The following is a 1,153,433-nucleotide window of genomic DNA, read 5'->3' on the forward strand; positions in this document are numbered from 1 at the left end:
TTGCCATATCTCCCCATATTTGGAGAGATAAGGGGCGGGGCTAGAGGGGTTTTTATAGCAAGCTCTAGCCAATTGAGGGGGCGGGGCTATCTCTACCTGCACAAATGTACAGTGAAATAGAGCATGCTGGGTTTTTTTGCATGACCGAAATATGAACACACAATATGCGCTTCTGAATGAACCCATAGAAATCAATGGGTTCTATTTTTGCATATTGCAGTGGCAAAAATATACCTTATGGAGAAACTGATGCTAAAAGTACAGTAATATGTGTTCCTGGCCTAACTGATCAAACTAGGACATCAGTCACAATCAGAATTGTTATGCAGCAGTTCAAATCAGACATGGGATGATCGTGTGATTGAGGCGCTTCTGTCCTGGATACATTACCATGCAGTGGATAAACACCACTTAGGATTAAAATCCTTTGCTGTCTGTTCTAACACTGCATCACATGGTCACTAAGAGGTTAATTTGCACATCATTCCTGGTGGCAGAGATTCAAACTTATCTTAGGAGGTTCTGCAGCAGCTGCGGTTATCACTACCAAAGAATGACCCCTAAAAAACTGCTTTTAGCCCCCCCCCATTCACATGTGCATGTTATTTATACCCATCACTGTGTTAGATTTCAGGTGTAACATAGAAGTGGCAGCGATATCCAGTAGTAAGCCGGTCACCGGAGCTGGAAGGACGGCCAGAACACAGGCGAGTAGAGGCAGTTCTGCTGACACAGGGACTGGCGCTCACCCAGCCGGCCTGCAGTGCAGTAAAGCATGAAGATTGTCATTCCCACACCTGTCCTCAGCTTTACCAATTAATCCTCATTTTGTGTCATGGCGACACCTGCTCCCCAGTCAGGAGATGTGAGCGACATCACGTTGCTGGAAAAGAAGTGTATAAAGTGAAGGAATTCAGGCTGAGGCCCAATTAGTGTAATATTGTCACTTGTCTACATGAGAACAACTCTAATGGGCTTCTGAACACGGGCGATGGCGATATCGCTGCGGTTTTTCTTTACGCAAATGTCAATTGGACTTTCTAATGTTAGAAACGCATTGCACAAAAATCGCAAGTTTGTGCTTCGCAATTTTTGTGCAATGCATGAGAATGTCCCATTGACATTCGTTATAAAAAAGCAGCGTTAAAAAAAAACACAAGAGTGTGAGTGAGTGAGTGAGTGTGAGCGCCCTAAGGCCTCATGTCCACTTGCACGCACGGATTCCCCCCCCCCAAAAAAAATCACATCTGCATGCTTTTTACTGTGGGTACCGCAAATCAAATCCGCCGTGGACATTGGGCCTAAGGGCTTATTCCAACGAGCGTATATCGGCCGGCGTTTTCACGGCCAGCCGATATACGCTTCCATTTAAACAGTTCCCCCTTCCCTCCCACTCATTGTCTCTCTGCCTCTCTCCTCCACTCCTGCATTTGCAATGGAAGGGGGAGGTGCTAAGCTCTGCTTTGTCCTGCCCACCGCCATTGCTGGCTATGGACAAGGGGCAAGGAAGGAGCGGGAGCTTAGCTCCGCCCCATCCCACCCACTCCCATTGCAAATCGCTTGGAGGGGAGGAGAGAAGCAGAGAGCCGGTAAGTGGGAGAGACAGAGTATATTGACTTGGCGTGAAAACCTGGCCGATATATGCACGTCTGAATAAGCCCTTAGAGCAGTGATTCCCAACCAGGGTGCCGTGCCTCTCTGGCTGGGTACTGGTGTATCTTGACGCCACTGGAAGTGTGGGTGGCGACAAGATACAGGCAGCTTGACCGGCCGTTCACGTCCCCAGCATCGTATAGGCTGGTTTTGCAGCCCCTGTCAGACCCCCAGGAACTCATTGCCTGCAAACCCAGTGGACCAGGCACAGCGCAGTGAGGAGCACTGAAGCTGCGGAGTACAGATTCAACAGCAGAGGGCGGAGCAGTAATGGGCGACAGCAGTGTGGTCGGCAGACAGGGGATGATGATGAAGTCATTTCTGGTAATTGTGCGTGCAGCGTGGTCGGGAGCAGGGTAACGGCGCTGGACAGCAGCCTCCGAAAAATGGTCCGCGTGGGAGCCGGGAGGTGAGGGGCCAGGACTGCGCAGGGTCGGGAGTTGCACAGCAGCCTCCGGGGAACAGTCAGTGCGGGACCCGGGGGGTGAGGGCCCAGGACAGCTTTCAGTGATATGTGGCAGCAGCAGAGTCAAGAGTTGCACAGCAGCCTCCGGAGCACAGTGAGCGCGGGATGCAGCTGTCAGCGGCGGGGACAGAGCTGGCAGCTGGGACACAGTGAGCGCTAAACTACAAGGAGGAGGTAAGTACATGGGTTGGGGGGGGGGATAATGTTATTACTGGGGGGAAGTTAATGTTGCTGCTGGGGCCGCAATAGGGGTCGCTATTACTACTGGGGTCGCTGTTGTTGCTGGGGCCGCAATAGGGGTCACTATTACTACTGGGGCTGTAATAGGGGTCGCTATTACTACCGGGCCAGCAATAGGGGTCGGTTTCCACTACCGGGGCAGCAATAGGGGGCCGCTATTACTACTGGGGCCTCAATAGGGTTCGCTATAACTACTGGGGTCGCTGTTACTACTGGGGCAGCAATAGGGGGTCGCTTTCTACTGCTAGGGCCCCTATTACTACTGGGGCCTTAATAGGGTTCACTATAACTACTGGGGTTGCTTTTACTACGGGGGCCGTAATAGGGGTCTCTATAACTGCCGGGGCCGCTTTCTAATGCCGGGGCCGCTTTCTAATGCCGGGGCCGCAATGGGGGGGCCGCTATTACTGGGGGTAGGGGGGGGGGATACACTATTACTACACACGGCGGATTAGTTCTGCAATTTATAGTAACTGTAGCAACAAAGTGGATGAGATTTTGAAAATCATGCACACGGCCTGGAAACAATCTGTACAAAACCCGTGTGGACGCTGACATGAGGTGCGGATTAATTCCGCAGCATGTTAATTTTAAATAGAATGTATATCAATATCCACTCAGCGCTCCAGCGTTCTTCCCTGTCTTTTTTTTTATAACAATGGAGGTAAAAGTCATATGTCGTAATAAGCCACACCCTAGCCACGCCCTGACCATACCATGGCCACACCCACAACCACACTCCTTTTTGGAAGGGATGCAGTGCTGTAAAAAGTTTTTCCCAGGGGGTGCCCCAAGGCTGAAAAGGTTGGAAAACGCTGCATTAGAGTGTATTCAGATGAGCCGCTTCAGGCGCAGTGAAAACTGCATGCATTTTTGTGACAGGTCCCAATGGGGTTGCAGTATTTCCCACAACCACATTGAAAATTTTTGGCAAATCACAATAAAAATTTAAATTAAAGGCCTCACTCACATCTGTGTCACAGATTCCAAAACACTTACCCGAAAAAAATAAATAGTGCAGCATCCAGTGCTAGTTCTTCTGGTAAAATACTGAACACCAGAATGGGAAGCTGGCAGGTGCTGCTGGCATCTGAGGCATCCGGCAGTGCCATCACTATCATTGTTCTACTATAAGGCTACCTGTGCACGGGCGTTGCGATATCCTGCGGCGGATTTCCACCGATGGAACCACTGCCCGGGAGCAGGAGCCAGCTGACTGATCTCCGCAGTGAGGCTATCTGACAGATAGGCTCACCAGGGAGAATTTGCAGCATGCTGTGATTTGCCAGCCGCGAGCAGAGAATCGCTATGATTCTATTTTGTGCATTGCAAAACACACAAATCTCACACAAGTCTGAAACCCATACACATGAGCGATGTTTTCCTGCATTGCACCACAATGCGATACGGGAAGCAAATCGCGGCATGTTCAACCTTTCTGCGTGCTCTGGCATCGCAGCACACAATGTTTTCAATGGGGCTGGCAGCAGCATCGCACCATGTGCTAGGTGCACGCGATGTGATGCGAGGTCTCCCATTGAAAACAATGGGAGAAACTCTGCAATCCTCCGCTACAGCTGATTCACAGCCCAGTACTGCGCTGGCCCGTGTGAAGCTAACCTAAGGGTGGCTTCACACGGGCGAGAAAATAGCGTGATTTTCTCGTGATGCGATATTCTTCTGTTTTTTTTTTTTTCAATGGCAGCAACACTGGCCCCATTTAAAGCAATGGGAGAACTCTGCGATCCTCTACCACGGCTGTGACAGACGCTGCAGGGATTCCATTCATCCCCGTAATGTTGTGAGGTTGTTTTATTGTGGAAACGCTTCGCATCTACAGGTTTAACCCTTTGCAATCCAATTTTGGATTCAGGGTTTCCTAGGGGGCTTACTCTTTCTGCCATTTCACAATGATGCCATCTGCTGGCTAGAGCCAGTACTGCAGTATGGAACATGCTGGAGAGACTCCTGACAAAAGAGCGGCCAGTATTATACAGTAACAATACCCTGCCGGACATCTTCTGACATCGGAGCTGTATAGCCTTCAATCAGAATGTCTTCAGACATCAGACAGTGGATTGGAAAGGGTTAACATGGATGTTGAGGGCGATATCGGGCCGTGATTCACTGCGCCATACCGCCCTCGTCAGTGTAAAGGAGCCCTAACAGAGAGGAATGGAAGTTAAAACAGTGAACGAGACCTAAGGGCTTAAATAGATGGGCATGTTATAATAATGGGACAAACCATTGATTGCAGTGGTTTAGTTTCCTCTATCTGGATTCTCATGGGTTAATACTACGCGCGAGAAAAGATAAGACTTGCAGATACTACAAGCTGCCCATTCTCAGGACATAAGAAGTCGCAGTACTAAATCTTGGAATTATCAGCAATATCCTAATAACTTTTACCAGGCAATTGTTAGTTGAGCAATTTCCTTATACATTTTTCAAAATTGCTTCAAATTCTAGGTACCTATATCTCTTCTTCAGCAGGAGTTTGGGCTTTACTAGATGAGGAAACGTCACAAGCTGCAGATAGTGCCCATCAGCTCTCCTTATGGTAGAAGAACCGTGCAGTATCCGGGAAGATGGCCTCACTACAGCTCCTTGAGCCAATGTCCATCAGCTGCCCTCGTGGGTTTGGGATTTGGTCTCAGCTTCATATTTTGGCACCTTTCATTCACTTCAACTACCGCCCCCAGAGACGAGTGCTTCATCTTTTCACAATCCTCTCCCTGCTGAACAACAAAGTGGTGCATAGTAAACAGTGAAGACCGGTCCATGAAGTCAGTGCCATCCCCATGCACTGTAACTGGTACTGTCTCATCAGTCTGCCACAACTATTCATTTAGTAATACTACAACCCCTCCCTACTTCACCATGTACCCTGTATTCTGTGAGTGAACGTTTTAGCGGGTGCTTCATTTCCCTACAACATCTCCACAGGGAAAATTAAGCATTGGACAATGCCTATTGAAATTAACGGACTGTCCATATAAAGAATATAGAACCAATACCTCTGCAGCACCACCTATTGCAGCTGATTTCATACTATGTGGTGCTCACCTCCTCCAAATGCTTCCCACTATCAAAGCACCCTGGCTTCCAGTTCCCAGGGGCCACACGTGACCAGCAGCACCACACCTTACCAGGCCGCTGTGAAGCCAGGGAGCACTGATATCGGCCCCAGTAGTAATAGTGACCCCCACAGTGGCACCAGTAGTAATAGTGTCCCCTACATCGGCCCCAGTAGTAAGAGTAACCCCCATAGTAGCCACAGTAGTAAGAGCCCCCTTGAAACCTATATACTTACCTCCTCCTTGTCTTTAAAGCGCCACTGAGGAACCAAGGAGAAGAGGTCAGGAATCCAACCAGGAATCGGTCAGGAATCAGTGTGTGCATCCCGCAGCAGTGCTGCTGAGTGATTACCAGTCGGTGAGCCGGGGCACCACAGCTGGTAATTACCTTCATTCTTACAAAAGGCTGTCCTGCTTAGGGACTTGGGGGAAAAGTGGGACACGGTCCTAAATTGGGAATCTAGTCACCTTACTTATAACAATGACTGGGAATTGAAAACCAAGCCAGAATACCATACACAGACAGCTGTTTCTGGGTTTTTGCACCTTATCAATGTGCAGTAGATTTCTGACTTCGCTAATGAGAGGTCTGTGACTCGGGTCAGGAGGGGTATCCTTTCTCCTTAAGGAGAGCACTTAGGGCTAATGCGCAGGGCCGGATTTCCGCCACGTAATGCCACAGTTATTAGATTCTATTGAACCTAATAGCTCAATGTTCATGCTGCGGAATTCCACAGCGTGAAATAAACCGCGTCATGTTTTAATTCACGCAAAAAAACGTGCGGCCGGCTTAGTCAATGGAAGCCGGCCGCCACGCAATACTTCCGCTGTGAGCACAGTGGAAGTATCACGTGATTACACGTCACTGCCCATCGCCGGCCGCAACATTCCCCATTGCCGATGTGTCATGTGCTGTACTGTGCATGCGCGCTGGCTCACCGGACAGGATTCAAGCTGCGGATTCGGAGAGGTGAGTATGGGGTCTTTGGGGGGGGGGGGCACCGTGACAGACTCCGCTGCAATATTCCACTGGCGGAGTCCGTCACGGCCGTGGACATGAGGCCTCAGAAGGTGAGTGAGGAGACTTATAAGGCCATCCATCTCTTAACCTATAAGGCCACTCCTCTGGGAAATATGCAAATAGGAAAGAGGGAACCAATATCTAGTCATTGTTATAAGGCTTGTATAAAGAGTCTAACATTGACTTGCTGCCTTCTAATAGGTGGCGCTACAGAGGTATTGGTTCCATCTTCCTTATTTGCATATTTCCCAAAGAAGCATGGATGGCCTTATAAGTCTCCTCACTCACTTTCTAGGGCAGTGGTTCCCAAACTGTGCTCTGCAGAGCCCTTGGGGCTCCGTGAGTGACAGTCAGGGGCTCCAACCGAGGTAGTGATTACCGGCGGGATGCCGCAGCTCCCTGCCAGTAATCATGCTGCGACGTCAGTGTGTGCATCTGGGATCCCCTTACCCTGAGTCCTCTTCTCCTCAGTCCCATAGGAGAGGACAAGGGAGGAAATGCTCCGGGCTCACACACTGACGTCAGTATGCACCCGAGATCAGTGCCAAGCAGAGGAGGAGTAGCGCTGACTAAATGGAAAAGGTAAGTATATCAGTTGGGCTATTATTACTGAGGCTACTGTGGGGTTAATATTACTGAGGGGTTAATATTATTACTGTGACTACTGTAGGGTCACTGTGACTACTGTAGGGTCACTGTGACTACTGTAGGGTCACTGTGACTACTGTAGGGTCACTATTACTACTGGGGTCACTGTGGAGGGGTCACTGTTACCACTGGGGTCACTGTGGAGGGGTCACTTTGGAGGGGTCACTGTTACCACTGGGGTCACTGTTACCACTGGGGTCACTGTGGAGGGGTCACTGTTACCACTGGGGTCACTGTTACCGCTGGGGCCACTGTGGAGGGGTCACTATAGGGGATGATATTACTACCGGGGCCAATATAGGGGACGCTAATACTACTAGGGCAGCAAGGAGGGACCCTATTACTACTAGGGGTGCAATAGGGGACACTATTACTACTGAGGCTGCAATAGGGATTACTATTACTACTGAGGTCACCAATATAGGCGGTCACTATTACTACACTGTGTGGATTGCTAAGATATTTACAGTAGTTGTAGCAACAAAGTGGATAAGATTTTATAGATTTCATCCACACGCTGTGAAAAAAAATCTGCACAAAACCCGTGCGGATACTGACATGTGGTGCAGGATTTACTTCCGCAGCATGTTAATTTTAAATAAAATGTATGTCAATAGCCCATCCAGTGCTCCAGCGTTCTTCCCCGTTTTTTGTTTAACATCTCTGACCTTTTTATAACCACGGCGGTAAAAATTATATGTTGTGATAAGCCACGCCCCTAACCCCTTCCCTGACCACACCCTCCGTGGGGCTCCACGAGAAACCTTTGCTTCAAAAAGGGCTCCATCGCTGAAACACTTTGGAAACCACTGTTTGAGGGACTCTCCTTTAGGAGAAACAATACTCTTCCAAACCCTGGGCTGTCCATGTAACGCACATATGTACTGGTCCCTTCCAGTGACCCTTCTTCGGCCTCATGCCCACGGCCGGGTTGGATTCCGACTGCGAAATATAGGCCCGGCGCCCCCCCCAGAGACCCTTTACTCACCTGTCTGTATCCACCATGAGTGTCTCGCCCGGTGAGCATGTGGAAGTATCGTGGGACGGCCGGGTTGCATAGACTGCATGGAAGCTGTCTGTGTGATTTCCCGCACAAAATAGAATATGCTGCGATTCTCCTCTGCGAGCAGAAAATCGCAGTTGATTTCCGCTCTTGGGCGGGGAGAATCGTTTAACACAGCCTGTCTATGGACGGACATAGCTGCAGAATTCGCGGCGGGTGTCTGTGAATTCCGCAGCTGGACAAACTGAATGGCGTGTCCGCAGTTATTACAAGAATGTAACGCACGCCCGGACAACGCATATGTCAACAATGCATTTCAGTTTATTAGAGTGGTATGATATTTGTTGGGGGGTGCCAGTTAGCTGAAACCTTAATTTCTCACGTGTCCTTTATAGGAGGCTTGTTGGGTAGTGCTCGTGCATGAATACTAAAGGCTGCATAGACTTTGAATGGAGTAGCGGAGCACTTGCTCTAATGAAGCTTAATTTGAACTATTCCTGACTGCAGTTGTGCACTGAGGAGGGCCAGGTATCTTGTTGGTGCCCCCCACCTATCCTATGGCTGTCATTTGTAGGAAAACCCCTTTAGGCTGGGTTCACACGGGGCAGATTTGCTGCGGAATTAGCCAGCCATGTGGACGAGATTTCTCAGAAATCTCGTCCACACGGGACGGCAAATCCGCCGGCGCGGATTCGCAGGCCGCCGCATGTTCATTTTTGTTTCTTTCACTGCAGCCGCGCTCTCCTCTATGAGAGCGCCGGCCGCGGCGGAAGAGCGAGTAGCCGGGCCGCTTCAAAACCCGCAGCTAAGTGCCGCGGGTTTTGAAGCAGCGCTTCTCCCGGCGGAAACCTTGCATTTTTTCACTGCGGCCAAACCGTGAGATTTCCGCTGGGAATCCGCCTCGTGTGGACCCAGCCTTAAGCTTGCGGTTATTTTCTGCACCATTCACACGCTGTTTGGGGTATGTTCATTCGTACATGGACGGTAAAATTCACTCTCACCTTGTGTTGGCAGTTGCATGTTTTGCAGCACGCAGATTGCATGCAGTGGATAGAAACTAAAATCATTACCGCACCAGATTTTCCAATTACTGAAATAAATTAGGGTTGTGCAAATCTTTTTATAATCCATACAACATGTTCGGCATGGCATGGGTTTTGGATCCCAATACCCTGGCATATTTACACTTCATTATCCTGCTATTTGATCAGCTGCTGCCCTCTAGTGTTCAAAGTGGTCATAAGCAGTAACATTTAGCAGCTTCCTTTTTTGTGCTTCTTGGTTCAGCAGTTAAATTGGAACTTTTTGTATTAGGCCTCAAGCAATTTGCATGGTTTTGTATTATGGAGCTGTGTGTATTACATGTGCAGTATAGCGCTCCCTCGAGAAGCAGCGTCTCTTGCGGTCAATAATACAGCATACAGTAGACTATTGCACAATTTAGTTCCCATATTATTGATTGCCATAGGCCTGTAATGCTTTGATTGCCTGCGGGAATATTGTGCAGTTGCTCATTGCCCCCCTGATGATGATCTGCAGATTTCACTTCTTCAAATGAGGGGGTACAATCTGCAGTGAATCCGCATCAAATCTGCACCATTTTGTGAGGATTTACTGCCTGAAGATTCGTAGCATATCTGCGCTGTGTAAACATACCCTTAGAAATCCCCGGCTCTAAAATCTGCAAATGAGGGTTGATTTACATTGAGACTTTCTTTGTAGCCTGTCGGGGTTTTTTTTGCAGCCAATTACGTTGCAGGAAATACATAGCAATTCCAACCTGTGTGAATATACCCTAAGGCCGCCTGCAGATGGGTGGGTCAGACCCCGGGATTGCCGCAGCAGAGTTCAACCCGGTGCCCGACCCGTGACTTCAGCTTACCTCTCCGCCAGACTTCTCCTCTGCTGCGATTGTGCTGGCTGGAGCGCCGGCATTCTCATAGCATGCTATGGCCTGGGTTGGCTGCAGAATCCGGAGGTGGAATCCCGCTCTGGGATTTCGCAATGCAAATTTGCCCGTGTGCAGGAGGCCTGAATCTGTGTTCCAACATGGCATTTATAGGATGCTCGTAAGGAGCACAGCAAAGCTGCATTTGGATTTCCACAGTTTTGCAACAAGTACAGATGAAGCAGGATTCATGTGTATTTGGCATGAAATTGCAGAGATTCATGGCAAGACGGGTGCAGTTTTACTGCACAGTTCAGTCTCATAGCACGCTAACACCCAACAAATGCCGTATCGAAACTCAACCTTAGGGTGGATTCAGACGACCGTATATCGGCTCGGTTTTCATGCCGAGCCGATGTACGGTGTCCTTGTGTGCAGGTGGGGGGTGGAAGGCTCCCGCTCCTTCCCTGCCCCTTGCCACTATTTGCAATAGGAGGGGGCGAGATGGGGCGGAGCTAGGTTTCAGCGCTTAGCTCCACCCCCGGCCCAGCCCTCCCATTGCAAATAGTGGCAAGGGGCAGGAAAGGGGGCGGGAGCTCAGTTCCTGCTGCTGGCTCTTTTATTCTCCACCCCCCCCTTCCCCCTGCCGATATACGGTCGTCTGATTCCACCCTTAGGTTGCATGCACATGGGCGATTAAAAAGTTGTGCCAGAGTTACTTGGCCTAAAAAATAAAGCCTGTGTGCATCCATTCAAATAAATTGTGCCATTTCTCTCTGATTTGTGGTCCTAAGATCAGACAGAAATATTGTACCGGTGTTGTGGATTTATTTGGGTCCACGGCGTAATCAATAGGATTGTTTGCACCCTTCCTGATTCACGTTCAGTGATTGCCCGCACAATGGAAGAGATCACACAGAGACAGACGGTCAGTGTAGAAAGTCTTCCTGGACTCTGTTTATTAGTAGGCGTAGAGCATCTTATATAGCATTATGAGTTACTTGCCCTTTATGGGCAGCAGGAAGCAATACGTGATTGGGAATCAAAGCATGGGATTGAGTGGTCCAATTAAGGTCTTCTTACATCCGGTCCTGTCTGAGCTTCTGTCGTTATGGACGTCCGACATCATGTGGTTTCAGGTGGAATGCGGCGACATCTTGGGTTTTCGAGGAGGGGGCAGGGGCTGGGTGAGCAGCGTGTCGTCAAATGATGCCTAAGGGGTTATGTGGGGGTAAAAAATGTGCCCTGAGGTTATGAGCGTGTATTTCTATCAAGCTGCATATTCTGATAACTGTTAGCAGACAGACTGTGGCTGGCACATTCCGTTCACCATTTCACTATATGTGGAGGAGATTTTATATATATATATATATATATATATATATATATAATTACACACACTTATAACATACATACTTATGACAAGGCACAGATTTGTTTGCTGTTGCAGAATTCCTTTTAAGTGCAAACCAATCGCATCCATATCTGTGCCTTGTTATAAGTATGTATAAATATTCATGCCTCTTCAGATTTATTCCATTTTTAGCCTGACGAAGAGCCCGAGAGGTTCGCAAGCTCGCTATAACATCATGTATTTTTGTTAGCCATTAAAAGGTATCCTATCTACAAGATTACATGGTTCCCCTTGCTGGGAACAATCACATATTCCCCAAGGTAATATGAGGCTGTGCTATAAAGACATTATACTGTAGAGGGCGCTGTGTTACCAGTATTACTACTAATGCTAGCGATATTCTCATGCAGCTGAGCTATGACTTGAGTTATTGGGCCTTCCACCTCCAATACACAAGCGTGCACATTTAGATCCATAACCCTATACAGTTCTGTAGCAACCCTTAGGGTGCCCAATATACCTGAAATAATTAAGGTCTCATTCAGCCGGGGTATTTTAGACATATGGTTACACCCATATTCACAATGTGAGGGTGCGGGCAGACGAGCGTAGGCGTATTTACGTTCGCACGAGCGCAACGTATAATCGCCCGAGCGATCGTTTTTCACCGATCACGACCAGAGCTAGAAAGCGTATTTTCGTTTGTTCCTACTTTGCAAACGGTCTTTTCGGCGATCGAATATGCGTTGGCGCGTATTTCGGTCGCATATGTTCCGTTGTTTTTCGAATTGCCGTTTTTACGCGCCGTAAAATCGCCCATGTGAACGAATACATTCGAAACCATTGCCTCAGATGGTCACGTATATACGTTTGGTCGCAAAAACGCGCCGTTTATGCGCTCGTCTGCCCGCACCCTAACAACCAGACCCCTCGCAACTGTGCTAAATGGAACATATAACCCCATAGATACTTAATACAAGGAGTATAGGGTCATAGCAGGAAACATTACTTCTCAGGGCCCCACAATGGCCCCAGCCGGCCACACAGTTACATTTAGGGAGCAACATCACAGACCCAGAAGCTCTGAGAACATTGTGATACCGATTGTAAAGCTAGTTTGTTGAAGACCTCATGTACATGACTATTGCTACTGATCCCCACAACCCGGTAGGTGATCTCTGAAAATTAGATTCTGGGCATTTTCTAAATATCTGACTATAATAGACAATGGTGATGGGATTTTTTTTCAGGATGATCTGACATACGGACGGGCCTTCGGATGCCATCCATCTTTTATTTAACCCCTTAAAGGGATTTTCCAAGACTCCGATATTAATGACCTATCCTCAGGATAGGTTATAAATATCAAATCATCAGGGTACCCCCACCAATCAGCTGTTTGAAGACATGGCGCTGACATGAGCACCACGGCCTCTTCACAAGCCTGTGATGTCACGTTCATTGGTCACATGACCTAAGAGCAGCTCAGTCCCATTCAAATGAATAGGCTTGAGACGCTATACCTGGCACAGCTGCTACAACATACGGCATGGTGTCCAATATGCAGTGAAGAGGTCGTCGGGATCACTTAAATGCTGCAGCTTCTTCACACCGCTGATCGCCAGGGATCTAAAGCAGCAGACCCCCAGCAATCTGATATCAACCTATCCTGAGAATAGTTCATCCATATCTGAGTCTTTGTAAACCCCTTTAACAACTGCCAATATGCCTTTTTAAGGCCCATTTAGACACTACGTTTATCGCTCAAAATTCGCTCAAAAGCCGTCTTTTTAGCGATAATCGTTGTGTGTAGCTGCACTGACATCATGCAGTTTTCGTTAAACCATCGCACATCGTTGTCTTTCGCCGTGCTGAAAGACAACGATGAGCCTTTTCAGGGATTCAGGGCCGGATACAGCTGAAGCTATTGTTTTAGCTGTATCCCGTCCCTGATGACAGGCTGAGTATGAAGAACAGAGCGGCCCAGCTGTGTTCTCCATACCTGGCACGGAGCGCTCGGCTGTATAACAGCCTGGCGCTCCATGCAGAAAACATCTGGATGCAGAAGATAAGTGGGGACACCCTGCTTGTCTTCTGTATCCTCCGCTCCGAGCGCTCGGCTGTATAACAGCCGGGCACTTGGAGCGGGGAACAGCTGTATGCAGAAGACAAGCGGGGACACCCCGCTGGTCTTCTGTATCCTCCGCTCCGAGCGCTCGGCTGTATAACAGCCGGGCACTTGGAGCGGGGAACAGCTGTATGCAGAAGACAAGCGGGGACACCCTGCTTGTCTTCTGCATCCTCCGCTGGCAGCACAAGATGATCACTCACTGTAAATGACACAACAATAATCGCTCAAAAGTCGCTTGAGTGACATCTTTTGAGCGATTATCGTTGTCTAAATGGGCCTTTACAGCAATCCTAAAGATGCTAGATTATAGAATAAGCACTGCATCCGTATCTACTGCCAGCCCAGCTTCTGTTCTAAGGCCGGGACCTTAAAAACATCTGCTCCCGACCGCTTAAAGGGGTTGTACCAAAATCTACATTTATCACCTATACACAGGATAGGGGATTAAAGTCGGTTTACTGGGGGTATCACCACTAAGACCCCCATGATGGGGGTCCCGTGTCCTTGTCTCCTCACTGTGGAATCATTGCATCCCTCATGGGTCAAACATGTGCGGTGCTGCTCAATTTTAATTGGACTGCTGGAGATAGCAGAGCACTTGACCACCACATCGTTCAATCACCATATCAGTGGCGGGGTGTGCAGTGAGCCCACAATGGTAAGAAGAGGACATGGTGTTAAGTTGATTTTTGGATATCCCCTTTAACTTTATGATCTCCATAGTAAAGTGATCATAATGACACAAAGCCTAATGTGTTAGCTGATACAACTATACTAAAACATATGCTTAAAATAAACACAGAAAATAGTAATCCCTTAAATGGGATTTTTAAAAGTGTGCCAAAACGGTGTGCAGCTTTAAAGGGGTTGTCCCGCGAAAGCAAGTGGGGTTATACACTTCTGTATGGCCATATTAATGCACTTTGTAATGTACATTGTGCATTAATTATGAGCCATACAGAAGTTATTCACTTACCTGTTCCGTTGCTAGCGTCCCCGTCTCCATGGTGCTGTCTAATTTTCAGCGTCTAATCGCCCGATTAGACGCGCTTGCGCAGTCCGGTCTTCTCCCTGGTGAATGGGGCCGCTCGTGCCGGAGAGCTGGTCCTCGTAGCTCCGCCCCGTCACGTGTGCCGATTCCAGCCAATCAGGAGGCTGGAATTTGCAATGGACCGCACAGAGCCCACAGTGCACCATGGGAGAAGACCCGCGGTGCATCGTGGGTGAAGATCCCGGCGGCCATCTTACTAAGGTAAGGAAGAAGTCGCCGCAGCGCGGGGATTCGGGTAAGTACTAAACGTTTTTTTTTTTGTCTTGCGCCGAACGGGGGGCCTATTGAAAAAAAAAAAAAAACCCGTTTCGGCGCGGGACAACCCCTTTAAGGCTGGGTTCACACAGGACGGATTTGTTGCTTTTTTGCTGCGTTTTTTCCGTTGCGGTTTTGCCGCAGAAGACTGCTTCTGCGGCAAAACCACTTCAAAGGTTATTTTTGTCTTGCAGATTTTCTTGCGGAAAAATCTGAAAGCGTTTTTTCCCGCAGCGCTTTTTTACTTGTGCAGCGTATTTTGGTACGGATTTTGCTGCGTCCATCGAGGTCTATGGACAAAAAAGCGCTGCGGAAAAGTCAAAAGAACTGACATGCTGCGTCTTGAAAAACCGTGCCGCTGCTGCATTTTTGCACTGTGGCAGTGCAGAAAAAATCCGTCCTGTGAGAACAGCTTTTTGCCCAAACACATTTGCACTGCAAACGCAGTGGTTTTGCCGCAGTGCAGATATGCAACAGCAAACCGCAGCAAATCCGCCCCATGTGAACCGAGGCTTAGGCTGCCTGCACACGGATTTGAATTACGGAATCTGCGCTGCGGTTTACCGCTCATAGCATGTTATGGAAAATCATTTCTTCCTGTATACTTGTGGAAATGAATTGCAATTTCCATGAGTGGTGGAAAAATCGATGCACGCTCTATTTTTGTGCGTTGTCCACATGGACAGCTTCCATTGAAGTCAATGGAAGCCATCCAACCTATGGCCTGTACGCAATTGACATTGCGGACAGGTCGCGGATTCTGCGTTATCGCCTAGTGACGGCGCTGTGAAAGAAAAAAAATCTGTACTGCGCATATGCAATGGCGAACCACTGGGTCCATCCGCAGCACAGATAAAGTTTCGTTAAAAAGCGCTGTCAAACCCTGCGATGTGTTCAAAAACACCGGTCAATATCGCGGTAAAGACAACACGGTTTTGAGCTGCGTTTGCTGAAGGCACGTGTGTGAGTGGCCTTCGCTGCAGATATGGCCGCTTTGCTGCATATCTGTAGAGTTTCTCTTTGCGAAAACCTCATAGTAAACTCATTGTGTGTGAAGGCACCATTAGAATAGATTAACGGGTGGCATTATTCTATGCCCCACCTCACACAAGGGCTATGAGCGGCTGCAAATGACAATTTACTGTCTAGCTTCACCCGTAGGGCTCATTCACACGAGCGTAGGCGTATTTACGTTCGCACGTCCGCGGCGTATAATCGATCACGGCCAGAGCTAGTCAGCGTATTCTCACCTGTTCATACTTTTAGAACTATCTTTTTGGCCACCGTATATGCATCTGCGCGTATTTCGGTCACGTATGTTCTATTTTCAGCGAGTCGCCGTATCATCGCCCGTGTGAACAAAATACATTGACGACCAATGCCTCAGATAGCCACATATAAAAATGCGCCGTATATGTGCTTGTGTGAATAAGTTTTATTCTAGTTATTTCCTCTCAGCTCAGGGCTGCCCAGCAATAATATGACGCTCCCGCAATCGAATAATAATAGCGCTGTTAATCGGTCCATCACTGGCACAGAGTGGTAACGGGCACAGATCGCCATGCCGGCCTCATCAGCTTGCTTGGGCTCGTATTATAATAGACTCCGCATGATCATTTTGGTGTGAGCCCTGTCGGATGGTTCAGGCTTTGCTGGAATGTGTCACACGAGATACTCAATGCATAACGTTATTTTCCTTGGTTGGGGGCCGCGGTGCTGCGGGGAGGTTTTACTCTCTGCGGTTGTTTATTGTGCGCATTATACTCACAAAGGATCCTACAATTATGGCCGTCTTCAGTTCCTGGCAGCTCCGTGTTTGCATGATACACAATCGGCTCTGGAATAATATTTGTGCTCGGCTTCTGTTGACTGAGGAGCATGGTCATGGGCAAGAATGGGAATCTGTTAAATAAGCGGCATCGTGCTTTTTTTTAACCAAACCTCTGATGGGTTTATACATAGTCCTACAGCAGGCAGGCTTAATAGGGTTTTTTTTTTTAATTATGTATGGGCTGCGGGTCGGACTCCTCCATTGACTTCAACGGAGACAGTCCGTGCAGAGTCCATGGCAAAACGGAGCACGCCGCCATTTTTCTTCTGCTCGCTGAATATGCAATTCACATCCGTGAGTGTGATGGAAAAGTTGAAACTACATTCCTTTCAATGCCTGCGCTCGGCAGTAGATCCGCTGCACAGACGCCGATCGCGGAATCTACAATTAAAATCAGTTTGTGTAAGACCGCCCTTATATAGATCAAGTTTGTAGACTCACTAAACACTTCCTTTAAAGGGGTATTGTGGGCATTTACTATGGATGACTTGTCCTCAAGATACGTCATCAACAGTTGATTGGCAGGGGTCCGACACTCAGGATTCCCATTGATAAGCTGATCCTCTGACTTGCCGACGGTGCAGTGAGGCCGTATGTCTGCATCGCTGGTCAAAGCCAGAAGTGTAATAGACTTCTTCCCTCTCATTGTAATCAATGGGCACAGTGCCTTCTATTACACTTCCAGCTCTCACCACGGATGCAAACATTTGGCCCCTCTGCACATACAGCGGGCTGGAGGATCAAACTGATAGTCTGGATCCTGAGTGGCGGACTCCTTATGATCAATTATTGCTGACCTATTCTGGTGGTAAGTCAGCAATAATAAATGCCCAGAATGCCCCTTTTAAGCTTAAGTAAAACTGGCGCATTATCTGCGCAATGAGCCAGTCATGGCCGCTGAACGTGATTTGTCCCTACCCTTCTACCTCCCTAAGGGCTTATTTAGACGACTGTATATCAGCTGGGTTTTCACGCCGAGCCAATATACGGGGGGGGGGGGGGGGGGGGGTGGAGACAGGAGCAGGAACTGAGCTCCCGCCCCTTCCTCGCCACTATTTGCAATTGGAGGGGCGGGATGGGGGTGGAGCTAAGCGCCGGGACTTAGCTCTGCCCCCGTCTCGCCCCCTCCTATTGCAAATAGTGGCAAGGGGCGGAGAGGGGGCGGGAGCTCAGTTCCTGCTCCTGGCTCTTCCCCCGCCCCTGCAGACAAGGACACCGTATATTGGCTTGGCGTGAAAACCGAGCCAATATAGGGTCGTCTAAATAAGCCCTAAGGGTGACTACTACCCACTAGCGTTTGCAAATTTGCTGTGTTTTTTTTTCCCAGGTGTCTGTGGGGCTTTCTAATGTTAAAAATGCATCGCGGCAAAAATCGCAATATTTTTTTTTATTTTGCGCGATCGCGACTTTTAACATTAACGAATCCCATAGACCTCTGGAGAAAATAAAAGCTGCGAATTTCGCAGTGAAAAAGAACTGTAGTGGGCAGTCACCTTAAGGATGTTCACATATTGCAGCAATGCTGCAGACCTTAAAACAGAGGAATCGACTGTAGAAAATCTGCTGCATTTTACAATACAAGGAATGTGGACCGAATTACAGGAGATCTCATCCATACATTGTGGAAACGGTCCGCTGTGTAAATTGACCTGGGCTGTGGATTTACATCTTTTTAGTCCATGTGCCGGCTGTGTGTAATTGACAGCATACGGACCCAATAAAATCAATGATGCTACTCACATGTGCAATATTTTATATGAACCCATGTTTCATGTGCTTTCATGAACGAGAATCGCCCAGTGAGGTCAATGAGCGCACGCAAGAAAAAAACACGGTTGGCATCAGAGTGTGCTCCCTTTTTTATTGATCATTGCTAGGTAATGGAAAAAAGGGTAAAACAAAAACAAAAAAATAAATAAATAAAAAAAAAAAAAATATATATATATATATATATATATATATATATATATATATATATATATAGAAGAAAGAATAGAAAATGCAATAAAACAGGAATAATTTTTTTTCTGTGTTAGGGAAGAAGAAAATAAAAAACCATCGCACACGCAACACATACAGATGTCACGTGCATTTGCTCGCATTGAAATCACTTTTCACCGACCGAAGTTACACGTGCCTATTGAGGGGGGTGGGGGGTGGGAGGGAGGGATCCTCTGTCGTTTTGGTATCCCAGTCTGACCGTAGGTCTCTCTCACTCTCTCCCCCGCCAGCACCCGAATCGTTAGAGACGAACGGGCAGGTACTTGCATAAGGCACTACTCGCTCAAGTAGTTTGCCTTAGCGAGTACGCTCGCTCATCTCTACATGTGAACATACCCCGATGAGTCTCCTAATGCTTTCCTGGGGCCTCTACCATTTCAATCCAGTGGTTAGGAGGTGTCAATCTTTGCAGTACTACGACTCCCAGCATGACATGATGGCCGCTGTAGTCTTGCAACAGCTGAAAAGCAGCGGGTTGGAGACTATTGTTTTAGGCAATACTTCAGTAAGTACTCTCATAGGAAGTATAACTTAAGAGAGCAGGAATGCTCCGGAAGGGTCCGGCTTATCCTTACAAATATTTTTGTTCCCTTTTGTATTTCTTTAAAATCCCTCGATAAGGTCTCAACAGAGCAGGCCACCTGCCGCAGCAAGAGGGCTAGGAAAAAATCCAAGTTCAATATTGGTCCACGCAGCATCTGGGTAAAACAAAATTCCTCCTGATCTATTTTGTCAGTTCTCCATCTGAACTTCGAAGCAGCGACCTATTAATATTTAACAACTGTTGTTGAGGTTTATGGCTATTTTCTCAGAAAAGTCAGCTCAGTCCACAGATCTAAAGAGAGCCTCATGGCAATACATACAGCCTTCATTATAGACCTTATGTGCCTTCCATCATCAGGTCTGTGCCTTCTGTATTCCAAATCTAGAGAATTACATCACTTTGTGGGGCAAATTTGCAAAAAATACAAATTTGATATTGCCCTTTACTACTTAAATCTTGGTATTTGTATAGCGCCAACGTATTCCGCAGCACTTTCAGGTAATTATTACCCCCCACCAAGCTGGGTTCTCATTTTACGGACCTCGGAAGGATGAGTCAACCTTGAGCCGGCTACCTGAATCACGCGGGGATCGAACTTGCAACCTTCAGGTCGTAGGCGAGAGCTTATACCCAAAAGGATGGCAAAAATTGGTGGCATAAGACAAAATATCATGGCTACCTACCATGCACTGAGGTCACGGTGGTTTGTAACCATACAGTCCTATGGTAAAAAAAAAGGTTCAGTTACAGAGGTTATCTGAGCACAAAGTGTCCTCCAAACAGTTGTAACAGTTGGTTGGAGCTGTTCACATGATCAGTGCATGATGTAGCTAGGAAATTGCAGCTACCATCTTGGACAGCTGAAAAAAGGATCCTGAACTAGCGTATCAGAGATACAGAAAACAGCAGCAGGTAACCTACCTAACCCGAGGGTCACTTTGAAGGGGTGTTTCGGTAATATCAAGCTATTCCCTTTGCATAAAATAGGATTACAGGATAATACATAGTATAGGGGATAACTACCTCAATGATGGGGAACTGACTGCTATAGTGGAATTACCAGGTCCACCCGTGAGACTGGCAACAAATGGAGCCGCACCGCGCCCGATCTGTCACCACTCCATTCATTTAAATGGACCTGCCAGAAATAGCGAAACAGTATACAATGCTAAAATGTAGCCACATTGTGGCCATCTGAATAATAATAATCTTTATTTGTATAGCGCCAACTTATTCCGCAGCGCTAAGCATCTGAACTATTGGTAAGTCACTCATTGGCGGATCCCAGGGGCGCTTTTGCCAATGTATCACTTGGAGAAATCATCTGGAATCTCTGGAGGAAACCTATCAGGTGTTTAGTTCTCCAACAGAACCACCACAGATGAAGAAAAGCATCACAGGCCGACCATTAAAGGGAACCTATCAAGTCGTCCAAGATGCAGTCCGCAGAGTATAGTGACATGCATGCTGATTTCAGTGGTCTTTCACTTGTACCAATTGGTTTAGTAGTTTAACAAATCTTGCCTTTGAAATTGTTCAGAATTGGCCTGGAGACTAGCCGCGTAGCATCTAGAAGGGGGTATGTGCATATATGAATATGCATGAACTTCATCGAACTCCTCTCCAGGCCAACCCTGCAAAGTTTCAAAAGTAACAGTTGCAAAACCGATCAGTATAAGTGACAGACTGCTGAAATAGCCACGTCTGCTACCTACCCTATTGCCTGCAGACACGGCAGCGTAGGGGACCTGACAGGTTTACTTTAACCGCATGGGTATGATGGAAGCCACTTTTTACAGCTTTTCTACACCATGAGGGTCCTGATCAGTAGAACACCCTTCCCGCTATTAACTCATAACTCCCTAGAAGTGCCAGTACATGCTGTGCTTCTCTGCTGACTGTTGGCTGGCGCATGGACTTGTATTATTTGAATTGAGGAGTCCAGGTACCATCAGGCCATCAGCAAAGCTCCACCTACATCTGACAGCAAAGGCTGTGTGTAATTGCACCCTAACAGGATGTCTAAAAATGGATTTTCCTAAACAGATTATCCGTTTTCCAAAAATATAGGGGGCAACACACATTGTGTTAACCCTTTCCAATCCAATTTGTATCCTGGTTTTCCTAGGGGGCTTACTGTTTTTCTGCCGTTATACAACAACGCTATCTGCTGGCTAAAGCCAGTACTGCATGAGGTGACACGTTGGTTAGGCTCCGACAGCAGAGAGGCTGGCAATATACAGTAAGAGAACCCCGACGGACATCTTCCAACATCGGAGCTATACAACTTAAATCATAATGTCTTAAGATGTCAGACAGTGGATTGGAAAGGGTTAAAGGGAATCTCTCACCTACATTTAGACCTATAAACAAAGCTTATGGGCTGAGTCCAGGGATGTAAGCATTATACTTCTCTCCTCCGTCATTCACCTGGTGTGAGCACTAAAAATCCCGCTCAATGCAGCGAGCAGCGCTGCTAAATGGTCCTCCCATTCTAATTTTATAATGGGCGGAGTGCTTAGCAGCGCCTCTCAATGCATCGAGCTGTTGCTTTAAGCGCTCACACGGGGAAGAAATGTATGGTACTTCTATCCCAGGACTCAGCAGGTCACCTTTCAGTCCATAAACTTAGCTTATAGGGCTAAAAGTAGGTGACAGTCTCCTTAATCTGAGGTTATAGAAGTACAGTGCGGAAAATGTATTCGGATGGTTGAGCAATTGTGATTTGTATTGCACACATGAACTCTGCTATCTAATCTTGCACCAGGTCCCACTATCTATTCTCATGCGGTAATTATTGGTTTACTGTGGCTTTGTAAGGCATTACCTTTGGCCCCTGTAATGAAGGTTGTTACACTGTACTTCTTAAAGGCCCTTTTACACGGACGACTATCATTCAGAGTTGTTCAAATACCCATGTTCCCGTGAATATTTGAACGATAGTCGTCCAATGTAAATGTATGCAGAAAACTGAATGACTAGCTTTTAGTTTACATGGGGCAAACTGTCAGTAAACAATGCCCGGCAGCGCGTCAGTGAAGCTCGCTCCTGTGCTGTTACACAGGAGCGAGTATCGCTGGCATCACTCACAGAACGTTCTTTCCCCGCCGCCTCCATTCACTGCAAGCAGGCAGTCATTCAGAGCTGAATGGCTGCGGTTTACACTGAACGGTTTGTTCAGGTTTCTGCATGCATTTACACGGCTAGCGGGAGTGCGGGAATTTGAACTCCGAAAGATAATCATTTCGTGTAAAAGGGCCTTTACAGTGAATGGAGGCGAGGGGGAGGGAAGAGAAGAGCGCTCCACAGTCGCCCTGCCTCCATGCTGGCCATGCTCTGAGTGATGCCAGCAATACTCGCTCTTGTGTAACAGTACAGGAGCTAGCATCACTGGGAAGCCTGACAGTTCGTCCCCTGCAAATGAGGCAGCGAGGATCCAGGCAATAGAGCAAAGTGTGGGCATCAGAGACTGTCCACCCCATCCCCCACCCACCCACTATGATTTGATGCATTGGATTCCAGTGCATCAGATCACATGGCTGTATTCCTGCAGTGTAAAAGCGCCCGACCGGCTAATATAGCGCCGGGCGTTTTTATGTTGAGCTCAGAAGATAGTCCTGGAACTATCTTTTGGGCTGGAATATGTTGGCCACTGCATGGGCTCCTATGGGAGCCAATGACAGCGGCCAGAGAAGGGAGATGGGAGGGAGTTTAGCAGCGTGACTACTAAACTCCCTCTATCTTCTCTCCTCCCCTCTGGCTGATTGCAATGGAAGGGGCTTTACAGGGGCAGAGCTAAGCGCTGCCCCGTCCCGCCTTCTCATTGTTGTCTGCCGACTAGGAGTGGGGCAGGATCTTAGCTCCACCCCTTCCCATTGCAAACAGTCAGAGAGGAGAAGAGGGGAGGTGAGCCTGGGGGGGGGGGGCGGAGCATCGGCAATGGCATGGTGGCCTCGGCGTCTATGCGTCGGGCCCATGCCGTCTGAACGGGCGCACAAATGTCAGATTTGTGCACCTGTTTACAAGCTTTTACACCTCAGATGATTGCATATATCGGTCGGCCATGAAACCGGCGGCCGATATATGCTCGTGTGAAAGAGCCCTGACACAGAGCTCTACTCAAACCAAGGTTTCCCAAGTATTGTCAATAAAAGTTGGATTTTACACCGTGACTCATTTCCATATACAACAGTTTCCTCACATACACTATTAATTGGTTCCAGGATGACCACTGTATACTGAAAACCTTACATACTGAGAAAGTAATGCAAAATGCAGATTAAAGAGAACAAAGCAGATAGACGGTCCTTACATCTGACAGCCAGAAAGAGCTGCTGGAAGATGTAAATCACTTTCTATATAGAGGAAAACGGGAATTTTTTCTTACCGATAATTCCCTTTCTGGAAGACATCATGACAGCATACGCTGGAGGTTGCTCACCTGCTGACCTGAAGGGACAGGAAGAGGCAGAATATAAAAAGCACCTCCCCTCCACCAACACCAGTGCGTTCCAAATGACCACAGTGACCAGTTACTTAACCAGAAGGTGTGTTTTTATTGACATCACACACCTCAGAAAACAAAGTTAAAGCATACACATTACCTCATGTGTTGGACAAACTAGGGTAACCATGTTGGTAAGGGGGGGAAAAAAGCCCGTATGCTGTCATGATGTCTTCCAGAAAGGGAATTATCGGTAAGAAAAAATTCCCGTTTTCCCCATGACATCATGACAGCATACGCTGGAGGAATACCAAATAAGTGGCATGGGCTTTTTAGGGAGGGATTACGGCTTGGAGCACCTTCCTACCGAAGGATGCGTCCTGACTATATTTAAAGTCCAGCCTATAATGTTTGATGAAAGTATGGCCTGAAGTCCATGTGGCTGCGTTACAGATTTGCTCAATTGATGCGTGCGCTCTCTCCGCCCAAGAGGATGCCACCGCTCTCGTTGAGTGGGCCTTCAATCCTTCTGGAGGGGGGATGCCCTTGGCCTTGTAAGCCTCCTGGATGGCTCTCCTGAGCCACCTGGCGATCGCATCTTTAGAAGCGGCCTTTCCTTTGGCCTGCCCCTGAAATTGAACGAAAAGTTTGTCAGACTTCCTGAAACTTTCTGTTGCCTCGAGGTACGCTAGTACCGCTCTTTTGACGTCTATATTATGGAGCTTTTGTTCTTTTGCATTTTTGAAATTTTGGCAAAAGGCTGGAATAACTATTGGTTGGCCCCTGTGGAAATCTGACAATACTTTAGGCTGGAAGGATGGGTCTAAAGAAAAAACTATTTTGTCCGGGTGGATAGTCATATATGGGGCCCTTCGTGAGAGGGCCTGGATTTCCCCCACGCGTCTGGCTGACGTAACTGCCACAAGCAGGGCTACCTTGTATGTCAGCCAGGCGATGGATAGATCCGTAATCGGTTCAAATGGGGGGTCGCATAAGGCCCGAAGGACTATGGTTAGATCCCAGGGTGGTGCCGTGGCCCGTGTGGATGGATGTAATCTGCTCGCCCCTCTAAGAAATCTCCTAATCCACCTGTGCTCCGCTAGCGCGAGATCGAAGAATGCCCCCAAGGCCGCAATTTGGACTTTGAGCGTATTCGGACTCAAACCTTTATCCAGGCCCGCCTGGAGAAAATCTAAGATTTTCCGGACGTCTGGCTGATCCAGCTGCTGGATGTCCTGGCCTAACCACTCCGAAAATTTTTTCCAGACTTTGGAGTAGATTTTGTGTGTCGAGGGTTTAAGGCTCTCGCTAATGGTGGAAATAACCTTAGGGGAAAGACCCTTTCCTAGGAACTTTACCCGCTCAAGCTCCAGGCCGTAAGCCTGAACTTGTGAACTTCCGGGTAAAGAAGAGGGCCCTGCGACAGTAGGTCCGGTCTTGTTGGAAGGTGGAAGGGCTCTCCCACTGACAGGGATCTCAGGAGGGGGAACCACGGTCTTTTTAGCCAATATGGTGCTACAAAAATTACTGTTAGGGTTGACTGCAGTAATTTCCTTAGCAGAAGCGGGATTAGTGGTAGAGGGGGAAAGGCATACGCTAGGTCCCAATCCCAGGGGTGAGAGAGAGCGTCCGTGCCCAGGGCCTGTTTCTCTGCGCCTCTGGAAAAGAAAAGCCGGCATTTGGTGTTTGCGCTTGACGCAAAGAGGTCTACTTCTGGTACCCCCCACTTCTCCACAAGAAGGCTGAACACCTCTGGATGGAGTTCCCACTCTCCTGGGTCCACTTTCCTTCTGCTTAAAAAGTCCGCGGCTGAGTTCTCGGCTCCTCTTATATGAAAGGCCGATAGGGACTTTGTTGTGCCTTCCGCCCATTGAAGGATCCGCCCCGCCAGTCGTTGTAGTGGAGGATTCCTGGTGGTACCCTGGTGGCGAATGAGTGATACTGTTGTCATATTGTCTGAGAAGATCCTCACATGTTTCGCCACTAATCGTGTTTGCAGGCTACGCAGGGATTTCCATACAGCTTTAAGCTCCCTAAAGTTCGATGAGCTAGCTTTCTCGTGAACGTCCCAGGCCCCCTGTACATAACCGCCTTCAAAGTGGGCCCCCCACCCTTTGGCGCTGGCATCGGTCGTGATTATTACGGCCGGGTCCAAGTTCCAATCGGATGCCTGAGACAGGTTGTCCGACGACACCCACCAACGGAGTGAAGCTCTGGCTTCCGCAGAAATAGGGATTGTCTGATCAAGCGAAGCCTGCAACTTGTCCCAATTCTGGAGAATTAGTGACTGGAGTCCGCGACTGTGGAATTGGGCCCAGGGGACCACGCCGATGCACGAAGTCATTAGTCCCAGGATCCGCATTGCGTCTCTTATCGTTACCCTATGTTTTTTATATAGGTTGGAACATTCCTCTATGATAAGATGTTTTCTTAGGGGAGGAAGGGACGAATTTTGTAGACTGGAATCCAGGATGACACCCAGGAATTTCTTCCTGGTTTCTGGCTCCATGTTGGATTTTGACTATCCAACAATCCATCCAAGCTCCTTAAATAATTGCAATGTGGACTCTAAGTGTGATCTCAGAGCAGACGGGGAATCTGCCACCAACAGGAAGTCGTCTAAGTAGGGGATGATCATGACACCCTGATTTCGTAAGAAGGCCACCATTTCCATCACGACCTTGGAAAAAATTCGCGGAGCCGAGGAGATTCCAAATGGTAGGCAGACGAACTGGAAGTGGCGGATTTCCCCCTCTACCCTCAGCGCAAACCTCAGAAATTTTTGTGAGTTGGCGTAAATAGGGATATGAAAATAGGCATCCTTAAGGTCTATTGTAGCCATTACGTTATCCCTGGCAATTAAAGGAGTTGCAGTTCTAATGGTTTCCATTTTGAATCTCCTATATTCAATGAATTTATTCAGTTGTTTTAAATTGATAATGGTGCGGTGGGAGCCGTCTGGTTTGGGAACCAGAAAGAGGGGGGAATAGAAACCTTTTCCCTGTTCCTTCTTAGGGACTGGGATAATTGCGCCGAGACCCTGCAGGTTCCGTACGCCCTCCAACAGAGCCTGTTCTAGGCCTGGAGACTGGGTTGGGGTTATCATAAACCTGTCCGGGGGGCGGGATAGTAGCTCGATCCTGTACCCCTCTGCCACTAGGTGCAGTACCCACTCATTAGTTGTAATACTACGCCAGCTATTGGCACAGCGAGTCAGTCTACCCCCTACCGGGCCTGAAAGTATGGGCTGAGGGACAAAAGTTAAAGTCTTACCCCTTTCGCCCTTTGGATAAGACCATCTTCCGGTCTTTCCCTTCCCGGCGTACGTAGACGAGGGATGAGGGGTGAAGGGTCTCTTGGGTGGTCTGGTGGCAGGCAGTCTGTGACTCTTGTCAGCTGCTTTCTCCAGCAGACGATCCAGGTCTGGTCCGAATATACGCCCGCCCCGGAACGGTAGGGTACATAGCCTATTTTTGGACGCTGTGTCCCCTGACCACTCTTTCACCCACACTGCCCTTCTGGCGGTGTTCGATAGGGCTGCCATGCGGGCTCCGAGGCGGACTGTTTCCATCGAAGCATCTGCCAGGAACCCTGTTGCCATTCGCAGCAGAGGGATGCCGCTTGCGAACTCCTCCCTAGGGGCTTTTTGGTCCACTAGGGCTGCGAATTGGTCCAACCAGATTGCCATGGAACGAGCCACGGAAGTGGCCGCGATGTTAGCTTTCATGATGAGACTGGAAGTAGACCAGGCTTTACGCATGGATGTGTCCACCTTATGGTCCAACGGGTCCTTTAAGTGGGACGTATCCTCAAAGGGCAACCCGGACTTTCTGGATACCATGGCAATTGCAGCATCGACTTTAGGTATCTCGTCCAAAAAGGACACTTCATCTCCCGGAAATAACAGGCGTTCTTTAAATTCCCTGGGGATTAGCGGAGCCTGATCCACGCTCTCCCACTCATTTAGAATCAGCTGCTTGAGCGTGGCGTTTACGGGGAATGAAGATTTTTGTTGCGGGAGTAACCCCGCGAACATATCCTCCTGGACTGTGCGGGGTTGCTGCACATCTTCCTCCACCTGCATGGTCCTGCGTACTGCTTTTAGCAGCTGATCCATGTCCGTGGTAGAGAAAAGATATTTCTTGTCCTCCTGCGTCACTTCCCCGTCAAAATCCACATTTTCCGCTATGTCGGAGTCAGACTCAGACACCGCCGGAACCGACCTGCGTGTAACCCCGGAAGGCCCAGGTTGGAGGTCTGAGAGGGAGGACTGCACTTCTTCTCGGACAACTGACCGAATTTCGGCCATAAGGGAAGTTTTTTCCCTCCTGCATAATTTTCGCGGAGCAGGTAGCGCATAACGTTTTGGTGCAGGAGTCGTCAAGTTTGGTTAGACATACTGGACATTTTTTACTCCTGCGTCTAGCCTCCCTCGGTTTTTGAGTATCCCTGTCCTGTAAGACAAGGGAAACTCTGTTAGTCGGGAAGTGTATGTAGTGCAGGTGCAGGTTGGTCCACTGGACCACTTACAGTTAGGAGGGTCTCTGGGTCCTCTCTGGTCGACATCTTGCGCCTTGCAGGAACGCTTCCTGTGCTTAGGATCGTTCCTTAGCGTGGAGAAACACCACCAGCTGATGCAGGGGCAGCAGATTTTTGAATTTGGCGCCGGCCGCGCCAGGCCACGCCCCCTTTGCGGAGCGCCTGACGTCACCGCGCTGTATCCGAAGCCACGCCCCCTGGAGCGCTCCTGTCGGCCCTGGACCCGGAGATGGCGGCCGCCGCCGTAATGACGGCCGCAGTGGTGCCGGCAGCCCGTACTTGGACCCCGGCCCACCGGAGATGGCGGCCGCCGCCCGAAATGACGGCCGCAGTGGTGCCGGCAACCCGTACTTGGGCCCCGGCCCACGCAGTCCCCGGAAAGCTCCCAGATGGGGTCTTTCCCACTGGGTTTGCCGGGGCTGCCCGAAAGATCCACGCCGCCGCTTCGCCGGTAAGTCCTCCTCCGGCATGGGACAGCGTTGCTGGGGTTCTGCCGCTGCTGTCCTGAAGGGACAGGAAAAACACTGGTGTTGGTGGAGGGGAGGTGCTTTTTATATTCTGCCTCTTCCTGTCCCTTCAGGTCAGCAGGTGAGCAACCTCCAGCGTATGCTGTCATGATGTCATGGGGAAAGGAGAGTTTTCAGGAGTACAGAATTCAGCCGACTAGGAAAATAAAAATGGTGCCACCCCAACTTTGTGAAGCCCCAGTGCCTCCTGGTGCAGATAAAGAGCAGAACATGTAGTACTACACTTTCTTTTGAGCGATCATCTGTGTGTCTAAATGGGCCTCTAAACGTTCTTTAAGTGACTAAATTACTATATCCCAGCCCTTAGCTATACCTGTACCACTACTTGAGGTAAAGGTGAAGCACACAAAATGAAAAAATCTAATATATTCAAGGGTAGTTTCACATTTGCGCTGGAACCTCCGTTCAAAGGTTCTGTCACCAAAATCCTGAAGAAATAGTATTACATGCAGCGCCTTTTCTTCCGCTAAGATGCCAGGTAGCGGGACAGAAACCGAATGGACCCAATTTTAGTCAAGGTGCTCCCTTTGGTCCTGTTATAAGCCAGGGTATTCCCCTTCCCTGCTGCAGAAGCTGTACAGGAAAACGGAACCCTGGGCGCAGATGTGGAAGCCCCCCAGCCAATCCACAACTGACTGTATATGTGTGCATGTAGCAAGCACTCATCCGTCATCATGTCTGACAAATATTTGTTACCATTGCCGGTACCATCACTCCTACGCCTTAGGTGCTTCAGGTCATGGCCACAGTCCCAGGATATTCTTTCCGTTTTTAATAGGTTACACCTCTTCCAAGAACCATTTAGGTAAACTTCCTGTACACAAACACGAGTAATTACTGCAATGCCAGGTAGTAAAATCAGTGCAAACATATGGTCCCCCCCCTGCTGCTCATTCTCTTCTTGTATTCCTTCTGATAATTTGGGGGCTACAGTTATTTCTATAGGGCGGTGGTCCCAAGTCTATGCTTCTGTACAGACGAAAGGAGAATTAAAGATAGGAAAATGGAGTGACAGCTTTCACATTAGCATTGGCAAAGACTTGTCATGTGACAGGCATAGAGACATTCAAACAAGGGTTTTTGAGTACGATACTGGGCGATCCAAAAAGAAGGGTGCAAGAATAAGGCTAGTTCCACTGGGCCATCGCACTAAATTGTTTCTTTTCCCCCATGTTTTTATCGCGATTTTAGTGAAAGTCAATAGGACTTTTTAATGTTAAAATTGCAACGCAAAGGAGGCTCCATAAGGAAACATGGGATATAAAATACTAAACAGCTGCTGTTTACACTCAGCGATCAGCTCATCATCCATCGTTTCTGCTGCATAAATGATGGACGGTGAGCTGATAGTTGATCGCTCAGTGTAAATAGCAGCCGTTCAGTACTGAGCAGCCGCTATGTTATGTCAATGGAGAGGGGCGGTAGAGCGAGAGGAGAGAAATCGCCACCAGCCTCCCCGCTGTGAGCCAGCAATACTAGCACTAGAGTATGCGCGGGGACGCGTTTCGGGCATCGTTTGTCCAACACTCGTCCCGTCTAAATGGGCTCTTAGGCCGCTTTCACACAGCTGAGAAAGTCGTGCAAAGTTTGTGCATCGCGAGACGCACAAATCTTCCACGAATATAATCACTATTCCGGGGATTATCTGCCTGACAGCGAGGATGAAGAACCGTATTAGACTCTTCTTTATACTAGCCATGGAACCCAGAACATGGACAGCATTGCCATCTCGAAGGTGAGAACAACCGGAACGCCACCCATAGCGTTATATAGGGCCAAAACATCTAACCACAAAGCTGCTATAGGAGGGCAATCCCATCAAATATGTGTCATACTGCCCCTGTCTTCCAGACACCTCCAGGCACAAGCGGGAGGACTGAGCAAACATTTTATGTAAACGCTCTGGCGTTCTGTACCAACGAGATAAGATCTTAAAATTGAGTTCCTGGAATATACAGTACCCTTATGTGTTAGCATGAAAGCTTTCCGCCATAGCACCCCCTGGAAGGTGACGACCCAACTCTTCCTCCCAAGCCACTACAAATTCTGAAGGCTTGTCCCTCCCCCTCCCCCTCCCCCTCCTCTGCAAGCAGCATCTTGCATAAGCACAAAATTGGATGTTTGGGAGAATCTGTGGACAGGCAAACTACTTTGAAAGGAGTTAGTGGCTTAATTATGACTGATCAAGGAGTCAAGAGACTTGAAGGCTCCCAGTAGCTGAAACTAACGAAGCCAGGCTTCAGGAGAAACCGCGTCTCTCTGTAGAACTCCACCAAGGGCCTCAGGCCCCCTGCGCCAAGAACGTGTCTCAAGCGTGTAATGGGTTCTGAGGTAAGAGACATGAGAGATGTACTATGTTCAAAGGCCTTAAATTGAGGGTTCGCTAGGAAGGGGGTGAGTGGTCCAGGGATAGACATCAACAAACTCTTTGCAATAAAACTACCCCATGAACACATCGAATTCCAAGGTAAGTAATGCAAGAATTTTGCCGCTGAAATGGGAACTGTTGAGGAAGGAGCGATGCCTCGGTCTGCAGCAAGGTGATATTTAGGATTTCTGTTTTTTGTAGATTAATCTTAAAATGACTTACTGCACTAAATGTATTAAACTCATGAAGCAGAACCGGAATGCCTACACTTGGGCATGATTGGAAGGTCATCAGTGAACAGGGACAACTTATGGTCAGTTTGACCCACAACCACTCCCCGAATTGATTTGTTTTGCCTGATAGTGTTAGCTAGGTATTCCATTGTCAATACATAGAAGAGAGGAGACAGCAGGCAACCCACGTCTTGTTCCATTTCGGATACAAAGAGAATTCAACAGAGGCCCATTAACTCTCACCCTGGTGGATGGATTGGCATGCGGGATCCAAGCACCACCCTCAACAGAGTAGCCTCCAGAAACTGCCACCTCACTCCGTCAAAAGGATTTCTCTGCATCAACCGCCATGCGACATAGCAGGGACCCTACACGATGGGCCCTGGCTACTGGGGGAATTGATTTAATTATGTTGTCTCTGCCCTCTATCCCTGGGTTAAAACCTACTCTATGTACTAACCCCTGTACATAGGGTAGGAAACGGGTCGCTAACAGTTTGGTAAAAAGTTTCATATTTAAATTTATGAGCGAGATGGGCTGATAGTTGCCGCAGACCGCGGTGTCCTTTCCTGGTTTAGGTGGAACCACCAGGTGAGCCCGAGTAGAAAAGGCACATCCCCCCCCAATAATGCGTTAAAGGATCTGAGGAGGGGCAAAGCTGTTTCTTTTTTGAAGAGTTTATAACATTTAGAGGTGAAGCCATCTAGGACTGGGCTTTTACCTCATTTTTAATTGTTGAATATATTGCTGTCAAAGCATTGCCTGGCGTGCAATTTGCACACCAGTGCGATGTTTCCAGTTAAAAACAATGGGAAACAAGCCATGGCTAAAAGCCGCAGAGGAGGATCGCTGCTTCCCTGAACTGATGTGTTAACAGAAAAACCGCCTCACCTCTGCGGAGACATTGCACGTTGGTGAGCGCAACATCAGGACAAGTTTTACAGCCCAATATCACACTCACCCATGTGAAATTAGCCTTATAGATTTTAATTCACCTTAGAGATGTTCCATATGGTGACAGACAACCTAAACCATCTAGACTGCAGTGGAATCGTTAAGGATAGGCCAGGACACATCTGGGCACAACTGCACTGACTGGATATCTGCTGTGTCAGCAATTTCGATTGTTACTCATAGCAACCAAAAAACAGCACATTAATTTTACTAGAGTGGCTTAAGTAATGATTGGCTGCTGCGTGCAACCGGTTATTTCAAACACTTTCAATAAATAAGAACTATTGTATAATTTATGGTAAGATAAAAAGCTTTGTGATTCAGTGTAATAAGTTTAGACATTTGGTGGATCCCGATTGCCTCTGGAAAAAAAAAAGGAAACCCATCGGACAAGTCTATCCAAAAGCAAAGACCGTGAAATTACCGCAAGTGAGACAAGCAAACAATGTGACCAACAACTTATTAGCAGAAAAGAGCCAGGACATCAAGGGCTGCAGAGATCTCAGAACAACACATTCACAAGGAGTGGGAAAAGCCAATGCATCAAAAGGCGTCAGAAACCACAGCGCAGCATGAGGCCCGACTTCCAAGTATTATGGGAAAGAGAGTGCATCAAAGTCTGCAGAGACCCTGGATTAGCATGGGGCCAGAATTCAAAGGGAGAGGAGGAGCCAGGACATCGAGGGATAATTCGGCAATCTAGGTATATAAAAGCTCTTATGTTAATAAATCAGCTTTACTTTTGCACCATTCTTTACAGATCACCCTGTATATGCAATACCAACTTGCATTAATGGATACAGGTTTATTTCAAGTGGTAAAAAATGAGGTCTTATGTGAACCAGGAAGGGTAATTCTTTTCCTGGTGGAGACCTTCACGTTAGCATAGACAGCCATGGACCATGCAATGCTGGCCTGGGAAACATATGCTAAAATGAAATGTTAAGTCCTCCTGTATCCGGTCTTCAGATGGGCGGTTTCTTGGACAAGAGTCTGGTTTGGCTTATGTCCTTTGTCACATTGTTAGGTCTGTTACTAAATTATATGGAAGATACCTTCAAATATGTTGCACCAGAGGTATTATATTATCAGCAAACCTTATTTCCTAAGGGTGCATAAGATGGCCTCTAAGTCTCCTTGAACTAGCCTGGCAGTCTCTACAAGGAAAACCAGTAGCCCTCTAGATCCACATTAAAGGCTACTAACCTAGCCAACCAAAAACTGCCTCGGCCCTGATGAGGAGCAAGAATCCAAAACCAGTGACTGCAAATGAGTCTTGTTTGGTGTACATCCTAGTCATGTTGCAAGGCCTGTTATGAAAATAAAAGTCAGACATTGGCTTATAGTGAAGCTACCTTCCCTATAAAGGAATTATACCATAGAAACAGACGTGAGTCGCGGTGAAATCCAGCATCCCAAATACTTTCCTACATCATGTTAAAAGTCAGGAGGTGCCCATATGCATAAGATTAATGCCAACTCCCACTGAAATTGGTAAGTTTGGTCTACTTCTCTACTGTGCATGGTCACGTTTTAATGCCTACCTATCGTGGTACCAGTGTTAAAAATAAATTATATATATATATATATATATAGCATTAGTGAAATGAATATGACTTAGTGTTCTATCCCATGCGTAGCCATTTTGTCAGGTAGCCATCTTGTATGTCTCTTTTCATTATATTAATTTGTCTTTTTTCTTTAGAATTTTATAGATCTTAAATAGTTACTTAAAAAGCCTTGAGTGAAGAACCGAGGCCAGAGCTCCAGGAGATAGCTATGTAGCATTTAGACTGGCTTGGGGTCAAAATGAAATCTCTCGGTGTTCACATATGTTGCAAAATATTCTGTCTAAACCACTTCTTGTTTAGAATTACTGTACTTGTGTTCTGAGAAGTTAATAATGTATGATTCTTCTGCGTTTGCCTTTAATTTTAGATGTTAAATTCCTTATCTTGCATATTCATATTGTGTTTGTTTAATTGACCAATGGTAATAAATGAATAAATTTGAATTATTGTAATCGAAGCATGTGCCTCTCTAAAAGCTGCTGCCTGTCAATCAACAAACAGATAACTTTGATCCCACCAAGGTGTGGTGTGGTGTGACAAGTTCTTTCCCGAGCTCAGCTATTCTCTAACTAAATTTGGACCTCAGAAGCATATATCATATAGCGAATAGTTTAATTTGCACAAATAGTGACTCCACCACAAACAAACAAGTCAAATTTTTTTTTGCTTTAGCAGCATTTTTATTTACAAACAAACAGCAATCCCCATTGACTTTATTTATACCATTAAAAAAAAAAAGCAGTTTTACAAGCCATAACTCATCTGACCAAAATTAAGCAGCACTGAAAGTCATATCACAAAATCTAAAAAAAAAAAAAAAATTAAACAAAATACAAGAGTAAAATATCATTTGAATAAATATTTTCTTAAAATTCATGCTATAAAATAATCCTTAATGGCAAGTTATTAGTTGTTACAGCATATTTTTATCGATAGCTAGCTTGAGATACTTCATATAGAAGTGTGGAGTTGTGAGGTTACTGGTTTATATTGCAAGGTAAACGCCAACTGTGACCAGCACAATGACTGGAGAGGTGACGCTAAAACGGAAGTCATTCAGAATATTTATGCATTTACTGACCTTGTTGGGTGGAGCATTACATACTAAGATTAGGGGGGTGGGGGTGGGGGGGGGTTGTTCTTGTACATCCTGCTTACACCATATGTCTGAGTAATGTTTTAGTCAAAGCTGGCTAAACAAAAAAACCTTCATGCAGCTTCCTTCATAGCAATGGTAATAAAACATGCAGCTAGGGAACATAACCATCTGTAGATTTCTAGCAGAAATGCTGCGGATTTTCCGCAGTGCTTCCTTTACCTGGCTTTGTAATAAGTTCAGCGCCGCTGGTCAGGTGATGCCACTTCCACATCACCTGACAAGGGGTGCTGCGTTCACTACAGGACACCAGGTACCGAGTGAAAGGCTGTGCCGATGGCATGAAGAATTGTGAAGTGAGGGGCGCGCTGTGCCGACATCAGCAGCGGATTTTGACAGTTTTGGAAGTGGAAAAGCTGCAGAATTCTCTGTTGCGTAAATTCCGCAGCATTTCTGCTTTATGGAAAGATACCTCAAGAGTCAAAATCAGTGACAGACCCACTTATGTACCCGTTTACTTATCCAATGAAATGCCTTTCAAAAAAAGGTTACAAATCAATCATTTTCCAAAAATACTCAAACATTGACAACTCAAAATTGGAAGCTTGGTAAAATACACAACTTTGTTACCCCTTCTCACAATACAAAAACCATGTACAAAAAGGTCTGCAAACATCTGTTCAGTAGCGATGGCTCCTCATTTCATGGTTTATAAAGAAAACAAGAACAACCTGTCCCATAGAGGCTCATTTTACCACCACACTCAAGTTGGCAAAAAATTCATATCTACTACAGAGTAGGTATTTGGTTGGGGCTGTAAGCACTCAGCCCACTGAAACACCCCACAACTATAAAGTGTGGCAAACCTAGAAGCTCAAAAACAAAATAAAATGTGTTCACATCTGCATGGAAGCTTCATTCAGAGCCTCCTGCACAGATCCATCCTACAATCCCAGGTGAAATATTGCAGCAAGCTGCACCATTTCATATGGGAAAATGCCAAAGGACATGAGGGAGGATGGACGACCCACTATAGTCAATGGGATCTGTCTGACATTTGTTGACATCATGGGCTGGAATCCGCTTTCTGTTTTTCTGTTCCTATGACAAAAAAGAACAAAGAGCAAATACTTTGCCATGATCCTTGCCTAAATTGCAAACATAGGGCCACTCACGTAACCTTTAATTTAAAGGGATTGCCCCACTTCTAACTTTGATGATGTATAGGTCATCAATTGCAAACTGGTGTGGGTCTACTGCCCTGAGCCACGTGGCAATCAACTGTTTCCTTAAGTCAGTGTACTGAACTGTTCTGTTGCAGGAAGCAGACAGCACTGTACAATGCACAGTGGCCTGCTTTGTTAATGCAGGCCGAATTCCACTCACTTCCAATAGGTCTTAGCCTGCAATTTCAACCTGGGCCACTGCAAAATGTATGGAGCCTTCTGCTTCCTATAGCAAGAGACAGATCAATACACAAAGCTACCAGCTCCGAAAAACAGCCGATCCCTGGGAGGAGAAGTTCCACCATTCTGTAATTGAAGACCTATCCTGAAGATACATCATTGAAAGCTACAACTGGGACAACTCCTTTAAAATGTTTTATATCTAGGTTTAACAGAAAAAAAAATTAATTTTTTTTTTAAATTAGGGTGTAGCAGCCCTAAAACGCTACGCAGATACAATGCAATAATTTAGACAGCACTACTATCCATATTCTACAAGAATATTTGATCATGGTTTGCTTATGGACGAGGTACGGAATTAAAGGGCAGTCCTATTAAAGGCACGCCCTGCCTTCCAAGAAGAAAGGAACCTTCAGACCATCTCTACATCCCAGAAGCTTCTAGAAGATCAGAAATATCCTTAAATATTCTGAATGACTTGATACTGAAAAATCTGCTCAGTCACTGAGTAATATGAAATATATGGTTTTTTTATCAACTGACATTATATAAAGAATTTACAACAAGTAAAATCTCCAAATACTTTTTTTATTCTTATATATAAAATTTAATAAATAATCCTGACCAGTCAAAAGAGCACCATAAAAGGGTGAAGATTCCCTTAGAAAATAGATTAGGGGTTGCATATTTGAGTCCCTTTCTGTTTTTTTGTTTTTTTTTGAGAAATTAAAAAACCCTTCAAAATAATGACACTACCTATATCACAGTCAATATATATATTTATAAAAATTAAAGAAAAAATTAAATATGTTTTTAAGTAAAGCTTGTGTGATATAGCTCTATCCCCCAGCCCTTGGATTATAGATTTATATATATATTTTATTTTTTTTACCTTTCTTGCCTGCATTTAAAAGAAAAGAAACAAAAATTTCCAAAAATTAGCCACACCATTAAATTCATTAAATCAGACAAATTCTGAGGTTTGGCTTACATGAAACAGCAGGCTCAAGTTAAAGTCACACCCAGAGGCGACGTTGCTGTGGCTGCTGCACAGGAACAGGTAGAGTTCAATGGAGGTCTTAAACAGCCCTGGAGAGCGTTGAGACCAGAGGTTCGAAACTGGATAGTGTATTTACAAAAAAAAAAAAAAAATTTCTTCAAAGTATAACTATATACATAGATGTAGTAAGATGTAGAATATTGAATTGCTTAAGAAAACTAGAAACCATTTTAAAATCACAAACTATATATAGTAAAAGAGTATAAAATGTCTGATTTCACAGTCTGTCATTACAGGTTAAATATTTCCAAGGGAGCAGAAAACAAAAATAAAAAAAATCACCATTTTCACATTTCTCTCAATGGACACAATAATATAAAGTAGTAGATAAGCGGTTTACAACATTAACTGTTCCGCTGACAATTGCTAAAATTATAAAATTCACCTAGGCCTGTGGTTATTGTAAAGTAGTTGTGTAACAGTACTGTACCAAAACGTAATACTGTACAGAAATGACTCGTGTACCAAGAGTTTTATCTGTTAAAACACTGTAAAAATGTAGAATTTACATCGAGAAAAACCAAAAACAAGAAAGAAAAAAAAAAGAAAGTGTGCCCGTTACTTAGAGGCAGCCATATTTTAAAGTTGGTGGATTCAATGTTCATCAAAATACATTCTACCGGCTTACTAGAAACTATGATGAAAAATAAAAAACACCAAAGAAATTAAAAAATGCCTTCACTAAATTTCACCAGCAGAATTTAGAACAAATTCCACCATGTCTTTTATGTAGCAAGGCACAATATTGTAAATTATAAGCGTGCTAATATAGATATTCACTAGGTGATGCGGTAAAAAGTCTATTCCGGCTGTGCTAAAAAATAAGCAAAAGTAAGCCTGAAAGAGATTCAAAAAGTTCCATGACTGCGTTGGCATAACGAATGGCTATTGAAAGAATCCTCACAGCCCGAGAAAAAAAAAAAAATCAGTTACAAATACGGCAGATATACAATAGCAAAGCAATAGGAGGAGGGGGCTGGGTGTCAAAAAAACAAACAAAATCTAAATATTCCTTTTCACTGAAGACATGCGAAGGTAAATGTATCTTTAAGAAAAACTAGTACAGTACTGAATTATGGCTTGAACATTGTGATAATACTGAAGCCAACTGCACAAAAAGGCCCAGCAAAGAGTTATTCCTGAAAAGTCAGTCTTCAGCTGTAAAGGCTTTACATAAAAAAGCTGTTTGGCAATGCCAACCGGTCTGATGGCATCCGCTTACTGCTGTTCTGCTCTAATCCAGTTTAAACCACCCCGTGCCATTTAAAGAAAAAACAGAGGGTGTGGATTAAAGAGAAAGGTATACATTTTATGGCATCGTGTAATGCATCCAAACACTATTGTAATAGGTGGGGGGAAAATAAATTTTTTTTTAAAAAGTCTGCGTTCATACAGTAAAATGTTATTGGCTACATGAGGTTTATCCGGAATTAAAGGAAATTCTGATATCAGCAGTTGTCACATATAAAAATAGACATCTCTAACAGCACCAGCAAGACGTATTCATGAGGAGTACCTACAGGTTCGTGGAAAGTGTTGGACCATCGATGGGAAGGAGTCACTAGTGTCTTAGGTTTTGCACAGTTCTGATCTCGCTCCTTCTAACGACTACGAAAGCAACAGATTTTCAGTTTTTTTTGCACAGTAGTGAAGAAGGCCATATCGTAATGTTAAACAATACATTTAGGATCGCAGCCTTCCGGTTCACTCGAAGCTGTTCAACAAAGTACTAGAATCTGCGAAGACATTCATGTATCTAGCTTTAGAATCCGTAAGGACTTTTGTCTCACAATTAGTGGTTCAATCCATAAGAATTGATTTGCAAGTGACAAATTCTAGTGTTACAATGTATACCATGTGATGGACACTCATCCAGTATATTGGGGGGGGGGGGGGGCGGCAGTTTTTTTTGTATTCACCATTATAGTAAATACACCAGTGAGCATAAAAAGGACAGACGAACCAACTTGGAGAATGCTACCGTAGGCAAGGCATAATTGGAATATCCGTGTTCATCTAAAAACTGTAATAGTTGTCTATTAAAACGGGTAGAAAAATGGAAGAGGTATTGTTCATACAAACACAATGTTCTTTACAGTTTCTAATGCTGATTCTAGGGGTTTTTTATGGTATGTTGGCAAGAAGTAGATCACTGTACAGTACAACGTAGTTTGAAACTAGGGAAAAAAAAGGCTTAAACTGTAAATTAAATAAAAAAATATTTTTAAAAAAGCACCAAAAAAAATCCAGCTATGACTGATGTGATTGAACAAGACAATAAGCAATTTTAATTTAGACATTTGGCATCGTGATTTGAAGTGGGTGAGAAGAGGCAAAACATGCTACATAAGAGGAAAAATACTTAAAAGAGGTAATCTGGGGACCAAAAAGGTTTTCAAAGCTGCTTGGGGTTCATTCACATCAGCGTTACGGGGTTCAGTTTTCCTGTTTCATTCCAGGGAGCAGGAAAACACTCCCCCCCCCCATTGACTATAACGGGGTCTGATTGATTTCTGGCCAGCAGTCCTGCAATTTGCAGGACAAAATGGTGCGGTTTACAGCGCTATTTTGTCGTGTTTTCTAGTGGAAATCAGCTGCCGAAGTTCCAAATGGAACCGCTGATGTGAACCCTTAGAAATGGTGTAAAAAAAATAAGTATGTAGCCATGTGTCCCTCCCATTGATCCGCCTGTGACCACAACTCTGCTGGTTTCCACTACCGGCATCAATGAGCCAGCGATGACGTCACCAACACCACAGACGACATCACTGCTGCAGCTGGGGGTGGAGAGCAGCGGGTGACCAGCTACCAATCGAACGTATTTCTTTTTTACGGCATTGAGCAACTTTAAAAAAAGTTTTTGGTCTCAGGATAACCCTTTTAAATAGGAGTCAGTCACTGCAAAATGACTTAAGTATGGGCTTCAAGGGGTTTTACTTTTGCAAGGTACATTCTAGGATTATAAACAGATGCCATGAAAGTGTAGAGGTACCCCAAAATAGCATCCATAGGGGCTTTCACATATTCAGTGGCCCCAAGAAGTGATTTGGGTGTGAGAAGGGGATAAAACGTTAACCTTCAGCTCTACTGAATGGGATTGACAAATTACTGCAGACTTTGAGTCTGTAAAAAAATTTTTCTCCCAGTAGCCACACCATAGAAATAAATCAAAAACAGCACATTTCTAGGCATGTTGGCTACCATGCTCCTTTACAACTCTGGGAAATGGTTTTTCCTAAGGCAAAAAGACTGCCATAAAATATGGAGAATCTTGGAAAACAAGCCTAAAAAAAAAAAAAATAAAGCCCCCAAAGTAGTAGTAAAAACTTTTGAGAATTTAAGGCCGGGCTCACACGAACAGGTCGGATTCCGCTTCACTAGCGGAAGATCGGCAAGTGATCGAGGAAACAAATTGTGAATGGTCACGTATGCAAGCGGTATTCCGTGCGGATCTACGCGTATGGACAGCGAATAGACCACACGGAAGATAGATAACAAGCAGGGAATAACATTAGAAAGTAGCTCAAACCCCTGGAAACACCCCACTATCACTCAAGCGATATTCTTTTGCACCATCGTGGTGAGAGCTGTTCTGAGAGCCTTCAGAATGAGATACTGCTCTCTGGGCTGGTTCTATACTACTCATTTTGGAAGTAGTAATAACCATATAAGGAAAAAAAAACAAAAAAACAACCCTTATTCTTGTGGGGGCAGAGCCCAGAGGTTGCAGACAGCAGTCTGGATGGGTGTGTTGCTCTCCAAACTCTGTCCTGCATTGTCTGCCCACAACTTCCTGTTTTCTTTATCCCATTTGTATCTGGTCTCCTAGCAACTTGTGGGCGAATCCACACTCATACGCAAAGTTAATTGCGTATGCACTGCGGATCGAACGCAACCACAGAGATCATACGTGCAAAATCCACGGTAAAGCGAACCGGCGAAAGTCCATGCCTTTCGATGCCAGTATACTGCCACGCATCGTCCACGCGAACGGCGATCACGGAATCCGCAATTCAAATACTTTCGTGTGAGCCCGGCCTAAGGTTGATGTATTGTAGCATCACGATTAGCTGCAAACCCACTTTCAACACGCGTGCCTTTCCATCACGTCTCGAGTAAAGCAGTTCATGGCCAAGGTGAACTTGCATGCAAAATAAACTGTATATTGGGAGGTGTACAAATTTACTGAAATTAAAAAAACATTACAGTAGATTTCAGTAAATTGCATTGTTCCGATGGGGCGAGGCCCCAATTCTCAACACAACCTTGTAATGCAGCTATTTGAAGAAAAAAAAAAAAACCCTTACAGATATAGAATTTCATAACAAACACTTTCATTACGATAAAATATAATTCACAAAAGGAGGGGAAAAGGGAAAAAAAAAATTCTCACTTTTTTTGCCTCTAACTATATGCTTCTTTAGGAGTGCAAATGTACCCTGTCTCCTTAAAAAAGCAAATAAAAAAAAATCCCAATATAAAACACGAACATTTAGTGTATCACCCAAGTATCTTATAAAGTCTCGTATTATCAAGAAGCATTCCAAAAGGACAAATGGGTTAAGAGTAGCGTTTGCTGTAGTAAAGAGAGATTACCAAATAAGCAGTAAAGTAGTAAAAATAGGCATTAGTTAACGTTGTGTGCTTTGTACAGTGTGCGGTGGCATGTAGTTATTCGGGTGTGGTAGTAACTGCGTGAATCTCAAGATTTGAGTCCATGTTCACATCCGATACTGAAACATCACTTTGGTCTACGAAAGCCTCTGTTCTCTCTGGTGATTCCATCCGGTTCCTCACCTCTGCCACCCCAGGGTGGTTTTTGCGTAAATGCTGATTGAGCGTGCCTTGGAAGGGGAAGCACTTGCCACAAACTTCACATCGGAAGGGCTTGTCATCTGTATGCCCCCGTATGTGGTATTCCAGTTGGTCTTTTCGTGTGTATTTCTTGCCGCAATACTTGCATACAAAAGGTGTGATGCCCATGTGAAGACGCATGTGACGGTCAAGACTCCCCTTCTGGTTGAAAGTCTTGCCGCAGTAGATGCAGATAAGCCTCTCATTGTATGGATGCCAGTAGCCTCGAGTTGACCTCTCGCGCGGGCTGCTCTCATAAGCTTGGGCGCTTACAACCGCTTCATTTTCGGGACTTTGGATGACATTCTGCACCTCACTGCCTAGATTCGCCGGTCGCTTTGGGCGTACCCGGCCACCTCGATAGCAGCTCAGTATGGATCTGGAAGGACTAGAGTTGCTTAGGTTTCCATAGGGCTCGGATATGTTGCTATTTTGGGAAGCAGCTTGTGAATAGGAATATGCATGTTGCAAAACAGACCCATAGGAACCTACATTCAATGTCACCACTTGCTCTCCATCGACCATTTCAGTGTGGTAGCCGTCATCACCGAGTGAGGAGCTATCGGAGCAGCTTGGCCGATCCGACTTTTCGGCTTTGACTTTAACTTCCGTTATTTGATTCTCTCGCACCACATCGCCATGCTCAGGTTCTCCTTCTATCTGAATTTCATGTTCTGAAATGCTGCCGCTGCTGCCCCTGTCGGACTGCCCCTCTTCTTGAGGACGGTTCCTTAGACTTTTGTTGGCCATGCTTTCCATCTTTAAGTCATTACTTACAATCGACTGTCGCATATGCCCACTGTATTGAGGAGATATATCCACTGGGTTTGCGAAGTAGCTATCATCTTTTACACCATTATGGTTACTTTGACCATCTTCTCCACCTACTCCCACGACGCTAATTTTTGAGTGTATGCTCTCTAGAATCTGGGTGCACTTGTCGATGACACATTGCATTTGGAGAAAGCTGGCTGCGGTTAGGAAGCTCACGACATCCTTTAGCTGTACGGACATTCTTCCAGTGTAGCAAAATGACAGTAACTGTTCGAAAACGTTAGGGTTTTTGATAACCGATATCGTTAAGCCACTCATGGTACTTAGCGCTGAATGGTCACGGAAATAAGGAGAACTGGCAGCAAGGACTGCTTTGTGTGCACGGAAAGGCTGACCTTGAATGTGGACTATTATGTCGCACAACTTTCCCTGCATCCGAAGCTCATTGAGCTGGCTTAGGACTGTACTACTGTACTCCGGCACATCAAACTGGATGAAGCTGTTGCTGTCCATCTTGCCTGCTGCACAAGTTTCTAAAAAACAAAAAGAAACACAAAATGTCACCCTGTGAGTTTCAGTGTATTTATTAAAGTACAGAATGGGACTGGCATCTTGTTTGGCATTATATGCATTACTACCACTGAACAGATGTAAACCAGTTTCAACACACCCCGCAAAACTGGCCCCATCTACCCGTCACCACTTTTAAACACGGGTGTTAAAGGGTTTTTAGCTTGACTTAAACCGGTTTCACAACCACTCTGTGCTTCCTGGTGGCTACTCACCAGGACATGTGACTGCTGCAGCCAATCACTGGCTACATAGGTCACCGCTGTGACCAGCAATTGGCCGTATAAGTCACAAGCCCAGTCAACAGCAACCAAGTAGAACAAAATAGTTTTGAAGCAGTTTTAAGCCATGGGAAAACTCCTTTAATAAAAAGCCATTGGGGGAGGGGGGGGGGGGGTCCCTAATATAAATGAGCTGAGCAATTCCCTTGTATATCCCATGAAGTATCACCAAAAGTGTGGGTACCGCTCTATGTTTCACTCCTTTGGCCTACAGTTTGGGCAAAATGAGTCAATATGAGCTCAGATATTAGTTACACCAGTGATATCGTTAACAATCCAACAAGGCCTCATATACACAACCCCCAATGTACCCCCACATGGCGTCACGCATGGCACAACACATCCACATGATAGCATCTGGTGGAGCATGCCCTGCCTGTATGAAACTGGAGGTACAATACGATCCTGTAAACTCTGTACAACTCCTCCGCACAACCTAGAGCTTGAAGGCATAAGACCGAGTGCAAGAGCCATAACACATGCCCTAAAAAAATAGTTTTGAAAGTCCAAGGAAAAACTCTTAAAAAAAAAAAACATCTTAAAACAGACATTTCAATGACAATTGTGACCAATCACACAGCAGAAGCAAGTTGAGGGAGCAGTTTTATATTTTGTGCATGTATATGATATAGATTGCCGCCATTGTTGCTAGCCAGGATACAAATTGACAAAGTTATGCATCTCTGATTAAAAGAAGAAAACAAAAAAAAGGGAAAATTGGCTCAGAGCGCTGCACCAACATAAAGGAAACAGTACTCACCTCACCCAATTCTCTGCCCCTCTCGTTATGCTGACGTCATCACTGACACCGGGGACTTGTGACCACTGTAGCCAAGCACCAGCTTACCTTGGCCAATGATCAGCTGCGTTGGTCACGCATGTCCCCATGTTGGGTTGTCCTCGATGCTATTCCAGGAGAGTGTGGCTTCTTGTATGTTTGCGCAGCACTCCGAGCGGTCTTCAAGAAGCTTTTTCTGCCCAGATAACCCCTTTAAGAGATGACCGCTTCTTGGAGACCACAGTGATCACAAGCCAAGAGCTTGCGAGGCCCCTAGCCATCAATGATCACCTGTCCTGTGGAGAGGTGATAAATGCAGATTATGGGAAAACACCTTTAAGACTCGAGGCCAGCGATATTCGATTTTGCCGCCTTCCATCCAATCTGACCTCCTAATAACATCCTTGTCTTTGGTTGCAAACAACGACATATACTAAAAGCCATTACACGACTATTGACCTACGGACTCTTCTTGCAGTGCAGATACGGCAATATTCAGCAGCTGCAGCAACCAGACGGAATTCAAGCCACTTATCATCCAGGAAATCATCAGGCAGATTAGTGGTGGCACAAGTACCCGATGCCGAGGAGAACGCCACATCACGCCATTATTAATCAGCAGCAGAAGAATCTTATTTATGTCGTTCGGTAGTGAAGGAAGAAAAAATGTTATTGTATCGAGACGATGACGGATATTCTTCCGTGTGGAGGAAACAATGACAATCAGCAGCAGCACAGCACAACGATGGTTAAATAAGCGCACAATGGCTTTTCTTCCACATTTCTTTATTCCCCCCTAAACAATAAAAACTAATTGCCCCTGGGATTTTCTAACTAAGACGTTCGCTTGCAAATCCACTGACGTGTGCAAGAATATTCGGGTTTCTGCAGTAAAGTAGGTTAACTGGGTGGGAGACAGACGGCGGAGCTTATATTTTTCTTTCTCCGCGCTTCTCTAAACAGATATTGATATTCACAGAGAATACATTTAAATTCAGACGTTCTCGCTGCATTAATGTATTTGCATAGATCTCAGAAGTCATTTTCATCTGCTGCGTATTATGTTCAAAGCCTGGAAGGAGAGCAGATTTCTGCAAATGGAAAAGCAGCACCACAATGCCTTCGTAGCAGAATGAAGATCGCCATATTAAACCCATCCGTAGGACGCGCTGCCGCTCTATTCAGCTCACATATTACATATATTTTAACTTAAACCTTCTAATTGCATCGTATCGGTCACAGCGGGAGGCTTCATGTAATAATTACAAGACTGCCGTGATCTGCCGCGGACCTTCACGCCTTGGCCATAACCTGCGGTGGAAATGTGAATTTCTGAGCCGATCTTGGGCACATTTTTGTATAAGGTTTCATTCACATTTCGCCTTTGGCTCCATCCGGGGTTCGGGTCAAGGTGCCAGTTTAAAACCTCGAAAACTGAACCCCTGGACAGAGATTAGATGAAACCTGTATTGGCCATTATAGAAAACTGTTCAACAAAGACCAATACTTTCCCATTTCGGCAGGTTTTCGTATATATTTGCAGCAGTCTATGCTGGAAAGAAAATTGTGGTGGACCTAAGCTTTTCTTTCCGGTACAGTACAACATGGTATATAATAAGGTCAAAAATAAAACATAGCCATTCTGTTCAGCCTATTAACCCCCAATGTTGATCCAGAGAAAGGAAAAAAAATCCCAAATGATGTAGAAGCCAATTTTCCCCATTTAAGGGAAAAAACTTCCATCCTGACTCTAATCTGGCAATCGGAATAATCCCCATATCACCAACCCTTTTGAAGTTATTAATGATAACAAAATATTGTATAGCTCAAAAAAAGGACACCCAGGCCCCTCTTGAATCAACGAATTCGCCATCACCACATCCTCAGGGCAGTGAGACTATGGAACGCTCTGCCTAACAGTGAAGAACCCCCTTCTATGTTGTGTAGCAACCTTTTCTCTAGACGTAGAGGGCGCCCCCTTGTTACATCACATTCCGGGGTATACATACATCATTGGAGACATCCCCGTATCGTCCCCATATATTCATACATAGAATGCCAGAAATGAAAGGAAAAATGCCAAAACAGAAAACCATTTGTCTCAGTTTCAGCAATTTTTTGCATTTGCCAATACAGGTTCCACCCGGTCTCCATCCAGGGGTTCCGTTTTCGGCATTTTAAATTGGCACCCTGACGGTACTCTTAAAATGAAGCGTCCAGCAGGGATAGCTTTCCTTATGAAGGTTATAGAGACAAGGTCCCCGTTTAGGACCATCCTATCAGTCCGAGCAGAGAACCGCTCTGAGAACCAGATTGAGCACAGCCATGTATTACACGGTCGCTCATTCATTTCCGCTGTTAGCAGCTTCTTCCAGCGATAAGTGATCGGGATCAATCAAGTAGCCGTTTCCCAAAGGGGATCATCCTTAAAAGAATTGTCAAGGTACTTTGCAAAATGCCCCCTGTGCTAAAAACAAGAAGAGGAGCAGCATTTACTTGATCCCTGCTGCCGTGATCCAGCGCTGTAGTCCCGGCAATTGTTGTGACAGATGTCAGCGGCAGTCAGGTGACCACTGCGACCGATTAGAGGCTGCCACGTCACCGCTCATTACCCTGGCATCAGCGCTCACATTCTGGGCACCATCATGCCAGGAGTTTGAGAATGTGACGCCACAGTCACCCGATATACGGTGACACCTGTCAAAACAAACGCCAGAACCACAGCGGCGCTGTAGTGCTGGAGCGCAGCGGCAGGGAACAAATAAGTACAGCTCCTCTTATTTTAGCACCGTTGGCATGTTGTCTGGTAACCGGACAACCCCTTTCTGTATGCCCCATTATGGCACATGGACTTCACAGGCGGGCCCAAACTTGGGGCTCCCTTGTATGAACCACTTGCAGACTAAGGCCTTGTTCACACGAACGTCATTTTAGCGCTCAGTTAGCTGCGCTAAAACATTGTGGCTGTGGGAGCGTTAAATCGTGTGAACGAATAGCAACTGCGAGCATGTCACGGCTAGTATTCGCGAGTATGCCGCTCCCCTCCCTTTACCGCCCGACTTCCATCCCATAGGAGTCCATGGCAGCCGCCGGTGTTTTGCCTTCAAAAAGATAGAACTTGTCCTATCTTTTGATGGAGAGAAATCGCGGCGGCAAAAAAAAAAAAAATTGTTAGCCTGAAAGAAACTATAGGTTCTTTTAGATGCAATTTATATTGACACAACACGAGGCCCAAGACTGTTAAAGAATAACGTATTATACTGAACTTGACGTGAAAATTTAGTAAGTCGCCAAATGCAATTTCCTGCAGCAAAACCAGCAGTTTACCAAGACCTCACAGCAGTTCTCACATTACAAGGGCTTGTCTGTGTCGCGACAACCTTTTAAGTAACACCAGTCATCTAGACAATTAAGCCACCCATTTTATTACTGTGTTTCACCAAAAATAAGACCTTGTCTTATATTAATTTTTGCCCTAAAAGAGGCACAGGGTCTTATCTTCAGGGGGTGTCTTATACTTACCTAGCAGGTGCCCTCCGGGTCCCTCCCACTGGACTCCGATGCTCCGGTAGGCTTGAGTGTACTCCTCGACGCTGACAGAGCATCTCTTGTTGGTAACGGAGCTTAAATACCCCACCTCCGGCAAGAGATTGCTCTAATTTGTTTGAGTGCCAGCTCTGGTTGGCTGAGGCGCCACTCGCGAACCAATCATAGCCATTCAATGAATGAAATTGAACGGCTGTAATTGGTTCAACGAGCGCTTGCTCTGATTGGTTTGCGAGCAGCACCTCAGCCAATCAGAGCAAGCGCTCGTTGAACCAATTACAGCCAATTTCATTCATTGAATGGCTATGACTGGTTCATCGAGCGCCGGCTCTGATTGGTTCGCGAGCGGAGCCTCGGCCAATCAGAGCAATCTCTTGCCGGAGGTGGGGTATTTAAGCCCCATTACCAACCAGAGATGCTCTGACAGTGCTGAGGACTAAACCGAAGCCTGTCGGAGCACCAGTGACCAGTGGGAGGGGCCCGGATTGCACCTGTTGGGTGAGTATTGCTTTTTCCCCCTCCATATAGCATAGCTAGGGCTTATTTTCAGGGTAGGGCTTGTATTTCAAGTCTCCCACCCCGCTCACCTGAAAAACAGGGTAGGTCTTGTTTTCGGGGGAAATACGGAAGTATATAAATGAAAATATTGATTGTGTATTTTTAAGGCCGCCTGCATATGAACGGGTCGGATTCCGCATCCGGGAGCCCGCAGCGGAATCAGACCCTGTGCCCAGCTGGCATCCGCGCGTACCTGTCTTTCTCTGTACTGTGGATATTTGCGGTGAGCCACTGTCGGACATGCACAGCACACTTTTTTTTTTTAATGTTTATTTTCCGGTGCTGTTACTAGGCAATGACATGGAATCCGCGACCGGGCCGATTGCTTCCACTGACATAATATGCCGCTGCCAGATGCCTCTGGAAGTGGATTATGTCCTGTGAGAGACCCCCACCAATTCGGAGAACAGGGGTTCCCATGTTCTGCTTATCCTCACTGCCTGCAGTGAGACGACGGCACAGGAGAGCTGGTCGTACAAGTGCGCTGCCGCTCCATTTACTTTCAATGGCCGAGCGGCTAGCACTCTGGTATTTGTCCACTCAATTGAAATGAATGGAGTGACGGCTGCTAATGCTCGGCCAACACTCCATTCATTTTGGAGTCACTGCGAGGTGGTGGGGTATGAAGCGACAGGAAGAGAGGGACAATGGGACCCCTGCTCTTGAGCTCAGTAAGGGGTCTCAGTGAGGAGAACCCCACTGATCAGCGTGTTATCCACCATCCTGCGGATAGGGAATCATTTGTGATCCTGGTACGACCCCTTTAAAGAGGATCTGTTATGAGTCTACGTCAGTGGGACCGGCTGCATAGCTCTACAGCCCTGCTGACTGTCACCGATTGTATTTTCTTGATACTCACTTCTGTTTGCCCATATGGCCTTACTTGGATCCAGCTGCCAAGGGGTTGAGTTGGCAATCATCTCTGCTCATGGTCAATAGTCAATGTCAGTGGGTGGAGGAAACGTGACACGATCCACAGACTGAGCGGAGGAGGCCTCCTATTAAAAACACTGACAGCGCTGGATCAAAGAAGGGCCGGTACAGGTGACCAAAGTGGAGCATCAAGAAAACAGTCAGTGGGGCACAGGGGTGAAGCTTTGTAAGCCAGCGCTGGGACAAACACCATAACTACTATGGCAAATGAAAAACATAAGAAACGGAGATCCACCTCAAGGAGTCAGGGGTGCAGAGAAGACGTCTTCCACAATAGGCAACACGGCCACAGAGCACATTCAAGGTTTTCCTTTTTGGGGGGGGGGGGGGGGGGGGGAATGATGACCCTCAATCGGACATCAGTCTACAATGCAATTTCCAGAGGAAAACAAAAATAACAGGACAGAAGAAATCCCAAAAATGAACACGTTAACTGAATATTGATCTCTGGGCGGAGGGGGATTACCTTCACGATGTATGGTTTTAGCATTAGGCACTCCGCAGGACTGCCAAGTTAAAACTCTGCTAGTTATGACCTGCTAAGAGTCTGGAAGCCCGTCAGTCTTAGCTTGCCAATAAAAGTGACATCAGGTCTTCCAAACAGACGAAGAAAAGAAAAAAACTACTTGCCTATACCTTGTACACAAAACTAGACAAAATCCAACACCTTGAGTCAATTCTTGACCACAGATGATCTACATCTTACTCCGGGAGCTTCAATCATTTCCAGCACTAACAGTACTGACAGCTCATAAATTAACATTAGTAATTCGGCCGAGGACGGGCTTGCATTGGGTTCTTGAGGTCTTGGAGGTTTTAGTTCACTGCTAGCTTAACTGGAGCAACTGGTGTCTGGCAGCTGCTGCCAAGGCCGATAGGTTCATGGGGTGCTTCAGAAGAGGTCTAGGGGCGCATGATGAGAACATTGTTCTTCCTCTTTACAAGTCATTGGTCAGACCGCACATGGAATATTGTGGACAGCTTTGGGGCACCGGTACTCAAGAAGGACATAGAGCTTGAGCGGGTACAAAGGCGGCAACTAATGTAATAAATGGAACGGGCGGACTACAATACCCAGAGAGGTCATCAAAATTGTGATTATGTTTACAAGATGTCCATTTTTTTATAGAACGCTGTTACTTTACACTGTTACTTTCTTGTAACTTTAAAATTAAAAGACAATAAAAAGGAAAAAAAATTGGGATTATTTTGTTTAGAAAAAAGACATCTGAGGGGCGACCCAATAACCATGTATAACTATATCGGGGGGCAATAGAGATCTCTCCCATCATCTATGTATACACGGGACTGTGACTGTAGCAAGGGGGCGCCCTCTGCGTCTAGAGGTAAGGAGGTTTCAACAAAGAGGGTTCTTTACTGTAAGAGCAGTGAGACTGTGGAACTCTCTGCCTGAGGACGTGGTGATGACGAATTCAATAAGAGTACAAGACGGGCTGGACATCTTTCTTGAGCGATACAACCTTATTAAAAGTTATAATCACTAATAACTTCAGGAGGGTTCTTGATCCGGGGATTATTCCGATTGCCAGATTGGAATCAGGAAGGATTTTTTTCCCCCTTAAAATGGGGAAAATTGGCTTCTATTGAGTTTTTTTTTTGCCTTTCTCTGGATCAACACCAGGGGTTAATAGGCTGAACTGGATGGATGTGTGTCTTTTTTGGGCTTACATACTAGGATACTAGTATAAGCCTATAATACATATGGACTTTCTACGGGAGTCTACAGACATGATCCTGAGATTGTGGATTTGTGACTGAAGTGAACGAGGCCAAGAGGCCGTTACCACAAACAGCCCAAGGACCTGAATGGACCATTTCCAAAGGAGGGAAGCAGACTCTTTAATCTTATAGAAACCTTTAAAAACCGCTATATTAGCAAAGCATCATGGAGTTGCCCATTTGTAAACTAATCGATGGCCTATCTTCAGAGCAGGTCAGTAGTAAATTGGTGGGGTCTGTTTCTTAAGACCCCCACAGATACTCTGTGTGCCAGGCCAGTGCACTAAGTGTGCAATGAGCTGATGTGTGCAGAAAGCAAACAGCTTTGTTTTTACTCCAGTGGCCAGGTTTGTATTGCAGGCCAAGCTCCCGTTGACATAAATGGGAATTTGGCCTGCAATTCCAAGTCTGACCAATGCAGCAGGAACGGAGCTGTCTACTTCCTGCAGAACTCTGCTCAGTGCAAGAGCTTACTGGCTTTGGCAAACAGCTGATCAGCAAGGGTCCTAAGCAACTAAACCCACCATGCACTATTTATTACCTATCTGGAGAATGGGCCATCAAGAGTTTAATAACTGGATAACCCTTTAAGCAGTATGGAAGGGAGATTTTTTGCATAACCATATAAAACTAGAGTGATTCTTGGCATGTTTACCTATTGCAGGATGGTGACATTCCCGAGACGTGTAGTGAAGAACGCACGGCGAGATGCAGATGTCTTGCTGTGCCACTTTAAAGGCACTAGGACAAAGGTAACAAATTCCTTGCGAAGAAAAGTTTTGTCTAAGGTGCAGAAGCCAAACTCCGGATCCTTTTAAAGAACGGGCTTATGAATTCTGGAACCTGTTGCCATTAAGAGTGATAAGCGTTGCGAAGACGCTGCTCATCTCCATGGATGCTGATTGAACTCCACCAGACACAAGCGTGATCGGCAGATGAAGATCTAAAGCATGCTGCAGATCTGAAGAGATCTACTTGGACATGAGCACCATCAGTGGACATCTAGGCAAGAGCCGAGAGTCGAGGAAACTCTCAAACATTAGCAGCATGTGTGGAGGCAACTGGCGTCACTAAGTGTAGGAAGATCCTGGTGTAAAAGGTGTTATATTCACTGCAGGAGGACGTCCTCGCTGCCTCATACCAGGGAGCCGAAATTCCAAGTGTGGGGGAAGGGCTGGAGGTACTAAGTACATTTCTTGTGCAACCACATGTGCCTGTAGCAAGTCAACTCTAGGAGGAAGACTACAGAACATGTTATCAATTCCCAGCGTGTTCCGTACGACCGTCATCCCGCACCTTCCAGAACAAACACGCAACACATGTGGCCGAAACAACACGGCTGGTAAACACTTATTGCAAAAAGCCGAAAAACAACTTTGAAGTTCATCTTCTTACTTCAAAGAGCACATGGATCGAATGATGGTGGAGGACGTTCACCCGGGATGAAAGAGCGATGGCTGCCCCGTATAATGCAGCACGACGTCTCATCTGCGATACAACAAGGGGCTTCGGCCCCGATACGGGATCACTGGGAAGTCTCCAGAATATAGAAGGCACCGAGATACGGAATTTGGGGGAAGGGCCGGCTTTCACACAACTATTTGGCAATTCCTAGTTTGCCGGACGGGCTAACATGTAGCCTTGCACAAAGCAGCTCCAGGGGGTGGAGGTGGTGAAACCTGAGAAGACCAGGATCAAAGGAATGCATGATAGCTCAAGGGGGGTAAAGTCTGCAGCCGAATCAGGGACCCTCAGGGACCCGGAGCTTCTTTTAGATTTAGGCAATATTACAGATTCTGGGGGGATTTGCAGATGTAACTTCAGGGAAGGCCCCGGACCGCAGACAGTGATGTGCAGCGGGATCTCAAGTTTTTCGATCATCAGAACCTTTCCCGGCCCAATACAAAATATCAACAGCAACTGGTGAGCGGCCCGTTACGTAGACGGGCAGGGGTTGTGTTGCTAGCAGGGCGGCATTACCTGCACGTTCGTGTATTAATGGGGGGATTTAGCTGCTGCCAGGTGCCTCTGGCGACTGCTTATCTCTGACGGGATTGAATTGCACTGAAACCCAATCTATCCAATTCTTCTTTCCCCGGACATCGGGAGAGAGTTGGGAAGCCGTCATACGTATTAGGCCATCGGCCAATCCCGTGAAATGTGTATTGTGCCTTTACCACCTTAAGGGGGTATTCCCAAAATTGACTTTTATCACCTATTAAAGAATTCTGATCGCTGGGGGTCTCGCCAAAGATCTCCACCAACCCCGAGAACAGGGGTCTTGTGTTCGCCTCTCCTCACTGCACCCCTGAAGCTTGAATAGAGGAGCGCTCAAGCATATGCGATGGCGCTATAGTCGTTTCAATGAGGCCGACTGAGAATAGAAGCTCTTCGTTACCTCCGGAAGTCTGATTGAAGATGAATGCAGAGTATATGCTCTACTGTCACTTCACTCATTTCCCTCCTCACCACAGGGGGCTCCTGTAAATTCCTTTGGGAATTTACAGGTAACCCTGAGGCTAACTTCACACTGGAGAGCAGGATATGTGACTGTGAATCCCGCCACCCATATCACGCTCCCGACCATGTGAATTCCCTGAGGATACAAGGCGCTTTTATTTCAAAACCGCCTGGCATCAGGATGTAGGGATCCTCCTGTCCGGGCCGTCAGCCGCGGATCGCAGAGTTTCTCCCATTGTTTTCAATGGGTAGACCTTGCATCACATGGCGGGCTCCTAGTACATGGTGCCATGCGGACGTCGGCCCCATTGAAGACAATGCAAGGAGATAGAACAAGCTACAATTTGTATACAGTATCGTGGGGCCCTGCAGGAAAATATCGCTCATGTGTGACCCCATTCAAAAGAATGGGGCTCATATTTGTGCGTCGCACGATTTTGAAGCCGCGTGAAAACGGCCTTACCAGAAAAAAAAAAAAATCTTTCCGTAGCGGACTTTATGGCCATTGGGGGTGGAGGAGATATAAAAATATACTATATAGAGGCAAATCTGTGACCAAACCTCACACGTAGCCTTAGTCTGAGGGCTTCTTCAACCAAGCGGTTTTCTCGCGCGAATCTTGACCGTTGCGAGACGCATGGAAAAGAAACCCATTGATTTAAGTAGGTCCATTTACTCGCGAGATTTTGCTGATGCAGAAATGCTGCTGGATGGAAAGTCTGCGGCGCGTCCTAATTTTCTGTGGTTCTGCAGAAAACGCGCTCATTATTTCCTATCTGCGAGTTTAAAAACAAGTAAATAAAAAATTTGCATCTTTCGCACGCATAAAAAAAAAAAGTTTAGTTTGCGTGCAAAACACGTGTGAAAAATCTCATTTAATGCTTTTTTTTAATGCAAAACCGCAAGTTTAAGACTTTCGCGGACAGACAGCGCACTCGCCCGTGTAAATACAGTCTAAGGTTACAGTCACACGGGTGGTTTTTGATGCGTCGGCTCATGGCGTGGATCTCATGCTTCGCCCAAGTCCGCAGCGATGTCCGATCTCATCCATGCGGCTTGTACTGTAAATGCTGCGGATATTTGTGCAAAAAAATACTCTGAGGCCGCTCTCACGTAGGCGTTCGCAAAACGCGGCGTTTTACCACGATTTCGAGCTGCGTTGTAATGGCTGCTCAGGTACGTTAAAAAGCGCTTCAACGCATGAAAATAAAGCAGACATCATTCAAAAAGCGTGACGATAGAAGCGCCACTTTCAATGGAGGCGTTGAACAGCGCGGCGTTATTAAATGCTGCACCGTGCGAAAGCGACTTCTTACAGACGTCTACGTGAGATCTGTGTTGTCTATTTTGTAACCCAAAAATACCCATCGCCAAACCGGGAGAGAAAAGTTTTACTTCTTCCCTCTGATGGCGTCTGTTCCTGCCCGAAGCAAAAATATCAACACAAAAAGATTCAAAGCCACGAACCTTGGCTTAGGAGCCCGGCTACAGAGCGATGGCGGAGGGTATGCCAAATGCCGGGGGGTCTATAAGTAAGAGGTGGAATCGGATTGACGGTTATGAAACCCCATGAGTCGCACCGGCTTCAGGCACACGGCTCTCAAAGAATAAAAGACGTTTTTGTGGAAGGTAATCGGGTCGTGTGTTAACAGATCATCATATGTGTATCTGGGGGTCAAGTGCCAAGCATCCCATGTGGGCAGACGGGGCAGGCTGCATGTTAAGCCCTATGCAGAAGATAAGCGGCATAAACTTTCAGCCAGCTGTTGATGGTGCACATTTAGGAGGACGACCCCTCTGTATATCAGGCTGACATCACATAGATCATCATTAGCCGTGGAGGACAGTTAGAGACCAACGCGCTGCCAGTATGGGTGCCGTCCGTAGGTTCCCCTCATCAGAACTATATGTATCCACCAGATGCCCCTCCACGGTGATGTGATAAGTACGACGGGCACATATGCTATGGGGATGAAATTGCAAGACGGAGCGTCAACACTTTACCTGCGGACGGCGAGCTGGACGGAATAGAACCGTGTCGGGATAGTGCTGGATCAGCTCCGGCAACTTGCAAGACCACCAATCCCCAAGGTCTGGTTCTTCAGCAGCTGTGAAACTACAACTCCCAGCAGACCCGGCTACCAGCAATTGAAGATCCACACTGAGCACAGCTTGGGGTTCGCTGCTCTAGACAACCCCTAAAATGCAGCAAAGGGCTGTAAACGCGCCGAGACACGACCTGCTCAGACTCCTCCGGCTGCGGACAGAAGATCTGACTAATCATCCTCAGGTGCCTCACGTGCCAATCTGCAGCACTCAACTATGCGAGAACGCACCAAGAGGCTTTGTCCACACGGGGCGCATTTGTTGCAACCACAGCCTTTACAGCAATGGGAATGGAGTTTTCAAGATCTCTTTCAAATGCTGCAATGTTCACATGAGGGGGGTGAAGGCGTTACCAAATAATGCATTTTGGCAATGAGGATCTGCTGTGGGCAGTCCGGCGGACGTACCTTTAAAAGGGCTTTTTCCACTACCTAAAATTGCTTCACAGCCCCTCTGTCCTTCCCGGTTGCTGCTGACTGGGTCATGTGACTGCTGCAGCCAATCACTGCCTATAGATGGACACTGCTGTGGCCAGTGATTGGCTGCAGCAGTCACATGACCTGGTCAGCAGCAACCAAGAAGGGCAGAGGGGCTGTGAAGCAATTTTAGGTGGTGGGAAAACCCCCTTCAGTTTAGTGACCTGTGATCGCCAAGGATGCGATCACACGTAGCGGAAAAATGGAGGAATTTCCGCAGGCGAACGTTTCGTGGCACATTTCATAGCATTTCCACCCGGTGTGAACGTCCCTAGGGCGCACAAGTGCATTGTGGCTGCATATTACACATTACGCGGACACCACGTGTAGCGTGTGCCCACCGCGTGTTTTATGCGCCCAGAGACTAATGGCGTAATATGTTTTTCACGCACGCAATATGTGTGTGCGAAAAGGCAAGTCCGAGTGCCCCAATATAAGTCAATGGGGTTTTAGAAGCGCGTAACACAGCCAAAATACGCTTGTGTGCGCGAGCCCCTAAAACCGCGGGGTCGGGGGGGGGGGGGGGCAACATGGCGGTCATCTGCACAAAAAGATATAACAAAAAGTCCAACTGTTTTGTTGTGGCGGACGTTTCTCTCCCATCGACGACCAGGAGGAGGACAGCACGATGCGAGACCCCCGATCGGTGGGTCGGCAACAAGAACCACGCAATAGTCGAACCTGACAGCGAGATATCAGTAGGGGCAGCCCACACAGCCGGCGCCCCATAGGCGGCGGGGCAGCCCACACAGCCGGCGCCCCATAGGCGGCGGGGCAGCCCACACAGCCGGCGCCCCATAGGCGGCGGGGCAGCCCACACAGCCGGCGCCCCATAGGCGGCGGGGCGGCGGGGCAGCCCACACAGCCGGCGCCCCATAGGCGGCGGGGCAGCCCACACAGCCGGCGCCCCATAGGCGGCGGGGCAGCCCACACAGCCGGCGCCCCATAGGCGGCGGGGCAGCCCACACAGCCGGCGCCCCATAGGCGGCGGGGCAGCCCACACAGCCGGCGCCCCATAGGCGGCGGGGCAGCCCACACAGCCGGCGTCCCATAGGCGGCGGGGCAGCCCACATATACTGGGTGTGTCACATGGGGGGGCTTATAGGGGAAGGGTCTCTAGGCGGGGTGGGAGCAGAGGGCACTGAGCTGGAGGCAGGCTGGCTCTATCACCTGGAATCCTACATTTTCGATCAGCAGCCTGTAATGACTGAGGGTGTCCATCGGAGGGCGCACATCTGTAGAATCGCAATAGGCGACGCCGGCAGCTCCAAACATAACAAGGGGGAGGTGAGAGCCCGCGGAGGAGATGTGGCCGGGACCCCTCTACCCTCCCGTGACGGTCGGTCACCGACTCACCTGCCGGGAATCAGCCGCTTCTCTCCTCTTCACATCGCTCCGGAGGGCTCGGCCAGTGCCGGGGCCTAACGCGCCGCTCCTCTCTCCTCAGCTGCCGGAAACGCTCTCAGGCCTCGCCCAGCGGCCACTTCCGGGTCGGCGGCTCTCTCGCAGGCCACGCCCATTGCCTCGCGTCATCGCAACCCAGGGAGTGAGCGCAGTACTACTTTTTTTTTCCAAAAAACTTTATAGACACTTCTATAGGGCGGACAGTCATGGGACTTCAGCTTTCAATGAGCAGCAGATATGGGATCTTCTTCTACGTGACATCAGAGCCGAAAATAAGACGCTATTTCATATTTATTGCCCCCACACAGGCGTATATCTGTACTTACTATTGACTGAATACAAACCGCATCCATTATAGTAAATCCGTGTATTCAGACCTGCACATTTTATGCGGATTGATTTTGCGCATTAAAAAAAAAAATCGCAGTCTTCTGTTTTTATTTTAAGTCTATAGGTTGGGGGAAAAATGTAGCAAAGACGCGTCAGCATCCGTGTTCGCTGCTTTTTCTTGTGTACCGGCTTCTGGAAGTTGTGACAAAACTGACATCATTTGGATTTTTTTTCCTTTTTTTTTTGGTACAGCAAAAAACGGATAATCGAGATGCAATAATGGCGTAAAAAAACAAGTAAAATTGCACGTAACAAGCACACGCGATGAAAAGGGTACGTTTTTTACGGGCTGAAATTGCATACGCCTGTGCGAATGAGCGCTACATTGATATATTCAGCTGCGTGTGTTTTATGAGGACCGATGTGCGCAAAGAAAAACAAAAAACGTGACATGTTCTATTTTGGTCCGTATTCATGGACCAGAAACGCCCATGGGAGTGTAAAGAATGCAGTTGAGGGCTCTTTCCCATGAGCGTATATCGGCCGCCGTTTTCACGGCCGGCCAATATACGCTACAATCTGATACATTGGATTCCAATGCAGCAGATCACATGATGTAAAAGCACCTGGCCAGGCCAATATAGCGCCGGGGGGGGGGAGTTACGTTGGGCCCAAAAGATAGTCCTGCAACTATCTTTCGGGCCGGAATACGTCGGCTGCTGCATGGGCTCCTATGGGAGCCAATGACAGCGGCCGGAGAAGGGATGTGGGAGGGAGTTTAGCAGCGTGACTGCTAAACTCCCTCCCCCTTATCCCCTCCCACTGATTACAATGGATTGAGGCGGAGCTAAGCTCCCGCGCCTTGTCCACAGCCTGCAATGGGAGGGGATGGGGCAGCACTTAGTTCCGCCCCCTCCCATTGCAATCAGCGGGAGAGAGGAGGTGAGCCGGCAAGGGAAGAGGCAACGGCATGGCGGCCTCGGCGTATATGTGCCGAGTCCCATGTCTTCTGAACGGGCGCACAAACGTTAGATTTATGCGCCTGTTCACAAGGTTTTACACCTCACATCGTAGCTTATGTGAAAGAGCCATAACATGGGTGATACATATATGTGCGCTGCGTGTTTTTAATGTATGCTGTCAGGAGATAGAAAAAAATTATACGTGCTTGAGAAACGGCCGAGAAAATGTTGCGAGACTTGTGCGTTGCGAGATGCACAAATCTCACACCAATATGAACCCCATTCGTTTGAATGAGATCACATACATGAGCGATTTTTTTTTTTCCCGTACCGCGGTACAATGTGGGAAACAAATCGCGTCCCATCCTATCTTTGAGCGTGCCATCGCATCACCCATTGTCTTCAATAGGGCCGGCGGCAGCACCGTACCACGTGCGAGGTGCATAGGAGTGTGATGTGAGGTTTACTCATTGAAGACAATGGGGGGCTCTCCACGATCCGCTGCTGTGGCTGTCAGCTGCCCCGGAGGATCGCTTCCTCCCCAAAGTGATCCAAGGCAGTTTTGATATAAAAACCCCTCACATCCGTGGGGTAAATCGCATGTTGGCGAGCGCGTTATCAGGCCGTGATTCACGTCCCGACATCGCACCCACCCGTGTGAAGCTAGCCTTGGGGTACGTTCACACGTAGCACATTTTCCGCAGCCACTAAAATCCGCTATCTGGGACGTACCATAAAGCGGTTTTCCAAGAATTGGATATTAATGACCTGTCAGATGACCTACACAGAGGGACTATATGCCTGCAGCCACATACCTGGACCACTGCATGAGGTGGAGCCTGTAGACTTGGAGCCCTCCATTATGGAGTCAGAAGTGGTTCTGGCAATGAAACAACTAGCCAAAAATAAAGCACCAGGCGTAGATAACATACGGGCAGAGCTATTGCTGCCAGTACCAGGGAAAACCATCACAGCGCTGTGCCAGGCAGTATGGGCATTCACACAATGGCCACAGGACTGGAATAGATCTGTCTTCATCCCACTACCGAAGAAAGGTGACTCCCAGAATTGCTCCAACTACCGAACAATAACCCTCATTCCGCATGCAAGGTCCTTCTCAAAATTATACAGGAAAGACTGAGATCTGTAGTTGAAGCGGCGCTCCCAGATGCGCAGGCAGGATTCTGCCAAGGACGCGGCACCCGCCACCATACTGCAAACCTGCGATGGACCATGAAAAAAGCTTGAGAATACCAAAAGAATATCTACATGTGCCTTATTGACCACATCAAGGCCTTTGGGTCGACCATGACAAGCTATGGTGCCCCCTACAAGAGCTGGGCGTATCGGCACATCTAGTCAAGCTAACAAAAACACTTTATACCAATCAAGAAGCCACTGTGAGAACACAGTATGGGCACACAGATTGGTTTGGGATCGGCAAAGGTGTCCGACACAGCCGCATCCTGTCACCCTTCTTGTTTAACCTTTATGCGGAACTGATCCTGCAGAAAATGGACCTAGACGAATTGGAAACCAGGGTGAAAATAGGTGGAAGAAACATCAACAATCTCTGTTACACTGATGACACAACTCTGCTTACATGATGGCTGATATTGTCAAAGCTGATACAAGCATGGATATCGAACACCTGAAAGAAGCAGTGCAAAACTGAAAAACATAGAGGAAGCTCGCTTTTAGGTTTGCTGAGGGTCATGAACGACTAAATGGCTAACAACAACAACATCAGGATTGCTCATTAATATCAGATTGTTGGGGCTTGCCGTACAGGCCCCCCTCTGTTCAGTTGGTTGAAGAGGCCATGATGCTCACCCAAGCACTGCGGCCTCTTCACTGCATACCAGGTACAGCGCTGTACCTGGTATAGCGGTCGTACCTGGTATTGCAGCTCAAATTTATTCACTTGAATGAGACAGAGCTGTGAAGCGTCCATGTGATGGATGAATGTGACAACGCTGCCTGGAGAAAGGCCTCTTCAAATAGCTGATTGGTGGAGGTCTCAGATGGCAGACCCCCCACCAATTGGATGTTGATTACTGATCCTGAGGATAGGTCATCAACCTTTTAGTTCCAGAAAACCCCTTTAAGCTGAGTGTAAAATACCTCTTATTTTACTACTGTAGGCTGAACACGTTTTTGAACAGAACTATGTCCCCAGAAAGCCCCTTTAATAGCGCTTTTATACTAGCACCCTTACTGTAGCATGTTGATGTTCCGTTTGTTCATATGACCTCGCTTTGGCTGGTCATTGTCTTATGTGTATGGAAAGCTTTAAAAAGTGACCCTCCGATCCTGGACAAACAAAGATGGCTGTGCACTAGTATGGATCGGTAGTCTAAGACAATACATGCTGCTCTGATTGGCAAGTGCTGCTCGAATGGACAATACTGGCCAATCAAGCAGCATGTAGTGTCTTAGACTAATGATGCACACTAATACACAGTGTGCATCAGGTAGTCATAGAAGTGGTGCAGCCATCTTTGTTCGTCCAGGACCAGTGGGTCACTTTAAAGGTATTTTCCGCCAGTAACATTGATGGCAGATTGATTAGATAAATCAATGTCTGATTTATGGACCCCACTTGCCCATGCCTAAGGGCTTTTTCACACAGGCGCTGAGATGTTCGGCTGCTGAATCACGGCCGAACATCACATGAACGAGAGGCAGCCGTGATCAAGTCGCGACTGCATCTCCCGTTTTCTTGCCCAATCAGACGTCTGGGGGAGAGAGTTCAGCTCTGCTAAACTCTCTCCCCCTTCCCTCACCCTCTCTGCCCCTTGCTAGCTGCGGACAAGGGGAGGAGGTGGGAACTTAGCAGAGCTAGTCGTGCTGAACTCCCTCCCCAGCCTATGGGAGCTGCCGTCAAGGGGAGAAGAAGAGACTTTAGCAACGCGAGCCGCTGCTAAGCTCCCTCCCCCTTCCCTTTTCTAATGGTTCTCATAGGTTCCCATAGAAGTCTATGGGAACAGCCAGTGTAATCCATGCATCTTTTATGCATATGGAGAGCTTTCACTGCATTGCCCGTGGCCAGATTATCGCCGCGGGGAACGCAATTCAAGCCTGCCCATGGACAGGCCCCTTAGTGATGGGAATGCTTCTTTACGCCATACATTCAGTCTGGGTGAACATGCAGGAGTACTTCTGGTCAGTAGACAACTTTGGTGCCGCTTATCTCTGGTTAAAACCCCACATTGTTTCTTCTGACAGCAGTCATTGGGAGACGGTTTGGCACCTTCATAATCATTAATCTGCGGTTACATCCCGATTATAGCGTTTATGCTACTCAGGCTTTAGGTTAAGGTGATTTGGCATTAAGTTTTTGGACAGTCGGTGAGGGGTTCGTAATACTTCGGGAACATCCTGGAATATTGCACAACGCATGTAATGTTTGTGGATGTAGTAAAACGCATACAGTTCAACAGTCATTAACAGTTTGCCAAGTTAAGATCACTGGGAAGTAGTTGGCAGACGAAGTATATACTTTGGCTTTGGCATATAATTAAACATTGTTTAATTAGTAAAGATTTCTCTGTTTGCAGCAACACACGCAAGCATGCTAATGAGATTCAGTTTATACTGTAGGTGAAGTGAGGACACCTCAGGTGTGAGAAGCCATTACAGATAAATGGCACAACCAACTTATCAGAATCAAAATCAAGTCTCAGCTAGCAGAGATCCCGACACGCGACCCACTGTACAAACCCAACATGATAAAGCTGTTGTATACGTAGAACATTACAACACGCAACGTGACCCAATCACTGGATAGGACCAGAATATAATCCTATTATTCTCTATAGATACATTGAATGGCCACTTTTTTAAAGACATCGGCCCTTTCACGATTGGCGCTTCCCTATATGGAAATTAGACATGTGACCTCGGAGTGCAGCATAAAATCACGTGACAAGTTTTTCGTAGATCAGTTTCAGTGTCCACATTAGATGGGAAAATCCAGTGATCAGGGTGACTTCCAACGAGGCCGGGTCATCGATGCTAGCCTAACCGGGGGCAGGATTCCACTGTCAACTTTGGGGGAGGGTTTGTGCAGAAGTGTAGAGAGTATACCGAGAACGGTGAAATTGAGGAGAAACATCCAGCGGAAGGGGATCCTGAAGACATATACATGGGGTCAACGAAAGAGGTCAGAGGAGGATGTCAAGAAATTGCAGCAAAATACAGCGCTGGTGCTCCAACTAATATGTCAACTCACCATTTCTTAGCATGGATGGGCCGTAACAGCAGACGACCAGTTCCAGTGCCATTGTGTCTAAGAGACAGAAAGGTGAGATCCTAGTGGGCAAAAGACCCCCAAAAAATGTAACTGCAAGAACCTCCACAGGGGCTAATATTCCTGCAGAACAATGTCAATATCTAGTAGAATCTACACTACAACAAATTGCTGCAGTTCTGAAGATCAAAGGAGGTTCAACATGCTAGTAGTTGGGTGTTTCTAATAACTTGGCCAATTAGTGTCAAATATGACAACCTTTAACATGACCCAACCAGTATCATCGTAACACAATCCTATGACACCCAAAGCTTTACTTGACATATTCTCATACTTAGCATCAGTGTATTTCTCTGTGCCCCCTATACTGTAGTTTTTGCAGACCCTAATTCAACTATTGCACAAGTTGTTCATTATAGTTTGATCAATGCAGGGCTGGTTGCATTAAAGTTTTGATCTGAGATCAACAAGAGTTCCTCTTGGGGCAGAGAAAAGCTGCACCAACACCATTTAGCCAGTGATAGAGATGAGCGGGCACCCAAATGCTCGGGTCCGCGTTATTCATGTCGAGCTTTTCATAAAATTCGAGAGCTCTACTCGAGTAACGAACCCAATTGACTACAATGGGAGACTCGAGCATTTTTGTATGTGGGACGCCCGGTCCCGAGCTTTTTTTGGGGGTGGGGGTTCTTTCTCTCTCGCTCTCCTGCCAGACAAAAAATTTGCCATTGACGCGCGGTGCGTCACGGCGGGGAGGGGCCAAAAGAGGCACATCACAGTGGGGAGGAGCCAAAAACTGGGGCGGGGTCGAACTCGGCTTGATGCGCGTTCGAGTAACGAGCACCATTGAGTATGCTAATACTCGCATCAAGCTTGGCAGAGTATGTTCGCTCAACTCTAGCCCGTGATCTAAGTTCATATCTAGGTTCAATTTGTTTCCCCGATTTTGGTGGATCAAGCTGGCTGAACTTAATTTAGCCACAATCCAAGATGGCGGACTTGGCTGATAGCCTAATACGTTTTTCCTGGCTGGTGAAATCACACCCATGTTTGCTGCTGGTAATGGCCCTGTTTTTGCTATTACTACGAATGCTGGTTAGATCACATGAGCACAGTCACAAATCGCCATACGTGATGCATTTCTTCTAGGTTTAACCTTTGATCGCAGACCAAGGGAACTTGATTTTGCAAATCATAGATCGAAAAGTATCGGCGCAACACGTATTCCTTAAGCCAAGTTGAACAGCTGATTGCAGTTTAACTAAACGTGGATCAATGGCACGGACAAGGAATGGCATGGAAAATCGGACAAGAACAGTGTTACATTCACACTGAGCGTAATGCGCATCACGCCCAGGACGAACACCAATAAGAAGGCTGGAAATTATGTTACGCCTGTGCAGGCCGTGGAAACAATGACCTACACGGACATAACCCAAACGAGGGCTTGAGGAAAAGGATTGGGATATGGGAACGTGTGTACGCTCTAAACGCCATAACAGTACGTACGAGGTATTGCTTCACATTTTGGCCAAGGTTGTTTTGTAACTTAAGGACCAGACACTTTTTAGGGATTTTACCCATGTGGTGGTTTTATTGCCCGATTTTTTTTCCTACAGCTACCAAAATAATTTTTGCTACATTTTTATTCAGTGACATATAGGGCGATTTTTTAAAAAATATCTTTTTCACTGCTTTTTAAAAAAATTTTTAGTTTTATTAGGGGTATAAGACTAAAAAATATTTTTTTAATATTTATGGTTTTGTTGTTTTTTTTAATAAGTATATTTACGCTAAAAAAAAGCATGGGAACGGGTTCCTCATTTTGTTTCAGACGTTTTGATATATATAATATATATGGTTTGGGATTACAGGGTGCATGCAGCAACAGTTTTGCTTGGCGACAGCTTTGGGTCATTTTCTTTTTTAGATGTATTTTTTTATTTTATTCTGTAATTTTTTTTTTACTTATTTATGTAACTATCTTTTTTACCATCTATATCCCCCATGACATCATATAAGACCTCTGGGGGTCAGTCCTATGATCTTTTTTTTTATTACACACTTTTCCACTGTAGCTGGGGCTTAATAAAACCTGAAAGCGCTGCGGAATAAGTTGGCGCTATACAAATAACAAGATTTATTTTTAATTTATCCATAGGAGCCCCAGTTACAGGGGAAAACATTCCCCTGTAGGGACAATAGTCACTGGTAGAGATGATTAGGGTCTGCTAGGACTGCTGTAACAGGGGGCTCTCAGCGGGCACGTGATCGCCAGGTCACGTAGTGGAAGAAACACTTCCACTTTCACTGCTCATTGAGCGCTATGTACCCGGGAAAGGAGATGGCAAAAACAGTTAAAAAACATGTCTCCCTTCTCCTCCGGGTTCTCTGCTGTGATTAACAGCTGAGACCTCTACCTGCTCCTGCTTGATTGCAGGAGCAGAGGATTAAATTCCGCGCCATATTTTTGCTATCGGACGGGATTAAAGCCCAGAACCAAGCGCCGTATATTTACAGCGCGTAGTCCTTAAGGGGTTAAGGGGAATCTGCCACCTACTTTTAGGTGACCAGCTAAATCCAGGATGTGTTATATTTACCCCACCCCCGTTGTTCCTGCACTGTCAGTGCTGAAAGCACAGCTCTCAATGCATTTAGCGGAGTGCTAAATAGTCCGCCTGTTTTAATTTTATAATGGGCAGACTACTTAGCAGCGCCACTCAATGCACTGCAGCAGCAGCTTTCAACATTCACATAGGGGGAACAATGGGGGAGGTTAGTACTTACATCCGCAGACTCAGTGGGTCACCTTCTTTCAGCCCATAAGCTTAGTTTCTAGGGCTAAAAGTAGGTGACAGAGTCTCTCTAAATTTATATTGCACCTGCCGATAGTCCTGTGCAGAAGTGGAAACCATGTGAGACAGTGCCTCGTACTTCCTTTTTTTAATCTCAATGCAATCTGCCTGTGCATTAGCCAGTGTTAATTTGTGGAAATCCAGGTCCCTCTGCAATCCATCACACAGAAGCCACACACTGGGATGACTGCAGATGAATAGGAGATTGTTTGCAGACCGCTCACAATCCTGGTAGCTCTTCTTTGAACTTGCTCCTGTTCATCGATGATAATGATAGACTGGTACAAGCATATGTTTGCAAAGCACGGATCCTCATAATTTTTGAGCTGCGTCAACCCAAAATCACAATCAGATAGCATATCATGTGAACATCCTCACCTTGCACCTCAAATATAGTAGATCCTTAATTTCATGGTGCCGCAATAATGCCAAAACATGTGTGGCTAATTTTTCATATAACCCCATTTTACAAGGGTTCTGGTATTTATAGGGGTTAAAGTGGTGTCCATTTCACCCTCCCCTTCTGTGTTATAGGCAACGCCCAACTTTATAATCGGGAGTGCATTGCCCTCTGACACACAAAAAGGGCAATGCACTCTCTCACTCTGCCCCCCGCACCCCCCCGTCGCCCCCCCCCCCCCCCCCGAGCCTGCTCGGACGAGAATGCAGTTACTTGAGAGGACGATGCTTGCTTGAGTAACTGCCTTATCCGAGCGTGCCAAAGAATGCTTCCTTTCCATTCGAGGGTTCAGTCATAATGCTGTTCCTTAACAGAACCCCAGACTGAATCAAAACACTGGGGGAAAGCTCTCTGATTTCGCCATTGAGATTTTCTTTTCCATTATCGTTAGAGTGAATAACACATCAAGATTTTTATATATGTTTAAAGTATACATTAAATGTACATGAAAAAACGTCTATAAATGTTTGCCCTTTTCAGCATATCTGTATAAAATATAATGTATGATATAACCCCTTCGCGACGGGCATGTTTTGCGCTTTAATGGCCAAGCTGTTTATCTAATTTTTTAATTGTATTGAAAGAGTCATAATTTTTTTTAATTTTTTCGTCGACATCGCCATACAAGGGCTTCTTTTTTGCAAGACTAGTTGTATTTTTCAATTGCACCACTTTGGGGTACATATAAGGTATTGTATAACTTTATTAACTTTTTGGTGGGTGATGTAAAAAAACACCCTGAAATTACACAATTGACTTTTTGGTTTAGTTTTGTCGGCATTCACCATGTGGTAAAAACAGAACGTTACAAACGTATTCTCTGGATCCGCACGATAACGACAATACCAACTTTATACAGTTTTTTTTGTGTTACTAGTTACTACTTTTTCACACTAAAATAAAATTGTTTATCTGTCGCCGCATTACAAGACCCATAACATTTTTATTTTTTATTAACTTGGCTTTATAAGGACTTATTTTCTGTGGGACAACATGTAGTTTTTATTGGTACCACTTTGGGCTATGGATGACTTTTTGATCGCTTTTCATTCCACTTTTTAGGAGGTAGGATTGGCAAAATACAGCAATTCTGGATTTGTTGTTTTACCGTGTTTCCCCGAAAATAAGACAGTGTCTTATATTAATTTTTGTTTAAAAAGGTTTAACTTTTTTTACATGTATAGCTGCCTGGACACTATTTAAATTGCCTTTTTAAGTTAACTGTTAGCAGGGCTTAATTTTGGAGTAGGGCTTATATTTCAAGCATCCTCAAAAAGCCTGAAAAATCATTTTGCATCCTCAAAAATTCTGGAAAATCATGCTATGTCTTATTTTCAGGGTATGTCTTATTTTCAGGGAAACAGGGTAGTGTTGTTTTTTCCCCCAATGATTAGCATTAATGACTATTTACCTTCATTGTGCAGGTTAATACAATTACAGTAATACCAAATTTATGTAGTTTTTTAAAAATGTATTACTACTTTCACACAATAAAAAAATCTGTATCAAAGGTAAAAAATTGAACTTGCATCGCCGCATTCCAAGACCCGTACCTTTTTTATTTTTCCTCTGACAGATCTATGTCAGGTCTTAGATTTGGCAGGGAGATTTGTAGATTTCACTGATACCATAATTGGTACATGCAATTTTTGTTCACTTTTTATTGCATTTTTTGTGAGGTGAATGAATGAAAAATAGCAATTATGACATTTTCTTTAATTTCCTTTTTATATCGTTCATCATAAAGGATAACTCAATCTTCTTATGATTCGAGTCGTGAGCGCAGAGATATCATTATGTGTATGTTTTGTTTTGTACATTTTTTTGTTTGGCTCTATTTATAAAGTGTTTACTTGGGGGAAAATGTTTTGTTTCTTTTTTAAATTTTAAACTGGAGTTATATTTTTTACTAAACTTTATTGAACTTTAAAAAAAACAACTATTTGTTAGTTCCTCAAAGGGGCTTTGATGAATAGGATGGTACACTGCAATACTTATGTAATGCACTGAACTATGCCTACAATTGCAGGTCGTAATGCCAGCATTAATCGCGATGCAAGTTACATGCAACTGTGACTTTCAATCTGTTAAGAATTTGCTGGGTTCTTTTTTTTATAGCCGCACGGCAAATCTGAAATAGTTGTGCAACAGCAAGTCAAAAATATTATTGGTTGCGCAACTCGTCTTAAACTTGCTGTTACGGTTTTATCTTAGCCTTAAGAGGACTCATGCGCCACAGCAGGAATACATAAATGGGTGAACTAGATTTGAGGACTTAAATTAGCCTCCTGGTAAATGTGGGGTGTGGTATTTGATTTGTGGGTTTACATGGAAATTAGGTGTGCAGCTTTTAATACAGACAGTACAAGGAAGTCATTGTAAATATTCTAGGAAAGTGTAGCTGGGGCTGTAATCTTCTCAAAGAGGTTTTACAGCATTTGCATTTCAGCGGCCTCACAATACACCCTCTACCTGCTGCAGAACTTGTTTGAGAAGAGAAGCTTCAGGCAATCAATTAGGTTCTGTAGAAGTTTCTTAGGAAAAAGGTGGGTCACCCAATTAAATCTTTCTTTGGGGAATAGAATCCTCCACCCTTGACAGACCAATGCATGGTGTCTCATATGCCATTAATATGTATATCTGCAATGTGACTGCGAGTGTAATCTTGTTTATATGTAATTATGTGGTATTTTCTCTGTGTTGGAAGCCAAAACATGCCTGATGGTGTGGTGTCTCTTGAGGACCCTAAATAGCCCGGGTGTTACTTAGAACAGATCTTGTAAAACTAATTGCATTGATTTGTTTGACTACAGTGGATGTAAAAAGTCTACACAGAAATATTAAAATGCCATGTTTTTAGCACGAGTATCTGTACAATTCCATAGAAAAACAAAACTGAACTTTTTTAGGGTGGAAAAATTAAAAAAAAAATTACAAAAATTAAAATAATGTAGTTGCGTAAATGTACACACCCTAAAACTAATACTTTGTTGATGTACCCTTTGACTTTTTGACAGCATTCAGTCTTTTTGAGTAGATGTCTATCAGCGGGGCACATCTTGACTTGGCGCTCCAAATCTGGCAGGTTGCGAGGGCACCTCGTGTGTAGCACCCTCTTCTGGTCAACCCACAAGTCTTCAATGGGATTCAGGTCGGCTCTGGCTGGGCCATTCCAAAACTTTGGTTAACAAGATGTTTATTTAATTTTAGAATGGTCAAAACTAGAGATGAGCGAGCGTACTCGCTAAGGCAAACTACTCGAGCGAGTAGTGCCTTATGCGAGTACCTGTCTTGGCTTGTCTCTAAAGATTCAGGTGCCGGCGGGGGAGAGCGGAGAGTTGCGGGAGTGAGCAGGGAGGAGCGGGGGGAGAGAGTGAGAGAGATCTTCCCTCCCCCTGTTCCTCCCCGTCGCTCCCCGCCGGCACCCGAATCTTTAGAGACGAGCGGGCAGGTACTCGCATAAGGCACTACTCGCTCGAGTAGTTTGCCTTAGCGAGTACGCTCGCTCATCTCTAGTCAAAACATATCACTTGTGACTTTTAACTTTACATTTGTGGATAAAGTCAAAGGGTTACAAAATTAAGCAAATTGACCAAAGTAACATTACCAAATATTATTTCTTTTAAAAACATAAAATAAGATATCCGTTTCCGTTTCTTCATTAACTTTACCCCTAATATAATAAAATAAAATAGCGTTAAACTGAGTAAACCAAAGGCAGAAATCATGGTTGACGAAAGACATAAAAAGTGGGGGAAAACACACAAAGAGAAAATTGGGAGGGGTAGGGGTAATTAGGCTGTGCTTAATTATTTATCATATTGGTGCACCTATGTCGGGAAAGTTAAGCTAGACTCTTCTATTGACCAGTTCAGGGGTCATGTTTCTCCATATGTTTATTGGAGGGGTGAAGGATATGCTGGATTCTCCTGGAGAAGTCAAAGAGCTAGCAGTTGGATTCCATAGACACATAATAAGAGAATATTGGTGCCAGGATGACCAGGTTTTTTCATATAGAGTTTCTTGATCCATCAGGATTAGGGATGAGCGAACGTGTCCGTTACGGACACATCCGCACCCGGACACCGGCTTTGCCGAACACTGCAGTGTTCGCGCGTAAGTGTCCGGGTGCCGCCGGGGGGCGGGGAGATGCGCGGCGGCGCGGGCGGCAGTAGCGGGGAACAGGGGGGAGCCCTCTCTCTCTCCCTCTCCCCCCCACTCCCCGCCGCACCCCCCCGCGCTGCCACGGCGGCCCCCGAACTTTTTCGCCCGAACACTGAAGTGTTCGCAAAGTTCGGTGTTCGGGCGAAAAAGGGGCGGAGCCGAACGTGTTCGCTCATCTCTAATCAGGATAGATGCCAGCTTCTCATTAACCATAATCCACGATAATTTTGTTTTCACAAAGACGATACTAACTGAAGTTTTCCTCCAGGAGCGAGCAATAGCTATCCACGCGGCAAGAGAACAGTAAGATATCCATTTATGTATGTGTCTAGGGTAGAGATGAGCGAGCACCCAAATGCTCGGTCCGTGTTATTCGAGTCAAGCTTTTCGTAAAATTTGAGAGCTCTACTCGAGTAATGAACCCCATTGGGAGACTCGAGCATTTTTGTATGTGGCACGCCGGGTCCCGAGCTTTTTTTCTCTCTAGGTTCGTCTCTCTCGGCGGGGAGGGGCCCAAACAGGCATGTCACAGCGGGGAGGAGTCAAAAACTGGGGCGGTGTCAAACACGGCCTGATGCTCGTTTGAGTAACGAGCACCATCGAGTACGCTAATACTCGAACGAGCATCAAGCTAGGCAGAGTATGTTCACTCAACTCTAGTCTAGGGATGTCAGGGATTTGTTTGCCCAATAGAGCTTCCCATGGCGATTTTCGTAGCGATAGGTTTGTAATGAAGAATATATGGGTGTATACCTGAACCCAGAACCTATGTAACCTAGGACAGTTCCACCAAATATGTAGAAAGGTACCCTTACCTCCTGTGAAACATAAGCCTATCGTCCCTAGGAACATGCTGGAGATTCTTCTGGGAACCAGATACCATCGCATTAAAAGTTTATAACCCGCCTCCGCAATTGATGTGTTAATGGAACGTTTTGCAGTTGATATGGCGATTTTATGCCAAACCTAAATTGGCAATTCCTCACCTAGCTCCCTTTCCCATCTCCACATGTAGAGAAGTTTGTCCTTGGATGTTGTGAAGTTGGAATATAATTTGTCAATTATTCGTGGACTCCTGGCATTTGTATTACAAAGGCTTTCGAAGATAGTTAACCCCTTAACGACCGGGCCATAGTGTTTTTACGTCCTGCAGCTGCAGGACGTGTATGGAGGGAGGTAGCGTCGCTATCTCCCTCCATACAGCGCGGGTGTCAGCTGTTTATTACAGCTGACACCCTCGGGCAATAGCCGCGCTCGGCCGTTCGTCCGATCGTGGCTATTAACCCTTTAAATGCCGCTGTCAATTCTGACAGCGGCATTTAAATCCCCCGAACAGCGTTCGGGGGTCCCGCACGGCCCCCCCGCGGTGAGATCGGGGGATCCGTGCAGGTGTCATGGCAGCCGGGGGCCTAATGAATGGCCCCAGGGCTGCCTTAGCAGACTGCCTATCAAGCCATCCACACAGGGTGGCTTCATAGACTGCTTGTAAAAAAGCGGTATGACGTAATGCTATAGCATTACGTCATACTGCAGGAGTGATCAAAGCATCGCATGTTAAAGTCCCCCAGGGGGACTTCAAAGTAAAGTAAAAAAAAAGATCAATAAAGTTTTTTAAATTGTAAAAAAAAAAAAAAGTTATAAAAGTTTAAATCACCCCCCTTTTGCCATATCTATTATTAAAAAATCTAAATCATAAAATAAAAATATGTATTTGATATCGCCGCGTCCGTAAAAGTCCAATCTATCAAAGTAGTGCATTATTTTTTCTGCACGGTGAACGTCGTCCGAAAAAAAAATATAGAACGCCAGAAATGCATTTTTTAGTTACCCTGACTCCCAGAAAAAATGCAATAAAAAGCGATCAAAAAGTCGTATGTATTCCGAATTAGTACTAACGGAAACTACAGGACATACCGCAAAAAATGAGCCCTTGCTCAACTACGTCGACGGAAAAATAAAAAAGTTATCGCGCGCACAAAATGACCGCAGAAAATAATTGAAAAAAATGTAATATCTTAAAAAAAAAATATATAAGTACTACAGCAAAAACAATACTATATAAGTTTGGTATCGTAGTAATCGTACTGACCCATAGAATAAAAATATCAGGTCGTTTTTGTTGCAGTTTGTGCGTCGTAGAAACAGGACGCACCGAAAGATGGTGAAATGTCGGTTTTTTTTCCATTTCTCTCCGCTAAGAATTTTTAAAAAGTTTTTCAGTACATTATATGGTACAATAAATAGTGCCATTGAAAAATACAACGCGTCCCGCAAAAAACAAGCCCTCCTACAGCGACGTCGATGGATAAATAAAGGAGCTACGATTTTTTAAAAGGGAGTAGGAAAAAACAAAAATGGAAAAAAGCAAAAAAGCCTGGTCACTAAGGGGTTAACCCCGCCAGATTTCGTCTGTCTTTTTTTTTCCAAACTTCTTTTTATTTGTTGATTTTGCATATTTTTCAATAAAAATAAGTACAAAGACATTTAGATCACACTTGTTGCTTTACATAGCCTAAACCATGTGTATGAACCTATGAATTCTAAATCAGCTGTTTGTATTAAAGGGGTTGTCCCGCGCCGAAACGGGTTTTCTTTTTTTTTCAACAGCTTTTTTGTTCAGCGCGAGACAACCCCGATGCAGGGGTTAAACAAGAACACCGGACAGCGCTTACCTGAATCCCCGCGCTCCGGTGACTTCTTACTTACCTGCTGAAGATGGCCGCCGGGATCTTCTCCCTCGGTGGACCGCAGGGCTTCTGTGCGGTCCATTGCCGATTCCAGCCTCCTGATTGGCTGGAATCAGCACGTGACGGGGCGGAGCTACACGGAGCTACACGGAGCCCCATTGAGAAAAGAAGAAGACCCGGACTGCGCAAGCGCGTCTAATTTGGCGATTAGACGCTGAAAATTAGACGGCTCCATGGAAACGAGGACGCCAGCAACGGAGCAGGTAAGTGAAAAACTTCTGATAACTTCTGTATGGCTCATAATTAATGCACAATGTACATTACAAAGTGCATTAATATGGCCATACAGAAGTGTATAGACCCACTTTGTTTCGCGGGACAACCCCTTTAAACAACAACAAATAGATACATATTGGGAGCATACATATTCATATAACTAATAATATATTTTTTTAAGTCTTTTTTTCTTCCTGAAACTGTTTAATCCCTGCTATCCAAACAATTGTGCTCCTAACGTTTTCCCTAAGTAAAGGTTACCGTATATACCGGCGTATAAGGCGACGGGGCGTATAACACGACCCCCCAAATGTCACCTTATACGCCGGTATTCAGTGGAGAAAAAAAAAAAAATTTATTACTCACCTCCCACGGCGTTCTGTCGCGCTCCGGCAGGATGTCGCTCGCTCCGGCAGGCTGTCGCTCGCTCCTTGTCCCCGCCGCAGCATAGCTTTCTGAATGTGGGGCTTGAAATCCCCGCTTCCAGAAAGCTAATACACACGCCGGCAGCCATGACATCATTGAATGGCTGTGATTGGCTAAAGCACACGTGGCTTCAGCCAATCACACTATTCAATGACATCATTGAATGGGTGTGATTGCTAACATGTGCGCCTTCAGCCAATCACAGCCATTCAATGATGTCATTGAATAGTGTGATTGGCTGAAGCCACGTGTGCTTTAGCCAATCACAGCCATTCAATGCTGTCATGGCTGCCGGCGTGTGTATTAGCTTTCTGGAAGCGGGGATTTCAAGCCCCGCATTCAGAAAGCTATGCTGCGGCGGGGACGAGGAGCGAGCGACAGCCTGCCGGAGCGAGCGACATCCTGCCGGAGCGCGACAGAACGCCGTGGGAGGTGAGTAATAAATTTTTTTTTTTTTACACTTTTTTTTTTTTTGTATTACCGGCGCATAAGACGACCCCCGACTGCAGAGCAGATTTTTCGGGGTTCAAAAGTCGTCTTATACGCCGGTATATACGGTAGATTAGATACCTGTGGTCAATATTTAGATAACCCTTTCCTCCATTATTGGGGTGGAGCATAGTTGATTAGGGAAAATATGGGTTGGGGGGATATAATAATGCTGATGATCTATCATATCAATTTGCCTCCGTCGTGTCGTGGTTTGTCAGATCCTTGCGATTTTCTTGCAAAGATTAGTTTCTCTCTCTCCCTGCTAGCCTTCCTAATGTTCCTTTCAATTCCTCTATTAGGTACCATTTCATGTATTTGAAGGGAGCAACTATAGCCGAAATCTCAGAATCTGAGAAAAGTGATACCAGAAAATGTTTCAATTTTTAAAAATAGTGTTTTGCCCCTTTTTCCTTGTTGCGCTCCACTTCTATTCTTTCTAGTGTCATTACATGTATGAGTTGTGCTTCGACCTCCATTACATCTGGCATTGTTTGTTCTAACCAGTGTTTAGGTAATGCCCGTTTGGCTGCCAAGAGAAAAATATGTAGGAAAGGTGGTAATAAGAGATGAGCGAGCGTACTCGGAAAAGCATTACTCGCTCGAGTAATTTGCTTTATCCGAGTATCGCTGTGCTCGTCCCTGAAGATTCGGGTGCCGGCACGGAGCGGGGAGCTGCAGGGGAGAGCGGGGAGGAACGGAGGGGAGATCTTTCTCTCCTTCTCTCCCGCCCGCTCTCCCCTGCTCCTCGCTGCGACTCACCTGTCAGCCGCAGCAGCACCCGAATCTTCAGGGACGAGCACAGCGATACTCGGATAAAGCAAATTACTCGAGCGAGTAGTGCTTTTCCGAGTACGCTCGCTCATCTCCAGTGGTAATGTCTGTTGGTCTGGTGTATCCATTGTCTGTTGTGGTTCAGCATGAAGTAGCATGGATTGTATATCTACCGATATTTTTATCTTCCATTTATTCAAGATATGTTGTGCGGTAGTGGGTGTGCCATACTTTGGGCATTCAACCAATTGATTAGGTCTGTGTGGTGCGGCAGGTGTGTTGAAGCCATATATGGAGTAGTTTCCCTCCATACCTCACTTTGAGCATAGATGCTTACAGATCCCATTCCAGCCCTTTAGTATTTTGCTTTCTAGATTCGTGTCATTGGTAATTTCTTTTCATTGTGAAAAAAAAGCTTTTTTTTACCTTTTTTATTGAATTTGTGTCTAATTGCTTTTTGTATGTCGGACAATGAAGGAGTTTGCTGTATCTGCACAATCAACGCGTCAAAATCATTGGCCGGGGCTTCTCTGGTTAAATTCATTAGTTTGTCTCTACAGTGATTGTTTGATTTGTAGGAATTGTGCGCTGGGCATCTTATATTTGTCATGGATTTCCTTCTGCGTATGCCATCTCCGGTCTTCCTCATGCATGAACTGCTCTGCTGTTGTCAGGCCGCTTGAACTCCAATCTCTGCAGATCTTATTATCTAGCCTCCTATGAAATTCAGGGTGTCCTATCAGTGGCATGTGCTTGGATATTAGACAAGGTAGGTTTAACGCCTTCCTTAACTCTTTCTAGGTTACTATTGTGTCTCTTAGCAGCTGCGATCTTTTAATGTCTCCCGGTAATTTGGATATTGGCGTATGTAGGCACGCAACTAAACTCCAAGGAGCTGCTAGGTTTGATTCTAGTTTCCTACAGGAATATGCGTCTGTTTGTTTCATCCAATCCACTATATGTCTTGTGAGACGCGCTATGTTATAGCTACGTATGTTTGGGAAACTCATTCCATCTTCCTCTTTATCTAGCATCACTTTTTGTAATGATATCCGTGCTTTCTTGCCCACCCATAAGAAGCGGTGGATGCTGAGGTTACAAGTTTCTCATCTTTATGTTTTAGCAGTAAGGGGATCGTCTGCATTGGGTACAGAAGTTTTGCAAAGCTCATCATTTTGATAAGATGGCATCGCCCCAGCAGGGACAATGGGAGGTGCATCCAACGCTCCAGTTCTCTCTGTATTCAATCAAATAATGGGATATAGTTTAATGTGTTTAAAGAGCTTGGGGCTTTTCCTATTTTAAAACTCTATATGTGATACAACATCGATTATTCTGGTGAGATCTCTGGCTATCCACCATCCAAAGTCAGTTTTGTTCATACCAGAAGGGAAGGCCGGATTACCAAATACTGGATATAGTGAGGTGTTTAGATATGAGGTTATATCTTTTGTAGAGTCTATCCCAGAGTGTCAGGGTGGAGGACAGGGCAGGGTTCATGATTGCAGTTTTGTATTCTGTTCTGTGCCCATTCCAAAACTTTGATCTTCTTCTGGCAAATCCATTCTTTTGGTGATTTGGAGGTATGCTTTGGGTTGTTGGGTTGAAAGGTGAAATTCCTCTTGATCTTCAGCTTGTTAGCAGAAGCCTGAAGGTCTTGTCAAAATGGTCTGGTATTTGGAAATGTTTATAATTCTCCTCCACCTTGACTAAAGCCCCAATTCTAGCAGCAAAACAACAGCCCCACACATAATGCCGCCTCCACCATCTTCACTGCGGGTCTGGTGTTCTTCTGGTGAAGCGCAGTGTTGGCTTTGTGCCAAACATACCTTTTGGAATTATGACCAAAAAGTCCAACGTTGCTCTCTTTAGACCATAATGCGTTCTCCCGGATACTTCTGGCAGACATGTTGAAGGGTTTGGCAAAACATAGCCAGGCTTGAATGTTTTTCTTTGTTAGAAAAAACTTCATCTTGCCCCCCAACCCCACAGCCTGGACATAAGAAGAATATGGGAGATAGTTGTCACATGCACTACACAGCTAGTACTTGACAGAAATTCGGACATTTCCTTTAATGTTGCTGTAGGCCTCTTGGCATTCTGAACACAACCACGTCCCCGAATATAAGAGGGTGTTCACGCTTATGCAAGCACATTATTTTATTTTATTTTTTTCACTCTAATGGCCCATTTACACGTAACGAGTATCACTCAAAATTCGTCTAAATGACCAAAAATAAGCCATAATCGTTACATGTAAACGCAGGCATTGCACACTTTTCATCTAAACAGTGGAAAGAAGGAGATTGTGATGCCATTTTATAGAGCTATAATATAAAACAGCATATAGGTCATACCCACCCTGCTGAGTGATCGAGGGTAACATTTTAGTTTAAAATGTAGAGCTAAAATGCCAGTCTGTTGATGAAACGCCTAGTGACTGGAAGAGTTTTGCCTAATTATTTTTAATTGCCAAGGCTTTGGTAAATACATAAGTCTAAAAAACAATAGATTACTGATTTAATAGGGAAAGGCCAAAAGGGTTGTTATTAGAGATGAGCGAACGTACTCGTCCGAGCTTGATACTCGTTCGAGTATTAGCGTGTTCGAGATGCTCGTTACTAGAGGCGAGCACCACGCGATGTTCGAGTTACTTTCACTTTCATCTCTGAGACGTTAGCGCGCTTTTCTGGCCAATAGAAAGACAGGGAAGGCATTACAACTTCCCCCTGCGACGTTCAAGCCCTATACCACCCCCCTGCAGTGAGTGGCTGGCGAGATCAGGTGTCACCCGAGTATATAAATCGGCCCCTCCCGCGGCTCGCCTCAGATGCATTCTGACATAGATCAGGGACAGTGCTGCTGATGCTGCTGCTGCTATAGGGAGAGCGTTAGGAGTTATTTTAGGCTTCAAGAACCCCAACGGTCCTTCTTAGGGCCACATCTAACCGTGTGCAGTAGTGTGTAGGCTGCTTTTTGCAGTGTTGCACTTTTTTTTTTTTTTGTATATCGGCCATGTAGAGCATTGCGTCCTGCAGTAATTTTACATTGTCCAGGGCCAGTAGTGGTGAGGCAGGGACAGAAGACATATTTAGTGTATATAGGCAGTGGGCCTTACCAAAAACATTTGGGAAAAAAAATCTATTTGGGCTCCTGTGACCGTCCTCAGTGTACTGGGTCTCTGCTGGGGGTAGTTGTCCTAATTCATACGCAGCCAGCTAAGTGTTACAGCAGGCTTGCGCAAAATTCTTTCCTGCCTCTGTGTTGCCTCTTACATCACCGCTGTATTCCTGTCCACAAGTGTACTGGGTCTCTGCTGGGGGTAGTTGTCCTAATTCATACGCAGCCAGCTAAGTGTTACAGCAGGCTTGCGCAAAATTCTTTCCTGCCTCTGCTGTGCGTTCCGTAAGCGAAGTCAGCCTCCAACCACAGGCCAATAAGCGGCACATTTAATTACAGCGTTCTGTTTCTGCACTACTGGTAATACAGCATGCTGAGGGGTAGGGGTAGGCCTAGAGGACGTGGACGCGGGTGAGGACGCGGAGGCCCAAGTCAGGGTGTGGGCACAGGCCGAGCCAGTGCGGTGGCCAGGGGTAGAGGCAGGGCCAGACCGAATAATCCAACAACTGTTTCCCAAAGCGCCCCCTCGCGCCATGCCACCCTGCAGAGGCCAAGGTGCTCTAAGGTGTGGCAGTTTTTCACAGAGACGGCTGACGACCGACGAACAGTGGTGTGCAACCTTTGTCGCGCCAAGATCAGCTGGGGAGCCACCACCACCAGCATGCGCAGGCATATGATGGCCAAGCACCCCACAAGGTGGGACGAAGGCCGTTCACCGCCTTCGATTTGCACCACTGCCTCTCCCCTTGTGCCCCAACCTGCCACTGAGATCCAACCCCCCTCTGAGGACACAGGCACGAGTGCCTACCGGCCTGCACCCACACCCTCACCTCCGCTGTCCTCGGCCCCATCCAGCAATGTCTCTCAGCGCAGCGTCCAGACGTCGCTAGCGCAACTGTTTGAGCGCAAGCGCAAGTACGCCGCCACACACCCGCACGCTCAAGCGTTAAACGTGCACATAGCCAAATTGATCAGCCTGGAGATGCTGCCGTATAGGCTTGTGGAAACGGAGGCTTTCAAAAGCATGATGGCGGCGGCAACGGACACGTGGACAAGCACAGGCGGGCAGGGCCACTATATCTCCCTGACGGCACATTGGGTGAATTTAGTGGAGGCTGGGACAGAGTCAGAGCCTGGGACCGCTCACGTCCTACCCACCCCCAGAATTGCGGACCCCAGCTCGGTGCTAGTATCTGCGGCGGTGTATGCTTCCTCCACTAAACCACCCTCCTCCTCCTCTTCCTCCTCCAATGCAACCTCTGTCTCGCAATCAAGATGTGTCAGCAGCAGCACGTCGCCAGCAGTCGGTGTCGCGCGGCGTGGCAGCATAGCGGTGGGCAAGCGTCAGCAGGCCGTGCTGAAACTACTCAGCTTAGGAGAGAAGAGGCACACGGCCCACGAACTGCTGCAGGGTCTGACAGAGCAGACCGACCGCTGGCTTTCGCCGCTGAGCCTCCAACCGGGCATGGTCGTGTGTGACAACGGCCGTAACCTGGTGGCGGCTCTGCAGCTCGGCAGCCTCACGCACGTGCCATGCCTGGCCCATGTCTTTAATTTGGTGGTTCAGCGCTTTCTGAAAAGCTACCCAGACTTGTCATACCTGCTCGGAAAGGTGCGCCGGGTCAGCGCACATTTCCGCAAGTCCAAGACGGACGCTGCCACCCTGCGGACCCTGCAACATCGATTTAATCTGCCAGTGCACCGACTGCTGTGCGACGTGCCCACACGGTGGAACTCTATGCTCCACATGTTGGCCAGACTCTATGAGCAGCGTAGAGCTATAGTGGAATACCAACTCCAACATGGGCGGCGTAGTGGGAGTCAGCCTCCTCAATTCTTTACAGAAGAGTGGGCCTGGTTGGCAGCCATCTGCCAGGTCCTTGGAAACTTTGAGGAGTCTACCCAGATGGTGAGCGGGGATGCTGCAATCATTAGCGTCACCATTCCTCTGCTATGCCTCTTGAGAAGTTCCCTGCAAAGCATAAAGGCAGATGCTTTGCGCTTGGAAACGGAGGCGGGGGAAGACAGTATGTCGCTGGATAGTCAGAGCACCCTCATGTCTATATCTCAGCGCGTTGAGGAGGAGGGGGAGGAGCATGAGGAGGAGGGGGAAGAGACAGCTTGGCCCACTGCTGAGGGTACCCATGCTGCTTGCCTGTCATCCTTTCAGCGTGTATGACCTGAGGAGGAGGAGGATCCTGAAAGTGATCTTCCTAGTGAGGACAGCCATGTGTTGCGTACAGGTACCCTGGTACACATGGCTGACTTCATGTTAGGATGCCTTTCTCGAGACCCTCGCGTTACACGCATTCTGGCCACTACGGATTACTGGGTGTACACACTGCTCGACCCACGGTATAAGGAGAACCTTTCCACTCTCATACCCGAAGAGGAAAGGGGTTCGAGAGTGATGCTATACCACAGGACCCTGGCGGACAAACTGATGGTAACATTCCCATCCGACAGCGCTAGTGGCAGAAGGTGCAGTTCCGAGGGCCAGGTAGCAGGGGAGGCGCAGAGATCAGGCAGCATGTACAGCACAGGCAGGGGAACATTCTCCAAGGCCTTTGCCAGCTTTATGGCTCCCCAGCAAGACTGTCACCGCTCCCCAGTCAAGGCTGAGTTGGCGGGAGCACTGTAAAAGGATGGTGAGGGAGCCGATCGCACGACTGTCCTCGGTGACGCCTCTGCCCCCTACAACTACTGGGTGTTGAAGCTGGACACGTGGCCTGAACTCGCGCTGTATGCCCTGGAGGTGCTTGCTTGTCCTGCGGCTAGCGTCTTGTCAGAGAGGGTGTTTAGTGCGGCTGGGGGAATCATCACGGATAAGCGTACCCGGCTGTCAACCAACAGTGCCGACAGGCTTACACTCATCAAGATGAACAAAGCCTGGATTTCCCCAGACTTCTCTTCTCCACCAGCGGACAGCAGCGATACCTAAGCAATGCGTAGGCTGCACCCGCGGATTGAAGCATCGTTCTCTATCACCATCAAAAACGGGGACCTTTTTGCTTCATCTGTGTATTCTATTTATCCTCCTCCTCCTGCTCCTCCTCCTGAAATCTCACATAATCACGCCGAACGGGCAATTTTTCTTAGGCCCACATGGCTCAGTCATATAATTTTTGTAAACAATTTTTATACGTTTCAATGCTCATTAAAGCGTTGAAACTTTCACCTGAACCAATTTTTATTTTAACTGGGCTGCCTCCAGGCCTAGTTACCAATTAAGCCACATTAACCAAAGCGATTAATGGGTTCCACCTGCCCTCTTGGTTGGGCATGGGCAATTTTTCTGACGTACATTAGTACTGTTGGTACACCAATTTTTTTGGGCCCTCGCCTACAGTGTAATCCAATAAATTTTTTGCCCACCTGCGTTAAAGCTGACGTTACATCAGCTGTGATGGGCAATGCAATGGGATATATTTATGTACCGCCGGTGGGTTCCAGGGAGCCACCCATGCTGTCGGTTCACACGGAGTTGTAACTGCATGTGTCTACTTCTAAAGAACCCCAGTCTGACTGGGGCATGCAGTGTGGGCCGAAGCCCACCTGCATTTAATCGGACGTTACCTCAGCTGTGATGGGCACTGCAATGGGATACATTTATGTACAGCCGGTGGGTTCCAGGGAGCCACCCATGCTGTGGGTGCACACGGAATTCCCATTGCGGAGTTGTACCTGCCTGTGACTATTTATAAAAAACCACGGTCTGACTGGGGCATGCAGACACCTTGACAGAATGAATAGTGTGTGGCACATAGGTTCCCCATTGCTATGCCCACGTGTGCAGCTCCTGATGGCGGTGGCACAGGATTATATTTCTCATTGCTTCTGTACAGCATTGTGGGCTATCGCCCCGCCCCTTTTTAAATAGGGTCACTGCCTAGCCGTGCCAACCCTCTGCAGTGTGTGCCTGCGGTTCCTCCTCATGGCAGACGCACTTATAAATAGACATGAGGGTGGTGTGGCATGAGTGCAGCTGAAGGCTGCGCAGGGACACTTTGGTGTGCGCTGTGGACACTGGGTCGTGCGGGGGGGTTGGGCAGCATGTAACCCAGGAGAAGTGGCAGCGGAGTGTCATGCAGGCAGTGATTGTGCTTTGTTGGAGGTAGTGTGGTGCTTAGCTAAGGTATGCATTGCTAATGAGGGCTTTTCAGAAGTAAAAGTTGTTGGGAGGGGGGGGGGGCCACTCTTGCCGCTATTGTGGCTTAATAGTGGGACCTGGGAACTTGAGATGCAACCCAACATGTAGCCCCTCGCCTGCCCTATCCGTTGCTGTGTCGTTCCCATCACTTTCTTGAATTGCCCAGATTTTCACAAATGAAAACCTTAGCGAGCATCGGCGATATACAAAAATGCTCGGGACGCCCATTGATTTCAATGGGGTTCGTTACTCGAAACGAACCCTCGAGCATCGCGATAATTTCGTCCCGAGTAACGAGCACCCGAGCATTTTGGTGCTCGCTCATCTCTAGTTGTTGTTAGAGATGAGCGAACGTACTCGTCCGAGCTTGATACTCGTTCGAGTATTAGCGTGTACGAGATGCTCGTTACTAGAGGCGAGCACCACGCGATGTTCGAGTTACTTTCACTTTCATCTCTGAGACGTTAGCGCGCTTTTCTGGCCAATAGAAAGACAGGGAAGGCATTACAACTTCCCCCTGCGACGTTCAAGCCCTATACCACCCCCCTGCAGTGAGTGGCTGGCGAGATCAGGTGTCACCCGAGTATATAAATCGGCCCCTCCCGCAGCTCGCCACAGATGCATTCTGACAGAGATCAGGGAAAGTGCTGCTGATGCCGAAGCTGCTATAGGGAGAGCGTTAGGAGTGATTTTAGGCTTCAAGAACCCCAACGGTCCTCGTCCCGAGTAACGAGCACCCGAGCATTTTGGTGCTCGCTCATCTCTAGTTGTTATTAATGCAGGAAAAAAATTCCTTCACCAAATTTTTGTCACTTTTCAAAAGGAAGAACAGAAAGCCAATGTACCTACAGTAGTAACTGATGTTGTTCAGAAAGAAAGTTATTGCGATAAAGGAAGAATTTTTTTAAGTAACCCTTATAAGGGCCTACTTAGGATGGTGTAAATTTTGCGCCCATTTCACAACTCTTGACCTGCCGAATTTAAAGACATTAAACTGTAGTATCAAAGAAACGTCTTTTAATAAAAACTCTTTCTGAAGTTTAATGGCTGTGATTGGCTGAGCCAGCACTCAATAAACCAATCAGAGGCAGCTCTACCTGGAGGGGGGGTTTTCAAACTCCTGACCAGGAAGCAATGCTAGAGGACTGCAAACTAGTGCTTGAGATGCAGAGGAGCCAGACAGTGCCTCTTAGGTGATGTATTGTTTTTTTTTTCATGCAGCTAGGGCTTATTTTAGGGAAAACAGTAGTATTTCCTACTGTAAAAGTTGCATCACACCACACAAAAAATGCGTTTTCATGCGATATGATGCAACACAAAGGAGACTCCATAGGGAAACATGGGCTACAAAACAGCACAAATGAGGGCTGTATGGAGCGTGGCGCAATTTTGTATTCTCGCAATGTAGCAGGCTATAAAACATTGCACAATTTTGTTGCCTGTGTGAACGCGGCCTTAAGGTATGTTAATAAGGAGGTGACCCACTTTTGTAGAAGGACATCCACAAAATAGCTTAACTTACTCATGAGTGAATGAATACCAGAGATGATGGGATGACCAAGGTGTTTATAGGATGGTTCGTTAACACAAAAAAAATCTTCCTTTTTTTAATTGTTTTTTACCTCTTAACTACATACAAAAAAACAATAGTATGTAGGCAATAGGGGGAAAAAAAATAAAAAAATATATATATTGCAGATTGAAAAACGAAGATTTATCCGGTCAGCAGGGAGGATCATATTATCCTAAAATAGAACTGCGATATTATGCTATGGAGCACTTTTTCATTGTTTGCTTACCTATTGATCGGAACCAGTTACCTGTTTCCTGGCACCCGATATCCGAGGAGCAACCTGGTCTTGTTTATTCCTCTGTTGCTTCTGCTACACTAGTAAGGGTGACCCAATCAGACATTGTACGATTTATAACCACCCTCTGGGATGGACACAAAAATGGACTGACTGCCTGCCAGGCGCACCTTGAGGCCAATAGGTCGCCTCTGAATCTGTGTTACAACTCACAAGGTTCATCCTCACACACAATCATTTCTCCTTTGACAAAAAGAAATATTCCTTCAACTCACCGGAACCACCATGGGCAGTAAAATGGCACCACAATATGCCAACCTTTTCATGACAAAACTGGAGAGTGACTTTCTGGCCTCCTGCTCCAGCAAACCATTGGCCTACTTCCGCTACATTGATGACATAATCATTTGGACCAACACTGAACAAGAACTAATACAGTTCCATGAGAGATTCAATGCATTTCTCCCCACCATAAACCTGACATTAAGCTACTCGTATACTGAAATCAACTTTTTGAACACTACCATAAAAATTTCAAACAACTCAATACAGACATCCCTATACCGCAAACCAATTGATCGACCTACATACCACAGATGGGACAGTTACCATCCTAAGCACATCAAAAAGTCCATTGTCTACAGCCAGGCCAACAGATATAACCAGATCTGCTCCAACCCAACAGATAGAGGAACATTTACACAATCTCAAAAAGACATTTTTAAATCAGGGCTACCATCCCACCTCAATTGATGACCAAATCACCAGAGCCACCAGGATACCCAGAAATCATATACTCTAATACAAGGAGAAACAAAAAAAATGGACGTGTGCCTCTAGTAGTGACCTACAATTCACAGCTAGAGGTACTAAGGAAGACTGCAAAGAAACTTCATCAAACCCTACACAGATTGACTGTCTAAAAACTATATTCCCGGACCCTCCCTTCCTATTGTCTTGTTAGTTTAGGGACTCAGAAAACGAGGACCCTTGATCTAGGCTTGTGAGCTTATGTGTTTTAATCATAATACAAACCAATACTTCGCACTAACTTATTAGCAACTCCATCTGCCTATGTGTATTAGTTCATTGGTTAGTATTTGGCCTCTGGTGTTGGATCTGATGTCCCTGTTTTCGCTGTGGGTGCTTGCATTCACAACTGGTTTATGTTTGTTGTTGGTATCCGGTCATGTATGCATATCCCATCTCCCTTTTCTTCCAAGCCCTTATTTAGGTTGCGTTCCTGTAGGGTGTTGTTCACACAGCCTGCAAGAACGTAACAGAGTTTTGTTGCTTTCCTACTATTAATAACAAATCAAGTTTGACAAGAGATGAACAAGCAGACATTAAGTCTTTGACGTCTAACTTTAATATAGTTATCCGCCGGCTAATAAGGGAGGAGGTGTTGTAATTCAAGATCGAGATGTGTATCTCAAGGAAGCTTTTAATATTTTATCGAAACCATCTTATTATGAACAGTTATCATATAACCCTACTGTTAAAGGGGTTGTCTCGCGAAAGCAAGTGGGGTTAAGTACTTCTGTATGGCCATATTAATGCACTTTGTAATATACATCGTGCATTAAATATGAGCCATACAGAAGTTATTCACTTACCTTCCCTGCGCTGGCGTCCCCGTCTCCATGGCTCCGTCTAATTTCAGCGTCTAATCTCCCGAATAGACTGATTGGCTGGAATCCGCACACGTGACGGGGGCGGAGCTACACGATGATGCGTAGAAGGGGCGGGGCCAGAATGCCGCTCGTGCCAGGCCGAACAGATGGGAGAAGACCCTTCTGCGCAAGCGCGTCTAATCGGGAGATTAGACGCTGACATTAGACGGAGCCATGGAGACGGGGACGCCAGCGCAGGGAAGGTAAGTGAATAACTTCTGTATGGCTCATATTTAATGCACGATGTATATTACAAAGTGCATTAATATGGTCATACAGAAGTACTTAACCCCACTTGCTGCCGCGGGACAACCCCTTTAACTTTAAATCACATTATGCTTCTTTAATCTCTACCTCATTTCAGGACGGTATCTTGGATAAAAAGGAAAGAGATTTCCTTCGTGTTAACAAACATTACTTACTCTATTTTACCACCATCCAATAAAACATAAACATCTTATGGAACCCCCTGGTCGTCCCATCATCTCTGGTATTCATTCACTAGTGCTTAATTCTAGTCATTTAAGCTTATGGAGAAATTAATTAACATGAATCTTGATTCACAAGTCTATTTCGTCACGGCAGACGTTGCAGCGCTTTACTCAAACATTCCTCACTCAGGTGGCATAAAAGCTGTTGATCATTTTCTTTCTCAGGATCCAAAAATGCCTCAACTTCAGAGAGCCATTTATTGGATACTACAATCTAATGTGTTTAAGTTTCAGGGGCTTATTTTTAGGCAGGTCAAGAGTTGTACAATGGGCACAAAATGTTTAACACTAGAGTTTAGCAAACATACTCTGCCGAGCTTGATGCTCGTTCGAGTATTTGCATACTCGATGGTGCTCGTTACTCGAATGCGCATCAAGCCGTGTTCGACCCCGCCCCAGTTTTTGGCCCCTCCCCGCTGTGACGTGCCTGTTTTGGCCCCTCCCCGCCACGACGCAGCGCGTGTCATTGGCAATTTTTTGGGCAGGAGAGAGAGACCTAGGAAAAAAAAAAAAAAAGCTCGGCACCCGGCGTCCCACATACAAAAATGCTCGAGTCTCCCATTGTAGTCAATGGGGTTCGTTACTCGATTAGAGCTGTCGAATTTCACGAAAAGCTCGACTCGAATTATGCGGACCCAAGCATTTGGGTGCTCACTCATGTCTCTATATACCACCTTTGGAAAAGTGACGAAAATTTGGTGATGGAGGTTTTTTTTTTCCTGGATTAATAACAACCCTTTTGGCCTTTCCCTATCAAATCAGTAATCCTCTAATTACATTGTTTTTTAGACCTATGTGTTTACCACAACCCTGATAATTCCATTACAACAAAAACTCATTTTAAATCAGTCAACATCAACAGTTACCTTACATGTAACAGTGCCCACTATAAACCCTAGATTCTACATACCACTTTTGGCCAATTTAAAAGAACTAGGCAGATTTGTTCCAGTCACTAGCATCCAAGGCCAGGGTGTAACTGCAGGACACCAAAGACACCCCTAGGATAGGAAATGCCAATAAACAGGAAAGTGGGGCTAGTAGTTGTCACGGGTGACACCACCATTCCTACACACCAGTATAATCCTTGGCGGAGAATACTCACAGACACAGACTTTTAGTACCTCAGGTCCCAGGAACGGTTAGGGCCCGGTATAAACTTTACTTTTGTAAACTTGCAGAAAACAATTATCACAAGGCAATTTAGGTACAGTCTATACAGTGCAGGCAAGACAAGAGGCTTTAGGTCACAAGATGACATTGGTCCTGCAGTCCATGTTATTTGTTAGGAACTGCTCCTGAAAGGGAACACGCCGGAGAAGGAAAGGGGTAAGGGTCACTCCACAGACACTCTGACAGCAGTTATTGACTTTCACCCAGCCCTGGAGAAGCGTGGGTGTAACACTTAAGGGGTGTACTTCTACGTGGTGATCCTGACTCTGGATGGCCGTGTAGGAAAACTTGTAGAAACTTGTCGAAGTTTTTAGTACCTCTGCACCTCCCTGGCCTTGTCAGGGAAAGTGATTATTTACAATTGCTCTCTCTTATTTTGGGGGCTCACTGCATTCACATCCAGAATACAGTCACTACGGGATAGCTCTCCTCCTCTTCCATCTTCACCACAAGGAAGCTGAAGGTGCTTTCATGTGGCTCTGTGTTAGGTAGCACTCTCAGCAGACAAGATGGAAGACTGAACTGAAGATGGAACCCTTTCCCGCTCTCAGGCACACCTATTTATACCCTCACTCATACCACATGACATGACAGACTGATACATTTACATGCAGGCAATGATCTTATTAAAGTTAACCTCTCAAGCGCAGGAGCTGTGCAACACGCAGACTGAAAATGACAAGACCGCTTTGCACAGTGCATCTACATGAGACAAACATGTATGACATTTATGGAGGGGACCAGAATGATGTACTGAGTCACTACACCTGTACAAGGCAGGTCAAGAAATACACAGTGGAGTGAGAGAAAAATGGCTGAAGGCGCAACAACTCCAAAAAATGGTGATGATGAAATATAAACACTTTATTATATGAGGAGTAAAACCAACAGAACAAACACGTTTCAAGGAAAAACCTCTTCTTCAGAAATTGCTGGGGCTAGACATGCTGTAGCGCATGCGATGTTTCACTGTAAATAAGACAGGGTCTTATATTAATTTTTGCTTCAAAATATTTACGTTTCTTACATGTATAGCTACCTGGACACTATTTAAATTGACGTTTTCTATTAACTGTAACTAGGGCTTGTTTTTGGAGTAGAGTTTGTTTCAAGCATCCTTAAAAATCCTGTAGAATTAGGCTGCATCCTCAAAAATCCTAAAAAAAGAAGGTAAAGCTTATTTTTGGGGAAACAGGGTAGAAAACATATAAGTTTAAAAGTGCTGATAAACTAGAATGGAAGTAGAAATTAGAAGAAAAGTAGGGAGAAACATAGAATATAATCAGGAGTTAGTCATAAGGCTGGGTTCACACGGGGCAGATTTGCCGTGGGAATTCCGTGCGGAATTTCGCAGCAGCAAATCCACATGCGGCCGCTAATCCCGGAATTAGCCAGCCATGTGGACGGGAGTTCTCAGAAATCCTGTCCACACGGGACGGCAAATCTGCTGCAGAAGCCGCCACTGCAGCGCGAATTTGCTGACCGCAGCATGTCCATTTTTTTTCCCCGCTGCGGCCGCGCTCTCCTCTATGGGAGCGCCGGCCACAGCGGAAGAGCGAGCGGCCGGGCCGCTTCAAAGCCGCCGCGGGTTTTGCAGCAGCGGTTCTCCCAGCGGAAATCTCACGGTTTTTCGCTGCCACCAAACTGCGAGATTTCCGCCCTGTGAGAACCCAGCCTAATAGTAAAAGTAATCGTAATCATACAATCACAAATAATAATACCGTATATACCGGTGTACAAGATGACTTTTGAACCCCGAAAAATCTGCTCTGAAGTCGGGGGTTGTCTTATGCGCCGGTAATACAAAAAAAAAAAGTGTAAAAAAAAAAAATCATTACTCACCTCCCCCGGCGTTCTGTCGCGCTCCGGCAGGATGTCGCTCGCTCCTCGTTCCCGGCGCAGCATTGCTTTCTGAATGCGGGGCTTGAAATCCCCGCTTCCAGAAAGCTAATACACACGCCGTCAGCCAGTTACAGCCATTCAATGACATCATTGAATGGCTGTGATTGGCTAAAACACACGTGGCTTCAGCCAATCACACTATTCAATGACATCATTGAATGGCTGTGATTGGCTGAAGGCGCACGTGTGTTAGCAATCACACCCATTCAATGATGTCATTGAATAGTGTGATTGGCTGAAGCCACGTGTGTTTTAGCCAATCACAGCCATTCAATGATGTCATTGAATGGATGTAACTGGCTGACGGCGTGTGTATTAGCTTTCTGGAGGCGGGGATTTCAAGCCCCGCATTCAGAAAGCAATGCTGCGCCGGGGACGAGGAGCGAGCGACATCCTGCCGGAGCGAGACAGAACGCCGGGGGAGCTGAGTAATGATTTTTTTTTTCTCCACTGTAATACCGGCGTATAAGGTGAAAGTTGGGGGGTCGTCTTATACGCCCCGTCGCCTTATACGCCGGTATATACGGTAATAGTAATGTTAATAACAGTAAATACATTAAAATGGTACATAGTTACTCTATAAACATTTCCTCAATCTCCTTCTCAATGGATGACCTTTCAACGTGCGCTGGTGCCCGACCGGCAATTGAAATGTATCCTCCTGCAGCCGAGCTCCTGCGTCCAGGTAGTCGCCTGCTGCCTGCTGCAGCCCCGCACAGAATCCATCCTGTCTGCCTGGAAGCGCCCCGAGCCCGAGCTCTCCGCCCGACGCGTCTCTCATGGTCAGTAACACCCCCGGTACATAGTTACTCAACAATGTCTCCGTGTAGAAGAAAAGTAAAAAGTTTGTCACACAGTCAATTTGAAGTCAATAAAGAGTGGCTCATGGGGTAATGTCGACATGAAACGGAACAGTACAAAACGAAAAGGAAAAAAAAATCCAAAAAAAAATAATAAAATCATAACCCCGTGATATAAATACTTCCCAGTCCCAATTTTAGTATTCATTAGGTGTTTTGATATACATTCCTGAATTTTATATCCTGGGGTTATGCTTTACATGCCATATCGCCATTATTAAACTAGATAATATTCACATTTTATTACAGCGATTTTATTTATTATTGTTTTTTGAAATTTTTAGTTATTCTTTTTTTCATTTTGGCCTTTTTATTTATCAACATTACCCCATGAGTCACTCTCATACTTATTGACTTCGAATTGACTGTGACAAACTTTTTACTTTCCTTCTACATGGAGACATTGCTTGTTCCATCAGATGAGTAAGGCTGGGTTCACACAGGACGGATTTGCAGCGGAGATTCCGTGTGGAATTTCTGTGCAGCAAATCGGCCCGCGGCTCCTAGAAGAATCCCGGGATTAGCCAGCCAAGTGGACAAGATTTTGCAAGCCACGAGATTTCCGTCCCGTGGGAACCCAGCCTGACTATGTACCACTTTAACATATTTACGGCTATTAACATTACTATTATTTGTGATTGCATGGTTACGATTATTTTTACCATTAGGACTATCTCCTGATTATATTTTATGTTTCTCCCTACTTTTCTTCTGATTTCTACTTCCTTTTTATTTTATCAGTACTTTTAAACGTATATGTTTTTCTATGCACTGTAGCGTGTCTTGTCCCAGCAATTACTGAAGAAGAGGTTGTTCCTCGAAACGCATTTGTTCTGCTGGTTGTACTCCTCATATCATAAAGTGTTTATATTTCATCGTCACCATTTTTTGGAGTCGTTGCGCCTTGAGCCATTTTTTTCTCACTCGCACTGTGTATTTATTATTAGACGTACCTGTTACTTCATAGCATTGTACCTATACACCCTTTTTATTGCCTCTTGCATATACTTTACTATTCCATTTTTATTATCATTCAATGTTTATAATCTTTATGTTCTGGCAGTCGGCTTGTCTTCTCACACAACTGTTTTCCTCTTCTTCCATCTTTCTTTATATTTTAATATTACATTTTTGTATCACTAATAACTAAGGGCTTACTGTGTATTTGGTGAGAATATATTGCCCGCATGCTTTTCCTTGATCTCATTTTCAGGATATCTTACATCCATTTGTCTTGTTTTGCATATAATAGTACCTGACATTGCATGCCTTTAATCTCTTCACATTTGGTGCTATTTCAGTTTTATTTTTTACTAGCTTACCCGTCGCGCGTTGCTGCGAAGACAGACAGACATACATTCATTCGTTTTTATATATCTAGATAACAACCAATCACAGCGCAGCTTTCATGTTACCTTAGCAGTATAAAATATAACAACCAATCACAGCACAGCTTTCATGTTACCTCAGCAGTAAGAGAAATAACAACCAATCACAGCGCAACTTTTATTCTGCCTCAGCAATATAAAAAATAGCAACCAATCACAGCGCAGCTTTCATGTTACCTCTGCGGTATTATATATAGCAACCAATCACAGCGCTGCTTTCATGTTACCTCTGCGGTATTATATATAGCAACCAATCACAGCGCAGCTTTCATGTTACCTCAGTGGTATAATATATAACAACGAATCGCAGCACAGCTTTCATGCAACCTCAGCAGTATAAGAAATTGCAACCAATCACAGCACAGCTTTCATTTTACCTCAGCATTCTCAATATCCAGCAATTGTCTTGCGAAACGTTCGGCGGATGCATCATTTTCTGGTTGAACACTCATCCGTTGCTGGTAATGCCTTTTGCTTTTGTGCTTGAGATAGAAATCAAACGATCTTTGTCTGGGGAGCATAACTGTTGACGATGCTCGTACGTGCGGCACCTATCGTAGGATAGTTGTACTATGCCAGTAATCTCCCAGGAGTGTACTCAACAACTTCCCAAAGTCTCATGGCAATTGGATGAATGGTGTAGTAATGCATAAAGGACAGACAGACAGACATACATTTATATATCAGGAAGTGAGAGAATTAGATTCCGTACGTAAAATTTGGACGCTAATTGTTTTGCGCTTAGAATTGAATAATCGAGTTGGGAACCATTAGCGTTTCCTATTTATGACATATTCAATGCCCGTGCCAAATTTCAAGTTTCTATGACATTGGGAAGCGAGAAAATTACATTCCGTACGTAAAATTTGGATGCTAATTCTTTGGCGCTTACAATTGAATAATCGAGTTGGGACCCATTAACTTTTTCTATTTATGACATAATCAATGCTTGTGCCAAATTTCAAGTTTCCATGACATTGGGAAGCGAGAAAATTAGATTCCGTACGTAAAATTTGGACGCTAATTCTTTGGCGCTTAGAATTGAATAATCGAGTTGGGACCCATTACCTTTTCCTATTTTTGACATAATCAATGCTCGTGCCAAATTTCAAGTTTCCATGACATTGGGAAGCGAGAAAATTAGATTCCGTACGTAAAATTTGGACGCTAATTCTTTGGCGCTTAGACTTGAATAATCGAGTTGGGACCCATTACCTTTTCCTATTTATGACATAATCAATGCTCCTGCCAAATTTCATGTTTCTACAACATCGGGAAGTGAGAGAATTAGTGGCAATGATGGAAATCGAACGATCTACGTGGGGGGGTCGTAACTGTCGACGACGCTCGCACGCGCGCCATTTATCATAGGATAGTTTTGCTATGCCTATAATCTTCCCAGGAGTGTACTCAACAACTTCCCAGTTTCATGGCGATCGAATGAATGGTGTAGTAGCTCATAAAGGACAAACAGACAGACACACACACAGACACGCATACATTCAATTTTATATATATAGATAAGTGTAGTCCTTGCTCGTGGCCCCGTGGTGTCTTAGTTCCTTCTTGTTAGATGTATTTTTTATTGTATTCCTGTATGATCTGTCTTGATCATGTGATTTTTAAAAAAATGTCCATTTATCTTGTGACCATTTAAATGCGCAGACTGATCACATGACATTTACATGACCTCATGACATCACCTGCGCTCTTTTAAATGGGTTTGTGTTATGTATTATCCAATAAAGGCCAGGTGAAGGCGCTGGCACAGCTTTGATATGCGTTGCAGCTTCCTCCCCAGGTCTACTTCTTGTATGCAAGCGCAACATTCATCCACGGTCTTTCTTCTCCTATAAGGGAGGCATGATGGAAACTAGAGATGAGCGAACCTACTCGGCCACACCCCTTTTTCACCCGAGCACCGCGATTTTCGAGTACTTCCGTACTCGGGCGAAAGGATTCGGGGGGCGCCGTGGGTGAGTGGGGGGTTGCAGCGGGGAGTGGGGGGGGGGGGAGAGAGGGCTCCCCCCCTGTTCCCCGCTGCTACCCCCCGCTCCGCCACGCCTCCCCCCGCCGCCCCCCAAATGTCTTCACCCGAGTACGGAAGTACTCGAAAATCGCAGTGCTCGATCGAGTAATTACTCGAAACGAGTATATTCGCTCATCTCTAATGGAAACCTTTATATATGTTGCAGGAAGAGAGAAGAACATGATGGAAACCTTTATATATGTTGCAGGAGGGGAGAAGGAGAACATGATGAAAACCTTTATATGTTAAAGGTATTAATAAGGTTCAGGAGGGAATTGTTTTTCCTAGGAAAGTAAAACATTAGAACAAGGGTGCACAATCTGAGGTTAGCTGGGGGGGGGAGGGGGGGGGGGGTAATCAGAAGCAATGTTAGAAAATATTATTTTTAGAAAGTAGTGCAAAATTAACAATAAATGAATTCAAGCTGCCTGGGATAAACATAAATCTGTCCTAAAGGGGTTGTTCAGGATTAGAACAATATGGCCACTTTTTTGCAAACACAGCAGCACCCTTGTCCGTGGGTTGTGTCTGGTATTGCAGTTCAGCTCTCGTTCACTTCAATGGAGCTGAGCTGCACAATACCACACACAACCCTATGGACAAGAGTGGCGCTATGTTTGGAAGAAAGAAAGCAGCCATGGTTTTCTAATCCTGTGCAACCCCTTTAAGAAAGAAATAGGAAAAAATAAGAGCAGACTTGGTAGACCGGGTCATCTTTTCCTGCTGTGAACTTCCTTTGCTAATAGGATGTTACTGTAATGTTACTGTTTATAATTTTTGTATACAGTATGTGTATGTGACAGCTTCGGTGGTCCTCTCCCTTGTAATTGTATTGTCGTGCCCTTTCCAATATGGTGCTGGGGTGGTGCAGTCCTAGATGCCATGAATGCAGGAGCGAGCAACATGGCATCTTTACCATCTTAATGCCGGAACACATAGGTTCATAAGGATACCTCCTCCTTCATGCTGGGTGGAACTACTGAATATAAAGTTTTATCTGCAGTGGGAGAGGAGTAGGGGATTGTGCTGAGTTGAAAGGCATGAGTTGTATCAAGTGCCCGATGATCCTGCATCGGGAGATGTAATGGCTGAGGTGGTGCTTTGGCCATTTAGGTTAATTGTTAATCTGGGTACACAGGAGGTAGGAACTATTAGGGGTTGATCCAGGGATTAGTCTGATTGCCATTAGGGAGTCGTGAAGGAACTTTTCCCCAAAAGGGCTAATTGGCTTCTGCTCTTGGATTTTTTTTGCCTTCCTCTGGATCAACAACACCGGAGGATAAACAGGCTGGACTAGATGGACATTGTCTTCATTCAGCCTTACAAACTATGTTACTTCACCAGATATTGCTGGTGACCATGGAAAACGAGCTGTGAGATGGAACTCGGTTGTCCACTGCCCAATTTGCAGGAGATACTGTCTTGGAAATGTAATGGCACCATGGTTAGCGTGCGCTACAAAAGAAAAAAAAGTTTTGTCTTTGGTAGTCATGTCACACCTGTGTCTACAGAGCAGCCTCCCTTGCACTCGCGTCACTGAGGTTGTGCGTTCGCAGTGTCCTGTGTGTGTCACCTTGTTTGAACCTCATGTTATGCAAAACGTGTTTAGTGAGTTCCACACATCCTGTTGCTGCAGGCCAGGGCGCACAGGTAGTGTCCTCAGAAGACAGTCGTTTAGCTTACACTGGGGAGGTGCACACATTACAATTCCAGAATTGTACGCAACTAAACTCTTATTTAAGAGGATGAAAGCTGGCCCTCCAGATAGCCAGCTTTTTCCATCCTGGATGAGACGGTATTTGCATATCCTTTTTCCCAGGGAGCATTGTTTCGCCTATAAGACTCCCTAAGCCACCTTGGCGGTATCACCAAAGAGAAAAAATTAGCTTCATACTATACAGGGTGATTCAAAAAGAGTGGTGCTAAAGTAAAGCCGATTTCTTCATACATTAATTAACACATAAGCCAGAATGACATGAAGAAATAGAAATCCAAGTTTTTAATGCACCACATAGACGTTCGATGTGAGCACTGCTGGTAACAATGGACGACCTAAAATAGTGGAATCGATAACACGGGGTATGATGGGACGTGTCTGGTTAGAACTGGATTACCGATTTGGCATTTGCCGTGTGATTAATGGTGCCCACATTGATCAATGGAGATTGGGGTTGCCTGTGGTGAAGTATAGTTTCACCCAGATTGAAATGGAATCTGTGATGCTCAGTGATGCCCAACTGGTGGTTCTTATGTGCCCAATCTGCAGCTATCAGGGGGCAACTGGCTTCTCTATGGCAATGATTAGATATGGACTCTCTTGCATGCCAAGTGCTCGGCCAGAAGGAACAGAAGTGTTCCTGTGTTTCACAACAATTTTTGATTGCATGAATGTATTTAAAATAAAGCAGCAAGCTGGCTCAGTGGTTAGTAGAGATGAGTGAGCATTGTCCTTAGCGAGTACCTGCCCACTCGGAAGAAAAGGTTCGGGTGCCATCGCGGGTGAGTGGTGAGTTGCGGGAGTGAGCAGGGGGGAGAGAGAGAGATCTCCCCCCTGTTCCTCCCTGCTGGCAGCCGAACCTTTTCTTCTGAGCGGGCAGGTACTCACTAAGGACAATGCTCGATCGAGCAATTGTCCTTAGCGAGTATGCTCGCTCATCTCTAGTGGTTAGCATAGTTGTCACGCAGTTTTGGGGTCCGGACCTGCGTTCAAATTTAGCTGAGGGCAACATCTGCATAGAGTTTGTACGTTCTCCCTGAGCTCCTCTGGGTTTTCTCTCATACTTCAAAGACATACACATAGGGTGATTTAAGAGTGAGTGATGACAATCGCTGCAGAGCACTGCGAAATAAACAACTTTGTGAAGAGACTTCATTAAAAAAAATATTGTGCATACCGCTTCCTCTACCAGCAGAAACACGGTGTAGTTTGATCCTACAATGATGTGAAACCATCGGACCCCTCTCTTTGTTAACCTGTTGGTCTGTGAATTAGCAAGAGGGTTTTCATCTCCATCTTGCAAGAGCCATAATATTTTTTAATTTAATCTTTCCATCGCCGCAGCTGTCTGAGGGCTTGTTTTCTGTGGGAGAAGTTGTATTTTTCAATGGTACTACGTAATGTATAGAGATGAGCGAGCATACTCGCTAAGGGCAATTACTCGATCAAGCATTGCCCTTAGCAAGTACCTGCTTGCTCGGGAGCAAAGATTCGGCTGCCGGCGGGGGAGAGCGGGGCGGAACGGAGGGGAGATCTCTTTCTCCCTCTCTCTCCCCCGCTCCCCCCTGCTCATGGCCACAACTCACCTGTCACCTGCGCCGGCAGCCGAACTTTTTCTTCCGAGCAGGCAGGTACTCGCTAAGGACAATGCTCGATCGAGTAATTGTCCTTAGCGAGTATGCTCGCTCATCTCTAGTAATGTAGCATATAAATGAACTGAAAAACTTTCAAAAATGTTTAGGTAAGGTGAAATAGGAAAAAAAGAATGCAATCGTGCCATTTTTGAGGGGTTTAGTGTTCTCAATGCAGTAAAAATGCCATATGAAGTCAGTACCATTACAGCGATACCATATTTATAGAGATTTTTTTTTCTTTAGCCATTCAAAAAACTTAAGAAAAATTTAAAAACAAATGGCTTTCCGTTGCCATATTCTAAGACCTATTTTTATTTTTTCATCTCCTGTGGGAGGATTTGTTTTTTGGATGATGAAGCATACTTTTTATTAGTGCCATATTCAGGTCACTATTTTACGTGATTTTATTGGGTGTTAGGGTAACAAAAACCCTTCCGAATTTTGGCATTCTGTACCATTTTTTAAAGCGATGTTATGAAATAAATATTTTGATATTTTCATAGTTTGGATTTTTACGAACACGGTGATATTAAATATGTGGGAGTTTTTTTTTCATTGTTTAGATCTCTTATGGGAAAAGCAGGGGTTTTTGAACTTTTAATATTTTTTAAATTAAATACCATATATACTCGAGTATTAGCCGAGTCAATAAGTTTTACCACAAAAAACTGGGAAAACTTATTGACTTGAGTATAAGCCGAGCTATACTAGAGTATATACTGGGTAAAAAAAAGCAAACTCAATACTTACCTCCCAGTCAGCGTCTGTGTCTGTGCAGCAACCTGCGTGAATTCTTCCCGCTGTCATCCCCGCCGTCCTCTCTGCTCGGCTCTGTCATCTCTGTCAGTGCTGTGTAAGTAAGTACTGTGATTGGATCGAGCGCTAGCCAATCACAGCTGGCACTCTATGCAATCACAGCGCTTACTTATACACCGCTGATGGCAGGGGATTTGAAAGCCGAGCAGGGAGCTGATAGCGGGGAAAATTCTAAAGTAGCTTGCGATTGTCTGTGAATGATCGAGCGCTGGCTGTCATTGGCTGGTGCTTGATCCAATCACAGTGTTGACAGCGGGGGAAGACAGAGCAGAGCAGAGAGGACGGTGGGGGATGACAGTGGGGAGATTTCCAGCAGCTTGCCACATCACTGCTGGGAACACAGGAATTCAAGCAGCTTGCTGCACCATCGCCGGGGACACAGATGCCGGCTGGGAGGTGAGTATGGAGGGTTTTTTTTAACCCTTCCCTGACTCGAGTATAAGCCGATGGGGGCTTTTTCAGCACAAAAAAATGTGCTGAAAAACTAGGCTTATACTCGAGTATATATAGTAATTTTATTCAAGTGTTTTTATTTAGTTCTCGTAGGTGACTTGAACTTGTGATTATTTGATTGTGTTTACTGTATATTTCATTATATAGTGATTTTTGATGTTGCCTATTAAGTCCTGCCATAATCTGTAGACATCCATGCATGACAGCCATGGGAGCTTTGATTAGACTCTGGGCTACCGTGCTAGCCTATCTACATCCTGCAGTCGCTTTGTGAGGGGTGCTGATGGGTCCCTCCTCCGTCTGACCGTGTGCAATCATCTTTCAAAAACAGGTGATAGCCGCTGGAGATGGAACGGACTTGGCTCCCAAAACCATTCATGACCGCATGACGTATATATACATACTAGTAATTAATTAGGAAAGTATAGTACCAGTGTTTCTGGTGGCGCAATGTGCCACACAGCTGTGCTACATGATACATTCATTATGATCCCCACACATCACACACACAGCTCTACTACTTGCATCCTGATTCACACAGCTGTGGTACAACCATGCTGATTTCCAGACATCACCAGCTCAGCAGACTCCTTCATACAGTGATCAGCCCCTGGTAATGTGATCCCTGACTCCACCCACACAGGTGATCATATGACAGTGACATCATCACAGGTCCTGGTGGCTGCTGTCGGCTTATCCAGTATACAGTACCTTCTACCAAACTGCATAATGGCTCCTCCCATAGCAGTGACATCACCACAGGTGCTTCAGCCCACTGGATCTCTGTGGTGGCGATAGGTCAGTGTCTTCTCAGCATAATCCCCTACTCCTCTTCCACTGCAGATAAAACTTTATACATTCAGTAGTCCCACCCAGCATGAAGCAGGGATATTCCTTTTGCACCTTCTGTCAGGACCGCTGTTGCGTCTGAAATAATAACGGCTCAGTTGTATTCTCATTTTGTTATTTTTGTCCTCCCCTTCCAAAGAGCTCTAACTTTGTTGTTCTTCTGTCGGTCAGGCTCTGTGTTTTATATATGTTGTAGGACCTGCGATGACGTCATCGGGGCAGAGCAATGACGTTACCGGGGTGTTGCATGAGAAGCACCCACATACATACTAACGGACAAGTGGTCCTTTGTACTTTGATTGCAGTCGTCAACCTTTAATCTGTCCTTGGCTGGTTGAGGAAATCTTGATGAAACAGACATTACGTTACTGCACCCCTGAGAAGGCCTAGAGTAACGTATGTAGAAGACACCATGTGATCATTTTCCAGACCACTGAATGTTGGATTAATGGAATTTTACTATACATACACTCTGTATACATAGAGGATACTTAATCTACATTCCGCTTTGCTACGTGACCTGTTTGGATATGACACTGCTCATTTTCTTATTTTCTGAGCAAATATCCCCTCCAGATGTATGGTGGCAGAGCGCAGTTATGACAGCTGGCATAAAGGGCGCGGAGGTTGGGGAAGCGAAGTGGTATGTTTTCACTAGAAACAGATACAAACTTCCCACTGCTCAACTATAATCCTGCGTTGTTTATTAGACGGAGTCTTTCTATTTTCCCATGTTGCAACGCAGGCTGTGGGACACGTAGCAGTGTACGGTGATGGCTGTGTGTCACTAGAGGTGTATGTACCCTGTCCTTAATCCACCTCTATGTAGGAAAGAACGTGGGTGGAACATGCCCGGTACAACACAAGGCCTGTGAATCATCTCCAGTATTAAATGTTGCATCACACTGCACAACTACAAGATGGCAAATCACCAGGACATTAATCATATAGCAGCAGCAAATACTACCAATATTTGCATATGGATGGCAGTATTCTACAGCACTAGCTATATTCTTGTACATAGGGGGCAGTATTCTACAGCACTAGCTATATTCTTGTACATAGGGGGCAGTATTATACAGTACTAGCTATATTATTGTACATAGGGGGCAGTATTATACAGTACTAGCTATATTCTTGTACATAGGCGGACAGGGTATTAATGTAGTAGGTCTCGACCAGAGGTATGGGTTGGCTGGGCTCAGCTACAGGTATTGCCCAGGTCACGCCCAAAGCTGGCAAAAGCTCTCGATTGGCTACCGCACACACACCTTCATAGATTCCGGAGGTCTGAGCGGAGCGAGTGATCAGCCCCGAAGCTACAGCCACGCCAATCTTTGAGCTGAGCTGCCAAGCCAGCGATCAGCCCCAAGGCTACAGCCACACCAATCTCCAAGCCCTTGAACCGAGCGGGCACCACTGAGCTCCCACCCTGAGCGCTACCGGTTTCGGCTCAGCAGCTTTCATGCCTTATCAGAACAATTACATGCACAGGCCTAGTTTTGGCAGCAAAGAAATGTTAGTTTAAGGGTAAGAGCTCTGTGGGCATGGCTGTAGCCTGCTGGACGTGAAATAGACGTTATCTGTAGCTGAGGTCGGCCAACCCTTATTTTTACGATGGCGACATATTACACTAATACCAGCGGACAGTATTACAGTAGTTACATTCTTGTACATAGGGAGCAGTGTTATAGCAGCTATATTCTTGTACATAGGGGGCAGTGTTATAGCAGCTATATTCTTGTACATAGGGGGCAGTGTTATAGCAGTTATATTCTTGTACATAGGGGGCAGTGTTATAGCAGTTATATTCTTGTACATAGGGGGCAGTGTTATAGCAGTTATATTCTTGTACATAGGGGGCAGTGTTATAGCAGTTATATTCTTGTACATAGGGGGCAGTGTTATAGCAGTTATATTCTTGTACATAGGGGGCAGTGTTATAGCAGCTATATTCTTGTACATAGGGGGCAGTGTTATAGCAGTTATATTCTTGTACATAGGGGGCAGTGTTATAGCAGTTATATTCTTGTACATAGGGGGCAGTGTTATAGCAGTTATATTCTTGTACATAGGGAGCAGTATTCTAGTAGTTATATTCTTGTGCATAGAAGGCAGTATTATACTAGTTATATTCTTGTACATAGCAGTATTATAGTAGTTATATTCTAGTACATAGAGGGCAGTATTATAGTAGTTATATTTTTGTACACAGGGAGCAGTATTGCAGTAGTTATATTCTTGTACATAAGGAGCAGTATTATAGTAGTTGTATTCTTGTACATAGGGGGCAGTGTTATAGTAGTTATATTCTTTTTTTTAACTTCACTTTATTTATCACATAAATTGTACGATACAGGAAAAGAAAATGTAGAATGTTAAAGTTCAGTCTCATGTCATACATATACTTGTTTATGCATTTGTGGGCTTTGCTGAACTAGGAAAAAAAAAACAAAAACAGAACACAATGCATTTTAACACATCCCTTAGTATTTTCGGCTGGAATTTACTTTAGCTGTATCTTCATGTTTTATTCACATATTTCTTATTTTTTATTTAACAGTATCAATCTTGGTATTGTTCATATCTAGAGTTTGAAATAACTAAATAAACATTAACATATTAACCTTAAGCAATCCGTGCTGGTCGTGTTTTTATTTATTGATATGTTGTTAAGTCTGAGGATAGCGTGGAGTAGGACTCCAGCCATGGGCCCCAGATCTTATGGTATTTGTTTGGGCACCCTCTCTTTTGATATATAATTTTTTCGTATGGGATTATCGAGTTTACTAGTTGAATCCATTGTGTGGTTGAGGGTGGGTCTGTGGCCATCCAGTGCATGGCTATCTCTTTTCGTGCTAGGAAAAGTACTTCTTTAAGAAATATGGAGGTGTATTTTGGCCAGTGCTCCTACTCCAGTATTCCAAACAGAATTATCTTAGGGTCTGTGTTTATGGTATGGGAAGGTACTAGTAGTTGGTTTATTCGGACTATTACGTTGGACCAATAAGCCTTAATAGCTGGGCAGTTCCAAATTAGATGCCAAAAGTCCGCGTTCGGTTGGTTACACCTATGGCAGGAGTTTGACTGAGTGTTTCCCATTTTAAATAAACGGCTAGGGGTTATATATGATTGATGGATAATATATAGCTGAATCAATTTGTTGTTTATAGCAGGGGATACTGTTAGGTGGGATTCCTCTATTTCTGTCCATTCTTCCGGTGTCAGGGAAGGAATACAGATTTTCCATTTGTCGAAGGCGGGGGTTGGATTAGAATTTAGCTTTGCTGAGAGTAGGTGTGTGTATAGGGTTGAGATCAGACCCTTGGGGCCCTGTGATTTTAGTATGCCGATCGTATGGAATTTTGATATTTGGGTAGAGGTCGGAGGGAATTGAGTGTTCAGCGCATGTCTCATCTGAAAAAACCTGAATAATTGCAGTTGTGGGGTCTGGAGCTGCTCGCATAACTGGGTAAATGTAGGGAACACTCCTTCCTTATATATGTCGCCTATCGTGGTGATTCCCAGGTTGGTCCAATAGTGGGTGTCTGGGATGGATAGCAAGGCGGTCAAGCCAGGGGTTGTCCCAAAGAGGGAGATCTGACATCACGTCGTGGAACTTTTGTAGTTTTTTAACTTCTCTCCAAACACTGAGTGCCAGCTTGTGTAGAGGTAATACTTCAACTGAGTTTGAGCATTCTGGGAATTCTAAGTAGTTTAGTAGGTTATTGCCTTTTACTTGTTCCGCCAAGTAGCTGTCTGCCGTGGGCATCTTTTTGGAACAGAACCATGGTTGGATGTTCCTCAGCTGTCCTGCTAGATAATATAATTGGAGATCTGGGAGGGCCATCCCCGCTCGGTCTTTTGGCCTTTGTAGTGTCATGAGGCTTAGTTTAGAGCGGGTGGAGTTCCACACAAATGACGTGATGAGGGAGTTAAAGGATTGAAAGAGCCGTTTGGGGACCTGTAGTGGCATATGTTGAAATATATATATATATATATAAACATTTAGGTTGAATCGCCATTTTGATTAGGTTTATACGGCCTGCTACTGATAATGGTAATTTGGCCCATTTCTTAAATTTGTGTCTTAGAGTTTCTTGTAAGGGAATAATGTTATCGTCTATGGCACTATGGTATTCGCGCGACATGATTATCCCTAGGTATCTAAACTTAGAGACTGTTGCAAGGTTATATTTGATGACATGGGGATCAGTTTTTGGGTTAGGGTCAGTATACAGAATTGTGGACTTGGTCCAGTTCACAAATAGTCCGGAGAATTGGGAGAATTGGTCTATGTAGGTCATGGCTTGGGAGAAGGAGGCTTCCGGGTTTGATAGAAAAAGAATGGTATCGTCCGCGTATAAGCTCACCTTACTCTCCACTCCCCCCCATCTGATACCCGTCACGTTATCGGAAGATCTCAACCGGATTGCCAAGGCTTCTATGGCTATGGCGAACAGAGCTGGGGATAATGGGCATCCCTGACGGGTGCCTTTCGTGAGTGGGAATTCTGCCGAGGGGACCCCATTTACTATTACATTAGCCTTTGGGGATTTGTATATGATATTGATCCATTGTCTGAACTTGGGGCCAAACCCGAAGCGAGTTAGGCAGGCCTCCAGAAAATTCCACTCCAGGGAATCAAATGCTTTTTTCATGTCTAGTGAGACAAGGGCCCAAGGCATGTTGTATTTCCTGCCCAGCTGGATCACCGTTTGTACTTTTCGAATATTAATTGTGGTGGATTTACCTCGCATGAAACCCGTTTGATCAGGATGTATAATGGATAATATTACTTGGTTCAGCCTGGTAGCAAGGATTTTGGTGAGGATTTTATAGTCTACATTTACTAATGAGATGGGCCGGTATGAGTTGCAGTCCGTTGGGTCCTTGTCAGGTTTTAAAAGGACTATAATAGATGCTTCATATAGAGATGGGGGGAGAGACTTTCCCAGTTGGGCCTGATGAAGGGTTTCGTGTAGAAGTGGGATTATTTGGTCGCTGTATTTCCGATATATCTCTATTGGGAGGCCGTCGGGTCCGGGGGATTTATTGGGTGCCATATCTTTAATTGTTTGTTGAATTTCCTCTATTGTTATTTGGGCTTCCAGCTGTTCTATTTGTTCGGTTGAGAGTGTTGGAAATTTTAGATCTTGTAGATAATTAAGGGTGTCTGGGAGCGATTTGTCTGAGTATGACTTATAGAGGTCTGCGTAGTATTCTTGGAAACGAGCTGTTATGGATTGTGCATCTGTTAGTTCTGTGCCCTGCGTGTTTTGGATTTTTAGGATCGTATTTGCTTGGTTTTCTTGTTTGATGAGATTCGCCAGTAGATGGCTTGATTGGTTACCCAATTCAAAGTAGTGCTGTTTCGTAAAGAATAGTTTACGTTTGGTTTTTTCGTGTATTTGGATTTTGTATAGGCGGGCTAGGCCGAGCCAATTTGTTCTATTAAAATCTGTGGGGTTGGCGACATAGGTTTTTTCGGCTTCTGATGTTTGGGTCTCGAGTTCTTTGTCGGTTTGAGATGTTAGTTTTTTAATATAGGAAATGGCTGATTTGAGGCTTCCCCTAAGGTATGCCTTAAAGGTGTCCCACTTCAGGGCGTAATGGGTGTTACTCTCATGGGCCTCTAGAAACATTGAAATATGTATTGGGGTTTGGTGGTTAGTTTTTAGGAGTTTGAGCCAAAAAGGATGTATTTTCCAGGTGGGGGCGCGTCTGCAGCTGGGGAATTTAAGGGTTAATAGTATTGGGCTGTGGTCCGATGTGCCTCGTGGGCAGTGTGTTACATCGGTTGCATAGAGTGCCAGTGACGGGGAAGATAGTATGTAGTCTATTCTTGACAGTGTGTTTTGGCCTGTGGAATGGCATGTAAATTCAAGGGTGTCTGGGTGTTTTAAGCGCCAGAGGTCTATCCATCCTATACTTTCAACGAGTTGTTGCATTGGGGAGTTATTTGGGGTGTGTTGTCTAGGGGACAAGTGGAGTCTGTCTTTATTTGGGTTCATTACCCGGTTAAAATCCCCCATGCAGATAATATACGCCGAGGGGAACTGATGGGCGAACGTTATTGCCGCCTGTAAAAGGTGGAGGTTGTCGTGGGGTGGGTTGTAGATGCACATAATGACGTATGGTTTAGAGTCAATTTCGGCATATACAAACAAGAATCTGCCATCAGGGTCTCTTTTTATATTTATGGGGTTCCATCTTAGTGATTTATGTATAAGTATAGAGACCCCTCTGGAGAGAGAGGTGTAGAAGGAGTGGCTCGTCCACTGCACCCAGGGTTTTTTAAGGGAGTCTGCTTTATCTGCAGTGAGATGAGTTTCCTGCAGGCCCACGATGTGGGGATTAAATTGTTTGATGTGTGAAAAGACCGCCTTGCGTTTGTTAGCAGCGCCCAGACCTCTCACATTCCAGCTAAGACATATCAGTGACATTAGAAAATATTGTAATATATGGCTTAATCGGGTGTTTTGGGTAGTGGGGATCTATTTCTTTTTGCATTAAGGAAGGAATATTGTACAAGCAAGTCTGTGCTTGTACCTCAACTAGTACACATTTATAACATTTTAAACAATTAACAATTAACACTCCGCTTGACATGAATATGTCGTGGGTATTTAGATTTAGGAAAAGAAGTAAGCTACAATCTGGTTGAGAGTAGCTGTTGTTGTGAGTGGGGGATATTCTTCTGGCCTATAGGGGATTAATTCCGGACTACAGATCATAGGCTATTACCGCTATGGCGGTAGCTGGGCTGTCGGCCGGTACCTCAGAGCCCAACTGTAATTAAAGGAGGTCTGCAGCTCCTTAACATGTTCTTTTTCTTTATGTTATCACCTGTAAGCCAGTGAATCATAAATCTGGGTATACTTTAAAGAAAAGAAATTTACGTTATCTTTAAATTGCTGCACAGGTTATTCCGTCTCGGATGACACCGGATGCATGTGGAGCCACTCCGTGGCTTCAGCTGGGGATTGCAGAAAGATCACTTTGTCGTTCGCCACAATCCGTAGGCGGGCTGGGTATGCCATGGAGTACTGAATGCCTCTATCTCGGAGTTTCTTTTTAAATGTCCATGAAAGAGGCTCTTTGTTTCTGCAAGTCCGCTGAAAAGTCAGGGAAAATAGAGATTGCCGCGTTGTTATATTTAAGGGGGCCTTTCAGTCTGGCCTGACGCAGTATTGTGTCCCGGTCTCTACAGTTCAGGATTCTTGCCAAAAATGGCCGCGGTGGGGCGCCCGGTATTGGTGGTTTGGTCGGGACTCGGTGGGCTCTTTCTACCGTAAAGGAGGCTGAAAAGGTGTCCTCGCCCAGCATATTTTTGATCCCGTTTTCTGCAAAGGATTCTGGTTGGGAGCCTTCGGCTCTCTCTGGGAGGCCTATTATACGTACGTTATTACGACGAAGCTGGTTTTCAAGATCGTCTGTTTTGGATTGGCAGAATTCTGCTTGCCTCACGGCTTTTTGGACTGCTTTTGAAAGCGGATGTAGGGTATCTTCTACTTTCGAGATTCAGTCTTCCATTTCGTGCATCCTGCCCCGCATGTTTTGTAAATCTTGTTGTAATAAGGTGACGTCTGTTTTAACTTCATCTATTTTCCCAGTAAGGGAGGACTTGCAAGTATTTATGGCTTCTAGTAGTTGACGCAGTGTAGGTTCTGAATTTTGTCCCGAGTCGGCTTCATTATCTCTGGTTTGTACGGTCCGGGACGAGCGTGGTGTCTGTTCAGTTCCCTCAGTGCGGGAGAATTCTTTAAGTCGTTCTGCGGCGGTGCCGCCTTTGGCGCGGGTGCTCATGGTGGGTAGTTATGTAATCTATATAATCGGCGAGACACTTGTTAGCACCGTATCGTTGTCTTGTTTAATTTAATGGGGCCGTTCGCGTTTCTCCTTTATGGGTCTTAGGGGTTACTCTCCAGTTCGGAATAAAGTCCCAGGTGGTCGTTTAGTTTTAGTGACGTCGGGCTTGTCTAGCCGTTTAGTATCTGGTAAGTAAGGAGTATAACTATATTGTTTTGCTGGTACAGAACAAATTAATTTGGAGATATCGCTGACTGCGTTCTTTTTAATGAAAGGCCTATAATAGTCCTCCGTGTTTTCGGTTATAGTTACCGATTAACTGGCAGTGTCTACTAGGGGGGGGGGGGGGGTTCACTGAGACACTATGTGGTTGGCAAGATCTTCCAGGTTGTCCCCCCTTCCCCCGTCGTCTGCTTACTTTTTTTTGATGGCTCCTCCCGGAGCTGGGGTCCAGCCTCGGTCCTCCACGTCCCGTGGGTGCGGGGAGATTTCCCAGATGGTGCACCTGGTGGTTTCTGGGCCGTGGGTTTCTGCGCCCGAGAGCTCCACTCGGCCGAATATACGGTGCGGATGCTGCGGTCCCCCTCCGGTTTCTCTGGTCTGTCAGCTCAGGATTTGGGTGAGGGATAGGACTTTCCCTCCGTGCCGACAGGGGCGAGGTGCGACGCAGCGCGTATGATGCGCCCAGGGCCGGTACCAAAGGGGTGGTGGCGCGTGGTGCGATCTTCTTCCGCGATGCGGTTGTTATGGCGGGAAGCGGGAGATCCCCTGGTCAGCGTAAAGTATCGGGGAGGGGGGAGTAGGTGGTAGCCGTCCAGCGAGGTCTGATTAGCGCTGTTTGCACACTAGCTCTTGTAGGGGTTGGAGGCAGCCCGTTGTCTCCAACGTGCTCAGAGTTGGCAGTGAAGGGGTGCCGATATGCAGTTCTGCCTCCCCAGCTCCCCTCAAGCGCAGGTCGTCCAGCGGGGGCTCGGGCCGTCCTCCGCTCATCGGCGGAGGTGGAGGGAGGCGAGCTGTGGAGGTCCGGCGGGGCTCTCCGGCGCCGGCCGCGGGCAGCAGCGGCATTGCTGTGTTAGCGCAGGACCGCTCCGGCGCCGCTCTCGTCCGACGCAGGGCGCTCCAGGGGTTGGGTGGTGGATGGTGCACTCACCCGGTGGTGGCAGAGTCCCGCAATGGAGCGCCGCGTCAGGTATGTCCGGGTCCGGCGGTGAAGGGGTGTCGGCGCGCGGTCTCCCTCGGTGTCGCTCCAGCGCCCTTCCCCCGGTCGAGGAGCGAGGTTCGTGCCTGTCGTCAGCGGAGGTAGGGGGGGGGGGGGGGGTTGCAGGTACCTGTCGGGTGCCAAGTGCGGGTCTGAGGACAGTGGCGGCGGTAAAGGGTGTTGGCGCGCCGGCCGTTCCCGCCAGCGCCCGCCTCGCACAGGGGAGTTCAGGAGAGAGGTGGGCTCCTCAGCACGAGCCAGCAACCGCAGCTGGGTTAGGGCAGCGTTCGTGCCAGGTCCGGTGAATAAATTAAGGGAGAGCGGCCAGGATATTTGCAGGATTTTGGGATCCCCTGGGGAGCTTCACTCAGATGTGACCGTCCATCTTGGTCGCTGGCCACGCCCCCTAGTAGTTATATTCTTGTACATAGGCGGCAGTATTATAGTAGTTATATTCTTGTACATAGGAGGCAGTATTATAGTAGTTATATTCGTTCATAGGGGGCAGTATTATAGTGGTTATATTCTTGTACATATGTGGCAGTATTATAGTAGTTATATTCTTGTACATTGTGCAGTATTATAGTAGTTATATTCTTGTACATTGTGCAGTATTATAGTAGTTATATTCTTGTACATAGGAGACTGTATTATAGTAGTTATATTCTTGTAGATAGGGGGCAGTATTACAGTAGTTATATTCTTGTACATTGTGCAGTATTATAGTAGTTATATTCTTGTACATTGTGCAGTATTGTAGCTATACTCTTCAATAAAAAAGGGAATCCTGGCCAATTAGCATGTGAGAACTTAGCTTAACACCAAGCAATAACCTTGACTACTACCCAGAGTCTTAACTGGATAAAATATAATAACTTGTTAGTTTCTATGTACCTACGGTAATTTAGTCTTGTGACTGCCGGCAGATAGATTACAAGGAAGTACCTAGTTCTGCCTATTCTGACTTCAACTCTCCTAGCAGAATGTTTCTTCTCATAGTTTAGACCCTGGGGACAAAAACACATAACCATCAGTGTAAAGGAACTAGAATTCGTATTACTATTAGAAGACTTTGCAGATCCAGGTTCGCACAGAGCATTTGTGTGATTTAATAAACCTCAACTTCCAGTATATCCTGGGACTTGTGGTTTCACAAGGGTTAAATTACGGTTTTACATATTAAAAGGAACAATCCAGCTTGCGAAAGGAAACAAAAAATTGGCAGATGAGGTGGTTAGGCAGGGTGTTTCAGAACCTCAGTGAAGATCTGCCAATTTCTGATGTGTATGTCTGGCTTGTGAGGAGCAGCATTGTCTTTAACCCTTTAAGGACACGGCCATTTTTTTTGGTACTTTCATCTCCACTTTTCAAAAAGACATACTTTATTTTTCTGTCGACCTAGCCATAGAAGGACTTATTCGTTGTGGATCGAACTGCACTTTTATTGGTACAATTTTGGGGTACATGTAATGTATTTTATTGGCTTATCATTTTTTCTTGGGGGGGGGGGGGGCAGTATAAGAACACATCGATTATGCCTTTTTTATTGCATTTCCTTATGCTGTACTGCGGGGTTAGGACTCTAATTTCCATATCGGAAAGCTCCAATTCTAGAAGGGTCGGTATCTCTAACAAAGTGGCCAGTCTGTGTATGCAGGGGATTTAGTGATGATGTTTAAGTGAAAGTCCTCTAACTGTAGAAGTGAAAGAAAACAACCACCCCCCCCCCCCCTCCCGAGAAAACACAAGACTTCGGTTGACAGTGAACATTTATTAACACATCGTACAAAACAACTTGAGTCTCTTCTATAAGAAGAAAATAACGAGACAAATGAATTCCACACCGACCGGCTGTACGCTCATGACAGCAATACCATTGGACAACAGAAATATCCAGTCTCACGGATACAGCAGGTTACAGTGTCAGATAAAGAACACCGCCGCACCCGCGTGACCATTTAATACAAGAGTTGTGATGTCGCCGACTCGAAAATAGAAATTTTCTGTGAAGTGCAACAGGGCGAGCGAGGAAACTACTGTGGATCAATACCAGCTCGAGACGTCCTTTTTATCTGTTTCTGGGACCATTAATACAAATACTGCCACAGGGCTGAAAACTGAAGAAGGGGGGGGGGGGGGGGGTTAGACTCCTGAATGGTAAATCTGCCCAGTTCTGCATGAGCCGATGGATGTATTGCTACAGAACTGGGCAAGTTAACCCAACTCCCCCAGACTCCAGAAAGCCAAGATTTACCAAAGACAACTAAAAATTCAGGGAAGCAGTTGGCAGAGATCTATCACTAGTATGTGGAGGCTGCGGGCGTTGTTGCCCTCCTTCCCTCTCATCTGTGGATTTTCCACTAGTTTGATCCTCTAGTTTCATCTGGCATAAGGTCGTCAGAGGCATCTGGTCACCAATTATCCCCCACTGAAACAACAAGCATGTTAATAAGGAAGGGTATTAAAGGACTTTTAAGGGTTGTCCAGTTGTAAACTATTAACAACCTAATTAAAGGCTAGGCTACCGATAGTAGATAGGTTGGGGTCCCGGGTGGAGGATCTTTGACAATCTACTACGGATGGCTTGGGCCCCTCGCTGATCAGCTGTTTGTCGGGCCAGTGTGCTTGTACACTGTGCTGATTTCTGCAGGAAACAGACAGCTCCGTTCTCACTGCAGTGACCAAACTTGGTATTACAAGCAAAGTAATCATCAAACTGAATGTGAACTTTATCTGTAATAGCAAGTCTGACCACTGCAGTGGAAACAGCTCAGTGCATGAGCACATGGTTCGGCGAACAGCTCATCGGTGGAAGTCCAGGTGGCAGACCCCTCCTGATAGCCAGTGCTAAGGCTAGGTCATCAATAGTTTACAATTGGGCAACCCCCTTAAGAATCAGTTCACATATGAAATGCCTCCCTGACTAGAGTGACCCATGCTGGTGGTTGTTATAGCAAAATTACCATTACACCATTTACCGACAACACCATTAAAGGGAGACTCCAGGACCCCATGGAAAATATATTAGGGGTCAGAACCACAAGAATGAAGAATATAAAGTCATGACCGTCCACCTTTGAGCCTCACATATACCAATAATTGCAGCAGCATGTCAACGCTGCAATCTCAGGTCACATGAATAAGTCCATTTAAAGTTATGGAGAATGTGGTCAAGTTATAATAAAATTAGTGAAAGGGCAGTATATGGTTAAAACTAGTCATACTCACCACTGTGTTCCCCCACTAGTCCAGGGCTGTCGCTGGTCTTTGTGTACTTGACTGCAGTATACACACTAAGGTTATAACTTTTTTTTACAACCTCATCTTCCTGTATCCTCATTTGATGAAATTTTGCCTAAAAACAAAGAATTTAATTGTTTCAATATTTTTCCAGAAAAGGTCTCCCCGAAATCATATCATTAGATATATGGATGTAGAATCTATATACATCCAACGATATTATTTTGGGGTGACCTTTTCTGGAAAAATATTGAAACAACAGTTAAATTATTTGATTTTAGGCAAAATTTCATCAAATTAGGACACAGGAAGAGGAGGTTGTATAAAAGTTATAACCTTAATACCCACGTAATACGTCTCGATATCAATGTAGCTCGTCAACAAAGACCGTCCGTGAGAGAGAGAGCGATGGTGCTGGAAAGGCAGGGGAACGGAGCAGAGAGTAAGACCGTTTTTGATTTTTAATCCATATGCTGCCCTTTCCTCAATTTTATTGCAACTTGGTGAACCCCTTTAAGCCTGGGTGCTACATGGTTTACGGGATTCGTCAGTGCGGTTATTGGCAATGTAGTTACTATAGGGGAAACTTTTTGTCTTTGCGTTCCCAACATGTTTCACCTGTAAAATCCAATAACCTCAATGGAAAACAGCGCCCACTATTGGAAAACACGTGGCTTTGCGGTGCCGCATATTACCGCTATGTGTGGACCCAGCCTAGAGCGGTGCACATGCCCAGGCTGGCACTTGCACAATCTATACAGTCCTTGCTGTAGTTCTGATGAGCTCAGACCTGTCATGTGAAGAACATGAAGACAAGCGGTTCTTTGTCCAACTGCAGGGGTTTGCTTCTATTGGAGAACGGAAAATGTAAGAAATATGTAAACAATATGCTTATTAACAACACAGACAAAACAAACCCTCCCATAAGAGGAGAATAAAAAGAACTATGCAAGCAAAACCGACACCTAGAACCATAAATACAAAGTGCTTCACGAGATCCAGAGCTGTTTGAGCCTAGGCGGTTTATGGTTTTGTATATAACGCGAGACTTTGGGCTCATTCACACGACCGTGTCCGTAAAACGCTCCGGGAACCCGCCTCGTTTTACCGGTCTGAGAGAGCCGGCAGGGGGCCATGTATGGGCATAAAGTGTACTGCGCATGCCCGCGCACCTCACGCACATGCGCAGTGTGGCTGACTTTTTTTTTAAAATTCCCACTCTGTTTCATAGCGGGGTTGTGTATGAAAACGCCGCCCATAAGCACTGAATGGCGTATGGATAGCGTTTGTATACGCTCGACACAAAAGTATAGGGCTCACATTGCGCGATACGGTGAGGAATAAAGCATGCAGCGATCTATGTATCGTGCGTATCTACACGCAGTGTCTAAACACTCATGTGAACGGATCAATGGAAGTCACGCGGCCATAATACGTGCCAAAATCACGGTCATGTGAATGAGCCCTTACTCTTCACAGAAACACTCCAGACGCTCCCATCACCACATAACTTCTGCTACAGCTGCGTATATTCCCTGATAGGGGGCGTTATACTGCGATGTTACAATCTGCCACAGTAGTATTTGTCTTCTGCGTAGCGCGAGGCGTGGGGCTCAGTCCGTGCAATCTAGAATTGATCTATTCTTACTATAATGAACATCAGCTCCTCATTCACAAACCTCCTGGTGATCTGGTGCTTATACACAGCGGCTAATCTAAGGAAGTGGAGCTACAGTGTAAAGCATAGGGGAAAGACAGGACAGTAGCTTGAGCCTCTGCTAAAACAGGAGGTGGATTTCAGACTCACCAATGGACATTGCAACCAAGCTGTAACTGCTGATCACAGCTGTCTTTCTAGAGCGGTAAGTGAAAGCAGCCGATGTAAAAGGACGTAATGGCCCGAGACCGCTGCTACCCTATGCTTGAAGGAAATTACACCGCACAATGTCTGTGGAATTACAAACCCAGCAATCTCTCTTGAGCTGGGCTCACATGGGCGAATTTTAACCCTTTGCAATCCAATTTTAGATTCAGGGTTTCCTAGGGGGGGCTTTCTCTTTCTGCCATTAGACAATGGCGCCATCTGCTGGCTAGACCCAGTACTGCGGTATGTGACATGCTGGAGAGGCCCCCCGACAACAGAGCAGCCAGTAATATACAGTAAGAATACCCCGCCGGACGTCTTCCGACACCGGAGCTGTACAGGCTTCAATCAGAAAGTGGATTGGAAAGGGTTAATTACAGAATTCGTGATCACAAGATTCGCGGTAAAACGCGGGCCTTGAAAGGCATGCATTTTCGAATTTTCACTCACACTCGTGGATACGAATTGCGTATTCTACGAGTGGGAGAAAATTTGCAGCATGCTCCGTTTTAGCACGGACTCCGCACAGACGGCCCCCATTGAAGTCAATGGACACGATGCAATTAACATTACATATGTGCGGCGGAAACGCTCACGACTTCACGGGAACGTAGATAGAAAAGCGGGAATGCCAGCATGAGGGGAGAGATTTTTCTTGCATGCGAACGATACGCTATGCATATGCGTACATCCGTGCGGAAAAGCGCTTGCATCCACGATCGTTTGCAATTACTTTCCGTGAATGATCGCAGGATCGACCCGCTCATGTGGTCCCAGCCTTGTAGATTTTCTACATTTTGGTTTTGAATGTTTCCATAGAAAAATGTTGCATTTTTATTGTAACTTTGCAGTTTTTGGGCTGCTGTTTGTTTATTTCATGTTTTTCGCTTATATTTAGGGTGGTTTCACATCTGCACTTGGGGTTTCGCTCTCCTGCTCCAATCAGGGAGCAGGAAAGGGGAATCCCCTCGACCGAACAACTCTGTCTCAGGACGGAACCAAACAGCGCCGGACGGACAGCATTGACTACACTGAGGTCCGTCCGCTTTTGACCCTGCCGCCCGGCTCCTTTGCTTCTGGTATTTTGAGCTAAGATAAACCCTCCGTCCGGAGGTCCCGACGCAGATGTGAAACCGGCCTCAGACTGCTCTCACGGTGACATTAAGGGTGCATTTAGACGACCGTATATCGGCCGGGTATTCACGCCGGCCGATATACGGCGTCTCTCTCTGCAGGGGGAAAGGCTGGAAGAGCCGGGAGCAGTGCTCTGAGCTCCCGCCCCCTCTCTGCCTCCTCTCCACCCCCTCTGCACTATTTGCAATGAGAGGAGGCGGGACGGGGGCGGGGCTAAATTTCGGGAATTAGCACCCTAAGAATTACAACAGGGATGTTTTAGCGTGTAATGTATCTTTCATCCTTTGTGCACGATCCGCTCGGCTATGTGCACCGTTACAGCTTATGCTGTCTTTTGCAACTAACTTATTATTATTACTCCGATGCATCTAAAATAAAAGGAAAAGGCAACTATTAAAAGAAATTTCTTACAGTTTTGTGCATATAACCGCTATGCAAACGTGTATGTCCACATGGTTACAAACTACAAAACAAACCGCGTTGTATGATCTTGCAATTGCATTTCTTCCCTCTACATCCCCCTTCTTCAGATGGATGGAAGTCTGGTTTGTTTGTATTCCATAACGCTGAGGCACATACATCTACATAGGAGCTGTAGACACAAAAGCAAGAGGATATTCTGGAATTACGACCATTAGATTTGATACATTGGAGCAATAAAAAAAACTGTTTGCGGCAGAAGTGTTCATAGACTTTAAGTGTTATCACACAACACTAAAAACACTACACTAATTATTGACAGAGTATAGGAGATCGAAAATGTAAGTTGGCGTGGGAGGGGGAGACACACCCCTGGGGGGGGGGGGAGGGGGGTATTGGGAAAGTACAAAAGTTATGTACAATTATGATTCTACCCGGTGTGCCAAGGCTGCCAACCTTAAATACCTTTCAACTTTACTATATTTTTATTATTCGTACTATCAGTTTAGCCAAAAAGACTTTTTTTAATCATGTAAACAAGTTAGAGACGAGCCCAAAAAAGGTTGGATCTGCTGTGCAAATATCAATTCTAGTATTATATACGTGGCGAATCGTCTAGAAAGAGAAGAATACCACCGCAAATGAGGCTGCAGAATACTTAGCTTCCTGTAAACAACTCTGTCATCTATGGCGACTACGGGCAGGATAGAGCAGGGGACACTGCGCTCGGGGATATGTACCTTCTTATCATCCCATTCAGTATTTCCATTTAAAGGGGCTGGCCAATTGAATAAAAAAAAGGTCAGAATAGTGCAGAATAATAAAAAAAATCATCCTCACCTAACCGATCCCTTGCTGCAATGCTTCCTGGGTCTTCTTGACATGGACATGTGGCCAGCCTAGCCAATCAGTGGCCATACCACGCCATCAAGCGCAGGGATTTCAGGTGGATGTAGTAAACAAATAAAGGGGATCCAGGAAGCATCAGAAGAGGGGCGGCAGGGGAATCAGTAAGGGGATTATCACTAATTTACAGAATTGTGAGCAGTCTTTAATTTTTTAAAATTTTTTTTCAGTTGGAGAGTCAGTAGTTTAGGAAGTGAACGAAATGGTCACATCTACAGCCTTGAGAAACCTGCCCAAGAATGTAACTAATGGCCTTTTTACACTGGCCAACAGCCGGCTAAACGACTGCACGAGCGCTGCTGTAATAACAATACACTTATAATCTATGTATAGCGCCAACGTATTCTGCAGCGCTATCAAGCACAGAGGAACGCAGACGATACAACAAATTACATGTGTATACAATCAGTTTAAATCAAAGGGGTGGGGGGGGAAGAGGCATGGAAGAAAACAGGCAGTATGGGAATTACATGTGAAAATCCGTTATTAGGAAGTAAATGGGGTGGGGGCGGTCAGGAGGTGCAGGGGTAGAGGTCGTATGCCATAGGCAAGGTGGAAGGTGTGGGGAGCCATAGGGAGGGGCAGAGGGACCAGGTCAGGAGATTTGGTATGCCTCCCTGAAGAGGTCCATTTTTAGGGCGCGTCTGAAATTTCATGCATCGGGGATTGTCCAGATGCCTTGGGGTAGAGCGTTCCAGAGGATGGGTGCTGCTCTGGTGAAGTCCTGGAGGCTAGCATGTGGGGATCATATTAGAGGAGGGTTTAGTCTGAGTGTGTTAGCGGATCACAGTGAGCGGGCTGGGTGATGTATGGACAGGTGGGAGGCGATGTATGGTGGTGCAGCGCCATGGAGAGCTTTGTGGGTGAGAGTGAGGAGTTTAAATTTAGTTCTGCAGTGGATGGGCAGCCAATGCAGCGACTGGCATAGTGCAGAGGCATCTGAGAAACAGCTGGATAGAAAAATGAGTCTAGCTGCTGCATTTAGTATGGAACTGAGAGGGGAGAGTCTGGTGCGGGGAAGGCCGATGAACAGCGAGTTGCAGTAGTCATGTCCGGAGTGGATGAGGGGGACAACGAGTGTCTTTAGCGTGTCCGTGGTGAGCAATGGACGGATTTTAGCAATATTTCTGAGGTGTAGGTGACATGGTCCGGCCAGACATTGGATGTGGGGGGTAAAGGAGAGGTCAGAGTTCAGTGTGACCCCAAGGCAGCGGGTATGCTATCTGTGGGTTATGGTGGTGCCGGATATTGATATGGAGATGTTCAGGGAGGTCGGCTGGTTGAGGGCGGAAAGACAAGGAGGTCAGTTTTTGAGAGGTTAAGTTTGAAAAAGAGGGAAGACATGGCGTTAGAGACAGCGGACAGACAGTCGGTGAGATTTTGGAGGAAAGGTGCAGAGATGTCACGGGAAGAGGTGTATAGCTAAGGTCACCGCTAAGGTGTGTGGACAAACGGACTTCGCCGCTGGATCACTGAGTTCTCGCTCAGCGTTTCACCATCTATGAGAGCATTTACACGGAACCAGAAGCCAGCGATCCGGCAATAGATTTAATGCTGTCTGAAAGTCAGCGATAACTACTTGTGAACAAACAGCGAGCAATTTTGTTTTCACATTTACACTGCACGATTATCAGTCAAATATGTTTGTTTGAACGAATTTTGAGTGATTAATTGTTACATGTAAATGGGCTATAAGTCGGGGCGATGAGATCGGAGATGAGAGGGGAGCGCTGTGGCTGGAGCCCAACACCATATAGTTCATTCCTGTTAGCCTGACACAAATGATATAGTGTGGTGTTAGGCGGCACCCCCTCCTCGGGTCTCAAATTCCTCCTAGCTACACTCTGGGTTTCTCACAGGCTGCAGATGGTTGCCCATTTCTTAATTTCCTTAAACTTTCCTTTTAAGAAGTTTTCTAAATGCTATCAGGATCCATGGAAAAAGCCAGCAAGTCCTGCACCCCCGAAAACACATGAGGTTTGCTCCCTCTACTACTCATAGAGAAAACCTTTTGAGTCCTGCTTGTCACTCATACAAATAAATCTGTCACTCATCAATATGTGGGTGGAGGGAGCAGGACTCAGAGGCCGTCTGTAGGGGTGGGTGGAGGGAGCAGGACTCAGAGGCCGTCTGTAGGGGTGGGTGGAGGGAGCAGGACTCAGAGGCCGTCTGTAGGGGTGGGTGGAGGGAGCAGGACTCAGAGGCCGTCTGTAGGGGTGGGTGGAGGGAGCAGGACTCAGAGGCCGTCTGTAGGGGTGGGTGGGGGGAGCAGGACTCAGAGGCCGTCTGTAGGGGTGGGTGGGGGGAGCAGGACTCAGAGGCCGTCTGTAGGGGTGGGTGGGGGGAGCAGGACTCAGAGGCCGTCTGTAGGGGTGGGTGGGGGGAGCAGGACTCAGAGGCCGTCTGTAGGGGTGGGTGGGGGGAGCAGGACTCAGAGGCCGTCTGTAGGGGTGGGTGGGGGGAGCAGGACTCAGAGGCCGTCTGTAGGGGTGGGTGGGGGGAGCAGGACTCAGAGGCCGTCTGTAGGGGTGGGTGGGGGGAGCAGGACTCAGAGGCCGTCTGTAGGGGTGGGTGGGGGGAGCAGGACTCAGAGGTCGTCTGTAGGGGTGGGTGGGGGGAGCAGGACTCAGAGGTCGTCTGTAGGGGTGGGTGGGGGGAGCAGGACTCAGAGGCCGTCTGTAGGGGTGGGTGGGGGGAGCAGGACTCAGAGGCCGTCTGTAGGGGTTCGTGGAGGGAGCAGGACTCAGAGGCCGTCTGTAGGGGTTCGTGGAGGGAGCAGGACTCAGAGGCCGTCTGTAGGGGTTCGTGGAGGGAGCAGGACTCAGAGGCCGTCTGTAGGGGTTCGTGGAGGGAGCAGGACTCAGAGGCTGTCTGTAGGAATGGGTGGAGGGAGCAGGACCCAGAGGCTGTCTGTAGGAATGGGTGGAGGGAGCAACCAAGTCTATACTCCTTTATAATCTACATATTTAGTACTTTGCTTTACTTTTCTTGCATTATATTATGTCTTACCCTAAAGTTGCAACCAAAACTTCATTTTTAATTTCGCAGCCCCCTTCTTATCCCAGGGATGGCATAGAACTTACTCTTCTCATTTTTCTAGCGTTCAAACCAAGCACCATTCAGCAGTCCCAAGTAGACAAACTATACCTTCCTAAATGCAATACGACAGTTAAGACATTGGGGTTGTATCAGGCAGTACAACACTGGTGGCAACAACCAGGAGGATTCAGAGCGTACAGCAGCTTTAGATGTGTTGGACTATAGGACTTAAGGCTCATTCACATGGGCATATTCAGTTTTGGTCCACGAATACTCAGCGTTTTCACTTACTGAAATGGAATATTTAATGCGTATTTTGACCTTCTTGCATGTGTAATCGCTGAATATTTTTGAGTATAAAAAATTACGCATGGCGGCCCAATGGATTCCTCGTTCCTTCTTGCGTAAATACACATATATCCTGAGTATTCACTACGAATTTACACAATCCCATTGACTTCAATGGGCTATTTCGGTCTTTAATATGGACCAAAATAGAACTTGCTGCCTTTTTTTTTTTTTTTTACATGTGTGAAAAATGCAAGTCGAAGGCCTCATGTCCACGGCATAAATCGATTTTCAAAATCCGCACGGATCTCCCGCACCCATAGGGAATCATTGGGCACCCAAAGGTAATTAAATACCTGCGGATAACATTTTCCCCTGGCGAGTGGATTGCACGTGCGGGAAAACAACCGCAGCATGCTCCATTTTTGTGCGGTTGTCCCGCACGGACGGCTCCCACTGAAGCCAATGGAAGCTGTCGGGATCGCGGCACAGACGCAGCTGTCATTGCGTCCGTGCCGTGGACCGCGGGAAAGCAAGAGTTAAAAAAAAAAAAAAAGACGGCACGGTGTCCCAAGTGCATCCGCCGTGCAGAAGAAAGAAGATCCAGCCGCTATGGAGGAGAGCCCAGCAGCGTCTGGACAGGTGAGTATAATGTAATTTCTGGCCTCATGTCTGCGGGTCGGGTGGAATCCGTTGCAAGATTCTGCATGGGGAAACCATGCGGGCCCGTGGACACGAGGCCTTAAAGGGGTTGTCCCGCGAAAGCAAGTGGGGTTCAGCACTTCTGTATGGCCATATTAATGCACTTTGTAATATACATCGTGCATTAATTATGAGCCATACAGAAGTTATTCACTTACCTGCTCCGTTGCTGGCGTCCCCGTCGCCATGGTGCCGTCTAATCTTCAGCGTCTAATCGCCTGATTAGACGCGCTTGCGCAGTCCGGTCTTCTCCCTTCTGAATGGGGCCGCTCGTGCCGGAGAGCTGCTCCTCGTAGCTCCGCCCCGTCACGTGTGCCGATTCCAGCCAATCAGGAGGCTGGAATCGGCAATGGAACGCACAGAGCCCACGGTGCACCATGGGAGAAGACCTGCGGTCCACCGTGGGTGAAGATCCCGGCGGCCATCTTCGCAAGGTAAGTAAGAAGTCACCGGAGCGCGGGGATTCGGGTAAGTACTATCCGTTTTTTTTTTTTTTAAACCCCTGCATCGTGTTTGTCTCGCGCCGAACGGGGGGGGCTATTGAAAAAAAAAAAAAACCCCCGTTTCGGCGCGGGACAACCCCTTTAATACCTCAATGCAAATCAATGAGGTTTCAGCGCTGTGTAAATAGACCCGTGTGAATGAGCCCTTGGAAGTAAGGCAGTACATGATGTGCAGATTATATAGAGGTGAAACCTGTAAAGTCTACGTCACTGTTGCCTCGCTCTCTTTAAAACCTTTTCACGATGTGTTAACACCAGACATGCGACAACGGACGACGCCATCACAGCTCCACACGAGTTACTACAGAGGACACCTGCTGCAAGTGCAAGGATTCTGCAAACAACTATTCTTTACAATGTTTCAAACACCTTTAAACAACCATCATAACAAACATATATATGTAGAATATTCAAGTAAGTGCTATCTATTTTAGCTTATGTCCAGAAGGAAATAGGAGACGTATCGACTAATGTACAATTGTCAGATTGCAGATCACTCCTCAATAAGGACCACTAAAGAGACCACTGCACAATACCGAATCTGTGGACTACTGAACAGCAATAACCGGTGAGGGGGGTTACTTAGACCGGGACAGCACCAAACCTGTCTAGAACGATGTGGCCTGTAGGAACACAACACTCTTCATAAGAGTTATACACTGTGATGTAGGGACAAGCGAGGCGCTACTTGCCGACTTACCGGTATGACACTTGCGGTACGATTAGCAGATATCATATCTGGGATTTACAAACATGGCCAAAAAAAAGAGCCGTGACAGCCCAACACTTAAATCGCCTACCCTACCCCTAATTTCTGACCTTCGTGGCCACTGCTGATTAACCTGGTATCTTCTGGCAGCCCGTTCAGCAGTTGTCATGAGCTGCCATACTCATTGTTATACTCACAATGGATCTCTTGCCATGTAGGTTCCCAGGCAGGTCATGACAACCTGTGAATGAAATCAAGACGCTTATGTCATATCTTAAAAGTCAGAATGCCATAACTTCTCACACATTTTCAGGCAGAGCCAAACCCGGCTCAAAACGCGTCAAACGTTCTGTGCCATTCCAACTTTTACGATATCGGATACATTTCTTGAGTTTCGGTTCTGGAGTGCTGGTCCCCCCTTATATCCTATGTTGTCCAACAAGTGGCCCGTCTATCCAATATCACATTCTATGTGACTGACAACTGGATTTTAATCTCTGGCAGCGGGGGAAGTATTCCAATTTTTTTTGTCAAAGGGGTATTCCCAAAATTAACTTTAATCACCTACCCATAGGATAAGTGATAAAAGTCTGAAAAGTGTGGGTCTCACCACGGAGAGCTCACCAATCCCAAGAACAGGGATCCTGTAATCCCGTATCACTGCCTTCTAATCACTGCACCACTTGTGAGGAGGAGACTGTACTGAGTGGCGGCCGATCGCGCACAGTGCCACTCCATTCATCATCAACGGGAAGACCCAAGATGGCCGAGTGCTTGTACTCAGCTATTTCCGTCAGCCTCAGTGAAATAAATGGAGTGGCACCGAATACACTTGACCACCACTCTAGTCAATCTATTGCACACTGTAAGGGGGGGGGGGGGGGGTAGTGATCTCACAGTGAGGCGCAGAGGGGACATGGAATCCCCATTCTCAGGATCATGGGGGTCTCAGCAATATAAGCATCACCAACCTGCTTTTTATCACTATCCTATGGATAGGTGATAAAAGTAAATTTTGGGAATACCCTTTTAACCTCTGCTTGAGACCAGTAAGAGCAAGCGGACTGCAAGAGCTACCACAAGATACCAGTTGAACCCTTTGAATTGGTAGTAACTAGAAATGAGCGAGTATACTTGCTAAGGCACATTACTCGAGCGAGTAGTGCCTTAGCCGAGCATCTCCCTGCTCGTCTCTAAAGATTCGGGGGCTGGTGGGGAGCGGCGGGTGAGATAGGGAGGAACAGAGGGGAGATCTCTCTCTTACCTGCGCCGGCCCCGAAATCTTTAGAGACGAGCGGGGAGATACTCGGCTAAGGCACTACTCGCTCGAGTAACATGCCTTAGCGAGTATACTCGCTCATCTCTAGTAGGAACCACATAAATGAACATTTTTGGGATATGGTGAGCACCTCCACTCCAGGTAACAGCTGGATTTTAGCCTTTGTCCAGTGTCTCTTAAACATGATCGCTTAATATTGTAATACATTTGAAAAAGTGCCATAAGGTCTTTGCGCACGATACTGAAGATACAAGGATCCGACCCGGATCCCTCATACTTATTACAAACATGGCCTCTGAGTATTGCAATAAAAAGGTTTTCTACGGTGCATTGTATATTACAGTGCCATCTAAATAAAGGTGCAACTAGTTTTCTTTAAAATAAAAATGCAAAAAAAACAAAATATATATAAAACCATAAAATTCACATGTTCTGTGTTATAAACTAGAGCTTATTCCCGGTAGAGAAGCAAAATGATAGGTCAAGTACAGCTTCTGTTTCTCACCATCTAAAAGGTACTTTACAGGGGGCGATTATCGCCCAAATTCTCGTAGAAAACAGTGAATTCGGACAGTAAACGTCCCGTGTACACATGGCAGCCAATGGGGGAATGAGCGAGAAATCACTCACTTGTTGGGAGTTGTTTGGTTTTTAGCAAAACTAAAAACCAAGCGACTATCGGCCAGTGAAGACAGGAGCCGCTCAGTGTTTGAGTAACTCCCATTTACTGCGAATGGAGGCTGATGGTCCGCAACGACCCCCTCCCCTCCGTCTCCACTCACTTGAGCGATAGTCAAATGACAGTCCGTGGGATGGCTGTTGAGCGCTTATGCGCCTGACAGTCGTCCCATATACAGCGACCTTAAGCATGGATGAGATAAGACTACCAGACAGAATTCACGGAACAGGACCCAGTGGATGGAGAGGATGCCCTGGCTCAGAATTTGGTGCTTGCTATTGCGATTTAGAGAAAAATAATCCAAAGCCTTAGTAGTGCAGATGAAAAGGGGTCAGATCACAACTTTTAACAAGCAATAACAGGGAGTTTTCGATAAAACCATTAATGGAATCTTCACCCAAAAAAATATTTTTGGATCCATTTTTTGAGTTTTCTAAAATTCAACCAAAAAATAAATAACATTTTATGCCAATTCGTGACACAGAATACTAGAATAGCAGCTAGAAATACATAATGAGAAAGTAAAATTATTACAAGAACCCCTAACTCACTTAGACCACCCCTTTTCACATACCCCATTATGGCATAATGTTATAGAGGGGTTCTCCTGCTCCAGGGACTCATTTTATGAGCCAGAACAGCCAGCCATTAACAAGTAGCTTTTGCTCTGGCATCCCAGCATGTCCATATATTGCATGATCTGCCATTTATTCAGCTGGCATGTAATACTACTTTTCCACACTAGTGGCCACTGCAGAAAAACTGCATAGCTGGGTGCAACATTGGCGAGACAGACTGATCTCAGGGTCAGCTTAATTTCCAAAAGAGGTTGCCTTCATGAAATAGCCACATTCATGGGGATGCCTGCTGTATGGGAGGGCCCCTATTATTTTTTGTTATCTTGTCTTAAAATACGTCACATATTCCTGTAGCTTTGACCCTAGTAATACTCCATCACCTTTGCATGTGAAGTTGGTTATTTAGCTCTTACTACAAGAGCAGGCACCAAATTAAAATCAGTATTGCGGACTCTCTAATTTGCTTATTGCTTGCTCATATTTTTATAGTGTTTGCTGAGCCAAGTGGGATGGTCAGAGGCTTCTCGATATACACAAGTATACAAAGACAGAGGCAGATTTAGCTCTCGGCCTGGGCTGGCTCTCCTTTCGAAGCATGGTAGGACTTGGTACAAGACGTAACGTGCCGGTGAAAACTGTCCCGCCACATAAAGCGCTTGCCACATATATTACACTCGTAAGGCTTAATCCCAGTATGTATCTTCATGTGGCCTACCAAGTGATGCTTCATTTTGAACTTCTTACCGCAGACCCCACATCCATAAGGTCGCAGGCCAAGGTGCATGCTCATGTGTCTATCCCGCTGGCTTTTGTGTGTAAAGCTTTTCCCGCACTGGCAAGGATACAGTTTATAAACAACTGCAGTAAAGCCAGAGGATGAGTTTTCTTCTTTGATACCTGTAGAAACGTCTAGGCCTTCCCCAAAGCCTCCTGAGGTGTTTTCTGCGTCGTGTCCCTCAAGATTTTCTTCACGTTCTCCTGTAAACTCTCCCATAGAAGCCCCATAAAAATCAACATGGTCGTTATAACGGGTGGTGTTGTTGTTGCTGCTGCTGCTACTGTGTCCTTCCGTCTCTGCAACCTTCTTATTGCAGAAGTCAAAACTGTCTACGACACTTGAAGACTGGATTGGAGGATCAGTCTGTGTTAAGTTGACAGACTCAGAGACATGGTCCTCAAAGGCTGGATGCGTCTCCACACTTTCACATTCCTGGTCAAACCTTTCCGGCTTTACATGGACCCATCGTTTGTGAGACATGATGCTTGGCTTGATGTACAGAGGACGAGAGTAGTGATAATCAGCGCTGTCGCTGGCACCTTCTTCACCGTCTTGGCTGGTCATCTCTGTACTCAACTGGTCATGTTCGGTGGAAGAGTTGCTGGGCAGATACTCGTGTTCGGTGAGTTGTGAAGACAGTTCATCATCTTTTGGGCTTTCTTCTTCAGTCTCACCATCTCGTATCTCTTCGCCCTTCCTGAAGTCTGGTTGGACACACGTTCCAAGCTCGAAGCTTTCACAGAGACCATTGTAGTTGCTGCTGCTGGGAGACTGATGGTCATTGCTGAGATTGGATTTCTGACACAGAAGCGTTGGATTACCTTCCAGGAGCTCTGTACACTTGTCTACCACATGCCACATCTGAAGGAAACTTGCCGCAGTCAGATAACTCACAATCTCATGAGGAGGCAATGCCAGCCTTCCAGTGTATGAGGACAAAAGGATGTTCTCAAAGACCCTAGGATTCATGACATCAGGAAGTACCACTCTCCTACTATTTTTAAGCAAAACCTGGTCGCAAAAGTAGGGGGAGCTGGCTGCCAAAACAGCTTTGTGGGCTCGGAAGAGGTGGCCTTGTACCACAATGGAAATGTCACATAACTGTCCCAATTGGCGCTGCTGATTCAACTTCTGAAGGATGGTATTTGAGAAATCTGGAAATTCAACACGGAATAAGCTCATTCCAGGCTCCATGTCATTAGAAGTGCTCTGTGGTTCTACAAGGAAGAAAACACATAGCTGGTGAACACCCTCAATTGGTTCAATAGGTACAGAGATAAACGCACTTACCTTTGTCTATCCTGTTCATTGACCGATATAGAACCATGAAAGAACAATTGAACGATACAAGAAGATACTGCGAACAAGCCCCCGTATGGTCATTACTGCATTCCATTTGTACCAGTACTACAGAGTTTGTTTCCTAACTAGAGATGAGTGAGTATACTCGCTAAGGCACATTACTCGAGCTTAGTAGTGCCTTAGCCGAGTATCTCCCCGCTCGTCTCTAAAGATTCGGGGACCGGCGTGGGTGACAGGTGAGTTGCGGCGGGCAGAGAGGGAGAGAGAGATCTCCCCTCCGTTCCTCCCCGCTCTCCTCTGCCGCTCCCCGAATCTTTAGAGATGAGCGGGAGATACTTGGCTAAGGCACTACTCGCTCATCTCTATTCATAACCCTTATACAGAATGTTATAGCAAGCTTTCGGATCTTCTATGGACCCTTCGTCAGGCTTAGTGTTTCACTAAGCCTGACAAAGGGTCCATAGAAGATCTGAAAGCTTGCAATAACATCATGTATTTTTGTTAGCCATTAAAGGGTATCATATCAACAAGATTACTTGGTTTCTCTTACTGAGAAAAGTCACACTTTGCTCTACTGGCGAACACCGTGCCAACCCTTTTTTTTCATAACTCTTCACATAGCAAACTTGGCCAACTAATACTCAGATGATTAAAGGGTTATACTTCTAGCCCCCATAGACTGAAGCACTGCCTCTTAGGTGCGTGAGAGGAATAAAGAAGTTGTCCAGGGATACTCTCCCACCAGATTTAACATCAGGCATGGAGAGTTGCAACTGCAAGGTGGGCAGAACAGTTGTTGGTGCAATCGCCCAATGCCCAGCGAGTATTGGGCATGAGTTTAGTTAATCAAAACAGGGCTCACTGGGTGTTGAATTGTTGCCTTGAGAACTATCCTGCCAGTGCCAAGTTGTGTCTCTCCACGCCCGAAGTCAGATTGGGCAGGAGATTGCCCAGACAACCCCTTTTTATGTTCAACCTCAATTTCCTGGTTCAGAAAATGGGAGTCAAGAGCTGCAGAATTTGTCAATAACATAAGTGACATAATTTAGCAAAAACATAAAAAGGCAACTGCATGGCATTGTATGCATTAACTAAGATGAGAGACGTTCTAAAGAAGAAATTACACCCCTTGAGTCTTAACCCCTTGAGTGGCACGCCCGGAAATTTTCCGGGACGAGCTCCACTGCTCATAGCGATACAGCCCGGAAGATTTCCGGGCTATGTATCACTACGGGAGCTGCAGAGCACAATGCCACAAGCTGTGACAGTGTGCTCTGCCTGCACAGACCCACAGAGAACAAAGCAAGGGCTTTGAAAAACCAGCAGAAGATATTGCAGATATGTCGGCAATCTCCTGCACTGGTTTGTTTACAGGTTGCCATAGAGACCATCGGCTTGTCAGAAGCAAGCCGATGGTCTCTGTGGCAGGGAGAGCTTGGTGCTTGGCTGTCAGAGGACAGCTAGGTACTAGCTCTTACAGCAGAGATCAGAGAAAACCTCCGATCTCTGCTGTGTTAACCCTTTACATGCTGCAGTCTATGTGACTGCAGCATGTAAAGGGCTGTCACCATCGGACCCCCGGAATGTGATCAGGGGTCCTGATGGGTCCCTGTGGAAGTCCCCTAAAGGGACAAAAAAAAAAAAAAAAGTCAAAAAATTATTAAAAAAAAAATAAACACTTGTCTCCCTTTTCTTTGTAAAAAATCAAAAATACAATCACACATGTGGTATCCATGCGTCGTAATGACCCAGAGAAGGAAGTTAATGCATTATTTAACCCCTTAATGACATGGCCCCTTTTTTTCTTTTTTCCCCATTTCTTTTGTTCCTCTCCCCTGTTTAAAAAATCACAACTTGTTCCGCAAAAAACAAGCCCTCATATGGCCATGTCAATGGAAAAATGAAAAAGTTATGGCTCTTGAGACGCAACTGCAAAATTAGTTGAAATTCAATGATTAGACCATTTTAAAAAACCTGCCCTGGTGGGCACGACAGGGTGCTAGGAAACCCGCCACTCAAGGGGTTAAAGGGGGTTGACCCACTTCTAGCCGTCTTGCGGCAGGAAGCAGACAGCTCTGCACATCGAACAGTGGCCTGGGTTGATATTGAAGACTGAACTCTATTGAAGTGAGTGGGGCTCAGCCTGAAGTATCATCCCAGACCCCAGCGCAATGCACAGAGCTGTCTGCCTCCTGCAGCAAAACAGCTAACAGTGGAGCAACCCCTTTAAAGGGTCAAAGTCCACACTGTATGGCCCCCTGCACACGGGTGGAAGTTCTGCGGCGGGATTTCCCACAGAATTTCCGCCCCTGCCCGCCTGCATAGAATTGCACTGCAGAATGCAATCCTATGCAGACGGCCGTGATTTGTACACGGAGAAAACAAATCGCGGCATGCTCTATTTCTGTGCAGGTCTCGCAGAGGCCCACACAGAAATATCACTCCCGGCGCTCCGGCTCTGCTCTGCGCATGCGCTGGCATCTCAGAGCCGGAGCCACGGGAGGAGGTGAGACACGCACTGATCCCTGCAGGAGCACGGGTCGGGTCCCGCTGCGAGATTTCTCGCATGGGATCCGACCTGGCCTTGTGCAGGCCTATGTTTGATAATGGATCTGTTCATATATTCGCAAAACTAAAATTAAAAGGAGACAGCTCCTATCCATAAGGCCGAATGAGACAGATGTCTGTAATAAGGGGTGGGGTACCTGAGCAAGGCCCCCAGAATGGAAAGTCTTAGGCCGCCTGCACATGGGCGGAAATCCAGCGGGATTTCCGCCACTGAAAGTTTGCATAGGAGTGCATTACAATACGCACTCCTATGCAGACGGCCACGCGAAATGTCACGCGGCAAACCGCGACATGTCCTATTTTTGTGCGGGGCACGCTCTCACCCGGCCGCCGGCTCCGGTCTGCGCATGCGCCGGCTGCGCCGCAGCCGGCACATCAAAGAGCCGGGGCTGCCAGGCGCGGGTGAGTACGCGCTCGTCTCTGCAGGCGCTCGGGTCGGGTCCCGCGGCGAGAATTGTCGCTGCCGGATCCGACCCGCTTGTCAGCAGGCGGCCTTAGGAGGACTCTCCTTACCTCCAACATATTATAGAGACTCGCTGGAGGGTTCCTTGCTGGTGAGGACGACCCTCCAGTAAGAAGTAACTGGGTACCAAGCTAGCTGTACACTTCAGTCGCTCCTATTACAGAATTACCTATAGTTGATTAGTGAAAATTCCCATCATGCAGTTCAGGCAGACATCCCTCCATGTTTTGGAATTGGCAGAGCCGGTATGGTCACCTAGCACTGGACGGACATGACAATAATACTGACTGACCTACTGTGCAGACATGAATAAGCCGCGTACTTCCTGCGGGGCCAACGTGCAATCACATTTTCCAGCTAAATCCACCTCCACAAGTGCAATATCTGTGAAATCAGAAGTGGAAAATCATAAAACAGTTAATGAGCAAGAAGTAATGCTGTCACACACAGTATATAGTTCTATGGGTCTCTGGTCACAGCACAATTGGGTCAAACATTAAGGCCTCATGCCCACGGCGGACTCTGCCAGCAGAATATCACAGCAGAGTCTAACACGGCGCCCCCCCCCCAAAACACCATACTCACCTCTCCGGATCCACCGCGCGAGTCCCGTCCGGCGAGCATGTGCAGTGAAGTGCATGACGCGCTGGCGGTGGACGGTGACACGTAATCACGCGATACTTCCACTGTGCTCACAGTGGAAGTATTGCGTGACGAACGGCTTTCATCAACTACAATAGAAGCCGAAGGCGCGTTTTTTCACGGCAATTAGGCCTTATGCCCACAGCCGCGTCGGACTCCGCCAGCAGAATATTGAAGCGGAGTCCGACACGGCGCCCCCCAAAAACCCCATACTCACTGCTTCGGATCCACCGCGCGAATCCCATCTGGCGAGCTGGCGCGCCGGCGGTGGACGGTGACGCGTAATCACGCAATACTTCCGCGGTGCTCACGATTTTCTGCAGCAATTAGAACATGCCGCGATTTCTTTCACACTATGGAATTCCGCAGCGTGAACATTGAGCTATTAGGTTCGATAGGACCTAATAGCTGCGGGATAACGCCGCGGATTTCCGCCGTGTAGAACATGGCAGAAATCCGACCGTGGGCATTAGCCCTAAGTCATGTATAGTAGAAGCCTGAGGCATGCTTACATGTCAACATCATCCCCACACCGGGTATTTCATGAGTCTTCATAGTATTGCTTATATATACAGTCCTTCTGCAGACCTGTGTGTCTCCATGGTTACAGACTACAAATAAACCCTGAGTAGTCGGATCCTGCAGTAATGTTGTACCCCTTGCTGTCTATCCCCTACTTCATGCAAACATGCATTCAGTAAGATTGGTAGGGAACAGACGGAAGGGCATATACCATGACCACAGGATCTGACTATACAGGGACGGTTTGAAGTCTGCGACCACAGACACACGGAGGAGGTCCGCAATTAGTTGCTTCATGTGTAATTAGATGCATTGGAGCAATAGAATACCACAACAGTGGATATAGGCTTTAATGTATACTTTTATAGATAAGCATGTTGGAGAAGAAGAACTCCGCCTCTCAAAATCCTACACCCCAAAGGTTATACAAGACCCACCCGACCATTAAAACAAGGTCATGATAGGAGGTCCATGCATTGTTGGGCCTCGAGCGGAGTGAGTCAGACTGGGTGTGAACCGCTATTAATGTAAAGCCATTTAGACGGAACGATTACTGCGCAAAATTCATCCAAATTGACAAAAATGCACAATAATCGTTACGTCTGAATGCAGAACATTCTTTACTTTTCGTTTGTCGCTCCCTTTCAACCACATAAAAATCATCGCTGGATCGCCGAATTCTCGCTGCATGTAAACGCTCCACGTGGAAGCGAGAATCCAGCGATAGTCAGCGGTGACCGGCCGGTATAACCGCTCTGCACAGCCGCTAACTTAGCGGTGACATCAGCGCTTGTGCAGTCGTTCAGCCGGCAGTCGTCCCGTATAAATGAAGCGTTCGGGTCCTTTTACACGTAGCGATGAATCGCTGGAACGACTGCATGAGGACTTAGTGGTTCACTTGGGTTACATTTTTTAATCCTTTGGCTTGTTCAGTCCATTGTTGGTCTGCCAGGGGAGTCATATGGGCCATCTTGGATCTGCTAATGACTCAATCAGTGATGGGCAACCTCTGCTTCCTGCTTAAGGAGAGCGATGATCACCCGACACTCGGTCACGTGAGCACCGCAGCCATTCACAGGTCGGCCGGGTGGGTCACGTGAGCACCGCAGCCATTCACAGGTCGGCCGGGTGGGTCACGTGAGCACCGCAGCCATTCACAGGTCGGCCGAGTGGGTCACGTGAGCACCGCAGCCATTCCCCGGTCGGCCGGGTCGATCACGTGAGCACCGCAGCCATTCCCCGGTCGGCCGGGTCGATCACGTGAGCACCGCAGCCATTCACCGGTCGGCCGGGTCGGTCACGTGAGCACCGCAGCCATTCACCGATCGGCCGGGTCGGTCACGTGAGCACCGCAGCCATTCACCGATCGGCCGGGTCGGTCACGTGAGCACCGCAGCCATTCACCGATCGGCCGGGTCGGTCACGTGAGCACCGCAGCCATTCACCGATCGGCCGGGTCGGTCACGTGAGCACCGCAGCCATTCACCGATCGGCCGGGTCGGTCACGTGAGCACCGCAGCCATTCACCGATCGGCCGGGTCGGTCACGTGAGCACCGCAGCCATTCACCGATCGGCCGGGTCGGTCACGTGAGCACCGCAGCCATTCACCGATCGGCCGGGTCGGTCACGTGAGCACCGCAGCCATTCACCGATCGGCCGGGTCGGTCACGTGAGCACCGCAGCCATTCACAGGTCGGCCGGGTGGGTCACGTGAGCACCGCAGCCATTCACCGGTCGGCCGGGTGGGTCACGTGAGCACCGCAGCCATTCCCCGGTCGGCCGGGTGGGTCACGTGAGCACCGCAGCCATTCACCGGTCGGCCGGGTCGGTCACGTGAGCACCGCAGCCATTCACCGGTCGGCCGGGTCGGTCACGTGAGCACCGCAGCCATTCACCGATCGGCCGGGTCGGTCACGTGAGCACCGCAGCCATTCACCGGTCGGCCGGGTCGATCACGTGAGCGCCGCAGCCATTCACCGGTCGGCCGGGTCGGTCACGTGAGCGCCGCAGCCATTCACCGGTCGGCCGGGTCGGTCACGTGAGCGCCGCAGCCATTCACCGGTCGGCCGGGTCGGTCACGTGAGCGCCGCAGCCATTCACCGGTCGGCCGGGTCGGTCACGTGAGCGCCGCAGCCATTCACCGGTCGGCCGGGTCGGTCACGTGAGCGCCGCAGCCATTCACCGGTCGGCCGGGTCGGTCACGTGAGCGCCGCAGCCATTCACCGGTCGGCCGGGTCGGTCACGTGAGCGCCGCAGCCATTCACCGGTCGGCCGGGTCGGTCACGTGAGCGCCGCAGCCATTCACCGGTCGGCCGGGTCGGTCACGTGAGCGCCGCAGCCATTCACCGGTCGGCCGGGTCGGTCACGTGAGCGCCGCAGCCATTCACCGGTCGGCCGGGTCGGTCACGTGAGCGCCGCAGCCATTCACCGAAAACCGTAACAGTCGGCATGTGGATTTTGTCTGCAATGTGTAAACCCAGACAGATCTCGCATGGATGACGGCGCCGTAGGATAAGCCCTCACAAATGCTTCTGTCCGGCGAGTCCTGCAGTCATGGCTTCCATTAAACCAACGTTCCCCCCTGACTTATAAAGGGGTCCGCCCTGGTTCAATCATACCGTCTGCAAAAATAGTCATGCGCAATTCTGGTCATTGAGCGAAACCTTAAAACCCCTGAGGGAGCCACAAGCGCCGCCATCATTGTGCGAGTACATTTGGAGTATACATGCGGGAACGCTCTCAGATTGTGCGCTGGCTGTAGCCGTAAGCGTTCATTGCCCAGACGTACGTCATCGGGGGTCCTTCTGAGGCAACTTCAGGGGGCGCACTAATTTTTTCTACTTTACTGAAAAGCGTCGACCGCAAACGCATCCAGCTTACAGGCTTCTATATAGGTGCTACGGGGAACGGATGTGACTCTATAGTATACGGGGTCTAAGGCGAGCGCGCCGCGGTGTACGGGGAGAGCGCCGCGGTATAAAGGTAGGGCGCCGGGTATACCTGGTGGCCGCCATGCTATAAGGGGGCACACGTCGTAGTATACCGGGAGCGCGCCGGGGTATGGGGGGGTGCGCGCCGGGGTATAGGGGGGGGGGAGCGCGCCGGGGTATGGGGGGGGGGGAGCGCGCCGGGGTATGGGGGGGGGGGAGCGCGCCGGGGTATAGGGGGGGGGGAGCGCGCCGGGGTATAGGGGGGGGGGAGCGCGCCGGGGTATAGGGGGGGGGGAGCGCGCCGGGGTATAGGGGGGGGGGGGAGCGCGCCGGGGTATAGGGGGGGGGGGAGCGCGCCGGGGTATAGGGGGGGGGGAGCGCGCCGGGGTATAGGGGGGGGAGCGCGCCGGGGTATAGGGGGGGGAGCGCGCCGGGGTATAGGGGGGGGGAGCGCGCCGGGGTATAGGAGGGGAGCGCGCCGGGGTATAGGAGGGGAGCGCGCCGGGGTATAGGAGGGGAGCGCGCCGGGGTATAGGAGGGGAGCGCGCCGGGGTATAGGAGGGGAGCGCGCCGGGGTATAGGAGGGGAGCGCGCCGGGGTATAGGAGGGGAGCGCGCCGGGGTATAGAGGGGAGCGCGCCGGGGTATAAAGGGAGGGCGCTGGGGTATACAGTGTGCCCGCGCTGTGGCATAAGGGGAGCGCGCTGTGGCATACCGGGTGGTATAAGGGGTGCCCGTTGTGGCATAAGGGGAGCGTGCCGTGGCATACTGGGTGGTATAAGGGAGCGGGCGCCATGGTATAAGGGGTGCCCGTAGTGGCATAAGGGGAATGTGACGTGGCATACCGGGTGCCCACAATGGCATAAGGTGTGCGCGCCGTGGTATAAGGGGTGCCCGTAGTGGCATAAGGGGAACGTGACGTGGCATACCGGGTGCCCGCAATGGTATAAGGCGTGAGCGCCGTGGTATAAGGGGTGTATGCGTCGGGGGTTTTCATTCAGTACAAGCGTTGGGGAGTTTCCCTGATGTATATGCTGAGCGTACATTAATAGCGTGCTGTAACTATGGCGGTACATCCGCCCTGCAGCGCCCGTCTGCGGTTCATTCACTTGCAGCGCTATTCTTGGCAGCAATATATGTAAATAGCGCGCGGTCCGTAAACATCACAGAACGAGTCCTATACGTCTAACAACCACACAATGGCACATACTACGGGGAACCAAGCAGGTACATCACATGGATGAGGATACCAGCCAGCCAGCTGCACAGCCCGGTAGATAGAGCGCTACAGCGGGCACGGCGTCAGTTTAATGTCTCCATCTTCCACCAGTATCTACATTTATACACAGATCCGCCGCCCTCTCGGTACCTGTCCCGGCCGCGGCCCCTCCTCATAGCTCAGCCCGGGATACGGACCCCTCCAGCCGCCGGAAGTGCTCACATCGCTCTCAGGCCGCGACTGACAGCAGCACTTCCGCATCTGCCGCTCGGAGCCACGCCTCTTCCGGCCTGCGTGTAACGCTTTCACCGCTGGGAGGAGGGAGGGCTTGTGCCTGTAGCTCCGCCCCTCAGCAGTGGTTACCTGGAGACGGAGGGTGCTGGGGAAATACATGCTGGCAGTTGTAGTTACAGACAATGGCGGCCCAGGCCCCTTCACACACATCATATATATATATATATATACACAATGGCAGCCCAGGCCCCTTCACACACATCATATATATATATATATATACACAATGGCGGCCCAGGCCCCTTCACACACACATCATATATATATATGCACACAATGGCGGCCCAGGCCCGTTCACACACACATTATATATATATGGGCTTATATCTGTACATGATTTTACTTCGTCCTTATAGAAAGTAAAGGGCTGTTTCAAAAAAAGGCAGCAAACTCTGCAGCATCTCCGCATCCAAAAACAGTCAAAATCCGTATCACTCGGCGGAATATGACTGGATATCAGCAAATGTCATACCATGCGGCGCTCCCCTTCACCCCCTTTGAAGGCTTCCCACAGTCAGCGCTTCCTTGTTTCTTGACCAGCGGTGCTGCACCTGACCAGCGGTGCTGCACCTGACCAGCGGTGCTGCACCTGACCAGACCGCTGAGAACCAGAAGCAGGGAAGCGCTGACTGCGGGAAGCCTTGGAAAGGGGCTGAAGGGGAGCGCCGCATGGTATGAAGTCCGCCGCAGGTACGGGTAGTGACTGTTTGGATGCAGAATTTGTTGTGGAAATTTCTGCAGACATTCCGCAGCACTACCGTCACGTGCAAACATACCGTAAGTCAGCTTGAGGTATGCTGCTATGTGCAGAGCGGCTGCAGTAGCAATAGTGACCTCTATATTGGCTGCAGTAGCAATAGTGACCTCTATATTGGCCGCAGTAGCAATAGTGACCTCTATATTGGCCGCAGTAGTAATAGTGACCCCCACAGTGGCCCCAGTAGTAAGTGTCCCCTATTTTTACCCCAGTAGTAATAGTGATCCACACAGAGGCCCCAGTAGTAAGTGTCCTCTATATTGCCCCAGTAGTAATAGTGACCCCAACAGTGGCCCGAGTAGTAATGATCACCCCGATAGTGGTCTCAGTAGTAAGAGTGTCCTCTATATTGCCCCAGTAGTAATAGTGACCCCCACAGTGGCCTTAATAGTGTCTCCTTTATTAGCCTCAGTAGTAATAGTGACCCCTACAGTGGCCCGAGTAGTAATAATCACCCCCATAGTGGCCTCAGTAGTAAGAGTGTCCTCTATATTGACCTGAGTAATAATAGTGATCCCCACAGTGGCCTCAATAGTAAGTGTCCCCTATATTGGCCCCCAGTAGTAATAGTAACCCCTAGAGTGGTCTGAGTAATAGTGTCCTCTATATTGACCCTAGTAGTAATAGTGACTCCCCGAGTGGTCTTAATAGTAAGTGTCCCTTATACTGGCCCCAGTAGTTATAGTGACCCCTACAGTGGCCCGAGTAGTAATAGTGTCCTCTATATTGGCCCCAGTAGTAATAGTGACCGCTATAGTGGCCCAAGTAAGTAATAGTGTTCTCTATATTGACACTTGTAGTAATAGTGACTCCCAGAGTGGTCTTAATAGTTAATGTCCCCTATATTGGCCCCAGTAGTAATAGTGACCCCTACAGTGGCCCGAGTAGTAATAATGTCCTCTATATTGGCCCCAGTAGTAATAGTGACCCTCACAGTGGACTGAACAGTAAGTGGCCCCTATATTGGCCCTAGTAATGGTGTCCACTGTATTGGCCCCAGTAGTAATAGTGACCACCACAGTGACCTCAATAGTAAGTGTCCTCTATATTGGCCCCAGTAGTAATAGTGACCCCTAAAGTGGCCCAAGTAGTAATAGTGTCCTCTATATTGACCCGAGTAGTAATAGTGACCCCCACTGAATAGTAAGGGGCCAATATATTGGCCCCAGTAATGGTGTCCTCTATATTGCCCCCAGTAGTAAGACTGCCCTCTATGTTGACGTCAGTACTAATAGTGACCCCCATAGTGGCCCCAGTAGTAATAGTGACCCCCATAGTGGCTCCAGTAGTAATAGTGACCCTCACAGTGGCCCCAGTAGTAAGTGTCACCTATATTGGCCCCAGTAGTAATAGTGACCCCTAAAGTGGCCCAAGTAGTAATAGTGTCCTCTATATTGACCCGAGTAGTAATAGTGACCCCCACTGAATAGTAAGGGGCCAATATATTGGCCCCAGTAGTAGGACTGCCCTCTATGTTGACCTCAGTACGAATAGTGACCCCCATAGTGGCCTCAGTAGTAATAGTGTCCCCTGTATTGGCTCCAGTAGTAATAGTGACCCCCACAGTGGCCCCAGTAGTAATAGTGACCCCCACAGTGGCCCCAGTAGTAAGTGTCCCCTATATTGGCCCCAGTAGTAATAGTGATCCCCACAGTGGCTTTAGTAGTAATAGTGTCCCCTATACGAGCCCCAATAGTAATAGTGACACTCACTGTACCCCCAGTAGTAATAGCGCCTCCCTCAGACCGATATACTTACCTCTTCCTGGTGAGCCACGGCACAGTGGCTGGTAATCACCTTCCTGGTGATCGCTTGTCCCAAAAGCAGGACAGACGTTCCAAAAGGGACCCTGAGGATAGCAGGACACAGGATCTTAAACTGTGACTGTCCCGCCTAAATCGGGACATCTGGTCACTGTGTGTATATATTTATAAAGTGCCAACATACTCCGCAGAGCTTACAAGACAGGGAGAGCAGAAAACAAAAAAAAACACGGTTATACGTGGTAATCAATCAATGGAAACAGTAGGGGCGAGGGTCCTGCTCCAAAGAGCTTACATACTACAAATAATGGGGTGGTACAGAAGGTAAAGGGGCTGGAGATGTGCACGGTATGGCGAGGTGGAGATATATATATTTATTCTAAAAGACAACTTCTATAACATGGCAAGCTTAGTTACTGTGCAGTGGCTCAAATTTTCTAAATACAGCTACCACACAATGTACTCAAATAACAGCTCTATACAGCGATAGTGATTACAGTGCAGTTACCTCCAGTGATCACAGGTGATGTCATCTCTGTTTGGAGTCATCTGTATTTGTTTTTCTTCTTTCTAGACCAAAACCACCACCCAGAGGCGTAACCTGAAGCTTCTGGGCTCCAATGCAAAACCTGTAACAGGGCCCTCCAACTATAATGCTTTATTCATAGTACTGGGCTCCCTATATGGAGAAGAGAGGCCTTATGGGCCCCCTAAAGCTCATGGGCTCGGGTGCAACCACATCTCCTGCATCCCCTATAGGTACGCCCTTGCCGCCACCAAGACCATATGAGGTACTTGTCAGGCCTCATATGGAATACTGCGTACAGTTCTGGACACCGGTACTCAGGAAAGATGTTGCAGTGCTTGAGGGGGTTCAAAGAAGAGCAACTAAACTAATACATGGAATGGGAGGACTGGAATACCCAGAGAGACTATCAATATTGGGATTATTCACCCTAGAAAAAAGACAGCTAAGGGGCGACCAAATAACTATGTATAAATACATGAGGGGACAATACAAGGATCTCTCCCATGATCTGTTTATACCCAGGACTGCGACCGTAACAAGAGGGCATCCGCAACGTCTAGAAGAAAGCAGGTTTCATCACCAACACAGAAGGGGGTTCTTTACTGTAAGAGCAGTGAGACTGTGGAACTCTCTGCCTGAGGATGTGGTGATGGCAAAATTGATACAGGAGTTTAAAAGGGGACTAGACGTCTTTTTAGAGCACCACGACATTACAGGACATTAGATATTCACAATGGGTTGTTGATTCCAGCTGCAGTGAGCCAGTGCTGACTTCACCAATACCCTGGACCCTTGTGCCAATCACCGGCTTACTTTGATTAGTAATTAGCTGCAGAGATTGTATGCCAGGACATCTTCGCTGCTGCCGCTGGAGGTGGAGACCAATAGGGGAATCTGTTGAGGTGAATATGGCAATACCTTTCGGTTATCCATTCCTATAGTTTTTGGTAGCATGGTCTATGGTGCCCTGCTTTCATGGTGCCCCCAGTCCATGTTGCCAAGTATTGACAGTATTCGCACTCAATGGTCTTTGATAGCATTCCCGACCTGCAATACCTGATGGTATGTACTGTCTACTTTCAAAAACAAACAGCCACTTGGGCCTCATAGCAGTGGCAACACCCAATAATTTGCAACATGCGATCCTGAGAGCATATACCTCAGCTAACCCGTGTTACCTTAGGTAACCTGTGATAGTTATTACTTTTATGGTTCTGGCACAGATTATGGATTTTGCAACCTTTCTCCGGGCAAAAACTTATCTGTATTTGTTCCTTGTCTACAGGTGTGTCAGCTGCACTCTGCGCCTATGCTGTTTTGCCAGGTATACAGTCCAACAGGTTATTTGGCAAGTATTACTAGGCTTTAGGACTTTTCCATGTTTACTCAATTACAGATTGCTATGTTGTTGCCAAGGTTCCCTTTTCAGGTTTTCTTGGACGCTCGCCTCGCTCTCTGCCATTCTACAGTAACGCCTGTCCTCAACTCAAAGGTCTTGGAGAATGCAGGACTTTTTGATCTGATACTCGTTTTAGTATATTACTCTGGCACCAATGGATGTAACAAAAATGCCCGACCAAAAAGTGTTTAATGTCTATGGCCAACTTGACTCCACATAGATTTTGGCAGTAGGTGGACAAAATGTGGATGTAGTAACTCTGCTGAGTATTAAAACCGTTCTTCCATTTTGTGAAATATTGGAAAACAGCTACCAAAATTATTTTTGCTGCCTTTTTGTTGCCATCACATATATGGCTGTTTTTTAATACCCTTTTTCCTGTTTTTTTTTCTGTTTTTTAGTTTCATTGGAGGTAAAAAGCAAAAAAAAAAGATTTTCCAACATTTATAGTTGGCTTTTTTTAAACTAGGATATTTACGCTAAAATAAAGTTTGGGAATAAGACAATATGTGGATCCCTTTCCGGTTATCATAACAAGGACCACAGGCCTTAAGAGCGATATACGGAGAGGTGGCATGTCACCAACAAAATTACTCCCTCTAAATCTATATGAAAAGTTGATTAACCCTTTCCAATCCAATTTGTATCCTGGTTTTCCTAGGGGGCTTACTCTTTTTCTGCCATTATACAATGGCACTATCTGCTGGCTAAAGCCAGTAGTGCATGAAGTGACACGTTGGATAGGCTCCGACAGCAGAGAGGCTGGCAATATACAGTAAGAGAACCCTGACGGACGTCTTCCAACATCGGAGCTGTACAGCCTTAAATCATAATGTCTTCAGACGTCAGACAGTGGATTGGAAAGGGTTAAATTGTTATCATATTGTCTTTTGCTTTAAAGGTTACACAATTTTATTACAACTTATTTGTTATATTTTTGATGTTTTAATGCATTCATATTTCTTTTATTACCCTAAAAGTTTCAATAAAATCATTTTGAACATAAAATAAAGTATGGGAATGGGTCCCTGATTTTGTATCGGACGTTTTGATATATACCGTAATATGTATGGTTTCGGATTACAGGGCACATACGGCGACAGTTTTGGTTGGCGTTGGCTTTGGGTCATTTTCTTTTTTATGTATATATTTTTATTTTATTCTGTAACTTATCTGTAACAATTTTTTTTACCATCTACGACCCCCATTATGTTAGAGGACACCTCTGGGGGTCATTCACATGGTCTTTTTTTTAAATTACACACTTTTCCACTGTAACTGGGGCATCTAAAGGTGCCCAAGTTACAGAGGAAACATCCCCTTGTAGTGACAATAATCAACTGGCAGAGCTGATCAGGGTCTGTAAGGACACTGAAGCTCTGCTGTAACTGTAATACTTCCACTTTTACTTCTCAGTACATAGCGCTCATTGAGTGCTATGTACCCGGAAAGGAGAAGGGAGAAGCGGTTGAAAACCGCTTTTCCCTTCTCCTCCAGCTTCTTAGCTGTGACTAACATCCGAGAACCCGACCTGCTCCTGCTTAATTGCAGGAGCAGAGACTTTAATCCCATGTCGTATTTTTGCTATCAGCTGGCATTAAAGCCCAGCCGGCATTAAAGCCCCGTATATTTACCGCGCTTGGTCCTTAACCCTTTCCAATCCACTGTCTGACGTCTGAAGACATTCTGATTGAAGGCTGTACAGCTCTGATGTCGGAAGACGTCCGGCTGGGTATTCTTACTGTAGATTACTGGCCGCTCTGTTGTCGTGAGCCTCTCCGGCATGTCACATACTGCAGTACTGGCTCTAGCCAGCAGATGGCACCATTGTATAATAGCAGAAAGAGAAAGCCCCCTAGGAAAACCCTGAATCCAAAATTGGATTGCAAAGGGTTAAGGGGGTAAGAACCAGGGATATTTCAATGCTGTCACCTTGAAGCTGCCTGCTAACAAAATTTTCATGTTGCCCTTCTCCACTTGAGTGCAGATGGTAGCAGCATCTTACAGCAGTCTTTAGTCGGTTAGTGGGATCCTGACTACAGAGATTTCAGTTCCATCTCCTTTGGTATCTTTACAGTTTTTCTAACTGGGAACCTCTTATGATCCCGCAGATTTCTAGAGGTTTCCTGAAATACTGAACTGTCTCATAAAAAAATATGTCTATATATTCCTGGCAACCTGATGCTGCAAAACAAACATGGCGCACCCTTTTGGTTATACCGTAGACATAAAAACACGGGGAAAACACAGATTTTGTACAAATCTTCAATTAATTGTTTATATATCACAAAACATATTTGTTGTAGACACTGCACCTCCTTTAAACATACATTGCATTATCACAATAGACATGTATCATCAGATGTATATGGTCAGTGGTAGAAGGTGTGAATTGGATTCTGATAGACCTAACCTTCTGCCCATTAGCTATAATACAGCAATACATACCAATGAGTGCCACGCAGAACGCCAATGTTCCAATAAGTTATATATGTGAGTGAAAACTAACTGCACAAGTTGACTTTCTAATCCTTGACACAGTAAGATTGGCAATCTGTAAACTGTGGCCTTTGCCAGGAATGTCTAAAAGTACAAGTGCTCCAAAACTCTTCCACTAACTGCCTGATGATTCTGGTCTTAGTATGAAAAAGCATTTTTGGGGTATCTTTTGAAAACGCCTGAAATAATTCTTGAAAATCCTTTGGTCCACAGGTGGGGTCATGCATTGAAGCCAGCATTCCTGCAAGTTAATGTTAGACCTTGTAACAATGACTGGGAATTAGGAGCCAAATCAGAATCCTCTCCAGAAGGAAAAGACAGGTGTTTTGGAGTGATTGCCACTCATTGGTGTGCAGTAGGTTTCTGGCTTAGCTAGTGAGAAGCCTATAGCCGGGGGTCAAGAAGGGTATTGTTTTTCCTTAGGGAGATTACCCAGAATGTGTGAGAAGACTTTTAAGGCCATCCATGCTCCTCTGGGAAATATGCATAAAGGAAGATGGAACAATGCCACTACAGCACCACCTATTGGAAGGCAGCATTCCTGCAAGTCCATGTCAGATCTTTTAACAAGCCTTGAAATGTTGGGCTCACACTTGTTTGTACCTCTGAAGACCCCCTTCTTTGCTAACCATACAGTAGCAGTGGAGAAGGATCCTGTGCAGGTTCATAGAACCCATGGGAAGAGGAGGGATCGACCAGATCTGGGCTACGCTCTGTGTCCCATATCATTTGCAGGGTCTGCCCTTATGGAACATATTATCATTTCTGTAACATCTTGTGGAGACTCTTGCTTCTATATGTGATTGCAAATTCCTTTCTTTTTGGCTCAGTCGAGACAGGGTGTTTTTTTCATTAATCTCATTGGTTGAGATTCGGTTACATCATCCTATCCCAGATGATTTTCTGCTTCGTATCAGTATCTATAATGTGCATTGTAATCTGGAAGTATATGACCCCAAATTCTCCATCAGAGGAAGTTGCAACTCCTTCACTACAGAAATTACATAAAGTGACCATGGAAGATCATGAGTGGTTAAGACTAGTTTGTAAATGATAATTAATGAACCCGCACAATCCAATATAGTTCATATACATGTCCTACAAATAAGAGTTCTGTAATAAAAAAAACCCAAAAAAAACATATAAAGCACCGATTCTCCTTGTGGTGTTCCACAGGGTACCAAATAAAGCTGATAAATAAGTGCATTAAGAAGTTGGACTTCTCCCTTGAGAACATTAGTCTTGGCATGTTCAGTCAGGTGGAAGTCTTGAGGTGTGTGTGTGGTTCTCGCCAGGAGATTCGTGTGAAGTATTATACTTCTCAGCACCAAGAGTTCCCATTGTAAACAAATTTCAGTCTCCCTTCCTGAGAGAGGGGTGGGAGGCCCATCGAATATCTTCCTGTATAAATAATGTGGGGCTTCCACCCGCGACCTGGGGGGTGGGTTGTCGAAGTTCCAAAGGAAGAAAACTGATCCTCATCTGAAGCATACAGGGCCAACAAAGAAACCATAAAGGTGGTCTACATCTCCATCATGGAATAGGGCTAAGTCCCGAACAGGAAGTAAAGAGAGATCCATGGGTTCAAAATGGAGGAGGGTCTCTGTTCTATTGAATGAATCACCCTGTGAATAAACATGAAAAACGAAGACCTCAGTTATCTACTGTATCCAAAAAATTTTCAGCCTATGGATTGGGTTTTCATCTGTAGCCTTCAGCTGTTTTATCGTCACAAAGTTTTAGAATAAGATGCTGAATATTTGGGGAAAGAAGCAAGACTTGAACCTCCAATGTAAAATATGTAACAAGACCCCCCCCCCCCTACGGTTTGCCATTTATAACACTAATGTCTTTTTATGAGGCAGAGGAGTCTTTGAACCCCATCAGGGACCAAGGCCTGGGTGAGACTGCTACCTCTGCAATCCCCTAAAACAACAGTACTTCTTGGGGATCACTCACTGGATGCATAAATTTGCATTTATGAAGAATGAGCACTTACTATAGATATATCTACAAAGTATATTCTAGATGGTTACCACCATGGATCAAGTCAAGGGTCGCTATTTATATCTGATAGTTCTTACCTCACACCCCTGCAATGTCACCAAGAAGCTCTGGTCCCTTGTATCAGCCAGAAACTTGACATCTTTGTCTGCGGCAGGATGCTCCGGATGTGCTACACATATGTATTTCAACTGCTGACGTACGTGGACACTCTGCAGCCTGAGGAAGCGCAGCTGAACCACACTGAGGTCACTGTACATAAGCTAGGATTGAGAAGAAGGCAAAGACAGTCAGTCATGCATCACATGGATGGAACAGGAAGGAGTAAAGCTTCTCCTTGGGGAGAGCTCCTAGAGGATTTAGGGAGATTTATAAAGCCATGCATGCTTCTCTGGGAAAATTAGTATGCAAATGTGGGATGATATAATGCCTCTGCAGTGCCACCTATTGGAAGGCAGCTTCACTACAAGTCAATATCAGACCTTCTAACAGGCCTTGTAACATGACTGGGAATATAAGCCAAAGCCAGAGACTTTCTTCTGTACAAAAAGAGAACCATTTACAGTTTTGGGGGGTTTGCCCCTCATCAGTGTACAATACATTGGCTGGGATATATTTTCTCCTTGGCTTTATAAGTTTACTCATACTTTATAGATGCTCTTCACAAGGAGGAACTATACCTTTTCCGAAACTTGTCATAGGCTTTCACCCAGCCAGCCAGCAATCCTACTGCACACTGATGAGGGGCAAACCCCCTAAAACAGTATGTCTGTGCATGATTATCTGTTCTCTCTGCAGAAGACTCAGGCTTATATTCCCAATCATGTAACAAGGCCCATTAGAAGGTCTGACATTGACTTACAGGAATGCTATCTTCAAATAGGTGACACTGCAGAGGAATTAGGTACTCGTGCAATATGTCTCCACTGGATGTATAGGTGGAGATATGGGTTGGCCGGCCTGAGCTACAGGGTACGTCTAGGTGATGGGCACAGCTGTGGATTGGCTGCTGCACACACACTTCCCCAGAAACACATGTACAGCCCATCCTTCTGACAAGCTCCCACATCTCCCTGCTGGACTCCAATCTCTGTTCGTGTCCCCCTGCCGCCATACTCACACATCTCATTGCCAGACTACCATGCCAGCTCCCGTCCCCCCCACCGCCACAGCAGCCAGCCCTGCTGTCACTCTCCTCGCTGACCTCCGCTCCCGTCCACTGCTGGCACTGCCGCCACCGCCATTAACCCCACTCTCACCGTCCATGGTGCTGGTGGCAAACCCCGCTCTAGCGTCTATGTCTCCCCGCCGCCACAGCAGCAGCTGACCCTCTGTTATCAGCAAAAGACTAACTATTATACCCTTCAAAGTATATAAGCCACATTTCCTGTGCATTTGATAGAAACCTAAAATATGGTTCTAATACTGATGGATACATTAACATTGCCATCTATGCTAAAGAAAAGCCATGCACAATAAAACATTTGCACTTACAGAAAACCCCCCAGGAAGAGAGCTGAACCACTGGAATCCTTGCTGCGTCTGGTAGCTCTGCAGCCATGGCTTCACTGGGATCTGCGAACAGTAATTACAGCATCGCGGTGTAATGAATGAGACTGCTCACAAACCTTCTGAAGGCACAGCCTCTAAATTGACTCTAAAAATTGATAATACAACTTCTAACTGCGTATTAAAACAAAGGCCCAATGCACACGGCCGGATTTGCATTGCAGAATCTGGAGCGGGCATCCGCCTCTGGATTCCGCAGCAAATCCTGGCCATGGCATGCAATGTAAAAGCGGGTTGCCATGCCCACGAGCGGAAATCAATTGTAATTTTACACTTATGTGGGGCAATTCGCAGAATGCTCTATTTTGAGCCAGATTCCGTGCAGACGGCTTCCATTGAAGTCAATGGAAACCGTCCGTCCTGCAGCCCTTCTGTAATCATCTTTGCGGAAAGTCAATAGAATCCGCGTCATCGCCTAGTGACGGCACGGTCACATCTGTACTGCGCCGGCGGGCACATCCGCAGTACAGAAGATAAGGAACAATGACAGGTATGCAGGGGTTACAGGCCAAGTACCGGGTCGGATCCCCCATGCGGAATCCGACACGGTCAGTGCATGCGGCCTAAAAATGTCGCATCAGAAACATAATACAGATGTGTTTGTACAAGCAAAGTTTACATACATAATGGTTGTAGAAGCAACAATATAAATCTAAGGCCGGGCTAACACTACCGTGTTGGTATAGCGTATTCCGCGTGCGGGTTTTGCACATGAAATATGCTGTACGAATCTCCTATACGCGGTGATGTTGCTGTTCACACAAACTGAGCAAAAAACGTGCAGAAGAAAAATCGCAGCATGTTCGATTTTGGCGCGTACTGTGCACACATACACACCAAGATAATACATGGCGATGGGTGGCACGCAGCAAGTGCGCAATGTCATTACATACTTGCTACTTGCTCCTTGAATGGAGCAGGAAACAGAACTCCCAACGCAGATGTGAAAGCAGCCCTAGTCCTTATGGGCAGTTGCAGGAGGCTGTAATAAGTCCATTAAATACTTGAATGCATTCTGCGTATGGGCCTTGTTGGGGAGTGGCACCATATATCCCATAGTTTATGGAGTTTATCCCAACCCTTCCTATTCTTATATACAACGATTGCACATGGAAGTATCGTATTAACCATATTGCACCACTGGGAGTGTGTAGGAGGTCGCCTATCCATCTCATTGCAATAGCTTTACTAACCATAGATAGTACCTCATTAAGGAAAATGCGACTATGATGTTGCTACTGTTCTTCATCTAGCATAAACAACAAACAGACCTCTGTGGTCTATGGAAGTAGCATACCCGTTATAAGACTAAGGAGGTCAGTGACTTCTACCCAAATAGACTGAATCGTAGGGCGACTCCATAGTAGATGGATAAAATTTGTGTTAGGTGTAGGACATCGATGACCTTGTGGAGTGGGAACTCTTTGCCTTTTGAAAAGTCTACTTGGGGTAAGATAACACTGATTTAACATATATGGTTGAATAAGCTTATTATTTGCTGCTGGTGTATATGAGGATATAGTTGTGGTCCACTCGCCATCAGGGAGGGAAGGAATGGGCTCCCTCCATTTGTCCACAACACCCAGGTGTACATAAGCCAGTTTAGATTGAATAAGATGGGTATACAAAGTCGAACACAGACCCTTTGCCCCCTGTGTGCAGAATACCTCTCAGGGGATATGGAGAGGTAGACTGGTGTGGCTCCAGAAATTGAGCATGAAGCTCATGCCTAAGCTGCAAAAATCTATAAAAACTGGATCTGGGAATCTAATGCATTTGTTGTAATTGTTCATAAGAGACAAATACTCAATTTATGTATCAATGTTCTAGAGAGGTGACTCCACAACCAACCCAGAGACTTAACAGTTGTTCCCCAAAGAGAAATCTCAAGAGGGGTTCCACTATACACAATTATTCGTTTCCCCATTGCCAGGCCTGGGTGGCTAGTCTATGTATAGATATTAGTTGTCTAGCGTATGAATCCGGGTGTTCCAGCACAGACCAAAGGGATATTTCGGATAGGAAGTGCATCAGGTGGTTTTGGCATTTGGCAGGGGGTCTTCAGAAAACCACAATCATACCGTGTTTCCCCGAAAAGAAGATCCTGCTTTATATTAACTTTTGTCCCAAAAGAAGCACAGGGTCTTATTTTCGGGGGATGTCTTATAACAGCGGCAGAACACTGCAATTTTACTTCGCTTTACTTTCAAAGCGTTCCTGCCAGTGGCTTTAATACACCCCATCATTGATGAAGTGCGCTAAATGCAAAAAATAGAACAAACAGCGCTCGAAAATTGTGTTTGAGCGCTTGTCTGCAAGGCTCCCATTGAAATAAATGGGAGTGTTCTACCACAAAAAAGTCTGTGTGCTTTTTATCTAGCGTGGTCCGGGTCCCTCCTACTGGTCTGTGGAGTTCCAGCAGCTTGTTTGCAGTCGGCCAACAGAACAACGCCTCCTGGTAATGGAGTTTGTAAACCCCGCCTCCAGGAAGCGATAGCTCTGATTGGTTCATTGAGCTCTGCATTGATTGGCTGAGCCATGGTGCTCAAGAACCAATCACAGCCATCGCATTCCTGGAGGCGGGGTTTATGAACTCTGTTACCAGGAAGCGATTTTCTGTTGGCTGCTGAAGACTGCAAGCAAGCTGCCGGAGCTCCGCAGAGCGACGTGAGGGACTGGGAGGGCGCCTGCTAGGTAAGTATTGCCCCCCCCCTCATGTAGTGTAGGGCTTATTTTCAGCTTATATTTCAAGTCCCCGACCTCCCCCTGAAAATCAGGGTAGGGCTTATTTTTGGGGTAGGTCTCATTTTTGGAGAAACACGGTATGTATCATAGTTGACTTGCTAAATAAATCACAAAGAGCAGTATCCACCATATCCTTAGGACACCGCAGGGTTTCTAGATGCAATTTGGTGTAAGATTTCCCCACAGAAAGCAGGATAGTAAGGAGTTCACGGTGTTGAAGAATGTTTGTGGTACTACAGGGTCTATGTGTTCTAGACCTATAGGAAAGTGCTATCATTTTAAGGGCTCCTGCACACTGGTGATCGTGATATCGCCGTGTGAACATCGTGGCAAAATCGCAACTTTTTTCCCGTGATTTTTGAGCATCAGAGCTGCATTATCTCGCAAAAACATTTTTGCCACTTGCGATTTTCTTGCGCATTTTTTCCGCACGATTTTGCCGCAATTTTTTTAGTGCAAAAGTCAATAGGCCTTTCTAATATCAAAAACGCATTGCATCGCATGAATATTGCAAGTTCCTGCTTTGCGACGCAATAAAAAGGAGGCTCCATAGCGAAACCTGAAGATAAAAAAACGCAACACGCAGAAAGATAGGACATGCTGCAAATTTTTTTCTCGCAACATTGCATGATGGAAAACATCACAAATGTGAAGAAAATCATTGAAAATAATTGGTTTCATAATTCTGCATTTTTCCTCACTCTCACATCGCACGAAAACACGCCATTTTACCGCCAGTGTGAAGGCCCCCTAACTAAACTAATTCTCCTCCGCTACTAATAGAGGAAGGGCACCCCAGACTTAAAATTTAGTTTGTAAAGAAGGAAGTAATAGGGCAATATTCATGTAATAGCTGGAGACATTAACACCAAGGTATTTAAAACTAGACAGTATCTGCACTTGGCAGATCTCTTCACCCACAAACTATTCTTGTACCCGTAGCGGCATAAACATGGATTTCCGGCAGTTTATGCAAAGGTCAGAGAAATGACCAAAACTATCAAAATGGTTGAAATGGATGGACTTGGATGGACTTCCTGGGCTTAGATAAAAAAAAAAGTATCATATCATCCATATAAAGGCGAATGCGGTCCTGTCTAGATCTGATGCCAATACTTAAAGAAGAAGCATCCTGCCAAACAATTAAAGCAAGGAGCTCTATAGCAATCACAAACAAAAGGGGCAAAAGGAGGCAACCCTGTCGCCTTTACCCTCTGTTCAAGGGTAAAGGCGTAGAGAGCAATCAATTCACCGAGACTGTAGCAAATGGCGCGCTGTACATAATGGACACCTATCAAATAAAGGAATCACGAAACCTGAAACAGCGCAGAACCTCCAACAGGTAAGGCCATTCATCAAAGGCCTTAGCGGCGCCTAGGGAAGCCAAGGCTCAATCACTCTGCCACTTTCAACCAATTTGCGTAATTGCCTGAACTCTTCTAACATTATCAGAGATAGATCTCCCTGCCATAAAACCTTACTGATCAAGGTGTAGAATGTAATGAATGGCTGGGTTTAGTCGGGTTGCCAGGATTTTGGTTAGAATCTTCTAATCAGAGTTTAAGAGGGCGATGGGTCGATAAGAGGCATTTCCTGCCCACCATCAACCAGTGAGTTTTATTATCATCCGTTGAGTCAGAGACATAAGCTTATTACAGGTCAGCACATTATATGCCTAGCTTTTCCTCTAATCTGGCTGTGGCTTTCTTTACAACGAAGGATTTAAAGCAGCACCGTAAATAGGATTTGAGGGTGTCCTACAGCATGATGAGGTCTGAGTATGGGTCATAAGCTGCTAAAGATAATTGGAGCTGGTCTGGAATACGATGTCTGGCCCCAGTAGGGTCAGCCAAATGGGGGTACTTTTTATCTCTTCATAAGGGATGGGAATCTGAGGAGGATAGTTCCAACCAAACAGGGGAATGGTCAGATACACCTCTCGGTAAATACGCAATAGCCTTAACTGCAGACAACAAGGACGAGGAACCAAAGATATAGTCAATACGACTTAGAGTATGCGATGGGCAGTGTGACATGAGAATTCACACATGGTAGAATGGAAAACACATCACAAATCCAGCCAGCCCACCTCAGAAATGACAGACGAGCCGGATTCGCAGCACCAACAATACGCACCTTCCCTCCAAACTTATCCAGACTGGAAACTACAATCAAGTTCATATCTCCTATGCATAACACTGTCGCATCAGAAAACAGAAGTAAAGGAAATACTTTCTACAATAATGTATCACGTATGAAAGACTATTTCTTTTGGCCTTAAACAAAACAAATCTGGCTTCTGGGTTCAGCCGAGTCTGTCCTGGTTCTCATCTAAGAGACCCTCAAATCAATAGGGATACCCCCTGAGAGTATGATGTATGGCAAACATGACACGACCATTACACCCCTGGTTTTAACAAATACTTGGTGGTTTCAGAGGTAAGGCGAGTCACTTGTAGATATATGTGTGGATTTCGTAAACCTAATAGGGAAAAAATCATGAAATGTTTCCTAGCAGAACCCATAGCCCTGACGTTCCAAGACAGAAAGGTTATTATTAGAGATGAGCGAGTATACTCGCTAGGGCACATTACTCGAGTGAGTAGTGCCTTAGCCGAGTATCTCCCCGCTTGTCTCTAAAGATTCGGGGGCCGGCGCAGGTGACAGGTGAGTTGCGGCGGTTGAGAGGGGGGGAGAGAGAGATCTCCCCTCCGTTCCTCCCCGCTCTCCCCCGCCGCTCCCCGCCCGCCGCCGGCCCCCGAATCTTTACAGACGAGTGGGGAGATACTCGGCTAAGGCACTACTCGCTCGAGTAATGTGCCTTAGCGAGTATACTCGCTCATCTCTAGTTATTATATATTAAAGTATGTAAACCTGAAAAGGATTCAGGATGGCAGTGAGCTACCCAGATAAATGCCATTGCAAACTCCCAGTATCACAATGTAAAGTAGCAAGATGTAAAGTAATAGTTTAGCTGCAGAAAACAATTGGAACATTACACTTAAACTACATGGTCCAATCGAAGAAATCACAAGAGGATACATACCGTGTTTCTCAGAAAATAAGACCCTGTCCTATATCAATTTTTGCCCCAAAAGAAGCACTAGGTCTTATTTTTGGAGGTATAATAAAGATGCCAGTCAGCAGCACCAAATTTAAACCCTCATAAGGGTCGAGCGAATTCATGCAGCAGCTGAAGTACCCAGGAGACCAAATCTTACTCCTGAAGAAAGTATCCAATATAAAGAAAAGATTTCAGCAGCATCAGCGGTGCCAATTAACAATGAAGATTTTATTCCTCCATCACATATAGACAGGAGACGTTTCGGCCATCTTGGCCTTTCTCAAGCTCAATTACAATAGTTACATCCCACAAATAAATAGTGATACAGACAGGAGTGACAACCAATAAACAGGACAAACATCATAGGTACCCTCCCCTCTACAGGCGTTTATGCATCATTTTCCCAAGTATCAATGAGTAGTACCAGGTGTTCCTGCGCTAGTGTATTGTATAGATCTGGGCAAGTGGAGTACTTCAGCATATCTCTTAGGTTGTGATGCGTGCAGGCGCTTTAGAGGTTTGGGTATCTTAGTAACGCATCATGCCATTATGATAATGATACAGCCATTACCCATACGCGGTAATTCCAAGATGGCCACCACTGAAATCCCATGTTGATGATATACATACAATGATCACAAGATGGTTGCAGGTGATGACGCGACTGCTGACTCTCGCGAGATAGATTATTATCATCTCGTGCTTGCGCAGTGGGTATACGTCGGCGCATGCGCATTGGATTCGGTGGATGCTGCATTGGAATGACGGCCATGGAGAGGAGTGGGAGCCACTGGAACACGGTTGCCAAGTGCTTATACTCGGCTATTTCTGTTAGCCTCATTGAAATGAATGGAGCAGCAAAGCTATAGTAAGAGGCTATAGTAATTAATTTACTTACCTGGCTCTGCTGGGCAGGTACACAAGTTTCTCCCTCAGCTGTAAAGTTGCAGAATACCAGAAAAGAGTCCTCTGGGCTTCCTTGATTGGGGTCAATATAGTAATAACCTAATATAAACAAGAAACACAATCATTGCATTTTATTTTAGTTTTTCCCAACTAGCAACAAATGGAGTTTGATAGAAGGAATTCTAGGAATGTTGTATGCACCGTATTATGGGTCTCTCTGGGCAAAACTAGATTTTCATACTTACCGTATAATCTTTCTCATTTTGTTCTTTGGGGGACACATCTTAAAGATAATGGATATAGCTACTGCCACTAGGAGGCAGACACGAACCAAAGTGTTAGCTCCTCCTATTTTGCTATACCCACCCGCAGGGAATAAGCTAATCAGTTTGTATGCTGATCAGCCAAACTGGCATGCAAAAATAATGCAATTGACACAACACCTTGACGTGAAATATAATTCAGAATGGAGTCATGTACAACAACAAAGGGAATACTCCAACCAGGAGGGAAAAATCTAAAGAAAGTAACAACCCTGGGAGAGTGTAGGGGGGCTATGTCTCCCAATGAACGAGATAAGAAAAAGATTTTACGGCAAGTACAAAAACTAGTTTTCTTGTGTGTATCATTGGGGGACATAAAAAGACCGTCAGACATCCCAGAGCAGTCCCCCAGGGTTAGGAAAATATATTAGGATGCATGCAAACAGTTTACTGCTGCCTGTAAAACCCTACAACCGAGGGAGGAATCTGCAGATGCAAAAGTATGTACCTGGTAAAACTTTGATAAGGTGTGCAGAGAAGACTATGGAGCGGCTTTGCATACCTGTGTAACAAAGACCCCATTATGTACCGCCCACAAGTTTCCGACTACCCGAGTAGAATGTACTGTAACACAGAATGAAGATGCCCTGCCCGTGGCTTCTACCATCGCGGACCGAATCCAGAAATAAATTACAACTTTGGATGCTGGAAAGCTCAGTCTAGGGCCATTCGGAATTACAAAAAGGAAATCAGAGCGCATAAAAAGGGCCCTTTAAGTGAGACAGATCTGCAAGGCTTGGACAAGATCCAGTTTGGGAAGGGCACATTTTCTTGGATGAGCAGAAAAACGCTTGGATGAGATCCTTGTTAAGGTGGAAAGCTGACATCACCTTAGGTAGGAAAGATACGACCGGACGCACCACCACCTTTTCCTGATGAAAGACGGTGAACGAAAGTTTGGCTGACAAGGCTGCGAGCTCTGAAACCCGGAGTATGGAGGTGATCACTGCCAGAAGGGCCACCTAATAAGTCAGAAGGCGTGCTGGGGCTGCGCCCAGGGACTCGAATGGATTAGACTGCAGCATGTACAGCACTAGATTAGGGTTCCCAAGGAGGTACGGGAGAACAGAACGGGGGGGGGGGGGGGGGGTGAGCGACCTCTTGCTGAAAAGTACAGACGGGTGACTTTGAAGCCAGTGGGCGCTTGAACAAAATGGATAGTGTAGATACCTAACCCTTCAGGGAACTAAGGCTCAGGCCTATATCTAAACCCTCCTGTAAGAAAGATAGGAGGTGGGATAAGAAAAAAACACATTGGGTGGAAACCGCGAAATTCGCACAAGAGAAAGAAACTCTTCCAAACACAATGATAAACCCAAGAAGAAGAGGGTTTTGTAGCCTGCAACACAGTTTGAATGACTGGCTCTGCAAAACCACTGACTCTCAAGATTGCAACTTCAACCTCCTTGCCATTAAAAAAACATGGACAAATTTGGCTGGAAGAGGGGTCCCTGTAAGAGAAGATTCTCCCAAAGAGGAAGACACAATTGAGAGTTGTTGAGTAGATCTACAAGATCGGCAAATCCCACCCTACGGGTCCAATCTGGGACCACGAGAATCACTAGGAGACACTCTATCTTGATTTTTTTGAGAAGTCATGGGATTAGTGGAAATGTGAAAAAATGTATGGAAACCGAAATCCTGTCTATGGAATTAAACGTGCACCTACCATCCGAGCTTTGGGGTCCCAGGATCGGGCCACAAAGGCCTGCAGCTTGCGGTTGATTCTAGATGCTATTAGTTCAAAGTCTGGTTGGCCCCATCTCCAGCAAATTGTCCAAAAGACTTGAGAATGCAGACCCCATTCTCCCAAGTCGGCTGTCCGTTTGCTTAGAAAATCAGAAATAAAGTTGTCTACCCCCAGTATGTGAACTGCCGAGGGTACCGGAAGTTGATCTTCGGCCCAGGCCAGGACTTTCACGACTTCCTCCATGACCCTCGAGCTGCGGTTCCCGCCCTGGTGATTTATGTACGCAACTGCCATTGTGACAGGAGAGTGTCCGAAGTTCCAACACATTTATTGGTAGTGTGAATTCTTCCCTAGCTGTTACAATACGAGGCTCTAGAGAGTACCTGCCCCCCAGCCGGAGAAGTTGGCATGCATGGTGAGCACCTGCATTGGAGGGTCAGAAAAGAACATCCTAGCTAGATCCGTAAGGAATCCAACCACTAATGAAGAGAGTGCTGAATCCATAGAGGTACCCGGATCTTCCAATCCAAGGAGTCCGGAGACCTGTCCCACCTCGAGAGTATGGACCACTGAAGAAGCCGAGCATGAAATTGGCCGAATGGCATTGCCTTGAAGAAGGAGACCATCAGCCCTAATACCCTAATGTAGTAGTGAATAGACACGGGATTCTCAGTTTGCAGAGAGCGCATCTGCCTCTAGAGGGTAAGTGTCCTCACCGGTATCAACGATATATGCTCTGATTTAGGTTCTGTAGGTTCAGCATAGGTCTGACAGACCCATCCTTCTTGGGCACCACAATCAGGTTGCTATAGAACCTGGTAAACCTGGAAAGGCAGATTTTAATGGATTCAGAAAGAGGGTAAAAAGGACCCAATGGATGTTCTTAAAGACAGAAATGTCCAAGAAGGATGTGAAATATTTTGTGAAATGAGATTCTCAAAGCACAATCATTAACAATCCCTAAAAGAAGGAAGAATGGGAAGCATTTAAAGAGACCAGGATGGTTGAACACTGAACTTACACACGTTAAAAAGGAAGAAAAATATGTTTATCAAATGGAAAGAGGGGGGAATATCAAAAGAAGAATATAATGCTGTCTGCAGAAACTGTAGGGCAAGTGTCAGAAAAGCTAAAGCTAATAATGAACAGAGGCTAAAATCAATAGAAGAGAATTTTGGGGGTATGTCAAAAGAAATTCAAAGATGCTATAGGCTGTTTACAGGATGTAAATGGTGAATTGGTTAAAAATGATGCTGAAAAGGCTGACATTTTTAATTCCTATTTTGTATCTATTTTCTCTCAGAAAGTAAATGTAACATCAACTAATCTTCCATGTACTACTGGGGGAATAAAAGAATGCAGGCTATCTATAAGCAGAGAGATGGTGAGGGAATAGTTAACTAACATAAATGAATTCAAGTTTCCACATCCAATCTGGCACCAAAGAACCTCACGCCAACAAAAAGGAGGTTTGTCAGAGATCTTTTAGAAGAGACATCTGCCTCTCAAGACGTAAACTACAACATCCGGTGTTTAGAGCCTTTTTTGTGTTCGGGGAGGCATCACAGATAAACTTCCGTGCTTGGCCTATCTGATGCTCCATATCCAACTAACTCCCCAGGTGACGCACCAGAGATGATGCCTTGGCACAGTAGCTTGGCCCATTCAGCAGTGGCCTTACTGACCCTAGTAGAGGTAAAAACTGGCCTGAGAGCCAAACCCACAGCCTCAAAAGGGGTCTTGGCTGGGGACCTAATCTTCCTGTCACACACATCTTGAAAAGACAAAGCATCTGCCATATGAGGAGTGGTATGTTTTGTCAACCAAGACACTTGTGAATCCACTATTAGTGGAGTCGACTAGCTTTTTACTAGCAAGGCAATGAAACAAAGTGTCGGCTCTAACGTGTGAAAAATACTTTATTCTTTAAAAACAGCAGGCATCAGGCATACAGATGAGACATTTCCACCGACACAGAGGTCTTGATCATCTTTAGATGTGATCAAGACCGCTGTGTCGGTGGAAACGTGTCATCTGTAAGCCTGATGCCTGCTGTTTTTATAGAATAAAGTATTTTTCACATGTTAGAGCCGACACTTTGTTTCATTGCTTGCTCATAAATACCGGATGGACTGCCGGAGTGTCTAGAGCTCTGTGCGTTTCTATGCTGGCGAACCTGGTTTCTTCGTTGAAGAGAAGGTGAGCGTTTGTTTGTATAGCTTTTTACTAACTCCTCTGGAAAGGGATACATAAGTGCTTAGGCATAGTGAAGCGCTTGTCGGGAAAATTCCATTCCCTAGTCAGCACTTCCTCAAAGTCCTCATGAGGAGGAAAAAACTTCTGAGGATGCCTTGGACGTCTGAAGGAAAAAACTGCCACAGACATAGTCAATGTCTCATCCAATACTTCCGGGGTGACGATAACTACGACTATTAGACTATCCACCATCGAGGAGAATTTAGAATTTGCTTCTCATCCAGGTCGGAATCAGAGGGAGATTCAGACAGATCACCCTGTGAGCAACTATTGTGCCCAGGGTAAAACTCCGAGTGCACTTCAGGAGGTGCTGAATGAGAGTAGGATGCAGGAGACCTGGATGACTGCCTTGAGCGAGAAGGCCTAACCCTCTTTCGTGATCTACCACAGAAGAGGCCCTGTAAAATGGAGTCGTCTCCATCAGACATTCTGAAAGAATGCACTAGACATATGGTCTAACTTATCCAAACTCACTGTGGACGCCTGAGTAAGACTTGAAACCACCACCACTAGGGAGCGTACCCATTCCGGCTCGGTGATCTGAGAGGGCTGAACAGAATAGGAGCCGGTAATGGGATCTAGGTCTGCCTCCCGCAACAGGATACAGCTTGGACAAAACAGCTCCAGATGCCTGCATGCAAACCTTGCTCTTGTAGCAAAGCTTGGCTCTGGCTGACTCCTGTCTGGAATCTTCTGCTATGGTGTCAGACATGGCACTCAAATAGATGCCACAGACATTTAACAAACCACCATGGAGTACCACAACTCTAAGCCAAAACTGCAGGAGAGGATAAAAAAAGAAGAGGAGCTGGCCACCAGGCAGAGCTTACCTGAACTAGAGCTTGTCCAGTGGAGCGGAGAAAACTGCAGGTCCAAAGATTGGAGTAAGCAGACCCCTGTCTCCTCGTGGATACCCGGTAGTGGAACTACAAAGTCCAGCACACATTTCAATGCAGACAACAGATGGTGGAACAGGAGGTGTAGGGGGCAAGCCTGGGTGAAGGAAGAGGCCAGGACTGACAGAGGGCAATATTTTCAAACAGTGGTGTTGGACTGTGATAGCAGGAGAGGCTAGAGCCCTTCCCCCAAACTTCACTACAAGTGCCGCCCATATGGGCGCAGCCTAACAGGCCCAAAGCCGAGGCCTAAATCAGACAGCCTGCCAGCGTTCTGCTGGTACAAGACCCCTCTGTGCCCACTGCACGCAGCACAGGAGCACTTGTCCACACCAGAAGTGAATGCAGCTTGGGAAACAATAGCCAAAGGCCTACAGCACCAGACCCGACCACCCATGAATTTCCCCCAGCTGTCATGGCCTCGCCAGCCACGACCCGGGCCCAGAAGAACTGAGGAACAAAGGACAGAGGAAAGCCACTGTTGCGATGAACATGGGGCGACAAAGACGACAGAGGTTGAGTAGCCATACTTGCCTAGTGGTGTTGGGAATACCTACCCACTGGAAAGACAGGGTACTTAGCTGCTCGCCTGCCTTTAACAAGGAAGGGAGTGTTCAGGTCACAGGGGAGGGGTGGCACTATGGTTCATGGGCAACGATTAATTCCTTTTCTTTAGAGATTGGGGCCAACAATCGAACAGTTAACTGTTCTATTCACCCACCTTGGTGGGGTAACAGGGAGAGTCCTGCCTCCCTATTATTCTCCAAATCCAACAGTGTTTGAAGACTGGCGACAAAGAAGGGTCTCCCTCCTACATACACTAAGCTAAAAACTAATTCGCTTAGTCCCTGCAGGGAAGTATAGCGTAGTAGAAGGAGATAATACTTCTTTCTGCTTAGTGTCTGCCTCCTAGTGGCAGTAGCTATACCCATAGTCTTTAAGTTGTGTCCCCCAATGATACGAACAAGAGAGTGTTTTTTAGAGCACTAATCCTTTAACTATGTGAATAGGCTATTTTATGTTGTATAGGGTGTTTCAAAATTTTGGAAACGCACATATAGAATGAAAATGGTTTGGCATATGTTAATTGAATTTAGCATACAAGCTGTGTGGGAAGGGGAAAACCTGTTAGGCCATGTAACAAAATGCCGGCCATTTTGAATGCCAATATCTTGGATTTAATGTTAATTTTTCCAATGGAAAGATAGGTGTGTGATATATCAAACGGGCAGAGAATTTTACCAGTAAAACAGTGGTGCGTTTTATTTTAACATAGCTTTATTCGTTCCCACGTTAACACAGTGGTTTTTCTTAATTACAGACAGAACATGTTGAGACTGTAGTTATGTCAGGTGTTGCAACATATGCAATTTGTAAGGATGCCATTTATGCATAGACAAAATTTGCTGTGTGGAGATACAGGTAACCCCACATTCTTGAGATAGATGATTAGTACTATATTATGGGCTATTGCTAAATGAAGCTAGAACAGCAGTTGCTCATGCTTTATCAGTAACAGCTTTTGGTCTTCCAGATTTTAGTTTACCAGTGAAAGAACCTTTTTCTTGGAATGTGGAAGGAAGTTTGTCAACTGCACTGTGGGTAATGGGAGGTCTAGTTGGGTGGCGTTAATTGAAATCTTCTGTGATGACACGTGTGCTTCATTCACCTGACATAAGGATGATCTCAACTATTCTGCTTGAGATAACACCATCATTCACACAACCGGTAATGAAGAAAAATCACTATGTGAAAATGAGAATGAAAAAGTTATGTTAAAATGAAGCACATTATTATTTTTCTGGCGAAATTTTCTGCCCGTTTGATATATCACACACCTACCTTTCGATTGGAAAAATTAGAGTTGAATCCAAGATGGTGGCTTTCAGAAAAGCTATCATTTTGGCGGCATGTATGCCTCTTCCCTACAGCGTATGCTAAATTGGATCACCATCTGCCAAACCGTTTTCATTCGATATATGTATCTCCACACTTTTGAGACACCCTGTATATCAGTCAGTCTATAGTGGATACATTTACATCACCCACCGTCTGGCAGTTGAGGATGGACAAGCTGCAGCTCTTTACATGTGCTTGCAGGATATTCCTTTGTCCCATTTGGTGGAGCAGACAAGAGTTTCAAGTCTTCTTCCAGGCGATGAATTAGATCCCATGGCACTAGGTCATTCCAGACCCCACTTTGGGGTAACAGACGCTAGGAAAAACAAGAAACAAAGCATGGCTCTATCACGATTTAAGACAACCTGCACCTGACTACAGAAATGCAAAATAGAGATTTGGACATGCAAAATAGTCATTCACAACTGGGAAAATCTGCAAAGCTTTGATGCTTCTGCATACAAATGTGACGACTAGTCAAACAAGTACAGATCATAGTGAACACCTAGGTCACAAGGTTTGGAAACAAGTCACATGTTCAGTGAAGCATCTCAGTTCTTTAGAAACAGGGTTTTGACATAATGAAATATATGAGAGGGTTTCTGCTCAAAGCAACAATAAACCAGCCTGTACCAGTCATATTTTACTTACTCTTAGACTTTGAGCACTTAAATTGCGAGCAGGTCCGGGAGGTCCAGGAGCACCAGGAGGACCCTGTGAAATATTATCATAAGACATCCGTAAGTTTAATCAAAGAACACATATTCTGTTTTATGAAAGGTTCTGATGGTTGATTTAAAGGAGTTACCCAGTTGGAAACTATTTATGGCCTATCCTCAGGACAGGTCATCAATAGTATATGGTCGGGTATCCATTGCCCAGTATTCCCGCCAATCGGCTATCTGCCAAGGCCAGCATGCCAGTTAATTGTTGCAGGAAGTGGACATCTCTATTCTTACTGTAGTGACTAGGTTTGGTATTGCAGGACAAGTTTCCATTCATTTCAATAGAAACTTTGCCTGCAATACCAAGCCTGGCCACTAAAGTAAGATCGGAGCTGTCTGCTTCCAGCAGAAATCATCTAAGGCAGGAGTGCAGCGGCCAGACAAACAATTGAGTGGCAAGAGTCCTGGGCTACAGACATCTGTTGATCTACCATCAATGACCTGTCCCGAGAATAGGCCATAAGTAGTTTACAACTGGAAAACCCCTGTAATGTCTGAGTGGTTGATACTTACTGGTGGTCCTGGAGGGCCTGGTGGTCCCTCTGCTCCTTGGAACCCTTTTGGCCCCTGTAATTATATGTGTAAGTGAAATAATATTTGGAATGAAAAAAATAAATTGTATAACAGGGAATGTACTTTGTTTGCTTATCTTTTGCTTACCTGCACCCCTTCTGGTCCCTATATGTAAAACAAGAAAATAACATTAACATCAGCAATAGATTGTGCTCCATACACTGATGGTTCAGTTTCTCGCCACTTACCGGAGGACCTTGAGGCCCAGAAACACCTCGAGGACCAGGAGGCCCAATTACTCCCTAGTGGAAAACATAGATACAGACTTTAATCAGACAGGTTAGGTCAACGTTGATGGAGCCACCAATGACCTAATGTATATGAAGACCTCTCAACAGGCACGTGACAGGGAAAATGAGAATTTGGCATGTTGGATTTAAGCAGATCCAATGACCTTGAGATTATGTTATGGTAGGAGATGAGCCGCTAAAGAGATATAAGGGAAGGAGGTGAGGTAATACATACTTGTTTGGTCAATGGCTAATATCTCCCTTGAAAACAAAAGTATCAGTATGTTCATGTCTAAGATGACCAACCTTTCTTTTTCCTTGACATCTGTTGTTGGTGCCTGGCAACATGCTATTCATTGAGAACTGAGTGTCCATATGTCTTGGAGTCTGGAGAAATAAGGTCCATTTGCACGCAACGATTATCGCTCAAAATTCATTCAAACAATGGCATATGAGCAATAATCGTTGCGTGTACATGCTGCCATTGTTCACTCTTCGGCTGAACGATAATTTTAAGGTGAGCTTAAAATCCATTGTTCAGCCAGAGAGAGATAACAGGGACCGCATGCTGTGTTCTGCACGAGGTGTCAGAGATTACATTGTATTCAGCGGACAGCCCATGCGAGAACAATGCAGCTGTGTGCAGAGCTCAGACCACATGCTGTGCTCTGAAAACAGCTCACAGATGCCCCTTTACACACAAATGAAGCTGATTAAGTGTTAATGGACATTAGTGTCCATTGACACTTTATGCAAAATGATCGCTAAAAAACTGTCAATCTTTCACTCGTTTGAAAGATTGTCTTTGCGTGTAAATGGGCTTCTAGCTATCGACTGAACAGCTAAGGTGAACGGACACTTTAAACCTAAATGATTTTATTTATGTTTCATTTAAGCCTCAAGCAGAACCCTGCATTGGTTTGAAAGCTCGCATGAACATCATGTATTTTTGTTAGCCATTAAAAGGTATCATATCTACAAGATTACGTGGTTTCTCTTGCTGGAAACAATCACATATTGGCCCTTTTACACAGTCCAACAGTATTCCAAAAGACTGCACAAGTGATGACGTCACCGCTGAGATCATCAGCCCTCGTGCAGAGTGCTTACACAGAGGGACTTGCCGCCGCCTCGCAGGCTTCTTGTCTGCTTTGCGCTCAGTGCTTCCCCTCCTATGTGTAGAGCGGAGCAGGGAGCTTTTAGACAGGTAGAAAAACCAGCGACCCAACAATGTTTTTTAAGCTGACTGAATAGTCAGCTTAACAAACCACAAGCAACAAGTGAGCAATTTTTTTGCATTTACACTGACTGATTATCATTCAGATTCGTTTGAATGAATTTTGAGCGATAATCATTAGTGTAAATGGGCCTTAATGAACCGGTCTTCAGGTAATGACGGCTCTCTGCGAATCACATTTGAGCTTGCTGTTGGACGTACATGTCGGGAGCATTACCTAGTGTATACCTCTGAAAAAAGGCACTACCGTATTGGCATACATTGCCCATAGTCTGCCATGTTAGAAAAAAGTAGAGAGAACATATGTGAAAAATCCTTACATGGTGACAATTTATATCATCTGTGCAATACTAAGGTAATCCTGGAAATATGACCTGCTGGAGTTAAGAGCACTGATGGGGAACAGTCACAATGCAGCATACTGATAACAAACCAATGATTCTAAGGGTAAGTGATCAGTCTGTACCTCATCTCCTTTCTCCCCCAGAGCGCCGTCATTCCCAACAGAACCTTGTTTTCCCTGTAATACAACAGCTGATAATATGAGGTTTTGGTTGAGAAAACAAGACGTAGATTTCCAATCTGCTTAGATCAAGAATTTTCTAACCTTCTGTCCATCTTCTCCTTTTGGTCCAAACGGTCCATCCATGCCCATTTCACCCTGTAGAAGAGAGAATATAGCACCAGTACTTTTGGGTGATGCACTTATGACCATTGCAGCCTTAGGTTACGTGGTACCCTGTGCAGACTTTTTGGGGGTCCCTTCCGCCATTATAAGAAAAAATATATATATATAATACACTGATAGGCAGTCTGTCTGTATGATGCTTGTGCAGAAAGCAGCAAGATAGAAGTGTGCCCACAACAGAACAGTTAAGTGAATAAATACTGTACGAAAACCAAGCTCATAACATGAATACAGCACTAGAACCAAGCTCCAAACATAAATACAGCACTAGAACCAAGCTTCAAACATAAATACAGCACTAGAACCAAGCTCATAACATAAATACAGCACTAGAACCAAGCTCATAACATAAATACAGCACTAGAACCAAGCTCATAACATAAATACAGCACTAGAACCAAGCTCATAACATAAATACAGCACTAGAACCAAGCTCCAAACATAAATACAGCACTAGAACCCACTTCACTACATAAATACAGCCCCATAACTGTACTCATATCATAAAAACAACATGAACTAACCTCTATACATATTGTCAATACCAGAATCAAGCTCATAGCAAATACAGTAGCAGAACTAGGCAATTGTGTTGTGGGGTCACTGATGGGCTGACGGCAGTGCCTTTAAACATCAGAGGGGGGGAGACAAAGGTAGGAGGAGGATGATTCATGCAGCTCCGCAAGATGCTGCCGCAAGGAGGAAGATCATCTGGCCAGGCAGACCTAAGGGAGGCGATCACCCCAGCCTACATCCGTTTTGTGCCCCAACTACAAGCTGGTTGCCGGTTTCCTATGCGATGCCCGAGTCATACATAAGGTCGGCAAGGCTTAGGAAGACAGTTATTTCATTCATACAATAATTTTACAATCTTTCCTCATGTAATGTTTCTACACAGTCTGATACTTTGGACTAACATTAGAGTGGAGTGGTGAAAAGTGTGGGGCAAGCTGTTGAGCACTCTTGGCAACAGGTTAGAAGATTTCCTTATATTTATGCAATATTTTGCTATTACTGGCACACTGGTTGTCTGAGAATCGGGAGTTGCCTAATCGGCCAGTAGGATAAGGAATGATCTAGACCAGGATTTGCAATTAGATATCAGTACTTTATATAACACTTTACCAAATGGAGACATAAAGAAATCAAATAATCTAATATCTTGTAAGTATATATTTCAAGCATGCTACCCTGCTTCCCTGAAAATAAGACATACCCTGAAAATAAGACACAGCATGATTTTCCAGAATTTTTGAGGATGTAAAATGATTTTTCAGGCTTTTTGAGGATGCTTGAAATATAAGCCCTACTCCAAAATTAAGCCCTGCTAACAGTTAATTTAAAAAAAGTCAATTTAAATAGTGTCCAGGCAGCTATACATGTAAAAAAGTTAAACCTTTTTGAACAAAAATTTATATAAGACACTGTCTTATTTTCGGGGAAACACGGTAGAGGCCTACATATACTGTATTTTATATTAAATTTAATTTAAAAGACATTAGTGCTGAGTTCATTTCTGTACCTAAAGTTTACTTCTTACCTTTAGCCCTTTGGGACCTGGAACTCCTTTCTGCCCCCTGATTCCTGGAATACCCTGGGTGCAAACACAGATATAACTCAGGATTATGAATTTCCCACATTCAGATAGTTACTGTCAACTTTTAATTACTCACATAAGGTCCTCTTGGCCCTGGGGGGCCCCCTGGTCCTTCTTGTCCCTTTTCCCCCTGCAATATTTGTCCAAATATGTTACGATGGAACAAAAATAGTTAAATAATGGCAGAACACACCAAACAGAAAAAAAATCAACGCTATATCTGATCAATTTACATTAAGTAGTAGTATAGGAATTCATGGGTCACAAGGCCCGCAAGGCTGTGGTGATATAACTGGTTCTGAATTAATAAACTAATGACACAAATATAATGAATTGTCTGTCCTAGAACGGATCTCCTGGAATTTGGAAGAACCCTTTTATTTTTTCATTTTTGTCCTTCTGTCTCAACAACCTGCTCTGCATTGGGCCATATCAGTAACTATAACCCCTTCCATGTTAACAACCCCCGTACGCCAGCTCTCTGATGCAATGAAGTTGCAATTTTTTGGGCACAAATTTTCAACTTTTGGGACTTTTTGCACTCCACTCACCACTTTTCTAAAAGTAGGCTGGGCTTAGCAAAACAAAGGGGCGTGACCTCACGAGCCCACTGGATTTACTATCATTTATGCCAGATACTATCATAAATCATAGCTGGACTCTATGCTGGTCTGGCACACAGACTTACCTCTTAATAATCTAGGCGCACTTCATTCCAGGGCAGTCCGTAATTATAACACATCAGTTTAAGTAAATTTCCGACATTTGTCTAAATCTACATAGCTCCAAAATTCTATGACAATTAATTTCTCATTATACTTTGCCTGCGTAGTGGTCAGAGTTCTTATTTATCTGTTACAGAGCTCCCGATCCTATATATATATATATATATATATATATATATATATATATATACACACACATTCAGAGAGAGAAACTATAAGAAGACTAGATAATGCCAGTTTTCTGGCTTACCCATCTTTCAAAACTAGTCTATAACAATGTCAATTCACATTATCAATTTCTTAAAGGGGGTTGTCCAGTTGTGGAGTATTGATAGCCTATCCTCAGGCTAGGCCATTAGCAGTAGATCAGCGCAGGTTAGTTGCCCAGGACCTGCACCATTTAGCTGTTACCCAGGCTGGTGTGCTTTTGCACAGAGCTGATTTCTCCATGAAGCAGACAGCTCCATTCCAATTGAAGTGGCCAGGTGAAGTTCCTATTGAAGTGAATGGGTGTAAAACCAAGCAAAGCCACTGCAGTGGGAATGGAGCTGTCTGCTTCCTGCAGAAATCAGTTCAGTCCACAAGTTCACTGGCCCAGAGAACAGCTGATCGACTGAGGATAGGCTATCCATAGTTTGCAACTGGGCATCACCCTTAATTTAACCAAGTGGTTGCTACTGAATTGATGACTTACTGGGAATCACAAAGAGTCATGTCTTTGGGAACAAGTATGACTTTATGTTCCTTACCTTGAGTCCATGAGGCCCGCGTGGTGGTCTTGGACCTGCTTTCCCCCTTTTACCCTGCAAATATTAGAATAAAAGCAATATGCAATATTATCAGATACAAGTGTATTACTTGCTTCATCTTTAACCCCTTAAGGGTGCAGCTTTTTTTTGTGTTTTGTTTTGTTTCACCATGCCACTTTAAAAAAATCCTAACTCATTTCTTTTTCTGTTGACATACCCCCTTGGTTTTTGTTGGATGAGTTATATTTTTCTGTGGTATTAGTTAATGTACCATATAATGTACTAAGAAACATTTTAACATTTCTAAGTGGAGTTAGAAAAAAAAAAAAAAAATTCTGCCATTTTGGGGATCTTACTTTTATGGCATACATACTTTGGCAAAAAATGACATGATAGTTTTATTCTGTGGGTCGGTACGATTACAATGACACCAACCCTCTTTAGCGGTTTTCTTTGCTATACTACTTTTAAAAAGTAAAATATCTTTTAAAAAACATTTTATTCCACCACCATCTTCTGACTGCTATAACCTTTGAGTCTTTCTGTCAATGGGTTTTTTTATAGCTAGTTTTTTAGACATTCTGTAGTTTCTATTGGAACAATTTTGAAGTACCTGCAACTATTTGATCACAATTCTGCCATTGTGTATTTTTTTTCTGACCATGTTCACTGTGAGAGATAAATAGTGCCTAAGGGCTTAGTCACACGGGCGCATCGGCACATGTACACGGGCGCCGATGAGCCCGTGTGACTGTGCCCTTACTGCAGGAAGAAGACGGCCGTCTTTCAGGACGGACGACTCCCCACAGCACAGAAGAAAGAACACATGACCGGCAATGAAGCCGGTCACGTTCTTTCCTCCGGCGCTGCAAGAGAGACGTCCGTCCTGAATGCGCCCGTGTGACTAAGCCCTTATTTTGATAGACTGGACTTTTATGGACGCAGCAATACCATATATGTTTATTTTATCATAAAAACGAGGAAAGGTGTTTTTTTTTACCTTTTTATAGCTTTTATTACAATAATAATAAGTAAAGAAAAAAACTTTTCTTCACTTATTTTTGCTTTTTTTTAAAATCTCCACAGAGGACTTGAGCATGCGATCATTTGATCGCTTGTACCACATACTGCAATACTGAAGTATTGCAGTATATGGTATTTCTACAGGCATTCTTTTTTTTTAAACTCTTTTTAATACAATTTTTTCATAGTCAATAGTAAATACATTTTGCCAAATCACATTATGATGCAGGCGGTTTGCATAGTTAGCCTACATTTGCATCTTGAACACATTCACATAATCCCACTGGGAAACTATAATCCCCTCTATATATATAGAGCATGTAATTATTGGTTTTTATGCTTGAAAAAGGCGTTAGGATACGCCGAAACGCGTTGCAGCCTCTCGTTTATGTAGTAACATTATTGTTACTTTGCATTGTCATTTTGGACTTTTATTAATAAACACTTTGTGGGTACCATTGAAAATAAAGTTTTCTTGGAGGATATTCCATTTGAAGGAACCGATATAAGCGCGGAATACTCCATTTGCTTATCTTCTTTCCCCATTTGGATATATACCTTTTGGGGTATCATTTTTTTCTGCTGCTATAGGATCTACATAGGATTCCAGGCACCAGTTACAGGTGAACCAGAACCTCCGGTGCATGGGGGATACCCCGCTCCTATATGGGGTCCCCGCTGAGCACCAGGTGAGTTCAATTTACTTTATTGCCATATTGAATAACATCTTTTCATGTTTGGTGGTGCGGATTGTTTCTCCTTTACAGGCATTCCTAATAGGTAGAGACACATGGCAGCCCTGGAGCCTTCAGAAGGTCCTGGGTTGCTATAACAACCAAGTGACACCTTGCAATCTCCTCACAGGGTGACTATTAAATGCCCCAAACCCCAGTCAGGGCATTCAAAGAGTTAAAAGCTACGATCTACTAAAACGCAGATTGTAGCTGTTGTGGGTGGGTGTCAGCTGTCAGACACAGCCAGAACTCGCCGCCTATGAAGTGGGTTTGGCTCCCGGCCCCATTCAATACAAACCCTGCAGCCAAAGGGCGTATATGTCCACCGTTAAATGTTAAGGTGTTAAGAGGTAAATCTGAATCAATAAATTCCATATTGAGTGAAAAATGTCCTATTTTTTGTTTTTGTTTCAATCTGAGGGGACATCGTGTACTGAAGATGCTACTGAGCTGCATATTGTAGGACCCTTCTGGGCAAAAAAGAATATTATAAGAGAAATTACTGCACTAAAAGCAGGGCGAAGATGGCATCTCTGTAAAATTGTGCATTCTAGTCATTTTTTTGTAGATACCTTTCTGCCCGAACTTCCAGGAGCTCCGGGACGACCACTTTTCCCTCTGTCACCCTGAAAGAAACAATAACAGTCAGCCATCACTTCACAGTCCATAAACTATGGAAAATGGTAACAGTATTTCACTTTGTATTTGTCAAGGCAAAATAAGAATTGCACTAGAAAACGAGGGATGATACAGAAGAGAGAAATGGATGAATATGAATAAAAGAAATATGGTTACAGGAAATCACAAATCACTGAACATCGAAAAAGACACAGGCTGTCCATATGGCAATTCATAGCTCTAGTACATAAGAATAGGAGCAGGGGCGTAACTATAGGGGATGCCATTGCACTCAGGCCCAGGAGCCTTAGGGGGCCCATAGCGCCTATCTTTTCCATATAGGGAGCCTAGTAGTATGAATATAGCCCTATTACAGATTTTGCATTGGGGCCCCGAATCTTCAAGTTACATCTCTGGGTATGGATACAGATGGAGGGAAGGGGGACCCTAGCTGAACTTTTGCACCTGGGCTACTGAAGCCTTTAGTTACACCCCTGAATATAAGTATATGTGAGCCATCAAAACTAGTGTTTTTACATCAAGAATAGCTTTCTAAACTCCGATAGGTACCAGATAGCCTCCATTACATTTCAATAAAGCTTGCTGCTAATAGTTGAGATCACATCTACTAATGGCTCCATTATGAACAGAAGGCTTAATGGCAGTGTTAAGAAAGCCTAAAGGCCTCCCATACACATTAGACATAAATTGTTCAAACCTGCTGATTTCACCGGCACCAGATCCCTCTTGCATGTGTATGAGGGCTTCCCGACTTTTCCCAACAGATGATGTCGGGGGAAAAAAAAAGTACTATGCTTGTTGCATTTCAATACCCGATCCTATTAATTCCCTCTAGAAATAAGTTGCCACAAGAGCCGACTGGCTGCAGCTTCCTTCACCGTCTCCATGTAAAACATATAAAAGCTCCACCAAACACAGCATTCATGTGTATAGGGGAGCTGGGAGAAATAGCTGTTGGCCGAACAGGTTTGTCTGACAGCTATTGAAGGTGTATGGGCATCTTTAGATGGGAAGCAGTTTGACCATTAAGAATGTAAGGCTTCTGATCTGTATAAAGTGCATACAGCAGTATAAATCCACATAGTCAATACCTTCTGTCCCTTCTGTCCAGGTCTTCCCTCTTGTCCAGGATTCCCAGGGTGTCCCTAGAAGACAAATACAGAGCAATATATATATATATATACATACACACACCTCCTTAGTCGCTGTATGAGAAATCATTAAGCAAAAAGATCCTCCATTCTAGGTATCTGCACTGTTCACTCTCTATTGGGATTCCTGAATTTGTCACAGTTACGGTGGCTTTATACTGAACAATTATTGTCCAAACAGTCATTTGGAATAGTCATTAAAGTGAGTCGTTAGCGTTCTGACGACTGTTTGTGTGCTTTGTTCGCAAGGTGTTGAAATACGAACTGTAACTTTATGCCAGCCGATGTTGGCTCAACCAATGACTATTTTTTAGGTGATCTGAAAAAAACCAACTAGTGACTATTGAGTTATCGCCCGTCACCCTGCTGGTGGTCATGTTTACATGGAACTGTCATTTGCATTAGCTTTTTCAAATGATTATTTGAATGATATTTGTTCCATGTCAAACCCCTCCTAGTGATAACTGATTCCACAAAGACGTTTTCTGCCCTCTTTTCATCTGAGGACCTATCCTCTTCCACTTCCTGCTTCTCTTATGGTCGGGACATTGCCTGATGCAATGCGGTGCTCCTATTGATTTCAATGGGAATGAACTGCAGCTCCCACTTCCTGTACTTACTGCTGATGACAACGTCTGGCCCGCTGCACTGGAGAACAGACCAGATGATCAGCTGATGGACGGGGGTCCAGAGGATGGGTCATCAGTAAAAAAAAAATAGGGCAGAAAACCCCTTTAAATTTCTTGTCAGCTGCTTACAAACCATGCTCGGACACGGGTCAAATGCACAGACAGGGGCCAAATAATATGCACCTTCTAAGGCTTTATGCAAATGGCCATGTTACGGTTCCATATAACCTATGTGCTGTATGGAGCCATAATACAGCACCCTTTTACTGTAATCTATATGCCTCTGAGTTTCTAAAATTAAACTTGTGGCATACTCCATCTGTACCTAAGCTAAATCACTTAGACATATCAAATATAGAATTCAATTCAAATTCACTACCTTCATCCACAAATCTCTCCATAGCAACGCGCCACCCTACATTGCCTCCCTCATCTCAATCCACCACCCAGCCTGTGCCCCTTTAATTTGAACCTCTCATTCCAGTCTCCAAGACTTCTCCAGAGCAGCACCAGTCCTCTGGAATGCGCTACCCAAAACCATCCGGGCAATCCCCGGCATCACGAGTCTTACCGGCATGTGAACTGCCGAACTGCGAACTGGACTCAAAACTCGCAGACATGTCTGAGAAACGCTACGTCATTCACACTCACGAACTGGCAAAACCAGACTGAACAGCAGAAATGCGAAATGGACTTCATACTTGCGGACAGACAAAAAACAATGGCTGCTAAACGCTCAAAACATGCATCAAGAATGCATGTATAAACAGATGGAATAGATACAATACGAGGTATTGGCCAAGATATTAGTATTTTGGCCAGGATACTTAAGCCCACGAGCTCACTTCATGGGTCATCATTGTCTTGTGGGTCCCTACACTAACAAAACAACTAACCCCAGGACACCTGCCTGTAAAGCGGAGCGATCGTCCCAATAGGACGACCCCACGCTAGAACCCAGGGACCCACCTAGTTCCAGATGATTAAGGACCCACAGTAAGACACAGTTCACACTACAGTTACTGAGAGCTGCACAGACATGCAGGAGAATGACACTGTTCACACCAAACATCCTGAACGCTGCACAGACACCTCCTGTCCAGTCACATGCACAGACACTCAGGAGCATGATACTGAACACACTGAGCAAACATAGAAAAGGCCAGCAGCTTCTAGCAGAGAGCTGGTATATATAAGCAACAGACCTTGGGGATTGGCTGGCTGGAGCAATCCACACCCAGCCAGCTCAATCAACACCACCTGTGAAGCTATGCTGCTGAAAACCATGTAATACAATAGATCAGGGAACCCTAACACGTGCGCTAAAAATGCACTTCAGGGAGGCATATGATATCCCCTAAACCAAACCCCTCTGTATTCCACTTAATAACATGCCCCCAGTCCTACTGATTGCAATCCCTGCTAGCCATAATCAACCGCCTCCTGCAGTCATACTGATTCAGCCACCACATGGCTTAATGTCTGACCACTGTCTATGGGTATAGCATCCCTCACTCTCCACCTCACCATACCGAGCCCATCTCCAGCCCCTTTACCTTCTGTATCACCCCATTATCTGCAGTATGTAGGCTCGTTGGAGACCCTCATCCCTACTGTTTCCATCAATTGATTACTACATGTAACCGTGGATTTTGTATTTTTGTTTTTCCTATCTGTTCTTCCTTGTTTCGTAAGCGCTGCGGAATATGTTGGCGCTGTATAAATAAAGATTATTATTGATATTATGGGACATACAGACAGGTTTTATGCCTACCACTTGACCGGGTTCCCCTGGTACCCCAGGTTGCCCTCTTTCGCCAGGTGCACCCTGTAAAGTAAAGTAAAAAAAAAGGTGTCTATGAAGTATTTCTTATCGCAACCATCTATCTTACATGCTTTAACATTTGAATACCCATGTACTGTATATAGCTGACAGTATTCTTGTAATCTACGCATGCATACCTCTCTGCCAGGGATCCCTGCTGCTCCAGTTTCACCAGCAGCTCCTGGTGGACCCTTTAAGGCATATTATATTGTCAATGTCCACTTATAACATTAGTAGAACCATTTATAATAATCCTCACGTATGTTTTACCTGAACTCCAGGAATGCCCTCATCTCCTGTGTTCCCCTTTTGTCCTTCTTCTCCTGTGATCCCTGGAGGACCTAATGCACCCGTATTTCCCGGCGGACCTGATGGACCCTTAAGTAGTTCACAAAGAAATAGAAGAATGACCTACAAGCTCTTCTCAAATCACAGGTTTTACCCTCACACACTCACTCACCTGGTTTCCACTGTGGCCCTGGTCACCCTTTTCTCCTCTTGCTCCATTGGGCCCCTAAACACATAAAATATTATTAATGGGCAAGAATTGTGGTTTGATTGCATCTATAGGGAAATCCTAAACAGAGTATAGAATACTATCTGTAACACGTGTAGAGAAGAAAACACAGGAGGGCAAATAATCTATATACTCTACTTCAGCATGTCGTCACGTTCCTCCCACAAAGTCACTGGGAGCGGCTGCCAGACTGTGAAGATAAGGACTATGTAATAGCTGCAATTTCTACCATGCTACATGAAATTTACGTACCGGTCTTCCTTGTGGTCCGTGGTCACCAATCATACCCGGATAGCCTGTATCACCCTGGACGACAAAAGATTTCATAACTATATATAAAGTATTGAAAGATAGAGTCTCCAATACACAGAGTCTCCAATCTGTAGATCTCCAGCTGTATAGACACCACTGCTGGCTTTCCAGGTATGGTGGCAGTTGTATTTTCTCAGCCATTGAAGAACTATAGCTGGTAAACAACTAAACTACACAGTTAAAGAGGTTATCCAGACAAAAAAAGATTTTTCAGAAAGCTGCTCACTGTGGTGGAAAGCCATAAAATAAAGCTTGCTCAGATCACCAGATCCCTTGCTGCTCCTATCCTGATGGTACCCAGTCCCCTGCTGCTCTATATTTCTTGCTGTTGATGATGACATTCTGACAAGGAGATGTGACTACTGCAATTAAAAGGGTTTTCTGACCATTTACTATTGATGACCTGTCCTTAGAATAGGTAATCAACAGCTGATTGGTGGGGTCCGCTGCTCGGAACCCCGTTCGATCAGCTGATCGTCTTGCCTGCTGACAATGCAGACTTTGTCATCAGGGTCGGAGCCGGAAGTGTAGTAGGCAGCCTCGCTCCCACTGTAATCAATGGGAATAAAACTGCCTATTACACTTCTGGCTCTGACCCCCATGACAGCATCTGGCTCTGCTGCACTGACAGTTTAGCTGATTAGCGAGGAACCTAAGTGGTAGACCCCTGCCGATCAACTATGGATGACCTATTCTGAGGATAAGCAAATTAATCTCTGGCTGAAGTAAGCTGGTGATTGGCTGCAGTGGTCACATTTTTTCAGTGACATCATCTCTGCAGCAGGAAATAGAGAGAAGCAAGAGATTGGGATGGGAATGGGAGCGGTGTGGGATCGGGTGAGGTGAGCAAGCCTTCTTTTACATTATTCCACTATAGTGAACAGCTTTCCAAAACAAGTTTTTTTATTTTTTTTGCCTGAATAACTTCTTTAACAGTTGGCATTAGATGGTATATACTAGAGCAATACCTTTATTCCTCCCGGCCCATTCTGCCCCAGACTTCCCAGTTTTCCAGTGGGCCCCTGCAAGGTATAATTCCATGAAAATACATAAAGTGAAGATGACGTTTTAGATATTTTTTTAAGGTACTCCTTTAGGTATTAATAGGCACATACCATCTCTCCAATAGGCCCGTGGGGTCCAGGTGGTCCCATCAATCCAGGTTGGCCCTGAAGAACATCAATCACATTAAACCATATAGAAATGACTTTGTCCAGATGCCACTAGCCATTTGAGTGGAGTTCACACAAAATATTATTAAATTCATTGGTGGAGTCATACGTAAAATATGGGTTTCTATGCCCTCACTCTTTAAATTGTGACCAGCACAATATATTTTTCTTTTCACTGGGTCTGATGAATGATTAACTAAAGGTTGGGATTGTCAGAATTCTATGAAAAATATCTTGCATTCTCACCTGATGTCCAATCAGCCCCTTTTCTCCCTTCAGACCTCGTGCTCCTCTTTCCCCCATAATGCCACTCGGTCCAGGATTTCCAGTACTACCACATGGTCCTAATTCTCCCTAGCATGAGACATATAATGTTAAAGGTAGTAAACATGTGTATTGTGAAAAAAATTCCTAATAGAAAACATTAGTTTTGGTCAAACCTTTTCTCCGGACGGTCCAGGATCTCCAATATCTCCAATTTCCCCCACATCACCCTAAACAGAGAAAATAATTAAGTGTTCAGACCACTTGTATTCACAGCAGCTGTGTCTTTATTAATTTGTTAACTCTGTGAGCTATACCTCCTTTCCTGTCATTCCTGGAGGACCTGGCAGACCTGGTAGTCCTCTCTCTCCTGGCTCATCAATAGGTCCAACTGGTCCTATGCTTCCTGGAGGACCAGTGTCACCCTGTGAAACAGGAATAAATTCATGCATATCTATATGTAGCTAGGAATTAAGTTCTTAAAATCTCAGATCACCCAAATCTCCTTCCTTTTCTTAGGCAACAAGCCTCGTGAATAGAAAAACAAGAAGCAGCAAAGGTGAAAAAGATAAAGTGCACAACTGCTGCTAATGTCTTAGTTCATATATTCTGCAATTTGAGATTAGATGTATTCAAAATGGCCAGACTTGCTATCCAAATTATAATCATATTAAACTGCTATCCTAAAGCCCCATTTTGGCACAACGATTATCGCTCATAATTCGCTCAAAAGCCGTCTTTTGAGTGATAATCTTTGTGTCTAAATGTGCCCATCTTTCAGTTTTTCGCCGAATGATGGTTTTCAATTCTGCTTGAAAACCGTCTTTAAGCAGAATAGCTGATAAGCAGGACCGCATGCTGTGCTCTGCCAGTGGAGATCTGATAACTGCTGATAACATTGTTACAGCTGTTCTCAGTTCTCACCATAGCAGGCAGAACAGCTGATTAGTAGGACCACATGCTGTGTCTGCTGTCCATGGTGCTGAATTCTCCAAGGGGAGCCCACGGCTGAACAATACAGCTAATTACAAGACTCAGATCTCCTACTGAGTTCTATAACAGCTCCCAGAAACTAATTTGCATGCACATGAAGCTGATAAGTACTAATGGCAATTAGTGCCTATTAGTACTTTTATGCAAAACGATTGCTGATCTTTCAATCTTTTGAAAGATATCTGTGTGTGTAAATGGACCTTAACAGTGCTCCAAAGTGAGATTTGCCCAGAATGTCAGTAAATGACTGTAGAGTGCAGTCAAAGTCAAGGAAGTCCCAACACCACCGAATTTATGGCTCTGTATAGAACTCCAATTTGCAGATCCAGTGGAATTGTGACACACCTGACGATATCAGACAGGAGCTCCCCATCAACAGAAGTGACAGAAATGTGCTTCAAGGGTAGCATATTATATGTATGTAGTGTAATTGTACCTTACAAGCAGATTTTGCATACAGACCTGATCCCCTTTCTTTCCAACGGGACCTTCAGTTCCAGCAGAACCTGGAGCTCCCTGTGCAGATAGCAACAGACAAATGGACAGATATGATAATGAGATTAATTTAAATATTCAACGCTCTGCTGGTTGTTTCCAGCCTAAACGTTTAGGAGCCTAAAAGCTGAATGATGATGGAAAACTGATAAACAATCTTCTGTGAAATGTCCCTGTGAGGACAGATACAAGTGAACACACAGTGCTTTTCCCCCTGCAAATCCTCTGGTGGGTTTCAACGCAAATCTGCAGCAAAAGCATGTATAAGGGCTCAGTCACACGGGCGCATCTGCACCCGTACACAGGCGTCGATGCGCCCATGTGACTGAGCCCTAAGGGTGCATTCACACGTAGCTGATAATGTGGATGCGTTGTGCAAAGTGTCTTGTCTGCTGTTATGTGTATTGCACCGCTGCAGCATGTAAGAGGTTAATGTCTGAAAGTCGCTGGGATATGTCTGGAAAAGTATCAATATCTGTCTAGTCACGTGATGTCTGTACTCTATTAAATGTGAGTGATTGGGCTATGGTAGAAAGTTTCTGCATCTTTCATCATCTTCTACGGTTGGAGTGGAGTGCCGGCCACATGGGGGTACCTTCAACCCTCATATGGAGAAGTGATGGAAGATAAGAGGTATCCTGAGTCTTTCTATGTCAGGAACCGCCTCTGAAGAACGAGTGAAGTGAGGACTCTGCCGTGTGGAGCTGCCTTCAAATACTTAGTGAGTGTCTGTGGAGTGGTCCTACTCCCATCCTCCTCCAGAGTGTTCCCCTTGCAGGAGCGGTACCTTACAGATAACATGGACTGTGGGACCGTCACCATCCTGTGTCTCCTCCCTGAACTGACATTCTCTGTCTTGCCTGCACTGGTGTGAAAAACTGTACTCTGCTAAACTTCAAGTAAAGTTCACAGGTTATTGCCCGTTCCTAGTAACAGAGTTATCAAGTTTAAACTGTGTGTGGACTCTCTTCATTTAACCACCAGAGACAAGCTACGGTGAGAAGGAACGGTGGCGTCACGCGTGACAAATCTAAAGTCTACCACGCGTATACAGGTAATTGCTGTCCCAGCATTGCCTGGAAGAGGGCTAGTGGTTTTGTGTGTCCCTACAGGGAGGAGTCTGGTAGAGCCACCGTGACAAGTGACAGCTCTACCCTGCCAGCTCCTCAGTGTGGACCTCATGTCAAGGTGGCCGCTGGGACGTTGCACAGCAAGCATTTAAGGGAACCTGTCATGTTAACCACAGCATCATAAACTAAGTTATGGTGCTGTTAGGGGACGTCACAGGGAGTCGGGTAATGTACTTTTTATACCCACTTGCTCTCACGATCCACCACTGTCACCCGCTGCAGTTGGCAGTCAGCACAAAAGTCTGACTCTTTTCAGAGTTCCGTGCCTGCGCTCTACCATACAAATCTATGAGAAAACACGTCCACGGGACTCAGAAAAGGGACAGATTACAGCACTGCCAGCCTACTTCACTGGGTGAGAGCACTGGATTGTGGTGCTGCAGTGACAGAAGCTAAACCCATGACAAAATCTAACAGCAACTACCTGAAAATTAAAGAATTAAAAAGCTCACACACACACACACATATATGCAAACATATACACACACACACACACACATATATGCAAACATATACACACACACACATATATATGCATACACACACACACACATATATGCATACACACACACACACATATATGCATACATACACACACACATATATATATATATATATATACACATACATATATACACACACACATATATACGCATACACACACACACATATATATGCATACATATACACACACACACACATATATGCATACATATACACACACACACATATATATGCATACACACACACACACACACACACACATATATGCATACACACACACACACACACACATATATGCATACACACACACACACACACACATATATGCATACATACACACACACACACATATATATATATATATATATATATATATATATATACACATACATATATACACACACACATATATACGCATACACACACACACATATATATGCATACATATACACACACACACATATATATGCAAACATATACACACACACACACAAGCTTTTTAATTCTTTAATAGAGATGAGCGAGTACCTGCCCACTCGAGACAGAAGGTTCAGGTGCCGGCGGCGGGCAGGGAGCTGCGGGGGAGAGCGGGGCAGAACGGAGGGGAGATCTCTCTCTCCCCCCCCCCGCTCCCTCCTGCTGACTGCCGCTACTCACCGCTCCCCCGCACCGGAACCTTCTGTCTCAAGCGTGCAGGTACTCGCTAAGGGCAATGCTCGCTCGAGCAATTGCCTTTAGCAAGTATACTCGCTCATCTCTATTCTTTAACTTTGTGCTGCCTAGAAACTGTCAGGAAGTTTCTGACAGTTTCTAGGAAACGGTTCCCACGAAATAGAAACATATGATCTTTTATATAAAAAGGCTATTTTTATATATAAGGATATATAATCAAAACTGAAGCTTCAGTTTAACAATTTGTTAATTATCCTTTTTGATAATTATGTGCTATATAGTCATGTCACACATTAGAGGGTAACTACATAAATTTACCTTCGTGAAACTATACACACCTAGCAACCATACTGTACATGCAATGACACACACTAAAAGCTCTACAAACAATTATTAAGGGGAGTATATTTGGGTCAATGCCCTAACTCCATGCCAGATGTAGTCACCTCCCTTTGGAGGTTCTCTTATTTATTTGGATTCTCCCTGAATAGCATGCTAATTACATTATGCAATTAGCATGACAAGTCAGTGCTTGCTAAACTGTCTCCATGTATCTTCTCTTAGTTTGTATCAGAGACCCCATTTGAGGTTCACTTTGAGACTGCTGTCCATATACTGCCTATTGCTATTACACCATTGCCACCTTTATGGTGCCAAGTATCCTCTATATTCACACTAGTACTTAAACAGAGCTAGGAGGGATAGTTAACACTAGGGAAGAGAGGGAGAGTATTCAAAAAGATCTAGAAAAACGTGCACAGTGGGCAGCGACTAACAGAATGGTATTTAACAAGGAGAAATGCAAAGTCCTACATCTGGGCAAGAAAAATGAAGAAAGCACATACAGAATGGGAGGAAGTGAGCTAAGCAGCAGCACATGTGAAAAAGACCTGGGTATACTAATAGATCATAGACTGAACATGAGTCAACAATGTGATGCAGCAGCAAAAAGGCAAACACAATTCTGGGATGTATTAAGAGAAGCATAGAGTCTAGATCACGTGAGGTCATTATCCCCCTCTACTCTTACTTAGTCAGACCTCATCTAGAATACTGTGTCCAGTTTTGAGCACCCCACTTTTAAAAAGACATCGACAAACTGATGCAAGTTCAGAGAAGAGCTACCAGTATGGTGAGCGGTCTGCAAATCATGTCCTATGAGGAACGGTTAAAGGATCTGGGAATGTTTAGCTTGCAGAAGAGAAGGCTCAGAGGAGACGTAATAGCTGTCTACAAATATCTGAAGGGCTGTCACAGTGCAGAGGGATCAGCCCTATTCTCATCTGCACAAGGAAAGACTAGAAGCAATGGGATGAAACTGAAAGGAAGGAAACCCAGATTAGACATTAGAGAAAACTTTCTGATGGTGAGGGTGATCAATGAGTGGAACAGGTACCACGGGAGGTGGTGAGTTCTCCTTTAATGGAAGTGTTCAAACAAAGGCTGGACAAATATCTGTCTGGGATGATTTAGTGATCCTGCACTGAGCAGGGGGTTGGACCCGATGACCCCGGAGGTCCCTTCCAACTCTACCATTCTACGATTCTATGATATTTTAATAAAACGATAAACTCACCTGCTCCCCATCCAGCCCACTGACCCCTTGGTCTCCGATTGGTCCAGCCATGCCCTAAATTATAAGAAATTAATGAAAGTGAATACAATTATCTTCTAACACAGAATGTGTCTTCTTGTGTTGCCATTGATTTGCAGGCTTGTAAGCAAGGTACTGTATCATAGAAGCTACCTATGCAGCTGCAATGGAGATCGTGGAGGGAAAGTGCTGAGTTACAGTTGACACAACCCCTCTTTGCTGCGCTATTGAGTTACAACAGCTTATGAAGGACTTACTTCTCTTTAGGCCATGCAATGTTAGCAAACAAGGAAGGGCAGACTGTACAGAAGTCTATGTAAGTCTATTGCTTAGGGTTTGTTCATGTATGCATTATACATCTGGTTTAAGGCTGTAATCTATCCCACTAGATACAGTAGGATATGTTCCCTGTACAGCCCCAACCCCGTCTCACGCCCCATCTCACCCCTGAAATGCAGGTGCTGGGCACTATCAGTTATGTCTCTACCACTGCTGCCTCATTCAGCTAAGGGAGATTTTCTCTACCCACATCTCGTCCTTCCTCCCCAGACTCATATGAATTAAAGCCACCACTTACTCCCAGAAGCCTTGGAAAGCTCCGGCGATGCAACTGGTCATATATAGCTAGTTACTAGTTATTTACAGTACCAGTGCTTCTGGTGGCGCAATGTGCCACTTATAATGTAATATAGTGAATGACATCATCACATGTAACTCACTGAAGGACCTTTGATAACGGTTGGAGTTGGTTAAAATATTGAAAGACCTGTGATGACGTCATCGTTGTGTGATTAGGGTTGGAGCTCAGAGCTCCTGTGATTCAGCTGCTCGCTGAAGTGAAATTGTGGCTGGGATGAAGGACCTGTAATGACGTCACCGTCATATGATCAGGGGCGGAGCATGTAACTCACTCAGTCACTCACAGACAAGTGGTCATTAGTACTTTGACTAGTAATTATTAGGAAATTATAGTACTAGTGTTTCTGGTGGTGCAATGCGCCACACAGCTGTGCTACTTGCACAACACACACATAGCTCTGCTACATACATTGTTCATCCCATAAAGCAGGGATCAGAAGCAGAATACCACTGGAGATGAAGGACCTGTGATGACGTCACCGTCATACTCCGCCCCTGATCAGACTCATCCCAAGTTCACATGAAGGTGACATCATCAAAGGTCTGGCATCCTTATGTAGATTACGGGCGGACTACAAACTCCCTGTGGCCTCAGTTGCTATGGAATACTAATGAACACCTAGCCGGACAGCAGCCCTGTGCGTACAGAACCTGTGATGATGTCACCATTATGTGATCAGGGGTGGAGCATGTAACTCCCTCATTGGGGAGGAAGGACCTTTGATAACGTCACTGTCATGTGATAAGGGGCAGAGCAAGTAAGTCACTCACAAACGCAGTCACTCACTCACGCACGCACAGAAGGACAGGTTGTCGTTAGTAGTTTGATTTCACTGCAGTTTCTCCATTCTGAGATAAGCAGCCAGAGTAACTCTCTGAATCTCGATGCTCTGTCCGGGGACTGTCACTGCTTGAGTAGTACAGTGAGCAGGGAGGAACCGCCACCAGCATAAGGAAAGTGTGACCTTGTTTGCTTGAGGCCTCGACTATGTTCTCAGAGAAAGGGAACAAGTACATGCCCAACAGCAGCAACCCTCTTCCTTCTCTGCCTTTCCCTGTTGACAATAATGTGCCATGCTGTACTGATGAGGCAACCTAGGCAGCCACAACTGAGAGGTCAGTCCAATTCCATGTTCTTAACATCATTCTTCCTTGTTCTCTCCACAAGGAGGACCTATATGATTAACAGGAGTCAGTGATGTATGCCACACAGTGGCATCCATCACCCACAGAAAATTATGGTATCCATAATACATATAGGTCTCTTTACAGGATACTGTTGTAATGGAGAAAGGTATACCAATGCATAGAAGCCAGTCAGAGGCCAAAAGTACATTCTTTTGGCTTCCGTTTGGCAATGGAAGCCTATAGACAAGTTTAGCATGTATGTAACGAAATTTCCTGATATACACACTAAACATAGATGGAATAAAAAGATGTGACCAGGCCTCACCTTCTCTCCTTTCTCACCAGTAGGCCCTTCAACCCCAGCAGGTCCTTCCCGACCCTAAAACAGAAGCAAAAGACACCAGAATAATTATAGTTACAGTAAACCGTAAACGGCTATTGACAAAGCACACAAAACATGGCGATTCAATTTAGTTGTAATAGAAATGTACTCAAACATTCAGCAACTGAAAAAAACATGTGCACAAAACTGATTGTCCAGATAGTTGATGCAAGTTGAAGGTTGCACCATGCAAAGGAGACAGTCAACTTGCTAGGAACCAGTAAAATCAGTAAGACACAGTTGACACCACTTAATGGAGAGAATGGATGGCCTTCCTAAATTGCTTCTATCTTATGTAGAATGAATAGATTTATGGGAATTCTCGAGCTTAGGTTTAAAATATAGCGTGCGTCAGGGGTGTTACTAAAGGCTCAGGGGCACTGATGCAAAACGTGAGCTGGAGCCCCTCCTCTATCTCTATCTGTATCTGTACCCGTACCCATACCTAAACCATGCTGCACAGAGACATAACTTGAAGCTTCTGGGCACCAATGCAAATCCTGTAACTGGGCCCCCAACTATAATGCTTTATTCATAGTACTGGGCTCCCTATATGGAGAAGAGAGGCCTTATGGGCCCCCTAAGGCCTCATGTCCACGGGGAAAATCAGATCCGCTGCAGATTCTACATGTAGAATCTGCAGCGGGTCCCTCCTGCCCCGCGGACATGAGGGCTGAAAATAGGAATTTAAAAGCATTTACCTTTCCGTAGCGGACGGCGAAGATCAGCTGTTCCTCACGGCCGGATCTTCATTTTCGGCCGGCGGATGAATTCCTGACGCCGGCGGCACATCGCCGGCACGTCGTCGACGTGCCGCGCGCATGCGCCGGGCACATCCGCCGAGCCGAAGCAAGGGAGATGCAGCCGTGAGGAAGAGCAGAGCTTCGCGGCCCGCTGCGGGTGAGTAAATGCTTTAAATTCCTATTTTAGGTCTCCCGCGGATCCGGACGGCTTCCATAGGCTTCAATAGAAGCCCGCGGGAGCCGTCCCCGCGGGAGACCCGCACGAAAATGGAGCATGGTCCAGATTTTTTCATGCTCCATTTTTTTTTAAATCACTTTTATTGACGATCCACGGGTATTTATGTACCCGCGGGTGGTCAATGCATCCCTATGGGGTGCGGATCCGCGCGCGGGAGATCCGCTGCGGATTTTAAATGTCATTTTGCCCGTGGACATGAGCCCTTAGGCTCCTGGGCCTGGGTGCAACCGCATCCCCTGCACCCTCTATAGTTACGCCCCTGCCGTGCGTACAAAACCAGATGTCCATTTTCAAAGTATAACCTCCACTTGTGATAGAACTAGAATCATATTGGTGGCTTTGGGCAATATTTTTTAATTTTAACATTTATTATTGATTCCTAAATGTATTGTTCTGATTTTAGTTGAACCTCTAAAGAAATTCTACCATGAAATGTTCTAGTGGAAGAAATATAGACTCACTGTATATCCTATAGGCCCAACATCACCCTCAGTTCCAGGGGAGCCAGGATCTCCTGAAGGCCCGCTCTTCCCAGACTCCCCATCAGACCCAGGATTACCAGGTGGACCCTACAAAAGAAGGCAGTTTACTACTAATCAATACTTATTAAATAATACACATATTATCAAACAATATGACTTGATGCTTATGTTCATCCCATGATTGCAGTAGTTAATAGTGTATCACATTAGGATTAGAGATGAGCGAGTATACTCGCTAAAGGCAATTGCTCGAACGAGCACTGCCTTTAGCGAGTATCTCCCCGCTCGAGACGGAAGGTTCGGGTGCCGGCGCGGGGGAGCGGTGAGTAGTGGCAGTCAGCAGGAGGGAGCGGGGGGGAGAGAGGGAGAGAGAGATCTCCCCTCTGTTCCGCCTGCTCTTCCCCGCAGCTCCCTGCCCACCGCCGGCACCCGAACCTTTGGTCTCGAGCGGGCAGGTACTCGCTAAGGGCAATGCTCGCTCGAGTAATTGCCTTTAGCGAGTATACTCGCTCATCTCTAATTAGGATATATTATTTGTGTGAGTTTTTAATTAATTGGGAATAGAAAATCCATTTTCAAAGTCCTTATTGGGTGATGTTGTGCTAATGTGGGCACCGTGGCCTCTTTTCAGGCAAGTGGCGTCACGTTCATCGGTCACATGGCCGGAGAGCAGCACAGTCCTGAGCTACTACATAAGGCACATCCACTTTACAAAGTATTGCATTGTGCCTTGCAATTGCCGCAGCCACTTTAAACACCTGATCAGTGGGACTCCTGAGTTGCCGACCCCCACCAATTTGAGATTGATGACCTACCCTGAGGATAGGTTATTAATATCTGAGTCTTGGAAAACCCCTCTAATAAAGTTAGGGCAGTGGTTGAACGTTCCCTGTATTACCCCCTTTCCTCCCTTATTTTCTTTCCCTTCTTCCTTTTTTCTCTTTCCTCTGCTTTCTTTTTACCTTTATTTATCACAACTCTGTTTTTTGCTTTACATTCATTTTTTTGATCGTAGCTTCCCTTGTAGCTTCTTTGTTCAGGTTCTCTTTGGGGAATTCAACACATTCATGTATTCCACGGACAGACCAATTATCTCACATTCATGCAATGCTTTATTTTGCTTGTGGAGGCACTGAAGGAAATTTGAGCCATTGATGCCAGCGTGATACAACTGATTGATGAATATCTCAGCGGTGGGACAACCTTCTATCATCTTATAGTCAGGGAACAGTTGTGAAAAAAAAGGGATTGTCGAATGCAGCATATCCCTCTTAAGGCCTTAGTCAGACGGGCGGTTTTTCGCGCGATTTGTGCATGCGCATGCGATTCGCGCATATATAGAACCAATGGTTCGCTATGGTATTGGTCACATGTCCGCTTTTTATGCGGATATGCGATAAATTATAGGACACGAGTCACACGACGAATCACAGATCGCGCCTATCTGCGTTCGGCGTTTTATGTGCGCACCAAAATCATTTACTGCAGCTAGCTGCGTTTTTTCGCTGGCGAGCACACCGCACTGTACTACCGTCATCTGGCGAGTGCATAGTCTTGTAGGATGTGAGAACTTGAATGAAATGGCAAAGGCTGGCAAGGTGGTCGTAATATGGAGGCTAAGTTTCATGCGCATTTTGATGTGCACGGCGAAAAAGGTGCGACAAAGTCCCGCAAAACAAAGTTCCGGCCAGTCTAAGTTTCATGCGCATTTTGATGCGCACAGCGATTTTACTCCGGTCAGACGGGCGTTTTGCTGCGACCATAAACGCGGCTAGGTGCTGATTTTCCCGCGATTTTTCGCCCCCGGTCACGCGATTTGCGCATGCGCATCCGTCATGCGATCCGCAAATTGCGGGAAAAAACGCCCGTCTGACTAAGGCCTAAAGGAGTTGTCTCATCAGAAATAACCTGTGTCAGGACACAGCCTATAACCGCTTATAGCAGCCGGGCAAACAGCTGGTTTTTCCAGGGAAAACCATAACTAGGTAGGCCTGTCCACTGCATCAGATGCTGCAGGATAAATGTAGTTTGGTAGTAATTCAATAATTTGCTAATTTCATGGCAAAATGAAACTGGACCAGAGAAACAATTACAGATGTAATGGGAAACCAAAAACAGTACCATGACAAATAATTTGTTTATTATAGCTCTGTTATTGCTTTAGGTTAGATGGCATCCTGTGCAGAATTTTTTTTTAGCGCCCTCCATCATAAGAAAAAACTATATAAATTGCACTGAAAGGCAGTCTGCCTGTATTCTGCTTGTGCAGAAAGCAGCAAGATAACAGCATACCCACACAAGAGCTCAGTGACTAAATACTGTATCAGGACCAAGCTCATAACATGAATACAGCACCAGAACTAATCTCAGTACATAGATACAATACCAGAACCAAGCTCATTACATAGATACAGAAACAGAAATAAGTGATTGTGTTGCGGGGGTGTTAATAGGTTGACAGCAGTGCCTCGGAGCACTAGAGGGGTGGAGACATAGCCAGGAGGAGGATGACGATTCATGTAGCTCCAGAAGACACTGCTGCACAGAGGAAGATCGTCTGGCCAGGTGGACCTAAGGTAGATGATCGCCCCAGATTACATCTGCTTGGTGCTCCCCATACAGGTCGCACATAGCTAGGGCCAGCCATGTAAATAAATATAGCCAACAAGATGGAAGAAGAAAGAAAAAAAAAGGAAAAGGCAGAAATGGGGCAATAAAGAGAAAGTTCAGCCACTGCCCCACTCTGTCATCGTCAACAGCTTCTCCATCGTGGTATTTTCAATGCAGATTTCATCAACTTTTATTTGACTTATGTGTGTTTGTCCGTCCAAAGAGAACCACAGTACGAATTTAAAGCATATAATTAAAATAGACTTACTGGAGGTCCAGGCAGACCCTTGTTACCCGTCTCACCTATGCGACCCTGGAAATCCAAAAGAGAGTTGGTGAGGAAATGAATTACCACGACTATACCCACAAATACTCAAGGAATTGCACTGATATTAACTATATAACACTGGATACAATTAGCATTACTATGTTATTACCAGCGGTCCGGGGGGGCCTCTTTCTCCTTGAGGACCCGTTGGTCCCTAAATAATAAGATATAATATATAAGAAACCAGATTAGTGGAAGGAAAACACATTGTCTGAAAGTACAGAAGCTCTAAAAAGAAAAGATTGTGTAATGTATCTGTGTAATACTACAGGGAATGGATGCTCTCATTATAACTAAACTCTTCCTGATCATGTACCCCATTCTATCTCATACTCTGCACCCCTACCCTCACATGATGTAGATATGGTCTCTTATCTCAGCTGCAGTAGTATTTTATAAGTGATGGCTGGCGGATGACCCCCCCTGGTCATGACTTGTTATCGCCATACTACAGGATAAATATTTGTGCTGTCGTATTTCCTTTAGGCTGGGTTCCCACAGGGCGGATTTGCCGCGTTTTTTCCGTTGCGGTTTTCCTGCAGAAGAACTGCTTCTGCGGTAAAACCGCTTCAAAGGTTAATTTGGGCTTGCGGATTTTTCTGTGGATTTTCGTGCGGAAAAATCCGCAAGCGGTTTTTTACGCAACGCTTTTTACTTTTTGCCGCGGATTTGGCTGCATCCATAGAGGTCTATGGACAAGAAAGTGCTGCGGAAAAGACCGTAGAATGAATATGCTGCATCTTTTAAAACCGCGCCGCAGTTGCATTTCCGCGCTGCGGCTGTGCGGAAAAAATCCACAATGTGAGAACAGCTTTTTGGCAAATCTCATATGTGCTGCATTGCACTGCAAACGCAGCGGTTTTGCCGCAGTGCGGATATGCAACGGCAATCCGCGGCAAATCCGCCCTATGTGAACCCAGCCTCAGGGTGCGTTCACAAGAGCGTATATCGGCTTGGTTTTCACGCCGAGCCGATATACGTCGTCCTCATCTGCAGGGGGGGAGGGGAGGCTGAAAGAGCCAGGAGCAGGAACTGAGGCTCCCGCCCCCTCTCTGCCTCCTCTCCGCCCCTCTGCACTATTTTCAATACGAGGAGGCGGGACGGGGGAGGGGCTAAGGTCCGTTAATTAGCCCCGCCCCACCTTTCCCCATTGAAAATAGTGCAGAGAGGCGGAGAGGAGGCAGAGAGGGGTCGGGAGCTCAGTTCCTGCGCTTGGGCTCTTCCAGCCTCCCCCCCTGCACATGAGGACAACGTATATCGGCTCGGCGTGAAAACTGAGCCGATATACGTTCGTGTGAATGCACCCTTACTGTTATGTTTCTTTTACCTAATTGATGGGCCACTGCTAGCCGGTCTGTAGTTCATTTTATGGCTGTATTCAGGTCCAGGAATTTCAACTTGTGCTTCACATTACATAAGGATTTTGGTATGTGCCTTTTTGTAATACCCATTTACTTATGTCATATTTGCAACTTATATTTTCATTGTTCCTCGTTACTTCTTGTGCAATTGCTTTATTATTCTTCAATCACTTGAGGATCGTCAAAAGTATATAAACATCCTGCGGTCATGAAGTGCGTATGGAGCAAACTTGGGAGCCGAATCTGCTCCATACCCAGTAGCTATCAGCTCTTTCTTTACAGCCGCTGCTAACTGCAGTGATCAGAGTAGCTATGATCGCAGCAGTTAACTGTTTTGATGCTGTGGTCAAAACTGACTGCGCATCTAAAAAGTCAGTGCTGGTGGGCTAGAATGGCAGCCCAGAGCCTTCTGAAGGTTTTCAGGGTTGCCACGCATAGATGCCTTTCCCGCCCTGCCCATGGCTGGGCTTGAAAGGCAACATCAGAAATCGCTATAAACTGCAATACTGAAGTATTGCAGTATATAGTACTAGCGATCAAGTGATCGCAAGTTCAAGTTTCTTGTAGGGAAAAGTGTAAAAAAGGTTTAAGGAAGTTTTTTTAACAGTCAAAAAATATAACTAAAAAAAAGGTTTTTCCATTTTTCCTATAAAATTTTTTACAATTAATACCTCCCACATATTTGGTATCACAGTGTACATAAAAGTCCAAACTATTAAAATATCACAATATTTATCCCGCATGGTGAAGGACGTTAAAAAAAAAAAGAAAAATGGAATGCCAGGATTGGGTTGTTTTTTTCTTTTGTGCTGCCTCCGTTCCCAAAAAATGTTAATAAAAAGTGATCTAAAAGATGTATATTTCCCGAAATGGTAATGAAAACTACAGCTCACACCACAAAAGAAAGTCCTCCCATAGCCCAATTAACAAAAAAAATAAAGTATTAGAATATGGCGACGAAAAGCAATTTTTAAGAAAAAAAAAATGTTTTCTTTTTAAAAATAGAAAAACATTAAAAACCGATATATAGTTGGTATCACTGTAATCATACTGACTCGAAAAAAAAGTTCACGTCATTTTTACTGCACTGTGAACGCTGTAAAAACGAAACCAATCAAAAATGGCACAATCGCATTTTTTTCTCCATTTCTCCATTGCCGATAATGTATAAAAAATGCCCGTAATATATAATATGGACTGTAATAATAAGAATAATCTGCAGATACCTTTGGACCAACTTTTCCTGCAGGTCCAAGCATTCCTGGTGGTCCGATCTCCCCCTTAAAAAGTAAAAATAATAAGTGATATATTAACCTTATATATTAATCATGGATGCAGGATATTTCAGTGCTTCAGCCATTCTCTGTAATCTTATGAGTTTCGGGATTACATTGAGAGTTCTTGCAGATTTGGTTCCTCAGTATTTGATGTTGTGGCTGGCTGGAGCCAAGAGAGAATCAAGCCTGTCAAAAGGGTCCACTGAAATGAATGGTGATCCAGCGAAAATAATAGACCCCCACAGGTCCTCGGTGCCAAGAGGGTGCTTTTAATTAATGGAAGCTAATAAAGAGAGACTTCCTTATATGAGCCAGAATGTAGCCTAACAAGAATTGATAGTGGAATGGAAGGTATCTGAAGCAAACAGCCTCTTAGGCTGCCTGCAGACGAGCGGGTCGGATCCGGCAGCGAGAATTCTCGCCGCGGGACCCGACCCGAGAGCCTGCAGGGAAGAGCGCGTACTCACCCGCGCCTGGCGGCCCCGGCTCTTTCATGTGCCGGCTGCGGCGCAGCCGGCGTATGCGCAGACCGGAGCCGGTGGCCGGGTGAGTGCGTGCCCCGCACAAAAATAGGACATGCCGCGGTTTGTTTGCCGTGCGGGATTTCGCGCGGCCAAACCGCGGCCGTCTGCATAGGAGTGCGTATTGTAATGCACTCCCTATGCAAACTTTCAGTGGCGGAAATCCCGCGGGAAATCCCGCCGCGGGATTTCCGCCCGTGTGCAGGCGGCCTTATAGATAGTTGTCCATCTGATAAATTTACATATTCTTCAAGAAAACGTGACCATTGTCATGTCTATTGATGCACATTTAAGGGTACATTCACACAATAATGGACTGCAATGGCGTGGCAGATGCAGTCTTGCTACAGTTTTATAACAATTGGGATTTTCTCAAACCATGACTGCAATTATGGTAAAACTGTAGCAAAAACATACGAACTGACAGTCTTGCCGTCTCATGCAAAAGTGCCCTGAATTATATGAAATGTGCTCAACCTTGTATGTACATATCAGTAATGTGATTGGATCACTTAAACCATATGTGTCTCTGTGCATGATTCAGTGGATACCTTTTCGCCAGGGTATCCTGTCCGACCTCTTTGACCAGAAGGGCCTGGGAAGCCCTGCAAAATAAAAATACCATTTTCCATCTTTTCACAAGTTAAAGCGCCGTATATCATATAAACCTATTTATTATATATGCTGCTTTCCTTAGGTCTCTAGGAGCAATATTATTATACAGGGCGATTCAAAAAGAACATTGCAAAAGTAAAACAGCATAAACTGATATACCACAGCCAGACTGAGATAAAAGGATAGAACTGATTATGCACTTCACCGATGTTTGATGTGGGTGCCGTTGGGGATACGAGATGAGCTAAAACAATTCATCTCTGCTGCAGTAGAATCGATAACAGTGGATATCTGGCCAAAACTGGACTATGTCATCCATGGTGCCCACATCGAACATCAGTAAGGGACATTGAAGATGAAGAGTTCTTCGAACTTTTCTTGTCATTCTGGCAGATGAAATCAGCTTTGCACTATTTTGAATCACCGCCTATTTTATCTCTTTCAGCTGTAACTTTTGAGGTGTGGAATCAATAGGCAGCTATGAAATAAGGAACATCACTGCCCATAATACAGTCTTCTGTGAGCTAAAACAGCCTGGACTCCAAGATGATGTTTAATCTGCCCTGATACATTGTTGCAGACTCTATGTCAGAGGCAGTTCTGCTTCTGATGTGTTTAGCTAAAGGAGGATTGCTTAGACTGGATACACTGTAGCAAACCCTCAGGCATGAGAAGTATTGGGTCTGTGCGCTTTGCAACATTTTAGCCTGGGTTCACACGGGGCAGATTTGCTGCAGTTTTGCCGCGGTTTGCCGTTGCATATCCGCGCTGCGGCAAAACTGCTGTGTTTGCAGTGCAATGCAGTGCAAATGTGTTTGGGCAAAAAGCTGTTCTCACAGAACGGATTTTTTTCTACACTACCGCAGTGCGGAAATACAGCTGCGGTGCGGTTTTTCAAGACGCAGCGTGTCAATTCTTTTGACTTCTGCAGTGCTTTTCTGTCCATAGACCTCCAAAATCCACATCAAAATACGCTGCAAAAGTAAAAAAGCGCTGCGGAAAAAAATGCTTGAGCACCAAAAAAGCACAGAAAATACGTAGAACAAAAATTACCTTTGAAACAGTTTTGCCGCAGAAGCCGTTCCTCTACGGCTAAACCGCAAAAGAAAAACCGCAGCAAAACTGCAACAAATCCGCCCTGTGTGAACCCAGCCTAAGTGTACACAATAAATCTTTCTACTCACTAATACCGTATAAAGATCATGAAATTGGTGAGGAATTGAAACTCATAGTAGCGCTGCGATTTTCGAGTACTTCCGTACTCGGGTGAAAAGATTCGGGGGGCGCCGTGGGTGAGTGGGGGGTTGCAGCAGGGAGTGGGGGGGAGAGGGAGAGAGAGAGCGCTCCCCCCTGTTCACCGCTGCTACCCCCTGCTCCGCCACGCCTCCCCCCGCCCCCTGAATCTTTTCACCCGAGTACGGAAGTACTCGAAAATCGAGGTGCTCGATCGAGTAATTACTCAAAACGAGTATATTCGCTCATCTCTAGTAGTTAACAGTTCGAGAACTTCTCATTGTAGGACTCATTCACATCAGCTCTTGGAGGGAGATTTCCACTTTCTTGCTTCGTTTGAGGAGCAGGAGAACAGCATCCCCTAGCCAGATGGATCCATCTTATGACTAAACTGAACGGAACCCATTGAATATAAGGAGATCTGCTTGGTTTCCGACCAGGCTTCTGGCTTTTTACAGGATGAAATTGAGCAGCATGCTGTGCTATTTTGTGTAGGTTTTAATTGGAATTCAGCCGTGGAGATTCCGCATGGAATCTCTGATGTGAACCAGCCCTATGCTTTATTTCCATAGGACTGCATGACCATTTGAAGCTATACTCCTCTTAATAAAAACACATGCACTGAGAGATAACAGCGTATACACTTACATACATGCCCACAGGTCCTTGGGGTCCTTCTGGGCCTTGCTTCCCTGTAAAGCCCTGTGAGACATTGGGCAGCAAATCAATTTCGATGTGCAGACAAAAACATCTTAATAGTGATGCAACTTTCCAAAAGAGTATGAACAACACTGAAGTGTAGGGTTATCTGAGCTTGGGCACAATGTGCACAAATATCCTATATATGAGTTTGCTTACCCTCTCTCCCATAGGTCCTGGTTCCCCATCCGGCCCTGGCCTACCAGGAAGACCCTAGAATTACAAAAAGGAATAGGACTGTATTGACTGAGTGTATATGAAACCCAAGAGGTAAGTGGTTGATTGGCGTTCTTGTTCATGGGTTGTATGTGATATTGCAGGGCAGCTCTACAATATCAGACGCAGGTCACAGACTAAAAGGCCATTACACTGGGTAACAAAGCAAACCCCTTTTTTTAATCCCACAACTGTTTTAAGCTTTTACTCACTGGTGGGCCTGGAGGTCCATCTCTGCCTTTCTCCGCACGAGATCCTGCTATACCCTGCAGATGGTGATGAGACGTAACACCTTAGAAACATATCCCTTTCAAAAGCAATTCTGAAGAGCAATAACCTTATTAAAGGGGTTCTACCATAACTAACTTTTAAAAACTATCCATTGGATAGGTGACAGCAGTCTGATCGGTTCGGGTTCTGTGCCCCTCTTCCTTCTCACAGCGGGCTCACTGCACCTTTACAGCTCCCCTACAGTAAGGAGGAGATTGAATGCAGTGTCGGTTGTGCATGCGCTATCCATTCATTTTCAATGGGACTGCCAGAGATAGCTGAACGCTTGCACTTGGCTTTTTCCATCAACCCCATTTAATGAATGGAGCGGCAACACGCAGGTATGACTGCCACTCCATTCCATCTCTTCATCGCTGCAAGTGGGTGCAGCGAGCCCACAGTGACAAGAAGTGGGGGACAAGGCACCCCCATTATTAGGATTGATGAGTGTCTCAGCGCTGAGACCTCCACTGATCAATCTTTTATCACCTATCCTGTGATAAAAGTCAATTATAGTACAACCACTTTTATTATAAACATATGTTTTGCAGCTTTAGCAGAAATGAGTTATCAACCATGCTGTATACAAGTTATTAGGATAGAAGGAGTAGCAAAAAGAAACATTGACAACCCAATTATTAATACTTACTGGGGGTCCCCGGTCCCCGGGAGCCCCTACTGCACCTGTTGATCCCTGAAATATGAACATAAATAGTTAAATACACCCTGTCATATATACATGCCAGTCAAGTCGCTCTCTGATATGCAGCTATGGTATCATGCAGCTGGTGGCAATGGCCAAAGCAGGTGAATAGGCAACAAGCAACAATCATGAAAGTGAAGATCTTCTATAACTCCCATGTCTGCATTATGTATAATGTATGTGAACCTCCGTTGCTCTTAATTGAAAATATATGTAATTCTCTACTTGTGAAGGGTGAATGTAAACAGTTCAGCCAAGGATTGTATTGTAGAAGAGCTATATCAATAGGAGAAAATGATATAATATCAAGCATCACACCTAGAGACATTAGAAAGAACCAAGAGAGTAGAAAAGTGCCGGGATTTGTGAAGAGCCTGGTGCAGGGCGAAGCGCCATGCTATATAATGGGTATATATAGTGCATAGTGGGAACCTGTATACCAGGCAGTCCTTCTGCGCCCTCTGGACCTGGAACACCCCGATGACCCTGAATGGGGAATAAAAGATAAAAGCATTTATAGGAATTTTTTGGTATATACAAATACCACGGGCATTGAGATCACTTACCGGAGGTCCTGGTAATCCGACTAGACCTCTCTGTCCCATACGTCCCTGGAATAAAGAAGAAAGGTTATAATTACAGAAGCTAAGGCTGGCAGTTGTGCTTATTGCACTAGTGTAAGGCCCATGAAACACCAACTCTATGTGATTAGTGAATATGACTGCAGCAATAGATGGGATATAACACAAATCAATACTGAAGTTCTCAAGTTATCATTGTTCCATCTGCAAAGGCCCCAAAAAGATTTCAACAGTTTTGCTATCTCTAGCTATCTATTATATAGAGCACATGGGTTTAGTGCTTGGAGCTAGCACCTTCTAAAATTTGTGATCAGGATTTATCTATAGAGACCGCCCAACTGGAAAGTGCCATATAGATGGACGGGGCCTAATATGCCAAGCGCTCTGTGTATGACATATGCAATAAGTCCTTGAAAAGTTTTGTTACCCGATTTCCTCTTGGTCCTGTAATTCCCTTTGATCCCTCTGGCCCACGGTTTCCCTAAATTCCAAGGAGCAAAGAGGAAATACTTGTAATATGTGGCAGCAACAACCACTCACATATTTACCACATACTGAAGAGAGTAGTTGCTTAGAATTAAACTTGCACATAGATAACGCATACAAAAGGGTGCCAAAAACACTTATTAACATAACTCGTTCATTTGGTAAAACTTGAGATACCACGGGTACTTATATACAGGCTGACAGTTGCCCGAGTAATTGTGCAAAAGAGCCGATTTTGGGCATCTGTTGAGCTGTGTAAATATGGGACCCAACAGGGCGAGCGAACAAGAATCACTCACTTGTCGGAGTTGCTTGGTTTTCAGCTCACCTAAAAACCGAGCAACTGTTGTCCCGTGTAAACAGGCAGTCGTTCATCTATAAACGACTGCCTGTTTACCCTGAATGGAGGCGGGTTATCGGAAGAGATCCCGCCCATTTTAGCATCAATGCATTTGATCTCTCTTTGCCATTGGTAATGGATGACAATACAGGTGGCCATACACATTAGATGAACCGTCGGTGAATCTCATTTCGACAGGATCGGCTGACCATCTAATGTGCATAGAGGTGTCTCAATGGAGATTAGTTGTCACCAGAGGTATCTAGCAGCGGCTTATATCCCTCTCCCTATTATAAGTATATGCATTATCGTATAGGGGAGGGTTGGAAGGAATAGTGTTCAGCTGACAGCTACAGTATCTAAGGTGTATGGCCACCTTAGCGCTCTACCAGTGGTCATTACATTGAGCACTTACTACTGTGGTAGTCGCAAAAAAACTTTTGTTTTTCAGATCTAGGGTAACCACCCCAGGTGATAGATAACAAGCCCCTTTATACAACAAAATAATAACAGTGAACATAGAATTCAAGAGAATGCAAATCTCTGGCCTAAATAACACGGACTAACCTTTGGTCCATCACTACCATTTCCACCAGGAGGCCCTATTTGCCCGTCATCGCCCTAAAACAAACAGAAATAGAATGTTGAGCATACAATGTATATGTGACATTAGCTGACATTGATAAGAAACTGGTGATGCAGGGAAGCAACAGGTATGAACCTCAATTATTTGTTTCTACGGACATAATAGTCACAGCAGGTAATTAGCAGGTTAAGGAAAAAGTCCAGTGATTTTCCTCTTAGAAATATATGAATAAATGTGGTTGTTTTAGTAAATGCTTAGGTATTTCCCATGAGGTGTTCAAGAAGTGGAGCCGGGGTGACATCACAATGTCAGCCCGAGCCCACGTAACCGCACCTTCGGTGCATGTGTCCTGCAGTTCGGCGCTGGGCACTGATGAGTACCTGGTTCTTGCTGTCACCGTAGAAGGTCCCCAAGGTGTCATACGTCTGAAATCTCTTAATGGTCTCAGTGTATAATACGACCTTTTTTGACAACCCTGCTACAACATCTCTTGGGGTGTATGGACTGATTGACTGACAGGGAGGTGTTCTCCCTAGCCGACCAATCACTCCCGCTTCTCCTCCTCGGCGTCACCGCTTTGGGTCTCCCTGATTCGTTGTCACTAGGTGTGACAACGAATCAGGGAGGTGTTCTCCCTAGCTGACCAATCACTCCCGCTTCCCCCCGGGAATAACTGATGAAGTGGTTCACCATGATACACATATCTATTGCTGGTTTTAATCCACTAAAATAAAAGAGAGGTCTGATACTTTATCCCATTGCCGACTTTTCATTAGAGACTTGTGCCAATATACCAGTTCTCTATATCTGTGTAATCAGCCATAATGGAAGTGTGTTTATTCTGGGCCCTGCCTCAATATGGGCACCGGTTATTGTCCAGCCTGAGATATTTGGTGAGGTAGTGGACTCCTGTCAGCCTAGTACCTGTGGTTACTTGTTCACTTCTATCTTATACTGCGCTATATACATTGCTCTTTCCATCTGCATTAAATATCTTTCCTATCCTCCATCTACTGACAGACTAGGCCCCGTAGGTGCGGCCCCATGCCAGGAACCTGCCACACCAAAGTTGGTTAGGAATAGTGTTCCCATCCTTGTATTTCAGTTATTTGCTCTATTTCGTGTTCCCCATGTTTTGGTGATATTATATATATATATATATATATATATATATATTTGTCCATTGAGGACATTGATTATGTCTTGGTGTTGGTGATGACTGTGAAGGGCACCATACTTGCACCCTGCATGAAGGTAACATGAAATAGCACTTCTTGAGCAACACTGCGTTGTGCCATCCATCTGTTATTTCTCCTGGACATTATATCACAACCGGCTGTTACCATTCCTATTCTCAGCAGGGTGTATACCCAGCTGCCATGATTGTATGGTGTCAGACTGTGCACACCTCATTGACAAGGGGACTGATAACACCCGATTGTCAATTAATTCCTACATTTCCAAAAGGAGTAAAGGGCCATTTACACGGGACGATTATCGTTCAGAATTGTTCACATTCCCGCGCTCATGCAGGAATTTAATGATAATCGTCCTGCGTAAATGCATGCAGGGGCTGAATGACAATTGTTCAGTCATTCGGTTTCTACATGCAGAAAACTGGATGCCATTTAGTGTAAACAGCAGTTGTTCACTTTATTTTATATATAATTTCTATTTATTAAGAAATGCTTAATGAAACATAAGTCTGAGAAGCAGATCTATACAGGAAGAAACGTACATTTATGATTGAGTCTCGCAGATCTCGCAAGATATACAACCTGATACAGTTTAAAACGACCAGGAATGTCCTCATAAATATTTTAATTCCATAAGGATTATGTCTTTTAAGCACATTATAAGACAATGGTGTCAATAATCATAAAAACAGTAACCAATAAACCAATTTTTTGCTAATGATGAGGAGTATTAGGGAGATAGGTGTGTGCCCCCACACAGTTCACTTCTGAACAACTGTCTGTTGAGGGTCTTCTCACACATGAACGCGGCAAAACGCAGAGATTTTATTGTCGTTTTTGTCCGCAGCCCCCTGCTGCCGACAGCGTGTTTTAGTGCACCCCATCATTGATGGGTGATGAGGTGCGCTGCGCGGCCAAAGATAGAGCAGACAGCGCTCAAAAATTGTGGTGCTGGAAAACGCCATACATCGCCACAATGAAATGCAGGTCTGCAAGGCTCCATTGATTATAATGGGAGCGTTATACTGCGGCATCCAAAATGCCGTGTTAGTCGCGGTAAAAAATGCCTGTGTGAGGGAGGCCATACTGTGAATGAAGGCGGGTGGGGGAAAACGCTCACCAGCCCACTACACCTCCAGTCTAGCAGCTCTGTGAGCGATGCCAGCAATACTTGCTCCTGTGTAAAGCCTCATGTCCATGGCACGTGCGGATGACCTGCGATTCACTGCAGAATTGATTTTTAATTGTTTGTGTGAGATCGCGGATTCTTTGATTTTCACATGGAAAAAAATCTGCAACCCCACCTCCCAGCCTTTACCCCACCTCTGGCAGTCCCATAGGAGATGAATGGAGTGGCACTTTGAACATGCTCAAAAGCCACTCTACTCAATCTCCTCCTCATTATGGGGAGTACAGTGAGGAAGACCCTCATTCTTAGGATTATTGGGGGTCTCAGCAGTGATTGTGGTACAACCCCTGTAATCCATGGGCAAACAATAAAACTCACCAAGGCCCCAGATGTGCCCTTAAGTCCCTTCGATCCTGGGAACCCTATAAATCCAGATTGTCCTTGTTCCCCAGGAGGACCATGTGGGCCAGAGGGTCCAGGAAATCCCTAAATGAGACACAGAGTTATTAATGAAGCTGATTTTAGGAATGAATTACTGGGCATCAGACAATGTACAGTTATGGAGGCGCATCCACACGTGAGAAGGTAGAAAGTAGCGCCATAAATGTTGGACAGAGGTTATATCCTGTACCTTGTCTCCTTTGACCCCTGGATCTCCTTTCTCTCCTTCTGCAGAAGGCCGACCCTATGATAAGGAGCACAATGTCACCAAGTTATATTTCATTTGTACTACAATATCTTAACTCATTAACCAAAGCTAATGATTATTAATCCCGTTGCCCCATGTGCTTTCATTGCCCTGATGGAAACCCTACGGCTCCCATTATAGTCAATGGGACCCGTCAGGAGACATTCGTCCCCGTCATGTGCCAGATCCAGCTTGTCTTGTTGTTGCGCTCCTACGATGGAGCCGGACAACAGAAGACTCTCAGACAAGTGTGAATGATGCCTAATATGTGTATGAGTTGCTGCAAAGGTTTTAATACAATTCTCTCAGCCATTACTATTAGGTTCAGAAAGGTCAGCATCAGCAGTCATAATTTTAAATAAAGGGAATTGGACTTTTGGACATATTTTTATTGAACTTATTAAAACTCCTCCTTCAGTAAATTTCCATCATCATTCTCAATAACGATTTGCATATTTTCAATCCATAAACAGCAACAATAAGACAACATTACGGTACCTTGTCTCCCGGTAGCCCAGTCAGTCCAGGCCGTCCAATTAACCCCTGTATAACAAAAAATATACTGCAGCTTTATAAAAATGTGCAGTATAAAGCTTAATGAAAATCACACTGCTGCAAAGACTAAATACTCTAAATATTATATACATGGACGCCATCGCGCTCTTCACCTCGGGTGATGCTGAATACTTCCACCATCTAGTGGTCACAAATGACAATTACACTGCTCTACATGTACGGTAAAGAAGATTACCTAACAAGTCTGTTTCCATAAATACTTGTATTCCCTGTAAATAGTATATAGTTCCTCTGTTGTTCCTCCTGGAAATTTATGAATAAATTGACATTGAGATGTTAGCAGTTTGGGGAAGGTGTCGGAGGAAGGGGGGGAGGGGAGGGGAGGGGGTAAGGTGCTACATAGTCTAACACCGTCCAATCAAGGCTTTTAGAATCAGACTAAGCAGGGGCACACCTCTCTGATAAAAGGAATGGCAGCTCCTACTTGTGAATTTATTCAGAAATGTCTTGGAGGAATACCAGAGGTACAACACTATGCAGAGTAAGGAGAAAGAACCTCCAGAATTATTATTTATAAGCACTTCCAGAATGGCGATAGCTCTCCTTTAGGGCTAATGCCCACGGACGGATGATCGCTGCGGAATTCACAGTCAGACACTCGCCATGAATTCCGTAGCAATGTCCGTCCATAGACATGCTGTGGTAAACGATTCTCCCATGCCCACTAGTGGAAATTGACTGATTTTACGCTCGCGGGGGATTATCGCGGTATGGTCTATTCTTTGCGGGGGAAAAAAAAAATTGCACGGACCTCTTCCATTGCAGTCAATGGAGACCGTCCGTCACGCGATACTTCCGCTGTGAGCACTGCAGAAGTATGGCAGGAATCTGCATCACCGCCCAGTGCCGGCACGTCTGGCGCTGCACTGTGAATGCGCGTCGGCTCCCCAGGTGAGACACACACGGCGGATCTGGAGAGGTGAGTATAGGGTCTCTGGTAGCGCGGGGTCTGATACCGCTGCGATATTTCACGGGTGGAATCCGACCCGGCCGTGGGCATGAGGCCTTAATCTCTCAATGGTGCAGCTTTTTTTTCCTCTTTTTTTTTCCTCTCCACTTTCAAAAACCATGACTTCTATTTTTCCATCGCCGTCGCTGTCTGAGGGCTCGCTTTTCGCAGGACGAGTTGTATTTTTCGATGTCACTATTTAACCCTTTCCAATCCACTGTCTGACCTCTGAAGACATTATGATTTAAGGCTGTACAGGCCCGCTGTTGGAAGACGCCCGTCGGGGTTCTCTTACTGTATATTGCCAGCCTCTCTGCTGTCGGAGCCTATCCAACGTGTCACCTCATGCAGTACTGGCTTTAGCCAGCAGATAGCGCCATTGTATAATGGCAGAAAAAGAGTAAGCCTCCTAGGAAAACCAGGATACAAATTGGATTGGAAAGGGTTAATGTACCATAAAATGTGCTAAACAACTTTCAAAAATTTCGAAGTGTTAATTGAAAAGAACACAGTTCTCCCTTTTTTGGGAGGGGGGGGGGGGGAGTCTTGTTTTCACAGCGTATACTTTGCGGCAAAAGTGACGTTGATAACTTTGTTCTGTGAGTCAGTGCGATTACAACGTAACGCATTTATTTATATTTATTATATATTTGTATGCGTTTATTTTTACTGCACTTTCAAAAAATAAAATCTCTGTGGAAAAATTATTTTCTGACAGGCATTCATTTACGGCAGTCCGGGGGTCTGTCAGAAGACCCCAGGCTGCAGTGGCAACCGAACATCACCCAGTGATCTTATTGTTGGGGAGGTGTGTGCGTCATTCAGGATCCCCGAACACCGATCGCGGCTTTCAGCTGTCAAAGGCAGCTCCACTCCATACAAACCCTGCATGTCCAGGATGTAAATGTATGCCCTGGGGCATGAAGGGGTTAAAAAGGTTGTCAGACAATGGACATTTATCCCCTACAGTAGTCACAGGAGAGATAATAAATGTTTGATCCGTTGAGGCCCCACCAATTACTGGAATGGGAGTCCTGAGCCGCTTGTTCCTCCTCACTGCATGACTGCAGTGGAGCATCGTGCCACTCCATTGAAAGCCCATGGGACTGACTGAGACAGCCACATACAGAACTTAACTGTTTCCGTCAGTCCCATACATATTGAATGGAGTGGAAGGGTGCAGGCTCACATGCAGCTGGCATATCGCTAGGGGCTCCCTCAAAAAGAAAAAGCTTAAGTGCTGCTACTAATGAATAGAATATTAATATACAAAGAGGACTAGGCGTTTTAAGGCTCATTTACACGCAAAGACAATCTATCAAACGATTGAAAGACTGACAGTTTTAGCGATCCTTTTGCATAAAGTACTAATGGGCACTAATGCTTCATTTGCATGTTAATGAGCCTCCAGCAGCTGTTTGCAAATAACAGCATGTGGTCTGGACTTTGCACTCAGCTGCATTGTCTTCACAGGGGTAGCCATGGGCTGTCAGCTGAATACAATGTAATCAGCTGCTCCAATGGAGAACACAGCATGCAGTCCCTGCCATCTCTCCCCAGCTGAATGGTGGATTTTATGCTCACCTAAAAATCATTGTTCAGCCAAAGACTGAAAGATGGAAGCGTTTACATACAACGATTTTTGCTCAAAAGTCATTGTTTGAATGAACATTGAGCAAATCATTGAATATAAATGGGGCTATACTGTTCAGGGAATAAGTCAAACCTTAAATTCTTTATTGTGATCCCAGAAGTCAGACCCCCAATGATCATAATGTTATAGGATATCCTAATGATGTGCTATAACAACTAGTGACAGAAATACCTCTTAAAAGCAACACTCCAGTCCTAGTGCAGGGTTGGTGGGGGGATGCAAAGCATGACAAAGGAGACTACCTGTGTCATGCTCTGCCCCTCAGACCCTTACTAGTATAACAGTGTATCAGTTTAGCTTGAAGTGCTGCTTTAAATTTTATCACTGCTTTTGACCTTAGATGAGTTTGAAAACTTACCATCGGACCTTCTGGTCCTCGCTCCCCTCGCGCACCTGGAGGCCCAATTTCTCCCTGTAAAATGAAAATCTTTACTTCACTATTGAAGACTGCAAAAAACGGTTCTGCATCTCGAAAAGTATAGACGCAAAAATCCAAGAAACTTTCACGACAAGGGTAGAAGATCCATACCACGTCTCCTTTATCACCGGGGGGTCCTACAGTTCCTCTCATGCCCTAAAACAGACAATAAAACAATTAAATGTACATGGCCAGACAGTGGATCCTGGCATCTGTCCAGAACTCTTCTGGGGCCAAATCTGTCTATGGTAATTCATCTTTATCATGCATTTTGGGTCAAAAGGGTTGTCCAGGACTTTTGTGACTTTTACTACTCATGACAGGGGGTCTGCCACTCAGGATTCCTATCAATCAGCTGATTCCCAGCACTGCCGTCAGTATAGACAGCACTTGAAGCGTTATCCGCACTGCAGCGGAATAGTTTGGTACTGCAGGCACAGCTATCACTGAATTCAATGGGAGCTGCACCTGCAGTATGAATTCAGGCCACTGCAATATGGACAGCGCTATCTACTTCCAGTGCTGTCCAGCATTTACAGTGCTCAGTTGATCGATGGAGTGGTGGATGCTTGCCGATCATATATTGATGATCTATCCTGAGGATAGTTTATCAATAGACCAAGTCACAAAACTCCTGGGCAATCCCTTTAATGGTGTTTATTTGAGTTGAAATCACTACGATGGTATATTAGTACCTGTAGTCCTCTCCGTCCTGGGGGCCCACACAGTCCTTCTAACCCAGGGGGGCCCTTTTTTTTACAGATGTTAGGAAAAGAAATAGAGGACACTTAGTTAGATCACAGAGCACTCAGATCTATATACAAATCTGTCAAATATATTGCAAGTATCCCTGCCTGCATATGTTCACCAGTCATCTCCCGTTTAGTCGCCGATTTTATACGCTGCATGAAAAGATAGGGTCTTGCCCTATCCTTTCTTGAGATACGCAGGAAGTTCCTATAGACCTTAACCCTTTGCAATCCAATTTTGGATTCAGGGTTTCCTAGGGGGCTCTCTCTTTCTGCGATTATACAATGGCGCCATCTGCTGGCTAGAGCCAATACTGTGGTATGTGACATGCCGGAGAGGTCCCCCGACAACAGAGCGGCCAGTAATATACAGTAAGAATACCCTGCCGGGCATCTTCTGACATGGGAGCCGTACAGCCTTCAATCAGAATGTCTTCAGACGTCAGACAGTGGATTGGAAAGGGTTAATGGAAGCTGGAAAAAACGAAGGGGAGGGAGTTACCCAGCGCACAATGCTGGGAAAAGAACACAGCTGGCCCGATTTAACCATTATTGGTCCTTCCGAGCGTTTTACAGCGATCGATGGCTTTCATTGCTACCGCATATTTCTTTGCCGATTCGCAGCAACGGCCCGTGTGATTGGCTGAGAATACGCGGCTAAAGTTCGATACTCGATCGCGGCAATTCTTCATTCATTCGACTATACGGTGCGTACGGGCGAGTGTATAAATGCATACGGTCATGTGAAGAAGGCCTTAGGATGATGGTAATCAGCTGTCATCTGGCATTGTGCTGCAGCCTGGAAGGCACTCACTAAGATCAATGGACTCTCCTTCAGAGCTAAAAGGCTAGCTGAGCGCAGTTCTTGGGTTTTCTTATTGTAGTGATCATTTTAAAATGCTATTGTATGTTTACTGGATTTTTTTTCCCCAAAACAGCAATTGAAAAAATGTTAAATTTGGCTTATGTCAGAATCAGAGCTTCTGCTTCCTACCTGAGGTCCACGGTGGCCGCCAACGCCTGCAGGTCCTTCATCTCCCTAACAGTGAAAGACAAGAAGAAAACTGTAGAATCAGGTTAAAGTGTTTACAACATAACGTTATTACAAATACAGAATGTTCTGTGTTTTATGCAAGTCAATGACTTACTGTAATGGGATGATCTACTTACCTGGGACCCATTTACTCCCTGGGCACCTGGGCATCCTGGCTCCCCTTGCTCACCCTACAGAATGCAGAGATACGCAAGCGTTATCATTAGTTGCAGAGAAGCCATTTGTAGACTGAACCCGGTATGGCTTCACCTGACATATAGCAGCCGGCCTCAAACTGACAGAATTGGTAAAGTCTGCCGACAGACTCAGAAAACTTTTGAAGTATCATACAGATGTAGCATCGTTAACTGGAACATTCCTAACCACCAGGTCCTACAATGAATGTGGAGGACCAGGAACATGACTATAGTCAATCAACAATCAGGCTATAAAACTGCTCAGGGTGTACTTACCTCTGGGCCAGGGGGACCGCGGGGCCCAGGTGCACCAATTTCTCCCTACAAAAATAAAACACATAGGTTGAGAAAAAAAAAGTTAAAAAAAACACACAAACAATGGCCATCTATGAAGGGACAAACACTAAATATACTTTACAGAATTGGAGAACTTGTTAACTTGGTGCAGTTTCCCTAAACAGCTAGTGGGTGCTGTGGTACTATAAAAAATGCAGCTGCAGCTAAAGGCCAGGGGGAACAGAAGTAGAGCTTGGTTTTGTTTGATTACATTGACTTACATGTGTTAAAGGGCAGGGGCGTAACTAAAGGCTCAGGGGCCCTGATGCAAAACATGAGCTGGGGCCCCCCCTCTATCTGTATCTGTACCCGTACCCATACCTAAACCATGCTGCACAGAGACATAAATTGAAGCTTCTGGGCCCCAATGCAAAACCTGTAACAGGGCCCCCAACTATAATGCTTTATTCATAGTACTGGGTTCCCTATATGGAGAAGAGAGGCCTTATGGGCCCCCTAAGGCTCCTGGACCTGGGTGCAACCGCATCCCCTGCACCCTCTATAGTTACGCCCCTGTTAAAGGGGTTGTACTAAAATAGAGTTTTATCACCTATCCATAGACTGATTTGTGGGGGTCCCACTGTTGAGACCCCAACTGATCCTGTAAACAGGGGTCCCACGTCACCCTCATCTCCTCACTATGGGCTCATTGTGAGAAGGAGATCGAATAGTTGCATGTTGCCGATGCATTCATTTCATTGGGACTGTTGAAGCCATTTCTATGAGCCCCACTATAATGAATGGGATGGTACTGCACATGTGCAACCGCCGCTTCATTCAAGCTACACATGAGCGAGTGCAGTAAGCTCGCAGGGAGGAGAAGAGAGGGTCGATGGACCTCTGTTTTCAGGATTGGTGGGGGTCTCAGCGGTGATCCTATGACTAGGTGATATTTTGGTACAACCCATTTAATTTTTAATGAGTTTCAGCCTTCAGCCCGTGTCTCACCATCACTCCTGGAATTCCTTGAAAACCCGGTGGTCCTTTTTGTCCCATGGGCCCCTAAAAAATAAATAACCAATTAGACTTCACAATAAAGTAACTTCTTATGGTTTCCATTCTGCGTGGCAGCTCTTCTTTGGGCCTGTGCCCAGTATAGAACACAGCCATACTGGTATGTCTTGCTGTTTCCCCTTTGAGGAAACACTGGGAGACTCTGCTTCTAACCGTCACAGGTACGTGGCTATTTTCTGTTGTTTTTCATTTTTGATAACTTTTTTATTGTTTCAACAGCATAGCGGTCTGAGAGCTTGTTTCTTATTGAGATGAGAAAGTACTGAGAAACTTTAAGACATTTCTAATTTCAGGACGTATCTTTTGACGCAGCATGAAAAATTGGCGTGAAAATCGGTCGCCGATTTCATGTTCTGACGGTGCGATTTGATCACACGCCTGAAAATAGCTCATGTGAATGACTGCACTGGAATCCAATGCTTCACATGGGTGGGATTTTCGGCCAAGGTTTTATCGCGGCTAGATAGGCGCTCGTGTGAATGGGGCCTAAGGCAAATATTGCCAAGATTTCGGTAGTTCACAAATTTGAAAGGAAAAATGTAGATGCAACAGAACGATCTACCCTTAAATAATGCAAAGAATCTCGAGTACAGAAGGCCGGCGCTTACCTGCAAACCGATCAGCCCTGGCGGTCCGGGATCTCCCTTTGTGCCCTATAGAGAAAAAGAAATAGTACATTTGTATCCCTCAGAGTGCAGGTAACCCCTATCCCCATATTACAGCCTGTTTCTAACATGCTACTCCATAAACATGGCGGCACAGTTTATTCGTCTGACTGGCATGTCCAACAATATAACAGTTTTTAATGTAAACCCGCTGCTTTGGTCAGAATGCTAATCGTACTACATGCTATATAGGTGGTAGCAGGGGCGTAACTATAGAGGGTGCAGGGGATGCGGTTGCACCCAGGCCCAGGAGCCTTAGGGGGCCCATAAGGCCTCTCTTCTCCATATAGGGAGCCCAGTACTGTGAATAAAGCATTATAGTTGGGGGCCTGTTACAGGTTTTGCATTGGGGCCCAGAAGCTTCAAGTTATGCCTCTGTGCAGCATGGTTTAGGTATGGGTACGGGTACAGATACAGATAGAGGGGGGGCCCAGCTCACCTTTTGCATCCGGGCCCCTGAGCCTTTAGTTACGCCCCTGGGTGGTAAGGTTCTAATTTATTGATATGACTGAAATAAATCATTCTTGTTGTGGCAATAGTGGGTAATCTGTCTATGGCCGGCCTTATTTTTATTTCTATTATAGCCCATGTCTTATGCAGTGTGCAGAATAGTGTCCCCGGAGGCCTAACAGTGACACTGCACCGTGAGCGAATGACTGATAATGTCCCACGATATAGCTCCTTATTTAGTCCTTGTAATACAGAGCTTATGTAACTCTATGTATCTGTTCATATAGCTGTATTTTTCACGGCTGTTTTTTAAAAACACAGCCCGAACCTAGGTTTTTGCGCTTTTGCCTCCATATTGCTATTTTTCTTTATTGTGCAAACACAGAGTATTTGCTTAGTAGAAAATAACATACACAGAAGCAAATACTGATGAAATACGGTTGTAATGTTATCTGTAACATGTCAGGAATACGGATCCATATCACCTGAAACCGGCCTATGGCTGTGTTCACACAAGCGATTGTGATCAGTAAAAAAAAAGGTCTAATTTTTTTGTGCAATTTTCATGCATTTTTGCAATTTTTCACAAGCAATTTCCATCAGTTTTGCATGCGTTTTTTTTTATATGTGTTTAAAAAAAGCATAAATGTATAGGCTCTGCACTTCCTGGTTTTCTTATATTTTTTATGGTCCCCATGGTTACATGCATTAAGAACAGATCAGTGTTTTTTAACCTACCCATTGACTTGAATCAGCAATTTAAATCAGAAAATAGGACAAAAATAGGAAATGCTGCATTTTTTTTTTACTCTGGCTGTCAAATAGGGCTTATTCACAAGAGCATATATCGGCCGCCGTTTTCACGGCCGGCAAATATAGGCTACTATCTGAAGCATTGAATTCCAATGCATCAGATCACACAGGTGTATTCCTGTGCCGTAAAAGCGCCCGGCTGGCAAATATAGCACCGGGCAGCAAAGATAGTCTTGGAACTATCTTTGTGCCTGGAATATGTTGTCCGCTGCATGGGCTCCTATGGGAGCCAATGACAGCGACCGGAGAAGGGAGGTGGGAGAGAGTTTAGCAGCGTGACTGCTGAACTCCCTCCCCCTTCTCTCCTATCCCGTCCGCTGTTCGCAATGGGAGGGGGTGGGGCAGGGGCGGAGCTGAGCTCCACCCCTTCCATTGCTGGCTGCGGACAAGGGGCGGGTGCGTAGCTCCACCCCAACCGCTCCCACTTCCATTGCAAATAGTCAGAGGGAAGGAGAGAGGAGGTGAGGGGGAGGGAAGGGGAGGCAACGGCATTGCGGCCTCGGCATATATGATTTATGTGCCCGTTCACACGTTTTTACAGGGCCTGCGAGCGCACGTAAAAACACCTACACTCGTGGGAAAGAGCGCTTAAAATTAATTTCCACAAGCGCATATACGCCGCGTTTCCACGCCTGGGTGTATATACGCTTCCCATGTTAAGAATTTATTCGCAATGCATTTGTTCAAATGGGCGATTACATGGTGCGTAAATACATCAGCACTATGAAAGATGGAACATAAGCGTCCGAAATACGTCCAGCGTATATATGGTGGCCAAAAAGATAGTTCTGGAACTATCTTATGGCCAATATACGCCAGCGGGTCCCATAGACTCCTATAGGAGCAGTGAAAAAGGGAGGCATTTTTGCAGCGCTGTGAAAAGCTTACAGGTGCCTCTATATAGGCACTGGAAGGCATCCCGAGGATTTGGGCAGAGCGAGGGTTTTCCGGGTTGCAGCCTACTATTCGCTAAAAATGACGCTTGCGGTCGTGTGAGTGGTCGAGAAAACGCTGGCCGTGATCGCGGAAAAACGCCCATTTAGGCACTTATACGGAACAGTCGTGAAAACGTAAAAACGCCATTGCTGTATATCCGCTCCTGTGAAAGAGCCTATAGAGTAAAGAAACGCCCATGTAAGTTTCCCCATTCAAATCAATGTGTTCTGTATCTATGCAATGTGCTATCACATACGACGGATTTGTTGCTGAAGCTTCTGCGACGGTCCATTTCAACTGATTGGGGCTGCAAAAACCAATCTGCTTGGTGCAAAAAAAGCCGCATTCAGATGAATGGAACGGATTTTCTGTTGGAGAAACTTGTGCAACAAATTCTGCCACATGTGAATTCACCATCAGAGGGGCCAAGTAATAGTTTATAATTAGAGATGAACGAGTATCTCCCCGCTCAAGACAGAAGGTTCGGGTGCCGGCGCGGGGAAGCGGTGAGTAGCGGCAGTCAGCAGGAGGGAGCGGGGGGGAGAGAGGGAGAGAGAGATCTCCCCTCCGTTCCGCCCCACTCTCCCCCGCAGCTCTGTGCCTGCTGCCGGCACCCGAACCTTCCGTCTCGAGCGGGGGAGATACTCGCTAAGGGCAATGCTCGCTCATCAATATTTATAATGAATTTGGATTGTACTTGTGCAATCAATGGAAAGGACATGAGTATCTCAGGCATACACAGTGATAATGTGCAGATGAACTACATGATGCTACCTTTATTCCTTTGACACCTTCTTCCCCGCAGGGTCCAGGAGCTCCAACAAAGCCCTACATGCAGACAAGACCAGAGGTTGTTTTCAGCACAATACTATTAAGCCTTTATTCCCACCTGCATCATATATCTCCACTAGAGATGAGCGAGTATACTCGCTAAGGCACATTACTCGAGCGAGTAGTGCCTTAGCCGAGTATCTCCCCGCTCGCCTCTAAAGATTCGGGGGGCCGGCGTGGGTGACAGGTGAGTTACGGGGGGGAGAGAGTGAGAGAGAGATCTCCTCCTCGTTCCTCCCCGCTCTCCCCCGCCGCTCCCTGCTCCCCGCCGGCCCCTGAATCTTTAGAGACGAGCGGGTAGATACTCGGCTAAGGCACTATTCGCTCGAGTAATGTGCCTTAGCGAGTATACTCGCTCATTTCTAATCTCCACCCTTTTTTCGCTTTTCTATTCTGTTTTGTGAATCAAAAAATAAAGAAAAAAATGTTTCTGTGACAGATTCTATTGATTTCAATGGATTTTTTGGTTTTCTATTTGTCTCTGTTCCATTAGCTTTCTTTTTACCTAGCTAAACGCAGATTAAAGAAGTTTTCTTGGACTTAGAAACGGATGACCCCTCCTTAGGATACGTTATCAATATGAGATGAGGGGGGGGGGTCTGACTCTTGGCAACCCCGCTAATAAGCTGCAACAGCCGTTCCTGTGGGTGTCATAGCCTCTTCCTCAGCCTGTCATGTCACATTCATTGGTTGCATGGCCTTTGTGCAGCTTAATCCCATTATAGTGAATGGTAATGAGCTACAATACTATGTACCGCCGCTACAAACTGTATAACTCTATGCCTGGTATGCAATGAAGAAGCTGCAGGGCTCACTACAGTGCTGTTGTCTCTTCAAAAAGCTGATTAGCAGGGGTGCTGGGAGCCGGATCACCACCGAAGTTGGCCCATCAATGTCTCGGAAAACCCATTTAAAGTGAAATCTCCCTAAACTAAATGTATGCTTATGGGTGAAGTTCCCAATGAGACTGTATGTGGAAAGGGCCATTCCTTATATTCCTTGTCCATTCCTTATTGCTTTGTGTCTTCCCATAGGGCAACACTCTTATGGTCTTGCTACACAAAGGCATTGTGCGGCCAACAGTGGTCCATGTTATGGACGATTTCTTTCTCTCTATGGCTAGTGCAAGGAAAAAACTTGTATTTATCTAATATTATGTACGACTGACACAAATTATTGCACAAAAGTCGACAAAAACTTTTTCCGTCCCACGCCAACCGCTGTAGCATTTCCTTACGTCTAGCTCAACCTAAGATGTCCTTACCTCTTGGTACTATGGAAGCAGAATGACTGTAAAATGTGTAACTCTGTTAATTAACAATTACATATTATATGTCAATCTATAATACATATCGAATGAATTTAAGAACTTAGGACTTACTTCTTCTCCTCTCTCTCCAGGAAGGCCTTCATCTCCTTTAAAGCCTTGAACTCCCTTTGGAGGAATAATACACATTTCAGAGTTTAATCTCTTTCATATAGTTAGTACCTCAATGACCGAACGTTTAGGGTCTTCCACTCTCACACCACATCCTCGCCTCGCCCCCTCTCTGTTGGTGTCCCCCAATGCTCCGTACTAGGACCCCTACTCTTCTCCATCAACACCCATGGTCTGGGATAGCTCATACTATTCCATGGCTTCCAGCAGCACCTTTACACTGATGATACTGATCTTTGGCCCAGGTGTTGCCTCTCTTTTATCCAGAATCCCAGAATTTCTCTTCCCGCATCCTAAACATAAAAAAACTGAACTGATCATCTCCCCCTCCTGTACTCCTACCAGACCTATCAATCATGATCAATGGCTTTATACTCTCACTAGTTCCACAAGGCTGCTGTCTCGTGTGTACAAGCCCTCACTGCCTTTTGGCGGGCTCCAACTTAAAAACACCTCTCGAATACAATCTTTCCTAAACCCTGAGTCAACAAAATTGCCAGTGCATGCCATCATCTCTTCATTCTAGACTATTGCAACATTCTCCTCCGTGGCCTCCCTTCCAATGCACTTGCACCGTTCCAATCCATCCTCATCTTAGCTGCCCGGCTTAGGCACCTCTACTCATTACTACCCTGCCTCTCCCCTCTGCCAATCCGATCACTGGCTGCCTACTACCCAGAGAATCCAGTTCAAGTAATCAATGACATAGAAGGCCGTCCACAACACATCCGCTTCATACATCTCTAGTCTAATATCCCGATACCCCCACACAGACCTCCTCCTCTGCTGCTCCCTAGTGAGCTCCTCACATAATCGTCTCAAGGATTTCTCCTGTGTGCCACCTATACTTTGAAACTCACTACCTCAACCCATCAGAGTCTTCACCACCTGCAAAAGCTTGAAAAGAAACCCTTCTCTTCAAACAAGCCTACAACCTACAGTAACTCTGTGGCCACCACAAGAGGAGCATCTTCTACCCCCACCTACTTGTAGTATGTAAGCTCGTTGGAGCAGGACCCTCACCCCATTACTAGTAGTATGTAAGCTCGTTGGAGCAGGACCCTCACCCCTATTGTCTCCATCAGCTGATTACCATGTAACCGTGGTTCTGTAATGTTTGTACTTTTGTCTTTCTGTATTCCCCCCTGTCTATGTAAGCGCTGCGGAATATGTTGGCGCTATACAAATAAAGATTATTATTATTACTGTCTCCTTCCCCTGTACACGGTAGTCCTTGCTATATATGTAGCAGTGTTTCCTGTTATATGTAGTGCAAGCTAGTTTAACCCTATTCTTCATTTGTACAGCGCTTTGGAATTAATAGTGCTTTAAAAATGTATAATAATACATTTTAGCATTTTTTACACTATATTACTATGATACTACAATGGTGACGTATGCCATTGCCTCTCACAAGACCAGCACAGTAATCTCCCCATCTGTCATACTACTATGTGTCATTATTAGAAACGTCTCGGACCTGATGAAGATAGCAATTTATAACATCATTCAGCCAGTAGCTATTCCTTCTGACCCCCTATACATATGGCACTTTGCTCGGCTGAGCATCTGTGTCCTCAGTGGGAACAAGGAGTAAGTCGCTGCCAGGCACCTCTAGCGGCGGCTTGCTAGATCTCCTGTGAGAGTATGAATTGGATTTCAACTTGCCTGATCCTTATTTGCCCTGACAACATTGGGGAGAGACGAGACACCTCTATTCACATTAGATGGTTGGCTGGTTCTGCGAAAAATGGTAGCTTTGGCCAGGAAGCGCTGGCCGAAAACTACAAACAAGCGTGCCGGAGCTGCGGAGAAGAAATGCGCAGGGCGGACCGCACCTGTTAGGTGATGTATTGTTTTTTTGGTTCTTTTTTGAAGGCAAATAGAGCTTATTTTAGGGTTCAAACACTAGGACTTCCTACTGTAAAAGTTTTTTTTGCATGATGCAACACAAAGGAAGACTCCATAGGGAAACATGGGCTACAAAACATCACAAATCGCGTCTGTATAGAGCGTGCCGCGATTTTGTAAACTCGCAATGTAGCAGCCAACAAAACATTGCTCATGTGGATGAACCCATTGGAGGGAGCTTCACATACATGCGGTTTGTAGCGATGTCGCATCAGAAGAAAGTCTGAAGCAGATGATATGCAAGATTAAAACTGAAAGTAAAAAAATGGCCTCTACTTGAATTTCAAGAAGACCAAAATGATGACAACTGCAAAAAATGGCCAAATTCAAATCGAAATTGACAATGAGGTCATAGAATGCGTGCAAGACTTTACCTTCCTTGGCTTGAAAATTGATCAGGCTGGAAAATCTATGCCAGAGATGAAAAGTAGGATATCATTGGGGCGAAGTGCAACGCTGACCAGACTCAGGCTCACGTATTTTGGCCATGTAATGCAAGTAGAGTTGCTTGAAAAATCTATAATGCTTGGGATAGATCAGTGGGAAAAGAAGACCCGACCGCCAAAGGACACGATGGCTGATACTGTCAGAGCTAATACTGGCAGAGCCAGAGGAGTAACTTGAAGCTCCTGAGCCCGATGCCAAACCCATAACGATGTCCCCAACTATAATGCTTTATTCATAGTACTGGACTTCCTATATGGAGAGCTGAGGCCTTATGGGCCTCCTAAGGCTCCTGGGCCCGGGTGCAACCGCATCCCCTGCATCCTCTATAGTTACGCCCCTGGGCAGAGCTGATACTGGCAAGAATATCACACAACTGAAAGAAGTAGCGCAAAACCGAAAAACATGGAGGGAGCCTTCAGGATCAGCGAGGGTCGTGAACGACTAAACGGCTAACAACATTCACAGTACAGGAATCATCTACATAATAGGCCAGTGGTTAAATGGACATTTAGGGCGAGCACCCACTGGCGTTTTTTTACCTGCGTTTTGCCTGCACAGGCATAGAGATAACATGTGTTCCTGTCCACTGGCGTTTTTTTTTGCGTTGCGTTTGCGTTTTTAACATAGGAACATGTCAGTTGCATATGTGTCCTTATTTTTCTCCTAATGCACCCATGAAAGTCAATGGAAATTAATGGAAAAGCCGCGAAAACGCCGCGAAAAACGCCGCGAAAAACGCGCGGAAAAATCGCGGGAAACGCGGCGAAAACGCTGTGTTTTTTTCCCGCGGAAAACGCAAACGCCAGTGGGTGCTCGCCCAAAAGGTGAAAGATAATATTCTGAGACAGAAATACCTTTGCAAAAGACAATAATTAGAGGAAATCTTGTAAAAACGTATGTTGTGGAGCTCACCTTTGGTCCTGGTATTCCTGGAGATCCTGGTTTCCCATCTAGCCCAAACTCTCCATTCCTTCCAGGAGTCCCAGCTATACCTTGCATCCCTGGAGGGCCTGGCAACCCCTATCATATAAAGAAACAGAGTAAACCCCGAACCCTGTATGAGACATGATGGCGCTCGCACGTGTGAAACTAGCCTTAGGTTGCTATTACATGGCAGTGTTTTTGTCTGCATTTAAACACGCACCAAAAATGCATGTAAAAATGTATGTATTTTCCAAAAGCGCACATATGTTGTGTTTTATCTTACTGAGAATAATTAACATTGATTAACCCTTTCCAATCCTCTGTCTGACCTCTGAAGACATTATGTTTTAAGGCTGTACAGCTCTGATGTTGGAAGACGTCCGTCGGGGTTCTCTTACTGTATATTGCCAGCCTCTCTGCTGTCGGAGCCTATCCAATGTGTAACCTCATGCAGTACTGGCTTTAGCCAGCAGATAGCGCCATTGTATAACTGCAGAAAAAGAGTAAGCCCCCTAGGAAAAGCAGGATACAAATTGGATTGGAAAGGGTTAAAAAAGCAAAACGCATGTTCGTGTTTCTAAAAGTGAATTTTTGGTGCGTCTTTAAACGCAGGCGAGGCTGCTGCGTAATAGAAGCCTCAGAGACCTTTCACGCAGATCATATTACGCACCCAAATCCACACCTTAATCCGCTGCTGCAAGTTTCATGGCGGTCTTGCCAACAGCATTAAGCGATTTGGAATTCTGCATCAACATCCGCACTGAGTTGTGTGGATTTTGGAGCAGAATTAACAGCGGCTCGCGGTGCGTCCTGCGGGCTAATCTGACCAGTGTGAAAGGTTCTTAAGGATAGGGTCTCATGTTGCGGCTGCTGCACGTCTTAGAAACGCTGACTGCCGCCGGCCCATGGAATCGTCATGCTGTTTGCGGCTGGCACCTGGATTTGACAGCTCCATCAGTGTGGTTCTCCAACAGGACGGAAACGCTGTTGTGCAATAGCATCCTTACTGCTATATTATTCTCTGACTTCTATTGATGGATATCTGCTGTAAAGAGCATGTGACCGACTGATTACAGAAAACTCCATACCATGTGGCCAAGTTGCCCTTTGACTCCCGGCCGACCTGTGGATCCAGTCATACCCTGGACATAAAGCAAAAATTAAATTAGTCAAATTGCAACTCACTTTGCTCTCACATTCACAAGACGTATCTCTTCATTGTTCTTATTATTATTACATTTGTATCATATTTATAAAATAGCTTATTGCAAATAAAATCCATTTTCTCTCTCATTTATTATCATATGTATGATCTAAGTATACATATTGATTAATGAAGCATTCTGACTAGGAGTACAGTAATCACTTCACCATTCAATCATTTAGTTACTCATTGTGTAATTTAATAATTAGATTGTGAACTCCATTCAGCTCAGGTGCTAGGAATAAACAGCAACAGTGACACCTGCAGGACACAAGGCAGCACTGCGATCTATAGGAACAAGTTATACATGATATGATTTCATAATGGTCACGCACGGCTGTGTGCTTAATTTAGTTCTAAAAGAAAATATATTAATGAAAGAATAATGATAAGAAGAAAAGTGTATTGGATTTCTCACCGGAGTGCCTGGCCATCCATGTATACCAGGGAGACCTACTGGACCTCGATTTCTCTATAAGAATGGCAAAAAGGTCATTATCAGTACAGAGTAGTACAAATACAACAACTAGAAGCTGAAATATTATATATATATATTTATTAAAAAAAATTTAAAAAAAACAAAAAAATATATATATATATACATATACACACCCACAGACACACATACCTACCTACACTCATTGTCAAAAATATCAAGCACCTAGAAGAAGTTTTTGGAATTGAATTAAACTTTCTTGTGTGATTGTAAGATTGATATAAGTGATTACAATATCAGAGCAAAAAGACCATTTATTGTGGAAAACTGACCTCTTGCATGGAGGCTCTAGTACCCTGTTGTACCGCCTCTAGCTTGGATACACGATGGGATACGGACAGGCATGGAGGCTCTAGTACCCTGTTGTACCGCCTCTAGCTTGGATGCCAGATGTGATACGGACAGGCATGGAGGCTCTAGTACCCTGTTGCACCGCCTCTAGCTTGGATGCCAGATGTGATACGGACAGGCATGGAGGCTCTAGTACCCTGTTGTACCACCTCTAGATTGGATGCCAGATGTGATACGGACAGACATGGAGGCTCTAGTACCCTGTTGTACCACCTCTAGATTGGATGCCAGATGTGATACGGACAGACATGGAGGCTCTATTACACTGTTGTACCTCCTCTAGCTTGGATACAAGATGTGATACAGGCAGGCATGGTGGCTCTATTACCCTGTTGTACCGCCTCTAGCTTGGATACAAGATGTGATACAGGTGGGCATGGAGGCTCTAGTACCCTGTTGTACCTCCTCTAGCTTGGATACAAGATGTGATACGGACGGGCATGGAGGCTCTAGTACCCTGTTGTACCACCTCTAGCTTGGATACAAGATGTGATACGGGCGGGCACGGAGGCTCTAGTACCCTGTTGGGTAGTGTCTTGCATTCCATTAATGTACTCCCTCTTAAAATGTGTTAACTTGTCAAAATCTTTTCAACATAGAGGCATGTCAAGTGGTCAAGAAGCTCTACACAAGCGGAAAAAGAGGTCACTACAGACAAGTAGCCTCTAAGAGCCGTTTGATAGGCCAAGGGCACCTTTAGGGCCTCAGGTGACAAGACCGTTCATCTAATCGTGCCAGAACTCTAATCATTTGTATATCTGCTGAGATGGAACCGCATGCTGAGCTTTGCACAAAAACGACAACTTCTTCTTAGGGTGAGATTTTTCTTTACAAAGGGTGCCTCTATATAATATAGAGCTACTTTTAGTCTGGGAGTGGGGTGCAATACAGGCTGAGTGAATTTCCACCAATGATATGTCACCAACCTACAGATACGATATATACTGATGCATGATGGTGTGTCATGGTAGGGCTTCCAAAAAGTAACTGTGACCACAAGAATTTCCTCTTCTGTACGGGATCGGCAGAATCAGCTTGTTTGGACATGTGAGTCTTAGTTAATAACTATATACAAGTATATAGTGCTTATATGTGACTACTGATACTATATGTGACGACCAGAACTGTAGGTCTTACAGCAGTAAAATAGAACAGCTGGTGCTCGGGTGTCTTAAGAGCAATCGTCAGTTGATATACACACAGGCATGTGTCTGTGTGTGTATGTAGAATTAGATTATGTATATATATATACACATTATCTATACACACACATACATTGTATCATGTGTCGTATATTATCCCCTCACCATGTGCTATTTATAATAATAGACGGCCCCTGGGCCTCCTCAGGTGTCTCAGTGTTCTCAGCTGATACAGGTGATACACCCCCCCCCCCCCCCCCGCACCGAACTGTGTGGGATGCAATACAGTGTATAATACTTCCCTCAATGTTTTTTTTTGACAAATGTTGAGACTATTTGATGCAGAATTTCATCATCGACCTCAATGCTATATGAAATCACACATGGAGATCCACAACACAATTCTTGTATCTTTTGCATAAAACGTCATGTAAGCTGGTGTGGAAATATGAGGGTTATGAACGCCTCTTGTAGACAAATAACGGGGTGGGATGGGTGGGACTGAGTGGAAGTGAATATAGAAGTGGTGCCTGTAGTAACAGACTTTATTCTAAGACTAATGCTTGCAGCGCCAATTATATAAATAGTAGTTCGGAATCCCATTGGTTGCTATGGAGTCGGAGATCTCTTCCAGATTGAAAGCCTCTGCATTTTAATATATCACTCTAGAAAATGCATTATGTAAGCCATGCAAAATGAGATCTTTACATCTACAAGCGCTGATTACACACTAAGGGCCCTGAACGGCAAAGGGGCCGGTGCATATACGCTGAGGCCGCAATGCTGTGTGGCCTGGGGAGACATTCCCCCTTCCCTCCCCCTCGCTGGCTTACCTCCTCTCTCCTCCCCTCCGGCCGTTTGCAATGGGAGGAGGTGGGATGGGGTGGAGCTAAGCTCCAGTCCCTCCCCGCCCCTTGTCCGAAGCCAGCAATGGGAGGGTGTGGAGCTTAGCTCCACCCCATCCCATTGCAAACAGCGACAAGGGGTGAAGAGGAGAAGAGAAGGGGAGGGGGGGAGTTCATCTGCTAAACTCCCACCCACCTCCCTTCTCCGGCAGCTAGCATAGACTCGTATTGGAATCTATGCAGCTACCGCTTTAAGTGGCGGAAATACGCCCCTGTGCACTGATGCATTGTAAGCCAATGCATCAAAGGGGCAGCGTATATTGGCTGGGCGTGAAAACCCGGACGATATACACCCATGTGAATAAGCCTCAAGTACATTTTCGGGGCGTGATTAATATATATTAAATTAATAGTAATTATTTTCCATATGCTGCAACTGTATGGAATTCCCTCGCTACTACTAACCAGCCCTGCCCGGCATTTAAATGTTGTACGCTGTCCAGCACTCTATTAGAGCTTGTTCAGACGAGCGCTGTCCGCGCGCATTAGAGTCACACAGAACGCGCTTCTATAGGAACCAATGGGTAAATTCATGAACCTAACAAAAATAGGACATGCGATTACGGGTCGCATGTAAACTATGTCGTGCGCACAAAGATAGGACCTGACTTATCTTTGGTGCGTGCTTTCTATAGACTCCTATGGGAGCTGGAAAGCATAGACCATGCACCACGGAATGCGTGAACTGACTACTTCAAGTAGCTTGAATGAATGCGATCTTTACAGCAGTATATGCGCAATCTTTTGCACTTTGCGGCTATACTGCGCGCCCACAGCGCTCGTGTGAACGAGCCCTTACAAGGACTCATAGGAGTAATGTTAAGAAAATCTGCTCAGACTCAAATTACTATTCCTGTGTAAAACACTTTATACATACTACCCTGTTTCCCTGAAAATAAGACATACCCTGAAAATAAGACATAGCATGATTTTCCAGAATTTTTGAGGATGCAATATGATTTTTCAGGCTTTTTGAGGATGCTTGAAATATAAGCCCTACTCCAAAATTAAGCCCTACTAACAGTTAATTAAAATAGTCAATTTAAATAGTGTCCAGGCAGCTATATATGTAAAAAAGTTAAACCTTTTTGAACAAGACACTGTCTTATTTTTGGGGAAACACGGTAGTGCTTTTATCAAATCTCGCAGCGCAAAAAAACTTGCACCAGAATATTGGCTGTGCGAATAAGGACTTGAATTGTCCCTTGATAACAGCTCAGGGAGGATCTCCTATGGAGGTCGGAATATCACGCTCATTCCTATATTGGTTTTAACTACTTCTTGAAGCTCATTAACAACACTACAAAAGGAGTGCTCTGATATCATTCTCTGGAGAAACAGTTGTCAATGGGAGGAATGAAAGGGAAGCGTAGTGAACCTATTATACTATTGGTCAGGCCAGTTGTGATAATGAAGGGCACACTCACAGGCCAGCCGGCGTGCAGCAGCTGAAAATATGATGTTTGCTGGAAGAGAAGAAGAGAAATAATCATTGGTAAGGCAGTCAACCAAAAACGCTGCTGATGTTAAAAAGCGATAAAACAGCTTATATTTACCCATCCCGGATCCCTGCGGCTCCAGCGCCACATCTCTGTTCTTGCTGTCGGCACGCTGTTTACAGGCTGCAGTCATAAGCTGCTACAGCAATCACAGCCCTCAGCGGTTGACTGCTGACGTCTGTGATTGGCTGCAGCAGTCTGATGCTCCGTTCAAGTGACCCTCCAATCCTGGCCAAGCAAAGAATGCCGCACTGTGTGTGTCAGGTAGTCAGAAGAGCGGTTGGGTCATCTTTCCAGCGTCTAAACAGAGTGCTGAGGTGTATGGCACTGGAACTGCAGGGACCTGGCACTGGTTAGTATAGGTTCTGTTATTATTTTTTTCACATGGGCAGCTTAAAAAAAAATTCTCGGAAAACACCTTTAACCATTTCCAATCCACTGTCTGACGTCTGAAGACATTATGATTTAAGGCTGTACAGCTCCGTTGTTGGAAGACATCCGTCGGGGCTCTCTTACTGTATATTGCCAGCCTCTCTGCTGTTGGAGCCTATCCAGCGTGTCACCTCATGCAGTACTGGCTTTAGCCAGCAGATAGCGCCCTTGTATAATGGCAGAAAAAGAGTAAGCCCCCTAGGAAAACCAGGATATAAATTGGATTGGAAAGGGTTAAGGCTTGAATATTCATTTCTAGGTATCCTCTGAGATGTCAGACAATGGCATAGGTATTGATGAGTGGGTCTGCTCCCGTTTCCCCAAGACAAAACTTCCAGTGTTATTATAGGCACATTAGAAGAGATTCGCAAAGCAAAATCAGCCAAAATTTAGTATGTCTTTTAGGCTACTTTCACATGGGTGAGGGCGATATCAGGCTGAGAAGCTTTGCGCGATATTACGCTTGCCAATCTGCATTTTTCACTCCAACGTGAAATTGCGATCCTCATTGATTTCATTACATTGCATGCGAGTGCCGAAGGATATCATTTAAGGTCCCATTGAAAACAACAGGCGAGGCGTTCCGAGCGAACGCCAAAAGATAGAACATGCTGTGATTCTTATCCTCGCAGCATCGCTGCAAAAAAAAAAAAAATCGCTCATGTGAATAAGTCAATTCAAAAGAATGGAGTTCATGTTTGTGCGGGTTTTCTGTGTCTCGCAATGCACAAAACTCACCCGAGATTCTCGCCCATACGAATAAGCCCTTAGACTTTTTTTTAACCTCATTAGGCAGTTTTTCTATAAAAGGGAATATAACTAAGAGGAGCCATAAACCACCAGTTTAATGGTGTGTGCCCTGATTTCGGTGTAACATAGGGGTGTAAATTAGGCAGACCAAAGGGTGACGGCAGGAAGACAAGAGTGTATAACATGTCTAGCCAGAGGTGTGACATCTATCACATAGCATGCAGCACTGTGATACATTTCACACAGTTTCTGTCTGGTCTATTTTTATGTTGTCTAAACTTAAGACAGGGGATTAGAGACTAGCGATCGTACTCGTTTAGGGCGATTTCGCCATCGAGCACCACTTTTTTCAGGTAACTGACTACTCGGGCGAAAAGATTTGGGGGGCGCCGGGGGTGAGCGGGGGGTTGCAGAGGGGAGTGGGGGGGGGGGGAGAGCTCCCCCCCTGTTCCCCACTGCTACCCCCCGCTCCACCACGCCGCTCCCCGCCCCCCGAATCTTTTCGCCCAAGTAGTCAGTTACTCGAAAAAAGCGGTGCTCGATTGCGAAATCGCCCTAAACAAGTACGTTCGCTCATCTCTACAGGGGTTGTATCAAGGTTGACTTTGACATCACCAATCACCTCTTCTCCTCACTGTGGTCTCACTGCATCCCCTGCAGTGAGGAGAAGATAGAATGAAGCGATGGTCATGCATGCGCTATACCACTGCAGGAGTTGTCATAAAGGACATAAGAGTATAGATCAGACCTGTAACCTCAAGCACTGGTGACACTGATAGAAGCATGGATGCTGCACACTTAATACAAAAATGCATTGATGTACAGACATTGAGGGACAATGAGTTACTTCTCCATCGGAGATGTAGAGACTATATTCTGCTTGGTGTAAGGTATAGGCCATGTCTAAAATCGAATTGATTAATTGACTTACATAGAACGCTGCCCAGTCCTCAGGGGTGTTGCTCCATATCATAATAGTGGGTAATCCTGGTGGTCCACGCGGCCCGGGATTCCCTGTCACCCCTATACGTCCCATCACACCAGGATCCCCCTGTAATACATATTAACGGGTTTTGGTGATAATGAATCATTCCACCACAATTAGTAAAACTGTAACGCACACCTCATTCATTCATAGACTGGCTATTGGCCACACATCCTGGCATGTCTTCTCATGTCACATAAGGGGATGTAGATTTTCATTTACCTTATCTCCTTTAGGGCCACGAAATCCAGGTCGACCAGGGCAGCCCTAGAATATACAAATAGTTATTAGTGAAGGGCATATCAGTAGGGTAGTCTATCAATAGTAGATCAGTGGGGGTTCAATGCCTGTAATCCCTGCTGATCAGCTGTTTTCCGGACCAGTGTGCTCATGCATTGAGCTGATCTCTGTAACATAGTATGCTAGGCTGAATGAAGACAATGTCCATCTAGTTCAGCCTGTTTCAACCCCCTTGTTGATCCAGAGGAAGGCAAAAACCCCAAGAGGCAGAAGCCAATTAGCCCATTCAGGGGTAAAAATTCCTTCCATAATGGCAGTTAGAATAATCCCTGGATCAACCTCTTGTTCCTACCTGAATGTAAGACCCAGATCAATAACCCGCTGGTCACCTGATGTCCATATCCTGTAATATCATAGCGTTCTAGATAGACATCTCGTCCCCTCTTAAACTCCTCAATGGATTTTGCCATCACCACGTCCTTAGGCAGATAATTCTACAGTCTCACTGCTCTTACAGTAAAGAACCCCCTTCTGTGCTGGTGATGGAACCTGCTTTCTTCTAAACGTAGAGGATGCCCTCTTGTTACCGTCGTAGTCCTGGGTATAAACAGACCATGGGAGAGATCCTTGTATTGTCCCCTAATGTATTTATATATAGTTATTTGATCACCCCTTAACCGTCTTTTTTACAGGAAGCAAACAGCTCCATTCTCAGTGCAGTGGCCAGGTTTGGTATTGAAAGTAAGTTGCCTGCAGTACCAAACCTGGCCACTGCAGTGGGAACAGTGCTGTCTGCTTCCTGCAGAAATCAGCTCATGCACGAGCGTATTGATCAAGGAGACAGCTGTTTGGCAATGGTCCTGGGTGGTGGACTCTCACAGATCTACTATTAATGGCCTATCCTGCAGATAGGCTAATCAATAGTTTGCAAATGGACAACCCTTTAACCCCTTAAGGACATGGCCTATTTTGGGTTTAAGAATGCAACGATTTTTGGCGGATTTTAATCTCCATTTTTCAAAAGCCATAGCTTTTTTATTTTTCCGTCGACGCGGGCGTATAAGGGCTTGTTTTTTGCGTGGCGAACTGTAGTTTTTATCGGTGCCATTTTTGGGTACATAGACTATATTGTAAAACTTTTATTATTTTTTTTATGATCGCAGGGAGAGAAAATTCATAATTTCTGCCATAGATTTTTTTTAAAGCGTTAATTATGCAGCATAAGTGACACAATACGTGTCACGAGCGGTAGTTTTTATTGGTACCATTTTGGGGTGCATACGGCTTTTTTGATCACTTTTCTTGCTTTTTTTGTGAGGCAAAATGCTAAAACTTGGCATTTTGCCTCAGTTTTTTAGCGTTTTTTTTAACGCTTTTTGCCGTGCAGGATAAAAAGCATGTTCAACTTATTGTACACGTTGTTACGGACACGACAATACCAAATATGTGGGGGTTTAAAAAAAATTTTTTAATGCTAATATGAGAAAAAGCCCCAAAAAGGGTTTTTTTTACATTTTTATTTTTTGTACAATATTTTGATCTTTTTTTTTTACACTATTTGCGTCCCTCTGGGGGACTTACACCATACCAGCTCTGATCACTATGATAAGGCATTGCAGGACTTCTCTCTTGCAATGCCTAATCGCTTATTATAGCAATCATAGGCAATGGCAATACAGGATGCCGGTATCTGGCTTACTGTTCCAATGGCAACCAGCTGGGCTCTCTGCGATTATGTCGCGACAGCCCACAACATCACAGAGGGAGCGCGCTCCCTCTGTGAACCCTTCCCGTGCCGCGACTACATAGATCGCGGCAGGGCAGGGCTTAACAGCGGGGGGGGGCTTATGATCTTGCGCTATCCATATGACATAAGGGTACGTCCAGTTGCAGTAAGTACCCCGCAGCCTGGACGTACCCTTACGTCATATGGAGGGAAGGGGTTAAAATATCTTCATGTATCAGTAATATTTAGCATCACAACAACATAAAATAAACAAACCAAAGGTTATCTGTGCCTGTCACCTTCCTTGTTACACTTTTAGCAATATACGCACGTTTCATATTGAAATTACAAGTGAAGCCTGTAGGATCTGTTCTAATACTATTACTCGATGATAAGGAGACAGAAAGTACAGTCAACCGTTTTTTTTATTACATTTGCGGTATTATTCTCTGTTTTGTCCTCTAGGGGTCAGTGTTTACATTGACTCATCCCACTAGGGAAGTTTTGCATTATGAATTAGTAAACTTATTGGGTAGGGGATACTTTACAAGAGCAACACCCAGGGTACCCCATATTATACACCAGTACTTTAATGCTAGTGGAACCTGTGCTATATGTATCAGTTATCCTGCCTGTTCTTCAAACGACAATGCTAAAAATCATGGAATTGCCGGCTGTATATTTAATGTGCTACATTGTAATAGATGGAACCTCCCAACATGCTTTTTTGTTTTTGAAGAGTATCTGCAACCAGAATAGACCCCCTTTTAATTATGGCAACTATAAGAAGAGTGTAAGAAGTTTTTCAAGAGATTGTCTAGTTTAGTAAAGGGGAGTCCCTCATACAGGAAATCCATCAATTACACAAAGCGGACGTTGGCGGTAAAGGAGACTCTTTCTCTCTGTCTGGAGGATCCAACATGACCATGTATTACATGGACAACTGATATTAATCTACATCATGTAATACTTCATTTTTACTGAGGAGGTGCTGTAGGAAAATAAAACATTTGCTGGCAGGTTCCCTTGCATGGTGCAGGAGATTGTACTTGTGCATCAGTAAATATACAGAGAAGCCTTCAGTCATTGGTCTGCTTGATGCGTATAATTGCAGATTTCCTTTCCTCATTACCTGTTCAGCTCTACTAGATTCTATGCGTTACCACACCCGGGGTTTTAGATTAGTAGGGGTAAGATTAGTCTGCTCATTGCTCTCAGCTATGGCTCCCTGATCAGTTAGTTGCGTTATGTATGACTGATGAAACCTTCAATAATAATCAGCTGTTTTCACCAGGGGTAGCTGCACACAGCCGTTCATTTCCTCTGCTGTGGCCACTTTAATACCGTGTTTCCCCGAAAATAAGACAGTGTCTTATAATAATTTTTGTTCAAAAAGGTTTAACTTTTTTACATGTATAGCTGCCTGGACCTTATTTAAATTGACTTTTTTAAAATTAACTGTAAGCATGGCTTAATTTCGGAGTAGGGCTTATATTTCAAGCATCCTCAAAAAGCCTGAAAAATCATTTTGCATCCTCACAAATTCTGGAAAATCATGCTATGTCTTATTTTCAGGGAAACAAGGTAGGTCATATGTTGTCCAGCTGTGACAACCCCTTTAACTTAAAGTGTTCCACCTGAAAATGCAAAACACACTGCATTACTCACCACAGGACCACGTGGTCCTGGATAACCTCGGAGGAATGTCTTCTTTATCTTCCCACTCGAAGGATAAGTCACTGGTAGACCTCCCGAGTCTCCCGATCCCCCTGTGGGATAGTCATCTTTGGATAAGGTAGGTTGCATTGTTGTACTTGTCTTTACTTTGTGAACTACTGTTGCAGTAGTATGTGTCAGTAGGTCTATGGACACATTCATCATGGGTGTGGGCAATGGGCTTGGTTTGGTGAAGGTCAAGTTTTTGGTAAGGTCTACAATATCACCCGTGAATTTATCAACAGACTGCTGTCCTGTCACTACAGAGCTCTTCTCCTTTTTCTCTGTTGTGATGTTTTCTTCAGAAGGGTCCAGTTTCTTGTGTGTTTCTTCTTTTTTTATGACCTTCCCGACGGAACCCGGTGCAAGAAATGAACTTTTCTCAGAAGCAGGTATGAAGCCTTCTTCTTTCAGCCCCACCAAGTCCAGTTCATTCAGGTATTTGTGGGATGTGGTGTCCACGAACTGCTCAGCAATGACCCCATGCCCCCCTAACTCCTTTTGTGATGTGTTAGACTGAAGACTCTGTGGAAAATAGATCAAAGCTGGTTAAAAACATTGTAAGATTACACATCAATACAACGCACACACTGGCAGCAAATACATACTTTGATGATCATGTAGCCAAAATGTACCATATAGAATGTTTTTGTGTTTTTTTAGCATTTAGAAATTATACTGGTCATACACATTAGATGATAGTAGTCACCCAAAATGGCCAGCCTAGACCTTCTTGACCGATCATCATTTTAGAATTTTGTGCCAACCTCTGCTTGTGATGGCGGTCAGCCAACCGATGTCTCCTAAAAGCCAATCTGTCATATTAGATTATTTTGCTGTTTTTCCTCTATGTGTATGTAAGAAGGGAGAGTGCTACTCCGCTCTCCGCTTACTCATGACAGTGGCTGTTTCAGCCGTGCTAAACTCCACCCCCTTGTCAGGCAAGGTTGGAGAAGGCAGAGAAGGGAGAGAGCAGTGCTCCAAATTCAGGTGCACGGTAGAAGATTCAGGCCATGCGAGTGCCAGGCTGTTAGGACATGCTGAGGTTAAGCCCCTCACCCAGAGAACAAGCCCAAACTTTCTTGGCAACAAGAACAGGACAATTTCTTGCTGCGCCACAGGGAGAGCGCAGGGACTCTGTAGGTGAGCAGAAGTGTTACTGAGGAGCTGCTACGAGAGCTGCAACAATCTGCAGAGTAGCAGCTGAAAGAGCAGCTTCATTACTGTACAAATGAATGAGAGGTTGCGGGTGGTGATGGAAGGAACCCAGATGTCTGATGCCCCCAACCTGGAGGGCAGCTGGACTGCATAAAGGAACCGAGAGAAACAATATAGTGGAGCTGCACTCCTAACTTGAGTCAACCTGGGTTGGTAAAAGCGTCGATTCCCATACAACGCAGCTGTAAGTGAGGCTGGCCTCGAGTCTAATGGAGATGTACACACTGTTAAGAGACACAGTTAGTAGACAATAGGCCTGTTGCACAGGTAGATAGTAGACCAAAGGATTTGGATTGTTTACTGAAGTTTCATTTCTTGGTCTTTCAAATCAAAATAGGATACAGGAGGGCGAGTCCTCATAATAGAGACACTTTTGAAAGGAATTCGTATGCTGTGTGTCCAATTTATCATATTGCTATCAGCTGCACGTTCATCCTGTAAAGACTATGTGTCACGTTACTGGAGTAGCATTTCTGTTCAACAGGCCTGATCTTTGTACCATTCTTCTTCCTGTATTAATCCATATTGTGCACCAAGCAGTATTAATCTTAGCATTTAGTTAGCCTTTTGCTCCTTTTCACACTGGAAAACAGTCATCTAAACGACTGCATAAGTGCTGACGTCACAGCTAAGGTCGTTAGCACTCGTGCAGAGCTTTTAGACAGAAAGGCTTATCGCTGGATCGCGGGCTTCTCGCTCAGCACTTCACCTTCTCTGTGAAGCGCTGAGCGTTTACACGGAACGAGAAGCTAGCGACCCAACGGTAGATTTTATGCTGAATGTAAGTCAGCGATAACAAGTGAATGAATAGTGAGCGATTCATTTTCAATTACACTGCACGATTATATATTTATCACTCAAATTAGTTTGTTTGAATGAGTTTTGAGTGATAGTCGTTACGTGTAAATGGCCCATTAGTTAGTGCCATGTTATTTAAGGGAAAATTTCAATTGCTTAATCACCATAATTCCATTGTTCACTTTTAGCTCTTTGTTCTTTAGTATATTGTAGATTGTGGTTACTCCATCTGCTGCATTGTATCCTGAATCATGTGTCTCTATCCCACCACCAATAGCAGATACATGGTGTATTTGTCCTATTGTGGGTGATCGTTTGCCACTTTGTGAAAGCACTTTTAAAATCTGCTAGTTAAATCTGGAATGTTGATTGTCAGTGGCCGAAAATCGCATGAACAAAAGGGAAGCTGCAACTTAGTCGCGGCTACATCTCCCAATTTCTTGCCCTTTCAGACAGCCGTAGAATACTGTTAGTCGGGGAAAGAGAGTTCAGCACTGCTAAACTCCCTCCCCCTTTCCGCCCCTTGCCGGCTGCCAGCAAAGGGAAAGGGCAGAAGCTTAGCAGAGCTAGTGTGCTACACTCTCTCCCCCTCTCTGCCCCAGCCTATGGGAGCTGCCGGCAAGGGGAAGGACTTTAGCAATGCAAACCGCTGCTAAACTCCGGCTCTGACAGTAGCAGCAGCATCTGCGCGTACCTGTCATTCAGCCGTCTTTTCTGTACTGTGGATGGACCCGGCGGCTCGCCGTTGCGCATGCGCACTACAGATTTAAAAAAAATAATAATAATTTTTTACGCAGCAATTCTGCTGGTAAACTGTGGTGGCCAAATCCGCATCTAAATGGTGAGAATTTAGCCGTGTTTTAAATTGCGTACCAGCTGTAAGATTTAACCCTTGTGAAGAACCATGTGAAGAATATTTTTTAACTCCCCTCCACATGACTTGTACTGTAAATGCTGCGGAATCACTGTGGAAATTCTTCAGCATTTACTCTACAAGCCATGTGGAGGGGATTTAAAAAATCATCAGATGTTGCGGAGATTTTCCGCAATGTACCCGCTGTGGATTCTAAATCTGCAGCATGTCTCTTTATGCTGCTTATTTGATGGTCTATCCTTAGGATAGGCCATCAATATCAGATTGGTAGGGGTCTGCAGCTAGAGACCGCTACAGATACGCTGTTTGATGATGCCTCTTATCAGGCCAATGACGTCACATTCATTCCTCATGTGTCTTCAGATCAGTATGGTCCATTCAAGTGAATGGGATTGGGCTGCTATACCAGGCACCATCGCTACTAAATGTACAAAGCTGTGTCTCATATGCTGACCTGCAGGAGTCCCGAGAGTCACGGCTTCTTCACTGCTTACCAGGCCTGACCCCTACATTTCATCATGGCGGTGCCTGGTACTACAGCTCAATCCCATTCACTTGAATGGAACTGCGCTGCTCTCAGGCCATGTGACTGATAAACATATTATCATTGGGCTTTTAAAGAGGCTTTTCCAAATAGCTGATTGGTGTGGGTCCCATACGGTGGATCCCCACCAATCAGATATTGATGGCTTATGCTTAGGACAGGTCATCAATTTTGAAACTTCAGAAAACCCCTTTAAAAAGTGTTAAAAGGTTATCAGTATAGGAAGTCCCAACCTCTGCTATGCTCATGGCTATGTCACTAATGTCATCCCCATCTGATAAGCCAAGTGTTTTCGATAACCCACTCATCTTGTTTATATATCTGTATAGACAATCAGGTTGAGAATGTTAATAACATCCTACAATCGCCACAAACCCGCACATACATGCATGACCTGATGAACTTATTAAGTGTTTTCTACTTATTGGAACAAATGGAATTACACAATGGTACGACCAGCTTTACTTCTTATTATCAGTATTAAATTCCAATGGAAAAACATACTGATCACATGATCAACGACTATGAGAAACTTGCATTGTTCTGCTGAAAATCATTATCGAAAAATCTAGGGCTGTGGCTTGGGTAAGCCAAAATTCCTACTCCAATTCACTGAATGGCTGTGATTGGCTCATCAAGTGCTGGCTGGGATTGGCTGAGGCTGCACTCCTGAGCCAATCACAGCATTCTCTTGCTGGAGGTGGGGTATTCAACCCAAGTTACCAGGAAGAGAATGCTCTTTCAGCACTGAGGACTACACTTTTCACGGTTGGCCGATATTCGCTATGATCTGATGCATTGGATTCCAATGCATCAGATCACATGGCCGTATTCCTGCAGCGTAAAAACGCCCAGCCGGGCCAATAAAGCGTCAGGCGCTTTCACGCTGGAACTGGAACTATCTTTCCGGCCGGAATACGCCGACCACTGCATGGGCTCCTATGGGAGTTAATGACAGCATCCGGAGAAGGGAGGTGGGAGGGAGTTTAGCAGCGTGACTGCAAAACTCCCCCCCTCTTCTCTCCTTCTCTCTCCTCCCCTCTGGCTGTTTGCAATGGAAGGGGGCGGGCAGAGCTAAGCACCGTCCCTTCCCATTGCTGGCTGTGGACAAGGGGAGGAGTGGTTGCTTAGATCCGCCCAAATCCCGACCACTCCCATTGCAAACAGCTGGAGGGAAGGAGAGAGGTGGTGATCCGGGGAAGGGGAAGCAACGGCATTGTGGCTTTGGCGTACATGCACCGGGCCCGTGCCGTCAGAACAGGCGCACAAATATTAGACTTGTGTGCCCATTCATGCGTTTTTACGGCGCCGGCGGGCGCACGTAAAAACCCCTACAGCAGTGTGAGGAAGCCCTCAGTCCAAGAGAAAAATCAATCGTGTGAATGAACCCATTGAAATTAATAGGTGCTTTTCATGTGCGAGTTCTGTCCTTCTTGCAAATTAAATAGATGTTTGTGAAAATACAGGTGGATTCACACAGGCGATTTTTACTGGCGAGTTCAATCCAATAGCGATATAGACGAGAGGAAATAACCACTGATTTTAATGTGTTTATTCACATGAACGGTTCTTTTCTTGCAGTGGAAACAGGCTGAACTGGACGGACATTTGTCTTTTTTCAGCCTAGCACACTATGTTACTATTAGAAGTCATTCCGAAGATTTCTGCCGGCAAACGCATTGACATTGCGGATGGGTCGCGGGTACCCGCATCATCGCCTAGCAACTGTGTGGGAAAAAGAAACATTTAAAAAAAAGAATCTATACTGCGCATGTCTAACGGCGGCTCGTCACAGCCATCCACCGTACAGAAGAAGAAGAGATAAGACAGGTACGCCGATTGCGGTCAGGGACAGATTCCGCTGTGGGCTTCTGCATGCGGAATCCGTCCCGTCCCGGCCTTAAGTTTCCCTTAATTAGTTCCTGGCACCATAGACTGCTGAGGACTGTATTTCCCCAGCAGCTACCGTGTTTCCCCGAAAATAAGACAGTGTCTTATATTAATTTTTGCTCAAAAAGATTTAACTTGTTTACATGTATAGCTGCCTGGACACTATTTAAATTGACTTTTTTAATTAACTGTAAGCAGCACTTAATTTTGGAGTAGGGTGTTACGTGTGCTGCTGAGACATGTTGTACTATTGTGATTCCAGCAGCACAGCACTCTCAGGGTTAATGATTGAGCTGGCTGGGTGTGGTACTTTCTGCTAGCCAATCCCCTGGATCTGTGCTCACATATAAACCCAGCTCCTGGTCAGTCACTGCATGGCCCCCTCAGGTCAGCAGTCATGAATGCTTGTCTGGTGGAGTTTGCAGTGTGACTTGGTTCATGTCCATTTGTTCGTTTAAATTCTGTCAGTTTTGTGTTAGCTTGCTGTGTGTCCTGCAATCTGTGTTGTGTCCTGTTTCAGCGTGTGGTGAACTGTGTCTGGCTCTGCTGGACTCCTGGTTAGTGTAGGGACTAGCAGTATAACCAGGAGCCATGAAGTGGCCTGCTAGCTTTCAACATCTTGTACAAAATGTCAACCAATACCTGGTATTTATATTCAGCTTCCAATCTGTTACTAGTGGTTGCATGTTGTATGCAGTATATTCTGGGTCTGTTATGTGGCATGTGAATGCATCCTGTTCTGGTACGTGGCTCCTAGGATCAGCTAGGGCCCGGATCTGAACACCGCTGGGCTGCCCTTATTGGGGCAATGTCCCCGCTTAGGTAGGGCTACTGTCTACCTCCCGTTAGCACAGGGTCAGTTTGCGATATACCTGTGTGTACCTAGTCCCCTTTGGGTACGATCGTGTGGGTTCCGTGCTTTGCCTGCCCACACGATCGTAACATAAGGGGACTAGGTACACACACAGGTATTGGTTGACATTTTGTACAAGATGTTGAAAGCTAGCAGGCCACTTCACGGCTCCTGGTTATACTGCTAGTCCCTACACTAACCAGGAGTCCAGCAGAACCGGACACCGTTCACACCGCACGCTGCAACAGGACAGGACACACAGCAAGCTAACACAAAACTGACAGAATTTAAACGTACAAACGGACATGAACCAAGTCACACTGCAAACTCCACCAGACAAGCATTCATGACTACTCACCTGAGGGGCCATGCAGAGACTGACCAGGATCTGGGTTTATATGTGAGCACAGATCCAGGGGATTGGATAGCAGAAAGTACCACACCCAGCCAGCTCAATCATTAACCCTGAGAGTGCTGTGCTGCTGGAATCACAATAGTACAACATGTCTCAGCAGCACACGTAACATAGGGCTTATATTTCAAGCATCCTCAAAAATCCTTAAAAATCATTTTGCATCCGCAAAAATCCTGGAAAATTATGCTATGTCTTATTTTCAGGGAAACAGGGTAGTAACCCACTGTGGGTACAATAGTGACTATACACTACATAATATGCTCTTACCTATGTAAACGATAGAGCCCTGCTAGTAATGACTGGAATATTGATAAACCCTTGTACAGAAGCAATAAGCATTGCCCTATGCACACTGGACATTGGCAGTTCCAATACTTTACACCTTGCTGTTACCTTCGCCATTTGTTTTTTACGGTCCATAAAGCAGGTGTGGCCGGGCTCACTAAACAAACTGTTTATTGCCTCCCTACCCCTCACAGATGCCCTTTAGAAAGAAAAGAGCATTTGAAATTAATTACCCCCACCTCTGCTGGGAATCCGTAGGATTTGTTATATATTTCATTAGACCGCCTGCGGATTCTATCTGAATGGTGTTATACATGAAATGTTGCGGTTACATTTAGAAATGACACTGGGGTTCGATCCTGAGACCCCCGGCAGAATAGTCAGTTACACAGAACAGGCTTTCACAGCTTTGGGCTATTGTCATTTTTCCATTTTGACATTTTCTAATACTTCATCACAGCAGAACTTCAAAGAAGGTTGTCTACTGTAGTTCACTGCTGTCAGCAAATAAAATGAACCGGTCTGATCTGCTACATTGGGGAACATTATGCCGCGGGCTCCATAGCTAAAATATTTATACCAATCATCAGATTCTTAGAGGTGATGAGTTTAGAGTATCAGCTCTGCAGTTCATCATCCTTGTGCAGCCACCGAGAACCAGGCCGGGGGAGACAGCAGGGTTCAAGATGGCGGTTGTTCACGGTGGCTCTACCATCTCTTTTCCCAAAAGGCTGAAGTATAACCCAGCTCAGGCACTAGCAGGGGGAGATAAGATGCAGTGGGCTTGGTTAGCACAGATTAGTTCCAGATTGTCATCGTGACGCCAGTGTCCCTAGACAAGTGACAAGTCATGTGCGATGAATAAATAAAACCACAAACAAAATAGTTTTCGAAACCGGGGACACGCGGTTTCCTTTTACTCACGGTTCAACTTTGATTTTCCAATACAGGCAAAATTACTTGTACTTTTCAACACAGGAATAGATGCTTGTAAAAAGATTTGAGCTTTACATTTCCTGACATACTTGAAAAAAGCAAGTTCTTTTCCCCAAGGCACACATATCCTCAGTCGCTGTTATCTGATGGACACTCTCCAAACGCTCTTACAACTGATGCTAGCTGTGGCAGATTCTCGATGTTTTCCCTCATGGTGCGGTTAAGCGGGGGAGTGTGTGGCACACTCACACCATCGCCTAGAAAGGACCTTCTGCACTCCAGTCTCCGGAGAGGACAAACCTCCTAGCGGAAGAGACATGAGCGTGGCCAGTGGCGTAACTATAGAGGGTGCAGGGGATGCAGTTGCACCCGGGCCCAGGAGCCTTAGGGGGCCCATAAGGCCTCTCTTCTCCATATAGGGAGCCCAGTACTATGAATAAAGCATTATAGTTTGGGGGCCCTGTTACAGGTTTTGCAACGGGGCCCAGAAGCTTCAAGTTATGCCTCTGTGCAGCATGGTTTAGGTATGGGTACGGGTACAGATACAGATAGAGGGGGGGGGCCCAGGTCACCTTTTGCATCAGGGCCCCTGAGCTTTTAGTTACGCCCCTGAGCGTGGCTAAGCCCTGGCAGAAGCATCAGCCCGTCTCCCCCGTGCGCACCACCTTCACCGACCACCATCTAACTCTTCTCTCTAGAACCTCCTCCCCAATCCTCAAACTACCAATCACATCACACCATTCAGGATAGGGAGACAAATAGAATTAAACAAGATTGACATCACTCCCACAAAGACAAACAGGCTAAAAAAGACAAAAAGTAGTGGAGGGACCCTAACTCTGGGTCATTGCACTTGTATTATACCTGAGATCATTCTTATTTCAGATTTTTAACAGGCTTCTAAGCTTTTCTAGTAGAAACTGCAGGGTTACTTTTCAATACCAAGTTATATTTAGATCCCTCGGTCTATAGAGAGTACCCTCTTTACAGAAATGGAGGTCCGGTTTTTATGACATAAAGTACCAGGTTTACTGTCTAGCTATAGAGTTAAATGATAAAATTATGTATGCATGCAGCCACCACTAGGGGGAGCTTAGACGTTTATTGCATACTGTGTTACTATTAAGTTCAATATATAAAAATTATGCAGCAATCTTCTAAGCTCCCTCTAGTGGTGGCTAGAATTTATTATTTAACTGAAAGGGGTATTCAGATTCTTTTTATATTTTTTCTATTGATGACAGACAGGACATCAATAGATGTTCGGCAGTGGCCTGTTGATCAGATCCCCAATGATCAGCTGATTCCCAGGGCTGCTGTCATTGCAATCAGTGCAGAGAGCGAAAGCAGAAAGTGATGATCATAGCGCAGAAGCCTGGGTTGGTATTGCAGAGCAACTCTCATTAAATTCAACATCTGGGGAGCAGGAAAAGAGAATCTCCTGGCCAAACAGAACTGAACAGCGCCGAACAGACCTCTCTGACTAGAAAAAAAAACACTTTTTGACAGCGAGGGTGATTAATGAGTGGAACAGGTTGCCACGGGAGGTGGTGAGTTCTCCTTCAACGGAAGTCTTCAAACAGAGGCTGGACAGACATCTGTCTGGGAAGATTTAGTGATCCTGCATTGAGCAGGGGGTTGGATCGGATGATCCTGCAGGTCCCTTCCAACTCTATGATCCTATGACTATAATGGGGTCTGTTCGTTTTCCGCTCAGATGGCCGGCATTTTACCAGAAGAGGAAGCACTGCATGCATCACTATTTCTTCTGGTATTTTGTGACAGATGTGTAACGGGACCTGCGAACAGAGGTTCCAGCACAGATGTGAACCCCCGCCTAATATATCCAAACACAGTATCAGTTTTAACATTGGTCTAATGAAAACTGATAGCTGAGCTTCTTAAAGCAATTGTAGGATTTATCACTGTGCAGAAGATCTTTATCGAATTCCAAACAATGTCCAGTGACTTCACACGCTAATTAACATTTCCTTTCCCTCGGGCTACTTTCCATTATGTAATCTTCCAAAGCATTCCAAGTATGCAAAGTAAGGTGAAATCATAGAGAATAAACTCTGCCTGGACTTAAAGGGTTCTGCTGAGTTAAGACTGAACGAGTCTGTTCAGAAAATCATTCAAACAAGCGTAACTGAATGAATCGTTCAGTCTAAACGCAGCCAACGATTGAGAATAGCACTAGCATTCTACCCTGTTTTCCTGAAAATAAGACATGCCCTGAAAATAAGACATAGCAGGATTTTCCAGAATTTTTGAGGATGCAAAATGATCTTTCAGGCTTTTTGAGGATGCTTGAAATATAAGCCCTACTCCAAAATTAAGCCCTGCTAACAGTTAATTAAAAAAGTCAATTTAAATAGTGTCCAGGCAGCTATACATGTAAAAAAGTTCAACTTTTTTGAACAAAAATTAATATAAGACACTGTCTTATTTTGGGGGAAACACGGTAGGATTCTAGCGAGATTCTCTCATTGTTCAGTTTCAGCTGGCATAAAAATGAGTTTTTGCTCGTTCACTTGGGCAGCACAAGAGAGCAGGATTTTGAAAAACACAGCGGGAAGATAGATGCTGCCCGATCTTACCCGCGCGTAGTTCAGGATTAGAGATGAGCGAGTATACTCGCTAAGGCACATTACTCGAGCGAGTAGTGCCTTAGCCGAGTATCTCCCAGCTCGTCTCTAAAGATTCAGGGGCCGGCGAGGGGCGGGGGAGAGCGGGGAGAAACGGAGGGGAGATCTCTCTCTCCCTCTCTCCCCCCCGCTCCCCGCCGCAACTCACCTGTCACCCGCACCGGCCCCTGAATCTTTAGAGACGAGCGGGGAGATACTCGGCTAAGGCACTACTCGCTCGAGTAATGTGCCTTAGTGAGTATACTCGCTCATCTCTATTCAGGATCTATCTTTTCCCGGCTATACAATTAATGGGCAAGGAAAGGGCTGGTGAAGACGAAACCCCTGAAATCCTATTGGAATCAGTGATTTCGTTTTGCCCCGTTTTGTGGCCGTGATTATCATGGCCGCATAAGGGGAGAAATACACGTTCGTCTGAATCTGACGTCATTGCGAATAATATGCATGTAAAGAAGGACGCAGCATGTTCTATTTTACCGCAAATTATACGCGTTACAGCCCTATTGTTCTCTATGGGTGCATAACAAACGCTGCACATACGCAATCACATTTCATACTGCGTATTATGCGTGCGGTTTTTGCACACGTAATATGCGATACCAAACTTTACATTACTTTCAATTGCGGCTCTCACACACAGTGCGCGAAGAAGATTGCAGCATGCGCTATTTTGGCGCGTATTACACAAGCATATACGCCAAGATAGTGTATGGTGATTGCCGTCACGCAACAAGTATGCAATACAATACTGCTGCATGCTCCCGCGTGGGAGATTCGCCTGCAGCAAACAAAAAAAGTCACAAAAATTTTTTTAAGAAATGTGCGACGTAAAAACTAAGTAAATTAATTTATTTAAGTTATTTTTTTTTGACACATTCCCTTTATTTAAGCGGAGAACAGAAAGCAGCTGGAAAAAGTGACGCCTTCGAAGTCATGTATTAAACTATAAGGACAGCCTGCTGAGTTCAATAGCCACCATGCAATGCTTAATTTCCCTTATGGTGGCGCTGCAGTAAAATTGAACACTTTCATCTCCTCTGCAGCTTTTTGCCAATTGCTTGGGGAACAACCTGCGATGAGATTATTTTTAGGGGCCCTTTATAACAAAAATGAATTGTCCAAAGTGGGAAACTCCTTTAACCCTTTGCAATCCAATTTTGGATTCAAGGTTTCCTAGGGAGCTTTCTCTTTCTGCCATCATACAATGGTGCCATCTGCTGGCTAGAGCCAGTACTGCGGTATGTGACATACTGGAGAGGCCCCCGACAACAGAGCGGCCAGTAATCTACAGTAAGAATACCCTGCCGGACGTCTTCCGACATCGGAGCTGTACAGCCTTCAAATCAGAATGTCTTTAGACCTCAGACAGTGGATTGGAAGGGGTTAGGGAGCCATCATACCACTCTTATTGAGTTGGGGGTATTTTTCCATACAGATGAGGTTTGGTATTGATATCTTGAAGGAGATGGAATATCTATATGATGACCACAGTACATATTCTGCATTTTAATATAGTTTCCCTTAAACACTTGTGTTTGTCATGGAAAATGAATTGGTAGTTTTTGTATTACATGAAGTTACTTCCAGGCGAGAGATATCAGTTTGATAGAGGTTAAATAATTCCTCCTAGCTGAGTCATGTACTTCCTACAGGCTAATAGAGACTAATTAAATGTTTAGATTGCTTATCATGCGCCCTCTGGGGTTGTAGGCCGAGACCCGCACAGAGCCAACCCAATCTGCGGACGGCAAAATGAAAACTGTAATTGCATTCTAGTCTGTAGCTGTGCCAATACAGATGCCATAATCAGGAGACTAGACTGATATCACAGCATGCATGCCCCAAATATACCCGAAATGTGGTTTGATGATATATGTAGTCCACCATTAGCTGTGTTTGTTTTTCTAGTGATGAATTAAAGAGGTTATCTGAGATTAGAAAAAAGTATTTTCTTTATCCAGAAATAGCAGTCGTCTTGTGTATGGGCTATATGCAGTATAACCCAATGCAGATGAATGAGGCTTAGCTGCAAATATCATACACAGGCCATGGGATAGTTAGTCGTACTCTTGATCCATAAATAATATCTATATACACTGACATGCCAAAAGTCATGGGATAGGAACTAATATCTTGTAAGACCTCCTCTAGTCTGGCACATTACAGCAATTCAACAGGGCATCAATTCCACAAGTGGATGGAAGACATCTGGAAGGATGCTGAGCCATACGGTCCAGATAGCCGCCCACAGCTCTATGGTATTTGTAAGTGCAGGATCTCGAGTTCAAATGGACCTCTCCACCACATACCATAAATACTCAATTGGGCTCATATCAGCCAAACATGCTGGCCCCACCATTTATAGCAACTGGAAAGAAGTGCTCTTTTAACCAATTCGGGACAAGTTGGGCTCAATGGCACGGTGCATTATCTTGCAGGAATATCCCATCGTTGTGGCGGCTCATTAAGTCCAACAAAGGACTGCAAATGATCACCAAGCAGTGAAACGTAGCGGGCACTGGTCAATGAATGGTGTTGGCAGACCAAAGGACCCAGCCCATGCCAAGAGAACACACCTCACATCAGTATGGAACCATCCCCAGCATGCACAGTGCCTTGTTGACAACTGGAGTCTATGGCTTCATGGAATCATGCCACATATGAACCCTATCATCAGCCCAGAACAAATGCTACTGTGACTCATTGGACCACGCCGCATGTTGCCAGTCTTCTAGGGTCCAGTTAGTAACCTCACGAGCCCAGGTGAGGCACTGTGCCCGGTGTTGTGGTGATACCAGAGGCATCTGGTGGGTCTTCTGCTCCCATATCCCATGGAAGGTAAATAACGCTACACTGACCTGTGAGGTATACATGTGTGGGGCCTCCTGCACTGACCTGCAGGGATATATGTGTGTGGGGTCTCCTGCACTGACCTGCGGGATATACGTGTGTTGGGCATCCTGCACTGAATGTGGATGTGATTTCTACTAGAGCCACTTGTCTGTTTGTACACTTCTAGCCAGATGCCGCCAATTGTGATCATTAAACACCCAGTGAGCGCCCACTGCGCTGTCCTGTGCGGGTGGTAATGCCTTCTATGACGTATCCCCGGTAGACACGTGACTGTGGATCGAGGAATGTTAAATGCCCGCACAACTTCGGAAATGGAACGTCCCATCCGTCTGGCACCCACTATCATGTCTCATTCGAACTCCAAAATTGCGCGCAGCCTTACCATGAGCACGCTGGCCGCGGTTCAGCCTCACTCACAAGATAACACCCCACAACTTCTACAGGTCTGGGCATTCCTGGGCATCACCTGCGGTAAATATCCACAGAATTATCATAATTGTTATATTCTTGCCTAGGAGACTGCATGTTTCCATTACACGCTGTGGGTATCCTGTGCATCAGAGCTCCTTTATAATATATTTACAGTATATAATCCTCAGCTATGATTGTGATCTTCTGGTGTAATCACAAAACTCTTTGAAAAACTGGAATGACCTCCGTCCATCTGCCTATACCCACCTATTCCCATAAACATACAGGATGAGGAAATATGTGCAGAAAGATGGATGCCCGCAGGCTCCCAGGTTATGTGTTACAGACGGCCGGCGGTGGCATCTCACTGTGGCCACCATTTCTGTTGGATGCATATACGTCCTTCTTGTATTGACTGTATAAATAGTACAGCAGGGTCTCTGTGCTTTAGGTCAGCTGCGATAAATACAAATGTCCATAGACTGTTGTGGTGTAGAGAGCCAGAGAATGGCAAGTGAGCTGCACACAGAACCTTATCTGTAAGGCCACATGCACATGACAGAGCCGTATTCCACATTTGGAATCCGGCCCTGGCAGCAGTGTTGTCCGCACGAACCTGCTTTTCTTGATCTTTATCTGTACTACGGATGGTCCGCACAACTCGGATTGGACATGCGCAGTGCAGAATTTTTTTTAAACTCTTGCTTTTCCCGCGGAATTCGTGGCCTGTCTGCAATGTCAATTGCGGATGGGCCGTGGGTCGGTTGGCTTCCGTTGACTTTAATGGAACCCGTCCGTATGGACACTGCAGGGAAATTAAGCATGTCGCGATATTTCATCTGTGATCTGAATACAATGTAATCAGCAGCTGCTATGGAGAATACAGTACTATGAACAGCAAACACAGCATGCAGTCTGTGTTACCTTCTATTCAGCTGAACAATGGATTTATGCTCACCTAAAAATCATCGTTCAGCCGAAGAGTGAAAGATGGGAGCATTTACACACAACGATTATCGCTCAAACGATGGCTTTTGAGCCAAATTTGAGCGATAATCGTTGCATGTAAATGGGCCTTAAGTGTAGTGTATAGTGTTAATATTCTGCCTTATCTAGGGATCTCCTGTTGCAGAACAATAGAGCTGTCAAATGTTATTAAAGAGGTTGTGCAAAAAACACAACCCCTGTTCATATAGCATGGCCTTCTGCTAGGTACCCCTCTCTATGAGCCAGAACAGAAAGCCACACTGGCACATTTTGAGCTGTCCTTATATTATAAGGACTGCCATTATTTCTGAATGACTGTATTGTAATACTACCTTTCCTCCGCAGTAAAATGCTTCCTTGGCTGCAACTTTCCTCAGCAAAATTAGCTACCAGTAGGATCCCATGGCGATTAGCTGTTTGCCCCGGGGAAGATATTCTGAAAGGAGTTGTGTCTGATGGCTTAACCCTTTTAAATCCTATGTCCTCTAATCGTTGTAAGACAGGGGTCCCCAACTCCAGTCCTCAGGGACCACCAACTGGTCATGTTTTCAGGATATCCTATGGTAAGAACGCCTGTGGCAATGTCTGAGGCACCGACAATAATTACATCACCTGGGCAATACTGAGGAAATCCTCAAAACATGACCTGTTGGCGGTCCCTGAGGACTGGGGTTGGGGAACATTGTTGTAAGATACCTCAGCTGACTCTTTCCCAGTCTACACAGCAAAGATTGAAAGTAAATTGCAACGCACCACTCCTCCCTCCCTTTTTTTCTTTTCTCTTTTTTGTCCCCTCTCATTTTCTGCTCTCCTTCTTCAACCTCTTCTTTGTTCTGTTGCCAAGGTCAATTTTAGTTAACTATTAATATAAAGTTCTCAGCCATTATACATTTAGTGTTTTTATACTTACACAAAAATTCTCAAATTTGTACTCTGTATTTTATATAACAAAGCCGCAGAATAAGTCTTACTTTTATTTCATTTGATAAACTTAATAAAATTGTTTGAAAGTGAAAAGCGAACTGCTGGAAACAGGAAATAGCCTATTATGTGCGCCCTGGGGCCAGTGTGAAAACTGGCATGTTTCAGGATTTTTTTTATATGGATATTAAAACCTTAATAACTAAAAACAGCCCAAAATTAAAAGCAAAAAGTTTATAATAAAACTGACTACAAAAATATGTCATTTTCTGATGATACGTGTTTTCACGCTTGATATTTTCTTGACTTGTATGAAATTGTTAGTGACTTTCACACTACTTGATTTATCTGTCATGGCCACTGTTACCAAGTCCTTCCAAGTCTCAGGTTCCATTCTTGGGTGACATCACAACATCTGCCTCGGATCATGCTTCTTTTGGGCCTGGACTTCGAGGGTTAAATTTCTCCCTTCAGCTAATGAGCTGGCTGGGATAATGGACAACCCAGTTAGCAACCTAATTCAAGTTTGTTGACTGATCGGCTGGCTGGGATGATTGACAGCCCAGTCAGTCAGTAACTTGTATATGCTATATAAACCGATCCCTCCTTACAGAGAGCAATTCCTTGTATTTTGGCCCTGTCAGGACTTTCAACATGCATGTCTGATAGTCTGTCCTAAATTCACTGCATTCCTGACGGTTTTCTGTGTCTCAGTGTCCTGTACTCTACATCCAGTCCTTTTGGTTTCTGCTCCAGTTTCCCTGTTCCTCTCTAATGTTGGATCTTGCCACGTGTAAGCAGTAGGGTCACCCTTCTCGGGGCGAGTGCTCCACTTTGTCATGGTGGTTCAGGGTTTTTTCATTCTAGCCCATACTCTTTTCTCTCTTGTCACCTGTCTAACTCTGCATCTAGCAACCCTTATGAAATTGTTAGTGACTTTCACACTACTTGATTTATCTGTCATGGCCACTGTTACCAAGTCCTTCCAAGTCTCAGGTTCCATTCTTGGGTGACATCACAACATCTGCCTCGGATCATGCTTCTTTTGGGCCTGGACTTCGAGGGTTAAATTTCTCCCTTCAGCTAATGAGCTGGCTGGGATAATGGACAACCCAGTTAGCAACCTAATTCAAGTTTGTTGACTGATCGGCTGGCTGGGATGATTGACAGCCCAGTCAGTCAGTAACTTGTATATGCTATATAAACCGATCCCTCCTTACAGAGAGCACCAGTTATATTCCTTGTATTTTGGCCCTGTCAGGACTTTCAACATGCATGTCTGATAGTCTGTCCTAAATTCACTGCATTCCTGACGGTTTTCTGTGTCTCAGTGTCCTGTACTCTACATCCAGTCCTTTTGGTTTCTGCTCCAGTTTCCCTGTTCCTCTCTAATGTTGGATCTTGCCACGTGTAAGCAGTAGGGTCACCCTTCTCGGGGCGAGTGCTCCACTTTGTCATGGTGGTTCAGGGTTTTTTCATTCTAGCCCATACTCTTTTCTCTCTTGTCACCTGTCTAACTCTGCATCTAGCAACCCTTAGTCCTTCACATTCAAGTTGCCCTGACTGCCCGTGTTTGGTCCTCCATAGTTTTTGTCTGGACAAATGTGATAGTATCCTTATACCTTGCTACGTGCTCCAGTCATACTTTAAGGTTCACAAATACGGTTCACAAACATGGTGTTTTTTGGAAAAGCTCCACTGGAATTTTAAATGCAGTTTCGGTTCCTGGAGAACTAGGCTGACTTTGCTGTTGGCTACAGGTTCTACTGAACGGATGGGCAGCATTTCAATGTGGATGGTGCAAATGTGCTGGGAGAGAAGATGGCTAGAAAGCTGGAGAGGAAGATTGTGTGGACAGAGATCTGGGACTAAGTAATGAGAATGGAGGTGAAGCGGTGGGAGGGCTTAGTACAGTTAGAACTGGCAGAAGTTAATAGGGATATATTTAAAATAAAAAAATAACCCAAACCTTCTAAAAACTGTATGGTTACTAATGCTAGACGTCTGACCAATAAGGTTGACAAACTAAAAGTAATAGTGTCTGAGGAAAACTAGAACATAGTGGGAGTAACTGAGACCTGGTTGGATGAAAGCTGTGACTGGGCAGTGAACTTACACGGTTACAGTCTGTTCAGAAGGGATTGTAAAAACTGGAAAGAGGGAGGGGTTTGTCTTTATGTAAAATCTTGTTTAAAGTCAACATTACGTGAAGATATATGTGAGGGAGATTAACATATGGAGTCTCTATGGGAAGATATATATGGAGTGAAGAACAGTGATAAAATAAAGGGTTTTCTATAGACCACCAAATATAACAGAAGCCACTGAAAATCTATTACTGAGCTAAATAGATAAACTGGGAATCTGAAACATGCTGATGTCATAAAGGTAACAAGTTTTTGTCAATAACTAATTACCTTACCCAACTTGTATAGGACCCGACTAGAAAAACAGCCATTTTGTGCTTAATATTAACTAACAGACCTGACAGACTAAAAAGGCTGCAGGTCAGGGGCACCTGGGAAATAGTGACCATAATATAATAAATTTCGACTTGTCTTTCAGTAGGGAGCAACAAAAATACTAAAACTTTAGGAAGGCCAAGTTCGACCACCTCAGAGATGCCCTAAACCATATTGACTGGGACAATGTCCTCAAAAATAAGAATACAGACAATAAATAGTATGTTTTTGAAAAATACTTACTGAGAGCGGATCATACCTTACAGGAATAAAAGGGTTAGAAATAAGAGTAAAATAATGTGGCTCAATAAGGATGTAAAAGGGGCAATAAACAGTAAATTGAAAACATTTAAACTACTAAAACAAGAAAGCAGTGAAGAAGCTCGAAAAACTTATAATGAAAAAAATAAATGATGTAAAAGGAAGATAAAAGCGGCAAAAGTGGAAGCAGAGAGACTTATTGCCAAAGAGAGTAAAATGAACCCTAAACTGTTCTTCAATTATTTAAACAGCAAAAGGATTAATATGAAAAGTCTTGTCCCTTTAATAAATATTGTAAGAGAAATTATAGAGGATGATGAGGAGAAAGCAAATCTATTAAATAGTTTTTTTTTCCTCCAGGGTATTCACTCAAGGAAAATAGCTGTATAACTCACTATCAGTGTGGGCTTATGGATGGGTTGCTCCTGCCAAATCAACCTGATCAGCTTCTAAGAGGAGGTAATTTCTAGAATGGACCGGGGAAATCATTGGATTTTGTGTATCTGGACTTTTCCAAAGTATTTGATACTGTGCTGCATAAAAGGTTGGTATATAAAATGAGAATGCTTGGTCTGGGCGAGAATCTGTGCAAGTGGGTAAGTAACTGGTCAGTGATAGAAAGCAGAGGGTGGTTATTAATGGTTCATACTCTGATTGGGTCAATGTTACTAGTCCGGTACCACAGGGGTCAGTTTTGGGCCTATAACACATTTATTAATGACCTGGTAGAAAGGTGGCACAGTAAAATACCAATAACTGCAGAGGATACAAAAATATGTAAATAACACAAAAGAGGACAGAATGCAGTTGCAAATGAATAAGTTGTGCGCTTGAGCCTTCTTCTGGATCAACATTGGGAGGGTAATAGGTTGAACTAGATGAACATGTCTTTTTTCAGCCTAACATACTATGTTTTAACCCCTTGAGTGGCGGGTTTCCTACCACCCTGTCGTGCCCACCAGGGCAGGTTTTTTTAAATGGTCTAATCATTGAATTTCAACTAATTTTGCAGTTGCGTCTCAAGAGCCATAACTTTTTCATTTTTCCATTGACATGGCCATATAAGGGCTTGTTTTTTGCGGGACAAGTTGTGATTTTTTAAACAGGGGGGAGGAAAAAAAGAAATGGGGAAAAAAGAAAAAAGGGGCCATGTCATTAAGGGGTTAAATAATGTATTAACTTCCTTCTCTGGGTCAATACGATGCATGGATACCACATGTGTGATTGTATTTTTGATTTTTTACAAAGTAAAGGGAGACAAGTGTTTTAGTTATTTTTTTTATAATTTTTTTCCTTTTTTTTTTAAATTAAAAAAAAATTATTTTTTTTGTCCCTTTAGGGGACTTCCACAGGGACCCATCAGGACCCCTGATCACATTCCGGGGGTCCGATTGTGACAGCCCTTTACATGCTGCAGTGACAGCCCTTTACATGCTGCAGTCACATAGACTGCAGCATGTAAAGGGTTAACACAGCAGAGATCGGAGGTTTTCTCTGATCTCTGCTGTAAGAGCTGGTACCTAGCTGTCCTCTGACAGACAAGCACCAAGCTCTCCCTGCCACAGAGACCAAGCCGATGGTCTCTATGGCAACCTGTAAACAAAGCAGGAGATTGCCGGCATATCGGCAATATCTTCTGCTGGTTTTTCAAAGCCCTTGCTTTGTTCTCTGTGGGTCTGTGCAGGCAGAGCACACTGTCACAGCTTGTGGCACTGTGTTTTGCAGCTCCCATAGTGATACATAGCCCGGAAATCTTCCGGGCTATGTCGCTATGAGCAGTGGAGCTCGTCCCGGAAAATTTCCGGGCGTGCCACTCAAGGGGTTAATGAACCAAAGTCAGAAATGAATCCACATCTGGCTTTGGCTGAAAAAAAAGCAGGATGAAAAACGGTAGATTTATTTTTTAAACCGTCTATGTGAAAAGAACCTAGGGGCTTAGTGCCCGTGTGACTGAGCCCTTACTGCAGGAAGAAGACGGCCGTACTTCAGGAAGAAAGAACACATGACCAGCAATGAAGCCGGTCACATGTTCTTTCTTCCGGCGCTGCAGAGAGACGTCCGTACTGAAGTGCGGCCGTCTCCTTCCTGCAGTAACACGGCCCCCGATGCGCCCGTGTGACCAAGCCCTAAGCGTGTGTTCATGTATTGCTGGTTTTGGTGCAGATTTGCACTAAAATTTGTGTGAAAATCTGCAGCAGATTTCACCTTTTCAATCGATCATGACAGATTTTGGTGAGGATTTTCTATTGCGGAAATCCACAGCAAATTCACTATCTGAGAACGGCTGATGCCACAGAGAAAGAAAAAATGCCACATTTTGTATTTTTGATGCTAACTTTACCTGTCTTTTTTTCAGCATGAAAGTGCATCGTCCAGATGTCAGCTCTAGCTCAAAAGGGAATTATTAAAGGCACTACAATCAGTGCATTTTTTTGGATTGGCCTTTTTTTCTCACTTTTAGTTCATTTTTGTGTCCATGTAGTTCAAAAATCTAAGCGCACTCTAGGTATGCAGTTTTTTTCTTTGTTGTTTTCCCATAGGCATCCATGTAGGAAAGAAAATGCTAAACAAATTATATATGTGATCAAAATACTCCACCAAGTAAAAACACCTGTAAAGACGCCGGCATCGTCATAAAAGTTGCATGTAATTTTTCTAACTTTTTTTTTGCAAAAAGTTGAAAAAGAATAAAAAAAAAAAACTACATGTCTGAAGGACGGCTAAAGGAGTTTTTCTGACAACTTTTGTGTCTTGCTACATTCTACCTTACAAAGAACTCCTTGGCTCAGTAATTGGACGTTTGCTTTGGGTATCATAAAGCAGCCCTGTCACCACCACATCAATATTTTCTACCATTCCTACCTTTGGAAATAAACAATGATGACATAGCCGTGCAGACAGATACATAGCGGGAGAATTGTGTGTTTGCTGTCGAGGTTCTATTCCCAGCCAGGGAACAAGCTTTATTCTTTGGATCAAAGCCCGGCTGAAAGCCCCTTAATGAGGTATCATGCTGAAACTACATCACGAAACAGCAATTTAGAAGTACTTCATCTCCCGAATTATATCCTTACTCCCTCCTAATGTGTCTGTTTGTCTTCCGGTTTTATCATTCACAAAGTAACTTTCTTTGGGCAAAGAAAATACTTTTTAGTTATGTTGTTTTATATATTCCATTATCTGAAAATCCTTCTGTGCTGTTTATATAGCTCTATGTATAGTTGGAGCGGACCTAATGCATAGTCATTAAGATAATACCCCCTCAGGCCTATGTACTCTACAGCTCACTAGCAAAAGTGCTTCTCTCCCTTACTTTTATAAGGAAAAACATTTTCTCTGATGCAGTAGAACATATACTAAAAGGGGAGACGTTAATACAGTTAATAGGACAGTCCTTTAGGGAAATTCAATCTGTTATGAAATTCCTATCTTCTTGTCCACAGGGGGCAGTATTATAGTAGTTATATACTTGTAAATGCAGTTATGTTCTTGAACATAGGGGGCAGTATTATAGTAGTCATTCTTGTACATAGGGGGCAGTATTATAGTAGTCATTCTTGTACATAGGGGGCAGTATTATAGTAGTCATATTCTTGTACGTAGGGAGCAGTATTATAGTAGCGATATTCTTGTACATAGGGGGCAGTATTATAGTAGTCATTCTTGTACATAGGGGGCAGTATTATAGTAGTCATATTCTTGTACGTAGGGAGCAGTATTATAGTAGCGATATTCTTGTACATAGGGGCAGTATTATAGTAGTTATATATTGTACATAGGGGCAGTATTATAGTAGTTATATATTGTACATAGGGGCAGTATTATAGCAGTTATATCCTTGTACATAGGGGGCAGTATCATAGTAGTTATATTCTTGTACATAGGGGCAGTATTATAGTAGTTATATACTTGTACATAGGGGCAGTATTATAGCAGTTATATTCTTGTACATAGGGGGCAGTCTTATAGTAGTTATATTCTTGTACATAGGCGGCAGTATTATAGTAGTTATATTCTTGTACATGGAGAGCAGTATTATAGTAGTTATATTCTTGTACATAGGGGGCAGTATTATAGTAGTTATATTCTTGTACATAGGGGGGCAGTATTATAGTGGTTATATTTATTCTTGTACATGGGGAGCAGTATTATAGTAGTTCTATTCTTGTACATAGGGGGCAGTATTATAGTAATTCTATTCTTGTACATAGAGAGCAGTATTATAGTAGTTATATTCTTGTACATAGCGGGGCAGTATTATAGTAGTTATATTCTTGTACATAGGGGTTGAATTATAGTAGTCATATTCTTGTACATAGGGAGCAGTATTATAGTAGTTATATTCTTGTGCATAGGGAGCAGTATTATAGTAGTTATATTCTTGTACTTGGGGGGCAGTATTATAGTGTGTATATTTTTGTACATAGGAGGCAGTGTTATAGTAGTTATATTCTTGTACATAGGAGGCAGTATTATAGTAGTTATATTCTTGTACATGGGGGCAGTATTATAGTAGTTATATTCTTGTACATAGCGGGGCAGTATTATAGTAGTTATATTCTTGTACATAGGGGTTGAATTATAGTAGTCATATTCTTGTACATAGGGAGCAGTATTATAGTAGTTATATTCTTGTGCATAGGGAGCAGTATTATAGTAGTTATATTCTTGTACTTGGGGGGCAGTATTATAGTGTGTATATTTTTGTACATAGGAGGCAGTGTTATAGTAGTTATATTCTTGTACATAGGAGGCAGTATTATAGTAGTTATATTCTTGTACATAGGGGGCAGTATTATAGTAGTTATATTCTTGTACATAGGGGTTGAATTATAGTAGTCATATTCTTGTACATAGGGAGCAGTATTGTAGTAGTTATATTCTTGTAAATGCAGTTACGTTATTGAACATAAAGGGGCAGTATTATAGTAGTTATATTCTTGTACATAGGGGGCAGTATTATAGTAATTATATTCTTGTACATAGGGGGCAGTATTGTAGTAGCTATATTCTTGTACATAGGGGGCAGTATTATAGTAGTTATATTCTTGTACATAGGAGGCACTATTATAGTAATTATAGTCTTGTACATAGGGGACAGTATTATAGTAGTTATATTCTTGTACATAGGAGACAGTATTATAGTATTTATAGTCTTGTACATGGGGGAGGGAGTATTATAGTATTTATATTCTTGTACGTAGGTGACAGTATTATAGTAGTTATATTCTTGTACACAAGGGGCAGTATTAGAGTAGGTATATTCTTGTACATAGGAGCAGTATTATAGTAGTTATATTCTTGTACATAGGAGGCAGTATTATAGTAGTTATATTCTTGTACATAGAGGGCAGTATTATAGTAGTTATATTCTTGTAGATAGGAGGCAGTATTATAGTAGTTATATTCTTGTACATAGGGGGCAGTATTATAGTAGCTATATTCTTGTAGATAGGAGGCAGTATTGTAGTAGTTATATTCTTGTACATAGGAGGCAGTATTATAGTAGTTATATTCTTGTACATAGGAGCAGTATTATAGTAGTTCTATTCTTGTGCATAGTGTGAGACGGTGACCGGCAAGGTGCTGGAGGGCAGGTATATTTTGCCTAGGATGCTCTCCTATGCTGCTTTGGGGAGCGCTTGGGCAGATACGTGCCACCGAGCAGCCTGGGCTCGGTGGAGGAAGCCGGCAGTATGGTGTCAGTAACATTAAGTTACTGACACGTTGTAGTGAGTAGGTGGCTCCAAGCCACATAATCCGGGCCGTCTTTTCCTGGAGTGACCAAAGCGAAAGGTGGGATGGTCACTCCCACGTACCAGGTGGGGCTGGTACCAGGCCTTATAAAGCCTGGGCCTACAGGGCCAGGGGGAAAGCTAAGACCTTTGCAGGTCTGAGAGTCCTGGCTGGCTGTGTGCAGGAGCCATTTGTTTACCAGTACGTAGACAGGGACGCTACATGTATAGTAAGTGCTCAGACGAGCAGGATTTACTTTATGTTTGCCTGATGTAAAGGCCTGTATTTTGCTTTGTTTGCTTGGAAATAAACCCAGGCAAAGCCTGGACTAAAGACTTTATCCTATGTGTCACTGTCTCTGACTGCTTATGCCCAGGTTGCTACCGATCCTAAACGCTAGTCCCTCACAATAGGAACAGTATTATAGTAGTCTTATTCTTGTACATAGGAGGCAGTATTATAGTAGTTATATTCTTGTACATAGGAGCAGTATTATAGTAGTTATATTCTTATACATAGGAGTAATACAGGGTTATTACAAATGATCTTTCTGATTTGAATGACTCATAACTTATGTGACACTCACATATGTTTTGTTATCAATGGGAACCGAAAGTCAAAAAGTTTTTTTGCATATCATCAAAAAGGTTTTCCACATGAGAGTTGATCAATGCAAGCCCTCTTTGTCACATCAAGCCTGTAGTCCAGTTCCTGCCACACATGTTGTAGCATCTCACGATTGACTGAGGCAATGACTTCTGTGATGCATACTCACAGATCATGCAAGGTGGGAGGTAAGGGTGGCATGCAGACTTTATCTTTAACACTCCCCCTAGTGAGGACTACGACAGAATAAAACCTTTTGGCCCTCGTTTAGCAAAACTGTCTAACAGTAAGATCCTTGTTGCCCATAGGAACTAATCACAGCACAGTTTTCGTTTTATCTCAGCAGCTTGAGCAATGATTGGTTGCTATGGGCAACAAGGATTATCTTACTATTACACAATTTTGCTAAATAAAAATATTTGAGTTCCTTTGGGTGGCATTCAGAGTGGGAAGGGGTTGTTACCCAGGGAACCGGCAGACACTTCCATGCTGCAGACTTCCCCAGCACACGGTCCTCCTTTCTACTGAGAGACTGTGATTCGTCAGAACAGTCTTTCACTGCATTGCTAGCTGTATGATTGGTCGAGCTGGCGGTGACTGATAGTGTAGGAGGCAACCATGAGGAGTAACGAGGTATATACCACATATAATTATACAATTATAGCTGGAATACGTTATACCAGCTGTACATATATAATCATATTCAGGAGATACCCAGGTTATACCAGCATGCTCCATATCACTATATACAGGGGAATGTACATCACTCTGTACATAGTTGTTACAGAGAATGAGTGTGGACCCACTGTGCCAACCAACTGGTAGGCTTGGTAACTCACCCTCGGTGGTCAAAGGGAAAATCTCGCCCTTTGCTAGTCAGAAGGGTGGGGGTACCCCTGCCTAGAACTAGGTTGGCGCCCTAACAAAAACAGTTCCACAGTCTTCTTCTCAGGCCTAACTAACTCTGAAAACACACTGTACAGGGCGATACAAACCACAGACGGGAATGGTACAGGGACAGGAAGGCAATAAACAAGCGCACACAGACAAGGGCAAGAGACAGAAGGACAGACAACGAGGACAGAGACAGAATCTGAACATAGACAAGTTGGCAGTAAACATACAGGATAAAGCAGACAATAAATCAGAGACAGGATCTATCAGCAGACAAACGTGTACAGAGATATAAGTATGGGATCAGAGCAGACAATGAAGTCTGAGACAGGCGACCTATGTATGCTAGGTGTCTGAGACAAACACACAACACCACTTAGGCAAAGAGGGTGGGTCCCCAGCTCAGTTAAATAGGAAAGTAATTGCCTATTAAGCTGCAGCTGGGTTATGAGCACTGAGAAGGGTTAACTGCTGCAGTGCTGATAGAAAGTAAGAGCAAAGACTACATTCATAAAGAAGGAGCAGAGCGACGCCCGCGTCTGCGTGGAATAGCAAGAGGGTGGCAGACACGGGTAGACAATAGTGATATGAAGCATGCTGGTGTAATCTGGGCATCTACTTTATATAATTATACATGTACAGCTGGTATGTAATACATCTCCCTGTATATAGTGATATGGATCATGCCGGTACAACCTCGGCACCACCTGTATATAATTGCAAACAATTAAAAATTGCATCAAAAACCTGGATTCCGTTTAAAAAAAACCTGCATGTATTGTTGAAATCCACATGTGGTTTTTAATAGTGTATGCAGTTTCTTAAAAACACGCATAGTTTTTGAATACCGCATGCAATTTTTAAAATATGTTTTATTAATTGTGGTTCAAAAATGCAACAAAAGACATAAACACAGCCCAAGGGGCTACAAACAAATGTCCATGTAATGTATGAATTTAGTCATATTTGGAAAACTTCTGCTATGGGGCTAGATCATGTATGTAAATTCGTTTTGCAGCTGTATGCAGAAAGGTTTAGATATGGGTGCGGATATAGGTACAGGTGGTGGCGAGGGGCCCGAGCTGAACTTTTGTCCCCGGGCCACTGAGCCTTTAGCTACGCGCCTGCTGTCACGTATTGATTTTTTCGTTTATATAAGAAGCATTAGTCACCAGCAGGTGGTGAAAATATGCACAAACGGAAGCATCTCGCAGGCTTTAATTATTGAAATAAAGCGACTAGCAATTGACTTCTCGCTCGGTATAAACATGAATCATTCAATCTTTGAACGACTGCCTGTTCACTGTGAATGGAGGTGGGTGGCCGGAAGATCTCCGGCATCATCTTCCTCCATGCACTGAACGACTAGCGCTCTTGTGCGTCGTTCCATGTAAAGGTACCTTTACATACTGTTATTTGACCTTGAAGCTATGAATTGAAGGTCAAAGCCCTGTAAGAATGCATTCTGAGTATTCTTATCTGAATCATGTACCTCTTCCATAGTTGAGTGTGTACTTGAGTTGTCTCCCACTCCTGAGGTTGGAGTATCTCTCACATTGAACTGCTGAAGAAAAGGAAAAATAATACAATGTGAAGAAAGTATGTCATCTCCAGACAAGCAGTGAAAGACTTTGTAGGGGCACCAGTATGTGAAGACAACATGATGTTAGCAGGTATATGGTGGAATCAGGAAGGTGAGGAATTTAGAATGAGTGAAAGTTTAGGCCATGTTCACTCGGGGTCTCATAAACAAGACTCTCCTCTCATCACCCACACTGACCGTTCCGTTTTTGCCTATGATGTAATGTTTATAGGCTGCAGCAGCCCATGATGTCCCTTACTTAGGCCTTGTCCCAGACTTGATGTAATACCCATGTCAAATCTGCAGTAAAAACTGCTGCACAGACATACCCTTAGAATATCTCTGTTTGGAAGCACAAGAATACAATTACTTTGAGTCATTAGGTTACCTTAGAAACTGAAGTGTGGCGGGTACCATGTTCCCTTCGGAATGCATGTAAAATGTGTTCTGCTGGAAGACTGCTTAGACAAGTCTGGTTGTAGTTCCTGCAATAGTGCTGGGCAGCTCCGGGTTCCCCCATCACAAAGACCAGCTGCTCCAAGGATCCCTGCAGTTACAAGAAATTAAAAATTATATCACAATTCCATATCACAATGTTTTATTTCAAGAAGATAACAAACAGGCCGCAAGTTATTAGTGACAACAGAAGGTTAAAACTCATTGTACCCGTTTTAAAAATGAAAAACATTTTACATTGACATAAGCATTGAGACCCTTTGGTATGGCATGAAATTTTGAAAAGCGCTGCGGAATAAGTTGGCGCTATACAAATAAAGATTATTATTATTTAGCTCTGGGGGCCTCACGTTTCTCTTGATCATCTTTGAGATGTTTCTACAATTTGTCTATATAAGGTCTCCCAGCTCACAATGCATATCGGAGCCAAAAACAAGCCATAAGCAGGAAAGAACTGCCTGTAGAGAAGGGCATGGGAGAAGGGTCTTGGTAAGAGAGGTGACTAAGAATCTAATGGTCACTCTGGCCAAGCGCCAAAGATCCTGTGTGCAGATGGGAGAAACTTCTAGAAGGTCAACCATCACTGCAGCCTCCACCAGTATGGGCTTCATGGCAGAAAGAAGCCTCTTCTCAGTAAAAGACACATGAAAACCCATCTGGAGTTTGCCAAAAAATACCTAAGGGACTCCCAGACTGTGAGAAACCAGATTCTTTGGTCTGATGAAACCAAGATGGTACATTTGCCCTCAAACCAGGCACTGTTTATCACCTGCTCAATACCATTCCTACGGTGAAGTCTGGTGGTGGCAGCATTATGCTGGGGGACAGGAAGACTAGTAGTCAGGGTTAATGGAAGCTGAATGGAACAAAGTACAGAGATTTTCTTAATGAAAACCTGATCCAGAAGGACCTCAGACCTAGCAGAAGGTTCACCCTCTAACAAGACAATGGCCCTAAGCACACAGACAAGAAAACACAGAAGTGGCTCAGGAACAGCTCTGTGAATGTCCTTGAGTGGCCCAGACAGAGCCCTGACTTGAACCCAATTGAACTTCTCTGGAGGGACCTATAGATAGAGCTTGAGATAACTGATAGAGCTTGAGGGGATCTGCAAAGAAGGATTGCATAAAAACCCCCAGATCCAGGTGTGCAAACCTTGTGGCATCATACCCAAGAAGACTGGAGACTGAAATTGCTGCCAAAAGTGCTTCAACTAAGTATTGAGTACAGGGTGTGAATACTTATGCCAATGCAAAATGTTAGCTTTTCATCTTTTAAAAATTTACAGAGATTTCTAATATTTTGTTTTCACTTTGTCATTATGGGGTGCGGAATGCAGAATGATGGGGGGGGGGGGGGGGGGGGAATAGATTCTTTTTCGTAATTTGCACCAGGCCACAACATAATAAAATGTAAAAAAAAGGTGAAAATGTCTGAAGATCTTCCAAATATATGCGTTTTGGATAATGTGGCGGTCTGCAGCACTGCTTAGACATGCTTTAACTCTCCAGGATTCTGAGGAATGTAAATAAGACTATTTTAATAGGAAGTCGTAATGTGTAAGTATAGAGTCAGACGGTGTTGTTCCTAAGAATGTGTGTAACTTTTAGGATTGTCCCCACAAGACATGACAAGACAAACCCATGACTGGGCAATGAATAGGTATTTGTGCAATGTTCCTTCCTTGTATTGTCCCCCTGTGCACCACAACATGCCTTTCTTCCACGTCTGCTCTTGTATCAAGCGCCATTAAAATATAATAGACCTTTTTTTCTAACTTCATAGAGGATGTGGGGAGACACTAAATTGGATATTACTTTCCCAAGAAACTTGTGGTTTTCCTTGTGTTTGACCTTAGGGTTGTTATCAGGTTGCTGTGGTGTCATAGAGGCAGTAATTACAAGATTAAGTGTAAGTAGACAGATTCTTTTAATTAAGATTTTATATTTTTCCAGTGAGAAATGCAGGGTTGGGGGAAACTGTAGGAGTCCTGATCATGGGAGGTATCGGAGGGATATACTTACTTCTTCAGTTTTATTCAAAAGTGAAATGATGAACCATGAGCTGGACAATGACTCCATTACAGAGAGTCAGAAGATCACACTGCTGCAGCTCAGGCTCATTTGGAGTTCCCAATTGGTTAGCCTCTCTTTAAATATTCCTGGCTTCTGCAATGTATTACTGGTTATAGCATAAACAATGTGCATTTTAAACCAGTATTTCTTATATGCTCTTGTTCCTAGCCTAGCTTTGTTTCCCATTAGTGTATTTTTGTTTATGTGGCTATTTCTAGACCTTGTTTCTTAGCCTTAGAGTGTTTGTTGGTATTTGTCTTCTCTAACTTTTTAGTTCAGCATTGCTCAGTTTGGTTTTCTTATTTCTGTAAGTCCTGGGAGTATCTGAATACTGAGAGACACCGTTAGTACCCTGGAAAGGTAACTGCTACAGGTAAAGTCCAATTTTGTCATCCAGCAAGCATCATTATAGTGATAGGAATTCCACTGTTCATCTATTAGCCCAAGGCCTGGCACTGCATAGACAAAAAGGGAGCATTGTTGCTTTGTAGGTGGCAAAACAGTGGCCATTATTACTATGTGGGGGCATAAAAGATGCATTATTGCTGTGGGAGCACTATCTATCTACCACTATGGTTTTCAGGGGTGCTGTCTGTGTGGCACCATCTTTGGCAGAAATTATAATTACTTTATCTTTGGCAGAAATAACTTTATCTATTTTGGGGCACCATGGCACACAGCAGGCACAGTAATAGGGGCAAATGGGCAGCAACAGATATAGAATTCTGGGTACCAGCAGGCTGAGGAAAGGAAAGGGGTGCTGGAAAAGTGATGAACCAAAGATATCTCTGTTTTTTTTAGGCCAGAAGAAGAAGTAGAAGAAACAGCCGGGGAACCAAGCGCTGTAAAGAGGACCAGGAAGAGCGTGAAGGAGTCAGAGTTTATTGACAGGCAACACATTTCGGTACGGAATGGCACTTTCCTCAGACCAGTTCACTGAAACATGTTGGCTGTCATTAGTCTCTGAATCCTGGGTCCTGTTTACAGCACTTGGTTCCACGGTTGTTTCTTCTACTTCTTCATTATTGAATGGAGGCATCGCTGTCCTACTGGAGGGAAGGCTGCAGCTGCCTAACCGGCATTATTGGTGCGTGCCTTATCACAACCCATACAGGTACCATTATTCCTAAGTGTTTGACACATTTTTATCTCATTGTCTTGCCCTACTGCACTATGGAGTGCTGTCTTTTGTTTTATCTATATATTCCAGGCTAGATGGAAAAGTGAATGACTCCAGTCAGAATGGACATCAGCTGTGATTACTGGATCTAATCAGTTATACAGTCCCTGGGAAGAGATGGTAACTATCACTATATGCTCACTCTGTGGAGGAAATATTGGTCTTTGTATAGTGTTTTATATTCAGTAACATTCAGTCATTAGTGGTAATGGTGGTCAGCATGGTGTAGTGGTATACAGAATTTGGGTATAGTAGTACTCTTGGTTATATTGGTCTTCATACAGTGCTTTTATATTCAGTAACAGTATGGCAGTCTTATTCAGTCACTAAGAAGTAGTAGTAGTGATCATGGTGTGGCGGTAATACTTAGTCCTGGTATAGCAGCAACAATAGTCGTATGATAACTACCGTTTATAGTAATTAAAAAAAAAAAAAATATTCGGGGGGGGGATATACAATATGTTTTAAAGACCCCAGCAACACTCCTTTATAGTACCTAAAGTCCTAGCAAGTCTTTTATACTACCTAATTAATAATTATTCGGGTCTACTATTTGCTAAGCAGTGGCATAAATATGATCCGGTTATTGCACTGCATTGTGGGCATCCTCCTATACGGATTATGGAATTTTAATTCTTACCTTAAAGGGCACATCGTATGTCTCAATAAGTCCTCCAAGCATTAGTATTCCATCGGTTTTGACCCCCAGACCAAAAAAGTTGGACCATGGGAGCGTCTCCACAAGCTTGCAGTCCACATATAACATCACACCTTTGGAAGAGATAGCAAGCGCCACTCGGTGCCATTTTCCATCAGTTAGAGAAGAGACAGGAAATCTGTTGAGGTAGATAAGAATTAGTTTATTTGCCTGATACCTTTACAGACATTTCAGGTAAAGTTAAGAGGAAGATTTTCAGATATCCAAGAGACAATACCGAAAGTCACAGAAGCAGGAAATAATGCTCCAGTACAGCGATCCTCAAGCTGCAGCTCTCCTTGCTTGTCCAGTGCGACAAAGGGAGAGCCAAAGGTTGGAAATCACAGCTGCAGTATTATATTTGTGTTGACTAGAACCCTTCCTTTTCTCATTCAAGGATTCGTCCTCCATAAGAGTTCATTCACACGGGCGAGTTTCATGCGCAAGTTCCGTCCGATAGCGATATGGACGGACCCGCGCGCGTTCATAACACATTGATTTCAATGTATTCATTCACATGAGCGATTTTTCGCTTGCAGTGATGTGCGAAATTGAAAAATCACTACATGTCCTATTTCTGGGCGATTCCTTGTAAGGAATATCCCATTATCTCCTATGGGATCTTAAAAACAATTACACTCACATGCCACGTGATTTTGACCATTGACATCTATTAAAAGCCCATGTGATCTTTTCACGCACATGAGAATCCCAAGCACCTAGATGCAAGGCGCTTAGGCCAAACACATCATCCGTGCATCCAGGATCGCAAGCTAACAAGCACAAAGCTGATCCGAGTTTCTCGGACCGGTATCGCACACAACCTTAGCGTACGTTCACACGTTGCATATTTGCTGCAGAATTGTAGCTGCGGATTTCATGTGTGTGCCTTTAACATATGCAAAGACTTGGGGATGAGGTTACTCACTCGTAGTGTCCACGTCGGCTAGAGATAAATATTAGGGCATTGGGGTTAATCCGGATCTGAAACAACACCTGACCAACGAGGCTTAATATGGTGACGAGACCCGTGTTCTCCTGAAGAGTTGATCGGAACTTGATCAATACAGCCAGCTCGTCTGCAAAGCTGAAGAGATGGAGAGAATCATGTGACACAATATAGTCAAAGACAAGATATTGTTGGATAAAAGTGCAAACAGTTGTATATAATGAGAAAACAGGGTCACATAGCAACATTTAAGAAGGTACCCTTTCCATGTGTTTGCTCATACCATCACATGCCCAACGCTTGTTCACCCATCTGGCTACTCATCCTTTGTAGGACAAGGCTGGTAAAAGCATCGAATGGTCTGCTTTGCTGGTTTCTAATTGCAGGAAAATTTGATGAAGCGACAGCCCTGTTCAACTTATGTCTCTGAAAACCTGAGCTGGGCCCACAGCAGCAACATTGTGTGCTGATGTATAGGATAAGAGCAGACAAAGTCAGAGACAGGAGTCCTATGCTGGGTGACTGAGACAAACGCACACCAACACTCAGGCAAAGAAGGAGGGTCCCTAGCTCAGCTAAATAGGAGAGTAATAGCCATTTACCCTGCAGCTGTGCTGAGAGCACTGGGGAGGGTTACTCCTGCAGTAGTAATAGAAAGTAGAAGCTAAGAGTCCATTCATACAAGAGGAGCAAAGCAACACCCGGGTCTCAACAATGAAACTTTATGAAGAGCATACAATTATATACAGTCTAAGTCTGTGTGAAGGCCAGCTAAACAAGCAGCGATCTTGTTGACTGTTATTCATTAAACAGCTCATATCACACCATGTGAAAGGACACTAACTGACATAAATTTGCTGTTTAACAATTCCTGTACATCACCCTCTCAAAAAACAAAAAATAGACTTGACTCCTGGAAGGAGCTATTGTGGAGGCCAGAGAGGGCACTGAGCAAAGGGTTTAGAGACTGCTTGCTACAGAAGGAGACCAGTAGCAATGGGAACAATGCAATGGCGTGGTACTCTTGACCTGGGGCAGCCTGGGTCAATGGAAGTGGTGACTCCTGTGCAATGCAACCATAAGTGAGACTAGCCACCAACAAGGAGGTATGCAGACCGCCAGGGACAAAATAGTTAGCCAGCAGGCCTGCTGTGAACAGTAGCAGAGATCTATTGACTGGGGTTTGAATGCTGTGTCTCAGGTGGACTATGTTGCTAATGTTGTTGTTGTTAGTGATTGACGACCCTCGGCGACCCTAAAGGCGAGCTTCCTCCATGTTTTTTGGTTTTGCACTGCTTCTTTCAGTTGTGTGATATCCATGTCAGTATCAGCCACTGTATCCTTTGGCTGCCGGGTCTTCTTTTGCTACTGATCTGTCCAAGCATTATAGATTTTTCTAGAAACTCTGCTCTCATTACATGGCGACAATATGGGAGTTTGAGCTAGTCATCTTGCCCTCAAATGATATATCAGATCTTATACAACTCAGGACTTCTCTGTTTGTTACTCTCGCCGATCAGGGTATACGCAGCAGCTTTCGCCAGCACCACAGCTCAAACGCATCAATCCTCCCTCTATCAGCTTTTCTTGCAGTCCAGCCTTCACATCCATACATGACTATGGGAAAAACGATGGTTTGCACTACCTTGCATTTAGTTGCTATGCCGATATGCCAACTTTTCCAGATTTTGTCCATGTTTAGCATTGTGCTTCACCCCAATGCTATCCTACGTTTTATCGCTGGCATAGATTCTCCAGCCCAGCGTATCCAAAACTGTGGCGTTCATACTATTACTTAGGAGGTTAATATTACTACTGGGGCTACTGTAAAGTTAATATTACTGTGGCTACTGGGGGGTTAATACTGGGGCTACTGTGGGGTTAATATTACTACTAGGGCTACTGTTGGGTTATTATTATTACTGGAGCCACTATTACTGCTGGGGCCACTGTGGGGGTCACTATTACTACTGGGGCCAATATAGGGGACACTATTACTACTGGAGCTACTGCTGGGGTCACCATCACTACTGAGGCCACTGTGGGGGATACTATTACTGCTTGGGCTGCAATAGGGGTCACTATTACTGCTGAGGCTAATATAGGGGACGCTATTACTATTGGGGCCACAATAGGGGTCACTATTACTACTGGGGCCAATATAGGGGAGGCTATTATTACTGGGGGACAATATAGAGGATGCTATTACTACTGGGGGCCAATATAGAGGATGCTATTACTACTGCGGCCACCAGTATAGGGGTACACTATTACTACATGGAGTGGATTTGCTGTGGAACAGACATTAGCTGTATCAGCAAAGTGGATGGGATTTTGAAAATCTCATCCACATGCTGTGGAAAAAATCTGCACAAAACCCATGTGGATACTGACATGTGGTGCAGGAGCATGTTAATTTTAAATATAATGTATATCAATAGCCCATTCAGCGCTCCAGCATTCCTCCCGGTTTTTTATTCAAAACAGCCCTGTCCTTTTTATAATGATGGATGTAAAAATCATATGTTGTGATAAGCCACGCCCCTGACCACTCCCCTGACCACACCCTCTGTGGGGCTCCAGGAGAAACTTTTGCTTCAAAAAGGGCTTAATGACTGAAAAAGTTTGGGAAACACTGCTCCAGCCTGGTCAATTTTTGACCACAGGAAGATGAAGTCTTGCACGCATTCTATGACCTCATTGTTGATTTTGATTTGAATTTGGTCATTTTCTGCAGTTGTCATAATTTTAGTTTTCCTTAAATTCAGATAGAGACCCATTTTTTACTCTTATATATCAGCTGCTTCAGACCTGCTTCTGTTTCTGCAAGCAGAGTTGTGTCATCTGCATAACGGAGATTGTTGATGCTAATAGTAGAGCTTTAAAGGGGTTGTCCCGCGAAAGCAAGTGGGTCTTTACACTTCTGTATGGCCATATTAATGCACTTTGTAATGTACATTGTGCATTAATTATGAGCCATACAGAAGTTATAAGAAATTTTTCACTTACCTGCTCCGTTGCTGGCGTCCTCGTCTCCATGGAGCCGTCTAATTTTCAGCGTCTAAGCTCCAAATTAGACGCGCTTGCGCAGTCCGGGTCTTCTTTTATGAATGGGATCGCTCGTGCCGGAGAGCGGCTCCGTGTAGCTTCGCCCCGTCACGTGCCGATTCCAGCCAATCAGGAGGCTGGAATCGGCAATGGACCGCACAGAAGCCTTGCGGTCCACCGAGGGAGAAGATCCCGGTGGCCATCTTCAGCAGGTAAGTAAGAAGTCACCGGAGCGCGGGGATTCAGGTAAGCGCTGTGCGGTGTTCTTTTTTAACCCCTGCATCGGGGTTGTCTCGCGCCGAACGGGGGGGGGGGGGGGGGGGGTTGAAAAAAAAAACAAACCCGTTTCGGCGCGGGACAACCCCTTTAACCCTTAACCCTTTCCAATCCAATTTGTATCCTGGTTTTCCTAGGGGGCTTACTCTTTTTCTGCCATTATACAACGGCGCTGTATGCTGGCTAAAGCCAGTACTGCATGAGGTGACACGTTGGATAGGCTCCGACAGTAGAGAGGCTGGCAATATACAGTAAGAGAACCCCGACGGATGTCTTCCAACATTGGAGCTGTACAGCCTTAAATCATTATGTTTTCAGAGGTCAGACAGTGGATTGAAAAGGGTTAAGGCATGCCCAGTGTATTTATCTGTCTAACGCCGCCTGCAGACGGCCGGGTCGGATTCGGCTGCGAGAATTCTCACAGCGGGATGCGGACCCGTGCCCCTGCAGAGACCTGCGGCTCACCCGCTCCCAGCGTCTTCCGTCTCTGCTATGCGCTGGCTGTCGGTAGCCGATGCATGCGCAGAGCGGAGCCGGTCCGTCACTACTGACGTTTTTATGTGCGGGCCTCTGCGAGACCTGCACAGAAATAGCGGATGCCGCGATTTGTTTTCCGTGTGTGTTTTCATGTGGACAAATCGCGGCTTTGTGCATAGGATTGCATTTTCTAATGTAATCCTATGGCAGCGGGCATGGGCGGAAATTCAGCAGGAAATCCCGCACAGTACAGGAGCATACGCTTCTGGGCTTCCCCCCCCCCCACCTGATGTGGCTTTCCCGGCGGTGGAGCACAAGCGCTGAGGGTGTCAGCAGTCAGTGGGGGAACAGTGTCCACGGATCTCACAGTCCCGGTGGCGGAGCACAAGGGCGGCAGCTGTGAGCGGGGAGGGGGGCGGCCGACGGTCCCAGCAGCGGACCACAAGAGGTGAGGCAGCTGTGAGTGGGGAACGTTAGGGTCAGGGTAACATTTCTTCTTGAGCTTACATTATTACATGTTACTGCGGTAACATGGCAGCATTTACAGCTGATAATGTCAGGCTAAGAAGAAATGTTTCCCTGACTGTGAGTCTGCAGAGAAAACACAAATCAATGCACACGCTGCTACTAGGACCTTCCAGCCTTGACCCAATCGGGAACTAGGGGTGTGAGAGGGGCATTCCTCCTGTCAAACCACTAGCTTCTGGTGGCGTCAAGATACACTAATACCGATGGACCTTTACAGCACTGATCTCCTTACATCTTCATTGATATTGTTTTCTGCATTACGGTTATTTTCTATTGTGCCTAGAATAGGATTTATGTATCTGTAGTTATTGTCAAGTGAAAAGTTAAACTGCTTGCCTGTTATAACAAGACTCATTTTCATTTCTTTGTTCGTAAATAAATATTGTATCAGTTTGTAACTCCTTCTGCTGCATTGTGTCCTGAATCTGCGTCGTAATATCATCACTCACGACAGATACATACAAGCCTTCCATACTCGGCAGATATACCGTTCAGGACTTCCCCCTTTATTATCTTCTATGTATTTCAGTCTGACTTGTACAAATACAATTATTGAAGCTACGGCCTTCGTTGGTAAAACAATCTGTAGATGAAAACTATGACATTTACCTTTCTCCGAATGCTGCCCTGGTGGAGATACTGAGAGTGGAGTATTGTCCCATATCCAATGAGAGACAGGAATGTTCTGAACTGAGAGTGATATTCACGAGCTCCGCGGAGTGTAAAGTGAGGTATTCCAGGATGTTCACCTCTTCTGCAAACAAGAGGGAGAAAACATGAGGCATTGACAAGGAAAAGTAATAGAGATTGTGAAACAGAATCACCACAAACAGCAATAATAATCATAGTAATACAACTAAATCTAAATATTATAATAGGATTTCACGGTTTATTAGGATCATGCAGGTCATTTATTTTAACACTTTCTTATTTAAATAGCATAAATATATTCTTCTGATACCCAATTTCCCAGGACTGAATAAATAAAGGGGTTGTCCAGTTGTAAACTACTAATGGCCTATCCTCAGTTTAAGCTATCAATAGTAAACCGGTGGGGGCCTGCCGCCCAGGATCCACGCATATTAACTGTTCACAAGGCCAATATGCTTGTGCACTGTGACGATTTCTGCAGGAAGTAGACAGCTCTATTCCCACTGCAGTGGCCAAGCTTGGTATTGCAGGCAAAGTTCCCACTGAAGTGAATGGGAATTTTCCCTGCAATACCAATCCTGGCCACTGTAGTGTGAATGGAGCTATCTGCTTCCTGCATAAATCAGCTCAGTGCGCAAAGCACACAGCTCATCAGTGAAGGTCCCAGGTGGCAGACCGCCATTGATTTACTATTGATGTCCTAACCTGAGGATAGCTTATTGATTGTCTACAACTGGACAACCCCTTTAACCCGAATCAAATGTATCATTGGTACAGTAATTGGTAATGGGCCCATGACCTATAGTACTGCTGGTCTGGATCACTCTCAGTCTGCTCATGTCTGCACACATATGGCTTGTGTGCATGCATTAATGACATTCTAAAAGCCAAGACGCCATTATAAAGCGAGAATGCCAGTGAACCCCAATTCTGCTCCTGGGATTTGTATCTGTCAGCATGGAATAAGGATTACTATCTGTTATCCAGAGCTGTACATCCGATCAGCAGGGAATAATATATGTATGACCGCGATTCCCATACTGCGCCTCAGACGGTGATCTATTCCTATACAGTCACTTCATATCTTATATTAGTGCTGACAGTATGGAAGCCTGAGGCGTGATGTTCCTAGCAAGGCAAGGAATGCCTCAAGTAGCCGTCAATCACCGTGAAAGACGTTTAATCTCAGCCCAGCTGTGCAGTGCGGACACCTGTGAGCAGATAGCGCAGGAGGACATAAGGAGGTCAGCAGAGTATCGCCAGCGAGGAAAATCCACGGAAAGCAGTAAATCTAATGGTGGATGAGGGGGCTATGGAGAAAGTTACCACCAAATTCCAGAAATATGATATGATCTCTGTAAAAGACTTCAGGAAAGAACTTAAATAAGTGATTTCTGACCATCGATGGACATTCAATGAAATAATAATACGTGTCTTTATTTGTATAGCGCCAACTTATTCCTGAAATGAGGATGAGCTGTAATACCGGATGAGACCTATAGACAAGAGTGGCGCTGTTTCTAGGGACAAAGCAGATTCTTTTTTTGAAAGCCAAAATACTCCTTTGCGGCCCATTCGGATGGCCGTATATTCAGGCTGTCTGTGTATTCCATGGAGAGCGCACGGCCCTATAATAGCCTATTAAGTTATTTACACGAATGTTCTTTCACACAGACTGATGATCCATGGGAAAAAAATCGCTGCATATCCAATTCTTGAACGTGAAAATAGCAGGTCATGTGTAGCATCCATGAGGATCGGGCAGCTGACGGATGAGTGTCCATATGCTGCCCAATGCGGGCTGCATCGGAGTCTCTCAGACAGAACTCTCCTGCGACTAAGGTTGAATACGGCCTCGGGTAAAGTCAGCCTGTACTGGAAATTCTACCACAAATTCACTATGGATTTCACTCCTGCTACATAGTAATTGGTGAAAATCTGCAACAAATCTGCAACATTTAAGGCTAACTTCATGCAGGCAATCGCGATATGGGGCCGTGAATCCCACCCCCATATGTGAAATTCCCATGGATGCAAGGCAGAGGAGTAACTTGAAGCTTCTGGGCCCCAATGCAAAACCTGTAACAGGGCCCCCAACTATAATGCTTTATTCATAGTACTGAGGTCCCTATATGGAGAAGAGAGGCCTTATGGGCCCCCTAAGGCTCCTGGGCCCGGGTGCAACCGCATCCCCTGCACCCTCTATAGTTACGCCAGTGATGCAAGGCAAAACAGCCTTGCATTACTTTGGTGGTAAAGGGAACTTCCGCTGCAGCAGAGATTTGCAGCGTTTCTCCCATTGTTTTCAATGAGAGACCTCGAGTCGCATCACATTGCATGCACCTAGCACGTGGTGCGATGCTGCCACCGGTCCCAATGGCAAATGCGATGCAAGATCACACGGCAAGATAGAACATTCCGCGATTAGTTTCTCGCATGGCGATCTTATTCCTAATATGAAGCCGGCCTAAGGGCTCCCACACACTTGCGTTTTTTTAAAGCTGCGGTTTTTTTAAACGCGAATATCAGTGGGACTTTTTAATGTTAAAAACGCATCGCAGGTTTGTGCTTTGTGATTTTTGTGTGATGCGGTTTTAACATTAGAAAGTCCCATTGACAATCGCGTTAAAAAAAGCAGCGATAACTCGGCGTTAAAAAAACGCAAGTGTGTGGAGCCCTAATTGACTTACTGTGGATTGGAAATTCCACAGCATGCTTGACTTTCCACGTGGATGAGATATCCATAAAAACTCTTGATGTTCACGAGCGGAAACCAATTGCGGTTTCTGCTCACGGATGAAAAATCGCAGCATGCTCCATGTTCTTGCGATTCCTGCATTCACAGCTTCCATTGAAGTCCATTGGGATTGCGGACGGGCTGCGGATTTCGCTGGAAAAGCAAGAGTTAAAAAAGATAATAAAAATCTGAACCGCACATGTCCGACGGCGAGCCGTGCAGACTATCCGCAGTACAGAAAAAATAGACACTGACAGGTACGCGGGGTCGCCGGCCGCAGGCAGTTGTGAGACCCTCACCGATCAGACTTTTATTACCTCTCGTATGGGTAGGTGATAAGAGGGCTGCACCACAATTGACTTTAAACTCAGAATTCCAGAATACGGTTTATGAAAATCAGTTTTCTAAGCTGGACAACCCTTTGAAATCGAGCCTACACTATATCAGCATGACATACCAACATTAGACAGTCAACAGGGGCAGACTTGTATTCTCACTCGTGTCCACCAGATGGCGATGCATTATCCAGTCATTGTTAGCCCTATATAACCTCTATATTCTTCGTTTAGTACTTGTATATGGACGTCAGCAATGTCAGTTTTTGATTTACTGACTCATTATATTTGCTTAAGGGAATGAGAACAAAGACGTCAGATGAGGAGGGCGGCAAAAACCTTACAGGTGATTTACGCTAGAAGTTTGCATTGAAGTAATTGATGTCCCAAGAAGTGATCTCAGATGACCTAGTGATAGATCAATGTCTGACAGCAGGCACATATGAACAGCACTTACAAACACCTTCAACTTTTACCTGTTACACAATGTGTCGCCCATTGAGCTCAGCTGCTGTTTATTCATGGTACAGGTGCTGACCGCCAGCATTTTTGGTCTCATACTTGTAAAACTTTTTATATTTGCAAATCTGGTAAAAGGGGATCTACATGACTGTATAATTAAAGTTCATTTACCATTTTAGCACTGCATGTTCTATGTGAGCGCCGTTTACCCCTTCCCATTGCATCATATAAGTATATGTCATGCGGCCGTAAAGGGTTATGGAGTGGACTTGGGAGCCAAGTCCGCTCGAATACCTTGTGGCTATCAGCTGTTTAGGACAGTTGACAGGCGTTGGCAACTGCCGCGATTGGAGGTAGCTGACCTAACACCTAAAAAAATCAGCTGGCGTCCCATTGCCCCCTCATGAAGAGATGCTGATGGGCTAGCATAGCAGCCTGGAGCCTAGGGAAGTCTCCTATGGCTGCTATGCATGGATGCTTATCAAGTCTTGCCTGTGGCAAAATCATTATATACTGCATTACCCATGCAACAATTGTGCAATTAAATGTTTCCATTTCACCTCACTTCAATCTTTTGAGGCCTTAGTCAGACGGGCGTTTTTTCGCGCGATTTGCGGATCGCATGACGGATGCGCATCCGCAAATCGCGTGACCGATGCGCGCAAGTCGCCCGCAAATCGCCCGAAAATCTGCTCCTAGCCGCGTTTCATTAGAAACGGGCCGGAGCTGTCCAGCGCATTGCATTCAATGGAGACGGCAATAGAGCCGTCTCCATTTAAAGCAATGCGCTGCGGGCGAGCCCGGGATGAATTGTCGGTAAGGGCTTAAAGGGGTTGTCCCGCGCCGAAACGGGGTTTTTTTTTTTCAACCCCCCCCCCCCCCCCCGTTCGGCGCGAGACAACCCCGATGCAGGGGTTAAAAAAGAACACCGGAGAGTGCTTACCTGAATCCCCGCGCTCCGGTGACTTCTTACTTACCTGCTGAAGATGGCCGCCGGAATCTTCTCTCTCGGTGGACCGCAGGGCTTCTGTGCGGTCCATTGCCGATTCCAGCCTCCTGATTGGCTGGAATCGGCACGTGACGGGGCTGAGCTACACGGAGCCGGCATCCTGCACGAGCGGCTCCATTGAAGAAAGAAGAAGACCCGGACTGCGCAAGCGCGGCTAATTTGGCCATTAGACGGCGAAAATTAGTCGGCTCCATGGGAACGAGGACGCTAGCAACGGAGCAGGTAAGTGAAAAACTTCTTATAACTTCTGTATGGCTCATAATTAATGCACAATGTACATTACAAAGTGCATTAATATGGCCATACAGAAGTGTATAGACCCACTTGCTGCCGCGGGACAACCCCTTTAAATATATAAGCCCTTCCCTACAATGCATCCTAAAATGTGTTAAAATTAAAAAAAATTGTATACTCACCTTCTGCCGGGAGCCGGAGCTCCGAGCGGCCGTCCTGCAGTGGGTGTGAAGGGGGTGTGAGTCAGACCTGCCCCCTGATTGGCTCAGCGCTGAGCCAATCAGAGGCATGCCTCACTCACACCCATTCATGAATTCATGAATGGATGTGAGTCAGACCTGCCCCTGATTGGCTCAGCGCTGAGAGGCAGCAATCACTCACCCATTCATGAATTCATGAATGGGTGTGTGTGTGAAACCTGCCTCTGATTGGTCAGGGCTGTGACCAATCAGAGGCAGATCATTCAGCAGGCGGGGATTTTAAAGCCCCGCCGGCTGAATAGTGCCGAGAAGCAGTTCAGGAGAACTGACAGCGGCCGCGGCTGGACTCCGGCTGCAGCGGAAAGGTGAGTATACAAATTTTTTTTATTTTAACACATTTTAGGATCAATTGCAGGGAAGGGTTTATATATTTAACCCCTTCCCGACAATTCACCCCGCACACGCCGGCAGCCCATTGCTTTCAATGGAGCGGCTGTATTGCCGCTCCATTGAATTCAATGGGCAAACATCTTTCTTCTCTGCCACAGCTGTTACAGCTGTGGCAGAGAAGAATGATTTGTCTTCTATATGTTCTCAATGGGGTCGGCGCTGCTGCCGCCGGCCCCATTGAGCGCATATACAGAAGAGAACAGGAATCGCAGATCGCAGATAGGTGCGATCTGCGATTTTTTTGTTCTATAATTTATCGGACGAGCGCATAAAAAGCGCTCATGTGTCCGATACCATTGCAAAGCAATGGTTTTAAAAAATCGCCGGACGCATGCGCATGCGCAAATCGCGGCTAAAAACACCCATCTGACTAAGGCCTTAAAAGGTTTTTCAGTACCTCATATGGTACATAAAAGGTACCATTAAGAAAAACAAACTCGCTCTGCAAAAGACAAGCGTAACATAGTTATGTTGATGGGAAAAAGATATGGCGAGTACGAAAAAAGTAAAGATTAAAAAAGAATAATGTCTTGTCTTGAAGGGCTTACTTCTGGGGTCAGTCAGTTATGCTCCAGACCTCTAGTAGCTCATCCTAGAAAGTAGTTAAATGCAGCAACCATTGGTAAGAAACAACAATGGAGTTATCATGTAGTCACCAAATCTTCAAACAAATGCCCATCCCCTGTTTTATCTTAGCCTCTTCTCACTTTTTGACTTTTCTTGCCATGTATTAGGTTAGGGCTACATGGCAACTTTGGTTACACGACTAAAAAAATGCACAATTTCCATGTGACTCGCTATTGAAAAAAATAAGACACACTCGCCGATTCTCCAACGCGCCTGAAAGCCACTACTTCATAGAAGTTTTTTTTTGCCAGAAAAACACCTCACATCCACATAAAAACATGATATCGCGCTCGCCCGTGTGTAGGTAGCCTTAGGGAGAGGTTTCTTGAGTTCGATTTAGGATTTGCAGCACCCATTAGATACTAAAGGAAAAACGCTCATAGGTCGCAAGCGATTCACAGTCGGACGGGACTTACATGGCGGAAAAGTCAATTGCGATTAAAGTGCAGCAGGTTTGGATTTTCACAACTGTCATGGTCACATCACAAGAAGTAACACAACTACATTCATAATCATTACTTGTAATATCGCAATGCGTCCTTGGTGTGCGCGTCCAAAGTTTCAGTGTGGCCCTAGTCGAATTTGGACAATTTCATAGGAAGTCAATTATGGGTAACTTATCAGTATAGTTTTGAAGTGTAACAGAGAATCCACACAAGGGCAGGGAGAACATGTAGATTTTGCCCCCAGTCCAGAAAGGCAACAATGCTGCACTGCCTGATCTATGTCGCTCCAGGCGTAAAAAAAAATTAAAATCAGGTGGCGATTCAGTTTTCTCTTGCTTTTACAGCAAAACCACACTATGTCATCTATGTACCTGCCATAAAAAGCAAAGAAAACTGGTCTTTGCGTGTTCACTGTGGTTAATAGTGCCATAAGCTAGGTTTTCCCCAATATTTTATTATGGTTGGGTGTAACCTTTTCTTCCCCTTGTGTCTTGGCCTATATTGATATCTTTGCTTTGTCTTGCAATTGTGCTGATATTTTTAGGAGAAGGAACGTCAGAAAGATCTGGGGACGGGATTCCACAAATACCAGGCCAGAACATGCAAATATGTCAAGGAAAGCAAAGTCAAATAAATATAACTTTGGCTGGGAATCGATGTGAGAGCAGAATAAATTGCACTCCCACGTTTATGTAGTTACATGGTGCAGTAACTGAATAATGCTCTAGTGGGATCTTAACGAAAGAAGGTCTGGGTCTTAAAGACGTGCCCAATGGTGCCAAAATGAAAAGGTTAATTGTGACCCTCATGAAGATCAATATGTGGCGTTCTCTCAGTGATCACATTGGTCAAGTGGAAGTGACAAGGATTGGGGCTGCTCCATTGTTTGAATGATGTTGCTTGCACCAGGGGCACCGGGGGCACATGCAGTGCCGGTCTAAAGTTAGATGGCACTCTGTGTGGAATTTTTTTTGGCACTCCCCTCTTGCACCCTATCATAAGGAGAAACTATATATATTGAACTAATATATCTGCCGCTATCCTGCTTGTGCAGAAAGAAAGCAGCATACCCAGACTAAAAACAGCTCAGTGAATAAATCCTGTACAAGAACCAAGCTCATTACAAAAATACAGCAACAGAACAGAAAACTCATAACACAAATACAGCACTAGAAACAAGCACAAAATATAAATACAGCACCAGAACCAAGCTCATAACATATATACAGCACTAGAAACAAGGTCATAATATAAATACAACATGAACCAACCTCAGTACATAAATACAACACCAGAACCAAGCTCATAACATAAATACAGCCACGGAACCAAGTTCATAATATAAATACAGCACCAAAACCAAGCTTATAAGATAAATATAATACCAGCACCAAGCTCATAACACAAATACAGCAGCAGAACCAAGCTCGGTACATTAATATAACACCAGAATCAACCTCATAACAAATACAGCACCAGGACAAAGTTCAAAACCTAAATACAGTAACAGAACTAAGAAATTGTATTGTGGGGCGATAAACTGACATGGGTGCCTCAGAACATCAGAGGGGAGAAGACAGAGCCAGGAGGAGGATGATTTATGTAACTCCACAAGATGGTGCTGCACAGAGGAAGATCATCTGCCAAGGTGAACTTAAGAGAGTCAATCGTCCCCAGACTACATCTGCCTAGTACCCGCTGTACAAAGATGGTGGCTGGCACACTGTGCGACTACATGGGTCACATGTAGCTAAGGCTGGTCATGGACACATGAAGAAGGCTTTTTGCTTGGTGAGCTTTTTCTCTTGATGCCACCAATCACCACATTCAATTGCATCTGCATCCTCCGCCCTGCAACAGGGCCACATGGTGCCCCAGGTATCTTCAGAGTCTATCAACACCCGATAGATATTATGGAGTCTGCAAAGACAGGAGAAGGAGCTAAATCAAGATGACCCCATCTCCCTTTTCATGGTGGGTACCAAACTAGAACAGTTTCCATCCCTTCAAAATCAAATCTCTTCCCTCTTTGGAGAACTGGGAGTGTGTGTGAATTAAGGTTTCACCATGTGCTAAGCCTTCCAATAGTGAGCCTTGTCAGTTCATTCGACTGAAATGGAAGGGGTACCCATCCCATCACTACTGGCAATATAGCTACCAAAGAGAACTGATAGAGAGAAAGTTTTCTGAGCAAGGACTTATGTTGGGGGTATAAACATCAAATTGGCGTTTTGCACTTTCTTTTGTCAATTACATAACACTTATGGGCTCCATATGGTAACAAGAAAGGCTTAACCGGAGGAACGCCAAAAACATCCCAGAAAAGCTTCTAATATAGGAAAGTCTCCGTAGAGCAGTTGATCAATGCAAAATGCTTCTTCTCTCAAACTAGCACACATGGAAAATTACATATTCAGCTCCACAATTCATCTCCTCCACTTTTCTCAGTGACAGTTCATTGTGACTCCTGTGGTCTGAGCAGCCTCGACCAAGAAATTCCAAGAGTCGGGACTAAAGAACAGATGGGGGGAACAGACATGACCTGGGGGCTATAGCTATCTGCTAAGTAGTTGCAGCTAGGAAAAATGGTTTTAGACCCACAGATCTATATTCTGGCCAAATATTATTTCACACAAGCAATTCCATTGTCTGGCCTGAATCCTTTCTCCCACGCACGTAGGACTGAAGTCCATCCTTTGTTACAAACCACCGTAAATTGACTTTTACCATATACTGCCACTCACTATGGTGCCTATGCTGAAATAGCATGGCTGGCGGTTGCTCTCCAGGTGATGGACATCTCTAGCTTTAGCACTGGCAAAAAAGGCCTATCATTGGAAACCACCCAACGTCTGGCTTGGTAATGTGTCAATGTTCTTCTTACTTATAAACTCTTTTACCTAATGCTACCAGAGTAGCAGTATCTCTACTACCCCCTAGGGTCAGGTAGCGATGGTGCTGGGCATAGCTTCACTAATCGGACACTTGAAGTTGAAAGTTTCCAACATAACAAAAGGGAAGTAGTGTATGGAGACCATAATTGACTTATGCAACAAAGACCAAAAGAAAGAAGCAGGATCGGGTACAACATTGATGGAATAAACTTGACTTCTCTTTATTAGATCCAGTAAATAGCAAGTTTTTAGGTAAACAATCACTTTTCAGAAAGCCGGGGGTGTACACTATTAACATAAAATTATTAACCCTTTCCAATCTAATTTGTATCCTGGTTTTTCTAGGGCGCTTACGTTTTTTCTGCCGTTATACAATAGCGCTATCTGCTGGCTAAAGCCAGTACTGCATGAGATGGCACGTTGGATAGGCTCCGACAGCAGATAGGCTGGCAATATACAGTAAGAGAACCCCGATGGACGTCTTCCAATATTGGAGCTGTACAGTCTTAAATCATAATGTCTTCAGACGTCAGACAGTGAATTGGAAAGGGTTAAATCCAAGGGTGGTAGATAGTGCCGGCCTTAAGATAGATGGCACCCTGTGATTAATTTTTTTGGCAATCCCTTATACGAAGAAAAAAATGTTATACCATATATTGCACTGATAGGCAGTTTGCCTGTATTCTGCTTCTCCAGGAAACAGCAAGATAGCAGCATACCTACAGCAGTACAGCACAGTGAATAAATACTGTACCAAAACCAAGCTCATGACAAAAGTACAGTCCCAGAACCTAGCTCATAGCAGATACAGTAGCAGAACTAAGCAATTGTATTGAGGAGGGCGCTGATGGGCTGACAATAGCATTTTAGAACATCAGAGGGGAGGAGACAGAGCCAGAAGATGGACGATTCATGTAGCTTCACAAGCCGCCGCTGCACGGAGGAAGAAGATTATCTGGCTGGGCGGATCCAAAGGGCGCGATTGCCTACCGTCTACATGTGCATGGTGCCTCCCTACAAATTAGTGGCCGGTGTTATGTGCGACCACACAGGTTGCACGTAGCTAAGGACAACTATACTGGTCGAATACTCTTGTTCTTCAATTTAGTACTAGACATAATTCACTTATGGATGGTGATGAGACCCCCTTCTGTCCATATGACATATTCTGACTACCGATGGTTTCAAACATACAGTAAGCAGTTGGCAAATGGCCAAAAGTGTCAAGTCTAGCCCAAAAATCAAAAGACCCCTTGGAGTACTTTGCCATAGCTCTTGGACACTCAGGAACGTCATGCATCGTGATAATCCCGTGCACCACTATGACCACTGAACTTGGTGCCAACATGTTTTTACAGTTCAAACAAAAGATGGTATCAGAAAATAAGAAAGAAAATCTAGAATTCTTGATTTTCCACCATTTGGTGCTGACCCGTAGAGGTGAGTTGACGTTGGGCTCAATGACCCCCATCCCTGGAAGATGTTCAGAGCAGCTTGTTCACGTCATGTTCCATTTCAAACACCTCCACATGAGTTCTTCACTCTAATTTATGCTGTGCAGAAGCCAAAATGTTCCTTTAACCAAAACACAAGTACAGACATATGGAGCAGTTTTACACATGAGAAGGATGCAGGGTTGGGCGAGAGCCGAGCGTTGGTCAACTGTTCTGTGAGACAATTACCAGATATCTCAGATCTGTTGTGTTTGTAATCTGCATCCACCAACACTCCTCACGCTGAATGGGGGTGATGTAAAGCACATGGAGTATTGCTAAACCGCAGCACACATGGACTGAAGCCTTACTATGCAAAAAATTAACTTTCTCAAATGATGTTTGGGTGACGGCTGACTCTTTGACACAAAGTTAGAATTTCTGTATCACAGCTTCTCTATAGTGGGTGTAAAAACTTTACAGCAGTATAATTTGTGCACTGTATGGTGGTATTAATATGACTCTGGTATTTGTGCACTGCATGGAGCTAATATTAATGTGATTGTCTATATAGTTATAAAGGTGTTATGTTATGTACTAAATTATGCACTGTATGGCGGTATTAATGTATTATATAGTTTTCTTATTTGCACACTGTATGGTGGTAATATTTATGTACTATCTGTCTATTGTATTGATGCAGTGTATAGTATGGTGGTATAATGTATTATATAGCTCTGTTATTTGCAAACTATATGGTGGTAATATAGTAACATTATACACTATATGGTGGTAATATAGTAATATTGCACACTATATGGTGGTAATATATCTATGCACTGTCTTATATAGTTATAGTATTGCTTATGTACCATATAACACTATTATTTGTGCACTGTACTGCGGTATTAATGAATCATATAGCTCTATTGTTTGCACACAATATGGTGGCAAAATCTATATATTGTTCATGCACTATGTAGCACTATTATTTGTACTCTATATGATGGTATTTATGTACTATAATACACTTTGGACAATTTATGATGGTATCCTTGTGCTGTGTAAGGCTCGGTTCCCATCCACCGTATTGAATTCCAATTACTTGTATCTAGAGATGAGCGAGCATACTCGATAAGGCAAACTACTCGAGCGAGTAGTGCCTTATTCGAGTACCTGCCCGCTCGTCTCTAAAGATTCGGGGGCCCGCAGGGGGCGGGGAGCGGCGGGGGAGAGCGGGGAGGAACGGAGGGGAGATCTCTCTCTCCCTCTCTCCCCCCCCCCGCTCCCTCCTGCTCACCGCCGCAACTCACCTGTCACCCGCGCCGGCAGCCGGATCTTTAGAGACGAGTGGGCAGGTACTCGAATAAGGCACTACTCACATGAGTATGCTCGCTCATCTCTACTTGTATCTGTTAAGAGAAGCGGACTGATGAAAATCATGGAAGTGCCCAATCAGACAAATCATGGACACAAATAATGACTGACAGACCCATTGACTATACCGGGTTTTCTATCGGGTCTCAGTCACGCCACTTAGCATTTTACCAGAAAAATAGTGCCGCAAGCTGTGTAATTTTGACCAGCATTTTGCACTGCAGGTTCTGTAACCAAGCCTTATTTGGACACTTTATGATCGTATTATAAATGTACTTTAAAAGCACTATAAGTTACATATTAGTATCACTTGGGCTCTATATAGCAGTATTAGTCTCTTCATATCTGCGTTGTGGTTTTAGTTATGTGCAGAAACCACAATGCAGCGCTGGATATGTCCCACAATGGACACCTGCAGTGATTGACACCCCAAAGACTTATAATAGGGCTTGTTCGGTTCCATCAAGTAGTTTGCTGTTTTGAAGGGAACATTCTGTGACATGCAGCACTGATTTTCCATCAACTGAATGTGGCCATAACCTCCCTTGGGCAATCCATGGCCTAGTTATTTGTGCAATATGTGGTAGTTTTACAAACACCATTATAGTAATAGCACCCACTTTGTAATCTGTTACCACATTGACCTTGTACAATTCTCATCTCCTTGCAGGCAGCATAATGCTTAATGCAGCTGCCAGGGACTGGAGGGCTAGGGAATAGTAAGGGTAAGTGTAGAGCGAGCTTGGGGAGGAAAGGGTGGAGCAAGAATAGGAAGTGGAAGGATAGCTGAGGTCAAAAGATGAGAGAAGAAAGAAGAGGACAGCAGAAGTATCGGATCGTTGGAAGATACCTGCTCACCCGCCCTAAGGGGTTACTGTCAGGGGGTGTTTTCACGGATATATGGATGGAATAGTTGTTGGAAGTCATCACAGCTGTGGAAGAGGCAGAAATTTTCCATGCTAGCTGCCTTATAGAAGAAGGATGGTTAGCAAGCCCGATGAGATCGGGGCCGATGAACGCCAGTTGTTTTTTACTGAATTCAAGAACTTGGGATTTATTAGCATGGGAAGGGTTAATAGTTTTTAAAAGTTTACAAAGTAATAAAAGTTGTTATTAAAGCTGTGACGTATCCCACATTTTAAAAGCCAGAAGTGGTTCGAGTTTGAGTTGGGTAGAAAAGCGAGCGGGAAGGTTTAGGTGAAGTACCTCCAGTCTTTACTTCTAGCCAGTTTTTTTCCCCCATTTTTTATAGAACTATTTTCATTTTCCTTCTATAAACTGTTTTGCTCAGACTATGACGACAACGTAATTACCTGTCGCTCGATCTACGCAACCTGGCAAGCAGAAGGTAAATGTCCAAGCTGCGTTATGTCGGGTTTCAGGTTACACATTTCTTTCTGCTACAATAACTTCCCGTTCAGAAGTGAGGGATTGTTTGTGTGCCTTTATATTACTGTTCTCTCAAGGTCTGGTCTGCTGCAGAAGGATCACATGGAGATCGAGATGGCGGCCAGGAGCGAAGGGCTGTCCCCAAATGTTGGAATATGCTTTCTGCAGTGTGTTTGGACTCGGGTACTATGGATCCCAAACACAGCCGTATTGCAGGAGTTGTATTCTGGAGAACCTCAGGAATACTGAAAGGCAAAACGTATGTCAAAGACGCTTAAAAGGGGTTATCCAAATTGATTTTTAACATTTCCCTCCGCCATACTTGCCCAAGTTTGTAAACTATTTACTTCTATGCTAATAGCCCCTTTCTTCTAAACAGGGGTGTATCACATGACCTGTGACGTCACTACGGCATGCCGGCTAGGCGCTGTCTGGTGTACATGTCACAGAGCCTAGGACATGATAGGCTTAGCTCCGCATACAGGACATCACCGTGACTTTCTGTTTCAGGGTGGGCACATGGAAAGAGATTGGCTGCTATGTAGCAAAGACAGTAGGACAGTGTAGCGGCGCTGGAGCAGTGGGCCATCAAGGGGTTGTACTACAATCGACTTATCAGCTATCCTTAGGTTAGGTGATAAAAGTCTGATCAGTGGGGGTCCCAATGCTGGCTCCTCTTCTCCTCACTGCAGGCTCACTGCACCCACATGCAGTGACGTGGAGATTGAATGCAGCCAAGGGCACGTGCAGCGCCACCCCATTCGTTTCAATGGAGCTGACAGAGTACAATCGCCTTTTTCCTAGCTGGAGTACCATTGGTGTGGATTATGACTGGATACTTCATACTGTGTGGTGCTCCCCCTTACCTCCTCCAAAGGTTCTCGCTGTCAGCGCTCCCCGACTTCTGTAGTCACCTAACCTAACCAGCGGCACCATCTGACCAGGCCACTGGGAACCAGAATCTGGGGAGTGCTGACAGCGGGAAGCCTTCGGTGGAGGTGAGGGGTAGTGCCATATAGTATGCAATCAGCTGCAGGTACGTTGATACTGATTTTGACTGGTTTTTGGATGCGGAAATGCTGTGGAATTTGCTGCATTTCCGCCATGTGTAAACATATCCTAAGTCAGCTTGAGGTACGCTGCCACTTGCACAGTGGCCTCAGTAGTAATAGTGTCTCATATATCGTCCCCAGTAGTAATAGGGACCCCCACAGTGGCCTCAATAGTAATAGTATTCCCTATATCAGCCTTAGTGACCTCCACAGTAGCCCCAGTATTAATAGTGCCCCCTCTGAAACCAATACACTTACCTCCTCCTTGTCTTCAAAGTGCTGCTGCTGCTTCTCTGCTCGGCGCTGCTGTGAATGTGAGAGTGTGTGTGCCCGACCTCCTACTCCCTTGTCCTCTCCCCATTCGGAACCAAGGAGAAGAGGTATGGGGAAGAGGAACCCGGGTGCACACACTGCCATCAGTTTGTGCACCTGTAACAGTGCTACTGAGTGATTACCAGCCAGAAAACTGCGGCACCCCGGCTAGTAATGACTTTCATGGTGCCCACATAGAGGGCTCTGAGTGCCCCCTCTGGCATGTGTGGATGGATACATTTTTTACCCTATTGCTTTCAATGGGGTTTAAAAATGGAAAGGCTTCTATTCCGTTAGTTTGCAATGGTTTGGGGTGGAAAAATAGCGCAACCAGGTTGCATGTTTTTATTTTAAGCCAATTGGATGACGAGACGACTTCCTCCTCTTATAATGAATTTGCTCTGATTTCTCCCTCATCTGATTTTTATTCGTCTGCTAGAACCAGCAGCAGATTAGAGGATGGTGTGGCATATCCCATATCTGCAGAGTGTTGTATTCTGGGACAGCCAGGCGTTCTGGTCTACTGACTGCAGTAGATTAGAACCGTGTCTCTGTGTCCTCATGAATGGAGTCTCTTTGGAGGAATTAGCTTAGCCGAATTACATTTCCACCATAATACGGCCCGCATGGAAGCAATAGACCCCCACATACAGGGGCTACTCCTAAATGAATCACTGCGGCCGCTTAGTTAGATGAACGGATCTCATCTAATATAGCTACATATACACTAGTCAATAGTTTTTACTTGGCCTTTCCAGACTCCTGAAAAGCAAGATTTGTATAGCCATGCTTGGGATCATCAAATCTATGGGTCAATTTTAAGATTAGGTATGATATATTACGGAATTTAGGGCAGCAGAGTGCTTAATGAAGCTGCCGGGGACTGGGGGGCGGTGTTTTAGGAGTGAGGTCAGCGACCAGAAGAGGAAGGCTTAGGAGCAGGAAAAGGAAGGAACAAGAAGAAAGAAGAGGAGAAGAAGACATCATGGTGATCGTAAACGGTTGGAGAAGACGCCCACCCACCCAAAGGATGAGGCATGGGAGGTGGAGCGATTGTTTTTGTGCTTGACAGGAGTCTGGAAAGATTGCAAGGATTCCAAAAGTCATCATAGCTGAGTTGATAGGCGGATATGTCGCTTTCCATGCAGGGTTGGGATTGGAAAGGTGGTTTATAAGCCCGAGTTTAGCGTCTTTAGGAATCAAGAAATCGGAAGTGTTTTTGGTCAAGCATGGAAAGCTTTTAGATTTAGAATTTTTGATAAATCTAGTTAAGTGAATGTAACCAAAGCTTTAGTTCCTTTACCACAACCGCACTCATTACCACGTATTTTGATATGGATACTCTCAGTCCAAGTTGAACTAGTGCTGTCTAGTAACTGACAGATAGGAGTTTGGAACCGTCCGCCACAAGTTGATATGAGTGTAAGTAATCAAAGAGAAAATGCAGTTCGGGCTCCGCCCCGTCTATGCCTGTAGGGCGCTTTGGTGCTGGTCACCTATTGGGTCCAAACCGCGTACTTCAGCGGGACAGCTGCATCTGCTTCCTTCTCTCCCTGAAGCCCGATCTGACCGCTCTCTGCCCAGAAACCAACCAGAGATGATAGGAGATCAGAGGAAGAGTGGGCACCCTCAGAGACCCCTGCTATATGCTTTAGTCCTCCAAGCTGTATGATCTATACTAAAGGCACAGTGTAGTGACCCAGAGCAGTCATTACACAGTGTTCATCTTGTTCTGAGAAATTTTGGGATAGGATTAATGTGTGTTTTTACTTGTTATGATGGTTTCATATCCTATTGTGTGGGCCGAGGTGTATGTTGGGTCAGGGGCGTAAATAAAGGATCAGGGGCCCTGATGCAAAACGTGAGCTGGGGCCTCTTCTCTATCTCTATCTGTATCTGTACCCGTACCCATACCTAAACCATGCTGCACAGAGACATAACTTGAAGCTCCTGGGCCCCAATGCAAAACCTGTAACAGGGCCCCCAACTATAATGCTTTATTCATAGTACTGGGCTCCCTATATGGAGAAGAGAGGCCTTATGGGCCCCCTAAGGCTCCTGGGCCCGGATGCAACCGCATCCCCTGCACCCTCTATAGTTACGCCCCTGTGTTGGGTGGCTGGAGTATCAAAGAGCTCAGGTTAAAGGAGTAGAGTAGCCCCTGTGATTCAGCATAAGGCCGGATTCACACAAGCGTAAGGGTATTTGCACGCATTTTTACGGAATGGGCGTTGTGTATTTGCATGCACATCTACATATTTTACTGCACTTTTTCCGCGCAAGTTGTGCGTACAAAAAAAACCACACATCGGTGCTCTCAGCCATTGACATGGTCAATGAGTTCAGGATGTGTTCATTCCCTGTGCAAATGCGCAAGAAAATAGAGCATGCTGCGTATTGTTTTGCGCGATTGAATTGCACATGGCAAATACGCATGGGATCTATTTTCTTTGTATAGCGTGGCCATATTTTTTGTGCTAAGATTTTTCATGTGCAAATACATTGACATGAATCCGGCTTTACTCGGTATCTGTCTGGTGCCGGCCTGCACAACTTGACAGGAGCTAGGTGCCAAAATTAAAATTGGCAAACCTCTTGGGCCGCAGGTAGGTTCTTAGCGGCTCACTTTGTAACTACTACTGCTACAAACCTATACGTTCTACAGTTTAATGATTAAATTAACCATTAAGGCTGGATTCAGACGACCGTATATCGGCTCGGTTTTCACGCCGAGCCGATATACGGTGTCCTCATCTGCGGGGGGGGGGGGGAGGATGGAAGAGCTAGGAGCAGGAACTGAGCTCCCGCCCCCTCTCTGCCTCCTCTTCACCCCCTCTCTGCCCCTCTTCACTATTTGCAATGAAAGGAGGCAGGACGGGGGCGGGGCTAAGTGAGGAAAATTAGCCCCGCCGCATCCCACCTCTCCCCATTGCAAATAGTGCAGAGGGGCGGAGAGGAGGCAGAGAGGGGGCAGGAGCTCAGAGCACTGCTCCCGGCTCTTCCATTCTCCCCCCCTGCAGGGAGAGACGACGTATATCGGCTGGGCGTGAAAACCCGCCGATATACGGTCGTCTGAATCCAGCCTAAAGATAACAATTTTTATCTACAGTATACTTAGGAGCCGCAGAAAAATCCCAATCAGAATCACATATAACTTTTTACCCTGCAATGCACTTAAGGTGGTCCGCACTTAAGGCGAGAAAATGGCGCGATTTTTTCCTGATGCGATAGTCCATAAAAAGCCAGATTAGGAAACCAATGATTTTCAACGGTTTCCTTCCCATTAGTGATGTTTTCACTGAGGCAATGTTGAGAGAATAAAAAGAAAATTGCAGCATGCTCTCTTTCTGCGATGTGCGATTTTTTTATCCCCCATATTTCCCTATGGAGGCTTCTTTTTATTGCATGGCAACAAACGTGATTAGAACATTAGAAAGGCCTGTTGACTTTTGCGATTTAAAAAAAAAAAAAAAAAAAAAAAAATCGCCCAATTTTATCGCGGGTGGCATTCATGCGATGCAAGATTATTCTCCAAAAAAAAGTATTGCGCTCGCCCGTGTGAAATCAGCCATACTTTTTACATGATTTGAACCAGTTTTTTATGACCATGGGATATTGCTGGCTGACTTAGGTTGCATTTTAAGCTCACGCTATAATCCCGCTCTGATTGCAGTACATTCCTGCTTTTCAACTGCTCACCAATGACATTTTCCCTAATGGCCAATACCCCATAAATGTCATTTGGCTTCTCAAATCTTTTCCCATTTCTGTGGAATTTGATCTACATCTTGTTCTGTGTTTTTCCTGGGAAAATGTAGAAAGATGGGGCGGTCCGTCAGGGGAACGAAGAATCTGGCGGAGTGCAAAGCAGATGATGACAATGCTGCGGTGTTATGATTTATAATACAAAAATGATTGATAAAAGCAAAAAATTACACTATAGTAATAGTAAATGTGAGCGACGAAAACAATGCTGACAATCCCAGGACAGCAGGACGGCCCCGGTAACACATCGGATTGTTGTCAGTCCGGCAGACATTAGTGGAATCTGCTGCCACTCCTGCCCGGGGCTTCACCAACTCTGATCCGACCCTGCCCACCAGTTGCAGTTAAATCATGAGATTACTCTGATCATTCTATTACTTCCGTCTTCCTATAGACTTTGCAAGTAACCATTGCAAATCTGACCACAGCATAAGCTGTACAGGTACAACTGTAACCTTGCTGCACGCGGTTTCTCGGACTTTGTCACTTGTGCAGCAGCTATGTCAGAGGATTCCTTCTTCCCCACGGGGACCAGCAGAAGTGGCAGAAATCCGTGGTGCTATCCCATTACTTTCAATAGGCCGGCACTGCTGCAGCCCCATTGAAAGCAGTGGGTTGCAGGCAACCTCCGAAGCGATTATTTGCAGGAAAGGGCTTGAAATAAGCCCTTCCCTGAAAATCATCCCTAGCTGTAAAAAAAAGTAAAAAAAAAAATTACACTCACCTTGAAGAGCCATTCGTCTCTTCTCTCTAGCCATGGCAGTCGTCTTCTAGAGGCCGGGGATTGAAAAATGCCCGCCCCCAGAAGGCACTGGTCTCATTGGCTGAGCGCTCAGCCAATCACAGGCAGCGCTCAGCCATTCAATGTTTTCCATGGGGCTGGTGCTGCTGTCCCCGGCCCCATTGAAAACACTGAGCAATATCTCAGAGTTAGTCCTGTAAAATACCTGTAATTCCATAAGCTCTCATCTTCCCACTTCCCTACTTATTAGATAGCTTGGAAGCTTAAGGCTAGTCCTCCCCACTACTTCACACTCAGCCAGGCTGCGGTCCCTTTGGCGCCAAAGTCTGGCAGGGGCATGGGTGAGACGAGAGCGATAGCCAATGGGCGCCATTTTTAGCAGTTTTGGCAAGAACATGAAGTGCAAACACTTCTAATCTGTTGGAACACCGGACAACTTCGCACTTTTTCTTTTTTGGTAGTACTTCTGCGGTATTGCAGGCACAGAGAATTCCATCCTGCTCCTGAGGCCAATTAGAAGTAGGCTGCTGCAGCATCCCGTAGGGTGACCCCGGACACAGGGCATATGTTAAGGAGCTGGGAGAGCAAAATGTTGGCTTGTCACAGCGGCATTTACCACGCTCTCTCACGGTGGGACGCACGTAGCCTCGGCCAGGGCAATGCTGGTCCTCTTCCAGACACCTCTAGGATAGGGATGCCCAATAAACTGGAGAACAGGGATAGCAGATGTCATGGGTGACGCCACCGTCGTGCTACCCACCGGTATGACCCTCGGTGGTAAATAAATGGAGCTGCAGACATAAGTAACGTACCTCAGGTCCCTGGAAATGGTCAGGGCCCAGCAAAAACTTTACTAAGGCAAAAGTTCTGGATAGAGGCACAATTTACATAACATTGGCAATGCAGAAAAAAGAAACAAACTTGATAGTACCTTCACCCGGTGATCCCAGACTTCAGGACGGCCACATAGGAAAGACAATCACAGCGTACCTCTACACTAGGCCCAGTCACATGCACCCTCTCCCTTGCTCATGCTCTCCCTCTCTGTTGAGAACTCACTCAGCCACGGTTGCTGTCACACAGGAAGTCAGGAACCGCTCCTTTTCCTCTATTTTTCACTACATGAGGGTTGAAGGTACCCTCATGCAGCCAGCACCTTGTCTCAGGCACCCAGAAGAATCTCATCACCTGGCCGCTCTCAGTCATTGCTATTTATAGCCTCACTCATACTACGTGACAATACAAATTGATACATTGCAAGGATCTCCAAGGCTCATGCAAACACTTAAAGGGGTGGTCTCGCGAAACAAAGTGGGGTTATACACTTCCGTATGGCCATATTAATGCACTTTGTAATATACATCGTGCATTAAATATGAGCCATACAGAAGTTATTCCACTTACCTGCTCCGTTGCTAGCGTCCTCGTCTCCATGGTTCCGTCTAAATTCGCCGGCAGCTTGCTTTTTTAGACGCGCTTGCGCAGTCCGGTCTTTTCCATTCAGCACGAGCCGCTTCAGTGTGCTCCCCGCTACAGCTCTTCTGCGCATGCGCAGACGAGCTGTCACTGCTCGGGAGCGCGCTGGAGCGGCCATTCTGTACCTTCCTCTGTTAGAGAAAGGTGCAGAGCTGCCGAGCTGTCCGGAGAAGCCGCCCAGCTGTCCCGCCGTCCAGCTGTCCTGGTAAGTGATGGGTCGGGGGGGCGGGCTGCCGCTGCGCCAGGCTGCGCCGGGGGGGGGGGCTGCCGCTGCGCCGGGGGGGGGGGGCTGCCGCTGCGCCAGGCTGCGCCGGGGGGGGGGGGCTGCCGCTGCGCCAGGGGAACTAGCGCTGGGCCGGGGGGGGCTGTCGCTAGGCCGGGGGGGCTGCCGCTGCGCCGGGGGAACTAGCGCTGGGCCGGGGGGGGGGGGGGGGCTGTCGCTAGGCCGGGGGGGCTGCGCGCACGTCGGGCTACAGCAAGCGATGCGAAAAGAGCTGGCGGCCATCTTGGGAAAAAGTTTTATAAGTTGCTGAAACGCTGGAACGGTAAGTAGAAACTGTAAGGAGAATTTATGTGTTATCAAAGAGAAACGATCCCAGATCCCGTGCAGAAGTCTGGGCCCAGGAGAAATTCTACTCAAACCAACTTTATATGGTATCAAGTGATTTTCTGCTTTATTCTGAGGTGGACAAAGCATATATAGCCTAAATGACATCATAGCAAAACGTATATACCTTCAAGATGGATAGAATATATGATAGGCTTAAGATAAAAAATGATTAACATAAGTTACACCTTCTAGGGTGTATCTATTACATACAATGAGACCATTATGAATTCAGGAGAAAGGAATGCATGTAATACTTTACAGACTTACCCCCTGTAGTGTATAGCTTCCTGTCTATAGATATGCATACATGGGGGGTCTAGTAGACTATCATCTTTCCTGAGAAGACATGGAGGCCTAAAGAAGGGTTATATTTTAACCCTTTCACTACTCATACCAGTATCATGCTCTACAAGGCAATATAGAATAATTAACTGATACATTGATCTACAATTTTCTTAACATTCCCCACTTTAGATCAATACATCAACACAGTATAATAGTAAATACACATATATAATGACTCTACCACAGACCCCCTGGCTACGGCCCGAAGCTTTATTACCAGGACGCCTGGGTTCACACTTCAAGACTAAGTATATAATTATTTCATATAAAAGCATTACATTGATATATATATATATATATATATATAAAGTCATTCCACCAATTGTACCCACAATTAGGCCCGCCTCCAAGAGAAGCTTGGCCTTTATTTATTATGAGATTGATGTTTCTTTCTTCATATATAAATGATTGTCCATCATGATATAAAATCTTATTTATTGAAATGTCACTCAGTTATTAGAGCGATCCTCCGGTACAATCAGAACGCACTGGAATCAAAATGTCACACTTCAAAATCATCAAAGAAAAATGGCGCTTTCTTCATAGAACTTTTAACCATCACTTGTCATAAAAGGTGGTCACCTGACCCAGTAAATCATCCTGTTCTTCGTCATCTTGTATATTTTGAAACATAGTTTTGGTGATGGAAGTATTAATAATAATAAGGTTTTGTAACAGTCCTCGGATACAGCAGCAACGCAAAGTACTAGAATGGAGGCAAATACTGACATAGAGACTAATGTGGAGTATATGACTTGTGACCAGTATCCGAACAAGCTTCCAACCAGTCTGTGAATGGATTGTCTATGCCAGAGTTATCAGCTGGTTCATTTTATTATGCATTTAACCCTTCCAGTGCTCGAGTAACACTACCATCAGGTGCTGTGTTATTAGGAATGAAAGTACAACAATCTCCTCCAATCATTTTACAAACTCTACTAGTAACATAACAAGAGCCATTCTATTTTGCCATGCAATAAGTGTAAGGTGTGTCCTAGTTGTTCCGCTAGGCCCTTGATTGCATCTCTTGTATAATTAACAAATCTCTGTTGGTTATAATATATATATAATCCAGTCTACATTTTTATTCACTGTTACCCACCATGCAAGAAGAGACTCAAACCCCCTGCAGCCATCCGATTTCTCGTCCCACACTCGTCCGGTACCCCCCTTGGGACCCCGATGGGTCAGAGGAACCTTTGGGAGAGGTGTCCCTAGTTCTCCGGACACGGCCCTTGCTGTTACCCTCGGAGGTCATGAGGTATATAGGCATTATCAGTTGTACCAAGCACAATCCCGTTAGGGGCTGTACCTGGCACCTGTTCTAGGCCCGGTCACCACACAACCATCACACGTCTGTGCGTGCTCTCTGTAGCTCAGGCCATATCCCAGAGACAGCGTGCCCTTACGGTTCTCCTCTCCGCACAGCATCCCTCAGGCAGTCTCCCGTAGTCTGCCTCAGTCCCATTACCAGGTAGCGCGAAGCAAGTATAACCCCAGGATCAGAGGCAACAGCAGGTATTTGGTCCCAGCTCACAGGTGGAAGCAGCAAACTCAATGTATAACATGGATCACTTATCTGTGGGGTGTAGGTAGAGTTAAGAAGCTTAATCACACATTTTACGTTCATCACAGCGTGAGGACTTGTCATTAACTGTTATCTATCGTGGGGTCAAGTCTTCCTATCTCCTATAATTATTAACATTCTCTATACACAATATTTACTGCATAACATTAAGATTCACACAACTACTACTACTCCAATCATCTGCAGTCGCTTGGTCCTCCAACGTTAACAACCCCCCTCAGGAATTTCTCTTATCAAGGAGAGGTGATGGAGTAAGATAAACAGAGCTTTAGCTGTGTCTGAACTCGTACAACTAGCTGCAGTATACTTGGGATATCCTCCCCTTAATAGGGACACTCAGCTCTCACATTATCAACAACTTCATTATTATTATATCTTACATGACATTATCACATTGAAAACACCATTTAACAATCAAAATCACTGCAAACCAATCACAGAACGGACATGTACACAAATAACAGCAAGAATGGACGTTCCCTATTCACACAGGTTTATACTAAACTTCATTTCTGATCATCTTCATTACAGGTCTATTCATATCAAGCAAGCAGAGCATGGCTAGAGTCAGTCACACTCCCCCCCCCCTCCCTTTTTCTCACTGAACTCTAAAGCTGAAAGGTGGGGGTGAAACAAGCATTCCCATGTAACAGATGATTTAACCATTTGTGAGCTGACCCCACCTTATAGCACACACTTAATAAGGTAGACAACATATCATCAACACACAGAGGACAATGATGGAGGCTGCTGACTATTCCTATGCAGTTCAGAGAAGGCACTAATCACTGGTGTAGTGTACTACAAGTGCAAGCATTGGGATGCCAGGTAGAAGGTACAGCTATGGGATGTAAGGAGTCAAGATGGCGCCTGGGCGGCGGCTGAAGGTATTACAGCAGGTACTAAAATGGCCGCAGGCCATGACTAGCACTAAGATGGCCACCAGGGACGTGGCCTGACTAGGAGTACTATCAAGCCAGGCAAGCATCTAGCCACGCCTTACCCCTTTGTGTGCAATGCCAACAAGTCCCTCATCTGACACACATCTATAATAATCTTTGTGTATAGCGCCAACATATCCCGCAGCGCTTACATAGACGGGGGATACAGAAAGACAAAATACAAACATTACAGAACCACGGTTACATAGTAATCAGCTGATACAGACAGTAGGGGTGAGGGTCCTGCTCCAACAAGCTTACATACTACAGGTAATGGGGTGATACAGAAGGTAAAGGGCTGGAGATGTGCACGGTATGGCGAAGTGAAGAGTGAGGGATGCTATACACATAGACAATGGTCAGACATTTAGCCGTGTGACGGCAGAAACGGTGTGACTGCAGGGCTGGTTTATGACGGCTAGCAGGGATTGCAGTCAGTAGGTCAGGGAGCAGATCTACCAGTATGGCGCTCGTCACTCCTTCTATAGAAGTTACACTCAGAGCTCTCCCAGCATCCCCCATGGGTCGGACGGCGCCCCCTCCTGGTCTTATACTCCCTTCTGCATTGTTTAGCACAAATAATACAAGACAAAAAAATTTTTTTTAGAGTAGTTTGTAAACCCCTAGGCTGTGAATACTTCCCATATGAGTGCCACCATCCCCCCTGTTGAGACATGACACAGGCCATGGCTCAAAACTGCTGCACATCTGAAGAACGATTTAGGTAAGATAGCCCTTTTTTTTTTTTAACGGAGATGTACAGCCCATCTCACTGGATCCTGCCGGCTGCAGCCAGAGGGTCATCATAGATGATTCTGGTAAGAAGCGCTGTCAGAGATGCAGAATTTGAGATCCAGGAGCTGTAGAAGTTTGTCTGTTACGATCGTGTGGGCAAGCAAAGCACGGAACCCACATGATCATGACCAAAGGGGACGCACACGGGTATCACCAGGGTCACACGGGACTCACACCAGTTTCAGGCAACTGACCCTGTGCTACAAGGGAGGATGATAGTGGCCCTACCTAAGCGGGGACATTGCCCTAATAAGGGCAGCCCAGCGGTCTTCGGATCTGGGCCCTAGCTGATCCTAGGAGCCACACACCAGAACAGGATGCATTCACATGCCACATAACAGACCCAGAATACACTGCATACAACATACAACCACTAGTACCAGATTGGAAGCTGAATATAAATACCAGGTATTGGTTGACATGTTGTACAAGATGTTGAAAGCTAGCAGGCCACTTCACGGCTCCTGGTTATACTGCTAGTCCCTACACTACCCAGGAGTCCAGCAGAACCGGACACCATTCACACCGCACGCTGCAACAGGACAGGACACAGATAGCAGGACACACAGCAAGCTAACACAAAACTGACAGAATATAAACGTACAAATGGACATGAACCAAGTCACACTGCAAACCTCACCAGACAAGCATTCATGACGGCCCACCTGAGGGGCCATATAGACTGACCAGGGGATTGGCTAGCAAACAGTACCACACCCAGCCAGCTCAATCATTAACCCTGTGAGTGCTGTGCTGCTGGAAACACAATAGAACAACAAATCCCAGCAGCACACGTAACATTCTCATTCCCAAAAAGGAGATCATTTGCTCATAGTTTTGGGACCTCCAGAATTGCTTGCCTACCTTCATCTGACAGGTTATACCCCAAATATTTAACCGTTTGCTGACCGTATTGGAGTTTCTACCTGTTTACTTTTATGGCCTTGCTCATAAATAAACCTCAAGAGTGCGACTGTGTCCCTCCACAATGCTCTCCACTGTCTGCTGCTGACTACCAACATGCAGTAGTCGCTGACTACCTCTAAGAGGCTGGAACTGCGCTAAGTGTGCTGACATAGCCTGGGAGACAATTGTTGGAGATTCACAGCAGCCCTGAGGTACTCTGGTGAAGGTATACCTAATTTTATCATAATATCTCATTACAACACATTTACTGGACATATTCGGGACTATATAATCTGACATTTCACAGGCTTATTTGTCTCTAGGTCTGTTATAACTGGTTCAGAGAGGGATTCCCTGTGGGTCTGGCCATTAACCCCTCTTACCAGGATATGACTATTAATACATTTTACATCAGGTACATCATTGGGATGTATTAATGTCCTAGTGGCTCCTGAGCCCACCAGGAGAGTAATCATCCGCCCATTCACCTGGAGATCTATCTCAGGCAGTGGAGATTGCCATGAGATCCTCCAAGTGTTGTACATCGACCCCTCCTAGTCATTTTTCCCCAAGGTGGCTGAGAACATTGTTTCTCAGGGCACTCTCAGGCAAAATCACTAGACTTCCATTATTCAAACACACATTTAAATCCCCGAGCTGCATCCTTCCTCTGCTTCTTCCTCTGTCTCTACTTTCACATCCTCTCGCTGTCCAATGACCTCTCTGACTTACTTGAACCATCATATCACATTCCTCTCCCTGTATAAAAAAAAACCTCACTTTCTGACCCTTTTCTTTGTAACACTTTTCTGCATGTTTTGCATATTGCAAAACATCCTGCAACGATCCCATCCTCATGGTAACTATGTATCTCATTATATAACCTCCTATTTCCTTCTTTACTGCACTTACTAACGTGTTCCTTAATGGCTGATTATATGCAGCATTAGGATCATCTCTCATGCCCCCTGATTATACTATGGAAGGGGTCTACCATCTCCTCCCCTCCCATTCTAATTTCCTTCTACAGAACTCCAATCTGGCCATAGAATTATTCTATCTGCTCTCTCTATTTTTCATTCAATTGGAACTCCCCATTAACCCTTTGAATTGTTCATCAAACTGTCGGGCGTCTATTTTTATATGGGCGTGACAGTTTGGGGCTTCTTTTAACCAGACTTCAGCAGCGGATAATCCGTATTTCTGCTGATCTTTTAGCTGATTTTGTCCGTATTTTATCACATAATTCTTTACAACTAGGACTTTTAATTTATTTATTTATTCCACTCATCTCAATCACTCACACATTCGCTTCATGCAATATAAGACAACAATACAAATATTACATTATGTTAGTAGGCGGCCGCCCTCTTCATATTCTTAGTTACTCTATAACACAATATCAAAGAGAAAGTAATAGAAAGATAAGAAGTAAAGTTCCTGGACACCCCTGTGTCCCATGACGTCATCTAACCACTTTTTACGTGTCGCACGGAGTTAATTCTTTCCTGTAGCCTTCTCACAATGGCTATGGTCTCACATAGACTACTGCTATTGCCCCTTTGGCAACCCATTCGTCTATACTTCTCATTTACCTTACACATTTCACATAGACTACTGCTATTGTCCCTTCGTCTATGATTGCCTCTCATTTACAATACACATTGTAAATTCTACTAACACTAAAGTATACAGAAGAAGAAGAAGAGAGAAGAGAAGTTTAACCATTGTTATACTTACTACACGTTATCTGGGAGGCTTCCAAATTCTCCGGCTAGTTCGGAAAAACGTCACTGTTTCAGACAGGATGCCCGACTGGCCTCTAATTACGTCTAAGCAAGACGGAGGTCTTTTAATGATCGGAGAGTACTTCAGACCCACCTTTTCACAGCCAGGCTGTCCTCTCCCTCTGCAGTGAGTGATTCCGGCTCGAAGGACCAAAAATGTAAGGAGAATTTATGTGTTATCAAAGAGAAACGATCCCAGATCCCGTGCAGAAGTCTGGGCCCAGGAGAAATTCTACTCAAACCAACTTTATATGGTATCAAGTGATTTTCTGCTTTATTCTGAGGTGGACAAAGCATATATAGCCTAAATGACATCATAGCAAAACGTATATACCTTCAAGATGGATAGAATATATGATAGGCTTAAGATAAAAAATGATTAACATAAGTTACACCTTCTAGGGTGTATCTATTACATACAATGAGACCATTATGAATTCAGGAGAAAGGAATGCATGTAATACTTTACAGACTTACCCCCTGTAGTGTATAGCTTCCTGTCTATAGATATGCATACATGGGGGGTCTAGTAGACTATCATCTTTCCTGAGAAGACATGGAGGCCTAAAGAAGGGTTATATTTTAACCCTTTCACTACTCATACCAGTATCATGCTCTACAAGGCAATATAGAATAATTAACTGATACATTGATCTACAATTTTCTTAACAGAAACCAGCTAGGAAAGTAATTTACAGGGGTAATTAGTAATGTATGTTTAATTAGGGGGACTGGGCAAAAAAAAAAATTCACTGCTTCCTCGAGACATCTCCTTTAACTCTTCATTTGCTGCAGCTGTCCAATACACATAACAGAATGACAAGGTAATTTTGCACAGCGCACCTACAAAAGACATGACATCTGCATACACACCAGAATATTCTGCAAGATGCTACATAATATTCCAACATGCGGAAAAAGCTGCACCAAAATCCGCAAATCTAACATGCCGCTTTTGACGTGGATTTGAAAATGGCTTAATTCTTAATTTTGGGTCAAAATCTGCATTTAAATATGTCGATTTTGAGTTGGATTTTGGCAGCTGAATATTTTGCTACATCTTGCAGGATATTCCACCTTATTAAATCATCCCCGTGAGCTGCTCCAGATTTCCTACACAAGCTTATACACCTGCATCACCACGGAGCGGGGATCTAGGCGCATTCATCCGGCTCACCGCTCTGCTCCCACAGAGCATAGACTAATGTTACACCACCCTCCATATAAGCTGGAATCGCACAGAGGTAATAACCACTTAAGTCGTCTTCTGTTAGCTAGAATGCAAACTGGGCAGAATAACACCTCGCCAGATGATTTATGAGATTATTCTATAGGGCGAGTCATAACTCCGTCATCACCACCGGCATGGAATTGTTTTAACTTCCCAATCTATCCTTAATCTACTTTGTGGCTGGGAGAGGGAAGCGAGGCGAAGTCCACAGCAGAACTGCTCTGGCCAAAAAAATAACGGGGTGACTGAGAATTAAATAAACACTATAGCTGTGTGTAATAGCGTGTGAATGGTCGCATTCCAAGTCTTCTGTCATTAATTGCATCTCAGGACCCTCCCTGTAACTTTTTTTTAGGGTATCTATATGGATGTTATAGGAGCTAGAAATATTGTAATGTTTGTATGCAGCCCCATGAAAAACCGCCATCCTGATGCTCACATTGGTCATGAAAAAAAACACTGTCTTCTATTGGACAACATAATATGTACCCTGACTCATTTGTAACGTGTGAAGGGGTTTTACCACTATAATTACTCCCTATCCACAGGGCTCTGACTCCCAGCAAGAATAGCACCCCAAATACCCTATATGCATAGAGTGGCAATGTGCATGCATCGGCACTGGTGACCATCGCTCCATTAACCCCTTTAGTGGCACACCCAGAAGATCTCTGGGGCTTGCTGCACTGACCATGCAGTTAAACCCTGGAAGATTTTCGTGGACAGCTCTAGTGCTGAAATGCTAGCCAGGACACACAGTTACTTTGCCACTATACAATCTATACTATAAAATCTCCCGGGCTTGCTGCACTGACATGGTGGTAATAAACCTGCCACTGGAGAGGTTAAAGGGATTGTCGGTAGTGGTCTCCAAGAACAGGGAACTAGTGTGCCCCTCTCTTTCTCACTGTGGGATCACTGTATCCCTACAGTGAGCAAGAGATGGAACGGAGTAGTGGTAGAGCATGTGCAATCCCGCTCCATTCATCTGCAATGGGACTTTTGAAGACAACTGCACGTTTGTATTTTGGATATTTCCATCAGCCCCATTGAAATCAAAGGAGCGGCATTGCACATGTGCAACTGCTGCTCCATTCAATCTCCACGTCACTGGGTTTAGGCGAAGAGAGACTGTAGTGACATAAAGAGGGGGCTTGACTAACGTTTGCAAAAAGTTCAGTTCAATTCAATTGAAATTTGTTTGCCCCGAACTGGAAGTTCACCAAAATGCCTAAAACTGATGTATAACACTGTCTAAGAGCCAAAGAAGCCCTGTGTTAGAGTGTTATATAGGGCTTTTGTGGCTCTTAGACAGTGTTATACATCAGTGTTTAGGGCTAATGTTGAGCAAACTGAACCAGTAGAACCCTGTTTCAGTTACAACTGTTGTAAAAGCTCGGTTCAGGCTCTTGCCAAACCAAGCTTTTAGTAAATTCTGACCCAAAACAGGGTTCTGCTGGTTCAGTTTGCTCAACACTACTGCTGACAACGTATATGGAGATCTCCTATCTAGCCCCAGATGACAGAAGTTGGTGGAAACGATGATTAGGCATGTCCCAGCAGCAGGACCCCTATAGGTAGTGTATTTTTGGGGGACCCTTCTAATAAAAAAGGAATATCCAAAGTGAATATCCCTGTGAGGTCAAGGACTCTACTCATTTGTTTTTCCTACATGACTCAATCAGTTTTTGGTGGATTGTGCTTTAGTAATAATCTCCGCTCCTAGTAATTCCATCTGTCCTGACTCAGCAGCAGATCTGCCAGACACATAAGAGTTTACGATGTACAACATATGTCGAAAAAAGAAATCGAATCTATCTGCGGGATGCCGTTCAAATCAGCGAATCCACAAATCAATGTATACAAATGGCTAAAAGTTTTTAATAGAATTTTATATACACATATAATAAAAGGGATTTTTTCTTTGCAAACATTCTCCTAACACATAAACGAGGATGGAAATGTATCAGGAGTGACTCATCGCGCTGCTGCAGCCGGGTGCGCAATTCCCACAGGGACCACCAGCAAAATCACACACTAATGGATTTCCCTGACTCACTGGCTTTTCTGCACAACTCTGCTATAGTACAAAAATATCATGTGAACTGAATTGTGCCAGAAACATAAAACATGTCGCATTTTTACCATGAAAAACATAGACGTCCTTAAAGGGGTTCTCCGAATTGGGCAATCTCTATTTGTCAAAATAAGCTCACCACAGAGCGTGCGGGAACCATAGAGCTTCCTGGAGTGTTCGTTCCGGTACATCCACACTGGGCATAGATGCTACGGATTATCTACAGTGGATTTGCATGCAGAAAATCCACAGCATTTACAGCAACAGCATAGAGGATGAGATTTTGCTAAATGTCATCCACAGAATGCAAATAATATTTGGAACATTTCACAGCATTTCAGTTAATACTTGGTTCATTCTGCGGATTTCACTCTATGCAGCAAATCCACACCAAAATCCGCAGCACATCCATCCACATGTAACACGGATTTGCCATAGATTTGTTGCAGATTTTTCACTGTGGAAAATAGGTCCCAAGTGAAGGTACTATTTAGGAACTTTCACACAAGAAAGAATTGTTTTTAGAGATGCCTTAGCCGAGTATCTCCCAGCTCATCTCTAAAGATTCGGAGACCGGCGCAGGCGACAGGTGAGTTGCGGCGGGGAGCGGGGGGGAGAGAGAGATCTCCCCTCCGTTCCTCCCCGCTCTCCCCCGCCGCTCCCCGCCCCCCGCCGGCCCCCGAATCTTTAGAGACAAGCGGGGAGATACTTGGCTAAGGCACTACTCACTCAAGTAATGTGCCTTAGCGAGTATACTCGCTCATCTCTAATTGTTTTACAACGTGCAGGGGAATTTGCAACAATGGAAATCCACACCAAGATCTGTATGTCTAAATGTTGAATTTGATGTGGTATTGCTGGTGTGGTAGCTGGGATTTGGAAAACAAAGCGTTAATATAAGATGGTGGGTATTGTAAAAAGGAGGGCAGAAGTATGCCCAATTTAGGGCAGGAAATGAGACAGCAATTGCAGGGTTAAAGAGTTACTGTGCCTGTGTAAAGGCCCTTTTACACGGGACGATTATTGTTCTGGTCGTTCAAAACCCCGCGCTCCGTCAGGGTTTTAAACTATAATTGTCCCACGTAAAAGCATGAAGAAACTGAACGAATCGTCCAGTCATTCAGTTTCAAACATGCTTAAAATCCTGAACGACCATCGTTCAGTGCAAACAGCAGCAATTCAGTACTAAATGGCCGCTGCTTACAGTGAATGGAGGCGGTTGGGGGGGGGGAGCAGGGAGAGAACTCTCCTTTAGCCACCCCGCCTCCCTGCTGACCGCGCTGTGAGCGATCCAGTGATACTCATTCTTGTGTAACGGCACGGGAGCGAGTATACACGGGGACGAGTGTCAGGCATCGTTTGCTTTTAATACTGTATTGAAATCCAACCAATCAGTTTGCTTTTAGATAAGGAAGGAATGTCTTGGTGTGGATAACAGACATCATAAAGTAGTCACATTCCTTAGCTCAGTGGACTGATTAAGTATCTATCTCTTTTCTCAGATTGTTTAGTGTTATTTTAAGTCTTAAGTGCCAGACAGTCTCAAATTTCTGTGTGTGAACATTTATTTAGATCAAGAGGGGTGTCATCTCTGCATCTGTGTTATATTTGTGCCCCAGCCAACCCAGTTTTAATAGGCTGTATCCGCACGGGCGACAGAGATATCGCTGCTACAAAATAGTTGCGCTATCGCTGCTATGTACACGCAATTTTGTAGCATCAGTGATGCTTTTTTCTTGTTAAAAACATAGCATCACGTCGTTGCTACATGCGATTTTCTCACATGACAAAATCGCACAATTCTGTAGCCAGAAAGTTAATAGGACTTTACCAATGTTAAAATCGCATCGCATGTAAGTCACAAGTTCGTGTGATGCGATGCGATAAACAAGGAGGCTCCATCGCTCGTGTGGTGGAAGCCGCAGGAAAGCATGGGCTCTACATACATGCGATCTGTAGCACTGTCGCATCGCTACAAAATCGCCCATGTGGATACAGCCTTAGCCTGATGAAGGGTCAATAATAACCACCTGAAAGCTTGCTGCGACATCATGTATTTTTGTTAGTCATTAAAAGCTATCCTATCTACAAGATTACTTGGTTTCTCTCACTGAGAACAATCACACTATGCTTTCTGAGGAAACAGCCTAGGTATCATTGGACTCTACAACACTGGCAGCATTAGGCCACTTTTACGCAGCCGTGAAAATCGCGCAAGATCTGTGCATTGCGAAATTCACAAATCTCAAACAGATATGAACCCCATGCTTTTGAATGGGGTCACATAAATGAGCGAATTTTTCCTGCATCGCGGTGTGGGGGAAAAATATAGCATATCCTATCTTTGGGCGTTCCCTCGCGAGGTGCAGGTGAGTGAGATGCAAGGTTTCCCATTGAAAACAATGGCAAACACTTGTCAATCCTCTGACGTAGCTCCATTGACTTCAATGGAAGAATATCGCGCTACTCTGCCACAGCTGTGACAGTGTCCAGTGATGAGGGGACTCCCCGTGTAGATGAAGAAACCCTCGGCCACAACTGTCACAGCTGTGGCCGAGGATCGCAATCTTCTCTGTATGTCAATGGGGCTGACGCTGCTGCCGCCAGTCCCATTGACCATAAGGTGAAACCCCTGGATGTGACAGCATCCAGGGGTGGCACATCCAAAAAATGTGGAATGCCGTAGTTATTTGCATTTTAAAATCCGCTGCCCTATATTTACCAATGCGCATTTTTGTATGCAGGTAAAAATCGGGCACGTGACCGCTGCCATTGAAAATCATTGGTTCTAATAGATAATTCTGTATCACAACTTGCACAATGAGGATTTTGGTGTGGAATTTTCCGCACTATGGCAAGTTTTGCTGCCAGTCCGCCCGTGTGAACTGTCCCTTTCGCAGTTTTTAGGATTAGAAAAACAGGGTTGTTTTCTTCTTCTTCTGTATTTCAGCCTCATTCACTTCCGTGGAGCCCAGTAATATTTCACACGGGACTAAAAATGGCAAATTAGTTCCAGATGTGTCCTTTTTCCACTGGAATTATGCAGCGTTTCCCGTATCTCCTTGCGTATTGTGCGCACATTTGCGCTCCCTCCAATGACTTCTACAGTGACCTTGGTGTGCAAATACGCAGAAATATAGAGCATGTTGGTTTTTTTTTTGCAAGTTGAACTTTGCATGCAGAATACACGCAAGTGAACGAACTCATTGAAATCAACGGCTTCCATCCACTGCTCACAAATTTTGCGCACAAATACGCCCATGTGAAGCCGGCCTAACGGACACAACCAAGACTAGACAGGTGGGGCACTATTTTAGGTTATGTGTGCATGTAGCGGATTTTACATAGTGGGAAATCCACAGCAGATTTTGGCGCAGATCTGTGTCAGAATCCTTATTCTACATGTGGATTTTGATGCGGATTTCACTCCTTATTTGACGAGGTACAATCTGCGCTGATGTTCCATCGCATACATTGATAGACTGTGGCTTTAAAATCCGTAGTGTATATCAATTTCGCTGTAGATTAGCAGAAATCATGCTACATGTGAATTTACCCTTAAAGGGGTGGTTCAAAATTGCTTCACAGCTACTCTGTGCTTGCTAGTTGTTTCTGACCAGGACATGTGACTGCTGCAGCCAATCACTGGCCACAAGTGATCTTCTATAGCCAGTGATTGGCTACAGCAGTCACATGTCCTAGTCAGCAGCAAACAGGAAGTACAGAGTGGCTGTAAAGCAATTTTAAGTCATGGGAAAACTCCTTTAAGTACCCCTTACACAGGACGACCAATGATGAACGCTCTTATACTTTCACTTAGTCATTCTGTGAATGGAGGCGGAGCGGGCCGGAGATCCCCTCCATTCACTATAAACACCCAGTCATTCATAGATGAATGACTGTTTGCATTGGCCAATAGTCACTTCATTTGTAGTTCAACTAAAAACCAAGCGACTCCAATAAGTGCCCAAAATCACTCAAATTCACTGTTTCCGGCAATGATTCAGGCGATAATTGCCCCATGTAAAGGTACCTTTAGGAAGGAAGCAGCCAAAAGAGTCAGCAAAGGGGAAGTAAAGTGATAAAATAAAGAAAAACCACCGCTCTGGTTTCTGCAGCAATGGCATACCCCAGCTGACCGCTGCACGCAATCACTGGCCTCTACTGTGTTGGTAGCATGAACAGCATGTCATCCCTATAGTCAGCAGAGACTGGTGTGGACCACCAGAGTGGTGGGCAATTGAGGAGGTGAGTCTGTCTATCTAGCTATTTATCTATATTATATATTTTTAATGACATTCCCTTATCTTTGTCGTATTTTATAAAATCCCGGACAACCCCTTTAAGTCCATATATTTACACCAGGTCTACTTAAACTCAGTCTCTAGCAAACATATGGTGTGCAAATTACATGGATATCAAGGAGCCTTTCTTTTTGTGAGCCTCCCCTTAATCAGGGAGGCTTTCCTGTGTCTCTGTGCCAGCTACACTATTGCTTTCATCTTATTTTATTACAAGAGCTAAAACCAGTATATTAACAATGTAAAACTAATGGTCACAGTATGCTGTAAAGTCGGGACTAGTAAACAACCCATCTCGGACCGACTCAGTGCTGCACACGATCAAAGACAAGGGGAAAACAGGTCTAGCGTCTCAATGTGGCCTTTGTTCTTAAAATGGTATCATATGTAATAAACTCTAAGTAAGAAACTATCAGGCTGCCATCCATACACATGGACAGCAACTGCCTTAAAGTGTCGGCGGCAGAAACTAAAGAAGACACCACAGAATCTTGGAAGGAAATGTAGCCCGCAAGAGCCAACCAAGGTAAAGCTGAAAGTATTTGGAATATTTTATGTCTCTTAGTAAAGGGACTCCTATACATTTTGCTCTGCATTAGCCATATGGCTTTGTACTGCAGTGTACAGGAGTGTTAGAAAAAAACATCTTCCAGGCTGCATTATATGGGCTGAGATATGCGCAGCATCCGAAAGTGGGGGAGACCATGGGGATTGCAAGATGGATATCATGGGTGGCTCTGCAATCTCTCCAACAATGGCGGCAAAGGTGTCCTGCTCAGTCGCCGCACAGTGGCACAAAAGATATATAAATTTCTTACAATGAACGGTGGTTTGTCACGTGATGCCAGCACTTCATCCGGGACTGTAAGGGTCAATGGCGAAAATAATTTGACACGAGTCCTGGTAGCTTTTAATTAGTAAACTGGAAGTGCACAGTTTTACTGAAGATTGAATTTGATAATACAACATAACAATGGCAGTCTTGCAGAAGTTTGGCAGCACAATTGTTTATGCAGTGAAACATGTTGGTAATGCAGTTGAATTTGGATGAACACAGTTTCTTCTTCAACGCTCTCTCTATCTGTATCTAGTGGGTACACAGTAGAAATTCCCACAGGCCTAGTTATCTGTTGGGCTTACTGGAAGTTGGTGATGCAGTTATTTGAGTTGAGATTTAGATGGACCTCTGCACTGTCCCTGGCTTGGACTTCACTGGGTTTAATGTAACTCACTGTTTTAGTGGAACGGGTCCTCGCTTCTCTACTCCTCACTGCTGGCAGACTAGGGAGCTGATGAATCCTGACTTCCCTGCTGAAAATAGAGTGTTGTAGCTGCTCGCTCTGCTTACCTCATCCTACACGACCTCCTTCGATGAATCTCTACACAGACTACTCACTAACTGCTCCTTTACTTCCTGTCTTGTTCCCACACTTTCTCCTCTCCTTCCCCTCAGCATACTGGCTCACTATCTAGTTTCCCGCTATGAGCTCTCACCGTACCCCTTGACCAGTGAGGGCATGACATACAGTCAATAAGCAGCTAGCTGTTGCCAAGCTTTAAACTTAGGAAGAAGGGGGAAACAAGGTTTCTCCAACGTACGTCACTTTCTATGTCTCCTTGAAGCACATAGCAAAATGTGACAGGGCAATGATAATGTGGCTATTCTGGGGGACCCTCTGGGCCACTACATATGCTGTTAGGGCTATGTTTGATGATAGGCTTGCTAATTGTTTCCAATGGCAATCAGCAAAGGTGAGTGCAGCTCTGGAGTATAATACAGGATGGAACTCTGGATCAGTATAGGATAAGTAACATATGTACACAGTAACTCCACCAGCAGAATAGTGAGTGCCGCTCTGGAGTATAATACAGGATGTAACTCAGGATCAGTATAGGATAAGTAATGTATGTACACAGTGACTCCACCAGCAGAATAGTGAGTGCAGCTCTGGGATATAATACAGGATGTAACTCAGGATCAGTACAGGATAAGTAATGTATGTACACAGTAACTCCACCAGCAGAATAGTGAGTGCAGCTCTGGAGTATAATACAGGATGTAACTCAGGATCAGTACAGGATAAGTAATGTATGTACACAGTAGCTCCACCAGCAGAATAGGGAGTGCTGCTCTGGAGTATAATACAGGATGTAACTCAGGATCAGTACAGGATAAGTAATGTATGTACACAGTGACTTCACCAGCAGAATAGTGAGTGCAGCTCTGGAGTATAATACAGGATGTAACTCAGGATCAGTACAGGAAAAGTAATGTATGTACACAGTGACTTCACCAGCAGAATAGTGAGTGCAGCTCTGGAGTATAATACAGGATGTAACTCAGGATCAGTACAGGAAAAGTAATGTATGTACACAGTGACTTCACCAGCAGAATAGTGAGTGCAGCTCTGGAGTATAATACAGGATGTAACTCAGGATCAGTACAGGATAAGTAATGTATGTACACAGTGACTCCACCAGCAGAATAGCGAGTGCTGCTCTGGAGTATAATATAGGATGTATCTCAGGATTAGTACAGGATAAGTAATGTATGTACACAGTGACTCCACCAGCTTTAATGGTTGAGTCACTCATAATCAGAATAAAGGATAATGTAATGTATTTAAAAAGTAGCTCAACTTTTTATATACATTATATCTAATAATAAGCTTAAAATGCTAAATAGTGTTCCCCAAAAATAAAGTTAATGATTGGATGTCTCTCTGCTTAGGCCCCTAGTGATCATTTGTAATCTGCAGGAAAACCTGGCACCATCACAGGGGAAACGAGGCATGACATAATTCCCATTGAAATGCTCTTGAGTGCCCTTCACTACTTTTGCTAATGGAAGCAATAACTTTGATGAGTGTGCTGAACTTATGGGAGGCAGTGACCTGTGCACTGAAGTGATTATGTTAGGATAGAGCAGTGCTATAATATGGGAATGGAGACAAAATAGAGAATAGTGGCAGACAGTGGAAGGAACAGGCTACCTCCAGACATACAGAGGATTTCAGGAGGGTAAAATATCAACATATCAGGGAACCTTGTATTCCCTAATGAATTCCAAACGGTACATTCAAAGGAAATCTACACCCATACTGAACTTATTAAAGGGGTTGTCCCACAACAAGTTACCCCCTAGTCACAGGATAGGGCATAACTTGCTGATTGGTGGGAGTTCAACTACTGGGACACACTCCAACCGGTGGTCCGGTGTTCAGGAATGTAGTGGGGGTGGAACATCCCTGCTACCACTCCATTCCTTCCATTGAGTTCAAGCGGTGCCATTGAAATGAATGGTTTGGCAATGTATATGTGTACTCATCACTTCATTCATTCCTGGACGCATTGGACTCTTTCAGACAAATTCCCACCCATGGACAACCCATTTAAAGGGGCAATTCAGGCACAGACTAACATTTTAAAATCTAATGTACATCATCACAATAAGTCATTTTGTAATCGGTTTACTGTACCTTGTCTAGCTCCTTTTTTCGTTTTCTATCTATGTCACGTGACCCTCTGCCTGAAAAATATCTCTGCTTCCTCTGACATCTTGTCCGCATTTGCTACTTCCTCCCCTGTGCATAGCCTACAACACCCTGTGAGCAGTGCATGATGGGAGGATAGGAGTGGAAGCACTGCGCTGTATTACTCATGTACAGCTCAGAGTGCGGGGCGGTCCAGTCTCCCTTCTTCAGCAGCTTTCTGTGGCTCTGCGTGGGAGGGAGCTTGGAGCTAGTAAGTTGTAGGACCTGTAAGCTGGGGGCGGAGCTACAGCGCTGACCGGTAAACAAGCTCTATGCATGCTGGGAGTTGTAGGTGACACTCTGCTGCTGTGTTTACTGCAGAAGTGATGCATGTAAACACAGCGGTGGAGGATGAAGAAGGATACATTACTGTACCTTCTGGATTTCAGCATTTTCAGACTTTCCGTTTTGTTCTCCCTTTAATTCCTTAAATACAATCATCTGTACATACAGACCATGCACGGCCACACACATACCTCCTCCACACGCAGCACTACACATAAGACATTAGCTTCAAATTATATTTCATATTTCTGCCAGTAAAGTGGAAAACCCCAAAGGTCAACCAGATCCTCCTACTCTTCCCCAAGTACAGATTTCACACGCTCCCGAGTGTCCAGAAGAAGATAAATATATCAGGAACATCTATATTAGCAAACGATTGCAACGAAATACATTCTGCAAATTCTGTTCATGACTTAAGCGGTCTCTGTCATCAACTTTGAGCCCCATAAACTGCATTATAGGGCACAAAGATGAGAGAACGAGGGGTCCAGAGAGCTGCTCTTCACACTCATACGAGAGTCTGAGTCCCCAAGAAATCAGCGATCTCATACAGTGTGACTCCTCAGAGTGCTGTGTGCACACACTCTCCTATAGAGATGAATGAGAAAGCGCACAGCCTTGTGAAAACAATTGCACTATGTGAGCGCACTGATTTCTTGTGCGCATCGAGCTGTAATGGGGATCTGGTGAGTAGAAAAAACAGATCCGCGGACCCGCTGTCCCCTTACCTATGAGCCCCATAATGTAGTTATTGAGTTCCCTCTTCATTATTCTAACATTACCATGGCATTCCTGTCACTACTTGATGCACACTGGATCGCGCCGGATGTATTGCAGGGGTCAAGTCTGAAGTCAGTAGAAGCTTTGTCTGCACTACCAAACTGGGCTGCTTCATTATGGATGGCGCGATCTTCTTCTTGCGCGGTCTGTACTGACAGCGATGTCGAGAATTGGCAAGGATCCACTATTCATCTATTGATGACCTATCCTGCGGATGGTCCATCCATGAAAAAAAATCCCCAAACTCCTTGACAACCCGTTTAACTCGTATTATAAATGACTTAGTACTGTTGCCACCCCAAAATGTATCTTTTTCATCTTTTTTTCCCCTTCTCTGTGGGAAATCTGTGCTGTTGTGGGTGGCCTGCAGGGCAGTGTCATATGACTCATTTCTCTATTGTTTGCCTATAACTCCCCAAATACCTTTCATGCAACCAATATATCTTTTACTCCTGTTTGCTCCACTTAACCACAAGTTAGTCCCCTCCCCCCTCTGGCAGCTGTAAATATAATCCCCAGTAAATTACCCTGAATGAACCAGGTAGTGCTATACTATCTAGGTAAATGTAACATCTCTTCAATGGATCATTATTTTAATGCAAGTATTTTTGATGATCTGCGCAATAAATGTATTATTTAATAGGGGGACAACCCATTTAATAGCAGAGCTCTTTTTGAGATAATAGGGTGATTGAGTTTGTAAGAGAAGGAGGTTCTATGATGATCTACTTGGGGTTATAAGTATATTATGGTTGTCCCAGATTTGCTTTTTCATCTCCTTTAAAGCGTACAGTATTAACCCTTTCCACTCCACTGTCTGACTTCTGAAGACATTATGATTTAAGGCTGTACAGCTCAGATGTTGGAAGACAGCCGTCGGGGGTTCTCTTACTGTATATTGCCAGCCCCTCTGCTGTCAGAGCCTATCCAACGTGTCACCTCATGCAGTACTGGCTATAGCCAGCATATAGCGCCACTGTATAACAGCAGAAAAAGAGTAAGCCCCATGGGAAAACCAAAATACAAATTGGATTGGAAAGGGTTAAGGAAAATAATTTAATTGTCAAAAGAAAACCCCAGCCTGTGTGGCGCAGCCTCGCCTGGCTGCACCAGACTGTTGGAACTGCATCTGCATGATGATATATGGATGTAATATTAATATTCCTTCCTCACACACAGCTGGTAATTTATCCGATACTTCAGAATGTGTCTATATGACATCAGAGCCCAGCAATGTCAGGGAAATATGCCGCCTTCTGCCAGCTCCGGGCTGTTTTATACATTAGATTATATAAGTGAATTAGACGGACTGTTCACTAATATTAGTTTTACTATCCGTAATGGAGTGCAGACATGGCATGCGGCGCTGTGCGCTGCGCTCTAGGTTGTTTCTCCAACAAGTCAAGTACATTTCACGCCATCGTCCAATAGAAGCAAACCTCCCCATCGATCGCTCACCCGATTCTTGGTTTCAGATATTTCGTTCATTCATATTTGCGATCATGCACATTAGGATTGCGGTAAAAATCGTGGTTTATTGCAACTGTGACACAACCTCAAAGTTACACCATGGGAGATAAAATCAAGGGCCATGTGATTTTACCACTAAATGACTAAAATTAACCATGAAGCCCTGACCTTAGGGCACATACACGTGGGCGTATGCAGTTTTGGTGCGTAAAAATGGCATAGTTTTCACTGCTTGTGTATGAGCGTATTTAGTGCGTGCTTTCTTAATGGTCTGTTGCAGCCGTATTCACTGTGGTTTTCACGCATACAAAAAAAAATGCAAAAGGTCTAATTGGTGTCACTATTTTTTTTACCCACCGTCTCCTGGCCGTAAAAACTTAAAAATACGCATGCAACTGCACATTTGCTGCGTTTGTAGATGATCCCATAGGCTTTAATGGGCGTTTTTGGTCTGTGACGTAGACCAAATTGGTGATAGGGGGTCACCAGGCCAGCATGTTGTCTCTGCTACAGCTTTCTCATATTCTCCGATGATGCAAGAAGCCCCCTCCGAGGTTCATTCTGTTCTTGAGACCAGCAAAGATGGTTATAAAAACTAATTTAGAGACCATAAAACTTTCACATCCCTTATCAGTGGACTAATTAAGTATTTACTCATCTGCTCATCCTGTTCTGGTATTGTTTTAAGTGCAAATTAATCACACCATGTCTGTGCCGTTTCATATGTATGTGTATATATATGCATGTCTCTTCGGATCTATTTCATTAAGCTTGAAGAAGAACCCTAAGTAGGTTCGAAAGCTCGCTGTAACATCATGTATTTTTGTTAGCCATTAAAAGGTATCATATCTACAAGATGACTTGGTTTCTCTTACTGGGAACAATCACACTTTGCTCTACTGGCTAACACGGTACCAAACTTTTTTCGTTTTACCATAGGGATTAATGATGCCTATTTCAGCGTTATCTTGTATCAGTCACCACAAAAGTAAAACATCCCTGAAACGCATGATGCATTCTAGTTATATCCTAAGGCGCTGATTTAATAGTAAATAGTATGAGAGGCGGCCAAGTTTTTGTAGTGAGCATATATTATAAATTATGGCTTATCTCAGCTCGTAACTGTCAGATTCCAACAATTGTAAGGGAACGAATACAGTGTCTATTTCAGTGTTAGACACGGCCTGACATGTACAAGCAACTCAATATTAAGTTACTGACAGGCGAGTTTAGAACTTGTGAGAAAATGGTCCAAAAGAGAAGATAACTCTGGGCAGAGTGTAACTTAGATCCAAGGACTACCATGGAGCACCTCACCTCTGACGGAGGAGACCCCAACAGAAGGCCTACAACATCTGGACAGTTATATATTCATAGAGCGTTACAGATGGGACCTCCTGGTGCTTTACATTAATGGATCTGATCTTTTACACAGATGTCTTCAAGGTCAGGGTTGCTCATTATTCTTTGAAGATTGAGTAATAGTTAAAAGTCGTTGGCCCCAAAGGACCAACACAAGACAAGCCCTTTTGAAGATGATTTGGCATTAATTACTGACCTGGAGACCTATGACACAGTCTGGGATCCAGTTAAATTGGACATGCATTTATTTGGTATAAATTGATAGTGGTCTCTAAGAATCAATAACTTGGGTTGACCCATAGTAATACAGTCAGACATTACTCTCATACCCTGAATATTGGCTTCCAATGAAGCTGATCCTAATATGAGTGAATGCAGTTAGATTGGGCAATGTCATTGATGGATGGCATTCTCAACACAACTCCACAGAAGTTGTTACCACTGCATACATAGCAAGGAAATAACCCTACAAAGCAGCCTATAATACATGACAACTAGAGATGAGTGAGCATAGTCGCTAAGGGCAATTGCTCGAGCGAGCATTGCCCTTAGTGAGTACCTGCCCGCTCGAGAGAAAAGGTTCGGGTGCCTGCGCTTGAGAGCGGTGAGTAGCGGCAGTCAGCCGGGGGGGAGCGGGAGGGAGAGAGGGAGAGAGAGATCTCCCCTCCGTTCCTCCCCGCTCTCCCCCCGCAGCTCCCTGCCCGCCGCCGGGACCCAAACCTTTTCTCTCGAGCGGGCAGGTACTCGCTAAGGGCAATGCTCGCTCATCACTAATGACAACCTCTTCTCCGTAGATACAATACCCAACTCCCTTCCTTTAGTGATGTGAACTTTACCCCAAACTAGACATACTCTGTCTAGAAAACAATGTATCTAGTCTGCATGATTTTCTGAAAACAACCCCTTTGCCCCCTATTTTAACATGATATAGTGATTTTAAGCCGTCCAGACATCTTGTTCCCTTTGTATAAGTTTACAATATTTCTATTTAATTTTCTTCATTCTTTGCTTTTTGCTGAAAATATGAATATAATGTATAAAACAGCGATCTGCTAATCCTGGGGAATATAGCATTTAAGCCTCGCTCTACCCTGGTCTTCTTCATCGCTCATGTATTGTTTAGTTTATGTGTCTTGTTGGCTACCAAAAGTTGACTGTAAATTGTCTGTGTGATGTATCTGCTAATGTGTTTACAGTAAATGGAAGCGCCTTGTATACGCTCGTTTATACATCACGCTTCTGTATGTTTTCCATGGCAAACTGCTAGGCAGCTGTCAAACCAAGATGTTATCAGCGATTATCCAAGAAGGATGCTGCCTGATGAAAAGTGTCTCATCGCTTCAAGTCAATTATTCTCACCGCTTCCCTTCATTGAAGGCTTAAATGCTCACAAGGACATATGATTAGCTTATGAGGGACTGTACCGTAATCCCTTCAGCTATGGCAATGATCCCCAAACTGGGGTTCTACAGCTTGCAGCTGTCACTGGGAGTTGTAGTGTCACTGTACAAGGCGTGAGCGGCCTTCCGTGGACTGCCATGCTAAGCCCCACCCCCTAGGGCATTGATGCAGTTAGGGAGAGGTACAGGGGGGAGGAATAGAGGCACTTTAGGGACTGGGTGAAACTCTGCTCCCTGCCTGTGACTTGGCAGGGAGAGAGGGAAGAGAGAGGAGGAGGCTCATGCTCCTATGACATTACCACCCAAAGACAGCCCCCACATGGGTAAAGTCTAAAGAGCGCTAAGCCCCACCTCCAGAAGGTCCTCAAATGTTTTAGGTGTCTCAGGCACCTAGATATAAAAAGTTTCAGAGATGTGCCACAGCTTAAGAGAGAACTGTGAGAAAGACTGTGACAAAGGGTGTGACGAAGGACAGAGTAGCCAACTAAAGTGGTGGACGCCATCCTGGATGCAACATCTGCTGGCCTACTGGAGAAGAGAGATGGCCTCCAACCAGACGAAGCCTGGAGAGCTGGAGTATTGTTGGAGCAGCATTAGAAAGAGGTGTGATAGCCTGCAAAGCTGCTGGGGACCTGTCACAACAGGTGAAACGCCTTTTAGAGGAGCTAGACTGTGTAAGGTTGCTAACTTCCCAAGGACTGAGATACCCAGTGAGGGGTGAGCGGTGCCCATGCCAGATGGGAACTGCCGTTTTGCAACCAAGAATCAGGAGGATGTCGTGGTCAAGTCCGGCTTCCCACCTTGGACAAGCCAAGGCTAATGGTAATGATGACTCCCATGCAACGCAGCCGTCAGTGGGGCTGGTCTCTAGCAGTAGGTGTGCACAGCATTAGGGACAGTTGTCAGGTAGCTGGCAGAGTTACAGATTGGACTGATAGGGGTCTGTTCTAGTCAGCAGTGTAATGAGTAGAGAGAGTTTAAGAATTATTAATAACAATGAGTGTGTAATGTTTATGAGACATGCGTGCACAAGCACAGCAAGACACCTGATATAGTACGAAGGTAGCGGGACATGTGAGACCTCGGTAGTATTAATATCTGGGTCGGACATCCTAGTATAAGAGTATGGCCACTACGGAGCGTTAGAGATTGAGGTACCGTTAAGGAGGTGCTGTTAGGGGACGGGACAGGGAGCTGGGAGATAGATTTTTCATACTCACCTACTTCCGCGATCCAGCTCTGTCAGCCAGTGAAGTTGGTGCACGGCAAAAAATCAAACACTTTTCAGAGTCCTGTGCATGCTCTCCCATGAACATTTATAGAAGAGCGACCTTCTAGTTTCAGGACTGGAGGGGAAAGGAGGTATATTACTTGTAACTGTTTTTCTCTGCCATACCTTCAATCCAATGGTTCCAGGTTTTGTTTTTGACCATCCAAGTTGGACAACGCAATCTTCTAACTACCTACCATGGTGCATTGGTAGTGTTAGACTACTTATTCATGATACCTGCTCTCTGATTGGCCAGAGCTGCTCACATGATTAACACTGGCGAATTAGAGAGCAGTGCATACGGTAGTATGCATTAGGTAATTAGAAAATCGCTGCAAATATCTTGGAAAACGGGCCAGAACTATTGGATTGGAGAAAAGACAAAGTAGAACAACTGCAGGTAATATACCTCCTCGCTTTCTTGTCCCAGTACAGCATTTTGTCCTGGAACTGGAGGGTTGCTTTAAGACCATAAGGGGCCAAATTCTACTTTGGGGGCTCTGGGTGGTGTATTACAGCTTCATACAACTTAAAGATTATATGGGGCTGTAACAATACACCCATAGGCTTGACCTTTCTTTTCCCTGATATCTGTCATCAGGGGAGAGTTGGGACACTACCTCAACCATTAGATGGCTTGCTGGTCCTCCTGAAATGTATGGACACCTTAAAGGGGGTTTTCAGCAATTTAGATATTGATGACTTACCCTCAAGATGAGTCATCAATATTTCGGTGGGGGGCGAAACTCATGGGACCCCTGCCAATGGGCTTTTTGAAGATGCTGCGGCACTTGCTCGAGTGCTGCAGCCTCTTCCTTGACCTGCGATGTTGTGTCCATTGGCCTTTGTGCAATTCAGTCCCATTGAAGTCCATTGAATTAAGTTGTAATTCAGGCGCAGCCAGCTATACCATATACAGCGCTGTGCCTAGTATGCAATGAAGAAGCCGCAGTGCTTACCTGAGTGCCCTGACCTGTTCAAACAGCTGATCAATGGGGGTTTGGGAGTTGGACCCCCACCACTGTGATATTGCTAGTCTATCTTGAGAATAGGTCATCAGCATCTAAGTCTCGGCAAACCCCTCTAAATCCTTCACATTTGTTACCTGTTTTGATTTTAACAAAATGGGAAAATTTTGGAATAATACATGACTACTTATTATGTTCCATCTCAAGAAACTTCTAGCTCTGTGCTGAGCAATGTTCGTCTTGGAGGGAATCCATCGCTGATCTAAACTTATTTCGAGATCTTAAACACTGGAATCCATTTGCACATTAGACTAAGTGTTTGCGGTGTAATATAATTTCATGATTCATTTCTTCTTTGAATCTTTTGGGAATGAGTCATAAAGGTTCTCCGAGCACCAGATATGTAAGGGGGCTGTTATGCGGACATCCAGTGTGTTGTATCTATCAGTGTGATAATGGGCCAGATGGATATGTAAAGACTTTCAGTTTTTAAAGCTCCAATTCTCCAATGATGATGCGGTTGGATAGTTTCAAGATGCATTACAATGTTCCTTTGTTCGGTTCTAACATGAGGACTAATGCCTAAATAGTGATCAGGTCCTATAAAAATGGCTGTCAATACACCCCAACAATACACAAACCCTTCAAACTCTCTTGTTTAATAACTTTAAATGGCCATTAACTTTTCTAACAACTTGTACTTACATGACAGTCGATGTGACAGCTAACAACAATATACTTTATTTACCTATCACGTGCATTCAAGTTCTGAGGTCTGCTCATTTTTTTCTCGGGAATAGGAGCAGATAGGAACATGGGGTGCATTTTAGAAGACGTAGGCATTCTTCGGAGATGACTGAGACAGATGGCAGTATCGTCCAGCGCATTGAACCCATGTGACAGAGGCTTTCAATACTTAAAATACTTAAAAAATGAGGAGACTTTAGACCTGGAATGTACTTCATAAAATGAAGGCTTTGTGCTGAAAAAATAACTGGAAAGTGCTGGCCGCTAGGGGTCTCCCTTCCTCATGACTTGCTGTCCACTGCCTGTTGTCAAATGATGGACAGGAGATGCTAGGACGTTCGAAATGGGGTGGCGTGATCGTGCCCATTGAAATGTATAGGGAGCACAGTGGCAGAAGGAGAGACTGATGCTGCCTACAGTAATTAGTAAGTCACCGTTTACTATGCTTTAACTACAGAAATCACATCTCCACTGCTCACTCTTGCTATACACTATACTACATCATAATCTTATGCCTCTTTGTATTAGAGATACAGAGCAAGATCTGCAGTTCACTATGTACAGTCTATAGAAGACAGCACAGCAGCCAGACTCCTCTCATCAGTCTTGAGAGAAATGAGAATCAGATGTGCGCCCTACAGAGAAAAATACAAGATGCAAATCAAATGATAGGCAGAAATAGTGTTATTCCTCTTGTATATACACATGGCTGTTTATTCTGAACTAGGTTTGCTTGGTCCCACCAGAGGAAATTACTCTGAAGCCCCAATAACCATCTATACATGTGCATGTCCACTCTTAATTTCATGTTAAACTTTATTATCATTCTCCATGCATCATCATAAACTTGATTTTTTTTGCCTCAAGATCTGCTACAAAAATAGGACTGTCTTCTGCTGAACCATTGAGCATAAGACGGTACATACCATAGATGCAGACTATGCAGTTGCTTTGTGACCCTTGGAGTAGGGTGGTCAAAACCTGGTTGGAGTGGGCAATTGGTCTAAGAGTCATGAAAAGAGCATTTTACTGTCTAATCATCCACTGGATGGAACATTTATGACATCACTGAAGATATATATATATAGGCGAAAGCCCTGACTGACTGGCTCACTCACTCACTCATTCACTGACTGACTGACAATTAATTCTCTAACATCCCGATGTCATACAAATGTGAAATTTGGCACAACCATTCTTTAGGTCCTAAATAGGAAAAGTAAAGGGATCACAACTCATTTATTTAATGCTAAGTGCAAAAGTAAGTGCACCCCTATGTAAATGTACCTAATCTAATTCTCTAACTTTCTGGTGTCATACAAACTTGAAATTTGGCACAAACATTTGTTAGGTCCTAAATAGGAAAAGTAAAGAAGTCAAAACTTGATTATTCAATGCTAAGTGCAAAAGTAAGTGCACCTCTATCTTATGTAGCTTCCCAATGTCGTACAAACTTGAAATTTGGCACAAGCATTCTTTAAGTCCTACATAGGAAGAGTAAAGGGGTCGCAAATTGATTATTCAATGCTAAGTGCAGAAGTCAGTGAACTCCTATGTAATGTACCCAATCTAATTCTCTAACATCCCTGTGTCGTACAAGCTTGAAATTTGGCACGACCATTCTTTAGGTCTTAAATGGGCAAAAGCCAAGAAGGGGCTGCAACCTCCAGTCTGTGAGTAAATTTGAATAAAAAGGGGCGTTACCTTTAATAGTAGAAAAAAGTGAATCTAACGCTCCTCTATGTGTATACATATTTCATTCTTCGGTTCCTTTGAAGTAACCGTGACTTCCTAAAATTTTCCTCGCGAATAACAGGTAAACACCTGGATCAAGTTACCGCGGGCAAAGCCAGGTATATCAGCTAGTGTATGTGTGTATAAATATATATATATATATATATATATATATATATATATATATATATATATATATATATATACAGTACATATCTCCAAGCTGAATTTATTGAATTTATCAGAAGTTAATTTTTATGTTCAGCATTGGAGAACAGCTGTATGAACACCAGCTTATTCTTCTGACAGTTTGGTCATACTTCACACATCTGGGTAAACATTTGGTCTGGAACAATGTAAACAGAGGGCTGCAGAAAATAGCCCCAAACAGCAAGGTTATTTTCCTTCTTTGAGTACAACACATGCTAGAGTAACTATTTTATTTTACAGTATAAGATTAGATGAAACCGCTACTAAAATGTATTTAAAAGTGAAGTAATATAGCTCAATATATTCAGTTCAAAAGGCATCAGTTATTAAGAAAACACGGTATTCAAAGGGGTTTTCTGGGACTTTGATGTTGATGGCCTATCCTTAGACACAGTTCATCTCTAGGATGAAATAGAACATCGGGTCAGGAAATATGAACAGCGTCCATCTTCTCTGAGAGAACTAAAGAGAAGTTTGCAGGATGAATGGAGGGAAATACCATCTGAAGTGTACTAGATGTTAGTAGAAAGTATGCCACGGAGAGTATTCCATATCATTAGGGCCAAAGGAGCCCCACTGAGTGTTACCATATGGAAATATTATATAGTTTATAAATTCAAAAACACTCGTGATTCTTGCTCAGGGGTCCAATTACTTATGGATGGACAGTGAGTGTGTGTGTGTATATACACACACACACACACACAGACAGTATATATGTATAGTTATAACTTCATTCCTTAATTTCAGGCCAACGTGCCGTCACTTGCCCTGTGCATACGGTAAGATGACACAGTATTATCTAGGGTACGGACAGGGAATCCCTCTAGCATAAAGGGATTTATTACTCGCCATCTCTCACTGTAAATCATCGCTGATAGCTCAATGCTGCAGGCATCCACTTTCCAAGCCTACAATCCCTCCTTCTCACTTATTACCTCTAATATCATCGCTCATGGAGAAGCTGCAGGACTTTCAACCTGTCTATCTAAAGACATGATATGACCTCAAATTCTTATAGTCAGCGGTTTTCTTTCAAGGTGCCATATAAAAGTTATTGAGAAGTCGTAAGAAAATTACTACAGCAGGTAACGTAGAGCTGCAGATAGCGCCCAGCGCCCTGAGCGCTGCGGGACGGCGTTTCAAAGTGATGTTGAAAGGCGTTCCATAAAATAAGGGCCCTGAGCATCAACATGACAGGATTCTAGATTGGTTAATAGTAAGAGGTGATGTGGGTAAATGATGTATCAAGTGCAGACGTGTCCATGTGGAAATGAAATAATCTATTCGCCATGACCCCCATGGATAAGTGTACAGTAACAGTCTTTTAGTCCGGAGATCAATGCTACCACAATCTGGAAGATCAGCCTGAATCTCAGTTATGATGTGAAGCTCTGGTTTAAAGCAACAATATTGAATTGCATTAGGAGCGATTTCCTAATATGTTATTACAGGAATTGCTTCTTTTTTTTTAGTTTGGACTAAATAAGATTGCAAGGGGGAAGCACTGCCCCCTTTACACAGTGCAGAGAAAGGTCCTGAACCTTACTCTGCAGTGCAGAAGGAGGTCCTTGAAACTTACTAGGTACCAGATAGAGACTGCAGTGTGTACAGAGGTGTTGTATGGCCCGGTAGGAGGCTGAAAGTGACAGTCTATAGAAGTTATAAAGACCTGTGAGAGGAATAGCACGACTGATCAGGGGCGTAACTATAGAGGATGCGGTTGCACCCGGGCCCAGGAGCCTTAGGGGGCCCATAAGGCCTCTCTTCTCCATATAGGGAACCCAGTACTATGAATAAAGCATTATAGTTGGGGGCCCCATTACAGGTTTTGCATTGGAGCCCAGGAGCATTAAGTTACGCCTCTGTGACTGATCAAACTATAGTAGTGACCCTCGTCTCTGGAGGAGTCACTAGCCCGGGTTTAATGAGCCCTCATATCTTGTGACCTGTGGTGCACATCATCTCCCATGACAAGACCACAAGTCTGTAGGATGACAAGGCATTCAGGCTCTCTACATTTGTCCTGTAGGTGCCATCTATACAACATGACAGTCTGTATTTTGTGAATGGGCCATTTCCAGTAATCTGGTAATAACTTCGTACCACCTCAGGATCACTTGGTTGATCAGGTCTCAGCAGTTTTACCCGCCATGTCAGCTACAATATTAATTTTACTGTTCTTGGAAAGCAGAACAATCACTTATAAAGACGTCTTGTTTACTGTAACTGAAACTTTAGGTATCTCCAATGATGTAATACCCAATAGAGAGATTTATAAGGGGCTAAGGCAGTAACATTTAAATAAAAAATAATAAATCATGAAAATGCCGGCATCGACTTACAACTAATATTTATTCTGTTCAATCAAGATTTTTGCGGTTGTTTAATTGGAGAAATGATTATTTTCATGGAAAACGAATTATTTAAATTCTGAGGAGGCCCCAAGGAAGAGTGCAAAGTGTGCCAAAGTCATGACTTCTGTACATCTGAATATTCTACTAAATACAAACATTTAACGCCTTACAAGGTCTACTACGTGTAGTGTATATATTTGTGCATACTTAGATAAGTTCTTCATTAAAAAACACATCACTGAAGGCCCACGCATAAGAGAGCAAACCTAAAGCAGAAAGGCCCAGAAAAGGGGGTGTCAAGAAGTATCTATGCCCATGCAGTCACAAAACTTCTGTCCCATTATAGCAATAATACTGCCCTCTGTGGATAAGACTATAACTACCATATACCTGCTTCCTATGTAAAAGAATGTAACGACTCTAATACTGTCTCCTATGTACAGGAATATAACGTTATGATAATACCCCTAGGTACAAGAATATACCACAATACTGCCCCCTGTGTACAAGAATATACCTACTATAATACTGTCCCCTATGTACAAGAATATAACTACTATAATACTGTCTCCTATGTACAATATAACTACTATAATACTGCTCCTATGTACAATATAACTACTATAATACTGCTCCCTATGTACAAGAATATAACTATTATAATACGGCCCTCCTATTTTCAAGAATATAACTACTATAATACTGCCCCCTATGTATGAGAATATACCTACTATAATACTGCCCCCTATGTTAAAGAATATAACTACTATAATACTGCCTCCTATGTACAATAATATAACTACTATAATACTGCTCCCTATGTACAAGAATATAACTACTATAATACTGCCACTATGTACAAGAATATAACTACTATAATACTGCTCCTATGTACAATAATATAACTACTATAATACTGCCCCCTATGTACAAGAATATAACTACTATAATACAGCCCCCTATGTACAAGAATATAACTACTATAATACTGCTCCCTATGTATAAGAATATAACTACTATAATGCTGCCCCCTATGTACAAGAATACAACTAATATAATACTGCCTCCTATGTACAAGAATATAACTACTATAATACTGCTCCTATGTACAAGAATATAACTACTATAATACTGCCCCCTATGTATAAGAATATAACTACTATAATACATGTACAAGAATATAACTACTATAATACTGCCCCCTATGTACAGGTAAGTATATTTCAGAGGATGATTTCACTTGAAATACACTCTCTGTTGCCGGTTCATAAGAGATCGATTTAGAGCCTTTCAATCTCAACTAAAATAAACAGTTGAATAACACGCCAGGTCATGATATCACATTATGTAACATAACACACATATTCAGGGAGTTGAGAAGTTATGAGTTTTCTTAAGTAACTCAATGCTTGAAATCCAGCAGTGTTTTCCGATCAGTGGCAGGACGCCTGCTGAGAAGCATCTCATCATGTGCAGTAAGCCATTCATTGGGAACAGATATCAACAAGCTATGCAAATCATCTTGTAGTGGTGTGAAAATAGACGGATAGTCTGATTAGCCATAAAGGAGAGTTAAAGGAGATGTCCCGCGCCGAAACGGGTTTTTTTTTTTTTAAACCCCCCCCCCGTTCGGCGCGAGAGAACCCCGATGCAGGGGTTAAAAAAACCACCCGCACAGCGCTTACCTGAATCCCGGCGGTCCGGCGTCTTCATACTCACCTGCTGAAGATGGCCGCCGGGATCCTCTATCTTCATGGACCGCAGGGCTTCTGTGCGGTCCATTGCCGATTCCAGCCTCCTGATTGGCTGGAATCGGCACGTGACGGGGCGGAGCTACACGGAGCTACACGGAGCCCCATAGAGAAGAGGAGAAGACCCGGACTGCGCAAGCGCGGCTAATTTGGCCATCGGAGGGCGAAAATTAGTCGGCACCATGGAGACGAGGACGCCAGCAACGGAGCAGGTAAGTATAAAACTTTTTATAACTTCTGTATGGCTCATAATTAATGCACAATGTACATTACAAAGTGCATTATTATGGCCATACAGAATTGTATAGACCCACTTGCTGCCTCGGGACATCTCCTTTAAAGGAAATTACCCTATTCCTTAAATACCTTTCTGCCTCCATTTCTTATATTTCTCCCGTAAATGAATTACAGTTCTCTTGAAAACAGCCATTATTTAGGATCTGTGTTTATTGAGTGGACGTCTTTCAACCATAGTCCAACTCTCTGGGTGCAGCTCACGGGTGAGGCATGTGCTCCAAAAGACTTTTGCCATATGTACATGCATTCAGTTATTCTTCCCTAAAGTCTCCCAGAGGTTTCCCTCAACACGTTCATATTACTCTGTCTCTTTGTGTGCATTGGTGGGATACCAGTAGTGGGGCCAACCTTCTGTTGGATGATGCCTGTGGTGTACGGTCATACAATGTGCAAACTGCTATACAAAACACTGCCTAATTATAAGCTCCACAGAGTATGGTGCCAAAATTGGTTACGGATCCAACTGCCAGGAATCCAGTGGTCAAGGGATTAAGAATCCCAAAGGACTCCAAGTTAATGGAGTATTGGTTATGCATGCTCAATAGCGCTCCATTTATTGCAATGAGAACATTGCCAGTAGTCAAATACGAGTGCAAGGCTATCTCCATTAGAAACGCTATCGTTTCTCCTTAAGGAGAGCATCCAAATGGTGAGTGAGGAGACTCAAATAGCCATGCATGCTCCTCTGGGTAATATGCAAATAAGGGAGACTGAATAAAACCTCCACAGTGCCACCTATTGGAAGGCAGCAGACGGTCCTATCCCTAAGGAGAAAAGATAGTGTTTCTGGCCTCTCACTAGCAAACCCAGACACCTACTGTACATTGATGAAGGGCAAATACCCTGAAACAGCTGTCTGTACATGGAGTTTGGCTTTGCTTTTAATTCCCAGTCATTGTTACAAGGCTTGTATAAAGGGTCTGACTTTGGCTTAAAGGAATGCTGCCTTTCAATAGGTGGTACTGAGGAGGTTTTATTTGTCTCCCTTATTTGCATATTACCCAGAGGAGCATGAATGACCTTTTGAGTCTCCTCACTCACTGTCTAGGTGCTCTCCCTAAGTAGAAAAGATAGCCTTTCTGACCCCCATCCCAGGCCTCTCATTAGCAAAGCCAGACTCCTACTATACACCGATGAAGGGCAAATACCCTGAAACAGCTGTCTGTGCATGGAGTCTGGCTTTGCTTTTAATTTCCAGTCATTGTTACAAGGCTTGTATAAAGGGTCTAACTTTGGCTTGAAGGAATATTGCCTTCCAGTAGGTGGGGCTGTGGAGGTATTATGCTATCTCCGTTAATTGCAGCGAAATGAATGAAGAGGTTATGAACATGCATGACCACAGATCCATTTATTCGGTGACCTTTTGAGGCCCCCTTGCTTTTGAACCCACACCGTTCAGATTATCCCCTATTTTGTGGGTAGGGGATAACTTTGTTTAATGAGACAACCCCTTTAAGTATATCCTTTAAGTAACTGCTCCATACCTAAAGTAATGTAATAGTTCTACTAGAAAATTCATGGCTGTTGCAAGTCTCCACCTGTGGCAGCCCCTTTCCATAGATACAACCGGTGGCACTAAGGAGGTATTAATAATGTACCTTGAATTTCCTTGTATCTGGAAAACATATTCTTTTCATTACACTACAGATGTCAATAAATACCTCTAACCAGGAAGCATCAAAGATGCTTTCAGGAAATCAGGGGGCAATCCCTTGAGACGCACTGCCACATGCCAGGTAAGAAAGCTTCAAAGATCTGGGTTCACATATGGATATTCACCAAGGTCTGAATCAGGAATGGCCTGATACTACAGGACAGACTATGGGTTTTTAATAATGGGTAAAGGAAGCCTAGAGGGACTACAAGCCCCAGGATGTTTGCACCACCAGGAAACATTCAGGGCAAGATTATAGGACGGACAATAGTCCAGGAATCTCCACCACTTGGGAATCTTCACTCCCAGCTGTGAGACTTGAGTTATGTATCTCCAACATTAAAAATGTTTTGCCATTATATTAGGCTGGGATGGTGTTTGGATTCTGTCGATTTTTGTGGCTTCAGCCACTTATTATCTAAGGTGTTCAGCCAGTTTAAGGTGATCAGTGGGGGTTCGACCACTGAAACTCCCAGTGATCCTCAGAACAGCGGTCTGGTGCATCCAGGAATGAACAAAGTGGCGGTCGCACATGCATGTTGCTGCTCCATTCATTTCAATGGGACTTTCAGAGATAGCCAAGTCCAAGCACTTAGCCATCTCTGACAGTCCCATTGTAAATAGAGCACCAGCATGCATGTGTGACTACTGCTCTATTTATTCCTGGATGCACTGTACCCCCATTTTCTAGAACAGTAGGGGTCCCAATTGGCAGACCCCCACAATCAACAAGTTATCTCCTATTCTGGGGATAGGGGAAAACTTGCTTTCATGAAACTGTCTCTTTAAGTTAAAAGGTAGCAGGTCCTCACCAAATCTTTTGCCCAGGGGCTTCCGCTAATTTTGATGTGGTCCTGCAGACTTTGCAGTAGCACTGTAAAGGCAGATATAGGCTCACATATAATTTGGTTGGTATGACATATCAGCAAGTGGATGACCACTAACCATTATATTTCAACAATCAGTATGCATGTGTAAGGGGTGGTATAGTAATAATAAATATGCTTCTTACATCAGCCTAGGCAAACATATATATATATATATATATATATCCATATATCTATCTTGATAGGAAAGAGCTAGCAGTTAAATGGTTAACTGGTTCAATATCGTGCACTAGTGTGTCTGTGTTGCACTCTGCTGTAAACCTCTAAGCATGGTTCCCAGCACTGGATCACGGGGGGGGGGGGGGGGGGGGACTACTTCTTATTGCTTACTGCATTCCTTTGGTCCACGCAGGGATATTAATAAAGTTTATGCTACTTGGGTATTTAGGAATTAAGTGTTTGGTAAGCGACATACACCTAGGACATTAACATATGTTAATTATAGAGTCATTACATACTAAGCCAATCGTGAGTTGTTATGATATTGGGGGCGTGCATGTAATTGTTCAACTATATCTGTACTGTTATGATATGAATAAACCAGAAGGGTTTTAGAGTATGACCAACAATGGGCTCAGACTCAAATACATCTGCATGCATGCAAACTTCTCATTATAACCAAATTGGAGCAGACCAGTGAACTCTTCTGGAATATATTATTCCCATAACAGGGGCAACCATGTTTTACATGTGGTTGTTACTATACTATTATATTGTGCCTTTGGCTTTAAGAGAAGGTAGCAATTAGGGTCAGTCTCTGAGCAGGAAAAGCCACAGAAAGTGGCCTTTTCGTTAGTAAAGTTGGATTACTGCAAGATGTCCATTCCCGAGTCATACTGCCTGTACCCGAGGAGTCTCCGAGCCACAGCCAACAACCGTACTCCCTTCTGGACAGACCCACTCTCCTGAACCAACGTGGCTGGACCCTTGCCTACAAACCAGTACAAAGGAACTATGGTATGTCTGGGGGAACTGACTCTGGGACTCTTGCTATCAGAGTTAGAGCAGCTCACAACACCTCAGCTCGAGCCTGAACTCGATGCCCACTCAAGCTGAATGTACTCGGAGAGAATAACCCTTAGGGTACCTATGCACAGGCAAGTGTGATATCACGCCATGAAACTCGGCCCAATATCTCCCTCACCAGCATGTGATTTACCTGCGGATGCGAGACGTTTTGGGGGCAAAAACGCCTCCCATCACTTTTGGGAAATAGCAATCCTCCAGCAGGACTTTCAGTGGGAAACCTCGAATTGTGAGGTGTTTTCCTGTCCCATTGAAAACAATAGGCGATGCGTTCCAAGTAACGTGAAAATAAAGGACATGCCACAATTTTATCAGCCGTGTGAAAGCGGCCTTACTCTAATGGCTCATTAACACAGCTGTATGCAATTTCGCAACGTTTTCACACACCGCAACTGTATGCATTTACTACGTATTTTGCTGCTGCGTATGTCTAGTGTGCGTATTCGCTGTGTTTTTCACATGTGCAACAGAATGTCCCTTTGATTTCTCCTGTCTTCATGTGTAAATATGCAGTATCCTGTATCATGCATTTTCACTGTGCTTTTACACAATTCCATAGACTTTAACAGCCAATTTCTATCTATAATATGAGCTAAAATAGGACTTACTGCAATTTTGTTTATGTGCTTCTGAATACTCCAATGCAAATCAATAGAATTTATACTGTTCGTATTACGTAACAAATATACGAGTAATACGGACAGCAAATATGGCCATGTGAATGAGCCTTACAGGTGCTATTACACTCTGCAGTACTGCCCTACAAACCACAGGAGGAGCTACGCTCAGTGATGAGACGTCCAACTACCGGCTGTGGTTAGTGTAGCTCCTCGGGCGCCAGTAATGGTGTTGTGTCATAGAGAATGCTTAGTCGTCCAGTATATGATCATCCAAATGTCTTATTATTTGCAAAAGACTCTCCAAATAAACTAAGAATATCCACTCAAAATGGAGAAGGAAACTTTACTATTCTGCAAGTCATATTGCAAAACTACACAGAAAAATAAAAACATGGTAGACTGAATTAAGTTTTGCTGATTTATCCCCTCAAAATATTAATTTTCTTTAAAATACTGAAGAGTTAACTAAAACAGCCGTTTACCAGATGGCAGACTATCCTGAAATACCCCAACCCCCTCTCTAATGTTAACAGTCCCCTGTAGGACTCTAGCATATGTACAGGAAACACCACTAAAAACAAGAGTTCCCCCGGTGTCGTGGAGGTCAAGTGGACACTTAGGATTTCCTCATCTTTTTCTGTGTCTAAAATTCTCAATTTTCAACTCCAACCGCAGGCAGGTAGTGGATTCCTAATAGGAAGCTTTGGTATAGCCCTACCTGGATGCAGTCAGCACTCAATATACACTGACCAGGCCCATTATTAGAGACCTCATTCCTTTCCCAATTGACGCTTCCCTGTATGAAATTTAAGTAAATAAAGAGTGAAAGAGACCTTTTATAGACAATCCCAGAAAACAAAGCTGGAGTTTAAAGCAAAGTGGACAAAGGTGCATACCAACCGATGTCTCCCAAATGTAGGAAGGAACGATCCCGGTAACCAAGTGTAATTATCTGTCTTAAGTAAATGTAATGCAACCTGTATAGCTACTTCAACGTGAAGAACTCTCTCTCTCCGCCAATAAAATGTCCAATTGTTTTACCGTTTAATCCTGTCTCCTGGAGTCCCTTCCCACTACCGAACCATCTGCACTGAGGTACCGCACCACACTTCAGGAGGAAAAGGATAGTTCCCCTTTTATTTTGTTTTTCCCATTTGTTATTATTATTTTGTCCGGAGTGGGTTTCGGCCAACATATGGACTGGCGTCACGAACTTGACAAACCATCATCTTTTCCTGTCCGACTTCGCGGGTAGCACCTAACGCCAAACTAGAAAGACCATTCACACTGTGGCGTTTTCCCGCAGCCGTGGTACGTGCGAGGGGCGATAGCGGAGCCACCGCCACTGATGAAACTGACACCCGAACCCCCTCCGTGCACCTGCCAGCTCGTGGGCGCCACACTGAAATACCACAAAAACCGTATCACTGAGCAATGGAAACCCATCGCCTGGTCAGATGAATCAGGATTTCTGTGGTACAGTGCTAATGGGAGGTCAGAATTCGGTGCAAACAGCATGAATCGATCACCCCTTCCTGTTTAGACCTTTTCAGTACCTCCATTTAATTTGCAGTAACTAAAAGAAGCTTTCAGTCCGCAGGGGCCGATATTCCTACAGAACGATTAAAGTACCTGGTGGAAACTCAGTGTCCATTTACTGCTGCAGTACAAAGGAAGCCCAACTAGAGGCTACTACTAGACGGGGGCGGGGGGGTCTCTAATAAATTTGCCATTCTGTGTATAAATACTGCATTGGGGTAAATACCCTTGCATTGGTTGCAAAATAAAGCAACTAATCCTAGAATGCTGGAAACCAATGCAAACATGGGAAATCATGGTGGTCATATCCAAATATGTTGTCCTGGTCAGATTCAAAGCCATGGACGAAGGGATACAAAGTTTACCACTGAGTTGCTCTCTGTTTTTTGATTTTCTTTGAAAATCCGATATCTAATGTTTAGTCAACGAAACAATGAAAATTACAGTAGAACATGTAGAAATGGTACAAGATTTATAAGGGTTAATCTCCACATGTATCTGCATTCCAACCATGGAAAGCCCTCTAGTCAACGGCAGCTTCTTAATCTGATCTGACAGCTCTGGTTTTACTAAATTGCCGAGAGACGACACGCAGTTACACTTACAAAGGGAACACCGCAGGAGTTGTGTAACCATCGGATAATCCTACATGTCAAAGCTCCACGAGAGAAATGTTCTCCTTCTTTTCTGCAAATTAGTTAGGTATAAGGGCCCTTTTACACGGGACCTGTAGGGTGCAGATGCCCGACAGGTCGTCCCAATGGTTCCTGTGCTCTTACACAGGAATGGGCGTCGCTCAGTGAATGGAGGCGGAGCCAGCCGCGATCGTTCTGGCCGACGGCCTCCATTCACAGTAAATAGAACGATATGTCGTACAGTTTTCTGCATGCAGAAACTGAATGAGAAGCGAACAAAATCTCATTCACTGTTCAGTCGAGGCATGCATTTACCCTGAACCATAATCCACTTTATGCGGGCATCTGGACAGTTTATCGACCCGCGTAAAAGGGCCCTAAGTAAATCAGTTGCTAAAATGACACGCAGATTCCAATTGTTCACAATATGGGAGCTCAGTGGTGAAGCAATAGGAGGTGTAGAGGGCGCAATTGCAACCAGACCCCTATGCCTGGGGGGGGTACCTGTTAACAAGACTGCAATGGTGATACTATTAGGAGGAGTAGAGGTGCTAGAATTTAGCTTTCTCATTCTTTTATAATAGGGTTTTCTAATTTTATACATTTCTGTCATATTATTAGGATGTTGTAACAATGCCAGTTGGACACAAGATGATAGAACTGGACTTCAATGATAGAATGTGCCTTTCCTGGATGCTTATGGCATCTCCCAGTACTCAGATACCTCCGGGACTTACAGAAATGTAGGATTGTGTAACAACTGGACAGTTGAATGAACAAATATATAAAACCTATAACACTAGAAAAGGAACTCTGCAATGCATTGGCGTAACTATACGGGATGCAGGGGAAGCGGTTGCACCCAGGCCCAGGAGCCTTAGGGGGCCCATAAGGCCTCTCTACTCCATATAGGGAGCCTAGTACTATGAAAACAGCATTATAGTTGGGGGCCCTGTTACAGGTTTTGCATTGGGGCCCAGGAGCTTCAAGTTACGCCTCTGCGTCAAGGGGTTAAGAGAAGTTGGGGGACCTCAAGATAAACTTTTGCACCTGGGCCCACAAGCCTTTAGCTACACCCCTGCTCCAGTGGATGACAGGAAAAGGGTGGTGATGGTAATCAGATGATGATGTTGATAGTCAAATAATAGAAACAGAAGTAACAAACTGACAATAACTGACCATAGCAGTGGTTTTCCGTATGTTTTTCCATAATCTACCCCTGATACTGACCCTAACACCAGACATCACTGTCCCTGAATAACCCTAAGGTATCCTCAATAGAAAACCTATATGAAAAACAGTCTTGACAAACAATAAAAGGGTACCAAGATACAGAGACAAGAAAAGAAACTGAATAGAACTGAACTACAGGCTGGGCCATGGAAAAGTAACTCAGCACCATACTCTTATGAAAGCTGTCTAAAAGAAAATCTGTCTTTGTCGCCTATAGTAACCAATCACAGCACAGCTTTCATTTTACTTTAACAGTATAAAAAACAAAACTGTGATTAGTTGCTATGAACAACAAAGACAGATTTTCTTTCAGACAGCTTTCATAAGAATGTGGTGCCGGGCTACTTTTCAGTCACCCACCGTCTAGAAGAAGACAAGACAGATACAGACAGAGAAAAGCAAACAAGACTAGAAGCAGGGATTGGGCTGGAAAACCACAGAAACAAAACTATACTTACTGAGACAAAGCTAGGCTAGGAACAAAACACTACAAGAATACAAAGAATCATTAGGCTAGGAACAAGGTACTAGGAGCAAATAAAGAATACAGGATTTAAATGCACACAGCTTATGCTATAACCAGCAACACACTGCAGAAGCCAGGGAATTTAGAAAGAAATTTACTAATAGGAACTCTTCTAAAAAAGCCTGGGCTACAGAAGTGTACTCAGCTGACCCATTCTAAGGTATCGTTTGGGGTTAAATTACATTGCAACTGCCCCAACAACAGACTAGTAGACTGGAGGTACTTAAAGAATGTATGGAATAGCCTTTTTTTATAATATATTCTTTGTTATTTCTCAACAGTCTAATTTTCTCTTTTTCTGCTCTGATAAAAAAAGGCCAAACCCACACCCCCATCTCTGGAATCCTTAGATTTCAGGTAGCAATCAGCTGAGCTCTCTGGTGCATAAGGTGTAAATCTATCATCTTTGTTACAGTGAGGATGGAGAAGAGAATGTGGCATATGACAGGAGCAGTTATAGCACTGCAGATGATAGAGCTGGAATGTGACGACTGAGGGGATTTGACAGAAGATGATCCTACGGAGGGAGGAAGCATTTCACAGCATGTAGCAGCAAAGATGATACTACCTGGAGAGATGTGTAAAAACAGAGATCAAGATCTGTAAGTGGCTCATAATGCGCGCAACTCATGATCAGGGGTCCTTTATTCGTGTTTCATTTTACGGAAAACGCCTCTCAGTAGGAAGAGGATGTGTAAGGCTTAGTTCGCACTAGCACTATGATACCGTAAGGCAAAGTGAGTAGAGATGAGCGAGCGTACTCCCTAAGGCACACTACTGGAGCGAGTAGTGCCTTATGCGAGTACCTGCCCACTCATCTCAAAGGATTCGGGTGCCGGCGGGGGAGAGCGGTGAGTTGCGGGTGTGAGCAGGGGGGAGCGGGGGGGGGAGAGAGTGAGAGGGATCTTCCCCCCGTTCCTCCCAGCTCTCCCCCGCCGCTCCCCGCCCCCCGCCGGCACCTGAATCTTTTGAGATGAGCGGACAGGTACTCACATAAAGCACTACTCGCTCGAGTAGTTTGCCTTAGCAAGTACGCTCGCTCATCTCTAAATACTGTAGGTTACCCTTGGAAATGGGCAGCAAAATTCTGCTGGTTGCTCTTGGAAGTGGACATTAAGTTCTACTGATTGCAGATGCAAACAGCTACATTTTCTTGGTTTCCTTGGAAACAGACAGCAAAATTCTGTTGGCTGCACTTGGAAATAAACAGATGATTAGCTCCTCCCCAATGTCAGACATGTGACAGCAAATTAGCTCCTCCCCATTGTCAGAATTGTGATGAATTAGTCCTAACAATGTTTCTGTCCAGCGAGCTCCTTCTCTGTTACCTGGTAACTGGAAACAGCATTCAGAATTTCATTGTATATGTGAACAGAGAGCAAACATATGGGAAGGGGGACACCCAAAAAGGCTTTTATGGCAGAATTCTGCCACATTTAACACAATTTTCACCAGGAAGTGGCATAAACTATAACGGAAACGTACGTCGGGTCGGATAGGGGAGTATGCTTCTTCATATATTAGGCCCATTGTGCGCATCACATTATGACTGGCATTTGTCTTAATACATTTCCCCCATTATGTCTCTCAAGGTCATTAGTCCTGTTTTTAAAAAAAACCCTAAATACTTCCCCAGGTCAGCACCTGCAGAGATGACGATATCTCAGAGCCAGCTAGAGCCGAGGTTGCTACAGAGACGCGGTATGATATACTTAAACATTAAATATATGACAATCTACGGAAGGTTTGACATATGTGCCTGGGAGCATTGTCAAGTGCTTTTACATACTAAGTTTTTGGATTCCGCTTTCTCTGGGTGAGTTATTGAAGAAGCAGACACAAGGTTATTGTACGGGATTTAACCAGATGATCGAAAACTGTATTCCCTTTTTCCAAAGACACTAAATTAGAATGAACTGTTTCTTTATGGCCACAATTTGTATTTTGTCTATTTCCAGCAGAGTACCGGCCTCGGCTGTAATGGTATCAGCCCTCCAGGCAGTGCGAATGTCCCTTGTCGACTTCCTATTCTGATAAAACTGCTTGGCCTAACGTCAAGATGACAGTTCTGCAAGTGATAAAGCGAGGTCTTTGGGTTCATTATCAAAGAGTAAGACCGGACGATATTTTATAGTGAGGATCTGAAAGATGACATGAAGGATTTAGATGGAGGTTGTTGTGACAGCGGCAGTAACATCTGGAAAACTAAGCACAATGTTCTCCTTCTGTAGAATGAAGTCAGAGTTGTACTGAGCTGTAATATAGCACCTATAGAAGTCAATGAGCCCATACTGTACTTCTAAATGGCACACAATGTCATGTTCCCTTTGTTGCCATATCATAGAGATACTTTTCCCTAGAACACGTGTCAAACAGAAGGCCCGCGTGCCGAATCCGGCCCGCTGCTTCGTGTTATGTGGCCCGCGGCGTGCCGACGCCGCTCACCACTGCAGCGATTACCAGCTGGGGTGCCGCAGCTCCCCGCTGGTAATCGCGCTGTTACCACTGATCCCGGCGCACACTGACGTCAGTGTGCAGCCAGGATCTGAGTCCCCTGCTCATCAGTTTCGCAGGAGAGGGCTTGAGGAGGAAGCGTTTCGGGCTACACACTGACGTCAGTGGGCATCCAGGCCCAGCGCGAGGAGAGGCGGAGCGGCGCTGATAGGAAGGAAGAGGTAAGTATATGGGTTGGGGAGGGGGGGGGGTTGCTGCTTATTACTGGGTGGACGGCTGCTTATTACTGGGTGAGGGACTGCTTATTACTGAGGGGGGGCTGCTTATTACTGGGGGAGGCTGCTTATTAATGAGGTGGGGCTGCTTATTACTGGGGAGGGGGTATTATTGGGTGGGGGGCTGCTTATTACTGGGGGGGATGCTTATTACTGGGGGAGGGACTGCTTATTACTGGGGGGGCTGCTAATTACTGAGGGGGGGCTACTTATTATTATTACTGAGGTGGGGGCTTATTATTATTATTACTGGGGTGGGGGCTTATTACTGAGGAAGGGGCTTATTACTGGGGGTGGGCTTATAATTATAACGTTGCTATGGGGGTTAATATTACTAATTAGGCCACTGTGGGGGTCGTTATTTTTACTGGGGCCATTATCAGGGTCACTATTAGGGCTCGTTCACACGGGTGTAATTGTATTTCGGTCGCACAAATACGCTGCATATTTGCGCAATCGAAAATCGCTTATGCCTGTATATTTGCATATGTAAAAAGGACGCAGATGGGCCCATTGAAATGGTGCGCAGATATGCAGTGAATACATCGGTTTCCTGCACATTCACCATGTATTTCCGTGGCCCATTCACTTCAATTGCCTATTGGGGTGCGTAGTACGTAACAAAATCGGTCCCGCTGTGTGAAAATATACCTCATGTGAATGAACTCATTGAAACCAATGGCTTCTATTCACTGCATGTTATGTACGCAAATACGCTTGTGTGATCAACTCCTCACTATACTGTCTTAGGCCTCCTGCACACGGGCGGAAATTCTGCAGCGGGATTTCCCGCAGAATTTCCGCCCGTGGAAGCTGCCATTGGAAAACGTAATCCTATGCAGAAAGCTGCGATTTGTCTGCGCGAAATCTCGCACAGAAAACCAATCGCGGCATGCCCTATTTCTGTTTGGGGCAGCTGGCACATCACAGAGCAGGAGCCGCGGGAGCAGGTGAGTGCCGCGCTGGTCCCTGCAGGGGCTCGGGTCACGTCCCGCTGCGAGAATTCTCACAGCGGGATCCGACCCGGCCGTCTGCAGGCAGCCTTACAATCGGCCCTTTGAAGGTCACCATAAACCTATTGTGGCCCTCGGTGAAAATGAGTTTGACACCCCTGTCCTAGAAGTATCATACGGTGGTGGACAGTCCTTATAAGTGGATTCCTAGAAAACATGAAAATGTAAAAAACAGAGTTTAAAAGGCATTTTTCCATTGTCTGTATTATAGCATGCCAGTGTCGGCGAACAAATGGGATCAGGGTGATGTCATGGCATCAATCTTAGTCCATGTGATCCTGTTTTCAGCACACGCTCCCTGTCACTGCAGAAGATCCCTGAGGTGTCGTCTGTTGGAAATTCCTTAAAGTTCCCTTCTTCTCAAACCTGCTACAATATTTTTTATGGTGTATGGACTAATTGGTTTACTGGGAGGCGTTTCCTCTAAATAATTGGAAGTGTATTTATTTTGGGTCTGCCTCTACATGGGCACCAGTTATTGTTCTGTCTTAGAAGTTTAGTGAGATAGCGAATCCTGTCAGCTAAGTGTCTTGCTACTTTGTCTCTGGTTTATCCACTTCTACCTTATTCTGTGTTACATGCATTGCTTTTTTTCATCTACATGAATCATTTTCCTTATCCTCCATTTAGGGAAAGACTAGGCCCTTTAGGTTTCTGTTGTGGGATCGCTCCTATCGGGGTGATCACCCTGCTTCTGGGCAGCATTCCAATCCCAGTCATTTCTGTTACCGTTATTTGTCCTATTTTGTGTTCCTCCGCACTCTGGTGATTATACTGGTCCTGTGTGGACATTATTTATATCTTGGTCTGCTGTGTTAGTGACGTCCATAAGGGGCGCCATAGTTGTACCTTGCATGAATGTGACAGTCTGACTGTTTAGATGCCACCCATCATACTTTTATGGTCTGAACAGCAGTTTTTCCTCTAAAGTTGACCTCCCTAATGTAACTAGGTGGTTGCTACTATAGTGCTCTATTTTGAAGCTACGAAGTTAAAGCCGATGCCCATACACATTACTGAAAAGTTGTCAGAACGCATCAATTTTGTGTGTCCCAAATCTCCCCCAACAGCAGATCATAGAATGGTAGAGTTGGAAGGGACCTCCAGGGTCATCGGGTCCAACCCCCTGCTCAGTGCAGGATACACTAAATCATCCCAGACTGATGTCTGTCCAGGCTTTGTTTGAACACTTCCATTGAAGGAGAACTCCCCACCTCCCGTGGTAACCTGTTCCACTCATTGATCCCCTCACTGTCTAATATCTAATATGTGTCTCCTCCCTTTCAGTTTCATCCCATTGCTTCTAGTCTTTCCTTGTGCACATGAGAATAGTGCTGATCCCTCTGTACTGTGACAGATGTCGGGGAAAGGAATGATCGGGCATATTGGATTGCAATCTGCCCTTCCTTTTTTCATAGAAGTCTAACAGACGCTTCTGTTTTCTGCCCTGATATCCTCTCTGCATGTCTGGCCATCTTTTATACAGATGTAACACCACTAACGCAGTAATGAGTCATGGCTCAGCGCAACTCGGCTCTGCAACGCGTTATTTAAACGCTATTTTTATTATTTAAACTGAGCAGCAGGGATTGCGGTACGCAATTAGCGTAGCCCGGGTTACAGGAGCCTGGCGCTCTGCGATGCAGATGTAGTGCACTGTCATTCAAGGATGGCAATGCTACATCTGTATTTTAGAGAGTAACTGCACTTTTGCAAAAAGTTTTGACTTGTCAAAGCAACAGGTTGGAAGTCGTCACTCCTCAACTCCTCTTGGCAGCTGAAGATGAATTTGTAGACATCTATGAGCTGCAGAGAAGAGCCCAGAAGTGGCAATCACAGCCAAAGGAGCACAGTGCTCGTCTGAGAGCTTCTGCTTTTTCATTTTAGCAAGCGGTGGGGGTCTCATCACCCAGACCCCACAGATTAAAATGTTTGACATGTCAAAAGTTTTGAAAAAGTGCATTTGCTCCGCTGTGCAGAAACCCCTTTTGTTACAACCAAATATTTTACATTTTGACTCATCAGCCCAGAACACCCGCTGCCGTTCTTCTGCACCCCAATTCCTATCTTTTTGCACATAGTTGAGTCACTTGACCTTGTTTCTACATTGAAGGTATGATGGCTTTTTGGCCACAATTCCTCCATGAAGACCACTTCTGGCCAGACCTCTCCAAACAGTAGATGGGTGTACCTGAGTCCCACTAGTTTCTCCCATTTCTGAGCTGATGGCACTGCTGGACATCTTCCAATTTAGAAGGCAAGTAAGCATGATGTGTCTTTCATCTACTGCACTAAGTTTCCTTGACCGGCCGCTGTGTCTACAGTCCTCAACATTGGTCATTTATTTAGATTCTCCAAAAGCTCTTGAACAGCACATATCTGGAAACCCCAGTCATAGTAACATATAGTCTGCTCTGAAATCTTTGCCTGGGAGAGACTTTGCTGAAGCAGTATTACTACTGTGTGTCTTGTTGCTGTGCTCAGTCTTGCCATGGTGTATGACTTGGGACATAAAACTGTCTTCCACAACCTCACCTTTATGGCACATTTTGGCTGCTCCTTACCCAGTTTTAAGCCTCCTACACAGCTGTTTTTGTTTCCAACCTACATATGAAAATGATGATCATTATCACCTCTTTCATATAATTGGTTAATCATACTCCTGACTACAATCCTACAAAATCCCTGACTTTGTGCAAGTGTGCCTAGAAGAACTGATGCTGCTTTGAAGGCAAAGGCCGATCGCACCAAATGTCGATTTGATGTATATATTTTTTTCCATTGACTTCACATTTTGTTAATTCACAAAAAAAACTATTAACACTTCTAAGTTTGAAAGTATTCTTATTTTGCAGCATTTTTAAACACCTGCCTAAAACTTCTGCACAACATTGTAGATAGAGAGATAGATGATTTTATGTGTTTTCCTGCTGTGGTCTCTTAATATTTTCCACCACATACTTCCCACCATGATATGTTTCCCATGAAAACCCTTCTGCGGTCTGATCTGGTGAAGGAAGTGCATACACATGTTCATCTGGCCAATTTCAGATTCTAAGCTTCAGGTCACAAACAAAGTGATCTCCACACATGTTAATACTCTGGGTCTTGGAATAACAGCAAATTAATATTTTTATAAGAAATCTGCATCTAATTACACCAATAAGCAGCAGAGAAGTGGAATGATCCTGTGTTTATGAGAAGGACACCCCACCCAGATAAGTAACAACCCATCCAAAACCCCTAAGAAATATACCTTCCAAGTAAAGAGTATTGTCATATCCATAAACACTGATGAGTATAAGTATATTAATCTCATTTAACTGTACGAGCGCCAAGTCTTGATTTGACAGTGTTAGGAGAAAGTTCATATTGTAGTAACAAAATTGGCCATGGCTGCGCATCTATCACTAGACCATCAATTATACTAACAGCTTATTTTCCAGCATGATGGTGCCATACTTTTTTAGGGTTTATCGTATTGTTCTACATTTTTACTGAATGTGCAATACATCAGGAGCTTAAAGTGCAAAGCTATTGCAAATGACCATGCCTCTAATCATATCCCCCCAAAATCCCAGGCAGAAGAAGACAGGTGAGACCCAAACTCCTTATAAACAATTTATCTTTGACCACAAGTCTGTAGGACTACACACTGGTTCTTCTTGTAGTCTGTAACCATGGAAACACGTAGCTTAGCACAGGAACAGTAGACAAAGAAGTTGCTTAACTCCTTCATGACTGCCATAGTGTGTGTGTATATATATATAGTGTAAATACATATATAATATATACATATACATTGTACGATCATTGGGGGTTGTCATAGCAGACTCAGGCATTAAGTCCATTCCATACCCGATGGGGGCTAGCTGTTTTCAATGATTTTGAGTAAACTAGCTCTTGTGGCACATGAAGAAGGGCCGCCTCTAGTGTCCATCAGGCCTCCCTCTCATGGAGCTGATGTGCTAGCATGGCAGCCCAGCTCCCAGGGCTGCTACATATGGATACCTATTAAGTCCTGCCCGTGTAAGGTACTATATGTTGCAATATTAAAGTATTGCAGTATATAGTACAAGTGATTACCAATTCAATTCTCCTAGTGGGATTAAATAATAATGTAAAGTAGGTTTAGTAAAATTGTAAAAAAAATATATAGAAAATATTAAAATTCAACCCTTCCTCTTCTCATTTTTCATATCTAAAAAATTAAAACAAACATGAATTGCTATCGCCGTATCTATTAAAGTCCAAATCACTAAAATATTGCTCTAATTATTCCACATGGTGAACAGGAGAAAATATGTAATGACAGAACTGTGTTTTCTGGGGCTCTCTACCATCTACAAAAATTAAATAGAGAAGTGATCAAAAATGTGTATCTATCAAAATAAAAGATACGCTAATAAAATAAGCTAATAAAAACTTCAACTTGCGCTGCAAAAACCAAGCCTCTACATACCCCAATCAATGAAAAAATAGAAAGCTATGGGCTCAGAAAAGTGTGATGAAAAGCAATCTGTTTTTAAAGGATTTTGACTTTTTAAAAGTAGTAAATCATTAAAAAAAATAGGTAAATTTTGTATTGTTGTAACCATACTGACCTACAGAAGAAAGTGGACATGTCATTACCACATACTCTAAGGCCAATTTCTATAGGCAGTGTGGTTGTATGAAGACATGGGGGTGCGCACCACAGGACACATTTGCACAGGGTACCATGCAAGTCCTATGCCAGTATAGAGTTGCAATATGTACTACTGCGGTGTTCATCGATGGGCAACTGATCGCGGAAAGTTGATTGATGTTGCAAATTTAAGCAGTTCTTCCATAGTATATACTATAATGAAATGCCTAGAGGCCACTAATGATCACAGGCGCTTTTTTTGTACCAACACAGGTGGCCATACTAGCAAATATGAAGGTTAATGATACCCCAACTTCCTATCTCCCAACATATGAATCCCCACTCATAGGACCTTTTAAGCCCTACCCCTAATCCGCCAAGGAAATAAAATCTCCCATAAATGCCGATTTGTACAATTTCACGTAGAACAGGATGGTTGGGAAGTGTGCGAATTGGAGGTGAAAAAGTGCAGGGATGAATTGTACTGTATATCTGACAAAAAGTTACCCCCCTGCCGCCAGGAAGCGTCTTCACCTAGTCTGATAGCCATCTCAGTCCACCGTTAGAAGATACAATGGCTTGAAATATAAAATGTAAATTAGCACCATATACACAGACAATGCAGGAATTTGGCAATTCTGGAAGATGAGTTACTAGACATGTGAACCCATTTTTCTATATAGATGGTCATTATTGTGAATTCACAAAGTATTAAAGAAGTCCTCTCCTGGCTAGGAAGCTTTCTTTGCTTTGGAAAATCCATTTTAAATACCCTGTTAGATAATTCTAAAAGAGGAGCAGCAGATTCCCATTAAAGGGCTTTCCCATTACCTAAAAGTGCGTCACAACCACTCTATTCTTCCTGGTTGCTGCTGACCGGGACATGTGACTGCCTCAGCCAATCACAGGTCATAGCAGTGACCTTCTTTAGGCAGCGATTGACTGCAGCAGTCACATGTCCTGGTCAGCAGCAACCAGGAAGTACAGAGTGGTTGTGACGCAATTTTAGGTATTGGGAAAACCTGTTTAAGGATTTTCAACCAATAGCCAAAGTGGAGAATAGCTGCAAAGAACATCTCTTGGACTGGAGGACCCTGATTTTCCAAACATTATACAGAATGTGTAATTCTTCCTTTGCCCTATGGAGGACCCTGATTTTCCAAACATTATACAGAATGTGTAATTCTTCATTTGCCCTGTGGAGGAGCTATAGTTAAACTGAATGCTAGCTGATGAGCTTCTCTGCAGACTATAGCTAAGAGCTGTGAGTCGCTGCGACTGAACACCCTGTGATAAGGTTACTATCAGGGGACCCTTCTAATAAATAAAGATGCGGCAACTCATTTAAATCTGAGGCACGGTGTATGTCAGTTGAGTGGAGATTATGTCCATTTTACTATAGCTGGGCAAAAAGCCTGTAAGTGTATGTCCCTGGTGTCCATTAACACATTTTCTTTCAGGGGGCCATATACATTATTATCATTATATTAAGCGACATCTGTGTCATCAGAAGCTGCCTCAAGGCAAAAGAGAAAAGCAAGTTTCCTTGTCTGTTATAAACATACGGACTAGACATTTATCTAAATCTTCCATAATATCCCCATAAACCTATGACTGAACAAAGGCTTTTATGGAAAGACAAGTTGCACTGAGAAGACAGATACTAAGAGAGTCCCTTACGTGATCATTGCGTATCAGAACACAGCAGTCATAACTTGGCTCATCCTTAGAAGTCCACATGAAGGCATGAAAATATTTGATACACAAACCACAATGCACATTGGTATAGCAGAAAGAATAGGGGGCGAGGACTGGACATGTTAGAGCTACAAAGGTTTTGACTCCAATAAAGTGATCTTGAGGTCAGGGGGCAAGGTAAGAGATGCAGAGGGAAGGCAAAATAAATCAAGAAGATGCTCCTTTGAGGAAAACACATCAAAGTGTTTGCTATTAGTGATAAAATTCTAACAATTTGTAAAGTGATTACAAACTTTCTAAATTAATTGCTATTGGTGTACAAAACATAGCGCAGCAAAAGTCTGGACACACCTGTCTAGCTGGTATAATAATGAGAAAATTGATTTCCAGTTTTCACATTATTGGCTGCATTTCCTTTTGGTGGAGGAGATATTTTTGGTGGCCATTTTGAACTCCCCCATAATGAATTTAGCTTAGGTTTTTCAGATGTGATGCATCAGTCTTGGCTAGAATTTACTCAGACACTCAGTTTTGCCCTATCTTTAGTTGTTTAGTAGTTCATTGAGGTTATTGTTTCACAAAATGCTTTACATGGCGTGTTTGATGTATCCACCATTCTGCTGGATGTCCATGGTTAAAGGGGTTGTCCCACGGCCAAAACGAAAAATTTTTCACACCCCAGTCCCCCATGTTAAGCAAGCATTACAAACTACCCATGTAAATCAGTTTTTTAGAGCGTTTCTACTCACCATGAAGCTGTTTCATGAAGTTATAAAAATCTTCTTCCAAGATGGCCGCCGTCATTTCCCAAGGTGCACCGCTGGTCTTCTCCCATGGTGCACTGCGGGTCTTCTCCCATGGTGCACCGTGGATGTTCTTCTCCAGTCTGAGCTCCACTGACGATTACAGCCACCTCATTGGCTGATCGGCACCACGTGACGGGGGCGGAGCTACGCGATGACGCTGAGAAGGGGGAGGAGCCAGGACGCCGCTCGTGAGCCCGGAACCAACAGAAGAGGATTCTTCTCTGCGCAAGTGCGACTGTTGCGGCAACCAGAGAAAACGGCTTCAGTCGTCGCCATGGAGATGGGGACGCCAGCACCAGAGGGGTAAGTGTATAACCTCTGTATGGCCAATATTTAATGCACGATGTATATTACAAAGTGCATTAATATGGCCATACAGAAGTGCTTAACCCCACTTTCTTCTGCGGGACAACCCCTTTAAACATTTAATCTAGTCTTTGTGAACATGGTGAAGAACTGTAGGATATTTTCCACATACACAAGGGACTTTAAATGGCCCAAGTCCAAAGGCATTAAGTCTGGCGACCTTGGCGGCCATTAGGCCTGTAGGCCCAACTTAGTGGTCAGGTAATTGCATATACAGCCATTTGCATACAGCAACAGCATAGTGCAGAGATACGCCATCCTGTTAAAAGTAATGTGGGAAATCGCTGTTGTCATTAGGCACAGATGGGAATATGGTGTCCTGTAACATTTGGAGGTACTTCTCAATGAAAAAAGACCCTGGATGTCAGACATGATTTACCAACTTTGCCCTCACTTAACTCCTAGGCAAAACTGACACTTCAAGTGTGCTTCTGAGTAAATTTTAGTAAAGACTGATATATCACATGACTCCCTTCCCTTTTGAAAAACCTGAGCTGAATTGAATATGTCAAAGTTCAAAATACGACAAAAAACATCTACTCTACCAAAAAATGCGGCCTCCCTCCCAATTAATACTTTCACACATTGGAAGTTCTCTATTATTACATCAGTTAAATGGGTGTGTCCAGACTTTTGCCTCACTCTGTACTATTACTGGCAAAGAAATTAAAATAGAGAGACCAAAGTAAGACAAGGATGGTCTGCTTACCTGCAGCGTCCGAGCTGGGCATGCCAAAGTGGGGGAGACCACGGGAAAGAAAGATGGTTGTCATGGGTGGCTCTGAAATCTCTCCCAGCAATGGCGGCAAGGTGCCTTGCTCGGTCGCTGCACAGTGGTTAAAAGAGTTTGGAATGTACAGTTTTCTAACAGTGGTTTGTCTTGTGACGCCAGCACTTCATCCAGGACTCCAGTAGTTAGTTGCCAAATAACTGACACGAGTCCTGGTAGCTTTGATTTAGTAAACTGGAAGTGCACAGTTTTACTTCAGCTTGTTTGGTAATACAACAATAACAACAAAGGCAGTCTTGCAGAAGTTAGCAGAGATATTACTTCAAAGCAGAATAGACATTGATGCACAGTTGAATTCGATATGGCACAATTTAACCTTTAACGCTCTCGCTCTTTGAATTTAGAGGTTACAGTAGAATTCCCACAGTCCTAGTTATCTGATGGGCTTACTGGAAGATTGTGAAGCAGTTAAAGAAGTGGACTTTAAGATGTGCCTCTTTACTTTCCCTGCCTTTGACTTCATCAGGTTTGCATAACGCACTGTTTTACTGAAACGGGTCCAAACTTTTTCTTCCACACTGCTGCTGATGAAGAAGCTAGTGAATCCTGGCTTCCTCACTCAAGGACAAAATATTTCTTTCTATTCTTACTGCAGACCTCCTCCTGTATGTCCTCCTAAGACGACTGCTCACTACTACTCCTGCTTCCAACTACCTTCTCTTCCTCTGTTTCCTGCACTTTTTCCAACCACTCCCACATCCTGTCTCGCTCTGCAGCTATTTTTCCTGTTCCTTGCTCTCACCATCCCCTTCTACCAATCAGTGGTTTGCATGACAAGAAGCCAATGAGCAGCCAGCTGATGCCAAGCAATTTAGCTGTAGCTTTAGAAGAAAGGGGAAAACGGGGTTTTCAATGTATGGCACCTTCTATGCCTCCTAAAAGCACATAGCTAGGTGTTACAGGATTGGTGACTGAATGACTACCTTGTAGGACCCCCGGGCCACTACATACCCATACATGCAACTGGCAACATAATGGACTGCAAAACATTTAAAAATCATTTAAAGGGGTCTTCCAAGATGAAAAAAGGGACTGCTTTGTTTTATAAACAACACAGAGCCACTCTCATTCATAGGTTGTATATGGTATTACAGCTTAGTTCATTAATTTCAATAGCTGACCTGGTTAATGAACAGATGTGGCGCTGTTTCTGGCTGACTGATTTTATCCTCAAAACAATAAAATAATTGAAGATCATTCTAAGATCTCCTCCTCACATTAATCGTCTCCAATATTTCTCTCAGGCATCACCTATACTCTGGAACTTGCTACCCCAGGTGGGCTGCCAGAGGTGAGCAGGGTTTCTGCTGCATGTGGTTTCCACAGTGTGGGATCATAGCCTAAAAGCGAACCTGTCATCTCTACCTCACCCTTAAAACTGACTTCACTGTTCAGCAGGGGATGAAAAATCAATCACTACTTGTGTACCTCCACAATTAAGTTCCAAAGTCATCTTGCGCTGTATGCAAATTAGCAGAGAAGAGTCATCTGGCCAAGAAGAGTCACACTAATTAATGACCTGCCCAGTCTATTCAACAAACTGTCTATCAAGAGAAAGGGGACTTGGTTAGCTCCCCATCTCATGAATCAGCGGGGCTGTTCTCTGCCAGATGACTCTTCTCTTGGATACGGCACAGGAAAACTTCTGAATCCAATTGTGGACATACAGGGGCTCATTAAGAAAACTGAGGGCATTAGAAGGGATTGACTTTTCATCTGCAGCTCGCCAATAAAGCCAGTTTTGGGGTTGAGATGATGGTGGCAGGTTCCCTTTAAGGCTGGATTCACATGGGCGTATGTCGGCCGGGTTTTCACGCCAGGCCGATATACGCTGCCCATCTGATGCATTGGTTTACAATGCATCAGTGTGCATAAGTGTATTTCCGTGGCGTAAAAGCGCACGGCCGGCCAACATAGGGCATGTTGGGCTGGCGCTTTTACGCTGCCGGCGGCTGCATAGATTCCTGTGGGAGCCTATGACAGCTGCCGGAGAAGGGAGGTGGGAGGGAGTTTAGCAGCGTGATTGCTAAACTCCCACCCCCTTCCTTGTTTCTCTCAGCACCTTGGCAGCTGTTTGCAATGGGAGGGGGTGGAGCTAAGCTCCGCCCCCTCCTATTGCTGGCTGTGACAAGGGGCGAAGAGGCAGCAGGAGCTTAGCACACTAGTTCCCACCCCATCCCACCTTCTCCCCTTGCAGGAAGTTGGGAGGGTGAGGGAAGGGGAAGAACAGTTTGAATGATAGAATGGTAGAGTTGGAAGGGACCTCCAAGGTCATCGGGTCCGATTCCCCTGCTCAATGCAGGATTTACTAAATCATCCCAGACAGTATTTCTCCAGCCTCTGTTTAAAGACTTCCATTGAAGGAGAACTCACCACCTCCCGTGGTAACTTGTTCCACTCATTGATCCCCCTCACTGTCAGAAGCAGAGCTAAACTGTCTCCCCCCACCCAACAGCACTGCGGGCTCGGCGTTTATGCGCCGGGCTCAGGCTGTCTGAACGGGTGCACAAACATTAGCTATGTGCGCCTGTTCACGTGTTTTAACGGCATCGGAGGGCGCACATAAAAACGCCAACAGCCGTGTGAATAAGCCCTAAGGGAAATTTCATGAAGGGTCTGCAGGCAATTTTTAAGGTACCCGAACTTCTTTTGCACATGTTGAAACTCAGAATTAGTGATACAAAACCACAGATTTCTCAGATGTGGTTTAGGGGCATCCTTATGACCTAACATTCTGGGTATTGGTGGGAGTAGTTTTTTTCCTTCTTCAGTTTATTTTCAGGGAAGTGCTTATATTTCAAGCCTCACCTGAAAATCCTCGCATGTGGTTCTACAAAGCCGCGGTATCACTGCAAAAAGCCGCAGCAATATCGCACGGACCATTGATGCGATATCGCTGCGATTTTCTTGCGGTGATGCAGTGTCGCCCGTGTGAAGAAGGCCTAATGTGAGAGGGAACCTGGTAGCAGGTATTCAGTTTCCCTGCAGTGCCACCACAGGTGACGTGAAGCATTACACCATTTTCATTCAAATCAGCAGGCTGTTTATGTAAGAACTCACTCACACGGGTGTATGCCACGGGCATAATAGGTGGTGTTAAAAGCTCATTGCTTTTTATTGCGCCACACACATCTGAGTTTTTTTTTCACACATTAAAAAAAGCAGCATGTCCTATTCTGGTATGTTTTGCACATAATACACGCCAATATAGGCTCTGGAGATTTAATATATGCAGCAAACACGCATGCGTACTTGCTGTATACTGCGTACTTTACGCGAGGGACACATACGCCCATGTGACCGAGCCCTTATGCTTGAAAGTTCCGGGTCCTTCAAAGCAAAAGGTGCTCTTTGTAGCCCCCCTCTGGCGAGATCAAGAGGGTCCTGAACAGGGGAACCTCTGTATAGGAACTCTATTAATACGGAGCATGTATTGCAATTGATGCCAGTCTGCTAGCTATGAATGCTCGACTGCAAAGTAATGAAATAAGACCCAGTATCTGAGCGGTTAAAGGATATTCACTCCACTTCAACGGAAGTCGGCCACGTGTAGCCCGCACAAAATTGCAGCATGATGCGATTTCTTCCCCGTGAGCAGAAAGTCACAATTGATTTCTGCTCGTGGGCAGGAAATCGCGCATTCTCATAGCGTGCTATGGGCTGGGTTTGCTGCAGAATCCGGAGGCGGAATTCCGCTCCAGATTTCGCAATGTAAATCCGCCCGTGTGCAGGAGGCCTAAGGGTGCGTTTACAAGGGTAATTACCCCACGCAAGTTCCATCCAATTACTATATGGACAGAACTCACACAAGAAAACATCCCATTATTTTATACACATGCATGATTTTCTCTCGGACCGAGAGCCTGAGGTAGAAAAATCGCAGTATGTCCTTTTTTGGCTAATTCTTGAACAGGAAACGCCCATTTTTTTCTATGGAAGTCCAAAAAAAAAAGTTGCATCGCACTCTTGTGCCTTGTGATTTGCTTGTGAGTGTTATGCATTTTTTTTCCATTTTAACTACTGAAAGAACATACGATTTTTATTAACACATGCGTTAAAAACATTTAGAGTGATGCATAGCGCACATTTTTAATGCTGAAATGTATCACAGTAAAAGCAAGTGTGATGTAAATCCGATTTTTCACCTCGGGGCTCATTCACACGGGAGTATGCAAATTGTGGTCTGTGAATACGCAGCATCTTCATGGACCAAAATACTATGCATTCTGTGCACAATCTGTTTGGGTTTTTTTTTTGTGCGTTCTTCATGCATGACCCACAAACTAACTGTAGCTTTATATTCAGCAGATCCCCCCATCTAGAAAATGCCCTTATACTGTTGAAATCAGGTGACAGACTTCCTTTAAAAGAGTTGTCCACGTCCGATCTATTGATGACCACTCCACATGGTTGGTCATCAGTAGTTGATCAGCGGGGTCCACTGCTGGGGAGCCTCAGTGATGAGCTGAACTAGATGGACATTGTCTCCATTCAGTGTGACATTCTATGCCATTGTGTATGTTGGTAATTCATTGAATCAGATAGACCATCCATAGTTGACAACCGGACAACCCCTTTAAGGGCAGGCAATTATGGTGTACAAGTAGGTAGAATGCCACTTTAATAAGTTTGTGCTGAGTAGGTGAATGTGAGCTGTAGGCAGGTGGTTTGTCCGGCTCCAACAAAGTAACAAGAGACGACTTAATCAGAATGGAAACAAACCTCCGATTTTATCAGTGAAATGAATATCTCCTACGCAGCGAGCCATAACCGCCCAGGAGCGGCGCTCCACCTGCAGCTCTCTATTGTACCACATCTACAGTGCAGAGGCTCCTGGCAGTAAGTCATTCCTGCTGTCTGTCCGAGCCCGCTCCATCGAATACCATTCACTGCATCTGGAATATTCATGAAACCTGGCTCATCGGGCTCATAAAAATTGTTCAAAGCCCCCGGCGTGTTTTTTTAAGCTCCCACAACTTGACTGATCCACAGTTTCCCTTGTCAGGTACATTAATTTATTATTATGAGACACCAGAAATCATATTTGGCAAGTGAAATGGATATTTTCTGGTATATATTCCCTGAATTACAATGCCGATCCAACCACACTGGGCATATTACCAGCCGCAGAGCACTAGGAATTCTGGAAATAAATCAGATTTCGCATGAATTTGTTTTTGTAATATAGTTAATAACGTGGGGCGAATATCCTTTAACCGCTCAGATACTGGGTATTATTTCATTACTTTGCAGTCGAGCATTCATAGCTAGCAGACTGGCATCAATTGCAATACATGCTCCGTAATAATAGTTACTATACAGAGGTTCCCCTGTTCAGGACCCTCTTGTTCTCACCAGAGGGGGGCTACAAAGAGCGCCTTTTGTTTTGAAGGATCCGGAACTTTCAAGCATAAGGGCCTGCTGACATGGGCATATGTGTCCACCGCATAAAGTACGCAGTATACAGCAAGTACGCATGTGCATGTGTGTTTGCTGCATATATTAAATCTCCAGAGCCTATATTGGCTTGTATTATGTGCACTATGGAAGGGCAAAAAAATGGAAGCCACAATCTAGGAAGCCGAGCTGAAGCCTTCAGCTGCCGTTTACATACCAGCTTTTACAAAGAGCATCCAGTCACTAGAAGAAAACTAAAGACAAAACATAAATCATCAGAATCCAATGCCAACACTAACCCGAAATAATCCCAAAAGAATGATAACAAAAACATGTCCAGTGTCATGGAGTAAGCAAACCTACAAAGTAAAACAAACAGATAGAAAACATGATGACCGAACCAAAGAGTTACATCAGATAAAGGGGGCCGGATTAACCTCTAAATGGAAACCAGTTGGATGGAGGGGGTCCAGGTCGAAGATCATTTTTAGTTCTTTTTTCAACAAAGACCTATCCCCACCCCTGATATGTTGGGGGCATGGTCGATCACCCGATATTTAAGTTGGTTTATGGAATGACCGGACTAAATGAAATGCTTAGGGATTGGGAGGTCCGTTTTTTAGTAAGAATCGTACTTTTATGACTCAAGATTAGAGATCAGCGAGCACGCTCGGATACAGCAGTTACTCGAGCGAGGATCGCTCTTCTCGAGTAACTGCTAACTGGTTCAAGCAGGCTCGGAGTGGCGGCGGGCGGTGAGGGGGAGGAGAGTGAGAGAGATCTCTTTCTCTACCCCCCGCTAACACCCGCCACTCCCTGCTCACCCGCACCACCCCACTGCTCGGACCAGTAAGCAGTTACTCGACAAGAGCGATGCTCGCTCAAGTAACTGCTGTATCCGAGCGTGTTCACTCGTCTCTCCTCAAGATCCTGCAACGTATCTCCATGGTGGTCTCCCCAACATACATGAGACCACGTGGGCAAGAAATCAAGTATACTACGAATATAGATGATAAGTGTATCTACAAGGATAAAGAATTTTTTTCTAGTGTGTGGATGATTGAATGTGTTGCCTTTAATCATGTTATTACAACATGAGCATTCAAGACACGCAAAGTTCCCTGATTTAGGTTGAGATAATGTCTGTTGCACACATATCCAGGACATCAAAGATTGTAGTGGCAGCATCAAAGCTGTATCATAAAAGGAATCCTTTATTTCATTCCAGCCAGTAAAATTTGCAACGTTTCGGCCTGGTGGCCTTTTTCAAGCAAATAAGGCGGAGACCTCGTTAGCAGACACCTTCTTGTTCGTGAATATCTTCAAAAAGGTACTGTCTGACTTAGAATTGAAAGTACTGTCCAAAGACTTGAGGAGATGGCTAATAAATTTCTCGCGAGGGGTGATCCGGAAGAAAGTGTCATCTCTGCTGCGATTAAAGCTCGTGCCCTATCCCAGGATTAGTTACTGGTTCCACGACATCGAGAAGTAAAAACACCACGGGTCCCGTTCATTTCAACATATGGGCCTACGAGCACGAAGGTGTCAGATATTCTGAGACGGTACTGGCCCATGCTTGGCAAAAAATGCCCTCAGGTCCGTTAATTTGCATCAGCACCTGTGATGGTTTTTCGACGGGGATGGAATTTTAGGGACAGACTGGTCAATGCACTGAGGAAAACAGACACGTGTATGCAGCAGACATTATCTCTACCTAAATCAGGGTACTTTGCGTGTCTTGAATGCTCATGTTGTAATAACATGATTAAAGGGAACGCATTCAATCATCCACGCACTGGAAAGATGCACTTGTCGGTCTACAATCGTAGTATACTTGATTTCTTGCCTATGTGGTCTCCTCTATGTTGGGGGGACCACCATCGAGATACGTTCCAGGATCTTGTGTTATAAAAGTACGATTCGTACTAAAAAAAACGGACCTCCCAATCCCTAAGCATTTCATTTAGTCCGGTCATTCCATAAACCAACTTAAATATCGGGTGATCGACCATGCCCCCAACATATCAGGGGTGGGGATAGGGAGAGGTCTTTGTTGAAAAAAGAACTAAAAATGATCTTCGACCTGGACCCCCTCCATCCAAATGATTTCCATTTAGAGGTTAATCCGGCCCCCTTTATCTGATGTAACTCTTTGGTTCGGTCATCATGTTTTCTGTCTGTTTGTTTTACTTTGTAGGTTTGCTTACTCCATGACACTGGACATGTTTTTGTTATCATTCTTTTGGGATTATTTCGGGTTAGTGTTGGCATTGGATTCTGATGATTTATATCGTGTCTTTAGTTTTCTTCTAGTGACTGGATACTCTTTGTTAAACCTGGGATGTATGCGGCGGCTGAAGGCTTCAGCTCGGCTTCCTAGATTGTGGCTTCCATTTTTGTGCCCTTACATAGTGATCTCCGTCCTTTTTCCAGTTGTCTTTGCTGGATTCTTTTGGTGAAGAATAGGCATATTTTGGATAATTTGCAGCCCATCGTTTTTGTTAGGAGTTTTTGTACATTTTTCAGTGTTGGGATATTGTTTTTTGATTGTTACTATCTTATGTTTATTTTTGTATACGATAGATGGTGAATAGGGATTGTCATTACACTCCTCATTATTAGACTACTGACTTATGGGGGTATTTTTTGTCCCCTTTTCAATTTAGCGATATCTTTTGCATAGATAAATATACATATTCATATGTTTTTACATCTGGGCAGGGGCGTAACTATAGAGAATGCAGGGGATGCGGTTGCACCCGGGCCCAGGAGCCTTAGGGGGCCCATAAGGCCTCTCTTTTCTATATAGGGAGCCCAGAACTATGAATAAAGCATTATAGTTGGGGGCCCTGTTACAAATTTTGCATTAAGGCCCAGAAGCTTCAAGTTACGCCTCTGCATCTGGGTATAATTGGACCAGGCCTATATGGTAATTTAACTTACTTAACAAATTATAGGCACAGTCAATTTCATATTTAATTTGCAGCCTGGCCGCTATGCTCTATGTGGGTATATGCTATGCGGATGCACTAGTGTACGGCTTTTGCATGGCGTCAGGGCAGTTGTAGTTTCCCCTGAAGCTACGGACACCGTCTATGTGATTACACGTGCGACTCCTCGCGAGATCTGAAGTCCCGCGCATGCGCGATCTATCTGCAGGGACGCGGTGGAGCCATTATGGAAGTGGAGCTGCAGCTACAAGCCGATGCATCGACCGATTCGTTTCCTGCATATATATATTGTAATGATTTTAATTGGTGGTGGGCGGTTCTTGCTGCATATATAGTTCGTTTGTGTCTTCTGTTAAACCAGCTTGATAAAGACCCATTGTGGGTTGAAACGTCGCTGCTGGCACCTGTATCATGGGGAAATAAAGGTTTTTAGTCTTTCTACCTATGCGCTGTTTCAATGCTGCCTTCTTCATACAATTTACAGGATCCTACCGCTAGACTCAGGTGACAGATACAGTTTTGTAGAGCCGCGGACGAACTGAAAGGTGCGAACAAGTAGGGGGGAGAAGGTTACATAGTGATGGGAACCTGCATGATATTCCATGATCATGCGGCCATACAAACGGAGCTGGAACAGCCTCAGTGGAAACCATTTCCATTTTGTATAATATTATATAATATTACGCTATAGATAGAGGCACATAACCCAGTAAAACCTTTATGTCTGCTTTATATGGCAGGCTCTCTTTAGTACCGTGCCAATATCTTCCTTTCTCCAAGTCTTTGAACCTGTTACACCATATGATAAATGCTTTTAGGTCTCTGTGCTTGCTTTATTATGCCCATATGTCCAATGTAAGGTGTAGGCCTGTGTTATATTACAGGTTTTATTTATTCCAGCTCTTCACATAACAACCAGATCCACATACAGAGGTGCTGCAATGAGGTCAAAGTAAGTTTGCAGGGGATAATAATGTGCGTGTCCTGACGTTACACCCAGTGCTTCGCTAGCTCTACCCCAGGCGACCGGCGCTAATTACACCGCCTTGAATTTTATTAATAGTTTCTAAAATCCACTAATACTTGGTATTCACTAAATGTTTAGTGCAATGTAGTTTCACATACTCTAAAAGACCACCTAGTTTCGGCTGCTTACAAAGTGACCGCCACCTTTTAAAACCGTATGGCTTGTAGGCCCAATCATTTTTGCTGCTTAAAGGGTTGTCCAGGTTATGTAAATTATAGTGTGAGGGCAGGAAATGGTTAAAAAAAATATACATTCATACTCAATTTTCCGACCCCCTGCTGGCCCAGAGCCGCTGCCCCCATCCTCACCACTGTTCTTTATCTACTTGGCTGCAGCAGCGATATTCCATACACACACATGACTGCTGCAGCCAATCAGTGACCTCATTGGCAAATGGCTTGAGACAGCGTTCGGTCAGTGATTGGCTGCAGCAGTCACGTGTGCATACAGATATGTCACTGCTGCAGTTTGTCAACAAAGACGGGCAGTCAGGATGAGAGTGGAGGCCGGTGGGGGATTGGAGGTGTACAACTTAGTTTCTTTGATTATTTTGAACTATTTCCTGCCCTGGCCCCAATTTATGCAGGGACCTCCATTCTCTGGATCGGTGGGGGTCTGACTGCTCATAAACTTTATAACTTGGCACAACCCCTTTCATTTCTTAATATATTTTCAAAGCGACAGTAGCAACATTTTCTAAAACAAAGCTCCAAATCCCCTGCATAGACATAGAGTTAAATGATAGAAGTCAGGCTGCCTTCAACCACCACTAGAGGGAGCTTACTGCATACTGTGTTATTATTGAATTGAATGTATCAACAGAAAGCGATAGGCTCCTAAACGCCCCCCAGTGGTGGCTGCAAGCAGACAAAACTTTTCTCATTTAGCTATATTGGATACTTATAGAAAGTATTTGGGTCTCTGACTATTGTAAAGATATATTAAAAGGGTTAACCAGTTGTAAACTATTGATGACCTATACTCAGAACAGTGGAACAGGTCATCAATAGTAGATTGTCAGGTGTCCATCACCTGTTCGCTGGGCCAGTGTGCTAATGCATTGTTCTTACTGCAGTAGCCAGTCTAGGTATTGCAGGCCAAGTTCTCATTGAAGTGAATGCCCAGCCTGGCCACTGCGGTAGGAACGGAGCTGTCTGCTTCCTGCAAAATCAGCTCAGTACAAGAGTACACTGGCCCAGTGAACTGTTGATTTGCGCAGTAAACCCCCTCTGATCTACTATTGATGACCCGACCTGAGGATAGGCCATCAATAGTATATCAGAGGGGGTAGATCAGACAATCCCTTTAAGGAAGTAACATTGGTTCTAACAATGACCTGGTGTTTAAATGATGCAGATTCATCTGTGGTTAAAATAGGCAAAGAAACGAGAAAAGTGCATTTAATAAATGTGCGACAAGATGGTTAGCAAGAACGGCATAAATTTATTTCAGAATAGTACGTTTTTTTAACTTTCTGCTTGAAACAGATTTAATGAACCTAAAAGTTTGTTTCTATTCCTAATCCATGCCGGATTCAGTTTTGGAAAGCGATATTTCATTACGGAAGGTAACTCGCTGAGCTGTACGTGGCTGTAATATGTTAAACTTCTGTTTTCTGTACATACCAAACGCAGCGACCCATAGGGCTTCGCAAACTGCTCTAACACATGTTGGGAGTATATATAGATATAGGTATATGGTATGGCAGGACCGTGTCTCTGGTATGGAAAAGATATGATAGGGAGGAAGGGATAGCCAGAACCTTTATTCCATCTATTCCCCCGGCACATCTCCATACATTCACTAACGATCGGGTTCTGGAGGCAATGAGCTGCGTCCTGTATATTCAGTAGTTGCCATACGGAAGGGTTCATAAACTAAGTCAATGAAAAGCTCAGTCCAAGACTGAAGGCGCTTGTATTCAAAAACTATTTTGCTACTAAACGTGGCCATATGGCCTATGATGTCTTCCGAGATTGCTGGCGCCAGTGCTGCTTTGGCGCCAGTGGTTGTTCGGCAGTCACTTCCATCTCTGCCACTATTAAAATACATGCAATGGCCGCGTCATAAAAAGGTTGTCAGCTCTGCCCTCTTATTGACATCATTGATTTATTAAATTAGTAGGGAGATAATGGGTTAATCCGTGAAGGACCAAGCGCTGTAAATCTGTGGCACTTCATAGAATCATATAATCAAGCACTCCATCAGGAAACGGGAATCACCATGAGCGAACGGTTCCATCTCTGGCTGCAAACGAGCAGCGCCGTCGGATCCCATGAGTCCGCCCGCTTTCCACCCAGCTGCCCGGCTTTTGGTATTTTCAGCCAGATCTGCGACAGAACCTCCAGCCAGAGGTCCCGACGCAGATGTAAAACTGTCCTTATAAGATGTCATGGGGTACAGAGATGATAAAAAACATAGTTCCAAAAATAAGTAAAATACAAAATAAGGCTGCATTCACATGAACGTATATATCGGCTGGGTTTTCACGCCGAGCCGATATACGTCGTCCTCATCCTCAGGGTTGGGGGGATGGAAGAGCCAGGAGCAGGAACTGAGCTCCCGCCCTCTCTCTGCCTCCTCTCCGCCCCTCTGCACTATTTGCAATGGGGAGAGGCGGAACGGGGGCAGGGCTAATTCTCCCCACTTAGCCCCACCCCGTTCCACCTCTTTTCATTGCAAATAGTGCAGAGGGGCGGAGAGGAGGCAGAGAGGGGGCGGGAGCTCAGTTCCTGCTCCTGGCTCTTCCATCCTCCCCCCCCCTCCTTAGATGAGGGCGACGTATATCGGCTCGGCGTGAAAACCCAGCCGATATACGGTCGTCTGAATCCAGCCTTACAGAATAAAACGTTGTTTTTTTTTTAAAAATCAACTGAAACTATCGCTGTACCTGCCCTGTAATCTGAAACTATACAAATTATATGGCAAGACATCCGAGTGAAAATGGCGAACCCACTGCTGTACTTTATTTAGCGCAAAACACTAATTTTAAACATAGAGAACTATTAATTAGATGTTTTAAAACATTTTTGAACACATAAGGCTACCTACACACGGGCGAGCGCAATATTGAGCCGATACGAGGTGTTATTGTGGCAAAAACGCCTCCCATCACTGTGAAGCAGTGATTCTCCGGCGCAGCTTTCAGGCACGTTAGAGGATCAGCAAGCGTTTTCCATTGTCCTCGCATCAGAAAAGTGAGTGTAGTTTTTTAATTTCTCTTCATCCATTATCTTGCCACTGTCAATGTTTTGCTTTAATTTATAAGCTGACCACAGGGAATCCAGCAATGATCACTGATCTGTGGTGGAACCTGACAGCAAGTGATCAATTCCACTGCAGCACCACCACAGGAGAAAAGAAGCATTACACACTTCTCACTGAAACTAATGAACTGTCTATGTAATGCATGGGTGTGTCGGGTCCTCCAGTTTAAGTTGCTGCTTTCTGCTCTGGCTAATCGATGAGGGTCTGGAATGGCGGACCCCCATTGTTAATGTAGAAGTCCCTAATAGAACAACTGAAAATGGGCTTTTTAATTTGATACAATCGCTTAGTTTTTGTCCCAGTTTATTTTAAAGTGTAACTAATTTTTTACAAAACATCCGACATGTCAGAGTCACATGATTGAAATTTTGATCAGTGGTGCTGTGGGTGCAGAGACCCCAAGAATTGCTAAAAAGAAGGGGCAGAAGCAGTCCTCTGATCACTGTGCCTGTTTGGCTCTTTTACCCTTTCCAATCCACTGTCTGACGTCTGAAGACATTCTGATTGAAGGCTGTACAGCTCCGATGTCGGAAGACATCCGGCAGGGTATTCTTACTGTATATTACTGGCCGCTCTGTTGTCGGGGCCTCTCCAGCATGCCCCATACCGCAGTACTGGCTCTAGCCAGCAGATGGCGCCATTGTATAATGGCAGAAAGAGAAAGCCCCCTAGGAAACCCTGAATCCAAAATTGGATTGCAAAGGGTTAACTTTCCTTGGAGAGGTATAGGGGCTCAGTAGAAAGTATATAAGTCCATACATTGCACTCCGATCATAGTCAAACAGTTGGCACTTCTTGTTTTAGCGATCAGTGGGCATCTCAGCACCTGGACCCCCAACGAGAAAACCTCCAACATGTCACCTCTTGTGAAAATTGTTACAAACTGCAATGCTTTTGACATACTTTCTTATAAATCTTGCATGTTTGTAACTTCAGTCCATATCTGTGTTAGAAGACTGTCCAAAGTTTCCACCATAACTGCAAACATGTGGACCTTTTACACACCTGACTAAATGCGGAGATTCAAGCAATTATGGAGCTTTAACCAAGACAGAACCAGCGCCTGCAATTAGAAGCAGTGAAAGCTGACAGTAATTGAAAGGACTGCCCCAAACTGCGGGAACGTTTAACGTCTGGAATTCGCTGTGCGATCACAGCTGGATGAAGTCTGACACAGAAGGCTTTTCTCTCATGTTAAAGACACGGGCTATAGTGAGGTCATCTCTCTGTGCCGAGGACATGAGGCTCCGCCGCCACCTCCAGTCATCGGCCCCGGTTGCCCTGAATGCAGCTTCGAGGCAGATCGAGAGTTAACCGCTTAATCCGCTCAGGCCGGGAATTTTCATCGTACCTGCAACTGGCTGGGAGAAGGACAGGAAATTGGAAAAGAAGACGAAGGAAACTTCAAGCACTTAAGAGTTATTAAAGGTCCTCCTTTCCACATGTCGAGAAATATTATCTCCAAGTGACTTATTTAACCCCTCGCCCCGGATTTTCTGAATCAGAGCATTAGTATCGCAAAAAAAGCATCTTCTACGGGTCGTTAGCAGGATGGTGGAAATACATCATCGTACCACCAAATCCAACTAACTTGACGGTTTATTAGAGACACCGGCCCTCTCACGATTGGAGCTTTCCTCTAAGGAAATTAGTCATGGAGAGCAGCATAAAGTCATGCAACAAGTTCTCCGTGGATCAGTTTCAGTGTGAATCCACATTAGATGGGAAAATCCAGCGATCTGAGTGATTCCAATGAGGCCGGGTCATCGGTGCTGGACTAGCCAGGCCGGGATGTCACTGCCAACTGCATTGGGTTTTCTTGTCCCGCGGTGTGGAGAATATACCAAGAATGATCAAAGAGAAAATAACTGTGGATGGAAATGACTTGTTGCCGAAAGCGGTCACGGGAGGATGTCAGGAATCGCTCTGACCAACAGGCACGGCACAAGAGCCCAAGGAAATGGTAGCCGAATATAACACTTGCGCTCCAACTAACATGTCTGACCGTACCGCTCGCCATTCCTGGGCTATAACAGCAGATCACCGGTTTCAGTGTTGAGAGAAACCGAAAGCTGAGACGCCACGGGGCAAAAGAGCGCAGAAATTGCATCACTGAGGAGCGGAAAAAAATCTCCTGGTCAGACGGATCCAGATATCTATTGCACCGTGCCGATGGGAGGTCAGAACTTGGCACAAGCAGCATGAACTCCTTCCTGTCTGCACCTCTAACTAATTAGCGTCAACTACAAGAAGCTTCCTGTCCGCGGGGGCCAATATTCCTGCAGAACGATTTCATCACCGAGTGGAATCTACACTACTGCTGTGGTCTTAAAGGCCAAAGCACTACTAAATGGGGGTCTCTAATAAAGTGACCAGGCAGTCAATGTATACCAATCTGCCACAAGGGTGACCGACCCAATCATGCAGGGGTTTTTAATGTTATTCGCTGTCATTTTTATATCAAGGTAGTTTACCAATTGCTGGTACACCTGGACTTGCAATAAAGGCAAGGTGAGGTGCAGTCCAGCAATTAGCGGTAAAGTGTTACCCGTGGCCATAAATATTTGTGTAACAGCACCCTTAGTCAATACGAGGGTAGACTGCGGTCTGTATGCGTCAGTAACGTCTCTTCACCGGTTAATGCCTATTATGCTCGCGTTCCTTTGTTGTCTATGTTTGCCCTGTACACTTATTATCCACATATTGCCGTCTTGGCTCTGTTAGCTGTGTACACAGGTGGGAAAATATTGGGAAAGTCGTCTTAGAAGGAGAGCACACTTCTAGGCTATTGTCCTAGCTTTATATACTCTGTAAATCAAACACCTGCATCGCAGGGCTGCAGCCAACAACCTTCTTTGCATCTCCAAAACCCTTCTGTCTGGCCGGTGGCCAACGTCCTCTCTCCAGTTCCGTGGTCAGATGTCTGATCCTGGGTCCTGGAAAATGCTAATTGTCCCCAGGACAGATGCAGCCAAGAAGTAGTCCCTCACCTCCACTGCAAGGGGACATCCCACTTCTGGCAGCCTAACTCCTTTTCATCATCTGTGTTACGAGGCGGTACAGGCGACATGGCATAGCGGCTGCCCGCCATACAGCGACACGGGGAACAATCTGTGCTCTGTCACATATCTGGGCAGTAAAGTGGCTTTCTATAAACAGGGATATAGGGGTTTTACAAGCTACTATGTGAGTGACGTACAGGAAGCAGAGGTTTAGATAAGTAGCTGCCTATGAAACTGCAGTCCGTGAGGCAGTAACCATATGTAACCCGCATGGAAGATACTGTGAGACACAAAGGGGCATAGTTACTCTGACTGGTGCGCCATAGCGGAAATCTGCACCAAAATCCGCAGAACTGATTGCAGAATTAAGCTATTTTAACCCTTTCCAATCCACTGTCTGACCTCTGAAGACATTACGATTTAAGGCTGTACAGCTCCGATGCTCAAAGACATACATCGATGTTCTCTTACTGTATATTGCCAGCCTCTCTGCTGTTGGAGCCTATCCAACGTGTCACCTCATGCAGTACTGGCTTTAGCCAGCAGATAGCGCTGTTGTATAACAGCAGAAAAAGAGTAATCCCCCTAGGAAAACCAGGATACAAATTGGATTGGAAAGGGTTAAGTCTACATCAAAATCCGTAAGCTAGACATACAGATTTTTCCACATCGTGGAGATTTCGTCTGCAAGTGTAAAAGCACCTAAATACATATGTGGCATCTGGTGGCACCTCCGTGCACCAGACTGAAACCTATGCCATCTACCAGCTGGCGTAGGTGTCTGCTATAATGCACGCCAGTTTCTGGCATACATTATAGTAAATCTGCCCCCCCCCCCCCCCCCGAAGTTAGACCCCACTCACTTTTTGAAAGAGTGAGGTGGCGCAACGTAAAAGCCCAAGCGTCATAATTTTAGTATGTACGCCAAATATTGTGGCTTCGGTATGCCAGAAAACTGGCATACAAATAATAGAAGATATGCTTCAAACTTTTTTTGCTTGGATGGGTTTGCTGGAAACACTGCATATAGGGGACATGGGAAGTCACTACAGGGGGTGCAGAAGGAGCAGTTATACTTGAGCTCTGGCTGCTGAGGGGGTCTAAAGCCCAATGTCCACGAGCAGATTTGATTTGCAGCACCCGCGCGGCAGATCCGCAAATCAAGCCACCCACAGGGATGCATGGGCGCCCGCAAAGCAGTCATGAGCATGCAGATGTGATTTTTTTTACCGGCATGCGGATTGCATGCGCGGGAAGAAACCGCAGCATGTTCCATTTTCCTGTGGAGTCAATGGAAGCCGTATGATCCGTGCACCACCCGCAGCTGTCACTGTGGACGTGCCGCGGATCCGCGGGAAAGCAGGAGATTTTTAAAAAAAGAAAAAAAGCACTGTGCATGCGCCCGGACATATCCGCCGCACTGAAGAAAGAAGACCCGGCTGCAACGGACGAGACCCGCGCTGGATCCGGAGAGGTAATAAAACTGTCCTTTTCAGGTCAATGGCTGCAGGCACGCACTGATTCTGTATGGGATTCTGCACTCAGAATCCGTGCTTGCCATGGAAATTGCGCCTAAGTCTCCTCGGCCACATAAGAAGGCAGCAGTATTATAAATGGCACATGGTAGGTAAGGGGCGCAGGAGCTTCAAGTTACACCTCTGAGAATACCCGTACGGAGGGGCTCCATCAGGCTGCTGTTGTTTTAGGGACCTTTCACACGGAACGGAATTACGCCGCAGAACGCAGCAATATCCACAGCTGCGGCATTCCACACCAAAATCCAGACTGCAGATTTTGATGCAGAATTGCAGGCAGGTTTTAGTAGAGATGAGCGAACGTACTCGTTTAGGGCGATTTCGCAATCGAGCACCGTTTTTTTAGAGTAACTGACTACTCGGGCGAAAAGATTTGGGGGGCGCCGGGGGTGAGCTGGGGGTTGCAGAGGGGAGTTGGGGGGGGGGGGGGGGGAGAGAGAGAGCTCCCCCCTGTTCCCCACTGCTACCCCCGCTCCACCATGCCACCCCCGAATCTTTTCGCCTGAGTAGTCAGTTACTTGAAAAAAGTGGTGCTCGATTGCGAAATCGCCCTAAACGAGTACGTTCGCTCATCTCTAGTTTAAGCCATTTTCAATTCTGCATCACAATCTGCAGGTAGCCTTGAGGTGCGTTGTGCAGCCTATTCTCTCCTACGCCATGACGGAGGTCCAGTATGGGCAGATAGGCTATAGATCTGTAACATAGATGAGTGCATCAGGCCTAAACGAAACAGATATACGGAAGAGACGCAAGGAGGGACCACCAGGGATCTATCATGGCTGCATGGAAACAAACTAAATCTCTATGCCTGTACAAATCGTAAAACCAGACAGATCTTGTTACATCCAGTTTCTGGCACACAGCACAGATAATATTGGCTATGACACGATAGGGATTGTATTACCTTCCTCTGGATCAACAGTCTTGGATAATAGGTTGAACTAGATCAATGGCTGCCAACTCCAGGCTGGGGTTGTATTTTGCAGCAGCTGGAGAGCCGCAGGTTACAGAGGGTTGGATTACAAGTCCGTACACCTCTCCTCAACCTTAGAAAAAGGATAGGAAAAAAAGGGGAAAACCAACTTATATATTTTCTCTCTGTTGTGTTGTGCGGCCTCGGAGCTACCTCATCAGCCAGGAATGCCTCTCGCTGCAGACGAACAGTCAGCAGACACCGAAACACAAATCTATCACCCCGGCCGATGCGCCGTCCCAGTAAAATGACATAATGGGCTCGTGGTTTACAAAAACGGTGGAAAGAAGTGCTCTGACCAATGGGAATTCAGCTTATGTTTCCAAGCAGGCGCCTGATTGGTTGCCGTGGATGATGTCATCGCTTTAATTTTGCACTAGATTGATATAATATGTGATCGAAGTATGCGTTATCAGCAAATGAAGTGCCAAATGTTTTGTGTCTGGACAACCGTTACTCGCAGGTATGCTGCAACCTCATAAGAGTGTGATTATACATTCCGCACGGCTATAGGTAACGCTGCGCACCCCCTGCAGGAATGGCGCTGATTTGAAGAAGACAATAAAGGCAGCCCTGCTGGGGTTTATAGGCATTGCCTGGGGCGTTTTCCACATTAGAAGCTGTTCTGGTCCCGCAGTCCAAGTAAAACACTGGCAATTACAGGCAAGAAGCCATGAGAACATAATGCAGGTCCGCAGGACGCATTTGGGCTACAGCGGAGTAAAGCCGATTGTTACGGGACCGCTTTATGGCTGCAGTGAGCCGCTGGATAGAAAGGGCTTCGTATTGTAGGGTTATCCTCATTGTTGTATATATGGGGTGATAGGAATACTGCAATATATAAGCACAAGAGCAAAGGTGACGGCTAACATTCTTAGAATGCTCAGATGTGAGATCAGCGTTCCTTACGGCACCGGCTTTGTATGAGGCCTCCCTCGCACAGGCGTTGCTGTAAGCACCGCAATTTAAACTGCAACGCTTTGCTGCGTTTTACATTCATTTTCGCTGCGGCCGCCGCCGGCCTTTAACATCACTGATGAGGAGCGTTAAATGCCCCAAAATAGAACATGCACCGCTTGAAAATTGTGGCGCTGAAAAGCGCCACAATCGGGCGGTTGTCTGCATCTGTGTGAGCGGTCCCATTGAAAATAATGGGAGCATTGTACCGCGATTAGCGCAGTGCTGAAAGCGCTGCACTGATTGTAGTATTAAGTGCCTGAAAGCGTCTGTGTGAGGGGGGCCTTATGTTGTTCTGCAGCAGCTGAGATCTTTTTTTTATAAGATTGTAGCTTTTGAGGTCTGTATCATGATGTTCTGCAGCAGATATGATGTGTATTATGATGTTCTGCAGCAGCTGTGATGTGTGTTATAATGTTCTGCAGCAGCTGTGATGTCAGAAAACAATCTGTGATGCCAGTGTTCCTTCTACATCAAATGGACAGCTACTTTAGCTGTCCGTTTGACGTCACAGATTGTTTTCTTTCCCTCACCTCCAAAATTCTGTCTCTGCATTGTCAGTGAAAGAAAATGACCTTGATATCATGGTAAAGGACTCTCCCAGGTTAACATCTCTGTAATATCAAGGTCATTTTCTTTCACTGACAATGCAGAGACAGGATTTTGGAGGTGAGGGAAAAAGAAAACAATCCGTGACGCCAGTGTTCCTTCTACGTCAAATGGACAGCTAAAGTAGCTCTAGAGAGTGAGATCAGCAAACAGCTCTCCATATCTGGGCTTTCTGCTAGGCTGACCATGCATCTTAGGTCATCCCAGCGATGATCGCTGCTGAGCTTTCACGCAGGAACGAGCATTTCTCAGTGAATGGAGACAGAGCGGCCGGGGATCATTCCGACCTTCCCGCTTCCATTCATAGTGAACAGGCAGTCGTTCATGGATGAGCAGCTGCCTGTTTACTCGGGCTGATCCATCGTAGTTTTATAAATGCACATACTGAACGACGAAAAGCCAACAAATTCTTCGTTCCTTCGGTCCACGCATTTATACTGCGCGACAATCGTTCACACTCCCGCTGGATGCAGGAATTTTAATGATTTACCTGCCCGTGTAAAAGGGTCCTTAGACCGTTTAGGCTGAGCTATTTCTCCAGACCCTCCAATACACAAGTTCTTGGTTCTTCCAATCTTGGCTGTATTCGGAATGGAGAGAGGAGAATAAGCTGCTACCAGAAACCTGTGGCAGTGGTGTGTCACAAAACTCAGAACCGGCTCCCCCTCCCCAGCAGGCTTAGATACAGCAGCTCAGTTCTAGTATACCTCTTGTCACCTACTAATAGTCAGATACCAGCTCTACACAGTGATAGTGATTACAGTGCAGGTACCTCCAGTGATCACAGATGACTTCATCTCTGATCGATGATTGACGTCTGTTGTGTTTTTCTTCTTTATCCTGGTGCAGACTGCCATGAAGACTTCTTGCAGTACACTCACCCCATCCTGATGCCACTGACTCCTCTTAGGATCCCCAAATAGCAATAGTGCCCCCACTAAATAAGTGCCATCTTTGTGACCTTTTTTGTAATAGTGCCCCCTACCCCTTTTGCCCACATTAGCAAAGCAGTGGCCTGGCTACCCCCATTAGTATAATAGTGCTCCCTGTTGCCATCATTAACATAATAGTGCCCACTGCTGCCCCCATTAAAATAATAGTGCCCCGTTACCCTCATTCATATAATAATTCCTTGTCTCCCCCACTGAACCTTTTGCCATGCAGCAATGTTTTAACAAGCAGATCTCCCACAGAGAGGTTCCAGATGCGGGGTGCTGTATGCAGAGGAAATTCTGACTCCTCCCCATCTCCTGCATGTACTATACACTAGAACAGGAGATGGGGAGGAGTCAAGATTCCTCGGCATACAGCACCCTGCATTCAGTACCACTGTGAGATCTGGGAGTGGATGAGCATGGGCCTCCCTGCTCCACGTCAGTGGTATAGTCCGTCTACATTGGCGTCCCGCCACCGGCTTATCTCTCCAATTACAAAAGGATTGGGCAAGTTGAACACTACCCAATGCTTATCTGCCCCAACATCTGCCGTTGGAGGAGAGTTGCCCTGCCAAATCCTGAGGACATCTAATGCATATGCCAGGAGTAGTGCGATATTGGGGCTAATTGCAGCAATACATGAATTTATAGGCTTTGAGTGGTGTTAGCCTTTAATAGACGAGCTATACATTTCTGCTACTCAGGAAAAAGCATATTTGCTCTTTAAGTACATTACAGGTTGTTAGGAAATTGTATATGTGGTGCAGGAAACAAGATAGAGTGAGCTGCATCTGGTCTGACTGTGAAGTGCTCTCAGCTTTCACCCCGAATATTCTTACTTTCCATATACGATAAAACACTTAAGTGTTTCCACTAGGAAATGAAGCTTCCTGGTGCAGAACATTCACGCCCGACGAAGAACAGATGGACTTTAAAGCTCCGATGTTTCTAAGAGACACCGTAAACTGTATCTCACAAAGCAGCTCCAAAAAATATGACATTCAGTCCAAAAACACTCTAAAAATACAGAGGTTCCTGCTAGGTGGCGCTGGTCATAATCATGTCATCGTTTCCATTATTGGCCTCATTGAGTTCTTCAAAACATGACCCCGATAAAAGTATTTTGCTCAGTGTGATGAAAATATGAGTTTTGGAAAACTCTACGGCGCTTCATAATCTATCCCAGGAGGAAACTGACACCACAGATGAGAGCTGAGAGAATGCGATGTGGGCACGGCCATAGAATATGTAGTTGTAATAGCCAAACTCAATCACGTATGTACAATTAGTAGAGGGATTGTGTACTTTTGGAAAACATATTAGGTAGTTCTGGGGTCGTAGAAGGGGCTTCTCACACCCAGGACCCTCATCTATTAGCCATAATGGACAGCGCCTACAGAGAGACTCTCTTGCTCTATAGGACCCAGTTAAAAGCATTCCATTGATTTCAATACAAACCGTGTAATGCTTCATTTCCCCTGTGGAGGTGCTGCAGGGAAATTGCATGCTTGTTGCCTCATAGGTTACAACTAATTGCTGGTGGTTCTGGCAGGGAGAAACCCTGTGGATCAGCATAAAGGGGTTTTCTGGTCTATAATTATTGATGGCCTATCCTCAAGATAGGTCATTACTAGTAGATTGGCAGGATTTTGCCATTCGGGACTACTGCTGATTAGCTAATTTGAAGAAGCTGCCAGACGTCCGTAACGCACTGTCCCAATATGCTATTGCAGTCCTCTCCCATTGAAGTGAGCCTTCCGGAGAGCCCACGGCTCTTTTGAATCAGCTGATGGACCGGGGTCCCGCTGTTCTGCCATTAAAGGAAACCTGCCACTGTGTTCATGCTTTCCAAACCCCTCTCAGTATGAACCGAGGACAGGTATGCCCACTGCAGCATTTCAGACTTAACACACTTTGAACTTTGACTTGGAATGGAGCTTCGAGTCACAGTTGTGGGTGACGCCGGCATCATCCAGTGTGACTGCTCTTTCCCCTTTGGTGTATAGGGTGCTGTCAGTCTACATGCTGCGGGCAGTAAGAGGCCAGCACAGCCTGCCTCCATGATTCGGAGTTCCCTTCCAAGTTAAACTTTAATGTGTGTTTATTCTAGAGCACCGCAGCATTCAGAATAATACATATACAGGAGCAATGGGCATCCTTGTCCCGGGTTCAAGCTGCCCGTGGTTCAGAGAGCATGAACCCAGTGACAGGTTCTCTTTAACGACCTACACTGATTATGGTTATAGACTGGAAAACTCCTGAAATGCCAAGGCACCTTATTTATAATAAGGAAATGTTCGTTCTAATTAATTAGCATCCCTTCAATATAGTAGATAAATGATGTTTTCAAAGGAACCATCAGTGATCAATTCTTATCGAGGAGAGTCTGATCTCAATTGATCCTTGAATGTAGCAGTCAATACCCATTACAATGTTATGGAGCCTATTTCATGTGTCATATCATCATATAATGATTGATATGAGGCATTCTGTGCCATTTTAGTACAGATTTCTATGCACTCGGTGTTTACGTTCGTTCTGGACTGCCAACGGAAACTTTGAGTCCCTTGGAACAAGGGCAGCCGGAACGGACGTGTAAGCTTGATTTACTGTTGGCTAAATGCAGGACAACCAGAAATGAGAGGCAATGAACAGAGCGGGGCACTCTGGACCCCTCAGACTGAACCCACCTTGCAGCGGAGCACCTGTCCTGAAAGGGACGACCCCACTTCTTCCACGAGGACAGGTCGCGGGGCCAAGGGAACCAGAGTACTGACAACCAAAGTGCAAACAGAGACTGACAGTAACTAAAAGACAAGAACAACAGAATACCAGACAAACAGAGAACACACCCGAACACAGGAGCCAGCCACGAGGGAGGACTGAGCAGGATGACTGCACAGGGAACCGAGAAAATAATCAGCAACTTCCAGGCATGAAGAGCTAGGATATAAAGGGAGTGGGAAGAAACTGATTGGCTGACAGAACGGTCAATCACCAGCTACCAGCTGCTGGACTAATTAACCTCAAGTAGCCAAGAGAGAAGAAATTAACCCTAGCTATCCCGGATAGAACCCACAGTAGTGAAAGTTTGCTGGCAGTGACGTGACAGCTGTATACTCAAAGATTGTCCAGTGTGCATCAGCTTGCCTTTATTTTAAAGGGGTTTTGCAGGGGTAAACTATTGACGTCCTGTCTTTAGGATAGATCATCAATAGTTGATCAGTGGGGTCCGCCACTCAGAATTTCAGACGATCAGCTCACTGAAGTGACAGCAGGGCTTGAGTAAGCACTGTTGTCACTTTAGTCCATGCCAGGCACAGCACCATACTTTGTATAGCGAATGTGTATGGTATTGCTGCTCAATCCCATTCACTTGAATGGGACTCAGCTGCTCTCAGGCTAGGTAACCGATGAACATGATGTCACATGTCTGAGAAGCGGACACAGCGCTCGCCAGAGCACCGCAGCCTCTTCAATCAGCTGATCGGTGAGGATTCCGACTGTTAGACCAATCAACCATTGATGACTAGAGATGAGCGAGCGTACTCGCTAAGGCAAACTACTCGAGCGAATAGTGACTTATGCGAGTAACCTGCCCGCTCGTCTCTAAAGATTCGCTGCTGGCGCGGGTGAGCGGTGAGTGGCGGGAGTGAGCAGGGGGGAGCGGAGGGGAGAGAGTGAGAGAGAGATCTCCTCCCCGTTCCTCCCCACTCTCCCCCGCCGCTCCCTGCCCCCCGCCGGCACCCGAATCTTTTGAGACGAGCGGGCAGGTACTCGCATAAGTCACTATTCGCTCGAGTAGTTTGCCTTAGCGAGTACACTCATCTCTATTGATGACCTATCCCAAGCACAGGTCATCAGTAGTGTAGTCCCAGAAAACCCCTTTAACTTTTTTGTAACGCATAGTCTACTACACTTTTCCTTTTACAATGAAAGCCACCGGCAGACATATCCAACAATATGGCATACAGTTGCGGATATTCAGGCCATATATTCAGCATAGATGGAGGGAGATTTTCCTATTTTATATACCAGACATCCATTATATTGTGGACAGAACCTCACCTAACAGCAAGGAATATGCCATCTGTAGGCAAATCAAATATCCATAGACATGGGACTGCCGGAGATAGCCAAGTTGAAGTGCTTGGCTATATACAGTGATGCCAAAGAAATGAGGGGATGATGGCGCTACCCTCACTTCAAGACAACTTTTCTCAGGTGGATTCCCACCGATCTGAACGTTTACCCCTATTCTGTGGATGGGCCATAACTAGAGATGAGCGAGTATACTCGCTAAGGCACATTACTCGAGCGAGTAGTGCCTTAGCCGAGTATCTCCCCTCTCGTCTCTAAAGATTCGGGGACCGGCGCAGGTGACAGGTGAGTTGCGGCGGGGAGTGGGGGAGAGAGGGAGAGATAGATCTCCCCTCCGTTCCTCCCCGCCCGCCGAATCTTTAGAGACGAGCGGGGAGATACTCGGCTAAGGCACTACTCGCTCGAGTAATATGCGTTAGCGAGAATACTCGCTCATCTCTAGCCATAACCTTCTATCACAGCACAAGCTCTTTACGATCCTTTACTTTCCAGGAAATTCGTGTCACCAGAGATATCTGACAGCTACTCATCATCTCTCCATTGAAGTAACGTTCATGTATGTGATTCTTTGCACATTGTTTAAGCGTTATGATTGTACAATCAGCATACAAGTAACAACCTAACTCTGCTCCATCTGTATGTTCCTCTATGCTCACCATGCAGTATGGAATCTGTAAGGAGGTAAGGCGAGCTCAGACACCACATCTGCACACAGACCGCTTGACTCTCTTTTTGGAACACAAAATCACATTAATTCTTCTCTCCGTTTTCCAAACCGCAGAAGGAAACATCGTACAGCTGGATACCAGCGGCCCCGTCTCTATTGTTTGGGATTTCCCCTCTGGTCGTCTCTGCTTCTTCTGGCCGTGTAAAGCCTTCAGCAAACATCACTATGATGCCACGATGGGCCGAGACATTGCTTCCAGCTAGAAGTTATAGATCAAGTTGAAATCTGGCAGCTCCGGCACCGAGCCAACAAATGGCAAATAAGAAACAGTTCTGGTTATGTATGGATACAATGTAACAGTGATACCGTAAAGTATCATGAGCTGTGCCATCAGGAGACCCCCATCATCTTATATGAGCAAAATGAGACAGTACAAAGATACTTCCACTACATGATTATCCCTAAATCATCACCCATCCATAGGCTGAGTGATGAAAGTCTGATCAGTTGGAGTCTGACCGCTGAGATCCCCAGATTTCAAGAACAGGGGTCCTGCGTCCCCCTCTCCTTTCCATTGCCCCATTCATCTTTAATGGGACTGCCAGAGATAGCTGAGCACTTGTAGTTATCTATTTCTGTAAGCCCGAAATAAAAGAATGGAGCCGCACTTACTCTCCAGGTCACTGTGGAAGGGTGTGGCGAGCCCACAGTGATGAGAAAAGGGGGTATGGCACCCCTATTCTCAGAAATGGAGGGGGTCTCAGTGGTGATACCCCCACTGATCAGTCTTTTATCAACTAACCCCTTTTCATTTTGCTTTAAGGTAGCTTCACACAAGCATATTACGGATGCATTTCTTCGTCTGTAATATGGGCATGTGTCCCAGCCCAACAAAGGGGTTTACTGACCCAAACTGTCACCGTTATATGATACTATGATGGTGATAGTTCGGGTCAGCAAACCTAGTGGTCGGGTAAATTTCCCACGACTATAACATGATTGCACATTAGGGTCCATATTGTAGTTCTAATATCCAGCCCCACTGAAATTCTGCACCAAACTTATATTACTATAGGACCCTATGGAGATCAAAGATTGCTTCAGCAGAACTGTCCCCAAACTGTCGCTACACAGTGATATTGATAGTTCTGTGTAATTGTTTAATTGTGTCTTTAAATGTGTTACATATTTTATTGATGTCTTGTCTTGAAAGTGGTGGCTAGAATACAGTATAGTTTAGTGAAGGATCGAATAGTCTAGTACAACAGCCTGCCATCCATCAGCCAATCAGGATAGGGCAGGTGGAAGGAGTAAAAGTTATGTAAGTTCTTGTAATGTTATAGAAAGGTAAGAAGGGAGTAGATAGTGGTGTAGTGCAAAGTGAACGAGACAGCTGGTTTAGGGGACAAATCCTCCCAGGCTTCTGCAGATATTACCAGGATCTAGCTACCGAGGGAGATGTGGTACCGAGTGTAGGCTGAAGACTCCGGGGCCCTGGTGAAAAACCACATAACCAGTACAAAGCTGAAAGGCAGCAGCACTAAAACCCACCACCTTCAGGAAATGACATTGGATTTGTTTGTACAAGGAATTGTGCCTTCATCATCTTCGGATGTTGTACCAGGATTTTTCTGAGCCAAGTAAAAGTGAGTTAACTGTTATCTCCTTGGACTCTCCTTGACTGAGGGTGTCTTGCTACACCAAGTCATAACACTAGTGAGTAAAGAGCAGTCCTTACCATCAACCCTACATCTCACTCTGGTGTAGCAGTTTGGGGAGTGCTTCACTTAGTATTACCCACCATGAGGCTAACACTATCAGCCCCAACTATGACTCGCATTGTGGTTTACTATAGCCACAGAGAGTCCCGTGTTGCTGCAGTACATGGACCCTCATGTGATACCTGAATTAGGAGGACTTTACAGCCTATCAGTAAAGCAAAATGGGTAGGTTCCTCAATTTGGAAGGAAGATGTGTAAGGGCCCAACTCACTGAACATGCATGATATACACAATAGATGCTCAATGAGAGGTATGAGGGCTATAACATTTCTTGTGATTTTTACTAATCACACCTCTCACGCTATGATAATCACGGCAGTGTAATGGGACAAATGGAAACCACTGATCTCTGGGGGATTTTAGTGGTTTTGTTTTCACCAACTTTTTCCCGGCCGTGATTTGTACGGGACCTGCCGTATCTTTCTGGCATGTAGTTGAACTACGTTCGGGGAAGATCTTCCCGCCTCTAAAGTGAGCTCCATGCCGGTGAGCGTAGTTGTGCCTACGGCAGTCTGAATGAGCCCTGAGTCTCAGAGCAACCGTGGGTCTTATGACTCAAGCAACCCTCACTATCCTTTACATGCTTCACACATTAATACAGATGTTCGCTTTAGCTGTGAGAAGGTTACCAAGACATCATAAGTGAAAACCTCAAAAACGCTAAAAAGAAATCAGCCAAAATAATGTTTTATCTACAAAATCGGAAACTTTTTTTTTAATGTTGAAAACATAAAAAACATAAAGATCTCATCTTAACTAGATCCGACACCCACATGGGCCAGATCGGCATGCTGGATTCTGTGCCTCCCATTGATGTATAATGGGCAGTAATAGTATCAGACCTTCCCTTCTCAGGAGAATTTCACTTAAGAGAAAATTCCGCAGTGTTTTCAGCACATTATTAGCAGAACAAACCAAATGCAGACGTTTGCTCCACCCGGCTCTAATACAGGGCAGCATGATGGTATAGGAAAACTAGATTGGCATGGCTCTTAAAGGAAAGCTGTGGGCAGAGCTGGAACACTGGTATATGTCTGGGGCAGATCCTAATGGGGGGAGCACGACAAAAGCCCACTGCAATATAATAATGATCTGTAAATATACACTGAATGGCCGCATTATTAGAGACCCCCATCCAGTAACGTGTTGGACCTTCTTAGGCCCAATGTCCACTTGCATGCAGGGATTCCATCTGCTGAATCCACCCGTGCCCGCAGACATGGACAAAAAAAGACATTTTCTTACCTGTTCAGATTCAGCGAGGGTCTCCTCTGTGCTGACCAGGTCTTCTTTCTTCTGCACTGTGGATGCGCTGAGCGCCGGCAGACTTGCCAGACGCATTCGCAGTGTAATTTTTTTTTTTTTTTTTTAAACCTCCTGCTTTCCCGTGGCACGTCCACAGTGACAGCTGTGGCTGCGCCGCGGATCGGACGACTTCTATTACCATCAACGGAAGCCGTCCCCGCGGGACCGCAGAAAAATGGAGCATGCTGCGATTTCTTCCTGCAGGTGTGATCCACACACTGCGAAAAAAAATCACATCCGCGTGCGTTTAACTGTTTTGCGGATGCTAATGCATCCCTATGGGCGGCTGATTTGTGGATCTCCCGCCCGTGGACATTGGGCCTTAGGCTTTCTGATCTACACCAATTCATCGTGGTGTGCATTCCATTAGGTGGTAAAAGCGTTCTGCAGAAATATTGGCCCCTGCGGACAGGAAGCTTTTGTTAGTTGCTGCAAATTAAATGCAGGTACTGAACAGCTGACAGTAAAGGGTCATCGATTCATGCTGCTTGCGCCAAATTTTCACCTCCAATCAGCACTGTGCAACATAAATCTGGAATCATCTGACCAGGAGATGTTTTTTTTACTGCTCAGTGATCACATATTTTGCTCTTTTGCCCACTAAGATCTCTCCATTCTGTTTCTCTTATACACAATGGCGCTGGAACTGGTCGTCTGCTGTTACAGCCCATCTCTGCTAAGGAACAGCAAGCTGTGCGTTCATACATGTTACTTGGTCAGCAGCGTTGTATTTGGCTACAGTTAGCTTGATTGTGCACTGCCTCTTTGACTGAACGATTCCTGACATCCTCCTCTGACCCCTTTCAGTGAAGAGTTATTATTGCCCATAAGGTTCCCTTTTGCTGGATGTTTTCCCTCAATCACACCGTTCTTGTAATTCTCTCCACACCGTTACACAATAAAACGCCAAAGGTTGGCAGTGAAATCCTGGCCTCAGCTAGTCTAGGCCTCGTTGGAAGTCGCTCAGATTGCTGGATTTTTCCCTTATGATGTGGATTCACAATGATACAGATCCACATAAAACTTGTCATGTGATTTTCTGCTGATCTCTGGGGTCACAGTTCTAAATTGGATGCAGGGAAGCACCAATCGTGAAAGGGCCGGGTGTCCTAAAAAAGTGTCAATTCAATGTACTGTACATTATTGCATTGTCATCTGGTGTTGGTCTTCAAGCTAGTAAATAAATAGCTCCTGAGCTCCCTCTAGTGGTTGGTGTAGCAGTTACAATTTTAGCATTTAAAGGTAAGAGGGAGTCGGGTGAAGTATTTTTCTTACTCGCCTGCTCCCATGATCCAGTGGTGTCCCCTCTGAAGTAGTCGAGCTGCACGAAAATCCGACTCTTTTCTAAGTCCTGCGCCTGCTCCCCCATTGACTTGTATAGGAGAATGCGTGCATGGGACTCTGAAAAGTCAAATTTTCATGCCACGATCCGTCTTCAAAAGGGGACACCCCTGGATGGCAAGAGCGGGTGAATATAAGAAATAAATCCCCGGGCTCTCTATCACGTTCCCTAACAGCACCATAACTCAGGGTTTGATGTAATCCACTACCAAGCTGCATTAATAAGTCCTAAGCCATTTTCCGATGAGCCTATTTTACCTCCATATTTGGTCCATGTTTTGCCACTCGTATTAGGGAGCGAATGTAGATCTGCGTATCTCCTCAAATAGCCATAGTGTTCACAGCCGTTTTTTTTAATAATATGCCCTATTTATGCTGATGACATACGGTTATAATGTCATCTGTTACACGTCCGTATTACTGTCTTGATTAAAAATCTACCGTTTTGCGTTTACAGCTCCTTTGCAGACCTAGGCTGTACACTACACACTGTTCTTCTTCATCTCTTCTGGGCGGGGATTGAAAAATGCCCGTCTCCTGGAAGCCGGTGCCTCTGATTGGCTGATGCTTAGCCAATCACAGCTAGCGCTTGATGAACCAATCACATCCATTCATCGTGCGCTGGCTCGGATTGGCTAAGCGTCAGCCAATCACAGCCAGCGCTTCCAGGAGGCAGGGATTTTTCACCCAGAAGAGATAAAGAATATTGCCGGGGACCGGAGAGAAGCTGCATCGGAGCCCCGGACAGCACTTCTAAAGTGATGTATACTTTTTTTCCCTGCAGCTAGAGCTTAATGCACACTAGAAGAAAGATAAAAGGAAGTGTAAGGAGTATGACTGCAAGATCAGACTACATGCCAGGTACACTTTGTAGTCTGTAACTATGGTGACATATAAATATGAATAGGAGCTGCAGGAGATTTTTAATTAAGAAACCTATAATCCTGGTCGTTACGGCTGGAGCCGACAGTCAAGCCTGACCGGGCCCTAGATGGTGATCATATGGGTACAGCTACTGTGCTGGTGTGATCCCGATAAAGAAACAGTGCATGTACAGCAAGGAGCCCTTAGACAAGACAATCCACGACGTACATGTACGTTATGGTGCGATGAGGTGAAGGTGTCCATATGATAGTCTTGGACTAGTTGGGCTCTTGATATGGGCCAGATGAGACTGGGGAAAGAACTGACCACTCTCCGATACTTTCTGACAACTTTGGCCGGGACATGTAGGTGGAGTAGACCTGTTGGTCACACACATGCCTGGATCTGGAACGCCCAAGGGGATTATATGATGACCGGAGACACATGGTGGTTTTTTTTTATGCTTTAATCAACGCAAAAATATTCAACAATTCTGGGTAATAATCAGTTTTCACCAACTTGACATCACTTGGGAAATAATAACTTCTCACCGGTATTCAACTTGGCAAGCTGGAGGCAATCACAGCAGGACAGTCTCTTATTGCGACCAACCACCAATATTCTGGTAGTCTCTCGTTCCACCACCATTGGGAAAGTTAATAGGCAGGGTGCTTCATAACCCCTTCTCTCAGCAGCTCTCTACCTCCAGCATGCACACGTACCTTTTTTTATCACCTACTCCCATACCAGGCTCTTGCAAGACTCTCGTGCCGTGTCTTGTCCCGCCAACATACCCGCTACAAGACATCAGTTTAAAGAAATATACTCTTTCTTGATGCATATTAATAAACTGGAACTGCTTATACCCCCTTACAAAGGGGTTAAATGATACTCTGCATTGGTGTTGTCATCTTTAACACTCCCTCTCATACAGTATACTATTCCATTACACAATGCCACCACTTGTGCGACTACATAACATGGAGTGAGGTCATCGGATGCCTATTCCACCCCTTCCCGTGGATTTATTATACACATGTATTAGGAGATAATATAGAGGTTTTTCGGGTTGCTGGGCAGTTCTCCTTCTCAGCTGTCATAACAGCAGCCCCTCCCGGCCAGGCATTAACACGGCCTTTTCCATATCAGCCGCTTCCAATCTACTACTCCATTGCTGAATAAGCGCTCATTAAGGTGGGAGGGGGCTGTGGTGTTTAATGATGGCAGCTGGCAGCTCGTGTCTCTCCGCGTCCTCTGACACGGCCGGGGCATAGTTTCCATCACCTCTCTCATCCACTAAGCGTGGCACGTTAAATGAATCAGCTTAACATAATATTGATTTTGGTCCGGTCCAACCTGCATGTAGTCAGTGTTTTATATCTATTTACCATTAAAGCGGGTGTATGCAATCCCCAAGGATCCCAAGTAAACAGCATATAGCGATATTACTGTCAAACCATAACATGTCACTGCGGACCCCCAATTACATAAGACTGCATGGAGGATGCTGGTCACTACTGAATGCAACCCAAGGCCTCACACAGGAGAGCCGTGTGTACGGAGCCGGTATGGTTGCTATAGGCACTTCGTCTGCCGCGCCTTAATATACATTAGTTTACATAGAATACCGCTATAACACAACACCGCCATATAGAGTCTGCGGCACACAGAGGTACAGTAGGGCCCGGAGATTTTTCTTCTTGCTATATAATGGCTTTGTAAGGCCTCTTTTACACGAACGTCATTTTAGCGCTCTCATAGCCACGCTAAACAATTGCGGCTATTGAAGCGCTAAATTGCATAAACGAAGAATAGCCGTAACCAAGTCGAGGCTATTTTCCGTGACTTAGCACGGCTGGCTGCGGCTTCTTGCAGTGCACTGACGCTGCACCCCTAAAATCCTTTGGCCGCTACCCTGTTTCCCTGAAAATAAGCCATACCCTGAAAATAAGACATAGCATGATTTTACAGAATTTTTGAGGATGCAAAATGATTTTTCAGGCTTTTTGAGGATGCTTGAAATATAAGCCCTACTCCAAAATTAAGCTCTGCTAACAGTTAATTAAAAAAGTCAATTTAAATAGTGTCCAGGCAGCTATACACGGTAGAACAATGCCTTTCATTGTTCCGGCAACGGGGATGAAGGGAATCTCCGCAGTGTTAAACTCCCTCCCCCTCCCTTTGTTGGCCGGCTCGTATAGTCTCCCATAGGAGTCTATGGAGCTGCTGACGTTGTGCCATCAAAAGGTAGGACAAGTCCTCCTATCGTTTGACGGAGAGAAATCTCTACCCTTGTGTGAGAGAGGCCTACGGGTCTATTTACACGGGTGATTTTATCGTGTGTTTTGTGTGTTATGACAGAACCCGTTATTTGCAATGAGTCTGTTTCTATGTGCGCAAAAACTTTAGCATGCCTCATGTCCTACTTTTGGGCGATATCGCCCATTTACTATGGCAGGCGAAAATCACATTGCACTTGCATCGCACTCTCATACCTAATGTGAGTCTGATTTTCACCATAAAAAATTATAAATTCTCTTTCACGCCACCAAAAAATATGCATGAAACACACATGTACAGTGATGCGTTTTTCTCACAATGCTGCGGATTTCAGGTGGAACCTTTCCCCTCCACGTGGCATCTTTAAGATATCATCCACATGGCTTGTACTGTAAATGCTGCGGGTTTTCTGCAGAAAATTCCACAGCTTTTACGAGTTGTGTGTGGAGCCACAAATCCTGCTGTGGATTTGGAGTCAGCCGGGCATTTTAATATACGGGGAGTTCCATGCAGAAATTTTGTCCTTCAAGTGGATGAGATTTTTTGAAAATGCTGTTAATTTTCTGTAGCAAATTCTGCTAGGGATATTCCATCCACAGCACTTACGGCCCATGTACGGACAGCCTTACGACACGTTCACGGGGCGGATTTGACGCAGTTTGTCTGTGCATTTACTGTAGCAGCAAAAAAGATTTTCAAAATCTCATCCATACACTGCAGAAAATAATCCACACTCATGGTTTAATTCACACGAGGGTTTATTGGGCGCCATTTTCACGGCCGGCTGATATACACTATGATCTGATGCATTGGATTTCAAGGCATCAGATCACACAGGCGTTTTCCTGTGGCGCAAGAGTGCCTGGCAGGGCACTTTTACGCCAGGCAGGAAAGATAGCATTGGAACTATCTTCCTGGCCAGACTAAAGGCCGCTGCCATAGACTCCTATGGGAGCCAATGACAGTGGCGGGAGAAGGGATGTTGGAGGGAATTTAGCAGCGTGACTGCTAAACTCCATCCCCTTCACTCCTCCCCTCTGGCTGTTTGCAATGGGAGCGTACGGAACGGGAGCGGAGCTAAGCTGGCTGCAGACAAGGGGCAAGGAGTGGGTGGGAGCTCAGCTCCGCTGCATCCCCTCCCATTGCAAACAGCCGGAGGGGAGGAGAGAAGAGGTGAGACAGCAAGGGGGAGACAGTTTAGCCGACGCCATATACGCCAAGCTTGTGCATCACATGGTAGCGTATGTCAGACGGACGTGAAAACGCCGGCTGATATACGCTCGTGTGAATAAGCCCTTAGGCCGGTTTCTCGATTTTGCCATGATTTTCTTGCAGCAAAATCGCGATCAGCCGTGTGTAACCAGTCAAATTCAAGGCAGAAATTGACATTCATGATTTCCAATTATTGACGGCAAAAAAAGATCTTGAAAAATGACGAAGCGGCATAGCTGTAAAGGGGAGTGCTAACAAGCCGCTATACATGGTCCAGGGTTGGGGCAGTATATTAAATCTCAGCCCCTTTCGGTAGCATTGGGGGTCAGTCGGCCCCCCAGGAGATGGGGTCTCGCAGCTCCCCCTCTGCTGTGATGTTGATTTTACTCACAATCAGACTTTCTGTTTCTTTCCACAACAGCGTGATGAATACCAGAGACTATGGGGGGTCTGCGCTTCGTCCCAGGGGTCCCCATGCCTAGTTTAGGTAAAAATAACGCCGGTAAGCAGCGAGTTACAGCCTAATTCATTGCAGTGAAAGCCAATACACACAATGGGCCTTGCGTCAATACCAATCCATCAGCTCTGTTCCATTTGGCTCTCGTACAATATTTTGCCACTTGCTAATTGCCTTAAATAGATCCCATTAAATCCTAAATGTGAAATGTCTGCGCCCGGCTGATGATGACGAGGATTACACCAATCTTTGACATGCTCCGTTTTTTTACACCACGTCAATTAAGCTCTCAAATGTTCCCGTTGCCTCATAAACTCATTTCCTGTCAGACCTGTTGACATAAGCTGGGGAGGAAATTATCATGACAGGGGCTTATTAGGAAAGTCACGCTCTTCATTATGTGCGAACGGTCGCTCTGGCACGCGGCACGGTGACTCAGGATGGATGGCATTATGTCGTCCAAGAAGGAAATTCCAAGAGAAACCATCTATAATAATACCATAATAGTAATATTGGTGCTCTGGGGGTAAAATGTCGTTAGAATTTCACATTATTTACTCTAAATTGGTCCAAATTTATGCGCGGATTAATATTATAATATATCTTTGTAACAGTTGGTCAGAGCTTTTACCTTCAATTAACCAGAGAATGAAATAATATGCCACCACTAGGGGGAGCTCAGATTCATACATCTCCCACCGAACCCAATCTTACCTGTATAAATCCTGGCTGAAGCTCCCCCTAGTGGTGGCTTCTCAGAGAAGCTCCGAAGGGGTTTTTCTGGGTATTTAGAAACTCTCCCCCACAAGTGGGCCTCACATGTTCCTGATTGGATGATACAACCCTTCACTATCTAGCTGTACAGATTAAAGGTGTTTTCCACGAAAATACTACTGATGAGCTATCACCAGGATAGGTCATCAAAAGTTGATCGACTGGGGTCCGTCGCTCAGGACCCCGACCCATCAGCTGAGTGGGCGCACGCTGTCAGTGCCGCAAATACATAGAGGTCGGAGGCATCGTACATGCCTGAAAATTACTGAAAAATCACTGATAAATGCGTGCAAAGTAGGTCAGGTTTTCACTGACCAACATCGCAGTCATCCATGTAAATACTGCCTAAGGGCTCTTTCACACGAGCGTATATCGGACGCCGTTTTCACGTGAATGGGCGCAGAAATATAACGTTTGTGCGCCCATCCAGACGGCATGGGGCCCGGCGCTATATCGGCCGGTCGGGCGCTTTTACGTCACGTGAATTTGGCCATGTGATCTGATACATTGGCATCCAATGCATCAGATCACAGCATATATCGGCCGACCGTGAAACCGATATACGCTCGTGTGACAGAGCCCTTAGGTGATGTATTTATTTGTTTTGGGTTTTTTCCTGCAGATACGCCTTATTTTAGGGCTTTTACAATAGGGTTTCCTACTGTAAGAGGTACACCGCACAAAACCGTATTTTCGTGCAATGCAACATATAGGAACGGTCCGTAGGGAAGCATGGGCTACAAAACATTGCAAATCGCGGTAATATTTAGCAACCCCCGTTTTCTTTCTCTTGCAATGCCGCAGGCTACAAAACATCGCTAATATGAAGGAACCCATAGGAAAGCAGCGGCTTCACATACATGCGATTTGTAGCGCTGTCGCATCGCGAGAAAAGCACGCAACTTTGTCACCCGTGTGAAACAGGCCTTTAAGGATGCCTTGAGGAATCGTTCTTGTGTATTTAATACAGGAGATGTAATTCCACAGCCAAAGGCTGGATTCACACGGGTGTATGCGTTTTTACGCTCGCCCGCCAGCGACGTAAAACGTGTGAATGGGCGCACAAATCTAACGTTTGTGCGCCCATTCAGACATCCCGAGCCTGGCACATATGCACCGAGCCCGCGATGTCACTGGGCAGGGGCAGACAGTTTAGCTCTGCCCCAGCATGGGGAGGAGGCGGCAGCTAGTGCTCCCGCCCCCTCTCGCAACCAGCAATGGGAGCTTAGCTCTGCCCCCTCCCATTGCAAACAGCCGCAAGGGGCAGAAAGGAGCAGGGAAGGGGGTTGGAGTTATGTGTAAGCTCCCTCCCTCCTCTTTTCTCCGGCAGCTGTCATATACTCCCATAGGAGTCTATGCAGCCACCGTCGGCGTAATAGCGCCCGGACGAAATGCGCTATCTTGGCCGGTAGGGCACTTTTACGCTGCGGAAATACGCGCATGTGCACCGATGCATTGTAAACCAATGCATCAGAGGGACACTGTATATCGACCGGCCGTAAAAACCCGTGTGAACCCAGCCAAAGTCTGCATAGAAAAAAAAAAACAACAGAAATTCCAACATTTCTGCGTTTCTCAAAAATGGAGAATGTCAGTGGGTTCTATGGTCTGTGTTTTTGCATGCGCAAAACCGCCAGTGTGGAGGAGCCCTTAGGCGATACATCGCGCTCATCAACGTGTCGCAGAAACTAAACTGTTGACATGCTCATTGGGGAGATGGCTTGGGAAGGTCCGCACGCTGATTAGTTCCACATTATTAATGAGCGCACGGCTGTACAAGAAACATGTGCATTAATGTAAATAGACCTCATGGATCAGGGTGGGATCAGCCGTTTCATCTATCTTCTCTGCAAACCAAAAGAGCCGATGCGAGCCAACAGTGAAAGAAATAACACACATGGTCTGAATAAATAAACCTAATACTGGGCGCTGCGAAATCCAGCTTCATCCCAACGCGTGGAATTGTCAGATGTGGAGACGCGTCCTGGCAGGAGAGGCCGATAAATAAACACGGCCCATATTGAATTAATCCGCCTTGTCCTGCCCCGGGTCTTGTTCTCACCTTATTCTACATTGCGGTTACAGACAGTCAGTGTTAACAACCAATCATGTCTGGACCGCGACCAATGTCCCGAAATCAATAGCGCTTCCGCAAAAGGGGATCATGGAAATAGCTGACTAGCTCCAAATGAGGCCGTATTTATTTCCTCACTTGAGTTCTGTCCAATTGCAATATGGATGACACTCGCACGAGAAAATAACCCATTATTATGTGTTTTAGGTGATTTTTCTCTCAGACCAAGAGTCCAAGATATGAAAAGCTGCTTAATAGAACCCACTGATAAAGCAACCCAACAGTACAAATAAAGATGGCTGTACCAGCTTCTCTGACTACCCACTGTGCATTAGTATGCATCATTAGTCTGAAGGCTCTTTTACATGCTACGATTATTGCTTAAACAACTGCATGACTGAATGACTTGCTGACATTTTTGAATAAAATTACACGTGCAGGTAATGGCTTTAATCATCTGCATTTACATCCAGGAGTTGTTTGCTCAGGTGGGCGTGTGTTTATGCAAGGGCTATCGCATAAACACACGCCCAGCTGAGCAAACATCTGGCCAGCAGATTTCATTGTTCTGCTCCAGGCAGAGTAAACAGTGTACTCATTATGTATGCACAGAAAACACAATAAGTACACTGTTAAGAAAGTCTTTTGAACAGTCAAGGGATGGTTTTTATGCTGGCTAAAAACCAGCTCTAAACGACCACCGAACGAGTAGTGCACGACTGCCTGCATTTACATGAAACGATTACCGCTCACATTTGGTCGTTTGAACAAGTTTTAAGCAATAATCATGTGTAAAAAGGGTCTTAAGACACTACACCCAATTTGATTACCCAGTGCTGGCCAGTCAAATCAGCATGCAATGTTTTAGACTACCAATGCATACTATGTACAAAGTGTATCAGGTAGTCAGGGAAGCAGTTTGGTCATCTCTGTTTCTCCAGGCATGGAGGGTCATTTTAACTTTCCTCTAACATTTCTTTATAGTTCATATAGGCAGGCTTCCCCTTTTAGATGCTCTGTGAGGAGCTTTCATGTGAAAACAGCCTTGAATCACTTTGGGGAAGAAGCAATTCCCCATCGCTGCTGTCGCGTAGTTTCTCCCATTGTTTTCAATAGGAGATCTCGCGTCACATCGCGTGCACCTAGCATGTGGTGTGATGCTGCCTTCGGCCCCATTGAAAATAATGGGCGCTGCAATGCGAGAGCTCGCAGCAAGATAAAACATGCTGCGATTTGTTTCCCGCATCGCATCACGTGGTCATGCTAGAAAACATTGCTTATATGTAAGACCCCATTCAAAAGATTGGTGATTCTGACATCCATGTGAAGACAGAGAGTGTTTTGGTGGAGTTATCCTTAATAACACATTTACCATTATTCCTGCAGCCCTTAAAGGGGTTGTCTGCTTTAGACAATCCCTATTTGTTAGAAAGATCTTATAGTACATTGATCGCATTGTGCACCACTGCTTGGGCCCCGCCCCTCTGTGGTCAACAAGTGGTCAATTTCCCTGCAGTGCCCCCATAGGCAAAGTGAAGCATTGCACAGTTCCCATTGAAATAATTTGGTTGTCCATGTAATGTGGCCGGTTTTGTAGGCCGGTACATCCGTATCTTATATACTTTGGGTGTCACTTATATGAAATATTTTCTGGATGTCATTCTAGGTCTGAGAAAATATGTGGCATATGCACTTAATCATATGCCTGCCTTGTGATATAATGACCGCTGCTACTTATTAATCCGGATTACACATTCTTACAGACCATACACCAATGTCTAAAGAAAAGACATGTATTTCTAGGTCTACATTTTTATGTATTCTGGAGATTTCACCATAAAGCCGGTTTCAGGCGAACGTATTTTAACTCCGTATTTTCCCTGTGATTTGCAGACCGTAATACGGAGCTAATGAATATCTAAGTATCTATTCACGAGGCTGTGAGTGCGACATTAAGCCGTGAATCACAGCACGATCAACATGTGAATTCCCCGCAGATGTTAGGTGTTTTTATGTCAAAATTGCCTTGCATCATTTTGGGTAAGAAGCGAGTCTCCATTGCAGCTGATAGCCGTGACGGAGGATTGCGGAGTTTCTCCCATTGTTTTCAATGGGAGACCTCGCACCGCATGCATCTAGCAAAGGGCGCGATGCTGCCGCCAGCCCCATTGAAAACATCAGGTGGTGTGATGCAAGAGCATGCACAAAGATAGGACATGTCACGATTTGTTTCCTGCATCGCGAACACATCGCTCATGTGTTTGACCTCATTTAAAAGAATGGGGTTCATATTCATGTAAGATTTGTGTGTCTACACAAAGGTGTCTCCAAACGTAAATGGAATTCAGTTTTTAAAAAAACATTTTCATATACCCTATTAGAGAATTCTGAGTTAAGGCATGGGGCCTTTTGAACCGTAGGGCAAATGTTGCATGTGCATCGAGCCCCCTGGTTGCACCAGGCCTACTGCCAGCTTCACCAATTACAACTGTATCTGTATTCAACGGATACAGTTGGAAAGTATTGAGGAGGTTAAAACATAATAAACAGCTATACTAACCTACTGCATGTCTCCACCACTAAGTCCCCACTCACTTCCAGGCCAGCGGTCATGTGCCCATGGAAACACATGACCGCTGGCAGCCAATTACTGTATTTGGTACTCATTGAGGCCAGTGATTGGCTGCAGCAGTCACATGCTTAGAGGGGCATGTGACTGCTGGGCCCAGAGGTAAGCGGAGACCGTTGAAAACCATGTTGGGCCTGGATTAGGTGAGTATAAGTGTTATAAGGGTTTTATTGCCTCAACAACAAAAAAATTAGGGCCGGGGTGACGGTAGGGGAGGTGGCGGTCCTGTTTTAATAACCATGCAGTTCTTGACTATAGTAGAGATCGATTACAGAGGGCACCTCGTGCTCTGAAGGGCCATCCTGTATTACACAGACAGCCCATTGATTTGAATGAACACTGTGTAATACTTCATTTCCTCTATAGGGGCGCTGCAAGGAAATCAAATATTTTCTGAATTTTGCCCCCAGATTACTGTATGTCTCAGCTGAGGGAGATTTTGGGATCGGTTTACTGTCATGGAAAGCTTCTACCAAGTAGGGATTGTCTAAAGTGGACAACCTCTTAGGAGCATTGTCCCATATAGCAGGACCTGGGCAGCCGTGGGGTAGACTCACTGCAACTGGAAACCACTAGGACATGCAAGTTAGGTATACCTGCAACACCGTCTGGCCATTATCAATCAACATTCAATTAATAATCAGTCTTGAAAACTTTACATATGTGAAAACTGAACAAAATCTCATCTCCGCGTAGATTTTGGCTGCAGCAAAGCCATTGTTTTGTACAGTCGGCTTCTGCTCCATGGAACCGGACCAGTAAGCTCAACTCCACTGAGTAGCTAAAGATGCCTTTAAAGTCAGGCTAGTAGTTGTCTTACAACTCTCCATACTCCATCATGTACGGCAATTTCTTCTTCACCCCTGACGACCTTACAAGCTCGTCTATAACTGGAAGGGAGAAGACAGACACCTCTTTGCCAGATATTGCAGTCTGGACGGTTTCAGTATGAAATCAGTAAAACATTATCCGTGAATCCAGGTTTTGTTACAGCCTGACATATATTTTTGGTTGGCTCCCAACTTGACGGCTTTTACCTGTTGACTCAATCTTGGAAAATAGCACCCAGTTGGGAGAATGTTGCGTTGTAGCCAAGCAACCTGGCGGCCCGGTCTCATAATTCAGTCCTCCCGATGCAGCGCAGGGATCCCCCGGGCCTATGGATTTACATGTCATTTGTTTTACTTTGATTGCAAACCAAAACACTTCATGCTTACCCAAGCAAACAGCACTGGGCACCGGCCCAAATCAGCGCAGCTTGTAGCTAAAAATATATGTCTAGAGAGGAATGTGCGCGTTACCCAGTGAGATAAGAGCCGTCTATTTATTAAATAACCAAGTGCTGCGTTATATTATTACACCAGCTGGCCGTGCAGATGGAAGGAGGAAGGCTTCACAAGTTTATTATCTTGATCCTATGCTGTTTGTTGAGGCTCTATGTAACGATTACAGTAGTTTCTTGCTCTCTATAGCTACAATGTTCATTCACTTGGATACAGACAAATGCTACCCTGTTTCCCTGAAAATAAGACATACCCTGAAAATAAGACATAGCATGATTTTTCAGCATTTTTGAGGATGCAAAATGATTTTTCAGGCTTTTTGAGGATGCTTGAAATATAAGCCCTACTCCAAAATTAAGCCCTGCTAACAGTTAATTTAAAAAGTCAATTTAAATAGTGTCCAGGCAGCTATACATGTAAAAAAGATAAACCCTTTTGAACAAAAATTAATATTTATATAAGACACTGTCTTATTTTCGGGGGAAACACGGTAGAGATGGTATCACAAGGCAAGACAATAAAACAGCTTTGCCTTTTGGTAGTATTAGGCCTAATGCCCATGTCCATCGCATCGGAATCAGACCCGGCGCCCCCCAGAGACCCTATACTCACCTCCCCGGATCCGCCGCAGGTGTCTGGCCCAGCAAGCATGCGCAGTGCAGCATATAACGCGCCGGCGCTGGGCTGTGACGCGGATTCCTGCAATTCTTCTGCAGTTCCCACTGCGCGGAATATCGCAGGACGGACGTCTCCCATTGACTGCGATTTTCCGTACAAAATAGAACATGCTGCGATTCTTCCCCGTGAGCGGAAAATCGCAGTTGATTTCCGCTCGTGGTCAGGGGAGAATCATTTAACATGGCAGGTCTATAGGCGGACATTGCTGCGGAATTTCCGTCGGGTGTCTGACCGCGAATTCTACAGCGATAATCCGTCCGTGGGCATTCGGCCTTAGGTCAGTTTTACATCTACGTTGAAACCTCCAGTTAGAGGATCTGCTGCAGATCCGGCTCCAAATATGCATGCAGCACTTTTTCTTCAGTACAAAAGCGGAGTAGCTGAGTGGAAAGCGAACGGACACCATTGTAGTCAATGGGGTCCGATCGGCGCTGTTTAGTTTGGTCTTGAGACGGAGCAGGAAAGCAGAAAATCCCAGAGTACAGGTGTGAAACCACCCTTACATGCCTAAAAAGCACAAAACGTACACTTCTCCAAGGGTGTATGCAGAACTCCTAGGAGCCCCAATATAGTATAGTATATCTTGGAGTTGCATCTTTCACACATAGAGCTCTCAATCTGCTGCTTCCCTGTATACATTGAGATAAATGATAAAAATCATGTTGCCTGCAGACACCACTGGGGGGAGCTCACGAGATATGCTAGATAGTGAGCTCCCCCTAGTAGTAAATGCAGAAGCATAACTAGGCCTTCCTCCCACCATTTACAATACTGGTGTCTTCCTATAGAGCAATATTTCCCAAACGCCTGTCCTCACGACTCCCCAAACAGGTCATATTTTGAGGATATCCTATAAAGAGAACACCTGTGGCAATTTTTGCGGCAGAGACAATAATGACAACACCCATGTAATTCTAATGAAATTCTGATACCATGACTTGTTGGGGGTTGTAACGACCTGAGTTTGGGAAACATTGCTCGTGCTTCCCTGACTCTTTCCTCATCCTGCAGCGTCACCATGGAAGGCAGTGTCTATGTGCTGGGCGATGTGTACACCTCACTCTCACCCGTGTGAATATGACCTGTCTATATATGGGCAATGATATCAGAGGAGCTCCCCAGAGGCACCCGTTTAATGGCCCTCAGTGACAGAGGCCATACAGTTAATAGATACTTCTTTTTTACAGGACAACACAGGATGGAATAAAGTAGTGTACTATGCTTTCCATACTGTAAAAAATGGTACCCCTTATGGAAACCAACCTGACAGAGACCAAAGTACATTCCATGGCAGGGGTGTAACTAAAGGCTCAAGGGCCCAAGTGCAAAAGTTTAGCTCACTCCCCCACCACCTTCTGTACCTGTACCCATACCTATCCCGTGCTGCCTACAGCTGCAAAACAAATTTACATACATGATTTAGCCCCTTGGCGCAACCTTTCCAAACATGACTGATATTGTGCTCACCAGCATGCGATTTCACCGTGGATGCGAGGCATTTTGTATCCAAAATATCTCGCATCACTCCAAGGAAGTAGAGATCTTCCCTCACGACCACCAATGGAGGAACCTTGCCTCGAATCACGTGTACCTAGTACGTGGTGTGTTGCTGCCGCTACCACCATTGGGGGCAATGGGAGATGCGAGGGCTTGCACAATGTTATGGCTGCAGAGACCTTATATCGCCTGTATATAATTATATATGTACAGCTGCTATAAGTTATACATCTCCTGTATATTTTCCAGCAGGATAATGCTCGGCCGCACACATAAGGGGGTCACAGGAGCCCCCACAACATTGTCACACTTCCATGGCTGCCCGGTTGCCAGATTTATCATCAATAGAACATGTATGGGACCATCTGGGACGCCAACTTAATCACTTACTTATATCTATGTTACAATCACCCATAGAAAGTTTTATCCCGACAACTTCTAGGGGAGGAATTGTTTTACAATGAGTGTATTCATACAGAGGAGATAAGGGCACACTGACACTGTACACTTGGTCTCCAGGAGCAGCAGAATGAGGACTTCATCATCCGCCTATGCTCTGCTGCGTGCACAGCGTCGACATCCCCTCCACCTCTCCTCTCCTCCTCCTCCAACAGCCACACACTGCCGGCCACACCAATCACAGGGCCGGCAGGAAATGCACTCAGCCTGAATTTTGTATATGGCGGGGGCCTCTGGACCCCCCCAGCACAAGGGCTGGGTTGCAATTGCGACCTCTAGTGGTACACTTATGCTTCTTGGTCTCTATGTGGCAATAGAGTCTTATGGATACTTTTAGCTTTTCTAAACATAGTCCAAAAACACAGTTTGAATGCATCCTTCTAAAATTTGGTGCACTTCTAGCTGTCTGATACATCAGAAATTGATGACAGCTAAATTTGTTCGGCTTGGGTGGCCCCGCCGCCCCCTCCCTTCCCCCAGACTGTCACTTTTTAGACAACTTGTGAGGACAGTGAAGAAAGATACAACTTGTGCAAAAATAGGAGCCCTTCTTTTACATCACAACTGTGGCACATGGCACTTATTAAACCCCCCCTATAGCTGTGTTACAGGAAGCAGTTTAGTGCGGGGACTCCTCCCACCGGGGGCCCCATAGAAATTACCTTGTTCTAAACGTGGAACGTCTTTCAAGTCCCATCAATGCCCCAATTAAGTAGTGAGCTAATTGCCACCACAAGAAGTGGGCTGAATTGCAATTTCAGAAACGACCTGTACAGAAAAAGTGGCGCTGTTTCTAGAAGAAAGCAGCTATGTTTTTTTTCTATTCTCTTTCAACCCATTGATAACAATCATGTAATCTATAGGCTCTGACATGAGGACGGCGCAGTCTGCATTGCTTCTATCTGACCAAGCCACAATTTTGTAAGCAAAGTAGTGAAGTCACCACTTGGCTTAATCTTACCTTAAATCTTTAAATAAGGGAATCAAGCACATATATTGCGGCTCAGAGCCAGGAGACATGTTATGGTTTATTTTATAGACTAACGTAATAAGGAATCCTCCGGCAGGTCCAAGAATCCCCTGACATTAGGCTGCTAATCACAGTAGAAGGCTCCACCCTTGCAAAGTATCCCGGATTGCAGGATGTACATGCTAAGTAGCGCACAATTTATAGAACATATATCTTTCCATTTTCAAGACGTAAACTAGAATTGTGTTGATTTTTTAATATAAAACATCTGTATTTTGCACCGAAGTTAAAACCTTCAAACTTCGTCACAGACACATCACCACCTGCAGGTCAAAAGAATGTACTACATCATGCTGTATTAATGGGGGAAAACTAAATATAAATATTTGTGAACATTCTGTCCAGATCGTAGATTTGCTGTCCAATGCATTGCAGAGGAAAATTAGAAATCACTGACCGTTAGTCCCTTCCAAGAGGGCTACATTGTTGCTGCAAGGCCAAAGATCATTCATGAGAAGGAAATCTATCAATGAGACGGTGAAGTTTTTGGCTATTGTTTTCCAGTTTCATCTTGATCTCTCTGTCATGCATGGTAAGAATTACATCTTACAGTACAGAGGTTTTCGGTCTTATCCTTCTAAGTTTCTTTCACATTCGGCATTAGTACTTTATTTCACTTATTTGCATCAAGACCAGACAATACAGAAGAGGTAAGATATAGCAACATGGGCTTGCAGGCAATATATGTGGTACCTCAGTGCTGTTGCAGATAATTAAATCAAGGAATTGAATCATCAGATCATAAGGACTGTAGTTCAGTGAATGGCCCCATTGGTTGGTTCCTGTTGGATGTTGGCACTTGTTTAACAAATGGAGCGAATATTTACCCATACCACCATGGGTCTTCAAGCCCAGTGGACCCTGGCATCTGCCTAGCTTTGCCTGGTGCTCATCTGCTCGTATTCACCCGTAGTATCTTCTCACCTGGTAGAGGTGTTTCTCATGGAAAAACCTGTCCCTCTTTCCAACCACCTGTCAGAAAAGAAGAGCGCTTCAGCACAGGGCTGTTTGTGTGGCTCTGATTGAAGTGAATGAGAGCTACAGAATCGGAGTAGCACAGTCCCCAAGTTACGGAAAAAGTGTAGCATGCTGTGCTTCACTGTTTCCAAAGCTCCCATTCACTTCAATGTGAACTACGCAAACAGCCCTGCGCTAAAGCGATATTCCGTTTTCATAATTAAAGGTCAGGTAGCCGGTAACTATAACAGCGGATTAGCTGAGATGGGAATACCCCTTTAAGTTTTGCATCACAGGTTTTCAAATGTGAGATGGAAAAGTGCCTCTGTAGTGCCACCTATTGGAAGGTAGCTTCCCTATAAGTCAATGTCCGACCTTTTAACAGGCCTTGCAATATGATTGAGAATTCAAGCCAAACCAGAGTCTACTCCATGATCAGACATTTTCCATCTCTGATTTGCATACCTTATTTCCCAGGGAGCTTTGCATGGCTTATAAATCTCCCGATGCCTCCAGATCTCTGCTTTTGTTCTACAATCTGCCGTTGGGAACACTATGTTGCCCCCTCAACCAGCACACTATGCATAAGAAGATTTTTGCAGGAAATGACTAACTAGAACGTGTTTTATAAATGTTTCATAGTTAACCTGACGCTTTCTAAGATAACGTTCTTGTTAGTGTCTGTCTTATGTTAGAGGCATTCCTTTAAACAATGCTGTGTTGTTGATGAGGTTGTAGATGGTATCTGGATCCCTCGTGTACAGTGGGAAGACATGATGCTGAGCTCTGGGTCTGTACATGTCACGACATTAACATAGTGAAAGAGAAGAAATAAACTGAGCGCAGAATACGCTGAGATCACAGTACATACAATTCTATCATTAGATATTGGAAAGCAGAAGGAGCTAAGCAGTGAGCTGGGATATGTAGAAGGAACTTCCTATATTATTGGGAAGTTCAAGACAATGACACGCTGACACTTGGGGTGCAGGACAATGACACATTGATATCTGGGGTACAGGACAATGACACATTGATATCTGGGGTACAGGACAATGACACACTGATATCTGGGGTACAGGACAATGACACACTGATATCTGGGGTACAGGAGAATGACATACTGATACTTGGGGCACAGGACAATGACACATTGATATCTGGGGTACAGGATAATGACATACTGACACTTGCGGTACAAGACAATAACATGCTGACAACTGGGGTGAAGGACAATGACACATTGATATCTGGGGTACAGGATAATGACACACTGACACTTGCGGTACAAGACAATGACATGCTGACACTTGGGGTGCAGAACAAGGACACATTGATATCTGGGGTACAGGATAATGACACCCTGACACTTAGGGTACAGGACAATGATTGGCTGACACTGTATATAGAGCAATGACACCCTGACACTTAGGGTGCAGGATAATGACACCCTGATACTTGAGGGACAGGACAATGACTTGCTGTCACTTGGGGTACAGAGCAAAGACACCCTGACACTTTGGGTATAGTACTATGACACACTGATATTAGAGGTACAGTACAATGACACACTGACACTTTGGGTACAGTACTACTGGTATGACACACTATACTTTGGGTACAGTACTGCTGGTATGACACACTATACTTTGGGTACAGTACTACTGGTATGACACACTGACACTTTGGGTACAGTACTGCTGGTATGACACACTGACACTTTGGGTACAGTACTACTGGTATGACACACTGACACTTTGGGTATAGTACTATGACACACTGATATTAGAGGTACAGTACAATGACACACTGACACTTTGGGTACAGTACTACTGGTATGACACACTATACTTTGGGTACAGTACTGCTGGTATGACACACTATACTTTGGGTACAGTACTGCTGGTATGACACACTATACTTTGGGTACAGTACTACTGGTATGACACACTGACACTTTGGGTACAGTACTACTGGTATGACACACTATACTTTGGGTACAGTACTACTGGTATGACACACTATACTTTGGGTACAGTACTGCTGGTATGACACACTATACTTTGGGTACAGTACTGCTGGTATGACACACTGACACTTTGGGTACAGTACTGCTGGTATGACACACTGACACTTTGGGTACAGTACTACTGGTATGACACACTATACTTTGGGTACAGTACTACTGGTATGACACACTATACTTTGGGTACAGTACTACTGGTATGACACACTATACTTTGGGTACAGTACTGCTGGTATGACACACTGACACTTTGGGTATAGTACTATGACACACTGACACTTTGGGTATAGTACTATGACACACTGACACTTTGGGTACAGTACTACTGGTATGACACACTATACTTTGGGTACAGTACTGCTGGTATGACACACTATACTTTGGGTACAGTACTACTGGTATGACACACTATACTTTGGGTACAGTACTACTGGTATGACACACTGACATTTGAGGTACAGTACAATGACACACTGACACTTTGGGTACAGTACTACTGGTATGACACACTGACACTTTGGGTACAGTACTACTGGTATGACACACTATACTTTGGGTACAGTACTACTGGTATGACACACTGACATTAGAGGTACAGTACTACTGGTATGACACACTGACACTTTGGGTACAGTACTACTGGTATGACACACTGACACTTTGGGTACAGTACTACTGGTATGACACACTATACTTTGGGTACAGTACTACTGGTATGACACACTATACTTTGGGTACAGTACTACTGGTATGACACACTGACATTAGAGGTACAGTACTACTGGTATGACACACTATACTTTGGGTACAGTACTGCTGGTATGACACACTATACTTTGGGTACAGTACTACTGGTATGACACACTGACACTTTGGGTACAGTACTGCTGGTATGACACACTATACTTTGGGTACAGTACTGCTGGTATGACACACTGACACTTTGGGTACAGTACTGCTGGTATGACACACTATACTTTGGGTACAGTACTAATGGTATGACACACTGACATTTGAGGTACAGTACTGCTGGTATGACACACTATACTTTGGGTACAGTACTACTGGTATGACACACTATACTTTGGGTACAGTACTACTGGTATGACACACTGACATTAGAGGTACAGTACTGCTGGTATGACACACTATACTTTGGGTACAGTACTACTGGTATGACACACTGACACTTTGGGTACAGTACTGCTGGTATGACACACTATACTTTGGGTACAGTACTGCTGGTATGACACACTATACTTTGGGTACAGTACTGCTGGTATGACACACTGACACTTTGGGTACAGTACTGCTGGTATGACACACTATACTTTGGGTACAGTACTGCTGGTATGACACACTATACTTTGGGTACCGTACTACTGGTATGACACACTATACTTTGGGTACAGTACTACTGGTATGACACACTGACATTAGAGGTACAGTACTACTGGTATGACATACTGACACTTTGGGTACAGTACTGCTGGTATGACACACTATACTTTGGGTACAGTACTGCTGGTATGACACACTGACACTTTGGGTACAGTACTGCTGGTATGACACACTGACACTTTGGGTACTGTACTGCTGGTATGACACACTATACTTTGGGTACAGTACTGCTGGTATGACACACTGACACTTTGGGTACAGTACTACTGGTATGACACACTATACTTTGGGTACAGTACTACTGGTATGACACACTATACTTTGGGTACAGTACTGCTGGTATGACACACTGACACTTTGGGTACAGTACTGCTGGTATGACACACTATACTTTGGGTACAGTACTGCTGGTATGACACACTGACACTTTGGGTACAGTACTGCTGGTATGACACACTGACACTTTGGGTACAGTACTGCTGGTATGACACACTATACTTTGGGTACAGTACTACTGGTATGACACACTATACTTTGGGTACAGTACTGCTGGTATGACACACTATACTTTGGGTACAGTACTGCTGGTATGACACACTATACTTTGGGTACAGTACTGCTGGTATGACACACTGACACTTTGGGTACAGTACTGCTGGTATGACACACTATACTTTGGGTACAGTACTGCTGGTATGACACACTGACACTTTGGGTACAGTACTGCTGGTATGACACACTGACACTTTGGGTACAGTACTACTGGTATGACACACTGACACTTTGGGTACAGTACTACTGGTATGACACACTATACTTTGGGTACAGTACTACTGGTATGACACACTATACTTTGGGTACAGTACTGCTGGTATGACACACTATACTTTGGGTACAGTACTGCTGGTATGACACACTGACACTTTGGGTACAGTACTGCTGGTATGACACACTGACACTTTGGGTACAGTACTACTGGTATGACACACTATACTTTGGGTACAGTACTACTGGTATGACACACTATACTTTGGGTACAGTACTACTGGTATGACACACTATACTTTGGGTACAGTACTGCTGGTATGACACACTGACACTTTGGGTATAGTACTATGACACACTGACACTTTGGGTATAGTACTACTGGTATGACACACTATACTTTGGGTACAGTACTGCTGGTATGACACACTATACTTTGGGTACAGTACTACTGGTATGACACACTATACTTTGGGTACAGTACTACTGGTATGACACACTATACTTTGGGTACAGTACTACTGGTATGACACACTGACATTTGAGGTACAGTACAATGACACACTATACTTTGGGTACAGTACTACTGGTATGACACACTATACTTTGGGTACAGTACTACTGGTATGACACACTGACATTTGAGGTACAGTACAATGACACACTGACACTTTGGGTACAGTACTACTGGTATGACACACTGACACTTTGGGTACAGTACTACTGGTATGACACACTATACTTTGGGTACAGTACTACTGGTATGACACACTGACATTAGAGGTACAGTACTACTGGTATGACACACTGACACTTTGGGTACAGTACTACTGGTATGACACACTGACACTTTGGGTACAGTACTACTGGTATGACACACTATACTTTGGGTACAGTACTACTGGTATGACACACTATACTTTGGGTACAGTACTACTGGTATGACACACTGACATTAGAGGTACAGTACTACTGGTATGACACACTATACTTTGGGTACAGTACTGCTGGTATGACACACTATACTTTGGGTACAGTACTACTGGTATGACACACTGACACTTTGGGTACAGTACTGCTGGTATGACACACTATACTTTGGGTACAGTACTGCTGGTATGACACACTGACACTTTGGGTACAGTACTGCTGGTATGACACACTATACTTTGGGTACAGTACTAATGGTATGACACACTGACATTTGAGGTACAGTACTGCTGGTATGACACACTATACTTTGGGTACAGTACTACTGGTATGACACACTATACTTTGGGTACAGTACTACTGGTATGACACACTGACATTAGAGGTACAGTACTGCTGGTATGACACACTATACTTTGGGTACAGTACTACTGGTATGACACACTGACACTTTGGGTACAGTACTGCTGGTATGACACACTATACTTTGGGTACAGTACTGCTGGTATGACACACTATACTTTGGGTACAGTACTGCTGGTATGACACACTGACACTTTGGGTACAGTACTGCTGGTATGACACACTATACTTTGGGTACAGTACTGCTGGTATGACACACTATACTTTGGGTACAGTACTACTGGTATGACACACTATACTTTGGGTACAGTACTACTGGTATGACACACTGACATTAGAGGTACAGTACTACTGGTATGACATACTGACACTTTGGGTACAGTACTGCTGGTATGACACACTATACTTTGGGTACAGTACTGCTGGTATGACACACTGACACTTTGGGTACAGTACTGCTGGTATGACACACTGACACTTTGGGTACAGTACTGCTGGTATGACACACTGACACTTTGGGTACAGTACTGCTGGTATGACACACTGACACTTTGGGTACAGTACTGCTGGTATGACACACTGACACTTTGGGTACAGTACTACTGGTATGACACACTATACTTTGGGTACAGTACTGCTGGTATGACACACTATACTTTGGGTACAGTACTGCTGGTATGACACACTATACTTTGGGTACAGTACTGCTGGTATGACACACTGACACTTTGGGTACAGTACTGCTGGTATGACACACTATACTTTGGGTACAGTACTGCTGGTATGACACACTGACACTTTGGGTACAGTACTGCTGGTATGACACACTGACACTTTGGGTACAGTACTACTGGTATGACACACTGACACTTTGGGTACAGTACTACTGGTATGACACACTATACTTTGGGTACAGTACTACTGGTATGACACACTATACTTTGGGTACAGTACTGCTGGTATGACACACTATACTTTGGGTACAGTACTGCTGGTATGACACACTGACACTTTGGGTACAGTACTGCTGGTATGACACACTGACACTTTGGGTACAGTACTACTGGTATGACACACTATACTTTGGGTACAGTACTACTGGTATGACACACTATACTTTGGGTACAGTACTGCTGGTATGACACACTGACACTTTGGGTATAGTACTATGACACACTGACACTTTGGGTATAGTACTATGACACACTGACACTTTGGGTACAGTACTACTGGTATGACACACTATACTTTGGGTACAGTACTGCTGGTATGACACACTATACTTTGGGTACAGTACTACTGGTATGACACACTATACTTTGGGTACAGTACTACTGGTATGACACACTATACTTTGGGTACAGTACTACTGGTATGACACACTGACATTTGAGGTACAGTACAATGACACACTGACACTTTGGGTACAGTACTACTGGTATGACACACTGACACTTTGGGTACAGTACTACTGGTATGACACACTATACTTTGGGTACAGTACTACTGGTATGACACACTGACATTAGAGGTACAGTACTACTGGTATGACACACTGACACTTTGGGTACAGTACTACTGGTATGACACACTATACTTTGGGTACAGTACTACTGGTATGACACACTATACTTTGGGTACAGTACTACTGGTATGACACACTGACATTAGAGGTACAGTACTACTGGTATGACACACTATACTTTGGGTACAGTACTGCTGGTATGACACACTATACTTTGGGTACAGTACTACTGGTATGACACACTGACACTTTGGGTACAGTACTGCTGGTATGACACACTATACTTTGGGTACAGTACTACTGGTATGACACACTATACTTTGGGTACAGTACTACTGGTATGACACACTGACATTAGAGGTACAGTACTGCTGGTATGACACACTATACTTTGGGTACAGTACTACTGGTATGACACACTGACACTTTGGGTACAGTACTGCTGGTATGACACACTATACTTTGGGTACAGTACTGCTGGTATGACACACTATACTTTGGGTACAGCACTGCTGGTATGACACACTGACACTTTGGGTACAGTACTGCTGGTATGACACACTATACTTTGGGTACAGTACTGCTGGTATGACACACTATACTTTGGGTACAGTACTACTGGTATGACACACTATACTTTGGGTACAGTACTACTGGTATGACACACTGACATTAGAGGTACAGTACTACTGGTATGACATACTGACACTTTGGGTACAGTACTGCTGGTATGACACACTATACTTTGGGTACAGTACTGCTGGTATGACACACTGACACTTTGGGTACAGTACTGCTGGTATGACACACTGACACTTTGGGTACAGTACTGCTGGTATGACACACTGACACTTTGGGTACAGTACTACTGGTATGACACACTATACTTTGGGTACAGTACTACTGGTATGACACACTATACTTTGGGTACAGTACTGCTGGTATGACACACTGACACTTTGGGTACAGTACTGCTGGTATGACACACTATACTTTGGGTACAGTACTGCTGGTATGACACACTGACACTTTGGGTACAGTACTACTGGTATGACACACTATATTTTGGGTACAGTACTGCTGGTATGACACACTGACACTTTGGGTACAGTACTGCTGGTATGACACACTGACACTTTGGGTACAGTACTACTGGTATGACACACTATACTTTGGGTACAGTACTAATGGTATGACACACTATACTTTGGGTACAGTACTACTGGTATGACACACTATACTTTGGGTACAGTACTGCTGGTATGACACACTATACTTTGGGTACAGTACTGCTGGTATGACACACTGACACTTTGGGTACAGTACTACTGGTATGACACACTATACTTTGGGTACAGTACTGCTGGTATGACACACTGACATTTGAGGTACAGTACAATGACACACTGATACTTGGGAGTGACGGGGCAATGATACTAACACTTGGGGTACAGAATAAAGGCACATTAACACTTGTGATGACAGAACAATGACACATCACCACTTCAAGGGGTTGTCCGGTTACTGGACAGCATTCCCCCTATTGCACCCACTGTGCTGAAATACCAAAAGGAGGTGTTCTTACCCACCGCCGTTCTCCCGGGGGTTGTTGTGGAAGATGATGTCACCGGAAATCACCTGACTGCTACAGCGCCACTGCCCCTGGCATCAGTGCTTACATGCTGGGCACCACGATGGCAGACGTTCAGAACGGTGATGCTGTAGCCTCTGATTGGTTACAGTGGTCAGGTGATTTCTGGTGACATCATCTTTCACAACGAACAGTGGGAGGATGACGTAATGTAGCGCTGAATCGCAACGCCAAAGGATGGATAAGTACGGCTCTGTTATTTCAGCACAGTGGGCACTATAGGGGGGATATTCAGCAACCAGACAACCCCTTTAATGATTGCACACTGACACTTGGGGCGCAGCACCATGACACACTGTCACTTTTGGGTGACCTAACAGTTGCATGATGACAATTTGCTACAGGACAATGACACTAAATGTATATAATGATGACACTGACATTTGGGGTACAAATCAATGACACTTTCACTTGATGTACAGAACAATGACATGCTGATACTTGTGGTACGGGACAATGACACACAGACATTTGGGGTACAAGACAAGGACACACCAACACGTAGGATACAGAACAAAGACTCACTGATACTCAAACCCCATAAGCACGCAGTGTCACCGTCACATAGAACGGCAGCTATAGAGCTCTTGTACAATCCCCGCCTTTTCATTCATATATTCTCAGATTACTTCACAACTTCTCAGGGAAAACCTTCCTACTGATTTTGAATGACTTGTCGGATTTTTTTACCTGCCCATCTTAGGTCTTTACCTGTCCCTTACAATGCACAGTATGTCTGTATGTGGGGATGTTGGGTGAAAGTCACATCAGTCAGTCCCTGAAGATGTTACATTAGTTCTTCACTTTGTGGATAGTACTGAAATGATGCTCAAACTATGCACAACCCAAATATGCCACCATGCCCTCCTGCTCCAGCAGATAACATCATAGCTTTTGGGTAGGATCATATTCCTTACCTGCCATTTGTCCAGATCCTGCATCCCAAGAGTCTTCGGGCTCCAAAGATGCAGCACGAGCCAGCGCTGTAAGGAATACCAGTGCTGCCAGCTGGCAGTGCCCCATGGTCATGTCCGTAGTCCTTATGGTAAAATGCATCCAGCTCCGCACTTCTTCACTGGTCAAACATCAAAGTTCATGTAACATTCACAGCTATATAGTTGTCTCTGTAATAGTCCCTGATTTATCTCTATTCTCCATTCCAGATGCACCAGTCCCAACAAACTAAGGGTTCAGCACCCCCTGTTCTGCAGTCCTGAACATCTATCTAATCCTTCCATCAAGATGCATTACACGGGTCAATGCAGTAATATAGTGGTAGTTACTATTTAAATAGGGGTCTCAGATCTTCTCTAGTCAGAAGCTGAAAGCCCAAATCTATTGACACATCTTTCTCTGCAGAGCAGTTCTGAGACTCTGCAGTCCATTCTCAGCTGCATAGACTTAGATACACCCACTGAGGGGGCTCAGCCATTCAAGAGGGGGCTGGGAACAACCCTCTTTCTCAAATTGCTAATGTGCAGGTGGAGGGGAGGTGGGAGCCACCTGTACAGTAGTGGCTGAGCGGATAGATTTAGGAAGGGGCTGAGAACAGCTGTGCTATAGGGGGGCATGCAGAGAGGTTCTAACAATAGTGGAGTCTGCAGGAGTCCTGGATGTGGTGGTAGACATCGCACACCGGACAGGGATACTCATTCCTCTGTGATTAGTGAATTGTGGAAACTGCTTTGTGGTTAGCAGGGACATACCCGAGAGCTGCTGCAATGTCTGACCGTGTAGATCAATTTACAGCCCCTATGTCAGAAACCAAACACATACCTGCAAATTATAAATCCTCCAGTCGCGCTCCGCTGGCGAGATCGGGTTCCGCTGTTTTATCTCTTTCTGGGAAAGCTGGGTGGCATTACATGGCTGCGATTGCAACTTCCACAGAGGCTGTCAAGCCCGCAGACACTCCGCAGCGGATTCACACCGCAAAATCCACCCCATTCGGTTCGGGTTTTAACATACATTTTGGCGTGGGATTCATTCACCCCCTCATTTCAGGAGGCGAAACCCGCTGCCGCTCATTAACATACTGTATGGATTTGGGGCCGATTTTCTTTGAAGAATGTGAATGAAATTTTGAAAATCTTCACTTTTCTGCTATTGTAGATCCTGCGGATTTTCTGTGCGGAGAGTCTACATGGGAACTCTGCACCAAATCCACCCCGTATGAACATATCCTAGGGGCGCATGCACACGGCAGTATTCTGTAAGCCAAAACCAGGAGTCCAAAAGCCGTAAGCAATGCCCATCTGTCCATTATACTTTCTGTATGTTTGTGGCTTACAAAACATTGATGAAAACCACAGAGGTATGAACCAGCTCTGCGGCGGCCCTCATACGGGCCTCTGTAAGAACGCATTGTTTGACAGCGTTTTCGAACACTTTCGATAGTGATTGTAAACGCACCCCATCAATGCAATGGGTGGAGAGGTGCGTTACAAATCGCTGAAACACACTAAAATAGAGCATACAGCGTTCACGAAGTTAGAAACACCGCGCTCCAACTCTCGTCTGAGACGCCCCATTGAAATCAGTCAGTTAGGCCACTCTCACACAGACTGTCGGAAAATGTGTTTCAAATGCAGTGGCTCAATGTCACTATATACAAGGAGATAGACATCTCCTGTATATAATAATATAGACCATGCTAGTATAACCTGGTAATCTCCTGTATATAATGATATAGACCATGCTAGTATAACCTGGTAATCTCCTGTATATAATGATATAGACCATGCTAGTATAACCTGGTAATCTCCTGTATATAATGATATAGACCATGCTAGTATAACCTGGTAATCTCCTGTATATAATGATATAGACCATGCTAGTATAACCTGGTAATCTCCTGTATATAATGATATAGACCATGCGAGTATAACCTGGGAATCTCCTGTATATAAGGATATAGACCATGCTAGTATAACTTGGGAATCTCCTGTATACAATGATATAGACCATGCTGGTATAACCTGGGAATCTCCTGTATATAATTATATAGACCATGCGAGTATAACCCAGGAATCTCCTGTATATAATTATATAGACCATGCTAGTATAACCTGGGAATCTCCTGTATATAATTATATAGACCATGCTAGTATAACCTGGGAATCTCCTGTATATAATGATATAGACCATGCTAGTATAACCTGGGAATCTCCTGTATATAATGATATAGACCATGCTAGTATAACCTGGTAATCTCCTGTATATAATGATATAGACCATGCTAGTATAACCTGGGAATCTCCTGTATATAATGATATAGACCATGCGAGTATAACCTGGGAATCTCCTGTATATAATGATATAGACCATGCGAGTATAACCTGGGAATCTCCTGTATATAAGGATATAGACCATGCTAGTATAACTTGGGAATCTCCTGTATACAATGATATAGACCATGCTGGTATAACCTGGGAATCTCCTGTATATAATGATATAGACCATGCGAGTATAACCCGGGAATCTCCTGTATATAATTATATAGACCATGCTGGTATAACCTGGGAATCTCCTGTATATAATGATATAGACCATGCGAGTATAACCCGGGAATCTCCTGTATATAATTATATAGACCATGCTGGTATAACCTGGGAATCTCCTGTATATAATGATATAGACCATGCGAGTATAACCTGGGAATCTCCTGTATATAATGATATAGACCATGCGAGTATAACCTGGGAATCTCCTGTATATAATTATATAGACCATGCGAGTATAACCCAGGAATCTCCTGTATATAATTATATAGACCATGCTAGTATAACCTGGGAATCTCCTGTATATAATTATATAGACCATGCTAGTATAACCTGGGAATCTCCTGTATATAATGATATAGACCATGCTAGTATAACCTGGGAATCTCCTGTATATAATGATATAGACCATGCTAGTATAACCTGGTAATCTCCTGTATATAATGATATAGACCATGCTAGTATAACCTGGGAATCTCCTGTATATAATGATATAGATCATGCTAGTATAACCTGGGAATCTCCTGTATATAAGGATATAGACCATGTTGGTATAACCTGGGAATCTCCTGTATATCATATAGATCATGCTAGTATAACCCGGGAATCTCCTGTATATAATGATATAGACCATGCGAGTATAACCCGGGAATCTCCTGTATATAATGATATAGACCATGCTGGTATAACCTGGGAATCTCCTGTACATAATGATATAGATCATGCTAGTATTACCCGGGAATCTCCTGTATATAATGATATAGACCATGCTGGTATAACGTGGGAATCTCCTGTATATAATTATATATGTACAACTAGTATAAGTTATACATCTCCTGTATATAGTGATATGGACCATGCTGGTATAACCTGGGTATCTCCTGTATATAATTATATATGTACAGCTGGTATACGTTATAAATCTCCTGTATACAGTGATATGGAGCATGCTGGTATAATCTCGGTATCTCCTGTATATAATTATATATGTACAACTGGTATAAGTTAGACATCTCCTGTATATAGTGATATGGACCATGCTGGTATAACCTGGGTATCTTCTGTATATAATTACATATGTACAGCTGGTATAAGTTCTACATCTCCTGTATATAGTGATATGGACCATGCTGGTATAACCTGGGTATCTCCTGTATATAATTATATATGTACAACTGGTATATGTTATACATCTCCTGTATATAGTGATATGGACCATGCTGGTATAACCTGGGTATCTCCTGTATATAATTATATATGTACAGCTGGTATACGTTATACATCTCCTGTATACAGTGATATGGAGCATGCTGGTATAATCTCGGTATCTCCTGTATATAATTATATATGTACAACTGGTATAAGTTAGACATCTCCTGTATATAGTGATATGGACCATGCTGGTATAACCTGGGTATCTCCTGTATATAATTATATATGTACAGCTGGTATCAGTTATACATCCTGTATATAGTGATATGGAGCATGCTGTTATAAGCTGGGGATCTCCTGTATATAATTATATATGTACATCTGCTATAAGTTATACATCTGCTGTATATAGTGATATGGACCATGCTGGTATAACCTGGATATCTCCTGTATATAATTATATATGTACAGCTGGTATAAGTTATACATCTCCTGTGTATAGTGATATGGAGCATGCTGGTATAACCTGGGTATTTCCTTATATAATTATATATGTACAGCTGGTATAAGTTATACATCTCCTGTGTATAGTGATATGGAGCATGCTGGTATAACCTGGGTATTTCCTTATATAATTCTATATGTACAGCTGCTATATGTTATACGTCTCCTGTATATAGTGATATGGAGCATGCTGGTATAACCTGGGTATTTCCTGTATATAATTATATATGTACAGCTGGTATACGTTATACATCTCCTGTATATAGTGATATGGAGCATGCTGGTATAACCTGGGTACCTCCTGTATACAATTATATATGTACAGCTGGTATGTTATATATCTTCTGTATATAGTGATATGGACCATGCTGGTATAACCTGTGTATCTCCTGTATATAATTATATATGTGCAGCTGGTCTAAGTTATACATCTCCTGTATATAGTGATATGGAGCATGCTGGTATAACCTGTGTATCTCCTGTATATAATTATATATGTACAGCTGGTATAAGTTATATATCTTCTGTTTATAGTGATATGGACCATGCTGGTATAACCTGTGTATCTCCTGTATTTAATTATATATGTGCAGCTGGTATAGGTTATACATCTCCTGTATATAGTGATATGGAGCATGCTGGTATAACCTGGGTATCTCCTCTATATAATTATATATGTACAGCTGGTATAAGTTATATATCTTCTGTATATAGTGATATGGACCATGCTGGTATAACCTGTGTATCTCCTGTATATAATTATATATGTACAACTGGTATAAGTTATATATCTTCTGTATATAGTGATATGGACCATGCTGGTATAACCTGGGTATCTCCTGTATTTAATTATATATGTGCAGCTGGTATAGGTTATACATCTCCTGTATATAGTGATATGGAGCATGCTGGTATAACCTGGGTATCTCCTGTATATAATTATATATGTACAGCTGGTATAAGTTATATATCTCCTATATATAGTGATATGGAGCATGCTGGTATAACCTGGGTATCTCCTCTATATAATTATATATGTACAGCTGGTATACGTTATACATCTCCTGTATATAGTGCTATGGACCATGCTGGTATAACCTGGGTATCTCCTCTATATAATTATATATGTACAGCTGGTATAAGTTATACATCTACTGTGTATAGCGATATGGAGCATGCTGGTATAACCTGGGTATCTCCTCTATATAATTATATATGTACAGCTGGTATAGGTACTAGCTGTAGAATAAGCAAATGACTGTGAATGATAAATAGAATTGCAACTTTTTTGCTACAGCTCCCCCTTTCTTACGGAATGCAGAATTTTACTTCAGGCTTGATTTTGATAGACATTATGTACCGTGTTTCCCCGAAAATAAGACAGTGTCTTATATTAATTTTTGTTCAAAAAGGTTTAACTTTTTTACATGTATAGCTGCCTGGACACTATTTAAATAGACTTTTTAAATTAACTGTTAGCAGGGCTTAATTTTGGAGTAGGGCTTATATTTCAAGCATCCTCAAAAAGCCTGAAAAATCAATTTGCATCCTCAAAAATTCAGTAAAATCGTGCTATGTCTTATTTTCAGGGAAACAGGGTAGTACTTCATTTCGTATCTGGTGGCGCCCCACAGATTAGGGGCTGTGCAGACCTTGTTGTTGGCTCCATCCAGAGGTCCCATGGCATTTAAAAATCACAAAAACAGCCCTCCTGGATGGGAACTGGACAGAACCTCTCCCAGCCATTAATGCAAACTGTTGAAATGGAGACCAATAGAAGCCTGTTTTGGCAGGTTTCCGTTCATTTCCGGAAATAACAGCGCAGTGCACCACATTATTCTTGTGCTGGACTGCGCTACTGGTCTCCATGTCAGCAGTTTTCATTAATGGCCTAAATAGGTTCTGTCCGGAGGTGCCATTACCCAGATGGGACCTATGGACGGAGCCAGCGGCAAGGGCTGAGCAGTCTGAACACATGATGCCAGGAATCCCAGCAGCTGGACGTGTTGTAATCAACGTATTGTCGGGGGATCCTTCTGAACAAAAGGAATCTCCGCCAGCAAAGATGTTGGAACACATCAAATATTTTATGCATGAAACACCAAAAATGCAACATGTACTGAACTTCAACTTCCACTGAGGAAAGTATGTGTAAGCACTTTTAGGAGGACTTTGGAGAAATGTATGTGATGTGTGGTTTATCTTATGTGTGTCCTATAATATCTGGCACCCCTCTGCACAGCTTGTACTATATAGCTATACAATGAATGGGCGGCACAGATATACCCGGGGTATATTTACTCAGTAGGTCACTGATCGCAATGGGAATAGTCTAATGCTTTGTTTCCACTGTGGTGGCTGTGTACGGTAATTGAACCCTTGCTGCCAGGTTCCCCCAGAGCTCACATGTGATTGCTGGGGGTCCCAGTAACATGGCACTAAAGCAGATAACACCTTTAAAAAGCAATCCCAATGAATGCACAATCCCATAAACATGCTGATGTAAGGCTCTGTTCACATCCACATAGGTGCAGATCTGGCACAAAATGCATAGCATGACCCTATACCGACTGGCCCGATAATAGTTAAGCGAGTTTTTGGGCGCTTTTGGGCAGCTGTCCGGACAGGAAGCAGATTGCGCCGTGTAGCAGACCAGGTGTGTATTGCAGGCACAGCTGCCGTTGAATTCAATGGGAACTGTGCCTGCAGTACCGAACTAAGCCACTGCTATCTGCTGGCAGCGCTGAACACATTGACAGCGCTGCTAGGAAATCAGCTGATTCGTGGAGATTGATAACTTATCTTGAGGATAGTATAACAGTAGAAAAAACACCCAAAGTCCCAGACAATTCCTTTAATGGAGTTCATTGACTTCATAAGACATCCATTCCCAGCTGGCATTCCGTTTTTCTCTTCCAATGGCGGAACAGAATGCCATAATGCTGGTGTGAACTCAGCCTTGGGGATTATTCACACATCCGTATATCAGTCGGGTTTTCACGCCCGGCCGATATACGGTGTCCCTTTCTGCAGAGAGAGGAGGCGGGCCGGGTCGGGGGCAGCGCACTGAGCTCCCGCTCCCTCTTCGCCCCTCTGTTTGCAATGGAGGGGCGAGATGGGCGGAGCTAAGTTACACCCCGTCCCATTGCAAATAGTGGCGAGGGGTGGGAGCTCAGTGCACTGCTACCGGCCCGGCCTGCCTCCTTTCCCTTGCAGAAAGGGACACCGTATATCGACCGGGCGTGAAAACCCGACCGATATACGGACGTGTCAATAAGGGTTTACATAGTAAAGATGTTAAAAAACTTGCCTTGTCAAAAACTTTCTTTTTCCAATTTTTAATTCCCCTTACCTTGGAGTACAGGTTCTATATTCTCTTACTGTGGGGGGAGCATCCTCTAGTACTCATCGGTGCCTCCCTACTGAGTGCTGTGCTTTATACGAGCTATTAAGAGGAGTGGGCAAGGGAAGTGACAACAGTTTAGAGCTCCTTTCTAGTACATTAAAGCAATAATCACTTTGGCCGCATGCGCTAATAGACTCGCCGCTATGGAGTGTATTAGCGCATGAACCAGGTAAAACATTTATTTTGACAGTTCAAACTGTGCTATTGCGCGTGAGTGTGAAAAAAAATGTGGGAAGATAGGTCCTACCCCATCATTCTCACATGTAGAAAAACTACCCTGTTTCCCTGAAATTAAGACATAGCATTATTTTACAGAATTTTTGAGGATGCAAAATGATGATTCAGGCTTTTTGAGGATGCTTGAAATATAAGCCCTACTCCAAAATTAAGCCCTGCTAACAGTTAATAAAAAAAGTCAATTTAAATAGTGTCCAGGCAGCTATACATGTAAAAAAAAGTTAAACCTTTTTGAACAAAAATTAATATAAGACACCGTCTTATTTTCGGGGAAACGCGGTAGGTGCAAGAAAGAACAGGGCAAGTCCTATCTTTTTTTTGTGCATAGTATTAACGAAACCATTGAAGTACGTTACATTTGTATGAGCTGCGCACTGCGTATTACATGCTTGATAAAACACGCTCGTAGTACACAGGCTGGATACTGACTGAGCCCTAAATCTGTCAACGATAGACCTTAACGCTGCAGCAACGCCCAAAACAAGACTCCACATCTTTTTTATTTGCCAAGTTTTATTTAAGTTCAAGGACTTTTTTGTTTCTTACAAAATTGGTAATTGTAGAATCAATCGCACAATCCGGTGTCTGGGCTGATAGTTATGATTCAGACAACAGACTATCCAACTTCGAGATGTGTTGAAGGGAAAAAAATTGTGTCCAATTTTCAAAAGGTTTTTTGTTTTTTTCTTTTCATAGAAATTTTTGCAACAAACCCCCAATTATTATCAAATATAAATAAAAATAACCAACAGATGAGTACATCGTATCAAAAAGAGTACGAAGAGATGTTCAGCATTTTCCATGCAAGTAATGGTTTGTTGTTTTTTTTTTGTTTGTATTTTTTTGTTACTTTTTGTCTTTTTTATATATAATTTAATATGTATATAGTTTACATGCAAACATTAATTATGCAAGGTACGGCCAAGTTCAGTCTAGTTTGGGATGCAAACAATTAAAGTGGAGGATTTTTATTTTTTTTTAAGTGGCAATAGCTCACAAAGTTAGTCGTTTTTGGAGTGAGGCGCATCGTCTGAAATGGCTGAAGTTTTGCCAAAGTCAACAAAAAGACAACGACGACAGCCATTTCCAGCAGCGAGGGGGAAGTTCAATGCCGCCCCTGATGCTGAGGTTATCCCACTGCAAATGAGTCTAACTTATATACAAACACCATAACAGTACAATATTGGATCTTCTGTCTGCAGGGCAATAGAGGAATCGGTGTAAACCCGTCTCCAACACTCCTGGCCTTAAAAAAATTAAATTTTTTACAGCGAGTTTTGCTAGGAGGATCAAACAGGAGATGTTGTATGACGTAAACTAGGCTTAGATGGCCCCAGAGACCTCCTCTATTGTGGAACCGTTCTGATGTTATCCCCAACAGTAGCGCCACAAGATCTAGAAGAGAAGACCTTGGCGTCTGCCTCTTGGGGTTTTTTGCCTTCCTCTGGATCAACAAGGAGGTTGAATCAGGCTGAACTAGATGGACATTGTCTTCATTCAGCCTAACATACTATGATCAAAAACAACCTTCATAGCCTTGGAGGACCCTGCATCACTTCAGCCAAGGAGACATATACATTCCAAGATCTCAGAGTCCGGAGGAGCGCCCAATACACAAAAGTGCAACAAATTTGGGCTACTCCATTTTTGCAAAAAAAACCCCTCAAATGCTCTGTTGACCTGCAGCTCAGTGCATTGCCCCTATTGGTTGCAGCTTGTTAATGAGCCAACATACGAAGCTGCCAGCTTAAATTGATATTGTGAAGACCTCCAAGCAAGCATAAAATAATTTTGGATGCAAAGATAGAATAGGGAAGTTGGTGAAATATGCCGGCTTTTTAAAAAAAAAAAAAACAATGAAGCTCTGCATAGCATATTGTATGTCACCCAAAGTATCAGTTTAGAGTCGGATGTGATATTAAAAAGGGAGATGTTCTCCTACAACAGATTTTTTTATTTTTATTATTTACTAAAGTGCGTGCATTGTAAGATATAACTGTGCTTCAACCTAATGGGTGAGTCACCTGTATTACCCATTATCAACCTCCGATTCTCTCGGACCGCCCTCCATTTCTTTGCCCTCCAATATCACAGGCCCAGTTGAGTGCTGTGCTTTAAGCACAGCCTAAATAAGTCACATTAACCCCCGTCATGCGTAATGCCTCACATACAGCACTGAAAAACAAATTTTACACCCCAACAGGGAGAGTAAGGACCAGGTGTGTGAGTGTACGAATGAGGGTAAGGACCGTATGTTCCAGCATATAAAACAACAACATCCCAATTCCTGGCGGGATGAGTGACATTTTCATGCTGCAAGCATAAAATGCTTTTTTTTTTTTTGTTCATGTCGAGTCTTTTTTTTTTCCTTTTAACTTTATATTTTTGTATATTTTTTTGAATTTTTTTTTTTTTCTATATAGATTTTTTGAAAAGTGAAAGTTGTGCCTGTTTTTATCTTCATCTTAGGGAAGAAAAAGGAAAAAAAAAATCATATAAAAGATTTGGTCGCATTTAGCCATAAGCCTTGAAATGGTAAAAGTCCAACGAACAAAGCTTACAGCGTAGGATGAAAGGTGGATTTCTTGGCATCTGCTGAGTCGATTCTTGCATAGCCCAGTGGGGAGAATGCGCTTCTTTTTCCACATGCAGAGGCACCATCCTTGATAAAGGGAGCTTTGGACTTGTCAGTAGTACAGGGTTGACTCCCCCCAACCCCCTGTTAGAATGGATGACACCTATAAAATCTAGACATGTAGGTACAACTTGGTGGAACTGACTTTGTATTTTTCTCACCTGCATTAGATTTGATCAAGTTTATTGTAAAGACCAGCATGACGCCTTTGGAATGATGGAATAACCCAACCCTTCTTCGCTCTCTAAAAAAAACTTGCTTCTGTCATTTAGTGGTTCGGTGGAGACAGACCATAGGGCAACGATGTGGGCCTTGGAGAAAGATGGCGGCCCAGCCCTTGATTGGACCCATCCCCTTTGCTAGTGAGTGGTGAGAACCAGTATAGGACTATCCTCCACACAGGAACTGCATTGTAATCAAGCAAGAAGATGAGTAATTGGGCCAAGGTAAAAAAAAAAACCCAGCAGGCCCTTCTGTCCTGGGTGGCACTATAATGGGGGCCCAGTTTGGTCTTTGCTATGGGCTCCCTCTATGCCTTTAGACTCAACAATGAGGGAGGGCTGGGGTTCACGCAGGCAAAAGAGAGCATGGTCTCCAGTATATATACATGTATCCTCATCTCTATATTACAAAAAATATTCCTTTATCTTAATTCCTAACACAGCAAATAATAATCCCGTATTTTAGACATCGATTTGCGCTTTACGCAACTGATGCCGTAAGCCCTTTCCAGGTTAAATGAGTTACTATAGACATGCAGATATGTCGATAATGAAATGCTGGGGTAATTTTCCGACATCGTTATGTCTGAGCATTCCCAAAAAGAGATCGGGTGAAATGTACTGACATGTTGCTGATGTATGTATTCAATAGAATAGACAATGTGGTTCCCCCCTCTACTATATCTAAAATACAAATATACGTTTATAGAAATATCTGATCTCCAGCGCTGAAAACCAGAGCCGCAAGAGAAAAACGATGGAAGTCCAGCGACCCTGAAACTTGTTACAGTGATAAAAACTTTATACTGGTGTGTAGTCTATAGGTACAGACACATAGACGGGTCTATAAGTGACACAACATTAAAGAGAGAACCCACTCCAAGTCTCATCATGGTACTGTACAATTAGCAAGAGGCTATTGGGACAGCATGGGGACTGCAGTCTAGTATCTTCGTGCCTGTGCCCAATTCCTTTGATACGAGGGATCTGTGATGAGTATGTATCTTAATGGAATTGTCTGGTTTAGAAAACTTAATTTCAAAGAGTTATTGGAGTGGGGGTCTTTTGGAGAGAACACCTACAATGATTATCTTTATCTGGAGGACCTGGCATGTCCGTGCATAATACGGACCAGCCCACTGATTTCAATGTGTAATCCCGTATTTCACCTGTGGGAGTGCTGTTGGGAATTCAAAAACTTTCTGCCAGGTATCCAAACAACTCCAGTTGATTGCTGGGGTTTCCAGCAGTGGGACAACCTATCAACTTCTCATCAGGGGACCCTTCTATCAAAAAGCGAAGCGGACCATTGAATAGGTGAGGCCTGAATAGATCAAGTCACTAAATGTGATAATTGACATAGATACTGTATAAGGTTTTTAAGCAGTCTACTCTGTAATAAATTCTATAATATCTCACGAAACGAAGGGTAGATGAGATGACGTGTTTACACAATGGAATGAGGTTAAAAAAATGTCGCCCTTTTCACAAGACAAATATCCGTAAAATGTAGGCACTTAGCAGTGAAATGACATATAGTGTGACTTTGCAATAGTGTAACGTTCACGCCTGAAATGTCACATGATAAATGGTGATTGCCCCTTTATACCTGCTATATAACGTATCATCTCTGACTTTTGTAGTATATATTGTGCTAGATAGAAATCTAGTCTATGTAAATATAATCTTCTCCCGCGGGGTCATTGACGTAACTAGAACATATCCATAAAGCAATCTATAACAACTAAATCCTGCAAAAATATACCGTAGAACTAACTCAGGAACCGGTGGTGTCTGTCCGTCAACTTCCCTTAAGACTTGATGAAGTAAAGCGTGTGGTCCCCTTAGGTCCGTTCTACCAGCTATGAAATCTTAAAGTCTCTCGCTGCCCTTTCTTATCGTGTCTGGAAATGTCTTTGGAAAATCAGCTTTGCCCTTAAAATAGATTACTATTGTTATATATTATATGCACAGAATAGATACAATGTAACCCAGTGTCGTGCCCTCTGTATATCTCTTTATCGTGTTGTGCTTTCCATTTGGATTATATGCTACATGTGAAATATAAAGGCCACATAGCGCTATCAGCATCTGATCTGCCCCGAGTGCCTTATTGCCGTAGGACAGGTTTACGCACTGGCTCGAGCGTTGATGAACTTGATGATTGTGGTCCACTGGGCACTGAAAGATTGGCACAGTGTCGCCTGCGGTTCTACAAGATGCAACGCATTTGGCACGAGGACAAAGAACGCGTTGCTTCTTAGGACTGTATGGCACAGGAAAGAAAAAACGTCCAGCCGACGCGGCTACGCTGGCTCTGCAGACGAGTCGTACAATCATCTGTAGCACTGGGTGCTATGAAGATAGAAAAATGCTAGAGAAATAGAAACTGTTGTGTGATATGCCGTCTTCAAGGGGTTGCTCAGTGCAAAACGTGACCGTTATCACAGACGGAATATGAGATAGACAGATATGAAGACTTTGGGAACGAGCGTCTCTCAACTGGTAATGGAGCAGGTTCCCTGTACAAGTTTTTCGATATACATTAAAAAAAAAAAAATTGTAAAATCATTAAGAACACATTAGTGCAACTTCGTTGACCAAATCATGTGCAAAGTAACACACTAACCGATAACATGCATGCTCAGACCTGTGCATTACCATAATCTAGGCTATGCCGAGGATAGGAAAGGCTTACTGGTGAGATTCAGGACAGTGAACAGATATGTGCCGATGGAGCTCCCCAACTTCTTCATGTGATGCGATGGGGACCCCACTTGCACTGGTAAAAGGTACATTTCATCAGCAGCGTACACGCAGACATACAAACACAGACGTCTCAAACGCTTATCTGAACGTTCGTTTTTCTAGCGGTCGAGGTAACCGTCATTCAGGCTTCACATAATTGCCATAAAGTAAAGACTACTGTGGGTAGAGGGCACGTGTTGAACCTTGGCGGTTCCTTCTTGGATTTGGCATGCTATTGAGCCTGGGTGTAGCGTTACAGCTTTACCATGTAGTGTGGTGTCCTCAACCAAGGAATGATGGTCTTTTATTTTTCCGTTACACGGGTCATGCTTAAAATACCAACTCTCTTACTAAAAAAAAAATGTCTACTGTGGGATCACCGCTCGTTTAGAGAGCAAGAAGAAGTAGAGGTTTTACAAAGATGTACAAAACCGTACGCTGTATTGGGTCATGGCTATTGATGTAAATGGAACTTTTGGAGTCGCTCATGTGTCCTCCACTCAAGTGGAGCAGTAGACTCATAAAGAGCTCGAGAATGGAAAGAAACGTTGGAGGATGAGATGTTGAGTGAATGAAGCTGTAACTTCCCATGAACTCTTGGAGGATGACGTCGGAAGATGAAGGGCTTGACAATCGCTCCCTTGTATCCTTTCGGTCTATATAAATAATTAAAAAAAGCAACCTCAATACTTTGTGGTCCTAATCTTCTTTCTTTTATTTCTATATCCTCCATGCTTCCAGCTTCCTCATACTTCTGGTATTCCAATTTACTACGAAATAGGCATCTTAACGCTCCCCAAAAGGAAGACTCAAAATTACAATGCCAGAACAAGATGTAACGGAGACCTGCTCTGGAGTCCCTGCCCATGTCTTCTTTCTTCCTTAAATATGTTCCTGTTCTATCATGTTGTTAGGTTCCCCAAGATGGCTGCTTCTGCTCTTCCGTAACATGCTCTGATGCCACGACGATCAGCCAGCTGATGATAAAACTCATCAGTAGTTACTCAAACAAGTGGCCCAACTCCAGCCCCTGGGCTTCTCTTACTTCGGCTTTCCTTGGAAGCAGGGGTGGGAGAGGGAACGTGTGTTGGGTCCCTGTGCTAGCACCAGTCATCCTCATCTGCTTCATGGTAGTAACTTCGTACTCTGGGAGCTGAGCCAGACCCTGTACTGAGCCCTAAGGCATAGTGATAGCCGTTTGGAACCCTGCAGAGCTGATGGGAGTGGGAGGTGAGTGAGGACACATAGGAAGTCCTAGAGGAACGTCCAGAGTTGCTAGCTAATGCCTCCTCAAAGGTTAATGTGTCCTCAGGCAGTGGGCAATAGCTGTCGGAATCTTGTCGTGGCCCTAGGTAGGGGTCAGAACCGATGCGTGTGACTGTGCAAGCAGAGGGGCTTGGAGAGTCGCTGTACAGCAAGGTGTTGTGCTCTGATAAGCCCCGGCTGAGTCTCCCGGGAGAGTAACTTGGTCCTCCAAAATGTATAGGGGAGGAGTGAGCTGTCCGGTAGGTTACACTAGGCCGAGGAGTAAGAGGAGTCTGGGGTAGCTGTCTCCGGACTGCCCGGCATGGAGTGCTAGAACCGGAACTGGTCAAGCGTGGACTCCCGTTGGCCGAACCGCTGCCCTAGAGTGAAAGGGTGAGAAAGCACATCAAAACAGCACAGGAACACATGGAAAAACAACACAAAAGGATGAGTCAAGAGAACACGACGTGACAACATAAACAACAGACATTGACGTTAATTGTGATTATTCGTCACACAGAGAGATGAAACAAATGGCGTCGGAAGGGAAATACAGGGGAAAACAAAAGCATTGAACAACGATGAACCACGCATGGCACAAATGTATAACACAAGAGACCAAAAGGGGGACAAAGACAGCAAATTGAAACAATAAAGAGGTAATGGCATGATAAAAAAAGAGAAAAATAAAGGAGAATTTAGTGAAGCAAAAGACACAACTCTGAGCTGACATTTTAGAAACATACAATACTAGACGTATCACGGATAATATCTACACTGAGCCGCGATGGTGTACATAACCTGGAGCGTGCCACTGCCCTCATTACATTATCTGCCCTGGACCTCCTAATTCTCAGTGACGTCATGCATCCTGAAGATCGGCTGGGATCTATGTAGTGATATGTGTTATCCGTATGGCCATATATTACATCCATGTTTAGATCAGGGATGTGCCCACAGCTCTCTAAACAGGGAGACTAGGCTCACAAATGTGAAGACTGCTGTATAAATATAGTGTAACCTAAAACTTCTTATACACATGTCAATCTAAGCCGTTAATGAGCACTAATGAGATTGGCGCTCGTTTGTCTGGCCTTCACACAGGCCAATTCAGACATTATGGTGATGAACGATTGTTGAAGCGATTGTTCACCCCCATACTCCTTCATTGCTATCGGCAGCATAGTCCTTATTCTCATGGAGAGATGTGTCACCAACAGTGTTTTATTTGTGCAACATGAAAGATGTGATCACCCCATAACCAATCGTCTGCTTGTTCATTAGGTGATTGGTGACACCTCAGTTAATCATTGGGTAGTGTAAAAGACCGTTAACCCAAAAGCTACACTCTACTAATAATGCTATGCCATATACAGGGTGCAGTCAAAAAGATGGATCCAGCATTATAACTCAATACTGGTATCCTATATTGAAATAACAATAGCATACTTGAAAAGGAAGGCATAGATGCACTACACGATGGTATGGCACGGGGGCCCCGGAACATGGAATTCAATTTTGTGTTGTGGCCCCTGTAAGAGATAGAGAGTAAAACCCAATTGCAAAGTTGAAAAGTAGTATGTGATGTTAGGAGTCGCCCTGCTCTCCCTGTACATGTGGCCTTACTTGCACTTTTCTTCAGCACTGTGGGAGTTAATCCTTCCCAGTGCTCCCAACCCAGCGGCAAACCATTAGGCTCCTATTTAACTGGGCCAGAGATGCTTTGCCTTGCCTGCTCTTTGGTGTTCATTTGTGTCTTGCTCCCAGCGAAGGTATCCTGTGTTTGATTCCCACGCACCGACCCTTGGATTTGTTCTTTGGATTTACCTGAACTCTGTCTGCCCCGACCCTCGGACTTGTGACCCGGATCTTGTTTGAACGCCGACATTGGACCGTATCCTGACTGTGCGCTTCTGCCTGTCTTGTGGTGCGTTGCACCAAGGTTACCAACCCATGTGGGTCAGCCACCAACTACACCGGGACTATTCTAGGAGGTAGTGGCATGTTCGGTTCCCTGCAGCGAAGGCCAGATCTCTGTATAGGGGTTAAAGGATGAATACTGGGGAAATGGCAGGATAACACCCTTAGGTTTAGCCCAAAGTCAAATCGGTTAGTTGGCACAGTGGGTCCACACTTGCTGGTCGTAATATGTGAGAAGCAGAAGTCCACTTTCTGTGTCTCTCTAATCCCCGTGGGACCCCAGTTATGACTGAAGTAAGGAAAGCGTACTTAAAGTACCCTCCTTCTGCTACAATACATACATAAAGCCACTTAACAGTGCAGTCCAGGGCTGATGCTATCATTGTGGGACTGTGTTAGCGAACGGTGGCAGAGAAAAATGCAACTTTCAGCGAGAAAGTGTGGGTTGGAATTTGGTGTGATTGCCTCTTTGGACCTGCATACATTTCAGGGACTCTCAATACAGAGCAGTACCTGAATCTCCTACCGATGACCATGGATGTCTTCCTGGATGATCTGCCCCTATCGTAGCAGAAGTAGGCGACATCGAGCACAGGTTTCTGCTTCTCACATGCTACTCTTCCACTTTGCAATTGAGTTTTATTCTCTCACTCTTACAGGGGCCACACACAAAATTGAAATCCATCTTCAGGGTCCTCAGGGTCCCATGCCCCATACCATCGTGTAGCACATTATGCCTTCCTATATAAGTGACTCAGACAGAAGGATTTATTCCATCTCCCTTACTTGCATATTACCCAGAGGAGCGTGAATGGCCATTTGAGTCTCCTTACTTAGTTTATAGTATATAGTTGCTCTCCCTAAGGAGAAAAGATAGCCTTTCTGACCCACATCCCAGGCCTCTCTCTAGCAAAGCCAGACTCCTACTGTACGCTGATGAAGGGCAAAAACCCTGAAACAGCTGTCTGTGCATGGAGTCTGGCTTTGCTTTTAATTCTCAGTCATTGTAACAAGGCTTGTATAAAAAGTCTGACTTTGGCTTGAAGGAATGCTGCCTTTCAATAGGAGGCACTGTGGAGGATTTATTCCATCTCCCTTATTTGCATATTACCCAGAGGAGCGTGCATGGCCATTTGAGACTCTTTACTTAGTTTACAGCATATAGTTACTCTCCCTAAGGAGAAAAGATAGCGTTTCTGACCTCAGACAGAAAAGTAACAGCGGAAGGATGCTTTAAAGAGGGATTGCTCATCAATAGCAAGAGCAGCCATTCACCTGAAAGACCACCATATGATTGCCAGGGCTGTCTGGAGCAGTTCCCGGCGCAATCATCTGCTTGCCACAAGTGTCACATTTTGAAAAGTGGGTTTCTCTAAAGAAACAACCCTAAAGCCCAGTTTACATGGAACAATTATCAATCAGATAATCATTCAAACAAGCGAAACAGAAGGAAGCGTTCAGTTTAAACAGGAGTCAGTGAATGAATGACGAATGAGAATTGCGTGATTCTCGTTGGTCGTTCAGTTTCAGATAGCATAGATCGTTCAGTGCTTCACATAGGAATGTACAAGACTGATGGATAAATGCCCGAGGACTGCACGACTCTCCAGAATCATGCAATGTAAACTGGCTGCCCGAGAGTCAATGAGCTGGCGATGACGTCAGCAGCTTGTTCCGTCGGGCACACGAGAATAGTCAGATTCTCTGCCCGTGTAAAAGGCCTTTAGTCTTACTGGAAAGTGGGAAACCTCACACTGGCCCCTTGGCGTACTAGAGGATCCTCCAGTGGGCCCAGGTTTTGGTCCCCGATCTGACAGTGAGTGTGCCCTGACTCCATCCTAGTTAATAACATAGGGCAGGTTTGGAAGGATTGTCTGAGTGAGTGATAATATCATTTCAGACTTCAACCATGATATTACCAAAGCGTCAAACCATCATACAATAACACAGCAACACATATGTGCAGACATGCAATGACGTAAACCTGTAAGTAGACACATATGGAAGACACATGCCCCGTAAAGACATGTGTGTGGTGCAATCACATAAAACATCAAAGCCTTATCACATAAAACACCAATGGCAGAGGTGCTGATAAGACAGTGTTGTACTGGGGGGGCTTTCAATACAGCAAATTTATGGGCAATCAGAATGGAAGTAATGGAAATTGCAAAAAGAGGAACCGCCTTATGTCGATGTGTACTGGGAGAAGGGCAGTGGGCGAGGACATACCGCTGATATGCAGCTGAAAACGCCAACAGGGTGTGCTTTACCCATGGGTCGGGCTGCTACACATAGCCTTTATCCTTAGTGGTGCTGCAGAGGTATTGTTCCATCTTCCCATCTGCATATTTCCCAGAGGAGCATGGTTGGCTTTATAAGTCTCCTCACACCTTCTAGGTGCTCTCCCTAAGGAGAAACGATATTCTTCCCAACCCACATCATAAGCATCCCACTAGCAATGCCAGAAACCTCCTGAACACGTATGAGGGGCAATCACCCCAAAACAGCTTTCTATGCATGGTTGGCCTTGGCTCATATATCCCAGTTATTGTTACAAGGCTTGTTTTAAAGGTCTGACATTGACTTGCAGGAATACTGCCTTCCAATAGGTGGCACTGTAGAGGCATTGTTCCATCTTCCCATTTGTAGTTTCTGAATAGGGATCGTAAATTTAAAGAGAACCTGCCACGTCCTAAAGTATAGGCATCATAAACTAAGCTATGGTGCCTATAAGGCGGGGGATGTGGAGTCTGGGGACTGTACTTTTTATACTGAACAGGCTTCCCACGTTGTCACCCCTGGAAGTTGGTGCTCAATCTAGGATTGTGACTCTTTTCTTCAATCATCGCTTGTGTGTGAGGGGTCTTATCTTTCCATTACCTCCCTAACCAGCACCATAGCTTAGTTTATGGTGCTGCTCGGAGGAGCCAGGTTCCCTCTCCCATGCACTCCCATAGAGAACACTGTGTGTGTGCACTGACTGAAGAAGAGTCACTCTCATAGACCAAGCGCCGGCTTCCAGTGGTGACAGTGAGCGAATGGGGAGCCCGGTAGATATAAAGAGAACATCCCTGGACTCCATGTTCTCTATTTTAGAAGGAACTGTAACTTATGTTATGGTGCTTCTAGGACATAGCAGATTCCTTTTAAGAACCCCTGGACAACAGCTTGGTTGTCTTCTAGATGATTTGGCTATGAATCTGGCACCATAGAGAAATGTAGTGAATTTATAATAAATTTAGTATGCAGCACTTGCAATTAGGCATAACTGAATTTAAAATATACAATCGTGGGCAATGGGACAGAATTGCAATACCAGACACAGCCCATAGACAAAAGGTGGCACTGTTCCTGGAAAAAGGCAGATCTTTTTTGTTAATCTCCGATAACCCTTTTAATACTTCTGTTTACACCTAAATTGTGAAAACGAGCAGCTTTTATGCCTTTTTAGCAGATCCTTTGTAGGTCTGTGTATGTGCTTTGGTATCTGCTTGTCCTATAGTCTTGGCTAGGTGCTGCACTTTTTGATCTCACCTGTCTTTGTGTTGAGTGCTCTTGTCCAGAACTAGGCGATGGGGCTCGACTGTGATCAGAATGACGTGGATGACCTGAATCACGGCTGCCGTATCGGTCGCAGGAGTAAAAGCGCTGTTTCTCAGATGAAGATGGAGGCTGCTGTTTTCGTTCCTGGGACCTTCCTCTTTCTTGCCTCCTCTCTCGGGGTGCAGACTCTGTAACTATGAACCACGTGCTTAATGTTAGCAAGGACAATGCACATAGAAACTGCATGTACGTACTGATACAGTGTATATACTAAACTATAACCCTTGGCTTACATTCCCCTCCCACACACTGATGATTGACAGCTTTTTCTCCATTAAAGTTACCCTCCGGTTTCAGGACAATATTCTGTCCAGGATTGGAGGGGAAGAGGGTATATTACCTGCAACTGTTCTCAGCCGTCCATCCGATCCGCCAATTTCAAGTCCAGTTTTCGGCCATCCAAGATGGCCAATGTAATCTTCAAACAACATAATCCTTACAGTGAATGGGAGTGTTAGACTACTAAATCAATATAGATGCTCTCTCATTGGCCAGAGCTGCTCATGTGATCAGCACAGGCCAATAATTGTGCATTAGGTAGATAAAAACTTGCAGCAGACATCTTGGACACCTGAAAACAGAGCCTGGGAAGCGGCGGATCAGAGGGAAGACAGAGAATACCCCCCTGCCCATCCTGTCCTAAAACGGGAGGGTCACTTTAAGTTGTATACAGGGTGAACTGTCATTCATCAGTGTGTGGGCAGGGGATGCAGTACTGCCTTTCTCTGTGAGTAGTCAGGGGATGTAAGACTCACACGTTTTCTCTATGAATAGTCGGGGAATATAAGATTAACAGGCCTTCTCTACAAGTAGATTGGAGATGTAAGACTCCCAGGCCTTCTCTACAAGTAGATTGGAGATGTAAGACTCCCAGGCCTTCTCTACAAGTAGATTGGAGATGTAAGACTCCCAGGCCTTCTCTACAAGTAGATTGGGGATGTAAGACTCCCAGGCCTTCTCTACAAGTAGATTGGGGATGTAAGACTCCCAGGCCTTCTCTACAAGTAGATTGGAGATGTAAGACTCCCAGGCTTTCTCTATGAGTAGTCTGGGGATACAGGACTCTTAGGCTTTCTCTATGAGTAGTTGGTAGATGTAAGATTTTCAGGTTTTCTCTATGAATAGTCAGAGAATACAAGGCTCACAAGCTTTCTCTATGAGTAGTCAGAGCAGGACTCACAGGCTTTCTCTATGGTTAGTCAAGGGATTTGTTTTCTCTATGAGTAGTTGGGGGATGCAGGACTCTTAGGCTTTCCCTATGAGTAGTTGGGGGATGCAGGACTCTTAGGCTTTCTCAATGAGTAGTTGGGGGATGCAGAACTCTTAGGCGTTCTCAATGAGTAGTTGGGGATGCAGAACTCTTAGGCTTTCTCTATGGGTAGTTGGGGGATGCAGGACACTTAGGCTTTCTCTATAAGTAGTTGGGGGATGCAGGACTCTTAGGCATTCTCAATGAGTAGTTGGGGATGCAGAACTCTTAGACTTTCTCTATGAGTAGTTGGGGGATTCCCGACTCTTAGGCTTTCTCTATGGGTAGTTGGGGGATGCAGAACTCTTCGGCTTTCTCTATGAGTAGTTGGGGGATGCACGACTCTTGGGCCTTCTCTATGAGTAGTTGGGGGATGCAGAACTCTTAGGCTTTCTCTATGAGTAGTTGGGGATGCAGAACTCTTAGACTTTCTCTATGAGTAGTTGGGGGATTCCCGACTCTTAGGCTTTCTCTATGGGTAGTTGGGGGATGCAGGACTCTTAGGCTTTCTCTATGAGTAGTTGGGGGATGCAGAACTCTTAGGCTTTCTCTATGAGTAGTTGGGGGATGCACGACTCTTGGGCTTTCTCTATGAGTAGTTGGGGGATGCAGGACTCTTAGGCTTTCACTATGAGTAGTTGGGGGATGCAGGACTCTTAGGCTTTCTCTATGAGTAGTTGGGGGATGCAGAACTCTTAGGCTTTCACTATGAGTAGTTGGGGGATGCAGGACTCTTAGGCTTTCTCTATGAGTAGTTGGGGGATGCAGAACTCTTAGGCTTTCTCTATGAGTAGTTGGGGGATGCAGAACTCTTAGGCTTTCACTATGAGTGGCCATGGAACACAGGAGTCGCTGTATGTCTCTGAGTAGTGGGGTATGCAGGATTCACAGGCTTTCTCTATGAGTAGTCAGGAAAGCAGGAGTCGCTGCCTTTTCCTATGAGTAGCTGCGGGATGCAAAACATACAAGCTTTCTTTATGAGTCGCGGGGTTTCAACACCCACAAGCTTTCTCTATGAATAGTCAGGAAGACGCAGATGAGAAATGAAGATAAACAGTTATTCCTTACCTAAGTCTTCATTTTGTGGAGATCTCTCTATTGATTTTTGCTTTCTCTCTTTACGCCGGTGGCATCGATGATGGTGCTGGTGGCTGCGCTCATGAGGCACCCTCTCTAAAGAATATTCATACAGCTGAGGACGTTGCGTGGGAGCCAGGGTGGAAACTGAACGTTTCATGGGGCTACTATCAGCAATAGGCTGGAATAAGAAAGCCATATACTTAGTAACTTCATATGAAATCTTATACAAACTATAGCAGGCCACAACAAATCCGAGGACTGCTCAGAACATTGTATACTACTTACATATCAACTCTTTGATAAGACAGATTAAGTACAAAGTGTTTGGACTGACACCGCATAGTACCTTTGTCTGGTTTACAGTACTTTGAGCTCATTTTATCTACCCCAAATCCTGCAGCTTGAACTGCTTATAATGGAGAGCGCAGCAGATGCTTCATTTACTGATGCCAAACCAGCTCTCTGCTGTCATCTAGTGGGCAAACGTGGTTTGTCATCATAACCCAAGTCACCTTGTAATTGCTAAAAGTATCTGACCAATGCCCCTCAAGAACATTGGTTGGCTTCATCGCCTCAAACTGTGTCTCAGTATGAAGAAATATTGTCCTTTCTACTTATACTGTATACCTTAATCAGGAGTTCCCTGCTTATTTCCATATCTCACTACTAATCAAAGTAGTAGGAAATATTTTAGGAAAACCCAATAAAAACTAGAGATTCTCAGCATTGGAGATATAAGAGATAAGGCAGTGATTATGGGCGACATTGATCTCTTGATTACCTGTCAATGCTCTCAGTGTAGAAGACAATAATTAGTGCACGAACAGCCTACAATGGCTGATAACATAGAACAAGAGACTGCACTGAACTACATAAAAAGTTAAGATAGACTTTTACAGGAACGCCACATACGGGGCACTGTGAGCCGTATGCAAAAGGTACGAGGATTTAGGTTTAGGTATTGATAGATTTGCACAATGTGACTGATCTTAAAGGGGTTTTCCCGGCAAATACTACTGATGGCATATCCTCAGGATTCATCACCAAGAGTTGATCGTCCGCTCAGGACTCCGACCCATCAGCTGTTTGGGTGCCCTCTGTCGGTGCCACGATACACAGGGTATAAAGCGGAAGCAGATCGGTCCCACCCTTGTGCAGTGGCCAGCATTGGTAATTGCAGGCAAAGCTCTCATTGATTTTAACGGGAGCTGCAATTACAAGCGCTGGTGACTACACAAGGGACGGGACAATCTGCTTCCGCTCCATACATTGTAATTTGGTGCTGATAGAGGATGCCCAAACAGCCGATCAGTCGGGGCCCCGAGTGGCAGACCTCAGCCGATCCCCAGGAAACCCCTTTATTATTCACCTGATATCAATGGAGTTTGTCCGTTTTAGAAAACCATGGGTTCATCACAAACCCCACTGCTGTTTAAACAAATTGTAATCTAGATCCTTCAGAGTAAATAGTGAAAAAACAGCAAAATATCAGAATTGTTGAAAATCTGAGAGGAGATCCCAGCTAGGTGACGCCTCTGTAATCCAGAGTACAATAGCCATGTACATTGGTTATTTACCAAGGAGTTCATGGGCGTTCTGTATGACATTTCTGGCATTCCAGCGTTAAGCTGCCCATACACATTAGGCAGAAGTAGATTGATGGGTGAACAATTATTTCACAGACGCAGCCATACATATCTTAGTCCATATCAGCCATCACCGTCCTTCAAACTGAGTGGACACGCTCAATGACAGCGGACAGTGCGGCTGACCGTTCAGACGATCGGCCCGTCAACCCTCGGTTACAATGATTGTTCATTATGACATTTCTCCCAACAATTGATCATTTTGGTTGAAATCGACTATTTCCATCAATGTAGGTCTAATGTATAGGGGCACCTTCTGTATGTTCACACGGAGGGGATTCGCCACGGATTTTTTGTCAGTCAAGATTGTTGCAGATTTGTTGTGGATTATCTGCTTTTTCTGTATATTCCGCTCTCCCAATCTGCAGCTACTGTGGCCGACTTACTGATGAGTTTGACCGGTCTGCAGGTTTTCTGATTTGCTCCTAATATTGACAGGCTGTGAATCCTAATTCTGCACGGCCGCTCAGTTTCCGCACTGATTTAGTCTATTGTGTGGAGGGGATTTTGTAAATCTCATTCACATTGCTGCTACTGTAAATGCTGTGTAAAATCTGCGGCATATCCCCCCTTGTGAACATGAGCGGGCTTGTCGTAAATCCACTTGTTGCCTTCCAACACTCTGTGGGCAGACCTTCTTACTATCACTATTGTATGCACATTAAAGTGGTTACCCCATGAAATGAGGCGATCCCCTATCCATAGAACATGGACTAATGGCCCATGAACACGGGACGATTATCGCTCAAAATGCGTTCAGACAAACAGATTTGATAGATAATCCTGCGGTGTCCGTGAAAAATTACTCGCTATTCGTTCACAGGTAGAGATGAGCCAGCGTACTCGGAAAAGCACTACTCGCTCGAGTAATTTGCTTTATCCGAGTATCGCTGTGCTCGTCCCTGAAGATTCGGGTGCCGGCACGGAGCGGGGAGCTGTAGGGGAGAGCAGGGAGGAACGGAGGTAAGATCTTTCTCTCCCTCTCTCCCGCCCGCTCTCCCCTGCTCCCCGCTGTGACTCACCTGTCAGCCGCAGCAGCACCCGAATCTTCAGGGACGAGCACAGCGATACTCGGATAAAGCAAATTACTCGAGCGAGTAGTGCTTTTCCGAGTACGCTCGCTCATCTCTATTCACAGGTTGTTAAGCCGACTGGATCGCAGGCTTGTCGTTCTCTCTAAACGCTCCCAGCTACACATAGAAGGCGAAGCGCGGAGCAAGAAGACCACGATCCAGCGGTGATGTCTGTCAGCGTACACGCTCTGCACAAGTGCTGACAACCTTAGCGGGGACATCAGCGTTCGTGCAGTTGTTTACCCAACTGTCGGCCTGTGTAAAAGGGCCATAACTATCTGATCGGTGGGGGTCTAATTGTTGGGACCCCCATCAATCCCAAGAATGACTGGCCATGTCTGGCAGTCCAACTAAAATGATGGAGCAGTGGTAAACACGCATAATCACTGCTCAATTCATTCAGCGACCTTCAAGAACCCTGTAGGAGTCCTGGCAATCAGACCCCCACTGATCAGACAGTTACCCCCATCCTCTCAGTCTCAGTATTATTCCTCCCTTCATGACAAGTGTCTTTAGTACTCAGCAGAGAACCTTTTGCAGTTGTGAGCTGCTGCGGACATGATGCATAGCCTGACAGCAGCTTCTGACAGCCCTCCTGAGGAATCTTAGCTCATTCCTCGTGGACAATGGCCTCCAGGTCACTCATATTCTTGGGTTCCTGTGTTACAGCTGCCTTCTTCACATCACACCAAAGGTTTCCTATGGGGCCAATGTCAGGCGACTTTGACAGCCATACAGAATCTTCCAGGACTTCTGAAACCAAGCCTCAGAACCAAGTAGCCCAAAGCATCCCCGAGCGACCACCAGGCTTCACTGCAGGCCGGGGTTCTTTTCAGCGTCTGCTTCATTCTTCCTCCTTCAGATATACCGCTGATCCATAAGCCCGAAAAGTTCCAGTTTTGTTTCATCGCTTTATAGAACAGGACTTTTGGGGCTTATTTATATGGTTTTGAGCATATTGGACCAACTTTTCTTGTGCTTCTGGGTCAGTAGAAGTGGACATCTTGTAGTTCGGGCGTGCAGACCTTCAGCATTTATGGTAAGTGCCTTACTGTGCAGATAAAAACCTCAGTTCCTACTGACACCAAATCTTGCTGCGGGTCTTTTGCAGTAACTATAGGGTTTTGAAATACCTGCAGCCTCAGGAAACTGGAGGCAGCCGGTGATAGCTTGCTCTTTCTGCCACGTCCAGATAGTGTTGCCAGCGTTCCTTTAATTTCGACTTTATGAACAGCTTCCAACTGTATTTTAAGGAACATTCAGCTCCTTTTATCTTTTTGTATCCTTTTCTCTGTACAAGGCAATCATTTCTACTCTTAACTCTTTGGACCGCTCTCTTGACTTAGCTATATTTCTAACATGAGACTGAATTTCACAGTGAGCAAAGCACTAGCAAGTCCAGGTTATTTGATGTGTCTTATCTCAAGCACATCTGATGTAACTAATGAAGCCCTTGATTAGTTGCATCAGGTACAATTGAGACAAAACACCAAATTTGCAAATGTGTGCTCTTAAGAGGGATTCTTTTCAGGGGTTGAATAATTCTGAGACTGAAGTAGTCAGTAAAAGTGCCATTTTGTGTTAAATTTGAAGAAACCACTTGTTATATTAGTTGTGTTGAGTTCAGTCACTCTACTATTACATAGGCTGCCATCATGGATATCTGGATACACAACATAGAATGGGTTTCATATTCCTACTTTATGCAGTATTAATAGACCAGTCCCAGAGTATTTTTTATATTAAGTATATACAAATCTAACAAATTTTTAATAGCTGTGTGAAACCGAACCAAAAACTAACAAAAATACCGTACACACCTTTTATTGGAGTAAAGCTAGATATCAATGTGAAATCCACTCTCCTTGCCTGGGTGGGCATTGGGCAGGTTGTTAGTGCCCCTTACTTAGACTAAAATTGCGAGAACTTCTAAGAGATGGAGAAAGGATCTCCTGCCTGGACCCCAAGCACTGGTAAGATAAACATGATCATTCTGACCATGTTTGGGTACAACTGGTCAGAACAGACTGTGATGGTAAAGTGATTATCGGAGACAATTATTCAGTCACTATGACAGCATGATGGTAGAATAAATGCAACATACATCGGACAGCAATGCTGAATGGAACATTTTGGTTGGACGATGCAAATGGCTCTATTTAAATGGTGCTGAGATACGAGCAAAGCAATACAAACACATGTGAAATAAGAAGGCTACATACGGGCAGGTAACCGTTCCGGGGGGAAGGAGCGCGGCTCCTCGACTGATGAGAGACAAACAGGTGAAGCGGTTCAAACGGCATCAAAGGAGACCAGCAGCAGATAGCATGGTGGGAGGTTAGGGCAGACCGGGAAGGGCAGGAGAAAGGAGGAAAGTTGGGCAATAAAGGAGGAATAGAGGAGAATGGGAAAGGGAGACAGAACCACAGAAGCAATACAAAGACAAGTCGAAGTCAGAGCAGAGACAAAACACAGGTGAGGTAAGAATGGGATGACAATGGGGACAGGGAATGGTACAAAAAGGAAAAGATACAAGTCAGAGACAATCAGTATGTGTGACATTCATTATACACTGGACATTAGAAGGCTAATCCATACTGTGGTTAGAACTGAGAATGCTGACCTCAGCCGGACGTCGACCATATGGTAAATCACTACATGGAATGTAGGTGCAAAGTAAAAAGAAAGAATAGGCTGATGCTCAAAAGGAAGTTGGGAACAGCTCACACGGAATGCATGAGAAAATATATATTTTAAAGAAAGCGCTTACTGGTTTGGGGAAGGGGGGGGGATATCTCTTCATGAGCTCCCCCTACAGTATTATTGTGATTCATATGAGACAAGGCAACAGTAAAAAGCGTTTCGGCCCTAGGAAGGCCTTTTTCAATCTCTTATCGAAAACAGATTATATATAGGGAATACACTTACAGTCATATAGTATGTCAGCCGGCTGCTCCGTGGCGTCCCTTGATAAAAACGACGCCGGGACGCCGCGGAGCAGCCGGCTGACATACTTTATGATTGTAAGTGTATTCCCTATATATGATCTGTTTTGAATAAGTGATGTTATGATTGAAAAAGGCCTTCCTAGGGCCGAAACGCTTTTTACTGTTGCCTTGTCTGATATGAGTAAACCCTGAAACTGAAGTCCTTTGGATTTAAAAGACAGCTTCTTTCAATCACAATAACGCTGTAGGGGGTACTCATGATGGAGAGTGTCACCCCCCCCCTCCCACCTCCCTTCCAAATCAGTAAGTGCCTTCTGTAAAATATATATTTTGTCATACATTCCATGTGAGCTGTTCCAAACTTCCTATTGAGCATAGGCCTATTCTTTCTTTTTACTTTGCATTTGCTCTCCCATCATTTCTATATATGCCTTCCGGTGGCCGGGCTGTTTGCTGTCCATTGCTGTGGATAAGGGACCTCTGGAACAGCCTATTATCTGTGTTTAACCTTTGGAGCGCCATCCCTTATATACTCTTTTGACCTACATGAAATGTAAGGGGACTTCCCATTAAAGCAATAATGTGCTACAAATATCAGGAGGAACATAACTGCTCTTGTAGACTGCCATATGCAAACATGGATGTAATAGTCAAGTACATGGCCGCTATGGCGACTGACTAATCGCCTTGGATCCTGCCTTAAGCAGTCCTAGAAACCGCTGATTTTGCTGGAGGAAGATGGGACAATCCAGGCATTTCGTTTGCAGTGGCCATGTAGTATTACATGGCGGCTATTTGGATGAATGGCCATCCATGTAATACAATGATGGGTTGAGTTTTCCAGAACGGGAGCAGCTTTCTATTCTGTCTGAGAGTGGGGCCCCTAGCTGGGGAGCCCCCACCATGATTTCCATATGCCCTAAGTAAGGAATACAGAAATAGAGATTGTCTTCATGAAGCAACCTCCTCAAGGCCTAGTTGGGGGCAACTATTCATAAGGGTCTTCTACATGTCCTGTTCATCATACAAGGACGTTCGTAGGAGCGTTCATTTGCTCAGCCATCGGGCTATGTAAAGCTGCGAACGCTTGTTCATTGGCCGATCGCATCTTTTGTGCAGCCGAAACAAAACCATGTGAACGGGGGATGTGCTGCTGACAATCAGCAAGCTGTATAGGGGATAAACAATAGTATGTACAATCATCATCCATCCTCCATAAATTCTGAATCGACCTGTGTGAAGGCCAACTAAATGAGTGCCGATCTGGTTGATTTACCTAATGGTATTTGAAAAGGAGTTTGCATAAACTAGATGTACTCATTAACTACTTAAGACACTCTGGATAACATAGACAACATCTCCATACAAGTCACATAAATGTATTTACACACTGTTCAGCTTACATGGGCATCAGCAGCTAGCCGGGGCATGGACACTGCTCGACCTTGGGTTTCCAGTCCGGTGGGATGATCACCGTTCGTAAGACTTTGGCCAATTTCTTTCATCTCCACGGACTGTGAAAAGAACCCCTTTGTTAGAGCAGGTTGTGACTCGTGTCGCACTTTACGGCAGTGTTCACAAAATAGCAGTGAGTTTAGAAAAGCAAATAAAGGGAAAAATTATTCTAATAACTTGTATTTCCATGAATGCCAACGCAATGGAAATACTACACATTCAATCCAAATATTAACACAATTTATCCAGGTTTTGGCTGCTGAAAGAGATAGCAGTGCCAGCATGTTTCTATAAAAACTCAAAAATGTAATGTGGAAACGAAAAAGGTTTTTAGATTTCCTTTACTTTGAATGACTGAACTAATATTGACGTAACCCTTGTTTCTGAGAACCGCTCTGTTGCACGGAGTCTACCAACTCCTGGCACCTCTGAACAGGTATTCCAGTCGTGGACGATTGGACTATATTCCACAATTCTTCTGCATCTTTTGGTTTTCCCTCATAAATTGCATTTTTGATATCCCCCCACGAGTTCTCTATGGGATTGGGCTTGGCTACTGCATTACCTCAATCCTGATTGTCTGTAAGCACTGATGTGTTTTTGGTCATTGTCATGTTGAAACACTCAATCCAAGGGCATTTATTCTTCGACATAAGGCGCCATGATTTCCTCAAGTATTTTGATGTATTACAACTGATCCATGACCCTCGTATACGATAAATAGGCCCAATACCATTGTATGATAAACCATTCCCATATCATGATCTTTCCAGCAGCCCGCTTCACTGTCTTCACAGTGTCCTGTCTCTTCACTTCAGTGCTCGGGGGTCGTCTGACATACGGTCTACAGCCACTAGACCCAAGAAGAACAAGTTGGTTTTCATCAGTCCATAAAATATTGCACCATTTCTCTTTGGGCCAGTTAATGGTTTTTTTTCTTCAAATTTTGCAAATTTTAACCTATTTAGGGCATGTCTCTTCATGGGGAGTTCTCGCTAGTAACTTGGCTTCAGTAATCGTCTTCAGATTGTAGCAGGACTCTCTGGTAAGTTCAGATCTTCTTTGATCTTTGGCTGAGTCTTTGCCATTTGGCTATTATTCGATGCACTTGAACGGTAGTTCCCCACTTCCTTCCTTCCTTCTCTCAGGTCTGGGTTGCCGCTTCAAGGCATTTTAGATCATTTTAGCTGAGGAGCCAATAATTTGCTGTACTCTTTTTCATGTTTTTCCCTCTCTATTCAACTTTTTAATCAAAGTATGTCCTTCATCGGAACTCTGTCTAGAATGACCCATTTTTGCCATTTTTTTCCGGAAGGAAATGCAGTATAATGAATATTTGCAACATTTGCCACACTCCTACCTTGAATAAGGACCAAAATCACCATCGCTCATTCAAATACTGGGAGTGAGCACGTCCTAATTGTTGGGTCTGATTTTTTTCTATCACTCTACTATACTTTAAATTACTTGCTATGTAAAAATATCACTTCTACCAAAAACAGTGGTTTCTCAGGTTAATGGTGTTGGACTGCTGTTTTTTTAACAATACTGTACATATATCTGTGTGACTTGCCTGTTTGCCTTGCTGCTGGGGTGGAATCTCCTCTGAGTGGCCTCTCTGAAATGCAATACTCCGAGGGGTGGAGAAGGGATCCGGCGCTGGCTGCGTTACCCATGATATTGACTCTCGTATCCCGCTGTCCTGATTGACTCTGCATAACAAATGGGTGAGAAGGACATTGAGTTTGTAACCACACAGATCACAAGTTTTCGTCATTAAGTTGATATATGTATGTACTATGCAGAGGCTATGGGGGTCAATCTAAGTAGCAGCTGGAGATCCCTTTAAAATTTCAACTGAAATTAAAGGAACATTTCAGGCAAAATGAATATAATGTGTTCTTCCCAGTGCAGGCCCAGAGGAGTGGAGGATAACTTCTCTGTTCTCAGGCCTACATGTAACACAATGTACCGGTTTTACCTGGAGTGCTGCTTTAATTTCTTATGATATTTTAAGAAGTTGCTCGGTTTTGGATAAGCAGCTCCTGCATAGATTAAAGCAGCCCTCTGGTTTCCTGACAAAATTCTGTTCCAGGACCGGAGGGCGAGGTTGGTGAACTCCCTGTAGTTGACTGTGTTGGCTGTCGTTTGGGCCCGACATTTCCTGCTGCCATTATCGGGCAGTTAAGATGGCGGCTGCCATTTTCTACATACACTATGCATGACTGTCCAGCGCTGCTCTCGTGATCAGTAGTGGACAATATAGAGCAGATATGGTGTATTGGTAGTCCAACACTATCAATGTACTATAGACCTTTATGTAATCTAAAGATGGTGATGGCCATCTTGGTCACCCAAAAATGGAATCTTGAATCAGAGACCAACAAAATCAACCTCATGTAATATACCCCCTCCCCCCTTCGGTCACGGAACAGAATTTTGTCTTGAAAGTGGAGGGTCGCTTTAAGTGTTTTTTTAGGTTTACTATACTGCTCTCTCTTGCCAAAGATGGTTGGTTTTAGATAACAAGTAAGGCCTCATTCACACGGCCATATGCGTAAAATGCCGCGTGGACCACGCACACTGTCATGCGAAGTGTTATCAGCCGGCTGCACTGATAACTTTCTCTCTGACTGTGTCCTGCTGTGAATTCACAGCGGGGCATGGGCTGTAAGCTCAGAGAACACTACAGCTGTTTGCATATGCAAAGCAGCTGTATTGTTCTATTAGTGGCCGCGGCTGTGTCCTGCTCAGCTTGCATATGCTATAGTAGCTAATTAGCTACTATAAAGTATGCAAAGATGATCGCTCAAAGCTGTCAATCAAACTAATGCTTGAGCAACTTTTGAGGGATCATCTATCAGTGTAAATGGGGCTTAAGTGTCTTTGAATAAGTCTAAAGGTGGGAGCTTCAGTGATGGCTTTAATTGATCACATTAATCACATGATAGACTAATAGGGACACTGCCAAATTATGTATTCTAAAAAGAGGGAGACTCTTATCAATATTTATGAGCAACCTTTACTGAGAGCCAGACAAAATTCAGGAGGCTCATAATTTGAGTTATGCGAAATGTTATGGCTGCTGGTCATGGCCAGCAGCGTTCCCTGCCTCCTCTTACCTAAAAGGTCCTAAGTAGAGATGAGCTAGCGTACTCCATAAGGACAGATACTCGTGCGAGTATCGTCCTTACCGAGTACCTGCCTGTTCGCCCGCAAAGATTTGGGTGCTGGCGGGGGTGAGTGCTGTGTTGCGGGAGGGAGTGGGGGGGGAGAGAGTACGCTCGCTCATCTCTAGTCCTAAGCTATTTAGCGATACTCCATCCATGAGCAGGTGCCTGGGCAATCAGTCTCTATACTGTGTGAAGGTGGAAGTTTGTTTCTGTCTAATCTCCTGGTATTGGATCAGTCCCTGAACCACCCGGCTTTCCTGACCTCTCTAATCTTGACCGTAGCCCATTGTTTGCCTACGCTTTGGCCTGATCTATGTTGTGAAAGTATTCCATCTGCCTTGATTTCATCTCATTTTTATGACTACATCCCTGTCTACACCCTACAATACCACATGACGGAAAACCCGACCAAGTGTGTCAGTTGCCTTCTAACTGAGACTATTTCTAGGGTAACAGTCTGGGATTTCCCAGACCAAAGACCAGATCCCGTCTGGTGGGGCAAAAGGGTGAAAACTGGGTAATCCCAGGTGCTGCCTCTGAGTCTAGCCCGAAGTCTAAGGCTGCATTCACACAGGGCGGATTTGCCGCGGTTCTGCCGCAGCAGATCCACCCGCGGCCGCTAATCTCGGGATTAGCCAGCCATGTGGACGAGGTTTCTCAGAAACCTCGTCCACACGGGACGGCTAATCCGTAGTGGTAAATCCGACTGAAACTGCGGCTGTTTACTTTAGTTTTTTTTGTTTATTTATGTCACGGCCGCGCTCTCCTCTATGGGAGAGCCAGCCGCAACGGAAAAGCATGCGGCCGGGCCGCTTCAACCGCGGCGATTCTCCCGGTGGAAATCTCGCGGTTTTTGCTGCGGCCAAACCGCGAGATTTCCGACGGGTATCCGCCCTGTGTGAACCCTGCCTAATAAGTTCTGAGGCCCAGTGGATTGACATCCGCCACCGTGACATGAAGACACTAACCATCTAAAAGTGTAAAGTATTTTTATTATACTCTTCTAACGTAATTTGTGGAATAACTTAGAAACGTCACATTTTGTTGACCATTAAGTATGTCTCTATAAATGAGAAGAAGCAAGCTACAGAACTTACACTACTCCTCCATTGTTCAGAGATGCTGAGCTCTTCTGCTTTTGGATCTTGGTATCACCGAGGTGACTGGGAATCTTCTGGTCCATAGCTGGTTTCAGGGGCTGGAAAAGGGAGATCGTTCCTGTCTGTAACATACAATATTATGGGTAATAATAGTAATAATCTTTATTTGTATAGCGCCAACTTATTCCTCAGTGCGTACGAACTGACCATGCAAAGGATCAAGTGATTGTGTGGATCACATTGTAGCTTAACCAAGGAAGATCAGGCAATTTTTGGTACAAACTGATGGTTAAAGCAATCATTTTAGTCACATGCTCCATTAATCTATGTTAGATTACTACATGCAATGGATCATGATTCCCAAACAAGTAGCTGTGATGCATCAGAAGTTGTGTCCTGATCCAAAATAGCCCTGAGAAGGGACAATCATTCTCGCATGCTATATGGCTGTCCATTGGGACTAAAGCGTCTAATTAAAAACCACATATTGGTGGTCTACCTTGAGTTCTACAGAATTTTTTCTCTCTAGATATAAAGATGGGTCATCTTCAGTACCAGGCCTTCTTAATTTTGGCAGGCGACTGCTTAAACTGCTAAGTTCATCTCCTACCTGGGATAAAACCCCCGATTGCTGGTGAGATTGGTCTCGGTTGTTCTTGTTTTGCTTGTAGAAGTCAAAGATCATTAGTGCGGCATAAACCTTGCCAACAGTTACTTCATCAGCTGTAAAGCAATTAATGAACATTAAAGAGGTTGTCCGCTTTAAGAATTGCATCTTCAAGTACTTGTATATTATTAGGGAATTCTAAATCAATAGAGAGAAGTTCCCTATTTGGTACCCTCAAACTAGAGAGTGACTGCAAAGATTCCCTCTCCCCCCTGGAGGAACCAACATATTGGTAAATGACACAGACAACCCACTGATTTCAATAGAATCTGTGTAATGCTTTACTTCCCCTGTGGAGGCGCAGCAGAGAAATTGCTGAGTTGCGTTATATATTACAGCTGATTGCTGTGGATCTCAGCAGAGGGATTATATGTGATCAGTTTATCATCGGGGAACCCTCCTCACAAAATGTGATGGTCAAGACTGTATTAATTGTGGGTAAGCTATAGTTATGTAACGGCGCGCTGTTCCAGCTGCGATTTTGGATAAACTGATGCTGCTATCAGTCGCCGTTCACATTCCTGTGGCAGATTTTGCGCCCTACCCGATGCAGAGCCCCTCGCTTATGCCCGAAGGGCACGTATGCACTCCCATCCTCATATTTAAAGGATCAGTGTGCTCTCTGCTAAATTGTCCCCAACTTATCACCTGTCAGCCTGCCTATAATAGCAATGCTTCCCCTAAGGAGACAGATGCTGAGACGCTTCTCCACAGTGAAGACCAGATCACAATTTGAAGGTGAGAATCGGGATACCCCGCGTGCTGCCTACAGATTTAGCCCAAAACCCAAAGTCAGTCTGTGGCAAAGCCAATCCACATCGGCTCCCTTACTAATTAACAGAGGACAGCTGAATGATATTTTAATGGCACTTATTATAGTATGAGAGTGATAAAAACTGCAACTGCTGCAAAAAATATATATATAAAAGATCTAGTGAAAAGAGCAAGATGAGCTTCTAACGTTTATGAGGAGGTACAAGTAAATCTAGGGTTTTCTGTGAGAGGTTGGGCCACACGGATAATATTTCCTTCCGGAGCTCGGCATCACTTTCATGTTGTTTTAGTCCTCCTAAAAAAAAGAAAAAGAAATAATTCTGTTAAAATTAACAGTGTTTTCTTTACTGATCTTCAGGAAAAACTGGGTCAACACTATAAAAAGTTTTAGAAAAGTACAATAATATGTGATTTATGCTGAAGCCCTTTGGACAGTATATAATATGTTTAGTCAGAACTTTGATTATTGATAACTGATCCTCAGAATAGGTCATCGACAGTTGACTGGTGGGGTCTGCTGTTCAGGATCCCTGCCAACAAGCTGATCCCTGGCACTGCTATCAATGCGAATAGGGCTGGAAGCAGATAGCGCTCTTGACTCTGCAGCAGCCCGGTTTGGTACTACAAGCACAGCTCCTAATGAATTCAGTACCAATCCAGACAACGCTATCTGCATGCAAAGCTGGCCATACTGAGAGTGGTATCAGGAATCAGTGATCAGCGAGGACCCCCATTGATCAGCTATTAATGACCTATCCTGAGGATAGGTCATCAATCGTAAAAGTGCTGTGGACCCCTTTAACCCCTTTATTGGCATGCCCGGAAAATCTCCGGGGCTTGCTGCACTGACCATGCAGTTAAACCCCGGAAGATTTCCGTGGACAGCTCTAGTGCTGAAATGTGCAGAGCACTGAACTGTCATCTGAAATCTTCCGGGGTTTTTACTGCATACTCAGCACAGCAAGCCCCGGAGATTTCCCTGGCATGCATGACATGGTAGTAATAACCCTGCCACTGAAGGGGTTAACCCTGCTAATATTAAATAATGCATCACTCCTATTCTTCTTCAAGATCACTGACATCAGAACATTTCACACATGGCTTTGTCTATGACCCTAAACATTATAGCTATTGGCAAAAGAGGTTGGTGCCACATGTGGTGGGTTCCCCCAGAGGTATCTATGTAGAGAAGACATGACAGATAAGATTCATTGAGATGTGGATCAGCACATAGGTCTACATAGATGCTTTATACACAAAATGGTAGGACTATTTGCTTCATTTTTACTACTAACTCCAGTGACAAGCCTAGTAATGTGAACAACAGCAAAACCAATTGTCCAGCTGGTCACAAATAAAACAAATTCCCATAAAGTCTAGCAAAGAACCCACCTGAAGATAATTTTATGTCCAGCGCTGTTCGGATTAAAGCCATCAAAGTGGATGTAAAGTGCACAGTGAGATCTGTATCAGAGATGGGCATATTCATCCGGACGAGCCGCTGCAGAAAAACTCATACTGTTATTAGGACCGCCACTGCTGCCCAACTTCCAAACTGTGCGTGAACCATGACACAAAGGGTGCAGTCAGCGCTTCTCGACCGGTCATGAAGGTATACTGATCTATTTTAGCTTGCTGCGTCCTTTACTGAATTGCAGCTCATTTCTATTCATTGACATTTTAGGTCCTACAACGTATGATGGACACATGACCATAAACAGAATATTTGTTGAGTGGTTGAGAGTCACTGACTTGACCTCTACTGACGATAAATGTTGGCATGCATGCATACTGAAAGGATAAGTTGGAAGAGAAAGATCAGTAACGCAAGCAGCCATCCACAACTTGACGGATCCCATTGGTTCTGTCGTTGGCCTTTGCCTTTTAGTTTGTCTGATAACTACTATTCCACCATGAAGAACCAAGATAGTGTCTAAAGAGAACAATCAAGTTCCAGATGTAAAGATTGACATTTAGGCCCAACTTACTGACAGCAGATAAAATGGTTTGTGAAATACTTGCGTGTGTGCTTCTTTTATTCTACTTCTATACCCGTAGTACAGGCTGCTATTTTGTAATATTTATGGTAATGCAGCCATCCAAAAATTTGAAAAAGTCACCAAACCCGCAGCTACAATAATATCTGTCCATCCTCAAAAAAAGCTGACTTGCCTGTGTGCTTCTTGAACTTCCTCAGTGTCTGTATTGGATCAGAGTAACTACAGGTGAGATCACAAACTCTATGGACTGAAGGGCGAGATCTAAAGTAATTATTTTGATTTTCCCATAAGCTAGCTCCCGTAATCCACTAATTTGATCCCTCTTTTGCTGTTGTGACACAATTCTGTCTCAGTGCCAGGAATAGAGGGGTGCATTACCTGAAGTTTATTGTATCCGCCGTAGTTTGGTTTCACCTGTTTGGGGTTCCGTTTTTGGGCAGCAAAGATGGCTCCAGCCAACTTTAGACTACTTAATTATCTATAGTTGGAATGTTAGGTTTACCAATGCACTTTACCTGCTCACATGATCAGCGCTGACCAATCACAGATCACTGCATAATTTAATTAGAAAATGGCGGTGGCCATCTTCGCCACCCAAAAACACCATCCGTAACCAGTGGAATCGAACAATCAACGACACAATCATCTTCAGGTAATATACCTCCTCCGCCCTCTGGTCCCGGGACAAAATATCATCCTGACACCGGAGTTCAGTCTTAAATTCAATGTAATGTTTTAAAGAGTAACTATAACTAAACTTTTTAAAAACAACCATGTCATAGTGACCGGTCAGAAGTTTTGATTGGTTGAAAAGCGGAGCCTCCAGCACAGATATGAATGTGGCCTAAATAAAAACACAAAACTTAAAAGTATAACTAAACTTTTTTAAAACTAACGTCATAGGGACATCAGAAGTTTTGATTGGTGGGAGTCTGGATGTAGAAATTATCACCAATTACTAAAAACGAATGAGCAAAAGCGCTCATCTGAGTGCTGTGCCCGTCTCACTATTTTTGGCACTGCTTAGAGGGGTTTATGGGCTCTGTAGAAAGTCTATGGAAGCCATACACAATTTGTGATGACAAGTCAGAAGTCTTTAAAGTTTAGTTACTCTTTAAAAAATTTTTTTATGGATTTAAGTTAAAGGAGGCGCAATCTAGTGGTCCATGGGAGATGAAAAAATAAACTACAGCCTAGGCATAACATTTGTTAATGGCTTTCTATTATATAGGTTGCTAAGGTCTAACGTGGTAAAGGTGGCCACACTTGGTCCAATGCTTCACCTTGATATAATAATATCAAATATTTCTGTTAACCTAAAGGGAACAAATGATTGGACCACTGAAGTGCCAGCATACTCTTGTAGTCTGCCCATAGGTTAGTAGATGGCTCAAATATCATTGTGTCATTTGGACGTCTTCCTATCTACTTCTTAAAGGGAACCTGTCATGTTGAAAATGCTGTCCAATCTTCAGGCAGCATGTTATAGAGCGGGAGGAGCTGAGCGGATTTATATATAGTATTGTAGAAAAATATTAATTATAAATTGTATTTTATCCATTTAAACCTCTGTTCTTTCATTACTTACAAGTCGAGTGGGTGGTGCTATCAGTGATTGACAGCCTCCCCTGTATGAGAATAAGTCGAGTGGGCGGTGCTATCAGTGATTGACAGCCTCCCCTGTATGAGATAGCTGGCAATCACTGAATCACTGATAGGACTGCCCACTGGACTCCTAATCCTAGAAAGTGCAAACGTTTAAACAAGTTTTTAAAGATACAGCAGATTCTCCTTACTTCTCATTTGCTGCTGTTTGCACCCTGTTTCATGTCTGTAAGTTGTGATTTTCAGGTGGTCTTTCCCATTTTTCTGCAGTCCTGCTGTTTGCAATCCACATTCAGGGAGGGGGCATGTAGCAAGCCTAGTATTCTACCAGTAGTTCACTGTCCTGCACTTCCTTTCCCTGACTTCCCATGCTGTATTACACAGTCTGTGGTCCAAATAGCATGGGGGCAGTATCAGTATGCCTGCCCCTCTGCTCTCCCAGGCATTATGGCCAAATGGTGAATAAACCCAATGTAATGTGTGTGCACCAACCCCCCTCCACACCCTGAAAGAGGAAGAGATTATAGAGATCAGTATCACAGTGTCTGTAGATCTGAAAAAAGACGTGAGCAGGGAAGTGCGCCTGTGAAGATAGCTCCTCCTTCCATTCCCAAGGAAACTTCCCTGTGTCCTTGTCAATAAGAAGCTCTGTACCCAATGACAGGCAGTGCAGTGGAACTGGAAGGGAGACCCCTAGTGGCAGCCGCTTCAAAAGTGATTTACAGTGGTAAAGTAACACAATTTTTAATGCAAGTACATTACAGAAATGATTAAAGTAACACAAGCCAGTAGATGAGCGAAAGTTGTCTGAAAAGTTAGATACAACTTATAATGAATATTTTCCCACAAAACTATTTATCAATCTTCTCGCCTCCTCCTGCTCTACAACATGATGCCTGCAGAATGAACTGCATTGTTAACATGATAGGGTGCCTTCATGTATAAGAATGAGGGGATCGCGCCATGATCCGTCTAAATTTTGTGAGTCTTTTAGTACATGTACCAAGAATTTAACTATCCCCAACACCTTTATATAGTAAGATCATTTCCTTAATTGCACTACATGATGTATTTTCCTCATTTGACTTCTATTTGGTTTGTATGTCACCATACATTTTTTATGGTGCGTATTCAAGATGATGCCCATTTTACCTTTCAGTAAGCTGAAGCTAAGGTATCAAAGAGACATATCTAGTACATGCAAATAGAAAACATGCACCAAAATGCAAGAAGTCATGCAGAGAAAAATCTTCTAGAGTCACAGAATGTGTAAGAGGTCTATCTACTTGTAGAAAAGAGTGGAGACAGATGAGGGATAGATAGGGTACTCTTAAGATTGGGGAGAGAGGATGTGTACACAACCCTTCATAAGATCAGAGAACGGGTTCTCAGAGGATTGCTTTAACACTCAGATGCTTGGAAGAGATGAATCGGGAAAGCTGTAGAGATACTCTTTAGACTGCAGCTCTCAGAGATCGCTGGTTATTGACTTGTGGAGAAAGTGCAGATTTTACATAGAAAGGAATTCACAGGGAAAGATACACAGCACGGTACGGGCACAGTACAGAGACAGGAGAGAAAGGCTGGAGGCCAGTGAGATACTGGTGGAGGTCGACACATCTCTTCTACCTTATATGCCACACGTGCAGGGCATTTCTTTCCCAAGCCAAGGGGAGGGGGCATGTGTCGTAGCATCTCGTACATGTCAGTGTAACCAATGCGCCCACTGCAGCAACGGGAAGGAGGAGGCACAGGTGTAGCGGCAAGGACAGAAGGACAAAACATGGACAGAGGTGGACACACGTGGGCAAAAAATATAATATGCAAGGAAGTTGGATGAGACATGAGAAGCCCAGAAGCGTAGGAGTAGGAAATAAAGACAAAAGGGGAAATGAAAACAATAAAAATGAGATAGAAGAGGAGGATAAGGAAGATCATAGGAGTCAGAAGGTCAGGGGGGAGAAAGTATTCAGCGTTGTAAAGCCGGAATGACAGCGTTAGGTCAAGGACAAGGACAAAGAAGACAGGGGGGAGAGAAGGAGACAAAGAGGAGTATAAGAGGAGTATTTAACATCCGGGAACAAAAATTGTATGATGACAAAAAGATCACAGAACCCACAAGGGTCAAGATGAGAGATGGGAAGAAGAAGGAAGAGTACAGACAAGTGATGGAGGCCGAGCAGGGGGGCGAGAATGGGAAGGAAACAGACAAAAAAAACATATCTGATTAGCCTGAAACTGTACACTCCTGTCACCGAAGCACAGGTATGTTTTTTTGCATCATTAAGGTGAGCAGAGGTTAGTCGGGTGGGAGAGGATGTTGCTTTCTTTCTGTTCAAACCTTTTCGCTGATACAGATGTTCAGCCGCTGGTTCTGAGCAGAGAGAGCACAAGGCGACATTCCAATGCCCCTTGTCTTTACCATAGGGGGTGCCAGTTTAAACCCTTCAATGACAAGTGCATCGCATTCCCCTGCGGCATTGAAGGGGATAAAAATATTCTGATCATCATGCTTGGAAGAGGCACCAGGCAGCAACACTAATGAGAAGGCGATTGCATCATCCCATTACATGAATCTCATTGGTGAAATACCCCCCCCCAACCCTGTTGGTTCCCAAATTAGCGTTGCTAATCTCTCTAGTGAAGCTACCTGGCGGCCTGGTTGGCAGGGGGTAAAGCATGATGAAGGAGCAGGGCTAGCCTCGCGCTCCCATGCAGGCGCAGCCCCTCAGAATTTTATCAGACTGCTTCAAACCCCAATTGGTATGGATGCAAACTGGCTTTTGACTCCAAACCTTGTAAGCCACCCGCGATGGGCAGCGTTTCCCCAGCCCCAGTGGAGGGGCAATAAAACGCAATAAATTGTACATATCCTTATAGTGAATACGGCAACTAGAAAAAGAACAATACAGTATATCATGGACTGACAGAAAAGGGAAAACATACAGAGAATCATTTAAAAACACCTTTTAAAACCTTCTTAGGGAAGAAATACATGAGGATACAAAGTCTAGTTGTGGCTTACCTCCCTACACACATGAATAGTGATGAGCGAGCATACTCGCTAAGGGCAATTGCTCAAGCGAGCATTACCCTTAGCAAGTACCTGCCCGCTCAAGAGAAAAGGTTCGGCTGCCAGCGGCGGGCAGGGAGCAGTGGGGGAGAGCAGGGAGGAACGGAGAGGAGATCTCTCCCTCTCCCCCCCCCCTGCTCACTGCAGCAACTCACCTGTCACCCGTGTCGGCAGCCGAACCTTTTCTCTCGAGCAGGCAGGTTCTTGCTAAGGGCAATGCTCGTTCGAGCAATTACCCTTAGCGAGTATGCTCGCTCATCTCTACACATGAACATTCAGCTGACCCAAACGTTCATGTGTATGGGTCAGCCAAGAAAAATACATCTACTAAACAATTGCTTGTCCGATAGTCGTTAAAGGTGTATGGGCAGCTTTAATTCTTTCTTGCTTCTTCCAAGAGAAACTTGAAGGTTGGGCAGCTCAGAGCTGGGTCCACCCTCCATAAGTCCAATACCAACTGCATGGCCTACATCTATGGCAGGCACACTACCAACATGGTATAGTGGCCAGTTGATTAATTGCTGTCATAGTGCTCACTAGTTTTCATTCATTCATCTTATGAAATGAGTAAAGCATTATTAATTATTCACATATCCATTAGGCTAATTGGATATAATCATCATTATCATTAGTACTACTATTAGCACTAGTAGTAATAAAAAGTGACTTCAAGTAATATTACAATGTAAAAAAGCTCCCTACATAGTCCTATGACGTTCGTTAATGGCTAACGGCTATTAGGTGTAGCTGAATGACATATTCTATACAGTTAATAAACAAAATGTTCACATACCAAGCAGCAGGGTCATACTCGGCCCAAACACGTATAAACTCATCCAGATGATGAGGACCCAAAATGGAGGAGTCCCGTGTTAGGTATTCAAAATTGTCCATGATGACGGCCACAAAAAGATTGAGCATCTACTCAGAAAGAGAGAAGACAGGAAGAAAATACATTATTTTATCAGTCATTACCATACACATATTGTTATAAGAGCCATACAAGCAATCATATTGGCAGTCATATGTTCCCCAATAACCTAATCCTTAGGCTAGAGGCACAAGACCATATTGTCGGGCTGCGTGTTGTCCGTGTAATTCAACAGATAGCACATGGCCCCATTACAGTCTATAAGGCTATACACATGAACGTTTTTCACATGGACCCATGGTTTACATGAAAAACTCATTGCATGTCCTAGTTATGTCTGTATCTGTGAGCTGTCTGATGCGAGTTGTTCCCGAGTCTCTTGGATGTAACTTGTAGCTTAGTGCACCTAATTTTTGGCCGGCTGCACGTGAGCATAAGCGCAAAAACGCTAGCTCCTGTGCAACGTATTTGCGTGGTGAAGGGGTGTATTTTTCGCCCATGCCTGCGCAAATGCTGAGCATATTTGCACAAGCACTGCTTGTTCACACGGGCATGAAAATCACCTACACCCTGATTTAAAAGGCTAATTAGCCTAACGAGGTAGTGGTGTTCGCAATTATGTGCATTGTTTTGCACATACCTGCTCGTACATATAGACACTTATGGGGACGTGTGGTGCAAGTGGGTAGACGCCCCGGGTAAAAAATGCAAGTGGGTAGAAGCCCTGAGCCTGTTGTGTTCCGGGCCCACTATCATGTCAGAGCCTGGGTCTAGTGGAACATCCTTTGGTACTCTGCTGGGTACTCTGCTGGGCCAGCCTAGCTCTGAGTGCCTTATATGACGTGGCCGGCTCATGTGGATCCTACATTATCTATTAGGAGGACTCACCAGAAAAGAGCACAGGAAGATGAAGGAAACAAAATAAAAATAGGCAAAGTCACTTCCACATTCTTCTTTCAAGTTGCCTGAGCGGGGGTCACATGGCCTGTTGCTGAGACAAGAGAGCATAATTTCATGCCAGCCTTCTCCAGTGGCGCTCCTACAAAAAGGGGCAAAACACAGTGTTACTTCATTCATGCACATGGCTGGCCTTAGCTACGTGCGACCCATGCAGTAGCATAGGGTGCTGCCTACCAGCTTGTAGAGGGGGCACCAAGTTCCTGTAGGTTGTGGGCAATTGCCCTCTTAGGTCTACCTGACCAAATGATCTTCTTCTTCTGTGCAACAGCATCTTGTGGAGCTACACGAATCATCCTCCTCCTGGCTCTGTCTCCTCCCCTCTGATGTTTCGAGGCACTGTTGTTAGCCCATCGGTGCCCCCACAACACAACTGCTTAGATCTGCTACTGTATTTATGTTAGAAGCTTGATTCTGGTATTGCATCAGTGAACTAGAATTCTGCTGTATTTATATTGTGAGCTTGGTTTCAGTGCTGCGTTTATGTGCCAACGTTGGTTTGGGTTCTGTATTTATGTTACACGCTTGGTTCTGATGCTGTATTTATGTGCTGTGGTTGGTTCTGGTGTTGTATTTATGTATTGAGCTTGATTCTGGTGCAATATCTATGATATGAGCTTGATTCTGATATTGTATCTATGTACTGAGATCCTGTTGTATTTATGTTGTGAGCTTGGTTCTGGAGCTGTATTTATGTTTAAGTCATGAGCTTAGTTTTGGTGCTGCATCTATGTGGAGACGTTGTTTCTGGTGCTGTATTTATGTTACAAGCTTGGTTCTGTTGCTGTATTTATGTGCTGAGGTTCGTTCTGGTGCTAAGCTTGCTTCTGATGCAATATTTATGTTGTGAGTTTGGTTCTGGTATTGTACTGTGATCCTGCTTTTTTTATGTTGTGAGCTTGGTTCTGGTTGGTGAAGTATTTATGCGCAGAGGTTGGTTTTGGTGCCGTATTTATGTTACGAGCTTGGTTCTGGAACAGTATTTATTTACTGAGTTGTTGATAGGGGTATGTCACTATCTTGGTTTTCTGTACAGGCAGAATGTATGCAGACTGCCTATTAGTGTAAATTCTGCAAAGGGTGTCATCTAGCCTAAGGCCGACACTTCACATATTATGGGTCTTACCGTGTAATGACTCAATGTGCTTTAAAAGTGCACTAAGCACATCTAAGCATTCAGGAAGGCAGAGGCTTTCTAACAGACATAGTTCAACGAAAAAAAAGGCAGTCTGTGGTGTTTAGATTTCATCCTTTTTTAAACTTCAGATGGTTCAGCTACTTATAGATATTAAGGGCGCTTTCACACGACAGCTTTTATGTTCAGTTTTTCTTTGCGAGCCAAAACCAGGAGTTTGTCCAAAATACGGAAGACGTGCAAATCTTTCCATGATACCTTCTCTCCACTCCTGGTTTTGGCTCACAAAAAACTGAACATAAAAACTGTTGTGTGAATAAGCCCTAACACATTCTTAGAAAATGTATATTTATGCAACAATGGAGCTACACTGTAAGGGTGGCTTCACACAAGCATGTTTTTGTGTGTACATAGGTGCACCCCTGCACGCAGAAAAACACGCGTGTATGAAGGTCCGTACACTGCCTTCGATGGAGCCGCGGTTGCTGCCGGCAGCTCCATGGAAGGCAATGGTCCGCCAGCACCCCTGAATTGTTTTTCAGGGAAGGGCTTTACATATAAGCCCTTCCCTAAAAAACAAGAATTTTAGTGTAAAGAAAAAAGAAACAAAAAAAACCTACCTGTCTGCCGCTTCCCCCCGTTGAGATGAAGAACACATCTGCCGCATGCGGCAGATGTCTCCTTCATCCCCACGAGGAAAAAGAATTCCCTGCTGCACCTGCCACATCTGTGACAGATGCAGAAAAGGAATTCTTCATCCCTGCGGGGAATAAAGAATTCCCTACCGCCGCTGTCACAGATGCAGCTGCGGTAGGGGACCCAGCTGCCGCCATCCTGTAATTGTTCTTCAGGGAAGGGCTTTAAATATAAGCCCATCCCTGAAAAACAAGGAAAAGTGGTGTTGAAAATTTAAAAAAAATCATACTCACCTTCCTTTAGCTGCCGGGGCTCAGCCGCGTCCTCTCTGCGCTGTCTCCGGCTCTGTAAAGCAGTTTTTTAAGCAGGTGGGTATTTAAAATCCCTGCCTGCTGAAAGAGCTGCCTCTGATTGGCTGAGGTGCTCAGCCAATTACAGGCAGCTTTCACCTGTCAGTCATTCAGCGACAGCTGCCTGTGACTGGCTGAGGTGCTCAGCCAATCACAGGCAGCTCTCACTGAATGAATTACAGGCGAGAGCTGCCTGTGATTGGCTGAACGCCTCAGTCAAACATAAGCAGCTCTTTCAGCAGGCGGGGATTTTAAATCGCCACCTGCTGAAAGAACTGCATTGCCGAGCCGGGGACAGCGCTGAGAGGACGTGGCTGAGCCCCGGCAGCCGAAGGGAAGGGGAGTATGTGATGTCTATTATTTTTTACACTACTTTGCCTTGTTTTTTCAGGGAATGGGCTTATACCTAAAGCTGTGCCCTGAAAAACAATTACTGGGTGCCGGGAGCTGGATCATCTGTGACAGCTGCGGTAGGGAATTCTTTATTCGCCGCGGGGATTGAGAACTCCTTTGCTGCATCTGTCACATCTGTCACGCATGCGGTAGATGTGTTATTAATCCCCGCGGGGGACACGGCAGCAGCGGACAGGTGAGTATATTTTTTTATTTTTACACTAAAATGTTTGTTTTTCAGGGAAGAGCTTATATTTAAAGCTCTTCCCTGAAAAACAATTACAGGGTGCCGGCAGACCATTGTCTTCAATGGAGCCGCTGGCAGCAGCCGCGGCTCCATTGCAGACAATGCGTGCATTCCCTATTGTGCACGCATGTCCTATCTTTACAAGCACGCGCCTGTAAAACACCGACATGTAAACACACCATAGGGAATGCATGTGTTGTAACAGACGAGTGTTTTTGCGCGTGCATATGCATGCACAAAAACACGCTCGTGTGAAGCGACCCTAAAGCTCTGTTCTTCTACATGTTCAGGGTATGTATTGGAAAAACTCATGTCACATGTGTCGTATATGTTCATAGGTCCTCATGCATCTAGTGCATTCCAAAAGAGTTTCCTTTTAGCAAACGCTGGTATAACATATGTATCTATCAGCATATTCTTTTTCTTACTGCATAGGAAAGCACAGTATACTGTGTCAATATACACTTTTTACATTGGGAGTCAATGTCTGATGCCTATACAGTGGCATACATTGGAGCTTTCAATCAAAAGGTATACATTGGGCAATACTCCAGATGTATACTTTCAATGCAAGCAAAAAATTTGGTCTGAACAGAGCTTAACTGTAAAAGAATGAAGATGCAAACATTTTTACCTAAACAGGAGCATTAAGGCTTGAAAAAAGGTGCGGAAGTTATTGTGTCTGTTGATAGCGTGTTCATCAACCAATGCGATGTTCCCAAAGACCTGAAAACGTGAAAATAGAAACAATCATTGTATCTTTTGGACATATGGGAAAATACATCTCTACCACTTGGATCCCCATAGAATTCCATTGTTATTTGGTTCAGTAATACAGTATTTGTATCTGACAGGCATTACCCAGTGTACTACTGAAGGGAAATGTCCATTGGGACACCTGCCACGCAGTAGAGCTATCCCTCTACTATAGGGCCTGCAGGTCTGCTCTTGTAGAGAAAATGGTTTGCTGATTTTCTCAAATGATCGCAGCAACAATTCACAAACCTGCCTCCATGAACATTAATTTTATGCTATGTTCACGTCTGCTTCATCATTTTTGGTTTTCTGTTTCGTCACAGAAACAGAAAATGACAGTGATGGATTAGTCACCCAACAGACACCTACAGGACCTGATGCACCCCACTGGGGCTTTTCGGGTTCTGTCGTGGTGTCCCTCACTTTGCAGGGAAGAACAGAGCTGAATTCTGCACTATTCGTCCTGGCAAATATGACAGAATCTGCAATGACAGATACAAACTCAGCCTTAAATGAACACTATGGGGAAAATGGATACAATGGCGCAGATTAAGTATTGAAAATTCATCAGTTTTCTGGCGCAATATGTGCCTGAAAACTGTCTTATATGGTTTACACCACATATTTGTGTGTTTTTAGACACTGTCAGACACCTTTTATAACTCATCTGACAAAGGGACATGGCTTTGTGAATCGAGGGCATGGCCTAAACACACTAAACATTGCACCAAATGTACACAATTTTTGGCATAAACAGAGCCAACTAATTGGTGGTATAAAGTTAGACCAGACAGTCTAAAAACACACTAGACTTATTATCCAGAATGAGCCGCTGTAATAAATCTGGGGCATTTTAAGACTGTCTGGCCTATGTTTGCACTGTCCAACTATTATACAGTACTGTAAATCTGCCCCATTGTGCAATATCTAATGCAGGGCCCGAGTGGGTGAAGCACGACAGAAGGATTCTCTATTTGATGCGTTCGGAATACTTTATTATGTATCTTCTCCTTAGGACTCTTTAGACATACAACTTCTAATGTGCTCAATAGTTTAGTATTCTTATTGTACACTATAAGAGAAATAATTTAGGATGATGAGGCAATTTACAGCGATCACTCACCTGCATGCCAATGATAGCATAGATGAAAAACAGCATTGCAATAAGGAGGCAGACGTATGGCAGGGCCTATAGACAGACAGAAGGATGCATATAATTACATCAAGCCTTTTGATCAGATTTGTTATAGGGATAATTCCAGAATTATGTTTTATCATCTATCCACATGGGTTTCCTACCGATCCTGAAAGGGACGTTCCTGCAACCTCCTCTTCAACTTACTACCCCTACTTTAAGAAGAAGCCTGAATTAAGTTCTGGTGTGAGTGGCGCCGCTACATTCATTTCAATGTAGCTGTTGGTAATAGCCAAGTACATGTTATTGGCCAAGGCAAAGTGGCTTGTTGGCACCTCTTTTGCACCCTAAACTCAGGGCACATACCCGGGTTGTCCCCCAGTTACACCTCTGGAGAGATTAGGTTTGACAGGGGATATTAGTGGACTTTAATTCTGAAGCTGTTAGGACACCAGATTTTCTTTTTGCTCTAATAGAAGTTTTTAGTGGTTTCTTAATTTACGAAATCTCCAGTATTAAGTGATGTGGTTGCATCGGCATGACATCACTAGACCTAGAACGGGACTCTTGTGGAGTTTTCTTTTTGTAGGCCAGACAACTAGTCTCATAATACCCACATACGGAGCATGCACTGTCCCTACACAGCACTGTAAGATTCTGCATCCTGAGAGCTAACAGGAAGAGAGCAGAATTTTAGGGCTTTAGATGGAATTGGTTCTCCTTGGAATAAGCACACACAGCTAACTATAATAACAATGAACTAAGAACAAAGGAAGCTGGCTATGAAAGTCCTGTTACCTGGCATTAACTCACAGCACTTATGACTACTTCCGTCGGTTAAGTGAATTAAGACTGGGGAAAATTATAAACAGGTTATGGTCACAAGTATCCTATCAGGGCTTGAACCCATGACCTCCTGTGCTTTAGTCAGTGGCTCTGCCTATCGAGCAATCCAGGCTTGGACAGTTCCCCTGCATATCTTGATCTTGTTTCCAGATCCTACTATACAGCCCCCGCTCTAGCTCCGCCTGTTCCTAATTAAGACTTCCTATAAAAGCCTACACTCCTTCCTTGCATGATTATTCTGCTCCACAGCATTAGTCAAGCTCCACTTCTGCCTGTTACTATGCTACTGCTACAAGACCTTCTGAAACAAACTTCTGGCTTCCTTTCTGACTACGCTACCTGCCTTATCCATCTGTACTGAAAACCGAGACCTCCCATTGCTGACCCCCGCCTACCTTTCTGACTATGCTTCCCGCCTCATCCACCTGTACTGCAAACCGAGACCTCCCATTGCTGACTCCTAGCTCGTCCCTGACTACTCTCCAGACCTGCGGCTGCTATACCTGAGGTTCCGCCCTAGTGCCTGAAACTGCTACATACCCTGAACTTTCCATTCAATGCCAATGTTATCAAGTGATGGACATTTATTTTAAGAACTATTTAGTCTAACTTATGGAACATTTTCAAGGTAACTATTGCTGGATGAGCAAACCTTAAACGACTGCACAAAGGTCCAGAGAAGGATGCGGATGGTGTAACCTTGACGCAACAGTTTAATCAACCGAGCTGCTCGAAAGAGTCGTAAAAAACTCAGGTTGATGAAATTTTCCTGTAACAGATAAATGATTTAGTAAAAAGTTTTTGGACTCTGGTATTGTTGTTTGTCTTGTATTTTCCAACGTGCTCCACCCAGCAAAATAAGCCAAGCCCACTTCACTTCATTCCATTATCAAGCACAGAATTTGCAGCTTGCTGACACTTCAAAAACCAGGAGGGAAAGTTTAGATACAACCACATGCAATCTGTCACCCTGCAATCATATTAGTCAGTCACCTCAGACATCCACATGTATCTCAGTTAAGAGAAAATGCTTCCATGGGAAGGTTATTGTGGTCAGTTAACAAATGAGAAGGTTGACAATGGAGGACCTGGACAGCGATGAGTTTAGAAGAGAGCTGGCTAAGGAGCACAATGGGTCTTTCTCCTGATGGATCACATCATAAAGGAATGCTCCCCAAATTAGTCTCCCCTCTTACATACTAGTTTTTAAGGAGGAGATATTGCCATGTGCAGATTTATACTTCCAATGAGGAAGGGAGACATGGCCTATTTGAGCTGGGGCTCACAGCCGTCTCGGGGAATGTTTCTATGGTTATACTTTAGGATTTGGAAAAGTCAAAGGTTGTTCTTAAGTATACAATGTCCCCAAGACAATAAGATGCTATCTCAATTATATCTAGTTGCCTATAGGTCTCTTCCAACAGTCCTCAGGTCCATTTTGGTCCAAAAAGCACTCTTCTTTTTCAACAAATCTTATGGGATATTCAGGAAAGCAGGGGTACAAAGATACCACTATTGGCAAAGGGCATGTTCACCCTATAAACCACGAGTTGGCAAGTCTTGTATATTTGTGAGCATTCCATGCTTTTCTCAACAACATCCCCCACCACTGCTCAATGCGCCTTTCAGCCCCCGAGCCTAAGCATGCTTTTCATACAAATCCCCTTCCCGCGAGGTCATATAAGCTGAGTATTAAAAGCAGAAGCAGAGCGGACCTGCAGGCTACAATCTGACAGGAAAGCAAAAAGAAGAAATGATTGGGACGGATGCATAGATAGGATAGAATTGAGGACAATGGAAAGTAAAGAAAAGGTGAAAACAAAATGAATATGCAGCAAAGTGAGGAGGAAGTCTACAGATTTTGTTGTGAACAGAATGGGTCTAATGATTAATACTTTCCTACTACATCTAGTGGAAACAATTTTTGCTATTAGAAATCACATATTTGAAATGAAGCTTAAATGTCTAATCGAATACCCATCATTTTTTTAAACATGGAAATCAGGTCCTTTTTGAACTTAACCAAAGAGTCCACAGGATCAAATGGGGAATAAAGCCACAAAACAAAAACTATTTTGATACTGTATATCAGCGGTCTTTAACTGGTGGACCTCTAGCTGTTACAAAGCTATAATGTCCACATTCCCTGTGGCTCCCATGTCATGCTGGGAGGTGTAGTTTTTTGCATTACTTGGAGAGTCATAGGATGGAGAACACCGCTGTACAGTGTTATCATAAAATGCCAGTGTTTTTGTTCCCTCCTCAGATGTTGCCCTAAAGTTTAACTTTGCTTTTAAAGCCAGGAGACTGAAGATACCGCTACACCTCCAATAGCTACTGGCCGAACAGTTTTCTCGGCTTCCCTATACACATGAATACTCGGTTCTGTTGAGCATTCATGTATGTGGTTTTCAATAGCGAAGGTGGAGAAAGTTGCTGCCAGACAGTTCTGGTGGCAGCTTACCTCCAGGGGGACAAACGGACTGGATGCTTGGAATTCAACCATTGCCCAATCCTTCTTTTCCCCATCATCTGTAGGGGCAAAGGCAGGAGGGAGGCTCCCTCATACACATGCAAGTGTCATCCATTCCTGCTGTAATCGGCAGGTTCACATAAAATTTGACTATTCTGGGCATTGAGCGATTTGCTTTTACGACTCTTTCAAATGTCCTTATTTCCATTGGGTAATCACCAAACAATCTGCTTGTATTGTTGGTCAATGATCTACAGCAGGTTGAAGGGTACATCTAAAATATGTCCAATGTTGGCCTCTACCTCTAATTAACATTGGCTTTCTAGTCAGCGCATAGCACTGACTATCATACTAGTGGACGGTTTCCAGATAGAAGCATATTTTTTTCCTATATTGACATAGTAGCTTAAGTTGAAAAATATATATAAACAACAAAAGGGGTAATGAGGCTATATGCCAAGGAGGCTAGATTTCACTGTTGCTGACCATTAGCTTATATTAGTCATAAGAGGAACCCGACTAGTGTTGAGTGAAATGAACTAGTATAACGCTATTGCAGGTCTAACTGCTAAATGTTCGGTTCCCCATTAATTTAAACTGAGCTTTAAGCAAAGTTTTACCTGAAACAGAGTTCTACTGGTTCGGTTTGCTTTACCCTAGTCCTGAACACTGGTGTATAACACTGTCTAAGAGCAATAAAAACCCTGCATAACACTCTCATAATGTTATACAGGGCTTTTATGGCTCTTAGACAGTGCTATACACTAGTTTTACTGGTTTTGGTGTATGTCCGGTCTGGTTCAAACTAATTCGGACCTGAGCAAATTTTTTGCGAAAATTCAACAAACTGACCAAAGCAAACTTTTCAAAGTTCACTCATCACTAAAGGGCCTTTTACACAGAATGACCTGTCAGGCGCGAATGCCCGATAGGCCATCCCACCGATCATTCCTGTGCATTTACACAGGAACAAGCATTGCTAAGTGAATGGAGGTGAAGCAAGCCGCGGATCATTCCAGCCAGCCTACCTCCATTTACAGTAAACTGCCTGTTTCAAGGCCAATACGTTGTTCAGTTTTCTGGACACAGAAACTAAACTACGAACGAGAAGCGAATGGCTTTTCATTCAGGGCATGCATTTACACTGAGCGATAATTGTTCAGATTCCCGCTGGATGCAGGATTTGTAACACTTTATCGCCCCGTGTAAAAGGGCCCTAAACTTGACTTTTTCCATTGTTTATTCTTCAAGCCAAACAATGGTGATTTGCTTTCTCTTGATGACAGTGTTGCAGGTCTAACAGGTAGGGCTGTGCTCGGGCCTCTTTTAGGTGGTGTGGCGGCATTGGGTATTGAAGAAACTTTGAAGAAAAGTTGTATAAAAGTCACAAAAAGATTCAACTTATGTTAAAGACTGTTGTAAATAAAATAGAATTAAGGCAGCTAAAAGAAGAAAGGTATGGTTTCCATGAACATTATGCTAAAGTGTTGTCTAGGTAGACCATCATCTTGCATGCATTCAAGCCCAAAAAGGATTTTCAAGGGGTAACAATCATAAGTAGAGCCTATTTCTAAATATTTTTGCAAACCAGCCTGCTTACTGTAAATGATCAGATGTAACAGTCCCCTAGCAAATGTCATGTCACGTCTACTCCAAGCCTAGTGGCATTTTCCTTTTTTTTTGCTCCGATATCATGGGAGTTTAATGCATGCTCATCTCTTGTGCTTGCCTTGCTGGCTTGAAGATGAACATTTTGTTGGCTTCCACCCATAATATGCAAATACAGATCAACAGACCATGCTTCCCTTGTGTTCCCTCAGTGCTGTGTCACATGATCCATCCCACTTACAAGTTACATTCGCTTGAATTGCACCATGCAATGGCCGAGGTCACATGCAGAGGAACAGAGGTCACTGTTAACAGGACACTACAGTGTAAGAACCCAAATCAAGAGATGTTCCCTCCCTTAAATATACAGTAGTCCATCCCCATTTATCTCCGACACACGAGCCCATTATTAGTTGGCAGGAGTTTTAATACAGTGATCGCTGTCCCTCTTCTTCCTCGGGAATTACATTCAGGCTTTTGTAGGGTTTAAAGTGAAGGCAAGTGTTGAGCAACTCAAGGGCAAACATAATAGAACTACCTTTCTACTGTACGTCTTTCTAGCAGCAAAACGGTTGAACAGTTTTCTAAGTGACAAGACACTTGGAGTACAATAGTCTTGTTACATCTGGTAAAGGCACACTCCGGCTATTTGTTTTTCCGATTTATTATATAGCTAGTTTTATGTTTTTTAAATTCCTTTATTGAAAATGTTTAAATTAGTAACAGAAGGTAAAAAGGGGAGGAGCTGAGGTATATATCAATCACATTGGAGGTACAGGGCATAAATAAGAGTAATTTGCACAAAGTGAGAGATTTCAGCCTGGTCTCATCTGCTCTTGAACTGAATAGGAAAATTGGGGGCTGGAGAGGGGAAAAAATGAAGAAAGAATATGGTGAGGAGGGAACAACTTAGGCTCTTCAACTTATTGTCATCTCCAATATATATAAGTTCTCTCTGAAAACCAGGGAGGGCCACCTCTTCCAGCTCCATCGGATCTTCATGCAGAGGACCAGTTATCTGCATCACAATGCCCATTCTCCCCTAAGGTTTTCCTCAAAGGAGAGAAAGTCCAGAGGTTCACATACGCTGTACTGACCCCACATCATAGCATTAATTTAGATGGACAAGCCCCCAGGAGCGCCCGTTCCTGATACCAAATTGTTAATTGGTATCAGTTTTGGATAGCAGTTTGGATATTTTGTAGGAGCGGGGTGATACAGGTTTCCCAAGTTTTAAAGAATTGCTTTACCCTTCGTTCCTGTTTAGGGATGCCTCCACCCAGTCCATTTTTAGGCGCTTTGATAATTTTCTCAAAAACAATCTACAGTAGTGTGTAAAACTTATAGGCAGGTGTGGAAAAAATGCTGCAAAGAAAGAACGCTTTCAAAATAAAAGGCTAGTTTCACACGGGTGATATGGGGAAATGATTCATGGCCCGATATCGCACTTTCCACCACATGAAAGCCCCATAAATGTGAGGTGTTTTCATGTAAAAACGTCCTTGCATCACAGCAGGGAATCCCTTCATCCCATTGCTTTCAATGGGGCGGCAGCAGATCTGGCCCAGTTGAAAGCAATAGAAGAACTCTACGATCCTCTGTGACAGCAGCGGCAGGGGATTTCTTTAACCCCGCAGGAAATCCCATCACCCCAGCCATGACTGAAGGGATTCATTGCGGGGATAAAGGAATCCCCTGCCGCTGCTGTCATAGAGGATCGCAGAGTCCTCCTATATCTTTCATTGGGGCTGGCACAGCTGCCGCCGGCCCCGTTGAAAACAATGGGTGATATCGCGGAAAGATAGAACATGCTACAATGTGTTTCTCGCATTGCATTACGGTGCCATGCAGGAAAACATCGCTCATGTGTATGAACCCATGGAAATAAATGGGTTTCCTATTTGTGCACCTGTTGTTTAATATTATAGTTTCTGTATTGTACAGCATATTTTGGGGGCTGTCATACATTTGGGTATGATGGAGGGTGGTCGGTCACTTATTGTAGTGACTTTTCTTGCTAGAGTGTGTATGTTCTGGTGTGCAGGGGGACTGTATACACACTTCTTTTCCTAAACGTTTCTTCTACTGTACGTTCCTCCTAGCACCCTTATTCTTCATAAATATATTTATAGTATATTTAGTTGTGCCAATATTGTACTTTCATCTGTTTAATTATGGCTTTTACTCCTGCTATTGGCACAAAATGTAGTACCTTACAGGCTCCTAGTGAACATGTTTATCTCTCAGGATCTGCGTATCCAAAGATGGCCCGTAAGGGTCCATGTGGTAATGTCTTTGTAGGTGTGTTGATTTAAAAGGTCGAATATGGGACCAAAAGAACTGGGTATGTGCACCGGGCCACAGAGAATGGAATAGATTTGCATTGGAGGTATGACATTTAAAACAGTTGGACTTGGATAAATGCCCATCTTGTGCCCCCTTGACAATGTAAAATATGATCTATGAGAAACCTTTAGCCTCATTTCCAAGAAGCATGGAAGACATTTGTGTGCCAGCACTAAGGCTTTTCGGATTACTGTATGCGTCAATGTAGGGTCATCCATTTTCCATTTGGTCAATGGAGTTTGTGGATGATCATATTCTAGTAGTGTGTGGATAAATCTATATATTATTTTGCTATTTTGCTTGGTAATCCCCCTAGGTAGAGAGGTATTCCACTTGTGATCTGGTAAGTATGCTAGTATAGCCCTTACAGAACTTCTAACTTTTGGAAGGCAGACAGTACCATGTTTGTGAATTTGATTCATAATTCTATTAGTATGTATATCCATTTTCCGCACTGTTGATTAATTGTTTTACTGAGTTGACGCCTTCTGAATACCAATTATGAAATCTAAGAATGGGAACAGCCATTTTGGAAATTTGGATTTTAAGTGAGCGTTTGGTACGGGAATACATAAGGAGATATATAGCTAATTTCTATTATTTTGGTTCTGAGTTTGGTTCTGAGTTTGCCATCCAATGAGAAGAAAAACCTTCCCCACCCCTACCTGCAGGGGCGTAACTATAGAGGGTGCAGGGGATGCGGTTGCACCCGGGCCCAGGAGCCTTAGGGGGCCCATAAGGCCTCTCTTCTCCATATAGGGAGCCCAGTACTATGAATAAAGCATTATAGTTGGGGGCCCTGTTACAGGGTTTGCATTGGGGCCCAGGAGCTTCAAGTTATGCCTCTGCCTACCTGTATTCGTGTTGTGATGGAACACCAGTATCTATATATTAGAATTAACCGCCATCCTTCCATATTACCAAGATATATAGCAACCAATTATTATAAAGCTTGAAGAAAATGATATCTGCTTCATCATCCTATGGACTTTTTGTTTACTGCACACATGTGGTTCACCAGAAAAAATCTAATATAAATCCTTCACCTTACATAAGTCCCCAAGTGTCCACCGCTGCTAAATCCTTGTGACAGAAAATGCAGAAACGCATATAAAATTCAGCTTATGGTGTATTTCTGTCATGGGCATGTGAGTTCCTGTAAGGCCACCACCCTATATTCTATCAGGATCTTTTATGCTTTTTTTAGAACCTCGTTGTCTTTTATGTTTTTGCTGCTGAAAGATTTGCAGTTTAGAAGAAACCTAGAAATTTGTCTTGTGTGCGACCTTCAGATCGAGGCTTCCACGACCCATCCGGGAACGTTTTAGGCAATCACCTCCTTACAGTAAAGAGTTTTTCAACCAAGTCTCCTACGCTATAAATTGAATTGCTCAGCACTTCAACCACCTTCTGACAAATTTGTAGCTAGATGCCCCCATTCCAAAAAAGTAAAAACAAGCAGAGAAATAGAAAGGGCAAATTGCTAACAAAGAAATCAAAAATAAGCTTGCAAAAATTCTAAACGGAACCAACCGTGTTCTAGGTATGATGTTGTCATGGGTGATTTTGGTGGCACACAGTACACGGGCGTTGCAGGTAATACAACATACAAAGACAGAGGGTGGAGGTTTTTTGTTTTTTTTTGTGAGGGGGTTGAGTTTTTCCGCAGTGTATGTTGATTGCGTAGCATGAGTCGGCAGGCCGTGAGACAAACAAAAAAGGAAAGTAAATAAAGAACACGAACACCGAGAGATGTACAAACACAAACCAAAAAAGATGAATCAAATTAAACAGAGCTTAAGACAAATAAATCGAGATCATGTTGATTTGATTTCTGTGATTTCAAGTGAAAAATATAGCTTTTATTTCCAAAACCATATTTTGAAATCAGTTTACACTGAGTATAAAGAATCACAAGTTACTAATTAGGCATTCCTGCAGAAGAAGGTGAGGTTAGTAGATCAAGGGGCTCCAATCACAACTATTTTGGATTGAAATATATTGTTTTTGAAGAAAATCTGTTTAAAAGGGTATTCAGAGACTGGACATTTTTTTTTCAAGTTTTCACCCATCCATTGGATAGGGGAAAACTGATAGATGTGTGGGGATCCGATCACTGGGATCCCCACTGATCCTGAGAACAGGGTTACAGTCTTCCCTGCCCTCCTTGCTGCAGCCGCTACAGTGAGGAGGAGATTGAATGGAGCAGCGGTCGTGCATATACACTGCCGCTTCATTCATTTTCAATGGGACTACCACAGTTAGCCAAGTACAAAGCACTCGGCTATTTCTGTCAGCCCCATCGAAATGAATGGAGTGGCGGCCATGCATACCTTGTCAACACTGCATTCAATGACATCACTGTTGGTGAGAGAAGCCAACTGGAAATGAGGCGGTATGAGGACATGGGGCTCCCTTGTTCTCACGATTGGTAGGGGTCCCAGCATTTGGACCTCACCACTAATCTATCAGTTTTCACCCATCCAGTGGATGGGTGAAAACTGAAAAAACATCCATTCTCCAGTATACCCATTCAATAACTCAAATAGGAACCTGCATAACCTGATTATGACAAAGTGTAACTCTAGTCAAAAAAAGTTTTTTCAAAGCTTCAAGCACAGGGCAGATCCTGTATGAAGGAGCACAGAGTTCCTGCAGATCCAAACTACAGAGCCATAACTGATGCTTCTACAGGAAAGTGCCTCCATAATATGGCATCTGATTGACTATGCCACTGTTACTTTTCAGTTGGAATATACATGAAATAGCTCTGAATTCCTCCATATGAAATCAGATGCATGTGAAGGTACAGAAAGGACCTACAGAGTGCTATAAGGGTTATATGGTGACTCTAAGAACTTGGAGGATGCACATAGTCATAATATAATTGTGTGCATGAGTCCTTACCCAATTGTGGTTCCTCAGTGGTTCCCCAGCCCTCTATAAACCATGACAACTGCATTAATGTGTACTAGAGGAAAAATATACAGTATAGGGCAGACTGCAACACCACTCCATGGAGACTTCTAAATTGTCATTTCACACGGAAAGGAGTTCCCATCCTTGACAAAAGACTGATTTAGACAACGATTATCGCTCGAAATTTGCTCAAAAGCCGTTGTTTAACCCTTTGCAATCCGATGGGGAACAAATTGGCGCTATACAAATAAAGATTATTATTATTATTAATAATCCAATTTCGGATTCAGGGTTTCCTAGGGGTTTTTCTCTTTCTGCCATTATACAATGGCGCCGTCTGCTGGTTAGAGCCAGTACTGTAGTATGGGACATGCTGGAGAGGCCCCCGACAACAGAGCGGCCAGTAATATACAATAAGAATACCCTGCCGGACATCTTCTGATATCGGAGCTGTACAGCCTTCAATCAGAATGTCTGAAGACGTCAGACAGTGGATTGGAAAGCGTTCAGCGATAATCGCTGAGTCCATCTTGCGCCCATTGTGCAGTTTTTGGTTAAAGATTCGCTCATCGTTGTCTTTCAGGCCACTTAAAATCCATCGTTCGGCCGTTTGCTTTTCGTGTGGTCAAAATGACATTCGTTCAGCCGTCCAGCGATTTGAGGGGAGTTTTCAATGCAAACACTACACAACGATAACAAAACGACTGAAAAGCCCAACGTTTTCCAACGATTTTCGTTAGATTAAAAACGTCCGTCTTTAAAAGCAAAACCATCGCTTACTATTATCGTTATAACGAATTTGAGCGACAATCGGTGTCTAAATAGGGCTTAAGCCCTGCCTCCTTATACAGAAGATGGAGGACACAAGCAGGAGATTAACCCTTTGTGTTCTCTGCAGGATTATGAAAATTAAGGACTGCTTGTTTCAGGACAATGCTCAAAATCCTACATTATGAAAAACAGCAAAGGCAAAAGTATCTGCTTTTTATAACTTCATTTCTCTGTTTAGTGTTCCCTTATGGTGTTTCTTCTCTGTGCGTCCCAGGAGCTCTTGTGTTGTCTCTGCTTCTCTTCCTTACTATCTTGTATCTGGCTATAAGACCACTGGCTGCAGCAGGAGCCTCTCCCCCCTCTGCCTGATCATTCATTTCTATGTTTAGTGTTCCCTTATGGTGTTTCTTCTCTGTGCGTCCCAGGAGCTCTTGTGTTGTCTCTGCTTCTCTTCCTTACTATCGTGTATCTGGCTATAAGACCACTGGCTGCAGCCGGAGCCTCTCCCCCCTCTGCCTGATCATTCATTTCTATGTTTAGTGTTCCCTTATGGTGTTTCTTCTCTGTGCGTCCCAGGAGCTCTTGTGTTGTCTCTGCTTCTCTTCCTTACTATCTTGTATCTGGCTATAAGACCACTGGCTGCAGCAGGAGCCTCTCCCCCCTCTGCCTGATCATTCATTTCTATGTTTAGTGTTCCCTTATGGTGTTTCTTCTCTGTGCGTCCCAGGAGCTCTGCTATGTTGTCTCTGCTTCTCTTCCTTACTATCTTGTATCTGGCTATAAGACCACTGGCTGCAGCCGGAGCCTCTCCCCCCTCTGCCTGATCATTCATTTCTCTGTTTAGTGTTCCTCTGAAGTTGTTCCGTAGCCCCACCTGTACAAAAAACACCCTCTGCATGTTACCAGAGGAAAATGTGCTGAAACAGAAGATAGGGCAGACCAAAATACCACTCTGCACCCTCCTAAATTGTCGTGCCTAACACAAAAGCAGTCAGGAGAACTGTTACGATCTTTACATTTTTTTGCCTAGAGTTACATTTAGTGTCATACCAGAATATAACCTTTGCTATAAAATTAAAGGAATTGTACCAAAATTGACATTTATCTAACCATAGATCTGATCTGAACTGTTTTACAGTAGTTCTATCCTCACTGCCTGATAGTTGTGGGAAGTGACATAAACAGGGGAATTGGTACAGATCCTGCAATTTACACAAATTTGCAGCTTTATGTCACAATAATGTTTAATCCTAGGATTCTTTTTTCTTTGTAAAGTAATACAGTTAGAAGAAATGCCGTGGATTAGAATTTATCGGATTGTCTATTTCATTTGTCTTGAAAAGGATAAAATTGACAATTTCAGATTTTCTCAGTAATCTCAGCCACAGTTTTTGTAAATGAGATGAATTTAGAATTGCCTTATCACAGATTGACTCTTCCATTTTTCCCTCTAAGTATTTATCTTTCTAATTAGTACGCTGTGAATTAGGAAGAACATGAAAGAAAACAAAAGGGATTTTGCATGTGTCCACGCTGGAAAGTGATATCACTCCACATTATCTTTGGTTTTTTTCATTATTTTCTTTACACTTTAGCGTTTTGTGTCCCACGGGACTGTTCATTGAGGAAAGAGAGACTTCAGGGGGAAATCTGGAGTGAATACAGTTTCCTGGAATACATGGCGTTTTTGATGGAGATGCAAGACACAGCCCTTAGTAGTTGCATTGCGACCTACAATGCAATTTATTAGGCAATTAGTAATCGTGAAGAGGAAAAACAGCAATGTTAGAAACAATTCCATTTGTCTCAAGCAATCAAACCTGCCTAAAATAACTTGATGTAAAATGTTAAACCCCGGTCTGTTTCTAGAGTCGTAACTTTGTAATATAATAAACATAAATGAGTTGTATTCTGTTGCAACCGATCACAGATGTGCTTTCATAAAAAGTTAATTTATCAAAATACGTCCTATTATTCGGTCAGTTTTATAATATGGGCACACATACTCCGCTGATGACAAGGATTATATGTTTGGAGTGAACCATGTCTGCATTTTTCAGCGTCACCTGTGTGCCTGTTTCTTCTTAAAAATAGGTAAGGATATGAGCAAAAGGTGGAGTGGATAAGTCTGTTTTACCCTTAGAAAGAAAAATACAATCTGTACTCTTACCAGGTAAAGATTAACCCTTTGCAATCCAATTTTGGATTCAGGGTTTTCCTAGGGGGCTTTCTCTTTCTGCCATTATACAATGGCGCCATCTGGTGGCTAGAGCCAGTACTGCAGTATGGGACATGCTGGAGAAGCTCCAGACAACAGAGCTGTACAGCCTTCAATCAGAATGTCTTTAGACGCCAGACAGCGGATTGGAAAGGGTTAATGCTGCGTTTAGACAGAACGATTATCGATCAATAAATCGTTCAAAATAGCGGAAGTGAACAGTTCAGTCTAAACGTGAGCCAACGACTTAACGACGAACAAGAATTCTTCGCTTCCTGTTCGTCATTCAGTTTCTGCAGGCACAAAAATCATTGTTGGCTCGTTCGCTTATTGTTGGGTTTAAACAGCGATCATTCAGTCTCTACATTCGCTTATAGAGCGACTGAATGATTCTGAACGAGCCAACAATGCATTTGACTGTCTAAACAGGCTGCACAAATGCAAATGAGCTAGAAGGGACGTCACTTGCTTGTTCGCTCATTCAAAGGAGAATGCGCTCGCCTAAAAGTAACCTAAGGCCGACTTCACACGGGCAGATTTGCGTGTGCAAAATTTGCGGGCGGAATACATAGAGAATTGAACCCATTGATTTCAATGGGTTCATTCACATTTTTCTATTTTGCGAGCAGCTTATAACCCTCTCCCTATTGAGTACGCATGCACACTCTCTGTATAAGAGGGTCAGAAGGAATAGCTGTTGGCCGAATCAGAGTTCAGTTGAGCTATCTAAGGTGTTTGGCCACCTTAAGGGTCCTCTTACACAGCACTGCAACATGCACGGACATTGCACAGCTTCAAATAGAGTACCTAGGGTTAAGTATTATGGTGCCCCAGGCACTCCGGGGTGCTTCCATAAGATCTTGTAGGAGGTATTCTCGCTGCTACTGGAGAATAACTTAGTAATATAAGTTAGGGTCTGTCTATTATTTTTCTCATAGACTCTGTATGATTAAACCTCAGTGTACCTTCGTGTATATGGGAAGTACACTATGGCCCGTGACATGAGGCCCAAGGCAATTGTTGTTAAAGGGGTTCTCCAGGTCTGTCAATTTGATGATCTATCCTTAGGGTAGGCTATCAATATCAGATCAGTGGATTAACCAACTCTTCGCACTTCCAAGCACCCCCGCAGATCAACTGATTGAAGGGGACACAGCTTTCCTGCAAGCACTTCAACTGGACTGAGTTGCTTGGAGTTGTAGTACCTAAACTAGAAATTATGAGTTTCTGGGAATAAACTATTGGTGTTTACTCATCATCATTTTCTGAATGTGTCCACAGAATGGCCTCCTCCATTGTGCGTAGGTGATGTACTTATCTGAAGACCATAAATCATAATAGATGCATTTCATAGTAAGTCATACAGAGTATGTGTTACATGAGTAGATTCTGGATGAGCAGGACAGATCTTGAGTCCTGAGTTTGTATCTCTTTGATGGTAAAGTCCACTTACCGCTATCTCCGTTACTAAAATATCAGTAATACTTCCCAAGACTGTGACGAAGTCAAAGACATTCCAAGCGTCCCGTAAATAGTTCTGTGTGAAAAATAGAAGATTATTTTAGGTGACTGCACATTAAAAGAAGTTTTTCCATTGCATGAAGTGATGGCATATCGATAAGGGAGTTTGACCTTTAAAAGCCCCCATTGACCCTACAAACGAAGGGGGTGCAGGTCTGGTGTAGTACTGCAGTAAATGAAGGGGGTGCAGTACTGCAGTAAATGAAGGGGGTGCAGTACTGCAGTAAATGAAGGGGGTGTAGTACTGCAGTAAATGAAGGGGGTGCAGTACTGCAGTAAATGAAGGGGGTGCAGTACTGGTGTAGGGAGTTGTCAGTGAGGAAGACGCAGGTTGCTGCGGAGATTCCACCACGGTCTCCAGTCCGTAGGACCAGATATTCCAGTCCCACATCCAATTGGGGGGAAACCAGTTCCTCTACCAGGGAGTAACACTTGGTGAAAAACTACTGAGCATTCAAAGGGAATCTTGAGAGAATAGACTGCCAACTCTGACCCGTGCTGCCAAGGTGCTGAGGACTATCATGCTGGTGAGATACCTGTATTACCATTTAAACTCTTCTTTAAAAAGTGAACGCAGCTGACTGAACTTGTTGAAGATGTGGTTGGGCCCCATAACTACCCCCTTGTAAGTCTCCTTATGTGGAATCCTTGTAATAGTGCTTTTGCTTAGGCTCACCTGCTGCTGTATCTTTGTTCTCTGGGCTATCGCCGAGAGCTCCATGCGGGATACGAGGTGAATGAATGCTATCAGGTGGTATCCCACTGAGAACGCAGCGTGCGGCGCTGATAAAGCTCATTGCTGACTTTCAGCTTGCTCAAAGTCAACGATGAACAAATAGTGCACGATGGCCGCCCATTGACGATTATCGCTCAAAAGATGGCTTTTGAGCGAACTATGAGCGATAATCGCTGTGTCTAAATGGGCCTTAACTCTAACTTTATTGTGCCTGAGTTATGGAAGAGCCTATAAGGCTGGCCATACAAATTAAATAGCTGTCGGCCAAACACATGTCTCCCAACTCCTATCCTCCCCCACACATATACAGGCACCTTTGGCTCAGCAAGAGAGAAGTAAGGCACTGCCAGACACCTCTTTTGGCAGCGTATCTTCCCAAAAACAAAAAGATCAGCCCATTCTATATCTGATGGAAGAGAGTCAGAAGGCACACATGCACAAATCGGTGGGTTCGGCCAATATACATCTAATCTCTATGGCGGATTTAACGCTAGGGCTAAACGCCAACTTTTGCCAAATTGTGCCTCCAAAAATGGCTGTACAGCCTTGCAACCTCACATTCACACTGAAGTGAATGGGGTTGTAGAGTGACTTTTCTGAGAATTGATATTGCGTAATGCATGTCATTGTGTAGCCCTACTCTAAGACTTGTTGGATCAAAAACTGAAATGCAATCCTATGCACACAGCCGCGATTTGTCCGCGTGAAAACTTGCGCAGAAACATCACTAGTGAGGCGCCGGCTGGGCGGCAGCCGGTACATAGAAGAGCTGGGAGAAGCGGAAGGTGAGCCGCAGTGGTCACTGCAGGGGCACGGGTCGATCCTGCTGCGAGAATCCTTGCAGCGGGATCCGACTCGGCCATCTGCAGGTGGCCTATAGTTAGCATGGGTATGTCTACAGAGCAGATACAATGTAGATGAGCTCAAAATTTCTGCAGTACAACACACAACCTGAGATTCCTCAGTTTGCTCCGACTTAGAAGTACAACCCCCTATATAGAACATGCCCTCGTCCACTTAAAGGGGTTGAATTTTTTTTTTGAGAAATGCTTGCAAATGTAAAACAATAAAACAAACACTACTGACCTGGTCTTTACCCAAGCGTTCCAGGCTTGCAGCTCCTGCGGTGCTCCGGGCCTTTGTCTTACACATAGCTACCACCTTACCCCTGTAGCTATTAAGAGGCAGCAGTGGTCACATGTCATACTTCTGGCATCTGAGCGGTGATGTCAGGAGTAAGACACATGACCACTGTGGCCACTGACTGGTTGCAGCAGTCAGGTGATAGCTGTTTGAAAACAAAGACATTGCGATGGGGAAGAACAAGTGAGTTGAGCTTCTTCCATTGTTTTACAACATTTGCAGCCATTTGGAAAAAATATCAAGAGTTGAATAAACCCTTTAAATGGCATCATAATTTTTGCTGTTATCATAGACACATCATCAGTAAGACCTAACAAGCTATCTGTGAATCGTTCCATAAGGAGACCCTTGTGGCAACTCTTTGACTACTAATGATCTGGTCTTCTACTGGACCCTTGAGGACCATTATTATGACTGTTTCTATGACTGATGCTTTGGTTGGCCAGACCAATCTGACCCTGGTCAGGATGAGCAAGCATGGCAGAAAATGCCAGTCATCAGATGCAGTCATTTATTTTTGTGGATAATTATCTAATGTCTTGGGTCCGCTTTAGATTCTAATTAGTACGACAATGTCATCACACAAGACAGTTAGGCAGTGTTGTATGGGGAAAGTTTTTGGATTAAAAAAAAAAAATAAGGACAATATAGCAACATAACCATAGATGCATCTACAAATAGCTTTATTCTTCTAGACACGTTCTTACCAGAACACCAAATGCCACAATCTTCAAAATACACTCCAGGGAGAACATTGATGTGAAGATGATATTCAAGCATTTTAGCATCTCTTCATAAGTGTCAGATGCTCCATAGAACTAGTAGAAAACAAGACATAAAATGATTTCAACGCTTAGATCATCTTTGTCCAGCTTGTCAAAGCCCTCCCACTATGAACTTCAGATTACGGGCTTTGGTCCAAGTATTGTTACTGGTTATGTCACATGTAAAGCCGTAGTTATAAGAACGTCTTACCTTCATCATGAGGACGATGGTGTTCAAAGCAATCATTACCATAATGAAATACTCAAACGGAGGAGAAACCACAAATCGCCACATCTTGTACTGAAATGACTGCCGATTTTGTGGCATATATCGTGTTAGGGGCTTGGCGCTGATGACAAAGTCTATGCAGGCCCTCTGTGGGAGTTAAAAAACAAAGAAAATAGAATGGGCAATTTAGGAAAGAAGGCACAACCTCCGAGGACAATCATTTCTTAAGGTTACTAAAGTATAAAAAAGATTACAACTACACAATATTAAAGCAGTTATCCCACAAAAGCAAGTTATCCCCTATCCACCATACAGGGTATTAACTTGCTGATCGTGGGATTCCGGTAAATGGGATCGATCCCCAGTAATCTTGAGAACGAGGTATTGGTGTAAGGGGTGAAAATTAAAGTTGTTTTTTTTCCCATTCGTTTCTTTAAATGTAAGACAGCAGTGAGCGTTCTGAGAGCCCAGGACAGGAAAAAGGCCCCACGCCATTTTAGGTGGCGCAGTAGAGTAATGACTAAGACACGGAGTGTTGAAGAGAGCTCCCACGCATCAGCATGAAAGGCAAGACAAGTGGTTGCAGAGCCAAAAGTGTCACTGCCAAGAGACCAAGAAAGATTGAGAAAGGGAGTTCTGGTGCCGCAGTCTGGAGAGCAATATGGTCTGTCCCTCATTGGTCCCGACAGAGTTCTTGCCACTCCAGTTGTATTTGTTCAGAGTATTGGAATGTGTTACTGGTAGTTAATGAAATTCTTGCAGCAATATGTGGAGTAGAAAGGAGGGATTGTCAATATCCCATCTGGCCCAGCACTAGCCCTGCAGCCGAGAGTTTTTCTACAGCCATGCAAGCCCAGAGGGTATGGTGATCTGGCCAGCTTCAGCGACCCAAAAGGCAGGACCTGTTTCACAGCTGGAGGGAAACAAAGATGATTTGGCTCTCACAACAAGCTCTGTAAGGCTAGAACCAGCTTCAATGGTAAGCCAAAATGGTCAAACCCCTCCTAGGCCTCTTTAGAGCGAAGTCTGTGATAAGGTCAACTCTGCTTCACCAGCACATCCTGAAATGTGGGTAGTGGCGGTCGCACATGTGCAGCGTCACTCCTTTAATTTCAATGGGAGCTCTTAAACTCAATTATCTCCGGTGATCCCATTAAGAATAATGGAGCAGCAGTTCCCATGTGCTTATGCCTCTGCCCACATTTCAGTATGTGCCGGAGCCCCATTCTCAGGATCGGTGGGGTTTCTAATGGTCGGACCCCCACTGATCAGCAAGCTATAACTTGTTTTCATGGAATAAACCATTTGAGTGGTTTCCCTTTTCTAGGCAATCCCGTAATTCTAAGCATCATCATTGGTAAGTCCAGGACTCACGCAGACGGCTTTTCCTGGCAGAAGTTTAAACATGACAGCAGGAAAGCAGGCGGTTTAGATGTTTAGCCATCCATATGCCAGCAGAGGCTTTCAACATTGTATGGTTGTTTATGCAACCGCATCTTCTACTCTCTCTCCTTCACTGCTAGTGGGAGACGTCGCTGGCACCATCATTAGAGGTACTCATTAACCTCTTCACTACCGCCCAATATTAAGTTTACATCGGGAGGTTGTATGAAGTCCACTCCATACCCGGCGGCTGTCAGCTGTTTCTGACAGCCGCCAGTAACTGCTGTGATCAGATTAGCACTGATCGCGCCAGCTAACTGTTTGGACACTGCGGTCAAAGCTGGCTACGCATTTAAACAGTCAGTGGGAGGGGGAACGCCTCCTCGACACAACCATGCTACGCGATCGATGGGCTAGCATAGCAGCCTGGAGTCTACTGAATGTTCTCAAGGCTGCAAGCATAGATGCCTTTTAAGCGCTGTCTTGATTGGACACGTCAAAAATCACTATACGCTTCAAATATTGCAGTATATAGTACAAACAGTCAAAAGATCGCAAATTGACGTTTCCTGGAGGACTAACTAAAAATGCAAAAAAAGATTTAATAAAATTTTAACAGTAAAAAATATATATATTAAAAGTACCAAAAAAAAAAAAAGTTTGCCCATTTCTCCCATAAAAAATCTGAACAGTTTAAAATATCACATTTGGTATTGTTGGGTACATAAAAGTCGAAACTAGTAAAATATCCAAACATTTATCCCGCACAGTGAAGGCCGTACAAAAGAAAACGTACGGAATGTCAAAACTGCGGGGTTTTTGTTATCCTGGCTACAAAAAAATCTGAATAAAAAAGTGATCAAATAGATGTGTGCTCTCCAGAATGGTACCAATAAACATCAGAAAAAATGGAAAAAGTCATGTGTCTCAAAATATGGCGACAAAAAGCAGTACTGACTGCAGAACACATTCAACTTACTTTTTTAAAATAAAGAAACATAAAAACTATATACATCTGTCGTCATCGCCATCAGACCCACAGAACACAGTTTACATGGCGTTATTACTGTGCTGTAAACAACCCCCCCCCCATTAGATAATTGCATTTCTCCTCGCATAAAAATTATGCCAAGTTTTTTGCACATTATGTCGGTCGTTAGAAAATACAACTCATCCCGCAAAAACTGCGCCCTCGCAGAGCCCCAATTGGCAAAAAAATAAAAAGGTTCCGTGTATCAGAATGTGGCCAAAGAAAGCAGTTTTTATTCAAGAAAAAAATGTATTTACTTATAAAAAAAAAAATACATATGTATAAGTTTGGTATCAGCGTAATGACCCATAGAACAATGTTAGGTAGAGATGAGCGAGTATACTCGCTAAGGCACATTACTCAAGCGAGTAGTGCCTTAGCCGAGTATCTCCCCGCTCGTCTCTAAGGATTCGGCTGCCGGCGCCGGTGACAGGTGAGTTGCAGCGGGGAGCGGGGGGGGGGGGGGGGGGGGGGGGGAGAGGGAGAGAGGGAGAGAGAGATCTCCCCTCTGTTCCTCCCCACCCTCCGCCGGCCCCCGAATCTTTAGAGACGAGCGGGAAGATACTCGGCTAAGGCACTACTCGCTTGAGTAATGTGCCTTAGCGAGTATACTCACTCATCTCTAGTAATAGGTCATGTTTACTGCAAAGACTAACCCCCCACAGAAATTGTGCAATTGCATTTTTTACATTTCTCCCCGCTTAAGCAGTTTTAAAAGTTTTTTTTTTACACATTACGTGGTATATTAATTGGTACCATTATCAAGCGCTCATACGGCTCTGTCAAAATTAAAAAGTTATGGCTCTTGGAAGGCAGGGAGAAAACAAAACGAAAACAAACGAAAACAAAAAAATGAAGCAGTCCTGAAGGGGTTAAGCAGATTCCTCTGGTTACTGTTTCTTTTTTTTCAGCAACTGTCTGCCTTGCCGAATATGGTTGGACCTACCACTATTATGTTCCCATACTCTAACAAAGCATATGGCAAGGGGCTGTCCATATTATACAATTGTTTTTAAAGTCTATGAGTCGAGTCAATAAAGATGACGGCATCAATAACGTCCAACCTGAACATGTTTGATTTAATGGAATGCAATTACATTAGGAAGAGGATTAGACCCCATTTACACTGACAGATAATCGCTCAAAAGTCGCTCAAACGATAGTTTGAGTGACAGTTTTGAGCGATCATCTTTGCATAGTCTATAGTAGCTAAGTAGCTACTTAAGAGCTATGCAGGCGGAGTGGAACACTGCCGCTATTGCTCAGCGAACAATACAGCTGTTTTGAATAAGCAAACAGCTGTATTGTTCTCCGCAATTACAGCTTGCGTCCCACTGTGAACTACCAGCGGGATGCGAGCTGAAAGAATCTTATCAGCGCTGCCGACTGTGATAGCAGCCTGCACTGCTAATAAGAGTTCATCGCTCAATTCAAGAAAACACGGAAACTGCACGATGTCCGTGCATTTAGACCCAACGATTCTCGCTTAAAAGACGGCTAAGTGAATTTTGAGCGAAAATCGTTAGGTCTAAATGGGCCTTTACATTGGAAGTTCTGGCACCTCTCTTCTCCCATTCCCAACCTGTTCTTACCTCATTCTTCTCCAGACTGCACTCTGACATGACCTTATCACCTTGCTCTTGGAACGTGATGATAATCAAAGCTACAAAGATGTTTACAAAGAAGAAAGGAAAGACCACAAAATAGACCACATAAAAGATGGACATCTCCATTCGGAATCCGGGTGTTGGACCTTGATCCTCGTAAGTGGCATCCACAGAGTGTTTGAGGACACTGAAAAGCAAGAAGACCTCTTTATGTTTAGGCTTGTTGACTTACTTGGTTGTTCTTATTGCTCTCTTTTCCTCCTTATCTTCCCGTATACTTAAAATGTTGACCCATTAAACCTATTGTCATATGTTTGGCGCCCCCTCACTATACTGGACCTCCTATTCTCTGGCCATGATCCACACTCCTGTCATTCTTTTACTCTAGATCCTTTGCAATTTCAACCATTTGTCATCTCTTCTTGCCCTCCACTGTTCTCTGTCTTTTTTTGTCAATTGTCTTTTTATTGAAAATGTTGAGATGAAATTGAACATCGCAACTGTGTTTGGTGAGTAACGGTACCATAACGTCTCTTTGACCACTTTTATAAAAGTGACGATACACCTTAGATAACTGTAGGCCGAATGCTTGTTGGGCTGACAGCTATCCCTCCCAACTCCTATACATGTGCATGTTTGACTTGGCCAAGTCAAAGGTTTTTCTCTGGCTGTGGCTTATCTGCAGTGAGAATAAACTCGGTTCCTCATATCTGCTGTTGGAGAAGAGTAGGAACACCTACATACATATTAGGTGATTGGCTGGTCTTACCAAGATCGGTGCATTTGCCAAATGATTGTGCAATGTCTATGGTCACCTGTAGTCTAACACAGACATAGAAAGGACATAGACATAAGACCCATTTCCAGTCTCTAGAATACTCACTTGGGCCACCCTTCACCAGTGGAGACAGTAAAAAGAGTCAAAAGCGCCCAGAGTACATTATCATAGTGGAATTCATACTTCTTCCATTGCCTGGCTTGAGCGCGCACATCGTCATTTTCATAGTTCAAGTATTCTCCCCTGAACAACAATAAAAGTCGTAAGTACATTGAGTCGACTACAATTCATGAGGGTGCATCCTCAGGGCAGCCAACATATACCTGCAGTCTTTTTCTAGATCTTTTGACTCATCTGTACAGTAGAAAAACTTGCCCTTGAAGAGTTGAACAGCGATGACGGCGAAGATGAACATAAACAGCATATACACGATGAGGATGTTCAATACGTTCTTCAGGGAGTTTACCACACAGTCAAACACAGCCTGGCAAAAGGAGAATATTGGTAATGCCAAAATGCTACTTTAAGAAACAGAAAGAAGTGGGAACGTTATATTGTTAACCTTAGTATCAGATCCAGTTAGGCCTCCTTCACACTGGCAAGAAAATCACACGCTTTTCTCGCGATGCGAGAGTGAGTAAGAACTCCTGATTATGAAACTAATGATTTTCAATGGCTTCATTCTCATTTCCAATGTTTTCACTCCTTTGATGGTGTGTGAAAAAAGATAAATCGCAACATCTCCTTTCTTTTTGCGACTTCGCCCATTGCTTTCAACAGGGCCATTGAAAGCAATGGGAGGACATCGGGATTCTCTGCTGCGGCTGTGACAGCTGCAGCAGGGGGTTCCCTTAGCCGCGCAGAGATGCGAGGCTGTCACATCCAGAGGTTTCCAAATGTTTTCAATAGGGTCGGTAGCAGCAGCGCTGGCCCAACAGAATAAGGTGGGAGAACATCGAGATCTCCTGTCGCAGCTGTGATAGTCGCGGCAGGGATGAAGGGAACCCCCGCTGGGATGCGAGTCTGTCTCCATGTGAAAATGCCTCACATCCAGGGGTGAGTTACAGCTCGATATCGCTCTCGCCAGTGTGCGAGGGCCCCTACGGTCGCTTTGAAACAACCGTAGTACTCCCAAGTGTGAGGTCTCTACTATGCCCACAACACTCCCACTTTACTGGATGAAGCTTAGTTCATCATCAAACCCCTTGTGATATTACAGACTTCATGATTAGAATAAATTGCTGACATACTACCTCTTATCCCCATTTTCCATCAACTCATGTAAAAGTTGGCTATACACATTAAGGTGGCTTTACAAGGACTGTTAGTCGTCTGAGTAAATCGCTCAAGAGAGCTACTATGGGTGACTGTCATTTCATGTAAACATGGGACCTGACAGGGCAAGTGAGTAAGAGTCACCTAAAAACCAGGCGACTATTGGCCCCTGGTAACAGGCAGTCATTCATCTATGAACAACTACATCTTTTCTCTAAATAGAGGTAAGGGGTCGGCCGGAGCAGATCTCGGGCACAGGAAAGCACAGAAGCGATAACTGTTGGGGTAACTGTCAAGCACTTAAGCACCCGTCGTCCCACGTAAAGCCACCCTGAGATAGAAGTATATTGATGGTTGAACAACCATGGAACGGACGATTGTCTGAGGAATGATTGCTCGCCAATGCAGCTGTTTTGTTCCATATTGGCGGTTAAACTAGTGGTTGTTCCAACTGGTCATACATGGTCAATGACACCAGGTGAGGGAGAAATGATCTTACTTGAAACGTTCTTTCGAAAATTCATAAAATATAGATATTTAGTAAGTCCAAAATATCCTAATTATCAGACAAACAGTTCACAGGTTGCTGACTACTTTCCAACAAGAATGGTTGGGTAAAGCAATCACTCATTGCTAATTTTCACTTTACGACCAATCATTTTTGGTCATCCTTTTCCATCCACTTTAGTTTAATGTGTGTGAGGAGCTTATGTAAAACTATTACAGCAGTTGGATAGCTATCAGCAATGGGGGCCGTATCATCAGGCAATCTTTGATGGTACTTTCTGACGCCAATCACAAAGCAAATCTTTCTATGGCTTTATTTCCGTGACACGAATGGTGGAGAGATTCTGCAAGCTACTAGCAAAATTCAAAAGATAGAAGCTGATTGGTTGCTATGGGTTAAAAAGTTCACAATAGTTCTATAACATGGCTATAGATCAAATGATAAAAAACATGATGCAAAAGACAAATTCAACCTTTAACTTGGGCAGCCTCTTGATGGTCTTCAGCGGACGCAGAACACGAAGGACTCGAAGGGATTTGATTGTGTTCAGATCTTTTCCTTTGTTCCCTCTACAGAGCACAAACACAGAGGAACAGTCAGCATACAAAAGACACAACGGGCCCCAAAACGAGTGACATCCCGAAGGAGCTGCATTCCTTGTTCTCTTCTCTTGAAGAGATCTGCTTCGGTTCATGAATGAATTATGCATCAGGGTTGTCTTTTTTTTTGCCAACCATCATTACTTATAATACAGAGAACCATGATATAAAACTAGAGGATAGAAGATCTACATTGTCCACATTGTTGTATTCTTCATAACATAATGGGATCCTGAATGGTTTCATCATTGAGTCAAAATTGAAATTCCATCCATAGACATAAATTGAATAATTACCTTGAGGAAAGAGTGACAACCAAGTGTGGATTCCCAGAGAAAAGGCAAATACTCTCCAGTGCTCCAATCCCTAAATAATGAACGTCTTGAGCTTCACAGCCTGGTAAACTACCATCATCAATCCAAAAAGACAAAAAATTCTGCCCCGTGTACCAAGGCAGTATTATTAATAACCAAAATCTGCCCAGTTCCAATAGTAGTTGAGAGTTGGGCTGTGGGTCAGAGAAATCAGATGAAAAAACATCAGACACATGGATGCCTACTGCATGCTCTCCGATGTCCATAAAGTCCAACACATTGCAAGGGGCTGTTGTTGGACTGGCCAGGTGAGCGCTGGGATCTGGGCTCAGAAGCTATTTGAAGTCAGAGAGGGGGTGTAATGCGCTGTGGAGTGACACATCAAAACCCAGGAGGACACTGTGAAGTCCATTGGTAATAACGAGTAAGTGAGGCTGGCCTCAGTAAGGCCGTTAGGTGAGCGTAAGCCTGCTGCAATTAGTGACAGGAGAACTTTAGTTATTTGAATGGCGGTTACCAATCCTGGTCTCGAGTATTCGGGAATGGACTAAGGAAGAGATAATAAAAGGAGTCGAGTCTAAAACATCAGGAGGGGACATTGTTATTCCTATCTGTCTAAGTTGTATTCTAGAATTACCACACTGCGAAAGGTAGAATGCCATTTCCGTAAATACGAACTGTGCATTATGTTATGTAGGTTGTCTCTCCGTTCTATAGGAATTACTCCTTAAATTCTATTATTGATACGGTTGTGCCTGCATTGCTTTGTATTGTGCCTAGAGGATTACTGACCTAAGGATTTAGTTAGTGAGAGTTTTATGGTTTTCAAGTCTCCAAAAAAACTCCAGTTGGTCTTCTAAAAAACTATGCAGTTCAAACCCTATGGTGATCTAAGCTTGGTAACGCAGAATAGCTGGAGGTCCAGGGTATTGTGGCTAATAGTGGCCTTGGACAGAGACCAGGACTGGCAGCATTGGCAGGCCAGGCCAATGTCAATCTCAAAATAAGTCTCAACTATCATTTTTAATAATACAAACAAGTAGGAGGACCATTAATGGTCAGGAAGTCCAAAAATGAATTGGGAAGCTCATATAAGTTTGCATTTCTCTGGTTGTGTCACACAAGTTGAACACTCTTTCTCCGGTGTCTATGGGTGATTTAATTCTATGTCTGCAGCATACCATCTTAGTTTCTCTGTATAAGCGCACATGCCGTTGGCTAGAACTATATGCAGGACCAGTGGCAGGGAGGGAGGCAGCAGGCCAGGATTAAAGGATTTCCTTATCTCTGGGTACACCTTGCAAACAGCAGCATACTGATTATGGATAACATTCAATCCTGGCCCTGCTGACTTGTTGAAGGTTAAATAAAATGTATATTCTTATTAGATGTTTGTCAAAAAACCTGATTTCCAAGTTTACCATTGCTGATCCACAGCATACAGAGGTCGTCCCCCAATGCAGAACATGCGGTACACATGCGTATCCTGGTTAATCATGCAGACCTGTTGTGAGTAATACCATGTGCCAGATTGGAGGACAGAAACAGAGCCTCATTATATGAGACTGCTTGGTTTGATGGGATTTAATAGGATGGAGATGACGACTACCTGTACGCACAGAACCCATGCATCAGCTTCTATGGAACCACATCGTATACTAGATACATTCATAGAGTCTGCTGTGTGTAAGCTAATCCAGTACGTCCCTATGGTGGTGGCCTCCACACCAATGTCGTTTATTAATACTGTACCTGGGGGCCCCTTTAAGCCTTGAAGAACATTTCTACCAGTACAGTGTTAATACATGGATACAGCCTGCAGATATACAGAAACACAGAATTTGGGATTCTTAAAAAAGGATCCCTATAAGCATTTTTCATGGCCCCAAAATTGAGGACCATGGTGCTTTGAGGCAAGGAGCCAAGTTCAAGCTCTTCCTAATCTTGCTGTCTTCACACAATATATGTTCTGCGAGCTTTCTATAGTTGAAAACCCACCGTACATACGCTGGAAATACGCAGTGGCCAAATCTGAACCATTGTTTTCAGTGTTTTTCCTGGCCCCATTGAAAACAATGGGCGAGGCGTTCCTTGGGAACGCCCAAAGATAGGCTTTAATGCAACTTTTTCCTGCATCGCGATGCGGGAAAAAACCCCCTCATGTATATGACCCCATTCAAATGAATGGGATTCATGTTCGGGCAAGATCTGTGCGTCTCGCAACATGCAAATCTCGTGCGATTTTTCTCGGCTGTGTGAAAGCGGCCGAAATAATGCAGATTTGGCCATGGTTTTTATTGTAGATCTGCTGCCGATTTTAACCCTTGTATTTCAAGACTTGAAATCCGCAGCATAAATGGGCATGTCCCGGATTTAGAATCTGCAGTGTTATTCAATAACGCTGCAGAACTGTTCTGCACCATGTGAAGGAGCTTTTAGAAATCCCCCCATGTATAGGAAGTGCTGTGGGATTTCTGCATTATTCACACTGCGTGAAGACGGTCTGCGGGTGCGAGCGCACAGTGGGATCTAACCCATGTTCTGCGTGGATTCCGAATCTATGTCTAAGTCGTGTCGTTTGTCATTTGAGCTCTGTGAATGGGCAAAATCCGCCTCTGAAATTCCCAATACGGTTCCGCTCCGTGTTAGGGCTTAAACAGACGAACGTGTTTTAGTCTCCTTATGCGACCGTGAAAATCCGCATTTGATTCTGCTTTGTGCACGTACCCTAAGCTCTGGGCAAGACCGTGCTGGGTGCCATAAGGGAGTGATCACACGTTGCTGATTGGCTACGGATTTTGGAGCTGATTTTGGTACAGATCTGCAGCAAATCAGCAATGAATCAACGCACCCTCTATGGCAGTTTTTTACTTTTAAGCCCACCTCCCAGACTTGTTGCCAGAAGGGTCTTATGTTGCAGTACTAATCTGAAAACTGCTAAATTGCTCTTTCATTAACAATGGTGGGGCTCTGAGTGACAATAACAAGTCCACTTTCAAATATCATAACTGTGTATATGAAACTGTTAAGGACTCTGTTAAGAAATGGTAACCCAATTAACATATCTAAATTATGACCATCGCAGCACAGGTATAGCAGGCCATTGGAGTGGAATGATGGAGAAGAGGCAGCAGGTTAGCAGGGTAGCCTTCACTGCATTCATTGCCCCTCTTATAATACAATTCTCTTGTATTCCTGTGGTTAGTCAGGCATAAATGAGGTATGTGCATGGGTGGGTTACTAAACGCAGAGAACATGCCTTACACCCTGTTCTATAATAATGAGAGGTGGATTAGAGCTCAACATTAATGGACGTTTATGCAAAACGGGTGCAGAGGGAAAGAGATGTAACAGTGCAAACCTTGTCGGCCCCGGCAGGTTATGGCAGCTTATAAGCTCAGCTTCACCACGGAATCTCAATTAAATGAAATATTGATATTTAGCCTATGGGATATGACATGTGTATGGATATTACATAGAGGGGGTCCAATACTTTCTCCTGTCTCTTACCTATTAATTTAATGGGTGGTTTCTGTATTTGAGAAGGAGGTGCAGTAAGATTCACACTCAGTGCCAGAAGAATGATCTAGTTGACCAATGGTCTAGTCACCACAGGATGACCATGGGTGTCAGACCTCCCTTGTTAGGCTAGTATGGGCTTTACTGCTGGAAGCCATAGAAAACTTGAATGTTATGCATTGATATAACCACAAAGGTATATCTTGAGGGTCATGAGGACCTGCCCCGACACCTGAGCTTGATGAGTTTGTTTCACCACAAGTAATGATGCCACCTTACATGGGATACATATACACTATAGGATGAATGATATATATATGTAGTGTGGTATTTCCATCTAGCATATTTATATCATGGTATCTCCCAGCGCTTCCATCAAGGCGATTCTGATAAATAACGGGACCAAATTGGTGATGCAATCTCTGCATCTGCTAGACACACTAATATGGGGTCCTAAGACATGATGAGTGTGGAGTGGATATTAAAGGTTTGTCTGATTTGGAAAACCCAATTTGAAGTACTGTATTCTTTTAAAGGAGTTGGGCCAGGATTGAAAATTATTGCTTGAACTTGGCTCTCCAGCGGTCCCATTGAAATTTATGGATCTGTCATGCATATATGCGACCTTTGCTGCCCACACTTCAAAAACACACTAGAGCTTTGTTCTTGGGACTGGTGGTGGTCCCACCGGTCGGACTCCCACTGATCTGAAAGTTATTTCTTATCCTGTGAATTCTGGCAGAACCCCTTTAACCCTTTGCAATCCAATTTCGGATTCAGGGTTTCCTAGGGGGCTTTCTCTTTCTGCCATTATACAATGGCGCCATCTGCTGGCTAGAGCCAGTACTGCAGTCTTTGACATGCCAGAGAGGCCCCCGACAACAGAGCAGCCAGTAATATACAATAAGAATACCCTGCCGGACGTCTTCTGACATTGGAGCTGTACAGCCTTCAATCAGAATGTCTTTAGACGTGAGACAGTGGATTGGAAAGGGTTAAAGGGGTTGTCTGGTGAGAAAATTTACATTGAAATCGGCTCAGTCCTGTGCAAAACTTTTTAAAAAGTCACAATCACCACACCTGATCCTCTGCAACCATCAAGGCACAGGGTCATGTGACTGCTGCAGCCGATTACTGACTGATCCTAAGTTACACACAGCCAATAACTGGCTGCAGTAGTCACATGTCCCTGTGATGGGACATCATTGCTGGAGCCGGATGAATAGTGCAGCGGGGACCAGGGACCATTGGAACAGCTGCTGCGGAGAATCTGGTAATGTATGCCTTTTTAATGTTTTTACAAAGGGCTGATTAGCTTTCAATTTAATTTTTTCTTACCAGACTAACCCTTTAAAGGGTTGTCCAGCTGTAAACTACTAATGGCCTGTCCTCAGGATGGGTGATCAATAGTAGATCAGTGGGGGGGTCACCACTCGGGATTCCCGGAGATCAGCTGTGCCCCGGGCTAGTGCACTACTGAGTGGATCTGATTTCTGAAGGAAGCAGACAGCTCCATTCCTTCTGCAGTGGCTCGGTCTAGTATTACATGCAAAGTTCCCATTTACTTTGACTTACCATCAATAGTTTACAACTGGGCAACCCCTTTAAGGAGTTAAGAGTGGAGATAGGGTCCACAAAGAGTGTCTGCCACTTTGAAAGAATCTAATGGACAGCCCATTGATTTTAAAGGGAACTGTGAAATGCTTATTTTTTTCCTGCGGGGGTGCTGCAGGCGAGATGAACACTTTAGACCTATCAACAGATTACAGCTTTTTACTGGGGAATTCAGCAGCAAGACCCCCTGTGATAGTATAATGGTCAAGGGACTCTTCTAATAAGGAACCCCTTCAACTTTTATCTAGGCAGTAACTATTGTTTACCCCGGTAGCTCATACTGATGCATTATCTTTACATGTTTATATGCATATTACAGTGTACGAGACTTGTAGGGTTATTACTAAGGAGCTAGCGACCATAGTACTCATAGGATCATCTTCCTCTACTGTCTGTTACAATTTTACTCTAAATGCGCCATGATTGCATTTTATTTTAAAAGGTTGAAATGAAGGAGGGAGGATCAGATGGTATCATTCCAATGACTAGATTCTAAGACTAAGTGGAGACATACAGGAATTCCTGTATGTGCTGGAAAACAAACAGAAAAAAATGGAATTTACCCAACAAAACTCCTAGAGAGGAAAAGAGAGAATCCAGCAACAAGGAGACAAAGAGAGAGCTTATAATCAGTGACATGCAGACACAATTCCCACAATGCAATGACTCAACAGCAGCACAGAGTGCTTTCAGCATAGACATACAGTTTATTTATCTACAAATATACATAGAATTATATTTCATTTAATGACAAATCAGCTACGTTATGCAAAGACGAGGAAGCAGGGGATATATATATCAGTGCCTCGGACTCTGGGTAAGCTGGTTGAGAACCATTGTGGCTTTTTTTGGTGGCCACATTGGTTGTCACCTAGCTTTTCTAGAAACATTTAGCAAATTAATAGCTAAATAAAGTTTTTAACAATTCAATTCAGGATCTTATTTTGAAGTTTTATGAATGTGATATTTATTAAAGGAACTGACTAATACACTGCAGTATACCCAGTGCAGGGCTGTAGGGGTGGAACGTGACAAGTGCTAGGCTCCGCCCCCCAGAACTTGCACTAGGGGGCGGAGCCTAGCACAGTGAAGAATATTTGTGCAGCGTCCCTTTAAGTGTGCAGCACACTCGACTATTATAACACACAGCAAGTGATACAATAACCCAGTGCACATAGAGAACAGCAGAAGGAACTGCTTTACCTAGAGAAATGTTTGTAGTACGCTGGTATGCAGCGTTTGCAGCTATAGGCCTACAGGGGGCAGCAGCTAATCATACAGTAAACATTGTGATATAAGTAATAACATGTCTATTATTTTTGCTGATAGAATTGTAGATACGTCAGACACTTCCAGGGGTCGCTCAGTCTCATTTAAGTAAAGCTTATCTATTGTATAATTAAAGGGGTTGTCTGGGACTTTTATCATTGATGACCTATTATTGATCGGTGGGGGTCCGTCACTCTGGATCCCCACCGATCAGCTGATTCCCGGCCTGCTATCAGGGCAGACAGCGCTGTAAGCAGATAGCGCTGACTGTATAGCAGCATGCTGGTTTGGTAATGCAGACACAGCTTCCATTGAATTCAACGGGCGCTGTGCCTATAGTACCAAACCGGACCGCTGCTATGTTGACAGCACTATCTGCTTCCAGTGCTGTCTTCACTGACAGTGGGCCCGGCTATCAGCTGATCAGTGAGGATCCCAAGTGATGGATCCCACCAATCAACTATTGATGACTTATCCTGAGGATAGGTCATCAATAGTAAAAATCAGTAAAAGTTGAGGAAATAGTCCTGCAGCTGTCCACCATCATTTGCTTTACGCTCTCACCACTTTAAAGTCCCTGTATGGAAACGTTGGGGATATCTACATGTTAACAATTCAGTAACACTGGACACTGATCTGGTCTGTTGTAACAGTATCCACTCCGCAGCAGAACTTTCTTCCTAGTTCTAAACATTTGTGACAATGTACAGTATTAGTGCGGTTACAATCTATCAGCCTTGGCGTATGTATGCATCTCTTAGGCTCAGTGCACACCATGTATATGTTAAGCTCCATTCACCTGATGCAGGCCAAGAGAATGTCCTTTTGGCTTCCGTTAGGGTGGCATGCATTGACATGCCTTTTTTGCAACTGTTTAGGAAAGCGCAGTAGACTGTGTTCTCCTATATACAGTGCCGCTACAAACAAGTATTCTGTGCTGTATACAATAGGACCCCATGGCTGACTATTCCTATACAGTGACGTACTGTAGATCGGAGCCTCCCATTGGTGGTATACATAAGGAACATATACCTACCATAGAAGACTGTGTGCTCAGAGCCTAAAGATGCCCCTAAATTCATGTATTGTACATGGGGGAACGGAAAAAAAGCCGCAGGCAGATACTGGCTTATCTCCAGGGGGTACAAAAACATTGGGCATTGAAATTCAATGTGCCCGATCCTTCTTTACCCTTGACATCATCTGTCGGGGAAAAGGCAGGAGGCCCCCATACACGAGAGCCACCTGCTCCTGCCAAAAGCGGCAGGTCCCGATGACTGTTGCCTAATGTGAATGGGGAGAATGTGAACTGTGCACCACTAGGGATAAGAACTGATGGGAGTCAATAAAATCTGTGTGCAGCGCTGCTGACTGTAATGGTCCTACATGAGTAACAGAAAATAGAATACACTGCTTCCTATTATTGCAAGACTTAATAAAATAGATAAGAAGTTCACGGCTGATAACTGAAAACAACAGCTAGATACCACGAGTGAATGTGTGGGTAATGAAACGGATGTTATTTTGCTAACTGGCGAACTCTCTGTTATGAGATAAAGGATCCGCTCTTCACACCCTTTGTCTTCTATGCAGCAAATAAGGCTCCATAATAGGAATTTCGTCAGTCAGCAAATTTGCTCCTCTCTGAGCTCCGCTCATCTCGACTCGGCGTGATACGTATTTTTTTGTTATGATATTACTCATCTGCAATCTTTGCTACATTTAAGGTTGAGGTTTGAAATGGAGCATAAAATACTTACGAGAAGGCGAAAGCCACTAGTGCGCCACTAACGACAATGAAATCTAGAATATTCCACAGATCCCGAAAATATGAACCGGAGTGAAGGATCAGTCCCAAGTCAATCATCTGCAGGAGTAAAGACACATTGTGGTAATCACACCAACTGTAAATGTCTGGAAACTGATATGATAACGAGTGACCTTCAGAGATGCAGCATCCATGTCCTGGAAAACGCTTTTAAAATTTGGTTTGCTGTCAGTGAATGGAAACACTTTCATTTATATCCGATGGCTAAAAACACCTCGAAGGCCGCGGTCAGACAAGCAATTTTTTTTACGCACGCCTATGTGCAAAACAGAAGTGCCAAATCCAACACATGCCAGATGTCCCCTGTTGACTATAATGGGGTCCGCCTGGCTTCAGGCACGCCCTGCAGTATTTTATCGGACAAAATAGCTTAGCATTCTGCGCTAATTTGTGGAGCATCTTGTGCCAAATCTGCACTGTAGGCTCCGTATTCAAATCACAGGCTCTGATAGGAAATAATGGTCGATGCCTAAACCAGAATTGCCCCAAAACAAGACATGCTGTGATTTTTCTACCTTGGACTATCACTTCGAGAGAAAACAGCCCTGATGAACAAGCAGATTTAAATCAATGTGTTCTTTTCAATATCATAATCGGATGAAACTTGGGTGTGGAAATCGCCCATCTGAATACAGTCTTAGGCCTCATTCGCACAAGCGTTTTGCGCAAATACGTTGGCTGAAAATCGCGACCATGTGAAGCATTGGATTCGGGCACGTGAAAAAAATCGGGCTGTCAAAAGGAGAACATCGGCAACAATTTTCGGTCGCAGATTTTTCACGCTTTGTGATATAGATTTTAACCTATCTATCGTCAAAAAACGCTGGAAACTTCCATAGACTCCTAGATTCCTACGGGAGCTGAAAAGGAGGAAGAGGAAAGGAGTTTACCTGCATCCGGAAAAAAAGACAGCTGCCACTATTTAAGCTACTAGAAGTCATTCCGAGAATTTCTGCCAACCAATGAAATTCCGCGCTGCAGTGTATTTTTCCCACGATATGCCCATGTGAATGGACGAGAAAACACTAATTAAGCTCAGGATTTGATCACGGCTATTCTTCATTCATGCGATTTTACGGCGCGTGTGAGTCGCTCGTGTGAATGAGACCTCAGATGGATCATCCTGAAACTGAAATATTAGCCTCCACTTGTATCACTCTGGCATTTCTAGCCTACTTCTGGGCATGCGCAGAAGACAAAACGGATCTATTAAAGGGGTTGTCCCGCGCCGAAACGGGTTTTTTTTTTTTTCAACCCCCCCCCCGTTCGGCGCGAGACAACCCCGATGCAGGGACCTACAGAAAGCTTACCGGAGCGCTTACCTTAATCCCCGCGCTCCGGTGACTTCTATACTTACCTGTGAAGATGGCCGCCGGGATCCTCTGCCTCCGTGGACCGCAGCTCTTCTGTGCGGTCCATTGCCGATTCCAGCCTCCTGATTGGCTGGAATCGGCACGTGACGGGGCGGAGCTACACGGAGCTACACGGAGCCCCATAGAGAACAGGAGAAGACCTGGACTGCGCAAGCGCGGCTAATTTGGCCATCGGAGGGCGAAAATTAGTCGGCACCATGGAGACGAGGACGCTAGCAACGGAGCAGGTAAGTAAAAAACTTTTTATAACTTCTGTATGGCTCATAATTAATGCACAATGTATATTACAAAGTGCATTAATATGGCCATACAGAAGTGTATAGACCCACTTGCTGCCTCGGGACAACCCCTTTAAATGGTACGAATTACGGACGCAAACATAAGGCTTAATGTTTGCATCCAATCTCCATTGACAACAATGTTAAAGAAAGCCAGAAGGTTACTTTCCATCAGGTTTCATTTTCTTAATGGAGTTACCAGCGCGGCGAACTATGCTACTGCCTTGTGGAAAAGAAACAGAAACCTGACAGAATCGGCATACACTAAAGTAAACTGCGAGCTCGAAAAGCCCACTGAACCAATGGGAAATTAAAGGAAAATGTTTGTTTTTCGTTTTCCTGTTCCTATGACGGAGAGGAAAAATGGAAACCCCCCAAAGATGTGAGCAGAGCCTCATGTGGACTAAAAGCTTACTACAACAGTATCTAGTCCACACAATCCGCTCTGAGCCAAACACTCTGGACTCCAGACTGATACAATTAGGTTGGTTTCAGATCTGTGCCTGGGGTTCTGCTTTCCTGCTCCGTTCGGGAATTAGAAAAAGGGAATCCCCGCAGAATAACGGCTCCATCTCTGGTTGGAACAGCGCTGGACAGACCCCATTAACCATAATGGGGTCTGTCCGCTTTCTGCCTAGCTGTCCGGCTTTTGGACAGAAGAAAAAGTCGGATCCGTGATAGAACCTCTGACAAGAGGTTCCGACGCAGATGTGAGACTGTCCTCGCTGTACTGCACTGATACAATGTAACAAGCTACCAGGACTGGAGAGAGAATTGTGTTTCTAGACTGGATACAATTGTATCAGACCCTCAGCTGCGAGCGTTCCGATTTCATTATGGTGATGCAATTGGCAGCCATTTTTATGTTTGAACCAACATTCATGCTCATTAATTTGCTATAAAGTACTGAAATTACTAATGGGCTTATAAATAATTAATGAGATCTCGTAATTAGTGCTTTTAAAGAGTACTTTTTGCACTGGAAAAAAAATGTCTGTCTCCGCTGTATGTAGATGGCGGGGGGCGCTCTTCAGCTCAAGTACAGAATACATTAGTTCACATGATTAGATTAAGTCACCGTCATCCGCAATGTTTTGTAGTAGGGGAGTTCACAAAATTTTCAAACACTGAGTAATATTTGATGATGTTTCGTTATGTTAATTAGCAAATGTGTGAAGTAACGGACTCCCAGAAATGCTGAGCTTTTAATTAGTCAGTTGAAATGACAATGCAGTATAAATGTTAATGAAGTTATACAGGGAGAATGGCGGTGAGGTGTCACTTCACTATGAATGTACTCTAAAATGAGTCACTACAGGACACTCCATCCATCTAACAGCAGCAATCTAATCCAATAACACTACATCCTACCATGGGGGAGGGGTGGTCAATTGGCACAGTAAACATTAAGGCGGTCCTCTGCTTCCTCATAACCGAGGCCTGTGACTGTCCTTACCTTGATCACCATCTCAAAGGTGAAAACCCCTGTGAAGATGTAATCCATGTATTTCAGCACCTGAAATGAGAATGACATCAGCTGAGGAGGGGAATCCGTTACACTCAGCATATACAGAGTATAGTAGTAGTTATATTCTTGTACATAGGGGCAGTATTATAGTAGTTATATTCTTCTACATAGGGATAGTATTATAGTAGTTATATTCTTGTACATAGGGGGCAGTATTATAGTAGTTATATCCTTGTACATAGGAGGCAGTATTATAGTAGTTATATTCTTGTACATAGGGGGCTGTATTATAGTAGTTATATTCTTGTACATAGGGGCAGTATTATAGTAGTTATATTCTTGTATATAGGGGGTAGTATTATAATAGTTATATTCTTGTACATAGGGGGCAGTATTATAGTAGTTATATTCTTGTATATAGGGGGCAGTATTATAGTAGTTATATTCTTGTATTAAGGGGGTAGTATTATAATAGTTATATTCTTGTACATAGGGGGCAGTATTATAGTAGTTATATTCTTGTACATAGGGGGCTGTATTATAGCAGTTATATTCTTGTACATAGGGGCAGTATTATAGTAGTTATATTCTTGTATATAGGGGGTAGTATTATAATAGTTATATTCTTGTACATAGGGGGCAGTATTATAGTAGTTATATTCTTGTATATAGGGGGCAGTATTATAGTAGTTATATTCTTGTATATAGGGGGTAGTATTATAATAGTTATATTCTTGTACATAGGGGGCAGTATTATAGTAGTTATATTCTTATACATAGGGGGCAGTATTATAGTAGTTATATTCTTGTATATAGGGGGTAGTATTATAGTAGTTATATTCTTGTACATAGGAGGCAGTATTATAGTAGTTATATTCTTGTATATAGGGGGCAGTATTATAGTAGTTATATTCTTGTACATAGGAGGCAGTATTATAGTAGTTATATTCTTGTACATAGGGAGCAGTATTATAGTAGTTATATTCTTGTACATAGGAGGCAGTATTATAGTAGTTATATTCTTGTACATAGGGAGCAGTATTATAGTAGTTATATTCTTGTACATAGAGGGCAGTATTATAGTGGTTATATTCTTGTACATAGGGGCAGTATTATAGTTGTTATATTCTTGTACATAGGAGGCAGTATTATAGTAGTTATATTCTTGTACATAGGGGACAGTGTTATACTAGTTATATTCTTGTACATAGGGGACAGTGTTATACTAGTTATATTCTTGTACATAGGAGACAGTATTATAGTAGTTATATTCTTGTACACAGGGGACAGTATTATAGTAGTTATATTCTTGTACATAGGGAGCAGTATTATAGTAGTTATATTCTTGTACATAGGAGGCAGTATTATAGTAGTTATATTCTTGTACATAGGGAGCAGTATTATAGTAGTTATATTCTTGTACATGGAGGGCAGTATTATAGTAGTTATATTCTTGTACATAGGGGGCAGTATTATAGTAGTTATATTCTTGTACATAGGGAGCAGTATTATAGTAGTTATATTCTTGTACATAGGGGCAGTATTATAGTAGTTATATTCTTGTACATAGGAGGCAGTATTATAGTAGTTATATTCTTGTACATAGAGGGGCAGTATTATAGTAGTTATATTCTTGTACATAAAGGGGCAGTATTATAGTAGTTATATTCTTGTACATAGGAGGCAGTATTATAGTAGTTATATTCTTGTACATAGGAGGCAGTATTATAGTAGTTATATTCTTGTACATAGGGGCAGTATTATAGTAGTTATATTCTTGTACATAGGGAGCAGTATTATAGTAGTTATATTCTTGTACATAGGAGGCAGTATTATAGTAGTTATATTCTTGTACATAGGAGGCAGTATTATAGTAGTTACATTCTTGTACATAGGGGACAGTGTTATAGTAGTTATATTCTTGTACATAGGGAGCAGTATTATAGTAGTAATATTCTTTTACATAGGGGGCAGTATTATAGTAGTTATATTCTTGTACATAGGAGCAGTATTATAGTAGTTATATTCTTGTACATGGAGGGCAGTATTATAGTAGTTATATTCTTGTACATAGGGGGCAGTATTATAGTAGTTATATTCTTGTACATAGGAGGCAGTATTATAGTAGTTACATTCTTGTACATAGGGGGCAGTATTATAGTAGTTATATTCTTGTACGTAGGAGCAGTATTATAGTAGTTATATTCTTGTACAAAGGAGGCAGTATTATAGTAGTTATATTCTTGTACATAAGAGCAGTATTATAGTAGTTATATCCTTGTACATAGGGAGCAGTATTATAGTAGTTATATTCTTGTACATAGGAGGCAGTATCATAGTAGTTATATTCTTGTATATAGGAGGGCAGTATTATAGTAGTTATATTCTTGTACAAAGGAGGCAGTATTATAGTAGTTATATTCTTGTACATAAGAGCAGTATTATAGTAGTTATATCCTTGTACATAGGGAGCAGTATTATAGTAGTTATATTCTTGTACATAGGAGGCAGTATCATAGTAGTTATATTCTTGTATATAGGAGGGCAGTATTATAGTAGTTATATTCTTGTACATAAGAGCAGTATTATAGTAGTTATATTCTTGTACATAGGAGCAGTATTATAGTAGTTATATTCTTGTACATAGGGGTAGCATTATAGTAGTTATATTCTTGTACATAAGGAGCAGTATTATAGTAGTTATATTCTTGTACATAGGGGGCAGTATTATAGTAGTTATATTCTTGTATATAGGGGGCAGTATTATAGTAGTTATATTCTTGTACATAGGGAGCAGTATTATAGTAGTTATATTCTTGTACATAGGGGGCAGTATTATAGTAGTTATATTCTTGTACATAGGAGGCAGTATTATAGTAGTTATATTCTTGTACATAGGAGGCAGTATTATAGTAGTTATATTCTTGTACATAGGGGGCAGTATTATAGTAGTTGTAGTCTTATACATAGGAGGCAGTATTATAGTAGTTATATTCTTGTACATAGGGAGCAGTATTATAGTAGTTATATTCTTGTACATAGGGAGCAGTATTATAGTAGTTATATTCTTGTACATAGGAGCAGTATTATAGTAGTTATATTCTTGTACATAGGGGGCAGTATTATAGTAGTTATATTCTTGTACATAGGGAGCAGTATTATAGTAGTTATATTCTTGTACATAGGGGGCAGTATTATAGTACTTATATTCTTGTACATAGGGGGCAGTATTATAGTAGTTATATTCTTGTACATAGGAGCAGTATTATAGTAGTAATATTCTTGTACATAGGAGCAGTATTATAGTAGTTATATTCTTGTACATAGGGGGCAGTATTATAGTAGTTATATTCTTGTACGTAGGAGCAGTATTATAGTAGTTATATTCTTGTACAAAGGAGGCAGTATTATAGTAGTTATATTCTTGTACATAGGAGGCAGTATTATAGTAGTTATATTCTTGTATATAGGAGGGCAGTATTATAGTAGTTATATTCTTGTACATAGGGAGCAGTATTATAGTAGTTATATTCTTGTACATAGGAGGCAGTATTATAGTAGTTATATTCTTGTATATAGGAGGGCAGTATTATAGTAGTTATATTCTTGTACATAAGAGCAGTATTATAGTAGTTATATCCTTGTACATAGGGAGTAGTATTATAGTAGTTATATTCTTGTACATAGGAGGCAGTATTATAGTAGTTATATTCTTGTATATAGGAGGGCAGTATTATAGTAGTTATATTCTTGTACATAAGAGCAGTATTATAGTAGTTATATTCTTGTACATAGGGGGCAGTATTATAGTAGTTATATTCTTGTACATAGGAGCAGTATTATAGTAGTTATATTCTTGTACATAAGACCAGTATTATAGTAGTTATATTCTTGTACATAGGGGGCAGTATTATAGTAGTTATATTCTTGTACATAAGAGCAGTATTATAGTAGTTATATTCTTGTACATAGGGGGCAGTATTATAGTAGTTATATTCTTGTACATAGGGGGCAGTATTATAGTAGTTATATTCTTGTACATAGAAGGCAGTATTATAGTAGTTATATTCTTGTACATAAGAGCAGTATTATAGTCGTTATATTCTTGTACATAGGGGCAGTATTATAGTAGTTATATTCTTGTACATAAGAGCAGTATTATAGTAGTTATATTCTTGTAGATAGGGGGCAGTATTATAGTAGTTATATTCTTGTACATAGAGGGTAGTATTATAGTAGTTATATTCTTGTACATAGGGGCAGTATTATAGTAGTTATATTCTTGTACATAGGGAGCAGTATTATAGTAGTTATATAGTTATATTATCGCGTACATATGCTTTAGAGGAGTACCTACGTCATTACGAGGGGCATCAGCTTGAACAGGATCTTCTGCCGCCAGTGCTATGCTACTTAGTGCAATCACCATCAGTATAACCATTTCAAAGTAGCGCATATTGACAATGTAATGACACAAGCGACGAACTCTGTCAGAGTAAAAAAACAAAGGCATTTATCCTTATAAGTTCATGTGGAAGATGATAGATAGATTAGATAACTCTATCAAGATATTTTGGTTAATCAAATAGACATCACTAGCCTATGTAAAGACATTATTCCTCAAAATGTAAAGCAAATGATCTGACAGTGATAGCATAAGTCAACACGCTGGATTCCACTAATCTGCTCTTGGGGGTCACTAAATAATATATGGTAAGGCTTTCACTAGAAAACACAGTTTTGAGGTCTTGTTAAAATGACAATGACATGGATCAAGAACACTGAAACGCTGACAAATGGAAATCTAGAATGATGTGAGGTTGACAATTTAGGTTTTATAACATTAGCTTATGGCCCTTTTACACGGGCCGACAGTCAGGTAAATGACTGCAAGAGCGCTGATGTCACTGTTAAGGTCGTTAGCACTCTTGCAGAGGGTTTACACCGACAGACTTCACAGCTGGATTGCAGGCTTCTCGCTTAGCACTGCACAAATATTACTCAAATTCATTTGACACTTGAGGGATCTAGCACATTGACATTTTAAGGTACATATACTGTAATGCTGTACAGACAGTCAAAACCAACAATGTAAACAATTATAGGTTTCTCAGTGTACCAGACACAAGGAAAGTCATGCAACAAAGGAAAAAAAATACTTTGTGTAGAAATACATAGCACTCCAATAAGTAATCAGCTAAAGAACGTATCCAAACACCACAAAGGATCTAGAGTTTTCCTTTCTTTTAGGGTACAAGGATACTAAGACGCTTGCCAATGTTAAGCTGACACCTGAGGACAAATGAAGATAGTGCATTGATACCTAGAACAATAAAACACTGGGTTCCTGGTACTTACGGATTGGTGGAACTGAAGATGAACATGGAGCTGTACGGCAGGATCTGCTTTGGCCCATTCTTCGTCAGGTCCTCTGCCTCCATCTCCTTTTTCTCTTCAGATTTCACCTCAAACTCCACATTATTTACTTAAAAGAAACAAGTGTAATATGACAATGTTAAAGGGACAATAAACCTAAAAAAGGAACAGGAAAAAAGAGCAGAAAGTAACCCCTTGATGTCCATCTACAGGATCAGCACTATAGCAGAAGTCTGGCAAAAGAACATGGGGATCACCTCCTCAATTATGAATAGGGAATAAATAGGAGCAAGATGGTGGCAAAGTGGTGCTGCTTAATTACCCTAATTTTGTAATTGAACATCACACAATAGGAGGAGGGTTTCTGCTGTGGAAAGCTGCCCACCACCTGGATATCTATAACAAAATCAAGAAGAGCGCTTCCTGTGCGGGTACCTTGAAAAAGTGAAAGACAGAAGCCGATGGGATTCCCAACGTATAAGGCTGTGCATGCTGAAGGCTCACCTCAATGAGCAGTCAACTAGTGGGATGGAAACAGGAGAAATAACCAGCGCTGCTGATAGGCACCGGCAGTGGCAGAAGCTCATGTAGCCTTATTGGGCTACGCGTTTCAGTATCAAAATCATTACTTCCTTTGGCCTGGCAAGTAGCTTTATTGGGAAGGTACCATTTCGATACTGAAACTCATTGCTCAATAAAGCTACCCGTCGACATGAGCTTCTGCCACTGCCTGTGTCTATCAGCAGCGCCAGTTATTTCTCCTGTTCCCATCCCATTTGTTTCCCACCCAGATGTAGTCGTGATCTGAAGTTTTTGAGATGCGTTCTGGGATACACATTCTGTTTTAGCACCCTGATCTATCCTAGTCAAGTCTTCTTTTTAGATATTAAGTCTCTCTTTAATTATACAGGGTACACGCAGTATTGGATGCTGTCCCTTCAGTGGTCTCCAGGACAGTGACTTGAGATTTCCTCAGACGCAGAATGTTGGAAACACCTTGTTTTCTCACGGCCCCGTATAAACGATTGATTCGTTACGTTGGAAAGTGTGCATGTAATGTTATATGAGATATTGTAAGGTCTTTTTAATTAAATGAGAATCTGGTTGACTTTGAAGGCCGGGTGTTGTAGGAAGCTGCATTAATGGACTGTCCTTGGCTAAGTTTTATGTTATATTCTCTTGACTCACCATGACTGGGAAACAAATATTCCTTGTGCCAAGGGTGCTGGTGTTTTATTGTAGACAAACATGACTACGTCAGAAGTCACTTGACGCCAGAAGCTCTTTAGACTTGAACTCACTCAATAAAATGTCACCTTTTATGACCCAAGTAAATTCATCTGTGAAGTATATATCCTAAAAGAGCGATCTTAATATCAAACCATGACTTCCGCACTAGGAGGCTGGATGTTGCCGGAGTCATCCTGACTGCTGTCTGGGCGTAGGCGGAATGCTTCGTGCTATATAGCATTGGGACCTTGTCCACAAAGTGTATTAAAAGATGGTTTCTTTGTACATATTTTTGTCTGTATTGGGTCCATATATCTTTTTAAGGTGTTGTCAGACAAAACAGCATACCCCTTTCCAGAATGCAGGACCCAGGGCGATCAGTTGTTCCGCTCTCTACACCTTTGGCAAGCAATCAGCTAATCTTGCTGGGGGATGCCACAGCCACCCTCATATATTTTTTCTGGAGTGGCCATGTGAGTTGAAATCTACAGAGTGAGGCAAAAGTCTGGACGCACCCATTTAACTGAGGTACTAATGAGAAAAGTGACTTAAGTATTAATTGGGAGGGAGGCTGCATTTTGGTGGAGGAGATGTTTTCAGTCGCCATTTTGAGCCCCGCCATATTGAATTCAGCTTAGGTTTTCAAATGGGAAGGGGGGGGGGAGTCATGTGATATAGAAGTCTTGGCTAGAATTTACTCAGAAACACACTGGAAGTGTCAGTATCGCCTTATCTTTACTTGTTTAGGAGTTAAGCAAGGGCAAAGTTAATAAATTGGTAATATTGCAAGACAGCTATTTACATGTCTGTCCTGTAATAACAGGACCACAGAAGGTCTGTCAGAAAAGTTGCCATTCTTACTGGGCTGATCTCCATTTTTGGGTCCTAAAGGAGAGTCTCAAGCAGGGAATACTGATCTAGGGTGTTTCTATGCCCTAATAGAGCACATGGACAGGGGTTGTGCCCTAATAGAGCACATGGACAGGGGTTGTGCCCTAATAGAGCACATGGACAGGGGTTGTGCCCTGATAGAGCACATGGACAGGGGTTGCGCCCTAATAGAGCACATGGACAGGGGTTGTGCCCTAATAGAGCACATGGACAGGGGTTGTGCCCTAATAGAGCACATGGACAGGGGTTGTGCCCTAATAGAGCACATGGACAGGGGTTGTGCCCTAATAGAGCACATGGACAGGGGTTGTGCCCTAATAGAGCACATGGACAGGGGTTGTGCCCTAATAGAGCACATGGACAGGGGTTGTGCCCTCATAGAGCACATGGACAGGCAATTGCGCCCTCATAGAGCACATGGACAGGCAATTGCCCTCATAGAGCACATGGACAGGCAATTGCTGAACCACTTGCCAGAATCTTTAAAAATTTCTAGAGAACAGAAGAAGTCCCAGAAGATTAGAAAGGGGCAAATGTTGTCTCTATGTTCAAAAAAGTGAAGAAGGTGGATCCAGGAAACTACAGGCCTGTGAGCCTGACTTCTATACTGGGAAAGATGCTTGAACAAATTATTAAACATCATGTATGCAAGTACTTGGATAAGAGTGTAATAATTAACTAGAGCCAGCATGGGATTGTAACAAACAAGTCATATCAGGTGGGGTACCACAAGGCTCTGTCCTAGACCCAGTGTGGTTCAACATGTTTATAAATGATCTGGAAGAAGGAATTGTGGGGAAACTCATCAAATTTGCCGACAGCACAAAGTTAGGTCGGATAGCTAACACTAGAAGAGAGAGGGACAGGATTAAAAAAAAAATCTAAAAAAGCTTGAACAGTGGGCGGCGACTAACAGAATGGTATTTAAGAAGGAGAAATGCAAAGTCCTAAATCTAGGCAAGAAAAATGAAAAAAGCACATACAGAATGCGAGGAATTAAGCTACGCAGCAGCACATGTGTAAAAGACTTGAGTATAGTAATAGATCATAGACTGAACATGAGCAAACAATGTGATGCAGCAGCCAAAAAGGCAAACACAATTCTGGGATGTATTAAGAGAAGCATAAAGTCTAGATCATAGGAGGTAATTATTAGACCTTAGTCAGACCTCATCTGGAATACTGTATTCAGTTCTGGGCATCCTGATTTTAAAAAAAAGACATAGACAAACTGGAGCAAGTTCAGAGAAGAGCTACCAGGTTGGTGAGCGGTCTGCAAATCATGTCCTATGAGGAACGGTTAAAGGATCTGGGAATATTTAGCTTGCAAAAAAGAAGGCTGAGAGGAGACTTAATAGCTGTCTACAAATATCTGAAGGGCTGTCACAGTGCAGAGGGATCAGCCCTATTCTCATCTGTACAAGGAAAGACTAGAAGCAATGGGATGAAACTGAATGGGGGGAGACACAGACTAGGTATTAGAAAAAAACTTTTTGACAGTGTGAGGGTGAACAATGAGTGGAACAGGTTACCATGGGAGGTGGGGAGTTCTCCTTCAATGGAAATGTTTAAACAGAGGCTGGACAAATATCTGTCTGGGATGATTTAGTGATCCTGCACTGAGCAGGGTGTTGGACCCAATGACTGTGGAGGTCCCTTCCAAATCTAACATTCTGAGATTCCACCTTAAGGACCCATGGGCATATTTTGTGTTCTATTGTAGCCAATTAATTATACACAAAGGCATTTTTAACATAAATCTCTGGTTTGTGTAAAAAAGTCACAGGATGACCTATTCTGGCCCATATCATGGACCAGAATTGGACATGCAATGTTCATTAGTACATGGGTATTAGGCAGATGCAAATTGCACCTGAGAATCTCATTTATGCCTGTGTGAATGGGCCCTAAGGATAGGCCATTGGTGTTAATGTCCCAGAGAACCCCTTTAAGCGGAAACTTGATCAAGACATAATTATAGGGCATTAAGTTGGTGGACATACAGTATTGGGTCTTGTGTCCAAAAGTTCGACTTGGCTTCTACCTTCAAGTTACAGTCTCATCAAGATAACAGTATGAACAATGCAAAAATAATCTCCTTGTAATACTAATTAAAAATATTAAATTCCATTTGTCAAGATGATATAAATAAATGTGTGTGTAAATAAATGCTTTAGAGTTTGGCAAGAGCCCTTTATGCATTAACCTTCAAACCTTTACTGACGTGAGCGTTGTTAAAGATGTACATAAATTAAAGGCTTGGCACAGCAGTGTTGCTGGTGACGGCACTTGCCAGGATCCTATTCTTACTTGGTATAACAGCACTCTCTCCAGGCGGTGCGGTGATGGTTACTGGTATATTAACCATACTGGACCGCTCTGCATGGGGTTGGAACATCCTGTTCACATTCTTCTCATTATCAGCATCTTCTGGCTGCTCTGGTAACTGCTGAAGTCCTCCAATGGGAACATCGGCCTCATTACGGTGGTCCCTGCAGAGAGATAGCTGTTATTATCATGGCTTCCAATGATATGAATATTGAGAAGATGGCAAGAAAACACTGCATAGCGGTATATTGAATTTTAATAACTAAGGTGATAACATAAAATATCTAGCACATGCTGAGAAGAAGACTTTGAAAATGTAACTGCGAGGGATACAGACTGAAGTAAGACAATTTATTATGCTCTGTCACTGCCTGGGCGCAATTCATAATTGGGCTACTTTAAAAACCGCAACATCTGGGTCAGCCTCCTCATAATCTTCAAGCTGGTAAGGCACATGAGATGACTAGTGGCCCAGACTACCTGGAGAGGTGTTAGTTATCTCCTCAGTAAAATCCCCAGAGAGCAGGAATTCTGGATATGTTGACCAGGCCAATCAGACAAAAGATTATTGTGGAATGTTATACTGTACTCATATGTAACCAAATCTGCTAATAGTATGGAATGTGAGTCTACACTCCAATTCCAACCACCTAGTTGAGTGAGACTACTCACTGTCCTTGCTTTTTAGCTATGACATACTCCCATGAGTAGTGATGAGCGAACTTTTGAAAAGTTCGATTTGGCCGTTTCGCCGAACTTTTGCACAATGTTCACTTCAGTCTGAACCAGAAGTCCATCAAAACTTCTAAAACTGGTGTACAACACTATGCTAGAGCCATAAAAGCTCTGTATGACATTCTGAAAGTGTTATACAAGGCTTTTATTGCTCTTAGACAGTGTTATACACCAGTGTTCAGGACCAATGTTGAGCGAACTGAACCAGTAGAACCCTGTTTCGAGTAGAACTTTGTTAAAAACTTGTTACAAGTTTGTGTCGAACTGAACTTTTAGCAAAGTTGGACCCGAATCAGGGTTCTACTGATTTGGCTTGCTCAACACCACCCATAAATTTGTGGATTGATTGCATACATTGCTTTTCTAACCCTATGCTCATTATCCTTATGCACCCTTTAAATGTGGCCTGGACTCATGATTGTTTTTGTCGAGTGTAACCTCATAATCCGGAGCTCTAGAGAAAAGTTTAAACAATACCTAACACAATTTAGGTTCCAATATTGGAGCTTTCCATTATAACTACAATATGGCAATCCAGTATAATGACACATTGGTGATTCTAGCCATTTGCAAAGTGCAGAAAGGCCTAAATAATGACAGTCTTACCTCAACCTGTGGTTGCGATGCTCTCTATCTCCTGCTTCTCCTTCTTTATTTTCTTTTTTTTCCTCTGTATCATACGTAGAAAGTGCTTTGTGCCTGTTCCGATGTCGCGACCGTGGAATCTCTTCTCCATTTTCTCCCACTCGAGTTGTACCATCGCCATCCCTGTTGCCAGACCTAGATCCACCCCCTCTATGTCGTGACTTTCTTTCTCCTTTACTGCTAGAAGGAGGTTGCCCATTGCCTTCTTTGCCTTGTCTCTCAGCAGAATGGCGGTGTGTGCGGTGTCGTCGATGTTCCCTCTCTGTCCCCTCTTCTGGAGAAGCCCTTCGATGGTGTCTTTTTCCTCTTTCCTGACTCCGGTTCCGCTCTCCTCTTCCACCTTCTTTACTGCCTTCCCCTTCTTTGCTACGACTTCTGTGCTGTCTGTGGCGTTCTTCTCTATCATTGCTGCCAGAATCACCATTGTGATTTCCATTGTCTCGCCCACCGCCATTGGTTTCTGTAGTTCCCCTATCTCTATGCCGATGTTTTCGTGGTATTTGTTCTGCAGTCGCATCAGTACCAGGCTCTATTTCATTTGGAGGTAGTGCTTCTGGGCTGCCATCTTTTGTCTCTGTGGAATCCTGGGGGTCAACCAACAGTGGCCGATCCATGTGACTCTTCATATCAGGCCTTAGGTGTAGGGTGGTTGCATACCTCAGTCGATCTTCAGGTTCCAACTCGCTGTAGAGGGCTTCACAACTGGCACGGAAGTTATGCATACGGATCTGGGTGGTTCGCTGCTCCCACACTGACCGACATTTGGTTGAGTTCTGCTGTTTACTAAAGGGAGGAAAGGAAGTTATGCACCGAAATACAAGCAATGCATACCATTAAGTCAAAAGGTGGATGTAGGCGTGAATGAATGCAAAACCAGTGTAGCAAAAAAAAAAGATGGATATAGAAAGCCTTGAAGAATTATGATGTTAATTGCATTACGAATAATTCATGATGGTCAAAATGAGATAGTGAGAAAGGAGAATGAGTGCAGGAAAGTACGGATGACCAGATCATAGATTAATACCAGAATAGAAAAAGAAAAAGTCATTTATGTGTGAGGGTTAGGACTCTGAGGTAGGCAGGCAGGGACGGAAGGTTAAGAATAGGGTAGTGATCTCCTATATCCCTCGCTATAGAATACTGACCTCACATACAAAGGAAACGAGCAGTCCAAGAAACACAAAACAAACAGTCTATGGGAACACAGCAACAAGTACAACAAATAAGCCCAAAACATCTTAGATACCATAATCTAATTGTCCATGAATGAAGGATACACAAGACTTCCTCCCAATAAGATGATCATAGCTGGGTAGGTCCATAGCTGTTGGCTCGGACACAGATTGCAGATGCGCCTTGGTGCCTGGTGATGATATATTCTCTGCAGCCGTCATCGGAACATAAGAATTCAATATAGCACCAGGCAATGTGCTTTACAACAACACTATACAATAAGGCAGTAGAGTGGCAGCCAGGGGTGTCCCTGGGGCTAATTTTTAAATGGTGCCCCTCTCCCTACAAAAACACATTCATTTTGCAGGCATTGAAAAAGATACCCAATACATTTTTGAACCACTAAGACTTGTCTGAAGTGATGGTGTAATAGTGCCCTCAATAGTAAGTGTCCCCCTTATTGGCTCCAATAGCAATAGTGACCACCTTAATGGCCCCAGTAGTAATAGTGACCCTGTTAGTTGCACCAGTAGCAATATTGACCCTGTTAGTGGTTCCAGTAGTACTAATGACCTCGTTAGTGGCCCAAGTAGTAATAATGACTATGTTAGTGGGCCCGGAAGTAATAGTGACCCCCCACAGTGTTCTCCTAGTAATAGTGACCCCCATAGTGGTCCCAATAGTAGTACAGTAGCAGTAGTGACCCTCACAGTAATAGAGTCTCCCTTTGTGGTCCCAGTATAAACATTGACCCCCATAGTGGTCCCAGTAGTGACCCCATTCGTGGACCTCCGGCCAGGCAACGACCCCACACCATCAAGCATTTAACTCACTCCATATGTAGCTTCAATCCAACAGCCACTGCTAATGCAATCATACTGTGACCCCCTGACCCCTCTGCCAGGTCAGGGATCACAGACTGATTACAGCAGCAGCGGCCACCAAACAAGGTCTACAGATGGAGTTAAATGCTTGATAGTGTTGGGTTGCAGCAGACAGAGGGAAAGAGACAAATCCCTAAGTTGAACACACTTTCTATACTTGCTTATAAGGACTGTTACATTCCATCCTCCCTTGATATCTGTCAGACATCTTCTTGGAGTGGTTGTGGAGTGAAAAAGACTGTTGACAGCTAGTGACTTGAAGGAAATTCAAGCTGAAACGCTAGCTTAAAATGAACTTTATTTCAAGCCAACAGGTAACACATTTCAAGGCCCTTGGCTGCTTAGGCCCTATTTACAAGGGACGACTGTCGGGCAAACGATGCCCGACACTTGTCCCCGCATGTACTCGCTCCCGTGCTGTCACACAAGAGCGAGTATTACTGGCTCTCTGACAGAGCGGCCAGCAGGGGGGCGGAGCGGCTGGAGGAGATTTCACTCCTCGCTCTCCCCTTTCCCTCTCCATTCACTTAACACAGCGGCCGTTCAGTACTGAATGGCTACTATTTACACTGAACGATCATCGTTCAGGATCATCACTCATCGTTTAAGCTGCATAAAATCCTGAATGATGATCGTTCAGTGTAAATAGCAGCCATTCAGTACTGAACAGCCGCTTTGTTACGTGATTAGAGAGAAGTGGGGGAGAGCGAGGAGAGAAATCTCCTCCAGCCGCCCGACTACGAGCCAACGATACTCACTCCTGTGCAACAGCACGGGAGCAAGTACATGCAGGTACGAGTGTCGGGCATCGTTTGCCCAACAGTCATCCCGTTAAATGGGGTTTTACTCTGACTGCTGGCCAGTAATGGTTTTTATTGCTTTTGCACATCTGACCATGAGAAATTAACATACAATTCCCATACTTATCCAGCGGTCTAATGAAGAGGTCTACAAACCTTAAAGCATGATATCTGCTGGTTTGAAATAAAGCTTACTATAATCTACTTCTTTGGCTTCACTGTCCTTTGAATCATTACCTGCCAACAGGTCATGCCAGTGTCTCAGTCTTTTTTATTCTCTTTCACAACAGCATCCAAAGTTAACATGACCTTTGGTCAACCAGCGTACCAGGCCAACAGCACCTACTCCTAGACACCACATTCACTGTGTTACCTAGTTCAAAGCACAGTAGTCCACTATCTCTGCCATAGTTTCCCCCTTGAGGGTGCTCTGTCCAGCTCTCTCCTTTTTACCTTGCCTCATATCTTCTTGGAGTGGGGCCTCCCCCATACACACTAGCTAGCCCAAACACACTGTATCTGATTTCCCTTGGCCCTCATATGATTTGTCTTTTTTGTCCCTGCTGAAATTTGGCCAGAGGCTCCCTAGAATTCCCGAGTTCCTTCATGGCATACCATTGCATAAATTGAGCTTCCAATTCTTGATCAGTCGAAATTCCTGAGGAGATCAAGTGTAAAAAGAGGTTTCTTATTCTAATACTATAACATGTAGCAGGGAGGTATTTTTTGTCCTTAGTCTGTAAAATCAGACAATTTGATATAGTGAAAGAGAAGAATAAGCGGTTCTTTTGGCAAGACATATTTCCACTACCCATTCTTCTTAAAAGGGTTCTCCAGGACTTGTACTATTGATGACTAAATCCACAGAATAGATCATCAATAGTTGATTCACTGGGGTCTGCTGCTTAGGATCTCTGCCGATCAGTTGATCACTGGACTGCTGTCAGTTTGAATAATGCTGGAAGCAGATAGCGCTGTTCATATTGCAGTGGCCCAGTTTGGTCCTACAGGCACAGCTCCAACTGAATTCAATGGGAGCTGTGCTTGCACGACCAAACTAGGCGACTGCAATATGGACAGTGCTATCTGCTTCCAGTGCTAGCCACACTGACAACGGTTCAGGTGAGCAACTGATCGGTGGGGATCCTGAGCAGCGGGCCTCCACATATCAACTATTAATGACCTATCCTTAAAATAGATCATCAATAGCAAAAGTCCTGAAGACCCCCTTTAAGTTTTAATTGCTTGAGGATCTGATAGGACCTGTATGCTATTCATCATAGGGAGACAGTAATTTAATGTATACGTTGGAAAAAAAATGAAAGCAGGGGGAAAGAGCCTTAGCCGTCGAAAGGGTTGTGCAAGTTCCTCCCTATCCACAGGATAAGAGATAACTTGCAGATCAGTGGGAGTCCAAACCACAGAAACCCCCTGCAGTCCTGAGAACAGAGTTCTAATGTGTCCCAAAGTATGTACACATGCACTTTGCTGCTCCATTCACTTCAATGAGACCATTGGAGATAGCAAAGTTCAAGTGTTTGGGTATCTCCGGCAGTCTCATTAAAGTGAATGAGCAGCAGTCCTCATGTGCAACCACTGCCACCCACTTTTTTGGACATGTCGGGGCCTCGTTCTTATTGTCAGTAGGGGTTCCAGTGGTCGGACCCCCACCGATATGCAAGTTATCTCTTCTCCTGTACATAGGGGACAACTCGCAGTCATGGCACACCCACTTTAAGGATTTGCCATGAGTGTTGTTATCCATTTAGTCGTTCACGACCCTTGGTGACCCTAAAGGCAAGCTCCCTCCATGTTTTTCGATTTTGTACTGATTCTTTCAGTTGTGTGATATCCATATCAGTATCAGCTTTGACGGTATCAGCCATCATGTTCTTTGGCGGCTGGGTCTTCTTTTGCCACTGATCTGTCCAAGCATTATAGATTTTTCTAGCGACTCTACGCGCCTCACATGGCCAAAACATGTGAGCCTGATCATCCTGCCCTCCAGTGATATATAGGGTCTTATACAATTCAGGACTCCTCTGTTTGTTACTCTCGCCGATCAGGGTATACGCAGCAGCTTTCGCCAGCACCACAGCTCAAATGCATCAATCCCCCTTCTATTAGCTTTTTTCGCAGTGCAGCCTTCACATCCATACATGACTATGGGGAAAACGGTGGTTTGCACTATCCTGCGTTTAGTTGCTATACTGATATCCCTACTTTTCCAGATTTCGTCCATGTTTAGCATTGCGCTTCGCCCCAATGCTATCCTACGTCTTATCTTTGGCATAGATTCTCCATCCTGGTGTATTTTCTAAACAAAGCAGATGAAGTCTCGCACACATTCTGTTGCCTCATAATTGATTTTGATTTGAATTTGGCTATTTTTTGGCCATATTTGCCCTTCGCACACAGATACAATAATAATAGGAATTCATCATGAAAACATTATATTCTAAGCCGTAAATATTTCTTTATTTCCCGGTTGCCCTGTTAATACCTTTTAGTTCCGGTCCAGCAGAACTATTAAAGCATACTATATTAGCCTACACACCATGTCAGTAGCCTTTCCTGCCTCCTCCTGCCTCTCCTGCCTGGTGTTTATAGGGTCACTAAAACAGCACAGTACATATTACATGATGTGTGGTCTCACAGGTGACCCGTAAAGCAGCAATACTTCCTTTTCCCTGTTTGCTTCATAGCGAATGGCGTTCCTTGTCTTTGTGCTGATTTACTCTGTTTATTAACCTCGCTGCCGTTGAAAACTGTCATTTCCATTCCCATGTTGAGGACATTAAATTGCCTTTCATGCTATGTGATGTTTTGCCGAATCCTATGTGTGATATTTAATGGGTGAATGTATTAAATTTAATATAGCACACTATGGGAAGGTATTCTTAAATAACCGCTTACTTGTCATAGGTCCCCAGGCAGTGAAGATTGACACTGGACTATGTAACTATACGGAAAAGAAATGACTGCCTGGAAGGGTAGATATTCCTCATGATAATTAGTGTGTGATAAAAATCTGCTATCATTTCAAATAACCATTCGTCAACACGCTTGATGAGAAACTGGCGGACGTAGAAACGAGCCGAGCTATTCTGGGTAGCAGGGTATATATTATTTAAATACAGTTCAGTCTATTTCATCTGCTTCCAGACCTAGGCCTGAATTAATTTGCAGGGAACAGAAGGAAATCTTTGCTGGAGCTGGTAAGTTCTTTGAAAACCAGAAAATAGCAATGGACTCCAATATATGTCAGGGCTTAACCCTTTCCAATCCACTGTCTGACGTCCAAAGACATTCTGATTGAAGGCTGTACAGCTCCGATGTTGGAAGACGTCCAGCAGGGTATTCTTACTGTATATTACTGGCCGCTCTGTTGTCAGGGGCCCCTCCAGCATGTCACGTAATGCAGTACCTGCTCTAGCCAGCAGATGGCGTCATTGTATAATGGCAGAAAGAGAAAGGCCCCTAGGAAACCCTGAATCCAAAATTGGGTACCTGCCGAAGCGTTACTGTGCCCCAATGCAAAATCTGTAAGAGAACCGCTATGTACCATGTGCCATAACTGTGGTGTCTTCTCATGTGTCAGAGAGACCTTCGGGACCTGCATGACTGGAAGCACCCTTGCATTTGCAGCTGCATTAGAGTTGTGCAAGGCTCAATAGGAAGCAAGGGAGAGGGCAAAAGTTACTTTTTCCCTCCTAAACTGCATGAGAAGGATAGAGGGAAAAAATGGCCGTCCGTGTTGTCCCAGGTTGTGGAGAAAATGAAAAAAAAAACAGCACAAAAAAGTTGCACCATATCCATTTTGGCTGTGGTGGCTGCCAACCTTTTTTTGGAACTGGGGAACAACTGGGGAAAAAAAGATCTTGGGGAATCCCTACCAATTTAGTCCAGACAATGTTGGATCAATGGCAAATCCATGAGGAATCTGCTGCCAAATCTGCATGAGTTACTATACTGTAAATTGCTGTGGATTTGTGGAGCAGCATCTAAACTGCAAATTTGTATCGAATCGACCACACCTTGACCTGTCCTAATTGCAAAATTATTATTTGTTGGGTTGCTAAAAGCAAGGAAGGCTTCTTTCACACTGCATCTCCAAAGTCCCAGTGCATACAGGATACAGATCCATGAATCCCAATTCACCAGACCTTCGCAGGGTTGTTTTTGTCAGGGTTTCCATTTACTACTACATGAAATGGTCACATCTACACAGGGTATTCTATCTTCCCACAGATCTGGGTTCTTTGCCATCTCTTAGCCCCTTGACATGTGTAATGATAGTGTTCTCCAGCCTGCTCTAAGCCTGATACTCCCGTACCTCTGGACAGCTGTTCTTGATGCTGAGTCCTGGGCTGCTGCCATTCTCACCTCCACATGGGACAATGGTATCTAAGAAGCCCAGAGAGAAAAACAAAAGAAGATACGGCCACCAACCAGATGGAACGTCCATATGAGTCCTGGAAGAGCACAGAATGGTGGAGGAGATGGGAAAAAGAGGAAGGCCGTGGAGAAAGAGTACAGATGGGGCTCAAGAAGACGGCACAGACATAACTATTATGAATATCTGCGTAGCCAGCGTTAGGACGTTGTATACTACGTGTGAAGAGCGTCTGCTACATGCAGCTAGAATTAGTCTGAGTTAAAGAAAAATATCGCAGCAAGTCCTATTCTTGCCCAACTCTGAGATGAGAGTAGTACATGTAAACGTGCGGCGTCCCGTACATCGGATAGCACAAGTGTTCTGTCTGAGGAGAGATGCACTCAAGAAACTTGGGCACAACTTCTAAAACATTTGTGTGCATGAAGCCTAAGAATCAAGAAGACAGAGTGAATGCCCACCAGAGGTCTTATACAACCTCATGGGGGTCATATAGGCTAAAAATATATACATAGATAAATTAAAAAAATTATGGAATAAAATACAATTATAATAAAGAAAAAAAAACAGCCGAACATGCCAACCGAAACCGTCGCCATGTACGCCCTGTAATCTGAGATGATACAAGATATATATCAAAATGACAGAAGAAAATGGTGAACCCATTCCTGTACTTTATGCTAGTGTTAATGTACCAATTAAAAAAAAAAGTTATAAATCACAAAATCTTTTTTACTTTTTGAACACATTATTTACCTCTAATTAAAAAATACGGGGAAAAATTTCAGCGAAGAAAGGTATTAAAAAAAAAGCCCTATATGTCAAGAAAAAAATAAACAAAGCAAAAATAAATGTTGACAGCCAAGAAAAAAATTAGCCCATAAAGCCGCCAAATGCTTTAAATGGCTAATATGTGTCTGGCCCATTGTACCAAAACACTTTGGTCATACAAGCAAACCTGTCATGTCCCCACAGCACCATAAACTAAGCTAAGTTATTGTGCTATTAGGGAACGTGACAGGGAAAAGGTTGAGGTATTTTTCATACTCACCAACTCCTGTGATCCAGCGGTGTCCCCCTCCGAGGTAGGCACGCAAATCTGACTCTTTTCAGGCCTTTCCAGTCTATGTGAGAGCACACGCATGGGACTCCGAAAAGAGTCTGATTTTCGTGCTGTGCTTGGGAGCTGGTGAGAATAAAAAACACCTCACCCAGCTCCCGGTCACGTCCCGTAACAGCGCCATAACTTAGTTTGTAGCGCTGTGGGGATGTGACAGGTTCCCTTTAAGAGGTTAAAGATAGTAATAGACATGAGAGAATTGTGAGCCGGCATATTCATCAGACCCAATTCCCTCAATTAACCTGGAAGATGGGCATCTGCTGGGTACCTTCGGTGCCATTTACTTCCTGTGGAAACAAACATATTGGCCAGGAAAAAAATCCCTCCTAATGGTCAGCCATGTCCCATAGATGTTAGGATCCTCCCACTGACTTAAAACTGGATTCACTAACAAAACTCTAATGCATATGGCTACATTTTCTTATGAGATTAGAGACGTTATCCCAAAAACAGAATGACTGCAGCGATGACTGCCTCTTGTTAAATGCAATGCAAACATTTTGCATTATTATCATTAGAAATGTCCAGTTTTCAAGAAAAATCAGACTAAAAGAAACCTAAAAAACCCAGCCGAGCTTTTACCTGTAAGCTTTAATTTGGATGCCTTTGGGTCTGCAAATGATTCTTAATGAACTTTGGACCTTTCTATAAGCCCTAACATAGGGCTCACATGCTCTCTAGTCACCCACAGAGTGATAAGTGGCTCTCTCGACGTGCCGTTCTCACACTGAGCGCAGAAGTTAGGGAATACGTACTCTGCAGGAGATGGCAAGAGTTGGGTAATTTGCATAGTGATGAGGTCTATTTTTGAGATCTTGGCTTCTTTAACAAGGACAGTGCAATTAGCCGCTCAGAGGCACCTCCGAGGCAGTACTAGTACAGAAGCCATGAAGTGGAGAGGCGCAGGAATTGTACTTTAGAACAATTCAGCCAGCATTTTCCTGTGTGGCCAAACTGGGGAACCAATATAATTAACAGAACTATAAGGACATCTGCTTTTCACATGTCCCGTTACTGCTTCTGGAGTGGATAAAGGATGGGGGTCCTAACTCAGGACCCTCTCTATGCCCCAGAGTACAGAGTCACTCACTAAGAGCAGCTCCCGCTCGGATAGACATAACTGAGAGGTTGTACTAACAAAGGTCTTTGTACCTTCTAATGAATATAATTTATTGGCTTAAAGCATGCATGTTATGGAAGTTATAAAACATTCATTATTTGCTAAAATCCCCTATATAGATATTCTCATCAGTCGATGTTCTTTAAGGTCCTTTTACCTAAAGGTAAAGCGCTGATGATGGACTCTGATCAACAAGATCGGCACTCACTGCTTAGCCTTCACTCCAGACTGTAGAATGAGACATTGGATTGTTTGAATGCCCATTCATCCCCCATAAAGGGCGCCGCCAACAATGATAATTTTTTGTGCCGCATAAAAGATGCAATGACTTGATGAAGAAGCATTTGCTCATTCGCTGGGCGATCAGTGGCACCTTCACGTGGCCCAATGAACTGGCAACTGAATGTTCCTCGGAATGTTCTTGCCCAATTAAGAGGCCGCTTAAAAGGTCCTTTCATTTAAAGGCCCTTTCAGTGTAAAAGAGCAGCGATCAGCCAATGAATGAACCAGCGATCATTCGTCGGCTGATTGCATTTTTTGCACAGCCTAAGAAATAATCGTTCTTTTCAGCACATCTGCCCATGAGTATGGCAGGAGTGTTGCCAACAGTGATTAAAGTAAATAGGGGATGAATGATTGATAGTCTCCTAATAGTCTAACTGGCCTGGGTGAAGGCAGGGATAAGCGAGTGCCAATCTCAATTATTGCTGCTCATTAAAGGGGTTGTACCAAAAAAGACTTTTATCACCTATCCATAGGATAGAGACCACAGAGACCCCCCCATGGATTCAGAGACCAGTGGTCCCGTGTCCCCCTCTTATAATATCTGGGGGCTCACTGCATCCACCCGCAGTGACATGAAGATTGGATAAAGTAGTGGTCGCCCAGACACAGTGCCGTTCCATTCATATTGTTGCGGCGGTTCTGGAATTGCTGCCTTGCTGATAGTCTTAGGATTAGAGGTAAAACCTTTCGATTCACCCATTCCGGTCTCTACCATCGATGCCTCTCCACTATCACGGAAGTGTTTGAAATTCTGTGTTCTGTGTGATTTTGTCTCAAGATCGGATTATTTCATACAGAGGCTAGAAGAACCCTTTAAATTACGGAATCCCTTCCAACGCAAGTAGTCTTAGGTTTGTCTTGGTTGCGGTTGCGGTGGATTGGGAGAGGGGAGACATTTCTAAATGGAGCCCTTTCTGTAAAAAGTGTTGTATATCTGTAAAGGTGTCTTCCATGCAAGTGAATGATTTGCCTGATTATTTATCGGACTTATCTGATGTCTTTGCGCAGGAGGGGTCAGACAAATTACCGCCTCACCGGGAGGGGGATTGCTCTTTTGAACGCATCCCAGACTGTAAACTGCCTAAAAGCCGCCTGTACAACCTGACTACTCCTGAGAGACGGGCTCTAAAGGTTTATATCAGGGACAGTTTATAAAAGAAACACATACACCCCTCACATTCTCCACTGGCCACCGGGTTTTTTTGTTAAGAAAAAGGATAGGAGTTTGTGGCCTGTCTTGATTTCAGGGAGCTAAACAAGATCACCAAGTATATCCCATAGCCATTGCCTCTCATTCCAGATCTGTTTGCACAGATGAATGGTGCCAACTGCTTTTCAAAATTAGATCTACGAGGGGCATATAATTTGATTCGGATTAAGGGGGGGGATGAATGGAAAACCGCATTTAACACCCCTGAAGGGTATTTTGAGAACTTGGTGATGCAGTTTGGATTAAAAAACGCTTGTGCAGTTTTCCAGTCTTTTATTAATGAGGTCCTCTATTCATTTATTGGCTGCTTAGTTCTGGTATATCTCGACAATATTCTTATCTCTTCATCTGATTTTCCCATGTTCGTCAGATCCTCCAAGCTTTGCGAGATAATAGTTTGTTTGCGAAAAAGGTGTTTGTTTTTTTTGCGTACAAGAGATCACATTTCTAGGACACATTATTACCCCAAGAGGTTTCAAGATGGATCCAGAGGAGGTCTGAGCGGAGCAGGGCTGGGTGTTACCAGACAATGTGAAGGCACTTCAGAGGCTTCTGAGATTCGCAAGTTATTATCGGAAGTTTATCAGAGGATTTTCGGTGGTGGTTAAACCATTGATGGATATGACAAGGAAGGGTTGCTTCCTTTCTAAATGGTCACCAAGGGCATCACAATCTTCTCATGCCTTGAAGAGATGTTCTGCAACGGCCCTAGTTCTAGTGCAACCAGACTCATCCAGACTGTTCTTGGTGGAGGTTGATGCCTCAGAAGTTGGGATTTGGGCGGTGCTATCCCAGTGAACAAGTACATTGCAAGATCTTCAGCCTTCTGCTTTTTTTCACGTAAATTTTCTACTGCTGAGCAAAATTATGATATTCGTGACTGTTGGCAATTAAGTGGGCATTTGAGGAGTGGCGACACCTCTTAGAAGGGGCTCAGCATAAGGTGACGGTTTTTACAGACCACACAAACGTGATTTACCTAGAGTCAGCCAAAAGACTTAACGCGAGACAGGCGCGGTGGTCACTAATTTTTCCACGTTTCAACTTCCTGGTTACATACCGCCCTGACAGGAGAAATGTTAAGGCCGATGCTCTTTCCAGGAGTTTTGTTACAGTGATTTCGGACAAACCTCCTGCGCCCATTCTTTCGGAGAGGGTTGTGGTGTTTCATTAGATTTGAAGGAACAGGTCCGTAAAGCGCTGGATTTAGCTCCAGCAAGTCTTCCTGTGGGAAAGCTGTTCGTTTCTGTTCTTTTGAGGTTACAAGTGCTTTCTAAAGTACATATTTCCGTGTTGGCTGGTCATCCAGGGATTAATAATACCCGTAAATTACTCACAAGAATTTTTTGGTGTCCGTCTTTGAGACGAGATGTATTCAGCTTTGTCTCGTCCTGTAAGGTTTGTGCCAGGACTAAATCATGTTGTAATTCCACTGCCAGGAGGTTGATGCCTTTGCTAATACCTGTGAAACCTTGGACTCATTCGTCTATGGACTTCATTATAGATTTGCCGCTTTCAGAGGGTAATACTGTTATCTGGGTTGTGGTTGATCGTTTTAGCAAGATGTGTCATTTTGTGGCTCTTTCCAATGGTCATTAGCAAATATTGTCTCCGATCGTGGGGTCCAGTTTGTTTCCAGGTTCTGGCGTTTTGTTTGCTCTCGGTTGGGTATTAAGCTCTTGTTTTCCTTGGCCAATCATCCAGAGACTAATGGACAAACTGAGAGATGTAACCAGAGTCTGGAACAATGCTTGCGGTGTTATGTCTCAGAGAATCAGAAGCATTGGTCGGGGTTTTTGCCTTTAGCTGAATTCGCACTTAACAATAGATCATTGGAATCTATAGGTACATCGCCTTTTATTTGTAATTATGGGTTCCATCTATGCTTGGGTCCCTTTTCTAAGGAAGAGCCGGAGGTACCTGAGGAGAATGAGTTCTCCTCTAATATTGAGGCGATGTGGGAAGATATTGAAGATATTCAGAAGAATCTTCAGAGGATGGTTAAAAATTTCAAGTGGATGGCGGATAATAGACATTCTGAGGGGACTAATTTCTTGGTGCGGACTTGGTGTGGTTGTCAACCAAGAACATAAAAATCAAACAACAGTCCTTTAAGTTAGGTCCACGTTTTATCAGCCCTTTCAAAATGATTGAAAAAATTAATCCGCTGTCTTTTCGTTTGGAGATTCAGAGTTTGATGAGAATAACTAATGTGTTTTATACGTCTCTGTTAAAGAAGTTTGTTGATTCAAAAAATCATTCATCTTCGCCAGCCCCAGTCGTGGTTGATGGGGATATTCATTTTGAGATAAGTCGCATTGTGGACTCTCGCCTAGTGCATTAGCGTGGTTATGGTCCTGAAAAGATGACATGGGCACTGGTGGCAGATGTCCATGTGGATCAGCTTGTGAAAAATTTCACAGACTGAATCCAAATCTACCTGGTTCTAAGGGTCCTGGGACCCCTTCTGAAAGGCGAGGTACTTTTTCGGCGGTTCTGGAATTGCTGCCTTGCTGATAGTCTGGTGCTGGTTTTAGATGTGCTTCTACATCCTCTGGCTCAGTGGGTGTGGTATTAGGTGTGACATGCTTGGTCGCACCTGTGGGTAATTCTAGGGCTATTTACCCTGGCCTGATACTGAGCTGAACTGCAGAGACTGTCAGTCTCTGTTTGGCTGAGCTACCATTCAGAGCTCTGGTCCTGGTGCGTTCAGTTACCTGCATCTCAAACTGAGTATTGTGCTTGTTTTCATTTCTAGTTTTGGTTTTCTTGTGTTTTCCCTTTCCCATGTACTGTCAACTAGGGGCCAAGGTATGTGGTCAGGGCCGTCCTTATTGGGGTGATCGCCCTGCGTTCAGGCAGGGCCCTTCCCTGTGTTTCGTTATATAGGGACGGTGTTTCCCATATTTTGATTCTTTCTGTGTTTTGTTATTTGTTCATTTGCATTTGTGGAAGATCTGTGGGTGACAGATCCAGCGCATCCTGATTGGACACAACACATATCAATGGGGCTGATGGAAATAGCTGAGTATAAGTACCAGATGTTGCACTGATATTAATTGGAGTGGCGCTACACATGTGCAATCATCGATTCATTCAATCTCCTCCTATCTGCGGGCGGTGGGGGTGTGCAGAGAGCCCACATTGGGGAGGAGAGAGGGGGACATAGGAACCCTAATCTCGGGATTGGTGGGGTTCTTAGTGGTGAGACTCCCACCGATCATACTTTTCTCACCTGTACTATAAATACATAGATGATAAAAGTCTATTTTAGTGCAATCCCCTTAACATAACTCATGTAAAAGGGCCTGTAGATTAATTAGCTTTGGATATGACACATCTCTGCATTGTTTTTCTCCAACCTATGACTTTGGGCTATTAAACTACAACTCCCAGCATGCCCCGACAGCCACAGGAGGTCAACAATGAGGTATTTCAGGGTGAAGGTTTATCAAAAAGATTTTTAATGAAGCTGTGACAGGAGGGAAAGCATCATAGCAAACCCAAAACGATGCCCCCTGCAGGTCCATAATTGCTATCATCAATAAGCCCCAATGGCTAACCACAGGTAATAACCATGCCCATCCAGCACGAATAGGCACCACAGTGCTGCAGAAATGGATTGTTTTCTGCAGGAAATCCTAACATAACAATGTACCGCTGTATGACATATCCAAAGACATTGAAAATAAACATTTAACAGTCATGGGGTATAATTACATGGCTACATGGCCTTGCACAGAAGGAATCTGTAGGCATAAAACAGTTAACTTAGTCAAAGCTGCAGGGGTAAACTGCGATCTAAAAATCTAAAGTCGTCTCAAGGTGAAAAATTCTATATTTAAAGTCTGCCATTCACCATACAGATAGGACGTTCCAGAACTGATCCCATTATCTAATGTTTTTCCTATTTACTTTTTAGTGAGACAGGCAATTTGGCACCCCTAGAGCTACAGAGCGCATACCACCTCAGTGTGCCAGGCCTTCGTCCTGCCAGCTACCATTCTCTCTGCATCACAGAACCTGTTTCTGAGGTGTTTCGCCATTCTTGCCAACGACCTTGGAAACATAAATCTGCACTCGCAATGCAATCTGTTCTGCACATATTACAATGACAGGTTTAAGACACATCGGCTTCCGACAAGTGTATTACCTTGTATCACACTTCAGGGTTCTACGGCTGACACAATATCAGCTTCATAGCTCATGACAAGCGTTTATTTAAAATGGTGTTTAATTATCGTCTCTTTGCCCCTGGCAGTGGGGCTGATAGGAAACGCACACAGAGGGCAAACTAAATGAGCTGACATCCATTGCAGTAGATGATTGCCTTAAAGTAGCCATAGACACTAAATTTTAATTGGCAAATCCCCCCTGATTTTGACAGTTTGTGCTGGCAACTTCCCCGACATTGGCCATTGGGGAAAACAAGGATCTAATTGTTGGACTTTACCTGTTAAATTATCTGCATCAAAGTGCATACACCATACAGGACGTCCAAGCAAGTGGAACCAGTGGAAAAAGTGGCCTCGAATTCTGGTTCTCAATGGCTGATGGACACAATGATAACAAACAAGGTGAAAGAACAGGACAGTCAGCCAAAAGGGGTTAATGGCTAATAGGCACCACCGATGGAGGTGTGACCCAGAGCCAGTAGAAGAGGTCTCATTTTGATATTCCATATGGTGCCCTCTCATTCCTTATGGAGTACATAGCAGTTACTTACCATTCCCCATTAAGCATAATGTAGGGGCTGAGGGCTGATAGTTGGGAGCCAAGTAATTCCCTCACCAACATCTAATGCTGTCAATTTTAGGAGAAAAAAATGGCACAACTCGAATTAGCCAATTATTACATGAAACTGGTTGTCAAGGTCTCTCTAGCAAACTCAGAACTAGATGATGCCATACAACAAATTAAAGGGGTTGTTTAGTTGTAAACAATTGGTGGCCTATCCTCCAGACAGGTCATCAATAGTAGATCAGCAGGGGTCCATCATTTCGGATGAGCTGGGTCAGCGTGGCCGTGCACTCAGCATCTTTGCTATCTAAGGCTTTATTCACATGAGCGTATATCGGACACATTTTCACGGCCGTCCGATATACGCGACCATCTGATGCATTGGATTCAAATGCATCAGTTCAGATGGGCGATTTTCGGTGCGTAAAAACGGCCGGCCGGAAAAGATATATCTGGTCCTATCTTTTCATCCGGAATATGCCGTCCAGTCCCATAGACTCCTATGGGAGCCTATGAGAGCTGATAGAAAAGGGAGGTGGGAGGGAGTTTAGCAGTGTCTATGCTAAACTCCCTCTCCGTCTCTTGCTGGCTGTTGGCAAATGGAGGGAGGGGGCGGTGCTGGAGATTAGCACACTAGCTCCAGCCTCGTCCCTTTGTTGACAGCCAGCAAGGGGCGGAGAGGGGGAGGGAAGGCGAGGGAGTTTAGCAGAGCTAAACTCTCTTCCCCCGCCCGATGGTATTATGGGTGTGGCGTATACTCGCCACACTCGGGCCGTCTGAATGGGAGATGACGGCTGAAAATCACAGCGCCTGTGTGAAGGAGCCCTAGGAGAAACAGAAAGGTGAGACTTCAAGGAAGCAAAAGAGTGTAAAAATTGTATCACTGAACAGCAGAAAACCATCACCCGGTCAGAGGATTACAGGTTTCTGTTGCATTGTCCTGATGGGAGATGAGAATTTGGTGCAAGCAGCATGAATCGATGACCCCTTCCGGTCAGCTGTTCAGAACACATCAGTACTTCTATCTAATTTGCAGCAACTACAAAAAGCTTCCTGTCTGCATGGGCCGATATTCCTACAGAACAGTTTAACCAGATAGTGGAATCTACACCATAACAAACTGCTGCGAGGTCCAACGCCCTACTAGATGGGGGTCTCCAATAAGGTATTATCAGTGTCTAGTGTACAGTATATGTGCAATAATAAACTGTGTAAATATTCTATATATGGTAAATATGAGTCTCACAGACTAGTTACAATTCACAACATATTTTCCAATTCTTCTAAATCTCTCAGTCTCTAAGTTTCTCTGGGGAAAGGCAACAGTATTGGTCAGACTAAATGGTAGTCACAGGCCCCACACGCCTGCCCCACGATCACCGGCAGCTTCCATAAGGGCCGCTGCCCTTGCTCTTTTGACGTAACTGAGGAAGTATTTGTGTCAAGTTATCCGCCCTGAAGGTGATAAAAGAACAGTCACATTGTGAGCACATAAAGCAGGACTGACAGAGGCACAGACCTTGGGCGCTATTAAAGAGCAAAATGCTGACAGACAGCGCACATTGAGACTGACAAGCAAGCCAGAGGAGCAAGACAAGTTGAAGGAGACAGACACACATGGAACAGCATTGATAGACACAGAGAGATCTCTCCGGCTATGCATCGTGAACCCAAGACGGAAAGAAAAGCAGATGTTGACTCCCCACAAAAAACATGTTTATATGCAGAGACCTTTCTATCAAATGAGACGAATTTCATCATGTAAAGGGAAGGGAGAGGGAAAGAAAGTCATCGCCCCAGACAGGGCATCTGACAAGATGTAGACTGGCATCGTTTAATATTCATAGGGGGATTTTAAGATAGAGTTTACTACAGAATACAGAATAATGACAGTAAAGGATGTGACATGATATAATGGAGTAATAAGGAGTTAGTCTCTGGCAGTGAAGCTTTAATCTATGCAGTGATTAAGTGTAGGAGAACTCCACTTATAAATACCCCTCTAGGATGGCAAAGGGGCATTCAGGACCCTCATCTATTAGCCAGAGCAAAATGTGGCTCCATAGAGTGTCTTTTACTCTGGAGGACCTGGCACATTACATAGACAGTGCCACTGATTTCAATGAGAGCTGTGTAATGCTTCACTTCTCCTGCGGTGGCGCTACAGGGAATGGAACACTGGCGGCCAGCATTCTGCACAGATTACAGCTGATCCCTGGGAATACCAGCACTGGATGCCCTGTGACTAGAGGTCCTTTTACACGGGGCGACTGCTCCACCCATAGTCACTCCTGTGCTTTCACACAGCCGCCCACCTCCATTCACAGTAAACAGGGGGTCGTTCATAGAAGAACGGGCCGAGCGTCGTTAACTTTTATGCCTGCAGAAACTGAATGACAAATTAATTATCATTTGTCCATCAGTTGCTGCTTGTATTTACACTGAGCAATTACTTATTAATTCCCGCCATCCAGCAAGAATCTAAACGGCTATCGTTCAATGTAATAGGGCCCAAACTTATTGCCTTCCATCAAAAACAAATTGGCCGACGTGGACAGGCCTTTTAAAGGCGATCTGAGATGGTGGATTTACAATGACAACGCGTTTTGCTAACTGAATGCTCGTTAATGTTTGCATTCGCCGCTGATTTTGCCCTGTAAGTAGAGCTTTTGATACATACTGGGCTGCAGAACCTGAAATGAATATTAGCTCTTTAAGTAAATTATGCAATTAAAAGTACATTTGCGATTGGTTGCTAGGGGCCTAAGGCCTCCATTATTTAAACTCTACCATGCTCGTTTCATTACTGTCTGAAGGGGGAAAAAGAATTAGGAGTCATTAATATTAATTATCATTTTAATAAATCTAATGATTGTACTTTTGTATTGGCCTAATATACCTATTACAGGATGACTGTATGTGCAGAATTTTATCATCTACTGTACAAATGTGCCTGTGTATTGAAACTTAAAGGGGTTGTCCAGGGAAGGGAAATACCTGGTCCAGCGGTATCGGAACCTCCGCTTACAGCCAAGTTTTGACACCATGTCAGGGGCTTACGGCCGTTCCATTGCCCATGATGTCTTTGCAAAGGGCTGGCTGTTTGACTCATTTCAATAACTAAGCCAGCCCCCTATTTGTGTCTGCAGCGATCATGACAGAGGGGGCTGGTTTAGGGCTCGTTCATATCAGCTTGGGGGTTCTGTTCAGAACCTACGTCACCGGTTTCAACTAAAAAGCAGAACACAATAGCGTTGAATGCAGCATTTCTTTGTCCTATCAAATAACAAAATGCTGGCCATATGGACAGAAACCAGCTGGACCCCAGGGTAGTCAATGTCCAGCGTCGCTCACCTCCATCATACGACAGTTCAGTTCAGGACAACTGTAAACCGCAGCACTGATGTGAACAAGCCCTTAGTTATTGAACAATCAGCTTGCTTTGATGAAGGGCCATAAGTACCTGAACCAGCGTCGGAACTTGGTTGGAAGCAGGGCTACCAAAAACCCAGAAATTCCTTGACAGTCCATAAAAATAGGGCACTTTTTTGCAGTGTTGGTGAAAAAAATGAGATGCATTTGTGAATTTTTTTGAAGCCGATGGCACTTGAGCAGGTTATGATGTCTGTAATTATAGTCCCTGTACGGCTCACCGTAGATGCTGGTAATGAAGTGATATCACTATCTGACCTGTAGACGTGTATTAATGTATTACTTATCATCTTTAGCATTCGGTATGATTAGCCAATGTGTCCGCAAAAAATGTTAACTCTCTGTGATTTTTGGATAAATTGTCTAGGAAAACGAAAATTTCAGATTGGCAACCTTAGTCGAAAGTGGCGGCTCTGACACCATTGGACCAGGTATTTCCTCTCCCTGAATAGCCCCTTTAAACATTATGAAGTATGTTCTTCTTCTTTTTATTCTGAAACGTTTAATTAAAAGATTAAAAATAAAGACATACTGGAGTGCAAATTTCCATTACTCCATCATTTCTTCCCACTGCCATTTAAGATCCCTCAAGAGTTATTATGTGTTAATGTCCATAAAGGCTGAAAAGTTCTATCCTGATTCTAGAGAAGAAGATCCTTTTTTAATAACAATGTAACTCCCATTCAGCTGAATGTAGCTGAACTGCAATATCAGAGAAAGCCTAAGTGGCACTATCTATCAAAAAAGCAGACCCTTTTAGCAAACCCCTTTAAAGGGATATTATTCCTGCTAAGCAAAGATCCAAAAATGTTTGTAATGAAAGACAGGACCAACCGGTGACACGCAGAGTGCCACAATAATATTGGCATCTAAATGTTTCACATTCACCAAAAAGGTAGATTTGGGTTAAAATAGACAACGCCAGCCCTTCCAGTCCAGCTCCAGAGGTTATTAAAGGAGTTAAAGGGGTTGTCCCGCGGCAGCAAGTGGGTCTATACACTTCTGTATGGCCATAATAATGCACTTTGTAATGTACATTGTGCATTAATTATGAGCCATACAGAAGTTATAAAAAGTTTTATACTTACCTGCTCCGTTGCTAGCGTCCTCGTTCCCATGGAGCCGACTAATTTTCGCCCTCCGATGGCCAAATTAGCCGCGCTTGCGCAGTCCGGGTCTTCTGCAGTCTTCTATGGGGCCGCTCGTGTAGAATGCCGACTCCGTGTAGCTCCGCCCCGTCACGTGCCGATTCCAGCCAATCAGGAGGCTGGAATCGGCAATGGACCGCACAGAAGCCCTGCGGTCCACGGAGACAGAGGATCCCGGCGGCCATCTTCAGCAGGTAAGTATGAAGACGCCGGACCGCCGGGATTCAGGTAAGCGCTGTGCGGGTTGTTTTTTTAACCCCTGCATCGGGGTTGTCTCGCGCCGAACGGGGGGGGGTTAAAAAAAAAAAAAAACCCGTTTCGGCGCAGGACAACCCCTTTAACTCATCTGGGCAACCTTTTTTTCTAAATGAAGACCCTATGGCAATCAGCTGTAATCACTGCAGGAAACCGCACATTTGTTCTACAGTGGCCACTAGGGGAGAAATTTGTAATTACATGGTGCCCATTCAATTGAATTAGTGACCATGTTATATACTTGGTGACATCAAGTCCTCCTGAACTGGAGGAGCTCTTTTCACTGACTAATATAAAGAGGTCCCAACTTAGTGATGATCTTACATGTGAACAGAAGTTGCTTTAATTGGACAACCTCCCTAAAGCAATTCTGCAGTTTTGGGAAAAAAAGACAGTCCCTGGACCGGAGGAGGGTATATCACCTACAGTTGTTAATCTCGGCTGTCCCTCCGATCCATCAGTCTCGGGTCTTGTTTTAAACCATCCAAGATGGCTGACGCAGTCTTCAGACTACCTAATCCCCAAAGTGCTCATGTGTTCAGCACTGGCCAATCAGAGAGCAGTGCACAGCATGCATTAGGTAGATAGAAAATTGCTGCAAGCATTTTGGACAGCTGAAAACAGGGCCCAAAACTGGTGTAGTGGAGGGGCGGCCGAAAAGATCTACTACAGGTAATACAATGTATCCCCTGCTCCCTTCAGTTCAGGGACAGAATTTTGTCCACAAACCGGCGGGTCAATTTAAAGGAGATGTCCCGAGGCAGCAAGTGGGTCTATACACTTCTGTATGGCCATAATAATGCACTTTGTAATGTACATTGTGCATTAATTATGAGCCATACAGAAGTTATAAAAAGTTTTTTACTTACCTGCTCCGTTGCTAGCGTCCTCGTCTCCATGGTGCCGACTAATTTTTGGCCTCCGATGGCCAAATTAGCCGCGCTTGCGCAGTCCGGGTCTTCAGCAGTCTTCTATGGAGCCGCTCGTGCCAGAGAGCGGCTCCGTGTAGCTCCGCCCCGTCACGTGCCGATTCCAGCCAATCAGGAGGCTGGAATCGGCAGTGGACCGCACAGAAGAGCTGCGGTCCACGAAGACGGAGGATCCCGGCGGCCATCTTCAGCAGGTGAGTATGAAGACGCCGGACCGCCGGGATTCAGGTAAGCGCTGTGCGGGTGGTTTTTTTAACCCCTGCATCGGGGTTGTCTCGCGCCGAACGGGGGGGGGGGTTAAAAAAAAAAAAACCCGTTTCGGCGCGGGACATCTCCTTTAAGCTTCTGGATGTAAATGATGAAGGTTCTCATTCCCTTACAGAAAACAGAGATCTTGAAAAAAAAAGCGATGAATTGAAACAAAGTTGCAGAATGTTTCATCATATAATGCTAAATGATTAGTCTTAGACATCTCTCTATATTAATAAACACACCTGTATCATTAGGGCAGACAGACATAATAAAGACATAGAGGCTCATCTCATAGGCACATATCAAGAAAACAGACATCATAACAGCAATCTATGTACAAGGGCTAAGACATCTGACCAAATAATCTTCTATGTTAGTGGGTGGGAGAGGGAGATACTGGAAGGAAAGTATTATCTGTAGAAGAGACTTAAATAAGGAGATCATATAGGTGAGAGAGAAGGAGTGAGAAAAGGAAAAATGGAAGGAAATGAAATCATGGCGGTATCAGCAAGGCAGTGGATGTGCGGAAACTTTATAGAGAAGCAATGAAGCACCACCTCGGTGCTCAGCCCGGCGTACAATCACTGGCGCCCACAAGGAAAATGGATGTTTGAAGAAAGGGAGGAAGTATATATATATGCTGTGTATATATATATATATATATGTTTGTTATATATATTGGTAAATCAGAAGTCCACACAGTGAATATTATAACATAGTGCAACTCACGGTGAATTAACGTTGGAGACAGACGGGCTGCGAGATATTGCACCTTGAGTTTGCTTTACAAAACTGCACATGCAAGAAAGAAAAGTGAGAAACAAAATATATCAAACCATAGCGGACATGTGGACGGCGGGAAGGTACCAACGTTTTACTCCAGATGGGAACATTCAAATCACATTGGGGACAACTTAGGGATATTAGAAAGAGGAAGGAGTAAAACTTTGGTTCTCTCCTGCTTTATGACGAGAACAACTAAGAAAGAAGGAGAAAAACAAGGAAAATCATCAAATAAACAGAATTTAGGAGAGAACGGAACACGAATGGATGGACACTAGTGTCAGAACAAGGGAGGTGGTAGAGGGATGAGGAAATGTGTAGAGAAAACACGGAGAATGGGGTCAACTGTGGAGGAGGAAATGGTCAGAGAGGAACCTTGTGGAAGGAGGCAGACTGTGCGGACAGAGGAAGAGTATCCTACTCTGAAGTCATGTAGATAGGGCCCATTTAGACCCAACGATTCTCGCTCAAAAATCGCTCAAAGCTGTCTTTTGAGCAACAATCGTTGGGTCTAATAGCACGGACATCGTGTAGTTTTCTTTAAAGAGTCGTTCATTGTTCTCTTTCAGCTAGCTTTATCAGTGCCGTGCCCTGAGTTCTCAGCGGGATACCACTGATACTATTGTTTCAGCTGGTATCCCGCTCAGAGAACACAGTAAGAGTATGAAGAACACAGCGCTCCCGCTGTATTCTGTATAGCCCGCTTGGAGCGCTCAGCTGTATACCAGCTGAGCGCTCTGTGAACACAGCAAGAGTATGCAGAAGACAGCGCTTCAGCTGTGTTCTGCATACCCCGCTCACAGCACTTAGCCGTTTGAGCGAATTTTGAGCGATCATCTTGCCGTATAAATGCACACAACGATTATCATTCAAGAGACGTCTTTTGAGCGATAATCCTTGTGTCTAAATGTGCCTTTAAAGAAATAAGGACTACACTTTGTGAGAGATCGGTAGAATATATCTATCTATCTTTTATTATATAATTTTTTCTTATGTGTTGTAGGAACAAATCCCAATTTAATCTAGAGTAAATCTAGCCATCTACTATATATATTTCATATCTGTCTCATATCTATCTATCTTTGGTATCTATATCAATCTATTTAATATGTATCTCACATCTATATTTACTTCATATCTATTGCATAATTATCTACGGTATGTATATCGATGTATTTCATATCTATCTGATATCTATATTTATTCTTTATTTGATATGTAATGCACCTCTATCTATGTAGCTCATATCTATTATCTACTTCATATCAATCTATCTAATATCTATCTAATATCTATTTATCTAATATTTAGTTATCTAATATCTATTTATCTAATATCTATTTATCTAATATCTATTTATCTAATATTTAGTTATCTAATATCTATGATCAATCTATCGATCTACTTCACTTCAGATTTCTTTCCACCTTCGATGTGACCCGCTATCGGTACAATTCCAGTGAAAGACAAACTGAAATCATTTAGGGTGGAAAAATAAAAATAACAGAACTAAAATAATGTGGTTGCATAAGTGTTCACACCCTCTTATATTTGGGGATGCGGTTGTGTTCAGAATCAGCCAATCACATTCAGTCAGCACTCCGCTGCCGTTATTTACAGGGATTCTGATTTCCCCCATATAAGGTTCAGCTCTTCTAGGAGGATTTTCCTGACATTTTCTTAGTTGGTCCGTAAAGATCTTACAGCACATCAAAGAACCCTAATTGTTGGAAAGTATCAGTCAGGAGCAGGGGACCAAGACACCTCCAAGGCATTACATATACCGCAGAACACAGTGAAGACGTCTTCAAGAAGTGGATTACATTTGGCACAACAGTGACATTATCAAGACCTGGACGTCCCTAGAAAATTGATGTTCAGAAGACCAGAAGAAAATGGTCCCGGGAGGCTCCAAGAGGCCTACAGCAACATTAAAGGAGCTGCAGGAGTTCCTGGCAAGACCTGGTTGTATAGTCATGAGACAACCATCTCCCGTAGTCTTCATATGTCCGGGCTGTGGCGTCCGGGGGCAAGATGGAAGCTTTTTCTAGCAAAGATAAACATCCAAGCCCGGATATGTTTTGCCAAAACCTACATCAAGCCTGCTAAAAGTATGTGGGAGAACATGTTATGTCTGATGAGACCGAGGGGAGACTTCATGGCCATAATTCCAAAAGGTATGTTTGGCATAAAGCCAACACTGTGCATCACCAGAAGACCACCAACCCGCAGTAAGGTTGGTGGAGGCGGCATTATATGTGGGTCTGTTGTTCTGCTCCTGGAACTGGGACTTTAGTCAAGGTGCAGGGAATTATGAAAAGTTACAAATATAAGTCTATTTTGGCAAAGAAAACACCCAAAAAACTCAGGCCTCTTCTAAAAAGCCAAATATGAATTTCCAATTTCAGCACAACGATGACCCAAAGCAGACCTCCTAATCAACAAAAGAATGGCTTTACTAGAAGAAGATCAAAGTTTTGGAATGGCCCAGACAAAGCCCAGATCTGAATCCCATTAAAGAGCTGGAGGTTGACCAGAAGAGGGCGCTACACAGGAGATGCCCTCACAATCTGACAGATTTGAGACACTTTTGCTGGAAAGAGCGGGCAAAGACTGCCAAGTCAAGATGTGCCCCGCTGATAGACACCTACTCAAAAAGACTGAATGCTGTCAGAATGTCAAACAGTAAATAAACAAAGTATTAGTTTTAGGGTGTGTATATTTAGGCAACCACATTATTTTAGGGTTTTTTTATATCGAAGGTGGAAATAAATCTGGAATGATTCAACTTTGTTGGATATTTTAACATGACAAAAACATGGCATTTTAACAGGGGTGTGTAGACTTTTTATATCCGCTGTATTATCTACTTCATATCTATCTATCTATCTATCTATCTATCTATCTATCTATCTATCTATCTATCTATCTATCTATCTATCTATCTGTCATCTATCTATCTTCCATATTTGTCCATCAGACAGGTTGGGAGATATGGTTAACAATACGATGACAACAGTAGAGAAAAAAACACAGATAAACAATTAAAATACCAAAAAAACAGAAAAAAACAAAAAGGCAACTCATAGAAAGTGTCAGCTCTTCAGCATAGCAGCCTCGATCTATACTGAAGACGCTAGAGGAACAAGCAATGACTCTGTGTCGGCTGATTTAAAAGCTCCTGGCATTCAGATGGTTCCATGGGTATGGAGCTGATAGCTGGTGTAGATATATTGATGAATCAGATCATCCAGCAGTAAGTCAGTGCCGACTGCTGGTTCTACCAGACATGCCAGCCTCACCGCACCGCAATTGGTCACCTGATAACTTGTTAAATCCTCTGACAATAAATGAGGGAGCGCTTTATCACGCTGACTTCTGGACGTAAATCTTGTCTGTTTGCTCAGAATTTAGGGAAGGAATCGCTGGCAGTCAGACTCGCAGGACGGCCAAATAAATTACCAAAAAGTTGTATTTTTATCGAATGACCTGCATCACCTCACAGAACATCCTCTCACTTGAGATTTGCAGGCTTGCGCTTTTGTTAACCCCACCTTTAGAAGCAGTGCGTCTCAGGTGACTTCTGATTGAATGACATGCAGTGCTTCCCTTTTCTTCAATAGAGGTTCTTTAGCAGCAGCAGTACATATACTGCAGAGTGCCAGCTGCTGCAGAGCAGTATTTAAAGGGGTTTTCCAAGAACCCCCCCCAAATTTAGGAAGGATGGCATCCTAATTAAATAAAATAGGAAGCATTACTCACATGTTCCACCCCCCACCATTGCAGTGCAGTCGATCCAAGGCTCCTCACTGGTCTCCTCTCACATGACCACTGCAACCAATCAATAGCCTCAGCAGAACCGCAGGGAGTCGGGCACATCATCCCTGCAGCACCACTCTGGTTAGGGCCCTGGGATAGTTTTGACGTCTGAGCAAAGACTATAATATGCATTCTGGTCGTGTACCCATCGTTTGTATCTACACCCCTGCTTTCATCTTCATCCACATCCTCAAACACTGATATAACTGAAGTACAGTATTTGGGGAATTGGGCTGCACTGTAGATACAATAATGGGGGCACACGGGGGCAGCTGGAGCTGCAGCAGTCAGGTGGTAGCCATTCCTAAACAAAGGCCGGGAGGACCGTGCGGGTGCAGCGCTGGAACGCAGGAGAGGATGGGTAAGGACTGCTGCTTTTATTGTTTTAACACATTTGGATCCATTTTTTTTTTTATTGTCTTTCACCCGGACAATCCCTTTAACTACTCCATATCCTATATACCCTTAAAGGAGTTTTCCGGGTGCTTACTATTGATGACATACTCTCAGAATAGGTCATCAATAGTTAATTGGCAGGGGTCTGCTGATTAGGATCCCTGACAATCATCTGATCCTCTGGCTCCAAGTCAGTGCAGCCGAGCTGGACGTCTACACAGAAGTCGGAGACGGAAATATGATAGTTGGCTTCCACTGGAAAAAATGGGTAGGGATGCCTTCCATTAGATTTTGAACTCCTCATTGTGGTCAGAGCAGGAATTGTAATAGAGGGCATCATTACCATTGCAATTAATGATAGTGAAGCCTTCTATTACATTTCCAGCTCCAGCCCCAGTGCAGACGTCCGGCTCAGACTGGAAGGATCAGCTGATTGGTGGGGATCTCGAGACTCCCAATGATTAACTATTGATGACTTACCGTGAGGATAGTTCATCAACACTAAATGCCCGGAAAACACCTTTAATCTGGCAGGCATGTCATCGCTGCAGCACAAACAACCAAAGACCATCAGGGTGCCCTGGGGTGGTGGCACTGGAGCGCCGGGTGAATGAACAGATGTGTAATGCTTCTTTTTTTATTTTATAACCTTCCATTTTTAGGGACAGCGGGTGCCGTCTCAGAAAACCCCTTCGACTCACCTTAGTTGCTGCAAAACATCACAACACATCTCAGCTACAACTGCTGCAGCACCTCTTAATACACTCCTCAGCTGCTGCACACCTTCTTGAAATGGATAGATCCAATAACGGTGGACAGGGATCTCCCCCTTGCTAGCCCAAAAGAGGTTCTACAGCAGCTGAGATCTGTATTAGGGAGTAATGTGTTGCATACTTCACCTTGCAATTCTTGTGCTTTTATACGGCCAAGAGAGCGTCTTCGTGACTCCTAATATTCTATTAATTTACAGTAAAGGAGACATTAGATCTACAAACAGCCGAGTTTGTAAATTACTCGGAATAATCAGAACTTTTGTAAATTCGGAGCACTTAAATCCGGGTCTAGGCCAAGATGAAAGAGAAGATACTGGGCCTCATGTGTGAAAGCTGCCTGAAACAGCGGAATAATAGCATTATGTATAAGGTAAGCATATCATATGGGTATTCACTAACACCCAAAGCCTCGGCCTGAGAGAAGCAGCGATCTCCTCTGTTGCCCATAGCAACCAGTCAGGGTTCATATTGCATTAATGCAGTGCAGGTGAGAGAATGTAGACGGAACTCTGACTGGTTGCTATGGGCAACAGAAGAGATCGCTACTTCTCTCAGGACGAGGCTTTAGGTGTTAATGAATGCCCATATGATTACCTCATACATGCACTCATTGTAAAAACCAATCCTCCCTAGAAGTTGTCCAATTGGAATTAAAATTTGTGTGATTACAATATCAGAGCAAAACTCTCATCATTTGTATATCCGCTGAGATGGAACTGCAGGACGGGTTTTGTAGCAAAATGACAACTTCTTCTAGGGGCGGGATTGTTTTTAGAATGTTTCATTCCTCGTAATAAAAGACCGCATGCAGCGCCTCCTAATGATGATAGTAATGACAATAATGATTAGGCAGTAACATGTCTTTAATCTGGCATCCGATAATCCAGAAAATCTGCAAAAGAATCTGAAATGGGTCACACTGTTGGAGGAGGGTGTATGTCCCTATAGGACTTGCTGGGCACACAGTATGCCAGGTCAGCGGGGTGCTATAGATATGTTTGGGGCATGTTCTGGGAGCTATTTAGGCACATATGCCAAAAGGAGATGAGAAACCTTCTGTGAACCAGATTACTAGACTCCTCTAACAAAAACATGTGAAACCGATCATTCAGAATACTGATAAGCGGACAGCTATTAGGCCGTGTTAATGCCAAATTAATGGACTTTTCATGTAGAGATAGTGCTGATGGTGCTAGAGCCATCATTGTGTAAATATCATCAAATTACATATTGTCATCTGGAATGTTTCAGATTTAGATTTTAGGAAATGTATAACTTCTGGTAGAGATAATGATAGAGATGAGCGAGCGTACTCGGAAAAGCACTACTCGCTCGAGTAATTTGCTTTATCCGAGTATCGCTGTGCTCGGGTCTGAAGATTCGGGTGCCGCTGCGGCTGACAGGTGAGTCGCAGCGGGGAGCGGGCGGGAGAGAGGGAGAGAGAGAGGGAGAGAAAGATCTCCCCTCCGTTCCTCCCCGCTCTCCCCTGCAGCTCCCCGCTCCGTGCCGGCACCTGAATCTTCAGGGACAAGCACAGCGATACTCGGATAAAGCAAATTACTCGAGCGAGTAGTGCTTTTCCGAGTACGCTCGCTCATCTCTAGATAATGACTCAAGCAGTCTTCTTCTGTCCAATTTTTAGCAACTATATTCAGCCGTTTTTGAGGATATTTTGGCAATAGCCAGTATGGCTGCCATTGATGTTCACCGTGGACTTCTCACCCAACTTTCAGGAGTCTTTCAGAAATCTGCCTAGTTATGCAGTGAAACACTAGTAGAGTATATGTATCAGACTACACATATACAGAAATGCTATTAAAGGGGTGATGCAGCTTTGTAGAATTGATGGCCTATCCTGAGGCTGGGCAATCAATATCTGATCGGTGGGGGTCCACTGCTCCGGATCTCTGCTGATCAGCTGATTCAGAGGGCTGTGGTGCTTGTACGAGCGCCGCAGCCTATTGAATCTTTACATCGGAGCACGATGATACTTGTACTGCAGAAGACCATATTAATGACAGCGGCCAGAATTAAGAAGAATTAAACTAAATCAGTTTACTAATATGAACTTCTAATTACTGCTATTTCTATTATTGGGAGGCAGCGCTCTTGTTAGGCACCAGCAGTTTTGGACACTTTTAAGCAGGGAGATTTTCTGTTTCCCATCAGCAGTGCTGTATCGCCAGCAGTCATATAAGGCTGGATTGTGAATTTAGACAGCCATCTCACTGCATCCATCGTGAGTAAAACCCACGTCCATCTGCTTAGGAATATTTGCCCATCTGACTTCCACATCTGCTTTTTAATCTTTTTATGTGCTGGAGGGAGCTGTGACAGATTGTCCTGTTCGCTGCTTCTGCTCGTGGTGTGAGGCTTCTAGAAGGTAGAAGTATCTCTGTAGAAGGACTGTCTAGTGTTACCGTGAGGTGAGCTTGAATTGGGTCTGTTTGTCCACTATTAGACCCTTTTCCATATGTCCTATAGAAAGAAGGGCCCCCAATTTGGATTCTGTCTATTACACTGAATAGAAAACCACAGCAAAAATAATTAGCATTACATTATACGGAAGATCCACTGATGTTTGTGGGCATAGTGCATTGGGCTCTATTGCAGGGAACACTCAGTCACTGCCAAGCAGTTTCCTGCATATGATAGGGGTTTATGTGCGGAGGCTGTATGGACTCAGAGTATGTTTTCCTTTAAGGCTTGTTAGTTGCCATATATATGGATACTATTCCAAGCCCATATGGGATCTAATGGAGAATACCATGATTTGTCACATTGCAGAAATAACCTCTGTGAGCTCTGTGTAAATTGGAGGCATACAGAGGTACACAAGGGGTACCTTTATAAGTAGCAGAATTGGTGCAGGATTTCTACAGCAGAAAATCCACACCAAAATCCATGTAAAATTCCATATCATAATTCAATTGAAAGAGTGAAATCTTCTATGTCCTTGTGTCAAAAGTCACATAAAGAATCTGCACCAAACGGTGCAGAACTGGAAATGGATTTTGGTGTGTGCTACATGCGGACATACCCTCAGGGCTCAAGCACACAGACTTATAAGTGCTCCATATGGATTTTTAGGGTATGTTCACACATGGCGGACTTGCTGTGGATTTTCAGTGCGGACCCTCAAAATCTGCAGCGAATCTTCGGTCTGGAATCTGCCTCTTCATATGAGGTGGTAAATTCCGCACCAAACTGAACCTCAAAAAATATGTCTAAATCTGTCTTAAAAATTGTGGTTTTTGATATAGATTCTACACTGCGGAAGGTTCACTGCCGACATTCCGTAGCAAATCCGCTCCATGTGCACATACCCGAAGGTCACCTACACGCGTAGCGTAAATACTGCAGCATTTACAGTATGAACCATCTCCTTCACAAGGACTGGAGACATTTCTGCACTGAATTTGCAGCATTTTTGAAGATTTTGAGATTCTAAAGGTGTAGCATGCCTGTTTATGCTGCGGATTTATGTTGTGGATTTCAACCCTTGAAATACAAGGTTTAGGCTTCTTTCACACAGGCTACAAAATCAACTAAAAAACACACGGATGTGAAGCTCAGGGTTTCCAATGGGTTTTTTTCCAGCTACAGAACATCTCATGTGAAAGAATCCACTGGAAACCACTGGCTTCACATAGAGACGTTTTGTAGCGAGATTTAAAGCCGTGTGAAAGAGGCCTAATACTCTTGGCAGATCCGCAAGACAATCTGCGCCATTTAGGTATGGATTTGCCCACTGTGGATTTGTGGCACATTTGCTGCAGAGATACACGTGATATGAAGGTGGCCCAATAGTACAACCCCCTTGAAAGAGCAAATCCACCCTACAATAAAATGCATGATGCATCTCAGGATCCGGACACAGATTGCCCAACAGGCTGTCACAGAATGTCACCGCTTCCTTCCTTCCTGGGGGTAATAGTCTAAAAGGGGCCAAAATGTTTCTCAAAGTTGTGTGGAGTACACCTAGGCTGGGCATTCAGTCAGGGATGGGAGGTGTGCACTGACTGAAGGCTGTCAGGGGGGTCACAATTTACAGTATGGTTTCTTACGCTGTAATTGAAAGATTCGCTGCCGACATGGGACTGACTTCCGCCACCTCCTTGGCTTTTTGCAGTGCCAATTTCTGATTGGTTGCTTCCTCCATCTCCTCCTCATCCTATAACAGGAAACAGCAATTTTGTGATCCAAACAGGAGAAAGTGACACATGCGTTTTACAAATATTATAAGTGCACACATGGAAACACGCTTCAGTGATACAATGTCATCCTATCCATCTAGGGACGTAACGGTGCTCATGAGGATACTGGGTACTTTGCAGGTAGCCCCCTTTTTCCAGTAGTTCTCTTAGATACCGAGGAGTAACTTGACATGAAAGGAAACAAAGTCAATAACCGCATTACAAAATAATTAATGTGAGGTGTGTGCTAAAGGAAGTCTGTCACTTCCGAATAGCAGCCTAAATGAGTTCTTAACCCTTTCATGACCGAGGGTCATCGATGCTCCAGTGTCCAGGTCCCGTTCTTCAGTCTTGGTATCCCCACTTTCAAAAAAATCCTAATTTTTATGTTCCAATTTTCCAGTGGTATAGCTACATATGGGCTTGTTGTTTGCGGGACAACTTGTATTTCTCAACAGCACCATGTAACTTACCATATAATGTATTATAAGAGTTTTAAACATTTCTATGTGTGGCAAAATGAAAAGAAAAAAAATAAAAATGCAATCACACCATAGGTAGTCAGGATGTACCTGCATGTGTGTTGGAAAGGGGTTAAAAAGATGCGGGATAAAGAAACAAATCTAAAAGATACCTTTTTTTTCATAGTGAGTCCAATGCACTGAAAACTGCTATATTACACGGTGCGTGCAATGTGCTAGTTGGTTGTGCACCGTCCGATAGGCATGTCACATGTTGCACTGGTCCGGGCTTCCCCCCCCCCCCCCCCTGCTACTTACCATGCCCCTCTACTAAAGATTGACATCTTTACCTCCATTCTGCTGGAGGGACCATTTATTACAATGTGAATGTGCTGCACTTCCAGAATCGGCACATGCCCGTGACGTCAAGGCAGGCAATGAAGAGAGAAGGACAAGTCACTGCACAAGTGCTGATTCCAGAAGTGTGGTGCATGTTCATTGCCTAGCACACATGGCATCTCCAGCTCGATGCCCAATTCAGATGTCTCATCTATTAGTCAGAGCACAATGTGGCTGCTAAGAGCGGCTTTTCTCTCTTTGGAGGACCCAGCACCTTTGTGCGTCATGCAGACAGTGCATTGATTTTCAATGGGCCTCATGTAATGCTCCATTTTTCCTGTGGTGGCATTGCAGGAGAACTGAACACTTGCAACTGGATTCCTTAACAGATTACTCCTGATCGCTTGGGGGCCGGCAAGAAGATACCCTGGGATTCGCTTATTTATGGGGGACCAGAAGAATAGCAGAGGGTCATCCTATACACTAAAGAATAGTGTTCAGCGAACCGAAGCCATTGAACCCTGTTTTGGGTCAAACTTTGCTAAAAGTTCAGTTTGCGCCAAACACAAACCTGTATGGGGGAGGAAGAAGAGGAGAAGGAAGAGGAACAGTGAAAAGAGGAGAGGAAGAGAAGAGGAAGCAGTAGAGAAGGAAGAGGCAGAGGAGGAAGCGCCATGATGCCAGTGTGACTCTGCAACCCCTCATTGGCTGTAGTGTTCACCTGAGTTCCTGTGACGTCAGCGATCACAACAACCACTGGGTGTGTTTATTAGTTTAACCCCTTCAACCCTATTGAAACGGCATTGTCTGGTAACCGGACGAACCCTTTAAGGACAGGATGAGTCACAGAATACTTCCGAGGTACAATCTGTATTTAGAATATGCTCCAGTCATATCAGACTATAGTAAAACACAGACAGACCAAGAAATTATTTATAGCAGAGGTTTCCAATGAACTAATCACTTACCTTGGTCAATTCCTGTGCGTTAGCCAGATTGTCAACAGCAATAGCTAAAAATACATTCAAAAGAGTATCTTACATAGTCGGAAGTTAAGGACACGACACAAGGCTCTAAATCTGTATTCTGTTCTTATTGTATCTGCCATAAGACACTAATGTTTGCCGAGGAGGTTTCCAGTCTGGAACTATTTTATTCCCCTAATACTAGACGGTTGCTGATTGACTTTAGAGTAAACCTTTGGTTTAAATTAAATAGGATAAACAGTCCAAATCTTAACAACGCTGTAGTAGGTCTTCCGTATTTATTCGGCTCTGTTCACTTATTTATTGGTATTTTTTTTTTTTGTGTAGGAGAAATATAATTTTGACACTTGGAAACTGTCAGCAAGCAGGCTGGGTGCTGTTGATAGATCTGTGATTATATACGAGTGATTATGCTAATTATGGATTATTGGTACATCCAGGACAACTGACCTAATGAATACCTGATATTTAATGACCAATGAACATCCAAGAAAAATACATGATGGCTTAAATGGCTATACATACACTGAATGGCCATTTAATTAGGGACACCAGGCAGAGGAACTAGTCACCAAAAGGGTTCCGAGGAGGACATCAAGAACAGTTCTGCACAGTCAAGCCAACTGCAAACAAATACAACGCTGCTGCTCCAACTTATGTGTCCACCTCGATGCTCCTTAGCATGGATGGGCAATAACAGCAGACAACCAGTTCCAGCACCATTGTGTTTAAGAGTATCAGAAAGGTGAGAGTCCAGGGGGTAAAAGAACGCAAAATCATATCACTGTGCTGATGGAAGGATTAGAATGTGGCGCAAGCAGCATGAATGGATGACCCCTTGCTGTCAGCTGGTCAGAACATGTCAGCACCTGCATCTAACCTGCAGCAACTACAAGAAGCTTCCTGTCCGCAGGGGCCGATATTCCTGCAGAACGATTTCAACACCTAATAGAATTTACACCACAACCGATTGCTGCTGTTCTGTGTGCCAAACGGGGTCCAACACACTACTAGATGGGAGGCCAAGTGGCCATTCAGTGTGTATTGGATATTTATGTGTTAATGGGCAGTAAACAAGGTGTATTAGACTCTTAGTAAGCCAATCAGTCCCACAACCCCTTCACAACACGGCAACTTCATGGATGCAGGCAAATATTACATAGCAATACATAATACAGTCAGAATACGTGATCCATCCGTGGCAGGATGTTGCCAACGCTCAGACAGACTTTCTCCTATATTGTACACAGTATACAAACTGCAAAGGGATAAAAGTCTAGATTTTACATATGCTAACTATACCCAATGTTTATCAAAAGTGTAGCTTTACGACACGACTCGTTTGTTTTAGTAACAGAGCCAATATAGCGCAGTCTGCAGGGCTATTTCCATAAAAAATGGAATCCTAAAGGAGCAGAAAGAAGCGGACTGAAAGCTTTCCTATTGAAATCAATGGGGAAAGACAGAGATCTTTCATTCCCTTTTAATTCTGTTTCTCTGCTCCAAAAACGGAACAAAGACGGAAAGCCCTAATGGAGCTCCAATACACATTAGGCTGTTTGTTCGAAGCATCAAAGGATACAGTTTCCAAACAATGTCAGAATGATGAAATAAACGCAGGAGTACATTCCTTTGCTGACGCCTCCCTGTGATTCGATGCCAAAGTACATGACGGTGTTCCAGTCCTCTCCTGTTAGGATCTGTCCCCGAAATAAAACATAGAAATAAACAAAAGGTACGGGTCATAATGAATGCGGTGCTGCAACCTAAAAGCTGTCGTTGCCCTGAGCTCACCATAATTACTCACCTGAAACACAGTTAGTATGGCTGTGGGGAAGGTGTCAAAGTTTGTATTTCGTGTTTCTTCTTCAAAGTAAAATCTGGGAAAAAAAATCAAAGTTCTATTAAAAATGAAGTACATAGATACAGCACCAGAACCAAGAATATCATTGCCTATTATGTGGATGGCCTTAACTAAGTGTAACTCATGTTGTCGCACAGAACGTCAGGCACCAATTAGTAGAGGAGGCACCAGGTGGGTGTAGGCTGGGGGCGGTCGGCTTCAGATTAGGTCTGCCCAGACAGATGATCAACTTCCTCTGTGGGGCTACATGAACCATCCTCTTCCTCGCTCTGTTTCCTCCCCTCTGATGTTCTCAGGTGGCAATATCAGCCTATCAGCACCCCAGCGACACAAACACTTAGCTCTGCTACTGTACGTATGATATTAGCTTGGTTCTGGTGCTGTATTTATGTTATACTGATTTTGATACAGTATTCACTGAGTTGTTCTGGTATTGACATGCTGCTATCTGTCTGTTTTCTGCACCAGCATGATACAGACAGACTGCCTACCACCGAAATATATATACAAACACTTATTGTAAAAAAAAATCAGGTACCTAGGATGAGTTGTCAGAATAGAATGACACTTTCTGTGTGATTGTAACGTTGATATAAGTAAGGGATTACAATATCAGAGGAAAAGCATCAATCATTGCGGAAAATTGACCCCTTGAAGGAAGGCTGTAGCACCCTGTTGTACCGCCTCTAGCTTGGATGCCAGATGTGATATGGGGGGCATGGAGGCTCTAGTACCCTGTTGTACCGCCTCTAGCTTGGATGCCAGATGTGATATGGGGGGCATGGAGGCTCTAGTACCCTGTTGTACCACCTCTAGCTTGGATGCCAGATGTGATACGGGTGGGCATGGAGGTTCTAGTACCCTGCTGGACCGCCTCTAGTTTGGATGTAAGATCTGATACTGGTGACCGGGCAGCTATGGAAGTGTGACAACGTTGTGGAGGCTTTCTGTGACCCCGTTGTGTATGCGGCCGAGGATTACACCTGCTGGAAGTTGCCATGAGAGGAACACATGTGGCTGCAGGACGTCCTGAACATATCGCTGAGCTGTCATTGTCCCTCGTATCCTCGTACTAGGGGTGACCAACTGTCGTATGTGATATTCCCAAAGACCATTACACCAGCAGGGGGCAGTGTGCTGCTTCACAGGAAAAGCAGGATTGAGGCGCTCTCCGAGCTCTCCAGACATGAATACGGCTGTCATCAGCGACCAAACTAAACCTGGATTCATCACTGAAGACAACCCAGTTCCACTCCGTAGCAGTTCAGTTTAATCATTCATGACACCACTGCAAACGGAAGTGATGGTAGGTGGGTTTTAAAGGCAATACACATAATGGGCGCCGTGAAAACAAATGTCCTTCAGCTACGCCCCTGAAAATGGTTCTGACACGTTTTTTAGGCCAAGGTTGGAACCACTTTTAGGGCCTCGGGTGGCAAGACCGTTCACCTAATCACCACAAGTCTAAAAATTAGCAAAATGACAGCTCCTTCTCCGTGCTTGATTTTTTTTTTTACAAAGAATGTATGTATGTATACCGACCTCAACTCCACAGTGTAGACCCCACCAACAGCTGCACATATCTCAGCTTCTGGGACCCCTATAAGAAAACTGGTTCTGTCTACAGTTATATGCGCATAGGTCACTATAGACAGTTTTTTTGTATATAACCCATTGAGGCAATTTGTCTGTCTATGTTTTATGGAAAATGAGACCATCTTGCGAAAAATTGATCATTCAGGATTTACTACCCTTGTGAAATGGACATAGTTATCTCCTACCAGTACTGAAACTCAGATACTCACTGTCCCCCAAAAAGTTGCATCCCAAGAAGAGCAAAAACTACAATGAAGAGGAAAAGCAGGAACAACAGGCTGACAATGGACTTCATGGAGTTTAGTAATGAAACCACCAAGTTCCTGAGAGAGTTCCAGTACCTGGATGCAAAACAGACACATTAGCGAAATGGATTTAACCTAATAAGCCAATAAAAATACAGCATATTAGCAGTGGTAGATTTTATGGAAATTGTGGAATGAAAATGTGAATAAACTGGTAAATATGAAAACAATTTACGAAGATGGAAAGGAAACAGGTTTCTTACTTCGTGACCTTAAAGATACGGAGAAGACGTAAAGCTCGGAGAACACTGATCCCAAATGATGTCCCTGGTTTCACTGCTGCCCAGATGACCTCAAAAATACTTCCAACTATCACCTGCAACAGTAACATGGCGCTATTATGTGGTGGTTATTTCCTACATTGACTAAAACACATTGCAATGTCAACCATGTCCTGTAGTCCATTGGTCTACATTAAAGGAATTGTACCAAAATAAGCTTTTATGATCAATGAGACCCCCACTGATCCTGAGAATGAGGGTCATGTGTCCCCCTCTTCCTGTCATTGTGGGCTCTCTATACCCACCTGCAGTGATGTAGAGATTGAGCGGAGCAGCGATCGCAGATGTCTGGCGTTACTCCATTCATTTCAATGTGGCTGAAGAGAACACCTGACTACGAGCACTTGGCTATCTCCAGCAGTCCCACTGAATATGAATGGAGCAGCGCTGTGCAAACGCGACTGCCGCTCCATTCACTCTCCTCAGTGTAGGGGGTGCAGTGATCCCACAGTGCGGATGAGAGGGGGACACGGACACTATGGAGAGGTGATAAAAGCTCATTTTGGCCCAATGCCTTTAAGCTTATAATATGGTGACAGGGACCACAGGCTCATTGCCCCCTTGCATGAACATAGGGCATAGGTAATATAAAAAAAAGGTTTGGTACGGTGTTAGCCAGGAGAGTAAAATGTGATTGTTCCCAGCAAGAGAAACCAAGTAATCTTGTAGATATGATACCTTTCAGTGGTTAACAAAAATACATGATGTTCATGCGAGCTTTGGGGTAGTTCTGTTATCCAGGTGGTGTGTTATAACTGTGTGCCATCCAAACCAGTCTGATGAAGGGTGGATAACAGAACCCCCCCGAAAGCTCGCTGTAACATCATGTAATTTTGTTAGCCACTGAAAGGTATCATATCTACAAGATTACTTGGTTTCTCTTACTGAGAACAATCACACATAGGACATAGAACATGGTGCAGGGGTAGGAGTAATACAGCTACTAGTAGCCTCATGTTGCCAAGTGAATAAACATTAGAGTAACAGGACATTGGTCAATCTTCCACTTCTACTGTTATCTAATGTTATCTCCAACTTTTGGCTCCCCAACTGGACATATTGGGGTCCTTACTTCCACAACAGGTTGAAGATCACTATTGAAGTAACAAGACAGGTTCTTGAAAGTGGCTTCATCCTTGGGAGGTCTCCAAGGTCTTTCTGCTCCTTCTTTTAAGTATTGCTACTATATCTAATATACACTGAAGCCGCAGCATGTCGATTCTTTTTTTTTCCCCCGTTGCGGCCCCTCTTCTCTCTATGGGGAAAGGTCGCAAGGAAATGCCGGCGGCCGAACCGCTCCAAAACCTGCGTTGCAATGCCGACATGTGTTAAAGCTGCGGCTCTCCCGCAGAAATCTTGCGGCTTTAACCCCTTAGTGACCAAGCCTGTTTGCGCCTTAATGACCAGGCCAAATTTTGCAAATCTGACATGTGTCACTTTAACATGGAAAAACACCAGAAAGGTTTTGCATATCCAAGCGATTCTGACATTGTTTTTTCGCCACATGTTGTGCTTCATTTAGGCGGAAAAAATAGACCGATAGAAATTGTGTTTATTTATTAAAAGCGCCAAAATTGGGAAAATTTTGAAAAAATCGTCATTTTTTCACATTTCCAACTGCAATATCTTAAATATGTGCAAACATAATATAGAAATTTTTGCTAAGATTTATATTTCCACCCGTTTACTTTATTTTGGGCGCACATTGGAAAAACTTTCGTTTTTTTTTAACTATTTAGGAGACGTACAAATTTAACATTACTTTTTAGCATTTTGAGGAACACTTTGTTTTCCTATACCAAGCCGAGATTGGAAAGGCTCATGAGTGTCAGAATAATAGATACCCCCCCAAATGACCTCATTTTAAAAACTACACCCCTTAATGTATTCACTGAGAGGTGTCATGAGTATTTTGACCCCACAGTTTTTTTTCAGGAATTAATTCAATTTAGAGGAGAAAAAGTAAAATTTCATATTTTTGCAAATCTGTCATTTTAAAGACATATTTTTTTCCTATAGTTTACATGAAAATCAGGATTTACACCCCAAAATGGATACCCCTATTTCTCCCGTGTTCAGAAATATACCCATTGTGGCCCTATTGTTATATCTGAGTCCACAACGGGGCCCAAAATGAAAGGAGTAGTCAGTGTCTTTCAAAACAGAAATTTTGCTTGAAGTCCTTTTAGGCCCCATAGCACACATGTAGAGTTCTTGAGCGCCCAAAACCATAGAAAACCCCCACAAATGACCCCATTTTGAAAACTAGACCCCTTAAGGAATTTATCTAGGGGTGTACTGCATATTTTGACCCCACAGTTTTTGCATGAATTCAAATCAAGCAAAAGGAAAAAATTGTGATTTTCGTTTTTTCGGCAATTCTGTCATTTTAAAAACAGCTTTTTTTGTACAGCACACATATGAAGGAAGACTTGCACCCAAAAATGGATACCCCTGTTTGTCCCGTGTTCAGAGACATACCCATTGTGGCCCTAATCTTATGTCTGGATACACAACGGAGCCCAAAATGAAAGGAGCGACCGGTGGCTTTCGGAACACAAATTTTGCTTGAAGTCCTTTTAGGCCCCATTGCCCACTTGTAGAGTTCTTGAGCGCCCAAAACCATAGAGAACCCCCACAAATGACCCCATTTTGAAAACTAGACTCCTTAACGAATTTATCTAGGGGTGTACTGCGCATTTTGACCCCACAGTTTTTGAATAAATTCAAGCAAAGCAAAAGGAAAAAATTTGGATTTTTGTTTTTTTGGCAATTTTGTCATTTTAAAAACAGCTTTTTTTGTACAGCACACATATGAAGGAAGACTTACACCCCAAAATGGATACCCCTGTTTGTGCTGTTTTCAGAAATATACCCATTGTGGCCCTAATCTTATGTCCGCATGCACAACGGGGCCCAAAATAAAAGGAGTAATCGGTGGCTTTCAGAACATAGATTTTGCTTGAAGTCCTTTTAGGCCCCATTGCCCACTTGTAGAGTTCTTGAGCGCCCAAAACCATATAGAACCCCCACAAATGACCCCATTTTGAAAACTAGACCCCTTAACGAATTTATCTAGGGATGTACTGCATATTTTGACCCCACAGTTTTTGAATAAATTCAAGCAAAGCAAAAGGAAAAAAATAGGATTTTCATTTTTTGGGCTATTGTGTCAATTTAAAAACAGTTTTTTTTGTACAGCACACATATAAATGAAGGCTTTCACCCCAAAATGGATACCCCTGTTTGTCCCGTGTTCAGAAACATACCCATTGTGGCCCTAATAGACTTACAGGACCCATGGCTAGGCCTACAATAAAAAAGGAATACCCGTTGGATTTCAGGGTACCACTGAATAAATTTCAGGCCCCATTGCCCACTTATCGAGCCATTGAGCGGCCAAAACTATAAAGAACCCCCTCAAATGACCCCATTTTGAAAACTAGACCCCTTAACGAATTCATCTAGGGGTGTACTGCGTATTTTGACCCCACAGTATTTGAATGAATCTAAGCAAAGCAGAAGGAAAAAGTTACGATTTTCAATTTTTTTGGCAATTTTTTCAATTTAAAAACAGTTTTTTTGTACAGTGTACATAGGAATGAAGACGTTCACCCCAAAATGGATACCCCCGTTTGTCCCGAGTTCAGAAACATACCCATTGTGGCCCTAATCTACTTACAGGACGCATGGCAAGGCCTATAAAGGACGGAACACCCGTTGGATTTTAGGGCACAACTGAATACATTCCAGGCCCCATTGCTTATTTGTACAGAATAAAGATTGACTCCCTAAAAATTCCCCCCCTCCCCCTCCACGCCCTTTTTGGCGTTCGCAAATCTTAGATAAAAGTAAAAATGTGAACTGTGTAGTATTTCCGAAGACAGGGGTAATTACGGAGGCTGGTTGGAATGGGCCCATGGGGCAATAAAACCGGGTATCCCCCCCCCCCCTCTCATGCTTTTTGGGGGTATTTCATGACCTCAGTGGCGGGTATGGGGTGTAAAAAGTGGCGTTCCGTGAGTCTCCGTAAGCTTGATGAGGTGCGGCGGTCTCACACAGAAGGCGCTCAACAAGGTGCTCCTGGAACTGCAGGAAAGCGAGCGTTCCCGGGGCTTCTTGTAAAATACGTATCACAGGTAGCTGTCTGAATAACGCCGGGCTCACGCGGGTGCAGGCGGAATCCGCTTGCGGAGGCCCACAGCGGATCCCATCTGTGAGCCCGGCTGTGACCCTGCGTACGGCTGCGTAATGTACTGCGCATAACTGCCTACTCACACAGGCGGTCATGCACAGTACACCTTTGTTTGTATTTCCCGCACCGTCGCTTAGCGATGACACGGGTACCCGCAGCCCGTATACAAGGTAGTTGCGTATGGGCAGCGGGTATATCCGCGACCATGGAGCACAATGGGCTCTATGTTGCCGATTCCGCAGTAAAATAGAACCTGCTGCGTTCTCTTTTCTGCGAGTGGATTACGCAATTCTGACCCGCTAATGTGAGCGGAATTGTGTAATCCAGTGCGATTGATCTGCGTATTACCACGGATCAGACGCATGCGGAATCCGTCATTCCTATCCGGTCATGTGAGACCGGCCTAAGGTAGATCGCTACCTTTTTATCACGTGACCGGGGACCGCTCAACGAGGCCACCCGTCACTGCTCCAGACTCTCGGTGACTGTTGGTCGCTGGGAGCAAGGAGATTTTAAGTTTCCTGGGCTCCCTGACTCTTGCGCATGTGTCCGGCTTTTTGCCGGCAATCGCATGTGCAGAATCCTGGAAGGTCCACGGAGGAAGATCGCGTCGGGATTCAAATACGCAGGCCTCCGGTAAAAAGATTCATCTCCTCTCACCGATCGCATCAGTGAGGGGAGATGAAACTTCAAATTTTTTTTTTTACTTTTACGTGATCGCCATTATTGGATAATGGCGAACACGTGACCAGGAACCGCTCACCGCGGACCCCCATTAAATCTCCATGCTCTTGGCTACGTTTTGTAGCCAGGAGCAGGGAGAATTTAAATTATCCTGGCAATCCACAGCTTTTGCGCATGCGCCCGCCATTTTGGCGACGGGCGCGTGTGCAGAAGCTGTGGTAAGGTCCGCGGATAAATCTGGGGGCCTTAGGTACGTACTTTCATCCTCCCTCACGGATATGATCCATGAGGGGAGATGAAACATACGCTTTTTAAACGTTTAAAAACTTTTTTTTACTTTTTTTTTTTTTACTTTTTTACACTTTTTTTTCACTTTACATGATCACTGTCATCCATTGGATGACAGTGATCATGTCCCTGGTATAATCTCTCTGCTCCTAGCTACACATGGCAGCCAGAAGCAGAGGGATTTTAAATTCCCCGGGGCTCGAGCCCGTCTGTGCACGCGCCCGATGTCAATCATCGGGCGCGCATGCGCAGACGGGGATTCGGGTCCCGGGACATCGGGACACCGCTGAGGACTGGGGGTGAGTATTTTCACCTCCCCTCATGGATCCGATCCATGAGGGGAGGTGAAACTGACTTTTTTAAAACTTTTTTTTAACTTTTTCGCGATCGCCGCTAACCATTGGATAACGGCGATCGCGGTACCGGGGACCGCTCACCGCAGTCCCCGCTGACATCTCCTGCCTCCCGGCTACCTACAGGAGCCGGGAGCCAGGAGATTTTAAATCTCCCGCGCCGCCGGGCCTTCTGCGCATGCGGCTGACGTAATGCCGCCTGGCGCGCATGCGCAGAAGACCGGCTTCGGGCCCCGGAGCGGCAGGAGAGCGGGGAGCAGCGTGCAGGACCTGGGTGAGTAATTTCAGCTGCTCCGATGGATCCGATCCATCAGAGCAGCTGAATCTTTAACTTTTATGTACTTTTATTTACTTTTTTTGCGATCGGCGCTATACATTGCATAGCGCCGATCGCAATGCCGGGGGGGGCTCCGAACAGCCCGGGATGACAGCTCCATGCTGTCAGCTACCTGCGGACACCGACAGCATGGAGCTGTCACGTCCACAGCCCGAGGGGCACTATTCTCTGCAGGAAGCATGTTTTTACGTCCTCAGAGAATAGAGCCCACTTCGGGAGGACGTAAAAACACTATGGGCTGGTCGTTAAGGGGTTAAGGTGCGGCCAAGCCGCAAGATTTCCATGGGATTTCAGTCCCGTGGGAACCCAGCCTAAGTCAACAGAATGGGGTCCCACACTTCCAACCCATATTAGGAAATGCAGATCATAGCTACAAAGAGCGTCTCTCACTCTGGAAGACTCATGATGTCTAGGAATTACATGAACAGCACACTACTTGCATTGGGAACTGTGTAATCCTTCTTTTACCCCGTGGTGACACTGCAGGGAAACTGAACACGTTACCAGCTTCACCCACAGATTACAGCTGACTGGTGGAGCTCCAAACTGTGAGACGTCCGGAGATCAGCTTATAATTGGGGAACCCTGGTAATTAAATGAAATATACCAAGACGTATACAATACACAAATATCCACTCTCAGAATGTGTAATGCAAAACATTTCTAAGGACCTACCCCAAAATCAAAGCAGTTGAAGGATGAATGGAAGTAATTTCGAGGTCCCAGGCCATACATCTTCATGGACATTTCCGTCAGAAAAAGCCCCAGGAAAACAAACTCTGCGAAATCTGAGGAAATATGTACATTTTTACTAAAACTATGCAACTTATCTTACTTCTAGAAGTTGGCCATGTTGTAAACTGGGAGCCAGCGATGTCATGAACCACATTAAAACTGGTTAGGGTACCTTCACACATGGCGTATTCGCTGTGGGCTTTCCACAGAAGAAAACCTGCAGCAAATCCGTACCAACCCCCAGCGGCTGCGTCTTTAACAACGGATCATCTGCGGGATTCAAGCGTTTTATTCCAAAGGTTGAATCCCGCAGAGTAAACAGACATGTTGCGGATTGGTTGGAGATCCTGTAAATGCCCTCCGCATGGTTTGTACGGTAAATGCTGCACTTGCTCCCGTGTGAAGGTGGCCTTTATATCTGCAAATATTGGTGTAGTCAGGAAAATGCCGGCCTTCATATTAATTATTTACAGGAGCCCAATTGTCACATAAGCTCAGTTCTGAACATACGACCTATTATATTTTTCCCGACACAAACAATACTTTGCTGCAACTAAAGTAGGTTAAACGTCATCAGCGATATAAATAGTAACCTCATCATACGACCTGTAATAAGGAGTCTTAGGGAATGTTATGTGCTTACACTGCATAGCACCTGCTCATCCACAAAGGGTCACAGAGATAGGATTCCTGGTATTCAAAGGGGTTTCCAGGGTTAGAGAAACATGGCTGCTCTCTTCCAAAAGCACTGCCACCCCTGATCATGGGTTGTGTATGGCAGTTCCACTGAAGTGAATGGAGTTCAGCAGCAATGCATTGGATAGAAAGCAGCCATGTTTTTCTAATGCTGGACATCCACTTTGATATGTCATATCATTAGGAAACAATTTGCCTACTGGTATTAAAGTGCCCACATGCTTTATTTAGCAGAACATTACACTGCTGGTGAAGTTGCCACCTTTATCAACGTCCTGAACTTAATAGGATTGGGGTTCGTAAACTCCCATTACACTATGTTGACAAGAGTATTGGGACACCCACCAATCCTGGGCTGTCAGGCTTAGGGGAAATGCAATGTGGGGGTGTTTCTGTTGAGAAGAACTAGGGCCATTGATTATAGTGAAGTCCACCCTCAACGTCAGTGGGTACAGAGGCATTGTGGACAATTTGGCAGTACCTACTCTGTGGCAAATACTTTGGTACAGCCCCATATCTCTACCAACATGACCGAGCACCATGTCATATGGTACGCAGTGTTGAGGCTTGGTCTGAGGAGCAGACTGCCTGCAAGCTTCATTGATGCCCAAAGTCTGGATCTCAATCCCATCAAGCATCTTTGGGATGAACTAGAACGCCGTATCTGTGCATGCCCGTCATGCCCTGTATCACTAGATGAAGTTCCCCTCGAGCATGGAGGCATATCCCTCCACACATCTATGGGAATTTGGTGGAAAGCGGCCTAGGAGGGTTACTGCAGTCACTGAGGCCAGAGGCAGCCCAACACTGTATTAAAAAATGTGAATAGAATTGAATTTCATCACCTTCTATTTGTGTCGCCATACTTCTGTCCACAGAGTGTATATCCTAATTGTGTCACGAAACGTTGAAAATGCAGAACCTCTTACAGATGATCATAATCAAATTAATTACTATGATTCACTGGTTGAAAATTTTCTAACTGGGCACAATGTTCAAGAAAGACATATATATATATATATATATATATACATACACACACACATACATATATATATATATATATATATATCAGTATTAGTGTATACTGCATATAAATATATCAGCGTTTCCCAGCCTTTTTCAGTTCACAGCACACTATGTCAGAAGAGTTATATCTTGCAGCACCCTTGCAAGAAAGTGTTTCTCTCCTTCCCCCTCTGGTGGAAATATATACGTATATATGTATGGATAATGATTTTATACAGTTTTCTATATGATGGTGCTGTAGCGATGACACAATTATAACCAATGCTGCCTGTCCATGCCAGCTGTCCCTGGTACTTACATAGGGCTTTGGTGAGCCATGCAGGCTGGTTGTAGTGTACGATGGCAACACAAAGCGTGTTCAATGCCACTACGCACAGTACAAACCAATAGAAACTCTGTGCTTTCACCATACGGCGGATGAAGAAACGGAACATCTTCTCTTTGCGTCGAAGGTAAGACGAGCTTTCGTTTTTTCCGCTTTTCAAGCTGGATCGGGCAAAAGGAGAACCTAGAAGGAGAACAATTAAAAGATATAAGTAGGTTTTCTAGGAATTTTAAAAGCCAGTTCTTTGTATTTAGAAGCATGGTGCGACGGTCACAAGGATAGAGCCTCGCTGCAAATAGCTTCAGCTTCTGCGTAAAAAGCTTTTCATTAGTGCCCCATCATACAAAGACAAGCCCTTAAGTCCTGCATTTAGCATAAAATTGCTGCAGCCGTGTTGCCCGGAGTGCTGCTGTTAGATCGCTTCCAGACAAGCATGTTTAGCTCTGCATTTGGTCTGTGTTTTGTGGACTTTAATACGGAGCCAATGTAACTATCGGCTATTCACATGGCCGTATTTTTTCATAGCTGTTTTTTTTTTTTAAACGCAGGATGACATATTTTTTGCGATTTTGCCTCCATCTTGCTATTAGGTAAATGCGGATCAGTATTGGAGGCAAATACAAATTAAATACAGCGGAAATACTGATGACAAACGGTTGTAATGCCACCTGAAACACGTTTGTAATATGCAGTTTTCTGGTTTTATGTAAATCGCACATGGAAAAGTTCAGAAAATATTTTCTGTTTTTCAATTTTTCATAATTTTCTAAATCTTTGCTCGCTATCAGTGAATTGAAGAATTCTTGCTTACATCCGGAGTCTGAAAACCCAATACATGTAATACTTCTCACAGCTGAAGTTGTTACATTTGTATCGAATCTAGACCATCCTTGTGCTAAACATAAAGTACAGGCTATATTTACATTACATAATACAGTTTTCTTGCACTGATACATTGTAGCAATCTTCAGAGATTTGTGCTGTTCATGGAATCTAAACTGCCCAAACTCAGCTGTGGGTTGCCTCACACCCACTTGAAGGCCGGCTTTATTCCTAAAAGGCGAATGCCAGTTGCACCCAAGAAGAACGGCCACAACTTGCATCAGACAGCACATGGACACCCGATCCGACATGTCCGATCTGCATGGACAGTGCGCATTGCATGCCCTATTCTTGTTCATTAATACGGATGAGAATTGGACAGATAACTATTTTTCACATGGTGTTGTGGCTTGTCGGTCATGACGGAGTCATGGCATTGTGGGTTAGCACATGTTGTGCAGGGGCTGCTGGCTGCTATCTACCTGATGGCTGCATACTAGTATGCTACCTGAAAGTCATTACTGTGAGACTGTGAGGTTTGGGGTGTGGGTCCTTATCCGTGCTACCTATCAGCAGATGGAGGGCTTTGTATTCCTACCCTTCCCTTTTTCCCTTGGTGTATATTTCAGTTTAGTTGGAGGTATCATTTGAGAAGGTTGGAACCTCTATCCTGGATAAAAGCTTTCATTTAAGTACTGGGTTTTTTTTCTTATGCTTTTGCTAGTCTTTACACAGTTTCTTTGCGGTGTTTAGTGCATTTCTCCAAGTGCCTTATAAAGGAAAGTCAGGTCCTAGGTGAAGACTGTGGGGCCGTCCTTACCAGGACATCTACCCTGCATTTAGGCAGGGGTTCCCCTCCCCCCTGATTTGTAAGAGACAGGTTTCTCCATCTAATTTTGCCTGGCATTGTTCAGTATAGTTTTGTGTGTGCTTTTTACGTTTCAGTGTGAACACCACGTGGTGCTCTTGTGCCGCACAGACGTAATACATTGACCACCAGTCTCTGTGAATAAATTGCTTATGTAGTCTCATAGTTTTGAGCAAACATATGAAAAGCTCAGTTAGGCTAGTTCACCAAACTTTGGTTTGGTCTGAATGAATTAGAACCAAACTAAAACTTCGCCAATCTACTGTTGACAACGACTCCTGAGGATATGCCATAAACAGTTTGCAACTGGACAACCCCTTTAATCCAATAACACACAATATCCCCTTCATCATTACCATGCAGATTACCAAACTGCAAGAATATTCAACTGAATGCCCTAAGCTGTATGCCCTTTGGCCGGTCTCACACGACCGGATAGGAATTGCGAATTCCACTAGTGTTCAATCCTCGGTAATAAGCGGTTCAATCAAATGCATTGGATTACACAATTCCGCTCACATTAGCGGGTCAGAATTGCATAATCCACTTGTGGAAAATAGCATGCAGCATGTTCTATTTTATCGCGGAATCTGCGATAAAAAGCCCATTGTTGTCTATGGTCGCAGATCTACCCACAGCCCTGCAAAGTGACGGCGTGGGAAATATAAACAAACAAAAAAGGTGTACTGGGCATGTCCACCTGAGTGGGTAAGTGGTTAAACGCAGTACATTACAGGGGTGTAGGCAGGGTCACGGCTGGGCTCATAGCTGGAATCCGTTGTGTGAGCCCGGCCTTAGGCATGTGCCCATTGTCATGTAGGATATATAAAGCATTGATCGCTATAGGGCTTTAATTTGATCTATTTCATTTTGAAAACCCTCGTTGTAGCCCAGATGAATCAGTAGGAACTTAGGAATCTTCTAATGTGAAAGGATCGGTTACATCTGGAAAGACGTTATAATGGAAATGTCTCCTCTTATCACATTAGCACTGGCTACATAATCCACAATCAGTCAGTAATTGGCTTGAAGGATTTTTGGTAACAATGTTAACCACAGACCCAATCGAAGGTGTTCAGAGTTGTCCTTAAATCCAGGGAGACGTTTCCAACCTTAATTATACATTGCTTGTCCAGAATTTATTATTTATAAGATTGGCCACTGAAGCAGAAACTCACGTACATATTGAGGTTACAGCGAAAGAGGAGGATGGGGGAACGGAGCATTGCTCAAATTTTAGATATGACTCATCTAACAAAGCCTGTGAAGTGTCGACCCTGGACAATACCACTTTGTACAGAGAACTCTATTTCCTGAACTAAAAAAAGCGCTCTGCAGCTCTGGAAGGGTCAAAATCACTTAAAAAGTAGACAATTTCTCTTTGATTCTACAAGGCAAGTTCATTTTTTCCCAAGACATTGAGCCGCTTTACATTCAATATTGTCAAGAAGCGATATAACTATCCTGTGTGTTATAAACGGGTCATACATGATAAAGCTTACATTTATTACAATAATACATTTATACTGGATGATTATATCCTTACGAATTGTTTTGAATCGTTCCATAAAGGGTATGTCTACCTTTGAAAGCCATTTCACATTTATACACAGTTATCATCTATATATAATGCTGAGTTACATCGTGTATTATACTCCAGAGCTGCACTCACTATTCTGCTGATGGAGTCACTGTGTACATACATTACTTATCCTGTACTGATCCTGAGTTACTTCCTGTACTATACTCCAGAGCTGCACTCACTATTCTGCTGCTGGAGTCACTGTATACATACATTACTTATCCTGTACTGATGCTGAGTTAGATCCTGTATTATACTCCAGAGCTGCACTCACTATTCTGCTGGTAGAGTCACTGTGTACATACATTACTTATCCTGTACTGATCCTGAGTTACATCTATTATACTCCAGAGCTGCACTCACTATTCTGCTGGTGGAGTCACTGTGTACATACATTACTTATCCTGTACTGATCCTGAGTTACATCTATTATACTCCAGAGCTGCACTCACTATTCTGCTGGTGGAGTCACTGTGTACATACATTACTTATCCTGTACTGATCCTGAGTTACATCTATTATACTCCAGAGCTGCACTCACTATTCTGCTGGTGGAGTCACTGTGTACATACATTACTTATCCTGTACTGATCCTGAGTTACATCCTGTATTATACTCCAGAGCTGCACTCACTATTCTGCTGGTGGAGTCACTGTGTACATACATTACTTATCCTGTACTGATCCTGAGTTACATCCTATATTATACTCCAGAGCTGCACTCACTATTCTGCAGGTGGAGTCACTGTGTACATACATTACTTATCCTGTACTGATCCTGAGTCACATCCAGTATTATACTCCAGAGCTGCACTCACTATTCTGCAGGTTGTCTTTGGGAACAGTCAACAAACATCTTGTTAGATATACTGATAGATGCTTAGATGAGCTCCTAAAGCCAGTTCATGTGTAAGACATTTGATGACTGTACAGTGCCTGCTACTCTATAAAGACACTGTAAATCACCAAACCAAAAAGAGCTTAGCTCTTAAGCCTGCAGAATTGTAAACACAAATCTGAACTACAAGGCCTCATGTCCACGGGTGGGTCGGATTCTGCATGCGGGAGCCTGCAGCAGAATCCGACCCTACCAGCAGCTGGCGACCCTGCTTACCTGTCTGTGTCTTCTTTCTTCTGTAATGCAGATGTGAATGGAAGTGCTGGCTGGCGCGCTGGCACACGTGCGCAGTACAGTTTTTTTCTTTTAAACCTCCTGCTCTTCCTGCGGAATCCGCGGGCCATCCCCCGTGTTAACTGCGGACAGGTTGTGGATTGGGCGGCTTCCCTTGACTTCAATGTAAGCTGTCCATGCGGGAACCGCACTAAAATAAAGCATGCTGCGATTTGTTTTCTGCACGCGGAATCCGGAAAACAAATCGGCATGTGTAAATTGAAGCGCGGCCGCCCATGCTGCCCTACGAGTCCGCCCGAGGACAGATAAGTGATGTATTTACAAACTATTAAGTCAATAAAATGTAAATTGTGAAATTGTGCTCAAAGTTGGAGATTCTCTTTAAGACCAAGATGTGCCGTGCTGCGCCTATAGGAATACACCGAGTCATACAGTTTAATGGGAAACTACATTAAGGTTCTCTTGGTGATCATTGGGTTGTCTGCACGTTACACTACAGTGCAGTGGTGGCGGACCTACGGCACGCAGAGCCCTCCCACGGCCGCTCACCACATTAGTGAATGCCTGCAGGGGCATTCACTGATCAGCGCGCTGCTATCTGCGCTGATCCCGGCGCACACTGTGACATCAGTGTGCAGCCGGGATCCTCATCCCTCGTCCCCCGACGTCTCCTACTTGGTTCCGCGAGAGCAAGGAGAGAAGGCATCCGGCAGCACACTGAAGTCAGTGTGCACCAGCAATCAGGAAGAAGAGGATCGGTGCTTCCACGAGGAGGAGGGGTAAGTATGTGGGGCTGGGGAGAGGGGGGCATTATTAATTCTGGGGGACCGCTAGGGGAGCATTATTACTGCTGGGGGACCGCTGGGCGCATTATTACTTCTGGGAGAGGGGGCATTATTATTGCTGGAGGACCGCTGGGGGGGAGGGGACATTATTACTGTTAAGGGACTGTTGGGGGGGGAGGGGGCATTATTACTGCTGGGGGACAGCTGGGGGGGAGGGGGCATTATTACTGCTGGGGGTCCGCTGGGGGAAGGGGGCATTATTACTGCTGGGGGGTGGGGGGGTGGAGGGGGAATTATTACTGCTAAGGGACCGCTGGGGGAGGGAGGGGGCATTATTACTGCTGGGGGGGAGCATTAATAATGCTGGGGGGAGGGCATTATTACTGCTGAGGGACCGCTGGGGGGAGGGGGCATTATTACTGCTGGGGGGAGGGGGCATTATTACTGCTGGGGGACCGCTGGGGGGCAGGGGGCAGTTTTACTGCTGGGAGCCCGTTGGGGGGGGGGCATTATTAATGCTGGGGGACCACTGGGGGGCATTATGACTGCTGGGGGACCGCTGGGTGGGGGCGTTATTACTGCTGAGGGACCGCTGGGGGGTGTCACTATTATTATTGCTGGGGGGGGCGTGTCACTATTATTACTGCTGTGGGACCGCTGGGGGGGTGTCACTATTATTACTGTTGGGGGACCGCTGGGGGCTGTCACTATTATTACTGCTGGGGTCACCGCTGGGGGCAGTCACTATTACTACTGCTGGGGGCTGTCACTATTATTATTGCTGGGGGGGCAGCTGGGGGGGTGTCACTATTATTACTGCTGAGTGGCCGCTGGGGGGGGGGTGTCACTATTATTGCCGCTGGGGGGTGTCACTATTATTACTGCTGGGGGGCTGTCACTATTATTACTGCTGGGGGGCTGTCACTATTATTACTGCTGGGGGTGTCCCTATTATTACAGCTGGGGGCCGCTGGGGGGTGTCACTATTATTATTGCTGGGGGGGTGTCACTATTATTACTGCTGGGGGGGTGTCACTATTACTACTGCTGAGCGGCCGCTGTGGTGGTATCACTATTATTGCCACTGGGGGGTGTCACTATTATTACTGCTGGGGGGCTGTCACTATTACTACTGCTGGGGGGCTGCTGGGGTGTCACTATTATTACAGCTGGGAGACGCTGGAACGTGTCATTATTATTACTGCTGGGGGGCCACTGGGGGGTGTCACCATTATTACTGCTGGGGGCCGCTGGGGGGGTGTCACTATTATCACTGCTGGGTGGCCGCTGGGGGGTGTCACTATTATTACTGCTGGGGGGGCGCTCTGGGGGGGGTGTCAATATTATTACTGCTGGGGTCCGCTCTGGGGGGTGTCACTATTATTACAGCTGGGGGCCGCTGGGGGGGGGGGTGTCACTATTATCACTGCTGGGTGGCCGCTGGGGGGGTATCACTATTATTACTGCTGGGCGGACGCTCTTGGGGGTGTCACTATTATTACTGCTGGGGGTCCGCTCTGGGGGGTGTCACTATTATTACAGCTGGGGACCGCTGGGGGGTGTCACTAATATTACTGCTGGGGGGTCACTATTATACTGGGGGGGGGGTCACTATTACCGCTGTAGGGTGTTTCTATTACCACTGGGGTATGTTTACATGTGGCAGAAATGGGCAGGGCTGTTTTAAAATAGACAGGGTGCAGATTTTAACAGCTTTTTGAATGCGGAAATGCTGCAGAATTTTCCACAGAAAGTTCCGCTGAGGACATTCTGCAGCCTTTCCGCATCCAAAAAGCAGTCAAAATCTGCACCCTGTCTATTTTAAAGCGGCCCTGTCCTTTTTAGAACGATGGGGGTAAAATCATACGTCGTGATAAGCCCCGCCCCCTGACGTGTTGGCACTTTGCCTTAAATAAGTGGGTTTTGGGTTGCAGTTTGGGCACTCGGGCTCTAAAAGGTTCGCCATCACTGTTATAGTGTATTCGGAAGACGCAGGGCAGACGGGGTCCTATTACAATATTTGCCCTGAGACTCTTCCATTTGTACCTCTACGCACACCTATTCACCCCAGCTGAAGGGATTTGGGACACATACTGCAGCTACAGTATCTTCCCCTAAACGTCAATAGATCACGCTCAGATGAAAGCCATCTTCTGTCTGTGGCCACCAATAACCTATGAAGCCAAGTTAGCTTTATTCTGTAAAACACTCCAATTAGAGGATCATTTACAGAGAAAGAAGCTGGTCCGTTTCTGAATTGGAAAGAGTGTTATTTATGCTGTGGGCAGCAGGTGGCGCTGCATTAATGAAACACGAAGCCACTCGCTAGCCCATGGCTAATATGTGGATGGCAGGAAAAGCAGGCGCTAAGTTGTCAGTTAATCAATGTTTAGAGGATTACAATGTGATGAATGTATAGGTTACTGTAAATCTTATCTGGCGATGCGCAACCAGTTGGGTTTTCACTTTGTGCTACCTGCATCTAAAGCAAGCAGTCCTCACTCTACATAAACTGCGGTGCTATTACTACTAGTACTACCTTGAGTCTCACATTGGGTAGACCGTGCATGAACATAAATAGGAACAGACTAACTAAATGAAGCACAAGGCACCCAAGGCTTCAGCCTGAGGCCTAAAGGGAAATTCAAAAGGCCTGGACTGCTGGCAGCTATTTCCACTCGGCTACCGCAACCCGAAATCTCAACCTCATTTTATCCCGCTGTCAGTCAGAGAATCAGTCAGTATGAGATCTGGATACCTGTCAACTAATGCTACTTATGACGGGATATCATGACACGGTGCAGTACACGGTGCAGGGTGTAGGGGCGCTAACCAGCTGCTATGCCTTGGCCAGGGTCGGCCGAATGAATCCTTGCCGCAGGTGAAAGAAAGCCGAGATATGACTCCTATACAGGGTGTACATTAAAGGGGTTAATCCGCTTTTAACTATCGATGGCCTATTTTCAGAAGAGGCCATCAATAATAGATCAGTGAGGGGCCATCATTTGGGATTTCCACCAATCAGCTGTGCTCATCCAGGGAGTTCACTTTGCCGGAAGCAAACATTTGCTTTCTCTCTTTGCAGTAGCCTGGCTTGGTATTATTGCAGGTAAAGTTCCCATTCACTTCAATGGGACCTGCCATTGCAATACCAAGCCTGGCCACTGCAGAGAGAATAGAGCTGTCTGCTTCCAGCACAGATCAGCTCTGTGGACAAGCTCAGCAACCTGTTAACAGCTAATTGGTGGAGGTCCAAAGAGGCCCGATCTATTACTTATGGCCTATCCTGAGGATAGTCCATCAACAGTTAAAAGCGAGACATCCCCTTTAAGAGAAATCAAAATCCTACTCCTGGAGTTGGTCAATGCGGTTGTACCACCCATGACTTGTATAACCTATAGGATAGCTAATAAAAGTCTGACTGGTGGAGGTCTCACCACTGAGAACCCCACAATCCTGAGAATGAGGGCCCCATGTCCCCTTCTACTGGTCACTGTGGACTCACTGCACTCACCTGCAGTGATGCCAGATTGAATAGAGTGGTGGTCACGTATGTATGGCCCAACTCCATTCATTTCAGTGGAGCTGACGGAAATAGCTGAGTACAAGCATGAATGGCGCAGCCACGACTGCAGCTTCATTCAATCTCCTCCTTACTACAGGGGGTGCAGTGAGGAGGAGAGGGCTTCTGTTCTCAGGGTTGACGGTGTAATCCCCACGGATCCTAGTTATATCCCCTATCCTACGGATAAGTATATTGTGGAACAGCCCCTAATGCTAGTGTACTTTGCCATCCTAGGATATTTGGCCATGGTGCTTGGTTTCTCCTTTCCATTTTAACGTTTCAGTCTCTTCCAGTGTGCCCCCTTGATTGCTTCCATGGTCCACATAGAGCCCATCAATGAAGTGGGATAGGTCCAACCTGAGTGGATCCCCTCTATATGAAGGCTTTTCTGGGTGCAAACAAATACCGTTCAGCAAGATCTTCCTTGCAGAGAAAGCTATTTCTTCAATTGGCTGCATGCCTGCAGTGCAAAGGGTTAATGGTGAAGCCTCCGCCCGCCTCCAGGAACTAAAGGATCGATACGTTATTGATTAGCGAGCTGTGCCAGGCTGTAGTAATCCATCTGTAATGGACCTGCTTTGTGTGTCAGTCTGACCAGCATCTGGCCCCGCTGCGGTAAGACGTGGCGCGGGCGGCGGGGAGAGTTGGCTGATGCCTGGAATCAGCTGCTCCTGACATTCCTGCAAAGAGCTTTGTTTCCACTGGGGGAATCCTCCGAAGCGTCGGCGAGCACAAATTCAGTGGGTGTCTAGTAAATGAGTAAACGTTCGCTTTAACCTTATATCTGCAACAACTGCGCTCGTGAGTCAGACGCCGCAGCCATTCTCTGCTTCTCATACATAGTGTATCGTGTGGCGGACCTAATGGTCCTCGCAGTGAGATTATTCAATAGCGCAGCCGCCCGTATCAGGAGGAACCCTTCACTACAACTTATATTATGCTAAAGTCCGAGGCCTCGTTCACAAGGGCAAAAGCAATTGTGGTCCGTGATCAAAGCGGGTGTATGTGCGTTTTTCGTGTATTTCACGGACACACTGTAGTCTATATACACAAGCGCCTTCTTCACGCGGACTGGTGGTCCATGTGAAGGGATTCGCAACATGTCCCATTCTCTATGACAATAGGACATGCAAGGTCCAGTGCGTCCTGCAGACTGAACAGCGCATGGATGGGTGTCCAATGTGAGCGGCGGGCACAACTTGCATACGTCTGTCTGAATTCGGCCTTATTAGCCACTGCCAAGGCATGGATTCCAGGGGCGAGCGGATCTACCTGGTCGTTTATTTCATTTTTCCCCATTTGGGGCATATAGAGACGAAGTATATTTATGCAAGCATTTCCTCGCATAAAAAAAAAAATCGCCCATAAATCGCGACGCATTGGATTTTAATGGGTTCGTTCAGACGGACAAGCGAGAAAAATAGGACCTGCGCAACTGTTTGCAGTCGCCAGTATTATACGTGCGTGATAATATAGGTCTGCCTCTATCTTGTGCCGTGATATACAGCAAGCTCCCATAGAGAGGGAGTTACCCTGCGTACAATGCAGACAAGTGGCTCCAATTAGGCATTAATTGTCATTCCGAGTATTTTCTTCCGATCCTTAGTCGCCATCGCTTCTGCGTGTTTTTTAACATGCATGCAGCAGCGCCCCGTGTGAAAGGCTTGAAATACGCGAAAAAAGATCGGAACTAGATCGGGTCAAATCTTCATTCGTGCGATTATACTGGGCGTACGGGCGAACGTAAAAACACATACGGTTGTGTAAGGAGGCCTTAGGGCTTATTTACACAAGCGTATATTGGCCAGCGTTTTCACGGCCGGACGATATACGCTTCCATCTGAGCAGTCCCACCTTCCCTTCCCCTCCCCTCCCCAGCTCTCTGTCTCTCTCCTCCACTCCGGCGTTTGCAATGGGAGGGGGCAGGATGGGGGCGGAGCTAAGCTCTGCTCTGTCCCACCCACTCCCATTGCCGGCTATGGACAAGGGGCAGGATCGTAGCTCCGCCCACTCCCATTGCAAACCGCTCGGAAGCCCTTAAGCCTATTTAGTTACCGTTTTAGGCCTCCCACACTCTTGGGGTTTTTTTTAACGCGACTGTCAATGGGACTTTCTAATATTAAAAACTCAACGCACAAAAATTGCAAACCACAAACTTGCGATACGTTAAAAACCTGCAAGTGTGCGGGAGCCCTAAAAGCTCTGTCCGGTGACATTCTAATACAAGGCGTATACATTGTCTGCGGGTATATAACAACGCTCATTATATTGGATACAATGTAGAATCCTGCTAATAGTTTTGCTGTAATGGTATGCAGTTAGTCAAATCCTTGCTGTAATTATTCTGGAATTAATCTAGGTTCCCAGCATGAGGATTCGGCGCCACTGAAGAGTAATATAGATTAAAAAGGATTAAATGGTGATATGGATTGATTAGAATTAATGTGAGGAAGCTTCGGCGTTACATTCGTGATGTCATTCCAAGCTGGAAGCCGTAGAAATAATTGGAGATATTACATCGAAAAATGGGCGAGGGGTCCTAGAGACCTTTACGTAGGCCAGCCATAACCCCCAGAGCCTACTCTATATATGGCTGCTGGACGCATTACTTTCAGCTGTTAAAGGGGCTGTCCATTCTTATCAACATAAGGCTTCAAAACAAACTTTAGAGAGGTTTTCCAGGGCTGAAATAATGATAACCCATCAATAGTTGATCGGCGTGATCCCCACTGGTCAGCTGACTGAAGTGACAGCCCCACTCGAGTGAGCGCCGTTGTCACTTCAGTTAATACCAGGCCCAGCGCTGTATGTTGTATAGTGGTTGTGTCTGGTATTGCAGTTCAGTCCCGTTCAGGCCATGTGACTGATGAAAGTGACATCACCGGCCTGAGAAGAGGCCGCAGCGCTCACTTGAGCAGCATAGCCTCTTCAATCAGCTGATTGTTGGAGATTCCAAGCAGTGAACCCCAAAGATCAACTATTGATTGTCTATTTTAATTGTATTAAATAGACAATCTGTCAGGCAGAAGACTGGAAGCGAGCAGAAGCAGAGGTGCAGCATGTTACAGGTAGCAGCGTATAAATGCAACCCTCGGGAGCAGGTGAGCAGCGGCCACAAGCCATGACACAATCCCTTCTCCACATTGTCTCCCTTGTTTATTTTGTTTGTATTGTATACATTAGTTTACCCTTCAGCATAACTGAGTTAAAGGTCTCATGTCCACAACACGGGCGGATTCCGCGGCTAGCGCCCCCACGTACCTGTCTGTTACTTCTTTCCTCTGTACAGCGGATGTGTGCAGACGTGCCGACCGGCACATATTCGCAAAACAGATTTTTTTTAAAATCTCCTGCTCTTCCTGCGACCCTTCCGCAGTGTCGGGCGGCTTCCATTGACTCCAGTGGAAGCCATCAGTGTGGGAACTCCAGTAAAATGGAGCATGCTGCGATTTTTCATCCGCGAGCCGAAACCGCGATTGTGCATGAAGAATCATTTTTCCATAGCATGCTATAGAGGGTTATTGGTGCGGAATCTAGAGGCGGACGTTCACTCTGGATCCCGCAGCAAAAACCCTCCTGTGAGCATGAGGCCATGAGGGTTTTTGTGCCCCCCATTGAGAACCTTCAACGGTCTGTTTAGCGAATTCCTTTAGCGCCACTCTTGTCCATGGGCTGTGTCTGGTATTGCAGTTTTTCTTTTTTTAATTTAATGTGCTGAGTTCATAGACAAGAGTGGCACTGTTTCTGAAAAACATCCCTTTAAGTGAATTTCATAATACACATTTTCTGCTTTAAAGTAACCCTCCGGTCCTGGACAAACAAAGATGGTCTCTCAGCTACTCTGACAACGTGATCCACACTGCGCATTAGCATAAGACACTACATGCTGTTTTGATTGGCCAGTGTTGCCCATGTGAGCAGCACTGGCCAATCAGAGCGGAATGCAATGTCTTAGACTACTGTTGCATTTCAATACACAGTGTGCATCGGGTAGTCAGAGTAGCGGTGAGACCGTATTTGTTTGTCCAGGACACTTTAAATACATTTCAAGATGGCACCCGGACATGATCAGTCCCATAATACACCTATTTCAGGGACCTATATAAGCAGGCTTCTGAGATAAACTCATGTAATGTCTGACTCACCAACGGAGCAGATATCCGTGAAGTGATCCTCGCCCTCTTCGGCATGTATAAGGTCGTTTTTACTCTTCTTAATGGTTGCTCTTTTCAGTACTGCAAGGCAGACGAGCAGATATATTATTTATCAGATTGCACTATGTTAGAAAATAATCACTTCCTGTTGGAAGCATACGCTTGGCAGCCCTTTAAGTTGATGAAGTAACAAGCAGAACTCGCACTGTGTATATTCTGTCTCTAGGCAGAAAATTAAAAGTGACTTGTAAAATTAAAACACCTCGTGTGATGAGGACATATTTAGGAGAGCTGTCAGTCACTGACTAGTAGGATGACTGGCAGCTCTGCCTGGCATCAAGTACCCAGAGGTTACAGAGGTAGTACTAGTATTTTATACTGAGGAGTGATTGCCACCATTGGTAATATATTAAATGGGTTCCTCTGTGCCATGTTATTGATGTGATCACTGGTTATCAGTCACCTTGGCCACATTATACTGCCGTCTATGCATACTTTAAAAGATGATGTCCGGTTTAGAAAACCCTTGTTCAAATACCTTATTAGGATATTCTTAGTTAAAGAGGATTTCCAAGATTGCCCTTTATCATCTCATCATAGGATAGGTGATAAAGGTCTGCTGGGTCCCCCATCAATCCCGACAACAGGGCTCTTGTGTCCTGCACTCCTACTCTTGGCTTTGCTGCACTCCCTGCAGTGATGAGGAGATTGAATGAACAGCGGTTGAGCATGCACAGTGCTGTTCCATTCATCTTCAATGGGACTGCCAGAAAGAGCTGAGCGCTTGTAGTCAGGTATTTCCAACAGCCCCATTGAAGATGAATGGAGTAGCACTATGCCTGTTCAACCGCTGCTCCTTTCAATTTCCTCAAAGCCACCTCAAAAATAACCATTTTTTCTGCTAAAACATGACCTTTACTGATTCAATTAAAGGTTGAAAAAAGCCCTATTATGGTCCTAGTACATTACTCTCTGAGCGGAGTACCCGTCCTGACAAGGACGACCCTACTCTCAAACCTCTCCCTGGAAAATCCTATTCAAATAATCAATTAGCCATATATCTCTACTATACTTAAATATGTATGTCTAACTGATTATTTTTTTTAGACCAGCCACTATTAGAACATTGTGTATTATATAAGCTTCCATGTTTCTCTCCTGTATAAACTATTTGTTATGCTGTATCACTATTAGAATAGGTCTTTTGAGAGGGATGTTCAAGAGCAAAGTCGTCCTTGTTAGGGCAGGTACCCCGCTTAGGCAGTAATGTACTGGCACCATAATAGGGCGTCTTTTTTATTCTCTCTCGTTTTAATTGAATCAATAAAGGCTATATTTTATCAGAAAAAAAACTGTTTCCTTTACAGTTGGCTTTGATTTTGTATGGACAGGGGTGTAGCTAAACGGCTCATGGGACCGGGTGCAAAAGTTTATCTCGGGGCCTCCTAACTTCTCTTAACTCCTTAATGCAGAGGCATAACATGAAGCTCCTGGGCCCCAATGCAAAACCTGTAACAGGGCCCCCAACTATAATGCTTTGTTCATAGTACTAGACTCCCTATATGGAGAAGAGAGGCCGTATGGGCTCCCTAAGCCTCCTGAGCCCAGGTGCAACCGTACCCCTATAGTTACGCCAGTGGATATTGAGTCTTGTTGGGTGCAAAACCCACTTATTGTTTTTTGTTGCCTTTTTTTGTTTTCCATTCAATCTCCCCCTCACTGCGGGGGATGCGGGAAGGGAATGCAGTGAGCCCACAGTGAAGAGGACAGCACGCGATGAAAAGTCAATTTTGGGAATACTCCATTAAAGGGATTGCCCACTTTCTTCCCTAATTTCAGAAATGCTATACAGCGACGTGTAATGGCAAAAGAACCGCTAATACACTTCCAGGTTTATCTCATCGCATGCAGTTCAGGCCTCCAGTGCACATGGGTAACACATGTGAACAAACCACCAGCATCCATAGTTTCTGCAAAATGGCAGCAGGTACGTCCTCTACTGCACAGGCGCTGAATGTGTCCAGTGCCGGCACATACACAAGAGACTCTGCGGCTTGTATCTGCGCATGCAGCAAATGCTTTTGGCACCTGCGCAATGAAGGACTTAGAAGCCATCGTCTTGGATAGCTATGGATAACGTAGTGTGTTTGCATGTGTTACCCATGGGCACTGGAAAGAGCATCACTGTGTGGCCTAAAGTAAGCCCAGATATATTTTAGCATTTCCTAAGCCATTACACATGGCATGACTGAAATTTGAGCATAAAACGGAGAACTCCTTTACTAGAGGGGGGTTTACTGTTCAGGAACATCATATATTATGGAGAGTGACTACCGGGACCTGGAAGGTTTTTGGAGGACCTGGCATGTCCTCACATTGCCTAGACAGCACATTGACGTGATTGGGGACTGTGTAATGTCTCATTTTCCCTGTGATGGCGCTGCAGAAAAATGGAACCCTTGCCAATATATTTTTACATAACACACAATGCCCAAAGCCAGTGTGGACCGGACAAACACCCGGGGATGAAAATGGCGGCTACCCTTTGTGCATTTGATGGGCTTTCTTGTATGATAAGGTTTGTCGAAGGTAAAAAGTTTACACACCGTCTAAGGGGGACTTTTCTTCTGCATTTTTGTCCTCTTCTGCAAGCATGACTTCCTCTGTGGAATAAATGGATGACAGAAATAAACGTTTTACTGATTCTTAACAAGTAAGGAATCATTTTACCAATCTAAGAAGCCATGCCCCATCTCTAAACAAGAACATATAAAGGCTAAAAGTGCCCCTAGATGAAAAAAAACTTGGAACCTTGATGCCTTTTAATATATTTGTGTTGGTTTTTTTTTTATTTAAAGGGGCATTCTGATACTATAAAGTTATTCCCTCTCTATAGGATACGAGACAACTATCTGATCAATGGCAGTCCAACTACTGGGACTGTCACTGATCGCCAGAATGTGGACCTTGTATTCCCCCTGTGAGACTTGCAATGTATGGAATATTAGCACACATGCTCAGCCACCGTTCCATTCACTTCAATGGAAGTACCAGAAAGAGAAGTGTGTTTGAACTCGGCTATCTGCAGCAATGAATGTAGCAGCACATGTGCTGACATTACATTCGTTGCCAGTCTCCCCACAAGACAAGGCATCCTCTTTTTGGCAATCGGTGGAGGGTCCCAGCAGTCGGGCCGCCACTGATCAGATAGTTATTCCCTCTGCTGTGTAGAGGGGATAACTTTGTTACCAGAATACCCTTTAAATCTTGGGTAGAAGACCTTCCATTTTGGTATATTGAAATGATCACCTTCTTGAGCGCCATCCTGTCCTTGCAGCAGTTTCTGGCACTTTCTTACAGGGAGATACATGTTAACCCTTTCCAATCCACTGTCTGACATCTGAAGACATTCTGATTGAATGCTGTACAGATACAATGTCGGAAGACGTCCGGCAGGGTATTCTTACTGTATATTACTGGCCGCTCTGTTGTCGGGGGCCTCTCCAGCATGTCCCATACCGCAGTACTGGCTCTAGACAGCAGATGGCACCATTGTAAAATGGCAGAAAGAGAAAGCCCCCTAGGAAATCCTGAATGCAAAATTGGATTGCAAAGGGTTAATGGAGGCGGGTGTGCCGGAACGATCCCCGGCCTGCTGTGCCTACGTTCATTAGGGATGCTCGTTCATGTGTAAAAGCACAGGAACAATTATCGGTGGGATGACCTGTCGGGCATCTGTGCCCGACAGATCATCCTATGGAAAAGCACCGTAAGCTGCAGTGAGTGGTCATAGATGTGAACTAGTGGAGCTAAAATGGTAGAAAACATATAGCAGACAATGACGATATTCTAGGCTGATGGAAAATGTCATGTGGAATCTCACCTGCTTTGAATATCCACTCAAGATATCCATTTAGCTCCCGTTCAATTTGCTGCTGCCGCCTCAATTTGAGAAATGCCCGACGGTTCTCCACCCTCTCACGTTCCTTGGCAAATTCCCTGCAAGACGGTAAAAGATTCCAATATCGTGTTAAAAAAAAACCTGACAAACAGCGAACGCATTTCATCCGACTTCATCAGGCTGAACAGATTAGTTTTAGTCATTCTAATGTGAGAAATTTCATTGAAAGTGTTTAATTGACAATGGTCTAGCAAAAAGTGAGACACAGGCAGAAACGCCTTAGGGGACGGCTAGCTGATAACGGAGGTCTCGGTGGGATTTGTATGATTGTGACGGCACCAAAATGTACAAATTATCCCAGCAGACTAACAAAATAATGGGTTTTATTTATTACTGTTCCTGTGAGCTTCAACCTATAGAAGAACAACTAGAATAAAATGTAAAGTTCAGCTTTATAGATCAAAGGCTGCTAATAAAATGGGAAGGACAGATATAAACTTCCTGCACAAAATATAGAATTTCTGTGGATTTTCCATACAAAAGTATCACCAACTCCATGAACTGTGCTAAATAGTGAGGGAACTTTTGAAAAGTTCGTTTAGGATTCTACGCCAAAGTTTTGTAACATATTTGGTCTGAAATAGATCGAACTGAACTAGAAGTTTGCCAAAACCCCCAAAATTGGTGCATGACACTGTCTAAGAGCCATCCCTGTATAATACTCAGAGTGTTATAAAAGGCTCTTATGGCTCGTAGACCGTGTTATGTACCAGTACTCATGAGTAGTGTTGAGCGAACCGAACCAGTAGAACCCTGTTTCGGGTAAAACTATGCTAAAAGCTCTGTTCAAGTTTAAGCTGAACCAAACTTTTAGCAAAGTTCGACTCAAAACAGGGCTCTACTGGTTTGTATTTCTTAGCGAATTTCATGTGGACGGCTACCATTAAAGTCAATGGACGCCATCCGACCTGTGGCCCTTCTGCAATCATCATTGTCAAAAGGTCACGGGATCTGCGTCATTGTTTAGCGATGGCGCAGCATAACCTGTAATGCGCATGTGCGCCGGCCGGAACAATCGCCGAATAAAGAAGAATCCAGACAGGTACACGGGGTCATCATCAGGGCACAGGGTCAGATTCCGCATGCAGAAACCGACCCAGTCATGTGCAGGCGCCCTAACATCCCAGAGGTATAATGGTTCTCGACATATAGGTAATGTATATCCAAAAACCACAGCATGATCAAATGGGGTCCTAAGAAAAAGCTTTAGATTGGACTTCACCAATATCTGACCCTGGTGCTCCAGTATGAAGACATTGGACAGCCTCATGATGATTCATAGTAATAAAGATGGCCATACACATTGGATAGAAGTAGGTGGATGGTTAAACACCCATTGAACAATCATTTCCCAGACGCAGCCATACATATTTTAGTCCATGCTGGCCATTACAGTTCTTCAAACTGGTTGTAAGAGCAATGAGGGAAGAACGAACAATCCGTGACATTCTTTCAAAGAAAGATCTTTGGTCTACCAAACAAAAAATTTCAGTAGTTCAGCATTATTTTTCTATACTTGACTCCATTTTCGGTTGCCATTTAAACTTTTTGGTAAGGGCAGACACAACATGGTGATTCCAGGGATGGTCAAAGGGTTCATTATTGAAGGGCAAGAAGGCTATAACGATAGGGAATGCAGAGGTTAAGAGCAACGGGTGCAGGCAAGCTCCAATTGAGGAGCCATAAGGGGGTCTATGTGTCAAATGATAGTTAGGGTTACGTTTAGGAGGGAGAGAGCGAGGAATACTTTGGGAAGTTTGTATACAAAATATAGTATATAAACAGTAGTTAGGGGTTTTTAAAGATGCCTAGGGGGGAGGTCAGGAGTTGGAGGGTCTTTGTTTTGGGACAATAAATGGAGGTTTTGGTGGGAAGGAGAAGAGGTAGAGAGTGGGGGAAGTGTAGAAGTAGCCAGGTAAGAGAGAGGGTCGGTCAGTCTTTTCTGTTTCCCCCCTCCAAAAAGCAGTAATGAGGATGTTTAGAAGCATTTTGTTTTTACCATGTGAGGTTTGTGTAGGAGGAAATTGTGGTTCTTCTGCTGGGGCCAAGGTAATATTATAGGAAGTTTTAGGGCAACTTGGAGGGGGAAGGCCACACATGTGCAGGCAGCGTCAATGTTGGACAATATGGCAGCCAGCCAGGCACAGCCTGACTGTATATGGGCATACCTCATATAGCCAGGTGACAGGTATGGCCCAGCGGACCAACGGTGCTGAAATGTCACGATTTGTGGTAGGATTCCCAGTGTAATGTTTTTTTAATAAAACATGGCATGTACCACTACTTTGGTATATACCTGTAGTTATAAGGGGCGAACGGCTTCACCCCTTATACTTACACCCAGAGACTGATGTCTGAGTAGGTTCACAGGTAGAAGTACTATAAACAGCGAGCGGTGGTTGTGGGTGTCCTGTTTGGATTTTGCATTGGGATCGGTGGAAGCTCTTTTAGAACAAATCTTTTCTTCCATTACTAAATCAAAAAGACTGAATGGTGGAATGATGAGGGTTAATGGTGGAGGCAATACAAAGTGAAGTGTAGGGAAAAGTAGGTCTTGCTGCTGGTTGTACAGGACAGTGATTCACCTAATATATTTTACATAAAGGTCGGATGACATATTTGCTTTCATATTCCAAGCATTAAAAAGAGAACGATTCACAGGAATAGAGGGAAATGAAAGCGGAGACGAAAATAAAGGAGGTAGCCAGGGAGTGCGATAGAGATAAAAGGATAACGACCCTTGGACGTATGTCATGTTCTGCTTCCTCTGATGAATAATTTAGTCCGGGAGCTTAGGCAGCCAGAGAGATCCTGTGCTTTTCTGTTTACCCCCTGTAGGGCTCAGTGATAGGTCATTCCGAGACTTGCCAGCAAACAAGTCCTACTGGTGGGGGGCCTCAAACACAATAGGTGCAAAAGAGAGGATTCCTATGGAAGGAGGGGTGCTGCCTGTACACTAAAGGTACCTTTACATGGGGAATCCTCACTGGAAACAGTTGCCAATGAACATGCAACCACCGACAGGGCACTGAGTGGGAAATCGCTCACCTGTCGGAGTCACTTGGTTTATAGTGGAACTAAAAACCAAACGACTGTCGAGCCGTGTGAACAGGAGCTGCTCAGTGTTTGTGCGACTCCTGTTTATGTGAATGAAGGCAGGCGGCCAAAATGATTCCCGCCTCCATTCACTAGAAGAACAATTGCTCAGCTTACGCACCTGACAGTCGTCCCGTGTAAAAGTACCCCAAGACTAAAAAGAAACCTGTCTGCAAGACCCTATATATAGGTGCATATACTGTACCTGTAGACCAAGGATCCCGAACCGATGGCTGGCAGGCCCCATCCCTTCATCTCCTGGCGTCTACCACTGGCCGTTCCTTGCTGTGGCTCTGGGTTTATCGGCACATCACCAGAGACTACACTACACCATTCTCCTATCCTCCATTAGCGCCCCCACAATACTACTGGGATTTATGGGTACAGTATGGTAGTCATCATATTGTGAGATTAGGTTTCCAACTATGGCTGAGGAGTCAGTCCTCTACAACTATTAGTTTAACGAACCAGCTCATAATGTCTCCACAAAGCAGATTTCAGACCAATGTCCTATATCGGTCCAAGCCTCCAATGGGAACCACAAAGCAGAGCAGATGTTTGACATCTTCTGACCTTCTTCGAGATCTAGAAAACCTTTCATGCTATTATCAAAGTGTCTCTAAAACGGACCGTTTCCATTGATAGCGTGGGATAAGGGAGAATATTAAGGCTGTACTAAACAGGTAAAAGCTATTGGCATTTCATAGCGGTGATAAATGCCCTGTACTTGGAGATGGTTGTCATCAACATCATCACTGCCCCATGGTATGTTTCATGTGTCTTGAGTAAAAGTCGTCAATAGCCATAAATGCAGAACAGACAACAAATGTAGTGGTCATGTTTGTGTTCTAACCGCTAGACCCATACCCAACAGGTCCATCCAACTGCTAAGAGTGCATGAATGATACATAACCAAAGATGGCTCCTACAAACATTATAGATATGGTTGTGCTGGAAACTCACCCTGACAGGACACCCAGAACCAGGTTCAACATGAAGAAGGACCCAACGATGATGAGTGGGATGAAGTAAAGCCAGTTCCACATTGCTCCAACTGCATCATTGGTCTGTAAAACACAAAGTTAATTGTTATTTAATAGGGAATTGATCCACCAAAGGACTACAGGATCTTCTAGTAGGTCCAGGTCCAAATAGGATAAAAGGGACCTTCTAGAACAGGCCTACCAGAAGACAACAGTGGAGTAGACTGTTATGCCCACTGCAGTGTTTTTGGTACAATTGAAATTGGGCATGCAGATATAGCAAGTGCCAAGAGAACATTTGGTGAGCTACAAATGTTTGCTCAGCGTGCTACACTATTTGCATAGCCATCGCTTTGCAGTGACTGCCGCAATATGTAAATAGCCCAGACGCACTACAATAAATGTGTAGCGCATCGCACCCTTCAGACCGGGCATTGTTGCATCGGTACGTGTTCTCTGTAAACTGTAAGTGGGTGATGCTATACCCAAAGTACATGGGAAATACACTTCTTACTGTACATCATATAGCTGTAGGACATTTCAGCTAGGGTAAAAGTACCATGATGCAGGCAGCGGGTATTATAACATTAAATGGTCAGAACTGTTTAAATGGTGACTGCACTTTAGGACAACTTGTGTTAAAGGGGCATTCCCATCCTCTATAAACGAGGTAGAGGATAACTTGCTGATCTGTGGGGGTCCGGCTGCTTGGATTCCCTCACCAAGGCCCAAAATTTTATCCCCAATGCATCCTGAAGTTTTGACAGCAATGGCCGTGAATTCATGTCAACGCTTCATTCTCTTCACTGTGACCGCTGGAGGCAGCTGAGTTCAAGCGCTTATCAATCGGCGGTAGTCCCATTCAGTTCAATGGAGATTGCTGAGAGCTTGAACTTGTCCAATGAAGTGAATGGAGCAGTGGTATGTATGCACGGCCACCACTGTCAAAACTTTGGGATGAGCGGGGGATAAAATCTTGGGATTGGTCGAACCCCCACTGGTCTACAAGTTACCCCTATCTTATGGATAGGAAATAACTTGCTGAGATGCGAATAACCCTTTAATGTGATGGCCAATGTAATAACATAAATGCAAATCACTTTATTTACCTAAAATGACATTTTTGTGCTGATAAATCACCTAAAGTGCTGGCCACTAATGGGCTTACTTCTCTCTAAATGGATGTCCACTGCCTGTTGTCATGTGAAGTTCGTCTCTAGTATCAGATGTAACTAGTAACTGAGCTGGATTACAGTAAATGGAAGAAGGGGAGGGGGGTTGTCTCGTGCTATCTATAGAAGTCTATGGAAAGCAGAAGAGGGAAGGTGGAGGAGGAAGCTGCTGCATGCTTCAACAATGATTTCAGATTCTGAATGGAAATATCCAGATCTCACCTCCGCTATACCATGAGTATATGGAAATAAGGCAAGGTACAAGCTTTCTGACCAGAGTACCAAAACCTATTGGAAAGCAGAGCGTTCAGCCATGGAAGGCCCATGTGATATCACTGTCAGGTCAGAGAGGCAGAACCAGCCTCCAAGCATGTATTCCTGCCCTTCTGTTATACGCGCGGCGGCGGGGGGCGGGGGGTATAGACTCTTTCTTGTAATTCTACATACTAAAGCAAATTTCTTTCTGCTCCCATTACTGATTCATATTTAATCAACGCCTCCAGACATTTCCTGCAGATAACAGGAAATGACTGATAAACCCCTGGACTGAAAACCAACGTCTCCGTCCCATGAGGGATAAGCATGGAAAAGGTGGTGGGTGCTGATTGCACCCTGGTGGAGAAGTTCAGCTTACGGAGAGAAGGCATGAACTGACAATGATGTGTGGGTACAGGTCCCGGGCACAGAGGGGCTGATGGAATGACAGATCTTGGAAGGTTTAAGCAATAAGGCCCACACATCTGGCCAAAATGACCAAAAACAGTCATATACTTGTATGGTGCAGGTTGAATGGTGAAAAACGGTGTAGACATGCGGCGCAGACAACTTTCTTTACAGGAGCTATGCGAGATGCACAAACAATTGCAACTCAAGAGTTAAACTTATTAAAGGGGTGTGCCAGAATTACAAGTTATCCCCTTTCCACGGATAGGAAATAACTTGCTGATCGCTGGGGGCCTCACCGCTGAGACCCCCACCGATCCTGAGAATGGGGTCCTGTGTTTCCTTGTTCTTGCCATTGCGAAGGTGCCTCTCTCACCCGCCGTGATGTCATTCTGAATGGAGCGCTGGACGAGAATGCGCTGTTTGGATACGACTTATTTTTAATGGAGCTGGTGGGAATACCCAAGTGCTTGCCGCTCAGCTGTCTCCAGCAGTCCTATTGAAGAAGAAAGGAGTGCTAGCGCGCTTCACGGCCATCACTCCATTCAGTTTCCTCACGGTGGGAGGTGCAGTAAGCCTACAGTGAGGAGGGTGAGGGATACGGGTCCCTTGTCCTCAGGATCAGTGGAGGTCTCAGCGGTGAGATCCCCAATGATCTGCAACTTAACCCCTATAGGTAGAGGATAACTTCAAATTCTGTTAAAACCCCTTTAATGACCAAGTTCCACCCATGTTGGCAGCTGACAGAACTTGGGCCCATTAGGGTGAATGCATCTATTCACCAGTGCGATACTTTTCTTTCACAGACCGGTGTTACAGACTGATAGCATGTCCTATTTTGGTGTGTTTTCATGCACCAAATTCGTCAATGGATGTGTGACAAAAAAACGTAATACCCTCGCATTTGTTTACATGTACCTGTTGACTTCAATGGGCATTTTCAATGGCATCCGTTTTGGGCCACCTTCCATTTTTTTGACGCTCGTGAAAAATGGATTGCCCTCACATGTTAAAAAACGCAGCAAAAACAGATGTAAACCGCACATACACACTTATAGAGGCACGGCTTTTGTAGAAGGACATGAGGCAGACCATAAAGCTGCTATGGCGCCCCCTAGAGATACATGGCCCAATCCATCTCGGCTGCATCCCTAATGTTAATGAGCAGTGAGAATCCATGCAGGGATCTCCTCTCCCCAGAGTCCTGGAATAGAGGTGGGAGTAACAAGTACCAATGGAGGCACATTCTAAGCTTTGGTACGGCCCCCTTGACCACTACATATGCCAGCTTGTGACAATATTGTAACCATTCCTGTTTCCTGTTATTCTCTTTGCCCGGTCCGAAAAACAAAACAAAAAAAAAAACGAGCGCCGTAAATGTGAGTCAGGTCGTTCTCCCAGAAGACTCCTTCTGCCTTCCATCTCCACTCCCTGCTAATGTGATTTAACATCCGCCTCGCCAACCAAAAGCATTAATAATTAACCCCTTCGTCCTACCCAGCTCTAGTGTACAGCATTATACGTTCTGTGTACTCTACCTGATCTACACAATGCAGACTCGATAGTATTGACGGCCCTCGTTAATGAAAACATTGCAAGTCTCCAAAGCAGAACAAAAACAAACCCTGACGAAAAAAAATCCTTCCTGACTCCGGAGCCCATGATATAATCTACTCAAACATGCTCTAAGCTTGTGGCGGGTAGGCAAGGGCCCGCAGTGACAGTGGGAGCCCGCCTATACTTGAAGCTAGTCCTGAGCAAAATTGGCCGGTGTTATTCTCTGGGGCCGGCGCCTTGTGTTTGCTGGACTCACTACGACGAACAATTGTATCTTCCTAGGAAAGCATCCCAAGACTCAACCCCATCAAAGTGGGAGGCTGCCACAGATTAATGGGGTGTGCCGGCAAACGTGGGGTGGCTTGGGAAGATTGGTGGAGGAGTGCAGGTCAAAGTTGTGCAGTTTAATATTCATTTTTTTAATTGCCCCATGCATTGTATCTCAATGACATTGCTATCAGCTACAAAAGGGTTAAATGCATTGTATACAACAGGGATGTCAAACTCATTTTCACCGAGAGCCACATCAGCCTTAGGGTGCCCACCCACTGGCGGTTTTTTTCACTGCGAAATTCGCAGGGGTTTTTTTTCTGCAGGGGGTCTATGGGACTTGTAATGTAAAAATCGCGATCGCGCAAAATCGCGATTTACCGCGATATCGCGATTTTGCGCGATCGCGATTTTAGCTTTGCATGTCCCATAGCCCAAAGACCCCTGCAGAAAAAAAAAACGCTGCGAATTTCGCAGTAAAAAAACGCTAGTGGGTGGGCACCCTTATGGTTGCCTTCAAAGGGCCGATTGTAGAGCGAGAGCGCCTTCACATAAGCGTACTTGCGCAACATATTGCATGTGTAATACGCTGTGAAGAGAACCCGTTGATTTCAGTTGGTTCGTTCATATGAGCATGTTTTTGTTGTGTGGCATGACCGTATTACGCACAGCAATAGGCGACTGAAGGGAATGGGTGGGCGTATTCACTGAGTATTTGCGCACCATCTCAATAGGCCTGTCTGCGTTCTTGTTCACATGCGCCAATATGTATTACATGCAGTACATTTTCACAACCAAAATGTGCTTATACCCATGTGAACGAGCCCTAATAATGTCACTTATAGTGGCCGCAGCAGTAAGTGACCCCCTATAGTGGCCCCAGTAGTAATAGTGTCCCCTACATTGGCCCCAGTAGTAATAGTTACCCCCATAGTAGTTCCATTAGCAATAGCAACCCCCCTGTTGGCCATCCAGCCTGCAGCTCTGATCCGGCAGCAGCTGCTTTGTCTGTGAATGCTGATGTCTCTCTTCGGCGTCTGCGCTGCATATAAGACCGCATACGGGGGAGAGGCCGGCGGTCACGGACCGCCAGTGTTTGGGTTGGACACATAAAATGCGGTTCGGGCCGAATTCGATCCGCGGGCCTTGTGTTTGGCACGTGTGGTATACAAGTAGGATCTTAGTATATATCTATATAGTAAGTTGTATCCTTTCACATTCTGGCCCCATTAGTCAGGGCATACGACGGCAGACATTGCCGCACTGGTTAATATGTCCGATCCCCCCAACAGCTGATGAATGGTTGTGGTGACGTCCGCACCGACACCTCCATTACTCAGCGGGATGAATGCATCCACATATTACAATAGTCCACGTAGCCCTTGTGAGAATGTCATGGCTTCTTGTAGATGGCCGGTTGTGGACATGTCTGAAGTCAATATATATGGTCTGCCTTAGTAAGATTTTACCTTTTATATATTTACATTTTTGTAGATACTTTGAAGAATAGACCCAAACTTTAGTTGTCTCATTTAGGGTCTCCACACACTTGCATTTTTTTTATGCGAATGTCAATGGGAATTTCTAATGTTAAAAGTGCATCACAGAAAAATCGCAAAACACAAACTTGTGTTGCTTTTTAAGGTTACAAAGTCCCATTGACATTCGCGTTAAAAAAGAAAAACGTAAGTGTGTGGGAGGTCTTAGGCCCCATGTCCACGGACACACGGATTCTGAGAGTGGCATGCGGCAGCGGATTGTTCTGCATGGCAGATGCACTCAGCACCCCGGCCAGTGCACTCCGCGCATGCGCTGTGCCTTTTTTTCTTTTTTAAATCACCTTCTTTCCCGTGGATCCGTGGCACGTTCGCAGTGTCAGCTGCAGGCGTGCCGTGGACCAGACGGCTGCCATTGACTTTAATGGAAGCCGTCCCTGTGGGATCCTCAGAAAAATGGAGCATGCTGCGTTTTTTTTCCCATGTGCGATCCGCACGCCGGGAAAAGAAATGACGTCCGCATGTATTTAAATACCTGCGGATGCCCAATGATAGTCTATGGGCATATTGAACTGTGGATCATCCGCGCGGGTGACCTATGCGGGTTCCGCAATTCAATTATACCTGTGGACATGAGGCCTTACTCCAGCAAAGGATACGAGGGAAGGCGGCGACATCGTATTCAAGCATCGGTCACAGTGAGGTTGCTGATTACAGTGTAAAGCCACTATAATCACTGCACTGCCTAAGTATAGGTCAATTAATATTACATATGTTTGTAGAATCTGTTTGCAGCAGGTGAGCGGCTGGTTATGGTGCGGCAGTGACAGACGGAGACAGCACATTTTGCTGTTTTCACCCCATAGGAGAGCACTGGTACTTGAGCGTTATATAAAACGTCATGCAGAACTATAACACGTGTAATATTCAGGTATAGGTCCTTTACATCGCCTCTCGAATTGGGCAAGCAACAAGTCACCTGAGCAGCATGCAATACCTGCTTAACGTTCAGGAATGGGACCTCTTTCGCCCCTTAGGGGCCACGTCTTTACATCAGGATGAACAACATCGTAGACGTAAATACTCTCAAGGTCGTCATATGTGATTGCACTTTCTCCCTCTTTACATCCGGTGGTCTTGCTGCAGCGTCGCCTTACACGTACATCATTAATCAACAATTACGCTACATTATTGACTACAAAAATAACACTGAACGCATAACCACAGAATATCGTCCATCCCTCCCTGAACCATAACTCAATCCCAAACAACAGGAGGTCTCTTTTAGTGTTGCAGTTACAGACCTCCCGTCATAGACCCTACCACAGGTCTGAAGGCAACTAAACACAGTCCCAAACCTCCCATCATAGACCCTACCACAGGTCTGCACGCACTAAACACAGTCCTAACGGGTGCACACACCTAACATTAGGGGCCCCACTTACACACCATGACCACATCTAGCTGCACGCTGACACTCTTCAGCCCCTGGTCATCAGGGCCCCTTTGGTCCTCCAACTTTGGCCCGCGGTCATCAGGGCCTTTTTAGACCTCGAAGGTCTATTCTCTTAACTTCCTGTTCTACCAAAGCTCTAGTCACTGCTCTTCTTCGGTACTGCAACTAGCCAGGGGAGCCATTATGGCACAGAAGTATTACCCATCCTGGGGATCCTGCCCACAGGAAATTAACCAACGAGCTAAGCATCCACCAAAGCCCACAATAACCACCACAGGTATACGATCTTAAAAACCTCTTTAACTATATGCCTTTACTCTTTTCACCTGCCTTGAAGGACCTCTCTCCATCCACTGATGTAACTCCGGAGTTGCGCTGTACAAGAAAATCTAACTAAGGGCGGGGCAGACGGGAACTTACTTTGCTGGACTCCCACAGGAAAAACACCCCCTTTTTGAGGAATTTCCCAATATTCTTTCCCATATAGCTCCTCTTCCTGTCTCTGTCAACAAACATGTATCCCTATCCGAGCCTCATATTTCCCTATGCTTGAGATGGACTACTCCTAGTGTCAAGGATACCCTCCATTACGCCTGCGGCTTCACTACAGGCTTTTCTTTCTGAAATCTGCCTCAGTACAAGGCAGTGTTATCCTCATTATATTGTGACTATGCAATAACATTGTATATTCCAACATTGCAATTCCATTAAGATTTTGGAACTTTCATCATGTTGTTCAGATTCACTAGTACTCCCAGCAATCTGGTAAATACACAAAAACGTAATACACTCAGCATCTCAACTAGAAACGGTGAATTTGTTAAAAAAAAACACACACACTTTTTAAAATTGATTCTTCTTCCTTGGCATTGTGATAAACTCTCCAGTGTCTCGTCACTAAAATACGGGAATCTCATTTTTTTCTATCAATGAGGGATTAGTTGAGATGTACATGATGTCGGAGCCTCCGAGTCAGAGACGATTAACAATTCAAATATTTTATCTCTCTCATTCAAACGAAAGCAAAATGAAATAAATGTGAACGCCGTGGTAAACAATCCAGCACTTTACTAATTACAATATATTTGCATAACCTTTCTATGGCTACTCAGTTGGAACCGAAAACTCAATAAATGATTCATCACATCAGTATTATTGTTCTCCGAGGGGTATCCAAGATTATATGTACAGACAGATAGAAGCAGTGAAAGTGGACTATAAACATGGTCAGTACTTCTGATGGTGTTATGATCAACAGGAGAAATCTTGCTGCATCCTTATCTGCTGCATTGTAAGGCTGTGCTTCCTCAACTGCAAGACTGTACAGCTGTTGGCTGCCATGGCTGGGTGGGGTTTCAGCCACAAGTGATCTTTGCTGCGTGGGAACACAGCCTAAGCTGTTATTGGGGCATTTCCCACAGCTGATCCACTGGAGGGGATCAGTGGATTACACTGCTACTGCTCAGCCTCATTACAGAGAGAAGTGCCTGATTAATTCACCTCTCTATAAATACTTTTGGTTTCTGCAGTATGGTGCAGTTGATAGCTGTGACAACATGTTTTCTATCCAGGATTCCTTGTTATAGTTTCTAGTACCTAGTTTTAGTCTGTTCAGACAGTTTGACTTGCCTCTTGGTCTTCTAGGACAGCCTTGTCTAGATTTTTCAGTCAGTGTGTCTTCTTCGTTTTTTAGTCTAGTCTTGTCAAGTCTCTGGTCAGTGTGTCTTGCTCCTTTGGTCTTCTACGCCAGTCTTGTCTAGTCTTTCCAGTCAGAGTGTCTTGCTCTTTCATTTTCTAGACAAGCCTTGTCTAGTCTCTCCAGTCAATGTGTCATGATCCTTTGTGTTCTAGTCCAGTCTTGTCTAGTCTGTGCAGTTAGTGTATCTTGCTTCTTTGTTTTCTAGGCCAGTCTTATCTAATGTGTTTAGTCACTGTGTTTTGCTCCTTGGTCTTCTAGTTCAGTCAGTGTTTCCTAGTTTGTGGTTTGTTTATTTTTTTGTTTGTTTCTGTTTGCCTTGGGTCATTCCAACATTTGCTTCTTTAGCTCTTGTCTAGGCCCTAGTAGCCACTTGTTCTTAGGGGTAGTGTTTTAGACAGGGTCATCCATAGGGACAACTTAGACTGTTTAGGGACAGTGGTGTCTGATATCGAGGGATAGTGTCAGGGAGAGACATGGGGAGAGCCAGTGTTAGGATAAGCATTTCTCTGGTTATTTCAGATCCACACCATCTGCTACAGTATCCATTATCAGTCCCATTATATTCGTCATCCAGTTACCATTACACTCTGACCCTGTCATGGAGTGGAGACTCACTAGTTTTGTTAAAGGAGTTGTCTCACGCCGAAATGGTTTTTTTTTTATGCAATAGTTCGGCGCGAGACAAACCCAAGGGATGGGTTAAAAAAAAAAAAAGTTTATTACTTACCCGAATCCCCGCGCTGCGGCGACTTCTTTCTTCCTTTACCAAGATGGCCGCCGGGATCTTCACCCACGATGCACCGCGGGTCTTCTCCCATGGTGCACCGTGGGCTCTGTGCGGTCCATTGCCGATTCCACCCTCTTGATTGGCTGGAATCGGCACACGTGACGGGGCGGAGCTACGAGGACCAGCTCTCCGGCACGAGCGGCCCCATTCACCAGGGAGAAGACCGGACTGCGCAAGCGCGTCTAAAAACGCCAGAAGACAGCAAATTTAGACGGATCCATGGCGACGGGGACGCTAGCAACGGAGCAGGTAAGTGAATAACTTCTGTATGGCTCATAATTAATGCACGATGTATATTACAAAGTGCATTAATATGGCCATACAGAAGTGCTGAACCCCACTTGATTTCACGAGACAACCCCTTTAAGTGTTTTAACTGTGTTAATACCTGTCTCATATCTATATTTCATTCTGATGTTGGGTTGTTATGCTGTTCGGCTCTACTGTAAGTCCTGGGGGTATATGCGTACTGGGAGACAGATTAGTACCCAGGTTAGGCAACTGTTGCTGGTAAAGCCAAGTTCAGCTATTTAATGTTTAGCCAGCAGTGGCATTAGGAATTGACTTTTGTAAAACTCGTGGCATAGTTCAATGCACAGTTACAGTACTGTGCAAAGGCTTTAGGCAGGTGTGGGGAAAATGCTGCAAAGTAAGAATGCTTTAAAAAAATAGAAGTGTTAATAGTTCTTTTGGTCAATTAATAAAATACTAAGTGAATGAAAAAAAGAGGAATATAAATCAAATCTATATTTGGTGTAAGCACTAGAGATAAGCGAGCATACTCGCTAAGGGCAATTACTCGATCGAGCATTGCCCTTAGCGAGTACCTGCCCGCTCGGAAGAAAAGGTTCCTTAGGGAGCATGCTCGCTCATCTCTAGTAAGCACTCTTTGCCTTCAGAACAGCATTACTTCTTCTAGGTATAACTGCACACGATTTTTGAAGGAACTCGGCAGGGAGGTTTATACAAACATCTTGGAGAACTAACCACAGATCTTCTGAGGATGTCGGCTCGCTCAAATCCCTCAGTCTCTTCATGTAATCCCAGACAGACTGGATGATGATGAGATCAGGGCTATGATGGGCTATTTCCCTTCCAGGACTCCTTGTTTTTCTTTACGCTGATGATAGTTGTGCGTCACTTTCCTGGAGAAGAGATGGCACAAAGGATGCACTATGGGAAAACATCAAGCCAGTGGAGGTAGTGTGATGCTCTGGCCAATGTTCTGTTGGGTACTTGTGTCCTGGAATTCATGCGACTGTGACACATACTACCCAACAGACAAGTATCACCTTCATGGCAGTGGCATTCTCTAATGGCAGTGCCTACTTTCTGAAGTATAATGCGCCCGGCCATAATGCAAAAACTGTCTAGGAATCAATGAGGAACATGACTTGGCCTCCATATTCTCCAGATCTTAATTCAATTGAGCATCTGTGAGGTAAGCTGGAAAAACAAGTCCAATCCATGAAGGCCGAACTTCACACCTTACAGGACCAAACGTTGCTGCAGCTAACATCTTGTGCAGATATCCGGATACCTTCAGAAGTCTGGTGGAGTCCATAACTTGATGGGTCAGATCTGTCACAGCAGAGGTGTTTTGGTGGTACATGGGGGACCTATGCAATTTTAGGCAGGTGGTTTTATTATCATGGGTGATCGGCACTATATACAGAATCAAGAGACATTATTATGAGCACCAGCTAATATCCAGAGTAATGGCTGTGTGCCGCACAGATAGGAGCTAGACGAGCTGGGAGTGACTCGGTAAGGTTATGGTAGGTTGTCTCAGGTATGTGGAGCCATGCTGACTGCAGTACATCCTACAGTTGCTGGAGGGTGCGTGGGGGAGGGGTCATAGAGCAAAAATGACGTCCGAGGTGGTCCAGAGATGCTCAATCGGGTTCAAGTCTGGGGAATCAGAGAGCCAATGAAGTACTTGGAAGTCTTGGCCATGCTCTTCCAACCACTGTCGGACATTTCTAGCCATGTGACACATTGCATTGTCTTGCTGCCTGCCCCAGGGAAGACAAACAGAATGGATGTGTGTACATGATCTGCAAGGATGGATTCATAACGCAGTGCCTTCTACATGAATGAGCAGGCCAGAGAATGCCACGAGAAAAATAAATCCCTAGACCATAACGCTGTGGCCACCAGCTTGTGTTCCTCTGTCAATGGTTGCAGGGTGCTTGTTCTCTAATGTTTCTCGCCAACCATACCAACATCCATCCATTCTATGAAGCAGAAAATGTGACTTGTCGGAGAAGGAAACCCTTTGCCAATAAGCGATGGTCCAATTCCAATACTACAGGGCAAATTGAACCTTTCTTCCGATGCACCTTTGTTAGCATTGGTGCAGGGACCATCCGTCTGCTTCGGAGCCCCATATGCAGCAGGGTTCGGTGAAATGTTTTACACACCCATCTGGTAGCCCCCTGGTTCATTTGCATGATGAGCCGCTCCATTGTAGCTTATCGGACATTACTCGCTCACCTTTGTAGCCAACGTTCGCCTCTCACATCAATGGCACGTGGTGCTCCACAGTTTCCATGTCCGTTATTCCCAATGGTGCCATTTGCAACCCCAATAAATCGCCCATGACGAGTGATATGGCACACCAAGCCAATATATATATATACATTTCAGAATATTTTAATTCTTTGTACAGCCACATACGAGGGATGTGGGTAACACTATTCCCTTGTGTATAAGATAGCCGCATGCAGCTTATTTACTGCGAAGCTTACTATTCCTGTATACAGCAACGACCGTTCATTGACAAGATGCTGATTATAAATGTGATCTGTCAGGAAGCTGTGTCCTGCGTGTGTGTGACTTTGTGCATTCTAGTACGGGGAATGTAGTCTCCGTTGGTACAGTATAATAAGTGCGTGTGACGGCCGCCTGCAGCCTGTTCTAGATAACTATATATAATAGATGTGAGTTTCGTTCCCGCTTGGCTGACTCCAGCTCTCTTCCAGCACAGGAAAAATCCCCACTTCTGCATCGTCCATCTGATTTAAAGGGCCTTTTTCTATATTCATTGTCCGGCATCAGGCCCGGTCGTACATCAGATGTGGCCCTGCGCAAATGTTTTTATTGGCATCCCTGCCCTTTCCCCAGCATGATAAAAAAAACATTAGATAAAGCGCTGGGAAGAACGTCCATGGGCGAGCTGCAAAAATCCAGGCAATGTGCTTCAGTCCAGGTCCACAGGAGGGGCGGCTGTAATAGGCTCATGTGAAACTGACCAAATGGGGTTTATCTCCATGATGACCACTTGATGTCGCAGACAGTTTTCTTCATTCACGTCTTCTAAGAACCATAACTTGTTATTTTTCTCCTTTTTTTCTTTCTTTTTCAGTTGTATAAGGGTTTGTTTTTAGTGCGATGAGTTATACTTTTTAACCTCTTAAGGACCAGGGTGTTTCGGTCCTAAAGGTCCAGACACTTTTTAGGGATTTTTACCCATGTGGTGGTTTTTTTCTTCAGCTTCCAATATTATTGTTGCTGTGTTTTTGTTCTCATTGACATATAAGGGCTCCTGCACACTGGTGAGGGCGCTATCAGGCCATGATTCAGGGTCCGATATCGCCCTTGAGGTCCCGAACACAGTTGAATGCAAGACGTTTTCATAAGGAAACCGCCCCGCATCCCTGCGGGGGTTCCCTTCATCTCCACCTCAGCTTTAATAGCCGCAGCAGGAAATCACGGTGTTCTGTAGGTATGCTGCATCCAGGCCGTGGAACCTTCCGCCGCCCATAAGGTCTCTCTTCCCAATATGAGGAGACAAGTACTATGGATGAAGCAGTATCGTTGGGGGACCGCATTACAGATTTTGCAATGGGGCCCAGCAGCATCAAGTTACGCCTCTGGCCACAGCAGTCATGGCAAGGAAGTAAATGCACACTGCTGTAAGGAGTGGTGGGGACACTCAAGAGTTGCAAGTAGTGGCGCTGCCAGGGGGCCCAGGGCAAATGCACCATTTGCTCTATGGTTAAAGCATCCTGTCTATCCCAAGTGCTTCAGATTTATCAGTGTTCTGAAGAGCTTACAGTCCATAGTGCCCACAATCTCATATTCCTGAATCTAATATCTAATATCCACAGAGGATGCCTTCGGTTATTGTATTGGGCTTTTGGTTCCCCATGAGTAGCTATTGAAATGTTATGCAAATATATTGTAATTAGCAAAATGCTTTATTGTTTACTGTAGTGTTTAACTAGATTTTAGTTTCAGTGAGGGAGATGAAAATTGTATTTGACTTGTCATCAGCATCACGCTCAGAGGCGCCGACATAGTCCGGTCTTGGTGGTGCAATATGTCTCCAGCACTGAGCCTTTGGAAAGACAATAAACTGATATATATATATACACGTACATGTTTCAGGGTGGCTTTACACAGGGCACTTGAAGTGTGCAAACGACTGTCATATGTGAGCTGTTAGAGAGCGATGGTTGTTCGCTTGTTGTTCAATTTCGCGATTGCTAAATGAATTATTGGGCGCAGGTAAAAATATAGTTCGTCAACTAATTAGGAGGCGTGAGGTTCTTTGGCAGGCGTGTATTTGAATTTTCAACGCTTTCCAAACGCACGCTCATTGGTCGCCGAGTCCACTGAATGCACATAAATACATACGTGTTCGTCAAGTGAACGCTCACCGCTGTGGTCTTCCACTGGTTCCATCGAACACGTTTTTTTTGGTTCACTCAAGGATTACTCGCACTTAGGCCGGCTGTACACAGCAGGGCCAGATTCCTCATACGGAATCCCGCCCTGCCAGCAGCAGCATCTACGTGTACATGTTCTTTCAGTCTTCACTCTGTACCGTGGATGGTCCGTATGGCGAGCCTTCGGACATGCACAGTACAGATTTTTTTTTTTTTTAAACTCCTGCTTTTCCCGTGGAATCCGCAACCTTTTCGCAATTACAATGCAGAAGGGCCGCGAATCGGACGACTTCCATTGACTTTACTGGAAGCCATCTGCAAGGAATCCTCAGAAAAATGGAGCATGCTGCGATTTTTCCTCCACTTGTAGAAACCGCAATTAGTTTCCGCAAGTGTGGAGGAAGAATCAATTTCCCAATAGCATGCTATGGGCGCTATTTGCTGTGGATCTGCGGTGTGGATGGCTACCATGGATTCCGCAGCAAATATCTGTCCGTGGGCAGGAGCCCTTATACGTGTTTTTGTGAACAATGAGCGTTAAAGGAAACCCATCACCCCTTTTTAGTAAAGAGTCGGTCTTTCTCACATGTAGGGCTCATTCATACAAACTTAAATACGCTACATACCGTACTACACGCATATTTTTCAAGTGATTTGCGTTTGCGTGAAAAAAATGTTACATAAACTATTTTGGTGCGTATTATGAGTTATGGCTCTTGTAATGCGACGATGAAAATTGCTTGGTCCTTAAGGCACAAATAGGCTGGTCACCAAGAGGTTAAAATGACTGGATTTGTAAGATACCAGCTATACTCTGTGGTCTTCTATTCTCACATATTGTGCCTTCCAGGGATTGCAGCTTATTTAGTTGGTGATGCTTTTCGTTAATACAAAACAAAAAGAAAACCAAACAGGAAAACAGCAAATACACACAGTGCGTGTCAGCTGGATGAATGTCCAGAACTTGCATAACATGCTCTAGAGGTGCTTGTCTCACCCGCGGCCAGTGTGCTATCAGAAAGTGTCCAGCACATCTGGGATCGTGACAACTGACAGACGCATTCTCTTGTCCACAGACAATGTGGATTGCCTGAAGTTTATAAAAATAAACCACATGTTGATTTCCCCTGATTACTGCACCCGGATGGCAGATTCTAATGATTAGTTAGCACGCTGGCAATTTGTACACATATATGTCTTGCGTAGGAAAATCTTTGGTAGCTATACAGCTGTTCCTTGGAGTAGGTCCGTACTTGAGTGTTTTCACCTGGTAGAATTTCTCCTTGTAAAATTTATGACATTGCTCTTAAACACAAGCAGCGCATCTGCTGTATTCCTTGGAGTAATTTTTGATCCAGGAGACCCTATGTGGGTCTTCTTTTGTTTCAGTGACACCCCTGAACTATGATTGACCCCTACCCCACTGTATACTATTTTGACCAATATTTGGGAGGAGCACAGTGTTCCTGCTAGGTTCATCAGACCGAGGCGTCGGTACTAGTGTATCTTGTCTCCACCACAAGAATGGGTGGAGACATGAGATTGTCCTAGGGGAGGTATAGTTTACGCTCACAGTTGCTAATTGGCCCCCTCTCTCTCCGCTGTCATCCTTCTGGCATGTAAGTTCTCCGTGTAAGCTGCTAGCCCCATTCAGCTCCATAAGGAAGCAAGGGCGCTCCCGTCCCCTGCTGCGACTGTCCCTGCCGACCTCCCAGCAATGTCCCCAACTGTGAGTGTTACCACCGGCGTACCTGCAATATGTAATTCGGGACCTGCTCTGTGTTAGCCTCTTTGCTCTGAACTGCGCTCACACCTTGCGCTCCCCTCCCCAGCTCTCACAGGCGCCGCTGCCGAGAGCCTGAGAGACACACACAGGGGAGCGGAGTAGCCTTCAGCGGCCACATCCCCTGAAGCTGCGGTGAATGGCGTTACAGCGGGGAGGAGAGTGTCACCAGCGGCGGCAGGTCACAGGAGACCGAGGAGACCGTGGACGATTGCAGCGTCCGCGGCCAGAACAAGAGTGCCTAAGAAGTTGGAAACTGAGGGGTGTTAAATGGGCGGTAAGAAGGTGTTAACTATCACTGTGCACCTCTCTACCCATTCTCGTGGTGGAGACAAGATACACCAGTATTTGAGGCATCATCATGTCTTCTAAGTCTGCTTCTCTTTCTTCCAGCAGTTCCAGGGTAACTGTGTCTAGCTCGTTCACCCAGCTTGTGGGGATTTGCAATCAGCTTCCTATTTAAACCCTCCAGAGACTTCCCACAATGCTTGCTGTTGTTGTTCATTCTCTGGGTGACTGCACACAAGCTATCTCGTCTGTATACAGTTCTCTGCGTATCCTTTAATCGTTTATATTGTGTCTTTGTGTTCCCAGTTCCTTGTGTGTTCTGCCGCTGGGTTCTGTTTGTCTTTCTGTTTTCCTGTATCTGTCATCTCGACATAGGACTGGCCCCGGTTTCCATCTTGCTTCCTTTCCTGCAAATCTGCGTGGCTCGGTACATCTGTCTCTGGATTCCCATCCTCCCCAGGTAGGTAGGGTGGTCTAGGAGCCAAAGTCAGGAAAGGTGTCCTGGATCTCTCCACCACCATGAGTATCTCCAGGACAGGGATATCTGGTTCATCTGAGTACAGGGTGAGGCCCATTCCTCTACTCTGTACTGAGTACCCGCTTCTGCTCAGTCTTCTCCTCATTGTCAGCTGTCTATCCTGCCAGGTCATCCCACTCGGCAGGATGACACAGTGGATCCACAACACACTACATTACCGTTCCCCAGATGTCTGGCTGTATTCCCATGCAAATTGGGTGGCTTTGATTGCATTCGGGACCTTCTGGAGGGCAAACCCAATTTTTACTCCAATTGACTTTTATGGGAGTCAGAATCGACCGTACAGATTTAAGATGATTTTCTTGAAATCAACTCGATACTAACATGAACCGATTATTCCACTAATCCCTCTTGGAGATAGTTGAGTGCTGTACTTGGCTATTGCCAAAAGTTCTATAGAGTTGAATGAAGCAGCAGCAAATATGTGTAACTACCCCTCCGTTCAAAAAGCGGAGAAGAGACACCCATCCATGTGATCGGCAGGAGTCCCAGTAGTCAGACTGCCAACAATTAGATACTTATCCTCCAGCCAATGAATAGGGGATAAGTATTTTTTGTGGGAAACCTCCTTTGAGGGTGTGCTCATACATAGCAAAATTGGTGCAAATTTTCCACAGCAGAAAATCCACTTCAAATTCTGCACTACTGGTGAGGATTCTGACACAAATCCACAGCGGACTTCACCAGACTTCAAGTTCCACCCCAGGGTTGTGCAAAAAAAATCCTCACTGGGCTATGGAGTTGGCACATCAGATCAGAACCTCAGAAATGTCAGAGTGATTTCCTGGTCATCTGGCATGGCAGTAGCTATGTGCTACCAGTATGTTACAGTATATGGAGGTAGTTACGGGTGGTCAGGAGGAGAATATACATTGTAGATCTATGTGGGTTGCTCCAATACAGTGAAGTTTGGGAAGAGTTCTGCAGGTACAACCTCACCTATATGTGCTCGGCTGTCCTGGTATCACGGCGCTGATTCCTGTAAACAATCAATCTCTCATCCGACTACTAGGACACCACATAACTCCGTCCTCATGAATGATGAATGAGGCAGCAGACGTAAGCTTCTACCCGTCTGCCGTGAATCCAGCCAGTAAGCAGCAAGCCATTACTGGTGATTTACCATCACCCCGGCTGATAAAGTCAGTGTCCTCATTTCACAGGATCTAAAATCTCATTGAAAGCAACTGAATCAACTGCATTGATGAGTTTTCCAACGTACTGATGTGTCCTTCCTTGACTAATCTCTAAAACGCATCATATCATGAGAGATTTGGAATGAGATGTTAAACAAACATATTAAAAAATATGCATCCGACTGATACCTTGACGAATGCCATTTGTAAGACATCCTTCGCGACAGAGCGAGTGCTATATGCATGTTACACACACAGCACTGCTACATACATTATTCATCCCATACAACAGGGAACAGAAGCAGCGCAGCCCTGAAGATGAAGGACCCGTGATGACGTCATCATCATGCTCCGCCCCTGATCACATGATGGTTATGCTCATCCCGAGTGAATGACTTACATGCTCCACCCCTGAATACATGGCGGTGACGTTATCAAAGGTTCTTTATCACCAGTGAGGGAGTTGCATGCCCCGGCCCTTACAACATGACGGTGCAGATTACGGGCGGACTACAAACCCCATGAGGCCTCAGTTGCTATGGAATACTAATGAACACCTGTGCATACAGGACCTGTGATGATGTCACCGTAATGTGATCAGGGGCAGAGCATGTAACTCCCTCACTGGGATGAAGGACCTTTTATGATGTCACAGTCATGTGATCAGGGGCGGAGCATGTGAGTCACTCACAAACCCACTCACTCACGCATGGACGGACAGGTCGTTGTTAGTAGTTTGACTAGTAATTATTAGGACAGTATAGTACCAATGTTTCTGGTGGCACATCACACTCACAGCAGCTTGATTACCACAAAAGACAAACACAGCTTGGCTCCTCTCACAGCAGTGATATCACCACAGTAGGTCAATGTGTTCTGTCAGGACTGCCGAGTTGTGTAGGAAATTATAGTACCAGTGTTTCCGGTGGTGCAATGCGCCACAGAGCTCTGCTACATAGTACATGCATTATGATCCCCACACATCACACACAGTTCTACTACACCACACACATCACACACACACACACACACAGCTTGGCTCCTCCCACAGCCATGACATAACCACAGGTCCTTCAGCCCACTGGATCTCTGTGGTGATGGTAGGTTGTTGTCTTCTGTCAAGACTGCTGTGTTGTGTCTTCTGAGATAATAGCAGCTTAGTTGTATTCTCAGTTTGTTATTTTTGCCCTCCCCTTCCAAGAGCCCTAACTGTGTTGTTCTTCTGTCGGTCAGACTCTATGTTTTATATATGTTGTAGGACCTTCTATGGCATCACCAGGGGCGGAGTGATGACGTTACCAGGGGTGGAGCATAAGAAGCACTCACACACAAACATACAGTCATTATGTATCGTTATGGTCATTAGTAGTTTGATGGGACTGCTGCAGCTAGCTAGCTGAACTCTTGAAGTCAACAATAACTGGAAGACCCACTATAATGAATGGAGTGGCTGTAATGTGACCGTGTTATTACGCAAAGGGCTCATGATACGACAGAGAAACCGCAGGCATGAAGAACAGTTTGAGTATTTCTTATTTAATACTACAGTGCACAGTTTAATCAAGATAGCATAAGCCCTGTTTTAATGAGTCAATCTATGTCATCCCTAGCAGAGTTAAGAAATCCAAGCCCGTTTAATACCTAGAGTCAAATAATACAGCCTCTCTTAATAATTCCGGTGCCCCACACTGCTTGGGGAGCATTCTCCAGTATACTGCAAGGTGAATGAAGGCAGCACCAGTTCTAAGCTCAGGACAATGGTGGTTAACCACTGAGAGGTTTAAAGAGGTATTCCAGAAACTGGGCAAAATTATCACCAATGTTTCCACTTATTGCCATTATTCCCAATGTCCATCTAAATCATCATACTGAATTCTGGTACCCTTTTATGCCGTCTTGTGCCAACACTGCTTACCAGCCAGCTTCAGATTTTCACATTGTTATTTAAAATGGTATCTGGAGAGTGCAAAAACTACATCTCCCACAATGCCTCACTGCAGCTACTGACGAGTGCGCATTCACAACTGTACAAACATTCGTAATTACAGAATTGTAAGGAACTGAGCATGCCTGACCAGTGAAACAACGGAGCATACAGGACGTAACCATTGGATACCAGTGGAGAACTAAGCAGGTGTGTGTGGGGGTGGGGTGGTGGGTGATCACAAGTAAAGGAATATCTCTGCAGCTTTGTAAAACAAGCAATAACATGATATTAAAAAATGAAGTATAACCACTAGAGATGAGCGAGTATACTCGCTAAGGCACATTACTCGAGCGAGTAGTGCCTTAGCCGAGTATCTCCCCGCTCGTCTCTAAAGATTCGGGGGCTGGCGGGGGTCAGGAAGCGTCGGGGGAGAGCAGGGAGGAACGGAGGGGAGATCTCTTTCTCCCTCTCTCCCCCCTGCTCCCCGCCGCAACACACCTGTCACCGGCGCCGGCCCCCGAATCTTTAGAGACGAGCGGGGAGATACTCGGCTAAGGCACTACTCGCTCGAGTAATGTGCCTTAGTGAGTATACTCGCTCATCTCTAATAATCACCTTATGAAGTATACTTTCACTTTGAATTGCCAGAATACCCCTTTAGTTTCCATCTTAGCTATTCCTAAGTGTGTAATCCTGTCTAAGAGACCGGTCTCTACTTACACTTGTTGTATAAGTTGAGGCTCTGCGCAACCCCTTAAGGCCGCCTGCAGACGAGCGGGTCGGATCCGGCGGCGGGGATTCTCGCCGCGGGACCCGACCCCAGCGCCTGCAGGGAGGAGCGCGTACTCACCCGGCTGCCGGCTCCGGTCTGCGCATGTGCCGGCTGCCGGCTCCGGTCTGCGCATGTGCCGGCTGCCGGCGCATGCGCAGACCGGAGCCGGCAGCCGGATGTGTGACATTGCTGTGCGGGGTTCGCAGAGCCCCGCACAGAAATAGGACATGCCGCGGTTTGTTTGCCGCGCGAGATTCCGCGCGGCCAAACCGCGGCCGTCTGCATAAGAGTGTGTATTGTAATGCACTCCTATGCAGGCTTTCAGGGGCGGAAATCCCGTGGGATTTCCGCCCGTGTGCTGGCGGCCTAAGGCATCCTCTGTAGCATTTGCAGGTTCCTGTGAGTGATGTATGGTATCACTGCTTCTATTCCCTCAAGCAGCACCCACCCGTCTTGTCTAAAAACACTGGCACCCCGCCAGAGGCGTAGCTTTAAGTTCCTGGGCCCCAATGCAAAATCAGTAACAGGGCCCCCAACTATAATGCTTTATTCATAGTACTGGGCTTCCTATATGGAGAAGAGAGGCCTTATGGGCCCCCTAAGGGTCCTGGGCCCGGGTGCAACCGCATCCCCTGCATCCTCTATAGTTACGCCCCTGCACCTCACTGTGCTAGGCTCTTTTATTAAGCATTTCTTCCCCACTTTAGCAGTTTCCTCTCAGCTCAGGTAGCTGTCTCTTTCTAACAGCAGGGTAGACCAACGCTCACTCCTCCTGTGCTACTCTGAAAATTACTACATTATCAGTCCTTTCACAGAGTGCTCAAGAGTCCCGTTCCTCCCATTTATGATCAGGTGACATGAAAACCAACCACGAGAAAATTGTCCAGGGTAAAACAATCCAGTGGTGTTGTTATACAAACTAGCCACTAGATGCCGCTGTAATATCAGGTTTTACCTTACCCTTTATAAATGTACCAGCTATAATGATTAGGGTGGTTTTACACCTGCGCAGGGTGTTCTACTTTCCTGCTCCATTCGGGGAGCTGGAAAGGGGAAACCCTGTGGCCGAACGGCTCCATCTCAGGATGGAACTAAGCAGTACTGAACGGACCCCATTGACTACAATGGAGTCTCTTTGATTTTCGCTCAGGTGCCCAGCTTTGGGGCAGAGGAAAAGTGCTGCATTCAGTGCTTCTTCTTCCAGCATTTTGAGCTGGATTTACGACGGAACCTCCAGCTGAAGGTTCCAACGCAGATGTGAAAACAGGCCTAATTTGTGCATTTTTCACACGTCCCAATAAGGTAGCCCTCTTACATGGTGGTGGTGCATATGTTAGGCTGCTATACCATTCATTCGGGGACCATCGATACCCCTGTTCTTGGGATCACTGTGGGATCCCAGTGGTCACATCCGCACTGATCAGATAGCTATTCTCTGTCATATAGATAAGGAATACCTTAAAGGGGTTGTCCCGCGAAAGCAAGTGGGGTTATACACTTCTGTATGGCCATATTAATGCACTTTGTAATGTACATCGTGCATTAATTATGAGCCATACAGAAGTTATTCACTTACCTGTTCCATTGCTAGCGTCCCCGTCGCCATGGTGCCGTCTAATTTCAGCGTCTAATCGCCCGATTAGACGTGCTTGCGCAGTCCAGTCTTCTCCCTGGTGAATGGGGCTGCTCGTGCCGGAGAGCTGGTCCTCGTAGCTCCGCCCCGTCACGTGTGCCGATTCCAGCCAATCAGGAGGCTGGAATCGGCAATGGACCGCACAGAGCCCACGGTGCACCATGGGAGAAGACCCGCGGTGCATCGTGGGTGAAGATCCCGGCGGCCATCTTGCTAAGGTAAGGAAGAAGTCGCCGCAGCGCGGGGATTCAGGTAAGTACTAAACGTTTTTTTTTTAACACATGCATTGGGTTTGTCTCGCGCCGAACAGGGGGCCTATTGAAAAAAAAAAAACACGTTTCGGCGCGGGACAACCCCTTTAACTTGGTGGGTGGACCCATCTATATGACAGAGATCATTTTATGCATATCTATGGTAAATGTAAAGCAGGGCTCACATATTTTTATGGCCAAAACATTGTTTCAATAGCTGATAAATCAGATAGATGGATAGATAGATAGATAGATAGATAGATAGATAGATAGATAGATAGATAGATAGATAGATAGATAGATAGATAGATAGATAGATAGATAGATAGATAGATAGGAGATAGATAGATAGATAGATAGATAGATAGATGTGGACCCTATAACGTCCATACATATACCAGCACTGTATGAATAATGGATAACACATAAACAACAGAATACTTAGTGTGAACGTAGATGCAGACAACACAATGGATTTTCCCAGTATTTCTAAACATTATCTGTAAGACATCTTAATGCTGCTTTGTGTTACTTGCACCCCGCTGTGAGACGTCTTTGTTGTCTTCACTTCCCCTATATTGTGCTTGCAAGCTGCTCGCTAAGACAGCACATTAATCATAGAAAAGCATGAGGCCGTAAAACGGGATCATATATGTGCTGACGTAATAACATCTCTCCACTTCCCCATGTCGGAGAGGCACAGATGGAGCTCAGCTATTTGTCATTTGGCGAAACCAATATATGATATATATGATGCCATACTGTGCATAAAGACCACCACCAGACACAGCCTAAAAGATACCACTATGTAAAGCCAGACCAATCATAGGTTTGTCAGTACTAAGGCAGCGGGGACTGGTATGATACTGGCATCAGCTCCTGGCACACCTAGACAGATGTCCGGGCCCACTGAGCCTGGGAAGGGGGAGCACTCAGCAAGGGGGAGCAACTGGAAGCAAACATAGCCTGCACATGTGAAGGATACCAATCTTTGGTCAGGCTATGTTTGTTTGCAGTCGCTCCTCCCCAATATGGGCTGGTTGAGTAGGTGACTGCACATTAGTTTGCATTGAACAATTTGCTCCTCCATATCATAGTCTGGCTGACTGCATTCTATTTGGGTTTACAGCGATTGCGCCTTCCCTGTGGCGAGTGTGCCTACCTTATGGCAACTGTGCCTGCTCTGCGGCGATTGTGCCTCCTCTGCAGGTAATGCATTTTTTTTAGCTTTTTCAGTGAATGTTGTTGTTTTTTTTTCTCTCACCTCTGTGATTTCAATGTAGTTAATAGTGAGATAGCATTGGTTCTGACGAACGCGTGGTGGCCTTGCCATGGCCCGTCAGCCTATGCGCTTTGGCCAAAATGCAGAACTAACACCCGCATTTATTAGTATGTATCAGTATTATTTGCCTCTGAATCCGTGCTACACCTCACAAGATTCATCCTCACACACAATTATTTCTCCTTTGGCAAAGAGATATTCCTGCAATTCACCAGTAAAATGGCACCGCAATATGCCAACCTTTTCATGACAAAACTGGAGAGTGACTTTCTGGCCTCCTGCCCCCAGCAAACCAAACCCAGAAATCAACTACTCCAATACCTCTAATAGGGACCTACAACTCACAGCTAGAGGTACAAAGGAAGACTGCAAGGAAACTCCACCGTACCTACACAAGGAAGACCGTCTAAAAACCATATTCCCGGACTTCTGTGTTACAGGCAACCTCTAAATTTGTGGAACCTTATAATCAGGAGTGCATTGCCCTCTGACACACAAAAAGGAACTTATCCCTGTAATGTAAGGAGCTGTAAGACCTGCTGACATGTACGGACCGCGGACAGGATACAAATCCCCAACACACAGCAGGACTATAAGATTCCGGGGACATTTACATGTTCCACAGGACAAAAACTGAAAGCGAGGATGAGATAGCATCGCCACACAATTAAACAGAGAAAGACAGAATTACCTGCGGCCGAGCACTTTTCTAGTCCTGGACATGACATAGAACATATTAAAGTTATGATACTGAAGGGCGGTTCAAGTCACAAAGCCATAGAAGAATTTGGGAATATAAATTTCTAACAACTTTTGACATTTGGAATAGTGGGCTAAATTGTTTTTGAGGACTCATGCGTGAATGGGAGGAATGAGACATCTATAGCACAGATAAGACCGCTGGCCTGGTGACCCCACCCCCCCTAACACAATCACATTTTGCTCAACTGGCTTAACACTGTACCAAACCTTTTTTTACACTAAGTAAGCATAGCATGCCAACAGCAGGAGGGGGTCAGTTGACCACTTTGCTCAGCATAGCCTCAGTAGGGTGGAGTTTGATTATCCTCCGTCTCTAGTTTCTGCAGTATAGTGCAGTTGATAGGTGTGACAGCATGTATTTAATCCGATATTTCTTGTTCTAGTCCTAAGTACCATGTTCTACTCTCGTCTAATCAGTCCAGTCAGTCTTTCTTGTTCATTAGTTACTATTAGTTATGTGCGTTTTCTAGTCTGTGTTTGTCTTATCATTCCTTCTCTGTTTCTGTCTGCCTTGGTTCATGTTTCAGAATTGCTTCTTAGCTTCTTGCCTGGGTCCTAGTGACTTCTTGTTCTTAGGGATAGTCTTGTAGACAGGGACAGCTGTGGGCTACTTAGGGACGGTGGTGTCTTGGTTTGAGAGACATAGACAGATCTAAGATAAGGAAGTGCTTGACAAAGACCGGTGGCATACTGGTCGAAACGTTGCAGCCATGCTTTGAAATAGAGGAATAAAAGTTTTTTACTTTTCTACTGCATCGCTCTGCTGCCGCAGACTATGTGTCTCTTATGGGTAATCTTGGAGCTATAGTCCGGGTTCCCTTTTGTGGTTTTGCACTGCTGCATCCCACCCTGTGGGCAATAACTGAGTGCTGCTTGTGCAACTCTTTTTTCAGGAAGTGCAATTCTCTGGCAAGTGCTGGCCGCCATAAGACAAAAATCATATATATTGTAATGATAGGCAGTTTGCCTGTATTCTGCTTGTGCAGAAAGCAGCAAGATACCAGTATACCCATACTACAACAGTTCAGTAAAAAATATAGCACCAGAAACAAGCTCATAACATAAATACAGCACCAGACCCAAGCTCAGTACATGGATGCAATACCAGAACCAAGCCTTTAACATAAATACAGCCCCCAAACGAAGCTCATAATATAAATACAGTACAAGAACAAAGCTCAGTACATAAATTGAGCACAAACCAACCACACAGATGGCATATAGCTGAGGCCACCCATTTTCTGCTAGTTTTATCATATTCATCATCATCCTCATTTCTTGGTAACCATGATCCTTTGCCCCCGTGAGCTCCTAGTTTCATTTGTATTTTACTGTGTTGATATAAGCTTCATAATAATATTTCTGACGACATCCGGTTGGTTCTACTGTGAATCCTGGGGGCATCTGAGTCCTGGAAGACACAGTTAGTACCCAGGAAAAACAACTGCTAATGGTGAAGTCGTGCTCTGATGTTTTGTGTCCAGCCAGTCTCATCATACTTTGTGAAAGGGCACTGGAATCCTTCACATTTTGGAGAAATCAAGGCCTTTACCCCATTGTCCCACTTACAACCCCGACTTCGGGAAGGTAGGAATAGCTGAAACTATAGTAATATTACCCCCTATATACATTTTATTACCCCTATATACTAGCAATAAAGCCATACAAATAACTAATACAACACTGCTGCATCGGTATACATTATACGGTACATAAAGATACAGCAAACAGAGTCTGACAATCGGCACAACTTCATGGCTTCTCCATAGGATCATACGTAATTCACTGATATATCCCAACTTACCCAAGGCATAAGAGGAACATAAGATGACATCATCACTCCTGCCACAACTGTACACACATACACACACAGTGTATTACATATGCTCAGGGCTGTACAATGCATATAGTCCTGCGGACAGATTATTTATACCACTTGACATAGCCATATACAACAACAATAAAATGTGGGAGGTAGATGACAGGAGTATGTGGCGCTGACAGCCACAAAAGGTGACAAAGAAAGAGTAAGGCTGGATTTCCACGAGACGGAAATCTCGCGAAATGTCCACAGCGGGACCACATGGAAATTCAGCGAGATTTCCGCAGCGGAAAGGCTGCTTCCAAACCTGCGCCATTTGGGGTCCAAACCTACAGCTGGGCCAACGTCTGCACCTGGGCAAATGCCAGGGCCCACTGAGCCTGGAGGGGCAGGGCACTCAGAGGTGGGGCTGATCTGGCTCTCATTCTTCGAGATCAATTGTTTCCTTGTGTTAAAGATGCAGATACAATTGACTATATGACAGCGGCTTTGCAGAAAGCCGAATACTTCCTGCTGTATCGTCCAGCGCCTGCTCTGTCACACAGACAGCACCAGGATTTCATCAATTCTAACCAGAAGTGCCAAGATAGAGGATGGAGGATGCCGTGGGAGCGTGATCGAAATAAGGGAGTTGATTATTTTATTGCTGAGGCATAATGGGGCATATAAAAAACTAAGTGAACACAGTGGGGCCTATAAATGTCTAAGGGGGCACAGTGGGAACTATGAATGCCCAACAGAGCCTATAAATGCCCAACAGGGCCTATAAATGATTCATGGGCACAGTGGGGCGTATAAATAACTCAGAGGGCACAGCTGGATGTATTAATGGCTCAGAGGGAAGGGCAGGGAATATAAATGACTTGGTACAGCAGGACCTATAAATGACTATAGGAGCACAGCAGTACCTATAAATGACTAAGGAGGCTCACTGTGACTCTGTCACCCATTGGCCAACGTAAACCTGGAGCCAGCCCTGACCCGAAATCTATCTCACATACATTTCTTGTACAGATGCATTCATTTTATTGCTTCCTATTATCAGCAGGAGTCAGCCCGTTTGGGAATGGATTGACATGGTAGTTATATAGGAGGGTCCCTCAATCAGCTGATCCAACGACTACTTAAAATGGGTTATTTTGGTAAGACAACCCCTTTAAGAAGGTACGTCTTGATGGTAGTATGAAGAGAGCCAACTCCTTTGACGGGGTCGTTATTTCACAAGGTTCTTGAAATAGTTATTTCCCGGCTTTGTGGAAGGAGTGTTTTTGTTCTGTTAAAACATAAGAGCAGTTAAAGTTGTGAGCATTGGAATTTTAATTTGTAACGTGCCCCTAAATTATTTGGCGACGGCGTGCAGCCCTATGATGATGAAGGGTCGGACGTGACTGCCAAAAAGTGCGCCCCCCAAAAAAACCATAAAAGCTTCACATAGAAGCGGAAGTGTGAGTGGCGCTGTATAAACCGGAGAGAAGAATAAGGAGACTCTCACAAGGTGCCACCATGTACTAAAGCTGCGACGGGAGAGAAAGTGAGGAGCGGTGACGGGTTCTGGAAAGCGTCCAGATACGTGCTACTAGCCACCATCAGCCACCAGTCTGAATACAAAGACGATTGTGCCGTTCCATCGCACACAATTTAGTTGCAAGCAGTGTATGTGGCCGTCTTCAGATAGTCTGCCAGCTCATCGCTTAGTGCCAAGGCACCCGGGCAATCGCGCTTTCTTCCAGTGCAGGTGGTTTGGATCGCCAACGTAAGCCCTATGGATACCCCCGCTATCTTCGGCTTCCCCCGAGACTTTAGATTTGTGTCTTTTCCCTAGGGTGCTTGTTTCCCCCGGATCACATGTACGCCATTTTCAACAGTCATATCATGTACCACATTCTCATTTGCCTTTAGCCCAGACATTTGCATTTACATATAGTAGGATGTTTCTTGGAACTTTGCAGAGAAGAAGATAAAAAAAGGAATCCAGATCTGTCCATTTTTAAACCAGACATTTCCAGAGACTGCAATTTCCCGAGCGTTCGCCTACGCACGAGGCCCCTGCACACAGCCAGCTAGCGTTTGTAAATGAGATACAGTACTAGTAAATAAACTGCTGGATAAGGTTACATGCACTTTCACGCTAAGAGCTTCGTGCAAAGTGCTTGGCTCCAGGGGTCAGCGGCGTGATGTTACGGCTGCACCCAGGGTGTTACATGGCCGGCAGTCCGTCTGGCCAGCTTCTCTGATGAAAGTCAGACATTTTTCTTCTGGTTTCTTGTCTTTTCATCTTGCCGGCGCTGTTGATGTATTAAATAAGAATCAATGAGATAACAAATGATCACTGACTGCATTCGGAAGTAGAACACAGTAACACTCTCAAGACATGGAGACATCGATCACCGGGTCTACCAGATGGAAGGGGAGTTCACAGCTTGACAGAAGCAAAAGGTCTGACTCAGGCGAATCCCGGGGTCTGACTACGCATCCGATGGAAGGACGACTCATTAAAAAAAAAATCATTTATCAGGCTCCTGACTGGAAGCTGGGGGGGGGAAGATTAGCACTGGATGAGATGGGTAATATGAGACAAGGCACAGGGGGGATCCATAGCAAGGTCAAAATGGCCATCACTGGTGCTTGCCAAACAAGTGAACCCCTTGCACATTAACATTTTAAAGTATTGTTCCACCTCTTTGCCAAAATCACTGGGGTCTTTGTCCTGTAGCTGCAAATCATAAGATCTACAGTGCTAATAGGGATGTCTTCAATACTGGCCATCAAGGTCCAGATGAATTACATCCTAGGATACTAAAGGAAGCAGCAGAGGTAATTACTGAACCACTCGCATTAAGTTTTGAAAATTCCTGGAGAATAGGAGAAGTCCGAGAAGATTGGAAAAGGGCAAATGTTGTTCCTATCTTCAAAAAAGGGAAGAAGGTGGATCCAGGAAACTACAGACCTGTGAGCCTGACTTCTATACCAGGAAAGTTCTTTGAATAAATTATTAAACAGCATGTATGCAAGTACTTGGATAAAAATGAATTAACCAGAGCCAGCATGGGTTTGTGAGAAACAAGTCATGCCAGACTAATCTAATTTCCTTCTATGATAGTATCACTGATTGGTTGATCAGGGAAATGCGGTAGATATAGTATATCTTGACCTTAGTAAAGCATTTGACAAAGTATCTCATACCATACTTATTGAAAAAAATGACCAAATCTGGGATGGGCAAGGCAACTGTTAGGTGGATTCACAGCTGGCTGAGTGATCGAAATCTAAGAGTGGTCATAAATGGCTGCACATCTAAGTGGAAGAATGTATCAAGTGGGGAACCACAAGGCTCTGTCCTAGGCCCAGTGTTGTTCAACATTTTTATAAATCATCTGGAGGAGAGAATTGATGGGAAACTGATTAAATTTGCTGACGACACAAAGCTAGGAGGGATAGCTAACACTAGGGAAGAGAGGGAGAGGATTCAAAAACATCTAGAAAAGCTTGCACAGTGGGCGGCGACTAACAGAATGGTATTTAACAAAGAGAAATGCAAAGTCCTACATCTGGGCAAGAAAAATTGAGAAAGCACATACAGAATGGGAGGAATTGAGCTAAGCAGCAGCACATGTGAAACAGACTTGGGTATACTAATAGATCTTAGACTGAACGTGAGTCAGCAATGTGATGCAGCAGCCAAAAAGGCAAACACAATTCTGGGATGTATTAAGAGAAGCATAGAGTCTAGATCATGTGAGGTCATTATCCCCCTCTACTCTTCCTTAGTCAGACCTCATCTGGAATACTGCATCTAGTTCTGGGCACCCCACTTCAAAAAAGACATAGACAAACTGGAGCAAGTTCAGAGAAGAGCTACCAAGATGGTGAGCGGTCTGCAAATCATGTCCTATGAGGAACGGTTAAAGGATCTGAGAATGTTTAGCTTGCAAAAAGGGCTGTCACAGTGCAGAGGGATCAGCCCTATTCTCATCTGCACAAGGAAAGACTAGAAGCAATGGGATGAAACCGAAAGGGAGGAGACACCAATTGCATATTAGAAAAAACTTTCTAACAGCGACGGTGACCTATGAGTAGAACAGGTTACCACGGGAGGTGGTGAGTTCTCCTTCAAAGGAAGTGTTCAAACAAAGGCTGGACGAATATCTGTCTGGGATGATTTAGCGATACTGCACTGAGCAGGGGGTTGGACCCGATGACCCTGGAGGTCCTTCCAACTCTACCATTCTATGACACTCTGTGTGGAATTTGTTTTGGAGCCGAATCCCATAGTAAGGATGAAATATATATCTATTGCACTGATAGGAAGTCTGCCTGTATCCTGCTTGTGCAGAAAGTAGCAAGACATCAGCATACCCACACCAGAACGCCTCAGTGGATAAATACCAGAACCAAGCACATAACATAAATACAGCACCAGAATCAAGCTTGTAACATACATATGGTACCAGAATCAAACTCATAAATACCGCTCAAAACCAAGCTTATAACATAAATAGAGCATCAGAACCAATGTTATAACATAAATGCAGCCTCAGAACCAAGCTCATAACATAAATACAACGCTAGAACCAAACTCATGAGATAAATACAGCATAAACTAACCTCAATACATAGATATAATACTACATTCAAGCAATAGTGTTGCAGGGGCACCGATTGGCTGATAGTTATGCCTTGGAACATGAGAGAGGAGGAAATAGAACCAGGAGGAGAATATTTGATGTAGCTCCACAAGATACTGCCGCATGGAGGAAGAAGATCATCTGTCCAAGAGTATCTAAGAGGGGGCGATTGCTCCAGCCTACATCTGCTTTGTTCCTCTCTCACAATCTCGCGGCAGCCGCCCTGTGACACCACACCAGTCGGGTGTAGCAAAGGCCAACCATGACTATTTTACCAAACCCTACAGAGCTATATTCTCGAAACAGAGAAGGGACCATACTTAGGTCAATATAAGATCAATGATCAGTGTCTCAGCACCCCAACTATCTCACCCCACCGTCTCTTCTTCGTGACTGTGACATCATGTTCGTCAGTCACATTGCTCTTTGGCAGCTCAGTCTCATTGAAGTCCCAATCACTGCCAGCCGCTGCACAACTAACAGCACTATGATTGGTAAAGCATGAAGAGGCCTTAGAGCTCGTCGGAGTGCCGTCGCCCTGTCAATCAGCTGATCAGGTAGGTCATCAATACTAAAGTCCCAGAAAAAACCTTTAATTTCCCTAGCATTAGACTGTTTAAAGAAAACCTATAGTCTACAGTCCAATGAATACACCCATACCCTGCTGAGGGCCTGAACTGTACCTTCATATGCCTACAATATTCCATATGAATCCTTAGGAGGCCAAATTGTGGCATGTTCCATTACCGCATAAAGGGGTTTTCCAGTTCTAAAAAATGTGATTACCTGTCCTCAGAATAGGTCATCACAGATCGGTGGGGATCAGCTATTGGAGGAGGCCACAGCTTTTGGGTGAAGGCCGCTACCTCTTCTCAGGCCTGTGATGTCATATTCATTTGTCACATTCAAACAGCAATGACAACAGCTGAACGCTGGCAGACCCCCACTGATCTGATATTGATGATTAGGATAGTCCATTTAAAGGGGTTGTCTGGAACTTTTGGGAACTTTCCTACTGATGATCTATCCTCAAGATAGGTCCTAAATAGTTGATCGATGGGGTTAGCCACTCAGGATCCCAGCCAATCAGCTGATTCTTGAGCCCGCTGTCAGTGTGGACAGCGCTGGAAGCAGATAATGCTGTCTGCACCGGTCTGCTGCAATGTTTACAGCATTACCTGTTTCCAGCGTTGTCCACAAGGACATCGGTGAAGGGAATTGGCTAATTGGTGGGGGGGGGATCCTGAGTGGTGGACCCCCCCCCCCACTACTGATCAACTATTGATGACCTATGTGCACGTGAAACTCACCTGTGTGAATGCACCCTAAGGCCTCATGTCCACGGCCGTGCAGGTAAAACACTTTGTGTCTCCCAGCAGCAGTTTACCGTTCTTTGTAAATACCGTCTCTGTCCATGTATGGATGTGAGCGTACTGTGCACGCCCGCGTATAATTTTTTTTTTTTAAATCCCCACTATGTTTCATAGCGCAGTTATGTATGAAAACTCCACCCATATATATACTGCGTATGGACAGCGTTGCATACACTGCCTATACCAGTGATGGTGAACCTTTTAGAGCCCGAGTGCCCAAACTGCAACCCAAAAGCACTTATTTATCAACACGTGCCAACACGTCAGGGGGAGGGGCTTATCACAACGCATGATTTAACCCCCGTCATTCTTAAAAAGACAGGGCCACTTTAACAGCATGCAGATTTTGACTCCTTTTTGGATGCGGAAATACTGCAGAATGTTCTCAGCGGAAATTTCGGTCACAAATTCTGCAGCATTTCCGCATCCAAAAAGCAGTCAAAATCGGCACGCTGTCTATTTTGAAACAGACATGGCCATTTCCACCACGTGTAAACATACCCCAGTGGTAATAGTGACACCCCACAGCGGCCCCCAGTGTAATAGTGACACCCCACAGCAGCCCCCAGCGGTAATGGTGACACCCCACAGCGGCCCCCAGCGGTAATGGTGACACCCCACAGCGGCCCCCAGCGGTAATGGTGACACCCCACAGCGGCCCCCAGTGTAAGTGACACCCCACAGCAGCCCCCAGCGGTAATGGTGACACCCCACAGCGGCCCCCAGCGGTAATGGTGACACCCCACAGCGGCCCCCAGTGTAAGTGACACCCCACAGCGGCCCCCAGCGTAATAGTGACACCCCACAGCAGCCCCCAGCGGTAATGGTGACACCCCACAGCGGCCCCCAGCAGTAATGGTGACACCCCACAGCGGTAATGGTGACACCCCCCAGCGGCCCCCAGCGGTAATAGTGACATCCCATAGCCGCCCCCAGTGGTAATAGTGACAGCCCACAGCAGTCCCCAGCGGTAATAGTGACACCCCACAGAGGGCCCCCCAGTCTGTGCTGCAGCTGATCCCTCTGCCCTGTCCGCCGCTGCCTGTCATCGTGGCACCGCCGTACATACATATGCCTTCTAGTAGGTGGCACTGCAGAGGTATTGTTCCATCTCCCTTATTTGCATATTACCCAGAGGAGCATGCATGGCCTTATAAGTCTCCTCACTCACTCACCATCTCAATAAGGAGAAAAGATAACATTCCTGCTACACACATAGGTGCATGGATCGAAAGTCCATTGACTTTCATTGATTCCATTCACCCTGTATTACGCGGCCGTGCATTGCACATGTAATATGCAGTGAAATAACCCCCGTGGACCTGAGCCCTAAGGAGAATGTTCTGCATCTCACTCTTGATAACAGGCCCCATAATTGCTACGCAGGCTAGGTAAGTCCTTACATGACTGTATATTTGTTTTTCTCGGCTCTCTGTGACTCCACTATCAGGACATGCCTTGGAGCCCATGCGGGGAGATTATACCCTCGTTAGAAGGGCCGCTACAGTATGAAGGCAAATGACACCCAGCTTTCCTTTCAGTAAAACCAGCTGTAATTCGGACAATAAGAAACAGGGATTTCTGTTTTGCTGCGGCTCCTCGCTGCTACATCGGGTGCTTCCACTTTACAGCTAATTGGCACATTTCTATTCAAATCTCAGTGTCAGCTCCTTGAGCCATTGAACAAGCAATATTATCCTACGCAGGACAGAATGTCCTAGATATCCCGTATGCCTCGAGAATTATAATCTTCATCAGAAACCTTCTATTAGTGGAGAATGCAAAAGTAAAAATCAGGGTGAACCGTATCCGGCATCTGGTCTCAAAATTTGTCAAAAAAAATTGGCATTTTTCATAGTAGATAACTACCTACCGAGGTATATACACCGAATGGCCATTTCATTAAAGACCCCCATCTAGTGGGACTTCCTTTGGCCTCTAGAACTGCAGCAATTCATTGTGGGGTAGACTCCACCAGGTGATGAAATCATTCTGAGGAATATCGGCCCCTGCGGACAGGAAGCTTCTTGTAGTTGCCGCAGGTTAGATGGAGGTGCAGACATGTTCTGTCCAGCTGACAGGAAGGGTTCATCGATTCATGCTGCTTGCACCATATGCTGACCTCGGTGCAACAGAAATCTGGATCCGTCTGACCAGGAGATGTTTGTCCGCTGCTCAGTGATACCATTTTTGTGCTCTTTTGCCCCTAGAGTCTCATCTTTCTGTCTCTCTTAGGGCTCATGCCCACAAGTGACGCGGGATTCCCCTGCGGATTTATGCCGCAGGAGTACCGCGATTAAAAACAAAAAAGTGCCTGCGAGTGATCGCAGATTTCCGTAGTCTCCATTGACGCTATATTAATGGAGACCTCCTGCGGCGTAAATCTGCGAAAAATAGAACATGCTGCGATATTTTTCTCGCTGCGGAAATCCGCGATAGAATTCTGCATGTGAGCAATGGCAGGCAGGAAGCTATTAGGTTCAATAGAGCCTAACAGCTGCAGAATTCACACGCGTTTTTTCCGCAGCGGGAAACGCATAGCGATTACATACGTGCGCATTCACCCTTAGGGCTCCTACCCACTTGCGATCATTAATGCTACATTAACGCTGCGTTTTTTTACCCGAATGTTGGGACTTTCTAAAGTTTCCCCAACTTTCTCAAGTTTGTGCATTGCGATTTTAACATTAGAAAGTCCCATTGACATCCGTGTTAAAAAAACGCAAGTGTGTGGGAGCCCTGAGACACAATGGCACTGGAACAGGTCTTCCACTTGTATAGCTGCTATGGACGGATACGTTGTGCATTCAGACATGATGGAGCATCAGGGATATATCTGATGCAATTTGCTTGACCATGCAGCACCTGTTCCTCAGAATGATGCTTGACATCCTCCTCTGACCCCTTTCGCTGATTAGTTGTTTCCCCTTTCACTTGATGTTTTCCTATGATCACGCCATTTTCGGTATAATCTCCACACCATTATACAAAAAAATCCCACAAAGTTGTCATCTTTTAGATCTGGCCCTGCTAGTCTAGCGCCGATGACCAGGCCTCGTTGGGAGTTGCTCAGATCACTCAATTTTCCTGTCTAAAGTGGATTCCCACTTTCCATACTGGGAAGTTCCAATCTTAAAAGGGCTGGTTTCTCTAATAAAGTGGCCATTCAGTGGAGCTTTTAATTAGAAAAAAACAACCCTTCCCAACATGAAAATAAAAATCTCCCCATCTGTTCAAACCTGGTCCAAATCCTAGATGGTCCCATGGCCAAATAAATCCAAGCTCATTCCCCAAATCCTCTATCTATACATTTCTAAATGCCTGGCCCTTTAAGAGATTCTGCAACATCCTACTAACATGAATGAGAAGTCCTCTATAAAGCTGTCCTGACTGCAGTCCCTGGAAGCTCTTAGTTACTCACATTATACAGGATGTCCGTCCATCCTTCCATGGTAATGCACTGGAAAACCGTTAAGACCGCAAACAGGATGTTGTCAAAATTAGTGATTCCGAAGTTAGGTCCTTTCCAATATAATCGGCACGCTGATGTTTCGTTATCACAGGTCCGGGCCGGCGCTTCTTCTCCACATGGGAAATCAGCGTTGGGTTCATCTATTTACAGAAAAAGAGTTTTGACTGGTTAGGGGTATATCAAACGTTACCTATAATCTCGCCCTATAATGAAGGATATGCATACAGCTGTCACATACAGTATGAGTCGTGACCAACTAAGAAGGTTTGTAAGGCTTCATGTATGGCTGTTTCCTTTATGTCACATTGGGTTTTATTGGTGCTTCAAAACCGCAATACCTAAAGGGTCATCAGAGGTATTTCAGCGGTAAGGGCACAGTACAATAGAAAGACCCCTTCCCAACTCGGCCCGACCACTTACAGCGGCACCACTATTTGTCACAACCAAGAATAAAGAATGAGAATACGGGGAAACAAGAACAAAAGCCTACAAAAGACAAAGACAGATTCACAGGCAACATATATGGAGACTAGGGAGAAATACCTGCCTAGCGGATATAATGGCCAGGCCTACCATACATTAGTCAACTACTGAGCCAATGGAAGAAAACCTGAGATCCCCAGAAACGGGCAGCAGGAAAGGAGCCTAGGAGCTGATTGGGAAAGTACGAAGTCAACCACATCTGGAAGGAAGGAGAGTCTTGAACGGTAGACCATGGGAGCCATGTGTCAATAAAGGTAGGAGAAGTCCTCAATCCAGCAGAAATCATATCCGCCATTCACATTATCTGCTTGAGCTCCGAAACCCACGGAGCATTGGATGTGTTTTTTTTAAATGTACTAACATATTAGTATATGAGGAGGAAGAGGTCATCTGTGTAATGATATGGCCACAATGATATCTGTAGACATGTTAGAAGACCTGCTTAACCCTTATAACAGTATCACGTCTATGACAAAGAGGAACCATATCCGTCCTTGAATTTATAATAAGTGACCATACTTCTGCTGGTGCAAGATGTTCATAAGAAAAGAACATGCATTGGTGGAGAGAAATTGGAGCAGCTTGGGCTGTCTAGCTTTCTGCTAATCCGTTTAAGGCCTGGCACTCTCTCTGCCCGCCACATAAGGAGAATCGGAGGGAAAACACATCTTTGGATTATCTCAAATTATTCTAATTTGCAGAGGTAAAACCCAGAGAGTCTGCAGATGTGATACAGTAGAAAGTTATTAACACTGCCTGACATCGGTCTCTAAGCTCCCTTGATCTCCAAAAAAGCCTCTCTAGATAGGGATGGGTGAGCTTCTCGGAGATAGATGCCGGCGGAGCTCTCATTTCCTGGAGGTCATTTTCTAGTCTCAAAGCTGAAAAAACTTAGACAAAAGAACAATTAATGTAGCTGCAAACAGCCACAACAAGGCTCTTATGGAGATTTCAATCTCTTTGAAATACCATATTCGAAAATTCATGATACAAGTTATGCAAGCAAGAACTGGAAGTATAAAATGTTCTCAAGGGATGCAGGGAGATGTGCTAAATTATGTTTACAGGGCTCGTCAGATTGGACAACCTTGTCTCATACAGGTTGCCATCAAACAAGGTATTTGCAAGGGATCTTGCAATGGCCGGCTTAACTATGTACGACCAGGGCACTGCACAGGGTGCCGGTCACTAGCTCATGGGGGGGGGGGGGGGGGGGCGGTACCAGGAGCATATAGGCTGGAGGCAAATCACCCCTTCAGGTACATCCAATCAGATGATCTTCTGCCTTCGTAGTGTCTTGTGGAGCTACATGAACCAATCTGCTCCTGGCTGTGTCTTCTCCCCTAAGTTGTTCCAACGTGCCTCTGTAAACTCTACACTCACCTTTCCATCGGCGCCCCCGAAACACAATTGTTCAGTTCTGCTACTGTATTTATATGAACTTGCTTGGTTCTGATACTGTATTTACCTTAGGAGCTTGGGTCTGGTACTGTATTGATGTTATGAGCTTGGTTCTAAGTGCAAATGCGTTCTCAATAGGTTAGTGCTTCTCAACTCTAGTCCTCAAGGCACCCCAACAGGTCATGTTTTCAGGATATCATATAGTAAGAAGACCTGTAGCGATGCCTGAGGCACTGATAATAAATACATCACCTGGGCAATACTAAGGAAATCCAGAAAACATGACTTTTTGGGATGCCTTGAGGACTAGCGTTGGGAAACACTGAAATAGAAAAGAGACAGATCCGTTCCTGCTGTAGTGACCAGACTTGGTATTACACCCATTTCTTTCAATAGGCACTTGACTTGCAATACCAAGCCTGGCCACTGCAGCAGGAACGAAGCTGTCTGCTTCCTCCAGAAATCAGCCATGTGCACCAACTCAATCCTAGGTAATGAGCCCCTACTGTTCTACTATTGATGACTGATAGTCATCAATAGTTTACAACTAGACAACCCCTTTACTGGGTCTGAGTTCTATCCAAGTTCTGACAGTTGCAAACTCGAATGGAACTTGAATGTTAAACTCTCCCGTGTGAACAGACCCTAAGTTACATACTCGAATCTGAAATTGTCTGATTCTCACCTGTTTCGTAGGAGAAGCAAGTTTTGTGGAACTTTCCTATATAAAACTCCAGCCCTATAATAGCAAACATCACAATTGCAAAGAAAAGGAGCAAGCCGATTTGAAGAAGGGGAACCATGGCCTTCATAATGGACTTCAACACCACCTGTAGACCTGAAATGTAGAACAAAGGGATATGAGGTAAGCATTTACAGATGTAGAAACAAGGAAAGATCAAATGGTCCATAACAATTGGTATTTAGTGTATAGTGCTGAGCAAACTGAATCAATGGAGCCGTTTCAGGTCAAACTTTGCTATAAGTTTGGGTCGGCACAAACCTGAGCTGAGCTATTGAAAACAATCGGAAACCCTTGCCGATCCCCTAACGCACCTGAAAGCCTGCCGGAGGGGGGCTACTTCACAGAAAAAAAGACGCGCATCCGTGCAAAAACACGCGTTGGCGAGTGCGATGTCTGTCCAAGTTTCTCGGCACGATATTGCGCTCGCCTGTTTGTAGGGAGTCCAGGACTGATATAAGTCCTAGATTCATCAGTTAGTCCAATTGTTTAGATGAAAAATGATGTTAGATATTGACTGAAGGAACTCAGTCTGACATGTTGGAAAAGGTCATTGGTCATCGTTATATTTCAGAAATTTGCCATAACGAACAGATTGGCACCAATATACACTGAATGGCCACTAAATTAGAGACCCCATCTAATAGCATGTTGGACCTCCTTTGGTCTTCAGAACTGCAGCAATTTATTGTGGCATTCAACATCAGAAGACCAGTTCTGTGCCAAGAAAACATTCTGCACACCATTACTGCACCTCTACAGGGCTGACAGGAAGGGGTCATCAATTCATGCTGCTTGGCCAAATTCTGACCTCCCATCATCATTTCTATGCTCATTTGCTCAGTGGAGCCTCGCCTTTTCTGTACTTCTTAGGCAGTGATGGCGCTGAAACTAGTCCTCTTTGGAGGATAGACTCTTAGCTCTGCCTCAGACTTCATTGACGATGAACTGTTTAGAGATCTGAGACAGGCTGACGGCTAGTGGGGACGTTGGGATCCGTAAAGGGGCTCTAACCTCCTTATTTCACAACCCTGCATTCCCCCCCGGGACAGTAGAAACAGAGCTTCCTCTGTTGGAGAGAGGTGAAGGATACACGGTGCTGCCAGATAGCGAGCTCTGGGGGTCTTCCATCATTTAATGCCTTACAGGCATCCCGACCAGATCTGAGACTAAGTTGGCTGGAGTATCTCCAGTTGTCTTCCTTCTGGAGGGCTAGGCTGGGGTCGTGTCGCCTCCTGGGCCCTCCTGAACCCATTGAAGAACTATTCTTACGAGTTAGCCCCCCACCCCACCCGCGGCCTCTCCAGGATTTATGGTATCATGCTAGAGAGGCTTACACAGGGCCTCCCGCAATACACCAAGGCGTGGGAGAGGGACTTGTCCCTGGAGCTGCAGGACTCTGATTGGGAGAGAGCATTCACGTTTGCACACTTATAACCCTTGACCTGTGTGGCGCAAGAAAAAAGCTTTAAGCTCCTCTCCAGGTGGTACAGATGTCCAGACTTGATCCACCGTATATTCTCCTCAGTGCCGAGTTCCTGTTGGAGGTCTGGGCTTGGCAGCATGCTACATATGTGGTGGGAGTACTCACATATCCAGCCTTTCTGGAGGTCTTTGAGCTGTATGAGGGTGTGTCCCGTAGCACGGAGGAGGCCTCCCCATTACTTGCTTTACTCTCTGTTATCCCTGGCCTTTTTGCCATGATTAAAAAAGGTCTTTTACGTTATTTCCTCATTGCGGCCAGGGCTGTTATCCCATACCACTGGCGGAGTACTTTCTCACTATTGATTCTGGAGTTTATCTAGGAGTTAAACCAATTAATGTATATGGAGGATTTTGGGGATGAGGGCTCAGAGGCAATGTGCTCGAATGGACGCGTCTGGTCGCTATGGAACACATTTTGCGACTCTGCCGAGTTCCAGAACATAACGGGATGGTGAGGAGTGGGTCCTGTCAGGTTTCCTACGGGACAGGGGAGTGGGGCTGCTACATGGACAACCACGGTTGGGTCTGAGGCCTTACTTTGATAGCCAGTAGAGGGTCTCTCACCTCCTGCCGGATGTCCCTTTTTTTTCGTCCCCCTTTTCCTGGTCTCAGGACCTATTGTTTCCTGGTTTTTTTTTGATTTAATGATCTTTTCCTTCCCTTTTTTCCCCTCCCGTTTATCGATTCAGGAGTTATAAAGTTGATGTGTTCCGAGTATAGGGGGCAGCCGCGTCGATGGACATGGTCTTGCACCGATTTAATATGCAGAAAGGGCTTACCAGGGTTGTATATGACAGATACATAGCAAGCGCGGGAGCTGCCCTGTCTTTTTTTGTGTATTTTATTTTCCAATTTCCATGTATTTGTTGCGGTCCTGCGAGACCAGCGATTGGTTGTGTTTCTTTTTATTTTTGTGTAAAATCACACAAAAAGTTCTAAAAAAATACTTATTAAACATATAAAGGACATGGTCATCCGTAATGACAGTCTAATCAGATCAATTAATGGAATCCAGAGTACCAATAAAAAGTCTGTAACAGGCCCACAAACTGGTCTTATATAATGGGGCAGAGACCATTTGGACCAAGTCAAACTCTAGGACTTGGGTTTGACCAAAACCTCTGCACTCTCTACGGTTAAACTTCTGAACACTAATATGTCTTTCTACATCAGTCAATAATGGGCTTTAATAATAATGGGCTGCACATACACCTTATTAAGCGCTCTTTTGCACGAGCCAATATCTCGGCCGATGTACGCTACCCATCTGATGCATTGGTTTCCAATGCATCAGTCCAGATTGGTGTATTCCCAATGCGTAAAAACATCCAGCCGGCAAAGATAGCGCATACGCTGCGCATTTTGGCTGCATGTTTTTACGCCAGCCAAAAGAGATAGTTCTGGAACTATCTTCATGCCTGAATACGGCGGCCGCTGCCAAAGACTCCTATGGAAGCCTATCACAGCTGCGGGAGAAGGGAGGTGAGAGGGAGTTTAACAGCTTCACTTCTAAACTCCCTTCCCCTTCTCTCTCCCTCTTGCCAACAATGGGAGGAGGCGGGATGGGGCGGGAGCTAGTGTGCTAAAGTCCCTCCCCTCTCCCTTACAAGCAGCTCCCATAGGATGGAGCGGAGAGGGGGAGGGACTAGGTCTGGTAAGCTCCCGCCCCCTCCCCTTGTCATAAGCCGGCAAGGGGCGGACAGTGGGCGGGAAGGGAGTGGGAGTTTAGCAGAGCTGCTAAAGGTATACCCTGCTAAAGGAATATTGAGATATACGCCGCAGCCTTGGCCATCTGAATGGGCGTTAAAACTGGAGTAGCAGCCATGACTTGTCACAGCTGCCTTTTATTCACATGATTTTCGGCCACGCTGTGACCATGACTCGGCCGGCCGGAAATGTTCATGCCTGTGTGAATGAAGCCTAAAGTGGTGGCTTAGCTGAATACTGATAGCCAGGTTACTGTTCTAACAGCCAGGAACGCAGAAACCTCAGATCCTGGCAGTTTAACCCTTTACATGGCACAATCCATAGCAACTGCAGCATGTAAGCAGAATAGGCTCTTTCTGACACCCATCAACACTCCACAGTGCGACTGCAAGGTACAAATGGGTTGCCATGGCAGATAGAAGCCCGACAAAGGCCTTCATATCTGCCATGTAACTGAGCCTATGAGGCCTCCCCTCCCACAGAGTCTAATAGGTTGTTGTCATAGGCTTAGTAGAATGCACTACATAAGTAATGCAGTGTACTATCCAGTGATCAAACAATCGCATCTTCAAGTCCCCTTCAAGAACTAAAAAATAGTGTCAAAAAAGTTCAATAACGTTTAATTTAAAGAAAAATATCCAGTTAAAAAATAATAATACAGATTTTCCCCACAAAACTCATTTTAAGTGGATAAAATACCAAAAATATTTAAAAACCAACAGCTAATAGATATTATCGCCTTGGTAACGGTCCAAGCAATGAAAATATTTTGTTATTTATCTCCCATGGTGAACGCTGTAAAAAGAATTTTAAAAAGTAATGCCAAAATTGCTTCTTTTGTTCGTCTCTCAAAAAAATGTAATAAAAAGCAGTCCAAAAGTCATATGTACCTCACAATGGTACCAAGAAAAACTACACCTCTTCCCACAAAAAATAAGACATCAGTCAGCTCTACTGCTGTAAAAACAAAAATGTTATGGATCTAAGGGCTATTTCAGACGACCGTATATCGGCTCGGTTTTCACACCGAGCCGATATACGGTGTCCTTGTCTGCAGGGGGAGGAGGATGGAAGAGCCAGGAGCAGGAACTGAGCTCCCGCCCCCTCTCTGCCCCTTGCCACTATTTGCAATAGGAGGGGGCGAGATGGGGGCGCAGCTAAGTATTGTTGCTTAGCTCCGCCCCTTCCATTGCAAATAGTGGCGAGGGGCGGGAGCTCAGTTCCTGCTCCTGGCTCTTCCATCCTCCGCCCCTACAGACAAGGACACCGTATATCGGCTCGGCGTGAAAACCGAGCCGATATACGGTCGTCTAAAAAAGCCCTTAGACTGCGGTGATGCAGATTCAATTGTTTTCTTTAAAAACGTGTTTTTATTGTGCAAAAGTATTTTAAAAATCTGTATACACTTGGTATCGCAGTAATCGTGCTGATCCACATAAGAATGTTATCACGTTATTTTTACCGAACAGTGAATGATGCAAATGCAAAACCCAAAAATTATGGCAAAATTAAAAAAAAAAAAAAAAAGGCATACAAGACATTATATGTATCCAAGTGGTGCCATTAAAATATATAGCTCATCCCCAAAAAACATAAGCCCTCCTATGGCTATGTTAACGAGTTATAGCTCTTGCAATATGACGATGAAAATCGCTTCGCCCTTAAGGCGCAAAATAGGTAGGTCACTAAGGGGTTAAAATAACTAGATTTGTAACTCATAAGATCAAATTATATAATAAAATGAGACAAAAAAGTGCAATGTGTAGTCAGTTAATGCTAGATTTACAGCCCCAATTGTCCACTTTCACAATTCATAAACGTCCTCTATAACCAATAAGAAGAGCACAAAGTTACTTACTGGGGATCCCTGAAACCAGCTTCAGCGGCCTCAATACTCTGACTGCCCTCAATGTCCGCAGGTCAAAATCTGTGCCGGCTGTCGCCAATATCCTGCAAGAAAAAAAGTTTGAAAAACTTTATTGAATGAGAATTCCTGGCAAACCCCAGCAGCATTTAGTGTTACATTTATGTCATACTCGCCAATCGATGAAAGCTACATACCGAAAATGAGTTTGTAAATACTCCATTGGAATGACTAGGTGCAGGATGTGTACCCATGTATTATTCATCGCCGCTCATCCCAACAACCATCAATATTATATTATTATCATTTATTTATACAGAGCCCAGAAACTGCATGCTAATCCCGCACCCCGTGTCCCATCCTACACACATCGCAGGGTGAAATCCAATTACCTGGAGGTGTTTCCCCGACGCCCTTCAGCCATCACCTTCTGCAAAGATGGCAAACTTTTTGTTTCGTCATTTTATCTGGGTTTGTTTTGGACTGGATGAGAACCAATATGGCCGCCAATATAGCCTGATATCGCATATATAATACACTGACATGCCAAAAGTCTTGGGATAGCAGTATGGAAACAAATTCTGAAGAGGTGTTGCCTCAGGTGATGCTCAGGAACGCCCCCACCTGTACAAGTTGTAGGGTGTTTTCTTGTGAGTGAAGCTGAGCACCGGCCAGCGTGCTCATGGGAAGGCAACGTGAATCATCGCAGTTCAAACGAAGCGTGATAGTGGGCGCTAAATGGATGGGGCGTTCTATTTCTGAAGTTGTGAGGACATTTAAGGTTCCTTGATTCCCAGTATCCTGTGTGTATGGGGAAAATGTCATAGAAAACGTCACTATCCACAGTGGACAGCGCTGCGGCCGCCCAAGGATGCTTGATGACTGCGACCGGCAATGTCTGCCTAGAATTGTACATGTAAACAGCAAGCGACGCTGACAGAAATCACATCCACATTCAAAGCAGGAGACCCCATACACGTATATCCCGCAGGAGACCCCACACACGTATATCCCGCAGGAGACCCCACACACGTATATCCCGCAGGAGACCCCACACACGTATATCCCACAGGAGGCCCCACACACGTATATCCCGCAGGAGGCCCCACACACAATCATATCCCGCAGGAGGCCCTACACACGTATATCCCGCAGGAGGCCCCACACACGTATATACCGCAGGAGGTCCCACACACGTATATCCCACAGGAGACCCCACAGACGTATTTACCGCAGGAGGCCCCACACAAGTATATCCCGCAGGAGGCCCCACACAAGTATATCCCGCAGGAGGCCCCACACACGTATATCCCGCAGGAGGCCCCACACAAGTATATCCCGCAGGAGGCCCCACACACGTATATCCCACAGGATGCCCCACACATGTATATCCCGCAGGAAACCCCCCACACGTATATCCCGCAGGAGACCCCCCACACGTATACCCCGCAGGAGGCCCCACACAAGTATATCCCGCAGGAGGCCCCACACAAGTATATCCCGCAGGAGGCCCCACACACGTATATCCCACAGGATGCCCCACACATGTATATCCCGCAGGAGACCCCCCACACGTATATCCCGCAGGAGACCCCCCACACGTATATCCCGCAGGAGACCCCCCACATGTATATCCCGCAGGAGGCCCCACACACGTATATCCCGCAGGAGACCCCCCACATGTACATCCCGCAGGAGGCCCCACACACGTATACCCCGCAGGAGGCCCCACACACGTATATCCTGCAGGATGCCCCACACATGTATATCCCGCAGGAGGCCCCACACACACGTATCCCACAGGAGACCCCACACACATATATCCCACAGGAGACTGCACACACGTATATCCCGCAGGAGAACCAACACATGTATATCCCACAGGAGGCCCCCCCATATGTATATCCCGCAGGAGACCCCACACACGTATATCTTTTTACATTCCATGGGATATGGGAGCAGAAGACCCACCAGACTGCATTTTAACACCACAATACCAGACACAGCGCCTCACTTGGGCTTGTTAGGTTGGTAACCGGACCCTAGAGGACTGGCAACATGTGGCGTGGTCTGATGAGTCACGGTACTAGTTATTAATAGTAGGGTTCGTGTTTGGCGCAGACCCCATGAAGACTTGGACCCCGGTTGTCAACAAGGCACTGTGCAGGATGGTGGTGGCTACATACTAGTGTGGGGTTCTCATGGCATGGGCTGGGTCCACCACCCTACATAAACTTCCTGTACCCCCACAATGATGAGATAATCTCGTATGATAATGCACCGTGCCATCGGGCTCAAGTTGTCCAAAATTGGTTGGAGGAGCATTCTGGAGAGTTCCTACAAAAGGTGTGGCCTGCAGATTCGCTCGACATGAGCCCTATCAAGCATTTATGGGATGTGGTGGAGAGGTCCATTCGCACCTGAGATCTTACACCTACAACTATCATGGAGCTGTGGGTGGCTATCCAAATGACACGGCTCAACATCCCTACAAATGTTTTCTGTCCACTTGTGTAATCAATGTCACATCGTATTGCAATAATTCACTGGCCTAGAGGGGGTCCTACATGACATTAGTTCCTGTTCTATGACTTCTAGAATATCAGTATAAAAGTGGGTCCGAAACGCTATGACTCAAAAGGCCATTCATGCTCCTCTGGGTAATATGCAGGAGATGGAATAATACCTCCAAAGCGCCACCTATTGGAAGGCAGCATTCCTTCAGGCCAAAGTTAGACCCTTTATACAAGCCTTGTAACAATGACTGGGAAATAAAAACAAAGCCAGACTCCATGTACAGACAGCTGTTTCAGGGTATAAAAGTGGTGATGTTCTACTGCATAGTCAGTCCAATTTGCTATTCCGGACTCCAGTACAGTTGGGTGACGACTGATGACTCCCTTGTGATAGTAGCTATATTAGTCTTTACATGTTGGTATGACATTATTTATTACACGGCGGGGTTTTATACTGTCTATTTCTCAGTTTGCAGACTACCCTTTTCGACTTGCCCAAAGGAACTACACGACTGGTAATACAAGTCTGCAGTCATCGATTGAAAGATCATTAATAGAATTTGCATGGGCATGGAGGTCTCCTCAATGAAGAAGATGACAGCAGCGGCCGGTACTGATGAGATTTTAAGCTACCCACAAATCACCTGGGACTGTATTTGATATATTTTAATGGCATTAAAGAGAGAGTTTGTGACACAATGATTCAGCCGCGGAGACACATAGCAATAAGTTTCCTCCTCGGCGATCTCTGCTGCATTTTATTGAGAAGATTTAGATGAAATGTCGAGAAAACTCTGTGCCGAATACACAATAAATGCGATCAATCCTTCAAGAAAACTTGAAGGAAAACAATCTTTAGTTTAGCTACGACATAAGTCCACAGATGCTAGTTGCTCAACTATGGCAATTTAGGCAAGTCAGGAACATTTCCCTTTTTCATACCCTATCGTGGCGCTCGTGGCGGCTCAGAGGAGCGCACAACGGGGCTTGTCGTGTCCTAACATGCAGCCCTGGGGTCACCATCAGTGCATAAAGGACCCTGTTCTTCATGATACTCACAATCCCCAACAAATAAAAGTAGTCTTCAAACTACAAAGTATCACGGCAAACACCGCAGGGGATCATGAGTGTAGTGAGGCATACTAGAAGACAAGCCCGTATACTTCAGACAACTATGGTATTCCTTCCGACTTCCTTATCTGTATGTACACTGAGCTCGGCCAAGTGTCCATGTCTTAACAGTGGAGAAAGGGGAGGAAGCTGCTACTAGATGGAGGTGCTGACAGCTAGGGTTCATCAATTCATGCTGCTTGTGCCAAATTCTAACCCTTCCTTCAGCATTGTTGCAACAGAAATCTGCAGTGTTTTTCCACTGATCTGATCAGGTTTTTACACGGAAGCCTCGTCCTTCTGTTGTTCTTTAGGGCACGATAAAATCGTGTGATTTTTGATTGCTGTGAGAGTGAAAACACAGAATTATGAAGCCAATGATTTTCAATGGTTTCCAATCATGCGATGTTGTGAGACAATAAAATCGCAGCATGTCCTATCTTCCTGCGTTTTTTTTAACCCCCCCGTGTTTCCCTATGGAACCTCCTTTTTATCACATGGCAAAGCACGAACTTGCATTTTTAGAAAGTCCTATTGACTTACGCATTAAAAAAAAAAATCGCAACAAAATCGCGTGAAAAAAAGGCGAAAGAACATCACAAGTGGCAGCGATCTTTTTGCAAGAAAAAGCAGTGCTGATGCTCAAAAATTGGGGGGGGGGTGCGATTTTGCTGCGATTTTCTCACGGCGATATTGCGATTGCTAGTGTGAAGGAGCCCTCAGACAGCAATGGCACTGGAACTGGTCATCAGCTGTTATAGCCCATCTGTGCATCTGGACACGTTAGTTGGAGCTCCAACTTGGTGTTAGGCTGCTCTTCATCAGAACGATTAAGGTCATCCTCCTTTGACCCCTTTCGACGACACATTGCTTCCACCCACACTACTCTTGGTATACTCTCCATGCGGTTGGCAGTGAGATCCTGGCCCTGGGTAGTCTAGCACCGATGACCGGGCCTTGCTGGATAATGAGGATTCACGCTGAAACTGCTCCACGGAAAACTTGGCAAATTTTATGCTGCTCTCCGGGGTCACGGCTCTAATTTCCATACAGGGCAGCTCCAATTGTGAAAGGGTCAGTGTCTAATAAAGTGGCCTTTAAGTGCATATCTTCTGGAAATTGATCCTTACATCGAATGTATCATAAATATTTGGTTTACCTTTTTGGTTGCCCTGATTTGAACTGGTAGTCACATTGTTACTTGGCAATTTCCTCAATGGTGTTGCCCATATCAATCATGTAGGCTCCATGTGCCAGTTTAGACTATTAAAACCAATTATTCCCTTTCGACTCCCCTTCATAAAACGACCGCGCCGGAGAATAAAGAATCCATCAAATCTAAAATTATTACACTCTTTCCTGCCCAATGTGCTCAGCGCATTCACCCAGATTCCACTGAACCATGTTTTGGAGGGACCCATCGATCAAGCAATTAACAAGATTAACTTTTCAGAAATTAATTCAGGACTGAGTAATGTTCCTAAAGAAAATGCAAAAAGTACAATTTTAATATTGTTATGCTGTCCAATCTGTACCCAACGGAGTTATTGATGACATGGTGTGGCGATGCACGTAGATCTGGATTAGTCTTTCACAATTACCCAATGACACTTTGTATCCCTATCCCAATCTACCAGAGTGCGATACAATGAGATAAGGCGAACTAGTGGCGGAGTGTGGTAAAACAGATCATTTGGGTTGTAGACCTTGGAGGAGTCCAGAACGTGGTCATGCATGAACACAATTCATGATAGGGGGTCCCTAGCTCTTCATGCACAAGTAGTGCTCAAAAAACCAAGTCTGCCTCTAAAGCTTGATCTATTAGCATTCTGACCGGCCTTATCTAGGTGTGACACATGGGATCACAAAGGGCGCCAGCCTACAGCTTGTAAGGTTGACTTCAGGTAGATGTAGGCTGCAGACAATCTGCCCACTTAGGTCCGCCTGGCCAGATGATCTTCTTCCTCTATGCATCTTCTGGAGCTACATGATTCATCCTCTTCCTACGGTAGCTTTGTCACCTCCCCTCTGATTTTGCAAGGTGCTGCTGTCACCCAATTCACTCCCCAAAACCACAAGTTCTGCTACTGTATTTATGTTATAAGCTTGGTTCTGCTATTGTATATATGTAGTGAGTTTGGTTCTGTGGCTGCATTTATGTGAAAAGCTTGATTCTAGTGCTGTATTTATGTTATGGGCTTGGTTCCGGTATTGTATCTATGTACTGAGCTTGGTTCTGATGCTATAGTTATGTACTGACTTCGATTCTCGTGCTATAGCTATGTACTGAGCTTGATTCTAGTGTTGTATTTATGTTATGAGCTTGGTTCCAGTATTATACCTATGTACTAAGGTTGTTGAGCTGTATTTATGTTATGAGCTTGGTTCTATTGTTGCATTTATGTTATGAACTTGGTTTTGATATTGCATCCATGTACTAAGGTTGCTCTAGTGCTGTATTTATGTTATGAGCTTGGTTCCGGTACTGTATCTATGTATTGAGCTTGGTTCTGATGCTGTAGTTATGTACTGAGCTCGATTCTCGTGCTATAGTTATGTTCTGAGCTTGATTCTAGTGTTGTATTTATGTTATGAGCTTGGTTCCAGTATTGTACCTATGTACTAAGGTTGTTGAGCTGTATTTATGTTATAAGCTTGGTTCTATTGTTGCATTTATGTTATGAACTTGGTTTTTATATTGCATCCATGTACTATGGTTGTTCTAGTGCTGTATTTATGTTATGAGCTTGGTTCTGGTGCTGTATTTTTGTACTAAACTGTTCTTGTGTGGGTATGCTGCTATCCTGTGCTTTTTGTACCATCAGAATACAGGCTGACTGCCTATCAGTGCAATCATATATAGTTTTTGTCTTATCATGGGAATAGAGGATTCCAAAGCGGGTGCCATTTAATCTAAACTCGGCACTGCTTAACATGGCCTTGTAACAATGGAATTGTTCCAAAAATGAGTGAAAGTCTGGCACTAGAGATGAGCGAGCATACTCGCTAAGGACAATTGCTCGAGCGAGTATTGTCCTTAGCGAGTACCTGCCCGCTCAGAAGAAAAGATTCGGGTGCCGGCGCGGGTGAGCGGTGAGTTGCGGGAGTGAGCAGGGGGGGAGAGGGAGAGAGAGATCTCCCCTCCGTTCCCCCACGCTCTCTCCCGCCGCTCCCCAAATCTTTTCTTCCGAGCGGGCAGGTACTCGCTAAGGACAATGCTCGCTCGAGTAATTGCCCTTAGCGAGTATGCTCGCTCATCTCTAGCTGGCACCAAGAAAACCCCAAAAATGTCAGCCCTGGAGCTAAATAGCGTAGTGCTAATATATGCATGCTTCCTCACTGTTGAGATAAATGGGAATTTAGAAAAACCTACCAGGTTAGGAAGATTTTAACACTATTAACATGAATGCAATGGTTTGACCCCAGCCAGATTGGCATTCTAATATTCTCTCCGGAATGACTGTAAAAGCTGTAATGTTGGGTATATTTGTTGTCACCGGGCTAAATAGAAGATTAATTAACTTGACATGGAGGAAATACTCCTAGCTTCCCCTGCTTACATAATGTGCCAGTCAAGGAAAGTGCCGCACCTACATGAAGAACAGTTTAAGGCAACCTGCGGGTAATACCATCAACGGTACAATGTTTTAATGGCTACAGAAAGGCGAAACGTTTCTGTCTGAGAGATGGTTGTGCTGATGTTATGAAGAGACAACTGTGTCTGGGATTCCCATCGCTTGTCTGTCTCATGGGGCATGCAGTGTGATAGGTCCCAGCTGCGGCACATCATATGCGCAAACCGTCAGACACACATACACAATATACACACGTCCCCGAGGGGCTTGTGGCAGCTTTGGTTACATCACACACAGTCTCAATTGCAAACCTCTGCAGCAGAATCATTACCGACCTGCACTGCAAAATAAACAAACTATTGGAGTTATCAACAAAGAGGATTCTGGGTGATTCCTCACCTCCAAATCAGGAGAAGTGAAGATATAGGGGGCTGCAGAGGCAGCAGTTGCATTGGGGCCCAAAGACCCTCTACAACATGGGAGGTGGGGGTCCTGTTACAGATCTTACAGTTTTAAAGGGCCACTCCGGTGATTTTTAAAAATTCATTCATTATGTATATATATATATGACAGGTTAGTGTTACCTCGGTTACATGAAACTCCTGGCCTTTTTTCCTCAGATGGTCATGTGATCTCAATTCTGACCAGCTCAGATCTACTTGGGTTTATGCTGTGTGAAACTAGTCAGTTTCTCAGTTTGTGTGATGCTATTACATGGATCTCTCACAGAACCTGCCTGGACGGGGGCATAGACACTCCTATCACAGTTACTGATAATGATCACACTACTCCAGTCACACAGGTAGAATAGAGGAAATCACAGCTCATCCTCCTGACTGTTTACTTATGATCTGTGGCTTATTTAGGTGAATATAGAAGGTAATGACACGACCTCACCTGGCCTCAGATTGTGTGGGGTCACCCACATGGTAGCCTGGGCCTGCAGAGTTGTCAACAGCTATTTAGCCGTGTGGCTGAACTCCCATAGGCATGAGTTTTAGTAGAGCATTTTGGCATTTACCACATGCAACACTGTATGGAGGTCGGATTTAGTCAAGTATGGATATCTGTGCTGATATGTAGGCTGTCAAAAGATGGTATGAACAGGTGGAGAAAGAGAAGGAAGAGAAGGAGGAGGGAGGAGACAGACAAGGATGAATGCCCCACAACTGTTGAGGATACCATAAAACGTGGATCACCACATTTGACTTCATGCCCCACCTGCAGGACATTGATTCAGCCTGTTATTAAGGCTATGTAATGCCCCTGGCCATGATTGCTGGACCACGTGTCCGTGGTCTGGTGGACCCTGCCACTGACAGCGTTCTTCAATGCAAGGGACTCGTTATCACTTACACGGTGGTGCAGGGCAGGGATGGATTTTTGGGCAAAGAAATGGTGGCTGGGCATCTGGTACTGTGGGTTAGCACGGAGAATCATGATGCGGAAGACATCAGTGTCCACTAGCCTGCCAGGCAGCATTTCCAATGCAAGCAGCTGTGCAATGCGTGTGTTCAGGCTCTGTACTTGTGGATGGTTGGGGTGGTAATTTTCTTTTCCATTCCCATAGCTAGGGGATGGAGGGCGGGCTGCTGACCTACGACATGCTGGAATATGAGGTAAATGCAGAGGCGTAACTTGAAGCTCCCGGGCCCCAATGCAAAAGCTACAACGGGGCCCCCAACTATAATGCTTTATTCATAGTACTGGGCTCCCTATATGGAGAAGAGAGGCCTCATGGGCCCTCCAAGGCTCCTGGGCCCGGTGCAACCGCATCCTCTATAGTTACGCCCTTGGGTAAATGTCAATGTCGGTGAAGGTGGTGGTGATGGTGGCGGTTCAACCTCTGCTCTCCGTTTCGCACTCCTGGCTTTGAAACCTGTAGCCCAATTGTCAATTGCAGAGGAGAGGGTTGAACTAGGCTTTACTACCCCTACACAAAACGGCCTCTCTGTGCTCAGAGGCTACTGTATGGAGAGGAAGGGTGATGGAGATGGAGGTTAATAGAGGAAGAGGCAGCGGAACATGGAGCAGGATGAAGCTGACTCTATGCCCTCTGGTAACGGTGGGCTCTCCAAGGCGGCGGGTGGTGGGAGTTCATGTGACTGTTTATATAAGTTGTGTTGAGATTTTTTAACGTTCTTACAGCTGATCACTTCGCTGTCATCACGCCGGTTACAAAGAATGCCCCGGCTGCACAAGTCCTGGGAGCAGACTTAGCTGATGTTGCTGCTGCTGTGGCTAGTTGTACCTGAGGTTTCCCGGGACTTCAAAAAAAATTACAAGCTTAAAATGGTGTAAAATAAAGGAAAAATGTATATTAACCTACTTCAGCAGCTCCCCATGAAGCATCACAGTGCTAGTCCTTATAACTCGCAACCTGTAGCAAGCCGTCAGTAAATTGTGCACATGACCTCTCAGCCAATCAGAGGCTTTGGCGGCTATGGTAGGATCAGTGCTTGAGCCTGTGATTGGCTGAACGGTCACAAGAACAATAAACAGCACATGATACCCACTGACTTTTTCCACCCGGACTGGGGCTCCAGCACTGGACGTACGGGAATACATCTTTTTTCTTTATTTTACATTCATTTTAATGCCTGTAAAATTTTATTTTAAAGTTTCAAAAAAACCCTTAAAGCATATTTCCTAAGATTTGTCGGTGATTTTGTTGTTGAATTTTCAATCTCACGAGCTTTATTCTAAAAAATAAAAAAATAAAAAACTGTCAGTTCTCACACTGAACACTAAGCCTAATAATAGTCTGAACCTTCACTATTAGTAAAAAAAACTTTTCAGCAGTCATCTGATTACCATCACCTACAATAGAAGCAAACACCTGTATGCATCGTGCCCCCCCCCCAAAAAAAAATAAGACATACACTGAAAATAAGCCCTAACATGATTCATCAGGATTTTCAGGGAGGCTTGAAATATAAGCCCTACCTTGAAAATAAGCCCTAGTTACAGTTCAATATGAATGCTTTAGGCGCGTGAAAAGGGTCGTAAAAATACAATTGCTGCACTTTTACAGCCCTTTTCACACGTGTTAGCCGAGTCACTTACCCAGCAGACTCGGTCCAGGTCCTTCCCGATGCTCTGCAGAGCCCGGCGCGGTTCCTACAGTCTGCGGCTCAGCCAATCAATACAGAGAATGCCCACAACACTTCCCCATATAAGTCAATTGGTCAGCTTCTGTCCATTGTGCACTGCTGTGCATGCAAAATGAAGTTGGCCATGGCTCTAGCTGGGAGTTTTGGGGGATGACTGCTGTGGGGGCCTACAGAGGGGCCACAATTACGCTATCAGAGACCATAGAGGGAGCTCAATTACTTTGAGGAAGGACCACAATTTGTTGTGAGAAGACATGGGGGGCAGCCATTATTTAGTAGAGGGAGGGCCATATTTTTTTTTGGGGGGGGGGAGAAGCAGGGCACAGCAGTTATGTTGTTGGAACCGCCACAATTAGGGTGTCCACTGTGACTTGATCGCCCAAGGGCCCACATAATCTTGAAGCTGTCCACGGTTCAAAAGTGCTTGCGTACCCAATGGTTAGGTCCCCAGGTAGCTGCTGAAAAGATAGTGTAATTTACTGTACATGTAGTATCAGAACATTAATCCTACAGTATGTGTCAACCTGGTACGGAATTTAGAAGGAAAGTAGAGCAAAGTTTTGGAATGAAAAGGCCTTGATCCCTCCAGTGGCCCATTTTTATCATATTGTGAGCTGAACGTAGATGTCCTATGCCAAGAGGGCATCTCTCGGTCAGTGTCCCCTAAGGAGAAGTCAGTTGAGAAAAACTGTTTTTGTGTACCAAGACGGGAACATTTGCTCCATAAAATCTACATCAGGGGAGAGATAACAAATTGAATGTTTATGAAGACCATAGCTGCGGTATTGCTTTACGCAGCGGCTTGTATCGTCACAATGACACTGTGACATGCAGAATGAAGAACTTGTTACATTCTGACAGCCTTGTTGTAATTTATGGCCGACGACTGAAGTCATGAAGTGTCATTGTCTTATCATTTTTAATTAAAATTACCAAATGCTGCAGAAATCATCTGATTTAATGTTGGGTAAAAAATATGAGCAAAAAATTGAACCTACGTACAATTAAAGTTTACTTTCTTAAAGGGGAGTTTCACGTAGCGGTGATGCAAGCTGGACCAGACAAACACATAGGATATAATGGAGCAGTGTTCTGCCTGTAAAATACACAGACAGCAGGCGGCCCGAAAATACAGCCATGCGCCCTCGTACTTACAGTGAAGATACAAATAGCGCTAATCACATGCGCCAATGAACCATGCCTATATGTGGTGGCCAATAGCTGCCCGATTTTGCTGGTAACACCCGGTAGTGCCCTGCCACATTGCAAACCTTGTTCAAGAATGGATTGAAGAATGTGACTGGCCCCCAATTTCTCCGGATCTCAATCCGATTGACATTTATGTGATGTGCTGAAAAAACAAGTCCAACCCATGGAGGCGCTTTTGTTTGAACTATTACCCTTGTCAAGGGTGTCCATCACAGAAGGATCATCCTTGTGCCCGGCGCAGTTGCGAGCCGCCGGGCATGAAAGTCCAAGTCTCCGTAGAATGTGCCAGTGGATGCATGAGGGCACACACAGAAAGCAAACGGGCTCAAGACTCCCTCGCCAGACCACCAGCAAAGATGATCGTCTGATCATCCGATGAGCACAAGCAGCTCCAACTATTTCGTTGTCCCCCATCCAAAGACAGATGGCACCATTGTTACAGGCCCGTATCTGTTGGGAATCGTTTCCAGGTGCTTGGCCAAAGGACATTTGGTCTCACAGCCCCGATTATATGTACGGACTTTGACACTCACTCACTGTCACCTCAGTTTGTGGTGGTATAGGGAACGGCAAAACTGGACTGCTATAAAGTGGAACTAGGTTCTCTTCAGTGGAGAATCCAGGTTTACTCTGGGCACCAATGCCGGTTGTGTTCATGTCTGGAGACCTAGGGATGAGCGCCTCTATCCTGTATTTCCTGTGGATCAGCACACTGCCCCCACTGCTGGTGTGATGGTCTGCGGGCCACCACGTAGGACAGTCGGTCATGGCAGGGCTTCCAAGAGGCATTTTCCAGTAGGATATTGCTCGGTCACACACACACAAGTGAATCACAGGAAGCCTCAATATTTATCGGCAATAGAACATGTATGGGACTATCTGGGATGCTAACTTCAACAGCCTACAACTTAACACGATGTACAGGCTCAGTTACAGCAAATGTGGCCCAATATGCCACAGGATAGCCTTCAGAACCTGTATGCCTCTTGCATCCAAGCTAGGGGTGGCCCAACAGTGTACTAGAGCCTCAGTTCAAGTGTTCAGTTTTCCACAATAAATGACCCTTTTGCTCTGATATTGTAATCACTTACTTATATCAATGTTTCAATCACACAGAGGAAGTGTCATTTGATTCCGACAGCTCCTTCTAGGCACTTGATTTTTTTTAGACACTAAGTGTAGTTAGGTGCGCGCTGGCCCTTTAAGAGAATGGAGCGCCGCTGTCAGTGAGTGAGCAGACACTGGAGTGGAGCGTCTGCTGAGGAGGAGAGCTGCGTGTGTGCCACCGCCACTAAGAGGTGTGAGTCGGCGGCTGCTACTGCAAACTGTGACCGCCTCCACTGGGCCGATAGGCCTGCATACTTTTTTGGGGCTGTATAGAATTGCGTAGTTGTCATCACAGAGGCATCAAATAAAACAATGTTTACATGGAATCTTATGGGTGACATATACAGTGGCATACTAAGAGATACATGTCGGGAGATCGTCCGTCATACATGTAGACTTATCAGAACACTAGAAATCAGTCCAAGTGGCCATTATTTCTCCGACATCAGAACTCGGTCAAAGATCCGTCATCCCAATAGGATTTAGATTGCTGTTGGATCCAGAAAAAAAATGGAAGGAAACGTTAAAAAAACCCCCAAAAAACAGTTCCAGTGTATTGCACAATTTTAGTACGATCTCTGGTTAATCAGTGTCCTGTCTATGGTTAGTAATAGTCTATGCAGTCTTTGCTTGTTTATAAGCTGTCTATAGACTAACGGGGAGGAGACAGATGGGGTAAGAAAAGGTTGTAAATTATAAAGCAAATTGTGTGCGGCAGGCAGGTGACACAGGTGAGAAATATCACCTATTAAAGGGAGCGAAAAGAAATATAGCGCCTTATCAGACCTTTCAGCAAGCGTGGATGGTTACACTACATCTGTTACTCATCTGCCAGACTCACAGATGTACAGCGTAGCCCCAGGATAGCCAATTCTACATCTATTTATTCGACAGCCGAAAAAATGAAGGATGACCCCTGTGACACTACAGTAAGCCACGTGCAATAACACCACCGTGGTCGTGTCTGCTGGACTCCTTCGTGTCACGGCGAGCAGAAAAGGAATTACCCTCAAAGCCAGATTTAGTTTTATTGTATCAGAATAGTTTCAGACTCCGTGTTATTTGCCTTCAGTTATTCTGTATTTGCTCTACCTAGCTCAAAATCAACTCATGGATTGTCTTGAGTATCGAGTAAAATTGTCCCGGCATTTTGTCTATAGTCCAAATGACTGTATTAACCCTTTCCAATCCACTGTCTGCCGTCTAAAGACATACTGATTGAAGGCTGTACAGCTTCTTATACGCGAACAATAATAATAACATTTCACACTTTGCATAAAGTAGTTACGATTCCGGTAACAGACAAGGCAACGTGAACTTTCTCACAGTAAATCGCGACACATGAATAATTAGAATACTCCCGCTCCATGCAGAACACTAAAACAGTTTGCAGAAACTCTAATTTTAGTGTCCGTAGGTTTCTAGGTTTAGTCCTAGTTAGGCCTCCTTCCCACGAGCGTGACGGGCTCCGCCGCGTAATATTACGCTGTGAAGCCCGTCACGGCGCCCCCCAGAGCCCCTATACTTACCTGCGGGAGATAGCGTGAAATCGCTTCCCCGCCCACCGCCGCCGCGTCACCGCCCGTCACCGCCCACCGCCGCCGCGTCACCGAGCGTGTCACGTGACGCGGCCGGCCGCGTCATATGGCGTCATATGACGCGCGGCGGTGGGCGGGAAAGCGTTTTTTCACGCTATCTCCCGCTGGTTACAGCGGGAGATAGCGTGAACGGACGGCTTCCATTGACTGCAATGGAAGCCGTCAGTGCGTACAGCCCGTCCTCACCCGCAGAAAATAGAGCATGCTGCGGGTGAGGACGGGAGAAATCGCGGTGCGTAATTCCGCGGTGGAATTACGCATCGTGAGCATTGTGCTATTAGGTTCAATAGAACCTAATAGCTGCGGACAACGCAGCGGATTTTCGCCGCGAATTACGCGGCGGAAATCCGTTCGTGGGAAGGAGGCCTAAAACTCCCAAGTCCTTTTCCATGTCAGTTTTGCCCAGTGGTTTCCTATTTAGTGTGTTGTGGTGACATGTATTTCCTCTACCCATGTGCAGAACCTTACACTTTTATCAGTGTTAAACCTCATTTGCCACTTTTCTGCTCAAACCACAACTTATCTAGATCCCTCTGCAACCACATTCTGTCCTTTCTTGTGTAAATTACTTCATAGTTTTGTATCATCTGCAAATATTGATATTTTACTGCACAATCCTTCTACCAGGTCATTAAAGGGGTTGTCCTGCGCCGAAACGGGTTTTGTTTTTTTTCAATAGCCCCCCCGTTCGGCGCGAGACAACCCCGATGCAGGGGTTTAAAAAAAAAAAACATGCTGTAGAGCCTGGTGTGGATCCACAGCAAAATCTGTACCCTAAGGCCTCCTTCCCACGAACGGATTTCCGCCGCGTAATTCGCGGCGAAAATCCGCTGCGTTGCCCGCAGCTATTAGGTTCTATTGAACCTAATAGCACAATGCTCACGATGCGTAATTCCACCGCGGAATTACGCACCGCGATTTCTCCCGTCCTCACCCGCAGCATGCTCTATTTTCTGCGGGTGAGGACGGGCTGTACGCACTGACGGCTTCCATTGCAGTCAATGGAAGCCGTCCGTTCACGCTATCTCCCGCTGTAACCAGCGGGAGATAGCATGAAAAAACGCTTTCCCGCCCACCGCCGCGCGTCATATGACGCCATATGACGCGGCCAGACGCGTCACGTGACACGGCCGGCCGTGCACGTGACACGGCAGGTGACGCGGCGGTGGTGGGCGGTGACGGGCGGTGACGCGGCGGCGGTGGGCGGAGAAGCGATTTCACGCTATCTCCCGCAGGTAAGTATAGGGGCTCTGGGGGGCGCCGTGACGGGCTTCACTGCGTAATATTACGCGGCGGACCCCGTCACGCTCGTGGGAAGGAGGCCTAAGTCTCAGTCATACTTCTCAGCTAAGTATTCAAGCATTCTTACAGTTACCACTGTCTCGAAGATTAGTGCTCTTCTTGCTACACTGCTAGCAGGCCTGCTTAGTCCCTAAAAAAGTCACTATTGGTGTGCATGCAGTTCGGCTTTTAATGAGGCTGACCTCACTTACAACTTGCTGAGGAATCACTTAGTGTCCTCCTATGAATTTTGATCTATTAGCTCTGTAGCTCAGTACAAACTTGCTGCCTTCCTTTGCAGATCGTCGCACTTCAATTGACAACCACTGGGCAGACCATAGTGATTTCTGTGGTGACCCCTCAGCACATCCAGGCCACCTCCAGTGGTCCCAGCATCCCTGTAGCAGCTCCTACTTCACAGCCTGCTGTATTTGAAGTTTCCCTGAAAGCTATTGCACCTAGCTTCCTTTCACTGCTGCAGAACAGCCGCTGCTTCCAAACTCACTCCAGCAGCCCCTGTACTGCTCATATAAGTCCTTGCGTTCTTTTCTTGTGACGCAGCTCAAATTTGTTTGTGTATAGCGCTAGTAGCATCAGGAACCTTATAACTAGCGCCCACAGTGCAAGAAACTTTACATGTGCTACTAAATCTTTGCACATGCACCCGAATATTCGCCCATGCATTGGCATCTTCATCCCCTCTTACATGCAAGACATGTCCAGTTGTGATGGTGATATTGCTGATATGAGCATGCTTAGGATTTTCACACATTGAAAACCAATCAGATGCTCAAAACAGACAAGGTTGTAAGAGCAAATTGAAAATGTTTTGTTATTAATGTTATTACCGGGTTTCCCCCCAAATAAGACCCTGTCATATAAATGTGTGCCCCAAAAGAGGTGTTAGGTCTTATTTTCAGGGATGTCTTATTGTACTTACTTACCTAGCAGGCTCGGTTCAGGTTCCTCCCGCTGCTCTCTGGAGCTCAGACGAGTTTCTTGCAGTCCTCGCCGCCCACAGAAGATCACTTCCTGGTTACAGGATTCATAAATCCCGCCTCCAGGGTGCAATGGCTCTGATTGGTTCTCGAGCGCTGCTCAGCCAAATTAATGCAGTGCTCGATGAACCAATGCGATGGCTTTGATTGGTTTATCGAGCGCTGCATTGATTGGTTCTTCCACCACTGCTCAACCAATCAGTCATTGCGTTGTGGACGCGGGATTTATGAATCGGCTGAGCCACGGCATTAATTAGATTAAAAAAAAAAAATTTAATTGTATCAAAATTAAAAACAATGTGGGGAAATAAAATATAAAAGCAGCAGGGACCCTTTAACGCATTTCAAGAAAATGTATTCTGGCTCTTACTCTTAGTAAAAATGTGCCAGGATACGTTGGCTTGAAATGCGTTAGTTGAAGGCCTCTTGCTATTTTTATTTTATTCCTCCACATCCTCTTGATGTAATAAAAGTTTTTTTCATCTTAGTTATTTTTATTGGAGTGTTGGAGAATGGCTTCACAATTTTTGAGGAGTTATTGGTCTGTTTCCGGAGTGGCTTGGGTCTCCATGCATCTGTTTTCACTACTATGAACTCATAATGTTTGACAATCGGCAGCTGGTCATGATATATCTTTTCATAGTGCATTGGTAGTCTAATGCTATGAATGCGCTCTGAGGATTAGGCAGTCTAAAGATTGTGTCAGCCATCTTGGACGGCTGAAAATAGGACTCAGAACCAGCGGATGAGAGGGACATCAGCACAGCAGACCAAAAACAGGTAATATAACGGCATCCTCCGGTCCTGAAACCGGAGAGTCTCTTAACAATTTTCCTTGTAACTTAAAGGATAGCCCCCTGACCAAGAGATATGGCTGTTACCCTAGTATTAACTGCCTGCTATAGCATCAAGTTCTAGCCATGCTATGACCTCTGTGGCGCCATCTGGGGGCGGCCCCAGGAACAGCATGATGACTTTTTAAAATTTTTATTTATTTCCGCCTTCACCGGACCATCCGATTGGTGGGTGACCGGAAGTAGGATGGAGGAAGGTCACCATCCGCTTCCCACATATTCAGCAGGACTGCAGATACTCCCCGGTTTTTTCTCCTCTCCTTTGATGATATGAGTGGAGGGGGAAGCAGAGAGAGTGGAGGAGCCATGGCTGGGAAGGATAATTATTCAAGGTATGCATGACGCTCCACACAATGTCCGGGTTTAAACATAGACATTTTGGGCAGCTTCCCAAGGCCATGGCTCGTGGGTGGCCTAAGGTCAACCAAACCACAGAGCAGCTCCAAAGATGGTATCCTATATATGCAGTAAGCTCGCTTCTGTTGCTATAACTATGTAGTAAGATTGGTTCTGGTATCATATCTATGTAGTAAACGTTGTTCGTGTGCCTAATGAACGTTTGGCTGAATGCAAAGTGTATAGAGAGCAGCTTTAAAGGGGTTGTCTACAATTTTTACTATTGATGACCAAACTACTGCAGTGTTGACATTGCTATCTGCTACCAGCGCTGTCAGTGGGCCGGTGATTAGGCGATCAGTGGGGATGATGCCCGCTGATCAACTACTGATGACTTATCCTGAGGACAGGTCATTGGTAGTAAAGATTCTGGACAACCTCTTTAACCTAAATCACCCACAAGGGCGTGATCACCAAAAGTGCCTAGGGCAGAAGGGATTCTAAATACGGTCCTGTCAACAGCCATGTGTGTCTCTCAAGCCACTGGTTGGGGAACACGGCTTAGCTAATACTAGGTTCTCCGTGGTATAATACCTCCCTTAGGTACACTTACCCGAAAGTGGCATTTGGAAAATAGTTGTATCAACTTGAGTAACCCCTTTAATAACCCGCCTTGGATATAGAAACCTAGCTTTATCTTCAAGTTTGCATCCCTGGTAAACTATGACTTGAAGACATTCATTTGGAGAGGATGGGGCGTAACATCTGCAGAGCTTATTAACCCTTACAGCTAACAGTAGACTTCTAACAGGAACGCTAATGAAAGTCACAAATCATTTTGCAATATTCCTTGTATAAATTGCTGCACTCTTCTAGCGAGGTTACGGTGACCAGCTTCTCCCTACTGCATTATTAATGGACCAGCGCTGGAGGTAGCAGAACAGAAGACAGTTCACCGGCTACAAGCCATTATTCTCCACAGCTGTAGCTGCAGGAAGCTGCCATGCCTAGTTATTTGCTTCATGGCAAATGCAACCATTAACGTAAGGAGCTAATGAATAGGAGGGTAAGGCTCGCCAGAGTTGGGCAGATTGTTTGCACTGTTTTCACAAGCAAAGCCTATTTATCATTAGCATCATTTGGGCACCTCTAGTGCACTGGAGCAACAAAGCCTTAAAACAACTGTCTGGTCGGGCGGTCACGTACAAGAGGATCTCAGAGCTGAGCAGTGCGATCCCTAATGCTTATCACCAGTGGCAACATGGCGGAAGTGCCAGTCTGTGCCTCTAATTAAATGTGAATTAGTCCAGTGAATGAAGCAGGCGAACACAGTTGCTGTTGGCTTGTACTTCCACGCCATTCTGAAGCAGTGACACAGAAGAGACACAAATGTTGGGCATTACAGGGGTATTCCCATCTTGTAAAGTGATGGCATATCGCTAGGATGTGCCATCACTTTGTGAGCAGCGGGGGTCTGATCTCTGAGCATGGCCAGCCTTACCCACATGTGACCCGTGTGACTGAACGGGGTGCCAGCCACCAGCTTGTAAAGGGAACACTAGCTGGATGAATGCTGGGGATTATTGCTCCTCTTAGGTCCCCCAAGTCAGATGATCTTTCTTTATGTGGCAGCGTCTTGTGGAGCTACATGAATTATCTTCATCTTGGCTCTGTCTTCTTTCCACTGATGTTTAAAGGTACCATGGTCAGCCCATTGGCACTCCCACAACACAGTTGTTTAGTTCTGCTACTGCATTTAGGTTATGAGTTTGGTTCTGGTGCTGTATTTATGTTATAAGCTTGGTTCTGGGGCTGTGTTTATGTACAGAGTTTGTTACATGTGTGGCATTCATGTAATGAGCTTGCTTCTGGTGCCATATTTATGTTAGGAGTTTGGTTCTGGTGCCTTATTTAAGTACTGAGCTTTGTTTTGGTGCTGTATTTAAATTATGAGGTTGGTTCTGGTTTTGTATTTATGTATTGAGCTTGGTTCTGGTACGTACTGGGTTTGGTCCTGGTGTGGGTATGCTGCTATTTTGCGGCAAGTAGAATACTGGCAGACTGCCTATCAGTGCAATATATTATGGTGAGCATGGCACTCCTGGGATGTATTATTGTATCGGTGTTGACCTATTCTTTCACTGCTTAGTTACGTGTTTAGCCCTTTCCAATCCAATTTGTATCCTGGTTTTCCTAGGGGGCTTACTCTTTTTCTGCTGTTATACAACGGCGCTATATGCTGGCTAAAGCCAGTACTGCATGAGGTGACACGTTGGATAGGCTCCGACAGCAGAGAGGCTGGCAATATACAGTAAGAGAACCCCGACGGACGTCTTCCAACATCGGAGCTGTATAGCCTTAAATTATAATGTCTTTAGACGTCAGACAGTGGATTGGAAAGAGTTAGTAACCATGTATTGGCGTTTATGTATTATTGCACATACTGTAGTTATATCCTTTGGTTCAGGGTTTTTTCCACCCCTCTGTGTTTCCATCATAGTTATAACTAAATTGTTTAAAGTGTTTGCAAGTTCTATATTTTTGCCTGCTGCTATGTTGCATCAAGTCCAATTGCAACAAGCTGGGGAAGCCCAGTGCTACAATAGTAGCAGACAAAACATGCCCCACCACAAGCAATGTGAGGTGAGCTCTGGTCTGGCACCGCAATCAGCCTGGCTTGTCTGGAGAGCAGACATTTGTGTGCCGGCAGCTAATGTTACCGTGGATTCACAGGTTATCAGTGAAGATTCCCAGGAGGGCTCTGCTCCAACTGAGTTGGCGGAGGAGACTTAATTAAAGGAGTTTCGTTAGGGAACATTTCGAGCATCCCCTGCTAATCAACAGGTCCAAAAGCTCAGAATTAGAATAATTACAAGCGGAGACCCCCGGAGATTCCGCTCAATCACATTCCCGGAGAGCGGAGAAGATACTCTGATGCAGAGATCATGGCAGTTCGAACATGTAATGGACTGAAAAGAAATCTGTCCAAGTTTTGCATAGAAGACAAATGCCAGCTGGCTCTTCTGCCGGAATTCCTGAACTGAAATGAACACTTTTAGTTCAGACAGTAAATATTAATTCATGGTCAGAGTGAACCAATATTTGTACAGAGTGCAACTGCATAGATAGCAATTCTTTACAGCGATCATCCGCGCAAAGATGGCTCCACCGCTTCTCTGACTACCTGATGCAGACTATGTATCAGTAGTCTAAGACACTACATGCTGCTCTGATTGGCCAATGCTCGCCATGTGAACAGCACTGGCCAATCAGAGCAGCATGTAGTGTCTTAGACTACCAATGTATACTATTGCACAGAGTGCATTAGGTAGTCAGGGAAGCAGCATGGACATCTTTTTTTGTCCAGGCCTGTATGGTGACTTTAAGATACTGCTAGAGGTGTAACTTGAAGTTCTTGGGGCCCATTGCAATATCAGTAAGGCGCGCTCCCAGTTATTATGCGCCATGTATAGTACAGGTTTCCTAATATAGGGCAGAGGAACTATTTGGGCTGCCTCAGGCTCCAAGGCCCTCGGTTGTCCATTTCGGAAATTTTGAGACATCTTAGACAATACTATATGCAATACAGGCTACTGTAAATAGAAATCACCCGCTTGACTATTGAAAGGGTAAAATCAGCTGTGGATCCACACGAATGGTGCAGATTTTAGGGTGGATTTTCCATTGCAGCATATCTTCACCAATTCCGCCACGTGTGACCATATCCTAAGGGCTCATTCAGACAGGCTTGTGCACCTGGTCCGTAAATATGCAGCATTTTCATGGAATGAAACATTGTGTAGTTCCTTCATACATAGCCTTGCTTGCGAAAAAAATATGTGCGAAATCCCATCCCATAAAATCATCGCACATTCCTAGCTTGTGCAATTATTTTATGATTGGTGGGCATTTGACCTCTGGGACCCCCACAATCCTGTTTTTTCCTGCACAAGGCCATTCCAGCCACTTGGTGAGCACAAAGCTGCATCAGGCGGGCCTCATTCACCTGAATGAAGCTGTGTTGCAGTTCCCCTGCATGGTGGGTGCCATGCCAAGAACCTGCATGTGACTGGATGGCACAGGAGAAGCAGGAGACCTCAGCACATGATGATAGTGAACTATATGGCAAACTGAGCGACACTAAATTCTACCTGTCCTAAAAAGCTCATTATCATATATACCAGCATGAATTCTGGACTAATTTGGGACTCCCATCACTTCCAGCAGTGAGTGGCTACAATGGGGATCTCTTTCTTTCTGGAGGACTGGATGCGACTGTGCTCCACTTCTCCTGTAGAGGTGCTATAGGGGAATTGAACACTTGCTGCTGGGTTCCCACAAAGCTTACAGCTCATTACTTGGAGTCCCAGCTTATTTTTGCGTATCATAATACGGAGCTAATGTAAATGTATGTATCTATTTACGTGGACATGTTTTTGACATATTGTTTTAAAAATGCAGCATGCGCTACTTTTGATTACATTAGCCTGTATTCAAATGGGTGATTGTGAGTGTGATACGTAAAAAAGAGTTTGACTCTTTTGGGTGCAATTTTCATGCCTTTTTGTGATTTTCACGTACGACTTCCATCCATCTTGTAACCATTTTTCATGCGTGTAAAAAAAAAAAAACAAAAAAAACCTCCTAGTTATGCACATTACAAAAATGGTCGCTGTAATAGTTTAATTAACACCAATTATGGGTCTCCGTTACCCCTTTAACTAGGGGTGAAGAAACCCATTCCCTATCATCCATTGCTCAGCATCCACAGCACCCAATGGGCATCCAATAATGCGTCAGAAAACATATGACACTTTGTAGCCCCATATTAAATCTAGTTTCCCCATTACTGTATCACTGAGCCAGCCAATGTATTTTTGGATGGATGAACCCCTACAATCAGCATCAATGCAATGTAGACTGACGTAAGCGCTATTCTAACCATTGTGTCTCTATGCTGTCCTGGTATTTTATTTCGCACCGGATTCAATAAATTCTTAAATCTCTGAGCACACCGGGCGCCATGTCTCTTTAATGTTCAGGTATCTGAGGCCAACAGCAGAAAATAAGGCCGTCTCTGCATGCAGTGATTTTAGTCCAGCGTTGCCTAATGCATAGATTACACGGCTCTACGCAGTATGGGACTGTATCTATGGAGCAGAGAGGTGATTGACGATTACAGGGGAGATAGCACAGGTCCGAGTTCAAATAAAAGTGACATTTGCTTGTTAGCGGGAGAAACTTTTGAAGGCAGAGGACAGAGAAGAAGCCGGGGCTTTCATATATTTATAGAAACAAAGCAATGAAAGGGAAGAGTAAAGAGCGCTGCGCAGGTACAACGAGGGACATTATACCAGCAGCAATCATAGACAATGCTGGGTAAACAGAATGCAGAACGCCTGGCTGGGGAACTGTCTGCAGGTATGAATGAGGCCTTAAGATGAATCCAGACCGTGTCTTGGGCGTGTAAGGAGTGGAGGAATCCCTCACAGCTTCAGAGACCGGAGTTCATACTTTGTACTAGTTTATGCTATATTTTGCTTTGTGCATGTCTTTATTTTGCAGGCGGAGGCATTGGAAGCCTTATGTTTAACACGTGTATTCCTAGGGTCATAATCTTAAATGTGACCTATGTTATATGGTAATGTGCAGTAGTTCTCAGGTGCATAGATGGTGACCTTGCTCTAACCAATATGGCAATGTGGAGTAATGGTTCCAGATGCCATCTTTGGTGGGGCATTCAATGGTAGCTAGAGTCAACCCGCAAGAGAATGCAAAGGTGTGACCATGGACCTGTGGTATAACTATAGTTAGGGATAGTTTACTGTCAAGCCATGTTGACTGGAGTGGGAGCAGTAGTCGTAGTCAGAGAGCAGCGAGAGATCTTCTGACAGGTGTGACACAGGGAAATCCAGAAGGGTTAGCTGGTGCTGTAGTCGTAGTCAGAGAGCAGCGAGAGAACTTCTGACAGGTGTGACACAGGGAAATCCAGAAGGGTTAGCTGGTGCTGTAGTCGTAGTCAGAGAGCAGCGAGAGATCTTCTGACAGGTGTGACACAGGGAAATCCAGAAGGGTTAGCTGGTGCTGTAGTCGTAGTCAGAGAGCAATATAAGAGCTTCTGACGAGTGTGACACAGTGAAACCCAGGAGGGTTAGATGGTGCCAGGGCTAATGTTGGGTGTATGTCCTTGGTACGCGAGCATCTTCCCCGAAGACAAGTAGTGCAGCAGAGTAGGTCAGATAAAAAACTGATCAGTAAGTGGGTCTACAACATTTTTTGGGACTGTGAACAGGGTTTCAACAACATGTCTAAGACAGTTAGGAGCAAAGAGGGGCTACTGAGAAAGAACCAACTGGGACTGGGAAGAGTTGAGGTGGAAAGAACAGTGTAGGGAAAATAAGCTGATATGTCACCTTGAGAACTACGGCAATCTTCAGTCACTTGTGATGCAAATACTTTGTCTCTCCTGCCTGAGAAAACTATATTCTGTTGCACTGAATGTGAAGGGAACCTGTCACTACCTATGAATACCATAAACAAGTCATGGTGCTCACAGCGCAGATCCTGAGCAGTCTGGGAATGTAGTTTTTATACTCCCCCGTCTCCCCGTTCCCGCACTGTCACTTATGGAGGTCGGCACCAATGGACTAATTTTTGCAGGCAGTACGTCTGCAGTCCCATAATGGAGAGTATGTGTGTGCACAACCTGTAGAGATGAGTCCACTGATGCCGACTTCCATGAGTGACAGTGTGGGAACAGGGAGCTGGGTGACTATAAAAAGTACATCTCCAGACTCCTCAGGACCTGCCCTATGAGCATCATAACTCTTGTTAAGGTGCTCAAAGGTGGTGACAGGTTTCCTTTAAAGACGGTTCGTAAGTGGTCCACGCATCCAATTGACTCCTCTTGATGTTGGCTGTCTTTGTCCTGCCTTGTGCACCTCATTCTGCGTTTCCTTGCCCCTTCCTGTCTCACCTGCACTTCATAGATATCTATAGGTCGACCCCACCAATACTTGCCAACTCCATCTCCAAACTCTGTTCAAGCTGCCATATGCCCCCTTTCCACACAAGATCCACAGACTCTACACAGTATTGGCCGAGTGGTTTTATACAAACAGATCCATGTTGGTTTTGAGACTGGAAAGGGAAAGAATATGTTTGCTGTAGTAAAAAGGTTTATGGGGTCATGCTAATTCTCGGGGTCTCCCATAAAGTGATACAAGTCATTTTATCAACATTCACAAGGAACAAGTAGTATGGAGCTGTGGTTTCTGTAGCTCTACAGATGCTAGAAAGTCACAACATGTCTTGACAACTCTTAACTTGGCCTCATAGGAATATCTACAAAGCCAAAATACCGTAGGGTAGTGTTGTCGAACCTGTGCCTCTACAGCTGTTTCATAGAAGGGATGAAGATTGTTGAAATGTAATGATGTTTTATGTTGAATGTTATTGTATTCTGAGACTGCATCTTCAAAGTGGTTTTCTGAGACATAAAAAAAGTTTAAAAAGCTTAAAATTAACAAAAATTGAATACTCACCTATCTCCGTGACTCACTGTCCAGGGTTGTAGCCCCAGTGCCTACAACACGGAGCGCGGGAGAAGCATCAGACATGTGTCATTCGTTGTGCACGTGACGTCTCCCCCACTTACAGGCTTCAGCGGCTATAGAAGAATCACAATTGAAGCTTGCGAGTGGCTGAAGGGTCACATGCACAAGGTATAAGACGTGTCCGTCCATCGCTTCTTCTGGGTTCTGTGTGGCGAGTACTGCGGCTGCGGTGCTGGAAGGGGAGTCACTGGGAAAGGGTAATATTAAATTTTTGCTGATTTTAAGCTATCATTGTAAGGTATCTGCATTAATGGTCCCGAAGACTGCGTTCCTGTAATCTTGTTTGTTGTGGGAAATAAACCTAGTTAAAGAATGGCTATGACTCCGGGGTTTGTGACCTACCTTCAGACCCTCCGGTGCTCTACAAGCAATCCGGTCTAGTTGAACATTCGGCTTTTCACAGAACAGGCTTGGCAGGAACCCAGCCATGAGTCACTGATGACCCGGTTATTGGTAAAGGGGGATAAAAAGACCAAGACCTGCCCGGCAGAGATTAAAGTGTACCCCGGTTTCCAATTACTTTTCTAAAATACAACAGGTTCTCCTGCCCCTTTGAATTGCGGCTGTTTGCATCCTGTTTCACATCTGTACGTTCTGTCATTCAGGGGGTCTTCCCCATTTTTCTGTTGCCCTGCTGTTTGCAATCCACTTTAATGTAGGGTGCGCATAGCAAGCCTAGCATTTGCCAGTAGTTCACTGTCCTGCACTTCCTTGGCCTGTCTTCTCATGCTGCATTGCACAATCTGTGTTCCAATCAGCAGGGGGGCAGTATCTGAATATCTTCCCCTCTGCTCGCCCAGGATGATTTAGGCATACTGGTCAAATGATGAGTAACCCCCAATATTATGTGTAAACACGCCCTGGAAAGGTAGAGACTGTGGAGGTCATTAGCACAGTGTCTGCAGATCTGTCAGTCTACAGCCTCTGAATGCATGGAAACGCACATGTGAAGGTAGCCCCTCTCCCTTTTCCTATGGAAGCTTCTCTGTGTCCTTGTTACTAGGGAAGCTCTGCATCTAACAACAGAGAGTAAATTGCAGGAAAGTTAAAAGGGAGACCCCTAGTGGCAGCCACTTTAAACATGATTTACAGTGGTAAAGCAACAAAATGTTTAATGTAAGCATATTACAGAAATGATACGACTAACACAAGCTAGTAGATAAGCGGAAGTTGTCTGAAAGGTTAGTGCGTCTTTAAACCACTAGCCTCGGACTCCACCGGCCTGTTACAGTTGTAATACCAGAACACTTGACATTCCCTGACAACTCTCAACACGCCCTGATAGCAGCATTTACATGTGCAATGGGGTCCAACCTGTGAGTCTTTGCTGCTGCAAAACTGCATATCTGAACATGCCCTGACAGCCAAGGAAGGAGAGATACACTAGCCTGAGCGTCACACCTTCTTCCCCTCGTACAAGATATGGGAGGAAGCAAGCAAATGTTAGGGCGAGCACCCACTGGCGTTTGCGTTTTCCGCGGGAAAAAAACGTTTCCCGCGATTTTTCCGCGCGTTTTTCGCGGCGTTTTCGCGGCTTTTCCGTTAATTTCCATTGACTTTCATGGGTGCATTAGGAGAAAAATAAGGACACATATGCAACTGACAGTTCCTATGTTAAAAACGCAAACGCAACGCAAAAAAAACGCCAGTGGACAGGAACACATGTTATCTCTATGCCTGTGCAGGAAAAACGCAAAACGCAAAACGCAGGTAAAAAAACGCCAGTGGGTGCTCGCCCTTAGGCTGCATTCACAAGGGTGAGCACTATATTGGTCCAAGAACCTTGAACTGATATTGCGTCTTTAAAATAGTGATTCTAGGTGCAAACGGGATGCATTTTTGCTTAAAAATAGCATCCAAGTACTCGCGATTTTCACACACGTTTTTGACGCAAATGAAAGAAAATCACAACTGCTTCCAACAGTTTTTAATGGCAAAAATATACCAAAAATACCGCTTTCACACGGGCGACAAAATTGCGCAATTTTGTCACGATGCGACAGTGCTACAAATTGCATGTATGTGAAGCCCATACTTCCCAATGGGTTTATTCACATAAGTGATGTTTTGTAGGCTGCTACACTGCGAGAAAAAAAATTGCGGCATACTCTATACAGGAGCGATTTACAATGTTTTATAGCCCATGTTTCCCTATTGAGCCTTCCTTTCTGTTGCATCCCATCCGCTCCGCCGCACTTGTCCTCCTGAAGCTCCGGCACTTGTTTGTAGTCTTCAGCCAGCGCTTCCTGGTCAGGAGGTTCAAATATCCTGCCTCCAGTAAGCGCTGGCTCTGATTGGTTCTCAAGGGCCATGGCTCAGCCAATCACTGCAATGCTCGATGAACCAATCAGTCATTCAATTCGATATCTGTGATTGGTTCATCGCAGGCTGCAGTGATTGACCGAGCCATGGTGCTCGAGAACCAATCAGAGCCAGCGCTTCCTGGAGGCATTTGTGAACCTCCTGACCCGGAAACACTGGCTGAAGACTTCAAACAAGTGCCGGAGCTTCTGGAGGACAGGTACGGCAGAGCAGACAGCGCCTGTTAGGTAATTTATAAGCTTTTTTTGCTAAATGCAGCCAGGGCTTATTTTCAGGGTAGGGCTTAAATTTCAAGCCCCCCCCCCCCCCCCCCCAAAAAAAAAATCCAGGCAAAAGAATGCTACAAAGTCACGCCACAAAATTGTAATATCGCTGCGAGAAAACGCAGCGATATCGCACAGAACACAGCAGCGATATCGCTGTCATTTTCTCGTGGCCATATCGCTGTCATCCAAGAGGCCCAAAGATCCCATACCCTTCAGCCTCCCTGTCCAAAAACAGGTGGCAGCTGCCTGTGTGAGCCAGGACCTCATATAAGCAGCTCGATTTTTAATTTAGCGTTTTCCTCCTCGGCCTCGCTGTTTTATTTTCCAGACTGTAGTAGAGACTTTTCTATGTTGCTACAGACAACGCCACCTTTTTCGCTACGTGACTGATTTTACAAGTGCCACCTTTGTAAGCTGCTTCAAAGATTCTATATTTCAACCTGCTTTGACAAAGAATCTTCTGTTCACCTTTATCCGTACATTCAACTTGGCGAACAAACAGCGCCCACCGCTCCCGAAGGAAGAAAGGGATTTTGCTCAATAAACAGTGACGTTCGTTATTTTTAACTGAAATGCTTCCCCGTCTTCGGCATAATGTGCCGTTACCTCGCGGCGATGCTGGTGCCAGGCCCCTGCTGGCACTTCTCATTATAATGTAAATATATATAATACCGCTACATTTCTCTTAGTCATTGGTTTTACAACTGCTAATGTTTTTGAGCACAGTTACGATGCCAGGTGTTGGCCGACCCTCCACTTCTGTGAATTCAGTGCGGCGACTGAGACCTTTCCGTAAAACATGTATTTTTGTATCACACTGGCACGGTAATTTAGGGTTTGAGTTGCAGAGGTCCAGTTGACCAGTCAATCACCGACAACGGGAATTGGAGTAACATAAAATCAAGGTTTATCGAGGATAGGGATCACCGAGACAGGGCAAACAAGAGCAAGAGAATGTCTCCCCGATGCAGACCGCTGCTGGCCGCCTACTCCCGAGGAAATGCTATAATCAGAGGGGGTGAAGATGGAGTACAACTCGGCAAACACATCGACAACAATAAAATAGCAATTTGTGCCTTTTGCAGCCTGTTATTACAAGAACCAACTTCTGAGACTCGGCCCCAAGAGAGTTAAAGCTGAAAACATAAGGTCAGAAATAGGAGAGCGAACAACAGGGCAATAGTAAAACATGGCATGCCCCCTGCTGCGGGGAGTGATATGCTAGAGATAAGTTACAGCCAAGTATGAAAGTTCCGGTACTCATTCCTCTACCTGTAGACGTCTGGGTCGGATCCCGCTGCGAGTATTCTCGCAGCGGGACCCGACCCGCGCTCTTGCAGGGACCAGTGTGGGTCTCACCGGCTCTGTGATGTGCCGGACAGCCGACACATGCGCAGAGCGGAGCCGGCAGCCCGGGAGTGACATTTCTGTGCGGGCCTCTGCGAGACCCACACAGAAATAGAACATACCGCGATTTGTTTTCCGCGTGTGATTTCACATGGACAAATCGCGGCCATCTGCCTAGGATTGCATTTGCTAATACAATCCTATGGCAGCTTCCACGGGCAGAAATTCTGCAGAAAATCCCGCTGTAGAAGTTCCCGTCCGTGTGCAGGGGGCCTTATTAATACTAAGACTTATCCTCAGAATAGGTCATTAATATACACTACCGTTCAAAAGTTTGGGGTCACATTGAAATGTCCTTATTTTTGAAGAAAAAGCACTGTACTTTTCAATGAAGATAACTTTAAACTAGTCCTAACTTTAAACAAATGCACTCTATACATTGCTAATGTGGTAAATGACTATTCTAGCTGCAAATGCCTGTTTTTTTGTGCAAAATCTACAAAGGTGAATAGAGGCCCATTTCCAGCAACTATCACTCCAGTGTTCTAATGGTACAATGTGTTTGCTCATTGGCTCAGAAGGCTAATTGATGATTAGAAAACCCTTGTGCAATCATGTTCACACATCTGAAAACAGTCTAGCTCGTTACAGAAGCTACAAAACTGACCTTCCTGTGAGCAGATTGAGTTTCTGGAGCATCACATTTGTGGGGTCAATTAAACGCTCAAAATGGCCAGAAAAAGAGAACTTTCATCTGAAACTCGACAGTCTATTCTTGTTCTTAGAAATGAAGGCTATTCCATGCGAGAAATTGCTAAGAAATTGAAGATTTCCTACAACGGTGTGTACTACTCCCTTCAGAGGACAGCACAAACAGGCTCTAACCAGAGTAGAAAAAGAAGTGGGAGGCCGCGTTGCACAACTAAGCAAGAAGATAAGCACATTAGAGTCTCTAGTTTGAGAAACAGACGCCTCACAGGTACCCAACTGGCATCTTCATTAAATAGTACCCGCAAAACACCAGTGTCAACATCTACAGTGAAGAGGCGGCTGCGGGATTTTGGGCTTCAGGGCAGAGTGGCAAAGAAAAAGCCATATCTGAGACTGGCCAATAAAAGAAAAAGATTAAGATGGGCAAAAGAACACAGACATTGGACAGAGGAAGACTGGAAAAAAGTGTTGTGGACGGATGAATCAAAGTTTGAGGTGTTTGGATCACAAAGAAGAACGTTTGTGAGACGCAGAACAAATGAAAAGATGCTGGAAGAATGCCTGACGCCATCTGTTAAGCATGGTGGAGGTAACGTGATGGTCTGGGGTTGCTTTGGTGCTGGTAAGGTGGGAGATTTGTACAGGGTAAAAGGGATTCTGAATAAGGAAGGCTATCACTCCATTTTGCAACGCCATGCCATACCCAGTGGACAGCGCTTGATTGGAACCAATTTCATCCTACAACAGGACAATGACCCTAAACACACCTCCAAATTGTGCAAGAACTATTTACAGCAGAAGCAGGCAGCTGGTATTCTATCGGTAATGGAGTGGCCAGCGCAGTCACCAGATCTGAACCCCATTGAGCTGTTGTGGGAGCAGCTTGACCGTATGGTACGCCAGAAGTGCCCATCCAACCAATCCAACTTGTGGGAGATGCTTCTAGAAGCGTGGGGTGCAATTTCACAAGCTTACCTCAACAAATTAACAGCTAGAATGTCAAAGGTGTGCAATGCTGTAATTGCTGCAAAAGGAGGATTCTTTGACGAAAGCAAAGTTTGATGTAAAAACAATGTTATTTCAAATACAAATCATTATTTCTAACCTTGTCAATGTCTTGACTCTATTTTCTATTCATTTCACAACGCATGGTGGTGAATAAGTGTGACTTTTCATGGAAAACACAAAATTGTTTGGGTGACCCCAAACTTTTGAACGGTAGTGTATATTCTTGTATATAGGGGGCAGTATTATAGTAGTTATATTTTTGTACATAGGGGGCAGTATTATAGTAGTTATATTCTTGTACATGGGGGGCAGTATTATAGTAGTTATATTCTTGTACATAGGAGCAGTATTATAGTAGTTATATTCTTGTACATAGGGGGCAGTATTATAGTAGTTATATTCTTGTACATAGGAGGCGGTATTATAGTAGTTATATTCTTGTACATAGGGGCAGTATTATAGTAGTTATATTCTTGTACATAGGGGGCAGTATTATAGTAGTTATATTGTACATAGGGAGCAGTATTATAGTAGTTATATTCTTGTACATAGGGGGCAGTATTATAGTAGTTATATTCTTGTACATAGGGGACAGTATTATAGTAGTTATATTCTTGTACATAGGGGGGCAGTATTATAGTAGTTATATTCTTGTATATAGGAGGCAGTATTATAGTAGTTATATTCTTGTATATAGGGGACAGTATTATAGTAGTTATATTATTGTACATAGGGGGGCAGTATTATAGTAGTTATATTCTTGTATATAGGAGGCAGTATTATAGTAGTTATATTCTTATACGCAGAGGGGAGTATTATAGTAGTTTTATTCTTGTACATAGGAGCCAGTATTATAGTAGTTATATTCTTGTACATAGGAGGCAGTATTATAGTAGTTATAATCTTGTACACAGGGGGCAGTATTATAGTAGTTATATTCTTGTACATAGGGGGCAGTATTATAGTAGTTATATTCTTGTACATAGGGGACAGTATTATAGTAGTTATATTCTTGTACATAGGGGCAGTATTATGGTAGTTATATTCTTGTACATAGGGGGCAGTATTATAGTAGTTCTATTCTTGTACATAGGGAGCAGTATTATAGTAGTTATATTCTTGTACATAGGGGGCAGTATTATAGTAGTTATATTCTTGTACATAGGGGGCAGTAATATATTCTTTTCCAAAGCAGGACATTATTCTGCTAGTTAAACTCCAAATTGCAGTCTGGTGATAGGTCCTAAAAACAAACAAAGTGATTTGAATGTCTTATGCTTGCCAGGGTTTAGGCTTGGGTCATTCCTTCTTATGGTAGGAGTGATGTAACGAGTTGCAGTATATTACAGAATTTCATAAAGTGATAGCGTGCCATTGTCTAAAATTATAGCATGCTCACTAGAACTAAGGAAGCGGGAGGAGTAGGCCTTCCAGACTTTGATTTATATTACAAGGCAGCAATATGCAAATGCATCCTGGATCTTCTACACAATAGAAGCACCAAACTTTGGGTGAATATGGAACAGGAAACAATACCAGGGGAAGCAAGGGGTTTGTTCTGGATACCCAGGGGTGAAAACAGGAAAGAACTGAGACTGCCTCCCCTCTTAACAAATATTTTAGAAATTTGGGACAGGTTTGGGAAAAGAAAAGGCTTGGTGTCGTGTCCTGGACAACTCACCCCACTTGTAGGAAACCCTGGGCTGCCAATTCCGACAGATGACGGATCGCTAGTAGCTAGGCTAGGGGTCACCACACCATGCATCAGAGATGTGATGGAAAATGGGCATCTCAAAACATTAAAAGACATTCTGGGATCCGGGGGTCCGGTAGCCGGAGCGTGGTTCCAGTACTTGCAGATTCAATGTTACGTTCGATCTCTGGGTACAGTGGCAACACTAAACAAACCATTGACGAGGTTTGAGGAGTTGTGTGTGGCGAAGGTACCACCAATGAAAGAGATCTCCCTCTCATATCGCATACTGCTAGCGGAGGAAACAAAAGACGAAGCAGTAGGGTTCAAGGCACAGTGGGAAAGGGAACTGGGGAGACCAGTTCCAGACGGAGATTGGTCAAAAGCTATGACTCTGACACATAAGATGTCAATCTCGGGTAAAATGCAGGAAATGAACTACAAGTTGCTTTCCCAGTGGTACAAAACACCATCCAAATTAGCCAGAATATATCCTCAGCTATCAAGTAGATGCTGGAGATGCGCAGTAGACGAAGGGAACTTCCTACACATATGGTGGTCGTGCCCTGGGATCAAGAAACTGTGGGAAGATGTTAACAGGCTATACAATGCCCTGACCCATGCCGGGATCACCTTCACTCCGGAAATGGCCCTGCTATCAATATTCCCAGGTTCCATATCAGGAGCAAAGAAGGGCCTACTCAGATTTTTTATCATGGCCTTGAGGCAGGTGATCCCTAGGCTATGGAAGTCGACAACAATCCCAAATAGAATTACCTGGCTGGAAAACTTAGATAGTATAAAACAACTAGAGGAAACCATCGCCAAGGATAACAACAGGCGCCAGAGGTTCTATGCGACGTGGGCGACATGGGTGGCATTCCGATCTTCCGACCGAATTAAGGAATGGCTCCTGAGAGGGGAAATATCTAGATAAAACACTACGGCTCCAGGAAAATATAAAGTATAAGTTGACGGGGGGGGCGCACCCACCGGGCGCGTGGGAGATCTTTTTTACCTATCCTTCTTAATCTATATCTCTTACTTTCAAGCTCTAATTTCTGAAGTTCTTTCTCTTCATACAATTATTTGGTTAAGAAAAACTAGTCATTTCTTTTCTATGCAAAGTAAGATATATGAACAAGGTTTTTATGTAACTGTTTACACAAGTTGAAAAAATGACTAAATAAAATCCGTTTGAACTTAAAATTATAGCATGAATCCCTCTCAGCCAGAGTGATACTGGCTGTAAACTACCACATTTAGGAAAATGGCATTGTTTATTAAAATATGTCCAATCCATAAAGACTGTTTTGGACATGGAATATATCTATACATCCCTACAGACTGGACATAGTATATATGAGGAGCGTAGAGAAATTTAAACCCTTGGAGAAATTTAAATAAGCCCTTTAAGGACTATATAATATATTGGGAGACGTAGAGCAGCTTTTAGTTAGAATATATAAAGCGCTTGATACAGAATCGCTGGTATGGCAGCAGTTATAGATCTACAGATACACAGCGAGATGAAAGTATCTTAATTGACTCCACATTAGGTTGTTCCATCATTCTGTCTTCCTTCCCCTCTTCTCTGAACCTTGCATTGGTCTCCTGTCCATCTCGCAGCGTCTTCTGTAGTCCCCTGTGCCTTGTGACTTCATCCCGCCAGCTAATCTGTCCCCTGCCTCTATAGCATTCCTGCCTCCCCCGCTGTGATTACCCCTCAGCTGGTACAATAGTTCCCGTTTTGACGTCACCCGCAGAATGTATTATCTATATTTGTCAGTGTCACACAATCCTGAAATATCCAGGATATAATGAGACGCAGAGGGGGCAGTCAAAACAGCAGACATCCTTTGTGTAGCGCTTCTTAACCCCCTCTTTTCTGTTATTGGTTATGACAGACCCTATGGGATGTAGGGAAGAAAAAAAAATCCCATGTTGAATAACAGTATGCAGCCTGAGGCCGTATTCACACGGTCAATATTCTCACGCGAGTTTTGTCTATCTTGTGCGGAAACACAACCCATTATTTGCAACTGATGTATTTCCATGTGCAACATGTTCGAGTTTTTTTTTTGGCTGATATCATCCATTCTTTTCCATGCAGTTGCGATTTTCATGCGAGTTTGCGGCGGATTCGCACTAAATCTGCATTAAGTCCCCACTAATTGTCTGGTTCTTGATGCAGAAATAATGCGGATTTTCCTGCAGATTTTCCACTGACAAACGTCCGCAGCATAACCCTAAGGCTCTGTCACACGGGCAACGCCGATTTTGCCGTGAGAAAATCACATCTTTATTCTCGCGATTCTTTAGTGATTCCGTTGATTTTTTTGTGAGAATAATCTTGCATCGCATCGCAGCCGCTTGCGATAAAATTGTGCACTACAATTGCAAGATTTTTTATCACGAAAGTCCATAGGACTTTCTAATGTTAAAAACACATCGCACGAAAATTGCAAGTTCCTGCGATGTGATAAACAGGGAGGCTCCATAGGCAAACATGGGCTGCAAGAAGAAAAAAAAACACACACGGAGCGTGCCGCGTTTTTTTTTTTTTTTTTGCAAGATAGCATCAGAGAAAACCTTGCTAATGTGAAGGAATGCATTGGAAAGCATGGGCTTCACATACACGCGTTATGTCACACTATTGAATCGTATCAAAATCGCGCGATTTTGTTGCCCTTGTGAAAGCAGCCAGAATTTCCTTAAAGGGGTTGTCCCGCGCCGAAACGGGTTTTGTTTTTTTTCAATAGCCCCCCCGTTCGGCGCGAGACAAACCCGATGCAGGGGTTTAAAAAAAAAAAACGGATAGTACTTACCCGAATCCCCGCGCTCCGGTGACTTCTTACTTACCTTGCGAAGATGGCCGCCGGGATCTTCACCCACGGTGGACCGCAGGTCTTCTCCCATGGTGCACCGTGGGCTCTGTGCGCTCCATTGCCGATTCCAGCCTCCTGATTGGCTGGAATCGGCACACGTGACGGGGCGGAGCTACGAGGAGCAGCTCTCCAGCACGAGCGGCCCCATTCAGAAGGGAGAAGACCGGACTGCGCAAGTGCATCTAATCGGGCGATTAGACGCTGAAATTAGACGGCTCCATGGAGACGAGGACGCTAGCAACGGAACAGGTAAGTGAATAACTTCTGTATGGCTCATAATTAATGCACGATGTACATTACAAAGTGCATTAATATGGCCATACAGAAGTGTTGAACCCCACTTGCTTTCGCGGGACAACCCCTTTAATGAATTCGCATCAATATCTGCGTGTGTTACATGTGGATTCGTTGTGCATTTTGTGGCGGATTCGTAAGGGAATTCACTACACATACTCAAAGGAATTCATTCTGCTGTTAACATCCGTTGCCAACAATTGACACACTGCAAATCCAAAATTTGCGCCGCAGGTCAATTTTGCTGCAGATTGCATGCAGATTTTTTTCGTAGCATGTAAATGAGATTCGTTATAAGGGTTGTGCAACGTTTAAAAGTTATCCCTTATGCACAGGAGAGGGGAAATCTTTCCAACTGGTGAGGGTCCACTGATTGATCCCCACAATGGGGGTCCGGTGCACCCAGGAATGAATGGAGCGGTGGTCGCACATGCACACATTTGTCTCAATGGGACTGCTGGAGACAGTGCTATCCCCAGTTGTCCCATTATAAGAATGGCAGCGCTGTGTACATGTGCAGCTTCCGCTTTCACCGCTTCAGGATGCGTCAGGATCCTGTTGTTGAGATCACTGGGGTCCAGCAGTCGGACCCCCACCAATCTGAAAGTTATCTCCTATCCTGTGGTTACACACACCACAACCGCTTTAAAATATCATCCAATTAGTTGCTACTGTAAGTAAGGTGAATTTTCCGCGTGCAGTTTTGCTGGGGAGCATGGCAGAGTTTACACGGTGTGTGGGCGTACCGTAAGAGGCTTTAAAATGTGGCAATGGTAATGATGTATCAGGTTATCAGAGGTTGAAGAAGGGCTTTGCTGTCTGCATTCCCTCTGTTCTCCGGCAGCGCTGAATCTCCTAAGAACCATCCTGAATCAGCTTTAGTTTTTATAACACAGGTAGCGAAATTGCAGAAGTGATCTGATTGACTGATTGTTATAAGCAGCAATGTCCCTATGATAACACTGAACTGCTAGAGCAAAAGGGCAAGAAGTGCTGTCACAGGGCAGGACTACTTTAATGTCCTACAGCCCCATGAGTTTCACAGTGCTCCTCTGATTAAATACACTAGAAATCATAATTAATATCATTTTAGATCCAACATTCTGTGCTGATTAATACTTTAGTATATCGTTATTAACTCTGGAGCTCAATTTTTCTCATTCAGACCTTTGAATCTTCTGCGTAGAATTAAATTCTATAATTATAGCTGCAGGCAGCCACCACCAGAGGGAGCTTATTGTATAAAGCTTTATTATGGGGTCCAATGCATAAACAGTATACAGCCTGTAAGTCCCTCTAGTGATGGCTGCTTGCAAACAAAATATTAGCATTTTTTTCTATATTTATGCAGGGGATTTGGAGCATAAAACAGAATTCTGAGGCTACAAAGGTATATTAAGAAATTAAATCAACATATAGTTTGGGATCAATGTAGATGGGGGAAAAATTGTGATTAAGCCCTTATTCACAAGTGTGTTTGATTTTGGCCTATGAAAAAGGGACCAGTCCTGGGCTTATTCACACAAGTGTATATGGGCAGGCGTTTGCTACCATCTGATGCATTGGATTTCTGCTGCCTAAAAGCACCTGATTGGCCAAGAAAGCACATAGGGCGCTTTTACGTCAACCAGGGAAGATAGTTCGGGAACTATTTTTCCTGGACGGAATACAGCCGCTGCCATAGACTCCTATGGGAGCCTATGACAGCTGCCGGAGAAGGGAGGTGGGAGGGAGTTTAGCAGCGTGTCTAGCAGCTAAACTCCCACCCTTTTCCCTCCACCCCTTGCTGGCTGTTTGCAATGGGAGGGGGTGGGACGGGGTGGGAGCTAGTTGCTAAGCTCCCACCCCCTCCTATTGCTGGCAGCCGACAAGGGGTGGCGAGGAGGTGGAAAGGAGGAAGGCAGTTTAGCAGAGCTAAACTGTCTCCACCCACCTAACGGAAATCTGGGCTCGGCGTATATGCACCAGGCCCGGGGCATCTGAATGGGCGCACAAGCGGCAGATTTGTGCTCCCGTTCACGTGTTTTTTTACGGCAACGGTGGGCGCACGTAAAAACGCCTATGCTCGTGTGAATAAGCCCTGAGTGCGTGCTTGGAGAGAAGCCCTGGAGCCTCCTGATTGGAGCCGAGTACTGGTCAGTCAGACTCTCAAATCTGAAAGCTCTCCGGTAGTAAACTGCTGTGTTACTGAGAGAAGAAGTCCATCATTGAGGCTGTGAGTTCACATCATTATGAACCGTTAAGTGTGTCCACAGAGCCACGCCAGGCCAACAAAGTAGCTAAAGAGACTAAAACTTGATCCCGCAAGGGCTGACAAGCCGAGACAATGTTGCCAAGTTCTAAAGTCAGCGTTGCCAAGTACTGAGCTGTTCTGAAACTGGGTGGCAAGTTGAAGAGACTGTGCCACCGATTCAGCTGCCAAGTAACGCCTGTTATTGTTTACTGCCATGTGTGTTTGGTCTATTAATCTTCCTGCCCTGAAGGGCCCACACTCTCCCGAAAGATGTATCTAATTCCCATGCGTTTCTGTGTATCTCTTTGGTGCCATTTTCAGGATTATCACAGTTAAAGTGCAGAGAAAAATAAGCACATATATTTAATATGCAAATTCTGATTTTCTCAATTATAATAACATTTTCAATCAAAAATGTCATGGTGATGAATTTCTCTCCTGACTTTATATGATTACTTCTTATGGTAATTATGCACCTGTTCTGCTGATTATAAGCTCTCTTTCTAGTGTTTTATACAGCACAATGTATATCTCAGCACCTGTCAGGAAGAAAATTAGGTGGGGCACTGGCACAGCATCCTATAGTGTATCTTAAATCCACAACACCTTGGATTATGAAACATTGCCTGGTATGAAGAATAGAAAAAGCAATTCTATAAGATATGTGTTTGAAAAGCATGATTGTCATATCAGGGAACTACAAGCCTGTGAGTCTAACCTTGCTTATGAATTTCTCGCTGTATGGAAGGACAAGTATTAAAGAGGTTGTCTAGTTGTAAACTACGTCATCGATAGTAGATTGGTTGGCGTCTGTCACTTGGGACTCCCGCTGATTAGCGTTCTTTGGGTTGATGCGCTAAATGGGAACTTTGCCTGCAATAACAAGCCTGGCCACTGCAGTGGGAATGTAGCGGTCTGCTTCCTGCAGAAATCCACATTAATGTATCAGCACACCGGTTTGAGAAGCACCTGATAGGTTGGGGTCCTGAGCACTAATCTACTTTATATAACCTATCCTAAGGCTTTAGTTGGTTGTAATGTAGCCATATTTCAGTGCCCGATGCCTGGACCTACCAGGTTCTACTGAATAGAGTTTAAATCTGTGTGTATAGCCAGTATACCTTATCAGTCATTGTTCATCAGTGGGAAGAAGATTGACATTTTGGTGGGAACTAATAGAGCCAATGTCCTGGGTTTATAGCTTTTACTGAAAGTGTATGAAGACCACCTGACTAAATAAGAAAAATGGCTGGAAGCAAGACAGACATGCGGTATTTAGGATTATGGATTGGGTGGAGTTGTCCCTCCAGTTCCTTGAGTATTTGTAGTCTATTTAGAAATTAACTGGTTCCACTGTGGAGGTTCTAGCATCATTTTTTCTTGTGTGTCACTGCCCAAAAGGTCATGGCTTATTAAATGTATTGCAATTTATGCTTTGATCAATGGCTGCCACCAGTTCTGAATTGATTTTTGCACTGCCAGGTGATTTAGATGACTACAGTGTGTGATTTGGCTATAGTCAGGACCTTAACCATGTATACAGTAGAGTCACCCATGCAAATTAAAGACGTTTACAGGGACTGAAAAAATAAATTGTGTAAAATAAAGAAATAAAACATACTTACCTCTATCAGTGGCCCTGCGCCCAGCGCAGAAGCTCTGCTTCCAGTTGCTCCTGTCCCGGAAGAAGCTTGATTGGTCACATGTTCATTGTTCACATAACTACTCAGCCAATCACATGCTTCAGCAGTTCTGTACTGTTCATAGCAGAATAATCATGGAAGACTGTGGTTGGCTGAGTGGTCATGTGAACAATGAATGACGTGGCCACTGGAGCTTTTACCTGAGAATGACCTAAAAGAGAGTACTGAAGGAGGTGAGTATAGCTTATTTCTTTATTATACACCATTCCTGACCCTTAAAATTTTCTTTTGGTCCAAGAAAACCCCTTTAAGCAAAAACAACCTAATCACTAGTGTATCCCAGCCCTTTCAGTGGGCATTTCAGGTCTACAACAAAATGTTTAAAGGTGCAAATACAGGTAAAGTTAACTTCACCCATTTTTCCATCAAGTTCTCAGCTTTTAGAAAAAGTTATCTCACGTTTTTGTTAGAGAGGTCTTCCGCTGTTTGGAACTCAATTGATCAGCTGAGAATCCAACAGGAAATGATCAATTTCCCTGCAGCTCCACCACAGGAGAAATTAAGAATTACACAGTTCTTATTGGAGTCAATGGGCTGCCTGTGTAATAGACATGTTGGATCCTCCAGGGGAAGGGAGACGCTCTTTGTAGTTGTTCTGTGCTCCAACTAATTGAAGGAGGTGCTGAGCGATCCCCCTCCTTTTAACTTTGTGGATAATATCTTAAGTACATATGTCATTTAAAGTCTCGTTGTGGTCATGACTTCCAGGCAGCACAGTTTTCTAAAAAATCAGACCAATTTACAATAATAGTAATAAAATGAGAATCGTAATATATTGTCCTACTGGCTTTTAATGAAACCTGTAATCTTATCAGGTTGTTGTTATTTTAACAGTTTACATTTTCAATTCATCACCTTTGAGGGAAAATTGGCAAGTAGCTGTATGGATGCCAATCAGAGTTACTCACTGCGACCTTCCAATAAATGGCTTACTGCTCTACTGACACTAAATTTGTAGGATGCGCCAAGACATGGTATGGTAAGTCCGTGACTCAGGCATTCCACAAACATTTTTTAAGGGCGATCTTTTTTCTGTAAACGTTACGATACTTTATTGTAGTTCACAGAAATGTTTGAATGCGTATAAGAATCTCATTCATATCTAAAAGTGAATGTTATTGTGAATTATGGGACAAAATATGTGATACTTTACAATGGACAGCCTCCCTGTAAATTGTTTAGAACAGGTTACAAGTATCTACAGTGGCCAAAATGTAAAGCGATTGTGCAAGAAATGTGAATACATCTGCAGTAACGTTTATGACCACTAAGTGGTGATGATGAGCCATTCTTGAAAGCATATAGTTGTTGAGTGTATATTTGTAGGTTACAGGAAGGTAGGATTGTTATATACCTCTAGCTATCTGGAAGACTCCCAGGATGAAAACGTTTAATGAGGTTTATTCACCCATGTACGATGTTTCAGTCGATTACTGGGGCTCTTTTCAAGCACAAAGGAAGTGAAAAAAAATCACTAAACTTTATTTATGGACTGGGTATTTTACACTAGATCGAAGTCTAGAACTCCGGCACACTATCCTTTGAGTTTCATCTACACAGTGCTGTGCTCTTTTGTTGGAATAGCCATACATCCATCTTCGTTCTTTTAAATTGATGTGGACCCCAAGGATCAAAGTTCTGTTACGTCAAAAAGTCAGTGCCATCGGTCTAATAGTTCCCCAAGTGTCAGTATTTCATCATTCTATATCCCCTAGCATCAATAGGGTCATGTTCTAGAACCATGGAGCTCTACAATCCCAAAGTGCACAGCACGGACCAACGCCGGCTGGGCCCAGGGCCAACATGTTAATTGGGTTTGCTATATAAGTGCAGCTATGTATGATACATGTTACGCTTGAGAAAGACACCATAAGGCATTGAAACACATCGCATTCGGTACCTGTCTGCCGTGTATAATATAATAATATAATTTATAGTGGATGCCTGGGTGCCACCCTGATGCCTGCTGGGAGAGGCGTGGATTTTTTTTTCCGATTTTGGATACTAGAACAATAAGTGTCAGTGTGCTGATGTGCTATATTCCCTTAATATCAGAGAGCTGAGGTTCTAGATCCCCAAGTGTGAGTGTGCCAAAGTTCTAGACCCCCAAAGTGTCTACGAGCTGAAATGTCAGTGTGTTATCATTCTAGTTCCCCTAGTGACTGCATGATAATCTTCTTGAACCAAAAGCGTCAGTGTGCTGAAGTTATAGCTCCCTAAAGCTGGCGTCACATGAGTGTATGTGCATCACTGAATGAGGCCATTTTGCATGCGTATCAGCGCATATCACTGTACTTTTTCCACCCGCAGGTTATATTAATTTGCGCGTGACACACAAAGATGCGCCAATTGAAATGGCTACTTCATCTAATGAGTTCCACACGTGTTCTTTTTCCTGCAGAATTACACAGCGCATTACACATCTCCTTGCATATTACGCATGAATTAGAACGTCCACCATTGACTTCTATGGTGTGTAAATGCACAGAAAAGTACAGCATGCTGCAGGGGTTTTTTGCATGGCCAAAATATGGAAACTAATGGGTTCTATTCTCTGTTTATTGTGAGTGAAAAGTTTGTTTACCCAAGTACGCCCGTATTACACCAGCCTAAGTGTTAGTAAGCCGAAGTTCTAGGTCTCTAAGTGTCAATGAGCTGAAGTTCTAGATCCACAAGTGTTGGTGCGCTGAAGTTCTAGATCTCCCTAGTATCGGTGTGTTATCGATGCGCCCATGTGACTAAGCCCTTACATTGTATCAGGGGTTGCGCCACCGTACTCTTCTAGAATGATCACTTGCGCCCATTTAGACAACTTATTGTCCCATGTTTATTTACATAGCCATACCTGTGTAATTGCTGTTTAAAATGTTTCCAATGCGACATGTAAATTAGGAAGAGCGGTCTGGTGGCCGGGCCTGACCATCTCTGTTCTCAACAAGCGTTACTCATAAGCCCACCCCTCTCTTCTAAGGCGGTGCTACAAATTCTCACAGCGCTCTGACGTCACTGATAAGCATGCCGATTCTGCCCATGAATGGCACAGACGATCTGCGTGTCCATCCGCTCTGAATAAATCTATATGCCATGCGAGAACATTTTGCACAGGGATTATACAGGTATGGCTTTGTAAATGGACATGGGACAATACGTTTCCAAAGCGAGGACTTATACTCGAGTGAGGTAAAAAAAAAAACCCGCAATACTCACCTCCTAGCCTGCATCTGTGTCCCCGGCGCAATGGTCTCCCTGGCGGTGCGGCAAGCTGCTTGAGAATTCTCCCTGCTGTCACCTCCCTGTTCAGCTTTGAATTCCCCTGTCGTCAGCGCTGTGTAGGTAAGCGCTGTGATTGGATCGAGCGCCAGCCAATCACAGCCGACGCATCAATCATTCACAGCCATTCAGCGAATGGCATCACTGAATAGCTGTGATTGGTTTATCGAGCGGCGGCTGCGATTGGCTGGCACTCGATCCAATCACAGCACTTACTTACACAGCGGGGAAATTGAAAAACGAGCAGGGAGAAGTCTGAAGCAGCTTGTTGCACCGCTGGGAAGACCCTTGCGCCGGGGAAACAGACGCCGGCTGGGAGGTGAGTATTGCATTTTTCTTTACCTAGTATATAGTCTAGTCTAGCTCGGCTTATACTCGAGGCAATAAGTTTTACCAGTTTTTCGTGGTAAAACTTATTGACTCGGCTAATACTCGGGTCGGCTAATACTCCAGTATATACGGTAATTCAAAGTGTAAATAAACCTCCCTGATATCCCGCTGCGTTACGAATCAAGCTAAAGAACAATGCCCCGCTAGATCTTCCATCTATCCATCATCCGCTGTAATTCACTTGTTCGGTTTACCTACATTTTGAGCCAATAAAAATTTGTCTGTCAGTAAATTTTAGAAAGGTGACAGTAAAAAGAATATCAAATATTGGCAAATCTGCTTCATGAATTTCACTTTAGAAAGACGAGAATCACCGCTGATGCTTCAATGTATATTAATGAACCGCAGGCATTGCGCTTCGCTTTTAACTCTTCAGGCTTGGCTCACATCGGGATGGAGTTGTGCCCAGTGGGCCTCACACCAGCCGAAGGGCTCACCCACACGGGTAATACGCAGCGCTGAATCCCCATCGACTTACACTGGAACATTCAGGCCTGCTTTTTTCATGTGTGTATTTTAACATGTTTGAAAAAAATGGCAGCATGTCCTCTTTGGTCCGTATTATGGAAGGAAATAGCCCATGCAGGTTCATGGGAGCGGTAGAAATATGCCGTGAATCCGCATCATGCATGTGTATTTACATGGGAAGAGGGGAGTGTGAGTATCAATGGGCCTCTGAGCGTACAGGACACACACAGCATGGCTCCACCATCTACAGGTGACGCTGGATTGGAGTTTGTACCGTCCAAAGCCAAGTTTTCCATTTTTAATAAGACCCCCTAAAACACGAGTTGTGAGCCCCACAGCGCAATTTTTTTGCACACTGAACAAGGCTTTTCTGCGCACATATCTGTGCATTATTTCATACTTTTCCCACCCGCAGGGAATGCTCATTTGCAACAAAAAAGCACTGATTGAAATGGCTAAATAGTCTAATTAGTTCCAGATGCCTTGCTTTTCCATTGTAATAACGCAGCGTATCACGCATCTCTTTGCGTATGGCACACACATTTGCACACGCCCATTGACTTCTATGGGGACCCTTGGGGTGCTAATGAGCAGAGGAGTAGATAGAGCATGCTGCGTTCTTTTTTTTTGCACTGCCAAAACACATGCACAAAATATGGAAATGTGAACCAACCCATTATAATCAATGGGTTCTATTCTCCACATATTGCGCATGTAAATTTTACACGTGCAAATACGCCCGGCCATAACGAAGTTGTTCCAATGACTACATCAGATTAGACCATGTCAGCATTTAAAGATACAGTGCACATATTTGGGGCAAAATGAATGTGATTGATGGAAATTGAAGGCTATCGATGTGCAACCGGCGGCTGCTACCCATTACGGGTGCAATTTAATAGGGCAGCATGTAAATAATGCTGAGGGTCGAGCACGTCTAATATGCTGTCAGGTTGTATGTCTCTGCAGCCTGGCTGCTGTGCACCCCCTATACATCCCCTCCGCTCATTATCTGCATCAGCGGCCCCACATACTCTAATGTCACTGTCAACTATTAACCCCTTGTCTGCTGAAGCAAGCATATAAGTATATAAATGAGTTTAAAAATCAGTGAGGAATGTGGCATTATTCTGCAGATTGGGCTCCTCGCTCCCTCCGACGGCGTAAAGCAGAGGGGAAACGTTTGTAATGTTAAAGACAGGCAGTCGCATCTAGAGGGAAATAATGTGAATAGGTACTACAGATCACCATAGAAACCAGGCCAAGGCTCGGCGCTTCTGCTCAGCTAATCAAAATATAACTGAACGGGCCCTGTCCTTAACCATTCATGTGCTGGAAGGAGATGCACAGGCCCTGCCCTTAGCCGCGCTGCCAGGAGAAGCACAAGTTATATCCTTAAGGGCCTTTCACAAAGATACGATTATTGGTAAAAAAAAAATTAAAAATGCTTGGATTGTGCAAATTTGAATGATAATCGTTCAGGTGAACAGGGGAAACGAGTAAACGAGAAAAGAAGAATAATCTTTAGCTCATTTGCATGTTGTTGCGAGTGAACAGCGATTGTTTAGTCGGTCACATTTACTGGTACAGTGCGAAGGCATTTACAAACGATGAATCTTCCTGTATGAACAGACTGTACGGGCGAATTCTGCTCTTACCCATGACTGGAGTACTAAATCATACATAGGCCCTGCCCTTACCCATGACCGGAGTACTAAATCATACATAGGCCCTGCCCTTACCCATGACTGGAGTACTAAATCATACATAGGCCCTGCCCTTACCCATGACTGGAGTACAAAATCATACATAGGCCCTGCCCTTACCCATGACTGGAGTACAAAATCATACATAGGGCCTACCCTTACCCATGACCGGAGTACTATAGCATACATGGGGCCTGCCCTTACCCATGACCGGAGTACTAAATCATACATAGGGCCTGCCCTTACCCATGACTGGAGTACAAAATCATACATAGGCCCTGCCCTTACCCCTGACTGGAGTACTAAATCATGCATTGGGCCTGCCCTTACCCATGACCGGAGTACTATAGCATACATGGGGCCTGCCCTTACCCATGACCGGAGTACTAAATCATACATAGGGCCTGCCCTTACCCATGACCGGAGTACTATAGCATACATGGGGCCTGCCCTTACCCATGACTGGAGTACAAAATCATACATAGGCCCTGTCCTTACCCATGACTGGAGTACTAAATCATACATACGCCCTGCCCTTACCCATGACCGGAGTACTAAATCATGCATAGGGCCTGCCCTTACCCATGACCGGAGTACTAAATCATACATAGGCCCTGCCCTTACCCATGACCGGAGTACTAAATCATACATAGGTCCTGCCCTTACCCCTGACTGGAGTACTAAATCATGCATTGGGCCTGCCCTTACCCATGACCGGAGTACTATAGCATACATGGGGCCTGCCCTTACCCATGACCGGAGTACTAAATCATACATAGGGCCTGCCCTTACCCATGACCGGAGTACTATAGCATACATGGGGCCTGCCCTTACCCATGACCGGAGTACTAAATCAAACATGGGCCCTGCCCTTACCCATGACCGGAGTACTATAGCATACATGGGGCCTGCCCTTACCCATGACCAGAGTACTAAATCATACATAGGGCCTGCCCTTACCCATGACCGGAGTACTATAGCACACATGGGGCCTGCCCTTACCCATGACCGGAGTACTAAATCAAACATGGGCCCTGCCCTTACCCATGACCGGAGTACTATAGCATACATGGGGCCTGCCCTTACGCATGACCAGAGTACTAAATCATACATAGGGCCTGCCCTTACCCATGACTGGAGTACTAAATCATACATAGAGCCTGCCCTTACCCATGACTAGAGTACTAAATCATATATAGGCCCTGCCCTTACCCATGACCGGAGTACTAAATCATACATAGGGCCTGCCCTTACCAATGACCGAAGTACTAAATCATACATAGGCCCTGCCCTTACCCATGACCGTTGGACTAAATCATACATATGTCGCTGTATGAGGGCTTGTTTTTTGCGGGATGAGTTATATTTTTCAATTGTGCTATTTAATGTACCATATAATGTACTGAAAAACTTTTTAAAAATTCTAAGTGGAGTAAAATGAAAAAAAAAAAAATGACATTCCGCCATCTTTTAGTGCGTCTTGTTTCTATGGCGCACAAACTGCAACAAAAATGACATGATAACTTTATTCTATGGGTCAGTATGATTGCTACGATACCAAACTTGCATAGTTTTTTTTTTACTGTACAATTTTTTTTTTTCAAAAACATTACATTTTTTAAATTATTTTCTGCGGTCATCTTGTGCGTGCAATAACTTTTATTTTTTCGGCGACGTAGTTGAGTGAGGGTTCAACTACGGAATACATTGCATTTTTTCTGTGAGACAGGGTGACTGAAAAAGCGCATTTTTGGTGTTTTTTTTTTTTTTTTTCAGACAACGTTCACCGTGCGGGGTAAATAATACGCTACTTTAATAGATCGGACTTTTACAGACGCGGCAATACCAAATATGTATTTTTATTTTCTTATTTAGATTTTTTTATTATAGATATGGCAAAAGGGGGGTGATTTAAACTTTTATTACTTTTTTTTACAATTAAAAAAACTTTATTGATTTTTTTGTACTTTACTTTTACTACAACATGCGATGGTTTGGTCACTTCAGCAGTATGACGTAATGCTACAGCATTACGTCATACTGCAATTTGACAGGCAGCCTATCAAGCCACCCCTCGGGGATGGCTTGATGGGCAGTCTGCTAAGGCAGCCCCGGGGCCTTTCAGAAGGCCCCCGGCTGCCATGACACCTGCACGGCTCCCCTGATCTCGCAGCGGGGGTGCCGTAGGGGACCCCCGAACATCGTCCTGGGATTTAAATGCCGCTGTCAGTATTGACATCGGCATTTAAAGGGTTAATAGCCATGCTCGGTCGAACAGCCGATAGCAGCTATTGCCCGCGGGTGTCAGCTGTAATAAACAGCTGACGCCCGTGCTGCATGAAGAGAGGTCGCCCCGCGACCTCTCTTCATACATACCCTGACGCTCAAGGACGTAAATGTACGTCCTCGAGCGGGAAGAGGTTAAAGGAGTTCTCCACTTCAGACAATACCTAGTTGTTAAAATGGTATCTTGGCAATCAGATGATCAAGTGTCCCCCTTCTTGGAACCCCCAGCAATCAGCTGTAAGGAAACAATAAATGTTACATTTCCCTGCAGCACTTCCACAGGAGAAATTAAGAATTACATCATGCCTATTCAAACCCCTGGCTTGTCTCAAATCAATAGGTTCTCCGTGTAATACCGGACAGGTCCTCCAGAGAGATGCTCTTTGTATCCGCTCTCCACTATGCTCAAGAGCTGATGATCCCCAACAGAGGACCCCCCTCCATTAACTCTTTCAGGACCGTAATTGCTTCAGTCGGATTTGAAAGTGTTGACGACTATGGGACAAACCTCCCGGCTTATTTTCAATAACATTTATTGGGTTTTATGATAAACAAAACAAACAAACAAAAAATAACAGAAAGTTGACATATTTGTTGCGTTAGAATACAATTACCGTGACATAGATATTTTACACATGCAACACGTTGCTGGACAGTATTACAAAATACAAGAAAGTAGTTGCCAGGTCAATGTAGTTCGTCATTTGAGTACTAGATATCAACTATAAACTTATGTGTACCACTCGAAGGCTTTTACTTTATGGTAAAAGGGTCTATTAGGGGAAGGAGGGGGAGTTAAGGCATGGAGACCCTTGGAAGGGTACTATGTGGAGGGATTTGTATGCCAATTAGTTGGGGGATGATTTGTCAGCCAAATGTTCCATTCGGATACAAAAGAGATCAAACCTCCCGACTTTCAGGCGCTGCTAATTTACAGCCACAATACTTGCATTCTCCTAAGTTGCCCCTTGCTACTCACCCCCCTTCCTTCCCTTTTTTTCCTCTTCTTCTTTCCCTCTTTTCTTTTCTCCTATTGAGTTCTTAACATGGTTCTCCAACTAGTTTGCTATATCCGTTTTGTGTATGTGGCATCGGGGTTGTCCCGCGAAAGCAAGTGGGTCTATACACTTCTGTATGGCCATATTAATGCACTTTGTAATGTACATTGTGCATTAATTATGAGCCATACAGAAGTTATCAAAAGTTTTTCACTTACCTGCTCCGTTGCTGGCGTCCTCGTTTCCATGGAGCCGTCTAATTTTCGGCGTCTAATGGCCAAATTAGACGCGCTTGCGCAGTCCGGGTCTTCTTCTCTTCTCAATGGGGCTCCGTGTAGCTCCGCCCCGTCACGTGCCGATTCCAGCCAATCAGGAGGCTGGAATCGGCAATGGACCGCACAGAAGAGCTGCGGTCCACGGAGGTAGAAGATCCCGGCGGCCATCTTCAACCGGTAAGTAAGAGGTCACCAGAGCGCGGGGATTCAGGTAAGCGCTGTGCGGTGTTCTTTTTTAACCCCTGCATCGGGGTTGTCTCGCGCCGAATGGGGGGGGGGGTTGAAAAAAAAAAAAAACGTTTCGGCGCGGGACAACCCTTAAGCTACAGTAACGAAGTAATTAAGTCAGTATTTTCCCTTTCGTGATGCAACAGGCGACTACAATCTTGTCATAAGAATCTTGTCATTCTATGTCTGTGTACCGTACATGATTGACACTACTGGTCCACATGGTTGGTAATAATAATAATAAACATCGCTTCAGCATAAAACTATGGGACTAATAAGTACCTTGGTCCTCAAAGGGTTAACTCAGAAGTCCCTGATAGGGGTGTATGAAAATGAGTTTTATAAACTAGATAGCCCCATCAACCATTGTTGTTGTAGAATGAAATCTTTGGCCGATGTTTGTAATGAGATTTTATAGGTGCAGGATTAGCAGATGGTCATAAAAAGTATCTAGAATGTAACAACCTAAAAAGCTTCTGCTTCTGGTCTTTTGAGGTGTCAGATTATTTGCAGTTCTGTAGTGGAAGCCACACATATGATGCTCTGAGTTGGGGGTCCGGTCAGGCCGGGACATGCTTTGGAACTCCGTCCGAGCAATGGATGGAGCTAAAGACAGTGTGGATGGCTCATTAACAAAGAGTAGCAGGAATTAGCCCAAAAGTCATCAGTGAAGGGGGCAACAAACAACAGCCCCTTATATCCTGAGTGGCACTACCAAGCGCCATAATGGGGTTCTGAGTTTGATCTTTGCTATGGTGCCCCCTCTCTTCTATGTACGTCACTGCGTTTCATCAGCCTAGTTCCAGTTCTTTGTTCATACGTTGTAGCACACTGTGTACTTGAATGTATCAAGGGTCCATAAATGCTTGTGATTACTAATGAGAGCGTATTCTAAGCACCGTCCAATAATGAGGTACATTAAAGCTGAGATTATTGTTTGTTGGAGCTCAATGCAATGCTACAGCTCGGAGCCGGATGAAGAATGCACATGGAAATTGCTTTGCCATTTCATTTCTTTCTGGCTCTGTGAGTTCACTTGTCATGTGGATACAATGATAATACATACAGGCACACAGGGCATTAGCAGAGGCGACAGGTTAGTTACCAAGCACTAGGTCCAAGAGTCTCCACAAGAAGAAGTTGATAGAGAAAGAGCGGTGAGGGGCAAAAGGAGCCTTTCCCTAATGTCTCGGGCTGACCCCCCCAACTGATGATCTAGTATCTTATTATAGAAACAGCTTGGCTTACTGCACTACACTGTTTGCAAAACTCCAATTGACTTCTATTGGGGTTACGGAAACAGTGTAGCCCAGCCACGCTCTGCTGGTTCCGTCTTCCTGCCCACCTCATATATGTACAGAGGTTTGCCCATCGTGGCCATGTTTGGCTGAGATGGGAATACCCCTTTAAATCTTTTTTCCTACGCTAAAAGCCCATTCATATAATATTTGATGGCCCTATAATCAGTATTTGCTGAATAATCTGGGTCATCCTGTATAATCAGCTGCCGGGCAAGAAAATATTTGAGCTGCAAATGGACTTGAACGATAAAACACAGTCCCAACCTTAGGTTAGATGGCACCCTGGCGCACATTTTTTTTTTGCGTGTCCACCTATGGCTTGTTTCACGTGACATATCATACAGTTAATGCTTCTTTTAAGCGGTGCGGTAAATCGTTCGTCCAACTGAACGCTGACAGATTTCGCTCGTGCAGCCTGTTTATACAGGCAGAAAAATCGTACCAGTGAATGAGAACGACTGACCGTGGCTGTTCGCACACAATGACGGGTGAACGATTATTTGTATGCCTGAATAAGATGAGAAGCAAACGAATTGTCGTTGGCCGTTCAATTTTTGTCCGTGCTTACGCTGAACGATTATCACCCAAATTTGCGCGGTCCAGCTATTTTTTTGAACAATAATCGTTCCTTATAGGAAAATGGCGCCATTGCAGGAGAAGCAGAAATGAATGCTGTTTTGTTTCCACATGCAATCAAGTTCAACAAATTTTCAGTGCGACTCATAAATTTGCTTGTAACGAGGCGGCTGCTTTTGTAATCGATGCCGGAATTAACATTGGATTGAGCAATGGATTCACACTTCGCAAACTCAAGCACACAGAATGAGATCTCCCGCGGTGTCGCCATTTTCCTATAAACTGTAAACAACAGGAAACAGCGCTGCGGTGTGGCAGGAAATGGAACTACTGCTATGCCATAAAAAACTCTGAGCCTTCCTCTTTTCAGCTATGTGCGGATTGTGTACCGGTCTCGTATTTTTTGTCAATGGACTTTCATTGATCCGTGCACACCGGCGTATAGACACTGCGTATCCCTACGCAATAGAAATAAATCGCAGCATGCTCTATTATTCGTAGCATGAGCCCTATAAATTTGTATGGGCTGCATATGATACGCTGACCATACGAAATACGTTGCGCATGGGCAGGGTCTTTTTATACGCATGCATGCTCTGAACAGAGCAGGGAATTAAAGAAAAATAAGGTTCACACTGCGCACGTCCGTGGGCGTGTGATTCGGGGGCGTGCGCAGTGCCATACGCTGTCTCTGCCGGCTCTTTTCTGGCAGAGTGTATAGCACCAAAGTAGGTAAAATGCTGTGGAGAGACCCGGAGCGTTTTACGCATACAACCGTGGGCATAAGCTCTAACCCTGTATATTTCACCGTGTCTATACCAGAACAGTTCAGTGAATATATACTGTACCAGAACCAAGCTTATAACATAAATACAGCATGCAGCAACCTCAGTACATTGATAGAACTCCAGAACCTAGCTCATAGCATGAATACAGTATCCAAACCAAGCTCAGTACATAGATACAGCCCCAGAATCAAGCTCATAACATAATTGCAGCACAAACCAACCTCAGGACATAAATACAGCATTAGAACCAAGTTTATAACATAAATCAAGCATGAACCAACCTCAATACATAGATACAATACCAAAGCTAAGCTCATAACATAAATATAGCACAAACCAACCTCAGTACATAGATACAATACCAGAACCAAGCTCAGTACATAAATACAGCACCAGAACCAAGCTCATGTAATAAATACAGCACAAACCAACCTCAGTACATTGATACAATACCAGTACCAAGCTCACAACATAAATACAGTAGCAGAGCTAAGTGATTGAGTTGCTGGGGTTCCGATGCACTGACAGAGGCACCTTAGTAGGTCAGAGGGGAGGAGGAAGAGCCAGGAGAAGGATGATTCCTGTAGCTCCACAAGACGTTGCCACACAGAGGAAGAAGATCATGTCACAACCTTGATGGCAACCTGTAACTTATATTGTGACCCTGTTGGCCTGAATATTTTCAATTTTTGGTCTCGCGACTGTTATCTTAACCAAACGTCACTGTGAAGCCTTACAGAGACACAGAAAGAATACAGAACAATCAGATATTTGGCACCTTGTGTCAGGGAGTTAGAGATGAGTCTGAAAGGAGTAGTAGTACTATACTCACTCAGACAAAACAGGGGCATCGTACTAATCTGCAGTGTGTATATTGTATAATTGTATGTGCATGTATGTAATTACATAAACGTACATAAGCATTGCGGTGTAAAACATTGGTGGACAGCGGAGTGCCTGCTGACCCCCCAGACCTACACAACCCAGCATCCGCGGTCCCCTCCGTCCTCCTCCTGTTATAAAGAAGGTAGATTGGAGAGGAGACACAGCAGCACATCATTTGCCGAGATCCCTGATGTGTCCGCGCTGGCATGCTGCTGGGCTCCTACTCCTCCTCCTGCTCTCATGATGCCTCCAATGCAGAAAGGAGAAGGAAATGCTGCGCACTATTTGCGCTTTTCACACGTGGCAGAATTACACCTCAGGATGCAGCCAAAATCGCATTTGCATAATTCCACATCAAAATCTACAGGTCTAATTGCATATTTTGATGTGGAATTGTAGGCAGGTTTTAAGCATTTTCAATTTTGCATTAAAATCCGCAGGTAGCCTGCGCGTTTTGGTGCGGAATTTTCCGCAGTTTGCGGTACGTCGTGCGGCTTATTCCGTGCCAAGTGAAAGGTCCCTTTGATTCTGATGATGCCCGGGGGCAGCTGTGCTGCTCGACCCTCTCCCTAACTACGCGACCGGCTGGGTGGACCCAAGGATGGTGATCGCCCCCTGCCTACATTCGCCTAGTACTGCCCTAGAAGCTGATGGTCGGCACCCTTGCAATTGCACGGGTTGCATGTCCTACATATGAGGCTTTTATGGTCACTGCAAGGGCCACTTGTCAGAGTGCACTGGCCTGGTGGACCTTTGTGAACTGATGCTCTAGGACTGTTAAGTCATGGGACATGTTGACAAGAGCCTATTATGATCCTGATGCTTATGACTAATGTAAGTCTAGAACTATAACAGCAATAGAAGACCATAGATTATCATTTAGGAACATCAGTCATAACAAAGGACTGGAGAAATCCCAAATCCCAAAACAATGTGTCATAGAAATCGAGCTATCAATGCACATGAAAATTCAAAAAATCTCCTAAAAATGTTAAGTTGTCTCTTGCAGCGTCCTATCTGGCTCCTAATGTATTTTGTCGGTCCCAGCGATCGCCTCATGCTCATGTTACATTGGCGCATCTCTAAACACTTTGGTGAATATTCATTAAATCTTATATACAAAAGTTGCAAATTATGGTGCACTTTTGCGATGCTGCAGCACTTTTTCCTAAAAGTGGGCACGGCTGTGCAAAAATGTGGCGTGGCCTCACAGGCCCATCAGATTTACTATGATTTATGCCTAAACGTGGCGTAAATTACAGCTGAACCCTATGCTACATTTTAGTTTTGATGCACAAATGTATTGAGGCTCCAGCACTTTCCTAAAAGTGGGTAAGACGAGGCAAAAAGGGGGCGAGACCTCAGAAGTCCATCAGTTAGGCGTCATTCACACTAGCGACAAATTTGCACGATTTTACCGTGTTGCTACAATGCTACAAATCGCATGTATGTGAAGCCCATGCTTTCCTATGGGTTAACTCACATGCGTGATGTTTTGTAGCATGCGACATCCTGACACAAAAACCTGGCGGGTCCGGTGATATGCGCGCGACTTATGAAGCTTTGTAGCCCATGTTTCCCTATGGAGACTTCCTCTCTGTTGCATCGCACGAATACGCGGTTTTCGTGTAGTGCAATGCAAGTATCACAGTAGGAAATCCTACTGTCAAAGCCCTAAACTAAGCTCTAGCTACAGGACAAAATAAAAATACATCACCTTAGAAGCGCTGTCATCTCCGGCGCATCTTCTCCCTGGCACTATTCTCCTTCATGTCTTCTGGACCCGCCCCCTGGAAGCGCTGCCTCTGATTGGCACCAATCACAGCCAGCACTCAATTAACCAATAACAGGCGTTCATCGAGCATTGGCTCAAGATTGGTTAAGCGTCAGCCATTCACAAGCAGCACTTCCAGGAGGCGGGGATCTTTCAATCCCCAGCCAGAAGAGATAAAGACAAGTGCCGGGGACCAAGAAGAAGCTACAGCGGAGCCCCGGACAGCGCTTATAAGGTGATGTATACTTTAAAAAAAAATTCTGCAGTTAGGGCTTATTATTTTCGGGGTAGGGCTTATATTTCAAACCCTAGGCTCAATCACATTAGTAAATTTGCCACAGTTTGTTTGAAAATCTAGTATGCTAAAATTTATCTTTGCCTTATCTTACAGAGATGTCACAGGGAAAAGATGGTGTTCACCATCTTTGGGATCTTCGTGGTGGTACACGGGTGATTCGAGAATCTATGTAGTCCCAGTTGCGTATTACTGGTGTAGGACTGGTCTTACTATACTAGTTCAGTAATTTCAAATGGGAAACTAGAACACTCTCCTTCCTGACTACCTCAACAAGTTGCTGGAGCTAATTAGGCCATCCATTAAAGAGGCTGTCCAGTTGTAAACAATTGATTGCCTATTCTCCGGATAGGTCATCAATAGTACAACAGTGGGGGTTTACTGCTCTGGATCCCCTCTAACCAGCTGTTCTCTGCACCAGTGTGTATGCTAAGTGGATTTCTTCAGGAAGCAGACAGCTCTGTTCCCACTGCAGTGGCCAGGCTTGATATTACAAGTAAAGTTCACATTGAAAGGAGGGGGATTTATGTGTAATACCAAGCCTGGCCACTGCAATGGGAATGGAGCTGTCTGCTTCCTGCAGAAATCAGCTCTGTGCATGATCACTCCGGCTTAGTTTACAGCTGATTGAGGGGAACGCCAGGATGCGGTCAAGCAGCATCTTGGTTGGCTGAATCGAAATGAAGAAGATACAAGGAAATAACTGATACCCTACACTTCGAGTGGCATCTGCGTGATCTCACATACCATCACAGGAAGCTATACCCTTCTGGTGTGTATGATGCACTGGTGGCCTTGTAGGATAACGCCTGCTTACAACCTTTACAATATGAGCTTATTTGGCTTATAGACAATAATAATGCCACTGGCTGAGCTGTGTACTCCTCACATAAAGGTCTTTGGCCTAATATCAAGATTTAGAGCCAGTGGCGACATATTTCTGAATTCAAAGTGATCCCCCTTTTCATTTCCGCCAGCTATTCATTCCTCCCAAAGCCTTCGACACGCCAGCGACAATTATAGAATGACATTTTCTATTCTTCCAGATAAAAATTGATGCGGGAACAGCAGAAGGAGACGGAGGGAGAGAAAACAGAGGAAATGAGAAGAGAAGAGAATGCTGCAGAGACGACAGAGGCCGCGTGGAAATTAACATTTTCACCGGATAGACTAATATGATGACAGCTTTACTCTTTCGATGCTGGAGCTGAATAATTCAATATGTTGAGTAATCTGCAGAAGTTGGTGAAGTGCAGACAGTGTTTACGGGGGCACTCTTCTACTGGCACTGGTAATGGCATTCTCTCTGATAAGCACTGCTTATGTGACAACTCTCTGGTAGGCACCATTTATAGTGGCACTCTTTGGAAGGCCCTCTTTATGCGTGCGCACTCTTTGGAAGGCACTCTTTATGCGAGCGCACTCTTTGGAAGGCACTCTTTATGCGAGCGCACTCTTTGGAAGGCACTCTTTATGCGAGCGTACTCTTTGGAAGGCACTCTTTATGCGAGCGTACTCTTTGGAAGGCACTCTTTATGCGAGCGTACTCTTTGGAAGGCACTCTTTATGCGAGCGTACTCTTTGGAAGGCACTCTTTATGCGAGCGTACTCTTTGGAAGGCACTCTTTATGCGAGCGTACTCTTTGGAAGGCACTCTTTATGCGAGCGCACTCTTTGGAAGGCACTCTTTATGCGAGCGTACTCTTTGGAAGGCACTCTTTATGCGAGCGTACTCTTTGGAAGGCACTCTTTATGCGAGCGTACTCTTTGGAAGGCACTCTTTATGCGAGCGTACTCTTTGGAAGGCACTCTTTATGCAAGCGTACTCTTTGGAAGGCACTCTTTATGCGAGCATACTCTTTGGAAGGCACTCTTTATGCGAGCGTACTCTTTGGAAGGCACTCCTTATGCGAGCGTACTCTTTGGAAGGCACTCTTTATGTGAGCGTACTCTTTGGAAGGCACTCTTTATGTGAGCGCACTCTTTGGAAGGCACTCTTTATGCGAGTGCACTCTTTGGAAGGCACTCTTCATGCGAGCGCACTCTTTGGACGGCACTCTTTACAGGGAGTACTCCTTGGACGTAATGGTTTGTGTGGGAATTCTTTACGGGAGCATTTTCTGACAGACACTGTTTATGGGGACCCTCTATTGGGCACAGTGTATATGTGGGCACTCTCTGAAGGTACTGGTCACTTTCTGAAAATCACTGTTTGGAAAAGACATTATGTGGCCATTCTCTGAATGGTGCTCTTTATGGGGGCACTCTTTGGAGGGCTACTGTTTATGTAGCCATTCTCTTGATAGCACTGTTTATTTGCCCAGTCTTTAAAGAGAACTATTAATGTGTCCACTCTCTGGCATGCATCATTTATGGGGTCACTCCAGGACACACTATTTTTGGGATCACTTCCCTGGGCACTGAATATGTGATCACTTTCTGACTGGTTGTTTATGAGGACACTTTCTTACTGTAGATACTGTTTATGGAGGCACTCTTGTGGGCACTGTTAAGGTGGTTATTGCCTGACGGGCACTTCTTAGGGGGGCACTCTCTAACAGGTACAGTTTAGGGATCTCTGCTTGGCTGACAGTGTTTATGTGGCACTCCGCGGCTGGTACTATTTAGTGAGACATGCACTCTTTGTGGAGACACTCTTTGGCTGGCACTGTTTATGTGATAACTATGATTGGCACTGGTCATGGGGGGGCACTTTCTGGTTGGTAGTGTTTATGGGGTCCAATATCCTCTTCCATAAAATTGCTACCGTAGTAAAAGTTGATTTGGCCATTTCTTAATGGGATTTTCCAGCTTTCAACTACCGCTGACCCATAAGCTCTGTACACTAACGCAGTGGCCTAGTGATGAAGTGTTGCTGGAAACACACAGCTCCATGTAGTATGGCAGTCTGTTGATTGTGGGGGGGTCCTGGATAGCGAAATCCCGCCAATCAACTATTGATGATCTATCCTGAGAATAGGTTATCAATGGTTCAGAGGTGGAAAAAAAAACCATTTAATATATCTGTTCCTGTGACAAGCCGGACGTGTAAGAGGGCTTTCCCATCACCAATAAGTTACATTACAGTTCTGCCGTACTGTTTTTCTGGTATATATGCTTTGTGTGTTATGTCCTTATGATTCAGAGGCCGGTTTGTGTGATGGCGAGTGGGCGCACTATGGCGCAGTGTTGGGTGTTGCCACACAGAGTATGTGTGGTCACATAGCGAGTGATCAGAAGAAATCACCACCACAAAAGAGTCTCGCTATTTTGTACTGAAAATTCAGACAAACTGATGGACTGCTGGCCAGAAATCGAAAAGACCCCGTTATTGTCAAAGTGGGCGTTCAGTTCTATCATAAGACGGTATCATTCGGCCAGGGGGTTTATTGAACTTTTTAACACTATTTTTTAATCCTTCAAGGGAACTTGAAGATGCGATCATTTGATTTCTAAGATACTACACTGCATTACTTATGTAATGCATCCTACTATGCCTACGACATCAGCCTATTAGACTCTGCTAGAGTCAGGGCCTAATAGGCTGAGTTACATGGAAGACACAGAAACCTTTGTCAGACCTCCAGCTGCCTTTGGAACCTACTGGTACCTTGCAATCACATTGTGGGATGACAATGGGTTACAGGAGTCCCCTCTCCCTGTCGAATTACTAAATTCCACACCACCTCCACACCATTCGCAACCTGATTGGTTGTTTGGCTTAACTGATTCACGGTGATTGGTTGTTTGGGTTGGCTCGAGCAGAGGTGGTGTAGAATATAAATATATGCCTCCCCCTGACATCTGCTCACATGCTGCAGTTGCTGTTGATTGTGGCATGTAAGGGGTTAAACTTACAGAATCTGAGGTTTCTCTGTTACTGGCAGTTAAAGCAGGAGCCTGGCTGTCAGTAGCCAGTCAAGCCACCACCTTTAAAAGGTTTAAAGCCATTAGTGAGGTCAGTAAAAAGGCGTATTGGAGTCATTAAGGGGTTTAAAGGGGTTGTGAAGTTGTATGCTGTTGATGGCCCAGATTTAGGATAGGCCTTCAGTAGAAGATTGTCGAGGGTCTGCCCCCCCAGGATCTCGCAAATCAGCTGTTCGCTGGGCTGGTGCGCTCATGCACTAATCTGATTTCTGCAGGAAGCAGACAGCTTTGTTCTCACTGCAGTGGCCACGCTTTGTATTACAGCTCATTCATTTCAAAGGGAACTTGGCCAGTAATACCAAACCTGGCCACTGCAGTGAGAACAGAGCTGTCTGCTTCCTGCAGAAGTCAGTTCAGTTTACGAAAACATTGGTCCGGCAAATAGCTGATCGGTGGGAATCCTAGGTGGTAGACACCTGCTGATCTACTACTGATGACTATCCTACAGATAGGCAATTAATAGTTTACAACTGGACACCCCTTTAAATACTCTTGTACAAAAAAGACAAAAGTATCCAGCTGCCTGTCCACGGCCGAGGCGGATATTGCTATTGATATTCTGCCGCGGGAGAGCAGGGAGGAGAACTGACAGGTCTCCGCGGCGAGCCTATCTAATAGATAGGCTCATCGCGGAAAATCGTGGCAAATCCCAGCATGCCACGATTTAAATCCCGCGAGTGGAGAATCACTATGATTCTCTGCTCATGGATGTCGGGCTGCGCTTTCCATAGTTTGCCCATGGAAAGCTTGTCATGCGAGGTCCGCAGGCGTGGATCTCGCAATGATAATTCGCCCGTGAACAGGCAGCCTTATAGAGATGATACTTTTATTGACTAACCAGAAAAATAATTTATGCAAGCTTTCGAGACAACTACAGACTGTGTGACAAAGAGGCTAATAGACACGAAAGCTTGCATATAAAGTATTCTAATTAGCCAATAAAGATATCACCCCAATAATACTTTTTCATACGAGAGTATTAACACTTGCCAGCTACGCAGAAGAGGACGGCCACTATTTACTGATGATCCGCCGGCTAATTAGTTGCATGAAGTCCACCCCGTTAGTCCTGTAATACGCCGGAGCTCACAGCGGTGAGGAGCTCTGCGCAGCTCTGTCTCATATGATCGCTGTTGCTTACTGACTCACAGTTACAAGAAACAGTCTCGTCTCTTACTAAGAACCCCACCCCGCTGTTCGATGCCAGCCATCTCTCGTCAGTGGCAGCGCATGACGGATAAGATAGCAATAAATAGATCAAGCCACATAATCACGTTTTTTCCCTCTTTTTTAACATTCTTATTTTTCACTCCTGACGTCTGTGCCAAATGAAGGATGTTCTCTTATTTTGTTTTACAGCAAGAAATTGGAAAGTAATGAGTCATTGCTTTAGATTGCTGGTAAGACGCGTGGCTTATTTTAACCCCCAAAACTAATCAGTGGTAATTTTCGTTTGAAGGAAGCGATGGCAGAAAGCTTGTTAAAAGGGCAAGCTCTTAATTCACGTGTTTGTGTCGAGGGTAACAAAACATATTAAACACAGTGTATACACAATCGTATAGCTATCTGGGTGGGGAACTGAGCCAAGGAGCCCGGGAAAAGTGTGGAGGAAGAAAACTATGGCCTCAAGTCCACGGTTGGGTCGGATTCCATCTCGCAGCGGAATCAGACCCAGCAACCCCCCCCCCTTCCCCGAGACCCCATACTCACCTGTCCGGATTGCGACACAAGTGTCTCACCCTGGTGTCTGGCGCTGGGCGGTGACGCGGATTCCTGCGATCCCTCCACTTGCAGTCAATGGAAGCCACCGATGCATTTTTCCGCACAGAATAGAACACGCTGCGATTCTCCCCCGCGAGCGTAAAATCACTCACAGGCAGGGGAGAATCATTTAACACAGCATGTCTATGGACGGTTATTGCCGCGGAATTCGCGGTGGTTGTCTGGCCGCGATTTCCACAGCGATAATCCGTTCATGGGCATTGGGCCTAAAGGCACTTCTGTACTTAGTAAATAAAGAAAGCTTCATTTTTTTATGCCATTTATATTATTGTGCATATAGAAACATATAGCCGGCATCATAAAGCAACATCAACATATATATCTGAAGAGGTTTCACTACAATGACATCTTACAGTGCACAGATACATCAGAGCAATAACGGCTGAACTTGCGGATTTTTATCTAATATGTATAGAGGGTCCTGACTCTCACCAAATGGCAGAAAAAAACAATGATCAGGCATACTGAACTTCAATATGACCAATCCCTTGTTCTTACGAGAGATAGAGAGATAAGCTGCCATCAAAAGGTGTTGTCGAGTCTTTTCGTGACTGCTGACAAAACTAGGCTGAACAGTATACCAGAGCGGTCGGGACAGGCATGTATACAAGAGAAGAATGGTAGATAAACACAGGACTGGACAGAACACAGGGGGACAGATCTCAACGGGACACCCTGAACCTCCCAGAGTGGACCAGTCTCGTAGCAGAGCACCAGAAAAGGACAACACCACTGCTTGTATGAGGTAAGGTCCGAAGAGGAAGCGGGGAACAGAACGCGGACAACGGAAGGACTGGGCGTACAAGACTGACCTCTGACAATAAGACATATGCAGAGCGTACTAAACTGACAACGGACAGGTATGCAGAGAGTCCTGATAGGGCCAGCCTACAAGGAGTATAACCAATTTATATATCATAAGACAGCAGCAGACTGGCTGACAGGCTGGCTGGGTTGATTGACAGCTCAATCAGCTAAACAATTCTAATAACTCTGAAAAAGCAGCAGGGAGATGTTTAACCCTTGAAGACCAGGACTGTTCCAGAGCTGAAGTAGTGACATCACCCCAGATCCCAAGAAACCGTGACTGGTGTCTTATTAGCCCGGTATTTATCTCTTCCCATTGAGAAGACTCAGCTGAGCATGCATGTATATAGGGGGATTGGGAGGAATAGGGATCAGCTGACAGCAGCGATCTCAGGGCGCGGTCACACGAGCGTAGGCGTATTTACGTTCGCATGTGTGCAGCGTTTAATCGCCGGAAAGAACGTTTTTCGGCGATCATGACCAGAGCTAGAAAGCGTATTATCGTTTGTTCCTACTTGGCAAACTATCTTTTCAGCCATCGAATATGCGCTGGCGCGTATTTCGGTCGCATATGTTCCGGGTTTTTTTTCGGGTTGTCGTTTTTACGCGCCGTAAAATCACCCGTGCGAACGAATACATTGGAAACCAATGCCTCAGATGGTCACGTTTATACGATTGGGAGCAAAAACGCGCCGTTTATGTGCTCGTGTGAACGCACCCTCAAGCTTATGGTCCTCCTTGCGCTAAGTACTACCTCATCCAGGACAGAAGGGCCTCATGCTCTCACTACTGTTAAGAAGAAAGATGGATGGAAGGACCCTCGCTACTTTTTATTCCTCCTTGCAAGTGTTGTAATAATTCTTGTTGATGGGGGAAGCCCTAGAAAGACCCACATTATTAAGTAGAAAAGAGCAAAAGGCCAAATCTAGTGGGATTTCCAGCTCTCCAGGGAACAATGATAGGAGTGCGGATACATATTCCACAGTGCTGTATATCACTTTATATTGTGTTTTATTCCCATTGAGGCTTACAATCTAAATTCACCTACTGGAATGTTTTTTTGGAGTGTGGGAGGAAACCCATACAAACTCCATGCAGATGTTGTCCTACACAGCGCTACACAGCAACAGTGCTAACCACCGAGTTATATATATGGAGTTATAGAAGGATCCTTATGTCTAAGGCTGGGGTCACGCGGGATGGAAATCCAGGGGAATTCTAAAAACCGTGAGAATTTCGCTGGAAAAGCGCAGCTTCAAAACCCACAGCCTTTAGCCGTGGGTTTCAGAGCGGTTTCGCCGTCGGCATTCCGCTGCGGCTTTCTCTTCCCATAGAGAAAAGAGAGGCCGCTGCGGAAAAGAATTGACATGCTGCGGAATTGAATTCCACGCCGCATGTCAGTTTTCGTGCAAAACCTCATCCACTTTGCTGGCTAATTCCGGGATTAGGAATTGCCACGCCAATCATCACTGCCAAGCGTTCCTCTGAATGCTCGTTTTCCCAACAATCGGCCAATGGAATACTTATTTGGTGGCTGATCAGCAGTACATGCCCCCATGTATGGGGACAATTGACTGTATTAGTGATTGCTTGTCCCCATAAGCCGATTCTTGGTCCACGCAAAAAGAAAATGAAACAAGCATGCATCAATCATCACACATTCTATAGGGCTTACAATGCATCTTGTGTAAAAGGATCATAAGGCCGCAGCGCCACACAAGGACAGCAGAACATGGTAGCTGGAATGCCTTGGTAGAAGTTGCACCAGAAGCTTCAAGATAAAGCGACCCTCTGGGTCTGGAGAAGTAAAGATGGCAACAGCAGCATCTCTGAGTACCGAACAGACTAAGGCTATACTAATACAGAGTGTATACTAATACTGCTAGTATTAACCAGCGCTGTCCATAATACTGATGCATACTCAGTAGCCAGAGAGGCAATTCGGACATCTTTGTTTCTCAGGACCTGGAGGGTTGCTTTAAGCATCTGTACTTCTCCGGGACATATAGCTCTTTGTGCTATTGGCACCCTTGTTTGAGCAGTGGTCTCCAACTTGTAGCTCTGCAGGAACCATTCAGGCCCCTCTCACACGGGCGACAGCGATATCGCTGCGAGAAAAGCAGGGAATACTTACCCATCCTCTGCCCTGGCGATCCAGCGTTGCAGTCCTACCAGTCTTTGTTGTGAAAGGGATACCACCTCACCTCTGCAGCCAATCAGAGCTGCAGCAGTCAGGTGCCATTCTCCTGGCATCACCACTCAGATGCTGGGGACCATGATGCCAGGTGAACGGCACATGACCTCTGTGGCCTTTGATTTGCTGCAGCAATCAGCTGGCATCCTTTCCACAAAAAAGGCCGTGAGGACCGTGGGGCTGCAGCGCTGGATCACCGGGGCAGAGAAAAGGTAAGTATCCCCTGCTATTTACACACTCCGAGGCTCTGGATAGCAGGTCAGACAATGGCAGCTTATGGGGTAAGAATGTGGACAATGGTGATTGAAGCAAAAGGTTACTGCACACTTCTTGTCTGATTCCCAAGAGATTCTGCAGCAGCTGTGTTGTGTTCTACTAATGGATAAATATGTGAGATGATAGCGTCTGCCTGGAGCTCTCTGGCTGCTGTATTGTTGTAATGGATTTGTGCATGCTGAATGAGATACAGAAGCGCTTGCTCCAGGATAAGGGGTGAGGAGGTTCCTATTAGCCTTGAGATGCTGCTACAAATCAGACACAGTCCTCTGCTACTCCTGATATATGCGGATCACTGGAGAAGAGGCAATCTCCATTACCCAAAAGGGAAACAAGGTGCCCTGCTTAGAGTTGATTAACTGCAATTAACGGGTTCTGCCGGTGCGCGCCATATGATGAGAAGCCACTCACCTGTAAAGAATATTCTCAGTCTGTTGGTACAGATACTGCCAGGGATACAGCTGATTCATGGGGGTGCCGGCAGTCAGACCACTATGATCGGATATCGATGGCCCATTCTAAGATGAAGTCAGCAATAGGTCTTGAAAGGAGTTGTCTGGTGCAGCAAACTCATTCTCGAGTACCCTATTAGGGAGTTCTGACTTAAGAAGGGTTTCCATGATTCCAATATTGATACTTCAATATCTGATTGGCGGTTGTCCAACACTCAGGACCCGCATTGAGCGGCTGGGTGAAGACACGGCCTCTTCTCAGGCCAGTGGCATCATGTTCTTTCATCACATGCCCCGAGAGCTGCTCAGTCGCAGTCAAGCAGTGTTGGCCTTCGGTTAGATGGCGCAGAATCTTTTTTGGTGCCTCCCCATCATAAGAAAAAAAAAATCTATGTATATTATATATACTGTCTGCCTGCAGAAAGCAGCAAGATAGCAGCATACCCAAACCAGAACAGCACTGTGAATAAATACTGTACCAGAACTAAGCTCATAAATGCAGCCCCGGAACAAGTTCTCTCGCCGCTCTCCCCGCCCGCCACCAGTACTGGACAGCTGCTGTTTACACTGAGTGGCTTGTCGTTCGGTTTTCAAGCGAGCTGAAACTGAACGGCTCTTGCTCAGTCGTTCAGTCTCTGCATGCATTTATGGTAGGCTAAATAGGCAAGACCTATCTTTTTCCGGTTGCACTCCTGTGGGGTTCAAAAAGACGCCACTGCCGGGAATATCAGGTAAGCAGAGCTCACTGGTCGTGGAATCCGCTACTGTGGACATGAGGCCTAATAGGTGGATTTGCTGCTAATGAAATCAATGGGAGTGAATCCAGCTATTACACTTCAGGCTTCAACCCTGATGCCGTCTGTCCCCACTGCACTGACCGTGCATCAGGCGATCAGCTGATCACCGGGATCACGTGCGGCAGATTCCCACCAATCAATTTGATTACCTACCCTGAGGAAAGTTAATCGTTTGTTTTTGCAATGAAAACCCCTTTAGGTGCCAGCAAGCCACTTTACCTGTATTTACACAGGTGAGCGTGATATTAGGAGAACTTCACGGTACGATCTGAGGAACTCATGAACGGGCGCACAAATCTAACGTTTATGCGCCCATTCAGACAGCATGGGCCCCGATGCATATACACCAAGGCCGCCATGCCATTGCCCCTTCCCTCCCTCTTGCTGGCTCACCTCCTCTCTCCTCCCGTCTGGCTGTTTGCAATGGGCGGGGGCGGAGCTAAGCTCCTGGCCTCTCCCCAGCCAACAATGGGTGGAGGTGGGATGTGGGATGTGCCGCCCCTTCCTACTGCAATCAACCAGAGGGGAGGAGAGAAGAGGAAGTGAGTTTAGCAGTCACGCTGCTAAACTCCCTCCCACCTCCCTTCTCCGGCCGCTGTTATCGGCTTCCAAAGGAGCCCATGCAGCGGCCGACGTATTCTGGCCCAAAAGATAGTTCCAGGACTATCTTTTGGGGTTGACGTAAAAGAGCCCAGCGCTATATTGCCCCACGGGGCGCTTTTACGTCGCGGGATACGGCCATGTGATCTGATGCATTGGAATCCAATGTATCAGATCGTAGCGTATATCGGCCGACCGTGAAAACCTATGGGCTGATATACGCTTGTGGGAACAAAGCCTTAGGAATGAAATGGCGATATTGCTCAAAAATAAGTCATGCTGCAATTTTTCTGTCTTGGACTCTCGGTCTGAGGCCAAAATCGTCCATGTGTGTAAAATAATCGGTTAGTTTCCCGTGCGAGTTCCATCCATATCGCAATCAGACAAAACTCAAGTAAGGAAATCACCCGGGTAAATATGACCTCAGGCTTCCTGCACACGAGGCAATTTAAAAGTTGCAACCAAGATCCTCCAGTGCAACTCGCATCGGACAGCACTTGGACATCCTGTACATGATGGATTGAACATCGCACATTGACATGTGCTATTCTTGTATGAAAAGCCGCTCTCTGAATGGGGAAGAACTGGGACGGGGCGGGAGCTAGTCTGCTGAGCTCATGCCCCCTCCCCCCCCCCCCCCCTTATCGCTCTTTGCAATGAGAGGGACAGGGCAGAGCTAAGCTCCACCCCTGTCCTACCCCCTCCCATTGCAAACAGCGGCAAGGGGCGGAGAGAAGAGGGAAGATGTTTAACAGTCACGCTGCTAACCCTCCCACCTCCCTTCTCCGGCAGCTGTCATTGGCTCCCATAAGAGTCTATGCAGCTGCCGCCGCGTATATGCTATTCCTCCCGCAGCGATTTTTTTTTTTATGCACCCAGAAATCATTATCTGAATGAATACATTGGAATCCAATGCTTCGGATGTTCGCGATTTTTGGGCGTTTCTTTTTAGGCGTCTAAATACCTGTATAAATACGCTCGTGTGAATAGGGCCTCAGGGTGGCTTCTCGTGGGCATATTGGTGTGCAATATGCAGTGAATAGAACCCATTGTTTTTAATGGCTTTGTTCACATGCGCACATTTGGGCTGCGTAAGAAAAGATAGAACATGCTCTATCTTTCTGCATATTTGCGCACAAAAGGCCCCTATAGAAATCAATGGGGTTCATAAATGTGCGCTCAATATGCAAAGATATACGCCAAATACTGCGTAATTCCGCTGGAAAAAGAACGCACCTGGAACTAATTAGACACATTAACCAGTTCGATCTGTGTGTGTTTGTATCCCTTATGTAAGAAAACATGCCCTGCGGGCAGAAAAAGTGCCGCGAAATACGTCCACACGTGTGAAAAAAAAGTTGCGCTAAGGCATGTACAATGGCGCTTACGCTCCTGTGAAGCCGCCCTTAGACCTGTGGATTCTGGTGTGGAGTTCTGCATCTGCGGAATTTCGTGTGTCTGGCGGGCTAATTCCGGTCCGTGTAAAAGCACCCCAAGAACCCCTAGTAATCCCCAATATCCGTAAATACAGAGCATTCTAAAGTCTAACAGATTGAACTTTTCTCTCCTCCCCGTACAGCTGGATGGGCACAGCTTGAGCACCCTCTGCCAGGGAGCTGTTTGGGAAACGAACACGTTCTTCATTTTACTAGTTGCAATCACGCAGAGTTGTGTGTGACTGAGATGAGAAGGGACAGACGCAAAGAGGCAGACTGGGTTCTATATCCAGGGAAATGTGTCTTCTAACTGGCCTATTATGCCCTAATCCTACAAAAGTCCTGAGCTGTGTCTTGATCGCAACACACTGTTCTGCCACACAGAATTACCTTCTGCCAGCGCCTGTGGATACAGCCTGCCGCAAACACTGGAGTCAGGAGAGGTGAGCCCGAGCTCGATTATGTGTGACTGGATGGCGGTGCAAGGGGATTCAGCGTCCGCCATAAGGCAGCAATGGATGATAACTGTGCCGCATCAATGGGCTTGTCCATGGCAGAAATAAGGTCTGATCTTCATTGCTTTGCAGGCCTACAGCTCTATCACTTCACATAACCACAATGTGCGCTATATCCACCGACCTGGAGCTTACTGCATTACTGATAAAGGTCCGTCCCACTAGAATCCCATTAGTCCGTTAATGCAACAGTGTTGCAACGACCTTCTCTATCTATGACGTCTAATCAAAAGCAATGTCGGCTACTTGGGGCTTATTCTCATGGGCATATTCAGGTTCGGTCTGTGAAAACGCAGTGATTTCTGCATATTCAATGTGTATTTTGACCTTCTTGCATTTTTGTGCGCATAATCAGTGCATATTAACACGCGCAAAAAAAATGCAAGAAGGTCCAATAGATTTCACCTTCCTTCTTTCTTGTGTAAAAACGCAGTGAATACGCAGGCATCATGTGCATTTACGCAATCCCGTTGACTTCAATGAGTTATTTTGCTCTGTAATATGGACCAAAATCGGACGAGGTGCGTTTTTCTTTCTTTCACAAGTATAAAAACGCATGTGTGAATACTACCCCAATGCAAATGAATGGGATTTCAGCACTGTGTATTACGTGTGTAATAAATATGCACGTAATACGCTGCATAAGTATGCCCAGGTACATGAGCTAATAGCGTATATCCACATTCACCGGAAATTCTGTAGATTTTCCATAGCGGAACATTACATGGCAAAATCCACAGCATCAAAATCACAGAGTAGCCCCCTCCGAGCAACTGCTAATAAGGGCTGCTGCGGCCGGTCGGGTGCTGCACCGACCTCCACATCACTTGACTGGCGACTGTGGCCTTAGAAGCGACAAGACACGGGGACATAAAACTTTACTACAAGGTCCTATATCAAAATTATGGACCGGAGACATTCCAACATAGCGATTGTCAACTGGCTCTCACCACTAAGCCTTTGTTATAACGATGGAGGTGGGGTCCCTATCAGCTGCTAGGCCTGGTAGCTTGAAATTACATCTTCTGGGGGTTGCCCTACTTTTAGCTATTTATAGACAACTCTGTACATTGCACAGTGGCCAGGAGTGGTACTGCAGGCCAAGTCCCATTCACTTCAGTAGTATTCAGCCTGCAGTACCAACCTTGGCCACTGTGCAAAGTACAGAGCTGTCTGAAAACAGGTAGAAGTGGGACAACCCCTTTAAGGGCCATTCATACAGGCATATGCCATTTTGGTCCGTGCAAAACGGACCAAATTTACTGCAAGTGCATATGTGTTTTACATGCGTTATTTTGTAACAGGTGGATGGAACGTGATGGCGCGGTGGTAACAGGTGGAGGCGGAAATCGCGCATCTACTTTCAGAAGGAAACTTTACTAACAATAACACAGTTTGTAATATTTCATTCCATAAGAGAGCTGACGTATTCAAATGTTACTTTACAACATCACACGGCTCTAGAACACATAACATGTAACATTCGAGTACATCACATTTACAATCCTTCTTGAAGTTGGCAGTAGCAAGACATCCGATGGTAACTTGGGTCTAACCTAAATGTGCCCATCACCTGACTCACTACCTGTACCTAGACCTCGAACGCCATGTAGGAGCCGCGACCTTACACAGCGTTGTAGAGGACAATACTACCAAGGCCTCTCACCCTACACTACTCTCTCTATGTCAGGGGTCGTGCTGCACCCTTACATCTGCCATACATCATTAATTAACAATTTCTTGTTGGTCTCTCCGTACATTACACTACTGAGTACAATTGGGTAAACGTTGGAACTCAAGAATAACACTGGGCTCGTAATCCTAAGGAATCATCTAACTTCCCTGATGAGCCAACACTCAGTCCGGAATGACAGAAGGTCTTATTGAATAGCCCAGTCATATGCCTCCTGCCATAGACCCTTCCGCAGGCCTCTGGGTGAATAAGCACGGCAAAAAAGGTGCGCACATCTAACAGAAGAACGGTTAAAGGATCTGGGAATGTTTAGCTTGCAGAAGAGAAGGCTGAGAGGAGACTTAATAGCGGTCTACAAATATCTGAAGGGCTGTCACAGTGCAGAGGGATCAGCCCTATTCTCATCTGTACAAGGAAAGACTAGAAGCAATGAGATGAAACTGAAAGGGAGGGGACACAGATCAGATATTAGACAGTGAGGGTGATCAATGAGTGGAACAGGTTGCCACGGGAGGTGGGGAGTTCTCCTTCAATGGAAGTGTTCAAACAAAGGCTGGACAGACATCTGTCTGGGATGATTTAGTGATCCTGCACTGAGCCGGGGGTTGGACCCGATGACCTTGGGGGTCCCTTCCAACTCTACCATTCTATGATTCTATCTATGATTCTATGAACATTGGGGGACTCTCAGGCGGGAAGTATGACCTCTATTTACTCCGCCTTTTCCAGTTGTCCTCTACCACGTCTGATGCTCGATATTGTCATCCACCGACCCCAGTTGCTCTCAGACCGGCTCTTGGCGACCCGCACAGGGGTTCCTCCAACACCAGAGCAGTTTGGTTCTGCTCCAGTTGTCTCTCCTGCTGGGCTCACAGTCTCTGGGCTTTGTCTGTTGGAGTATTATCTCTTCCCTCTGACTGTCCTCCAGGGCGGTCTCCTCCACTTCTACGGGTTCCCCTGTCTTGCGTCACACACTCTGCATCTCTCTTCCGCACTCCTGCGGTGCAGCATGGGTTCTCTTTTATAGGGCACTCGTAAAGCCAAGAAGGTACAGGCAAGGGGCGGCGCTTCTAAATAGTACTGCACCTTTTTGGTGCTTTGGTCAGCATTCTGGCTTTCTCCGATTCCCTGCCCTGACAAGATGCACAGCTTAGACCCGGCAGCTGGAGCTGCTTGTCAAAGTGGCTACTGTAAGCAAGCGAGGTAGCGGGGCCCCGCTCACACCTTTTACATTTGTTGCATATGTACCTTTCTCATGTCCGTATACCATCCATGAGTCATCTAATTTTCATGTGTGCAAAAAAAAAAAAAACACACAAGGCGGCCCAATTGATGTCACTTTTTCCACTGTCTCCTGCCAACATGTGTAAAAAAAACAAAGCGCACGCACATATAACATCCATGTTCGATGCTTTTTTTACACTGTCATAGACTTTCATGGCAGATTCTGGTCTGTGAATACAGATAGAACATGTTGTGACTGGACCAATTTACTTCAAGTGGTTTTATCATTCCAGGCAGTCCTTCATCTATGAACAACTGCCTGTTCGCAGTGAATGGTGGCAAGTAAAGACTTTCCCACAGGAGCGATAGTCATTGAGACAGGTGTAAGGCATTTACTTACCAGACACTCCCTCCATGTGATGGCCTAAAATTAAAAAAAAAGAGAACATACTCACCTGTTCTGGATCCCGAACCCGCAGCTAAGAGCCAGCGCTGATATCGGCGGTTACTTCCAGGTAGAATCGGGTGGACAGGGTTTTGTTGTAATACCAAAACCCCTTTAAGGGGTCTGTGTGATCTTCATGTTCAGTTAGTGAAAAACATAAAAACACAGACAGCACACCGAAGAAAAAAATGCCCATGTGAGCGGGCCCTGAAGGCTAGGCACACCTTTGCAAATTTATTTTACCATTCAGTGCCCTGTCCATGGCAATAATCGCCTGCTGTAAAGGTACCTTAAAGGGGTTGTTCCATTACTTAAAATTGCTCAACAGCTACTCTGCACTTCCTGGTTACTGCTGACCAGGACATGTGACTGCTGCAGCCAATCACTGGCTATAGAAGGTGTGCCCAGTGATTGGCTGCAGCAGTCACATGTCCTGGTCAGCAGCAACCAGGAAGTACAGAATGTCTGTAGAGCAATTTTAGGTTAAGAAACAAATGAAGGACGTATGAGCCTGAAAGACTGCAGGATTACACTACACATAATGTGTTTACCGTCTGTCACCGTGGAGATGCATAGTCTGTAAAAGGGTGTAGAAGTTGAATAATAGGACGTTTTTAATTAAGACTTATTGTAAAGTTTCTTTATTTTATATGTACTGGAAAATAAAAATGTTCGCGACGGTGAACATACAGACGTAGTCTCGAAAATCAGACATAGGCCTCATGTCCACGAGTGAATATGCTTGCGGATTTACGCCACAGGAGTACCGCGAATCACAACAAAAAAGTGCCAGTGAGTGATCGCATGTTTCCGCTCGTTTTGCTCCCTTTGCTATTAATGGAGCCCTCCTTTCCAGACTTCCGATATTCTGTTTGGAAAGTTCTTTGCAGAAGGGAGAAACGGTTAATACGTGTCCTGGTCAACGGAGCGAAGAGACTAATCTATGGAGCTTGCTCCCTGCATCCTGCAGTGCATTGCAGAGGGCTTGTTGCATGGTAGGGTATTATGATACAAACTTTTAAATCAGGGCAGACATGATTAAGACGTTCTCGTTCCGGCGTCCACTTTAATGTGCTATAAATTATCTCTCCAGATCTAATGGACTTTCTGCAGAGTATTGCAGAGGGAGTGGGAAGAATGATTCTACAGCCGTGCAAGCAGATGCAATGCAATAACCAGGCTGCTTCCCCCATGTCACGCTCTTCGTCTGTTATCTGAAATTAGCATAGATCAAGAACCGTGTATTACCAGCTCTATCATGTACATGAAACAGTGGCGGATTTACACTTAAAGGGCACTAAATCTAAAGTTAGCAGCTTATAAGACTGCAGCACTATATTAGGAGCAGATACCATCATCCATACGTGGCCATGGAGTTGGTTTTCAATGTTCCTAGATGTGGAGATATGTGACGGTAAGGTGTGAAGATGGCGGCAGACATTTTTCTGAACTTCCTCTTTGCTGTTCCAATGAGTAATACAGTTAGCCGGGCAGCAGGATCACATGGCTGATAACAGGAAACAATTGACTAAGGGGTATTCCCATCTGAGACTTTCATCGCATGCCCACTGGATATGCCATGAAAGTCTGACAGATGTGGTTCCCACTTCTGAGTCTTATCTCTAGGTTCGGTCTTTACTGCCGCTAGGTCGGCTAAATGCTGTGGACAAGGGTGGTCAGGGCTTACGGAAACAACCAAACAGGCTGTGCTACATTATTTCCCTAACTCTCATAGAAATCAATGGGAATTACACAGTGTAGCTTAAATGGTCCATACGGTGGACTTGGATTGGCCAGGCTCTTGGAATGGGCCAGGTGACTCTGGGGGGGAGTCTGGCCACTCTCCAATGCCTTCCAGGATCTTCAGCCATGACCCAGGCGGAGAAGGCCCTTCTGTCACAGACATACCTGGAGTATCAGCGCTCCACTGGGGTATAGGACATACAAAGCCACATAGCTTTTTGAGATGCTTTAATCGACGGAAACAGGCACAAGTGAGTCTGGATGATGGCACTCACCGGTACACAACTTGGCACGCTGGCAGCGGACACAGCAGAGCCGTTTCTACTTGCGACAAATCAGCGTAATTTTGGTAGCGTCATGTTCTGCCACCACAAGCGTAAATCTCGACAGATGTCCCAAAATCCTCATATAGTCACAACACGCCGCTTCCTTCATGCTCAGCAGCTTCCTCACTGCCTTCCCAACGTGTGAGCACGCACATGCATGTTTTTTTTTACCTATGCCCTTGATAGGCCGCCTGCAGACAACCGCGTCAGATCCCCTGCGTGAATTCTCGCACCCGGATGAGGACCCGGGTCCAAAACAACATCCACATTTCTTCACGGTTTGTATACATGCACTTGAAGTTCCCACTACCCCTTCATATATAATAAGAGCTACGCTGCTTCTGTACCTTCCATTAAAGGGGTTTTCCAGGCACAAAATGGAAATTCTGAAAATGTTGAAATCCAGGAGATACGGCTAAGAAGCCGCAACCTGCACCTTCTATCTGTCGCTTTGGACCCTCTTCTTCATCCTATGCAGCCGGAGATCTGCCGCTGTGTTTGCATGCATCACTTCTGCAGCAAACACAACAGCAGCATGCATAGAGCTTATTTACCGGCCAGCGCTGTAGCTCCGCCCCCAGCTTACAGGTCCTACAACTTACTAACAGCAACCGAAGAACGGAGACAGAACCTTCCGGAACTCTGAACTGCACATGAACAATACAGCGCAGTGCTAACACTCCTGTCCTCCCGTCATGCACTGCTCACAGCATGTTGGAGGCTATGGACAGGGGAGGAAGTAGCAAATACGGACAAGATGTCAGAGGAAGTGGAGATACTTCTCAGGCTCACGTGACATAAATAGAAAATGAAGAAAGTAGCCAGCCCCGGTACAGTGAACCGATTACAGAATGACTTATTGTGATGATGTACATTAGATTTTACAATATTAGTCAGCGTCCGGAATACCCCTCTAAACTCATCAAGAATTTGCCTATTAAGCTGGTATCAGAGGCACTCGGGGGTAGTGGACTCATCCATGCCTCTCATATGCAGAAATGTGGACAATTGACTTTTTAATACTTTTTTTAAAAGTCTCCCATGCCGTATGCAAATCATAGCTGAAAAAAGCCCCAGTGCTCCGCGTGTTGGATGTAGGCAGGCCTTCCCGAGTGATGGATGTTTCTGCCTCCCGATTAGTTCCCGCAAGTGCGCTCTCGCCAGTATAGATGAAGAATGTGCTTTAGAAGGGCTGCTTCTTTTCTTAATGAGCGGCACGGTCCATGAAGTCCTGCGCTGGGTGACGTCAGATATCACACTCTGCTGTGTCCGCTGCTCTAAAGTTTTCTTTGCTTCCTATTTTTTTGGCCGCGTCTATTTTACAAGTAACCAGACAGACTGTTCCACGCCGAAAACTGGTTTTTGAAGTACGCAAATGTCTAAAATTGTTCAGTATTTATTGTATAATACACTCTGCGCCATAATACGCAAAATACAATTTGTAAAAGTGTTGCTCCTAACTGATGACACGCCGGACGATGCGCGAATATTTCAGCAGATGCGCGGGTAAAAAAAAAAGATCTAAAAGACAGATTTTATGTGAATGCGCTGAACACTTTACGGTGCGCATGTGTAGGACTTGGCACTTGATGGCAGGGTGTCCTGTCAATCATTGCAAGATAGTTGTTTTTAGCGCCTCCGGGGCTTGGCCAGCAATACAATGTACTACTCACTTGAATTCTATGCTGGACTGAGGAAAATGCTGAAGTTTGGCGCCATTCGGGGATGTTTGAAAAACCAGCTGATGCTACCTAGCCTGTGTGGCAGCGTAACAAGAGTGGCGAGGAGAACTTAACCCTTTACAATCCAATTTGTATCCTGGTTTTCCTAGGGGGCTTACTCTTTTTCTGCCGTTATACAACGGCGCTATCTGCTGCCTAAAGCCAGTACTGCATGAGGTGACACATTGGATAGGCTCCGACAGCAGAGAGGCTGGCAATACACAGTAAGAGAACCCCGACGGACGTCTACCATCATCAGAGCTGTACAGCCTTAAATCATAATGTCTTCAGAGGTCAGACAGTGGATTGGAAAGGGTTAACACACAAAAAGTTGGTGACAGAGTCTCTAACTTCTATGGGAGCTGCAGAAACAACGTAGCACGGCTCATCAGCTGTTTTTACTAATCCCAGGCCACCGCGCACAGCCGGGTATGAGGGGTCAGAGGTGAGACCATGGATATGCCATAAAAGTCTCAGATGCGAATACTTCTTTAACTGCATGTGGATTCAATCCCTTCCATCTGCCCTAGTGTTAAGCTAATAATGCACCTTTATTACATCTTTAGTACATCTCTGGCTCTTCTTAAATAATTCCTTCAAGGAATAACAGGAATTGCACTCAAACAGTGTCAATGTTGCCGGCACCTTGTCACGGATTGTGTCCTTTGGTGACAGCAAACATTTTCTACAGCCGCTCCCATCATCATGATGCAATACAGTTTTGCAGCACCTAATACTCTCGTGTAGTACTACCGTACATGACACCAGCAATGATGGAAACAATCTCTCATTGTCATTGTAAATAGCATTCTTCTACACTGCCCTATGTGTCTATTCTTCCTGGTTATACTTTTAATGCTTAGACTGCCTGATCAATCATGTCAATGACTGAAGGGTTTTCTGGTGATCATCATTATTGGTCAGATGGTCTTGCCCTTAATACACGTTGATCCACGAGTCGTCCGACAATGAGGATGCCAATGAAATATAATGTCTAGATTATTACACATGATTATTTGTTTATGCCATACTTGCATAAGTGGCCAAATCATGTGTATCCCCTGGGTTTGGCCATTTCAGCTAGCTAGCAATCAAACCTTCTGCCAGTCTCCATAGACAAACATTAGCAGTCGAATGGGCCAAGCTGAAGAGACTTCTACATTTATTGGATGCTACTGTATGCTATCTCTCCAATGAGTCAATTCATCCAATTCCTGCCCTGCCGGAGCTGCCCTGATCACTGCCAGCGCTGATATTGACGAGTTTAAACATCTAGGAGAAGTCATTAAGCAATAGGCCACTGAGTTCTAGTGGCATAGCCAAAGACGCACAAAGCCCCAGAACAAAGATTAGCAGAACTAACCTTTCAACAAACTTTTGACACGCAGTGACACGCCAAAGGTTTCGCTCAGTGAGGGTTCTGGTGCTGAAACCCCTATCGATTCCTAAAACAAGGTGGCAGAAGTGCTCAGCTGAGTGCTGTGCCCCTGCAACTGTGATCGATGAGGAGTCTACAGATTCATAGAATTTCTTTCGAGCCTGTACACCAAAGTGGGTTTTGTACATTGGATTTGCACCAATTAAAGTGGTTATTCTACAATCCAACATTTTTGTCAAAAGCCAAATACCTTCCTAACATCAGTAAAGGGTTTGTCCCACTTCTAACTGTTTTGGTGCAGGAAGCAGACAGCTCCGTACATTGTGCAGTGGCCATGGTTGGTACTGCAGAGTCCCATTCACTTCAATAGGACTCAGCCTGCAGTGCCAGCTCAGGCCACTGCACAATGTTTGAAGCTGTCTGCTTCCTGTAGCAAAACAGATGGAAGTAAGACAAACCCTTTATTGATGTTAGGAAGGTATTTGACTTTTGCCAAAACTGTTGGATTGTAGAATAACCGCTTTATTTGCTGCAAATCCATATAAAAAACAAACCCTTTTAAAGCAACCCTCTAGTTCTGATTGGCTAGCGCTAATCATGTGAGCAGCCCTGGCCTATAACAGAGCAGCTGCAGTGCATTGGTAGTCCTAACACTACCAATGGACTATAGATACTCTGGCAGTCTATGGCATTGGCCATCTTGGCTGCCTGAAAAACAGAAACAGAATCAGCGGATCAAAGAGAAGAGAAGATCAAAGTACAGCTAAGATACCCCTCCATCCTCCAGCTCCAGGACAGAATTTTGTCCAGGAACCGGAGGATCACATTAAATAGAATGCTACATGCCTACATTAGCTTACTATATATTTATAGTGTTACTCCTTTTGGTGAAAGTTTCTTCACAGAGCAAACAAGACGGTACTACTACTACTACTCAGCCCATGTGACCAGAAGCATCCGCATCACCTCCAGGCTGCTGGAATCTCCCACGTCTATGCATTTACCAGTGATACTACTCTGTCTGTGCACTGAAATGGTTAATTGGAGTAGATTAACCCTTTGTCCTCCCATGAGCTTAATCTCTATACCATGTGAAGAGGGGATGGGGCTGGAGGTATGCAAAACCCTTCAAATCTTTCACAGTCCTGATAAGGCCAACTTTACTGTACATAAAAAAGGGTTAACCTTTCCTCAGAGGAGGATAGCTGAGCTTACAGAATGGAGGAAGAGAGCAGAGACACAGGCTGCTCTGCGTATGCTGGGACAGAGCAATTACATAAGCAGGATCAACTGAGCATGCTTAACCAGAGTGAAGAACTACTGGAAGTTATTTCCAGGAGCAAGCGAAGGTAAAGATAGTGTGAGTATGGGATGTTTAGTGGGGTGGGAAGTCAGGGCTGGTGCAATTTCAAAAGATGGGTGTATTTGCAAAGAATAATTAGCTTTCATATAGAACAGACTGAGAACCCCATGTGATCTTGGGAATATCCCTTTAAAGGGGTTGTACCAAGATCTACAGTTATGCTCTATCCTATCGATGACAGTCCGACTGGTGCTGGTACTTGGCAATTTCTGACACTGTCACTGAAATGAATAGAGTGGTGACATACATGTGCGACCTCCACTCCATTCACGCAGGGACCATCAGGACCCTTGTTCTTGGGATCACTGGAGGTTCAGTAGTTGGGTTCCCATAGATCATAAGGTTATTGTCACAGCATGCTGGCCACAATGTTGCGGTGTGTCAGCTGTGACGCAGAAGCAAATTTGGGCTAACATCATGACATCAGTCCTGCCCATGTGACAGCGGCATCTGTGCATATGCCCTGTCATTCGGCGCCAATGTGTAAACATCTTCTTGCTATGTGGGGTTTGATTGGTCAGAGGGAAGATGGTTTCCCCAAACAGCCTTTATGGAAGCATATAAATTCCGGCTCCTCCTCTCAGAGCGGGGCGGTTATTCCTCTATAAGGTGGAAGTTCTGGTCTGGTCCGTGTCTTCTTGGTGTCATTCTTTTCCAGATAAGTCCCTGGTCTTGATATTTACATATTTCTTGATGGTATTTTCATGTGCTCAGAAGTGCTGATGTGTTCATTGCTATTTACATCTGTCAGTTGTCACCTCTCTTTCCATCCAGGGACAGTCTAGGTAGTTCCCAGTTTTCAGATGTGTGGCCACCCATATCAGGGCGATCGCTGTGCTTTTAGGCAGGGATTTTTGTATTAGTTTGTTAGGGTGAGATTTCCCTTTCCCCACTGTTTGGCTTTGTCATTAATAGTTTGGTCTCCGAGTTTTCAAATAGTGTAAATTCATTCTTTTGGACAACTACGTATTACCCCCAACCTAGACGAGGTGTTATTAGCGTCGGGCTCAGACGTAACAGTTATCCTCTATCTGGTGGACAGGTTATAACTTTTGATCTTGGTACAACCCCTTTCATTTTCTTGCAGAGTATGTGAATAAGTGGAAAAGATTCAATGCTTTTGAATTCCACACTTGTGGTTTTTGCGGCAGATCCACGGGTAATCTGCAGCAAGATCCGCAACAATTGAGTTCTCCTGTGACTTCTTCATTAAACTCCATCTAAAAATCGATGCAAAACAATTCTCCCCCAGGCTGCTGCTACTCTAATCCACTATGGATTTTCTATCCAACAAGCTGGGCAGAAGATCTGCAGTATTTTTGTCATATGTGAAAGCACCCTAAAACGGATCTCCCTTCCGATGCCGGATAACAATAGCACACCTCTCACTGCGTAGGACGAGAAGACTTGGTGCGTGTTTGCTGTCCATCTCCTTTCTATGATTCTTGGGTTACTTCTCTGTTTGCTAAACTGTAGAGCCACTTAGAGTATTTAGTAGAAATAGGAACGCAGCCAACCTGAGCTTGGCCCACGCTCTCCAAGGACCACCTGAGCTGCCTCTGTGGTGCTTATACCCTTGGGCATTGCACACGCCTGCATGTCCTTGGCTCAAACACTCAGTGCCATAATCACAAGTAGCTCTGGAAACAATGTCAGTACAATAACGTTTGTTGGAAGCTTCATGGATTGGATTTCTTTGGCAGCGTAACTGTACACAAATCTGAGATCACCATGACCAATGCCCAGAGTTAGTAAAATTGAAGTAATGCACACAATGATTGGAAACACATTTGTAGTTATGATCTGATGTATCAGGCAGACCCCATTTAAAGGGGCAGTGCCATCATACACAACCCCTTTCGGAATGCAGTGCCCAGGGCGAACGGCTGATTGCTCGGGTCCCACTCCCTGCAACCCCTGGTAAATAGCTGACTTTGCTGGCAGAAGCTGCACCCGCTTCAGAGGAAATGTAGTATTACAGGATGACCATTCAGATGAATGTGATTCCTGTAAAACAAGGAAGGCATGAGGTCTGCTAGAACAGGAGACGTTCTGACTCTCCATAGACCCCACTGTATGACATTTATATGCCCTAACAGGGCATATGAACAGGGGGTGTCAAGTTGGCACAACCATTTTAGGACCTTTGAGATCAATATGCGTGCTAACTACAACCTGGCCCCTATCACCCTATACCAGAGCCCAACATCACTCCTATGACTAGATGGGCATGAATTTGTGCAAACATGTTTGGAAATTTACTGGGGGCTACTGGGAAAGCAGCAAAAGAATAGCTAACCTGATATTACTGGCCATGTGTTGCAGGGTACTGGTGCATCTTTTCCCCACTAGAGTTATGGGTGGACACAAGGGCTGGCCGGCTAGAGCTACAGGGTGAGCCCACAGCTCTGGATTGGCTTGCGGAGACACACTTTCACCTAGTTGTCGGTGCGTTGCGGAAAAAAAGCTGCCGGTTAGGGTTTGGGTGAGGCGTTAGGGTGAGGGTTAATTTTACGGTTAGGGTTAAGATTCGTCGACCAGGTAGGAACGCTGCTAACTCGGCCACTGTGGGGAGCCGCCTCTTCGACACTGGGAGCCGGCTTCACGCTGTATCAGCGGGTGTTACGTGGTCAGGACACATAGTACACTGCAGCGCAGGAGCGAGGAGCATATGTCGCGGAGAGTGGGGGTAAAGTGGTCGGGCCGCTATACAGAGTTTAGCCCCAGCAGGAGGATCTCAGCTGCAGGAGGTTAGCAGAGCTGGGGCCCAGTTCACCTTGCTGCACTGTGAAATAAAGTAGACAGTCGACCATGGGCAGGATCAGCAGGAGGATCACAGTTGCCGCCGGTTAGCAGAACGGGGCTGCAGCTCACCTCAGTGCAGATGTCTATCCGCTAGCCAATCCTGAGCTGTAAGCGCTCCCTCTAGCTCCAGACGGCCAGCCCATGTCTGCATGCATAACTGTGGTGGGGACAAGATGCACGAGTACCATGTTGCAGCGTGCCAGCACCAATTAGGAAGTGGAACCGAGGTAGCACATCTACATCAGCCTGGTCAACATGACGGCACCTTGGATGCTTCTGAATGCCTTTTTCCTGTCTGAGCAGAAGTTCCCTTAGGTGTCGTTTGTCAGAAATCCCTCTGGGTCTCCTGTCATTGAAGAAGTTCCCTTAAGAGTTGTCTTTCGACAATACAGATATAAGGTTCCCCTCTTCTCTGCATTAATATCTCCTGTGGTGTATGGACTGACTGTCCAGCAGGGAGGTGTTTTCCCTAGCCAGCCAATCAGTGATAACGAATGTGTATTTAATCCTGCTCCGCCCTCTCTTGGACACTGGTTATTCTGCTGTGTGTGCATTTTGTAAGGACAGTTTGTCTGGTGTTGTCTATGTTTGTTTTAAGTCCTGTCTGGTTTGAGCCACCTGTTCGATGGTGATTGGAAGCCCAAGTCTAGTTCTGTCTGTTTCCTACATCTGATGGTGGTCGGACATCTGAGGTATATATCCTATATGAATTCCCCATGTCCTGTGGTGGATGCCTGAATCCCCTACATTCGTACATAATATCCCTCCATCCCAGCCGTCTCCACATTGGTGTGCAGACGCCTGAACCATGTCCTGTTGTTGTGTCTGGTGTGGCTATGGACTCCTGTCTGTTATGTGCATTTTCCTAGCTCTGTTGGCATTTCCATCTTCTGTACATCCTTCCCTCCATCTAGGGACAGGTAGGTTTCTTAGGTTCAGGACGGACCATATTTGGGTAGGGTCCTCCAAGCCAATGTTGGTTAGGGATAGTATTCCCATTCCCGTCTTTTTTGACGACTTTGATGTATCCTTTGTTTTGGTGGTGTTATATATGTATATGTTGGTTAATTATGGACATAATGTTGGTGACGTTCGTGGATGGCATCATAGTTGCACCCAGCATGAAGTAAACCCCATGCTTCTAAAATTAAATGTTCAACAAGTTCATATGTTTGTAGTTTCCGGCTGTTTACATATTTTTGGCTGTGTAATGCACATATGAAACATCTTACGTATAGACTTATAACTGCTCCTCTGCTCCTGTGTAATTTTGTGTGTATTTGGGTTTGTTGTGGGTACATTCTGTCACTTCACATAAGGAGTGATAACATTTACAGGTGCTATTCCACTAAACAATGTCTGTTGTGTCTGGGAGGGATCCCTTCTCTGCTATGTTCCGGCCCCGGAGAAGTCTAGAGTCCCTAAAACAGACATACACAGCAGATGGGAAGCTGGGTGTGTGGGCACTCGGTTCTTAACAAGTTTTCACTTTGGACACGAGCTCTGCTGCTTTTCTTTTTATAATCTTGATACTTTTAGGTTTCACCTATTTAACGGATTAGACTGTAGCTTGTATATATCTCACCTTTTATCCCAGCTGAGATCTTCTGCACCTGCGTTGTTGCACTGCTACACATAGCTCCACCAGCCATACAGCACCATTGGCCTTGATGGTTTTTGGTAGGACCATTCATGGTTTTAGGTCCAAGTATGATTGTCAGATTGGTTGAATTCCCTGTCAACCCTGCTACAGTTGTAATCAAATTGATTCAATCCCCATTGCAATTTAAGTGTATTTGCCAAATTTACAAACTTTCAGCTGTTTGCAAAACACAAATCAAACAAGAACAATTTAATTAGCTGAATAAACCTAACAAGTGGATTCTCCAAATTTAATACAAAATGCCACTTTTAATGACTACTGCAGACTCCAATGGTGTCTCTCTTTTCCCTCTATGCTCTTCCGTTGCCCCGTATGGACTCTTCTTATTTTCAGTACCTAGAGCTGTGAATGTGTCAAGTAGGCGGTTCCCACTGCTGTCAATGGTGGCATCAGACTGAGGCTGAAGGGATAACTAACTGATCAGTGACCCCCACCCACTGCCAACTGCTGGGACACCCAATGATTGTCAAAACTGGGGTTCCCTGCCCCCTAAGGGACTGGCAAAGTGAATAGAGTGGCAGCGCACATGCTCGGCTAACACTCCATTCTTTTAAATGAGAGTGCCGGAGATTGCAGATCTCGGCTATTTTTGGCATTCCCATTGAAATAAATGGAGCGGTGGGTGAGCACGCAAGCTGCCACTCCATTTTGCCAGTCCCTATCCTATCTAGCCCCTATCTGCATCACTGGAATACCCCTTTATAAAGTTCTCCATTATATTCCAATGATCGACTGTATTTGATATCCCTAAGTCTTATAACAACACAACTCAATACAGTCTTCGCCTTATAATACCGTAACCTACACTGACTGACCGACATTCCCAAAAATGCAGATGTGATAGGCTTAGACTTGGCATCTGGTGCGTGGCATGCCATTCATTTCAGTGGTGTGTGACATATTGGATATTGCTGTAAATCCACATGGCAGTAATTTTACGCCTAGTTTATTCTTTTACTTCGAAGACCACCATATTGCCACCGACAGTGCATAACATGGCATTACTGACAGGGATGTCGAACTCCGATTCACCGAGGGCCACATCAGCATTATGGTTGTCTTCAAAGGGCTGTTTATAAGGACTAATTCACATGGGTAAATGTGCGCATCGTATTATGTGCATATTTTTTTACATACGTAATACAGATGGCTTGATCCCTATTGATTTGCATTAGGCTCTTCAGACGCGTTTTTCACATCACAGCGTGTCCTATTTTGGTCCGCATTACGGACAGCAGATGCCCATTCAACTCAATGGGATTGTGTAAATACTCTGTGAATACGTATAATACAGCTGTATTCACTGCGTTTTTATGCATGAATGTAGGAGAAATCGATGGAACCTTCCTGCACTTTTTTTACAAAGTAAAAAAACACAATAATTTGTGTGCAAACAAAAACGAAAGAAAGTCCAAATACACAGTTAAAATGCTGAATATTTAACAGACAAAACTACATCCGCCTGTGTGAATGAGACCTAAATGTAACTGCTCCCTACATGGCTATGGAGCTCTATGTACTATATACTCCTTACATGGCTATGGAGCTCTATGTACTATGTACTGCTTACATGGCTATGGAGCTCTATGTACTATGTACCTCTTACATGGCTATGGAGGTCTATGTACTATGTACCTCTTACATGGCTATGGAGGTCTATGTACTATGTACCTCTTACATGGCTATGGAGGTCTATGTACTATGTACTCCTTACATGACTATGGAGCTCTATGTACTATGTACTCCTTACATGGCTGTGGAGCTCTATGTACTATGTACTCCTTACATGGCTGTGGAGCTCTATGTACTATGTACTCCTTACATGGCTATGGAGCTCTATGTACTATGTACTCCTTACATGGCTATGGAGCTCTATGTACTATGTACTCCTTACATGGCTGTGGAGCTCTATGTACTATGTACTCCTTACATGGCTATGGAGCTCTATGTACTCCTTACATGGCTGTGGAGCTCTATGTACTATGTACTCCTTACATGGCTATGGTCCTCTATGTACTATGTACTCCTTACATGGCTGTGGAGCTCTATGTACTATGTACTGCTTACATGGCTATGGAGCTCTATGTACTATGTACTCCTTACATGGCTATGGAGCTCTATGTATTATGTACTCCTTACATGGCTATGGAGCTCTATGTACTATGTACTCCTTACATGGCTATGGAGCTCTATGTACTATGTACTCCTTACATGACTATGGAGCTCTATGTACTATGTACCCCTTACATGGCTATGGTCCTCTATGTACTATGTACTCCTTACATGGCTATGGAGCTCTATGTACTATGTACTCCTTACATGGCTATGGAGCTCTATGTACTATGTACTCCTTACATGGCTATGGAGCTCTATGTACTATGTACTCCTTACATGGCTATGGAGGTCTATGTACTATGTACTCCTTACATGGCTATGGAGCTCTATGTACTATGTACTCCTTACATGGCTATGGAGCTCTATGTACTATGTACTCCTTACATGACTATGGAGGTCTATGTACTATGTACTCCTTACATGGCTATGGAGGTCTATGTACTCCTTACATGGCTATGGAGCTCTATGTACTATGTACTCCTTACATGGCTATGGAGCTCTATGTACTATGTACTCCTTACATGGCTATGGAGCTCTATGTACTATGTACTCCTTACATGGCTATGGAGCTCTATGTACTATGTACTCCTTACATGGCTATGGAGCTCTATGTACTATGTACTACTTACATGGCTATGGAGCTCTATGTACTATGTACTACTTACATGGCTATGGAGGTCTATGTACTATGTACCTCTTACATGGCTATGGAGCTCTATGTACTATGTACTCATTACATGGCTATGGAGCTCTATGTACTATGTACTCCTTACATGGCTATGGAGCTCTATGTACTATGTACTCCTTACATGGCTATGGAGCTCTATGTACTATGTACTCCATACATGGCTATGGAGGTCTATGTACTATTTACTCCTTACATGGCTACGGAGCTCTATGTACTATGTACTCCTTACATGGCTATGGAGCTCTATGTACTATGTACCTCTTACATGGCTATGGAGGTCTATGTACTATGTACCTCTTACATGGCTATGGAGCTCTATGTACTATGTACTCATTACATGGCTATGGAGCTCTATGTACTATGTACTCCTTACATGGCTATGGAGCTCTATGTACTATGTACTCCTTACATGGCTATGGAGCTCTATGTACTATGTACTCCTTACATGGCTATGGAGCTCTATGTACTCCTTACATGGCTATGGAGCTCTATGTACTCTGTACTCCTTACATGGCTATGGAGCTCTATGTACTATGTACTCCTTACATGGCTACGGAGCTCTATGTACTATGATGGTGTTTCTCCACTTCCTCATCTTTAGCGTCCCACCTTGGAGGGTGGCTAGGGTGCCCGGGCAGGGCTGTCAGATCCGTTCCACCACCTGTGAGTTGCTCAACCATGCGTCATGGAGGTGTGTGCTGGAGCACAGAATCCAAGATTGCGCCTGCTCCATGTTCTGGCACTGCCCCCTCTGCCAAGCGCCGGCTGCGTCCCCCGGGGAAAGTGGAGAGCCGGTCTTTCTGCATCCGGACTTTGTCCTGCGCCACCTGAACTTACATGGTGGGCTGGACTCATCCCGTGGGCCTTGGGTTTAACATATGTGGTCTAAACAGCCTTGCAGATTACCAGGCCTAATTTAAATCCAGCCCTTTTATTTTAGGTTTTCTGATGCCACCGCGCATTTACAATCCAGCAGTCTATTCTGGATTTATGATGGGGATCGTGCTGTATTCCAGCAGGACAGGCAACTGCAAAGTCTATTGTCTCTGCCTAATTTATGTCTGTCTGGAGAGACGTCCCTGGGAAGCATAAATCAAACATTATGTGACAGATTATGACGTAGCTGAGTCTTCACACCGGACCACACCAGCTCCGGCTTGTAAGACATGAATAAGGCGTTCAGCACCCATATATCGCTGCCACCGTTCCTGTCATACATGAGGCTTATTCATGTCAGACCTTGGTACCTGGAGCCCACTAAAATAAACTACTACCTGGAGGTTAACCGGACTGTTAATCCAAAAGTGGTCAATTCCAATCAGCACCTTTCTTACGTACCTGTGTGGATTTTTTTTTGCACCCCCTCAAAAAACTATATATATATTGCACTTATAGGCAGTCTGCCAGTATTCTGTTTGTGCAGAAAGCAGCATGCCCACACAAGAACAGCTCAGTGAATAAATACGGTACCAAAACCAGGCTCATTACATAAATACAGCACCAGAACTAAGCACATAATTTAGAACAGAACCACAAGCGAACGCATACATAGATACAGCACCAGAACCAAGCTCAGTACATAGATACAGCACCAGAACAAAGGTTATAGCATAAATATAGCACAAGAACCAAGCTCATTATATACATACGGCACTAGAACCAAGCTCATAACATAAATACAGCACCAGAACCAAGATAGGCTGCCTGCAGACGGCCGGGTCGATTCCCCTGCAGAGCAGAGCCGGGGCGCCGGGAGTGAGATTTCTGTGCGGGCCTCTGCGAGACCCACACAGAAATGGAACATGCCGCAATTTGTTTACAGTAGCAGAACTAAGCAATTGTGTTGCAGGGGCACAAATAGGCTGACAGTGGTGCCTAGGAACATTAAAGGGGAGGAGACAGAGCCAGGAGGACAATGATTCATGTAGCGCTACAAGACGCTGCCCCACGGAGATAGAAGATCACCTGGCCAGGTGGATCTAAAGGGCACACACCTAAAGGGAGAGATTGCCACCAGCCTTCATCCGCCTGGTTGTGCCCATTCCCCCACAAGTTGGTGACTAGTGCCCTGTGTGACCTCACAGGTTGCACATAGCTAAAGTCATCATTCCAACAGCATTCTTGTAGTTATGATACCTTTTAATGGCTAACAAAAATACACAATGTAATAATAGCGAGCTTCCGAACCAACACAGGGTTCTTCTTCAGGCTTAAATGGATTGGATCTGAAGAAGAAGGGTATTTATACACACTTATAACATACATACTTATGACAAGGCACAGATATGGATGGGATTGGTTCGCACTTAAAAGGAATTCTGCAACAGATTTTTGTCTAGGCACTGATAGCGGAGTGAAAGTTTTATGGTCCCTAAATTACTGTTGGGGAAGGGGGGGTCGTCAGGCTAGAAATACTACACGAGGTGCACAAACATTTTTAGCTAAACACTGATAAGGGAGTGAAAGTTTATGGTCCCTGAATTACTGTTGATGGGGGTCTTATCTGTATAATAAATGTCTTACACTTCCCATTCACATAAATCCTGGAACAATTTAACCCCGTATTCAGCATGTCAAAGGTTATCAATTTATATTCCCAAATTCTTCTGTGGTTTTGGGACTTGAAACCACCTTTCAATATCAAAACTCTCATATCTCCTATGTCATGTCCATGGTTAGAGAAGTGCTCAGCCACAGGTAATTCTGTCTTTCTTTCTTTAATTGTGTGCCGATGAGATCTCATCCTCACTTTCAGCTTTTGTCCTGTTTCTCCAACATAAAGACCCCCAACAGGACATTTACTGCACATGATCAGGTACACAACATCGGACGTGGAACATGTGAATGTCCCCGGAATCTTATAGTCCTGCTGTGTGTTGGGGATTTGTATCCTGTCCGCGGTCCGTACATGTCAGCAGGTCTTACAGCTCCTTACCTTACAGGGATAAGTTCCTTTTTGTGTGTCAGAGGGCAATACACTCCTGATTATAAAGTTCCACAAGTTAGGAGGTTGCCTGTAACACAGAAGGGGAGGGTCCGGGAATATGGTTTTCAGACGGTCATCCTTGTGCAGGGTCTGGTGGAGTTTTCTTGCGGTTTTCCTTAGTACCTCTAGTTGCGGATTGTAGGTCACTACTAGAGGCACACGATTGTTTCTTTCCTTCTCCTTGTATTGGAGTAGTTGACTTCTGGGTATCCTGGTGGCTCTGGTGATTTGGTCATCAGTTGAGGTGGGATGGTAGCCCTGATTTATAAATGTCCTTTTAAGATGGTACAAATGTTCCTCCCTGTCTGTTGGGTTGGAGCAGATCCGGTTATACCTGATGGCCTGGCTGTAGACAATGGACTTTTTGATGTGTTTGGGATGGAAACTGTCCCATCTGAGGTATGTGGGCCGATCAATCGGTTTTCGGTATAGGGATGTCTGTATTGAGTTGTTTAAAATCTTTATGGTGGTGTCCAAAAAGTTGATTTCAGTATACGAGTAGCTTAATGTCAGGTTTATGGTGGGGTGGAATGCATTGAATCTCTCATGGAATTTTATTAGTTCTTGTTCGTCATTGGTCCAGATGATTATGATGTCATCAATGTAGCGGAAGTAGGCCAATGGTTTGTTGGGACAGGAGGCCAGAAAGTCACTCTCCAGTTTTGCCATAAAAAGGTTGGCATATTGCGGTGCCATTTTACTGCCCATGGCAGTCCCCGTGAGTTGCAGGAATATCTCTTTGCCAAAGGAGAAATAATTGTGTGTGAGGATGAATCTTGTGAGTTGTAGCACTGCGTCAGAGGCGACCCCATTGGCCTCAAGGTGCGCCTGGCAGGCAGTCAGTCGATCCTCGTGTGGGATGTTGGAATACAAGGATTCCACATCCATAGTGGCCAGGATGGCGCCATCCTAACACGGTACCAAACCTTTGTTTTCATTATATCCAACAGCATTGAGATAGGTAATCAATATCAGATTGTTGAGAAGCTAGATCCATCACTGATTAGCTGTTTGAAAGGGTCACAGCATTTGGTCAAGTGTCATAGTATACCAGGCACAGCACTACACATTGCCTATTGGCTGCATCTGGTATTGCAGTTCCTACAATTCCCTGGCAACGATATTGTATTGTGCATGACAGCATATCTAACGCACGCTGTCATGCGCAATCCACCAGTTATTTTTTTATTTATTTTCTCGGGGCTCTCTCGCGTGCAATATGCGGCAAAATAGAACATGCTGCGTTCTTTTTTTGTGCTCATGTATTATGCAATTCCTACACGCAAATGTTAGTGAAAGTGTGTAAGGCAATGTATTGCCTGTGAATTATCGCGTATCACACGTGTGTACAGCGCACGCGTAATACGCGGTACTCTTACGTTCGTGTGAGTCCGTCCTAAATGAGACTGAACCACAGGAAGGTTATGTAATCAATGAAGGCGATGTCACAAGATGAAGAAGATACTACTTCATTAAGCAGAGCCCCCCACCCCTTCAAAGATGCTGTGAGTCGGACCCTCACTGATCTGATATCGATAATCTATCCTGAGTCCCGTGTCCCGCTCGCCCATCTCTGTGGTAGATGCTTCTCCTCCCGCAGTGATGTCACTCTGAATGCGATCAGCGAGCCATTCATTTCAATGGGGCTAATGGAAATACCCAAGCGGATGCCGCTCGGCTATCTTGGTAGTCCCATTGAAAGTGTATGGAGCGCTGGTGTGCTTGGACAACCAGTGCTCCTCTCAGTCCCCTCCTCACTGCGGGGGATGCAGTAACCCCACAGTTAAGTGGAGAGGGAACACGAGACCCCTGTACTTGAGATCAGCAGGGTCTTAGACTAATCAACAAGTTACGGTATTTCCTAGCCCATGGATAGTGGATAACTGGATATTGTGGTTCAACCCCTTTAACCCTTTGCAATCCAATTATGGATTCAGGGTTTCCTAGGGGGGGGCGTTTTCTTTCTGCATTATACAATGGCGTCATCTGCAGGCTAGAGCTAATACTGCAGTATGGAACATGCTGGCGAGGCCGCCAACAACAGAGCGGCCAGTAATCTACAGTAAGAATACCCTGCCAGACGTCTTCCGACATCGGAACTGTACAGCCTTCAATCAGAATGTCTTTAGACATCAGACAGTGGATTGGAAAGGGTTAAATTAAATAAACTCTCCTAATTTATTAGGTTGTTGTTCAGTAAAGTTATTTTGAAAAAGTGTGCCGCTACTGCCTCCGCCTGCTGCACCGCGCCATCATGTATCCTACAACACGGGCACATACCACCTGCCCTTTACAACATTTCTCCTATGACAACACTGTCAGTAAAGCCCCTTTACACGGAAAGACTGTCAGGTACTGAAGTGCCCGACAGCCTTCCGAGCGATGATCATCGAGTGAAGGATCATCGCTCAGGGAATGGAGGGAGCTGGAGATCATTCCTCCATTCACAGTAAACAAGTTGCTGACAGACGTACGATGCCCCATGTAAACTGAACGATGCAGCGCACCCCAAGGGTAATTTTATGGTCGGCAATGAAAGATCCGATCAGCGATTTCCCGCTAATGACCGATTTGCACCATAATCGTCTCGTGTAAAAGGGGCTTAAACTGTATTTTTAACGTAGCGCTATTCTCCAGGACAGTAAACTAGAAGGAAAACGAGTTATTTAATGAGCAGCAGAATAAACAATAATATACCGCTGGTTTGACTCTTGGGCAGATCGCAGTGTTTGAGGGAGACTGTCACATCGGATTTGTTGCATGCACGCTGTGAACTGCCACCTGCTGCCCGTAGGTATTTGCCTACAGTAACCCAGGACTCCCAGATACTTGATGCAATGTATCATGAGCGCCCGCAGCTAATCAAGGTGAAGGGGTCATCTCTCTGTTTGCTGTCAGTGCTTGGCCAAAGACAGTCAGCAACACAATAATAATACAGTAACGCCGGCCATCTGTCCTCAACCAGAAAACCTGCTTTTAATCTGGGAAACAGATCCTCACAACGTAGGGATAACAGCGCCAGATTATAGGATGATGGTATTCTGTAGCAGTGATACGTGAAAGCAGATTAGACATGCGTGGCCGCTCACCATTGGGTAAAATACAGTACAGATACGGTACACTATTTTACTTCTGTCTGCACTATCCTACCAGGAGTACCTGGACCCCTATCAGTAATATGGATGGTGTGTTACTAGCATGTCACGTGTCCTAAAGCATGCTACATAAGATGCAGGACCTCGGAGGTGTCAGCCATAGTTAGTAACGGGAGCTGCAGGCTATTGGCAGACGGGTTATATCACTGCACACAAGATGTCCATCACGAAGCGTAATACATCGGCCGTCTACAATGGTGGAAGGAGCGTCGTCATTGGACAGTTGAGGAATGGAAGAACGTTCTACGGAGGGATGAATCGCACTACTCCGTCTTCACATCAGATGGCTGTACCCGGGTGTGGAGGATGATGGGGGGCGCCTTCGGCCTGAGTGTGTTGTGCCAACAGGTAAGTATGGTGGAGGCTCTGTTATGGCCTGGGGATGTGTTATGTGGCATGGTCTCCGTCCGCTGGTTGTAGTGACAAGAATACCCTGACATTCTAGACAATAACGTGCTGCTGACAATGTGGTAATACTCTGGGAATGGTCGGCCATACTTCCAGCAAGACAACGCGCCTCGTCACAGATCCAACGCTGTTTTATGTTGGTTTGAGGATATAGATGTTCCACAATTAGACCGTCTGCACACAGCCCCGACCTGAAGCTACTGACCATCTCTGGGACGAACTGGACCGTCAGGTGAGGAAATATGAACAGCGTCCATCCTCTCTGAGAGAACACAGCAGACATTTACAGGATGAATGGAGGGAAATACCAGCTGAAGTGTATCAGACGTTAGTAGAAAGTATGCCATGGAGAGCATCGGATATCATTAGGGCCAAAAGAGCCCAACTATTAACATATGGAAATAAATACTCCTTGTGATTCTTGCTCAGTGTCCAATTACTATTGGTATGATAGAGTATTATCTGCTTTCTTCCAGTTTACAGGGGTTGCCAAATTTGGATTATACTACTTCAGACTGATTATACACCAGCTATCTATTCTATAATGTGGTGATCGAATAGTGGACTAGGCCACCAGTAGTGACATCACTAAGCACACTGACATCATCTAATGAAGCACTTTTGTGGCTAAGCATCAAATATTATCGTACATCATTTTTCTAAAGGCGTTTTCTGGGACTAAACCACTGATGATCTATGCTCAGGGTTGGTTATAAATAGTTGATCAGTGCGGGTACGTTACTCAGAATCCCTGCCAATCAGCTGATTGAAGTGCCAGTGGCACGGTCCATACCAGCACAGCGCTGTACATTGTATAGTGGCTGTGCCTAGTATTGCAGCTCCATGCTATTCACTTGAATGGAAATGAGCTGCACTCAAGCCATGTGACCAGTGAATGTAAGTAATGTCACAGGCCTGAGAAGAGGTCTCTGTGCTCAACCTTGGAATGGCACGCTCTTCAATTAGTATATCAGTGGGGATGCCAAGTGCTGCTGACAACTACAGATGACCTATCCACGATCACTATATATTCTTGGTGGCTGCTGACGAGAACCTGTGGCTGTTGTAGAACCTTCTATGGACAGTGACTGGATGCAGCAGTCACAGGTCCTGCATTTGGCACCATGGTAACTACTGGGGCAGAGAACTCACAATCTGGTCCATCAAACCACACAGTCAAGGACATTTATGGGTACAACATAGCTGAATAGATACCAATGCATCAGTGATATGAGGTCCTTTGCTAAGAAGCAACTTCAGGGTATCTAAATGGTATGGTATAGACCATAAATATGTACAGAGGACTCTAGTGATATAATCTGCTGAAATAGATGGGGCATAATTACCAAACTCTGTACTATCAGTCAGGGAAGTATTTAGGGGATGGAGAACTGCCCAGGACTCCCATGAAAAACCTAAATGTGTGACGACCAATAAAGTTGCGTTGCAACTCTCCAATAAAGATTGTAAGATGGTAGAAAGTAATATCCAACTTCTTCCTTTCTCCCCTCATGAAAAATCTAAGAGCGGGGTATGCAAACTTTTAACGCCTGGACCACAAGGGACCTTGCCACTAATCTCTTTCCTATTTAACATTGTACGGCTGTATATTTAGCACAATGGATGGCAGTGTTATTGTGTGGCTAATATGAGGCATATACGTTATTTGGATCCTATATGGAAGTACTATTTAGATACGGTATGGAGGCATTATTTGGGCATTACATGGAAGTATCAGTTAGCAATATAGCAGTATCTGGAAATAAAAGTAAAAGGTGCATATGTAACTGTATTTCAGAAACATATCCCCCCGGACTCCCGCCTGTCACCTAGAACCCTACTGTGCACCCTGACGAGGAGCAAGAACCCCGAAATAGCTGTCTGTACATGGATATTCTGGTTCGACTTATATTACCGATTATGTTGCAAGGCCCATTAAACAGTCAGATATTGACATATAGAGTAGTTACCATGCAATAGGTGGCAATGGGGAGGATTATTCCATCCCTAATTAGCATAGCTTTTTTACCCATGAAGCACTGCATGGCCTATAATACTTTCTTCTTGCTCATGGTGCTCTCCACAAGGAGAAAAATTACCCCCTCAGTCCTACTATATATTTTGAAATGATGAGAGTAACTTTTGCAATGGTCCCTGAAGGTCTGCACTGTATGTCTTATGCCAGCAACCATATTTCCTGCTTTGTAGAAGTTTATGTTAGTCCTGCCTCTAATTCCACATGCCAATTGTTTGTGAGCTTGACGTATATGGAGTTGCCTCCACCAATAATCTCCTAATTTCATCCTCTGGTAATGGAAATGGGCAGATTTCTTAAAGTAATGAGGAATAAAAAAAAGACTAAATTTGGTGAATGCGCCTAATCTACCCAAAGTACTGTGCACTAATGAGATTACAGAATGGCATGGTGCCAGAGAAGAAATGTCATTAACTGTATTTCACTTTAATTGTCAGAAAATTGCAGGGCAGGCAATCAGAGAGAAATCAGTTTTATAGCGTTCAATACTTTGAGAGTTGCCTTGGGACAAACTATCCGCCTCCACTCCTTGCCGACACCTCGCTGTCTCTTCAGTTCCAAAATTTCTATCACATGTCTGACCCCAACTCATGATTCAACTGTGCTAAGTGTTCAGTGTCAGACTCAAGGACAAACATCCTGAGATATGATGTAGTTCTATCCTACAGTAGTACATAAGGGCGGCCATACTGTGTGATCAGGTAATGCAGCCTGCTGGCTATACATGCAAAGATATCCCAGAGCTGAAGAACGAGAAGTTTCTTCATTGGGAAGCATTAGGAATCCTTCGCACAGGGGTATATGGTAGAATAACTAAATGCAACCCATGGTCTTTGATGTGTGTCTCGTAACTCTTCCAATGCACTTTGCATTGGTTGGAACCGACAGATTAAGTATCACAGACATCACAATTATCATTAAAGGGGTTCTGTCATTAAAAAAAAAAAATCCTATACTTACCTATTCCTCCTCCGTCAGTCTACTTACCAAATCCCTTCCCACCCGATCTTCTCCTGGCTCCTGCAGATGGGGAATGGGGAGGGTGACCTCACCTCCATTTGGCTGATTCCTCTCCTTCCTGTGAGGTTATGTACATTGCTGACAATCTTCTTCCTGCCAGGCAATGTACGTTACGTCACAGTTCACAGACCAGTGCGGGGGGAGGGCGCTCTACTTCAGAGACTGCTCATATGAGCAGTCTCTGAAATATAATTAGCATTCCTTCCTAGAACAACGTGATCTTCACTGACCGGCCCGGAGAAGGATGTGAGGAATGCAGCCTTCATAACAAGCCGGCTGGCATGCGGTGGGGTGACCCGGGGGCACTGCAGAAGCTCAGCGAGGAGAAGATGTGGTAAGGCGACTGACGGGGGAGGAATAGGTAAGTATAGAATTTTTTTTTTTAATGACAAAACCCCCTTTATGTTCGTTGATTGTAGCTAGAACAATTGATAAGGTGGCCATACACATTGGACTAATGATGCATTAACATGGGCTGATTATTTGCCTGTTTCTCCAACAGTCTGTCCGCGTACATGATGAGCTGATATCTGAGCAAGCGCTCGTTGTCGGCTGATCGACTCATTTATGCTACCATAAAAAGCGCTCTCTGGTTGTCGGCTCATCTCCCTATGTAAATAGGGAATGGGGGGGAGGGTTGAAAAGATCCATTAGCCCTATATAGCCAATCATCTGCCATGTATTAATGGCAGTAAACAAGCGTCAATTGACATGCTTTGTCATAACAGTGGGACAATTCTCAGGCCATGTAAATGGGCTCTAAGGTTGGCTTAACTCAGGACCACGAAACATTTGTTCTGCAGGTATCAGGGGAAAAAATGATTGGGCATATTTAATTTCAACATGCCCAATCCTTTGTGGTCAAGGCAGATAAGCAGCAACTAGAGGTACCTCGTAGCGGATTTCCCTCTCCCCATTGTTAACACATGCAAACCTGGATGAACCAAGCATACTGTCAGGGCTTAAACCCAGGACCTCTCGCGCTCCAGGTGTCAGCTCTTCCTGCTGAGCTATCCAGTCATCTGGACAGCTCTCCTGCTGGACTTAGCCATAATCTTGTACTCCTTGTCTGGTTCCCTGTCCAGGCCCCGCCCTGCTCCTGATTGGGCAAACTATAAAAGCCTGGCCCTTCCACTGCATCAGTGCATGATTATTGCGCTCCTGACGATAGTCTAGCTCCTCTCTCCCCATGATCTACCGATACAAGCTGTTACCAACCTCTGGCTTTCCTCTGACCACGTTACCTGCCTGCTCCCTGCATACTGCAAACTGTGATACACCGTTACCAACCCTTGGCTAATCCTGACTACGCTATCTGTCTGCACGGGTTACAAAACTGAGACTCTAAACTAGATCCAGACCACTTACACATGCAAGTATATATGGGGTGCAGAGGAATAGCTGTTGGTCGAACAAGAGTTAGGTCAACAGCTATCGAATGTTTGTTGCAAGTTTTGCATCTACAAGAGGCTTCAGAAATGAGCAACAACATTGAAAATGCAAATTCTGAATTGATTAGGATCTAACAACATTACGCCCATTCAGGGCAGCCATTTAGTAAAATGAATTAACACACGAGAAAGCGTCCATCATGTTGGACTGCATCGAGTCACTTAAAAAAGCTGAAAAATTTATTGACGTGAACTGGGCCTTTATATCAGCGAATCGGGCCACTTTGTAGGCTACTTCAATACCGATGAACATTCATCACATTGAGTCTATCATGACCAGTGACAATTTTATAGAATGAAACACATGAAGAAAATGAGGATGGCTTTCATGAATAGGACTTGTTGAATCATTGTTTCATATTACATCCAGTAGAGTATGAGTCAGCGGCATTTGGATGTCCCATATGTATGGCTTACTACATGGAAACATTTGGAAGCAGTCTTCATACAGTGTAAATATTGTTAAACGAGTTTCACCAGGCTTACAATTATCTCAATAACAGACTCAGTAACGAGAACCGTGGAAGGATCCTTGTAGAAATACATTTCATGTTATAGATTTAGCCGGACGTCTTTATTCAATGTGCTTGGCTGCTATCTGCCTTGAAGAGTTTCTTCCGTGTTTGACATGTGAATCAGATATGTTACGGGTCACATGGGTGCGATCCAGAAAAAAATGTTGTGTATTTCAATGTAGAAATGAAATACACGCTATTTGCTAAATAATAACTTTCAATGTCATTAGTTATTATATAAGCATATAGCCATTTTTAAGTGTCAACATAGTGCCTTCCATTACTACCTCTTGGGCTGCATAGTTTGAATACTCTAACTGTAAGGAATCCTTTCCAATATTGATGTCTCCTCCACTCATAAAGAACATTCCAATCCTTTGTAAAGTCCTTGGAAAAGATAAACTATCTATCAGGTCTTTGTACTGACCACACGTGTATTTATATATGTGAGATCACCATCCAGCGGGAATCTGGAGCTGTGTCACAAAGTGAAGAATTCAAAAATTTTGCCGAGAACTAGTAAAAAGGGTTTTTCCAGAAACAGCACCATGTCTGTCCATGGGCAGTAAAGGTATTGCATCTCATCTATATTCCAGTGAGAGGTGCTATAAACTGCAATACCAGACACAACCCATGGACAGAGATGGTGCTGTTTTTGCAAACAGAGCAGACCCTTTTTTTTCTATTCCTGGACAATGCCCGTTGAACAATTCAGCACTGCAAGAAAGGATATGGACTCTTAGTGTCACTACTTCTTGGCATGGGTTCCTCTATGGCTCTAGGGATAGCTGTTCTTCAATAGGATCCCCTTCAAGGAGGAACTGGCTTGACTCCATGCCAACCACATGTCAAAGACTTCAGGTTAATATCAGTTGCAGCAAAGCAGACAGAACAGGAAAGTCAACCGATGCCAAAACCGAACCAAAACAAAGACAAACAAAGATAACTGCGAGCCGACGTCAAGCCTGGATGACGAGATTCTGTGCCACGGTCAAGAATGAATCAAAATGGTAGGTCGAAAACGCAATACTCAATATCTCATGAGGAAGAGAATATTAACCCTACACCTGACGACATCTCATGTATGACCAATGCATAAACCTGACAACTACAGAGCTGGATTGGGAAATGGCAAGTAGCCACCAGTCCTTAATCTACACTACAGAGGAAAAGTAGTCGGCTGAGAAATAATTTGTGGCAAGTTTTATATGGAGCAAAATAATTTTCAAAACTATTTTGAAGCCTTGGATACTTCTACAAACTAAACCAAGTGACTCTAACGACTGTGTTAGTCAGGGTAGTTCATAGAGAAAAGGGGACTTTACCAAAATTAAAAATGGGGGCCGTCGGGTGAGAGACCTCCGATAAACATGATCAAGAATCAAGACAGGCACCACAAACATAAATGAACAGGGTGCAGCCAAGGTGTGTCTCGTAAATCAGGGGTCCCCAACTCCAGTCCTCAGGGACCACCAACAGGTCATGTTTTCAGGATATCCTATGGTAAGAACACCTGTGGCAATGTCTGAGGCACCGACAATAATTACATCACCTGTGCAATACTGAGGAAATCCTGAAAACATGACCTGTTGGGGTCCCTGAGGACTGGGGTTGGCGAACACTGTCGTAAATAACAATAGAATCAAAAAGAGAGAGAAGCAGACACACATGGAAGAGAATGGGAAGAGGGGCAAATCTTTATTGTAAATATAAGAAAAAAAATGTGCATAACACAGGAGAAGAAAAGAATAAAAAACCTTTAAAAATAATCGAGACAAAAAACAAACCAAATCCCCACAATAAAATTTTTAATATACTATGGATGGAGTAATCATAGTATAAAACAATCGATCAGCCACTCAGATCACTTAAAAGATGGAATATAGACTGCAAGCCTAAGGCCCCGTTCCTACGGACGGATTTCCGCCGCGTAATTCGCGGGGGAAATCCGCTGCGTTGCCCGCAGCTATTAGGTTCTATTGAACCTAATAGCTCAGGGCTCACGGTGCGGAATTCCACCGCGGAATTCCACACCGTGAAATCTACCGTCCTCACCCGCGGCATGCTCTATTTGCCGCGGGTGTATGCGCGGACGGCTTCCATTGCAGTCAATGGAAGCCGTCCGTTCGCGCTATCTTCCGCTGTAGCACAGCAGAAGATAGCGTGAAACCGCTTCCCCGCCTACCGCCGGCCACGTCATGTGACGTGGTGGGCGTGTCATGTAACGCTGTGGGCGTGTCATGTGACGTGGCCGGCGTGTCATGTGACGCGGTGGGCGTGTCATGTGACGTGGCCGGCATCTCACATGATGCTGCGGCGCGTCACGCCGAAGCGTCATGCGGGAGCGAGGACTCCGGATCCGCAGGTAAGTTTGGGGGTCTCTGGGGGGCACCGTGACGGGCTCCGCCGCGGAATTCCCGGCCGTGTGCAGCCGGCCTAAAAGACAAGTATTCTGGGTTCACAAAATTGATTAAAGAGGTGTATGTAACAATAAACCCATCCCTGGTATCATGCAAAAAAGGCATATCTATGAGTCTTGCTACCGTAAGGACTAATGCCCGCTGCTGGATTTATGCAACGTTCCCAGCGGCGTAAATCCGCGGCAGAATAACGCAGCTATTAGGTTCTATTGAACCTAATGTCTAAGTCCTGACATGCGGGATTCTACTGCGGATTTACGCTGCGGGGAAAAAACATCGCAGTATACTCTATTTTACTGCATTTTTCAGCGACGGGAGGTCTCCATTAATATAGTATTATTGGAGACCGCAGAAACGCGCGGTAATAAGCGCATTTTTCCACGATCGCCAGTGGGGACTTTTTTGTTTCTACCCGCTGGATTCTGTCCGTGGGCAGAAGGCCTTGGTGTAGCTTCATCAGGTATAAGTTAGAACAATACAAATGCCCTTTATATAACAACATCAAAATCTCCCATGATGCCCCAACATCCCATCCAAACACACACGCATGCGCAAACAATAGGGGAAGATATACGACGATCATACAGACATACGTAGGACAATCAACATATATCCTTCCTTATTGCTGCGCATGCGCCAGGTTGTTATGGGTTATCATTCATTTCTAGGTTTAGTGTCACTTTAACAGAATTTATACAGATAGCCCTGCATCCAACCGGTTTTGAAATGACCCATAATCCATCCTGTTCCTACGATTTGGAGGACGGGAGTCTATTGGTTGGTTACACTACTCTAAATTGTTTGACACAAACATTTGTAACTCTTGCCAAGGAAAATGAATTAATAATGTTTTGATATCTACAGACTCCATTACAGATACCTAGATAAGGTAAGTCACCAATGAAGGCAAGCTTAAAGAATGGAGGATTTCTGAATATCGCTAAGGCCTCCTGCACACGGGCGGATTCACATTGCGAAATCTGGAGTGGGATTCCGCCTCTGGACTCTACAGCAAATCCAGCCCATAGCATGCTATGAGAAAACACGATTTCCTGCCCACGAGCGGAAATCGATTGCGCTTTTCCACTCGCCAGGGAGAAATAGCAGCATGTTCCGATTTTGTGCGGGTTACGCACGGCCGGCTTCAATTGAAGCCATAATGCAGTCATCGTTGCAGGAGCTGCGCCATAGTGATGGCGCAGCGTCCTCTGTACTGTGCATGTGCCGGCCAGCACTCCAGCCTGCATCAGAGGAGAAGACGGCGGAGCGGTAAGCTGAGGTCACCGGACGGGCACCGGCTCGAACTCCTCAGCGGAAATCCAACATGCGGGGTCCGACCCACCCGTGTACAGCGGCCTTAGTATTATAGAACTTAAAGGGTGCGTCTAGCACTAAAGCAACCCTTCAGTTTCAGGACAATATTCTGTCCCGGGTCAGGGGAGTATATTACCTGCAGTATATTACCTCTGATCTGCCGGTTTCAGCCATCCAAGATAGTGGCAGCATTTTCCTAACTAGCTAGCTAATGCACACTGTGAACTGCTCTCTTATTGGCCAGTACTGATCACATGAGCAGCTCTGGCTAGTCAGAGAGCAGGCATAGAGCACCGGTAGTCTAACACTACCAATGCATTGTGGGGATTAGGTAATATGAAGATTACATTGGCCTTCTTGGACAGCTGAAAACAGGCCAAGAAACTGCCGGATCAGAGGAATGGCAGAGAAGAACAGCTGCAGTTAATGCAATCCCCTCCACCTCTGGCCCCAGGACAGAATATTGTCCCCAAACCAGAGGGTCCCTTAAAAAAAAAATCTCCTTTTTAAAGAAATGGCTCCACACCTGACCACAGGGTGTATCTGCTATTTCTCAGCTCTACTGAAGTAAATGAGACTAAGCTGCAATACCACACACAGCCTGTATTCTGGTGTGGCACTGTTTTTGAAAGAAAAAAAGCCATAATTGTCTAATCCTGGACAATTCCTTTAATGAATCCAATCCTTATGTTCTGGCCTTTCTATGCTGATCCATCCCAAAATAACGCAGCACAACCACCACTAGAATGGGACTAAAAATACCTTCTGGGCCCAAAGAAGAGAGCAATTTGATAGAATGGCACTGCACTGCCGTAATTAACGGTTTGTTCAAGCCTTTAGCTTATTTTTTTTACACCCCCTACCCCCAATCAAATTCTATTACAAAAGGTGCAAAATCTACAATGAGAGATCGCCAGATGAAGGAAGAGGAGGCGTGGAAAGTTGATAAAATAACACGCAAACCAATGTGGAAAATGAAAGGCAAGAAACTTAATAGAGACAAGTTAATACAGCTGTCAAGTTAGTTCTTTCCAAAGAAGGAATAGGCGGGTTGCTGGTGGTTGGGGGTATCAGGCTCATCAATTCTACTTGTTTTGTTCCCTATCTCAATAACACTATAATTGCTGCATTCAGTATATGAACATTTGCAGCTGCCAGAAATCCCAATACCAGAATTCATTAGTGGCCTTTTTTCCCCCCTGCACAACGCGTTCCAAGTTAAAAATGTGATCAAAATAGCTTTCAAAGCGTCTCCTCCTCTGCCTCTCGCAGAGCAAAGGGAGCGAATGTACAGGTGGAAGTATTCTGCTAAAAGTTTTATGGACTCAATGTACTTCATACAAGAAAGGAAGATCAGAGCATCTGCCGACCTAACAGAAAATTACATAGGACTAGGTAGAAATTCATTGCAAGAAAGTGTCTAAAATCTTGGGGGGGCATAGAGAATAAGTTTGAAATCTACTGACTCCTAGAAAAGGAAAGGGGGCCCTTATTACAGCCTCCTGTGCAAGGACATGTGTACCATAAAGTTAGCTCTGGCGCCCCTGGTGTAAGAGGATCCATTCCAACTTGGTTGTAATGTTAATGGGTGGCGAGAACCTGCACATGGATGTGGTCTCTACATGTTCCACAATGTCAGGGGTACGTCCTTTCGATGTTAGCAGAGATGGGACACAGGTTGCAGCCAAACCAAACAGTTCTGTACTCGGCAGACGGGTACCAGGAACGCACGTACACAATGCAGGCAGCCCGACTTTGCAGCCCTTCCGGAATCAAGAACCACAGTGTCAACAACAGCAATTTCAGACTTGTTCGTGGGTACTACAATGTCAGCACACACAGGCCTTTCTCACCACCATTGTCCAGAGCGTTCTCACAGGGCTGTAAGAGACTCCCCCCTTAAGGACCAAAGGTGTGACAATGCTTAAGCACCAAGATGGCCGCTCCAAACGCAACTGAGCATGCTCACTGGGAACTTTCTGGTGGCTAGGGACATTGTTATATAAAGAGTAATGTTTGCTGTGTTACAGAGAGCAGCAGGGACCGTATGAGAGCTGAAAGGAGGTGCGACAGTCTGCTGAGAAGCTTCTGCTAAGGAGGTGCAACAGTCTCCAGAGGAGCTGCTGGTGGTGAAAGGCTGGACCCTAGAAGTGAGAAGGGCTGTTGTGGAGGCCAGAGAGTACTAGAGGCACAATCTACTGGAGTCATCAGGTCTGCGTCTATGAGCAATGGAAACAGTGCGGTGGAGTGGTATTCGTGACCGGAGGTCAGTGGAAGTGGTGACTCCCACACAGCACAACCAGAAGTGGGGCCGACCTCCAACAAATAGGAGCGCACAATGATTCTTGCTCAAAATTCGCTCAAAGACAGCTTTTGAGCAAGAATCGTTGGGTGTAAATGCATGGACATCGTGCAGTTTTTGTGCACAAGTCGTTCCTCACTCAATCCTAGTTTTCGTGAATTGAGCAATGAACTCTTATCAGTGTTGCAGGCTGTTATCACAGTCGGCAGCGCTGATAAGATTCTTTCAGCTCGCGTCCCGCTGGTAGTTCACGGCGGGATGCAAGCTGTAATAGCGTAGAACAATACAGCTGTTTGCTTAAGCAAAACAGCTGTATTGTTCACCGAATGATAGCTGCGGTGTCCCGCTGCGCCTGCATAGCTCTGAAGTAGCTACTTAGCTACTATAGACTATGCAAAGATGATCGCTGAAAACCGTCACTCAAACTATTGTTTGAGCGATCATCTGTCAGTGTAAATGGGGTATTAATTGTTAGGAATGTGCTAGTGTCAAGCAGCACCTGAAAAAAGTCTGAATTGTTGCCTATTGAGACCTCGTTATTGGCTCTTCCGGGTATTCCATTTAAAATCCCCAAAATGGCACCAATGGACAGAATCTACCTTGATCATTAATAAGAACTGCTGAAACGGAGACCAACAAATCCCCTTGTCATCAGGTTTCCATTCATTTCCAGCAATTTGTGCAGGAAAGAATAATGTGGTGTACTGCGCTATTCTTTCCGGCACAAAATGCCGGAAATGAACCTATTGGTGTTCCTCCTATTGGTGTCCATTTCAGCAGTTTTCATGAGTGACCAAAATAGGTTCAATCCAGCCTTGACCTTTTTTGGGGTCCCATCAAATTTACAACTTGATGGCATCCCAGAATGGAGCCAATAACGAAGTCAGGCTCTTGTTACCTTTGCTACGAGGGCCCCCTCTTCTCTATGTATGCCACTGCTCCGGTGCCCTCTAAAATATATCCAGGAGCCTGAGACAAGTGCATTACAGTTAATCCAGCTGTGAGTAAAAGCACACATCGCTGGGAATATGCATATTTTATGCTGCCATTTCCAGCAGGCATGGAGTAGTGTCAGCAGGAAAAGTGTCACATGAAAGGACCTCTCCGAGAGTGCAGATGAAGTCGGAGTGTTTCCTTGGTAAGGTTGCACATTATAATAATTGTAAGACCTCTTATCACTTATGTATTTACAACACACCTGTCCTTCCATCTCTGAGATAGGTATAGATGAGTTTAGCTTCAATGATTTTCCCAGATTTTTGGTTGAAAAGTGTGAAAAATGGATAAATGTTTCATCATCCAATTCAACTCACTTGACACTGAAAACTTAGAAAAACTTTAGCAGCACCCTATGCCCACAGTAACTTCTGCATCAGGGTGATGCTGTGTTCTGGTACTACCCTGGGTAATTAATTACACCCAGCTTTACAGTCATGGGTCTCTGCTTTCTATAGCTTGTGCACTATGGGCTATTTGGATGGGCCGTTTGTTCCCAGGAAAGCTTTAGCTTTGTCGTTTATGCTATTGAGATGATGAGACCACCATAAACGTTACAAAAACCAGTGCCTACACGTATGCAATTTTGGTCCATTAAAAGTGCACAGTTTACACTGCGTATGTGCGTTTTTAGTGCGTATGTGCGTTTTTTTTACATTTATGTTGCAATTGTTTTTCACAAGTGCAAAAAAAAGCAGGAAGGCCCGATTGGTGTCACACTTTTTTCCCACTGTTTCCTGCCAACAGTATAAAAAAATGCAGTGAATACATACGTAACGGCATATTTGCTGCATTTTTATGTGATCCAATTGACTTTTAACGGGTGATTATGGTCCATCACATGGACCAAAATAGGATATGCAGCAGTCAAGCACATAGAAAATGCATGTCTGCATACACCAACGCAAATCAATGCTGTTATATGCTGCTGTATTTCCGTATCCGGTGTCAGTCACGCTGAACAACACTGTATGAAATTCCAAAACTTTTTAGCATACTCCATGAAAGTTGTAGTTTTTGGACCATGATGACTTCTGCTAGGTCCGGGATCATGCTTTTAGAGCTTGCCTCCCAAATGTCCAAATTTCTGCAGGACCTTGCTTATTTTCAGGTTCTGTCCTGCCATCCTGGCCGGCATACAGTGACCCACTTTCGACTGTGTCAGGACAGAGACACAGTTGAATACAGTCAGAGGCATACACGAGGGCAAAGGACAAAGCTTGAGGCCTCGTTCACACAAGATACAAAATCTCGCTACAAAATCATCGCTACAAAAGGCATGTATGTGAACCCCATGGTCCCCAATGCGTTCTTTCTGACTACAAAACACAGTGATGATTTTGTAGCCCGTGTGAACGAGGCCTAACTAGTGCTGCTGCAGGTCAGACTGCAGCTTAGTGCAATGTAGAGTCTGACTCCTCCCCTGTCTCCTGTTCTCAGTAGGATCACCAGAGAGCAGGAGATGGGAACAGGTAGCAGTCAGGCTGTGCATTGCACTGAGTTAAGATGTGACCTGAAGCAGTGCAAGTTAAAGTTTGTCCTCTTTATTACTTTGAGGGGCATAGAATGGGCATTATTAAAATGAAGGGGTACAGAGTGGCACTATGACTTATAGGGGCACAGGGGGCTCTATTACTTAGTAGGGGTACAGAGGAGGAACTATTTAAGCTTGCATAAAAGGGCATTATTACTTTGAGGGGCTAAGAGTTAAAATATTAATGAGGGAACACAGAGGGATATATATATATATATATATATATATATATATATATATATATATATATATATATATATATATATATATATATATATATATATATATATATATAAATAAAGGTGAAAGCCCACACTGACTGACTAACTGATTGACTGACTCGCCACTAATTCTCTAACTTCCCAATGTCGTACAAACATGAAACTTGGCAGGAGCATTCTTTGGGTCCTACATAAGAAAGTAAAGGGGTCACAACTTGATTATTCAATGCTAAGTGCAAAAGTATTGGCACCCCTATGTAATGTACCTAACCTAATTCTCCAACTTCCTAGTGTTGTACAAACATGTAAGGCCTCAGTCAGACGGGCGTTTTTTCGCGCGTTTTGCGCATCGCATGTCGGATGCGCATACGCAAATCGCGTGACCGGAGGCGAAAAATCGCAGGAAAAATCTGCACCTACCCGCGTTTATCGTCGCTGCAAAACGCCCGTCTGACCGGAGAAAAATCGCCGTGCGCATCAAAATGCGCATGAAACTTCGTCTGACCGGCGAAAAAAATGATTTTGGTGCGCACATAAAACGGCGAACGCAGATAGGCGCGATTTGCGAATCGTCGTGTCCTATAATTTTTCGCAAAAGCGGACATGTGACCGATATCATAGCGAACTATTGGTTCTATATATGCGCGAAACGCATGTGCATGCGCAAAACGCGCGAAAAAACGCCCGTCTGACTGAGGCCTAATTTGGCGCGAACATTCTTTAGGTCCTAAATAGGAAACGTAAAGGGATCACAACTCGATTATTCAATGCTAATTGCAAACGTAAGTGCACCCTTATGTAATGTAACTTCCTGATGTCGTACAAGTGTGACATTTGGCACAAGCATTCTTTAGGTCCTAAGTGAGAAGAGTGGGAGGGGTGGCATATTCAGCAGAAGGACATCGGTGCATGCAGCCTGAGGAGAATCTAATGCTCCTCTATGTGTACACATATTTTATTCCTCGGTTCCTCTAAAATAACCACGACTTCATAAAATTTTCCGTGCGAACAACACATAAACACCTGTATCAAATTATCTCGGGTGAAGCCGGGTATATCAGCTAGTTATTAATAAGAGGGAGCACAAAGTGATACTATAACACAGAGGAGCATTATTACTTTGAGGAATTAAGAGAGGCAATATTAATTGGAGGGGGCACAGAATGGGCATTATTAATATTAGGAGGCACAGAGTAGCACTATTGCTTACAGGGGTACAGACGGGAACTATTATTTCATAGGGGTACAGAGAGAGAACTATTTGAGGGAGAATAGAGGGGCATTATTAGTTTGAGGGGCTCAGAGTGGCACTATTACTTTGAGGGGGCATAGTTATTATGAGAGAGCACATCACTGTGCACTATAGCATACAGGGGCATTATTACCTGGAGACACACAAAGCAGCACTATTAATTTCAGGGGGCACTGAATGGACATTGTTAAAATGAGGGAGCACAGTGGTACTATAGCATAAAGTGGAATTATTATTTTGAAGGGCCAAGAGTGGCGCTATCATGTTGAGGGGGCACAGAGTGATATTATTAATGTGGGGGGCACAAAGTAGCAACAAAGCCCCAAAAGGCATTATTACTTTGAGGAGAACAGAGTGGCACTATTACTTTATGGGGGCACAGAGGGGTAATATTACTTTAAGGGGGCACTGAGGGGCAGGGTTAGTGGTGTGGCTTAAAGTAAATAAAAATTGCTGCCAAGTGTGCCGCAGGGATTGTCTCTACTTTCATTCTTTCAAAGTTAAGAGGTGTTTATTTCATTGAGATATGACTCCACCTGACATGGGAGTCAAATGATCTTATGGATCCGGTGGGGCAGGGTTAGAGAATGGTTCGTTCAGCTAAAATAGGAGCTACATGGAGACTTCAGTCAGCTCCAGCATGGTCATAGATCCTAACTCCCAATGTCATATTGTCTTGTTACAATTCATCAGCTGCAATAACCTGAGCAACATGGCGACATGTCAAGTAAACCTTCTGTTTATTCCGATTTTTGGGTTATTCTGAGCCATAATATTACAGCAAGTTGTAAATGAATGGACTGCAACATCATGAGACACACTATAAGCCCTCCAGAGTAATGGAAATTAGCCGGAGGGCATGCCTGGTCTTATTCTGTCTGTATCATCACCATATAACCTCCCCGAGTAAAGATCTGTATGAAGAGTTGCTTTATCCACTGCAGTAAACGTAAACAGCAAAAGCAATGCAGACATAACTGAATGTATAACCGATGACTTCAGGACTCATCTTGGATACATATATTAGCATCACAATAGAAGTATATGGAAAGATATGCACTTACCCTGTGAGCACAACTACAAAGTCCATGACATTCCAACCATTCCGGAGGTATGAGCCTTTATGAAATACAAAGCCTAAGGCGATGATCTTGATGCCAGCTTCAAAACAGAATATGCCAATAAAATATGGTTCTGTATCATCCTAAAAACAAAAAAGGCAACCTGAATTAAAGAGAGTACAATACTTAAATGACGCAGTACAGCATGATATAAGGTGTGATATATAATTAGTAAAATATATAACATCCTAAACTATCACAGACAGTTTTATCAGAAACCACAGTGGGAATCGCCCATGAGGAAACCAGTGGATGCCATGGAGGACCAGGGGTCCAGCGCAGAATAGAGTCCAGGAGACAGGAGTGTAGCTAGGAGGAAGGCAGAGACTGGCAGCGAATATACCGGAGTGCTTTGTGGTATAGCAAACAGTCCCCTGAATGAAAGAACACCATTAAGATTGAAAAAATGGGAGTATGGTGAACCTGAAGAACGTACAAATGGGAGTAAGGTGCAACCTGAAGAACGTACAAATGCACAGAAATGTTAGTTCAACTTCTCTGTTTATTAGTGTAACCAGTGAATAGACACGTTCTGAGGCAGACACACCTCTTCTTCAGTTAATGCATCTATTCACTGGTTACACTAATAAACAGAGAGGTTGAGCTAACACTTCTGCGCATTTGTATACTATTCAGGTTGCACCTTACTCCCAAATTTGTTCCCTTTTAATGGTGTTTTTACTGTCATGTCCGCCCTTATCATAGAATGGTAGAGTTGGAAGGGACCTCCAGGGTCATCGGGTCCAACCCCCTGCTCAGTGCAGGATCACTAAATCCTCACAGACAGATGTCTGTCCAGCCTTTGTTTGAACACTTCCATTGAAGGAGAACTCACCACCTCCCATGGGATTGACTGTATATGGCTTGGCTGCGCCTGTTACTCAATTCACATATGATTTGAGGGTATATCCCCCATAAGAAACCCTTCATATAAAAAAATTCTACCCATTTCCTCTGTGGGGTTGCTCCACTCCTCCTTTTATCTACTATTATGCTTAGCTACACCTCTGCCATAAGGTCCTGCTGGAGTTGTTATTATTATTATGTAAATCTATTCTCTCTTTGGTCTGTGAGTACAATTAGAGCATTATGATATCTAATGCCCCATCACCATAGCAGGTTGAGCCTTCACTAACATTTGCCTTAGTGAGCCCAAGGTACCCCACTTGAGGCTGCATGAAACAGAAAATGTTCCATATTGTAATTTAACACTTTGGGATGTTAATAGTTCACATTTAACCACTGGCTAGATTTGCTTGCAGTGTCACTCCTGCCCACATGGAGTGCTGTTAAGTGGAATCATTTCTATGAGTAGCAGGAAGCACATATTCTATAGCACCACCTAGTGGTAGAACTATTTAGTGTATTAATGTATTACAGCCCAAAAAATAAATGACAATACCCGATATTTAATGCCTGTTGCGCTTTTTGTTGTACATATGTGTTTTTAAAGGACTTTTCTGCCACTAAACAATTGTTCACCTATTCTCCGGATAAGTAATCAATAGTTGATCAGCAGAGGTATGCTGCCTGGGATCCCCAACAATCAGCTGATTGATGTGACAGTGGCGCTTGGATAAACACTACTGTCACTTCAGTCCATACCAGGTGTAATGCTGTACATTGTATAGCAGCTGTGCTTGGTATTGCAACTCAATCCTATTCATTTGAATGGGATGGAGCCGCTATCAGGCCATGTGACCAATGAATGTCCTGAGAAGATGCCATAGAGTTCATCCGAGTGCCATGGCCTCTTCAACCAGCTAATCACCTCTACTAGCAGCAGATCACCACTGTTCAACTATTGAGGACTTATCCTGAGCATAGGTCATCAACAGTATAGTCACGGAAACCTCTTTAACCCCTTAATGATACTGCCCTTTTTTTCCATTTTCGTTTTTCCTTCCCCCCTTTTAAAAAATCGTAACTCCTTTATTCATCTATCGACGTCGCTGTATGATGGCTTGCTTTTTGCAGGATGAGATGTATTTAATGTACCATATAATGTACTGAAAAACTTTTTTATAGTTTTAAAAAGTGGAGTAAAACTTAAAAAATGACATTCTGCCATCTTTCAGTGCGTCTTGTTTCTACGGCGCACAAACTGCAACAGAAACGACATGATAACTTTATTCTATGGGTCAGTAAGATTACTACGATACCAAACTTGTATAATTTTTTTTTGCTGTGCTACTTTTATTTTTTTTTCAATGACATTTAATTTTTTTAAATTATTTTCTGCCGCCATCTTCTGCACGCAATAATTTTTTTTTTCTGTCGACACAGTTGTGTGAGGGCTCCTTTTTTGTGAGATTTCCTGTAGTTTACTTTGGTACCATTTCGGAATGCATACAACTTTTTGATCGATTTTTATTGCACTTTTTCTGGGAAACAGGGTGACAAAGTGCATTTCTGGCACTATTTTTTTTCCGGACGACATTCACCGTGCGGGTAAATAATGCTCTACTTTGATAGATCAGACTTTTACGGATGCGGCTATACCAAATTTGTATTTTTGTTTTATGATTTTTTTTCACAATTAGTAAAACTTTATTGATCTTATTTTTACTTTTTTTTAAGTCCCCCTGGGGAACCACAACTAGCGATGCTAGCTATAGCATTACATCATACTGCAATCTGACAGGCAGTCTATAAATCCACCCCACAGGGATGGCTTGATAGGCAGACTTCTAAGTCAGCCCTGGCTGCCATTACACCCGCACATCTCCCTACTATCTCATCGCGCGCGGGGGGGGAAACCTACCAAACATCATTCGGAGTATTTAAAGGGTTAATAGCCACGATCGGCCGCGCGGCTGATTGCAGCTATTACCCGCGGATGTCAGCTGTAATAAACAGCTGACACCCGTGCTGTATGAAGAGAGGTCGCCTTGCGATCTCTGTTCATACATACCCCAAAATATACGTCAAATAGCGGGAAGGGGTTAAAGGGACACTAACTTTTCAGGCAACTTCTGCTCATCTACTAACGTGTGTTCATCTCATCATCTTTGTATTATACTTGCATTAAAAATTTGGTTGCTTTACCACTCTAAATCACATTTGAAGTGACTGCCACTAGGGAGTCTCTCTTCCAGCATCTCTGCAAACCACTCTCTGCCATTAGGTACAGAGCTTCCTTAATAACAAGGACACTGTGAAGTTTCCATAGCAACAGGAGAAAGGGCTATCTTCACAGGCAACTGCCCTGCACTTACAGGCTGCAACCTGACAGATCAGCAGACACTGTGATAATGATCTCCACAGTCTCTGCCTCTCCTGCTGTTAACCAGTGTGATTGTGTGTCTGCGTGTATGCTCACATAACACACATATTATAGCGAGTTTACTAACTTTTCGGGCCACAATGTATCTAAATGACCTGGAAAAGCAAAGAGGTGGGCATTCAGATACTGCCTACCTGCTGATTGGACCTCAAACTGTGCAATGCAGCATGAGAAATCAGGGCAAGAACATGCAGGACAGTGAACTACTGGCAAAATGTTAAACCTCCCTTAAGGCTAATTTCTCACACGGGCAAGCGCGATATTGGGCTGCAAAACTCGGCCTGATATCGCGCTCAGGAAGTACAATGTCCCCGTGGATGTAAAGCGTTTTTGTGTCAAAAACATGCCTCATCACTTCAGGGAAGTAGTTATCCTTAAAGGGGAAACCTCACATCACACTTGAAAACAATGGGCGAGGAACTGCGAGGAAACGCCCAAAGACAGGAGATGCCACGATAATTTCCCGCAGCGTGATGTGGGGAAAAAAGAATTGGGTTCATATTTGCGTGAGATTTGTGCGTCTTGCAACACACAAATCTTGCGTGATTTTCTCAGCCATGTGAAAGCGGCCTAAAGTGGAATGCAAACCGCAGAGCAACAGAAAAATGAGGAAGACCGCCTGAAAATCTGAGCTTACAGGTATGAAACAGGGCACAAACAGCAGCAAATGAGCAGCAAAGGAAAACCTGGTGTAGTTTTAGGAAACCTCGTGAAGGTACGCTTTAAGACAATCGTTTCAATCAAAAATGTACGGGTGATTGTACACGGGCACAAATTCCGCAGCGGGATTTCCGGCAGAATTTCCGTCCGTGCATGCTGCCATAGGATTGCATTATTTTATGCAATCCTGTGCAGACGGACGCGATTTTACAAATCGCGGCATATCCTATTTCTGTGCGAGCAAAACGTCACCGCTGAAACCCCTGTTTTGCTCTGCGCATGCAGCCGGCCCATAGCAGAGCGGAGGAGGAATCGCTGCAGGAGGTGAGCCGCGGGTCACTGCTAGGGCACAGGTCGCATCTTGCTGCGGGAATTCTCGCAGCGAGATCCGTCTTGGCCGTCTGCTTGAGCCCTATGTGTTTGCTATTAAAAAATCTGTGGTTATGAGCAATTGCATATATAAAGCAAAAGTATTCTGACAAGCAATATATATTTTGGATCACCTGAGTATTGATCAGACTCTTCAATTAATTCACATCATTCATGAAAGCCTCTATGCCAATCAGCCTTATCTATCTTATTGCCATGATGCAGGTGCAAGGTAGCAATACTGATTATTTAGCATAAGTTGCTGCCACTAGTATAGCTTTATAATGCGTACATAAATACATACATTTATATCACATCAGATTTGCATCAGGGTAATATATTATATATCTTCTTTTGAATTAGACCCGCACGACATGGGAAGCTTCAGTCACTTACAGAATATTTGTAAGGTTGTGATAATCAGTTTTGACGATTTTACCCGGCTAATGAGCGTGTTTTCATGTCGGCCATAATGTTGAGCGTCCCCTGAAATTAACGGCGCTGACTCACAGGATCTGAGCAGTCGCCTCCCCTTCATTTCGAAGAAGTATTTATTTATAGATTTTCATTTTTAAGAATGGGACTTGAGGAGGAAACTATCAATGTCTGTCTTTATATTTAGGTTGTCGGTATGAAACATAAGACTACTGGTTTCATAAAGCTGGCTCTAGGCATTAGATTTCTGTTGGAAGAGTGCATTATATTCGATTGTTGGGACAAAGAAAGCTCAGACAGGTTGAGTTTCTCTACCTCTCCGATTCTGTGTGTTTCGGGAGATAAGCGGCGCCAGTAGGATGGGTGCTTATCTCTTCCACTGACAATGATTTATTCTGCTGATCTAAAACTGCATGATAATGGCAGTGACCGAATGGCTGAAAAAATGAGAATGTGGCACGCCATGGTTCTACAATCTAGGATTGTGAAGGCAGGTACTGGGTGCCGCAGTAAAACCTCGTAAGGCCTCGTTCACACGAGCGTGAATTTGTGACTGCGTATGTGCGCACAAAACCACGCGTCTATTAGAACCATTGTTTTCCTATGGTGTGTTCACATGTCCGTGTTGTTCAGGCGTGCAAATTCGCACAGAGCCAATTGAGCACTCAGCCAATCAGACGCAGCGCTTTCAGGAGGCGGGGATTTTAAATCCCCGCTTGCTGAAAGAGCTTCAGCACAGTGTTGGCAAGCCAAGAACTAAATGCACCGAGCCCCGACAGCGGCAGAGAGGTGAGTATATAGTTTTTACATTTTTTTACTACAGCTAGGGATGATTTTCAGGGAAGGGCTTATATTTAAAGCCCTTCCCTGAAAATCACTGCAGGGGTGCTGGCATTCCATTGCCTTCAATGGGGTCGCGGGCAGCAGTGGCAGCCTCATTAAAAGCAATGGGCACGGACCTTCGTTTACGCGCTTTTTTTGCACATCCACGCAGCGCTGTTTTGCACGCACACAAGGCCTCGTTCACATGGGCGTTTCATTTTAACACTGCCCACATCTCTGCCGAAAATCGCATTAACAAAGAATAGCCTCGACCAAGTTGCGGCTACTAATCGCCATTTTTTTGTACAGTCACACGGCTGGCTGCGGCGTATTGCAGGGAAAATACACCGCAGCCCCAAAAACCCTCTGTTGGCAGGACTACTAGTAATTACTTTTAAATGCCTCACTAGAGGCACCCATCAGTGTTTAGCAGTGCTAGCCACTGCTAAACTTCCTCCCCCCTTACTTTTCTGATGGCTCCCATAGGAGTCTATGGATCCGCCAGTGTGTTCTGGTCAAAAGATATGGCAAGGCCTATATTTTTTCCGCAGCATGAAATCCTGGTTGCTGAGTTATATGCAATTTTTTTCGGATGGACATTTTTGCGTACCAAAAAATCGTTAATCTAAATGAATACAGTAAAACCTCTACTAACGTTGGTAATACCTCCAAAAGCAATCAGCTTTACCTGAAACCATTGCTACTCGAGTTTATTATTTCCATAGGAATCAATGTAAGTCCAATTAATTTGTTCTAGGCATTTCTAAAAAACACACCAAACCACATTTAATGGAGATTAAATATGGTCTTTAATGTCAAAAACAATAATAAATGATTACTGTAAAGAATAAATGAACATTTAACATGTTATTGAATATGTTACTGTGTGTTATCTGTGGTGTTACACAGGACTGCAAGTGACATCATTATCTGTCCTCAGCGTTATCACTGTGTTCTCTGTGCTGCTACATAGGACTGCAGGTGACATCTGCTGTACTTCAGTACATCATCTGTCCTCAGCATTATCACTGTGTTCTCTGTGGTGGTACATTGCAGTGCAATTGTACTGTACTGTACTGTACTAGTGTATTACCTGTCGCCGATGATGGAGAAGGGTGTTTTGCATTAGGAGCAGGAGGAGGAGACGCCGAGCAGGGGATCACATGGGTTCAGCAGCAAGGTCACATGGCCCGGCACACGCCGGTGTTATTAGAGGTAACCAATGTTACTAGAGACAAAATTTTGGCTATATAAACGGTCTTACTCGAAATCGGCCCTAGTAGATGTCACTGCTAGTAGAGGTTTTACTGTACATTGGAAACCAATGCTTCAGATGGTCGCAATTTTTTGCGCGGCTAGACAAGCAGCGTAAAAATGCTTATGTGAATAAGGCCTATGTCTGTAGGGGACGAGGGTGGGGAGTGCTTTAGTTAGTCAACTAGAAGGCAGGAGTTCTGACGGCAAGGCATGTTTAAGACCTCATGTCCACGGTAAAAAGATGATTTAAAATCCGCTGCGTTTTTCCTGCACGTGGATCCGCGCCCTATAGGGATGCATTGGACACCAGCAGGTGTCATTTTCCCCTGGAGGCGCAGATTGCGTGTGCGGGAAAAAAACCGCGGCATGCTCCATTTTAGTGTGGGTCTCCCTCTATTGAAGCCTATGGAAGCCGTCCGGATCCACGGTACACCCGCGCCTGAATTTCTGCTCTCCGCGTGCAGGAGAGCAGTTAAAAAAAAATGGAGTGCCCGGCGCATGAGCGTGGCACGCTGCCGGCGTGCCGAGCACATCCGCTGGGCCGAAGAAAGAAGATCCGGCCGTGATGGAGTGCTGGTCCACAGCGTCCGGACAGGTGAGTAAATTATTCTTTTTAGCCTCATGTCCCTGGGAAAGGAGAGACCCGCTGCGGGATTCTCCATGAAGAATCCGCGTCAGGCCTGATTTTGCCCGTGGACATGAGGCCTAAGGGTATATGTACTATAGAGGTAGCCCATGCTGCTGTGATAGGACCCATGATAAACAGGGATACATCTGAGACCTTCACTATTGGTTGTCTTAACCTGTGCAAGCCTCAATGCCAGAAAACAGGTAAAGGGGAAATGCCCAGAGGGTCGTACCAATGTTATAAGGGCCCTTCTACATAGGATGACTTGTTGGTCGCAGATGCCTGACAGATCATCCCAGCGATAATCACTGATGTGCTTCTACACAGGAACAAGCATCACTAGTGAACGGAGACAGAGGGGGATGGGGATTGTTCCAGCACACCCGCCTCCATTCACAGTAAGCAGGCAGTTATTCAGAACTGAAGGACTACCTGTTTACACAGCCGATCCCTTATTCAGTTTTCTGCACGCAGAAACTGAACGACGAATGAGAAGCAAACAAATTCTCATTCGTTGTTCAGTCGGGGCATGCACTTACACTGAATGGTAATGGTTCAGATCTGAATGATTTATCGTCCTGTGTAAAAGGGCCCGAAGACATTGGGGCAGATGGGTAAGGACAGCAATTGTATGTATTTTGGGATGTGATGGCATGAATCAGTAACACCAGGGGAGTAAATATAATAGATGCAGAGGGTGGTGGTCATATCTGGGCCCCGGAGCCTTAGGGGGACCCATAAGGTCTTTCTTCCTCATTTAAAGAGACCAGTACTAAAAATATGACTGGCATTAGCTACATACAAGCCATGCGGTCACAAAGGGTGCTGACCGCCAGCTTGTAGGCAGGTCACCAGGTGGATGTAGGTTGGGGTGGGCACTACCCTTAAGTCGGCTCAGCCAGATGACCTTCTTCCTCTGTACAGCAGTATCTTGTGAAGCTACATGAACCATCCTCCTCCTGGCTCTGTCTTCTTCCCTATGATGTTCCGAGGTGCTGCTGTCAACCCATTGGCGCCCCAAGGTGCATGTTATGCCTGAAAGCCGTTACAGCATACGGCCGCTGTCACCCCTGCTGCTGGGGTTGCAGTCGGTGATCGCCCTCATGCTTGCAGTGCACACCACGTCCTGTCCGCTTCCCAGTCTCTGGCTTCGACCTGTAGGGTTTGTGCGCATTCTTGCCCCTGACTTAAAGGGCCAGCGCGAGCTTCACTATCTGCTCCTTCACCAGTCCTGTCCCAGTATCTGCTATACTACGCATCCACAGCAAACGGTGGATGCCTTAGCAATTCCTTCTTATCCATTCTGACAAAGCCCCAGTTTGTGTTCTTCTCGCTTAGACCTCTGTGTGACTCTGACCTCTGCTACATTTATGGACCACGCCATTTATCTACCGCCTGTCCTGACCCACTGCCTAATACCTGTTCATGCTGCCTGCCCCAACCTCGGCTGTCTTCATGCTTACGTCTATGTTCACACTCTCAGCCACCACACCTTGGACTCATGTAGCGTCAGCAGCCACACAACTGAGGCTATTTCTGCGCGTAACGACATAGGGACCCCAAAGCGAGGACCATATCGCATTGGAGGGGGCCAAGGGTGAAAACTGCGCTTCCCCAAGTGCTGTCTCCAGATATAGGCCTAAGCCAAATTAGTGTATGGCAAGGCGGGTCCATATCCATCTGCCTGGCAGAAGTGTACAGGTTAAGGATTTCATTACTTGCAGCTCTCAAGTTTATTAATCATGTTATTGCTTTCCAATGCCCTGGCTGTTCTCCCCTGCAGGGAAGGGGTTAATGCAATTTGCGGCTCCGCTGAAATGAAAGCCTCTGTAAGAGGCTCAGGCGTGATGGGAAGGAGCTGTTTTCTTCTAGAGGAACTTTATATCAGAAGGTAATTTGTGACTGTTTTAAGTGGCTGTGGCAGGGATGAAACCCACAAGCTATTAGCTAAGGAAGAAAAACGAAAAAAGGAAAGAAGAAAAAAAAGGATAGCTTTTATGTTCAGAGCAAAACCTCACGTGTTCCAGCAACAGAAGGGTGTTTCCAACCGTGCGTCATTGTATAAGATAACATGTACAACTCCTTTAATCTGTCTTCTGATGGCTCAGATTTCCCAATAGGATAGTATCTGATGAAAGCCCCAAACTGAAGTGGAATCAGGGCTGGTGTCTGGGGAAGCTCGGAAGATGCAAGGGCCCAATGAGCCTGGAGGGCCCGTAGCAATCCGTGTGAACCTGCTTCAGGCTTGTTATTCTAATTTCCACAGATAAATGTTATTCTTTGGATAATGAAATGTTATATCGTGTTCTGGCATACAATGCGCAGGATTTATTAACCGTCTCCCTGATGTGCCAGGACATGAACGGCGCATTTCACTGTATGGAGCCGCTGTGGAAGTCGAGCCGGTTCCATATACTACAGGTGTCGGCAGCAGCTACAATCAGAGATAACTCTGATTGCTGCTAACATTTAACCTCTTCACGCCTCAGGGCGTACAGTTACACCTTGAGTGCACGGGGTTTGTATGGATCGGGAGTCGATCCTGATTCATACACGGTGGGTGTCGGCTGTATTTCACAGCTGACACCCGCTGGCAACAGCCGCGATTTATGCTCACGCTGATTGTGGCTGTTAATCCTTTTTATGCTTCTGTCAATTATGGCAGCGGCATTTAAATACCCTAATCTGTGTTTGGGGGTCCCAAATGGCCCCAGTGTGATGAGATCGTTCGGTTGCCATGACAGCCTGGAGGCTTCTGAAGCCCCCCAGGACTGCCATGACTTACTGCATATTAAGACATGCCTGTCCAAATACGGCATGATGCAGTACTATGGTATTGCGTTAAACTGTATGAGCAATCAAATAATCGCAAGTTCAAGTCCCCTATGGGGAGAAAATATGAGAGAAGGGGAGGTTTTAAAACTTTCATTACCTTTTATTTTTTTCTAATAATAAATTAATAAAACCTTGTTTGTTTTTCTACTACTCTTTACATTAAAGGGGTTGTCCCGCGCCGAAACGGGTTTTTTTAAAATTCAATAGGCCCACCGTTCGGCGCGAGACAAACCCGATGCATGTGTTAAAAAAAAAAGCGTTTAGTACTTACCCGAATCCCCGCGCTGCGGCGACTTCTTACTTACCTTACTAAGATGGCTGCCGGGATCTTCACCCACGATGCACCACGGGTCTTCTCCCATGGTGCACCGTGGGCTCTGTGCGGTCCATTGCCAATTCCAGCCTCCTGATTGGCTGGAATCGGCACACGTGACGGGGCGGAGCTACGCGATGACGCGTAGAAGGGGGCGGAGCCATAACTCTGCTCGTGCCGAGACCCAAGAGAAGGGAGAAGACCCTTCTGCGCAAGCGCGTCTAATCGGGAGATTAGACGCTGAAATTAGACGGCACCATGGAGACGGGGACGCTAGCAACGGAGCAGGTAAGTGTATAACTTCTGTATGGCTCATATTTAATGCACGATGTATATTACAAAGTGCATTAATATGGCCATACAGAAGTGCTTACCCCCACTTGCTTTCTCGGGACAACCCCTTTAAGGAACATAGTATGTAAGGCTGAAAAAAAGACATATGTCCATCCAGTTCAGCCTATTATCCTCCATTGTTGATCCAGAGGAAAGTAAAAAGACCCCAATGAGGTAGAAGCCAATTTTCCTCATTTAAGGGGGGTAAAATTCCTTCCTGACTCCAATTTGTTTAGTCCCCATAAATTCCACTGTCAGAATTGATAGTGGCATTTAAAGGCTTAACACCTGCAATCGAAGTTATATGTGGATGTCATCTGTCAAAGGCTGCCAATCACCACCGTGCATGACGCACTTCGGGGGGAGAGGTTAAATTAAAGCGATATCAGGCTGAGTTCAGACCTCCCCTTTTACTATATTTATAATAAAAAATGAAAACAACAAAACATATTTGGTGCAGTTGCATCCCTAAAAGTCCAATCTATCAAATTACGCATTATTTATCCCGCACGGTAAAAATCGGGGAAAAACACACAAAATTGCTCCTTTTTTAGTCATCCTGTCTTTAAGTAAAAATGTGATAAAAAGCGATCAAAAGGCCATATAAACTCTAAAATGGTACCAATAGAAACTACAGGACGTCCCACAAAAAACAAGCCTTCACACAACTATGTCGACTGAAAAAGAAAATTATGGCTGTCAGAAGATGGCGGCAGAAAATAATTTAATTTTTATTGAAAGACCACGTTATTAAAGGGTTAAATGCCGCTGTCAATGTAAATGTAGCAACCAGGATTGTGAAGTCTCTAACACCCCTCCCTGCAATTAGATCGCGTCTGGGTGTCATGGCAGTCTAGGACCTTCTGAAGGGCCCCCAGGGTTGCCATGAATGATTGCCTATTAATATGTGCCTGTGGAACGTCTTAACAGAATGCCTGCCAGAAAACAGTATAAAGCAATACTGTGGTATTGCGGTATCCTGTATAAGCAATCAAATAACCGCAAGTCTAAGTCCTCTATGGGAAATAAGACAAAAAATTTAAAGTAAAATATACTGTAGATGTTTTAATCATTATTACTAAAAAATATTTAAAAAATAAAAGAGAAAACCTTTCCCAGCTGTCGTATAATAAAATAAGAACATTTAAAAAAAATTTAAATTGGTATTGCTGCGTCTGTAAAAGTCTATTTTATTAAAATATCAGATTATTAATCCTGCATAGTAAAGGCTGTCTGAAAAAAATGCACAGTGTCAGAATTGTGCTTTTTTGGTGACCCTGTTCCCAAGAAAAAAAATTGAATAAAAAATTATCAGAAAGTCCTATGCACCCCAAAATAGTACCAATAAAGACTACTGGTCACTTCGCAAAAAAACAAGCCCTTACATAGCCCTATCGACAGAAAAATAAAAAAAAGTATTGGGGTCTGAATATAGAGACAGAAAGTAATCATTTTTAAAGGTATTTTATCTTTTATTAGTATCATTACATAAAAAAACCTATATAAATTTATAAAAATCTGGTATTGCCATTATTGTATTGACCCACAAAAATAAGATAGCATGCCATTTTTACTGCACAGTGAATGCCAGAAATATACTCATTGTCAAAAAAATCAAGCACCTAGAAGGAGTTGTCGGAATAGGAGGAAACTTTTTATGTGTGATTGTAACGTCGATATAAGTAAGGATCATTTAATGTTGAAAACTAACCCATTCAAGGGAGCCTCTAGTACCCTGTTGTACCGCTTCTAGCATGGATACAAGATGTGATACAGGCGCGCATGGAGGCTCTAGTACCCTGTTGTACCGCCTCTAGCTTGGATACAAGATGTAATATGGGCAGGCATGGAGGCTCTAGTATCCTGTTGTACCGCCTCTAGCTTGGATACAAGATGTGATAGGGGCGGGCATGGAAGCTCTAGTATCCTGTTGTACCGCCTCTAGCTTGGATACAAGATGTGATATGGGGGGGCATGGAGGCTCTAGTACCCTGTTGTACCACCTCTAGCTTGGATACAAGATGTGATACGGGCAAGCATTGAGGCTCTAGTACACTGTTGTACCACCTCTAGCATGGATACAAGATGTGATACAGGCGGGCATAGAGGCTCTAGTACCCTGTTGTACCACCTCTAGCATGGATACAAGATGTGATACAGGTGGGCATGGAGGCTCTAGTACCCTGTTGTACCACCTCTAGCATGGATACAAAATGTGATATGGGTGCATTGAGGCTCTAGTACTCTGTTGTATCACCTCTACCTTGGATACAAGATGTGATACAGGCAGGCATGAAGGCTCTTGTACCCTGCTGTACCGCCTCTAGCTTTAATACAAGATGTGATACAGGGGGCATGGAGGCTCCAGTACCTTGCTGCACCACCTCTAGCTTGGATACAAGATGTGATACAAGGGGAATGGAGGCTCTAGTACCCTGTTGGGCCGCCTCTAGCTTGGATACAAAATGTGATACGGGGGGCATGAAGGCTCTAGTACCCTGTTGGGCCACCTCTAGCTTGGATGCAAAAGGTGAAACCATGTGTGTGTGGCCAAGCGTTCTTTGACTGGAAAATGCCTCTTGGAAGCCCTGCCATGAGAGGCAACACATGTGGCTGAACGTATCGCTGAGCTGAAAATAGAAAATATGCCAGTAGCACAACCTGAAAAGCCGTTGCCAGCGAGGCACTAACAATAAAAAGCCACACTGGAGTCTGAACCGCAACTCCCAATTCAATATTCCAAAAGGAAAAGTGTGTAGCAGCAAAAGTGGTGCACCAAAGCCAATATCCTTTATTCCTCCATGAAAAACTGCAACGCATATTAATGATCAAATAAGACCACCAGATGAACGATCAGACAGACACGAAGGACCTTGTGGTGAATATATCTTCCAAACCCTTATCTGAGGTGCAGATTAAGTTGTTATCGAGGGGACTGTCATTTTGTCCAAACCCACGAACGGATTGGTTTCAAACTGATCTGGGCTTACGCAGTTTCTTTAGGGGATTATGTGTGGAATCTTTTTTTGCCATGTGGGAGGTTTTACCTGATGCCGTTGCCCAGTCCAACTCACATGAGGGTTTTACCTTGAGTGGGGTTGGACTGCGCAACAGAAGTCACTGTCAACCTCCCCATCGGACCATTGCATAGAAGCATACATTAAATTGGTCCAAATGCATATACAGAAAGTGAGGTCACAATGATATAATAATCCCCATAAACATATTCTGAGTATGGGGGAATTTAAGGCATTGAAAGTGTTGTCCGAGGATGATTCCCTCACCATGGAACCGGCAGATAAGGGGGAAGCGGTGGTGGTGATGGACTCCAAACAGTATCAGAGGAAGGTTCTGAAGCAATTTGGGGATGAAAATGTATATGAAAAGTTAAATAGGAACCCTACATTAAGATTTCAAACACGTTTGAGAATTATTTTTAATGAGGCATTGGGTGAAGGTGTGAGCGACAAAGGTTTGGTTGACTTTCCTAATATTCCCTTTCCAGTGGTTCCCGTAGTATATATATTTCCTAAAATCCATAAGAATCGAATTAATCCCCCTAGAAGGCCGATTGTCTCAGGGCTTCCTCTTTAACAATGCCTCGAAATTTCTAGACAGGATATTGAGGAGATTTGCTGTTGGGCCCCAATCATATATTCGTGATACTAGCGACTTTCTTAGCAAAATAAAAGATTTTAGGATAACGGAAAAAATTATATTGGGTTCTTTTGATGTGGTATCCCTCTATACGTCCATCATGCATGAGAAGGGTCTAGAAGCGGTCAGACACCGCATCTAAAGCTCGGACCTCTCGCCTAGGTGTGGACAATTTGCCCTGTTGCTACTGGAGTACATCCTCAACAATTATTTTGTGTTTTTGGATGTATATTTGCGGCATCGGCAGAGCTCCGCGATGGGATCCAATGTGGCCTCCACCTATGCGAATATTTGTATAAGAACTTTTTTGAGGAGAATATGGTATACATCTCCACCCATTGGCGAGAGATTCGAGCATGGTGGAGATATATATTCATGGTATTTTTATAATCTGGGAAGGTACACAGAGTGCCCTCTTGAGGTTTCAGTCAGAATTGAATGCAGTACATCCTGAATTGAAGTTTACATTGACTCACTCCATGAATAGGATTCTTTGCCTTGACAGGATGGTGTTTGAATGTGGTGAGAGCCTTGACACGGACTTCTTTGTAAAGCCCATCGATAGAAATAATCTTCTTTTATATCAAAGTTGTCACCCTAGCGGGTGGTGGACTCCCTGCCTTGGAGTCAACTCCTTAGGGTTAGTTGTATCGTAAATGAACAGTCGATAGACATTAGACTGGAACAAATGTGCTCCAGATTTTTGTCGAGGGGCTATCCAAAGATGTTGATTCATGGGGCATCCACAAAGGCCAGATTCACCATATGTGAGGAGTTCTTCACACCGAGGCTTGAGAAAGGTAGAGTATACCTTTTATTTTCACATTTGGGAAAATGAGCGGCAGGATAACTAATATCATTAGAAAACATTGGCCTCTGCTGGGGAGGGGGTGTAGGAATGTTGTAGAATTTACATCTGCCCAAAAATATGTTATGATTATTAGAAAAAATAAAGAATATTAAAAAGTTAAAAACCCTTCCCCGTAATAGTACTGACTTACAGAATAAAGAAACCGTCATTTTTAGGCTGCCTGCACATAAACTGATTTTTTCTGCGGAATCCGCACAGGCGTACGCATAGCAAATACTGTTCATAGCATGCTATGCAAAAACGTTTTTTTCCTGCACACTGCAAATTGCGGTTTCCGTGAGCGGAGGAAAAATCTCGTACTCCATTTTTGTGAGGTCAATGGAAGCCATCTGACGTAGCTGGTCTGCAATTAACATTGCGGACAGGTCGTAGATTCCGCGTCATCGCCTATCAGCGGGGTAGAAAAAAAAAAATGTTTGAAGAAAAACAAATACTGTACTACGCATGAACGACAGCGGCTCGCCATCCACAGTGCAGGGGAAAGAAAAGAAAGTAGGTACGCACAGATGCTGCCTGCGGTCAAAGCCAGATTCTGCTGCGGGCTCCCGCATACGGAATCCAGTTCTGCTGTGTGCAGGCGGCCTTACTGGACTGGGAACAAAGTAAGAACAAACTCCCTCAAAAATGATGCAACTGTGGGGGGGGGGGGGGGTTTCGATTTCCTGCTTGAAAAATTTTTTTGTAATGCATAATATGGAAAACTTAACCCTTTCCAATCCAATTTGTATCCTGGTTTTCCTAGGGGGCTTACTCTTTACCATTATACAATGGTGCTATATGCTGGTTAAAGCCAGTACTGCATGAGGTGACATGTTGGATAGGCTCCGACAGCGGAGAGGCTGGCAATATACAGTAAGAGAACCTTGACGGATGTCTTCCAACATCGGAGCTGTACAGCCTTAAATCATAATGTCTTCAGAGGTCAGACAGTGGATTGGAAAGGGTTAAATAGCACCATTGAAAAATACAACTTGTCTCGCAGAAAAAGGTTTTTTTTCGAAAATGACGAGGAAAAAATGAAAACAAAAAAGAAAAACCAAAAAGGGCTGCAGCAGCAAGGGATTAAAAGTCCCTATCCTGGCGACACTTGCAACAATGTTATAGGCAAAATAGTATAATTCCTAGTTGCACAAATATTTTGCATTTACTTCCATCAGTGAAATATAAACACGAATGAAATATTTGCAAACCATAAAAGTGTAAAAATAAATCCAAAAATTCCCCAAAAATCTATATTTTCAGTATCCGATCCTGTGGCAGAGCTTACGCCGCGGCCTGAGAATTCTAATAAGTGTATGTTATTGTGCACTGCGCTTAATGATTAACCTGAGTTCCTGACCAAAGTACCACCTGCTGTTGCGGGAGGAATATTTTGGTGCATACAGAAAACAGGGGCAGCAATCACACGGTACATCTCAATGCAGATCTTCTTATTCCAAAAGATGAGTCAGGAGATGACGGCCTATCAGAAGCTATCTTGTCTACCCTCTCAGTGCCATTCACAGCACGGCACAGCGGGGGTTCAAGTGCTAATCCAATTAATGGCGAATCGCTCTCTTTTCGTAACAAGCTACAGCTTTGGGGTTTTCCTCTTTGCCTAGTCTGTGAGCCCGTGTAACAGATTGTTCTCTGTAATAACGGAGCTGACAATGCTAATCAAACGGCACAAATTATTCTTTTTTGTTTTTTCTCTGTCGTATTCAGAAATGTAAAAGTGGATCCCCATGTGGCGCGAGAACCCTATTAAAATCAGCTTCTCGTTTCGTGTTCAGTGGTGATGAATATTGTTTAGCTGTACTGAAAACTTGCCGCCATACGTCTAATACGTGGTTACTGCAGACACAATGCGGTATGAGATTAAGCAGGGACTTTTTGGACTAATTGTTTTGGGTATGGTAATGGGCACGGCCTTTGCTCCTTCCTTTTTTTTCCTGGTGCAATCATCATCATTGACGTCTACAAGGTTCAAACGCTTGGCACTACCCTGTGTGCCACACGGTCTATTATTTAATGCCTGAACTAATGATGCAGCAGTTAACCCCTTAAGGACGCATCTTTTTCTTGTTTCTGCTCCCTACTTTCAAAAAAAAATCATAGCTGTCTTATTTTTCCGTAAACATAGGGGGCTTGTTTTTTGCGGGATGAGTTGTATTTTTCAATGATTCTATTTAATGTACTATATTATGTACTGAAAAACATTTTTTTTCCCCGGTAGACAGAAATGAAAAAAAAAGCATAATTATGACATTGTGTATCTATTTTTTTGAAAACTAGAACAAAAAATGTGTTATTCTGATAGATCGGATTTTTACGAGCACAGTGATACCAAATATGGTTTGGGGGGTTTTTGTTTTGATTTTTTAATTATAAATAAGTGAAAAGAATTTTTTTTAACTTTTATCTTTTATTTTTTGAAAAATAATAATTTTTAAAAATTCACTTATTACTATTTTTTTTAGTTCCCATAGAGGACTTGAATTTGCAATCATTTGATCACTTATACAATATACTGCAATACTTCAGTACTGCAATATATGGTATCTCTGCAGGTATTGTATTAAAACATACCACAGGAATATCCTAATAGGTAAAAAAAAAAAAAGCTCTGGGAGCTTTCAGATGGCTCTTGGCCGCCATGACACCCAGTTGTTTCCTTGCAATCTTATCATAGGGGGTTGTTCAGAATTGACAGAAACATTTAAAGGGTTAACAATCATGATCATCGTGAACTCTGATCGCAGCTGTTGCTGCCTGATGTCAGCTGTCAAAGACAGTGGTGTATGGAGCGGGCTCAGCTTCCAAGCTCCCGCCATATTATTCCCATACACCTAGGATGTACATATACATCCTACGGTAAGAAGGGCTTAAAACGGTTTTCCCACCAAGATTTTCTGATCGGTAGTGGTACTATAGTGACAGATGCCAAGAAAAGACTTGACCAGATGTCACTGCTGTCCGTGTTCACTTAAAGGGGTTCCCCTGGACTACAAAACTGATGACCTCTTCTTAATATAGTCCATCAATTTCAAGTGGGTGCTGTTGTGACTCTCAGCCACTGCACTGATAGGCGGATTGTTTGGTGCATCCCCTTCATTGTTTTCCAGGCACAGCTCTGTACCTTTGTAGTGGAAGCATCTGGTATTATTGCCTGATAATAAATGAAGGAGACACGTCGTTGCTCCTTCAATCAGCTGATCGGTGGCAGTGCTGAAAATTAGACCCCCACTCATGATTTTGAGGGTCTTTTTCTAAAATTCTGTGCTTTTCTCTCTGATGTAGAAGACTGACAGGAATGCAAATTATGTGAGTGTCCATCTGACATATTATTTGGGGGGGATTTTGTCCCCATGCAGTTTTCTTTATGGAGGACGGAAGCCAGGATAGGATCAGCTCTGGTTTCACAAAACACAATGTGAAACCAGCCTTAGCTGCAAATAGATACCGGGCACCATTCTTTGAGCATTTCAGTGGTTGGACCTAATTGGGAAACCCATTGCAAAAAAAAAAAATTGAACTTGCCCCCATTATGGTCCTGGGATTTGTCCATGATGTTTGGGCCAATTCCTTACCCCTTGTTTATGGCTCTTGTGGAGACAGGAGTCTTACCTATGTTTACATGGGATAGGACCAACCAACCACAACTCCGGTCTCCAAGATCCCCATAACAGCCACATGGCCTGCTTCTATGGTGAAGACCTGCTCCAATCTAACCATATGCCTACGGTGGAAAACCCATTTAATTACCTCAACAGATGTGTATATTTGTAATAGGGGGATCCCATGTTTCCAATGTACTTTACACCTGGTTTGTTAGTTAATGTTTTATTCTCACTATTTGTGCCTTCCAGAGGGGGGGAAGCAGAAAAGGCAAGGCGCCATGTTGAGCGGTGTAGTTCTGCTCAGGGATCATGACAAGCTAGCAGCATATTTCTGTGGCTTTGTAAGTCGATTGTTGTTGACGGTGTGATATAGATTGTGCAGAGGTGACGAAAGCTTCTCAGCCCTTCGAGCTGCTTGATGCCACCTGTCGGACCTTAATACTAACTGATAGAATATTGCCGAGCCTCCAATTCGCTCCACCATAGCTTCACTTCCTGTTATGTCTGGAGATCCTCCTTCATCTGTGCTCGTTCTGCTTGGGTCACCGGTAAAAGGATTCTTCAAGACTGTTAGTATTTGTTGTTAAGGACTTACGGTTTCAGAACTGTTTCTACCGTTTCAGTAAGCCAAGTTGTCAGCGAGAGCCCAGAGGGGTTGCACTGACACCCGTACAGCACGTCTGGTCACCGGCTGGGTCAAGGTAAGCCCTTAATTTGAAACTCAGCAGTCTGTTCTTAGGGCCTTGGACCGGTCACTCTCAACCATTCTATATTCATGGATTAGATATGTATGAGTTGACTGACCTCTCTGTTATGTCTATGGCCAGCAGTATGTATGTTTGTTCCACATTCAAAATGGCTGCCTAAATTAATTCTAAAAAAAAAAAAAAAATTGTGTACTCCACCCAGGAGAGTTTTGGGGTCATGTTTTCTGAATTTTGGTTCTCGCTGTACAGAAAACATCCAGCACTTCTCTGTGTGGTCTCTTCTACACCTGAAGGCAACCTGTTTTCTGCAGACGTTGCGCTCTTGATGTTTACGGTTTTGTCAGACTGAAAATCTGTTGTGACAACAAGATGAAATGGTGTGTATGCAGGAAAATGAAAAGTGCCGTGGAAAGCTAAAAAAACAATACTACCCTAGGAGATGGATCATATACAGTACTGGGGTCATGTACACTACACTAACCTGGGTAGCTGCATGCAAAATTGAGTTGGCGTCACTATGGGGCTTTGGCCTAGGTTAGATCCCATGGTTTCCCTTCCACACATGGTCTGGGCATATTCCGTGAATGCTGATTGTCAGGCAGGGTGCTAAAAACCACTCTGCCTTGGCCAGGGTATTCAAGGCTAGGGTAGTAAAAGGAACTGAATCTGTGGGTTTGGTTAGGTGGAGTAACTTGAAGAATCTGGTTCTCAATGGAAAATCGGAAGATCTCCCCCACCTACCATGCATCATTTATAATACTTTTATCTTCTTTGGCAAAGGAGCCCCCTCTGGTGCCAGGGACTGGGTGCAACTGCTAACTCTGCACCCCCTATAGCTATGCCCCAACCCCTGGTGAAGTAACAGAGGAACTGCACTGCAAAGCACCATGGTACTGGAGTTCGGCACAATGAAAAGATATTTAGTGAAGGCAAGAAGGCTCGAAACTTATAAGGGCAGATGTGGAGTGAGAACGTTCACCCCCATAAGGTCAACCCAGCTAGATGATCTCCTTACTCTGTGTGTCAGGGTCTTGTAGAGCTACATTAGCTCTGTCTCCTTCCCTCTGATGTTTTGAGGTGCCGCCATAAACCCATCAGCGCTCCTGCAAGACAATCACTTAGTTCTAATTCTATATTTATGTTAAGAGTTTGGCTCTGGTGCTGTATTTGTATGTACTTGGCTTGGTTCTGGTTCTGTATTGGTATGCACTGAGCCTGGTTCTTGCGCTGTAGTTATGTTATGATCTTGGTTCTAGTGCTCTAATTATGTTATGATCTTAGTTTTGGTCCTATATTTATGTTAAGAGCTTGGTTCTGGTGCTGTATTTGTATGTACTGAGCTTGGTTCTGGTGCTGTATTTGTATGTACTGAGCTTGGTTCTGGTGCTGTATTTGTATGTACTGAGCCTGGTTCTAGCACAGTAGTTAGGTTGTGAGCTTGGTTCTTGTACTCTGTTTATGTTATGAGCTTGGTTCTGGTGCTCTAATTATGTTATGATCTTGGTTTTGGTCCTATATTTATGTTAAGAGTTTGGTTCTGGTGCTGTATTTGTATGTACTGAGCTTGGTTCTGGTGCTGTATTTGTATGTACTGAGCTTGGTTCTGGTGCTGTATTTGTATGTACTGAGCCTGGTTCTTGCACAGTAGTTATGTTGTGAGCTTGGTTCTTGTACTCTGTTTATGTTATGAGCTTGGTTCTGGTGCTCTAATTATGTTATGATCTTGGTTTTGGTCCTATATTTATGTTAAGAGTTTGGTTCTGGTGCTGTATTTATGTTATGAGCTTGGATCTGGTGCAGTATTTAGTCACTGAGCTGTTCTGCTGTAGTTATGTTGTGATCTTTCAGCACAAGCAAAGTACAGGCAGACTGCCTATCAAAGCAATATATCATTTTTCTTCTTATGACAAGGGGGCTCCCCAAAAAATCCATACATGGTGCCAGGGGTTTTATTAGGAGAAATAAGGATTTTTTAAGCAACCAATTAGATTGCTTCGATTGAAGGCGGATTGCATAAGAGCTAGAGTATGATTGGTTGCTAACAGGTAATTCCACCATCTTTCCCCTTGCTCTAGTTATTAAATAAATATCCGCCATGGTTACATGTCCCGAGGGAGGCCGTTTCACAGCAAATAGACGCTTGCCCGCAGATCAGATGCCTTGGTTGGTGGTTGGGCAATGAATATAGCCTTTTAATGCATTGGTACTTACACGGGCGAGTGCGATATTGCTCCAAGAAAATTGGACCAATATCGCATTGGTAAACCTGCGATTTTTCAGCGATTACGATGACTTTTGGCTTTAAAATTGCCAACGACGCCACTTCTTCACGCAGATCTGCACAGAAATGCGTCTAAAATTCCAAATGCGGATTTTGCCCATCAACAAGGCTAAACCCGTACAGAGCAGCCATGGATTCCTGCCGCGGTTTTATAGGCAGATTCCGCACGGAAAATTCTGCGATGGAATCCACCATGTGAACAAACTCTTCCTACCGGTATCGCAGAGATTCGGGGATTTTTGTACAGATTTCGATCATTCCATTGATTCTACGGTAAAATTGACGCGCGCCAGATATGAATTGCGCCCAGCAGATTCATTTTCATTTGCAGATTCTTTCCACGAGTTTTGGACGAAATTTAGAAAATATTATCCACATTGTCGCTACTGAGAAAGCGTAGAAAAGATGCGTCAAATCCATCGGTATGATCACGGCCTTAACCCGCCAGCTTAATTACACAAAATCGTAAACGGCACTTGGACGGTCTCCACCATGTCTGTCCGCTACCGTGCCCTGGCGCTGAGTGTCTGCCAATCGGAATTAAGGTTTCATTTTCCTATTACAGGTTAAATAATGAAAGCGGCGATCTGATTGGTCGCTATGGGCAACCGCTCAGGCGTTATAACAGTAAGGCCATATTTACACGGCGCAAAACTAGACTCCATCGCTTGCAATGTGTCTATATACATGGTACATGCAAATATGCGTCCGTGTTCTATGCGATGTGAGACGGACGAGAACCTCGGGCTCAACTCGCCATTGGCGGGGGAAATATAAGGCATGTTGTAAAGGGGTGGAGCTGAGAATCATAACCAATCAGGTTGCTGCTTTTTTTTTTCTAGTCTTCCTTACAAAAACCGTAACTAAATTAGTCGCGGGGTTTACCTGTTAGTGCCTATTAATTATGGTATATGTAGGGCTTCTAATATACTTAGTGCTTCAGTGGTTTTCCCAATCCCTGCTTGCTGTTGGTGAGTGGAAGGATCATCATCACACAACTCCTCATAGTGTAGCTTGCTCTCCTCACCTCTCCTTCACTCTTCCCGCCTTTTTCAGTCACAGACCACGCTGAGGAGAGGCTAGAGTGGAGTGGGCTAGAGGAGGTCTGACGGCAGAAGGTCACGTGACATTCCCCAGTCACATGACTTTGAAGAGACTGTGAGTGAGGTGCAGCGGAGTTTCTGGGGCTGGAAAGTCAGTTGAGCAGTGCATGGGGGGCTGTGGGGTGCACAGGAGGCACAGTGAGCCTTATTTATCAATGTGGTTACAACATATTTCTGTCTGAAACTACACCAGAATTAAAGGGAACCTGTCAGCAAGTTTGTACAAATGCAATCCACCATAAACCTTTAGGGCTCATGCCCACGACCGGGTTTGTACCGCGGTTCCTGAGGCGTAAATTTTCTGCCAGCCAATGGCAACATGCGTAATTTTACAGCGGATTAACGCGAGCCATACCCCGGTAACTTTACAATCTGCTTTTAAAGTTTTCTCACACTGTATTAAAAAGGGTTAGATTTTGCATCCCAATCAAGAAGAGGAGCGAGCCTGGAGCGGCGTGGGGGGGAAATCTGACACTTTTCTGCAAAATCTGACTCTTTTCAGCTTATTAGAATACAACGCGGGAAAACGTCAAAAGCAGATTGTAGAGGTAGCGGGGCACGGATTGCAAAGCCAAACAGCGATACGGAAATCTCATTAGCAGCGCTGTTTTATTGTGGATTGCATTGGTAAAACTTGATGACAAGTTCCCTTTAAGGCACACCGAGTTCAAGGCAAATTTACAAGTAGTTTGCTCCAAAAAGGAGAAAAAGATCTGACAAGCTCATCATTTTTTCCCAACACGTTAATGAAGCATTGTACAAGAAATTGTCAGTAAAAAGTGGTAATGAAGGTTGGTGTAAATGAAAATGTGTTTAGTGCAAATTTTTGGCGCAGGATCATTTTGGCACATTTTTTGGAGTAAATGCAGCTATATGAATAGTTTTTAAAAAAAAATAATTTTGCCTCCATTTTTTGTTTTAATTTTATCATTATTTTGTTCCCTCCGCTCTCCCTCTCTCGTTCTGTCCCCTCTCCCTCTCTCGTTCTGTCCCCTATCCCTCTCTCGTTCTGTCCCCTCTCCCTCTCTTGTTCTGTCCCCTCTCCCTCTCTCGTTTTGTCCCCTCTCTCGTTCTGTCGCCTCTCCCTCTCTCGTTCTGTCCCCTCTCCATCTCACGTTCTGTCCCCTCTCCATCTCTCATTCTGTCCCCTCTCCCTCTCATTCTGTCCCCTCTCCCTCTCTCGTTCTGTCCCCTCTCCATCTCTCGTTCTCTCCCCTCTCCCTCTCTCGTTCTCTCCCCTCTCCCTCTCTCGTTCTCTCCCCTCTCCCTCTCTCGTTCTCTCCCCTCTCCCTCTCTCGTTCTCTCCCCTCTCCCTCTCCCTCTCTCGTTCTCTCCCTCTCTCGGTGTCTCCCAATCTCTCCCCTCACCCGGTCACTTTCCTCTTTCTCTTAGGTCACTCTCACACATAACCTTTTTACCACAGTAGAATGCTCCTATTAATTTCAATAGGATTTTCAAGAGCTGTCTGCTTTATTTTGTCACATTTTCACACTTTTTAATGCACCTCATCACCCATCACAATGATGCAGTGCATTAAAAAACAGTGGTCAAATTGCGGCAAAATGCCACAATCTAAATCTCAGCGTTTTGCCGATGCTGTGTGTGAGAGTGGCCTTATTTTCTCTCTCTCTTGTTCCCTCCCCTTTCTAGTTCTCTCCCCTTTATCTCTCTCTCTCTCTCATTTACTCCCCTTTTTTTGTTCTCTCCACTTTCCCTCTGTCTCTAGCTATCCCACCCTCTCTCTTTCTCTTTTCCTTCTCCCTTGCTCTGTCTCTTCCAACCCTTTCTCTCTTTCTTCCCTCTCTTGTTCTCTCTTTTCCTCCCCTCTGTTGTTCTCTCCCCTTTCTCTCTCTCTCTCGTTCTCTCCCCTTTCTCTCTCTCGTTCTTTCCCCTTTCTCTCTCTCGTTCTCCCCCCTTTCTCTCTCTCTCTCGTTCTCCCCCCTTTCTCTCTCTCTCTCGTTCTCTCCCTTTTCTCTCTCTCTCGTTCGCTCCCTTTTATCTCTCTCTCGTTCTCTCCCTTTTCTCTCTCTCTTGTTCTCTTCCTTTTCTCTCTCTCATTCTCTCCCTTTTCTCTCTCTTTCATTCTCTCCCTTTTCTCTCTCTCTCTCGTTTTCTCCCTTTTCTCTCTCTCTCGTTCTCTCCCTTTTCTCTTTCTCTCGTTCTCTCCCTTTTCTCTCTCTCTCATTCTCTCCCTTTTCTCTCTCTCTCATTTTCTCCCTTTTCTCTCTCTCTTGTTCTCTCCCTTTTATCTCTCTGTCGTTTTTTCCCTTTTCTCTCTCGTTCTCTCCCTTTTCTCTCTCTCTCGTTCTCTCCCTTTTCTCTCTCGTTCTCTCCCTTTTCTCTCTCTCGTTCTCTCCCTTTTCTCTCTCTCATTCTCTACCCTTTCTCTCTCTCATTGGCTCCCCTTTCTCTCTCTCTCTCGTTCGCTCCCCTTTCTCTCTCTCTCTCTCTCTCTCATTCGCTCCCCTTCCTCTCTCTCTTGTTCGCTCCCCTTCCTCTCTCTCTCTCGTTCGCTCCCCTCTCTCTCTCTCGTTCGCTCCCCTTTCTCTCTCTCGTTCGCTCCCCTTTCTTTTTCTCGTTCTCTCTCGTTTTCTCCCTGCTCTCTCTCTCGTTCTCTCCCCTTTCTCTGTCTCGTTCTCTCCCCTTTCTCTCTCTTGTTCTCTCCTCTTTCTCTCTCTCGTTCTCCCCCTTTCTCTCTCTCGTTCGCTCCCCTTTCTCTCTCTCGCTGTCTCTCTTTTTCTCCCCGCTCTCTCTCTCTCATTCTTCCCCCTTTCTCTCTCTTGTTATCTCCCCTTTCTCTCTCTCGTTCTCTCCCCTTTCTCTCTCTTGTTCTCTCTCGTTTTCTCCCCGCTCTCTCTCTCTCGTTCTCTCCCCTTTCTCTCTCTCGTTCTCTCCCCTTTCTCTCTCTCTCGTTCTCTACTCTTTCTCTCTCTCTCATTCTCTCCCTTTTCTCTCTCTCTCGTTTTCTCCCTTTTCTCTCTCGTTCTCTCCCTTTTCTCTCTCTCTCGTTCTCTCCCTTTTATCTCTCTCTCGTTCTCTCCCTTTTATCTCTCTCTCGTTCTCTCCCTTTTATCTCTCTCTCGTTCTCTCCCTTTTATCTCTCTCGTTCTCTCCCTTTTCTCTCTCTCGTTCTCCCCCTTTTCTCTCTCTCGTTCTCTCCCTTTTCTCTCTCTCATTCTCTCCCCTTTGTCTTTCTCATTGGCTCCCCTTTCTCTCTCTCTCTCTCGTTCGCTCCCCTTTCTCTCTCTCTCTCTCGTTCTCTCCCCTTTCTCTCTCCCGTTCTTTCCCCTTTCTCTCTCTCGTTCTCTCCTCTTTCTCTCTCTCATTCGCTCCCCTTTCTCTCCCTCTCTCTCGTTCGCTCCCCTTTCTCTTTCTCTCTCGTTCGCTCCCCTTTCTCTCTCTCTCTCTCGTTCTCTCCCCTCTCCCTCTCTCGGTGTCTCCCATTCTCTCCCCTCACCCGGTCACTTTCCTCTTTCTCTTAGGTCACTCTCACACATAACCTTTTTACCACAGTAGAATGCTCCTATTAATTTCAATAGGATTTTCAAGAGCTGTCTGCTTTATTTTGTCACATTTTCACACTTTTTAATGCACCTCATCACCCATCACAATGATGCAGTGCATTAAAAAACAGTGGTCAAATTGCGGCAAAATGCCACAATCTAAATCTCAGCGTTTTGCCGATGCTGTGTGTGAGAGTGGCCTTATTTTCTCTCTCTCTTGTTCCCTCCCCTTTCTAGTTCTCTCCCCTTTATCTCTCTCTCTCTCTCATTTACTCCCCTTTTTTTGTTCTCTCCACTTTCCCTCTGTCTCTAGCTATCCCACCCTCTCTCTTTCTCTTTTCCTTCTCCCTTGCTCTGTCTCTTCCAACCCTTTCTCTCTTTCTTCCCTCTCTTGTTCTCTCTTTTCCTCCCCTCTCTCGTTCTCTCCCCTTTTCCTCTCTTCTTCGTTCTCCTCCCCCCTTTCTCTCTCTCTCTCGTTCTCCTCCCTTTCTCTCTCGTCTCTCTCTTTCTCTCCCTTTCTCTCTCTTCTCTCCCCCCTTCTCTCTCTCTCTCTCTCGTTCTCCCTCTCTTTTCTCTCCTCTCTCTCGTTCTCTCCCTTTTCTCTCTCTCTCGTTCTCCTTCCCTTTTCTCTCTCTCTCGTTCTCTCCCTTTTCTCTCTCTTTCACTTCTCTTCCCTCTCTCCTCTCTCTCTCCCTTTTCTCTTCTCCTTTTCTCTCTCTCTCGTTCTCGTTTCTCTCTCTCTCATTTCTCTACCCTTCTCTCTCTCTCTCTCGTTCTCTCCCGTTTTCTCTCTCTCTCGTTCTCTTCCCTTTTCTCTCTCTCTCTCATCTCTTTCTCTTCCCTTTTCCTCTCTCTCGTTCTCTCCCCTTTTCTCTCTCTCGTTCTCTCCCTTTCTCTCTCTCTTCTCTCTCCTTTCTCTCTCTCTCGTCTCTCCCTTTCTCTCTCTCTCTCCCTTCTCTTCTCCTTTCTCTCTCTTTGTCTCTCTCTCTTCTCTCTCTCCGTTCTCTCTCCCTTTCTCTCTCTCTCTCTCTCTGTTCGCATCCCCTCTCTCTCTCTCTCGTCGCTCCTCGCTCTCTCTCTCGCTCTTCTCGTTCGCTCCTTCCTTCTCGTTCTCTCTCGTTCTCTCCTCCCCTCTCTCTCTCGTTCTCTCCCCTTTCTCTCTCTCTCTCTCTCTCGTTCTCTCCCCTTTCTCTCTCTCGTTCTCTCACCTTTCTCTCTCTTGTTCTCTCCTCTTTCTCTCTCTCGTTCTCTCCCCTTTCTCTCTCTCGTTCGCTCCCCTTTCTCTCTCTCGCTCTCTCTCTTTTTCTCCCCGCTCTCTCTCTCTTGTTCTTCCCCCTTTCTCTCTCTTGTTATCTCCCCTTTCTCTCTCTCGTTCTCTCCCCTTTCTCTCTCTTGTTCTCTCTCGTTTTCTCCCCGCTCTCTCTCTCTCTCGTTCTCTCCCCTTTCTCTCTCTCGTTCTCTCCCCTTTCTCTCTCTCTCGTTCTCTACTCTTTCTCTCTCTCTCATTCTCTTCCTTTTCTCTCTCTCTCGTTTTCTCCCTTTTCTCTCTCTCTCGTTCTCTCCCTTTTCTCTCTCTCTCGTTCTCTCCCTTTTATCTCTCTCTCGTTCTCTCCCTTTTATCTCTCTCTCGTTCTCTCCCTTTTATCTCTCTCTCGTTCTCTCCCTTTTATCTCTCTCGTTCTCTCCCTTTTCTCTCTCTCGTTCTCCCCCTTTTCTCTCTCTCGTTCTCTCCCTTTTCTCTCTCTCATTCTCTCCCCTTTGTCTTTCTCATTGGCTCCCCTCTCTCTCTCTCTCTCTCGTTCGCTCCCCTTTCTCTCTCTCTCTCTCTCTCGTTCTCTCCCCTTTCTCTCTCTCATTCTTTCCCCTTTCTCTCTCTCGTTCTCTCCTCTTTCTCTCTCTCATTCGCTCCCCTTTCTCTCTCTCTCTCTCTCGTTCGCTCCCCTTTCTCTTTCTCTCTCGTTCGCTCCCCTTTCTCTCTCTCTCTCTCGTTCTCTCCCCTTTCTCTCTCTAATTCGCTCCCCTTTCTCTCTCTCTCTCTCGTTCTCCCTGCTCGCTCTCTCTCGTTCTCCCTGCTCTCTCCTTCTCTCGTTCTCTCCCCTTTCTCTCTCTCGGTCTCTCCCCTTTCTATAAGCCCCCTCTCTCTCATTCTCTCCGCTCTCTTTCTCTCTTGTTCTTCCCGCTCTCTCGCTCATTCTCTCTGCTCTCTCTCACTCGTTCTTCCTGCTCCCTCTCTCTCGTTCTCCCCGCTCTCTAATTTTCCCCGCAAACTCGTTCTCCCCACTTGCTCTCTCTCTCGTTCTCCCTGCTTGCTCTCTCTCTTGTTCTCCCTGCTCTCTCTCTCGTTCGCTCCCCTTTCTCTCGTTCGCTCCCCTTTCTCCCTCTCGTTCTGTCCCCTCTCCCTCTCTTGTTCTGTCCCCTCTCCCTCTCTCGGTCTCTCCCAATCTCTCCCCTCACCCGGTCTCTTTTCTCTTTCTCTTAGGTCACTCTAACACATAACCTTTTTACCACGGTAGAACGCTCCTATTAATTTCAATAGGATTTTCAAGTGCTCTCTGCCTTATTTTGTCACATTTTCACACTTTTTAATGCACCTCATCACCCATCACAATGATGCAGTGCATTAAAAAACAGCGGTTAAATTGCAGCAAAATGCCACAATCTAAATCTCAGCGTTTTGCCGTCGCTGTGTGTGAAAGTGGCCTTATTTTCTCTCTCTTGTTCCCTCCCCTTTATAGTTCTCTTCACTTTGTCTCTCTCTCTCTCATTTACTCCCCTTTTTTGTTCTTTCCACTTTCTCTCTGTCTCTAGCTATCCCTCCCTCTCTCTTTCTCTTTTCCTTCCCCCTTGCTCTGTGTCTTTCAACCCTTTCTCTCTTCCTTCCCTCTCTTGTTCTCTCTTTTCCTCCCCTCTCTTGTTCTCTCCCCTTTCTCTCTCTCTCGTTCTCTCCCCTTTCTTTCTTTCTCATTCTCTCCCCTTTCTCTTTCCTTTTTCTCTCTCGTTCTCTCCCCTTTCTCTCTCTCTCATTATCTCCCTTTTCTCTCTCTCTCGTTCTCTCCCTTTTCTCTCTCTCTCATTCTCTCCCTTTTCTCTCTCTCTCGTTCTCTCTCTTTTCTCTCTCTCTCGTTCTCTGCCTTTTCTCTCTCTCTCGTTCTCTCCCTTTTCTCTCTCTCATTCTCTCCCCTTTCTCTCTCTCATTTGCTCCCCTTTTTCTCTCTCTCTTGTTCGCTCCCCTTTCTCCCTCTCTCGTTCGCTCCCCTTTCTCTCTCTCTCTCTCTCGTTTGCTCCCCTTTCTCTCTCTCTCTCGTTCGCTCCCCTTTATCTCTCATTCGCTCCCCTTTCTCTCTCTCTCTCATTCACTCCCCTCTCTCTCTCTATCGTTCGCTCCCCTTTCTCTCTCTCTCTCTCGTTCGCTCCCCTTTCTCTCTCTCATTCACTCCCCTTTCTCTCTCTCTCTCTCGTTTGCTCCCCTTTCTCTCTTTCTCTCGTTCTCTCCCCTTTATCTCTCATTCGCTCCCCTTTCTCTCTCTCTCTCGTTCGCTCCCCTCTCTCTCTCTCTCATTCGCTCCCCTTTCTCTCTCTCTCTCTCTCTCGTTCGCTCCCCTTTCTCTCTCTCGTTCGCAGCCCTTTCTCTCTCTCGTTCTCTCTCCTTTTCTCCCCGCTCTCTCTCTCTCGTTCTCTCCCCTCTCTCTCTCGTTCTCCCCGCTCTCTCTCTCTAGTTCTTCCCACTCTTTCTCTCTCTCGTTCTTCCTGCTCTCTCTCTTGTCCTTCCCACTCTCTCTCGTTCTTCCCACTCTCTCTCTTGTTCTTCCCGCTCTCTCTCTCTTGTTCCCCGCTCTCTCTGTCTTGTTCTCCCTACTCTTTCTCTCTGGTTCTCCCCGCTCTCTGGTTCTCCCCGCTCTCTCTGGTTCTCCCTGCTCCCTCTCTCTTGTTCTCCCCACTCTCTCATTCTCCTTGCTCTCTCTCGTTCTCCCAGCGCTCTCTCTCATTCTCCCCGCTCTCTCGTTCTCCCTGCTTGCCTTCTCTTTTGTTCTTCCTGCTCTCTCCCTCTCTCGTTCTCTCCTCTTTCTCTCTCTCGTTCTCCCTGCTCTCTCTCACTCGTTCTCCCTGCTCCCTCTCTCTCATTCTCCCTGCTCGCTCTCTCTCATTCTCCTTTCTCTCTCTCGCATTCTCCCCACTCCCTCTCATTCTCCCCGCTCTCTCTCTCGTTCTCCCCGCTCTCTCTCGTTCTCCCCGCTGTTTATCAAATTCTCATTGCTCTCTCTCTCGCGTTCTCTCTGCTCTTTCTCTTTTGCGCTCTCCCCGCTCTCTCTCTCGTTCTCCCCATTCTCTCTCTCGTTCTCCCCGCTCTCTCTCTCTTGTTCTCCCTGCGCTCTATCTCTCTCTCATTCTCCCCGCTCTCTCTCTCGTTCTCCCCACTCTCTCTCTCTCTCGTTCTCCCCGCGCTCTCTCTTGTTCTCCCCGTGCTCTCTCTTGTTCTCCCCGCTCTCTCTTTCATTCTCCCTGCTCTCTCTCTCGTTTTCTCCATTCTCTCTCGTTCTCCATGAACTCTTATTCTCCCCGCTCTCTCTCTCGTTCTCCCCGCTCTCTCTCGTTCTTCCTGCTCTCTCCCTCTCTCGTTCTCCCTGCTCTCTCTCACTCGTTCTCCCTGCTCCCTCTCTTTCATTCTCCCTGCTCCCTCTCTCTCGTTCTCCCTGCTCCCTCTCTCTCGTTCTCCTCGCTCTCTCTCTCGTTCTCCCCGCTCCCTCTCGTTCTCCCCTCTCTCTCTCGTTCTCCCCGCTCTCTCTCGTTCTCCCCGCTCTCTCTCAAGTTCTCCATGCTCTCTCTCTCGTGTTCTCCCCGCTATCTCTCTTTTGCGTTCTCCCCACTCTCTCGTTCTCCCATTCTCTCTCTCTCTCGTTCTCCCCGCTCTCTCTCTCGTTCTCCCCGCGCTCTCTCATTCTCCCCATGCTCTCTGTCTCGTTCTCCCTGCTCTCTCTCTCGTTCTCCCCGCTCCCTCTCTCATTCTCCCTGCTCTTTCTCTCGTTCTCCCCGTTCTCTATCATTCTCCCCGCTTTCTCGTTCTCCTCGCTCTCTGGGCACTCCCCTCTCTCTCTCTCTCGTTCTCCCTGCTCTCTCTCTTTCTCTCGTTCTCCCCGCTCTCGCTTGTTCTCCCCGCGCTCTCTCATGCTTCCTGCTCTCTTTCTCGTTCTCCCCACGATCTATCTCTCTCTCGTTCTCCCCGCTCTCTCTTGTTCTCCCCGCGCTCTCTCATTCTCCCCACTCTTTCTCTCCATTTTCCCCGCGCTCTCTCTCTCGTCCTCCCCGCTCTCTCTCATGCTTCCTGCTCTCTCTCTTGTTGTCCCCGCTCTCTCTCTTGTTGTCCCCGCTCTCTCTCTTGTTGACCCCGCTCTCTCTCATTGTCCCTGCTCTCTCTCTCTCGTTCTCCCCGCTCTCTCTCTCGCTCTCCCCACTCTCTCGTTCTCCCCGCTCTCTCTCTCTTTCTCTCGTTCTCCCCACTCTTTCTGTCTCGTTCTCCCCACGCTCTATCTCTCGTCCTCCCCGCTCTCTGTCGTGCTTACTGCTCTCTTTCTCGTTTTCCCCGCTCTCTCTTGTTGTCCCCGCTCTCTCTCATTGTCCCTGCTCTCTCGTTCTCCCCGCTCTCTCTCGTTCTCGACGCTCTTCCTTTCCACCATTGTCTCTCTCTCGTTCTCCCTGCTCTCTCTCTCATTCTCCCCGCTCCCTCTCTCTTGTTCTCCCCGCTTCCTCTCTCTTGTTCTCCCCGCGCTCTCCCCCATCTCTCTCACTCTCATTCTCTCTCCTATCTCTCTCATTATCTCCCCTATCTCTCCCGTTCTCTCTAGTTCTCTCCCGTTTCTCTCTCTTTCTCACTCAACTCTCTCTCTTTCGTTCTTTTCTTTCTCTCTTGTTTGTCCTCTCTATCATCCCCTCTCTCCTCTCCTCCCCTGTTTCTCGTTTTCTCCCCTCTCCCGACTCTCTCTCATTCTCTCCCTCTTGTTCTGCGCCCTATCTCTCTCTCTCGTTTCATCCCTTCTCTTTCTCAGTTCATCCCTTCTCTCTCTCTCTTTTTTACTCTCTCTCATTCTTACCGCTCTCTCATTCTCACCACTCTCTCTCGTTCTCTCCCCTTTCTATTGTTCTCTCCGCTCTACCTCGTTCTCCCCGCTCTACCTCGTTCTCTCCCCCCTACCTTGTTTCCTCTTCCTTCTTCCTAGTTTCTTCTTTCTCTCATTCTTACCCTCTATCTTGTTCTCTTACCCTCTCTCTCTCGTTCTCTTACCCTCTCTCTCTCATTCTCTTACCCTCTCTCTCTTGTTCTCTTACCCTCTCTCTCTCATTCTCTTACCCTCTCTCTCTCTCGTTCTCTTACCCTCTCTCTTGTTCTCTTACTCTCTCTCGTTCCCCCCCTCTCTCTCTCCTCTATCTTCTTCACTTGGCTGTCTCCCTTCTTTCTCTTGTTCTCTCCATTCTCTCTATCATTTTCTCCCTTCTCCCAACTCTCTCATTCTCTCCTCTTGTTCTATGCCCTCTCTCTCTCATTTTATCTATTCTCTCTCTCTTTCTCTCCCCTCTGTCTCTCTTTCTCTCCCCTCTCTCTCGTTCTCTCCCCTCTCTCTCTCTCTCTCGTTCTCTCTCTCTCTCTTCTTCTCTGCCCTCTCTCTCGTTCTCTCTCCTCTCTCTCTCTCATTCTCTCCCCTCTCTCTCGTTCTCTCCCCTCCCTCTCGTTGTCTCCCCTCCCTCTCGTTCTCTTCCCTCCCTCTCGTTCTCCCCCCTCCCTCTCGTTCTCCCCCTCCCTCTCGTTCTCTCTCCTCCCTGTCGTTCTCTTTCCTCCTTCTCGTGCTCTCCCCCCTTACTTTCTCTCTGTTTTGTTCTCTCCCCTCTCCCTCTTGTTCTCTCCCCTCCCTCTCATTCTCTCCCCTCCTTCTCTTTCTCTCCCCTCCCTCTCGTTCTATCCCCTCCCTCTTGTTCTCTTTCCTTCCTCTCATTCTCTTTCCTTCCTCTCGTTCTCTTTCCTCCCTCTCGTTTTCTTCCCTCCCTCATTCTCTCCCCTCCCTCTCATTCTCTCCCCTACCTCTCGTTCTCTCCCCTCCCTCTCGTTCTCTCCCCTCCCTCTCATTCTTACCCTCTCTCTCTTGTTCTCTTACCCTCTCTCTCTCGTTCTCTTACCCTCTCTCTCATTCTCTTACCCTCTCTCTCTCATTCTCTTACCCTCTCTCTTGTTCTCTTACTCTCTCTCTCATTCCCCCCCTCTCTCCTCTATCTTCTTCACTCAGCTCTCTCCCTTCTTTCTCTTGTTCTCTCCACTCTCTCTGTCATTTTCTCCCTTCTCCCAACTCTCTCATTCTCTCCCTCTTGTTCTGTGCCCTCTCTCTCTCATTTTATCTATTCTCTCTCTTTCTCTCCCCTTTGTCTCTCTTTCTCTCCCCTCTCTCTCTCGTTCTCTCCCCCCTATCTCTCTCTTGTTCTCTCCTCTCTCTCTCGTTCTCTCTCCCCCCTCTCTCTCTCGTTCTCTCCCCTCTCTCTCTCATTCTCTCTCGTTCTCTCCCCTCTCTCTCTCTTTATCTTTCGTTCTCTGTCCCCTCTCTCGTTCTCACCTTTCTCTCTCTATTGTTCTCCTTTCTCTTTCTATTGTTCTCTCCGCTTTCTCTATTGTTCTCCGTGCACTCTCTCCCGTTCTCACCGCTCTCTCTCTCGTTCTCTCCCTGCTCTCTCTCGTCTTTTCCCCGCTCTCTCTCTCGTCTTTTCCCTCTACCTCCTTCCTTCTCCCCTCCCCCTTGTTTCTTCTCTCTTTCATTCTCTTACATTCTGTGTCATTCTCTTACCTTCTCTGTCATTCTCTTACCCTCTCTCTCTGTCGTTTTCTTACCCTCTCTTTGTCATTCTCTTACCATCTCTCTGTCGTTCTCTTACCCTCTCTCTGTCGTTCTCTTACCCACTCTCTGTCGTTCTCTTACCCTCTCTCTCGTTCTCTCCCCTCCCTCTCATTCTCTCCCCTCCCTCTCGTTCTCTCCCCTCCTTCTCGTTCTCTCCCCTCCCTCTCATTCTCTCTCCTCCCTCTCGTTCTCTCCCCTCTCTCTTCTTCTCTCCCCTGCCTCTCGTTCTCTCCCCTCCCTCTCGTTCTCTCTCCTCCCTCTCGTTCTCTCTCCTCCCTCTCGTTTTCTTCCCTCCCTCATTCTCTCCCCTCCCTCTCATTCTCTCCCCTACCTCTCGTTCTCTCCCCTCCCTCTCGTTCTCTCCCCTCCCTCTCATTCTTACCCTCTCTCTCTTGTTCTCTTACCCTCTCTCTCTCGTTCTCTTACCCTCTCTCTCATTCTCTTACCCTCTCTCTCTCATTCTCTTACCCTCTCTCTTGTTCTCTTACTCTCTCTCTCATTCCCCCCCTCTCTCCTCTATCTTCTTCACTCAGCTCTCTCCCTTCTTTCTCTTGTTCTCTCCACTCTCTCTGTCATTTTCTCCCTTCTCCCAACTCTCTCATTCTCTCCCTCTTGTTCTGTGCCCTCTCTCTCTCATTTTATCTATTCTCTCTCTTTCTCTCCCCTTTGTCTCTCTTTCTCTCCCCTCTCTCTCTCGTTCTCTCCCCCCTATCTCTCTCTTGTTCTCTCCTCTCTCTCTCTCGTTCTCTCTCCCCCCTCTCTCTCTCGTTCTCTCCCCTCTCTCTCTCATTCTCTCTCGTTCTCTCCCCTCTCTCTCTCTTTATCTTTCGTTCTCTGTCCCCTCTCTCGTTCTCACCTTTCTCTCTCTATTGTTCTCCTTTCTCTTTCTATTGTTCTCTCCGCTTTCTCTATTGTTCTCCGTGCACTCTCTCCCGTTCTCACCGCTCTCTCTCTCGTTCTCTCCCTGCTCTCTCTCGTCTTTTCCCCGCTCTCTCTCTCGTCTTTTCCCTCTACCTCCTTCCTTCTCCCCTCCCCCTTGTTTCTTCTCTCTTTCATTCTCTTACATTCTGTGTCATTCTCTTACCTTCTCTGTCATTCTCTTACCCTCTCTCTCTGTCGTTTTCTTACCCTCTCTTTGTCATTCTCTTACCATCTCTCTGTCGTTCTCTTACCCTCTCTCTGTCGTTCTCTTACCCTCTGTCTATCATTCTCTTACCCACTCTCTGTCGTTCTCTTACCCTCTCTCTCGTTCTCTCCCCTCCCTCTCATTCTCTCCCCTCCCTCTCGTTCTCTCCCCTCCTTCTCGTTCTCTCCCCTCCCTCTCATTCTCTCTCCTCCCTCTCGTTCTCTCCCCTCTCTCTTCTTCTCTCCCCTGCCTCTCGTTCTCTCCCCTCCCTCTCGTTCTCTCTCCTCCCTCTCGTTCTCTCTCCTCCCTCTCGTTCACTCCCCTCCCTCTCATTCTCCCCCCTCCCTCTCGTTCTCTTCCCTCCCTCTCGTTCTCTCCCCTCCCTCTCGTTCTCTCCCTTCCCGCTCCTTCTCTTTCCTCCCTCTCCCCGTTCTCTTCCTTGTTCTCTCCTGTTTCCCTCTCGTTCTTTCCTTTCTCTTGTGTTTTTTTTCTCCCCCCTTACTTTCTCTCCGTTTTGTTCTCTCCCCCCTCACTCTGTTCTCTGCCCTCTCGCTCGTTCTCTCCCCTCCCTCTCGTTCTCTCCCCACCCTCTCGTTCTCCCCCCTCCCTCTCGTTCTCTCCCCTCCCTCTCATTCTCTCCCCCCCCCTCTCGCTCTCTTTCCTCCCTCTCGTTCTTTTTCCTCCCTCTCGTGCTCTCCTCCTTTACTTTCTCTCTGTTTTGTTCTCTCCCCTCTCTCTTTCGTTCTCTCCCCTCCCTCTCGCTCTCTTTCCTCCCTCTCGTTCTTTTTCCTCCCTCTCGTGCTCTCCCCCCTTACTTTCTCTGTTTTGTTCTCTCCCCTCTCTCTCTCGTTCTCTCCCCTCCCTCTCGTTCTCTCCCCTCCCTCTTGCTCTCTTTCCTCCCTCTCGTTTTCTTCCCTCTCTCTCGTTCTCTCCCCTACCTCTTGTTCTCTCCCCTACCTCTCTTTTTCTTCCCTCCCTCTCGTTCTCTCCCCTCCCTCTCGTTCTCTCCCCTACCTCTCGTTCTCTCCCCTCCCTCTTGTTCTCTCACCTCTCGTTCTCTCCCCTCCCTCTCGTTCTCTCCCCTCCCTCTCGTTCTTTTTCCTCCCTCTCGTTCTCTTCCCTCCCTCTCGTTCTCTCCCCTCCCTCTCGTTCTTTTTCCTCCCTCTCGTTCTTTTCCCTCCCTCTCGTTCTCTTCCCTCCCTCTCGTTCTCTCCCCTCCCTCTCATTCTCTTCCCTCCCTCTCGTTCTCTCCCCTCCCTCTCGTTCTCTCCTCTGCCTCTCATTCTCTTCCCTCCCTCTCGTTCTCTTCCCTCCCTCTCGTTCTCTCCCCTCCCTCCTGTTCTCTCCCCTCCCTCTCGTTCTCTTCCCTCCCTCTCGTTTTCTCCCCTCCCTCTCGTTCTCTCCCCTCCCTATCATTCTCTCCCTTGCCTCTCGTTCTCGCCCCTCCCTCTCGTTCTTTCCCCTCCCTCTCGTTCTCACCCCTCCCTCTCGTTCTTTCCCCTCCCTCTCGTTCTCTCACCTACCTCTCATTCTCTCACCTACCTCTCATTCTTTCCCCTCCCTCGTTCTCTCCCCTCCCTCTCGTTCTCTCCCCTCCCTCTCGTTATCTCCCCTCCCTCTCGTTTGCTCTACCTCTCGTTCTCTCCCTTCCCTCTCCCTGTTCTCTTCCTTATTTCTCTTCTTCTCTCCTGTTTCCCTCTCGTTCTTTCCTTTCTCTCTGTTTAGTTCTCTCCCCTCTCTCTCTCGTTCTCTCCCCTCCCTCTTGTTCTCTCCTCTCCCTCTTGTTCTTTCCCCTCCCTCTCGTTATCTCCCCTCTCGCTCGCTCCCCTCCCTCTCGTTCTCTCCCCTCCCTCTCGTTCTCTCCCCTCCCTCTCGTTCTCTCCCCTCCCTCTCCCCGTTCCCTTCCTTATTTCTCTTGTTCTCTCCTGGTTCTCTTTCGTTCTTTCCTTCCTCTCGTGTTTCTTCCCCCCCCCCTTACTTTCTCTCTGTTTTGTTCTCTCCCCTCTCTCTCATGTTCTCTCCCCTCTCTCTCTCATTCTTTCCCCTCTCTCTCTCCTTCTCTCTCATTCTCTCTCTCCTCCCACTCGTTCTCTCTCCCCTCCCTCTCATTCTCTCTCCCCTCTCTTGTTCTCTCTCCCCTCTCTCGTTCTCGCCTTTCTCTTTGTATTGTTCTCCCTTTTCTTTGTATTGTTCTCCCCGCTCTTTCTATTGTTCTCCGTGCACTCTCTCATTCTCCCCGTTCTCTTCCTTATTTCTCTTGTTCTCTCCTGTTTCTCTCTCATTCTTTCCTTTCTCTCGTGTTTTTTTCTCCCCCTTACTTTCTCTTTGTTTTGTTCTCTCCCCTTTCTCTCTCGTTCTCTCCCCTCTCTCTGCCATTCTCTCCCCTCTCTCTCCCATTCTCTCCCCTCTCTCTCTCGTTCTCTCCCCTCCCTCTCGTTCTCTCCCCTCCCTCTCGCTCTCTCCCCTCCGTCTCGTTCTCTTCCCTCCCTATCGTTCTCTCCCCTCCCTCTCGTTCTCTTCCCTGCCTCTCGTTCTCTCCCCTCCCTCTTGTTCTCTTCCCTCCCTCTCGTTCTCTTCCCTCCCTCTCATTCTCTCCCCTCCCTCTCGTTCGCTCCCCTCATTCTCGTTCTCTTGCCTCCCTCTTGTTCTCCCCCCTCTCTCTCTCGTTCTCTCCCCTCTCTCTCGTTCTCTCCCCTCTCTCTCTCGTTCTCTCCCCTCTCTCTCATTGTCTCCTTTCTCTCTCGTTCTCTCCTCTTGTACTCGCCCCTCTCTCTTGTTCTCACTTCTCCTGTTCTCTTCCCTCCCTCTCATTCTCTCCCCTCCCTCTCGTTCTCTCCCCTCCCTCTCGTTCTCTTCCCTCCATCTCATTCTCTCTCCCCTCTCTTGTTCTCTCTCCCCTCTCTCGTTCTCACCTTTCTCTTTGTATTGTTCTCCTTTTTCTTTCTATTGTTCTCCCCGCTCTCTCTATTGTTCTCCGTGCACTCTCTCTCATTCTCCCCATTCTCTTCCTTATTTCTCTTGTTCTCTCCTGTTTCTCTCTCATTCTTTGCTTTCTCTTGTGTTTTTTTTGTCCCCCTTACTTTCTCTTTGTTTTGTTCTCTCCTCTTTCTCTCTCGTTCTCTCCCCTCTCTCTGCCATTCTCTCCCCTCTCTCTCCTGTTCTCTCCCCTTTCTCTCTCTCGTTCTCTCCCCTCCCTCTCATTCTCCCCCCTCCCTCTCGCTCTCTCCCCTCCCTCTCGTTCTCTTCCCTCCCTCTCGTTCTCTCCCCTCCCTTTTGTTCTCTCCCCTCCCTCTCGTTCTCTTCCCTGCCTCTCGTTCTCTCCCCTCCCTCTCGTTCTCTTCCCTCCCTCTCGGTCTCTTCCCTCCCTCTCGTTCTCTTCCCTCCCTCTCTTTTCCTCCCCTCCCTCTCGTTCTCTCCCCTCCCTCTCGTTCGCTCCCCTCATTCTCGTTCTCTTGCCTCCCTCTCGTTCTCCCCCCTCTCTCTCTCGTTCTCTCCCCTCTCTCTCTCGTTCTCTCCCCTCTCTCTCGTTGTCTCCTTTCTCTCTCGTTCTCTCCTCTTGTACTCGCCCCTCTCTCTTGTTCTCACTTCTCCTGTTCTCTCCCCTCCCTCTCGTTCTCTCCACTCCCTCTCGTTCTCTCCCCTCCCTCTCATTCGCTCCCCTCCCTCTTGTTCTCTCCCCTCCCTCTCGTTCTCTCCTCTCCCTCTCGTTCTCTCCCCTCCCTCTCGTTATCTCCCCTCCCTCTTGTTTGCTCTACCTCTTGTTCTCTCCCTTCCCTCTCCCCGTTCTCTTCCTTATTTCTCTTGTTCTCTCCTGTTTCCCTCTCGTTCTTTCCTTTCTCTCTGTTTTGTTCTCTCCCCTCTCTCTCTCGTTCTCTCCCCTCCCTCTTGTTCTCTCCCCTCCCTCTTGTTCTCTCCCCTCCCTCTCGTTATCTTCCCTCCCTCTCGTTATCTCCCCTCTCGCTCGCTCCCCTCCCTCTTGTTCTCTCCCCTCCCTCTCGTTCTCTCCCCTACCTCTCGTTCTCTCCCCTCCCTATCGTTCTCTCCCCTCCCTCTCCCCGTTCTCTTCCTTATTTCTCTTGTTCTCTCCTGTTTCTCTTTCGTTCTTTCCTTCCTCTAGTGTTTCTTTCCCCCTCTTACTTTCTCTCTGTTTTGTTCTCTCCCCTCTCTCTCATATTCTCTCCCCTTTCTCTCTCGTTCTTTCCCCTCTCTCTCTCGTTCTCTCTCATTCTCTCTCCCCTCCCTCTCGTTCTCTCTCCCCTCCCTCTCATTCTCTCTCCCCTCTCTCGTTCTCGCCTTTCTCTTTGTATTGTTCTCCCTTTTCTTTGTATTGTTCTCCCCGCTCTCTCTATTGTTCTCCGTGCACTCATTCTCCCCGTTCTCTTCCTTATTTCTCTTGTTCTCTCCTGTTTCTCTCTCATTCTTTCCTTTCTCTCGTGTTTTTTTCTCCCCCTTACTTTCTCTTTGTTTTGTTCTCTCCCCTTTCTCTGCCGTTCTCTCCCCTCTCTCTCCCGTTCTCTTCCCTCTCTCTCTCGTTCTCTTCCCTCCCTCTCGTTCTCTCCCCTCCCTCTTGTTCTCTTCCCTGCCTCTCGTTCTCTCCCCTCCCTCTCGTTCTCTTCCCTCCCTCTCGTTCTCTTCCCTCCCTCTCTTTTCCTCCCCTCCCTCTCATTCTCTTCCCTCACTCTTGTTCTCTCCCCTCACTGTTGCTCTCCCCTCACTCTTGTTCTCTCTCCTCCCTCTTGTTCTCTTCTCTCCCTCTCGTTCTCTTCCCTCCCTCTCATTCTCTCCCCTCCCTCTCGTTCTCTCCCCTCCCTGTCGTTCTCTCCCTTCCCTCTCGTTCCCGCCCCTCCCTCTCGTTCTTTCGCCTACCTTTCGTTCTCTCACCTCCCTCTCGTTCTCTCACCTACCTCTCGTTCTCTCCCCTCCCTCTCGTTCTCTTCCCTCTCCCTCTTTTCCTCCCCTCCCTCTCTTTTCCTCCCCTCCCTCTTGTTCTCTCCCCTCCCTCTCGTTCTCCCCCCTCCCTCTCGTTCTCCCCCCTCCCTCTCGTTCTCCCCCCTCCCTCTCGTTCTCTCCCCTCCCTCTCGTTCCCTCTTCCCCCTCTCGTTCGCTTTCCTCCCCCTCGTTCTCTTCCCTCCCCCTCGGTCTCTTCCCTCCCTCTTGTTCTCTTTCCTCCTTCTCGTTCTCTTCCCTCCTTCTCGTTCTCTTCCCTCCCTCTTGTTCTCATTCCTCCCTCTCGTTCTCTTACCTCCCTCTCGTTCTCTCCCCTCTCTTTTGTTCTCTTCTCTTATGTTCTCTCGCCTTTCGCTCTTTGTTCTCTTACCTTTCTCTTTCTTTCTCTATCCTTTTTCTATCTTTCTAGCAATCCCTCCATCCCTCTCTCTCTTTTCCTCCCCTTTCTCTCTCTTCTGTCCCTCGCTTGTTCTCTCCCCTTTCTTTTTCTCTCTCTCGTTTCCTTCCTTTTCTTGTTTTCTTCCCTCTCTCATCTTTCTCCCCTCTACCTCTTCCTCATTTATTCTCTCTTTTGTTCTCTTACCCTCTCTTTTGATCTCTTAACCTCTCTCTTTTGTTCTATTACCTTCTCTCTTTTGTTCTCTTACCCTTTCTCTCGTTCTCTCCCCCTCTCTCTCGTTCTCTCCCATCTCTCTCTCTCTTGTTCTCTCCCCTCTCTCTCTCTCGTTCTCTCCCATCTCTCTCTCTCTCGTTCTCTCCCCTCTCTCTCTCTCGTTCTCTCCCCTCTTTCTCTCGTTCTTTCTATTCTCTCCCTTGCTCTTACCACGCTCTCTCTCTCGTTCTCTCCTTTCTCTCTTGTTCTTTCCTCTCGTTCTCTTCCATCTCTCTTGTACCCACCTCTCCATTTTGTTCTCTCCCCTCCCTCTCATTCTCTCCCCTCTCTCTCTCTTGTTCTCTCCCCTCTGGTTCTCTTGTTCTCTCCCCTCTCTCTTTCTCTCTCGTTCTCTCCTCTCTCTCTCATTCTCTCCCCACTCTCTCTCGTTTTCTCCCCTCTCTCTCTCTCGTTGTCTCCTTTCTCTCTTATTCTCTCCTCTTGTACTCTCCCCTCTCTCTTGTTCTCACCTCTCCATCACATTTTCTCCCATCCCTCTCGTTCTCTCTCCTCTTTCTCGTTTTCTCTCCTCTTTCTCGTTTTCTCTCCTCTCTCGTTTTCTCTCCTATCTCGTTTTCTCCCCGTCTCTCATTTTTCACCTCTGTCTCTCGTTTTTCTCCCTTGTTCTCTCTCTTGTTCTCTAATTTCCCCCCCTCTCTTGTTCTCTCCCCTTTCCTTCTCTCTCCCGTTTCCTACCCTCTCATGTTCTCTCAGCTTTCTTTCTCTCTGTCATGTTCTCTCCCCTTTCTCTTGTTCCCCCTCCTCTCTATCATTCCCTCTCCTCCCCTCGCTCATTTTCTCCCCTGTCTCTCGTTTTCTCCCCTCTCTCTCGTTTTTCTCCCTTCAACCTCATTCCTTCTCCCCTCTCCCTCATTTATTCTCTCTCTCTTTGTTCTCTTACCCTCTCTTTTGTTCTCTTAACCTCTCTCTTTTGTTCTTTTAACCTCTATCTTTTGTTCTCCTAACCTCTGTTTTTCGTTATCTCATACTCTCTCTCTCGTTCTCTCCCCTCTTTCCCTCTCTCATTCTCTCCCCTCTTTCTCATTCTCTCCCTCTCTCTTATTCTCTCCCTTCTCTCTCTCGTTCTCTCCCCCCTCTACCGACTCTCTCTTGTTCTCTCCCCTCTCTCTCTCTCTTGTTCTCTCCCCTCTCTCTCATTCTCTCTCCCCCTCTCTCTCTCTCGTTATCTTCCCCCTTTCTCTCTCTCATTCTCTCCCCTCTTTCTCTCGTTCTCTCCCGTCTTTCCCTCTCTCGTTCTCTCCCGTCTTTCCCTCTCTTGTCCTCTCCCCTCTCTCTCATTCTCTCCCCTCTCTCTCGTTCTTTCCCTTCTCTCTCTCTTTCGTTCTCTCACCTCTCTCTCGCGCGCGTTCTCTCCCCTCTCTCTTATTCTTTCCCCCCCTCTCTCTCTTTTGTTCTCTCCCCTCTCTCTCATTCTATCCCCCTCTCTCTCGTTCTCTCCCCTCTCTCTCTCGTTCTCTCCCTTCTCTCTTTTTCGTTCTCTCCCCTCTTTCTCTCTCTCATCTCACTTTCGTTCTCCCCCCTCTCTCTCTCTTTCTCTCCCTTCTCTCTCATTCACTCCCCTTTCTCTCTCTCTTGTTCTTCCCGCTCTCTCTCCTCTATCTTCTTTACCCCTCTCTCTCTTTCTTTCTCCCTTCTCTGTTTCATTGTTTCCACTCTCTCATTCTCTCCCCCACTCTCTCTCATTTTTCCCCACCCCCACCTCTCTTTTATTCTCTCCCTGTTGTTCTGTGCCCTCTCTTTCTCTCTCTCTCGTTCTTTTCCCTCTCTCTCTTGTTCTCTCCCCTCCCACTCATTCTCTCCCCTATCCCTCTCGTTCTCTCCCCTATGCCTCTCGTTTTCTCCCCTATCCCTCTCGTTTTCTCCCCTATCCCTCTCGCTCTCCCCCTATGCCTCTCGCTCTCTTCCCTATGCCTCTTGCTATCTCCCCTATCCCTCTCGCGCTCTCCCCTATCCCTCTCGCTCTTTCCCCTATCCCTCTTGCTCTCTCCCGCTCTCTCCCCTATCTCTCTCGCTCTCTCCCCTATCTCTCTGGCTCTCTCCCCTATCCCTCTCGCTCTCTCTCGCTCTCTTCCCTACCTCTCTCTCTCCCCTATCTCTCTCGCTCTCTCCCCTATCTACACTTTCTCTCTCGTTCTTTCCTTTCTCTCTCTGTTGTTATCCCCCCTTTCTCTTTCTTTTGTTTTCTCCCCTTTCTCTCTTCTTTCTCTCTCCTTGTTCTCTCTCTAACTATCCATCCCTTTCTCTTTTCTTCCCCCCTCTTGTTCTCTCCCATTTCTCTCTCTCTATTCCTCCCCTTTCTTGTTCTTTCCCCTTTCTCTCTCTTGTTTCCTCTCCTCTCTTGTTCTTTCCCCCTTTTCTCGCTCTCTCCTCCCCTCTCTGTCTTTTTCTCCCCTCTCTCTTGCTCCTTCCCCTGTCCCTTGTTTCCTCTCCCTCATCCCCTCTCCCTCGTTCTCTCCCCTCTCTCTCTCTCATTCTCACCACTCTTTCCCTCTCGTTCTCCCCCCCTCTCTATTGTTCTCCCCGCTCTTCCTGTTCCCTCTCCCTCATTTATTCTCTCTTTTGTTCTCTTACCCTCTCTCCCTCTCTCTCTTGTTCTCTTACCCTCTCTCTCTTGTTCGCTTACCCCCTCTCTCTCGTTCTCTTACTCTCTCTCTCGTTCTCTCCCCTCTTTCTCTCTCGTTCTCTTACCATCTCTCTCGTTTTCTCCTCTCCCTCTTTCTATCCTTTTTTCTCCACTAACTTCTTCACTCCCCTCTCTCTTTCAGTCCCTCCCCTCTCTCTCTTGTTCTCTTACCCTCTTTGTTTCTCATTCTCTCCCATCTCTCTCGTTCTCCCTGCTGTCACTCTTTCTATCCGTTCTTTCTTCTCTAACTTCTTTACTCTCCTCTCTCTTTCTCATTCTTTCCCTTCTCTCTCTTGTTATCCCCTCCCTCTCTCACTCTCCCCTCCCTTTCGCTCTCTCCCCTATCTCTCTCTCCCCTATCTCTCTCGCTCTCTCCACTTTCTTTCTCGTTCTTGCTCTCTCCACTTTCTCTCTCGTTCTTTCCTTTCTCTCTCTTTTGTTCTCCCCGCTTTCTCTATCTTTTGTTCTCTCCCCTTTCTCTTCTTTCTCTCTCCTTTTTCTCTCTCTCTCGTTCTCCCTGCTGTCACTCTTTTTCTCAGTCTCTCCTTTTTTTCTTCTCTAACTTCTTTACTCCTCTCTCTCACTTACTCTTTCCTCTTTCTCTCATTCCCCTTCTCTCTTTTCTCTTCTCGCTCTCTGTCGTACTCACCTCTCTCACATTCTCCCCCCTTCCTCTCGTTCTCTCCCCTCCCTTTCGCTCTCTCCCCTATCTCTCTCCCCCATCTCTCTCGCTCTCTCCCCTATCTTTCTAGCTTTCTCCCCTATCTCTCTCGCTATCTCCCCTATCTCTCTCGCTCTCTCCACTTTCTCTCTTGTTCTTGCTCCCTCCACTTTCTCGTTCTTGCTCTCTCCACTTTCTCTCTCTTTTGTTCTTCCTGCTTTCTCTATCTTTTGTTCTCTCCCCTTTCTCTTCTTTCTCTCTCCTTTTTCTCTCTCTTTCGTTCTCCCTGCTGTCACTCTTTTTCTCAGTCTCTTCTTTTTTTCTTCTCTAACTTCTTTACTCCTCTCTCTCTTTGTCCTTCTTTCCCTTTTCTCTCTTGTTATCCCCTCCCTCTCTCTCCTCTATCTTCTTTACTCTCCTCTCTCACTTACTTTTTCCTCTTTCTCTCATTCCCCTTCTCTCTTTTCTCTTCTCGCTCTCTGTCATACTCACCTCTCTCTCTCTCACATTCTCCCCCCTTCCTCTCGTTCTCTCCCCTCCCTTTCACTCTCTCCCCTATCTCTCTCGCTCTCTCCCCTATCTTTCTAGCTCTCTCCCCTATCTCTCTCGCTATCTCCCCTATCTCTCTCGCTCTCTCCACTTTCTCTCTTGTTCTTGCTCACTCCACTTTCTCTCTCGTTCTTGCTCTCTTCACTTTCTCTCTCTTTTGTTCTCCCCGCTTTCTCTATCTTTTGTTCTCTCCCCTTTCTCTTCTTTCTCACTCCTTTTTTTCTCTCTCTAGCTATCCCTCCCCTCTTTTGTTCTTTTCCCTTTTTCTCTTTTTCATTTCGTCCTCTTTCTTGTTCTCTCCTCTTTGTCTTACTCACTTGTTTCCTCCTCTCTCACTTGTTTTCTCCCCTTTCCCTCGTTTCCTCTCCCTCATGCTTTCTCCTCTCTCTCTCATTCTCTTCCCTCTCTCTCTTGTTCTCTTCCCTCTCTAGTTCTCTTAGCTCTCACTGCTCTCTCTCATTCTCTCCCCTCTCTCTCGTTCTCCCTGCTCTACCTCGTTCCCTCTCTCTCATTTATTTTTACACTCTTTTTTTGTTCTCTTACCCTCTCTCTTGTTCTCCTACCTTCCCTCTCTCATTCTCTTACCTTCTCTCTTGTTCTCTCCCCTCTCTCTCCCTTTCTCTCCCCTTTCTCTCCCGTTCTCTCCCCTCTCTCTTGTTCTCTCCCCTCTCTCTCATTCTCTCTCCTCTCTCTCTCTTCTTTTCCCTGCTGTCCCTCTTTCTATCCTTTCTTTCTCCACTAATTTCTTCACTTCCCTCTCTTTGTCAGTCCCTCCCCTCTCTCTCTCTTACCCTCTCGTTCGTTCCCCTCTCTCTCTGTTCTCCCTGTTGACACCCTATCTCTCGTTCTCTCCTTTCTTTTTCCTCTAACTTCATACCTCCCCTCTCTCTTTCTTGTTCTTTCCCTTCTCTCTCTTCTTATCCCCTCCCTCTTTCTCTTCTATCTTTACTCTCCTCTCTCACTTGCTGTTTTTCCTCTCTCTCTCCTCCACTCTCCATGCTCTATCTTGTTCTCTCTCCTTCTATCTCCTCTCTCTTGTTCTCTTGTTCTTCTTTCATTCTTTCTGTCTTGTTCTCTCCCCTATGTCTGTTGTTCTCCCTGCTCACTTTTTTTCTCTCTTCCCCCTCTCTCTTCATCTCCTTCACTCCCCTCTCTCTCTTTTGTTCTCCCCACTTTCTCTATCTTTTGTTCTCTCCCTTTTCTTTTCTCTCTCTCCTTTTTCTCCCCCTCTCTCTCCTTTTTCTCTCTCTCTAGCTATCCCTCCCCTCTTTTGTTCTTTTCCCAATTCTCTCTCTCTCATTTCCTCCTCTTTCTTGTTCTATCCTCTTTCTCTCGCTCACTTGTTTCCTTCTCTCTCTTGTTCTCTCCCCTTTCTCTTGCTTTCTTATTCTCTCTCCTCCCCTCTCTCTCGTTTTCTCCCCTCTCTCACGCTCTCTCCCCTTTTCCTCGTTCCCTCTTCCTCATCCTTTCTCCTCTCTATCTCATTCTCTTCCCTCTCTCTCGTTCTTTTCACTCTCTTTTGTTCTCTTCGCTCTCACTGCTCTCTCTCATTCTCTCCCCTCTCTATAGTTCTCCCTGCTCTCTCTCATTTTCCCTGCTCTACCTCGTTCCCTCTCTCTCATTTATTCTTACCCTCTGTTTTTTTGTTCTCTTACCCTCTCTCTCATTTTCTACCATCCCTTTCTCATTCTCTCCCCTCTCTCTCCTGTTCTCTCCCCTCTCTCTCTCGTTCTCTCCCCTCTCTCTCTCGTTCTCTCCCTTCTCTCTCTCTCTTGTTCTCCCTGCTGTCCCTCTTTGTATCCTTTCTTTCTCCACTAATTTCTTCACTTCCCTCTCTCTGTCAGTCCCTCCCCTCTCTCTCTCTTACCCTCTCTCTCGTTCTTTCCTCTCTCTCTCTCTCTCTCTCCGTTCTCCCTGTCGTTACTCTTTCTCTCGTTCTCTCCTTTCTTTTTCCTCTAACTTCTTTACTCCCCTCTCTCTTTCTCGCTCTTTCCCTTCTTTCTTGTTATCCCCTCCCTCTTTCTCCTCTATCTTTACTCTCGTCTCTCACTTGCTGTTTTTCCTCTCTCTCCTCCACTCTCCGTGCTCTATCTTGTTCTCTCGCCTTTCTATCTCCTCTCTCTTGTTCTCTCGCTTCTTTCATTCTTTCCCCTCTTTCTCTCTTGTTCTCTCCCCTATGTCTCTTGTTCTCCCTGCTCACTTTTTTCTCTCTTCCCCCTCTCTCTTCATCTCCTTCACTCCCCTCTCTCTCTTGTTCTCCCCCTCTCTGTCCTTCTCTCTCTTTCTCTCTTGTTCTGTCCCCTCTCTTTCTCTTTCTCTTGTTCCGTCCCCTATTTCTCATTCTTTTCTATCCCTTTTGGTCATTCTCTCACCTCTCTCTCACTTGTTCTCTTCCCCCTCTCACTTGTTCTCTTCCCCCTCTCTCTTTCATTCAGACCCCTTGTTCTCTCGCTTGCTTTGTCCATTTTTCTCGCTTTCCCCCTGATGTCTCACCCGTTCTCCCCCCTGATGTCTCGCCCGTTCTCCCCCACGATGTCTCGCCCGTTCTCCCCACGATGTCTCGCCCATTCTCCCCCACGATGTCTCGCCTGTTCTCCCCACGATGTCTCGCCCGTTCTCCCCTACAATGTCTCGCCTGTACTCCCCCCGATGTCTCACTCGTTCCCCCCCCCGATGTCTCGCTTGTTCTCCCCCCAATGTCCCGCTCTTTCTTTTCCCTTATTCTCTCGCCGACCTCTCATTCTCCCCCCGTCCGTTAGCTCGCTCGTTCTCTCTCCCACCTATCTCGCTCGTTCTCTCTCCCACCTATCTCGCTCTTTCTCTCTCCCACCTATCTCGCTCGTTCTCTCTCCCACCTATCTCACTCGTTCTCTCTCCCACCTATCTCACTCGTTCTCTCTCCCACCTATCTCGCTCACTCTCTGCCCTGCTCTCTGGCTTCTTCTCTCCCTTCTCTCTTGCTCATTCTCTCCCCCCTATCTCGCTTGTTTTCTGCACCGTTCTCTGGCCCGTTCTCTCCCCTCTCTCTTACTCATTCTCTCCCCGACCTGTCCGCTCCGCCGCACTTCTCCTCTGCAGCTCTAGCACTTATTTGTAGTCTTCAGCCAGCGCTCTCTGGTCAGGGGTTTTAAAAGCTCAGCCTCCAAGAACCGCTGACTCTGATTGGTTCTCAAGCACCATGGCTCAGCCAATCACTGCAGCTCTCGATGAACCAATCACAGCCTTTCAATTCGATAGCTGTGATTGGTTCATCGAGCGCTGCAGTGATTGGCTGAGGCACGACGCTCCAGAACCAATGTCTAATTTTGATGCAGAATTGAGAATAGCTGAATTCTGTCCGTTATTTTGAATCAAAATCCACATGTAGACCTGCAGATTTTGGTGTGGATTTACTCAGGAGCAGATTCTGCTGCGTGTTGCAGAACAATTTTAACCCATATGAAAGGTCCCTTAGGGTGCCTTTCACGCAGGCCATAAATGCTGTGGAATTTCAGCACCAGATTATTCTGTGGGATTTCTGCGTCGTATTTTTCTGCGGGAAACCTTTACAGTCCAAGCCATAGAGATTTAGAAAAATGAGTCACGGACTTCAGAGCACATTTGAAATACGCTACAGATTCTATATCTGAAACATGTCAATTTATTCTGTGGGTTTTGACAGCAGATTTCATCCTTTCAAATGCAAAGGTTGAAACCCGCAGCAAAATCCACACTAGTTAGGTATAAATTTTGGCCTCTGCGGATTTGCTTCATATTTATTGCCGATTTTCCACTATAGAAAGTCAGGAGTGATTACGCCTTGTCTAATGGTACTCTAAGACTTGGGACATATAGGAGGCCACATACATGAAACTTAAGTGCTCATTGAAATCAATGGGCGCATGCTTGCGTGTTTGATTGTGCGTGCAAAAAGGTAACGCCCATCGCGCAAATACGCAGTGCACATGCACGCCTACATACGCTCATGCCCCTTGTGAAGCCGGCCTGGTTGCTTTGGGTTACAAAACATTTTAATGTCCATTAATCATGTCTTTGGAAATAGGTAGTCTGACACCTGCAGAACTACAATCCCCACAAGTCTTCACTTCGCAGAGGTTAAGTAGCTAGTGAGAAGCAGCGGAGCGCCGCACTCATCATCCGTCACGGTCTGCACTCTGTTAAACTGTCATATAACATTTACTGTGACATTTCATGAGAGCCAATAAAATCAGGAGGTAAACAGCTGGAGCTCATATCCGCCCATAAGATTACAGTGGAGACGAGACTGAAAATATCAGAAATGAACGCCATTGTCTTCACCTGCTATTGTGGAAGCATAAGTCCCAGCATTCCCTGCCAAGCCAGCGCAGACACAAGCCAAGAACAACAGTAGAAGCACATATTGTTGGATAGCATCAGTGGTGTACATAGAATAGTGGGGGCTTCACAGCAGAGATTAAAATGGGTGTGGAATTGGCAACGGTGTCATAGAAGGGTATAACAGAGGCACGAAAATCAGTCCCTTCTGCCCTGGGTGGCAAAAGGAAAGTATTTTGCCTGCTAGGACTGAAGAGACTCATAGAACTCAATGCAGTCGGCTCGCCGCTCACATGTACTGCAGCTGATAGATTTCAAAAAATCTGACAAGGTTGGATTTTTGGCGATTGCAGGCTGTGGTCACAGCAACTTGCAAGTCGCAACAGATTGCACGGCTACACTGTGATCTTTTGTTGTATGACCCACATCACAGCTAAAAGTGCCTTGTAGCCTTAGGGCTTATTAGGCATATGCAGTTTCATGGCTTATTCACATGAGCGTATATCGGCTGCCGTTTTCACGGCCGGCTGATATATGCTACCATCTGAGCAGTCTCCCCCCCCTCCTCCCCTCCAGCTGTTTGCAATGGGAGGGAGTGGGGTGGAACTAAGCTCCGCCCCTCCCATTGCTGGCTGTGGACGAGGGGGCGGGAGCTTAGCTCCATTCCCGCCCCGCCTCCTACCATTGCAAACAGCCGGAGGGGAGGAGAGAGGGGGGAGACAGCTCAGATCATAGCGTATATTGGCCGGCTGTGAAAACGGTGTCCAATATACGCTTATATGAATAAGCCCTCAGTCTGTGAAAAACGTATGTATTTCCCTGCCTATGCATGCACAAGTTACAGAATTTTTTGTTGCGTATGTGCGTTTTTGTTATGTCCGCGTGCCATCTGTTTTTCAAACACGCAAAAAAAAAAGACAGTGCAATATGGACGCATTGTCCATATTCAGTCAGTAAAAAATACAGACGACAGAAAATATGGGCCCTTATTCCTGCTTTTACTAACCTCCTTGAGTATTCGTATTCCAGAGCAATAATGCAAAAAAATCGTAATGAAATAAGAGGTTAGACTTTCCAGCAAAACCATAACTCCCAGCATGCAGGAAGGAATTGTAGCCACAAGTTAGTGGCCAGCAGAATCTGGTAACATAAGGTATGTTGAATGAGAAGTGCAGCAAGCTGCGCCACCAAGCAAGAGGATGGCTGCCTTTATGATTGTATATAGAGCTTAAAGGGGAAATACTACTGATAACGTATCCAGCAATAGTTGATCGGCAGGGTTTCGCCACTCGGGACCCTTGACAATCAGTTGATCGATCACCTGCTGTCAGCACCACAATACACAGGGATCGGAGTGAAAGACACTGCTGCAACCCCTGTGTAGTGGCCGGGGCGTGTAACTGCAAGTGCAGTTCCTATCCATTTTAATGAGACCTCAGCCTATAGTCACAAGTGCCGTCCATTACACAGGGGTCAAAGCATCAGCTTTCACTCTGACACCTATGTATTATAGCGCTGAGCGTCCAATCAGTTGATCGACCAGGACCACGAGCGGCGGACCCCACCGATCAACTATTGATGACTATCCTGAGGATACAGCATCACTAGTATTTCCATAGAAAACCTCTTTAATAATAGGAAGTTCTTCAGCTTTCTAATATACCGTGTTTCACTTTCTCACCACTTTCAAGATCTCTGCTTGCTGTCAGTGAATGAGAATATTTTTGTTTACATCCAGTCCAAGCCCTGCTCTCATATCTGATGGGTTCGTTGCAATGTTATCCCGTTTAGGTAATCTTCCGTAAACTGGTGCATCGTACCCTCACTAATACATTATTGTAAATGATCAGGAGAGAGATCCGTGCGGTGATGTATTTATGTCACTCAGGACTGTCTAGACTGGATACGATTGTATCCACCCTTCAGCTCTTAGCAGAATAGGTTCTCAGCCTCTGGATGTAATAAAAAATGTGTCAAATGACTGAAAGCGTAGAGTTGCAATATAAATCATGCAATACCCAGCTGTTGTAGAACTACAATTCCAAAGATGCAATGCAAATCCAGAATCTGCTGGGGCTTGTAGTTTCACAGCAACTGGAGAGCCACAGATTGCTGATCCTGTATTAGAACATCATATAATCTTACATTTTCTCACGGCATATTCACGACATTCAGTAACATACTAGTAAGGTTGGACCGGAGTTCTAAATTTAAAGTTAACCCCTTAAATTTGATTTTTCAATTCATGACATCCGATCAGAGACACTGCGAGCTGCCTGATTGCTCTACCACCTTTTGCAATGGAACAGATCAGCTCCCTCGATGAACCTATCTTGGACCTGGCTGTTTCCATTAGGGCTCCTACACTCTTGAGATCGCGATATTGCTGCGTTTTTTTTAACGCCAATGTCAATAGGACTTTCTAATGTTAAAGGCGTTGCACGAAAATCGCAAAGCACAAACTTGTGATTTTTGTGCAATGCGGTTTTAACATTAGAAAATCCTATAGACGTTCATGTTAAAAAAAAACGCCACAATATCGCAATTGCGTAGGAGCCCTTAGGCCGCTTTCACACGCCCGAGAAAATCTCACACGAATATATACCCCATTCTTTTGAATGGGGTCATATACATGAGTGATGCGATGCAGGAAAAAATCGTGGCATGTTCTATCTTTGGGTGTCGCTCAGAGCACCTCGTCCACCTTTTCAGTGGGGCCGGCAAAAATATCGCACAGCGTGCGATGCAATGTGAGGTTTCTCATCGAAACAATGGGAAATACTTGCCAATCCTCTGACGCGGCTGACAGCCGCGCTGGAGAATCACTGCTTCCCTGAAGTGATTCATGGCGCATTTGACACAAAAGCGCCTCGCATCCCCACAGGGAAATCACACATTCCCAAGCGCGATATCAGCCCGCATTTCACAGCTCGATATCGTTCTCGCCCGTGTTAGATTAGCCTTAGGATGCATGAATTCATGAAAATAAATATGATGGGCAGAACTCCCCTTTAAGCTAGGAGTTCCCTTTTAATTCGGAAATGCTTACTTGGCTTATATTGTCAGTGCCTCTAGGCTTCAACACATTGGTATGGCATGTACCCTCTTAAAGGGGCGGCATAGGCCGTGAGTAATAGATCAGTGGAGGTATGGCACAAGGACTTCTGCCAATAAGCTATTTGCTGGGCCACTGAGCTCATGCACTGAGCTGATTTCTGCAGTAAGCAGACAGCTCTGTTCCCACTGCGGTGGCCAGGCTTCACATTTCAGGCAGAGTTTTCTTTGAAATGAATGGGAACTTTGCTTGTAATACCATGCCTGGCCTCTGCAGTGGGAATGGAGCTATTTGCTTCCTGCAGACATTGTGCGTTCAGTGCATTAGCAGACCAGGCTGTTCAACAGCTGATCAGAGGGGATTGTGGGGATTTTACCCCCACTGATCTACTATTGGTGGCTTATCAATACTTTGCAACTGAACAACCCATTTATTTAATTCATGCATGGCTGCTTCTGTTATACCCGGAGATATAAGAGAGTGTGGTGAATATGTTGCATACAGTATGTCATTTCTTATTTTGTCGTTGGGCTGACTAATCAAAAAATGAATTACACATGGACAGCATACAACCTCATATTAATCAATGTGGCAAGAGACCCCCTAGTGTTTTTAAACAGACATATAGATTACGGCTTGCACTATTCTGATGCGATTTGTGGATGAGATTCGCCCATTCAAGTCAAGTAGATGTGACAAGGGCAATGTTTGGGGTTTTTTTATGCCAGTGTGCACCTAGCCCTAAATCTGTGTCTACATCTTTTTTAAAAATGGCAGACATATAGAAAAGCTCAGAGAAACCACATATGTTCCCCATGCACCTACACGTATCAAAACCGAGACTCATGACCATCATTAAACAATGACAAGGAAGAACGCAGAACTGGGTAATTTGTGCAGACCCTTTTACGAATGATCTTTAAGACCAAGGTTAAACATCTGACGCCTGTTCATTTAACAAGAGAATCAGCACACGATGCGTTTCGGAGACACAGCCCCTTCCTCAGGCTGGACAGAACGAGGCTCTCGAATGGTAGATCGCCTAGACACGTTTAAAGTGAGACCTGTCATCTCTTCTAGGTGATCTACCATTCCAGAGCCTCGTTCCGTCCACCCTGTCTTAAGGAAGGGGCTGTGTCCGCGAAGCGCATCGTGTGCCGATTCTCTTATCATTCGCCAATGCCTAGTTGTTCTCCTTTTTCCTTGCCTACGTCGATAAGCCCATCCATGATTGTGGCACGGGTAGCACCCTTGAATCCTATCTCATTTATCACCATTCCTCACGTTTAGTCACACGAAGTTGGACTCCGAGCTCCCTGGAGTAGCTTCGCTTCTTTTTGCACTTCCTTTGGCATCATTAAATTATAACATGGCATATACCAGCTGTGCCATACCTGGCTACATAGAAGTACTGCCCCGTGGACTCTCACAGAACAGTACAAATCCCACTGACTACACAGAAATGGAAAGCACTGACCAGCCAAATGTTTACTTACCAGTCTCTCTGACATATCAGTTTTGTCGTGCTCCGGCAAATGCTGTTCCAGTGCCAGCACAATGCAATTGGCAATGATGGTGGCTAAAATCATATATTCAAATGGAGTAAGTCTAGTTAAGGAAATGAGAGTATATTTAATGACATACATAGACATCAAGACATTGTATCAACTTAGAGCTAGGCCAATTGAGGATCATTTGGCTAATGATAGGTGCTTTGTGCACGTATGTACAGTATATGCCATAGGGAAATTACTGCAAAAGGACGTATGAGAAGATGGTACCATTGGGGGTCCATGATTTCAGACTGACAACCAACCTTAGTATTGGTGGAAGTCTGTGAACAGGGACTCTCACTGGTCTCCAAGGGGGGCACAGTGTTCGGGGAAGGGGCCAAAACCCTTCTGAACACATTATAGATAAGCAGCACTGGAGACATTGGAGCAGTGTAGTGCGCACTGCAAGGTTTTGGCTGCACTCCAAAGCACCAGAGTCCCTTATGAGGATCCTAGTTCTTGGTATACCTTCACGCATGTCACTTTAAGAAGCCACAATATAGATTTGGGGTGTATTTTCTCTTTTAACAGTTTTAAGAGCCCCTTTATAAATATCTCTGAACTTCGACACCATTCACAACATAGCTGCGTTCTTAATCGTCACATTGAGGTAAATGGACTTTATCCTTTTTAATGATGAGAAACATTCAATGAACGCAGCAATTATGGCAGCGGATATTCTACAGAATCACAACTTCACTGGGAAACTTGATTTGCAGACAATATTCATTCTATATAATGATGAGAGTCAGACTTGACAGTGAGTGTTGGTATATAACTCTGGAGCCACCCATTTAGAATACAATATCTACCTACCTAGCTAGATTAATACTGTATAATGTAATATAATACATACGATATTTCACTTCATTATGCTAGAATATGTTGTAAAACACAATATTTTGCAATATACCGCCTAATACTATACTATGCCATGTTGTACTATATGTTTTAGCATGAAATGTTACATAATGTATCATTACATTATATTATGATACATTATGCTATTAAATGGTATATTAGCACTTTGTTATGCAATATAATGCCATATCCTACTATGCTATACCATACTAACTATGACCTTCTATACCATATTATACTATACCATAGAATATCACATTATGTAATATTACATTCTATTATACTGCATTATGCTATATTATATAATATAATGCCATATAATACTATTTCATACTAAACTATACTATGCTATCACAAATTATATTATATTATGTTATATTACATTATACTATATTACAAAGCACTATATTATACGATATAATATTATGGCATACTACACTATGTGATGCCGTACTATACCATATTATATTATACTGTAATATGCTACACCATAGTATCTTACATTATGTAATATTACATTTTAATATGCTTCAATATGTTATAGAGCATTATATTATACCATAGTGTATATTATAATATTAGACTATACCATACTAAATACGGGATGCTATACTTCACCATACTATACTATAGTATACTAAGATATGCTGTATCCTATTATTTTACATTTTGTTCTATTTCATTATAGCATACTACATTTTAATATTTTATCAAGTGCTATATTATACAATATAATGCCCAATACTATACCATACTAAGCTATCCCATGCTGTACTGTACCTTATTATAATATACTAGGATATGCTATATTGTAGTATATTACATAATTTATATCTTATAGGGCATTATATTATACAATAGAATACATTATAACACTATACAATACTATAATAAGCTATGCTATGCCATACTACATTATATATACTAAGCTATGCTATATCATATCATGTTACATTATGTTCTATTATAGCATACTACATTATGCTGTAATATTTTAGAAAGCACTATCTGAAATAGATATGCAATATAATGCCAAATACTATTCCATAATAAGCTCTGCCATGCCGTACTATACCGTATTACACTATACTATATTATGCTATGCCATAGTATATTACATTATGTAATTTATAATATTTTATTGGGCTCTGTTCTACAATAGGATACATTATATACATTATAATACTATACTATACCATACTAAACTATGCCATGTCATACTATACTGTAATATTCTTAGCTATTCTATTCCCTATTATATTACGTTCCGTTATATTGTATTCTATTTCATTATACTGTAATACTTTAGAAAGACCTATGTTATACAGTATAATGCCTAATACTATTCCCTGCTAAGCTATGCCATGCGGTACTATATGCTATACGATCGTATATTACATTATGTAATTTAGTAACATAATAACATAGTACCGTACATTGACTTTTTTTTATTAACTGTTACTAGGGCTTATTTTTGGAGTAGGGCTTATATTTTAACACATTCTCAAAAGTCCTGAAAAATCATGCTGCACCCTCAAAAATCCTGAAAAACATGTTAGGGCTTATTTCCGGGGTAGGTCTTATTTTCAGGGAAACAAAGTATTTAAAGCTGAAAAAATATATATATATGTCCATTCAGTTCAGCCTAATATTATATTTAGAATATTTAATAGAGTGCTATATTATACAATAGAATGCACTATAATACTATACCATAATAAAGTATTATTATGGTATTACTGTTATGCCTTATCCTATATCATATTATTGTGTGAGTATATGGACACGGGCTTGTCTACCTTGGAGTGATTTACTTGTATTCACATTTATGTAAGTAAATGCCTTCATCCTCCGTCTGTAGAGCCGGTTGTATCAGGCGCCTTTCAGCACCACGGACAGCAGCAGGGTCCGTAAAGTGCATTCACACCCATTCCATAGACAGGCAACACCCCACCCCCAGTACTACACCCTGACACATCTACACACAACCTTCTCCATTGCTCACTGATGGATTAACCCCTACGCTGGGTCAGAACAGGCCTGTATACAGGCAGTGCTCCCGTCTCAAATCACCCACTGACTTGTCCTAAATCCTCTGAAGTCAGCAAGTAATATCTGACCCCCTTGGGGTATCCCTAAGATGATGTACCTCCAAGCCCGTTATCATCACCATCACTTCTCAGCATGGGATTTCCTGGTTACTAGGGATGTTGGAACCCACCTAATGACCCCAACATCTGCTTGCATGGTTATTAAATAGAGGCATCACTAGTTGTATCTAGGAAATAGCTCATTTATGTAAGTGCATTACAGAGAGGGGGTGTAGAGAGGAGCAGATGAATGGTAAGGGATGGGGTTGCTAGGTTTCTATGAGGAGGCCCGGATGGCTCATACTAAGGAATCGATAGGTGTGTGATTTCATAACCATGGGCACCCAGGGCTCATCTCAGCATAGCAGCCACTACACACCCAAAGACTTCCTGTGGACCGGCAAATTGGGCAGCTCACAATAAATACATGATCAATGACAAACCCTATGGAACCTCCCACCAGTTCTACCATATACCCCCCCTTTCCTTCCTACACACGTATTTCTGTCGCTTGGGAATCCTCTATATAATATTACACCCAGCCTTTGGGCACAGTAAGGGGTACCACTCCTGGCCCATGCAGGTCACTGATGTGCTTTTAACTCTTCTTTTGCCAGAAAGGCTATGGATACACACCCTTATGCTCCAACGCAGGCCTTGCTTGTCAAGCAAACAGTTAAATTCATTCTTACAACCCTCCCTCTACCATCAGTTACCACAGTGAAGGGGGTACAGTGTTAACCCTCTAAACATGCCACCTGCATGCTGACCTGTATGTTTTGTTTTTTTTAACTCTATTACTGCCAGGAAGGATGAACACGGATGCATGTGTGCTCCGCTCACTCCAGGCCTTGCATGGCAACAGAAGAGTTAATTCAGTCTTACAAGCCCCCCTTCTTTCCACCACCACCAATGCAATGCAACCCAGTCCCAGTTCAAATGCTCTAAGGAATGTGCTTGCGACCATTCTGCAGATACAGTTACCCTACATGCCTACTTGCCCATACGTGCAACACAGGTGAAGGATATGGCCACTCAGTGATCCTTTTGGCATATTTCCTGATGACATTGTCTTCACTGAAGATGAACAAGGACCTGTTAACGGTGAAGCAGTTCTGTTTGACAGGGATGGGGTTATAAAGAGCCATGGTCCTCGCCCGTTGAGCCATGGACTGCTTGTACATCCTTTGGCCAGGTTGAGGTCCACCTTGCCGGCTGCTCCCTCTTCCAGCACCCCCAGGCACCCCAGTTCCATAGCGGGTGGGCAAATCATCTCCAAACCGGGCCATTCTAGAATTGCACAGGAGCAAGTGTTAGAATCCAAACTGGCAGCCAAGGTTGGGGGCTGTAGTCGCATCCCCATGCACTGAGCTCTTCACACTTTGCCTCCTTTCATGAGAGAGAATCACTGCTGAGCAGAAAGGCTTCCCACTGAATGCAACACCCTCCGCTGCAATCCTAGAGCAGAACCCTGGAGAAGACGAGGCTTCTGCTTCCTCTCCAATGATCCTTAAAAGAGTAAGACACAAGGTAAAAATCTCAAAATCAATCTCAGCCTTTAGATGGTTGGAGACAGTGTCCTTGGCAGCTTCCTGTCTTGCTCATGTGCTGAATGCTGCTTTCTCCAGTGGGAATGCCCTCCCTGCTCCAATGATTGCTTCCAGCGCAGGGAAAGGAGCTGGTCCCTGCACAGACACTTAGTTACCAGATGAACACAGTAAACCAGTTTGTGAACCTCAGCCCCTATAAGAGGCAAGACATGTGATATACAACAGCCAATAAGCTGGGGACTCCACCTAAGCCAACAACCCCTGGAATAAGCAAAATATTCTTCTCCAGGCATATACTCTGCAGCCCTCCCCCCGTTCCTTAAGAAAGACCCCAAATCAAGGGAGAATCCAAGTAGCTTCTTGCAAAGCAACTCAATGCAAATTGCACATAGGGCTGGTATTTTATTGGGGAGGGGAAAAGACTGCACAGGGATTGCAAGGGTTAAATGCACACTCCCTCCCCTCCTCCTCCTCCTCTTCTTCTTTCCTTTTGCCTGTAGACACAGAAATCTCAAGCACTAGGTTGCTGGTCATGGAGGAAGCTAATTCACTTGGTGGGCTTACTGATTAATCAGTGCCGCTCCTGTGTCCCTTTATTCTTTAGCATATAAGACCCCGGGGTCCTAGAAAGAGGTGGGTGGGCTGCTTTGCAATATGTATCGGGGCTGGAACCCTACAGTGATGTCAGGGTGGAGCCTGCACACTTCTGGGAGCTGTCCAGCTGCTGAAAGCTGTCATCGACGCCCCAACAAGAAGTGGTCATTAATGTTATAGCAATGGGAGATGCTTGGGGTGGGCTTCTTATTCATAGAGCCAGGCTAATAAATGCTAAAGCATGCTGGATCTGCAATTAGCAAAGGATCTCCTAGACTGGAGATAGCAATTTGTGGTTCTGTTGTGACAGATCAGAATTAAGGGGTGAGAAGATAGTTGGATGGTAAATTGGTTTTGCTACACAATGGGTGACACAGTATAAGCCAATATGTTCACTATATAAAAGAAGCCTTTGAGATGTGAAGAGTGAGCGGTACAGATATCTGGGATGGGGAAATCTGATATAACATGGGCTTAACATCAACTCATCAGCAAACTCATTACAAGTTCAGTCACTTGTATTTTACAGTTATTCAGTGATATCTCCTTCGACTTGGGTTTGGCTTAAGCAGTCCAACCTGGATATATATATATATACAATTTAGTATGGAAGATCATGTAATACAGTATTACTTATACCAGGATTTCAAGTAAAGTATGTGCCAGCTTAAGTGCAACAAATATATTAAGAGGCACAAGTCTCTTAATGGTGCTACCCCAACATAAACTTTTATCACCTATCCATAGGATAGGTGAAAAAAGTCTGATCGGTGGGGGGGCTCACTGCTGCGACCCCCAAGATCCTGAAAAATAGGGGAACTCGTGCACCTTTCACACAGATTGCAGCTATAATGTACACAATTTGTTGCATAAATTATAGAAAACCTGATGGGCTGTATGTGGCTACACACCCTTTTGTCCGGTTTTAGAAAACTGTCGGAGGCCAGTGTAAAAAGGATGAAAGTCACACATGTGCCATAATTGACTGCTTTAGCATGTCAGAAATCTGGTGTAGAAGCTTTACTACATATGTCCCATTGTCTATTGGGGACTAACCTGGATTTTGTATACACAACCTCCTGTTCATACTATATTAATATATATGAGGTTGCCTACAGATGTAATGTTCTGCTGCTTCTCACTAACAGTACATTGCTCTTCCCTGCTCCGCTACTACTGCCTACCAACAGTTTCCACCTCCATCTATGTTCCACCATTGATGAGCTTCAAACTCTATGTTCACACTTCATACGTTGGAAGCCAGAGCAGAATTACAATGTCACCTAATCAACTCATTTGAAGGGACATTACCCTCCCTTGCCTGAACCTCAGCTTAGTGTTCCTATTCTTGTGCATTACCCTGCATCCTGACCATGCTCTTACCTTGGCCTTTTGGACCTACACCTGGTACCCTGCTGGACTCCTTGCTATGCACTACAGCTTTGTTTTCTGACTATGACTTGCATATCTCTAGTACTTCTGCCTATCTCAGATTATCTTCTCAGTGTTGACCCTTGGATATCTTGACCTATACATGCATTCTGCACCACATCTCAGTCAGATGTCTTCTGAAGTTTATGTGCCATCAGTCAGTGGCTACTCTGAGGGCTGCAGCCTGGGTATTAAGCTGGAAAAGTCTTTTCCTCCATGAGTTGGTTAAGAATGAAGAACGTGAGGACTTCTTAGCCCCCGAGACAGTTTTAGTCAGTAGCAAATCAGAAGTTCCACTATCTTGGGAACCTCCATAAAACAGAAAAGTGCCTTCATTAGTCAGTACTAGGCCTATAGATGAAGGACGTCTCAACTACTGGCCAAGAAATAATTTGAGACTAGAGATGAGCGAGCGTACTCGGAAAAGCACTACTGGCTCGAGTAATTTGCTTTATCCGAGTGTCGCTGTGCTCGTCCCTGAAGATTCGGGTGCCGGCACGGAGCGGGGAGCTGCAGGGGAGAGCGGGGAGGAACGGAGGTAAGATCTTTCTCTCCCTCTCTCCCGCCCGCTCTCCCCTGCTCCCCGCTGTGACTCACCTGTCAGCCGCAGCGGCACCCGAATCTTCAGGGACAAGCACAGCGATACTCGGATAAAGCAAATTACTCGAGCGAGTAGTGCTTTTCCGAGTACGCTCGCTCATCTCTATTTGAGACACAACTAATAAATATTTAACCCTTTCCAATCCACTGTCTGACGTCTTAAGACATTATGATTTAAGGCTGTACAGCTCTGATGTTGGAAGATGCCTTTCGGGGTTCTCTTACTGTATATTGCCAGCCTTACTGCTGTCGGAGTCTATCCAACGTGTCACCTCATGCAGTACTGGCTTTAGCCAGCAGATAGCGCCGTTGTATAACAGCAGAAAAAGAGTAAGCCCCCTAGGAAAACCAGGATACAAATTGGATTGGAAAGGGTTAAACCAACAAAATAGATTCCCATCACATGAAGATGATGTCTGTTAAGAAATATGTCTTTGTGCAAATTGATACAACACCCACATCAGCAAACCCTCTGCACATCTTGGAGTGTCCACCTTGGGCTTTGTTCACATCATGTCCAAGCCTTCCATGAAAGGAAGAATGCTTTTAAAACTAGAAGAGTCAATAGTTTATTTTTGTCAAATCACAAAATGCAAAGTGATCGAACAAAAGCGAAATATAAACAACAACAATATTAGGTGTGACCGCCCTTTACATTGGAAACAGCATCAGTTCTTCTAGGTACATTTGGGCACAGTTTTTAAAGGAACGCAGCAGGGAAGTTGTTCCAGACATCTTGGAGAACTAAGCACAGATCTTCTGAGGATGTTGGCTCGCTCAAATCCTTCTATCTCTTCATGTAATCCCAGACAGACTGGATGATGTTGAGATCAGGCGGCAAATCATCACTTCCAGGACTCCTTGTTCTTCTTTATGCTGAAGACTGCTTTTAATGACATTGGCTGGATGTTTGGGGTCGTGCTGCTGCAGAACAAAATTTGGAGTCAATCAGATACCTTTTTAAAAAAAATATTTTTATTTTGCAGCATTTTTTCTAAACCTGCCTAAAACTTTTGCACAGCACTGTATATGTTGGGAGTATTTCCTCGCATATACCTCCAACGTCAGGTTTGGACGTATGCGACTAAATAACCACACACAGGCATATGCCAGGTATCCGACAATAAGACCTACCCTGATAATAAGCCCTACCCTGATTTTTGGCTGAGGCGGTGCTCCTGAACCAATCGGAGCAATCGCTTGCTGGAGGTGGGGTATTCAAGCCCTGTCACCAGCAAGAGATGCTCCGTCAGCATTGAGGACTGCACGGAAGCCTGCAGGTGCGCCACAGCCTAGCGGGAGTAACCCGAATGGCAACTGCTAGTTGAGTATAAGCCCCCGAAAATAAGACCCTGTGCCTCTTTTGGGGCAAAAATTAATATAAGACAGGGTCTTATTTTCAGGGGAACAAGGTAGTAGCATACTGTGGTAGTTTAGGCTTAAAAAAGACTTGTGTCCTTCTAGCTCAGCCTATTTTCCTGCAATGTTGATCCAGAAGAAAGCAAAAAACCCTAATGAGGTACAAGCCAGTTTTCTTCATCTCAGGGAAAACAAATTCCTTCCTGACTCCAGCCTGGCAATCGGAATAATCCCCTGAATCACCGATCCTTCTGAAGTAATTAGTGAGTATAACATGTAACATAGTATGTTAGGCTGAAAGAAGACAATGGCCATCCAGTTCATCCTGTTTCTATCCCCCCTTGTTATAATATTAGTACACTCAAGAAAGGCCTCTAGAACCTTCTTGAACTCTTAGTGAATTCACCATCACCTCGTCCTCAGGCAGAGAGTTCCACAGTCTTACTGCTCTTACAGTAAAGAACCCCCTTTTGTTGGTGAAGAAACTTTCTTTTTACCTCTAGATGTAGAGGATGCTCTCTTTTACAGTCACACTCTTGAGTATAAATAGATGATGGGAGAGATGTCTGTATTGTCCTCTGATATATTTAAATATAGTTATTAGGTCGCCCCTCAGCTGTCTTTTTTTCTAAAGTAAATAACCCCAATCTTGATTACCTCTCTGGGTATTGTAGTCCATCCATTCCATTTATTACTTTAGTTGCCCCCTTTGTACCTGCTCAAGCTCTGATATGTCCTTCTAGAGTACCGGTGCCCCAAACTGTCCACAATATTCCATGTGCGGTCTGACCTAAAGAGGAAGAACAATGTTCTCATCCTGTGCCTCTAGACCTCTTCTGATGCACCCCATGATCCTATTTGCTTTGCCAGCAGCTACTTGACATTAATTGCTCCAGTTAAGTTTACAATTAACTAAACCCCCAAGTCCTTTTCCATGTCGGTGTTCCTCAGTGGTTTCCCATATAGTATGTAATGGTGATATGTATTTCCTCTACGCATGTGCAGAGCCGTACATTTATCAGTGTTAAACACCATTTGCCACTTTTCTATTGAAACCCCCAACTTATCTAGCTCTATTTGCAAGTGTATACAGATCTATATGTAACTGTATAGAGATCTGTGTAACCATATACTGTCTTCTCTTGTGTTACTTACTTTTCTTCCATCTGCTGTGCTTTCCTATACAGTTAAAGGTATGCTGCCGGATGCCTTCACAATGAAGGCCAAAAGGACACTATTTTGGATTCTGTTGGGTGAGTTGGAGCCTATGGATATGTTTGACATACAGCATGGACTGGGAGCGTTCCTGGTGCATATGCCAAATATAGTGGAAAATCGTTATGAAAACATACAGTAGTCTTAGTGTGAATGCACACAGGTGCAAATTCCGCAGCAAGATTTCCCGCAGAATTTCCACCCGTGCACGCTGCACAGGACAGACAAGGGGGTATATTTCCTGCAGTTGTTCTTCTCTGTCACCCCTCCGATCCTGGCCCTGTTTTCAGCTGTCCAAGATGTCTGAAGCAATTTTCTAACTACCTAAAGGCCCATTTACACGGAGCGATCATCGCTCAAAATTTGCTTAAACGACAATTTGAGTGACAGTTTTGAGCGATCATCTTTGCATAACTATAAATTGCTTATTAGCTACTTAAGAGTTATGCAGGTGGAGTGGGATACCGCCGCGATAGCTCGGAGAACAACGCAGCTGTTTTGAATATGCAAACTGCTGGATTGTTATGGGCGCTTTTAGCTGGTGTTCTGCCGAGAACTGGCAGCGGAATTATAGCTGAAAGAGTAATATCGGCACCGCCCGCTGAGATGTCAGCGTGCGGTGCTGATAAGACTGATCGCTGATTTCTAGCTGGCTAGCGATGAACGAAAAGTGCACGATGGCCGCACGTTTAGACTCGAAGATTATCGCTCAAAAGACGGCTTTTGAGCAAATTTTGAGTGTTAATCGTTGTGTCTAAATGAGCCTTAGTGCATGCTGTACATTGTTCTTTTATTGACCAGTGCTGATCATGTGAGCTGCTCTAGCCAATCAGAAAGCAAATATAATGTATTAGTAGTCTAACACTACCAATGCACTGTGGGGATAAGGTAATTCGAAGATTGCATCGGCCGTCTTAAACCGCCAAAAACAAGATCTTATGCCTGTGGTTCAGATGGATGCAGAAATTAACAACTGCAGGCAATATAAATCCCCCCCTGTCCTGAGACAGAAATTTGTCCTGAAACCGGTGGGAGACTTTAACCCCTTAGTGACAGCACCATTGCCTTTTTACGTCCTAGCTAAGTAGGCTTTAATCCTCAGGGACGTAAAAAAACATGCATTTCCTGAGGATTAGAGCCACGTGGGCTGTGGACGTGACAGCTCCATGCTGATGGTTCCCAGTTCCATGGAAAAGTCCAAAAAAAGTTTTTTAAAAATGTAAGTTTCAGCTTACCTCATGGATCCATGAGGGCAGCTGAAAATACTCACCTCCGCCCTCCGCAATGTCCTGCGGCAGTCTGGACCGGAGAGCCGGCAAATTCAAAATCACTCTGCACCCGGCTGTCAAAGATAGCCGAGTGCAGGGAGATGTGATCAGGGACCGCTGTATGCGGATAACAGTGATCAGGTAAAGTTAAAATAAAAAGTTTAAAAAGTTAAAGTTTCATCTCCCTTTATGGATCGTATCCGTAAGGGGAGATTAAATTACATAATTTAGGTCCCTGGGTTTGTCCTACAATGGGATCTCTATCTGCGGACCTCACCCCGGCTTCGGCGCATGCGCCCGTCAGCAAGAATACAGATGCATGCGCAAAAGTTGAGGATTGTCCAGGAAATTTTAAATCTTCCTGCTCCTGGCTACCAAAGGTTGCCAAGAGTATGGAGATTTCACGGGGGACAGCGGTGAGTGGTCCCTGGTCACATGATCGCCATTATCCAATGGATAATGGTGATCACGTAAAAGTTAAAAAAAGTTGAAGTTTCATCTCCCCTCACTGGTGCGATCGCTGAGAAGAGATGAAACTTCTTACCGGAGGCCTACGTATTTGAACCCCAACACGATTCTCCAACATGGCTTCTGCGCATACGCCCGTCGGCATGATGCTGGACACATTCACAGGAGCCGGGGAGGGCCCAGGAAATGTAAAATCTCCTTGCTCCCAGCGACCAAAGGCTGCCTGGAGAAGTGACCGGTGGGCTCGTTGAGGGGTCCCCGGTCACATGATAAAAAGGTACCTTAGGCTGGTCTCACACGACCGGATAGGAATTACGGATTTCGCATGCGTTTGATCCGTGGTAATACACAGATCAATCAAATGCATTGGATTAAACAATTCCGCTCACATTAGCGGGTTGGAATTATGTTATCCACTCACGCTGCAGGTTCTACTTTACCACGGATATCCGCAACATAGAACCCATTGTGCTCCAGGGTCGCAAATATACCCGCAGCCCATACTTAACTACATAATGTACGGGCTGCGGGTACCCGCGTCATCGCTAAGCAACGGCGCGGGAAATACAAACAGAAAAGGTGTACTGCGCATGACCGCCGGCGTGAGTAGGCAATTATACACAGCACATTACCTGGCCATATGTAGCGCCACGGCCGGGCTTACAGCCGGTATTCGCTGCAGGCCTACGCAAGCGGATTCCACATGCGGCTGTGTGAAACTGGTGTTATTCAGACCGCTACCTGTAATCCGTAATTTACAAGAAGCCCCGGGAACGCTCGCCTTCCTGCAGTTCCAGGAGCAGCTTGTTGAGCGCCTTTTCTGTGAGATCGCCGCACCTCAGTAAGATTACGAAGCCTTACAGAGCGCCACTTTTAACATTCCATCCCTACCACTGAGGTCAAGAAATGACCCCCAAAAAGCATGGGAGGAGGGGGGATACCTGGTTTTATTGCCCCATGTGCCCATCCCAACCAGCCTCCGTAATTACCCCTGTCTTCGGACATACCACACAGTTTACATTATTATTTTTTTTAGCTTAGATTCAGGGAATGCCAAAAGGAGGGCGGAGGGGGGGGAGGGGTATTTTTAGGGAGTCAGTTTTTTTTCCGCACAAGTGAGCAACGGGGCCTGGAATTAATTCAGTTGTGCCCTAAAATCCAATGGGTGTTCCCTCCATTACAGGCCTTGCCATGTGTCCTGTAAGTAGATTAGGGCCACAATGGGTATGTTTCTGAACACGGGACATACAGGGGATCCATTTTGGGGTGAAAGTCTTCATTCATATGTGTGCTATACAAAAAAAATGGTTTTGAATTGACACAATTGCCATAAAGATGAAAATCGTAATTTTTACCTTCTGCTTTGCTTAGATTCATTCAAAAACCGTGGGGTCAAAATACGCAGTTAGACGAATTTGTTAAGGGGTCTAGTTTTCAAAATGGGGTCATTTGTGGGGATTCTCTGTCATGTTGGCTGCTCAAGGGCTCTATCATTGGGCAATGGGGCCTAAAACACGCAAAATGTCTGTTCTGAAAGCCACCGGCTGCTCCTTTCATTTTGGGCCCTGTTGTGCATACAGACATAATATTAGGGCCACAATGAGTAATTTTCTGAACACAGGACAAACAGAGGTATACATTTTGGGGTGTAAATCCTCATTTTCTTTTGCTCTATAGAAAAAAAAGCTGTCTTTAAAATGACGTATTTGCAAAAATATGAAATTTTATTTTTTCTCCTCTAAATTGCAATAACTCCTGAAAAAAAACTGTGGGGTCAAATACTCCTGACCCCCCTCAGTGAATACATAAAGGGGTGTAGTTTTTAAAATGGGGTCATTTGTGGGGGTATCTATCATTCTGACACCTATGAGCTTTTCCAATCTTGGCTTGGTGTAGGAAAACAAAGTGTTCCTTAAAATGTTGATAATCAATGTTAAATTTGTACATCTCCTAAATGGTTAAAAAAAAGAAAGTTTTTCAAATGTGCGTCCAAAATAAAGTAAATGGATGGAATTATATATCTTAGCAAAAAAATTGCACTGTATGTTTGCACATATTTGTGATATTACAGTTGAAAATGTATAAAAATGATAATTTTTTCAAAATTTTCCCAATTTTGGCGCTTTTAATAAATATCCACAAATTCTATTGGTCTATTTTTACCATCTAAATCAAGTACAACAAGTGGTGAAAAAACTATGTCAGAATCAGTTGGATATGCAAAGCCTTTACAGAGTTATTCTATGTTAAAGTAAAACATGTCAGATTTCCAAAATTTGGTTTCGTCACTAAAGGGTTAAAGGGGTTTTCCAGGACATAAAAAAAGTTGAAAGGGCTTAAAATGAAGAAAAATTGGATATTCACCTATCTTGGCGGCTCTCCATCCAGCACTGCAGCCCCAGTGCCTGCCACACAGAACTCGGAAGAAGCAGCATGCGGTCACGTGCCAAAATGTATCAAATGCATATGGCTATCTGCAATTGCAAGTTATTTCCTATCCATAGGGGATAACTTGCTGATTGGTGGGAGTCTCACTGATAATCTCAAGCATGAGGATCCGGTGTCTTCTGTCCTCCTCACTGCAGGAAGATGGGGGGCGGAGGTTGTTGTATAACCTCTTATCCTAAAATCTAAAGTTATCCCCCATTCACAGGATAGGGAACAAGTTTATGATTGGGGGTCTCACAACTGAAATCCCCACCAATACTGAGAATGGGGGTTCCGTGTTCCCCTCTCCTTCTCACTCTGGGTTTACTGCCATGAGGAGGAGATTGCATGGAGTGTTGGCCACGCATGCGCAGCCACCGCTCCATTAACTTTCAATGGAACTGCTGGAGAAAGCTGAGTACAAGTGCTTGGCAGTTTCCATTAGTACCATTGAAATTAATGGAGCAGCGGCCGTGCATGCGAGGCCAGCACTCCATTCAATCTGAAGTCACTGAGGGTGGGAGAAACGACTCCATAGTGACGAGAAGAGGGGGACATGGGACCACAGTTCTCAGAATCGATATGGGTCTCAGTTGTGAGACGCCCACCAATCATAAGCTTATCCCCTATGCTATGAATTGGGGACAACTTTAGATTTTGGGATAACCCCTTTAAGGGTTTATTCGGCTCATCTGAAGCTCTGGCTGGACCTTTCAGCTTATGGTTTTAATCTTCTATCCAATATCTCTTTATCCTGTTCCTGGGAGTGAAATGATTGCGCGCCCCATACAGCCTCATCATTCTGGAGACCGGAGAAGCTTTTAACTCCCTGGCATGTGTCTAACTCTGCCTTCCTTCCTATAATTAGGTGTTAATGTATTGAAAATGGTGCCGCTCTGCTATTTGTCACTTCTGGGTTTTGCGCTTACCCCTAGGGATTAAATTCCAGCAGTGTGTAGACCAAAACATTTCTTATATCTACCAAGTAAGACTGTATCCATACCGCTTCTATTGGGATTAGTATAACTACATAGATTTAACACGTTGGGTTTGATGTAGCAGAGCTTAGTATATCTAGTAGAAAAACTCATATTTTATCTCTCGTTTTACGGGATATGCCTTAAAAGTTTGATTAGTGCCATTCCTATCTCTGGAACCCACACCCTGGGGGAGTGCCAGTACCCAGCTAACCCGGGCATGTGTCGGGGCATTTCGGAGTGGGATTGATCTAGTTCTCTTTTTTTTTTCTAAGACACGCATATAATTGACTGTGACAAGCAGCACTGCAGGAAGCCGAGCCTGTCCTGTTCCACCCCCTGGCGCCCTCTCTGTCACACAGGTGGTGAAATGATATCATTGCGTTGTCTGCATTGTTCTGCACGATCTTGGCCAGAGGATGGAGGGCATGGTGGGAACATGATGGTGGTGAGTGAGTTAATTATTTCATTTTATCGCCAGAGCACAGTGGATACGTATTAATTACTCAGGGAACACAGTTGAACCTATAAATGACATAGGGGAACAGTGGGGCCTATAAATGACTCAGGGGCACACTAGAGCCTTATTAAATCCTCGGGGGAAACAGTGAGGCCTATGCGTGACTTAGGGGAACAGAAGGACCTATAAATGACTCAGGCGGCACAGTAGGACATTATTAATTATTCAGGGGACAGCATTGGGCCTATAAATGATTTAGGGCAATAGCAAGGCCTATAATAACACAAAGGACACAATGGGGTCACATTGACTGTGCATGGGACACAGTGGGGCCTATAAATGACTTAGGGAAATAGCAAGGCTTATAAATGACATAGGGGGACAGTGGGGCCTATAAATGACTCAGGAGGCAAACTGGAACCTTATTAATTGCTATGGGGATACAGTGTGACCTATAAATAATTTAGGGAAACAATGGAGCTTATAAATGACTCACAGACCCAGTGGGCCCTATAAATGACTTGGGGGAATAGCAAGGTCTGTAAGCCTGAGGAAGGAGCCGAAGGCTTGCTATAACATCATGTATTTTTGTTAGCCATTTAGGGCTCACACCCATGGCCGGGTCGGATTCTGACTGCGAAATCTTGCAGCCGAATCAGACCTGACACCCAACAGAGACACCATACTCACCTCCTTGGATCCGCCGTGAGAGTCTCGGCCGGCAAGGCAGCGCACATGAGCAGTGTAGAGCATGATGCGCCGGCGCTGGTCTGTGACACAATTCGCGTGGTACTTACGCAGTGCCCACTGCGTAGAATATCACAGGATGGATGGCTTCCATTGACTGCAAAGGAAGCCAACCGTGCGATTTTCCGCACGGAATAGACCATGCTGCGGTTCTTCCCTGCAAGCGGAAAATCGCAGTTGATTTCCGCTCGTGGGCATGGTAGAATCTTTTAACCTAGCATGTCTATGTACAGTCATCGCTGCGGAATTCAGGGAGGGCGTCTGGCTGTGAATTCCGTCCGTGGGCATTAGCCCTAAATAGTATCATATCTACAGGGTTACTTGGGCTCTCTTACTAAGAACAATTAAATTTTGCTCTGCTGGCTAACATGGTACCAAACCAAGTGGCACAGGGGGGCCTATAAATGACTCAGGGCACAGAGGGACCTAGAAATTACTAAAGGGGCACAGTGGGATCAATAAATGACTTAAGGGAACAGCGAGGCCTATGCGTGACACAGGGGCACTGTGGAGCCTATAAATGATTCAGGGGGAGCAGCAGGGCCTATAAATGACTCATGAGGCACAGTGAGGCCTTATTACTTGTTCAGGGAGCACAGTAGGGCTTTATAATTACTCATGGGGCACAGTGGGGCCTATAAATAACTACGGTGGCACAGCGGGGCCTATAAATGACTACGGTGGTACAGTGGAGCCTGTAAGTGACTGTCACAACTCAAAAATAGCAGGCTCAAGACTCACTTGGGTTAAACTTTAACCAGTATATTACCGTATGTCATAGCCAATAAACCCTAAAGTGGGACCTTAAAATACAACGCTTATTATTATATACTAAGAAAGATCACACTATGTAAATTTCAAAATTCCATAACAACCACTGTTGACAGTTTGGACGGGGTGCGACAAACATTTTCCTGCATGTGTCCACAGATCAATAAGGACAAGTATAAGGAGCCAAAACTGCCCTCCCTATAAAGTACAAGACTGCATCTAATTAGTCAGGCCCACTGGTGAAATCTCTACGGTCAGTTGCGGACCAGTATTCCCTACTTAGTCAGCTTATACCAACCCAAGTCACCAATAGGTTCCTATTAAGGACGCATAAAAGTAGCCAAGTGTCTAAACTTCAGTCACATAGTGAGTGTGACATATGGATTCCCCTCTCACATACAGTGTTTCCCTAAAAATAAGACTCTGTCTTATATTAATTTTTGCCCCAAAAGAGGCACAGGGTCTTATTTTCGAGGGGTGTCTTATACTCACCTAGCAGGCGCCATCTGGGTCTCTCCCGCTGGGCTGCGGGGCTCCGGCAGGCTTCCGTGCAGTCTTCAATGCAGACGGAGCATCTATTGCTGGTGACGTGGCTTGAATACCCCACCTCCAGCAAGTAATTGCTCTGATTGGCTGAGGCGGCGCTCCTGATCCAATCATAGTCGATGCTCGATGAACCAATCACAGCCATTCAATGATGTCATTCAGTGAATGGCTGTGATTGGTTCATTGAGCGCTGGCTCTGATTGGCTGAGGCGGCGCTCCTGAATCAATCAGAGCAATTACTTGCTGGAGATGGGGTATTCAAGCCCCATCATCAGCAAGAGATGCTCCGTCTGCATTGAAGACTGCATGGAAACCTGCCGGAGCGCCATAGCCCAGCGGGAGGGACACGGACAGCACCTGCTAGATAAGTATTGGTATTTGGATCTTTTGGTCAAGTAGTGTAGCTAGTGCTTATTTTTGGGGTAGGACTTATATTTCACACCCCCCCCCCCCCCCCCCCCAAAAAAAAAAAATCAAAAAAAAAAAATCTGGGTATTATTGGGGTAGGTCTTATTTTTTGGGGAAACATGATAGTAATTGAGCAGCTAAATGAGGCACTGTGCTAAGCTCATAGCCCCGCCGACATGTTTCACCAGACAGAGTGGCGTCTTCAGGGGTAACAACGGATTTATTGATGAAAAAGTGTTTATTGCACCCCATCCTTACTGTCAACAGTGGTTGATATGGGGTTTTAAAATTTATATAAAATTTATATAAAATAATAGTAAACTTTTTAACTGACTCTGTGTCCCTCCAGGACACAGGGGGACCTAGAAAATACTATGGGGGTAAAGTGGGGTCTATAAATTACTAATGTGGCAGAGTGGGGCTAAAATGATTTAAGGCACAGCAGGGCCTATAAGTTACTAATGGGGCCACAGTGACTATGTCACCCAAGGCCATGTAAGCCTGGAGCCATCTCTGCTTGCACATATGTTAAATTATGGCCCTCCACAGCCCCGGCCCCCCCTTAATGCAGTAGCTGGTGGTGGTAGGGAGGACTGAAATAACCGAGCACCCTACGCTAATCTGTTTCTGTAATTCCCTTAGAAGTCAATGGGAGTTAACGAAACAGCATAGCAGAATGAGCTACGCTGTTTCCACAGCTCCCAAATTATGGAAACATTGTATTTCACTGTGCTACTGTTTCCATAACTCTCATTGACTTCTATGGGAGTTATGGAAGCTGCGTACTGAAGCCCGCCCAGTTGTTTCCATCAATCCTGACTATGCCCAGTGAACCCATTCAGCCGGGCAAGGGGAAAAAACTAGAGAAAGGTGGAACCCGCATCTATTACACATTCATAGTATATCCTATACTATGAAATATATCCTATACTATGATTAATCCTATATGTATATAGGTTAAAATATAACCTAATTACCATATAATATGGCAATCTATGGTTCCTGTACTCCAGATCCCTACAACGTTGATATGCGGTAGGGAGATATGCATAGAGCCTAAATGGAGTGATACATTTCTAACAAAATGACAAATTCAGCTCTGCTACATCTGTACCTATTAAAGCCTACTTGCCTGTCTTGGTGAAAGCTGCAATCATATTGTAACTAAAGCCTGCACACTATCCGTCCCTCCCCCAGCCAAATATCTTAAACTCATTAAGTGCCCCCAAGGATTTTGACTCATAACACAAGATGCATTGGATGCCATTAACATCCTTATTGTCTTATGAAGGCGGTGCAACAATGATGTAGCATTCGTCAGCACAGGCATGACTGTTTTATGATTCTATGACTTGGTGAGCTGCGTCTCTGAGTCCCATTTATACTGGATCTCTATCGACCGTTGACTATTGGGTTGTAAAAGAATGAAAAAATGTGATGATGGAAAGACAAGAAGGTAGAGACACCCGGCAGTAGCTAATACGGGGAGTCCAAGCAATAGCATCTGTGGAGAAAATCAAACATGGCCTTCAAGAGGACATACACAATTAGAGATGAGCGAGCATTGCCCTTAGTGCGTACCTGCCCGCTCGAGAGAAAAGGTTCGGCTGCCGGCACGGGTGACAGGTGAGTTGCGGCAGTGAGCAGGGGGGAGCGGGGGGGAGAGAGAGATCTCCCCTCAGTTCCTCCCCGCTCTCCCCCGCCGCCGGCAGCCGAACCTTTTCTCTCGAGCGGGCAGGTACTCGCTAAGGGCAATGCTCGCTCATCACTATACACAATGGCTTCTGGTTGATCCTATATGTAGATTGTATATACACTCAATGGCCACTTTATTGGAAACATCCATCTAGTCCCTCTTTTGGCTTCCAGATCCACCACAATTCATTTTCACGTCCACAAGCATCAGAGTATGTGCAAGAAAAGCTTCACTCCACCAGCCTGACAGGAAGGGTTCATTGATTCATGCTGCTTGAACTAAATTCTGCCCCTCGCATCTGCATGGTGCAACAGTTATCTGGACTCATCTGACCAGGCGATGTTTTACTGCTGCACAGTGATACAATTTTTGCACTTTTTTGCCCACTAGAGTCTCGTCTCTCTGATTCTCTTAGACACAATGTTGCTGGAACTGGTCGCCTGCTGTTATAGCCCACCCATGCTGTGAAGAATGAGTTGTGCACTTGGACACATTAGTTGGAGCCCCAGCGTTCCATCTGGCTGCAGTTTGCGTGAGTGTGCAGCACCTATTCGTCAGAACTATTCCTTACATCCTCCTCTGACCCCTTTCAGCAACATGTTTTTTTTCCATCCACAAAATCCCCTTTCCCTGGATTTTTCCCTCAATCACACCATTCTCCGTATACTCTCCACACCACAACATGAGAAAACACCACAAGGTTGGTAGTGAAATCCCGGCTCTGGCTAAGGTTGCACCTTTTGCAACAAAAACACAAGGTTTGCACATCCAACAAATAAATTAAATGTATACGTGTACGTAACCCATGCTGTGACAATACAGTAAAAGCAGAAATACATAGCAAAGCACTCATGCACACTTAACCCTTTCCAATCCACTGGGTGACCTCCGAAGACATTATAATTTAAGGCTGTACAGCTCCGATGTTGGAAAACATCTGTCAGGGTTCTCTTACTGTATATTGCCAGCCTCTCTGCTGTCGGAGCCTATCCAACGTGTCACGTCATGAAGTACTGGCTTTAGCCAGCAGACAGCGCCAATGTATAATGGCAGAAAAAGAGTAAGCCCCCTAGGAAAACCGGGATACAAATTGGATTGGAAAGGGTTAATATCTGAATAAAGATGCAGAACTCTTGTATATACTAACCACATAAAAATGCAAGGCTCTTGGCATATATGTTGATCAAAACATGTGGGCCCATCCACCACGTCCAGGTGACCATACTTATGGATGGGTCCTAACAATAACGGACAATTCTCTTTTGTGCATGAATCTCAAAGGGTAGTAGGTAGAGATGAGCGAGTATTGCCATTTTTGAGTACATGCCCGCTCGTGCCAAAAGATTCGGGGGCTGGCGGGGGTGAGTAGTTGCGGGAGTGAGCATGGGGGAGCGGGGGAGAGAGAGAGATCCCCCCCCCCCACGTTCCTCCCCGCTCTCCCTCGCTGCCGGCTACCGAATCTTTTGGGACGAGCGGGCAATTTGCCTTAGCGAGTATGCTCGCTCATCTCTAGTCGTAGGATACCAGGCTTTATAGTCAAGTTAAAATGACTTGGGAAAGATGGGTTCCTTACCTTTGGCAGACACCCTTCCTTGGGCTTGAGCCTTCAAATGAAACCAGGGAAGGTAGGATACCAAGCTATAGTCTAATTAAGATGATCCCTGGCCTGCTCCACCTCCATTTATCGCTGGGACGACCTGTCAGGCATCTGTGCCCGCCAGATCGTCCCTTGGCAGGCCTGACGTTAGGGAGTATTCGAACATTATGCACATGGACAGTAGGAACCCAACTGGCGCCTGAGTGAACTATTGTTGAGAGTGTATCGGATGCGGAAGATATGGGACAAGTATTAATAGAGGCTCTATAAACTGGATTCCAGAGTCCGCTGTCAGCGGAGGAGTATTTCTTTACTGACATCTGGGTGAATTAAGCCGTAATCTGCTGTTCCATTGACCTGTGTTAACGTTCGGGTTGCTTTGTTAATATCGGGTGTTACTCAGAGTGTGATTATTCTATACTGACTGGTAAACAGTATTATTTTGTATTGCGCATGCAGTAGTTTTTCTAGTGTGTAAATAAGAAATATTATCCAAACAGAAGAGTGATTTGGACTGAACTGTCTAGGCGGGATAGCTCAGCTGTGACAAGTAGAAGTGCAGTAGCCAACATCCTGCAACCAGTGGTCCAATACATAAAGTATAGATAAAGCCAACCTCATATTTAGGGCCTTATAGATAGTTGTGTTGTTCCCGACTTTCCATTAAACCTTTGCAAGCATCTCTTGTACTCCTATTGCTAGAAGGCGTCTTGTAGAAGACTGTTGTGTCATGGTCGGGGAAGGGACTGGCGGCAACCCAGCAGAGAACGCACGCAGGTCTTACTCTAACAAAAAGCTACGACAAACTGTCAGGATGCACAATCCCACTGAGTCCTGAAGAGCTGCCTTGGCTTTATATACAGGATAATACCATTATTTCATATGCTAATTGTCCTTCCTTCCATCCACCTTCAATAGCTGTCGGCTAATCGTTTGTTCGGCTGACAGCTACTCATTCCATACTCCTCCATACACAAGCATGCTCGGCTCAGATGAGCATGCATGTATGTTCAATAGGGAGAGGGAGCAATCTGCGGTCAGACAGACACCTTATCTTCCGTAAGAGCAAAGGATTGGGTGTTGAAATTCAACATGTCCGACCCATCTTTCACCCAACATCATCTGTTGGAGGAGAGTTGGGGGACCTCCATACACATAAGATAGTGGGCTTTTCCTTATAAGTATAGGTGCCCTTAATACGTTCCCGACATCCGCCATACATTGTGTGGCACGCGCTCAAGAGCCAAGCCTACTCCATACAAGGCAAGTGTCAGCGGTCTTTGACAAACGATACCTGCCCACAACAGCCATGATCAGAAATAATTCTTGATTGTTGCTGCTGTTAACCCTTTAAATGTTTCTTTCAATTCTGACAGCAGCATTTAAATATCTCGATCAGGACAGAGAAGACCTGAATGGCCTCCCTCTGTGATGAGATGTGGGGTGCTGTTTGAGTTTCATGGCAGCCTGGGGACTTCAGAAGGTCTTCGGGTCTCCCATGATAGTCTGTCTATTGAGACATGCCAAATTTTAATAGTGCCAGTAAAAATACAGTATAATGCAATACTATAGTATTGCATTGTGCTCTATAAGCGATCAAACAATCAAAGTTAAACTAAGTAAAGTAAAGTTTTTTTTTCAGTTCTCATGAAAACTTTAAAAGAATATTGGAAGTTTAAAAGACACCCTTTTTAATTGTCACGTCAAAAAATTAAAAAAATTTGTATCACTACACCTGTAAAAGTCCAGTTTATTAAACTACTGCATTATTAATGGCAGCCACATGGTAAATGCCGTCAGAAAAAAATGCGCAATGCCAGAATTGTACTACTTTGATGACCCGTATCCAAGACATATTGAATAAAATACGATGAAGATTCGTATATACCCCAAAATACACAATGACATTGAGACAAAAATAAAAACGTTATGGGGATCAAAGTTGGCGACAGAAAGCAATTTTTTAAAAAAAGGTATTTTATTTTTTTAAACAGTAGTACATTAAAAATATGACATAAATTTGTTATTGTGTAATTGTAACCACAGAGTAAGGATGTCATGTTATCTTTTCTGCAATGTGAACACTGTAGGGAAAATATACCATTACCTATTACTGTATGTGGTGGCCCATCACATGAATCGCTGTCCATGTAATACAAGGATGTTTATACAGAGCAGCTCTCCATTCTGACTCACACAGGAGACTCCTCCAATAACGTCCATTATGGTCCTTCTAGACGGGACAAGCTGTTAGGAAAATAATGCCCGACACTCGTCCCAGTGATGCTCGTTCCTGTGCTGGTACAGTGGAGCAATATTGTTGGCATCGCTCATAGCGCTGCCGGAATGGAGGTGGAGCGTCCGGGGAACATTCTCCCCCACACGCCTCCATTACCAGTAAGCAGACAGTCGTTCAAAAGTGACCAACTGCTGTTTACACTGAACCACTCGTCGTTCAGTCTTATGTATGCAAAAACTGAACAATGCTCGTTCAGTCGTTGCATGCATTTATACAGGACCAGGGGCGTAACTATAGGGGATGCAGGGGATGCGGTTGCACCCGGGCCCAGGAGCCTTGGGGGGCCCATAAGGCCTCTCTTCTCCATATAGGAAGCCCAGTACTATGAATAAAGCACTATAGTTGGGGGCCCCGTTCCAGGTTTTGCATTGGGGCCCAGGAGCTTCAAGTTACGCCTCTGTACAGGACGATTCGTTCAAATGCCCGCGGGAGCGTGGGAATCTGACTGATGGTGTCCCCTGTAAAAGGGCCATTATCCATACCAGAAATACTTTGTAATGGGACCCAGGCTGGCCTTAGGGGTGTGCGACTGCAGAGGATGCACGACCCTATCAAGATGAAGGGGTGCTGGCACTACACATTGACTGACAGAGTCACACTGAATAGAAGTAATGTAAGGGGTGTACTGTTATGTTTTTGTTTGCTTAGTTTCTTAGAACTGTTTTTTTAAAGGGGTCTATCCAAATAACCAGTTATTTCCTATCCGCAAGAGACCCCCGTTGATCTCGAGAACGGTATCTGCTCAGGTATATCCGTCACTCCTATTGAAATGAAAAGAGCGCCGTGGATAGGGGATAACTTGTTATTCAGGTAAAAATCGCTTTAAGGTCAGCGCATAGGACTCGGGGTCTGGCATGTCTCCACCATTTCTGGTAAACCGAGCTGTGAGCAGGACACGCGGGCATCTCTGTATAGGTGAAGCAGTTATGTCCTGCGGACAGACAGAGAGCTGAGAATATTCGGAGCACTACCGCCAAGATTGTGTTTTGAAATAATGCCAGGGTTTGTTGTTTCCGCAAGCTCCTCCCGCTGCACCTAAAGTTAGTCGGCCCGCGGTATACTTGGTTCCTGGTTAAAGTTATATTTCTTCTATTTCATGAAACAGACTTTCATTACTTTTGGATAACTGAATCTGTTCAAGGACTTGCACTGTTACTACTGACCCAGTTCCTGGGAATACTGTTTTACTTGTTGCAGCAGCCGCCACCGGCTGTTGCATTTAAAGCTACGGTTCGAATTAAAGTTTACTGAGCATAATGACCAAGAAGCCTATTCTTGTTTTTCCTTACATTTCCCGCTATACCGCTACCGGTATGCCACAGGAACATTTCAAAGAGCATCATTACCTGCCATAACCAAGCTTATAGTGGCCAGAGCTTGGGCATGAGAATCTCTTCACTCCACTACCAGAATATGTGAACACGTCAATGATGACTCCCATGATGGTACCAGCCCTAGTACAGACAAAAAAAGTCTGTGTTTCTTGAGGACAGGACCTGGCCCGTATCACTGACATGGTCCCCTCTGGTGGATAGGGTTCTGCCCCAGCCTTCCCTTCCCTGGTCCATCCCTCCAGTAACACCAGCACTGTACGCACTTGGCACTGGCAGACCCTTCTTTCCGGTGCTGTCAGTGTTGAGCAGAAATACGTATTGTGCCCGCTGCCCATCCCCTCAGCTCTCATAGTTCCCCTTTGTCTGTACTGTGCTCCACTGGGGTGGGATACTGCTTCCAAGTCTAGCCAGCCAGAGTCCACCCACCCATCCTTCACTTCATGAGCCTCCAACGGACCAATGAACATCCATGCTTCTGCTTCCTGTTACTGTGACACCATGACTTCCTCCTCCCCGCCTCCCTCAACATTTGATCAGAGAAATTGTGGCTGCCACATTGATCGTTGTGCATTACGTCTGTCTTGGCCTGTGTAACCTTCAGGCGAGGGCTACAAGAGGATTTTGGCATTGGCATGGGTCACATGGCCAAAGATCACAGTGAAGCCCTGCAACATTGCAAATTAATGGAAGTGAAAGTCCTTGTGTTAGGACTTTCCACAATCCTATGATTATTATGGCGGTCAGAAAATGGCGGCCAAAAATAGTTTAAAAAAATTATATATATTTTATTGTTTAAATGTAGTAAAGCAAAAAATATATATATATATAAATTTATTATTGCTGTAATCACACTGACCCACAGAATAAAGTTTTCCTGTTACTTTTGCCGCAGTGTGTATGCTGTAAAAACAAGACGTTCCCCCGAAGATGGAAAGATGGCAAAATTGTGTCTTTTTTTTTTTTATCATTTCACCTCTTTTGGATTTTTTAAAAGTTTTTCAGTACATTATATGGTATAGTAAATAGTACCATTGAAGAAAAAAACAAAAACTAGCCTTCAGATAGCTCCGTCAATGGAAAAATAAGAGTTATGATTTTTTAAAAGTGGGGAGGAGAAACAAGAAAAATGAAGAAAGCAAACACTGTCAGCGTCCTTAAGGGGCTGAGCGACAGACTATATAACCAATCTGCTGTTAACCATAAAGCCTCTGCATTTGATCTACAAGAATTCACCGTTGGGTTCCTTTTTGATTTATTGTTACACCATACGAGTAATCGCGGTCCGCAGATCCCCTTTAAATAGCGGCTCGACCACGGCGGCCTTTGGAGGTATTTTAGGAATGATACATTCATTCCGTGCAGAGTCAAGATGTATCAGTTTATGCATTCGGGATATACATTGCAGGGCTCATTTCTTACGCATCACCCAGAATCAGAGCTGCTATTTCCAAATTAGATCCTGCCCCCCCCCCCCCCTCCTCCCCTGTTCATGTCAGGAAGAAATCAGATAAGATGACAAAAGGAAGACAGGATCAGCAAGCAACTCCTGCTATTCACAATGTGACATCAGGCAGCAGTAACCCGTCTCCTCCCCTTTAAACTCAGCAACATGCAGATTAACCCCGTCCTCCCCAGACACACAGGCCACTGTCACATCCTATGGCGGCCTGTGAATCTGCAAGCGAAGGGGTGAAATACAGTGATTTCTGACAGTTGCACAACTGGGATCTGACCCACTTGTGCAATGCACACTCGCAGTCCTGCGCACCAGGGATCCCGCGTGCGTCCCCGTCTGAATCCACAATCATTTCGGTTGATGAAGTAAATCATTTATATTAAAGGTATCAATTATTTAGGGGGATTCTTCAGCAACACATCAGCACCAAAATCTGCAGGTCTAAATGTGGAATTTAATGCAGAATTGCTGGAATTTTCAATTCTGCATCAAATGTCATACATTACGAGCTTGTGGGGCGGAATTTTGGTTTCCACTGGGTGTTACAGAACAATTACACCCTTGTGAAAATTCCCTCATTCAGCCCAAGTTCCTGCAGATGGAACATCGGTTGGTGGGAAGCTTAGAAAAGGTTAACTACTAGAGATGAGCGAACCTACTCGTTTCGAGTAATTACTCGATCGAGCACCGCGATTTTCGAGTACTTCCATACTCGGGTGAAAAGATTCGGGGGGGGGGGGGCGGGGGGAGGCGTGGCAGAGCGGGAGGTAGCAGTGGGGAACAGGGGGGAGCCCCCTCTCTCTTCCTCTCCCCCCCACTCACCCACGGCGCCCCCCGAATCTTTTCGCCCGAGTACGGAAGTACTCGAAAATCGCGACGCTTGGGCGAAAAAGGGGCGTGGCCTAGTACGCTCGCTCATCTCTATTAACTACGGTATGTGGTAGGTGACTTGGGCTCATGTGGCCTCCAACGTGTGGCTCTTCAGCTGTTGTGACACTACAACTCCCAGCAGGTGACCTGCAACAATGTATGTAGAGTAGTGGTCTTCAACCTGTGGTTCTTCAACTAATGTGACACTACAACTCCCAGCAGGTCACCTGGAATCATATGTGTAGATCAGTAGCCTCTAACTTTCATGAAACTACTACTCCCAGCATGACCTGAAACCAGGTATGTCGAGTAGTGGGCTCCAACCTACGTCCTTCCAGCTATTGTGATACCACAACTTCCAGCATGACTTGAAACCATTTATGTAGAGCAGTGGTCTTTAACTTGTGGCTCTTCAACTGATGTGAAACTACAACTCTCAGCGGGTGACCGGGGCCTAAGTATATAGAGCTGTGGCTCTCCAGCTGTTGTAACTCCTGGCAGACGATATGGGCCAATATATATAGAACAGTGGTCTCCAATGTGTAGCTCTGCACTACAACTCTCAGCATGACCTGGACCCATCTATATAGATTAGTAGTCTCCAATCTATCTCCTTCCAGCATGTGGCACTACAAAAAAGATTTGGGGACTGAGCGGGGGGGAAAGAGAGAGAGAGCTTCCCCCTGTTCCCCCCCTGCTACCCCACACTACACCGCCGCCCCCCGAATCCTTTCGCCCGAGTAGTTAGATACTCGAAAGAAGCGATGCTCGATCGAGTAATTGTCCTAAACGAGCACGTTCGCTCATCTCTAATGGAGAGCAATGATCTCCAATGTGTAGCTCCGCAACTGTTCTGAAACTACAACTCCCAGCATGCCCTGGAGGCACTTGGCTCATGGCTCTCCAACTGTTGTGTAACTCCTAGGAGGTAATCAGGGCCAAAATATGTAGAGCGGCGGTCTCCAATGTGCCGTTACAACTCCCAGCATGCATCCTCGGGCTGTGAGGGCATGCTGGGAGTTGTGGTTTTGCACAGGTTGATGGCTGCTGTCGTATAGCGCCATGTGATTGCACATTTTATCATTTTCCCTTTAATAATCATCTATGTTCAAAGCGGCCACGGAAACCTTGTTTTGACCCGGTAACGGCAGCTGCTCCAAACCTTTGATGTTGTGATTTTTCTAGAAGCTAATTTATTTTCAGCACTAAAATATTTCAATCATTGAAATCCCAAGCGTAAAAATAAGGAGGGAAAAAATGTTCTTTTTTTAATTATTTTTTTAATTTTCCACTTGAAATATAATTTAGTTGTCAATACCTGCTCACGGCTCGAAGGGAGAGTTGCTGCGTCTGAGTTGTCTCCCCCTTTTTTGTGAAGCGGAATGTATCAGACTGATGGTACAATGTGGGCCAATGCAGCCACGGACGCGTCTGAAGCAGAGGCGTACGCAAAATACACGAAACGCCGTGTAATTACAAAGATCCAACAGGGCCCCCGTTATCGTGCCACTCAGGACGGATGTGTGCGGGACCCTCTGGGCAGGTGGATTAGGAGACGGAGCGCATGTTGAGGTAAAACAGTAAGGCCGGCGTCACACGGGTGTAGGAGTTTTTGCCGAATGAATGATGTTTTTTTGCGTGCGCATTCGTCTATTTTACTGTACTTTTTCCGCGTGCAAGGGGAGGTTCATTTTTGTGAGGGGAAAAAAATGCACCGATTGAAAGGGCTAATGAATCTAATTTCAAGGTGTGTTTTTTTTCTGTGCAATGATGCAGTTTTTCATACCTCTCCTCGCGTGTTTTTTGCGCATTTGTGCATCCCCATTGGTGCCCACATGCACAGGAAAATAGAACATGCTGTAGGGGGTTTTCGCACAACCGGAATGCGCCGGAAAAATACTCACAAATACATAGTCATTGGAGAGATACAGCTGGTTTGGAGACTTATTTTTCAGGCAAAGCTCCATGGCAAAAATATGCAAGTTAGGCCTCATGTCCACGGGGAAAATCAGGCCCGCTACGGATTCTCCATGGAGAATCCCGCAGTGGGTCCCTCCTGCCCCGCGGACATGAGGCCTAAAAATCAGAATAAACTTACCCGCAGCGGACCGGGCAGGTCTTCTCTCTTTCACGGCCGGATCTTCTTTCTTCGGCCGGCGGATGCACTTGGCACGTCGGCGGCGTGCCGCGCACATGCGCCGGGCACATCCGCCGGGCCGAAGACAGAAGATCCGGCCGTGAAGAAGAGAAGACCTGCCTGGTCCGCTGCGGGTAAGTTATTCTTATTTTAGGTCTCCCGCAGATCTGGACGGCTTCCATAGGCTTCAATAGAAGCCTGCGGGAGCCGTCCCCGCGGGAGACCCGCACGAAAATGGAGCATGTTGCATTTTTTTTCATGCTCCATTTTTTTTATTCACTTTTATTGACGATCCGCGGGTATTTATCTACCCGCGGGTGGTCAATGCATCCCTATGGGGTGCGGATCCGCATGCCGGTGATCTGCTGTGGATTTAAAATAATCTTTTGCCCGAGGACATGAGGCCTGAGTCTTCCTCCAAAAGCCAGGAAACCATTTCATATGAGCCAAGCTAGAGACTCCTCCGAAAGGAAGAGACACCAACTTGGAGCTAGCTCTGTTTCAGGATTTGTACACTTTATCAGTACTAACATCGGTTCTCATTGAAGATTAAACAGGTCGCAGGTAGGTGTCCAAGTTGCAGGTAAGTGATGGCGCAGCAGCTGACGGACTGAGACGGAGGCAGATTTTTTCAAACCAAATACATTTTACTTATGAAACATGGTTTTTTTATCACTTCATAGAAAGGCACAAATTGCTTAACAGTTTTTTTTTGTTTTTTTTAGGGATTAAATAAATTTTTATTGTGTTTTAACATATTTTGTTTAAACATTAATACAAACTTCTTAACCCCGCCCCCTCAATTCTCTCTCACGTTAAGTTTCTGTATTTAACAAGGATACATGGTGTATATTTCGATTTCGGAATGGCAAGACACTTGGAGCTCAGTTGTGACTAAGTATCATCATTATACTACATACTAAGCTGTCAAAAGTTGGCGGCACAACACAACTGTCGTGGTGTAACACACCGTAGGTGCAGCAGTCTGTCCCAGTGACTGCACTAGAATCCAGATTAACACTTAATTACTTCTGTCTCATGCACACTTTTTTTGGCTCAGAACCCCACTACCACCGAAAGGCCTTGTCCTCCCATCACAAGCAATATTTATACACAGCATTGTCCACTAACTTCATGTGACATTGCTACTCTTACCAACTATGGTTCAATCTAGGGAAATACTCCCCCCAGTCTACATGTGTGCACGCATTAACATGTTGGAGACCGGTCTCATGTGTCTTTTTCCCAGATCCATGGTGCTGTTAGGTGTAGAGATGAGCGAGCGTACTCGCTAAGGCAAACTACTCGAGCGAGTAGTGCCTTTTGCGAGTACCTGCCCGATCGTCTCTAAAGATTCGGGTGCGGCAGGGGGCGGGGAGCGGCGGGGGAGAGCGGGGAGGAACGGGGGGGGGGGGGGGGGGAATCTCTCTCTCACTCTCTCCCCCCCCCCCCCCGCTCCACCCTGCTCCCTCACCGCTCACCCCCGCCGGCACCCGACTCTTTTGAGACGAGCGGGCAGGTTCTCGCATAAGGCACTACTCGCTCAAGTAGTTTGCCTTAGCGAGTACGCTCACTCATCTCTAGTTAGGTGCTTTTTCTGGGATTATGTTCCATGCAGTAACAGAGACTCCTTCTCCCTCCACACAATGCATTGTCAACTCCAACACCAAGATTATCAGGACCTTCTCAGTTCTCGCTGTGCCTCCGGTAACTTGACTTGTGGTTGTCCCCCAGTATGGGGACACAGACGCTCCCACTGCTCTCGTGTACAGCTTTAAATATGTCTTTTGCCTTGCTCACTCTACTTTGCACCCTGTGCCATGTCTGACTTGTGGCTCAGCACTTTTTCTCTTTATAGGGTGCCGAGAACCTTTTTTAAACGTTTGGAGAACTACCTCTCCCTATCGCCCTCGTGGCTCCATCACCAGCCAGAGGAGGCGGGGCTAAGTGCAATAGCCTGGCTGCTTGTCCTATTGGCTGCTAGTGTAAGAGGGGAGTCGGGCACCACTCACCCCCCTTACAAGGAGATCCAGGTGGTTTGGAGGCCTATTTTTCAGACAATGCTCCATGGGAAAAAAGCATGCAAATTAGCTTTCCTCCAGAAGGTTAGTTTTGACTGAAGTGATTCATTTTTCTTCCTTTTGGAGGAAAGCTAATCTGCATATTGCTAAGAATCTAATAAAATTAGCTCATTGTCTCATGGACCGAAATCTTATTACCTGTAGGGTACGAGCCATAGTAATGGGTCATATCACCACTATGACATCTCAGAGGAGCGTTGCTCCCCATACTGCTTCTCCCCTATATAGGCAGTCAGTGTCCAGAAGCCACATAGTGATTTTTACTGTAGTCTGTCCTCCTCAGCGTATGGCTTATTGCACAATATAGTGGTTCCATATAGCGTAGGTATATAATCAACTTTCATTTTGAAGTGTGCATTTGGGTCAGCTCTGTCTTATCCTTTATAGACAAAATTGTTTTCACTCACCCTGTACTTCACTTTGGACCTCATCCTGACCCGTTGACTGAAAATAATGATCAAGTCCTGCTTCTAGTGCAGAAAAAGATGTCACAAAGACCCCAGGAAGCTGCTTGCCGACTCTGCACTTTCCTTCATTTATAAAGCTCGGAGCGTCAGCAGCAGCTGCAAGGCCTCGGAGGCATGTGAGTGAAACTGGGGCAGTACCCCCTGGGGAGATGGGCACCCGAGAGGAGGAGGAACTTTTACACTCAAACTTAACCAATGACTCCCTGGTTTAGAATAAGCACCGTCATAACATACAAGCTATACTGCTGAACTACCACACTTATAATGTAATTCTATTCAGAATCAATACTTATATCAATGGTGAAAGTACTGAGGAGACCTTAGAAATAATCTAATATTCTGCATGTCACTCCCATCATGCTTCAGGACAGAGCAAATATTTCAAATGCCTTATCCAGGAGGAGCTGCGCTCAGCATTGCCCCCTGCTGTATAATGAATTTTCAATGATCAGCAAGTGGCTGTGTTCACACTTTTTATTTTGGCAATATTGGGAGAAGAGCCTACAAGAAGGATAATCGAAAGTTTTATATTTATTGTTGTAGTAATAAACATTATCTATTATATTTTTCTCTTCTTTCCTTTTTCCAATTTCAGTCTAAAAAATATTTAAGAAAAACTGCATCAGAATTTAAAGTATAAACACAATTATTATAACAGCACTACCTACTATAACACAACCCGGTATTTACAGTTATAAGTACTATAATACTGCCCCTTATATATCGAACTATAACTACATAATACTGCCCCCTATGTACAAGAATATAACTACTATAATACTGCCCCCTATGTAGAAGAATATAACTACTATAATACTGCCCCTTATGTACAAGAGTATAACTACTATAATACTGCTCCTATGTGCAAAAATATAACTACTATAATACTGTCTCCTATGTACAAGAATATAACTACTATAACACTGCCCCCTATGTACAAGAATATAACTCCTATAATACTGCCCTCCATGTACAAGAATATAACTACTATAATACTACCCCCTATGTACAAGAAGATAACTACTATAATACTGCCTCCTATGTGCAAAAATATAACTACTATAATACTGTCTCCTATGCACAAGAATATAACTACTATAATACTGCCCCCTATGTACAAGAATATAACTACTATAATACTGCCTCCTATGTACAAGAATATAACTACTATAATACTGTCTCCTATGTACAAGAATATAACTACTATAACACTGTCCCCTATGTACAAGAATATAACTACTAGAATACTGCCTCCTATGTACAAGAATATAACTACTATAATACTGTCTCCTATGTACAAGAATATAACTACTATAATACTGCCCCCTATGTACAAGAATATAACTACTATAATACTGCCTCCTATGTGCAAGAATATAACTACTATAATACTACCCTCTATGTACAGGAACATAACTACTATAATACTGCCTCCTGTGTACAAGAATATAACTACTATAACACTGCCCCCTATGTACAAGAATATAACTACTATAATACTGCCTCCTATGTACAAGAATATAACTACTATAATACTGTCCCCTATGTACAAGAATATAACTACTATAATACTGCCTCCTATGTACAAGAGTATAACTACTATAATACTGCCCCCTATGTACAAGAATATAACTACTATAATACTGCCTCCTATGTACAAGAATATAACTACTATAATACTGCTCCTATGTACAAGAATATAACTACTATAATACTGCCCCTATGTACAAGAATATAACTACTATAATACTGCCTCCTATGTACAAGAATATAACTACTATAATACTGCCCCCTATGTACAAGAATATAACTACTATAATACTGTCCCCTATGTACAAGAATATAACTACTATAATACTGCCTCTATGTACAAGAATATAACTACTATAATACTGCCCCCTATGTACAAGAATATAACTACTATAATACTGCCACCTATGTACAAGAATATAACTACTATAATACTGCCCCTATGTACAAGAATATAACTACTATAATACTGCCCCCTATGTACAAGAATATAACTACTATAATACTGCCCCCTATGTACAAGAATATAACTACTATAACACTGCTCCCTATGTACAAGAATATAACTACTATAACACTGCTCCCTATGTACAAGAATATAACTACTATAATACTGCTCCCTATGTATAAGAATATAACTACTATAGTACTGCCTCCTATGTACAAGAATATAACTACTATAATACTGGCCCCTATGTACAAGAATATAACTACTATAGTACTGCCTCCTATGTACAAGAATATAACTACTATAATACTGCCCCCTATGTACAAGAATATAACTACTATAATACTGCCCCCTATGTAGAAGAATATAACTACTATTATACTGCCACCTATGTACAAGAATATAACTACTATAATACTGCCCCTATGTACAAGAATATAACTACTATAATACTGCCCCCTATGTACAAGAATATAACTACTATAATACTGCCCCCTATGTACAAGAATATAACTACTATAACACTGCTCCCTATGTACAAGAATATAACTACTATAACACTGCTCCCTATGTACAAGAATATAACTACTATAATACTGCCCCCTATGTACAAGAATATAACTACTATAATACTGTCCCCTATGTACAAGAATATAACTACTATAATACTGCCTCTATGTACAAGAATATAACTACTATAATACTGCCCCCTATGTACAAGAATATAACTACTATAATACTGCCCCTATGTGGAGAAATATAACTGTTATAATACTGCTCCTATGTACAAGAATATAACTACTATAATACTGCCCCCTATGTACAAGAATATAACTACTATAATACTGCCCCCTATGTACAAGAATATAACTGCTATAATACTGCCCCCTATGTACAAGAATATAACTACTATAATACTGCCCCCTATGTACAAGAATATAACTAGTATAATACTGCACCCTATGTACAAGAATATAACTGCTATAATACTGCCTCCTATGTACAAGAATATAACTACTATACTACTGCCCCCTATGTGGAGAAATATAACTGTTATAATACTGCTCCCTATTTACTAGATTTTGACTACTGTAGGCAGTTAAAGGGTGAGGTTGTGGATGGAGTATATATCCCTCCCTGGCTCTTAGTCTGGACAGGGTGGCGGTCCAGTCCACAACTTCACCCTGGTACTTAGGAGGCTCAGCTGTAGGCACTGACCCCGTTAATGGGGGCATAAAAGACTGCAGCTCCCAGGGAGTCAGTGCCTGTTAAGCTGAGGACGGAGCATCACCTTATTGTATGGACCTGAGCACCCTGCGTGGGGCACCTATTATTTTGAAAGGACTTTTCTGTTTTGCTTTTCCTTGGAGTTTACCTCAAAATAAAACTGAAGTAAGTTTTGTTCACCTTCTGGTCCAAGTTTGTCTTTGCTGCCCCCACCCCCCTGGAGGACTTGCTTACACTACTATAAGGGCTCATGTCCACGGATGGAGCAGGATACACCTGCGGATTTATGCCGCGGGAGTACTGTGATGGTAAAAAAAAAAGTCCCCGCGTGTAATCGCTAAAAAACGTGTGTGTTTCCACGGTCTCCATTAATACTGTATTAAATCGGCAGAATCACACGTGTGACCACTGAGAGGCAGAAAAAGCTTTTAGGTGCAATAGAAATCCGTCCGTGGGCATTAGCGTTAATACTGCCCCCTATGTACAAGAACATAACTAGTGGTTACAGCTACGCATCCAGCTATGCTTTATTGATATAGGCACTGGGATAAGCTGGTGCCAGACACATCAGATTCTGCTTATCTCCCTAAGTCTCTGTTTTCCCAGCAGCACACATTGGGGGACGGTTGTGCTGCCTCCATTAGCCCATCTAAATGACCGGATGTTTTCTGTTTCGGTGTATAGCTGTTGTTCCCTGCCCCTCGTCCGTCAGCAGACTGTTCTGCATCGTCCCCTCTGGCTGGCAGTAATGCCCTGTTACTTTGCCAACATTCATTGACTCAACTATTGGGAGCCTGTAACCAAATTACCAGAATCAGGCCCAGCTATGATGTCACTAGTGAGAGCAGGAAACAATCTGATCTTCATTAGGAGAGCTATTCGTCAGGGTGACAGCACAGCAGTTTCCTTGTTGATTTGGCTTCATAAGATTTCATTCCGGGCCTCTTACCCATCACCCACTTATTAATCCACCTCATGTATTATGCAGCAGCAGCAGTTCTATCATTCACCAATCAACATTTACATTAGTCATCTTGTCTTAGACAACTAATTAAACTCTGAAAATGTACCAATTTCCTGGCCTGTCCCATTTATTCAGCTTACCACAGACCCTGAATGGCATATACACTCTGACTATTACATCCTCCCTCTCTCCTACTGCTCTGCCTCGGTAAGTACCAGTCTTCACTGTCATTCTGGAATTCTCTTCATAAATTAGGAAGAAAAAGCTGGAAAGAAGCATAGGTTATTTTCAAATAGGGCACAAAAAACAATCATGTTACAGGCATTGAAAGCGCCAATACACAGGATACCCAATGAACATTTTAGACTTGTCTAGAGTGACAAAGTAATAGTGATCCCCCTTAACCCTTTCCAATCCAGTTTGTATCCTGTTTCTCCTAGGGGGATTACTCTTTTTCTGCTGTTATACAACGGCGCTGTATGGTGGCTAAAGCCAGTACTGCATGAGGTGACATGTTGGATAGGCGCTGACAACAGAGAGGCTGACAATATATAGTAAGAGAACCCTGACGGACGTCTTCCAACATCGGAGCTGTGCAGCCTTCAATCATAATGTCTTCAGAGGTCAGACAGTGGATTGGAAAGGGTTAATGGCCCCAATAGTAAGTGTCCTCTTCAGTGGCCTCCATAGTAATAAAGACCCCCTTCATTGCCCAAGTAGTAATAGTGAGCCCGTTAGTAGCCCTAGTAGTAATAGCAACCCCCTTAGTGGTCCCAGTATGAATAGTGGCCCCAATAGTAATGGTGTCCCCCTTAGTAGACCTCCAGTTAGGCAGCAACCCAACAACATTGGGCATTTAATTTACTCAGTCTGTAGCTCCGATCCGGCAGCTGTTGCTACTGTTTTGAATCTGTAACCCCTGATCTCTCTGCCCGGCATCTGCGTACAGGAACGTGGATGCTGGGGGAGAGGTCAGGTATCACAGATTGATTACAGAATTGAAGCTACAGACGGAGTGAGTAAAATGCTTGTTGGGCTGCTGCCCGGCTGCTCGCACTTCACAATTATATTTTACCGGTCATTAATAATATGGCTGGTAAAAAATAAATACAATCCTGCATTACCGGCTGGGCCGATGACTTACCGAACAGGTGGCAACTCTAGCCTCATAGCAGGGGCGCCTCTAGTAGACTCCCACCACATTATGTACTATCAAACAGCGTAAAAATAATCATGCAACACATTTTCCAAGTATTAGCACCGTACGGTATGGTGCCTGAGTATAAATGCTATATGATGCCAACTAATATAATGTACAGAGCCTAAGTAGTAGTGCCAGACAATGCATAAATACCACCGTACAGTGATGGATTAATGTCCTCACAGCGCCACCTGCTGGAAGGTAGCTATTCTACGAGACACTGAAGGACATTTCAATACTGCAAATAAGACATAATAGCATGCTCCATAGTGCAGAGGACTTTCCAACAAGGAGTAGGCAGATCAAATGAATAATTGTACCCGGGCCAGGACATGGTAACGAGCTTAGCAAGCAGCAAACGCCCGCGTACGGACCAGTAGCGAGAACTCTATGGTAGTGTATAAGGAGATAGGACAGATAGAGGGATCACGGCACTATTGCCAGAAGGGACTTGGCTGATGACAAGGGTTTAATTGGGGCAACTAGTTTTGGATACTTTCATGGGGCAATCCAACACCGAAATGCATTGCCCCAATTAAAACTTTGTCTTCAGCCAGGTCCCTTTTTGTGGCAGCGCTGTGATCCTTCTAATTATCCTCTCTTCTTATCCATGACCTTGTAATAACAAGTAAAGGCCCTTTTAGACACAACGATTTTCGCTCAAAAGCCATGTTTTAAGTGATAATCGTTGTGTGTAAATGTGTGCCCATCATGCACTTACCGTGCACTTTTCGTCCATCGCTGAGTTCAGCTCAGCTTGAAATCCATTGTCCCTGATAAGAGGGACCGCACCCAGAGTTCTCTGCAGGCAGCACTGATAACATTTTTTCAGCTGCTGTCCTGCTGAAGAACAATAGTGATGTATTTAGAGAACAGACCACCCACTGTTCTCTTAATAGATGCAAATGAAGCTTGTTAGCTACTAATAAGCTGATTAGCCCATTAGTACCTAATGCAAAATGATCGCTCAAAACTGTCAGTTTCTGACGAATTTTAAGTGATCGTCTGTGTGTGTAAGTGGGGCTTAAAGATGTAAACCAAGCCAGAATCTGTATGTACAAAGGCAGTTAGTTTGTTTTATTTTGCCCCTCATTAGTGCACAGTAGGGTTCTGGTTGGCTAGGTGAGTCCATTAATGTGAGTCTGGGTAAGGGGGGGGGGGGGAGTAGTGCCCTGACTATGCAAATAAGTGATGGAATAATGTCTCCACAGCTCCACCTATTGGAAGGTCACCCAAACTCATGTTGATATCTTCTGACTTACCCAACCTGGACTCTGCTGAGCACTGATGAGGAGCAAGAACCCCTAAACAGCTGTCTGTACATGGGTTATTCTTGTTTGGATTATACCCCTAGTCATGCTGCAAGGCTTATAATATAATGACACTCATCGACTTTCATCGTCAGTTGAGCAGGACATGCTGGGAAGGTGTCATAGATGTGAAAAATGTGCGTTCATGAGTGTGACCGTTCAAAGAAGCTCAAACATTGTATAAGAACAATCCAAAGGAGCCTCAGCCACTCACCAGCTGGCCCAACAACATGATAGCGTGAGTGAAGCACATAGTGATGGAGGACCGCCGATTGACTGTGGAAGAGATCGCCTGCAAAGTCGGCACTTACGTCAGATCTGTGCATACCATCCGGCGCGAAGGCCTGAAGATGCAGAAAATTTCCTCCAGGTAAGTGCAGCGAATGTTGACCAACAATCACAAGGCTATGTATGTGGCAATGTGTCAGTTGATCTTGACACATGATGACGTTATGAATGGTGCCTTAATTCTGGAGGACCAAGGTAGGGTTCACCTGGTTGAGCTGGAGGAGAACAACCTGGCATTTCAGTTCATGGACACAGCGAATGGGCTGAGACAGAAGCCTGGACGTAGATCCTGCCCACGAGAGAGGGCACATATAAAGTGTGATCAGTTGTGGCCACTTATTAACTAGTCCAAACTCCTTGCTCAAGTAAAGTTTAATGGAAACTTTCACTAATGGGCAGATAAGTAGAGATAACTGGGCAGTGGTCAGGCACTGAGATTGGTGACACCTCACCCGTGCAGGAGGAGTAGAAATCCTTGAGACGTCTTGTATACGGAGTATCGTGGAGGGTTCGGTTCTGGACAAAGTCTTGGTGATAAGAGCACCAATATGGAGCCTTTCCACAGCCAACTTACAAGAGTGTCCTGCATCTGCAGCGCTCACCTCTCCTCAGATCTAGTTTTTCCCGTTTCCGCTAAGAGAGTGAGCCCACCACCAGCGTCACCGCACGCCCTGTTTTAAAGAGACAGTGATATATACATACATGTAATATAACGCAGGCGTATCCCCCCTACAATTCTGTCAATTGTCACAACTGATGAGACCTGGATGAAGGACACTCTCCATGGTCACATGTTTTCCAGTCATTCCGCTTTTGGATTAGCGGGCAAAACAGACCCCTAAATAAGCGTTATCAGCGGCCATGCAATCAGCGTTGTGAAAAATATGTACGTCAAGAGGGAGATTATGTTGAGAAGTGACAAGACTAGTTTTTAAGATAAAAATGACCTTCGATCTTGAATGCACCTCGTACAGTGACCAAATAGCCGACCATAACGTAATGGAGTAATAGCGCCATATATTGTCCATATAAAACTGCTAGGCAGCTAATAAGACTCATGCTGGTTGCCAGCCTGGAGCGCCAAGCCATCGGTGGGTGATGTGTACAAGCCGGGCTCCTCTAAGGTTACCCTGAGAGTCATTCTCATCGGTGAAACATTGTTGCATCTGTGCCTCCTGACAATGCTTCTGTAACATTACGAAATGTGAAGGGCTAAAAGTCCCTCAAGTCCCCGGCTCATTTTTTAAAAGCTGCCTCATATCTCGAGGAAGGAAATCTCAGGCGGTTGCGACAGGACATTTAAAAAAATGTCAGATTGCATCTCTTTCCCCTTCTCGTTTGTTTTATCCTGATTTGCTGTAATTAACCAGAGAAACTGGAGCATCTCATCTGACAGCGAGCGCGGGGCAGGGTTGCCGCTGATATGAAGTCGACTTTTTCCGCTGCTGATTTTTTTGTACTAGTGATTATTTAAAAGGGGTTCACCCATGTCTATGGCGTCTGGGGGGTCTAGGAAGCGGGTCCTGGCCTCTGATTCACTGGTGGACGCTCACAGAGAGTTCCTGTGCATTGAAGTCTATTGGAACTACAGAACCCTCCAAGCGAGGGCGCCCTCACTGCTAGAATATTAAGGATAGTGGGGTACATCAACTTACACTGAATGGCCACTTTAGTAGACCCCTTATCTAGTAGCACATTGGATCACCTTGGCCTCCAGAACTGCAGCAAGTTGTCGTGGCGAAGACTCCACTAGGTGATGAAATCATTCTGCAGGAAGATCGGCCCTGCGGACAGGAAGCTTCTTGTAGTTGTAGGTGCTGACATGTTCTGACCAGCTGAGAGGAAGGGGTCATCGATTCATGCTGCTTGCGCCAAATTCTGACCTCCCATCAGCACAGGGCAACAGAAATGTGGATTCACCTGATCAGGAAATGTTTTTCCACTGCTCAGTGATACCATTTTTCTTTTTTGTCCCCTGGAGTTTCACCAATCTGCTTCTCTTAGCAGCTGGCTGCCTACTGTTGTAGCCCATCCGTGGTAAGGAACGATGAGTAGTACATTTGGACATGCTAGTTGGAGCATCAGCATTGTAAACCGTTGGAATCTACTGGACTCTGCAACACCTGTTGGTCAAATTGATTCCTGACATCCTCCTCTGACTCCTTTCATCCCCTTTCGCTGGATGAAACCCGGCCCCGGCTAGTCTAGCACCAATGTTGGGCATTGTTAGAAGTTGCTGGATTTTCCCATCTAATGTGGATTCACACTGAAATTGAACCACTGAGAACTTGTCACGTGATCTGATGCCGCACTTATAAAGTGACCATTCAGTGTATGGGGATAACGGAACATATTTATGGCCTAGAGCAGCAGTTGTACCTTTCTATTGAGGGGGAATGGTGGTCTCCCAAGCTTCAGTTCAGACCAGCCCAAAATGTCTGACCCTTTCTCGAATGCATCTAGAACTCCTTCCAGCTCATTAAATAAGTACCGGCTGAACATCGATCCCCCCAGCATATGCTGACGCCCCCATAAACACGCAGACACGTTTATCTCTATGGGGAGAGGAAATAAGCCAAACTGCACAGAGTGGCTTATCTCAGATGGAAACAAACGGCATGTTGAAATCCAAAAGTTGGGTGGCCCCAATATCCATTAGACAGATGGCCAATCCCACTGAATTGAGGCGGTTTGGATAACTTTATTCTAACGTGTACTGCCAACATTATTCATAATGGTAGATTTAATTTCTGTCTCCCCAACCCCCCCAGTGATAACCGGAGCCTGGTTGGTTGGATTGAGAGATCCTATTGACCCTATTTCTATATATGACTTCCATTGTGTTGCTAGTTGGTGGCCTCTGCAGAAGAAGACTGGGTGAGTGGAGATGGGCATCAGTAGGTGTCATTAGTAGATTTAACACTAAGGGCTATATGAAACTCTCTTTTATAGACTTAAAGGGGTTGTCCAGCTGCAAACTGTTAAAGGCCTATCCTTAGGGTAGACCATTAATAATAGATGAGTGGGAGTCTCCTGCCTGGGATCCCTGTTGATCAGCTGCACACTGGACAGGTGCAGTCAGACACTGAGCTGATTTCTGCAGGAAGCAGACAGCTCCGTTCTCACTGCAGTGGCCAGGCTTGGTATTACAGGCAAAGTTCTCAGGTATATATTATGAGGTTTTGTAGCAGCTTAGGTGTGTATTAATTATGATGTTCTGCAGAAGCTGGAACAATGTATAAAGCACAGTGCTGCTGCTGAAGAACCTCTTCTTACAGAGTGAGGGAGCACTACATATCCGTTATATGTAAGTATTGCATGTATACGGTTAGCCGAGCACAAGTCCCCCTGCCACACGTCCATCTTCTTCTATATCTTTCTTACTTTCCTGCAGTTTCTGAGAAGTTCTCTATGGAGTCAGACATTTTCTTTTTCCTGATCGAATCCCCATTAATAAAGCATCTCTTCCTGTAGAAGTAATTAAGTCATAAATTCTAATAATTACCTTTCTGATGAATGTGAATATTCCCCGATACAGTCACCGCATTCAGACGACCCACTTAGTCATTTATTCTCAGCCCCATTCATTTTGTTATAGATTAGGAGTCAATACTTTGAGTATGCGAGTTAACCCTTGGTGTATATTATAAAGAGCTTTACTCATAATAGCCCTGCCAAAAGGGGTCTAGGAGAATCAGACACACATAGCCATCAAGGTATTTTACAATAGGTACTTATGTACATTAGGTACCAGTTATGACCACTAGGTGGTGCTGCAGAGAAAACTCAGTGTAGGACTATATATTTATCATGGTGCAAGGTAATTTATATTTTATGTAGGGCAGGATCTATATATACCACATACCATTTTTGTATGTATATAATACGGACTATGCACAATGCAAATGCTACCTGGGAAAATTTTGTTTGCTTTCACTAGATCTCATTTCATTCCTCACCCTCCCCCTAAAGAAGAAAATCCTGTAATCCTGCACTGAGCAGGGGGTTGGACCCGATGACCCTGGAGGTCCCTTCCAACTCTACCATCCTATGATTCTAGATACAGCACCAGAACCAAGCTCGGTACATAAACACAGCGCCAGAACCAGGCTCAGTACATGTGTAAAACACCACAAACAAGCTTATAACTTAAAGACAGCCCCTTAATTAACCTCCGTACATAGATACAGCACCAGAACCAAGCTCATAACATAAACACAGCACCAGAATTAAGCTCAGTAGATAACTAAAGCACAAGAACCAAATTCAGTACCTAAATACAGCACCAGAACTAAGATCAGTACAAAAATACATCAGAACCAAGATCAGTAAATAGATACAGCACGAGAACCAAGCTCAGTACAAAAACCACAGCACAAGAACCACCCTTTGTACTTAAACACAACACCAGAAAGATGCGCAGTACATAAATACAGAACCCGAATCAAGGTCAGTACATAAATACGGAACCAGAACCAATATTAGTACATAAACACAGTGACAAAACCAAGATCAATACATGAACACAGTGACAGAACCAAGCTCAGTATATAAATACAGCACCAGAACCAACCTCATAACATAGATACAATTCTAGACCAAGTTCATAACATAAATATAGTAGCCAAACTAAGTGTTTGTGTTGCGGGGGACTTGGAACATCTGATGGGAGGGGAGGAGACAGAGCCAGGAGAAGGATGATTTATCTGTAGCTCCATAAAATGCTGCCACACAGAGGTAGAAGGTCATCGGGCCAGCAGGACCTAAAGGGGGTGACTGCCTGCAATCCATAGCCACCTGGTTCTCTCCTACAAGATGGTGGCCATTACCAGGCTCCTCAATGCCCAGAACAAAAGGTCCCTTTGACTTCTCTGTGGTATTGCAACACAAGAGAATGGAATTGTTCCTGCAGAGTGAATAGAGGCAGAGGGCACTATTACTAACCAAGTACCACAGCTGCTTGTTTGTAGGTAGCAATGGTGGTCTTACGCGTCAGACCCCACTGATCAGACATTGGCCCTTCCACCTTTCTACCCTGAGGTTTGTAAATGCAACATGAATTAAGCCAAGTTACCCCCCACCACCCACATGTCTATGTCAGCAGCAATTGCCTGTTTACATCTATTATTACTGAACTTTGCAATAGGCAGGTAATTAGACGGGGTGTTAAGATGGTGTTCAGTACCACATGTAGAAGTCACTCAGTACGGCCGAGTACGTGTCACACGGGAGCACTTACCCTGAGCGCATTGACGTACGGGCATCCAGCAGGCCCGGCTCCTGCTCACATTACTAATTGCTTACATACAGCAAACAATAAAACTACTCACAGGAAAACTAATAAAATGACCTTTTCCTGTCTCTTACCACATGAGCCCATGGGACGCAGAATTTTATGTATTGCTGCATATCCCAATAATCCAGCATCCGATAATCCAGAAATTCTTCTAAAGGGTATTGCCTCCATTTGCAGTGTGTCATGAATGATGAAAGTGGGCTGCAGCGATCAATCCAGGTTTAGTTTAGGCACTGACGGCGGCCGTGTTCGTGTATGGAGATCTCGGGGTGAGCGCCTCAATCCTGCCTTTGCTGTGGAGCAGCACACTGCCCCCTGCTGGTGTGATGGTCTTGGCGGCATCGCATACGACAGTCGGTCACCCCTAGTAGTGGTACATCATTCTGGTTCCCTCCATACATGTCATATATGTTTGTCTTATGTGGATGCACTGTGCAAGCCTGTCTTGTCATTTCCAGTATGTGAGTTGCACAGCTGCAGCGCTTGAGAGGTTAACTTTCAGTAAAAAGCCAATGCCTGCATGTAAATATATCAAGATTGTCATGTCATATGGTATGAGAGAGGGTATAAATAGGAGTGATTGAGAGTGGGAAAGGAGTTCCATCTTCTGGAGTAGCAAGTCTTCCATCCTGTCTGCCACCTGAGTGCCACCTACCACAGAGCCACATGGAGGCACCTTCAGCCTCCCTGTGGTGAAGATGGAGGAAGAGGAGAGATTTCCCATGTTGCATGAGTCTGGATGGTAATGGAGTGAACCCCCAAGAGTAAGAGAGAGCATTTGTAAGTAACTACCTCTTCTCAAGGCCAGTGCTGAGGTACTAATCAATCCTCAAGTTTTCCTCCTTGGCCTCCTGAGCCTGGATCATCGTGTAGAGGTACATCCCTTAATTGTCACACCCACACGTCTCCAAGGCTGGGTTGAGGTACTGCAAGATAATAATGTTTGTCATAGTGTCTGTGGGGTGATCCTACCCTTTTCCTCCTCTGGAATGTTCCCCTTCCAGGAGCGGTTCCCGGGACATAACGTGGACTGCAGGACCGATGTCATCCTGAGTTTCCTCCCTGACCTTAAATCCGCTGTTTTGCCTGCACTGTAAAGACTTTAATTGAATTGCCTTGTATTACTTGTTTAACGTATTTTCCAAGTAAAGTTATACCGGGCTCTAACCATTCCTAGAGACCCGTGGTACTCAAGAACTGTTTGTGGCTGCTTTTAATCTCGCCAAGGGTCATACCAGTGGGTGAAGGAACAGTGGCGTCACCAGTGACAACTACAACCCCTGTTATCCTGTTTAGTGGGCATCTCCCTATCCTAGGGGTGTCCCGGGTGGCCTGCAGTGACACTCTGGCCTTGGCTGCGTGTGTTCCCTCCAGGAAAGAGTTTGGTAAATGCCGCCGTGACAAGCCAGCACTATACCCTCCCAGCTACCCTTGTATGTCAGGTGTCCGGAGTCTCCTTATGGGACGCTGCAGTATAAGGGACAATGACAGCTCAGCGATATGTTCATAACATCCTGCAGACACATTTGTTCCTCTCATTGCGGATCCCAAGGCTGGATAAGAAAGCAGGAGGATTGGGCATGGGGCTAGCACCCCCACCCCATAAAAACTCCTACTAAGGAAAAGAGAATCAAATCAAACCTATGGCCAACTGGACCAGTTCATTAACATTTCTCGCGCACTCAAGTTGCAGCATTCAAACCAATACAGGAACCACGGATTTCTTCAATATCGACACAGGTTTCCGACAAGGCTGTATCCTGCCGCCATTCCTTTTCAATCTATTGCTCAACTATGTCATAAAACAAGCAATCTAATATACGAGGGGCTGCTGATAAGTCTTTGGCTTTGTGTTCTTTTTTTGTTTCTATGGTAACGAATGTTACATCACATGAAAGCCTTATGTGTCTATAGCTTAGGGCAACAGTGATCTCGGCACGCGGGAAAACAAGATGGCGGAGTCTAAGGCGATATTCACAGCAAATGAGAGCAGAGGAGTGATAAAATTCTTGTATCTGCAAGGAAAGTCCGTGAAGGATATTTATGGTGATACGTCGCAGACATCGGGGGATGAATGCCCTTTATATTCTACAGTTAAGAACTGGGTTGCCAAATTTAAAACGGGCCACTTCAGCACCAATGATGAGGAATGTCCTGGATGACCGAGAGAGGTTGTTGTTCCGGAGATCGTCAATGCTGCGCACAACCTCATACTGGAGAATCGGCCAATGTCAGCTGCAGGAATAGCCGACATCATGGGGATTTCTGGTGAACGTGTTTGTGTCATCATCCATGAAGAAGCTATCTGCAAAGTGGGTCCCCAAATGTTTGACAACAGATCAGAAAAGCATGCGAGTGAGAAATTCACGTTCCATTTGTCAGCATTTCCAGACTGATGAGAACTTCCTGGATCGCCTGGTCACTATGGATGAGACCTGGATTTATTTGTATGACCCTGAAACCAAGGAGCAGTCAGAGAGTGGAGGAACAGTGGTTCTCCTCGCCCAAAGAAGTTCAGTTACTAAGGTGATGGCGTCTGTGTTCTGGGATAAGGAGGGCGTGCTGCTAGTGGACTACCTTCACAATGGTTCCATCATCAATGCAAGGCATTACATTGAACTTTTGGACCAATTGAAGGCAGCTCTGAAGGCGAAAAGGTGCGGCAAGCTGTCCAAAGGAATCTTGTTCCTGCAAGACAACGCCTCCGCTCACAATGCACAAGCGACCACGGCAAAACTGGTGGAGCTAGGCTTCCAGCTGGTTGACCACCCACCTTATTCAACAGATCTAGCTCCCTCCGACTATCATCTGTTTCCAAACTTGAAGAAACACCTCAAGGGTACCAAATTTCACACCATTTCTGATGCCATGGCTGCTACGGATGACTGGTTTGAGGCACAACCGAAATCCTTCTTTTTGCAAGGCTTACAGAACTTGGAATACCGATGTAAGAAGTGTGCTGGCATCAGTGGAGAGTATGTGGAAGAAATGTAAAGTTTCATCTTCCTACCTCGTTTCTTTCTGGGTAAAGCCAAAGACTTATCAGCAGCCCCTCGTACACACTTTGACAAAAAAATTCCAGCTCCTGGATGGAGTTGTAATTTTGCCACAAAGCTCGGCATGCAGTTCCATCTCAGGCAGATATACAAATGATTAGATTTCTGATGTGATTAGATGAACGGTCTTGCCACCCTTGGCCTATAAGAGGCTCTCGGAGGCTCCCTGTGTGTAGTGACCTCTTCTTCCGCTTGTGTGGAGCTTGTTGACCACTAGATGCCTCTACGACGAAGAGAACAGATGTCACCCCGTTACCAGAGTCTGAGAGGGGCGAATTATTGGGGTGTGAGAAGCTGGATGGTCGTATCTATGAATTGTTCCCCATCAGCTGTTCTGTGCGGACTGTTAGGTGGTGTTGGGACCAGTGGATGCTTGAGAGCACACAAGGTGACCGGGCTCAGGACCCCCAACAGACCACTAGTAGAGAGGAGTGTCTGACAAGCACCAGCAGCTCCAACTGTTTCAATGTTCGCCACCCATTGCATCTGACAGTCAGTCACCCCTAGTAGTGGTACGAGGGACAATGACAGGTCAGCGATATGTTCAGGACATCCTGCAGCCACATGTGTTCCTCTCATGGCGGCTTCCAAGAGGCAGCAGAATAATACTCGGCCACACACACAAGGGGGTCACAGGAAGCCCCCACAACATTGTCACACTAATGTGGCTGCCTGGTCACCAGATGTATCACCAAGAGAACATGTATGGCACCATCTGGGACACCAATCAGCTTGAAAAAGACCCAGTCAGGGTTGAAATGTTGCTGACGCTTAGGACCATGGACTTAATAAAGGTCACATATTGATTATTTATCACTGTGCCGAGTGCTGCCTTTACCGTCTATCTTTGCTGGATTTACATGGGATTTGGGATCCAGTCCCTCCTGAGGCGTGCACCAATTACCATATCCGTATTTGGAAATGTGATGAGTGCTGTTGACAGAAGTACAGTTTTGGGACACCAACCTTGACATCCTACGTGTTTGCACGATCTAGAGGCTCAGTTACAGCAAATGTAGACCAACATGTTGCAGTATACCATATGGAACCTGTATGCCTCCATGCTGTATCACATTTTGTATCCAAGCAAAGAGCGACCCAACAGGGTACTGGGGCCTCCATGCCCCCTGTATCACCTCCTGTATCCAAGCTAGAGGCAGTTCAACAGGGTACTAGAACCTCCATGCCTGTATCACATCTTGTGTCCAAAATATAGGCGGTACAAAAGGTTGCTAGAGCCCCCATGCCCACCCGTATCACATCTTGTATCCAAGCTAGAGGTGGCCCAACAGGGTACTAGAGCCTCCATGCCCACCCGTATCACATCTTGTATCCTAGCTAGAGGCGGTTCAACAGGGTACTAGAGCCCCCATGCCCACCCATATCACATCTTGTATCCAAGCTAGAGGTGGCCCAACAGGGTACTAGAGCCCCCATGCCCACCCGTATCACATCTTGTATCCTAGCTGGAGGTGGTACAAAAGGGTACTAGAGCCTCTGTGCCCGCCTGTATCACATCTGGAATCCAAGCTAGAGGCGGTACAAGAGGGTACTAGAGCCTTCAGGCCCGCCCGTATCACATCCTGTATCCAAGCTAGAGGTGGTACAACAGGGTATTAGAGCCTCCATGCCTGCCCGTATCACATCTTGTATCCAAGCTAGAGGTGGTACAACAGAGTACTAGAGCCTCCATGCCCATCCGTATCACATCTTGTATCCAAGCTAGAGGCGGTACAACAGGGTACTAGAGCCTCCATGCCCACCTGTATCACATCTTGTATCCAAGCTAGAGGCGGTACAACAGGGTACTAGAGCCTCCATGCCCACCCGTATCACATCTTGTATCCAAGCTAGAGGCGGTACAACAGGGTACTAGAGCCTCCCTTCCAGGGGTCGGTTCTCCACAATAAATGATGCTTTTGCTCTGATATTGTAATCACCTCCTTATATCCACGTTACAATCACACAGAGAAAGTTTTCTTCCCTCCGACAACTTCTAGGGGAGGGATTGTTACTGACAATGAGTGTAGTTGGCGTTGTGGGGTGTAACCCATTACAACGGTTTATTGACTTGGGCTTTGCAGATCCTATAGCTGTCCATGCACAATCGCTCCCAAGACTCCAACTAAGGGCTCCTGCACACTGGTGTGGGCGATATAGGGATGCAAAGCATTTTCTCATGGAAACAGTCTTGCATCACTGCGGGGCTGCAGGATTTTCCCGCCGCGGCTGTCACAGCCACAGCATCAGATCGCAATGTTCCCCCATTGAAAACGTGGAAACTCCTGAAAGCAACAGATTCACATCACTTCTGGGCTGAAGGAATCCCCCGCCACAGCTGTCACAGCCGCTGCAGGGGATCGCGATGTTCTCCCACTGTTTTCAATGGGACCGATGCTGCTGCCGCTAGCCCCATTAAAAGCAATGGGCGATATTGCTAAAAGATGGGACATGCCGCATTTCTTTTTTTCCAAGCAGGATCGGCTCTGGAGCAAGAAGCGGCAATGGTTAGTTTATGGATTAACTGCGCGAAGACACAGATACGTTGTATATGCCACACCCACAAATGCCTCAATCATGATCAACTTACACCAGCGCTCTCCGGCATATCTTGGTATTTGATAGCAAACAGGAACAAGAAGCAGGGACCGCTGCTATGACTGAAGTAAGGAAACCTAAGTTCTGCTAAGTCATCCTACAAAAAGGTGTACTCGATACCTGAACCTCCTGCAGACGCCGGCGGATGACTTCCTGGATGATCGGCCCCCATCGTAGCAGGAGGAGGCCACTTCCAGTATGCTTTCCTTACATAAGTCATAGCAGCGGTCTCACCGGACTTGGAGAGACGTGGTAGTTCCTACTTCTCACATGCTACACTTCAAATTTTCAATTGGGTTTTACTCTCTCTCTCTTAGGCCTCTTTCATACGGACGACAGTGATATTGCAGCTGTGTTGTGCGATATCTCTGCGTTTTCTCACGGCGATACCGCGATTTTGTGTCGCTACAAAGTGATGCTACTTTGTAGCACTCTTTTGCAGGGGTTTTCGGTAAGGCTTGAAATATAAGCCCTACCCTGAAAATAAGCCCTAGCTGCATAAAAAAATTTAAAAACACAATACATCACCTAACAGGCGGTGTCAGCTCTGCCGCACTTCTCCTTGCAGGTCCCCGACACTTGTTTGAAGTCTTCAGGCAGCGCTTCCTGTATTGGAGGTTCAAAAATCCCGCCTCCAGGAAGCGCTGACTCTGATTGGCTGAGCCACGGTGCTCGAGAACCAATCACTGCAGTGCCCAATGAAATAATCACAGCCCTCTCATTGAAAGGCTGTAATTGGTTTCCTGAGCGCTATTGTTACTTCACTGTAGGTGCTGATCACTCTTTTTGACTCCACCCTAAATTTTCCAGATTGGATATGCTACCCTTTTGAAGAGAGTTCCCCTTTAAGACGAGGCATTAACAAACGCTCTATATTGTACGTATTGATGAAAGATCAGATATTTGGCTGTTTGTGCAGATCACCAGATCTATGCAGTGGATGTTTCATTCCCACTTCGGTGATTTTTCGTCATGTCATGTTCCAGACCAGTACTTTTCAGACCTTATCTACATTATTGCTATGTATCTACGTGCAGAGGCTGAGCGGTGAAACGATTATGAAGCTAGGATGATGGCTATTTACTCACACCATTCAGTAACGTCATCCTCTGAAATGAAAATCATTTTCAAGCATGGGGGGTGAAAAAGCTGCCATACTACTGGATAGTGTGTGAATCCTGTTACTATAGATCAGAGGCTGCATTGAAATGGGATGTCCAGTTCTAAATTATTTATGGCCTATCTTCAGGATAGATAATCAATAGTAGCTCTGCTGACCAGTTTTACACTGGGCTGGCACACTCGTGCAGTGGGCTGATTTCTGCGGGAAGCAGACAGCTCTGTTCCAACCACAGGGGCCAGACTTGGTATTGCAGGCCAAGTTCCCATTGAAAAGAATGCATGAATGTGTCAGTGAACAACTAGTAAGCAGGGATTCCTGGCAACAGAGCCCTACAGATTTACTACTGATTACTTATCCTGAGGCTAGGTGATAAATAGTTTACAACTGGATAACTTCTGGAATTCCATGTAAAATCTATCAGTTACCAAGATGGTGAGCGGTCTGCAAATTATGTCCTATGAGGAACGGTTAAAGGATCTGGGAATGTTTAGCTTGCAAAAAAGAAGGCTGTCACGGTGCAGAGGGATCAGCCCTATTCTCATCTGTACAAGGAAAGACTAGAAGTAATGGGATGAAACTGAAAGGGAGGAGACACCAATTAGATATTAGACAGTGAGGGGGATCTATGGGTGGAACAGTTTACCACGGGAGGTGGGGAGTTCTCCTTCAATGGAAGTGTTCAAACAAAGCCTGGACAGACATCTGTCACAGTGCAGAGGGATCAGCCCTATTCTCATTTGCACAAGGAAAAACTAGAAGCAATGGGATGAAACTGAAAGGGAGGAGACACAGATTAGATATTAGACAGTGAGGGTGATCAATGAGTGGAACAGGTTACCATGGGAGGTGGTGAGTTCATCTTCAATGGCAGTGTTCAAACAAAGGCTGTACAAACATCAGTCTGGGATGATTTAGTGAATCCTGCCCCTAGCAGGGGGTTGGACCCGATGACCCTGGAGGTCCCTTCCAACTCTACCATTCTATAATTCTAGGAGGAGCCCAGGAGGGGACAAGAGAGCAGAAGTTGTGCATAGCTAAGAAGAATGGGTGAGTGTGATTAAGGCCTCCTGCACATGTGGGATTCCCGCAGCGGAGTTTGACCCAGTGCCTGGACGGTGACCCCGGCGTACCTGTCCGGCGGCTTCTTTCTGCTCTGCGGATGTTCCCACTGACACTCCTTTGCACATGTGCAGTAGCTGCCGGCGCTAGGGGTTGATGCGTTCCCGCGATACTTCCGCAGTGCTCACTGTGGAAGTACCATGGGACTGACGGCTTCCATTGACTTTAATGGAAGCCATCCATGCGTAACCCGCACAAAATTATAGCATGCTGCGATCTCTTCTCCGCAAGTGGAAAATTGCAATAAATTTCAGCTCGTGGAGATGAAATGGTGTTTTGCCATTGATTGCTATGGGCAACATCTCCTGCAGAGTCCGGAGGCGAACGCACGCCGCGGACTCCTCAATGCAAATACACCTGTGTGCAGGAGGCCAAAATGATAGCTCTATGGTGGCTAGAAATAGCTGGTGTAACTTAGTTACTTCCTAGACGCAGCTACGAGGGGAAGAGAGCCGCTACAATGTGGAAACTTCACTGTAACTGATGTAACGGCTTGTGGCTGCAGTTTCCATGACAAATGATTCAAATCTATCATTCTCTGGGCGGAGTCTAATCGTGACATGACTGTGCGCACCAGACGACTAACACTTCCGACTCATTCATGCGGGCGTAAGCGTATTTTGGTACATGAATATGCAGAGTAGGTATGAGAAGTATTCCAAACCTTCACTTTTTGTGCCCGTATTGTGAATATGCCTGTATTGTGGTGTAGAGACTAGTAGGCTGTCAGCAGGGGCGTAGCTAAAGCATGGGCCCCGGTGCAAAAGTTTATCTTGGGGCCCCCCAACCTTTATAAAACCCCTTAACGCAGAGGTGTAACTTGAAGCTCCTGGTGCAAAACCTGTAACAGGCCCCCAACTATTATGCTTTATTCATAGTACTGGGCTCCCTATAAGGAGAAGAGAGGCCTTATGGGCCCCTTAAGGCTCCTGGGCCAGGGTGCAACCGCATCCCCTGCACCCTCTATAGTTACGCCAGTGGCTGTCAGCCATCTTGTGTGTGTGTGTCAGGCCCTAGGCTGGTCTCCGTGTCCGTTTTATATCAGCCCATTCAGGCCTGACTGTATGGCATCCAGGTGTAAGTTAGATAGCATTGGAAATTTGGCAGGAACCTGGGAAAGCTGAGTGGACTCAATATTATTTCCCCCTTAACTGCCAGGCCTTTGATGTACATGTGGCCATAGAAAGTTCTTTGTTCTGGTGGCAATCAAGTTAAGGTCCATTTACACACAAAGATAATCATTGAAAAGATAGGTTTTGAGCGATTGTTTTGCAAAGTGCTAATGTAAATGAGCCTCCAGAAGCTGTATGCAGAGAACAGCAGGTGGTCTGTTCTCTGCATACTGCTGCATGGTTCTGCCAGGAGCTTTCTGTTGAATACAATGTAATCAGCAGCTCCTGTAGAGAATACAGCACCATGGACAGCAAACACAGCATGCAGTCTGTGTTATCTTCTCTCCAAAATCATCATTCAGCCAAGAGTGAAAGATGGGAGCATTTAGACATAATATTTATCACTCAAACTATGTCTTTTGAGTGAATTTTGAACGATAATCGTTGCATGTAAATGGGCTTTTAGTCAGTGACAGGGGAATGCTAATTGACCCCCTGCCAGTGTGGATTACCACCTTAGATATTTCTCATAGATATCCTGGCTGCAAAATTCACATCAGAAGAAAATCTCTTAAGAAGGATTATGGGGTGTATGAAGGCCTTAGTCCGATATAAGTTATGTTTTTGGAATCAGGCAGGCCAGCTGATGAAAACGGATTCATACAAATCAAGGTGCGGTCCCCCGAACACCCTGAAATGCCATATCTGCATACCTGGGCCTAATTTACGTATCATGTTTAGTGTCTATGGATAGGTAAATTCCTAATATTAAACATGACGGCCATATCTTCCCCATTAGAGCGTCTCCTAGGAAAATATGGCTGAAATATTAAATCAGGGTTTCCTATAGATTTCCCCCGCATATACTCAACCTGCCTTGATGACGTCAGAAAAAGGCCGGCAGCGGTGTGGTTCTGCAAAGGCTTTAAAAACTGGGGGATCAGAAACAATGATTGTCAGACTTCAGAGATACGCTCATTGCTTCGGTGACTCTGCCCAAACAGAACCCTGGTCCATGTATCCCAAATCTGGTATCTTTTATTTTTCTTCTAATTTACTTTATAAATACTGCCGGGTTGTGTATGCCTGTATACCCTTATCTGCATCATAACAACCTTTTCTGTATATGTCTGTATACTTATATATATTTGCACTGCTAGTTTTTTTTTTTACATAAATCTGCAATTTATTATTCAGGCTTGTCTGTTTTAAAACAAATACTAACTGCGAAGATTGTATTCATAATTCATAGTCTGGGTTCCAGTTTACCTGTAAAAACTGGCAGTGGCAGCGTATATCGTTAGTTGTTAGAACAGATCAGGTGGTGATTTGAGCTTTTGCTTTACGTACGTGCAGAAGCTCTGGAAAGCTAGGTACAAATCTGCCTGTATTCCAACAACTCAAAGCTTGCAACCCTGCTAGAATGATAGATTGAGGCTCTGCCATGACAGTTGGTAGCGGCAAGTATGCTCGAAGTAGTCGATCCATGAGTAATCGACAGAGGCGGGATCGATAGGTATCGTTCTTCTCTCTCTCCGTGACATGTATCATTCATATTTACTGCATTTGTACAGTCCCATTGTTCGTAATATGCACCAAAATAGGAAATATTTTTTCACGGACTGAAAATGGCATGAAAAGTACACACGTGAATAACCCCATTGAAATGAATGAGTTTTATTCACTGCATATTACGCACTTAAAAAATATACGTGGCGTACTTACGCCCAAATAAATGAGCCCTTAGGGTGTCTTTACACAGGTCAACTATCATCTGAATAGTCAAGTTAAAATACTACTGTATTTATGTACTGAAGTTGGTTCCGGTGCTGTATTTACGTTATGGTATATACTCCCAGGGCGGTTCTGATGCTGTATTTGTTATATGCTTGGTTTTGGCACTGTATTTATGCTATGGCCTTGGTTCTGGTATTGTATCTACCTCGTCAGGTTATTCTGTTGCTGTATTTATGTTATGAACTTGGTTTTGGTACAGTATCTATTCCCGCAGCTGTTCTATTTGTTATGAGCTTGGTTCTGGTACTGTATTCCTGTTATGAACTAGGTTCTTGTATTGTAGCGATGTACTGAGGTTGGTTCTGGTGCTGTACTTATGTTATGAGCTTGGTTCTGGTACAGTATATATTCACTGAGTTATTCTGGTGTAGGTATTCTACAGCGGACTGCCTATCCTTTTTTTTTGTTATGACGAGCGGATGCTAAATACAATTGTACCCCGGGTCCTATCTAACCTAAGGCCGGCACTGCATGGTTTTATAGCCCTTCTATTCTTGTATTATATTGGATACTGACAAGAAAACCATCAGTGGGTCACGGTAAAGGAAGTGAGTGATGTGAATCAATAGCGCTTAACATGTCAGATCGCACCGGATTGTCACATATTATTCTTGTGGTCAGGAAGCCGTATCCTGCCTGGATGTCTATGTAGCCATAGCCGCTACACATACATAGAGCTGATCAGTGGATTTCATCGACTTGTGTATTCAATAGGATAATATATCTCTGCACTCTCCGTGGCGGCGAGGCTTTGCAGTACATACCTACAGACAATACCGGATTCCACACCGACAGCAGGAACAGCGCCCTGGGGACACGTTCTAGCAAATACTTGGGAAAAGCTTTTAGCTGTGCAGCTACTGAAACCTTTTAATGGGTCACAGGAAAGATACAAACAGGACTCCGGCGCACAGCGAATCCTCGGTGACTTAGAGGCCATACAACAGGCGCTGTACATCTTCCTCTGCTCAGACAGCTGCCTTGTTCTGGCCCACCTTATTGTGCTGAGATTTCCTTTCATGCTCCTGGGGTCGCTAAAAAAAAAGCCCCAAAATATTCCAAATTATGGAACGGGCTGAACTGATACAATGTATTACATGCAGAGAGCAGCTGAAGGAGGCGGGGCATGAAGGGGGTGGAGCCTGACACAGGTATCCTAAAAGAGAGCATCCGTGTTTCAAGCTCTACACTACCAATACTATTGTGTGGCCGATTCTGTGGTGCAATTTAGACCCCCTCAAACGGCTACATAGGTGCTGGGGAAATAAGTATAATATATCCCCATGCTGCTAGAACAACAGGAAAAATTAAGTTTCAAGGACTCGCCCCAAATGAAGTCAACTGTCGGGTGGGCATTCATCAAGCAGGGAAGGACTCTGGGTTCTCTGCGATAGATTCTGCCCAAATGCTCCCTTCTTGGTTTCCGTCTTTATTGGATGGGGCGTCGTATAACATTGGAGACGTCTTGAGACAACGATCCATAAACGCCATTAAGAAATCAGTCCCATTGTACGACTCGAATCCCGCAGCACCTCTTTTCAAAGCGGTCTAATGCGATATAAAGGGCAACTGAACACACAGCGGCATTGGGGCAGATCTGCAGGAGGATTCACCTCTTCAACTGACAGGGTGAAAGCTGCCGTGAATCCATGTCAAGAACCTCACCAAATGGTGCAGAGGTTCATGCGGTTTTTGGTGCAGATCCAAACCAAAATCACATACATGAATCTACCCAAAGAGTGACTAATAAATGTGACAAACAGCAGGACTGCCAATTTTTTGGCACATTTTACAAATGTATTGGCTTGGTGGTGGTGGTGGCGGGGGGTTCTTTGCAGAGCGCAATATACAAATCAGTAGAAATGGGGATTACATTCAATACTACATGGCCTTTGCAGCCAGTAATGCACTGATTGCCTTGCCATCATGGGGTTTAGCTGTGAGCTTGTAGAAGACAGCAGGGATTGGGGTAGAGCTAAAGAACAATGACAGTCGCTTAAAGGGCTATTTCCAAAATGGACTTATCATTAGAGATGAGCGAGCACGCTCGGATAAGTCAGTTACTCGAGCGAGCTTCGCGCTTCTCGAGTAACTGCATTCTTGTCTGAGCGTGCTCGGGTGGGGGAGGAGTCGGCAGGGGAGAGAGTGAGAGATCTCCTCCTCCCCCCCGAGCCTGCTCGGACAAGAATGCAGTTACTCGAGAAGAGCGAGACTCGCTCGAGTATCCGAGCATGCTCGCTCATCTCTACTTATCGTATATCCATAAGATAAGTGATAACAGTCTGATCGGTGGGGTCTGAGAACGTAAGTCCCATCTCCCCTAAACTGCACCCCCACCCCCACTGACATGTAGATTGAGTGAAGTGGCAGTTCATGTGCAGTGCAGCTCCATTCATTTTAATGGGGCTGACAAAAATAGGGCAGTACAAGCTCTCTGCTATTCCGCGCAGTCCTATTGAAGAATGGAGCTGCACTGCCCACGTGTGACCCCCTGCTCCATTCAATCTCCTCACTGCAGGGGGTGCAGTGAGCCCACTGTGAGAAAAAAAAGGGGGGGGTGGTGGACTCGGGACCCCCCTTCTTGGCATCATTTGAGGTCTTAGTTGCGAGACCACTACCACTCCGACTTTTAGCACCTATCCTGTCCCAATAGCCCCCACATGAATGGAGTGGAGGACATGTATGCGGGCCGCCGCTCCATTCATTACAACTACAGCACTAGAAATTGTTGAGTTACAAATATATGGCAATCTCTTGGACTGCAATTGAAGGGAATGGGCTGGCGGCGTGCATGTGGGGACCCCCATTCTCAGCCTTTGTGGGTGTCCCAATGGTCAGATCCCCACTCATCACGAATTCCCCATTCTGTAGACAATGGCCGCACAATCTTGCAGCTACGAGGGGATGCTGAGGTCTTTTCAACCTCCATTTGTTTTCACATCAATGAACGTTCTTTTGTTTGAAAGCTCAATCTTTGCGATTAAATGTGAGCAAATTGTGGTCTGGCTTCCCATGCCAGTCTCATGTTCTGCGGGTCTGAAGATAACATGGCGGAGAGCAGAGCAGTGATGAAGTTCCAGTTTCTGAAAGGGATGTTGGCCGACATTCCTGGTGACACGGTGCAAACATTAGGTGACAAGCGTCCTTCATGTTCCACAGTAAGAAACTGGGCTGCAAAATTTAAAACTGGCCACTTCAACACCGATGATGAAGACTCTTTCGGGAGACCTCCAGTGGTGACCGTTCTAGAAACCATCAATGTCATCCATGATATGATTCTGGAAGACCGGCGAATTTCCGCTATGACGACAGCCGAGGCCGTGAAGGTTTCCAGCGAAAGTTGGGTCCACAATTCATGATCGCCTGGACACGAGGAAGGTGTCTGCCAAATGGGTCCCCAGATCGAAATCATGCCTGAGAGCAAGCCACTCGGGGAATTCTGCAGCGTTTTCCTGTCTCAACTGGCAACGATGGATGAGATGTGTTTTTTTAATGTATGATCCCGAGTCAAAAGAGCAGTCAAGTTCAGGGTATAGAAGTAGTCATCCAAGGTGATGGCGTCAGTCTCCTAGGATAAAGACGAGATACTGCTTGTGGACGACCTTCCAAAAGGTGTCTACTATCACAGCTGTATATGAGACAACACTGATGGATGCAGTGAAGTCACAAAGGTGTGGAAAGTTGACCGAACGCATCATGTCTAGCACAATGCCTTGGCTCAAACAGCAGCCATCACCCACAGCAAACTGGCTGACCTGGGCTTTGAGTTACTGGACCATTCTCCTTACCAGTTTGATCTGGCACCCTCAGACTGGGTTTTCTGATTTGAAGAAACACCTCATGGGAACAAAATTTGCCTCCATTTTGGCTGCAGCTGGCACCTGGATTGCCACCCAACCAAAGGACTTCTATCTGGATGGGTTGAAGTTACACCAGTCAGAAGTGCAAGGATATGAGGGGACGATGTAGAATAACTGGCGAAAGCCAAAAAAACATTGTATTGGCAGTTGAGCAGAGCTTCCGCTGGATGTTTTGGGTTTTTTTTGGCGCTGTGTGGGAACCAAGCCTTAAGGTGCCCATACACCAACAACTGTCAGATGAGCCATCGCCTGTCCAACAGCCGTTTCCACTGGCTTTCCCATTACATTTGGACAGATATCATCTGTCTGGCAGTCATCCAGCCGCACTTGTATTAGGAGGTTTACGTGACTAGACGCTGGCAGGTATGAAGGCCTTTAGTCTCCTCACAGACATCCAGCATATCAGATATCAAATGTATTCATAGAAGTAGAGTTGGAAGGGACCTCCAAGGTCATCGGGTCCAATGCCCTGCTCAGTGCAGGATCACTAAATCATCCCAGACAGATGTCTGTCCAGCTTTTGTTTGAACACTTCCATTGAAGATGAACTCACCACCTCCTGTGGCAACCTGTTCCACTCATTGATCCCCTCAGTGTCTAATATCTAATCTGTCGCATCCCTTTCAGTTTCATTCCATTGCTTTTAGTGTTTCCTTGAGTTTAGGCCATCAACAGTTTAAAGAGACCCTCCAGTTTTGGCAAAGTATTCAGCTCTGGGAAACAAGGGGGCGAAAAATCCATTACTTACTGTTGCTCTTCTCCACCAATCCTCCGATCTGCTGGTTCCAGACCCCGTTTTCAGCTGTCCAAGATAGCCACAGCAATTTTCTAACTACCTCTCTCTGACTGGCCAGTGATGATCACATGAGCAGTTCTGGTCAGAGAGCAGATACGGTGCGCTCATAGTCTATTGCTATCAATATACACTGTGGGGATTAGGTAGTCTGAAGATTGCATCAGCCCTTTTGGATGGCCGAAAGCTATGCCTGACAGAACATCTGCAAGCCATGTACCCAACCTCCCGTAGAATTTTGTCCCAAAATAGGAGGTTTATTTGAAGCGGACAACCCCTTTAACCTTACAAAAAATTCAATCCAATTTAAAAGCGATCCTGCCCCTTTAAATCCTAATTAAGACAAACTTACTGTGAATACAGGAAAAAAAAGAATTCTCACCGGAGAATAACTTGAGCGCAGGAAGGATAATTACACACATCCCGTTAGCGGTCTCTGAAGAGATAAAATCCACGCACAGATTTAAAGCATTTTTTATTGTTTTACTGAAAACAAAACAGGAAACGAAGACTGAACGTTGGCAATGATCAGGGGGTGGGGGGGCACTTACAATTAATGATAAAACAGGAAAAAAAAACCCTGGTAGCTGCACTAATGACCATTAAAAAAAAAAAAGTGACAAATTAAAATCCGCTGACGACGGCGGATCGTGTGGGGTGTGTTTTATGTCTTTATCTTAAAGAGGAGGAAAAAAAAAAAAAAAAACAAAGAAAAGAAAATACAAAAAAAAACTTTATTCACACTACGGTTCTAACATTTTTTTTTTTAATTTTTTTTCTTTAAAAAAAGGTCTGCTTCTGGTAATTTTTGCTAAAATCAGAATTCTTTATGGTACAATTCGTAGGGTATCTGTTCAGTATAGAAATCGGGAGGATATTCAGCACCTTTTTAATCTCTGGAACCTCCAAACTTTTTTTTTTTTTTGTTGTAAAAAGATCACGTAGGAATTAGTCGCATGGAAAATACAAGACGCTCCACGTGCCACGGGTAGAAATCGCTAATGGTAACGTTCAGTGTTTTTTTTTTTTTTTTGTAGGCAGGTCCGGTGGGTCGGTTGGTTGGCGCTGCCACCACGTTAGAGTTTTTGACCAGTACAAGTGAGGAGGGAACGGTCATCTCATTCCTGATTGGATAACACAGCTTGCACAATTAATCCTTTTATGAACTGCAGGATGCCACACTGACAGACTGGCATCGGTTCCTTGGCATCGGAGATCCTTGTCTTTCATGTTGTAACCTTCATCGCGGGATAATCAGTGTGTGTGATGTAGGAGAGAATACTGTCTGTTCACAAGCGATGCTCGGATCCGAAAAGCCCTACCATCTCGGAGCAGAGAAGAGAGAGTAGCGCAGAAAATACGGATAATGTAAGGTTATGGGCACTCTGCAACAGCCAAAAATATATGGGCACCTTCTTCCAAAGGGGTTGTCTGAAATTAGGAGAAATTAAAAAAAAAAAAGGATCTGTCCAGAAACAGCGCCACTCTTGTCCATAGACAGAGTCTGGTATTGCAGCTCAGTTCAATTTAGAGGGGACCCGTCAGCTTTCCAGTGAGGTTTGGGTTAGTGAACACTTGCATTTCGCATAATATAACCGTCCTGCAGCAGCTTTTCTCAGAACCTTGCATTTTGGCGTTCCTCCTGGCAATGTCTTAATAGATAACTGAATGTCACACCGATACGACGGCGCGTCCCGATACAGTCGGACATTGTCCAATCAATACGGACAATGTCCGACCAGATGGGAGTACGCCCCCTATTAGTCAGTTTATATATTGCAGTAAAGTAAGTCCAGCTCATCCATACGTTTGGAAGCCAGGGTGCCGCTATGGCGCCGGAAACTTGTCAGCAGATAGAATGATTTTTTGTAATATGGTCAATGTTTTCCCAAACTGGACGTTCCTCCCTGCAGTTGCCATATTCACACCGTCTATGCAATGTGGAGTTGGTTGACGAGCTGAAATAGTTTGTTCCATTTTCGTCAGTTTATTCTCCATCAAATAGCATTTGTGCAGCATATATTCTAAGAACTCTGGGTTTTCCTGTTCCTCTGTTATTCCTCCTGGAAACGAAACATAGAAAATTAATGGCAGAAAAGGTTTCCACGATCCATCTAGTCTGCCCTTATATTACTTCTCTTTTAGGGCAGACTAGATAAACCAAGTGCTATTTTTTGCCATCCAATTTTCTACATTTCTGTGTTTCAATTCCTGGAGGAACAACGGAGGAACAGCAAAACACAGGAGTTCCAAGAAGAGATGCTCCAGAATTGATATTTCATGGGGAATATAATTACTTACAAGAACAAAGCTGCCATGAGAGGTGATGAGCGGTACCTCCAACCACAACCTGTGGACTAGAGGGAGCTGATTTGGGGGGGGGGGGGAACTATTTTATAAACCCTTTAAGGAACATAATTAGCCTAGACAGACCCAGGCGTCCGTTCCCATTGGAGCAACTTTTAGGTGTTTAGTTTGGTATTGCCCTCAACAGTGGGTCACAATTTGGCTATGGCTGTGACATTCAGATCATTCCATGTTTTCATTGTCAATCCATGGAAGGCGCTGTGGGAATCAACGCTACATCCAAACAAGCCTTAAGTCAGAGACTTAGGCCCCATTCGGACACCTATGTGCTAGTTGCGCCAGAGATTCTCAGGCGCGGCTTGTATTGTACTGCAGCCTTCCTGTCCGCGTGGTGCCCAACGTGAGGCACAGTGGACATTGCATGTGCTACTCTCGTCCGCGATACGGACCACGATGGGACATGCGGCAATTGTACTCCACAAAGACCATCGGCTGGCACATGTGAACATCCTCACAGGCTATAACAGGTCAGTGTGCGGTCCATGCAATACACAGACAGAATATACACCCATGTAAACGGGCCTGAAATCATACAAATCCTGCATTGAAGTGATCTTGGCTTTTTACAGACTGATGCCTCCTCTCCACTCGGGTCCTAGCAACCCCACCCCTCTCATCTTCTGGCGGGTCTTAAAGGGCTTTGCCCAGGATTTATCGATAGAGCCATTTTTCCGAAACAGCGTCTCTTTTGGCCATGGGCTGGTTAGTCCTATTCAAATGAATACCAGATACAGCCCATGAAGGAGAGCGGCAGTGTTTCTGGAAAAAGCAGGTCTTTTCATCAAATCTCAGACACTCCCTTTTCGGGTATGTTCACACCTAGCAGAAAGGCTGTGGGATATTCTGCAGTGGAAAAATCCACAACATTTCCACATCAAAATCGGTGGATATTGACCCGTTTTTCGGCTGCAAATGCGCAACGGATTTCAGTCTGCAACACGGCTCCTCCCACCTTGGAATACTGAGGCCCCCCTGCAGCGCACATCCCTCATCCAGCAACGCCGGACAGGCGATGCAGAGGTGGGCACATTACCCGACCAGCAGCCGTGGATTTTGATGCTGAAATGCTAATTTTGCCGCTGATTTCTCCTCTGTGGAAAATCCTCAGCATTTCGGCCACGTGTGAACGTACCCTTATGGGGGTATACTTACTATTATTATGCCCTAATCTCCAGCCTTGGCTATTCGGGGTGTGCATATATTTGGATTCAGAGTCTTGTCAATGGTTTGTTTAGGAAGAAACCTCGGTAGAATTGGTATTCTTTTACTGGTCAATCTCTTCTTAGCCCATAGTGGCGGCACGACCGGAGAAGACATTATGTTTGACTTGAGAAACAGAGGATTAATACAATGTTTTTTTTACCCCCTGAGAGGGTTAAAAATACTTTTCACTTGGTAACTCCTTGATTGCCACACTCTGGCATGGAAAGGGTTCACCATAGTCTGTGAATGCGTAGGAAGTAAAAAAAAAAAACACCACCAAGTGAAGGAGTCCGTAAGACGTCTCCTCTTCTTCAACCTGATGAACCGGTATCCAGACGACTCCACTGTCACATAAATCCAGCTCAATTTATAGAATGGGGAAGAACGGTTCTTGGAAACCTTGTCCGGGAATCGGGGCTCCTTCTACACTGTCACACAGAAAAATGGAGGTGAAGGGGAAGGGGAGGAACGGTGTCCATGTCTTCTCAGCAAAGGCTGTGTGCGGTGGTGGAACTGGTGTCTGGTAGACCATTCTCTTGTGGTGCTTCTGTAGGGCTTGCTGGCTGGCACTGGGGGACGACTTTGATCACAGAGTGCTTGCACTTGGGGGAGCCGCAGTGGCAGTTGAAGAGCTTGCCCTTAATGTCCCAGAAACGGTCGCCATAATCGAAACTGCAAGAAGAGACATAAGATCTGAGAAGACCGGACATCTGAGCAGATGATTTACCCAACTCTAGGATCGCCCAGCAGTAGCAAAGCATGGCTGCCTTCTCCAAACACAGCGTGTGGTTTTGCAGCTCAGCCCCATTTACTTCAATGGACCAGGTCACAATACCAGCCACAACCCCAGGGGCAGGTGTGGCGCTGTCTCTTGGAAGGAAGCAGCCATGTTTTTATTACCTAGTGCAACCACATTCAGTTGTTTTTTAAATCAACCCTCTGGTCCCGGACAAACAAAGATGGCCGCACCGCTTGTCCGACTACCTGACGCACAATGTATATTAGTACACATTGGTAGTCTAAGATACTACATGCTGCTCTGACTGGCCAGTGCCGTAACGTGACAACACTGACCAATCAAGGCAGCGTCTAGTATCTTGAAGTAATGATACATAATAATACACAGCGTGCATCATGTAGTCAGAGAAGGGGTGCGGCCATCTTTCTCTGTCCAGGACTTGAGTCTCGCTTAAATCTAACTCCCAACTCAATGAAGACGTCTTTATGTTTTGCGTTTTTTTTTTTTTTTGCACTGAATGTGCTACAGCGAACGCCCTTCCTACCCAATTTGTTCTCCGGCGTGGATCTGTCTACTGCTGAAAAAAGCAATGCGGGGGAATCGCAGGTCTTGATGAGACATGAACACCCGGACGGGAAGCAGGTTGGGCTCGCAGAGGTGGTTGATGAAGCGACTGATGTTGCCGTAGAACCGGGCATCGATGCAATAAACCTCTCCATCCTGTAACACAACAACATATTATTATAGAGACGCGCGGTAAGATGACCGGTCACCCTGGAGGAGCGTCGGTGGTTACTGCTGCCTTTTTGGTAAATCCTTTGGCAGCTATGGAATGAATCTTCCCGGCGCGGGCTGCGAAGACTTTATACGCTTAACAGAGATCAGATTAATCACATTATCAGTAACAAGAAGCGGCCCGTGTGAGCTGGAAGTCACATGGCATTAAATTACTTTAGTGGTGCTGGCAACCTGGCCTGCTGCTGTCAACCCAGAATGCTTTGCGAAAGCCAGACGCCAAGCAACATTGATTTACTGTTAACACCCCGATACCCGTGCAGCTTTAGTCAAATACAGAATGATGTGCGGTGAGATATAATGGGGGCGTTTTATCAAGACTGGCGCACTACTCCAATGAGTACCAGTTGGCATTTGCCAGGACCATATTGCCCAAGATGATGCGGGATGCCTGCAGGCTGATGATCGATGCTCTTGTAATGCGGCTTTGGAATTGCTTGGGCTCATAAAGCTAAAATTTCACTGCCACTACCTTGCAGAACACAGGCTGCCATAAACAACGGTCTATGATACAGCAAAGGGCGCACGACCGTAAAACAGCGCAGAAGCTGACAGACGCCTTCTAGTCGTGAACACGGACAGAGCCCCCTCTTATGCAATGTTATTTTATGCCAAAATGTTGCCACCGAAGAGTTTCTGAGGGACCGAGGGGTAAGGAGGAAGCCAGAAGAGAAAAAAAAGTAACACAAATGAGGCCACTGCTGTCTGAGAAGGAGCTGTGTGTTTTCCTTATGTCCTGGGGAACGGAGAGAAAAGCGGAGGAGGAGGGGGGATCCTTTCTTCTCAGCAGTGAAGAACTGCACAAGCCAACTTTAATTACCAGTGCTAATTTCAGCCACATCGGGTCCCCGAGCAGAAAGATGCATTAAAGGAGCTGGCCGTGCCTTCTGGGCACGTTCATAATGATCTTTAATGGATGGACGATGCCAATGGTGCACAATTAAAGTGGTTGGTGGAGAGCGGTCAAGTGTAGAGGCTTAGAGTACATTGCACAGCACCCGCCAGTCTCCTGCACGCTCGGTGGCTTTCCCAGAATGTAGACTCTTGTGTGTGTGAGGTTTTATGCATTTCCTATGCACACTGCAAAACTTCCTAAAAACTACAGACTTGGCAAGAATGAGTACAGAGCGGCCAGCAATGAGCACTCCCATCAGGCGTCACTCGCAAGGGACATGTAATGTGAGATCTGTGACATTAAACTACTGCAAGGGTTGAGGATACAATATGTTTTTGATGTATGCACGCTACAGCGCGATCTTAAAGAGGTCTTATGCAGATAAAGCTTAAAGGGATGTTTCCATCTCAGCAACTATCCTCACGATAGTTGATAACTGAATGCTGGGACCCCCAATAATACGGAGAAATTGCCCCCAGAGCATCCCTGAACATTGACAGTGGTGGCCGCATATGCGGCTCACAAGCGACTATCGCTGCCAATATTTTGGGACACTCCTGCAGTAATATCTCTGGATTGGTAGGGGTCCAAGTGGTCAGACCCCACCAATTTGCAAGTTATACTCTATCCTGTTAATAGGAAATAATTTGCCAAGATGTAATACCCCTTTAAACAACAAGACTTCAACAGTTTTGCAAACTTTTTATATTTCTTTCAACTCCTCCCTTTTGCAAGATCTCTGCATGCTGTCTGTGAACGAATACATTTCTATATACTTTCTGCAGTCCTGACCTGGCCCGGCTCACAACACTTGTATCTGGGCAGCTGAGCACCGACCACGCTCTTGGTTTACTATAATGTACAGAGCAGATAAAATGCTTCATCCTCGAATTCAGAGTGTTTATCTAACAGATACAATTGAAGCAAGGCATCAGCTGAGAAACGTATTGCAATTACTGACTGCAAGCAGAGATCTTGAAAATAGTGAGCAGTTGAAAGACAAACGAATGCTGCAGGACCTTTTCTTACACAACAATTAAGTTTTATGTCCATTATACACATCTCCAGGTAAAGGATACTATATGTAAACTGCGGCGGTCAGCTGTGCAGCCTTGGGACACATTGCCCCCTTGTTCCAAGGTGTTAGAAGCTGCTCAGCACCTCACCTTATTGTCCAGATCAAACAAGTAGGTGTCATCCTCACGTACATCCGCCTCCGTATCCGAAATTAACTCTCCCACGTATCTGGCAAATAGGAAAAACAGCAGGATAAGCAGTGAATAGACACAAACCATGCACTATGGAAATGGTCTTCTAGAGAACTCTCTCTGCACGCTACAGGCCATGCCACAAATCCCACCAGTCAGCGCCTCGGTGACGTTACTGGTTACCTTTACATGGGATAACTATCAGCCAAATGATAGCGTGAAAAAGAGAATTCAAACGACAGCAGTTCAGTGTAAACCTGCCCACCGACAGGGTGAGGTTTGTGTCAGCTGACCAAAAATAGTCGCTGGTTGATCAAAAATCATCTGCAGTAAAGTCACAGTTGTTCGTATTTGAATGACTTGTGAATCTATTTGCATGGAGATCCCCTCTAAGAACGAAATCCCAGCAAGCTACTAATGAACAATAATCATTCTATAAAAACAAATCAGCGACTGTCGTTCGTACGACACGGCAACGACTTTTCTAAACAATAGTTACTCCATGTAAAGGTACTTTAACCCTTTGCAATCCAATTTTGGATTCAGGCTTTCCTAGGGGGATTTCTCTTTCTGCCATTATACAATAGCACCACCTGCTGGCTGGAGCCAGTACTGCGGTATAGGACATGCTGGAGAGGCCCCCGACAACAGAGCGGCCAGTAATATACAGCAAGAATACCCTGCCGGACGTCTTCTGACATCGGAGCTTTACAGCCTTCGATCAGAATGTCTTCAGACGTCAGACAGTGGATTGGAAAGGGTTAATAGTCGCTCAGATCAAGTCTATGCTGGGTAAGTAAGTCCCACAACTACTCACACCAGTCTATATAGTCCGAGCCCATTCTCTGACTTCATTCTGCCTCATCACCTGACCAGCCACGCTGCTGATTTACTAGTAGCGGCAATGCTGAATTGATCTGCTGGTATCATTTTAGAGAATTGCTATAAAAGCGAGTGCAGAATAATTTGTGGTAGTTGCAGCTCCACGGTGGACTCCACTGGTCCATTAATGCACCTTTTGATCAATTCTTTGTACTGGCTTGCCTGCATTAGTAGGAGACTCGCGGCCGGTCCCCAACAGACTTCACTGAATGTGTTTTCTGTCGTGCAGAAAATTTCTTCAGTGCTTAAACAGGGCAGAAAATCCTGTCTTCAGGCGATGTGCGCGACAAACATTCAGCAGACCCCACCTTGTGGAGAAAGCTGGTGTGGAACATGACACGGGGCCACAAACAGCAGGGAGCCAAAGCATTCAAGAACTGGTACAGATCAGGGTGCCAGTGTCAAAAAGGTGGAGAAAGCAATGCGAAGAAATCATAAGCTCACTTACTCGCACACAAAAGTCCCCATGGGAATCTCCTGCAGCGACCGCACTCCCCAGCCCATGTTTTTGGTCCGGAACAGCTGTAATCTAACTCTGTAGAAGGAAAAGATAAAAGGCAATTACAGAAATGTTTAGGCGCCTGTACAGTCCCCCCCCCCCTTTTTTGCGCTTAACTAGTGATGAGCGAGCATACTCGCTAAGGGCAATTGCTCGAGCGAGTACCTGCCCGCTCGAGCGAAAAGGCTTGGCTGTCGGCGGTGGGCAGGGAGCTGCGGGGGAGAGTGGGGAGGAACGGTGGGGAGATGATGGTCAAGATGGCTCATTGTAATGTGTACTGCATTGTGTGTAGGATGAGGAAACGCTTTAAGGAAACTTACTTTAAACCATTCTGCACCACCCTGTTGCGACAGTTCCGCCAGCAGGAGCAGGCATGATTACATTCGAAGATAAGCGGTGGCTCCAGCATGTTGAACTCTGGCAAAAGACGTCCACTCTAAAAAAGAATACATGCTATCACTAGCAAGAGCTATGGTATTACTGGGCTATTTAAAGGGCTTTCTATGACTATGATATTGATGGCTTATCATAAGGATAGCCCAGCAATAACAAATCGATGGGGGTCTGACTCCTGGCATGCCTGCCAGTCAGCTGACTGAAGGGGCAGACAGTACATGTGGCACAGTAAAGTGATCGGCGCCGGTGGTAGTAGGAAGCCCCCCACCGATTTAATATTGGAAGCCTAACCAAAGGATAATCCGTCTTAATTATATTTCTAGAAAACGCTTCAGCGGGCTACAAAGTTCCCATAATACTCTGATCACCAGAGGTGCAATTTCCAGGACTTTCTACACGGGGCGTAAAAGGAAGCCCATCATCAGTTCTGCTGCTAAAAAAATAGTCTACACTGGTGAATGCACACAGGCAGTCTTACCGTGCAAGTACCGTCCGATTCTGAGATTGATGGAACTTCCAATCAAAAGAACTCCTTCATTTGAAATGGTTAATTTACATGAGCGATTTTTCTCTCGGACCGATAGAGCGAGTTAGAATAATCTCTGCAGGTCCTATTTTGGTGCAAAACTTCTTCAAGGATCGCCGTTATTTTCAATGGGAAGATTTTAAAAAAGCACCGCAATTGCATACAATGTGCTTTTCATGCAAGCTACTATGGTGATCACAAGAAAAAAAAGAGAGAACCAAGAAGTGGAGAGCAAAGGAAAACGCAAGATAAAAATGTGAATGAAAATTACATGGAAAACAGTCTGTATTTCACTGGCCCGTGGGAATATAATGGCCTAAAACAGGGGCGGAATTTACTATAGAAAATGTATTTTGTTAAACTTCCAGATCAATTCATACCTTTACAAAGAAGGTATAAACTCTTCCTGTGCTGCGAGCTAACCGCCACTGAACAGTCTAGTGGCCTCGCCAGGCCACCTCTCGTGGCCTCGCCAGGCCACCTCTCGTGGGCTCGCCAGGCCACCTCTCGTGGGCTCGCCAGGCCACCTCTCGTGGGCTCGCCAGACCCCCCCTCTCGTGGGCTCGCCAGACCCCCCCTCTCGTGGGCTCGCCAGACCACCTCTCGTGGCCTCGCCAGACCACCTCTCGTGGCCTCGCCAGACCACCTCTCGTGGCCTCGCCAGACCATCTCTCCTGGTCGGCATACTTCAGCTATCGCCGCCCCTCATAGCCACGTGGCAGTCAATATCTCATGCATGCGCCATATGATCAGTTCATCTGGCCCCTTTGTAGGCATATTCAATACAGACAACTGCGTATGCCCTGCCTGGTCTGGGATCTTCTGACATGTGGGAGATGATGATCGCCGCAGTGGTAGAGAGGGGCAATATTAGGGGACCTACTCCAGCCAGGAGAGATGGCCAACTTATCGTTGATGTCTCAACGATAATCGCTTACTGATTGAAGGCAGGGCGCTCCAAAAATCTCTTCTCGCCGCCTTCCCCCAGAGTAAACAGCCAGTTGTCCATAGAGGATTTGTTTAAGGTGAGCTAAAAACTATGCGACTCCAACAGGTGGACGGTTCTCACTCACCTGTCCTGTCAGGTCATGTGTTTACACAGGACAACAGTCGCTCGCAATCGCTCTTTTGAGCGATCACTTGGGTGACTATCGGCCCGTGTGAAAGAACCCTAAAGGTACATTCATGATTTTCAATCGATATCTACATTTAAAAACCGTATGCAACTTTACTAGTTTGGTCATTGGCTGTGCGTTTAAAGGGACTATAATCATTCATTAAACCAGATAGAGAATCATTTTCAATTTCACTAATTGGTTTTTATCTTCTGATTGTAGAATTCTATATTTTGTTGTCCATACATGACTATGGGGGCGGCCATCTTGCTTGAGCTACATTTAACAGTATTTAGAAAACATGCTTTACAGCAGCTTCATGGGCCATTCACATAATGGACAGGAGAGACCTATTGACTCTTATAGCTGAATGCTCTGTGACATGTGAAGGGGCCATTTTGCAGAGAGGGGAGCAGATGGTCACAGATTATTACCTACTGAGAATGGGGAATCCTGGGTTATCTACATATAGATAGCAGCGAGATGATATTAGTGAGATGACTGCTGCAAAGCTTTCTCTACAGATCAGCCTATTTATTAGGCTCTGCGGTCAGAGTGAAAAATGCAGAATTTTAGGGTTTTTGTTTGTTTTTCTTAAACACAGATTGTTACCAAAAATAAAAAAAAATCCATCAAAAATTCATTAAAATTTTAAGTTTAACACAAAAATGTGATTTATATAATGAGTAATTTTCTGATGACACTTTCCCTTTAAGAAAAACATGCACTAAAGGGCATTTCACCAAAACAAAAACAAGATGTGGTTGCTAAAGCGATCAGCAATGTATAATAATATGTAGATTAGTGGGCACACCTACCTTATCATACCAACACCGCATGCTCAGCTGGCCGCACATACAGTTACTAGAGGAACAGTCGTCTATACACACACAGTACTAAAGAGAAGAAAGGTTCACGGGTTATATCCTGCAGCAGAAAAGGTCTAGTACAGCAGAGCTCTGTCTGTAGAGGGCGCTGTCTCCAGCGGCCTTACCTGAAGATGGGTAATATTTCGGTCCACGTTAAGCGGGGAGGTCACGCAGTTCTGGGAGACATACTTGTAATTGATGGGGCAAGGTTCGGAGTCTTCACCGTTGATGCAGGGTATTGAGACGTTCTCGTAGCCCCTGGATATGTCCCTTTGACAAAAATGCAAACAATGCTCACCCAAAACTAAAAAGGGACAAGTCAAAAAAAAGGGAAAGTCAAGGAAGAACTGGAGCGACTTACCTGTTCATTACGATCTCTTGTTTTGGCTTCTCAGAGGAGTTGATGCTCTTCTTGAGAGCGGTCCAGACTTCAGAGTTTGGGCTACAACATTCCAGCGGGGTTTCACCCTCCTTGTTTTTCAGGCTAACCTCAGCACCGTGAGTCAAGAAAAGCCTGAAGCAGAAATCACAGGTAAGTGTCTTCCAAGCAGGCTAAAACCCCACAATGAGGTTAGACAACCCCTTTAGATCTGGTGAGTTATGAAGCAACAGGTCCTCATGATAAAGACATTATATTACAAGTGGCTTTGACTTTTTACCAGTCACTACATATCAAACCCCAAAGGAGCGGACCCATTTGTGGCACTGTGCAATTAAGGAGAAGTAAGCAGCGAGCTGTGACTTACGTGACACATTCATATCGGTTTTCCCGAGCAGCGATGTGCAGAGGGGAATCTCCGTGGATATTGACAGCTTTGAGGTCACATTTAGAGTCCAGAAGGATCTGAGCAATTTCAACAGATCCTGCAAACGCCGCCCAGTGCAGGCAGATGTTCTCCTCCTAAGACGGAGGCAGAAAAGATGGAGATCTTAGTTGTGGGTGCCTTTAATGCCTTGTCCACTTTTCAACCTTGTTTTACAATTTACATATAGATTTAATTTCAATAGAAGGGTTACTTAGTAAATACATTACATTATACTCCAGAGCTGCACTCACTATTCTGCTGCTGCAGTCACTGTGTACATACATTATCCTGTACTGATCCTGGGTTACATCCTGTATTATACTCCAGAGCTGCACTCACTGTGTACATACAATACTTATCCTGTACTGATCCTGAGTTACATACTGTGTTATACTCCAGAGCTGCACTCACTATTCTGCTGGTGGTCACTGTGTACATACATTACTTATCCTGTACTAATCCTGAGTTACATCCTGTATTATACTCCAGAGCTGCACTCACTATTCTGCTGGTGGAGTCACTGTGTACATACATTACTTATCCTGTACTGATCCTGAGTTACATGCTGTATTATACTCCAGAGCTGCACTCACTATGTACATACATTACTTGCCCTGTATTATACTCCAGAGCTGCACTCACTATTCTGCTGGTGGAGTCACGGTGTACATATATTACTTATCCTGTACTGATCCTGAGTTACATCCTGTATTATACCCCAGAGCTGCACTCACTATTCTGCTGGTGGAGTCACTGTGTACATACATTACTTATCCTGTACTGATCCTGAGTTACATCCTGTATTATACCCCAGAGCTGCACTCACTATTCTGCTGGTGGAGTCACTGTGTACATACATTACTTATCCTGTACTGATCCTGAGTTACATCCTGTGTTATACTCCAGAGCTGCACTCACTATTCTGCTGGTGGAGTCACTGTGTACATACATTACTTATCCTGTACTGCTCCTGAGTTACATTCTGTACTCTAGAGCTGCGCTCACTATTCTGCTGGTGGAGTCACTGTGTACATACATTACTTATCCTGTACTGCTCCTGAGTTACATTCTGTACTCCAGAGCTGCACTCACTATTCTGCTGGTGGAGTCACTGTGTACATACATTACTTGTCCTGTATTATACTCCAGAGCTGCACTCACTATCCTGCTGGTTACTCTAGGATACAGTCAGCAAGCTTGCTGTCAAACAACCCCTAACAGTTTAGCTGACCTCTTACAATGCGAGGGGCAGTAGTTGGTTTTTCTTACTCTAGTGCCTGGTGTAAAGACGCCACCTTCCAGCGTACAAATTATTTGAGCAAATTCTGAGTAGACACTGAACAAGCAGGGGATGCTGGGACATTTCAGCTCTGAAGCTCACAGAACTGTAAATACAGCTGTGGAGTATAAGACAAGCTGTAACCGAAGATCATTACAAGATATATAATGCATTTACATGATAAGAGTTCTATGTAGAATTATCCTATATACAATCAGGTAGGAGGCGGAGCATCAGTGGAACGATTAATGAAGGAATTAAAGGAAATCAAACAGGTTTAATATATCTTAGCGGGACAACATGACATAAGCACGTTAGGACAGAACGCTAGGTCTACGCGTACGACCAGTCTAGGACCCCTCGTTACTGCCATTCCCACTTTCCTAAACTGGACAGCACTTACTGATAACGGACGGCCGTACGATTATAAAGCACACTGATGGTCAGAGACCGCATCAGACTCACATTGTCCTGGATGTTGAGGTCAGCTCCACTGGAATGTAACAGTTTAACTAGCTCCACATGCTTGTACTCTGTAGCCCAAATCATTGGGGTCCAGCCTCCATCATCCTGGGGGAGAAGTAAAGAATGAGGCACTGGGAACCCACCTGTCCGCAGTCAGAGGATGCGTCTGATCAACATTCAAAGGGTTGTGTCGTGAGTGAAGGTTACCCATATAAAACTTCCAGAGTGGTGGGGTCTAACTGCTGAGACCCCCACCGATAGAGAGAACCAGGCTCTGGCGCATCCTGAAAGGACGGCAGTGATGGTCACACATATGCACCACAGCTCCATACATTTCCATGGAGCCGCTGGAGTTTAAGCTCTTGGCTATACCTGACAGTCCAATTAAAATGAATGGAGGGGCGGTGCTGGGGCTCCAAGATGGGAAGGATCCTCAAAGATCTGAAAGGCATCCCGTCTCCTGTGGATAGGTGATAACTTCCAATCATGGCACAGCCCCTTTAAAATGGGTTTTTTCCTCAATTATTTGCCATCAATATTTATGACCCTGATATCATATCTTCCTAAAAGGGGTTGCATCAAGATTACAAGTTATCCCCTATACTGTGGGTAGGGGATACCTTGCTGATTGGTGGGCTCTAACCACCGAGACCCCCACAGTTATCAAAAACAAGGTCCCGTGTCCCCCTCTGACTGTCACTGTGATGGTTGCGTCTTCCACTGCATGGGCATCAGGATGAATGGAGCGCTGGCCAAGCATGTGCAGTCAGCGCTCTATTCATTTCAATGGTGCCAATGGAAATACCCAAGCGTTTGCCACCCAGATGTCTCTGCAGTCCCACTGAAAGTGAATGGAGCGTCGGTGTGCTTGCATAACAAGTGCTCCATCCAGTCTCCTTCTCACTGCAGAGGGTGCAGTAACCCCACAGTGACGAGGATGGGGAACCCAGGAGTACCATTCTGGGGATTCTTCTCAGTGGTTAATACTCCACCGATCAGCAAGGTATCCCCTATTCTGTGGATAGAGTAAAACGTGTAATCTGGGTACAACCCCTTGAACATTTCATTAGTGTGGATGTTACTTCTAGGACCTCACTGAGCCCTAGAATGCAACAGCACCTGATCAAGAAGCTGTCTAGGGGTTGGCCCCTTACAGATCAGACATTGATAGCATCTTGTAGGCATACGGCATTAGTATTTACTGATGGAGAACCTCTTCAAAAGGTGCCCATATATATTAGATGAACCAAAATCAGTGCATTCGGATGACCATTAATGTGCATGGGGATGTCTGGACTCTCCCCAGAGGATTAGGCATGTTGGATTTCAACATGTCCGATTCTTTTGTTATCAAAGGAGATAATCCACTGCCAGCGGTGTCTGGCAGCAGCTTACCCCTTGCCCCATTGAGAACACATGCCCACTTGGCCAACAGCTATATAAGGGTACTTTTGCACAGGACAACTGTCAGGCACTTAAGCGACCAACAGCCTTCCCAACTATTATCACTCCTTTCACACAGTAGTGATGATCGCTGCCAGTCTCCATTGAGAGTAAACAGGCCATCATTCATAGATGGACTACCTGTTCACGCAGGCCGGCATTCATAGATGGACTACCTGTTCACGCAGGCCGCCATTCATAGATGGACTAGCTGTTCACGCAGGCCGCCATTCATAGATGGACTAGCTGTTCACGCAGGCCGTCATTCATAGATGGACTACCTGTTCACGCAGGCCGCCATTCATAGATGGACCACCTGTTCACACAGGCCGCCATTCATAGATGGACCACCTGTTCACACAGGCCGCCATTCATAGATGGACCACCTGTTCACACAGGCCGCCATTCATAGATGGACCACCTGTTCACACAGGCCGCCATTCATAGATGGACTACCTGTTCACGCAGGCCGCCATTCATAGATGGACTACCTGTTCACACAGGCCGCCATTCATAGATGGACTACCTGTTCACGCAGGCCGCCATTCATAGATGGACTACCTGTTCACACAGGCCGCCATTCATAGATGGACTACCTGTTCACACAGGCCGCCATTCATAGATGGACTACCTGTTCACACAGGCCGCCATTCATAGATGGACTACCTGTTCACACAGGCCGCCATTCATAGATGGACTACCTGTTCACACAGGCCAACACTTGCTTGGTTTTTAGGGCAGTTAAAAACCAAGCAAGAAGTGAGCAATCCTTAAGTCACTTGCCCTGTTGGGTCACATGTTTACATGGATGACAGTAGCCATAAATGCTCCTTTGATTGATTACTCAGGTGAATATTGACCCGTGTAAAAGTACCTTTTGGTGTATGGACAGCTTTGCAGTACAGGCCATATTGATCTGTCCTATGGACCAACAATGCAAACAGTATATACAACCACTGAATGTATTAACAGATTGAGGCAAGGATACCTGGGGAATATAACAACATCTCAGATATGCTAATTAGACAAAAAGTGGGTGGAGGACCTATTGTCGCACTGGGGGTGTGATTTGAACTGCCTCTGCAGGTAATCACTTGAAGAATGGGAAGCATGTCATTGTGCTGTACAATTGATTGCAAGATAATTACAAGAAGACAAAGAAGGTAAAAGACAAAACTAAAAAAACAAACAGCAGGCGGCCTCACAGGAGCCGCGAACTCATTAATGGTGGAGTCATCCGCTTATTTATGTCCTGCGGAGTTACCTGGCAGTTGACATCCATTTGATCACTGGTGAGCAGGTGCTTCACCACATCATAGTGACCTTTCTTTGCGGCCAAATGCAAACAGGTGGAGCCTTCAGCGTCCTAAAACCAGGCATCAAAATACAGAAACGAAGAATTAGAGGCCACCGATAATTAGAGGGGTTGCAGCGTTAGCCAGGCTCTTATGATTGTGGTCTAAAACGGGCAATGAAGCGGCATAAGGGCACAATATGGTAACAAGTCACTATTCAATATACTATACTAGGAAGTGTTGCATCAATTATGGTGGCGAACAGCTAAGAATAGATGAAGGTTGGAGGCGTTGCTAAGTGTCCCCGGACTTTGTAAAGGCCCATTTTCACGCAAAGACAAATTTTCAAACAATTGAAAGATTGACAGTTTTAGCGATCGTTTTGCATAAAGTGTTAATGGACACCAATGTCTATTAGCACTGTATTAGCTTCGTTTGTGTGTAAAAGGGCCTCCGGGAGCTGCCTGCAGAGCACAGCATGTGGTCTGAGCTCTGCACACAGCTCCATTATTCTCACAGTATAAGAGGGGCCTGGACGCCTTCTAATCAGTGACATGTTATAGTCACTGATTACTTCAGAAGGGTCCTCAGGATTTATTCAGATTGCCAGACTGGAGTTGGAAAAGAATGTTTTTTCCCCTGAAATGAGGAAAATTGGCTTCTACCTCATGGAGGTTTTTGCCTTCCTCTGGGGGTAAATAGGCTAAACTGGATGGATATATATATATTTTTTTTTTCAGCCTTAAGGCCCTTTTACATACAAAGTTAATTTTTCAAACGACTAGAAGATTGAAAGATTTAGCGATCTTTTTGCATGAAGTGTTAATGGCCATTAACACTTTAGATTTCATTTGCATGTAAAGGGGCCTCTAGGAGCTGTTTGCAGAGCCCAGCGTGTGATTAATCACACGTCCCAGCTGTGCACACAGTTGCATTGTTCTCATCATGGCTGCCTGCCTCACAATGTTATCTGCCTGCTCCCCGCAGAGATAACAGCCTGCAGTCTACTGAGAGATCAATGTGTTTGCTTTATCTCCGGTAGCTAAACCATGGATTTTTAGTTCACCTTAAAATCATAGTTGAAATGAAAAGTGCATGATGCCCGCATTTACATGTAACAATTATTGTTCATTTTCGGTCTTTTGATGAATTTTGAGCGATAATCGTTACGTGTAAATAGGCATTTACACACTATGTTACAATGTTCACCTTGGGGTCCAACAATGCTCCGGCCTTTACAAGATACTTCACAGTCTCCAGGTGATTGTTCTCAGAAGTATCCATCAATGGAGTTCGCTGATCCTCGGAGCAATTGTCCAAGTTCGCGCCAGCCTGCAAGAGTGTCAATAAAATGTCTTTATTTAAAGGAGATTTTCCAGTATCCAAAAACATGATCCCTCCACACTCAAATCGCAGTACAACTGCTACACAGTCGCCAAATTGAACAGCGCTTTCACAATCCTTATGGACTTAACAGTGATGCTTTAAAATAGGTTTTCCAGGCTTGAACTACTGATGACCTATCCTCACGACAGGTCATCCACAGCCGATCAGTGGGGATCCGCTGCCATCCTGAACTCTGGCCAATCAGCTGATCGCAGGATCGTATATACTGCTGGAAACAGACAGCTCTGTACAAACTGTTGTGGCCCAGGACAGTACTGCACACAAAGTTCCCATTCAAGTGACTGGAAACCGCAACTGCAATACCATCATGGGCTACCGCAGTGTATACGGAGCTGTGTGCTTTCAGCAACACCTCTGGCTCAGTACACTAGTGGTTGACACCTCTGGCTCAAGCAGTTGACCCTTAATGATCAACTATTGATGGTCTATCCCAGATGATAGGTCATTAATAGTTCAGGCCTGGAACCCCCCTTTAAAGTGAATTTCCACCTTTCTTCATTCTGTTGGTTTTAGGTCCAGAATTGTGTGCAGATACATTTCTTCATCTTTATAACAGGTTAGGGCTTCACTTTTCTGATTCAAAGCTCCATTTCATTCCGCCAGAGTTAAAAGATAGCATTCTGGCAGTGGCAACCAGTAGGGGGAGCTCACTGCATACTGTGCTATTATTGCATTTAATGTATACACAGTATGCAGTAAACTCCCCCTAGTGGTGACTGCAGGCAGCCAACATCATATCTTCACTCATCACAGTGGCTCTAGACCTCGGAGTTCGCACAACTGTAAAGATATTTTAAACCTATGTAAGATTTTTTTTTTTAAACTGACGGGCGCAGAGTCACTAGAAATCATGGTGTAAGGGTATATAACAATCTAGAAAGTGGCGCAGTCCTTAGAATAAAGATGGCGACGCAACGCTTACCTGAACAAGCAAGTGGCAGATATCGGTGTGTCCCATCTCTGCTGCAGCGTGTAAGGGGGTCCTCTTACCGTGCTGCTCCATCTTGAAGTTGGGATCGATCCCATCCACTTAAAAATGAAAAATATAGATAATGAGGAGACGTTCAGAAAAAACACAAGTTTCACCTCAACCACAATAACCTCCGTATCCTGTCCTGAAAGCTGCAAACAGAACAATCCTTAACCCTTTCCAATCCACTGTCTGACGGCTGAAGACATTCTGATTGAAGGCTATACAGCTTCAATGTCGGAAGACGTCCGTCAGGGTATTCTTACTGTAGATTACTGGCCGCTCTGCTGTTGGGGGCCTCTCCAGCATGTCCCATACCGCAGTACTGGCTCTAGCCAGCAGATGGCGCCATTCTATAATGGCAGAAAGAGGAAGCCCCCTAGGAAACCATGAATCCAAAATTGGATTGCAAAGGGTTAAAGCTAGCCTCTGGTTTCTGGACCAGATTCTGCTCTGGGACAGGAGGGGGAGAGGCGTACATTACCAACAGTAGCTCTTCTCTGCCACCCATCTGATATGCCAATTCCAGGCCCTGTTTTCATCCACTGCGCACGGTTCTCTGGTTGGCCAGTGCTGATCATGTGACAAGCTCTGGCCAATCAGAGAGCAGGTATAATGCATTGCTAGTTAACATTACTAATACACTGTGGGGATTAAGTAGTCTGAAGAGTGTGCTGGCCTTCTTGGACAGTGGAAAGAGGAGTCTGGAACCAGCAGATCAGATGGATGGCAGAAAAGAACTGTCGCAGGTAATGGGCTCCCTTCTTTCCGGTCCTGGTACAGAGGTCTGTTCCAAAACTAGAGGGTTGTTTTAAGAGCTACTCTCTGAGCTTATCGCAAATTCACACCTTTTAACTCCAGGGATTTTAGGTCCTAAATATCTACCAAGATTAATTCCCGAATATATCTGTATAGTTAGAGCTCCAAATTCCCCGCAGAAGCAGCATTAAGCGGGAACACGCTGGCTGCCTGCAGCAACTACCAGACTGAGCTCAGCGGCTTACAGTATATTGTTATAGAGCACATTGAACTCAATAATAAACCCGTATGCAGTGAGCTCCCCCTAGTGGTGGCTGCAGGCAGAAAGCAAGTTATCTTTTAAAGGAAACTGGTCAGCCCTTCTGAGGATTTAAAACCCGCCTACAACAACAGAACACTGAAGTACTGCAGCTTCCGAAATCTGTTTGGTTAGGGTTCCTGTAGAATGTATACCATGAGAAGTAGTGTTTTAAAATTTCCCGTGCTGCAGGCTATTAGATGCCAACTGGTCAGGTAGGACCATCTCTACTACCCTGAGTTTGTCCCAGTCCTTGTGATGTGGATGACATAGGAAACGTCATGCAGAGAGCGACTGGTACATGATCACAGACTGGTACATGATCACAGACTGGTACATGCACAGACCCTTTTGCCCTTTTTTGGGCACTCATCTGTGCATGCAACAGTCAGCAATTAACTGACGCATGTGCAAGATTTCGACCGCCCTGTGGATGACGAGGGGAATGTTTATTAGACAAACTCTGTGCAGCAGACGCGGTCCGGCATGCCCACTGAACTGGTCAGCATCCATTAGCATGCGGAGGTGGAAAACCTAAAATGCTACTTCTCCAGGTCTGTTTTCTACAGAATCCATAACCAAGTAGGTTTTGGAAGCAGCTCTACTTCAGTATTTTGGAAATGCTGACAGGTTCCCTTTTGGAAATGCTGACAGGTTCCCTTTTGGAGCTGTTTCAGAAAAGCAGACACTATAAAGATATACTAAAACGTAGCCTAGACATTCGCTGCTAATGGTGAGGGATGTAGGGGGGGCGAAATTTTTGGCAAGGAGGGAGGAGAGCGGACCAATAAGTTCTTGGCTCATGTAGCATGCTGGGATATGTAGTACAAGATGCAAATGAGTCAATTATTTTAGAAAGGATCGCGGATGAGGACATCCAACACTTTCTAAGCGGCAGCGCTGTAAGCGGCTCGTGCCCTTGTTTTCCGCTCCTTAGAAGTGGAGGTTTAGGTTAAGGATTCTCTTCCAGTTAATGTGCGCAGAGCTTCCGCCCGTCCCTGCGGCACATCACCCCCAACAGGTTTACGCACACGCAAGTTTAGAGAAATTATGCATGGCCACAAATCACCCAAATAGTGCCAGGAATAGGAGGGCACGGTGATAAAGGAGTCTGTTCCCCAGCTGGGTTGTTGGGTCAGCCCCTGGCGCTGTTCAAAAGTAAATTCTCCGGCACATCTGAAATTCTCTTTTATTTTTCTGCTGCAGCTACAGAGACCTCATTAGCAGGCGCAGAATACTGCATACATCAGCACATCCCTGTGTACTCGCCGGCCTAGAATAGGCAGCAGCCCACGTTTGTATGATATCTGCAGCTCTGGGAATTCAGAACTTATTTTATCCAGGAGGAGGCTGGCAGAGCAACAAACCTTTCACGATTCCCTGCTAGAGTGGGGATACAAACATCTAGTCACAATCTGAAGACACATTAGTAAGGTCATACGGAGGCGGCTTCATGGGCTCAATGGTTATTAGTTTAGTAAAAGCTTATGCAGACCTCACTGTGCTACCACATTCACCCTTGCTACAAGTCTAATATTACTGCCTGCGTCCAACCAAGTCCGGTCCTGCGTATAGACAGGACCATTCATTGCAAGTTAGAAAATGCTGAGGCTATAGGAGATTTAACAAAAAGGTCTCAGTTCAGAAGCAGCGCCACTCTTGTCCATGTCTGGTATTGCAGGTTAACCTTACACACTTAAAGGGAAAGCAGCCAGCAGGTTTGGCCTTGTAAGGCCGGTGACAGACGGCATATTTCAACCACATAACACAGCGAGGATCCCAACTGGTACCCTGACATGAACTGCGATTCCGATGATGCTCGTATTTCGGATCAGGATACCTGCAGTCAGGCTGGGACATTCATCTGTATTACAGATCCATAAATGTGGCCGAAATGCGCTCATCTGTCACTGGTCCAGACCATCATCCATGCTATGGGTCAGGATATTAGCATTCAATACAAGTAATTATTATGCCCTAATTAGTCCAGAATACATTTTGCAATTATTGGTTTAAAAATCCTGCAGCAAATGCTAATTAGAGCTGAACGGCCCGGTGGGCGTCCCCCAGACTGTGCCAGCCACTCCAAAGTATTCTCTGTAACCCAGCCTCTCGCCCACTGACTGAGGTGAATGACGTCCCCTTCGCCATCCACAGGCCAGTGAAGATGTTGATATCCTGAACGTCAGAGCCGATGAGTGTCTACAAAAGGGCTAAAGTAACGGCGCATGTGCCACTCTGACGTCCAGGACATCGCCATAGATGGCACAGGGGTCATCATCCACATCAAAGAGTGAGAGGCTGGGTTACAGGGAAGACTTTGGGGCGGCTGGCTAGGAAGGCCTGGGGGGGGGGGGGGAAGGAAAAATTGAGAAAAGTTTTTTTTTCTTCATTTTTTTCTTTTTTCAAAAGAAATTTTTTTCCTGAAAAATTGAAAAAAACAGAAGTGTGAAGAATATGTTTTTTTTTACCAATGATAAATACTGTACTATGACCTGGTATTTAAGCTTTTTCCCAATTTTTCCTTTCTTCTTTCAGGCTTTCCCATCTCTACGGCTGGCACAGTCATAAGCTGGCGGATGGCTGTGTGCTGTTCATGGCGCACGTGACGACTCGCCAATCCCAGGCTTCAGCAGTGGTTCTTCCATGGACACCGAAGCCTGTGATCGTACGGCACGTGACCACCCACTACTTCTACCGGATTTCGAGATGTGGCTACCACAGCCGCTGGAGTGAGAGCTTATTTTTTTCTTTATTTTACACCATTTTAACTATATATATTTTTTTCTTTTTTTAAAGTCCTGGAAAATCACTTTAATTACAAAAGATACGTGGGACTAATTGGGCCATAAAAGATATTTGTTTTGAACACTAATTTCCTGATAATTTACAAAGGTGAAAACTGGTGAAAGGCTACCGTAAAATAAAAACGGAGCTGCCATGCTGGTCACAGTACAAGGACAGGACTGGCACAGATTCTAAGGACAAAAAAGGAAATATATTTTTTTCTTAATTAAAGGGGTTGTCTGAGAAAGGTTTCCCCAAAAGGTCCCCGAGTGTGTAAACATAATATAAAGCTCATCGAGTTGATACCTCTCCCTGTTCCTCCTCTACAGACGGCTCCGGTTTCCCTGCTGACATTTTTACAGTCTGCAGTCAGCCTGACCCGTCTGCAAATAAGCTGCTGTAGCCAATGTCAGTGCTCAGCTGACTGCAGCCTGTAAACCATCAACACAGCAGAGACAGAGCCGGCGGCAGGGGATGAGCGGGAGGGGCAGGGCGAGGCGGCAGGGGATGAGCGGGAGGGGCAGGGCGAGGCGGCAGGGGATGAGCGGGAGGGGCAGGGCGCGGAGGGCAGGGGATGAGCGGGAGGGGCAGGGCGCGGAGGGCAGGGGATGAGCTGGAAGGCAGGGCGCGGAGGGCAGGGGATGAGCGGGAAGGCAGGGCGCAGAAGGCAGGGGATGAGCGGGAGGACAGGGCGCGGAGGGCAGGGGATGAGCGGGAAGGCAGGGCGCGGAGGGCAGGGGATGAGCGGGAAGGCATGGCGCGGAGGGCAGGGGATGAGCGGGAAGGCAGGGCGCGGAGGGCAGGGGATGAGCGGGAAGGCGGGGCGCGGAGGGCAGGGGATGAGCGGGAAGGCAGGGCGCGGAGGGCAGGGGATGAGCGGTAAGGCAGGGCAAGGAGGGCAGGGGATGAGCGGGAAGGCAGGGCGCGGAGGGCAGGGGATGAGCGGGAAGGCAGGGCGCGGAGGGCAGGGGATGAGCGGGAAGGCAGGGCGCGGAGGGCAGGGGATGAGCGGGAAGGCAGGGCGCGGAGGGCAGGGCGCGGAGGGCAGGGGATGAGCGGGAAGGCAGGGCGCGGAGGGCAGGGGATGAGCGGGAAGGCAGGGCGCGGAGGGCAGGGGATGAGCGGGAAGGCAGGGCGCGGAGGGCAGGGGATGAGCGGGAAGGCGGGGCGCGGAGGGCAGGGGATGAGCGGGAAGGCAGGGCGCGGAGGGCAGGGGATGAGCGGTAAGGCAGGGCGCGGAGGGCAGGGGATGAGCGGGAGGGGCAGGGCGCGGAGGGCAGGGGATGAGCTGGAAGGCAGGGCGCGGAGGGCAGGGGATGAGCGGGAAGGCAGGGCGCAGAAGGCAGGGGATGAGCGGGAGGACAGGGCGCGGAGGGCAGGGGATGAGCGGGAAGGCAGGGCGCGGAGGGCAGGGGATGAGCGGGAAGGCAGGGCGCGGAGGGCAGGGGATGAGCGGGAAGGCAGGGCGCGGAGGGCAGGGGATGAGCGGGAAGGCAGGGCGCGGAGGGCAGGGGATGAGCGGGAAGGCAGGGCGCGGAGGGCAGGGGATGAGCAGGAAGGCAGGGCGCGGAGGGCAGGGGATGAGCGGGAAGGCGGGGCGCGGAGGGCAGGGGATGAGCGGGAAGGCAGGGCGCGGAGGGCAGGGGATGAGCGGTAAGGCAGGGCAAGGAGGGCAGGGGATGAGCGGGAAGGCGGGGCGCGGAGGGCAGGGGATGAGCGGGAAGGCAGGGCGCGGAGGGCAGGGGATGAGCAGGAAGGCAGGGCGCGGAGGGCAGGGGATGAGCGGGAAGGCGGGGCGCGGAGGGCAGGGGATGAGCGGGAAGGCGGGGCGCGGAGGGCAGGGGATGAGCGGGAAGGCAGGGCGCGGAGGGCAGGGGATGAGCGGTAAGGCAGGGCAAGGAGGGCAGGGGATGAGCGGGAAGGCAGGGCACGGAGGGCAGGGGATGAGCGGGAAGGCAGGGCGCGGAGGGCAGGGGATGAGCGGGAAGGCAGGGCGCGGAGGGCAGGGGATGAGCGGGAAGGCAGGGCGCGGAGGGCAGGGGATGAGCGGGAAGGCAGGGCGCGGAGGGCAGGGGATGAGCGGGAAGGCAGGGCGCGGAGGGCAGGGGATGAGCGGGAAGGCAGGGCGCGGAGGGCAGAGGATGAGCGGGAAGGCAGGGCGCGGAGGGCAGGGGATGAGCGGGAAGGCAGGGCGCGGAGGGCAGGGGATGAGCGGGAAGGCAGGGCGCGGAGGGCAGGGGATGAGCGGGAAGGCAGGGCGCGGAGGGCAGGGGATGAGCGGGAAGGCAGGGCGCGGAGGGCAGGGGATGAGCGGGAAGGCAGGGCGCGGAGGGCAGGGGATGAGCGGGAAGGCAGGGCGCGGAGGGCAGGGGATGAGCGGGAAGGCAGGGCGCGGAGGGCAGGGGATGAGCGGGAAGGCAGGGCGCGGAGGGCAGGGGATGAGCGGGAAGGCAGGGCGCGGAGGGCAGGGGATGAGCGAGAGGGCAGGGCACGGCGGCAGGGGATAAGAGAAAGGGCAGGGCGCGGCGGCAGGGGATGAGCGAAAGGGCAGGGCGCGGCGGCAGAGGATGAGCGAAAGGGCAGGGCGCGGCGGCAGGGGATGAGCGAAAGGGCAGGGCGCGGCGGCAGGGGATGAGCGAAAGGGCAGGGTGCGGCGGCAGGGGATGAGCGGGAAGGCAGGGCGCGGCGGCAGGGGATGAGCGGGAAGGCAGGGCGCGGCGGCAGGGGATGAGCGGGAAGGCAGGGCGCGGCGGCAGGGGATGAGCTTTTTATTGGGTTTACACACTGGAAGACCACTTTTTTCTCAGACAACCTTTTTAAATTCTTGACATATTTTGAGGGGGTTCTGCAGATAACCTACAGCTGTCTTCAACCGCCCATACTAATAAGACAGCTGTAGGTTAAACACTATTGTATCTCCCTCCAACTATTTATAGCCAAATACGTGTTTATTGCAATTGGGAAAGGGAGAGAAGCAGCCGCCGGACAGTTTGGGCAGTGCCTTATCTTTCTGCAGAATAATATCTGTCATCAGAGGGGAAAATTGGGAGACAACAATACATATTAATGAAACAGCCAGCATTTGCTGATAATCTAACGTATACAAGCAGTATTAGTCTTATTGTCAGCAGGGTCCACAAAAATATCCACCGCCTATAAAATAAAAATAGAGGGTTTCCAGGAAAGAGAGCTGCGTATTCCAAAAACTGTGCCACTCTTGTCGATGGGTTGTGTTCAGCGTTACAGGTAACTGCATGACTGCCAATATCGGACATCTATGGACACGGGAGAAAAGCAGACCCCTCCGCATTTCCACTATTTGGAAAAGTTTTACTAGTCCGGTATAACACGGTATGAACTCACCAAGCATCATCAGCACTTTCTGCAGCTCGCCTTGTCTTGCAGAGAAATACAGCTGTTTGGGATGGAATCGAAGTTTCTTAGGTCTAGAAAGAGAGGAGACATTGTCTCTATGACAAGTCAAAAGAATATAGATTTAAATGTGATTGTAATGAGCATCAGCACAGAAATGTAAGTACGAACACAACAGAACTTGGCTCACTTTTCTGAGTCCAGTGCAAGTAAAGCGCTCTCCAGAGTCTCCTTCACAGGTCCCTGAGACAAGACAGGAGATTTCCCTAAGCCATGCGCTTCTGAGACTTCGCAGGACTGAGGAGCCGGCACGTCTGTCTTTGAGTCATCTGCTGCTTTCTGGGCTGTGAAATCACTACAGAGAAAACACAAGGAGACAATACATCAGTGACGGTCGCTGACTAATCAACAACACAATACTGCTTGGGTCGTCAAGCCTCGGGACCTGCAAGGAATGTTCTGTCACAATGAGAAATATCACCAATCCAGCAATTGTGAGACCCGAACCCAGAAACGTGCCAAAGAAACATAAACCCCCCCAGTGTAATATCCCGTTTAGACAGGACGACAAATGTCTAAATGACTGCACGAGCGCGGACGTCACCGCTAAGGTCGTTATCCGCTTGTGTTGACCGTTTCGACAGGCAGCATTCCTCGCTGCAGGCTTCTATGTGAATCGCTGAGTGGAGCATCTGCACCGAGCGAGAATCCGGCGATCCAGCCGAGCTATTTATGCTGACTGAAAGTCAGCAATAACAAGAAGTGAACCAATAGTAAGCGATTCTATTTGCATTTACACGGGGCGATTATTGCTCAATTTCGTTTGTTTGAACTCATTTTGAGTGATAATCAGTCCATTTACACGAAATGAGAATTGGCCTGCTGTAATGAGCACCAATCAACAAACTATGTTGAATAGCACTCATCCACTGCCAATTACACATGGCAGACAATGGACTTTATAGGGCTGATCAGTACGATCATTCATCCCCGTACAGCTGGTCGGCTGTGCATTTCTCCGTTCACACGGGAAGATGTACAGAATGATCTGCTCATTTGCTGGCTGTTCCTTTGCACATTTACACAAGCCAATTATTGGGAAAAGAACATTTGTGTCAGATAATCTGTCCACATAAATGCAACTTAAACATGAGGCATGATGAGCTTTACCATACATGCACAACTTGTAGCTTAGGGGTCTACTAGTAATTGTTAGGAAATTATAATACCAGTGTTTCTGGTGGCGCAATGTACCACACAGCTCTGCTGCATGGTACATGCACACACACAGCTCTACTACATACTACATCCATCCTGATCTCCAGACATCTCACACACAGCCCTGATACACCCATCCTGATCCCCACACGACACACAGTTCTGCTACAGCCATCCTGATCCCCACACATGACACACACCTCTGCTATAGCCATCCTGATCCCCACACATCTCACACAGCCCTGCTACACCCATCCTGATCCCCACACGACACACAGTTCTGCTACAGCCATCCTGATCCCCACACGACACACAGTTCTGCTACAGCCATCCTGATCCCCACACATGACACACACCTCTGCTATAGCCATCCTGATCCCCACACATCTCACACAGCCCTGCTACATCCATCCTGATCCCCACACGACACACACCTCTGCTATAGCCATCCTGATCCCCACACATGACACACAGCCCTGCTACATCCATCCTGATCCCCACACATGACACACAGCCCTGCTACATCCATCCTGATCCCAACACATGACACACAGCCCTGCTACATCCATCCTGATCCCCACACATGACACACAGCCCTGCTACATCCATCCTGATCCCCACTCATGACACACAGCCCTGCTACATCCATCCTGATCCCCACTCATGACACATAGCCCTGCTACATCCATCCTGATCCCCACACATGACACACACCTCTGCTATACCCATCCTGATCCCCACACATCACACACAGCCCTGCTACATCCATCCTGATCCCCAAACATCACACACACACAGCTGTGCTACATCCATCCTGATCCACACATATCACACACAGCTCTGCTACATCCATTATGATCCCCAAAAACAAAACAAAAAAATCAAAAAATCGATGCTATGGACAGTATTTGCTGCAGATCTGCGGTGCGGATGCTAACCGCGGATTCCGCAATGCAAATCCATTCGTGTGCAGCTGGCCTTTTCATTCAGTTTCACACAATCCAGCGATAGACTGAATGATAATCGTTCCATATAAATATTGATTTAAGCAATACTCATGTAAGGTTTTATTTCCTTTGTAGTGGGCATTATGTAAAGTTTAATTTCCATGAAAAATGAGTTTTGTGCTAAAGGTGTTGAACAGCTCTGGTTCCCTAAAGGTACAGACATAACAGCAAGGGCATTTCCTAGAAAGCCGTGTGAGGTTGGAAGCAGCGACAGGAATACAGAATAGCCCTGAGACGGGAATCACCTCTCTGTTGTAGTGTCTGCTTGACCTTCGGTTGGGACATCTTCTGTAGGAGCATCTGCCGCAGTACACATAGTAGACGTGGTATCTGCTTTTGCGATGGTGACCTCCTTAGCCTTGGAAATCTCTTCCCCGCAGTGTGGACAGTAGCTGGCATTGTTGACTTGAGTAGCGCAGAGCTTATGAAATCTGTGAGAGATGCTGGTTTCAGGTTGGCACTCCATGAATGTGCCCTGAAAAGATTTCAAAATGCAAAATCAATTACAAGCGGGTTACAATAATCAGCAGTCACTACATACCTTAAAATTCGCTCAAAAGCCATCTTTTGAGCTATAATCGTTGCGTCTAAATGAGCCCATCTTTCACTTTTGTGCCGAACGATGAATTTCAGTTCGGGATGAAATCCATCGTTCGTCAGAACAGCTTATAAGAAGGACCGCATGCTGTGTTCTGCCCGGGGAGCACTCAGTTCATTGTCTCAGATGTCAGCCCCGTGGCAGAACAGAGGGAATTTATTCAGAGAACAGCGGGTAGTCTGTTCTCTGAATACAGCTTCCGGCGGCTCACACACTGCTAATTGATACTAATAAGCTATAGCACAGAGTAGTAGTTTATGCAAAATGATCGCTCAAAAGCCATCTTTGGAGCGCTCATCTTTGAGTGTAAATGCACCTTTCCCAACAGGAGTCCCCTTACAGAATCTCAGCAAGGTTCCTACTACATAACTACAGGTAAGCACCAAAAATCCCAATACGCTGGGAGGTAAATGCATTTTCAATATTTTGCTGTTGAAGTTGCCATTTAAAGAGAGCCGAAAAAAGATCCGTGACAACAGTGGAGAGGGTACAGGGGGTTAATGAGTGGATGTCTATGGAGGAGTTGGTCGTAGAGGAGAGGGATGGTTGGGAGAAGTTTATAGGCACTTGGGAGTCCCTGGATGCACTTCCAAAAAGAAGATTGATTGATAATTCGCAGACTGCAGTCTGGGATCGGTTGCTCCTTTTTATAGGTCAATAGACCCGTTGGTTCCCAGCTTTTTATTGTGGGTGTGCGCTTTTTTATATTGTGTCACTTTCCTTTCCTATATTGTTTATTGGCACAGTAGCAGCACCCCACCTTATTCATGGTGGTGCCCACTCCCCCCTCTTTTTGGTTATTACTCTCCGCAGTGTTGCACAAGAACATCCCACGAGGTTGGCAGTAGAATTCTGGCCCTGGCAAATCTAGCAACATCCTCTATAGGGTGCCAGGCCTCGTTGGAAGTTGCTCAGATCGCAGGGTTTTCCCATCTAATGTGGATTCACACTGAAACTGATCTACAGAAAACTACAGGGATAATTTCAATACAGATAAGCTCCCATTATGAGAGGGTCGGTGTCAGTAATTAAGGGGCCATTCAGTGCACATAGTAGACAGCACCAGAGGAAAGGCACAATACAGGCTTCTAAGAGTCTCCAGCATTGTTCTTGATGCGGTACGTATATGAAATGAATGAAGAGGACGGCTGTTGCTCTTTGACTCTTGATGCTTGGGGTACAGAAAGCCTTCTATTGAATAGATCTAGCTCAGTGTTAAGACCGCAAAGGACTCCAATAGCTTGAGTAGCTTAGGGGACAGGAAGAGCGAGCAAGAGGGGGTGAGAGGAAAAAAAAAAGATAAGTGTGCCATTTCACTGAACTACATGGTTCCTAGAGTTCAGGCCCCAACGGACTATACTTTCCTATACAGCAAGAAGGGGGGGGGGGGAAAGCCCCACTCTTGGCACACACTGGGTGCATAGGAGCCTATGGATACTGTATGTCAAAAGGTATATGTTGAGGAATATTCTGGATGAACACCCTTGACATATAGAAAACATAAATGTGAATACGGGCCAATATGGATGAATGTACAAGGTGAATATTTGGGATCCACCACATCAGGAAAGGTCATCTAAACCGGCAGACACAGATGTGGCTTTTTATAGTGTGACTTACGGCTGTGCAGAAGTATCCACATCCAGGACAGCATTGGTGCTTCACCATCTTGCCCCTATGGTCCTCACACAATACCAGATGCCGCACTTTATTAGATGGTCTCATCAGCTCATACTTGATAACCTCACTCGTACACCGGCTCAGCTGGAACGAAGAGCAAACACAGGACAGTAAGCCGCTTCCTATGAATATCCAAGACTTTTACCCTTTTTACAGCAGACTTATAAAGCCAATGTAATACCTGACATTTACTAGAGAATCAGAAGCAACTGCCCGTCCCCGTGTGCCCAGAAGTCATCATACAGCATGGCAAGTCTACATACTACTCCACACGGGTAACACTGCTGGACTAGACGAGCTTACACCAACCCCTCTAGACACATGGCAAAATCAGGACAGGGTGCATGTCAAAGAGTTGCATGTTGTCCCGATTGCAGTCACAGGGTCAACACAAGAATCTTGGACCCCTTTTAATACACTTGTATTGAACGATCAGGTCCCAAAGCAGAGATGATAGCCGTTTTCATTCATTCACACGCACACTTATACATGGCGAGCCCAGGAGATCAGGGCTGTGGGACCGAACGCCAACATATACCATACACACATCGAAAACAGTAGGTCGGTGGAATTACTGGTTTTAAAGTTAGGTTGTATTCACAGGGGCCATTTTCCAGCACAAGTTCTGTCCGATTCCAAGATGGACAGGAAAACCAAGCGTTCATTTAACCCTTTGCGATCCAATTTTGGAATCAGGGTTTCCTAGGGAGTTTTCTCTTTTTTGCCATTATACAATGGCACAACCTGCTGGCTAGAGCCAGTACTGCGGTATGGGACATGCCAGAGAGGGCTCCAACAAGAGAGCAGCCAGCAATATACAGTAAGAATACCCTGCTGGACGTCTTCCGACATCGGAGCTGCACAGGCGTCAGTCAGAGTGTCTTCAGACGTCAGACAGTAACAGATCACAATTGCCTGTCATGTGGTTTTGCATGCAATTTTCATACAAGTGCGATTTTAAAGTAATCGGCGCTCCTCTGTGCTTTCACGCAGGAGTGATCATCGCTAGGTGAATGGAGGCGAAGCGGGCCAGAGATCGCTCCGGCTATCCGCCTCCATTCCTAGATTGACGACTGCCTGTTTACATGGGCCTATCGTTGTTTGGCTTCTTTATGCCTGCAGAAACTGAACGGTGAGCAATAAGCAAACATATTATCGTTCAGTCGCTACAAGCATTTACACTGAATGATAATTGTTCAGATTCCCGTGATCCAGTAAGAATCTGAGCGGTTATCAGTCCGTATAAAAGGGGCCAAAAAGAGCTTTAGATTCCGATTCTGATTCATGATCCAAGATGCCGTGGCGACCAGCACCAGTGATGTCATCACTGACATCACACCATTGCGCCAGAATCTAACTGCTGAAGTGGTGAAGACCAGTGGAGCTCATCAGCAGAATTTCAAAAAGTACCATAAAGTTCATCATTTTCCCCACACATGGGAGCTTCAGGGGAATCCCAAGAACTCATTACCTCTTGGTCTGTGCTATCGATAGCCATGCAGCGATCTCCAGCTGTAGCGGTCACTTCGTCCTCTTTGGGAGTTTCCATTCGGCAGCTACATAGAGGGATTCCTTGAAGACCGTCAACCTCCATCGTTTCGGATCCATTAGAAAGACCTATAAGCAAGATGAAAACGAGACATACTGGATTTTTCGCATCCCACAGCGCTCTCCTCACAGACTTTAATTTTTGCAGATCCACGTCGGATTTTCCCAATGTGAATCTGTCACGATATTCCACAGCAGAAATCCAAGGCCGAGCCTCGAAATTCTGTGGTGGATTTGCATGTAGATCTGCACAGAATTCCATCCCCATTTAATGGAGCAAATCCACATGTGGCCATCCGGCACAATTGCTGCATCTAGAATTAATATGCCCATTCTTTTTTTCCATGCCATGGATTTTACAATCTGCGCTGTAGTTTTCTATTGAATTCAATGGGACGTAAAATTGTGGATTCCGATACAAAATCAGTGCTGAAATCCATGTTAATAAAACAGTTTAAATGCGGCTTTAGGATTACAGAGGTTTGCCCAATTTATGCATCATCATGGCGGTGATGGGGAAGGTCCCACACTCAGGACCTCCCTCTATAAGCCAAAACAAGAGCCACTGGGATCTGCCGCTCGGGACCTGAGCTGATTGTCAGTGCTGATACACATAGGCGTACAGAGCAGAGGCTGCTGCTCCGACCCATGTAGTGGCCAATGCTTGTAACTGCAGGTGCAGCTCCTATTGATTTTAATCAAAAATCTTATTTTCTGGGATTTCTCTGAAAAATGCTGTTAACTATATCTGAAGGGTACTACAACACAAACCATTGGAGCTCCTAAGACGAGATCAGATGATAGTGAGCTGGGGCTTGACAACTAGACTTTGCACCCCATTATCTAAAGCTGAGCAGAGCATCCCATTTTAATTAGGATATAGCTCCTATGATAGTACTACAGCTTCTAGCATAGGAGACTTTCTCTACATCACAGCTACTCACATATGTCCTGTTCCCACAATCCCAAAGTCTCCGGGTGGGCTTCAATCTATCTAACCCTACTACCCGTGCCATCTAGCTTTGACGGGATAATCCTTATAGAAAAGTTTATAGCAAAACATTCTTGGAAGAGTAATAAAGGGTATTGGGCAAACAATATTGTATAATCCTATTTTGGGCACAATTAAGTCTCCAGGGTTCCAAACTAAGTGCATGTTTAGGATCCAAAATTACTCGAAATTATAGCAGCTGAAGCCGTTTTTTAGCAATAGACATCTGAAATTAATTGGTCCTTTTTTTCAGCCTGTGAGAGGTTACGTCCGTCTTCGGGCCCTTTTACATGGGACGTCCAGTTGGTCGTAGATGCCCGACAGCTTGTCCCAGCAATGATAGTTACTGTAGCTTTACACAGAACGATCATCACTGAGTGAATGAAGACGGAGAGAGCCGGAACAATTCCCACCCCCATTCACAGTAAACAGGCAGTCGCTCGTAGATATACGACAACCTGTTTACAAGGGCTGATTGTCGTTCAGCTTTTATGCATGCAGAAACTGAACGATGAATGATAATTCGTTTGCTTATCGCTCATTCAGTCTGTGCATGCATTTACTACACTGAATGATAATTGTTCAGATTCTCGTTGCATTGCGGGAATCTGAAGGATTAATCAGCCCATGTAAAAGGGCCCTTATTGAGCCGTTTGTACATACATTCTTCACTGAATAGAGATCATTTCAATGCACACTTCACACTGAGATCCCCGGGAGGGTGTGAGGAGTCCAAATTAACAAGATTCTCCAAAGATGTCTGGAGAAGCATCTCATATGAGAAGTGCTGCACGAACAGCAGTGAATCGTGACAGAAAGAAATCATTCAGCCAATTACGGTAATTTATCCTGTACATTAGAGTCGGCCACTAGAGGGCATCACAGGAGATTGCAATGAAGCGCACAAAGGAGGTGAACAAAATGACATGCTGGAAACAGGCATAATGATGAGTGAATGCCAAAGCCTGGGGGGAGCTCCTGCTGGGATGCAGGCGGCGGACCCAAAAATTATCAAACTCCCTCCCCAGAGCATAATGTGGCTGATACAGTCAGGCTGCAGAACAGTGGAGGGGAAAGGATAAAGATCATATCACCTGTGTAGTAGTGTTTTGGCCCATTTACACGTAACGATTATTGCTCAAATTTCATTCAAGCGAACGAACTTGAGCGCTAATCACTCAGTGTCAATGCGGGGGGAAAAAAAATCACTCACTAGTCGTTCAGTTTGTTAAGCTGACTTTTCAGTCAGCTTAAGACACATCGTTGGCTCGCTAGCTTCTTGTTTCGTGTCAACGCTCCCTCCTCAGTGCTTCACATAGGGCTGAGCGAGAAGCGAATGAAAACCCTGCGATCCAGCGGCAAGTCTTCCTGCGTAAATGCTCTGCACTAGCGCTGATTACCTTAGCGGTGAGGTCAGCGCTCGTGCTGTCGTTCAAACGACTGACAGCCCATGTAAAAGGGCCATTAAAGACGCTCACCAATAAATTTAAGTGGGCAGAGACAGTAATAACTTATTGCTAAGATAAGGAATCGCTGTCTGATGGGCAAGGGTTCGAATGCTGCAAATACAACCAACCTCAAAACTGCTCCGTTGGCTTTTAACAAGAACATCGCACTGCACCCCAGGAGCAGTCATAATATTTGCTATATGTCCACGGGTACAAGAGGGCATAGATATAGACCACCAGCAAATACATCCTCTATTCACCAGGTGAAGTTGTCCTGAACGCTCACCTTTAGGCTGGGGAGACAAGATCTCTTTAACTCGTAGGTCCAGAGAGTCAAGCGACACTTCTGTGTACTCTGTGCTGGTGTCCTGACCGTCACCTTCTCCACCTACAAAACAGAAAAATGGGATTGACATCAAGTCTGAAAGCGGACCTGTGCATGCCCGAATCTTAAGAATGGACTGTAAGCTGAAGTCACCTTGTGATGTTACTTTGTGCACTCATGGCTTGAATAGCATGAAAACCAAACCTGTACGTCCGGGGTGCTGGCTTCTGACTTTACAGTGTAATTCACTATCTTTGTTACTTGATGATCTAGAGGTTGGGAGGGGCTCAACGCTGTTGTTGCATAAAACCCATCCTTGTCAATCCTTGGTTGCAGTTGTGCCATCAGGATGGTAAACCAGCATCCCAGTAGATATTAATATTATGAGGCCAGTGCCATTGTTAAATATTCACCGGCAATAGCCAGCACTGGTATTTTAAGGATATGTCCAGCAGAAATGCTGCAGTATTTCCACATCAAAAACCCTGTCAAAGTCCCCACAATTGGTGTGGATTTGGACTCCACATCAGCTGCGTATATGTAGCGGCGTTCAGCCTGCGCTGCGCTCCTCTCACCTGCCAATACTCCACGCTGCTGTACCCAGAGCACACACCGGCAACTACTACTGAGCGTCATAGTTCCTGTGATGCAGAAGTGGCACACGATATGCACATCACATGAATTTGCTAGCGGTGGCACTAATTAGCAGTTGCCCATGTGCGCTACACAGGCCACACATGGTTGTACACAAAAAAAGCAGTTACCATAAATTCTTACTTTGTTGATCGCACACCCAGTATGCAAATGTATGGTCTGGAGTTAGAGAGGCAGCGCCATCCATCATCCCTCCCAGTCAGAGGGAAACTCAACCTCTCCTCTGGCTTGCAGGATCCCCGTGTATTGACGTCAAAGTTGATAGCGCTAAAATCTTGTAAACGTGCAGTGCGCCCCTCCGGTCATGTCTTGTAGCACATGCGCACTGTGCTTGTGAAGTTGAGGGGTGCACGGCACGATCGCGAGATTTTAGTGCTACTAGAGCGGACATCAATAAACAGGGCAACGAGCGAGGACGAGAGGCAAGGTTTCTGCCATGACATGACAACGGTGGGATGATGACACCGCCTCTGACTTGGGACGGCGCATTTGCATACTGAGTGTGCAAAAAAATTAAGAATTTCTGGTAACATTAAACAGCTAATTCTGTGTACAACCATGTGTGGTCATGCTCCATTAGGCCTCCTGCACACGGGCAGGTCGGACCCCGCATGCGGAATTCCCGCAGCGGAGTTCGACCCGGTGCCCAGCCGGTGACCCCTGTGTACCTGCGCAGCGTCTGCTGCGAGCACTGCGGATGTGCCTGCCGGCACTCCATCGCGCATGCGCAGTAGCTGCTGGCGCTGTAGGGTGACGCGTATCCAGCGATACTTCTGCAGTGCTTACTGCGGAAGTGCCGCGGGACGTACACCTTCCATTGACTTCAACGGAAGCTGGCTGTGCGTAACCCGCACAAAATCACAGCACGATGCTATTTGTTCTCCACGAGCGGAAAATCGCAATTGATTTCCACTCGTGGAGATGAAATGGTGTTTTGCCATTAAATGCTATCGGCAGTATATGGGACGCCCGCCACGGACTCCGCAATGCAAATACGCCCGTGTGCAGGAGGCCTTACGCTGCCTGTGATGGATTTTAAATGATTTTTCTGCTGACAGGTTCCCTTTAATAAAACATGACCGCTCAGTGTTGCATGGAGAGACTGGTGGTGCTACTGATTGATTTTAAAGCTTTAAATACAGTCCAAAAGGAACATGCCGAGTTCCATGCAATCCTGCAGCCTAAGATCAATCAGTAGCCTTACACAAAAAATTTTTAAAAAAATCAGCACTGTCAGAAGAGTTTAGCCTGGTGCGAATTCTGCAGACACGCTTTTGCCCCCATGCCATCAGCCTTGAGGCAAGTACCCAGAGTCATATCTGAAAAGTTAGTTGACGGAGATGGACTTCCTAATAACTACATGGGGCTGTCGAAAACCAGGTCCAAAGCAACTAGTCTGTCTTAGATGGATAAGTATGCCAGTTCCATTCATGAAATGTTCATTACCTAGAAGTGGGTTAGGGTTTGTTCCGCTTTGCCCTTTCCGCTTGTTTTTTTTCATCCATGGACTATCAGCATGGCCTTTTTGTTTTTTCTGGTTCTTCCTTTGTAAACTGGACTCTGAGCTCTACAATCACAGAGGCATCAGTATGAGTGGCAGAAACGTTAAAGCATAGACATAACATTATGGACGATAAACCCTTAGTGAGCGGCAGCATTAGAATACACCCATCCCTCCCCCAAATCAGCTTTCTGTAGTAAGGAAACCCCATTCCCTTGGGGCAGCACCAACACATGCAGGAACATTTATGCATTGTGTTGTTAGTGGCCCCCTTAATGTATTCTTCCAGACGCCTCACATTCACGATGCCAACTGCTTTATACAATGCAAGACAACTTTGATATCTGCAATGAACTTTGCCTATTGCATACATTGGACACATAATACAATTATTTTCGACCCACTTCAGCTCCTCGTTCATTACTGCTCAGCAGGGCTTCTCTTCCACCGATAAATCAAATCAAGCACATTCAGCTCGTTAATGTCTACATAATGCAATATATTGAATGCAATTCCCTTAAAGGTGTATTCCCATCTCCGCTTTTCATAGCCAACATGAGAAACTGCTGCCATGACTACCGCCAGAGCCTATGGAAAGAGTGGAGTGATTAGCGCCACGCTGTTTTGGTTGCTTTCATTGAAGTGAATGGGAGCTACGGAAACAATAGCGCAATGCGTTACGCCGTGTCGGTAGGTCATATTCACTTCAATGAGAGCTTAGGAAACAGAGTGGTACTAAGCGCTCGGCTCTTTCTGATAGGTGGTCGGAAAAGAGGGGCCTGGGTTTTCCATCTTGACCATGAAAAGCCAAGATGGGAATATCCCTTTAAGTAGGGGCTGTTGGTAAATCAGAATGTTATCATACGTGATGTGTTTCTATAGACACACATATACAGATTTATAGGACTTACTAAATCGGATTCATCATCCTCGTCTTCCTCTTGTGACTCCATAGACTCGGCCTCCTCCTCTCCTTCAGATTCCATATCATCCACCTGCGTCACAGATACATTTTATCACATAATGGCAATAACTATATACATAAAAAGTGACCTGATCGCCACACATTAGACTCCAATAAATATTGTAATGGAGCTCCATAAGCCAACGCACATAAATCTCCATCACAAATCACATTATGAAGGTATTTTCCTCTGTAATTATTGCAAAACCCAAGGTTCATTCATATGGAACCATAAAGGACCGGTGTGCCATCGTACAGGCTTCGTGCTTACAGATTTGCAGTGTATATGAGCTACAAGCTAAAAAATATCATCAAGAGAATATATAGGATTCACTCCAGCCTGTGCATGCAAGCGATGCAAACAGTAGAAGTGCCGTATGCTGCACAACACTTCACAAAAAATGACATTAGAATAGTACTTTTATACACTTTGTCAAGAAAAATCAACCACTTTTTAAGGAGTTGGCCCTAAAGGTGGTTCCCCCCCTTGGCCTATAATAGGCTCTCGGAGGCTCCTTGTGTGCAGTGACCTCTTCTTCCGCTTGTGTAGAGCTTGTTGACCACTAGATGCCTCTACGACGCAGAGAAGAGACGTCACCCCGTTACCAGAGTCTGAGAGGGGCGCATTATTGGGATGGGAGAAGCTGGATGGTCGTATCGATGAATTGTCCCCCACCGGCCATTCTGACCAGACTGTTAGGAGGTGTTGGGACTAGTGGATGTGTGAGGGGCACACAAGGTGACCGGGCTCAGGACGCCCCCTACAGACCACCAGTAGAAAGCAGCGTCTGACCAGACTGTTAGGGGGTGTTGGGACCAGTGGATGTGTGAGGGCACACAAGGTGACCGGGCTTAGGACCCCCAAAAGACCACCAGTAGAGAGGAGCGTCTGACCAGACTGTTAGGGGGTGTTGGGACCAGTGGATGTGTGAGGGCACACAAGGTGACCAGGCTTAGGATGCCCCCTACAGACCACCGGTAGAGAGGAGCGTCTGACCAGACTGTTAGGAGGTGTTGGGACCAGTGGATGGAGGCACACAAGGTGACCGAGCTCACGATGCCGCCTACAGACCACCAGTAGAGACGATCACCTGATAGGTACCAGCAAATCTAACTGTAGCTGTTGTCCGCCATCCAGAGACAGGGGGAGCCATCGTTACACCCGTGTCTGTCGGAACCATTTCCAGGCGCTTGTCTGACCCACATTTGTTCTCGCGGTGCCAATTACATTTACTGTTGCCTGTGTTTGCAGTGGCACTGTGAATGATGAAACTAGACGCTATGGAGTTTAATTTGGGTCCTGACGACGGCCATGTGCCTGTCTGGAGACTCGGGGTGAGCACCTCAATCCTGCCTTTGCTGTGGAGCGGCACACTGCCCCCTGCTGGTTTGATGGTCTGGGTGGCCATCACATACGACAGTTGGTCAGCCCTAGTAGTGGTACGAGGGACAATGACAGCTCAGCGATATGTTCAGGACATCCTGCAGCCACATGTGTTCCTCTCATGGCGGCTTCAAAGAGGCATTTTCCAGCAAGATAATGCTTGGCAGCACACACAAGGGGTCAGAGGAATGTCCCCACAACACTGTCAAACTTCCATGGGACCATCTGGGTACTAGAGCCTTCATGCTCGCCCGTATCACATCTTGTATCCAAGCTAGAGGCGGTACCACTGGGTACTAGAGCCTCCATGCTTGCCCATATCCCATCGTGTATCCAAGCTAGAGGTGGTACAACAGGGTACTAGAGCCTCCATGCCTGCCCGTATCACATCTTGTATCCAAGCTAGAGGCGGTATAACAGGGTACTAGAGCCCCCAAAGCTCGCCTCTATTACATCTTGTATCCAAGCTAGAGGCGGCCCAACAGGGTACTAGAGCCTCCATGAGAATATAGGGCTTTCTTCCTCAGTGTAATTACATATAGAATGCAGTACCTACATTGCACCTGCGGGTGTCACTGTTGCGATTACAGTCTATAGAAAGCAATTACTGATGCACAGACCTCTGAGCCACCAGTAGCATTTGATCCAGTGACAGAAGGCAGCTAACAATTTAGATTATCACTTTACAGAACAAAGGACGGAGCCAAAACAGGTGATGACTTAAACCCCGTTTACATGGAACATTTAACGTTCAGGCAAAACGATAATTGTACCAGTTTAAACACGAGCCAACGACTACCGAGAAACGCGTGCTTCTCGTTTTTTTTTTTAGTTTCGGCTTGGCATAAAAATCAGCACTTATCGTGCCGTTTAAACTCCGCTCGCGCCCCGTTTCCCATAGGAATGTGAAACACTGAAGGATAAATGTCCCAGGACTGTACGATTCAAATGTGCTGCCCGAGCGCAGACAAGTTGGTCTCCAGCTCGTCCCGACGGCCAAACGAGAATCGTGAGTTCCTCAGCCCTTGTAAGAGGACCATTAGTCTAACAGTCTACATTCTTCCTGCAGCACGCACTATTAAGTGAGTTCTCCCACGAGAGGCAGTAATACCTTCTTCAGGCTGTCCGCCTCTGCTGTGACATCTTTGGAAGCACCGTCCTCCTCTTGGTTTTCTGAAATGCTTGGTTCTCCGCTGGGATAGTCCTCTTCCTCCAGATCCTCGGAGTATTCTTCTTCTGAATCCATGTCTACATTTTCTCCATTCATGTGAGGAGCCTCACAATCCTTGTCGCTCTACGATGGGAACAATAATCACAATGAAACGACTACTTATGGGAAGCAGGAGCAGCAAGACTGATAGGAATACTTTGATATATTGTTAGTGATTTGGTTTGCTAGAGACTTTAATAAGAGACAGGGGCGTAGAGGACCTTGATTTTTTAGTACATATGCGGTGCGGATGGGGGTGGCAGCCAATCATAATGGCATCTAGGGAACCAGAACAGCAGTCCTTCAACTCTGGGGAGCTGCATAATCCCCAAAGAGCAAACTAGTGCACCACACTCCCCACGACGGAGACGACGAGTTCCCTCTTGGCACAGTTGGGTAGCTGAGATGGTTCATGGAGACTTACTAACTTCTGGTCCGGAAAGCACTATGGAAAAGCAAGAGGGAGTCCAAGAACCGTTAAGTGGTAAGGGTCCATTTACGTGGCTTGATAAGAGCCAGATGGTGAGCTCTAATCGGCACTTAAAGGGGACTTCACACAGGCCGATTCAGACTTGTATGGGGGATGAACTATTGCTCATGTGATAGTTTGTCCGCCATATGCTTTAATTACCATTGGCAGTAAACCCGCATTCACACGGGGAGATGTGCTGTGACAATGAGGTTTTTTTTTTCCAGCAGCGCAAATGAGCTGATCAGCTGGCAAGCAAGCTCTTGCCCACCGATCGGCTGATCGCTGCCCTATTTACATGGGGCAATGAGTGAGTGAGTGAATGAATGTAGTCATGCATGGTCACTCACAATCACTGGCCACATAAAAGGGCATAATGAGTGGCTGCTCCTCGTAGAAGAACCTGTGACCTCACCTTGGGACTGGAAGAGGAATGTGTCATGTTCTTGAACATCTCCAGGACCGTTCTCTGCTTCAATACTTTGGTCTTCTTTTTCGGTATCAGACTGTATGTTCCCATCCGTCGCTTCTTCTTCCGAGACGCCGCAGCAGCTAAACCGCGACAAGAGATAGAGTCATGCGTTATATAAACTGGTGGGTCAATAAGCATCATGAAGGCATATTGGACAGATATGGGACATGAGATTACAAGCAAGCAATGAAGAGTCCAAGAGCGCCTCACGCATGGTCTACTTACCTGACTGAGGCTTCGCCGACGAGACACAGCTCTGACCCTGAGGTAGAAGCTCTTGCGTTGTGCTGGACTGATGTACGGGCAACTGTTTGCCACTCTCCAAACCGTTTTTGGCAGCAGAATCTTCCATGTTTTCCATTTGCTCCGACGACTCGCTGGAATCCTTATGTACAGGCTTGGGGAGAGAAAGGAAGCCATGGTTATTGCAAGCCGTATCTGCAGCACTTTGCATATTGGGCAGGTTAGAGTAACGCGGAAAATAATAACACAACGGTGTCACTTGGAGCAACCGAGGAGATGGCAGCATGTCTAATAGCTTTGGGTAACACTGCGGTTATCCTAAAAGCACTTGGGCCACTCAGGTTTTTGGACGTTCTTGTAAAGACAGACAGTAAGGAGTACTTCATTCCCCGCACTCTGAACCTTGCTGACCTACAAAGTCATCTCCGTGTTCCTGACCCAACAGGCAGACGTCACTTCTAGTTCACAGACCCCAATGCAAAATACTCCCTTTGTAAAAGAAACAAAACCCCGTCCTGCAGTTCCATCTCAGGCAGATCTAGAAATGATGAGAGTTGTGGTGATTAGATAGACGGTCTTGTCACCCGAGGCCCTAAAAGTGGTTCCCCCCTTGGCCTATAAGAGGCTCTCGGAGGCTCCTTGTGTGTAGTGACCTCTTCTTCCGCTTGTGTAGAGCTTGTTAACCACTAGACGCCTCTATGATGCAGAGAATAGATGTCATCCCGTTACCAGATGTGTGAGAGGGGCGCATTATTGGGGTGTGAGAAGCTGGATGGTTGTATCCATGAATTGTCCCCCACCGGCCGTTCTGTCCAGACCGTTAGGAGGTGTTGGGACCAGTGGATGTGTGAGGGCACACAAGGTGATCGGGCTCAGGACGCCCCCTACAGACCACCAGTACAGAGGAGCGTCTGACCAGACTGTTAGGGGGTGTTGGGACCAGTGGATGTGTGAGGGCACACAAGGCGACCGGGCTCAGGACCCCCGACAGACCACCAGTAGAGAGGAGCATCTGACCAGACTGTTAGGGGGTGTTGGGACCAGTGGATGTGTGAGGGCACACAAGGTGATCGGGATCAGGACGCCCCCTACAGACCGCCAGTAGAGAGGAGCATCTGGCCAGACTGTTAGGAGGTGTTGGGACCAGTGGATGTGTGAGGGCACACAAGGTGAGCGGGCTCAGGACGCCCCCTACAGACCACCAGTAGAGAGGACAGTCTGTCCAGACTGTTAGGAGGTGTTGGGACCAGTGGATGTGTGAGGGCACACAAGGTGACCGGGCTCAGGACGCCCCCTACAGACCGCCAGTAAAGAGGAGCATCTGACAAGCATCAGCAGCTCCAACTGTTTCGTTGTCCCCCATCCAGAGACAGATGGCTCCCCTGACCTGTATCTGTCGGAACCATTTTCAGGCACTTGCCTGAAGAACATTTGGTCTCACAACCCCCATCACATGTCCGGTCTTTGACACCCACCCATTCAACAAGGAAACTGGACGCTGTGGAATGGAACTGGGTTGTCTTCAGCGATGAATCCAGGTTTAGTTTGGGCGCTGACGACGGCCGTGTTCGTGTCTGGAGAACTCGGGGTGAGAGCCACAATCCTGCCTTTGCGGTGGAGCAGCACACTGCCCCCTGCTGGTGTGATGGTCTGGAAGCCCATCGCATACGACAGTCGGTCCCCCCTAGTAGCGGTACGAGGGACAATGACAGCTCAGCGATATGTTCAGGACATCCTGCAGCCACATGTGTTCCTATCATGGCGGCTTCCAGCAGGATAATGCTCGGCCGCACACAAGGGGGTCACAGGAGCCCCCAAACATTGTCACACTTCAGTGGCCGCCCGGTCAGCAGATTTATCACCAAGAGAACATGTCTGGCACCATCTGGGACGCCAATGTCCACAGCCTATGAGTTTACATAATCTACAGACTCAGTTACAGCAAATGTGGAGAGATATACACCGCAGGATACCATACAGAACCTGTATGCCTCCATGCCTGCCGTATCACATCTTGTATCCAAGCTAGAGGCTGTATCACAGGGTACTAGAGCCTCCATGCCCGCCTGTATCACATCTTGTATCCAAGCTAGAAGCGGTACAACAGGGTACTAGAGCCTCCATGTCAGCCCGTATCACATCTTGTATCCAAGCTAGAGGCTGTATCACAGGGTACTAGAGCCTCCATGCCTGCCGTATCACATCTTGTATCCAAGCTGGAGGCAGTACAACAGGGTACTAGAGCCTACATGCCCGCCTGTATCACATCTTGTATCCAAGCTAGAGGCAGTACAACAGGGTACTAGAGCCTCCATGCCCACCTGTATCACATCTTGTATCCAAGCTAGAGGCAGTACAACAGGGTACTAGAGCCTCCATGCCCACCTGTATCACATCTTGTATCCAAGCTAGAGGCAGTACAACAGTGGACTGGAGCTACCATGACTGCCGTATCACATCTTGTATCCAAGCTAGAGGTGGTACAACAGGGTACTAGAGCCTCCATGCCCGCCTGTATCACATCTTGTATCCAAGCTAGAAGCGGTACAACAGGGTACTAGAGCCTCCATGTCAGCCCGTATCACATCTTGTATCCAAGCTAGAGGCTGTATCACAGGGTACTAGAGCCTCCATGCCTGCCGTATCACATCTTGTATCCAAGCTGGAGGCAGTACAACAGGGTACTAGAGCCTCCATGCCCACCTGTATCACATCTTGTATCCAAGCTAGAGGCAGTACAACAGGGTACTAGAGCCTCCATGCCCACCTGTATCACATCTTGTATCCAAGCTAGAGGCAGTACAACAGGGTACTAGAGCCTCCATGCCCACCTGTATCACATCTTGTATCCAAGCTAGAGGCAGTACAACAGTGGACTGGAGCTACCATGACTGCCGTATCACATCTTGTATCCAAGCTAGAGGCGGTACAACAGGGTACTAGAGCCTCCATGCCCGCCCGTATCACATCTTGTATCCAAGCTAGAGGCGGTACAACAGGGTACTAGAGCCCCCATGCCCGCCCGTATCAGATCTTGACCAGCTCCGTCAGCTGCAGTACTGAATGACTAGTGACCAGCTGCTTTATGTTCTCCGTCGGCTGCAGTACTGAATGACTAGTGACCAGCTGCTTTATGTTCTCCGTCGGCTGCAGTACTGAATGACTAGTGACCAGCTGCTTTATGTTCTCCGTCGGCTGCAGTACTGAATGACTAGTGACCAGCTGCTTTATGTTCTCCGTCGGCTGCAGTACTGAATGACTAGTGACCAGCTGCTTTATGTTCTCCGTCGGCTGCAGTGTTACATGGAAACCTCATGTGGATCTTCTAAATCAACAGATACAACCCAACTGGCATCTGATAAATCTGCCCCCAACATAAGAAGAGCGCCCATCACCAAGATCTCCGTGAAGCCTGCGGCTTCTGGTCCGTAAGATCAGTCATCTCAGGATAGGGGGCTGCAACTACACACATAGCCCGTTCATAGGCAGACCCCCCAGAGTCAGTCATACAAGGTAGAAGGGGATCACATACGTGAGCCGGACACAGACACGCAAGAAAATCTAATGTGGAGTTAGCAACGAACGGAGGACAAAAATTCAATCACTGCCTCAAAAAGGGAGTCTGCCCTTAAAGGGGTATTCCCGCCTCAACTATTCATGGCCGAGATAGGAAAATCCTGTCCCTCCGTTTTCAACCGCCTGTTGGGAACAGCGAGCGCTTCAGCCCGACGCGTTTAGCGCACCATTTTTCTTTTAAGCGGTTGAGAGTTACCGAAGCAGAAGGAGCCGCACCGTTTCCGCACCCCCATCCAGTTTTGGAAACAGCGTAGCGCGCTGTGCCACACCGTCTCCGTGACTCCCATTCAACTCCTATGAGAGCTACGGACAGCGCTGGGCTGTTTTTGTAGTCACCGGCATAAAGGTACACGGCTAATAATACTTTCCAGAGTCCCATTAAATAAAGTTATCGCATATCCACAAGATAGGAAACAACGAGCTGATTCATTGTGCTGGGACCCCTACTGACCAGAAGAATGGGGGTGCAGACCCCCTACATATGTGTCCTCGCCGCCCTATGCATTTGCCACCCTCACTGCGTACATGTAGGGGCGCCGCAGACATCGGTTCTGATCTCACAGGGGTCCCAGCTGCTGAACATCCACCGATCAGCTAGTTATCCCCATATCTCGCGGGGCAGGGGATAATAATATGGGGACGACCCCTTAAACTGTAGAGCTTCCACTGGAGGAATCTGACTGGTACAACAATGCAGCAACCAGCAGCTCAAGACCGAGATCACACCAAGCTGCCGTCATCCATCGGAGGTGTCAGGACGACCCCGGCGGTGCACCAGATCCCACTGAGATGGCTGCATAGGGACATACACTGCCTATATAGCCCCGCCATCCCCACAATGCCACCAGACATGATTGGGACTCCACCTGCTTTATATCTCCCCTCGGACAGCTCTATGAAGTGTGTATATATGGACAGTTACATTCTTGGAGCTTCCCGGGTTGATTTATAAAGCAGCCGGAGCCCCGGGACGCTCCGTCTCCTGACCCGCAGCGGCGACTCTAGCCCACCAGGTCTGTAGGAGAGCCCAGAGCTGCAGACTCATCAGATGTCCTCGGCTGGCGGGGTGCGGGCTCGGAGGCTGAGGGTCTCCTGCGCTCTGCTGAGTATTGTGTCCCCCCCTTCATGCAGGGAATCCCCTGTGATAACCCCCCATATATGGCCAGTGATGTCACTGCAGCTTCCAGAAGTCTCCGTTTAACCCCGTAACCCACAGACTATTAAGGCTTCCGTTAAACACTTTATGGGACTGGATTAAATATTGCAGTATACGGACGTATATCCAACAGAGGACTAAAAAGGACGCGGAGCGCGTGCACACGGGCGTATATGTACCTCCGTCTGTGGATACGCCGCGTACGCTGTTGCTTTGCGTTCTTCTGCCTGTCAGCGGTCTTCCTGCCCACATAAATACGCAGCATATTTACACACGTAAAAATCGCGGTTTCCTGCGTATTTCGGGCATATTTGCACAGATCCGTTGATTTCGAGGGGTTTCCAAGGTGCGTAATACGCATGAATACAGGATGTGGTGCGTAATTTTACACACAATTGCGTGAAAAAATACACTCAAGTGACTGAGCCCATTAAAAAACAATGCGCCCAAGTCACTGCGTATTACGAGCGCAATTTTTTCCATATACTGCAGGTAAGCTGGTGTGAATGAGCCCTAAGTGCAGAAAACGTGATGCCAGCCGAGCCCAACGGTAACTGAACCGCCGCCTTTTAATTAAATCATAAAACTTCCATTAATTTGGTACCGACTGACCGGACGGATGTCAGATGTAACGTGCGGCATCTTCTGATTGGATGATTAGATCAGTGTATATTTGACACATATCTGAGGTTAAAGGGGATCCCTAGACGTTAATACTCATGGACTATCCTTATTATAGGCCATCACTATCAGATCAGTGGGACTCCAACTCCCGGCGCCCCTGCTGGCAGAGCACCATACAGTCTGTAGTTGTTGTGCCCAGTCCACGTCAACAGCACTGAGCTGCAGTACCAGGCAGCGCCACTACTAATTGCCCGGAGCTGAGCCTGGTAAACAAAAAGCCGCGGCCCATTCAATAAGCTGATCAGTGGAGGGTGTCGGACCACCACAGATCTCATATTGATGGCCTGTGTTAAAGCCATCAATATCAACCCCTTGGCGACATCCACGGTACATCTACGGCAGATGTGATTGAGATTAATGTGGCACGGGAGCCCAGCCCGCTTCATGTATGGCTTGTGTCAGCTGCCTGACAGCTGACACCTGGCTGCAACCGCCATGATCAGAGTTCATGCAGATCGTGGCTGTAACCCTATAAATGCCGCCATTAATTCTCAAAGTGGCACTTAATGGCATTCAGGAGTACTGGATGCCCTCCTGCGAAGAGATTACAGGGTGCCATACGGATGTCATGGCAGCCCGGGGCTGCCTTAATTGTCTCCAGGGCTACTGCGTAGTTATGCCTATTAAGACGAGCCTACAGAAATACTGTATACTGCAATATTGAAGTATTGCAATATGTGGTTCAAGTCTCTTATGGGGCAAAAAAAAAAGAAAAGTGTAAAAAAAAAAAAAAAAGTTATTAAAAGTTTTAAAAAAAACTCTACATAAATGGGGAAAAAAACAACCTATTTGGCATCACCATGTCCGTAGAAGTCCGTGGAGTTCACACCAGAATAGTGCATTATTTATTCTGCAAGGTGAATGTCAGAAAGAAAAAAAATGCACAATTCTGGAGTTGTGTATTTTTTTTAATAATGGTATTTTTGTTAAAGAAAAAATGTATTTTTTTTTTTTACAAAAGAAATTATACTTGGACAAAAAGAGGAACAATTCTACGATCGGGTGCGGCGCTGCGTATTTTTTAATCACCCGATCTCCAAGAAAAAAAAATGTAACAAAACGTGATAAAAAAGCCAAATGTATCGCAAAATGGGATCACTCAGAGGAAAGCGGTGGCATTTTTGCTGCAATGTTTAAACCGTAAAAAAAGACGCAATTACTTTCTCCATTTCACTCCACTCGGTCATTTTTAACGTTTTTTCAGTACATTAAATGGTACCAATGAAAAATACAACTCGTCCCTCAGACGGCGGCGTGGACAAAAAAAGAAGAGGTACGAGTTTTTGAAAATGGGGAGGAGAAAAACAAAAAAAGGGGTAAGTTCCTGAAAACTACTTTAAAGTAATCTCTAGGAAGACGGCAAAAATGTGCTAAAGTAGCAGAACGTCAGCCGGGATAAAGGGATTTTGCTGTAGATGCAGAATTTTAGATTTTCTTGTCTCTGTGTAACAGCTTCAGAACTGCCAGCAATCAGGATCCTCGGGGGAGGAGCATTTCCAACAGTCACATGACCGGTCAACAACTACAACTTATATGCAGCTTGTGATTTACAAGCAAACACACTAGAGTCGGCGGTAACGGGGCCTCGGAGCTGTGCTCCTAAGATTTACAATCGGTGTAGACAGATGCAGGGTCACACAGGGCGGAGCGGTTGCCCCTTCTCTGCCCTTATTTCAATGGCAATTTTCCATTTGGTAGAGTCCAGAGTCATCTGAGGCAAACTAGTTGCTAGGAACAAGGAGCTTCAAGTCTTTCACCAGGCAGACCCCTTTAATTAGGAGCCTTTAAAAAATGCTTTTGGTATTGCGTTACAGTGCGCACCATTGCAGCAGCGCAAACCCTCCTGGCACCTACTAATAGCAAATCACATACACTGTTTAGAAAATGTTTTTCTTCTTCCTAAGCTTGTATTCTATATAGTCCACAGCTACATTCACTATTCCGCTGGCCTCAGAGCTGTAATCTCCCACAATTCCCTGCATATCGCTTGCTTTAATAACTAGAATTGGACATAGGATTAAAGAACTGTTCCCCTAAACTATAGCAGTCTAGCTAAGCTGTTAGGGCTGTAACTGATGACAAGTTTAGCAACTGTTTCCAATGACAACCTGCAGAATTGGAAATGCAGCTCTGAAGTATAAAACAAGTTGTAACTCAGAATTAGTACATAATATTTTATATGCTGTAATGTGGTGAACATACTCAATGTTTAGGTTCAGTAAGGCCTTGTTCACACCGGTTTTTAGTGTGTGTTCACAAGTAACTGATTTGCTGTGGATTTTGGTGCGGATCTGCGGCAGATTTCACCCCTTGAATTCAAATTCGATTGAATGGGTGACGTTTACTGCAGATTCATATCAAAACCCAATCGGCTTCATGTGAACGCACCCTTAAGGTCAGATCTTTCCCAAAGTGGAAATGACCGCTCAATCAGTGGCAAAACTCCTGGCAAGTCCTGTCGTGGTCTTTTATGTACATCCGGATGTACAGTCAATGGGGAAAATATGCATGCAGCTACCAAACATGGTTTCCACATGGCTTCCAAGCAGAAAAGGCACCAAGGATTGACACGTCAATAATTTTACCGCAACATGTGTATCAACACCCGCCTGCAGGCCATAACATTTAATAGAACTCTAAAAAGGTGCAAAGTTTTTCTATGTGCCAATTCCGTAGAGAGAACACGTGATACAACACCCACGGCACGGCCCTTTTAATAAATAGAGTTCACGCCAGTATTTTCTGGCACCAAACTACTAAGGACCAATCTCAGGATAGATCACACATAGCAGAACGGTAGGGATCCACTGTTGATTGAAGAGGGCGCAATACAAAAGTTAGCGCTGCAGCCTCTCCTCAGGTCTGTGACATCACGTTCATTGGTCACATGGTCTGTGAGCAGCACAGTCCCATTCAAATGAATGGGACTTAGCTGCAATACAAGGCACAGCCACTATACAATGTACAGTGTCGCGACTGGCATCAACTGAAGGGACAGCTGCACTCACCCGATTGTCACGTTCACTTTGAAGAGATGATCCACAGGGATCTAGAGGGGTGGACACCCGCCAACCAACTATTGATGGCTTATCCTGAGGTTAGGTCGTCAATAGATAAGTGCTAGAAAATCCCTTTAAAGGATATTTCTGGTTTAAATGGGCCTCATACTAATATAATTGAGAATTAGGCTAAGTTCACCCAGTGGATTTTAGGCAGATTTGTGTCAAAATCAACATGTAACATACTGATTTCATGCAGTCACGTGAAGAAGTGAAATCCGCAGCATCAATTGACACACTGCGGGTTTAACATCTGTACGGCTGTCCAATCAATGCTGCAGTTTTTTCCATAGGGTATCAATGAGATTTCTTAAAATTTCTTCCACGCTGCTGGTAAATGTAAGATTCCGCAGCATTCCCGCTTCATGCGAAAATGGCCTTACATTGTCCAGACGTCCCCATAATGGCATCCAAAACCCAATAAAGCAGCCATAAGGAAATGAATGGCTGACCTAATGGTCCATGGATAATCAATGACTTATCGCTTCAGGGTAGGGAGTAGGAGCCTCAGATACACGTGTTCATCTAAGGCAAGTACAGATGTAGCAAACGCTAACTTGACATTGACTGCACTGTGATAACGACTACAATGCTGTAAAATTGAGTTATCCTGATGCGCCAATGATGTTAACGGTTGCTGCCTCTGTATGTTGGTAAATGTATATGGCTAAACCTTTATGCCGTTTCCCCTTACCGAATTGCAGGTGGACCTTGGCAGGGTTTTCCGCGCTCTATGAAGTTTTAAGTCTGATACAGAAGAATCCGCTAGCTTTGGGCCCTCGTCTTCGTCTCCCACCTGAGGGGGGGCAGGAGAAGGGGCTGTGGGTACATATACATTGGAGGCCGCTTTAGTCTTGAGGGCAGCTCCAGGAAGAGTCTTTGCAGCGTGGCCGCTTAGAGGAGAGGAGCTTGAGGTCCGTAAAGGCTGTTGATGGACAACAGATTTGTTTAATATATATCCGTTGCTCCCCACCACAGAAGTCTGCATGGGACTGTTTATTTTCAGTGGGTGTTGCCGGAGGTCTCCTGGGTCTCTTTCACAGACACCGTTCTCCGCCACCCAACAGGTTTTGTAATTAGGGTCCTGATTATGCAGTTTTGTGCTGTCCTGTCCACCATGTGGGGATACTGTGTGCTCCTTCGAGTCCGTCCTCTCGCAAGAACCATTAGTGTCGCCGACTTTTTCAGGCAAGTTTTCGTCCCCTGCCATGGCATCGGTCACTGGAAAATAATTAGGAATACATTAATGCATATGTAATAGTTTTAGAAACTTTAAGGCAGAGATGCAAGCAGATGATAAGCCAGATCCTCTTTCTCCAACACCTCATAAGTGTCAGAAAAAAGGGAGCCGTGTTTCACATCTAAGGAGTTTACCCTGGACCCCATTATGATGAATACGCCCCATAAGTATACATGGGGCCTGCCATGCTTTTGTTCTTCGGCTCACCCATTGCCCCTATTTGTTTGTCCTTAGCCACCTACACATTCAAAACACAAATCACAACGAGCCTCCTTATCCTATTTATCATGACTAATCAATATTGGAAAATGTATATGAATATCTAGAATGCATGCATTTCTCATAGGGACAGGACGGATGGCTGCTTGTATATATGGCAGACTGGAGTGAAAAAGGAGGTGGAACATCCCGGTGGTGGTGTATGTAGACTAGAGATCATCACTGGAGTCCCCAGCGGGGTCTCCATGAGGATGTACATCCAGAGATTCGTATGGAGGTGCAGCCAACCAGAGTTGTGCTTGTATGGACATGGCGTAAAACTGATAGAAAGAGGTAGATAGAACTACTGGATTGCGGTGCAACCCTCCGAAAAGACTTATTGGAGAACCAGTTGGGGAGAAATTAATTTTTTTATTGGACAAAATTAAAGTCCGCTGGTTTTTAATTTTGTCCGATAAAGAAAATTCTCTTCTACCCAACTGGTTCTTCAATAAGTCTTTTTCGAGGGTTGCGCCGCAATCGAGTAGTTCCATCTACTGTTCTATATCACTTGTATAATTATTAGAGATGAGCGAGCGTACTCGGAAAAGCACTACTCGCTCGAGTAATTGGCTTTATCCGAGTATCGCTGTGCTCGGGTCTGAAGATTTGGGTGCCGCTGCGGCTGACAGGTGAGTCGCAGCGGGGAGCAGGGGAGAGCGGGCGGGAGAGAGGGAGAGAAAGATCTTACCTCCGTTCCTCCCCGCTCTCCCCTGCAGCTCCCCGCTCCGTGACGGCACCCGAATCTTCAGGGAGGAGCACAGCGATACTCGGATAAAGCAAATTACTCGAGCGAGTAGTGCTTTTCCGAGTACGCTCGCTCATCTCTAATAATTATGGGGTAAGGATGCCAAGAGCCAAATCACCCTACAGTACCGATTAGAACATGTAGTGACCCCCATTGTGTAGAACGGTGCTTCAGAACTCCAGGCCTCATTTTGCCCTAAAAGGACATGTTTTCAGGATTTCCATACCTTCTTCCTTGCTGTTCGTGATATCTTTCAAAAGATCCTTTCTGGATTCCACCTTGCTTGCGCCAACCCGCTGAAAGAAAGGCAAAAGAAATAGGTATTGTTACAAAGGGCACCAACAGATTTGTATTCAACACGAAGGAGACTTCCATCCATTCTAGGACATGGAGGACGGACTCTGGACGACTAATGCGTACGTCCAACCCCCCGGATGGCTGACATTAGCTGTAGGATGCTGTTATAGGGGGTATGGTGGCGGCGTATTCTCCTCTAGCCAGTGGGATCTCCAATCCAACATTAGAAGTGTAAGGGGGTTTGGGAAGAACAGCTGTTTGACTGACCACCAAGTTACATGATACTTTAAGTCCAGTGTGACTGTTTTACCTCCTTACCCGTAACTGTACGGTCAGTTTAAAGGGGTTGTACAGGACTAGGAAAACATGGCAGCTTTCTTCCCAAAACAGCACCACCTCTGTGCTTTGGTTGCATTGAGCATTGCAACTCAGGTCAGAGTGCAATACCACACACAGCCTATGATAAAACGTGGTGCTCTTTTTGGAAGAAAGCATACATGTTTTTCTACCCCTAGACCACCCGTTTAGTACACACAAGAAGATGAGACTATACCAAGCCTTAGGGTAAATGCCCACCGACGGATTTGCACAGTGTTTCCCGCGGCGGAAATCCGCGCGCGAATTCCGCAGTGGCATGGTTCTATGCAAGCCAATGGCTTTCTGCCTGCCAACGCACACATGCGGATTTGTACCGCGGATTTCACAAGCAGGAAAAACAAAATCACGGCATGTTCTATTTTACCGCGGATTTACACCGCAGGAAGCGTATTGATATCAAGGAATAAAGACCACGGAAATCCGTATGGAAAAACGCGGTCACTCGCTGGCCCTTTTTTGTTTTGAATCGCAGTTCTCCCACGGCGAAAATCCACGGGCGTATTCCGCATCGCTCGTGGGCGTGAGCCCTTATAGTCAGTACTTTGTTCATATATGGTTTTCGCTGTAAATTTTGGGTAAATGCTGATTATTCTGAGTACTTAAGTAATTCACCACAACAGGAGCCAACCGGACATCCTTAGTGGCCCGATAATATACTTGGTCATAGACTTCAATAGGAAGCAAGGCACACCGCTCGGCCCGGGCAGCGCAGTTCTAGATGCTGCGACTCCACGGAAGGAATCCCCCCGGCTCGTCGGCTCACATTTAATGTCTGAGGAGTTCTTGCTGCAGGGAAAACAAAGCGAAGTCAACGGGCCGCCTGCGTAACGCACCGATGTACGGGATTCTGTAGAGCGACCGCGACTCTAGTAGATAGAAGGGAATCCCATAAGGACGACCCCCCGTCTACATCCACAGGCACTTCCAGAAAACCTCTTTAGTGGCGTGTTCACACGGTGCGGAAATGCTGTGGATTTTCTGCGCAGGTTACAGTTACAACAGGAAATCCACAGCGCTTTTCCTCCTTTACACATGAGCAAGATTTGCTTTATTCCCATTTAATAGTAAACACTTACCGCAACGTGTGAACGCAGCCTAAGGGGGACCCGCCACGTCCCCCCAGCACCACAGACTAAGGGGGACGTATATGTTATACTTACCAGCTCCACTGTTATTGCCCTCCGAATACAGCGCAGCGCACGATATATTTGACTCTCTCAGAGTCCTGTGTGCGTTCTCCTATACAAGTCTGTGGAAGAAGCTCGTACAAGGGATTGAAAAGAGTCAGATTTTCCAGAACCGTGATCTTTGTAGGGGATACCGCTAGATCACTGGAGGGGGCGAGAATAAAAAATACATCCCCGGCTCCCCGACATGTCCCCCAACACCACCATGGAAAAGGAAAATCTGAGATCTTGTGTCTGATGTAGACGTTACTGGAGATCGGGGTACGGCCCCGGCGGACATCCACGGTCCCCTAGGAGAATTAGCAGATACTCCGCCTCCAGGAGGATCTGCAGCTTCTGACTTCCAGAGGGTTCAGCCATAGAAACGTGGCTAGGAACATGTAAAAATACAGAACTGAGAATAGTGCCACAAATACGCAGGTCACGGCTAAAGGAGAGGCTTGGGGGAAACACAAGGATTGTAGGGTGCGGACATTTATCACGCTGGTGATTCTTGGACTTGTAGTACCTCAAACTAGCAGGTAGTTTAATGAAAAATAACCCCCAAAACTCGTTACTTCATAAAGAAAATGTGACCTTCTAAGGGGCTTTATGACACAACTGGGTCTATAGAAGCCAAAGCCATAGGGGATAACCATGTGCAGACCGACTGGTTTGGGGGATTTGCCCCTCGTCAGTGCGCTTATATTCCTAGTCATGTTACAAGGCCTGTCAAAAAAAGTCAAGACACCGACTTATAGGAAAGCTATCTACTAATAGGTGGCGCTGTTGAGGCGCTGTAACATCTGCCATTTGCATATCAAATTTCCCAGAGGAGCATGCACGGCCTTAGAAGACTCCTCACACCTACTAGATGCTCTCCCTCAGGAGAACCGTACCCAAACCATAAAGAAAAGTCACACGTGGCCGGCACCAACGCATCCACTAGTTAATTGATTGACGAAGTTGGTGGCTGAGGATCATCAACTTGTAAGAGCCTGGCCGTTGTCAATCACCGACACGACTCCACGTCACGGTCAAAGCCTTGGCGGCGTCATCTCGACAATTGGCCATTCACAAGGGGTGAACAAAACACTGCAGAGCTAACCTGAGTCCTCTAGTACAGTCACAGACGTATCTGAAGTTGCTTTGTGTTAAGGTGCGTTCGCATGCGACTGATCTGCTGCGGATTTGTTGCAGATCTGGTGAACGTACCCTTCAGTTGTCCAGCCTCGGAGTAAACTGTAATCCCTATGGTCAGATGGGGGTCTGGCGAGATCCGAGAAAGAGCGGCGGGCACTTCACCCGCAAATCACCAACTTAACCTTACGGTGTACGGCGCCTTGTATAGTCAAGGGTTAACGTCAAAGATAACACACACAAAAAAACCATAAATCCTCCTTAAGACGTGATCATGCCGTTGAGTAAGTACTCTTCCATGTGATTCCATCTCTTTGTGAAGGCAGACGTGTAGTCAGATCTATAAGGATCTCCGGGAAGGAATAGGCAGATAAGGAGATAACAGCCGCACATCCTGCTTAATAAAACATGTCTGCAGCTCACCGCAAGGAGACGGTAAATCATATCCAGACGCCACGCTCAAGCAGATGAGGAAAACAAAAACCGTCTCTCCAGTCCTGATCCCACCTCGAGAAAACTGCAAAAATGGCACACAGCAAAAAACACATTGCCCATAATGGACTCCTGGGTGAGGGACACAAAGGTGCCTCCGTGCTCACAAATATGGATGTGGACACCAAGAATTGCCCAAGATGAGAAAGGTGGAAATTCACTCCTCCGGCGTCTGCTTTGCACATCACTGTCCCCCAACCAAGACCCATGCAAGTTGGAGCACTTACCCAGAAACAGCGCTGTACAGGGACACAAAAACGGAAGAAGCTGCGACACGGCAGACCCCTTCATTCTACTCGCCAGACCACCGATTTGGAAATTATGGCACAGCCTCAACTTAAAGCCCGTCAGACGCTTGTTTCTACCAACAGCAAACATTGGGGGATTGTCGTCCAGACCCCCCAAAGCAGTGAAGACTTTAGGGGGGCATCAGATTTCCATTAGTCCCGATTATGTTGAAGCCATCATAAATAATTAGCAGATCTATTGCCTTTAATCTTCACATAGTTCCTGCAAATCCCCCAGAAATGTACCTTTTTTAGTGGAACTGAACATGCACAACCCCTCTACGGCAGCCTGTAGGCCCCAACAGAATAAAGCTGCAGGCGCTACGCAGAAGACAATGGAGCTAGCAAAAAATTCCATTGGCATTTTGATGGTTAAAACTGGATAAGTCAGCTAAAATATGAAAAACTAAAAGCTACAAATATCAATTATTAAACTAAATAGAGATGGAAAAGAGCCCTCCGGCCTCTTGATGTAGAAAGCCTCAATCGTGCGGGCGTATGCAGTTCCAGTCCGTGAAATATGACCGGAACGCTGCCTACTGCCCGCTTATTTGCATCGTATGGTTTTTGTTGGCGCGCGTATTCACTGCATCTGTCACGCAAAAAAAAACCCCAAAGGCGGCCCCGCTTATGTCTTCTGCCTTCATGTGATCCCATTGACCATAATGGGTCATTTCGGCCCGTAATACAGCCCAAAACTGTTTTTTTTTTCACACTTACGTGAAAAACGTATGTCCGAATACCCCAATGCAAATCAATAGGGTTTAAGCTCTTGGTTACAACGCACGTGGGCATGAGCCCTAACTTTGAGGCCAGCAATCTTTGGCTGTCTCGTTATCTCAGGTCTCATTACCAATTGTGTAGACCTTAAAAAAAAAAAACGACAAGAAATAAAAAGAAAAACAAGAGAAAAAAAAATAATGATGTAGAAATAAAAAAATAAAATAAAATTACAAATGACTGCAATGAAAGAGTAAATCTTACCCGAAAGGCCCACCAGTCGCCTACAGACTCCAGGAGGCGGCGCAGATAGGCCTTACAGAGACAAAGCCGCCCTCCTAATAGCCACTTTACATGATCTGTAGCCTGCAGGGTGTTCGGGTCCAAACATCTCTTGCAATGATCAAGGGCATTAGACTCATTCCTGCAGTGAACGATACAGACAGTGGTGTCTAGACCGGTCTACAAGCCTCGCACACAACCACCTGAGAGGTGGCACTCCAAGCCCAAGCCTTGGATATTTGTATATCTGCACATTGCAAAACAACATGCCGGCATTAAGTAAGTGGTTGATCTAAACCCCGCACCCCGCCCCGATCTGGAAACTGCATTAATGCAAAATGCAAACTTGATGCATATAAAAGCTCCCTGATTCACCATCTTGGTATAGAAAAAAAAAAGCTAGAACCCCCCCCCCCCCCCTCCAGAAGAGATACATTCAACATTAAAAACTTGCAGCCTGCAACTTTGTTTCTCCATGCAATACCTTCAATCACCCCCCAAATGCAAAGGTTCCCTTCTGTTTTCAATCCAACATGCACCCATTAAGCTGTCCTGTGATTGGCAGGAAGGGGGGAAATGCCCCGCACCCTCCCAGGATAATGTCGGCTGATAGATCAGACCCAACAAAAGCCAACTGCACAGCACTGTCTGCCTTCATAATAAGAGTCCTCGCTACCTTCCCCTCTCTCTCTCCTACCACTCATTACCAAGCCCTTCTGACTCAAAGCTCCAGACCGGCACCACAGCCAAGGAGATGACTCTTGTGTTTTCTAGGATCTTCCAAGTGGACGGAAAGAGCAAGGAAAAAAAAAAAGAAGAAGAAAGCATAAAGGACTGCAAACATGGAGCCTCGTCCTCCCGGCTGCCTCCTCGTGCAGCTCACATAGATTCAATAGAGGAAGTCATAATGAAGGCAGTAGAGTAGACGGGTGGACTGCAAACATGTATCATGGCAGTTTAACCCAGGCAATCCTACCGGCAACTCTTCAGATTTGCATCAGATCAGATGGAGAAAGTCAAGGTTATTCTTGATGATAAACAGTCTGAGCTCAACAGACAAAGAGGAGGAGAAAACAGAGAAGAGAAGGGAAAGGTTGGAACCCAGCAAAGCCCAGAGCAGGGCAAGAAAGGGGACAGAAAGGGCTGGAGATCCTACTGAGTAACCCGAATGTTAAAGGGCTAGAGATCCTACTGAGTAACCCGAATGTTAAAGGGCTAGAGATCCTACTGAGTAACCCGAATGTTAAAGGGCTAGAGATCCTACTGAGTAACCCGAATGTTAAAGGGCTAGAGATCCTACTGAGTAACCCGAATGTTAAAGGGCTAGAGATCCTACTGAGTAACCCGAATGTTAAAGGGCTAGAGATCCTACTGAGTAACCCGAATGTTAAAGGGCTAGAGAAAGCGAAAAATGAAAATAACCCAAGATTAAACACTAGAAATGATAAGCAGCCTATAGAACTAGTCCACAAGGCCTTAGAAGTCCCGTATAACTAGTCCCAGGTCATCCACAAGGCCTTAGAAGCCCCGTATAACTAGTCCCAGGTCATCCACAAGGCCTTAGAAGCCCCGTATAACTAGTCCCAGGTCATCCACAAGGCCTTAGAACTCCCGTATAACTAGTCCCAGGTCATCCACAAGGCCTTATAAGTCCTATATAACTAGTCCCAGGTCATCCACAAGGCCTTAGAAGCCCCGTATAACTAGTCCCAGGTCATCCACAAGGCCTTAGAAGCCCCGTATAACTAGTCCCAGGTCATCCACAAGGCCTTAGAAGTCCCGTATAACTAGTCCCAGGTCATCCACAAGGCCTGAGAAGTCCTATATAACTAGTCCCAGGTCATCCACAAGGCCTGAGAAGTCGCGTATAACTAGTCCCAGGTCATTCACAAGGCCTTATAAGTCCCGTATAACTAGTCCCAGGTCATCCACAAGGCCTTATAAGTCCTGTATAACTAGTCCCAGGTCATCCACAAGGCCTGAGAAGTCCCGTATAACTAGTCCCAGGTCATCCACAAGGCCTTATAAGTCCTGTATGACTAGTCCCAGGTAATCCACAAGGCCTTAGAAGTCCCGTATAACTAGTCCCAGGTCATCCACAAGGCCTGAGAAGTCCCGTATAACTAGTCGCAGGCCATCCACAAGGCCTTACCAGTCCCGTATAACTAGTCCCAGGTCATCCACAAGGCCTGAGAAGTCGCGTATAACTAGTCCCAGGTCATTCACAAGGCCTTAGAAGTTCTGTATAACTAGTCCCAGGTCATCCACAAGGCCTTAGAAGTTCTGTATAACTAGTCCCAGGTCATCCACAAGGCCTGAGAAGTCCCGTATCCTCAATAGATACCCTACAAAGACTATCGGAGAGTCCTGAAGACGTATCATAGGTTGGCCAAGAGATCGATTTGCTCTAATATTGTAGTGAAAACATGACTAAAAAGCTCAGTGAATCTTTTAAGGGGGGTACAGACCATTACGAGATATAATCTCAGATAATGCTAACGTTGATCTTAAAGATGATTTCTTAGCTGGGCATGGGTTGGCATGTGCCAGTCAACTGGGGTCCCCCTTTGATCACAAGAATAAGAAGAGCTGAGACCCCCTTTGGCCTTTGCTTTGCACATCACTGCCCCAGTCAGTTCTAGTGCAGAACGGTGGAGTCGGAACGAGCGCTGTGCGGCTAAGAGGGGGTCCGAACGAGCGCTGTGCGGCTGGGAGGGGGTCCGAACGAGCGCTGTGCGGCTGGGAGGGGGTCCGAACGAGCGCTGTGCGGCTGGGAGGGGGTCCGAACGAGCGCTGTGCGGCTGGGAGGGGGTCCGAACGAGCGCTGTGCGGCTGGGAGGGGGTCCGAACGAGCGCTGTGCGGCTGGGAGGGGGTCCGAACGAGCGCTGTGCGGCTGGGAGGGGGTCCGAACAAGCGCTGTGCGGCTGGGAGGGGGTCCGAACGAGCGCTGTGCGGCTGGGAGGGGGTCCGAACGAGCGCTGTGCGGCTGGGAGGGGGTCCGAACGAGCGCTGTGCGGCTGGGAGGGGGTCCGAACGAGCGCTGTGCGGCTGGGAGGGGGTCCGAACGAGCGCTGTGCGGCTGGGAGGGGGTCCGAACGAGCGCTGTGCGGCTAAGAGGGGGTCCGAACGAGCGCAGTGCGGCTACGAGGGGGTCCGAACGAGCGCAGTGCGGCTGGGAGGGGGTCCGAACGAGCGCTGTGCGGCTGGGAGGGGGTCCGAACGAGCGCTGTGCGGCTGGGAGGGGGTCCGAACGAGCGCTGTGCGGCTGGGAGGGGGTCCGAACGAGCGCTGTGCGGCTGGGAGGGGGTCCGAACGAGCGCTGTGCGGCTGGGAGGGGGTCCGAACGAGCGCTGTGCGGCTGGGAGGGGGTCCGAACGAGCGCTGTGCGGCTGGGAGGGGGTCCGAACGAGCGCTGTGCGGCTGGGAGGGGGTCCGAACGAGCGCTGTGCGGCTGGGAGGGGGTCCGAACGAGCGCTGTGCGGCTGGGAGGGGGTCCGAACGAGCGCTGTGCGACTGGGAGGGGGTCCGAACGAGCGCTGTGCGGCTGGGAGGGGGTCCGAACGAGCGCTGTGCGGGTGGGAGGGGGTCCGAATGAGCGCTGTGCGGGTGGGAGGGAGTCAGAATGAGCGCTGTGCGGGTGGGAGGGAGTCAGAATAAGCGCTGTGCGGGTGGGAGGGAGTCAGAATAAGCGCTGTGCGGGTGGGAGGGAGTCAAAATAAGCGCTGTGCGGGTGGGAGTCAGAATAAGCGCTGTGCGGGTGGGAGGGAGTCAGAATAAGCGCTGTGCGGGTGGAAGAGATCAGAAGGGGCAGCGACGCGCCAGAGCCGTTTCATTTTACTCCCTGTACACTAAGCAGCAATCATCCAGGAAAGTCGCTAAGGCGTACGGACAGCCATTCGTTTGCCTTTACACAGAGCGCCTACTGCTCATTACTTTTTCGCCAACGTTTCATTCGCAGAGGGACCTCCTTGCAAATTTGTTCGCAAATACTTCAAATAAGAAGAACTGTGACTTCAAACCAAACAACGTGATCAGCCAACATCAATTTTTTTAGGTGAGCCGAATAAAACGTCTACTGAGCAAATGACTGACCCGTCACCCAGGTTGGTGGCCATGTTCACCCAAAACGATTATCCTTTGCACTTGCTCTTTTGTGCGTTTATCCAGACAATATTCCCGTGTAAAGGAGCCTTAAGATCAAGTACCCATTTTGCCTATCAGACGATTATTTCCCTGGAGCATCAGTGGATAGACTGTAGCCTTTGGGAAGTCGAATAATCCAGGAGCCTCTTGGACTTCTTTAGCAGCCGGTAATACAAACCTTTAGATATCAGATTCTACAGAGATTAATGGGATATGTAGAATATATGTGGAGCCTATGGCCTGCCCTATAAAGAAAAGGGCCTGGGGCAATGGTGAGGGGTACGAGACAACGATCAAACAGTTGCCCCTACCAGATGTACGCGTGTTGATTTAGGTGCCCAAATTCATATATGGAACCTTAAAACGTTCTAACATGAACTCATGGATATAGTAGGTTAGCCCCAGAAACGTCCCATACATTGTCCCAATTTCCATATTGGGGGGGGGGGGGGGGGGGGGGGGGGTCTACAGCTAGCCTAAAGGGAGCTAATGCTAATTCTGGTAAATTATGCCACAGGCCTCAGCATTTCTCCTGCGTCTGCTACCAGGAACTGAGGCAACCAGTGATCTGCTACCAACGCCAGTATCAATAATACGCTTCGCTAGTCCTATTCAAATCAACCTTACCTTTCCTCTGCTTCTGAGAAGCCAATGTTAAGCTTCTTCGTCTTGAGGAACTTTGTCTTGTACTTCTTTCTTAACACTTAAAAAAAAAAAAACACCTAAAACTTAGGAAACTGACGTCTAACGGGTTACGCCGAGGTGCTACCTTGTCATACGAACTGCTAATACTGCTCCTTGAAGTTCTCAGAACTGGAGATCTAGGAGAAATCCTCTTGTCGATCATCTCAGTGAATACTACAGAATAAGCTGATAACAGGGAACAATAGATTGCATTCAACGGCAAGGACTTCAAGTTTGGACAGGGAAATGCAATGAGCACGTAGCATCTCGAGGGCTGAAAGGAGATCTTAAGATGATGTAACACTAGTACTCATTACGGAAAAGTTTCAGTGGGGGACGGTGGGTGATTTTGACTATCGTGATGGGCAATGCAAAGTATGACAGAACGCAAGTCATACGAAGCCAAACGGTAGACGGCAAGGTCTTCTCAGCAGCCTTGCTATCTAAAAGGAGGAGGTTAAGTTGAAAAAGCCTCCAAGTGGCCCTAGAAGTAGGATGTGCCTCAACATTCTACATCGATCTCAAGAAGAAGTGTCTCAAGCATGGCAGCAGAAAGTCCTTCCAGCAGGACCCGAGGACGCAGTCAGTAGCACAGCCCCCTGGCCGTCCCAGCCTCGGCTCCGTCATTACAGATGATGCCTGGTCTTGTTTTGCAGTCATCCTGGAGGATTGCATGGAATTAGATCATCGCCCCCTCCTCTCGGCCTCTGTGAGCATGCTCTCCCGACTCGCTGCCATTTCCTCACTGCACTGTTTACAAAGTGGATGACCGGCCATAGCCACGCCATCTGGAACCAGGTGGAAGAGATTACCAGCGGCCATACAGCCGGTGCAGAAAAAACAACAAAAAGCAGGGCCACATCCAAAAGTAGGGGTAACGTTGCATCGAGTCAACGCTCGGGAAGGCTGCAGGCTGCAATAAGACCTAAAAACTGCAGAAAGGCATCAAGACCGGCCGACCGGTAAATGTGGTGGCAAAGAGACTTGGCTAGCTGCCAATGTACAGAGTTCTCTGCCCAACCAACTAGTTGTGCGAGAATTTATTATAGCACGACTATTTATATTTCCGTCGTCCGGAGTGAGTGCATGCAGCAGAGGGGAGTTTGTCAAATGCAGAAGATGCTATCCATGGTTCTACAGTCGGCCCTCAAGAGAAGAGAAGATTCGACTGCATGTAGACTTGCTTATAAAGGGGTTTCCTTATCGGAAGCAGTTATGTCATGGCGTCGGGGGTCCGGCTGCTGGAATTAGTACTTCGGTGCCCTGGGCTACCATAAATAGATAGAGGATAGGCAATGACCAAAAAACCATAAATGGGGCAGACAGCGAGTGACTACTTGATCTCCACACCAGAAGTCTGAGCCCCGAAGTCTGAGCCCCGAAGTCTGAGCCCCGAAGTCTGAGCCCCGAAGTCTGAGCCCCGAAGTCTGAGCCCCGAAGTCTGAGCCCCGAAGTCTGAGCCCCGAAGTCTGAGCCCCGAAGTCTGAGCCCCGAAGTCTGAGCCCCGAAGTCTGAGCCCCGAAGTCTGAGCCCCGAAGTCTGAGCCCCGAAGTCTGAGCCCCGAAGTCTGAGCCCCGAAGTCTGAGCCCCGAAGTCTCTCAAGTAGTTCTAAATTCTATTACGTTCTTTCTTATCTTGGTTTCTTAGATGCCTATTAAATTGACAACCAACATGGCCACCACTTACAGGTGTAGTCCGATATAGAAAACCACTTCTTACAGTGAAGCAAGTCCGGTGATCAACTGATCGAGCGATCAAAGCAAGTTCATTTTTCGATCGTTTTTTTTTTTTTGCAAAAACATGAAATATCGGATATCGCTGATCACAGTTGCAGCGGGCTTCTATATTGCACGCTGGCCGTCGCCATGTAATAGGTGGCCAGGCTGAGCTGCTCTTGGTTCTGGCTAGTAGAAGGGGGTCTCAAGTAGTGGATTCCCCCTGAAGTGCATACGCTAGATGCTAGTCAATACAGGAGCATGCACCTATAGAGGCAACGAGGCAGATCTGTTGTTTGGCGACAACCCCTGTGGTAGCGCCGGGGGCAGCCATATTGGTTGTCCGGCAGCACGCCCGTAAGAAATAACCAGATAGAAAAGAGCGACTGGTGGATTGATATTTCCAGTGGATTTACCCAAAGGGCAAATACACTTAGGCCGGCTTCACACGAGCGTATGCGTATTCATGAGCGTAGCTTTTTTGCGGAATGAACGAGGCATTTTCGAGAGCTCATCGGCGCATTTTACTGTACCATTTGCATCTACAAAACACGTTCATTTGCGCGCTGCAAACAAAGACGCCCCGACTGAGATGGATAATTAGTCCTAATGAGTTCCAGATGTGTTCTCCTTTGGGTGCAATTACGCAGCCTATCACGCATCTCCTTGAATATTGCGAACACATTTGCGCACCCCCATTGACTTCTATGGGGACTTTTGGTGTGCAAATATGCGGAAAAATAGAGCGTGTTGAAATCAATGGCTTCTAGTCTCTGCGTATAGCGCGAGCGAAATGCGTGAATACACCCGTGTGAAGACGGCCTTGGGGTAGTTATGTACACGCCGATCGCCGTTTGACTTTTAAGCCTGCAGAACTAGAACGACAAGCCAACTAATTATCATTGGCTGCTCAGTCGCTGGCCGTATTTACACTGAACGGTGATTGTTCAGCTTCCCGCGATCCGGCGACAATCTGAACGATAACTGTTCCTTCGGGTTCCTAAAGTGCGAACAAAGATCATCAAGTCTTCCACAGGAGTTAAAGAGTAACGGCACTTTATAAAAACTTTTGTCACATCAGTGTAACATGTTAAAAGTTTTGATCAGAGGGATCTCAGGTGACAAGCCCCCCAGTGATTGCTCAAATAAAGGGACTGCAGCGCCCACCAATCGCTGAGCCCGTCTGGCTGTCTTCACTGCTTATCAGCTCTTCTGAGAATGTGAAGGCGGATGTAGAAACGTCTGTAGGTATCTATACGCCTGTCTTCAGCTGCCGAGAGGCTCAAAGATGGCCAAAAGAGCACAGCGGTCGGGTGCAGCAGGTCCTTTTAGGCATTCAGCGGGGGTCTCGGCACTGAGGCCCCCCACTGTTAAAAACTTTTGGCATGTCAAAAGTTTTCAATAAGTGCAGTTAGAGATTATTTGGGGTTGACAATGGATGAAAACTCTTCGACAGCCCTACACCAATCCGAAGTTATAGTTCTGAAGCAAAAACCACAACATCTGATCGGCACGGAAACTTCATCTATACTGTCAGCTAGTCAAGATCTGACCCTAAAAGACGGGCGAACGCGAGTCAGACGTACGTGAAGGCGGCCGCGTTCGCACTACGCTTGCAGTGCATATTAGGCGTATGCACAAGGATAGCCCCCGTGGACCTGATGGAAGCCAAAGGGCTGTCAGTACGAGCGCACCTTCCTATAGTACAGCACAAGGTATACGTTCATCTGGGACCCTATGGCAACGTATGTCTATACTGTGGCATTGGATGGAGCCTTCCGTTGTCAATATAGGTCCAGAGATCCCTCCGACGGAAGGCTTAAACATGATGTGAACGGAGCCAAGAGGCGGCAGGTAATCCTTTACGGCGCGCCAGCATCGGGAGAGCAGGATGAATTAGGGAGGTATATGGAGAAAGCCAAGCGAATCAGCCTAAGGAAAATTTCATTATTTGCATTAAAACCCACGAGACCCGAAGCCTGGAGTGAGGGAACGAGCGAAAGCCCCGGAGAGAAGCGGAGGATTGTAGTTACATTTCTCAGGACAAATAGAGACCACAGAAGTGAAATACACAAAGCGGCATATAAAAGGCTGGAAATCAGCGGCGGGAAAGACACAAGGCCAAAGGAAGAGGTAGAGCGGCGCATGGAGGGTCATGACACCACTGCATCAACAGGCTTCAATTATACTAAATGGGAAAAGTTATATTGAAGCTCCTTTACGTAAACCCGGCCTTGGGCTGCAGTATGGGTACAGAGCTTTTTCTTGACATAAACACCAATTGCCCATCATTAAGGGACCTTCAGGTCATCAATAGTTGATCAGTGGGGGTCCGCTGCTCGGGATCCCCAACGATCAGCTGACGTGTGCAATACCAAGCACAGTGCCGTACATTGTGTAGTGGCTATATGTGGTACTGCAGTTCATTCCCATTCATTTGAATGGGACAGAGCTGCGCTCAGGCCATGAGACCAATGAACGCGACATCGGAGGAAGGGCCCAGCCGGCGAAGAGGCCGCGGGGCCCAGCCGGCGAAGAGGCCGCAGGGCTCACCTGAGCACCATGGCCTTTGCAATCAGCGGGGATCCCAAGTGGCAAACCCCTGGCAATTAACTATTGATGACCTATGCCAAGGACAGGTTACTGATGACAGCATAGTCCCAGTAAAACCCTTTAAGTCTTAAAGGGGTTGTGCCAATCGTTCACTTATCATTAACCGTTCAGTTTCTGCAGGCATAAAAATGAAACGGCGATCAGCCCGTGTAATTAGACCGCGGTTCATCCATGACTCCCTGTTTACTCTGTATGGAGGCACGAGGCCAGAAGCGATCTCCGGCGCGCTCCACCTCCATTCAGTGAACAATTATCGCTCCTGTGTGAAAGTACAGAAGTGATAATCATTGGGGCGACTGGCGCTTAAGCACCCGACAGTTGACCCATGTAGAACGACCCTTAATTTACGATCAGAGGGGTCCGACTGTTGGGATCAATGGCAAGAATGGGGGCAGTGAGTGAATATCACAGTGGTCATATGTGCACACTACCCTTCCATTCACTTCAATGGGGGGGTCGCCGGATACAGTCAAGCCCTTGAACTCCGTTAACTCCAAAGTCCCATTGAAAAGAATGGAACGGCGATGCACATGCTTGACTGCTGTTAAATTCATTCCGCCATGACCGGAGAGAGGGTCTCAACATTTGCACCTCAGCTTATCCAAAAGTTATCCCCTATTGTTTGGAGGGGTTAAAGATTAAAAACATGGCTGCTACCTTCCCAAAACACCGTCACACCTGTCCATAGGGTTGTGCCTGGCATTACTGTTCAGTCAACGAGTCTGTGCTGCAACCCGTGGACAGGAGTGGCGTTGTGCAACCTCATTAACCTTTCTCCAGCGATGCCATCCATTTTCTTCTGCAAGAGAGCAACAAGACAGACCGAAGAAGATAAAACATGTCCATACCAGTAACTCCCAACCTTGCTACTCCTTCCTAGAAGAAGCCCGATGTACAGGGAGGATGCAGGATTTTATATTCTGGCCACCCACATTACTCGACCACTTTGGCTGCCAGGCATTGCATTGGCTGAGTTTGCAAGGCCTGCTGCACAATGACAGCTCTTGGGGAGACCCTGGCCAACTTCCAGGAATCCCCCGTGGGTCTACAGACACATAACATCTGATAAACAAGCAATGACTCCCAACCACGTGGCCCTACGGCCGTCACATGCATTACGCCCTCGCCGATGTAACTTCTGGGTGACTTGTGACTCCCATTCCCATTGCAGTCTACACTAAACCCGAAAACCTCCCCTTCACAAAGAGCAATGATCTTCAGAAAACAATCCACTCCGTATTACTCAATCCTCTGCTCTATCTGCAGACATGATGCCAACAAGGCCTGCAACAATCCTAATGCTGAAGCCACATGTTCTCCCTCCCCCTGGAGTGCAACTCTGCAAAAAGCCACCCATGCCCAGACCCCCTGAGGGTTTCACAAAGGCCTTGATGGCACAATACTGTACCTGGATGAGTGTGGTGCCCCCCTCCAAAAGCCCTCCAAGACAAGAGACTATGCCAGGTTATGATAGAAGACATGTGCACGGCTTGTGTGTGATAGTGCTCCCTCTACTGGCCAACCTGCCACATTGGAGACCATTTCGAGTCAGCTGTGATCAGCAGCCATTTCACAGACTGTGCAGACACCTCATTGTCTTCTACTGCAAAGCCATGCAAGCTCGAGTGCTCCATACATAGACCTCAGGTTTATGCAACCCGTGCAAGGAGAAGGACTTGGGTAGAGCAAACCTCTTCGCTGCAGACAAGCCGAGTCACGTCTATAGATTTTACTTAAAAAAAACTAACTATTTTTGGAGGCATCTCAGCAACAACAAAAAAATTAAAAAATCAAGTAATCTACCCCAAGCATGGTGCAATGAGCTGGATTATCGATATGCCCGTCGGCGGTCTCTACTGACCCAATGTCACAGCCCAAGCACAAAATCAATGTGCCGACGTGAGGCAATTCAGTAAATGGATCACTGACGAGGATCCAAGCCGGCTGGGACTACCCATAATGAAAAAAAAAGTTGGGGTGGACCGGGGAAGTTTGAAGGACCCTTGCGTATTGCAGCCGTAAAGCCGATGACTTTCACAATAGGGTCCCGGTATTGATCCTCGGCGCTCGGCTATGGCATCAAATATTTATGCTACAACTGCAGTTCTGTTCCGTCACTCACACAAAATGTCCGCTTTATATCAGGCATCGAGCAAATCCCCGAGACTTCAATCTGCAGCTTCAGCAATTTGTCATACGGCAGCAGATAGAGATAAACCCTTGAATGGTTGCAATTAACAGGAAGGTATGGGAAAGAAAGGGAAAGGGGGGCTGCAACCAAACACCATGGAAACTGCAAACCGAAGACGGCTGCCCTACTTCTGCAAACATAAAATACATAATTAAAGCAAGGAATCCACCGCCGAGCGGCAGGGAGAACCGCCGGCCAGACCCGGACCAGACCCGGGCGTCCCAACGCCGAACCCTGGGCCAAAATACACCCCCCCTCCAAACACACAAAGCTGGCAATAACTCGGTCAGTCGGTAGTCAGGGTCAAGTGCAATTAGTCTCCAACCAGTGCAAAACTACAAGTCTCAGCATGCTGGGAGAGGAGGGGCAACTGCCAAAGCAAAAAAAAAAAAAGTTGGAGACCACTAGTCAACTTCTGAGGCGACTTGATGATCTCCTGCAAGAACAGCGGACGTCACGGAAAGGGAAGAGGCGGGCTACAGTTTGTAGACTACGCAAGTGCAAAAAACCTTAAGAGGAAGCGGTCACCTCCGAACAGCACTATAACGTCATGGTGCTGCTTGTGGAGGCGAGCCGGGGGATCAATATATATATCTATATTATTTAACCCTCACCTGCTCCACATGTTCTGATAATCGGGCTCTTTCCAGACCACTGAGGGTCCCATATACGCTGAGGTCACGGTGCTGCGCAGAAGGGGCAGGTTCCCTTTAAGAAGTGTAATTAATGTAACTTTGGACCAAGAATAAAAGTTGACTTATTATGTCCGGCAATAACGCGTTTTGGGGTAAAAAAAACAAAAAACGAAAACCCTGCTCAGGCTGCTGCGGGTAGACAGATGTGGGGGCCCGGCTCGGGGGTCGTTCACACCAGCGGGTTTGTTTTCTGCTCTGCTGTTCCATCGGAGAAGCAGCAAAATGTGGGGGAAATAATGGTTCCCATTTACTTCCCATTGATTAGTCAGTTCTCTTACGTTTCATCGGATTTTTGAATTTCACCCACAAACCAGCGCAGACCGGCGTGATCATCTTTTGCGAAAGAAAACCGTGAAATCGAATGGTAAAGACCCCCCCAGCTTTTAACACATTATTGGCCCAGGCGTGACAAACTGAACAGAAAGTTTTCCGTTTGGTTTCCTTTTTTGCTGCCCGTTTACCCGATCCGTATTTAAAAAGCGCAGAAGGGAAGCGGAGACGAAAAAAAGATGTGGCCGAAGTGAGACTTAAAGTAATGGTCGGCCTACCGGATCAGATACAGAACCAGAAGCCACGGATTCCATTTGGTTCTTAAAATCAGTTTTGCCCTCCGCTACATTAAAAAAAAAACGGAACCATTAAAACCGTAAAGCGGAAGGATCTCTTATCTGCGGACCTGCGAGGGGCAGCAGAGCAGAAGCGTCTCCTCCGAGCAGGTTGACCACTAATCTTTGCATCTTCCCCACATCTGTCTACCCCCCAGCAGCCTGAGGAAGGGGTCATTGTATAGTCCTAGACGCAACTCCTCTTTATGGACCGTGACCCCTCCAGCACCGCCTGTCCGCCAAGTGCCTCCTTGGCACAACGACTCACTCAAAGTCTCGTGCCACCGATATAGGGGCTCTGCCCTCGTCTTTGCCCTTCTTACAAACAAACTTACAATTTGTAGACGAAAAGAACAAATCTTACAGAAAAACCAAAACAAGACTTTCTCCATAATGTTTAAAGACCCTTAAGACACGCACAAAGCTTTCCAAGAAGGAGAAGCAAGAATGACTGGTCTTACAAACGCACCATGTCAGTAAGGTCTTCTCCTGGATGTAGACATCTACACAAGGTAGGAGGACAGAGGCCTCATCTCTGGACTTCTCCAGCTCTGGTGTTCAGCACCTCTTACAAGGCCTGCACAGCCTCCCCCGGGGCGAGTCCCAGACATGCAGGCCTGTGAGCGTCAGCTAACGTGTCCTGCCTTTCTTCTTCTTCCTTGGCCCACAAAGCCTCGGCGCTGGGTCACATGACCTAGCTCCCTCTATAGGTAAAATGAAGGCAGTAACAACAACAAAAAAAATATATATATATATCATCATCATGTCTGGAGAAACCATTTCAGATCAGCAGCCATCTCCGGTGAATGCAAAGAAAGCCACAAGAATCCTCGGCTGCTCAGCAAGGAGGAGAAGAAGGGTGAAGGAAGAACTGAGGTGGCACAATTAAGACGCTGTGAAAGAGATGACTGTGCACCATGGGAAAGGGCACAGAACATCTTATGGCATGTGGTGCGCAGATCTCTTCTGGAAGAACAGCTGGAATTGCAAGATGTCTTGGAGAAGAGGAGATAAAATACGGAATCGATGCAAGATATTCAACGTACGCGCCTTTAGCATCCTTGAGGAACAGCGGACAATCAGGTGAAGGGCTTTACTAGCTCATAGATGGGACAGCAGCTCTACGGTGTAAGTGTTCTGCATACAACCCCCCGTATCTCAGCTTTCTGGACAGGTGACTGCATACAACCCCCCGTATCTCAGCTTCCTGGACCAGGTGACTACATACAACCCCATCCCCGTATCTCAGCTTCCTGGACCAGGTGACTGCATACAACCCCCCGTATCTCAGCTTCCTGGACCAGGTGACTGCATACAACCCCCCGTATCTCAGCTTCCTGGACAGGTGACTGCATACAACCCCCCGTATCTCAGCTTCCTGGACCAGGTGACTACATACAACCCCATCCCCGTATCTCAGCTTCCTGGACCAGGTGACTGCATACAACCCCCCGTATCTCAGCTTCCTGGACAGGTGACTGCATACAACCCCCCGTATCTCAGCTTCCTGGACCAGGTGACTACATACAACCCCCCCGTATCTCAGCTTCCTGGACCAGGTGACTGCATACAACCCCATCCCCGTATCTCAGTTTCCTGGACCAGGTGACTGCATACAACCCCATCCCCGTATCTCCGCTTCCTGGACCAGGTGACTGCATACAACCCCCCGTATCTCCGCTTCCTGGACCAGGTGACTACATACAACCCCATCCCCGTATCTCAGCTTCCTGGACCAGGTGACTGCATACAACGCCATCCCCGTATCTCAGCTTCCTGGACCAGGTGACTGCATACAACCCCCCGTATCTCAGCTTCCTGGACCAGGTGACTGCATACAACCCCATCCCCGTATCTCAGCTTCCTGGACCAGGTGACTGCATACAACCCCATCCCCATATCTCAGCTTCCTGGACCAGGTGACTGCATACAACCCCATCCCCATATCTCAGCTTCCTGGACCAGGTGACTGCATACAACCCCATCCCCATATCTCAGCTTCCTGGACCAGGTGACTGCATACAACCCCCCGTATCTCAGCTTCCTGGACCAGGTGACTAAAATTTTCAAGGTTTTGATTTAAGTTTAATGATGGCATCTTATAATGGGCACTGCATACCCATCTCCCACCTCCGAATGACCCTCTTGAGGACGAGCGACGAACAACGCAGCCCTGCGAAGAGAAGCAAATGCGCGATTGCCTTGGAGGAGCTGATTGCATCTGTGGGCTTTGAATTTGTCTTCTGTGTATTAAAAGCACAAAAAGCTCGTTAACTATATGTTCAATTATGTGCAGCGGCGTCGTGAGCACCAGGGTGCCATGTGGGTGTGGGACCCAGTGCCAGACGCTCTTCAGGACCCTTCCAGGTGATCAACGTGGTAGTAAACCAACCAAAAGGGGCAAAAGTGATGCCACACAGGTCAACTCATATTAAGGTAACCCTCTAGTTTTAGGAGAAGATTCGGTCCTGGCACCAGAGGGGGTATATTACCTGCAGCTCATCTTCTCTGCCCTCCCCCTGATCCACCAGTTCCTGGTCCTGTTATCGGCCGTCCAAGTTGGCCAACATGTTCTTCGGACTACCCAGTTCCCTCCAGATAGTGTTAGACTACCAATGCACTGTACCTGCTATCTAATGGCCAGCACTGCCATGTGATCAGCATTGGCCAATCAGAAGGCAGTGCCCAATGTACATTAGCTTGCTAAAATATTGTGATGGCCGATAACGGGACCAGGAACCGCCGAAACGAAAATATATATATATATATATATCGGACAAGAACAACTGCCAGTAATCTACCTCCTACTGGTCTAGGTGAAGAACTTTGTTCTGAAACTTCAAAGGGGTTGTACACAAATTGACTTATCGCCCATCCATTGGATAGGTAACCAATGTCTGATTGGTGAGGGTCTGCGGAGATCCCCGCTGATCTCGAGAACAGGGGTCCCGCGTCCCCCTCTCTGCGGGCTGGTTGTACCCCTGCAGCGACGAGGGGATTGAATGAAGAGACAGATATAGCTGGTCGTCGACTAATTCCATCAACACCACTGAAGCGGAGCAGGTCACTGCAGTAACAGACCCTGGACAAGAATAAATAGAGAAGGGGCCACAGCGCTGCAGCTGCCTCAGGAGAGTGACCATCTTGCCTGGGATGTCACTAACAGCATTCACAGTTATTCTCTAAGCAGCCACATGGACCTCAGGAACCTATGGGGGAGTGTTGTGGTTATGTTCTGTGACCTGTGCAGGGAGGGGGAGGAGGTGAGCTGTGACTATCACCTATTGTGAATAGCAGATCCTGTATCATCTTATGGCCGGGCTCACATGACCGTACGCGTAAAACCCTGCATGAGTGACCCAGGGCTTTACCGCTGTGGAGCCGGCCTATCGCCACGTATGGCAGTGATATTTTACTGCGCATGGCAGCGTATTTCACGCACTCTGTCATGCGCAGTCTTCCTAATTTTTTTTTGGGGGGGGGGGGGGTAAATTTTCCACACTATCGCTTCGCAAAGGCGCGTACATACACCGCCCATATGCAATGTAATTGTGTACAAGAGAACAATGGCCTCTCTCGTGCGTAATAAGCGGCAAAGTAGAACATGCCGCGTGCTTTTTGGCCCTCGTGTATTACACAATGCAAACATGCAATGTATCTGATTGTGTGAGAATGCCCGCGTATTGTGCGCAAATTATGTGGCAAGCGTACGCTCTTATGAGCCCGGCCATAGATGGGCAGGATAACAATGGCCGGTAACGAGAGTACTGTCGATTAGTGATCTCTGCATATCATTAAGCATATCAGCCAATTAGGAGGCTCGTTGGCCAGAGTGAAAAATTTCAAGTTTCTTTTTTTAATACGGTGACAGAAAATTACAAAAATAAATAAAATCACCAAACAGACTCGTTTTTTATAATGTTCATTTCAACTTTTTAAAAACTTTTTGTTCTTCGGTTGCCACGGTGGTGCGAGGGCTCGTTACCAGCGCCGAGCTTTAGCTCTTACTGCTACCATTTCCTGGGTACACGTAACGCGCTGTGTACGCTTTAAAGACATTTTTTAATATATTTTCTTTAGTTTTTTTTTTTCCTCCAGTTTTTTTCTTTGTATTGTCACATTCAAAATTCCATAACTTTATTTTTCCATCAACGGAGCTCAGCGACGGCTTGCTTTTTGCAGGACGAGCTGTTGTTTTTTTATTGCTACCATTTTGAGGTACATAAGGCTTTTTTTTTTTTTTAAATCAATTTTATTGCATTTTTTTGGGGAAGCAAAAATAAGCATTTTGGCAGCATTTTTACCGTGCAGGATAGGGCATCGTACAAGTCATTACAGATGCGACGATACCAAGCATGCGGGTTTTATTCGGGGGGGGGGGGGGGAGTGGGGGAAAAAGATTATTTCAAACCACTTTTTTATTTATTTATTTTTTTTACACTTTCTGTTCTTGTAGGGGAATTGAACTTGTGATCGCATGCAATGGCTGACCTGGACATCAAGCAATGGTGTCCGGTTGCCATGGCAGCCCATCGGTCCTCCACAATGACATCACAGCAGGCCATTGACGTCACAGAAGGAGCATACTCCCTTTGCAAAGCCTTGACATGCCGCAATCAAAATTGATCATAGCATGTAAGGGGTTAACAGCAGGGATCGGCGTTTTCACAGATCCCTGCTGCTGCAGCAGGGGCCTGGCTGTCAGTCACAGCCGGCTCACGCTGCAGATGGCACAAGATCAGGTTCTGAGCCCGTGCCATATGCACAGGACATAAGTTTACGTCCTGTTGTGGCAAGTACCAGCCGCCCCCGACGTAAACTTATAACATTAAAGGGTTAATATGAAACCGTGATTTAAGCAGCAGGTCGCTTTCAGTCCATTCTTTCACAACATTGGTCTGGTAGCTCTCCAGCTGTATATACCATCCACACGCGGGCAGAGGAAACAAGATGTACGGTAAAACACTGGGTATAACAGCCGCTGAGAGAGACTGGTGGGCACTAAACCTTAGTAACCAGTGTCAGGCAGCTGCTGCAAAGGCAAATACAATCATGGGATGCATCATAAGATGCATAAATGCTCACGGCAAGCAGATAGTTTTACTGCTACTTATTTACTAATACAGTCTACAAGTAGACGCTGTAAACGTAGGGTCTGTTTACATCAGGCGGTTATCATGTGAATGGCGCCAGAGCCGCTCAGCCCCCCGTTTGTACAGGCGCGTTCAAACGGGAAATCGTTCAGTGGTTCGCCTTCCCTGGGTGAGAGCGGCTGAACGAGCGCTGGTTACTCCGAAGGGTTAGCCAACGAGCCGCCGATGGCTTCTATACCGGCGGACAAGGAGCGGCCGGCATTCTGCTGTTTACACTGAATTATTATTCTTCCCTTTCGCTCGTTTGAACGATAATCGTTCTGTGTAAAAGGGGCGTCCGGACCGGACAGCCGTACATGTGCCGATCACAGCAGCTCTGCTGACGACTTGTGAGGCTCTCTAGTCTAGGTTTAGTCTATCTTTTAGTTGGCTTAGTTTAAATTGTGCTAAAATTTCAGTGCAATTTAGGCCACGCCCCTTTTATGAAGGAAAACCCCTTTGTCAAACTCAGCATAAAAGTGTCCAAAAGTATCTAAAACACATGGAAATTGTGAGGCAAAGCATGCTGATACCGTTCCGCGCTACCCGCCCCATGCCGTTCCGCGCTACCCGCCCCCTGCCGTTCCGCGCTACCCGCCCCATGCCGTTCCGCGCTACCCGCCCCATGCCGTTCCGCGCTACCCGCCCCATGCCGTTCCGCGCTACCCGCCCCCTGCCGTTCCGCGCTACCCGCCCCCTGCCGTTCCGCGCTACCCGCCCCCTGCCGTTCCGCGCTACCCGCCCCCTGCCGTTCCGCGCTACCCGCCCCCTGCCGTTCCGCGCTACCCGCCCCCTGCCGTTCCGCGCTACCCGCCCCCTGCCGTTCCGCGCTACCCGCCCCCTGCCGTTCCGCGCCACCCGCCCCCTGCCGTTCCGCGCCACCCGCCCCATGCCGTTCCGCGCCACCCGCCCCATGCCGTTCCGCGCCACCTGCCCCATGCCGTTCCGCGCCACCTGCTCCATACCGTTCCGCGCTACCTGCTCCATACCGTTCCGCGCTACCTGCTCCATACCGTTCCGCGCTACCCGCCCCCTGCCGTTCCGCGCCACCTGCCCCATGCCGTTCCGCGCCACCTGCCCTATGCTGTTCCGCGCCACCTGCCCCATGCCGTTCCGCGCTACCTGCTCCATACCGTTCCGCGCTACCTGCTCCATACCGTTCCGCGCTACCTGCTCCATACCGTTCTGGGGCAATTCCTGCCAAAAAGGTTCCAATTTTCAATAGTACATAGACCCCACGGAGAACAATTTTGGGCACCTATGTATAAGGAGGACAAAGCTGAACTAGAGCAGATGTAGAGGAGATGACCAAGTAAATTAAGGGACTTCGTGGATTACAGCACCAAGGCCGGTTGTCAGATGGGGTTAATCAGTTTACAATAAAAAGGTCTAAGGGATGTTTTAATTATAATGTACAAAATTTATAAACAGGCGGTAGAGAGAGCTAATGATCTGTTAGGCCAGGACAAGGCGACGTCCTCTCCATGTAGAGGAAAAAGATACCGTTAGAGATGAGGATTCTTTACTGTAAGAGCAGTGAGACTATGGAACGCTCCGCCACAAGATGCTGCGATTGAGGATTCAATATACAAATTGGAAAAAGGGCCTGGATGCCTTTCTTGATAATATAACCGGGTATGGGTACTACATTTCTGTTGGCCAGATTTGGAGTTGGGAAGGAATTCCTACTTCATAGGGAATTTTTTGCCTTCTTCTGGATCAACACAGTAGAATTATAAGTTGGACCCTTTTAATTTTCAACCTTATAACATACTGTATGTAACAGCCCGCTCCATTTTCGCTTCCTTACTTAAATGCAATCATTTTTGCAATAGGATTTAATGAAACATTTTGCACCGTTTGTCTTCTGCAGCTTCTACATATCACTGTATATAGACGCCGCAGTACGAGTAAACAGGAGGCCTGTCAGTAAGGCCGGTTCACACGAGCGTGTGATAAAACGCTGCATGTATAACGCAGCGGTTTACTGCTGTGTGAGGCGGGCCTATCGCCACACGTGGCAGCGATTTTTGACTGCGCATGACATCGTATGTCACGCCCGCTGTCTTGTCCGGTCTCCCTTGTGCCTTTTTTTAAATGTCCCCTCTCTGTCACTTAGTGATGTTGCAGATAAACACCATACATATGCAATGTAATTGTGTATATACAGTATTTGTTATGCACTCGGAGAACAATAAGGCTTAACTGCGCATAATATGCGGTAAAATAGAACATGCTGCGTTCGTTTTTACACGCGTAGTATACGCAATGACTACACGCAAGTGTGAATGGAACAATGAAAATCAAGGTACTTTCATTGACTCCATGCACCAGGTAGCATGCGCGCGTAATAGGCTATTAAATTGCGCTCGTGTGAGCCTGGCCTAAATGCCCATTTATGCGCATCGATTTGCGCTCAAAAGACATCTTTTGAGCCATAATCGTTGAGCATTTGCAAGGCAAGATCGCTCAAAATTCGCTCAAACGGCAGTTTAAGTGACAGTTTTGAGCGTTCACTTTGCATAAGTGTGTAAATGAAGCTCATGCTGTATGCAGAGGACAAGCGGGACCGCTATCTTCTGCATACAGCTGTTGTCTTCTCGGAGCCCTCAGCTGGATACCAGCTGAGCGCTCCGAGCAGGGTATGCAGAAGACAAGCGGGGCCGCCTGTCTTCTGTATTCAACTGTTGTTTTCTCTGTGCACTCAGCTGATATACAGCTGAGCGCCCCGAGCGGTGTATGCAGAACACAGCTGGAGCACTGTCTTCTGCATACCCCTGCTGTGTTCACGGAGTGCACAGCTGGTATACAGCTGAGCACTCCGAGCGGGGTATGCAGAAGACAAGCAGGACCGCTATCTTTAGCATACAGCTGTTGTCTTCTCGGAGCACTCAGCTTTAAGCGGGGTTTGCTGAACACAGCCTCCCCGCTGTCTTGTGCATACTCCTGCTGTGTTTACGGAGCGCACAGCAGATATACAGCTAAGCACTCTGAGCAGCATTTTGCAGAACACAGCTGGAGCGCTGTCTTTTTCATACTCCGGCTGTGTTCTCCGAGCGGAATAGCAGCTGAAACAATGGTATCAGCGGTATCCTGCTGAGAACTCAGCGGGCAGCACTGATAAGGCTCATTGTTCTCTTTCAGCTAGCTAATTAACAACTTGTTAATGAAAACTGCACAATGTCCATGCAGTTAGACCCAACGATTCTCGCTCAAAAGACGGCTTTGAGCGATTTATGAGCGAGAATCGTTGGGTCTGAATGGGCCTTCAGGCTGGACAATCCGGTTCCCCTCCGCTCTCTCCTCTCCTGAACATTATCAGCAGCCAATTTATGACCACAACATTAGCTGATAAGGGCTGACAGTCCGGCCTCACTGATGGATCTCCTACTGAGAATTAGACTGCGGTGTCTGTATACAGTGATATGTAGAAGCTGCAGAAGGCAAACGGTGCAAAATGTTTAAGTCCTATTGAAAAAGTTATTGTCAGCCCAAAATACGTGTATTTAAAGGGATTTCCAGCACTGAACTATTGATGGCCTATCATCAGGACGTTGGAGCGTACGTTGCGTCCCACTATTTCAAGCGCACGCTGTTGCGTCCGCTCCCGGCAATCGACCACTTCCAGGTGTGAAGCTGCGGTGTATGGGCTGGAGGAGCTTGTAAACTATAGCAGTGTATGGGCTGCTGTGGTGTATGGGCTGGAGGAGCTTGTAAACTATAGACATATGTTTTACAGGTTTGATTATTCTCCTGACGACGGTGAATTATTGATGCCCTGGAACACGTTGCGCCTCATGTTTTCTTGCTCATGGTCATAAAGTACCATCTCTTGTTTAGTTCTGTGTTGTGACCTATTCAGGCTCTCTCCTATAGAGGGGTAGAAGCCGTATAACCCCCAGGTTTCCCACACATAAGTGTATTTGACAACATTGGTTAAAGGGGTTCTACTAAAACATCAAGTTATTCCCTATCCACAGGCAGTCCCATTGACAGCGAATAGGGCGCTAGTAATAAACCAGCAGTGAGGAGGTCGGTGGGCATAGGACCCCTGTCCTTGAGATCAGCGGTGGTCCCAAAAGTGAAACCCTCTCTGATCAGCAAATTATCCCCTATCCATAGGCAGTCCCATTGACCGTGAACGTAGAGCTAGTAATTGCCCCGCAGTGAAGAGGACGGGAGGCACAGGACCCCTGTCCTTGAGCTCAGCGGGGGTCTCAACAGTGAGACCCCCTCCGGTCAGCAAGTTATCCCCTATCCACAGGCAGTCCCATTGACAGTGAATGAAGCGCTAGTGCACAACCGGCACTTCATTCAGTCTCTTCCTTACTTAAATGGGTGTAATAACCCTGCAGTACGGAGGACACAGGACCCCCCCTGTCCTTGGGATCAGCAGGGTCTCAACAGTGAGACTCCCTCCGGTCAGCAAGTTATCCCCTATGCATAGTAAAGGAACTAACTTGCATTTTTGGAACAACCCTTTTAGAGTTATTTTGGTCACTGCATCTGTCTGAGCGCCATTCTGCTACTGTTCCCTTTTATCCTCAGAATAAGCCATCAATAGTTGATCCGCTGCTCACGATCCCTGCCGATCAGTTGGTTAAAGTGACACTTCAGTCCATACCAGGGACAGCGCTGTACGCTGTATATCAGTTGTACCTGGTACTGCAGCTCAATGTCGTCCACTTGGATGGCACTAAGCTGCTCCCGGGCCTTGTGACAAACCGGACGTCTTCAAAATCAGCTGATCGTGGCGATTCTGACCGGTGGACCCCCAACTGATCAACCACTGATGACCTTATCTGAGGAGAAGTCAATAGTATAATCCCGAAAAAAAAACCTTTAAGTGAAAAATAAGGCCTTTTTGGGGAGCAAAATATTAAACTCCCTACTGCTTCATCCTAAACTCCGCCTGCTCCATCGTTGGTATTCACAGTATATTTTCCTTATCGACGTCCATAGAAAGAAAAAAAACAAACCACTAAATACCCGCGAGTCAACCCTTGTATTTCTCAAGAGGAAACCGTCAGCAGCCCCAGACACTTCAATAAGAGGAATACTGAACCAAAATAGCTACATGTGTAGCTATTTGTATCCTTCCTCCCCAACGTGATCCTGACCTTTATGTCACAGCTGAACTAGATCTTCCCCGTCTAGCAGATCCTAAAGCGCCTTCCTACCCCAAGCGGATCCTCAGGTGGATTCCCAGGGACGCTACATACTGGCATGCAGACAATTGAAGTCCAAAGTTGAAGCCTTTCTGGTGGAGAGTTAAACAAACAGGTTCCCTGCGCCTGCTGGAAGGCAGACGGCTGCAGACACCGCAGCAATCATCTCTGGCAGCTTTCTTGACAAGAAGGTGGGTTTATGAAGCCCCTTTCCTTCTACAAGACTTCCACCTCCAAGTTAGGAGTCATCATGGCCAACAGCAGACACCTCCAGCCATACCCATGCAAGAAAGGGCACAAGTTCTCGCTCTGCCACGCTCCTTGTGCCACCTCAGTCCTCCCAAGGAGCAGAACAACTAGTCTGGCTCTTAGCAAAATGCATTGTCCTACCTCCTCCAGGCCTACAAGGGCTTCACACACGTTCCAGACACACGGTGGGTGCAGCCAGACTTGGGCATGCTCAGTGCACCCGAAGCCATTGCACCGCGTTCAACAGTAGCAAGAAAAAAAAAAAAAGAAGGAGGAAGTGTCATTGCAATGAGAATGAGAGCGGCTAATCCAGCGGCTGCACTTGCATCGTCAACCTCCAGAGCCCGGCGGTCCCACGGCCACGTGCGGCTCCTGGAAGCTCCCTCGCTCTTCTCCAGGCACTTCCTATTCAATCCAAGAGTTACTTGCAATAAAAGGAGGCACATTCCAGCGAGCACCACAATGCCGAGCGCCGCCCCGCCGGGAGCACACATCCCTATTGTCTTAGCCTTTCTCCAGTGCAAACAAAGGACAACATTTGCAAATTTTATCTATTTGTGTTTTTTTTGGGGGGGGGGGGGGTTGGGGTATTTCTGTCTCCAATACCTTCACTTTCAGCGTTCTGCAAGCTGTGCTGTTGGGAAGCCACAACCCCCAGTATGGCCACCCGCTTCTCAGGGCATGCTAAGAGTTGTAGTCCCACAACAGGCTGCACAGTCTTTGTGAATGGACCGTTTTGGCAGACCTGACTGTTTCCTTGACAACAATGTTTATTAGCTTGGAAATCTTCACATTTTATTTCCAGTCAATAGTAAAAATGTGATCGGTGTGCGATGGCGAGCGCCGAGAGCCGGGAGTACTGTGCACCGCGCAAAAGGCATCTACAGAACCGCTCTCCATCCGACTAGGAAAGTCATCAGCCGACGAGTCAACCTGCGTGTCCGTAACGGGGACACCCACTTCACCTGCGTGTTCGTCGGTCCGTTCACACAGAATGATTGTTGGGCGAACAAGCGTTTGGAGCAACGCTCGGGCCCGAAAATCGGTCGATGTAGAAGGACCATTAAGCACACACTTTTTTGGTGCCCTTTCGTTGGTCACACTTTTCTCTTATACAAAAGTTTATGGGAAAGTGGCTGAAAAAAAAACCGCTATCTGCAACCAGACTTGGGGTGTATTCACACAGACGGTTTTCCCGTGCGAGTCCCGCCTGATTCCGAGATGACTAGAACTCGTACGGGAAAAAACAACCCGTTGATGTGCTTAGGTTCCATGACAGATTTTTGTCTCAGACCGATGATGGCCGTCCCATTCTTGTAGTAAGCGGTGGCCCGCACATCAGACAACGCACGGAGGGGTGTTAGCATGTTGTCTGATGCGAGTTGCAACTTGCTACTGGCCATGTGAATGCGGCCCTAGGCTCATCCTTCACACAATTTTTGATGCTTTTATTGGGCTTGTAAACAAATTCCATCGATCTCGTCCTTTTTGGGGGGTTTTTCCTTGCAAGTATTTTGTGTGGCTTTTTGCGTTTATGCATATTTTAGGAGAAGTCTACTGGCCGTCCCTGGCTCCCAACCCACGAAGACCGACCCAAGTAGATGACTAATGCTTGGCATCAGGAACGGTTGCGTTTGTTCACTGAAGGCCCATGGAAACGATAGAACACTAAGGTCAGTCTGCAGCTTACAAGCTCTCTGGAAAAATGTGGTGTTACCCTAGCAGCCCTTTGTAACAGCCTAATCTGATAGATAACCCTACTGGTGGCTGCGGTTTCATTTTCCTTTTTACTTACTTCCATTTCTCCACAAGGTATAGATGGTGACACTTTATGCTATGCAGAATCTACTGTAAGAAAGTCTAAAGAGGAGCTGCACTTTTTACAAACTTCTGACATGTCAGAGAAACATGTCAAAAGTTTTGCTCAGTGGGGGTCCGGGTGCTGGGAGCTTTGCAGACTGCTGAAATGAGCCGACCGCAGGGCTCGCCTGAGCGCTGCGCCCCTTTGGCCGTCTTCATTGCTCAGTCACATCTCTAAACATCTGAAGACAGATGCATAGGCCTGGGTTCACACAAGGCGGATTTGCTGCGGTTTTGCAGCGGTTTGCCGTTGCATGTCCGCACTGCAGCAAAACTGCTGCGTTTGCAGTGCAATGCAGCACAAATGAGTTTGGACAAAAAGCTGTTCTCACGGGACGGATTTTTTCCGCACTGCTGCAGTGCGGAAATGCAACTGCGGCGCGGTTTTTCAAGATGCAGCATGTCCATTCTTTTGACATTTCCGCAGCGTTTTTTTGTCCATAGACCTCTATGGACGCAGCAAAATCCGCAATACAAAAATAACCTTTGAAGCGGTTTTGCCGCAGAAGCAGTTCTTCAGCGGCAAAACCGCAACGGAAAAAAAGAGGCAAATCCGCCCTGTGGGAACCCAGCTTGGGTGTCTATACAGCTTTATGGACCCATCTTCAGCTGCTGAGAGGAGCCGGAAAGTAATGAAGCCAGCAGAAGGAGCACAGCACCCGAGTCAGCACTGCTGCCCCCTGGCTTCAGCAATCAGCGATGGTCTCAACACTTGGACCCCCACTGATCAAAACGTTTGACATGCTGCTCTGACTTGTCAAACGTGTAAAAAGTGCAGCTCCTCTTTAAGGGCTCCTCGCAGTATTAGATGCCGGTACTTTACAATACATGGGAAAGGGGAGTTTTAAAATACCCACTTTTTTATGGCCTTCATTTAGTGTCGTTCTGTTGGACATGAAACCAGCTGTAATAAGTTCTCTACAGTCACCTGCTTGTTATTGGTTAAAAAGTGGCGAGAAGAGTTAAAAAGTGCAAGTATTCGCACAAACATAACAAAAAATGACGTAAACAGTTGATAAATCCCCCCCCCCCCCCCCCCCCCGTGTATTCAGGGTCATTTGGGAAAGTTTTAGGGAGTTCCAACATTAATAATACACACAGGGGCTTATTGATAAATAATGGATAACAACAGACCAGACAGCCCTAACACAGGCCAGATGTATCCCAGCAGCTCTGCTGAATGCCCGGTCTGCCTAGTCTAAGCCTTATGCCCACGGCTGGGTTGGATTCCAACTGCGAAATCTCAAAGCGGAATCAGAGCCGGCGCCCCGCAGAGACCCTAAACTCACCTGTCCTAATCTGCTGTGAGCGTGTCTCGCCTGGCGCAGTGCAGCACATGACGCGCCGGCGCTGGTCGGTGACGCGGTTCCTGCGATACTTCCGCTGTGCCCACTGCACAGAATATCGCGGGACGGGCGGCTTCCGTTAACCGCAATGTAAGTCGTCTGTCCTATTTTCCGCACAAAATAGAACAAGCTGCGAGTCTCCCTGCGAGCAGAAAACTGCAGTTGATTTCTGCTCGTGGGCATTGGATATTGCAGCAGAATTTGCGGCGTGCGTCTGGCCGTTAATTCCACAGCGTTAATCCGTCCGTAAGTATTAGCACTAAAGGAAAAGCAGCGTGTTCTATTTTACCGCGGATATCCATGATATACAGCCCGTCGTGCTCTACGGTCGTGGACATATCTGCAGCCCATACGGAACTAGCCATGATGCAGGAAATGCAAACGAAAAAAGCTGTACTGCGAATGACTGCCTGCGCGAGTATACGGTTATACGCAGTACAATACGCAGCCGTGCGCAGGGTCACATGGCATGGGTCCCGACGCATATATGCCGAGACCACCATGCTGTCACCCCTTTCCCCTCCCCCTCACAGGCTCTGCTCTCCCCCCTCCCTCCCACCTCCTGCTGCTGCAATGGGCTCCCATAGGAGCCCATGCAGCAGTTGACGTATTCTGGCCCAAAAGATAGTTTAAGGACTGTCTTTTGGCCCCAACATAAAAATGCCCGGCCCTATATTGGCCGGCCAGTATTACGTCTCAGGAATACGGCCATGTGATCTGATGCTTTTGAATCTAATGCATCAGAACGTAGCGTATATCAGCACAGCCGGCTGATATACGCTCGTGGGAATACAGCCTTAGGCCGCCGACACACTAGCGGGTTATTTTGCCATCTGTGTATAGTTTGTTAAAAAAAAACAAAAAAAACGTGGACTATATACAGACGGTATACGGACCCATATAACTTAATGTGGCAACACACTCTAGCGAGTATTCTCACCGACTGACGCAATGTGCGCTATTCCCATCCGTTTTACGGACACACGGAGCAAATAAAGACTGAACACTGAAGGAACAATGGAGCGGCACACGGACGGGAAAGGGGCTGAAAAACTCGACTTCTAGGATGAATCGGACAAACAGCAGGACGCCAAAAAAAGTGGGGGTAAAAAGGAGAATAACGGTTCATGAACAGAAGTTTAACCATGGAGGAAACCCAAGAAGCTTACTTCTTACAAGATGCCTCCAGCAGGAGCCGAGGGCCTTGTAAGCAGCAGATCCAGTCTAATGTCATCGTCTTACACCACAAGGCAGAAAGTCCTGCAAGTATCAGAAACCCCGCAGTCTATCATCTCCACAGTGGAGAAGGAACAATAAGACACTGACATGCAAATGACTTCCAAGTCTGACTCTGGGGATGGGTGGAGGCGACGGCAACGCTCCCAACTGTAACAAAGGGGAAGAAAGAAACTAAATGAGCACTCTGTAGAGAGAATGGGAAGGCTTCCAGGTAGCGCTGGGCAGGAGGGTGAGCCCCGATGGGCTGACCTACCTCCACCACGGGGCCATCTGATCCTCCTTGTACCCTGGTGTCACCATGGGCTGCCAGCAGGATGAGGAGCATGCACAGTGAGAGCAGGAAATCCGCTCATGGCCGGTCGCTGGGAACGATTGCTTGCCATCAGCAAGGGCCAGCAAGCTTAGTGCCCTCGGTGGCAATGCAGATGCTCCCTTATAGGGGAATACGTGAGCTGCACTATACATTATACATATGTCACTGCATTATAGACTATACTGTGTAGTTAGAGGCCAGACGGCAAGGTTTATAGCCGACTGGGACAATACTGCTCCAATACAGGCAGTTAGGCATTAGTCTATGGTTGGACGTAAGCCATGTGGGTCTATATGGCAGCAATGCTGTCAGTGCTGCTGCATATATCACGCACCATGGTGTCTGCTGAGAAGGCAGGAAAACTCCCAAAACGGGATGTCTACACCACGAGGCTTCATCGCAGTCCCCTACCTGGGCAACAAGCAACTGGATTTGCTACTCCGACCATGAAAAAATGTCCTAAAGATGCTTGATAACTCACAGAAGCCAAAAAACCCACCATTATGAAGGGGTTAATAACTACTCCTTCGCCCTTCGAGTCATTATAAACCAACTACTCAGCGCCTACACCTTACATGGGGTTACGCCGGCCCACATCTGTATTGTATCCTACGGCCGGAGGTTCCAGCACAGAACCGGCTCATAATACGGAAAGACAAAGTGCTGCATGACAGCTGAGCAGACCCCTTTACAGTCAATGGGGTCCGCCCGACGCTGTTCGGTCCCGTCCATAAACTGAGCCATTCGTCCGCAGGGATCCCCCTTTCCCGCTCCCCGAACGGAGAAGGAAGGCGAAACCTTGAGCGCAGATGTGAAAGCACCCTTAAGGCTAGGCTCACATGGGGCAGATTAGCCACGGAATTTCCCTGCGGTAATTTTGCTGCAGCCATGTGGGCGAGAATTTGCAAAAATCTCGTCCACACGGGGCGGCCAATCCGTTGCGGCAAAGCTGAGCGGAACCGGCGTCGCAGCGTGGTTCTTGAAGATTCAGTATGTCTATTTTTTTTCTTTCCGCTGCGGCCTCGCTCCTCTCTATGGGGAGAGAAAGCCACAGCGGAATGCCGGCGGCCGGACGGCTCCAAAACCTGCGGCGAATCGCAGGTTTTGAAGCTGCGCTTTTCCAGCGAAATTCCCACAGTTTTTCGGTGCGGCTAAACCGGGGGAATTCCGCTGGAAATCTGCCCTGTGTGACCCCATGTGAGCCTTAAAGGGGTTGTCCCGCGGCAGCAAGTGGGGTTATACACTTCTGTATGGCCATATTAATGCACTTTGTAATGTACATTGTGCATTAATTATGAGCCATACAGAAGTTATAAGAAGTTTTTCACTTACCTGCTCCGTTGCTGGCGTCCTCGTCTCCATGGTGCCGACTAATTTTCGGCCTCTAATGGCCAAATTAGCCGCGCTTGCGCAGTCCGGGTCTTCTGCTGTCTTCAATGGGGCCGCTCGTGCAGAATGCCGGCTCCGTGTAGCTCCGCCCCGTCACGTGCCGATTCCAGCCAATCAGGAGGCTGGAATCGGCAATGGACCGCACAGAAGAGCTGCGGTCCACGGAGGGAGCAGACCCCGGCGGCCATCTTCAGCAGGTGAGTATGAAGACGCCGGACCGCCGGGATTCAGGTAAGCGCTGTCCGGTTTGTTTTTTTAACCCCTGCATCGGGGTTGTCTCGCGCCGAACGGGGGGGGGGGGGGGGGGGTTAAAAAAAAAAACGTTTCGGCGTGGAACAACCCCTTTAACATAAGCGAAATACATGTAAAAGCCCAACAGCAGCTCAGAAACTACAAAGTCACTGAAAAATGCAACATTTATCTATGGAAACATTCAAATAGAAAAACAGAAAATCTATATAAACAGAAAATACTAGATGTAGTCAAAAAGACAGATCCGGCGCCAATTCTCAGTACGGGCGTCCTATAGTGAAATACCAATACAGTACTTGAATAGGAAGACATGGAGGCGCTACACGATGGTATGGCACACGGGCCGCTGCTATGACTGAAGTTCTGGTAGTATGGCCTATGCAAAAGTGTACGCAGAAGAGGCCTAACGTGGATCGGTACCTGAACCTCCTGCCGGTGGATGACTTCCTGGATGATCGGCCCCCATCATAGCAGGAGGAGGACATTTCCAGTACACTTTCCTTACTTCAGTCCTAGCAGCGGTCCCACCGGACTTAGAGAGACGTGGAGAGCAGAATACTACTTCCCACATGTTACTCTTCAACTCTGCAATTGGGTTTTACTCTCTCTTATGGGGCCACAACACAAAATTGAAATCCATGTTCCGGGACCCCCAGGATCCCGTGTGCCATACCATCGTGTAGTACATCCATGTCTTCCTATCGAAGTATTGTTATTTCAGTATAGGACACCCGTACTCAGATATGGCATCGGATCCGGCTTTTTGACTCCCCCGTGTGTGTGTGTATATATATATATGTGTGTGTATACATATAATATAACACACAAAGAAATGCCACCAAAAACAAATAAAAGGAACACAAAACACACTAAAAATAGTGAGAGAATATATATATAAATATTAACTAGCTCTTCCTTCAGTAAGTTAGACTAGGGCTACAAGGTGACTTTGGCCGTGCGGTGGAAGACCACAGTGTACGGAAGTCGATGAGATTGTGAACCCACAATCGCAAGGAGCGATGAGAGTTTGGATTTCTTATGACGCGAGCCGCAACACAATCGCATTACCTCCCGCTAGTTTGTGATGAACCACACCGCAATATGTGACCGCACAACCTGCGCCGCTGCCGCTTACACATTTCCATTCCATATGGAACAGTAGAACGAAGATAAAATGACGTCAAAATAACGGATCCCGGCGGCGTCTGATGAAACCAATTGACTATATATAATGGGTTCATTACAGTAAACTGGCCTACACTATTCGTATAGCATTCATGATGAAACGAGCGGTCTGAACACAGCGTGTCCAATGTACTGCGGCTCCATACAAGTCCTATAGGCTTATGATCCATACAAGTCTTTGCTCCTATAGGCTTATGATCCATACAAGCCCTTGCTCCTATAGGCTTATGATCCATACAAGCCCTTCCTCCTATAGGCTTATGATCCATACAAGCCCTTCCTCCTATAGGCTTATGATCCATACAAGCCCTTGCTCCTATAGGCCTATGATCCATACAAGCCCTTGCTCCTATAGGCCTATGATCCATACAAGCCCTTGCTCCTATAGGCTTATGATCCATACAAGCCCTTGCTCCTATAGGCTTATGATCCACACACGTCCTTGCTCCTATAGGCTTATGATCCATACATGTCCTTGCTCCTATAGGCTTATGATCCATACAAGTCCTTGCTACTATAGGCTTATGATCCATACAAGTACTTGCTCCTATAGGCTTATGATCCATACAAGTCCTTGCTCCTATAGGCTTATGATCCATACAAGTCCTTGCTCCTATAGGCTTATGATCCATACAAGTCCTTGCTCCTATAGGCTTATGATCCATACAAGTCCTATAGGCTTATGATCCATACAAGCCCTTGCTCCTATAGGCTTATGATCCATACAAGCCCTTGCTCCTATAGGCTTATGGTCCGGTACTGATCACATGTGGATATATTACAGGTGCTGCAAATAGACATATTTTCACCTATGACGACAGAAGAACCCAAAAGGTGAAAATGGACCCCAACTATCATCAGGAGGGGAAGGGGTCTACTCAATTAAGATTAGTTTTCCCTCCTCAGGCCATGACATGGGACAACATAGGGGCCCCACTGATTAACACCGTTTTCTGCACTCAGGTCTACAGTCATTCCGGTAAAAAGGTGTCCTGAAGAGTTAATAATCTTCTTCTCTACCTCATACTAACATGTCAAAGAAGAATGCTGAAGGAGGCCGAGTTTCTTAAGTTTTGCATTCGATACATAATTCCTAATATTGTGCGTCGGTCACGGAAGCCAGCGGAGCTACTGGGGCTCTATGGAGGGCTGGATGGTCCTCGTGTAGGGGATTACATCGTGCAACACAAAAGGAAACAAGAGGACAAACACTAGGCCAACATACTAAAAGGTGGGTGCTGGGTACAAAGTTTCCAAGTCAAGAGGGAAAGGGGGGAGAAGAATGATTGCATGCAGCCACCCAAAGCCCACGGTGCCGAGCCTCAGCCGACGTCACTGAGGAACATTAGCCAACACTGGAAATATGTAAATTGTCTCCAACAGCCTGGAGGAAACAAAGAGTGTCTAACAAGTCAGCAGCTCCAGGAGCGATGAGTGCGAGCCGAGCCCCGGTGGGCTGACGTACCTCCACCACAGGCCACTGTGCCATCAGATCCTCCTTGCAGCCGCTGTGAGGCCTACCCTGGTGTGTCCATGAGCTGCCAGCAGGATGAGGAGCATGCTCAGTGAGAGCAGGAAATCAGCTCATGGCTGGTCGGCTGTACTGTGTCAATAGAGGGAGATTCCCCCCTTCCCCCTCAGCTAGGCCCTCCACCAAAGTCCAAGTCAAGGCTCCAGAAGCCCCTTCATGGGGATCCCTTCCCCTAATTGTCCCTAAATAGCACTGCAGGTCGTTGGCTGGAGGTCACAGCTATCGGCTTTAATGATCTGTGGGGGCTGAGAGCCGCCGGATGGCTGAGGAATCCTCATTTCACACTATTCTGGTTACTTTCTATCTACGGGAGGTGAAATAAGACCCCACAGGCTCATCGTGTGGAAGGAATCCATGGATTAGAGGGCAAGCTCTGAGGGTTTAGGGGCGGACGTCATCTAGATGAATTAGGGCTCCGGCACACATGGAGCCAAAACCAGAAGCGGATCCAAAATAATAATAATCTGTACGGCGCCAACTTATACCGCAGCCTAAAATAAGGGAGAAATGCGCATCTTTCCATGATACTTCTCTCAGTGCAACTCCTGGTTTTGGCTCGCCCCTACTTCTTCACAACCCAGAATGCTGTGAACGATAAGGGTGCTATATTCTATGTAGAAGACATCCTGCATAGAATGAAGAGGACCGACAACCCATCACAGTGACCCCCCATGAATATGCACCTTCCATGTTCAGTGCTCAGCCGCAGGATGAACGAGCAGCAGCCGAACTCTTGGAGGGAATCCATGAACCGACCCGCAGCAGTGACCGACAACCCCCCGCGGCAGCAGTGACCGACAACCCCCCGCGGCAGCAGTGACCGACAACCCCCCGCGGCAGCAGTGACCGACAACCCGCCGCGGCAGCAGTGACCGACAACCCCCCGCGGCAGCAGTGACCGACAACCCCCCGCGGCAGCAGTGACCGACAACCCCCCCACGGCAGCAGTCACCGACAACCCCCCCACGGCAGCAGTCACCGACAACCCCCCCACGGCAGCAGTCACCGACAACCCCCCCACGGCAGCAGTCACCGACAACCCCCCCACGGCAGCAGTGACCGACAACCCCCCCACGGCAGCAGTGACCGACAACCCCCCCACGGCAGCAGTGACCGACAACCCCCCCACGGCAGCAGTGACCGACAACCCCCCCACCGCAGCAGTGACCGACAACCCCCCCACAGCAGCAGTGACCGACAACCCCCCCACAGCAGCAGTGACCGACAACCCCCCCACAGCAGCAGTGACCGACAACCCCCCCACAGCAGCAGTGACCGACAACCCCCCCCCACAGCAGCAGTGACCGACAACCCCCCCACAGCAGCAGTGACCGACAACCCCTCCCCACAGCAGCAGTGACCGACAACCCCCCCCCCCACAGGAGCAGTGACCGACGACAACCCCCCCCACAGCAGCAGTGACCGACAACCCCCCCCCCCCACAGCAGCAGTGACCGACAACCCCCCCCCCCCACAGCAGCAGTGACCGACAACCCCCCCCACAGCAGCAGTGACCGACAACCCCCCCCACAGCAGCAGTGACCGACAACCCCCCCCCACAGCAGCAGTGACCGACAACCCCCCCCACAGCAGCAGTGACCGACAACCCCCCCCCCACAGCAGCAGTGACCGACAACCCCCCCCCACAGCAGCAGTGACCGACAACCCCCCCCCCTCAGCAGCAGTGACCGACAACCCCCCCCACAGCAGCAGTGACCGACAACCCCCCCCCACAGCAGCAGTGACCGACAACCCCCCCCACAGCAGCAGTGACCGACAACCCCCCCCACAGTACTGACCGACAACCCCCCACAGTACTGACCGACAACCCCCCCACAGTACTGACCGACAACCCCCCCACAGTACTGACCGACAACCCCCCCACAGTACTGACCGACAACCCCCCCACAGTACTGACCGACAACCCCCCCACAGTACTGACCGACAACCCCCCCACAGTACTGACCGACAACCCCCCCACAGTACTGACCGACAACCCCCCAACAGTAGTGACCGACAACCCCCCAACAGTAGTGACCGACAACCCCCCAACAGTAGTGACCGACAACCCCCCAACAGTAGTGACCGACAACCCCCACAGCAGTAGTGACCGACAACTCCCACAGCAGTAGTGACCGACAACCCCCACAGCAGTAGTGACCGACAACCCCCACAGCAGTAGTGACCGACAACCCCCACAGCAGTAGTGACCGACAACCCCTACAGCAGTAGTGACCGACAACCCCCACAGCAGTAGTGACCGACAACCCCCACAGCAGTAGTGACCGACAACCCCCACAGCAGTAGTGACCGACAACCCCCACAGCAGTAGTGACCGACAACCCCCACAGCAGTAGTGACCGACAACTCCCACAGCAGTAGTGACCGACAACCCCCACAGCAGTAGTGACCGACAACCCCCACAGCAGTAGTGACCGACAACCCCCACAGCAGTAGTGACCGACAACCCCCACAGCAGTAGTGACCGACAACCCCCACAGCAGTAGTGACCGACAACCCCCACAGCAGTAGTGACCGACAACCCCCACAGCAGTAGTGACCGACAACCCCCACAGCAGTAGTGACCGACAACCCCCACAGCAGTAGTGACCGACAACCCCCACAGCAGTAGTGACCGACAACCCCCACAGCAGTAGTGACCGACAACCCCCACAGCAGTAGTGACCGACAACCCCCACAGCAGTAGTGACCGACAACCCCCACAGCAGTAGTGACCGACAACCCCCACAGCAGTAGTGACCGACAACCCCCACAGCAGTAGTGACCGACAACCCCCACAGCAGTAGTGACCGACAACCCCCACAGCAGTAGTGACCGACAACCCCCCAACAGTACTGACCGACAACCCCCACAGACCTGTGTACGGGTAGATGAGCAGGCATCTTCTGAAGTCCAGATCAGAAGACCAACCCTTCTCTCAGGGTACTTTTACATCGGCCAACCATCGTTCGGAAAATCACTCAAATGAGCTATTTGGACTGACAATCGTCCCGTGTAAAGGTGGGGCTGAGCGACAAATCACTCATTAGTGACTAATTGCTTCATTTTAGAAACAAAGCGACTAATGAGCGACCTCTAACTCAGTGTAAACAGGCAAACGTTCAGAGATAATCGACACTGCGAATGAAGGCGGTCGGCCGGAAGAGATGTCCAGCGCCCACCTCCATTCACTGAACGCCCATCACTCCTGTGTAAATCACCGCGCTTCACACCAGCGTACGGTCACATGCCTGTAATACGGAGGTATATAGACGAGGTTACAAGCGCATGTCAGCAGGATCTGTATACCAATGAATGCGAATACGGATGCAAAAACGATCAAAAGTAACGGCCATGTAAATAGATACATTAGCTCTGTACCGCGGTCAGTAAAACACGGCCCCGATACAGAGGAACAATACACTCGTCTTAAGGAGGTTTTCCCATCTTGGCTTTTTGTAGTGAAGGAAAACCCCTGCCGAAGCCTCCGAGAAGAGCGCAGTGCTATTCCCACAGCTCTCATTGAAGTGAATGGGCGCTGCAGAAACAGCGTGGCACAGTGCCCTACATCCCCCCGAGTTACAGAGGCAGCGCACTGTGCCATGCTGTTTCCGTAGCTCCCATACATTTTAATGGGAGACACAGCGCTGGAGGCTTTCTGAAAGGTGGTGGGAAAAGAGCGCCCAAGTTTACCGAACTCGGCCATGAAAAGCCAAGATGGGGATTCACCTGCCATTCATTGTGTATGTGATTGATCAGCCAATGGCAGGCATTGGTGGTGATCAGGTGACCAATGAATGGTACGTGACCGCAGCCGGCTTCTTCCAAGTTCAGCGTGGGGGGCTCTGGGGGCATTTACAGAGGCTCGGACGGCTTTTTTCTTTATTTCACGTTATTTAAAAAAAAAAAAAAGTATATGGCCTGATCTATATTTTTTTCACAATGGCGCTTACAATAAACGAATCTCACTATAAGCTTATACAATCAGATACGTTGCAGTCTTCCGTCAGAGGTATACGGCAAATGGGATCTGAACAGGTCACTAACATAACCAAAAAGGCAGGCTGGAAAATGGAATCCTCCCCGCACGTCACACCGGACCACCTGCAAAAATAACGATCGCCGTCCGTCATTCCAGAAAGCGTAGATTTTCCCCAGGGAGTAAAAATGATAAACTGGGTGACGGATTCAGTGCGCAGCTTAAGGCCGGGCTCACACGAGCGTAAGATTACCGCGTACCATGCGCACGATATCGCGTGTGTGATACGCAGTAATTCGTAGTCAAATACATCGCCTTACGTTGTTTCGCTCACATTTGCAAGTATTGCGCAATATGCAAGTGCAAAAAATAATACAACATGCTCTGTTTTGCCATGTATAATACGTGAGACCCCCATTGGTCTTTATGGGCGGGTTCTCAATGCTGCCCATATATGAACCGTTGAGCGTGACGACGTGCGTGAGACACGCGATCATGCGCAGTACAATACCGCTGCCATACGCGGTGACAGGCCAGTTCACCGCTGGCTCCATAGCGACAAAATCCAGCATACGCCCGCATGAGCCTGGCCTAAGGCTATATGCACACCGGTGATTAAAAAGTTGAACCTGAGATTTTTGGGCACAACCGGCATCAGACGGCACTTGGTCATCCCACCCCGGTGTGCCGTCCGATGGGCTGAACTCACACTGACATGGGCTATTCTCATCCGAAAAGCAGACAAAAATAGGACTCGCTGCAAGCTTCTTTTTCACTCACACTATTTGTCCGAACCAACGAGGCGCGCGAACACCTCAGAGGATGGGGTACCATCTCCGTCCAGTTTTCAGAGCGAAAAATCGGACGGAGACTTCGTCCCTGTGCGTGTGTGCCCGAGGGAAATTACAAGAAGTCCACGGAGACCAGAGAAGTGTTGGCCGATTCCTCTCGGCGTCCGTCTGAAATCCGTTATCAAGGATGGGTCAAACGATCTGCTGCACTCAGCGAAATGCGGTGCCAACCCCAAAGAGCGGCCAGGCTCTCCGCTGGGCTCACCTTAAAGAGAGTCTGCCACGGAGATACATGACATTCATTTATGAAGAATCCCCTCCCTGCAGGGATAAGCCGCTCAGCCAGAGGCTCCATGCAGGTGACTAACGTCCGTCAGTCTTGTAAGGCGTCCGTCGCCTCTTTCGGACATCTTGGGATTCATAATTATATACACACAAGACGACCCTTGGGCACTTTAGTGCCAGATCGCCATCCCAGGGATAATCGCTCCGTGAATGGAGGTGGGGCGGGCCAGAGATCATTCCGGCAGCCCACGTCTATCCGCAGTATACAGGCCGTCGGTCATAATTTGTTCATCGTTCAGTTTCTGCATAAAACTCGAGCGGCGGCCTGTATTCCGCGAACGGCGGCGGCCTGTATTCCGCGAACGGCAGCCTATATACCGCGAACGGCAGCTGAAGCGCCTGGCAGTCATGCGTGTAAAAGGACCCTTACAAGTCATTTGTCTATAGCAGTGATCTCCAACTTGGGGCATGCTGGGAGATGTAGTTCTGCAACAGCTGGAGGACTGACAGCCGTCTTTACCTGACGGAGAAATCGGAGACTTTAATGCATAATTAATTCTCTTTGTATTGAGGGATCGCAGCCAACCGGATGAGACAAGTAGTGTGATCATCCGTGTGAAAGGAGTAGATTTCATAATGAAGCGTACCAAATTATTGAAGTGAAGCCTCGATTAGCAGATATTCAGATATTACACCCCCCCCCCCCCCCCATGTCCCCGAGTCAGATAGGGAGTCACTAATCTCCGCTTCCGTTCACATCATCTCCGATGAATATCCTGGTCTGCAGCTCTGTTCCTGGCATTGAAACTAGGGGAACCCCAGACGGCCCCCACTGCAGACGTGTCCGTCATAGCAGCCAAGACTATGTTATTAACAGAAGCCATAACGCTAGTGTGAACGCAGCCTTACCGTGGAGGAAGCAGAATGCTTGCCATCGCACCACAGGAGACATGTGGAAAAGTTCACGGGTAACTAAACTTTTCAAAAACTTTGGACGCATCATAGGGGCGAGTCGCCAATTTTGATCCGGGTGCAGAGATCCCACCGATGGCTAAAACGAGCGGGCAGGAATGCTCATCTGAGCGCTTTGTCCGTCACCGCTCGGAGCGGCCTGCAGGCGCCTTAGAGCGTCTATTGAGTCCGTAGACGAGTCACAGCAACGGACGGATACACACGGAGCTCAGATGAGCGCTTCTGCATGTTCGCTTTAGCGACTGGTGGGGGTCTCAGGACCGGGACTGCCTCATAATTCGTGAACTACACAAGGACCAAGATTACAGCTGTGTGAATTGGTCCTTGCACTGGTTAACGGCTACCCAGGTGTTCGGGATTAATAGAAGATGCTATTTAATAAGCAATTTATCACATGGGCAAAGTCTCTGATTTTAGTTAGTATTTGTTCTGGTTGTGTCCTGGAATCAGAGAACGCGGATACCGAGTCCGGAGCATTGGTAAAAGCGAGGAGGAAAAAAGAGGAGAAAGACAGGGGGGAACACATGAAACCCAAGTTTGTGCAACAGCGACACTCGCAGGAAGTGCACTGAAACTGCAGGGCACTGGATGCTCATTACAGTCTAACGGTTCCTGGGCCACAGAGCTAAGCACAAATACACAACCGAAAATCGGGCAATTCCTGTCAGTCCGTACTACACGGGCGAGTGCGATCGGGTCGGGGAATCCCCCTGCGATGGCAATGCAAGAAAATGGCATCGCGCCCGTATGCGCAGGTGAGCACGATATGAGGGGGGTTTTTTTATATTGCCCATGAAAATCACAGGCTCTATTTTTGTGCGTCTCGCAATGCATAAAATGCGCACGAGAAACCCATCCGCGTAAATACGGCCTCACATAAATTAGAAAAAAAAATGTATGTAAAGCCATTGCTCACACCGGTTTCCATGGGAGTGATGCCTTGTATTTCGGCCGGATTCTGCATGCGGGAGGCCCACAATGTATTCTGTCTCTGAGCCCCGCCGGTGACCCTGCGTACCTCCTATAACTGGACTGCGGATGACTGTGGAGGCTCGCAGGCGGTCGTGTGCAGTACAGGGGGGGGGGTTATTTCCACACAGTCGCTGACACAGGAACCCGCATCCCATACGCAATGTTAATTGCACATGGCCAACGGTTCGGACGGCCTCCTTTGACATCAATGGAGGCCGTCTGCGCGGATTCCACGGCAAAATAGAGCATGCTGCGATTTTTCTTCCGTTCGCGGAATACGCAATTAGCATCCTCAAGTGAGAACTGAAAAGCGTACACGCATACTTTTCAATGCCCGCGTTTTACCGCGGATCGTATAGGCCCTGCGATGTTCTCTGGCCAAAATCCTCAGCAAATCCACATTGAAGACCCGCAGATCTGTCCTTGCGGTAAGTTACTTCATGGATATTGCCCGTTGACAGGTCTAAATCCGTGCACGGATCCGCGGAAAAAAGACGCAAATTTGCTGCAGATTTTGGAGGTGGAATTCACGCGGAACATTCAGCAGTGCATTCCGCCGTGTGAGCGCACCCTAAGGCTTCTGGCACACCAACGTTTTTGGGTCTGTTCTAATGAACGGCCAGCTTGCGCACCCATTATAGCCTGCGGTTCTTTGCACACGGCCATTGTTTCACACAGACTAATCATTCACGTAAAAATAAAACGTTTCCGTATCACATACAAAAATTAGGACATGCAAGTGTACAACCGGGCGGTCCGCGTATCAGACTGCGCACGGAGAGGAGTTCGTGTGGCGTTCCACGTGAGCTGCGCTTGAACCTTTTGAGCGCGACTTGCACAAGCAGCATGTGTGCGTCCGGCCTCATGGCACCGGCAGGTATAGCAGATTTGTTGCGGACTTCATCCTGTGTGTGACATCCACCATACAAATGTGCAGAGAGAATTGGGGACATTCTGCGGATTCCAACATACTCACTGCGGGCCAATCTCCTCCGGAACAGCCGTCGGGGTCGTCATTGAGGTCTGTCCGACTCTCGCCCGCCTCGCTGTTAATGCATTCAGTTGGAGATTTTCTATCCGGAAATCCTGGCATAAAGGGGGGGTAACAAGGGAACCTGAGGCACCCCGCGGCTCCGAATCCCAACACCCTCCTAATCCAACCTGTTTCATTGCAAAGCTGCTCTGCAGGAGATGCGAAGCCCAGCGGGGCATCCCCTGAAGTCAATGGGCATCCCCAGATGACTATGAACATCCCATTCCAGGTCCTCCAGAGCTGAAAGCCCTGTTCTACATGTCTTTAGGAGCCCCCAAGGCCTGGACCTCCCCCTCCATCAGCATAACAAGCCATTTAATGAGAAGACCCTCAAAGTCCTACCATGGCTTTACTATTGCCCGGTTGGCCTGCAAAGTGTTTGACGTGACGCTCCAGAGAAGACCGACACATCCCAGCAGCCATGATCCATCCATGCTCACGTTCATCCCATTAACTCTTGAGGTGCTTACACTAACAGGAAGGGGGCATTGTGCCATGGCAAGACATGGGACCACCCAAGGGCGGCCAACCTCAGCACCCCTTATCTCTCCCTACAGCCACCTCGGTCATCTCCACTGGCTCTGGTTCCTTGTGAGACGCACGTCTCCCCGGAGTGTAGATTTATCTCGCCATTACTACCTTATTAGACTGTAATTGTCTGGTGGTTCCCAAGAGACAAGACGGCGTTAACCCCTTAGTTGCAGGGTCTGGCTTACACAGAACATATGTTTCCACAGTACAGGCCTTCCATATGTGTAATGAGAGGGTTAAGCTATTTTGCTGAAATGGACTGTAATCTAATCCTTACCTAGGAGCCAATCCGGAGCTTTCAGCGAGGCGTCCTCACACTCCCCGCCGCACGGACATCTGTCATAATGCAAACCTACTACTAATGAGATCCCGGCCAAATGTCAGCATTACCAGCATATGAAGGGTTACAGTCAAAGCCACAATGGCCGCCCAACTTAGCAAGGCCTTTGTGGATGTCTGGCCTGTCCAGTGGGACCTCGAAGAGGACATGTGCTGGGCCATAAGGGGAAAACATACAGCCCAGAAATAAGTGATCCTCCAAGTCAGGATCAACTTACTGCAAAACTACAACTCCCAGCATGTCTTACTAGCCGTCAGCAAGGTGGTGGAGGTGGTCAGCAGCTCATGTTAAGGGGGTCTTACACAGGACAGCCATCGTCCAACTAGTTACACGATGAAGCGAGAATTCGCTCACTAGTCGCTTTGTTTCAGCTCACCTACAAATAGTTGCTGGTCGACTATCGCCTGGTGTGACCGTTGTCTCTCAACGACCACCCAACGTCTTTGCAGGGAGGTGTGTGCTTGTCCGGCACGCACCTGCTGAGATTGATGTAGGTATATAGGCTTTCGTCGCAGTAGTATATGCTGCGGCCGCTCACGCTGGCGAGTGTCCACTATCATAACGCTGGTACGTATTTGGGTATATTCCCACGCAACGGAAATGGTGCAGATTTTATCAAGCGGAAATTTACGCATCAAAAACCCCATGACTGGTGAAGAGTTTGACTGGAAATCGGCTGCGGGTCTGCAACTAATTTCGGCCTGTGCAGCGCCCTCCTCCTCTCTCCCCTCTGCCCGCCTGTGCAGCGCCCTCCTCCTCTCTCCCCTCTGCCCGCCTGTGCAGCGCCCTCCGCCCCTCTCCCCGCCTGTGCAGCGCCCTCCGCCCCTCTCCCCGCCTGTGCAGCGCCCTCCGCCCCTCTCCCCGCCTGTGCAGCGCCCTCCTCCCCTCTGCCCGCCTGTGCAGCGCCCTCCTCCCCTCTGCCCGCCTGTGCAGCGCCCTCCTCCCCTCTGCCCGCCTGTGCAGCGCCCTCCTCCCCTCTGCCCGCCTGTGCAGCGCCCTCCTCCCCTCTCCCGGCCTGTGCAGCGCTCCTTCTCTCTCCCGGCCTGTGCAGCGCTCCTCCTCCTCTCTCCCGGCCTGTGCAGCGCTCCTCCTCTCTCCCGGCCTGTGCAGCGCTCCTCCTCTCTCCCGGCCTGTGCAGCGCTCCTCCTCTCTCCCGGCCTGTGCAGCGCTCCTCCTCTCTCCCGGCCTGTGCAGCGCTCCTCCTCTCTCCCGGCCTGTGCAGCGCTCCTCCTCTCTCCCGGCCTGTGCAGCGCTCCTCCTCTCTCCCGGCCTGTGCAGCGCTCCTCCTCTCTCCCGGCCTGTGCAGCGCTCCTCCTCTCTCCCGGCCTGTGCAGCGCTCCTCCTCTCTCCCGGCCTGTGCAGCGCTCCTCCTCTCTGCCCTCTCCCAGCCTGTGCAGCGCTCCTCCTCTCTCCCGGCCTGTGCAGCGCTCCTCCTCTCTCCTCTCTCCTCTCTCCCAGCCTGTGCAGCGCTCCTCCTCTCTCCTCTCTCCCAGCCTGTGCAGCGCTCCTCCTCTCTCCCCTCTCCCAGCCTGTGCAGCGCTCCTCCTCTCTCCCCTCTCCCAGCCTGTGCAGCGTGTGGGGGTCTGCTGAATGCAATCCATAGATACTTTGGGGGTCTCATACTCTAATATTAGCAGTGATAGTGGTGCTAAGCAAGACAAACGACCATACCAAAACCCACAATACGGGCAACTAGGCGATACATAGATGGAGGGCCCAGGCGTATACAGCCAATGTGCTTTGTTTTCCCTCTAGCCCCTCAGGATTACGATCCATCCACCTACATCAGCCAATTATGCTATAGGACAGTAATATGCATGTTCTATACGCTCTCTACACGGAGTATAGGAGATATACAAGGAAGACCATGTGACAAGAGGTAAAGAGTCTATGAAGGAAGTCTGCAGAAGGAATTAAAGACCCAAAGCAGTTAAGCCCCTTTTACACGGCGCGATCAGGCAAAACAGTCGTTACATCGAGCGGTTTTCATGATAATCGTGCAGTGTGAGCGCATGCAGTGATCGACCGATCAGCGATAAATCGCCGATCGGATCTTTCATGCAGACCAAAGAATCGTCGTTGATCTGTCGCTGCATTGTCTGAATAGGCCGCTGTACGTCTACAACCAACTTCTTGCTTAGTGTGAATGGAGGCGGGTGGTCCAGTGATCTCCGGCCCCTCCGCCTCCATTCACTGCGCGATGATCCTCCGGTGTAAACGCACAGAAGGCAGCGCTGCTAGGACAGCTGTGGGGGGGCTTCAACGGGTCACAACCGATGCACTGAGACCCCAACAGCGTATTGGGTCTGGCGGTTAACTTTTATTATGTTTTACCACGTTTGCACAATATAAACACTTTTTTTTTTTGACTGTGTGGCGCCACATTCCAGAAACGGAGGACTTTGTCAGTCGGCGGCGCGGTATCAGGACTGTGTGTGTGGGACAACTCGCAGCCTTCATTGGTACAAATTTGAGGTATCTGCGACTTTTCAATTATTTTTTATTCCTGTTTTTGGGGAAGTGAGATGCCCAGAAAACGGCTATTTTTTTTCAGAACGAACCGCGCTCGTCCCAAATTGTAGGGGTTCAAGCGGTGCAGAAAAGAGGCAAGAAGGTAGGAAAGCGTGGCGTTTGGGAGTCCCGCGAGGAGTTACATCTCGGACTACACGTATGCAGAGGATGCCGGGCCGGGGACTACATGCATACATCAGTAGTGTGATGGATGCGGGAGGCGCAGGACGCACAAGGGGGCGACCAAGGGATTCCACCATTCCATATACACTGAGAACTTCAGCGACTTTCTTTCATACTTTGCGTTATAAGATCACATTTTTATTGACTGCGAGAGACTGAAAACACGAAGGGCCTACATGTTACGTGCAAATCAGAATTCGTATTATCCACCGACACGGCTGTCTGAGTACGTAAGACTTTTTGCTAGTTTTTAAAATTATTTTTTCTTGGAGGTGTGTGACTAAAAAAAAAAAAAAAGGCAAAATATAGGTATGTGCGGACGCTGGCGGGTAGAGATGAGCGAGCATACTTGCTAAGGACAATTACTCAATCGAGCATTGCCCTTAGCGAGTACCTGCCCGTCGGCTGCCGACGGCGGGGGAGAGCGGGGAGGAACGGAGGGGAGATCTCTCTCTCTCCCTCTCCCCCCCCCCCCCCCTGCTCCCCTATGCTCACTGCCGCAACTCGCCTCTCACCAGCGCCGGCAGCCGAACCTTTTCCTCCGAGCGGGCAGGTACTCGCTAAGGACAATGCTCGATCGAGTAATTGTCCTTAGCGAGTATGCTCGCTCATCTCTACCCGCCAGCGTCCGCACATACCTATATATTTTGTCGTCATAATCAGTACTGCTGATGGCCCGCACGGCTCGCCGTTTTTTTTTAACCCCTGATTTTCTCACATCATCGCTCGGTGACGACACGGGTATCTACAGCCTTTCCACAATGTCAATTGCAGAAGGGCCGCGGGTGGGACAGCTTCAATAGACGAGAGAGGAAAAAAATCGCAGTCGCTGTCCGCTGGTGTGAGTGGACATGCGGATGCTCTACTGGTTTGAACTTGTGCGGAATGCCACGGACCGTCAGTACGGAAGACGATCGGGGATTCTGCAAAATCGCTCGTGTGCAGGCGGCCTAATGGACACAGGGATACCAAATGATTTTGCTTTGACTATAAATATACGTATTACTTTCTTTTTTTTAAGTTATTAAACTTTTTAAATTTCTTTTCCTTCTAGTTCCCCATCAGGGACTTGAACCTGCGATCCATAGTATTACATTGTACCGTGATCTGCTAGGCAGTCTATCACGCCACGTCACAGGCAATCTGCAATAGCAGCCCTGGTAGCTTTCAGAAGGCTCCTAGCTGCCATGGCAAAGGAGGGGCGGTTTGGGTCCCACAAAACGGGGCATTTAACGGGTTAACAGCCACAATCAGCATGAGCGCTGATCATCGCTGTTGGGGGTGGGTATCAGTTGTCAATGACAGCCCACATTGTAGGGAGCGGGATCGACAGCCGATCCTCTCCATACAAACCCTGAGCCTCCATTAAGAACATGAATCAGGCCGCCTTCTGGTATTTTGGTGGCATGAAGAACAGATGACACTCACATGTTAAACTGATGTAAAGCACCCATAAGCCCACGGTGAACCAGTCACTAATAAGGCCGCAGGCTACAGTTACACTGCGGGTGCCCATGCAGACCTGCAACAAAACTGGCACCAAAAAAATCTGCAATTAACCCTTTCCGATCCACTGTCTGACGTCTGAAGACATTCTGATTGAAGGCTGTACAGCTCTGATGTCAGAGGACGTCCGGCAGGGTATTCTTACTGTAGATTACTGGCCGCTCTATGGTCGGGGGCCTCTCCAGCATGTCCCATACTGCAGTACTGGCTCTAGCCAGCAGACGGCGCCATTGTATAATGGCAGAAAGAGAAAGCCCCCTAGGAAACCCTGAATCCAAAATTGGATTGCAAAGGGTTAAGATGCCAATTTTATCATGAATTTCATCTGCTTGATTGTAGAGGTGAAATCCGCAGTAGAAGGCGACCTACAGACAGGCGAGTGCGGCATCAGGCCCTGAGACTCAGCCGGATAGAGCGCTAGTGACTGTGCGATGTATCCGCGGATGTGAGGCAAACAACGCCGGGCGCCGGCGAGCTTCCCATCCTCTTACCAGACTTTTTGGTGTGATAAAAGGACCTGAAGTGGTTGGCAGCGCCCGCACATCACATGGCATGCGAGGCAGTAGAGCTCCCACTGAAATCAATGGGCGATGCGTTTTAGAGCGTGGCACAATTTGTCCACACCACGGTGCAGGAAAAAAAAAATTGCTCATGTATACGACTCCATTCAAAAGAGTGGGGCTCACATTCGTGTCTCTCAACGCGCAAATGTCACACGATTATCTTGGCCGTGTGAAAGCGGCCCTAGATGTTAAGAATCCACAGTATGTGGCGGGTCTCCTCGTCCCCCGCAGGAGTGTCCAGTGGGCCGTGCCGCCACAGTGTCTTGTCCCATGTCATTCCCTAGCTGTTCCATTCGGCGGATTGTAACATCAAAGCTTGCCATCCACCCCCCTTCCCATTTGGTGGTGTTGCTTTGTGGCCCCCTCCGCAGCCCCGTTTGTGGCTCCTCCTGAGGCGCAGCTAGGTTTGACCTCCTCTACCAAGGATTGGAGAAAGACGTTCATCCTCATCCCCTACAGTATGTAAAATTACAAGGTCCTTACCACTTGGTACAAGAAACCCGCTCTGCGCCATTCCTTCTACCACCTTTGTTGGTGCTGTGGTACGCCCGGGGTTACCCGCTTACATCTGGTGGGACAGTGCAAACCCTGCTCCTCCCTGGCAAGCTCTTAATGCCCTATATAATGGGGTTTGCTGCAATGGTCTCCGGAGATGACTTGGCTTCCTATTATTCCTTGGACCCCATCCTCTCTGAGGAAGGGTCTCCTACGTTTCTTTCTACAAGCGGCTCGCCCGGTCAGCCCACGTCACTGGAAATCCTCTCAGGTTCCTAGTCTACAGGAGCGGCATGACACTTTGTGAGACTTATAGATTAGAGGAGCTTACAGGCCAAGATCAGGACCGCTGCGGCCAACTTCTACAGCCTTGGTCCCCCTGGATATAGATCCAGGACCCCCGGTAGGCACCGCCCGGCTGCAGTCGGCCTCCATCAAGGCTGTCTTTCCCCCTTTATAGATGTGACGTCTCTACAAGGTATCACTACAGACTTGTATATTGTTACTTTTGTATGTTCTGTTTTATTGCTGTTTTTTAATAAAAATGACTGAATCATAAATTTCTGCACATCGGGTCAAATTGCTTGGATTTTTCCACAATTAAATATCTAAGCCACTTTGCCGAGAAAGTAAACTGCGGCCCCGGAGGGGGGGGGGGGTGCATTACCTGCCCTTGTTCTTCTCTGTTGTCCCTTTGATCCGTCGGTTCCAGGTCATATATTCATCTGTCCAAGATGGCCGACGCAATCTTCAGACTACTTAATCCCCCAAATACATGGGTCGTGTTACAACCATCAATGCACTACACCTGCCCTCTGGTTGGCCAGAGCGGCTCACATGATCAGCACTGGCCAATAAGAGAGCCGTCAGTGCATAGTGTGTATTATAGGGTTAGAAAAACATGGCTGTTTTCTTCCAAGCACAGCGCCACCCTTGTCCGTGGGTTGTGTCTGGGATTGCAGATCAGCTCCCATTCACTTTCATGGAGCTAAGCTGCAATACTGCACACGACCCTATGGACAAGGTGGCGCTGTGCGAGGAAGAAAGAAGCTGTATTTTTCCCAACCCTGGAAACCCCATGACTATTTAGAAAATTGCTCCGCCCATCTTGGATGCCCAGAAAAATAGGGCCTGGAAGTGGCAAATCAGAGGGTTGGCAGCGAACAGCCGCAGGTAATATCCCCCGTCCTGTCCCGGGACAATGTTTTTAGGTTGGGTTCACACGGGCGTACGATTACTGCGTATTACTCCGTCTGATACATGGTATTTCACAGGCAATTACATTGCCTTAAGCAGTTCCGATCAGTGTCAGAATTGCGTAATACGCAAGCGCAAAAAAGAACGCGCCCATGCGCAATTCCCACAGCCACAGGAAATATAAACAAAGAATAAAACAGGTGCGCGAGAAACACGAATACAGCGAGCATCTGTCCGCCGTACACGACCGTACGCCTGTAAACGCTGTGACCCCTGCAGTGTTTACGGCTAGTCACACACGGGCGAGTGCGATATTGGGTGATTCGCGGGCCAATATCACGCTTGCTACCATGTAAAAGCCCCGTGAATGTGAGACTGTTTCACGTGAAAACAGCCTGGCATCACTTCGGGGTGAAGGGGCCCCAGCAGAAGATCGCGGAGTTCTCCCATTGCTTTCAGCAGGGCCGCGATGCGAAAGAACGCAGGGAGATGGAACTTGCCGCGATTTGTTTCCCGCATGGCGGTGCCGCGCAGGAGAGCATCGCTCCCGTGTGACCGCACTCAGAAGAACGGGGTTCATATCTGTGTGGCTCAAGACGCACAAATCTTGCACAATTTTCCCGGCCGCGTGAAACCGGCTTAGGTGACACACTGACTTTGGCCGAGACGGGTTGCACAACCGAACATCACGGTCCAGCCCTGCGACCTCACATGAGGTCACTGGGGTCACGGTGCGACTCACTACCTGCCGCAGCAGAGACCCGCAGGCTGCAGTACCAACTTGCAAGTCCCGCCGTCACCCCCGCCAAGTCCCGCTGCTAGACCACAATCTTTGGTGGAACGCCCCCTGCAGCCCTCCCCTAGTAGTGACCCCTGTCCTGACGTCGACCTCTCGGCTCGCTACATTGTATCAGTTGTATCGCAGCACTTTCTTGTAAATGTCAAAAACTGCAACAAAGTAGCTCAGGAAGCTGCAGAACTTTGGAAATAATTGTGACGACTACTGCAGGGATCGATGATCCTTGTGCCAACACCTAAGGGTAGATTGGCCGTCCAGCCGGGTGGCATCACACGAAGGGGTTTCCGAAGTGCCCACCAATGCTCAGACAGCTGCTCTACTCGTACTGGCTGATAAGCCCACCAATTACCTTCTTCCCAATGTTGTCGGCCTCCTGCTGCGCTCGCCACCCCGTTACCGTATAGTTGGGGCGGCTTTACACAGGCGGAACTCCTCGAGTGCCACACAAGTACGCAATGACCGCGTACCGGCTGCGTGCCGCCAACCGGCATGCAGTAACTTGGCGTGTATACGCACATAATACGCACCAAGATACATGTTGTGCCAAGTACGGGAGCAAGAAGGATCACCATGTATGTAAGCAGCAGCATGGGAGCCTATGGGAGACTGGTAGAGCATGCAGCGCCGTCCCCACACGCCCGTGCAACGGAGCCCTCGCTGTACCAGCGCTCCCGCCCACATGAGCTCCGCCGGGGAGTTCCTACAAGATCTATAAGCTGTATCACCTCCATGATGGCCGCCTGACCCCGCCGGACGATCGCCAGTCCGTTTATGCAGGCAGAACGCCAAGCACGAGAAATAAGAGGACGGCTTCGCGCTCGTCGTTCCGCCGGGGCGCTAGATGCGAGAATCTGAAGTCATCAGCCGTGTAAAAGGGCCCTTACTGACTCGTCTGTGTGCGCAGCAGGCGGACCCTTCACCGTCGGCTCGTTATCAGCGGTTCGCCTTCCTTTTTTTGTTATAAAACGGAGAGCAAAACAGATTTTTAATTTTTTTAAAACCGAAACTTTTGGGGTTTTTTTTACAGATACTTTGCGAGAAAGAAAAAAAAAAAAAGAGCCGCAGTTGGCATTTTTTTTCATTTAAAAAAAAAAAGGGAGCCGATTGGACGGAATGAGCTGCGCAAAACCGGAGCTCCGGAAATCCCTCTGATATCAATGGGAGGTAAAACGGACGCGGTTTTCATGCTTTGCTGCTCACTTCCTAACGGCACAGAAAACCGCGCCGATGTGAGCGGCCGCCGGCGCAACTAGGACTTTCTTTGTGAAAACAATTCGCAGCGCGTTCTATTCTGGTCGGTCGGACGTCCGTAACTCATTCACATCCAGGGCTGCGCAAAAGAAAAACACCACGTGCGCCGCCGTTCGCGGATCAGTACTAGGAAAAGAAAATCCGGCCTGCTTTCGATATTTACAACACGCAAGAAAATCACCAACATGGAAGTAAAACAGTCTATGAGACGGTAACACGCAGCGCGAAGGCGGCACGGAGGTACGAGCAGCGCGAAGGCGGCGCCGAGGTACGAGCGGCGCGAAGGCGGCGCCGAGGTACGAGCGGCGCGAAGGCGGCGCCGAGGTACGAGCGGCGCGAAGGCGGCGCCGAGGCCCGAGCGGCGCGAAGGCGGCGCCGAGGCCCGAGCGGCGCGAAGGCGGCGCCGAGGCCCGAGCGGCGCGAAGGCGGCGCGGAGGCGCGAGCGGCGCGAAGGCGGCGCGGAGGCGCGAGCGGCGCGAAGGCGGCGCGAGCAGCGCGAAGGCGGCACGGAGGCGCGAGCAGCGCGAAGGCGGCACGGAGGCGCGAGCAGCGCGAAGGCGGCACGGAGGCGCGAGCAGCGCGAAGGCGGCACGGAGGCGCGAGCAGCGCGAAGGCGGCACGGAGGCGCGAGCAGCGCGAAGGCGGCACGGAGGCGCGAGCAGCGCGAAGGCGGCACGGAGGCGCGAGCAGCGCGAAGGCGGCACGGAGGCGCGAGCAGCGCGAAGGCGGCACGGAGGCGCGAGCAGCGCGAAGGCGGCACGGAGGCGCGAGCAGCGCGAAGGCGGCAGCCGCACACAGGGATTAAAGTTGTTCCGTTTTTCACAGACCAACATAGGAGACGAATCAGTCATATAAGCTCATTTGGCCCTCGGGGCAGATCCGGCGTGCTGCACTACTTCTTACAGCCAGCAGGGTCGTCCGCTGCGGATCCGGTCCGGCCCGCCTAGATCCCGCAGCTTCCGGTATTGTCGCTGCTCGCTGGCTGTAATGGCGCCAAACATCAGACATTGGGACGTGTGGCTGCAGCTTTGGGGTTCACATCCGTGCCGTCATTCAGAGCCTTCGGCGCACGTCCGGTATAAAGCCGTGGACGACAGCGCCGCATTCTGCGCCATTTACACCAGGAGAACGCTGATCGGCCTTCCAGTAGCCGGACGGCCGCCATGATGGTCGGTCCAACCACGACGATTGGCGATAACCGCGGTGTGAACGTGCCTGTAGATAGACGGGGGTCCTAACGCCGGACCCCGAACCGTGCCGTACCACTGATGCAGCGGCGCCCCCGCGTCACCTGACCGTCCCGGCGCACATTTAGCGACTTCTACGGGGCAAAAGGCCAAGAAGTGGCCCCATGTGACCCGGCCAGCAGCGGTGCTCTACTGATGCGTTACAATGTATCAGCGAGTTGCGACCAACTTCACGTTCCGCCATCGGACGCGGATTTACCCGCAGGTGGGCAATAAAGATGGCAGACAACCGCGAATGAGGGGCGAATGCCATCTACAAAGAGAACTAGAAAAGTGGGGTCATGTGACCGAGGGGGGCAGCATGAAGGTGATGGGGGTCGTTGTACTCAGGACTGGGGGCCATGGGGGGTAAGAACAGCAGCAGCTAGTTGTACAGAGCCCCCACATGGACTAGCCACCACCGCCGGGGTCCCCGCCTCACCCCGGCCGCTCCCTCGGGGCCCCGGGACCCTCCACCTCACACACAGAGCCCACAGCACCCCCAGCCCGCCGGTGTGAGCACCCGCACTCTCCTCCCGCCGCCGCCGCCATCCTCCTCACCTCAGCATCCAGTGTGGCCATGGCTCCGACCCCGAGCGTAGCCCCGCCCCGCCGCCTCTGACGACAGAGCCCCGCCCACTCTGTTACAGACCCGAGGGAACGGAGGGGAATATGAGGATCCGGCGCATGCGCTCTGCGCTCCCTCCCTCCGCCGTAATCAACATGGCGGCTCTGTGGGCCATCGGCCTCCTCACACAATGGCTTCCTCTCACAGCCAGCTAGCAGGGGGTGGCTTCCTGATATCTGAACACATCCTTGTGCCTGTGTGCAAAATGTCCCTCTTTAGTAGCTAATTACTGTGGCATTCTGGGACTTGTGGTTCCTCAGCAAGATCATTTACCTCAGAAATAAAGAGTTTATAAAATCTTTGTCAAATTCACTCCGGCCCCCAGAAGAAGTTATCATCGTGCTGTAAAACCCGTCCTGCGGTTCCATCTGCAGATATACAAATGATGAGAGTTGTGGTGATTAGATGGACGGTCTTGTCACCGGAGGCCCTAGATGTGGTTCCCCCCTTGGCCTATAAGAGGCTCTCGGAGGCTCCTTGTGTGTAGTGACCTCTTCTTCCGCTTGTGTAGAGCTTGTTGGCCACTAGACGCCTCTATGACAGAGAGAAGAGATGTCACCCCGTTACCAGAGTCTGAGAGGGGCGCATTATTGGGATGTGAGAAGCTGAATGGTCGTATCGATGAATTGTCCCCCACCGGGCCGTTCTGACCAGACTGTTAGGAGGTGTTAGGACCAGTGGATGTGTGAGGGTGCACAAGCTGACCGGACGCAGGACGCACCCTACCCACCACCAATATAGAGGATCATCTGACCAGACTGTTAGGTGTTGGGACCAGTGGATGTGTGAGCGCACACAAGGCGACCGGGCTCAGGACGCCCCCTACAGACCTCCAGTAGAGAGGAGCATCTGACCAGACTGTTATGGGGTGTTGGGACCAGTACATGTGTGAGGACACACAAGGTGACCAGGCTCAGGATGCCCCCTACAGACCACCAGTAGAGAGGAGCATCTGACCAGACTGTTAGGAGGTGTTGGGACCAGTGGATGGGGGCACACAAGGTGATCGGGCTCAGGACACCCCCTACAGACCACTAGTAGAGAGGAGCGTCTGACCAGACTGTTAGGAGGTGTTGGGACCAGTGGATGTGTGAGGGCACACAAGGTGACCGGGCTTTAGTACCAAATATGCATTTTTCCAACTTGACAAAAAGTTGGTATTCACGCAAACGGGTCAGAACCATCCTCAGGTGCTGCACATGGGAATCCCAGTCCGGGTAGTACACCAGAATGTCATCCAGATATTTCCATAAATACCCCCAGAAAGTCGTGGAAGACCGAGTTCATAAATCCCTGGAACACAGCGGGGGCATTACCAAGTTCAAAGGGCATGACCAGACATTCAAAATGTCTTAACGGTGTGTTGAATGCCGCCTTCCACTCATCTCCCTCTCGAATGCGAATTAGATTGTAAGCGCCACTTAAGTCCAATTTGGAAAACCAGTGTGCCCCTACTACCTGATTCAATAAGTCAGGAATCAGGGGCAAGGAGCACTGGTTCTTCACAGTAATTTTGTTCAAAGCCCGATAATCCACACAAGGCCTCAATGACCCATCCTTCTTCTCCACAAAGAAGAGACCTGCCCCGGCAGGGGACCTGGACGGCCTGATATGTCGTTTGGCCAGAGACTCTGAAATATAGGACGTAAGGGCTTCGTGCTCACATCCAGACAAATTGAAAATGGCTCCCTTAGGGATGGGACTGTCGGGAATCAAATCAATACCACAGTCCCACTCCCTATGGGGAGGCAAAGTCTCAGACAGTTTCTTGGAGAATACATCCTGAAAATCAGACAAGTGTTCTGGGATAAGCACGGTATCTGCTGAGCACATGGATACAGTAGTTACATGATTACGATAGGACAACCCCTCAACATGTCAATTCCCAGGTGGACCAATCAATTTGGGGGTTGTGCAAAGCCAACCAGGGCATACCAAGCACCACATCTACGGACATCCTTTCCATAACCAGGAAGGACAGATTCTCAGACTGGAGAACACCAACAGTGACCTGCAGAATGGAAGTCCTCCAATTGGACAACACCTGCAGAGAGAGGGGTAGAGTCAATGCTAGTGAAGTGTATGGGGGACTTCAGCGTTGAGAATTCAGTCATCAGAGGTCTGACAAAATTTAAATTAATCAAATTGGCAGCGCCCGAATCAATAAAGGCTTGTCCGGATCGACTAAAATTCCGAAAGCCAACTTGACAAGGCACCGACAACTTAGGAAGTACCGGTGATCCTAGGCGATCCTACGGACAATCGTCTAGGATCTGTAGTTTTCCGCCAGTCCAGACTGCTGTCGCAGATGTCTCTGAGGATAGATCGCTACACGATATCCGGCTTTCCCACAGTAGAAGCAAAGACGGTGAGTCATCCGGAACCGTCGCCGTTCCTCGGGCCTTAGCTGGTCCACTTCCATAGGCTCAGCACCAGGAGTTGGCTTGGAAGAAGTGGAAGCTGGTCTGGAAGATTCCCTAGTATTACAGGCCTGACATTCCTCTGTTCTAGATCTCAGCCTCCTGTCAGCTTTTACTGCCAATTCCATCGCCTCATTGAGTGTTACGGGAGCGGGATGGGAAATAAGTAGATCCTTGACATCATCAGAAAGACCCAACAAAAACACATCTTTGAGGGCACTATCGTTCCAGGAGGTTTCACCAGCATACTGTCTAAACCTAGAGCAATAGTCCTCTACCCACTGCTGCCTTTGATGTAGAGACATGAGCTGTGACACCACCAACCCCGCCCGATCTGGCTCATCAAAAATACCTCCTAGTTCCCGAAAAATCAAATCCACTGACTGCAGGCAAGCTGAACTTTTGGGTAAGGAGTAGGCCCATGTCTGGGGGGGAACCCGCAGTAGGGACATAATCCCACTTTCTGGGACTCTGAGCCGGAGGAACAGGGCCGCATCTGAAAATACAGTGTACATGCCTGCTGAAAAACAAAAAACTTGCTTCTCTCCCCTACAAATACCTCGGGGAGAGGACACTTGGGCTCAGGGATAGACGGGGCGGCAGAAACCTGCTCCAACGCTCGCTGCTCCTGGGCCACCATACGACCGGACAGGTCTTGGATCATGACCACTAGATCCTGCATCTGACTAGCAAAAACATTCATAGTCTCCATTGGAGAGCCAAACAAAACCCACAGGGTAATTTTAAGGGCCAGTTATTATGTCACGGTATCCTACCCACCGGTACGCCAGCCTGGGTTGCCCTAGAACTTACCCGCAGCCCCCTGTCCCTGCCTTCTTGCCTCCACTCCTGGCTAACCCCAGGCGGGCAACTGGGCGGCGGTCCCTACTCTCACTAGGGACCGAGACAGGACAATGGTGTACCAAGATGTAAAATACCGACACGATGGGCAGATGATACAACCAACAGAACAATACAAGCAGACCAAGGCAGATGGGAGAACCTGGCAGATATGACAGAACAAGCTGACAATGCTGGAGACCAACAGAGGCAGGATGCTAGCACGCTGAAGGAAACCAAATAACTGGCAGTGAATGCAGGTCACTGCCAGCCTTAAAAACACAAGCCTCCGCCCAGGGGCGGAGAGAGGGAGACACTCACTCCCACAGTACCAATTAAAAAGGTGCTAACGCACAGGGCTGACTACGGGTGCACGTGCGCACGGTGCCTCCCGGACCCGCGAGCGCACGCACTGCGCCGCGCACTGCGCCGCGCACGCCCCCAGCAGCCGGACAACAAGCCAGGGGGATGCGCGCCGACCACGGGACCCAGTGCCCCACCGCCTGGGAAGGACCCGCAGCCGCAGCACGGTAATACGATGACATTAGACAAATGCATGCATACAGTTATGGAGGGGCCCTGTTGTACTGGGCCACTACAGTTCCCCCCTACTAAAAAACAAGACGACCCCGGCGCCTCTTAAACAGAGTGCAAAGTCCAGAGCGGACTAGTCTTCAGTGCTCTACACAATTACATCCACTGGAACATCTACACAGTCTCTGAATGTGCAAGGCGAAACCTGTAAACACGACTCACCCTCCGGTGCTACTTAAAGCTTACCCATCTTAGTGTACTGAGACTACGTATGATATCACATTCTATATCTAGCGTTACTTATTATGACGGCGTGTGCTGAATTGCTATGGCCAAACCACTGAAAATCTGTTAGGCCGGCTTCACACGAGCGTGACGGGCTCCGCTGCGTAATATTCCGCAGTGAAGCCCGTCACGGCGCCCCCCAGAGACCCCATACTTACCAGCGGAAGATAGCGTGAAGACGCTTCCCCGCCCACCGCCGTCGCGTCATGTGACACGCCCACCACGTCACATGACGCGGCCGGCCGTGTCACGTGACGCGCCGGCCGCGTCATATGACGCGCGGCGGTAGGCGGAGAACCGTTTTTTCACGCTATCTTCCGCTGGTTGCAGCGGGAGATAGCGTGAACGGACGGCTTCCATTGACTGCAATGGAAGCCGTCAGCGCGTACACCCGCGGCAAATAGAACATGCTGTGGGTGAGGACGGGAGATTTCACGGTGCGAAATTCTGCGGTGGAATTCCGCACCGTGAGCATTGTGCTATTAGGTTCAATAGAACCTAATAGCAGGGGGCAACGCAGCGGATTTTTGCAGCGGATTTACGCGGCGTAAATCCGTTCGTGGGAAGGAGGCCTTAAGGCTCATGTCCACGGGCAAAAGAAGAATTAAAATCCGCAGCAGATTTTAACTCTCGTGACGAGTTCATCCGCCGGCCGAAAAAGAAGATCCGGCCGTGAGGAAGAGAAGGCTTTCCCCGCCCGCTCCGGATGAGTAAATTCTTTTAAATTCCTATTTTCAACGCTCATGTCCGCGGGGCAGGAGGGACCCGCTGCAGATTCTCCATGTAGAATCCGTAGTGGGCCTGATTTTCCCCGTGGACATGAGGCCTTAGGCCTCCTTCCCACGAACGGATTTCCGCCGCGTAATTCGCGGCGAAAATCCGCTGCGTTGCCCGCAGCTATTAGGTTCTATTGAACCTAATAGCACAATGCTCACGATGCGTAATTCCAGCGCGGAATTACGCACCGCGATTTCTCCCATCCTCACCCGCAGCATGCTCTATTTTCTGCGGGTGAGGACGGGCTGTACGCACTGACGGCTTCCATTGCAGTCAATGGAAGCCGTCCGTTCACGCTATCTCCCGCTGTAACCAGCGGGAGATAGCGTGAAAAAACGCTTTCCCGCCCACCGCCGCGCGTCATATGACGCCAAATGACGCGGCCGGCCGTGTCACGTGACACGGCCGGCCGTGCACGTGACACGGCCGGTGACGCGGCGGTGGTGGGCGGTGACGGGCGGTGACGCGGCGGTGGTGGGCGGGGAAGCGATTTCACGCTATCTCCCGCAGGTAAGTATAGGGGCTCTGGGGGGCGCCGTGACGGGCTTCACTGCGTAATATTACGCGGCGGACCCCGTCACGCTCGTGGGAAGGAGGCCTTAGGCTGGACAGAATCCAGGATGCACTAACATTGCTATGGGGCACTAATACATGGCTCTTCTCCCCAAAGACTACAAGAAAAGGATCCAACACATCGCAACTAGACACAAAACAGAGAAAGAGTTGACTGGTAGTGCTAAGCACAGGATAAGTGGCATGATCATCACTTTCCCAGAAAATTATCTCATGAAGAGTAGTAACCTTAGGTAAATACTCCAAACTGAGCTGAAAAAGAAGATGAAAATTGTGGATGCCCTCCTGGGACAGGTGGAAGAGCATGCCGACACACTGAAATAGACTAGGAAGAATTGCAGGCAGGAACCTCCTCACTCATTTGCATACAATTACTTCAGACAGACATTCGCCAGAGAGGCAAACAACTTTACTCTTCATTCTTGCTTTACCCTCCTGCACAATTTCTTGAACATATGAACGTGGCATAGCATTTTTAAATAATAACAACTTTGCTATGAAAAGGGGGAAATAAAAAGTCTCTTTAGGTGCTTAGCAAAAAGGGGAAAATAAAGTCGAACAACAAAAAGAAAAGAAACAGGAAAGTCTATAGAACAACGCAAAAAGTCTCACAACACGGGAGTTTCTCAACACCAGGTAACTCTCTGTAGTACTGGTGGATCCACTGGTTCTTCGGGTTCGGACTCTGTACTGAACCCAGTGGGGTTGAGCATACTGCTCCACGAACTTATGCTAATGGGCGAGCAAAGAGATGGGCTGGGGCATAGGAAGGCCCTTACCTCATCGTCCTCAACGTGCTCTGAATCCCGGGGTTGTTGAAGCAACGCAGGAAAATCTGAAGGCCTCTGTACTGTGAGGCTCTCTGTAAAACTTCGATTCTGGAGAAGAAATCCCAGAGGATAATCGTGCGGCACAACATAAGGTGGCGGTGGAACTGTTGGAGGCGGTTTCGCTGGGCTATGAGTAGGCTCACGTACAAAAGTGAAAGCAAAGTTCTGGTCACCGTACACCTTAACAAACAGCAACAAATGGGTTGGTAACAAGTCTCTGACTTCCCGGTTGAGGTAGTGAATTAGGGGACCGTGGGGATGAAGGAATCCTCTGCCACAGCTGAACAGCTGAATTCACATGAATGAATAGCTAAGCACTATCTGTTATTGGCTGAGCGCTCAGCCAATCAGCACAGCCTTTTCAGGAGGCGGGGATTTTTAAATCCCCGCCTGCTAAAAGTGCTGGATAGCAGTGTCGGGTAGCCAGCCGAGGACGCGTGTGAGCGGCAGAGAGGGGAGTACTTTTTTTAAAACTTTTTTAACCACTTATTGATGATTTTCAGGGAAGGGCTTATATTTCAAGCCCTTCCCTGAAAATCATACTGCAGGGTTTGCCAAAAACCACTGCTTTCAATGGGACCGGCAGCAGCGCCGATCCCACTGAAAGCAATGGGATAGCATGCTACACTTCTGCCACAGCTGTCACAGCGGTATTCTCCATATCTTTTCAATGGGGCTAGCGCTGCTGCTGCTGGCCCCATTGAAAGGACTGGCGATATCCTGGCATCTTCCCGTTTTTTTCCTCGCACTGCGAAGCGAGAATTTTCACTTGCTCTCGCAGCGCAATGGAGAAAAAAACGCCAGTGGGTGTCCGCCCTTACATAGATTTCTGATTACAAAATGTATTTCGAGTGCAGTTGACGCTTTTTGGTTTTTGCTTCAATAGTTTGTTGCAGCCATGGTTTAACGTGCACCTATGGATTTCTATTGGGAAGCGCTGACTTATTTTCTCCTTTTTATTTGTCCGGCTGTACGGTAAAGTAACCGTGCTCCGCCTTCATAGGCAAGGCTGGACAATTAATATTGTCCAATTAACCCTTTCCAATGCAATTTGTATCCTGGTTTCCTAGGGGGGCTTACTCTTTTTCTGCCGTTATACAATGGCGCTATCTGCTGGCTAAAGCCAATACTGCATGAGGTGACACATTGGATAGGCTCCGACAGCAGAGAGGCTGGCAATATACAGTAAGGGAACCCCGACAGACGTCTTCCAACATCAGAACTGTACAGCCTTAAATCATAATGTCTGAAGACATCAGACAGTGGATTGGAAAGGGTTAATACCGAAAACCATACTCGCTTTACAGCTTCAGGCCTCATTCAGATGGCTGCATGCGAGTTGCGACTCAGAATCGTTTTTTTCACACGGACCATCGATACTTTTGAAAACACGCCCATGTGAATAGTGTCAACTATAATGGGTCTATGTGCTGCCCGTGAAATAGACGTAATACACACGGAAAAAAAAAAGCTGTCTGAACCTGGCCTTTTAGCGAATTTTGTCTATTCAATGAGCTTATTAACCGCACAAGAACCGTAGGTGTAATACTGGCCCAGTTACAAGATTCCTTTTGGGACCCCGGATCTTCAAGTTACTCTGCTGTTGAGGAGGCCTAAGAATGCCTTTCCTCAGGGCTTTAGTACGGTGTTCTTCCTCAGGTTTCTGGCGTTGTGCATGTTAATTGCGTCTTACCACAAAACACCGCGGTTTTGCTATGCAGTTTTTATTGAAATCATGTGCTTCACCAGTAGAAGCCAATCAGCTGAAACCCACATCGCAAACGACGGCATTTTGTGGAAAAAACACAGTTTTCAGCAGCATCCTGAATTAATTAAATGCACTTCAAAAGCCACGTGCAAATACAGTCTAAGTCTTACACCAACTATTGGATATTGTTTGGTTACTTGTTCTCTTATTATCTTTGCCTGCCGTTTTGCAGGACCCTAGAAGGAACCGCGAAGAAAGAACAAGCCTTGAACTCAAAGTAAGTAAATATACTCATTGTCAGAAAAAAATCCCTCATCTAGAAGGAGTTGTCGGAATCAAGGCTCTAGTACACTGTTGTACTGCCTCTAGTTTGGATACAAGATGTGATACAGGGGGCAAGGAGGCTCTAGTACCCTGTTGTACCACCTCTAGCTTGGATAGAAGATGTGATACAGGGGGCAAGGAGGCTCTAGTACCCTGTTGTACCACCTCTAGCTTGGATACGAAATGTGAAATGGGCGAGCATGGAGGCCTTAGTACCATGATGGGCAGCTATAGCTTAGATACAAGATGTGATACGGTCGGGCATGGAGGCATGCAGGTTCTGTATGGTATCTTGCGGCATATTGCTCTACATTTGCTGTAACTGATCCTCTAGATTGTGCAAACTCGTAAGCTGTTAAAGTTGGCGTCCCAGATGGTCCTATACATGTTCCACTTGCGATAAATTTAGCAACCGGGTGGGCCACAGAAGTATGACAATGTTGTGGGGGCTTCCTGTGATCCCCTTGTGCGTGCGGCCAAGCATTATCCTGCTGGAAGCCGCCATGAGAGGAACACATGTGGCTACTGGAAGGCCCGAATATATCATTGAGCTGTCATTGTGCTACGTACCACTACTAGGGGTGACCAACTGTCAGATGCGATAGCCCCCCAGACCATCACACCAGCAGTGGGGCCAGTGTGCCGCTCCACAGCAAAGGCAGGATTAAGGGGCTCACCTCTCAGCTGTCGTCAGCGCCCAAACTAAACCTGGATTCATCACTGAAGACAACACGGTTCTACTCTGTAGTAGTCCAGTTTCGTCATTCATGACACCACTGCAAAAAGAGGTAATGGTGAGTGGGTGTCAAAGGCAGTACACGTAATGGGCAATGTTAGACCAAATTGCCTTTAGCCAAGAGTAAAGAAATAACCAGGTAACAATGGTGCCACCTGCCTCTGGATGACGGACGATAAAACAGTTGCTCATGCTTGTGGGACAATTAGACGATCCACTCTACCGGTGGTCTGTCGAGAATATCCTGAGCCTTGTGTGTGTGCCATCAGACGTCTACTGGTCCCAACACCTCCTAACAGTCTGGTCAGAATGACCCAAGTAGTGGGCAATTTGTCGATAAGACGATCCAGCTTCTTGCATTCCAATAATGCACACCCTCTCAAACTTTATTAACTGGGCAAAATCTGTTCGATTGCATCTACTGGCCAACAAGCTCTACATGGGAGAAAAAGAGGCCCACGACACACAAGTAGCCTCTGAGAACCTTTTATAGGTCAAGGGTGGAACCACTTATCGGACCTCAAGTGGCAAGACCATTCATCTAATCAGGCCACAACACTCATCATTTGCATATGTGCCTGAGACGTAACTGTATGCCAAGTTTTTCAGCAAAATAAGTGTAGGTGCGACCATGTTGCCAAAAGCAACCAGTCAGAGCACACGTCTTAATTTTCCGGTGCAATTTATAAAATGAAAACTGAATTCTGATTGGTGGCTCTAATTGGCCTTGGAAAGTTTTGAAACACAAGGCCTTGTACCTACAAATGTGTTATATTATAGGAAAATTCAGTCAAGGGTCATAATTGCTAAAAGTTAGTACCCACTGCTAACATATCACCAGTGGTTGCTGGGCTGTGGTATAATTCCTATAGTCAATTAAAAGGGTTTTCCCACTTACGTACTTTTATTAAACCTGCTATAAAAGTGCCATGAAACTGAAGACCAGTTGTGATGTTGTTTACCTGTGCAAGCAATTACAAAGTCAACATTGTTACTTTCAGTTTGCCCTTAACCTTATTGACTGGGACAATGTCCTTGGAACTCAAAGTACAGACAATAAACGGGGAATTTTTAAAAGCATCTTAAATGCTGTGAGCAGTTTATACCTTACTGGAATAAAAAGGTTAGGAATGGGAGAAAAATAATATGGCTCAATAAAGAAGTAAAGGCGGCAATAAACAACAAAAAGAAAGCATTTGTACTTCTTAAACAAGAAGGCAGTAATGAGGGAAAAATAGTAGAAAGCAAATCTGTTAAAAAGTTTTTTTTCCCAGTGTATTCACTTAGGTAAATGAAATGTCAGATGAAATGCAGAGTGATAAAGTAAACTCTCCATTATATATAAACAGTTTAACCCAGAAAAAAGTGCAGAGCTGCCTTAAAAATATCAAAATAGACAGATCGCCGAGTCCCAATGCCATACACCCCTGGGTTCTAAGGGAAATAAGCAATGTGATAGACAGACCGTTGTTTCTCATATTTAATGACCCTATAGCGTCGGTGTCTGTTCCACTAGATTGGCAATATTCAAAAGGGAAACCTGGAAACCATAGGCTGGTAAGTCTTACTTCTATTGTGGGTAAAATGTTTGAAGGATTTCTAAGACATGCTATCGTGGAGTACCTCAATGAACTTAGCTCTATATCAGCATGGATTTATGAGGGGTCACTCCTGTCAAACCAGACTGATCAGCTTCTACCAGGAGGTAAGTTCTATACTGGACCTGGGAGAGTCATTGGTTCTTTGCTACTTTGCTGCATTAAAGGTTAATATATAAAATGAGAATGCTTAGTCTGGGAGGGAATGTGTGTAAGTGGGTAAGTAAAAAGTCAGTAATAGGAAGAAGAGGGGGTTATAAATAGTACATACTCTGCTTGGGTCCCGTTACTAGTGGGGTACCACAGGGGGCAGTATTGGGCCCTATTCTTCTTAATATATTTTTGAATGACCTGGTAGAAGAATTGTACCGTAAAATATCAATATTTGCAGATGATACAAAACTATGTGAAGTCATTAACACAAGAGAGAACAGAATCCGGTTGCAAATGGATCTGGATAAGTTGGAGGTTTGGGACGAAAAGTGGCAAATGAGGTTTATCACCGATAAATGTATGGTTGTGCACATGGACAGAGGAAATGCATGTCACCATTACATGTTAAATGGGGGAAAAAATCACGGTCCTAAAAGAAGTTGTCGTTTTGCTGTAAAACTCATCATGCAGTTCCATCTCAGGCAGGTATACAAATGATGAGAGTTGTGGTGATTAGATGAACAGTCTTGTTACCTGAGGCCCTAAAAGTGGTTCCCCCCTTGGCCTATAAAAGGCTCTCCCAGGCTCCTTGTGTGTATTGACCTCTTCTTCCGCTTGTATAGAGCTTTTTAGGCACCTGTATTGCAAGAGGCCCCTCTTTAACCCCTTACTGACCAGCCCATAGTGTTTTTATGTCCTGGCCTGCTGGGCTTTAATCCCTGAGGACGTAAAAACATGCTTCCTCTGGGGATTAAAACCCAGGCTTTGGATGTGACAGCTCCATGCTGTCGGTTACCGGAGGTAGACGAAATCTTGGAGCTGTCATTGTGGGCCGTCGCCCCCCCCCCCCCCGGTCACGCGATCACCGGATACCGGCAATAGCATTAAAGTCAAAACAAAGTAAACAAAAGATAAAGTTTCAACTCCCCTTACAAATCCCTCCCCCGTCCTCCACGATGACTCCCGGCGTTCTGGTCTTGCAGGACCTGACGCCTGCGTCTGTACATGTGCGCCAGACATCGTTACATCACGCGCACACTCAGAGGGCTGGGAGGCCCGGGAAATGTAAAAACTCTCTGCTCCCAGCTAGCATGAGTAGCCGAAAGCATGGAGCTGTCACCTCGAGCCGCTGTAGGTGGTTCCGGGTCACATGATCGCTGTTATCCAATGGATAACACCGATCATGTAAAAGTTAAAAAAAAGTTTTTAAAAGTTTTTCAAAAAAATGTAAAAGTTTGTTTCATCTCCCTTCATGGATCATATCCGTGAGGGGCGATGAAATTAGGTGCCTAAGGACCCCGGATCTATCCGAGGACCTTATCCCGGCTTTTACGCACTTGCCGGTTGCTGAAATAGACAATTATACCAACTGGCCCACAGAAAAGGGTTCCGAAATGGTACGGGTACTTCTGCTCCTCCTCACCACCGCACCCCTGGACTGCTCTAGATTGCCCCGCACCTTCCCCCACACCTCCCGCAGACCCTGGACCCGAGTGTCTGCAGAAGGATTGCCAGAAAAAGAGCGGAATGACACCGCAAAACTGGGATTAAAACCAAAATTACAGAAGAAGGGAGAAACACCAGACACCGAATGTGTGTGGTTATTGATAGCAAATCCAGCCAACGCTAAATAGTTGATCCAGAGACTCTGACAATCACTCACGTACATTCTGAGGTACTGAACCAGTTCCTGGATCATACGTTCCATCTGCCCATTAGATTCCGGGTGGAAGGCAGAGGAAAATGACAAACCAATACCGATATTCTTGCAAAAAGCCCTCCAAAACCGGGCAACAAATGGGACTCCCCGGTCGAAGACAATATCCTTGGGAACTCCATGCGGACGCACAATCTCCTTGACAAATATGGTGGCTAACTCAGGAGCAGTCGGAAGCTTCTTAAGAGCAGTAAAATGTGCCATCTTGGAAAATCTGTTGACGACCACCAAGATGACCGAGCACCCCTGAGACTCGGGCAAGTCGGTGATAAAATCCATCGACAGATGGGTCCATGGTCTCCCCGGAATGGGAAGGGGAAGAAGTGGACCTTCAGGCCGTCTCTGTACACTCTTCCCTCGGGCACAAATAGGCCGGCACTTGACATACTCCCTGACGTCCCGAACCACCGAAAAGTTCTTAATAAATTTTGCGAACCCCAAAAAGTGTTGTATTGCCTTCCAGTAGGTGGGTTGCACGCATTCGGTGAGGGCCTTGACCTTGTCCGAGTCGATTCGGATGGCTGATGGAGAAATTACATATCCCAGAAAAGCAACCTCTGTACCCTGAACAGGCATTTCTCAAACTTAGCAAACAAGTGATGGGCTTGAAGGCGGGAAAGAACTGTCCGTACATGCTTGACATGGCTCTCCCAATCAAAAGAGAATATCAGCATGTCATCCAAATATACTACGATGTATACGGCCAGGATGTCGTGGAAAATGGTGTTCATAAAACCTTGAAAGATAGCTGGCATGTTACATAACCCGAAAGGCTTGACTAAACATTCAAAATGCCCCAAAGCAGTATTAAACGCTGTTTTCCATTCATCCCCCTCCCTGATAGGAATGAGATTATAGGCTCCCCGAAGATCAAGCTTGGAGAACCAACATGCTCCTACGACCTGGTTGAGGAGGTCAGGAATTAGGGGTAAAGAGTACTGATTCATGATGGTTATCTTGTTCAAGGCTCTATAATCAACACAGGGCCGAAGACCACCATCCTTCTTCTACATGAAAAATAGCCCAGCCCCTGTGGGTGATTCGGAAGGAAGTATATGTCCCTTGGCGTGACTCTCCGTAATATACTCCTTCATCACCTCACGTTCAGGGACTGTTACGTTATATATCCCCCCTTGGGGATCTTGCTCCCAGGAATGAGATCGATCTTGCAGTCCCATTCACGATGCGGCGGCAACGTCTCGAAAAGTTGTTTCGAAAACACATCAGAAAAGTCCTCAATATATGGAGGTAACCCCTTTACCTTACACTCAGCGGAATGCACCTGGACAGAGACCAAATGCTCATGGCAACCCTGCCCCCACTGTACTAATTCAGAGGTGGACCACTCAAATTGTGGATTGTGAAGCCAGAGCCAGGGTAACCCAAGGACTAAGTCAACTGAAAGGCTCTCCATCATCAGGAAAGAACACACCCCTGAATATAGCGCCCCTACAGGAAAAAACTAGTTCAGGAGTCCTCTTATTGATTAAACCTGCTGACAACAGAGTGGAATCAATACCCGAGACCCAGATGGGAGGATTCACCGGTAAAAGACATGCAGACATAGACTTGACAAATTCAAAATTAACGAAGTTCGCGGCGGCCCACGAATCAATGAAGGCCCAACCATTGAGGTGATGAGCCAGAAAATCCCCAAGGTCTGTTGCTCATATATACCAACTTCTCTGCTAGAAGCTGCTTGCATTTTCTCTGTTTGTTCAGTGTGTTCAGTGTGAACAATGTATCATGTTCCTGCGTAACTGTGCAGCTCTCAGTATGTGTAGTGTGAACTGTGTCTTGATGTGGGTCCTTTATCAACTAGAACAAGGTAAGTCCCTAGGTTACAGTGCGGGGACGCCCCTATCAGGACAATCAACCTGCATTGCAGGCAGGTTTCCTGGAATTAGTTGTTTCGTTACTGTAAGGACCCACAAGACAATGAGGACCTGTGAAGTGGGCTCGCAGGCTTAAGTATCTTGGCCAAAATACAAACTAATACCTCATATTGTATCTATTCTATCTGTTTATACATGAGGGTAAGCTTGGTGCATGTTTTGAGTGTTTTATCAGCCGTTGGTTTGTGTCTGTCCGCGAGCATGAAGTCCCTTCCGCAGTTCTGATGTTCAGTCTGGTTTCGACAGTTTGTGAGTGTGAATGGTGTAATGTTTATGTCTGTTTCTCAGTCATTTCTGCGAGTTTCGTGCCCAGTTCGCAGTTCTGCAGTTCACGTGCTGGTAAGACTCTGCAGATTTTTCATCTCCCAGAATGACGTTACACTTCTGGTTCATGGCTGCAATTGGCATAATCTTCTGTATGAGGCAGCCAGGGTGGTCACTAAGCAGGCTGTTTTACGCTGTGTACGTAATTGCTATTAATTTGTAAGAGAGTTACAAAAACAGAGTAGCACAAACCGCTTTACTGTTTCTGCAAGGGACCTATCACACCTGCATCTAAGAGGCACCCAAAGATGCAGCTTAATCTGCCGTGGGAGATTTCTGCTCCAGAGCCCAGGAGAAATATTCTCCTGCAGAAACATTCTACAAGTGTGAAAGGTCCCTAACTCCCGACCACCCCATTGAGCCAGCCAATCAGTGCAGATTCCCATTCGCACGGATCCACATCCGAATTTAGCCAATGGGGAAAATCTACATGCGGAATTCCAACTTATTTCTGCAGATATCACTTCTTGATGTGAAAATGCTTGTTTCCAGGTAGGAATTCCAAATGTTGATTTTGGTCATGGACAGGGCCAAATCTGTGTGCTGATCTGCGTTTAAAAGCCATGAATTTCAAGCGTTTTTTAGATGTTGAATGCTCGCTGAAAATTTCACGGTAAATTTCGCTGTGGGAAATAATCTTTATAGTAATTATTGTTTTCTGCACAGGAGAAGTAGTATAGTAGTTATATTCCTGAATGGGGGGGGGGGGGGGGGATTATAATAGCTATATTCGTGTACATATGAAGCAGTGGTACTGGTGCATTATGTTTCCACCAGAAGTATGGGTGAAGACATGGGTGTAGCCAGGTTGAGATACAGGGGATGGGCAGGTGACACCCACAGGTGCTGATTGGCTGATGTATACTGTCACTTTCCCCGCTAGGCTCCCATCTCTGCTCCGAAACCTGCCCGCTGTCAGTGTCCCATCTCTTATTCCGACCCCGCTGCTGTCAGTGTCCCATCTGCGCTCCCGACCCCGCTGTCAGTGCCCCCACTAGCTAGCGCTGTCATCTGCAGCGGCGACTGCGCTCCCGGCCCCGCTGTGACTCTCCCCACCAGCGTCAGCGGCCTCCCAGCTCTGCTGTCATTCTTGTCCCCAAGTTGCGCTCCTGGCACAGTCCCCGGCACCGTGCCATGTGTCCACTCACAGACCCGTAGTCAGTCTCCCCACCAGCCTCCCCTCCTCTGTGATCCCGATTCCACTGTCACTTTCCTTCCTGCCGGCCTCCAATGGATGGATGGATGGCTGGCTCACACCTCTATCGCCACGCCGGGTGTCAGCCGCTACTGTCTTGTAGATGGATCTATAGGGAAGTCAGACGATGTCTTTAGCCATGCTGGACAACAAGTAACAGTGGGGACGGGTAAACAGAGACGAGGAGCCAATTGGCAGCTAGGGGCGTAACCGGAGCATTACCTGCAGCAAAGGCCAATCAACCCCTAGCTTCCAGTGTCGACATATTGCACCAGTACCTGAAGCAGTGTTGGGGTGGTTAAACTCTTATCCATAGGGGGCAGTATTATAGTAATTATATTCTTGTACATAGGGAGCAGTATTATAGTAGTTATATTCTTGTACATAGGAGGCAGTATTATAGTAGTTAGATTCTTGTACATAGGAGGCATTATTATAGTAGTTATATTCTTGTGCATAGCAGGCAGTATTATAATAGTTATATTCTTGTACATAGGGGGCAGTATTATAGTAGTTATATTCTTGTACATAGGAGGCAGTATTATAGTAGTTATATTCTTGCACATAGGAGACATTATAGTAGCTATATTCCTGTACATAGGGAGCCGCATTATCCTAGTTATAATCTTGTGCATAGGAGGCAATATTATAGTAGTTATAATCTTGTACATAGGGGGCAGTATTATAGTAGTTATATTCTTGTATATAGGAGCAGTATTATAGTAGTTATATTCTTGTACATAGGGGCAGTATTATAGTAGTTATATTCTTGTACATAGGGAGGCAGTATTATAGTAGTTATATTCTTGTACATAGGAGGCAGTATTATAGTAGTTATATTCTTGTACATAGGGGGCAGTATTATAGTAGTAATATTCTTGTACATAGGAGGCAGCATTATAGTAGTTATATTCTTGTACATAGGGGGCAGTATTATAGTAGTTATATTCTTGTACATAGAGGGCAGTATTATAGTAGTTATACTCTTGTACATAGGGGACAGCATTATAGTAGTTATATTCTTGTATATAGGGACAGTATTATAGTAGTTATATTCTTGTACATAGGGGGCAGTATTATAGTAGTTATATTCTTGTACATAGAGGGCAGTATTATAGTAGTAATATTCTTGTACATAGGAGGCAGCATTATAGTAGTTATATTCTTGTACATAGGGGGCAGTATTATAGTAGTTATATTCTTGAACATAGGGGGCAGTATTATAGTAGTTATATTCTTGTACGTAGAGGGCAGTATTATAGTAGTTATACTCTTGTACATAGGGGACAGCATTATAGTAGTTATATTCTTGTATATAGGGACAGTATTATAGTAGTTATATTCTTGTACATAGGGGCACTATTATAGTAGTTATATTCTTGTATATAGGGGGCAGTATTATAGAGTTATATTCTTGTACATAGGGGCAGTATTTTAGTAGTTATATTCTTGTACATAGGAGGGCAGTATTATAGTAGTTATATTCTTGTACATAGAGGGCAGTATTATAGTAGTTATATTCTTGTACATAGGGGGCAGTATTATAGTACTTATATTCTTGTACATAGGCGGCAGTATTATATTAGTTATATTCTTGTACATAGGGGCAGTATTATAGTAGTTATATTTGTGTATATAGGAGGCACTTTTACAGTAGCTATATTCTTGTACATAGGAGGCAGTATTATAGTAGTTATATTCTGGTACATAGTGGGCAGTATTATAGTAGTTATATTCTTGTACATAGGCGGCAATATTATAGTAGTTATATTCTTGTACATAGGAGCATTATTATAGTAGTTATATTCTTGTACATAGGAGGGCAGTATTATAGTAGTTATATTCTTGTACATTGGAGGCAGTATTATAGTAGTTATATTCTTGTACATAGGGGGTAGTAGTACAGTAGTTATATTCTTGTACATAGGCGGCAGTATTATAGTAGTTATATTCTTGTACATAGGGGGCAGTATTATAGTAGTTATATTCTTGTACATAGGGGGCAGTATTATAGTAGTTATATTCTTGTACATAGGAGCATTATTATAGTAGTTATATTTGTGTACATAGGAGGCAGTATTATAGTAGTTATATTCTTGTACATAGGAGGCAGTATTATAGTAGTTATATTCTTGTACATAGGGGGCAGCATTATAGTAGTTATATTCTTGTACATAGGGGGCAGCATTATAGTAGTTATATTCTTGTACATAGGAGGCAGTATTATAGTAGTTATATTCTGGTACATAGGTGGAAGTATTATAGTAGTTATATTCTAGTACATGGAGAGCAGTATTATAGCCGTTATATTCTTATACATAGGGGGCAGTATTATAGTAGTTATATTCTTGTACATAGGGGCAGTATTTTAGTAGTTATATTCTTGTACATAGGAGCATTATTATAGTAGTTATATTTGTGTACATAGGAGGCAGTATTATACTAGTTATATTCTGGTATATAGGGGGCAGTATTATTGTAGTTATATTCTTGTACATAGGCGGCAGTATTATAGTAGTTATATTCTTGTACATAGGAGCATTATTATAGTAGTTATATTTGTGTACAAAGGAGGCAGTATTATAGTAGTTATATTCTGGTACATAGGTGGAAGTATTATAGTAGTTATATTCTAGTACATGGAGAGCAGTAATATAGCCGTTATATTCTTATACATAGGGGGGAGTATTATAGTAGTTACATTCTTGTACAAAGGAGGCAATATTATAGTAGTTATATTCTTGTACATAGGAGGCAGTGTTATAGTAGTTATATTCTTGTACATAGGAGGCAGTATTATAGTAGTTATATTCTTGTACATAGGCGGCAGTATTATAGTAGTTATATTCTTGTACATAGGGGGCAGTATTATAGTAGTTATATTCTTGTACATAGGGGCAGTATTATAGTAGTTATATTCTTGTACATAGGGAGCAGTATTATAGTAGTTATATTCTTGTACATAGGAGGGCAGTATTATAGTAGTTATATTCTTGTACATAGGGGGCAGTATTATAGTAGTTATATTCTTGTACATAGGGGGCAGTAGTATAGTAGTTATATTCTTGTACATAGGCAGCAGTATTATAGTAGTTATATTCTTGTAGATAGGAGCATTATTATAGTAGTTATATTTGTGTACATAGGAGGCAGTATTATAGTAGTTATATTCTTGTACATAGGAGGCAATATTATAGTAGTTATATTCTGGTACATAGGTGGAAGTATTATAGTAGTTATATTCTAGTACATGGAGAGCAGTATTATAGCCGTTATATTCTTATACATAGGGGGCAGTATTATAGTAGTTATATTCTTGTACATAGGGGGCAGTATTACGTTGGTTATATTCTTGTACAAAGGACGGTGTTATAGCAGTTATATTCTTGAACATAGGGGGCAATATTACAGTAGTTATATTCTTGTACATAGGGAGCAGTATTATAGTAGTTATATTCTTGTACATAGGGGCAGTATTATAGTAGTTATATTCCTGTACATAGGAGCAGTATTATAGTAGTTATATTCTTGTACATAGGAGCAGTATTATAGTAGTTATATTCTTGTACATAGGAGGCAGTATTAGAGTAGTTATATACTTGTGCATAGGGGGCAGTATTATAGTAGTTATATACTTGTACATAGGAGCAGTATTATAGTAGCGATATTCTTGTACATAGGGGGCAGTATTATAGTAGTTATATTCTTGTACACAGGGGGCAGTATTATAGTAGTTATATTCTTGTACATAGGGGGCAGTATTATAGTAGTTATATTCTCGTACATAGGGGGCAGTATTATAGTAGTTATATTCTTGTACATAGGGGCAGTATTATAGTAGTTATATTCTTGTACATGGGAGGCAGTATTATAGTAGTTATATTCTTGTACACAGGGGGCAGTATTATAGTAGTTATATTCTCGTACATAGGGGGCAGTATTATAGTAGTTATATTCTTGTACATAGGGGCAGTATTATAGTAGATATATTCTTGTAGATAGGAGGCATTATTATAGTAGTTACATTCTTGTACATAGGGATAGTATTATAGCAGTTATATTCTTGTACATAGGGGGCAGTATTATAGTAGTTATATTCTTGTACATAGGGGACAGTATTATAGTAGTTATATTCTTGTACATAGGGGCTGTATTATAGCAGTTATATTCTTGTACATAGGGGGCAGTATTATAGTAGTTATATTCTTGTACATAGGGGCTGTTTTATAGCAGTTATATTCTTATACATAGGGGGCAGTATTATAGTAGTTATATTCTTGCACATAGGGGCAGTATTATAGTAGTTATATTCTTGTACGTAGGAGTAGTATTATAGTAGTTATATTCTTGTACATAGGAGCAGTATTATAGTAGTTATATTCTTGTACATAGGGGCAGTATTATAGTAGTTATATTCTTGTACATAGGAGGCAGTATTATAGTAGTTATATTCTTGTACATAGGTGGCAGTATTATATTAGTTATATTCTTGTACATAGGAGCAGTATTATAGTAGTTATATTCTTGTACATACAGTATAGGGGCAGTTTTATAGTAGTTATATTCTTGTACATAGGAGGCAGTTTTAAAGTAGTTATATTCTTGTACATAGGGGCAGTATTATAGTAGTTATATTCTTGTACATAGGGAGCAGTATTATAGTAGTTATATTCTTATACATAGGGACAGTATTATAGTAGTTATATTCTTGTACATAGGGACAGTATTATAGTAGTTATATTCTTGGACATAGGAAGCAGTATTATAGTAGTTATATTCTTGTACATAGGGGGCAGTATTATAGTAGTTATATTCTTGTACATAGGGGGGCAGTATTATAGTAGTTATATTCTTGTACATAGGAGGCAGTATTATAGTAGTTATATTCTTGTACATAGGGGCAGTATTATAGTAGTTATATTCTTGTACATAGAGGGCAGTATTATAGTAGTTATATTCTTGTACATAGGGGGCAGTATTATAGTAGTTATATTCTTGTACATAGGATGCAGTTTTAAAGTAGTTATATTCTTGTACATAGAGGGGCAGTATTATAGTAGTTATATTCTTGTACATAGAGGGGCAGTATTATAGTAGTTATATGTACATAGGGGGCAGTATTATAGTAGTTATATTCTTGTACATGGGAGCAGTATTATAGTAGTTATATTCTTGTACATAGGGGGCTGTCTTATAGTAGTTATATTCTTGTACATAGGGAGCAGCATTATAGTAGTTATATTCTTGTACATAGGAGGCAGTATTATAGTAGTTATATTCTTGTACATGGGAGGCAGTATTATAGTAGTTATATTCTTGTACACAGGGGACAGTATCATAGTAGATATATTCTTGTAGATAGGAGGCATTGCTATAGTAGTTATATTCTTGTACATAGGGGCAGTATTATAGTAGTTATATTCTTGTACATAGGGGGCAGTATTATAGTAGTTATATTCTTGTACATAGGGGCTTTATTATAGCAGTTATATTCGTGTACATAGGGGGCAGTATTATAGTAGTTATATTCTTGTACATAGGGGCTGTATTATAGCAGTTATATTCTTGTACATAGGGGACAGTATTATAGTAGTTATATTCTTGTACATAGGGGGCAGCATTATAGTAGTTACATTCTTGTACATAGGAGGCATTATTATAGTAGTTATATTCTTGTACATAGGGGGCAGTATTATAGTAGTTATATTCTTGTACATAGGGGGCAGTATTATAGTAGTTATATTCTTGTACATAGGGGGCAGTATTATAGTAGTTATATTCTTGTACATAGGGGGCAGTATTATAGTAGTTATATTCTTGTACATAGGGGGCAGTATTATTGTAGTTATATTCTTGTACATAGGGGGCAGTATTATAGTAGTTATATTCTTGTACATAGGGGCAGTATTATAGTAGTTATAATCTGGTACATAGGAGGCAGTATTATAGTAGTTATATTCTTGTACATAGGGGGCAGTATTATAGTAGTTATATTCTTGTACATAGGGGGCAGTGTTATAGTAGTTATATTCTTGTACATAGGGGGCAGTAGTATAGTAGTTATAGTCTTGTACATAGGGGGCAGTGTTATAGTAGTTATATTCTTGTACATAGGGGGCAGTATTATAGTAGTTATATTCTTGTACATAGGGGGCAGTGTTATAGTAGTTATATTCTTGTACATACAGGGCAGTATTATAGTAGTTATAGTCTTGTACATTTGTAGCAGTATTGTTGTTATTGTCTTGTGCTCTTATATTTTGCATATAGGTGCCAGTATTATATCATGACATAATTATTGAAAGCTGAGCAACATTTCTGTATAATGGTGACAATTATAATGGGGGGTATGGCTTTTGCATTTGGGTCCTGATCCTGCAATCTACTCCTCTGTAAAAACTCAGTATAAAGCAATCATTTTCACCTTGAATAAATAAATTAATAGGGAAAGCGTTTTAATAAACCAGAGTCGGGGAGGAATACAATAGAGCTCAAACAATAACATACACCCCAGCGCTGCAGAAAGGACTGATATCTGTAGGTTACCTGAGGACACAAGATTTATGCCTTTCAGTTTTATCCCATTGGTCTTATTATCAAGTGACCTATTCTCCAATGTCAGCTTTATGAAGTCAGAAATGCATTGGCCGTGAACAATAATAAGATCTTGCTTCTAATGTAATTACTGCTGCCAAATGTCTCGGTTTCTGTGGTGAAATCCAGCACAGTGTCCATCTGTAGTGAAGGAGAAAAAGAGCAATAATCACTGCAGATAAAAGAAGACGCCTATGATAAGGCCCCATTGATTCTGTGATTTAACCACTTGATGACCAGAAGTGATAGATTAACAAGATAGATAGGCAAGTGTGGAGAAAATGCTGCAAAGTAAGAATGCTTTCAAAAATAGAAGTGTTAAAAGTTTTGTTTTTTTGTCAATTACTGAAATGCAAAGTGACGGAACAAAAGAGAAATCCAAATCACGTCAGTTTTTGGTTGGATCGCCCTGTACCTTTAAAACAGCATCAGTTCTTCTAGGTAGACTTGCACACAGGTTTTGAAGGAACTCGGCAGGGAGGTTGTTCTTGGAGAACTAAGCACAATTCTATAGATGTCGGCTCGCTTCAATCCTTCTGTCTCTTCATGTAATCCCAGACAGACTGGATAATAATGACATCAGGGCTCTCTAAGGGCCATATCATCACTTCCAGGACTGCTTGTTCTTTTTTACGCTGAAGACAGTTCTTAATGACTTTTGACATGAAGCTGTCTTCCACAACCTCACCTTTGTAGCAGAGTTTGGCTGTTCCTCACCCACTTTTAAGCCTCCTACATAGTTTTTGTTTCAGTTAATGTCTGTACTTCAACCTACATATGAAAATGATGATCATTATCTCCTGCTAGTATGATTGGTTAATCGTACAGCTGACTATATTCCTAAAAAATCCCTGACTGTGTGTAAATGTACCTAGAAGAACTGATGCTGTTTTGCAGGTAAAGGGCGGTCACACCTAATATTGTTGCATTTTGGATTTCTCTTTTGTTCAGTCCCTTTGCATTTTGTTAAGTGACAAAAATAAACTATTAGCCTGGGTTCACACAGGGCGGATTTGCCGCGGTTTTGCCGCAGCAGATCCGCCCGCGGCAAAACCGCCCGCGGCCGCTAATCTCGGGATTAGCCAGCCATGTGGATGAGATTTCTCAGAAATCTCGTCCACACGGGACGGCTAATCCGCTGCGGTAAATCCGGTTGAGCGCGGTTTCCAAAGATTGAGCAGGTCTGTTTACCTTTCCTTTTTTGTTTATTTATGTTACGGCCGCGCTCTCCTCTATGGGAGCGCCGGCCGCAACGGAAAAGCATGCGGCCGAGCCGCTTCAAAGCCGCCGCGGCTTAAACCGCGGCGGTTCTCCCGGCGGAAATCTCACGGTTTTTGCTGCGGCCAAACCGCGAGATTTCCGACGGGAATCCGCCCTGTGTGAACCCACCCTTAGAACAATAGGAGAGCGCCTCCGGATATTGGTGATCAGGACTCATGTGGTGTGCACACTTGGACCCAGTATGGGTCTCCAGGTGCCTCACCTGTGGTCCTGAAGAAGTCTTGGTAGGCTGCTTCCTACGCTGGTGGTATCCGTTGTAGAAGGGGAGAGCTGCAAAGAATATGGGGGACCCCCCGCAAGAGGATAACTCCCCGGCACATGAAACGAGGAAAAAACAAAAAAAATGATTTAAAAATCCTGTAAAAATAAACTATTTACACTTATATTTTTTGGAAGCGTTTTTACTTTGCTCCATTTTTTCCACACCTGCCTAAACTTTTGCACAGCACTGTAGATTGGATAGAGACCTCTGTGCAGGGGCGTAACTATAGAGGATGCAGGGCATGCGGTTGCACCCCGGCCCAGGAGCCTTAGGGGGCCCATAAGGCCTCTTCTCTCCATATAGGGAGCCCAGTACTATGAATAAAGCATTATAGTTGGGGGCCCCGTTCCAGGTTTTGCATTGGGGCCCAGCAGCTTCAAGTTACGCCTCTGCCTCTGTGCATGTCAATAGAAGGTGGATAAGTAGTCAGATGCCGCTGATCTCTGGGGATCTTTACTTCTCTAGTCAGTATGTGACTGTCTGGAAATTCCCATGGACATTAGATTATTTGCTTTACATCAGAATACACCGTGGCCATATTAACTGTGTCTGCACAAACATTCATTTTTATAGGCCTTGACTTCACCCAAATTAGATCCCAGTCTTTTTGGACATGGAAGATATGCAGTCCCGTATGGGGCCCCGCTGCAAGCAAATGGGCCCTTTAAACAGTAGTGCGCAGAGATTAACGTCTTTTCTTATCACACCCATTTGCAGTCTAGGAACTAGCCTGTTCCCACATTCCAGGACTGCAGAATTACCTGCTTCACTGCTTATAATCTCTACAATCTCCTTTGTTATGTTCCCCCAGGGGACATTATCACAGATTTCACCCCTCTGCATTGACAGGGGTAAAATCCTCAGTGAAATCGACAAGCTGCGGATTTAAAACTCTACAACAAACCTCCATTTCCGTGTGGATGAGATTTATCAAAATCTTATTTTCTTTGCTGCTTCTGTGTTGTGCTGCAGATTCTTCGAGGCCAAATCCAAAATTTGCAGTATTTGCATCTCAAGTACCCTAACAGAAGATCTGGCAGACAACCACTTGTTGTTCTATATACATTGAATGGTCATTTGGTTAGAGACCCCCATCCAGTGCTGTGTTGGACCTCCTTTGGCCTTCAGAAGTGCAGCAATTCATCGTGACATAGATTCCATTAGATGATGAAATCGTTCTGCAGGAATATCGGCCCCTGCGGACAGGAAGCTTCTTGTAGGTTTCAAAAATTAGCTGGAGGTGCTGACGTGTTCTGAGCAGCTGCAGGGAAGGGGTCATCGATCCATACTGATTGCACCAAATTCTGACCTCCCATTGGCACGGGGCAACAGAAAGCGTGATTCATCTGACCAGGAGATGTTTTTCTGCTGCTCAGTGATACAAGTTTTGCGCTCTTTTGCCCCCTGGAGTTTCGTTTTTTTGTTTTTCTTAGGGCTTATTCCCACAAGTGTATATCGGCCGGCGTTTTCACGGCCGGCCGATATACGCTTCTATCTCAGCAATTCCCTCCTTCCCTCCCACTCACCAACTCTCTGCCTCTCTCCTCCACTCCTGTGTTTGCAATGGGAGGGGAAGGGGCGGAGCTACGCTCCACTCTGTCCCGCCCACTCCCATTGCTGGCTATGGACAAGAAGAGGGGGGGGGGGGCGGGAGCTTAGCTCCGCCCTCATCCCGCCCACTCCCATTGCAAACCACTCGTAGGGGAGAAGAGAAGCAGAGAGCCGGTGAGTGGGAGAGACAGCGTATATCGGCCGGGCGTGAAAACCCACCCGTTATACGCACGTCTGAATAAGCCCTTAGACAGCAATGGCGCTGGAACTAGTTGTCTGCTATTATAGCCTAGCTGTCCTAAGGTGGATTAAAACACTTTCGTTGGAGCACCAGCATTGTATTCGCTGCAGCGCTTTTTCATCACAACAATTCCTGACATCCTCTTCTGACCCCTTTCAGTGACAAGTTGTTTACATCCACAAGATCCCCTTTTGCTGGATTTTCCCTTGATCATGTGATTCTTGGTATACTCTCCACACCACTACACGGGACAACTTCACAGGGTTAGCAGTGAAATCCTGTCCCAACTAGTCTAGCACCAATGACCGGCCTCGTTAGAAGTCGCTCTAATTGTTGGATTTTCCCATCTAATGTGGACTCAGGGCTTTCACCCACTAGCGTTTTTTTTAATGCTGCGATATCGCTGCGTTTTTTTCAATGGGACTTTCTAATGTTAAAATCGCGTCGCACAAAAATCGCAAGTTTGTGCTGTTGCGATTTTAACATTAGAAAGTCCCATTGAAAAAAACGCAGCGATATCGCAGCATTAAAAAAACCGCTAGTGGGTAAAAGCCCTAAAACTGAAACTGATCCACGGAAAACTTTTTACGTGATTTTATTTTGCACTCTGGGGTCACGGGTCTAATTTCCATGCAAAAGGTGAACTGGGGCCCCCCCTCTATCTGTATCTGTACCTGTACCCGTACCCATACCTAAACCATGCTGCACAGAGACATAACCTGAAGCTTCTGGGCCCCAATGCAAAACCTGTAACAGGGCCCCCAACTATAATGCTTTATTCATAGTACTGGGCTCCCTATATGGAGAAGAGAGGCCTTATGGGCCCCCTAAGGCTCCTGGGCTCGGGTGCAGCCGCATCCGCTGCACCCTCTATAGTTACGCCCCTGCCCAAATCATAACTCCTCAACCCAACCACCTTTCCAGCCGCACATGGCTGGGTTTTGTTTCAGCCGCTGGCCATGTGGTCAGCATTCTTGACTACTCGTCTCCCATGACAGGTTGGCACAGCAATGCCCGTCCCATCATCGGCACACCAGATACCATGCCATTGCCGGTAGAAGTAACATGATTCCATCTCACAATGTCATTACTGTACAAGACACAACTCTACCAATGAGTAAGTCTAAAATTGTCTTGCCTAAGCCCAAACCTGGCCTCAACTTTGTTCCCTAACACTCCGACTTTCTTTCCCACTTGGCCAAGTCTTCTAGTTCCCGCACCATGAATTACCTATTGTCCACATAACAAGAGCCACCTCCCGATAAGTCCTACACCCCCCGGCTCCTCTCAGCTCTTCAACATCCAAAGCAACGTGAACGGTGCACGTGGATGAGACCCAACCATCACCCCAGGTCCTCCAGCAGAAGACAATATGGAACTGCCTCCTGTATGAGTTGCTTGGCTGCATCTCGTCGGTGAAGGGTTGGCGAGACTAAAGTCAGTCTGACCTGGTTTGAAGGTTACAAAGTGCATGGAAAGAATAGACCTGTCAGCTACACTGTGACGAGCTCCCTGCCCTGAGAAGCATCAGAGCTTGAGCCATTAGTAAATTACAGTGGAGTTAAGCAGAGGCAAAGAAACATAAAGACCCCTCAGGTCAGCTGGGAGGAGAACGGCCCAGAGCGCCCATCACATGGGGGATAATGGCAGAGCCCACCGCATGAGGCTTTCTCATTATACAGGCCCCAAACCAGCACTGAGCGCTACACATTCTAAGCGGTACGCTGCCATCTGATGGTCACTGTGCAGAATACGCTAGAGAGGGAATCTACCAAAATAAAAGTCCCCTGTTCCAGCTCCATAGCAGAAAGACCAAGAGGAGCCTCCACCAGCTTTAGAGAAGGACAGAACCCCAAATCAATGCCATAAATAGGGCAGATAGTCCCGTCCCCTTGATTGTCCTGGAATGATCTCTACTGACCTTGTTACAAGTGTTCTGGGCTACAGTGGCAAATTATTTATACGTCTTATATTGGGGGTTTTATCCCTCCCTTCTTGGGTTGGGAAGCAGATTCTTGTGTAATGTGTAATGACCTGCTTCTTCTAATTGCTTAATTGGTGTAATCTAATTGTCTTGGACCACGAGGGTCAGTGTGATGTCACACTCATACAAGTGTCATGTGCCTGGATGTCATTGTACTGGAAGCCCATGTGTCAGGGTGTCCTTGTCCTGTACCCTAAATGTCAGGGTGTTCTTGTCCTGTACCCCAAATGTCAGGGTGTCCTAATCCTGTACCCAAATGTCAGAGTTTCACTGTCCTGCACCGCAAGTGGCGCCAGTATGTCACTATCCTATAACCCAAGGATCAGTGTGTCATTGTCCTGTAACCCAAGTGTTAGTGTGTCCTTGTCCTGTACCCCAAGTGTCATTGTCCTGTACCCCAAGTTTCAGTGTCATTGTCCTGTACCCCAAGTGTCAGTGTCTTTGTCCTATGTCAGTGTGTCCTTGTCCTATACCCCATGTCAGTGTTTCCTTGTCCTATACCACATGTCAGTTTGTCCTTGTCCTGTATCCTAAATGCCAGGGTGTCACTGCCCTATACCCCAAGTGGCGCCAGTATATCATTATCCTGTAACTCAAGGATCAGTGGGTCATTATTCTGTACCCCAAGTATCTGTGTAATTGTCCTGTACCCGAGTATCAGTGTGTCATTGGCCTGTATCCCAAGTATTGGTGTCTTCTACCCCAAGTGTCAGTGTCATTATTATGTACCCCAGTTGTCAGTGTGTTGTTACCCTATACCCCAAGTATCAGTGTAATTGTCCTTTACCCCGAGTAGCAGTGTGGCATTACCCTCTACTCCAAGTATCAGTGTGCCATTGTCTTGTACCCAGTGTTCTTGTTTTGTACCCCAAGTGTCAGTGTGTCATTACCGTGTACCCCAAGTGTTAGTGTGTCATTACCCTGTACCCCAAGTATCTGTGTAATTGTCCTATACCCCATGTCAGTGTGACCTTGTCCTATACCCCAAGTGTCAGTGGCCTGTATCCCAAGTATCATTGTATCATTGCCTTCTACCCCAAGTGTCAGTGTCATTATTATGTACCCCAGTTGTCAGTGTGTGGTTACCCTGTACCCCAAGTATCAGTGTAATTGTCCTGTACCTAGAGTGGCAGTGTGCCATTACCCTCTACACCAAGTATCAGTGTGTCATTGTCTTGTACCCAGGATCCTTGTTTTGTACCCCAAGTATCAGTGTAGCATTACCCTGTACCCCGAGCAGCAGTGTGGCATTACCCTGCACCCCAAGTATCAGTGTCTCATTGCCCTATACCCCAAGTGTCAGCGTGCCATTATCCTGTACCCCAAGTATCAGTGTGGCATTACCCTGTGCCCCAAGTGTCAGCGAGTCATTATCCTGTATCCCAAACATCAGTGTGCCATTATCCTGCACCCCAAGTATCAGCGTGGCATTATCCTGTACCCCAAGTATCAGTGTGGCATTATCCTGTCCCCCAAGTGTCAATTTATCATTACCCTGTACCCTAAATATCAGTGTGTTGCTGTTCTGAAACCCTAAAACTACTCTTGCATATCCTAATATCAGAGGCCCCCGAGAGCAATGAGTCCTCATTTATAACACTTCTGCCTGATAATACGTCCCCACCGGTCAGCCTGACAGGATATAATGATAATCCCCCCACAATACAGACAGCCCGGACCCCTGCAGACACGCTCTTAGCATTGTATAGTGTCGCTAGTGGAGTGACATTACTCTTGGCGGGGTCTGTCTATAACGACTGTCACTTTAGCGCTTCATCCACCATTTTCCTGGCTGACCTCTCCGGGTATTATTAGACTGAAGTCTTGAAGAACTTTTTCTTGGACTTGAGAATCATAAAGCCTCGCTGGCCCTACTGCCTGCTGGGAAATAGTGCGGTCTGTTCTTTCATCGTGTCGCTCCAGCACGCCATTAGCAAGGGACGTTTCCTACCTTCCAACACAATGAAGTTTTAGGAGCTCCCATAAAAAGAATGCATTTAACCCATTCAGTGTTGCAGGCTATTTTGTGAGAAGCTGAATTAGACAAAGTCTCCATTTGGACAATCCCTTTTTGCTAGAAGGTTTTCTCAACCATAAACTGATCACAAGTTATCTTGCTGCCGAAACCCCAACCGGTTATTTGTCATCTGTGACGGAACCCAGGAGCAAGTGTTTAATTTGCCTGCAGTGCCTCCACAGGAGAAATGAAGCATTACACATTAACCATTGAAATGAATGACCTCCTCATACCATGCCAGGTCGTCCAGACGATCTGATTCCCATCGGCTGCCCTGGATGATAGCAGAATCGCATCACCGCCTGTGTAGTGACCCAGTACATCATCCTGATCCCCTCCATAAATGTAATTCATGTTTGTCCTATGTGGATGCACTGTGCAGAACCTGTCTTGTCATTTTCAGTGTGTGTGTTGCATAGCTGTGGCGTTTGAGAGGTTAACAGTAATAAAATCATTGCCTGCATGTAAATGTATCAGTCTGTCATGTCATGTAACATAGTATGTTAGGCTGAATAAGGACAATGTCCATCTAGTTCAGCCTGTTTCAACCCCTTGTTGATCCAGAGGAAGGCAAAAAACCCCAAGCAGCCGTTTTGCTCATTGGAGGAAAAATTCCTTCCTGACTCTATAATGGCAGCCAGGGTAATCCCTGGATCAATATTTGAGATCAACAATGATGTCTATATCACCTGATGTCTATATCACCTGATGTCTATATCCTGTAATATCATAGCGCTCTAGAAAGACGTCTAGTCCCCTCTTAAACTCCTCTATGGATTTTGACATCACCACGTCCTCAGGCAGAGTTTTCCACAGTCTAACTGCTCTTACAGTAAAGAACCCCCTTCTGTGTTGGTGATAAAACCTTCGTTCCTCTAGACGTAGCGGATGCCCTCTTGTTACTGTCGCAGTCCTGGGTATAAACAGATCATGGGAGAGATCCTTGTATCGTCCCCTCATGTATTTATATATAGTTATTTAATCGCTCCTTAGCGGTCTTTTCTCCAGGGTAAATAATCCCAATTTTGATGCCTCTCTGGGTATTCCAGTCCCGTCATTCCATGTATTAGTTTAGTTGCCCTTCTTTGAACCCCTCAAGCATTGCAATGTCTTTCCTCAGCACCGGTGTCCAGAACTGTACGCAGTATTCCATGTGGAGACTGACAAGTGCCTTATATAGTGGGAGAATAATTTTTTCGTCCTTCACCCCTATACCTCTTTTAATGCACCCCAAGGCTTTATTAGCTTTTGCAGCAGCTGACTGGCATTGGTTACTCCAGTTTAATCTACAATCCACTAGTACCCCCAGGTCTTTTTCCATATCACTTTTCCCTAGCATTACCCCATTAAGTGTATATTGGTGACATCCGTTTCTCCTGCCCATGTGCAGAACCTTACATTTATCAACACTGAACTTCATTTGCCATTTTTCTGCCCAAGCCCCCAGTTTATCTAGGTCCGTTTGTAGCCGTATATTGTCCTCTGTTGTATTAACCTTTTCCAATCCACTGTCTGACGTCTTCCTACATTTTGATTGAAGCCTGTGCAGCTCTGATGTTGGAAGACGTCCGACAGAGTATTCTTACTGTATATTACTGGCCGCTTTGTTGTTGAGGGCCTCTCCAGCATGTCCCATATTGCAGTACTAGCTCTAGCCAGCAGATTGCGCCATTGTATAATGGCAGAAAGAGAAATCCCCCTAGGAAACCCTGAATCCAAAATTGGATTGCAAAGGGTTAACTATCTTGTATAATTTTGTATCAACTGCAAATATTGATATTTTACTGTGCAGCCCCTCTATCAGGTCATTGATAAATATATTGAACAGAATGGGGCCTCGTACTGAACCCTGTGGCACCCTGCTAGCAACGGTGACCCAATCAGAGTACGAACCATTTTTTACCCCCCTCTGCTTTCTATCTTTGAGCCAGTTCTTTACCCAGATAAACACGTTTTCGCCCAATCCGAGTTGTCTCCTTTTATATATCAACCTATTATGCGGCACGGTGTCAAATGCTTTAGAGATATACAGATGTATGAGATCAATAGACTCTCCCAGGTCCAGCTTAGAACTTACTACATCGTAGAAGCTGATCAGATTGGTCTGACATGATCGACCCTTCATGAACCCATGCTGGTGAGGGGTTATTCCGTTGTTCTCCTTGACGTATTCTAGGATGGCGTCTCTCATAAACCCCTCAAATATTTTTCCAGTGAAGTGAGACTTACCGGTCTGTAGTTACCAAGCTCTTTTTTAGACCCCTTTATGTATATTGGAACCACATTGGCAATGCGCCAATCCAATGGTACAACCCCGGTCTCTATAGCGTGCATAATTATTAGAAATAGCGGTCTAGCTATCATGTCATGTCTTAGTTCCCTTAGAACCCTTGGGTGTATTCCATCTGGGCCCGGCGATTAATCGATTTTAATCCTCTTTAACCGTCTCTGCACTTCCTCTTGTGTTAGGCATGCAATATTTAGCAGGGGGTATGGTTTATTCCCCTGCATGTGACATTTATTTTTCGTTCGTGAATACACTTGGAAAGAAACTATTTAATAGATTTGCCTTCCCCCATCACCTTCTACGATTTTTCCTGCGTTGTATGTTAGCAGGTCAGTGCTCTCGGTGCAAATCCTTTTACTGTTATATAATTGAAGAATAGTTTAGGGTTATTTTTGCTCTCTTTGGCGATCAGTCTTTCTGCCTCCTCCTTAGCTATTTTGATCTTTTCTTTACATATTTTGTTTCTTTCCCTGTATGATTTTAGCGCTTCTTCGCTGCTTCTTGTTTTAGTAGTTTAAATACTTTCTTTTTTCCGTTTATTGTCCCCCTTACAGTTTCGTTGAACCACATTGGTTTCCCTTTATTTGTAGTACGTTTGTTTTTAAAGGGTATGAGTGAAGGTATAAATAGGAATGCCTGAGAGCGGGAAAGGGTTCGGTCTTCCATCTTGTTTGCTGAGAGTGCTACCTAACACAAAGCCACATGGAAGCACCTTCAGCTTCCCTGTGGTGAAGATAGGAGCGGAGGAGAAAAAACCCGTGATGATTGAATCCTGAATGGGAGTGGAGTGAGCCCCAAATAGAGAGTGAGCCAATGTAAGTAATCACTTTTCCTGACAAGGCCAGTGCAGAGGTACTAAGTAATTCTTTAAGTTTTCCTACACGGCCGTCCAGAGTCAGGATCACCACGTAGAAGTACACTCCTTAATTGTTACACCCACGCTTCTCCAGGGCTGGGTGAAAGTCAATAACTGCTGTCAGAGTATCTGTGGAGTGACCCCTACCCTTTTCCTCCTCCAGAGTGTTCCTGTTCCAGGATCGGTTCCTGGTAGACTGCAGGACCAGTGTCATCCTGAGTTTCCTCCCTGACCTCAAATCTCTTGTCTTGCCTGCACTGTACAAACTCTAATGAAACTGCCTTGTAATAATTCTTCCACGATTTCCAAGTAAAGTTTATACTGGGCCCTAACCATTCCTCGGGACCCGTGGTACTCTAAGACCGTCTGTGTCTGTGATTGTTCTCCGCCGAGGATAATTCCGGTGTGTAGGAATGGTTGCGTCACCCGTGATAACTACTACCCCCATCATCCTGTTTATTGGCAGTCCCTATCCTAGGGGTGTCTTTGGTGGCCTGCAGTTACACTCTCGCCTTGGCTGCGTGTCATCCCTCAGGGAAAGGAGTCTGGTAAGTGCCGCAGTGACAAGCCAACATTTTACTCTCAAAGCTCCCCACATATGTCAAGTGCCCGGGGTGTCCCTATGGGACGCTGCTCCTGTGTACAAGAGGTAAGCGCTGCGGAATATGTTGGCACTATATAAATAAAGATTATTATGCATATTATTATTATTCGGGTGGTGGGACTGAGCTATTGACCACCGGCAATGGACACATTAAGTGGATGTTCTGAGAGGGCGCCAAAAGAACAGCAGGGGGCGCTTTAACAAGTATGTAGTAGCAATATCCTGACATAGGGGCATATTTTCAAATGATTTCAATTGAGAACGTGTTTTGTTTTGTGTGATCTAACAGAGCAAATTGATGCTTATTTACAGAAAAATGCATTCAAGACCAGAGTTTTTTTCATTTATTAATTTACATTTTTTCGTCCCTGCTTTCAAAGAGCTATACCTTTTTTATTTTTCCGTGGGCGTAGCTATATGGGGTTTGTTTTTGTGAAACGAGTTATATCTTTAATGGTACTATTGAAGGTTCCACATACTGTACTGAAAAACTTTAAAAAATGTTTAAATGTGATGAAGTGAAAAAAATGCAATTGTGCCATTTTTGGAGGGTTTTTTGTTTTCATGCTGCAGTAAACATAACCTATGTACTCTGTTCTATGGGTCAGTACAATTACAGTGATACCAAATTTATATAGTTTTTTTTATGTTTTACTACTATTAAAAAATAAAAAAATTTTTAAAGCAAAAATTGCTTTCCATCACCACATTCTGAGACCCATAACTTACCGTATATACTTGAGTATAAGCCGAGTCAATAAGCTTTACCACAGAAAACTGGTAAAACTTGTTGACTCAAGCATAAGCCAAGCTATACTCTAGTATATACTAGGTTAAACAAAAAAAAGCAATACTCACCTATGAACCGGCGTCTGTGTCCCCGGCGCGATGCTCTCCCTGGGGGTGCGGCAAGCTGCTTCAGTCTTTTCCCTGCTGTCATTTCCCGGCTTCTTTTTGAAATCCCCGCCGTCAGAGCTGTGTGAGGAAGCGCTGTGATTGTATCGAGCGCCGGCCACTCACAGCCGGTGCTCGATAAACCAATCACAGCTATTGAGAATGACATCACTGAATGGCTGTGATTAGTTTATCGAGCGCTGGCTGTGATTGGTCGGCGCTCGATCCAATCACAGCGCTGACGGCGGGGATTTCAAAACCAAGCCAGGGAGATGACAGCGGGGAGAAGACTAAAGCAGCTTCGCACCGCCGGGGACAGCACCTTTTTGTGCAGTTTTATTAAGTCCCCATACGAGACCTGAACTAGCAGTCAGTTGATCCCTTTATAGACAGGCTGCCCTGGGAGCCTTCACAAGGCTTCAGGCTACCATACTAGCCCATTGAAAACCCGCGATCACATTGGGGGTGTGCTGATGGGGCAACAGAGGGAGACACCCAACTCTGGCTAACTGTTTAGTCTGCTTTGACCGTGGCATCTAAACAGTTAATTGCCACAATCAGAGCTGGCTCTGACTGTGGCAGTTCTCCGTGGCTGTCAGCTATGACAAACAGCTTATATCCGTATATGGAGTGGACTCCCGAGCCGCTCCATACACCTTTCATGGCCGCACAACGTAAATTTATGTTATGCGGTTGTAGAGTGGTGAAAGCATAAAGATTTATATGTTCTGGTCGAAAATAAACTCCTAGGAATTGTATTAGATGCCAGCGTGAGGGAAAACCTGAATAATTCACCTGTTCATTGGGCCACAAATTTGCCATTTTTTCTTATATGCATTATTTGTCGTTAGTTAAAGGGATTTTCTGGGACTAAACTATTCATGACCTGTCCTCAGGATAGATCATCGATAGTTGGTAGGTAGAGGTCCACCACTCGGGATCCCCTCCGATCAGCTGATGAAAGAGGCCATGATGCTCAGTTGAGCACTGCCACCTCTTCTGAGGCCTGTGACATTGCGCTGCATTGATTGGTTCTTGAGCGCTGCTCAGCCAATCAGAGCCATTGCTTCCTGGAGGCGGGATTTATGAATCCTGTAACCAGGAAGCAATCTCCTGCAGCTCCTTTAACCCCTTAAGGACCAGGGTGCTTCGGTCCTAAAGGACTAGATACATTGTTAGCGAATTTACCAATATGGTGTTTTTACAACCCTATTTTTTTTCTTCACCTAGCAGAATTATTTTTGCTTCCTTTTTTTGCCCAGAACATATAGTGCTATTTTTTTATACCTCTTTTCACTGACTTTTTTCAGTTTTTACTTTTATTAGGGGTTAAAAAACTTAAAAACAACCTATTTTTTTACAGTTTTCTAGTTCTTTATTTTAAAAAAATTGTACATTAGACTAAAATACAGTACAGGAATAGACTCCTCATTTTGTTTCGGATGTTTTTACATATAGCTTGTATAGTCTCGGATCACAGGACATATTTGGCGATGGTCTTGGTAGGAGTTGGCAATGGGTTATTATATATATATATATAATTCTTACATTTTTCCACTTATTTTTGTAACAATTTTTATTTAACATCTATGTCCATCACGATGTCATATAGTACCTCTGGGGGTCATTCACATTGTTTTCTTTTTTTAAATGATTTCATGCCTTCCCACTGTAGCTGGGGAATCCATAGGAGCAGCATTGATGGGAGCCCCAGCTACAGGGCTAAACATCCCCCTGTAGTGATAGTAGTCACTAACAGAGTTGATCAGGGTCTGCTAAGACTCTGCAGCTCTGGCTTGGCAGGGGACACCCGGCGGTCACGTGATTACATTGAGCACTATGTAGCCTGCAAAAGAGAAGTCAGAAGTGGTTAAAAACAGCTAAGGCCCACTTACACGGAGCAATGATCTCTCAAAAATCGCTAAAAAGCGATCGTTTGAGCGATCATCGTTGCATCTAAACACGCGGCCATCGTGCGCTGCTAGCTGATTGTTAAATTGTAAAAATCATTGTGCGGCCTTATCAGCAATTCTCCACAGGTAGTGCTGATAGCATTGTTTCCCTTTGGAGAACACAGGAACTGAAAGTAGATAAGAGCCCTTGGGCTATTAACTGCTTTCAGCTAAGGCTTCATCTGCACGCTAAATAGCTATTAAGTAGCTGAGTAGCTTAATAGTTTATGCAAAATGATCGCTCAAAGCTGTCACTCAAACTGTCATTTGAGCGATCTTTGAGTGATCATTGCTCTGTGTACATGGGCCTTTAGTCACAGCTGAGGACCCGACCTGGACCTGCTAGCTTGCAGGAGCTTTAAAGCCGCCCCATATTTTCGCCAGGATTAAAGCCCAGGGCCAAGTGCGGTAAATTATGGTACTTGGTCCTTAATGGTTTAATGTTGCTGTAGGCCTCTTGGCCTCCTGGACCAATTTTCTTCTAATCTTTTCATCAATTTTTGAGGGGCATCCAGTTCTCAATAATTGTCAATATTGTGACAATTTCTTTCCGCTTCTTGATGACCATCTTCACTGTGTTCCACGGTATGTGTCATTTTTGGTCCCCTTCTCCTCAACCTTTGATGTGCTGTAAGATCTTTACGGACCAACTAAGAAAATGTCAGGAAAATCCTCCTAGAAGAGCTGAACCTTATATGGGGGAAATCAGAATCCCTGTAAATGACGGCAGCGGAGTGCTGACTGAATGTGATTGGCTAATGCTGAACACAACCGCATCCCCAAATATAAGAGGGTGTGAACACTTATGCAACCACATTATTTTAGTTCTGTTATTTTAATTTTTCCACCCTAAATGATTTCAGTTTGTCTTTCACTGGAATTGTACCGATAGCGGCTCACATCGAAGGTGGAAAGAAATCTGAAACAGGGGTGTGTAGACTTTTTATATCCACTGTATATAATGTACGGCTCTGTAGCTGGTATGGACCGAAGTGACAGCGGTGCTCATACGAGCCTGAGCGGTGAAACCTCTCCGATCAACTACTGATAACTTCTCCTGAGGATAGTTTAGTGCTGGAAAGCCCATTTAACTCATTGATGAGATGCATAAACCAGGCTCTGTAATATACATGTAATAATTAGACATACCATTCCAGAGTATTACAGTGAATAGTGGCATAAAAGAAGGGTGGGGAATATGTAAAGGGGTGGTGCCAAGTTCTAAAAGTGTTCCCCTAGGGCAGTGTTTCTCAACTCCAGTCCTCAGGGACCCCAACAGGTCATGTTTTCAGGATCTCCCCAGTATTGCACAGGTGATGTAATTATTGTCGGTGCCTCAGACATTGCCAGCGGTGTTCTTACTATGGTATATCCTGAAAACATGACCTGTTGGTGGTCCCTGAGGACTGGAGGGTATAACTTTGTGATCAGTGGATGTCCAACCAATCAATTCCTGAAGGTCCATGAATTAATAGAGTGGAGGTTATGCATGTGCACCGCCTCTCCATTCATTTAAGCGGGAACACCGGAGATAGCCATTCATTTTATTCAATATTTTCCAATGTTCCCTTTGCTATGAATGGAGTTGTAGCTCGGGAATGGTACAAGTCCCAGCAGTTGGACTCCCACCGATCGTAAAGTTATCCGCTAGGCGAACAACTTTAAGCTTGTCTACATCCCCTTAATCAAAATGATGACCCCTTCCTGTTCCTGTAGTGAAGGTCGCCCGTCTGGTCCGATCCCACAGAAGGCTACTACAGCACAAATTACCAAAAAAGTCCCTGCTGGTGATGAAAGAAAGTTGTCGGATTACATAGGGCATTGCAGCTTGCTATGTATGGGGCTGAGCATCCTCAAACCCGTCTCATGTGACCCTTTATTGCCACCAAACGTGCCTACATTAGACACGTGACACGTGAGCATCAGAACTTGAGCATGGGCCCTATTATTATTGAGGCCGCTAAGGAAGCCACTCTTAGTATTGGGGCCACTACTAAGGACACTATTACTATTAGGGACACTGAGAGATGCGCAATTACTAGTTGCGGCCACCAGAATAACAGAAGTTACTATATATCGTCATGATAGGCCACGCCCCCAGCCACACACCTTTTACCTTGGCTGGTATTTTTTTATGACAACCCTAGAATAGGATCTCCTGCGGTCTTGTTGCCAGATACCACAGGATGCCTTCAGAGGTGTGTTAGGTCCACTCATTGATGGGTCAGAGCTGTTTTGGTGGCCAGTGAGGGATTTACGCAATATTAGGAGAGTGGTTTTAATTTTTCTGCTGATCAGTGTATATAAGATTTCTGTTCTTTTAAGCAAAATTTGGTCCAGTTCTGATACAAACATCCCACAAATAGTTAAAAACTCCTCCGATTAGACCAGGGGAAATGATCCATCAAAACCTCTAAAATGAATTAGCGTCCAATCCTGGGAGTCTCTGTAGGAGTGCAGCGCTCCCTGCCCCAGAGATGTCCTTGTCTCTGCTGCCGGCTAATGAACACAGTGACTGACGTCCCAATAAAGCAGGACCCGGCTCTGTCACGCAGATTAAATCACTCTTAAATGGAAGATTTGCACGGATTTGGTTTTCCAGCAGAAATTGATAAATTGGATCTGCTTTGATAATGAGTCTTTTCCTCCGGCACTGTGTCCAAGACAGCGAATCGCTTAAGCTTGACAAACTTCAAGTGGCTATTTCGATCGACCGATAGATGCTTTTTTTTTCCTTGTGCAGTTTATATTTTATTAAGTTTTACACGCTGGGAAGGTTTAACATCAACCTAGGTCTGCAAAAACAAATCCCGTACACTTAGAGTCAAAAGGCTCCCAGAAGCTGAGATATTCTGTGTTGTTTGATGGTGCCCTCAGCGACACGGCGGGAACATTGCAATCAACCATTCCGGGTGGTTAAAAAAAATTATTTTTGACACCTTGACTAGATAGAGTCACTCATGGAAAGCAAATTATTATTGACCACAGTGTAAAAAAACAGTGGGACCCATCAGGCAACTCATATCTCAGCTTCCTGAGCCCCGGGTAATATGATATTATGGAATGGGAGGGATACACTCACTGAAAAATAAGTTGGAGATATATGAATAAAGATTATTGTATTGTATTGTAAAAACCAATCGCGCCCCTAGAAGAAGTGGTTGTTTGGTGTAAAAGCCGGCATGCAGTTCAATCTCAGCAGATATACAAATGATGAGAGTTGTGATTAGATGAACGGTCTTGTCACCTGAGACCCTAAAAGTGGTTCCCTTCCCTAGCCTATAATAGGCTCCTTGTGTGTAGTGACCTCTTCTTCCGCTTGTGTGGAGCTTGTTGGCCACTAGACGCCTCTACGACGCAGAGAATAGATGTCACCCGTTACCAGAGTCTGAGACGGGCGCATTATTGGGATGGGAGAAGCTGGATGGTCGTATCCATGAATTGTCCCCCACCGGCCATTCTGACCAGACTATTAGGGGGTGTTGGGACCAGTGTATGGGGGCACACAAGGTGACCGGGCTCAGGACACCCCCTACAGACCACCAATAGAGAGGACCGCCTGTCCAGACTGTTAGGGGGTGTTGGGACCAGTGGATGTGTGAGGGCACACAAGGTGACCAGGCTCAGTACCCCATACAGACCGCCAGTAGAGAGGACAGTCTGTCCAGACTATTAGGGGGTGTTGGGACCAGTGGATGTGTGAGGGCACACAAGGTGACCAGGCTCAGGACCCCATACAGACCGCCAGTAGAGAGGACAGTCTGTCCAGACTATTAGGGGGTGTTGGAGCCAGTGGATGTGTGAGGGCACACAAGGTGACCGGACTCAGGACGCCCCCTACAGACTGCCAGTAGAGAGGAGCGTCTGACCAGACTGTTAGGAGGTGTTGGGACCAGTGGATGTGTGAGGGCACACAAGGTGACTGGGCTCAGGACGCCCCCTACAGACCACCAGTAGAGAGGAGCGTCTGACCAGACTGTTAGGAGGTGTTGGGACCAGTGGATGTGTGAGGGCACACAAGGTGACCGGACTCAGGACGCCCCCTACAGACCACCAGTAGAGAGGAGCGTCTGACCAGACTGTTAGGAGGTGTTGGGACCAATGAATGTGTGAGGGTACATAAGGTGACCGGACTGAGGACGCCCCCTACAGACCACCAGTAGAGAGGAGCGTCTGATCATCCGACAAGCATCAGCAGCTTCAAATGTTTTGTTCTCCGCCATCCAGAGACATGGGCGCCATTGTTACACCCCGGTTTCTGTAGAAACTATTTCCAGGTGTTAGGCTGAAGGACATTTGGTCTCACGGCCCCCATTACATTTACTGCCTTTGACCCCACCCTACCCACAGCCACCTCCATTTGCAGTGGTGTCGAGAACGATGAAACTGGATACTACAGAGTGGAACCAGGTTGTCTTCAGTGACAAATCCAGGTTTAGGTGATAGAAGTCTGGTCAGTAAGGTCTCACCATTGAGACCCCCACTGCTCCCAAGAATGGAGGTCCCAAGTTCCCCTGGGGGTGCAGTGTTCCTCCTCACTGTAGGCTCACTGCACCCCCACAATGAGGAGAAGATTGAATGGAGCCGTGGTCGAGCATGTATGGCACCACTCCATTCATCTTCTCTGGCATTGCCGGGGATAGCCACTTGCTTATAATCAGGTATTTCCATCAGCCCCATTAAAATGGATGGCGCTGCACCACATATGTATGACTGCTGCTGCATTCAGTCTCTACATCACTGCAGGACGGTGCTACAAGCCCACAGTGACAGGAGAGGGGGACTCAGCGGCAAGACCCCCACTGATCAGACTGCTATCGCCTATCCTATGAATAGGTGATAAGTATCTATTTTGGGATTACCCCTTTGTGCCATGACTTCATTGATGATGCTTATCTGATATTTGGGGCCTGCTTGTGAACCCGGGCGGAATTAACATCAGATAGCATACAAACACCCGGTCGTGAATTGTCTGACATGCATGGACTCAGTACATTGTATATGCTATTGTCATCCATGAAAATAGACAAGGACATATAGGGATTTCTTTTACACGGATCATCACTTTCTATGAAAGAACATTACGGCGAATAGCTGCATAGAGTATTATAGGGCCGTGTTCCATCCGTGGAATACACAGAGCGCACGGCCCAAATATACAGCCTCTCTGAACAGGCCCTTATTGTCTTCATTAGGACACAGCTGTTATCCGTGACTGCAATGTAGCTGCACTGTCCATTGGAGTCCAAGGTAGTCTGAAACATAGTCCTCTCTTAATGGTCATGGCACTTTGAGACAACATGTGTTAAAGGTGCAACGTCCCGTCGGGTGACCCCTGACACAGGACATACATTGAGGAACTGGGAGGTCAAGATGGTGGCTTGTTACGGTGGCACTTACCACGCTCCCTCCCAGAGGGATGCACGTAGCCTCGGCCAGAGCAGCTCTGGGCCTCTTCCGGACACTCCTCGGAGAGGGATGCCCAATAAACGTGCGAACAGATATAGGGGTTGTCACGTGTGACACCACTGTTCCGTTACCCACCGGAAAGACCCTCGGCGGTAATTAAATGAGCCGCAGACTGGTATAACATACCTCGGGTCCCTGGGAATGGTCAGGGCCTGGCAAAACTTTACTTCTCGTCAAACACTGGGTGAAAGGCACACATTACGCAGGACAACAAGAATCTTCTCTAGTACCTCTACACAGTGATCCCAGAGCACAGGATGGCTGTGTCGGAAAGCAGAATTTTAGTACCTCTATGCGTTGATCCCAGGGCACAGAACGGCCACATAGGAAAGCAGAACAAGGGTTCCACTGCACAGGGGCTGGGCCTTCATTCACCACCAGTACGCTCACTCTCTCTCTTTTGGGAACTCTCACTCCTCCACGGTCCAAGGTTAGGAACCGCTCTTCCTCCTCTATTCTTCATCAGATGGGAGTTGAAGGTACCCTCGTGTCTGGCACTCTCAAGAACCCAAAAGCAATGGAACTCTCTCTGACTGAATCTGAATCTCCAGACACACATAAAAGACTCATTTTTATAGACAACATGGATCACATAACAGGACATAACTGATACATTGCAAACATCTCCTAGGCTCATGCAACCACTTAAAGGGGTTGTCCCGCGGCAGCAAGTGGGGGTATACACTTCTGTATGGCCATATTAATGCACTTTGTAATATACATCGTGCATTAAATATGAGCCATACAGAAGTTATTCACTTACCTGCTCCGTTGCTGGCGTCCCCGTCTCCATGGCTCCGTCTAATTTCAGCGTCTAATCTCCCGATTAGATGCGCTTGCGCAGAAGGGTCTTCTCCCTTCTCTTCGGTCTCGGCACGAGCGGCGTTCTGGCTCCGCCCCCTTCTACGCGTCATCACGTAGCTCCGCCCCGTCACGTGTGCCGATTCCAGCCAATCAGGAGGCTGGAATCGGCAATGGACCGCACAGAGCCCACGGTGCACCATGGGAGAAGACCCGCGGTGCATCGTGGGTGAAGATTCCGGCGGCCATCTTGGCTGCAAAGAAGAAAGAAGCTGCAGAGACGGGATTCGGGTAAGTAAAATTTTTTTTTTTTTTTTATCACGTCCCTTGGGTTTGTTCCGCGCTGAACGGCGGGGTCTATGAAAAAAAAACCAAAAATGTTTCGGCGCGGGACAACCCCTTTAACTCCTCACCTGCTGCAGCTGTGCAATACACATAACAGAATGGCAAGACGCTTTTGCACAGCGCACCTACAAAAGACATGACATGTATGACATTATGGAGGGGACCAGAAATGGATATACTGGGCCACTACAAAGGGGTATTCTGGGACTTTTACTATTGATGACTTATCCTTAGGATAGATCAAAAGTTGAGGGAACTCTGATGTTGTTTGCTGCATATAAAAGGAGCTTCATCCTGCAGTCTTACTGGAATGGAAGGATTAATTAAACAGAATTTGCATGGCGTCTGTTACCAGGGAGACACACAGTTAGCATAAGAGCTGTGGAAACAAAATGATTTTTGACATTTTTCCTGAGGGTGGGGGGTAACTTCGGGCCCCGTTTTTGGCCATCCAAGATGGCGGCAGCAGTTTTCAACACCTAATGCATGCAGTGCTGTCTGATTGGACAGTGCGCATCACATGAGAAGCTCTGGCCAATCAGAGAGCAGGTATAGTGAGGGGGTAGTTAAGACTAGCAATGATCTGTGGGGATTAGGAAGTCTGAAGATTGAAGACAGGACTTTGAACTGGCGGATTGGAGGGACGGCAGAAGAGAACTGCAGATACTATACCCCCTCCGTCCTGAAACTGGAGGGGTGTAGAGCTTTTACCTCGACGCTTATCCTTGAAGACTACCTTGACTCTCAGGGCCGTCACCCTGATCCTCAGTAACCGCCTGCAAGCATATATATATATATTCTACTGTATGTATACAGATATATACATACATGTAGGCGTCAGATAATTTAGGATATCTGGTAATCCATCCGACTGGACGCCCTGAAAATTCTAGAATACTACTGTAGGCACATCCCCTTCTTTACTTCCACCGTATAGGGGACTCACTAAGGGACTGTGTGCCTCCCTAATGGAGTTCTTCTTTAATACATTATTAAACACAGAAATGACGGACTCTGTTACTGACCGCGAAGACGCCTAAGGAGGGAGAGCCACTAGCGCCACCAAGTGTCACATCATGGGTATGACACTGCACAACAGCTTCCATATTTAGTGAATAGTCTACATTAAAATAACAACTTTTGTACATGGAATCTTTTGTCCGCAACCTAAGGGTCCGTTCACACGTAGCGGAGACCTATGGATTTTCTGCAGTAGAAAATCTTCATCATCAATGTGGCTTTTGGTGCAGAAACGGAACAGACTTCACCCCTTCACTGGTCAATGCTGCAGGTTAGAAAATCTGCACCATTCCCGCTAGATGTGAAGCACTCTAGGGGCTCATTCACACGGGCATATGCTATTTCCGACTGTGATATACGGACCAGTTGCACTGTGAGTGTAGGTTACCATTTCATTGATTTTTCTTGCATTAGTGCTTTTTGCCCTCCTAATACACGTGGAGCTGCGACGCCATGTAGGATGCGATAAGCCTTCCGTGGGACTGCAGTAACCCTTCCGTGGGACTGAAGCCGATCGGAAGCATTCCATAAAACAGTCCGGCATGGAGATGTTCTGACCAGTTCCCACCATTTGGCTCTTGTCAGACTTACTGAGACCTACAATGTGTTCACACGCAGGAATCAGATGCTGATTTTTCTGTGTGCCAAGCCGCTTATTGTGCCGCCGGTAGCTTTAGGCTTTGTCAATGGGTGAAACGTGCAGACGGAATTTCTGATGCAGGTTCTGCATGGATCTGCGTTAAGCTTGTCACCTTTTCCGCCAATGGAACGGGGAAGCAATGCCTCTCCAGCGCCACCTATTGGAAACGAGCATTCCTCCAGGTCAATGTCAGACCTTCCAACCGGCCTTGTAACAATGACTAGGAATATAAGCCAAAGCCTTCTCTAGAAAGGAAAGGTAGCCCTGTAGACAGACTGTTTTATGGTGATCGCCCCTCATCAGTGTGCAGTGGGTTTCTGCTTGGCTCATGAGAGGTCTGGGTCAAGAAGGGTACAGTTTCTCCTTAGGGAGGGCAACAAGAAAGTGTGAGGCAACTTGTAAGGCCATGCATGCTCCTCTGGGAAATATGGTTATTTGTTCCTTCTGGAGAAGGCTCCGGCTTTGTCTTATAATCCCTGTCATTGTTAAAAGCCTTCTTAAAAGGTCTGACCTTGGCTTGCAGGAATGCAATCTTCCAGTAGGTGGCACTGTAGAGATATTGTTCCACTTTTATTTGCATATTTCCCAGAGGAGCATGGATGGTCTTATAAGCATCTTCACACCTTCTAGTTGCTCTCCCTAAAGCAGCGGTTCCCAAACTGTGCTCCGTGGAGCCCTTAGGGCTCCGCGAGCGACAGTCAGGGGCTCCAACCGAGCTGTAGTGGTGAACCTATGGCATGCGCACCGATGGGCACTCACCACAGTAGTGAATACTGTCCGGTAATCATGCAGCGACGCTCTAACGTCAGTGTGTGCACGCTGGATCCTCCTCCCCTGAGTCCTCTCCTCCTTAGTTCTGCACGAGAGGACAAGAGAAGAGATGTTCCAGGCTCACACACTGCCCTCAGTGTGCACCCGGGTTCAGCGCTGGGAAGAGGAGGAGCGCGATGACTACAAGGAGGAGGCAAGTATATGAGTTGGGGGGGCTATTACTGAGGCTATCTACTGGGAGGTTAATATTACTGGGATCACCTACTGTGGGGGTTAATATTATTACTTGGGCTACTGTGTGGGTCCTTATTACTTCTGGGGCTACTGTGGGGTTAATATTACTGGGGCCACTATAACTACTGGGGCCAATATAGGGGACGCTATTATTACTGGAGCTACTGTTGGAGTCACCATTACTACTGAGGCCACTGTGGGATTAATATTGTTACTGGGGCCACTATGGGAGTCACTATTACTACTGGGGCCAATATAGGGGACGCTTTTTCTACTGGGGCCACCAATATAGGGGGGTGGATTTGCTGTGTTATTTACAGAAGTTGTAGCAGTAAAGTGGATGAGATTTTAAAAATTTCATCCACACACTGAAAAAAAAATAAAAATCTGCACAGAACCCGTGAGAATGACATGAGGTGCAGGATTTAATTCTGCAGCATGTTAATTGTAAATATAATGTATATCAATAGCCCAGCCAGCGCTCCCGCGTTCCTCTCTTTTTGTTTGATTTTAAATAGCCTTGTCCTTTTTAGAATGACGGAGGTAGAAATCATAGGTTATGATAAGCCACGCCCCTTACCCCTCCCTTGACCCCCACCCTCTGTCCCATTTTGGGGCTCCACGAGAAATTTGTGCTTCAAAAAGGGCTCCATGGCTGAAAAAGTTTGGGAACCACAGGTCTAAAGAGAAGCGATACCAATCCCGACCCCTTTTTTCTGCAGCGTGGATTTCAAATCTGCGCCGTGAACACCGTGATGCAGATTCCCATTCAGATGAACGGTAATCGGATCCACTTCAGGACGAGCCGTATGAACACACGGGTACTTGTGCGGCAGGATATGCAGAACTGAATCCCTACTGATTTGCATCAGCTTGTCCTATTGTGGCCCGTATAATAAGTTCAACGAGTTAATGGGATCGCGCAAATATGCATGATTACTCACTACATATTTAAGCCTTAGAGGGGTTCTATCAGAAAAAAAAAAAAATGCGACGGAAAGGGAGACGCATGCGCACTCATCATTGACTCCGGCGGTTAGACACGGCCAGCGTAGGGGTGACGCGTCACGTGATGACCACTGACCCAGGCCGAAGTACTTGCCACCCGGCAGTGGTCGAGGCAGTTGCGGAGCTGGAACTTTGCCAGCTTCTGCAGTGCCTTATACAGCCTGGAGGACGGGCATGAGAAGACGAGGTGGTGTCTGTTGAACGGCGCGGTGAGGTACAGGCGAGTATAGAATTTTTTTCTTTTTTTGCTGACAGAACCCCTTTAATGATTTCATGCGTAATGTCCACGGCACACGCGGGTTTTTAACGCGGATATCCGCAGTGGATGCACTGCGTATCATCTTAATGATTTTTTAAATGGCTCACGGGTGATCGGGGATTGTGCGTTTTCATCTTCTATAGAAATGAATGGAGCCACATCCTCGATAAAATGGAGCATGCTGCGATTTTAGATCTGCGCGGGGCATCCGCAAAGCACCTAAAAATCAAATCCGCAGGGTTTAATTCAGTTGCGGACGCCCCCTTGTCTCCTACGGGTGGCTAGAGCTGCGGAGCTCCAACCCAGATCTGCACAGATTTAGTAAATCTGGACATTGACCGAAACCTAAATCCGCCGGTGTGAATGCACAGGCCAATAAATCGCTCAGTGTAAATGCCGCCCCGACTGAACAAGAAGCGAACACATTTTCAATTGTTGTTCAGTTTCTGCAAGTAGAAAGCTGGAGGGATCGGCGTGTAAACAGGCAGCATCACTTATGAAGGACTGCCTGTTTATGGTGAATGGAGGCGGGCGGCCGGAACGATCCCCAACCCGCTCGCCTCCTTTCACTAGTGATGCTCGTTCCTGTGTAAAAGCATCGGAGTGATTATTGTTGGGACGACCTGTTGGGCATCTGAACCCGACAGATCGCCCCGTGTAAGAGGGCCCTCCCACTTGTCCATTTCTCCGGCTTCCAACCCATTAACCAGCAACTACTGATCACTGGCCGCCTTACACATCGCACCGCTGATAGTCCCTCCCGTCAGTGGTTTTACCGTGGTCGCCTCATCCCACGTTCGCCCATCCGGTCCGCGTAAAATAAAGGAAAACGCCAATCTGAATATTTTTACATCATTTATTTCTTAAAATAATTTAAAGAAAAGGAGGAACAAAATGTGCAAAACTAAGATTTACAGGAGATTCGCAGACAATGATGAGAACTGATAAGATTTGTGCCAACACATCATGGACCGCCTCTCCGAAGCAGCAGATTTGGTGATTTTCCCCCAACGCCTCCGGATGCCACCAGGATTGGATTTTTTTACGAAGAGCTAAAAATTTTCATCTCAAGTTCCAAGAGTTGGAAGGTGCTTCAGCTAATTATAAAGTGCATTCACTTTCCTGAGTTCTACTATTTGGGAGATTTACTAGGTTTCTGAGATGAGAAGTCCATGTGACGCCCAACACCTGGGATGGCAGCCATTTTGTTTGCAGCTCAAGTCAGCAGTCCTGATCGGTTTCTCAAAATGGCTTCCTGCCCTGTATACGGGCAATAGATACGCGTTAAAGCCAATCATACATACATTCATAAATGTGCACTCTTGTGTAGTCCCTGAGACTTCAGTTAAAAGGGGAATTCCACCTTAAAGGGGTTGTACAGGATTAGAAAAGTATGGTCATTTTCTTCCAGATAGAGCACCGCTCCTGTCCACATGGTTGGGTGTGGTATAGCAGTTCAACTCCATTCACTTCTGTGGAGCTCAACTGCCATACCAGACACCAACTATAGAGAGGGGTGGCGCTCTATACCTTTATCTTATGACCTGCCATGTCGACACGTTAGAAAATAACGCCGGTGGGCGCCAATAAGCAAACGGGAGGATGCTTTGCTTGAATGCAACTGGAGTCGGTATGAATTTCTGCCTTTCATGCTCCATTCACCGCCATGACACTTCATCACAAGCAGATCTTCAGTGATCGACATCATTCAGCAGAGGTTAGTCTGTTCATTGGGGCCTATAGCGCAATATGAGTTGGGATCCCAACCAATCCCGCTTTGATACCTTGTGCTATATCAATGTACTGTGCTTAGTCTGGAACCAGTCACATGTGGAGAAATCACATCATTTTGGGGTAACACAAATATTAAAAGGGGTCGTGCAGCTTTAACAGGGGACCATGCGGGGACATAAATCGGTTCAAAAACCTCTTCAGTCGGCTGTAGTGGAGCTCTTGCTCACCCTTCCACATTCCCCCACCACTGCTGGCTCTTCAGTCCTTGATGAACTTCACTTCCCAATGTAGGGAGCCGACGAGGACATCCCCAACAAATCGGGCCATGTGACCGCTGCAGCCAATCGCTGGCTCCCTTCAGGAAGTGAAGTTCAACAGGGACTGGAGAGCCGACAGCGGTGGGAGAACAGCGAAGGCAAAGTAAAAGCTGGTATTTTACTACAACAGACTGAAGAGGTTTTCGAACTGAACCATATCCCTGGATAACCCCCTTAAAAAAGGTTCATGGCCCATCCTTATGATAGACCATCAATAGATTAGTGAAGGACCCCCGCCAATGAGCTGTTTGCTGGGCCTGTGTGCAATGAGCTGTTCGCTGGGCCTGTGTGCAGGAAGTAGACAGCTTCATTCCCGCTGCAGTGCCCATGATTGGCATTACAGCCAAAGTTACCATTGAAGTGAAGGGGAACTTTGCCTGTAATTCCAAGCCTGGCCACTGTAGTACAAATGGAGCTGTCTGCTTCCTGTACACATCAGCTTTATACATCAAGTGCAATGGCATAGCAAACAGCTGATCATAGGAGGTCCCTCATGGTGTACCCCTGCTGATCTTCTACTGATGATCTACTTCGCGGCTGATCCATCAAGTATTTGAAGCTGGACGAGATCTTTAAGCAGAAAAGAATCTTGACCTTAAATTTATTTATACAAACTTCTTAATAACGCAGGACAAGATGGAGAGTAGCATGATGGGTCCGCTGCCAGGTGATTATACCCCATCTTGTTGGCAGCAGAGAGCCATTCTAGCTTTGAGCTCAGTCACGTCAGACTGGTTGCTATGGCACACAGTGCTTAACAACTCGTCTTTTCAGTGCGGTTGTCATGCCTAGCAACCAGTCTGCCAAACACCATTCATGGCAGGAGTGACACGGAAGTGAAGACGTAGCGGGCAGGAAAGCCTTCGCAATACGCAGGCCTATGATAAATCAGATCGCTCATAAAAATCACTTCAGGTGGAAAAACCTCTATACGAGTGCAAGCATAGAAAATAGGGAAACACAAAAAAAAAATGTACCGCCGCCGGTAAAATCATTTCACTTAAGGCGTTCACTACACTTGGCGCTGCCCTTCCAGTAGATGGGTGTAAGGGGTGCTTTACATGGGTCGACAGTCACCCGAGCTATCCCTCAAAAGAGCGATTACAGGACTGTCATCCCTTATAAACACGAGACCAGGCAGGGCAAGTGAGTCGGAGTCGCTCACTTGTCAGATTCGCTTGGTTAACTCACCTAAAACCAAGAGACTATCAGACTGTGTAAATGGACAGTCGCTTGTCTATGAACGCCTGCCTGCTTACTCTGAATGGAGGTGGGCGGTCAGACGAGACCTCCTGCACAGTTTCGTAATTGCTTTCGCTTTGATCTGCCAGCTGGGCTGACAGCTGATACAATGTTATCAGCTGCTATCAGCTCTCCCCGGGCAGAGCACATGCAGTCCTGCTTATCAGCTGTTCTGCAGAACAATGGTTTTCAAGCAGAACTGAAAACGGTCGTTCGGCAGAAAACTGAAAGATGGACACATCTAGACAACGATCATCGCTCAAAACATGGCTTTTGAGCGAATTTTGAGCGATAGCGTTGCGTCTGAATGGGCCTTAACTCACACAATGAACGGCATGTGACCACCGCTGGCTTCTGAACGGCAGGACTGCAGCGCTGGACGGGGAGCAGCTCAAGACAGGCATTTGGCTTTTTTTTTTTAATTTTAAACATTTCTGAGACACAGAATTTTTTTAAGTCCCCCCCCCCCCAAAAAAAACCTTAAAGGGATATTCCTAATTCTACTTTTCATGGCCGACATGAGAAAACTCAGCTTTCCGTTTCCGACCACTAGTTGGAATCCATTTCCGACCACTAGTTGGAAACAGCTGAGCGCTTCAGTTGTCCGCATAGGTCCCATTAAAGTGAATGAGAGCTACAGAAACAATGTAACTCAGCGCGCTACGCTTTTTCGTAACTTCCTGAGTTATGGAAACAGCATACTGCATTGTGCCGCGCCATTTCCATAGCATCCATTCACTTCAATGGGAGTTATGCAAACAGCGCCGAAGCGCTCGGCTATTTTCGTAGTTACCAGCCGGGTAAAATCAAGAAAATTGGCTTCTACTTTTTAAAAAAAAAATCTTTCTCTGGATCAACATTAGGAGGGGAGGGGGGGGGATAAGCTGCACTAGATGGACATTTGTCTTTTTTTCCTCCTTTCAGTGCATAACAGGGTCATTCTATGGATCAGCTGCAGCTCTTATTAGCCCCCTAACAGCACAGGTAGCCCTGCTCATTACACGTATTACTTGGACGTACCTCTATACATAATAATCTAAATAAGAATCAGCTGAGCGCTCCATTTACACCATTAATAGAAGACAAATACATCCACAAGATCTGGTCAATAGCAGTTAGCCTGCTTGCTGACAGTTTCCATAAAGAAGGAGATTTCTTGTTTCTCAATGGCAGAAGTTTCGGTATAGGCTGTGCATGGCGGCACGCCAACGCACGGGCGAGGGTCGGCTACAATTTCCAAAAAGTATCCGTGTGGCATAAAAATGATGGATTTTAATGGAATGCAACCATAAAATAGATCATTGCTGGAGGAAAGAGGAGAACAATTAGTTTTCAGACGACTTTCACGCAGAAGATTCGCTCTTAAAAGCAAGATATAAAGTCAAAGAAACAAATAAAACATCCGGTTCTCGCTCAACAATCACTAACGCTAAAACTCCTATATATGCTTATATATTTATACATGGTTTAGAGCGGTGGTCTGCAAGCTGAGGCTCTGCTCAGCATGCTGGGAGTTGTAGTTTCACAGTCGAGGAGCCACAGGTTCCAGAGCACGGACTTAAAAGTTCATTTTTAATAAGGCATCACAGGTGCTTAGAAATCTATACGCCAAGGTCTTTCCCAATCATAGAACAGGCGGCGCGGCGTCCCCTCCGATACCAAGTGCCGCTGCAGCGCCAACTCGGGATGAACTTTAAGAGGATTGGTGGGGATGGGAGGATCGCCCCCTTTAAGACAGTCTATGCAGCAGCCTACTACATGTCGGAGTGTCAATCAGTCGAGGACGTGGCAGGTAATTACTCAGTTGCCATTACTGACTGTGGCTTCATTGCAGCTCTGCTCGTACGACGGGGGAGCGTCTGGGGAAAAGAGAAAAAAAAAAGTTCAATTAGTGTCACATGACCTATTAGAGCAATTGATATGGAGCAAAAATCGTGTATTTATGGCAGGGCGACATGCGGAATGCGAAACAGATTGCGAAACGATGTCACGACAGCAAGTCACGCAATTTTTTTGTTTCGCAACTTTTCTGAGACTTTATGCCATGTAGCCACTGGAGAAGGAAAAAGGTCCAACCGCTAAGACCCCCAACAGTCATAAGAATGGGGGGTCCTGTATTCTCCCATATTAACCAGTTTAGGACCAGCCACAGTAAATTTACGGCGGCTGGTCCTGGGCTTAGAGCACCGCCGATAGTAAAATTACGGCGGTGCTCTAAGTCTCCAGCTCTGCAATCAGTCAGAGGCAGGTACAGGTTATCAGCTGCTAGTGACAGCTGATAACCCGGAGCAGAAGGCAGGAGGGGTTTTTAACCCTTCCTGCCTTCTGCTTCCCCGATATACAGTGCTCAATGAGCACTGTATGGGGAAAGTGAAAGTAACATGTACTTTCACTATGGGAGCCTCGGGAGGGGGGGGGGGGGGGGGGGGGGGGATTCCCTGCTTCTGCAGAGCTGGAGGGTCAGACTAGACACTGGAAGCTCTGCAGGTGACTAATGTCACCACAGGGGTTGCTTTCCCCTGTAACTAGGGCTCCTATGGACGCCCCAGGTACAGTGGGAAAGTGTCAAATAAAGGGAAAAAACAGTGGATGTCCCCCAGAGGTCTTATATGACGTCATGGGGGACACAGATAGTAAAATACACAATTACATACATCAGTAAGACAAAATAACACAATAAAACAACAATACATACAAAAGAAAGAGAACAACACAAAGCAGACGCCAACAAAAACCGTCGCCATATGCGCCCTGTAAACCAAAACCATACATACTATATATCAAAACGTCCGAAATAAATAAAGGAACCCATTTCCATACTTTATTTTAGTGTAAATATAAAAATAATTTTTTATATGCTTTTTTGCTTTTTACCCCCAATAAAACTAAAAAACGGGGAAAAAAAAGTCAGTGAAAAAGATATAAAAAAAAAATAAATAGTCCTATATGTCACGAAAAAAAAAAAAAAAACGCAGCAAAAATAATTTTGGTAGCTAAAGGAAAAAAAATAGAGCAGTAAAACCGCCACATGGGTAAAATCCCTAAAAAGTGTCTGGTCCATAAGGGGTTAATAAAGTGTCAGCCGAACGTGTGCTGATGCTTCATTCATGTCTAGGAGACTGCTTAAAGGAAACCGTTTCAGGGGGGATAAAAAAAACAAAAAAACACACACACTTAAGGGTCCTTTTAAGGCCCATTTAGACGCAATGATTATCGCTCAAAAGCCGTCATTTGAGCGATAATCGTGTCTAAATGTGTTCATCGTGTACTGTTCGTTCATCGGAGATTTCTAGCCAAAATCACCTATGACTCTTATCAGCGCCGCACGCTGCTTTTCTCAGTGGGCGGCGCGGATAGCATGCTTTTAGCTGGTATCCCGCTGGGACTGCATATACCAAACAGCTGCTTTTTTCTGAGTTATCAGCGGTGTCCGGCTCTGTCTGCATTTAGTTAATAAGCTACCTAAGAGTTATGCCAAGATAATTGCTCAAAACTGTCACTCAAACTACCGTTTGAGCGATTTTTGAGCAATCATCTTTCAGTCTAAATGCACCTTTACACACAAAGATAATCCTTTACACAGACGAAAGATTTAGCAATGTATTTGCATAAAGTGTTAATAGCCTTAATGGCCATTAATACTTTATCAACTTTATTTGTAAGTAAAAGGACATCTAGGAGTTGTATGCAGAGCCCAGCATGTGTTTAAACAAGCCCAGCTTTGCAAACAGCTACCGCACATTCCATCCTGCAGTCTTATGAAAGATAAGCGAAATGCATTCACATGGAGTTTATTTGCTCAGTATTTTATGTGGAGCAAAATCCATCATTCAAACAAAAAGCGGACAATGCCCGGATTTACATATAATGATTATCACTCATTTTTGGCCCTTTGGACGAATTTTGAGCGATAATCGATGTGTGTGCAAGGTCCTTTAGAAGTCTGACTCAGAGTTCAGCTCTTGGAGCTCTCAAGTCAAACGCCTGGGTTCTTCCCGCCCGCAGCATCCAAGGTGACTGCTCCTCTCCCTGCTTATAGGTAAGTGAGCGGTCAGTCTTGATGACACTGGTGGGAAGAGAATGGTGTGGCCAACCTCGGAGTCGAAGCCCCGTTTCAGCTGAGCTCCGAGTCAAACTTCTAAGTGAGTTTTTTCTGATACACAACAGCGTTTTAGGAGTGTGAAGAGCGAAAAGTTTATTTCTTGGGAATCCTCTTTAATAATGCAGGTTGAGCTGATGAATGTTATGGGGCAACTTCTGCCAGGATACGTCCCCCTCTCTAGTGGCAGCACAGATACAATCCAGCAATGATGACCTGAATGATTTAACAGCCTTCTCGAGATCAGCAGGGGTCTCAGTGGAGGGACAACCACTGATCAGCAGGTTCTCCCCTATCCTGTGGATAGGGAATAACTTGCAAATGTGGTGCAACCCCCTTTAAAGGGGTTGTCCAGTTGTAAACTACTACTGGCCTAAAGTTAGGATATGGAATCAATACAAGATCAGCAAGGGTCTGCCACTGGGATCCCTGCAGATCAGTGGTTCACCAGGGCCGGTGTACTCATGCACTGAGTTGATTTCTGCAGGAAGCAAGCAGCTCCGTTCCCACTGCAGTGGTCAGACTTGATATTACTTATTTACTTCAATGGGAACTTTGCCTGTAATACCAAACCTGGCCACTGCAGTGAGAACAGAGCTGTCTGCTTGCTGCGGAAGTCAGTTTAGTTCACAATCACAATGGCCTGGCGAACAGCTGAACAGTGGGGGGTCCCAGGCGGTAGACACCTGCTGATTTATTACCGATAACCTGTCCTGCAGATAGGCCATTAATAGTTTACAGCTGGACAATCATTGAGAGTCATGCATTTTCAGAAAAACACAAACGCCACCTTAAGGCGACCATACACTTCTAACAACCGTTGACCAAACAATTGTTCGGCTAACATCCATTTTCCCGGCTGCCCCATACACATGAACGCTCAGCCGATAGACATGGTTAGGGAAGTAAGCCACAACTAGGCAGCTTTGGCACCGGCTTATCTCCCAGAGAAAAAAAGGATCAGGCCCGATGCTTCTTTCACAGACGCCATCTGACTGGAGCAAGTTGAGTTGAGCTGCCCAGTCCCGCCGTTATCAAAAGGTTCAGTGGACTAAACACTAAAGTGCATGGAGGCATTTAATGGGAGACAATTTCCTTAAAGGGGTTTTCCAGTCAAAATACTATTGAGGATAGGTCATCAATAGTTAATCGGCTGGGGTTCACCGCTCGAGACCCCGACCAATCAGCTGAGCGGGTGCATGCTGTCAGTGCCGCAAATACAAAGGTTAGAGCTGAAGCAGCGGAAGTCTCTGCGCTGACCTCTGTGTAGTGGCCGCCGCTGGTAACTGCAGGCACAGCTTGCGTTGATTTCAACGAGAGAATCATAGAATGGTAGAGTTGGAAGGGACCTCCAAGGTCATCGGGTCCAACCCCCGGCTCAGTGCAGGATACACTAAATCATCCCAGACAGATGTCTGTCCAGCCTTTGTTTGAACACTTCCATTGATAGAGAACTCCCCACCTCCTGTGGTAACCTGTTCCACTCATTGATCCCCCTGACTGTCTAATATCTAATCTGTGTCTCCTCCCTTTCAGTTTCATCCCATCGCTTCTAGTCTTTCCTTGTGCAGATGAGAATAGGGCTGATCCAGTGTGACAGCCCGTCAGATATTTGTAGACCGCTAATAAATCTCCTAATTAGCTTTCTTTTTTGCAAGCCAAACAAAAAAAAACGAGGCTGCAGTTACAAGCGCCGGCCACTACACAGGTCGGCACAGAGACTTCCGCTCTGACCTCTGTGTATTTGCGGCGCTGACAGACGATCAACTGCTGATGACCTATCCTGAGGAAGATGGCGGGCAACAGCGCTGGATCCCTCTGGTGAAGAATGAGCAAGTACAGCTCTTTTTGTTATTTTACCACAGTTGGTGGTATAGAGGCAATGCTGTTGGGCAACCAGACAGCCCCTTTAAATGGCCCTTACAGTCCAGCTTCCCCACTGCTCTGACCCCCCAAAGAAGCTGCAGTGGTCACTTGCTGGTTATTGTGCATGTGATCGCTCAGCCAATCATTGACCTCTGTGGTCAAATTCAGTTTATGGCAGTATCACCACTGAAGCCTATGATTGGCTGAGCAATCACATGTCCAATGAACGGCAAAGTAACCGCTGAAGCCGCTTCCAGGATCAGACCGGAGGTCAGCGGTGCAGACCACAGCTCTTGTACTGGACCAGGAGGCCATTTAGGTGGAGAGTATGCCTTTTTTCTTCTTTTACACTGCCCTGCCCATTAATTTGTTTTTCTAGTTCAAGAAAACTCCTGTAATTTGTGAAGGAACCTCAGATGATCCATTTCCCTGCAGCGCCCCCACATGGAAAACAAAGCACTACACAACAGTCATTGAAATCACCGGGCTGTCCATGTAACGCATGGACACGTTGCGTCCTCCAAAGCAAGAGACGTTCTGTAGCTGCGTATACAGAAATCCTGACCTCTTCCCAAAGGATGAATGACATATCCGATACCACAATCCTATCGGGGCAGAAGCCTCAGTAGACGCGTGGATCACAAGGACGTAAGCAACCATCGCCGTTCGAGGACTTACCATAGGGATAGCCCCACGAGCTGTACTCCGGGGGTAGAATCAGCGTGCTGGCTGTAGGCACTGGAACAACAGCTCCCTCGGCATAGTACGGGACGGTGGCCCCTGTGGACAGGCAGAGGGTCGGGTGCGAGGGAGATCCCAGAGTTCCTGCCTCCGACTCCTGGGAGTCTGGAAAGTTCAGCTCGGGTGCATAGCTGAAGGGGGTGTTCGACTGCTGCTGCGAGTGGCACTTAGTAGGGATAGACACATTGTCCATAGGCTGGATGCTGCTACACTGGTCCTCGTCAGGAGGGGGCGCACTGGGAACGATGGGCGATACTGCATGTGGTATGGAGTGTCTTAGACCTAGGCGAGATGGGTTCACTGGTACGTTCCCAATGTAGATGGGTAATGTGACAGAAATCTCCGGGCTCTTCACTGTGACCTGAGGAGAAAGCACCAAAAATAAGAAGTTACCGGTCTAGTTTGTGGACCGACCAATAGTCACGCAAGATTAGGCTTTACTGGGACTACAACGCAAGACGGTCGGAGTCCCACAGACACTGGTAGTGGACAATATACTTGCCCAAGCTAAGAATGCCCGTGTGCCAACTTTGCTTTTCCAATCATTCGTTTATAGTGATGGAGCTATACCTGGCCGTTACCAAAGAGGAACCATTAACCCTTTCCAATCCAATGCCCCCTGCCACCCGCACGCTCCCCAGCTCTTATTTATTTTGGGTGGGAAAGCGCGTTGTGGAGTCCTTGGAATTACTCAACAGAAACACATAAAAATTAGTAATTTTTTGTTAATTAGAGGAGAGTTAATATGTATATTATATGTGTATTACACCATGCAGGAGAGAGGTCAGACATTCATTTGGGGTCCGACCGGCACATTGGTCTCGTGATCAGTGGGGATCCCAGCGGTCGTGGGGGATAATATGTTTATATGAGACATACATTCAAAATCTACAAAAAAAAAATAAAAAATAAGGAAATCTCTTTAAAAGGGACAGTGCTGCATACTGAATTGAAGGAGTTGTCTCACCAATGACATTTATCCCCTTGGGCTTATCGATTGGGAGCCAACTTCCGAAACCAGCGCACTTCAGCGTAATTAGAGCAGTGGTGTGTATGCGCAACCACCACTCCTTCACTTCTATGGAACGGAGGGAGATAGCCGAGCCCAGATCTCCATCAGTCCCATAGAAGTCAATAGAGCAGCAGTTGAGCACTCACACCGCCGCTCCATTCACATGGGGCATTTGAGTGCACCAGTCTGGGGATTGCTGGGGGTCCCCTATCCTGTGCATAGCAAATAAGTGTCTAATGATAAAACTAATTAAAAGAACAATTCTCCCTGTCTGTGACTTCTGCAGGCGGAGGAGGATCCTAACAATGGTCTCTCTGTGCGAATTTGGAAACCGCATGTAATCTCTCTGGAGCGCTCGGTGTTCTGCAGAGGTCTCACACGGAAGAGAAATGTTAATAAAAGCCGGTCAGAGGTCAGAGAGGGCTGAGGTCAGAATGGCATCTCTATAGGAGCTCGGTGTAAGGGATCATGGCGGATCACAAGAAGCCATCCATCGTCTTATTACAGCAAGTTAGGAACTTGTGCAGTTGGTTACTTACAGGAATGTCTCTTCTTTGTATGAGCCCAATAGCGAATACACACAGTGTATTACTAGTGTTAGACTACCATTTACGCTGACAGATGATCGCTCAAACGACAGTTTAAGTAACAGTTTTGAGCGATCATCTTTGCATAGTCTATAGTAGCTACTTAAGAGCTATGCAGGCGGAGTGGTACATCGCCGCTATCACTCGGCGAACAATACAGCTGTTTGCATAAGCAAACAGTTGTATTGTTCTCTGCAATTACACCTCGTGACCTGCTGTGAACTACCAGAGGGAAACCAGCTGAAAGAATCTTTTTAGCAATGCCGACTGTGATAACAGCCTGCACCGCAGATAAGAGTTCATCGCTCAACTCAAGAAAACTAGAATTGAGCAAGGATCGACTCGTGCACGAAAACTGCGCGATGTCCGTGCATTTAGGCGCAACAATTATCGCTCAAAAGATGGCTTTGAGCAAGAATCGTTGGGTCTAAATGGGCCTTTAGACTACCATTGCACTATAACTGCTCTCTGATTGGCTGGAACCACTCATGTGATTAAACACTAGCCAATCAGAGAGTAGTGCAAAGTATGCATTAAGTAGTAACAGAATTGCTGCAGCGATCTTGAATGGCTGAAAAAGTGGGCCTGGAACTGGGGTATTGGAAGGGCAGCAGAGAACACAACTGCAGGTAATATACCCCACTCCCTCTCCTATCCTACTTTAAGGGGGTTGACCCCTCAGGACCTCATTAGGACAACTGGTGTTCACATGCCTCGCTCGATACACCCATCTATGAGCTAGAGCTCTTATGAATGCCGAACGGGTGTCATGTAATATTTGGGTTCCTTCAGAGGTCCAACAAGGTTTCTGGGGTTTTGACAGCACTGCATGATCTGCATAGTCAGAAGATATCAATGGGATGATTAGTGGTGAGATGCAATGCTGTCTCTATGCACCAGGTGGCAGTATGAGGTCTGTAGGGTAGAGTGATGGAGCCAGAATATCACTTTGGATGATTAGTATTTCCTCTTTGTTGAATGAATAAGACGACTCTGTGTCATGGTTACAATTTGGAGGCCGATTAGTAATTATTTAGAGTGAGATCACGCCAGGTACGGATGAGTCACGCGTGAGTCACGTCTGTACTACCAGCAGCCGCTCACCTGGAGGTAATAGTCTATGTGGATGAGGTTGCAGCCCTGTAAAATTGACTGAGGAAGTGCGGGCACTAGAATTTGCTCATCCCAAACGGCATGCTTCCAGGCCTTCACCGCAGCCCCTTCAACCTCCGCGATGGTCCGCAGGTCGTAGACGCAACGCTTTGATCTGTAGCCAACTTTCTAAGAACAGAAAAAAAATGTGTAAGACTAAAGAGCCAGCCTCGTAACGCTCCACCTACTCAGACCCTTACCGGACAGCACTAAAGGGGCCACATTCTTGTACACGGGGGCAGCATTAGAGTGGCAACATGCTTGTACACGGGAAGGGCGGGGGTGAGAGGCAGCACTAGAGGGGCGCCAACCTTGTACACCGGGGGGGGGGCAGCACTAGAGGGGCGCCATCCTTGTACACGGGAAGGGGGGGGGGGCAGCACTAGAGGGTCGCCATCCTTGTACACGGCAGGGGGGGGGGGGGGGGGGAAAGCAGCACTAGGGGGGCGCCATCCTTGCACACGTAGGACAGCACTACAGGGGCGCCATCCTTGCACATTGGGGGGGGGGGGGGGGTCAGCACTAGAGGGGCGCCATCCTTGTACACGGTGGGGGCAGCACTAGAGGGGCGCCATCCTTGTACACGTAGGGCAGCACTAGAGGGGCGCCATCCTTGTACACGTAGGGCAGCACTAGAGGGGCGCCATCCTTGTACACGTAGGGCAGCACTAGAGGGGCGCCATCCTTGTACACGTAGGGCAGCACTAGAGGGGCGCCATCCTTGTACACGTAGGACAGCACTAGAGGGGCGCCATCCTTGTACACGTAGGACAGCACTAGAGGGGCGCCATCCTTGTACACGTAGGACAGCACTAGAGGGGCGCCATCCTTGTACACGTAGGACAGCACTAGAGGGGCGCCATCCTTGTACACGTAGGACAGCACTAGAGGGGCGCCATCTTTGTACACGGAGGGCAGTTACATTCTTGTATATAGAGGACAGTTTTATAGTAGTTATACTGTACAGAGGCTCCTCTCACCTGAATAAGACTTGCCACAATGGCTCCAGTGTCCCTGCCCGATTTATTCTCCACTTCTGTGTGGATTTTGATAGGTTGCCCCACAACATACCCTCGGAGGTCAGAGGTCACACTCAGCAGAAGTTGACCGGATTTCACCAGCTTGTAGTTAAACTTTTTAGTGGTAGTTGCACAACTTAATTGCTAAAAGTAAATGAAGACATAATAGGCCATTACAAACATGAGACGTCACTGACAGCGATTTTAACTATTCTATATCATGAGTAAACTTTGTGTCATCATCTGGGCAACCCTTCCCGAATAGCCAGCTCCCACAGCCCTGCGAGCCGAAGACCCCTTGTGCAATACTACTGCATATACACAATGCCATCTATACCAGGAGACGGTCACAGCTCCCACTAATAGAGAGGTCCTGCTACCAACACCCAAATTACAGACTCCCTAACTAGTCACTACAGTTTGTGGCCCCATACCTGCCCAACAGGTGGCGCTCTGCCACTCACCTCAATATCTGGTATTTCATTCAGATCCAGAGGCCTCAGGATGTAGAACGGTTTGCTACTTCTGTAGTCTTTGGAGAGTCTCCGCGTTTCTATAACTGCCTTCACCTGGTAAATCACCTTACCAAACGGCCCCTCGAAGGACGTAGGTGCGGATGCTGCAGAGGGGGTAGAAGAAACCATATCAGCTACCAAATATTTTTGTAGGGTTTTGTGGTGCCGTTACATGGATCTACCATAGAAACTCTGAAGTGGAACACAGACACTCCTACCGCAGTTATAACAGAGGAGATCACAGCTCATCCTTCTGACTATATACCTATGGCCAGTAGCTTATTCAGGTGAATATAGAAGGTAATTATACTTAAAAACTCCCCCCCCCCCCCAGCAGGCAGAAATGGTATAGCCTCAGCTAATGTTGTGCTGACGCATCATGAGACTGATTTGAATTAAAGTAGAAAAAAAATCCTCGGCATTAAGATGGTGCCTGATAAGCATCAGACAGGGGGATGCACTGAAGGCAAGTGGCTGCAGTACACAGAGGCAATCAGGTGAGGGGCGCAGGGATGGGAAAATGTGTTTTGGCCGAAGTGGGCCTTTAAATAGTACTACAAAAATAAAAATTATAAGTTTGGTAACAATACTGACCCACAGAATGAAGATCAGGTGTTGTTTTCAATGCACCATAGACGCAGTAAGAAAAAAAAAACCCTCTGCAATGTCACAATTGTGTTTTTTCCCCCCCCATTAAGCCCCAAATACGTAACCCTTTCCAATCCACTGTCTGACATCTTAAGACATTATGATGTAAGGCTGTACAGCTCCGATGTTGGAAGACGTCCGTCGGGGTTCTCTTACTGTATATTGCCCGCCCTTTCTGCTGTCGGAGCCTATCCAACGTGTCACCTCACGCAGTACTGGCTTTAGCCAGCAGATAGCGCCGTTGTATAACGGCAGAAAAAGAGTAAGCCCCCTAGGAAAACCAGGATACAAAGTGGATTGGAAAGGGTTAAAAGTCCTCTACTACATTATGTGGTATCATTGAAAAACACAGCTCATCCTGCAAAAAGCAAACAAAGAGTGCTGCAGCAGGAAAGGGCTGACTCATGTATACATTCACCGCTGGTTGGCCATAGGGGAGTACATTGTGATTGCTTCTGCTATTCATCTACGGTCTCAGCGCGGAGCGACGCCCCGACGCAGGACGACCGGATCTCTCCAGCACAAAGCAGTAACGCAATAAGTGAATGACGGATTCTCCCTGCATTGTAATGGCCGCAGCCAGTCTGACTCCGAGCGGCTTGCATGTCGCCTCTGTGCAAGTCATTAATATTAAAATCATAATGCCGCCCTCCAGCAAGCGGTGGGAACTCGATCGCCAACTCCGTCATTACCTGGCAACAGAAACTGGAAGGGGAAGGTGTGCTCTCCGGGCTGCAGGGTTCCTGAAAGACACAGAGGCTCTCATGGTCAATTACAGTGCAAAGACATAGGGAAACAATGCATTCCAGTAACAAGGAGGGGCGGCCAACACCCCGCACAACACACAATGGAGCTCTTAAGATACCAAGCGGGCTTGTCTGCCCATTGGCACTGCAGGAGCGGTTGTGTGATGGTACGCCACTTCTGCTTGCAATCAGTGAACGGAAACATTCTTGCCGACATCTAAAGGCTGAAAACCTGAATGCTTCTATTCACTGGCAGCAAGCAGAGATTTTGAAAGTGGTGAGGAATTTAGGCACAGTTATAGAACGTCACATTACACAGTTCATAAGCTTTACTATCACCTCTTATTTGCTATAAGCTTGCTTTTAATCACCCATCTATAGGAGTCTCTGGTGCAGATCTAGCACAACGCCAGACACAGTAGCGCAGCGTGCCACACGAAGTCGTCCAGGAAACACGGAAGCAGGTCAGGCCCAGTTAGTCAGTGGGATCGACGTGGCATCGTTTGTTTCCATGGACTGATCTGACGTTCCATCTTCCTGCTCACATAACAAAGCCGAAAAATGAGTTTGCATCCGCATTCAGGTTTCCAACATTCAGGGGGTGGTCCCAAAATCACCTAAAAGTAGGATCAGTGGGGTCTCACCACAGATCCCAAGATTGGGGGTCCCGTGAGTAGGAGATTGAATGAAGTGGCGGCCACTCCACTCCATTAATTTCAAATGGGCATGGTTTGGTTTGCAGACCGCTCACCATCCTGGTAGCTCTTCTCCGTGTTTGCTCCAGTTTGTCGATGTTTTTAAATTGGGTGCCCAGAACTGGACACAGTAGTGACTAACGAAGAGTAGAGGGGGATAATTGCCTCATGTGATCTAGACTCTGCGATTTTTAATACATCCCAGAATTGTGTTTGCCTTTTTTGTTGCTGCATCACATTGTTGACTCATGTTCAGTCTTTGATCTATTAGTATACCCAAGTGATAGCCGTCAGGCAAATGCTCATTCACCCATCTACGATCTTGCCAGACATCCCTATACACATACTTGCTTACTTCAATTTTGAATGGGAAGAAAACCACTAACAGCTTTGTCTGCCAGCAGCTTATCTCCAAGAATAAATGGATTGGGCAGTTGAAATCCAACAGCCCAGCCAATCCTAATGTACCCTGACATCTGCCATCAGAAGAGAGTTGGGAGAACCCCGTACACATTACATGGCTAGCTGGCCAACATCTAATGTGTACAAACTGCTGAGGTCAGTCCCACTGATGGACATAAGTGTGCCTGGAGGGGACATCCGGTACTGATCATGGCTCCCAGCACTTCTCTATTAGAATATATACATAAAAAGTAACACCACTCACATGTGTATTCAATGCTTTTATTCTAGTCCGCCCTACAGATAATAGCGGTTCTATTGTGATACTTGACAAAGCTTTCTATGAAGGTGAAGCACCGCTATTGTTATCTGGTACCTCCACTTACCGCAATCTTAATATTGATCCAACAATAACATTTAAAATTGCTTTATTCAAATTACCCCAAGAAGGATTGTCCTCAGGAATAATAGACCAAAAACTACATGATTATTTGTAGGTGGAGTCTTCAGGCTGCCCTATATTCTATGAATTACCCAAAATACATAAAAACATCTTTCCTCCCCTTTATGCTGTTATAGCTAGTAATGACTTGTGTGAATGCCTCAGTATATGGCTTGATAATCTAAAACAATTGGTAGCCACGATTTCTGGCTATATTAACCCTTTCCAATACAGTGTCGGCCCTCGTCCGACAATAAGATTTTCCTGCATAGCTCCGATGTCAGACGAGGGCTGACACGTTTGTAAGAGTATGCAGGATAGCGCTCCAATGTCAGAGTATTCTTCATACATATGTTACAGTATGCAGGACAGCGCTCCAATGTCAGAGGCTGTTCATTAGATGTTCATTACAGTTTACAGGACAGCGCTCCGATGTCAGGGGCTGTTCTTCATATGTACATTACAGTATGCAGGACAGCGCTCCGATGTCAGGGGCTGTTCTTCATATGTACATTACAGTATGCAGGACAGCGCTCCGATGTCAGGGGCTGTTCTTCATATGTTCATTACAGTATGCAGGACAGCGCTCCGATGTCAGAGGCTATTCTTCATATATATGTTACAGTATGCAGGACAGCGCTCCGATGTCAGAGGCTGTTCTTCTAATATATGTTACAGTATGCAGGACAGCACTGTATAAGATCTACTTTTGGCCCACCCACCTCCATTCACAGTAAACAGGTAGTCTATAATAGACAACGACTACCTGTTGACACAGACCAATAAGTTATGTTTTCTAAATGTAGAAACTGAACGACAAACGTGAAATGAATGAATTATCTTTTGTGGTTCAGTTGGGGCAGCATTTACACTGAATGAAAGTGGTTCCGATTCTTGCTGGATGTAGGCCCATGTAAAAGTGCTTTAAGATCTAAAAGAACTTGTCCCCTCCAGAGCGTGTAAAGCACTAACAACATGAAGTCATAAAGCTGAGTAGGTCAGTCCTTCATAGGACCATTTCACCAATAATTAACACAGCCGACTGCCACTAATCACTAGCGAAGCAGCAGCGTTCGCCTGACCACTGACACTGCTTGCTAGCCGAGGACTGACTTAAAGGGCCACTTCGGCAATTATTTACATTCATTATGTAGCTACTGTCCAGTAGATACAAGTCGGCCAGTGTCACCTTGCTTAGTTATTTTTTTCTATCTGAAACTCCTGGCCTCTTTTCCCTCAGATGGTCATGTGATCTCGGATCTAACCGGCTCAGATCTACTTGTTATGAATTCATTTTCTAGTCAGTTTCTCAGTCTGAGTGATGTGGTTTCATAGATCTACTACAGAAACTGCCTAGAAGGGGACACAGACACTCCTATGACAGCTACTGCTAAACGATCACACGGCATCTGTCACACAGGTATAATAGAGGAGATCACAGCTCATCCTGCTGACTGTACACTTATGGGCTGTAACTTTTTTAGGTGAATAAAAAGGTAATAATTAAAATGTCCTCCCAGCAGGCAAAAATGGTACAGCCTCAGGTAATCTGCTGATGCATCATGGGATTGATTTAAAAGTAAATGTTATACACTCAATATAGTGTCTGATAAGCATCAGACAGGGGACTGCACTACATGGAAGTGAATGGAATACACAAAGGAGACCTCCAGAGTGTGAAAGGCAATCAATTGAGGGGGCGGGGGCAGGGATGGAAAATGTATTTGCGCTGGAGTGGCCCTTTAATACAAAATCCATGGACCTATTTTCCACTAGCATGCAATGACAGTGCTTGGATGAGCACATCTGCTACTTCGGTCTAGTGATCGATAGGACCCCCAGCCAACAAAACCTCTGACACGTCCTTATGACATGTCAAAGGTTTTTTGCATAGCACAGTGACACTTAAAGGTAGAAGGGGAAGGAGGGACTCGTTATTTGTATAGCGCCAACTTATTCCGCAGCGCTTTCAGGTAATTTGTTTATTACCCCCCCAGCAAGCTGTGTCCTCATTTTACCGATCTCGGAAGGATGGAATGCTGAGTCAACCTTGAGCCGGCTACCTGAATCATGCAGGGATTGAACCTGCAACCTTTAGGTCGTGAGCAAGAGTTTAGGACTGCATACTGCTGCCTTAACACTCTGCGTCATACAAGGCCCATAAAAATAATAATAATTAATAGATGATCCTCGGGGGACCCACCACTTAGATCCCTGCCAATCAGCTGATTCTCATGGCCGCCGTCACTGTGGTCAGCGCAGGATGCAGCAAGTGCTAATGATAGCGCAGTGGCCGGTGTTGGTATTGCAGCAGAGCTACCCTTGAATGTATGTTGCAGGATGTATGTGCACAGCTGATTAGGCTGGCAGAAGGAGATAAAAGTGCTCAGGGCAGGAAGTATAAAGAAGTGAAATGTTTAATGGAGTCAGACAGATCTGCGACTTGACATGAACAAAAATGTGTTGGAAAGAATCCCTGATATTTACTGGAAAATATAGCGCAGCATTCCTTCTGTGTCAGTAAAATGACCGACCCCATCATCGAATCTGACGGACCCCACAATAAGTGCAGCAGCACCCCATAATAAGTGCAGCAGCACCACCGCCTGAACTGCACTTCTCTGCTCCTCTGATGGAACAGTCAGATCACCTCCTAACAGATATGAAGATATGATGTTTGACGATTCCGTCAGTATAAGAATTATCTGCCACTCTGTCCCAATGGTGGAGACGAGCACGCGGGGAGGGGGCGCTTACAATGTGATCTGCAGCCTCTTGTTCCCCAAACTATTTTTAAAGGGCCGGTCTTCCCGAAGACTAACCTTTATCAGCCAGTGAGAACGTCCCGCTGAAGTATTGTTCTTCCACGTTCCATGAGGTCTCGTTAACTTTGTTAGAAACGCCACATGATCCCACGCAATTCACCTTGATGGCTAGAAGGAGAGCAAAAACAGGTAAGCTATGAAAGTTATACTCTACAGATCTATACTCTTGTACATAGGGGGCCGTAATATACACTCTCCTGCCAAAAGTAATTAAACGCCTGAGTAGTATTTATTTCCAAGTGGTAATACTCAGTGGAGCTCCTTTGGCCCTAATGACATCAGATACTCCGTGGTATACTTTCTACTAATGTCTGATACACTTCAGCTGGTTTTTCCCTCCATTCATCCTGCAAACGCCTGGGGAGTTTCTCAAACATGATGCATCGGCCCAACTAGAATGCTGTCGTCATTGGACAGTTAAGGAAGGGAAGAACGTTCTATCGAGTGACGAATCCCACTACCTAGTCTTCACATTAAATGGAAGTATCCAGGTGTGGAAGATGATGAGGGATGCCTTCTGCCTGACTGTGTTGTGCCAACAGGTAAGTATGGCGGAGGTTCTGTTATGGTCTGGGGATGCGTTACGTGGCACAGCCTCTGTCCGCTGGTTGAAGTGACAAGAACCATGAACACGGAGCCGTACCCGGACATTCTAGACAATAACGTGCTGCTGACAATGTGGTAATACTCTGGGAATGGTCGGCCATACTTCCAAAAAGACGCCTTGTCACAAATATAATGCTGTTTTATATTGGCTTGAGGATATGGATGTTCTACAATTGGACAGGCCTGCACAGAATCCTGACCTGAACCTTACTGAATACAGACCAGACGTTTACAGGATGAATGGGAGGAAATATATATTTTTATTATTTCCCTCCATTCATCCTGTAAACGTCTGGCGATTTCTCTAAAAGAACATGGATGCTGTTCATATTTCCTGATCTGATATTCCAGTTTGTCCCAAAGATGTTCAGACTATAATAGAACCTCCGCTGCACTTAACTGTCGGCACAACACAGTCAGGCTAAAGGCGTTCTCCCAGTATTCTCCACACCCAGGTAGGTATCTGATGTGAAGATACAGTTGTGCAATTCATCACTCTTTCGAATGTTCTTCCATTTCCTAAGTTTCCAATTACAATGCTCCTTGCATGGTTGTAGATGGGCCAATGCATCATCTTTGAGAGAACTCGACAGACATTTGCAGAATGAATGGAGGGAAACACTAGCTGATGGTGATATAGGGGGAAAGAAGGAGGGCTCAAGGATGTTGGATTTCAGCACCCGATTTTTTTTTTGTTTCTACCAGATGCAAAACCAAACGTTCATGTGTATGGGGGAGCCAAGGAAGCAGCTGTCGGATAACGGCCTTCCAATCGGTGGCGCTGTAGGTGTATTGTTCCATCTTTTCATTCGCATATTTCCCAGAGGAGCATGGATGGCCTAATAAGTCTCCTCACACCCCTCCTATATGCGCTCCTTAAGGAGAAACAATACCCTTCCTGCCCATCCAAGAAAGTCACCTAAGATATGTTCACAGTTGGACACTGAAGCGTGCGGAATTTGCTTTTCTTAAAGGGGGTTTCCATTGTCTCTCTTGGGGGACGTTTAATACTCATGGAAGTCACTAGTTTCTTAGTACGGGCATCACCCCTGCCGTATCGTTCCCCAGTCTGGCAGCTGAACGGTTACTCCCATTAGCGGTTTCAGGACGGCTCCGCTTCACAAGCTGAAATGATTGCGGCAACGAAAATTGCCCCGGATAATGTGAGCGGCGATCGTTGGGATGTCACTGCTGCGTGAAGTCAACCACAAGCAGAAGCTGTCAGATCAACGGCAGAAACAAGGATCTAACAGAGGGAACTGTCAGCCAAAGTGCTAGGAAGCAAAGAAGAAAGCCTGGGGGATGGCATGCTGGGACTGTTAGTTCTACATCAGCGAGTCCAAGAATTGCTGAACTTGGTGCAAGAAAGTGGTGTTATATTATATTACATTATTGATTCCAGTGTTCCTCATAGTATTGTAACTGAGGTAATTCCACTATAGATGCCCCCCACTATAGCCTGCGCCAGCCACAAACAGTCCCCCCAAAATACAGCCTGCGCCAGCCACAAACAGTCCCCCCAAAATACAGCCTGCGCCAGCCACAGTGCCCCCCCCATTAGTCTGCGCCAGCCACAGTCCCCCCAAAATACAGCCTGCGCCAGCCACAGACAGTGCCCCCCCAAAATACAGCCTGCGCCAGCCACAGACAGTGCCCCCCCAAAATACAGCCTGCGCCAGCCACAGACAGTGCCCCCCCAAAATACAGCCTGCGCCAGCCACAGACAGTGCCCCCCCAAAATAGTCTGCGCCAGCCACAGACAGTGCCCCCCCATTACAGTCTGCGCCAGCCACAGACAGTGCCCCCCCCATTACAGTCTGCGCCAGCCACAGACAGTGCCCCCCCCCATTACAGTCTGCGCCAGCCACAGACAGTGCCCCCCCCCATTACAGTCTGCGCCAGCCACAGACAGTGCCCCCCCCCATTACAGTCTGCGCCAGCCACAGACAGTGCCCCCCCCATTACAGTCTGCGCCAGCCACAGACAGTGCCCCCCCCCCATTACAGTCTGCGCCAGCCACAGACAGTGCCCCCCCCCCATTACAGTCTGCGCCAGCCACAGACAGTGCCCCCCCATTACAGTCTGCGCCAGCCACAGACAGTGCCCCCCCATTACAGTCTGCGCCAGCCACAGACAGTGCCCCCCCATTACAGTCTGCGCCAGCCACAGACAGTGCCCCCCCATTACAGTCTGCGCCAGCCACAGACAGTGCCCCCCCATTACAGTGTGCGCCAGCCACAGACAGTGCCCCCCCCTTACAGTGTGCGCCAGCCACAGACAGTGCCCCCCCCTTACAGTCTGCGCCAGCCACAGACAGTGCCCCCCCATTACAGTCTGCGACAGCCACAGACAGTGCCCCCCCCTTACTGTCTGCGACAGCCACAGACAGTGCCCCCCCCTTACAGTCTGCGCCAGCCACAGACAGTGCCCCCCCCTTACAGTCTGCGCCAGCCACAGACAGTGCCCCCCCATTACAGTCTGCGCCAGCCACAGACAGTGCCCCCCCATTACAGTCTGCGCCAGCCACAGACAGTGCCCCCAAAATACAGCCTGCGCCAGCCACAGACAGTGCCCCCAAAATACAGCCTGCGCCAGCCACAGACAGTGCCTCCCCCAAAATACAGTCTGCGCCAGCCACAGACAGTGCCTCCCCCAAAATACAGTCTGCGCCAGCCACAGACAGTGCCCCCCCAAAATACAGTCTGCGCCAGCCACAGACAGTGCCCCCCCAAAATAGTCTGCGCCAGCCACAGACAGTGCCCCCCCATTACAGTCTGCGCCAGCCACAGACAGTGCCCCCCCATTACAGTCTGCGCCAGCCACAGACAGTGCCCCCCCCCATTACAGTCTGCGCCAGCCACAGACAGTGCCCCCCCCATTACAGTCTGCGCCAGCCACAGACAGTGCCCCCCCCCTATTACAGTCTGCGCCAGCCACAGACAGTGCCCCCCCCATTACAGTCTGCGCCAGCCACAGACAGTGCCCCCCCCCCCATTACAGTCTGCGCCAGCCACAGACAGTGCCCCCCCCCCCCCATTACAGTCTGCGCCAGCCACAGACAGTGCCCCCCCCCCATTACAGTCTGCGCCAGCCACAGACAGTGCCCCCCCCCCATTACAGTCTGCGCCAGCCACAGACAGTGCCCCCCCATTACAGTCTGCGCCAGCCACAGACAGTGCCCCCCATTACAGTCTGCGCCAGCCACAGACAGTGCCCCCCCATTACAGTCTGCGCCAGCCACAGACAGTGCCCCCCCATTACAGTGTGCGCCAGCCACAGACAGTGCCCCCCCCTTACAGTGTGCGCCAGCCACAGACAGTGCCCCCCCCTTACAGTGTGCGCCAGCCACAGACAGTGCCCCCCCCTTACAGTGTGCGCCAGCCACAGACAGTGCCCCCCCATTACAGTGTGCGCCAGCCACAGACAGTGCCCCCCCATTACAGTCTGCGCCAGCCACAGACAGTGCCCCCCCATTACAGTCTGCGCCAGCCACAGACAGTGCCCCCCCCTTACTGTCTGCGCCAGCCACAGACAGTGCCCCCCCCTTACAGTCTGCGCCAGCCACAGACAGTGCCCCCCCCTTACAGTCTGCGCCAGCCACAGACAGTGCCCCCCCCTTACAGTCTGCGCCAGCCACAGACAGTGCCCCCCCATTACAGTCTGCGCCAGCCACAGACAGTGCCCCCCCATTACAGTCTGCGCCAGCCACAGACAGTGCCCCCAAAATACAGCCTGCGCCAGCCACAGACAGTGCCCCCAAAATACAGCCTGCGCCAGCCACAGACAGTGCCTCCCCCAAAATACAGTCTGCGCCAGCCACAGACAGTGCCTCCCCCAAAATACAGTCTGCGCCAGCCACAGACAGTGCCCCCCCAAAATACAGTCTGCGCCAGCCACAGACAGTGCCCCCCCAAAATACAGTCTGCGCCAGCCACAGACAGTGCCCCCCCATTACAGTCTGCGCCAGCCACAGACAGTGCCCCCCCATTACAGTCTGCGCCAGCCACAGACAGTGCCCCCCCCCCATTACAGTCTGCGCCAGCCACAGACAGTGCCCCCCCATTACAGTCTGCGCCAGCCACAGACAGTGCCCCCCCATTACAGTCTGCGCCAGCCACAGACAGTGCCCCCCCCCCCCCATTACAGTCTGCGCCAGCCACAGACAGTGCCCCCCCCCCCATTACAGTCTGCGCCAGCCACAGACAGTGCCCCCCCCCCATTACAGTCTGCGCCAGCCACAGACAGTGCCCCCCCCCCATTACAGTCTGCGCCAGCCACAGACAGTGCCCCCCCATTACAGTCTGCGCCAGCCACAGACAGTGCCCCCCCATTACAGTCTGCGCCAGCCACAGACAGTGCCCCCCCCCCCCCATTACAGTCTGCCCCAGCCACATTCCTCCCAATACAGTTTACCCCACCCACAGTCACCCCCACCCCCCCATTATAGTTAATATTCAGCCCAGCCCATTCATTACCGGAGTATCCCCTCATCTTGTATCGCTCAGACATGCCATCTCTTTATAGCTGGTGATTGCCAGACTTCGGAGACCCCCACCAATTCTGCGGATGAAGGGGGTGGCAGCACTGATTTCGTACTGCACCCCTTTCTAAATTGCCCCTGCGCAGCAGCACCCCAACTACCCGTCTGCACATGAAACTACAACGAAGGGGGTCGCAGTGCTAAATCTCCGCTGCCCCCTTCATTCCCAGGATCGGAGGGGGTCTCATGGGTCTGAACAATCAAAGCGATGCCATAGCTGAACAATGCCCCATGTTGTAAAGTAATGGGAACACCTCCCAGCCAGCTACAAGGTTACGGCGCCAGAGCAGAGCCACCAGAAACTCCCAGGAGACAGAGGAGGACAAATTAGAGGCCGCTGCACCGTGTAACATCTGCAAATGAGGCCAAGCCGGTTCACAATGCAGGAAGAGGAGCCGTTCGTTCTCGGCTTTGTCCCAGTAATCAGTATTTAAGTGAACCAAAAGCAAATAACGCGGCAACTCCCAGATCTAGAGGAAAGGCTGCAGCGGCGGGCAGCGAGGGGCTCAACCCACCAGTCACAAGTCCTCAGATCAACTCGAAACCAGAGAAGGGGCGCAGGCAAGGAGCAGGAAAACAAGTGTCATCATTGTCCATAGTAACCATCGATTCCAGTGCCGGCCTTGGGTTAGATGGCACCCTGGGCATGTAGGGAGGGAAAACATTGTACCGATGGGCAGTCTGCCCGTATTCTGCTTGTACAGAAAGATAGAGGCATGCCTATACCAGAATGGCGCGGCCCAGGCACACCGCGCCGGGGCCCGGCGCGGCCCAGGCACACCGCGCCGGGGCCCGGCGCGGCCCAGGCACACCGCGCCGGGGCCCGGCGCGGCCCAGGCACACCGCGCCGGGGCCCGGCGCGGCCCAGGCACACCGCGCCGGGGCCCGGCGCGGCCCAGGCACACCGCGCCGGGGCCCGGCGCGGCCCAGGCACACCGCGCCGGGGCCCGGCGCGGCCCAGGCACACCGCGCCGGGGCCCGGCGCGGCCCAGGCACACCGCGCCGGGACCCGGCGCGGCCCAGGCACACCGCGCCGGGACCAAGAGCCTGGAGAAGGAGGATGATTCATGGAGCTCCACATATACCCTCACAGGAAGAAAAAACATCTGGCTGGACGGAGCTTGGGGGAAGGTGGTTGGGCGATCCCCCCAGGCCACAACTTCCCGGTGCCCCCTACAGGCTGTGACCGCCTGGGTAGTATATAGCATAGGCAGACCACAATTCCAGCTTTCAACATTACAACGCAGTTTGTAAGAAGTGGTCCAGTGGGTTTCTGTGGCTCAGACTGACCCCGTGGTTCCATGTATGACGGCCAACGTCTCCAGCTGTTGCTACATGTGGGGGAACGCTAGAATGTGTCCACCAATCAGAGAACTGCATAAATAGCAGAGTCTGGTGTTATTAAGGAGGCACAATGATGCAACATTTTCAGGATTACCGCTTGCTGTCATTGACTGAAGCCATTCTAGGTTACATTCTAAGCGTGCCTTCACCTGATCTCAGGTGTTCATGCAGGGGGACCCCCAAGCGCTGATGTGCACAAGCCGCAAGAATGAGTCCATTCACTACGAGCCTGCAGAGATATTGATAGTGATGAGGAGTTCTACTGAGCAGCACATTTCATTGCACAGCGGCGGACGGTTCCTTCACGGCGGCACTTTTGTTTTCGGTTCCGCTGCGCCATTCGAAGAGCGGCAAAATGTGAAACAACTGCTCTGTGTGACCCGCCATTGATTTGAACAGGATTTTCAGAGCTTTAGTTATGCCCTACTGGGTGGCCACCAAAGTGCAAAGTGGCTGCCAGCTCTGTGGGCACTGAAAGCATGCACAGTAAACAGATGATCTGCGGGGATCCTAAGCGGCGGACCCCCACTGACCACCAATTGAGGACCTCTTGGTTGACAAGCCTTGGACCGTACAAACTGGTCCCTGTAGAACAATCGGCTTGGACATCTCTGACGCCCCCTCTACACGGCGCGATCATCATGCAAATCGTTCGTTAGGTCGAGTGGTTTGCATAATAATTGCGCAGTGTGAATGCAGGCAGTGAATGACCGGTCAACAATAAATCGCGGATCGGATCCTTCATGCAGACTATAAAGGCAGCGTTTGCCCGTCGCGGCATCGTTCCGTGTAATCAGGCCAATGGAGGCGAGCGGCCGGAATGATCTCCGTCCCGCTCGGCTTCCATCCGCGGAGCGAGGATCTTCCTGTGTAAAAGCAGCAGAGCGACCATCGCTGGGCCGGCTGTCCCGGGAAGACCTTATCTAGCCCAGCAACGGACTATCTGCACTGCGCCGGTCAATGAGAACCTAGATTATATCTTCGGTTACAATGTAATCACCAATGTGATATTCTCAGGGATCTGGTGTAAGATTGCCGTTCTGTAGCATCTTACACCCGATAACCTCCACACGGCAGTCAGGTCAGACATGTTCTAAACACGCCATCTAGAGAATTCCCCAACGGCAAGGATTACGCTGACCGCACACCGGAGCTACCTGGCGGGCAAGTGCGCACATGTTGTGACTATAGAGAAGGGAGAAAGCCACGGCCAAACCCCTCTACGGCCGCTCTCACACATGCCTTCAGGTGAACGCCACATTTTATAGTGATTTCAAGCAGCATTTTTGAAGGCATGTCACAGCGGTTGTTTTTTTTTTTTAAACACGCCCCGTCATTGCGATAAGGAGCATTAAAGGTGAAAACGCTGAAGAACAGGACGGGCAGCGCTTGGGGGGGGAGAGGGGGGGGGGGGGGGAAGAAATCGAGAAACCACAGGACCCAAATCGCTCGTTAGTCACTCATCGCTTCATTGCAGCCCATTGAAACGGAATAGCTAGTGATCGAGTTCTCGCTCAGCATAAACAGGCAGTCGCTCATCTATGGACAACTGCCTGTTCACAGGGAATGGAGGCGGCTGGAAGAGATCTCTGATACGCTCCGCCGCCATTCACTGAACGATTATCATTGTCGTTTGAAAGCCAAGGAGCCACAGCCATCCCATGTGCCTAGGCTGCGCCGGAGAGGCTTGGACACAACTCGCAGAGGACACCACAGTGATACCGGTCCGGCACATGGACATGATGCGGACAAGAATAGGACGCACAAGGAGTCTTTCCATGCAGCCCATGTAGCGTGTGCTGCCTCCCTGAATATTAGGGGTTCGTATGCGGCTGCACACCTGACACACAGATATAAAATAAAGAACACCAGCATGTCGGAGACCCAAGGCTGCCTTTAGAGGACACAATCTCGGGGGCATGTCGTCATCACCGGAGCGTTCGGCCTCGCGCAGCCTGTTTAGACAGGCGGATTTATTGTTGACTCGTTCAACCAAAATCGTTCACTTCTCATTCAGTGTTTCACATTCTCTACGTGAAATACCGAACGAGCGCCGATTAAACGGATCGGCGAGTGAACGAGCAAACGATTTTTAGGTCTGCAGAAACTGACCGACGAATGAGAAGCGACCGATTCTCGCTCATCCTTTAGTCGTCGGCTCGCGTTTAGATGGAACGATTATTCTTCACTTTCCTTCAAACGATTTTTTGAACAATCTTTCCGTCTAAAAGCACCGTAACCCCAAGCGGCGGCTTATCTCCCCACGAGCAGGAGGACTGGGCAGTTAACGCATCCTTCTACCCCTCCCCGCCATCGTTAGAGGATTGGCCGCTCCTACTGAAGTCAGCCGATACATGTGTTGGGACTCATTCATACAGGTGTAAGACATTGGGCACACCAACAGGTACGCAGACGGGCCCATGTAAATGCTGTGTAACACGCGGAGAATACTTGGGTTTCACTGTGTATTTTTGCCGGCCTATTCACTTCAATGGTGTATTGTGGTGCGTAATACGAAACCGAAATAGAACATGCCGCATACTTTCATGCAATCAAGCATTGTGTGGGGAAAAAAAAAAAAAAAAAGAAAACGCCCGACTCACCCCATTGGGCTTCCATCATGCCAAACGGCATTTTCCTGTATACAATAGCGCAGGGTATTTAGCCCAGGATTTTGCGCTAGATCGGAGCTGCAGGCCCCAATGGACATCCAAACAAAAGCCCAACATCTGCACTCACTTAAAGGGGTTTTCCAGAAAGACACTATTGATGACCTATCCTGACAGTTGATTGGCAGGGGTCTGCCATCTGCGACCGGAAGCCATTTCAATGGGGCTGATGGAAATACCCGGTTGCTTGCCACTCCGCTACCGGGCGGTCCCACTGAAAATGTATGGAGTGGGAGTGCGCTAGTCTGACCGCCGCTCCCTTCATTCTCCTCACCACCATGGGAGTTGCTGCGAGGACGGGGGACACAGGACAGCCGTTCTCAGGAAGGAGTCGGATGACCCCCCTCTGTAGCACGTTTATGGATACGGATAGATGGCGGCTCCAATGCCGGCCACCGCTGCAATGATTTGGCCACGATCAGATGATATGCGCGAATATCGGAACGTTCGTCTTCACATATTTCGTACCGTTCTGACTGCATCAAGTCTCGTTAGTGGAGAATCTCTGCATTGGCCTCACATAATTGTGGTAACAAGCAGCACCCAAAAATGATCATTCTAGCACAAAAGACCATCACCAACATTAACCCCTTTGTGACTGCAATAATGCCTTTTTACCGACGTCACTAATGGGCTTTAAACCTGCACATACATCCTTTTAAAGGTGATAGCTTAGCTTAATACTGACAGCCAGGCTCCTGCTCTAACTGCCAGATGCGGAGAAACCTCGGATCCTGGCAGTTTAACCCCTTACATGCCATAATTTATAGCAAACTGCAACATGTAAGCAGATGACAAGAGGGGGCAATTTCTGCCACCCATCGGCAGCCTGCAATATGTTCGCAAGATACAAATGGGTTCTCATGGCATCGGAAAGTCTGACAAAGGCCTTCATGTTCGCCATATAACCCAACCTGTTAGCCTGCGGTCGTAGGCTTCGTAGAATGCACTATAAATATAGTGCAGCGTACTAACCTAGCAAATCGGACGATTACATCTTCAAGTCCCCTTCTAAAAAAAAAGAAAAAAAAAAAAAAGTTTAATAAAGTTTAGTTTAAAGAACAAAAAAAAATTATCCAATTACAAAAAAAAAAAAAAAAAAAAAAGTCATAATAGTTACATATATGTATCCCAGAGTGGTGCCATTAAATACAGGCCATCCAAAAAAAAACAAAACACAAGCCCTCATTGGCTAAACGAGTTATAACCCTTGCGATGCGACAATGATGATGGGATGTTAAAAATTGCTTTATCCGTAAAGCACAAAACAGGCTGGTCACAAAGGGGTTAATGACCAGCTTTATCTTTTTCTCTACGGCCGGGGTAGTCAGATGAACGGTCTCCATACTGATGGATTGGACTGGGCTCCTCCACAGTGTACTCCCCACCGGGAGGTAAGCGAGCCCCCATGTATGTTCCCAGCCGCCCGCTAACCTTCCATACAGAAGGAGCGCCTCTCTCCAGAGTCGCTTACTGTGACCGTAAACAAAGGAGCAGTCTGGGCCCAGACCCAAAACCTGACTCAGACAGACCTCCCCCCTCATCCTGCACTGCTCTCATTTCAAGGTCTCCCTATCACCTGCCCCCCCCCTCCCCTACCTAACCTTAACCCCTTGCCTGCCGCACTCCTTACAAAGAGCAGAGGTAAAACATTACTGAAAAGTTCTAAAAGTTGACCGTTTCTATTCAAACTTTTTAGGCCGCGTTCACATGAGCAGAAGAGAGGTCAGAAAAAGTCAGACATGGCGTCCCAACTCTTGTGCTTCTACATATGAGCGGTGATCGCTCCGTAAGTGGAGGTGGAGCGCTGGCCGCCCCCCTTCACAGTAAACAGGCAGTCATTTGGAGATGGACCGCTACCTGTTCACGAGGGCCGACAGTCACTTTTTAGGGGAGCTAAAAATTAAGCCACTACGACAGCTGAGCAATTTTCGCTCACTTCCCCCGTGTGGTTTTGCGTTTTTACACGGGACGACAGCCCCCGGGAGCCATTCGCGGGCTACTATTGGCCCATGTAAAGCCACCTTTCGGGCCCTTCTACACGGGAAGAAAGCGCTGGATCGTGCAAATGTAAACGACAATCAGTGTAAATACGACCTCCGCTCACCGGAGGCATAAAAATCATCACCCACTCATTTCGTGTAAACGGCAATCAGTCAGTCGTTCGCATTCAGCGATTATTAACGATGTCGTGAACACAATTTCAGCAATTTACCCGCCGGCATAAAATCTGCAGAAATGAATGAGGGAAGTCTTTCATTGTTCGCTCATGTGAACGGAGCCTTGGCCACCAGCCCAGCGTCACGGATAGATCCCCTATTAAGACTGCAGTTTCTGCTAACAGTGATATGTAGAAACTGCAGAAGACAAAAGATACAACACCATCATTATTCAAACCCTACTGCAAAAATGATGGTCAGCCCAAAATACATGCATTTATAGGGGGAAAAAAATACATTTGCCCCCAGAGGCGTCCATAGCCTTTATATTCATTAGCAAGCCAAATGGACCTGCATCGCTGGTAGGGAACTCGGCTGCATAGCTGCCACAAACTGGTCATGCGGCTACCACTACGTGGGTCCATGCTTTCAATCCTAGATTACATAATTTTTTCTACTCCTGTCACCTCCAGAGCTGCATTCAGAATTCTTATAGCCATCAGTTGTGACTGCACCCCCTTGTTGTTCAGTGGCTGCACCCCCTTGTTGTTCAGTGGCTGCAACATGTTTTTCAGCAGGGTTCCCCGGAACAAGGTCTATTCGTTTTACAGCAGGGAAGGTGAATAGATTTCAGCCTGCTCAAAGATGCCGATCCAAGGATTATAAACACTGGATAAAGATTACAGAAAGCTTTACCCGCACCTAGGACCGCAACAATACTGGGATTCACCTTTGTTCACCTTCCTCAGTAGCTAGACACAAGCACCAGAATCCTTCCCACTAAGGACAAGTTCAAACCCCAGCAGATCATTGCAACTCAAATTCATTCCTTACATGTGAATGGAGTTATTACTGCAGCATGTACATGGATTTCCTTAAGGCCGGGCTCACATGTGACCAAGTTTCTCTTGCTGGGAACAATTATATTTTGCGCTACTGGCTCAAGGCCCTTTTACACACAATGATTATCGCTCTAAATTCGCTCCAAAGCCATCTTTTGAGCGAAAGCGTTGCGTGTAAATGTGCCCATCTTTCACTCTTCTGCCGAACGATGATTTTGTGTTCGGCATAAAACCCATTGTTCGGCAGAAGAGCTGATAGCACGTACTTCACGCTGTGTTCTCAGCAGGGAGCGCTGATAACATTGTCTCAGCTGTCAGCCCCGCGGCAGAACAAAGGCAATGTATTCAGAAAACAGATCAGCCGCTGTTCTTTGAATATAGCTCCCGGCGGCTCACACGCATTAATAAGCTATTAATTGGCATTAGTACCAATTAGTAGTTTATGCAAAACGATCAGTCAAAAGCCATCTTTTAAGCGATCACCTTTGTGTGTAAATGGGCCTTAATACGGTACCAAACTTTTTTCATTTCTTATGCAGTTACGCTCACATCGAGTGTCAGAATTGCGGAGTCCTTGAGCACAAAATAGAACGCGGCATGTTCCATTTTGCAGCATATATACACGAGATAGAGCCCATTGTTCTCTATTGTCATGTATATACACAATTACATTCCGTAATTAACAGGGCATTACCAAGATCACCTTTTACACATACCGTATGTTCTTCCGATCAGTGGGAGTTTGTAGCTTCCAGACCCAAAACAATCTGACGTCTGGCTAGATTTTATGTAATTCACATTTTAGCAGAACCCTTTTGAGCCATTTTCTAATACCCTATTAGGGAACTCAAAGTTAATGGGGGGAGTATGAAGGGGTCTTCCCAAGATCACGCCGTTTTTGCCGACACTGATGTGCCAAAGGTCCTGGGATAGCAGTGAGTAAATTGGTTATGAAACGGTGTTACCGTAGGTGATGCTCGGGAGCGCCCCCACCTGTATGAGGTGTGAGGTGTTCTCTTAGGAGGTTGAACACCGGTCACATGCTCATGGGAGGGCGACGTGAATTATCAGACTTGGATCGATGCATGATAGTGGGCACCAGATGGATGGGGCGTTCTGAAGGTGTGTGGGCATTCCTCGATCCACAATGCCATGTCTACCGGGAATATGTCAAAGCAGGCATTACCACCCATAGTGGGCAGCGCAGTCTGCGGGTGCTTAGTGATCGCAACTGGTGGCATCTGGTCTGAATTGTTTGTCTATTTGCACAGATAATTCTGACAGAAATCACTATATTCAGTGCAGGAGACCCCACACACGCATGTATCCCGCAGGTCAGCGGAGGAGACCCCACACACGCATGTATCCCGCAGGTCAGCGGAGGAGACCCCACACACGCATGTATCCCGCAGGTCAGCGGAGGAGACCCCACACACGCATGTATCCCGCAGGTCAGCGGAGGAGACCCCACACACGCATGGATCCCGCAGGTCAGCGGAGGAGACCCCACACACGCATGCATCCCGCAGGTCAGCGGAGGAGACCCCACACACGTATGCATCCCGCAGGTCAGCGGAGGAGACCCCACACACGTATGCATCCCGCAGGTCAGCGGAGGAGACCCCACACACGTATGCATCCCGCAGGTCAGCGGAGGAGACCCCACACACGTATGCATCCCGCAGGTCAGCGGAGGAGACCCCACACACGTATGCATCCCGCAGGTCAGCGGAGGAGACCCCACACACGTATGCATCCCGCAGGTCAGCGGAGGAGACCCCACACACGTATGCATCCCGCAGGTCAGCGGAGGAGACCCCACACACGTATGCATCCCGCAGGTCAGCGGAGGAGACCCCACACACGTATGCATCCCACAGGTCAGCGGAGGAGACCACACACACGTATGCATCCCGCAGGTCAGCGGAGGAGACCCCACACACGTATGCATCCCGCAGGTCAGCGGAGGAGACCCCACACACGTATGCATCCCGCAGGTCAGCGGAGGAGACCCCACACACGTATGCATCCCGCAGGTCAGCGGAGGAGACCCCACACACGTATGCATCCCGCAGGTCAGCGGAGGAGACCCCACACACGTATGCATCCCGCAGGTCAGCGGAGGAGACCCCACACACGTATGTATCCCGCAGGTCAGCGGAGGAGACCCCACACACGTATGTATCCCGCAGATCGGCACAGGAGACCCCACACACGTATGTATCCCGCAGATCGGTGCAACGTTCTTTACCTTCCATGGGATTTGGGGGCAGAAGACCCACCAGATGCCTCTATTACCACCACAACACCTGGCACAGGGCCTTATCTGAGCTCGTGTGGTTGTAACCGGACCCTAGCAGATTGGTAACATGCGGCGTGGTCTGATAAGTCATGGAACCAGCGGCTAATGGTAGGGTTTGTGCGGCGCAGACCCCCTGAAGCCACAGACCCCAGCTGACAAGGCACTGTGTGTATTGTATATTCTCATGGCATGGGCTGTATCCACTGGTCCTTCTTAACATTGATTGATGCCCGTTATGCTTCCCTCCTCGGTGACCATTTGCAGCCTTTCATGGACTTCATGTCCACAATGATGGGATATTCCAGTACTGGGCCAAGTTGTCCATGCTTAGTTGGAGGAGCATTTTGGAAAGTTCCTACGAATGGTACGACCTGCACATTCACTCGACATGAGCGTTTATCGGATATGGTGGAGAGGTGCATTCACGCCTACAAATACCCCGCAGCTGTGGGTAACTATCCAGACGGCTCAACATCCCTCCAGGCGTCTTCCTTCCACTGGATGCTACGTTGAGTTGTTGCACTTCACTCGGATAGAGGGTGTCCTACACAATATCAGTTCCTGTCCCATGACTTTTGGCACATCAGTGTTTATATATTAGGAATCCAAAATCATGTCACGTTCAACTGAGTTTTGACAGCGCACCTTATGTAATTATGCAAAGTCCCTTCTTACCCAATTAGATATGCAGGACGATCATGCGTGTCACATGCATGTGACTATTATGCGTGTTGACAAATCACAGACTCCTCTGCACTGACATACCCGAATAAAGTCCACGCAGGGAGTGGTGGTTTTGGGTTACATTTCCTCTGACATCATCTCACGTGGAGGTAACCGTTTGTACAAGTAATCCATGCATTTACTTACAAGAAGAACAAAGGAAGCTTTATGTAAAGTAAGACAAACTAGAGTGCTACTACACCGCTCGTTAACAGGGGAGGTGGGCATTAGAAAGACCCTCTGCAGATGCCATCTAGGGGTAAGTACTGCTGGAGCCCAGTGAGGACCCCACTCTACGATGTCCATATGCCCCAACAAGACCCCTGACCTCTAATCATAGCCAAGACCCCTGCGGGGAAACCGCTAATTCTGCTGCTTTCCTGTTAACACTCAGGCTCCGGCGCTCAAATCTCATTCCACCCCCTGCTGATTCAGGGTCTGCACACAGCACCGACCTGCTGTAGCCCATTGTGAGGGTTCTGGCGTTTATACCAGGTCACAGCTGGAAACGACGGATACATAACACCTCGAGGACGTCAGGCTTGTATAGACTGCACATACCACCCCGTGGAAGGCCGCCGCCGCCACCGTCCCGTTGCCACACGGGCGTTAAAATTTAATTATAGGAACAGCAATTCTAAACGCATCAAGCACAAAAGCGACCAACCGCTGGATGAAATTATTACCTCCCTCGTCTCGTACACAATAAGTGTAAGAAAAGCCGTGAAATCAGCTTCCTCCACGCATAAGAAAACAAAGACATTGCTTATTCTACGGATTTAACTCTTCCGGAGACGCTCAGGGAAACGGATATTCTGCGACGACCGCGAAGACGTTAAATTAATTACAGCCCTGACTAAAGTTAATCGCAGTAACAACGGTCAGGAGCGTCTGTGGTCACAAAGATCAACACCCAGCGCAATAAAACAGGAACGTGCAGCAAGTCACTTACACCCAGGGAGGCGCTGCTTATGTGGGGTCTCGAATAGAAATAGGTTATATATTACACACACGGCAAGATTTCCCGCTGAATTTCCATTGGTCCCGCTGCCACAAGATTGCACTGGTTTATGCAATCCTATACAGACAGCCGTGATTTGACTGCGTGAAAACTCAGTAAACAAATGGTGGCGTGTCCTATTTCTGTGCGAGCCTCGCAAAGGCCCACACAGAAACGTCACTGGTGACGTGGCATCTCTGCAGCGGGTCACTGCAGGGGCATGGGTACGTATCCCGCTGCGAGAATTCTAGCAGTGGGATCCAATCCGGCCGTCTGCAGGAGCCCTAATTGTGGGGGGAAAAAAAACTATTCGGCCCCTATAGGAAGTTGTAGTTTTGCTGCAAACCCCGGCATGCAGTTCCATCTCAGGCAGATATGCAGAGGATGTGGGTTGTGGTGATTAGATGGACGGTCTTGTCACCTGAGGCCCTATAAGTGGTTCCCCCTTGGCATATAAGAGGCTCTCGGAGGCTCCTTGTGTGTAGGGACCTCTTCTTCAGCTTGTAGAGCTTGTTGACCACTAGACGCCTCTACGACGCTGAGAAGAGATGTTACCAGAGTCTGAGAGGGGCGCATTATTGGGATGTGAGAAGCTGGATGGTTGTATCGATGAATTGTCCCCCACCGGCCATTCTGTCCAGACTGTTAGGAGGTGTTGGGACCAGTGGATGGGGGCACACAAGGTGACCGGGCTCAGGACGCCCCCTACAGACCACCAGTAGAGAGGAGCGTCTGACCAGACTGTTAGGAGGTGTTGGGACCAGTGGATGTGTGAGGGCACACAAGGTGACCGGGCTCAGGACGCCCCCTACAGACCACCAGTAGAGAGGAGCGTCTGACCAGACTGTTAGGAGGTGTTGGGACCAGTGGATAGGGGCACACAAGGTGACCGGGCTCAGAGCGCCAGTAGATTGGAGCGTCTGACCAGACTGTTAGGGGGTGTTGGGACCAGTGGATGTGTGAGGGCACACAAGGTGACCGGGCTCAGGATGCCCCCCTACAGACCACCAGTAGAGAGGAGCGTCTGACCAGACTGTTAGGAGGTGTTGGGACCAGTGGATGTGTGAGGGCACACAAGGTGACCAGGCTTAGGATACCCCCTACAGACCACCAGTAGAGAGGACCATCTGACCAGACTGTTAGGGGGTGTTGGGACCAGTGGATGTGTGAGGACACACAAGGTGACCGGGCTCAGGACGCCCCCTACAGACCACCAGTAGAGAGAAGCGTCTGATCATCCAACAAGCAGGAGCAGCAACAACTGTTTCTTTGTTCGCCATCCAGAGACAGGGGCGCCATCGTTACACCCCTGTATTGAGATAGTAGCACACAAGCAGCACTCACTTATTGCTCCACAAAGGCAGGATCCAGTTGTGCAAAGCCTTAGAACGGAACCTGCACCACGGTTCCACAATCAACGGAAAGAATATAATGTAGAGGCAGCACTTAGATGCAATAAAAAGTATAGAAAACGTCATTCCTCCGTCATAAAAATTGGCTGCAACGTTTCGACCAGTCTACTCCCGGTCTTAAATCGTGTCTAGAGACCTCGGGGTGAGCGCCTCAATCCTGCCTAGAGCCTCCATGCCCGCCCGTATCACATCTTGTATCCAAGCTAGAGGTGGTACAACAGGGTACTAAAGCCTCCATGCCCGCCCGTATCACATCGTGTATTCAACCTAGAGGCGGTACAGAAGGGTACTAGAGCCTCCATGCCCACCCGTATCACATCTTGTATCCAAGCTAGAGTCGGTACAAGAGGGTACTAGAGCCTCCAAGCCCATATCACATCTTGTATCCAAGCTAGAGGCAGTACAACAGGGTACTACAGGCTCCATGCCTGCCCGTATCACATCTTGTATCCAAGCTAGAGGTGGCACAACAGGATACTAGAGCCTCCATGCCAGCCTGAATCACATCTTGTATCCGAGCTTGAGGTGGTACAACAGGGTACTAGAGCCTCCATACCTACCCATATCCCATCTTGCATCCAAGCAAAAGGTGGTGCAACAGGGTACTAGGGCCTCCATGCCCCCCATATCGCATCCAAAGTAGAGGAGGTACAACAGTGTATCCGCATGCATATTTAGCCCCGTCAATGGGCAAAATCCATGTGCAAAATTTCCTACGTCTTTCCACAGAAAGAATGTGTGTCACTCCTTGTGAATCATGCGAAAACACACCAGAATTCTGCAATGGGATCCTGCCCACGGACAAGGCTAAACCCACGTGTGAAACCTTAGCAAAAACCACAGCAAAACGGCCGCTGCCTTCACAGATAGATTGTGTCAAGAGTTCTGCTGCGGCATCCAGCGTGAACCGAGCGTAGCAGCGCACCGAAAACACTAATCCCTGCCGCCGTTTGCTATTGAAGCCCCCATTGGCGCAGATTATATAATTTGAACATAGTACGAATGAGGCCCGAGGGCGCTTTTACACGGGGCGACTGTTGAGCGCTTAAGGCCTTATAACTGTTCCAAAGGAGCGATAATCATGTCCTAACTGTAGGCGAAGCGCGCTGGGGTTTAACAGCTAGTCATTATAGATGAACTACTGCCTGCTCGCTCAGGCTGATCGGCGTTTGATTCTTATGCCTACAGAAACCGGACAAACGATAAGCGGATGAATTCTGGTTCGGCGTTCAGTCGGCGGCCGTGTTTACACTGAACAGTTATTGTTCACTTTCACACAAGCCAGTGATAAACTGAACGCTAACCTTTCCGTGTAAGGCCCAATGCCCACCGCGGGATCTGGAGCAAGCGTTCGCCTCCGAATCCCGCAGCAAATACTACCCATAGGACATGCAGTGGAAAACGCTTTTTCCTGCCCACGAGCAGAAATCAACTGCTATTTTCCGTCACAGGGGAAAAAAATGGGGGGGGGGGGGGGGGGGGATAAATAAATTAAAAAACAAAAACGCAGCATCTCCTATTCTAGTGCGGGCCTTGCAGTCAACGGAAGTCGTCCGTCTGTCCCACGGTTAGTAACAGCGGATCCGCGTCATCGCCAGCGCGACTCTCTGCACTGTACATGTACGGCGGCACGCCAGCCGGAACATCCGCAGAGCAGAAAGGCGGCAAGCTGACAGGTGGGGGGGGGCAATGCTGGGGCACAGGGTCCGACCCGGCCGTGTGCATTCAGCTTAAAAGGGCCATAAGGTGATCTAACATCCACATCATGGATTTTTTAGAAGACTTCTGGCACAGTAGCGTACGCGGGGCCGTGAGCAGTCCGTGTTACACAAGTCCAGGACTCCAATGGTCCACGTGACAAACTCATGACAGGTCCTATTTCTGTCCGTTGAACGAGTGAGATATATCAATGTGCATCGTCCGGGTAAATCATGTCCGTGCGCTGTCCAACGCAAGTTACGCCCAAGTTTCCCTGGCGCACCTCGTACTTATGGATGGCATGCGCCTAGCTTAATCCACAGCAGAAATATGAGACGGAGCCTTGAATTTCTGCCACGTTTGCTACTGAAGATGTCACGGACCGCACGCGACTTTTCCAACGCGTATTCTGTACGGAATTTGCATCAAGAGTTGACTTGTCAATGTATCTTTTTTTGCGATGCGGATTTTAAATCCGCATGTGGGAAAATCCACGCCGTACAAACTACGGCGCAGATTCCCGTTACACCCAAAGGAATGCTAAAATGACGCGGCTTTTGATGCAGTTTTCAAGTACAAAAAAAAAAGCATGCCTCGCCGACTGCTGGAAGATGTAGCGTTTACTGCATTAAAGGATCTCTGCGCACTCATATCGGATGTTTCTGACAAACACTTGATTCTAAGAAGCGGAATCATAAATTACGTAACTCAAGATAAAGGCTGGATGGCGGCACACGGGGTCATGGTAACTACATGTGCCCGCACCGTAATATGGCACTGAATGGAACATGGCACCTGTGGGGTACAGCAGCCTGCTATAGGTGCTGAATTACAGCTCTGCAGATATTGGGGATTGTATGGCGCCATAATGTGTGCGTCTATACAACGCCAAAGGCTCGTAGTGAAACACACTCGGGTCCCTTTAAGAAAAAAGTTTTGACCCCCAGTTATGTAGTTGGGAGTCAATTATACCCTTTCTTAATGAAACAATCCGTTGGCGACACTTTCTTCCACCCTGCCAAAAGCGCATTTTGACGGAACGATTACTCAAAAGAGCGAAAGTGAATGATAATCGTTCGATCTGCACGAGAGCGAACGCGCTAATGGCGACGTCACTCGCCCATTTAAATGTTAACCAGCTCGTCTACAAGACCCCCAACATAGGAGCTCTGCGGTCAGCCGGCCTCGCCTGCAGCTGCTGCGCCTCACCCTACACCCCCCCCTTAAATTCCTCAACCTGACCACAACAGGTCGAGGAGACCGAAACCCTCTCCAGGGTGCTGGCAGCGAGCGCTCCGTCCCCGCAGGGAGCACGATTACACAAGCAGCCAGTTATAAACAGGCGGGTCACCTGGAATACGACGCTCATCGCATAGTCAACCTGTGAGGTCATGGAAATAATCATTGGCGTTGCGCAGGTTCTTGGCACGCCATATATACGAGATAACATACTGATCGCCGGAGCAGGGTTGGATGTAGAGAACTGGCTGACAACAGGGAACAGTAGATTGCACGGTGACAAGGTAGATGTTGCTTTAAATAGTCAATCTGCAGGTGAGGCGTCCAACAAACTGCGGGCGCACGGTAAGCCGATTGGTCGCCATGGGAAACGGCTCGCACTTGAAGAGAGATAGGATTTCTTATTGCCACCATCACAGCGCCCACACAGGATGCCACCCAGGGTTCCTTGGCATCAGAATGGCAAATATGTCCAGTCATGTAATAATACGTCTCCTTCTCCCGTAACTGGAGTATAACTATATGCAAACTAGGTCGTAAACGCCATAAACGCTTTTACGACACAAATTCCTTTAGGGCTCCATCACACTGGCGATCGCGATTTTAAGTTTGGGGGGGGGGGGGGGGGGGGGGGTAATCGCAGCAAAATAGCTTGCGTTTTTCCCACGCAATTTTTTTTTTAGCATAAGACACAATGGAACTTTCTAATGTTAAAAATGCGTCACATGAAAATCGCAAGTTCGTGCGTCGCGATAAAAAAGAGAGGTTCCACAGGGAAACACGGGAGATTTAAAAAAAAAAATCTCACTCTCGCATCGCGCAATTTTTATCTCAAGTGTGAATGTCCCCTTAGGCGGGGGCAATACGGCAACTTTGGTCACACGACATGGACACGAAAAGTCGCGCGACTGTCATACCGCTCAATCACGCGGGCGTAAACAGAGACGGAAGCTGCGCCTCTGCCCTGCGGATCCGGCCGTCTTTGCGTTTCTTCGGCGTGTGTATTAGGGCTCATTCACACGGGCGTATTGTCACCACATACTACGGCAGAATCCCGGCCATGCGCAGTGCCTATCGCAGCCCATACGCCCTCTCTGCCAGCGGAGTGTATAGGCTGCGCATTACGCTGCGTTGTACACATACGCTCGTGTGAATGAGCCCCTTCTGTATTTTTTACACGCATGCAAATCAAAAAAAAAAAAAAAGCAGGTCCCACTGATTTCGGATTTTACGAGTATTTCTGTGATCCCACTGACTAATGGGCTATTTCCATCTGTAATACGGACCAAAATAGGACAAGCTGCGCATTTTTTCATGCGCATATTTACGCAGGTCCTGTATTACTCACGTAATAAAAGTGCAAATACGCTCGTGTGAACGAACCCTTAGAACTGCGACTTCACTGCAACCCCCCCCCCCCCCCACTCCCCGATAAAACAGCCAAATCGCAGGCGAGTCGCAATCGCATGCAGCTTACATTGTAGTCTATGGCGGCAAAGCCGTGAAGGACCTGCGATCAGATATCTAACAGCTTTGGACTCCAGGTCACGTCACCGGCGCTCCAGATTGGCCCATGACTCCAGCGACAGTGTCACAGTGCCACGTTGCCATCTTGTTGTTGCCCAATCAATGTCACAGAGTAGCCCCAGACGTATGTTACGATTCCCATACGGGAAACTGGCGCCAAATGGCAGCCAATCAGCAAAGTGAAAGCCTGCGCTCTGCGCGGTCCACACATTTATCAGTCTCCAGCAGCGCTCTTAGTGCTCGCTCACAGCGGCGTTTCCATTCAGAACGATGCGGATTTCCGTTAAAATACAGGACGAAATACGCTGCAGTTAGCGCCAGACGGATGGAAACTGAATGGAACCCATTATAATCAATGGCGTTTGCTCGATGGCGGTCAATTATAAAACAGATTCATTAGGCCACAACGTAGCAGAAAAATGGAACCCCTTAGCGCCAATTTGAACGAGCCCGTATACACTCCAAAACGTAATAAAAAGGGACGTAAAGTGCTTAAGAAAAACAATATGGAGCGCAGGTGTCACTACAGGTATATACATATATACAGCGCCACACGTATAGGAACTGTTACTACAGGGGTGGGGGGCCACGGAATAGCAGCCCGACACCACACCATGTTATGAAAGCGGTGTAAAAGAAAAATCTGTCTTTGTTGCCCCTAGCAACCAATCACGGCGCAGCTTTCATTTTACCTCAGCAGTATAAGGAATAAAAGCTGCGCTGTGATTGGTTGCTATGGGCAACCAAGACAGATTCCCTTTCCCACAGCTTTCCTCAGAGTGTGGTGTGTTTCCGTGGCCCACCCTGTACCTGGGTACAATAGCGGGCACCTCCTTACCTGCGCACACAGAGGGGTGGTGCAATAGTAAAACATTACACAGCAGTCATGTGACATTTAACCATTGCAAGCCCGGTGTGACTCTAGCAGCACTCACTGACTAGTAAGGTTGTCACACGGACATTTTTCTCTCCGACCGATGGTCCAAGATAGAAGAACCACAGAAAGTCCTATTTTTGGGCGATTCCTGCTTAACAGTCACCCATTTTTTCTTATGGAAGCCTCTGTAAATACGCCCTAAAGGCTCGCACACTCACATAAACGTACGTCGCCCGCGTATTATGTGCATATCTGTCACACATGTAATATACGGTGCATTCATTTATTTATTTTTTACGTGTATGGAAAAAAAAAAACCCAAAACACAGCATCTCCTATTTTGGCGCATAATACGGACTAATATAGGCTATGGAGATGCAAATACGCATCTGCACGCGTGTATGCTGTGTAATGTGTATCTTACGCACGTGAAAAATACACGCACAATACACGGGGCCCAAACGTCCATGAGATTTAACCCTAAGGTCACGCATTTACAGGCATAAGCGCATTTTGGCCGCACAAATACGCCACTGAGATGCGCTTTCGCCTGTGTATTTCCCCTGCTGCCCGTTTATTTGGCGCATATCTTTACCGTGTGTTTGCACGCACTAAAAAAAAAACCCCAAATCACATTGATTTTGTGCGTATATGTGCAGCAAATATACCGGTTTTCAGCGTATGTCGTGCGCATTTTTACAAACCCATTGATTCCAATTGGTTCTTGTAGTGCGTATAAAATAGAACATGCTGCGCAATTTGAGAGCATGTGAAAAATACGTAAATCGCCAATTACGCAGCCATAGGAAGGACTCGCTGATAGGACACGCAGCGGTTTTTCGCCCACGCGTTTAAATACATAAAAAAACGTATGCTAATTTTTTCGTGCGAGGGCCGTCCGCAACACAATCGGACAGAACCTGCGTGAGAAAAACGCCCGTGTGAATAGGGCCTAAATTCCAGCCCCCCCTGCTAAGGAGGGGGAGGGGGCCGGTAGCGTTCACACACCTGTTTGAGCCCAGAATACGGGGAAGAAGGTTGTGATGTGAAGGGGCCGCCGCTGCCAAGGGAGCCATTATCAGGAATGCTGGAGGTGGGGACCCGGATCCACCAGAGGCCTTAATCTGGATTACCAGGAGGGGAGGGGAGGACAGGGCAAGGCCTGGCAGGAAGAGCGGGCAGCGGGCAATAGAGGTGGGGGCTAATGTAGGAGACCCCCAGCCTGCTCCGCTGTAGAGCAGCACAGTGTTTACGGGGGTCTTATTTACATTACCCAAGGGGGAAGCAGAAGGATAAATGACCTTTCCTGGGCATTGCCTGGCACTGCCAAGATCCTGCTCGCTGCATTCTTTCCGGGCACGATGGAACTACAAGTCCCAGGCATCTAAATGTGTTGGGATTTGTAGTTCTACAACATGTGAAAAGTAAAACCGCAGAGAGCTTACATTCAGGGAGGGGGAGAGTATAGTAACCATACTGTGCCCACCTACGTATGGCTTCACCCACGAAGAGCGTCTACATTAACCCTTCTCTTCCCCGTCCCTAGGGTAAAAAAACCAAAACCTATGCCCAGGATAATGGCATCAGTCCTGGCACGAGGAACATGGCGTTGCCCCATATATCAGGCACAAGAGTGGCATGCGTGGGTGCGCATGTGGGCTCGCTTTTATAGGCGTTTACCCAGGTGGAGACCCTGGTGAGACTTGGTATAAGTCAGTCCAACAGCACTGGCATGGTATAAACCTGGGTCAAGCTGTGGGCAAGGGTGGGCTCACTTGTTAGGGGTTAACCCAGGGCACTTGGTGCCAAAACAGTAGCACTGGCATGTACTTGGATCAAGAGGTGGGCAAAGGTGGCACAGATGGGGACTCACTTTTATAGGTGATTACCCAGGGAGAAAAGCTGGGGTACATGTGCCAGTCCAGCTGCACTGGCATGGTATATATATGGCTCAAGCTATGGGCAAGGGTGGCACCCATGTGCGCTGACATAAACAGGGGATCACCCAGGGACAAGTATGTACGATCTGAGTGCATGAGATATGGAAAGTGCCAGGGATGGGCACAGGGGTGCCAATGTGTACTCACTTTTATAGGCGAGGGCCGCGGTGGTCCTGATGGTGACAGTCCCGCATAGGGACTCCCCAGGGCTGTAGATCACCCGGCTATCCCTCAGGCTGATCTCAAAGAGCTGCACCTTCCCCATGGCCGAACACTGACTGCAGCTCCCGAGCCCCAGCCCTCAGCCACACTGCCTGCTGACGTCACGGCCCCGCCCACCGCAGTCACATCCACGCCCCCTGCTGGTGAGCTCAGCTGTCAGCAGGGCTGATGGAGCTGTCAGGACTGCTGCTGCTCTCTGTGTCCAGGCTGCACACATCATCATGTCCTGATATTTCTCATCACAGTTTTTTCACATTATCTCAGTGTCCCTGAGACAATATATCAATATGAACGACCCCTCGCATGTCTCGCCTGCACACGGTCATTTACCATACGTCACGCGGACCGGTCAACGTCTCGTTAATCAATCAGACTCAATAACATTTATTGATTACTTAAAGCTGCTATTCAATCATTTTTGGTGCTGCAAAACATGCAGTAGATCCATTTTCGGGGGCGCTGCGGTTACCCGGTGGAGGGGCAGCATGAAGCGATGGGGCCCACCACTACCTATAATTTATACGGTTTACCAAACTGACAAACAAGTAATTGGCGCAGGTTTGAGATGTCAGAGCATAATCATTAAAACCTGAAATATTGCAAAAGTGGTGCTCAATAAATAGTGATGCATCAAAGACATGTTCGCAGTCTTCTTCCGTGGCAGAGGATGGAGGAGTTCATAAATTTGGAGCACATTTCTATTGGACACCCTCAGTCTGAGAATGGTTTTATTGAAAAGTTAAAAAAATATCAAATTCGTGAATACTGCCCAAAATCCCCCAAAGGTTCTGATTTCGGACAGCTTCACAAAGACGTAGTCGCACGAGTATTTGCGCGGGCAGTACGCAGAGAATAGAATGCATTGATTTCGATGGGTTTCTTCTCATTTCTGGTTTTTACACGTGCATTCATGCACATGAAAAAAAAGTGACATGTTCTACTTTTACACGCATTTGCGCACAAAGGATTCCCACTGAGGCCTATGGGAGGTGCGCAAATGCAAGCGAAAATGTGCTATACGCTGCGCAATTCTGTGAAAAATAGAACACATCTGGAGCTCACTAGAGTAAATAGCCTTTAACCCTTTTCCAATCCAATTTGTATCATGGTTTTCCTAGAGGACTTACTCTTTTTCTGACGTTATACAACGGCGCTATCTGCTGGCTAAAGCCAGTACTACATGAGGTGACACGTTGGATAGGCTCCGACAGCAGAGAGGCTGGCAATATACAGTAAGAGAACCCCGACGGACGTCTTCTAACATGGGAGCTGTACAGCCTTAAATCATAATGTCTTCAGACGTCAGACATTGGATTGGAAAGGGTTAACATCAGTGGTGTGACCCGTGTGCAAAAAAACTACCCTGTGTGTGCAAAAGAACAGTCAAATGCACCAATGCGAACGCAAATCTACCTCATTTATAGCGCAAATACATCGTGCTGAAGTGTGAGCAATTGCACATATACCCATGTGAAGCCGCCCTTAGGGCTCTTTACCACGAGCATAGGCATTTTTACGTGCGCCCGCCCGCACAGCAAAAACGCGCGGACAGGCACACAAATGTAACGTTTGTGCGCCCGTTCAGACGGCACGGACCCGGCGCATATACGCCAAGGCCGCAATGCAGTTGCCTCCCCTTCCCTCCCGCTAACCGGCTCACCTCCTCTCTCCTTCCCTCTCGCTGTTTGCAATTGGAGTGGGAGGGATGGGGACGGAGCTAAGCACCCAGCCTTCCCCGCCCCTTGTCTGCAGCCAGCAATGGGAGGGGCAGAGCTTAGCTCCTCCCCTGCCCCTCCCCCTCCCATTGCAAACATCCAGAGAGGAAGAGAGAATGGGGAGGGAGATTAGTAGTCACGCTGCTAAACTCTCTTCTCCGGCTGCTGTCATTGGCTCTCATAGGAGTCTATGCAGCGGCCGACGTGTTCCGGGCACAAAGATAGTTCAAGGACTATCTTTGCTGCCCGGGGTAAAAGCGCCCAGCGCTATATTTGCTGGCCGGGCGCTTTTACTGATCAAGCGCTGGCTCTGATTGGCTGGCGCTCGAACCAAACACAGCACTCGCTTGCTTGAGGCGGGGTAATTCAAAACCCTGTTACCAGAAAGAAGAGAATCCTCGGTCAGGCTGATACGGCAGCCTGCCGCAGCGTCTGAGACCAGCGCGAGGACCTGAACGCTGGCAGCTAGGTGATTTTTTTTAAAGTAGTGTAGCTAGGACTTATTTTCGGGGGAGGGCTTATATTTCAAGCCTCCCCCGAAAATCATGGTAGGGCTCATCATCGGGGTAGGTCTTATTTTTGGGAAAGACAGAAGCTGTCTATAAATATCTGAAGGGCTGTCACAGTGCAGAGGGATCAGCCCTATTCTCATCTGTACAAGGAAAGACTAGAAGCAATGGGATGAAACTGAAAGGGAGGAGATTAGATATTAGACAGTGAGGGTGATCAATGAGTGGAACAGGTTACCACGGGAGGTGGGGAGTTCTCCTTCAATGGAAGTGTTCAAACAAAGGCTGGACAAACATTTGTCTTGGATGATTTGGTGATTCTGCACTGAGCAGGGGAGCGTAGAGACACAGGGATGAGTGTCGGGCATCGTTTGCCCGACACTCATCCAGTGTAAATGGGCCTTTAGGCCCTTTCCTTGTCTTGAGTCGCAGCTATTCTGTCACTCTACTATCTCTGGAACACATTCTAGACTCTTCTGCCTTTTTTATTCTTGTGACTTCTAGGCTTCCTTTCCCCTTTGCAAGTCACCTTAGACTCATCCATCAAGTCTTCTCAGGTCAGCTTATCACCTGACAAGCTGGTTCTGTAGGATTTTTGCTTCCCACATTCCTGACAGTAACCTCATATTAACCTGTCACCTTCCAGACTTTGCAGCATAGACATTTGAACTTTCCTATAGTCTCTCCTAAACACCATCACCTTCTTCTGCATGCAACACTTTAGGTGTCTGAGCAAGATCTTCTTTCATCATGTTCAGTGTAGACTTTGCAGACACTCTTGCATCCTCATACAGATCAGGAATGACAACAGACTTTCTTAATGGCTGGACATTACCTTTAAGAGTCAGCATTTCAGGACCATGGTCGTCAGAGGCGTAACTTGAAGCTCTCGGGCCCCAATGAAAAACCTGTAACAGGGCCCCGAACTATAATGCTTTATTCATAGTACTGGGCTCCCTATATGGAGAAGAGAGGCCTTATGGGCCCCCTAAGGCTCCTGGGCCCGGGTGCAACCGCATCCTCTGCATCCTCTTTAGTTACGCCCCTGATGGTCATGCTCCGCCTTCCTCTTCACAGAAAGCGTATGCTTCTTTACGTTGATCATCTCGGCTGTCACACATCTCACCATGTGGGCTTTATGACTGGTACTTGCTGTCTGAACAAGGCCCTAGTCTCTGAACCTTCTTCTCAGCAACACGACTAACAAACACCCAGTGTTTTACCTTATTGCTCAACTTCATGATAAGCTCTTATAACACAGCCTTTTCTTCAAACACTTCAAGACCAAGCAGGGTAAATATAGAGAGAAAGCCGAAGTATTACATCTGCTATTCAACCCGACAATCGTATGACCGCTGGGTGCCCCCTGCCTAAGCAGAGCTGCAGGGTCCTAGCGGATGCAGATCATCTCTGTTAGTGACTATTAACACTACAGGAGGATGCTTTCCCCTGTAACTGGGGCTCCTATGGATGCTCCAGTTATAGTAGAAAAGTGTGAAGTAGAAAAAAAAATACAATGTGAATGACCCCCAGAGGTCTTATATGACATCATGGGGGACATAGGTGGTAAAAGAAATAGTTACAAAAAACGTTTTAAAAAAAAATCACAGAACGAAATAAAATGATATACATACATAAAAAAAACAAAAAAAAAACGACCTACTGCCGACATCAACCTAAACTGTCGCCATATGAGCCCCGTAATCCAAAACTATGCAAATTATATATGAAAAAAGTCTGAAACAAAATAAGGAACCCTAAATATACTAACATTAAAAAATAAACAACTATTAAATTAAAAAAACATTTTTTTTTTGGTTTTTTACTCCAAGCAAAACTCAAAAACAGAAAAAGGTCACTGGAAAAAATATATATAAATAAATAGCCCTATGGTGAAAAAACACAGCAAAATGAATATTGGTAGCCGAAGACAAAATAATAGGGCAGTAAATCCACCACATGGGTAAAATCCCTAAAAAGTGTCTGGTCCTTTAGGCTAATTTCACACAGGTGAATGTGATATTGTGCAGTGATATGCAAATAAGGGGCATAGAACAATACCTCTGCAACGCCACCTATTGGAAGGCAGCATTTCTGCAAGTCAATGTTAGACTCTTTATACAAGCCATGTAACACTGACTGGAAATGGAAAGCCAAGCCAGAATCCATACACAAAACAGCTGTTTCAGGGTGTTTGCCCATCATCAGTGCAGGAATGTTGCCTTCCAATAGGTGGCACTGCAGAGGTAATGTCCCATCTCCCTTATTTGCGTATTTTCCAGAGGAGCATAAATGGCCTTATAAGTCTCCTTACTCACCTTCTAGGTGATCTCCCTAAGGAGAAAAAAAAGCATTCCTGACCATCGGTCTGTGAATCACGGCTCAATTTCGGCATTGTTGAAAATAATGGTCAATGCGATGTAAGGGCATGCCCAAAGATAGGACGTGTTGCGAATTTTTTCCCGAATCGCATTGCGGTGCAATGTGGGGGGGGATTGCTAATGTCTCGCGACGCACAAATCTCACGCAAGAATCTTGCCCATGTGAAACCGGACTAAGGGGTTAAAGACCTCTTTCATCTCAGTCTTCATTTAGAGTTTTTCTCTTTCCAATTGCGTGTATCCTCTCAAGAAAGCTTCCAGTCTCTCATTTTGGCTTTTCTTCTCATCTTCAGAGGCTTCTTTCCACAAGATTCTTCATAATCTTGCTTGCTCTGAGCCGCTTGCTCTTTCAGTACGATCTCAGGTCAGCTTCATCTTCAACCAATCTTCTAAGGTATTTGTTCTCGACTGCCTTCTGCTTTAGGGAGACTTTAGCTTCTCTTCCAGGAACCGTCCTGTTTCAGCCTTCTGTCTAGTGGCCTCTTGCTTTGCCACAGACCTTCGCTTCTCCGCTTCCTCAAGGAGAGCGCACAATCTGGCATCTTCCTTTTCTGCCAACAAACTTCCCCTCGGTGCTTCTTCTGCGTGAGCTCACAGCCTGAGAACTTTTACCTTGTCTTCAGCTTCCAGCATCCTCTGGTGAGACTCTTCTGCTTCAGCACATACCTTCAGAACTTTACTTTTGTGGCAGGCGCACTCTTCTTCCAGAACCACACGCTGCTGTTCAACATTACCTCTGTTTTCAGACACATCATTTCTTGGTCAGCCCATAACAGTTTCTTCAACTTTCTCTCTTTGTTTCTCTAATTCTATTCTTAGGCTGGAACTAACCTCACACTGACGGTCTAGTTCTGCCCTAACCCTATCTAGCTCGTCCGGCAGCCAAGCTTCCACTGCCTCACTACTGACACAAATGGCTTCACTTCCATCCCACTGCGGATGTACATCTCCCATAGCACCTAGGGATACATGGCTTTTCTGTTCCCCTATCTGCCCTCTGTACTTGCAAGGAAAATGTCCCTTTATTAAATAACTCACTATCCCTTGTATTTACTATGCCACCGCCCGGACAGGGAGAATTAACATGACGCGGGTATAACAGAGCAGCACCCTGCTGTAGCTTTATCCACCAGCCCACATGATCATGCCCAATAGAAGACAACACACTTCTGCCTTTGCAGAGGTGTAACTTGAAGCTCCTGGGCCCCAATGCAAAACCTGTAATAGGGCCCCCAACTATAATGCTTTATTCATAGTACTGGGCTCCATATATGGAGAAGAGAGGCCTTATGGGCCCCCTAAAGCTCCTGGGCCCGGATGCAACCGCATCCCCTGCATCCTCTATAGTTATGCCCCTGTGCCTTTGGATAATTTGGCCACAGCAGTCATTTTATTACAAAGTACATAAATTAAAATAATTAACCCAATTCAACCAACCAACACACGGGGAGATCCTAGGAGCCCCATATATCTGTTACCTCACCATTAAATGAAGTGTATATATATATACACATATACACACCAATTGCCTCCAGGTGCACCCAACCGCCTCAGAGACCCACTAAAAGGCTAGACACACCACCATCTCTGCAGGGATTACCCCTATCAGAACCTAGAGGTGACAGACCCAAGACCAAGCAATAATAAAATAGGGGGAAGGTGGCTCTCCACCGCCTGCCTTTCCTCTCCAACCAATTTTGTTACCAACTCCAAGGACCTCCCACCCGCCGCTGCCAGGGCAATGTTAATAACCCTCCCATCAAATCATGTATAAAAAACATCACATAAACATCCCACTGCATCATCCATAGGGTGGGACCTGCTCCTTCTCATGAAGTGAACACCTCATGGCTGATGTCACCAACGGTTCTTCCCACACTTTTTAGCTCCGCCTCTTCCTTCATAATAAGTCCACCTTTTCCTCGCACCAGCTCCACCTTTTTCTTCTAAGGTCAACCTTCCATTCCACTTCCCTGTTAACCCCGTCATGCCTGGGTCTCTGCCTACGGACCTATCTCCGGCCCTCGCTTTTTCAGTACATGTAAGTACCGCACACACTTACATTACATGACATTTGTCACATTTGTCACATTTTATGCATTTTACCTCCGGTTAATAGTAGCAATGACGCCAAAACTGCACTAACCCAATCACTTCTTGACTGCCCGGCAATCCCATTAATTTCATCCCATGTGATTTATCGCCGTGGATCTCGCGATGACAACTCGCCCCTGGACAGCCAGCCTAATTGTTTTCCATAAAGCGTCATGACTAAGGTCTGTGTCACACGAATGTATCTGCACAGTGTTTTGCATGTACAAATTTTGCACACATAATACGTATTTTGTACGCGCATTACGTTCCTGCAAAAAAAATATGTAGCATGCTCTACTTTCCTGTGCATTTGCACATAAAAATATTTTTTTAGAAAAGTTATTGAGCTAATTAACCTAACCCTTTTCCTAGGGGCTTTCCTCTTTCTGCCATTATACAATAGCACCACCTGCTGACTAGAGCCAGTACTGTGGTATTGGACATGCTGGAGAGGCCCCCCAACAACAGAGCGACCAGTAATATACAGTAAGAATACCCTGCCGGACGTCTTCCGACATCGGAGCTGTACAGACTTCAATCAGAATGTCTTTAGACATCAGACAGTGGATTGGAAAGGGTTAATTGCCCAGTTCTATCAATGGAAGCGTGCTTGCTATAGATGAGCGAATCTACTCGGTTCGGGTGTTTTTGAACTCGAGCACCGCTTTTTCCGAGTAACTCACTACTCGGACGAAAAGATTCGGGGGGCGAAATGGCTAATTAATTCCAAATGTGTTCCTTATCCAGTGTAATCACGCAGTGTTTCGTGCGTCTTCTTGTGTACACACACATTTGCGCACCCCTATTGACATCTATGGGGACTTTTGGTGCTCAAATATGCTGAAGAATGGCTAAAATGCGAGCACAGAATACGGAAATTTGAATGAAGCCATTGAAATCTAAGGGTTCTCTTCTCCGCATATTGTGTGCACACGTGAATGCCCCCGTGTGAAGCTGGGCTTACTGCAGCGGACTCGGCATTCTGCCCGATCACCAGCTCAGTGTTCACCAACACTCACTGCTCTATATCTCATTCACATGAGCGTATGCGTATTTATGCTAGCCGAAAATCGCATCAATGAAGAATAGCCACGATCGAGTCCTGAACTTAATTAGCATTTTCTGGTCCATTCACCCGGGCGTATCGTAGGAAAAATACTCAGCCGTGCGAAAATTCTTCGATCGGCAGAAATTTTCGGGATTGACTTGTAATAGCTTCTTAAATAGCGGCAGCTGTGTTCTTTTTCAAGCATCGGGCGCAGGTAAAGTCCCTTACTTTTTTTTCCAGCTCCCATAGGAGTCTATGGGAGCTCCCAGCGTTTTTTGGCAAAAGATAGGTCAAGACCTATATTTTCCAGTTGCGTGAAAAATCAGCGACCAAAATGTTTGCAGATTTCTCGTTTTGACGGCGCAATTTTTTTATGCGCCCGAAAATCACTCGTGAATGTATTGGAATGCAATGCTTCACATGGTCGCGATTTTCAGCCGACGCAACTAAGTAGCTGCCTAAAAACGCTTGTGGGAATGAGACCTGTGAGAATCACACTACTGAAAACAAAACAATTGAAATCAATGGCTTCATTTTGTCCCGTTTTGCAGGCGTGATTTTCACGTCCACCAAACATTGCACAATCACGGCCATCTGTCTAAGCCTTCAGCTGCAGGAACTAGCTGGCTGCTCTTCATAACCACATCTCCACCCAAGACACACATTGCAACAGCATCTGTTGGATTAACCTCAGTAACATCCTGTGCATCACACAGCACACTTTCATTTTTGCTAATTAACTTGACCTCTGGGGGCGCATGTGAGCTATTCCCCCCATATAAGCTGACATCACTTTCCTCAGGAGCCAATTCCCAACATGCAGATTCCACTGCCCCATCCTGCAAAGAACACGTTACACCTTTGACATGACTTTGCAATAACATTAGCACATTTTTGGATTGCGCCATTTTTGGCATATCCTTTTGCAACAGACACATCCTACAACACATTTGAATGACTGTGATTGGCTCATCAAGTGCTGGCTCTGATTGGTTGAACGCGACACTCGAGAGCCAATCAGAGCAATCTCTTGCTGGAGGCGGGGTTTTCAACCCTGTTACCAGCAAGAGATGGTCTGTCAGAGGCTGACAGCTTTACCGAAGTCGGCAGGGACCTGGAGAGCAACAGCAGGGACCCGGACGGCCCCTGCTAGGTGAGTATTACTTTTTTCTTTTTCATCTAGTGTAGCTAGAGAATTCAGTGCTGCGCTAAAAACTCTACCCATTCATTTCAGTGGACGACACGCAACGCCTAAAAATGCTGAAACGCCCAGAAATAGAACATGCACCGCTCGAAAATCGATCGAGCATCTGTCTGCGCGTGTCTGAGCCGTCCCATTGAAAACAATAGGAGTGGTGTACCGAGATTTAGTGGTAAAAAGCGCCTGTGGGGGGGGGGGGGGGGGGGGCACTTGTCTTGCAGCGCTGCAGCTCCCCAGGACACACTGATGTAGGACCTTGGACAAAGTTCACATAGTCAGACAGTGGAACTCCAACCACCGCCTGCTCAGATTAGACCGTTGTACAGCAGACTTTGTAGGAGGCCGCACACGATCCCCTCCATTCCATGACTGACAGAACTATGAAAAGTCTTTACCCAACACAAACATGGTGTTCAACTTTGTACACTTGACAAAGGCATACTATACAGTTCCAGAATCTGAAAATTAGGCAGAAGAGCTTCGCCCGTTTCTGGTCCCTTCTTGCCGACTATGTACTGTAGCATTTGTGAAAAACCTCCTGGTTCAGGTCCAACTTGACCGACTGGTGGGTTCCACGGAAAGACCCACAGCTCACAGGTCCTCTTCTCCATCTTCACTGACCTTCTGGACTCTCAGGTGAACCATCACATTTGTGCACCTCCAACAAATGTCATTGCACATTTGTGACAGCCACCTGCTGTCCGTCTCAACTCACTTGGCTTTGTGGAGTGCAGCACAATTATATAGTAACATAAGGCCGAAAAAAGACATATGTCCATTCAGTTCAGCTCATTACCCCCCAATGTTGATCCAGAGGAAGGCAATCCTGAAGGAACCATTTGCAAGTAGACCACCATATGAACACAAGTCTGTTTGCACACAACCCTTTTGGTTATTACTGTTACCAAACGCCGTTCGTTCCTCTTACACTCCAGCCGGAACAACATCTCAGACTTTAGTAACTGAGTCCTTGAGTGAGGGCTCCACCAGTTGTGTCCTCAGCAGAGATGAGCGAGCGTACTCACTAAGGCAAATTACTTGAGCGGATATTGCCATTTCCGAGTACATGCCTGTTCGTGCCAAAAGATTCAGGGTCCGGCGGGGGTGAGCCGTGAGTTGCGGGAGTGAGCATGGGGGAGAGAGAGAGATCTCCCCCCATTCCTCCCCGTTCTCGCCCGCCGGCCCCCAAATCTTTTGGGATGAGCAGGCATTTACTCGAAAATGGCAATACTCGCTCGAGTAATTTGCCTTAGCGAGTACGCTCGCTCATCTCTAGTCCTCAGCCTTGCGGTCAGCTCCCAACTGCACCCAGATCTGCACCAGTATCCTCCTCTAGTTTATCAGTCTACTTTCGCTTCTGCACCGGGTACAACTGTAGGAGCCTCCATGGATCCTCCACAGCAGTGACCGTCTTTCATCCAAAGACAGTCTCCCATACACAGACATTGCAACTGGGCTGACGGACCTTTATATCTCTGCTGCAACCCCAGCAGCAGACTTTTTACATGGAGTTTCCAGTTTTCAGCCTTTTTGGTCCTTTAGATACAACATATCACTTTTTATACATACAAACCAGCACTTTCCACTCCCCAAAGGACATCAGGCCTTTCAAGGCACCATAGCAATCTTCTTGCCCGCATCCGAAACACTGTGTTATAGGTTGTGGGTATTGAGCTCAGCAGATCGCCATTTTTCCTCCACTAGATGGATGGTCGCACACCAGAAAACCCCATCCAGGCCAGAAGTTTAGTAAAACTTGGTAAATCAGCATCAATAAGGGCTCCCACACACTTACGTTTTTTTGCACAAACTTGCATTGCGTTTTTAACATTAGAAAGTCCCATTGACAATGGTGTTAAAAAAACGTAGCGTTAAGAAAGCGCAAGTGTGTTGCAGCCCTAACATGGTTGTCACAGTATAGACATTACAAACAAGACCCTGGCCAGCTGGCCACTAAATAACATAGGCTTCATCCTGTCTAACCTTAGGCCTCTCTCACACAAAATGCTTTTTACCGTGATTAGCGTGACTAACCGCGGTGCAACGCCTCCATTGATTTCAATAAGGCCTGACAAACCAGCTTTTGAACACGTTTCTAGCTCCGCGATTTATGAACGCTGTCTGCTCCAATTTTGCGCGTTTTAGTGCTTTTTAACGCACCTCATCACCCATCACAGTGATGGGACGCCGTCAAACACTGCAACAGGCGTTCAAAGGCGCTGCACGAAACTGCAATAAAATGCTGCGCCCGATATCACGCTCGGGAACGTGCGATGTCCCTGCAAGTACGAAACGCCTGTAATCATGTGTCAAAAACGCCTCCCATCACTTCAGGGAAGTAGCGATCGGCAAGTGTTTCCCGTTGTTTTCAATGGGAAATCTCGCATCACGCTTGCGATGCACCTTGCACTCCCTGCAATGCTTTTCCGTCCCCATTGAAAACAATGGGCAAGGTGTTCCACTGGAACGCCCACAGGTAGGACATGCTGCAGTTTTTCTCCCACACAGCGATGCGGCAAACAAAAAGGGAAATATCGCTCATGTATATGACCCAATTTAAAAGGATAGGGGTCACGATGATGCAAGAATTGCGCGTTTCGCAAGGCATAAATCTCACAGGCTTTTCTCAGCCATATGAACGAGGCCTTAGGGCTATGAGGGCAGCAGCAAGGGGATGAGGTGAACCTGTCCGAAACAGGCTGGGACATACGTCCATACTACAGACACAAACTGAGGCCAAAATAATGGCAGGCCATCGTCACCGGTGCCAACAATTATATGACGCCACCCCAGCCGCCCCCACTAGTTCTACATAGCAGACAAGTAATCGATCTTTCTGAGCCGCCTGTGTATGATATGTGCTCTAAAACAAGGCACGTGAATATTTTATAAGTAATTGTCTTGGTATAACTAGTCAGAAAGCGCTGCGTACGGTCATTATGACCGCGGCCTGCTACACTTTCCATGTCCTTAGACTGATGAATAGGATAAAAGTACTTTTAAAAAGGCAAGTGAGTTAGCGGGTGCAAATCAGGTGAATGCTGTATGGAAATAATGCAAATAGTGTGCTTCCCGCACGTCATCCCCTGTCAGACACTCCAAAGCCCAAGAGCCGGCCTTAGACATAAGATGCCATAATTGTCATTAGAGCCCATCAAAACTGTTGCAGTCCTTTGTGTACAGTGACAGCCCAGATCATCGGTAATCAGACTTTTACTTGTCTGATCCTTTGTCGCCTCCATACTTAAGCGTAATTAGAGGTGTATTAGCAGCAGCTACTTTGTATCACAGATCATCATTCTGTGCGCAGGCTGCTACTCTGTGACATACACTGAATGGCCACTTTATTAGAGCCGCCATCTACCGTAGTACCATGTCTGACCATCAGAACTGCAACAATGTGACGTGGCGTAGCTTCTAGTAGGTGTTGAAATTGTTCTGTGGGAATATTGGACCCGGGGTGTGCAAAAAAACCAACATTCTCCACACTATCAGCACCACTACTTCCAGCATCCTGAAAGGAAGGGGTCATTGATTCATGCTAGTTGCGCCAAATTCTGACCTCCCATCAGTACGGTGCAACAGAAATCTGGATCATCTGACCAGGAGATGTTTTTCCTCTCTCGGTGATCCAATGCATGTGTTCTTTTGCCCTCTGGATACTCACCATTCTGTTTTTTTTTCTCACACTGGCACTTTCACATTCTTTTCAGGTATACAAGAAACATACATGAAAAAGTGTAAAAAACGCATGCATTTTAAGCAAACGTTTACACTTTTAAAATAGTATACGTCGTATATGTTTGGGTCCGTTTTTTATATGAAAAACTATAAGGTTTTGTAGATCACCACTTATTTCCTTGATCACAAAAAACTTAAGCCTAGGGAAACAAATAGAACATACAGGCATATGTTTCCATAAGTTTTTCATTGACTGCAATTTAAAAAAAAAAGGTATGCCATTCCTTAAGTTTTTTTTTTTTTTGTGGGACAGAAAAATGCAGCAGGCTCACTGGACCCAACCATGAGAACAAATCCTGCACCAGTATGGAGCCACCACCACAGTACCTTGGTGACAACGGGGGGTCCATGTCTTCATGGGGTCTGCACCTAAGTTGAATTCTACCATCAGCCGAAACAATTGATACCGTGACTCATCAGACCACATGTTAACAGTCCCCTAGGGTCCGGTTACAACCTCACAAGCAGGGGCGTAACTATAGGGGGTGCAGGGGATGCGGTTGCACCCGGGCCCAGGAGCCTTAGGGGGCCCATAAGGCCTCTCTTCTCCATATTGGGAGCCCAGTACTATGAAAAAAGCATTATAGTTTGGGCCCCTGTTACAGATTTTGCACCAGGGCCCAGAAGCTTGAAGTTACGCCTCTGCTCACAAGCCCAGGTGAGGCGCTGTGCTCGGTTTTGTGGTGACACCAGAGGCATCTGGCGGGTCGTCTTCTCCCATATCCCATGGAATGTAAAGAATACTGCACTGACCTTCGCGATACACGTGTGGGGCCTCCTGCACTGGGTCTGATCTCTGTCGGAGTCGCTTGTCTATTCGCCTGGAGAACTGTCGCCATACATCGCCAGTCGCGATCACTAAGCACCCGTGGGCAGTCACTGCGCTGTCCACCATGCCTAGTAATGTCTTCTATGATGTAAAGAATGTTAAATACCCCCACACCTTCAGAAATACAACATTCCATCCATCTGGTGCCCACCATCATGCTTCATTCTAACTCTGATATAATTCATGCCGCCTTACCATGAGCACGCTGGAAAGTGTTCAACCTCATAACTTATACAGATGTGGGCACCCCCGAGCCATCAGCTAAGGCAACACCACTTCATAACCAATTTAAATACTGCTATCCCATGACTTGTGGCACATCAGTGTTTATCATCAGTTACCCCTTTAAAGAAATGTACAAAATGGATAGGCACCTACACACAAATCTTCATTGCAATGACTTGCTAAGAGGGCACAATGGCAGACGGGCCACCCCTGATGCACCTGGTATCTTACACCTGCTGTATCTTTGGGTACACTGTCATACCGCAGTCACACCCCATAGTGGTCAGCTGAAATTACTAATGTGATGTGACGATTACATGAGAAGAGTACAGATTTTCACTGTCTTCTATGGAAAAAGTTATTGGGGGGGTAGAATACAAAATAATGAATAATTTGTATTGAACTCCCACCTAGTCTCCAGCCAGCGGCAGCAGTTATGTGCTAAATGGGGATTGGGATCTCATTGAAGACTCTTTCTGCTGCTTCTATTCTATGGGAAGTTTACATTTCAGTGATTCTGACAATATTAGGTCAGATGCATGAAAGGAATGGATCCTGCAAATGTCCCGTCATATTACCCAGACAGAAAAATGTCAGAAATGCTGAGGTTCCAGTTTCTGCAAATGCCTGCTCTGTACGGTAGTGTGGATGGGATATGATGAGACATGAGCTGAATGCTGTTCAGTCTTAAAGGGGACTTAATCTTAATCTAAGTCATGGTGTTCATAGGTCAGACAGGTATCTTTAATACTTACCTGCTGTTACGTTCGTGTGGGCAAATAAGCACAGGGCCCACACGGACGTGCCCAAACAGGGGTTAGGGGCGACAAACAAGGGAACCTAAAACGGATTTCAGACTGGACGAGCTGACGGAAAAACCAACTGGACAGAGAACTGCATACTGCGGACTGGACTGACGGACAGACATAACATAGGGACTGACAAATGACCAAAACACTCACCTTGCATATCTGTACACATAAGCAGATGATATAGCCATAAAAGTACGAGAAATTGGTTTGTACATCGGCCAATGAACTTAAGCTGAAGGCCACGACAATGCTCCTCGTGTCTTGCGGTCCCTACACTAGCAAGACAAATCTACTAGAAGACCCTAAGGGCCACCCTAGCACAGAAATAGCAAACAAACTCAGCAGAACAGACAGAAAATAAACGTACAAACGGACATGAACCAACAACACACCAAACACACTACAAGCTGCAAAGAACAAGGATACATGACTGCTCACTCTGGACACCAGACAGACACGGACAGGAGCTGGGTTTATATGTGAGCAAAGACCCAGAGGATTGGCTAGCAGGAGATCACTACACCTAGCCAGCACAATCATGCCAAACCTGTGGAGTGTGCTGCTAGAAACCATAGTACTACAGGTCCCAGCAGCACAACCTAACACCTGCCTCCCGATGCGGAGTAACCATGCGGTCCAAGCAGGGGACTCAAAATTGCAGATTTTGCGCACGCACAACCATAGAGATCATTGGAATTACATGCGCACCACCTAGAGCTTTGAGTCAGAAGGCACGTTCCGCGTGCTGAGTGCAAGCTCTGCGTGCTGACTTTTCTGGAGTCATAGCATGGGCATCGGGAGATGGGTTAGTATAAAAAACGCCTCCCTGGGCTCCTGCCCTCTGAGCACCTTTACGTACTTTACGCTGCTCATAGCCGGTGGAAGGTTTCCTTTAAGGTGCCCATACAGTCATACACAAACAGTAGTTATCAGATGAACACTATTCCCCCTGACTAGCCTCTGGGATTCACACGGTACAGGTCAATTAAGAAATGGAGCACGAGTTGCGGCAAACAATAACAGTCTGTACTTGGCAGCTTAATTAGCGGTTGAGTCACTTTAATTTGGCATGCAGTTTCAGAAAGTTGCAACACAGTTTCAACTTGTCAATGTAACGGGGCTGTGACTGCCTTGTCACCTGTTGAGACTTTGGACTCTGGAGCCAGTTTACTGGACCAAATGTAATACTGATTTTACAGTATCACCTCTCTATATGGCTGTCCGTGTCGGTGGTGTGAAAACAAATTTTTGATGCAGGCTTTTGAACCGTGTGCTGATAACCAGCTGGATGGTTGCTCTCCTCTTGAGTCCGCAGGACACTGTGTCTGTGGTTTTCAAAAATAATTTCCAGTTTTGATTCATCTCATCACAGAACAATTTTTCATTTTGCCTCTGGCCATTTCAAATGAGTTTCAGCCCAGAGAAGACGCCGGTGTTTCTGAATTGTGTTGATATATGGCTTTTTCTTTGCATGATACAGCTTTAACTTGCCTTTCTGGGTTGCACGGCGAACTGTGTTCCCAGACAAGGATTTCTGTAAGTATTCCTGCGCCCATGCTGAGATTTTCATTACAGACTCATGTCTGTTTTTAATGCAGGGGCACCTGAGGGCCCGTAGAACTCGAGCATCCAATATTGACCATCGGCCTCGTCCCTTGTGCACATGAATTTCTCTGGATTCTCTGAATCTTTTGATGATATTATGTACTGTAGATGGGGAGATAGTCAATGTTTTTGCAATTTTATGTTGAGGAACATTTTTCTGCAATTGTTCCACAATTTTTAGATGCAGTTCTTCAAAGATTGGTGAACCTCTGACCATCTTTGCTTTTGAGAGACTCGGCCTCTCTAACATGCTCTTTTTGTACACAGTCCAGTGACTTAGTAAAAAATTGACCTGCCAGCTGTTTTTCATTAGTTCCACTTCCTTTTCCATACTTCATTGGGGTTCCTTTGGCCCTAATGACATTGGATACTCTGCATGGTATACTTTCTACTAATCTCTGATACACTTCAGCTCGAATTTATCCCCATTTCATACTGAAAATTTCTGGTGGCTTCTCTCAGAGAAGATGGACACAGTTCATCCCAAAGATGCTCAGTAGGTTCAGGTGCGGCCGGTCCAATTGTGGAACATCCATATCCCCAAACCAACATAAAGCAGTGTTGGATTTTGGACGAGGCACGTTGTTTTGTTGGAAGTCTGGCTGACCATTCTCAGAGTATTGTGTCACGTTGTCGGCAGCACATTATTGACTAGAATGTCAAAGTAAACCTCTGTGTTTATGGTTCTTGTCACTACAACCAGTGGACGGAAAACATACCACGTAAACCATCTCCAGACCATAACAGAACCTCCGCCTTACGTGTTTCCACAACACACTCAGGCAGAAGGCGTCCCCATCATCCTCCACATCCGGGTACATCCATCTGATGTGAAGATGAAGTAATGTGATTCGTCACTCCATTTGTTCTTCCATTGTTCAAGTGTCCAATGATGACGCGCCTTGCACCACTTTAGATGGGCCGATTGCACTTTGTGATGGATGACTTATGTGCAGCGGCATAACCTGTATATCCAATAGTGTTTACTCCCCTTCACAAACTACTGCTGATACCTCCAAGGGTCTGCATCTTATGTAGCATGCTTTAGGACACATGACATGCTAAAAACACATGATTCATTCTACTGATAGGGGTGACCAAATACTTTTTGTAGGATAGTGTAAATCTTCGCAGAGAATCGGAAGCAGTTGTAGTGACACAACAGTTAATGGTCCGGGCAGAAGGGACCGATTATTATTTCTGTTACGCAGACCAACATCGTTGACCACTTGTGGTGTTATAGAAGGCAAAGACTAAGTTGCTGGTGAACCAGCGCTGCACGATCTGTTATTGAATCCAGCCTTATGTGATCCTAATCACTCATCGTGAGTTCCGGTCTTCCTTTATGTGGAATTAAGGTTACTTTGTTTAAGTGCAGAACGTGGTCCATTGATGGAGATGTGGCAACCCACTGCCGGATTCCTGGTAGTACCTGAGTCCTGGCCTTCACCCAGCACTTTCCCATAGAGGTTATGAGAAGAAATGTGGTACCCCGTGCTAATTCTGGCTGGGGGCTCCTCTTCACCAATTACGGACTGACTTTAGACTCTTAGTGACACGATCTGTAGTAGTCAACGATGCAGGCTCTGGACTCCTAGCAGTGTTGTCTCTACACTGTCTCAGCTTGCCAGCCGTTGCAGAATCGAGATACAGTCTCTTTAAATACTCCGTAGGTCTGACATGGCTCTGGGACAGGCTTTACAAGTCACAATGGTCAGCACTCACAATCTTTATGGTGACTCTCATGCTCCACAAACAGCAGACCAATGACCGTAGCTCTGTAAACTCAGTCCAAACTGATCGGGGCACTTTCAGGTACAACCAGGAGACTCCAGGGCTTTCATACAGCACAGTGCACTTGGCTACACCCAACTTCTCAGCAGGCATTCCAGGGTACCTGCACAGCTCTTGGATTTGGGCCACACAGACCTCACAAACTGCTGCACACTTTACCACCATGGCCATAACATCTTGCATGGCACACCCCACCTTTTGTACCATACGCACACATCACCCTGCGGAGCTGGATGTGCCCTACCATTCGTCCATCAGATGCACAGGACCCGCTCCGTACGGTGACTAGTTTTAAGAACCATAAACATGTCCACAGAAGCCATAATGTCAATTACATCAGTTAAATGAAAGAGTTGCACTATAATCACCAATCACCACACAGTGAATGCCAGCAGTCACACAATATTCAGCTGTAGCTATAGCATTGCTACTAATTAATCTGGAATTTTCCTAGATAAATATCAGTATCCTACATCACATCCTCAACTATACTCCAGCAGTATAATAAGTATACGCCTAACTACACAGAGTTAACTTTTTCATCTTTTTTAATCTGCCTTACAACCTCATGGATTCCATGCTGAGAGGGGAGGGGGACACCTGCTGCCAGACACCTCTGGCGGCAGCTTGTCTCCTACAGGAACAAATAGTGAGTCAGGAATAAAGCCATCATGCCCAATCCTTCTTCCTCCAACACCCCCCACATCTGCCGGTTGGAGGGACAACCCCATACAGATTAGTTGGCTGATCCCAATGTGCTATAATACTGTCCCCTTTCTACAAGAATATAACTACTATAAAACTGCCTCCTATGTACAAGAATATAACTACTATAATACTGCCCCCCTATGTACAGGAATATAACTACTATAATACTGCCCCCTATGTACAAGAATATAACTACTATAATACTGCCCCCTATGTACAAGAATATAACTACTATAATACTGCCCCCTATGTACAAGAATATAACTACTATAATACTGCCCCCTATGTACAAGAATATAACTACTATAATACTGCCCCCTATGTACAAGAATATAACTACTATAATACTGCTCCTATGTACAAGAATATAACTACTATAATACTGCTCCTATGTACAAGAATATAACTACTATAATACTGCTCCTATGTACAAGAATATAACTACTATAATACTGCCCCCTATGTACAGGAATGTAACTTCTATAATAATTCTATGTATAACAATATAACTACTATAAAAATTATTTACACAAGATTATAACTGGTTTAGACACAACGATTATCGCTCAAAAAATGTCTTTTGAGCAACTTTTGAGCGATAATCGTTGTGTGCATTTAGCAAGGTGATTGCTCAAGTTTTGAGTGATCCCTTTGCGCTCCAAGCAGGGTATGCAGAAGACAAGCAGGGCTACTAGTCTTCTGCGTCCAGCTGTTCTCTGCATGGAGCTCTCAGCTGTTATACAGCTGAGTGCTCCGAGCAGGGTATGCAGAACACAGCTGGACTGCTGTATTCTTCATACCCCGGCTGTTCACGGAGAGTTCAGCTGGTATACAGTTGTGCGCTCCATGCAGACTATGAAGAACACAGCGGTAAAGCTGTGTTCTTCATACTCTGCCTGTGTTCACAGAGCGGGATACAGCTGAAACAATGAACACCTGATAAGGCTGATCGTTGATGAAAACTGCACAATGCCAGTGCAGTTAGACCCAACAGTTCTCGCTCAAAAGATGGCTTTGAGCGTTTTTTGAGCGAGAACCGTCCGGTCTAAATGGGCCTTAAGAGCAGCCATCCATGACTTCACACTAAAGAGACATTAGGTGATGCAACAAGATAATAACCCAAAGCACACAAGGAATGAGGAATGATTGAAAAAGAAGATGATTTTGGAATGGCCAAGTAACCCTTTCATGATGCTGTGGTATGATGTGAAGAGGACTGTAAACACACAAGGCATCCCAGAAATAACAATAAACACATTTGCAGGCAGAAGTGGTCCAAAATTTCATCCTCAAAGTTGTTCAAACCTTATTTGAAGCTGCCGAAAGGTGGAACTAATTACTGGTAAAGAAGGATCTACAGTTTATTAAAGTCAAGGGTTCACTTACTTTTTCTCACTGTATTGTGGATGATTGTTCGATGTGCTAAATAAAAGACCTGAACAGTTTAATGGTTTGTGTTATTAGTTACACTTCGTCACCTAAATCACAATTTTATAGACTAACAATCAGACCACATTTTATAAGTGATGACTAGGTCATTCCAAAGGGTTCACTTACTTTTTCCTGCAACATTTGTTATCTCCATAAGGGCTCATGTCCACGGGCAAAAGAAGAATTAAAATCCGCAGCAGATTTTAAGGCCTCCTTCCCACGAACGGATTTACGCCGCGTAAATCCGCGGCAAAAATCCGCTGCGTTGCCCCCTGCTATTAGGTTCTATTGAACCTAATAGCACAATGCTCACGGTGCGGAATTCCACAGCGGAATTTCGCTCCGTGAAATCTCCCGTCCTCACCCGCAGCATGTTCTATTTGCCGCGGGTGTACACGCTGACGGATTCCATTGCAGTCAATGGAAGCCGTCCGTTCACGCTATCTCCTGCTGCAACCAGCGGAAGATAGCGTGAAAAAACGCTTCCCCACCTACCGCCCCGCGTCATATGACGCGGCCGGCGCGTCACGTGACACGGCCGGCCACGTCATGTGACACGGTGGGCGTGTCACATGGCGCGACGGCGGTGGGCGGGGAAGCGTCTTCACGCTATCTTCCGCTGGTAAGTATGGGGTCTCTGGGGGGCGCCGTGACGGGCTTCACTGCGGAATATTTCGGCTCGGCGGATGTGCCCGGCGCATGCGCGCGGCCCGTCGGCGACGGGCCGGCGACGTGCCGCCGGCGTGACGAGTTCATCCGCCGGCCGAGAAAGAAAATCCGGCCGTGAGGAAGAGAAGACTTTCCCGAACCGCTCCGGATGGGTAAATTCTTTTAAATTCCTATTTTCAGCGCTCATGTCCGCGGGGCAGGAGGGACCCGCTGCAGATTCTCCATGTAGAATCCGTAGCGGGCCTGATTTTCCCCGTGGACATGAGGCCTAACTGTAACAAATTATATAAAAAATATAGCAGTAAATTTTCTAATTGGCAGGTTCAGACAACCAAACTCTAATCTATATGGGGCCTTTACATAGTCATAGGTGGGACAGAGCATGCAAGGACCCCTGGTGCCTAAACTTGTGCGCTCTGGCATAGAGTTTGAACTGCCAGCGAAGGGATTTCCATCATTCAGGCCCAACTATGTTCCGTACTGCCGTGCAAAGTTGCGCCTATGGCAGTCTGAATAAGCCCTCAGGCTACCTGCACACGGGCAAGCACGTCTGGGGCTGAGGAGCTCGTCCCAATATCTCACTTGCCAGCGTGCATTTTCACGCCGATGCGAGGCATTTTTCTGTAAATCTTGCAGAAAAATCGTTTGTGTGAATATACGCTAACGTGAGGGCTGCAGTATACAGGCCTGAATTGTGATGGACCGCTCCAGGACCTGGTGGAGGAAATGCAACTATAACGCACGGATATAAGAAAGAAGGCTCAATAAAACAAAGCTGCACAGACACTGAATGGTGGTGGGGGGGGGGGGGATTCACAGCCCCTATATACCCCGTACCATGCACGGTCACCCCCGTCGCTTGTCAGCAGCTGTGTATATAAACCTCGCTGGCTTTATTCATGAATCAACTTCCTCTCTTGCTTTGTTCGCAGCACATGTTGTGTTCATAATACTTCTTGGAAGCCTGCCCAGATTTAATGACGGGGCGCTGAATGCTGCCACTCATCTCGGAAGCAGAAAACATGAATACATCAGAGAGGAAGAGGCGAGCTGTGCAGACCACAATATATACTGCTGGGTGGCTCTTCATACTATGTCGCTACACTCACCTCTGGATCAACCACCTGTTTACTAAGGGTTCGTCAGATGGGCGTATGCGCAACCACGCTGGCCGTATTAGCGTATTAGCGCATAAAACACAGTTTAGGGAGGGGGGGGGTTCGGACTGTTCAAACACTGCACTATTGCACGCAAGTTTGAAAAGAAAAAGTGGGAAGATGGGTCCTGCCCTATCTTTCGTACGTAGTATTATCTTACGAGACTACCACTAGTGAAAACTAGACCGTTGAAATCAGTGGTTTTGTTTCGTCCCGTTATGCAGCCATGAAAATCACGCCCATCTGTTTAAGCCATAAGATAGACAGGCAAACACATAGTCTGGGGGTAAGGGGGGCTATTGACTTTAAAAAATTGTATATTTTTTAACATTTTAATTAAAAAAAATTTTTTTTGTTCCCACTAGGGAACCTGAATGTCATTTGGAACAGTCGTTCCTATAATATATTGCAATACTTCAGTATTGAAGTACTGTATATATATATATTATACTTCAATATCTATGTCAACAAAAACTAACAACTAAGGTAAAAGGGGGAGTGGTTTAGGGGCGTGACTTATCTTGACATATGATTTCATCTCCGTTATTTCAGTGGTCCCAGTAGTAATAGCGACCGCCTTAGACTGTCCACATTAGTAAGGGTTCTCTTTAGTGGCCCTAATAGTAATAGTGCCCTCACTTTTTGCCATACCCACCTTTGTACCTCCAGCTGAGCAGCAACCACACCATGAAGTGCTTTATCTCACTCCCTAGCTGTGGTCCGGCTGCCGCTGATGTAATCAGAGTCTTTGACCTCTGACTCCTCTACTTGGCATCTACGCTACATACAGGGCATGCAAGACCACAGATGCCAACAAAAGGAGTCAGGAGTCGGAGTCTCTGATTGCATCAATGGTGGCCGGACTGGAGCTAGAGAGTGAGTTCAAATACTTCATGGCGTGGTTGCTGCTTATAGCAAACACTTAATTTTTAACAGCGATGTTCATGACCATCAAAAAATAAATATCGGCACTGGCCTTTGATTTAATTACTGGCTGGACTGGTGATGAACTGGCTGGATGGCAACCCTAAGTGTATAAGATCAGCCTATTAGCGAACCCAAGCCATTATTAGGATTCCAAGTGTTAGAGGGTGGCGCATAGCCACTAGGTTTTATGGTGGTACTGTGATATTAAATGTGCTATTTGTACTGTCTTCTTGCAAAGAGTATGTTGTGAGCAACGTTTGGTTTAATCACTGTACTCTATGGATACTGAGTGTGACAACCCATGTCTGGGGCAATGCGCCAGAAGTCCCTGTTGCTCTGGAAACCATAAAAGGTAGGGTAGTGCCTGCCCCCTGGCAGATTAGGAGTATGCCAATCTGTGTTTAGTGAATATTGCAAGACTAAGCCCAAGGCCTAGCAGCATTGAGAGAGGCAGGCACAACTTCCTGACTCCACGAAGTGTGCCACCCCACCAGCTAGAGAGAAGAGCCACACATCATTAAATAAAGTTCCGTTAACTTTAGCAATGGACGTGGACACGTTTGCTAACCACAATGATGAGAGCCCGAAGGTTAACCGGTTATTCAGAATGGATGGTAAAACAGTTGCTGAAAAACAGTTGGTGAGCTGGGCAGATGAAGTGGACACAAGGTAGCCCTAGGAAGACACTGCATCGCCTGACGCAGGTAGGCCCTTGACCCCCTTGAGGACTACAACACCTGTTGGCCGATCCTGATTCTGGGGCAGAGGACTTTGCCGTAGCATCCTCTTCCACAAATGGCATCACGAACAGGATTGACATAGGGGATTAGGGGTCCAACGTGACAAACGGTTGGGGACAGGTACTCCCAGTCAGGCCAGAAATAACTTGTCTGTGGCCCGCCCTAAGCTGCCCTGGGAGATGCGTGACTTCTACACAGGTGAAAAGGTGGATGTTTTGACTTTTTGTGTTGCATCCTGCTGTTTTCGTTCCAATTGCTAACAGTATAAGACTTATTGACCCAGCCCAGGACTGACGGCTAAAATAATGGGGGGAGGGGGGGATGTAAGGGGGTTGTGCATAGCCCCTAAGTTTTATGGTGGTATTGTGAAATTAAATATATTTGCACTGTCTTTTTGCAAAGAGTCGGGGACAACTTCCTGACTCCACGGAGTGTGCCACCCTACCAGCTAGAGAGCAGAGCCACCCATTGTTGGATACATTTCTGTTAAACTTAACAATGCAAGTGGACTTGTTTACTATCAATGGTAATAAGGGCGAGAAGGTAAATAAGTTATCCAGAATGGAGAGGAAAATGGTTGCTGAAAAACCATTGGTGAGCTGGGTGGATGAAGTGGATGCCAGGTATCCCGAGGACACTGCATCACCTGGGGCAGGTAGACCTCTGACCCCTTGAGGACTACAACACTTGTTGGCCGATGTCCGATCCTGGAGTGAAGAACCCCCGTTCCCCACGGGTGCCATAGTAACCCATCAGCACCCCACAATCACATCTTGGGGAGGATCAATGGGTGACAGAGGAAGCTCCCTCGTTCTGTCAGCCTCTTACATGGTGCAGTTGCATTGACCGCAAGATCTAAGGGATTCAATGGCCGTTAGACAGCCAAGCTCGCACTCCTCCTGGCACGGGACACCTGTGCCAGGCTCATGCCAATACACCACACATGTCAAACACAAGGCCCGTGGTCCAAATGCAGCCCGCCACCTCATTTTCTGTGGCCCACCAGCTGTGCAGCAAGTTCCCTCACCCTCCGTGCTGTTGTCAGTAAGCAATCTTCAATCGTCTTGTTCTGTCTAGTAGAGCAGGCAAAGATAGAGGAGTGCCAACAGCACACTGACAACAGCCGCAGAGGAGGGAAGAAGCCTGCAGAAGACATCATCTCTGGTGCAAGGAGAGCTACGCTGAGGAGAAGGAGGAGCAGGAGGAGAGCCAGTCAGCACTGACCTCCTCTCACCGACCTTCCCTCTGTTCATGGCAGCAGATCTGGTGAGACATCAGGGGCCCAAGTATGCAGGAAAATAGCAGCCAGTATACCTGCCATTGGGACCACATTGGATGCAGGTAAGTATACAGATTGTTCTGTCTAGTATATAAACATATTTGTTTGCCTTGTGTTTAAAAATGCTAAAGCTTCTGTGTATATGTGTATATAATATAAAAAGTGTGCACCTGTGTGTGTATATGTATTATGCAAACACAGACGCACACTATTATACACACACACACAATTACTACTGGACCCACCATGGGGGCACCATTCCTACTGAGGCCACCAATATAGGAGACAGTTACTAAAGAGGCCACTATGGGGGACCCTATTACTACTGGGGCCACTATGGTAGCACTATGACTACAGAGGCCATTATGGGGGTCACTATGGCTACTAGTACTACTCTAAGAGCACTATGCCTACTGAGGCCGTTAAGGGGATCACTATTATTATTTGGTCACTATGGGGGTTACTTACTACTGGGGACACTATGGGTGACCCTATTACCACTGGGGTCATTATGGGGACCTTATAACTACTGGGGCCACTGTGGGTGACCCTATTACCACTGGGGACACTATGAGGGACCCTATTACCACTCGGGCCACTATGGTGTTTACTATTACTATACAGTCTTACAATTAGAATCGGCCCATTGAAGGCACCCATAAGGATGATGTGGTCCTTGGTGAAAATGAGTTTGACACCCCTGCAATACACCATAGAAAGGCCATAGCATCAGAACAAGACCTCTTAGTGACTGCTTAGTGAAGGCATATTGGTGGTCCCTAAGGGGTTAAGTGTGCATTTTATTTTCTCTTGCAAAGCGTGTTATGGAAACACATGTCAAGAAACTTTCCTTATGTGTATACAAGACATCTTATTCTGACATCCATCACATGTGTTTCCTCTTCTGTTTTCGACTTTCCAAGCTTTCACGCCCAGCTCTGCATTCACTTCCTCTTCTTCAAAAATATCCGAGGAGTCATGTGATGTGAGAGCCGACACCGCTCTGCTGGCTGCAGTCCTGGACAGGAACCATCCCCTCTTCCCTGTGCAGCATTCGAGGAGCTGGCCCACAGCCAAGGAGATAGTGGGGTAGATGAAAACCTTGTCACGGGCTCTACCATCTCCTCCCCTTAGAGTAGCTCGGGACCCGACCAAGTAACTGCTGGTGGAGGTCACAGGGCAAAGTAACCGGGGGTTACCTGAATTCCAAATGTCACACGTGATGCCACCATTCTATCCTCTGTGGTGAATCTAGACAATAGAATAAAGTAGACTACACACAGGGAAAACATTCTGGACAAAACCGGAAACGGTCGGTAGTGTCCGTTTACGGTAACTATAGCAAAGTCCAATTCACAACAGCAGTTTGGCACAGACACAACAAGATAAGGTGGTGTGACATGGAGGATTCTCAGGGTTTTCCAGACGGTCCACAGTCCACGTTATCTGTGTGATCCCACTTCCGGCGACTCTCTCTCTCTCACTCTCTACCGGTCAACACTCACATAACTTGTGCCTTCCTTTAGCCATGCAGCGGTCCTTCTCTCACTCAGTGCTTCTCTCACTCAGTAACCCCAGCATATCCTAGGTAGACTGGTCCCAGGTCATGGAGAAGGGAATCGCTCGGCTTCCTCCATTCTCTCCTCACACAGACCGATCAGTGTGTGTGGCTCACTTGCAGAACTCCTCTCTGACTAGACTTGCAGTCTGACTTGGTAACTTAGACTCCTGCTAGACTGTCTTCACTGCTTGACTTGCATATGCATATATAAAACATAATCACATGACATACAAAATGATACATTTTCCAGACATAACCCAGACATTAAGGCCGCCTGCAGACGGGCAGAAATTATGCGGCGGGATTTCCCGCTGAATTTCTGCCCGTGGAAGCTGCTATAGGATCACGTTAACAAATGCAATCCTAGGCAGACGACCGCGATTTGTCCGCGCGACATCTCGCGTGGCAAACAAATCGCGGCATGCTCTATTTCTGTGCCGGGCTCTGCAAGCCCCGCACGGAAATCACACTCCCCGGCCGCCGGCTCCGGTCTGCGCATGCGCCGGCTGCCCGGCAGCCGGCACATCAAACAGCCAGAGCCGCGGGAGCAGGTGAGTACGTGCTGCTCTTTGCAGGGGCTCAGGTCGGGTCCCGCTGCGAGAATTTTCGCAGCCGGATCCGACCCGGCCGTCTGAAGGCAGCCTAACCCATTCAATCCTGCAGAGGTGCAATACATATAAATCTAATGCATACTACACATAAGACACTGACAAGACAATGGCACGAGACAGACATACAACATTATGGAGGGGCCCCACTAAGTCTGAGTCACTACACATATCTATCCAGTGCATTGTCCTGACTATAAGGTTGCTTTCGGATAAGCGTATTTTAGCTCCGCATTTGATCCTTGTTATAATATTAATGATGTAAGGTGTTGTGAAATATGTATGCGACAGACCGTTTCTCAAAGTTTATAGTGGTGACTCTCACCCATGACCATACCCATGAATCAGCTGTCTGTACGATCTGTCAAAGCCTCATGTGAGTGTATGGGTGCCCAAAACGCATTCACTCAGACCAAGGAGTCTCGGTAATGCAATGTGTGAACGCCTTAACAAGACATTGCTACAAATTCCACACCTTGCAGGATGATAAGAAGATGAGATGGCCTGAATACCTCCCTGAGCTTGTGTGGACTTACACCAATCGGGTCCACAATACCACGAATTACACCCTGCTGCTTTTTGGGTGAGCCAGAAGAGAAATTGTTGAGCTGAATCTTGAGCAACCTGAGGATATAACTGAAAGAACTGCTATGTCTTGGTTGCTAAAAATACAATGGCTCGCAGGACAAAGACTTTGAGAGAAGAAACATGTAACTAGAACTCTGGTGCAAGTAATCCCACTACAGAGACAAAATGCTGGTCTGAGAGAAACGACTTAAAAGAAAATTAAGAGAGATGGCAAGTAGAGCGCTAGAGAGTACTGAAGCATGTCTTCCCTTATGGATCTATGTATGAAGTACAGAGACTCCTGGCACATGTCCTCGAATCTTACACCGAAAGATGCTGAAGCCCTGTCAATTCCAGGAGGCTACTTGTATTGCCAACTCGCAAGGCAACAAGTTGGGATGCGGCTTTAACCCTTTCCAATCCAATTTGTATCCTGGTTTTCCTAGGGGGGGCTTACTCTTTCTGCCATTATACAACAGCGCTATATGCTGGCTAAAGCCAGTACTGCATGAAATGACACGTTGGATAGGCTCCAACAGCAGAGAGGCTGGCAATATACAGTAAGAGAACCCCGACGGACGTCTTCCAACAACGGAGCTGTACAGCCTTAAATCATAATGTCTTCAGACGTCAGACAGTGGATTGGAAATGGTTAGGATAAGTGGGTTGATACAACACAATGTATTTAATAAGAAAATAAATGAACAAAATGATATAAAATGGATGGCAGTTAAACTAATCTACATACAATAGGTGATATTGCATACTTTTAGACTATGTCTTAGGCAGAGGTTAAATACTGATATCACCAAGGGATATACATGAAGACATTCATATTACACATGAATATACTTACAACACATAAACTACATCTGCTCAGCTGGACGAATACCCACCACTGGACAGAGTCCATCACCTCGGAGTCTTGAACCGTCATCTATCTGAGTTTACAATCAGCTGGAGAAGCAACAGCCGAAGACAGAGAACCCCTTTGGGAACTACACTGTCAGGCCTTAGTCAGACGGGCGATTTTTCGCGCGATTTGCACATGCGCATGCGTCCGGCGATTCTATAAAAGTATCGGACACATGAGCGCTTTTTATGCGCTCGTCCGATAAATTATAGAACAAAAAATCGCAGATCGCACCTATCTGCGATCTGCGATTCCTGTTCTCTTCTCTATATGCACTCAATGGGACCGGCGGCAGCAGCGCCGACCCCATTGAGAACATATAGAAGACAAATCATTCTTCTCTGCCACAGCTGTAACAGCTGTGACAGAGAAGAACGATGTTTGCCCATTGAATTCAATGGAGCGGCAATACAGCCGCTCCATTGAAAGCAATGGGCTGCCGGCGTGCGCGGGGTGAATTGTCGGGAAGGGGTTAAATATATAAGCCCTTCCCTGCAATTCATTCTAAAATGTGTTAAAATTAAAAAAAATTGTATACTCACCTTTCCGCTGCAGCCGGAGTCCAGCCGCGGCCGCTGTCAGTTCTCCTGAACTGCTTCTTGGCACTATTCAGCCGGCGGGGCTTTAAAATCCCCGCCTGCTGAATGATCTGCCTCTGATTGGTCACAGCCCTGACCAATCAGAGGCTGAAAACACTCACACACCCATTCATGAATTCATGAATGGGTGAGTGACTGCTGCCTCTCAGTGCTGAGCCAATCAGGGGCAGGTCTGACTCACATCCATTCATGAATTCATGAATGGGTGTGAGTGAGGCATGCCTCTGATTGGCTCAGCGCTGAGCCAATCAGGGGGCAGGTCTGACTCACACCCCCTTCACACCCACTGCAGGACGGCCGCACGGAGCTCCGGCTGCCGGCAGAAGGTGAGTATACAATTTTTTTTTATTTTAACACATTTTAGGATGGATTGCAGGGAAGGGCTTATATATTTAAGCCCTTACCGACAATTCATCCCGGGCTCGCCCGCAGCGCATTGCTTTCAATGGAGACGGCTGTATTGCCGTCTCCATTGAATGCAATGCGCTGGACAGCTCCGGCCCGTTTCTAATGAAACGCGGCTAGGAGCAGATTTTCGGGCGATTTGCAGGCGACTTGTGCGCACCGGTCACGCGATTTGCGGAAGCGCATCCGTCATGCGATCCGCAAATCGCGCGAAAAATCACCCGTCTGACTAAGGCCTCAGAGAGCGTCCACTCGGTACAGGCTTCTGCTCCATCTTCGATCAGCCCCAGCTTATATACACAGAAAGATGTGTATGTGCAGTTATTGACAGCTTTGAGTCCCACGCACCAAGTGGGTAGCCAATCCCTCAGGCATCTAGGAGTCAAAGATCCCAAGACCATTCAGTAATTGATGACTCATTGTTAAACATGTAAAGGCCCATTACGACACAAGGATTACTTTAAAAGATGTCTTTTGAGCGATAATCATTGTGTCATTTACATCGCAAGATGATCGCTCAAACGTTCAGCGATCCCCTTCACTCCGGAGGATGCAGAGGACAAGCGGGGGCCGCTTGTTCTCTGCATCCAGCTGTTCCCCGCTATCATACAGCTGAGCGCTCCCAGCAGAGGATGCAGAAGACAAGCGGGGTGTCCCCGCTTGCCTTCTGCATCCAGCTGTTCCCCGCTCGGAGTGTCCGGCTGTTATGCAGCTGAGCACTCTGAGCAGAGGATGCAGAAGGCAAGCGGGGTGGCCCCACTTGTCTTCTGCATCCAGCTGTTTTCTGCACGGAGTGCCTGGATGTTATACAGCCGAGTGCTCCGTGCGAGGTATGGAGACCGCAGCTTGACAGCTGCATTCTTCATAACCCGCCTGTCTTTAAGGAGGGGGATACAGCTGAACAATAGTATCATCTGAATCCCGCTGTGAATTCCTGATATGGCTCATCTGAAAGACAACGATGTGCGATGGTTTAACGAAAACTGCACGATGTCAGTGTAGTTACACACAACGATTATCGCTTAAAAGACGGCTTTTGAGCGAAGTTTGAGCAATTGTGTCTAACAGGGCCTTTACAAAGCTCTATCTATTTACAGGATAACAATCTACACACCTTTGCATAATTAAACAATTTTTACAGGCTCAGGTCAGTTACAGCTCATATTAGTATAAGGATAAAAGAAATCACTTAATACAACTCTCTATACAATACTTGTTCACAAGAGACAATGCTCCATCCTTAGCCTATGATTGAGCCAGAATATGACTTACCTGAAGAGTGGTGGATCCCACCAGCAACCTCTGTCTGTCCCAGCATTACAGATGCGGAAGCTGCTACTGTTCTATGGAATGCGATATGTGATTTTCACCTATCATGTCAGTGCCAAGTAAAGAACTCTGTACTTCTTGAGATAGGAAAAAAAATTCAGACGCAATTAAACTAAAGGCCCAATTACACGGCCCGATGATCGCTCAAAGATTGCTCAAATGTCAGTTTGAGTGACAGCTTTGAGCAATTCATTTGTATAAAGTTTTAAGTAGCTACTCGGCTACTTAAGAGCAATTAAGTGTGCAAATGAAGCCTTAGCTGAAAGCAGTTAATAGCCCGGGGGCTCTTATCTGCATTCAGATACTTTGTTCTCCAGTGGGAAACAATCCCCGTGGAGAACTGCTGATAAGGCTGACGGACAATTTTTAGGATGGACTGAATTTAATAATCAGCTAGCAGTGCACAAAACGTGCACGATGGGCGCACTTTTAGACGCAACGATTATCGCTCAAACGATCGCGATTTAGCGATTTTTTTAGCAATCATCGCTCCGTGTAAATGGGCCTTAAGGGCTTAAACAGATGGGAGTGATTTTATCCTGTTAAGCGGCTGTGAAAACCACGGCTGCATAACAGGACGAAATGAAACCATTGATTCAATGGTTTCGTCTCCAGTATTGGGATTCTTAATACTAGGCCCAAAAAGATGGGACCTACTGTATATTTCTTGCACGTAGTTAATCCTATGTGTGAGAAAGTTATGGCAGGACCTATGTTCCGGCTTTTTTCCCCCCAAAACTCGTGTGGAATAGCACATAGTTAGAAAGGTAAAAAAAAAAAAAAGATTTTTTCCTTGTTCAGGTACAACTATGCTCCGTAGCGGCAAGCATAGTTGTGCATACGCCCATGTGAACAAGCCCTAAGTCGCAGGTATTTCCTGATGTGCCCGCCTGCCAGGACGGCAGTAAAATTTACTGACAGCTGGGGCAGATATGACCATATTCAACTACCATGCGCTACAGTGAATTGTGCTGCTGATCTCTGTGATTTATAACAGATTGTTAGCATACTCCAGTATGTTAGAGCTAAGCATACTCTTATTGGAGTCAGTTAGGTTGTCTGATGCTTCTGAATAACCACATATTACTTATCTATTAACAGAGACGTCTGCAGCACCTTCATCTCCAAGTTTATTTGTTGAAATAAAAAAAATATATATATTTTTGTAAGTCCAGTGTCCACATCATACCCTGATTCCTGTGTCGCCTGCCCTACTGCGACAGAGGACGATGATTCATGCAGCTCCAGAAGATACTAAGTGGGGTAATTGTCTACATTCACCCGATGCCCGTTACAAGCTAGTGGCTTGTGCCCAGTACAACTGCATAGGAGGCACATAGCTAAGGCCGTCCATAGGTTTGCATTACTTTTTGAAGAAAAAAAAAATTTCTCACCCCTGTCCATGGCACTTTGTAACTAGAATCATAGAATGGTAGAGTTAGAAGGGACCTCCAGGGTTATCGGGTCCAACCCCCTGCTCAGCGCAGGATTCACTGAATCATCCCAGACAGATGTCTGTCCAGCCTTTGTTTGAACACTTCCATTGAAGGAGAACTCACCACCTCCCGTGGTAACCTGTTCCACTCATTGATCACCCTCACTGTCTAATATCTAATCTGTCTCCTCCCTTTCAGTTTCATCCCATTGCTTTAAGTCTTTACGTGAACAAATGAGCATAGGGCTGATCCCTCTGCACTGTGACAGCCCTTCAGATATTTGTAGACCCCTATTAAGTCTCCTCTCAGCCTTCTTTTTTGCAAGCTAAACATTCCCAGATCCTTTAACCGTTCCTCATAGGACATGATTTGCAGACCGCTCACCATCTTGGTAGCTCTTCTCTGAGCTTGCTCCACTTCGTCTATGTCTTTTTTAAAGTCAGGTGCCCAGAACTGAACACAGTATTCCAGATGAGGTCTGACTATAGAAGAGTAGAGGGGGATAATGACCTCACGTGATCTAGACTCTATGCTTCTCTTAATACATCCCAGAATTGTGTTTGCCTTTTTGGCTGCTGCATCACATTGTTGACTCACGTTCAGTCTATGATCTATTAGTATACCCAAGTCTTTTTCACATGTGCTGCTTAGCCCAATTCCTCCCATTCTGTATGCGCTTTTTTCATTTTTCTTGCCCAGATGTAGGACTTTGAATGTCTCCTTGTTAAATACCATTCTGTTAGTCGCTGCCCACTGTTCAAGCTTCTCTAGATCTTTTTGAATACTTTCTCTCTTCCCTAGTGTTAGCTATCCCTCCTAGCTTTGTGTCATCAGCAAATGTAATCAGTTTCCCATCAATTCCCTCCTCCAGATCATTTATAAAAATGTTGAACAACACTGGGCCCAGCACAGAGCCTTGTGGTCCCCACTTGATACATTCTTCTATTGGATGTGCAGCCATTTATGACCACTCTTTAGGTACGATCACTCAGCCAATGTGAATCCAACAGTTGCCTTGTTGATCCCTTATTTGGTCATTTTTTCACTAAGTATGGTAGGAGATACTTTGTTGTAGATGGTCATGGTCAGTAAATCTTATTGACTTCCTGGCAGCGGGGCACATCAGGAAATACCTGCGTCTTGGTTTAATTTCTACAGAGTTCTTTATTTAGCGATCACATGATGGGTGGAAATCCCATATTATTATTAGCACAGTATAATTCCGGTCCAGAAAATGATGTGATTATCTGACACTTCTTTCCAGCACAGAACTATAATATATTGTGGAATTTTATATGATTCCACCAGGTTTGTGAATGGAATTCCAAAATGTCATGTGAACACTGACAAAGAAGAAGCAGAAAATGTGCAAAGAGAAACACAAGTGCAACTGATTTTTTTGACATGTAGGCCAGCTTCACAAGGAGGTAAGCATATTTGCGTGTGCATTTGTGATGTGTATTTGTGCGTTGGACGTCACGTTTTTGCGCGTGTCTGCTCGTTTCACTGTATTTTTTGCACATGCAAGTCGTGCAAGAAGCACACAAACATGACCCAATTGATTGCGATGGGCAATTAAGGTAATTAGTTCTATATATGCTATTTCCAGGCGCAAATACGGAGTAAGGTAGAGCATGCTGCGTATTTTTTGTGCGAATGAAATAGGTTCATGTGAACGAACCCATTGCAATCAATGGTTTCTATTTGTTGTATATTGCGTGCGCAAATTTTTCACTTGCAATACGCTGCGCAAATGCAATTGTGTAAATAAGCCCTTAGTGCAAGTAGAAAATTGGGTGACATCCCCCTAGGGTATGTAATGGATCTCATAAACTGCAAGTCCAACACATCTGAAGAGAGTATAAAAGTTTTTTTCACGCAGATGTCAGCGGACTTTTTATTGTTTCTCGCTTCTTGTTCTTTACATACCTGCTGTAGTAGAGTGAGAGGTGAAGTGTGGGACGGAGACTACTAGCATCCATGATCTAGACCCGGTCCGTCCCTCACTCCAGTACTGTTCCACCTGGCCCAGACAGGTGAGGTGTATAAATGGGTGCAGGTTGGAGTGTGAAGGGGGAGTTCAGAGCTGCCTGGTGTTAGAGACACAAGCTGCAAGTGAGCGGAACTGCAGACTTCACCGCTACAATTGGTGGAGGATGCGCTGGTAGTAAAAGACCCACTGGTACATGTCCTGGGTGAAATCAGCGGTGAGCATGCAGGCGGCCAATACCACCATGGAGGAATTGATAAAGCAGCTGGTGCAAATGAACATGCAGCAACCACAAACGTTTGCTCAGCAGCAGCAAATGATGGCCCAGCAACAGAAGGCTCAAGCAGAGGTAATGCAAGCGCAACAGAAAGCAGTAACTAGCACAACAGGAGACAAGCCAACTCCTGGTAAGGTAAGTGGCCATGCTAACTGAGGTGGTGCAGGCCAAAGAGACTGTAGATCCCTCCAGGCAACATGCCCAGATGGACACTTTAAAAACAGTAAGAGGGACGTTACAAAAAATGACGCCACAAGATGACATGGAGGCCTTCCTCGCCATTTTTGAACGGGTGGCAGAGAGGGCGCAATTGCCTCAAGAACGGTGGACTGAGGTGTTGGCCCCGAACTTAATTGGAGAACCCCAGAAGGCGTATTAATATTTGGCGCAGCAGGATGCCTGAGAATTTGCCAAGTTAAAAGCCGAAATCCTTGCTCCCCTGGGAGTCAGCACGGCAGTCAGAGCACAGCGGGTGCATAATTCGAAGTATTCTCCAGAGAAGCCGCCCCAGTCTCAAATGTTTGACCTGCTACATCTGGCTCAAAAATGGCTACAGCCGGAGACATCATCACCTGCTCACATTGTTGAAAATGTGGTGATGGACCGATTTGTGCAGTCCCTGTCTAGGTTCATGCAGTGTTGGGTTGTCCAAGGAGATCCCAAGAATGCAGATGAGTTGGTGGGCCTCGTAGAGAGATATCTCACAGCAGAGGAGGCACTTCCCACTGCAAGAGCTGCATCTCGTGGTGTCAACCCTGGGTTGGATGCCCGGAGGAAGGAATACCGGGTCAGCATGGAGGAGAAGCCACAGAATCCGCGGGGAGCGGTGCCCGTCAGGAGGAGCCAAGTCACCCCGCTGTGGTGCTGGGAGTGCCAGGAGCTAGGGCCAATTGCAGCCCACTGTCCAGCTAAAACAGAGCCCATGGACTGTACATATGGTCGGCGATGTTTGTGGTTTGCGCATCCGGTATGCAGTGCGACGCCAGCCAAGGACCCACAGCCCCAGAGTTGCCAGGTAATGGTGAACGGGGTCAAGGTGTCGGCCCTGCTCGACTCCAGGAGCTTGGTCATGCTGATCAGGGCCTCCCTTCCCCATGTGTTACTACAGGGGAAAAAAACTGGGGGTCATTTGCATTCATGGGGACACAAAAGGGTACCCAGTTTCACAGGTAGCCATAAACACTGACTCTGGAGTATGTGCACACAAGGTTGGGGTGGTGGAAAATTTGATCCACCCTGTTGTCCTTGGGAGAGACTTCCCCCTGTTCTGAAACTTATGGACCAATTTGTTACCACCGGGTAACCAGGACAGTGAAGTTCCTAATGATGAGTTGCCTTTTGCAGGGGTAACCGAGGAAGAGGAGCTGTCAGAACCTCAGGTGATTGATTTTTGAGGTGGCACCGGGTAATTTCGAATCTGCCCAGATTAATAACCAGACTTTGACATATGCGTTTGAGAATGTGTCTGTTATAAATGGTGCACCGCAGAGTACAGGGGCGGGAGAGAGCTTCCCCCACTTCGCCATTAAAAATGAGTTATTGTGCAGAGTGACCAAAATTAGAGATGAGGTAGTGGAGCAGCTTCTAGTACCTGGTTCCTATAGACACACAGTCTTACACTTGGCGCACACGCACATATTAGGGGGCCACTGGGGGACCGAAAAAACACAGGAGCGCATCTTGCAGAGATTCTACTGGCCAGGCTGCTACAAGGAGATAGCAGAGTTTTGCCAGTCCTGTCCCACCTGCCAGGTGACCGCTCCTGCTCCACATTTTAAAAGCCCATTGTTCCCGTTACCAATAATTGAAGTGCCATTTGAACGGGTTGCCATGGACCTTGTAGGGACATTGGTAAAGTCGGCCAGGGGTCATCAGTATATTTTGGTAGTAGTTGACTACGCAACCAGGTACCCAGAAGCAGTTCCACCGAGGAATACTTCCTCCAAAAGTATTGGAAAAGCATTGTTTCATATATTTTCTAGAGTGGGTATCCCAAAAGAAATATTAATGGACCAGGGGACTCCATTTATGTCCAAGGTGATGCAGGAAAATTAAGCAGTTACGTACCTCTGTCTATCATCCCCAGACCGACGGGTTGGTAGAGAGGTTTAATAAAACCTTAAAAAGTATGTTGAAAAGGGTGGTAGAGAAGGATGGACGAGACTAGGACTGTCTGCTTCCCTACCTGCTCTTCTCCATCTGAGAGGTCCCACAAGCATCGCCGTTTGAGTTGTTATATGTGCAACAACCCTTGATATTGCCAAAGAAACATGGGAGGCCGAGGTTACTCCGCATAGAAGTGTGGTGGAACATGTGGCCCAGATGCAAGACAGAATAGCTAAAGTCATGCCCCTGGTGAGGGAGCAACTCCTCAGGGCTCAGGAGAGCCAAGCCCGGGTGTATAATAGAACGACAAAGGTCAGGCGATTTAGTCCAGGGGACCGGGTACTGGTTCTTGTCCCCACGGTAGAGAGCAAGTTCTTGGCCAAGTGGCAAGGGCCCTATGAGGTCGTAGAAAAAGTGGTTGAGGTCAACTATAAAGTTCATCAGCAGGGAAAAAGAAAACCTCTACAAATATATCATGTTAACCTCTTGAAAGCCTGGAAGGAGCGTGACTCTCTGGACAGATCATGTTTGGTTATGGAGTCAGCGAGTGACATCCATGATGTGACAATAGCTGAGGCATTGTCAAAATCTTAGGTACAACAATGTAAAGAGTTTCTGCAGCGCAATAAGGACCTATTTACTGACCTCCCTAGTTATTATTAGGGTTATCAGAGACTCCCATACCACAGCGATCCTTCCCCATTATGGCTGGATTCACACGGGACGGATTTGCCACGGAAATTCTGAGCGGCAAATCCGCCCGCGGCTCCTAATCCCGAGATTAGCCAGCCATGTGGACGAGATTTTGCCAAAATGTCATCCACACAGGGCGGCCAATCCGTTGTGGCAAAGCCAGGCCAAAATGTCGATGCGGTGCGGAATTGACTGCCGCAGCATGTCAATTCTTTTTTTTTTTTCGTTGTGGCCTCACTCCTCTCTATGGGGAGAGAAAGCCGCAACGGAATGCCGGCGGCCGAACCCCTCCAAAACCCGCGGCAAAATGCTGCGGGTTTTGAAGCTGCGGCTCTCCCGCTGAAATCTTTGCTTCTTTTCGGTGTGGCCAAGCTGCAAGATTTCCGCGGGATTTCCATCCTGTGGGAACCCAGCCTAACAACTGTATCCTATGGATATGAAGAGATAAGCGGCTACCATCCACATCTGGCAGCACTGCTGTAGAGGAATCCATCATGGCCTTTCACCTGATAAGAAGGTCTTTGAACTTTGTCAATAAAAACTAAATATATAGAAAACTTTACCGGAGGATGTTCATGCCTTATCTGTAACACACAGGACATGTTCATCCTGTCTGACCGGTCTAACAGCCCCACATACCTGATTACATGACAGCCATCACCTTCCTCCTACAGTAGAACACCTGAGGCATGGCTTCCTGCTCCTGGGCTTTCATTATGGCTCCCGTGGGGGCGATCACTCAACTTTCCCCGATTCCTGAATGACAAAGCGTCTTGCAGCAATACAGGTTCATAGGATGTATCACTACATAACTAGGCAGACTTGCTGATCAGGGTACTGGGAAAGTGGGTGACAACCCTTATTGGAGCTATGGCAGTGGCCATACTGGTTGTCACCATCCTAGATTCCGATACTTAGCTGCGATCACACACCTTCCATTGTTCGGCTCCATCCTAGGTGTCATATAGAAAAACCCAAAGTGCCAAATCCCACATATGCCGGACCTGAACGGCAACGGACAGGATTCTATGCCAAAGCCCTGCTGGAGGTTCCGAATGGAGCCTTATCATTTCGGGAATGTCCCGCCATCATTTTTCCCGTGCAAGAATGTATTGATGTCCGTCACATACCGGAGATGTAGGAAATATTTTATGTCTATCGTCACGTGTTTCCTTCTTCCTCACCTGAGACTTCCAGGTGTGGCCATAGGACATGTGTACGCTGACACAGCTCGTGCCAGGCTCAGGCGCAATTATCTGACTCAGGCGTGCTAAGACACAGGTAAGGGCGGTTTCAGACGAACGCGGTTTTCTCCCATTATGCGTCCGTGATCATCACAACGGCGTAACGGAACAAAAAGGGACCACGGATTTCAATAAAGTAGGTTTGCACGCGTCTGCGCATATTACTGTACCTTTTGCGCACACAGAGCCAGTTCGCATGCACGCGGCACACACTTTCCATGGATTTAATGGCTGTTTAAGCCTAATGAGGTCCAGATGTGTTCCTTTCCCTGTGTTGTGCGCAGTGTCACATCCTTTCCCTTGCTTATTTGCGCACCTCCCATAGACTTCTTTGGGAATTTTGCTGTGTAAAACACAGAAAGATGGAGCATGTAGGGTGGCTACCCACTAGCGATATTTTTTCCTGCAATGCGAGAGCGAGTGAAAACACATGATTATGAAACCAATGATTTTCAATGGTTTTATACTCATTTGTGATTTTTTTTTTTTTTACTTCTAGGTCTCGCAGCACAGAGAAAAAAATCTGCAATATCGCTCAGTGTTTTCAATGGGGCCGGCGACAGCAGCGCTAGCCCCATTGAAAACATAGGAGTATATCGCGGACCTTTGCCACAGCTGTGATAGCTATGGCAGAGGATTCCTTCATCCCTGCAGGGATGAAGGAATCCTTTGCCATAGCTGTGGCAGAGGTCAGTGATGCTATCCCATTGCTTTCAATGGGGTTGGCACTGCTGTGGCCCCATTGAAAGCAGTGGGTTGCAGGCAACTCCAGAAGTGATGATTTTAGGGGAAGGGCTTGAAGTATAAGCCCTTCCCTGAAAATCAGCCCTAGCTGTAAAAAAAAAAAAAAATTATACTCACCTAGAAGAGCCAACTGTCTCTTCTCTTTGGCATGGCAGTCTTCTTCCGTCTTCTGGAGGCCAGGGATTAAAAAATCTCCACCCCCAGAAAGCGGTGGTGTCATTGGCCAAGTGCTCAGCCAATCACAGGCAGCGCTTAGCTGCCTGTGATTGGTCACAGCGCTCAGCCATTCATTGAATTCAATGAACTGAATTCAATGAATGGCTGAGCGCTGCCGCTGGCCCTCTTGAAAGCAGCGTGCGACACTGCAGAGTTTTCTCTGCGCTGCGAGTCTCTCGCGGCGCTAAAAAAAATATCGCTAGTGGGTAGCCACCGATAGGAATTTTTTTTTTCCAAAAGTGCAGTGTTTTTAGTATTTTCAGTGTCGTCATTTTGTGGGCTCGTCCATATCGGTGTTGAGATTTCTGTTTTTAATGGATGCTTATAACAAAATTAGACTGATAGCAAAACGGAATTAAAATGGAACTAATTGGAACCATAGTCTGTGGTGTTTTAACCCTTTGCAATCCAATTTTGGATTCAGGGTTTCCTAGGGGGCTTTCTCTTTCTGCCATTATACAATGGCACCATCTGCTGGGTAGAGCCAGTACTGCAGTGTGAGACATGCTGGAGAGGCCCCTGACAACAGACCGGCCAGTAATATACAGTAAGAGTACCCTGCCGGACGTCTTCCGACATCAGAGCTGTACAACCTTCAATCAGAATGTCTTGAGACGTCAGACAGTGGATTGGAAAGGGTTAATGTAACCCTTTCTATCAGGCTGCTTCACACAGGCTACAAAATCCTGTGATTTTCCAGAGATGTGACAGCGCTACAAAACGCATGTATGTGAAGCCCATACTTTTCAATGGGTTCCTTCACATTAGCGATGTTTTCACTGCTACTATATTGCATCATGCTCTAATATTGCGGCATGCTCTATCTTTCGGCAATGTGCTATTTTTTGTAGCCCATGTTGCCCTATGGAGCCTCCCTGTTTATCGCATAGCAGGAACTTGCAATTTTCGTGTAAAGCGTTAAATTTTAACATTAGAAACTCCTATTAATTTTCTCATGATAAAATTGTGAGTGGCAGCGACGCAATGCGAGACTTTTCACGAAAAAAAAAGCATCGCTGATGCCACAAAATCACATGTACAAAGCTGCGATAGTGCAGCGATTTTCTAGCGGCGATTTCACTGTCGCCTGAGTGAAAGAGGCCCAATTTTTTTCCGTTTTGCTGCTCCTCTGACGGACCAGCAGGACAAAGAACAAGAATGCGGATGTGAATGAGCCTTATGCGGTGTTTTTTAGGGACCTCTCACGCGGGACAGAATTAGCCCTCGCGGACATTTCTGCTTCACAATATTATTCCTATCTGGCGTGAATTCCGCACCTGTTAAAATCCGCGCTTCTTTACTTCAAAACCGCAAGAGTGAATTCTGCAGCGGAACTAAGGACGTCTTGCGTAATTGTTGTAGATTTCTAACATACAGGAGATGTAATTCCGCAAACTGCCAGAGATTCCACAAGACGTCCCGCAGATCGCATTCCGCAGTTAAAAATGCAACAAAATTCGCAGTAATTGACAAAATCCACATTTGCGCTGCATCCTGCAGACAATTTCGGCCCATCTGAAAAGCCCCTTAGAGTTCAGTACCGGCATTAAAGGTCTATTTTGTAAAGGAATTCAAAAATGTTAAAGAAGAACTCTACCTGGACTTAGAACTTCACCTTTTATTACAACTTCCTGCCTGATCGGACAGCCCGGAACGCTGGGAGTTGTAGTTTTGGGGATCGCTAGTATAAACCATTCTGTATGTTGTGACTTGTGGTGTCAATTAAAGGAGAACATGACACCTAGTGGTCACTGGAGGGACTACCATTTCTTTCCACCTTTGGTGTGTCAGGTGTAGGGTACTTATGCCAAGTAGGCATAAGGAGGTGTATAGGCAATGCAATGCTCCCTGGGAAATTTAGTATGCAAATAGCAGATGGTATAATATCCATGGAGAACCATCAATTAGAAAGTGGCTTCCCTATAAGTCAATGTCTGACCCAAGAGGCCTTGGAATATGGAATATACGGTAAACCAGAGTCGTCTTCATAAGGAACAGAGACCCATTTGCAGACAGCTGTTTTGGGATTCTTGTCCCTCCGCAGTGCAGAGTAGGGTGCTCTCCACAAGGAAAAAAGTTTGTGCTCCTCCCACCCTCATCACAGGCCTCTCACCCAGCAATACCGTGTTTCCCCAAAAATAAGACAGTGTCTTATATTAATTTTTGTTCAAAAAGGTTTAACTTTTTTACATGTATAGCTGCCTGGACAATATTTAAATTGACTTTTTTAATTAACTGTTGGCATGGCTTAATTTTGGAGTAGGGCTTATATTTCAAGCATCCTCAAAAAGCCGGAAAAATCATTTTGCATCCTCAAAAGTTCTGGAAAATCATGCTATGTCTTATTTTCAGGGTATGTCTTATTTTCAGGGAAACGGGGTATATGTCTCAGCAGGAAATATGTGATTTAAAGGGGTTGTGTCATGATATAAAGGTATCCTCGATCCCCAGGATTGCCAAGCACTCTTATTGAAATGAATGTAGCTATGGCGCGTATTCAAGACCGTTCCTCCATTTACATGGGGACATTTAGGACCTGCTCTCCCGAACTGCAGGTGTCCCAGGGAATGGACCCCCACAATCATAAAGTAATTAGTGCCATTAAACCCCTCCCGCAAAATAACCAGCCCTTGTACAGCTACGTCTATGGAAAGATGAAAAAGTACCAGATCTCAGAACACCGTGATAAACACAAAGAAAATAGTTGTGTGCTCAAGGGGTTAAAAGGGGCATATTTATTGCAGAGTGAGAGGTAAATTGCGCACTATGCAAACATATATGGTTCGCGGCCAGACGTGGTGGATTTGTGACCCCAAACCTGCTGCAATATATAGTACAAATCAAATGGATGGCAGCTTTCAAATCCTCAGGCTTCTTTCACATGGGCGACAGCGATATTGCCACGAGAAAATCGCAGTGATATCACATCTGTATTCTGTGCGATAGTACTGCGTTTTCTCGTGGCGATATCGCAATTTTACATCGTGCCTGGCGTTATAGTCGCACGATTTTGTAGTGCTCTTTTGCCAGGATTTTTAGGGGGTGGCATAAAATATAAGCCTTACCCTGAAAATAAGCCCTGGCTGCCTTTAAAAAAAAAAACAATACATACCTATCTGGTGCTGTCCGATCTGGCGCACTTCTTCTCTGGCAGTTCCCCGACACACTTGCTTGTAGTTTTCAGCCAACACTTCCTAGTCAAAGGTTCAAAATCCCTGCCTCTAAAAAGCGCTAAGCCGCAGCATTTGAGGACCAATCACTGCAGCACTCCATGAACCTATCACGGCCATCGCATTGAATGGCTGTGATTGGTTCATCAAGCACTGCAGTGATTGGCTAAGCCGCGGTGCTCAAGAACCAATCAGAGCCAGCACTTCCTGGAGGTGGAGTTTTTGAGCTTCTAACCAGAAAACATTGGCTTAAGACTACAAGCAAGTGTGTCGGGGAAATGCAGAAGAAGAAGTGCGTCAGAGCGGGCAGTGCTTGATAGGTAATGTATTGGGTTTTTAACCCTTTCCAATCCACTGTCTGACGTCTAAAGACATTCTGATTGAAGGCTGTACAGCTCCAATGTTGGAAGATGTCTGGGAGGGTATTCTTACTGTATATTACTGGCCGCTCTGTTGTCGGGGGGCCTCTCCGGCATGTCCCATACCACAGTACTGGCTCTAGCCAGCAGATGGTGTACTGGATCATATTTTTCTCCAGCAGGTTTCAGGGTATTCTGTAGCTTCCTGATTGTATAGTGTGCACACATAATGAAAGAAACCAATCGGACACAAGTCATCAGCCTTGAATCTCAACCAGCTCTCTGAAGTTACAATCCCCAGAGCCCTAATTTATTGAAACACATAATACCTGCCCTTTATGGGTGTTCAACAGATTACATCAGTAACGTATACATATTCTTATTCGCTGGGTCATATAGAATTCCCCGCCCCGCTCCCCACCTTCTCTCAAGTCCAGTGTAGTGTGGACTTTGTCCTCTCAGCATGGGGTCAAGCTAAAGGAATTCCAGTGTACCTGGCAGTCTTTGTTTGAGAAGTTTCAGTGGGGGGGGGGGGAGTAGAGCTGGGGAAACACCCAATAATGAATACAAGTATACATATAGTATTGTGATTTAACTCTTAGAGGCTGCTGTGGAACTTTGTATTAGTCTAACATTATACCACACATCTTTCACCATGCCATTGTCCAGCAATTACCATGATGAGATTGTGTGGCCATTAACCTCCACAGAGTTAAAGTCATTACAGTAGCGTGATACATTTGGTTTATACAAATCAATAGACATTTTACGCTAACTAATCATCATGTCTACAACAATGGCGCCATGGCAGAAAAAGAAAGCCCCCTAGGAAACCCTAAATCCAAAATTAGATCGCAAAGGGTTAAATTTTTTTTTATGCAGCTAAGGCTTATTTTAGCGACAAATCGTGGTTGTATAGAGCATGGCGCGATTTTTCTTTTCCTTGCAATGTAGCAGCCTACAAAACATTGCGAATGTGAAGGAATCCATTGGAAAGTATGGGCTTCACATACATGCCATTTGTAGCACTATCGCTTCGCGAGAAAATCGTGCGATTTTGTCGACTGTGTGAAAGCGGCCTCACACAGTGGCAAAAAATCCACATGGAAAGCAGAGCATGCTACGTATTTGCAGATCCACCGCTCGCTTATTTTTGTAAGGAAAGACGCAGAGTTCTGCCTTGGATTTCACCCTTTGCAATGTAGCTGTTACGATTGTATGGGCAAACTAGGCACGGGGCCCACATGATCGTAACCAAGAGAGGACTGGGTATGCACACAGGTTTCAAGCAACTGACCCTGTGCTACACGGGAGGTTGACCTGGCCCTACCTAAGCGGGGACATTGCCCCAATAAGGGCAGCCCAGGAGCCACGCACCAGAACAGGATGCAGTCACATGCCACATGACAGGGACTGAACAACAGGACACAGAGCCAGAATACACAGCATACAGCAGCCAAAATGCAACCACTAGTAACAGATAGGAAGCTGAATATAAATACCAGGTATTAGTTGACATGTTGTACAAAACGTGAAAGCTAGCAAGCCACTTCACGGCTCCTGGTTATACTGCTAGTCCCTACACTAACCAGGAGTCTAGCAGCAGCAGAATAGGATGTATTCACACAGCAAGCTGCAACAGGACAGGACACAGATCACACAGCAAGCTGACACAAAACTGACAGAATATAAATGAACAACCGGACATGAACCAGCACAGGGCACAAATCACACAGCAACCTTCAACAGACAAGGATTCATGACTGCTCCCCCTGACCACCAGACAGAGACTGACTAAGAGCTGGGTTTATATGTGAGCACAGACCCAGGAGATTGGCTAGCAGGAAGTACCACACCCAGCCAGCTCAATCAATTAACCCTGTGAGGGCTGTGCTGCTAGGAAGCTTAGAACTACAGGTCCTAGCAGCACACGTAACAGTAGGAAGGTGAAGTAACACTGAATCTGCGGCCACAGCTTGAAAATACAGCACATGTGGATTCTGCAGATTCTTTGTGAATTTGGCTTGGATTCATGGCTAAATCTGTGGCAGAAAGGACCTGTCGCATGTGTACCTGCCCTTATACAGCAGTAGCCGTCCTCAGTCCTTCCTCTGCAGGTCTGGATGGATCTCAGAGCAGGAGCCATTTTTTGCACCCTTGCTTCCATGACTGGAGGAAGAGGCAGAGCTCTACAATCTGGTTGCGTTCCCTTATCACAGTATTTTTAGAATAATCACTGCAAAACCGCAGTTCTATCAGATTTTTCTGAAAATCACAGAAAGCCCGTTTTATTATTATGTACTGCGGGACGAGAACCACTGCTCTGGAAGACTCAGAGCGACCGTGTAATATATAGTCACATGTTCCTCTGAAAGGGACCATGTAATACCCAAGTGTCATTGAATGAGTGTTGCAGTGGTCATACATGTGCTCTACCACTCTGTTCATTTCAGTGGGACTGTACTTGTACCTGTAGAAATACCATATACTGCAATACTGAAGTATTACAGTATATGGTATAAGCGACCAAATGATTGAAAGTTCAAGTCCCCTATAAGGACTAAAAAACGTAACAACATGTGAAATAGGTTTTCTTCCTATCATTGTTAAAAATAAAGGATATTAAAAGTATAAAAATAACTACCTTTTAGGATGCCTGCAAAAGGGCGGATTTTTGCTGATACTGCCCAGAGCATGTTATGGGAAATCGATTCTTTCTGCACATGAACGAAAATCAATTACGATTTCCGCTCGTGGAGGAAAAAAAAATCGCAGCATACTTCATTTTTATGTGGATTCCGCATGAATGGCTTCCATTGAAGTCAATTGAAGCCGACTGACCTGCGGCCCGTCTACAATTAACATTGTGGACAGGTCGCGGATTCCGCGTAATCGCCTAGCGACTGTGCGGGAAAAATAAGGCACTATCTGTAATTGGCTGAGTGCTCAGCCAATAGCTAAGGACTAGCTGTTATTGGCTGAGCGCTCAGCCCATCAGCGCAGCCCTTTCAGGAGGTGGAAATTTTTAAATCGCCGCCTACTGAAAGTGCTGGATAGCAGTGTCGGGGAGCCAGCCGGAGGACACAGATGAGTGGCGGAGAGGTGAGTACTTTTTTAAAACTTTTTTAACCACTTATTGATGATTTTTCAGGGAAGGGCTTATATTTCAAGCCCTTCCCCGAAAATCATACTGCAGGGTTTGCCAAAAAACACTGCTTTCAATGGGACCGGCAGCAGCGCCGATCCCATTGAAAGCAATAGGATAGCATGCTACACTTCTGCCACAGTTGTGACAGCTGTGGCAGAAGATTTCTTCATCCCCGCGGTCCCCGGAAGTCCGCGGTATTCTCCATATCTTTTCAATGCGACTAGCGCTGCTGCCGCTGGCCCCATTGTAAAGACTGGCAATATCCCGGTCTCATTCCAGCGTCTTTCTTGCGCTGTGAGGCGAGTGTTTTTACTTGCCCTCGCAGTGCAAGATAGAAAATATCGCCAGTGGGTGTCCGCCCTTAGACTGCTAAATCTCAATCAATATGAACCTCCATTGAATAAACCGAGAATTATACTTCTCTAAACCCAACTCTGAGCTTCCCTATATCCTAGCTCCTAGTATGACTACCCAAACTAAAATATCCCAATAGGGAGAAGGAGGGGAAAAAAATAACAACCATCCACACACCTTACACACGTCAGTGAGATAGGAGGGAATACGTATATAAGGATAGATAAAGGGGGAGATATTAGTCCACGACCATGCAGTTATCCCTCCTCAATCGCCAATGTACCAATCCTAAACAACCGCCTGTGAGTTTCCAATCAATCTCCGACATTCCGGGGATCTCTGGAAATGTATCCAGGGATTCTAAATGCATATAAACTTCTCCTGACGGTCCCTCTCCTCCTCCACGACCAACTCCTCCATAGTCATCGACTCGTTAACCTCCTTCATCTCTTTGACCGATGTCGGGATCATTTGTGTTTTTCCAATGTCTAGGTATGACTGAATGTGCAGCTGTTAGAAAGAAATGTAGCAGGTCTTTTTTGACAGTAGACACTGAGCCAGGTAGCATAGACAAGAGCGCTGTCTGCGGAGAGGAGGTAATACCGTAGAGAGTTTCGTAACCTCCTTGTAAATGGAGAACACTATATCCTAAAAAGGCGCAATGTTAGGACAATTCTTTTGGACTCATTTATAATGAGTTCCAGGGAGAGAGGAAGAGACAGAGGAAAAAATGAGCGAGAAAGGGGGAAAAAAGGAGGCTATGGGTAAAAAATCTAAAAGGATGAAGATGGAGGACATAGATTACAGAAAGAATGGAGGAGAGAAGATAGGCCTGGAACAAGTTTCATTTGATAAGAAAATTGAAAAATGTGGCAGCTGTGACATAAAAAGTAAGAAAGAAAGAATAGACCTCAGCCTGTCCTCCACCAGCCAGAGAGCTTCCTACCCCTAATGGCAGACAAATTTAAATACCATCACATACTTGGAGAGGGCGCCTTCGGCAAAGTCATGTTGGTGATGGACATCATGCGTAAAGAGCAGGTGGTAGCTAAGTAATTAGCCGAGTCCTCATCTGTGTGGCATCTTTTGGTGAAAGATCTGTCTAGAGTGGTCCAACGAGTGCCCCTTCCTGGTCCGTAGGTAAGGTGCCTTCCAGACGACCAGCTATGTGTTTTATGTCATGGAGGTGGCCGGAGGGGAAGTCTTCTGGACTATCTCAATGTCATGGTAGGGGCAGGCAACACAGAAACCGGAGTACGATGCGGACACCACGCTTACAAAAACATTTAGACTTTTACGAGTATTGGAACAAAGAACTGTAGAGGGAATATTGGTTATGCAGGTATGGAAAAAAAGTGACAGTAGAAGATATTATATGACTTTACACACAAGAAAGTCAAGCCGGGCTATGCTAACTAACAGTCACGACACAAAGAAACAGTTACACACAAGTATAATGAAGTATTCCATGAAATGAGCAATTGAAGTCTCTGAAGGCGGTATGAACTCTGAGGGTGAGGGCTGACTCATCTAATCTTTGACTTGTGTTAACTCTTCTTCTTCGGAGCTCAGAGCATTCTATAACTCACAAGCTATCTTCTCACATCTTTCCTCTCCTGCAGTGGCTCCATGGTTTGTGACCATATAGCACATGGGCCATAGTTTTAACCCTGGCTCTAGGCAACAGCTTTGGTGAGCCATCAGCGAAACATTAGCAAGAGATCAACCAGGACCCCCTAACATAGAATCTGACAAATGGGCACACTGCGAGACCCAAGGATAAACTGATATCTTTCAAGATTTGGTTCATCTGGCCCATGGTATTCATTCCAGATGCATCTTGCTTTTATATGCTGGCTAGGATTTCCTGAAGAGCGTTCATATACTGTGCAATGTTTTGGATTTTTTTCTAGACCCTGGTGAAGAATCAAGTCCTCAAATTTCCGGCACTTGCCGCTTCTCCATAAACGACCTCAAGGAGCTTGATAATGGTGTCCACAGTCTGATGCTCAGATTTGCGCCGCAGGAGAAGAGTTTTTCTTGCATGCCCTTCCAGCTTATTCAAGGCCAGTTCAACATGCAGCTCTGCAGCTACATTATACAAACAGATGACACTTATGATCCTAGCTACCTAGTCTATGAGCATGAGATTAGGCCAATCAAATTTGGTAAGGTGGCTTAGTATGGTGCCAACAGATAGGACCCTTGTGGGGGTTCCGTCACTGGCTGAAGAGCCAGCTGCCTCCATGTCAGCATATGCTCTATGCGCCTCCATGTCCGACATCGTATGCTGATGCCGACTACGCCGAATTTATGTTGTGGTAAGGTTGGGCACCACAGCAACAGGTGTACGATGTGGACACTAGGCTTACAAAAACATAAACTTTTATGCTAGAAAGTCGACCCTGACTATTCTAACTAACAATAATGACACATAGAAACAGATTTCACACTCTACAATTAGTGCACACAAGTATAATAAAGTATTCCATGAAATGGGCAAGTAAAGTCTTTGAAGTCAGTATGAACTCAACTATGACAAAATGCCACACCAGTCTTTTGTTAACCCCTTAGTGACCAAGCCTGTTTGCTCCTTAATGACAGGCCAAATAAAGGCCCATTTAGACACAATGATTATCGCTTAAAAGATGTCACATCCAGCTGTTCCCCGCTCTGAGCGCCCGGCTGTTATACAGCCGAGCGCTCGGAGCGGAGGATGCAGAAGACAAGCGGGGTGTCCCAGCTTTTCTTCTGCATCCAGCAGTTCCTCACTTTGAGCGCCCGGCCGTCTGGTCACCGTTAAAGTGATTACCAGCTGGGGTGCTGCGGTAATCACTATGCTTACGGCGCTGCGACAGAGGCTCACATTGACGGCAGTGTGTGCATCCGGGTTCTTCCTCCCCTTGTAATGGACCAAAGTTAGTGGCGCCCCTGCATAATGCTATACTGTATGTCTGTCTTGTGCCATTGTCTTGTCCGTGGAATAGGTGGAGAGAGAAGTGGAGCAAACCCACAGTGAAGACTGGGACTGAAGGCCTGGGAAGATACCCTCGTCTTAAAGTGCTTAGATTGGATATGGTAGAGAACAGGAGGTGCTGCCACCCAGATGAACCCACCGGGGTAAACCCCTTCATCAGTAGTGCTGAGATGACATCACTCTTAGGGAAGGGAACTCATACTGGGTAACAGTCATAAGCTGGAGCAGAGTGGATGTCCAAGGGAGATGTCCATTTCTCCCACTCTGCTCCAGCTCATGACTCTGTTTCTAGGGTTATGAGTTCCCTTCCATAAGAGTGAAGTCATCCCAGCACTACTGATGAAGGGGTTTATTATTCATCTAATTGTTCTGGTACCTTTATTGGAACCTCCAGAGAGTTGCGCCTACACAGCAGATTTTTCTTTTAGCATTGTCTTGTCAGTGTCTTAATTGTGGAATGCATTTGAGTTATGTGTGTTGCACCTCTGCAGTACTGAATGGGTTAGGGCTCATGTCCACGGGCAAAATATGATTTAGGATCCGCAGCGGATCTCCCGCGTGCGGATCCGCATCCCATAGGGATGCATTGACCACCCGCGGGTAGATAAATACCCGCGGATCGTCAATAAAAGGGATTTTTAAAAAAATGGAGCATGGAAAAATCCGGACCATGCTCCATTTTCGTGCGGGTCTCCCGCGGGGACGGCTCCCGCGGGCTTCTATTGAAGCCTATGGAAGCCGTCCGGATCCGCGGGAGACCTAAAATAGGAATTTAAAGTATTTACCATCCGGCGCGGGCGGGGAAGGTCAGCTGTTCCTCACGGCCGCATCTTCCTTGCTTCGGCTCGGCGGATGTGCCCGGCGCATGCGCGCGGCACGTTGGCGACGTGCCGGCGACGTGCCGCCGGCGTCAGGAATTCATCCGCCGGCCGAAAATGAAGATCCGGCCGTGAGGAACAGCTGATCTTCTCCGCCCGCGCCGGATGGTAAATACTTTTAAATTCTTATTTTCGGCGCTCATGTCCGCGGGGCAGGAGGGACCCGCTGCAGATTCTACATGGAGAATCTGCAGCGGATCTGATTTTCCCCGTGGACATGAGGCCTTAATGTCTGGCAAATGTATCATGTTGTGTGTCATGTGACTATGTTAGATATATGTGTTAGCAAGAATGCTATGCAAGTCAGTCTAAAAATGGTGATGATGGTAAGATATAAAGATTTTATTTTATGATGAGTAAAACTAGCAGAACAAACGTGTTTCAAGGAAAAACCTCTTCTTCGGTAATTGCTGGGGCAAGACATGCTGGATGGCTACTGTGAGTATTTAGGTTGCGATGCCAGCACGGCCAATAGGGAAACCATATGGAGAGGACCAGACTGCAGGTGTAGCTTCTGGTGTCTGAAGTGTAGATATGCTACTACTGAGGCCACTGTGGGGATCACTATTACTACTGAGGCAACTGTGGGGGTCACTATTACTACTGGGGCCACTGTAGGGGTCACTATTACTACTGGGGCCAATATAGGGGACACTATTACTACTGGGGCCAATATAGGGGACACTATTACTACTGGGCCCAGTGTGGGGGTCACCACTGACAGTGGGAAGCCTTCGGAGATGGTAATGGGGAGCGCCGCACAGTATGAAATCAGTTGCGGGTAGGTGGCTGATTTCTAGTCAAAATTTGCACGAAAGTTACAGATTTTGCCTGTTTTTTTGAATGCAGAAATGCTGTGGAATTTGCTCTGTGTTTTTTTTTAAATGGCCCTGTACGTTATATAACGACGGAGTTAAAATCATACACCGTGATAAGCCCCGCCTCTGACCACACCCCTCTGTCCTGCTTTGACCCTGAGAAAATCTGGTCACCTTATATAGGCTGCACCCCTATACCAGCCATAGTGCCTCCATTAACAGCTCCAGCAGACTATCCCTATAACAGTAGTGTCAGCAGTAAACCAAATGATGTCAGTAGAGTACCCTAACTGAATCAGTGACCCACCAGGTGACCCCTAAAATTTGTCCTGGATATCAATGAGTGAAAGTCATGTGGTCATGAAGGTGTTAATAATGTTACTTTAGGAAACACTCTCGAGGAATAAGAAAGCTGCAATCAGAGTGTATGAAGAGCCCTACAAGATCTTCACATGTGCAAACGAATCTTCCTATCAAGACAAGAAGTTGGCACTAGCACCGATACTGTGAGATATTTAGGCTGGGGTCACACGGGACAGAAATCCTGTGGAAATCTCGCGTAATGACCGCACCAAAAAACCGCAAGATTTCTATGGGATATGCGCAGCTTCAAAGCCTGCATTTCTGTTTCTGCCATCTCTCCACATAGAGAGGAGAGAGGCCGCTGCAGAAAAGAAAAAAGAATTGGGTGTCTTTGTTTTCTGCGCCGCATTTCCTTTTCCGCGCGGCTTGATTTTTTGGTAGGCAAGTTCAGTTGTCTGCTCACCATACGCCGTCCTGTTCTGTCGCTCCCATCTTGGGTGTCACAATCACGTACCTCTGTGCGGGGATCCTATTGGCGGACGGCCACACAGGAAATATAAATGCCTGTCGTGTGAACGGGTACCTGGTTTGTGTGAAGTAGGATGTTGGGGGTTGTGCACTCTCTCTTTGGGGAATTTTAGTGACTCACTCATTCTCTCATGTGCTTCACATGCGGTTAGGCTGTCTCTCCATCTCCTCTATATTAGACGCAAGGAAACCAGAGATGTCTCTCTGCGCACCTGCTGTTTCTTCAACTGATTGGGGGAAGAGGGAAGACCCTCAGCTAGTCATAGGAGCCTCTCCTTCTCCATTTTCAATGCAAGGAAGCTGAAAGTGCATGGGTAGATGGAAGATCATCAACAACCACTCCCGCACTCAGACACTCACTTTTATAACCTCACTTGTACCACATGATACAGTAAGAATAGATACATTCAGCAGCAGAGCTGACAGGCAATGATTTTAGGGGAGTTAACCCCTCGGATGCTGCAGCTGTGCAACACACGTACAGAAAATAGACATGACAGTTTTGCACAGTGCATCTACATAAGACAAACATGTATGACAATTATGGAGGGGACCAGGATGTTGTTTTGGGACACTACACCTGGACAGACATGCACATTACCCCACGGATGTTGTATTATAAAACGCTGCAGTGTTTCAAAATAAGCAAGGATGCTCTGAGTCACGGCGGCAGACCATCCCAACCTCTCCCTACCCAGTATTTTGATTGATAGCTTACTTCCCTTTTATGTATAGAGAGAGCTGTCAGTCTACATGCTGCGGGCGGGGAATAATGACGCAATCCGCCTCCATGACTCAGAGGTCCATTCAAACTGCAAAATATGTTTACTCATAAATGCTGCAGTGTTTCAGAATAAAATCTACATGGACACAATGTGCATACCTATCCTGGCTTCATGCTGCCCGTGGTTCAGGTAGAATGAACCTGGTGACAGGTTCCCTTTAAGGAGGCATTATTATTAACCAGGGGGACAAGGAGGCACTTTTACTGTGTGTAGAGCACTAAAAGCAGAACTTACTGTATGGGAGCTACAAGGGGCACAAAAGATGAGATACTATTATAGTTTGGGGCACCATGGGCGACCTTATTACTGTCTGGGGAACTATGGATCGGAAGATTGTATACAGATGTGGAAAACATAGGGATGGTGCTGGAAAAGCAAGGTGCCAAAGATATCTGTATGTCCAATTGTGCAGAGACAAGTTGTGGTCAGGAGAGGTTTTCATGGTGGTCTGGGCTAGATGGAACAGACAGGAAAAGTGAACAACTCCAGACAGAGAAGAGGTTGCCTGTGATCACTGGACGTAATGGTACTGTTAACACTTATACGGTTTACAGAGTGCTTGCGTAGAGCTGGTATCTACCAATATATGGCCAATGTTCATTCTCAAACTGAATGGCATTGAGCTGCTATACCAAACTCAGCCGCTACGTAATACACGGCACTGAGCTTGGTATGAAACGAGGAGGCCACAACACTTGAGCGAGTGATCCTAGACTCTTAACACAGCAGATGGGCAGGGGTCCTGAGTAGCAGACCACCACCGATCTGATGTTAAGGGCCTATCCTGCGGTTGGGTTAGCAACATCCAACCTGGTGGAAAACCCCATTATAATTCCCTCACCATATGTTAACCCTTTAGTGATTGACCTATTTTGTGCCTTAAGGACCAACCGATTTTTATTGTCACATTGCAAGAGCCATAACTCGCTGACATAGCCGTATGAGGGTTTTCTGTTATTGGGGGACAAGTTGTGTATTTTATTGGCACCACTCCAAGTATATATAAGATACTGTATCACTTTTATTTCATTTTAAGGGGGTATATGGAAAACCCCCTTGACAGTTCACCATTGTTTTTGGGGTTTGTTTTTACAGCATTGACCATACGGTAAAAAGATCATGATCATTTTCTGATCTGGATCGGCACGATTACTGCCATACCAGGTTTATATAGATTTTTTACATTTTTTACTACTTTGCACATAGCATTTTTATTTTCCCAGTAATAGAGCGATGTGAGGGCTTGTATTTTGTGGGAAGAGTTGTAGTTTTTATTGGTACCATTTTGGGGTAAATGTGAGTTTTGGACTGCTTTTTATTACATTTGTATGGAGACGAACAAAAGAAAAATAACAATTCTGGTGTTATTTAAATTATTTTTATGACATTCACCGTGCGAGATTAATACAATATTTTCATTCTTTTGGTCGTTAGAAGTGCAGTAATACCTATTATGTGTTGCTTTTTTATTTTTTTTTTATAAAATTGGGTTTTTGTGGGGAAAAATGTGTTTTTTTTTACTGGATTTCTTTTTTTAAATTGATCTTTATTGAAAATTTTTGACACTATCGTTCGATCACGAGGATAGCACACTGCATTACATATGTCAGGCAATCTACTAAGCCTATGACAGCAAACTACTAGACCTTGCCAGAGGCGGGGTCTAATAGACTGAGTAAGAGGACAGCCACAGAAGCCATTGTCAGACATCCGGCTGCCATGGGAACCCATTGATACTTTGCAATCACATTGCAGGATACCAGAAAGAGTCCCCACCCCCTGTCATCTGCTCACATGCTGCAGTTGCTACTGATTGTGGCATGTAAGGGGTTAAACTGACAGGATCTGAAGGTCTTCTGTCCCTGGCGGTTAGAGCAGAAGCCTGGCTGTCAGTAGTCAGCCAAGCCACTGCCTTAAAAAGATTAATGTGCAGGTTGAAAGCCCATTGAAGGCATATTGGCCATTATTACGAGGTTAGTTAGCTCTCAACAGTCTGGTCTCCGGACCGTGAGAGCCACAAGTGGAAATCACCCTCAATGGACCCATCCCTTACATTGATGTGGATGGCATCCCCTATATTTTCCATAAGTGTGGTGTTATCTCAAGATGTCAAGAGCAGCTCATGTACAGAGGAAACCTGATGATATATACATATATATTAATCTTGTTCTTGATTTGCGGCATTTCTAGACCATCGGGTTTATAGAGCGTCAGTAGAGATAACTAGAGATGAGCGAACGTGTTCGTCCGAGCTTGATATTCGTGCGAATATTAGGGTGTTCGGGATGTTCGTTATTCGTAACGAACACCATGCGGTGTTCGGGTTACTTTCACTTCCTTCCCTGAGACGTTAGCGCGCTTTTCTGGCCAATTGAAAGACAGGGAAGGCATTACAACTTCCCCCTGTGACGTTCAAGCCCTATACCACCCCCCTGCAGTGAGTGGCTGGCGAGATCAGGTGTCCGCCGAATATAAAAGTCGGCCCCTCCCGCGGCTCGCCTCAGATGCCGTGTGAGTTAGATGAGGGACAGTGCTGTTTGTACCGGAGCTGCTGTAGGGAAAGAATTGGTAGTTAGTGTAGGGTTCAAGACCCCCCAAAGGTCCTTATTAGGGCCACTGATAGCTGTGTGTTGGCTGCTGTTAGCAGTGGCAATTATTTTTTTTCTCAAAATCGCCTCTGCAGAGCGTTGCACCCGGCATTAGGGACAGAAGTGCTGCATAGGCAGGGAGAGTGTTAGGAGTGAGTGTAGCCTTCAAGAACCTCAACGGTCCTTTCTAGGGCCATATTTATCCGTGTGCAGTACTGTCCAGGCTGCTGTTAGCTGTGCTGCATTTTTTTTTCTTCTCAAAATCGCCTCTGCAGAGCATTGCACCCTCCATTGATACTGCAGGGAAAGAATTGTGTAGGTAGGGCCACAACACAGTTATTATTCATTGAATATACGCAGTGCTGCCTTTTGGTGGAAAAAAACTGAAAATAATTCTATTTGTCCTGCCTCTGTCCGTCCTAAGGGCGGTGGACACGTGTCGGCTGCGTGTGCAACGTTTAAAAATCAGACGCACCCAGCTACGTTTTACTCCTGGCTTCGCCATTTGCTTTCCTTAATTGGGAAAAAAAATACCTGCTCTGCCAGAGTTAATAACTCTGCTACCCTCACGTTCTGTGACACATTAGCAGGGACACAGCACAGTTATTAAACTTAGATTATTCATTCACTAGAGGCAGTGGGGCCTTTCGTTTTCAAAAAAGGGAAAAAATTATATTTGGCCTGCAGTCTTGCGCCAATTTATTTCCTGCCTGTGAAATCAAATCACTGGTAATACAGCATGCTGAGGGGTAGGGGTAGGCCTAGAGGACGTGGACGCGGCCGAGGACGCGGAGGGCCAAGTCAGGGTGTGGGCACAGGCCGAGCTCCTGATCCAGGTGTGTCGCAGCCGACTGCTGCGCGATTAGGAGAGAGGCACATTTCTGGCGTCCCCACATTCATCGCCCAATTAATGGGTCCACGCGGGAGACGGTTATTAGAAAATGAGCAGTGTGAGCAGGTCTTGTCCTGGATGGCAGAAAGTGCTTCGAGCAACCTATCGTCTACCCGCAGTTCTGCGCCGTCCACTGCTGCAAATCCGAATCCTCTGTCTGCTGCTCCTCCTTCCTCCCAGCCTCCTCACTCCACTACAATGACACCTGCTCAGGAGCGGGAACACTCCCAGGAACTGTTCTCGGGCCCCTGCTTAGATTGGGCAGCAGCGGTTCCTCTCCCACCAGAGGAGTTTATCGTCACTGATGCCCAACCATTCGAAAGTTCCCGGGGTCCGGGGGAAGAGGCTGGGGACTTCCGCCAACTGTCTCAACAACTTTCTGTGGGTGAGGAGGACGATGACGATCAGACACAGTTGTCTTGCAGTGAGGTAGTAGTAAGGGCAGTAAGTCCGAGGGAGCAGCGCACAGAGGATTCGGAGGAAGAGCAGCAGGACGATGAGGTGACTGACCCCACCTGGTGTGCAACGCTTACTCAGGAGGACAGCTCTTCAGAGGGGGAGTCAAGGGCATCAGCAGGGCAGGTTGCAAGAGGCAGTGCGGTGGCCAGGGGTAGAGGCAGGGCCAGACCGAATAATCCACCAACTGTTTCCCAAAGCGCCCCCTCGCGCCATGCCACCCTGCAGAGGCCGAGGTGCTCTAAGGTCTGGCAGTTTTTCACAGAGACGCCTGACGACCGACGAACAGTGGTGTGCAACCTTTGTCGCGCAAAGCTCAGCCGGGGAGCCAACACCAACAGCCTCACCACCACCACCATGCGCAGACATATGATGGCCAAGCACCCCACAAGGTGGGACGAAGGCCGTTCAGCGCCTCCGGTTTGCACCCCTGCCTCTCCCCCTGTGCCCCAACCTGCCACTGAGATGCAACCCCCCTCTCAGGACACAGGCACTACCGTCTCCTGGCCTGCACCCACACCCTCACCTCCGCTGTCCTCGGCCCCATCCAGCAGTGTAGTTCAGCGCACCGTCCAGCCGTCGCTTGCGCAACTGTTGGAGCGCAAGCGCAAGTACGCCACCACGCACCCGCACGCTCAAACGTTAACCGTCCGCATAGCAAAAGTCATCAGCCTTGAGATGCTGCCGTATAGGGTTGTGGAAACGGAGTCCTTCAAAAGTATCATGGAGGCGGCGGCCCCGCGCTACTCAGTTCCCAGTCGCCACTACTTTTCCCGATGTGCCGTCCCAGCCCTGCACGACCACGTCTCCCGCAACATTGTACGCGCCCTCACCAACGCGGTTACTGCCACGGTCCACTTAACAACGGACACGTGGACAAGCACAGGCGGGCAGGGCCACTACATCTCCCTGACGGCACATTGGGTGAATTTAGTGGAGGCTGGGACAGAGTCAGAGGCTGGGACCGCTCACGTCCTACCCACCCCCAGAATTGCGGGCCCCAGCTCGGTGGTGGTATCTGCGGAGGTGTATGCTTCCTCCACTAAAGCACCCTCCTCCTCCTCCTCCTCTGTCTCGCAATCAAGATGTGTTAGCAGCAGCATGTCGCCAGCAGTCGGTGTCGCGCGGTGTGGCAGCACAGCGGTGGGCAAGCGTCAGCAGGCCGTGCTGAAACTACTCAGCTTAGGCGATAAGAGGCACACGGCCCACGAACTGCTGCAGGGTCTGACACAGCAGACCGACCGCTGGCTTGCGCCGCTGAGCCTCCAACCGGGCATGGTCGTGTGTGACAACGGCCGTAACCTGGTGGCGGCTCTGCAGCTCGGCAGCCTCACGCACGTGCCATGCCTGGCCCACGTCTTTAATTTGGTGGTTCAGCGCTTTCTGAAAAGCTACCCACGCTTGTCAGACCTGCTCGTAAAGGCGCGCCGGCTCTGCGCACATTTCCGCAAGTCCCACACGGACGCTGCCACCCTGCGCACCCTGCAACATCACTTTAAGCTGCCAGTGCACCGACTGCTGTGCGACGTGCCCACACGGTGGAACTCTACGCTCCACATGTTGGCCAGGCTCTATGAACAGCGTAGAGCTATAGTCGAATACCAACTCCAACATGGGCGGCGCAGTGGGAGTCAGCCTCCTCAATTCCCTTCAGAAGAGTGGGCCTGGTTGGCAGACATCTGCCATGTCCTTGGTAATTTTGAGGAGTCTACCCAGGTGGTGAGCGGCGATGCTACAATCATTAGCGTCACCATTCCTCTGCTATGCATCTTGAGAAATTCCCTGCAAACCATAAAGGCAGCTGCTTTGCGCTCGGAAACGGGGGCGGGGGAAGACAGTATGCCGCTGGATAGTCAGGGCACCCTCCTGTCTATTTCTCAGCGTGTACAGGAGGAGGAGGAGGAGCATGAGGAGGATGAGGAGGAGGGGGAAGAGACAGCTTGGCCCGCTGCTGACGGTACACCGGCTGATTGCCTGTCATCCTTTCAGCGTGTATGGCCTGAGGAGGAGGAGGAGGAGGAGGAGGATCCTGAAAGTGATCTTCCTAGTGAAGACAGCCATGTGTTGCGTACAGGTACCCTGGCACACATGGCTGACTTCATGTTAGGATGCCTTTCTCGTGACCCTCGCGTTGCACGCATTCTGGCCACGACGGATTACTGGGTGTACATACTGCTCGATCCACGGTATAAGGAGAACCTGCCCACTCTGATTTCCGAAGAGGAAAGGGGTTCGAGAGTGTTGCTATACCACAGGACCCTTGCGGACAAGCTGATGGTAAAATTCCCAGCCGACAGCGCTAGTGGCAGAAGGTGCAGTACCGAGGGCAAGGTAGCAGGGGATGTGCGTAGATCGAGCAGCATGTACATCCCAGGCAGTGCAACAGTCTTTAAGGGCCTGGCCAGCTTTATGGCTCCCCACCAAGACTGTGTCACTGCTCCCCAGTCAAGGCTGAGTCGGCGGGAGCACTGTAAAAGGATGGTGAGGGAGTACGTAGCGGATCGCACGACCATCCTCGGTGACGCCTCTGCCCCCTACAACTACTGGGTGTCGAAGCTGGACACGTGGCCTGAACTAGCGCTGTATGCCCTGGAGGTGCTTGCTTGTCCTGCGGCTAGCGTCTTGTCGGAGAGGGTGTTTAGTGCGGCTGGGGGAATCATCACAGATAAGCGTAGCCGCTTGTCAACCGACAGTGCCGACAGGCTAACACTCATCAAGATGAACAAAGGCTGGATTTCCCCAGACTTCTGTTCTCCACCAGCGGACAGCAGCGATACGTAAGCAATACGTAGGCTGCACCCGCGGATGGAAGCTACGTTCTCTCTCACCATCCAAAACGGGGACATTTCTGCTTCATCAATCTCTGTCTAATATTCCTCCTCCTCCTCTTGCTCCTCCTCCTGAAACCTCACGTAATCACGCTGAACGGGCAATTTTTCTTAGGGCCACAAGGCTCACTCAAATAATTTTTCTGAACAATTTTTATAAGTTTCAATGCGCTTAAAAGCGTTGGAACTTTAACTTGAACCAATTTTTCGTTACACTGGGCTGCCTCCAGGCCTAGTTACCACTTAAGCCACATTAACCAAAGCGATTCACCTGCCATCTTGGTTGGGCATGGCCAATTTTTACTGAGGTACATTAGTACTGTTGGTACACCAAATTTTTGGGGCCCTCACCTACAGTGTAATCATAGCAATTTGTATGTTCTTCGCCTGCACTCATGGTACAGAAAGGTGTGTGGGGTTGGCCTACACTTTAGCTACATAAATGTAACTTGGGCCTTGGCTATACTAAGGCTACTGAAATGGAACTAAGACTGCGCTCCCGCTATACTGCTGCTTCGGAATTGTTACTGGGGCCTGTCTTGAGTGCTACTATTGCTGACATGGAACAAAAAATGCGCTCCCGCTATACTGCTGCTTCGGAATTGTTACTGGGGCCTGTCTTGAGTGCTACTATTGCTGACATGGAACGAAGACTGCGCTCCCGCTATACTGCTGCTTCGGAATTGTTACTGGGGCCTGTCTTGAGTGCTACTATTGCTGACATGGAACGAAGACTGCGTTCCTCCTATAATGCTGCTAGTGATATGTTAGTGGGGCCTGTCCTAATGCTACGGCTGAAATGTTACGAATTCTGGGCTCTGCCTATACCGCTGCTAATGGTATGTCTCTGGGGTGTGGAAACAGAGGCTTCCCAAAGACATGATGGCGGCGAGGCCATTTCCCACCAACGCGGTTACTGTTAAGGTGCATATAACCACGGACACGTGGAGAGGACACGTAGTGCCTCAAAAACATCCCCCTCCTCCTCCAACAGGGAAAACATTCTTGGCAAATGCCTTTGCATTGGTTCGTCTGGTGGCAGTCCAAGAATTTCACCTTTACCGACACAACAAGAGAGCCCCCACACCATCCCCCCGCCACGGCCCACTTAATCCTGGCCGCATTCCGAAAACCAACAAAATACAACCGTGCTACTAGGTCCGCAGTCACCACCACATTACCACCAACGCGGTTACTGTTAAGGTGCATATAACCACGGACATGTGGAGAGGACACGTAGTGCCTCAAAAACATCCCCCTCCTCCTCCAACAGGGAAAACATTCTTGGCAAATGCCTTTGCATTGGTTCGTCTGGTGGCAGTCCAAGAATTTCACCTTTACCGACACAACAAGAGAGCCCCCACACCATCCCCCCGCCACGGCCCACTTAATCCTGGCCGCATTCCGAAAACCAACAAAATACAACCGTGCTACTAGGTCCGCAGTCACCACCACATTACCACCAACGCGGTTACTGTTAAGGTGCATATAACCACGGACATGTGGAGAGGACACGTAGTGCCTCAAAAACATCCCCCTCCTCCTCCAACAGGGAAAACATTCTTGGCAAATGCCTTTGCATTGGTTCGCCTGGTGGCAGTCCAAGAATTTCACCTTTACCGACACAACAAGAGAGCCCCCACACCATCCCCCCGCCACGGCCCACTTAATCCTGGCCGCATTCCGAAAACCAACAAAATACAACCGTGCTACTAGGTCCGCAGTCACCACCACATTACCACCAACGCGGTTACTGTTAAGGTACATATTACCAGTCTGACTGGGGCATGCAGACACCTTGACAGAATGAATAGTGTGTGGCACATAGGTTCCCCATTGCTATGCCCACGTGTGCAGCTCCTGATGGCGGTGGCACAGGATTCTATTTCTCATTGCTTCTGTACAGCATTGTGGGCTATCGCCCCGCCACTTTTAAAGAGGGTCGCTGCCTAGCCGTGCCAACCCTCTGCAGTGTGTGCCTGCGGTTCCTCCTCATGGCAGACGCACTTCTAAATAGACATGAGTGTGGCGTGGCATGAGGGCAGCTGAAGGCTGCGCAGGGACACTTTGGTGTGCGCTGTGGGGGGGAGGGGGGGTGGTTGGTCAGCATGTAACCCAGGAGAAGTGGCAGCGGAGTGTCATCCAGGCAGTGATTGTGCTTTGTTGTAGCTAGTGTGGTGCTTAGCAAAGGTATGCCATGCTAATGAGGGCTTTTCAGAAGTAAAAGTTGTTGGGAGGGGGGGGGGGGGCCCACTCTTGCCGGTATTGTGGCTTAATAGTGGGACCTGTGAACTTGAGATGCAGCCCAACATGTAGCCCCTCGCCTGCCCTATCCGTCACTGTGTCATTCCCATCACTTTCCTGAATTGCCCAGATTTTCACACATGAAAACCTTAGCGAGCATCGGCGAAATACAAAAATGCTCTGGTCGCCCATTGACTTCAATGGGGTTCGTTGTTCGAAACGAACCCTCGAACATCGCGGGAAGTTCGTTCCGAATAACGAACACCCGAACATTTTGGTGTTCGCTCATCTCTAGAGATAACAGATCACTTCCGCATGGCATTACCTCTCAATTGTCAGAAAGTGTTGGCAACCCCTATGGTGCCCGTCTACAGACCTATTATTTTAATCCGCTAATCTGAAATGCAATATTTGTCTCCATGGTAATAAGAAACTTCCGGATTTCATTGTTTAAAACATTATGAAGAACTTCAGGAAGTCTCTGTGATTGGGAACAGAATGTCCCAATATAGAACAATATACACCGGGGTGGGGAGCATTACATAAGCGGTCGCTGCGCCAGTTACCAAAGCAAATCCGGAGCGTCAGCCTGTCAGTGATAGTCTGCAAGAAAGGGTAGAAGATCCACCACTATGAAGACTCGCTGGCTAATCTTGCTGTGGGTGTCTGTGACGGCTCTCAGTCATGCTGACGACTCATGTCCAGGTAGGTCAATCAGCCACAGATGGGGCCCCTTAGACAATACGGCCCGGGGTGGTTATACAGTCTCTGCACCCTCCGTTTCTGATCACTAAGGATGAGCATTACAGCTACATGTCCTATTCTTATACCAGAAGTGAAGATCGTTGGACTTGAAGGCTCTGACCGCTTGTCCATCCTCAGAGGATGTCCTGGATTACCTGGATCTCCAGGACTGAAGGGAGAATCGGGAGAAAAAGGTAATTTGGAAATAAATCTTCAGATTGTGGAATATGAAAGCGTTTCACATTAAAACAATGTTTCTTTTTCAAGGGGAACGTGGTCCTTCAGGACAGATGGGGAAGATGGGACCAGCAGGTCCAAAGGGTATGAAGATCCCAAGACGGTTCTCCTTACTGTTCCCATGTCAGCATTGGCTCTATAGGCAGAACGTGTAACACCTATCATCGTTATCATGTATCGGATTTTCACTGATTTCTTTTAATTTTTCTTCATTTTTACTAGAACCCAGTAGAATGCAAACTAGTGCAGAATGGTAACTGTCAACAAGTAGGCTGGTAAGAGCCCTTTTACATGGGCCGCTAAATGGTTCAGATTCCTGTGATTGTGTAAATGCTTGCCCCGACTTAACGACAAACAAGGATTTGTTCGCTTCTCGCCCGTTGCTCAGTTTCTGATGCATCGGCCCGTATAAACAGGCAGTATCACTTATGAGCAACTGCCTGTTTACTATGAATGAAGGTGGACGGGCTGGAATGATCCCTGCCTCCATTCACTAGAGATCCTTGTTCCTGTGTAAAAGTACAAGAACTATTATCGCTGGGACGACCTGTTGGGTATTTACATGTTGTCCCGTGTAAAAGGGCTCAAACTCATCACCACATGCATATCTAAACTTTTGGGGTTTACTCCGCCTGAAGTGTTCCGTTTTGTACGGCATGCAGAGAATATATATCTTCTTTTTTCCAGGCAACGACCAGCCTAAACATGACTAAAATCTGTGCCTTTTATTAAATGCAGGTGAGAAGGGAGAACCCGCTGCGGAGAGGGTATTGTACGGTGAGTGAACCAGCTCAAGGCGCGGCGCTCTGCTTTTCTTCAGATGACACGTTAAATTCAGTGAAGAGTCTAGTAGGACGAGAGAGGGAAGAGAAAGCAGGGGGCTTCCTCTGCATCCGGCCTGGGGGGCTCTGTGACCACTTTATACGGTGACTCCGCTCACTGTTGTGTATTTTTCAGCTCCTCGGAACTGCAAGGAGATACAAGATCAGGGGGAAGTGTTAAGCGACTGGTACACCATATACCCGGATGGCAGCACCCCGCTGAAGGTGCTCTGTGATCTGCACACTGATGGGGGTGGCTGGATTGTAAGTTTCTTTGCATCTTTCCTACATAGTTTGTGTTCTGATTCTTAAGTATTTTCCAGATCTCTGCTTTCTGTCTGTGAATGAAAACATCCCTGCTTACATGTAGAGACTGTAAACCCATCCTGATTTTGTAGTGCCTATTACAGTGGCTTGTTTCCCCCGGCACCCTCCTAGTGCAATTCCCTACGTTTTAACAGACAGATCACGACTCCCATCTGTAGGTTTTCCAGAGACGTTGGGATGGATCGGTGGATTTCAAGAAAGACTGGAAGGCCTATAAAGAAGGATTCGGCAGCCGGCTGACAGAGTTTTGGCTGGGAAATGACAATCTTCACAAGTTAACATCCACAGGTAAGTCTTTAACCCCTCCAAGACCAAGTTGGAAATCTGATGTGTCAACTTAACAGAGAATTACCCCGTAAAGGTTTTACACGTCCAGGTAATCCTGACATTGTTTTTTCATCACATGTTGTACTTTATTCAGGCGGTAAAGGTAAACCCATAGGATTTACGTATATTTATTAAAAATGCCAAAATTGAGGAAACTTTTTAACATTTGTCATTTTTTAAACTGCAGCGTGCCACATATGTGTATACATACTGTACTGATTATACTTCATCAGATAAATATCTCTACTTGTTTATTTTATTTTGGAAGCACCTTTGAAAAATATCTCACGTTTCTCAGCAATTTAGGAGAGGTACTGGTGTATCTTGACGCCACCGGAAGTGGTGGGTGTAGCCAAGTGTTAGGCAGTTTGACAGCCAGGTGACGCCCCCAGTACCTGATTAGCTACACTCACCACTCTGGGGCTGATTGGCTGCACACAGGCTGTGTTCGTTCTAGGGCTCCAGAGAATGCTGTCAGCCGGCTGCGGTGAGTGATTCCGGGGCAGTGCCTTGTGTTTGCCTCCTCCTCTCTCAATGTTGTGACTCCTGGGTCGTCAAGATACACCAGTACCTTTAGGAGACTTAATAATTTAACATTAATTTTTACAATTTCGACATATATTGTTTTTCATTTATATTTAATGTATATACATGGTACCAATGATTAATTGATGTAATTAATAATTTATGTAATCAATCACACCACTGGTGCGGATTAATCAACTGAGTTGTGTTCAAATTGGCTCAGTTGAAAATTTGGACAGAACTTGAATGAAGAAATCAGCTGTGTGAATGGGCCCCTTAGATACAGCAATTCTCGCTCAAAGGTCGCTCAAAAGCCATCTTTTGAGTAGTAATCGTGTCTAAACGCACAGCCATCGTGCACTTTTCGCTGATCGCTGACTTTTAGCTTGCTAAAAGTCAGCGATCAGCCTTCTCAGGGCCACGCGCTGAGTTCTCAGCAGGATACCACTGATACTATTGTTTCAGCTGGTATCCCGCTTAGAAAACAAATCACAGGTATGCAGAAGACTATCGGTCCAGCTTCTCTTCTGCATACTCCACTCGGAGCACTCAGCTGTATACCAGCTGAGCGCTCCAAGAAGACAAAAACTATATGCAGAAGACAAGCAGCTCCGTTTGTCTTCTGCATACCCCACTAGGAGCACTCGGCTGTATACCAGCTGAGCGCTCAAAGAAGACAACATCTGTATGCAGAAGATAGCGGTCCTGCTTGTCTTCTGTATACAGCATGAGCTTCATTTACACACTAATAAGCTGTTAAGTAGCTAATTAGCTACTTAACAGCTCATGCAAAGTGAATGCTCAAAACTGTCACTCAAACTGCCGTTTGAGTGAATTTTGAGCGATCATCTTGCTATGTAAATGCACACAACGATTATCACTCAAAAGATGTCTTTTGAGCAAGAATCCTTGTGTCTAAATGGGCCTTAAGTGTGCATTGGCCACGTTGAGCGCGCCAAAATGAGGTAGACCACAGAGTTTGCAGAAGGGTTGTCACAGGTGGCTTTGTGATCCCTCCCAACAGTGGCGATAATGGTGCTCTGCTTATGGCCTAAAGAATGTACTGTGGTACGTGTAACAGATGAATCTGTTGTTGTCACGGGTGACGCCAGTACTCATTTCCAGGTCTCTCGTGATGGAATGCCGAAGAAATAAAGGAGACAAGTCCGGTACCTTGTAATAGTAAAACTGGGAGCACTCAGGTTTACCAAGCTGTTTCACAAGTATAATTACAATGTACACTTGATGATGGCAGTGATGCAGAGACTCAATACAATGGCGATAACAGAACTGCTGAAATTGTGAAGCAAAAACTTCAACGCTCTCTCTCTTTTCTTACTTTGACTGACTTGAGACAATTCCCCAGTAGCTTTATTTAACTGACTGTGAGTAGGGGGTGGATGAAGGGAGATTTAAGGTGATCTCTAGAGCACTGTATATTGGGGCTTCACCGGGTCTATTGCAACTCACTGTTACGGTGGATGATCAACTTCCGGGATTTCTTCTACTCACTATCACGGAAGCACCAAGGGATTGGGAAGGGGACCTCGCTCAACCTCGGGAGGACGAGGGTGAACTCCTTTCTTTCTCCTGTCTGGATCTCCTCCTCTGCCGACACGACTGACTGCACTCTCTAACACTCTGACTGGCTGGAAGCCAGAAGCAAAAAGCCTCTAACTGCTCACTCACTGCTGCTTTTATCTCCTCTCCTCATTCCCGCACTTTTTCTACTCCTCCCACTCTGCAACGGGACTTGTGATATTGTTTTCCCGCCCTTGGACTCTGCACCAATCAATTTGAAAGCTAACTGTCAGCCAATAGGGCACCAGCTGACATCAGAGCTAAGCTCTAGGCTTAGTAGAGAAAAGGGGAGAAACAGGGTCTCTCCTACGGACGGCACCTTCTATGTCCAAGGACGGCACATAGACAGGTGTGACAGGACAGGTGTTGCTGCGGGTGTTCTGTAGGACCCGCTGGGCCACTACAAGTGCAGCCCGGGAATTCTAATAAAACTCTGGAACATTTGGAGCATAACTCTCCCTCTCTCTCAGGTACCTGGGAGCTGCGGATCGATCTGCATGACTTCGAAACAAAGAAATATTTTGCCAAATATTCATCCTTCAAAATCCTTGAAGAATCAGAAAAGTACAAGCTGATCCTGGGAGATTATAGTGGCGGAGATATAGGTGAGCGGCTAGAAAATCTGTCCATCATATTTTAGTTATTGAAGCTTCCAACTCTTCAACAATAAAAAGAGACACATTTTTTAGTTAGGCTACACCCTTTAAATGCCAGGCCACATGCTTTAAGTCCCTTCCCAGCAACTGTGCCCATTAGTGACTGTCTTACAGTAAGGCTTGGTTCACACAGGGCGGATTCCCGTCGGAAATCTCGCGGTTTGGCCGCAGCAAAAACCACGAGATTTCCACCGGGAGAACCGCCGCGGTTTAAGCCACGGCGGCTTTGAAGCGGCCCGGCCGCTTGCTTTTCCGTTGCAGCCGGCGCTCCCGTAGAGGAGAGCGCGACCGCGACGAAAATAAGCAAACAAAAAAAAGTAAATAGACATGCTGCATCTTTTGAAACCGCGGCTGTGGCGGCCACAGCCGCGGTTTCAGCCGGACTTACCGCAGCGGATTGGCCGTCCCGTGTGGACGAGGTTTCTGAGAAATCTCGTCCACATGGCTGGCTAATCCCGAGATTAGCGGCCGCGGCAAATCCGCCCTGTGTGAACCCAACCTAATAGTGCCCCCTCAATAATAAGGCCCATGCATATTGCCCCTAAGGTAATAATGTCCCTGCATGCCCCCACCCTACCCCCTTAGTAATAATACCCTACTCAGTAATAATGCCTCTGCAAGTACCCCTCAGTAATAATGATCCCTGATGCCCCCCTAATAATAATACCCCACATGCCCCTGTGGTGTCCCAGCGGTGACCTAGACATGAGTCCCACACTGAGGAGCTGGCAGGGTAGAGTTAGCACTTGTCACGGTGGCTCTACCAGACTCCTCCCTGGAGGGACGCACAGAACTGGCATGAAAGACCTCAGGAAACCTCTCCTCTTCCTCCATCACTTCACCACATGAGGGTTGAAGGTACCCCCATTACCGTTGAAGATGATGAAGAAGCAGCCCCTCCTAACTCTCAGACACTCATACTTATAGAGTACAGACATCACGTGACTAGACAGATATTGATACTTTTTCCAGACATATCCGAGCCACTTTCAGACATTAACCTCTCATATGCTGCAGCTGTGCAGTACATATAACAAGAGACTCCAATTTGCACAACGCATCTACACAAAAGACATGACATGTATGACATTTATCGAGGGGCCAGAAATATAGACTTCGGGCCACTACACCCCCACACAATAATGCCCCCTTTTATGCAGTGTAACAAAAACAGCCTATAATCACTTCTTTCGCAACCCCTTCCCATGACTCCACTCCAGTCCCTCACTCACTTCCAGGTAGCATGATCATGTGATCACTGCAGCCAATGTCCAGCCTCAGTGCTGGTATGGCTGAGACCAGTGATTGGCCAGAGCAATCATGTGCTAGACATCATCTGATCATAATACCCAGAAGTTAGCGGGCACTGAGGGCAGCAGCGGGAAGGTACGAGTGTAGGCTGTTTTTTTTAAATTTCACTCCATACCCAACTGCCCTGCAGGATGTCTCCTGCCCCCTGGGGTGGTAGATCAACCCCCAAAATTTGGGACTGCCCTACTGAATCTGGGATGGTTGGATGACACGGTTATATCTATTTCCGGGAAAGCTGGATAACAGCCTATATGGCGACCATTACGAGTGCAACAAAGTTTTGGGTCGCTCAGCTTTTCTTGAGTCCTGCTTCTCAGATCTATATGTATATGGGGATGTGTGAAATGGAATACTGTACAGCAAGACAGATCAACCTTTCAATGGCCACACTGGGTGTTATATACATACTGTACCTTATTGTAACCAGTACTGAATACCGGGCCAATGCAATCCTGAAGCTCGTCAGGGCTATAGATATACAAGAACTCAGTCCACACGTCGATGGTCACTCATCATACGCCATTTACAATATTATCCCCTTTTTCAGGTGATTCTCTCAGTTTCCATAAGAATGCATTGTTCTCCACCGAAGACCAAGACAACGATACGCACAAAGACAACTGCGCCGTGATATGCAAGGGAGGGTGGTGGTACAAGGACTGCCATAACGCCAACATGAATGGAGGTTATTATCTGGGACAGCACAGTGACACAGCCAAGGGCATCAACTGGAAGCTGGGCAAAGGGTATCACTACTCCTACAAAGTCTCAGAGATGAAGATCAGGGGCAAGTAAAGCCCCTGAAAGGCGGAAGGCAAGTTCTGTGAAAACACGAAAAACAGATAGAAGAGTCCATGTAGTTGAGGTCGATTAAAGCTTATACATGTACTTGTCTGCTGGGGGTCATCCTCCGTATGTACTATCCTTTATTATAATCTGTGTGGTACATATTGGGGCGTATTTATTATACATCTTGCATCAGAATTCGGCTGATAACCTTGCGACTTCTGGGGGCCGTCACCACTTTTTAAAAGAATGGGCAGGGCCTGGCATTAGCGGGTCTTTTAGACCAGAGTATGAGATGGCGGTCTAAGTAAATACGCCCTATTATCCATGCCCAGCGTCAGCAATACCAGGCGCAGCGACCGCTCTGCTACAGCCACAGATTCATACACGTATCCAGGTACCTATAGCCAGGGGTGTAACTATAGAGGGTGCAGGGGATGCAGTTGCACCCGGGCCCAGGAGCCTTAGGGGGCCCATAAGGCCTCTCTTCTCCATATAGGAAGCCCAGTACTATGAATAAACCATTATAGTTGGGGGCCCTGTTACAGGTTTTGCATTGGGGCCCAGAAACAAAAAAAAAAGCACAAAAAAAAACAAACCGCTCATGTGAATAAGTTTATTTAAAGGAATTGGTTCCACATTGACACAAGTTTTGTGCGTCTTGCAATGCACAAAACTCGCTCGCGATTCTCGCCCGTGTGCATGTAGCCTTAGACTGCATTCACACTTGGCGATTTTTGCTGCATTATTGAACCACAGAAAAAAAATGCATGCGTCGTCCAAAAAGTGCATGGCTGTTTTTGGTTTTTTTTGCGGTTCACAAATGAAGCAAAAAAAAAAACAAAACCGCCAAGTGTGAACGCAGTCTTATTCTTCGTTCGTTTACTCTTGAAGTCCTACTTATACTAGATTGTGTCATGTGTTTATAGAGTCTAAAGGGAAACTGTCAGCAAGTAATTAGAAAGTTAACAGACATAGAGCGCCATCTATTGGTTTGACTGGTAATAACCAAATTGCTATTGGTGCAAAAGCTGTAGTACAAATACAGTCACCGGTTTACATTTATAGATATGGTCCTGATAACGACTTCGGCACTCCTTTACCTGTATTTACACGAGCAAGTTTCATTTAGAGGTTTGTCCAATAGCGATACGGCCAGAACTCACACGTGAAAATCTGATCAATGTTAATGTTTATTTCCATATTCCATATTTTTGTGCGATTCTGTTGGAGGGGAAGAAAAAAATTGCCTGACCATCAGTGGCTTACACGTGTGATATCAAACAGATATCGCACACATCCGTGTAAAAATGACCTTAGAGGCAGATACAGACTCTACGGAGCGCAAACAAGATTTATCACTGTAGCTCCATCCTTTTCGGCAGCACCTTCCACATTTAATGAGAATCGCTACCAAATTTCTGTGGAGGAAGCAAGCTTTTTATACTAGACGATGTCCACCCATATTTCACAGGTATCTTCTATATGGTTGTAGTCTCTATACAGGTGAGAGGTACTTTACCTGCATCTTGATCCAAGGCAGTTCGCATGTTAGCAGAAAGGGAAGGTTGTTAGTGACAGGAAGTTGATCTGGGTCGGCTCCAGGTTTCTGCGGGCCCCTTTGCAGTGCATTACGCACATGTGGCAGTAAATCTACAGTTGCCATATAACAGTAGATATCAGGCCTCCACTGGTGTTTTGCAGACCTTATATGTGATTACAGTACCGTTATATCCAGAGATCACAGGCGCCGTCCTCTGACTGGAGTTGTTCAGTTCCCCTTTTCTTCCGTATCTAGCCCAGATAGCCATGATGACTTCTTCCGGCCGGCCATGCAGTAATACTGTCTCCACTCTTAGCCTCACACGCCCAGTGCTGTTTATCGTGAGCCTCACACAGCAATAATACCCTCATGTCGCTGTTCAGTAATACTGTTTCAATAAGGGTCCCCCCTAATGTCACAATGCATGTAATTATATCACATACCAACGTCCCCCATCACTCTCCACCAGCTGTAATGGGTGCCATATCTCCTGTTTATTTTTGTTGTGTGGTCATGTGACAAACACGATGGCAGTGCCAAGAGCTACAGCGATCAGCACAAGACCACACAATGCGAGAGTGGGGGACTGTGCGACCATAGAGCAATACATAAGGAGCGTGTGGCCTGTAGACACTCAATGCATGCAAGTCCAGTGAAAATCCTTTGCTTTTCTGCGACAGGTAAGACAAGTTTACACATAGCAAAGTTGTTGTGGAATGTGGTCCGAAGTGCAGAACAGTAAGTGGAGCTTTAACCAAACCCCAGGCGCTCCGAGGACATCTGCGGCAGAAGACGGTCATGCTGTGGATTTTGAAGTTTGCAGCTTGCTCATCATGGATTTAATTCACAGCAATAACTGAATCCATACTGGAAGTAGTGCAGAGTTCATTACAGAACGTTTCCACCATGTAGGCTCACACTATTACTCGTAACATGACTAGAGTCCACTGAGGATTTCTTCTGCTACGAGTGAGTTAGTTAAAAACCAAATTCACTTTTTGTACTGCGCTGTGAAACTTCATGCATTTTCAGCCGAAGTTCTGCAACAATTCCATTGTGTCAACTTACCTTTAAGGTGAATCACACACGCAGATTCGAATTGCCCAGTATGCAATGCAGAAGTGATTCATGCACACGAGCAAAAACCAATTGTGGGGAAAGTGCAGCATGCTCTATTTCCCTAAGGAATCCTCACGGACAGCTTTCATTGAAGGCAATGGAAGCCATCCGCCCTACAGCCCGTCTATGGGATTCCATCGGGAAAGCCGTTTATATATAATATACTCTGTACTGTACACATCCAACGACAAGCCGATCGGACCATGCGCAGTACAGAAAAGAAGAATACAGGTATGTGCAGATGTCGACTGGCCACAGGGTCGGATTCTGCTGTGGGCTCCTGCATGCAGAATCCAGCTCGCCTGTGTCCATGCGGCCTTACTCACATAGGACAGAAATGCTGCAGAATTTGCTACAGGTAACCTGCAGCCTTTACAGTAGAAGCCATGGGAACGCTAGATTAACATACAAAATGTCATCTAAAGAAAGTTCTGCAGCATAATGTGAAATCCTGTATAGTGCAAGAGTTTCAGGTAGGTGTGGAAACCCGCTGCAGAGTAAGTGCAACACACCAGAGGGGTGTCATGGTGGCACTTATCCCTCCGGGACCAGAGCTTGGTGACACGCAACCAGGGCCAGTGTAGTATCATAAGGCAGCTTCAACACCCCTATGATAGGGAATGCCAATAAAACGTAGTAGTACTTATCACTCGTGACGCCACTGTACACACACGCACGCAGCAGAGAAATGAACACAGACTTGTGTATAGCACCTCGCATCCCCAGGAACAGTTAGGGCCCTCTAACTTCCTGAATATAACAACTTGAACAGGTAACGCAGGTGCAAGTCACTTCAGAACATTAGCAGGCTATAGCTCAGAGGCAGGGATGAATATAGTCCATGTTATGTGGATGTCACTGAGTCCTGGATTGGGACCACTCCAGGGAAGGAGGGTAGGGGGGTTACTCCGCAGACAATTATTAAAGGAGGCTTAGCCAATAAATACCCCGCATGGCATATGCATGGGTGTCTCAATAAAGTACCTCTGTGCGGTGATCCTTACCATGGACAGCTACACCGGAAAAGCCTCTAGTATGAACAGGTACTGGTTTGGAAATTTGGTACGGCGCTCCCATAGTGGGACACACTCCTCACAGCCACACTAAACGCTACGGGATATTGCTCCTCTTCCTCCATCTTCACCTAAATGGAAGCTGAAGGTGCTTCCATGTGGCTCTGTGTTTCACTCTCTCAGGTAGACCAGATGGAAGATCTCTTCCCACTCTCAACCCCTCACATTTATAATCTCACTTGTACCACATGACAAGACAAAACTGATATTATTGCCTGCAAGTAGATGTATTAGAGTTAACCTCTCAAGCGCCACAGCCGTGCAACACAGGATTTGCACAGTGCATCTACATTAGGACAAAACATGACATTTATGGAGGGGACCAGGATGATGTACTAGGCCACTACAGTAAGGAGGTTTCCAAATATAGAAATGTTAGTTTAGTTAATCAACAAAAATAAACTAAAAGTGACTGAACGAGAGAAATTTAAATCTCATTGTATTTGGGGTGACCGCCCTTTACCTTCACAGCAGCATCAGTTCCTCTAGGTACACGCACAGTTTTTGAAGGAACTCTGCGGGGAGGTTGTTCCAGACATCTTGGAGAACCCAGCACAAATCTGTGGATTTTGGCTTGCTCAAATCCTTCTGGCTCTTCATATATTTCTAGACAAACTGGATGTGGAGATCTGGGCTCTGTGGGACCATATCATAACTTCCAGGACTCCTTGTTCTTTACACTGAAAATAGGAGCATCCATCAGTCAGCTGATTCCTGTTGCCATTTCCATGATTAGTGCAGGAAGCAGAAAGTGCTGACTATAGGGTAACAGCCCAGGTACAGCTCCTATTGAATTTAATGGGAGCTGCACCTGCAATTCTAAACCAGGCCACTGTGCTAGATCGCCACATACCACTTCCTGCGCAGACCATAGTGACTGCATCGGAAATCAAAGCAGCAGGTCCCCGCTGATCAATAGAAAAGGTTTAACCCTTTGCAATCCAATTTTGGATTCATGGTTTCCTAGGGGTTTCTCTTTATACCATTATACAATGGCACCACCTGTTGGCTATAGTCAGTACTGCGGTATTGAACATGCTGGAGAGGCCCCCCCGACAGAGCGGCCAGTAATATACAGTAAGAATACCCTGCCGGATGTCTTCTGACATCGGAAGCTGTACAGCTTTCAATCAGAATGTCTTGAGATGTAAGTGGATTGGAAAGGGTTAAGGTCTTGGAACCACTCCCCCCCCCCCCCCCCTTTAATGATGCTGGCTATTAGTTGGGTGGAAACCCAAAAACTATTAACACCTCTTGAAAGCATTCTTACTGCACAGCATTTTACTCACCCCTGCCTAAAACTTCTGCACAGCACTGTACTTTGTATTCCAAATCCACAGCATATCAGTTTGTGCTGCAGGTTTTGACAGCAAGTTTCAAACCTCTGAAATGCAAAGCTTGATACCATTTAGATGTGCATTTGCTGCAAATTTTTCACTGTGGGGAGTAATCAGCAAGCACACCCTGTGTGAAGGCACCCTTATAGTGGAGGACCCCCATTACAGATTTTGCATTGGGGCCTAACCACTTCAAGTTAGGCCTGTGGTTTTATAGCATGCCCAGATTAAATCTGAGGTCTTAGGATCATCTTGAACTCTGTTGGTTAAAAAGGTTATTCAAACAGCACAGGGGACCTATAATAGATATAGTAGTTTTATTCAGTCAAAAAATAAAACAGTCACATACTAAAAGAAGCTGCAGGTTTATAACCAAGACCCCCTCCTCTCCACCAAGTCTCAGGGCACATATATATATATATGTGTCCTCCTAAACTGGAGAGAAGTGCTGCAAGAACCAGCTCAACTGCCCCCTTGGATGTTAAGGCACCTTGGATTGTATTATGTAACCCCCATTACACTGCCTGCAGGTTGTAGGCCCATGTGGTGTAGAACAGGTATCAAACTAGAAGTGCAGTAGATCTGGCACTCATCTAATTAGTAGATTAAAACCATTCTGCAGATATGGGAACTGAGCAGGATTCAGCTCTTCATCCACAGTTGGGTTAATGCCCCTCCAACCCTTCCAAAATGGAAGGACGTTTGGATAAAAACTTCAAGTAGTGTAGACAAAAATAAACTTTTTAAAAAGGGACTCTTGTGAGACGGAAGAAACATGACGTATGGATGGAATATTCTTGGTGGATCCAGCCCCCAGTTTAATTCTTCCAATAGTCTTTTGTTTCACTGCCGGTCTCATTCAGAATGGTTGTCCTCACAAGGGCCTCAGTAACAGCATATGGGTCACAGTTGGCAGCCGGCCTACGATCTTCAAAGTAACCGTATCCTTCCTGTCCGACTTGGCGTGGAATTCGAATACTGGCACCACGGTTGGCAACACCAGCTGAGAATTCATGGATGTTGGAGGTTTCGTGTTGACCGGTCAGACGGCGAGAGTTGTCCTTTCCTCCACGTGGATCGTAGACACAGATGTGGTAGTTATGACGTTTGCCTAGTTTCTCAATGGCATCTTCAATGAATCTAAAGACAAAGAAAAGACATGGTCAAATTAGAGTCAAGTATGAACAAGTCCTAGGGAACCAAGATGAAAATAGACACAAGTAAAGGCCGCAGCTTAAAAGGCGTTGTACCAAACTTGACTTATCACCTGTCCATAGGAAACATGATAAAAATCTGATTGGTGGGGGAAGGGATCCAGTGTCCACATGACCCCTGCTCTCAGAAGCAATGGGGTTCTTCGTGCAAGACCTTCACTTATGGGACTCAACTATCCTGTGAATAGGTGGTAAGCAATTCTTGTACAAACCTTTTAAGAACCCCATTAGTCAACAGGACCATGGGGCTTTAGGTAACAGTTACTGTATGGTTAAATTTTGGCAATTTGAGGGTTCCAATTTTAGCAGAAGATAAGGGTTGTCCAGGACTAGAAAAACATGGCTACCTTCTTCCAGAAACCACACCATATTTGTCCATAGATTGTCTGGTATTGCAGCTCAACGCCATTGAATGAGAATTTAATAACACATACAACCTGAACAAATGTGGCAATGAATTTCTAATCCTGTACAACCTTGTGAATTCAATAGGCCATGTTTAGTAGTAAGTCAATGTTATTTTAGAAGACCTACTTCAGACCACCCTCCTTCCTCATGTTTGCAGTGCTGTAGTTTGTATGACATCCAGCTCCATTCCAGTTTCCAGTCATGGGTTTTGGGTCTAAAGTTGCCACCACGCCAAAATCTTCACACACTCTATGGAGGATGAACCGGGCCATCCAGAGATGGTCACCCATGTCTATACCCTCACAAGGGCCAACTTGGAATTCCCACTGTAAGAAGAGGGAGAAGATGATCAATGCCAACGTAGAATGAACCTCCACACGTACGAAGAGCAATTTGGTTCAGCTGAGTTTCCTAACAGGTCATGTCTTCCTCAGTATTGCACAGGTAATGTAGTTGTCAATGCTGCAGGTATTCTCACTATGGGGCATCCTGAACACCTGATCCGTGGTGCCTTGAGGACTGTAGTTAGAAAGCACCGCTTTAGAGGCTTGTTCGATCAGAAGAGCTTGGAGACCCATCCCAGTTAAGACTAGGAAGATTGAAGCTTAGGGTGACTGATTTATGTAGAGGGGTATCTAAAAAAAATGATATACTGTGAGGCAACAGTTGTACCAAGTACAATGGCATGCTGGGAAGGGTGTACAGAGGGTGAATAGTTTGTACTAGGGTGCTGCTGCAAGGCTTGGGAAGTCTTGTTCTTTTGCTGATCCCTTTGAGGAGAGAAAGGGGAAAATTATGCACTTTGCAGGCATCCCATTTCCAGAGTACTAGGCAACTACACAACTATGGTTGTTGCATTAAATGAAGTTCCAAAACGGCATCCACAAAATGGTGTACATGCATGGGACAGACATGACTGGGATTTCATCCACCAGTTTGCCCTGATCGCTCCATTAATGCTGATACCACGTGAAGGGGGACACCTGAAAGCAGGCCGGGAAAACGAGGTAGGGCCTTGTTAGAGAGCCATGAGCTACAGTTGCCTTCAGTTACAAGCCAAAGAATCCAGATTCTACCCAATCCAGAAAAGCGTCACCCATTTTGGCACCACCTACCTGGGATGGCATGACTTCTGCATTTGTACCACAGATTTTGATTCCGGCATACAGACAGGCCTTGTAGTGACACTCCACAATATCTCGGCCGTAGACCTTGTCAGCTCCAACACCACAATAGTAAGGTCCTGCCGGAAAGAGCAGAGCAGATTACTTTAGAACCACAGAATTAGTTTTGGCTCCTGGCCAGTTTTTTTTTGGTTAACTGCTAGAAATGAGCAGCTGCCTGGCACCCATTATGGGTATAGCCTGCTACAAGCCAACCCTTACGTAGAACGCAGGCCTATTTGCAATGCTCCTTATATGTCTGAACAGATGTGCAATCAAGCCAAAAATAATCACTTCTACACAAGCTCCATCTGTAACTAATGAGAACAGGCCACAGATTATATGGTCCAAGGACGTCACATGACCAGACGGTTAACCTGTTAATAATCCAGCAGTTGGAGAAAGTTGATCCTTACCTTGGGGTCCAGGGAAACCATTTTCAGGCCATCCATACGGGTGTCCGTTGATGCCAAGTAATGTGTATTCTTGCTCCATGCCAAACCATGGGATGTGCTCCGACACCATGTCCATAATCCGCCTGCACGTCTGACGTAGGTTGGTTTCTGAAGAACATGAGCATAAAGTTATTGAGATAAGCAGATTACCCTGCTGTGTACACTGGGCCAAAGGCAGGGAGGCTATCCGCCTGCAAACTATATTCTGACGTAGCCAGCACACCCTTATGTGACTGCTATTACACCGATGCATTTAACCCTTTCCAATCCAATTTGTATCCTGGTTTAGAAGGCTTACTCTTTCTGCCATTATACAATGGTGCTATATGCCAGCTAAAGCCAGTACTGCATGAGGTGACATATTGGATAGGCTCCGACAGCAGAGAGGCTGGCAATATACAGTAAGAGAACCCTGACATGTCTTCCAACATCAGAGCTGTACAGCCTTAAGTCATAATCTCTTAAGATGTCAGGCAGTGAATTGGAAAGGGTCAAAGGGACCAATCTTCTCAGAAGATCTTACCAGCTGATTTTCGATTGTACTTGAGGACTTCACACATGACCAGCTTGTTGGGGTCAAGGCAGAATGGGTCTCTGAACATCTGTACAGGGACAAGATACATATCGCTGTTGGAACCTTCCGCTTGGTAAGTGCTTGAGCCATCGAAATTCCATTCTGGGACCTCTGAAATGGAAAAACAATTTTAATCTTTGTGTGGTAGTTTCATAGTGAAGGACTGCAATAAACAAGGCTGGAGTCCAATAGACCCCATGGTACTAAACGAGGGTTAACGTAGAGCAGTAAAGCTGGCTATATAATGTAGAGGAGCATTAAACTGAAAGTTACTCCCGACCCGTCCCATATACATATGGCCAAGTGTGCATGTATTCCAAATGGGAAGAGGGAATAAAGGGAGTTGTACATGGGTTGGCTGGGCATGAACATTTGCCTAATTGGCCCATCTAAATGTGCCACCTGATGAACAAGCAAACAGTCATCAGAGGATATGCAACAAAAATAAGTCCTCCATCACTGTCGGCAGCAATGAAACTCTATGGGGACTACCGGTCATACGAAGATACATTCGTCCCCAGTCTGACTCAGCCTGGAAATCTCTGATCTGCGCTCATCTACCAGATTGAATTGCTCCATGTAAAAGGACGCCCAAACCACCAGACTCCTCTGGCAGCACCTCATCACCCAACGCAAGAGGACTGGACATATAATCCAAGAGACCAATTCTTCTCCCATCCCACAAAATCTACGGTCATGGAAATCAGGAGACCTCCATACAGATTAGATGGTTGGTCACCAAGACAGACTAGTCTTTAAGTGTAAACAGGCCAATGATTGGATGACACATGATAATTTGTTAATCATTCATTTTAACACAGGCGTAAGAGGTCACTGCTCAGTTATTTGCAAGTCATTAGGTAGAAGTAATCAGTCGTTCCCATTCACTGGCAGGGTCCCCTGAAAGGCCAACGATTGCGTGAACAAGCAGATAAAAAAATGTAAACAATTATCTGCGCATGTAAACTGACAACCTTTTAAAAGCAAAGGACTCATTGTATCAATAATTTCTTGCTCTGTGTAGAAGGAACCTGAGAGTTAAAGGGGTTATAACAGAATTATAGAATGGGTACTAGAAGCCTGATTGATGGGGGGGGGGGGGGCACTGCTGAGACTTTCCCACTGATTCTGGAGTATGAGGGACCCCGTGTTCCCCTTTCTTATCACTCCACCCATTCACAGATTTAATGGTGGAGCAACTCCAGTACTGAGAAAGGAGGTTCACTAACCTTGAAAGGTGTATACAAGCTGGTTTAAATTGCCCCAAACTCTCAATTTATTATATCACATGAAGGTTGCACCACATTTATGCCTCCAAGAAAAAGGTTTTCTTCCCTTGACAGATTGAATCGATGGCCACACATGTGCAGCCACTGCTCCATTCGTCTCAACAGGGCTGATGGAAATGAGAATAGCTCGGCCACCTCCAAAAGTGCTGTGAATGCATAACCATCGCTCCAGTCAATCTTCTCACTAAGGGGGAGGTGTGGGGGGGGGGAGGTTTGGTAAGCCTACAGTACAGAGAAGAGGAGGATGGGGACATGGGACCCCCATTCTTTGGATTGGTGGGGGTCTTAGCGATAAGACCCGCACTGATCTGACTAATTGCCTATACTATGGCTAGGTGATTAAGAGTAGTTCTGCTGCAACCCCTTTAAGCATCTATTCCAACCTTCAACACCACAGATCCAGTGACATTGCATAATGCAGCTGCCCCCCAATCGGTGCTGTCAGAGATCCTACCAAGCGAGACACTCCATCTTAATTATCATTGCTTTAGGTTATCAGGCATAGGTGTAAAGTTACCCTTTCAGCCACCAAAAATCCCATGACTTGCACCATAACCTCCCATCAGTAGAGCTGTCAATATGAGATGGTCCCAGTTTATAGCAAGCCCCCTTTAAAATAACTTTAGACAGGACACCCTCATTCCTATCCCCCTTTCTGACCCAAAAAGTATACAGATACATGAATGCCAACATGAAGGTCAAGAGTCAAAGAAATTTTTCCTTCAATCTGGGCAGCCGGATGTCTACCATAACTAGTCAAGACTACTCAGACATCAGATCAGCGTACCGGAGGGGGTGAGGTGTGTAAGTGGCATTCACAATGGGAAGCGCCTCGAGGGGAAAGGGTTTTGCATCTTACCTTCAACAGATTTCGGTTCATAGTCCAAGGTCTTTGTCTTGCAACGGACTCCTTCGCCAGTCCCATCAATCCACACATATGTAACTTGTACCATATCCCCTTGGGGCAGCTTCATGTACTGCTCCCTTACCCCCTTGTTGAGCCTGGAACTGTGAGACACAGACATGGTGGTAGCTGATCTGCAATAAGAAGGAAACAGTCAGAAGGGAGGAAAATGGCGACTTGCTGATTCTTAGAACATGCCTAGGATCCGCACTCATCAGATGGTGCCCATACACATACATTAGAGGAAAGTCAGTTGACTGATGGGTTTGGGGGTGTCCCGACAGACGATTGGAAGTTGGATTTCAGACATGCCAATACTATATACCCATATGAGAAACAGTTGTCAGACTCCTGGCAGCAGCCTAACCCCTCTACCCCACCTCATTCATAAGTCAGGATAGATAGTTGTCAGCTGACCAAGTATGATCACCTTACAGAGGTACTCCTGGCTTTTACCACTGATAACGGATTCTCAGATTAGGCCCTCAATAGTTGACTAGTGGGGATCTGCACCAGAGATCAGCTGTTCTTCCAGCTCACCGTCAGTGCAACGGGCCGGATGTCATGGCTGAAAGTAATGAATGGCTTCACTCCCATTGAAATAAATGGCAGCACAGCCTCCCATTACTCTTCCAGCTCGACCCACAAAAAGAGACTAGAAGTATAATAGGCAAGATAGCTACTATTGATTTCAACAGGACTGAAGCCATCTATTGCACTTAGGGATCCCCACTGATCAGCTGATCCTCTGACCTGCTGTCAGCACAGTGGGCTGGACGGCATTAGTGCCAGAGCCAGTAGTGTAATAGATTTCAATGGGAGTGAAGCCATCTTACACTTCTTGCCCTAGCCACCTGACGACCTGTACTGACAGCAAGCTGGATGGTCAGCTAATTGGTGAGGTTCCCAAGTGGTGGATCTCCACTGATCAACTATTGAGAACCCAACTGCTAACCAATAGAACACTTTGATTAGTTACCGCTACCTCTTGTGAGGTCACCTTCAATTAGGGATCCTGCACAGAGGGTCAGAGGATCCTTACAGTTCTGCATTACTGGGCCATAGGCACTGTGGGTCACCATAGGAAATTGAGTGACAGTAAGTAGTACCTTAAAGTAGAGTATGAGGTCATAGCCTTCTACAAGTGCAGTTTACAGCTCAATAGAACTTGTGGCTTCAATACAGCCATATGCATGACAAGCGGGGATTGTCTTGCATGGCTAGCCACCACAAATAACCCATCTACAGTAGCAGTGATGGCCACCATACACTACGGTAGACGGCTTTACGTTCCATCTCCAATAGACTAGAATTAGGTTCCTAGAAAGCAGCAATGCTCCCAGGTATTCTAGTCACCACTATTTTTGTGAGTAGCACTACTGGCCAACTGTTTACAGAAGGGGAAATGCTCAAATTTCCCCCCACCCCCATCCCTCTATTTTTCCCTATGGGCACATCTGTCTACAATAGCAAACAATGAACAGGAGGAGCCCCCTCCCCAGTTAGCAAGGGAGGTCGGTAAAAACTTTCTACAGCCTTTTTAGCATGTAAGTATTCAGCAAGATCCCCTCCCATGGAGAGCCAGAAGGTCTACAAACTTTTAGTTAACTATTCCTAGACAGTCTGTTATGTACCAAGATGCCAGGTAGGATGTTTTCAGACACTGCAACCCCCTCCAGGGATCTCTGCCGGCCGTCACATGCTGGAGGCTCAGCCTTTATAACGCCAGAAGGACAACAGCGCAGAAACTGGAGCAAACTGGTTTCACAAGTCACAGAATGGAGCTCTGGTCACCCCCTACTGGGGAGGGGGAGATTAACCAGTTATGTCCTGGAGGAGACCAAATATCTAGCAGACTTGTAGCAGAGATAACAAAACAGCAGATAAGAGGGTTTTGCAAAAATATCCAGTCCCTCCAGGAAGATACAAAGTAACACCGCTAATGCCAAAGCAGCGCTAATGCCAGAGCCAGGGGAGTGCTAATGCCAGAGCCAGGGGAGCGCAGTTGTGCACACAGTACACAAGATAGAACCCACTGATTTTTATGGGTTCCTTCGCATGCACATTTTGCGGCATACTCCATCTTCCTGCACATTTGCTCATGAAATTAGCACAATTACGTTAACTTAAATGCCCATTTCAATGTATAGAAGCCCGCTTACGTGTTTTGTTTGATTTTTTTTTGCCCCTGCAAATGTGCGCACAAAAAGTGAAGCAAAACTCGTGTGCGCACAAATACGACCTAACCAGCAACACATCTGCAGGATTATTTTTGCTTACTGACTGATAGAACAAGTTAAAAAACGGCTACAAAAACGGTCTCAAGAGCAAAAATCAGGAAAGATTTAAAGAACTTTTACGAAAAGGGGCACATTTATGAAAATGTTTACACCAGTGCAGAGATTTTTGCGCAAATGTTTTTGTGCAAACATCTTCAATTTCCCTTTTCTGCACACGGCCGCCCCAGACTGACAGATTTATGTATAATTTACGGCAAAAACCAGCATAAACTATACCAGAAATCTACACCAGGTCGGACTTGCCATATTGTTCTGTCTAGGCGCATGGAGCTGCGGCAAATACGTGTGCAAGTCCGACCTGGTGAAAGTTTCACTAAACCTGGCGGGTTTAGTACATTTCCCCTTTATCTGTATAGCCTGGAAAGGGGGGGGGGGGGGGGAGGGGGGCAGGATGGAAACCTTTATCATGTTGGAGGTATAAATAAGTTTCAGGAGGGAAGAGTTCTTAGAAAAACTAAACACAACAAGAGGTACAATCTGAGATGGCTTGGGGGGAGGGGAAGCAATGTCCAGAAATATATTTTTTTACTGAAAGTAGTAGATGCTTGGATCAAGCCTCCAACAGAAGTGGTTGGAAAATCAACATATTGAAGCTGCCTGTGATAAGTAGATCCATCCTAAGAGAAGGGCTATGAGGGCAGCAGAAGGGACTGGCAATTTTCTGTTTAATGTTTTTCTTCAAAGTATCAAAAAAAGTGCAACTTGTTTCTTTATCCAAACATACACCAGTCAGGGCTCATCCACGATCCATTGGGAACCTGTCGCTGATATCCACTAGAAGAGAGGACCAAGTAGTGCAGCAAACAGCACTATTTTGTCCCGTACAGACAAACCGCTGGACAGAAATTGAAGAGTCATAACAGTTGTGTTCGGCCAGTTGGAGCAGTTTTACTGATCCCCAAATGTAGCAGGAAAAAGTAACCCCAAGAGCTGATGTGAACGAGCGCAAACCAAGATACACTGATACAAAGCCGCACACTACAGCCGTACATGCAGCAGAGCCGAGGGCGTCATTTACAGTCTTTTCTATGCAATGCCACACAGTCACCCAAAATCCCACGTAAGGCTGCGATCACGTGTTATGGGAATGCCATGGAAACGTTAAAGTGAATGCGATTAAAGCAAATCTGGTTCACATTTAGAAAGTTTTTTTTTTTCTCTAAAGCTGCGGGTTTTCTGCTGCAACTATAGTTTTAACGTACAGTTTCGCTGCATTTCCGCAGCATGTGAACGCACCCTTAAACAGTCAAGGTGATAGCTGTTCAGAGTAGCCAACTCAGCTCTGCTATATCTGGATGCCTAACGAGTAATGTCAGGATGTGAATACCCTTTTCCAGATTGCAGTAGAACATACTGGTGTTCTAGGTGGCATATAGCAAACTCATCACTGCTACACTCAGTGTTATTAGTGCTAAGGGAGACCGTCTACATTCTGCTACATCTACAGCAGGGCTCAGTCTACATTCCCAGCCATCTTCCCCTATACATACACTTTTCTATAGGCTCAGTATGGGTCCCTCTGCATCCTGAGGGTACAGAAGGCAACATGATGTGGAGCACAAAGGAAGGGCTTTGTCATGAGGCACCCATTACTAAAAATGCCCTCCCAGCCTGGCATCACACCATGGGGCTGCACATAGTGGGCAGTGCTGCAGATAGAACTTTCTCTGCACCCTTCTTGCCATAAACTGCAGTGCTGGAGGGCAGCAGGATGCCAACGTGGCAGGATGTGCCCATGTACAACCAGAGGGGCACATGCCCAGACAGGTTCCCTCCAAGCCCCCCAGACCATGCTTACCTTAGTAGCAGGGATGCAGCACAGACCCTTAGAGATCAGATGACACAGAGACCCATTAAAAGATGTGGAGGGAAGCAGAGCCTTTATAGCAACCAGTGCAGGCCACACCTACCTCGTTAGTAGGCGGAGTCACCACTAGGTCCAGGACACGCCCCCATAGCTGGCAGACAATGTGTGGGAGGATGGAGCTGTTCTGTTCTGTCTGCAGGACTTGTGCTGCAAGTGATGGGACTGATGTGACAATATGTCCCCAGTTGATGACACTGCTGTCACTGCTGCTGGGTGTTCAAAGTGCCTCCACCTTAAAGGGATCATCCACACTTCACTGTCACATCTATTTTTGCCGTATGATATTAAAGGAGAAGTGTGCCGACACTTAAAGGGGTTTTCCAACTTATTGAAAAATTGGAGTTAGACGGGAAATGGTTTAAAAAAAAAATTTTGATTATTCACTATTTTGATCACTGGAATGTTTACTTGGCTGCAGCAGCAATGGTCTATATATACACATGCAGCCAATCACTGACCTCGTACAGCTCAAGACTGCCGAGGTCAGCGATTGGCTACAGCCGTCACATGTCTATACGGACCGATCACCAATGCTGTTAGTAAACAGAGACTGGAAGGGTATCAGGAGATTAGTTCAGAGATGTATGGGGGGACAGGGAGTATATGGCCCCCTGTCCACGGGCGGTGCGGTATCCTGCGGCGAATCTGAGCCGCAGGAGCCGGCAGACTGTTCTCCGCAGGTCAGCCTATCTGACAGGCTGACCGCAGAGAATCGGGGCAATTCGCAGCATGCTGCGAACAGCCGGCCACGAGCGGAGAATCGCAATGCGTTGCTATGGAAAGCTTCAGCCGACTAAATCACTGCCGTGGACAGGTGGCCTATAGGAGATTACACGTGGGGGGTATTGGGATATTAGGTCAGAGATGTATGGGGGGGGGGGGGAGGATATTAGGTCAGAGATGTATGGGGGGGGGGTTCAGGATATTAGGACAGAGAGATATGGGGGACAGATTGTATATAGGAGATTACATGTGGAAGGTATCTGGATATTAGGTCAGAGATATATGGGGGACAGGGTGTATATAGGAGATTACATGTGGGGAGGTATTGGGAGAGATGTATGAAGCGGACGGCCTTGTATGCGATTGATAATAACTTGAAGTGGAGTCTCTCAGTAACAGGCCGCCCATGATAGGATTGGCAGAGGGAAGTAATGGGGAGAGGCGGATTAGTCAGGCCACAGAGTTGAGGATGGATTGGGTGACTATAAGACTGTTGGGTGGAGGTCACAGAGGAGGATGTTGCAGTAGTCCAGGCTGGAAATGATGAGGGCAGCACTATCACTGTTGTTGACTTGAGGTTGAGCAAAGATCATGTGCAAGAGATGTGTTTAGCTGGAGGCGGAAGGAGGTGTCCAGGGCTGGTATGTGCATGGAAGGTGAGAATAGAAGGTTACCCTGGGGCGGTGGACTTTGTGGGACTGGAAAACATGTCTGTTGTATGTATTGCACAATCAGGGCCCAAATATGTTTGAGCTGTTACGTAGTAGGAAGGGCTGCCGGGGCTCCGGCCAATAGTGGACCCCCTATAATTACTATAGAACACATGTAGGACATTATGGAGAGTGGAATCTAATGAAGCCCTCCACATCCCCTTCCTCTACATAGATAGACTCCTCACCTGCAGGTTACTCCCAGGACCGTCTGCAATTGATGGTGGCTGCGCAAGCGCAACAAGAGTGTTACGATCGTGTGGGCAAATTAAGCACGGGGCCCACACGATCGTGACCAAAGAGGACTGGGTACGCATACAGGTTGCACATGGTATTCTCACCGGTTTCTGGCAAACTGACCCTGTTCTACACGGGAGGTTGACCTGGCCCTACCTAAGCAGAGACATTGCCCCAATAAGGACAGCCCAGCGGTCTTCGGATCTGGGCCCTAGCTGATCCTAGGAACCACACCACAGAACAGGAGACATACACATGCCAGGGACTGAACAACAGGACACAGAGCCAGAATATACAGCAGCCACAATGCAAACACTAATAGCAGATAAGCTGAATATAAATGCAAGGTGTTAGTTCGTACATTGGCCAAGAAAGTGAAGCTGCAAGCCCCCTCGTATCTTGCAGTCCCTACACTAGCAAGACACATCTACTAGAGGGCCCTAGGGGCCAACCTAGCGCAGACATAGCAAACAAACTCAGCAGACCAAACTGACACAAAATAAACATACAAAGGGACATGAACCACAAGGCACAGATCACCCAGCAAGCTGCAACAAAACACAGATAGCAGGTCACACAGCAAACTTCAACAGACAAGGATTCTTGACTGCTCCCCCTGAACACCAGACAGAGACTGACCAGGAGCTGGGTTTATATGTGAGTACAGACCCAGGAGATTGGCTAACAGGAAGTACCACACCCAGCCAGCTTAATCAATTAACCCTGAGAGGGCTGTGCTGCTAGGAAGCTTAGCACTACAGATCCCAGCAGCACACGTAACAAAGAGCTGAAGAGCGGCCAAACGTTCAACTTAGAGGAAAGGGGTGACGCAGGAGCGATACAAACAGAACATCAAGGCTTGCAGCAGGTCGGCTTTCTAACTGCATTCACCCTCACCATGTTTATTATATTACTATTCATATTTTAGGTCTGTGCCCGTTTATAGGGAGCCAGGACGGTGCCGACTGATACCCATATACAATATGTATGATCAAAATAACAGTAGCACTAGATATCTAGACGCCGCTTATACCGTCACCGCTCAGCCGCTCCTGCTGTGTACGGACAGTATACAGAGCTATCAGGCATGGTGGCTGTTGGCCGACAGTTATCTGTGGACACATGAAAGGAGGAACAGAAGGTACATGTAGACATGGGAGATAAGGCGCCAACTGATAATATTCCTTCTGAAATGGAGATAATCATTAGAAGAGGTTTACACATGCGATTACACAGAAAGATGGACGTCAGACCCCGATCTGCCTCGTCTGCCCTTATACTTCCACGTCTGTTTCTCTAAGGGTAGACATAGGTTTATGCCCAGCATGATTAAATTCACGTAGCTCCCTGTCAGACAAGGCGATTTATCGTTTGAACAAGCGAATGATGTCATCGCCAGCTCATTCCTCGTGCGGCCCGTTTAGGCAGGCAGACGCAGCGTTGGCTCGTTCAAACCATAAATCATTCAGAATTGTTCGACGTATAAGTGAATGAGAACGACTGAATGAGCGCTGTTTAAACCAAACGATAAGTGAATGAGCCAACCATGATTTTTATACCTGCATTAAATGAGCGAAAAGTGAACGATTGTCATTTGTCGTTTGGCCGTCGCTTACATTTAGGCTGGATTCAGACGAACATATATCGGCTCGGTTTTCACGCCGAGCCGATATACGGTGTCCTCATCTGCAGGGGGGGAGGATGGAAGAGCCAGGAGCAGGAACTAAGCTCCCGCCCCCTCTCTGCCTCCTCTCCACCCCTCTGCACTATTTGCAATGAAAGGAGGTGGGACAGGGCGGGGCTAAATTACTGAAATTAGCCCCGCCCTGCCTCTCCTCATTGCAAATAGTGCAGAGGGGTGGAGAGGAGGCAGAGAGGGGGCGGGAGCTCAGTTCCTGCTCCTGGCTCTTCCATCCTCCCCCCCTGCAGAGAGAGACGACGTATATTTACAGCTAGTGCGCAACTAGGTTAAGGTGGCCGTAAACATTACCGTAGGGTCACATTGCTCTCTGAACCGAGGTCTGTGTCCCGCAGTTCCATCTGAAATGCCAATAAGGTCGCTTGCACATGAACGGATTTGCATTGCGGAATCTGCGGTTGGCGTCTGCACGCGGTCCCACAGCAAATACCGTTCATAGCATGCTATGGAAAAGCGCTTCTTTCTGCACACTTATTGCAATTTCTGTGAGCGGAGGAAAAATCACAGCATGCTCTATTTTTTTGCGGAGTCCACACAGACAGCTTCTATTGAAGTCAATGGAAGCCGCCTGACCCGCAGCCCATCCGCATTTGACATTGCAGATACCCGCGTCATCGTCTAGTGATGACTGCGCGGGGGGGAAAAATTCTTTTACGTGCATGTCTGCCAGCGGTTCACGGCAGCCATCCATGGTACAGTTAAAGAAGATAAATGACATGTACGCCAGGTTGCCAGCTGGGCACAGGGTCAGATTCGACAGTTGGCTCCCGTATGCGGTATCTGACCCGCTCGTGTGCAGGCGCCCTAACTGTGTTCAGACATAAGCCTGCATAGAACAATAGGTTTGCATTAGCCAACTAGAGATCAAAGGTGCTCGCTTTCATCTGCATTCATTTCCAGCATTTCAGCCATACATAATAGCATAGTCGACCAACGGTCCAGCGGGCATGAGGGCAGCATGAGGGCGTCAGACACTTCTAAACAAGTGGATGATGCAACCCTGCATGGTAAGCTGTGACGGGGCATGTGCACTAAATGATAAAGGTTCAGATTCCCGCTGGAGGTAGAAATCTGAGTGATGTATTGGCTCGTGTAAGAGGGCTCTTAATCTAAAGTGGATTGGAAGTTCGCCAAACGATCCTCAGTTCACATGAACTCTCTCACCAAGTGCGCACGGAATCATCAAGCATCAGTTGGCAGCGAACACAGCTAAACTGCGGTGGCCAAATCCACAACCTAAGAGCTCTTTCACACGGGCACTGCCATTTTTGGCCACCCACATGGCGGCCTACAATCGCATGGACGAGAAGCAGCCACAACCAAGTTGCGGCTGCATTTCCCGCTTTCACGCCCATTCAGACAGCCAGGCTCTGGCGTATATACACCGCAGCCCGGAATACCGTCGGCCGAGGGGAGAGAGTTCAACTCTGCTAAACTCCCTCCCCCTGTCCACCCCTTGCCAGCTCAGCTGCCGGCAAAGGAAGGGTGTGGGAGCTTAGCAGAGCTACTGCACTAAACTCCCTTCCACTCTCCGCCCCAGCCTATGGGAGCTGCCAGCAAGGGGAGGGGGAGGGACTTTAGCAACGCGAGCCGCAGCTAAACTCTCTCCCCCTTCCCTTTTCTGGTGGTTCCCATAGAAGTCCATGGGAATGGCTGCGTGTATTCCTGCAAAGATAGAACAAGACCTGTCTTTTCCAGGCATGCATAAAATCAGCCGGTCGTCATAAGCACCGTATGCGCTATATTTTTTGGCCGGTTGTTTTTCTGCACCAAAAAATATATATATATATCGCCCATCTGAACAATCTAATGCTTCAGATAGTTGCGATTTTCGCCCAGCGTTTTACAAAGCCTGAAATCCGCAATCCGTATTTCAAACACACTGCGCCATTTTTCCATGGCTTGTAACGCAAATGTTGTGGATTTTCTGCAGCAGATTCCGCCATGGAGATTCCGGAGCATTTACGTCACAAGTGATGGCTCCCTGACAGTCCGACCCATGAGGTTTTGGAATGAGGAAAAGCGTAACAAGGATCATTTCCGGTAGTTTCCTGGTCTCATATCAGCTGATTAAGATCGTTTTCCAGAAGTTACCAGTCCGTGTTCTGTACTTTGAGCGGTGCTAATTATTGTAGGAGTTTCATGAGCTATTAACTAACTGCGAGCAGCCGAGACTGTAAACGTGACCATCGCCACGGGTTTTCTCCACCTGAATTCTCTACAGCAGAAGCTGGTTATTAGACCGCAGTTTGGTTTATGCCGCTGTTACCCCAACAGAGGTAGATTGGCAACAGGATCCACTGGATGGTCAGGTCATGAACTAGTCTTATCTGGCATGGTTGGCGCCAGCACCTGGGCAGATGCCCGGTCCTACTGCGCTAGATTGGACTCACTGCTGTTGAATTCATGTTGATGCAAGATGGAGCGTTTGCTTCAGACCCCGCTTTCCCAAGGGACGGCCATTGGCTGGCTGTGGTGGGGGGCCTTTTGTTACTGAAGGTAATACGGCTGCATAGTGGGGAGGTGTTGCTAGTACCTACGTCGCTGTCAACAGGCAGCCGTGTCACTTCTGATTTAATCATCCCCCTCTGCTTCCTCTTTGGTTTGATAAAAAAGCTCTGTCATCCAGGTCCAGAGAGACTAGCGACAAAGGGATGACATCTCAAGTACAGATCCAGCATCAGGTCGTACTGCCATCGGCCCCTCTGATAGTAATTTGTACCCAACTACAACATGAGGCCAATTTTAGTTTTTTTCCATTTTAAAGGGGTTGTACCAGAATTACCAGGTATCCCCCATCCACAGGATGCACACAGGATGGGGGATCATTTGTTGACCTGTGCGGGTCTCGCTGCTGAGACCCCACCGATCCTGAGAACAGTGGCCCTGTGTCCTCATCTGTCTGTCACTACGGGGTCTTTTCTCACCTGCAGTGACATTACATTGTAGTCGACGCTGCATTCACTTGGCTATCTCCAGCAGTCCATATTCCATTCAGTCTCCTCCTCACAGCGGGAAAGAGGTGCAGTAAGCCCACAGTGAGGAGGAGGGGGACACAGGATTCCTATTTTTGGGATTAGTGGAAGGGACCTATTTAGGGACCTTTCATACTGGATGGAATTAGTGGAAGGGACCTATTTAGGGACCTTTCATACTGGATGGAATTACGCCACGGAACGCAGCCAACTGCGGAAATCCACACCAAAATCCGTGGATTTGGATTTGAAATTGCAGGCAAGTTTTAAGCAATTTTCAATTCCGCATCCAAATCCACAGGTAGCCTGCGGATTTCGGTGCAAAATTTACCGTCATCTCGCGGTACATCATGCGGTCTATTCTGTCCCGTGTGAAAGGTCCTTTATTTCCCCTTGAGATAAGCGGCACCAGGTGTCTGGCAGCTCTATTTTACCATATAGATTAATATGCACAAACTAAGCTCTAGTGGGGAGTCGCTGATGATAGCTGACTTTTGTATTGCGCACATAGCGGGGGCTGCATACAATAAACCATCTCTTCTGCGTTTGTAAAGACCGCCCCATGATTCCTATCCTAGTATGAAGTATAGAACAGCCAATGAGGGGGCCACCACCTACAGGACAGGAATGACAGATCAGAGCAGGGTAATGATTAGCAAAGTTGTAAGATCACTGTCTGCTCATGCTGTGATTTGGAGAGCTGCCATGGATGGGAGACCAAGTAATACATGATATGGGTAGTCCTTCAAAGTGGGAGCAGCAGACAACCCCTTCTATGGTGTCTAAGGGGCTCGTTCACACCACCGCTGGGGGTGGTAGTCCATTTTCTTGCTCACTTCGGGAAGCAGGAAATGGCAAACCCTTGCTTAACGGAAGTCATATGACGGATCTAAACAGACTCCACTGACTATAATAGGGTTCGTTCAGTTTCTGGCCGGCTGGTATTTTGCCAGGATGAAATGACGCTGCATGCTGCGCTATTTTATTGTTTTTTTTATGTGGAAATCGGCGACGGAGGTTCTGAACGGAACCTCCAATGTTGATCTGCACAAACCTTAAATAAGACATTGTGCAATGAAAAGTTCTGAAACTTTCCAATGTACTTTGTTCCTCCATATTTTCAGGTTCAGTTTGCTGTGAGTGAATGGAGGTACTCTAGCATGGGCCCAGTACTTCCCACAGGCGGATACAAGTGAACGGAGGTACTCTAGCATGGGTCCAGTACTTCCCATAGGTGGATGCAAGTGAACGGAGGTACTCTAACATGGGCCCAGTACTTCCCACAGGCGGATACAAGTGAACGGAGGTACTCTAGCATGGGCCCAGTACTTCCCACAGGCGGATACAAGTGAACGGAGGTACTCTAGCATGGGTCCAGTACTTCCCACAGGCGGATACAAGTGAACGGAGGTACTCTAGCATGGGTCCAGTACTTCCCACAGATGGATACAAGTGAACGGAGGTACTCTAGCATGGGCCCTATACTTCCCACAGGTGGATACAAGTGAACGGAGGTACTCTAGCATGGGCCCAGTACTTCCCACAGGTGGATACAAGTGAATGGAGGTACTCTAGCATGGGCCCAGTACTTCCCACAGGTGGATACAAGTGAATGGAGGTACTCTAGCATGGGCCCAGTACTTCCCACAGGTGGATGCAAGTGAATGGAGGTACTCTAGCATGGGCCCAGTACTTCCCACAGATGGATACAAGTGAACGGAGGTACTCTAGCATGGGCCCTATACTTCCCACAGATCGATACAAGTGAACGGAGGTACTCTAGCATGGGCCCTATACTTCCCACAGGTGGATACAAGTGAACGGAGGTACTCTAGCATGGGCCCAGTACTTCCCACAGGTGGATACAAGTGAATGGAGGTACTCTAGCATGGGCCCAGTACTTCCCACAGGTGGATACAAGTGAATGGAGGTACTCTAGCATGGGCCCAGTACTTCCCACAGGTGGATGCAAGTGAACGGAGGTACTCTAGCATGGGCCCAGTACTTCCCACAGGTGGATACAAGTGAAGGGAGGTACTCTAGCATACACAGTAAATAGCACTCATTGATCCTCAGGCACGTGTTTCACGCACATCAGAGGATCGCAAGTATTTCCCATTGGGTTCAATAGGGGACATCACGGCGCAGCATACAATGTCTTTTAACGTCCCATTGAGAACAATGGGCGAGGCGTTTCACAGGAACGCCCAAAGATAGAACATACTGCGAGTTTTATTTCCTTGCAGCGATGCCGAGAAGAAAAAGTCACTCGTGGATAAGTCCATCCAAAAGAATGGCGTTCACATTCGTGCGTCCAACACACAAAACTTGCGTGAGATTCTCGCTTATGGGAATGCAGCCTTAGGGCTCTTTCACATGAGTGTATATCGGCCGCCGTTTTCACAGCCAGCCGATATACGCTACGATGTGAGGTTTAAAAACGAATGAACGGGCACAGAAATCTAACGTTTGTGCGCCCGTTCAGACGGCGTGGGCCCAGCACATATATGCCAAGGCCGCCATGCCGTTGCTCTCGCCAGCTCACCACCTCTCTCCTCCCCTCCGGCTGATTGCAATAGGAAGGGGTGGAGCTAAGCGCCGCCCCGTCCCACCTCCTCCTATTGCTGGCTGCAGACAAGGGGCGGGGGCTTAGCTCCGCCCCTGCCCTGCCCGCTCCCATTGCAATCAGCCGGAAGGGAGGAGAGAAGAGGGAGTGAGTTTTGCAGACACGCTGCTAAACTCCTTCCCACCTCCCTTCTCCGGCCACTATCATTGGCTCCAATAGGAACCCATGCAGCGGCCGATGTATTCCGGCCCAAAAGATAGTTCCAGGACTATCTTGACCGGCCGGGCGCTTTTACGTCTTGGGAATACGGCCATGTGATCTGATGCATTGGAATCCATGAAATGGTGGGCCAAAATATGAGCCCTTAAGCTGCCTACACATGGCGAAGCATGATATCAGGCCGTGAAAGTCCCCCCGATATTGTGCAGTGCGATTTACCACAGATAGGAGACGTCAAAAAATGCCTCCCATCACTTCTGTGATGTAGCGAGCCTAGCCGCGCCGGAGGATTGACAAGTGTTGCCCATCAATAGAAAACCTTGCATGCACATCGTTGCGGTGTGATTTCCTATCCCATTGAAAGCAACGGGCGGTGTGTTCCGAGGGACCGCCAGAAGATGGGACATGCTACTTATGTATGGGACTCCATTCGAAAGAATGGAGTTCATATTCACGCATCTTACAAATCTTGCACGATTTTCTTGGACGCGTGAAAGCGGCCTTAGATGGGAATTGATTTGGGTGCCAATTTCTGCAGCATGTAGCAGAACAATACAGCAACGTGTGTTTAAGGGTAGCTTCAGACAAGCATACGAGCCATTGTGTACACTTCAGCGCAACGTATTTGCACTATAAATGGAAATGGAGGATCAGAAAGGCTGAAATCTGACGTAGCCAGCCCTGTTCTCCCCTAATTACATCAGATGTATCAGTGAAGTGCAGTTTGTTTCCACCCTTCATTACTTTGTAGCCTTTTGTTGTGATAAGAGAACAATCGTTCTTAACCCTTTGCAATCCAATTTTGGATTCAGGGTTTCCTAGGGGGTTTTCTCTTTCTGTCATTATACAATGGTTCCATCTGCTGGCTAGAGCCAGCACTGCGGTGTGGGACATGCTCGAGAGGCCCCAGCTGCAGGTTGCTTCCATTGCACACATCATAGCCTGAGGGAGCAAATCAAGTGTTCTTGTAAGAAGTGGCACATACTCCGCCTTGGAGTGGCAGAGAGGAGTCACGCCGTGATGTAGTCACATGCAGAGAGGGTCCCGGGTGTCGCCGCCCCAGTCTCTATTCTCGGGTGTTGATGATTAAGCCTTCTCTCTTTGAGACACAAATTAGCTGCTTGACTTTTGGAAACACAGGCACACCCGATCCAGAGCAAACAGGGCTGGAAACACCCCACTTATCACTGATGAGTGCTAAGATTAATAGGAGTTGTACTTGTTGCACACATTTAAAGCGAAATCTACCCAAAATATCCCTTTGACATGATTACTGGTCGCTGCCCTGAGCCTCTCCAACTCAAGCTCCTCAATGCAAATATCATAAGGGTGATCCAGCCTTTTATTCTTGGGGGGGGAGGGGTCAAACACTTTAAAGTGACCCTCCAATTTCAGGACAAAATTCTGTCCTGGGACCAAAGGGGTAGTGCAGTGTATTACCTGCAGATGTTTTTCTTTGCCGCCCCTTTGACAAAAAAGCGCAGCATTTTTCTGTCTATCTCAGGGTGTATTCACACGAACGTATATCGGCTCGGTTTTAACGCCGAGCTGATATACGTCGTCCTCATCTGCAGGGGGGGGAGCCTCGAAGAGCCAGGAGCAGGAACTGAGCTCTCGCCCCCTCTCTGCCTCCTCTCCACCCCTCTGCACTATTTGCAATGGGGAGAGGCGGAATGGGGCGGGGCTAATTTGCAGAACTTAGCCCCGCCCTGCCCCGCCTCCTTTCATTGCAAATAGTGCAGAGGGGCGGAGAGGAGGCAAAGAGGGGTCGGGAGCTCAGTTTCTGCTCCTGGCTCTTCCATCCTCCCCCCCCCCTGCACATGAGGATGACGTATATCGGCTTGGCGTGAAAACCGAGCCGATGTACGTTCGTGGGAATGCAGCCTCAGGCGGTTGTTGTTGGATCAGTGCACAAAATATCCTCCGCTGTGTCTGGTACCTCCAATATATGTGCGCCCGGCCATCATCTCACCTGAAGATAAATATGTGCTACAAGCATCAAAGAAAATGCAAGCTGGTCAGATGTATTTAGTGACCGAAGTGGCGCTGAGTTGGCTGTGGCGCGTCTAGGTAAAAAAGTAAAGACCCCTGGTGCAAGCACCAAGTCGTGACCGACTCCTAAGGTGATGTCACATCATGATGTTTTCTTGGAAGACTGTTTTGCCATTGTCTCCACCAGTTATCTTTTACCCCCCAGCAACCTGGGTACTCGTTTTACCAACCTTGGAAGGCTGAGTCAACCTTGAGCCGGCTAACTGAACCATGCAGGGATTGAACTCGCAACCTTCAGGTCATGAGTGAGAGCTTAGGACTGCATACTGCTGCCTGAACACTCTGCATCACATGAGGCGTTTGCTGTCCTTTAATTCCTGTGTTGTTTTGCAATAGGACCCCACACCCGTGCGGAGAATGTACCCGGCAAGGACTCAGCAGGTACTATGTTGTTCTAGACCGCCTGCAGTTGAACGTGTCCTCGTCAGAGGTGTGAGTGATAGTGACAACCAGGCAAGATCTTATAAAGAGCGACCCCACCTAGACCGGCTGCTGGATGCCGCCCTGCATCTAGGTGCTCACTTGTAAGGCTGCTGTGGCTCACATTTGATTTCCGTACATAGGTGGCCATGTTTACGGTTTGGGTAGGGGGGGCTGGCTGCTGGATGATGTGACTTTTGATGCTATAAAAAGTCATATTTCAGAATAACTTCTTTAAATCTCTTTGTAGTAACTTCGCTAATGCTTTCCTTTAATGCAGAAATGTAGTCCTAAGCTCTCGCTCATGACCTGAAGGTTTGCAAGTTCAATCTCCGCATGGTTCAGGTAGCCGGCTCAAGGTTGACTCGGCCTTCCATCCTTCCGAGATCGGTAAAATGAGTACCCAGCTTGCTGGGGGGGGGGGGGGAGAGGTAATAAATAAATTACCTGAAAGCGCTGCGGAATAAGTTGGTGCTATATAAATAACGAAATTTGTTAAATATCTTACTTGTGGCAGCCGGTCGAATATGGAGTCTGCCGACGTAAATGCAAGGCCTTATTCACACAAGCGAATGCGATTTCTGTCAGTGAAAAACTGCCGCATTTCACTGCGATGGTATGTGAGTTTTACATCAGTTTTTGTTGTGTTTTAATGCGTGAGTATCATCCGTTTTTTCATGTATGTAAAAAAAATAATAATAACGGAAGGTGGCTCAGGGTCCCTGCTGATCAGCTGATTAAAGTGACAGAGGTGCTCAGGTCAGTGGTGTTGTCATTTCAGTCCATACAAGACACAGCGCCGTAGATTGTATAGTGGCTGTGCCTGGTATATCAGCATATCCCATTGATTTGAATGTGACTGAGCTGCTCTCAGTAGAGATGAGTGAGCATACTCGCTAAGGGCAATTACTCGAGTGAGCATTGGCCTTAGAGAGTACCTGCCCGCTCGAGAGAAAAGGAGTCGGCTGCCGGCGCGGGTGACAGGTGAGTTGTGGCAGTGAGCAGGGGGAGCGGGGGCGGGAGAGAGGGAGAGAGAGATCTCCCCGCTCTCCCCCGCCACTCCCTGGCCGCCGCCGGCAGCCGAACCTTTTCTCTCGAGCGGGCAGGTAGTCGCTAAGGGCAATGCTCACTCGAGCAATTGCCCTTAGCGAGTATGCTCGCTCATCACTAGCTCTCAGGCCATGTGCCCAACAAATGTTGGGGTAGCTCATCAATAGTTTAGTCCCAGATAACCGCTTTAAAGGGATTGTCGCTAGTGGCTGACATGATCTGCTGATCATCCCAGATCGTATTCCTGGGACCCCCATCTGATTTTGCAGGGGAAAGTGTCCACAGTTTACAGGTCTACAGTGTCCATTGAAAGGGAAATTCTGGAATAACTGAACAATTGCCTGAATGGCCGCCAGTAATAAACAGGAGGACGGCCTGACAACACCAGAAAGAGAGGAACTCTTTCAGACTGGCTCCCTGTTCTAATTTATGAGGAGCGACCAAGTGGAGGACCCCCATATCACCCCAAAAAAGTATATGGACAAGGGTTGTCTTCATGAGAGAGCATTGATTAGCTTTATAGAGGAGGAGACATCCTTTATAGAGGATGTCTCCTCCTTTATCAAGCAAGATGGGTGAGACCTTTTTAGCCAAGTCCTTGCTGACTCCTCCACTGGTTTTATTTTTGTTCTCCTCCCTCCCACTTTCCATTGCCCCCTTTACTTTTGGAGCCTAATACTAGGTAACTTGTCAAGTGGATGGTCTTCACCACCCAGTGACACTGGCTGATGTGACGTCTGATTGACATTGGGTGGTCGAGACCACCCATATGATAGCTGACTAATATTGGGCTCCAAAAGGTAAAGGACGCAAAGTGGGCGAATGACGGGGACTGGAACAAAAGTCAAAAAAACAGTAGAGGAATCAGTGAGGACCTGACTGTAAAGGTAATCGGCTAACCCGCTCGTCAGCAGATGTGACGGGTATTCTTTAACTTTGCTCCAAAGCTGAAAATTCAGGTTAGTCTACAGGTAACATGACCGCTCAGCTCTCAGCAGTACAGACAGATTGTTATCTGTAAGACTACAAGAAAGTCAGAACTATGTAAGAACTCCAGCTATTCAGGTTATGGGCCCGCCAGTCACATAGTAGTACGGGGTAAATGCACCCTGGAGGCGATGCAGACAAGTCAGGGCAGCTGTGCGGCGCAATAATTGTATAATGCTAATCTATGCTGTGAGCTGCAGCAACACTGCAAAGTCCATCTGTAGAGCCGGCCTAAGGCCTAAAGCTTGCTGATCGATGGGGTCTTATTGCTGAGACCCTTGCTGATCTGCACAATGGGGGTCCTGGGTTCACTGTCCTCTTCACTGTGGGGTTACTGCACCCCCCCTCCCCCACAAGAAAAGTAGACTGAATGGAGCGCTGGTTGCATGGGCATACCAGTGCTCCATTCACTTTCAGTGGGACTGCTGGGATACCCGAGTGGCACCCGCTTGGGTGTTTCCTTCAGCCCCATTAAAACTAATGGAGCGTTGACTGCACCCGCTCGGCCAACACTCTATTAAGAGTGACCTGTCTGCGGGGAAGGAGAGTGGGACATGGGAGTCCCGTTCTCTATATCGGTGGGGGTCTCAGCAACGAGACCCTTACTTATCTGCAAGTTATCCTATGGATAAGGGAATAACTTGCAGTTGTGGTTCAACCCCTTTAGGTGATTAAAGTTTGATTATTGGGGGTCTTACTGCTGAGATCCAATCCTGCATCCCCTCCTTCTCCGCATTGCGGGGTCACTAAACCCCCTACACTGAGACGGAGATTGGATAGAGCAGCAGTTGTAAATGTGAGGCGTCACTCCAAACTCCATTCCTTCCAATGGGGTTGACCGAAATATCCAAGTACAAGGGCTCAGCTATCTCCGACAGTCCATTGAAAATGAATGGAGCAGCACTGTGCGACCACCACTCTATTCAATCTCCTCCTCACTGTGGAGGGTGAAGTAAGCCTTGAAAGAGGAGGAAAAGGAAACAAAGGACGCCATTCTCAGGTTCAGTGAGGGTCTCAGCGGTGAGACCCCTACTGATCATCACCTATCCTATAGATAGATGATAAGTCATTCTTGGTACAACCCCATGGCTGTATTTTTGGCCCATGTGGCCCCATTATACCTGATGGTCTGTGTTTGAAAAAAAATGGTTGCATTCCCTATTCTCATGTGTCCTCATGATGCAATGTGCAGGATGGACAGCACACAGATAGGCATCCGCATGCTGCGCAATGTGAGTTGCGCCTGAATTTTTCACAATACGGCTGTGTGAATCTAATGTGGCCTAAAGATTAGATTGGCCAGAATGAATTCTACCAGCCAATCTTTGCCTTCCCTAAAGATAAAAGGCACCCGGTGCGTGCAGCGGTACTCGGCCCACACTCCCATCTGTACAAGGGCTAATACGTTCATCGGATGGGCACCATCATACGGGTGGTTTCGCATTGCATTTTCCGGTAAAACACCAGTGAAGTTTTTGATGTGGTTTTTTGGATCGAAGTCAGAAGTAGATTCCTCACGAAGATGAAGCAGGCGCCCTTAATATTTATCAACCCTTTTGAATCTATTTCTGGCTTTTTATCAAAATCCTCCACAAAAAAAAGCGGTGTGAAACGGCCCTGATGGAAGGATTTGAGATGTTGGTGACTGCTAGAAATGGGAAGATGCCTCTGATAGCGATTGAAATACATAATGAGGCATCAGGGACGAGGTGCCTCATTCAGATCACTCGATCACAATGCCATTAGGACTGTGATTGATAGTTTTCCAACATGTTCAGCACCCAGATTGGCATCCTTCATGTGTTTACAGGACACAATAATGTATGATGAAACCTGTCCGCCTCTAACAATAGGCCTGATGAAAACCCTCCCTGCCGGAGAAACTGCTGGTCTGGAAATTCTGTGTTCTCAATAACAGGAGAAGCTAAAAAACAGGTTATTATTCTGGGTTATCCAATCAGCCCCGCAGTGGTGACCATAAAAGATGAGCATTGTCCGAAACACAAATAATAGTTGCCAGGCAGAACAGCGTACACATCCCCTGCCTATAGGAGAATGGACGGATAGGGATGTGCAGGGCATTGGGGTGCACAATTAGGAGGGCACAAGTTGGAAAAAAGAACTCTCTGCTCGTCTTCTAGCAAAACAAATTGGGTACGCTGCACACGGCCTGAATATTTAATGTTATAGAGTGCCCATATAATGCTGTTGCTATTATATGGGCACTCTATAGCATTAAAGGGGTTCTCCAGTTGTAAACAATTAATGGTCTCACCCCAGGATAAGTTGTCAATAGTAGATCAGTGGAAGCCCGTTATCCGGTTCCCCAACCCCAATTGGCTGTTCGCTGGGCTGTTGAGCTCATGCACTGAACTGATTTTTGCAGGAAGCAGACAGCTCCATTCCCAGTGCAGTGGCCAGCCTTGGTAGTACAGGCACCCTTGCCTCACCCTCCGTATTCACACGATCTCTCCCTCTGTGCAATTTTGTTTTTTACGAATGCTTTAAGCTGTGAAAAAATGTCATAGCTGCATGTTGTTCGTATGAATCGGCCATCAAAAAATAGACCAATTGTTGAAAAAAAATCACTGAAGCTGAACGCAACAGGCTTTGGTCCTTGTAGTTGTTCCTTGCTGTGTAGAAATGTGTCACAATCAGCACTATAGTGTGAGGTCAACCACTCGCTGTATGTCAGCGTCCTTGGACCACTGTGAGTGCAGCGTGTAAGACGCTGGGACATTGGAGTTATCTGCGGTACAGTTAGAACTTGTGCATTATATCAGTGACCACATACAAGACTACTAGGACCAGAGGTATTTAGGACATGGAGTACAGCTGTTCTAGAATTGTGCAAGACTCCTCGCATACATGTACGTTCGCCGTCCGGGAATCCTCCGCACTGATGTTCTGCGTCCTTCCTTGTAGATTATGGAGAAATTGGATCTGGAACAGAACAAAACTTACAACCAACTTCTCCTTTTATGCAGTCACGTTGCTTCAGTTGTTCTCAGTTTAGTATCCTCTCCGGTTATAATTAAGCAGAAGCGCCGACTAGTCCATGCCAACAAGCGTGACATCCGTTATTCCCCATCTCTCCAACATAGCAGATAGGGATCAACCACATATAACTTGTAGAGACCATATTGGAGTCTGTTTTCCAGTAGGTGAGATAACTAGCTGGCAGTGCTGGCCTTGGGTTAGATGGCGCCCTGTGTGGAATGTCTTAGGCCTCATGTCCACGGGGAAAATCAGGCCCGCCGCGGATTCTCCATGTAGAATCCGCACCGGGTCCCTCCTGCCCCGTGGACATGAGGCCTAAAAATCAGAATTAACTCGCCTGCTCCGGACGATATGGATCTTCCTTCCTTCGCAGCCGAATCTTCTTTCTTCGGCCCGGCAGATGTGCTCGGCACGCCGGCAGCGTGCCGCGCGCATGCGCCAGGCACATCCGCCGGGCCGAAGAAAGAAGATCCGGCCACGAAGAAGGGAAGAATTGCATCATCCGGAGCAGGTGAGTTTAATTCTGGTACGGGTCTCCCGCGGATCCGGATGGCTCCCATAGGCTTCAATAGAAGCCTGCGGGAGCCGTCCCCGCGGGAGACCCGCACGAAAATGGAGCATGTCCATTTTTTATTTAACTACCTGCGGGTATCCAATGCATCCTTATGGGGCGCGGATCCGCGTGCGGGAGAAACGCTGCAGATTTTAAGCCCGTGGACATGAGGCCTTAGGGATTCCAAGTCTATGCATACACACACACTGGGTCATATAAAAAATATATATATTCCACTGTTAAGCAATTTGTCTGTATTCTGCTTGTGGAGAAAGCAGCAAGATAGCAGAATACCCAAACCAGAACAGCTTAGTGAATACATCACCAGAACCAAGTTCATAACATAAATACAGCGCCATGACCAAGCTCATAACATAAATACAGTATCAGGACCAAGCTCCTATCATAAATACAGTAGCAGAATTAAGCGATCATTTTGCGGGGGCTCTGAAGAACTGATAGTGGTGCCTCAGAACATTAGAATGGAGTAGATGTAGCCAGAAGGCAAAGGATGAATTCCTTCATAAGCAGATCTAAGGGGGCAATCTCCCCCTCTACTACAAACCGCTGGCTGACGTCCTGTGCGACCATACAGGTTGCACATAGCTAAGGCTGGCTATGCTAACTGGTTCTAATACCTGGAGGTATATTCTCTGGTTCAACTGACACCTAATAGAGAAATTACAACCTTCACTAAAGGCCCATTTACACGCAACGATTTTCGCTCAAAATTCGTTCAAATGGCCGAAAGTGAGCGATAATCGTTACGTGTGAAAGTGAAACTATCGCTCACTTGGTGGTTGTTTCAGCTGACCCTTCTTTCAGCTTAAACGATCTCATTAGCACTCACTGAATCGCTGGCTTCTCGTCCTGTGTGACAGCTCCCCGCACAGCATTTCCCATAGGAAGCTCAGAGCGGGGAGCGAGAAGCGTCCAAGAAGCCCGCGGGCCGACAGCAGGACTTTCAGTGTGAATGCTCTGCATGAGCGCTGACTACCTTAGCGGTGACTGCTGACCCGTGTAAAAGGGCCTTTATACACGTTGGCTTTATGCAGTAATCTTGTGTGACGTAATGTCATGATCTGCTGCCTAATGGGCATCATGGATGGTGTCTCCAGATCGGCACCAGTCGATCTCACATCAGATAGTAATTAGACAATAAGTGTGATAATCTCCGTTCTATGTATACGATACAATGGTGACTTTCGAACAAACGGAAATCTGTTTTTATTGTTTCAACCATGTATCGTCCTCGCATAAAAATGATTCCTAGCTAGAGATGAGCGAACATGCTCGGCCCCGCCCCTTTTTCGCCCGAATACCGCGATTTTCGAGTACTTCACTACTCGGGTGAAAAGTACTCAGGTGCTCCGGGGAGCGGGGAGAGGCGTGGCAGCGTGGGGGGTAGCAGCGGGGAACAGGGGGGAGCCCTCTCTCTCTCCCTCTCCCCCCCACTCCCTGCTGCAACCCCCCGCGCCGCCACGGCGACCCCCGAATTTTTTCGCCCGAGTACTGAAGTACTCGAAAATCGCGGTATTCGGGCGAAAAAGGGGCGTGGCCGAGCACGTTCGCTCATCTCTATTTCCTAGCCATTATCACCCCTATTATAGTGCTGAGCAACAGCTAACCATACATGATATATGAGGAGGTGACAAGTTACCTGATTACAAGCCACGAGGAACCCACTTAATATTGTCCAACTGTGAATCACAACCAAGGACCGCAAAACCATTCTGGTCGTGAGCAGGTCTACCCTGGAGAATGATGTCTGTGTGCAATGCCCATCTGGAAATAAGAGCTCTGCACCAGTCGGCACTCAATAGGCAAATCTTTAAGGAGTACACGGTAAACCGCCACTCATCTAACACACCAAGCAATATTAGACAACAGCATAGCACAATTGGGTGAACCAGACGAATTGGAACACTTTACACAATAGACAGGGGAATACCTGCCCCTGGCACTCACCAACTAGGAAATAAGAGCCAGTGCTGCTGGTACACCTTCATTGGCATCCCCCAAGCAACCTCTGGTCTACCTTGACCAACCTTTGTGTTTGCTCAGCTCCATCTGAATTGTGGACTGTCTTCGTTGTGTCTCTCTCACTGACTAGGAGGGAGTGGTGCCTACATATCTCCATTGGCTCCTCCAGAACAACCCCTGGTCCACCCCAACCAACCTTCATGTTTGCCCAACTCCATCTGAACCGTGGACTGCATTCATTATGTCTCTCCCACCAACTATGAGCTGGTGGTTCCCACACACCTCCACTGGCTCCCCCTGAGCAACCACTGGTCCACGCTGACCAACCTTCATGGTTGCCCAAGTCCATGCAAACCATGAATCAGACTTGTGTCTCCTAGGCCCCAATACAAAATCTGTAATCGGACTTGTAACGACCATGTGCCATTTATAATACTGGTATCTTCTTAGACCCCATTCACATTTGCACTAGGGCCTCGGCTTGATTTAGGGCATTGTCCTCGGAGTCAAACAATGAAAATGCTGCCATTGACTATAATGGGGCCCATGTGGCTTCCAGCATTCTGACTGGACGGAATAGTGCAGCATGCTGTGCTATTTCATCTGGGATTTTCTGCCAGAACTGCACCATAGGCTCCAAGCAGAACCTCTAATGCAGAGGTGAATAAGGCCTTATGACACAAAGGGGCCTTGGGTACGCCTAAGAGCCCTTTTACACGGGCCGATAAATCGGTAGATTTCTGCATCCATCTAAACGATTATAATCGTTCAGTGTAAATGCATGCCCCGACTGAAGGTTGAATGAGAATTCATTTGCTTCTCATTCGTCATTCACTTTCATAGGCTGCATTCCCACAAACGTATATCGGCTCGGTTTTCACGCCGAGCCGATATACGTTGTCCTCGTGTGCAGGGGGGGAGGATGGAAGAGCCAGGAGCAGGAACTGAGCTCCCGCCCCCTCTCTGCCTCCTCTCCGCCCCTCTGCACTATTTGCAATGGGGAGAGGTGGGACGGGGGCGGGGCTAATTCACACCACTTAGCCCCGCCCCTGTCCCGCCTCCTTTCATTGCAAATAGTGCAGAGGGGCGGAGAGGAGGCAGAGAGGGGGCGGGAGCTCAGTTCCTGCTCCTGGCTCTTCCATCCTCCCCCCTCTGCAGATGAGGACGACGTATATCAGCTCGGCATGAAAACCGAGCCGCTATACGTTCGTGTAAATGCAGCCTTAAAACAACAGCACCACCTCTGTCCACAGCTTGTTAGTGGTATTGCAATTCATCCTTATTTACTTCAATGGAGCTGAGTTGCAATGTCAGACACAACCTGTGGACAGGTGAGGCGCTGTTTTTGAAAGAAATCAGCCATGTTTTTCTAATCCTAGAGTAGAATGATGAAATTAACTAAAATTTCAGCTTGGCCAAAATTAGCCCAAAAAAACAAAAATCCAATTGCCCGAAGAGTTAAAAAAAAGCTTTGTAAGGAGAATGTTGCTGCACACATCAGCGCAGTGATATAACGTGTGTAGTCATGTTTGTCTGGGGGTGACACTGCTTGTGGCGTAACCACCACAGCCAGCGCTGACGCTGCTGGATCGCCCGCCCGCACATCTGCCCTGACGGAGATGGTGAAGATTACCCAATGCATCCACGGCTGTACTCACCCCCAGGCGATGAAGATGTAACGTCTTGTGATTTCCCAGATGCAGCTAATAATATTTATTTTCCTGTTCCTTAGAGCGATCGTCATGCATGAGTTCTGTCCGATTGCGATCTGGACGGGATTCGCACATGAAAAGAACCCATTATTTTTAATGGTTTTATTCACATGAGTGATTTTTCTCTCAATCCGAGAGTCTGAAATAGAAGATTCACAGCATGTGCTACATTTTTATTCAAGAATCGGCTATTATTTCCTATGGGAACATGAAAAAAATCGCATTACACCTCCGTTTGCAGCGTCCCATAGGGAGACCTCGGACACCTGATATACTTGGGGAGCTGGGAGGGTAAAGTGTTGGCTTGTCACGGTGGTACTTACCAGTCTCCTTCCGGAAGGGACACATGCAGCCAAGGCCAGAGTAGCACTGCCGTCCATCTGGGACACCCTTAAGATAGGGAATGCCCATTAAACAGGAGTTGTCACGGGTGACGCCATCATTCCTTCACACACCGGTATGACCCTCGGTGGAGAATAAACTCAGTCTCAGACAGTTTCTTAGTACCACGGGTCCCTAGGAACGGTTAGAGCCCGGCAAACTTTACTTAAAAACTTGGCATCAAATATTACAAGGCAGTTCACTTTTAAACTTCACAGTGCAGGTAGAAGATTAGACTTAAGACAAAAATGTAGTACCTCCACACAGCTCTTATAGGCTCAAATATGCACGTGTGTGACCAGAGACTATTATATTACAGTACCTCCACCCCGGTCTTGTAGACGCGTGGGTGTGACAATTAAAGGGTGTACCTCTATGTAGTGATCCTGGCTCCAGATGGCCGCGTAGGAAAATCAGAAGAGTATATTGTACCTCTGCACTGGCCTTGAGAAGAAGTAGTTACTTACAAATGCTCTCTCACACTTGAGGGCTCACTCCATTATCATCTAGACTCATGCAACACGGGAAATCTCTTCTGTGCTTCCATCTTCACTGCAGGGAGGCTAAAGGTGCCTCCATGTGGCTCTGTGTTAGGTGGAACTCAGGTGGCAGACAAGATGGAACTTTATTTTCTGCTCTTAATTACTCCTATTTATACTTTCTCTCATACCACATGTCATGACAGACTTGATACATTTACATGAAGGCTTTGGATTTTATTAAAAGTTAACCTCTCGAGCGCTGCAGCTGTGCAACACACACAGTGGAAATGACAAGATAGGCTTGCACAGTGCATCCACATAAGACAAACCTGTATGACATTTATGAAAGGGACCAGGATGAAGTACTGGGCCACTACATATGAAAAATGAAACTGGACGCTACGGAGGGGAACCGGGTTGTCTTCAGCGATGAATCCTGGTTTAGTTTGGGTGCTGATGACGGCCGTGATCATGTTTGGAGACCTGGGGGTGAGCGCCTCAATCCTGCCTTTGCTGCAGAGCGGCACATTGCCCCCTGCTGGTGTGATAGTTTGGGTACTAGAGCCTCCATGCCTGTCCGTATCACATCTTGTACCCAAGCTAAAGGCGGTACAACAGGGTACTAGAGCCTCCATGCCCACCTGTATCACATCTTGTTTCCAAGCTAGAGGAGGTGGCTCCCAAAGTGATACTGTCCCGCCTAAATCAGGATGTCTGGTCACCTAACTTTAGCAAAACTTCTAAAACAAATTAGATTTCAGCTCCTATTTTTTTAGAGGCCGTGGAAAAGTTGCACCTCGCTGTCTGCGCCATTTCTCCTCTGCAACAGTGTTGATCAGTTCCCATCATTGGCTAGCTCCACCAGATTTCAGAATGGCTCACCTACGCTGCAACAGAAGGATGTAGCACATGCCAAACATTCCTCTGCCCAAACATCTGGCTATGTATACTGTATATGCAGCGTCAGGGGACAAAGGGTTGTAGGCTGATCCTGTCTTTTATAGGACCATAAAAAAGGCCCCTGCATGGCTGTATGTCTCTGGTGTAACCTGGACCATGTGCAGCCGACCCCTGACGGCTGTATGGGGACTAATGATCATTTTAATGATGGCTCATCTGCACATGTAGACATTATTAACCAGGACGGCTTTGTTCTGGGAAGCAGAACTCGGAGACCTCGGCTACTGAACCCAAGTCTGTTTGTACCAGTTCCTCTTTCGGGACATGGATGCGTCAGCGTCTCCGCGATTACTACAGAACATAAATTAGCAAACTTTAAAGGGATTTTGTGGTTTTCTGCACATGCGGTGTCATCATCCTGTGATGAAATGTTTTGCAACTTTCTAATACTTAGTTTCAGTCCCACATCAAATTTAACATTCCTGCTCGCTGGGAACATTCCTGTTCTGCATTCAGAGACTGGAAGCCTTTAGAGACCTGGTGCTGCTCACAGCTGAGACTTTGCTACCATTCCATCCAGTGTAGACCATACGCTCTCCAGTACGAACACATTGTAACAGTGCAGGCAAAGCTTTTATGTTTCAAAAGGTTTTATTGAATTTAAACTTGCAGTTGGCAACACTCTGCCTCGGAGTCCCCGCGCAGGGGGCGAAGGATATTTTGCAGTACAGAGCTCTCACAATTCAGGTGAATGTGCATTATTAGGCCGGCTGCCCACGAGCGTGACGGGCCCGTCACGGCGCCCCCCAGAGACCCCATACTTACCAGCGGATCCGGCTTCTTCGCTCCCGCATGACGCTTCCCCGCCCACCGCCGCCGTGTCACATGACACGCCCACCACGTCATATGACGCGACGGCGGGAAAGCGTTTTCACGCTATCTTCCGCTGTGTTACAGCGGAAGATAGCGTGAACGGACGGCTTCCATTGACTGCAATGGAAGCCGTCCGCGCATACACCCGCGGCAAATAGAGCATGCCGCGGGTGAGGACGGGAGATTTCACGGTGCGGAATTCCGCGGTGGAATTCCGCACCGTGTGCCCTGAGCTATTAGGTTCAATAGCACCTAATAGCTGCGCGCAACGCAGCGGATTTTCGCCGCGAGTTACGCGGCGGAAATCCGTTCGTGGGAAGGAGGCCTTAATATTGGGAAGGTGTTAGGGTGGAGAGGGGGATGGGGGAAAGGTTGAGGTTACTTGATAGTATAGCGATCTTGTCAGCAGGGCAGGGGGGGTGGTAAGGCGGGGGGGGGCTGGGAAAGGGAGGGAGAGGGGGGAAGGGGAAAAACGTTAAAAGGGAAACAATAAACATTAACAAAACTAAATATATACAGGGTACAGTTTTTAGGTATATGTTCATGTTTAACGCCATCTCATTTTGCCTTGTTTTTAGAGAGGGGGGAGCTGACCTCGATGTCGTCCACCCATTAATGGCTGAATGGGTGTGCGGGGTGGGACTGGGGTCTATTTTGTTATTTTTGGGGTGTGACCTTTCCATTTTTCAATTACAATCTTACCACGTAGGTTAAGTTTGGTATGTTAATATGTGTTATCCATGGATTCCACACCTTTTCAAATTGCTGGACCATGTCCTGTCGTATGGCAACGAGCCTCTCGTTTATGAGGGTTTTGTTGATGCAGTTTTCCAGCCGCTCGTATGGGAGTGTCGGTTTGCGCCATTGTTGTGCTATAAGGATTCGTGTTGCCATTGTAATATATTGAAGAAGTTTAAAGGGGGCGTTACGCATTCCAACCGGTTTGTCTCCCAACAGCAGCACAACAGGATTGGGTCTAAAGGAGGCGCCGCTCACTGTGGCTACAGGATGGGAGACTCTTTTCCAGAGTTCCTGCGCTACCGGGCATGTCCACCAAATGTGGAGCTGTGAGCCGACCTCGCTACACCCCTGGAAGCACTCCGGGTAGATTGTGTTTATTCTTTCTGGTACTAGGTATGCTCTATGGAGAACCTTCAGGGATGTCTCTGTTAGGGAGACCTGCCAGCTGTTTTTGCTCAAGGTCTCACAGCAGTGGTGCCATCTCTCTGTTGATAGGGATGAATGTAGGTCAGATTCCCACCGTAACATGTAGGAGAGTTTAGAGTCTCGTAATGATGTATTTCGCAGGCAAAGTTTTTAAAGGGGTGCTACTACAATCAACTTTTATCACCTATCCATAAGACCCCATTGATCATGAGAACAGGGGTTCTGTGTCCTCCTTTCCTCCTAAATCGTTTTCATTCACAGACCGGAAGCAGAGATCTTGAAAATGGAGAGAAATTGAGAAATAAAGCCTATTGGAAAGTTGCAGAACGTTTCACTTTGCAATGATCAGGACATGTTCACACGATGATTAGAGCGTCACATCTGTAACAGATTCTTCCAACGCTGATCTGACATTAAAAGCCACAGCAAAAATGGGGGTAATAGGCCGAACTGGATGGACATGTGTCTTTTTTCAGACTTCCATACTATGTTATTATGTTAGAGATCTGAGGCTGGACCTCGGAATTCTGCTGTGGATTTATGTGCTAATCCGCGCGTGGATTTCCACCTAGTCAGAGGATGTGGTTTCAAATTCCCCGCAGCCTTCATTTCAACGCTGAAATGGCGTGAATTCCATGTTGAAAATCCATAAATAGGGTCATAGGGTATTTCCCATGGTGGAATCTGATGTGGATTTTTTCACATGGCTTCCGCCTCTAAAAACTGCTGCAGATTTCTGCCACGGCTATTCAAATTATTGATCACAGATCTAAGCATGGATTTTGCCGGCAAATCTGCTGCGGAATTCCTAACGCAGAAATGGTCACTTTTTTTTTTGTGCATGTGGAGTTGAAATCTGCATACAGAAAAAGTCCGCACCATATAGACTGCCCATTGAAAGTAATGGGGTGTGGATTTGCCATGGATTTGATGCAGAATTGGCGCAGACTTCACAGCCCCTTGTGTGTACATACTCTTATAATTTACTTGCATAAACTCTGAAAAAGTGTGAAAATGGAAATCCATTTCCAGGACCTTTCACGCCAGACGGAATTGTCCGCAAGACGCCGCACAGATGAGTACTTTGTAGATTCGTGCAGATTGTGTTGCATTCTTAACTGTGTTCTGCAGAATTTCTTGCGCTTTTTTTTCCACACCCTTTAATTACAGAATTCCATCTCCTGTATGTTAGAAATCTGCAACAACAATTTTGCAAGACGTCTTTAATTCTGCAACCGCAAGCTTTTCCGCTGCGGAATTCAATTTTGCGGATTTTAACAGGTGAGAAATTCAAGCCCCATAGGGATAACATTGTGATGCAGAAGTGTTGCGAGGACTAACTTCATCCGTGTGAAAGGTCCCTAGAGGGATTGTCTAACAAAGGACGTCCACCAATGGATCTTCACGCTGTCTCTCATAGCGGCTCATTGCTGATGAACCATTTAACCCTTTCCAATCCACTGTCTGACCTCTGAAGACATTATGATTTAAGACTGTACAGCTTCGATATTGGAAGACGTCCGTCGAGGTTCTCTTACTGTATATTGCCAGCCTCTCTGCTGTTGGAGGCTATCAAACGTGTCACCTAATGCAGTACCGGCTTTAGCCAGCAGATAGCGCCGTTGTATAACGGCAGAAAAAGATTAAGCCCCCTAGGAAAACCAGGATACAAATTGGATTAGAAAGGGTTAATATTACGGAGGACCCATATAGTGTGACCGGATGTAATACTTGGGCAGAACAAGACCCCCTCTCACTCCCCACACACCCCGCATATCGACTGACAGTGGGGGTCTCCTCCCATGATCAGCTTGTTGTCGGAGCTCTTCCAATACGTCCTGATCTGAAAATCCCTTTAACTATAAATGCAGAACTGACTTTCCTGGACGTTGTGCCTGTTGGGAAGTGCATCATTGCCTCCGCTGGGAACGTCGGGGCCCCCGAGACATTATTACCCTGTTTACTTGGTAGAGAGCCCGGAGAAAGTAAAACGCCAGCTCAGGTATTTCCAAGCGGCCTGACCTAGGAGAGCAGCGCCTGGCACAGACCGGCCATTCCTGCAGACTCAACATAATAATGACAGAAAGAAAGCCAAACTGCTCCTACAACCGCTAATAGTACAGAACATACACTGCAAAGGGGAACGTCTGTAAGCCGCGAGACCCTGTGTACTAGGGAGCGCGATGGAAAGGCCAATGTGCACACAACGTTCTGTGCCTCGTAGACCGAAGTGATGGGGCAGGAGCAAAGTCTGCACAGATATTATTAAGGGGTCTCTTCTGTTTTCGGGAAAGTCGTTCTATTGTTTGTAATCTTTTATTATACCATACTAGGCACAGACAACTCTCGCCTCAATACTACCCCTTAAAGGGGTTGTCCTGCGGCAGCAAGTGGGTCTATACACTTCTGTATGGCCATATTAATGCACTTTGTAATGTACATTGTGCATTAATTATGAGCCATACAGAAGTTATAAGAAGTTTTTCACCTACCTGCTCCGTTGCTGGCGTCCTCGTTTCCATGGAGCCGCCTAATTTTCGGCGTCCAATGGCCAAATTAGACGCGCTTGCGCAGTCCGGGTCTTCTTCTTTTCTCAATGGGGCCGCTCGTGCAGGATGCCGGCTCCGTGTAGCTCCGCCCCGTCACGTGCCGATTCCAGCCAATCAGGAGGCTGGAATCGGCAATGGACCGCACAGAAGCCCTGCGGTCCACCGAGGGAGAAGATATAGGCGGCCATCTTCAACCGGTAAGTAAGAAGTCACCAGAGCGCGGGGATTCAGGTAAGCGCTGTGCGGGTTTTTTTTAAAGTCCCTGCATCGGGGTTGTCTCGCGCCGAACGGGGGGGGGGGGGGTTGAAAAAAAAAAAAAACGTTTCGGCGCGGGACAATCCCTTTAAATAGTCGCTAAAGTCTATAAACGGCTGTTTGTGAGCTTTTACACGGAGCGATTGTTGTTCGCTTGGTTTTTAGATCCGCGATCGCTGAAGAAATTGTTGGCAGCATTTAGACAGATGAATTATTGTTTGGCGACTACTTTGGGGGGGGGGAGGTCTTGGGGTGTGTATGTGAAATTTTGACCGCTCCCCAACACACACCGTTGGTTGCCCAGTCCACTGAATGCATATAAATACGTGCGGTCGGTCTTCAAGTGATCACTCATTGCTGCGGTCCCTTGCAGGATGAAAAACCACCAGAGACCGCGGGTGTTCTTTTGAAGACCAGCAGGGACTGTTCACTCCAGGATCACTCGCACGTATTTGTGTTTCCGAGAACCAATGAATAAGTGTGAGAGGCCAAAAGGTTAAGAAAAAAAGTTGTTGGCGAGTCGTTAAAAGCCAACGGTCCCACCAGACGATAATTGACCAGCGACTATTTTTAGGTGAGCTGAAACAAAGCGACCAGTGAGCGAATCCTTGCTCGTCACCCGGTTGGTGATTGTGTTTACACGGAACAACTGTGGCTTACATTCACTCTATCGGGCAACTGTTTGGATAATCGCTATAAAGCCCATTTACATGGTGTTTATCAGCAGTTAACAAGTGCTGATCATCAAGATTAGCGCTCGTTTACCTTGGCTTTCACACTGGCTAATCAGATTCTGTTGGGACTCTATTGCTCCCTCTTCGCTTCCAGCGCTGGCGGCGGCACATCCCCGTTCACAAGGGAAATATGCTGTTGAAAATGATGGATTTTTCTGGCTGTACAATAGATGCTATGTACATTGGGCAAATAACAGTGACAAACTGTGCCAAAGACATACCGCCCTGCTGTGCTGACATCATACCGCCCTGCCGAGCTGACATCATACTGCCTTATTGTGCTGACATCATACCGCCCTGCCGAGCTGACATCATACTGCCTTATTGTGCTGACATCATAGCGCCCTGCCGTGCTAACATCATAGCGCCCTGCTGTGCTGACATCATACTGCCCTGCCGTGCTGACAACATACCGCCTTATTGTGCTGACAACATAGCGCCCTGCCGTGCTAACATCATACTGCCCTGCCGTGCTGACAACATACCGCCTTATTGTGCTGACAACATAGCGCCCTGCTGTGCTGACATCATACTGCCCTGCCGTGCTGACAACATACCGCCTTATTGTGCTGACATCATACCGCCCTGCCGAGCTGACATCATACTGCCTTATTGTGCTGACATCATAGCGCCCTGCCGTGCTAACATCATAGCACCCTGCCAAGCTGACATCATAGCGCCCTGCTGTGCTGACATCATAGCGCCCTGCTGTGCTGACAACATACCGCCTTATTGTGCTGACATCATACCGCCCTGCCGAGCTGACATCATACTGCCTTATTGTGCTGACATCATAGCGCCCTGCTGTGCTGACATCATACTGCCCTGCCGTGCTGACAACATACCGCCTTATTGTGCTGACATCATACCGCCCTGCCGAGCTGACATCATACTGCCTTATTGTGCTGACATCATAGCGCCCTGCCGTGCTAACATCATAGCACCCTGCCAAGCTGACATCATAGCGCCCTGCCGTGCTAACATCATACCGCCCTGCCGAGCTGACATCATACCGCCTTATTGTGCTGACAACATACCGCCTTATTGTGCTGACAACATACCGCCTTATTGTGCCAACACAATACCATATTGTGTACACGTAATAGCAGCCAAGTTTGCAAGCTCTCATTTGCTGCTGCACCAGGGAGTACAGTAGCGGTTCAGCGCCGTGGCGTTGGAATGCTGTGGATGGCGAGAGTCCTGGGATTATTGCAATGTTTTCCTCCAGCCCCACTTACAAGCCCTGAAGACAAATATATTTGTGAGCGATTACACAATTCCGTTTTTCTTTCTACCCATAAAGTGCTACAGATATTACATGGCGATCACCATGATTAAGGCTCGGTTCACGCTGCATTATACTGTGCGACCGGACGTTCGGTCATGGGGTTCCGTCTGCATCGCCAAGAACGGCATTGAGGTGAACCCTGGACGGACCCAAGGAATTTCCTCTATGGAGATGAAAGATGCAAACCTTGGTCTCCATACGACTTCGTTTCTGTTGCTTTTCAATCATTTTGGTGAATAGCGTAATTGGTGATTTGGACCCCGGAATGCAAAGGCTGTGTATACAATATAAGGCAGTGTGCACCCAGCCTTGGGGCTCATTCACATAAGAGTATGCAATTTCTGTCTGTAAAAAAAAAACAGACCAACCTCACGGCGTGTGTATGTATGTTTTACATCCGGTTTCAGAAAGAAGGAAAGTCACAAGATGTTTTTTCAAAAATTTGTGACTTTTCTACACCAGAATTCTGGCGTAAAGTAATTTGTAAATGTTTCTGATTGTTCTGTTCATTAAGGCTTCCCTTTGACGGTTAATAAGCAGATCAATTTCACAGCAGTCTTTTAAACAATGCAATACCAATCCTGACCAGTAGGTGGCTTATTGATCCCCTCTATATAAACCTGCTCATGGAACTCTTATTAGTAGTTTGTAGATTACACTGAGGCAGGATCCACATATACCTGTAGCCTCCTATACATGCTAGAACTCATGGCCTAATGACAAAGCCGCGGTTTCCCATTTCGTGGTTCAGATTCTGCTTTCGCTTACACAGGGAGTCTTGTGCTTTTCCTGTTGTGTTCCCTCCAGTTCTAACATTTGGCAGGCAAAGTCTTATTTTCTGAGTAGCTGCATATGGCAGGAAGAAAATGTGCAAATGTTTTAGTCCAAATGTCCCTTTTATTTTCCTAAACACTCACTGCTATAACAACTACTGCTGCTTAAAGGGAGCAATAATAAAAGGGGTCCCGATCCTCAGCGTGCGGACCGCGAAAGGAAAAAATAATAGACCGTCAGCGCAACTCTTATAGTGTAAAGCACATGCAGATGAGGGGATTGACTCGATTATCTTTACTGATTAAATGAATCGGTTAACAACCAGCACATATAACGCGTTTTGGGGCCGCAGACCCTTCCTCAGAAGTGGCTGGACAGAATATTAACCTTTTCCAATCCACTGTCTGATGTCTTCCTACATTCTGATTGAAGGTTGTACAGCTTCGATGTCAGAAGACGTCCAGCAGCATTCTTACTGTATATTGCCGGCCGCTTTGTTGTCAGTTGCCTCTCCGTCACGTCACATACTGCAGTACTGGCTCTAGCCAGCAGATGGCGCTATTGTATAATGGCAGAAAGAAAAAGCCCCTTAGGAAATCCTGAATCCAAAACTGAATTGCAAAGGGATAATAATTCAATAAAATAATATCAATGATTTAATGCCGTCGTTATGAGAGTGAAATAAAATGAAATCAAAATTAAGAATAAGAATAGTGCAAAGCGCAATAGTAATACGGACAGCGGTGGAGCAAAGTGTCTGTAAACTGCCCCCAATTGTTTATGCATGAATTGAATTTTTGGCAATTTGTTCTAATGGGGGGAAAAAAATATTGACTCATATTTTTTTTCCTATTAGAACGAATTCTAAAAAATTTAATTTATATATAAAAAATGGTGGTTAGTTGACGGATACTTTGCTCCATTGTTGTCCGTATTACTATTGTGCTTTGCACTATTCTTATCCTTAATTTTTATGTAAGAATTTTAATTTAATTTTTTTTAATTTTAACCCCATAAAGACAACATCATTTTATTGACCCTCCCTGATCATATTATGCCCTTGAAATTAATACATCCGCCATCATCGCCATTTATTAATATTTAACCCAAAAAGAAGTGTAGCTATTGGTTTATTTTGCATCGATCACTCAGACAATGTGGTCTTTACATTATACTATTTTCCATCATGGATTCCTTATTACTTTAAAGGGGTTGTCTCGCGAAAGCAAATGGGGTATACACTTCTGTATGGCCATATTAATGCACTTTGTAATGTACATTGTGCATTAATTATGAGCCATACAGAAGTTATTCACTTACCTGCTCCGTTGCTGGCGTCCCCGTCTCCATGGCTCCGTCTAATTTCAGCATCTAATCGCCCGATTAGACGCGCTTGCGCAGAAGGGTCTTCTCCCTTCTGGTCGGTCCGGGCACGAGCGGCGTTCTGTGTCCGCCCCCTTCTACGCATCATCGCGTAGCTCCACCCCGTCATGTGTGCCGATTCCAGCCAATCAGGAGGCTGGAATCGGCAATGGACCGCACAGAGCCCACCGTGCACCATGGGAGAAGACCCGCGGTGCATCGTGGGTGAAGATCCTGGCGGCCATCTTGGAGGAAAAGAAGGAAGAAGTTGCAGAGAGGGGATTCGGGTAAGTAAATTTTTTTTTTTAAATTTCAACACATCCCTTGGGTTTGTCCTGCGCTGAACGGGGGGCCTATGCAAAAAAAAAAAAAACGTTTTGGCGCGGGACAACCCCTTTAAGCTTTATTTTAGAAATGCATTAATTTCCATTTAATCAGTAAATAAATTTGACACCGTTTCCAAGAACAAACTCGCTTTTATTATTATGATACTCTGTTTTTTAAGTAATCGCCATCATTATATTATTTTTTTATGTCATTTTATGTAACTACTCTATACATTTATCATCTTTAAAGGCCCATTTACATGAAGTAATGATCGCTCAAAGATAGTTTGAGCAACAGCTTTAAGCGATCATTTTGCATAAACTATTAAGTAACTTCTCAGCTACTTAAGAGCAATTAAGTGTGCAAATGAAGCCTTAGCTGAAAGCAGTTAATGGCCCGAGGGCTCTTATCTCCATTCAGCTCCTTTGTTCTTCCAAGGGTCAAATAGCTGAAACAATGCTATCAGCACTACCCGGGGAGAACTCAGCGTGCGGTCCTGATAAGACCACAGGCCGATTTTTAGTCTGGCTTGAATTTAACGATCCAATAGCAGTGTGCGAAAAGTGCGCGATGGCCGCGCATTTAGACGCAACGATATTGCTCAAAAGATCGCTTTTGAGCAGTTTTTGAGCGATCATCGCTATGTGTAAATGGGCCTTTACACAATTACTAATCGTTTGCTTCTTATGAATCTTGTATTGTAGTTATTGCTCATAGGCCCCATTAACCCTTTCCAATCCACTGTCTGATCTCTGAGGACATTATGATTTAAGGCTGTACAGCTCCGATGTTGGAAGACGTCCGTCGGGGCTCTCTTACTGTATATTGCCAGCCTCTCTGCTGTCGGAGCCTATCCAACTTGTCACCTCATGCAGTACTGGCTTTAGCCAGCAGATAGCGCCATTGTATAACAGCAGAAAAAGAGTAAGTCCCCTAGGAAAACCAGGATACAAATTGGATTGGAAAGGGTTAAGAGGCAAAATGTACTGTTTATTATTATGCCTAATTTTTCTTTATTTGTGTCTCTCTATTTTTGTAATTTACTATTTTGTTATCTTTCTTTATTGAATTGTTAGTACTGTATCCAGCCATTTCTGAAATAGGGGCTGCATCCCTGAAACGCGTTATATGTGCTGGCTATTAATTCATTTAATCAATAAAGAAGAATTGGGTCAAGCCCTTTGTCTGAGTGTGCTTTACACTATAAGGGTTACTCCTACATGGTTAGCATTTTTATGCCCCGTTACCTATGGTGACGGTATTTGGACTGTCAGCACCTATTAAATATCTCACAAGAACTACTTTCACCATTTGGACCGCATCCTTATCAAGGGTGGCTCCATGCTTTCTTTCTTCCTGATCCTCAGTGTGGAACTGCGGTAAATGTGACATCTCTCCATTTAAATGGTCCTGCGATCTCCATCGAATAGCTGCTATGTAGAGAATTCTTCAGTCTTCAGGTACATCAGTATATTACATGGGCGTCATGCCATGCTTCATTTTCTTTGTAGGTGCTGCAGGGAATTTGAAGACCTACTGTCATGTTATCTAGATGGAAATTTTTAGGGATCTCAGCAGCAGGACAACCTTGAAAGACCATATAGAAAAAAAAAGAAATCCTTTTAAGGGTAGAAGTGGGACTTGGCTCATCTTCTGTATCACTGTCCTGACTGACAGGCATCTCATACTTGTAAAAGTCTAATTCCCCTGGAAGTAGAATCAGGCGTTTATGTTAAGGGTTTTAAAAAACCCACTAGTGCAGGAAAGATAGAAGAACTAACATCATCTGTCGGGATGCAGTACAAATTTCATTTTCTCTTGCTGTGAATGGAGCTTGTTTCCTGTTCGCAACGTCGTCCCTGCTAAATAATGTTTGTACTATTCTCTACCTAACGGTGCAAGAATATAACTACTATTATACTGCCTCCTATGTACAAGAATATAACTACTATAATACTGCCCCCTATATACAAGGATCTAACTATTATAATACTGCCTCCCATATACAAGGATCTAACTATTATAATACTGCCTCCCATATACCAGAATATAACTACTATAATACTGCCTCCTATGTACAAGAATATAACTACTATAATACTGCCCCCTATGTACAAGAATATAACTACTATAATACTGCCTTCCATGTACAAGAATATAACTACTATAATACTGCCTCCTATGTACAAGAATATAACTACTATAATACTGCCACCTATGTACAAGAATATAACTGCTATAATACTGCTTCCTATGTACAAGAATATAACTACTATACTACTGCCCCCTATGTACAAGAATATAACTACTATACTACTGCCCCCAATGTACAAGAATATAACTACATAATACTGCCCCCTATGTACAAGAATATAACTACTATAATACTGCCTCCTATGTACAAGAATATAACTACTATACTACTGCCTCCTATGTACAAGAATATAACTACTATAATACTGCCTCCTATGTACAAGAATGCAACTACTATAATACTGCCCCCTATGTACAAGAATATAACTACTATAATACTGCCCCCTATGTATAAGAATATAACTAATATAATACTGCCCCCTATGTACAAGAATATAACTACTATAATACTGCCCCCTATGTACAAGAATATAACTACTATAATACTGCCCCCTATGTACAAGAATATAACTACTATAATACTGCCTCCTATGTACAAGAATATAACTACTATAATACTGCTCCCTATGTACAAGAATATAGCTACTATAATACTGCCCCCATGTACAAGAATATAACTACTATAATACTGCCCGCTATGTACAAGAATATAACTACTATAATACTGCCTCCTATGTACAAGAATATAACTACTATAATACTGCCCCCTATGTACAAGAATATAACTACTATAATACTGCCCCCTATGTACAAGAATATAACTACTATAATACTGTCCCCTATGTACAAGAATATAACTACTATAATACTGTCCCCTATGTACAAGAATATAACTACTATAATACTGCCCCCTATGTATAAGAATATAACTACTATAATACTGCCCCCTATGTACAAGAATATAACTACTATAATACTGCCCCCTATGTACAAGAATATAACTACTATAATACTGCCCCCCTATGTACAAGAATATAACTACTATAATACTGCCCCCTATGTACAAGACAATAACAACTACAGTATAATACTGCTCCATATTTACAAGAATATAACTACTATAATACTGCCACATATGTACAAGAATATAACTAATATAATACTGCTGCTATGTACAAGAATATATCTGCTATAACACTGCCCCCTATGTATAAGAATATAACTACTATAATACTGCACTATGTGGATCTGAATGTTCACATCTTACAAAAACAGGTTCAATGGTAAATTGTGGCAAAATTCATGGTGAAAAATCCTGCCCAATTTGCCCCCACTCTACGAGTTAGCTCACAGGACGTGAAGACATGTAGAGGAGCGGTATGTTTTTCTGTATGATGAAGCTTTCTGGTGACCCCGGCTTTATTTGGTGTCTCCTGTGAGGCTGATGCATCCTGTCCCCATACTGTGTATTGAGCTCGTACTTGTTCTGAGTTAAGCTGACATGATGTGACTTCTATATCCTGCAGCTGGTGATGTGTCTATAAATATCCGTCGCCTGCCACATGTAATATGTGCAGTATGAAACAGGCGTTATGGTCACACCTGCAAACACAAGGTCTGATGGTTTTAAAGGTTTTTCCATCACTTGCATTAAGGTCTATTGAATGGATGTGTCACTGGGCAACCAACTCTTCGGCAGCAGTTATTTTTACCATATTGGAAAACCCAGGAGGGAACACTGTCCCTAAACCTAAAATACTTAGAACTCTGTATGTTGTTGATAGCCGTTTAGTCGTTGACGACCCTCGACGACCCTAAAGGCGAGCTCCCTCCATGTTTTTCGGTTTTGGCCTTCTTCTTTCAGTTGTGTGATATCCATGCCAGTATCTGCTCTGACAGTATCAGCCATCGTGTTCTTTGGCGGCCAGGTCTTCTTTTGCCACTGATCTGTCCAAGCATTAGAGATTTTCCTAGCGACTCTACTCGCATTAAATGGCCAAAATACATGAGTCTGAGTCCAGCCATTTCCCCCCCCCCCAGTGATATATCGGGTCTTATACGATTCAGGACTTCTCTGTTTGTTACTCTCGCCATCCAGGGTATACACAGCAGCTTTCGCCAGCACCACAGCTCGAACGCATCAATCCTCCTTATTTGCATTTGTTTATTTTTGTTTGTTTCGTCCTTCTCCACATAGGGTCACTAAGGGCTCAGGAACGAGTGCAGGTCCGCTCTTTTCAGGGCGATCGGCCTGCCATGTAGGCAGGGCCCTCTCCCTTGTCATTCCTTAGATAGGGAAAGATTTCCCATTTATTTTAGTTCATGTTGGTTGTTGCACTTTGGGCACTTTTGTGCATGTCTGCAGGTTTACTGATCAAGCACGTCCTTTGTGGGCATAACAGAGAATACCTACTTGTCCCCCTGCTTAATAATAATGCCTCCTTATGCCCCTGCTCAGTGATATGACTTTAGGGGTGTGTTTACACTGGCGGAAATGCTGCGAAATATCTGCAGTGGAAAGTCTGCAGCAAATTCCACAGCATATCCACATCCAAAACATAGTCAAAATCCAGATGTTCTCTTGTGGTCTGATCCACCACCTACACAGTGCAGCTCCGTTTGCTGTCTTTTGCAGACCATTATAACCTGGCCTGGTGAGTATCATGTTCTTTTTTATTTTTACAGGATTATGCCAAAAAACCTGAACAGGAGAATATACACTCTCAATTCTGAGAGTGAGGGAATATAAATCTTGAGCCAGGGTGGATGGCGACAATATAAATCTTGACGGGGGCAGAGGGGAAAAAACTTTAAGTCCTGAGCTAGGGTGGGGAGAAGGAATATAAATCCTGAGCATGGGTGGAGTTAGGGAATACAAATATTGCATGGGGGCAGAGAGGAGAAAACTTAAAATCCTGAGCTTGGTGTAAGGGGGATATAATCACAAGTGAGCACAGAAGGGTCCAGTGTGCTGGTCTTGACCTGGCAGACCTTGTCCCCCTAAAACATGGACTTCATAGTTAGCCAATTAGCACAACCCTTTCAGGAGGCGGGGATTTTTAAATCCACGCCTGCTGAAAGTGCTGGACAGCAGTGTCGGGGAGCCAGCCGGAGGACGCGTCTGAGCGGCGGAGAGGTGAGTAAATTTTTTTTACCACTTGATGATTTTCTGGGAAGGGCTTCTATTTCAAGCCCTTCCCCGAAAATCATACTGCAGGGTTTGCCACAAACCACTGCTTTCAATGGGACCGGCAGCAGCGCCAGTCCCATTGAAAGCAAAGGGATAGCATGCTGCACTTCTGCCATAGCTGTCACAGCTGTGGCAGAAGTCTACGGTATTCTCCCTATCCTCTCAATGGGGCCAGCGCTGCTGCCGCTGGCCCCATTGAAAAGACTGGCGATATCCTGGCCTCATCCTTGCGTCTTTCTTGCGCTACGTACGAGTGTTTTCACTTGCTCTCGCAGCGCAAGAGAGGATAAAACGCCAGTGGGTGTCCAGCCTAACAGTCACTTTAAAATTAGGAGAAAATGTCACTTTTGTATTGTAGATTTTGAATGTGTGTCATGTGAATATATTTGGCGCAGAACTCTGTCAACTTAAGTGCGTTTTTAACCTCTTAACGCCATAACTAATTTTAGCCTTAAAGCCTTATTCAGACAGGCGTACATCAGTCGAGTTTTCACGCCCAACCAATTTACGCTGTCCCTCCCTGCAAGGGGAGGAGGCAGGCCTGGTCGGGAGCTAGTGCCCTGAGCTGCCGCCCCCTCTCCACTGCTTGCAATGGAAGGAGCAGAATGGGGGCCGAGTTAAGTTCCACCTCGCCCCATTGCAAACAGTGGCATGGAACGAAGAGAGGGAGGAGAGGGGGCGGATGCTCAGTGCACTGTTCTCGGCCCGACCCGCCTCCTCCCCTTGCAGATATACGCCTGTCTGAATAAGCCCTAAAAGCCAGTAGTTTCCCCTTTTGTGTTCCAGCGGTCATAACTTTTTTATTTTTCATCAGTGCAGCTGTATGATGCCTTGTATTTTGGGAGACAAGTTCTAGCTTTTATAGGAACCCATTTTGGGTAGAATATGATGTATTTAATAACTTTATTAATGATTTTTTGCTGGAGGCAATGGGAAAAACATCAATTTCCCCATTGTTTTTGGGATTTATTTTTATTTTGTCCCCCATGTGGTATAAATACTATGTTACCTTTTATTCTACAGGTCATTATGATTACGACAACACCAAATTTATAGAATTTTTATTTTCTTTTACTGCTTTTGCACAATTTAGATACTTTTTGTGTGGCACCACATTCCAGGAACAGAGCAATTTTATTTTTCGGTTGACCTAGCTGTATTAGGCCTGTTTTTTGTGGGACGGCTTGTGATTTTTATTAGTACCATTTTGAGTTGTATGCAACTTTTTAATTCTTATTTTATTCTTGTTTTGGGGAATACAGATGATCAGAAAACAGCGATTATTATTATTTTTTTTGGAATTTACCGTACTTGATAAATAATGTAATATTTTTTGATACAGGTTGTTATGGATGTGGCAATACCAATTATTATGTGTTGTTTTTTTGTTTTTAGAACTTAAAGCCTTGTGTAAGGGGAAAATGTTATAAAACGTATTTTCTAAAAAACATTTAGCTGCTATGGTCAAGAATGAATGTGGCATCTGTGGGGTTAAATGACACAGATGAGTGATTACAGCAGCAAGTCCTCATTATTTCACTCCTTTTTTGGGGGGAAAACCCCATATGTGACAATCAGAGAGCAAATATGTTCTCTGATCGATGGAGGGTTGATTACTTGAACAAAAATTCATGTCTCCTTTCCTGGGACAGGGAGATGGACAGGAGGATCACAAAGCTTTTCTGCTGTGTGCTTGTCACCCCCCCCCCCTCCCCCTTCCCCTTTCTCCTCCTATGCATACACTGAAGGGCTATGGACAGGTTTAAAATGACACCATAAGCATGGTAGTCCTGAAGCTACAGCTGCCTAAATTTGCACAAGCTCTGTTCATCCAAGACAGTGATGTCCTTTTTCAAATTGCCACACTTTGCAATGTTTTGCTCCCTACATGCCATTGGCGTCACCAGCTCCAGCTGGTGACCTGATCCCTGTACGGGCACCATAAACACACTTTTATTAGACTTCTTTCCAAGTAATGTGTTGTTTACAAGGAGTCATCAGTAATTCTTCCCTAATCTTGAGTGTGATACAAGACTCAGCAGGAGAAGATTATCTGCATCTTGTAACCCTTGGACCGCCCGGGGTACAGGAGAATTGGGAGCAGGTATTGCAGCATTCGCGGGCCACGCAGTCGGCATGTTGCTATCACACACCCGGCATATTATATCAGACATGATCTTGCGGTTTATTACTCTATAGCTAAGAGCTTCTAAGAAACCTGCATCACACCTGGAAATCCATATTCTTCTACGAAGACCAGGACGTAGTGACCTCTGCACCTCTTGTATATTCAAGACCTGGACCTCTGTTGTGTTACGTGTTCAGTGCTGTCACAGCCCACCGACAGTCGATCCTATGACCTGTCCTGGACTGTGGCTGAGTAGAACAAACTCAGCTCTTGGGTAAATAGTAAATGTGATGGGAGAAGGAAAGTCCGCTCAGCCAAGTCCATAACTTTCCTACAGCCACAACATATTCCGCAGCATTGTACACAGACTGCAGTCATTCACATTGCTGTGTGTCGCCGGTGGAGGTCATAATCTAATTCCCCATATCAAACGCCGCGGTAAAAGCGCATGTGTGAGAGCGACCTAAGTCTGATCATAGGAATTTTAATTCATGACCGTCCTTGGCTATGTGTGACCCGTGCAGTCGCACAGGCACCACTTGAAGGGGGGCAACAGGCAGATGCAGACTGGGGGCCCCCTTATGTCCGATTGGCCAGATGAGCTTCTCCCTCCATGTAGCAGAATTTTGTACAGCTAAATGAACCCTCCTGGCTCTGTCTCCTCCCCTGTGATGTTCCAAGACGCCACTGTCAGCCCATTAGTGCCCCGCAACACAATTGCTTAGTTCTACTTCTGTATCTGTTATGAGCTTGGTTCTGGTATTGTATGAGGGGGTGCTGATAAGTCTTTGGCTTTGTGTTCTTTTTTTGTTTCTATGGTAACGAATGTTACATCACATGAAAGCCTTATTTATCTAATATATGTTTTCAAAATTCTGTGTTTGTAGCTTATGGCAACAGTGATCTCGGCACCCGGGAAAACAAGATGGCGGAGTCTAAGGCGATATTCACAGCAAATGAGAGCAGAGGAGTGATAAAATTTTTGTTTCTGCAAGGAAAGTCCACGATGGATATTCATGGTGATATGTGGCAGACATTGGGGGATCAATGCCCTTCATATTCTACAGTTAAGAACTGGGTTGCCAAATTTAAAGCGGGCCACTTCAGCACCAATGATGAGGAACGTCCTGGACGACCAAGAGAGGTGGTTGTTCTGGAGATCGTCGATGCTGCGCACAACTTCATACTGGAGAATCGGCCAATGTCAGCTGCAGGAATAGCAGACATCATGGGGATTTCTGGTGAACGTGTTTGTGTCATCATCCATTAACATTTGAACATGTAGAAGCGATCTGCAAAGTGGGTCCCCAAATGTTTGACAACAGATCAGAAGACATGCGAGAGAAAACTTCCCGGTCCATTTGTAAGCGTTTCCGGACTGATAAGAACTTCCTGGATCGACTGGTCACTATGGAGGAGACCTGGATTTATTCGTATGACCCTGAAACCAAGGAGCAGTCAAAAGAGTGGAGGCACAGTGGTTCTCCTCGCCCAAAGAAGTTCAGCCACTAAGGTGATGGCGTCTGTGTTCTGGGATAAGGAGGGCGTGCTGCTGGTGGACTACCTTCACAATGGTTCCAGCATCAATGCAAGGTATTGCATTGAACTTTTGGACCAATTGAAGGCAGCTCTGAAGACCAAAAGGTGCGGCAAGCTGTCCAAAGGAATCTTGTTCCTGCAAGACAATGCCTCCGCTCACACTGCACAAGCGATAACGGCAAAACTGGTGGAGCTAGGCTTCCAGCTGGTTGACCATACACCTTATTCACCAGATCTAGCTCCCTCCGACTATCAGCTGTTTCCAAACCTGAAGAAACACCTCAAGGGTACCAAATTTCACACCATTTCTGATGCCATGGCTGCTACGGATGACTGGTTTGAGGCACAACCGAAATCCTTCTTTTTGTAAGGCTTACAGAACTTGGAATACCGATGTAAGAAGTGTGTTGACATCAGTGGAGAGTATGTGGAATAAATGTAAAGTTTCATCTTTCCATCTCGTTTCTTTCTGGGTTAAGCCAAAGACTTAGCAGCAGCCCCTCATATATATGTGCTGAAGTTGATTTGTGCTGTATTTATGTATTGAGCTTGGTTCTGGTGCTGTGTTTATGTTATGAGCTTGGTTCTGGTGTTTCATTTATGTAGTGAGGTTGGTTAGTGCTGTATTTATTTCATGAGTTTGATTTTTGTGCTGTATTTTTGTACAGAGCTTGGTTCTAGTATTGCTGCGTGGGTGCTAAAAAAAATTCTGCACAGGGCGGCGCCATCTAACTTAAGGCTGGCACTGTTCTCATTCTTTTCTATCCCATTAATTTAGGCAAAAGCCTAAAAGCACAACCACTGTCACTTGACGGCCACTTCATTCTCATTGCTCAGGAGCAACCTGTTCCTATTTTGATCACAGAAGAAGTGGGGGCATCTAGGAGGCGGGTACATGTTTATGCATCTGAATGTGGGCAGAGGAGCTGGCACTTGGCACTCAGTAAACATTAAGGTGGTAGTGGAACCCTCGTACCCTCACAGCCGCCCTGCAGCTGCCCATGTTTCTGCCCTCTACAGTAGGACTTTGCTTCTGGGCCCTAAACACCTCGGTAATATGTGATATTTGGGGTAAGTCACAGCTCTGGATCTCTTAGTGCTAGTAGTGCATAAACATTAAGGGAACAGATGGCAGCTGATTCAGAGGCACAAAAACATTGCGCAGTGGCCTCAGATCACACATGACAAATCCATAATCCAACGCTGCTCCTCCGCCCCCTACCCAGTCTTGTGGAGTCCGGAGACCATGGCAGCTGGCTGGGTAATGAGGCTTGCAATGGCATTATCACAGTCACTGGTTATAACACAGTGCAAACAACTCGGACACAATGATGATCTATAGGAGGAAAAATGCCCCGCCTTCACCCGCTAAGAGTTGGAGGACCTTCTTACCTGCTCCTCAGAGGTCTTCAGAAATCTATAATATACAGGACGGAAGGGAGAATGCAACTGGGGCCTGGAGGGAGCCCAAAGATAACGGGGTCATTACACATCAAGATGAGGCAGATCCATCTGTTCACAGAATGAGCGTCTTACTGATCTACAAAGGCCTCAGGGCACTATTTAAGTCTTACATTGCCGACCACTCAGTTCAATTAGTTGGCTCATACAGACCAGAGTGGAGGACCCCTCGTAGCTGTCAGTGTAGCAGGAAGTAACTGCCCCAATACTGGTTTCATTTGCAGATTCTGAGACACCTGTGCCCATCTGGAGACCCTTAAATTGTCAGTCTGTCCTTGGCACCATTAGTATCAGTATAGCTGGCCTTAGCTATGTGCACAGGGCACCAGCTTGTAGGGGAGAACACCCACCCTCAGGTCCATGTGGCCAAATAATCTTCTTCCTCTGCGTGGGGCAGCGTCTTGTGGATATACATGAATCATCCTCCTCCTGGCTCTGTCTCCCCCCCTCTGATAATCCAAGTCCCCACTGTCAGCCCATTGGTGCTCTCGCAACACAATTCCTCACTTCTGCCACTGTGTTTAGGCATTGCAGTTGGTTGTGGTGTTGTGTTTACAGACTGCGATTGCTTCTGGCGCTGTATATATGTGATTGATTCTGGTGCTGTATGTATGTACTGAAGTTGGATCTAGTGGTATATGTGCTGAGCTTGGTTCTAGTGCCATATCTAGATACGAAGCTTGGTTCTGGTGCTGTATCTATGTACAGAGAGCTTGGTTCTGGTGCAGTATTTGTTATGAGGTTGATTTTGGTGCTATATTTATGTACTGAACTTGGTTTTGGTGCTGTATCTATGTACAGAGCTTGGTTCTGGTGCTGTATTATGGGGTGATTTTGGTGCTGTATTTATGTACTGAACTTAGTTCTGGTGCTGTATCTATGTACAGAGCTTGGTTCTGGTGCAGTATTTATGAGGTTGATTTTGGTGCTATATTTATGTACTGAACTTGGTTCTGGTGCTGTATCTATGTACAGAGCTTGGTTCTGGTGCTGTATTATGGGGTGATTTTGGTGCTGTATTTATGTACTGAACTTAGTTCTGGTGCTGTATCTATGTACAGATCTTGTTTCTGGTGCAGTATTTGTTATGAGGTTGATTCTGGTTCTGTATTTATGTACTGAAGTTGGTTCTGGTGCTGTATCTATGTACAGAGCTTGGTTCTGGTTCAGTATTTGTTATGAGGTTGATTCTGGTGCTGTATCTATGTACAGAGCTTGGTTCTGGTTCAGTATTTATGTACTGAGCTTGGTTCTGGTGCTGTATCTATGTACAGAGCTTGGTTCTGGTGCTGTATTATGGGGTGATTTTGGTGCTGTATTTATGTACTGAACTTAGTTCTGGTGCTGTATCTATGTACAGATCTTGTTTCTGGTGCAGTATTTGTTATGAGGTTGATTCTGGTGCTGTATTTATGTACTGAAGTTGGTTCTGGTGCTGTATCTATGTACAGAGCTTGGTTCTGGTTCAGTATTTGTTATGAGGTTGATTCTGGTGCTGTATTTATGTACTGTGCTTGGTTCTGGTGCTGTATTTATGTACTGAGCTTGGTTCTGGTGCTGTATCTATGTACAGAGCTTGGTTCTGGTGCTGTATTATGGGGTAATTTTGGTGCTGTATTTATATACTGAACTTAGTTCTGGTGCTGTATCTATGTACAGATCTTGTTTCTGGTGCAGTATTTGTTATGAAGTTGATTCTGGTGCTGTATTTATGTACTGAACTTGGTTCTGGTGCTGTATCTATGTACAGATCTTGTTTCTGGTGCAGTATTTGTTATGAGGTTGATTCTGGTGCTGTATCTATGTACAGAGCTTGGTTCTGGTTCAGTATTTATGTACTGAGCTTGGTTCTGGTGCTGTATCTATGTACAGAGCTTGGTTCTGGTTCAGTATTTGTTATGAGGTTGATTCTGGTGCTGTATTTATGTACTGAGCTTGGTTCTGGTACAGTATACACTGAGATGTTCTGGTGTGGGTATTCGGTTATCTTGCTGATTTATGCACAAGCAGAATAGAGACAGGCTGTCTATCAGTGTAATAATATATATATTTGTTTTTTTTCTTCTGATCAGGGCACAAAACAAATTCTGCACAGGGTACCATCTAATCTAAGACCGACACTGACTATCAGTATGGACTAATACTACTAAGAAATATATTTGAATACGATGTGCACCCAATGAGTTCTGGTAATGATCAGCTATTGTCACAATCCACTTCTAAAATAATTACTATTGGCTTCCCTTGAAATCAGGATCAGCTTTAGGGGGTAGCAAGCATTGGACCCCCAAGAGCAACTTGAGAGTGGAGTACTCTTTCAGTGCACTGGACCACCAGAGTGTTTAAAATGTGCCACTTTACTGCCCTAGATTGCTGAGGACCAGAGGCGTAACTTGAAGCTCCTGGGCCCCGATGCAAAACCTGTAACAGGGCCCCCAACTATAATGCTTTATTCATAGTACTGGGCTCCCTATATGGAGAAGAGAGGCCTTATGGGCCCCCTAAGGCTCCTGGGCCCGGGTGCAACCGCATCCCCTGCATCCTCTATAGTTACGCCTTTGCGAGGACTTTACCATTAAATCATTCACTAAGTAGACATTGAATGGCAGCGATATGTGGGCTCTATTCGGTAGTATTGTTTGGGTACTAATTTAGGGATTACATGGTGGTATTACATGGAGAATGAATGACAGTGATATGCAGGCACTATACTATAGTATTGCTTGGGTACTAACTTAAAGGGGTTGTCCCGCGGCAGCAAGTGGGGTTAAGCACTTCTGTATGGCCATATTAATGCACTTTGTAATATACATCGTGCATTAAATATTGGCCATACAGAAGTTATACACTTACCCCCTCCGGTGTTGGCGTCCCCGTCTCCATGGCGCCGACCAAAGCTGCCTTCTCCCTGGATTAGACGCGCTTGCGCTGAAGGGGCCGCTCCGGCGTGCTCGCGCCGCACAGGTCTTCTGCGCATGCGCAGACCAGCTCGCAAGCGCGTCTAATCCAGGGAGAAGGCGGCTTTGGTCGGCGCCATGGAGACGGGGACGCCAACACCGGAGGGGGTAAGTGTATAACTTCTGTATGGCCAATATTTAATGCACGATGTACATTACAAAGTGCATTAATATGGCCATACAGAAGTGTATAACCCCACTTGCTGCCGCGGGACAACCCCTTTAAGGATTACGTAGGGAGTGAATGGCAGTGATACGTGGTCAGTATACAGTAATATTTGGGGGTTTAAATAGGAATTGTATGATGCTATTATACGGGGACTATATGACAGTGGTGTGTGGGCACTACACAGTAGTATTTGGGTATTAATGTAGGGATTGTATGACAGTATTACATGGACTACAGATGAGCGAGCACCAAAATGCTCGGGTCCGCGTTATTCGAGTCGAGCTTTTCCTAAAATTCAAGAGCTCTACTCGAGTAATGAACCCCATTGACTACAATGAGAGACTCAAGCATTTTTGTATGTGGCACGCCGGGTCCCGAGATTGCTTTTTTTTTCCTCTCTGTCTCTGTCTCTCTCTGCGGCGGGGAGGGGCCAAAACAGGCACATCTGGGGCGGGTCAAACGCGCTTTGATGTTCTTTCGAGTAACGAGCACCATCGAGTACGCTAATACTCGAACAAGCATCAAGCTCGACAGAGTATGTTCACTCAACTCTAATGGGGACTGAATGGCAGTGATATATGGGCACTACAGAGCAGTATTGTTTGGGTATTAATGTAGGAATTGTATGACGGTATTACACGGGGGACTGAATGGCAGTGATATCCAGGCACTATATGGTAGTATTGTTTGGATATAAATTTAGAGATAGTATGAAGGTATTACATGGGGACTGAATGATAGTGATATGCGGGCATTATATAGTAGTATTGTTTGGGTATTAATTTAGGAGTTGTATGACGGTATTACAGGGGGAATGAATGCCAGGGATATCCAGGCACTATATGGTAGTATTGTTTGGATACAAATTTAAAGATAATATGAAGGTATTACATGGGGACAGAATGATAGTGATATGGTAGTATTGTTTGGGCATTAATGTAGGAATTGTTTGCCAGGGAATGAATGGTAATTAAATCCGGGCATTATATAGTTAGTATTCTTTGGGTATCAGTGTAGGGATTGTATGATGTTATTACATGGTAACTGAATGGCAGTGATATGTGGACAATATACAATAGTATTATCTGGGTATCCGTGTAGGGATTGTATGATATTACATGGGGACTGAATGGCGGTGATATGTGGGCAATATACAGTAGTATTATCTGGGTATCAGTGTAGGGATTGTATGAAGTTATTACATGGGAACTGAATGGCAGTGATATGTGGACAATATACAATAGTATTATCAGGGTATCAGTGTAGGGATTGTATGACACTATTACATGGGGACTGAATGGCAGTGATATGTGGACAATATACAATAGTATTATCAGGGTATCAGTGTAGGGATTGTATGACGCTATTACATGGGGACTGAATGGCAGTGATATGTGGGTACTACACAGTAGTATAAGGGTATCAATATAGGGATTGTATGACGCTATTACATGGGAACTGAATGGCAGTGATATGTGGGCAATATACAGTAGTATTATCTGGGTATCAGTGTAGGGATTGTATGACGCTATTACATGGGGACTGAATAGCGGTGATATGTGGGCCATATACAGTAGTATTTGGGTATCAGTGTAGGGATTGTATGATGTTATTACATGGGAACTGAATGGCAGTGATGTGGGCAATATACAGTAGTATTGTTTGATCATTAATTTAGGGATTGTATGACGCTATTACATGGGGACTGAATGGCAGTGATATGTGGGTACTATACAGTAGTATTATCTGGGTATCAGTGTAGGGATTGTATGACGCTATTACACGGGGACTGAATGGCAGTGATATCCAAGCACTATATGGTAGTATTGTTTGGATATAAATTTAGAGATAGTATGAAGGTATTACATGGGGACTGAATGATAGTGATATGCGGGCATTATATAGTAGTATTGTTTGGGTATTAATTTAGGAGTTGTATGACGGTATTACAGGGGGAATGAATGCCAGGGATATCCAGGCACTATATGGTAGTATTGTTTGGATACAAATTTAAAGATAATATGAAGGTATTACATGGGGACAGAATGATAGTGATATGGTAGTATTGTTTGGGCATTAATGTAGGAATTGTTTGCCAGGGAATGAATGGTAATTAAATCCGGGCATTATATAGTTAGTATTCTTTGGGTATCAGTGTAGGGATTGTATGATGTTATTACATGGTAACTGAATGGCAGTGATATGTGGACAATATACAATAGTATTATCTGGGTATCCGTGTAGGGATTGTATGATATTACATGGGGACTGAATGGCGGTGATATGTGGGCAATATACAGTAGTATTATCTGGGTATCAGTGTAGGGATTGTATGAAGTTATTACATGGGAACTGAATGGCAGTGATATGTGGACAATATACAATAGTATTATCAGGGTATCAGTGTAGGGATTGTATGACACTATTACATGGGGACTGAATGGCAGTGATATGTGGACAATATACAATAGTATTATCAGGGTATCAGTGTAGGGATTGTATGACGCTATTACATGGGGACTGAATGGCAGTGATATGTGGGTACTACACAGTAGTATAAGGGTATCAATATAGGGATTGTATGACGCTATTACATGGGAACTGAATGGCAGTGATATGTGGGCAATATACAGTAGTATTATCTGGGTATCAGTGTAGGGATTGTATGACGCTATTACATGGGGACTGAATAGCGGTGATATGTGGGCCATATACAGTAGTATTTGGGTATCAGTGTAGGGATTGTATGATGTTATTACATGGGAACTGAATGGCAGTGATGTGGGCAATATACAGTAGTATTGTTTGATCATTAATTTAGGGATTGTATGACGCTATTACATGGGGACTGAATGGCAGTGATATGTGGGTACTACACAGTAGTATTAGGGTATCAATATAGGGATTGTATGACGCTATTACATGGGGACTGAATGGCAGTGATATGTGGGTACTACACAGTAGTTTTAGGGTATCAATATAGGGATTGTATGACGCTATTACATGGGGACTGAATGGCAGTGATATGTGGGTACTACACAGTAGTATTAGGGTATCAATATAGGGATTGTATGACACTATTACATGGGGACTGAATGGCAGTGATATGTGGGCAATATACAGTAGTATTATCTGGGTATCAGTGTAGGGATTGTATGACGCTATTACATGGGGACTGAATGGCAGTGATATGTGGGTACTACACAGTAGTATTAGGGTATCAATATAGGGATTGTATGACACTATTACATGGGAACTGAATGGCAGTGATATGTGGGCAATATACAA

At 45.7% G+C, this 1,153,433-nt stretch overlaps 9 protein-coding genes across 17 annotated transcripts; 1 reads left to right on the plus strand and 8 right to left on the minus strand.

Moving 5' to 3' along the window:
- Positions 1-34,462: 34,462 nt before the first annotated feature.
- Positions 34,463-57,890, minus strand: ZBTB34 (zinc finger and BTB domain containing 34). Its single transcript, XM_066580419.1, has 2 exons — positions 57,794-57,890; positions 34,463-43,522 (listed from the first exon to the last, which is right to left on the minus strand). Exon 2 carries the CDS (start codon positions 43,500-43,502, stop codon positions 42,033-42,035), a length of 1,470 nt encoding a protein of 489 aa, XP_066436516.1. The 5' UTR covers positions 43,503-43,522; positions 57,794-57,890; the 3' UTR covers positions 34,463-42,032.
- A 64,864-nt stretch (positions 57,891-122,754) lies between these two features.
- Positions 122,755-129,429, minus strand: ZBTB43 (zinc finger and BTB domain containing 43). Its single transcript, XM_066580420.1, has 2 exons — positions 129,334-129,429; positions 122,755-125,925 (listed from the first exon to the last, which is right to left on the minus strand). Exon 2 carries the CDS (start codon positions 125,900-125,902, stop codon positions 124,490-124,492), a length of 1,413 nt encoding a protein of 470 aa, XP_066436517.1. The 5' UTR covers positions 125,903-125,925; positions 129,334-129,429; the 3' UTR covers positions 122,755-124,489.
- An 11,931-nt stretch (positions 129,430-141,360) lies between these two features.
- LOC136580124 (collagen alpha-2(I) chain-like) lies at positions 141,361-391,735 on the minus strand. Of its 2 annotated transcripts, none has more exons than XM_066580422.1 (68): positions 391,329-391,735; positions 261,833-261,977; positions 256,874-257,032; positions 255,889-256,084; positions 251,926-252,084; positions 251,448-251,516; positions 224,316-224,888; positions 220,904-220,948; positions 220,628-220,747; positions 218,443-218,481; positions 214,540-214,593; positions 214,006-214,059; positions 212,906-213,013; positions 209,579-209,632; positions 208,141-208,194; positions 205,111-205,155; positions 204,437-204,490; positions 203,429-203,473; positions 203,093-203,146; positions 202,917-202,961; positions 201,869-201,922; positions 201,285-201,329; positions 201,114-201,167; positions 198,075-198,119; positions 197,520-197,573; positions 197,267-197,374; positions 194,545-194,598; positions 193,579-193,632; positions 193,137-193,181; positions 193,003-193,056; positions 192,517-192,561; positions 191,810-191,863; positions 191,541-191,594; positions 191,331-191,384; positions 189,386-189,439; positions 188,263-188,316; positions 185,785-185,829; positions 185,616-185,660; positions 182,717-182,824; positions 181,218-181,271; positions 179,108-179,161; positions 175,193-175,246; positions 174,055-174,162; positions 173,914-173,967; positions 173,720-173,827; positions 173,417-173,470; positions 173,270-173,323; positions 172,242-172,295; positions 171,933-171,986; positions 171,743-171,850; positions 171,610-171,663; positions 171,422-171,475; positions 168,959-169,012; positions 167,801-167,854; positions 165,472-165,525; positions 164,074-164,127; positions 163,941-163,994; positions 162,320-162,373; positions 162,179-162,232; positions 160,434-160,487; positions 160,333-160,350; positions 160,186-160,239; positions 159,599-159,661; positions 159,098-159,263; positions 151,876-151,982; positions 145,094-145,174; positions 143,680-143,862; positions 141,361-143,220 (listed from the first exon to the last, which is right to left on the minus strand). In XM_066580422.1, exons 1-68 carry the CDS (start codon positions 391,465-391,467, stop codon positions 143,074-143,076), a joined length of 5,406 nt encoding a protein of 1,801 aa, XP_066436519.1. In that variant the 5' UTR covers positions 391,468-391,735; the 3' UTR covers positions 141,361-143,073. The 2 variants fall into 2 exon arrangements, with proteins under 2 accessions (XP_066436519.1, XP_066436518.1); XM_066580421.1 differs by having other exon boundaries at positions 251,448-251,519.
- Positions 391,736-401,658: 9,923 nt separating this feature from the next.
- Positions 401,659-763,732, minus strand: CACNA1B (calcium voltage-gated channel subunit alpha1 B). The gene is made up of 49 exons (XM_066580423.1): positions 763,473-763,732; positions 759,436-759,541; positions 705,423-705,562; positions 597,776-597,867; positions 592,669-592,821; positions 590,049-590,239; positions 554,643-554,746; positions 550,506-550,621; positions 549,229-549,285; positions 546,614-546,703; positions 533,689-533,898; positions 531,606-531,718; positions 524,996-525,108; positions 524,697-524,828; positions 522,835-522,907; positions 522,610-522,727; positions 521,010-521,077; positions 519,113-519,219; positions 510,004-510,066; positions 487,492-488,313; positions 486,133-486,314; positions 481,684-481,810; positions 480,683-480,812; positions 476,314-476,373; positions 473,139-473,245; positions 464,536-464,632; positions 462,604-462,764; positions 462,386-462,523; positions 461,488-461,689; positions 457,465-457,629; positions 457,197-457,307; positions 454,543-454,626; positions 448,715-448,720; positions 441,407-441,523; positions 439,897-439,962; positions 438,652-438,743; positions 435,188-435,338; positions 434,222-434,349; positions 431,985-432,081; positions 428,143-428,251; positions 426,938-427,045; positions 425,920-426,032; positions 425,307-425,431; positions 422,610-422,748; positions 420,985-421,095; positions 418,856-418,897; positions 413,903-414,092; positions 411,517-411,713; positions 401,659-406,439 (listed from the first exon to the last, which is right to left on the minus strand). Exons 1-49 carry the CDS (start codon positions 763,730-763,732, stop codon positions 405,915-405,917), a joined length of 7,008 nt encoding a protein of 2,335 aa, XP_066436520.1. The 3' UTR covers positions 401,659-405,914.
- Positions 732,817-753,053, minus strand: LOC136579892 (octapeptide-repeat protein T2-like; the record flags this gene model as incomplete). The annotated part of the gene is made up of 4 exons (XM_066579976.1): positions 752,961-753,053; positions 746,708-746,883; positions 735,911-736,049; positions 732,817-732,873 (listed from the first exon to the last, which is right to left on the minus strand). Coding segments are annotated over exons 1-4 (465 nt in total), but the record flags the coding sequence as incomplete, so codon positions are not given.
- Positions 763,733-819,381: 55,649 nt separating the features above from the next.
- Positions 819,382-928,041, minus strand: EHMT1 (euchromatic histone lysine methyltransferase 1). Of its 8 annotated transcripts, none has more exons than XM_066580428.1 (27): positions 928,000-928,041; positions 871,958-872,027; positions 870,180-870,706; positions 860,993-861,164; positions 860,711-860,847; positions 859,728-859,910; positions 857,180-857,263; positions 856,214-856,334; positions 854,075-854,176; positions 851,273-851,418; positions 849,742-849,885; positions 847,769-847,998; positions 845,489-845,653; positions 845,290-845,396; positions 838,035-838,141; positions 836,915-837,037; positions 835,675-835,776; positions 832,968-833,072; positions 831,164-831,318; positions 830,779-830,931; positions 830,543-830,687; positions 830,367-830,444; positions 827,832-827,947; positions 827,461-827,547; positions 826,089-826,167; positions 823,777-823,952; positions 819,382-823,165 (listed from the first exon to the last, which is right to left on the minus strand). In XM_066580428.1, exons 1-27 carry the CDS (start codon positions 928,018-928,020, stop codon positions 822,979-822,981), a joined length of 3,822 nt encoding a protein of 1,273 aa, XP_066436525.1. In that variant the 5' UTR covers positions 928,021-928,041; the 3' UTR covers positions 819,382-822,978. The 8 variants fall into 8 exon arrangements, with proteins under 8 accessions (XP_066436525.1, XP_066436524.1, XP_066436529.1 ...); XM_066580427.1 differs by lacking the exon at positions 928,000-928,041 and adding an exon at positions 908,739-908,810; XM_066580432.1 differs by lacking the exon at positions 928,000-928,041 and adding an exon at positions 904,388-904,398.
- Positions 928,042-975,887: 47,846 nt separating this feature from the next.
- On the minus strand, positions 975,888-1,020,255 carry ARRDC1 (arrestin domain containing 1). The gene is made up of 8 exons (XM_066580433.1): positions 1,020,113-1,020,255; positions 995,085-995,195; positions 990,670-990,720; positions 989,279-989,433; positions 988,776-988,958; positions 987,748-987,924; positions 984,982-985,405; positions 975,888-980,197 (listed from the first exon to the last, which is right to left on the minus strand). Exons 1-8 carry the CDS (start codon positions 1,020,228-1,020,230, stop codon positions 980,139-980,141), a joined length of 1,278 nt encoding a protein of 425 aa, XP_066436530.1. The 5' UTR covers positions 1,020,231-1,020,255; the 3' UTR covers positions 975,888-980,138.
- Positions 1,020,256-1,082,384: 62,129 nt separating this feature from the next.
- LOC136579692 (ficolin-2-like) lies at positions 1,082,385-1,089,545 on the plus strand. Its single transcript, XM_066579749.1, has 8 exons — positions 1,082,385-1,082,773; positions 1,082,902-1,083,006; positions 1,083,080-1,083,133; positions 1,083,788-1,083,826; positions 1,084,007-1,084,134; positions 1,084,356-1,084,485; positions 1,087,101-1,087,235; positions 1,089,145-1,089,545. Exons 1-8 carry the CDS (start codon positions 1,082,701-1,082,703, stop codon positions 1,089,390-1,089,392), a joined length of 912 nt encoding a protein of 303 aa, XP_066435846.1. The 5' UTR covers positions 1,082,385-1,082,700; the 3' UTR covers positions 1,089,393-1,089,545.
- A 5,212-nt stretch (positions 1,089,546-1,094,757) lies between these two features.
- On the minus strand, positions 1,094,758-1,104,659 carry LOC136580128 (glutamine synthetase). Its single transcript, XM_066580435.1, has 7 exons — positions 1,104,561-1,104,659; positions 1,100,418-1,100,596; positions 1,098,219-1,098,380; positions 1,097,657-1,097,803; positions 1,097,193-1,097,320; positions 1,096,204-1,096,403; positions 1,094,758-1,095,595 (listed from the first exon to the last, which is right to left on the minus strand). Exons 2-7 carry the CDS (start codon positions 1,100,581-1,100,583, stop codon positions 1,095,274-1,095,276), a joined length of 1,125 nt encoding a protein of 374 aa, XP_066436532.1. The 5' UTR covers positions 1,100,584-1,100,596; positions 1,104,561-1,104,659; the 3' UTR covers positions 1,094,758-1,095,273.
- Between the last annotated feature and the right edge of the window lie 48,774 nt (positions 1,104,660-1,153,433).

This window comes from Eleutherodactylus coqui, chromosome 10 (assembly GCF_035609145.1).
Source record: "Eleutherodactylus coqui strain aEleCoq1 chromosome 10, aEleCoq1.hap1, whole genome shotgun sequence".
Lineage (NCBI taxonomy): Eukaryota > Metazoa > Chordata > Amphibia > Anura > Eleutherodactylidae > Eleutherodactylus > Eleutherodactylus coqui.

Coding starts and splice junctions, on each gene's coding strand:
- EHMT1 (XM_066580425.1), bottom strand. CDS start 876,286: ATGCCCACGTGCGTTGTAACCAAGAGCTTAAACCCTATTGATTTGCAT. Junction 859,911..860,710: donor ATTCCTCTTCCAGTCCCAAG/GTGAGGTCACAG, acceptor TTCCCATCGTAG/AGCGACAAGGATTGTGAGGC. Junction 854,177..856,213: donor AAACCCTAACCCACTTCTAG/GTAATGAACATT, acceptor TCTGTTTTGTAG/GTGGAGAAGGTGACGGTCAG.
- ZBTB43 (XM_066580420.1), bottom strand. CDS start 125,902: ATGGAGCCTGGAATGAGCTTATTCCGTGTTGAATTTCCAGATTTCTCA.
- ZBTB34 (XM_066580419.1), bottom strand. CDS start 43,502: ATGGACAGCAACAGCTTCATCCAGTTTGATGTGCCGGAGTACAGTAGT.
- LOC136579692 (XM_066579749.1), top strand. CDS start 1,082,701: ATGAAGACTCGCTGGCTAATCTTGCTGTGGGTGTCTGTGACGGCTCTC. Junction 1,083,827..1,084,006: donor TGCGGAGAGGGTATTGTACG/GTGAGTGAACCA, acceptor TGTATTTTTCAG/CTCCTCGGAACTGCAAGGAG. Junction 1,087,236..1,089,144: donor TTATAGTGGCGGAGATATAG/GTGAGCGGCTAG, acceptor CCCCTTTTTCAG/GTGATTCTCTCAGTTTCCAT.
- LOC136580124 (XM_066580421.1), bottom strand. CDS start 391,467: ATGCATTTTACCATAAGGACTACGGACATGACCATGGGGCACTGCCAG. Junction 252,085..255,888: donor CATACGATGTGCCCTTTAAG/GTAAGAATTAAA, acceptor TTGTAACTGCAG/GGATCCTTGGAGCAGCTGGT. Junction 171,987..172,241: donor ACGGACCACAAGGAAGACCG/GTACGTAAATTT, acceptor TTATGTGTTTAG/GGGCCCAATGGAGCAAGAGG.
- LOC136580128 (XM_066580435.1), bottom strand. CDS start 1,100,583: ATGTCTGTGTCTCACAGTTCCAGGCTCAACAAGGGGGTAAGGGAGCAG. Junction 1,098,381..1,100,417: donor TGAACCGAAATCTGTTGAAG/GTAAGATGCAAA, acceptor TTTCCATTTCAG/AGGTCCCAGAATGGAATTTC. Junction 1,095,596..1,096,203: donor AGGAAGGAGGGTGGTCTGAA/GTAGGTCTTCTA, acceptor CTTTGTCTTTAG/ATTCATTGAAGATGCCATTG.
- ARRDC1 (XM_066580433.1), bottom strand. CDS start 1,020,230: ATGGGGAAGGTGCAGCTCTTTGAGATCAGCCTGAGGGATAGCCGGGTG. Junction 990,721..995,084: donor GTTCTCACTGGCTGATAAAG/GTTAGTCTTCGG, acceptor TGTGTCTTTCAG/GAACCCTGCAGCCCGGAGAG. Junction 987,925..988,775: donor TTGTGGCAAGTCTTATTCAG/GTGAGAGGAGCC, acceptor TTCTGTTCTTAG/AAAGTTGGCTACAGATCAAA.
- CACNA1B (XM_066580423.1), bottom strand. CDS start 763,732: ATGGCCCGGTTTGGAGATGATTTGCCCACCCGCTATGGAACTGGGGTG. Junction 522,908..524,696: donor ATGCAACTTTTTGGGGGACA/GTGAGTATCTGA, acceptor TTTTTTTCCCAG/ATTTTACTTTGAAGAAGAAA. Junction 454,627..457,196: donor TTGTGGCATTTGGTGTTCTG/GTAAGAACGTGT, acceptor TTTTTCACACAG/AACTATTTACGGGACGCTTG.